Source organism: Pelodiscus sinensis, chromosome 3 (assembly GCF_049634645.1).
Source record: "Pelodiscus sinensis isolate JC-2024 chromosome 3, ASM4963464v1, whole genome shotgun sequence".
In the NCBI taxonomy this organism is placed as follows: Eukaryota; Metazoa; Chordata; order Testudines; family Trionychidae; genus Pelodiscus; species Pelodiscus sinensis.
Window position 1 is genome coordinate 43,471,059 of NC_134713.1, and position 979,625 is coordinate 44,450,683.

The 979,625-nt window shown below is 42.4% G+C and overlaps 7 protein-coding genes and 1 long non-coding RNA gene across 45 annotated transcripts; 4 read left to right on the forward strand and 4 right to left on the reverse strand.

Moving 5' to 3' along the window:
• Positions 1-2,148: 2,148 nt before the first annotated feature.
• COL21A1 (collagen type XXI alpha 1 chain) lies at positions 2,149-186,209 on the reverse strand. The gene is made up of 30 exons (XM_075923637.1): positions 186,000-186,209; positions 136,666-136,791; positions 134,139-134,690; positions 126,550-126,718; positions 126,223-126,439; positions 123,737-123,910; positions 112,692-112,769; positions 107,241-107,249; positions 104,991-105,074; positions 100,582-100,644; positions 81,253-81,306; positions 81,038-81,091; positions 76,726-76,779; positions 75,432-75,485; positions 74,798-74,851; positions 74,664-74,717; positions 69,521-69,574; positions 37,408-37,452; positions 36,517-36,570; positions 22,968-23,021; positions 21,565-21,618; positions 19,616-19,687; positions 16,708-16,743; positions 15,434-15,478; positions 13,179-13,211; positions 10,291-10,437; positions 10,149-10,203; positions 9,583-9,783; positions 4,536-4,613; positions 2,149-3,572 (listed from the first exon to the last, which is right to left on the reverse strand). The coding sequence occupies exons 2-30, from the start codon at positions 136,751-136,753 to the stop codon at positions 3,385-3,387; spliced, it is 2,874 nt and encodes a 957-aa protein (XP_075779752.1). The 5' UTR covers positions 136,754-136,791; positions 186,000-186,209; the 3' UTR covers positions 2,149-3,384.
• A 43,639-nt stretch (positions 186,210-229,848) lies between these two features.
• On the reverse strand, positions 229,849-260,046 carry LOC102449880 (uncharacterized). The gene is made up of 15 exons (XM_075923638.1): positions 259,753-260,046; positions 254,552-259,556; positions 252,882-252,935; positions 249,287-249,340; positions 249,140-249,193; positions 248,985-249,038; positions 242,066-242,137; positions 241,552-241,587; positions 239,392-239,436; positions 238,142-238,174; positions 237,107-237,283; positions 234,570-234,660; positions 234,361-234,438; positions 231,993-232,106; positions 229,849-230,558 (listed from the first exon to the last, which is right to left on the reverse strand). The coding sequence occupies exons 2-15, from the start codon at positions 254,642-254,644 to the stop codon at positions 230,524-230,526; spliced, it is 990 nt and encodes a 329-aa protein (XP_075779753.1). The 5' UTR covers positions 254,645-259,556; positions 259,753-260,046; the 3' UTR covers positions 229,849-230,523.
• A 40,351-nt stretch (positions 260,047-300,397) lies between these two features.
• On the reverse strand, positions 300,398-771,271 carry DST (dystonin). 31 transcript variants are annotated; one of them, XM_075923659.1, is made up of 104 exons: positions 770,956-771,271; positions 770,448-770,482; positions 743,176-743,364; positions 705,262-705,469; positions 598,507-598,568; positions 571,042-571,131; positions 570,490-570,525; positions 567,724-567,801; positions 563,508-563,600; positions 533,874-534,040; positions 521,888-522,000; positions 520,355-520,461; positions 519,531-519,650; positions 518,742-518,837; positions 518,520-518,647; positions 515,350-515,443; positions 514,844-514,998; positions 513,016-513,478; positions 512,798-512,926; positions 512,495-512,572; positions 512,232-512,393; positions 512,031-512,135; positions 510,180-510,275; positions 508,848-508,973; positions 508,327-508,479; positions 507,928-508,082; positions 507,559-507,685; positions 505,229-505,412; positions 503,407-503,564; positions 502,037-502,215; positions 501,629-501,767; positions 500,317-500,510; positions 496,410-496,572; positions 495,162-495,245; positions 494,854-494,961; positions 493,376-493,474; positions 481,276-481,410; positions 476,406-476,494; positions 474,159-474,294; positions 467,346-473,060; positions 466,969-467,118; positions 466,561-466,776; positions 466,230-466,376; positions 465,151-465,384; positions 463,919-464,071; positions 462,532-462,765; positions 461,980-462,264; positions 459,119-459,664; positions 453,069-453,245; positions 446,595-446,718; positions 440,490-440,698; positions 437,931-438,248; positions 437,580-437,746; positions 434,361-434,517; positions 433,659-433,785; positions 428,836-428,898; positions 426,280-426,515; positions 422,541-422,670; positions 421,044-421,243; positions 418,975-419,470; positions 416,390-417,858; positions 400,615-400,776; positions 399,226-399,396; positions 397,011-397,177; positions 388,987-389,146; positions 388,432-388,758; positions 388,205-388,289; positions 386,025-386,266; positions 384,986-385,192; positions 376,089-376,208; positions 375,812-375,919; positions 372,519-372,737; positions 367,410-367,613; positions 366,209-366,440; positions 365,601-365,827; positions 364,312-364,434; positions 363,997-364,098; positions 362,567-362,668; positions 358,205-358,378; positions 357,229-357,384; positions 353,742-353,939; positions 353,097-353,225; positions 350,260-350,430; positions 348,924-349,079; positions 348,480-348,686; positions 346,242-346,361; positions 338,259-338,428; positions 337,641-337,800; positions 335,482-335,676; positions 334,402-334,530; positions 324,492-324,635; positions 322,508-322,696; positions 321,653-321,782; positions 319,245-319,408; positions 318,777-318,939; positions 315,983-316,137; positions 315,743-315,817; positions 314,580-314,597; positions 311,022-311,139; positions 306,883-306,951; positions 305,880-306,079; positions 305,433-305,543; positions 302,974-303,097; positions 300,398-301,617 (listed from the first exon to the last, which is right to left on the reverse strand). In XM_075923659.1, the coding sequence occupies exons 1-104, from the start codon at positions 771,134-771,136 to the stop codon at positions 301,352-301,354; spliced, it is 23,616 nt and encodes a 7,871-aa protein (XP_075779774.1). In that variant the 5' UTR covers positions 771,137-771,271; the 3' UTR covers positions 300,398-301,351. The 31 variants fall into 31 exon arrangements, with proteins under 31 accessions (XP_075779774.1, XP_075779755.1, XP_014426804.2 ...); XM_075923640.1 differs by having other exon boundaries at positions 465,133-465,384; XM_014571318.3 differs by having other exon boundaries at positions 770,421-770,482.
• Positions 650,284-694,970, forward strand: LOC112545087 (uncharacterized). The gene is made up of 5 exons (XR_003088500.2): positions 650,284-650,386; positions 656,397-656,516; positions 667,255-667,350; positions 671,524-671,575; positions 694,746-694,970. It is a non-coding gene; the product is annotated as an uncharacterized LOC112545087 (long non-coding RNA).
• LOC142827797 (E3 SUMO-protein ligase ZBED1-like) lies at positions 705,843-713,912 on the forward strand. 2 transcript variants are annotated; one of them, XM_075923664.1, is made up of 2 exons: positions 705,843-705,968; positions 710,655-713,894. In XM_075923664.1, exon 2 carries the CDS (start codon positions 710,716-710,718, stop codon positions 712,480-712,482), a length of 1,767 nt encoding a protein of 588 aa, XP_075779779.1. In that variant the 5' UTR covers positions 705,843-705,968; positions 710,655-710,715; the 3' UTR covers positions 712,483-713,894. The 2 variants fall into 2 exon arrangements, with proteins under 2 accessions (XP_075779779.1, XP_075779778.1); XM_075923663.1 differs by lacking the exon at positions 705,843-705,968 and adding an exon at positions 705,970-706,597 and having other exon boundaries at positions 710,655-713,912.
• Positions 771,272-771,307: 36 nt separating the features above from the next.
• Positions 771,308-814,239, forward strand: BEND6 (BEN domain containing 6). 5 transcript variants are annotated; one of them, XM_075923666.1, is made up of 9 exons: positions 771,308-772,051; positions 797,671-797,899; positions 798,006-798,151; positions 800,961-801,059; positions 801,410-801,587; positions 804,475-804,692; positions 806,415-806,607; positions 807,825-807,954; positions 810,150-814,238. In XM_075923666.1, exons 2-9 carry the CDS (start codon positions 797,704-797,706, stop codon positions 810,361-810,363), a joined length of 1,374 nt encoding a protein of 457 aa, XP_075779781.1. In that variant the 5' UTR covers positions 771,308-772,051; positions 797,671-797,703; the 3' UTR covers positions 810,364-814,238. The 5 variants fall into 5 exon arrangements, with proteins under 5 accessions (XP_075779781.1, XP_075779780.1, XP_075779783.1 ...); XM_075923665.1 differs by having other exon boundaries at positions 771,309-772,051; positions 810,093-814,238; XM_075923668.1 differs by having other exon boundaries at positions 771,312-772,051; positions 810,202-814,239.
• A 6,626-nt stretch (positions 814,240-820,865) lies between these two features.
• ZNF451 (zinc finger protein 451) lies at positions 820,866-895,775 on the forward strand. Its single transcript, XM_075923670.1, has 16 exons — positions 820,866-820,999; positions 822,207-822,293; positions 824,255-824,338; positions 828,041-828,166; positions 838,209-838,320; positions 840,043-840,193; positions 840,699-840,829; positions 848,063-848,212; positions 849,922-850,069; positions 851,091-852,742; positions 855,088-855,219; positions 856,712-856,852; positions 857,855-857,985; positions 858,245-858,431; positions 894,143-894,252; positions 895,636-895,775. The coding sequence occupies exons 2-15, from the start codon at positions 822,210-822,212 to the stop codon at positions 894,199-894,201; spliced, it is 3,288 nt and encodes a 1,095-aa protein (XP_075779785.1). The 5' UTR covers positions 820,866-820,999; positions 822,207-822,209; the 3' UTR covers positions 894,202-894,252; positions 895,636-895,775.
• An 8,685-nt stretch (positions 895,776-904,460) lies between these two features.
• On the reverse strand, positions 904,461-923,106 carry RAB23 (RAB23, member RAS oncogene family). Of its 3 annotated transcripts, none has more exons than XM_075923672.1 (7): positions 922,878-923,106; positions 920,052-920,261; positions 919,116-919,201; positions 915,587-915,743; positions 913,343-913,425; positions 912,119-912,211; positions 904,461-909,467 (listed from the first exon to the last, which is right to left on the reverse strand). In XM_075923672.1, the coding sequence occupies exons 2-7, from the start codon at positions 920,204-920,206 to the stop codon at positions 909,328-909,330; spliced, it is 714 nt and encodes a 237-aa protein (XP_075779787.1). In that variant the 5' UTR covers positions 920,207-920,261; positions 922,878-923,106; the 3' UTR covers positions 904,461-909,327. The 3 variants fall into 3 exon arrangements, with proteins under 3 accessions (XP_075779787.1, XP_075779786.1, XP_006111056.1); XM_075923671.1 differs by having other exon boundaries at positions 920,052-920,267; XM_006110994.4 differs by lacking the exon at positions 922,878-923,106 and adding an exon at positions 921,728-922,008 and having other exon boundaries at positions 920,052-920,267.
• Positions 923,107-979,625: the final 56,519 nt, after the last annotated feature.

Consider the following 979,625-nt stretch of genomic DNA (forward strand, 5'->3'; position numbering starts at 1 on the left):
CCTTTATTCATCTCTTCTCTAAACAGTCCTAATTTTTTCAATCTCTTATCATAGGAATGTCTTGTCATGCCTCTAATCATTTTCATCACTCACCTCTGAGTGCCTTGAGTTTCTCCTATGTTCTTTTCAAATAGTGTGACCAATGCTAAACACAAATTGAGTGTGTTCCGCTAATTTATATTAGATAATACTTTAAAATACAATTCTGTCTCATTCTTTTAAAATCCTAACATTTTGTTTACTTTAAGTGTCCTTTAACAACGAGTTGAAGTTTTCAATGAGCTCTCTACAAGGTCTTTGTTCCTCAGTGGTTACAGTTTGCTTAGGTCCAGCACTACGTATGAGTAAGGTTAGCAGAGGAGATTGATGGATAATATTTATGTATCTGTGCATACTGTTAAAATATTTATTGATTTAAAATTTCATGGTTGTGCAAAACTATGGGTCAGACAATTATTTAAAGACAATAGACTCTGAGATTCAAAAAGTTAGTTTTATAATTGTTAAAACACAAACTGTCAACATCACACGTCAAAAATACAAAGTAAATATTCTTAAATTAAACTCTAATAAGCAGCATTTTTCTTACTTTAACTAGCTGTAAAATTTGATTGTTGACAAATATTTTTGTTGGTTTGTATGTACAGTGAATTTGACATTTACCAATATATACACTGATAAAAATCTAAGTCTTCCAAGTCTTTGTATAAATAGTTCAAATATTCCTTCCAATGTGTATTACTTCATATATGTCAACAATTATTTCTATTGCCATCTTGCTGTCTATTTATTCATCTGCGTTTGTTGAGTCCTTGTAGTCTTTTCAGTTCTTGAATAATCTTATTTTGTCACCTGAAGATTTGACTATCATACTGTTCACTCCCCTTTCTGGATTATTAATCAATGTATTAAACAGATTTTATCCATTTTTACATGATTTATCTTCTCTATTTCTTAGCCAGTTTCAAATATATTACATACTTTCTCTATCACTCCACATCTATTTAGTTTGCTTAATATACTTTTGTAAGAGATGTGAAGGCTTTCTGGAAGTCCATATAAATTATTTTAACTGGTTCTCATTTTCTGCTATTTTGTTGGCACAAAGTATTCTAATACAATTCAAGAAGATTACTAGAATGGCTTTTGTTTTTTCTGCTGTAATGATGGATCTTGATACATGGCGAATATATAGTATACAATAGGAACATTTAAACATTGGTAGAGAAATGGACAGGATATAACATATTATAGGTTGAACCTCTCTAGTCCAGTACCCTACAGATCTGACTAGTGCCGAACCAGAGAATTTGCCAAACCATGGGAGGTCAATATTGATCTAGCAGTATTGCCAACACTTCAATTGCTTACTGGGCTCGTAGAAAACATTTAGGAATAAATTAGAATTAAATAACAGCACAGAACACTGAGAGCCAGGACTGGTTGCTGTAAACAAACTTTATGTGACACGAGAAACTTGGCCACACCTATGATAAGTGGACATCCGGCTAACTAAGATCATGCCACACTACGCATGCTGCCAGACCAGAAAATGGTAGATTACAGAGTTTCAACCTGTAGGCTTCAATGATTTATATCTTTGGCTTCGATGATTCTATTTCCTTTTTAATTGGGTGACTGAAAATCTCAAATTGAAGTGAGCTAAATTTAAAAAACATAGCATATGTGGATATCAATATAAAAAAAACCACAAACGCCAACATAGTATATTTCCAACAATAGGGTTTAAACAACGTATGGAATTATGCCATTTCTATAGGAAAGATTCCGGTATCCTTATTGAGACTGAATATTTCCTTAACTACACAATTTGGTCTTAATGAAGTCAGTGTAACTGCTCATGGAGCAATCAGTTACACAGTGTGAACTAAAGATATGAGACTCAGATTCTACATGATTAAAACCATTTCATGCTGATCTTTACATAAAATAATTGATGATGAATGGAGATTAGGGGGATAAGATTTGTACTTGTTTTAAGAGGATTTTCTGTACTGGGTTTTGTTTAGAGAAGATGGAAGGATACTAAATTGAAGAGCAGACCCCAGGTATAATATATATTATGTTGGTCTATCACAGAAAACAGCAAATTAAAAAATCATTGAATTTATTCATCACATTACCACCAAGTCTCTACAAAATTTTATTTTACCTTGAAAGTCGAGCTTATTACCACATTTTCATAGCATGACAACAGAAAAACAACACATCAGAAAAGTGATATAAAGCTTGATTAGGTGCAATACAAAGACTCTGTGCATTAATTTAAAAATGGACTCAAATTCTAATGGGAAATTGCTTTTTACTTAAAGTACAAGAAATATTTCTTGCTTGTGTTGCATACGATGAAAATTAACATACAAATGTCTTGCTTAAAATGGAAAACAAAGCAACATAACAAACATGGCTATTAGTAAGAAACCACAAAGACCTTTCATCTTGTGATCTTGCTTTTTTATTTTTGATATCTACAGTCCTTATGGAGCACAGAAAAGGGGATGTAATTTTAATGAATATTCTTAAGATTGTTAAACTTTGTTGTGCAAAATTGTGCTTTTTAGACTGCAGTTGCAAACCAATTAAAATTTATTTTTAAAATAATGCAGTTTTTAATACCAGGCAATGTATAACTCATTTAGGTTTTTTAGTTAGAAATGTGTCATTCTGAGGTGAAAACTCAGCCACATTCAATTTCACCCTTAGATAAATTACAATTCCATTTCATGCCGATCTTTAGATACAATAACTGAAGACAGATTGGCTGAAAGCCCTGGTATAAAAAAGCCAAACATTTTTCAATATTATAAAAATAAGACACATGTTTTTGCTAATGAAAAGCCTTGAGCTATAAAATACTAAATGTACATAAACCAATGAGAGTCACACACATATGAAGTAACAGCTAGACACTTTCTTTCAAAATCAATAACTGTATATGTAGACTAAATGTGAAACATTTCACAGTGATTTACACCTGATCAATAAACATCTGAGCCCAATCCTGGTCCCATTATAATCAACAGAAGTTGTCTAGCAATTGTTAATGGATTTCAATGGCAGCAGGAGTATGAGTGGGCACTTAAATATTAAAAATCAAATATCATGATTCATTTTATTCATTAAACCTTAATGTCTCTTTGAAAACCTTTGATAATTAATCAATGATAGTTATGCATTTAAAAACCCAATATGAATGGAGATTCTTTTTAAACAGAATGCATAACCTTTGCAATCTTTACTGCTTTACCAAACCCGAGGTACTTTTTGCTCCTGTTTAAGGGATTATTTCTGGTCATCTTCCTGAGACTTGAAAGACCATAAAAGACAAGCACCATACCTATTCATGGACTAAGTCATTGCAAATTAATAGTTTGGTCCCTTTCTAAATGGATCTCTTCCTACAATTACACTAAAACATAATGATGGATCACAAATTCCTGGGGGTCCAGGTTGTCCTTGAATACCACGATTTCCACGTTCTCCATCATTACCCGGCTGCCCAGGTTCTCCAGGACGTCCCTCTTTACTCATTCCAGGTGGACCTTCAGGGCCTGGATAACGTACATAACAAAGAGACTATGCTGTATATATACACTATTAGAGATGGATCCAAGCTAAAATACTGAATTCAAATGCCCTGGAACTTTGGGGAAGTTCAGAATTTTACATCTGGCTTTTGTTTCTGTAGTAAGCCAAATAGCATTTCTCTTTCAGATAAAGGGACTTCTTTGGCACTAGATATACCGTGAATTAAATATTGGTTACAAATAATCATACTACCTATGTTGTCTTCCTTACTTGTTTAAAAAGATTTTAAACAATCAAGATGAAAACAGAGTTGACTAAAAATCAAAATAAAAAAACTCTTTAAAAAGAAACTTGTATAAATAGGTTTTGGTGCATTGTTGCTTTATCATATAGTCCAGGTCACTGTGGGCCAGAACCAAAGGACATAGGCACCTTCCATTGACTTAATTGCCTTTGGTCAGGTCCTTCATCTCTTTAACTGTATCAATTTTATATTTTGACAAAGCATACTATTGTCTAAAATACAGTTTTACATGAAAAAAAACAGTTACAGTGAGGTTTCATTGATTTATCAACCTGGACTTTCTGAGCCCCTCTACCTCCTACTGGCAGCAATTACGTATGGGTATTTTTTCCATTTCTTAAAATCAGGCCTATTGAGTTTTATTACTACCTCCATTACCTCAAGGGAATTTTGCCAGTTTCAAAGCTCTGTCTACCAAGAAATAGGGTTTTGAGTTACTTACAGCTGCAAATATCTACCCATGATAAATAATATGTTCTGCAGAAAATGAAAAGCAGTAAAAACACACATGCCCACCATGTTTTCCTTTGTGGCAACCAACATAAAAAAATGATATTATTTAAACAATGCAAATTATAAAATCTATTTAAACTTAAACTCATAATATTAATTGTAATTAATAAATAACATTTTCAAAATAATTCACATGCAATGAAATCTACCTGTCTCACTCACGCCTTACCTGGTGGGCCTGGGGGGCCTTGTATTCCAGGAACCCCAGTTCCTTGGCTACCCTTTTCTCCATTTTTTCCTGGTACCCCTGTAGAATACCAAACACATACACACATGTACACTAAATATTGTTTCCCTTTGAGAAACTGAAAAGTGGGGGAGGACTAGATGAGTGGTTGTGCATTGCTATACAGTGTAATTAATTGCCTTACTTATCAACTTAATTTCATTTAAAGAACCAATGACAAGTAATTTCTGTTGAAGTAAGAGTGTGTGTGTGTGTGTGTGTCTATTATATATAGTGGAAGGGAATAGATAATAGATGGGACTGATGGTGAAGGCAAATTCTGGCTTCCCTTTCACTGGTGGCATTTTCAGTAGTTCACATAAAAAATAAATGTGATGCTTTGAACATGGTTTCTAGTTGAAACAGAATATATATATATGTGGATTAAAAATGAAAATCTCCCTTTCTTTGGTGACAAAGACTGCCACCTTTTTCGGCCTTTGCTGAGAAGCCAAGAAGATTAGTAAGCATTAATGGAGATAAAAGGATCTAACTGCTGAAGCCAAAACTTCAGTATGTTCCAGAATTGTTTTTCTGGGTCATAGACAAAAATGTCACAGAGAACTTTCAAAATGTTCATCGATCTACTACTAGCATCCTGCTGGCTGTTTGTACTTTACATATTCTTCTCAGAGATTCTTTTGATGCTGTAGAAATATAGTAGTTGCTGATACCCATGCTGGTATATTTTGGATATTACCTTCACATTCACAGTGATCCAACTCGAGTATGGGGGTTAGTTCTGGGTCCAGTACTGTTCATTGATTTAGATATTGGCACAGAGAGTACTCTTACAATTTGCAGATTATATTAATCAAGGGGTTGTAAGCGCTTTGTAGGTTAGGATTGCAATTCAAAATATTCTTGACAAACTGGAGAAATGGTCTGCGGTAAACAGGATGAAATTCAATAGAGACAAATGCAAAGTACTCCACTTAGGAAGGAACAATCTGTTGCACACATACAACATGGGAAATGACTGTCTAGAAAGGGATACTATGGAAAATAAGCAAACATCATTCTGGGACATATTGGCAGGAGTGTTGTGCACACTACATGAGAAATAATTATTCCACTCCATGCTGATTAGGCTTCAACTAGAGCATTGTGCCCAGTTCTATATATTACATTTCAGGAAACGTGGACAAATTGGAAAAAGTTGAGAGAAGAATACAAAAATGATTCAAGGTCTAGAAAACATGACTAATGAGGGAAGACTGAAAGAATTAGGTTTAATTAGTCTGGGAAACAAAGACAGAGAACAATACAACAGCTTTCAAGTACTTAAAAGGTTGTTACAAGGAGGAGGGAGAAAAATTATTCTCTGTAACTCCTGATATTAGGACAAGAAACAATGGGCTTAAATTGCAGCAAGGAAGGTTTAAGTTAAACATCAGGAAAAACTACCTAACTAACTGACAAGGTAGTTAAGACCTGGAATAAATTGCCTAGGGAGGTTGTGTAATCTCCATCATTGGAGATTTTCAAGAGCAGATTAGACAACCACCTGTCAGTGATGGTCTGGGACTTGGTCCTGCCATGAGTGCAAGGGATTGAACTTGATGACCTCTTTAGATTCCTTCCAGTTCTATGATTCTTTTCAAGTAAACTCATTGAAGTCAAGGGAACTAGTCACAGGCTTACATTACATCCTTTGCAAGACTGTGGCTCATATTACAGAAAGGAAAGGGTACTGGTACTCGAAAATATACAGTAGAGGACAATGAGTAGTAAAAGCCATGAGGTTGTAACTGCAGTACAAATATAGGAAAACTGGAAAAATTAGATTAATATTCATTAGAAATTAATTATAAGAAAATATATACAATTTAGAAGAGCATGCTATAAAAATTATTTAAATAGGTAAAGCATTTATAACAAATGGAAAGTAAAGGATTCTAAAATACTATAAAGTAAAATTTAGAACATACACACCAAATTCAGACCTGCTGTAAAAAAGAATATACATTTAAGTGAAATGCATGTATATTGAATGTATTATTTCAAATGCAACAAAAGATAATTAGAGGTTGAGGAAAACCATTCAGCAGAGGGAAAAATAGACATAGAAGTTGATTTTACAAGAAGAGCCACATCACCTCTTCACAGACTCAAATATTAGTATGGCACTTTTATAAGAAGTGAAACACCTTAGTAGAGTCAAGTGCTAATCATGTTCTTGTGGAATTTTGAGCAAGAGTGAGCTATAGAGTATTTCAAGACTATCAGGATGAATTCTAAAGGACACAAGGCAACTAAATCACTTCAGTATACAACATAGGAATACAGTACTAACAGCAGCTTGCTTGGAATCTTTTACTGTCCAAAATTTTAGCTCAGAGGTTTATAAAATGTTCTTTAGAAGATTAAAAATATCTTTTCTAGGGGTTCCTCCTTTTCCAAGATTATTAATTTTTTCCATATAATGAAACATTGTATCTTGGCTCTCATGCATTTCCACTGGTAAATGGCAATTTTCCTAGACTTCTCCAGTTAATGCCCAGCCACTCCAAAGAAGTAAAATAGTAGAGGAAAATATCAATCTACTACAGAGATTTTTGAAAGTTCCCCTAATAAATTGTTTGAATGGAAACTAAGTAAGACGGAAAGATGGAGAATGACTCTGCATTTTTCAAGAGGCCAAAGAGGCTAAAGGCTTTTAGTAACAGAGAATAGACTCAATATCCTCAGCAAAGAAGAGCCCAGAGCGTGAACAAAAAGACAACACACCAATAATTGGTTCAGGTTTCCTTTTTTTTTTTCCTATGAAGGATTCATAAAGTGTAACTTAGTAAGGAACCTGAGATTTGACAAGATCACAAGCCTAGGTGATATGATTACTGAATAGTGATTTTTATGCAGAATCTATTAAAATTAATTTGATTACTGAAGTGAGAAACAGCATGAAAACCAGGAATAAAACCCAAGCATCTGAATTAAAAGTTCAGAACATCATTACCAGACAAGATATAAAGTACAATTCAACCTTTCCAAGAATATAGGTGAATTAGGCAGCTATTCTCTTGAGACCCTTCAAAAGTACCCCAAAATAGTAGAAGAAACACTGGCCTGACATACCCCTATTTCTACTTTCTTGACTGAAGAAAGGTTTCACAAGGTATAAGTTCTGAATGTAGCTCATGGAGCACATTTCTTTGACCAACCTATATTAAAGGATGTCTAGTGAGGAATCAATTTGTATTGTTTCTTGGAGTGATAAATTAAAGCCGATTTCAATTAATATAAATCTTTAAGAGCAGTCATTACTCTCATAGAAAACAAAACTAGAATGCCAGATACACCAGAACCAAAACTGCTTCACTTTTTATATTAGGTGATAATTTAGAAGGAATTTTTTGTCAAAATGTTTTTCCAGTGATAAATGTGACTCTTGTGATACTGAATTTGCCACAGGGAATTTAGATATTGCAGATTTTTAAATTATTTTTCTGTTCACTTTGGGTCTTTCCAAATGAACACATTTTGGTTCGTGAATAGAATTAACATGTTTTGGGCCATTTCATTATTAATCTGTTGCTACCTGACTTACACAGTGCTCTATATCCTTTGTTCTCTCTGTCAAAGCTGAGCTGAAATTAAACGTTTTGACATTTCCAAGTAAAAAATTTTGGAACCTATTATTCTGAGAAAAAATTGAATATTTTGCCTTTTTATCCTGAGTGAGGACAAAAAGTAAATGTTAACATAGCAGAATTTCCCACAGGACAGATTTTCTAATTTTTGACCTGCTCTAGCCAGTGGTAGATTATGCTTTTGGTCCCTGGATCAGAGCAAGTGGGGGCTTCTTCCCACTCCTTCCACATGCATTCTCCCCGCACTCCACCACAGCACTCCTACGAAAGAGTGAGGCCCCATGCCCCAACCGTGCTCCCTGGCAGGAGTGCTGGGCATGTGGGGCAGGGCAAGCCTTGTACCCCAACCCTACTCCTTCTCCCCAGCAAGAGTGCTGGATGGAGCAGGTCAGGAGGCCCATTTTTCTGGGGAGTCCCTACTGCCCCCAAGCACTGGCCCTATTGGCCCAGTAGCTAATCTGCAACTGGCTCTAGTATTGGTCCATTGCTTGCAGGTGAGCACTTTCCTTGCTTACAAGTTTATCACTGAGGATAGCCAAAGAAAATCATTTTTAATTGATTGCAAAGTGCTCACTATGAAAAGGGCAGGCATAATTGCAGTTGTCCAATCTCAGAAGGCCTATATGAGTGCAAAGACTATGCAATGCTAGATCACAGATAGAATCATAGGGTTGGAAGAGATCACAGAAGGTCATCGAGTCCAACCCTCTGCCCAAATCAGGACCAACTCCAACTAAATCATTCCAGTCAGGGCTTTATCAAGCCAGGACTTAAAAATCCCTAGGGATGGGGATTTCACCATCTCCCTAGGTAACCCATTCCAGTGCTTCTTCACCCTTTAGTAAAACAGTCTTTCCTAATATTCAACCTAGACCTCCCCCACTGTAACTTGAGACCATTGTTCTTTGTTCTGTTATCTGTCACCTGATTAGTTCCATAAACACTATGCCAGAGAATTCTGTGAGGCACACTAGCTCTCACTGAGGTGCAGTGGAGCCACTCTATATCACTCTATATCATGTATAAGGCATGACAGACCAATCCTAGGTGATTGTAGGCACAAGGTAAAATCCCATATTGTGCTAAGTTGGGAGAAACCAACAATTTTTTACTTCATCAAAAAATCTGGACCCAAACCCTGGTTCTGAAACCACCGCACAAGAGCTTTCTGATCCAGATTTCAGTTCTGTAGCCTCACTCTAAAATGGCTGGAACTAGAAAAATTAAATCAAGCATCCCTCAACTTTTGAAAGTGAGTGAGTGTATCCTGAACCAGATTTCACAGTTTGGGCCCCTCTCAACTCTCTACTGCTATCCATTCAGGTGCTATTCTGAAAAGAAGATGTAAAAAAAGTAAAAGCTATATTATTTGTTTTGTGAGATAGCCATGCAGTTACCTTTGGGCCCACGGATACCAGGAGTCCCAGGAGCTCCTGGAACACCTGGAATACCATCATTTCCTGGCAAGCCAGAAAAACCTCTAGGACCTTCTGGGCCTATTGGACCGGGTGGACCAGGAAGTCCTGGGGAAGTACTTTGGGATTGACAATGGATGCAGTTTTGTAGCCTTCCACTTCGAAGGATAACAGGCAACTGGGCTAGGGGAATTCAAATGAAAATACGTTAGACTGTTCTGAGAATGCCACTGAGAGAATATTACTATTCAAGATAAAAATAACCACATACCAAACTACACAAATAAAGATTTAAGATAAATCATTTGTTATATAATCAGCAAAAGCAAAAAATATGGTTGAGGAGAAAGAGGTGGTAGTAGTGAAGTAGTATGAAGACCTACAGACTCATAAGATTTGACATTATCACTGTCGTATTTAATTATATCATAAGAAGCTGTAGACAGTCCATTGTGTTAATCTTGAGTTTTCTTAGAATAAGAATTATCATGAAAGGTGCCAGAGCAATTTAAATAAAGAAAAAATGCATTGTAATCTTTGGGACTTACTTCTCAATACATCTGTGCAAACCTGCCGAATAAATTCTTCTGAAAATTCCCTTCCCTGAATTGAACATAGAAGATTTCAAAATACATGGAAAGTTGTTTTATTAAAGTGAATGAAAATTGCAGTATCAGGTTCTGTACGTACAGGTTTTCCATCTGCTCCAGGTAGTCCTGGGTACCCTCTGTCTCCCTGTTGTCCTCTTGGACCAGAAGGTCCAACCAAACCATGAACACCAGATTCTCCTTTTTGCCCATTGAGGCCTCTAATGCCTGGATCTCCTTTCTCACCTTTCTGAAATCAGAGGCAACAAAAACAGTAACCTAGATTTTCCACATGGCTCCACAACTGAAAAAAAAAATTAATCTTCATTGTGAGGGGCTGGCAGCAGTTCACTGAGATGCATTCATCAAAATTAGTATGAATTAATTCATCTGTGGAGATTATCTTGAGAGACAATATTAATAGATCTATACCTACAAAATCATTTAATTATGTGGATTTTTATAAATAATATTTAAGTATACTTACTAGAAAAAAGTTAATTTGAAATAATTACTGTTACAGATATTTTGCACAGATGAAACTTTAAATCCTAGGCAGAACTATTTTATATATAACTATTTTATACGGTTAAAGGGAAAAAAATATTAACTGGCTCTCTCCTCTTTTTGATGATACCACAGTTAATACAAAACATTAAAATCTTCTTGGAAGATTATAGGTCTTGTCTACACATTAAAGAGACAGTGTGTTAGAATTTCCTTATGCAACATCAACAAATGAATTGTTGAATAAATTCCAATGAGGTATACCTAGAGACAGTAGGCTTTCACGCTACAGAATTCTACCCACTGTTTTCTATGCAAAATGTGTTTGCTATTTTATAGGGAATTGTGCTCTTAGTTAAAACTTTGTAAATTTGCAGTCCCTTTCATACAATGCAATTATAAATGTTGTTTGTTTCACAGACATTTTAAAATATCTTCATGTGATAATTAAGGTTTAGAGATTTTCAGGGTCTGGAGGACTTACAACTGCTTTGGACTACAACGGAAGCTGTATATGCTGACAGCTGAAAAAAATCAGACTTTTTTTTAGGTATCCAACAATATAAATACTTGACTAGTCCTAAAAACCCATTTATGGAAATATGACACAAGAAAACAAATTACTTGTAAGTTGATTTATTCTGAAATAAATTTTAAAAAGCGAAGTGTTAAAAAACAATGCAACCCAGAAAACATGGCATCTACTGTAGAACAAAATATCAGGAGTCAAGCCAATGAAAGAAACAAAGACAAAATGCTGGAATCATAAGCAAAACTGCTTACAGAATCTGCCAAAAAATAAAATGAAATTGCTGAAGGAATGTTTTCTGCAGCAAATCTTGGTCTTCTAATGGCCAGCCACATTCAATATGTAGCCTTATTTGTTGACCATTGCTTTTCACAGAGAACATCAAGAAAAAGAGAAGAGCTTAAGAAATGCTGTAACATCCTGATGGGAGAGATTTTATATTAAAATTATTCTTTTATACAAAGTACTGAAATAAAAATTATTTTGTAAATAAACCTAAAGGAAGCTTACATTATAAGCGTATAGCTTTTATCAGTACACAAGATGAAATCTTATTTATTTGGAAAAAATGTAATAATATAAAGAGTATTAGAAAAAAAATTTCAATATCCCATGAAAGTATGCCCCAGTATTATAGTGCTGTAGAAAATGCAATAGGTTCAGATGAGGAAAGCTGAATGGTTCCATGACAATTTTTTACTGAGCTGGGCTATGATTCAGCAAGATACTTAAACACAAGTGTAATTTGAAGGATAGTTATAGTTCTGTTGAAGCCTATAGAATTATTTGGTTGCTTACTTGCTTAAGTACTCAGTTCAAGTGGCAGAGGGGTAGCCGTGTTAGTCTGGATCTGCAAAAGCGACAAGGAGTTCTGTGGCACCTTATAGACTAACATCTGTTAGTCTATAAGGTGCCACAGAACTCCTTGTCGCTTGTTCAAGTTGGACCCTGAAAAATAAGGTCAGCTACAGAAATACAACAAAACTTCTTTTAGTAAACCCCAACAGGAAATGCCAAAAACTGATTGTGTAAAGAAATTTCCTAATGAAGGTGAAACAGTTACACTAAATGGATACATGTACACTGATTTCACATATCCTAGAGTGAACCAGGAACAATGTCAATGAAGCTGGTTAGTTAGATATTTTATTTTTTATAAACAGAGCTAGAGGCACCCATCTTGTGCTCTGGGGAAAGTGTCCCATAAGATAAAAAGCACAAAATGAACTTTAAAAAGTACTGCCCATAAATATATCCACTTTAACCCATGTTCTCTTCTGTAGCCCTAGAGAAGAAGGAAAAAAGATTGAATGACTCTTACAGTGAACCCAAAAAGCTAATAAATGTGGGCTTCAGCAGACCAAAGGATGGATCAAGTTCCAAAATACGGTACCCTTCAAAGTCTAACTTGAACAGACTAAGTCATTCTAGTTTAAAACCAAAGGAAGCGAGATAAAAATCATACCCAGCAGATTTGTGGATAGTCTAGGCCAGTCTCATAAGATAGATTGTCACCAAATAAGAGTGTGTCTTGTACATGTTTTACCATAACTTTTGTTTTTTTAAACGAAGAGTTTGACATTTGGGCACTGTCTCTAAAAAAAGTAAACATTTTGTTTTTTCTGAATACCCTTGGTTCCTTATTCATTTTTCCTCTAATTAGTTCCTTTTTTTGTCTTCAGATTCTGCTTTTCAATTGCACTCCAGATAAATCCATATTTATTTCTCTCATTTTAAACAATATTTCTATATCTTTTAAGTCACTGATTTCCCTAAGCATTGCTTTCAACTCTGTTGTTATATCTTTCTTTTTCCTGCCTCCTCTCATCTGACTTTGCATCTCATCACCCCCTTTCACTTTCAGGCCAAAGAGAATAAAAGTAAGCCTCTTCATGTATATGATACACAGTCACTATTCATATAATTGGCAAAGAGAATTAGAAAATGGTGCATACCTCTCCATTTGCTCCATTCAATCCATTTGCTCCCTTTTGAAATCACATGTGGAAAGAAAATATAATCAAACCAAGCTGAGTCACTATTACAATGCATCATTCTTTTACTTAATTTGGGATCAAACAAACCAGAATATGTTTGATATGCACATTAACTAAAGTTTATGTGCCAAAAGTGTCCGTCTGCTATGTACATTGGACAAACGTCTCAGACACTTCGCCAAAGAATCAATGCCCACAAAACAGACATTAGACAGGATCACAAAGAAAAAACAGTTGCTTGTCATTTCAACCAGAAAGGACACTGTCTCAGTGACCTGCTAACCTGCATCCTACTTCAGAAGACATTCAAATCTGCACTTGAAAGGGAATCCTCTGAACTGGCATTCATGCTAAAATTCGACACTCTCCGCAGGGGACTTAACAAAGACTCCAACTATCTTACCCATTACAAAGATAGCTTCCCCAATTATCACCTCTAATACTATTAACTCACAGACATCTACCCTTCCCCACCTCTAATATCATTAACTCACTGGCATTCACCTTCCTTCCCCCCCCCCCCCCTGCATCCCCCTTCTGTTCTGAAATGTGATTTGTCCTTTTCATATGTGTTCATTTTTTTAAATTGTATCCTTTGGTATATATGGCTGTGACTATTTTCTTCCACTATTTGATCTGAGGAAGTGGGTCTGGCCCATGAAAGCTCATCATTTAATAAACCATCTTGTTAGTCTTTAAAGTGCTACATAGTCCTGTGTTTTATATTTACACATGACGCATATAAGACAACAGGGAACAAACAATTATATTCTTAAAAATAATATCCGAACGATGTACTAGAAGATCATTAGGGAAATAACACACATTGCATTTTCATGCACTTGCATTAGTTTTCTTACAAGATACATTTATTGGAAAGTTTTATGTCAATAAAAAGCTAAAGAAAAAACAGTTTTGTTGTGTAACCTAATGGCTCTGTATTTACACACTGCTATCCAGATCCAGGCCACATTTAAATTGGCTTTGGCTGCTAGAAATCCAGGCATAAGGCCCTCAAGTTATGAAGTCGGTCTTGGGGTAGGACATAGCAGTTCTGTGAAAGGCTAAAAACCTACTGTCTGCCAAAAGGCACACAGATGTTGCTGCCCATGAGGTGGCATGGCAGAATGGCACATCACCTCAGCTACCTCTGCTGATGAGATTCCTATGGAGCCTTGCTGCACAGTGAAGCTGTATCTCAGAAACCACGAGAAAGGGGAGCTGAGGTAGCACTAGTTGCCTCTCTGTGACTAAATCTTCCTGAGGTTTTGAGGGTCAGGATGAAGTGCATTCTTCCTTACCCCAGCTTCACTGAATGTAGCTCCTTGTTTTTCTTGCAGTAGAGTCAGCGAACTGATTGTGAGATCAACCTTCACTGCAATTTTCTTCACAATTTAGTTTTAGCTTTGAGTGTTAGTAAGTACTTTGCAATTTAGACATGACATAAAGCATGTAGTTAACAAGTTCTTACACTTACAACTAACAGTTATTTCCTGTGGCATACTAATATAGCCAAGTATGACATAATCAAAATATACTGGTGCTAGGTTCAAGAAAAGAGAAATTAGCTGATTTATAGCTGAAACAGGAAACATCTGTAATGTATGAATACAGAAGATGCTAAAACACTGACTTGAATTCCAGTATGAAAGTAAGTGGATCATTAAAAGCAATCCTTTATAAAAATGTTGCATGATAAATACTGAAGTGTACACAGGCTTTTATAGCCTTTGGTCTGACACTTACAAGCAATGCCCTAGAAGCCCAAATCTAGTTTTCCATTTTTGTATAATTATCTGGCATTTATGTTGTTATTGTTTTATCAATAATATTGCAAAATTGTTGTAAATAAAAACTTTGAAAATGTGCAGTATTATCCTCCTACTGCACTGATATTACTAGATTTCGCTATCTCATAGCTCTCCCCTCAACCTTTTTGGCCTTTTCATGCAAGCAATTCTATTCATTCTCTCAGCTTTCTATTCTATTTTTCAACATACAGTTATTTTTCATTTCATAATGTTAACTATTTTCAAGATTTTTTAAAAGATATTTTGATGGTATTTTAAATAGTCAGTACAACCGTATTTATATGTAAATATTTCCAATGTAATTCTTTAGATTCAAAGAGCTACACTTGTAAATGGGATTTATCCTTTGAACAAGTAAAAGAAATACAGTTTTCTTATATGGGTGTATTCTTTTAATGGTACCTGTTGGCCTGGAGTCCCTGGTCTTCCTCCTTCTCCCTTGTGTCCCTTCAGAAAAGAAACAAATTTTCTTCAACAGTATGTATTTCTTTAGAGGAACAAACTAAAAAGTGAAAATAATATAAAGAAATAAGCCCTAATCAAAATCCCATCTTTATAAGCGGTTCAGTAAAAAAAACTTGATCCAACCATCACTGAGTGTGTAAGGGACAAACACACAGAGGAGTTTCAAGATTCAGTTCCAAATTGTGTAGCTAGGACACACATTTCTACTGTAGACACCGTGGAGCAAGTCTCTGATCTGAACAGAGACAAATGTTGATCTCCCTTGTTTCTACCTGCTTAGGTCACTTTAGCAATCCATAGAGAAAATCTGCATTTTTATGACACTACAGATATAGAGACCTCTGGTGGATTTTCAAAAGCACTCATTGTTATCCTTACTCTGCCCCTCTCCATTTAGGGGGAGCAATTTTTCATTATAGAGTACTTTTTTAAAACCACATGCTTATTCTGCAACTATCTTTTATAATATTGTGTTGAGGAGTTCATACTGTGCAGTGATTTACTGTGTTAAGACTCTATCCTGCACTCCTTAGTCCAGTAAAGCACCTCTTTATTTTAATTCAAACGGAACTATTTTTTAATATTTGACTATACATTGGACCTCCCTGGTCTGGCTCCCTCGGGACCTGACCAGTTCCGGACATGGGAGTTTTCCAGACCAGAGAAGGTTGGAGGGGAGGAGGTGCCAGCCTCTCCACTGGGCTCCTCTCCTCAGCTATTTGGAACCACTGCCCTTGGCCCCCTGGCTGCAGCAATCCTGCGGGCTCCATGACCCCACGAGCTTTGGCAGCCCCAACAGCCCTGCAAGCTCTGCTGGCCCCAGGAGTTCTGGCAGCAGCCCTGCAGGCACTTGAGGCCCTTCCAGCTGTGGGCTCTGCAGCCTCCCCCTTTCTTGGTCCTGCTGACTACAGCCCCCTCACCTTGTGAACTCCGCCGGTCCCGCTGGCTTCTCAACCTGCTGTAAGCTTGCTGCCCCCACCAGCTTCCCAGCCCAACTGACTGCGGGCTCTTGTGCACCATGGGCTTTGCCGACCCATTGGCCAGCTCTGCTCCCAGCCACCAGCAACCTCTTTGCTGGGTCTCTCTAGTCCAGCAACATCCATGGTTCTTCTAGATGTTGCTGCACCAGGGAGTCCTGGACTACAGAGGTTCAACTTGTACTAGTAAAAATATGGCTAAATAATATTTAATGAAAAACAAAGTTAATATACCTGGATACCTCTTTCACCTTGGTTTCCTTTTTCCCCCTGTAAAATGTTGTAATATAAAATTCCCATTACAAACATTAGTTTGTGTTTTAATTTCAGTAAATACAAGAGAAACAGCTAATGGAATATAGAATGTTACAAATCATTAAAGAAGGGATAGAGAATAGACATTGCCTCTATATAAAACCATGATACGCCCATATCTTGAATACTGTGTACAGATGTGGTCACCTCACCTCAAACAGATATATTGGCATTGGAAAAGGTTCAGAAAAGGGCAACAAAAATGATCAGGGGTTTGGAACAGGTCCCATATGACGAGAAGCTAAAGAGATTGGGACTTTTCAGCTTAGAAAAGAGGAGACTGAGGGGGGATATGACATAAAAGCATGAGTGGTGTGGAGAGGGTGCATAAAGAAAAGTCCTTCATTAGGTCCCATAATAGAAGGACTAGAGGACACCAAATGAAATTAATAGGTAGCAGGCTTCAAACTAATAACAGAAAGTTGGATATTAGGAAAAACTATTTCACTAGGAGGGTGGTAAAGCACTGGAATGGGTCACCTAGGGAGGTGGTGGAATCTCCATCCCTAGAGGTGCTTAAATATCAGCTTAAGAAAGTCCTGGCTGGGTTGATTTAGTTGGGATTGGTCCTGCCTTGGGCAGGGGGCTGGACTTGATGACCTCCTGAGGTCTCTTCCAGCTCTATGATTCTATGATTAAGGTGTGTTTTGGGGATTTTCTGAATCCTGTCACAATCAGCATTGTGACACTTATGTCCTTTTGTGGATCCCAGCCAAAATACTTTTCAAAAAGGGAGTATCATCATTAGTTCCATTTCATAGATGGAGAAATGAACAGAGTGACTTACTGCAGTTCCTAGCAAGGGCAGGCATATCTGATTCCCAGATTTGTGCCCAGCCCGGTAGACCCTAGTGATCTTGCTGGGCTTTTGCATCATTACTACAGAATTCTGCCATTGGAAATTCCATCATTTCCCATGGCAGCATTATATTAGTTATTGCCATGGTGTTAATTATTGCTGTTATTTGAATGTCACTGTTTCCACTTACACTTTCTATCATGGGGGAAAGAATAGCTCAGTGGTTTGAGCATTGGTCTGCTAAACCCAGGGTTGTAAGTTCAAGCTTTGAGGGGGCCATTTAGGGATCTGGGGCAAATCTGTCAGGGATGGTACTTGGTCCTACTGTGAGGGCAGGGGACTGGACTCAATGACCTCTCAAGGTCCTGTCCAGTTCTATAAGATGACATATCTCCATATATTATATCATCATGCAGCCCTGTGCCTTTGCAGATGGGCAATCATGTCTTGCTATTTTGACACTTAGACATTGTTCATTTGCTTTGGGATATGGCTTTATAATTTCGCTGAAAAAAACCAAAACAGTCCAAAGCCATTTGTTTTTCTCTCAGCCTCCCCCATCTCATCCTCTTGATTTGCAGGTAAAACACCAGTGACTTAGATGGTGGGGGAAGGGGCTGTGAAACAGGAAGATACTTTCTTTATCTAGGACATGTTTTAATATGGCTGCATATGTGGTGGAAGCTGGACTAGAGAATTACATTTCATTTCAATTCCCCAGGATGAAAAGATGATGCTGGCTAATTTGAACCTAATCATTAAGACCCCATTTCGAAGTTCAGAGCCAAGTAAGCTCTGTTCTCTTCCCCAGCCTGTGGGCCTTGGTTTGTTGTTGTTAATCATGACAGAGTGGAATTGCTTTCACCATAAAGCCTGCATTCTTTGCTGGAAGCAAAACACTGATCTGATTTTGCCTGGTGGAAGAGGTTTTTATGCCTGCTGGATGAGAGTTCGGGAATGCCTCCCAGAAGAGAGCAGTTTAGCACAGCTCCTAAGGGCAAGGGTGGGGCAAGCAGATTACTAACAGAGGAGCTCAGCTGGAGTCCGGCTATAGTGACTGATCCCATTCACTCCCAGGACATGTGTTAGCAGACAGGGATTCTCTTTCTGAGAGCCATACATGGATATGGATTTTAGTCGTGGGTAGGATTAAGTTACAAAGAGGCATTTTTTAAATCTTTATACAATAGATACTACATCACTGTTCTCAAATGCTGTAATGACTCCACTATAAACCCTAACTTTAGAGAACTTAATTTCAGAGAACTACAATACTGCTTTTTATAAGAGCTCTAACTTGTAATCCATGGTTACCGGGGAAGCTTCCCCCCCGACCCCGCAATGTACACATTCAGGAGAAATGAACTCAAGTTTGCAGTCTTATAGTACCTTTTCCATCACCACTAAATTATATCTCCTAACATCCCTCTGAATGTATTACTATGTTTCTTTTGTGTAAGGGAAAACTGAGGCACAAAAATATATGATTAGACAAAGATCACTAAGGAGGCAAGTGGCAGAGTTGCAGGGCTGAAACCAGGTTGGGGCAAGAGAGAGGAAAGCAGCAGCTGCAGAAAAATTGATCAGAAAATTACCAAAAAAAAGGTAAGGTGCTCAAATATATTTGCCCCAGTCACTAAAATGCCTAGTTACAGTTCTGGCTGAATCCACATAGGAAAGCAATTAAGCCTCATATCCCCCTTAACAGCCAATTAAGTGTGGTTGCTCCTACAATGCTTATGGACTCCTTTATGAAAGGGAAAAGGATTATATATAATCCTTTTCCCTTTCATAAAGGAGTCCATAAAGAGTAAAGGAGCATATACATATCTTTATATGAAAGAATTTTACATCAAACATGATGATAATAATTAATTAAAAACATTTCATAAGCACCTGTCACATGGCTTTCTTGGCAACACTGACTCCCATATTCTCCAAACATATTGCCTAAAATGCCCACTTACAATTTATGAGAAAAATGTTACTCAAGTTGTAATGGATATGAAAGTAATAGAAACTACTTACCTTTGCACCCTGTGTCCCAGGCATGCCTGGGTACCCTGGTTCACCCGGAGTACCTGGTCCTCCTTGTTCTCCCTGCGTAATACAATAGCTCCATAAGTATCACTGATGTGCTGTGTGTAAAAACACAGATTGCATGTTTTTTCAGGATCACTTCAGGTTTGGCTAGGCTATTCTGAGACACTATAATATGGCGGCAATTGAGCTGAAACCTCTATTGTTTTTTGTATGTTGAATACAGCCACATTGACTAAAGCCACAGCAATGTTCTCACTCTTAATGTTTTGACTCATTCATCCAACATTCAAAAAACTTACCCTGACTTTTACCAAGGTGGAATTTTTTCTTTGTAACATTACACAAACGATACTGTTCCTAGTAACGGTGATGTCAAACAATTTAGTTTTCAACAACTTCTCTTTAAAAATTATTCAGCATAAATGCATCTTATCTCATATATTTGATTATATTCATTATGTGCCATTTCAGAATACTGGGCCCACTGGTTTAGCACTGGTGTAACTTCATTGACTTCTCTGAAGTTACTACACATTTATACCAGTGTGACTGAAGATCAAGCTCCATGACTTCTGAAATCTAGAGCTGTGTAAAAGTGTTAACCCAAAATGTACCTGCTGAAACTATTGCACTTTTGACTTTTGCCCTTTTCCTGTGAATCTTCAATAATCTGCACAAGGTCATCTGACTTCTTCCTACACGGGGTCTACGAGGTGAATATTCACCTGAAGATAAGAGTCTAAGACACCTATTTTTTTCAAGCCAGTTTCTCTCCCTTCCTATCCTGTATTACATGAAGACCACAAAGTCATCCTTAGATGACGACATAAACAAGGCCACTCTGAAGTGCTGCTTTCCAATCAGATCAGTTATTTTGGATCTTCCCTATGACATCATAATTTAGTACCATTCAGTCATTGAGTAGTATTTGCATTGCTATGTGCTAATTTTTTAGATTCTCTAACTAAAAATTTAATAATGTGCCAATAAATATGGATAATGTGTTATCTACATCTTTGGTATACTCAAGAAGCAAGAAACAATTTACACTAGCGTGCAAGTACGTAGAGTTCCATAGTACAGCTCAGAACAAATTATCTATCCCAGAGCTGGGCAAGAGCCTGACAGTGGGCCGGATCTGGTCCACCTAAATTTTGTATACGATCTGCACAGCAGTTCCCAGCCCTGACCCCTAATGAATTGCCTGGGAGTCAGGGACCTGTGAGACCTTTCAACTGCTTCCATTTAAAGGGGCTCGTGTTTTCCCCGCAGTTGGCGGGAAACGTGTTAGCAGCTGCGGGGAAGATGCGAGTCCTTTAAATAGAAGCAGCTGAAAGAGCTCGTGCCTCCCTGGCTCCCAGGCAATGCCTTAGTGGTGGGGCCAGGAGCTGCAAGCACTTTCAACTGATACTTAAACTGATATGACTTTCATACTGATATTTAAATGGCTTGTACCTTCCCAGCAGCTGCCAAAGTATAAGACCTTTAAAGAAAAGCAATTGAAAAGGCTCGCAGCTCCTGGCTCCCACCACATTGCCTGGGAGCCACGAACCCTTTCACTTGTTTCTATTTAAGGGCCACTCCCCTTCCATCAGAGACACTGCCCTTTCCACCGAGGCATGTGACCACTTTGAAATTTTTTGAAGTGGCCCCCCTTAAAAATTGTTGCCTACCCCGATCTATGACGATCCATTGTAAACAATCATCCAGACACTAAAATGCTGTAAAATGGCATAGAGTCACTGATTTCACCCAAAGATATGGTCCAATGTTTGTAAGAATCAACCATTACATCTAATCTGGAATAAACGTGTTAATTATTGTTTCCATTTTTTAAAACAAAATGACCTTGTAACCAACAGGTATATCATGGAACATTGAAATCGTAATGTGCTTGACTGGAATATTTCCAGATCAGGGTAAACCTTATTTACCTTGACTCCCGATAATCCTGGTTTCCCTTGATTTCCAGGTTCACCCTTATAACCCTGTTAATAAAATAATATAATTGTGTAGTTGAGAATATCAAATATAAACAGATCCTGTTAGAAATGTTTCTGTCACAAAAGGCATGTATGTGTGTGTGACAGTGACAAGCCAGCCCTCCAAAGTTTGGAGGATTCTAAGTGATCAGTATTTCTACTTTAAACATGCACTTGTAACCCCTCCTGCATGGTGGCCCACCTTAAAACTGGCAAAAGATTTATCATTGCCTCCATCCCCAAGTGGTAATGACTGACCTTTTCTTCTCTATCAGCAAACCTTCCCTCATCAAATATACTCTGATATTTGCATATATATGTTTGATGTCTCCACACATCTCACTTAACAAAGGGCCTTCTCTGAGTCAAAAATATTTTGTTTCTATAGAACAACCCACATTATCAGCTTCTCAGATCTTCATTAAAACTAAAGAGGTGCTCCTGATCTTGGTGGTATAAAAATATCAATAAAAGCTTTTCCTGTAGAAACACGGCAGGATTCAGCTCCAGGTATGAAGCATAAGAGACTAATGAAACTCTTTTGTCAAAACTGCAACGTCTATCACATTTTAAAATCAAATGTATTTATTTTTAATTGTGTTCATTCTTGGCCTCAATTTGCTTCTACCTGAAGTGAATAGGAGAAGAGTCAAGCCAATTTTGAGAAATCCACCTGCAACATAGGACCTAAAATATTTATATGCTTTTAAACATGATTTATACAATTTAAAGTGTGTACATTTGCATAGAGACACAAAGTTTAGAATAATTAAGAATCAACTTCTATGTGTTTTGAGGTAGTGTTTACTCAGCCGAAACTCCACTTATGTTAAATCTGAAGATTATCCTAACAGACTGATCTGGATTATACAGCAACCTTTTAGTTACACGGCCAGATTCATTTCTGCTATAACTCCAATGCAATAAATAAAGTTACATCTGAAATAAATTTGGCTCTATGTTAGGTGGAAAGAGCAGCACATAACTTTTAACACAATAAAAATATAAATAAATGGAAAACAGGCAGAAAATCCTCATTTATACAAAGTATTATTTGGCCCCTAGCATTAAGGAATGTTTTCTAAGATTCCAAAACTCCAAGCCCCCCAAACTGTTTTTTGAAGACGTTCCAGTTCCTCAGAGGAAAGGTCGCTATATCTTACAAAGATTCCTTGTGCTTAGAAACTGGACTATCGCATAAAAGTTATATTTGGGAAATTAAAGTTAAAGTTTTTACATTAAAATAAACAAGTGCATGACAGAGTACTGTAACTGTGTTATAATGATTAATGGGACAATGAATACTCTTGATGTCATTCATCACATTCAAAGTTAATTACTGTAAATGACTTTACCTTAGGCCCAGGTGTTCCAGGTCGGCCAGATGTCCCCTCAGGTCCTACCATTCCCTAGTTATTTAAAAAGAAAAAAAGACATTTCTAAAATTAGCTGAGAGAGAGACAGCTGGCCCCATTTTTTTGCTTCTTACATTTATTATAGAATGGTGTATACATTTGGCTGGAACCGACCCCAAGAGGTTATCCAATCAATCAATCCTTGGATGCTAAGGCAGAACCAAGCATACCTAGATCATGCCTGACAAATGTTTGTCTAACCTATTAGTAAAATCACTCATGAGGGGATTTCACAACCTCCCCTGGTAACAATTCTAACTATTTTATCTGGTTTATCCTGTCATGATTATGAGGGTTAGCCAGCAGCCTGGGGATTAAGGGGTTAACTACACCTAGCCAAGTGGAGTGACCAATAGGAATGTAGGTGGGACTTTTCAAACTGGGACAAAGAAATTTGGGTTTTTTCTTTTTTTTCTCCCTTTTGTCTCCCTAAGAGTTCTCTGCAGCTACAGAGAGGGACAAGCATGTCTCTCTCTCTCCAAGACACCATTCTTCATTTTCTGTAAGTAGGGTAAAGTTTAGGTAGTTTCGTTAGGTTTTATTGTTTTAAGGATTGGGTATGGGATCTGAGATCTGGCACTGCTTAAAAGATGTTTTGGCTTTTCTTTATAACTAAGTTCTAGGCCCATGGAGTTTCTCCATGAGTATATTTTGTTACCTCCCTATCTAGTCATTATGTTTGCAACAGGAATACGGTTGTAATAATAAAAGTTCTTTCTTTTCTTTTTATTAACCGGGCAGTGGTTAATTGTGTGCCTTGATTTTTATCTTAGGGGTGAGATTTCCCAAATGATCTTCCCCCTGATTTCTTTATCAACATTTGGGTGGTGGCAGCGGAAGTTTTGTTCCCAAGATCTAGGTTTTTAAGATTTTGGGGGAAGTTTTATACCAAAGCCTGGTAGATAAGGCTTTGGGGTACACTTGCTGGCCCCCACTTCTGCATTTATCATGCCAGAGTGGGGAAGGAGCCATGACATATCCTTATTAGATTTCCCTAATACCTAACTAAAATCTCCCTTGCTGTAGAGCAAGCCCCTTACTTCTTGTCCTACTTTCAGTGGACAAGGAAAACAATAGATCATTGTCTTAACATATCTGAAGTCTTATCAGGCCACTATATTCACTCTTATTTTCCCTCAGGTCTCTCAAATTTGTTCAGATCTTTCTTAAAGTTCAGCAACCAAAATTGGACACAATACTGTACTTGAGATCACATCAGTACTGAGTAGAGGGTTGCAATTGTCTTCCTTACATAATACACTCCTGTTAATATATCCACAATTATATTAATATTTTCAGTAACATATGTTGGCTCATATTCAATTTGAGGTCCATTATAACTCCCAGATCCCTTCTGCAAAAATACTGTCTAGCATATATTCCCTGTTTCATAGTTCTCCAGTTAAGTGCTGTCCTTATTGAATTTCATCTTGTTCGTTTCAGACCAACTGTCTAGTTTGTTAAGGTCCTTTTGAATTCTAATCTTCCAAAGTACTTGCAACTTCTCACAACTTGGTGTCATCTGCACATTTTGTAAGAATGAGCTCCTCTACATCAATACAAATATATAATAGTATCAGACCCCACTAGTTACACCCTCTAACTTTGACAGAAAACCATTTGTATTTACACTTTGAGTATGGATTTTCATGTGTATGTGTCCATCTTAAAGTAATTTCATTTAGCCCACATTTTCCTAACTTCCTTATGAGAATGTCATGTAGGACGGTTATCAAAAGCATTTCTAAAATCACCATATATATCACATCTATTTCTTTCCCAACAGCTCCTAGGCTAGCAAACTTGCCAGATAAGGAAATAAGGTTGGTCCAGACGGATTTTTTCCTGACAAATCCATGTGGGCTATTCTTTATCAGTCTTTTATTCTGTTGGTGCTTACAAGTTGTTTAATAGTTTATTCCAGTATCTTTCCTACTATCCAAATTAGGCTAATACTGTATAATTTCAAGGCTCCTCTTTTAACAGAAAAAAAAAGTATTGTGCTTGACCTTCCATCCTCTGGGTTCTCACCCCATCCTCCATGAGTTTTTGAAGAGAACAGCTAATGGTTCCAAGATTGCTTTAGCTAGGTCTTTAAGTTTCAGAGGGTAAATTCACCATATGATTATGCCACAATACAGGCCATATCTAGACTGCAGAGTTTTTCTGTGATATTGGAGGTATCCTGGAAAAAACTCTGTCATGTCCAAGGAATGCGTCTGCTTTTCCGAAAAAAGTTTCAGAAAAGCAGACGCATTTTTTCGGCATCCCTGTAAACCTCTTTTTACGAGGAAGAAGGGATGTTCTGAAAAAGGATTTTTTTCCAACATTTGGCCCCGTGTATTCAGGCCAAATATCAAAAAAGGCCTTTTCCAAAAAAAGAATTCGAAAAAAGATACGCAAATTGAAGTTGGCAATTTGTGTATCTTTTTCCAAAAAAACCCTGCAGCGTAGATATAGCCACAGAGATCAAGAATGTCATCTTATTATAAAGCCTTGATACAAGCACAATACACCCAGGGCTTTTAGGTCATGAAATAATCTACTCAGAGGAAAGATAAGTCTGCCATTAAAATCTCAATAAAAAAAAGAATTATAACGATAAATTCTAAATTTACTCATGGGAAGTCACCTCATTCAAATCAGCATACTTCTTCATGTAATCTGTTTTTTGGCATAATTTGAATATCTTCCATGGGTGGTCAGTGAAAGTAGGGCTGGAGGAGGCAAGCCCTTTCTGCTGAGGTCCCGCCCCCATGAGAGCCAAACCACATCTCCACCCGTCCACCACGGGGAGGTGGAGCAGCATGTTGCGTGTGGGTACTCTCCACCACCAAGGAGAGGAGAGGAGGGCAGATGCACATACTCCAGTCTCCCCATCCCAGAGCATTAGGAGGGCGGTGGATGCATGTTTCCAGACTCCCCGGCTCCAGAGCATGGGAAGGCATGTGGTATGCAGTTCCAAGCTCCCCAGCCCAGAGCATGGGGAGGGAGGAGGGTGTGCAGCCTCAGCCTCCCCAACCCAAGAGTACAGGGAGGGTGAGCAGATCCAACATCTGGGCCTGGAGCACCAGGGAGGGAGGAGGGCGAGTGGCTCCAGCCTCTCTGGCCGGGAGTACAGGGTAGGCAGGTGCTAGGAGGCAGCAACTCTCTGCCCCCAGAATGCCTATAATCACTGGACCATATAACCACAGGCAGACTTCAGAACTGGAGCCTTCATTAACAACTCAACAACTTCAGTCTTTTAAAAATGCAGCACTTTCAGCATACAGGCTCAAGCAGATCCTATGAACTCACATTGCAACCTGCTTAAAAGAATGCCCCCCTCTTTGCTAGATTCCAGGGATCAAGAGGTGTGAATAGTGAAATCTCCCACTGTATTTGTACCAAATGAAAACTAATAACTAATAGCTACTAAGCCTCTGCCTGGGCTATTCTTTTTTCTATATGAAGTTATTCCCAAGTGTATTTTGGAAAAGATCAATATTATTTTTAAGGCACGTTTTCCAAGAGGGAATTCCCATTTACAATAATTTTCAGAGTGTTAATATATGCTTTTCTCACAACATCTCCCTTTCATTATGACTCCAGATCTGTAGGTAGCAATGAAAATAATGTATATAAACTTGGAAATTAGAGTTAATAAAGGAAAGTCTTCTAATGATATACTTTTTGTCATCTAAGCATATTGATACATAGAAATGGTCAAATAGCTGAAAAAACATTTACATAGTCATGAAATCTCATGCCCATTCATATCCAGTCTTACCAATGCCTCTTTTTTGTTAGTTTGTATTTCCAGAAACATTCGGAAAAACATTTCTGTTTATAAGAACATTGTGGATGGACTGTAAAACAAATGACTATCAACTTCATGTATGTATAAGCAAGCACATCAATACAGTACAGAACATTAGAACCTCTTTTTATTCAGAGGATACTGGGCAATCAAACTACTGCCATTCTTTTTCTAAAGTTCCATGGGATTTAAAACTTTTGTCTAGTGATTTACTAGAGATGAACAGAGGATTTTGGTTTAGTTAGCACAGCCACTCTAACAGTGCACCCCTTCCAGTAGTGATTCACTGCAATGTGAGCATTATGTATTAACTCAAGAACAAATGAAGCATTGTAATCTATATCCCAGCTGAGTAAAACATTATAGTGCACCTTCAGTAAAATATAAACTAAGCTGTTTATTGTTATCAATTAAAGGCAAATTAGACTTCTGGCTAGATTTAAAAATATATTCAGAATGGCCCTACATGTGGTATTTAAACTAATTTCTGCATAAATTACAGCAATAATACCTAGTGCTTACAGAAGTCACCATGAGGAAGTCAACATTTATCAAAAGGCCCTCCAGATTTTTAACCGAAATACCACATTTTTCCCCACAGTTAGACTAGGAGTTATAGAGTGATCACTACACAGTAGTTACTGATCATTACTGACTTTATAGTGGTCTCCAGTGTGTGTAGCTCTTTCAATTTAAGGAGCTTAAAGTGCTTTACAAACACTAGTAAATTAATCCTTGGAATGGTCCCGTGATATATAAAACTTGTCATATCACAGGGCTGTTCAGAGGGTTAATGTGTTAATGCTACAAAAGCACATTTAGCTTCTCTGATTTAAAATGGTTCATTTTCTTTCAGATCCATTTCTCAATCTGGAAAATTTGCATACAATGTAATGTTTTGATAGGATTCTTTACAATAAATATATTACTATCTATATACTGCTTTAGAGATGGCAATATTGAAGTCAAGTTATTCAAGTTCACAGAGAGAATCTGCAGCAGAGAGAAGAATAAATCCCAGGTGTTCTGACTTCCAATCCTGTGATTTAAATAAAGAAACCATATTGTGCATATGTGATGCACAATTATTAGAACTTAATCTTCCATGGAATTGATATTCTGCACATAAAATAATTTTCTAACACGAGGAAAGTTTAACTGAGCAAATCCAAAGATTATGGCATATAAAATTAAAAGAGGAGACTCTGTCCTAAAACTTTAATGTTACTTCCCTATTTTTCCAGGGCTGACTATATTTATGTGGCAGATAAATTAATAAATTGTTGATGTTGGCAGTGTAATTTGGATAATTGTTACTTAAGAAGAACTTGTTACTGAATAGTTTCCCCAGTGTATTTAGTATAAACTATCAACAGGGTTCCATCTGTTTCCCCTCCCCCCTCTCTGGAACAAACACATTTAGTGTGACTAATGCAAGGAAAAGTCCACTCTAATTTTTTGGTTGAATTTCCCTATGTTGCTCAATGTATTCAAATCTTCCATGCATCAATTATTTTTTTTAAATCGGATGATAGGAGATAATACTAAATCAAATTGATGAGGTCCTCAGGAAATTATATTCCAGCTAATAACCTGGACCCTATGTTTTCTAAAGATGACAGGAACAAAGTATGATAGGCGAGTTACTGAAAAAATAAAACTCCTCAGTTCAGCAGACTAGAAGTTGTAATGTGACTACAAAGTAACCCATCCAGAAAATCAACAATGGAACAAAGTGAAACAAACTCAGAAACCAAGGACACAAACCAGTAAACTGAGTCTCTGTGTGTACAAACATAAGGTAAGCCAGAGTAGCATATGCCCCCACTCTCCATCCTCTATTTATGCAACCCACTGACCCTGTACCAGTGGTAATTATTCTGCAGTGAGACAGCATGTGCGGGGGAAAGTTTCACAAGGGGAAGGCACAAGAGTCAGGATCCCTGAACTGTTGTGACCCTGCTGCCTGGTCACCCCACAAATGAGAGCATGGCTACAGCAGGACTTTTTTTTTTTTTTGATGAATAGTTTAGTCTCTGAAAAAATGTTGTTTTAACCCTATTAATAAATTTGACACAATTCATTTCGGACAGGTTCAGAAAAGTACATGTGTCCTTATAACACTTGGCCCAAAAGTTGTTATGGATGTAGGAGACCCAGAGGAAAGATTTGCATCTGCCACATCTGGTTCCCCAGTGAGCACCTTAATCACGAAGCCATAGATTGCTCACTGTGGGTATGTCTACACTACCACCCTAGTTCGAACTAGGGTGGTTAATGTAGTCATTTGAAGTTGCAAATGAAGCCCAGGATTTAAATATCCCGGGCTTCATTTGCATCTTGCCGGGCGCCGCCATTTTTAAATCCCCGTTAGTGCAGACTCCGTGCCCGCGGCTACAAGCGGCATGGAGTAGGTAGTTCGAATAAGGCTTTCTAATTTGAACTACCGGTACACCTCGTTCCACGAGGAGTAATGGTAGTTCGAATTAGAAATCCTAATTCGAACTACCTACTCCATGCCGCTTGTAGCCGCGGGCACGGAGTCTGCACTAACGGGGATTTAAAAATGGCGGCGCCCGGCAAGATGCAAATGAAGCCTGGGATATTTAAATCCCAGGCTTCATTTGCAACTTCAAATGACTACATTAACCACCCTAGTTCGAACTAGGGTGGTAGTGTAGACATACCCTGTCTTTCTTTGGCTCAGTGAATCATTACATAGTGTTTAAGAACAATCAATGTCAGAACCATCTCTAGTCTGGTGCTAGGGTGACATGGCAGGAGACATTTGAGTTTAAGTCCCTGGCCCAGAATGAGGATTCCAACATGGGTCTATGCCAAGGCCCAAATCACTGGGCTAAAAGTTATAGCGGAGACACCCCTAATCACTTTAATAAAGCGTGGATTTTTCTGATTGGGTTCCAATTTCCGAACATTTCTGCAGCGAATCTAATGTTTTCTGATTGTTCAGATTGCTGGGTGAACTGAAAAATAATTCACCTGTCCAGCTGCTAACATCCCTTTCATGACCCTGGACCTTTTCCATTAAAGCCAAACATGCCTGCAGGCAAACTGATTTCCATAGAGGCCATCACCTTCCTGCCAATGTTTAACCAGTTAACCAATTTAAGGGGGTGCAGGTGGGGGGCAGCTCAGCCAGAGCAGCCTCCACCTATGGGGTATCGAGGCTTCCTGTGGAATGAGGCTGCTCTGGAAGACTGGAGCTGCCAGTATCCATGGCAGGCTCCGCTCCTGCCGTGGGACTGGAGCATGCCCCTTCTCCCCCCAGCAACCAGGGAACTGCTCCAGCCCCCACCAGTTAATGGTTAACCAGAAGCAGTAAGCATCACACATTAAGGGTGATACTTACTGGTTAACAGATTAACCTTTCACATTCTTACCCGGGGTATCACTTTTCACCCGGACCTCCCTCTAGGTCCTCACATCCAGGCTATATGAAAATCTTTTTGCTTCGTTCTGCATACCCTCTCTGAGATACGGCCTTTCCTTTCCATCCTCACAGTTACATATCTGGTCCATGCTCTCATCATCTTGTGTCTTAATCACTGTCTCTTCCTTCTCTATGCCTTTCACAAATGCAATCTCGCTCTGTTGGAATCCATTCAGAATGCTGCTACAAAGAGGATTTTCCATACCCATCACTTTGAAAATATATCTCTGGTCTGTTTGAATACCTCTGCTGGCTTTCCCTTCCCCACTGCATCAAACATAAGCTACTTCACTATTAAGGCCCTTCTAGAACTATCCCACACTATCTATCATCTATCCTCCTCTGCTATCAGATGTTGACTTTCTTCTGATTGGCCCATTACACCAGCCTGCAGTGCCACTTGTAAAATTTTCAAACAAGTTTATTCATGCTTTTTCCCATAGTGTCCCCACCCTCTGAATATGCTGTGGGAGATATTCTTCTTCCCACCACAATGCACAAAAGCTGTAACAGTTTCTTAGGTGGCCATAAGTGAATTCCTCTAGTGCAGGTGTATGCGCACACAGGGCCCCTTACAAACTCTAGTGAAGATGTTGAGTCAGTGGTGGGGTTACATTTCCTGAATAGGTAAGACACCTATTCTTCCTACCGCCTGGCCTGTGAATTTCTGTGCTGCACTTCTGAGAGGTACAGAACAGAATTTCAATGAATCATTTTAACTGATAACATATTTTCCATAAAGGATGCATGAAAATGGACAATTTATTTGAGAGCTTACTACATGTGGGGACAAAAATTGAAGTTTGTGATGATTCCTAATTTCTGCAAATACAAATCTGTAACTATGCAAAAGTTTAATATTGGCTAGGATAGGACAATGCAGACTAATTTCACATTAAACTCTTGAATTCAATATTTCTGATCTATCTTAATCACGGTCTGATATAAGTACACTAGAAATTAAACTCCTACATAAAAATTTGATATATTTCAGAATAAAAATAGGCCTAGAAACCCAAGTTATTTTAATTGTAAAATTGAAATGTTTCTATTTTCAGTTAAAAACTTATATCTGGGAATTTATATTTAGCAAGACAATCTGATCTCAATTTCCAGAGTCTCATAAAATAAGGTAAATAAACGAAATCTATAAAACAAATTAAAGCTTTAATTCAAAGAGAATTCTCCAAAGTACCTAGGCTTGTTCCCACTAAAAACTAAAAAAGTAACATTTTTATTTCCAGTGGTAAACTCAGATTTCCATTAGTGAAAGTTACCATCTGTTAAAAATTATTTCCATACACTCTGGAAAGAGAAATCATTTGTAGGAGTCGCTAATAAGATTACTATATAATTTTAAAGATCTCAGCTAAATGGGTTACATGCAATAAAATGTAAGGAAATACCATTAAGAGTTCACATACAAAAGATGTAAATTGTTCTCAAAAAAGCATCTTGTCTATATGCATTTTATATGGGTAAAACAGAGGTCAAAAGGTTTCCCTAAGCGTTAGGCTGCTAACCTGGACATAGGAGATGGAGGTTCAAGTTTTTCTTATGTCAGAGTTTCTGTGTGACCTTGTGCAAGTCTATTATCCCCTCTTCTCTATATATCCATTAGGATAACAGTATTTTCATACCTCTCAGGGGTGTTGTGAGGATAAAAAGAGTAGACATATTTTTCAGACACACCTACATTATTTAAGAGTCTACATCCCATATTTAGGAACTGCTGGGCTGCGTCTAGACTGGCAAATTTTTTCGCAAAAGCAAATGCTTTTGAGGAAAAACTTGCCAGCTGTCTACACTGGCTGCTTGAATTTCCGCAAGAACACTGACGATCTCGTGTAAGATTGTCAGTGTTCTTGTGGAAATACTATGCTGCTCCCGTTTGGTTAAAAGCCCTCTTGCGCAAATGCTTTTGGACAAGGGCATATCTGCCTAAATGGTGATGCCGTCGCAAAAATGACGATCGGGGCTTTCTTGCACAAAACTGCATCTAGATTGGCACGGACGCTTTTCCACAAAAAGTGCTTTTGCGGAATAGCGTCCGTGCCAATCTAGACGCTCTTTTCCGCAAATGCTTTTAACGGAAAAACTTTTCCGTTAAAAGCATTTGCAGAAAATCGTACCAGTCTAGACGTAGCCCTGGTGGTCACAAAACTGCTCAATTGCCACCTAACCCTGAAGTTAACTAAAGTGAGTTGATGTCTTAGCTTCCACCGTTAAAATGTTGAGGTGCCTAAATTTTGGTGCCTTGTCAAGGGCATATCTGCCTAAATGGTGATGCCGCCCAGCAGATTGGTGCCTGATTCACACTGAGTCTTACCAGAATTTTTAAACTAGGTATATTCTCTTGCCTATCTTACCTTTGGGCCCCAGAAGATAGATGTTGCCATTGCTGAACCTGATATACTCTCTCCCAAAAATCTTTGGCCTAGTGGTTAGAGCACTCAACCCAGCATTGTAGAATACTAGAGTTCAACTTCCCCTTCCGCAGTACAGAGATGTGAACTTGCATCTGTATCTATTTCAGAAGTGTTTATTCATTACTGAGCTACAAGGTATTCTGGGGCAAGACTCTCTCCTGGAGCAATTTCATAAATAACTAAGAATTGTGCCAGAGAATAACTCTACAACTCGGTAATTAGGAAAACTATAGAGAAGATGTAGATTCCAGGCTGCCAATGAATATTATTTCTACACAGTGGAACAATTCCAATCAGAGAAATTGAGAGCAACTCCCCATAGTGTCCAGTAGCCTAGTAATCAGGCCATTCAGCAGGGATGAGGAGACCTGGTTTCACATGCTTACTCCAAATAAGCACAGCAAGGGTTTGACCTTTGGTTTCTCCCACATGCTGGGTGGGTGTACTAGCCACGGGGCTAATGGTGGGCACTCCTTACTGATTTTTTCTTAAAAGACTGTTCTGATTAGGCAATTAACTCTGACAGAAGGTTCATGGCTATGAATTCTAAATGGAGGGAAGCATCTTGCTCTGCCCAAGCATATAATTCACTGTGAGAGGAAGACAGGCCTAAGCTTGCAAAGCTTCCCACTTACCATGTTTGCAGTTGTGAATCACATTCTTAAGCACCTAATTCTCTCCATTAATATTATGGGAAGCCCGGGTGTCTAACCTGGGCTGTGAGTTCCATTAAGTGACAGGTAGGGACGTAAAAGGGTTTAAAATATTAATTACGATTTAATTGGTTTCATGGTTAAATACCAGTATTTTTTAACCTGCCAGCAACCCCATGGGCCGCTAGTGCCTGCTGGCCCTGTAAGCTGCCAATGCCATTGTCATGGGCTGCCAGCACTGCAGGCTCCTGGCCCCTCGGGTTCCCACTGGCTTAAATATTGTAATGCTCAGCATCACAGCACCTAAGTTCCCCTTGTGACTCCCATCTCTGGGTTCTTTCCAATTATGAGGTTCTCAGACAACATGGCATAGGAAGTCATAGATAGATGATGTTTTTCTAATGTATTATTAGACTGCACATGGCACTAAGTTGATATAAATACCTATGTCTAATATAGCACTTTTCAGCCATACACATTTAACAAAGGACCATTATCCCCATTTCAGAGACAGAAACTGAGGCACAGAGTGGGGAAATGCCATGCTCAGTGTCCCACAGCAGGCCAATGGCAGAGTTAAAAACAGAATGCAGGTCTTCTGGAACCTAGCCGATTGTGCTCTCAAACAGGCCACACTGCCTGTCATAGAAAATAAAGCCAAGTGCCTGCACCAAGGAGCTCATAATGTACTTCTAGGGGATAAGGTAATGGCTGCTACACTTAGGTTGCCTAAAATATTCTATTATAAAAATTCCTCAAGACTGTTATTTTCAATTAAACCTGGCACTTGCTGTAAGAATCTGATATGTGGGAGAGAGATTCTCCCAGAATCAGAGAGGGTATGTCTACACTACCCCGCTAGTTCGAACTAGCGGGGTAATGTATGCATACCGAATGTGCAAATGAAGCCTGGGATTTGAATTTCCCGGGCTTTATTTGCATAAGCCGGCTGGCGCCATTTTTAAATGCCGGCTTGTTCGAACCCCGTGCCGCGCGGCTACACGCGGCATGGGCTAGATAGTTCGAACTAGCAAGCCATTCCGAACTATCTGTATGCCTCGTGGAACAATGTAGTCATGACGGAGTTGCAAATGAAGCCCGGGATTTCAACCTGTGGAACTCCTTGCTGCAGGAGGCTGTGAAGGCTAGAACTAGAACAGAGTTGAAAGGGAAGTGAGATCAAGTCATGGAGGTTGGGTCCATAGAGTGGTATTAGCCAGGGAGTAGGAGTGGTGTCCCTGCCCAAAGTTTGTGGAAGGCTGGAGAGGGATGGCACGAGACAAATGGCTTGGTCACTGTCTTCGGTCCATCCCCTCCAGGGTCCCTAGGGTTGGCCGCTGTTGGCAGACAGGCTACTGGGCTAGATGGACCTTTGGTCTGACCCAGGACGGCCATTGTAAGCTCAGGGCTCAGGGTCGGGGGTCTCAGTGAACCACCTTGATTTTCATGCACTCCTGCTCCTGGGTGGCCAGACTGGCAGCTTTCCTGCCCTAGACGGCCACCTTCCTGTGCCTAGTGCGGAGATCGTGGACGAGGTCCACGATGTCCGCACTAGCCCAGGCGGGTGCCCGCCTCTTGCGGTCCCGGGCAAGCTCCCGGAAGCCGCCAGCCTGGTCCCGGGAAGAGGGGGAGGGCTTGGGGGCATCGGGTGGCTGGCTCAATCCGTGCCAGGTGCAGGGTCTGCTGGCTGGGTGCTGGCAGGCTTGCACCTGGCACGGGCACCGTAGCTAGCCCATGCACCTTTAAGGAGTCCGGGGCCGGGAGGGGGGCATAGAGTTTCCATGGTGTTGGCCAGAGTGGCCACCAGGGAAACCTGGGAAGCCTTAGCCTCCCACTAGTTCGAATTAAGGGTCTACACAGCCCTTAATTCAAACTAGCTAGTTCGAACTAGGCTTAATCCTCGTAAAATGAGGTTTACCTAGTTCGAACTAAGCGCTCCGCTAGTTCGAATTAAGTTCGAACTAGCAGAGCGCTAGTGTAGCGCCTATTAAAGTTAGTTTGAACTAACGTCCGTTAGTTCGAACTAACTCTGTAGTGTAGACATACCCTCAGATACAATTCTCAGATACATCTCTACAACATTAAACATTAATCATAACTCTCTTAAGAGAAGATTAAGGGGTGACTTTTGCAATCTATAAATACTTACATGGAGACAGAGAACTGTTAAATAAAAATCTCTTCAATCTAGCAGACAAAGACATAACTAGATCCAATGGCTGGAAAGGAAAGCTAGACAAATTCAGACTAGAAATAAGGTGCAAAATTTTAAGTGTGGATAATGAACCACTGGTAAAACTTACTGAGGGTTGTGTTTAGATTTCACACCATTGGGAATCTTTACACTGAAAAATGGATTTGTGGCGTGGGGGGAGGAGGAGAGCTGAAATTCAGTCACAGATATTAATTCCTTAAAGCAGAAATTAATTCATGCAAGTCCTATGGCCTGTGTTACACAGAATGTCAGACTAGACTAACAAAATTGTCAGTGGTCTCTTTTGGCTGTATAATCTGTGCATCTGTATATCAATTTCCAGAACAAGTATTGTACTACTGTGACAGTCAGGAAATCACCAGCTTTGAAAGACAAAGGGGTGTAATATTGTTCTGGAAATCTGGACAGCAGAGATAGTTTAATATAATTTGCCAAATACACAAATGCTGACCATTCCCATAATTTGGTAATCTATTTGGACTTCAAGAGTACTCAAAGAAAAACATAAGCAAAAACGGTAGTCTAAGGATTATTTGTGTGACCTGATATTGGTTATCCAAGTAAACCTAGGCTCTGATTCTGAACACACGCTCTGCACAGCCAGATTCCAGTAAGTACAAGACTTGGCCTCAATGGTAGAATAGACATATTTATGTGGAGAACGTGCATTCAATCTAATCATGCAAACAAGTTTTCTAGCTTTGTAAAAGTACAAATTCAAGCAGCTTTAAATGTAGGGAACATACTAGATCCAATATTCACACAAAAACACAGAGCGAGGCAAATGGATGAGTAAATCACAAAAAATACACAGCACATGTTCATCATATTTGTTTAATTCTATCTCAAGCATAAAAACTGTCATCAGTTTTTGCCCTAAGCCTTTATTCACACCCACAAGTGACCAGATATAGATAAATGAATATAGTAGTACACACGTACAGTCGCCCCTGGAAATCCTTTTGTTCCTGGTTGTCCTGGAGGTCCGATTTCACCCTACAATTGCAAACATTTCATATTAATATAATACTGTTGTAGAAAGCTAATTTGATTACAAACCCCTAATTCTACAGATGTGTTTTACCGGGATTCATTTGAAAGCATTAGGAGATCCAATTAATTATGTTAGCCTTTTACATACCATTCTAATTATTCTAATTGCAGAATACAAAAAATAGACCAAAAGATTTGCAGAGATTTAGAAGCATGAGTCACTGAACAGGATTCCAAGACGGATGGCCAAAACCAAACTAAAGAAAAAAATTATCCCCTTTAGGAAGGCCTTTAAACCAACCTTGGCAAGCAGAATTCCTTTTTTTCATATTGATTTAGGAGACAGATAGGCTCTCTCCTTTACCCTTAGGAGTCAGGTAAGATCAGATCAGGGGCAGCTTATTCCACTTTATAAGGCTCCTACTTCAGAGCAACCATGCTGTTTGGAGTCTAAAAAGATCTCTAAGACCCAGGTCAGGGTAGTATCCTGGAGACATAAAGAGGCCCTGAAACTCGTAACACCCAGCATAACTTCCACTCCTTTTTGTCTCTGAGGGTATGTCTATGTGGCAATAAAATACCCTAGGCTGGCCTCTATCAGCTGACTTGAGTTTATGGGGCTTGCCCCGCAGGCTATAAACTTGCAGTATTGACATGCTAACTCAGGCCACAGCCTGGGCTTGAGGCTTTCCCCTGTTCCCCCACCCTGCTTTTCAGTGGAATTTGAACTCCCAAATCCCTTTACAACACTTTTGAAAATATCCCCTCAAATTATTTTTCAGGCAAAAAAAAAAAAAAAAAAAAAGCTATATTCACACAGATTTTATCATAAACTATTACCTTTTGTCCTTTTGTTCCCTGACTTCCCGGGATTCCAGGAATTCCCTAAGGGAAAAACAAGGACTTTTAAATATATAAAACAGCCATTCCAAGATATGTTATAAACATGTTCCTTTTTTTAAATCTTAACATTTCTCTTTAGATTTGAGTCAGAAACAGGGCCAGGAAATACGATACAACCTGGAAACTTGCAAGCTAATACTCTGGCCAATACAGAGGATTCAGTGCCTCCCTCTGTACTTTCCTGCCAGTACTTCCAAATGTGCAGGTGGGCAGGGTCATGTCCCCACCTTTGCCCCACCGAGGGTGGATGGGGGAGTGAAATCCTGACAAGGCAGAGAAGGAAATACTCATAAGATTTCCTATTACGCTATATATAGACCAATTTTGGCATGATCACAGTTTCAAATAAACCAGCTGGTTTTTAGATCTATCATGACATGTTTACATGGACAGCACTTTGGGTGGTAACAAAAGTTGCAATTTCATGTAAAATACTTTCTTTTACAATTCTACCCTTTGTAGTTATGCTTCCTAAAAAGAGGGTGGATGTAACCTCATGCTTCAGGACTTAAAATATTTGCCAGAGAGAAATATTGTGCAATTATCTAGGTTCATTTCACCTTTCAACTGAGCATCAACTACTGACTATTGTCAGAGCTAGGACACCGCAAGTGATGGATATATGATCCAATCCAGCACAGCAAATCTCACATTTCTGTCTACCTTGTAGTGATCAAATTCTAAGGGACTTCTCAGTTATCAAATACACTTATCAAATACACGCACTCCCTCCCCTTTGTTGCCTCTGTATCAGAGGCAGCAAGGAGGGGTGGAGATTGGGACTCAGTGCCCGTGAGGAGCTGGCTTTAAACAGGCTCCCCATGAGCACCGGATCCACCTGCTCCCTCACCTCTGCGCTGCTGCCTCTGATAGAAAGGCAGCAGCACGGAGGGTGAGGCAAGCAGGCTGGAGCCGATATGTACAGGGAGCAAGCTTTTGGCTGTCTATGCATGCTGACTCCATGGAACTGCCCGTCCTCCCTCCTGCCCCCCACTGCCTCCTACAGATGCAGCAAGGGGGGCAAGCAGGAGCTGGTGCTGGGGGACAGCCAACTTAAAAGCTAGTTTCCCCCCAGCACCAGCTCTGCAGTGCCACCTTCCCCCCCTCCACTACTGACTCTATCAGAGGCAGCAGCATGTGGGCGGGAGACGGGGAGGCTTCCGCGAAGCAGGCCCTCTGCAGACAGAGGCTGCTCCATGGAAGGCAGAGAAGCCTCTGTCCGTAAGGAACTTGGACACCCCCCTCCTCCCCTCCGCAGACAGGGACTGCTGCCACAGATCAGCCTCTGTCTATGGTCAGTCCAGGATGCTGCGGACCGAGGCTGATTTGCAGCAGCCTCCCTCTCACACCCCACCCAAGCAACAGTTTTTGTCTGCGAGCAGCTTGGACCCCCGCAGACAGGGGATGCTTCCATCCTGTGCTGCTGCCTCTGTATTAGAGGCAGCAGCGCAGAATGGCAGGGGGCTCTCTGGGAGCGGGGTTGAAAGCACACTGGCTGTTGGCCCTGCCACTGGGGACTATTGAATAGTTGTGTAATCACTAAGTTACATGATTATTCAATTATATGATATCTAACAACCCTAGTAGTTAGCCCAAAGAGTTATAATGAAAGAACATTCAAATCCATCCACGTGTGTAGTCTGCCTCGTTCTGCTCTGAGTTACACCCTATCAAGACTGTATTGTGACGCTCTGAGGTTCTAAACTATGACAAGTGCAAGAGGCTCCATAGCATAAAAAAGTATTACTTTTGCAGAAAAGACAGTGAATATATAAACATAAAAGTGTTATATATACATATATACAAAAGGTGAAGTTGTAAAAATACAATAATAATCAAACTATAACACAATTAGATTTTTTATAAAGCCACAAAATCATTTCTACATTGAATCGTATCTTGGATAATGACAACTGAACCATATCCTGGATGATGACTTGATAAATGTCCTTGTGGTTTAAATGTTCTTTATCTGCATAATTTCCAATACATTGATTTGTTTTGTTTTTATAGAAGTTCTCATGAATTGCCAAATATTGCTATAATTAGTAGCAGAAAGCTTTTATTGAAACCAGAAAAAATTAATTGCATACTATAAATATTGAAATTTGTATATATGCACTGAAAACCTGAGTTACTGAAACAGGATATTTATGTGAAAGTTAGTGCTATTTTGTCTACGTTCTCATAGGAATACAAAACGGAATATATACTTTTTTACACAATGAATAAGGAAAGTCATCCTTTTCATATGATTAAATGAAAAAAATGATTAATTCTGCGAGGGAAATACAAAATTTATCCAGTCTATATAATAAAATGTATTTACAAATGTTTGTTCTAATATAGTTTTTGCTATAAAACAATGAATTATTGGAATTTTAGTTTGCCATATAATAAAAATACAATAAAGGTTGAAGAAACTGATGGAAGTAAGCCAGCAGAAATGTATCCACCTCAAGATCCACTTGACCCATGCCCATAAGATAATCACTTAAAATTTAGTCATGTAAAACATGGATAGCACATAAAGCAGAAAATGGCATGCACACTAAAATACATAGTTATGCATATGTACAAATCAAGAAAAGAAAGACACACTAACAGTTAAAAAGAACAGGAATGAAAATGCTATAAGACTGAGCTTTCTGGCCTGTAAACAAAAGATTATTACCAGCCAAAGGAGAGGCTATTCACGATATCATCCTAGACGAGTCCCATATAAGCTTGGCAGGACTGCTTCATGACATTGTTGTCTCTGACCTCACATTCTTCCAGGTTTTATCAGTAGTGAGATTATGTATTGATTTATATAAGTTATGAAGGCATAGTGCAAATTTTACCAGTAGCAGTTGTACAACAAAATTCTACTTTAGAAGACTGATAGCAGACTTACTCGTAGAAAATACTAATTGTACAAGCGTAATTATCATTTTCTCCTCAGCCCTTGCCTCCCACTTGTCAATATGAACACTTGGTGAAGAATAAGGGTATTCGTATGGCCAGCTCTGTATATTTGTCATATTTGAACAAAAATGTGTCTATGTAGAGAGAAATCATCTTTTCTCCATATTGCCTTAAATGTTGATAAAATTGATAAAATTTGAAATGGAGTCATTTTTTTCTTTTTTAGAGGCACCTCAAATTGCAAGGCCCTATATTGTAGCTTAGGGAATGTCTACACTACCCCGCTAGTTCGAACTAGCAGGGGTAATGTAGTCATCCGCAGTTGCAAATGAAGCCCGGGATTTGAATTTCCCGGGCTTCATTTGCATGAAGCCGGCTGGCGCCATTTTTAAATGCCGGCTAGTTCAGACCCCGTACCGCGCGGCTACACATGGCACGGACTAGCTAGTTCGGATTAGGCTTCTAAGAACTGGCGCCAATTCTGTCAGCCGACGGTCAGGGCAGTGTGTGTGTGTATGTTTCCGAGAAAAGGTTTAACGTCCGTGTCTTTACTGCTAGGACCGGGGTCCCGTCGCAGAGGGTGGCCAGCAGGCCAACAGACGCCCCGTTATATAGGAAGAGCTTATTACACCTTAGATTTTAGCTGCTAGAACACAGGGGTTCCTTCGCAGCGGGCAGCCTGGGGAAGGCTGAAAAGTGCCCCAACGGATCTGTCACCTGGGAGTGACACAGATCCAAACGCCCAAGCTCTCCCTATGTCTGTCCCTTTATGACCAGCTGAAGTTCTTTTAAATTGTGCTTGGTTCTATTACAGCAACTGAAGGAGTCAGGTTAAAGCTTAAACAGTTACAGGTTTATTAAAGAAGCTTATAAATCATATGGTTACAATGGCTATTGCTCTATTTCTTAAATGCTAGCAAATATATATATATATATATATAGGTCTTAAAAATGATTACAGGAAAAAGGTAAAGATAGAAAATAGAAATAATGGTACCAAGTGACAGCTTAATCTTTAAAGAGCTCTAACACTATGTATATATATATACTTAAACAAAGGACCACATCCAGGTACAATTTTTACCCCTTTCTGTGCCTCTCGACTCCAGCGTGTCAGGCCAGGGCCGGTCTCTCAATTCCTAGGAAAGACGAATATGAGGTGGGCGTCCCCTCTGGAACCTCAGGAGATCAAACACCTAACCCGACCAGCAGATAGATGGTAGATTGACACTCAGAGAAAATGTACTGCTGGACCCATCTATATACCCCTGGGAGCCCGTATCCTCTTTCTTATCTAAGATGCCAAATTGTACTGGTCCATTTTGTGGCGCCAGTTCTTAGAAGCCTAGCTGTACAGCTAGTTCGGATTAGAAGCCTAATCCGAACTAGCTAGTCCGTGCCACGTGTATCCGCGCAGCACGAGGTCCAAACTAGCCGGCATTTAAAAATGGTGCCGGACGGCTTCATGCAAATGAAGCCCGGGAAATTCAAATCCCGGGCTTCATTTGCAACTGCGGATGACTACATTACCCCCGCTACTTCGAACTAGCGGGGTAGTGTAGACATACCCTTAGTTAGCTTATGCCTTAATGTTGCCTGACCAATCTGAATAGATTCTATGATGAGGTAACTGGCTCTGTCAACATGAGGAAGTTAGTGGATGTGTTATATCTTTACTTTAGTAAAGCTTTTGATACAGTCTCCCACAATTTTCTTGCCAGCAAGTTAAGGAAGTATGGATTGGATAAATGGACTGTAAGATAGACAGAAAGCTGGCTAGATCATCGAGCCCAACGGGTAGTGATCAATGGCCTGATGTCAGGTTGGCAGTCGGTTTCAAGTAGAATGCCCCAAGCATCAGTTCTGGGGCCAGTTTTGTTCAACATCTTTATTAATGACCTGGATGAGGGGATGGATTGCATCCTTATCAAGTTTGCAGATGACACTAAGCTAGGGGGAGAGGTAGATACGTTGGAGGGCAGGGATAGCATCCAGAATGACCTAGACAGCTTAGAGAATTGCGCCAAAGGAAATCTGATGAGGTTCAATAAGGACAAGTGCAAGGTCCTGAACTTGGGACGGAAGAATCCCAAGCATTGTTACAGGCTAGGGACCAACTGGCTAAGTAGAAGTTTGGCAGAAAAGGACCAGGGGATTACAATGGATGAGAAGCTGGGTATGAGTCATCAGTATGCACTTGTAGCCAACAAGGTGAATGGAATATTAGGTTGCATTAGGAGGAGCATTGCCAGCAGATCTAGATAAGTGATTTTTCCCCTTTATTCAGCACTGGTGAGGTCACATGTGGAGTATTGTGTCCAGTTCTGGGTCCCCCCCCACTACAAAAAGGATGTGGATGCATTGGACAAGGTCCAGTGCAGGGCAACAAAAATCAGTAGGGGGCTGGAGTACATGACCCATGAGGAGAGAATGAGGGATTTGGGTTCGTTTAGTCTGCAGAAGAGAAGAGTGAAGGGATTCCTTCAAATTCCTAAAGGGAGGTTCCAAAGAGGATGGAGAGAGGCTATTCTCAGTAGTGATGGATGGCAGAACAAGGAGCAATGGTCTCAAGTTACAGTGAGGAAGGTCTAGGTTGAATATTAGGAAAAACTATTTCACTAAGAGGATGGTGAAGTACTGAAATGGGTTACCTAGGGAGGTGGTGCAATCTCCATCCCTAGAAGTTTTTAAGTCTCAGCTTGACAAAGCTCTGACTGGGATGATTTAGTTGGTATTGGTCCTGCTTTGGACAGGGTGTTGGACTCGATGACCTCTCGAGGTCTCTTCCTGACCTAGGATTTTATGATTCTATGATTCTAAGCATGTTGCACAGCGTTTGTAGATCAAATCCTGTTCTCAGTTACACCAGTATAAATTCAGAGTAGCTCCACTGCCAATTTGGCTCACTGACTTCATTATTTTGTCCAATATATTTAACATAATATGCTGTAATGGAACTAAGTAGAGAGACGTCCCAGACATAACTGACATGCAAAGGCAAAACATCTTCCAAACCAACACACTGATGTAAATTACTAAATTATTATTAATGAAGACCTAATGATTCTAAGACTATAAGCTCTTTCCTTAGCATTTCCTTAGCAAATACAACTTTTGCCTCTTCAAACAAACAATTTATTATGTCCCCATAATACAAAAAATAATGATGAGAGGCCTAGAATGAAATGATAAAATAAACAAATCCAGATTTCTTTAAACCAGAATCAGAGTATTTCATTCTGATCCACACTATGAGCATGATTCTGATTTCCTCTTCACTTACGTAACTCAGGAACAATTCCATAATAATGAGTGCAATTACACCAATGTAGCATCAGCACGATCACAGAGACTAGGTCAACAAACTTTAGAAATTTAATTGTTCTACAGTTTACATTACACTTAAACTCTTGTTTAGCTTTAGCTAATATACATTCCATTTAAAAGAATTATTATCATTATGAATTTAATAATGGCACACTATGACCTTTGACTAGCGATCAATTTTCTAACTTTTGGTATCAAGTACAGGAGAACAGAATGACACAATATTATAGAAAGCAACAATATAAAGCTAACTAGATTTTCAAGGCCTGTTTTCACCACCTTTACTCATGTTGAATAATATAAATCTTCTCTCCAAACTATTGCTCTGACAAACTGTATCAGTATTCCAAAAGCATATTAGGTCTGGGCTGTAAGAGTTCCATAACCAGACATGGTTTTAAATGATGTAGATGAGATTAGCCCTGTCCACAAGTTCTAAATAGTTGTACTTTATTAACCCAATATATTCTATATACTCAACTACTGATCACTGGATTTTTCCAGAAACAATATTATATTTATTGGAAGGATGTACAAAAACTCATGTTGGCTAATAGCTTCTTTTTGGCTACATATCCACACAATCTTCAGGGCAGGGATAGGCTCTTCATATGTGTTTATACAACACAATGCTGACCCAATCCTGATTGGGGCCTCTGGGAGCTGTTATAATATACAAATAAATAAATAAAAAATGGTAATATTGGAAGGGTCACAGCAGAAGTTAATTATTCCAGGATCAGATGTACAACAATACATGATCTCTAAAATGGTTCTTGGAATTTTGTTGCTGTTTTGTTTTTCCTCCAAAAAGGAGATAAATACCAATGTTGCCCCTTCAAACAAATAACATATTACAAAATTCAGAAAAATATTATGTGGCTCTGAGAAGAAAATTTGGCTCTTTATCCACTAACGAGGAATGGACAAAAATTTATGGAGACATTAATAATAGATTCTAACCACTGATTGGGTAAAAATGATGATGTACATGTGGATTTAATATAACTCTGAGGACAAAATGAATGGAATATAAAATTAAAATCCATTAAACCCTGAGAAAAGGATTAATTTACAAATACCACCTTATAAAATGTATTTCATTCTAATTTACACAATAAGACTTCCAGAATCACTCATTTGATTTTTTTTACTGCTTACAATTCATTTGATGATATTGAAACTACATAACATCCAAAATATGTTTCAAAGAAAAGAGTGAAAATAGAATATTATAGCACATATTGACATTATTAAATACTAAGATATGTGCAAGAGAAGGGAATAAACTAATCAACCAGGATGACAAAATCATGCCCTCACCTGACATCATGGCACAACAATGCTGAACAACATTCAGACTATAGTATTTGTAAACTTACACCAATGTAGTCAAGTGCCTGCAAGGAGATGATGCCTACCATGAGAAAAGCAATGTGGTGTTGTGGATTGAGGATAAGAAGAATCCAAAAACTCCTAAATCTTAATCCTGGCTAAAACCCTGACTTGCTGTGTGGCCTTGGACAAGTTTCATATCCTTTCTGTGTCTGTTTCCCCTACCTATAAATGAAGACTTAACTATTAGGGGAGTTACAAGGATTAATGAATATTAGCCTACCACTTTGAAAACACAGATGACCCTCCCAAAGCCACACACCAATTTGTAAGAAAAACGTTCACACCTGCAGATCTAGGATAAAAAGGGGGGATAATGGGTCACAGATTGTTGTGACAAGGCATGTCACATTAAGCCATGTCTTCATTAAGACAATGTTTTGTCCTATGACTACAGGAATGTTAATGGATCACTTCATCTTGAATGGACCCTTAAAATATGCGATAAACTTAAAAAACAATAAATAGCCTAATAGCTCTTTATAGACTAACAAAACATGCAGATGGTATCATGAGCTTTAGTAGGCACAGCCCACTTCTTCAGATGACCGGAGCTTTATAACTTACGCTAAACATCTGTTCCATCTTCTATTAGCTGTGGCACTTAATTTTTCCCACACCAAAAGAACAGCTCTGGGTAACAGGAAAGCTTGTATTTCTCAGCAAAGGAAGTTGGTCCAGTAAAACAGCTGGTATGCCTACACTGCACAGCTTTCATCGACATGGCTAGTGTAAATACTGTTTGTCTGTACTTCTGCTAACAGACAAAACTTTCACCCTCTATGAGTGGCATTCACTTTGTCTGCAGGAGTGGAATGTTTACACTAGTATCTGCTGGGGCAAAGCTTTTGGGTTTTAAGCACTGGTGAACAGCAACAGCTTTGTTGCTGAATTGCCAATGTAGATAAAACCAGAGGCCAGTATTGGGGAGGGGAACCAGCTAAGGGTGGGGGGGGGGAAATGTAACCTTCCCCCCTCCTCCATGTGACTTATGTCCACGTTGTCCCCAGCCCAAGGACACTGTGCTCTCCTTGCCTCCTCTCCATCCCACGTTACCTGGCAGATTTGGGGAGCCTGGGTCAGAAGAGTGCAGCAACCAGAAGAGGAGAAGCTCTGGCCCTGCCTCTTCCCTTCCAGCTCTGGCTGTTGGCCCCTTGCCTCCACCCTTGGCATTTGGGGTAAGGCATGTGACTTGCACATGCAAATTGCTTCTGCAATCAAATATATTACCTCATCCACGTTGTCTCTTGTTCGGACAGACATGGCTAAACCAACATGGCAGGTTGAGAAGGGGGTAAGTACAAGAGATTTATGCAAAGACCAGCACAAGTAGTTTATATCTTGAATTTCCTCACCACTTCCTAAAACTCTGATGTCTGTGTGGGAGTAGCAGAAGAATGTCCCAAGGGAAGTACTGTTCACTAAAAGCCTGTTCTGAGCAGGCCTCTCGATTTCTCTGTTCCTTTTCAAAGGACACCTCTTTCTTACTGCCACACAGAATTTTGGAGAGAAAGAGTCCAGAGAGTTCTGAACTGTTTGGTAGGGGCTCTCCACTCAACATCTTGACATGGGATCTGAAACTATCAAAATATTCTGAGAAAGAAAGAAGCACAATGAAATGTTCCTGGAAGTATTCTTTCAGAATAATCTCTCTGGTTACGTCTGCACTGCATCCCCAGTTCGGACTAGGGATGCAAATGGAGACAACTGAAGTAGTTAATGAAGGGGGGATTTAAATATCCACGCTTCATTAACATGATCTCGCTAGCGCGCTAGTTCGAATCACAGCTGATTCGAACCACGAAGTGCGTGCCGGGACGAGTTAGTTCAGACTAAAGCCCTTAGTCTGAACTAACGTTACTCCTTATTTTTGAGGAGTAACATTAGTTCGTTCTAAGGACTTTAGTCCGAACTAACGTGTCCCAGCGTGCACTTCCTGGTTCGAATCAGCTGTGATTCGAACTAGCGCGCCGGCGAGATCATGTTAATGAAGCACGGGATATTTAAATCCCCCCTTCATTAACTACTTCAGTCGTCTCCATTTGCATCCCTAGTCCGAACTAGGGATTCAGTGTAGATGTATCCTCCCTCCCTCCCTCCCTCTCTTTCTCTCATGCATGCACACACACACAAACATTTAAACAGAAAAACCTTAATGCCCCACTTTGCTATTTTTTAAAAACTTTCTTGGTGGAAAGAATCCATTTATACCAGACTTTTGCTTTCACCTACACATCCAACAGGAATGAAGGGATGTAAGAAAATAAACTGCATTCAGCCAGCCATCATTCCACTAGGGCTGATTCTGTACACTTGAAGTCAATGAGATTTTTGCTACTGACCTCAGTGGAAGCAGGACCAGATCCTTAAAGTCCTTATTTGGCTCACTGACATTTATTCAGCTGCCTCAGAGATTCCCTGAACAAACTAAGTGAAGTTCCTCAAAGTCATTCACCACATACTGATTGGCACATAAGAAGCAGTATGAAATGACTAATCTGGCATGCAATGACAGGTGAAGAAAGGGGCTTTCCCTGCAATAATTATTTTCCTGTATAACTTCCATGGACAAGCAGCTGGAAAGGCTAATTTCTGTTGGCTGGAGTCCTAAAGGCCTACAACATTTAATGTAATCTCTATTTCCTTATCTATTCGCACTCTATTTTTTTTCCCTATTCATGCATAACCTGTGTTCATGCCAATTGAAATTACTGGAACTTACCCAGAGGAGAATGTTTTAAAAATCTCTCCAACATCTGATATTTTCTTTTTAACTTTTATGTTAAAGGGCAAATCAAGTTTTGAAAAAATGTTAGAAATTCACTCCTAAGCAGATACTAATATAAGAACACAAAGCTTCAGAACTGATTTTTTTTAATAACATGAGTAATAAACCACTTATAATAGGAAGTTATATTTGAGAGCATGACATAATATTAAGTAAACTGTCACAGTAACCTTACTATAAAGATCAAAAGATACAATACTAGTTTAAAGTGTGAGATGACAAAACTGGTTTAATTCAATTTGTAAAATAAAAATGTAACCTTTTCTGTAAAGGCTGTGTAAACTAGAACTATAATGAATGCCTGTCTTTAATCAGAAGTTAATATAAAACAGACTCATCATGCAATTTTTCACTAAGGGAAACACAATGTTTGGAATCACTACAAACTGGAAAACTGCCACCCACTGGGAGTTGCAGAATGAATACTATGGAATAATTTGTGATTCACTGGCCTAGAAAAAATGGCCTTTGGGGATGTCCTTTGCACAATTAACAGTATCAAGCAACTTTTTGTCAGTAATAAACAAGAAAAGATAATCAACTCTCTATTTTAATTTTCTTTTCTCTTTCTCTGGTCAGAATTTTCTTTTTACCATCTGAATTCAACAGTGCATTTTACTATCACCACCACAATAAAATTTAGCACTATTTCTATCCACTATAGCTAAAATTCAGAAAAGGTAAAAGCTTTATTAAGCTTTAAAAAGTCTTCCATCACTTTCATTTTACCCCCTTTTTGCATCTCTCCACTCACTCCGCTTTCTCCTCTGCATCTAGTACAAACTTCATGTCTTCTTTTGTAAGTCCCCTCCCCCTTTAGTCATCCCTTTTCTATCACATTTATTGCAATGCTGATACCTGCCTTCACTCTTCCAGAGCCATCAGCCTTAACTGACCACTTTTCTTTCCTATGAGTTCCTTCATGCTTTCATCCAGGTCATCGTTTTCACATGGGAGAAACTCCCAAACAAAATGTGTAAAGCTGCTTCTTTATCGTCTCTTAGATCTTGGTCTAACAACAGACTTAAGCATGTATTCAAAGCAATCATGGACTTCAGCAAATTAGTCATGTGATTAAAGTTATGTGTGTGTTTAAGAGCCTTGCTGAATTGGGGATTTATGTCTATCTTTACCACCTGTCTTTGCTATGGTGCCTAGAAATTACCATCAACAGACACTATTTAGGCTGGCAGTCACCTGTGACTAAAAAGATTGAGAGTAGTAGGTTGTGCAAATACAGCAGTCTGTCCCATCTGCTTAATGCAATGGGTCTTTGACTGAGGTCTTTAAAAGTAAATACATTGTAGTGATTCACTATTTCCAGAACTTGTGGAACAGTAGATAGTACACAATCTAATGGCCCAGCACTAACCTGTTAAAAGATCAATCAGAAAACAAAGTGTCAAATCCTGATCTAATTAAAATCAATCAATCGCTACTGCCTACACAGGAAATGGTATTTGGCTCTAAGTGAAAACAAGACTTGGCACAAAATCCCTCATCAGTAGCCTAGAAATATATAACATTTTATAAAACATGACTCTGACTAGCATGGGAAGACCTCCTGCAGCCGTGGGGAGTCCCGCTGGCTTCACTGGGATTCAATATGAACATGGGTGCAACCTGCATAAATCCAATTGCAGGGTCAAGGGACTAAGTCCTTAACTGAGAAAGTTACCATTTGTATTAATGTTGCCATATTTTCCTGAGAATAAATTTTAAAAAGTTATGATGAGTATATTGGTACTTTCTGCCTCTCAACTAGCAGAAAAATATTATAACTGATAAGCTAAATATATCAAACTGTTAAGGCTTAAATTCTTTTAATGGAAGTGTTAAGCATGTAAAGAGATTCTTGGTAGGCTAGAATATTCTCTCCTAAATAAAACATTTGTAACAAATGCATATACAGGGTACAGCAAATAATGTGCATTCCTATGTAAGTTATGTACTGAAACATAATGAGTTTCAATTCTCATATAATTTTTACTTAAAATAAATGTACAATTTTATACCCATTATATGCCAATTTTAATGATCTTCCATTCTTTGATAATATCTGGCAAATGTAATGGGTTTAACTTTAAAAAAAACACCTATCACACAGTTTTCCAGTTTTTGAAAAATCCATTTGCAGCTTTTCATTCATCACAAATTCCATATTTTTGCTTTTGAATCATACCACACAGTTAGGAGTTTTTTCCATGCAACTCTACTGTATGTCACCATTAAGGGAATTGCTTGCTATCTCATGAATTTAAATATCCAAGCTAATTTGCTTAGGACAAGAGCCTCATTTCAAATCAAATATTTACCCCACTTTCCATAACCAGTAGTATAATCACATTTATGTCTCATTATGCTAGGCCTGGGCAAAATACCCTCTGCAGCCGGATCCAGCCCACCAAGCCGCCAGATCCAGCTGACAGTCAAAGTGGGGTGCCTCAGGTAGACTCCCTGCCTGCCCTCTCACACTGCTGAGAAAAGCAGCCATTGAAGGGCTCTGAAGAGTTGTGAGTCCTGGGGAGAGGAAAGAGACTTCATATGCTGCATCAGCCCCCAGCACAATCCCATTGACGGGTTTCCAGCTTTTCCCCTCAGCTTGTAGCTTTTAAAACCACTTGGCCCCTTGCAGCCAGTGCAGTGGCAGGGCAGGCAGAGAGTCTGCTTGGAAAGGCTGCTGGCTGGAAGTCAAGCAGGTAAGTCTCATAGCTAGAGCCTGTCTCTGGCACCCCAAACATTTACCCCCTCTCCTAGATCATCGTCCCCAGCAGACCACAGGCACCCAGACTGAAGCGGCAGCAGCGGCGGTTCCCTGCGCCTCTGAGGCTTTGCTCTGGCAAAGCCTCAGAGGCGTGGGACCCCCCCGCGGCTGCGGCTTCACTCCGGGTGCCTGTGGTCTGCTGGGGACGGTCTGCTGGGGACGGACCCCACTGCCGCTGCGGCTCTGCTCCCCGTGTCCCTGGTCTGCTGGGGGGGGGGGGGCAGCAAGTGTGCTCCCCCCCCCCCCAGCAGACCAGGCTTTTGTTTTGGACTCTGGGGCAGAGCAGCTGGGGCGCTGCCAATTGGTCCTGCAGCGCCCGCTCTGGGCACTACTGGACCAACCCGGCAGCACCCCAGCTGCTGTGCCCCAGGTCCTGATTCAGCCGCTGCTGGTCAGTTTCAGCAGCGGCTGAATCAGGACGCCTGGGGCAGAGCAGATGGGGTGCTGCTGGGTTGGTCCAGTAGCACCGAGGAACGGAGCTACTGGAGCAACCCAGCAGCTCTGCCCCAGGCGTCCCCAAGTCAGCTTCTGCTGAAACTGACCAGCGCTGACTCCAGGAAGCCCCAGGCAGAGTTGCTCTGCCCTGGGCTTCCTGGAATCAGCTGCTGATCAGTTTCAGCAGCAGCTGACTTGGGGATGCCTGGGGTTCTTAAGTTGATTCTGTATGTAAGTCAGAACTGGCGGTCAGTTTCAGCAGTGTCTGAATCTGGACGCCAGTTCCAACTTACATACAGATTCAACTTAAGAACAAACCTACAGTCCCTATCTTGTACGTAACCTGGGGACTGCCTGTATTACAAGGTGCTAGACTGACATTGAGATAAAGTGCATCCAAGGAGCTCACATCTCTATGCTATAATGGCATACACCCTTAAACAGACTTCCTTTTATACTCGTACATCTACATTTTATGAATGTATCACACATTTAATAAATATTGTCTAAGACAATCCACAAAGGAAAATTATTTCCAACTACCCATTGTTCCAATGAAAGCACAAAAATGTTTCAAATAAACCATCTCCAGCTTCAAAGAGCATCATTTTGCTTTCAAACAGGCATTTAACAGGAGACCATTACTGTCTGTTTAACCCATCATGAGTCATCTTGAATGAAGAAAAAAAGCTTAAAACAAGCTAACTATGGTGCTAACTAGTAGCATTACACTACCCCATATATTTCTGAAAAAGTTTGCTTCAAAAATCAAGGAGCAAAATCTTGCAGATGCTACACTGCCATTTCAGAATATTGCCAACAATGCTGTCAAATGCAATTTTTTTTCCTCCCTTTAAGACATCATAAGCTCTAAAAATATCCTTTCATCACTGACTTTTTGATAAGACTGTGTCAAAGTTATTTTGATAATTCTACTCAATGTTGTTTTCAACCACATTATTCAAGGTTTTAACTGTAGTATTCTGTTGAAGGATGGTAACTCCCTAAATTACAAAACTGAAGTGCTCCCTCCTTAGTATACATACAGTGCGTGTAGTAGTAATGTAGGCTTTGCTATAAACACCATCAGTACACTAGTGAGTAGTTCAGTCTCAGTTGGTGTCTTTGTCAGAGACTAGGCTGAGACTAGACTACACCTCCCTGTTGACAGAGAGATGTAGATTAGGCACGTCAAAATTGTTAATGAAGCAGGTATTTAAATATCCCGCACTTCATTAGCATTAATATGACAGCCGCTTTTTTCGAAACGGAGCTTTTTCGGGGAAAAAACGCAGACTAGATGGGGATCTTTCGAAAAAATAAACCCTTTTTTGAAAGGTTCTATAAACATCATTTTTTGAGGAATATAGGATCTTTCAAAAAAGGGTTTATTTTCGAATAAATTGTGACAGTGAGTAGTTTATTTATATTTATCTTAATCATTCATTTTATGTTAATCAGTAAATTGGGATCAGCTAGTAAGATGTTAGGCTGAGTCAAATAAAAAATGACTATTACAGGATGTATTTACTGCATGTGATTTCAAAGACTTGTGTTTCAATTAAATTGCTCAATCAATGTTGAGAATTTTGCAACCCAAGCAGAGTGCAGACAAAGGCAAACACATACGTTAGAGCAAAAAAAGCTATTCCTAACAGTAGCATCTAACTAAGCACCTATGAAACATGATTCTCTATGTGTAACTCCTCTTTACTTTCTTAGAAATCTTGAGGATACATTTGAGAATTACTGGGAATGTAGACAAAAGGTCAAGTGAACTCATATTTTGGATAAGAATACAAGGGCAGACTTGCTGAAACATATGATTACAATGAAATCTAGATTATCCAAATGAAATGTGGGGGCTCTGAAATTTGGAAAAAGGAGATCTGGAAGAACAGTACGAGAGATTTCTGTACATTGATCACAGCCGAACAAATAAGTCAAATACATCTGATGTGGTGCGTTCTCTTGCTACTGAGTATTTGATATGTTTTCAGGTAGAGAATCGATAAAGACAAATATATGGGAAAAATACATTAAGTATTCCCACAAATAAGCCACTTCAAAATAAAAAGCAAGAGAGTTGGCGGTACCTTGACACTCGGAGTTACAAAGACTTCTAATACTCTAATGTTGGCAGATGGACTATTAAGGTGCATCTAGACAGCGCTCTTCTGTCGGAATAAGCTATGCAATTTGTGCTATAGCTTATTCCAAGTCTAAGTTGAAAGAGTTTATTTTAAAATTTGGCACTGTGTAGACAGCGCCAAATTTCAAAAGAAGGCACTATTCTGACAAATCCCTTAACCCTTGTGGGTTTTGCGTTTTTAAAGACGTGGCGTTGCTATTTTGGGACACTTCCAGTATTCTGAAATAGCAACGCAGTCTAGACGTACCCTTATAAATATACAGACTGTACTTCCAAAAACTAGCACTCTCTAGTCTGGCAACATTCATCACCTGGCAGGATCACAGATGCCCTTGGACCAGAGAGCTCAGGAGCCTAAGAGCAGGAGGACCAGCTGGGGCAACAAGTTTGGCAGCTCAGCTAGGGACAGTGCAAGACCTGGGCCGGAGCTCTGTGGCAGCCTCCAGCAGTCCACTGGAGCGCGGGGCCAGAGCCCCACAGCTGCCCCCTGGAGCAGGCAGCTGGGACTGGAGCCCCATGGCTGCAGCCCCGTGGCTGCCCCTGGAGAGTGGAGCCATGCCAGAGCCCTGCAGCAGCCATTTTTGTGCGGGGCTGAGGCTGTAGTCCCATGGCAAGTGCCAGAGCCTGTGCTGCCTGGGGAGCAGTGTTCCCTCTAAGGTGCATGGCAGCACAGCTTCTCAGGTGATTAATCAGCCCTGACCAGTCAGAGGCTCAGGGCTCCATGCATGAAGCTGACTGACTGAGCTGCCTCGTAGCTTAGAGGGAACACTGCTAGGGAGCCAGCAGCAGCTGGGAAAACAGCCCAGCCAGATGGCGGAGGGAGCGGCAAGGAAACAAGCCAAGGGCTTAGGAGCTGGTCACAGAAGACCTCCCGTGATTTGGCAAATTCTCTCATTTGGGACAAGTCGGGTGCTGGATCAGAGAGATCCAACCTGTAATCACTAAGCATTCCTAATGCAACATGGTGGCTAGTATTTCACTGAGAATTACAAAGAGAATGATAACTGAATGCTGAAAATATTAATCAGGCATGAGAACTATATTATTGTACTACCAGATATCCAAGTTGCTGTCATAATTTTTCATGGCTCTCCTTGAAAATAGACCAAATACTAACTGGCCTCTGACAGTGAAATGATAAAAAAGAAGAAAACAACTGGCATTATACTCACTACAGACAAAACAGAAGAACATTACTTCTGTTTTTAACGTTCTTTAGTGGACAAAAGGCTTACAGAATAAACAAACAAGACTTATAACAAGGTAATAGTTCCTAACTCTCGTTCTCCTCATCCACACATAGCTCAAGCACAAGAATGCTCACAGAGGTCTGCTACCTCCTGCTGACAGAGCTTACTGGCTTCACCCAGGACAGGGAAGAATCTGGAGCAGTTCTGAAGAGAAGAAGAAATGAGGGAATGGGAAAAGAGAAAGTCAGGGACTCCCAAGTCTGGAGAAGAAGTCTAAGATGAGTTTTATGCTTTGATATGGTTTTTTAATTTGTTAATAAAACCTAAGTGCAGAAGGTGTTCCTTTTGACAGCTAGTTAGATCCTCAGCTAGTGTAAATTGACAAAAAGTTTCTATGTCTCCTAGTAGTAAATTAGTCTACTATATATGGGGAGAGGCAGGGGCGGATGAAAGTTTTGCGGGGCCCAGAGCAGCACAATTTCTCCGGGCCCCCCTAGAAGCGCTGCTCGCCAGTTTCTCCCACAGGAGCTGCCTGGCCATGTGCTGGGGCATTAAAAGCCTGAGGGGAGCGGTGATTGGTGGGTTCCCGCAGCTGCCATTGTCCAGGTCCAGCCAATGGGCTTGTGCGGGGGGCGGAAGCAGCTCTGAGGGACCCTCCCCTGCCGGCTCGCAGCTCCTGCACCACAAAGGGCCCTGCTGTGATGTTCTGTTCTGCGTGGGGGTGGGGCTGTTGCTGCTTCGCGGCCGAACCCAACCAGCGCAGGGTTTACTCCAGCCGCTGCAGCGCCTGCACGGGCTGCCCGCTGCAGTGGGGGCGGGGCTCGAGCATCCAGCGCGCCACGTAGGGCTCCCTCATGGGCCCCAGGCTGCCGACCCTGCTCCGAGCAGGCCGGGTGAGAGTTTAAACACCGGCGCTTGCACGGGCCCTATTAAAACGTGGGGACCAAGGCAGCCGCCCCGCTCGTCCTGCCCTATATCCGCCGCTGGGGAGAGGGGACAAACACGGTTGCCTTGGCCTATGCAATTTTTTGATGCCTCTGTGAAATTGTCTCTTGACTGCAGGCCAGTCACCTTACAATCATTATGTGGTTCTTCAATCATGAGTAAAATTTGAATCCATAGTCAGGCATTAGCTGATGATATTAAAAACTCAGCTATCTGAAAACAGCTATCCCTAGCATAGTTTGGAGTGAAGCTATCCAGCCCAATGACATAGTGAAAATACAAAATGCAGACTTACTTGCATTAGCAAATTTCACAGCCTTTGTTGTGATCTATTACTGAAGTATTTATAATCTAATCAGAAGTTTTTCATTTAACCAGATTTTAGATAGCACAGACAAAAAAACAAAGCTCAAGTTTTGCCAGGCATATGGTCTTCAGAACTAAAAAATTAACTACAAAAAGCAGAAAACGGGCATTTACTCTGCCAAAAAAAAAAGTCTAATACACCAGCTAAATCCAGTAACACATATGTCTAACACTGAAAAGAACATATGCCCTCCCATCCTGAGGAAGTCTGTTCTAGATAATGGAAACTACTGAGGCAAAAGCTCTAGAATCAACAATATCCACATTCTTTGGCAAGGCCTATGAAAAGCCAATGCTAGAGAAGAGGGATGTTAACATAGGGAAACAAAGCAGCAACAAGTCAATGTTCCAAAGGGAGTCAAAGAAAGAAACAATATCTATTCTAGATTGTAAGCAAGTGCTATCTTTATGTATGTCTTGTACAGTGTTAACTAAATTATCAGCACTGAACAGATAAATGACAGTAATAATAATAGCCCCACTCCTCTTCTCTTCCTCTGACCCAAAGAGCAGGAATATGAAGTCCCTGGAAGTTTTATGTATGCCTCTCCCTTCCAAAGAAATTCTATCAGTCTTATCTCATTACAGAATTTCTAAGAATTGTAAGCATATTTATAAGTGATTAAACCAGTATAACTGAGATAAGAATTTGGCCCATGTAAGTAAGGCTGTTATTTAACTGCACAGAATCTTTCCTGATTCATATAAAATGTTTGTTCACTGCCATTCATCTTATGCAGTTCAAATGATCCTAATGGAAATTCCAGTAGACACTTTGGTTGGCTTCTGCTGATGGACACTTTGAATCAATATAACTAGAAGCTTGTTGCTTTGTTCCAAAAAGTGGTTGCCAGTTGGAACCAGTTGCAATTTTCAACTGGAATTTCCACTTGCTTCAAGAGGTAGCAAAGACATATAATTAATCAGGACATGACATAACAAGGGTAACTGCCAGCAGCGTTGGGCTTTTCTATCCAAACCTGAGATGGATACTGATGGGTAGAATCATAGAATACTAGAACTGGAAGGGACCTTGAGAAATCAATTCCAGTCACCTGCTCTCATGACAAGACCATCCACTGTCTACAGCAGTGTTTCTCAACCTTTTTTTTATATATAAAGTACCCCCTTTTCAATATATATATATATATATATATATATATATATATATATATATATATATATATATAAGTAGTCCCAGTACCTACAGTTTTCAGACACACAAAATTTTTTCTACCATTGCAACACATTTCTTTAAACAACTTAATTGTAGCCGGGCAGGTAATGAAATTTTTGCGTGTAAAAAGTACAAAAATAATAAAACGCTTTTGTAAAACTTAAAACAAAAATTCATTTTTCTCCAAATTTCAGTTGTATTGACGTACAACCCTGACTTCTCTCGAGTACCTCTAAGGGTACCTGTACCACTGGTTGAGGAATACTGGTCTAGAGCATCCCTGATAGATGTCTGTCTAACCTGCTTTTAAATATTTCCAGTGGTCGAGTTTCCACATCCTCCCAAGGCAATTTATTCCAGTGTTTAACCACCCTGATGGTTAGGAAGTTTTTCCTAATGGCCAACCTCCCTTGCTGAAGTTTAAGACCATTGATTTTTGTCCTATCCTCAGAAGCCAAGGAGAAGAATTTCTCTCCCTTCTCCCTGTGACATCCTGTTAGATACCTGAAACCCACTATCATGTCCCCTCTCAGTCTTCTCTTTTCCAAACTAAACAAGCCCAGTTCCTTCAACCTTGCCTCATAGCTCATGTTTTCTAGACCTTTAATCACTTATGATGCTCTTCTCTGGACCTTCTCCAATTTCTCCACATCTTTCTTGAAATGTGATGCCCACAACTGGACACAATACTCCAAATGAGGACTAATCAGCACAGAGTAGAGCAGGAGCAGAAGAATGACTTCTCGTGTCTTGCTCAGAACACTTCTGTTAATGCATCCCAGAATCATATTTGCTTTTTTTTTTTTTTTTTTTTTTGCACATTGTGTCACACTGTTGATTCATATTTAGCTTGTGGTCCACTATGACCCCCAGATCACTTTCTGCAGTATTCCTTCCTAGACAGCCACTTCCCATTCTGTATTTGTGAAACAGATTATTCTTTCCTAAGTGGAGTACTTTGCATTTATCCTTATTTAACTTCATCCTATTTACCTCAGACCTTTTCTCCATTTTGTCCAGATCATTTTTAATTATGGCCCTATCCTACAAAGCACTTGCAACTCCTCCCAGTGTGGTATCATCTGCAAACTTAGTAAGTGTACTCTGTATGCCATCACCTAAATCATGAATATTGAACAGAAATGGTTCCAAAACACATCTTTGCAGAACCCTACTTGTTATGCCCTTCCAGCATGACTGAACATCTATCAGGGAACACATGCAAGAGGATTCCTTGTGTTCATAACAATACAGTCTTTTCTGCAACACTTTAATTTCTTACTCCTCCTGCATTTATCTATAACAAAAACAGGACTATGTAGCACTTTAAAGACTAACAAGATGGCTTATTAGGTGATGAGCTTTCGTGGGCCAGACCCACTTCCTCAGATCAAATAGTGGAAGAGGAAGTGGGTCTGGCCCACGAAAGCTCATCACCTAATAAACCATCTTGTTAGTCTTTAAAGTGCTACATAGTCCTGTTTTTTGTTTCAGTTACACCAGACTAACACAGCTACATTTCTATCACTATTCTGCATTTATCTATGTCACTTGAGAGATAACAGCCAGAGGGATAGCCACACTTGTGATTCTGGGGAGAGAAGAGATGGTTTAAATTATTTTTCTTCCCCACAATCCAAGGCAGCTGTGACTTGAACTGATGCATGGGGGTTCCCATGGAGTCAAATTGTTGGCCATGATTTTGGCAACCTATTGTGACCCTAACATGCCCTATCAGTTGATTGAGGAAAAGGTAGTGGCACAAGGCTGTCTATGGCATCCTTTGCTTTTCTGCCTTAAAGCAGCCAAATCCCCTTTGTAACATGGGACTAAGTATCTGAGCCTAACACTATTGTACAGGTTTAAAAAAAATGCAGAACAGAACTGTAAAATTGTCCATATCATCCCTACATATAATCAGCTGGAATTTTAAATATTTACATATCACCCTCCATGTCAGGATTGCAACTGGCCACACCTCAACTGGGCTTTCAGTGTTGGGATGGCATCGTGGACTTAGCCCCCAATTCTTCTGTAGAGATTTTGGTTATAGCTAGCCTTCAGTGGGGAAGTCTCCATTGAATTAAATGGCTCCATCTTCCTAAACCAAGAGCAAGAACCCTATTCCCTGGCACAAAAAGCATATGGGGGGATGGGGAGTACATGGTTCCTCTGATCCTCCAATGGCAAGCAGAAACTCATATCAGGCAGCTGTAACTAGCATTTTGACAAACCAACCATCACTACAATCCAGCAATCCAGTACAACGAGCAAAGAACGGATGCAGTGGGGAAGCCGCCCCCTCCAATTCATGCTACTTTGTATGTCTATGACATTACAACCACTGCTTTAGAAGACAATTGCATAATCTGATGGCTCTCTCTAATGTACATGCATTTTTTAAATGTACTTTTCCTCCAGTTACGTGACCCTGCACATATATGTTCAGGCACAAGACAGAGAATTATTTAAAGGTTTGATTGTGTCTGAGAGATGCAGCATAGGACTGCACCTTTCTAAGGGAAGCACAGGGAGGTATGCTGCTCCAGAAAGGCAAAGTACCTCTGAACGTGCCAGATATGCAGAGGCTGTGCACCTACCGCTATTCCCTTTTTACAGGGTATAGCTGTGTGGGCCAGGGAGCACTGCCTGGACACTGTTCATCCAAAGTAACATATGGGAAGAACAGGACCAAAAGTTCTATTCAGCATGTGCCAAGAAGAGAAAGGTGGTTCTTGATGTGCATCCACTAGGGATGTTAAAAAGCGGGTAATAGGGTAACCATGTAATCCTAAAAATTTCAGTAGTTATATGGTTACACACACACCCAGCTAGCTCCCAAGAAGCTGGTGCACACCCGGAGCCAGATTTTAAGCTGGTTGCTGTCCTGTGCTGCTGTCTTGGATTCAGGAGAGCCAAAGCACATCAGGAGCCAGGCTTATTGGTTAACTGCGTAAACAGTTATCTTATTATACCCCTAGCTTCCACCAACTCCACAGTACATGCCTATGCTAAATTTAGTCCTAATTTGAAACAAACAGCTCAATAATAGCAATTCATTAATAAGGAATAAAAATGTTAAAGATCCTCATCAGTCCCTGATTTCTTCTCTTCCTGATTTGTAATTCTATTCCTTTCTCTTTTGCTCTCTCTCTCTGATTTCTTACTTATATTTGTATTGTACCTCGCTTATGCATAGATTTCTTATCTTCCTGGAAAACACCATGAATCTCAATCATATCCAATTAATAATAAAAATAGTCTTATAGCTGCATGACCATTTGCAGATTTGAATACAAATAAGAAAATACTTTGCCTGCCTCTTTGAAAATCTGGTGTTGCAGGTTCACAACTTTACACACACAAATCACTTGTATGGCACAGTGTTGGTGCCTATTTACACCCGAAAACAAATGGGACCTTTGATGTACAGAAAACCAACTGCTGTATGCTTTATGTACATTTCACTGTATGTACATAAAAGTAAAAGTATTTGAAAATTATGCTAAACTATATTATACACTAAACTAGAAGTTATGTTTTTAAAAGTCGGTTTTTGAAGTGTTAGCCTGTGATGGAACAAAATTATCAGTGAAATAACTGAAAAAAGATCAGCTTTATTATCAAACATAGTTCACAGAGCTGGAAGAAAACAAAATACAGTTACAGAATTAATATATATGTGTATTTGTAAAATCATTTATGGATAGAAAAAATAATTTAATTTTCTGACAAATATTTCAAGAACTTGTCATCACTTTACAGTACAATGAAAGGAAATACCAAAGCATCCAGACCCATCTTGATCTTCTAGGGTTCATCCTCTAACCCATAACAAAAAGACAAGGTTATAATTAGCACAGTATTTGCCAGTTAGAGCACATTAATTCACAAGATATTAGATGCACCTGTACACATGACTATAGAAATAAAAAATGTGCCTTAGTATAGTGTTTCTCAACCAGTGGTACGAGTACCCTTAGGGGTACTCAAGAGAAATCTGGGAGGTACATCAACACAACTGAAATTTGGAGAAAATTGAATTTTTGTTTTAAGTTTTAAAGCGTTATATTATTTTTGTACTTTTTACACCCAAAAATGTCATTGCCTGCCCGGCTACAAGTAAGTTGTTTAAACAAACGTGTTGAAATGGTAGAAAAAAATGTTTTGTGTCTGAAAACTGTGGATACTGGGGGTACTTGTAATTTTTTTAAAGGGATACTTTATTAAAAAAGGTTGAGAACACTGCCTTAGTATATACCACTCTTCTATCCAGAATTGCTATTAATTTTTTATGTGCATAGTTGCTGTGCAGCCCAGAAATGGCTGCATTATAGTGATAAATGAATTCTTAGGTTATCTACTTTATATCGAGATTATGAATTTATTGAGTGTACTGGAATCTTTGAAAGAGAATATTATTATTTATTATTATTATTATTTATTGTATCCCCCAGAACAGGCTAAAACAGAAGTACACTGTATTTGAAACATTTTTGCCAACAGAAACTTGGTTTACACAAATGAAAGAGAGGGTTTGACTTGCTGCAAAATAATTGAATATACAACATAGATTTCTTGAATCTCATGCTCCCAAAGCTCCTCAGCCTCAATCCAGACACGTGACTATTTAATCCAGCAGCTATACATTTATGTGCTGCTAGTTGTGACACTGGCAGACCATTTGTGTATTTCTGGTGCAAAGCATAAAGTTTGTGTTGTTGAACATACTGAATCCATTTTGTTTGGCAAACCATTTCTAACACAGCAGAGGTTATAGCAAAGTAAAGTTGCTATATTATTCATGCACTATAGTGAGACAACATGGCGGAGGAGAGAGACTGCCTCACCTAACGTTAGCCTCCATGATCCCACCATGAATTAATGCTGTTAAAGGAAGATGACACAGTTGACTGATAAGTTACAAAGAGATAGCGGGACCAAATAAAGCAACCTACTACTCCATACTAATTTTATCTCCAATAAGCTAGAACATGGAGCATTGTAACTGTATCATCTCTGTTCATGGCTCTGTATGAGTCCCAAATGAACAGGAGAGACCCAAGGACTGAGCCTTACTACATGCTACATTTTTAAATCATAATTTCATTAAGAAGGAGTTGTTTGGATTTGCATATGTGTTAGCAGAATATTTTAGTAGCAAATACACCCAATATTTGAGCAACATTCACTTACCTCCATAACTCATGTGGCCTTTTTCAGGCAGAGTCCTCATTGGTCAATCCAAAGCTGGCCTGGAAGCATCAAGAGCTTCCTCTCAGATCTCAAGAATGCTGCTGCTTCATTGCTTTCTGACACGTTATGAATTTAAGTTGAAATAAGGTACATTATGAGGCCAAAACTTTCTGATGGTATTGCCATGTGACTAGGCTTATGGAATGCTTTGGTGGCCAGAAGTTTTGGTCAAATCCCCAGATAGTTCATGCTGACAGCTATACGCTGATGTGCTACTACTTGTGACACTGGTAGACAGTTTTTGCTTTTCTGGTATAGGCATAATATTTGTGTTGAGGAATATATGGAATCCATTTTGTTTAGCAAACCATTTCTAACTCAGGAGTTGTTTTTAACTGATGGACCAGTTCCCTTCAGACAGGCGAGGGGCGGGGGTGGGGGGACATACAGTATGTCTATGGTGTACAGGAAAGGCTGCCATTACCATAAAACAAAATTTTGTAACAATGTCTGCGGACTCCTGAAGGTTTTCAGATTATATGTAAGGTTTCAGAAAAAGGAATTCAAACAATTTTAATGATCCTCAAATTTAAAAAAAGGTTGAAAAACCACATAAGCCACCACATCAGAGGCTCATACAACTGCACATCCACCAATGTGATCTATGCCATCAAGTACCAGCAGTGCCCCTCTGCCTTGTATACTGGCCAAACTGGGCAGTCTTTATGACCAAGGATTAATGAATAAAAATGAGATATTCAAAATGGTAACACATAGAAGAAACCTGTTGGGGAACATTCTAACTTGCCTGGACACTCACTAATGAATCTAAAAGTGATTATATTATAAAGCAATTTAAAAAACCAGCTGAAGAGAGAATCTGAAGAACTTTTTTTCATTTACTAGTATGGTACCTGTAATCAAGGTTTAAACAAAAACCTGACCTAGATGAGCCACTACATTACATACCCTAATGACATATAAAAGCTAAGTACCAGGTACTCAAAGATCACTATATTAGCCTAATTTAGCATGGACACTCTAATTGACAATATTTTTTTCCTATTTTTTCCTTCCCTTTCCCTCCCCATCCCATCTCTTCCTCTGCTATTTATTTGTACCCTGAACAATTACTCCATTCACCTGAAGAAGTGGGTTGTGCCCATGAAAGCTCATGATACTGCCTACATTTTTTGTTAGTCTCTGAGGTGCTGGAGGACTATTTGTAGTTTTTTACGCCATGTTAGTTACAAACTAACATGGCTACCCCTCTGCTACTGTAACATAGATTTAAACATTTCTGGCAGATTGGCAAACTGAGATTATTAATGAATAAATTGCAATGTATGAATAATAGCTGTTTCTACACAATTAGTTTAATTGGCAGATGTCAAACTTTGTTTATTCAAAATATGAACATTGATTTTCCTGGCACAAAAATGGTGGATCTCAGCACAGTACAACACAAGATGAATAGCAGTGTAAGTGCATTCAAGTGTGTCCAACCATAGGAACAGTTTGGACTTCTTGGTTGGGATTTTCTAAACGGCTCAATATTGATCTAATTTTGTTCCTACTGAAATTAATTAGAGCAAATTTAGTCCAAGCCTGAGCATTTTCACAAGTCAAATACCACAGATAGAACATTACTCTGTGGATTTTATTCTTCTCATTTACAGTACGCTGATTTTGTACCAGTGTAACTATATAACTTGATTTAGTGTTGCAAAGGGGAAAATAAAGAATGTTTAAATACACCTTGATCCAGTGGAGGGCAATAATTTTTGAGGGGAGGAGGGCACTTCAAGCATTTGGAAAGTGGTAAAGGGCCACAGCTTTCTATGGAGGAAATGCAGGGTCTGGGAGTGACAACAGACTTCATCACTTTCTACATTCACACCTTTTATATTCTCAATTCGCTGCCTTTATAATCACTACCAAGATCCTCTCACATCTGGGCTTCATCTCTAAGTCTTTCCCACCCTCCATATAACATAATTTGCCTCTCAGGCCCTCATTAACTTTGCAGAGTCATGCTGGGGTGGGTTCAAAGTCTGTATCAGAGCAGTGACTAGAATTTATGAATTTTTTGCATCCCCTCCTACATTCTGATTAGTAGTCTTTTTCTAAGACTGTTTGTAAGTCAGCTTAATATTTACAACACATAAAAAAGCCTCAAATTAGCATATTCATCCTTACAACATAATCTGAATTTGTTCGAACAAATTTACAGTTAATAAGAGATACATTTCAGTTAAATTCTTACAGAAAAAATTGCAGAAAGAGACATAGATATAGATATAGATATAGATATAGATATAGATATAGATATAGATATAGATATAGATACACACACACAGAAAGAGAGAGAGCTAGGTAGTGTTGTGGCTAAAATGCACTAGAAGAGTATCTCTCTGATCAAGAACTTGCCAGATGTTTTTCTTCTACCTCTACTTTAAAAAAATGCATCCCTATATATATCCTATATATATAAAAGCAGCCACATTAGAAAGTGGCCAGCTGTTTAAATTAGTCAATCAAAATATAATTTCGGATAAATGGGGTCTTGATCACCGCTGTGTTTTAGGCAATGATAACATCTTCACTGACTTCAGAGGAGCAGGATCATACCTTTACTTTTCACTCTGTTTAAATTCATGGATGCCAAGCCCAGAAGGGACCATTGTGATCTAGCTTTCTCTGTAACGAAGACCAGAGAACTTTCCCACAATTATTCTGAGAGCACAAAAAAAACAACACGTTAGAACTCTTAAGTAGATTATTCATGGATGATGCTGTCCGGATATTTTTAGCACTGCTTTGGGCCTGGCATATGTAGTGCTGCCTCTAGTATGATGCCTAAGTAGTGGCAGTATTTAGAATTCATCCTACAAGTCACGTATCTCTTTCATGCACAAACACAAACTCAGTTGAAAACATTCAATAACTGGTAGAGGGTGTGCTAATATTTGGGTCTCTATGCAGCATCTCGGATATGTTTTTTTCCCCTTTTATACTATGATAGCAATAACACAAAGAACTCAAATTCTAGTTAATCTGGCTGTTGAATCTGTTGTCTTGTTTTAGTGAATGACATCTGATAACTGTATTAGGTATGATAATTTTGTGACCATTTTCAATCATTCTGCAGAAGTATCCTACAAGAATCCTACTAAGTTAAGCAGCACTATTTTTGCTTGAAAAGTCTCTCTCTATATATATGGAATTCTGTGTACCACAGGAAGTAATATCTTAATCAGAAAGTAGAAGTCAAATTTCTAGGAACTAACAAATAGATCATTCAAGAAGGAAACTCCACTTTCATATCTTGAAATTGATATGCTAATCAACTTCACAGAGAAAAATCAGGCAAAAAGTAGAAAAACTCTGACCTCAGGCAGGGTAATTACATGATGGAGCTTTATACAGTGAATACTTTGGTGTTTCTACCTCCTCACCACCTTCCAAACAAAACAGTTTCCCCTTATCATGTTCCCACATTCAGATATCACTGTCTTTTCCATGCCTCTCAAGTTCCCTTACTATATCGGGATTCTTCTCTGTAGGGAACTTGTGTTTTGGCCATCAAGGCATCTTCCATAGACTGCATTGGAAGGCATGGAGTCTCAGAGCATGGAGCCTTTTTTTCCTACGGTGTAACACCTTCCCCACCCACGCTACCACCTTGAAATATAGTTCTATAATCAGCCTCAGAGCTTGCTTATGTCTAATTTGCCCCAAAGATATTTGCTTTTGAAGGCAGAGCTTAAGTAAAATCTGCTTCCTTTATATGCCCATTAAAGAAAAAGCATTAGCAGTTCACATCATAGGTATACTGTGGCCATTACAAAATTCCTTTCTCTCAGGTCATTTGTGACAGGGAACACTAAACAAAAAAAGAAAGTTTACAATTTTGAACTGTAGAAAATAAAGACTGATATTTTCAGAAGTCGTGTTATTATATGTCACTTCCAGTTCTGGCCAACACACATATCAGCAGACATTTTAAACAAATCTGAGCACATATTCAAAATGAGAATAAATTCTGCAGATATTAGTTCATAGTTATACAAATTACTTAGACTTCAGTTGCAACCCCTTTGTGCTTAATTTATGTTAACCAATTTGCTAATAGAAATTCTTGATGAATGTTCAGAGACTACTGAAGAAGCAAATTTGAAAATTCATAAGATTTTTTTTTCAGTAGGTACCTGATTCTAACAGCTACATGTGTCTATTCTGGAAAACCAAAACAGCTCAAATGTTGCATATTGAATAGTAATTGTTCAACAAAATTATGTGGTGAATAACTTCTAATACTAAATAATCTTGAGAAAGTTGCATACCACTTTTGGATAATTCACAATCAGAAAAAAAATTAAATTTACTGAATATATAAATTGTTACAAATTTATATAATTTATATAATGCTCTAAAGCTGAATGTAACTTGTGGATAAAGGAGTCAGATTGTGGAAACAAACTTTCAAGTGCACATAGTTATGGTGATAGTTTCTCTTAGATAAAACAACACTAGCATAAAAAGGATCTTTTACAGTTCTGATATAATTTCATTGGAAAGCATTTGTCCAACAACACTCTGCTTCTATCTGGTATAGTAATTAGTTACTCAGAAGAGACAGTGACAATGCAATTAGAAGAAAATCTGACAAAGCTAAAGAAGCAAATCTATACAGTGCTCTTTCCGACAAAGACCTTATCTAAATAATACATGTTCTGGGTTATTCTGCTAAACTGGAGGAAGTGTTATTGAGTTATAACATCAATTTTATTCTGATTATGGTGAATGTGGAGTAGAAAGGGATAATTTGACATTGTGGGACACCAAATTATTGTATTTTTAAATTATTTAAAATATTTAGCTTAGAATGACTGCACAAGGGTCAGTTATAACCACAGCTGGCTGGAATCAATGGGTGCAGAATGAGCAGAATAGCAGATGGAACCATTACTTTGGCTTTCTGACCTGAAGAGCCCAGGAGGCATTGTGCCTCTCTGAGGCACCCATTTCTGCAGGCTGCATGCACAATGCTTGATTGTCCCCAAGACATCATTACAAAACATGACAAACCACTGTTACAGCTTGAACCTCCTTAAACTGGGACTCTCTGGACTGGCAACTGTTCCAGGACCAGAGAGTCTCAGTGGAGAGCTGGAAGCAGGGCTGCATGTTAGGGCCAGGAAGTCTGACACATGGCAGCAGGGCTGCCTAGTGAGGCCGGGAAGCCCTATGTACAGTAGCGGCACAACCCAGATGGGCTGCCAAGCAAGACCGGGAAACCTGGTGTGGCTGACAGCGTGTGGGCGCTGGCGGCAGTGGGGGGAGCTGGTCAGGAGGCTGGCAGCTGGGCCAGGGCTGGAGAGGGGAGCTGGCTGCAAGGGGGCCAGAAATGACTTCCCCTGGTCTGGCAAAATCCCTCATCTAGGACTGGTCAGGTTCCGAAGATGTCAGACCGGGAAGGTCCATCCTGTATCAGTACTGAAGTGTCAATAACCTGAACTTCTGGGGACATGCTCTCTCATTCCCATCTCTCCTATTTCCCTGGGCATTCCCTAGCTGCTGGTGGCTGGTAGCACAAAGTCCCTGGGGGGGGGGTTTCTATTTTTTCTCCTTTGCTTTCCATAGCAACAGCCCAAAGAGACAGCTAATCTGGCTCCTCTTTATTTCCAGCTTTTTTCGACCACCAGGCCGTGTTTTGCAATGATGAGACAAGATATCTGTAGAGGAAGCTGAAAGCATGGTAAACAGGAAGTGCCAGCTAGCTGCAAACTACCATTAAGTGATCTGCAGATTATTAGTAGTACGTAGACAATGTTTGAGAACCACTGCTGTACACAGTCAGATTGTATTCTACAAAAAAAAAATTGTTAAAAAACCTACAACTTTAGAAACGTATGTAGTTCTACTTTTAATATCCTGAGAGGTGACTTATATTATATGGTATTGTAAACTGGAAGAAAATTTCACCAGCCAGGGAATGGAAATAAAGCTTCCAACCTCTGTCCTTTTAAGGTCCTTTCATTGGACTTACTTATTTTCCACTAAACAATATAAAGTCATAGTAAGTCAACTAAAAAAAAAAATCTCAACACCACTGTACAGTTATTCCCCGAGGCTTTCTCAAGAGAAGGAAAACATCCTTCCTCATTTGTCCCATTTTTCCTTTCCTTCTATGCTACGCTGAGCAGCCTGTGATCAGATGGGACCAGTTCACAAGCTGCAGCAACTTTACCTCATCAGAGGTTCTGATTATAAGCAACCCATAGTCAGTGTTAGCTACAAATTATGATTTCCTGTGATTATAATAGCATTAATTGACAGTAAAAAGGCTTGTTATACTTGTTATATTATTTATTTGTTTAATAAATGTTGAGGAAAGTATTTTTGAGATAGGACTCACTAGAAATTTAAGATTTTAACTGTTTTATTTCCAAACATGTCTAATGTTTATTTGGAACTACCATATATATTTAATCATAAACCTAATTTTTTTGGTAAAAAATGACGCAGTAAGAGCGGGAGTCAGCTTATGAACGGATCATTGCGTTTTACCAATTTTTTTTAACTTGTGGGCATCAGCAAACTTCAGTTCTCATCCCAACAGGGCAAACAGCTGGCAGGCTTGGACTTTTTATGTATCTGGAGTGTTTGCAGTTATGGAGCCCCTCAGATCTCAGTGGCTGCTGTTCGCTGCTCCAGGTCAACCACAGTGGTAGAAAGTGGTAGCCAGCAAGACTCTTGGCCTGCATTACTTCCCGCAGCCACCATTGGCTGGGAATGGTGAACAACAGCCAATGGGAGCTAAGAGGCTCCATGACTGCAGATGCTCCAGGTAAACAAAACATCCCGACATGCCAGCAGTTTATGATGACTAGCTGGGACCAGAAGTTTGCAAACCACCAATACAGACTTGGCTTGAATCGGTCATTGTGATTTTTACAATTGTTTTTAACTAGGGGGGGCCTGGATTATGAACAAATGGGTTTATGATTGAGTATATATGGTCATTCAAAAACAGCTAGGCTTATCTCTACAACATGAATGTACTTTTATTTTAAAGTAATATATGCAATTATACCCATTTAAACAAAATGTTACCTAGAACATCAATTATGGCTCATTAGGCCTTTGTTCTGATTGTAACAGGAGTGTTGGCTTTGTGTGCAAAATTATTACAGTCTTCTCAATTATATCTACGTATACAGCAAGAGAGACTGCAGAGTCTTCAAATCAAATTTTATATGTATGAAGACTCTGCTGTCTATATAGTAAAGGTAAATCCTCCTACTCCTACTTCAGAACACATCAAACTATTCAACATAGGAATGGGTGACACATGCATTCACTAATAAAACATTCCCAGTATTTCAGCAGTGTAAACACTTACAGGGTCTCCCTGGCGTCCTTCTGGTCCTGTAACACCAAGCTTCCCAACTTCTCCCTTTAAAATGAAGAGATTGTTAAATAGGATACTCAGCCAAGACCAAACAAACAAAAAACACAACACAACATTCTATGCAAAAAGAATAGTGAATTCAAATGGTGACACATTTTCAGAGGTAAAATAATGAGACACCTAGCAAAGTTCTTTTAGCATGTTACTTTTAACATCATTTATACACAGTCTCATCAGCACAAAAGGAAACATTTCAGCAGGAACTCAGCTAGCTTGACTTCTAGGAAAGGCCTGTTCATCCACCTCATCGTTCTAGGATGTTCACCATTTCGAAAAACCTCTAACAAACAAATGACTTTTAAAAATAAACTGGAAAAAAGAATAAATATCAATTCAGAATTTTATTCTTTACTTCATAAAATTCATGTACTTTAATCAACATATTTACTCTTAAAATATACAATCTGTCATTCAAACATGTAAACACATTGCCTAATAACAACAGAATAATATATATGTAGTTGTGTAAAACTATCCCCAATAGAAATACAGTTAATTTTCTGTGGGAAAAACACAACTCTAAAAAAAATCCCTGTTGTATCACATAACATATAAACATATGAAACTTTGTTAAAAATACTATCCCATAATTAGTTATATGCACATAGATACCAGAGTTCAGTCTGAAATGCTGTTTTTTAAATCCCCAAAAACTATTAAAATGGAATTTCTTTAATTGGAGAGACTTGTTTAGCAAGTGTAATCGTTAGCTGCTTGTTATAACATTTAGTGTGATGGCTGTTGAAACTCACATGCTCTGTTAATAAGAATGAGCTCTAAGGTGTTTTTTCCTTCAGCTGAGAAAGTGATCTCTGTTTACACTTAACATTAAAAAGTTGAAAAAGTATTTAACTAATAACTGTTGTACCGAAATTATTTTAAAAAGCTAATTTAAAGACCACTTCCCACAGTCAAAGCATTGAAAGATAAAATAATCGAAGGTCCTGCATATGAAGAGGACTCCAAATGATAATCCATAGACCAGAGCACTAGTACGGTGTTCCACTAAATTTGGTAAGGTTCCACCTAAGAACTGGAACTCAGAAGTGAATGGTTAGAGAGTAAGATCCAAAGCCAATGAAAGTTGTAAATATCAGCTTCCAGATTTTCTAAAGTCTCAAAAGACAGATTTAACCAAGACCTAACCAAGAGCCACACAAATATAATAAAATTAAATTAAATTAAAATAAAAATCATGGAGAAATCAGGAAAGATCCAAGATCAGAAACTAAGGTAGATCCAGAAAAGTGGATTTTCATGACTTTGAAATAATTCATATAAAACAAAAAGCCCAAGAGTTCCATGAATTTGAAGGACACAGGATGATGATGACTGAGAAAATATGTGGCAGATGTGCAAGACAAACTGTAAGATGTTAAATAATATTGTTGCCCCTTGAGTTTAGGCATTTTGCTCAAATATGCATCTACAAGTAAAACGAAAGCATTAAAAACCTCAAATGTCAGACCTGGAGATTTGCTTTTCAGAAAAAGCAAGCTGCTGGCCTTGTCTTCTCTTAAACCAAAGACCTTGGTGCTTAAAAATGATTTAACAGGGCTTCAGCAAAGCCTATTTAAACTGCATGAAGCTCATCTTAAAAATCAAGGTCCAATGACAATTCCAGGAAACTCTTGAACACTTTTTTAAAAACGAATGTGTGGCCTATCCACATCAGCTAGCTGAATCACTTTGAGGAAGTGTCATGTGTTATTGTGCGGAATTGACAAGCCACACACATTACTTCACAGCAAATCTCACAAAGCCTCTGGAAACATTGTGATTTCCTCTGGAAGAACTGATCTATCTTCAGTTTTATACACAATTTCATGATGTTTGGTGCCTAATCTACAAAGTTATGAATCCTCATAGTTTACAAGGCAGAGGGCATGCAGTCTGTCTGTCTTTGAAGTAGGAACTGTCTTTGCTTCTGTGCTTTGAATTGTCTCACCATGTTAGAGTTAAAAAAAACCCTTATAATTGCACACGATTCATTGTTACTCTGAAAAATCACTTGAAGACACTTTGAAACTACAGCCCTACCAAACAATGACCAAATAATAATTTGAATCTTGGTTCTAATTCAAAACATGCATATTTTTCCTCTCTAAAAACTCAGCAATAGAAAAAAAAAACAATTCCAGAAATACAGGTACATGAATAAAACATTTATGCAAGTTAAGGTATATAATTGCTGTCAATTCAAATCACAAAACCTGGGTATGAAGCAACAATTTATTTCACATTGTTTCCCAGAACAAATATGTTTAAGAAATTTTGTGAGAGAACAGAAAAGCTCCAACAGACAGCCAATTTTTAAATCCTCTGATTTTGATTACAACAGACCCAAAATGAAATATGATTTTATAGCAAACAGATGGTAAATGCAAGCTGATAAAATGTTTGAATGAAACAGAAATAAAAGACTTCAGTTAACTATTATAATCTGAAGCAATTAAGGTGCAAACTCTCTCTCACACTCAATAATAAATTAAACTTTGTGAATTATGGGAGTAAAGGAGACTTCCCAAATATAACTATTTCAAGAATATTTTACAAAACAAAATGAAAAAAAATGGTGACGTGGGCTTGTCATACACTTATTTTAGAATAGTTAAAGGAGGAAAGATCATCAATAAAATCTATTACAGTTTGGTTATATACATCCACGGTATTTATTGAATTATACAGGGTACTGTAAGAGTGAAGGCAGATTACATACTCTGAAAATTCGTGTTTTTCAAAAACATACATTTCTTGAACAAGCCATAAGCACATCTAAATCTGTTAGAAATTTTGTGAAAAACTCTGCTTCAAACAAAGAGCTTAACTGGAACCAAACCCATCTTATCAAGGAATGAGAAAACCAGGAATGAGAAAAAAATTGAGACTGAGTTTTATTTGCTTCTGATAAAATAAGAGTTCTGGAACGCTGCATCGTTGATCTTTTTTCACTTAAGTAGTCCTAGAAGCAGGGCAACAGCTACTTTCCATATTGCAATATAGTATATAGACCACATTTTCAAATGGGGTTCCATAATCTGGTATGCATGCAGTTTGGCTATCAAATCACCTTCCCCTGATGCATTCATTCAAGTCAGAGTTCTGTCATTTCTCAGATATGGGTGAATAATCATGACTTTTATGCATCAAGGGATTTTCAGACCAAACTTGGGTGAATACAAAAATGCTAAAAACTAAACTGAATGGTAAATAAACACATTAAGTGCTTCAATACTCAAGAAATCCAAAATACTATCAGTTGCTGAAGCATGAAGTAATTTCTTAATAAACTATCAGCAGAACCTGTTCTAACTTCACCTACTTTGTTCTGCTAGTGTATTTCTGAAAGACAAATCAGAAAAAAGGACTAAACCAAATAAGGATATTAGAGTTATGGCCCTAAAACTTGACAATTTGACCTATGATTAGGTCATCTTGTAAGGTTATCTGAGTGTATTAATTATTCTCTTGTACTCCCTCCCTATAAAAGAAACACTTCAAACAGTGCAACTATTGAGGCTATCTAAATGAAAATATTTAATTATTAAAATGCAAGTTTCAAGTTTTCAAGGCCACCACTGTACATGTAATCTCCTTTCCAAATATGTTCTAAACACAGCCAGACCACCAATATTATTGTAGACGATCATTTAAATTCAATGAAATATTTATATTATATTATAAAACTAAAACTAAACTATTCACTGCCTGTAGTGTATGTGATACAAATGTCATTATTATATCAGAATAGTGATAGAAATGTAGCCGTGTTAGTCTGGGGTAGCTGAAGCAAAATGCACGACAATGTAGCACTTTAAAGACTAACAAGATGGTTTATTAGATGATGAGTTTTCGTGGGCCAGACCCACTTCCTCAGATCAAATAGTGGAAGAAAATAGTCACAACCATATATACCAAAGGATACAATTTAAAAAAATGAACACATATGAAAAGGACAAATCACATTTCAGAACAGGAGGGGGGAAAGGAAGGAAGGTAAGTGTCTGTGAATTGATGATATTAGAGGTGGGGAGAGTGGGACGTCTGTGAGCTAATGGTATTAGAGGTGATAATTGGGGAAGCTATCTTGGTAATGGGTAAGATAGTTTGCGTATTTGTTTATTCCTTCCCGGAGAGTGTCGAATTTTAACATGCACTACTGAATGATGGATTTCTTGGTGTTAAATTAATTAAACATGAGGCATATTGCAGGTTTAGGGCTAAATCCGCAATGTGGTAGGCCATTTCCCCCACCCCACCCCTTTCAATCATAAAAATCAGCTCCTTATCACTTACCTGTATAGAGGAAAAATCCCGTGAAGAATATAAATGTACAGTAGAGTCCCTATCAGCCGACCTAAACGGGACCGACAGGTGGTCGGATTACCAAAAATGTCAGATGATAGGGACTCTACTGTAGCCGGGGGCCGCTTTGTCCCCATCCCTGCCTGGCCCTGGCTCCTTCCCTCCCTGCAGCTCCCGGGAGCCCAGCCCCACTCTCTTCCCCGTCGCTTTCCTGGAGCCGCTTATGCCTGCAGCTCCCGGGGACGAAGCAGTGCCAGCAGGAGCAGCATCAGCGGCGCCAAGGCACAGGCCAGGAGAACGATCCCGCTCGCTGCCCTCTCACTCTCTTGGAGCCGCTGATGCCGCTCCTGCCGGCGCCGCTTTGTCCCCGGGAGCTGCAGGGTCGGATAAAGCGGAATGTCAGATTACCAAAGGTCGGATAATCCAGACTCTACTGTATATGCAATATTTTAAATTATTCTGAGTTAGAGGAACAAATATGGAACTGGGAAAAAATAAGATTAGTCATTAGCAGGCTTTGATAATGGCTAATAATGTACTCCCAAACTAGCTGTTTAGTAATCAGGCCATGATTCAAAGCCCACTGAAATCTCAATTGCTTTGGCTAACATCTTCCAGTAATATACAATTTTTATTTCACGGTATTGCCCCCAAAACATATGCTAGAAATAATTAGACCAATAGTAATGTTATTTAAGGCTTTGGCAAGTTACTGACAATTTGAAAATAAAGCACCTAAAAGCAATTTATAGAAAGAATATGTAAATACCTTGAAACCAGGACTTCCAGGTAATCCATCCTTCCCATCTCTCCCAGGTTCCCCCTGTGGTAAAAGATGAAAAGACACTATTAGTTGTATTAACAAAGTATATTTAAAGACCAAATTGTCCTTCTAGAACTTACAGATCGTCCTGGCAATCCTGGAAAACCTGGATCACCTTTTTCCCCTTTAGCTCCCTAGAAAAATATAAGAAACAGGAAAAAAATAAAGGAAAATGATGTTTAAATAGTATCCCCAAACTCAGTTAAACATTTTCAGCATGATTAATCCAGAACTCTCACACTGATTTTGCCATCACTGCTATGAAATTTTGGAGTGGAATTTCCGACATGTAAAAGACTACTGACCCTATGCTGTAGTTTTTAACTCAGGCAAAAGTCCATTCTTATTACTGGATTGTAAAATGGGAAACAGAAATCAAACAACAATCCTGCTTCAAGTGGCTGAGAATTTAGACAAAGATCTAAAAAAAATTAAGATTGTAATTTAGAATGCTTTTGCTTGGTTTGGGCACATGTGTATGTGTGCAGTGAATGCATTATATTGACGAACTAGAATTTGTTAGATGGAAAGAGTTTTCAGGAGATATCTGAATGAAGAGATCATACTGGGGCAGCGATATCATTCACAGCATTAGATATGAATGGAAGTTTGCCTGAAAAACAACTGTAAACACTATGTAAATAAAAGTTTTTTTAAATGCACAAATCATAAAAATGCTGGCACTTCCCTTTATAATATTTAATTCATACTTGCCTTTTTTCCATAAATTCCAGGTGGTCCTGCATCTCCCTTAGGACCCATTTCACCCTATAACAAAATAAACAGAGATTGTTTTTAAAATTTGATCTAATTATATACTGTTACAAATTATGATGTATTCCAAGTCACTGCTTGCTTAACAAATAGAGCTAGTCCAAAAGAGGGAATCCCCTTTCATTAATTTTGTTGGAATTTTTAAGGAAAAGCTCCTTCTCATAGTGGATCAAACACCAAAAAAAAACACCCCACATTTTCACAGAAAGGGGTTTTAAGAAAAATTCTATTTCAGAACTGAATCATAACTTTTTTTGGCTTCCCAGTTGCCCTCGGGAAAGCTCTTGTCAGTTCCACAGTTCCACTCTTCCTTTCTGCCAACCACAAGTTCTAGAAGTCACAGAGGTAATATGTATCTCAGTTCCTTATAGGTGGTGGGGGTAGCTTAGGAGGCAGAGTGCACCACGCTTTGCTGTGTTTTGGCAAAAGTATAGTAAAATCTGTACCAGATTCAGCAAAACATTCTGTTCTACCATAATGATATTATTTTCAGAACTAAGAAATACATAGCTCTGATATAAATTGGAATATGACTATCTGAACAACTGTCAGATAAAGAGTTCAGGATGATACTTAAGACCAAACTAAGTGTGACTTCAGAGTGGTAAACTCCTGCAAATAAAGAGCACAACTGTTGATGATGGTGAGCATTTTCTGATGGGTACTAATGGCCTATGAAGTATTATGTTCTAGTACCTCTATGGAGATGTTCAAAACCACCTAGGGTTTAATGCCTGTGTTTCCAATGAGAGCTGCAGGGCATGGGGCACTTTTGAAAATCTGGTTTATTGATATCTTAAAAATGGAAGTTGAAAATATTTAAACAGTTAAAAATGTTCAACAGTTGTGTGTGCTGCACTATTTTAAAATCTGGCTTGCAAAATTTAGAACAGACATTTGGAAGAGCTTTAAGGAGTAAGATCAATTGTATAGTTGAATACACTAGTAAGGGATGTGGTAGAGAGATCTTCATTGTAGAACATGTTAAATAAGATTTGCAAGGAAGTCTTTCAGAATACTGGGGGTAAAACTGAATGATTTGAGGATCTTAAGTATTGGCAGAAAAGAGGGTTCTAAATTTTACTAAAAATCAAAATTCAAAGCAATTCATATGCAACCTGATCCAATAGATCTATAGAAATTAAGTAACTAAAGTCACTTTTAAAAGCTCTGAAAAAGGTTACAGAATAATCCAAGTTGGATGGTTATATTACAAAATGCTTCTGATATCAACCTTTGATGCCGGCATCCCATGTAATCCCGGAAAACCAGGAAATCCACGCTCACCCTAAAACAAAAAATATATGAAAATATGTATATATAAAATTAAATGATATTTTTATAACCCAAGTTATAAACAAACCATGGAAAGACTTAAAATGAAACAGCCAGCTCCAAACCCACCTCAGTAAATGGAACAATTCCCACTGACTTTCCAAGGCTTTTCAGAAGACTCAATCTGAACAACATGACTGATGCTAATGTCAAGAGTAACAAGTAGCCCTGTGGCACCTTAAAAACTAACAAAAATATATAATATTATGAGCTTTTGTGGGCAAAACCCACTTATCTGATTAAGTGGGCTTTGCCCACGAAAGCTCATGATACTATATTTCTCTGTTAGTCGCTAAGGTGCCACAGGATTACTCGTTGTTTTTAAAGTTACAGACTAACACAGCTACCCTTCTGAGAATGTCAAGAGTATTTGAATAGTGATAGAAATGTAGCCGTGTTAGTCTGGTGCAGCTGAAACAGAATACAGGACTATGTAGCACTTTAAAGACTAACAAGATGGTTTATTAGATGATGAGCTTTCATGGGCCAGACCCACTTCCTCAGATCAAATAGTGGAAGAAAATAGTCACAACCATATATACCAAAGGATACAATTTAAAAAAATGAACACATATGAAAAGGACAAATCAAATTCCAGAACAGAAGGGGGATTCGGGGGGGGGGGGTAGGTAAATGTCTGTGAGCTAATGGTATTAGAGGTGATAATTGGGGAAGCTATCTTTGTAATGGGTAAGATAGCTAGAGTCTTTGTTGCGACCCCCACATAGAGTGTCGAATTTTAGCATGAATGACAGTTCAGAGGATTCCCTTTCAAGTGCAGATTTAAAAGGCTTCTGAAGCAGGATGCAGGTAATTAAGTCGTTAAGACAGTGTTCTTTCTGGTTGAAATGGCAAGAAACTGTTTTTTCTTTGTGATCCTGTCTGATATCTGTTTTGTGGGCATTGATCCTTTGGCGAAGTGTCTGAGACGTTTGTCCAATGTACAAAGCAGACGGACACTTTTGGCACATGATAGCATAAATTATATTTCTGGATGCGCAGGAATATGTGTTCTTGATCTTATAACTCACTTGGTTAGGTCCAATAATGGTATCAGCAGAGTGAATATGTGGACAAAGCTAGCAACGGGGTTTTTTGCAAGGGAAGGTACCAGGGTTGGTACAACCACAGGACATACCACACTAATACCAAACACTAAAACTGACTGTTTCCAAAATCACTGGGATCATGGTTTCCATTGGATTTATATTTTTGAGCTCGCCATACAGAAAACCTTTCCATTTTGCAGAGAAGGCCCTGCTACTGGAAGCTTTACTACACTGCAGAAGAATTTCTTGCACTTATTTTGATCATCTCTCTTTTAGTGATGCTCATCCAGGTAGCACCCAGGAGATCAGATCTAGCGATAAGGTGCAGAATTAATATCTGACCCTGATTCTGAGCCAGTACATATGATCAAAAAGAAAAACAATTGAGAGATTGACTGGACAACTGGAATCAGTCTGCTTACTAAAACTGTCTCTGTCAATATGGTGCTATTATGATAATAGTACCCTTTCCCCTGGGAATCAGAGGGATTAGTGGGAAGGTGAAGAAGAAACTCAAGCCCACCAGAGAAAAGAATATCCAGCCAAGATCCTAGACTCATGCTGCCCCTGGTGCAATTGGTTCTGAATTTGGCATTCTTAGCTATGATAAACAGCTCTAGTATATTAATTTAGCTGGAATGTATGGGCCAAAAGTATTAATGTAACCCAGTGACATTAAACGCTATTAAACAAGGTCCACAGTTTGTCTCATTTACCAGACTTATTGCTGATGACATCCAAACATATCCAGTGGAACAAGGCGAGGCAGCACTCAGTTGGCTGGTGTTTGGACAACTCTCATCTAAGCCATCAAATTAGCTTCTGTGTTGGCACAGTGAAGTACATTGTTGAAACTGAAGAACTTAATGTCTTCTTGGTCTCTTTTTAGACAGATAACCCAGCTGTCTATGATCTTCAGGCAGTACTGGTACCGCCCACGGAATATATGGAAGACAGGCTCCACTCAATGCTGGCAAGAACATATGCCTTGGTGATGGTGATGAATGAAATAGCTCCTCTATAAGTAATGCAAGGGTTCTAGTACTGATGGCATCTGCTACACAGCAGTCTGTTCCTTTTTTTGCTTTGCTTCAGTGACAGACAAGCTTTGGAGGATTTTTTTCTCTGCTGCCTCCCTGTTTCTACCCATGTGAAAAGACAGAGCTCTTCCCCAAGTTTTTACCCCAGTATTCTAGGCAGCTTCTTTCAGTGGCTTGTTTTCATATCTGTGATATTACCTTCAATATTAATGATTGGGATATCAAGGTTTGATGTCATGGCCAGTATCAGCTCCTTACTTAGATCTGACTTCTTCACTAAGTTATAGGAAATACCATGCCTGCTATATGAAACATTGAATGGTTTGATGAGTATGGGGCTTTTAGCCCAGATCTTCTGGATCCAATGCCACTCTCACGGATTGCTCTGAGAGTTGGAATTTGAGTCTGGCATGCTGTGACTCTCGGGTTTGAGTGGAGAACAAAAGGCCACCTGCTTGGGAAGTGAGATTTGCCCAGGTAACAGAAGCACTTGCTATGCTAGTCTTTAAGAAAAATTAGTCCACCACAGGACAAGCAACACTTGAGGTGCATAGGTTCTGAGTTCAGTATCTTAAAGTTATTATACGTGTACAGAAAGGTCTTCATAGCCAAGGAATAATACAAAAGTTCTATTCAAAATTATCATCCACAAGAGGATTATACAGTCCCAGAGATCGTTAGTGAAGTAGAGAAGGCTGTTTTGAAATGTTTCAGAAATTGCTCATGCTACAGTTTTCAGATAGAAACAACACCAGGTTCCAACTCACTGTCATGGATAGTAAGAGGGAACTGGGGAAGGATCATGGTCACCCCACCCTTTATGCTTTCATGGGGATGCACCAGATGGCTCAGGATGGGTACAGAGCCCTGGTGGACACTGCTAATGAAAAGAATTCAGTCTCATGTGCATGCGCAAATACAATGAGATTCACACTGCCACAATCAGAATGAATACATACTTCATAAAGATATTGACTTAAATGTCAATATCTCTGTCTTACCACCTGATTCAGACAAGTAGTAACTTAGGCCTACAAAGAGTGCAGTGGGTCTTTGGTGCATAGGTCCATCAACACATTCACAATGACAGGTTGTTGGTTGTAGTACTGTAATAATTTATATTATAATATTATCAGGCATGTCTTCCTACACATAATTAAATGTTTGAAATATGTGCAATTGTATATATGCAAGAGTAAAATATCTGCAGATCTCATAAAAACAATCTTCCATTGACCTTGATTAAAATTGAAAGCAGCCATAATTTATTATACGTTAATTATGGATTAACTAAAATAGCCAGGAACGGAAATGCCTAGTTTTAAATTAGCCAATGTGGAAAAGCATAGAAGTAATGGGATGATATTCAGAAATGAAAATATAGGCAGACTATTAGGAAAAAAATCCTAATGGTGAGAACGACTCTACAGTGGAAACATTTTCTAAGGAAAGTGGCGGAAACCCCATTTCTTGGCACATTTCAAGATAGGTTGGGCAAAGCATGAGAAAATATAAGACACAACCCTGCAGTAGCAGGGGAATAGACTAGAAGATGTAAGAAGTCTCATCTTTAATCTCTAACTCGCTGAAACAGGAAACAATGTCAGGAAGTGAAACAAAGGAAGGCAATCATTACTGAATATGGCCTTTTCCTGATTGAACAATGTTGTCTGAAGCAAAGCGCATAAGCACATATTTAGCTTGAAGCATATGCTTAAATGCTTTGCTTAACAGGGGTCTTAATAAAATTTAACAACCTGATTTCCTGAATTAGGGTCCTAACAAGAAGGAAATCCTGGGGGCTATTTTTTGGACTGAAGGGAAAAAAGAGATGGAGAAATTTCACTAATCATAAATAAACCTGTTATTCAGGCACATGTCAATATCACTTTCCTCTGCTACACTTGATGAAATTAGCAGTTACATTAATAATACTATCACTTAATACTTTTATATATACACAACAATGTAATAAATATTAATGGAAATAATATTTGACGAATAAAATTACAGTTCTGACTTTATTGTCTCAGTAGTAAACCACTTTTAAACTTGTTTCACGTGGAAATATGGAGGCTGTTACTTGTAAGCAAGGGCTGTAAATATTAAAGTAACTTTTTACCTTTGCACCATCTCTCCCAGCCTCTCCCTTGAACCCTGGTAAGCCACGAGGGCCCTAAGAGAGAAAAAAAATAAACACACTTTACGAAGTTTACTAATTTCTTTTACAGATAACTACCTGATTCTGAACTCTCCATTAAATAAATGAAAATAGTAAGAGTATTTACAGGATATGTCTTAGATTTCCATATTGTAGAAAAGATAAAAGGGGCTTACTTGAATCCCTGGGGACCCTGAAACACCTGGAGTTCCCGCTGCTCCTTGATATCCCTGAGAAAAGAAAAAAACAAGACATTATAGCTATCTATATGCAGAATTTGAAAATAATTATTTAAAATATCTTAGTTATAGCAATGAATCTTGTTACATGGGCTAAGTTTAAGGCTATAGAACTGCAACAGTTTCCATGAGAATCTCATGTTTGACACCCATACTTTAACTTCATGGAGCTTTCATTTTGAGGGCTGAAATTTGCCATTCCGTCTTCACTGTAGGTACATTATTCTCATGAGTTAGAAAAACCCCTTCAGTTGCTTTAGAATTCTTGACAAGCAAGAGAATGGGAGGGAATGTATCAAACATTTTTATTTTTCCCATTGTAGAAAGACAAAAAACTTCATACACGCGTTTTTTATATAAAAATTGGGTGAACTGTGAAACTCAAATTTGGTTAAAGAAAATAATCCTTACAGAAGAGACCTTGCTTTGCTATGCTTAAAATAACTGATTATAAAATAACAGCTATGAATAGTAATACTGCATTCAGCATGTGCAGTTTGAAAATTCTGTTACTTTGTCAACTATACACTTAGGCTACGTCTACACTGGCCCCATAAAATGGAAGAGGCATGCAAAGCAGGTAAGTCAGAATAGAGAAATCCGCAGGGGATTTAAATATCCCCCGCGGATTTAAATAAACATGTCCGACGCTTTTTTCCCGGCTTGGAAAGTATTTCCTATTTTAAGGTAGGAATAAGAGATCCTCCGGAAAAGGGCTTTATTCCGGAGGATCGCGCCAGTCTAGACGCTTTTTTCCGGCTTTTCCCCAAGCCGGAAAAAAAGCAGCGGACATGTTTATTTAAATCCGCGGGGGATATTTAAATCCCCCGCGGAGTTCCCTATTCTGACTTACCTGCTTTGCATGCCTCTTCCGTTTTATGGGGCCAGTGTAGACGTAGCCTTAGGGTACATCTCCTCTGCACCCATAGCTCGAAATAAGCTACGCAATTTAAGCTACATGAATTGCATAGTTTATTTCAAGTGTGTTTTGAAATAACTTATTTCAAAATTTGGTATGGTCTACATAACTCCAAACTTTGAAAAAAAGCCACTATTCTGAAACGTCCCTTAATCCTCGTGGAACAAGGGGACGTTGGAATACCAAGCTCATTATTTCAAAAAGCTATTTTAAAATAACAGGCTGGTTTAAAAGATACGATATAGCTATTTCAGGATACCGGAAGTATCCCAAAATAGCGCCTCAGTGTAGACGTACCCAAAATAGATCAGTGACAGGGCATCCTGGCCAGAGCAGTACCAGGCACTGTTTCTGGGATTGAGTGACATGAGGGAAGGGAATCAGGAATAGGTAAAAATAGGAAAGAGAATTTAAGTCAGTAACAGTGATGGTAATCTCCAACATCCCGCACAATGAACTGGCAATGTAGGAAGAGATTACTGAAATAATCCAAAGGGCTTAATATGCTTAATATGTCCAGAGGGCATTAACGAAAAAGGAAGCTACGCCATTATTTGTAAAGGTGTTGGCCAGCAGGCTTAAAAAAAAGGCTGTTCATTTAAGTTCATCCTCTCCACTTCTTCTCCTCCCCCCGGGTTACCCATTCCACCTAAGCAACTCTTAAGAGTAACTGTTATAATTACCAGACCAAGCTTTGGTGTATAGAAGTGAGTTAACACGCACAGAGCTTTGCAATGAGAGGTGACCTCTTCTTTAAAAATGCCAGTGCCTTATAGGCAGCCTTTAAACATAGGCAGGAAAGGAGGAAGTGAGCTTTCATTTGAGTCAGGTAAAGTAGCATATGATTCCAACATACAAAATAAGGCTATGTCTATACTAGCACTTTCTTTGGTATAACTTATGTGAAAAAAACACCATTTTGAGCAACATAGTTACATTGCCAGAATCATCGGTGTGGATTGTGCTACTGGTGCTCATTGGAGGAGGTTTAATTATGTTGACGGGAGACCTCTCTTTTGTTGTCATACATTATCTACTCGAACAATCTTACAGTGGCCCAACTGCACTGGGACCTGGTCTAAGACAGAAGTAGGAGTTGTCCTCTGGGTCTGATAGAATAGGAAGCAGAAGCGGGATTTTTACAAACTGCAAAATGACTAGTTCTACTGTAAAAGTCTGGGACTAGCGAATTTAATCCTTTCAGCCATCAGCCAAAACTGAATCCAAGATCACATATTCTTTTATTTAATTTAAACAAGGATGACAAATCCCAAATTCACTAAAATACAGTTCTAGTACCAAATCTCTGTACTGGTAAGGAAGAACTAACAGAAACATTGTGTAAATCATATTTGTTTTCTATACAATTCTGGTAACTAATAAACAAAGCCCAAATTACTGGCTGGGACAATGCCAGAAAGAAATTTGAGCAGATGCCCAAAAGTCCAAACTAGTAATGGTTAATAAAACAAGGAAAACATCTTTAGGCTATGTATCCTATAGCAAGTTTTTTTCTTGTAGTGCCCAGATAGCTCTAGCAGAATAAGCTTTAACTGAAAATGGATTGCATTCCCAGCTTGCCCATAAGCCTCAAAAGTAGCTGAAACAATTCAACTAGCCAAAGGTGCCTTAAAATCTGTCTATTTCTTCCCCAAGAAAAACAAAAATCTTGTCTGACTTCCTGTAAGAAATAGTCATATATAAATAAAACTTTAGTGTACTCTTCAGATCTAAGAAATGCAATTTCCTTTCCTTCTTTTTCTTATTGGGAAGGAGCACAGGGAGGGAAGAATAATTTCCTGGCTGAATTTGATTTCAGAATATCTTGTATGAATGGAAGATAGAAGAGGACTCATTGCACTATCTTGGCCTTCTGAAATGGCAAACCTATCTCAGAGATAGACCTTGTAAAATAATCACTGCAAACGGAACAAATGGCTCAGAAAAAAGATTTACTTAATGGAAAGACAGAACAGAAAAATTACAAGTAAAAAACTCAAAAAGAGGTTCACACAAAGCTAAGACAAGAATCAATCTCCAGAGCAGAACTAACCTGAAGTTCCTTTGACTGACTACAGACAAACTGGAAAAAGGAATTACCAGTTCAGTTTTAATATATTGGCACTCTTTTTGTAACAGCATCTGTTAGTTAAATCATCCTGCAGGAAGGGAGTACTTTATTGAAATATTTTACTACCCTCAAGTTGCATAACATACACAAAGAGAAAGAGCAACACACAGAAAATGGATTAAAAACAAAATAAAACAGAAATGACAAGCAATCATAATCTAGTTTGTGTAATTGAAACATGCTGGAGTAAATCTCATAAATAGAGACTTACCAAATTCACAGTGCATTTTGGTCAATTTCACAATTATAGGAATTTAAAATTAAATTTTATTATTTCAGTTATTTAAATCTAAATTTTCACAGTGTTGTATGGGTTCTGACCTAAAAAGGCATTGGGAAGTCACAAGGTTATTACAGGGGCATATACTTGCATGGCCAACAGCTGCCACCCTCTAAAGGCAGCACAAGAGTAAGGGTGGCATAACCATGACCCTTCCCGTTGCCTTGGGTCAGAATCTCCAGTTTGAGAAAGGCTGTTCTCCCCTCCGAAAACTGTGTAGTATGAGGTAAACACACACACACACACACACACACAAATTCCATGGGGACAGAGGCAAGACTTAAAGTCATTTTTTCATGGCCATGAATTTGGTAGGGCCCTACTCATTACTGTAAGGGATGTGCAAGAAATTCAGCAATTGTTTTACTTTCTACATAGGTGGCCATCAGCATAACTCCTCACACTTCAACTTCTGCACTGGTTCCCAGTTGAATGTTGAGTTTAAATCAATGTCTCTTTCAGCTACTCAAAGCCCTCAGTGAGAAGCATACCAAGCTATTTGAAAGATTGCTTCTTCCTCTGCCCACATCCTATTGTGACAATGACTCTCCACTAAAAGCACAGAAGTGTCAAATACCAGTTGCACCTCATGAATGTAGAACTTCCACAAGACCTAGGTGTATCCTATGAGATTCACTTCCAGAGGGGCTAAAAATGATTACACTTATCACATTTAGAATTAAATATAAAATCACCTCTTGGACCAACATTTTGCTTACTTACACACACACATACACACACTCCTCTTCTCCAAATAATCACTACTATGCAGCAGTCGGATACATCTGGAATAAGTCAGATAAACAGACATTTATACATTTCACTGACTTATTCCAGATGTACAACAATGCAACTCAGACAGACATGTTTCATGAAATCTTATTGTCAATTTGTCCTGGATAGGATTAACATGGCATGAAAAGAAAAAGGGCGGAAGAACTGTAAAGAAAGAATCAGGATATACAACAGTGTTCTGGGATGTGAAGAGTTACTTAATTTTTGCTGGCAGGCCCAGTTTTATTTAATAGCTTTAACAGTAATCTGGAAAAGTAAATAGCATGTTAATAAATTTGCAAATAATTCTAAATTGGGAGGAACTTCAATAACCAGTGAGGACAGAGACATGATATAAAAAGGGATCTAGAGAAGTTAGAAATATGGTCATGGAAAGAAATGAGAAGGGACAACACAAATTAACCCATCTTCTTCAGGCAAAAAAAATCCCAGGAATTCAATCAGAGGAGAAACAGGCTAAGCAATATTTCAAAACAAATTTTAGCTCAAATATGCGATGCAATAGGGTAGCAAAAGGGCAACACAGGTTTATATAGCACATCAGAGCAAAGGGAAATAAAAATATGTAAGGCTCTGGTGAGAGTGTGTTGAGAATACCAAATCAATTCTTGGCACCTTATTACTCAAAAAATGCTGCAGCAGTCAGTAGGATCAGAAGAGAGCAATACAATGATTAGGAGCTGATGAAAACAAGTTCTGACAAAGCATTGGCAGAGAGGATCTCAAACTTTTTCAGAAGATAAACTTTTTCAGTCTCTTAATATAGAGACTGTCCTGTGGGCCACCTTATCTTCTATTTACATCCACACTCACAATCATAACGATAACCTCCTCTTTCAGGCTACATCTAGACTGCTGCTTTTTATCAGAAAAAGGTATGCAAATTGCACTCCCCAATATTATGTTTCTCTCTTCCCTGAATCTCTGACATGCTTCTCTCTTGCTTTGTCCCCCTGCTCTTTTCCTCCCAGTTGTCTGCTCCTTCTCTATCAATGCCTTTATTTGTCTACCACTTGTTTCCCTTTTTCCTTGCTCTTTTTGACATATAGCCTAGCTATTGTGTCTTCTCCCCTTGACTTTTCTCCCTTACTGCATTGCACATTCTTCCTGCAATTTTGACCCCAAATGCCAAAAGAAACTTTCATTTTCTCTTCTTCTCTCACTATTTAGTAGTACGCCTGAGCACTATCTAGGGCAGTGATTCTCCAAGTGCAGTCCGTGGACTGCTGCCTCCCAGGTGGTCCACAGCTCCAGCTCTTCCCCCACTGGGATAGAGGCGGCTGGAGCAATCCTGGCACCAGCAAGCCATGGCTAGGATTGTCTATTTTGCCCTCTTCTTGCTCCTCTGGGAGCATTGATGATAAGGGACAGGGGCTAATCTGATGCCCTGCTGGCACTGGTTCCGGCCAGCCTTAACTTCGGTTCAGGGTCCATTCAATGTGGACATGCTATTTCAAATTAGCAAAACGCTAATTCGAATTAGTTTTTAGGTCTAGATGCACTAATTCGAATTAGCTTATTTCGAATTAACTATTCAAATTAAGTTAGTTCGAATTAGTGCTGTAGTGTAGACATACGCTGTGTGTCTGTGTGTGTGTCTGTGCACGTACGCTGAGCTCCCTCCTGCCCAGAAAGGGGAACACAGCTCAGTGACACAATGGATGCAGTCTTTCCCCTCTGCTGCCATTGGCCAGCCAATGGAAGCAACAGAGCATGAAGACAAGTAAGCGTCCCCCCTCATGCCGAACCCTGCACCCCAAGCCCTCCCACTTACCCTCTCCCCCCATCAAGACCCTGCATACCCAGCTTGCTCTTACACCCTTTCTTGCTCCTGCACCCTCCCTCCAGGCCAGATACCCTTCCCCAAGTCCGTTCCTGCTCCCTCCCCCCTGTCCAGACACACTTCTTCCAAGCCTGCTTCTGCACCTTACATCCCACCCAGACCTCGCACCCTTACCCCCTCCTGTACCTCACCTCCCACCCAGATCCTGCATCCTCATTCCTATCCCACTTGCTGGCAGCCCTGTCTGCCCCCCATTTTTGTCCCCATCCACAAAATCCACTAGCTTCGGAAACTCCAAAAACTAAATGTGGCCTATAGGAAGCCCTGAACCTCAGTCCTCCCTGTCCATTCCCCTTACCCTATGGGGCTGGAGTACCAGAGTGAGGTGTGTCAGTTGAGACCCACATCAGTGAGAGGTTGTGGGGTTTTGGAAGAGGTTTTGGGGTTTTTTGGGGGGGGTTGCCTCTCACTTGTGTGGTCCCCAACTGACTCCCTCCCCAAATAAGGCTCTCCACCTCTGACAAAAACAAAAAAATCCCATTAAAACCTTTTGTGTTAACCATAAATTAATATTTAACTTTATTTAAAATGAAGCTTGATAAACTAACATGGGAAAGTTAAAATGCGTAATCTGTCTAATAATGTAAATTAAACTATTCTCCTTAACAGCAGCGCTAGCAAAATGGCTCGGGGGTAATTATTTAATTAACAGTGAGATTCCATTAGCATATAGTGGTCCGTGAAAAGGTTTGCATTGAATCAGGTAGTTTATGGGCCAAAAAGTTTGAGAATCACTGGCTAAAAGGAATAAATATATATTCCTAAAATCCTACAATTATGTGAGGGTTTCAGCTATGTGACTGCTGTGGATTTTAATAGGAGAAACATACCTAACTAAACTCCTGATTCAGTTGTTCTTGTCTACATACAAGTTAACTCTTAAAAATATGAAATGTGTTGTGACAAATAACATATGCTTCATAAGCAAAAGGGACGTGTTGTGACACTTTAATGAAAGGCTATGCTATACAGATCAAAAATTTTCTAGAAACAAGACATATTAATTAGAAGAATCCAGAAATGAATGTGTACTCTATTTAAAATAAGAATCTGGAATCGTAAAGGTGTCCACATCTGGAGTGGCCTCTTCAAAGTAATGTATGGTACATAAGAACAGCCATACTGGGTCAGACCAAAGGTCCATCTAGCCCAGTAGCCTGTCTGCCAACAGTGGCCAGCACCAGATGCCCCAGAGAGGGTGGACCGAAGACAATGATCAAGCGATTTGTCTTCTGCCATCCTTCTCCAGCCTCTGACAAACAGAGACCAGGAACACCATTTCTATACACTAGCTAATAGCCTTTTATGGACCTAACCTCCATGAAATTATCTAGCTTCTCTTTAAACTCTGTTATAGTCCTAGCCTTCACAGCCTCCTGTGGCAAGGAGTTCCACAGGTTGACTACACGCTGTCTGAAGAAGAACTTTCTTTTATTAGTTTTAAACCTGCTACCCATTAACTTCATTTGATGTCCTCTAGTTCTTCTATTATGGGAACTAATAAATAACTTTTCTTTATTCGCCCTCTCCACATCACTCATGATTTTATATACCTCTATATAAAATGGTGTTTAAGAACCCTAATTTACAGTACAAATTTCCAAATATGAAGGAAAATTCAGAACATTAGGGCATAGTGCTTGACACTTTGAGGTATTGTAGTAACTATATTTTCCTGCAGGAAGCAGTAGGTCACATGAGGCCATATAATACTAGCAAGGAATCAGTATTTCTTAGAATCAAGAGCATCATTTGCAGCTGTATAGCCATTAACAATTATGGCACTTACAGATGACAGTAGCAATAGAGACCGGATGGAATCCAAAATATAAATGCAAGCTCACCACATGATCACAGATGGGTGGCAAGAAGAGTCCTATGTACATAAGAAAATAATGTCTAGATCTTGAAAATTATTTAGGCACCTAACTCTCACTGATTACTATATTTTTTAGATTGCTGTTGCTGTATCTGGCTAGTATACAAAGCTCACTTTGTAATGATGAATCCATTTAATATTCATAAATGTTTTATTGTGAGCATGTACAAAAATTCTGTAGCCCAATGTAAAAGGAAAGACTAGAACCCTTCAAAGGTACTTTATTAGGTGAGACTTTTGATAGCTTGAAGAATGTCAGGAACAGTGATATGAATATTGAGTTTGCAGCTGGGTATATCAGTAAAGTCACCCTTGCCAGGTTTAAAGTTATTCATCACTTACTGAACACTGTAAAAAGACAATAAAAGCTTTTAAAATCCCATGAATTAAGCTAAATAGGACTGGAGAATAGCCCAGATTTGTCAAGCATCTGTTCAGAGTTCAAAATTTTTGAATTAGTTTTTTTTAAGCATTCTTTGCAACAAGCAGGTCAGTAACCTGTCTTCTTTATTACCCTTAAGTATCATTTGCATAACAGCAGAAGATGCTGCTTTATCATGGTACAGGTTGAACCTCCTAATTCTGGGACTCCCTTTTCCAGCAACATCTGTGGTCCAACAGGATCATGGATGTCGTTACACCAGAGACCCAACACCCAGGAGTGTGAGCCAGTGTAGCCAGACACAAAACCCCATCTTGTTTTTCCACGAGCCCCATCTTGTTTCCCCCCCCCCCCCCCCCCCAGAGAGCAAGAGAAAGGCAGTCAGCCTTTGATGCCCTGGGAACACAGGTTTGCTGCCTGTCCCTGACTCTACCATAAACAGAAACCAGACAGTAAATGGGCTAGCTGATGACCCGGGGCCTCCCGTCGCCCTGATGGCTAGTACCAGTAATTGACATGCCTGCACTGTCCCAGGAGAGGAATCTTCGTCCATCACATACCAGAGGTGCCCATTGTCTGCATTTTTCCCAGGTGTAAATTATGCTTTGCACCCTTCGTGGGAAACTTGGTGTTCAAAGCCATTTTTCCTAATTGGCCACTTAAAACCAGGAAGAAGCCTACATGACCCAAGGGGTATAAAAAGAGGTTCAGCCGCCCACCCCATTTGAGCTCCAATCATCTATACCTGCTGGCAGGTATTGATTGTCTCCCGAGGTCTGTGGGACGCCCAACCTCGCCCTACTTCTTCCCGAGGGATTGAGAGAAAGACGCTGGCCACGCCAAGTCTGGAACGCAGGGGTGAGAATATATACCTGCTATGTGTCTATTTTGCATGCATTAATAAGAGCTCAGAGAACCAAAAAGGTTTCATGGTACCTGTAAGTGACTTATTAGTGTAATTTCTGTCCTGTCCTTTGTAGTGGCTGTGTTATCTGTAACACAGCAGTAGCATTTAAGAACTAAGTTTACCCTGTAACAATAAATAGTAACTGTTTAAGCTTTAACCTGACTCCTTCAGTTGCTGTAACAGAACCAAGCACAATTTAAAAAGAACTTCAGCCGGTCATAAGGGACTCACTGCCCTGACTGTCGGCTGACCGCCAGTCAGGAGTCCAGCGGCGGGGACTGGTGAGCCCCATCCTGGGGAGCTCCTGCTGGGCACGGCACAGCTGGGGAGCCCCGACTCGGCATGGCACAGATCCCTGTTCATGGGAAGCCCCCCCGATGGGCACAGGAGCAGTGGTGCAGCCACAGAGCCACAACATGGTGCAGCAGCAGCGAGGCAGTCATGAAACCCCAGCTGGGCACAGCTGAGCCCCGTCCCCAGGAAGCCCCACCCAAGCAGGACAGAAGCAGGGCCGTGGTGGGTGGGAAGCTCCATCCCTTGAGAGCACCATCCTTGGCAGCTGACAGAAGTGGGCCAGAGCCAAACCCAAACCTGTAGCAGCAGGGCTGGAGTGCAGCCAACCAGAGGGAGGGGCAGTGTCGTGGGAGGCCTGATCCAACAAATTCCCTCTTTTGGGATGTTCAGGTCCCGGGGGTGCTGGACCAGGGAGGTTCAACCTATACTAGTTTGAGTTCTTCCCTGACACATGGAAAGAATCCATTTGGGGCAGCATATTACAGAGGATCATGAATGTTGTGTGGGCCAACAGCCACCTCAGGCTCCTCTCTCAGATGGCTATGGGGCCAATAAAATTAAATACGTTTTATATTAAAAATAGTATTCAGATTCATTTACAGAAGCTATTTCTACTGACACTGGTCTGGGATAATATAAATCAAGAAATTTTGAGTGAGGAGAATAATTTTCTCTTTTTATTATGGTATTACAGGCTTCCGTTTCTGAGTTTTTGAAGTTAATAGGACTACTCACATGAATGATGAATGTGTAACTAGGCCCAGTCATGCTCATTCTATGAACATGCTAAGAAAAAAATTAATATAGGAATATTCGGGGAAATAGATAATTTTAGAGTTACATTTGAGAATGTTCATGAAAAACAAATTTTGAATTTGTCTTACACAATAACAGAATTAAATTGTGAATATTGAACACCTGCAAGGAAATGCTCAAGCATGATCTTTAAACCAGAAACAATTCACCGTAGTTATTTGAAACTAAGTTATTTTTGAAATAATCTAGGGGACTGCACCCCCACATGCTATGCCTGCCACTCCCCACCCCTGGGGCTAAGTGTCTGGCCAGAGGGGAGAGGTCAGAAATGGGCGTGGACTGTGGGGTTTCGGTGAAAGGGGTGAGAGAGCTGGGGGGGGGGGGGGTCAGGCTCAAATGGCAGAAGGGACCCACTGTGGCCCAGAGAGGAGTGGAAAGGGTTGGGCTTATATGATGGAGGGGACCCAGTGCAGCCCAAGTGTGGGGGGGGGTCGGATTTGGATGGCAGAGGGGACCCATCCCCAGGAGCGCCTCTCTGGCAGCACACCCCCTCTCCCTCCATCGCCTCCAGTGGGTGAAACGGGAGCTGGGGCTGAAGCAGCCCAGGCCTAGAGGGGACAGTGCTCAGGATGGCCACAGCAAGCGGCTGAGGACAGAGTTGGAGGCGGACAGTAGTGACCTGTGGATTCTGATAACATGATAGTCTGTCATCCCACAGGAAATTTCTTTTTTTAGAGAGAGAAAATACATTCCTTATGGACAATTTGCAAACAAAGAAATAATCAAAAATGTATTGTTCGCCCCCACCCCCGTACAGTTCAGAGAAAATGAATGCCAGAAAAGGCAAACTGGAAGGAGTTTAGATAAAGTGCATCAAAATTGATCCGAGGCCTTGAAGGGCTCACTTTCAAGGAAAGATTATAAAATGCGACATCATAATCTTGGGTTTTTCATACATGCACAATTTGATTAAACAAGTACATAAACATGATAACTATCTGAAGCATGCTAGAGGGTAAAAGTCAAAAAAACCTTCGAGTGCCTCAAGGGGATATAACCAAGAATAAAAAGATTAAAATAAGCAAAGGAAAAGTATCCTGAACAAAGAGGTCCTAAACTAAGGTCCTAAATACCATGGTGAAGTACACTATTAAAAACCCTAAGATGGATAGATATATAGGATTATTACACTGCACAAAAGTCTCTGACATGGCTAGGTAAAAATCCCATCACTTAAGTATAAAAAAACCTAGATTGGAACATACTCAAGAATCTACTCTAAGAAAAAATAACACACTGGCTAGAGATGGAAATGACCTAATGGGTCTGCAATGTGTTCTTACAAAGAACAAGTGCAAATAGCAACAGCTGAATATTCACAAAGTAAGTCAGTTCAGAAAACTGAAGCAATTAATCAAAATTAGATCAATTAATAGGAGCTTCAATTCAACAAATTGCGGCAGTTGGTAATCTCTCACTTTCTGCATTATCAGAGATTCACATTTCTCTAATATTCTGAGACAGTTTTGTAAATCTTCTCCATGTTCACAGAATGTTCGTCTTTGTAAATCATGACTCACTAGTAGGAAAATAACCATGACTGCCTAATCCCAAGGTTACAGAAAGACCATACAATCCAACTTCTTTTCCTCCATGAGTCGTTATATTACAAGATATGATGCTCCTGAGAAGATGAGTAGCATTGAAACAGAAACCAAGAAACATGCAAGTGTATGCAAAAATGATCACTGTTTCCCCAAACTGCTTTACGTACATCTTAACAGAGCCTCCAGCAGTGAGCCTTTTTTCTTCAATAAGAAACAGTTAGGAAATGTATAGCTTTATACAAATATCTGTTTTCTGGAAATCTTAAACCACAATAAAAATAATAAATAAAGGGTAGCAAGTCAAATTCTGTCTAACATTGAACAGAGAAAACCTGTGCTCATCAGCTAGAAGCAAAAGTGTGCCAGAAGGTTATCCTATATCCTTCTGGGCTTCACTAGGTCTCCTAACTACATGTAACACATATATTTGTCTACAGATTTGTCAACAGTTTCTATGAACATCCTTTTGCACAGATTATTCCTTCTCTTAGAAGGCACTAAATACACAGTTGTGCACTCAGGGATGGAAAATGCACTCAAAGTAAAGATTGGAATTATACCTAATTCCTGAGGATATGTCTACACTACCCCGCTAGTTCGCACTAGCGGGGTAATGTATGCATACCGAACGTGCAAATGAAGCCCGGGATTTGAATTTCCCGGGCTTCATTTGCATGAGCCGGCCGGCGCCATTTTTAAATGCCGGCTTGTTCGAACCCCGTGCTGCGCGGCTACACGCGGCACGGGCTAGATAGTTCGAACTAGCAAGCCATTCCGAACTATCTGTACACCTCGTTCCACGGGCTATCTAGCTGTGCGGCACGGGGTTCGAACAAGCCGGCATTTAAAAATGGCACCGGCCGGCTTATGCAAATGAAGCCCAGGAAATTCAAATCCCGGGCTTCATTTGCACGTTCGGTATGCATACATTACCCCGCTAGTGCGAACTAGCGGGGTAGTGTAGACATACCCTGAGAGATTAAGGAATGGGCAGAGCTTTGAATTAGGCCACTGGCCAGCCCTGATAATGTGATCATTTGCAGCTTGTATGGGAGAGCAACAAATTACTACCCATTCAAAGGAGGCAGTAACAATGAGGGAAATTTTCCTCAAGGAGGTGTCTAAGTCACAGTCTCTCAAGAAGCTATTTCTAGGATGCAGAAATTTAGAGTTGTGTCTAAAAACACAACAGAATGCTTATCCATGTTTTAAAACCAGGTTATTCTGATTGCTGATTTGTATGGTTTTACTCCATGTCCATCTGTAACACCAGTTTCAGCCAAAATTTTCATGAATTATTTGAGTTAAAAATTAATGCTTTAGGCCATTAGAAAACTTGGATTCTTACCTTTCAAAGAGTGCAAGCATTAATTCTAGCTCTAACCGATTTTAAAATAATGGCCATTGAAATCTGGTTGTAATTGAGGCCAGGGGGAATATAGATACAACAATGCAACTAGAATTCTGAGAATCAGGAAGAGAAATCTTACAAACCACATAGTTAAAATGAAAGAACATATGAAAGATGAAAGATGAGAATCTCAGATTCTGAAGATACTGAAAAAATTGTGACTGGTGCCTTAGGTGCCTTCTAACATTCCTCCAGGACTTAATATACCAAGTCCTGAACTTCTGCTCAGTGAAATTTTCAGTTCCTGGAAATAAACTACATTTATTATACTGTGGCTTTTCACAGTAATATTGCATCCAAAAGGAATCACCACAATTAAATAAAATGTCTATCATCACTAAGTATGTAGCCAAAATGTAACTAGGCAACAAACAGAAGAAATGTGGACATTTTATAAAATGCAGCATAGAGCTTTCCCTATGTAACTTGAAAAATTAATAAGCTTTACGACACAGTTTTAAACAAATATTAATCTCTCTCTTTCGAAACAAACTAAATATATTACTATTTGTATTTAAATCTTTTACTAAATTAAATCTTTTAATTAAGTCATAAAAATGGCAGGTAAATACCCTTATAAAAAGCAATAAAGATCAAAACCAACTCACTTTATGAGAACCATAGAAAATTTACAGGAGATAAATTCTGGTATGTTTTGAAAAATCTGCAGAATTCCTTTAAAGCAAATTGATCAAAATACGTGAAAAAAAATGAGAAAAACTGCAAAGTTTGGACCCAAATACTACCTTTGCCAAAATCTGAGTTACTCTTACCAGAATGATGGTTTCTGCCTCTCTCTTGTTACCTCATACATAAGTTCATGAGAGTAGTCATAGAGCAGCCCAAAGGTCTATCTAGCCCAGTATCCTGTCTCTGATAGTGGCCAATGCCAGATGCTTCAGGGACAATGAACACAACAGGGAAATTTCAAGTGATCAGTCCTCTGTTGTCCAATTCCAGCTTTCAACAATTGAAAGTGAGGAAGCTGTGGCAAATGGGGAGGCTCTGACACTATGCCCCCATATTTTTAGGAAAATATGTTTCTGAATATGCATAACACAAATATGCTTTATGAAAAACAATTCAAGTAATTTATAATCCATGAGCCTGTAATTCCCTGAATATGTATATATTATATTTCATGTACATGTATCATTCTTGTATGTGAAGTAAAAAATATGAAGTATAAACCTGCTTATTAATCCAGAATTTGTAATGAAAGCCATTAGTGATATTTAAGGAACAAGGATTTGCAAATGATTTTGTTTTTCCTGTAAGCCTAAACTGTGGCTGTCCCTACAGAAACATGTGGCTATACCAACTGGTGCTGGAGCCCACCTTGAATTTGGCATTTTCCCATTGAAATGGGGAGGATTAAACAAAAGATTCCTACCCTGGGGAAATTCTATTTAAGGGATGGGAAGCAAGCAATGTTAGTCTTCAGCTAGCTTTTGAAACTGCCAACCAACTCTAAGAGAATATACAAGGAGCTGTTAAACCCAAGTTAGAGAAAAGATCAGCTCTTACTTGAAGGATTTTACCTGAAATAAAGACTAAGGTAACAAATATGATCTCTTAGGGTCTGTCTACACATCAAAGTTATTTCGAAATAACAGCTGATATTTTGAAATAACTTTCCTAGCGTCTACACAAGCCAACCGCTATTTCGAAATTAAATCGAAATAGCGGAGGGCTTATTTCAAAATTGGTAAACCTCATTCCATGAGGAATAATGCCAATTTCAAAATTGCTATTTCGAAATAAGTGCTGTGTAGACACTTAGGCCGTGTCCAGACTCAGGGGTTTTTTCGGGAAAAGTAGCCTTTTCCCGAAAAAACTTCCCCTGCGTCCAGACTCAAGCCGCGTTCTTTCGAAATTATTTCGAAAGAACGCGGCTTTTCTTTCGATGGCGGTAAACCTCGTTTCACGAGGAAGAACGCCTTCCTTCAAAAGTTCCTCTTTCGAAGGAAGGCGTTCTTCAATGTAAAGAGGCCGTCTTTGAAAGAGAGCATCCAGATTCGCTGGGTGCTCTCTTTCGAAAAAGCGGATTTTTCTTTCGAAAGATCCGCCTGCAGTCTAGACGCGATCTTTCGAAAGATGCTCTTTCGAAAGAAGCCTGCAGTCTAGACATAGCCTTATTTCAAAATAGGGGGCCTCCAGCCCATCCCAGGGAGCCCTGGTGGCCACTCCAACCTCAACTAAGAACACTCCTCTTCCTCCCCCACTCCTCCAGAGCCCTTAAAGGGGTAGACTCTAGCCACAGTGCCTGTGCCAGCTCCAAGCCTGCCAGCCCAGAGCCAGCAGTCACTGCCCCGACCCAGTGGCCCCAAAACATGAGCCAGCAAGCCACTAGCAGCCAGCCCTCCACCGCTCCCCATGAGCAGTTTGCCAGCTCCCAGGAACCTGACAAGGCCCGGAGAAGGCGGGCACCTTCCTGGGCCAGGGCGGAGATCATGGACCTTAATCAGGTTTGGGGGGATGCCCCAATGTCCATGATCTCCGCAGTAGACGGGGGAACGCAGCTGTCTATGGCAGGATAGCTGCCAGCCTGGCCACCAAAGGCCACATGTGAACCCAGGAGTAGGTTCGTATGAAAATAAGTTGATCCAGAAAGACCCCCAACCCTGAGTTTCTCCTCCCCCTTCCTCCTGTTGGCTCCCTCCTTCCAGGTTTCCCCTTCCCCTATCCCACCCTCTTTCCTCCCCTCTCCTGCCTCCTTTCCCCAGTCTCACCAAAGTTTCATTCCCCCCAGCCCAGTTTTGTTAAATAAAGAGTTTGTGTTCATGAAAATACATGCATTTTATTTTATATCAGAAAGGGGAGTTAGGGAGGGGTAAATGGAAGGACGTGAGGGAAGAATGAGGCACAAGCCCCCAGGGGGGCAGACCAGGGAGGCTTTTAGTGCTCCTCAGGGTAGAAGCTCTCCCACAGGGCCGACTGGATACTGACAGCCCCCCAATGGACCTCCTGGATGGCAGCCTGCTCACAGCAACATGTCCATGAGAAGTACCAGAATGCCCAGGGGCAGCTCTGGCTCCATGTTGCAGAATGCTGTGGTGTCCCGAGTGAGAGCAACCAGAGCACGCAGAGACAAAATGCTTTGCTGTCCCTCATCAAGGTAGGTAAGCAAGCAGAGAAACCTGAGAACCGGCTGTCCAGATGGAATCCCTTTAAGCACATGCCTCAGATAGCCTCATGCAGCAGCCACACAAAGTAACTCCTGACCTGATGCCCTGCCAGACCTGGTTCCGGCTGGCCTTAAATGCGATTCAGTGTCCACTCAGTGTGGACGCGCTATTTCAACATAGCCAAATGCTATTTCAAAATGCATTTTGTGTGTAGACATGTTATTTTAAAATATCTTATTTCGAAATTAGATATTTTGAAGTAACACTGTAGTGTAGATGTACCCTTAGTGTATTAGGTGTAGCTGGTGAGTTTTGTTTATTTTAGATTAGTAACTTGCTTTTATTTGTCTGTTTTCTCATGCAAACACTTAAATCCTACTGTGACAGCCTGAGAACAGGGAGCTACCAAAGCCTTATGGAGGGCAGATATGCAGGGAGCTGGATATGTGGCTTTATGTTCCCTGAATAGGCTGTTAAAGACTATGGCCAGCCAGCCACACCTGAAGCCTATCTAGCATCAGCCTGAAGAGAGGACTAATTGAAAATCCTGTAGCCACTTAAGTTGGATGTGTGCACTATAAAAACACTTCCCCAGGCAAGGCTGGGGGGGGGGGGGAGAAAAGGGACGGACTAGAGGAGAACTCAAGGAGAAAGGAGCAACCTAGAACAAGAAAACACACCTGGGTGAGGTGATATGAAGGTTTGGCTCCATGATATCAGGAATGACGTATTGCAGGAGGGGTTGGGAAAGTGGCCCAGGGAGGGGCTGCTGCTCAGGGGGCAAGGACCAAGCTACATGGCCTGCTCGGGGCTGTTCCCTCCTATAGGGCCCTGGGCTGGATCCCGGAGCAGGTGGGTGGGACCGGGTTTCCCCTCAACCCTCCCCTCTGGCTGGAAGGGCCAGCAGGGACTGGAGAAAGGAGGACACTGGACTGGCCAATGATGAAAGAGGCTCTGGAAACAGGGTACCCTGGCCTTTGTGGCAGTAATTAGGGACGCTGCAAGCTTCTGAGGCCCACAAGAACCCACCAGGAAGCACAGGACCCACAGGGCTTAGCCCAGACTTTGCCTCACCTACTTTTTATAATAAACAAAATTGCTTTTTAAAGTCTCATGAGGTAGCAGTGTTAGTCTGTAACTTTTAAAAAATATGAGTAGCCCGGTGGCACCTTAAATGAGGTGTTAAAACCAGTTAATGTCTTTGCTCACACTCAGGGAAACAGTATCAAATTTGCAGGTAAATACCAATTCCACACTCTCTCTCTCTAACAGGATGCTGACATTCCATTGTAGAAGAATGGCTACTTTTATATCCATGACTGAGTGCACAGGCAGATTAAAATGTTCCCCTACAGGTTTATGTGTGTTACCATTTCTAATATCTGTTTTGTGTCCATTTATCTTTTTCTCGCAGAGACTGTCCTGTTTGGCCAATATATATGGGAGTGGAGCATTGTTGCCACTTGATGGCATATCACATTAAAGGGTATGCAGTTGTATGAGCCCCTTATGTTGTGGTTTATGTGGTTAGGTCCTATGATGGTGTTGCTTGTATAGACATGTGAATAGAGTTGGCAACAGAGTTTGTTGCAGGGGCAGGTTCTTGGATGAGGGCATCTGAGGTGTGATGTGTGATGGCTGAAAAGTATTTGCTTCAGGTTAGGGGGTTGTCTGGAGGTGAAGATTGGCCTGTCTGCCATATTGCTTTATCCTTGGCTATAATTGCAATTGTTTGTATAATTATAATTGTTTTCATCCCATTTGATTAGATTTCAAAAGACAATACATTTACACAGGAAATGGAAGGCTTATTCTAGTTAACTTCTGCCTTTCACCATAGTCTTCCATGTCCTGATTATTTGTACTTCACGTTTCATCATTATTTAAGATATGTATGTTGCTACTGATATGCATCAACAAGTCTTTCCTAATGTCTAAGCAACCATTTGCAGTTGATTATTTACTCCTCCTCACTTTAAAAAAACAAAACAAAAAACCACACACAGGGCAAATAAAAAAACAAAAAACCACACACAGGGAAAATATTATTAAAGGTTAACAACTTATTTTAGAAAAGGCTGTGTGTGTGCACACATGTCTGTACGCTTACATGCACTCAGATTTCTTTTTTTTCTCTCAGTCTTTCACCTTCATCCTCCCATTACACCTAAAGTACACACACCAGTGACTCAGGAACACACAATGAAATCTATTAACTATCAGAACTGTTACTGAGCATTAAGGTCTTTTGAGTCAACCTCTCAGAAGCTTCCACATAGATCAGAGTTCTAATTTCTTTTATGGAACCTAGGGCTATGTTATCATTTTAGGGTTTTTAATACCATTTAAAAACAGTTCTAAAACTAAAGAGCAAACTGACTATTACCAAATTTACCATTTTCATTATAGGAATATCTGTGATTCACTTACTGTTTTTAATCCTTATCTAAATTCATAAAACAACAACAGTTAGTTAAACAAACTAAAGTATGTGGGAATAGACAAATTTTTCTATCATATGTATTTCAAAACAGGATAAAAAAATTTTATTGTAATTCTGGGAAACTCTTGTACAAGAAATCCTAAAAATTTTCAATTCCAATCTAAGAGCCATATTAACATAGAATATTATTAACAAATAAACTGTTTATTGGATTAGTGTTGGAAAGATTAGTTCAATATCTGAACTTTGGATTCAAATGTCCCACAAATTTAGGGATGTTCATATTCTGGGTTTTCATGTAGTCCAGGCTCCAGTTTCAAGCTACCATTTCTATGGTTTTTAATCTAACACTGAAAATGTTCATATAATTGGTAAATTCTGATGCATCTTAACCTATAATGCTATAGAACATGATATAGTAAAGTGGTTTTTTCCTTTACCGTTAGCTTTGCATTTACAGTACTTTATATGACTAAGTTTTTAGTACTCACAGGCTTACCATCTGGACCAGGCTGCCCAGGATAGCCATGATTGCCAGGTTGTCCAGGGTCTCCCTGTAGAGAAGTTACATGAGAGCACAAAGAAATATGAAAGAGAAATTTACAATTAATTGAAAGTAATTTTTATACAAGCATATTTCTGAGTTTCAGAAACTCAGGTCATCAAGGAATACCGTTCCATAGAACACTGGCCATAAGCCCGGATAATTTTTATGGAAGAGTAATTGCTATAATACAAAAACTAAGGGCATGATCCTATAATCCCTCTATGTGGAAACTCCCACTGACTTCTTATGTAGGGCTTGAAAGATTGGGCCCTAAGGATACCATATAAATATTCCATATTTAGGATATTCTAGAACATGAAAAAGAAAGCAGAAATAAAAACAAATAAAATGCTCTCTGAAAATACGTCAGTACCCCAAACTTCATCTCCCTGTAGGTCAGGCTATGCTGACACCAGATTTTTATTGAGTTTGGCTCTAATTAAAGTAAAAACAGCCAACATGGACATGGTTAAAGCCCTTTAATCAACAGCTACTGCCTCAAGGTGCTTATCCTTTGTAACCCCTCTTAGAGGTTGATCCAATGCATACAGAAGTCAGTGGGAGTCTTTCCAACTATTTCAAAAGGATTTGGATCAACTCCAAAATAAAGCAAATGAAAACTGCAAGTTTCCCAAAGACAGATAGGCCTTCTTTATTATCAGAAAATAAAAACACCAACAATATTCTTCTTCTTCAATATATTAGCTCACTGTATGTGAAAACTCTCTCTTTACTTTGCCAACAAAGGATCGGCTCCTGGTCCTTTGACTCAAACATCAATGGCAAAATTCCCATTGACTTTAAAGGGACAAAGATTTGGTTCCAAATAACAGTTTATTACTGTAAGAACTGCAGAGTACACACCGTTCATGCAGTTCTGGAATAATAAATCAGATTTTCAGTTTTCATGTAGCTAAAATGTAGCTTTCTGCAAAGTAATGTGCCTCAGTGTACTTTGCCAGCCACCCTTTTTGAAAGCAGAAAGGTCCATTGCTTTGCCATTGGTAAAGGTGCACCAGCCAGCATTCTGTGCCTGAAACTGATCGCAAGGCAGGAATAGATTCTTATAATTTAGTTTTGTTTTTAAATTAGCATTGTGAAATAAGTAAAAGGGTACAATGATGGGGGGGGGGGGTTAAATTGTGACTTGATATCCTTGTTCAAATGTGCATATTGGTTCTCTGTACCAAAGATTGCCTCTCTGTACCAAAGAAATTAACCCTGTATTGTATGAATCAGAAATGCATGTGTTAATAAATAAGTGGGAAGGCCATCAGACCAGATGTTCTCAGCAAGAATCAGAAACAGACAAAGGTGCCAGAGATTGCTGTATATCCCCATTAAGATGCAAGCAGTGGGCAAATTAATGGCTCTAAAAGGAGGCAAGCATTTATCAACTGGGACAAAATATTGATGGTCAAAAGCAGTTTAGCATGGCAAAACAAAGAAGAGAAAGAGCAAAAAACCCAAATGAAGATAACCAACATCCATCAAAAAAGCAGCATGATAATGCAAACCTTACCAATTACAATGAAGAAAAACTGCCATAAAAAGAAGCTGCTTTGCCATAATTTTTGGCAAAGTCTTATCTAGACTGGGAGCATCAGTCTGAACCGCTAGAACCCCTGCTCCTCTGTCCGTAATCAATCTGGTTGGTCACAAACCATAAACTGGTAACTATAACATCAGTTGGTAAAACAGTGCGTGTGTACATGTATAAGCACATGGTAACTGCTTTGCCATTGTATTCTCAATAAATGTGATGTATTGCCTTTTCCCCCATAAAGATCCTGTGTGCTTCTTAAAGGCATAACATTCACATACTGTCAGCAAAATTATTGGCTAAATCCCTGATGATATAGGAGAAGGACAATCACAGATGGAATCTTGAAGCCAAATCTGAATTAGAAATATGAGAAGTCATTTAGCAACATGTAATTTGAGCAGTTTTAATATTTAATTTAGTGACAAAAAATATAGAATCCTAGAATAATGTCATTTATACAAAGTTACAGCACATAAGCACTCCTTTGAAAAATATTTCCAAACTGAGTTTCTGAAGTTAATCAACTAAATTTGCTTTTAGGGGCCTAAATAAAAGTGATCTAATACTAAGAGGCACTGAGTTAAGGATAACAGATTCCACTGGGAATTCCTGATCCTCAGCTCCTTCAAAAATTAGGCCACTTTTATTTAGCTGAATGTGGATTTAAAAGACTAACTGAAGACACAAATGGATTTAGGAACAGACATATTAAAAGTTTAGAGGTTTGTAAAAAGTGTCTTAAAATCATAAATTTCCAATCATTGGATACTACTGCATATTCGGATTACTAGAAAAAACAGTATTAAAATAAATGTTAAGGTTGTAAAGTTCAGCACTCAGAAGTTGGTACATCCTACAATTAAAGGTGTGTGTGCGCGCACGCACTAATCTTGTCCAGCATGACATGGGAAATTTGTGACACAGACAGGAAAAAAATCTCACTCTACTGAGTCCTAATGCAGAGCCTTCAATACAAGAAAATTTCCTCTCTTCTTGCAGTCCTCTGCCTTACTCACAGTCCATGCAGTGCAATGAATGAAGCAGGAGTCCTGCTAGAACAAAGAATATATGGTCATGCAATTCAAGCTTTCATATGAACTAGGGGGGCCCAATTAAGATTGCATGGGCCACCTTAAATCTGTCAATTTCTAACTGTTGTGTGTATTACTGTTCTTGATAGTACTTTCCTAGGTTTTGTTTAAAAATGCAAACTAAAAAAACAGAAATTGTATCATGTGAAACTACAATAACCCTTGATATGGGTCATCAGCTGAAATGCATATACATTTGAAGAAATGGAGTAACTGGTAGCTGTTATCCTCAGTGTGGACCAGCTACTAGTAACTGAGGCAACACACACTTTGCCAGAGTCTTATACGACCATTTGCTAGAAAGCAAAATAATTCTTGGATTCTATTCCTGGCCTTTAAGAAGATGGCTGTTAGCAGGCAGGACTGCCATGCACATTCACTCTAAAACATAAGTTCTCAAACTGTGGCCTGTGAGTTCCATTCAGGTGGTCCACAGATAGTTCCCTCTAAGGTTCCAACACCGGAAGATTTTCTGACTGAAAATGAACTGGTTCTTGCCAAAAAAATAAAGAATGACACTGAAGAACATCTTGTAGCTCTTAAGCAACAGTTTGAACATTACTTTCCAGTAGAAACTGACCCAAACAACTAGATATGTAAACTTTTTGGAATTGAAATCAATGAGATGTTCTCATTTGTTCCATAAGGCACAAGGACACTTCTTGGAGGCTTTTTGCAATGAAACATTATGGTCAGAATTTTAAAAATGTTCCTTACTTGAGTTTTGGATTCAAAGAATGGGAGAGTACCCAGAATTTGAAGACACAGCAGCATGTTTCTGATACCATTTGCTACTATGTACCTGGGCGAGCCAGGATTTTTATCACTTACTGCTCTAAGGTCCAAATACAGAAGCAGTATGAATACTGAACCTGACCTAACACTAAAGCTGACAAACATTACACACACCCGACTTCCCTGAACTATGCTCACAAAAACAAGAACGTCCATTGCATTAGAAAGGTAAGACTATAGTATTAAAATATGAGTTGTGTGTTTTTATTTGTAGAAGAGAAAGCATTAATCATTTTTATATTGTGCTTTACAACAGTTAGCTAATAGTGCAAACAACATTTGGAAAGATCATTAAGTAGGCCACCAAGACCCTCAGCAATTTTCAAGTCGTCTATGAAAAGAAAAGTTTGAGAACCACAGTTCTAAAAGATTGACTATCAACTAAAATTTGAATCTGTCATATTACAATCTGACCTCAGATCTCTAACCCTCACCACAGCCCCTTAATGCCACTCCACCACTCAACAGATGTCATAAAAGTCAACTAAACCCAAAGCAGCCCCCAGTAGATTTTTTTTAAATAATTTTAAATAAAGAAAAATTGAAAAAAATTTCCATGATCAGATTTTTCCATATCAAACGACGTTAGGATTGCATTACTAGACAATGATCGTAAGGGGTGTGAAAATATTTACTGCACAATAGCTATGAAATGTGTATGTAAATGAATATCTAATATTCATAAAAAATTAAAAGGACATTTAGATTATCTGAATTACTATACCAGTAGTTGATTAATTCCATCTGTCACAGTCTGATCTTGCAAGATGGCAACTCCCAGCAACTCCCATTGCCTTCAGCAGGAGCAAAACTGGGCTCAGAATGGCTTCTTTCTTACACAGTGACCTTAAACGTTGAAGGTAAAAACAACACCAAAGGGAACATTTTAAAAATAAGAAAGTTAAAGAAAACTCTACTTACTTTTGGGCCTGGGGGCCCTTGTTTTCCTGGCGGACATATACAAGGAGAAGGTGTGGCACCTACATCACTAGGGCCATTCATACACTACCAAAAATAAAAAGGATAATCAAAATACATGGAAATCAATATATTATAAATAAGTGCATTAACATGGCCAACTAGAGGACTGACTTCATTATTATTTCTTAAACAGCATTGCCCTGGTTATCTAACATATACGAATAGTGAATACAAATGGCCCTGACCAAGACTGAACAAAACATCCATACAAGATGCCATTGATTTTTAACCAACTTTTTACAGAATGTATCCATCACCACTTATGAGAATCAGTAAAGATTAGTAAAAAAAAAAAAATGAATCCATCAACAAAGAATTTTACCTATTCCTACCATGGATTTCATTTCTGATACATCAAAGTACTTTATGTGGAACATCTAATAAGTGTTCAGATACTTGATGCTGAAGATCAGCCAAGTTTAAGTTATGAAATACTGATGGCTTAGCTCCAGACAGCTCTGTTGATATTTTTCCTTTTTCCATTTATAGACAAGATTGTTTTAGGTCTACTCTCTCATAAAATGTAAGAACCATCTCATAGTGATCTTTAGACTATTTTCAGCAATCAACATACAAAATATGTATCACATTGACTAGAATTTCTGATATGAAGTACGGTGATTGCATTAGCGCACACGTGTAATCATACATCCATGAATAAGGATTGCAGAAATTACCCTCTGACCATAAAACATGTTTTTACCTGAGTCTCCCCTGACATCTACTGATAAAAATCAAAAGTCACCCCAATGAAGAAAGCTGATTTACAACACTAAAAATTGGTTTCAGATTAACAAAAAATTATCTTGTTATTCCTTACATGAAAAACGAATTAATTACAAGATATACACAAAATATCTGGCTTTCCATGGAGCAAATGCTCAAACAATGCTACATATAACCTGAAGATTTAGCTTTTCCCATACACAGAGGTAGCAAGACATGATATAACTGATGTGGTTTAGTTAGGCCACAACTTTATCAACGTAACTAATTTGGGAACTATTTGGCAAAAATATACAATGCAGATCATGATTCCTTCCTTTGCTATTTCAACCTGCAGGAGCACTGCCATCAGCCCCTACCCCTCTACAGCTTAATTCTGGACACTGCTGGGACCTCACCACCCTCCCTCTGCATGAAAGCTAAGAAACTGGGGAGAAGCTGTTTCCCACCTCAGTGTTGCAGACATTAGAAGTCCCATTCCCTACATTATTTAAGGGATTCCTTCCCCTGATCCACTTCCAACCCATTTACAAGAGAAGCGAACCCACTATGAGTTAAGTATCTGCACAAGATGCCTGCCTCCTATTGTGTTACAACAATTTGAACCTGTACTATCTCCAGCAGATCCCTTAGCTGCTTGGGCATGAGAAGGGGCTCAATCTGGATGTCAGAGCATGCAGGAGTGATTGGGCCTCCTAAGCATCACTAACCAAGCTCCCTCTCCTGTTGGTCAGCCTCTTCCCAGCCCTTGAGGGAGGAGACAAAGGAAGCCAATATTCTAGCTATCTCCCCATCTTGAGGTTATGGGGTTTGCATTCTGAATCATGAAAGAGTAGGTTTTATATTCAGTTGAGCACTTATTTACATATTCCCAATAATATACGGTACCTCAAACTATATGCTGTTGTTTATTACGGACTTCTAAAAGAAGTTTCCTAGTAGAATATTCTTCAACTGGAATGACTGGCTCTCATAGACTACATCTAGAATATGTCCAAGGAATGCGACCGCTTTCCAAAAAAAATGTTGGAAAAACGGATGCATTTTGTCGGCATCCATGTAAATCTCATTTAACGAGAAAGAAGGGATATTCTGAAAGAGGGTTTTTTCAAACATTTGGTTCTGTGTATTCAGGCCAAATATTGGAAAAGCCTCTTTCGGAAGAAAAGCGGTAAAAGATACACAAATTGATACGAAATCTCCAAAAAATCAAGCCACTTATTCCAGTGCCCACATGTAGATATAGAATTAAATATTTTACTTTAGACACTTACATGTAAAATGTTTTGCCCATTTAATAATACAGTTTTGATTAACTAAATCCCACTGGATTTAATTTTTTTGCAAACTACTTTTCACCTCTCAAAGCCAACTGCACATTACCAGTTGATAGCATAATACTGAATTTATAAAAAAAAGTAAATACTACCTTGAATTGAGTTTGAGTGGTTTGATTGAGCTTACCTCTCCATTCTGAAATTAAAAGAAACAGTTTAAGAATATAGCAATATTTATAAAGCTAAATATAATTTTTATAGTCAGTTCCAAGGAAATCCTTGCCCTCTTCATGTTCTAACTCAAGATCTGGGTAAATCCTGTGTGGCCATGCAAGGTGTGTAGGGCTACGTATAGAGGCAGGCTTCTTTCGGAAGAAGCTTTTCCGGAAGAGATCTTCTGAAAAACTTCTTTCAAAAGAGCGTGTCCACACTGCCCAAGTGCATCAAAAAAGCCATCTGCTTTTTTGAAAGATAGTGTCCACACTGAATGGACGCTATCTCACATTTAAAATGTGATTACTATGGACAGAGTGGCCACCAGAGCACCTGTGCTTTTTCCTCTTTCCTCTTCTTCCAAAAGAACTCCCTCTTCCCAGTCCACACATGCCTTTTTCCAAAAGAGGTCTTTCAGAAAAAGGCTTCTTCCTCACAGAAAGAGGATTACAAATGCCCAAAAAACCCTTCTGTTCTTCCGATTTTCTTTCGAAAGGACACGATTTCAGTGTGTGCGTAATTCAAGTTTTTTCAGAAAAATGGCCATTTTTCAAAAAAACTTTGTAGTGTAGACATACCCTAGGGGACTGGTTTTTTACCTCCCCCCCTCCCCCCCCGTGCTTGTGCTGGATACAGCCAGACACTAGCCCACAGGTTGTATAATTGCAGTGAGGATGATATCTGTAATAGCAAGGAATGACACATCTTGAAATCTTCAAGCACATCAGAAATTAAGGCATAGTCTCCTTTAGTGAATTACCAACATTCTTTAGTAGGATCCTCATGCAAATGCCGAGCAACCACAACCTTGATTAGCTAAAAACCTTTTGACATACCACTGCACCTTCAGATTTTCACAGACACATATACATTTCATTTATGAAAAAGACAAGTGAAACAGAACAGGCAAAAAGTGATCTTTTCTGGATTTGTTCATGCAGACCATGGTTTGCATTTGTTTATTTTCTTAGCAATTTGTAAATATTAATCCTGCAGTCCAGTTGACAAAGTTTATATAGTAAAAGCTCCATTAGCTGGCATGCTACGGGAATGTGGTGGGTCAATATTAATTGAATATTCTGGTTAATTGAGAGCTATACTTTACCAATGGAATTACCAATTTTCAGATAATTGGAATACAATAATATGAATAAAGTATAAAATAGTACACAGGTACTCACTAATCCAGTACTGCACTGCAGAGAGGTTGGTTTCTTGAAGCACTTAGTTTACCAGAAAAACTTAAAAAACAACAATAGTCTAGCAGCACCTTGCAGATTAACAAAATATGTAAATGGTATCATGAACTTTCGTAGGTAAAACCCACATCTTCAGATATTTTTTAAGTTTTTCCAGTAACTTGGCTACCCCTCTGAAGCTTTTAGTTTACCAGTAAAGTTTTCTATACAGTAAGTTATCTTACGGTACTGTTTGAACCTCTGAAAACCAGTGCTCTCCAGTCTAGCAACATTCGTGGTCTGGAAGGACCATGAATGCTCCTGGACCAGACAGCCCAGTAGCTTAAATGGTAAGAGGGCCAGCATATGGCTGAGGGCAGTGGGACCAGAGCCCCACAAAAATGCTGAGGTGAACCCCAACAGCTCACAGCACAATGGGGCCAGAGGAAGAAGAAGCTTAACCACCCATGACAGTGCAGAGCCGGAGAAATCTGGCCACCCGTGGCAGCATGAAACCAGTAAACTATGGCAGCGCAGAGCCAAGGGCTGGAGAATCCCAGCCACCCATGGCAGCAGGGGGCCGGGGCCAATGAAACCCAGCAGCATACAGCAGCATGAAGCTGGGGAAACATGGCTCCCTGCAACAGCACAGAGCCAGGGAACAGTGGCAGCATGAGGCTGGAGAACCCCAGACACCCATGACATCCCGGGGCTAGGGGGCCAGCGGCAGCAGGGCGGACAGCCTGGTAGGGGGAGGGGAGAAGGTTGGGTATAGGAGAGGGCCAGAGGCAGAGGGCTGGCTGGCTCAGGGCCAGTGGCCATGGAAATCTCCTTTGGTCCAGAGAAGTCTCTCATTCGGGACTGATTAGGGCCCAACATTGCCAAACCAGGGAGGTCCAGCCTGTACTAAAAACACCAAGGGTAACACCTGGCATACACCCAGATCACTAAAAATACATTTAACACTAAAAGTATGGTGACCATAATTTAAACTTTCTTTGATGATTCAGAAGACTCTTCAGGATCTTGCAGTGCCTCAGAGGCATCATTATCAACATCAATTATCATTGTACATGTAAAAGGTATAGAAGATTGAGCTCCATCTGTACATGATATAACCTGGAAGCTGCTTCTTTGAATAAATCCCTGATTTCAGCTTGCTTACTTGTCTTCTACCTCTTTTACATAAAAGAAGAGTTCAGAATATGCAATTAACATAGTAGGAAGTATACCAGTTCCAGTTACTAGACTGAATAGCTGTATTGGGAGATATCTGAAATGCCAATTAATTGAGCTTTCTGGTTAACTGAGTGCCTTTTAGCAGAGCTTTATTGTAGAAAGAATTATATCCAGAAAGTGTAAGTGTATTGTAGGCTCTGAAGCTTAGCTCCCATTTAAGAACCTGCACAAGAAATAGATGCAAAAAAGTGCTTAGCACCAAGCAACTCCCATTGCAACACATATGGCCAGCTTTGTCAAACAGGTCAATACCCAAATATGCCGAGCTATTTTGAAAATCTAGCTCCTTATTCCTCTAAGCAGGAGTTAAGTTGTTTCAAAAACCTGATCATGAGTATCACAATGGCAGCTGCTACAAAATGCACAGCTCTAAACCACCAAGTAAAGACAGGGCTACTTTTAGGTCTCTCTTCAGCCTAATGATCAGGACTCCAGCTTTGTCTCATCAAAAACAGATTGGATGAAATCCAGGCCTTATTAAAGTCAACTGAAGTTTTGCCACTAACTTCAATGGGGATACTTTTGACAGGAAATTCTCATGTAAAAAACTAGAAACATAGTCCTGATGAATGGATAACAAATTTAAGAGATTAGGGGATTTACTGATAAATGTGTTAGGATTGAAAGTTTTATCCTTTTTATATTTATATTTTAGGTTTAATAATGTAGCAGTGTAAGGTAACATATTATTATATTTAAATTAAGCCCTTTAGTAAAATATATATATATATATATATATAAAGGTTTAGTAACAATGATCTGGAGAAAGGGGTAAGCAGTGAGGTAGTACAGTTTACAGATGATACAAAACTGTTTAGGATAGTCAAGACAGAAGCAGACTGTGAGGGACTCCAAGAAGATCTCACCAAACTGAGTGATTGGGCAACAAAATGGCAAATGAAATTTAATGTAGATAAGTGTAAAGTAATGCACATCGGGAAAAATAACCCCAACTATACGTACAGTATGATGGGGGCTAATTTGGCTACGACAAATCAGGAAAGATCTTGGAGTTATCGTGGACAGTTCTCTGAAAACTTCCACACAGTGTGCAGCGGTGGTCAAAAAGGCAAATAGGATGCTAGGAATTATTAGGAAAGGGATAGAAAATAAGACCCAGAATATCTTACTGCCCCGGTATAAAACTATGGTACACCCACATCTTGAATACTGTGTACAGATGTGGTCTCCTCACCTCAAAAAAGATATTTTGGCCTTGGAAAGGGTTCAGAAAAGGGCAACTAAAATGATTAGGGGTTTGGAACGGGTCCCATATGAGGAGAGGTTAAAGCGACTGGGACTTTTCAGTTTAGAGAAGAGGAGACTGAGGGGGGATATGATAGAGGTCTATAAAATCATGAGTGGTGTGGAGAGGGCTGATAAAGAAAAGTTATTTATTAGTTCCCTAAATAGAAGAACTAGAGGACACCAAATGAAATTAATGGGGAGCAGGTTTAAAACTAATAAAAGAAAGTTCTTCTTCACACAGCGTGTAGTCAACCTGTGGAACTCCTCGTCAGAGGAGGCTGTGAAGACTAGGACTATAATAGAGTTTAAAGAAAAGCTAGATAATTTCATGGAGGATTGGTCCATGAAAGGCTATTAGCCAGGGGATAAAATGGTGTCCTTGGCCTCTGTTTGTCAGAGGCTGGAGAGGGATGGCAGGGGACAAATCGCTTGATCATTGTCTTCAGTCCACCCTCTCTGGGGCACCTGGTGCTGGCCACTGTCGGTAGACAGGCTACTAGCTAGATGGACCTTTGGTCTGACCAAGTACGGCCGTTCTTATGTAGTAAGTAAAGAGACAGGATCTCATATTGTGTCTATGTTAATGAGACTAGAGGAATGTTGAAGGCTAAGGCTTTAATTGTTTGATATACAATGCCTCTTTGCTTTGCCCAATGCAGATATCGATGTTATGCTCTTCCTTGAGAAGACCTTGTAAAAGATTGTTTGTGTGTGAAAGAGGCATGTATGTGTTGAGATAAAGGTGCAAAAGTTATTGCTCAGAACCAGATGGCCAAAGAAGGAGGAGTGAGCGTGGGTGAAAACTAGACACCCCGAGTCAAAGAAAAACCATCTATAACCATCGATGTGTACCCCTACTCACAAGATGATTGGATATTGGCAGATTGATGGCCTTAAAGCAGAGCTAGCACCCCTGAAAGATGACTGATTACAGGATGAGCTTTGGAAAATGTTTTGGGAACACTGACACCAAAGAGATAACACTCTGGTCACCGGCTGACACGACGAAATCCATAGACTTCAACAAAGAAAAGGATTATAAAAGCAGGGTGCTTTGCTATAGAACTTTGGGTTCATCTTGCCACTAACTCCAGGAGCATCGGATCGATCGACCGACAGAGCCCAGCTCCCTCTCTGTGATCAATCTGGCTGGCCACTAGATTGATCCAGACTCTAGACTGGTTACTATAACATCGTCTGTCGGGACTGTGTGTGTGGATGGTGCTTGTGTGTGAATGATTGAAAAGCATATGCAACTATTGTACTCTCAATAAATGTGGTGTACTGCCTTTTCCCCCTATAGAAGATCTTGTGTGCTTTGTTTAAGCATAACAAATGTACTAATAAAAATACTTTACACTTAAGGTAGATAGCTCTTCTCATCAATGTAAATCAAGGCACGTTCTACCTCAAAGCATTTGTCATAAAAGATTCAGAGTTCTCATTGTACTAATTTCATATTTATATCTTCCAATAAGTAATAATATTTTAAGCCCTTCTTAAGAATGTCTTTCTAGGAAAAACACAAAATTCTTGTAAATTACATATTTGCTCTAAAACTAGATTGAAAGATAACAGGCACATAGAGCTGTCACCTGTATGAACATTATAGTATGAGTGCCTCAGGAAGGAATTTGTTTGCAATAGTTAAATAAATGCCAAAATGCTTATTTTAAGTGTGCCTTATTAAGACAGCCCCTGTGTTCAGTTATTTGGATAAAATGTCAAACAATCCTTGAAAGTTCATCAATCATACTCACAAATCCTGGGATTTCACAAGCTGTTTCTCGGTTGTTTTGTTCTGGGTCACAGTAGATTCTTAGTTTCTGGACATCAAACTGTAATTCAAAGCCAAATACATTGTTCAGGAGAAGTTAAATGTTAATCATTTGAGACTGCATTTTAAATTCATTGATGTAATTTCCCTTAAATGGTCCTGGTTGACAATATAAACAAACAAAAACATCTTTAAACCCATTTGAAATCACATTTGTCACCTAAGGTTGTCAATTACAGACTGCAGTTAGTGATAGGATTTTAACTACACTACTCCTACTGACAGATGTACACAAACATTGACATTTCATGAATAAAAGCAACAAGACTTGAGCAAAATAATCTTGGTGGTTTTTTCCCAAAACAGTAGAAATTATCGTCCCCAGTCTTTGGATGAGGAATGCGCAGCACACTATATTAAACTATATGTGGTAAATCTTGCCTTTATTCTATATCTGTACAGTACCAATTTCCATAATATGTACATTATTGTGAAATCAGCCTTCCTTTCCATACTTTTGATTCAGAGATAGCAGGTTTATTTCAGTAGGGTTTTCAGAATACATTTTTAACAAAACTAACATGCACAATTTCATGGGAATTTCTAGTCTTTCATAATAGATTTTAATATAGCAATATTCCACCAAACTGACTATTACTGTACAACAAAATGTTTTATGATGTTGTGAAACAGAATGTTATTACAAATGGAAAACAAAAACCATTTAGATTATAAAGACCATCTTTCTGGAAGTGGAAAATCATTCCCTACTGTGTATTTTCTAATTCTTCTTCCAGTCTACTTTCAAATATTTCAGGCAGGAGGTCTTACACAATGCCTCATTCCTAAATGTTTTCTTAATTTCAGGGAAAGTTTCATGACAGTGAGATTTATTAACTAAGGAACAACTTAAGAAAGTGGTGGAAGCTCCAATTCTGTAGCTATATAAAATACTAGATTGCACACGGCTACCCAAGTGTAATGCTGGGAATAATGCTGATTTGGCAAGAAAAATGGATTGGATGACCTGTTATACCTCTTCTACCTTTATGTTTTACAAGAAATCTGAAACACAATTTAGTCTTTCTTGCAAAGATCCATTTTACAGCAAGAACAAAATTTCATTGGAAACACTGATTCAGATAGATGATGCAGTTGTCTAAAATATGTTTAAGAGAGATTATAAAGATACGTCTCAATCATGCTTTAAAGTAAATAAAATGCAGGATACCGAGACAGAGAATTGCTGAAGGTCTAACAAACAAGTCAATGTCTCCACACCAACCTGAATAGCATTAATGAGTGCTTGAGAGACCAGTTAACTCAGCTGGTGTTCCTGAAAGGAGAATTTAGGTGAATTGAAAGTGAAGCCCCACTGAACCAAACATGAAGCCACCTATGAAAGACCTAGACCAGCACTAATCCAAGTAACTGAGGCTATGTCTACACTATAAAGATAAATCGGAAAAAGAAATGCAATTTGCATATTGCATACTTTTTCCAATTTACTTCCAAAAGAGGCTTTTCTGAAATTTGGACTGTCTACAGGGGCCAAATTTTGGAACAAAACCCTCTTTTGGAACATCCCTTCTTCCACCTAAAATGAGGTTTACAGGGATGCCAAAAAACCACGTCCGCTTTTCCAACTCTTTTCAGAAAAGCGGACGCATTCCTTGGATGCGGCAAAGCTTTTCTGAGATAGTGGACGTATCCTAGAAAAACTCTGCAGTCTAGATATAGCCTGAGATTAGAAAGGAGCTGCAGGGCAATGAGGCTTCAGTAACTCCCTGGAATGAGGGAGATACTTAGGGACAAGGAGAAAGTACAAGAGGAGAGTACGGCCTCAATACTTGTCCTGGAATAAGGACTCCGGCAAGAGGCTAGGAGGGATGAAGTAGTCATGGGGAACAGAGTAAGCTCCAATAGCAGGACCAGAACCAGGAAAGAGAAGACAGGAAGGTTTCATTGGAAGAAGCCCAGGGAAATAGAAACAGTGTCTCTGGGCTGCAACCTGGTATAGCAAGTGGACCCAGGTTCCCCTGCATGCCAGTGTTATAGTAGGACAGAGCCCAAGGAGGGGTCAAACACATTCCAGTGATGCTATTCGGCTAAACGGCCTGCAGGACGTTCTAAGCCTTAAAGTGGTGGACTAAATGGGAATGAGGCCAGAAGGCCAAGTTAGCACAAGAGAAACTGTTATAGAATGAGCAACGAGCAGCAAGGGAGTACCCAAAGCAGTAAAAGCTACATTCCCAGAGGAGGCACACTAACTGTGAGTGGGAACTCTGAACATTCTGTAAATTGGCTCTACTTTAATCTCTGGCATATTTAAGCACCCTGATGATGAAAAATTTAATATATCTTTAAAGTCTTATTGTTTATATTTAAGAAGCTAAACAACTGAGAGAAAACAAAATAAAATATATACTTCAAAGAAACTAAAAAAATTAATATAACTCAATATTTCCCCGAGTTGCCTCTATTATTCTCACTAATTAAACATGTCTTGTATCATGCTGTTATAAATCAAGGAATAATACGAACTTAACAACTGGATTTAATTTAATGTAGTAAACTCCTGGAACACTTTATGCATTGTAGTTTTATTTCTAGCAATTATTTATGAAGCTGAAATTTTGCTTACTTTTTTGTGGTAGCACATAGCTTTTGAAAAAAGGCATTTTACATTCCTTAAAAACAGATCAAAAATACTTCCATGATTTTCCATATTTTTATTTTGGCAGAATAGAATAAAATATTAATAATTAGTAGCATGATGAAGGCAGCACAGCAGGGATAGAACTTCTTATATGTACTTTACGCTTCCTCTAAGACCAATGATGGAATAGTAGCTGCTTACAACTTTTATTCTCTACTCAATATTCACAAGTATACGTGCATTGTCTTGCAACATCATAAGAATATAAGAACACAGAACATAAGAATGGCCATACTGGCTCAGACTAGAGGTCCATCTAACCCAGTGCCCTGACTTCCGACAGTGGCCAATGCCAGATGCCCTAGAGGGAGTGAACAGGGAATCTTCAGGCAATCCCTCTCCTATCACCTACTCCCAGCCTCTGACAGATGCTAGGGATACCATTTCTACCCATCCTGGCTAATAGCCATTGATGGACCTAACCTCCATTAATTTATCTAGTTCTTTTTTGAACCCTGTTAAAGTCCTAGTCTTCACAACCTCCTCTGCCCAGGAGTTCCACAGATCACCCATGCGCTGTGTGAAGAAAAACGTCATTAAATCAATAAGTTCACCCCAATTCACAGTGTTGTATAGATCCCTGAAAAGAGACAGGAGATAGGGGTGTGCAGGCCCTCCCTCTCCAATGGACCCCAGCCCAGTGCCTTATCAGTGGTTGTAGCTCCAGCTATTGAGTCAGTGGGCAAAAGCTCCAACCAAAACACACTGACTTCCCAGCATCGGCTCACTCAACAGTTAGCCATCCCCTTCCTTTGGACTTCTTTCTGCTGTGGTTGCCTCAACTTCAGTGTGGATCTTTATCTTCCCCCTCTGCTCTGGGGTTCGGCTGCCCCTCTTTCCCTCTGGATCCTGTGAGACTTCTGAGAAATTCTGGCCTTTAGCCTCGATTGCAATGCCTCGGTGTCTGGGTTGCCGCTGTGGCTTGTCTGGAGCAGAAGATGCACGTCCTCTCCCTCCAGCCACTAGCCCCAACTGAGCTGAGCTGCTCTCTTTTATATCTCTGCAACTGTAGCATTCCCAGTATGGCGGAAGGAGTGTAGCTTTCTCAGCCCTCAGAGCTGGGTTAACCCCTCTTGCCCAGTGCAAGCGAGCGTGCCCTGTCAGAGAGTCCTATGGCAAATGTCTCTCTCCTTTTCAGTCTGAGGCTTAAATGATTTGCAAGTTCAGAACTCATTGCTAATGTGCTCGTCACCAAAATACCTCAGGCAACTATTGTGTAGGTCACTGATAGACACAGAATGCCTGCTCTCTTCACAAAGTTTGAAGGTTGGGGATCAAAGCATGTCTCATGCCTAGGTTAAGGCCCATTAGGGACAACTGCAAACTATTACTAAAACTATACTAAGGGGATACTAAGTAGAACACTATACAAGTAAATTAGGGTATGTCTACACTACAATGTTAGTTCGAACTAACGCACGTTAGTTCGAACTAACATTCATAGCTGCTACACTAGCGCTCCGCTAGTTCGAATTTGAATCGAACTAGCGGAGCGCTTAGTTCGAACTAGGAAAACCTCATTTTACGAGGATTAAGCCTAGTTCGAACTTACTAGTTCGAATTAAGGGGTGTGTAGCCTCTTAATTCGAACTAGTGGGAGGCTAGCCCTCCCCAGGTTTCCCTGGTGGCCACTCTGGCCAACACCAGGGAAACTCTATGCCCCCCTCCCGGCCCCGGATCCCTTAAAGGGGCACGGGCTGGCTACGGTGCCCGTGCCAGGTGCAAGCCTGCCAGCACCCAGCCAGCAGACCCTGCACCTGGCACGGCACAGAGCCACCCACCCGATGTCCCCCAGCCCACCCCCTCTTCCCGGGACCAGGCTGGCGGCTCCCGGGAGCTTGCCCTGGACCGCAAGAGGCGGGCACCTTCCTGGGCTAGTGCGGACATCGTGGACCTTGTCCACGATCTCGGCACTAGGCACAGGAAAGTGGCCGTCTAGGGCAGGAGAGCTGCCAGCCTGGCCACCCAGGAGCAGGTGTGCATGAAAATCAAGGGGGTCCACTGAGATCTTTATTTTGTACATCAATAAGAAGGGGGGCTAGGGAAGGGTAAGTGGAAGGAGGTGAGGGAGGAATGGGGTACGAGCCCCCGATGAGGAGGACTGGGCTGGCTCTGCGGGCTTCTGGGGGTGGAAGCTCTCCTGCAGCCCCCCGATTGCCCCCTCTCCCCAGATGGCAGCCTGCGGCAAGTGCAGCCGGGCTGATGGCCGAGTGCTGTGATGTGCCCAGTGTGGGTACTCCGGGCAATCCAAGCCAGGACTGCTTTGCAAGCGGGGCACCCCTTAGAACTGTCTGTCCGGGGTGGGGGTCGGGTCCCTTTAAGCGCAGCCCTCGGCTAGCCTGAGACAGCATCTCCACGCTCTAAGTCCTCCTCTGATGCCCTGCCGGCACTGCTTCCGGCCATCCTTAAGCCCTGTTCAGGGTCCACTCAATGTGGACTTGCTAGTTCGAATTAGCAAAACGCTAATTCGAACTAGTTTTTAGTTCTAGACGCGTTAGTTCGAATTAGCTTAGTTCGAATTAACTAATTCGAACTAAGTTAGTTCAAATTAGCGCTGCAGTGTAGACATACCCTTACTGTGTTGACAAGAATGAGTGGAGCAGTTCCATTGTAACATCACAGGGGCAAGGAGGGACTGAGGGTGGGGCACTAGGGAAGGGCATGACACCCCTTATACTGCACCATGAATGCGCCACTGCAGAGATCACCAGGGCTGATCTCCTATAGATAATGTTGCAGGAAAAACTTCTGGCCCTGGTATATGTGACGAGCACAACCCCTAATCTGGAATGGACTTGAGCCATCACTTGAAGAACTGCTGACTTCTCTCTCCAGGCAATTGTAGCAGATATTGAGGCAAGAGCTTTTTGATTCATAGACTTTGAAAGGTCGGAGAGACTGAGGCAGTTGGAGGTGCTGGAGGATACAGTGGGGATTCAGGTTCTCAACTATTAATCAATTAATTATTATTATTATTAGCATTCCCATGGCACCTAGGAGTCCCAGTCATGGTCCAGAACCAGGATTGCTTTCAGGAAGTCCCTGATTCCTGCTTGCAGCCTAGCTACATATGTGTGAGATCATAGCTGGAAAGCAGGCAGGCATGTCAGGGCTCTCACATCATACGTATGACATTTGGCAGCACTGTGAGATTGGCAAAAATAAGTCTTTAACAATAACACCCAACTCTATTTTATGTATTGGGTCCCAATGTACTGCCACTGCCCACCTCTCATTCAACAGGTTTTAAAGCAGTCCAAATTGTGCACAGTGTCAGTAATATGCAAAACTGAAATTGGAACACGCCCAACTTGAATGGAGACTAAAACATTGACAAACAAATGGGTGCCAAGCAACAGCTGAGCTTTAAGTTTGCATACTAAGGAAATGCGGGGGGGGGGGGGGGGGGAGAGCAAGCCAAGTGGGATGAGTGTTCTGAGTCTGATTAATCATCCTTCAGCCTGACAATAAAACACAAGTAGCTGGCTCATGTTGCTGACTTCGGCTTGTAGGGCTCAGGCAATGGGGCTATAATACTGCAGTGTAGACATTCGGGCTCAGGCTGGAGGCCAGGCACTTGTCACTACTCCTTCATTGAGTCCCAGACCAAGCTGGAACATCTACACCACAATTTTATAGCCCCTGCAGCCCAAACCGCTCAAGTGTGAGTCAGCTGATATGGCCAGATGTGGGATTTCAACTGCAATAAAGATATACTGAGTTTTCTGAGTCATCTCAGATCCTTAGCCACCTCAGTCTGCTCAGCATGGCTACCTTCTGGGGGACACTCCATCAGTTCTGACAGACTGTTCCTGCTCTAGCCTGTTCCTGCTCCTGCCTCTGCCTGCTGCTACCCAAGCCAAGAATGGTCCTCTGGCTGTCCTGACAACTCTTTATATGCTTGGCTCCAACAGCATGTTCACCACGGAGATGACAGTTGGTCCATCTGGGGCAGCCCACTTCTAAATTTTTGAACTTTGTCCTCACTTCAGAAATTATTGCCCACTCTTGTTATAAGGCTTTGAGTTCTCATTTTGATACAAAATAAATCCATCCAAACAGAATTCTCTACCCTGTCTGGAGGCTGATCGGGGCCATCGTAGGATCTTCATGGCGGTAAGATGTCAGCATTTATTTTGTCAAATACAGCAGCAAAATTTTGGTATTTCACAGGGTTTTGTCTCCTTGAAATTGCTGGAAGAAGCGGATCCTTTAAATAGAAACAAATGAAAGGGATCACGCCTCCCATGTGGCTCCCAGGCAACACATTACGGGGGTCGGGAGCTGTGAGCCTTTTCAGTTGCTTCTGTTTAAAAGGCTCGCACCTTAGCAGCTGTCGGGAAGGCATGAGCCCTTTAAATAGAAGCAGCTGAAAGGGCTCGCAGCTCCTGGCCCTGCCAGGTATGAGGGAGGTGCGAGCCCTTACAAATAATTCTATTTAAAGGGCCTGCACCTAACGGGCAGTTCCTAACGTTGCCTGGCAGCCTACCAGCAGATGCAAACCCTTTAAATAGAAGAAAGTGAAAGGGCTTGCACCTCCCTGGTGGCTCCCAGGCAATGCACTAGCCGCAGGGCCAGGAGCTACAAGCCCTTTCAACTGATTCTATTAAAAGGGCTTGTGCTTCCCCGCAACTGCTAGCGCATTGCCTAGCAGCCATGGGAAAGGTGTGAGCCCTTTAAATAGGGGCAGTTGAAAGGGCTTGTGTGTCCCCAGCTCACAGGCAACACATTAGAGGGTGGGGGCAGGAACTGCCGTGCAGGCTGGATAAAAGAGCTAAGTAGGCCAGATCTGACAGGCTCCTGCCCAGCCCTGCCTTATGAGAACACATTGATGAGAATCGTAAAAAAAATGTCATTTGTCCATTGTCCTCTCCCATTAGAGCCCTGATATTTTTCCATTAAGAGAGATGGCTCCTTGTTTCTATATATGTTACTGTACATTTAACAAAAATCACTATCAAGATCAATTACCCCCACCCATAGTCAACAGACTATTGAAAAGGGTTGTCACCGCCAATGTATTCAGCAAGCTTAGGCTTTGTGACACTTATAATCTAGTCTGCATCGGAACAGGTCAACAAATGGAAAACTGTGTTTTGGACACATCAAGGCGATTTTGAGTATCTAGTTATGCCTTTCAGTCTCTGCAGTGACCCAGCCATATTGGTGCATGGTATCAATGAAATTTTTTAGGAATATTTTAGACTAGTTTTTAGTGATCTACTTGGATGACATCCTCACCTTCTCAGAAAATCAAGTCTTTCATGACCAACACATCCACCTGATACACAGGTATCTGAGCAAATGGCCTGTTTGGGAAACCCAAGTAGTGCAAGTTTGATCACCTTTTTGTTGACTTCTTCAGATATGTTATTTCCCACAATAGGACACCTAAAGATTGTCCACTGTCATGGAATCATGGCGGCGAGTTATATGGGCTTGTGGTGCCCATGCTCCACCAATATTTGGAGCTGGGTCTCTCACCTGGCTCTGAATATTGCTCCTCCCTCCAGCCCCAGAGAGTCCTCAGAGGAGAAGAGGACTTGTAATGGGACGCCCGCAGCCCCAATGTGACGGAGCCCTGGGGCTCCACCATTGGTCACACCATGGCAAGCTGTCACGGCAAGCTTGCACCGCCCCCATACCCTTGCGGCACATGCGCAAACTGTGTGCCAGACGGGGTGCCGGGATGCAGAGGCTCGCCCTGGACGGACGCTACAGTGAGTGGGCGCGGTGGGCCAGCCCCGCTCCCGCAGCTTTGCAGCACATGCTCACGCCGCGCCGGGTATTTTAAATGCCGGCGGTGTGGCAGGCAAGGGGGAGGGAGTCCACCCAGGCCCGGGGCAGTGGGGTGAACTCAGGGAGGTACCCACTCTCCTGTGGCATCCAGGACCCAGCAAGCAACCCCGTGGGGCAGACGCTCAGGCTCCGCAGCCCCAGAAGAAACGGGGCAGCCTATGACCCCTCGACGGACAGCGGGGCGGCAGGGCCTGATCGCAGACTCCAGCCCCACTGCCCCGCAAACTGGAAGGCAGAAGGTAGGGGAGGGGGAAAAATAGCGAAAAGGGGTGGGAGAGGAAAGGGCTTGTGCTGAGGGGAGGAGGACTGGTCAGGTGAAGAAAGGGGAAGGCACCAAGGGACAGCGTGGAGAAGAGACAAAATGTCAGGGGGCCAAGTGCAGACAATGAGGAAAAGGGCAGGAGGGGAGGGGGACAGGGTGATGCTGGGAGAGGAGAGAGTAAGGGAATTGGGGACTAGAAGGGGGAGAGGGAGGTGCTGGGAGAAGATTTGAAAGAGAAGGGTGGGCATGAGCAAGGCGGGAATGGAGCAAGTCATGTGTGAGGGCACAGGGGCATGAGGGAAACGGGGGCAGAGGGTGATGAGGGAAAAATAGGACAAAGGGGGCAGGGGCAGGCACCAGGAGGATGCAGGTGCCAGGGGATTCTGGGGGTGAAGCAGAAGGGCAGACACCTGAAGGGGAGGGACTAGCACCATAGGAGAGAGGCAGGACAGGTGTGTAGAGGGAGGTGTTAGGAGAGGGGATGAGGAGGGGTAGCTCACATGATCCGAGTGGGGCTACTGGAAGAGTGGGCACAGGGGGCAGAGAAGGGCTGATGGAGGGGGGCGGGTCTCAGGAGGGCTGAGGGCAGTGAGAAAGGAAGGAGTCAGGACAGCAGAGGAGGGTGAGGGGTTGGGGGAGGGACAGCAGGTACCAGGGGAGCTGATGGAACAAGGGGAGAAGACATGGCAGCAGAGAGAAAAGGTAAAGGTTTAAAAATATGTATTAATAACTTGGGTGCCACAGTGGCACATCCAAACAAGCCACATGAACTCAGTACTGGTGCACAACACAACATTCATTCTGCTCATGGGAGGAAACTCTTAGGCTATGTCTACACTGGTGGTTTCTTGCGCAAGGGTTCTTGTGCAAGCCTTGTGCAAGCACATGTCCATACTGCCATGTGCGAGCTGTGCTTTTGCCCAAGATGCTCTCTTGCCCAAGAAAGCTCCGATGTCCATTTTAGCTATAGAGGTTTCTTGTGCAAGAAATCACTGCTGACCATCCACACTGCCCTCTTGCGCAAGAGCTATGCTCTTTTCTCTCTTACCATGTCGTACGGTAAATTTCCTTGAGCAAGAGCCGGCGGGCAGTGTGAATGCTCTGTGGGTTCTTGCACAAGAACGGCTGTACTTTCACAAGAAGCCACGAGTGTAGACATAGCCTCAGAGGGAACACTTCCCCCAGCTCTCTGCCCCCGAGTTAATGTCACACACATTGGGTTAATGCAACTGCAGGAGAGTTGCATGCGGGGGGTTTGGTGGGAGCCAAATTAATCCCTGTTGGTAGAAGGATGGTAGGAAAAGCCCTTTGAGAGGGGTGACATGACACCTTTTACTTCTGGTCATGTGTCCATCTTGCCCCGAGTGTGTTACCTCCAGGGGGCGTGACTAATGGGGCACCACCAAAAATTATACAAACCTGGTGCCCATGCATGGAATGGGTAGACCCAAGAACATCCATGATGTGCAGTGTTTCCTGGAGTTTTCAAACTTTTACTAGCAGTTTATCAAGTGGTGTTGCATGATGGTGCCTCTAGGTGCCTGGCTGCTCCAGAAGAGTATTATATTTGCTTGGGTACCAGAAGCCCAGTCCACCTTTGCTCAATTAAAAGAAGCATTTACGTCCACATTTTCCAAATACAATAAATATACCAAAAGAACAGATTAGGACGGTTCTGGGTAGCTTGTCATTGGTGGAAGCCAACCACACACAGACACACACACCCCTACTTTTGAGAATTCAAAAAGATTCTTGCCCTTCCTTTAGAGTATGGTAGTTTTAAATAAACTTCATTGCCAAAACATGGCAAGAATGATTTTCTATATACTGTTTCTGTGTGAAAAAGGTACATAAACATGGTCAATTGCTAAGATAGAGGGAACATTGAAACTGACTATATGTAGATATTGTCAAACATGCAAATTAAACAACCTGAAGAAAGAAAATATTTCCCCTAATCTCTTTCACTTACTGAAATCTTAGGCATTATTCGCAATAGCTGTGGAGAAAAAGAAATTTGGACCACAGCATGACTTTTAAAAAAAAAATGTTGATTATGTCTTTTTCATTACTAATTAAAACTTTTTATCTGTTATATATAAACTTTTTATATGTTAGCAAATATAAATACCATGGAAATCAAAGGCTACATTGGAAATGTGAGATAGAAGAGTAATGATTGCAGTACTTTTGAACTGGTATAGTATCAAACTATGATATTCTACATCCTATGATATTCTACACTCACCTGTACAGTTTCCTCTTTCCCAACATACTTCCCTATTTGGGTTAGTCCACTGATATAGATCCCTAAAACAGGATTCAGTGGCTTCATTTCAGTTTCTTGATCATCTATATACAAAGTTACATGTGTTTCTGTTACCAAGAGACGAATTTGATGCCAGCCTTCGTCAAACAATGTCTAAGAAAATGGAAAAAATAAGAGTCTTTAAAATATAATTTTCTAAATCTAAAGATGTATTACATTTGATCCAACTATTTATCCATTAAGAAGGCAGGTTGTTTGTGATGAAAAAATACAGTAGAGGTTATGGTACTCTCAGTAAAAAATTCAAATTGGCACAAGATAAATTTATTGTATAGTCAAGATTCTGCTAAGCCATTGAAAAATAATCATCTGATAGTTTAAAACCATTTTAAAGACATTTCTCCATCGTCCACTATACGGGATTTATATACAAAGAGAGAAAGACACATTTGTAAAAATGAGGTGTTCAGCAGTGAGCTAACCAGGGTGATAAAGACCTTGGATAAAATTTTCAAACGAACTTAAAACTCATTTTCATTCACTTAGGATTCTAAATCTCATTAAAAGACAACAGGACTTAGGAACTTAAGGGCTAGATTCCCAGAAAGATTTCATTGCTTGAATACAAGTTTGGGTACCTAAGTCCAACATTTAGGCACCACAGATATTCACAAAACTACCGCTCTGCCAGAGTTTAAATATGTAAAGCACTATGTAAGTACTACTGCTGTTTCAAAACTCAGAATTGCTTTGCATTTGTAGTTTTCAAAAATGATCTGAAAAAATATTGAATGAACAACAACATTTTCCAGAAAATTTAATTGTAAAAGAAAAATGTTAGGCTGTTACAACCCTGGCATGGAAATCTTCCCCACCTCTAAAGTGAGAAGGTTCTTCAGTATTAAAAAGCTAGTGCATCCTCTGCTAAAACTCGAGCTGGCACCTTTATTTAAATGGTGTTTCTTATATGCTATTTGTCATCTAAGAACTGGATATATCATTTTAAGATAACAAAGGTCAAGTCTTAAACTTAATTTTGCTATGTGAGCTCACAGAAACGGTTGTTCTCTCTGAAGCTATTCTTAAGAGCAATCCAATATTATATGTACCAGTAAAGTACAACTTTTGTTAATCTATTTTAGAAATGTGTGTCTGTCTATCCATCTGTGAGCCTGTTTGTTCAAGAACTCATCCTTAATGGGCAAGAGCTAGGATACCAAATTTGTTAGGCAGCTTCCTCTTATCCTAATTTGAAGAGTTTGGTTGTGCCAAGAAGACAGAAATTGCCAGGAATGGGGTCTGTTTTCCATAACATGGAAAGAGAGGGGCACTGAGAATGGCCACCGGGGGCAGTGAGCCCATGGGGGAGAGCTACGCTGCGGAGTAATCACAGAGGCAGCTGCATCACCAAGAAAATGTCCAGCAATGCTGGGGCTCCAACCTCTTGCTTGTCATCAGACCTGTAAAAAAGTAGTTCCGCTGCCTCAACACCCCTTCCCCCCTGCCAGGCCCTTAGCTGCAGTGGTGGAGGGGGTGGAGAGAAAAGGCCTCTGGCAGCCAGAGGGGGGCTGGGAGGAGAGCAAAGGCCCCTGACAGCAGGGGGAGCTGGGCAGAGAGAGAGAAGGCTCCTGGCAACTAGGGGGAACTGGGAAGAAAAAGCCCTGCTCCATGGGACTCCCTGCCCTCAGCCCCTCCTCACCCCCCAACCTTTACTCTTGCACCCCCACATACTCCACACACACACACTCCAGCCTCCGACTCTCACTCCCCACATCCACAAGTCCCTGCTCTGACTCCTGCACCCTCCACATCACCAGCCTCTTTCCCTAAAGGATCCAGGCAATGCCGAGTAACTCTTTTTGTCTACAGTATTTCTGGAACAGCAAAGTCCTTTGCCCTAAATTTAGGGTAGGTTTTGTTTTATTTGTAAAATAGACAAACAACCAAATGACAAAGATTTTACTATAAATTAATTAATTAATTAAAAACCTCTACAGCAGTGGTTTGGAACCTGTGGTCCACAGGCTCCTATGAGTCTGCAAACAATATTTAAGAAGTCCATAAAAGGTTGCTCTTGCCACAGAATAGTGGTTTTCAACCTCCTGTCCGCAGAACTCTGTGGGTCTGCAGATGGTCTTAAGATTTCCAAAAGGGTCTGCACCTCCATTTGAAATTGGTTAAAGGCCCATCAAAGAAAAAAGTTGAAAACCACTGCTCTACACGTACAGTGCAAAAGCCATCTCTAAAACTAGACTATTTTAATTAAAATACATTTACTACTGGACAGATTTGCTATTTTTTTAATAAATACTAAATATTTTTTCGACTAACACCAGCATATTTTATGAGGCATTCATCCAGCTATTTTCAATTATTTACAAATTCAGGCATCAGCTAGGTAAACTGTATTTTCATAAAACTGTATTTTCATGAATATTCCAGTATGGGATCAATGTACTCATTACCTTTACACGAGGTGCAGTAAAAGTGACAACCTGAGTTCCATTTATTAAGCTTGTTGTGGTAAATGATAATGTTTTATCTTCTCCATTTACAGTAACTGTTATCTGTGGCCTCCCATCCAGGCTTAGTATCCTCCACAAATCCCATGTCTTTCTGACCTTAAACCTCTGAGTGGAGACAAATACATATGATGGAGGAAGACCTTCTGGAAACACATTCCTGGTGAGGAAAACACACATACGTTCTGAATGGGAAATTCTGAATAAATCCCATACACTTCTAATAAACCATATTTTATCCCAAACTGCATCACTTTCTACAAAATATACCTTGTAAATTCTGACAAATCAATGTTTGATGTTATTTCATAAGCTTTTGCATTAGAAGATGAGATCTGAATTCTCTTTTTAGCCTTTTTCTTCACACCTAATCCCAAAAGAATATCAAATCCTTTTTCATCTCGAGCTGCCACTGGAATTCTTGTTGGACAAACAGATTCTGCATAACAACAGACAGAATAATTAACAGCAATCTTAAAATACTAAAACTACTATTTAATTCTGCATCTGTCTGACAAACTGTGAAAGATTTTAGGCTAAAGTATAAAGTTCTCAGCTTCTTTGTTTGAATACCAAAATAGACTATGGAAGAAACTCTTTGGGTCAAATATTTCTCCATTTCTGCAGGATTCAGAGGAGAACAGATAAATGAGTGAAAAATGAAGCAGAACCGCCTTTTCCCCACCCCCATATACAGACCTGTCACATGTTCCCCTCTTTTGCCTGATACCCTCCAAATCCCTTCCACAAAGCACTGAATATTTGGATCTCTGGGAGTTTGTGGGTGGAAACAGCTGCTGTGCATAACTTATTCTCATGGTGACCTGATGGATGCTGCCACAGGAATATGGGGTATATCTACACTGCAATTGTACATGAGAATGCCAGCAGAAGTAGAAAAGACTTGCGCTAGCAGGGTTCAGGCTAGCATGCTAAAAACAGCAGTGTGGACATTGTTGCTTGGGTCACACCTGGCCCGTGAGGGTTGAGTTGAAGTGCCTAGTCCATAGCTCCACTCGACCTACACAATCACATTGCTATTTTACCACACTGGCTCAAGCTCTGCTACCACCAGTCTCTTTCTATCCCGCCTGGGAAGCTTGCTTCTAGCTGCAATGTATAGATGCTTAGTGTTAGAGACATACCCACAGTCACTAATACAGTTTGAGCTTCTCAGATGAAAGGCAGTGCAGACATAAAACATCATATCTCCAGTTCTGCAAAACTAATATATTAGGGACAGCCTATCTCAGCCATTACTCAGCTACACAGAGGGCACCCTAGATGTCCAGCTACAGAAGCTACTTCCTAATTCAAGAGGGTAGCTGCATAGCTCATTGCTGCTTTAAATCAAGGTACAGCTGGCCAAGACTGCTCAGAGTAATTGGATTAATGAAAATGAGATCCCTTAGCATTCCTCCTGATGGTAATATACGTGTGTGTTATAAAAATAGAGAGTGAAGAGAGAAGGATTCTTCCCTCGATGGGAGTTCTGGTGCAGGAGATAAGTAGAAGAAAAATGCCCATTAGGACCAAAGAGTCTTCTAGCTCCTTCTGAGTGTAGGACTGAAGACGACAGCCCCTCTACTGGGGATGATGAAGGAGGTCATCATCCAACTCTGATGACTGGTACTCCTGCATGGAGGAAGCGGAGCATCTTCATTATTTCATTCCTAAAGCACCTCACTGTGATAAATAACATAAGGAACTCTGATGTGATCAATTTTCTGCTTATTCTGGATTGTCCATGCAGCTTTCTAGACACCAACCTGCCATATGAACACTGCTACCACTCTGTGTCACACTCCCATACTTTCCCTGCACTCTATGACGGTGTATCTGCACAGCACCCTTAGCTCGAAACAAGCTATGCAATTTGCACTTCGCAAATTACATAGCTTATTTTGAGTGTATTTCAAAATAACTTATTTCATAATTTCAAAATAAGGCGCTGTTCCGAAATTCCCCTTAACCATAGTGGAACAAAGGTTACTGGGACATCAGAATAAGCCTCCGGTTATTTCAAAATCTATTTAGAAATAACAGGCTGCTTCAGTAGACACAGAATAGCTATTTCAGGATACTTCCAGTATCCCAAAATAGCTCCACAGTGTAGAGTATCCTATGTGTCCACAAGTGCACAGCAACTAGGTGCAAGGAAGATTTACATGGTAGTTTGCCATGCACTAACTCACTGTGTAGACAAGCTTTTCTGTCAACAATCCTTCAGATGTTACAGAGAAGATGGAGACTGAGGGGAAGAGTAATGGATTAACCAGAACTGCTTACCATTATCAGTGTTCAAATCCCTTTAAAAAATACAGCATTTAAAAAAATTGTTACATGTGTCAAAAGCAAACATCCTGCACATGCTGTAACAGACAAGCAAGCAAGCAAGCAACGAGATGTACAGAAAAAACATCCTCCTGTATCAGTACTACTTAGACCTCCCTGGTATGGCACCCTCGGGACCTAACCGGTCCTGAATGAGGGAATTTGCCAGATCAGGGGAGGTACCCTGCCATTGGTCTCCCATGATACTTCCTTTCCCTCCAGCTGGCTCTGATCCAGCACCACTGCCACAAAGCATCAGCTCTGCTGCTATAGAGCTTGGGCTCCAGCATGCTGCTGCCACCCAGCCGGCGCTTCCTGGGGATGGGGCCCCATGGCTGTCCGACTGCTGCTGCACCAAGACGTGGCTCCGCAGGGATGGGGCTTGCTAGGTCTCACTGCTTCCCTGACTGACCAGGGCTCTCCAGGAATGGGGCTCACCCATCCAATTGTGAGGCTCCCCTCTGACGGACTTCCTGACTGGCTTGCATTCCTGGGTGCCAGAGCTTTCTGATCCAGCAACATCCATGATCCTGCCAGACCACAGATGTTGCTGAACCAGAGAGTCATGAATTTAAGAAGTTCAACCTGTATTAATACAGAGATTCAATGAAGTAGTTCCCATAAGTATTTGCTAATGAAGCTTTCTTTTATACTTTATCAATTCACAACTAAATGAGTAAAATGTAGTAACAATATGAAGAATTTTTTAAGATGTAAAAGATTACTGTAAGTAAAGAGCATATTTACTTTTGACTGATAACAAACATGGGAATTAATTTTGAAAAGTCTTACACATGGTACAAAGAGTAACACAAGTTGGGTGCATGATACTAAAATGTAACAGATGTTTGGGTGTTTATTGCCTTAGATTTGGATTAATTTCAAATAATTAAACTTTAATCAGCAGCTTGACATAGGATAGAGATAAGGCTCTAATTATTTTTGAGTTACAACAGTTGTATTTTGACTCCTTTGCATACAACATGAATTATGGTCCATTATGTCTGTTATGGTAAAGTCTGCTTTAAAGCTATTTTCACAGTACAAATATGATGAGATATGTTTTCTGTTGAAATTAAAGTTGGCTGAATGTTCACCCCCTCCACCTCCCCTTTTTTTAACAAAAACAATTCTGGGCAATGGACCTAAAATGCTAAAAATGATAGAATTAGGTGCTAAAGCCAATATTTATTTTCATTAATAGTTTATCTTATTAAAAACAGACCTGTTTTGCTTTTGTTACAATATATGCTTAAACTATATTGTAAATTCGTTTTCACTATTCAAATTTTCCACTGTTCAATAGGAAAATATCAGTTCATAATCAAGAAAGACGTTAGAAATACATTCCAAAGAAGGGCTGGAGGATTCTGAGATCTCCATCTGGACCAGCCATGGGTTAGAGCCAGGTGCTAAAAGGAAGAACACAAGTTTTGTTGCCAAAGAATTATCAGCACAGAGGTCTAGACTGTGGCTAGCCCATGCTGAAATGCTCAAGAAAGGAAGATGTAAAAAAAAAAAAAAAAAAAAAAAAACATTTTCCCTTTTGTGCCACCATGCGCCTGCTGCCTCAGATGCCAGTCATAACTGAAGCTCCCAACAACCAATGAGACATTCTGAAATGTGATCTAATCAATGGCTAGTCTATCCTCCATCTCTTTCCAATAGCCAAGAATTACAGAAATCACGCATAATTTACACTCTGGACAATAAAATATCTGGAGCCTAGAAGACCTCAGAACAATTATTACATAGCACAGACACTGCTGGTGTTCGTATGCATATCAAAGCACAAGTGCAAAGTTTAGTCAAATTAAACTTGATAAATTATTGCTTCAGCTGGTCTTTTTGAATGGATTAAGAAACATGCACATGCAGCAAAGTCAGTTTCTAAACTCAGTTGCACCAAAAATGATCAAGTGTGTCTTCTATGAATATGTATACGAGGCATTCATACTAATCAATATGAGTATTAGAGCCAAATCTGATCTCAGTTATACCAGTGGGGAAATCTGGGGTCACTTTAATTAGTTCAATCCAGAAATAAGGGTTCCTTGAAGAAACTGGATTTACTCTGAGTTCATGCTGAAGTAACCAAGATGAAAATCTGACCCTGAGATTTCCATGTGCATATTTCATGCATTAAAGAGATACAGAAGATTTATATGGGATAAGGAGTTTTATTTGGTCATCTAGACCATCTTCTTCCACTGTGTCAGGACTATTTTCATACTACTTGCACCATCCACCACAGATGATCCTTCTCTCCTGAAGGCAGTAGTAGTTTTTTTATTGGCGTTACTGTCAGTAGCATTGGGCCCAACTCTGAAAATTGCCAGTGATGGCAATTCTATAGCCTCCCTTGACACTTTGTTTCATTATGCCATTTTTCCTTATACGTGATCTAATTTTGCCTTGCTGCAGCCTCAGAAAACTTCTTGTTCAATCTCATTAGTTAATACTTATAATTGATCCCTCTCTATTCCGTAACATCTCTTCATGCCTAGAGAGGTTGTGGAATCTCCATCATTGTCTAACCTGCTCTTAAAAATCTAGATATCTGTCTGGGATGGTTTAGATGGTGCTTGATACTGCCGTGAGAGTCAGGGACTGGAATTGAGGACCTCTTGAGGACCCTTCCAGTTCTTGTATTCTATAATTCTATGTACTGCTAAATTGACTACTATTTTTAATACATTATTACATGCAGTCTCTGCATGTCTGAAGTCAAGAGAAATAATCCTTTTCTTTGTATATTAAGCCTAGCAAAATCTCAGACGTTACAAAGCAAGAACTGCATTGTTTACCATAGGGCTATTAGTATAGTCCAGGTTGCTAGTCACCTCTGAAACTTCTCTCTCTCTCTCAAGAAAAGAGAACAAGTCATGAACTGGACAATGGAACCCCAAAAGTGTTCAGCAAAGTTTTATTACTCATTCCCCTGCCAAGACCAAACACATAACATACAAGGAGTTTAGTATCCTGTTCCAGTATAGGCTGTAGTTTATTGATAATGTGTTGGACAGGTTTAAGTTGGGGGCTGTAGGTGATGACAAGTGGTGTTCGATTGTTGGTTTTCTTGGGTCTGTCTTGAAGTAGTTGATTACTAGGTATTCGTCTGGCTCTTTCAATTTGCTTTTTTATTTCTCTGGGTGGGTAGTTGAGGTTTATAAATGCTTGGTAGAGATCCTGAAGTTTCTGGTCTCTGTCAGTGGGATTAGAGCAGATGCGGTTGTATCGAAGATGCTTGTCATCACCTACAGCCCCCAACTTAAACCTGTCCAACACATTAACAATAAACTACAGCCTATACTAGAACAGGATACTAAACTCCGAGAGGCTCTGGGAGACAGACCCATAGTATCCTATAGACTACCACCTAACCTCAAGATGATTCTTACCAACAACCACAGGACATACCACACTAATACCAACCCTGGTACCTTCCCTTGCAACCAACCCCGTTGCCAGCTTTGTCCACATATTCACTCTGCTGATACCATTATTGGACCTAACCAAGTGAGTTATAAGATCAAGAACACATATTCCTGCGCATCCAGAAATATAATTTATGCAATTATGTGCCGAAAGTGCCCGTCTGCTATGTACATTGGACAAACGTCTCAGACACTTCGCCAAAGGATCAATGCCCACAAAACAGATATCAGACAGGATCACAAAGAAAAAACAGTTTGTTGCCATTTCAACCAGAAAGGACATTGTCTCAACAACTTGATTATCTGCATCCTGCTTCAAAAGCCTTTTAAGACTTCACTTGAAAGAGAATCCTCTGAACTGTCATTCATGCTTAAATTCGACACTTTACACTCAAATTTGAATAAAGATGCTAATTATCTTACCCATTACAAAGATAGCTTCCCCAATTATCACCTCTAATATCATTAGCTCACAGACATTTACCTCCCCCCCCCCCCCCCCCATCCCGCTTCTGTTCTGAAATTTGATTTGTCCTTTTCATATGTGTTCATTTTTTTAATTGTATCCTTTGGTATATATGGTTGTGACAATCTTCTTCCACTATTTGATCTGAGGAAGTGGGTCTGGCCCACGAAAGCTCATCACCTTTTAAACCATCTTGTTAGTCTTTAAAGTGCTACATAGTCTTGGCTTTTGTTTCAGCTACACCAGATTAACAGGGCGACATTTCTATCACTATATTTCAGGACAGTCATTGATGGTTCAGGAAGGAAATCCTGTATATACATATCATGTACAACAGTGCAAAACTTGCCAGATTGTTTAGAACAGAATCAATTTTTCCCATTAAGAATCAGATTAAGGCAGTGGTATCCTCCATCAGAAACCAGACTTGATAGAAATTTCCCTAAGACCTGTAAATTATTTTCTTTACATAAAATATACCAACTTGTGGTCTATCTCTATCAATTTTTATTAATGACTTCCTATGTTTAGTTTGACTTCAGTCATTTTTAGATTGACCATCCCACCCATTATTTAAGCTACAGTACATTGGATCATTCTGATTTCATACATGTATCAAGAGACTAACACTGTACCTCAATATAAACAGTTTCCACATTTTTTTCAATGTAGTCCAGACTTCAAGATAAAGAAGTGTACATTTGTTTTTTATTTTGCTCCTGCTAAATGAGGAAACATTGTACCACTGAAGTATGTGTTGTATCAACTCTAAACAGTATAACAAGCACAATACACGCGCTGCTGACGCATGCTATATTCATTGTATAATAAAGTCCTTCTGTGTGATGGATTTTAGAAGCATTATGCTAGCTTTTTTGAGGAATGCCAGTGTTACATAAAGATGTTATAAAATCAATTACCGGTAGTTGTTATTTTTCTAATATTTGAAGTTTAAAAAGTCACTTTAAAATATTGATTTTGGCCAATTCTTCTACAAAAATGCTGTTTCAAATTATGCAGAATATTCTGGCAAAATTCACTGGAATTATAACACGAGCCTATAAATCTCTGCTGAGCTTCTCAGCACATGCTAGCAGAAGCACTCCTATTACTAATATGAGCCTCTCTTCCCATTTGTTAAGAAGAGGCGATAAGCAGTGTTGCAGACTGAAACCAAACGCAGCTGGAAATAAAGGACTAGTATTAAACACATTTTTTATTCCTGAAGGTTTAACTCGACATGAATTAACATTAACCTCAATATTTTCAGCACTAATTCAAAGAGCTTGAATTATTTAGGTTTGCAAATTCTAAAAAAACCAAAGGGAAGATTTTCATATAAAGATCACATGCACCGAGATGAAAATGTACAACATATCACTTCTCAATTAACATATCACTCCTCAAAAATGCTTCCTTTTTAAATGGAAAAAATAGTACTGCATCAAAATCAAGAGACACTCATTGCAATAGCTAACAAATTTTGTTATTATTCAAGAGTGGCTGAGTTATATACTTACCAAAAGGATATCTTTGAAATACCTGTACTGCAATATGCACACAGCCATACATATCACAAGATTTCAAGACTATGTATATTTGAAAGATACATTAATGTTTACCTTCACAGAGTTTCTGCTTTATTACTTCTCTTATTCTGGATATTGCAATATAATCTTCAACATAGAATACATAAGTTGATGAGGGCTTGTTGGCAATTGCTCTAAGTTCATCCTCCTCGATTTCTGAGCCAACACCAATAGCAAACAAAGTGATTTTATTTTTTCTTGCTTCTGCTGCCGCCTCTTTGACTTCATCTTGGGATTTGCCATCAGTGAGAACAACAGCTATTTTAGTTAAAAATCTTGAGGATTTAGCAAAAAGGTGGTCAATTGCAAACTGAATAGCTCTTCCTGTTCTTGTATTTCCACCTAAATATTGTATGTATTCCATTTCTCTGATTAAATTTTCACTGGAATCATGTGTTCCTAGTGGGATTTCAAGTACAGGGTAATCACTGTACTGGACTACTCCAACTTGAATAAACTTTGGCCCTATATCAAAATTACGTGTAATATTGACAAGCCACCTTTTGATAATTTCAAAGTTCTCTGGGCCAACACTATAGGAGCCATCTAGGATGAACACTAAATCTGCTGGTGCAGTTCTGCAACCTAAAAACAAAAACAAAAGCAATATTTTAATGGGAGTCTTCTCTACTGCAAGCAATCCTTTTTTCATTTATCAGTGATTGGTTATATAATAATCAGCTGGCCCAAATATTTTCTAAATTCTTCATTTATACTGCCGTATAAAAATCTCCTAAATTTTTCAGAAGACAAGTTATTTTCAGTCAGACTCAGCCTTGCATCTGAAAAAAAATCAAGCTGTGCTCTGTTTTGTACATTATTACCAGCTATAACCAACAATAAAAACTCTGGAATCAGAACTTTAGCTGGCAATTGAATATGATGCTTGCTATAGAAAAGAATGCAGCTTTCTCTTTCATATCTATATTTCTCTGCAGTGATGTCAGCAGTTAAACACACACACACACACACACACACACACACACACACACACACACAGTGCAGCTCACAGCAGCAAAGTCTTTTTCTTGAATCATTTTCTGATCACACCCTAATATAAAATTATCTGACGTTGTTAATATGCATCTCCAGTAAAAATTACAGAGCATTTAATTCTGTTGAATGACACTGGTGCCACATTATATTTTTAGGAAATGACATTGAATCATTTGAGCTCAATGACAGATGAGTGGGGCATGTGCTTGTGTGAATCATGTGACTTCTGAAGGAGTGGCAATACAAAGGACAATTTTGGAATAGGTAAGTCATGTGCATCTAGTAAAGAGTGGTCACTGTCTTGGAGCCTTGTTAAAAATGAACTTGCTCCTTAAGAATTTTCCTTAAAATAACAATTAGTGCTCTCTCTCTTTTTTTTTTTTAAAGAGATATTCTTTTCCTGTAGAAGAGGTAAAATATTATGGCTACAGAATCATGTTAGGAACCTTTCATCAGTGACAATTCACCATTGACATTTCATCCTAGTAAGTACTAAGTGTAGAACTACATAGAGATATCATAAATAGGAATGTTACATTGTGGGTAATTGACCAATCAAATAGCTGATGCATTTTCATCGGCTATTCGATAGGGCGTCTCCGCCTTTGATGTGTAGAAATAGACACAGGGCTGTAGCTATACTTTAAAGGCATGGAGCCCGGGGTCAGCTGAGGACTTTCTGCAGACCCTGGGCTCTGGGCAACGCTACTGCTTTGAAATGCTGTGGGAGTCTAGCATCAGGTTCCTCCCAGCGTTTCAAAGCAGCAGCGCTGCATGGAGCCTGGGATCAGTTGGGAAGTCCACAGCTGATCCCAGGCTCTATGGCACTGCCACTTTAAAACGAGGGACATGACGGACTAATCAACTAGTCGACTATCCAATAAGCAAATGCTTACTAGACAGTTGACAAGCTTTTCGGCTAGTCGCTCCCCTTTGCTGCCTCTATCAGAAAGAGGAAGAAGGAGATACTTCAAAGTAGCAGTGCCACATGGAGCCTGGGGCCAGACCCTGGGCTTCGGGCGGCACTGCCACTTTTAAATGCTGTGGGAGCCCGGCGTTAGGTTCCTCCCAGTGTTTCAAAACTGCAGCACCGCATGGAGCCTGGGATCAGCTGAGGAGTCCCCAACTGATACCAGGCTCTTTGTGGTGCTGTCACTTTGAAATGCGCCACTGGCAGCCCATCATTAGTCTCCTCCTGTCATTTCAAAGTAGCAGTGCCGTGTGGAACCCGAGATCAGGTTGGGAGTCCCGGGCTCCACATGGCAGTGCTGCTTTGAAACACCAGGAGGAGCCTGACACCAGGTTCCCGTGGCAGCATTTCAAAGTGGCAATGCCAGGTGGAGCCTCAGGCTCCATGTGGCATTGCCGCTTTGAAGTACCCCATTCTCCCTCCCACTGCTTCTTTCTAATAGAGACAGCAAAGGGGGGGGGGGGTGAGAGCGAGAAGTCGACAAGCTTGTTGACTAGTCCTTCACATCCCTAATCATAATCCAGTCCCTGAATATGCTGTACTTGTTTTCAGCTAGCCATGACTGGTCAAAAAAATTAAATATATTTCTCTTACTTGCTCTTATTTCACCATCTTCAGCCGAGATATAATCCTGAAGTAGCAGAATTAAAATTGTCTGAAAAAACTTCAAGTTCTGTGCCATGTATATTTGATTTCCAAAGTTTTTGGTCCTAAATTAAACTGTAAAAAAAGAAAAGATATTACAGTTCTATCAATCAAAAATTCAACTGAACAGTTATGCTTTGCCAGTTTTGCATAAAAAACAAGTCATGATCAAATCTAGCTCTCACTGCTTTGACATGTAGTCCTATTGACTATGTTCCATAATTTCAGCTATACTATCCATCTAACCAGTGTGAGAAAAATTTAACTGTAACGCTAGAATATCATTTCCTAGGTATTCTCTGGAGTCACTATCATTTTTCTATAGAGTATTATATAAAAGTAACAAGTGAATTGTGTCGAAAAGCCACAATTTTTAAATTGCTCCATGCAATGTAATTCACTTAGGAAGCACAGCTGCTTCCTAAGTGAAGTACTCTTAAGGCGGAAAAGAATACCTAAGCCACACAGCACAATATGGGCCTTAACACGATTGTAGTCTCTGTCATCATACCTAGCCATTGGAATGTGAAAACTGATTCGCTTTTCCTGCCCAAAATAATATTGTTCTATGTGACATACAATATTTCATATGCTACTATGAACTCAGAGACAGAGGTCAGATTCTAATCTGAATGACTGTGGTATCAGGGGTGACAACCCTGATTTCAGTGGTGTTACTGAAATCAGAATCTTATCCCAAATGCGTTACACATAGCAGTGGCATAGCCAGAAGGGCCCACTTGGATGGGGCTCCAACTTCAGGTGGGTAGGCAAGAATGGGGAAGGAAGAAAAGTGGGATAGGTGGGTAAATCCCAACCCCTATGCCCGGCTGGGACTCCAGGGCAAAGCGGAGCAAGCCCAGGCGCCCTGTCCCCACTCCCTGGTGGGGGCACTAGGCAGGGTGGCAAGTGAGCCTCGATATGAAGTGAATGAGCCACGGTCCAATCAAGCACACCTGTGGCTACACTCCTGCAGCAGAGCTGGGCATTAAGGTATAAGATAACATGCATTAACGCATGGCATTATGGTCATCACTGAGGCTATGTCTAGACTACATCCCTCTTTGGAAAGAGGGATGTAAATTAGACTTATCAAAATTGCAAATGAAGCTGGGATTTGAATTTCCCATACTTTATGTGCATAATTGTGACAGCTTTTTTTTTGAAAAACATTATTTCAAAAGTGAAACCGCAGTCTAGATGCGGTTCTTTCGAAAAGACAAGCCTTTTCCAAAAGATTCTGAACTCCTCAAAAAATAAGGTTTAAAGGATCTTTCGAAAAAGACTTTTCTTTTCGAAAGAACTGCGTCTAGACTGTGGTTTCGCTTTCGAAATAGCATTTTTTTAAAAGTCACCATGATGTTATTATGCAAATGAAGCCAAGGACATTCAAATCCCGGCTTCATTTGTAATTACAATATGTCTAATTTACATCCTTCTTTCGAAAGAGGGATGTAGTTTAGACGTACCCTATATCGCATCTACTGATATTTACAAATGCAACATGTCATGAAAAAAATCATATTGCCTTTTCTCCATTTCAGGTTTTACTCTAGATAATTTCTCCTGTCTGCTGTTTTCTCTTCCAATTTGCACCTATTTCCTTACGTGATAAATTTTATTTTAACCACATTATGTAACTATTCTCCTTGCTTAATTCCATGTCTATTGTATATTAGAATAGAATTCTAATGATAAAAATGAAATAGGACTCCTTTAGATATTATACTTTCCCATAAATTAATTCTAAACTAATTTCAGGGCACAAAGGGGACAATATCTTGAAAATACACAAAATGAAGATTTTAACCTTCTAGAAAAGACGAATATCTTTAAATGGTCATATTCTGTTCTTAGTTACAAAATGAAAACCTCTGGTCAGTGGGGAAAATGTACTGCTGAAACAAGCAAATATATTTGGTCAAGTGTGGCTGCACAATTGTAATGCAGACCAGAATCTGCTCCGCACCAAAACTGTGTGAGCATTTTTCATAAATCTGCAAGCTGTTTCTTCTGCTTAATACATTGTCAGCAACTCCTAGGTGTCATGACAATGGCAATATCCACTAAATTCCTTTGTCTGGATACAAAATATGGCCCTCTCTTGTCTAGTAGTTGGTCAAACAAGTTTTTTTAATCTCCTCAACAAGGAAACCAATAACTAAATGGGGGCTCAGTTTTCAAAGATGCTAAATGCCCTTCACTTCCATTGAACTTATAAGACCAGACTAATATAGACATTGTCCTCCATGCCCCATCCTTCTTCTATGTCACCCATGTTGGTCTTGACCACCCGCTTATTCATTTGTCCTATAAACATCTTTTTGCCATACACATGGAATACTCTTCCTGACCCTGCATGGTCACTTCCACATCTTCCTTCAAATTCCTCCTCAAAACCCTTGTCTTCAGTGATTCATATATGAAATGTGCCTACATATAATGCATACGTGCAAGAGACACTGGATGTAAATGCAATATACATAACAAAATAAAACTAGGGGGCTATACCCCCTGCTCGCTACACTCGTCAACCCCCCTCTCGCACACCCCACGCTCTCCTCCCGGTCACTGAGAACAGGGTAGGGGGGAGCAGGGAAGTGCAGCAGAGCAGCCTAGCACTGGGAAAGGAGTTGGGAGAGGGAGGGAGGGAGGAGGCAGGCGGGACGCAGTGTGACATGATGACATCACTTTGTCATCCTGCAGGAAAATATTTGTTTATATAACGAGAGAGATATCAATCTACTTTACTGAAATGTATAACACTTGTACATACAGGTCATTCTCCCTTATCCTTAATATGTTGCTGTCCTCTTTGACTGCAATTTTTTTCAGTGCAGAAAAAAGGTGCTTCTCTATGCACGGACAACATCTCCAACACTGATAATAATTAGAAACTGATTAGATGTTATGAAACATCTGAATACTACAGAACAGCCCACGCTGGATACAGGCATACAATATTTTGTTTTGACGCATGAAAATGTCATCATGGGCAGGTAAATGCAAACAAATAATCATTTCCTTAACTAGAAATAGGCAAAGAAGTACAATGAAAAGAATGTCAATAATGTGCCATAACGTACTAGGCATCCAGAAGAGAACCAGTAGAAAAATCATAGAATACTAGGACTGGAAGGGACCTCGAGAGGTTATCTAGTCCTGTCCCCATGCTCTCTCACAGCAGGACCAAATACTGTCTAGACCATCCCTGATAGACAAATCATTCTGTAACAATTTAATAGAATCCTAGAAATGGAAGGAACCTCTAGAGGTCACCAAGTCCAGTCCCCTGCATTCATGGCAAGACCATCTGCACTCATGTCCAAACCATCCCTCACAGGTGTTGGTTGTAAAAATCTCCAATGACGGGGATTCCACAACCTCCCTAAGCAATTTATTCCAGTGCTTAACAATCCCAAGAATTAGGACGTTTTTCTAAAATTACAGCAAGGGAGGTTTTAGGTTGGACATTAAGACCACTGCTTCCTGTCCTATCCTCAAAGGTTAAGGAGAATACTTTTTCTCCCTCCTTGTAACAAGCTTTCAGGTAGTTGATAGCTGTTATGTCCCCTCTCAGTATTCTCTTTTCCAGACTAAGCAAACCCAGTTCTTTCAATCTTCCCTCATTAGTTATATTTTCTAGACCTTTAATCATTTTTGTTGCTTTTCTCTAGATCTTCTCTAATGAGTTCACATCTTTCCTGAAATGTGACAACCAGAATTGGAGACAATACTCCATAGTAGAAGTTTCATCACCGCACAGTAGAGCAAAAGAATTACTTCTGTTATCTTGCTTACAGTACTACTATTAATACATCCCAGAATGTTTGCTTTCTTTTTTTCTTTTTGGCAACAGTGTCACACTGTTGACTCATATTTAGCTTGTGGTCTACTATGATCTACTCCTTCATAGGTAGTCATAACCCATTTTGTATGTGTGCAAGACCCCTTATTCCCACAAATACCAATATAACAGATACAAAGTTTGTGTTGCATTCATGGTGGGGAGGGGAGTTTTATTGAGATTTAGGGACAAGACAAAACTGGAAAGGTAAAAATTTCAGATTCAAATTTACTCTCAATAGATTCATGAGAGATATGTATTAAATGGAATATGTGCAACTTGATCAAGTTCTCAATTTTTCCATTATTTTTTGGTATTTTTCTTACTCTAGCATATGAGCCACAAGGAGTATATAGCTGTAGTTTGACTTCTAAGTCAGCTTTTTGCATTTTCTATTACTTACCAGGCATTCATCTCAGTCCAACTTTTTTTTTTTAATTTCCTCCATACACAATCTCTGGGAAATATGACTTCTGACCTCAGCTGAGGCTAAATACTAAGGGCTTAAAAACAAAGCACAAAAGAAATATCAGCTTCCAAAGATGGTTTTTAACTTATAAAAAAGCAAAAAAGCAGCAAGGTTAACACTTGTAAGAAACCTATTTTATTATATGTCTTTCAATTTATTATGGTGTACTTAGGACACTAAGACAAGATGACAGTATCATATTCTTTTTCAAATAAGCCTACATTTCTGCAATATGTTATATTTATGTATTATTTGGATTGTGGTAAAATGTAGGTACTCCAATCAGGGAACAGGACATATTCCTCAATGTTCTGTAAAAATAAAGAAAATCCATTCCCTGCAGGGTTTGTGCACTCTTCATTATGAACACAATTTACTTTCCCCTCTGTCTCTACTATTACTGACATAATCCCAAAGAAATCCATAAATCAGAATGTTGAGGAACCAACTCAAGAACTTTTGGATCACTGGTTTTGTTTTTTATTTACTATATTTACTTACAAAATGCAACTAGAACTTAAGAAATGAAAGACAGTATAGCTGTTATATATGAAGAAAAATCTGTATGCACTAATATAAAGTATCTGTTGTGCTTGCATTTGTTAGGTATGCTGGAACAGGAATTTTCTCTCTAAGGCTGTGTCTAGATTGCACCGCTTTTGTGGAAAAGGGATGCAGATTAGACACAGCGCAATTGCAAATGAAGCGGGGATTTAAATCTCCCCCGCTTCATTTGCATGAACATGGCTGCCGCTTTTTTCCGGCAAAAAGCGCCAATCTAGACGGGGATCTTTCGGAAAATAAAGCCTTTTCCGAAAGATCCCTTATTCCTCTTAAAATCAGGAATAAGGGATCTTTCAGAAAAGGCTTTATTTTCCGAAAGATCCCCATCTAGACTGGCGCTTTTTGCCGGCAAAGCCCCAAGCCGGAAAAAAGCGGCAGCTATGTTCATGCAAATGAAGCGGGGGAGATTTAAATCCCCGCTTCATTTGCAATTGCGCTGTGTCTAATCTGCTTCCCTTTTCCGCAAAAGGAGTGCAGTCTAGACACACCCTCTACGCAGCAAAGTTATTTCAGAATAATGGAAGTGATTCCGAAATAACTATGCAAGCGTCTACACAGCAAAACCACTATTTTGAAATAATTTCGAAATAGCCGACAGCTTATTCCGGCTTCTGTAAACCTCAGTCTACGAAGAATAACACCTATTCCAAAACAGATATTTCAGAATAGGGGCTGTGTAAACAGGAAATAGCTGCTATTTCAAAATAAGGGTTTCCTGCTGGCCGCTCTGTCCACATTCAGCAAAACTCTGGAGCCCTTAAAGCTGTAGTCTCTGCAGAAAGGGTTTGTGGCTCGCAGCGGGAATGACAGCCCTGAGCCACACTATAGCTACACCTGACTCGCTGTGCCCCCACAATGAGCCAGTCTGATGCTCCCACCCAATCCTCCACTGCTTCCAGGGATCCGTCAAACAGCTTCCAGGAGCCTAGCAAGGGCCAGAAAAGATGTGCGCCTTCTTGGTCAGGAGTGGAGATCCTGGACCTTATTGAGGTTTGTGGGGGGACGAGACCAACTTCCAGGATCTCCGCACCAGACGCAGGAATGCGGACATCTATAGCCGGATGGCCGACAATCTGGCCCCAAAAAAAATCACATCTGCATCCAAGAACAGGTGCGGATGAAGGTTAAAGGAGGACAACTCCTGCTCCAGGGCAGAGCCCCAAAACTGCCCTTTTTTTAAGGAGCTGGACCACATCCTGGGGGCTGCGGGAGGAGGGAAGAGAGATGAGGAGGAGGAGGACCCAGACAAGGCCAGCCTCACCACCCAGCTGACCCAGGAGCCTGAAAGCCTCCCTGTGAATGTGTCCCAGGCATTGTCCGAGGCCAGGGAAGGTACACTATATGAGTGCCATCACTTTCCCTTCATACAGGGGGTGGATGGAATAGCCGGGGGAAGCCAGTTGCTCCACACTTGGCCCTTGCTGGATGCGGATTGCACAAGAGGCTGCCACAGAAGACCCTTGTGCTATTGGCCACAGGGTGTCTGGAGAGTCCTGCCATGCTCTTGACCCTTGTGTGGGACATTCTCCTTCCACAAGCCACCTCTAGAAGGAGGCAGGGATATCCACACACACACACACACACACACACACACTCAGCAATCCCACACACAGAACACAGGCATACCCACAGTCTCGGGGCAGCACCCACTCCCGGGGACATGTGGGCCCTCTAGCCAGAGCGCACATGGCCTTGCTCCGAGCACATTGCCTGCAACCTAGACGGGAACTGTCGCCCTCGGCTCACAGATAGGGGCTAGGCTTCAGGCACTGTCCCCCCTGGGATGACTGACTATCTCTCTTTATTGTCTACAGTTGGACCAGCTGTGAGAGGGGGGCGGGGTCAACCCCACCCGGAATAGCCTCCCGGACCCGAGGCATCCGCAGGAGGAATTCCAGTGGCAGCACCTGGCAGCACTCCTTGCCCTGGAGCACACCATCCATGACTGGGTCCAGGAGGACCAGCAGCTGTATCGGGAGAGCTGGCGGAAGCTGCTTGCGCAGGGCTGCTCCAGGTGTGCGGATGTCCACTCCCTTGTGCTGAGCATGATGCCTCCTCCTGCTCCAGCTTCTGCTCCCGCTCCTGCTGTAGCTCCTCCTCCCACTCCTTCTCCTCCTCAAAACCCTACCCACCCACCCCTCCATGGATGCCAAGGCCCCCACACCTGTGCTGGTGGGATCCACAGAGCCTGGCACCACTCCCAGCCCCAACCCTGAGTATCTCCTCATTCCCCCTCTCCCTTCCAGCTCCTTCCACCCAGGTTCACACCACCCACCTTCTTCTACCTTTTCTCCTCCCCTCTCCCAGGTTCTTTCCCCAGTTTCTTTAACCCCACATAGAGAATACAGAGTTTTTAGTTTTCAAAAAAAAATGTCCTTTATTTTTTCAGCAGGAAAGGGGGGAAGGGAGGGGTAAGTGGGGGGATGGCAGTGAGGAGTGAAGCAGAAGCCCTCAGTGGGGCAGACCAGGAGAGTGTGTCACTGGTCCCCCGGGGAGAAGCTCTCCCTGAGGGCCTCCCAGATGCACACGGCCCCCTGATTGACGGCAGCTGTGCACAGCTGCTCGTAGTCCCTGCCTACGTGGTCAACCTTTGCCCCCCCCACCCTGGGAGGAATGCCTCCCTCTTCCTTTCACACACGTTGTGCATAACACAACACGCAGCCAATACGTATGGGATGTTGTGCGCCCTGAGGTCCAGACAGGGGAGGCGGCATCTAAACTGCACCTTCAAATGGTCAAAGGCACCTTCCATGACCATGCAGGCCCTGCTTAGCCTGGCGTTAAGTCCTTCTCTGGAGGAGTTGAGGTGGTCGTTGTAGGGCATCCCCCACCAGGCAGATGGGCATGTCCCCAACCCTGATGTTGCGGTCGGGAAAGAAAGTTCCAGCATGAAGCTTATTATTTGGCTAATCATGGAGGATAAATATATTGCAGAGAAGGGATATGGCTTCTCTGCATCAGTCTTTCCTACTAAATTTAAATCACTGTTAGCCAGCTGAAGCATAAGGAGAGGAGATAAGAACATAAGAATGGCCGTACTGGGTCAGACCAAAGGTCTATCTAGCCCAGTATCCTGTCTACCGACAGTGGCCAGCACCGGGTGCCCCAGAGAGGGTTGACCGAAGACAATGATCAAGTGATTTGTCTCCTGCCATCCCTCTCCAGCCTCTGACAAACAAAGGCCAAGGACACCATTTTATCCCCTGGCTAATAGCCTTTTATGGACCTAACCTCCATGAAATTATCTAGCTTCTCTTTAAACTCTGTTATAGTCCTAGACTTCACAGCCTCCTCTGGCAAGGAGTTCCACAGGTTGACTACACGCTGTGTGAAGCAGAACTTTCTTTTATTAGTTTTAAACCTGCTACCCATTAAATGTTGGACTACACTGTTAATTATAACATTGGAAAAAGTCATAATAACCATATAGTATTCAACCAGGGGTTCTGTAGATGGAGAATGAAATAGATATAATATTTTTATTTCTTTAGAATTTCCATGTCTACAACTTGAAATCAGCAATTCATAACATGTCAGTAAAAAATTAACACAGTCCACCTGTAAATTACTCAGAATGTAATAACACATTCAGTAAGCATCTTAAAACAACAAATGGTCTGGTAGCACTTTACAGACTAATAAAACATGTAGATGGTATCATGAGCCCACTTCTGCCCATGAAAGCTCATGATACCATCTGCATGTTTTGTTAGTCTATAAAGTGCTACCAGACCATTTGTTTTTGTTTCTTCTGTAACAGACTAACTCAGCTACCCCCTGAAGCATCTTAAAACAGTCCACTTCCCACAAAAAAGATGATTTTGGAGAAAACTTATTTCAAACCACCAAAGAGGAGGAACAAATGAAAAAGTAGAGAATCAAATATACAGTATTCATATAAAAGCCCTAACCTGTTTAAACTGAAAGAACTTCCACTCAAATGTCTCCACTCAGCACAACTGCAACAGTATGTTGCAGAGAGAAAAAGAACTGGATATAAAATGCTAATAGGAAACTACATAAGTGAACAATTACATTATACACTAGGCTTCAGCTTTCAAATAGCCTTACAGTGTAGTTTCATGAACAGCATTTATAGTAAAAGTTCCTATCCTTTATGACAGTCACCCCTCCAATCAATAAAAAACTGTTCGCTCTCCCCCACATACACACATGCCCCTCAGGAACTACAGTCTGGGACAGAGCCAGAGCCATTGTCAGGAAGGAGGGACAGGAGCGGAGGAGCAGGCCAGACCCAGAGCTGTGGCTGGATTCGTGGCTGGGGCCACAGCTGAGAGCAAAGATGCTGTGGGAGCCAAGAATGGGTCTGCGGTGAGCACAAGCTGGGACTGGGGCTGGGTTAGAACATGGCTGGGTGGTGCTCCCTCCCCACCCCCAGTGCGAGCTTTGGCCCTGCCACTCTTCCTCCCTTTCCCGAACATTTGGGATCACAGTTTTATGAAATGTCACTAGATGGGATTGTGGTAATTACAGGTAAATGAGCCTTACTGTAATACTATGTAAAATACCTTTAAACATTTCTGAATACCTAGATAAACACAAAACAAAACAGGGGAAGAGCTTCTGCAAGTTAATATCATGCTTCTCCAACATAAGAAAGTTCTTTAAGGGAGTGAACAAAATAGTGAGTAAAGGAAGGCTATTTTTAAATCAGATTTTCCAGTAACAAAACGGCTTTAATAGTAGATCCAAATGTATTCTGACTTGGTGAATAAAATTATATTCTCACAACAAAGCTATTTCTCCAAATACAATTTTTAAAGTGTTCCTCTGTATTTCATTTGCAACACTCAAAAAGAACATCTGGTTCCTGTAAGATAGAAGAAATCAGAGGACTTAAAAATTTCATTTATAAGTCTAAAGCCAAATAGCTGTTCAATACTCCAAACTGAATTTGTTAACAGAAACCAAAATTCACAAGGAAATTATCCAACCCTTAAGAGGCTTCCCCAGCAGGCAGATCCCAGGAATTACACAGCCTCTACATTTATATTAAATGTGAAGAAAATGATAATATAGAATTGAGTTTTTAGTGGCCATGATAGGTGCCAAACCAACAGCATTATGTACCAAAGTTCTCTTTATTATCTACATAAAAGACAACAGAGCTGAAAGTTTCCTGAAAAGACCTGCCAACATGCTTCATTAATGTAATTATTCCACTGGGCAGTTCACCACCATCCACTGCAGTTTGGGAAATTTTAGCAAGGCACCTGGTGGGGCAGAAACAAGTTGTGCCACAGTGCTTGGAGAAAGGGGTCAATTTCCCATCATGAAGCTTCTTCCATTCCACAATAATTTCCATAATCCATAGTTTTCCTGCCTTTAAAAAAAAAATCCCACAAAGCTGCATAGCACTTTTCATTCTCCATCATCTCTGACAGAGGCATGAAGCCTGCACAGGTCTGCCTTGCTCTCATGATCACTGCAGTCACAGTACGAACAATACTCTCACAGTTGCAGAGCTGCAACAAGAATTGCACCAATAAGGGGCCATGATGATTTCATGGAGGACTGATTGCTGTGGGACATAGTTAAGACCAGTTCAAGGTTGTTGGTAACATCCACTGAGCAGCTTCAGACAGTAAAGCCTCTCTTCTGAGCCTGAGAAATGAACACTGACTGGTGGGATCACATTTTTCCGGCTTGGGATGACAAGCAGAGCAGAACTTTCAGATGCAAAAGACCACATTCCTGAATCTCTGTGCCAAGCTCGCCCCAGTCATCCTGCGTACAGACACAAGAATGAGACCTGCACGAACAGTGGAGAAGTGAGTGGTGATCACACCGTGAAGTCTGCAATGCTGGATTCCCACCAGTTGGTGGGAAATCATTTTGGAGTTGAGAAATCCACAGTCATGCCACTGTCATGGAAGACTGCAGGGCCATTGATTCTCTCCTGATGCTCAAGATGCAGAATCTCAGTGTGCATGACACAGTGAATGGTTTTGCTGCAATAGGGTTCCCAAACTGTGACACACGTATCCCTATTTTGGAACCAGCCCATCTTACAAAATAAAACATCCAGAGAAAGAAAACCACTGTTCTATGGTTATGCAAGCACAGGTGGATCACTGGGGATGTTTCACTGACATCAAAGTAGACTGGTCAAGGAATATGCATGGCAGCTGCATATATGTTCAGAAAGGTGCATGCAGGGACTGGCAGATTACCACTGGTGATGTTGAAATATTAACAGAGCAGATATAGACAGACAGTTGAATATGCTTTTGGTGGACTGAAAGGACACTGGTGGTATTTGCTTACAAGATTGGATCTTGGTGAGAAAAATATCCCAAAATACCTGCCCTCTGGTTTTACTTATCTGTGAGGCAAAGGGGTGAACAGTGTCCTAACATGGAAGAAGAAACTTTCGGGAGAGGATTGTAGGTACCCCTATGAAATTTTATTGAGGTATCCAGTATTTCAAGAGAGATTCCCGTCACATAAATAAACTGATACACATGACCCCCACCACCTAACCTTACATGGGAGTGAAGAACAGATAGCAGTGCAACAAACAGGTAAGATGTAGAGTTCTCTCTCGAAGATGAAAGACAATGAAAAGTCAGCACTTGTGTCCTGCTATGTTGGGTACACTCTCTACAAGTAAACATTGTAATGGAAAATGCATTGCCAAACTTACCCAGGTTTCCCTTCCCTGGAATGAGCTACACCAAGATCAGCTGCTCAGAGTAGCTAGCCTGTAGTGAAATCTTTAAATGTCCTGACTCAAGGCATAGATCATGGGTTCCCAAACTGGGGGACGTGCCCCCCTGGGGGGGCGTGAAGAAATTCCTGGGGGGATGTGAGGCGACCCAATCTCCCCCCCTCCAAGTTTTGATGCTATTTTTGTTTCTCATCCCCCATCAGTTCCTTTTTTTTCCTGCTCAACAAGTTTTGCTGCTATTTGCGGGGGAGGGACAGCCATAGGGTTTCTCAAAAAGCAAAAAGGGGGCGTGTTGCCGAAAAGTTTTGGAAACAACGGGCATAGATGGACAACCTGGTTACATCCACCTCTTCCTCACAGTTCCGAAGGCTCCTCAGTAGTGTTCTCTGAGGTACTGGTGTGGTCTCCACTAACTATGGCATGCAGTTCATTGTAAATGCAGATCTTCAATGCAGCACCACATCAACTTTTGGCTTCTCTGGCATGCCTGTCATAATTCCTGTGCTTTCATTTGACACTGTTGCTGATCTCATCATTCCCCTTCACTTGCCTCCCCTGTGCAATTTGCTGACAGATGTACATGTTTCTACAATTGCTCCATAGCTATGTCTGCACTACCTCTTCTCCTCACAGGCCCAGAAGAGCCAATATTTCCTGTCTACTCCAGGCATAGTGCATACATGGGATGGTCAGTTGGATACATAGATGGTCAGGTATGCATGTCAAGCTGGGTAATCAGGACTAGCTATTTAAAAAATATACAGAGTTATTAAAGAGGATTGGGGTGGAGGTTCTTACCTATGATTCCTGGGCAGGTACGTTCACAATTATTACTGAAGCAGTCAGCATGGGTCATTGTGGGACAGCTGCTGGAGAACTGTTAGGGTCAACCCAGGTCACACAGTTTCTCCATTTGCATTGCACCAACTATAGTTCATCAACTCAATATCAGAGAGGGAATGTCATATCAAGGGGCCTTTTCATTGGCAGGGAATAAATCTGATTACAGACACACGTTTCAAATGTGTTGAAAAAAAGTGTCTTATGTTGATCTAATTTTGTAGTTTAGACCAGGAGAAGCCACTATAACCACTGCATTCCAGACTTCTCCACTGAGATTATTAAAATTGTTTAAATCAGCAATTACTAGTAGTATTCACTGCATCTTAATGCCTGGAACTTTTTTAAAAGTGTGTGTCTATTGTGCTATCCCTTACTATGTGCACAATCACTTCTATGTCCAGCAAGCTCTGTTGACCAGGAGGAAGAGCCAATCTTGCCCTCACCATCTTTATACTTCTTCCCATACCCTTTGAAATTCATTGTGTTCCCAGGGATAGTAGGAGAGCAGAATCCTTGCTTTTAGGGCTGCAGCTATGCCCAGTCACCACACTGGGATGCAAAGGAGCCTCTCACTCCTTCCTGTTGTCATGGATTCGAGCAGTGGCCAGGCCCACTCTAATCATACTAGTGGAAGAGAACTGTGTAAAAAGTAAAGAGATTCATCTAAACATATTTAGCTTCATTTTCCCCTCACAAGTTCATTATCTGTGAGAAGTAAATGGTCTTCTCAGGTGTATTTTTTGTTAATAAAAATAAATTGCCAGATTTGGGTACCAATTCTCAGTTATACTAATGCCATTTTTCCCCCACTCAGAGTGCCAGGGAGTCACAAAGTCAGTGAAAATTATTCCTTAGGCTTATATGTTCCTTAAGGACCTCCACATCAATGTTTAGTTGGTTGATTTTTTGGAGGGAGGGTATATTTTAGGTTTTTTGCCTGAACATCTGTTCCTGAAGTCAGAATTTTAGAAGATTTTGATGCATGTGTTTCAGTGACCATTTATAGTCTCCCTTAAGACAAAGCCAGAAAACACTCACTAAAGACTCATACTGATTTTGGGGAATGAAATTCTTGCTGCTTTTATTGTGAAGAGAATCTAGAAAACCAACTTCTATTTACTAATAAGAATGATTGCTATAGGGTAAAACACAATTGTCAAGGTTTGAGAAGCACTGATATTTGTCATGGGAGCAATTTTCTGTTGAGAAGGCAAGATGTGGTTTGGTTTATTTTATTTTGCTCCTCCCACACACAAACACATCTAATCCTCTTCAGTACCCATTACCATCTACTGGTCTCCCCAAAAGTATCCTTCATGAAATAAGAATCTATATAAAATAGAATTCCCATCAGTTTGTTCTAGGCTAAAGGTGACTGTGGGTGCAACAGAGGTGGCTGAGAGGCCTGTGTAGGTGTAGGTGACTCTTGGTATTTGGAACAGCTGAAGGATGATGGAGTAATTAGGGATGTAAGCCTTTAACCATTCAGCTGGTTAACTGATAAGCTGATTGTTATTGGTTACTATTCATAGTTAAACCCTGCATGGGGCTAGGAGTTCCAGCAGCCCCCAGAGCAGTTAACCATATAACCAATACAATTTTTATTATGTGGTTAATATTTTTATTCATTTTTTACATCCCTAGGAGTAATCCAAGCCAGCTGGGAGCTTGGCACAGAGGTAGGATGATTGGGTGTCTGGAGGTGCAGGAGTAGGTAGTTAGGGTAACTGAAGGGTTGTAATGGAGGGGATTCTAATGCAGCTGAGAGGGGCCAATTAGATTCAGCAATGAGCCTGCCACTTAATGCTACCTTTTTACACAGCTGTTCCTTACTAGCTCAATCCAGCATGGAAGCACTAAGGCACTAAACAGAGATGCTGCTCCTAGCTACTGGCCATGGAGATACCACAGCGGCTACCAGTGACCTGGAGGAACCACTAACTGCAAACATGTTCTGCATGTTCACAGCCTATCTGGATATGTGAAAATACACTTGCAATGTAGGCCGACAACTGGGTGCTACAGACATGTCACAAGTGAAACACTTGGCACCCCTGTGAAAGTTTCCCTTCTATGCAATAAAACCCAGCTAACAAGAACAATGAGAGGAAATTATTAAGATTAAGAAAAAGCCAAAGCAAACTCCACAATGAGAAAAGTGCCATAGACGATGTGAAATTCCATGAAGTCTATTTTGCTATTGATTTTATGCAGAAGGTGTTTAGGTAAAATGGATTCCATTAGAAGACAAAATAGGCAATTAAGTTTCTCACACACACATTAAGATTAGGGTGTATTTCCCCCCTCCACCATCCCGCCAAAAAACATCTTCCTGAGGCTATTCCTGTGTCTGGTTGTGCAAGAAGGTGGAATGTATTCAATGTTGGGCTGTGTAGTGTGTGCAGTAACTGATTTGCACTCCTCCCTAAGTGATTTGCACTGTTAAGAACAGACCTGCAGCGAACAATCTGATGGCAGCAGAACCTGTGAACCGAGTGAATATGTAGTTACCCCAACTCCATGGGATGGTCACACAAAGTGGTAGCTCTTCACTACACTGGATTGAAATTTTTAGGTTTATAATGAGCATGCACCACTCACAACTTTGGAAGAGATAAAAATAAAATAAAGGTATATATAATAAAATCATATTAAGGATGATTTCAGTCATTTGTGCTTTAGCCATGATCTATTTAGAAGTATTCTTTTCAACCTCACTGAACAGTTAAGGGCTGGCTGAAAGATCAAAAACAACATTCAACTTTTGGTCAAGACTTACTACAGAAATTTTCATCCCGAAATGGCAATTTGCAGATAGTTAAGAATATATAGAGAGTTACTTATATTTTTAGAAAAGTTACTGTAGATTTCACTGCTCCCAAAGTATTATACATATATGTTATATGTATGAAAACTAATGCTGTCTGATGAATTTTGGATCTGGATCAATAGAACAGCCACAAAATATTTTTTAAAAAATAAGTAATAATAAGTCAAAAAAGACGACTTACTGCCAACAGGCTTGTAATCACTAAGAATAAGTTATGTAAAGATGGGTCTGAAAATAGCAAATGTACTCCAAAAGAGATTGGTTTTCAATGAAGAAACCATACAACTGGTTCATCCAATGTCATACATCAAAGAAAAACCTAAGCAGTCAAAATAAATTAACATGATTAAAAAACTCTGAAATTGAAAATAATTATTTGGAAAGGATGGATTGACAGATTATTTTTTATATGATTCAGCAAAGGCCCGCAAACCCACAGACTCCTCTAGTCTACAACAGAGGAAGTTCGTGTTCAGGTTCCAACATTTGAAGAGTCACAGAATGCTTGCATTTTCAAATCCAGTTTATTCTGGCATCTGATGCAGTTTGTTGGATTTGTCCCCACTTCATGATGATATTGTGCCAGGTGACACTGGCAATTGATTATTAAAGGCTGAAGGGGAGGCGGCCTTACCACAGCATTTGAGATCCTGGACTGATATGCATGAATTCTTGGGTAAACAATATACAGTATAGGACAGGCAAGTTATGTAACCTGCCACCATTGCCAGTTTAAGATTCTGGCTGCAACAAGCAAATTTGAGGTTTCCCTGGAAACTAGGATTTCAGCCAGTGTATGAAAAGCCCATGTTGTTATTTCTCCCTTTATCAAGGACTTTGATATTTCACAAGTGTTTTCCCTTCATGGACTGATCCAAGGAAAACAAAACAGCTTAATCAATAGGCCAAAATCTGACACACAGCACAGATCCAAGTTAACTAATGGTCCCTAACATGATTCCAAGAAACAAATGTTAAGAGTGACTCCATCTACTCAAACCTAAAAAGTTCGATGTTAAATATAAAGTGGAACGGACTGAATAGCTCAGCACAAAATGTACTAATTGTTTATTGTGGTGGTGATGATGCTTAAACTGTTTACTTGCCTACAAGCAAAAATACAAAAAAAAGGTATTCATCCCAGCCAAATGAATGAATGGGATTTTGCAGTGTTGGTTTGAACTACAGGGTACTGCAAAACCTAAGTTTTTATTTCTGTCTCTTTATTGAAAAAAAACAGTGATCAACTGAGGGCTTTTGATTGCTAAAGGAGTGGAAATGATGGCAAAGAATTTAGGAACTTCATAGAATATTAGGATTAAGAGAGACCTCGGGAGACCATCTAATCTAACCTCCTGTTTAAAGCAGGGCCAACCCTAACAAATCAGTCCCTAGTGAAATCAATGAAAAGACCCCCACTCTTCTGGATTGCATTAAGCCCTTATTTCTTACACATTTCTTTCTGGGGGGGAGAGTTGAGAGGAGAAGTAGACAGGGGAGTTAAAAACAAGGAAATGAGCACATTCATACTCACAGGAGAAAACATGTTTAGAGCAAGAACAGTGCATTCATTGTTTTAAATACATCCAAAATGTGGTGTTTTGAGATACTTTGGCAGTTTCTGTTTCAGTACAATCCAAGACGGAGATGACTCCCATCCCCTACAGCAGGGGTGGGCAATAATTTTTGATGAGGAGGCCACTTCAAGAATTTGGTAGGTGATCAAGGGCCATACTCTTCCATGATATTAATGTACAAGGTGTGGGCTCTGGGAGGGAGTTCGGGTACAGAACAGAGCTCAGGATAAAGGAGCAGGAGGTGGTGTGGGGTCTGGGAGAAGGAGGGGGTTGTGACATGGGGCAATAGAGGGGGTGCAAGGTCCAGGAGGGGATATGGGTGCAGAAGAGGATTCCAACCTGGAGGTGTAAGATAGGGGTGCAGGGATTTGGCTAGTGACCTGAGATAGGGGATTGGAGTGTAGGGTCTGGGATATGTGCAGGAATGGATTCTGACCTGGAAGAGGGTGGAGGATCTGGGATGGGGCAGGAGACTGGGGTGCAGAGAAAAGTAGAAAGCTTCTGTCTGTCTCCTGATTGTACCACACAAAATGGTAGCAGATTTTTTCTTCTTTTCAGTTGGTTTTACTTATAATAACTAAGCAAATTTTTGTAAAGGGAGAGGGGAAATGCATAAGGTGCAGGTGTTGAAGCTTTACATTTTCAGAGTCCCCCAAAGTGTTCTTGCTAGCATTCTTATATGGCCCCCATTACTGTAGCTTCTGAACAACTCTCAGTCTTTAGTAAGTTTCTCTTCACAACAACCTGAAAATAGGAAAGTGATCCCTATTTTACAAAGAGTACTGAGACACAGAGAATCTAAGGGACATTCCCAAGATCTCATATCAAGTTTGTGACAGAGCAAGGACTTCAATAGCTCTTCCCAATCCCAGACTAGCACTCTCTCTGCTAAATCACCCTTACTCTTGTGTGTTTCATATTACAAAATGATATAAAAATGTACTGTTTCAAGTGTCAAGCACTGCCAACCTCAAATGATTTAAAAAAAAGCATGAGTCAGACACTTCCCCCCACCGAAATCATAATATTTAAAAGCCCATCAAATCGTGTTTCTTTTAGGTCCCTCTACTTCTCTGCAATGTGCGTGAGACAATTTCAGGGCAAAAAGTCAACCTTAAATGCATACCTTTGCCTGACTCTCAACTGAAGTCTCCACTTGCCTTTTTCTTTCCTTTGAGATCTATGGAGTGAATGGCAGCTCTCCTTATTGTCCTGAGTCTCTCCCCTCCTTTGATTAAAAGGACTGAATGGTAAATGGTTCAAGAACCACTGACTTTATTACATGCATCATGATTAAGGCTCAGATTTCATCATGGATGTTTTTACTAAAAGTAAGGGACAGGTGATGGGCAATAAACATTCACAGAAGCCCATAACATGTCCATGGCAAAATGGGAAGCTGTGGAGTAGCCTATGGGCAGCTGCAGAGGCTACTGCTGTGAGCTCCAGGGGGCCCCCTCCAATCCCTCCGAGACAGCTGAGAACTTCCATCAGTAGGGATATCCTTCAGATCCTGGCCACTAGCGGTTGTCCGTGGACTTTGTAGCTCCCAGTTGCCACAGACCGAGGGCATGGAGGTCTCTGAAAGTCATGGATTCTGCAAGTTCTGTGACAAAATTCTATCCTTAATCATGATTCACACTCACACACAGAATTCCTATTACTTCTCAGGGATGAAGTAGGGATGTAATAGTGTAGTCGATTAACCAATTAACAGATAAGCAAAAACGTATGCTTAAGTTATGCTATAGACTACATGCATTTCCCTCCCCCCATTGACAATACATTTGTATCAGAGGCAGTAGCGTGGGGCAACAGGCAGCCAGTCTGCTTGGGGAGCTGGTTTTAAACTGGCTCCCTTCTTGGATCAGCTCATACCTGGCACCCCAGGTTGCCACCCTGCAGAGTGGCACGGGTCTCCTAGGCAGTGGGCTGGTGAACACTAGCTGCCAGCCTCACAGCTGGGGGACTACAGAATAGTCAAGTAACTGATAGGAATACATGAGGTTAACTGACTATTCAACTAACAAATATTCAACATCCCTACGATGAAGAGTTACAAATATGCATGTTAAAGGACTCTAAACTGATACCTATCATTTATAAGAACATAAGACTACATGGCTCCTTTTTGGACAAAAACCCCTTCTTGCATAAGAGCCGTTCTGCCTGAAAAAAAGCAACAGAACGGCTCTTGCGCAAGAGGTGTTTTTTTGCACAAAAAGCGCCTTTGCGCAAAAATGGCATGATATTAAGTATGCAAATAAGGCGTGACGATATTCACCTCTTTGCCTCATTTGCATATTTTCTTGCACAAGAGAGCGCAGTATAGACATAGCCTGGATGTTTTCAGAGAACTATCTATGACTCCAAGGTCTTTCTCTCTTGAGTAGTTATAGCCAAATTAGTCCCCATCATATATTACATACAGTTGGGATTATTTTTTCCAATGTGCATTACTTTACATTTATCAGCATAAAATTTCATTTACCATTTTATTGCCCAATCACCTAGTTTTGTGAGATCCTTTTTTAAGCTCTTCACAGTCTGCTTTGGTGTTAACTATCATGGGCACTTTGGTATCATCTGCAAATGTTGCCACCTCACTGTTTACCCCTTTCTCCAGATCATTTATAAATATGTTAAATAAGATTGGTCCCAGTACAGACCCTGGGGAGGACCCCACTAGTTACCTCTCTCACTCTGAAAAACTTACTATTTATTCCTACCCTTTGTTTCCCACCTTTTAACCAGTTATCAATCCATGAGAGGAACTTCCCTCTTATCCCTTGACAACATACTTTATTTAAGACCTTTGGTGTGGGACCTCGTCAAAGGCTTTCTGGAAATCCAAGTACACTATATCCACTAGATACCTCTTCTCTACATGCTTATTGAGCCCCTCAAAGAATTCTGGTAGATTAGAAACTTCAGGTGGTAGCCAAGTTAGTCTGTACAGAATAAACTTAGAAAACAACAAATGGTCTGATAGCACTTTATAGACTAACAAAACATGTTTAACTGTCAGGGTGGTTAAACACTAGAATAAATTGCCTAGGGAGGTTGTGGAATCTCCATCGCTGGAGATATTTAAGAGTAGGTTAGACATTTATTTATCAGGGATGGTCTTGACAGTACTGGGTCCTGGTGAGAGCAGGGGACTGGACTCGATGACCTCTCGAGGTCCCTTTCAGTCCTAGTATTCTATGATTCTATAAGCTTTCATGGGCATAGCCCACTTCTTCAGATGACTGGAGTTTTGAGTTTAGAATGTGCAAATACCCCGCCCCCTTCTCACCTATTTATTTTGGATCTGCACATTCTAAACTCAAAACTCCGGTCATCTGAAAAAGTGGGCTGTGCCCACAAAAGCTCATGATACCGTCTACATGGTTTTGTTAGTCTATAAAGTGCTACCAGGCCATTTGATGTTTTCTAAGTTTAACTAGTAGATTAGTAAGGCATGATTTTCCTTTACGGAATCCATGTTGACTTTTTCCCAACAAATTATGTTCATCTATGTGTCGGACAAGTCTATTCTTATCTATAGTTTCAACTAATTTGCCCAGTACTGACATTAGACTTACTGGTCTATAATTGCCAGGATTACCTCTATAGCCCTTTTTAAATATTGGGACCACATTAGCTATCATCCAGTAATTAGGTATAGAAGCTGATTTAAAGGATCGATTACAAATCACAGTTAATAGTTTCACAGTTTTACATTTGAGTTACTTGGGTTCCAGCCCCAGTTACTTCTTACTGTTAAGTTTATCAATTTGTTCCAAAACCTCCTCTGACATCTCAATGTGGGACAATTCCTCAGATTTGTCATCTTAAAAAAATGGCTCAGGTTTGGGAATCTCCTTAATATCCTCAGCTGTGAAGACCAAAGCAAAGAATTCGTTTAGTTTCCATGCAATGACCTTATCGTCTCTGAGTACTCCTTTAGCACGCAAAGACTGTGGGGGGTTAGTACATGATTTCAGTACCAGTTCTCACTTGCTTTCCCAATGACAGGTGAAATGCCGTAGTTTAAAAAAAAAGTAATGTGTGTAAATTGTCCAAGTAAACTAAAACTGATCCCTTCCACGTACCCTACAATTATAATAAGACGTGGACAACTGTGTGGTGTGGAGGTAGAATTAATCCAAAATAAAGAACCAGGTTTTGAAACCTGCTGAGTGTTCCCACAGACTACTGAAGTACTGACTTCGTATGAAGTTAAGAACCTGCAACCCGAAGACCATTGCTTTAACCTCTCAGCTATTTAGCCAGCCCACTCAGCACGGGGAAGAGGTTGGTTAAGCTGAGAAATTATGAGTGACCAAAGAATGAGCAACAAGCGACCAATGAATGGGTGCAGATTCAGACCCTGTATAACTACTCCAACTCTAGAGAGACAAGGTAGGTGAGGTAACATCCTTTACTGGACTGACTTCTGTTGGTAAGACTCAAACTTATGAGTTTATACAAAGCTTCTGAAGATTTAGGCTCAAAAATAAGGTTGTCAGACATCTGATTTTTGATCGAATGGCCAGTCAAAAAGGAACCCTGGCAGCTCTGGTTGGATGTTAAAGGCCAGTTCTTTGCACATAGGGGGCCCAGGGTAAGGCAGGCTTCCTACTTGCCTTGGCTCCATGTAGCTCCTAGAAGAGGCTGCTACATCCTTGCAGCCCTTAGGCTTGCAGGCGACCAGGGAGATTCCACACACTGCCCCCACCACCCCAAGTGCCAGCTCTGCAGCTCTTACTGGCAGGGAACTACAACCAGTAGCAGCTGAGTAGGTGGTGTCTGTGGGTATGAAAGTAGCCTGCAGAGCATTCCTGGCCACTTCTGCACCTAGAAGGCAGGGACCTGGTGGCCACGGTAAGTACTGCCAGGACCCCACAAACACCCCAGCCTGGAATTCCTTCCCACACCCAAACTCCCTTGTGGAGCCAGCATCCCACAGCCCCCCACCCCATCCCAACCCCGTCCCAGCCCAGAGTCCCTTCCTGCATCCAAATTCCCTCCTGATGCCCATTCTTTCCCACATCTCAGCCCTGCCACCTGTATTCCAAATCCTTCATCCCCAACCCCATCCCAGAGCCCACACCCCCAGGAGGAACTTTCATCCCCCCCCCCACCCCACACTCGAATCCCCTGCCTCATCCCAGTGAAAATGACAAAGAATGAGTGATGGAGCAAGCAAGGGCAGGGCAGGACTGGTTAGTTGTGTGATTAGCGCACAGTTCTGAAAATATGATCGCCATACCCAGTCTGCCCTTTCCTCCCCCAGGCTTGTGTATCTGTAAATAGAAGTGAATAAGTTAAATCTTGGCACAACACTTCTGAATGGTTGCCGACCCCTGCTCTACGTGAGTTGTTCTCAATGTGTGGCCCAATCAGCACACAGCTGAGGCCCATGTGACATCCTCTGGCAGCACTATGTTCTCTGGATACAACCCACATAACACAGAACTGCATATGTGACCATTACTCTACACTGAATTCAGAGATCCTGCCTCCTGGTTCTGCCCTGAAAAACACTTTGAATTTACATGTCACTCTTAGGATTTAGATGATAGCTCATCAATTGGCCAATGTACTCTAGCTATTCTGCACAAAGAACTAGGTAGATGTATGATTTTCATGAATACAAAACAATTCTGACTTGATAGCGCCAAAGAATTAACTTTTGTGATATGTAACGCCTACATCCAAAGCATAGCATCTGGCCTGCTGTGCACTCTGCTATTCTTTTGGTAGTGCCACAGGCAACTGTGTCTCCTTTTAGCCTTATATTAACGTGTGTTATCATCTCTATTCATACCACATGTACTACTATTTGCATTATTTCTAATTAGCTCATTTGAGCATGATGGAATTTAACATTTAGCAATTGTACCATAGCCCTCAGGGATTTTATATTTTCAATGTCACCAGAGGACAGGATGCAAAAAAAGTTTCTAGACACCATCAATGACTGCTGCTTCAAGCAGCTAGTTCTGGAACTCAAAGGGAGAAACAATTCTTGATTTAATCATAACTAGAGCACAGCATCTGGTCCAAAATAGGGATGTAAGCGACTAGTCAACTATCCGATAAGCCTAGGCTTTTTGGGTAGTCAAGTTATTACTCAACCAGTCCTTCCCTTCCCTTCCTCCCCCATACATACACACTTTGCTGTCTCTGTACTAGAAGCACCAATGGGAGCCAGTGCTGGGGGGAACCAGCTTAAAAGCTGGTTCCCCCCAGCACCATTTCTGTGGGGGGAGGCAGAGGTGCAGTGGGGGAAACAGCGCAAACAGCGACAGAAGCAGTCCCAACTTGTGCGGGTTCTGGACTACAGCACTTCTGCCTTTGAAATGTACAAGAGTCGCAGGCAGCTTTTGTAAATTTCAAAGGCAGAGGTGTAGTGGGATAGCGAGCATCCCCCTTATCAACTAATTGAATAGTCAATAGAAATTCCATCAACTAGTCAATTAGCTGATTAATTGAAATTTAACGTCCCTAGTCCAAAAGATGAACATAGCTGAACTGCTCAGTATCAGTAACCACAACATAAATTTTTAACCTCCTTGGGGAGGGAGGTATAACAAAGAAACCCACAACTACAGCATTTAGCTTCCGAAAATAACTACACAAAAATTAGGAAGACAAATAAAAGGAACAGTCATGTGAAATGCCTGCAAGCTGCATGGAAACCTTTTAAAAACACTTCAATAGATGCTCAAATTAAAATATACCCAAAGTTAAACAGAATAGCAAGAGAACCAAAACATGCCACAATTGCTAAATCAGGGGAGGGGAACCTCAGGCCCAGGGGCTAGATGCAGCCCTCAGCTCACCTGGATGCAGTCCCCAAGGCTCAGGGCTCTCCCCCCAGCAGTGGGGAGCCCTTGCCTATGGCGAGACTGGAGCACACAAAATCTACTAGCTTGGACCCCACTATGTTCTGCTGTGCAAGGAGAATGTGAGGAGTGTGCCTCCTTCTCAGTTAGGGGCCACGTCAGTGAGGATTTGTCTTTTTTGTCACTTGTGTGCAGCCCCCCTAGGTTTCTTTGAGTCGGCACCCTCCAACCCAAAAAATGGTTCCCCACCCCTGGGTCAAAGAGTAAAAGAAGCAAAAAAAATCCTTTAACAATTGGAAGTCAAATCTTACTGAGGAAAATTGAAAGGAGCATAAACTCTAGCAAGTAAAGTATAAAAGTACAGTCAGGTAGGCCAAAAAAGAATTTGAAGATCAACTACCAACAGACACAAACTCAACAGCAAAAAAAAAATTAATACATTAGATGCCTGCCAAACCATGAATGGGGCCACTAGATGATTAAGGTGCTCAAGATTTCTGATGAACAAAACTATAAAGCTGCAGAAGGGCTAACTGTGGTATGTAACTAATCACTTAAAATCAGCCTCTGTACCAGATGGTGGTGTTTTTTTAAAAAAGGTTCCGAGGCAATTACAGGTCAGTAAGTCTAACTTCAGTACCAGGCAGGTTAGTTGAAACTATGGTAAAGAACAGAATTGTCAGATGCATAGATGAAAATGATTTGCTGGGGGAAGAGTCAACACAGCTTTTTTTAAAGAGACTGTGCCTTACCAATCTATTAGAATTCTGGGAGGAGTGTGAACAAATATGTGAACAAGGGTAATCCAATGAGAATATTGTACTTAGATTTTCAGAGTCTTTTTCACAAGGTTCCTTATCACAAGCTTTTAAGAAAACTAAGCAGTCATGGGATAAAATGGAAGGTCCTCTCATGAATCACAGTTAAAAGAGATATCAGAGGGGTAGCCGTGTTAGTCTGAATCTGCAAAAGCGATGAGGAGTCCTGTGGCACCTTATAGACTAACTGAAGTGTAGGAGCATAAGCTTTCGTGCATCTGACGAAGTGGGTCTTTGCCCACGAAAGCTTATGCTCCTACACTTCAGTTAGTCTATAAGGTGCCACAGGACTCCTCATCGCTTTTGCAGTTAAAAGAGAGGAAACAAAGGGTAAGAATAAACTGACATTTTTTCAAAATGGAGAGGTAACTAGTAGAGTTTCTGAGAGAACTGTACTGTGACCAGTGCTGTTTAACTTTTTCCAGATCATTTATGAATATGTTGAACAGTAAAGTGGCAAAAGTTGATGCAGATAATACAAAACTATTCATGATAGGTAAGTCCAAAACAGACTGCAAGGAGTTACAAAGGGATGTCATAATTTGGGTGAGAGGGAAACAAAATGGCAGATAAAACTCAATATTGCTAAATGCAAAGAAATGCACATTTCAAAACTTAATCCCAATAACATACAGAAAATGATGGGATCTAAATTAGCTACAGTATTACCATTCAAGAAAGAGATCTTGGACTCATTGTGGATAGTTCTCTGATAATATCTGTTCAAAAAAGGTTAGAGAATATTAGGAACCATTAGAAAATAGATAGATAAGAGTAAATGTAATAATAACACTATATAAATTCAAGGTACGGGCATACCATGCATACTGCACACAGTTCTTGTCATCTTATCACAAAAAATATTAGAATATGACAAGGTACAGAAAAGGGCAACAAAAATTAAGGGTCTGAAACAGTATGGGACTATTCAGTTCAGACAAGAGATGACTGACGGGGAGATACAACAGAGGTCTATACAATTATTAATGATGTGAAGAAAGTGAACAAAAGTGCTATTTATCCCTTCACATAAAACAAAACAGTTAATAGGCAAAAGGTTTTAAACAGACAAAAGGAAGTACAGGTTGAACATCTAATCTGGATTTCTCTTGTCTAGCATCACGTGTGACCCTCTGGATGCTCTGGTGCTAGCACTCACAGGGTAAAACTGATGGGATGGGACCAGGAATGTTGCTGGACTAGGGAAGAATGGAGTCCTGGATCCCAATAATGGATATCTAGCGGCCTGTGCATCAGAACCCTGAGGGCCAGTGGACAGAGCAGTGGTTCCGTGGGGGCTGGCAAATGAAGTGGCTTCCCGGGACCGGAGCAACAGAGTTTGGCAACTAGAGAAGCAGACCTTTGACACCTTGGAGCCAGAGCAGTGGAGCCCCAGGGCCAGCAGCCAGGAACAGAGCTACCCAGCAGTGGAGAGCAGATGGGCTGGCATTCACCTTCCCTGGACCAGCAAATTTCCTGATTCAGGACTAGTCAGGTCCCGAGGGTGCCAGGCCATGGAGGTTCCACCTGTACTTCTTCACACAACACGTGGAATGTGTTACCTGGGGAGGTTGTGAAGGCCAAAACTAGAACTGGATGTAAAAAAGAATTACATAAATGTATGGCAGACGGCTAATAGCCACTGATGGAGCTAAGATGATCAGGGATGCAATTCCACGCTCTGGGTATCCCTAAGCCATGAACTGAGAGATGGTGGACCTGTTATGTCCATTCCCTTTGAAGCACCTGACATTGGTCACTACTGGTAGGCAGGATTCCAGACTAGATGGACCACTGCTCTGACCCACTATGGTTATTGTTATGTTAAGTTCTCAGTTAAGATCATCAATTTAAAATATCTATACATTTTCTTAAGAGCAATTTTTTTCAGTACTGACATTTGAATGCTATGACACTGATTCTTAGTGTGACGTGACACTATGTCCCTACAAACTCCAGTCCATAATTTCAAGCCCTTTTGATCTGATGGATATGGTTTCAGGATGAGGAAAACATTTGTAGGCTGATGGGCAGAGTTCCAACTTTTCAAAAGAATCTATGTGCAACTTGTATGTGCCTATTCTTGTATGGGAGCAAAAGATAGCTACTACCCACCCACCCAGAAGGCTGCACAATTAGTCCAGAACTGTGCATGATTGAAGTCTTCAGGGTTACCCAGACCCCAGATGTATGCATGGTAGTGTGATTTTGAAACAAAACTATATGCCAGCCAGCTCTATTGGACAGCTCCCAGGGCAGAGTGGCACCTTTCTTCCCCAGATACAGCCAGGTACACTAAAATGGAACATGGACAGCTCATTAATATACTGTCTCATTGCAGCTAAATCCATGCACATCCACAGGTACAGGTTGAATATTATTTAATTAACATAACTGGTAATCTGCAGCTTTTTCTAACAGCATGTCACTGATGCTTGGCTCCAGTTCCAAAAGGCCTCCTCTCGAACAGGAGATTTTACTTTAGTTACAGAGGAAAATAACTCTTTTGAAGAAAGTAGTATATATTTAGAGACCAACACAAAGAGACTACAGGCTGCCAGTTCCTCTGGAGTGCCTATTCAGTCAAGGTCAAAATGTAAAAACATGCAAATAAAAAAAATGTGTCTATATTTGCAGTAATTTCTCAGGAAATGGAGAGTAGGTGTTTTCTTAGAACAAAGCCAGCCTTCCTAGGATGCAGCCTGTGATTCTGAAAATTAGGAGCAGCTGTCCCTTCCTTTGGTTTTCAGCTCCTTAAGGAAATCTGGGTCTTAACTTCCCACTCTCCCACAAGACATTGCTACCCTTCATTTGATGAATCTGGGTTATGAGTACTCCATGACCATAGGGCCCCCTCTTCACAATAGGGTAGATTTACAATAAAAGGCAACAAAGAGAAACATAATTACATTCTTCTGTCTATTCTTTACAAATTAACTAGGGACTAAAACATAAAACTCTATTGTGTGTTTTTTATAAAAGTATATTACCACTGTCAGGAATACGGTCTTCAAATTAGGGATGTGAACAGGTACTGGTTAACAGGGACCCAGGAGTAGCCCAGTGGGAGGAGGGGGCCAAGAGTGCCACGCAGTCCCCTCCATGTAGGGGAGCCGGCAGTGGCAGCTGGGAGCAGAAGCCAACCCCCACATGCATACACATAGCTGCTGGTTCCTGCTGCCGCACTCTCCTCTGCGCAGGGGAGCCAGCAATGGAAGCCTCACACAAGGGGTTTGGAATCACAAGTTGGCCCCCCACAAGAGTGGCTACTGGCTTCTGCTGCATTCCCCTCTCCCTCCCCATGTGAGATAGCCCACAAACAGCTGGGAGCTTTGCGTATTGGGGGGGGGGTCTTCAGTGGCAGCCCCACATAGGGGCAGAAGTGGGAGCCCCTTAATCTGTTAACTGATTAAATCTAAGGTATAACTGATTAACTGGGATTTTACATCCCTACTTTGAATGGGGTTTTCTTTCCTTGCAATAGTCAGAAGAAGCTCTCTAGACACTCATTTTAAATCATTAAATGGGGATCTGATTTTCGTAAGTTATTCGGTCAATTTTGGTCAATTTCACAGCCAGAAGATTTTAAAACCAAACCCCTGGCAGAAGCTATGGGGAAGCAAAAGTCCTGAGCCCAGGCAGTAGCCAGAAAGGAGCAGAAATCCCAAACCCAGGGGTATGTCTAGACTACAGGCTTTTGTTGACTGAGGCTTTGTCGACAGATACTGTCGACAAAACTTCTTTTGACAAAGAGCATCTAAACTACATCCAGTTCTGTCAACAAAGCAAGCCACTTTGTCGACATGACAGTGTAGACGCAAAGGACAGCGTAGATGCAATAATGCCTTCTGTTGACAGAACTCTGTCAACAAAAGGTGTTCTTCCTCGTAGAATGAGATTTACAGCCATCGACAAAACTGCTGAGTTCTGTCGATGTTATGTCGACAGAACTCAGCGGCGGTGTAGACGCAGGTTTAGTTTTGTTGACAAAAGTCCACTTTTGTCAACAAAACCCTGTAGTCTAGACACACCCCAGGTGTCCCAGCTGCATCAGGAGACATAAGATGGAACCCCATGGGTATGTCTACACTGCAAAGTTTTTCCAGAAAAACGGCCGTTTTTCAAAAAAAAAAACTATACTACGTCCACACTGCTATTGCATCCTTTTGACAGAAAGTCGAAAGAACGGTGAGGTTTTTCCAACAGCAGTAAATCCCTTTCTATGAGGAAGAAGCCTTTTTCCAAAAAAGTTTTGGGAAAAAGGCATGTATGGACACGGACGAGAGTGTTTTTTCGAAAGAAGAGGCCTCCAGGAAAAAGCACAGGTGTCCTGGTGACCACTCCGTCCACAGTAATCACAACTGAAATGCGAGATAGCATCCAATCAATGTTGACACTCTCTTTCGGAAAAGCACATCACTTTTTCATTGTGCTTTTGCTGTGTAGATGCTCTTTTGAAAAAAGTTTTTCTGGAAGATCTCTTCCGGAAAAGCTTCCTCCGAAAGAAGCTTACAGTCTAGACGTAGCCCATGTTTACCACCCTCACTTCTGCTCTTCCAGTGGAAGAGGGTCTTATCTCCCCCCATATCAGTCATGAAAGGGAAGACAAGTCCTGTCCCTCACCTACCCAGCTGAACTAGATTTCAGGTAGAGTAGATTTCATGAGGAAAGGCTTATTTGCTCCATTACATGTTTTTCACAGCTGTGAAATTGGAAACATTCTAAGTGATTGCTGTAATATGGAGACATTTTACCATGAATGGAGTTCCATGATTTCTGGTGGCTTGTGCAACTTTATCCTCTGAAGAAGGGAATTGCATTTTTGTTTTGTTTGCCTTGGTGTCTTCAAGTGACCCTGAACCAAAGCCAGAAGGTACTCTTCTCATTGGTTCTGCCTATTCACTGTCCAGCCGCAGCCAGCTCTTCCCCAACAACTATTTGTTTTCTTGTGTCTATTTTTTGCCACTGGCTTCTTAAAATCCTCCCCTTTGGGAGCAAGTAAAGATAGAAGTATGAGTTAAGTGCTCAGCTCCCACTAGAAATCAAGGGAAATTCCCTTTCAGTTAGGCTGAGAATTTCACTTGCAGGCCTCTACATAACACTAGGGACACAAGAAGATCAGGGATGCAGGAAGGATCTGGCATCCGGGGAAGGGGGAGAAAAGTGAAGGAAGGATCCAGTTCCTAGAGGATGAGAACAGGAAGCGAAGGCGGCCAGGAGGAATTTGGTGTCCTGCAGAGGAGGAGCAGGAGCTATGGGGCATGTGCTCCCACAGCCTCCCTTACCACTAACATATATTTGTGTAAACATGTAACCAATGGATTTTTTAGCGATTACACATTTACATGGGGGGGAGGAGGGAGCACGGGAGACAGTGCTCAAGGGGAACCAGTTTTAAGCCAGCTCCTGCCTTCCACACTCACCCAGCTGCCTCTAATATAAAGGTAGCAGTGCAGGGGGCAGGTGGCTCCACAGGAGCAGATATGTACAGGTAGGCCAGCTTGAAAGCTGCTTCCCGTGTGTACCAGCTTCCACCTACCCCCACCACTAACTCCCCATGCTGCTGCCTCGATTAGAGGCAACAGCATGGGGGGAAGGGAGGCAGGCAGCTCCACAGGACTCGATGCTCATAGGAAGCCAGCTTAAAAGCTAGCACTCTGTGAGCACTGGCTCCCTCCTGTCTTCCCTCCCCCACACTGCTGTGTCTGTGGGAGGCAGCTGGGGGATTCCCCACAGTGCTCCTGCCACTCTCCCCACCCCTTGCTGCCTATAAAATAGAGGCAGCAAAGGGGATGCACGTAGTCATCAGGATTAACCTATTAGCCCAGGTTTATCAAATAATCATGTAAACAACTATACACTGACATTCGTAATAAGCACCTTTTATTTTTAGAACATAAGAACAGCCATATTGGGTCAGACCAATGGTCCATCTAGCCCAGTATCCTGTCTGCCGATAGTGGTCAATACTGGATGCCCCAGAGGGAGGGAACACAACACGTAATCATCATGTGATTCCTCCCCTGTCACCCATATCCAAACAGAGGTGAGGGACACCATTCCTACCCATTCTGGCTAACAGCCATTGATGGACCTAATCTCTATCTAGCTTTTTTCTGAACCCTTTACATTTCTCTTCTGGAAATCCATCAACTGTTTCCTCTATCTTATTCAGTCTTTTTAAAAGCACTCTATTTTGCAGCTACTTGCCCTCTTGATTTGCTATATATCAGCATCTTCAATCTTCTTTTTACCTTCCAGTATAATTTTTTGTCCAGTCTTCTTTCATACAAATTCCAAATGAATCTTCTGGCATATCTCGCTTTCTCTCTTCCAGTTCTGTTTTCAAGTACCTTATCCCTCAAGACAATTTTTTTTAAACACAGGTGTTATACAAGTTGCTCCTGTTTCACTTGATGCCAAAGTCTATAGCTTTCTTTTTCAGACTCACAGAATCATAGAAATGTAGGGTTGGCATGGACCTCAAGAAGTCATCAAGTCGAGCCCTCTACGCTGAGGCCACATAAACCTAGACCATCTCTGACAGGTGTTGTCCAACCTGTCTTGAAAGCCTCCAACGATGAGAACTCCAGTCTTCCTTACAAGCTTATTCCAGTCCTTAAATGCCTTTGTAGTTACAAGGATTTTCCTGATATCTAACCTAAATCACCTTTCCATCAATTAAGCCCCATTACATCTTGTCCTATGTTTGGTGGACACAGAAAACAATTGATTACAATCCTCTGTTTAACAGACTTTAACAATGTTACCAGGCTCTAAGCCATCTTTTCTCAAGTCTAAACATATCCTTTCTAAAAAAAACTCCTTTCCTCTCTCAGGGTTTCTAAACATTGTATCATTTTTTTCTTTCCTCTAGACTCCCTCCAATTTGTTCACATCATTTCTGAAGTATGGCACCTGGAACTATACATAGTACTCCAGCTAAATCCTAACCAGTGTTGTGCCAAGTGGGACAATTACCTTCCATGCCTTATATACAACATTCCTATTAACACACCCCAAAATGATACTAGCCTTTTTTGCAGTTGCATCATATTGTTGACTCATAACCCCCAAACTCTTTACAACAGAGCTACCACTTAGTCCTAATTTTATAGTTGGATGTTAATTAAGTCTAATTTTTTTATGCTGACTGTCAGAATCTGTTATTTTCTATTGCAATGTGATTAAGGCCAAGATTTTAAAAATCAGGAGTATAACTTTAGACCAGTGTCATCACTAGGTTAGGAAAAGTGGGTGAGCCTGGTTTTCAGGTGGGCAGACAATGGCAGGGGGAAGTGGCAGAAGGAATGGAGCACTGGGGAAGAAGGGCAGGGAAGATCAGGGATGCAGGAAGGATCTGGCAACCAGGGAAAGGGGAGAAAAGTGCAGGAAGGATCCAGTTCCTAGAGGATGAGAACAGGAAGGGAAGGGGGCAGGAGGAATTTGGTGCCCTGCAGAGGAGGAGGAGGAGCTATGGGGCATGTGCTCCCACAGCCTCCCTTACCACTCAGCAAGCCTGAGGGCATAGGCTGTGGGTGTGCATATGGAGAGGAGGGGACCCCTGCCAGCGCTCAAGATCCACCCAGCTCTTCCAACCTCAGCTTGGTATCTGTTAGCCCAGCTACAGTGCCACACACAGCTGCCCCCCATTTCCCACCCCACCACTAGCCCTGCCCAGATAAGGCACACCCCTTCGAAAGCTAGCATCACTGGGCAGGCAACCTGGGCAGCAGTACCCAGAACCAGCAGGCTGGAGGCACTGCCAGCGTGATGAACACCAAACTAGGGTCAGGAGTCCCAGACTATGGATTTGGGAGGTTCCAGCTGCAGCTGGATTTGGATTGGCCTGGATACTACGTGGATTGGTTGCATCTTTAAACATACATCTATCTCCTGCAGCCATTGCCTGAACAAAGGGGAGTTCTATTTTATGGCAGATGGATTTCACTTTTCCTGTCTTGGATTTAAATTCTGTCTTCTTGCAGAGGTATTTGCCAATAAGTGCTTTTTTTTCTTGAAATATTTGAAATAGCTGAGCAATGAACCCATCCCTCTAAAGTTCAAACCCAGGGTTTTATCCATTCTGCCAGCCTTCATTCTTTAAGTTCTGTTTCATATTTGCTTAATTCTGGTGTTGTGCATGTTATCCGCCCATTGTATGGATTACCATATAGATGTATAACTCTGATTTCAAATATTACATTGTGCTTGTATTTTAAATTATATATTCTTCTTCCTCTCTCTTTTTACTGAAGTTATAACTCTATTTTCTCTGCTTCTGATAGAAAAGGGAAAATTTGTTCTGGTTCTGTTCTTGAGCGCAAATAAGATGGCACTTGTTGAGCTGTGGTTGTAATTAGTAAGAGGGATGTCATTATCCGAACAGCTCCACTTAGAACCTTATGAAACAGAGTCAACCAGAGTGCAGGCCAGAGGCTGCAGAAAAATGATCCAGAAAGTTCCAGGGCATTTGGCATAAAAGGATTCTACAGAAAGAAAAATGCTAAAGTAGCAGCTACATTTGCTGTGTAATTTGCATGCACATTTATATAAATCTTTTTTTAAAAGGGTTGGTTTAAAACAAAGCAAACACTCACTACATCTTATCCAAAGGGCATGCTGTATTGTTATGCTACCTACTTGGAGGTTTGTCTGAGGGTATCATGGTAATGTGTGGTCAAGATCCCTGCCATCTTTCTTGATACGGTAAAAATATGCAATTTTTCTGCGTTGTTCAACTAGGCTGAGGTACGTGCTGGTCCAGACTATTTTACATTTTAACAAATCCCACTGTTTATTCTTCATAAATATTAAATGAAGTCCTGATGTCTCTTCATCAGAAATCATAGACAGTATGCAACTTGGGAATTAATCAGAGGAGGTGGTAGGCCCAGACAGAACGGAGGAGGGAAAGAGTCAGGCCATCACCTATCTTTCTATTTGAGAAAATAACTGAGTTTTTTTAGATAAATGAAAATGAAGTAGCTTTAACCTACTTGGATGTCAATAAGGCATTTGATACAGATCCACATGAGAAATTATTAGTTAAATTGGAGAAAATGAAGAATAATATAACTGAAAGATGGACAGTTCACTGGTTAAAGGGAAGACTACAATAGGCCACACTGAAAGGTAAACTGTCAAGCTAGAGGGAGGTTACTAGTGGAGTTTCTCAGGAATCAGTCTTGAGACCAATCTTATTTAACATTTTTATTACTAACATTGGCACAAAAAATAGTGTGCTAATAAAATTTTCAGACGACGCAAAGTTGGAAGGTATTGCCAATAGAGTGGACAGTAATACCATACAAAAGATCTAAATGACCTTGTAAATTGAAACAATAGAAATGAGATGATATTTAGTAGTGCAAGGTCATGCATTTGGGGGCTAATAAGATTTTTTGCTATAAGTTAGAGACATATCAGTTGGAAATAACAGTGGAGGAGAAAGATCTGTCTGTATTAATTGATGGCTCACAGTTATCTGGTGACCAATGTGATGGGGCTGTGGAAAAGAAGTCCTAGGATATATTGAGTGGGGATTTCCAGTAGTTACAGGGAAATGTTAGTGGTATGACACAAGGCACTGGTGAGACCTTATCAGAATTGCACGCAGTATTCCAGATATCACTTGTTTAAGAAAGATGAAATAAGAGCAGATGTAACACAAGGTTGACTCACGGCCATGACACTTCCTACTGGTCACTCTGGGAATTAGCTCTTTAGCCTTGGAGCACACCCTTCTGTTGGTGTCTCAGTCACTATTACCTGAGGGGGGGAGTTCCATCACTTTGTGTTAGGACCCACATCCCTCTCAGATGGTGTCGTCATCCATATTCAGTCTCTTTTGGCACAGTTCACCTCGTCTGTACCAGTCCCCTTGTATTGGGGTGGACCGCAACTGCCCACATTCTCCACGACATGTAACAAGGTGGAACTCACTGCTGCAGCACCTCTTGCTGGTGACTTTGGGAATTAGCTCTTCAATTCTGGAGCACCCCTTCTTGATGGTGTTTCACCTGCTGTTACCTGTTATTGGCTCTGCCACTCTGTGTTAGGACCCACATCCTTTCCAGATCGTTATGCCCTCCCTCTGGGTACTGCCCTGCCACAATGCCCCTACACTCTGGGATCCTCACCCTCCCAGGGAACCCCCAGCCCATACTCAGTGTTCCCTCTAAGATTTTCCATGTATGAAAGGAGTGAGTTTTGTCTTGTGCACCAATATTGAGGTAATGTGCACTTGTTTAGACATGTGCCATCATGGCATCCACTGGTTACTAACGGTGTGTGTGTGTGTGTGTGTGTGTGTGTGTGTGTGTGTGTGTGTGTGTGTGTGTGTGTGTGTGTGTGTGAAGGAGAAAGAATACTAAAACAACCCTTTCCCAGTCACAAAGAATAAAAAGAGCATGAAATCAGAACCTTCACCCAAGCATCCTTACTATTATGGCTGACCCTAAATACCAATGTATTGTATCATGCCATCAGTTACAGGTAAGGTTAAAAGACATCACCTGCTCCCCAACACACACACACACACACACACACACCTACCTTCAAAGTTTGAACAATAAGTTGTTTTTCTTAAAGACCTGTGCTGCACTGCTACACAACACCAGTAATAAATGGTGACAGCAATGGTTTCCTTGGAAAAGAGCAATTGCTGTTGTTCTCAGATTAGCAGAAATGAAAATGTGCATGATTACCTCCTAGAGCCTAATACTCTAGCTCTCATTCATGACTTACTTATCTGCAACTGACTAAAATTTTCATACCACTGTATTTCTTGCAAATAAAAAAATTCCACTTTCAAGTTTTTCCAATGTGGCAGGACCTCCTACCCCCATGCTTTAGGAAATGGACTCATGAACATGAATATACATAACTCAAAGGTGGTTTGAGCGAATTATTTTGTGTAACCCATCGATCTGAATGTCATGATCCACTGGTTCTGTTTATCTTTCTTTGATGTATGTATCATTGGTGTGTGTCAAATTAGACACATGGGCTACATCTATACTGCAGGCTTCTTGCACAAGAACTGTTTTGTGCAAGAGGTCTTGCGCAAGAGTGCTTCCACACTGCCATGTGCTTTTGCACAAGAGATGTGCTTTTATGCAAGAGTGTCCATGGAAGTGTGGATTTTCTCTTGTTCAAGAAAGCTCTGATGGCCATTTTAGCCATAGGAGTTTCTTGCGCAAGAAACCCCTGTTGTCCCTCCACACTGCCTTCTTGCACAAGAGCTCATGAACAAGAGGGCTTATTCTTCAGGGGGAGAGGAATAACTCTTGTGCAAGAAGCCCTCTCTTCCAACACCTTATTGTAAATTTACTTGCGCAAGAATGCACATGCAGAGTAGATGCTCACCAAGTTTTTGCACAAGAATGGCCGCTCTTGAGCAAAAAGCCTGCAGTGTAGACGTAGCCATGGAGTGGGGAATACTTTGAGGGTTTCAAGTGTGTGAATGACAGACATGAAGGATGTTACCCTCAACTGTTAAAGACTTAGGCCTCTTTAACAAAAAGAATAGGGAAGCAGAGGCCTGGGTCTTTTGGCTGGGCTGCACCTGAAGGAAGGAGCCAAAGACCCCAGGGTGGGGAATACAGCCTTGGTTTGGCGGGGCAGCTGGAAAAGAGGTTTTAAGGTGAATTTGAAGAGTTTGTACTGAGGTTTCAGTGTAGAATTAGCCAAGCGTTTTTGTTTCTTTTGCTTTGCAACTTACTTTGCTCTGCCTGTTCTCACTTATTACTACTTAAATCCTACTGCTTCCACTTAATAAAGTCATTTTTATTTTCTAGCAAACCCAGTGTAAATAATTGTTACCTGGGGGGGGCGGGGGGGGCAACCAGAGTGCACATTCCCCCTTTCATTGTTAAAGGGGCTTACCTAATTCTCTGGGGTTTGATCCCATCTGGGGAGTACTCTCTCAGGAGTTTGGGCCTTAAACTGCACTCTCCTTGGACCTGAAGAGGTTCATTGTCTGTACTGCTTCTTGGTGGGGGCAGGGATCTCACCGCGGGGCCTTGGCTAGGGGAGACCAGCAGAGCTGACCCAGCAGGACCAGGCGGTGAGGAGCCCCAGACGGCGGGAAGGCGAGTGGCAGTGGCCATGTCAGCACCCTGGGAGGCATCCCCGAGGGGTCATCTGTGACCGCACCTAGTCACGTCCAATTACTGCTCCTAATGCCTGCTATTCTCCAGTTCTGACAGTTACAATTCAAGCAGCCACCACTCCCAGCCATGAGGCTCCAGGCCCTGCCATCCGAGCAGTCACTGCCCCCAGCCATGGGCCATCCAAGCAGATGCTGCCTCCAGCCATACAGCCCCACCAGCCAGGCTGTGCACTGTCCATCATAGCTGGAACTGGGGCTGGTGAGGCTGGGACAGCTCCAGCTGGAGCTAAGCGGAAGCCACATGAGGCCCACTCTGATGAAGTTATCCCAGCTGGCCACCCACACCCACTTCGAACACCACCTCTCTGACCTCTCAGCCACCTGAGCTGCCACCTCCCTGATCCCTCAGCCCACCCACCTCATGCACTCCCACTCCAGCAGGAGCAAAAAGGCAGCTGCATGCCACCCCTGCCACTACTCACCTTCTGTTCCAGCAGGACGAGGAGCGCTACTGTGTGGCTCTGAAAATGAAGTGGGCAGAATAAATATTTTTTTGTGCACAGCCACACAGCTTAGAGGGAACCCTACCCATACACCAACCTTGCCTCAGTAACCCACTGCTAGTTGTAATCTAGCCCCTTAACTCAGGAGCAAACTGCAACTTTAAATGGCCACTCATCATTGGCAAGGAGGTGTGGACCTGCTGCTTTCTTCTACCATGGCTGCCTCCCTGCAGCTCTAGTATCCTCAATTCTCTGCCTGGGAGCTTCCCCAATGCTGCCCGCCTTTCCCCAGCCATGCCCTGTGTTAGGATGCCTTTAGCTGGCCTGGCAGCTAGGTCCCTCCTGCTCTACATCTGGAGCAAGGGTGAATCAGATTCCTCCCTTCCAGCAGCCTTTATTTATATTGCCTACAGCTGGGCCCTAATTGGCTAATATCTTTCACAGCTGTTGGCTCCACAGCTCTAGCCCTCTCCCAGGGCTAGGTTTTAACACTTAAAGGGCCAGTGTAGAGCAAACACCACATCACAGTGGAACAGGTGCAAAGAAGGGCTACTAGTATGCTCTGAGGAATGAAAATCCTGTCTTTTGAGAAGAGACTCAAAAAGGCCTGTTTAGTCTAAATACATCAGAGGAATAAATACCAGGGAGAAGCTTTTTAAAGTTAAGCTGCAGTTTGGACCCCAGAACAAATGCATATAAACTGGCCATCAACAAGTTTGGGCTTGAAATTAGGCAAACATTTCTCAACATCAGAGGAATGAAGTTCTGGATTGGCTTTCCAAGGAGAGCAGTGGGGCCAAAAAAATAATTGGCTACAAGACTGAGCTAGGTAAGTTTATGAGGCAGTTAGTATGACAGGCCTACCTACAATGGCATGTGGCCTATCAACAAACTGCCAGCAACAAAAATCCCCAACAGTTGGAGATGGGAAGTTACTACAGAGAATTCTTCTCCAGGTATCTGACTGGGGGTCTTGCCCACAAGCTCAGGGTCTGACTGATCGCTATATTTGGAGTCAGAAAGGCATTTTCCCCCAAGTCAGATTGGCTGAGATCCTGGGAGGTTTTCACCTTCCTATACAGCATGGCTATGTCTACATTGGCAGATTTTACACAAAAACGGCTGCTTTTGTGCAAAAACTTCTGCCTGTCTACACTGGCCACGAGTTCTTGCACAAGAACACTGACGTTCTAATGTAAGAAATCAGTGCTTCTTGCTCATGAACTATGATGCTCCCACTCAGGAATAAGCCCTCTTGCGCAAGTGTTCTTGTGCAAGAGGCCAGTGTAGACAAGCAATATGAATTTCTTGTGCAAGAAAGCCCTATGGTTAAAATGGCCATTGGAGCTTTCTTGAGCAAGAGAGCGTCTACACTGGCACGGATGCTCTTCTGCAAAAGCACATCTCTTGCGCAAAGGCACATGCCAGTGTAGACGCTCTCTTGCGCAAATACTTTAATGCAAGAACTCTTGCATTAAAGAGTATTTGCACAAGATCATGCCAATGTAGACGTAGCCTATGGGTATAAGACTGAAGAAGAAATGAATTATATTATATTTAATTAATTATATTTACCAATATAATGTTAGGTGACCATGAATTGTGAACCTTTTTTTTATTAATGGAATTTTGTAAATGAAACAATGTTAATCACTTTTGGATGAATTCGTTAGAAAACTTGTAAGAATTGCCTTTGAAAAATCTGCTATTGTAACATTTTATATACCCCCCACCTGCCCAGCAGAGCCCCAAGTGCAGTCACAGCCATGCTGTAATGACTCAACTTGCTCTGGGGAAAAGCTTCAGTATCTCTTCATTCAAAGATGCTTTTGATATGCCCCATGCAGGTTCTGGGCCGGCTGAGGCTCAGTCTTTGCTATTCTGTTGCCTCAATCACTCCGGAACCTGCATGGAGCGTATCAAAAATGTCTTTGAATTAAGAGATGCTTTTCACTGGAGCAGGCAGAGCTTCCTTAACAGAAGCCAGGGGTCCCAGGACCTTTTAAATAGACTGGGACCCTGGAAAATTGCCCCTTTACAGACACTCCCATCAGGGGGCCTGGCCAACGGGGACATGGGACCCTTTCCCAGAACTCACTTCTGCTCATGAGCTACAGGAGTTCTCCTGGGGCCCCAGCTCCAGAGTAGTCTACCTACACTACAAATTCTTTGGCCCTGGCCCAACCCCAGAGCCCAAATCCCCAGCCACAGCCCTCACTCCCCTGCACTCCAACCCTCTGTTCTAGACCTGAATCCCTCTCATGCCATAAGCCCCTCAGAGCTCTCAAACCCAGCCAGAGCCCTCCTTCCCTCCAATCCCCTATATTGTGCAATATAGGGACATTGTTAAACATTGTTGTGACATTTGTGTGACACTGCTGCAAAAAAAGCAAACATGATCCTAGGATGCCTAAAAAAGTGTGTTGTGAGTAAGACATGAGAAGTCATTCTTCTGCTTAACTCTGCACTGATTAGGCCTCAATTGGAGTATTGTGTTCAGTTCTTAGGGTTGTCAGGTGTCTGGTATTCATCCGGACAATCCAGTATTTGCAGCCTTCATCCGGTAAAAAATAAACAAAACACCCGACATGTGAAATGTCCGGTATTTCCTGTTTCTCTCGGACGGAAGACCGGCGAGGACAATTTTCCCCTGCCGCGTCTGGTGGGGGTTGGGGAATGAGGAGCATGGCAGAGTCATAGCAAAGGGGGTGCAGGAAGGGGCTTTTGCCAGGCGCCTTGCTGGGGGGGGGTGCTATGCTGGAGTGGGAGTGGAGCGCACACTGCTCTGGTGCATGTGAACAGTAGAGACCCAGAACTTGGCTACATGATGCCTCCCTCTACACATTGTGAGCCGAGGCAGCTGGGCTGGGTGGCAAGAGCAGTGATTTTAAAAGTAAGATTAACGTATCCGGCCGTCCCGTTCCTCCGGTGCCTGGCTCTGCGGGAGGAGGGGGTGGGGGATTTGATTGGGACGGGGTGCTTCCAGCGCTGGGGATGCCTGGCTCAGGGGGAGAGATGAGTGCACTGGGATGGGGGACGCTGCGGGAGGCCTGGGTCTGAGGCAGGGGTGAGTGCATTGGGATGGGGGGACTCTAAGGAGGCCTGGCTCTGGGGGAGGAGTGAGTGCACTGGGGGTTAGTGTGTGGCTCCAAACTGGAAGGAATGGTGCAACTTTTGCTTAACAACTTTGGTTTCCCCACCACCACATTTCTTGGCGTAACAACTTTGATCTTCCCCTTTTTTTTATTCCCCCTTGACGGAATTTTTTCCACATGGTTTTTTTTGGGGGAGCGGGGGGAGGTTGGTATTTTTTGTTACACCATCTGGCAACCCTACCAATTCTAGGCATTGTATTTCAAGAAAGATGTGGAGAAATTGGAGAAGGTGCAGAGAAGAGCAACAAAAATGATTAAAGGTCTAGAAAACATGAGCTATGACTAAAAGAACTGGGCTTGTTTAGTTTCGAAAAGAGAAGACTGAGAGGGGACATAATAGCAATTTTCAAGTATCTAAAAGGGTGTTACAAGGAGGAGGGAGAAAAATTGTTCTCCTTGACCTCTGATGACAGGACAAAAAGCAATGGGCTTAAATTGGAACAAGGGAGGATTAGACTGGACATTAGGAAAAGCTTCCTGTCAGGGTGGTTAAACACTGGAATAAATTTCCTAGGAAGGTTGTGGAATTTCCATCACTGGAGATATTTAAGAGCAGGTTAGATAGTCTGCCATGAAGACAGAGGACAGAACCTGATGACTTCTCAAGGTCCCTTCCATTTCTAGTATTCTATTATTTATTTTTTCAAGGTCATTTTCACATTATTTTAAAAATATATGTATTGGCTTACAAGAGATGTATTGGGGGGCTGGACATGGGATGTAATAGTGTAGTCGATTAACTGATAAGCAAAAGCTTATAGGTTAATGCTATAGACTACACACATTTCCCCCCGACCTGCCAGTCAATTTTTTATCAGGCTGGCCAGCAGCCCCGCTCAGTCTTAGCTCGCGCCTGCTCCAGGACCTACCCCCGCTGTGGCTCTGCATTTAAAGTGTATTAGGAGCCAGGCAGGCAGGCAGCCCGGTTCAATTCCAGCTTGTCCCAGGCCCGGGAGCTCAGCCCCTCCGCTGGATAGGGGCTGTTGCCACCCTATGCAGCTGCTTCTGTGTCAAAGGCAGCATGGGGTGACAGGCAGCCAGTCTGTGAGGGGAGCTGGTTTTTAAACTGACTCCCCCTGTGGAACAGCTCCCACGTGGCACCCCATGCTGGAGTGGCAGGGGATTCCTCAGGAGTGGGGACAGAGCTTCTGGCCCCATCCCTGGGGACTACAGAATAGTCAACTAACTGATAAGAATTCATGACTATTCAATTAACTGATATTTAACATCCCTAGACCGAACTTGAACATGTTCTCGGGCCCACCAAAAATTATGCAGACCTGGTGCCCATGCTCATGGCCACATGCAGTCCAATTAACATGCTGTTATGGCCCCACACAACAGGAGGTTACTGCCTGGCCCTAAAGAGTCCCATATTTGGTATGAAGCTCAGAGTCTAGGATTGCCTCACCGCCCAACCGGTTCCAGGATTCCAGGACAGCCACATGACCGGCTGGGATCCAGGATTCTTAACCAGCCCTGAAGCGTGGAGGGTCTGTGGCTGCAGCATGGTCCTGTGAGCTCTGGAACTGCCACCCAGTCCCACACAGTAGGAGGTTTGTGGTAGCCATGCGACAGAGGGTCTGTGGCAGCCACATGGTCCCACCAGCCCCAGGATGGCTGGACGGCCCCATGCAGTCCAGGGTTGGCAGGGCACAATCCCTGCACAGTCAGTGGTCCCAGGGTGACAGAACCAGCCAACACAATTCAGGGGCCCAGAGCAGCCAGGCACATGGTCAGGAGTCCTGGGTTGGCAGGGCATCCACATGGTGGGGTCCAGGCCTTCCACCCAGAGTTGGAAGTCCAGGGCTGCCCTGGACCTGCGCACTAAGGATCCAGGGCAGCCAGGAATCCATGATTGATACCGGGCTGCCCAGCTCCACATAAAGGAATCTGGGTTTGGGTAGCCACTCTCCTGCCACCCAGCACCTGCAGCCCAGGTTACACCTTGTGCGCCTCATATGCAGCCCATAATGATATATATGCTGAGAACTGCTGGACTAGATGGTCCCTTCTGACTTTAGTAAGAGTACCTGAGTAAGAATACAGAATACAATTTTAAATTTAGCCAATGTCCCATAAGTGACTTGCCACATGATGTCAAAACATGCTATTATTAGAAGTGGGTCTAATATTTATTTATTTTTCTTTCTTGATACAGAAATTAGACACAATGCTCCTGTCAGATATATCTAAGTTGTCTGAAGAAACACCAGAGCTTTCAGTTGCCCAAACAGCCGCTGGAATCAGTGTTAACATTGCTCTCCCCCACTCCAATCTGAAATGGTGCCCTTGTGGGCAGGCACAGAATTTGCCCTCCCTCCTATGCACGGTCCAATTGGCCTCACTGAAGTCACCCTCCTAAATACAGAAGTCAAGCTATGCCTATGGTGCTGAGCTTTTGCAACGTCTACTGAGGTCAAAAGCAAAGTAAGCTGCAGGGCCACACAGCAACCTAGTAAATGCTGGGCAGGCACTTAGGAAACCCACTCCGCTCAGACCTACCAGGATTAGGGGGAGAAAGACTCCTCCTCCAGCCAGAACCTGCCACAGCAGGGTATGAGACACCCCTCCCTCAGCCCAAAGCCAGATCTGACCTGCACCTGCCACCGCCAGGCATATCTGGTCCTGTCCAAAAATCCTCACCATCAGTCAAAGCTGTCACCCCACCTACACTCCTACCTTCTGCCCCAGTCCTGAGCCCCTCATCCCTAGCCCAGCTCCAGAACCCAACCCCCAGCTAAAGCCCTCACACCCCTGCACCCCAACCCTCTGCCCCAGCCCCCCTCGTTCCACATAAGTTGTGTCACACATCACTGTGATGTCCTCCTCCCCTCCCTCCCCCCAAGCTTTATGAAAGGGACTTGTGGACACAAATATGCATAACTCAAAAGATGCTTTGGACAAATTACCTCACGTAACTTATAAAACTTAATGTCATACTCCGCTAGATCTATATATCTTATTTTTTGGTATATGTATCATTCTTATGTGTAAAATTAGATATATGGAGAATGGAATGCTTTATGGTTTTGAATGTGCAAATAAAAGCCATCAAAGGTGTTACCCTGAGGCTACGTCTACACTGCAAGGTTTTTGCGCTAAAATAGCCGTTTTTGCGCAAAAACCTGCAGAGCGTCCACACCTCCAATGCACTTTTGCACAAGTAAATCAGCATAAAACAACAGAACAGAGGGCTTTTGCCAATGTAGGTAAGCCTCCTTCTATGAGGCATAGCTCCCTTTTGCGCTATTGCGCAAAAAGGCAAGTGTGGACGCTATGGGAAAAAGCACAGGTGCTCTGATGGCCATTGTGTGAACGGCCATCAGAGCTTTCTTGAGCAAGAGTGTCCATGCAGTGTGGACACTCTCTTGCATAAAAGCACATCACTTTTACGCTTTGAGGTGTGTATGTGCTCTTGTGCAAGAAGTTTTTGCTCAAAAAATCTTGCACAAAAGGCTTCTTGCGCAAGAAGCCTGCAGTATAGACATAGCCTCAATGACCTATAAACATCCTTCTTTATTCTTTAAGTCTTAGCAGTGGTTGGCCCTAGGAAGTCAGGTGCTCTCCCCACCTCCCACCCCAACTGGTAGGGTCTGACCAACTGATTTTCCATATAAGAGTGGAACGTAGAAACAGAATTCCCACACAAAGTGGGAATCTGTAAAATAATGGGAAGCTATCAGTTTCTTTGTCTTTTTGGCTGGCATGGCACTCCCAGGAAAAAGAACCAGAGACCCTCAAGGGAGGGAATTTCCCCGGTTGGAAGGCTTAGCTGGAATGAAAACAGATTTAGGGTGCATTTGTAATAAGTTTGTACTGAGGCTTTAGTATTAGAATTAGCTAAGTGTTTTCTGGTATTTTAAATTTATAATCTACTTTGCTCTGCCTGTTCTAACTTACAACCTTTTAAATCCTACTGCTTATACTTAATAAAATCTACTTTATTTACTATCAAGTCCAGTGTAAATAATTGTTACTTGGGGGAGCAACCAGTGCGTACATCCTCCTTTCATTATTAAAGGGAGCTTACCTAAATAATACATTTGGGGATTCTGATCCCTCCCATTTGATAAGTGGTATGCTAGGAAGCTGGCCCCCAAACTGCATTTTCTTTGGACCTGAAGAGTTTCAGTGTATATATTGCTCCTTGATCTCAGCTCTATGCCTTGGCTCGGGGAGACCAGCTGAGCTGGCCCAGCAGGACAGGGTGGTGAGAAGCCCAAGAGAGCAAGAAAGCAAGTGTCAGTGGCTTTGTCAGCACTCCAGGAAGCAACACCCCAGGGATCTTCGGTGACCTCACCCCATCACAATCACCTCCATATTGGTAGCAATAACAAAATTCATTCTGCACATCTGTGGGAAAATTAACAGGAACACTGGTCAAGGGGAGATGTAGTTGCTTAGCATCAACTAGGAACAGGCTTTCTGAACTCTGGTCTGGTTGTTAGGAAGATATATCCGATGTCCACTAACACTCAGATCAGCTGAGTGTGTTTTGCAAGTAACAGCCACAAAACAGTGTTTATCAACTTTGTCACCTTTCATATACATATACATTTGAAAAACAGAAGGCAAAATGCTGCAATTGTGGACACTGGAGATTAAAGTTTTGGAAATCATTAATGCTGTTTCATGAAGAAAAAGAACAGATTGTTATAAAAATATCTTGGAAAATACATAAAGGTAAACTTTAAAAACTGTTGGCTTTTCGTAAGCTGGAGTCCAAATTTTAAGCTATTGTTGATATAGGGTTTAACTGTGATCAAGCAAGCTGGAACTTGTTTTACAGTTGTGGTGATGGTAAAGGTTTATTATACAGAGGGAAGAGAAGAACAAAAAATATACAAAGATAGTTTGGAAATTGTAAATCAAATATTGCATGTATTTATTTCAAGTAATAAAATGTACATAGCCTGTAACCTGGATATTGTAAATCATCTTTAAAACATATACAAATACTACAAATGTATTAAATATCAACATTAAGGCAAACTACATCCACAAAAACTGGGAGTCTACCCACTCCAACAATCCAAACTTTCCCTTTCAAAATAGCCTGTGTAAGTATTATGTTCTGAAAGCTGACAAATTTAGGCTTTGGCAGTCCATCGAGCATGTACTATATTCCAGAGTCCTGGACCCTCTAATGAGAATGTCCTGTCCTCAGACAAACACATCTAGGAACATTCCAGCACATCTCAACTGCCAGATTAAAACATGGAAAGGGTGCAAGGACTATCACTTTGTTATGTTTATAGTGTCTAGTGCAACAGAATCCTGACCTCCAGGCACTGACACAGTCTCAGCTATACAATCTCAGAAATACTCAGGACCACAGCTCTTACAGTACTGTCTGACCAAAAAAATACTGATATAATGCAGAAATAAAGACTTTCTAGGTATAGATAGTAATATGAAGCTCACTGAAAAGGGTTTACTTTGAACTGAGAAAGAATTCAAAGTAATCCTATAAGTCACATTAATATGTTACAGTTTTATTTTTCATGAGATCACAAATAATTTCAAAACAAGTTTTCCAGGATTCTATGTCTGTTAAAAATTATAGTGTATTTATAAATGGTTTCATGCCAGTCTAGACCAATGCCAAAATGATTTTCTTGGAGTTACTTTTTATTTTTTTACACCACCATTGTTTTATTACAGCATAACATAACATTGAAAAAGAGATAAGCCTTATCCTTCACAGAAATGATTTACACTACATAAAATACTAGAAAGTCAACACCTATTTGCTTGTTTTATTTCTATTCATTCAGTACTAGGTAGCAACAACTCTCTTCACCTCCCTGGTTTCTATTTGCTATTAGCCTCTAACTTTTAACAAGATGCTTTACAACAACCCTGAAAAAATAAACCAATCGGCATTACTTTAAGCCTGTGCCTAGAAAGATTAATGGAAGAAAAGTTTCCTTTGTACATATCAGTGCTCCAGAATCATAGAAATTAGAGGTCTTTTCCATCTATTAGGTAATTTTGTCCATGCCCCTGCCAATGCTAGTGCTTCATACAGTGATATTGCTCAGAGCTGTGACTAGTCCAATTCTATGCAGTTTTCTTTAGAAGTCAGCCAGGCTTCATGCTATTATCCCAGTTATGGATGAGCACTGCAAATAAGCTCCAAATCCTGAATTTTCCATTTGACTCAGCAACATGCTACTGTCACAGCACAATAATCTAGTTAAATGATCTTTTTCACATCCAGGTTTTAGTCTGGATGAGAAGCAATGTGCAAACACATTTAGCTCAAAAAGAGAAATTCATCTGTGGTGCAGATGACCATGCAAGTACATCTATACCACTTATGCCCCCATTTAGGGGCTACATAGAGGTTTCATAGGGAGAATAGTCACATAGAGAGAATGACTATACACCCTAATGGGAGCAAGCTGCAAGCAGAGTAGAGGAAGGCAAGGAGCAGGGCCACAGATATGCATTTATACTATTCCAATGATCCCAGCATTCTGTGCAACTTATGAAGCTGGGCTGCACAGCAGGCTGCTCTGCAATCATAACCCTAGGTGAGATGATGGATGTCACCTCCCAACTTCTCCGCACACCCCCCTCATAGAGCGTAAATACTTGAACTTTATGTAAGTCTAAAGAATGTCATCCTTAATCCATAAAAATAATTAATCTTTCAGTTTAAAACTGTGAGGTGCTTCAGTAAAACTTAAAGCCAGATGAATGGGTAACTTGATGGTAGATTAAAAACAGTGTGGCCAAGGCAATGAACTTTAGTAGGAGTAATCTGGCCCATTCTTATACCTTAGTTGTCTCTAAATTAACATCTCAGGAAAAACTACTGGGCATCACTGTAGTCAACTCAGTGAAGATTCATAGATTAAAAAGCCAGGTGGAGCCAGCCACTCTGATTATCTAGCCTGACATTTTTTTAACCAAATTTGTGTTCTCATAAAAAATCAAGTTAGATTGACAGGATTTATTTTCCATAAATCCATACTAAGTCTTTACTAAGCAAATCCCATGTCAGCCTTTCCATTATTTTGCCCAGGATCAATGTCAGACCAATAAGTACCCAGGTTCTTACAGAAAATCAATAGTCATGGTCCATCAATTAGCTTTTTTAAAACTCTTAGATGCAAGTTATCCAGACTTTTCAATATTAAAATGCCTAACAACAGTAACTGTTTAACATCTTCCCAAGCTACTTACTATTGGAATGGAAACTCTTGTTTCTTCCCCAAATATAAACCAAATATTTATTGAATTCTTCTGCCTTTCCAGCATTATTAATGACAGTACAACCATATCCATCTAAAAATGGACCAATACCATTGTTAGGGTTCCTTTTGTTCCTAATATATTTAAAACTCTTTAGCTGTCCTTAACTCTTATTATGTTCTCATTTATATTCCATTGCTGTAAACATTACCCTTTCCCATGTTTATATATAAATATATAATTATAATAATTCTTTTTCTGGATGCCCTCATTTTTTTAATCAGTGCACCATTCCCTCTCAACCATGGGGCTGTATCTTCCTTTAATCTAGTGAAATGTTCTTAATCAATTCCCAACTATTACGCACATTTTTCTGTTTCACTTCTTTCATCCAACTGATTAAGCTCATTACTTTTTTTTCCAGTTTTGTGAAACTGACCATTCTAAAGCATCAAATATACATATTGCTGGTTTGGAGAGAGAAGACTTAATTTCAATTTGCAGCTGTAGTGAATTTTTCCTATTTGTATGCTGTTTTGCATATTTGCTACTGTTTAAAATAGATTACTGGACTGGACAAACTACTGATATGATCCAGTATGCTAATTCTTATGTTTACATAGAAATATTTCATTTTAGCTTTTGGTAGTGGCAGTAACTAGCACATTACAACATGTATGGTTCTAGCTTTGGCAGTTGCATATAAAATTTTAGAGAAGAGAAATCATCATAGAAACTGGCATTAAAATGCCCTAAGTGAAGTCTAGAATCAGATAACCTTTCTGCACTGAATATATATATATATATATATATAACCACATAACAATGATTAGAGGCAGCCCATAGAGAAGAATTATCTTACCAAGCAATTTGCAGAACGATAGAACCAAAATAACCTGTGTTAGAAGTACATTGCACAGTGCTTTGAGAATGTGAATTACTAATTATATGGAAATTCCTGCATTCCTGTACTAAGAAGCTTGCTGCCAAAAAAAGGTTTTAATAGTAAATCGGCACAAAAGTGATGGCTTGCAAAAAAAATTGTGAACTGGGAGACTACAAGAATATGATGCTATCAATCATATCTTGTGTAGATAAACTGAGCCAGAATGTCATCCTTGTACAGTACTACTCAAGAACAGCATGCAAACACTGGCTGGTAGGAAATCCATCAGTAACACATTCCAGTCTCATGTCTGTTTTGGTAAATGCATAGATTATATAAAATGCACATTTGCAGTTCGCCAAGCTTTTATTCTACTCCCCGCTCTTCTAGGCAGGCTCTTCACTAGAGGAAAACTGGCTGTATGTTATAAAAGTTTGCAACTAGTCACAGATTTCTGGACGTTCCGGAAACCTGCACCTGCCATTCAAAGACAGCCTCTCCTCACCTACTCTCGCCTCGGAATGAAACTAAAGGACGTGCAAGAAGGTCTCTGCTCCCCTCTTCGCTTCAAGTGTCACCCCAGTTCATGTCATCAGTATATGAGCCAAAGCCCTGGTGCTTGTAACTCAGGCAAAACACCCACTGGCTGCAGAACTGCCTCCCTCCGTAACCGTTTGAGCCCGGACAGCGGGGCTGAGCCGAACACGGTGTGTTTGGGGAGCAAGAGGCGGTGAAAAGAGGCAGCTCACTGACTCTCCCAACACCTCAGCGTGTGGCCAGGCCGAGAGCGGAGTTTCAGCAAAGGCCCCAGCGGAGCGCGTAGGCACCCAGCCAGCCTCCCGGCAGGAAAAGCAAGCAGCTGCAGGGGCTGTAGCACGCGCCTGCAGCGCCTCGCTAGCTACCTGCAACCTACAGCATCGCCGTAGACCACAGGGGCGCGTACCTGGTCTGGAGGCAGAGGAGGACGGCGGGAGCTGGCTGAGCACCGGCAAGCAGATCCCACCACTCGGAGCAATGGGCAAGCAATGGAGCAGCCTGACCCGAAGTGGTCTCAGCGCGAGCCTGTTTCCCACGTCCCCAGCCAGTCTTATGCAGCAGCCCGTCTTACGGGTCCCATCCTCCCAGCCCGCCCACGCACTGTTTTACTCGGCCACAGGGAGAGGGCGGAGCGTGGGTGATAAGAACCCCCCCTCCACCCCCAGCCCAAGGAGATGATTGGTTAGAGGTGGGAAGGGGGGGGGGCTCCTTATCGCCTATGCCCCACCCCCCCACACAGTGCCCGAGCCGCTGTGGGGCCGGAGGGTGGATGCGCCCTGGAGCTCCGAGCCGAACTACTGCAAATCTCCCTCGCCCACCCAGCGGAGCTGCAGCTCACACGCCAGCCGCCGAGCACAGCGCGAGGCACCACAGGGGGGCATCGAGTGGGTTGCAGCACCGCAAGCAGCTGCAGCTGCCTCCAGGCTCCCTCCTCCCCCCGTCATGGACTTGGTCTCAGGAGGGGAGAGGCCGGCTGCTGCTGCTGCCGCGGGGCACACGGCTGGGAGACCTGACCCGCACGTGGCCCACACGGCACCCAGCTTTCAGGAAGCGGAGCTTGAGTCTCCGGCTGGACCATGTCACGGCTCTAGGTTGCACCCTTCGCCCGGGAGAGGCAGCTTCTCGCGGGGAGGGCGGCTGGAGGTGCGGAGGACAAGAGGAGGCGTTGAGTGGAGAAAGAGGGGATGAGAGAGAGGTGTGTGTGTCTGTGTCTGTGTACACACCTATGTAACCCTTCTGCCGGGTAGGCCTGGCAGTAACCAGGGCTGGGTTCAATATCTTGGGGGTCCATCTCATACAGAACCAGCTTGAGCCCCCACCCAGTAATCTGGGAAATTCACACACCCCGGGGTGCCTCTGAGAGGCAATGCTTCCTCACTCCCAAGCACAGAGTCTGAGTGTAGGAAATAAACATATGGGCTGTGTCTTGACTGGCAAGTTCTTCCGCAAAAGCAGCTGCCAGCTGTCTACACTGGCCGCTTGAATTTCCGCAAGAACACTGACTTCCTACTGTCTGAAATCAGTGCTTCTTGCGGAAATACTATGCTGCTCCCATTCGGGCAAAAGTCCCAGTGTAGACAGCTCAGATTTGTTTTGCACAAAAAAGCCCCGATCGCGAAAATGGCAATCGGGGCTTTTTTGCGCAAAAACGCATCTAGATTGGCACGGACAGTTTTCTGCAAAAAGTGCTTTTGCGGAAAAGCGTCCGTGCCAATCTAGACACTCTTTTCCGCAAATGCTTTTAACGGAAAACTTTTCCGTTAAAAGCATTTGCAGAACATCATGCCAGTCTAGACATAGCCCATATGGGCTTCAAGAATACTTGTGCAAGAGGGCTTATCCCTGAGCAGGAGCATCAGAGTATTTGCGCAAGAACCACTGATTTTGTACATTACAAAGTCAGTGTTCTTGCGCAAATACTCGAGGCCAGTGTAGACAGGCTGCTTTTGCGCAAAATCATGCCAGTCTAGACACAGCCTTAATGAAACAGAGAGAGAAGTCATACGGCATTAACTTCAGGAAAACACCATAAACAGAGTTCATAACGCATACATGAGCTAAGCCCCCCACCCCCCACCCCAGCCAAGAATCACCTGAAGTCTGAAGAGGTCGACACCCCAAAAGTCTCTGTCCCTGGTCAGTGCCACCCAGAATCCCAAAGTTCACCTGCAGGGTTTCACCTCCCAACCTGGGTAGAAATGGGGAGTGGGGGATAGATAGAGGGCATCTTACGACACTCCACCGCACTCCACCAGCTGTCCCATCCCACGCCACCAGACGTTCCACTGGTTGCCCGCTCCTCACCTGCTGCCGCCACTGGTCGCCACTCCTTGTCTGCCGCCGCTCCGCACCACGCCGCTGGTCGCCACTCCTCACCTGCCGCCGCTCCACACCACGCCACTCTTCACCTGCCGCTGCTCCTACTGGCCACGCCACAGGCCAGTGATTCCCACCAGCCACTCTGCTGGCCGCCACCACCGCTTCACTAGCTGCAGTGGGCCTGGCTATCAGCCAAACCAGTGATTTCAGCTCTCAGTGACTTCAAGGCTGCATCTAGACTGGCAAGTTTTTCCGCAAAAGCAAGAGCTTTTGCAGAAAAACTTGCCAGCTGTCTACACTGGCCACTTGAATTTGCGCAAGAACACTGATGATCTAATGTAAGATTGTCAGTGTTCTTGCGCAAATACTATGATGCTCCCGCTCAGGGATAAGCCCTCTTGCGCAAATGGAGGGTGGCTGGAGGTGCGGAGGACAAGGGGAGGCAGGGGCGGATATAGGGCAGGGCGAACGGGGTGGCCGCCCCGGGCCCCACGCTTCAGAAAGCCCCACGCATGCGCCGTGGCGGGGGGGGGCCCCGCGGAATTATGCTGCCCGGGGCCCTGCAAAATGGTCACCTTCCCCTGAGGGGAGGCATTGAGTGGAGGAAGAGGGGATGAGAGAGAGGTGTGTCTGTGTCTGTGTCTGTGTCTGTGTCCACACCTATGTAACCCTTCTGCCGGGTAGGCCTGGCAGTAACCAGGGCTGGGTTCAATGTCTTGGGGGTCCATCTCACACAGAACCGGCTCGAGCCCCCACCCAGTGATCTGGGAAATTCACACACCCCTGGGTGCCTCTGTTTTGTGCAAAAAAGCCCCATGGCGAAAATGGTGATCAGGGCTTTCTTGCACAAAAAAGTGCCAATCTAGACACTCTTTTCTGCAAATGCTTTTAACAGAAAAACTTTTCCGTTAAAAGCATTTGCGGAAAATCATGCCAGTCTAGATGCAGCCCAACTCTTTAGCCACCAGCTGGACTGGTAAAGGAAGCCAGCTTCCACCAGACTAGCAAAAGAAAAGACTCCTCAGAGAGTCTGCTTTAGGTCTATCCTTAAAACAAAGGGGGAAAGGAGCAGGTTGGGCCAATCTTACAGCTCACACCTGGCAGGTGTGAAGCAGGTTGACTCAAGCCCTTTAATCCTTCCCCCCAGCTCAGTTCACTCAACTCTAGAAGGGGGGAGGCTTGTTCCTCAGAGACCTCTTACAATGATGGTGGTGTCTCCCCTGCAAGCACTGGTGGCATGTTTTACAGTTCCCACATTTAGGGGTAGCATGATTAGTGACCCCCACAACAGCCCCAAATTATTTACAATTCTCCATATTCCATTCTGACACTGACCCTCTGTTATGCCTGCCCTTTAACTCCAACTACCTAAAAATGTTCTGCTGCTGTGGTTGTCAGCTTGCAGACAGTAATCCAGGTCACACCTTGTGTGTGTGTACATGTACTATGCAGTGCTGGATCAGCAATTCTGACTCCAGCATCCTGCCAGCAACACATCACTCATACACCCAGGTCTCTACCAGCCTTGGTTAACAACTTGGCAACAAATTCCCAGTCCCAAATGTTCCCAGAACAATGTGCCCAGAAGTGTCCAGCACATAATCTAGCACATAATTCATAACTCTGGATATATCATGGGCATACATCATGCAAAAATACTAATGAGCTGTGAATTACTGATTTTCCAGTGATTTCTTATATGCCACACTCTTAGATATAGATATAGCAAGTGTGCTAGGTGTAGTGAGTCTGTCGGGTCAGAGAAGAGCTGACAACAGAGTAGTTAACTAGAAATAGGCATCCGTCATAAATAGTCTTTAATATATTTGAAGATTGTTACCATGTCACCTCCTCTCACCCTCTCTTCTTTTCTCACAATTAAACATGCCCAGTTTATTTTAACCTTTCCATACTGGTCATATTTTCTAAATCGTTTATCATTTTTGTTGCTCTCCTCTAGACTCTTTCCAAACATGGTCTTCCAGAATAGAACACAGTACTCCAGCTAAGACCTCTGCAGTGTCAAGTAAAAAGGAACAATTACTGCCTGCGTTTTACATACAATATTCCTTTAAAACACTGCAGAATATTAACCTTGTTCACAGCTGCATCAATTATTGACTCATGTTCAATTTGTGATCCACTGTAATGGCTAGATTCCTTTCTGCAGTACTACTGCCTAGCTACAGAAGGGTAGCCGAGTTAGTCTATAACAGGAAAATCTTAAAAAACAACAAATAGTCTAGCAGCACCTTAAAGACTAACAAAACCTGTAGATGGTATCATGAGCTTTTGTGGGCAAAACTCACTTCTTAGATGACCAGAGTATAAGAAGTCCATATCCAAGAATAAATAAGGGAAGGGGGGGGGGGTGGAGAAGTAAAAAGGAGAGGGGAGGAAGAAAAAGAGAGACAGTGAGTAGATAGTTCAAATAGGGTATGTCTAGACTGCATCCCTCTGTCATCAGAGGGATGCAGATTAGGCAGGTCAACATTGCAAATGGAGCGGGGATTTAAATATCCCATGCTTAATTTGCATAAAAATGACAGCTGTTTTTGCCGACTCAGCACTATGTTGGCAAAAAGCAGCAGTCTGGAGGGGGATCTGTTCAGAAAGAAAGACTTTTTCAACAGATCCTGTAAACCTCCTTGCAGCTAGGCGGCTGCTTTTTGCCGACAAAGTGCTGAGTGGGCAAAAACGGCGGCCAATTTTTATGCAAATTAAGCACGGAATAGTTAAATCCCCGCTTCATTTGCAATATTGACCTGCCTAATCTGCATCCCTCTGCCGACAGAGGGATGCAGTCTAGACATACCCATAGTTACAAGAGGCTTTTAAGAACCATTAGCACCTCCATTGTTTGGTTGGTTGTTTAAGTCATTATAAGTGGATAATTGTGTGCAAGCCAACTTCTATCCAGGTTCAGACCATTAGCATAAGAATTAAACTCGTGAATGAAATTAAGTTCCAATCCTTCTCTGTGTATTTGGCTTGTGGAATTGGTCTGAAACAAAAAGGTGACTTGGAGATCCATTAATGAGTGTCCAGGAAGATTAAAGTGTTCTCCAACAGGTTTTTGTGTGATGCCTTTTCAGATATCTGATTTGTGTCCATTAATTCTTTCCCGTAGAGATTGTCCAGTTTGGCCAATATAAATTGCTGGCATTTGATGGCATAGATCACATTAAGGGATGTGCAGTTAAATGAGCTTTTGAGTTGGTTGCTGAAGTTATTGGGTCCAGTGATGAAATCGCTTGTGTAGATGTGTGGACAGAGTTGGCACCAGGGCTGATTGCAGGGGTAGCTTCCTGGATGATTATGATGGAGGTGTGTTGCATGGTTACTGGAAAGAATTTGTTAGAGGCTAAGGGGTTGTCTAAGTGAGAATTGGCCTTGGGGGAAAGGGGTCATTTTCTAGGATAGGTTGTAGATTATGGATAATGCATTGGAGGGTTTAAGTTAAGGACTGTAGGGGTACATCTAGACTACATTGCTCCGTTGACGGAGCCATGTAGATTAGTTTACTCGACAAAGGGAAATGAAGCTGCGATTTACGAGGCATAAAGGATCTGACGACAAAGGGTTCTGGGGTCAGCAGATCCCCGTCTAGACTGCTGCGCTGTGCCGACAAACAGCTGATCAGCACAGTGCGGCAGCCATTTTGATTTAAATGAAGTGGCGATTATTTAAATCGCAGCTTCATTTCCCTTTGTCATCCTGCCTCATATAGATGGCTCCATCGATGGAGCCGTGTAGTCTAGATACACCCTAGATGATAACAAGTGGAATTCTGTTGTTTTCTCTTCTGGGCCTGTCTTGAAGTAGTTCATGTCTGGGTACTCTTTTGGCTCTGACAATCTGTTTTTTTACTTCTCTGGGTGAGTATTTCAGTTTTTAGAATGCTCTACATAGATCCTGTAGGTGTTTGTCTCTGTCTGTGGGATTGGAGTATATACAGTTGTATCTTAGGGGTTGGCAGTATACAATAGATCAGGAAATGTGTCTGGGATGGAAGCTAGAGTCATGAAGGTAAGTGTAACTATTGGTAGGTTTCCAGTATAGGGTGGTGGAAATTTGCCCATCATTTAATAGTACTGTAGTGTCAAGGAAGCAGATTTCTCATGTGGACTGATCCAGGCTGAGATTGATGGGCTGGAAGTTGTTGAAATCCCTATGAAATTTTTCAAGGGTTTCTTTCCTGTTGGTCCATATAATGAAGATGTCATCCATGTAGCATAAGTAGAGTAGGGATCTTAGGGGGTGAGAGCTGAGGAAACATTGTTCAAGGTCAGCCATAAAGATGTTAGCATATTGTGGTGCCATGTGGGTGCCCATGGCTCTCCGCTGACTTGAAGATACAAATTGTCTCCATATTGGAAGTAGTTGTGAGTGAGGACAAAGTCGCAGAGCTCTGTAATCAGGTGTGCAGTGCTGTCATCAGGGATGGTGTTCCTGATAGCCTGTAATCCGTCTTCATGTGGAATGTTGGTGTAAAGAGCTTCTACGTCCATGGTGGCCAGGATGCTATTTTCAGGTAGATTACTGATGTTTTGTAGTTTCCTCAGGAAGTCGGTGATGTCTCAAAGGTAGCTAGGAGTGCTGGTAGCATTTACTGCCTAGCTAGTTAGTCCCCTTTTTATAGGTGAACTTTTGTGTTTTTTTCGTTTCTAAGTGTAGTATTTTACACTTATCTTTATTGAATTTTACCATGTTGACTTCAGACTAACTCTCTAATTTGTCAAGATTGTTCTAATTTCTAAGGCCATGTCTTCACTTGCTGTGGCAGTCAATCTTCCGGTGTTCAATTTAGCAAGTCTACTAAAGACCTATTAAATCAAATGCTAAGGGCACCCTTGTCAGCATCAGTACTCCTAATCCTCACAAGGAGTAAGGGAAGTTGATGGGAGCATTTCCTTCTGCTGTGAGGACGGTACCGAAGCTTGGCTTAAAGTCCATTGACTCCAGCTATGTTTTTATATAGCTGTGTCACGGGGCTGACTCACCACCATAGCGCCTCCAGCCGGCAGTCCTGGGAATTAGCTTGTTTGGCTCGCTGGACGCCTGCCTCTAGCTGGTGTCTCCCCGTGTTCCTCTTTGTCCACGGCATCCTCTTCAGGACACTGCCCTCCAGCAGTACCCACTCCAGTGTCTGAGCCCCCTTGTAGGGATGTTAGCTAATGGGTCATTGAATAGTTGCGTAACTGCATGAAATTTTAGAGGTTATATGACTATTCAATAGTCCCTCGGGGTGGGGATGGCAGCCAGTGTGCTCCCAGACCCACCCCCAGGGATCCCCCGGCTGCCTCTGTATCAGTTTAAAAACTAGATTCCCCACACAGACTGGCTTGCCTGCCGCCCTACACTGCTGCCTCTGGAACAGAGGCAGCAGTGCAGGGTGGCAGCAACCCCTGTCTACCGAGTGACTGAGCTCTCCATGGACAGAGGCTACTCCGTGGGATGCGGAGTAGCCTCTGGCCACAGAGACCCCAAATTACCGCAAACAGAGGTTGCTCCATGGGATGCAGAACAGCCTCTGTCTGCAGGGAGCTTGGGCCCGCCGTGGACAGGCTACTTTGTGGCAGCTTCTCCTGTCCTCCCCTGTTCCCCCTGTACTGCTGCATCTGGTAGAGGCAGCGGTACAAGAGCAAGCAGGCAGCATCACAGAGCCATTGCTGGGGAAACTGGCTTTTAAGCCAGCTCCCCACAACATGGGCTTCTGCTCCCCCCACTTCTGTAGGGGTGTGTCTAGACTACAGAGTTTTGTCGACAAAAATGGACTTTTGTCGAAAAACTATACCTGTGTCCACACTACCGCTGAGTTCTGTCGACATAACGTCGACAGAACTCAGCAGTTTTGTCGACGCTGGTAAACCTCATTTTACGAGGCATAACACCTTCTGTCGACAGAGTTTCTGTCGACAGAAGGTGTTATTGAATGTAAACTGTCCTTTGCGTCTACACTACCATGTCGACAAAGCAGCTTGCTTTGTTGACAGAACTCAATGTAGTCTAGACGCTCTTTGTCGACAGAAGCCTGTAGTCTAGACGTACCCTAGGAGACAACAATGGAGGGGTAGGCGAGTCTACTTGAAAGCCTGCTCCCCCCAAATATCAGCTCCAGCTTGCCCCCCTCACCTTCCATGCTACTGCTTCTCTATCAGAGTCAACACCACAGGAGTTGGATCTGGTGCTCATGGACAGCCTGCATAAAGCCAGCTCCTCACAAGTACCGACTCCCGCTCTCTCCCCCCTTCCTGCCTCTGATACAGAGATTAACTGATTAACAAGATTAACTGATAAACCTAAGATTTTCAGTTAATCATATAGTTGACTACACATTGACATCACTATGGAAAGCCCCATAACAGTCCTCTGGGACTTGTGGGCTAGATTGTGCAACTGATGCAGCCTGGGATGGCCCACAATCTAGGATTTTGAAATCCCTGCTGTAGGCAATTTATTCCAGTGCTTAACCACTCTTACAATTAGGAAGTTTTTCCTAATGTCCAATCTAAGCCCCTCCCTGCACCTTGCTGCAATTTAAGTCCATTGCTTCTTCTCCTATTGTCAGAATAATGTTTCTCCCTCTTGTAACAACCTTTTACGTAATTGAAAGCTGTTATATCCCCTCTCAATCTTCTCTTTTCCAGACTAAACAAACCAGTTCTTTCGGTCTTCCCTCATAGGTCATGTTTTCTACACCTTTAATCATTTTTGTTGTTCTTCTCTGGATCTCCTCCAATTTGTTCACAGCATTCCTGAAGTGTGGTGTCCAGATTTAGACACCACACTTCAGATGAGGCCTAATCAGTACAGAGTAGAAGGAAAGAATTACTCCTTGGCTGTGTCTACACTGGCCGCTTGAATTTCTGCAAAAGCGCTGACTTCCTACTGTAAGAAATCAGTGCTTTTTGCGGAAATACTATGCTGCTCCCGTTCGGGCAAAAGTCCCTTTTGCGCAAAACTTTTGCACAAAAGGGCCAGTGTAGACAGCTGAGATTTGTTTTGTGCAAAAATGCATCTAGATTGGCCACGGACGCTTTTCCGCAAAAAGGGCTTTTGCGGAAAAGCGTCTGTGCCAATCTAGATGCTCTTTTCCGAAAATGCTTTTAACGGAAAAATTGTAGAGTCACTACTTTAGTGGCTTCATGCATGTATGGAAAACGAGAAGTATATGATTCTTCATGTGATTCTTCACATGAGAGACCCCTTGCAGAAGATAAGTCTGTGATGGGGTTTCTGTCCCACACAGCTTTAATTTGGAAGAACATAAACTGTCCAGGGAACCTTATTAACCATAGGACACACCTGTAGGACAAGCTGGAGAGCACTTACTGAAAGACCAGGAGAAATGAGCAGTGGAAACAGGGAGACTGCAGTAAGGGAAGCTATAGTCATTCCCTGAGAGGAGGGAGTTGTGAGGTTGATGAACTCAGAGAGGAAGGGAGCAAGTCAGTTGTGTAGGAAGAAGCCCAGGGAAACAACAGCAAGGGCTAAGACAATACAAGCCTTGACTGCCTGTTATAAGCTCCCTATGCTGGAATCCAGGATAGAGAGTGACTTCGACTACTAGTGGCAAAGAGCATGGGAGATGTCAGTTGGACAGCTAGTCTGGAAGGACTGTAATTTCCTCAGAAGGGGAGTGACTTAATGCTCTGTCCAGAGTGCCAAGGACTGGAAGCTGCCACTCCGAGACAGAAATACTGTAGGCTGAGAGAAGAAGATGGGAAGAGAGACTGCTTAGGAGGGCTGAGCATCTGGTAGAGCTAATTCTCAAGGTTGTTGTGAGCAGTGAGGGAACCCTATTATGAAGTTCAAAACTACCCTATGGTTTTCTCAGGCAGAAAAGAATCAGTCAAATGCCATTATCCCTGCTGAGGATGCAAACATGGCTGCAGCAGTAAAAGAAGTTGATGTCAGATCTAATAGAACCAGTAGAAGTACATGGACTTTATTCATCTCTAGGAGGTTATTGCTGACCAACAAGATAATCAGTGCAGCCTCCTCACTTTACATAATCCTAAAAAAAAAACCAGGATAGATAAGAATCACTCAACTCTGGTGACTGCAAAAATTGCCAGAGCTGCTTTGCCACAATCATCTCAGTAAATTTCTCCCCACAATGTAGATTAAAGACAAGGAAGTAACTGATGAGTTGTGATGTATGCCCTGTGTATTATTTTGAAATGTTATGTTACACTAGTGGTTTTGTTATATCACTATGCAGTATTCCTCATATTTTGTTTATATCTCTTTGCCCAAATCTTTTCCCTTCATCCCTTCAGCATAGTTAGATTAAAGATATAGTTGGTCCACTATATTTAGCAATAGGATCTCATTTCTTAAACCCAGATTACTGGAACATATTCTACAATTTAGATAGGACATTTGACGTATATCATTTCCTGTTATTAATACTTAGCACCTCCAGGTTGTTACAAAATACATCTTTTTATCTTTAAATAGGATCACTTTTTTCCACCCTACCCTCAAGCATAATGAAGTGGCATCATGTAAAAGTCTGTACATGAATCATTTACAAGAAGCATAATGATGCTTCTATTCCAACAGGGTTGTATGTTACATAAAAGATAATGCTTAAGGGCACTTAACAATCCACTTTAAAACATTACAGCATTTGAGATAATTGGTAGAATGCTTGGAAAGGGAAATCCTAGTTCCAGCGAAAAACATAAATCAAGACCCTCTGAAAAGGATAACTAGCCAGGAGTCCTAATCCCAAGTAGTCTTTTTATGAATACACCCACAGAAGGTCAACAAGACTTTAGTAGGGCTATTTACTCTCTAAACTAGTTAGATGAATTAGTCCCAATGAAGTTTTATGACCTTCACTGGGACTATTCTTGCTAGGAGGGATTATAGAAACAGAATAATAGGGCTGCAAGGGACTTGAGAAGTTATCTAGTCCAGTCTCTACACTCATGGCTGAACTAAGTATTCCCCACTCACGGGAGTACCATACATGAGAGTAAATATACATTACAAATATACATGATGGCTGCGTCTAGACTGGCATGATTTTGCGGAAATACTTTTAACGGAAAAGATTTTTATTAAAAGTATTTCCACAAAAGAGCATCTAGATTGGCACGGATGCTTTTGCGCAAAAAAGTGCTATGCGCAAAAGCATCCATGGCCAGTCTAGATGCGATTTTGCACAAGAAAGCCCCGATCGCCATTTTAGCCATTGGGGCTTTTTTGCGCAAAACAGTTCTTCCCTGTCTACACTGGCCCTCTTGCACAAGTATTCTTGCGCAAGAGGGCTTTTTCCCAAGCGGGAGCGTGAAAGTATTTGCGCAAGAAGCACTGATTTTGTACATTACAAAGTCAGTGCTCTTGTGCAAATTCAAGCAGCCAGTGTAGACAGCTGGCAAGTTTTTGTGCAAAATCTTGCCAGTCTGGACGCACCCAATGAATATAAAATTCATTATACAGGCTCAGATAAGTTATATTACCCTAATGCTGCTTAGAGCTCCAGGAAAATATCCCACGCAATTAGATCTTCAATGTTTTCAATCCAGATAGAGAATCTTAAAAGGGGAAGGAGAAGCTAGTGTAACAATATATCTGTGAAATATAAAAATCAGTGCGGTATCCAGTGGGGAATATCTATATGAAATAAAAAAGAAAAGGAGATCCAGAGAATCAAATATATGTGTCCAAGAGTTGAAAAATTAGATCACTTAGAATCAGTCTCAACTACATAGCTACACCCATCAAATCATATATGAAGTACAGGATTGTTGTTTTTCTAAATTCTGAATTGTGTGGTTTCATCTGAAGTCTCTGTTTATCCCACAGATGTATATACCAGCCAAGCCTATGCAAATAGACAGCTCCCCTGTGGAAACTTTTAGGAGCTGGTATATCAAATTATATCAGCATTAGATATATTGCTGGATTCTGGTTTACTCACAGAGATTTAAAATGCTACATTTCAAAATCTTCTCTCTTATGTCTGCTTCTTCTGAGACCAACAGTCAACATTTTCAGTAGTCATGCTCCCTTATTTGAGCAAAACTTCGGTTAATTTCAATGGCACTTTTTTTCCTCAGTAAGGATTGAAGAACCTTGCTGTTAGAAAGACAAACAAGGAGATACTGTTGCTGTTATATATAGATAAAACTGTTTTTTGAAGTTGTACAAAAATAATAAAAACAAAGTATATTTTAATTTGTCTTCATAATGTAGACACTATATTGAAGTTTGCCTTTTCAAAATTTTGAATCTGATATGGTTATGAGATAAGTTATCAGATAACTTTTTCTAACTGTGATATTTACAACATCAAATGGAGTTATGAAAAACATACACAAATATTTGAATCTGAAAGAGGGATTAGTTTTCTGTACCAAGATGTATTTTTATACAGGTTTTTTATTTAAATAATTAAGAGGCCAATGCTGATATCATTATCTTTGAGTGGTCACATTTAAACCAATAGCCTTCTTGAGGAGTATAATACTCAATGTAAGAGTGTCAGAATCTGACCCTAAGCATTTTCTTCTCATACAGTGGAGACTTCAGGCAGTCCTGCAGTTGGTGATTCAAGTTGAATTTTTTTTTTTAAGTTTACAAAAAAAATCCTGCTTTATTGCAGTTAGAAGCCTATAAAAGAAATGTCCAGTCTTCCGGTGCATGAGATAATTGGTGGGAATTTATAATACTGTATCATAAAGCTCTCTTTTCAAACAATTTAACCATAGTTAATTATGTAGCCTGACTTATTGCCACCTAGCAATCAGTTACCTTGTCCCATCCTTTGATGGATCTGTACAGTGTGAATTATTGAATATAAATTCTGAGAGCCAAATTCAGACCCGGCATAAGCAGATAACTCCATTCACATCAATACACATACACCATCTTAGATTGTGACTCAGTAACTTCCATTGATAGAACATTAAGACATGCTGTGTCTCAAACATTCAAGGCCCAGTTTTCAATTTAAACTTTCTGATTAGTGTCAGAACTGTATAAAATCTATTATTCATTCAGCTTTTCTTATGTAGGCCCCAGAACTGATTAGCACTGCTTCACTCACACTATTTCAAACATAAGGTCACACAAAGACTCCTCCCCATCTTTCTCACAAATGACTCACTACACATAGGTGGTGACACTGGTGGTAGGAGTGGGATGTACTGCACCCCATGGACAGAGCATCTGGCAGTAAGTAACTGGGGCACAGTAGAAAATAGGACTAGCAAGAGACAGGCAAGCTGAAGGCCAGTGAGGGGCAGTTCCAGGAAGTGGAGGGGCCTATGGCTTAACCCAGGTGTGGTCTTCAAGAAAGGATGTCACCCCAAGGAGAAGTTTCTCCTGCGGACCATGGGAAATGATCCCAGGAGGAGAGGGGCCTACAGTCTAACTCCCGGGGGGGGGGGGAGGGATGTGACCCTCAAAGATGCTGGCCACTGAAGGGGTTCTTCTTCGGAATTGAGGGGCACTGCAAGTGTGGACCTGTAAGTCTGCAACCCCTTGGAAACAGCAGGGAGATGATCAATAACCATCTCCTTAAGAAAGATGTTGTCAAGCTGTGCAAGGAGCGAGGGATGAAAATCAGAAAGTTCAGCAAAGCCCCGCTAATTGCCTAGCTGAAGGAGAATGATCACTCCATGGAGCTGGTTCATGTCCCGACTGAGAGCAATCAGACAGCTCCAGGGTATACACCACAAATGAAAGGGCCAATGCCAAGCTGCTGAGATGAAATCTGCTCCTGCATAATTACAACAGGTGGTCTGGGTTAAGGACAGTGCAAAGACATGGCTGACGCTCTGGCACGGAGAGAGGGGCCTGCACTTCCCCAGGTCTCTGGTTAAGTGGCCCTGCTTAGTTCCGTCTCGAACTGAGGGAGGGTATGTCTACACTTGCCCCCTACGTCGAAGTAGGGAGGCAAATGAAGCATACCAAAGTTGCAAATCAAGCCTGGGATTTAAATATCCCGTGCTTGATTTGCATGTTCCCCGACAGTCGCCATTTTAGAAATTTAATAGCCCAGATTAACTGCCCGTGTCTACACGCAGCAATGAAACAGGAGTCCGATTTAAAGCCCTAACTCAAATTAGCTGGTATTCCTCCTGCAATGAGGTTTACCAGCTAATTCGAATTAGGGGCTTTAAATCGGACTCCCGTTTCACTGCTGTGCGTAGACGCAGGTAGTTACTCTGGGCTAGTGAATTTCTAAAATGGTGACTGACTGGGAACATGCAAATCAAGCACGGGATATTTAAATCCCAGGCTTGATTTGCAACTTTGGTATGCTTCATTTGCCTCCTTACTTTGAAGTAGGGGGGCAAGTGTAGACATACCCAGAGATGTGATGAAGTGGGGATTGTATTCTCTTTGTTTTCTTGTGATGTTGCATGTGATTTGTACTGTCCTGTGCTGTTCTGTAGTAACTCTGTGTTTGCGCACCTCAGTTTCCCTGGGTACTGAACCAGTGCTTGGATGGAGATGGGAATTTGGGTATGACTCTCACTGAGGGAGAATGCCCAGGCCAGCACATTCACAAGGGCCCAGATTCATGGTAATCTGAGCCTGGGAGGGGTGTCATCTTTTGCCTGAGAAGCTAAACATAGGCTGGAAGTGGGGCTGGCTGCAGACAGGGACCAGCTGTAGAAGGTAGAAATGAGTCTCGCTGGCCTGGGAGGCAGAAGTGGGGGAGCAGGGTTCTTGTCTCTGGGCCTCGTTCTCCCCAAGATGAATTGTACTGACTGTTCCGGGTTTCTGTGCTAACAAGACTGTTCTTACTCTGTGTCCCTGTGAACTATTAAACCTTCTGTCTACCTGCTGGCTGAGAGTCACATATAGCTGCACCTGGGGGTGAAGACCCTACTGACTGTGGTGGCAGGGGAGGAGGTAGAGGAAGACTGGATGGAAGAAGGAAAGAGCAGCTCAACGGAGTCACGGGCAGCTACTGAACAATCCTGAAATGACATCCTGACTTTGTGAAACAATGTTTGCATCATACACATTTCAATATACAGATGTGAATCCAAGATTATTTGTGGCTCTCTGTGACTCCTTTGGAGGATTAAGTCTTTGACCCCAGAGGTCCTGAGAACAGTACCTAATTTTCTGTCTAGTTCTGCAACATGGAGTGTTAACTGTTATACGCATAATTAAGTCTTGCCAGTTACAATTCAAGGAAAACTATTCATTAGGTGACTCAACAGAATAACTCATCCAGCCCACAAAGATTTTCCATGCCAACCTTTGGGGCCCACAGCTCTGGGACTTTAAACATGATAAATAATAATAATAATTTTCCCAAAGATCAAAGGTTTTAACATACTTGCTATAGGCACTCAGGATTGCTCTTTGGAAAATATGTGCGCTCAGTGCACACTGGCTATGGGAGTAGGAGGGAAGTGAAGATGTCTAATGGCTCATAGCACATTTGTTGTGGCATATTGACCATGGAGAATAGTTAGATGTATCTTAAAAGAATGGAGATGTCCAAAAATTGTTGCATAAGCTTTTCAAAAATTGCTGATGTGGCTTCAGCTGATCTTCACCAGTATTTTCTCTCTCTCTCTTTATATATTTGTAGACTTGGTGTTTTACGATACATCACAAAGTTCTGTTCCAATTTAAGGAAAGAAGAGTAAAAGTTGTCCATGTAGTAGGAAGAGTACAATGAAATGCTGCAATAACAGCTGAATTGTATTTGTGGTTGCTGCTTCCTGGCAACCATTTTGAGTGCAGCAAACTGAAGGAAAATTTCCCATTGTTAACCTGTGAGAATCAACATGAATTCTAGTTGTGAGTGCAGGATGGGTGCTCCTATGCAATATGTATATTATTGCACGTTCATATACTTGGTTTTGTACTACATACATTAGTACTGCCCCACAGGACTTGCCTACCTATAATTCAAAATGATTAACCTATGATTTGAAAGGACTTGTGCTGTTAGCACATGAGCATTCTTTCACAAACAATTTGTGCAAACCAATGAAGACCCAACATGGTTAATTGTCTTCAGTTGCCGTTTCTGTAACCATTCAAATGGAAATTAAAAGTAGTTACAGAAAAGAAGATAATAAAAACATTTCCTTTCCCTGTCTTCCCATAAATAAAGAGTTATTTTTCCATCCCAAGAATTGATTGTGGTTTGTCTTAAATTATAGATTCCTCGCTACAAAGGACCATGGTGAAAAACATATTTGACCATGGAATAGTACTTAAATCCAGCAGGCTGTTCCATGTGTTCTGAGTCCAAATAAATAAATAAATAAATCACTCCCAGACCTCTCCCTTTTTTTGATATTTTTAATTTCCTCTGGCTTTTTTAAAGAGTTTAATAATTTATAATTTCCTTTCACCTAAGGCAAGTGTTGCAGTGAAACTTTTCTGCACTATTATATAATATTAAATATAGAAATGTATCTTTGTTGTTGGTAGCAAAAATATCATGTCACTATTATATGCTTTGTATGTGCTCAGTGTGATTTTTTGGGGGGAGGGGTGTGTTCATTTCTTTTTTTGATTTTCTTAGTCAGTGGTTCCCAACTTTTTATATACTGGATACTGGAAACCCATTCACAAACTTTTGGTGGAACAATAACATTTTATTTGCATATTTGTGTATTCATTATGCAAATAATAAATATACAAATATGCAAATATTCAAATGAAATATTACTGGTCTGCCAAAAGCCCCAGCTCCCAGAGCCCCCCAGTGCCAGCCCTAACCCCTAGAGCCTATCACCTCTCCACTACCCCCCAGCACCAGCCACTGACCTCAGAATCCACTGCACCCAACCACCCCCGATACCGGCCTCCCACCCTTAGAGCCTCCAGTGCCAGTCCCCCATCCCAAATGCCTCAGTGCCAGTCCCCTCCCCTTAAAGCCCCTCACCTTTCCCTTAAAGCCCCACCCCCGGTGCCAGCCTCCTATTTCCAGTGCCCCACTGCACCCAACCCCCATCCAGTGTCAGCCCCCAGTCCCCAATATTAGCCCTGTCCCCAGAGACCCCCCAATGCCAGCTCTGGTCCCTAAAGTCCTCCACTACTAGCTCCACCCTCAGAGCCCCCCAGTGTCAGTCCCCTGCCTCTTAGAGACCCACACCCCCAGAGCCTTTAGTGCTTGCCCTGCCCCCCTTATCTAATCCTGCACTGCCTCCTAGCCACTAGCTGAGCGCTGCTATTCATGTCACAGCAGCTCTAAGGCTGCCATGCTGGGCTCCATGCAGCCCTTCTCTCTGGGAAGAGACCCTACCCCTGCCCAGCACTGGTTAGCTGAGAGGTGGGGTAGGACATGCCTCTCCAAACAGTTGTGGCAGGAGGGGATGTGGTAGGTGGTGTATCTCAGCCCCAGCCCCTATAGTCACCATAGCCCAACAGTCAGAGCCAGGCCATCACCCAGCAATTGCGAACCACTGATCGAAGTAGTATCCAAGAATTGTGGAGACCACTTACGCTGGCATTATGGAAGTAAAGTGTTCTCTACAATGTTTAATGTCTTGCAGGATGTGCAAACTTTTCATTATCTAGCTATTTTGCTACCAAACAGGAGCAGCCAGCAGGGAGCTTTGTGAGGGAGTTTGCCAGGCTAAGAAGGAGCGATTATGGGACCATTGGGGTAAGTGTCTGTCTGTAGTGTGTGTGTGTTTGTAGGTTACTTGCTGGTTGCCTAAAAGATACTGTGTGCTGAGCTTATATTTATTTGTTTGTTTGGAGATCCATGTGCTGAGCTGTTTGTTTGAAGGACCGTGTGCTGAGGCCAGCAGCTGGAAGCTGTGAGCTTCTTAACGAGGATTTGAAATCTATAACTTTCTGTTCATTTGTCAATCTTTAACCATGGTCGGGGCTATGAGGAAAGCAAGGGCTATAGAAAGCCCGTCAGTAAGTGACCAGGGAGCTAGCATCCAGGAGCATCTAACAGGGAGTTTCGTGAGGAAGTTTCAAGGGGGCTAGACACAGTTGGCATTCTTTAAAACTTTTAAACTAAACTCAAACCAAAATTATCAGATTTAAATAAAAATCCTATCAATAAACTAACTCTCTGTAGGATAGAATGCAGGCAGAAGCCCAGCAGCAGAGTGGGGATTATTCTATTTATTGCAGCCAATGTAGTATGTATGATTACCTGCTCATTGGTGAGGTGGTGTATGAGTGTATTTGATGCAAGGAGCTCCTGGCCCTCAGACACCGTATACGGGCTTTAGAGGCCAGGGTGGCTGAATTGGAGGAGCTAAAGCAGGCAGAGAAGTACATAGGTGAGGCTTTCTGGAACACTGTAGAACTGTCCCACCTCTAGTCAGATGGCTCCTGTGCCACTAAGGAGGGTGAAAGACTCAGGGAAGGAGAACATTCAGCTGGACCAGAGAGAAACCATCTCATAGTTGGGACCCTCCTTTTGGATGATGTTATGATATCCTCTCGAACTCCATGAGGAGTAACGGTAGTTTGAATTAGAAAGCCTAATTCCAACTACCTACTCCATGCCGCGTGTAGCTGCAGGCACGGAGTCCGAACTGCCGGGGATTTAAAAATGGCGGCGCCCGGCAAGATGCAAATGAAGCCCGGGATATTTAAATCCCGGGCTTCATTTGCAACTTCGGTTGACTACATTAACCACCTTAGTTAGAACAAGGGTGGTAGTGTAGACATACCCTCTGGGGCATCTGGCATTGGCCACGGTTGGAAGACAGAATACTGGGCTAGATGGACCTTTGGTCTGACCCAGTATGGCCGTTCTTATGTTCTTAACTAATGTTCTTTGTGAAAACAGTCAAACAGGCAATTAGAAAGTAACTTTGATTACTTCTTATTAAAAAATTATGAAGAAACATTTTGTGAATAAATCAAAGAATAAATCTGTGAGCTAGACTAAGACCATTAGTGGTTTAGAGAATGTTTAGGATAATTTCTGTGGCAAATTTTGATGGACTCCTTAGCATGAATGTTTTAAGGCTATACACACACACAGAAACGTGAGCAGCCTCCTTCCTCATACATCTGCTGTCCCCATCTAAGAGAGGGTTGAGCAGCCTGACATCAGCCTTTTCCTCCCTTAGCAATTGCAAACAGGAGAATTGAGATGGTGAAAGAGAAGCAGTCTACCAGTAGCTTCCTTATTTTCAGTCTTCTAGTGCTGTGCCAAATCAATGATGAACATTTTGGACCCACTAACCAAATTGTACTCCAATCTACTTTGCTGATAAAAATAATGTTATTTGGCTGGATAAATATTCAAATGCTTAAATCCACTATTGAGGATCACTCCGGTCCAGATCCTCAAAGATATCTAGGTATCCATTGATTTCAATGGGTGCTAGGCTCCTAAAAAACCTTTGAAAATCTATGCCTAGGCATATTGCAGATTCCTTGCTCCAGTAAAGAGCTGGGCCAACAAACAGCAAGAAACAGCCAGCAGTGCTGTGCTGATAGGGCTAATGACATCATCAAGAGTAGTGCTAACAATACCAGCAGCCATGTTGGCATGTGCTCTTCAAACAAGTGAGGGAGGAGAAAATAACAAGGAATCCTACAGCAACTTAAAGACTAAGGCTATGTCTACACTACAAATTTTTGTGCAAAAACTGGTGGAGCGTCCACACCTCAAGCGCATTTTTGTGCCAGAAAATCAACAGAACAAAGGGATTTTTCCAGTAAAGTTATTCTCTCTCTCCCCCCCACCCCAAGGAATAACTCCTTTTTGCACTACAGCTCTTGCGAAAAAGGCAGGTGTGGACACTCCGGAGGGGTTTTTGCATAAGAAAGTCCTATGGGAAAAAGCACAGGTGCTCTGATGGCCATTCTGTGAATGGCCATCAAAGCTTTCTTGTGCAAGAGTGTCCATACACTGTGGATGCTCTCTTGCACAAAAGCACAGCACTTTTGCTATGCGCTTTTAAGTGTGGACACGCTTTTGCGCAAAAAAATTTTGCACAAGAACTCTTCTGCAAAAGGTTTCTTGCGCAAAAACCCTGCAGTGTAGACTAAGCCTAACTGATTTATTTGGGCATAAGCTTCCATGGGTAAAAAAAACACTTTGTCAGATGCATTCTGGAGGAGAAAATGTTTGCTGAAAAAGTAGGGTGCGTTATTTTCAAACAACATCTGTTTAAAACAAGAGATGTCATCGTGTAGATGCATCTCACCCCTTGCTGCCTCTGTATCAGAGGCAGCAAGATGGAGGGGGAGAGCGCGCTGGTCCCTGGACCATCTCTCCCCACCCCCAAGCTGCTGCCTCTGATAGATAGGCAGCAGCACAGAGGGTAATGGGAGCAAGCTGGAGCCAATATGCGTGGGGAGCTGGCTTTCAAGCACTGGCTGCGCGGTGCTGGCTCTGTGGTACTGCTTGCCTGACCCCCCATGCTGCTGCCTCTATCAGAGGCAGCAGTGCAGAGGGTGGAGCAGGGAAGGCATTCATGAAGCAGCATTTGTCCTCAGTGAGCCCAAGCTCCCCGTGGACAGAGGTCGCTTTGCATCCCAAAGAGTAGCCTCTGTCTGTGGGGTGCTCAGACCCCCCACAGATAGGGGCTGCTGCCACCCCACGCTGTTGCCTTTGTATCAGGCAGGCAGCCAGTCTGCATGGGGAACTAGTTTTTAAATTGGCTCCCCTCACAGATTGGCTCCCATCTACCACCCCATGCTGCTGCCTCTGGTAGAGAGGCAGCAGCATGGGGCAGCAGGAGGCTCCCCGGGAATGCGGCCAGGAGCACACTGGCTGCCGGCCCAGGCCCCAAGGATTATCGAAGTTGTGTAACCACTAAGTTTTCATGCAGTTACACGACTGTTTAATTACATGATATCTAACATCCCTATTTAAAACAATGAACAGATAAACCACAGAAATTAAAAAATGATTCAGAAATGCTTTGGTGTCATTTTCAATACAGAGAGCAGATGTGAGTAGAATGCTTCCCATTGTTTGGGAGAGTACAAGCTGCTGCAGGAGCAATTCCAGGGTCTGCCAGCCTTTACCCATTTCAGACCACAGCCTCTCCCAAGCAATGATCTGTGCAATTGCCACCCATGTGACCAACACAGGGTGCTTCACAAGCAGCTCTTTAGAAGACCTCCAACCCCAGCACAGACTCATTATCCTCAGTCTCAAGGTATGATAAAGGGCATGTACATGTGGTCTGCCAGACTTGGAACGCTTAATGAGAAAACAGCTCAGTAAAGGAGCTGGTTCTGCTGTAAGAACCCAAGACCCGAGGAACAGCAAACAAAAACGAGAACCCCGGGAGCCAACGGTTCCTTGGCAAGGGAGGAGGGCTGGATCTGTGCTCCTGGAAGGGACAGCGCCTTAGGCAGAAGGGGTGGGCCCGCATCAGCCAGGCCTTAGCACTGTCCATATGATGGTGTGTCTCCTCGGGTTTCATTGCTGTCTGGAGTGCACAGCACAGTGCTCTGGCAGGAATTTAAAGAGCCTGGAGCTCTGGGCATTGCAATTTATGCAGAAGCAGTGGCAGTGGCTGGGAGCCCTGGCTGTTTTGAACCACAAGGCTCCGAGCCCCCCTGTTGGTGGGCCCGATGAGATCTAGCCCATCCACATGAACAATGGCAGCACTGGCCCCCCATGAATACAACATCAGGGGAGGGCAGAGCAAGATAGGACTTAGCCTATTCCCCCAAGCAGGAAGAAATGGGTAAATAGGGGCAGATGTACAGTCTTCCCCACAACTTCAGAAGCAGCAGCAACAATCACCAATCAAGGGCCTCCCTTGATCTCAAACTCAGTATCAGCCTCCTCCTTCATCAGGGCTAGCACCAGGGAGAATGAGGCAGTATGGTTGCTGAGGAGTTGGACACCTGGCCTTTCACAGCATTTCATTGTGCTCGCCCCAGAATCCTGCCCCAACATGCAAATCCATCTACTGTAAAGAGCTGCTGAAATGCTCCCAATTGCTGGCTGCACCAGACCCCTCTTCTTTCTTCCGTTGTTCTAGTCCCCTATGGTACATCCAGGAACCTGCCACAGCCACTCTCCCCTTTAGCCCTGGTACCAGCATCCCATCTTCATTTTGGAGTGTAAAGAGGAGCTTTCCTGCACCTTCTTCTTTGGGTGTCCAGCTGGCTACCTCCCCTTTGTTCAGATTAGCTCACTTCAGTAATTCTGTAAGCCGTGAGAGGTGAGGGGCTGAAGCAGGACACTGGGCCCAGCTACATGGGACAAGAGCAGCCTCCATGGGGTGAGTGTAGGGCAAGTTTGCTCTCCAAAACTCTCCATGCCCCAAGGCTTCCCCTCTGCAATGGGCTAGGATAGAGACCTCAACGTCCCACATAGACATACTGGAGAGTGGGGCTACCAGTTTTGCTCTGCTTCCCCTCCGCATTAAGCCACCTGAGATCCCTTTGCTTTCCTGGTCATTGTGTTTTGCAGCTGTAAAAATTAATCAAACATAAGTTTATTTAATGAAAAAGTCTACTGTGTTTCATTGGCAAATGGAACTATCATGAGCCCTGCAGCACTCTGACTTCAAGCCTTTATTCTTCCTCTCAAAAATCAAACCAGTGTGCAAGCCGATGAACTGTCCTGGTTTCCTGCACAAATACACTAATTTCTCACTCAAAGTAGTAAAGCAATAGTTTAATCGTAATTGTTCATCTCCGATCAGTTGAATTGGCCACAATAGTTTCACAGTCTTTGTAGCATCATTGCACAGCTTTAAGTTATTTTGCAGAATCTCTTTGAAAAGTTTCATTTTCCTATATGATGTCTGTTTTCTGCAGCCAACCACACATAAATTCACCTCTCATCCATTTGTAAAACTTGCTCAGCTCATGTAAATCTTCATCAGCATTGCTGAAGTGAGATCAGGGCACTCCAGGACCATAAGCCCTTCATAGCATTACTGAGTTCAAAATCCTCTGTTTGGAGTCATAACAACTTAGCCAATAGGCTTATCAAATCAAAGCTGTTTGGTACAACAAGGAAGTTATCCATCATGCATAGCCATTTTCCTGAATCATGTAAAGCAGGGAAGATTATTATCAGAGATAGACTGATAGACTTGGAGGCCCTCTAAGTTCTGAGGACCTTCTCAAACCAGACTACCAAATATGTCCTTGTGGGCCAGGCTGACCTGGAAGTCCAGTTAATGTTAGTCCACTTCTTCCACATTCATCTTAAGAAAGAGGCAGCAAGCAGGAGAAATCTCTCTAAGGGTGCATCTATGCAGTAGGCAAACCACCATGTCCAGGAGACCCCTTGGACACATCTCCATAGAGCAGGGATATGCTGGCACCATTTCCTCCCAAAATTATTGACAAATGTTGACATTTGTTCTAAGAATTTTGTTTCAGACTTTTATCACATGAGGTGCTGGCAAAGGCAGCCCCTACATCCCTACATGAGAAGAACATGATAACAATCAAAGAAATAAAATATGCAAGAACAGTCCCATTAACAGCTTAACTCACTGAAACACATCCTAGAGTTTGCTGTAATTTTCCATGTAAACATTTGGCCATGCTGTTCTTTGTCATTGTACAGCTAATTTTATGATGACAGTAAAAAAGATAATTTCCAAGCATATTAACAAACAATCCTTCCCATGGAATAACCAAATGCTAAAATGTTGAAGGCTGCAAGCAAGGCTCAGATGTTTGAAGCCATCTCATACAATTTATTCTCCAAAGGTATGTCTACACAGCAAAGTTATCTCAAAATAATAGCCATTATTTCAAAATAACTTTACTAGCATCTACACAGCCAAACTGCTATTTCTAAATTAATTTGAAATAGTGGAGCACTTATTTCGAATTTGGTAAACCTCATTCCATGAGGAATAATGCCAAATTCAAAATAGCTATTTTGAAATAAGTTCTGTGTAGACACTTATATTGAAATAGGGGGCCTCCAGCCTTCCCAGGGTGCCCTGGTGGCCACTCTAGCCTCAACCAAGAACACTCCTCTCCCTCCCCTCTCCCCGGAGCCCTTAAAGGGGTTGACTCTGGCCACAGTGCCTGTGCCAGCTCCAAGCCTGCCAGCCCAGAGCCAGCAGTCACTACCCCGACCCAGTGGCCCCAAAACATGAGCCAGCAAGCCACTGGCAGCCAGCCCTCCACCACTCCCCAGGAGCAGTCTGCCAGCTCCTCTGTAGCATGGGGTATAGATCACAGCTAGAGGATTCTCTGCATCTTGGGGTCTTCAAAGTATTTGAAGGCTTCAATATCTGAGATATAGGTGAGAGGATTATTCTAGGAGGGGTGGGTGAGATTTTGTGGCCTGCACTGTGCAGGGGGTCAGACTAGATGATCATAATGGTCCTTTCTGACCTTAAAGTCTATGAGTCTATGAGGAGCCTATCAGGACCTGGAGAAGGCAGGCACCTTCTTGGTCCAAGGTGGAGATCATGGACCTTATTCAGGTTTGAGAAGGATGCCCCCAATGTTCATGATTTCTGCACTAGATGGAGGAACACGGCCGTGTATGGCAGGATAGCTGCCAGCCTGGCCACCAAAGGCCACATGTGAACCCAGGAGCAGGTTTGCATGAAAATCAAGTTGATCGGGTGAGACCTGCAACCCTGAGCCCTGAGCTTTCCCTCCCCTTTCTTCCCCTTGCTTCCACCTTCCAGCTCCCTCCTCCCAGTTTTACCCCTCCCCTCTCCCACCTTCTCTTCTCCCCTCTCCCGCCTCCTTTCCTCAGTCTCACCAGAGTTTCATTCCTCCTCCTCCTCCCGGCCCCAGTTTTGTTAAATAAAGAGAGTTTGTGTTCATGAAAATACATGTATTTCATTCAACATCAGGTTAGGAAGGGGTAAGTGGAAGGACATGAGGGAGGAATGAGACACAAACCCGCAGTGGGGCAGACCAGGGAAACTCTTAGTGCTCCTCAGGGTGAAAGCTTTCCCGCAGAGCCTCCTGGATACTGAAAGCCCCCAATGGACCTCCGGGATGGCAGCCTGCAGCAAGTGCAGCCAAGCTCGCAGCAACGCATCCACAAGAAGCACCAAAGTGCCATGGGGTAGCTCTGGCTCCATGTTGAAGAGTGCTGTGGTGTCCCGAGTAAGGGCAACCAGAGCACGCAGAGACAAAATGCTTTGCTGTCCCTCATCGAGGTAAGCAAGCAAGCAGGAAAAGCTGAGAACTGGCTGTCCGGGGAGTGGAGGGCAGTCCCTTAGGCCTCAGATAGCCTCAGGAAGCAGCCACACAAAGTAACTCCTGACCTGATGCCCTGCCGGACCTGGTTCCAGCTGGCCTTAAATGGATTCAGCATCCGCTCAGTGTGGACACGCTATTTCGAAATAGCAAAACGCTATTTCAAAATGCGTTTTGTGTAGATTTGTTATTTCAAAATAACTTATTTCAAATTAACTATTTTGAAATAAAGCTGTAATGTAGACAGACCCTTAAAGATTTAATGGAAATGTCTTTCATGCTGGAATTGATTTAGTGGGTGAGGCGCAGGACAAGCCCTGGGGCACAGGACAAGCTATGAGCTCTATTCCTGAAGTGGCTTCCTGGGAGGTTTTCAGCAAATTATTTCCCCTTCCCGGGCTTCATTTGCCCCTCTATAAAATGAGGAGGATGATCCTGCCCTCCTTTGTACATCCCTTTGAGATCTGCTGATACCCAGGGGTATGTAAGATCCAAGTATTGCTAAATTTGGTCCTATAGGGCTGTGTTGATTATTTTGAGGTTGATCATTTCCCATCACAAGTTCAGGCTGTGTGTCAACTCAGTTAAGCACTGGGTGAGTTCTCCTGCCAGATCCTCCAACTTGCTGACAAGAGGGCAGGATAATAAATGAGCAGAGCACAGAGGGCAAAAGAGTGTGTCTGATGTGACATGGGTTTATGCATGTGCCTTGTGGTGTTAATGAGCAGTTAGTTTGATGCTGGCCAGTAGTGATCAGGTGGCTTTGCACCAGTGTTCTATTGAAGTCAGGATTGTTTTCCTTTGCTCTCCCCATTGTGCACAGCAATTTCTACCTTGGCTTTGTGCTCCTGCACAGGGTCTAGACCTCTGTATGTCCGAAATCTGCTACACAATGTGTGATAGGGAGAGGCCATAGTCATTCTGTGGGGGGCAGTTACAGGATTGGTTTCCTGGTGCTTTTGCTCCACATGGCTAGTGTGATGCTACAGGGTTCTCTCCTCTCATCAGGGAAACCATTCATGGGACTTAAACCATCAGGGTAGGCAGGGATTGTGCTGTGGGCGGGAACAGAGTCTGAATCTTTCCCCCACCTCTTCTGGGCTCATAAAGAGAAAGCCATGTTTCTGAGTGACGTGCGGGGCTGCGGGGCATGCAGGGGAGCCTACCTGGGGTTCCCCACTGCCTCCACAAGTCAGATCAGGTAGCTTGACAGGCCGGATACAGCCCATGTGCCATATTTTTCCCAGGCCTAATCTAGGTGCTAGTGCTGCTGGGGATTGGGCATTGTTGCCACCAGTTTGTCTAGACATGCTGTGAATCTGGTTAGACAACACAGTTGAATACTGGAGGGAGGCTGAATTCCAGCCAGTGCACTTGCTAATGTTGCAGTCATGCCAGAGGATCAGGGTCACAACAAACAGAACAAACAGAACAAAATCTGTCTCTGCCCTCAAAGAGCATGCAACCCTTAATGGAAGGGTTCCATGGAGTTCCTGGGAATGCCTGCCATGCCACTTGACAGACTTCTGGGTGCTTGAGACCAGATCTCCAGAATGTGAGGCTACATCTAGACTGCAGGCTTCTTTCAGAAGAAACTTTTCCAGAAGAGATCTTCCAAAAAAGCATCTTCCAAAAGAGAGCATCCACACTGTCAGAGTGCATAGAAAAAGTCATCTGCTTTTTCTAAAGAGAGCGTCCGGACTGACTGGATGCTATTTCACATAAAAGGCCACCCGGAACAAATTCAGCCAGGACTTTAGATCACCAGTTGCTTCCGAGTGCTGGTGCCAAAGCCTAGCAGAGACACGCACTTAAAGGGGACTCCCCCCCCCCCCCCGGACAGCTGTTTCTCTGCTTCAGCTGTGTGCTTGCATACCTCTTTGAGGGACAGCTAAGCTCTCGAAGTGCCTACTGTGGTTACCTAGCTTTTTTGGATGCCACAGTGTAACAATATGACTTTTCTGTAGCCATGTTGGAAGGCATGTGCTAGGCCTGAACCAAAGCTGCCTTCTGTAGCCAGACTGAAGAGTAGCAGCCATTACTGTAAGGCCTGGAGTCACATACTCACAGTTTCATCTAAATTGTATTACAAAGTGTCACACCGAGATGTGAGGAAGGACTTTGCCCTGATAGCTCCCCCACTGTCACCAGATAAAGAAACAGATCTCAAGATGGGTAAAGAAATTTGTGCGTAACACCATTCTGTCTGGCAAGAAACTGCTTATCAATAGAGGATGTTATGGAATCCTCATCCTATGAGCATTGTCACTACACTTTCCTATTGTTTGACTGTGTGATCTCCGTCTGGCTTGTAACTGTTTCTGTCTGCTGTATAATTAATTTTGCTAGGTGTAAATCAATTAAGGTGGTGGGGTATGATTGGTTAGGTAATTTTGCTATGATTGGTTAGTAAAATTATACTAAAATAATTGGTTAAGGCATAACTAAGCAAGACTCAGGTTTCATTATATAAACTGGGGTTCAAGAAGGAGAAGAAAAAAGGAAGATCATCAGAAGTACTAAAGGAAGAAAAGGCTGGAAGAAGACCAGGAGGAAGGGAGAAGACCCAGAAAAGAAGAACTCACCTCCGAGAGACAGCCTAAGACCAGAGAGACTGATATAGCCTGGCCAACAGGGGAAGTCTGCCTGCCTTTATCAGAATTGGTGAGCATGTGCATTCTGCTTGTTTGGGAATTGTCAATAAATAGAGGATAAGGACATTACTGTATGAGGCTCTTTCAAGTGGCTAAAGATCCTGCCAACCCACGGGTTGTTACACCCTGAGCCCTAGGAATTGGGTAAGGGTGGGTGTGTAAATTCACAGGGTTGCACCTTGAGCCCTAAGAACTGGGTAAAGGTGTGTGTCCCTACAGTGTGGAAGGGATATAAAAATTTGTGCAGGTAACAAATTTGGTGGAGAATGTGGGCAGCCTAAGGTAGTTTGGACTGAATTGATCCAGCCAAACACAGTAATAGCAGAGTACTTGTGGCATTGTGTCAAAGGGTCACCGCCTACTTGGCAGAATATTCACCCTGAAGCAACAGGAGGGAATGGAAACCAAGCAAAGGAACCAGGAGGGGTGGGTGTTAGCTGAGGAGGCCCCTCTCCTTGCTAAATGGATATCAGAAAGGGGTCCATGCTCATGGGGACAAGATTCATTCCAGGGGAGGGATACCCTGGATTCTGCCTGTAAGGGGTTTGAAACATTCTGTAAGTGCATGAAACCGAAACTGAAGAAAAGGGCTTTGAAAGCAACAGCAGCCTGGGCATTGTGGAAAACAGTCACCAATCTCTCCAGCCTGGTAGCACTCCAGGAAACGCAACTGGAGGATTACAGATTTGATTTGGCTATAGTCAAGGACACGCTGGCTCAGTATAAGGCATCTGAGTGTACCAGTGCAGCATCTGTATTACAGAATGCAACTGCCCTGCAAGCAAAAACTGGAGAATGTGAGCAGCTAAAGCTGACAGTGGAAAGTCTGAATAGTGAGCTCTCTGCATTGCAAATGAAGCAAAGCCGCGGGGAGAAAAGCCGCTCCACGTCTCCCTGGTCCGCTGGGAGATGCACAGGCAACTGTCAGAGCAGTGTTACAGGAAAATAAGAATTGGGCCCAGACAGGAAATGATCACACAGCCTGCAGGCAGCAAATAGAGAAGCTGTAAAGCATGTTGGGAGCCTAGAGAGGCATTGTAGCACCAGTACAGGGAAGTGCAAGTGTGGGCACTAAGGACACAGACACCTGGGAGGACACTTGAACTAGGACTAGTTGGAAGGATCCTGGATGCCCATACCCCCAGATGCTCTTTCTGAGGGGCCCTATGCCCCTGCACACAAGGAACTGCAGAATTTGAAATTAAAGACACAAGAACTCAATCCTGTGGCTCCAGTGATCACAAGGGTGGTAACAAGTGAGGAACCTGACCCAGATGATGCACAACAACAAAGGCAAACCAAGCAAACCATTACTGAGATTTCTGATTTTACCCAGATCAGGTCTGGGTATCTGCTCAGTTATTGGGACCCCTAGAGAAGGACACATGTATGGATTGGATGATGAAGGTATCATCCCGGACGGGGTGGAGACCGGCAGATTAGGAGGTTCTGGCCCAGGCCTGTACTGGTGCCTCTGATTGGACAATGATACGCAGTGCTGAGGGGTGACTAGGTGGAAATGGTGTTGCTGGTACTGGATGGGATTGGGTAAAGGTGTGTATCCCTACAGTGTGGAAGGGATAGAGAAATTTGTGTGGGTAACAACAGCTTTTTCCTTTGTGCCATGGAGCCGGAGCTGCCTCTGGGCATGCGATGGCCCCACATGGCCATGCTGCAGTTTTTTGCAACACTTGGTGCTGGCTGTCTTCCTGGTCCTGCATGACCAGGACCCCAAGCTCATTCTGAGGACCCTCTCCCTTGGTGCAGGAGCAACACCCTTGCTACAACAACCCTCAGTGGAGAGGTGTTTCTGAAGGCTTGACACCAGTTCCGACTGGTGGAACCAGCTGGTCATGGAGAGATGGGATGACCAGCAGTGGCACCAAAACTTCCGCATGCCCCTCCCATTCTGCACCTGCCTCCTCTGTCCTATATGTCTGTGACAAACTGAGAGCACTCACCTGAAGATCCCTTCCTGGCATCAGAGGAGGCCTGGGAGACATCCAGGCTGACAGAAACCAGCTCTAACAAAAGCATGACGATGGCCATATCTTCTGCCTCCTCCTACTCCTGCTGCTGTCCCTGGTCCTCCTCCTCCTCTGCCGTGACCTCCAGCTGGGTGACAAAAGGCGTGTAGAGGCTGAAGTCCACGATTACAGGTGGGGAAATGGCTTCCCCACCACCCCAGGATTTGGTGCAGCTCTTGATTGTAGGGGCAGGTGTGGGGTCCTGCCCCGGAGCACAAGCTGCATTTCTGGCCTTCATGTGGAGTTCTTTGACCTTCCCCAGACCTGTTCCAAGGCCTGGGGGGGGAGGTGTCCACACTCCACCAGGGACTTGGCAATGTGCCCAAAAATGTCCATGTTCCACCACTTGGAGCGGAGTTCCTGCAGTGTCTCCTCCTTGCCCCACAGCTCGAGAAGGGACAGGATCTCAGCTCTGGACCAAGAGGGTGCCTGCTGCTTGATTCCCCTGGGTGGGTCCTGGGACCCCTGGGGCTGCTCCCTGTGAGGGCCAGAGGGATCTCGGGGGGATCCTGGCTCGGCCATTACTCAATGTCTGGGTAGCAGAGAGAGCCGCAAAGTCAGGTGCTGCTCCCAGAGCTGGCTTCCTGCCATAAGGGTTATCCAGGGTGCCTGAAGCTTTAAGAGGGGCCAGAAGACAGGTACTATAGAGTTGTGATTACTTTGGACTGAATGGCCATCAGGGCACACTGTGTTATTTCCTGGAGGCCTCTTCTTTCAAAAGAAAACCCTCTTCCCCATCCACACATGCCTTTTCCCAAAAGAGCTCTTTCAAAAAAAGGCTTCTTCTTCATAGAAAGAGGTTTATCAATGTCAGAAAAACCCCTCTGTTCTTTTGATTTGATTTTGAAAGAATGTGGTTGCAGTGTGGACACAACTGAAGTTTTTGGGAAAAACAGCTGTTTTCAAAAAAAAAAAAAACTCTGTTGTGTAGACATCAGACCCAGAGAAGGGAACAAGATCATGTAACCTTTCTGTTTCCATTTTCCTTACTCACTATCCCATTAATCTTAACCTTTGGTAGTAAAACTCATTATTCTTTTCACTATCAACCTGCCTCAGTGCTGTGATGCTCTCTGGGAGCTGGTCCTAGGTTCAATCAGACAAGCTAAGGTGCTCTGTTTCTTGAAGGATGGCACATCTGATGTTGCTGTGGGTGTTCAGTGGAGAAGGGGCTGGATGTGACAAGGGAATGCTTCAAAAGAGTTCAGGGGCTAGGGTGCCCCTCTTTTTACCCTGCCTGGGCAGAGGAAAGAGGTCAGCCTCCAAGCCCAAGATCTGGCCTCAAACCCCCACTCTGCCAAACATTCTGTGTGACCCTAGTCCCACCACTTCTAGATCTGTGCAGCAGGAATGAAACATCCCCATCTCCACGGTGATTTCAGGTGAATCATATAGTATTCTAAAGGAGGGGGAGCCTTTGATGGGTCTGCACAGCCTTTGATGGGTCCCATCCCCACCTCCTGCCCATTCACTGCATTCCTTCTCTGTCCCATGCAGGTGCTCAACATTCTTGACAGCCATCCGTGGAGATTGGAATATTTCTCCTTCCTGTGGTTTCCCCATAGTGAGAATGTCAGCATAATCTCCCCCCTGATTTTTCTTCCATTTGGGCCTGGGGTAGGGAGAGGGGAGGAACGACACTGGCAGCAATGAGGAACCAGATCCAATTCCATTTGAAATGCAACACCAAGTCCCAATACTGAGGAAACCACCATGCTGGAAGGCACCAATCATGCAACAGGAAGGGTCAGGCTCTTGGTATTCTGCTAGTCTCCTTTCCCAGGGCTGGAATCACCTCTCTTTTGGCAGACTAGAGAAAAGAGAGCCCTTCCTGGCCAGCACTTAGGTTGGAATCTCCCAGTGTACTTGAAGAAATGGTATTGATGAGTCAGTGGCATTCCATGTTGCTCCCATAGGGAGCACTATGCTGCTGGGGAGGCCCTTCTATGGATAAGAAGGGTGACTGATCCCTGTATCACCTGCTGTACCCCCAATCCCATGATGCCTTTCACTCCTGGCCAGGTTTGAGCTGGTTCTGCCTGTCCTGTGCTGCCATCCTAGCATCCGTTTCATGTCCTGCCATCAGTATGACTATCCAGGAGAGATAAACAGAGGTGACATGGATTGTCAGTCTCCTCCTGCTCAAGGAAATCTCTGATCAGGGTTTCCATGTCATACCTTTCAGCCGCCTTCATCCTCTGCCAGCTGATTTTGGGACTCCACATCATGACACTATTTGTTGCAGTTTCTGCTCTGGATCAGGTAGGGCCAGAGTCTTGCAGTTTTTTCATATGGCTATTGTGTTAGAAACAAAAACACTCAGCTGTGGGTGTCAAAGACTCTCTACTGCTGACGGAGATTCTCCCTATGCTCACATAAGCAAGAGAGGATGTGATTTAGGAGCAGACGGAATTCAGTTCTATCATTGCTATTACCACAATGTTCCAAGTATGTCATATAGCAAAGACCACAGACTCCCCAGGTAGCTGCAGTTTCAGGCTGTCCTTATTGCAGAGTTTGCAATCTAAACAGATCAGAAATAAATGGTACATACAGGAGATGGAGGGGACTGACTTATGGCAGAGTGTTCAAAGGCTTCACAGAATAGCTGAGGTTTTGCTCTGTTCTTACAGCACCTAACACAGTGGAGCCCTTGGCCACGACTAGAACACCTAAATCCTACTCTAATATGAATAATCAATAACAATCCCCAGAATCCAGTAATGCTTAAGGGGAAAATTGCCACCTCACCCACTGCCAATCCGAACCTAATCATCAAGGGTCCACTGATGGGCTATAAGAATCTTAGAATGACCATACTGGATCAGACCAAAGATCCATCAAGCCCAGCATTCTGTCTTCCAACAGTGGCCAGTGTCAGGTGCTCCAGACAGAATGAACAGAACTGATGATCATTAAATGATCCCTCCCCTGTCTCCCATTCCCAGCTTGTGACAAATAGAAGCTAGGAACACCAGTCTTACCCATTCTGGCTAATAGCCATTGATGGAACATATCTCCCATGAATTTATCTAGTTCTGTTTTGAAACCTGTTAAAGTCCTGGCCTTCATAACATCTTCTAGCAAGGAGTTCCACTGGTTGATTGTGCATTGTGTAAAGAAATACTTCCTTTTGTTTGTTTTAAACCTACTACCTATTAATTTCATTTGGTGACCCCTTATCTTGTCTTGTATTATGGGGAATGAGTAAATAACTGTTTCTTATTCACTTTCTCCATACCAGTCATGATTTTATAGACCTCTCTCATATCTATACTTATTTACCTCTTTTCTAAGCTAAAAAGTCCCAGTCTTATTAATTTTCCTCATATGGCCATCATTCCAAACCCCTAATCATTTTTGTTTCCCTTTTCTGAACCTTTTCCAATGCTAAGATACCTTTTTTGAGATGAAGCAACCACATCTGCATTCAGTATTCAAGATGTGGGTGTACCATGGATTTACACAGCTACAATAAAATATTATCTGTCTTATTCTCTATCCCTTTATTAAAAGGGATGGGATGAGGGGTGCTTCAGCCACAGCCAAGGGACAGTAACTCTTCATCCTTAACTGAGCGAGTTCTCCACAGTCTACTCACAAGAGCTGCTGTTCCTGTGAGAACTGGGCTGCATCATGGGTGCATCAAGCACAGCCAAAGAAAGTGAAGATTATAATGCAGGGAAGAGGTGGAAACCAAAGGTCCCTGGTCTTTTTGGATGCCCCCAAGGAAATCTCTCAGCTTTCTTCCTTTGCAAACTTATGTGAGTAACTATCAGCCAGACAACATCTACCTCACAGGGAAGGCACCCACAGAACATCAGTAGGTGTGCCTGGATTTCAAGCAGGCTGTTAGTAAAGGCACTGTTAGATGTGATTACATGGAGGTCACTATTGACTATCTGCCTGCTTTGTGTCTTGGTATTTTGGGGGATTTAGTACATAGGAAACAGATAATTAAATCCAGGCCCTGAACCATATTTTGTCTCTTTACCTGAACAGAGAAACATTCCACTGGGTTTGATCAGTCCTTGTATACAGGTTGTGAACATTGCTTGGAAATTAAACAGCTCAACTCAGGATACTGTACAGCAAGAAGCCAACTACTGTGTTATACTGCCCTCTAGTGGATGAAATCAAAGCTGGCTGACAGTACCCAGGGATTCTCCTTGCTTGCGGCTTGTCTCCAATTACTGAGAGACAGATGATATGGAGATCAATCTCCCAGGTTTGATTTAGTGGGTCTAGTAAGGACCCGCTAAATCGACTTTTGATGGCTTCCCTGTAGACTCCAGTACTCCACCTGTTTGCAAGGAGTAAGGGAAGTGACAGGAAAGTTTCTCCCATCGACCATGGAAATTTGAACAAAGGTATGTTAACTCCAGCTACGCTATTCTCATAACTGGAATTGCATATCTTAGGTCAACTTTTTCCTCTAGTGTAGAACTGACCTTAGACCCACATGGCCATGGAAGGGCTGGGGCTGAAAGGTGGAGAAAGGGAAGGACAGGAAATGCAGTATGTGTGGATTTCACTCTGAAAATCTGGCTATGGCCTTGTCATGCCTTCTCTGTTCCCTGGACTTGCTTTTTGCTTCACATCTACTTAGTTACTGTGCCAGATTGCTCTTTATCAGTCTACTGCTGTGTTTGCCTGCACAACGGAGCCTGAACTCAGCTGGGGACTGTGGCTGTTCCTGGCATATAACCAACACTTCAGGATGTGGCAAGTTTCTTTTGGCTGCATAGGGCATGTAGGTGTTTCAATTTCCTAGGCCAGCTCCCTCCATGTCCCCGCTCCCATCCAATTGGTAGGGTTGCAATTCCACTCCTCGTGGAATGAGGAGTAACAGTTAATTCGAACTAAGGACTTAGTTCAAATTAACATTTCACTGCTGCGTGTAGCCGTGCAGCAGAGAGTTTGGGCTAGTGAAATTTCAAAATGGCAACTGGACGGGAACATGCAAATAAAGCCCAGGATATTTAAATCCCGGGCTTCATTTGCAACTCCAGTTGCCTCATTTGCCTACCTAGCTCAAATTAACAAGCTAGTGTAGACATACCCTTAGAGAGACAGAGATTAGCAGGTGCAAATCAGTCCTGGGTTGATGAGAACTTGGAAAGCCAAATGGTCAGAATAGAGCAGATTATTTAGAGCTTGTGCAAGGGGGTGGCTATGTTCATGAACAGGAACAATACTAGCTGGCTCAGCATTGCAGAATGAACTGTTAGCCAACTGTTTCTCCAGTCCCAGGGCCCTACATGGCTCTTTGTGGAACTGCCATGTCTCCATTACTGTAGTGTCTGTACAAACCACAACCTTGACTATTTTTCCTCACACTATCCTGGTGAGTCAGGGCAGTGTTATATTGCATAGATGGGAAACTGAGGCATGGAGAGGCTCAGCCACTTGCCTAAGTTTACACAGGACATTGGTAGCAGAGTGAGGAATTGAACATGGGTTTCCAAGTGGTTAGCACCTGCACCACTAAACAATGCTTAGTCTGAACCTCTGTCCTGACCAGCCACCCCTAGGAATGCTTCAATCACAGCTCTGAATTCTCCTTGCCCCGTTCCTGCAGCTCCCAGCTATTTCAGTCTTGGTCTCCTACTCACACTGATCAATCAGTGTCCTTCAGCCCTTGCATGCAACCTTGCCTGCCCTTGCATTTCCCATCCTGAGACGCATGTGCAGTTTTACCACTGCCCCTCATGTCTCTGTGTCCAATTCCAGGCCTCTATGGTCCACAGTCTGGTAACTGTACTGGTGGATGGCAGACCTTTGAACTCTGCTGACCTGATAATTTACCAGCTGCCTGGCTCCTGGGATGACTTTATGTGACTGATGGAACAGCCTGTGGACAGGAGCTAGCCCTGAGTGCAGTTTGTGTTTTTGCCAGATCATTCAAAATAAACTCTTTTTTGCTGATTTTGACTCCTTCATGAGGCAGTGAAGAATCTCCTGCAAAAACCAAACCCCAATGAGTTGGGGTGGGGGTCGGGGGAAGTGAGACTTAAGGGTGTGATGACTGTGACTACATTGCCGCCTGGAGGGCACACAGCAGAAGTGAACATGGTTTCCTGCCTCTCCCATGGCACATTGGGTCCATGGCTTATCCTGCAGAAATAGCAAGAGTGGGTGACCTTGGAGCAGACTGTCAGCTGGTGTCAATCAGCATGATGTCATAGCCTTCCATGCAACGAGGCTCATTTATGACAGCAGAGGAGCTAACCCTTTAACATGGGAACTGACCTAGCCTTGCCAACAAGGAGGAATGTGGTAATGGTGTGGCCTAACCTACAAAGCCGTGGCCCATGTGAAATGTGATAGGATTAATAAACAGCAGCTTTAAGCCATAGTTCGCTGGTGCTGGAGCCAGCTCTGTAAGATGCTCTAGGCCTTCCCCTGGTCTCATGCACCAACCCCCCTTTCCACCAACATCTCTTGGCATCCCAGCAAGCAGAAGTGGCAGTCACAGGTCTTCATTGTCCCTGGAGAACCCAATGCCCTGGCAGCCCATGCAACATATAGCTCTCACACTGTCCCTGGTTGCTGTGTTGCCCTCCTAGCATTTCTTAGAATGATGAACCCGTTCTTTCATGGGCTGCCTTCCCCCATCAGATTACCAGTTAGCCCTCCCTCTCCATTCACATTCATCACAACCAATTCTAGAAGAATTAGTCTCCCAGAAAACCACGGCCTTGGCTATAAAGACCTAATAGATTACAATTTACACCTTGATTTGTGCTTTGAAACCATCTGAGAACCAGGTGAGTGTTGGGGGCCCAGCAACGACATACTCTAATCATAAAACTCTGCATTAGCAGAAGAGTCCAAATGGCCTTCAGATACAGTTTCAAGAGCATATAGTAGTAATCCAATCAGGATACATTTGGTGAAAACCATTTCTGAGAGGAAGAGTTGCTAACTTCTAGTCTAATGAAAGTGAGGAGGGGAACTGGAGAGAGGAGGAAATCACTCTTTGCCCTGCTATCTGATTAGCCAGACATAGTTAAAGAGAGATTTATACTGTAAATCTCATTACAGAAGGGTAGCCACTTCACGTTCAACTGAAGAACATGATATCACTCCCTGTGGCTTCCTGTCCTGATCTTGGACAGAAACTTGGAAAAACTGATTGCCTCCCCGAGACTAGTAAACTAGAAATGTAAAGTTGGTAACACTGTAAATTAGTCCAAATCACTTCTTTCTAGCTAAGCCTAACATAGGGTATGTCTACACTACCACCTTAGTTCGAACTACGGTGGTAATGTAGTCAACCGGAGTTGCAAATGAAGCCCGGGATTTGAATTTCCCGGGCTTCATTTGCATGTTGCCGGGTGCCGCCATTTTTAAATGTCCGCTAGTTCAGACTCCGTGCCCCGTGGCTACACACGGCACGAACTAGGTAGTTCGGACTAGGCTTCCTAGTCCGAACTACTGTTACTCCTTGAGGAAGCCTAGTCCAAACTACCTAGTTCATGCCGCGTGTAGCCGCGGGGCACGGAGTCCGAACTAGCAGACATTTAAAAATGGCGGCGCCCGGCAACATGCAAATGAAGCCCGGGAAATTCAAATCCCGGGCTTCATTTGCAGCTCCGGTTGACTACATTACCACCCTAGTTCGAACTAGGGTGGTAGTGTAGACAAACCCATAGTGAATGCTAGTGGGAAGGAGGAAGGTTTAGAAGATAAAATAATAAATGAACAAGTTAAAAATCACTTAGAAAAGTTAGATGCCTGCAAGTCACCAGGGCCTGATGAAATGCATCCTAGAATACTCAAGGAGCTGATAGAGGAGGTATCTGAGCCTCTAGCTATCATCTTTGGAAAATCATGGAAGACAGGAGAGATTGCAGAAGACTGAAAAGGAAAATATAGTGCCCATCTATAAAAAGGGAAATAAGAACAACCCAGGAAACTACAGACCAGTTAGTTTAACTTCTGTGCCAGGGAAGATAATGGAGCAAGTAATTAAGGAAATCATCTTCAAACATTTGGAAGGTGGTAAGCTGATAGGGAACAGCCAGTATGGATTTGTAAAGAACAAATCATGTCAAATCAATCTGATAGCTTTCTTTGATAGGATAACGAGTCTTGTGGATAAGGGAGAATCGGTGGATGTGGTATATCTAGACTTTAGTACGGCATTTGATACGATCTCGCATGATATTCTTATCAATAAACTAGGCAAATACAACTTAGATGGGGCTACTATAAGGTGGGTGCATAACTGGCTGGATAACCGTACTCAGAGAGTAGTTATTAATGGTTCTCAGTCCTGCTAGAAAGGTATAACAAGTGGGTTTCTGAAGGGGTCTGTTTTGGGCCCGGCTCTGTTCAATATCTTCATCAATGATTTAGATATTAGCATAGAAAATACACTTATTAAGTTTGCAGATGATACCAAGCTGAGAGGAGTTGCAACTGCTTTGGAGGATAGGGTCATAATTCAAAATGATCTGGACAAATTGGAGAAATGATCTGAGCTAAACAGGATGAAGTTTAATAAAGACAAATGCAAAGTGCTCCACTTAGGAAGGAACAATCAGTTTCACACATACAGAATGGAAAGCGACTGTCTAGGAAGGAGTACGGCAGAAAGGGATCTAAGGGTTATAGTGGACCACAAGCTGAATATGAGTCAGCAATGTGATGGTGTTGCAAAAAAAGCAAACATGATTCTGGGATGCATTAACAGGTGTGTTATGAGCAAGACACAAGAAGTCATTCTTCCACTCTACTCTGCTCTGGTTAGGCCTCAGTTGGAGTATTGTGTCCAGTTCTGGGCATCGCATTTCATGAAAGATGTGGAGAAATTGGAGAGGGTCCAGAGAAGAGCAACAAGAATGATTAAAGGTCTAGAGAACATGACCTATGAAGGAAGGCTGAAAGAATTGGGTTTGTTTAGTTTAGAAAAGAGAAGATTGAGGGGGGACGTGATAGCAGTTTTCAGGTATCTGAAAGGGTGTCATAATGAGGAGGGAGAAAACTTGTTAATCTTGGCCTCTGAGGATAGAACAAGAAGCAATGGGCTTAAACTGCAGCAAAGGAGGTTTAAGTTGGACATTAGGAAAAAGTTCCTAACCGTCAGGGTGGTCAAACACTGGACTAAATTGCCCAGGGAGGTTGTGGAATCTCCATCTCTGGAGATATTTAAGAGTAGGTTAGATAAATGTCTATCAGGGATGGTCTAGACAGTATTTGGTCCTGCCATGAGGGCAGGGGACTGGACTCGATGACCTCTCGAGGTCCCTTCCAGTCCTAGTATTCTATGAGTCTATGATTCATACATACAGTAAAACTCCAATTGTCCAGCATCCAGTGGTCTGGCACTCCCTATAGTCCAGCATCAACTGGAACCCGGAAGTGCTCCGGCCAGCCGGACAATTGAAGCTTCTCCACACCACTTCCCCAAGTCTGCTGCTGCCGCTACTGAAACTGACCAGCAGCGGACCTGGGGAAGCTGTGTGGAGCAGAGCAGCTGGGGAGCTACCAGGTTGGTCCCGCAGCGCCGCTCAGGTGAGGGGCGGCGCTGTGGGACCAACCCAGCAGAACCCCAGCTGCTCTTCCCCACAGCGTCCCCAAGTCCGCCGCTTTTAAAACTGACCAGGATCTAATTAAAGATCCTAATTCGAGCTACCGTTATGCCTCTTGGAATTAGGAGTAACGGTAGTTCAAATTAGGATCTTTAATTTGAACTACCTACTCCGTGTCGCATGTAGCCGCGGGCATGGAGTTCGGACTAAGGGGGATTTAAAAATGGTAGCACCCAGGAATATGCAAATGAAGCCTAGGATATTTAAATCCCTGGCTTCATTTGCAACTCCGCTTGCCCTAATTACCCTACCTAGCTCAAACTAACGAGCTAGTGTAGACGTGCCCTCTCTGAGAAGAGGGAGTTATAAGGCTGATGAACCCAAAGAGGGAGGAAGGAATTACTGAAATGCTGCAATAACAGCTAAATTGTATTTGTGGTTGCTGCTTCCTGGCAACCATTTTGAATGTAGCAAACTGAAGAAAAGTCTCTCATTATTAGCCTGTGAGAATCAACATGAATTCTAGTCGTGAGTGCAGGATGGGTGCTCCTATGCAATATGTATATTGTTGCATGTACATATACTTGGTTTTGTACTACATGCATTAGTATTGTCCCATAAGACTTGCCTATCTATAGTTCAAAATGATTAACCTATGATTTGTAAGGACTTGCACTGTTAGCACACGAGCATTCTTTCACAAATAATGTGCACTTTGTGCAAACCAATGAAGACCCAACATGGTTAATTGTCTTCAGTTGCCGTTTCTGTAACCATTGAAATGGAAATTAAAAGTAGTTACAGAACAGAAGATAATAAAAACTTTTCCTTTCCCTGTCTTCTCATAAATAAAGAGTTATTTTTCCATCCCAAGAACTGATTGTGGTTTGTCTTAAATTATAGATTCCTCACTACAAAGGACCATGGTGAAAAACACATTTGACCATGGAATAGTACTTAAATCCAGCAGGCTGTTCCATGTGTTCTGAATCCAAATAAATAAAAAATATCACTCCCAGACCTCTCCCTTTTTTTGATATTTTTAATTTCCTCTGGCTTTTTTAAAGAATTTAATAACTTATCATTTCCTTTCCTCTAAGGTTAGTGGCTGAAGCATGAAGCATATTCAGTTTACTTAGGTGTGATCCTCATCCAAACATTGACACACAAAAGCCACCTAAGCAAGATAACAGTAAAGGTCAAGACACACAACAAACTTCTCAGCAAACTAGCAGATTCTTCATGACGAGCTGACATTCCAGCCCTAAGGACCTCAGCCTTTGCTATCTCATACACAATAGCAAAGCAGTGTGAATCAGTATTGAGTGAGTCAGCACTCACCAAACTTGTTGACGTGCAACTCAGCTCTACAATGCACATCATCATAGGACCACTCTGTTCGACTCACCTTCCATGGCTTCCAGTTCTGAGCCACATTGCTCCTCCTACATCTGGAGGGAGACTGCAGAACAAACAATGATACACATTTTGGACCAGCTAACCAATTGGTCTCCAAGAGCTCCACCTGGCTGCTAAAAATACTATTGTTTGGCTGGGTTAATATGTAAATTCTTAAATCCACTACTGAGGATCACTCATGTGCAGATCCTCAAAGATATTTAGGTATCCATTGATTTCAATGGGAGCTAGGCTCCTAAATACCTTTAAGGAACTGGGCATTAGTATGTTACTGATTCCTTGCTCCAATAAAGAACTGGATCAACAAACAGTAAGAAACCCAATTAGTCATCAGTGCTCTGCTGATAAGACTAATGCACATCACCAGGAGTGGTGCTAACACCAACAACCATGGTGGCAACATGCTCTTCAAACAAGTGAGAGAGGAGAAAACAATTAGGAGTCCTATGGCACCTTAAAGACAACACATTAATTTGGACATAAATTTTCATGGATAAAAAACACTGTCGGATACATTCTGAGGAGAAAATATTCATTGAATGGGAAAATAGCCAGAATAAGTGTGGGGGGAGTTATTTTCAAACATCTAAGAGAGTGTTTACAACAATGAACAGAGAAACCACAGACATTTAAAAACTGATTCAGAAATGCTTCAGTGTCACTTTCAATACAGAGAGCAGATGTGGGTAGAACACTTTCCATTGTTTGGGAGAGTACAAGCTACTGCAAGAGCAATTCCAGGGCCCTTACCCTTTGCAAACCATAGCCTCTCTCAGGCAATGATCTGCAAAATTGCCACCCATGTGTCCAACAGAGGATGCTTCAAAAACAGTCCTATAGAATCTCTCCATCCTCAGCACAGCCTCACTATCCTACGTCTCAAGCTATGATAATGAGCATGTAAATGTGTACAGACTTTGAACTCTTCTCTGATCAAATATACTGGTTTGATCCTCTCCATACTGGTTTGCTTCCCCCTTTAATTCCACTGTTCTTTCAGCACAATTCTATACTTAGTCTCTTTTCTACTTTCATCCTATTTCCTGTCTATCTTCTATTCCCATCCCCCATACAAATCCACGAAGTTTAACAAAACATGCCAACCTGCACCTTGACCAGTTACTTGTGTATCATATCTATTTCCTCTGTTTGTTGGTTTGTCTTTTAGGCTTTCATAGCAAGGACTGTTTCAAAGTTGCCTCAGTCAGGATTCTGCATTCGTGTCTCAAGTCAGTCCTAGGAAAAATCATGAAGGGGATCCTCAAGGAATCCATTTGAATCACTTGGAAGAGAGGAAAATGATCAGGAACAGTCAACATGAATTCACCAAGGGCAAGTCATGCCTGACCAACCTGACTGTCTTCTATAACAAGGTAAGTGGCTATGTGGATATGGGGAAGGCAGTGAATGTGATATACCTGGACTTTAGCAAAACTTTTGATACTGTCTTCCACAGTATTCTTGCCAGCAAGTTAAAGAAGTATTGGATAAACAGACTGTAAGGTGGACAGAAAGCTGGTTAGGCCACTGGGCTCAATGGGTAGTGATCAATGCATGTCTGGTTGGCAGTTGGTATTAAGCAGAGTGCCCCAAAGACTAGTTTTGTTCAACATCTTTATTAAGGACCTGGATAAGGGGACTGATTGCACCCTCAGCAAATTCATGGATGATACTAAGGTAGGGGAACGGGTAAATACATTGGATGGTAGAAATAGGGTCCAGAGTGACCTAGACAAATTGGAAAATTGGACCAAAAGAAATCTGATGAGGTTCAACAAGGACAACTGCAGACTCCTGCACTTGGGATGAACGAATCCCAAGCACTGGGGACTGAATGACTAAGCAACAGTTCTATAGAAAAGGATTTGGGGGTTACAGTAGACGAGAAGTTGGATATGAGTCCACAGTGTGTCCTTGTAGCCAAGAAGGCTAACAACATATTGGGGTGCATTAGTAGGAACATTGCCAGTAGATCTAGAAAAGTGATTTTCCCCTTTATTCAGTACTAAAGAATATGGTGTCCAATTTTTGATTCCCCATTACAGGGATCTCCAATGTGGACACATTGGAGAGAATCCAGCGGAGGGCAACCAAAATGGTTAGGGGGCTGGAGCATATGACTTATGAGAAGAGGCAAAGGGATTTAGTCTTATTTAGCCTAGAGAAGAGAAGAGTTAGGGGGGATTTGATAGCAACCATCAACTACCTGAAGGAGGGTTCCAAAGAGGATGGAGAGACTGATCGCAGTTATGACAGAGGACAGAACAAAGAGCAATGGTCTCAAGTTGCAGTGGGAGAGGTCTAGGTTGAATATTAGGAAAATCACTAGCAAGGCCGTGAAGCATTGGAATGGGTTACCCAGCGAGGTGGTGGAATCTCCATCACTGGAGGTTTTTAAGTTCCAGCTTGACAAAGCCCTGGCTGAGATGATTTAGTTGGGATTGGTCCTGCTTTTATTAGGGTTGTTGGACTGGATCTCCTGAGGTCTCTTCCAGCCCTAGGATTTTAGGATTCTATGAAGAATGGCAAAAGACAATATCTGACCCGTCCAACAATGGCAGCATTGGCCTCCCATAGATACAGCATCAGTGGAGGGCTGAGCAAGGTGGGGCCTAGCCTCCTCCCACAAGCAGGAAGAAATGAGTAAACAGAAGCATTGGTACAGACTCCATCTTAACTTCAGCAACAGCAATCACCTACCAAAATTGGGAGGGCTCCCTTTCTCTCAAACTCAGTATCAGCCTTCTTCTTCTTCAGGGCAGGCAGCAGGGAGAACAAAGCAGTATGGTTGCTGAGGAATTGTGGGTAGATAGGATAGAGGAAGCGAGAAACAGAGGTTTTATAGTTTAATATCTTACCAAAGATATGTATGAGTGAATCAGTAATATTTTTTTAGAGTACCAGCCACCCAGTGGAAGATTTATGCAGAATTGTCATAGAACAGGGCTTAAACTGTAGCAAGATTTATATGGTAAATTATTTTTTTTAATGCAGCTACATTCTTTTATTGGTATGCTTCTGCCTCCAATGGGAAACATACATGAAAACTCACTTAATATGCTTTTCATATTTAACAACTGATTTATAATTGAATTTCTTGGCGTATTTAGCATGTTCTGATACCATGTTGAAAAGTTCTCTCTCTAAAATATGCATTTATTTTTCTTTTAATTAATTACATTGATTGGTTAAGCATCTCTTTGGAGGAAGGGGTGCCTACCATATTATGGATCCACTGGTCCTTCTTAACCATGGCAGATAAAAGAGGAGCCTGTCTCAAGAACTGACTCCAGTTAAAGGAACTAGGGTAAAGAAGATACGCCTTCATCACTTAACACAGCGTGTCCAAAGAAACTATCACCAAAAACCATTGAAGAATTTCTTCCAAGATTAAAAACTTATTCACACTCTAAGAACTTGTAGAACCATATTTAACAGGAACATCAGGTGATCTTTGCCATAAAAGTGTCCATATAAAACCTACACAAGTAGACTTATAGAAACTGAGCTGCTCTGCAGTCACCACTACATCTTGGGTTGGGGAAAATAATTTCTTTCCTCCATCCTATTGCACAGTTCTACTGTGCCCAAGTCAGCTTCTTAGCCTCATACATAGTATTTGGGCCTAAACTAAACCTTGCAATTGATTTTTAAGCAAGTGTCTCATTTTCAATACGAAAAGTCCTCAAAGTGAGAAACACTGAATTCTGTTATTGGATGCAAACAACCTGGATTAGTGAAGTTATTTATCACCTGGAGTAGTCCTGCTACTCTTTGCAAATGTTGTTGTGGAGGTGAAGATATGATTTTTTTTCTTCCTGAGCAGATACTGCAAACAGGACTTCCATCATTGGAGCTCTGAGTGTCCCCTCTTTCCCACTTCCTCAGTCATAGGTCATTTGAACATTATGGGTAACTCCTAAGTTAAAGACAATGAAAAATGTTCAGTAACTACTTTATCCTTCCAAGGTTACTCTAGAAAATAGTTTGTTGGCACAAGAGTATTCCTTCTGAAAGATTTCTGAAATCCTACATGAGCCATTAGATTTTGAGGGTGGAGCATCAGAACAAGTCCTTTGCCCCAAAAGCATAGATATTCCCTGATCTCAAAACAGTGGAGATAATGCTTATTCTGTGCACATAAGTGTAATTTCCCCTCATTGCATTTTCAATCTGATCCCAAACACTGGATCTGGAGTTTAGTCTGTTTAAGTATGATTATAAACAGCTTGAGTCAATCCTTGGATGTATTGGAATCCATGGAAATTTTGCATTCACTTACAAGAGTTATTATAGGAGCAGTGAAGTTTCCAAAAACACTCAGTATTGGTGCCCTCCATACTATTGTCAACATCATACTAGTTCTTTGTGCTGCAGTATTGCATAGAAATTCCCAATTAGGGGCTGGGGGCCCTATGGGTTCAAAGTTTTACACACATAACAAGATTAAAGCAGGGAGCAAAGACTTGCCATTCAAATACAAGCTGGAACTAAGCTTGATGATGCAGTAGAATGACATGCAGACCAAGAATGAGTCCTATCTTGAGACTCAAATAAAATATTGACATGTGATAAAAAGTTTTTTGCAAGAACAGCAAGAAAAGTAAATGGTGTTGAGTCCTGACACAGTGCATTGAATAAGCAACATTATATTATGGCCTGTGAGTTATTCTTAGTAATTTCTTTGCAAAATAGGTTTTAATCACTGCTGAAATTAGCAGCGTTCCTTCCCCTTAAAATTAATGCATATATTGCTTGTTCATGAAGATATGCCATGGGTGGACAATCTTATCTTCAGCAGATGCCATAAATACTTCATGTTGGAAATACAGGTAGGCATCACATGAGATGGACTTCCATATTATTAAAAAAACTTACCAGTGTTTTTCAACTTTTATTATAAAACACTCCTAGGTAAATTCAGAAAAAAATAGTTGTTTGGATGGCATTGCTTTATATTAATATAAGTTGCAGATTCTATTCCACAATTAAAAAGTAAAAGTATTTTAAAATCAAATATACTCTATCACAACAGGTGCCATTTCAGTGGAGTGGTTTGCCACTTTTTAGGTAGGATTATCATGTTGTTATTTTGCATTAAAAATTCACAAAGTGAACTAACTAAATTACACAATGATTCAAATGTATTTTTCAAAAGGTTTCCATTTTTAAAAGAAAGCAAATACATACTTTCATTGTTCATTTACACTCGTTTTCTTCCACAGCACAAGGGTTTTTTGACGTTCCTGTCTCTGAAATCTTCACTCAGTTTCTTTGTCATATAAAAGAAGATGAAGGCTCGCTTTGCTGATCTATATCATTTTGAATATAAGGATCACAACCTTACATATACCTGGAGGCCCTCTATCTCCTGGGTATCCTCTCAAACCAGACTGCTCCATATGTCCCCATGGGCCAGGCAGACCTGGAATTCCATCGAACGCTAGTCCACTTCTTCCACATGCACCTTAAAAAAAGAGCAGCAAGCAAGACAAATGTAAATTATGCTTAAAACTCAATATGAGCAATAGATGGAAAAGACCTATGGTTCTTCTAGCCCAGGGGTGGCCAACCTGTAGCTCTTGAGCCACATGCAGCTCTTTGCTCCAAGAAATGCAGGTTTTGGTAGTTCTGAACTGTGTGCCCGAATTGCTTACGGCCGTCCCCTCTGCACATGTGCCCCAGCACCTGGAGGGAGAAGCGTGTGGCAGCAGCAGCTTCAGTGAGACCCAGGCATTAGGTTAGAGCACGGGGGGAGGAGGCTGGAAGTGCCTGGCTATGGGAGGGGTGAGCATTGGGTTAGAGCAGGGGGCAGGGGGTGCCTGGTTCTGTGGGGGAGGGCGGAGGGCATTGGGTTAGAGCTGGGGGTGCCTGGCTCTGGTGGAGGGGTGGGGCATTGGGTTAGAGCAAGGGAGGGGGGCTGAGGCTGAAGCACCTTAAACTCAAAGTCTTCATAGATACAGAATAAGGCAGATGTCATATTTAAATTCCAGGGCAAAAAAAGAATCAGCATGTACCTGGTTTACACTGATAGAAATGTAGCCATGTTAGTCTGGGGTAGCTGAAGCAAAATGCAGGACAACATAGCACTTTAAAGACTAACAAGATGGTTTATTAGATGATGAGCTTTCGTTGGCCAGACCCACTTCTAAGGAAGTGGGTCTGGCCCACGAAAGCTCATCATCTAATAAACCATCTTGTTAGTCTTTAAAGTGCTACATTGTCCTGGTTTACACTGTGTTTCTTAAAAAAAAATTCAAAGGCCATTGTTTGCCAGGCTGAAGCAATTATTCTGAGATATGAGTCTCTTCCTTATTGTTTTTGAACCTCTCATATTTGCAGTCTGAAACAGACCTGAATTTTTAGAACTATAAAAAACCATAATCTTCATAAGTAAAAAAATGAGGAAACCATACCAGTGATCAACAACGTGGAGTGAAACAGGCACTTCATATTGTGCTAATTTACTTCTCAGTTCAGTTTAATTTTTAAAAACTCACAGGACCTAATAGAGCATTCATGTTAAATTTAAAATACATGGTGGGGATGCTTTTTTTTTGGTGTGAGAATATTACTGTATTTTTTTAAAGGTGGGGAGTTTTTTATTTGATGTTTGTTCCTTGTCTAGTTCTCTGAAGATCTATGGATTGGCCGTGAACTTTTTAAATGACTAGAGACTTTTTTATTGGTTTTTGTCCAAAATGTCCTTTAATGTTATTTTTATCACTACATTTTTTGTACTATTTCTATCTATCTCCAGTCCTCTGGTGGCAATTCAATGGGGTCCAGAGTGACAGCACCCCTTTGAGTCCCCAGTCCCTGGGCAATTGCCCCCTTTTCTCCTTTTGTGCCTATGTAGCACATACTGCTTTATGGTGGTTTTGGTAAACACTTTCATGTGCTATGGATATAGGAGAGGTATCCAGTGAATTGATGCCGGTATGATCCTGTGTATATGCAAACTTCTGAAAAGATTTATAAAAGCACCATGTAAAGCCTCAATAGGTTGTATGTCTGCACAGCATCCTGTCATGGCAGATTTTAAAAAACTTCTTAATTGTAAACACTTTACGGTAAACTATTAACATAGTCTGGTTATTTACAGATTGATTTCCTTTAAGTCAAAAGCAGATAAAGATCATGCAGCTTTTCTCATAAAATTATTTACATGGATACTTCGAAAAATCCATATAAAGAACCTTCTCATAAAGACTGAATCACATCAGGCCAAACTGCACATGACTGTTGCCCTTTATTTTCCCCTGTCCAGCTTGTATATGACCAGTCATACTTTCAGTCCTTGAGCATGAGCCCTTAATGGGGGTTGGTGGAGTTATCTCAATATCACTGCTGGTGCCAGCTCACCAAACAGCAAGGGAACTGGGCTAGAATGGGGTGGCCAACCAGTTAGAGAAGAAGAGCCAAAATAGCTGTGGCTAGAGTGCAAAGAGCCATGTATTATATATTTATTTTTATATATCTTGAATTGCCGACAGAGTACTGGAGTGCTGCTCCACAGCTCCATGCGGCTCTGAAGGCTGGAGGGAAGTATGCCATAGTCTGAGTGGTGCTAAGGGCTGACCACCCAAGACCCTGCTACTTCAAGCTGGTCCTCCCACACCTTTATCGGGGCCCACGGTAGCTGTCACCCCGCTGACTGTACAACATGAATGAAGAAATATACTTCTAGGAAGAAAGATTTCAAGAATGAAAAGGAGTACCTCTTGGGCCCTGATTGCCTTCAAGGCCAGCAAACACAAAACCTTTGGCACCTTTATCTCCTTTGTCTCCATGTTCACCTAAAATTTCAAAAATGTGCCTTTACATAACAACCCTATTTGTCAACAATAGCACTTTCACCCTTGTTCCTGATGTAATTCATTCAACAGAATATTGCATGTTTTTATTTTCCATTTTGAAAACATTCTACCTTTTGGTCCTTGTTTTCCTGGGTCACCAATATCACCATAAAAGCCTTCAGGTCCATGTTCTCCATCAATTCCACTGATCCCAGGTTTGCTCTATAGAAATGTTAAAAATATTACAGTTCATGAAACTAAATTATGTCTTTTGAATTGTTGAATTCCAGTCATCACCATCAAATTATATACTGTAGCTATATTAGCATACTGTATTAACATTAAAGGATTAGCTACACTGAAAGGAGAGTCCAAATATTACCTTAAAGGCAAAAGAATTTGATGACAGTAAACTTTCCCACACCTCAACAACAAAACATTTGATTCAATTCATATATAAAGAACGAACTAAGGGTCACTAGAAGTCTGCTTACTATTATGAAAAAGATAAAATAAAAATATGTAAAAAACAAAAATGCAGCCCATTATCACATGGGCAAATTCCTATTTTAGTTCATATGCCCACAATAATAAAGTGAGAGCCAAGAATATTTAGAATGGATAAAAATCATGGGGTATGTCTACACTACCCCGCTAGTTCGAACTAGCGGGGTAATGTATGCATACCGCACTTGCTAATGAAGCCCGGGATTTGAATTTCCCGGGCTTCATTAGCATAAGCGGGGAGCCGCCATTTTTAAATCCCCGCTGCTTCGAACCCCGTGTAGCACGGCTACACGGGGCTCGAACTAGGTAGTTCGGACTAGGGTCCTATTCCGAACTACCGTTACTCCTCATGAAACGAGGTGTACCGGTAGTTCGGAATAGGCACCCTAGTCCGAACTACCTAGTTCGAGCCCCGTGTAGCCGCGCTACACGGGGTTCGAAGCAGCGGGGATTTAAAAATGGCGGCTCCCCGCTTATGCTAATGAAGCCCGGGAAATTCAAATCCCGGGCTTCATTAGCAAGTGCGGTATGCATACATTACCCTCCTAGTTCGAACTAGGAGGGTAGTGTAGACATACCCATGCAGAGGAACAGATTAAGGCAGCAGTCCCCAATGCGGTGCCCCAGCGGGCGCCATGGGCCCCCTCCTAGTGCGCCCTCCTAGTGACCAGGGCCGGCCTGAGCCATTCATGCGCCCCGGACCCCGGGTGCCCGGCACATGCGCAGCCCCTGTCCCCAGGCTCCCAGCAGCCCTAAAAGGTTGGGGACCACTGGATTAAGGCATCCATAAAGGCATTGATTTCACCAGCAGATCGAATCATATTTAAACTTTAATTTTAACAATTAAATTAGCTGACATGGATCACAACTAACTGAGCCAAGGCACAAGGACAAATTGTGTTTGGAGTGCTGTTTAGTTATGGATAAGCACTGGTCTGAGTAGGTTTTTCTCACAACCAAGTGGATACAAAACACAGCTTGCCTTTTAAAAATCAACCAGTCAACAATGGTAAATACCAGATCAGCTAACTCGACTATTAAAAATCATTACATTCCCTAGACGGGAAAGCCCAAAAGCTCCTGAAAATAGCATGTGTTAGGGAGATATGTTTTACATGGCAGTACAGTTTGAAAAGGTGAGAACAACTGCCGGAAGGGAAAGAAGAGTGTTCCATATGTGGGAGCAAATTAGTAAGTGACTCTATACATCAAAAGTGTGGGGTGAATGGGGTAAACTGAAAGGAGCTCAGAAGCAACTGAATGAAGTGGAAAAGCAAGGAGTGTTTAGACCAAAGAAATAAGATGGAGGAAGTCTACACAAAGATTGAAAAAACAACAAGCAGTCCTGTGGCACCTTAGGGTATGTGTAGACTACATGCCTCTGCCGACCGAGGCATGTAAATTAGACATACCAACATAGTCAATGAAGCAGGGATTTAAAAATCCCCTACTTCATTAGAATAAACATGGCCACCACGTTGTGCTGGCTCAGCTATTTGGCAGCACAAAGTGGTAGTCAAGTCGCAGATCGGTCGGCAAGGGAAGCCTTTGCTGACCAATCCCTTATGCCTCGTGCAGCTTTTCCTTTCTTGTACTGAAGGTACTGGGAAATACTACTGTGCTGTACACAATGAAGTTATGGTCCTCCAGAGGTTAATATTTCATAGATTAATGGAAGATGAATGCCATGGTAATGAGTCAGAATTTGCCTTTGGAGCTGTCAAACATCATGATAGTGTAGCCAACACACAATAGCACTAAATAAAATCCCTGTTTCATATCACTCTTTAACAGCATAATTATATGTGGGGAAAAAAGGTTATTAAATTATTGTTCATCTTGTGATTGTAATAAATGTATTTGTCTGATATTTTATTACAGCTCCACTACATATTTCTTTAAGCTTAAGATAACATAGCATTTTAACCTGGTAATTTCTTCCATAGGATTGTACTTGTAGGAAGAAAATGAGTCCTCCACTGAAGTCACTAGTAAGCTCATATTGATTTTAATTTGAGGCAAACACAATCTTGCCTCATGTAAAGATGTTTACTATTTTTTTCAGTTCATGTTTTAATTCATTGAACAAAACAATATTTTCAGTGTTTCAATAACAGTTAAATGTTTGAAAAGGCTTGTTTTTCTCCCCCTGTATAATTACCTCTTCTCCATAGGGTCCTGGCAAACCAACAGGTCCTGGAAGTCCCATGGGCACATCTCCATAAAGTGGGCATGTGCTGGCACATTTCCTCCCAACATTATTGGCAAACATTGACATTTGTTCTAAGATGATTTGTTTGCACACTTCTATCAGATGAGCTGCAGGGAAAGGCAGCCCCTGCATGAGAAAAACATAAGAACAGTCAGAGAAATAAAATATGCAAGAACCATTCCATTAATAGTATAACTCGCTGAAATACCTCCTGAGTTTCTTGAAATTATCCACGTAACAACATTTGACCCTGCTGTTTCTTGTCTCTATACAGCTAATTTTATGATGGTATTAAAAAAGATAATTCCAAGAATATTAACAAATGATCCTTATTAACCAATTATTTTATAAAAGTAAACAATTTTTACAGGAAAATGCTCTATAATGTTGGATTAATTTAGTTTTTAAATTAAAATTTAGAACTAATATTGACCCAATTTCATCTCTGCTATAATTCTACTAACATAAGGAATTAATTTGGCCTTTTTGTCAAATTCTGATCCTATGTACACATGTACAGTCGCATTTCTTACTGCATTATGTAATTGTGAGCAGAATTTGATACACCATATCACAACTATAGGTGCCTAGTTTCTATTATAACATTTTAGGTAAAAAGAACTAGATCTTACAGGAGGTCCAACTGATCTAACATTTCCTGGTGGACCCTCATCTCCAGGATCACCTTGTTCTCCAGGTTGGCCTAGGGATCCAGTCTCTCCTGGGGAATTATTTTACCAGTAATTCCCTTTGGTCCTGTTGGCTCTTTATCTCCAACCTAAAATAAAAAATTGACTTTTAGTAACACTTCGTAAGTGAAGATTTGTTAGAATGGCATTTGATCTATTATAATTTGTTCTTGCTGGCTTTATTACAAATTTGCTATGAAAAACTGAAATAGCATACAGCTTTGATGAGCACAGTATAAGTATCATCCTGAGATAAAGACATAACAGCAAGAGGGTAAAAGGTGTTTTTACTTACACTTCCTTTTGGTCCTTTAACTCCTTTCTCACCCTTTAAATATAAATACAAATACTATTTTGGGCATTGAAATTCATACAATGATGTTTCCCTTTACTTGGTTTGTTATCCTTATGTGGAGGTAAAAATTTTAATGCCTTACAAGTATGCAGCTCTTTTTCATCCAGATCCAAAATACAGTTTGCAAATTACAAACTGTGATTGCAAAGGGTCATTGAACATATAATCCAAAACTTCTGTCCATAGAATATATAGTCATATAAGGCCAAATCCTCAGTTAAGCATCCCCCCATCTTTGACACAAGTTTGCATAGCAGCTGTTGCTAAACTCTATGGAGATTGCTTCTACTGTATGGCCATGTTTTTTAAGCATTATGGCATTCAGTGTTGCAATGCCTAACTAATATAGGAGCCTGCATCTCAAAAAGAATTTGGGCACTGAGGAGACAAGAGCCTGAGCAACTAAGTGCCTAAAACCCTTTTGCAAATCAGATTGAGTCTCTTAAATCAGTTAGACATTGCAACACTGAGTGCAGCAACAATTATATATCTTTAAAATTTGGACACATATCCGATTGTGTATTGAAATGTAATATTCACAGTCTTCATTGTACCGGTCAGCTATGAATGTCACCCAGAGATCTGAAACAATGCCATCACATTTATACAATAGAGTGCAAATTGAGTGTTAAATAATCTGGTATACAATTCAAAAAAATTGCCAATGGTGAATATTCAAGGACACAAGTTAAACACTTGCATATCATGAACACTAGCACTAGCACTTCTATGCTTGGGAAAAGTGAACATGGAAGTGCAGTAAATAGGGTTGAATCACAATTAATTTTCAAATTTGAAAGATTTGAAGAATTTTGATTGCAGTATCCACTTGGCTCTTTATGGGACATTTAGAACAATATTCTCAAATTCAGTGTGTCCAACATTAGGCACCTAAATAAAGGAACACATTTTCAGTGAGACTGCGCATTATGCTCTCACTGAAATCAAAGGCAAAGCAACACAGCAGTATTTGTAGCCAGAAAGAATCTTCCTTTAAATGTACTTAGCAGTACAAAGTTCCACATACCATAAAAACAGTAAATGTCAAAAGCTATCATGTTGCTAAGATCTGTAGAAAAGGAACATAATTATGTGGCAGTTCATAAAAACTATAATAAAGCCAACTGTGTGAACAATGAATTAGTTACATGTAATATTTAATTACATATATGTCATATATATTATTGTACCTTGTTACCTTCTTGACCCTTAATGCCTGGAACACCAACATTCCCCTACACAGAGAAAGTAACCCCGCACAAATATTATAATTATATTTTTTAAGAATAATCACAGGACTCAATTCTTAGATTCAATTTTTTGCGAACATTATAAAAAGCTTAACAACCTCACCACTTTCTGTTCCAATACTAAATGCACTTCCTCAACATGCTGTTTGCTAATAAATGATGGTTATATAAGCTATCTTGCTGCCATTTTATTTTGGTTCACTCTTTTCATTATATTGTCTTCATAACATGTTAGTAAATAATAAGATCTGGCTTTTTTCAGCAGTAGATCTCAAAGGAGGTCACTACCATTATCCCCATTTTATAGAGAGGAAAATTCACACAGCAGTCCTCATGGAACAGACCCCACATCACCAGGGTCCCAATCCCCTATCTATTAAACTAGAATACTTTGGTGTTTCAGCCTTGATTGCTCCTTTTCAATTGACTGATATTACATGCCAACAGGGCTGCTAGTAGCCTTTAGGACCTATTAAAGGATCTGTTGAATCCTCAGGTGTTGCAAAACCAACATAGGATTATCTGTAGAGTAAGGAAAAGTGTGAGCAAGGGTGGCAGAATCAGTCCGTAAATAATTAAAATACAATTTACTGCCTCTAATTGCTATTTAAGAATATAATAAAAATTCCTTTAAAAAAAGCTAAATTATGTCTAAAAATGAACATTTCAGAAGCTACTTGCTTTCTATCTCAGATTATCATAATTTTAAATTCATTATACCTAGACTTGGAAAGATCAGATTTGTATCATTATATATCAATTTCCCCATAAACACATAAACTGAAGAAAAATATTTCCATTGAGAACAATCAAACATTAATAGACAGGCAAAGTAAGAAAAATATTGCTTGAGAACTTACTAGAGCTTGATTTAAGATATGCACCATTTATTTGGCATATTTTGACATGTGACAATGACAATTTGTTTTGTACTGGTCATAAAATTTTAACTTTTTGAATTTCATTGTCTGCTATAATTAAATAATTGTCTCCTGCCACTAGTGTCCTGCAACTGTAAAAATTTCAATAGATATAATGGGGGGGAAATGCTTTAAAATAAACATAGATATCATCTGTTAATTTATTTTAAAAAACATAAATTGAATTCTGCAAAGCCTAATCTATGTTTCAGCCATAAAATCAGGTTCCATAACAAGCTCTTTACTCCTTTTTGCCCAGTTCATTCAGTGCACACACAGAATTTTTACATGTATGCTATATACATTTGTGCATGCAAAAATTCTTATATTTTGCATGCAGAGTAGGATGTTTTACATTCAATTCCCTGACTTTGTGGCAAATATACAATTTTCCAAAGGCACACCACTGAGGCCATCTGAAAATTGAAACCTTTATCTTTGTCATACACATGGAAATAGAATACGTTTGCCAGTTATTAAGAGCCCCCATTCAGAATCTGGCTCTTACATAGCTATTCTGTAAAGGAAGGAGCTTTCCCTTGTGCCTTAGGGGCACAAAGGCTGCCCCTTCCTTTCTTCACAGAGGGCACGTGATAGCCAGAAGGGAAGAAATGGGAAGGAGATCATGTTCTTGCTCTATATAGCCCATGCAGAGCCTGCTTATGCCTGGGGGAAAATTAAATGACACCCCACAATGAGGAGTGCTAGCAAACACACACCCTGCTCTGTCTGGATGCTTATAGGTGCTCCAGGCAACATTATGCCCCCTCACCCAACCCCCGAACCTCGTGCTCCACAAGAGTAAAATCCATTCCAGCACCCACACTGCTCTTTGCTCTGGCTTGTTCCTAAACATCACAATGTTACTTTCACAAAAATTCTTTTAATGTTCTGGTCATACTTTCTCCAACCCTAATACCAGGATATGTTTGAATTTTAAAAAAAATGCTGTGCATATCATCAGTTATAAATTTTGCAACACCCACATGCTTTTAAAGTTAGAATTTGGACCAGTTTCCAGGAGCCTTTAATCTTTTTCCACATCTGTTTACCACATTGAAAGGAAGTTGTCATTCATTGTAATTATAATCTGCCCTGTGCAACCTTTAGAATCAAACTAGAAGTGTTTATTCCTTCAACAAAAAGCAAGATTTCTAGTACTAGAGTTTCATAAAGGTACCTTCAATCCAGGAGTTCCTGCTAGCCTTATATGACCCTGAAGAGAGCAGGAAAAGAAAATGATGGCTGTCAAGTAGTATACAGAGGCAGGCCTACCAATGGGGGGAAGGGCAAAGGGGCCAATTGCCCTGGGGCTTGGTTATTAAAAAGGGCCTGGGCCTCACAGCTGCCACTACCGCAAGAGCAATGGCATCTGGAGCCCTGGGCTCTTTAAATCTCTACTGGAGCACCATGCAGAGCGCTCCGAACAGCTCTGAGGGTGGGTGGGGGGACTGATGGCCTGTCTCCTGCCCTGCCCCTTCTGCCCAAGGCTCCACCCCTTCCAGGAGCACAGAGTCACCTCCCTCCCCTCAACCTTGCCTAGGGGCCCGGAAAGTCTGTTGGTCCCCTTTATAGAGGTAGCAATCATTCACACACAATAAAGATTTGAATTAACTTCACATTCAAGTCAGTGGAAAGACTCCCATCAGCTTCAGTGGGTATTAATGTCCATAATTACTAATAATGAAACTTACAGTAACTCCAGGGGGAACAGCAAAGCCAGGCCAACCAGGAATTCCTGCAATCCCTTTGAGACCAGTATCCCCCTGTGCAGAAGACATTGAACCATTAAAAATAAAATTCACTCACTTTGATCACATGGTTATTGCTTTATATTATCTCAAATAAAGAAAAGGAAGAGAAACTAAAAAGCCCAGATGAATAAGTTTAGATATGTCTCTCCCAGTGTTTCCTTCTTTTTGGTTAGATATCAGGATTTCTGTGGTACTCATCACAATGCAAACCAGCTTGCAAAAAACCTCTAGCGTTTTCTTCTCTTTGTTGGGTACCCACAGTACAAGCAATTCAAACAGGGATGTCCCCGAGTGTGGTTTTTCAAAACCCAATCACTAGCTCTTTTCTGATCTCCAGCCTAACAATGATGGGTGTCTACTAAGATGTGTATAGTGTTAGCAGCAATCCCTATAGGTTGAGGTTGATCTGTTTCACAGGTTTTATTGTTTTATGGGTCTTTTGATGAGGAGTCTGATCTTTGAGCCACAGGTAGTGTTGGAAGACAAGCTTAAGCCACAATTGCTGCATGACAGTTGTCTTTCCTTCCTTTTCTGGAATTTTTCTGCAATCAGGGCAGGGAAATTTTTCTAAAAAATGAAAGTTCCTTCGCTGACAAGTCTTTGCCAGATGTCACTATCCTTGACTATTGTGTCCCAGTGTGCGGTATTGATGTCACATCTCTTGATGATTGTTTTGAGGATTTGTATTTGTGATACACCCACAAATACAATATATAAAATGTAACTGTACCTATCTTCCTCTTCAAAAGTCCAGTACATTTTAACTCATTATATTCTATGATTCTGGTCAACAATTAGAACTAATAGAAACTGAGCTATGCATAAGTTTCCATTATAACATCTGTTTGTCAGAGGCTGGAGAAGGATGGCAGAAGACAAATCTCTTGATCATTGTCTTCGGTCCACCGTCTTTGGGGCACCTGATGTTGGCCACTATCAGCAGACAGGTTACTGGGCTAGATGGACCTTTGGTCTGACCCAGTACGGCCGTTCTCATGTTCTTATGCTCTTATGATATGCAAGCCTCAGAAGGCAGTATATAGGAACTCGATGGGAGAAACTCTCCTGTTGACTTCCCCTACTCCTTGCAACCCACTGGAGTACTGGGGTCGACAGGGATGCCATCAGCAGTCAATTTAGTGGGTCCTTAATATACTAGATCTGCTAAATCAAACTTCAGTGTGTCAATCTCCAGAGCTATTCCATAGTCAGATTGGTGACTCTGGGCTGAATTCAGTTTGCCCTTTTTCACAGAAATAGTTCCTTATAAGTTAACTAGACTAGTTGCGTGAGTAGGGCAATAAGGATTTGGATTTTGGCCCCTGGCCTCAATATGTAAAGACAGAAGCACATGGGTAGTTGTCTACGAAAGCAAAGCTTTTTAGGAGTGGTCTGTACGTATAAATAAATCCCCTGTTCCATAACAAGTCCAACATAATATGTGAGTCTATCTCTCAGAACTGTTGGGACTCTGAAGAGGAGAAAAGTTGCTATGATTCTAGATTCCAGTTATAGGGAAGAAAGTAAGAGAGAGAGAGAGACTGAGAAATCTCAGGGTATGTCTACACTACAAAGTTAGTTCGAACTAACGGACGTTAGTTCGAACTAACTTTGATAGGCGCTACACTAGCGCTCCGTTAGTTCGAACTTAATTCGAACTAACGGAGCGCTTAGTTCGAATTAGGTAAACCTCATTTTACGAGGATTAAGCCTAGTTCGAACTAGCTAGTTCGAATTAAGGGCTGTGTAGACCCTTAATTCGAACTAGTGGGAGGCTAAGGCTTCCCAGGTTTCCCTGGTGGCCACTCTGGCCAACACCAGGGAAACTCTATTGCCCCCCTCCCGGCCCCGGAGCCCTTAAAGGGCCACGGGCTGGCTACACAGTTTGTGCCAGTTGCAAGGCTGCCAGCACCCGTGCCAGCAGACCCTGCACCTGCCACACTATGAGCCAGCCACCCGAGGACACCCAGCCCTCCACTTCTCCCCAGGACCAACCTGGTGGCTCCCAGGAGCCTGCCCGGGGGCGCAAAAGGCGGGCGCCCGCTTGGTCAAGTGCGGAGATCATGGACCTCATCGAGGTTTGAGGGGAAGCCTCCAATGTCCACGATCTCCGCACTAGCCACAGGAACGCGGCCGTCTACGGCCGCATGGCTGCCAGCCTGGCCGCCAGGGGCCACCAGCGCAGCCGGGAGCATGTGCGCTGCAAGATTAAAGATCTGCGGCAGTCCTACTCCCGGGCCTGCCAGCCAGGGGCCGACCCGGAGGCCTGCCCCCACTTCCACGCCCTGGACCGCCTCCAGGGGGCTCATGCCATCCCTGCCCCCCGGGACGTGATAGACCCCGGGGCAGAGGGCCTGCTCCAGGAGACGGAGGAGGAGGAAGAGGGCTCTGAGAGCCAGGAGCCTGCCGCCAGCCTGCCCGGGACCCCCGAGGCACCCCACAGAGCCGCTCACCTGTGTCGTCCGAGGCCGGGGAGGCGTCCACCTGTGAGTACCATCGTGTTCCCCTTATGTGTACGTGGGGCTGGAGCGAGAGGGAGCCCTGGGACCGTGCGCCTGGGCCTTGCCCACCAAGGAGCAGCAGCTGGGGATCCTGCAGGGGCCCTGGCCTTGCAGAGGGGAGCTGGGTTTCACACACCTGGGCCCCTGGGGTAATTGACCGCTGGTCTTGTTGCACCACAGCTGCAGCACCTGGGCCTGCAGGGCGCACCACACCGCCTGCAGCAGCTGCCCGTGCCCAGGCAAGCAGGAGAGCCAGGAATTAGGAGGAGTACCAAAGGCGGCACCTCCGGTTCATGGATCACCAGCTCCGCACCCAGGACCACTGGGTCCAGGAGGACCTGAGGCTGCGCCGGAGGAGTCTGGAGGCCCTGGAGGAGCAGGGCCGTGCCCTGCGAGGCCACCTCCAGAGCCTGCTCGACCGCTTCCCATTTCCTCCTCCCTCTGCTCCCCCTGCTCCCCCTTCTCCTCCTGCTCCCCCTGCTCCCCCTCCTGCTCCCACTCCTGCTTCTGCTCCTGCTTCCTCCACACCCCCTCCCCTGTCCCTCCTGCCCCCCCCCCCTCCACAACCATTTCCCACCGACGCCCCCGGACCCGCAGTGTGGCGAGATGGGAGAGGCAGCCGGACTCCCACCAATGAGCTTTCCTTTCCCTTCCTCCCTTCCCTCCCCTTCCAGCTCCCTCGTCCCAGGTTTCCCCCTCCCCCCTCCCGCCCCCCCCTTTGTCCCTGGGGCGGCCCATCCCCTCCTCGCAGCCCCCCTCCCCCCCGGCTCGGTGGCCGACGAGTGCCATACCTGCATGAGCACCGCTCCGACGGTGGATCTCCCCACGCCGAACTGGTTCCCGACGGATCGGTAGCTGTCCGGCGTGGAGAGCTTCCATAGGGCGATGGCCACCTGCTTCTGGAGGGGGATGGCGGGCCTCATGCGAGTGTCCCTTCTGCGCAGGGCAGGGGCGAGCCACTCGCAGAGCTCCAGGAAGGTGTCCCTCCTCATCCTGAAGTTCTGGGTCCATTGTCAGTCCTCCCAGAGCTCCAGGATGATGCGGTCCCACCAGTCGGTGCTGGTGTCCAGACGCCAGATGCGGCGGGGCACGCCGGTGCCGGGGCGCCGCCGCGGCTCGTCCACGGCCCCCAGGGCGGCCAGGCGGAGAGGCAGAGGGCTGACGTGCACCAGGTGGTGCCAGGCAGCCTCGAGCCATTGATGGCAGGCTTGCAGCAGCAAGTCCAGAAAGTGCACCAGAAGGTGCAGGGCGAGCTCTGGCTCCATGTTGCCACCTGCGGCGGCCCCCCCGAAGGGAAGCACCGACAGAGATGGGCACAGAGACCAACGCTTTGCTGTCCCTCGGCGAGGTTGGCAAGGAAGCAGGAAAAGCTGAGAACCGGTTGTCCGGGGGGGGCCCTTTAAGCTCGAGCCTCAGATAGCCTCAGACAGCAGCCACACAAAGCAACTACTGACCTGATGCCCTGCCAGAACCTGTTTCAGCTGCCCTTAGATGCCCCCGTGCGTCCAATCAGTGTGGACGCGCTAGTTCGAATTAGCAAAACGCTAATTCGAACTAGTTTTTAGTTCTAGATGCGCTAGTTCGAATTAGCTTAGTTCGAATTAACTAATTCGAACTAAGTTAGTTCGAATTAGCACTGTAGTGTAGACATACCCTCAGATTCTCCCCCACTTCCACCCCTGTAGGGTTCTTTAAAAAAAAAGAAGAAAGAAACACATCTTTTTGTGGTTGGAACTGGGTTCTCTCAGAGGAAGGAGGTTCCTCTATCACAAACAGCATTTGTAGGGATGAGGAGAAAGAATTCTTCAGATTGGTAGTAGCATCCTTGCATCTGTCTGTCAACTCTCTGTAGGGGAACAGTCAGATAGAAGTTAAGCTGCAGCCCAGATAGGCCCTTTAAGGCCAGGTCTACACTACCAGAGAAAGTCTAACTAAGATTTGCAATTGCAGCTACATGACCCCTTCAAGGAGGAATTTAAAAACATCTGAGGAATCTCGCAGAAGAAAGGTAGGTATGGATAGTGATCGGTCTGCTGTTGTTACCTGCACAGCATGTGCCATGTTTGTCTTCCTTCTGGAAGAGAGAAGGGATTTCATCTGCATTAAGTACAAACTGGTTGCCATTTTGGAAGAAAAGATTAGAGGACTTGAGGCCCAAGTATCAACCCTACATTCCATCAGAGAAGATGAAGACTTTCTTGATAGAAGGTAGTATTTAAGCAGGCACAGCAGTCTGAAAAAACAGTGAGGGCAGTACAGAACAGGGAAGAAAACTGGCAGCATGTAAACTCCAGGAAAAGAAAGTCAATGCAGGTATCCCCAATTCCACTAGAGGTGAGTTACTGCTTTCAGCCTTTCTGCATAGGCACTGCTGTGGAGAATGCTTTGGCAGGGAATTCTCAGGGAAGAGATCGGAAGGAGACCCCATCTACTGTCCAGCAAATTATGTTCTTCTACGTGCCTAACAATTTTATTCTTTACTATTGTTTCGACTAATTTGCCCAGTACTGAAGTTAGACTTACTAGTCTGTAAATGCCAGGATCGCCTCTAGAGCTGTTTTTAAATATTGGTGTCACGTTAGCTATCTTCCAATCATTAGATATGTTAGCCGATTTAAAGGATAGGTTACAAACTACAGATAATAGTTCAGCAATTTCCCGTTTGAGTTCTTTTAGAACCCTTGGATGAATGCCATCTGATCCCAGTGATTTGTTAACATTAAGTTTTTCTATTTGTTCCAAAACCTCCTCTAATGACACTTCAGTCCAGGAAAGCTCCTCAGATTCATCACCCACAAAGGACGCTGCAGATTCGGGAATCTCCCTAACATCCTCAGCCGTGAAGACTGAAGCAAAGAAATCACTTAGTTTCTCTGCAATGGCTTTATCGTCCTTGATTGCTCCTTTTGTATCTTGACCATCTAGGGACTCACTGGTTTTTTAGCAGGCTTCCTGCTTCTAATTTACTTAAAAAACATTTTGCTATTTCTTTTTGAGTTTTTGGCTAGCTGTTCCTCAAAATCTTTTTTTGCTTTTCTTATTAAATTTTACACTTGATTTGACAGTGTTTATGTTCCTTTCTATTTATCTCAATAGGATTGGACTTCCACTTCTTGAAAGATGCCTTTTTGTCCCTCACTGCTTCTTTTACATAGTGGTTAAGCCACAGGGACTGTTTTTTAGGTCTCTTACTATGTTTTTAATATGGGGTATACATTGAATTTGGGCCTTTATTATGGTGTCTTTAAAAAGTTTCCATGCAGCTTGCATGGATTTGGCTCTAGTCACTGTGCCTTTTAATTTCTGTTTAACTATCCTCCTCATTTTTGTGTAATTCCCCTTTTTGAAATTAAATGCCAGAGTTCTGGACTGCTGAGGTGTTCTTCCCACCATTGGAATGTTAAATGTTATTATATTATGGTCACTATTCCCAAGCGGTCCTGTAATGGTTATCTCGTGGACCTGATTCTGCGCTCCACGCAGGACTAAATCGAGAATTGCCTCTCTCCTTGTGGGTTCCTGTACCAGCTGCTCCAAGAAGAAGTCATTTAAGCCATTGAGAAATTTTATCTCTGCTTCTCTTCCTGAGGTGACATGTATCCAGTCAATATGGGGATAATTAAAATCCCCCATTATTACAGAATTCTTTATTTTGGTAGCCTCTCTAATCCTTCTCAGCATTTCAATGTCAGTATTGCTATCCTGGTCAGGTGGTCGATAATATAGTCCTACTGCTAAATTCTTATTATTGGCGCATGGAATTACTATCCATAGCGATTCTATTGAACATGTTGATTCATTTAATATTTTTATTTCATTTGATTCTACATTCTCTTTTACATACAGTGCCACTTCGCCACCCACACGGCCTGCTCTATCCTTCCGATATATTTTATAGCCCGGTATGATTATGACCCACAGATTTTCCTCATTCCACCAGATGTCAGTAATGCCTATTATGTCAATCTCCTCCTTTAATACGAGGTACTCTAGTTCACCCATTTTACTAGTCAGACTCCTAGCATTTGTGTAGAAGCACTTTAAAAATTTGCCACTATTTATTTGTCTGCCCTTCCCTCATGCATTGGATTCCTTTATATGAGGTTGTTTTTCTGCTCTGGCCCATGGTTTGTCCTCTCCCCTCCTCTCTTTCTGACTACAGCTTAGAGAATCTCTATCAATGGATTCTCCTGTAAAAAAAGTCTCCATCCGATTTATGTGCTTCTCTGCACCAATCGGCTTTTCCCCATCTCTTTGTTTAAAAACTTCTCTATGGCCTTTTTAATGTTTAAAATATCCCAGAAAGCCATGATACTGATCAACTAGACAGAGCCCCTTGCAAACAGAATGATACTTACTGTTCTTCCCCAAGGGCCGTCAGGACCTGCTTCTCCTAGAAACCCTTTCTTTCCCTACATGAAGGTAAATTAGATTATTTTAATTTACATAGAAAAGTATAAACACATGAATAATAGAAAGTTGAGGGAATAAATTCAAATTTTAAAAACTCTACCTTTAAACCCAAAGTACCTTGATCACCCTCTGGCCCTTGAGATCCTTGACAAGCCTAAAGAAAATACAAAAATTAAGACAAAGAGGTTAGTTTTTAAGATTATAGAAACAAAATACTGGTTACTTCATAACTGCACATCCCCTTTACCTCTATCCCTGGATCCCCCTCTCTCCCAGGTAATCCAGGATCTCCACGTATTCCCTGTAAATTAATAAAATCCCAACAAGTAAACATACAAAAACATTATGCATTTTATCAGGATGGACAAATTAGGCTTATTCATACAATACCTTTGGAACAGGTGTGCCTTTTCTTCCTGGAGGTCCGGTAAAACCCCAGATAATCAATTCATGCATTGGTTTTGATTAGATTTTTTTTAAAACACAAAAGCCAACTGTGGTCATTATAATTGTGACAGTGTACAAGCAGGCATAGGTATCTAGTATCTGAGAAACCGATGCCATTGTGGTGACCTGATGGTTTAATCCTAGTTTTTCTTAATAATAATATAACATCTTAATATTTTCCTTGTACAATAAGCTAGCATATATTCAGTATCAATGGGCCACTTACTACATTTTAAGTTTTCAAAGCTAAAGACCCTATTCGGTAAATACATTAAATTGGCATAGTGCTTATTATCATGTGACCAGATGGTCCTTTTCGGTACAGCCCTAGGTACGAGATATGAATAGCTGCACCACCTTTCTGAATTCTAGCAGCTCTAGAAGGCACTGTAGTTCAGACATGTCTCAAGGGGACACAGTTCTTCTAGTTTTGTTCCCTTATACTGGGGAAATGAGAGGTTAAGAAGAGTAATCTTCTCCAGCCCTTTACAGGTTACAGCATACCTCCTGCTGCATAGGACGGTCCACCCAACACCACTGACTGGTTCATAGGGTGGTAGAGCCAGCCATTGCAACTGTACCATACATGGCCACCAATGGAGGAGAGGGGGGCAAAGGGAGCAGTCAGCCCAGCGATTTAAAAGTGCCTGGGAGTCTAGGCTTCCATGGCTGCTGCTGCCACTGCACTCCCAGGCACTTTTAAATCGCTGGGCTGACTGCTCCCTTTGCCCCCCTCTCCTCCATTGGTGGCCATGTCTGGTACAGTTGCAATGGCTGGCTCTACCACCCTATGAACCAGTCAGTGAATTTGGGGACATTATGATGATCATGCCCATGGATATTTTTGTAACTGGTAACCAATGACTGCCTAAGAGACCTGTTACTGGTTGAAGATGCTAAAATGGTAATTTTTGGTGCCATAGTTGCTAAGAGTGAGGCATTTCTGAGGGCTTTGGCTGAAAAGTCCAGGATACACTTACCGGGCATCTGGACTTTCTCTGTCAGACTTTTGGGTTTATGTTTTATGCAAAATAATGGAGTGACAATTCTGGAGAATGAAGCTTTCCATCCAATAATTGAGTTTGAAATAGGCAGTTACAGCAAAAATATTCCTATACTACCCAATCACTGTGTAGTCACTCTTTTGAAGACAGACTATCATTACTGTCATAAAAGGATCTTTCAAATTCCACATTTATTCATTTCTAGGCCCCTCTTCTGAGGCTGCCAATATTGATGCTAATGAGTGCAAATTGTGATAATGGTTCCTGTGATACCACAGTCTAGTGGGAACTGGACTAAGACCATCTCATTTTAGAGACCAGTCAATTCACAATAGATGGAAACAACTTATGGGGCTAATTATTAGCAGTTTGGGATGCATTTGAACTGGTGATCTAGTAAACAGAGTGACCTTATAACCATGCCTTGGGAGGTTGTGGAATCTCCATCATTGGAGATATTTAAGAGCAGGTTAGATAAATGCCTGTGAGGGATGATCTAGATGGTGTTTCGTCCGGATATGAGTGTGGGGGACTGAAATAGATGACTTCTTGACATCCCTTCTGGTTCTAGAATTCTGTGATTCTATATGTTCCTCTCTCTTTAGTAGGTTAGAGTTGTTAGTTCTTATAAAGCAGAAACATAGCTTACTGGAGCAACTTTTGGTCCAGGTGGACCAAAATCCCCTGGATCACCAACAAGGCCCTGCAGTCAACAAGCACACATACATGCATAAAAAGAAAAAAGAAAAGATATGGGTTCTCATGATCAGCTAACTTCTACTATGAATTATCAGTGCAACTGTAATCTATATAAAATTACTAAATACAAGAAAGATACATTGCTGTCCACTAGTAGCATAAAATTAATTTTGCACCTGAATATATAAGCTGAAAAGGGTGAATTATAGTGTTGTTCATAACAACTTTTGTACATTTTCATCTTTGCCGTGACAAACAACTTATGCCACCCTTTAGTGACTGGTACACTATATCTGTAGATTTTTGGTAATGTATCAATCACTGAAGATAATGGAGTCTTGGGAGCAGAATGAAGGCAGGTTGAGATTTATAAACATTATGGCTGTGTCTACATTGGCATACCTTTTCCTACCACAAAACTGACCTATGAACTCTTTTTATGTCTGTATGCTTTGCTACTTTAGGGAGCATCCTGTTTTCTCTCTATGGGTATGTCTACACTACCCTCCTAGTTCGAACTAGGAGGGTAATATAGGCATACCGCACTTGCAAATGAAGCCCGGGATTTGAATTTCCCGGGCTTCATTTGCATAAGCGGGGAGCCGCCATTTTTAAATCCCCGCTGGTTCGAACCCCGTGTAGCGTGGCTACACGGGGCTCGAACTAGGTAGTTCGGACTAAGATTCCTATCCCGAACTACCGGTACACATCGTTCGGAACTTGTTTTTTGTTGTAACATGGATATCACAGGATGAAAAGCGTTGAACCACAGACCACTGAACAAACTTGGATAAAGGAAGCTGCAAATTCCCATGATCACAAGGTTTCAGTAGGAGCCTAGGTGAGAAATGAAAGGAGCAGCTGCAAAGAACAAAGGAGAGTTCTTTGACTCTCTCTAGTGCTGCTGTTGTTGATGCTCTCTTTTGTCCACCATGCACAGCAACAGTGAACATGTTTCCAAAGCTGTTTTCTTTATTACTGAGCAATGCAGACTGTACAAATGAAGGCAGGTTGTCTTATTTAATACTAGGAGAATTACCTAGCATTGCTCAGGTGCTTAACTCAATTATTTTTGGGGATTTTTTGAAAAATAAAATTAAAATGTACATTTCATTTAAATTATTGCTCTGAGGTGGGGCTGGAGCTGAGGGGTTCTATATGCAGGCTATCCTGGGAAGAGAGGACTACCCAGCCCTCTCTCACAGCAGCAGTTAGGGGCCAGGTGAGAAGTACCTCTCTATGGCCACTGCAGCTCCAGCAGACACAGCTGGGGGTGAGTTGCATATCTCCCCACTTGGGGACAGATAGAGACAGGCACACAAACAAACACACTTTTTCATCTATATACTAGATAGCTGTCCCTTTCTCCAACTCTGCCCCACTGGTGTCCCAATAGGGTTATACCTGTCCCAGTCACCATCTCTGGCCCCTTGCTATCCCCATATAGTCATTATATAGCAGCGCCCCCTTTCCATTTTATGAGACACAATGCTATTTCACGCACATCCCATTTTCCTGGCACAACTAACTCTTACTTTGTTTCAAGTTATGATAAGAGGAAGCTGCATTTGGTAGTCCTAGCTCTTTTTGTTTAGGAGGAGTACTTGAACAAAGACAGACAGACAGACTCACAGATGGACAAACTTTCTCAAATATATAAAAGATTAAGGACAAAGCATAAATGTTAATTACCAGTTTTCCAACACTATTAGACTTTCCTTGTTCTCCATTCTCTCCTTTTTGCCCCTAGTGCAAGAATAGAAAAAGGAACATCATTTCTACACAAAAATAAAAAAAAAATCTTCAGAAATAGAAAGCTGGTTTCCAAATTATACTGTGGGGCTGATTGTTCCTTTGTTTCCTGGTCTCCCATGGGCACATTTACATGAAGTGTTTCCTGCAAGACCCTGTTGAGCACTTGCTTCACACTGAAAATGAAGATACACTTTTTTTTATTTATTTTCTGTATTGTACAGAATGAGTTGTGAGACATGACTGAACTGATGGCATGACATCCCTGATCAGTGCAAATGGCATTAGAAAGTGTTCTAAATCTTACAACAGAGCTGCCACTAGGCACACACTATGGCTGTGTCTAGACTGGCCAGTTTTTCCGGAAAATCAGCCGCTTGTCCGGAAAAACTTGCCGACTGTTTACACTGGCCGCTTGAATTTCCGCAAAAGCACTGATTTCCTACTGTGAGAAATCAGTGCTTTTTGCGGAAATGCTATGCTGCTCCCGTTCGGGCAAAAGTCCCTTTTGCGCAAAGCTTTTGCTCAAAAGGGTCAGTGTAGACAGCTGAGATTTGTTTTCCGCAAAAAACCCCCGATAGCGAAAATGACAATCGGGGCTTTTTTACAGAAAAGCGCGTCTAGATTGGCACGGACGCTTTTCCGTAAAAAGTGCTTTTGCGGAAAAGCGTCCGTGCCAATCTAGACACTCTTTTCCAAAAATGCTTTTAACAGAAAAGTTTTCCGTTAAAAGCATTTCTGGAAAATCATGCCCGTCTAGACATAGCCTAAGTGTATGATCTTGCTGTGTTCATGATCTGTCAACACAACCTGAATTTAGTGGCCTGCTGGGAACCCAATATGTATCTTGAGAGGTGCAGTCTAAGGCCCAATCTGACTCTCAGCTACAAATGACCTCCCTGCCCCATTCCTTGATGATGAAGCGCTTCTAAATCCTCACAATAATGACAATACCCCTATGCCCCATTCTGTCCCATCTTCAGGGTATGTCTATACTACAGAGTTTTGTAGGAAAAACGGCCGTTTTTCTGACAAAACTTGAGGAATTTCCACATTGCAATCACATTGTTCCACAAAAAAATTGAAATAACAGAGGGTTTTTTCTGGTATTGGTAATCCTCATTCTATGAGGAAGAAGTCTTTTTGCGAAAGAGCTCTTTCACAAAAAGGCATGTGTGGATGGGGAAGAAGGAATTATTTTGCAAGAAGAGGAAAGAGGAAAAAAGCACAGGTGCCCTCATAGCCATTCCATCCCTAGCAATCACAGCTTATATGCAAGAGAGTTTCCATTCAGTCTGGATTCTGTCTTTTAAAAAAGCAGATCACTTTTTCAATGAACTTTTGCAATGTGGACACTCTCTTTCAAAAGAAGTTTTCAGAAGAAAGTTTCTTCTGAAAGAAGCCTGCAGTCTAGATGTAGCCTCAGTCCTTTAACAAATATCATCCTGACCCACCCAGCTTCCAAACACTTCCCTTTCTCCTCATGTGACATGTGACTTAGGGAAGTCTCTCACACACAAAGCACTGTAAAATCTGTGGCCATGCTGTGGGTTAGTGCTGAACAGTCATAAGCAAAGGACTTCATGGGAGAAAGCATAAAGCCAACTCACAATATCCAAAAGCTCACAGCATCCTTCTGAATGAGCTTTATCTGCATCACAGTGCATTTCAAATTGTTGTAAATCTACCTGAAATAAAATCATTGAATTAAGCTAATTAAACCCCTAAGTGCACACACTTGCTACTACTCACTTTGTGCTCATCACACAGGAACATTTGCTTCCTTCTCCATCAGACATATATATACAGTATGCACGCACAGCTGCAGACATAGAACAACTGTTCCTGCCTCCTTCCCCCTTCCTGGCACATCTCTCTCACATACACACACACACAATGAATTAAATAATGATTCTGTACCTGGAGTGGCTGCAGAATCTAGCTTACATTGGAGTACTGCCATTAAAAGAGCAAATTCTGCTTCTGCTGCTTTTGTCTTTTTAAATTCTAAATTACTCTGCCTGATTTCTTCTTACAATGCAAAATTTCAAGCCAACACTTGCTGAACGCTTTGTTATCTGCTAGTAAAATGACCTAGTGTAAATAAAAAATTAAACCTTACTGGCTCTTGTCACTTTTCTATGTTTGCTTCCATTTACAGACTACAGAAATACTAAATCAAAATGTAGTAACCTCTAGCATAAAGCCTGTGCTGGGTCAGTAATTCCATTTGTTATTATATTTACATGTAGGAGATATTTCACCACTATTCTGAATGCTGGTAACTATAAATCTTTATTGCTCAAAATATTTGGAACAATTTTTAGAGCCAAGTGCTAACCACCAGAGGGAGCTCTAGCTAAAATAATAAAATACTACTGTGTGCCACTTTTAGGAAAGTATTGAATAGCTCTTGAGAGAGAACTATATGGAAAGTTACTATTACATTTGTATTAATTAAAAGCCTGCTTCTGGACCTCTAAAATTAATGAAAGATTTGGCATTGATTTCAATGGTAATAAGTGGAGAGGGGAAAAAAGAATCTGCTAGAAGCAGCTAGAGATATTAAATTCTATAAGGCTGAGGGAATATAAATGGAACCGATCCATTTAAAAGGTTTACAAAAGGTTTTTCTTTCCATAGCTAAGAAAAACTGCACCTTATGGAAGATTACATAGTGTCTGGAATGGAATCCCACAGTCAGCAAGATGAGTAATTATAGGCAACTGTGTTTTAAAAAAGAATCAGGTGAACACTTAGAAGAAAAACATTGAACACAAATTAATTTCACTGACCTAGCTTACTGGCTTTCTTCTGCTATATTACCAGAAGATGACACTGTGTACTAACATTATTCATGGTAGAAGAGCTACTTACCAAAACAGGAGATTCATAAACTGATCTTTTTACCAGCCAAGTGTATTCATTTCGGGAAACATCTCTCTGTTCATTTCCTGGAACTGCACTGACCTCCTGACAATCAATCAATAATTTTGCATCATTGCCTTTCACACTTAATGCTAACTTATGCCAAGATCCATCAAAGGCCTTGCCCACATCACTGAATGTCCTGAACATGAGTGTTTTAGATGGAGTGGCATGAAAGAAATCCAGAGATTTTTTGTCTCCCAAGAAGTGAATGCCAAGTCTGTTTTTGCCTTCTGAATCACTAACTTGCCATACATTCCACACATTTTGTTGAGAGTCTTCCAGCATCTTAAAAGTAGCAATGATGGAATATTCTGAAAGGAAGCCATGCGGATGAACAACACTAAAACAAGAACACACTCAGTCCAATTAAGGTCTACCTATTGAGACACAATGTAAACCCTCAGAGATTTGACTCAGGCTGACTCACCATTGTTCTGGAGAAGGTGCTGAATTTGTCCTTTTCATGGGCTGTATGCCCTCCCCTAACATTCTCAAGGCTATTTAGTCAGAGGAAGAGCCCAGCATTACCGTTCAGGTCCTAATGGTGAAGTTAGGTGAATTCACCCATGCAGTGCCAGTCCCTTTGTTCCAAAGCCATCACTGATTTTGTATTTTAAGGAGCACTGTGTCAGAAGATACCTCATTAAACAAGTCTGATCACTTTTACACAAAGGTTCTGAATCAGCACCTTAATTACAAAGCAATCCTTTTTTTTTAAATGGAAACACCATATTTATTTAGTTTTACTACTCTAATTGTTCTGCATGAATGTCTTTTCAAAAATACTGGTTGGTAACTACGAGTCTTTGGCTTTCCATGTTTTAATAGTGGCTTCCTGGAAAATAACTATTTAACACAATTACATAACGAGGAAAGAAAGAAGAGGTTTGTCAGGAAATGTGTTTCTTACTCTGCTAGATAAAAATAGAATTCCAACCACTTATTTATTTAGCATCTAGGCTTCAGTACTGACCTCAGCTGATGTAGCTTCTTCTGCATAGTTTTGTTTTCACATCACTGGATGCCAGATTTTAAACTATGCCTTGTGACTGTACTGAAGCTATTGTAGGAATTACAAAGCAAAATGACATGTGCATTATGTATGAATCATAGGGCTGGAAAAGACCTCAGGAGGTCATTGAACCCAAGCTCCTGCCCAAAGCAGGGCCAACCCTAAACCAATGTGTTTGCATGATGATATCCAGAATGCTTTTCCAGTTGATAGTTACTTAAGATTTGAGAACAAGTTGCACTGTTATATTGTGTGTTCTTTTTTATTATAAGCAATAGCATAATTTAGCTGTCTACTGCAACTTCTTTATGCTGTTGCATGTAATAAATAAAAGAAGCATAATATTAAATTACACCTCAGAGGTGAAAGATTTGAGTCAGGCTATTCTTCAGTTTCTCTCTATCTCCGCGCACACGCTTATTTCAGTCTAACCCAAATTCCTGAAAAACACTGTAATCGAGAATTAAAACCAAATCTCCCTGCAGAAATATATTGTCAGTTAGTAAATAACTGCTTAGAAAATGTTCATTTGAACCTTATTTTGACTAAAAAAAAAAATCAGGAAAATATGCTGGCGTTTTTCACAATTTTTTTTTTCTGTTCCAAGCTGATCAGCACATTTTTTAAGAGAAATATACTCTATCAGCTCTGAATTAAATCAACTATGAAAGGATTATGTTCACATACCTACAATATTTGGCAAATTCTGACAGAGGGAAATATTGAAAAGCATCCCCAGGACTATCAGAACGGGAAATTTCATTGTAGAATTTCTTCAGTACATGCACCTATGAAAGGAACACTGAATAATTAGATCTGTTTATTATTAAGGCTAATCTGCTACTATCACTCAATAGCCCCTCAAGATGGGGTTACTGTGATAGGGAATCCCCACAATAGATGGGGATTGCAAATATATATACACACGCATATATGTATAAAAATAAACACAAACATTGCATGCATAAAGACTTAAAATATGCACTGTAATTATTTTCAAATATATGTCTGATGATTATCCACCACATAAAGAGTCACAAATCACCCTAATTCACCTCCTATAACTAGATTTCTCTTCACAAGTTTGGTAAACTATATGTGCAATTCAATCATTCTCTACTGCATGACAAAGATAAATATTGAACCTTGCAGTTTGGTGTGAAAGGCCATCTTAAGAAAGCAGCTTTTCACTTTACTAGACATGCTGCATGTTTGAAATAATTCAGTCTTATTTTTCACATAGATTGTTTTCTCTTTAATATTTTAATAATTTAATTACAGTGTATGGACTATTACTTGGATGATATTATCTACAAGACATCATCCCATTAAAAAGATTTACTCCTTGTAACTTTCAAACCAAAGATCAATTGGTGTCAATGGAGTTTTGTCACTGACCTCATTTAAAGAAGGATAAGGCTCAAAATTATATATAGTGAAATATGCTAAGAAGTTAATCTACAGCCCAATCCGGCTGTCACTGAAATTAAGGGGTTTAGGGCAGCACCATTCTTAGCAACTTTGAATCATTTGACAATACACTTTCACTCTACACACATCAGTCACTCTAGATTTTAGACCAAGAGAAACATCCTCCTAAAGATGAGAAAGAACCAATCCTTTCTTCCCAATATGTAGACTTTGGGGAAAGTTTCAAACCTGTAGTTAAATGCAAAGTGCACAACTCAGCTAACCCCTAATAATTTTTACTGGAAAGTCTTCTATTCATATAATTGTTAGTCTTGTAACATTTAATTTGGATTAACTATGCATTATCCTTTTCCTTTATTTCTTAAAAAAGAAAGCTAAAAACAGAGGTACAAGTCTCTAACACATAGTATTCTGGTATCAATCTAATTCACACATAATGTGAGCATCAAGGATAGAATATCAACATGCCTATGTTATTAGGATACATCATTATCAATAATCATATGCATCCAAAGACTGGTACTCATGTGAATAACATCTCTGAAATCAGTGAAATTATGTAATTGAGTATAAGCTGAAGGATCAGGTCCTACACTGGATTCTTCACAATATTCGTAACATACTGTACATTTGATAAGTAGATATAAAAGCAAGAGACTCTATTCTTAGAATCCAAGTCCAGAGGGAACATTGTGATCATCTAGTCTGTCCTCCTGTATGATACATTGATTTTCCCCAAAATAATTCCAAGAACAGGTCTTTCAGAAAAATATCCAATAGCAATTTTTAAATGGTCAATGATTGAAAATCTACCACTGCCCTTGATAATATTCCAATGATTACTTACTCTCACCATTAAGAATTTGTCCCATATGCTTAGTCTGAATTTATATAGTTTTCACTTCCAACCAGTGGTTTATGTTACATCTTCCTCTACTAGAATGTAATTCCCACAATTTATTTGTTCCCTTGCATATTCTTATAGCTTGTAATCAAGTTATGCTTAACTTTCTCTTTGTTATTTCATGTATGCTAATTACACAATTCAATAATGTTAAAAAGTCATTTTAAAGCATTTTTCTCTAAAAATTGTCATAGATATTTAGATCCCAATTATTATACACATAGACACTAAATTCTCATGTTAGTATGGTGCAACATTTCAAAAGACGCTTTTATACAAACTGCATTTCAACTAGTAGCTTCTTTGTCCTGAAGATTCTTCATTCAAACTCCTGTTACTAAAGAATGGAGAGAAGAAAACTTAGTGCTTTATAGTTAAAGCAAACTGAAACATGTTAGCAGGAAACATACTGTATACTGTGCTTGTACATATCACAACGGCATAATGCTAATACTGTGATTCAGAGAATAAAGAGTTTCAGGCTCATGCAAGAATGTACAATTCCAAATGGCAGCAATAAAGAGAAAACTTACATAATTTTCTAGCAACAAACAGGGATGAGGAGCAATGTAGCTGTGAGCTCAGAAAGTCTTAGACAGGCTTTGCTGGAATACAAAGAATATCAGGAAAAAGTCCGTAGAGAAGGGGGACTAAGCAAAGCTAATGTTTCCTCACACTAAATTCTTCAGTCTCACCCATTTCTTTCAGTAAACTCTTTGCTCCCACTACAATGGCTAGAGGCACTGCTGTCTGATAATACAGTAGCTCTCACAAATGGCTTTGCCCCTTGTAGGTCAGTCACTCCCCAAATAGAGTTTCTTGGAAAATCTCACTAATGATGAAGGAGGGGTGGGGGAAATCTGGATTCCCTCTTTTTTTTCCTTACACCTCCTGCCATCAAAACTTTCAAATCTGTGACAGCTTACTGAGGGGTTTGAATAAATGAATATTTGTTAGAGTACAAGAAGCATAGCATGTCTATGATTTGCTTTCTCCAGCTTTGCCTGAAGCCCTTAGATCTCTCAGCCTCATTTGATTTAATGTATGAAAGACTTGTTCATGTACAGAACTACAATATGTATCCATATTTTATGTTTCTCTTCCTTAGTTTTAATTCTTTTTATTAATGTAGACCCTTGTTGTAGCAAAGTTCCTTATCATGCTGTGACACATTACATGGCAATGGGCTGTGATATTTTACAGGGAGTTGACAGACCTAAGACAAATATATCACCAGTGAACAAAATGGTATGCTGATTGAATCCCATGAGAAAGTGCATGGGAATATGAAATTAAGGAATTTAAAAACTTTCTTTAAGAGCTTTTTTCTGTGCTGTTTTTGTACACACCCTTAGGCATGGATCCTGATCCAAAGCTCATTGAAGAGCTACCCAGCCAGATCCCCAGTAAATACCGGGGACAACAAATGATAAAACTTAGACTGGAACAAAGGCCACAGGGTCAACATTAGGAAACCAGAAGGGGATTCCAAGCAGAAACTCCCAGACAGTGCCTGCTGCTCTTCAAAGGTATCTAGGGAGCCAGTGGCAGTGGCCCAGAGGAACTCTGCTGGGATATATGGCCTAAGGGAGGAGAAATAAGCCTTGCTGTTACAGAGCCTCCCTCTCCCCCATCCACCATCCTCCTCCTGGTATAATGGACGGACACTTTTCCCAGTGCCAAGAGGAAGTGGAAATGGAAATCTCGTGACTTCATGGAGCCACAGATGGGGTGTGCAAATATTAGGAGATTTGAGAAGTGCAGCCAAAACCTGAGGAGAAGGTTCTGGAGATACCAGATGCCAAAAAAGGGGTTTAAACCTGGCATACTCAAAGTAGGTGTGTGCCAATGTCTCCTTCACACCAGAGAAGGGGCAAGTATTGGGCAGAGGGGCGGTGAACTGTGCCAGCACTCACCCATGCACATGATTCAAGGAGCTGCCAACTAATATCTCTGGTGGGCCAGGGGACCAGAATGGAATGCAGGCTGGTCCACCATGACTCCTCATCTTTCATAGGTGATAGAACATCCTGCTACTTGGGCTACGGCTACACTGTAGCCTTCTTGCAGAAAAGCTTATGCAAATGAAGCGCAGCATGCAATATCACCATGCTTCCTTTGCATAATTAATTAGCAGCCACTTTTGCGCAAGAGGCTTTTGTGCAAAAAGGAGTTGTGTAGACGGCTCCTTTTTGTGCAAAAAACCCCTCTTGCACAAGAGCCATTCTTCCTGAAAAAATGAGGAAGACCAGCTCTTGCACAAGAGGGGGTTTTTGCACAAAATGGAGCCATGTAAACAGATCCTTTTTGTGCAAAATCCTCTCGTGCAAAAGTGGCTGCTAATTAATTATGCAAATGATGCACGGCAATATTCTATGTCACACTTCATTTGCATAAGCTATTCCGCAAGAAGGCTACAGTATAGCCATAGCCTTGGTGTCAGGATGGGACAAGAGGATGAGGAAGTGAAGGGCATGAAGGGTGAGCATATACAGTTGTTTCCCATTCATGATTCCGAAACAAATCAGCTGCAGGTAGCACAGCCAGTCTGGGTGGTGTGGAGGTAACATAAGAACATAAGAACGGCCGTACTGGGTCACACCAAAGGTCCATCTAGCTCAGTATCCTGTCTACCGACAGTGACCAGCACCAGGTGCCCCAGAGAGGGTGGACCGAAGACAATGATCAAGCGATTTGTCTCCTGCCATCCCTCTCCAGCCTCTGACAAACAGAGGCCAAGGACACCATTTTATCCCCTGGCTAATAGCCTTTTATGGACCTAACCTCCATGAAATTATCTAGCAGCTTGTCTTTAAACTCTATTATAGTTCTAACCTTCACAGCCTCCTCTGGCAAGGAGTTCCACAGGTTGACTACACGCTGTGTGAAGAAGAACTTACTTTTATTAGTTTTAAACCTGCTACCCATTTATTAGTTTTAAACCTGCTGCCTGCTACCCAGCAGGCCTCATGGGGCAGAGGCCCAATGGCAAGGTCTGGAGAACCAGGAATGAGGGATGGGCAAGGTGCAACTTTCCAAAAGACTAGCTTGAAGAAGGTCCAAGAGGCAGTCTGAAAGGCAGCACTTGCCTCTTGGAGTATACAATGGTAACACAAGGGGTGATGAGTCCCATGTGCTGAATGAGTGGCAGGTCCTCCAGTTGTTAACCAAGAGCTTTCTGTTCCTAGTGGTATCTTCCAGGACTATCCTTGGTTGCACTGAAGGGGACTCCATCACCTGCCCACATCAAGCTGAGGGTCGTGAGGCAGGGCTCTGTGAGGAAATCCCCCTTGACTGTCATGGATTGGTTACCAAGACCAGTTTCCAGTTCCAGGGGAGGTCCAGTAGCTTTGGAAAGTCTTACAAAAGACCCCTCAGATGGAGGTAAAAGAGCTGTTAGTCCTATGGGAGTCTTTGGAGGTTGCGTGTACTAGCACACTGCATGCTAGACTACCTGCACCAGAAAGGATTTCTGCGGGGTCTGAAAGTAGAAGACATGGACCTGATTGTAGAAGCAGAGCAGGCCCTATCCCCCCTCCTTTGGGTTGTGTGAGCAGCCATGATCTGTTTGCCTCCGACCTGCCTATCCTCTTAATCCTACTGATTTAGCATGCTGGCTTGTCACCAATGGCCCTGGAGTCAATTCCAAGGTCCAGATTTCTCTTTGTCCCTTCCCCTTTCTCCTGATATTGCAAACCTAGGGCCAAATTCTGTATAGACGTTAGTGATCCCATTGACTTATCTATACCCTTTTCTCCCTGGCCTAAGCTGACATCCTTATGGTCAGGCTCATCCATGCCAAATCTGTGGGGCTCTGGAGGCAGAGCACTCAACTGCCACCCTGCCGATCAGCTCCTCTCCCCATTCCATGCTTCCTGCCTGCTGCTGATCAGCTGTTCAGCAGTGGATGGGAGGCATTGAGATCTATCCCAGATCCCCATACCTCCTCCATTAATATAATGGAAGAGTTCAGTTACCAAATTCTTGGAGTGCCCCCCCCCCCATCAAAAATTATTGCCTACCCCTGTCTTAGAGGGAACAGCAGAAATTCAGTGCATGTGCTCAAGCTTACATTTGGGTCTGTTATTTCCCCCAAGTCATTTCACTGAGATATGGGTGAAAGAATTCTCCCCAGTTCCCACCTCGGTCTTTAGCTGACTGCTAAAGACCTAACTTTGTACATACAGAGCTATACTAAGGCCTCCAGGAGAATAGAGATTCTCCCTAGCCCCTCCAACAGGAGAAGCATTCCTCGTCTCCAATGAGAGGACAGCTAGCAGGGGGAACTTAGGAACAGGCTATGAGAGTCCATTCTCATACTGTTAATGTTATTTAAATGTATTGTATTAAAAAAATCCTAGTAGCAGACACCTCACAAATACAAGGTAGAAAAGATGGACAAACTTCCTGCCAGCAGTTAAAATATCCTCGCTATCTGCTTTGCTTGGGATATGGTGGCCTTAAAACTACATTGCTGGTCCCCTGATGTAACATGTAGGATTGTCTTCTCTCTGGAACTATATAGGAGGTGAGCAGTGACTTGTCAGCTGCCCATACAAGTCCTCCAGGTAACTGCACATTTGCTTTGTGCCAGTTCTACATGGGGTCCCTTGGAAAGTATGTAGCAGAAGTGGTCAGTCTATGTGCAAAGCCTGCTGGTTGCCAAAATAGGACAAACAATCTGGGCAGCATTAGTGGGGCCAACGATAGGGCAGGGAGCCCCACGGACAGGAACCCCAGGGGCAGCCAGCCGGGAAGCAATGACCTTAATTGACCTGGCAAATTCCCTGGTCCAGAATAGCTCCGGTCCTGAGGGTGCCAGACCAGGGAGGTCCAACCTATATAGTCAAACTCTTCCAAAGATCAAGGGTATGTCTACACTAGCCCCTAATTCGAACTAGGGAGGCTAATGTATGCATTCGAAGTTGCAAATGAAGCCCGGGATTTAAATATCCCAGGCTTTATTTGCATCTTCCCATCCAGTCGCCATTTTTAAATGCCACTAGTCCGGACTAACTGCCCATGGCTACACGTGTCAGGGACCCGGTAGTTCGAATTAAAGCCCTAATTCGAACTACCTGTTATTCCTCCTGCAAGGAGGTTTAACGGTAATTCGAATTAGGAGCTTTAATTCGAACTACCAGGTCCCTGACACATGTAGCCATGGGCAGTTAGTCCGAACTAGTGGCATTTAAAAATGGTGACCGGAAGGGAAGATACAAATAAAGCCTGGGATATTTAAATCCTGGGCTTCATTTGCAACTTCGAATGCATACATTAGCCTCCCTAGGTCAAACTAGGGGGCTAGTGTAGACATATCCTAAGGGGTTTAGATGTCTGATCTGTACCCTAGTTATCTGTCTAGAAGGCTCTTATTAACTTAATATTGGAGAATGCTATAATTATTGGTGGATTTAATCCTCACATCAGGCCTACCAACTGCGGGGAGGGAGGAGCAAAGGAGGTAATTGCCTCAGAGCCCAGCGATTAGTGGCAACAGCAGTGGCTGGTGCCCCAAACCCCTTCGATTCATGCAGCGTTATGTACTTCGTGGGGCTCTGAGGGCTGGCTGGGACAGTGCAACGGTCTAGGCAGCACCAGAGGCTGGCTGCCTGAGTCCCACCCCTTCCAGGATCTCAGAGCCGTCCCCCTACACCTTGCTCTGGGGCCTGCAGTGTCTATCACCCCTGCTGCCTCACTCACTAGAATGAGATGTTCTTCCTTTTTAATAAGTGGATTATTGAGGCCCAAGAGAAGCTCAATTGACTTGTCCAAGGACCCACAGGAATTCTGTGGCTGAATCAGGAATAGAACTTCTGGCTCCCATTCCACAGCCACTTTCTTACCTTATGTACGTCACACATGCACAATATGTGAAAGCGGGACAGTTTCTAGTAACTTGAAAACACTATATATCTGCAAGGATAACCCGAGTTTGCACCTTGTTTTCATCAGTTCAAGAAATCCATCTCCATGCTTGCTGCTATAATGACTTCCAGAAAGATCAAAGAATGATCAAATCAAAACTATAAAAACATTTTGGCATTTCTGGCTTTCATCCATTGTTAAAATATTTTAGGGTACAATGCACATGGCAGCAATTACTGTCAGCTTCCAGCAAGACTTAAATTCTAAAAATTAACTTCCTTTCTGTGCACACACTTTCTTCCTGGGAGAGCAGATTCCTTAGCATATAGCCCCTCATAGGGTTGCTGCTGCTGCAACAGCTGTTCCTTCTTTCCCCATGGATCTACCATTCTCTACAACTGTGTAATCAATTAGAACAGAATAGAATATTTCAGATATCTTCACCACACCTTGTCATGAGTGACATCTTTCACTTTAGACCTGCTTTCTAAAACATACCTGATGCCATATAGCTTTTATTATTGGATATTATCTTTATAGCAAAAAACACAGACTCGTGAAATTGGTAGAGCAGAAAATTATTATGCTACATAGATTAAGCCCACATAACTTCAAGGCTCCTGATTTATGTGTTTTCATTTTGAGTGCCCGCTTTGCAGTGTAGGACCTTGGCAGGTGCAGTAAGACTTTAATTAAACTCTTAAATTTTAACTTGCAAAGGCAAAACAGCCAGCTCTGTTTTGAGAATCATTATATTTGCCAATAGACTAGAGAGTGTTTCCTTGTCCCTCAAGCCATTTTTCTGAAGAAGAGATACAAAAAAATTAAAATATAAAGACAATCTGAAAATGTTGCTAAAGTGAAGGGTCACTAATTTACCTTTCTAGCAGAAATTGATACAAAGGGAACGAAAACAAGTCTCTCAGATGAGACTCCCTGAAGATGGTTAAAAGCAAAGATCAAGAAGTACCAGTTGGAGGGACAGTCAAGCAGAAATTAGAAGTAATCTGCTTCCCTCTTTAAATGTGTTGGTTCCCCACAATCAACCTTTCTTCTCATTCACATAACATTTCCATGTGTTTCATGTCAACTTTCCTTCCAGGTGGCTGCACTGTGACTCACCCAGTCTCAAAAGTTGGTGCCACTTCCATTTTTTCTGCCCTGCACACCACTCCATCACGACTGTTCCTTTGTTAATTTTCCTTCCTTCTTCTTCTATGGCTTTCCCAGTCTTCCACTCTGTCCATAGACAGTAGCTCAGGCCTGGGCAAAATATGACCAATGGGCCAGATCCGGCCCACCAAGCCACTGGATCCAGGCCACAGACAATGCAGGGAGCCCCAGGCAGGCTCCCTGCTTGCCCCACCCCACCAGCATGCTGTTCAGAAACACAGCTGTGAGGAGGTTTTTCTTTAAAAACTGTGAGTTCAGGGGGGAAGGAGGAAAGCTTTAGGAGCTGCTCCCGCCCCTAGCGCAATCCCATTGGCCAGTTTCTGGCCAGAAACTGGCCAACAGGAGCTGTCTGTTACAATAATAGGCAGCCACGAAGCACAAGGAGCTCTAGAGCACATAGCTGCAGCCTGTGTGGGAGCGGGGAAGGCAGCCTGTTCCCTCTAAGCTGCTCAGCAGTACAGCTTCACAGCTGATTAATGAGCCTCACCCAGTCATCTGAGGGAATACTGGCTGGCAGGGAGTCTGATTCAGGATCAGGCTGCTGGCTGGTAAGTCTCCTGGTCAGACCCTGCCTTTGGCATCCCATCCCCTCTTCCCCAACTCTCTACCCATCCCCCACTCCACATAAACAAATCCTCTGCCCCCTCCTGCACCCATATTCTCTCTCAGATCTGGCATCCCAATCCCCTGCCCCAAATCAGTCCCCTCCTGCCCTAGCTCACAACCCAAATCACTGTCCCTCCTCCTGTACCCCAATTCCTGCCCTAAGTCTCAATGCAACCCCGTACACCCCAGTCCAGTACCCCAGGTCACAACCACCTCCTTCACCCAGATTCCCTCCTTTACCCCAAGCTCTCTTCAGCACCCAACCTCCATCCCAGACCCCACACCTCGTCCATTAATATCACAGAAGAGTGTGGCCCTCAAGCACTTTCCAAATTGTTGTAGTGCACCCCCCAATCAAAAAAATATTGCCCACCCCTGCAGTAGCCTCTACTAAAGCCAGCTGCATCTGCACAGATGCCTTGCAGAGAACCTGAGCCAACTTTTTTCTATGCTCCTCTGCTTCAGAGAAATTACTTCTGGAAGGGGAGTGATAGGGACCAGGAAACTTTTATTGTGGAATGTCTTTTCTACATATTTACAAAAGGACTCAAACACACAGATAGATAGAGCCTGGAACGGATTCAAAATTTGTAATCACATCCACATCTGCATCCACAAAAATGATCCATCAACATCCACATCCAGATCCAGAGATGTGGATGCCCTTGGATACAAAGTAGAAATCTGCAGATTTGCAAGATAGGTCTGATATCTGTCTGCTATGCAAAAACTAAATTTGTCAATGGTATGAATGTGCCAACTCTACTGAATCCATTCATCAATAGCAGATAGCATTTCTTCCGTTTTATCTTGTTCATTGGTCCAAAATACAATCTCAGGCCTACTTCAGATAATCTTAAAGTAGTGCCAGGAAAGGAAATAATCTGCTAACATCTTAAAATTACTCAAGATTATTTCCAGTGTGGGCCCACCAGAGGGCACCAAAGCCTTTTACAAAGTGCCTTTTACTTAATTTTCTCAAATTCTAAACATTTGAAAGAGTTAAAGCCTTTTTTGTTTGGTTCATGTGATTATGTGATTTCTTTTAATTGGAAGTACATCGTTAAGCTATTCTTCACATGAAAATATTATACCTTAAAAAGTAGCTTTTCACATCAAAAAAGTAAGTTTGTGATGTTAGCATTTTTCATAATTGATTTCATCAATATATCAGTTGCAGGGAAAAGTAGGCAAGTGTTACCTAGCAGCAGCTAATTAGCACACTCTCTTGAGGAAAACTTGTTTTTAATTGAGCAGTGGTTCATATCCAACAGTGTGTCTCCAGCACAGCAGTGCTGGCTCACAGATCAACTTGCATCATTCATATGCTATGAGGCTATGTTATCTCAGCTTTTAGTTTAATAGAAAGGGGAATTTGAAACAACATTAATGGGACATCTTGAAGTCTGTGTCCTAGAATAGAAACCATGTTTAAAGCACATTATTTTACGGCACTATGCTGTTTGTACAAGACTCTTTTGTATAATTATATTCTAAAATAATACTGAATAACAAGTGGAATACAAGGTCAAGATTTCATATTTCATGTAATCCAGAAATCATAAAAGATTTCAAACCAAGCACTGTGCATGTATTGTATAGTCTATAAAAATGAATTTTTAACATAATGCTTTGGACTGATTTCCTGGAAATGACCTGTCTCACAGATTTCTTTGAGGACAATAAATCAGCAGACAAAACAAAGAGGCAAAACTCGGTTTAAAGTCAGCAAAGGAGTCAACCAAAACTGCATTGTTCCCCAGCATCTGTTCATTCCTTATAGTGAGATGGTAATACCTATTCCTCATAATGTTTACAAAAGTAGAATTCAAACGGGCAGAGGAGGACAACAGATACCATAATCTTTGAGTTAAGTAGGATACTGCTCTTACTGATGAGTTTTACGAGACACTTCAAGACCTTATAATGAAAAATTCTTAAGCAAGTTTGATTTTGAACTATACGCGAGTATGAAAGAGAATGTTACTGGGAAAGATTAAAAAACTAAAATTAGGCAATGTAGGTGGCTTCTTTATATAGCTGATATGCAGGGTTTTTTCAACAAGTAGTTCAAAGGGATAAATGCTAAGGAAATGATAATAGGATTATACTGAGTCATACAGTACAGTGGAGAACACAAGATACCACAACACATCAATCATGCAATTGTTACTATATGGAATTGCTCCTGGAAATACCAGACAGTACCTTACATACATATAACTTTAGCAATCAGCCCAGAAGTGAAAGATTTTTATTATACCTAGCACAAAAGTTTTGACAGCTGCTGGTAACAACAGAAGCTGGATTACAGATAGGAAAGTATATAAATGTATTTGAAAATGGGCCTGCAGTGCAGACTCTGAGGAGAGAGACAATTTATACAACTGAGGTATGCCACAAGCTGATGGGACCCTTTAATGGAACTGCATTTTAATTGCTGCTGACTTGTGGAGACAAGGGAGGAGGGTGACAGAATACCTATTAGTGGACCGTCTTCTCTTGGTGAGTAAGATAAGCTTTTGAGCTATTCAGAGCCTTTTTCAGGTATAGGAAAGGTCTGGGGTGCTCAAAGTTCATTCAGTTGCATTCTCCTGGACACAAAGGAGTAGGACTAACCCCTCTGTCAGGAGGAGTTAGGCTCCACCTGTGAGGGGAGAAAAGGATAACTAGCCTGTCTGCTGTAACCTGGTGTAAAGAGGAATGAATGTAACATGAACCTTTCATCCCATGTGCTGTACAGCAAATGAGATGACTGGCTTCTTCATACATATGGTACCTCTTACACTGCATTTCTCTCAGTGAACAACCTTTACCAATTATCTCTTGTCACTCAATCACTTCTTGGCACCTATTAACTTTTCCTTTTGTAGAGCCTTTATGGAGGAACCTCTGAGGAAGAAAAAGTACAAATAAAAACACCCCTACAACAGATGCATAAATGCACCCTGCAACAAATGCTTAAGCCTCCTCAAGACTCTTTTGCTCACAAAGCTCATGTGCACATTATTAGCACAACGTTTACTGTAGAAGCTTTTCCATGTGGAAGCCTGTGAAATGTACATAGAGGGTGTCAACATTTCATGTCATTTTTTAAAATCACTTTTTTCAGCATGGCTCCACACTACCATTGAGAGCATGGAGCATAAATCCATAAATAGCTACTAGCCAGTATGGGTAAGGAATGGTATCCCCAGCCTCTGTTTGTCAGAAGGTGGAGATGGATGGCAGGAGAGAGATCGCTTGATCATTACCTGTTCGATTCACTCCCTCTGGGACACCTGGCATTGGCCACTGTCGGCAGACAGGGTACTGGGCTGGATGGTCCTTTGGTCTGACCCAGTATGGCCATTCTTATGTTCTTATGAGTTTCTTTGATGACATAGGACATTTTTGAGCCTGGCTAGAATCAGGCCAGAACAGGACAAGAAAAGGTGAAAAGAAGACAGTACCAAAACACAAGCACTAGGAAAGGAAGGAGATCTGCACTCATGAAGCAAAAACCCAAGCAAAAATCCAGTTGTGGGCAAAATCACAAAAAGCTCTCTCTTGTGGCCTTTGCTCAGCTCCAACAAGACAGCAGGCTGAAAACAAAGGGAGAATTCTTTTCATATGAGGCAAACTGAGAAGAGGACTTGAGTTCATGGACAGCAGTTAAATCTGAACCGCTAGCAGATAGCCCCCCCAAAAGAAAAAAAAATCATTAGTTTTTTCCAGATGAATATTTCCATTCCTAAGCAAGTGGAAAATTGTTTCACAGCCTAGTAAAAAAATGTGCTGTTTTTTTACTAGTTATGAAGTTCTATTGATTTGTAGGAACATTTCAGAAAGCTTGAATTATTGTCATTGAGGGATTTGCAGGAAAAGGACTGGCTATTGCAAAAGGATTATTACTAATAATCAGTATGGGTATGTCTACACTACAGCGTTAATTCAAGTTAACTTAATTAGAAACAGTTAATTCGAATTAACGCATCTACAAACAAAACCTATTTCAAAATAGTGCTATTTCGAAATAGTGCATCCATACTGAATGGACCCTGAACCAAAGTTAAGGCTGGCCAGAACCAGTGCCGGCAGGGCATCAGATTAGGACTTAGTGTGTGGGGCTGCTGCCCGAGGCTAACTGAGCTCCATGCTTAAAGGGGCCCTACTCCCACCCCGGACAGACAGTTCTCAGGGTTCCCCACTTGCTTGTCTACCTCGATGGAGAACAGCAAAGCAGTCCTGTCTTTGAGTGCCCTGAGTGCTCACACTCGGGACACCACAGCACTTGGCCACATGGAGCGAGAGCCTCCCTGGGCCCATCGGTGCGTCTCGTGGGGTCATTGACATCAGCCTGGCTGCACTTGCTGCAGGCTGCCATCCGGGAAGCATCGGGGGGCTGTCAGCATCCAGAAGGCCCTGAGAGAGAGTGTCCACCCTGAGGAGCCCTTAGAGTCACCCCGGTCCTCCCCACCAGGGGCTTGTGCCCCATTCCTCCCTCACGTCTTTCCACTTACCCCTCACTAGCCCCCCTTCCTGATGTCAAATAAAAGACATGTTTTTTCATAAACATGAACTATCTTTATTTAACAAAACTGGGGAGGGGGAATGAAACTCTGGGGAGATTGGGGAAAGGAGGAGGGAGAGGGGAACAAAGAGGGTGGGAGAGGGGAGGGGGAAACTGGGAGAAGGGAGCTGGAAGGGAGAAGCAAGGGGAGGAAGGGGGAGGGGAAGCTCAGTGCTCATGGGCAGGGGTCTTGTTGGGCCACATGTCTCCCAGCAAGGCGGGTGTGGGGACCTCGGCATCCCCAGGGGGATGGGGAAGAGGGTGTGGAGGTTGAGGTGGGTGATGTGGAGATTGAGGAGGAGAGAGGAGGCAGGAGTGGGAGGAGGAACAGTAGTTGGGGGGGCAGCAGGCGCTGGGGCGGCACAGGGTAGCACGCTCTGCAGCAGGGCCTGCAGGTGTGAGCACATGGCACGGTCCTGGGCAAGCTGCTCCCAGCGGAGCTGCAGGTCCTCCTGCACCCAGCCCTGGATGGTGCTGTGCAGAGTTCACAGGGCCCCCAGGTGCTGCTCTCAGTACCCCTGCCATGTTGTGGTGGTCCTGTGGAGCCCTCGCATGCAGGAGCATGTCCCAGGCGGGGTGGTGCGCCCTGCATGTGCAGCTGGTGCAGCTGTAGAGAAAGAAGGGGAGTGGTCGGTTCTCCCTGGGGACGCAGTGGATGATGCCCAGCACCCCCTGCGAGGTGAGGACAACCATGCCCTGCACCGTCAGAGCCGATGTGCGTGCACAGAGGCCATGGTCAGGATGACTGGCTCTCCCTGGGAGTGGGAGCTGCCCCAAGACCGCACCTCTGCCACTGTGCCATGTATAGTGTGGCTGAGGCAGGGGGGAGATGTCTCCTGCCTCTGTGAAGAGGCGGCGTGTGAAGGGAGGGCATCCTGCTGGGTCCTGCCCCGGGGTCGGGAGCGTGTCAGGTCTCGGGCCACGGCCCCTGTGTGGCACGCAGCTGGAGCCACCTGCCCAAGGGTGGCACGGCACGTGTCCGCACATGCACAGGTGGCTGCATGATCCGTGGGAGGCATGACCCACGCGTGCAGTCCCTGGTCTCCCTCTCTGCCCCTGCCCCCCGGGTAGGGGACAGTGATGGAACTTACTTGGTGTGGCCTCCCCTGACGACCCTGCTGACTCCGGTGCCAGGACAGCTCGGCAGTCCCGCTGGCATGGCACCCTCTGTGCTGTCCCCTCTGCTGCGACTGGGTCAGGGCCCTCTGGTCCCGTCTCGCTGCCTCCCGGGCTGGGGCAGACCGTCCCACCCTCCAGGATGTGGTCGAGTGCAGGGAAGTAGGGGGAGGTGTCAGCCCCTACTGCGGCACCGCCCCTGGTGGCCCTGGCGAACCCCTGCCACAGTGCTTTAATTTTCAGGTACACCTGATCCTGGGTGCGCCTGTGGCCTTTCTGGGTCATGGTGGCCGCTATGTGGCCATAGACGGCCACGTTCCTCTGCCTGGTGCAGAGATCATGGACATTGGGGGCCTTCCCCCATACCTCTATGAAGTCCATGATCTCCGCACCAGTCGAGGTGGGCGTGCGCCATCTACGGCCCCTGGCTGGCCCCTGGGTGCTGGGGGACTGGGCTGACTGGGATGGCTGGCTGGCACTGGCTGCCTGGCTCATTATGGGGCCACTAGGTCAGGGCAGAGACTGCTGGCAGGCCTGGCTCTGGAACGTGCAATCTGGCCAGAGTCTAACCCTTTAAGGGCTCCACGGCTGGGGGAGAGGAGAGGAGTTTTCCTGGTTTGGCCCAGAGTGGCCACCAGGGGAAACTTGGAAGGGCTGGAGGCCAGCTAATTTGAATTAAGTGTTTACACAGCACTTACTTCGAATTAGCTATTTCAAATTTGGCATTACTCCTCGTAGAATGAGGTTCACCAAATTCGAATTAAGCGCTCCGCTATTTTGAATTAAATTCGAAATAGCGGTTTGCATGTATAGACGCTATTGAAGTTAATTCAAATAATGGCTGTTATTTTGAATTAACTTTGCAGTGTAGACATATCCTATGAGACAAATAAAAAGCCAGTCCCTGCTCCACAGAGATTACGCCCCTTCAATATAGACACACTGATCATAAAACTGAACTTCAGAAGATAAGCTTAATTTTGGTATCAATTCTTAATTTTTGAGTACATGACTTTGTAACTTTGAAGACGTTATTTTAACACAGTTTTACGTGTAATTTTCCTAGTTTTTTTAAAGAAGCGAACTAAAAATAACACAGCTTCCATCGTGTGACATCATGTTGCCTGTCACAGAGATCATTATCAGGATAGCAACCTTAGATCCACTGCACAAGTCACCTGTCTTTTGAGCTAATGGTGCAACAGATGATAATAGGGTGTTGGACCTCTCTTTTTAAAATGCTCCACGCAGCAACATGGAGATGGCTTCTTTATCTAGAGCAAGTGGAGACGTGCAATTTTATTTTCTTTAATCAAGTATTTCTGGTGCAAGCAGGATGTGTTAGGCTCCCCAAACTCAATTCAGACCACAGCAAATACAAAGGTACTCCAGGGGATAGCCAAGTTAGTCTGTACAGGCTAAACTTAAAAAACAACAAATGGTCTGGTAGCACTTTATAGACTAATAAAACATGTGGATAGTATCATGAGCTTTTGTGGGCACAGCCCACTTCTTCAGATGACCAGAGTTTTGAGGTGCTTGTTGAGAGTGGGAAAGAAACACTTTTGACCAACACATTTAAACTCAAATGTACTTGTCTTCTGATGCAACAGTTTCCTAAGTAGGTCATGATACTGATGGGAAGTGCAACAATAGAATCATAGAATATTAGAACTGGAAGGGACCTTGAAAGGTCGTCCAGTCCCCTGCCCTCGTGGCAAAAACAAGCACCATATATCATCCCTGACAGACTCATCAAAGACAGCCACAGCTTATGAAAACTAACAGCTGCTGCAGGACTAAAGCTACTGAAAGAATGTGTTTTCTGTGTCCCAGAACTGTCTTCCCCCATTTGTTGGTGTAGGTAACATCACAGACTGACAATCCCAGAAACTAACATTCTCTTCACAGAAGAACAACAGCACAGAGTGTGGCTAGATAATCTTCTGATACTACACCATCAATGTTAGGGACACACCATCTCTAAGGCTATGTCTACACTACAAAGTTTTTGCACAAAAATACCTCAAGGACATTTTTGTGCAAAAAAAATTACAGTAAATTGACAGGACAGAGGGCTTTTGCCTGTAGAGTTATTCCTCTCCCCATGAGGAATAACTCCTTTTTGTGCTACAGCTCTTGCGCAAAATGGCGTGTGGGTTTCTTGCACAAAAAGAGCCTATCAGAAAAAAGCACAGGTACTCTGCCATTCTGTTAATGGCAACCAGAGCTTTCTTGTGCAAGAGTGTCCATGCAGTGTGGACACTCTCTTGCACAAAACCACATCGCTTTTGCAATGCGCTTTTGCGGTGTGGACGTGCTTTTGCGCAAGAAGTTTTTGCCGAAGATGTCTTCTGCAAAAAGCTTCTTGCACAAAAGCCCTGCTGTGTAGACAAAGCCTAGGAGGGAGGCTTTTCCCCCCCAGTTCCTGGCATAAAGCCAGGGACGTATTTATCCCTGGACTAGCAGAGTAGTCACTTTTAGTGTCTACCTGGTCTGTAGCTGCAGTCAAACCACTCAGCTCATAGGGAAGGTTCTATATCTCCATATCCACTCCTGGCAGTTGGTTACTTTATGTCTTCTGCATCCAAAAATGTGGGGGAGAGCTGTGCTGCATTGTCAGAAAAGTACCATTTTCACTGAGCTTCTAAAATAAACTGGCCTATGATTATAAACTAATACTTTGTTATTCATTCTTGAGGTATGAAGCTGCAAGAAGTGAGATGTGTGTCAAACAATAGAAAAATCACCACTAAAATTTGTCATGGGAACTACATAGCAAAGGTGTTAATAAATGCCAGTTTTGAATTGCTGACTTAGATCTCTTGGATAAGAACATGCACATGATTAACACAAAAGTCTACCCATTGGCTGATGTTATTTCAGCATTTTTCAGATGCCTTGACTAGAACTTTGTCAAAATAAATGGGGGATTTGTGCTCTATGTGCTTATATGGGAAGGTTGATCTACAATGATACTATTACCGTGTTGTAAAGCATAAAATCTAGTTAATGGGTCCTGCCAAACCATGAATCAGTTGAAAAATAATGGCCTGAAGTATGTTCTTTTTTCCATTCTCTAATATTTCTTCACAGCATAGTCCAAACAATTGCTCATAATTAAACTGATTGGAGGAGCAGACTCTGGCAGGAAATACACTGCTGGCAGTTATTCTACAACACTTCATTGTCCTAGATTTAGAACAATTACATCAGTTCCTTCCATTTCACAGAGGAAGAATGGAATTTGCAGAGCAACAGATAAAACAGCAAAGGAAACTCAGGACTTTTAAATGGAGGCTCATATGTTTTTTAAGCGACCCAAGGAAGTTCATCCATGGTAAATAGGCAGTGACTTTCATCCCACCTCACTTTCTTCTTAGATGTGTTCTTGCACTACTGGTTGCAAGTCATCAGCTGCCTCATTAGGATGGCATGCCAAATACTGCCTTTAAAATTAAATAACTAAATAACTAAATAAATGTAAACCACGTACCACACAGCAAGTTTGCAAAGGTGCTGAGTAGCGATGCAAAATTTCAATTAATTGGCTAATTAAATAGTCAATGCAATTTTAATTGACTATTCAATTAGTTGCTAAGAGCACTTCCCCAGGGCTGTTGCCACACTTCAAAGGTGAAAGCACTGCAGGAAGCATGGGACCAGTGGTGGACTCAAGCAATCCCCTGCTGGCCCCGAGTTCCCTGTGGCATTTCAAAACAGCAGCGCCACATGGAGCCTGGGTCTGACCCTTGGCTCCATGTGGCGTAGCCATTTGGAAACACCACGTGCAGCCTGGGACTAGGGTTGCCAGATGGTTGAAACAAAATACCGAACCTCCCTCCCCCCCAAAAAAAAAACGGGAAAAAATTCTGTTGAAGGGGAAAAAAGGTGGGGGGAGACCAAAGCTGTTGAACAAAAAAAGACTCCAAAAATTCTACCCTGCCCCCAAATCCAAAAATTAAAACAAAACAGCATGAAAACAGCATGTCTCCTTTAAGAGTGAGTGCAGGGATAGGAACAGGGGAGTGGTTGAGCACTAAGACCCAGGGGAAAGCATTGCTTCCCCTGGGTCTTTTGGCCGACAGCCATTTCATGCTGACAGCCTTGGGGAACCAGGTAAGCATGGGGGTTGTGGTCGGAGGGCTGGGGGTGTAGGAAGCCAGGGGAGGGCTAGACGGGTGGAGGGGAAGCCAGGCTCTGAGTGTTTGTAGGGTTGCCAGGTGCCCGGCATTTTTGCCTCCTGACTGGGGAAAAATTCAGAAAATACCAGACATCTCAGATGTCCAGTATTCTCTGAATTTTTTTACTGGACAGGAGCCGAAAATACCGGACTGTCCGGATGAATACCGGATACCTGGCAACCCTACCTGGGACCAGCTGGGGACTCCCACCTGGACCCTGGCTGCACGCAGTGTTTCAAAGCAGCAGCGCTGCATGGAGCCTGAGGTCTGGCCCTAGGCTGCACGTGGCGCTGCCACTTTGAAGAAACCCCTCTCTCCTCTCCCACCCTTGCTGCCTCTCTCTGATAGAGGCAGTGGGGGGGGGGGAGGGGGGGGGGAAGCAACTAGTTGTTCACATCCCTAATGCTGAGTTAAACAAAAACTCCCATGTTTCTGTTTCCCTATCTGTGATGGGAGTTAGGTACACGTGCAGGGCTGGCCACAGAATTCGCTGGGCTACAGGCAAGGTGGGGAGGCTCAGCTCTAGGCCCCCCAGAAAAGGTGGGGCCTTGAGCAGAAACTGCAGGGGCCTGGATGCTAGTTTCTCCCACCTAGCCCTCAGCACAGCACTGACCATGTCACACAGGGCTTCTGCAGCAAGTTAAAGGACCTGGGGCCTTTGGCTGCTGCTGCTGCCACAGTAGTGGCAGTGTTAGCCCAGAGTCCCAGGCCCTATTAAATGCTTGGGTCCTGAGGCAACTGCTCCCTTTTCGTTCCCCCACTCAGTGGCCCTGAGCATGTAGGTCACAGCAGAATATGCTCCCTTACTCCTTAAGTCATGAAGCAAAAACTGCTCTACAGTAGCTAGGCCAAGTTTTGTGTTTGAATGGGTCACATGGAAGGCCATGGAGATTGGGGATGTGTACTGGAGAAAGTCTTAGGAATCAGCACCCACGGGCACCTCAGCTTTGCATGCACATACCATTTTGCTTTTGCAAATCCCCCTTTGTATGTGCCATTTTTGCACTCTATCCCCTTGTGCACACAAAGTAGTAACATGCGCTGCCCTATGTGCTGCAAGCCCAGACAATAGTAACCAAATATTGTTCACACACAAATAGAAATCTCATTGTGAAAATGTGGCCTGTGACACAAGTAGATCCTGCCATCACATCAGCAGTTGCCGAGGACCGTGTAGAGAGAGCTGGCTGGATACAATTCTCCTCCTCAAGGTCAATTTGGAATGGCCGCTTGGGGTAGGCATACTCTCTCTGTGATGTGGGGCTTGGCTTGGAATCCCTATGCGCTATCAGTAAGGGAGAATTGGATCTGAGTGGGGATTTAGGAGCAGGCAGAAGAGGGGTCAGAGGATCAGGCTTGAGCCCATCTACTGGTCTTTCTAGGCTGAAGTAAGGGTCAGGGAACCACTCTACTTCTGCTGTGTGACCTAAGGGAGGGTTTTCCCTGCCATCCCCTAACACTGAGCCCAGTCACCCATAGTTGTGCTGGGCAAAGGATACAGGCTGTGAGCAGAGCATCACTAAAACCAGAGGCACACATTGCAGTGACCATGGAAACAAGTGGAACTGACCATCTATAGCATCTCATTATATAGGAATGTATCATACATGGATATCGCCATATCACGAAGAAGGTAGGGTCCCACATAGCCCCCGAATCCTTCAAGGGGTGAGTCCACAGACAGTTGTTACATCACATGTTTCTAATCCGTTTCTTTGTTCTGACTTGATAAATAGCATAAGGAGACAGATACAAATACATAAAAGACTTACCTAATATTATGTTTCTAGGTAGTCATCAGAGGGATGGTGTGAAAGAAAGAGGAGCTGGTCCATGTGTGCATCACTCTACTAAGCTGTGGTTCACACTACTCAAGACTGTGTGAACACACACACAGGAATGGAAGGAACTGGAGGAAAATGGCTAATACAGCCCACTTTGCCCCTCAGAGGGTATGTCTAACCTGCAGTTAAAAACCTGCCGCTGGTCCAGGTGAACTGACTTAGGTGTGCAAGGGCTCAGACTAATGGGTTTTTTAATTGCGGTGTTGATTAAAGGACTTGAACTGGAGCTTGGGCTCTGGGCCCCCTTAAGTCTAGGAGGATCCACCTAAGCCCAGACATATCTACTGCAGTCATGAGACAGAGGCCAACTCTGGTTCTGTAACTGAAGAGTAGTTATACCCAGTGAATCATTAAACTTCCCAGAGATGTCTGGCTTGTAGTACAACAGTGACTTTGGCTACCCCCTCCACAGGGACTCAACATGTGCTTTCTTTCTTCTCTGCCAGCCAGCTTCAGTCACCAGCTCAGAGGGAGAAAAGTCATGACCTCAACCTACTCATCCCTTTTGCCCTGGCTTGCATTCTGAGCAGAGAGACAGCAGTTGGGGCCAGTCCCTGCATGAAGGGCAGCCATAATCTGATTCCCAATCACCTTTACAGCCAGTGAAACCTGTTTTCTCTCACACAAGACCAGAAATGATACAACGTCCATGAGGGGTTGTGAGTATAGCTTTGAAGTGGTTCTCACAAGAATGGAGAAGTCTATTTTGTGTAGGTGTGTATAAACACAGCAGGGCCAATTCATGGATGTACTCAGAGCTGTACAAGCAAGTGCAATACAAACAAGGGACTTGTTCAAGAATCTGCAGCATACTTTGATGAGGTAGCTTGGCCCTGTAAACAGAAAACCATGATTATAGCCCCAGCTTGCCTGTATGATCTTGGGCAAGTCTCTTCTCCTCTGTTTGCTCTTAACCTGTCTGTTTATGCTTTAATCTCTTGGGGGCAGGGACCCTAAATCCTTATATCTATACAGAGTTTAGCACTGGGTTCTTGAACTCTCTTGGGACTTCTGAGGGCTGGTGCAGCACAAATGCATAATAATAATGCTCCAAAATAAAATATGTTCTAGTGATTCTTAAGTTCTAGAGCAAACCTCTAATATATCTGTTGTCCCTACTGGATTGGTTCCTTTCTGGGCAGAAGACTCCATTGCAGGTCCCTCCAGTCCTTGAGTTGTCTCCATATCTGATCTGATGGGAGAGATTGTGAAGCTCTGTCGGACACCTTTCACATTCCTGTGCCATGTCATTACGTTGCTTATGCTGTTTTTCCTCATCCCAAACCCTGTTCAAAACAGTACTGATGACCTACTCCTGCCATGGAGATTAAGTGCAGTCGCTGAGCCACAAGAAGCTCTTCTAAATATAGGAAGCTCTTTATATTTTCTCTCCAAAAGAACTTGACAAATGCAGCAAACATTATAAAACCTCCAATTACAAAAAAACCGCCATCCTCCCCCCCCCCCCCCAAAAAAGATAAAAATAAGCAATCCACACTGGAACAAAGCAACTTTGTGGAAAACACAAAAGTGAAAACAACAGCTGCTTGTTACCAAAAATTGTAATGGTCTTCAGATACAATGAGTAAACTCTTATTGCCGTGATTGGACTTTTTCACTATCTGCACAATATCCACTTGCAGCTGAGCCCTGAGTATAATGCAATACTAATTCCTGATTTCTATTTATAGGAGTGCTGGGAAACATTCAGTGTTTTGATTTTTTTAGAGTATTATTAAAACAGGGGCATTCCAAGGTTCCAAGCTGAAAGATAAATTTGCATTCATGCTTGTGTTCCCTTTGAGCCTGTAATCCATAGCAGAACTGTTTAGCATACAGAGTGGAGTGTATTATTCATGTAGATCTTCGTGCATTTGGACTGAAGTTTAACAAACTCAGGTCAGGCTAATCTGCTTTCTAGCTAAGAATTTTCCCAAGTAAGAAATGTCAACTTTTCTTTTTTTAAGACAAGTGTAGCTTAATCTAACCTAGTTCATAACACTGCACTAAATTTCCACAGTGGGACCAAGAAACAAACTTTCCAAGTAATTTAGGCCAATAATTTCAAACTAGAGTGCCTGAAATTAGGCCCCTAGGTAGATAAGTAGACATCTGGATATTTAGGATGATGGGAAGGATAATCTTGTGGTTTGGACTCAGGAGATCCAGGCTCTTTCCCACTCTGCCACATATTTCCTGTGTGACTTTAGGGAAGTTGCTTAATCCCTTCCTGTGCCACAGATTTTTGTCTTTTTTTTCTCTCACTCTGGCTACGTCTAGACCGCATCCCTCTGTTGACAGAGGGATGCAAATCAAGCATGTCGAAATTGCTAATGAAGCAGGGATTTAAATATCCCACACTTCATTAGCATAAACATGGCCACTGCTTTTTTTCAAAATGGAGCTTTTTGGGGGAAAAAAACCCGGCAGTGCAGACGCGAATCTGTTGAAAATAAACCCTTTTTTGACAGATCTTGTATTCCTCAAAAAATGAGGTTTACAGGATCTGTCGAAAAAGGGTTTACTTTCAACAAATGTGCGTCTACACTGCTGGGGGTTTTTTTCTTTCGAAAAAGCTCCGTTTCGAAAAAAAGCGGCAGCCATGTTTATGCTAATGAAGCACAGAATATTTAAATCGCTGCTTCATTAGCTATTTCACGTGCCTAATCTACATCTCTTTGTTGACAGAAAGGTGTAGTCTAGACACAGCCTCTTTGTCTAGCTGTCTTGCAGGCTCTTTAGGGCATTCTGCATATATGCCATAGCTAGCATTAACAGGCCATTAGACACTACAGTAATACTATGTATGGATGTTATACTACCCACGTTTGAACTTTTTCTCCCATATGCTCTATTTTACTACTGTGCAGTTCAGCATTAGCAAAATATTCTGTTTTATCTGAAGACTGATCCGCAGTAGGGCTTATTCATGAAAGAGCTTCAAGGTATTCAACAATCAAGCACATTTCTCTTCTTTTTATTCTGCTTCCAAATATTTCTTCATTTTGAATTCACATTTGGATCAAATTTTAGATTGATCAGGCTCCCTCACGTACTTTTGTCTTCCCTTCACACATTAAACATTGTACAAATGTCTAATCTAGGATTTGGTATCAACAGATGATTTGCCCACGCAGAAACAGAATACCTCTCTGTCTTTTAAACTCTCTCTCATTTGTGGTCTGCTAAAAGGAGACAAAGGCAGACAGAGAAATCCAGAGACAAGGGATGGGCATATCACCTAGGATTCAAGTAAGACCTGAATTACATATTTCTATTTGGCTTGAAAAAAACCCATTAACTTGTATTTATTTTTGCATTTTGAACTGCCACTTCACTTCTTGGTTTCATTCAGGACAAAGAAGTTGAAGAACTTGAACTTTCTGAAATTATTTCAGTCCTACCCAGAGCCAAGATGTATTGAATGGGGGAGTGCTCTGTGACTAAGAGAGATGTCATGGAGTCTACTACTCACTGCTGTAGCTGCAGACTTCAATGTAAGGGAAAAATGTGTATGGTTGGCAGGCAGCCATAACCACTTCAGAAGACATGGCCAATGAAAAGTTAGCAATTCAAAAGATAGATTCCTTCGCCATTAAAAATGATGAAAACAGAGTGGGATTTGATACATTAAATGTTTACTGGAAAGAGAAAGAGTCATCAAAGCATATCTGAGGCAAACCAAGACTGGCTGGGAGGGTACCGCATACAGTATTTTCCAGATTTCCGATAATTTGCCATGTCCCTTTTTTTGGGATCTATTACCACCACCAACACAACTGCTTTATATTTGCACATTTGGAAGCTGTGTCAGGAAATATTAGCTTAAGAAATGTCCTGGTTTCATACAGCCTGAAACTAATGCTAATTAACTTCTATACAATGTCTTTCTGTTGACTACAAAACCTGATGTTATAGCAATTAGAAGAACCACTGTTCAGATGCTGTTTTACTGCCAGATTAGATCATGCTAAATAATGGCTCTTACAAAATATGGTGTTGAATATAAGCCTCTCTGTTTGCTTATTGGCCTGTTTCCCTTCATGGAAGATAGGAATGGAGGAAAATTGTTCCAGAAAATACATCTAAATAATCACTTTATAATGCAAAAGGAACTTCCATTTGACCATCTTTCTCCATTCTGATACAATCAAACACCTTTCCCCATGCAGAGTCATGAAAAATCAGTTGTGTTTTGTGGTTATGCCTTTACTAGTTTTGTCAGCATTAGTTTAAAAAAATTGCATCCTGCTTTAGTATTAGTCTCAGTGGTGTCATTTTTAGTAAAACTACATACAAATAAATTGAGAAATGTGTTTTAATAAGTCTGAAGTGATCTTCTTTCATGGAATAGTACTTTACGATTGTGATAAGGCACTCCTGGGTGCAAGTAGGGACAAAATAATTTCACTGAGGGCAGCTGGAATTCAGCCACATTTCTGTGAGTGTAGCAGTGGGTGTGAATAAATTATACTATTAATCTCTCCCTGTCATGCATTATTATTAGCCATGGTAGAATTCGATTTTTTATCATTTTCATGGATGATATCAATGCTTGTTTATAAGCATTTGTAAAAATATTTTTATCAATTTAAAATTTCACCATTATGGAAAATTATGGGGAAGGGTCAGGTAATTATTCAATGATAATAGAGGTTGCCATTCAAACAATTAATGCTTTGTAAACTATTAAAACACAAATTGTCAATTTTAAATGTCAAAATATCTAAAGTAAATAGCTTTCTATCAAGTATTTCCTGTTTCTATTATTCATTTGCTAATCCACTTTTAACAAACCTAATTAAAAAGTCTAGATGACTGGATTTTGACTAATTAATTTGCAAACAGCATTTTCCTTATTTTGCCTATCTGTAAATTTGGATTATCATCACTGGAAATACTTTTTGTGTTTGGTGAAATTGGTGTTTACTGACTTATTGATAAAAATTAATCATTCCAATCTTAATTATTATTTCAGTAAATTGCCCTAGCTATAGACAGAACTGGTGTGGCAATTTGAGATTATATATTTTAATCCACATTGTAAAACCAGAGGCCAGAATTGTGTCATTTCTTTGAAAATTAGCATCTCTGCAAATTATGTTCTTTCCTGTTTGGATAGCAATCAACATATCCCCACATCTTATTGCAAACAGCCTTACACTGAGCCATAACGCAAACTGGAAAAACAACAACTTCCAAAGCATCCATTCTAACAGGTTTTCTCTAATTCAAGATAGATGTCCAAACTACTGGAGAGCTCAGGATTGTTTCCCAGGGTATGTCTACACAACAAGAGCTGTGTCTGGATAGCCTACCCACAAGCAAACAGAAGACAAACACAGGGCCTATGGTTGGCTTGTACTATCTATGGTAACACCTGCACTGCACTGACTTTACATCTGTTGTTACCCATGCTAACTAGATTCAAGCTAGAATCAAGCTAACTTGCATAGGCTAGCCTGCACACAGCTTTTGATATGTAGACATACCCAAAATGTTGAGCAGTGTAGTTGTTCAGTCCTCTTGTTAATCATCTATTACTCCAGGTACACATACTGTGTAATCCAGGGGCAAGCAAATTACTGGACCCAGCACGCAGCTCAGAGGGAATCTCAGGCAGACTCCCTGATGCACATAGCTCACAGTGGCCGGCTGCAGGTGCCATGTGCTTCTCTGAGCGCTACTGCGAGTACAGGGTGGGAGAGAAGCTTTGTGTGCTGCCCCACCCTAAGCACGATCTCACAGCTCCCATTGGCTGGTTAGCTGCTTGTTTGCAGGGCAGGTACTACATGAAGTATGTCCTCCTCCCCTCCCCCCTGACTCACTGTGCTCAGAGCAGCACATCGCCACTGCAGCCAGCCACTCTGAGTGGCGTGAGAGGGCTTGGAAGACAGGGAGCCTGCCTAAGGGATCTGCTGGGCTGCTGGCTGGGAGCCTCCTAGGTAAGTGACGCCTGACCAGAGCCTGCACCTGGTACCCCAACCTTTCACTCCTTCAACCCTCTGCCCTGCTGCAGTACCCCTATCCCATGTAACCCAAACCCTGTGCACCCCTACTCATGCAACCATACCTGCTCCCAGACTCTGCAGTCCAATCCCCTGCTCCAGGTCACAGCCCAAATCTCTGCACCCTCTCCTGCACTCCTGCTGCAGGTTGACAACTCCCTCCCAGACCTTGCATGCACTCCTGCATCTCTCCTCCAGGTCAGAATGCTCTCCTGCGTCCATACTCATAGCCTCTCCCAGACCCTGCCCCTTGAACCTCTGCCTCAGGTCATAACCCCCTCGTGCCCTAGGTCACAATCCAAACTCCTTAACTCCTTCCTGTACCTCTGCCCTAGGTAATAATCCCCTCCCCTTCTAGACCCTGCACCCCCTCCTATACTAGTTCTCCAGGTCATAATCCTTTCCTGCACCCATACTCCCTCCCGGATATTGCACCCCCATTCCCTGTCCAGGTCACAATCCCCTCCTTTGCCAACATCTCATGAAAGAGTGAAACCTTGATCACTTACTACATTTTTGGAGTGCTCCCCCCCCATCAAAAATTATTATCCACCCCAGTATAATCTATCTAGATATTTTTAACCTAAATTCAACCGTAGTCAAAACATTATTTGTTTGGAAGTTCAACTCACATGTTAATTGGTGGAGGTTGCTTATATTTATTTAGATTTTATAGCCTTAATATTTAACAATATTGAAAACAATATTCAGTGCCAGAATTCTGAGCACTAAAATGTTGAACTGGTCAAACAAATCAAATAAAATTAGGTGCGACTTTGTTTGTCTTCCCCCTGTCCTGGTATATATGTTCTGTCTTCTCTTTATTATCCCTTTCTCCTTCTGTTCCCTCCTTTCTCTGATGTTGTGTGCCTACAATGGAGCCAACTCCTGCTTACTCCAACCCACACAGGCTCTGCCACATTCAGCAGAAACCTGGTTGTCACCCTCGACGTCCCAGTTTGATTAGTTGACCCATGTTAATGGGATTCTTACGTGGCAATAGGAGGCTCTTGGTGGTGGTAGGGCAAAAGGGGTCATGAATAACCAATGATTTTCAGAGGAAACTATCATTATAGACTTTCAATCCTAATTGTCAGTTGGTTTATATTCTAATTGGTCATCACCCAAATGGAAAGGGCTGAGCATATTTCTTACAAATGTAAGTGAGATTATCAATTACATTTGAGTGGGTCAAACAAGGAGCCCTGCAGGCTTCATGGTCTCATAAACTCATAGGGTATGTCTACACTACCCTCCTAGTTCGAACTAGGAGGGTAATGTATGCATACCGCACTTGCTAATGAAGCCCGGGATTTGAATTTCCCGGGCTTCATTAGCATAAGCGGGGAGCCGCCATTTTTAAATCCCCGCTGCTTCGAACCCCGTGTAGCGCGGCTACACGGGGCTCGAACTAGGTAGTTCGGACTAGGGTGCCTATTCCGAACTACCGTTACTCCTCGTTTCACGAGGAGTAACGGTAGTTCGGAATAGGACCCTAGTCCGAACTACCTAGTTCGAGCCCCGTGTAGCCGCGCTACACGGGGTTCGAAGCAGCGGGGATTTAAAAATGGCGGCTCCCCGCTTATGCTAATGAAGCCCGGGAAATTCAAATCCCGGGCTTCATTAGCAAGTGCGGTATGCATACATTACCCCGCTAGTTCGAACTAGCGGGGTAGTGTAGACATACCCATAGACTTTAAGGTCAGAAGGGACCATTATGATCATCTAGTCTGACCCCCTGCACAGTGCAGGCCACAGAATCTCATCCACCCTCTCTTAGAATAATCCTCTCACCTATATCTCAGATATTGAAGTCCTCAAATGGTTTAAGGACCCCAAGATGCAGAGAATCCTCTAGCAAGTGATCCATGCCCCATGATACAAAGGAAGGCGAAAAACCTCCAGGGCCTCAGCCAATCTTCCCGACCCCAAATATGGCAATGAGCTGTCTCAAAAACTAGGTCTAGAATGTAGTCCCTTGTAGGCACCATAACCAAGCAGCCACCCCTGGACTCTTTGGCATTGACGACCTCTTCACCACTCTGTTCTACAAAACCTCAGCTGACTAGATGCATCTTCAATGCAGAAAACCTAACCAGCACCAAGATGTCATCAGAGATGAACTCATCAGGGTTAGAAGCTCAGTGGAAGTCCATGTACATGACTGCTCTGATGCTGCTGCTAACCCTTGTCCTCACTTCCTCTGATGAAGAGGCTGCCATGGAGGAATAGACTTAAGACACAAACAAAGCTATCAACTTGCACTTAAAAACTGTTGCTATTCACAGTCACCCAGCAGATCATAGTCCTGAAAGAAAGATAACTTTCCAGAGACGACTCATTAGTCTGTGCCCTGATGACTCAGAGTCCCAAGTGATCTGGCTCCAGCCACCCATCCTTTACCATCTTGGTATTTGTGAAATTCCCACACAACAGTCTATTATCTAAGGTGTAGTTTATGCTACCACTTAAGTCTATGTAAGTTACATTGCTCAGGAATGTGAAAAAAAATCACACATACCCATCAACCTAATGCTGAGTACTAACCTTGCAACGTATCACATCTTTGCAGTGGTGCTGATTAGGAGTCCAGTGTAGACAAGTCCTAAAAATGTAGAATTGGATAAGTGTATATCTGAATGGGACCATAAAAAGTCATCTAGTCCATCCATTGATAACATCATATTTATAACAGGCCTTAATATATTTGAAGGCTGATATCAGGTTCCCCTCTCAGTCTTCTTTTCTCAAGACTAAACAAGCCCAGATGTTTTAATCTTTCCTCCTAAATCATGTTTTCTAAGCCTTTTGCCACTTTTGTTGCTCTTCTTGGGTTGTCTCTTTGATTTGTGCACATCTTTCTTAAATTGTGGTGCCCAAAACTAGGCATAGTGTTCCAAATGAGGCCTCACTAGTGCTGAGTACAGTGGAATAGTTACATCCTATCTGTTACAACACACACTAGAATGACATTAGCCTTTTCTGGAACTGCATCATATTGCTGGCTCATAAGTCTGATCCACTATAACCTCCATATGCTTTTCTGCATTATTCCTGCCTAGATAGTTATTGCCCCTTTTGGGCATTTGCTTTTTCCTTCCTAAGGATAATACTTGGCTCTAGTTTTTGTTGAATTGTATCTTGTTGATTTCAGTCCAATTCTCCCATATTTTATGGTTCTTTTGAAGTCGAATCCTGTCCTCCAGATTGCTAGCAACCCCTCCCATCTTGGTGTTAGCCATGCAGTTTTATTCCATTAAGCAAGCCATTAATAAAAATGATGAGTAGTACCAGACACAGGACTGACCCCTGGAAGGCTCCACTGGATATGTCTTCCTTGTTTGAAAGTGAACTATTGTTAACTACTCTACTTTTTAAAAACCAGTTGTGCACTCAATTTGTAGTATGGGGTGGCTAAACGGCAGCTCATGAGCCATATGCAGCTCTTTTATAGTTAAAGTGAGGGTCTCAAAGTCCTCCCTGCCCCACACATTTTCTGTGTTTTAGACTCTTTGGTGGAGCTGAGAGCTTCTGCCCTGTGGTGGGGCAGTAGGACTAGGAGCTTCTGCCCAGCAGAGAGGGGACTTTAGCCATACAGGAGGTGTCTGCTGAGGCTTGGGGCATCAATGAGAGAGCAGGTCTGAAGCTTAATGCCCCAGTAGGCACACCTGCAGGGCAGCTGCCCCGAGAATGCCTGACTCTGCAGGGCAGAAGCCCTGAGCCCCAGCACCTCATTGGAGGGCTGATGCTCAGAGCAGCGGCAGGCGTGCCCCAGTTCTCGAATGTCTGAAGATTGTCATATGCCGCTATGTCAGTAATTTTGGGCATCCCTGTTATAGTAATTTAATCTAAAGAGATTATTCATCATTTGTGGTAACTGTGGTTCTTCAAGTTGTGCCTCCCTGGGGTTGCTCCACTTCACATGCATATGTGCCTTTCAAGCCCTTGATCAGATTTCCCCTTAGCAATGTCTGTTCAGCCCTCACACGTCCTCTACCTCCTTGTGCTGTACACTGCGGCCAAATACAGCTGTGTAGGCAAACCGGCTTCAGTTCTTTCTCCATCTGAACATCCCATAGAGACAAGTCCAAAACAAGGGAGAGGAGGCGGATAGTGGAGTACCCCAGGGGCACACATCTCTAAAAACCACAGTTACTGTGCAAGGTAACTTCTTCCTTTTCTTCAAGTAGTGTTCCTAAATGCTCCAAGTAGTATCCCCACAGGGAGAAGAAAGCTGCAGAATTCAGTCCAGAACTGAAGACGGGACTGCATTACCAAGTGCTGCATCTAAATGGGGGGGCACAGCTCAAAGCATAGTACTTAGCAAATGTATGTACTGAAGCCCATGTAGCAGCCTCACACATCTCAGATATTTGAATGATTTTTAATAATTCTATGGACATTGCTTCTAATTTAGTAGAATGTACTAAAACTCATCTCCCACCCGCAATGTACTAGTGGCAATGTAACACCTAACAATATAAACCAAAAGTGTGGACCTTCGCCTCTTGGATTGTCTGGGATAAAAACAGTCTAGGTGACTTTCGAAAATGCTTGGTCCTAGCTGGATAGGAGGCCAATGCCTATCTAATATCTAAGGCATGGTAAAGAGTTTTCTGTATTTGCTCACTGTTTGTGTTCAAGGTTTATTAAATTTGGGGAACCTCTACCCCAAAGTTAGGGACCCTACTCCAACTTGGAACCTCAACGTGGTATTTAGATATTTCACAATACCTCCATTTAAATCAATGAGAACCTGTTCTTTGTTCCATTGGCACAGCCTTTTAGTAGGTATCATGTCAGCTTTGAAAGCTGGAGAAATTGAGGTCTTGATTGCAGAAACCTTTCACAGTATTCTTTAAGGACAAGATCTCTCTGCACCCATACTCTATAAATTCTTACCTCAGGTACGACTGGACTTTCATCTTATCCAGTCCATTCAACTACCTGTGCATTGCAGCCAAGTGAACTTTAATGAAGATAACTGATACCCCTGATTTCTTTAGGTCCAGCAGCTAATCCAGGATGGCTGAAGACAATGAGGATTCAGATACACATTGGTGGAGTTTTTACTAATTGGCAGAATTTCTCTTCCATTTTGAAGATAAGTAAATTGGGTTGACTCTTGATTTACTTACCACCAAAGTTTAGTAACTCATGTTCTTCCATAAAGCAGAATGGTTCTAACCCCATGAACCATCAAGAAATCATGCCTTCTGGTGGAGGATCCCTAGGTCAGGATGAAGTAAATGAACTACATCTTGTGAGACGACATGAAGAATGATCAGAGGCTTGTATGCCAGGTAGACATAGTGGTGAAACAGGTAAGGATACCAGACTTGTGTCAGCCTGGTCACTACTATCAGGATAACACTGGCTTTATCATATCTGATTTTGTTCATCACACTCCGTATTAGTAATGATGAAGGAAATTGCATAGAATAATTCCTTCATCCAAAAAACGAGACAGTGTCTCTCAGGGTAAGTCTACACTACAAAGTTAATTCGAACTAACAGCTGTTAGTTCAAATTAACTTTCATAGGCGCTACACACGCAAACCGCTAGTTCGAACTTAATTCGAACTAGCAGAGTGCTTAATTTGAACTAGGTAAACCTCGTTCTACGAGGACTAATGCCTAGTTCGAATTAAGTAATTAAAATTAAGGGCTGTGTAGCCACTTAATTCGAACTAGTGGGAGGCTAGCCCTCTCCACTTGCCCTGGTAGCCACTCTGGGCACCACCAGGGAAACTCGTCTGTCCCCCTCCCAGCCCCGGAGCCCTTAAAGGGGCACGGTCTGGCTACGGTGCCCGTGCCAAGTGCAAGCCTGCCAGCACCCAGCCAGCAGACCCTGCACCTGGCACGGCTCGAGCCAGCCACCCGCTGCCACCCAGGCCTCCGCCTCTTCCCGGGACCAGGCTGGCGGCTCCCGGGAGCCTGCCCAGGTTTGCAAGAGGTGGGCACCCGCCTGGTCTAGTGCGGACATCGTGGACCTCATCGAGGTTTGGGGAGAAGCCTCCAACGTCCACGACCTCCACACTAGGCACAGGAAAGTGGCCATCTAGGGCAGAATAGTTACCAGCCTGGCCACCCAGGAGCAGGTTTGCATGAAAATCAAGGTGGTCGAGTGAGACCCCGACCCTGAGCTTAGAACATAAGAACATAAGAATGGCCGTACTGGGTCAGACCAAAGGTCCATCTAGCCCAGTAGCCTGTCTGCCGACAGCGGCCAACACTGGCAACCCTGGAGGGGATGGACTGAAGGCAATGACCAACCCATTTGTCTTGTGCCATCCATCTCCAGCCGTCCACAAACAGAGACCAGGGACACCATTTCTACCCTCTGGCTAATAGCACTCCATGGACCCAACCTCCATGAATTTATCTAACTTCTCTTTAAACTCTGTTCTAGTTCTAGCCTTCACAGCCTCCTGCAGCAAGGAGTTCCACAGGTTGACTATTTGCTTTGTGAAGAAGAACTTTCTGTTATTAGTTTGAAGCCTGCTACCCATTCATTTCATTTGGTGTCCTCTAGTCCTTCTATTATAGAAACTAATGAAGAACTTTTCTTTATGCACCCTCTCCACACCACTCATGCTTTTATAGACCTCTATCATATCCCCCCCTCAGTCTCCTCTTTTCTAAGCTGAAAAGTCCCAGTCTCTTTAGCCTCTCTTCTTATGGGACCTGTTCCAAACCCCTGATCATTTTAGTTGCCCTTTTCTGAACCTTTTCCAAGGCCAAAATATCTTTTCTGGGGTGAGGAGATCACATCTGTACACAGTACTGAAGATATGGCATACCATAGTTTGATACTTCCCCTCCTCCTTCTTCCCCTGGCTTCCCCTTTCCAGCTCCCTCCTCCCAGGTTTCCTCCTCCCCTCTCTCTTCCCCTCTCCCACCTCCTTTTCCCAGTCTCCCTGAGTTTTGTTTAATAAAGGGAGTTTCTATTTTTGATCACACGTGTCCTTTATTTTGTACATCAGGAAGGGGGGCTAGGGAGGGGTAAGTGGAAGGAGGTGAGGGAGGAATGGGGTACGAGCCCCCGATGGGGAGGACTGGGGTGGCTCTGTGGGCTCCTCGGGGTGGAAGCTCTCCTGCAGCCCCCCCGATTGACCCCCCCCCCCAGATGGCAGCCTGTGGCAAGTGCAGCCGGGCTGATGGCCGAGTGCTGTGATGTGCCGAGTGTGGGCACTCAGGGCACTCCAAGCCAGGACTGCTTTGCTGTCCCTCATCGAGTTAGACAAGCGAGCGGGGAACCCCTGAGAACTGTCTGTCCGGGGTGGGGGTCGAGTCCCTTTAAGCACAGCCCTCGGCTAGCCTGAGACAGCAGCTCCACGCTCTAAGTCCTAATCTGATGCCCTGCCAGCACTGCTTCCAGCCAGCCTTAACCTCGGTTCAGGGTCCACTCAATGTGGACATGCTAGTTTGAATTAGCAAAACGCTAATTCAAACTAGTTTTTAGGTCTAGATGCACTAATTCAAATTAGCTTAGTTCGAATTAACTAATTCAAATTAAGTTAGTTCGAATTAATGCTGTAGTGTAGACATACCCTCAGAGAGTGATGCCCATGTAATTGAGCAAAACACATGGTACTTTTTGCTCCTGTAGGTAGCAAAGAGGTCCACCTCCAGAAGTCCCCAATTTTGGAATATACCATGAAGGATATGGAAGGAAATGCTGGCTGAGCATATTAGCTGTAGTGTTCTGAACACCAGGGAGATAGAGGGCTGGGCTATACACTAATTCCATAACGTTATTGCTTTGACACACAGGAAGGGGGAATCCTGCTCCCCTTTGTTGATATAGATCATTCAGGTCACATTGCCCACAATAATGCTGATTGATTTGCCCCTCATTAAGGGCAGAAAATAAAAGCAAATGTTCCTAACTGTCCTGAGTTCCAACAGGTTGATGTGAGGACATTCTCCCAAAAGGGAAACACAGTTCTACTCAGAGTTGGGGGAGTTAAACACTTGAGTTGACTTTCCCGCCAATCTAGAATTCTTTATCTGAAGAGGAACTGCAACTGGCTTGTCCATACTGTCTCTGGCTGGTGAATAGATTGTTCTGAGCTAGTGCCAGAAGTAACAGAGGCATAGTCTTGCATGATAAGACTGTTGCCATATGATCCACTAGCTGTATGTAGAGTGTTCTTTACTGAAGTTTAAGGACCTCCTTTAATGTAATCTGTCCATTGGAAAGTAGGCCCTGTCAATGAAGCCAAGTAAGCCCTTATGAACTATATTCTCTGTATAGTATTTCACTTGGATTTTCTAATATTGAGCTGAAGACCCAATTCTTAAAACAAGAAGGGCCACTGCTAAATCTTTTGAGTATCAAAATTCTTGTACCAAGTGAAGGACTGATTTTGACAAGGTATTGTGTTTTGCAAACAAAACAGAAGGTACCATAGATGTGAAGTGTACTAAAGTAGGTGCCCATGGTGTCTGATGCTTTGTGGTTTGCATAGTACAGAGGGTCCTGACAAGAGAGGTGATGATGACAGAGGTGGGCTCAATGGTACCTGTTGGGAGGAATGCTTATCCATGACATCTTTATCCTTGGTAGATGGTACCAGAGCTCTGTCAGAGCCACATACCTCTTTTGAGTGCCAGACCATTCCAATCGCTGGGGACTGAAGAAAGAGTCTTTCACTTCTATGGTACCAAGCTGAAAAGTCAATGCTTCTGAGACCATGGACCTGGCAGCGGACCAAAGATTTTTGGGAGCAGGCTTTTTACAATGGGAAACAGCTCTTTTGGGGAGTCTTTACTGAGTTCTCGAGTTCCTCCTTTCTTTAGGGAACTCTGTGCTGAGGTCAAAGGAGTGCTGGATCTGTGCAGAGACGGATGCCCATGGACAACTCTGACTTCGACCAGAGGGGGAGGGTTCTTTGGCCTAATTCTGAAATGTAGCAGGCTCGACTTAATCTCCCACTTATTTCTTGCCCTGGATTTAAGGGCTAGGCAGAAATTATGCTTCTGGGAGATGTGAGACTCGTACAGGCAGCTTCTGTGCTCATTCTCAGCTATTTCTATTTCCACTCTTGGTAGGATTCTTTTTTGATTGTCAGGTCCTGAAAACACTTCTTGATGCAGACATCTTGCCTCTTCCTGATTTTCCTTTGTGTCAGGATAGTTTGATATTGTGTGGTTCATATGCTTTGAGAAACTGTCAGCTCTCCTGAATCTGTTTTTCCCTCAGATGTTCTTTCCCTGGGGCCCTACCTTCCAGTTCTCTGAGTTAGTTAAAATCTATTTTGTTGAAGTCTATTGTCCTCATTCTGCTGCTCACCCCCCCCCCCCCATTCTGATGGGCCCAGACTGACGATCGCAGCCCCGCCTCCCAGCTAGGACTCCCAGGCTCCCAGTGTAGATCGCGGCCCCGCCTTCCAGCCTGGGAGTCCCTCCTACCCCCACTAGGCTTCTGATGCACCCAGAGTGGCGATCGCGGCCCTGCCTCCCAGCTGGAACTCCCCGGCTGGGAGGTGGGGTCATGATCGCCATTCTGGGTGCATCAGAAGCGCGGGGGCGGAGGGGGGGGAGGGACTCCCAGGCTGGGAGGCAGGGCCGCCATCAGCACTGGGAGTCCCAGCTGGGAGGACGGGGCTGTGATCATTAGTCTGGGCCCATCAGAACGGAGGGGTGGGGGCCAGGCTTCTGATGTGCCAAGAGTGGCCCTGCCTCCCAGCCTGGGAGTCCCAGATCGGTGCTGGAAGCCTGTGATTGTGCAGAAGACTGGTGAGTGCGGGGGAGTCTCAGCCACCCCCCCCCCCCGACCCCTCCCCAGGCTTCTGCACAATCACAGGCTCCTAGCGCCGATCATGGCCCCGCCTTCCAACTGCTCCCCCCACGCACACCAGGCTTCCGTCTAGCTAATCCGAACTAGCTACTCCGTGCCGCGTGTAGCCGCACGGCATGGGGTTTGAACTAGCCGGCATTTAAAAATGGCGCCGGCCGGCTTATGCAAATGAAGCCCGGGAAATTCAAATCCCGGGCTTCATTTGCAAGTGCGGATGGCTACATTACCACCCTAGTTCGAACTAGCGGGGTAGTGTAGACATACCCTTAGAGGTTAATTCTAACCTAAATTACTCATATGTGATGCTAGCTGAATCACACAACCCATTACCTCCTTCAAATACACATCTCATCATTACAAGCTGCAATTCAGGCAATTTACAAACAATTGTACCCAAAACAAAATAGCACTAAACTACATGGACGGCTAAAGGTCACTATTTCTGAGATGTGAGCATGTTGCAAACTATAGGGTGCCAAACAGCATGGAGACTGCCTCAGAAATGTTAGGCCCAAAGCATTTTGATACAAACTGTGTATAATTTCAGTTATTGCATCTCATGTACCTTCTCAGAGTATTTTACCTCTTCTACTCACTTTTCCCTTCTGTGATAAAATATAAAAACTTTATTATGAGCCAAATTGGTAGCAGCTTCTATATTCAGATTGCCTATCACACCCCTTATAAAAGGTACTGGATACTTTTTCTAGGTACTATCACACTCCATTATTTGCAGAAGGCCTTTGAAATTTTGTCCTTTTGTGTAAGAAAGAGAGAGACTTTTTTTGTCTCATTAAGTTCTGTTCAGGTTTGGCTGAGAAAGTTTTAAAATTGCCATTTCCTTTCTGTGATTTGCATTTTTATCAAAAATTTGGAAGGCTGACAAAATAGTAACTGAACACAAACATTTTGAAGATGGGCCTGAGCTACAGCCTGAGAAGCAATGGCAGATACTCCAGTGCAAACACTTGGGAGCTGCCTAAATAGCTGTAATGAAATGTCAGCAGGAAGGAAGAGGGCTGAGCTAAACCAGGCTCCTTTCCAGGGCATGCATATGACCCTAGAAGCCCATCCTCTAGTTGTAGGGTACCCTACAGAGCAGGAGCTTCCCACCTCCCACCTTAGGGTGTGTGTGTAATGGACAGGAGGAGTGTCTTTAGCACCCGGTGACTAAAGGGTTAAACTCAGAAGAACCAACAGGCATACAGTGCTGAAATTTGAATTGTATAAGATTCCTTGCCTACTTTCTTTGTGTGGGAGAGAAAAACCAGGAGTTGAGAGAGACAGAATTATCTAAACCCAGGCAGGACTACCATGCCTCCAGGGAATTTGGAGCATGGAAGTGGATTGAACCAAGAAAAGATAGGAAGTAAGTAAAGGGAAAAAAGTGAATCTAGTCACAATCAGGATATTTTCTTTATTTTGTGGTTTGGTTTGAACTACTCTGTGTGGATCTATGCCTCCCCTCCCCATTTACCATCTAAGCATTGTTTCCAGAGATTTTCTCTGTGTTTTTGTTTTCCTTAGTTGCTCTGTAACATCTAGCAACCAAGTATGCTTTATCAAGTATGTCTTTTGTTTTGCAATAAAAATCACTTTTTTAAGGTGATGATGTGATTCTTGTGTCCTGGAAGGTACAAAAGGTTTGTCCGTCTGTGTGTCCGCACATCTCGGACTGAGGGGTCAGCTACTAGAGACTGCAGCTTGTTTTTCTCTTTTCTTATTCATGCTCTCTTGTGGCAGAAGATCTGGGCTATCCTGGGGGTGGGTTCAAATGTTCACCCCAGGTTGTAGGGATAAAAATCACTTGCTGGTGGCAGTGATCCCCCAAAATCTGTGTATTGTGATTCTGGGGAAGTTTTTGTAATAAGTGCCTATAGTAGCAAGATACAGTTAAAATCTTTATGGGCCTTGTCCTTCTGCACTCAGAGTGCCAAAGTGAGGAACAGCCCTGACAGGGGGGAAATAGCTCCCATTGCCCACCTCTAGTACCAGGCATACAAGGACTGCTCCAGCCACTCTTCCATAAAAGCAACCTTCTCCAAGTACTAGCTAGTTAGTCCTTCAGCTCTAGCAACAGCTGTAGGTGTTGTAATGATAATGGTTCAAAGTTCCACCCCCGATGCTGCATGGGAGAGGAGAGGCAAGTTACAATAAAACACTAACAATTTTATGGCTACTTCAAAAAAATTACATACACAAATTCCCAACATTAAAAAAACATTTAGAGTGGAAAGTGAAGTACTTAGAAGTTAGCAAATGACAGAATTAAAATTGCCTGTGATATTATCATGTAAATAAAGACTGGCTCATGATGCATACGAAGTAACATTAAGACCCTTCCCCCGTGTATGTACATTACCAGCCTTTATTTACACAGTGCTATAACAATGCCTAGCTCATATAGGGTACGTCTAGACTACATGCCTCTGGAGACAGAGGCATGTAGATTAGGCTACCGGACATAGTAAAATGAAGCGGCGATTTAAATAATCGCCGCTTCATTTAAATTTACAAGGCTGCCGCGCTGAGCCGACAAACAGCTGATCAGCTGTTTGTCGGCTCAGCGCGGCAGCCATGTCAATTTAAATGAAGCGGCGATTATTTAAATCGCCGCTTCATTTTACTATGTCCGGTAGCCTAATCTACATGCCTCTGTCTCCAGAGGCATGTAGTCTAGACGTACCCATAGTAATACCTACTGGTTTTCATCCACAGAGCTCCAAGTGTTCTATAAAGCAGGGGAGTATTATCACTCTCGTTTTACAGATGGAGAGACTAAGGCATGGAGCGGGGAATTGGCTTGATCCAGGTCACCCACCAAATCAGTGGCAGAGCAAGATGGCCACCCAGGTCTCCTGAGTCCTAGCCTAATGCCATAATCACTAGGCAACTATTTCATTCAGTTCACAGGAAGGACACAAGCTATATTATGCAATAATATCAGCAAAAGATATACTGTTAGCCACTTGAGGGCCTGGAGACATGAGATTAGCTGCCATTGCTGCAATGGCAGGGGAAGGGATGGAGAAGATAAATAGGTAAAATGCATCTTTGCCCTGGAAGCTGTCAGCAGAACTCACTTTTGCCTAATTTCTCTCTTCTCCTCTGCTTTCTTCTTCTAGTTGGTCTGAATGGAAGAGGAAGCTGGGGGAGGAATTTGAGCCCTTCCCCCCTCCTCTCAGGACAACACTTCACACCTAGTATGCTAATACTGAACCAGGGATGTTTTCAAATTACTGAAGAGTTCCAGAAGCAAGGAAGAAAAGTGATTATTTCTGGTTAGGAGCTTCAGGGGATAGCCGAGTTAGTCTGTTACAGAAAAAAATAACAAATGGTCTGGTAGCACTTTATAGACTAACAAAACATGTAGATGGTATCATGAGCTTTCGTGGGCACAGCCCACTTCTGTGCTCACAAAAGGTCATGATACCATCTACATGTTTTGTTAGTTTATAAAGGGCTACCAGACCATTTGTTGTTTTTTTCTAGTTAGTGATCTCTACAGATAAGGTCACCCAAACTCAGATAAATACCCTCCATCTAAAAACCATACGTTTCACAAAGCAGTGAGAGTGAAATCTGACAATTCTTCATCATTGTTCAGCAGAGTGGCTAAGCCACTACGCGGGTGCTGGAATCATTCCCATGCTGGGGGTGCTGACATCCATTGAACCAAATCAAAAGCACTTCAAACCAGAGGTGCAGAAGCACCTCCAGTTCCAGCATCTATGGACACTACTGTGGGACTTGGGAGATGGGGATTGAGTGACATAGGGAAAGTCATTCAGTCTCTTAGAGCCTCATCTCCCCATGTGTTCACTGGAGATCCCATCCCACTGGCGGCTCCCACATTAGGAAAGCAGGATAAGGGACCCACCAAAGGGAAGGCAGTGAGGTAAGTTCGGGAGTGGCTCAGAGAATAGGGCATTTGCCTGGGGGAAGGCAGGGCTGTGGGATCAAGCCTACCATCCACCCCACAAGCAGCCAACAGCTTGCTCATGCCCTGGCACTCCTGAAAGCAGCTGGCATGTAAAGCAATGGCTCCATGTGCTGCCCGTCATCTACAGGCACCTCCCGAGGTGGAGGGTTAGAGCTCCACCCTCTTTCCCCCCTTCTCTCCCCTCCTCCTTTCCCCCCTCCCCCCCCCCCCGGGACAGTCACCACCACCAGCTTGGTGATTGATGGACCAGGCATCCTTGGGAGATAGGATGGATAAGGGGGGCCAAGAATGTAGGGAGGTTAGGGGGCTCCCACAGTGGGGCAGTGGATAAGGTACTTGTCTCCTTAGCCAGAGGTCCTTTGTTACTTCAGAGGTGTTGTGAGGATAAACTAAAATGGTGAAGTGCTCAGATACTCTGGTAGTAGGAGCTGTGAGGTAGTTAGACTCGCTCTGGATGTGTCTTCAGTGCTCTGGGGAGGAGAAGTGACTTATGTGGGCAGCAGGTCAGATGGTGAGGGACAGGGGGAACAGTTGGGTTGCCACGACACTCATTGTCTGTAATATGAGCATCCCATCTTTCCTGATTATCTGTGTCTCTGATATCCATGTAGTTTGGAGGGCTCATACTTGTTATGCTTTGTGATAACCAGCAAACAGGCCCGATCATCCTGGCAAGAAGTTTCCTGTCAGACGTACACTTGCCCCTTCCTGTGAAAGCTGTTTCACTACCTGGCTGACATAGCATTGTAACCACTTGCTCAAATTCCTTTGCTTATAGTCCATTAGCTCCTGGAATAGCTGTTACACCTGCTAAAGGAAGGACTGAGAAGTGTAGTGGAACTTCTTCCCAGCTTGCATCTCCTGCCTCCTCCTTAAGGAATCAAGGCTCATGCTTGCTGTGTCTTCTCCACTCCTGTTAGGGTTTTCTTTAGATGTGCTTTACCATCTCTGGGTATGTCTACACTACCCCGCTAGTTCGAACTAGCGGGGTAATGTAGGCATACCGCACTTGCAAATGAAGCCCAGGATTTGAATTTCCCGGGCTTCATTTGCATAAGCGGGGAGCCGCCATTTTTAAAACCCCGCTGGTTCGAACCCCGTGCAGCGCGGCTACACGGGGCTCGAACTAGATAGTGGGAACGAGGTGTACCGGTAGTTCGGAATAGGAAGCCTAGTCCAAACTACCTAGTTCGAGCCCCGTGTAGCCGCGCTGCACGGGGTTCGAACCAGCAGGGTTTTAAAAATGGCGGCTCCCCGCTTATGCAAATGAAGCCCGGGAAATTCAAATCCCGGGCTTCATTTGCAAGTGCGGTATGCCTACATTACCCCGCTAGTTCGAACTAGCGGGGTAGTGTAGACATACCCTCTGTTCCACAACCATTACTTCTACTGGCTATGTGCTTACACTTGGAGCTTCGCCACTGAATTCAGTGGAGCCAGGATGTACACTGCTTGAATATTATTATTCTTCCATCTCTTATGAACTTTGATTCATTTCCTGAAGATACGCAATGCCAGCATATGGGCAAGATTATCTTAGGAGTGGATGTAATTCTGCATCCCAACTGTGCACGTAATCAGAGCCCAGATAGACTCACCAACAGCCACAAGTTAATTCTTAGCTACATCACTGAATGGCAGGCTGTCTCACTTCTGACCACGTTTCCATCAAGGACTGGACATTGTTTACTTTTGCCTTACAGAAGTCACTTTAAGGCACTCTACACAATCCCAGCAAGTTTTAAACCACTTGGCCAGGAATCTAGGTCCCCCGTTTCCAGTGCCAACTTACTGTGTCCTTAAAAAGCAACTGAAATTTCCGGCCATTTAGTTAACAATTGTAACAACATCTGTCTGTTAGTTCTGCAGTTGTATATGAGGAAAATTCCATCCTTTTCCATTAAAACAAAAGACCATTTTGCCTATTGAAGCAATCTTTGAATGGCAAAATAAATTTGAAGTTAATTATTTGATGCTCTCCTACACCCATACCCTTTTATTCCTGGCATAGTTGTGCCATACTCTAGTACAAATAAAATAACTATCAGTACAAAATAAATTAGATGTAATTTCATAGTATTTGACATATACAAGTTAATATTTTATTAAATAAATACAGTAGATGACAAAAATTTTACTGCTGCAAATGGAAAATTACATTCTAAGATAATTATAGGTCATTTCAAATGATGTATTCCCTAAAATATATGCAGAATACTATTTCCCTGTGAAATAAGAAATACAATGGCAAGAAAGTTAAGGGACATGTTTTTATTTCATAGCTTTCTGCAAGCAAAACTGCTTTGATACAAAATGAGTTCAATGATATAGTGCTACCGTCCACTCAAGCAAAAGAAACCTCACATTTACATGAACGCACTTTATATTGAATTCTTACAGTATAGTAGTTTTAATATCCAGAGTGTGTCTGGCCTCATTAAAGCAATGGCACAGAAATGCTGCAAGATATTGGAGTATTGTATGACTGGCAAGTGCTTAAGTAACTTTCTGTGAGTTCTCCAAGAGATGCTGCATAAATAATTGTAGTGTGAATGTGGTTTTTATTCCTTAGTAAGTCTGACATACAGCCTTTAGTGTTCTTTAAGTTATCTCAAGATGTGTAATTGTGTCTTTTGGCTTTTTATATTTATTTTAAAGAAAAGTCATGAGGTATCCTTTCCTGTTAACTCGTGATGGAGTGATAAACCTATTTGACTGAGGTTGCAGAGTTAACTGTACATTCAGTACACTACACTTTTGGGAACTGTTTTAGTGTACTTTCTACACATTACTGTGTACAATTGTTAGTTTAGATTAAAACTCTTTCCCCCTTCACATAGGATATGGCAGAAACAAACAAAATCTGACAAAAATTATACACATAAAATAAAAACAAATACACAAATAAGGCCATCTGCAGAATTAAAAATCCACCTCTTGCAATATTTCACAATAATTTCTACATAATATTTTACATCTTACAAACTTAAATATTTAATGCACAAGGCAAAGACCTTTATGGAGCAGATCACATTATCTCTTGGAGGACTTGTCCAATTTGCTGACTGGTGGCCTCCTTTGGGGAGTTGGAATTTTAGAAGGCTTGGCTGATGTTGGCCGAGAACCTGCTCGGGGCTGTGGTCTGCTTGCACTATGAACAGTCTCTGACATGTCTGAACACACAGACTGGATTTCTGAAATGTCAAAGTCAGATGCATCACTGCCTCGGCGGCTACTTGACCTACTGCCCGCCTTGCTTCCTGCTCGGCTTCCAGGTCTACTTGGAGTTTTTCTGGTGTCTGTAAGGAGAGGGGAAAGGTGTCTATTGGCAATAGAGAGACGAGGCTGAACGAGTGATATTTAGTGGGTGTTTTTATACACTTAGGACCTTAAACATTTCACAAGCCACCTCTGGAACTCCTACTGGCACATAGGAAGTGAGGTCAATATCCAGCTTCAGGGAAAATATGTGGAGTCTGATTCTCCTCTGTGCTTAGCACTCCCATTGGGCTGGTCCTTAAGGTGAAGAAATGACCACCTTAAGGAGAAAACATTCCGCTATTCCTAAAACAGGAATCTTTCTGAGAATGATACTGTAGCTCATGCAGCATGATGCATGAGTTACTGGTGAAATTTTTTGACCTGTGTTATGAAAAAGGTCAAACTAGATGATCCAATCTATGAGTCCTAATAAAGGGAAAGCAATGTTTGATTCAATATTGAGGTGTATTAAACTCAACTGCTAGCTTTTCTCTTAAAAACTATTATCCTGGCAGCTTCTATCAACTCATTGATATACAGTGGTAAAATACAATAAGCTACATGTTCCAGGGAAACAAACAAACAAGCATTAAGCCATGCAGTATGTTCATGCTGTTAAGAATTATTTCTTTCTTTTCAATGGATGAGTGTATACAACAAGGCCTGGTAAAATTACATTTTGTTTATTCAATACATGTATGTCACCTTTACTTTGTGTCAATACAGTTCATATATCAGGTGGAAAAATCACAACAATGATCTTAAATGGAATAAAGTCATGTAGAGTAAGTTTCAATTTATTAAAAATCAACAGATCTGGCTTACTGCAAATGCAAAGAAAGCCTGGTCTAAACATTTTATTAGATTATTTCTTCTTGAAAACAGTAGTAGATTAAAAGATAGGAAACATTTTGGGAGGAGTCTTCATTTCTTCTAGGTCCACTTTGCACACTATAAGTGCTGAAAGTAGGTGAAAGCAACTTCGTTGACTCCTCTACCAACCACCTAACCTCTACCCTTGCAAAGAAGTGTACAGGAGATAGTAACGGTGTTCAGCTACTCCCATTTATTGACTAATGTAACATTCATCAGTGGCATAAATTGCAGCTGCTCTCTTGCAACTTTTATTTTCATTAAGCCAGGGGGCCACAGCTAGATGTCCGAAGCCCAGCCACTCTCCAAAGCATCTGAGCTCTACAAGGATCTAAAATCTGCTCTTTTGCTTTTAAATGTTTTCCTGGGGAGCCATTATAAACTACAGCTGTTGCCATTCATACAGTAGCACAAATGTGCATATCCCATAGAACCATCCCAATTTATTCCCAAGTATTTTTCCTAGTGGTGGCAACCTTTGCAGTGTGCATCGTACCAAGCACTAACATCAAAGCACTCACCTGCAAACTGCGCTCTAACTCTGGTAGCTGCTGTTGATATTAGGCTGTTGTCTTCTCCAGAGTGGAAACCTTTCCCTGACAGATATCCTGGCAGTCTAAGTTTACTCCCTTGTATTGGTGTTCCCTATATAAGACAAATATGGTTGTTTCATCTGTTATTACTGAGATGAGCCAAGTGGCTCTGCATTTGGTATTTCATCATCATCTTCAGAACATGCATGCCAAGTCTTGCCTGGCATCATTATAGATGTGTTTAGTAATGAGAATTACTTCAACCAGTTTGTTTAACATTTAATGCCTAAAGTGGTTCAGCAATAAAATCATTCAGTCTCCTTTGCATCTATAGTATCACATTCGTACGTATGTATCAGTGTATTTTTTTAAAAAGATGCTTCCACCATTTTAATTAGCTTACCATATTAAGTTAGTTGAGGGTACAGTACTTAGCATATTATTAGAGTAAAGAAGCTTCATTTTACATGCCTACCTGGCCTAAACCATCTGCCCATGGTTGTAAGTGAAGAATGCTCTTGTTTTCACTGAAAGGTTTAGGTGCACAAAGCAAAGACTTATGAAAATTTGAAACCCACAGCCCCCAAATCACCAGATTTTGATCCTCTTTGCACCAGAGATGAAGAAAATATGAGACCCTAACTTAGATTTAAAATATTCTTTTTCTTTGTGGCCTTATGTTGTTCAGAATATCTCCGCCCATAGTCTTGTATTGCTTGTTTTAGAAACATGCCATTTATGTTTTAGAAATTTTTCTGCACATCACACCAGCTACTAGGAAACATCATAACAATCACTTTGACTCAGTCAACATAAAAAGACTAACCCAGAAAACAAGCTAAAGATGTAGCCTATGTCACTTGTGACCTGGCAACCTCAAAAGCACTGGGGTTTGAAACATTCATTTAAAAACAATTCATTGAAATTGTAGACAACACATGCAGCAGCTGGGAGATGTAGTAAAGGCCATTATATCTCTGTCTAGACACACCACTGGCTATGGAGACACCATCTTGCATCCCATTACCACCAAGTATACAGAACAGACAAGTCAACAGCCATCTTGGAGAGCTGCAGGAGAACTATCCCTAAGAAATAAAATAACACCTTCCTGCAGCGTTTTTCCAGACTCTGTGAGAGGCCGTTATCACATGTGGAAGTCCTTAAATTAATCTCAGAGGTTCTTATTTGATTGGAAATTCAGCAAAAACATAACTTTTCACTGGTCTTCTTGTACTACAGATTGCTTCCCACAGCTGTGATTTTAAAAGTACCATCAATTAACCTTATATGGATACTCAGTTAACAATTAAAGCACCAAAGAAAATGAAAGCAAATGTATTAAAATTAACATCTGTTCAAACTGTGCGCTATGATTAAATCTTTTAAATTTTTTAAAGCAATAGACCTAAAAGTGAATGTAATACATAATATTATACAAGGAGTGAGTGAAAAGAATCTCTATATACTTGATGCATCAATGAGCAAAGCCATACTGAGTTGTGTGAATTTAGCATTGAAAAGTGCCAGGCTGAGAGCAATAGCCATTGAAGTCCTCTATTTATGATTGGAACAGATCAAGCAGAGGCAGAAGCAGTGCCAGCTTCCCCACACTAAACCCATCAGCGTGCCTTAATACTGAATGGCAACTTTTAGAGGTCAGAAAACAATATGGTGTCTGATCCAATTGGACTCTTTACACTGACCTCAACTGGCATTGGACCAGGTACTTATGCTCTGTGTCCATTCAAACCTTGTTTCCTCCAGTGACTGCCAACATGGATGCTAATTATTACAATATTAGTGGTTTTTTTGGTACTATGCACAGGAAATGAGACCATCAAACTCATTTTCCATGAGTCACTGAACCGTGATCTCATTATAGCAATTGTGTGTCATTACCATCATCATCTGAATCTCAATAGCTGAAAGGATCGAATTATCAGTCTCCTATGCCATCCTGCTTACAATGGAGTGGCATTTCTTTAATCAGTAACTTCACATTGCAGATTATAATGTATTACTCTCATGGCTGCACAGTATGAGCGCACATTATCAGCACAGAGGAAACAATTTCAGGAAAGGAGTTCATAAAATGCCATCTATAAACCAAAGTGAAAGGTAGGGAGATTTTCTAAATTTTATCATCCCAACTGGTATCATATTAATTTTCACATCGCTGCTTGATTATTTATACTCTAAAGATATACTAATCAAAGAATCACAGGGAGAGTTTGCATAAGACTAATATTTTTAATGTACTGAATGAAAGATCAATTAAAGTTTTGAAAAAAAAAGATTTTAAAATATATGAGAGAGGTTTATAAGATAAAGTATTAATAGGCAAAGTACAGTGCAGCTGTGCAAAGAACTGTAATGACAGTTAGTGAGTTGATAAGTTTTAGTGAAAGAAATTCATGAGACTAGAATTTCTGTCCTTACTGTACCTCTGCAGATGACCCTTGATATTCTGAGGACTCTGATGGTTTAGAAGGAGTTGACGTTTTGCTGTTTGTCAACCATGGTTTACCATAATTGCGTGTTAAATGATGGGGTGTCTGTATGAAACAATGGCAAATTAAAATATAAAGGACAGTAGATGGAAGACAAGTCTGAGAGGGGTATCCAGAGTACAGAGACTAATTTTACAATTAATATAAAAAAATCAAAACAAAGCAGAAAGAGTTGGTAAAGTCTGTAAAAAGAGGGGTATGATTTATTTCTGAAATGCAGTGGAGAGGTTCACTTTTGCTCTTTCAAAACACATTCTCTGTTTGCTGATTGACTTATATGGCACCATAAATAAAGAAGTCTTTTCTAGTGTAGGAAAAAAACAGTAAATGTGAGAACAACACTGAAAACACCCATTAGAAAATGATGAAAAGAAGTCCTACCTTGGGTGTACTTGTAGCAACCGCTTGTGGTGAAGCTCCCTGTCCAGCCTGACTTGACACAGAAGTAGATCTGTTGGGAGAAGCACCCCGTGAAGAAGGTCGTGATCTACGACCTCTCGCTCGGAAAGCAGCCACATTCTGATTAGCAGCATCTGCCAAAATGAACTTTTCACGCAGCTCCATGTTTGTCCTCCCTTTAGCTGCAGCACATAAAAGAGATGGGGCAAGAAGTCAGCTTTGCAGATCAATCACATGTCTGCTTGTCACCTCTTTTCTCATGCCATCCCCAGCACAGTGTACCAACAAATAAAATGCATTACTATGTAATGCATTCATTTTGGACACACGACGGTTCATGTGTAGAACATGCTTATTCTAGTATCTTAGGCCAGCAGGAATGAACAACTGTCAAAGAAAGTCAGCATGATAATGGAATGCTCAACATGCTAAGTCACTGTTAACCAACTATTAACACACACAGACACAACCTGATGACTTGCTTGACTAATACTACAACTACTTATAATAAATAACACTTACTTGGACAACCGAGAAAAAATTACCAAGTGTAAATGGCAGGAAAGCAGCAAATATATTTGTTCTAAACTATGAATTACAGTACTTTGGCAACATGCAATGATGAACATAAAACCCAAGCTACAATGAGGTAATCCCTGGCTAAGCACTCACGCAGACATACAGGCACAATGAGAGAACATTCCACAAGAATCAGAGGCATAGCATGTTAGTATTTTATTGTATCAGCAGCATGAATGACAATTGTTTTTGAAACACTTTGGAAGAGTGTCAAAAATTAGCCTGTAAAAGCATCAGCCTACACAAAAAAATATTAAGCCAAATGTGATGAGTTAAGCATATTGTTATATATATATATATGTGTGTGTATGTATAATATATATATATATATATGTTTATTAAAGCAAGAGAAGGAAAGAAAGGAAGAGAAAGGCCAGGAAAGACAAAGAGAGAGAGGTTTGCCAACCTATGGTAGGCTGAGTGGTAATTGAAGAGTTTGATTCCGAACGTAACATTTTACTCCCATGATGATGAACTAGAAAAAATGACACAGGATATGAATAACATTAAAGAAAATCGTTAGCAGGAGAAGAAATTAAGTTCAGCAATTGCATATGCAAGAGACTCAGAGCACCAAGCCAAAAGACAGAACCGAGAATAAATGCTAAGTGTTCCTAAGTAAGCTCTCAAAGTTCCCCTGAGCAAAAAATAGTGTTTGAATAGACTTAGCTGCAGTGGCAAGTACCCTTATGTAAGAAAGGTGTTAATCTGTCAACATAAGAAATATCAGATTAAACTGCTTTACATAGAGTTATTGTACATATTAAGCTGTATATAATGAGAGCACTATGAAATATGCAGTGTGTGTGAGAAGATCCTGGCAGAGACTAAGGCTTAAGGAGGGGCTTGATCCTGTTCCACTGAAATCAATGACAGCTTGATCACTGATTTCAACCAGTAGTGTAATTAGAGCATGTGATTACCTCAGAGAGTTCGGTATTCACATGCTCTAAGCTATGCATTTACTTGAACCCCTTGCTGAATTGGGGCGCATGCACAGTTACACCTACAGTGGGAGTTATTTAGAGGATGTTCTACATACATGTCCTAATTAGGGAACAGGAGAGGCAGGACCTAGCATCATCTCTGAGGGGAAGTAATAAAGAATTTTAATAATCACATTTATTGATTTCAATAGCAATCAATTTCAACCAAAGTTCACTCTAAGTTGTGCGGCTATGCAGCTGTGTAATAAGCCCTGTACAGGGGCTCAGGCTGCTGTGCACAGAGCTGCTATGGCCAGGGGAGAGGACCCTCATCCAAAACCACTGCAGCTCCCTGGCAGGGCCAGAGGAGCATGTCTTTCCCCTGGTTGTTGCAGCTCCCTGCGGCGACTTGAGGAGATGCACACTCCTCTGGCCCTAACAGGGAGCTACTGTGGCTGGGGGAAAGATGCACTCTTCCCAGGTCCAGCAGCAAGGCTAGATTAAGAAGCGAGCTTAGGGGCTCCAGCTCTGGGCTAAGAGTGGCCTTCTTAGTCCAGAGTCTTGGGCTGCAGCTTGTAAAGCCCGTGTTCTGGGCAGCCCCTACTTGGGTGGAGTGGGGGTGAGGTAGCTCTGCATGATCGCCACACGGGCTGGGTAGCTCTGTCCCCACAGCTCCCATTGGCCAGAAATTACAGGCAATGGGAGCTGCAGAGGCGATGCCTACACATAAGCATTAGGCAGCACAGAACCACCTGTCTCCCACCACCAAACAAGAGATGCCCCAGGTCAGCACCCTGCAACCTAGCCTCTGCCCTAGCCCTGAGTACACTCCACCACCCTAGCTCCCTCCTAGACCCTCCACCCCAACCCTGAGACCCGTCCTGCACCCTAACTACCGCTCAGACCCCTCCATCCCAACCTCCTTTCCTGAGCCCATTCTCACATTCCAAATCCCTTGGCCCCAGTCCGGAGCCCACTTCTACACTCCAAATGCTTCATCCCCAACCCCACTTCATAGCTGCACCCCTAGTCAGAGCTTTCATGCCACCCCAACCCTGAACCCCCCTCTCACTCTGAACCCCTCAACCCTACCTCCCACCACAGATCATCCATGCAGAATTAATTTGTTATGTGTACTAATATTAAGGTGATGTGTCACTGGGGGTATGTCTAGACAGCATCCCTGTGTCGGCAGGGGGATGCAGATTAGGCAGGTCGACATTGCAAATGACTGTTTACAGGATCTGTCGAAAAAGGCTTTCTTTCTCGACAGATCCCCCCTCTAGACTACTGCTTTTTGCCGACAAAGTGCTGAGTCAGCAAAAACGGTGGCCATTTTTATGCAAATTAAGCACAGGATATTTAAATCCCCTTCATTTGCAATGTCGACCTGCCTAATCTGCATCCCTCTGCCGACACAGGAATGCAGTCTAGACATACCCACACTGTTTCCATATTGGTAAAAATAATAAAATTCATTCTGCACATGGACATAAAAAAATAGAAGAAACACTGATTACAACCTGAGTAGGATGTGGAACCCCAGTAAAGAGCATGTGAAGAGTACAGCCAGTCAAAATATTTTCAACATGATTTTTTCCCATTGAAAAATACTACTTTGTCAATATCAAAGCATTATGCAAAACCGTTATCGGTTTTGACAAAAGTTCTGTCAGGGAAGTTTCTCAGGTCCAGGCTGGACGTTCTGGTGAAAGCGAGACAGAATGGCTCTACTGCTGGATAGTTATGGCTCTCACCTGGGAGATGAGAGCAGGGACTCTCGCACCTGCAAGGTGAGTGTGCTAACCACTGAGCTATTGGCTGTTACGAGGAAGTGGGGACACGTGGGTTTTTTTGCTTCTGCAAAATATTTCGAATGGTCTGAGTTTATTTGATCTTAGTTTAGTCGGCTTAGTTTATTCAGAACAAAAACAAATTTGGAAACCACAGCATAATTAATGAAACATTTTTTTTTTTCAGGAGAGTCCGGTGTAGAGTTTGAAAAGTGATGATGGTATCTCTGGAATGCTATTGGACATTGTGATACCAAGCAGCAGCTAATTCTCCATTGCCTTGTACTATGTGGAATAGTTTACCTTGTGCAGAGTGAAAGTAAAATGTTACCAAATAAGAATGTAGCAAAGGTAAACAACACTGCTTCTTTCCAGGCAGTCAAGAATCAGGCTTTTGGTCACAGCTGCAACTGTAATATTCTTCACTTTTCTTCCTCTTGGGATATGAAATGCCTGTGTTTTGTGGGCAGTAGGCTTATTTTCAAATACTGCTAAAAACAGACTTTTATAGCAACTCAGCGTTGACATTTTCTACTCCATTTGTGATACTCCCTTTACAGTATTTAAAATAGGAAATGTTATTACTACTATGGTAATGATTTCCATATGTGAATGGTATTCACTGTTACTGCTTATGGGTTAGTTCTTGTTCACTGTAAGTTTCTTCTTTTTGATTATACTACCTACCTTTGTTGCAACAGGAACTACAAAATACAAGTGATCTATCTGCCCAAGGTATTTATTTATTAAACTTTTCAAATCCTGAGTCCAATCCAGCAGTTCTCAGGCAAACAATGGGAGTTTTACCAAAGTAAGTCTAAAGATGAGCATGCTTCTGACCTTCGGTGACTTATCTTTTTCCTCACCTTTCCCTTCAACTTTCCTATTCTATTGTTGTCTGATCCTACTGAATCAGCTACTATACTCTTTCATAAGAAAGTACATAATTGTACTTGCTTTTAACTCATTCTGAACAGGTAGAGTTGCTATTACAATTTTTTCGAACTGCATCATTCCTGCTACTATTTGGCTTTTACCTCAATTGGCTATTTCACCCCCTTTCTCTTTTAGCTCCTGCTGTTCCTCTGAGTCAGGCACCTATTTCCTCTTGACCAGAGAGAACCTATTATCCCACTGGAATAGGACTTCTTGGAAACCTCTATCCCACATTACCCTGTAACCAGTCTGTGAAGGGAAAATGCATAAAGCAACATATTGTACACAACCGTCACAAGACAGGTGCAGAGTCACTCTCTAGTCCCCAGCCCAGAACTTCTCTCTCCGCTCTCTCACACAAGGCTTTGGGCTACAAGGAGAATGCCAGTGAGAACACAGGATTGATTGCACAAGCAGTCTCAGGACAGGATGAGTCCCTAGGTAAGTCAGGCCTTGTGGCTGTGACTCTCAGTGTTCTGATTACCTTGTGCTGATTTATAGTTTTAAAACTTTGCTCCTGATGAGCTGATTTTGATGACTGCTGCTACATTTTGTTTCTGCTGAGTCATACCACCAGTTTACATTCCATGTGCTGCACTTAGCCAAGCTCAACTCTTTATTACACTAGCATAATTACACCTGGAGCAACTCTACTGAAGGGATCACAGTCGCTCAGGATCTATACAGATGTCATGGAGCTGCATTTGGCCCTTCGGATTTTAAAATACATAAAACTAGAACTAGGAAACATGCAGTCACTGTTTAAATAAACAGAAGGCATTTTTTACATTTCAATTCTATCCTGCAAAAAATATCCCTCCCAGTTCTTGCCAGTGACAGCATCCTGTTAATGATTTTAATGTCTGTTCTAAAACAACCTTCTTACATACCCCTGCAAGGATCATTTTTCACTAAGAATTCATCCAGTGCCATCCAGCCACCTCCAACGCGAACCATTACTGTACTTCGCAAGATGCGAACAAGACGCAGCTGTTGAGAGTCACCAAACTGTAACAAGATTAAACAAAATGACAAGGTTTGCAATAGTTCACCACAATATAAAATATACATTTCAGCAATGATGGGTTAAAATCATCCATTCTAAATTTCTGCTTTAATTTCTAATCATTAGTAAACTCTTAAAATATGATTTTTATGAAAATTGTCAATGGTGTTAAGATTTCAATTTGAAAACCACTGCATTAATCTAAAGAAATATGGTAGGATTGTGAAAAAAGGCTGCCAGGCTGAACTTTATGATTCATTCTCAGAATTTTGTCTAAGGACCTTGTGAAAGCAGCAAAACTAGTAATACAATGTTTGGTTCTGTTATGCATTGGTGTGAATTAATCAGCGTTAAAACTTTCACTGAACTCTCTTTGCAATAGCAGGGATACAGTTTTCAAAGATATGAAACTTTCACGTGAAAAGTATGGAAAAACAGTCAAATGATAGATCAGTGGGCTGGAATTTCAGCTCTCTCAGGGGAGCATTGCATTGCTCCACTGTTAAGCTGAGTACAGGAACATCTTACAAAGCCATTTTAATAGCTCTAAGCTACCCTTGGTCCCCATAGCTGTGTAAGGGTGATGTTGCTGGTAGAAAGGGCCTGTGCTCTGGGGTGGCTATGTTACCTCTCTGAAGCAATTGGCAGCTAGCACAAATTAGAACAATCAGAGCACCCTCATAATTCACAGGAGTACACAGATGGTTTACATAAGAACAGCCATACTGAATCAGACCAAAGGCCCAGCTAGACCAGTATTCCGTCTTCTGACAGCATGCCCCAGAGGGAGTGAACAGAACAGATAATAATGAGTGATTTCTCCCATCACTCATTCCCAGCTTCTGACAAACTGAGGTGAAGGACACCATCCCTGCCCATCCTGGCTTATCACAAGGGCTTGACAAACAATGTAATCTACTCACCCGTGGCGAGTAGATAACACCTCGGAAGAGCCAATGCAAAGTGATCTGCGCATGTGCACAGCGCAGAACTGCGCGGCTGGCGAGCAGGGCTCACTGCCGCTCGGCGAGCCCTGCTTATCACCATTGATGGATCTATCCTCCATTAATTTTTCTAGCCCTTTTTTGAACCCTGTTCCTATGATGAGCTGACTGTTTATTTTGTGCTACCCAAGACTGGCCATAGAGTCTTGAAAAATGGTCAGTGTTGTTTGTATGTAATGCCGTAAAACCCTTGCAGAATCTTCTGCACATCACTGGACCAAATTTGAATCGAGTCAGTGGTGGCCAAAAGATATATTCTTCTCATTATTTGGTGGTCTGTGTGAAAACAGCAGGCTGCTTTGATCCATTTCCTACCAATGTCCACATAAAATAACATCACCTTCACAACTGGCACATCTGCTGGCAGTCTCTGCAGCACAGGCCACACATTCTGTTAGCATGGGAACTGAGCTTTAATCTCAATATAGGTTTAAAGCATTTTGGTTTAGTTAAGAGATTATTGTGGAGAGGCCTGCACAGCTGTGACAATATGTTATACTTGTTATGTGGAAAACAGAAGAGACTTTGCTTTCCAGTGTTATCATTCGAAAACCTTCCACAAGATCTGAATTAACTCAATCATAATTTACTAAAGGATCCCACAATCTCATGAAAATTGAAACAGGGATCCAGCACTTTCTAGCTGATGACACGTGTTTAATTTGCTATCCAATCCGCAGGCCAAATTCCAACCTCTGCTTTGCATGCACTGAAATCAATCATAGTCAAATGTACATATCTTGAGAAGAATCTGACTGCTGGAGTAACTGTACCTATTTGTTCCAGTGAAGCGATGGAAACATATTAAAACCAAATCACACAAATGTGTCCTTACTTGTTAAAAGAACTGTGGTATTGCTTAAGCAAAATGGACAAGAGAAAGGGCAGAAGGAATATTACTTCTGGGAACCAAACAATAGGAAAGCTTAAAAGCTTAATTTATTAATTAAAGAAAATTGTATTCTAAATAAGTAAAATGTAAGTTTAAAGGACCTCTATGTGAGGATTTTTAAAGTCATTAAATAGCTTTAAAATGAAGAACCACCTTCTTATAGCATGTAACTCAGGCCTACACTATTTTGTTTCACTTATTAAAGAGGAGGTTTCCTTTTATTCTTTGATTAGCCTAGAAGATTCCTTTGTTTTCAACAATTTAACATAACATTTAGGCTTTGCACTGCAGCCAGACTGAGGCTTGGATGATCCTTTTCAAATCAGTTTATATTGCAACTTGTTCAGCTAGCATGGTTGCTGCCAAATAGCACAACTTCCTACATGGTGATTTCATAAGCGCTCCATTACAGATTTTTTTATTAAAATATTTTGGGTACAGACTTTCTTTGGTCAAATTTTTGGAACTGGAACTTTATTAACTCCATTCAACTGAAGAAGTGGGCTGTGCCCACGAAAGCTCATGATACCATCTACATGTTTTGTTAATCTTGAAGGTGCTGCCAGAGTATTCATTGTTTTTTAAGTTTTTAAGTTTAAAAAGTTAGGCCAGAAGTAGATTGGCAAAGATAGGTGGTGAAGGCTACTTTTTACTGAGCACATGCTATATTAACTCTGCCAACAACATTTTAAAAACCCAGGCAAAGTTACCATTTCTGTAATATCTTTAGCATTGAAAACCTAAAATCATATCTTCATATGTTGCCTTTCCAAGAACATGAATAAGATGCTAATGGTAATTTTCATGATAGACACTTTCATGTATATGCTAGGCATGCAAACTGATTTTATATGTGATAGGTTGTTTTTCAGTATCCCATCCTATAAAGGATTCATTGATCTGTATTTCTTCCAATTACTATTGTATGGCACTTTCACAAACAGAAGTATTTTTAAATACAATTACTATACATTTTGTTTTAAAAATATCATTGATGGAGGAATGGAAGCAATCTAAATTTGAACTTCAACATTATTTTGCTAACTCAGACCACAACGTTTTGTATTAAAGATATGTATAATACATTGTGAATAAATTCTTATCTAGTCATTTGACTTCTAACTTAATGCACTGTGATTTTTCAAGGATTCTAAAATTGTAATAGTAATACGTGACTAAGCAATATGACACAATATAGAAATTTGAGGCACACTGCTGTATTATAGTTCACATAAAACTTGGGATAGAATAATTAATTCTCTTCATAAAGCATAATTGAAGTGCAAAATGGAATTTATCACATCAACTATTGATGTCTTCATTATCTGGTTCCCTTAAAAGTAATCTCCCTAATGAGACAAAAGGCAAAACAATAGAGAGGGAGAGATCCTGAAACCAGGAACACTTTATAGCATTTATAGAAACACCATAGCAGCCCAACAATGAATTAGCTCAGGATGAAAGTATGGGAAAAGAATGCAAGCTTAAATAACTATGTGTTAGGAAAAAATATAGAAACTTCAAAACACATTCCACTGGTTTATACCTGATTTCCCAGGAAGAACTGATGAGAAATGAAAAATGGAAAAAAAAACACAATTAGTTTAACAAGAAATTCTCTGTATGACTTGAGAACACATGCAAACTAACACACACAATGAAACTTCTAAACAGAGGATTTAGTTTAGAGATGTGCAGGTAATTTGCTATCCAGAGTATGAACATGGAAGGACTCATGCGTCCTTCATTGCTTTCTGTTCCTTGTTTTCCTTTTAAAATTAGCTGAAGATATTCCATAGTCTTCCTTAGCCAAGTATTGAGCACCTCATCTGAAAACATTCTGGTTATTGAACCCAAGAGTAAAAAATTACTTTCACTGTTCACATCTTTTCTGGTACCTGAACTATTTTTAGGATACCTGGCACATTTCCTGTCTAGCTACTAGATGAAGGTACAGTATGCTGGAATAAAGTAAAAAAAAGGGGATGAGAATGATAAAATTGTTTGATCAATATATTCTAAGTACAATACAGTTCCATGTGTTTAATCTCAATCTGATTGGAAAATCCATTTTTCTCAGGTATAAAATATCAATCAGTTAACAAATGTATATTTACAGATATGCAGGACCATATATTGTTTAAATCACTTGACTATTTACATATATAAATATCTCTAAATACTGAGAAAAATGGTTTATTGTACATTCAATGGAAACTTAAATATATTATTAGTTTATATTTTCTCACACAAATTAGAATGCATCTACACAGCACCCTAAACTCGAAATAAGATATGCAATCTGTGCTATGCAAATTGCATATCTTATTTCAATTGTATTTCAAAATAGCTAATTTCAAAATTTGGTGCATCTACACAGTGCCAAATTTCGAATTAACGCACTATTTCGAGCCATCTGTTAACCATTGTGGAACGAAGGTTACAGGGAAGGAGGAATAGCATTCCTGCTATTTCAGAAAATATTTTGAAATAACCTCTGGTATCCCGAAATAGCCCCACTGTCTAGAGGTACCCTGTTCTAGACGTAACAGTGAAGCTAAAACTACATATTTCCCACTTAGACTTTGAGCAAACATAAGTATATAATAAAAGTTCCCGTACATGAATGTAGCCCAAATGCTCACAAAAGTCCTGTTGCCTTGAGAATGTTTGGACTGAAAGAAGCATAGACATATTGTGAAGACTTACCCTGTATTTGTTATCCCCAATCTGCTCCACCTGGAATCGCTTTGCACATTTACATTTTGCTACCTGCCTTGTAACCTGTCAAAACGAGAACTGGAATAATTATTCAATGCTAATGATCAGATTTCTGAAGTCTAAAGTAATTGGCAGAATTCCAAGTTACATAGGAAATAAAATAAAATAAATGTGCAATTCCAGTGGAATATATTAGTTATATGAAAACTGTAGCTATATAAAGAGTACCTCATCTTCAATTTTGTCAGCATCTGTAAGAGGCTTGTATGCATCCTTGTTTGGATGAAGTGCTGCTACAAATTCATAGTAGTCAATGTACCCATCACCATCTCTGTCAAAGATATCGGCCACAGCACTCATTTCAAGTCGGCTGGTAGGGAATTCTGTAAGTTAAAAACATCACCGGGAGGCAAATGTTATAGATTTTCAATCCCATTGGAGTGATTGGATTTATCACAAATCTCAAAGATTTCTAGTCATTAATGACAGACACAAAGTATTCTCAAAGAAAACAAATGTTTGAAAAGAAGTGTTGTGTCTTAAATGCTGGTTAGATTATGGATAATCATGAAGACGTTATTTGCAGTTGGTGCAGCTGAGGTTCCCTATAGCCCTGCCCACATAACAGGGAGGAGCAGTGCGCCAAGCGCCCCCCCCACACACCCCGCCCTCCACAAGAGGGGAAGAGCAAATGTGCCCAAACCTCCGCACTCCTGGGAGCAGCAAGAGGGAGGCAGCTGCAGCCCAAGCTGGCCCAAGCCTCCCCATCCCCGGTAACAGAGGGAGTGAGGCAGCTGCAGCCTGAGCTTCCTTGGCACCAGTAGCAGCGGCAGGGAGGTAGCCTGGACCCAAGACTCCCCACTGCCATGTGCACTGCTGAGGAGGTTCCTGCCTTCCCAGACGCCCTGGAACTTGCCTGAGCCACATTAAACATTCAACAGCAACCCCACGTGGCAGCTGGAAGCAGGGAGGGAAGGGGCAGGGCAAGCACAGCTCAGCTTTGGGTAGGCGCAGCCTTGCTTTGCCTTAAAGACCAGACGCCCATGGATTCAGTGTCTAACTGGAACAAAAAAACAAGGAGTCCTATCGCGCCTTAACAATTAACAAATTTATTTGGGCATAAGCTTTCATAGGCTGGAACCCACTTTGTCAAGATGCATCTGATGAAGTGGGTTTGAGACCATGAAATCTTATGCCCCAAGAAATGTTAGTCTTTAAGATGCCATGTGACTCCTCATTGTTTTTGCCAAAACAGATGATCACAGCTACCCCTCTGTAACTGGAGCAGGCATTTGTATGATCTGCTGCTCAGAGACTAACAGAGACATCCCCATCAGGTGTTTGGAAAGGATGCAGCACAGTGCTTCTGCCTATGTGCTGCCACTTGCCTGTTCTGCCTGGTTCCAGTGTGGAGACCCATGCTCACCAGAACTCTGAGGCCAGAGGATAGTCACTTACCTGTGAGTCAAACCACATGTAATGTCTTTTGTCTCATGAAAAAATTCCCCCCATCTACATTAATTATTATGGGAAAATTGGATTTGCTTAACATCGTTTCACTTAAAGTCTCATTTTCCAGGGACAGAACTACAATGGTAAGTGAGGAGTTACTGTAGTGCGTTTTGGGAGAGAAGCCCAGTACTAAATGAGCCTAGCAACAGATGGAACTAAGAAAAAGCTGTCAAATGACACACAGTTCTACTGTCTTGTAGCATGCTTGACCTCGAAACTGCAAAGAAACCCACAAATGATGTTGTTACTGCAGTGAATTTAAAGGCAAATTAAATGTTTAAAATCCAAGGCCTGTCCACTTTAGAAGCTTCTGATATTGTTTTAAAATGAAACTCTATAATCTGAAAGTCTTCTTTGTTTCAGAACTCACTGCTCACTCACAGGGAAGCAAATAAGGTATCAGAATATGTAAACATGTAGCATGACTAATGAACAGCAGTAGTGTCATAGACATTCAGCAAGTACTGATGTATACCATGCAACTTGGCACACTGGTTCCCTTTCGGAGACATCTAGTCTACCTACCACCACAGGCTCAGTTTCTAACTGAAGCAAAAACTATGAGGAGTCCTATGGCATCTTAAAGATTAATAAATTTGATTAGAAACTTTTGTGGGCTGGAGCCCACTTTGTCAAGATGCATCTGATCAGCTAATGGGGTAGATCTTTCAGCTGGTAGTACATAGTGGAACTCTCTGGTCTGGAACCCTTGGGACCTGACCGATCCTGGATGAGGGATTTTGCAGGACCAGGCAAAGTCATACCTTTCTCCCAGCTACTGGCCCCTCCAGCCCTGGACTGACCACTGACTTCCCAGCCAGCTCCCTGCCACCCGCTACCAGCCCAGCTCCCCTGCCAGTCCCTCCCACTTCCCTGCTAAATGAGAAAGCCCAACTCCAGCCCAGCTGCCAACCCTCACTGGGATTCTCCGGACCACAGAGTCCCAATTTGCAAAGGTTCAACGTGTAGTATCAGATCTCATCCTGTGATGTGGGCCAGTCAGGAGAAGCAGACATGATCATACACATATACAGTTTGTGGAAGTTCATTTTGACTATTTTGGGTACAAATGTATTCTTATCTCCATAAGGGCTACTATTTGTGCTGATCAGGTGCTCTCAGCAGGAACAGAACCCTGACCTTCTGATACAAAAAGCACAAGTCTCCAACACCTGAGAAAAAGGAATCGTTAGAGGTGGTAGGCTCTTATTCTTTATATGGGCCAACCACTAGAACGAGACATAATCACACACACACACTTAAGTCAGCGTATTGCATATATTGCACAGAGGAAGAAAAATCTGTGAGATAATCTGACTCGCTCAAAAAAGGAGTAGCTAAATTTTAACAATGTTTCCAAAGAAAACAATTATTGCCACTTTACCTTTATCTCAGAGAGATAATGTCTTTAAAGGTCTATTACAACACACAGTCTTACCTCAGGTACAGTATATTGCCAATGTATTAGATGCATCTCATAATCTCATCGGTAAATTAATTTTGAACTTACTTGATGAAAGAATTCCATCAATAAATTCCTGCCTTGTTATCTTTCCATCCTGATCTTTATCAATCCTCCTAAAGAAGTCCATTACTCGAGATTTCTTATGGTTCATCCATCGCATATACTTTTTCCGCCAGATATCAAAATCAAAGTTTGCAAATTCCCTCAGCTTGAGGAAAGAGAGATGAGAGAGACTTTTCAAATTTTAATAAAACATTTACAATATAAGTGAAGTCACATTGACATGTTTTTAAATAACTGGCTCTTTATAATGCCCACAGTTGTACTGGTTTGATTCTGTTTATCATTATAATAGGGCTAGCTGCTTTTTGCACATACATGTCAAAATGTTTCTATCTAACTGTACATAATATAACAAAATTGTCAGGCTGGCATTACTACACTTTGTCACAGGGCATGCAGGGTTAAACAACAATATACATTGTATATCATATATATGCTGTGTCTGCTGACCTCTTCCAGTCTATCCAAAGCATCGTTCAATTTTCTTCTTCTTTCCAAGGCCAGAAGCCAGACTTGCTGCCATTTGCTGACTAATAAGTTCACCCTTGGATTCTTGGTCTCAATTTGTGCCTGTGCTCCTGATGGATACATGCCTGTTGTTGGGGAACGTTTTCCTATTAAAAAAATACAAGTTAGCATACGCTTATTTTTCTCCAAGTCCCAACTAATTTAAAAGACAGTGTATATTTATGTGAATGATGATCAGCCTCTTTAAAAAGACTCCTTTCTGCAACAAAAAATAAGCCAAATCCTGATCCCATTTTAGTTAATGGGAGTTTTGCTTTGGCCAGTGTAAGACAACATGATGATTAAAACACCCGGCCTTCCAATACTGTCTATACCTATGAATACCAGTGAAGAAAAATGTACATAAATATTTCTACTCCAAGTCAGGTCGAAGAGAGCATTTCAGAACAAATAGCCTCATTTTGGAGATAGTGTTAGAGACAGAAAAATTTAATCCATCTCCTCATGTAAGTGTTCATGTTACATGAAACTAAGCTGCAAGACCTAGTAAAATCCATGTTGTTTAATGTATAATAGGAGAGAGGGAATTCATTAGGTGGTGCTCTTCACAACCAATCAGCACTGTATTGTGCTACTGTGCAGCTATATATTTTATCTTTTGGATGAGTCAGTATATAAAACAACAACAAACCCACCTTTACCAGCTAAAGACCATTACAAATCTCTTGGCCCTTTACACAAGAGGGGAAGTGTTGAAACACAATAGGGTTGAAAAATAAATGAATATTGTAAGTGACGTTTTCAAGGAAGCCTCAATCCAGCCTTTCATAGACTCATACATTTGGAAAAGAACTCAGGAGTAGGGATGTGAATGACTAGTCGCTTCCCCACCTTGCTGCCTCTATCTGAAAGAGGCAGCAAGGTGGGAGGGAGGGCGAGGGGGGGGAAGGAGAATGGGGTGCTTCAAAGCGGCAGTGCCACGTGGAGGCCAGGGCAGATCCTGGGGTCCATGCGGCACTTCCGTTTTGAAACATTACATGTAGCCCAGGGCCAACTGGGGAGTCCATGCTCCCTGCAGCACTGGCCCCATGCTCCCCTGCAGCACTTTCGCCTTTGAAAAGTGAAAGTCGATAAGGGTGCCTCACTTCAAAAGCGGAGGCGCCCTTATCGACTAATCGAATAGTCGATGCAAATTGCATAGACTATTCAACTAGCTGATTAATCTAAATTTAACATCCCTACTCAGGAGGTCATCGAGTCCCTTGCTAAAAGCAGGACCAATCCCAACTAAACCATCCCATCCAGGGCTTAAAAACCTGTAGAGATGGAGATTCCACCACCTCCCTAGGTAACCTATTCCAGTATTTCACCACCCTCATAGTGAAATATTTTTTCCTAATATTCAACCTAGACCTACTCCACTGCAACTTGAGAACATTGCTCCTTGTTCTTCTCATCTGTCACTACTGAGGACAGTCTCTCTCCATCCTCTTTGGAACCTCCCTTCAGGAAGTTGAAGGCTGCTATCAAATCCCCCCTCACTCTTCTCTTCCGTAGACTAAATAAGCCCAAATGCCTCAGTCTCCCCACATGAGTCATTTTTGTTGGCTTCAGTTGGACTCTCTCCAATGCATCCACATCCTTTCTGTAACGGGGAGCCCAAAATTGGATTCAATATTTCAGATGTGGCCTCACCAGAGCTGTATAAAGGGGAATAATAATCATTTCAATTTTGTTTCCACAATTTTGCATGCAAAATGATTAGCACTCCCCAAATGGTCATATGCTGGCAAATAATTGGCATATACATACTCTTTGCAAGTATTAGTTCTATATTTAAGTTAACAAAAATCGACTATTAGCACAGGACAACACAGTACACACAAAACCCTACATATCTAAAATTAGCATCAGATCATGAAAATCAGCAGAAATGTGAAGAAATAAAGCATTAATACTGGAATGTGTTATTATTTTTATCAATAAAAATCAGTTTTCTGCTATTATTCTGGTAAAGAAATATGTTTCCACTATGTGAGAATTGAAAGTTACACTAGTCATTTATGAAGGCTAAGAGGTATTCAAGACTTATTAAAGATAAATTAAAATAATTTACTCTGTATTTTGGGAAGGAATTAGTAGAAATTAAATTACAGTAGATGTTATGTTTGCCTTGTACATATTGGCACAATTAATTAAAATTGTGTTACCAAGCAGATACATTATTCTCCATGAAAAACATACAACAAAGTAGTTAGAGAAATCAGTGGAGGAATAATTTCACCTTGTTTTTACTAGACTGTTCTGATAGTAATGATACCCAATTGTATTAGTTTACAATTCTATTGGAAGAACAATGTACGGCATACCCAAGAGATTCTATTACTTACTTCCTGATCTCCCTTTATCCAGCACGGGAATATGAGACTGTATTAGAGTGGGTTCAGTTGCTTTCCTTTTGTAGATCTTTGTGACTTTATCCACATCAGGTTGTTTTCTAGTCATTTCCTCCATAAATGTCTGCAATTAAATGGTAGCTGCTTTAATTATCAATGCTCAAGAGCAACTGGCAAGAAAGACAAAGAAAACAGAATACAAAGTACCAGAGGGGGCAACTACTTGTCAGGAAAATTACAGCAGGAGACACATTAAATATAAAATAGTTTCCAGCTAAGAGATATCACCTATATGAACATCTACCTACTTTATGGAAGAGCTGCTAAAGGAAATCTACATTTAAAAATGCAAAGCCATGGTGCACTATGGTGTGATGTGCAAGAGATGGTGAATTCAAGAGCAGCCCTGGGTCCTTTGCCATCCAGATTAACAGACACAGCTCAGAGGAGAGTCAATTATGATCTGACATGATGCCAGGATGGCCACTTGCTGCACACGCAGGTCCCTGAGCCATTGCATAAAACGTGGTTTGAAATTCACTTAGCAAAGCAGACAATGATACGTTGGCTCTGGGCAGCAGCACTGCCTGATACTTCAGGTGTTTTTCAATGATCAGTGTCCTTGTTCCTAACAAGCTGGTACGTTTTTAAAAGACTGTTGTATTTTCATTTGTTTGCTTTGCTTGAGCAAGTCTGGAAGCAGTCATAGGGATAGTGAATACGCAATTGGATCTCTGGAAATATACTGTAAATAACTAGAATAGGCTCATGTTTGATTATATAGCAAATCTAAGATACACATGTCCATACAAAATCTTTAAGACGTGTTTCACATTTTGCATGCCTTACCTGATGTTCAGCTATGAGAGCTTTAACTCCCTCGATTTCTTGGGGAATGACCTCTTTATCTTTTTCACTAAGAGTAGTCTCTGCCCACTGCAACCAGGACAACAAGGCTTCCAACAATTCCTGCTTAGCAATAACTCCAGCCAGGGCTCCTGCCAATCTCTGCTGATGTTGCTTTGCCCATGCTAATACCTTGATAAAAAGTCAAAACATGAATATTTCCACACCTGATGTGTTTCTTTTGAAAGTACCCACTTGCTCCTATTCCAGAGCTCCCTCCCTCCCTTCCTGATTTAAACACATGTCAAGGTTATCAGAGGTTCTGAGCACCTGGAGTTCTTAGCTCAACCACATTTAATTATAAGCATTAACCGTTAGGCCTGTTTAAATTTCCACAACAGTGTCCTCTTGCAGCACACTAAGCACTTAATCCTACTCACATGAATAGTTCTACTGAGAACACTGGAAAGAATAGGATAAGTGGGTCAGGTATATAATCAAGTCCCCATTTCTGGAAGCTGTATTTGGCTATTATTTGTTTCCTTTAAACTATAAACACAGACCCAAAACTGCACCTCCAGAACATGAGCATGTATTCTCCATAGCATGCCCATTAGGGCTTGACAACATGGCACTGCAGTCCAGACTACAAAAGTATGAACTGTAGAAGTTTTTTAATGTGTTGCCCTTCAGCTATCCTGTTTAGACCCTACTGGAGTGAACTAAAAGTTACCTAGCTCATGTTATTACAGTCCCTTTTTTGTGGCAGATAGAAGCTGGTGAACAATTTGGAAATCACCACTAGGGCATTTTAAGAATATTTTGGAATCTACTAGCCTCTAACTGGATTATTATCGAGCAACAACTACAGACTACTTTGTATACTCCCTCCTGATTTTTAAAGCAATAATCAGCAAAACTATTATCCAACATTCAGTTAACCAGAAAGCTCAATTAAACAGCATTCCTGATATCTCCCAATACAAATCTTCCATCTAGTAACCTGGATTGGTACACTGCCCAACATGTTATACAAATGCATATTCTGCATTTTACTTTTACACAGAAGACAAGTAAGCAAGCAAGTTGAAATCAGGGATTTATTCAAAAAAGCAGCTTCCAAAGTGAAGGGTCACTACAGACCAAGATCATAGCTATGGATGGGCCTGAGTGGGCCATAATCTACCTACTTATATACAGGCTTACCCAAACTGGAGCCACTTATATACAGGCTCACCTCCGAATACACAGGCTGGGAATCCTTACCTCACCTAGGTATCTGTCAGTCTGGCCACATGCTGCCGGTGCCACATGCTGCTGCCCCCTAGCACTAGCCCCATGGTTAGGGGAGTGATGTGACCAGATAGGCAGACACCTAGCTGGGGTTAGTAGTGGGGGTAGAGCTTAAGCCCCCGTGGGGCCTCTTCTGCCCCAATGGTGCAACCTGCAGCCTGTATGCCTCAGGTGACTGCTGAGTAGTCAAGGTATGTGGGGTAAGGCAGATTCCCTATCCCTCCTGCCTCCTCTTGCCAGGGCACTCGATCTCTCCCCTTTCTTCTCCTCTCTCCAGAACATCGATCCCTCCAACCCCCATCTCCTTCCTGCCTCCTCCTCCACCTTCCCCCAAGCTCCAGATCCCTCCTACACTGCTTCCATCTCCACAGGGCCCCAGGTCCCTCCTACACATCTGAACCTTCCTGCCCCAGATACTATAAATTTGCTGGAGAGAAATAGGAGGTGGTATTTCCTTACCAAAAAAAAAAAAAAAAAAAAAAAAAGTCTGACCATCTCCTGTAGTTTTTCTTTTACTTCTCAAAAACAGAATAAAACTTGGCCTCTTCACATCTGCTAGCGTAGGTATTTAAAATAGTTTTGTCATCAACAGCTGGATCATTTCCTCCAACAAAGCAGTCTTGTTAATTTCCAGCTATGTTCTAAACTATCAAAGAATGCCTGTTACAATGGAGGTTGCATGAGACATACTGACCTCTTCAAATCTGGCTCTGATGATTGTTATCCAGTGCTTAATGGTAGTGATGGAGTCTGGGTGGCAGATAGCCAGGATGGCTTCTCCCATACCTGCTGATTTATTTAGTTCTGCCTTTTTGTCTTCCAGCTTCCTCATGAATTCCTAAAGTAGAAACAATGCTTTCAGTTAGATGCTGGCACCAGTTGAAAGAAAAAGCTGAGTAACTTCAATGAGTGTTGTCCAAATCTGAAAGATTAAAGTCCTCCACTGGATCATTCACAGTCCAAACCGATTCAGTGGGCAGAGTGGGAAAAAGTAGGACAAGAGACAAGTTCAATTCTTATAAGAAAAGTTTAGAGAGACAAGGTGGGTGAGGTAATATGTTTCACTTGGTCAACCTTTGTTACTGAAAGAGACAAGCTTTTGGGCGATGAGGTATTGTTCTTCTGATCTGGGAAATTGATGACATTTTCAAATTATGAGCCAGGAAGCTTAAATTCATAACTTTGCTGGACATTAAAAATCCTGACCTATTAAAGACACTGGATTTATGGTTTATTATCACAATTACCCACTAATTCCCCTCTTTTTCCTATGAGTGCAAGGGCATTAATGGGTTATTTCACCTTGAATGGTCCATTAGAAGACATGCTAATGACTTGTGCTAAACTTTCTATTTGATCTCTTATTTAGCTGTGTGATAGAGATGCAGCCGTTGTTAGTCTGGTCTAGCTGAAACAAAAGACAGGAGTATGCAGCACTTTGAAGACTAACAAGAGGATTTATTACTCATCACCTAATAAACCATCTTGTTAGTCTTTAAAGGGCTGAATACTCCTGTCTTTTATTTAGTTGTGGCACTCTGAGCACCTTTCCCAGACCTGAAGAAGAGCTCTATGGAGCTCTAAAGCTTGTCTCCCACACCATCAGAAGCTGATCCAATAAAAGATATTACCTCACCCATCTTGTCTCTCTAATATGCTGGAACTAATAAGGCTACAAAAATACCACATCCAAAAAAACGTTAAGAACATTTTAAAAACTTATTCCATATAAAGAATTAAATTAAGATTTCAAATATACAACATGAGCTGATGAGGCTTGTCATTGACCGGACAAAGTCATTTTGCATAGATTACACTTATAGGAAAGTTCAAGAAATTAAATCTATGTACTAGAATTTGTATTAATGTGCTTGCAAAAGGGAAGTAAAAGAACAGTTTTAAATTGGTAGAATTTCAACTTCAAACATTATTAATTCTATTGAAAAATACTGCACATAGTAAATTTGAATCAGAAACTCATAAAGCTTCCACTACTGTTCCTGTAACTAATTTGAATTATTTTGTGATTTGTAACAGTAAACATTTTCTTTGCACTGAAATGACAGTTGAGTAGGTGACTTGATTTTAATTTTGCTAGCAAATATTTTTATGAACTCTAATCTTAATAGTCATGACTTTTTTTCTGATGAAAAGCAAAAATAATTATTTAAACATTTCACTCAGCATATTCTAGTGAAAAAATTAGTGCATTCAGCTAATTTAAGTGGCAGGATTATTTTTACAAATTTGGTATCTATAGGCAATTATGAATTTTGACTTTATTTTGCAGAAACAAATCCACAAAATCACTCTTCAAAATATATAATAGATATTAGCTTGTAACTCTTTAATACTGCAAACATGTTACACATGCTTGTAATATACATGAGCCTATTAAAAAATTATACCAGTCTCTAAAATACTGCACATCAAATATGCTGCAGTTGGAGCTGCTAGTAGAAAATTTTCTGAGAACCTAGCTTGTTTATCAATGCTAATCCTACAATATACCAAGCCGTAAGATCTGGAACAGATGCTGACAGCACTATAAACAACTAGTCAGCAAAACTGGATGGGAATTTTCCAGGCAAAAAATTTTCGAATGGAAATGTTTCTGTCTGCAGGGAGAAAAATGAAATTGACATGAGCTTCCTGGTTGGCACTTCTCTGAGCTGCAGTTGGGCTAAGTAGATGCCAGAGGAGCTGGGCACCTTGGATACATGCATACCATACAGTATCTCCAGCAGATAGATGAGTGCTCAGGTTCCAACAGGTTCTCATCAATTTATAATTATCTCCTAAAAACCGGAGATTGTGTAGACAGACTTGATTTGGGGGCAAAGTAGGAAGTGTCTGAATCTGAATTAGGTTAAATTAGAGTATGAGACTGAATCAAGGTTATGATTCCTGTTGGTGGTGTTAAAGTCCCATGAGCCATTCTTGCAATTTTAGCTCAAAATGGTTTCTGTACACATATAGTATATTTTAACATTTGTTATACAGAGCAACTAGAAGCATTGGTTAGAATCAGGCAGAATAATGACAAGCATAATAAAAATTTCACTATACACAAACTTCAATAAATCTCTAAATCTAAACTGTGGTCTGTAAAAGCCTAGATGTTTGAGGTAATGATCTTACCCAAATTGTGCTGAACTCTGGTGGTTTATTTTTTGCGCACATACTCAGACACTTTTACTAGAGAAAGGGTGTAACCAAATTCGTATATTTTACTACCTAAGGTAGTGCATTAACCTACTGTACCGCTTAGTCCACAGAGACTCTGAGGGTATGTCTACACTGCAAAGGTTTTTTTTTTCAGAAAAAACAGTTGTTTTTCTGAAAAAAACTTCACGTACATCCACACTGTTCTTTCGACAGAAAGTTGAAAGAATGGAGCGGTTTTTCCAACATTGGTAAACCTCTTTCTATGAGGAAGAAGTCTTTTTCCGAAAGAGCCTTTTTGAAAAAAGGCATGTGTGGATGGGGAAGAGAATTTTTTTTTCTAAAGAAGAGGCTTCCAGGAAAAAGCACAGGTGTCCTAGTGGCCACTCCCATCCATAGTAATCACAATTTAAGTGTGAAATAGCATCCAATCAATGTGGACGCTTTCTTTCAAAAGGAGTTTTTCTAGACGATCTCTTCCGGAAAAGCTTCTTCTGAAAGAAGCCTGCAGTCTTGACATAGCCTGAATGGTAAAAAAATTAAACTGTCTAAGACATGTAGCATTCATTAAATCATATTTAGTTTTCAAGAAAAGCTAAGTACTGGGATATAAAAATGAACCCTTGCGGTTAAATTATCAAAAATTAAAAGCTTTCAATATATGGCTTGATACAAATGTATTAAAATCATTTTATAGGAATTATAAAATGAACTGTGAATAAAGGGCATATTTAACATTTACCTCAATATTGCAATCATTATAATCTAATAAGTGATTTGGGATAATATTATAGCAACATAGATGGAAGAGAGACAGTGTTTTACATTCATGTAATATACCACACCTTTCATATTTTTTCCTAAGAACTTCACGTGTACATTGGAGACATCACGGTCATTATCAAATTAATAAATGAATAACATGAGTGGTAAAGCCCTGCTAATAATGTTCAAATAAATTCCATTAGATACAAGTTTCAAAAGCAAGTCATTCTTTGCAATATTAATTAGAACAACACACATACTAAAGTTTTTCTGGAGGGGCGATGGACATAAGTATTTATGTACATATTTGCAAGTTACATCATCACAAATAGATAGTAATTAAAAGGTTGAAATCTTTAAACTCTTAGTAAAATACTATCTAACTAGAACAAGTCAGCAGCTCTAATACTGTAACAGGATTTTTTATTAAGGGTACTAGTTAAAGTCCTCAGTGCAATGCTGCAATGAGAGCCCCCCTCCTTTCTAATATCTCATCGGAATATGTTATTTTAAAATGTTTGTGATTATTAAAGTTTGAAGACTAGAAACTTTGGTGAGTCCAAAAATGTAGTGTGTTATTTGGTGAGATTTTTTTTTATTTATTAATGTGCGTATGGGGTATTAACGATGCTGTCAGAATTGTTCTTAGATTGTGATTTCCATAGTTTCAATGTTTACTTTTTTTAAAACAATAATGTGATTAATGATACATTTCTTTCAGTGTGGACTTAACAATCTTAACTATAACTTAGCTAAGTTGTATTTTTGTGGAAATTATTTTATTAGTCTATGACACAGGATGACATGCAGACTCCATTAAAATCAATTGGAAATTTGGCACTGACTCCAGTGCGGCCAGGATTTCTCTTATACAGAGGAGAGCAAAAGAACAAAAGGGAACCATTTGGAGCATTAGAGAGGACAGACAAATCACAGGCATATTTCACTCCCTCAGATCCCAGAAAAGCAGCTGGAAGCCCTTCCATAAGGGTAATATATGTGGGGAAGGTGTGAGCAGACAGAGAAGGATGGAGCTAGGGAACCACAGCACAAATCCCAGTGCTCCTTCTGCCTCCAAATTAAGTGACAAACTTTCACACAAATCAGTGTCATTTGTTGAAACTTTCCCTCCTGTGTTGAAAAGTCCTCAGATGGGAAAGCACAATATGGGTACAGCAAGGGAACAAGCAGCAGCAGTACAATAGTAAGCTGCCAGTGGTGATGACCAGCACTAGAAAGGCAGACGTTACGGGTGAATCCCCTAAGATCTGTGTGGTTGAAGTCAGGATACACTGAGGATTCTTGAATTATACAATTAGATGGTCATGCCTTATCAGTTAATAAGACTACCCACAATGAGGGGTAAAAATACTAAGCTTTTTCTGCACCTTCAATTCTATGGAAGTTTTATTACAAATTTTCCTCTTCACAGTACAGGCAGTCCCCGGGTTACGTACAAGATAGGGACTGTAGGTTTGTTCTTAAGTTGAATTTGTATGTAAGTCGGAACTGGTACATATTGTAGGGGAAACTCTAGCCAAACATTTTTTTTAGTTTTGGATAGCATAGGGAAAGGTTAACTCCCCTCTAATGTTTGTTTTGCTGTCTGTTCCCCTGTTCAGAAGATTTCACATCTATTTCTGTCCCTGTGACAAACTCAGGACTAAAGGAGTAACTCATCAAATACCAAACAGCTCTGCACCATGCTTTGAGCTAATAGCTTTATTTCCACACACCACCATGCTTTGAGCTAATAGCTTTATTTCCAGGGTTCTAGGAGGAGGGTCCTTTTTTTGCTAACACAATGAGGCCAGCACTTTGTTTGTTTTGGTGGAGTCTTTGTTTGCCCAGGGAGCCCAGCATGTATAGGGGGAGGAGGGGCGGAGAGGCTGCTTTTGTCTGCTGTTCGGCAGCCTGTTGCTCAGGGGAGGGGGCAGCCTGTTGCTGGCAGGGGGGGAGGGGGGAGGCGTGCAGGATGCGAGGCCGCGGGGGGGGGGGGGGGGGGGGCAGCGGGCGTGGGGAGGCACTTTTCCTCTGCCGGGCAGCTCTGCGGGATCCCTGTCCCTGTGGCCAGCTGCTGCAGGCAGAGGCCAGTTGGAGCCGGCCGAAGAGGAGGAGGAGGTGGATTCTAGGACCCAGGTGAGCGAGCCCCGGGGACGCTGCTGCGCTCCGGGAGCCCGGCATGTATAGAGGGGAGGAGGGGCAGAGAGGCTGCTTTTGTCTGTTCCGCAGCCTGTTGCTCAGGGGAGGGGGCAGCCTGTTGCTGGCAGGGGGGTGGGGGAGCAGCGGGCGTGGGGAGGCACTTTTCCTCTGCCTGGCAGCTCTGCGGGACCCCAGTCGGAGCCGGCCCGAGGAGGAGGAGGATCCTAGGACCCAGGTGAACAAGCCCCGGGAATGCTGCTGCGCATGTGCGGGAGTTGCCTCACCCCGTTTGTATCTAGGGATCCGACGTAAGTCGGATCCACGTAAGTCGGGGACTGCCTGTAGTCAAGAAATACATTACTATACATTATTATGATCATTTCTATCCTGACCTAACTCCAGTATCAGGCATATTAGTTGAAACTACAGCAAGGAACAGAATGATCAGACACAGAGTAAAGTGATTTTTTGAGGCAGAGTCAACATAGCTTTTGTAAAAAGAAATCACGCTTCACCAATCTATTAGTGTTCTTTGAGGGGATCAACAAACATCTGGATAAGGGTGATCCAGTGGATATTGGCCTTTCAAAAAATCCTTTCACAAGTTCACTCACCAAAGGCTGTTAAGCAAAGTAAGCTGTCATGGGAAAAGAAGGAAGGTCCTTTCATGGATCAGTAGATTGTATTGGGAAACAAAAATTACAAATAAATGGTAGTTTTTCAGAGTGGAGAGAGCTAAATAGAAGAGATCCTAGAGTTCCATACTCGGACCACTGGTGTTCAACATTGTGAAGGGGCCCCGGAACCTACGGCACCCCACACTCCTGAGCCCGCAGGGGGCAAAAGGGATTCCGGCGGGGCTGCCAGCTGCACAAGCGGCAGCGTCTGGTGGCTCGGGAAGCCGGGAACGCGGACGCTCGTGGGTGGTGCCCCGACTCACGTGCCCCACCTGCACGGGGATAGCCAGGGACGTGGACGTCACCCAGAGGGGATTTCCCTCCCCGGGTGACGTCATCAGGCAGCGCCCAAATGAGGAGGGCGGGGCCACATAAGGCGGGCATTTTAAAGGACACCCGGGGAGAGCAGGAGGGAGGAGAGACGCTCTGGCCGGGGGAGAGGAGCCTGGTGCGGGAGTAACGGCGAGCGGCATCTGCAGGAGCGAAGGAGACCGTCGCCGAAGCGAGAAGCCCGGCAAGGAGGAGGAAGTGACCCAGGACGGGGGCGGCAAGCCTCGGCAGCGTCTTGACCAGATACGGAGGGTTGGTGAGTTACGGGGGAACCCCCACCAACCAGGCAGCGACCGTGCACCGCTGCCTTTAGGGTCCTGGGTCGGGACCTGGAGTGAGGGTGGGCCCGGATCCCCCTCCTTCCTCGCCGTCATCTCATAGCGTCCCGGGAGACCGAGACTCAGGGAGCTCCTAAACGGGCCCCGGACCTTGTGTTGTCTTGCGGAACCGTGGGAATTTATTAAAGGGACACGAGTGGAGGGAAGGTGCGCAGGCAGGTAGCCCCGATGATGACAGGGCTGTAAGCCTAAGGGGTGGCCTGTCCCGTGACAAATATATTTGTAAGTGATATGGAAAAACGGTAAGAGTGAGGTGACAAAATTTACAGGTAACAGAAAATTACTCAAGGTGGTTAAATTCAAAACACACTGTAGAGTTACAATGGGATTATCCAAAACTGGACAACAAAATGGCAGATGAAATTCAATACTGAAAAATGCAAAACAATGCAAATTGAAAAAATGTAACCCCAAATATACATACAAATTTAGACATATTAAATTAACTGCTACCATTCAAGAAAGTGATCTGGGGGTCATTGTGGATACTTCTCTAAAAGTATCTGATCAATGTGCAGTGACAGTAAAAAGAAGTTAACTGAATGTTGAAAATGGTCAGGAAAGAGATAGTAACACAGAAAATATAACACTACCATATAAAGCAGGTCTGGGCAAAATATGGCCGGCTGGTGGTCCCGGCTCACCAAGCCACTGGATCTGTCCTGCAGATGCAGCAGGAAGCCCCAGACAGGCTCCCCACTTGCCACCCACTCACCACTCAGAAATGTGGCTGCCGGGCAGTTTCGCTTTAAAATCTGTGAGCCCGGGTGGGGGGGGGGGAGCCTTAGGAGTTGCTTCCGCCCCCAGCACAATCCCACTGGTCAGTTTTGACCAGAAATTGGCCAATGGGAGCTGCCTGTTTAAAAAACAGGCAGTCAAGAAGCACCACATCTCCTCCCTCTAGAGCTGGTAGTGATTCAGAGAGCACATGGCTGCAGCCTGTGTGGGGATGGGACAAGCAGGGATGTTGCTTCAGGCAAGTGCTGGGCTGCTGGCTGGTAAGTCTCCTGGCCAGAACCTGCCTCTGGCACCCTGACCCTTCCTCCTACAACCCTCTGCCCCCCACTCCTGCCCCCTACTTCAAATACCCAAATCCTCTCCCCCCCTCCTGCACCCTTATCCCCTTCCAGATCTGGCACCCCAATCCCCTGCCCCAGATCACAGTCCCCTCCTACCAAAGCTCACAACCCAAACCCCTGTACCTCAAACCCCTACAGCCCCTCCTGTTCCCCAATTCCCTGCCCTAGGTCACAGTCCAACCCCTTGCACCTCAGTCCAGTGCCCGAGGTGACAACCGTCTTCTTCACCTAAACTCCCTCCCTTACCCCAAGCTCCCTTCTGCACTTAACCTCCATTCCAGACCCTGCACCTTCTCCATTAGTATCATGGAAGAGTGCGGCCCTCAACCACTTCCCAAATTCTTGGAGTGGTCCCCCATCAAAAATTATTGTCATCCCTGATATAAAGCCACACATTGAATACACTGCTTCATACTGGTTGCCCCATCTCTCACAGGATATATTAGAACAGAGAAGGCAACAAAAATGTTTGGGGTATGGAACAGCTTCCATATTAGAAGAGAGCTGGCACCATTCAGCTCGGAAAAGAGACAACTAAGGGGGGATATGATAGAGGTTTATAATATATGTTGTGGAAAAACTGAATGAGGAAATGTTATTTGCCCCTTCACATCACACAAGAATTGGGGTCACCCAATGAAATGAACAGGCAGCAGGTTTAAAACAAACAAAAGGAAGTGCTTCTTCTCACAGTGCAGAGTCAACCTGGGAAACTCATTGCCAGGGGATGTTATAAAGGCTGGAAGTATAACTAGTCTGAAAAAAACAAGAATTAGAAAAGTTCACAAAGAATAAGTCAACCAATGGCTTTTAGCTAAGATGATCAGGGTTGCAACCCAATGCTCTGGGGGTCCCTGGGTGTGTCCGACTACTAGATGATGGGCATGGAAGACGGGGTGATAATATAGTCAATAATTGCCTTGTTTTGTTCATTCCCTCTGAAGCACCTAGCATTGACCCCTGTTGGAAGACAGGACAATGGGCTAGATGTAGCACTGCTCTCAATCAGTATGGCCATTCTTATGTTTTCATTTTAATTGCATGGAAGTTTTTGTTTATTGTTATTAATTATTATTATTACAACTAGATGAACTATGATTTTGGGAGGGTTTTTTGTTTTTGTTTTTTTTAAACTTTCTCAATGGGAAGAGATATGCCCTGAGTTTTTCCTTAGCTGTGTCATTAACTTAGCCATTTTCACATTTCATTACTTAAATCCAGCTGGATGGCTCGTAAACCTAACATCTCCAGTATCTTTTTCACTGTAATATTTCACTACGTAATGCATATGAAGCATTTCAGGATGGTGTTTCATCATGATAGAAGGTTAATCATTTTGATGCCCTATATGATGATCTTAAAAAAACTGGTGTGGTGGTTTCACTCAGAGTTGCTAGGAGGACAGTTACATTGTTGGCATTAGAAAATCTTATCAACAAGACTGACCAAACTGCATTGCTTCCAAGAAAGTTTTTGAACTAGTATCTAATTTTATACAACTCCTTTTAAAATGCTATTTTTTAATTATTTTCTCAGTACAGGTTGAACTTCTCTAGTTTGGCACTCTCTGGTCTGGCAACATCCATAGTCCAGCATGATTTTAGTTAGCCAGATGGCCATTTACCCTGGGTGTAACCAAGTTTCCTGCAGTCTCATAAAGTTTGTTTATAGCCACCAGTCCTGGTTTCTCAGTATTCTGTGCTGTTATTTAGCTCTAATTTACCCCAAAATGTCTTGTAGGAGCTCACTAAGCAGTGGAAGTGTTGGTAAATGCTGCCAGATAATATTGACATCCTGTGGTTCAGCAAATTCTCTGGTTCAGGACCTGACCAACCCCGAGGGTGCCGGATTAGAGAGGTTCAACTTGTAAGAAAAAATGGCTTTAAAGCGTAATGAGATGTGACCTGATAGACAGATAACTGAATTAAATATGTGTGAAGAATCCTCAAATTTACAGAACTTTCATTTCTTACGTTAAAAAGAAGTGGGAGAACAAGTTTTGTGGCAGAACAGGATTATGCTAGACACACTTAGCTTTGTTTCATTTTATTTCCAGTTTTCAATAGATCAAGTCTTGCAGTCAACATCCTCTTCATTATCTTACTTACCCTGTGCTGATCTATTAGTGTCCGCAGAGCCTCTTCATCATCTGGGAGGATGCCATGGAAACGAAGGGTCTGCTCTGCCTCGGCTAGCCACTCCAAAAGAACATGCACAACAGAGTGAAATTCCTCTGCCTGCAAGAAAAAAACATGGCTCTTTCAGAAGGAATCTGACAGAGATCTCTCAGCTCTGGATTCTTCCCCCCTCTCCACCCCAAACAATGAAGCCAAGCCCAGCTTTGGACTCATTAATCATGCAGCAGTGCAGGCACATTAACTTTCCATTAAAAAGTCAGTGATATACAGTGATACATTTCCATGGCTGTAAAAATGTCTCATGCATCTCAAAAATTGTAGGAAACCTAAAAGCCTGTTCATGCTTTTAACCATTTGATTTATAGTGTCTGTGCATCTCATCTCAGAATGTCATGCCTTCCTGCTGACAAATGACAAGGAGGTGCTTTCATGTACCAGCTGGAGAGATGAGACTTACACCTTCTGAGCAGCCTTAATCATTATTTAAGAAAAAGTAAAGAGTAAGTCTTAGGTGGGCAGAGAGGACAAGGAGAACCCAGCCATGGGTATCCTGTGCAAAGGTCAGCTATATTAATAGCCCATGACCTAGATACAGCACATGACTTCTTTTGAGCTCTCTGGAGAAACACCTGATCCCAAAAAAGGAAATGGGCGCAGTGGGCTTGGCACACAGTGAGGACAAACTGTCCCAACCTAAAGGATGCACAACTCTTGAGCATCAGGGAGCTCAAGGAGTGAATGTGTGAGTCCCCTCTCAAGCTTACCCTAGGCTGGGGCAACTCCACATCAGTTCTGTCTCAGGGCAGTACCTAAAAGGTTTTATTTAAATGGCAAGGTCTTTGGGGCAGATAAGTCTTCTTGCTGGTTGCTTGCACAACAGGGCCCTGGTTCATAACTGGGGTTCTCAATATAATAAGGCACAACCTACTCTATAGTGATAAAGGGTAAAATTAAAGTTGAACATTTTTTGATCATTTTCTTAATTCTAAAATTAGGTTTTCAAGCAGTAAATTTGCCTGTTTTTTCTCTGCTTCTCCTATCCTTTTTTACCTGGTGGAGGGCCTGTTCCAGTCGTGTTTGCTTGGATACGGAGAGGGCACAGACGGTCTCCCAGCGAGTGCTTAGCTCCTGCATTTGGACCTTTACCCAAGAGGAGTCATCTCGACTGCCTTCTATGAGTTCTCGAGCAGACCGTTTCAGAGCCTGAACACTACTTGTCTTTTTCCCGAGCTCCTTCTGGAAGACCTGAGGACCACACACATTTTGCACATTCAATTTATCACAGCTTCAGTGTCACATAGAACATAGTAAGTGGGGATATGTGGAAGACTAAAATTAGGATTTAGTTTCACAGCTAAGCATTCTAAAATGCATACATTAGGATTTTCACACTCTACATTTGCTTTCTTCTCAACTGGGATTAAATGGTTCCATATTTGTGCACACTTTCTGCAAGAAAGACCTCTAAGCTTCAATGGTGTCTCATTGACACTGGGAAAAAAAGCTCACTCAGGCTTGAAAAAGTTGCCTAGCACCATGAAACATAGGAGTATATTTGTATCTAGACCTTATGGACTACATGACCCACTGTAATACACAAAAATCTGGTCATCTTAATACAGTGGTGCGCAGCTTGTGGGTCGTGACCCCCAAAGGGGTCATGGATGTCTTCCCAGGGGGAAGAGGGAGGTTACGGCACTTAGATCCAGCTGGCCGGTGGCTGGGCCTGGCAGTTGGAGGTCCCCGCAGCGCTGTGCCTAGATCTGGCCCATCAGGAGCGAGGCCTGGCAGTTGGCAGCCCCCACGGCGCAGGGGTCACGGATCAAAAAAAGATTGCGCACCAGTCTCCTGTTTTGAGCCATGTAGCCCCAATCCCAGTGGCAGCTACCACCCACCATGCAGACGCGGCCCCGGAAGCAGCCACTCCTTAACGCAGTCTTGGCCCTGGCGGCAGTCGGAGTGGCTGCCCAGTAATGCAACCCTCCAGCCCTGTCCACCATGTGGCCCTGCCCCCCTGGAGCGGCTTGGGCTGCATGGCAGTGGCTGAGGCTGGGGCTGGACCATGGTACTAAAAATAGCACTGTGACCTTGCCTCCAACACGTCTCATGCATTAGGACTGGAGCCAGGGGCGCAGTGCTATTTTTAGTACTGTGGTCCGGCCCCAGATGCTCCCAGGGGTGGGGCCACGTGGTGGATGGGGCCAGAGCCGGGAGTTGAGCCAGGGCCACGGTGCTATTTTTAGTACCACGGCCCAGGCTCCAGCTCTGGCAGCCGCCATGCTGACTGTGTGATGGCTACCCAGCTACTTCTGGGGTGGGGAGGCCGTGTGGCTCTGCTGGCAGCAAGGTGGTTGGCGGAACCCTGACCTTGGCCCCGAGAGCCCCCACGGCCAGGCTGCAGCCCGGTGGTTAGGAACAACTGCCTTAAGCAATCCATCAGCTGACACAAAGATGAATATGGAAGTTTGTCCCAACACAATATACAGTCAGATAAAGTGCTAATGATCAGGGAGCAGGGTTTAAATAGTAAAATATAAATAAAAGCCCATCTGGTGATTTGACAGAATGGGCTATAGATTATGCCACATATTTCACATGTTCAGGTTCACAGCTGGAAAAATATCCAGTTTCAAGGACGACCCTTTTACATGACAGGACAATTACAATACACTGCATTACTGCTGATATACTAGATAAAGGACATAATGTCACTGCAGCATTAATTGCAGGACACTCATGTCTGATTCAAAGACAAGTCTCTTATGTGAGGGTTAGATCTTTTCTCCTCTACCCGAAGTCCGAGTAAACAGATTTTGGACAGTGGGACATGGTGGTGTGCCCCACAATTACTATAACTGGTTTACAAAAAGACTCCACAGCAGCTTTTTTCACCCTAGTATTGGGCTTGACCTACAGAGTCACAGATTCGCAATATCCGGAATCCATGTCAATCCTCACTTAACAAAACCCCTGTCAGAGCTAAAGCCAATCAAACTTCACTAGCACTGACGAGTGAGGATTTTATAGCATTTTCCATTGTACTCCGCAGCTCTGTAAAGACTAATATTCCAGGTTAAATAGTTTTCTTTAGATACTAAGAAAACAATTATTTTAAAAATTACAGAATGATCAAGTTCAAATTATACTGAAGTTGCAGCTCACAGGTTAATATTAGTTAATAATAATTAGAAAAATAGTTTTGGAATTACTTTGTGATTATCAATCAAGTTCATCACTAAATCGATGTCTCCATGCACTGGCTGATCTTCTGCTAGCTGAGGTTCAATTTTATATAGCCAGTCGATGAGCGCCTGCAGAGCATCAGTAAATTGCCCTGAAAATAGCAGGGCTTCCTCTAGTTTGTTTTGTCTGAAAAAAGAACACACAAAAAGAACAACACTAAGAAAATAAATCAATCACACTCCTTAAGAAAACCTGAACTATAACTGAAAGCATCCCACAGTCAATAATAGATAGTGATTTTTTTCCTGCAGTTAATTAAAAAAAAGTTAAGGTAACAGTGGGAACTTGTCTCTTGGAAGGATGCAGAGGTGTTCAGCTCACTTTAATCCATTACCCCTCAATAGGAATGCCCACTGTAGGGGAAGAACAGGGTCATCTCCCAGCACATCTTTCCCTGTAAGGTGACCAGAGCATAGGGAATACTAGAAAGGAGCAGGGCTTGTGCTCCCCCTTTAAAACACTACAAAAAAGCACCTTCTATTCCTCTTTATACAGCATGGAGAAGTATAAAAGGAACACAACCCTCTCTTCTTTACCACTGCAAGTCTCCTTTAAAACAAGGAAACCTGGGTCTTTCATTTTACCTTTCCACAGATTTTCCACATATCGTATCCCACTTGTCTCTGAGCTCACTCAGCATATCGTCCAGTTTCAAATTGTCATCTGCCAGAGTGGTTTTCTCTTTGAGGGAGCGTCCAGTCCTATTTGTGGTGTCATACACAGAATGCTTGGCTCCAAGAGATTTCTGGAACTCCTATAGAAGCGGAGGGAAAAGTAAACACTTGTATAGTATGAGGTACCCATGAGCTTCTTGCAAATTATTTCTTTTCATATAATTTTTGAACCAATTAATACATTTATAAATAATGCCATGAGAAAATCTTTATATATCTCATAAGTCATATTAAAATGCAAGTGAAATCAAATGATTTCTGGTCTGCTATGGTATGATGAAGCTCAAAGTACTCAAGGTCTGGAGCTAGATCATTTTTCCCTGCTCTAGTTCCTCTGCACTATTCTGCAAGCATGAATAGCCTTAAATCTGATATAATTAACCCCTTGAGGATTTTTTCTGCACTGAGGAATCTGCAGTTAGCACAGACCTAGCCATAGCAATCCCTACACCACCAGCCTCCTAGCCCTCACCACAAGCAATTGGGATGTGGTCTGAAGGAAAGGGAATGGCCACGGTAATTCTTTGGGAGTACGGGCAAATGGATGAAAACAGAGCATTACTCTAGCTACACTACTTTGTTTGGTGTAAACTGACTCCAGGAACCAAAGGCTGGAAAGGGGTTCATTATCCCAGCGAATCTTGGCCAGACTGGAGGATACAGCTCTGGAGATGAAAGCTTTTTACCACCAAAAGGCCTGAACTTGCAATCATTCGATGCACAGACTCATCACAGGGATGATGCAAAGGGAGTGCAAAAGGAGTGCAAACACAGGCCCTTAGAAAAGATGCTATTTAGAGGCTGGGAATTATGCACTTTGGTGGGAGAACTGTGAGACTTATGACTAAAGCTCCTATCATATTGGTCATACTGACTGTGTCTTCTCTACAGAGCTGCAGTTGGCAATGTCTTAATATCAGCAAGGGAACATAAGCAAATGCCCAAAACAGTTAATACAGGTTACACCTCTATAAACCACTCTCTGGTCCTGCGAAATCAGTGTTCTGAAAGGTCCAGGATCAGAGAGTCCCAGCATGCTGTAGGAGGAGGAAGGAGCTGGGAGCCTTGCACTGTTAGGGGGGGAAGGAGGCGGCGACACACGGCTCAGCTAGGTTGCAGGGTCCAGGAGCCTGTGCACGGGCAGAGGGACCAGCAGCAGGGAGGGGCCAAAAATGACCTCCTCTGGTCTGGAAAAATCCCTCATCTGGGACCAGCCAGGTCCCAAGGGTGCCGGACCAAGGAAGTCCAACCTATAGATCATAGCACATGATTAACTAAAAGGAGATTGCCAAAAGATCCTACTTATGCTCTCCATCAATTTTCTGACAGCACCAGGGCTTTAAACTAGTTAGATGACTGTTTTAACCCAGGCCTTTTTGAATTATGAATTGATGAACAATGACAAATAGGGGCCTTGGTTCATTTAACTTACACCTTCGAAATCAAACCAATATTCTGTATCAAGAGTCTCTTAAACCAAAAGGAGTGTTTATGCAGAACTTGTTGAAAGAGGATCTAATCTGGGCCTACAGTAGAAACAATACTACAATTGTCGAGTGTCAGAGAGGTAGCCGTGTTAGTCTGAATCTGCAAAAGCGGCGAGGAGTCCTGTCGCACCTTATAGACTAACCGAAGTGTTGGAGCATAAGCTTTCGTGGGAAAAGACCCACTTCACACATGCATCTGACGAAGTGGGTCTTTGCCCACGAAATCTTATGCTCCAACACTTCAGTTAATAATACAATTGTCAGCTGGCGGGGGGCTGGCTGGGGTCAGCGGGGTTGGCTGGAGGAGGGTGGCTGGTGGGAAGCAGGGTTGGCGGGGTGGGGGGGAGGTCGGGGGCAGCGGGGCTGGTCGGGAGAGATTGGGAGGAGGAGAAACAGCCAGCAGGAAGCAGGGCTGGCTGGGAAGGGGTCAGGGGGGAGCGGGGCTGGTCAGGAGGGATCGGGGGAAGAGGGGCTGGCTGGGGCGGGGGGGGGGGAGAGCGGGGGAAAGAATTGGCCAGCGGGCAGCGGGACTGATCCGGGCATATGCAGATCCCAGGGTGCTGCCTGTCCCGTGCACGGTCCCAACAAAGCACAAGCGAGTCTGGCTACCGCTCCACAACGTGCTTGAACAGCGCTCAGGAGCACAGACAAGGCTTCTCCTCCTCCCCAGGTGTCACTCCTACGTCAGACGCAACCACGGGCTCCCAGCACCAATCGCGCCCCGCTTCCCAGCCACTCTCCCCGCCCCCGCCAGGCTTCCGTCAGGCGCCCAGACGGAAAACCAGGAAATACCGGACACTGCGCATGTCCGATATTTTCTGAATTTTTTTTTACCGGACAGAGGGTTACCGGACACCTGGCAATCCTATGTACAATACTTAACTTGGATGTAACCTAGTCTAACTTCTGAACTCACATATTCAAACCCCCTACTGGCAGGTCCTGTTGTATGCCTTCCTTCAAAAACTCTCCTGGATGTCAGCAAGTGTTTGGGGTTTATAGCAAAATCAAGGTCATGGCCGTACCACTGCTATGATTTTATAATGTAATATTTAATCTTCCTTTCTTTTCCCAACTCCTAAGAAACCTCAATTAGTCCACTAGCCTCAGCCTTTGAGAAATAATCATATACACACACACATACATAGATACACACATACACATCCCCTACAATAAACTAAGATGTTTGCTGTGGAGGGGAAGAAAGAGGGACACCAAAAGTTCTCTGTTAAAAAACCCCCACAAAAACCAAAACCTCCTTTTCACATGAACTTTGAAATAATTGTTTAAACTGTTTGTATACTAATATTTTGTTTGGTGGGGGCTGCTAATCACCCAGGCTGTGTCTACACTGGGCCACTTATTCCGGAAAATCAGCCGCTTTTCCGGAATAAGCTGCGAGCTGTCTACACTGGCCCTTGAATTTCCGGAAAAGCAACGACGCTCTACTGTACAAAATCAGCCGCTATTCCGGAAAAACTATTCTGCTCCCGCTCGGGCATAAGTCCTTATTCTGAAACACTGTTCCGGAAAAGGGCCAGTGTAGACAGCCCAGTAGTCTTTTCCGGAAAAAAGCCCTGATCGCGAAAATGGTGATCGGGGCTCTTTTCCGGAAAAGCGCGTCTACATTGGCCACAGACGCTTTTCCAGAAAAAGGGCTTTTCTGGAAAAGCAGCCTGCCAATGTAGATGCTCCTTTTCCGGAAAAACTGAAAACAGAATAGTATTCCGTTTTAAGCAGTTCCGGAAATTCATGCCAGTGTAGACACAGCCCCAGTGTTACATACATAGTGTTGCTTGATTGTCACAAACTGACAAAATGAAATAGCTGCCAGAGAAAGATCATGAAGTAAAAGTGGAGTCAGAGAGGAACAAAAGGTTTTAGTTTAATTCATTCTTTCAGGATTAGCCTGGATACAGAATGCTAAATTCCACTTTCACTTGATTTCACTGAGGTGTAACTGAGAGCAGATTTTAGCCCATGGGTTAAGTCACCTCAGATATATAGAAAAATGAAACTATTCAATATTTAATTATCTACTTTCCTTCAATGGCAGATTGGTATTTATGTTTACAGCTTAAGTGGGCCAAATCTTGTAAGGAATAAATCAGCACTAGCTCAAGGATGGTCTAGAAGACCTAATAAGGTTTTTTCATCACTGACTTCTAAAAATAATATATGGAAAAATAACTAATAAAGAGACTAGGAATCTGTGAGCCAGCCTTTTCTTGTTCTATTTAGTTAATGCTATTACTATCTGGAATTGATGATGTGCAATCCAGTTGTGTGTAGTAAGCAATAACTGCTTCAGAGTTTGCCACGTTATTGCTGCCAAAAATAAATCCCCCCAAAATAGCACAACTTTTCCCCAAAATCCTTGGCAATGGAAATAAATGAGAAAAAGAGAAAGAGATAAAGAGAGAGAGAAACAAGTTTTATCTTGGGGGATGTTGTGGTTTTTTTAATTATTATTATTTTTTTGGCAGTGATACCTGGCAAACAATGAAGCAGTTATTGCTTGCAACACACACACAACTTCAGTTCACATAATCAGTTCAGATAGTAATATCATTAACTAAACAGAACAAGAAAAGGAAGGCTGGTTCAGAGATTCCGGGTCTGAAAAGACAAAGACAGACTTTGGATGGGAGGAAAGGGACATGGCATATGAGCAGGATAACATGCATGATGATGAGAGAGACATGGGTTATTAACTACAATTTTGGTTGAATTTTTTGTTTAATCAAAACAGACTGAAATTATCTCCTGTCCTCCTTCTATCACTTATGTCCCTTACTAGCTGCCAAAACAACTGCCAGCTTCAATCACAGTGCCCTTACACCTAATTACACTCCATCCCTCATCATAGATCTGATTTATGAGATTTAAATAGAAGTAGTAAGTCAATGACTTAGGCAGATAGTTTCTTGTAGGCATTTTGGAAAAAGGGGAACTTGAAGGAGGTATTTTAATAGGTAGCATTGTGAGTTTTCCTACCAATTTGAGGAAGGGTGGAAACATGAAAGAGGTGCCACAATATCTGCGGAGGAAACAGACAAATAGGACATGGAAGCTAGTTTCTCTGGTGGAGAGGACAGGACTGACAGACAATCCAATAAATATTCCTGGGGAAATTCTGCACCGCTACCTTTGCACAGAATTTATATCCCCACAGATTTCTTTCCTTCTCTGCAGAAAACTGATTTTTGACAGGAAAGCAAAGGAAAGCCACAAGAGTGCTCATGAAATCCTCCACAGTAGTATGTTTTGGGAGCCCAGGACAGCTTGCAAAGTGGTAAATCTCTGCGGTCAAGGGTGGGACTGGGGAAGACCTGGTTGATGGCTCCTATCTTACATAAGGCTCAGCTGCTAGTCTCTCTTCCTTTGCATGGCATCCTGGGCTTTGTCAGACCCACTATCAAATTTCTCCCCGGTTGTAGTAAGCTCTGCAAACTCCTCTGTCCCTCATATGCATCCTGCACCTATCGCTCCTCAGCTGCAGAAGGAGGGATTACTGTACATGGAGCTGCTCCACAATCTGTCCAAACCTCCTCATACTCAGACCTTCCCACTGAGCCACCATAATCCAGACCCTCCTGATGAGCCACCTGCACCCAAATCCCTACCCTGCTGAGCCTGAACCAGCTGCACTTGGATCCCCACTCCACTGAGCCACATTCCCCCAGCATATGGACTCTCTCATAGAGTTTCCTACTCCCAGACCCCTCCCCCACCCTGCTGAGCTCCAACCACCTTCACCTGGCCTCATTACCACTGCACCCAGAACTGACCAACAAGCCTCTGTGCATCCAGTCCCCGGCATACCCACTGAGTTGCCTGCACTCAGTTACCTCACACAGAAAACTCTCAACCTACACATGGATACCCCTACACTAGGGATGTAAGCAACTGGTTAAGTAGTTGACTGCTTGATAAGCCTAGGCTTATCAGATAGTCATGTCACTACTCGACTAGTCACTTCTCTCCTCCCCCGAAGTGCCTCTATCAGAGGCAGCAAGGGGGAGAGCAGGAGCCAGTGCTGGGGGGGAGACAGCTTTTAAGATCATTAGTGCAGGGGAGGCAGAGACACAGTGGGGGACCGGGCACTAGTCAGGACTCAGATGTCCTGGCTTGAACCCGGTCCCAGACACCTTGCCTCTGTTTTTTAAATGTAATAAGAGCCGCCAGGGTTAGGTTTCCGGGGCCGGGGGCTAACATTGCTGCGGCTCTGCAATTTCCCCCCTTACTGACTAATTTCCATCAGCTACTCAATTAGCTGATTAAACACAATGTAACATCCTTATGCTACACTAAGCCCTTCAACACTTACATCCTGCCTTGCTGCACCTGCCTGTCCTCACTTGGTACATCTGACATGGGGCAGGCCCAGTTCTTGTGCTGTGCCAGGTGAAGACTCATTACTGAGTCCATGTCCCGGGTGGTGCTCAACAGTGATCTCCCATCTCTGTGAAGCCAGTGGCCTGTGCTCCCCAGTGCTATGCTGGAGTCTTCACATTTATTTGACAAATATCTTTTGCATAATTTTAAAATACTGTGTACAGAATTTTTCAAATTTTGGTGCAGAATGCACTCAGGAGCAGGGAAGTAGGAGGGCAGTTTCACTGGGCCTTGAAGACAACTAAAACAGGTTGAACTTGATGACGTAGAGAAAGAGAGCAGTGGAGGGAGTCATAGGGAGATGATGTGGTCAAAAAGGCAAAAAGGCCTGCATTTTGCTCTAATTCTATATGACTAATGTTTGGCAACTATAGCAAACCCCAGAGCATGCTAAAATGCAGAACTAACAAGAATGTTAGCACAAGTTTAGCTGAAGGTTTTAACAGCAAATGAAGGTAAAGCCAGTTTTGCTTGACAAGCAGCCAACTTTCTAGCAGAAAAGGAAAATATTTTCCATGTGATATACAAAGTTTAATCCACTATGGAAATCAAGAGAGGATGAAAAAAGAATTGGAGTCCATAGGTGGAACACACATAATAGTTTAATGCAAGGACTTTAAGGGGGTATAAAGCAATCATTAAAAAGAGCTAGACTAAGGGCAGAAATGAGGAAGTGCAATCTCTTCAGAACATCACATGGCTAGGGAACACCATCAGAATAGTTAAAAAAGCAGGGCAAAGTTTGGACTAACTGCTCGCGTCTACACATCGCAGGGACCCAGTAATTCAAATTAAAACCCTAAATCGAGCTACCTGTTATGCCTCCTGCAAGGAGGTTTAACAGGTAGTTCGATTTAGGGGTTTTAATTCGAACTACCTGGTCCCTGCCGTGTGTAGACACGGGCAGTTAGTCTGGACTTGTAAATTTAAAAAATGGCGACCGTCCGGGAAGATACAAATCAAGCGCGGGATATTTAAATCCCGGGCTTGATTTGTATCTTTGAATGCCTACACTAGCCTCCCTAGTTCGAACTAGGGGGCTAGTCTAGACATATCCTTAGTTATGAAAAAGCTATATCAATCAGGGCACATTTACATGTAGATCTGAAAGCCTTTGAGTTTGTTGAAAGGCATTTCAGAGCTGTTGTTCCTAAGCAGAGAGAGCTCTCTCCTGCTCTTACGACACGTCTTCACTTCTCAGAATATCGATGCTGCACGGGCGATCTTCCGGAGTTTGATTTAGTGGATCTAGTAAAGACCCGTTAAATAGAACATTGAGGCTTCCCCTATGGACACCAGAATTCCTACTCCTTGCAAGGAATAAGGGGAGTTGACAGGAGTGTTTCTCCCGTTGACCTCCTGCTGTGGAGATGGTGCCAAAGGTCGAATTAGGGTACACTGACCAGTTACATAATTAACATAGCAGGAGTTGCGTATCTTAACTTGACCTTCTGTGAAAGTATAGACCAGACCTTATATGTTTCGCCCTTGTTACTGACAGTTCCATTCTACCCAACGCTTTTCAAAATTACTGAACTAATCTTACCACTTCATATACAAAGGATATGCCAGTCAAAATACAAGATTATTTCTTCCTTTTGAGGGACTCCAAAACTGTGAAAAGAAGATTTTAAATCTGTAACAAGGCCCTCTGTGATCTGAAAGACTAAAGGAAGCCTATAAAATAATCGCTTTGGATATTTTCTTTTTTCATCCAATATTTTTTTTCTCTCTCTCTATTGAAAGTTTCCATAGTTCCCTATTATTTTGTCTTTCCGCTTCACAGTTAACTTCTTCCTCACAGATGAACAGGGACTGTGAAGAGCCCTTCTCATTCCAACTGATTTTACCAACTGGAAATGAGCCAATATTTTAATTTGATGCTGGCCAACATTCCAGCATAGTGAAGCCAAAAATCTATTGCTCTCTGCTGATTAAACAATACAGGCTTGATAGACTTTCCTGCCATTGGACTTGGACATCCTGCATTTCATCATTCATGACTTACCTTATGCTGTGTAAGCTGCATCTTTATTTTATCTGGATCATTTGCAATTTCGAGCTCTGAATCCAATGACTTTTCTGATTCTTCCAGCCATGCCATAAGTTTGTTCCAGGCTTCATGAAACTGTCGAAAAACATAGCTTGTATTCACATAAATGTATAAACATGTTAGTGCATAAAATATTCATATTAAAACCGGACATGCCTGCTTAGGGCCAGACTAGCTGCTAGAAAGAAGTGCAAGTACAGAGAAAGTCCAAGGAGCCTTGCTTTCCTCATGGCCCCCGAATAAGGGTCACCCACCCTCAGTTGAGCTAGCTTCACTCTCTTAGCACACTCTGCAATCTTTAAGGGTATCACAGTATGCATGCGTCCCATGACTTCCAGGAAGCAATGAGACTCATAATATTGGTGTGGTGTGGCTCTGTATCCACATGGGCCAGGGACCCAAACAGCCTCTGTTTGTATTCAGTTCTTACTCAGATAAGAATTCTGAGGGTATTTCTCCTGAGCCACGACTGAGGCTATGTCTACACTACAGAGTTTTTTTGTGGAAAAACAGCCATTTCCCCCCAAAAAACTTGCAGACTGTCCACACTTCAAACACATTTTTGCACAAAAAAAATCGAAAGAGCAGAGGGGTTTTTGCACAATACATATTAATCTTATTGGAATAACTCCTTTTTGTGCAAGAGCTCTTGTGCTAAAAGGTGTGTATAGATGGGGAATGGGTTTTTTTGCACAAAAAGAGGCAATCGAAAAAACCACAGGTGCCCCGGTGGACACTCTGCAAACAGCAATCAGAGTTTCCTTTCGAGAGAGCGTCCAAGCGGTGTGGATGCTCTCTTGCGCAAGAAGTTTTTGCAAAAGATCTCGTCCGCAAAAGGCTTCTTGCACAACAAACCTACAGTCTAGATGCAGACTGAGAGGATGCAGACTGAGAGGATGTTGCTTATTTACTGGACCCATGGATCATTCCTGAGGAAAATAGCAGGAATCGTTTTTGGGATCCCACACAGATCACCTAGTTAAGGATAGTTTCTGTGTGGATTTCTTTCACCCATCAATAATCCTTGCAGGAGAGCATCAGGCTCTCAATCCTTTTTCTCTTCTGCAGCTCAGTAAAAAACAACCTTCTAGGGAAAGAGGCAACAAAGAAGAAAGACTCTTGGGATCTTGAAGCAAAACTTCAAGAGGCATGTCTTCAGAAAGGGAATTTACTGGCCCTGATTTGTCCTCCACACTTTTAAGCTTCTATTAAAAACCCACTTCTGCCAAGCTGCCTATACTACATCTTCTCAACTGCATGGAAAATCCCTGATGTTTCCTTTCCCTGATATCTATCTGTCTCTCCGTCCAGCTGGCCAAAGTGTGTGAGTGTAAAACAATAACTTAGAATCCTTCTTCATCCATTTGGGCTTGCTTGGTCAGGGCTGGAGAGCTGGCTCTTAATGTCAGCACACAACTATCCTGTTCTACACCTCCATGCACTGTTTCTGTTTTCTGATTATTTTGAGAATCACTGTGACCAGCTCTGGAAAGTGTTCTTCCTCTACATATGTGTCTTGGCTTGTGAACATGAACATGACTTCAATAAAGTAAACAAACACTTCCCTGTTGAAGTTCAAACACACTAAGCTCCACTTCCCCAACTTCCATATATGTCCCTTGCTGAGGGACATATGAAGCAGAGATTAAATGACCAATTCCTGGACAAGTGAACCGTGTATGAACATTCCCATGTCTTAAGTTCATCCTCACAGTAAATCAGCAGAGTATCCTTGCCAGAAAGAGGGTATTGATAGAACAGCCAACATAATGACACAGGAAAATAAACATTATATGGGTAAAACATGACACTAAAAAGGAAATAGCAGTCAGTATCTCACTCAAATACTGAAATGAGCCATCACATGCTTTCCAGTAAAAAACTGATTATGTAATTTCTTCTGGAAGGCAGAAGGCACTACTGTACATCTGGAAGCCATACTGCAACTCTCTTCCTTTACAGACTATATTACATTGCTGACAGAAGTTGCTGCTTGGGTTGAAAGTGAAGCTTTTACCTTCCTAATGAAGTGCTCTATGATTAAATCACAGAAATTGCTTCACTAGCTCCAGCTAATAGATTGTTACATTAACCTCAGGCTTCCTTAACAACATTTTCAAGTAACATATCCGTCATGGGCCTAGATTCTGTTAGAGCTAAGTTCAAAGAACTGTGCAATAGCTGTCAAATTACCTGTTTTGCTCTTTTCCTTGCATCATCCAAAGCCCTTCCTCTTTCCACTAAGCGCTGAACCACTTTTTCCCATCTATTCTGTACACTAATCAGTAGATTCTTAATAAGGACAACATCCTGTTTCTGGCTGAAATATTTCAGATGGGTTCCAGTTTTATCCAGTTCGATTATCTGGTCTCGGTGAGAGTTCACTTCTGTAGCAAAGACCTTGCAAAGGGAAGAATACCACACTTGAATGTTACTCTTGGTCACTCATGTAGCAAACAGGGGGGAAAAAATGATGTGGTTATGAACCTTCTGTGGGGAAAGAATATAAAAGACATAACAAATTTTTAAAAGACATAAAACAATTCGGAGTGACAGCATTACAGGGTTGCTTTGCACATTAATACAGTACCTCCCAAGAACTGGAGAAGAATACTACACATCTGTTTCTTTACATACCTTGTGTTCATCAATTTGAAACAAGATAGTGTCCAAGATAAGACTTGGCCTAGAAGCCACATTCAAAGTCTGCTCTGCCTGAGTAAGCCAGTTGATGAAGTCTTGAAGTGAGTTATGGAATTCCATAGCCAGATTGAGGGCTTCTTCCAGTTTGGTCTGAAAATATATATAATTATTTAATTACAGTTTATGTTTAATTTGTGCTTTGTTGAATAAACTATTTTAATAAAATAGATCTTGGAGAGAATCCCTATTTTTGTAATATTTTTCCAACTGAGTGTTGACATGCTCTGTATGTCAAATTAACACAATACAGATAAAAGATATAAAAGGAGTTACAATGGAAAAATAGGTGTAAAATTGGGGTGGCTGAGCAGATGGGGTGTGTTTCTATACTCCTGGTGTTGAGCAACAACACAGTTTACAAGTTTCAAGACACAACTCAGGAAACAAAGGTAATGTTCAAGATTTCGGTCTGATCGCCTGGATCAGGCTGTGCTGCTAGTTTTAGCATTTTAATGTTTATGAGCTATTAAAAAAGCATTCAGAGATGTTCAGCTAATCAGATTGTGGGTCTGGCCAAGAATTTCATTTAGTCCTATACCTTGCCTCATGCTGCAAACTAATTAATTTAATACCACTGTATTATACAGTCACATCAAGAAATACTTTTGTTTTAAAGTTTTAAAGCTGATTTTGTTAATTATTTTTTTCTTTGTAATTATGTCAGTGCTATTCATTTGCATGCAACTACTTCTGTTTGTGATAATGAATATCATTTACAGTTTGACTGAGATAAAAGAACACAGTGATGATTCATGATGTAATGAAAACTAAATGAAACCAGTAAAAGAAAAATTATGCTTGATATCAATAAAAATCATTTTGTTGAGAAGTAATGATGTTAGAAATAGCCTCCAAAAGAAATCAGTAGAAGCCCAATTGTTGCAAATTTCTACAACTATCCTGGTGATAACTCTAGTAAAATTAATGCAATAATGCTGCACTGTCAGGGAGATTAAGTAGATGTTCTAATCAGACTTTTTCTTCTCTTATATCTATGATCTCTAATACAAATTCTGCAAAATAAAATGTATCAGTAGACGTTTATACATTTTTATAAAACAGCTTTTCACCCCACAAATGATGTTCTATTATTAACCCATGGGTCCATGACTCATGATAAAAGCACTAGTGAAATTAGCATCATTGTCACACAACTAAAAATTCCAAGTCCTAGCAGCCACATATGTATAGATATTCTACACACAAATTAATTCAACATTAAGTTACTTAAATGTAATTTAAATTCATATAATTATTCTAAGCCACACACCTTTCTTTCACTGAGTTTTGTTTGTACTGAATCCCATTTTACTTTTAAATTATTTATATCTTGCTCAACATTTGTCTCAGCAGACCCATGGCATCTTGCAAGCATCTGCTGGCCTTTTTCCATCAGGCAATTGTACGTCTCTTCTTTGGCTTCAAAGGCAGCACAGAGATCCTATATTAAGAATAAAACAAGAAACATAAAAATCAGTCAGGTAGCTCAATACCATTCAAAAAAGTTAGCATCTAAAACCAATTACATGTTGGGAGTATTATTGTTAAAACTAGGCTAGGAAGCATACATAATGCATAAAAGGCCAAATTAGGGAAAAAAAAGAGCCCAGTTCTCCAGGAAATAAGAATTTAGATGATGTGTCAAAAATTGTAGGCTGTTTTCCAGAATAGATAGGTGGGTTGTCAGTCAGCTGGTCTCTGGTGATTTTAAGTACATACAAGCAAACCACCTGGAATCCTCAGAAGACCCAAAGCAATCCAACATATACCAAAATCAGATAAGATAGTTTGGGAGCATTGCTTTATCTTCTATTCTCTACCTCTCTCTTAACTCACTAGGCACGGCACTATGAACATTTACGGAATGCCATATCAGCATAAGTAACTAATATAACCTACTACCACAATACAAATAACAATAGGCCTCTCAAATGTATCACACTTGACTATACCACATACATTAGAGCAAATTCTCCTTCCCAAAGCTCTGCAGGACAAGAAGTGGGAGTGGCTGGTGGGGAAGAAAGAGGAAGAAGTGATCCTCTGACAGTTCTGGGCTTCCTCTCTATCCCTAATGTACAAGCAGGCGGGAGGTGGTTTCAGGGAGGAAGCCCAGGAGTCAACAGTTGTTTTTTGGTAGGAGAGGAAGGAACTCTGGCTGCTACATTATCACTGTGGAGGGAGAAGCAGAAAGTAGAGCAGGCCCTGAGCTTTGACGTTTTCACAAGCTGGGAGGTCCCAATATCCTTGCCCTATGAAAAGTTAACTGGCCCAGCTTGCTCCTTCATTCTCCCCTTCCCCTTTAGAAGAACAATGTTTGTTCCTGGGCTGTTTGATTCAAAATCTCTGTTCCTAAAAAGGCAGAATAGGAGAGAAGCTGGGACAAGGAGGAGCATGAGTAGCAAGGATATCTATGTGGACAGTATGCCATGCATAGGGGTAGTATCCACCTAACTTATCAAAGTGTGGCAGGAGGAGCTAAATTAAGTCTAAAAAGATTGGCCCAAATTAAATTTGTTGGTGAAGGGAAGGGATTGATGGGATACTCGAATTAACTGCATTCGAATTAACTGTACTGGGGAAGCCTGGGCAGGGACCAATCTTTTTTTTCTTAAGCCTCCTTCCAAGGAATTTATTTGTAAGTTTCATAGTTGCTGAGCAACCATGGCAGAGAACCATTCCCAGTTTCACCCTGCAGCTGAAACTAGTTTATTTTATACACATCCTTTAAAATAGGGTTTGTCCTTAAAAATGTGTTTGCTGTGACAAACAATTAAACACAGGTGTTCAACAAGATCACTTGTCCCTAACCTCCATGATTTGTATCACACAATGGCAGGTTTGGAGGGTGCAAGATATGATCAATAATAATAATAATAATAATAATAACAATTGGCCTCAGTTTCTCAATACACACAACTGAGCATCACACTATATATGGCTCACATGGCTGCTGTAAGAGCCCATTGCAATTTGAAATCCTCAGGTGAAATTCTATCTACATGAGAAGAATTCTATTACCATTCTGTTTATGGTGTACATGCATTGTTACTTATATATTTACATAGCAACCCAAACAGATACAATGATCTGGTAAAGACATAGGAAGCTGTTTTAAATGTGCAGTATGTATACCTGGATCAAGATCACAGTTGCTCCTGTCTATTGTGTTAAACCTTGCTTACAGATTTTTTTAACTAGTAGATCTGTAGTGTTATAGACTTTGGATTGGTTATAGACTACTGGGTGCCTTTGGGAATCAAGACTACTAATTATGCACAATAAATCATATATAGTTTAAAATATATAGAGAGCAATAGATATCACTCTTACAGTTGAACTAGAAGATCAAAATAAACATTAGGATTAGATCTCATATCCAGTGTTAACAATGTAGCATAATATTACATAGATGGTGTATTACTAGTGATGCCATCCTTTGGTGTGAGGTATTAAATCAAGACATCTTTCCACCACTTCTTTAAGTTCTCAATGTCTGAAAAAAATATTTTCATAGTATTCTCTAACAGAGGAAGGAGGGGAAAAATTCAACATCCTGGCTAACTTTCCCTTGCTAAAGAAAATAGGAAATATGTGTGTTCCCAAAGTTCTTACTCAATCCCAACTACCATTCAGATCTGTGAGAGTTTTGGGTAAGTAAAGAATGCAAGATTGAGCCTGCTATTTAAGGCTATGTATAGAGAATGTAGATGATGCTTATATTCAGCCTTTATATTCATGTTTAATAATATTGATTCTGGAAATTAAAGATACAATTTTGAGGAAAAAGGGAGGAAAGAAGAAATGTAAGTTTCACTGCAAAATTAGTAAACATATCCACATTTATTGCTGAGATGAATGCCCCCAAAACATTTTTATTACAGTCACAATGTTAATCAAGAGTGAGAACTAATTAAGTTTGAGCATCTGCTACCTATTTTCTTTTGCAACCCAGCAAACTACAATTTAGTTTTTGCTAGCAGAAGTTCTTAATATCCTGTACAGCCATTCTGATATAGAAAACATGCCTACTATTCTCTGTAAATGACCATGTTAGTCCTTGAAACCTAGACCCTTCGCAAAACTTTGTAATAGTAAGATCCTTACCATATGAGTATTAAGCTGCTCTCTTGCAGTTTCTGGTAAACCTCCAACAGGTTTTGATGCTAACAGCTGCCGTTCGGTGTCTGTCAGCCACTGCTGCATATCTTCAACTTCACCATGAAAACCTTGGGCCTAAATTACACCATATCACTTTAGAGCATGTTTAAATATTTTGAATTTAAATAGCTGCTCAGAGGTAGAATAAGCTTAGCTACATACTAAATCAGAGATTTAAAATAAGAAAATTCTAAACAAATATATTTGTTACACTTAAAGTTACTTCATACAATTTAAAAGATGACATACCACCGAACACCTGAAAACTACAAACATATAAAACTGTGTTATAATAGACACATATATAAAACTTACAACAGAAATAATTTTGAGACCAATCCTAACACGAATTCACCTACACAGAGTGCACAATTCTCAAAAATACAGGCCAGAATTGAGAATTTTGGGTCAGCATTTTAAAAGGATAGTGGTCAACTGTGAAATTTACACCTGAATCCAAATTATCCCCAAATATCTGTATTTTTGCATCCATGGTTTTGATTTAGACCCACATGTAATACATAGATCTGTATAGTTCATGCAAGTGGTTCTTTTCTTAGTTATCCCTTCAAGTTTTCATTTCCTGATCACCTGGATCAAGGCACTGTCCAGCTGCTGTTTCCTTTGTTCTGTTTTTTTCAACACATTTTGCCAGCGCTGATTCAAAAGTTCCAACTTGCTCTGTAGATTGCTTGCTTCTTCAACAGCACTTGATTCAATCAGATCATTTCCTGCTTTCTTAACTGTTTCCACAGTGGACTGATGAGCTAACACATCATTTTGTAGCACCTAAAGGAAAAACACAATGTGGAGTGCTGTTCATTTTTGTAATTAATTGAATTAAGTTGTCCATAGTCACTGAATCATTTTAACTATGACTTAGAAACAATATTCATAATCAACACAAGTTTTAGCACCTAATTAAGACAGCATAAATGAATCTCACTTTGATGGAAAGCAGTATCAAATCATTGAGCCAAACAACGTTTCAGTTTTATGCTAAAATAAAACATTTTCTTTCTGAATAACATTACAAAGTTAGGGCTTGTTTTGGTACTGCTGATAGTATGTTGCCACCATGCAGGATACCCAGTACTCGGACTGCCATAGCACTGAAGTTGCTAGACTGCCTTTTCCCATACTCAGTGTCATCTTTTGTGTTATATCAAAGTTTCATGGTAGGTAAAATTGGGGAATGGTCATGCAACTTCCTATCAGCTACTCCAGCAGGCTAGAAAACAAAACACTCTCCTTTTTGGAAAGATATGCTATTTTCAGGAGATGAAAAAAAAACTTTTTTAAAATTGAGGAAAATTGTTTAACATTTTGAAATAAGGAATATTAGGTGGGGGAGAATGGCTAAAAAAGTGGATCATGGGCCCAATCTGTAAAATGAAAGTTTGAGATTTCTCAGATCTAGGGATCCCAGCTAGCTCCAAAAGTGTTAGACAACAGAGACAAGATAAAAGTTGAAAAAATGTTTAAATAAAATACATATAGGGGTTAACTACACAAATCCAATGGAAGGAAGAATCATTAAGCCAATAGTGATCTTTGTGTGTGGGAAAGGTCTTATATTATCACTTTTATTCCTGCTTAAATATTGAAGAAACCAACAGTTATTTTAATAAGTCCCACCAAAAGGAAAAAGAAAGGGTTATTCACAGAAGCAGATGCCTCTTAAACCTTCCTTCCTGATACAGTTCCCTCGGGACAAAAAGCTATTCTTTACCGAGTTCTCCAAGAGGTGGATGTTTTTCCACACTAGAACAGGAAGTAGCACTCTGTGAACTCTCCAGCTTATAAACTCCAGTTTAAGAACAGGAAGAATGCTGCGTAATGTTGTTTTCTGAACTCCCTATAGGCTATAAACACCTTCTTTCAATAAGAAGGCAAGAGACATATGGATGAGACACTTATTTATGTAGTGCTTTTAAGAGGACCCCATTCTGAAGTTGGTCATGTATATGAGAGAAATGTCTTGCTTCTCTTTGTACAATCAGTTTTGGTGCCTTGTATCTGGTCTTTAAGAAGTCTTTGAACTAAAATATTGAGTACTTTTCAAAGTCAATGCAAAGCATAATTTCAAGTGCATGCTTTTGATATTGTGAAGGAAGGAGAAGTGACATCTAAGGATTGGAGTGTGATATGAAATTTGCATGACCTATGAAAGCATGCCTTCAAAAACAGTATTTTGCCACCCAGAATTGCTGAGCATTCTTCCTCCAAGAAGATATTATAGAAAGTGGAGGATCTTTCCTATTTGCCTACTGCAAAGAACTCCTTGCAGTGTGTATGTGTGTGTGTGATGGATAGGAATGCTGGCCAGCATTCAGTAACTAAAGCATTAAAACTCAGGTAGCTAGGGGGTGTTGGCAAGGAGCCAATGGGAAAAGGTGTTGAAATTTGAATTGGGAGCTATACATGCCTGTTGTTTACCTTGGGTATGTCTACACGGCAGTCCTCTTTCAAGAAAGAAATGCAAATGCAGCCGAGCGAAATTGTAAATGAAGCACAGATTTGAATTTCCTGTGCATCATTTACATTATCGCGTCCAGCCACTATTTCGAAATACCCTATTTCGAGATTAAAAAATGCTGTGTAGACGCAGTTATTTTGAGAAAAACTCTTCTTTCAAAATGACTCTTAAGGTTTTTTTCTCAAAATAACCGCATCTGCACAGAGTTTTTTATCTCGAAATAGAGTATTTCGAAATAGCGGCCGGACGCGATTATGGAAATGAAGTGTGGGAAATTCAAATCCGCACTTCATGTGCAATTTTGGTTGGATGAATTTGCATTCCTCTCTTGAAAAAGGAATGTAGTGTAGATATACCCCTTGTGTGAGTTTTTAGCCAGGAGTTGAGGAAACAAGATGAATTAAACCAGGCAGAACTACCATGCCTACAAAGAACATTGGGCATGAAAATAGACTGGACCTTGAAACACAGGTCATAAATAGATAAATAAATGTTGATTTAGTTGTGATCAGGTTATTTTCTTTGTTTTGTTGTTTGGTTAAATTTCTCTGTGCTCAATCCATGTGCCCTCCATACATTGTATTTTAAGCTGTATCCCAGAGATACAATTTCTCTTTGTTTTAATCTTCTCAGTTGCTATATAATACCAAGCAATCTACTATGCTTTACCAAGTATATCTTTTTTTGTTAAAATCACCTATTTTTAAGGCTATGATTTGATTCTTGTGTGCTGGAATGTAACAGGAGGTCTGTATATGCATGCCTAAAACTGAGAATAGTGATAAAACTGAGAGGTCAGCTATCAGAGATGGCAGATTTTTTTTCAATTCCTCTTGTGGTAAAAGAGTTTGGGGGTACCCCTATGGAAAAAGTTCAAGTGCTTTCTTCCTGGGTCCAAGAAGAAGGGGTTTTTCACTTGATGGTGGCAGCCTGTCTCCTAAGGCCAGGAAATCTGTGACCTTAGGGAGTTTTTTTAAGCAGAAGCCTATAAACGTAAGGTATTTTAAGGCCTCTTGTGGGCCCCACGTTCTGCACTTGGAGTGCCAGAGTGGGAAACAGCTTTGGCCGTGTACCATAGCAATAATGAATAATGTTTTGCAGAGAGTTGGTGGCAAAGGCATAGGTTACGCCTATAATTGTTGGGCATATGAGAGCAGCATATGACAGTCTGAGCAAAAGGAGGTACAATTCTGCAAAGCTCCAACAATTTCTTTGTTCTCTGCTGAGGCTGGGGGCACAGCTGTGTGTAGCTCAAAGTATATTTCACAGGCCCTGGCCAAAATCAGGGTCAGCGTGGAATCAAAGAACCACAGGGGAAGGGTCAGGTACAATCCCTCTTGACTTCCCTGGAACAAGTGGGGGTGAAGGGGCTGGAGGGAGTGCCAGCTCAGTGCTCAAACACATGAAGCCAAATGAGAGACAGTAATATTATCCATGCAGCAGTTATTACAGATTTTAGAGCTGCGCTCTCAGTCTTAATCTGTGTCCTGAAAACATCTATGACAATTATTTAACAAGTGCAAAGCTTCACAATAAGAAACACAGCATAAAAAATAAACACCAAAATAATGTCGCAGCGAACACAGTATAGTTACATACATGATGTTTGGCAAGTTCAATTTCAATAGCTTTGGGGTCCCCACCCACAGGTTTCTGTTCATTCAGCAGGTCTTCTGTGTGCGTCAGCCATGTCAGTAATTCATCCAGGGCATGCTGGAACTGTCCCAAAGCTAACAAGGCACCTTCCAGCTTGTGCTATAGAAAAAATAAAATTAAAAACATCAATGAAACTGTTTTATGAAGCTAATGATCCAATTGGCTTAAACTGTACAGAATGCCAGTCAACTCTCGCTTCACTGAATGAGAAGCCTGAGTCTGGTAGTGAGAGCACTAACCAGAGGACAGCAAAATTATTCTTGCTCAAGCAACAGCTCTATAGTCAAAGCTGAGCTGGCAGTCCCATTGTACAGCCTTAAAATTATAGCTCTAAACTCTTGGCCATTTCAGATTCTATTTTAAAACAAGACACAGAAAGATGGCTCTCTCAGCACAGAAAGAACTGTATTTGTCTTTATTTAGATTTTTGATTTGAACTTAAATGCTATTTGTTCCAAGGTCTTTTTAATGAGCTTTGGCTTTTCCAGTAAAATGGTTCAATTTAGAAAGAATACACTTTTCTAAGCACGTCATTTTTAAATTTGCCCATCTCATTTTGATAATTCAGTGTTTTAGAAAGAACACTGAAGTGACTAGTTTGTAAATTTAAAAAAAGAGTTTAGCACATTGTTTTTGTGTCTGTTCTCCTGTGTGTTTATAAAGTGTCTGATTATAAATCAGCAGGATAAAATATCATCAAAACCAAAATGAAACAAAAAAGATTTGATTTAAAACTTGTTAGAGGAATTGTAACATAAAATTCAGTAAAATGTGAAACACTCTTTTAACTAGCTGTATTTTTTAATCTCTAAAACACAAAGAAAAATATGTTACGTGGCCTGATATAATTAAATGCATAAAAAGGTATGTCAGCAGCTCTGCAACATATATGATAAACCCCCTTCCCAACTTCATTCACCTGTCTGTTAATTATTTTCTCGTCTAGCTTGACCCACATCAGTTTGAGCTCTGAGAGGGGTTCTTGAACTGTGTGCTTCTCACTTTCTTCTGTAACCTTCTTCAACAACAGTTCTGCTTGATGACTTAGCCTTTCCATTTCTATCTGCTGTTGATAAGCCTCCATCTTAAATTGCTGTTGTAAATACAAACATATAGAAAATCATTTGTCTCACAAGTAACTATCAGACTGTACACAAGCGATGGGCAACCAAGAAGAGCTGAATGGGCCATGAGTGGTCTTTTTCATCTCACAAATCACTGGGGTTCCACCTGTGCTACCACTGATCTCCTGTCTGCTCCTCTGCCCCATGTGTCTCTCGCACACCGGGGCACTCACTGGAACCCAGCACTTCATACTCCTCCCTGTCCTGCTCAGTACTTTTGGAGCATCACAAATCGCCTGATTCACGCTCATCCCCGCCTCCTCCTCCTTCCTCCCAGAACTTGAACAGCCACAAACAGCTGATTTGTGGCGTTCCAGCTCTGAGAAGGGAGAGGGAGAAGTGGGAACGGAGCACAAATCAGGCGATTCATGGTGCTGCAAAAGTGGTGGGTGGGACGGGGAGGAGTAGGAAGTGCAGGGCTCCAATGCCCCAATGTGCTAGAGGTGCATGGGGAAAGGGAGCAGCCAGGGGGTTCACAGGCTACAGGTGAAACCCCAGCAGACTGAATGTGGCCCATGGGCTGAAGATTGCCCACCACTACTGTACACAATAAAACACTATGACACATTGGTAACATAGGGTATGTCTACACTACAAAGTTAGTTCGAACTAACGCATGTTAGTTCGAACTAACTTTCATAGGTGCTACACTAGCGCTCCGTTAGTTCGAATTTAATTCGAACTAACGGAGCGCTTAGTTCAAACTAGGTAATCCTCATTCCACGAGGATTAAGCCTAGTTCGAACTTACTAGTTCAAATTAAGGGCTGTGTAGACCCTTAATTCGAACTAGTGGGAGGCTAGCCCTTCCCAGGTTCCCCCTGGTGGCCTCTCTGGGCACAACCAGGAAAACTCTTCTCCTCTCCCCCAGCCCCGGGCCCTTAAAGGGGTAGACTCTGGCCAGACGGCACTGGAGACAGCCAGCCCTGCCAGCAGTGTCTGCCCTGACCGAGTGGCCCCACCATGAGCCAGGCAGCCAGTGGCAGCGAGCCGTCCCCTGCCCAGTCCCCGAGCACCCAGGGGCCAGCCAGGGGCCGTAGACGGTGCGCGGCCCCTTGGACTAGTGCGGAGGTCATGGACCTCATTGAGATTTGGGGACAGGCCCCCAATCTCCAAGATCTCCGCACTAGGAGGAGGAATGCGGCCGTCTACGGCCGCATAGCGACTGCCATGGCCCGCAAGGGACACAGACGCTCCCGGGAGCAGGTGCGCATTAAAGTGAAGCAGCTGCGGCAGGGGTACGCCAGGGCCACCAGGGGCAGCGCCGCTGCAGGGGATGACACCTGCCCCTACTTCCCCACCCTCAACCAACTCTTGGGGGGCAGGGCGGTCCGCACCAGCCCAGGAGGCAGCGAGCCGGGACCAGAGGGCCCTGACCCGGGCACACCGGAGGGGCCACCGCAGGATGTCCCAGCGTCCAGGGAGACCGTACCGGGTAAGTAGTTTGAATTAAGTAGTTCGGGGGGGGGGGGGGAGGCGGGAGGGAGACCAGAGACCGCACGCGTGGGCCATGCCTTCCACGGATCACGAAGACACCTGTGCACGTGCAAGCACGTGCCATGCCACTCTTGGGCAGGTGGCTCCAGCTGCGTGACACCCACGGGCCATGGCCCAATAGGCACATGCTTGTGCAAAGAGACCTGACATGCTCCCGACCCCAGGGAGGGACCCAGCAGGATGCTTTACCTTCACATATCCCCTCTACACAGAGGCGGGGAGATGTCCCCCTCCCCCCCCGCCGCCCCGGCTACACTATACATGGCACAGGGACATGGGTGTGGTCTTGGGGCAACTCCCAGTCCCGGGGAGAGCCAGACATCCTGACCATGGCCTGTGTACAACCACAGCGGCTCTGACGGTGCAGGACATGGTCACCCTCGCATTGCGGCGTGGGGGAGAGGGCTGGGCATCATCCTCTGCATCCCCAGGGAGAACTGACCACTTCTCTTCTTTCTCTACAGCTGCACCAGCTGCTCGTGCAGGGCGCACCACCCCGCCCGGGACATGCTCCCGCACCCGTGGCCTGCTCCGGACCACCACCACGGAGCAGGAGTATTGGGACCAGCACCTGGGGGCCCTTCGAGCCGTGCACCGCACACTGCAGGTCTGGATGTGGGAAGACCTGCAGCTCCGCCACGAGCTGCTGGCTGAGGTCCGAGGGCTGAGCACAAACCTGCAGCTCCTGAAGCAGAGCATGGTGCCCAGTGCTGGTCCTGCGCCTGCTGCCCACCCAACTGCTGTCCCTCCTCCCACTCCTGCCCCCCCTCCCACCTCTTCCTCCTCAACCCCCACACCCTCTTCCTCAATGTCCACACCCCCCACCTCAACCTCCGCACCCTCCACCCCATCCCCCCGGGGACGCCGAGGTCCCCTCCCTCGCCGTGCTGGGAGGCGGTTGGCCTGGCGAGACCCCCACCCCTGATCCTTGTGTTTCCCCACCCCCTCCTTTCCCTTGCTTCGCCCTTCCAGCTATCTCCTCCCAGTTTTCCCCCTCCCCTCTCCCACCTCCTTTTCCTAGTTTCCTCCAGTTTTGTTCAGTAAAGAGAGTTTCTATTTTTGACCAGACGTGTCCTCTATTTTGTACATGAGGAAGGGGGGCTAGGGAAGGGTAAGTGGAAGGAGGTGAGGGAGGAATGGGGTACGAGCCCCCGATGGGGAGGACTGGGCTGGCTCTGCAGGCTCCTCGGGGTGGAAGCTCTCCTGCAGCCCCCTGATTGCTCCCTCTCCCCAAATGGCAGCCTGTGGCAAGTGCAGCCGGGCTGATGTCTGAGTGCTGTGATGTGCCGAGTGTGGGCACTCCGGGCACTCCAAGCCAGGACTGCTTTGCAAGCGGGGCACCCCTGAGAACTGTCTGTCCGGGGTGGGGATCGGGTCCCTTTAAGCACAGCCCTCGGCTAGCCTGAGACAGCATCTCCACGCTCTAAGTCCTCCTCTGATGCCCTGCCGGCACTGCTTCCGGCCATCCTTAAGCCCGGTTCAGGGTCCACTTAATGTGGACATGCTAGTTCAAATTAGCAAAATGCTAATTCGAACTAGTTTTCTAGTCTGGATCCGTTAGTTCGAATTAGCTTAGTTCGAATTAACTAATTTGAACTAAGTTAGTTCGAATTAACGTTGTAGTGTAGACGTCCCCATATTTCCTAATTCAATATTTATATACAGTATGCATTTAAATCAAGAAGATTGCAGTTAATAGAAAGGACAAAGAGAAAAGTTTAAAGTCCCCCAAAATATTCTCTTCCCCTTTGGTAATTATGTGCATAGGAAAACATAGAATGTCAGACTGTTTATTATCATGAATTCTCATGTATGGCAACATAACAGTAATCTCTGACTCCGGGAACTGAGATAGTACACTACTCTGAACTTCCATATAACCCCTTTCACTGGAAAATCTGAAAGCAGTTTCAGCAGTCAACACCCCTGTTTTACAGAAAGGCAAACTGAGGCAGAAAGCTTATTTTTTTTCCTACTCATAATTTTAGAAGATACATAGTTGTGATTCATACAAAAAGCCACATCATGAAAAAAGACAATCGATTTGGCTAAGGCTATGCAGTGAGTCAGTAACAGTCAGGAGCAAAACCAAGGACTCTTGACTCTCAACTCCTACACTAATCAGTACATAGCCCTGCTTCCTATTTAAAACATGCATAACAGCGTGCTGGTGTCATGACCATACTGAGTCAGATTTCCTATATACTGGGATTCAGAGTTGGCTTGGAAATATGTTTCATAGCCCAGTGGGGTCTAGTGGAAATTATGTGATCTCAGTTTGTGTATTTAGGCATAGTCCATGATATCAGGAGTCAGAGGCATTGGAAGAAGTTTTCCATTCACATTCCCAGATGGAGGTTAAGTGCCCTACAGCATCTGATACATGGGGAAGTGAGGAAAATAAAATGTGAAAGGAAAAATATCTTCAAATAACTTTTTCAAGGAAATCAATGTCATGACATTTTTTTTCAGAGTTCTCAAATCATATATACATAGGATAAAATCTGGCCCAACTGAAAAGTCAATGACAAAGGTTTTCACCTAGCTAAAATAAGCTACTTACTATAAAAGCATTATGATATTTGGAAGTTTTAATATAACTAGATGGCTGCTGAAATATGCAGAATGATAACATAAGAAAAATAAAGGACTAGTTCATACCTTCAGTTCCTCAGTTTGCTGCTTCACTGTCTCTATATCAGTTCCAACTGGTGACATTGAAGCCAATTTACTGCCAGCAATATCTACCCAGTCAAATATTGCCTGAAAGTTGCAACAATAAATTGTAGTATAAATGAAACAACACGATAAATCTTGTCATGAAGTATATAGTTTGAAAGCTATGTATACTATAATTTTAATGTAGTAGATAATGCTGAGTTTATCTGCCATTGCACAAAATGACTTCATTACCTTCTTCATAAGAAAATAATCTGGAAAAATTAAGTTGTTAGATAGTTTCTTGACAATCCAAATATTGAGTACACTAACATCAGGTAATACGTGAATATACAAAAACCCCACTGATTTCAGTGCCAGCAATATGCATTTAAGAGGTACAGGATTGGCCTCTTATTAACAGCAAGTTTCTATCATGGTTACTCATATTACATAGTATTTTACTTTAAGTATTTTCACTTATTTCAATGGGATTTCTATTACAGCAAATGCACTGTACAAACTGCTATTTCTGTAGTGTTCTCATCCTTTCCTCAGACTGATCTTTATAGCTCATGCCACTGAATGAAATCTGGCTTTTATTAATGACTTAAACAAAAATTCCAACTGAAATCAACGTGAATTTTCATTGTATAAGAGTGTGGACTGACCAACTGCATGCAACTGACCAAGCTCAACAGGGAGGTGCAAAAGTAACTTCAAGTCACATTTATGTCTCCTCCCCAATATTGAGGCTGTTCAGACAACAGCCTCAAGGGGGCTCTGTATTATGCCAATAGCTCCTAGGGGCTGCAACAGCAACAGTGGACTGCAGACGGAAAAAAGATTGCCTCAGTTTTCAAGTAGTATTATGGCCCCTGTGCCATTTGCCAAGAAGGACGATGGCTCTCCACCACAGAACAGTTTTGCAATGCAAAATCGTCTACTTCTTGTACAAACGAAAGATCTGCAGTAAAAGGAGAGTTCCTTGAATTCCTCTTCTCTCCCAAGAAAACTGCAGCACTTAGGATTTGAACTGTTTAATTTGTGTTTACTTCCCTTTTAGCACATGCAAATATTGTGACACAGCCTCAACTTACATATTATCTGAAGTACTGAATGTATCATAATGGAATGTTGCCTATCCGCAGGGCTACCATGCGAAATGTGCGGGAACAAATAAAATCTGCACTCAGTCTAGTAAAAACAATGAAACTTTAACTTAAAATCTAAATACAATATGAAAAAACAATTAGGTAAGGAATGTAAACCAGCATATTTATGACATTATGCAGCAAATCTGTGAAAATACTTCTGTTTATAGAAGAAAATGCTCACCATAATCCTACAGATAAAATCAATTGACAGCTACCCAGTAATAGGTTTTTTTTTCTAAGACATAAAACATAATAACATTTCATATTCAAGATTACCTGCAGACCATCTTGGTACTGAACAGCAGCCTGCATAGCTTCAGAAAGTTTGTCTACCCTCTCTTTCCATGCTTTGTTTAGAGTGTCCCAAGCTGAATTTAACTGCAATTAAACAGTGAAATATTTCAGTCAGAATTTAGATAAATCGGGGTCATACCTTGTTCTAACTGAAGGCAATGTGTTTTGTCAGAGTCAAATTGGCCCCAAAACTTTAACATTACACTTCTTCAAAGTGTTTTCTGATGAACTATCGCTTCTACAGTACACAAATACTATAACATATTAGTAAGTATCAAGCATTTATGTTACTCATACCTCATCTATGCTCTTATTCACAATAGGTTTGTCAGGTTCACCACAAGCAGCTATAAGTTCAGAACCTAAGTTTACCACTGTATCCAATTCTTCTTGCAGTCCATCAACTTCTTCTTTGATAGCCTAAAAGGAGAAAAAAAATAAAAAATTTCAATGTTCCTCTATTTCAAAACACAATATAGATACAGTTGCTTAGAAGATACATTAGAAGCCTTGATTCATATTGACACCAAGGTCATATATGAGGCATCTGTGGCAATGTGATAGGTTCTTGAAGTAAGCATAAATACAGGCTCACTTATAATGCCTCTTTATACTGACAGAGTGGTGCAAATTGGCCTTCATGTAAGGGCGCGCCTACACTGCACCATTATTTCAAGATAACTTAGCATTATTTCGAAATAACAATGTGACCATTCCGTTATTTCAAAATGTTTTTGAAATAATGGACAACTTATTTTGAAATCTGTAAACCTCATTCTACAAGGAGTAATGCCTATTCCAAAATAGTTATTTCGAAATAAGGCATGTGTAGACACTCCACTGCTGCTATTTTGAAATACCCCTCACCAGGGCCATTCTAAGATATTCCTTCCCAGTGCCTCCTGAGGCTTTAAACTGAGATAACACGTCTGCATTAGGGAAGTCCACCTCAGACTAATTTTGAGGCTTCTCTGCAGTGTAGATGTGCTATTTTGAAATAAGCTATTTTTGAATAACTAATCCAGAATAGCTTATTTCCAAATAAGCATACAGTGTATATGCACCCACTTCCTGCCAAAATGAAGCTTATAAGGATACGTGATTTTGTACAAAAGTGAAAAGTACAAACTAGAAGATTTTAATCATTTGGAGTTCTCAACTTACTATTTTTGTTTTTCAGTGATTACCATTGTTACTTCTATCTTGTTTTAATCAGTATAAATGACTGTAGGCTTGGAAGAAAGCATATTCATTTCATATCAAATAGTACATGATACTCAGATAATTTAAAATATGTATGACTTGTTTAATTTCTATTACATATTTAATGCTCATACACACGGACACAGATAAGCATCTAGACATATACATGTTGGAAATCTTTGTGCACTTAAAACAAAAGTGTTGATATACTGATTATTTGCCATGCAGTCTTGAAATATTGTTAATTTCTATGTAACTATCCTTGTTGGTTTCTAAAGGACAATTCTCTTGCTGTGTTCCATGATAATTTTGTAAAAAAAATCACATTTCCTCTGTATATTGAAAAAAAATTCTTTAAACCTTTAAAAAAAAATTCTACTGACCTCTGCAGCTTCTTGCTGTTGTTTGACTACAGAGGGGTCAACTCCAGGTCCCTCCAGTTCTCGGATGAAATCCTGAATATCTTTAATAGTGACTATAAGAGTCATGTGATCACACCAGAACTTTTCAGCTAGATCCATCACATCCAGCAATTTGGCCTCCCTTTCCTCCGCCAAGGCCTGGATATCTTCCCAGATGAAAACCATTTGCTTAAGTTTATCCTGAACAGCTAAAAAGGCAAATGGATTCTATTACACCAATAGAGGACAACCACTGTTTATGTTTACTTTTGTAGTGATACTTCATGAATATGTATGTCACGTGTATACTCCGTATGGAGGAAACCAGCTAGCTTTTTAATTCAGATTGTAAAATACTCAACAATGGTAAACAGAAACAATTTACATTGCACTTTAAAAGAGTCCCAAAGGCTTGGTTTAGGACAACAGTTCATAAAGCAAACAGATTCCTTTAAAAAAATCTTTAGACGCTTCTCCACGAGAACATTCAAAATGAACTAGCTGGTAACCAAAAAGAAAAATGGAGATTTTATCTACCATAGTTTAGTTTATTTCAATTAGAAAAAGAAACCTTTCAGATAAATTATTACCTTTAGCAGATACATCCTTATCAGCTCCCTCTGAGCGAGCTATCATTTCCTCCCCACGCTGTTTGAGTGTCTCATACACGGGTTGAAGTTTTTCCAGATCTACTGACACATTCTTATTTTCGCTGATCTGCTCTTTAATTTTCTCAACCTCAGCTGAGATTGAAGGTGGCTGCCTCAGACGTTCAGCTATGCGTTCCAAACTCTCAAGCGTTGGATCTATCTTGTCATGGAACTGGGGGTATAAAAGAGGGAGGAATGTGGAAGAAAATAAATTGGAGAAAAGACAAAACAATAAAAAACCTGATCTGAGTTTTAAGTTTGTAATGAAATATGAAATCTGGTAAAAACCTGGCACTTCTGTTATGATGACTGCATATAGCTCTAATTATAAAACACAGGCTCACTCAGGGTACGTCTACACAGTAACGATATTTCGAAATAACTTAGCCCGCATTTACACAGGAGGCAGGTATTTTGAAATAACGTCAAAATACTGTCAAGCTGTAGGACTTCTTATTCCAACTCCTCTAACCCTCATTGTACAAGGAGTAAGGGAAGTTGGAGGAAGAGTGGTCTTTTTCTAAATAAGTGCTATGCAGACACTCCTATTTTTTAAATAAGTTATTTCAAAAATAGATACGCAATTGACATAACTGGAAATAAGCTATGCAAATTGAGCTAAGCCCTGCTGTGTAGATACACCCTCTAATCGTGCAATTATCTCATTCTCTAATGGCTGGTCTACAAAGAAGATATAAACCCTTCTACTAATAACACTTAATGAAGATTCTCCTTCAGTGGTAGAGGTCTGTATTTGCAGCTGAATGTTCTAAGTTCCAGCTGTATATATGTGATTTAGCTGAATGACTCGGTGCCCCTAAATAAGGGGTCTCATGGATTACTAATATGCATGGAAGAGAACATGTTTGTCCAGAATGAAGGCAAAGGTAACATCCCACATATAGCACTCAGACATTCCTGAAATAATGACTTCAAAATGATTTACCATTTGGCAATACAAAGTTGTAAGGAAAGCATAAATAGAATAATAGAAACACAATGCTGTGAGCAGTGATACAAGCATTTACAAGACCATATGGGAGCATACGTCAGATAAATCTGCCATTTATCGCTAATCCATAGCCTAATAACAATGTATATATTTCTATTTGAATAAGATACTCTGAGTTTAAAGTGATACCTGAGTAGACTGAGAAATGGCTTCATCCAGTGCCAAAGCGCGTTTTTTGACATCTTCTTTAATTTGACTGTAAAGAGTGTCAGCCGCCACATATTTCTCTTGGATACAGAAACCTTCTTCTGGGCTCAACTCCAACAACTGAGGGCCAGTTTTGTTCATCTTATCTATATGAGGCTTGTGCTCAGCAATCAGCTCACGCAGTTGCTATAAACAAACCAAACAAAAATTATCAGTTTCTTATGCTTACACCTCCACATTACAGTTGTCTGTACTTCTAACACATCCAGCTGGCAACGCATTCTAAACAAATACTTTTTATCTTAAAGTATAGCACAAATCACATCGAATATAGTCAGTCATTGGCCTGTCTGTGATGGTTCTCTCTCCAACACTGAATAGCTATCCAGGCACAAAATGTAACATTTAAAGATATACTAGGAAGCTCTATGAAGTAAATACAGCCGGTCCCCGAGTTGCAAATGGTTAAGTTACGACCGTTCGCATTTACGACCAAAGCTCCCATGAAGCGGTCATAAAGGCGGTCCCTGAGTTACGAACGCGACCCGTGCTCACAAACAGCGTGGTCGCTATGTAACTCAATGGGGTCCAAGTTACGAACAGATCGAGTTACGGCCAAGTGTTTGGTCCGTAACTCGTTTGTAACTCGGGGAGAGGCTGTAATGTAGAACATATTATTATACCAAAGATGCTAACCGTGCACACAATACTGGCCATGGCCAATCCATTTCATGATAAAGTCTGTAATTCTTGTAATAGAAGTAATAGTACAGATAACTGCATAACTACACTGGCTATCTGCCCTTGAAATAATGCATCTTGGGGTTAATACTAATCCGTATCACACAGTGCCTTCTATCCAACAACCTCAAAGTACTGCATTAACATTGTATTAGAATCAAAGCACTCTGTGATGTAGATATGGAAAGTCTTATTATCCTGGCTTTACAAAAGAAAACTGAAGTACAGAGAGGTTAAATAAGTGAGTGGTAGAGCTGGGAATAGAATCTACATATCTCATTTCCAAGCCCCTAGTTTCAGTCACAAGACCCCAGCCTGCCCACCTCCAGGATCTATAAATACATGCTAGGTTTTTTGACAGGGACAAGCAAATTAAATTAGCCCCAAATAAACACCAGTCCTTTAGGGAAAATCAGTTAAAGTTCCAACCTGTCCCCTATGCCTTTCCATTCTCTCGACTGTTTTTAACACCAGACCTTCGGGATAGTGTGGGTAAAAGGGTTTGTGAGAGTAAGCTGACTTCTTATCCAGCCTGAAAGTTACTCACTCCCTGTCCAATCAGGTCCCATTCTCTGGCAGGCAAGACTCTCCCCCTTCCTATTGTAGCGAACCCTAGTAATTCCTGATTAAGTCTCATTGATCTGCTATTTTGAAAGTGGAAAGTCCCAGTGGAATTACATTTCAGAATGCACTGTATAGGACTATGAAAGTGTTAATGTCCAATTCAAGGGCAGCCTTGCCTACTACAGTAAATTTCCGATAATCTGTCACCTTTAGGACCCAGGGGGTGCCAGATTATCAAATATGCCTGACTATGGGGGGGGGGGGGGGAGGTATGAGGAATCTGGGGTGGAGTAGGGGGGATGTGCCCCTCGGCGATGTGGGACCAACCCGGCAGCACCCCAGCTGCTATGGCCCGGGCTTCCCGGAGTCAGACAGTACTCAGTTTCAGCAGCGGCTGACTTGGGGAAGTCTGGGGCAGAGCAGCTCCAATTGCCCAGCACTTCCGGGTTCCAGATGGTGCCGGACCATAAGAAGTGCCGGACCACTGGAGTTTTATTGTAGTTAGAGCAAGAGTCTGGCATACCAGTTAGAACTGAATGCAGATGGGGAAGATCCAAGAATGAACCCAAGGGTCATAGCTGGAGTCAGAGAGCAAAGCCTAAACTGAAGAGTTAATTGGAGTCACAGTCAAAAAGAATAAGAGTTTCCAGAAGTTGAGGCAGCAGCTTTGGGTGGGATGATTTGAGTGTGTGCCTACAGAACTGTAACCTGAATTTGTAGGGTCTGCAGGAATCCTAGTATGTCCAAAAGGAGCACAGCTGCCTCTGTGGAACCCATCTGAAGGGCAGTATAGCTGCTTACCCACCCTTGTTCCATCTTTTGAGCTGGGTATGCTATAGTACTAAAAAAGGAGAAAAGGGTATTACCAAATATCAGATATTGGGGTTTTGCACACTTCTAAGAGAAATTTAGACTTATGCATCAGAACAGGGTCCTCATACAAGGTCCTTGTATCCACTTAAGTTCTATTTAACTGACATACAGATGCTGAGGTGGCTCTCTGTTCAGGGATGAATTTCACTTGGATTGATTTATTATGTTATTAAAATAGGATGAACGAAACAGTATATGAATCTAGATGGAATAAAACTAATAATGGTGAAATTAATTTTACTATTTACAATTTTAATATCGTAAAATAAACAAAATAGTCTACAGTTAACTGTATTAATATTTAAAACTTTAAAACAAAAATAAAAAAGGACTAGATATAATAGAGGAGATCTTTCTCATAGCTAACTATTTAGGTAACAATTCCAGAAAATCAGTATTTCTGTTTAATTATTCAACAACAACTTTTAGGCTACGTCTAGACTGGCATGATTTTCCGGAAATACTTTTAACTGAAAAGTTTTCCGTTAAAAGCATTTTCGGAAAAGAGCGTCTAGATTGGCACGGACGCTTTTCCGCAAAAGCACTTTTTGCGGAAAAGTGTCCCTAGCCAATCTAGACACACTTTTCCGCAAAAAAGCCCCGATCGCCATTTTCGCGATTGGGGCTTTTTTGTGGAAAACAAATCTCAGCTGTCCACACTGGCCCTTTTGCGCAAAAGTTTTGCGCAAAAGGGACTTTTGCCTAAACGGGAGCAGTACAGTATTTCCACAAAAAGCACTGATTTCTTGCAGTAGGAAGTCAGTGCTTTTGCGGAAATTCAAAGGCCAGTGTAGACAGCTGGCAAGTTTTTCCGGAAAAGCGGCTGATTTTCCGGAAGAACTGGCCAGTCTAGACACAGCCTTATACTATTAGTCTTCTGCTAAACAAACAGATCTTCAGCTAATGGCATGATCTAGTAAAAATACCAATGAAGGGCACTCATGAAAGCAGAAAAACTGAAGTCAGTAGGCCTAATTACATAAGAAAAGTGAGCAAGATTAGGTTTGTAACTAAGGAAAATATTTTGCAAAGATGAAGTAATATACCCAATCTTAATCTCTTACTGGAAAATGTTTGTCTCTGCTGGACAATATATATAGTTTGAAGGAAACTGGGTGAAGTCTCTACTTATCAACCATATATTTCAACTGTGCATTTGCATTAAAGTCTCAGATAAAACAAGACAGTGAGTCACTAAAACTTAAGATCTGTGGAACTAAGTACACTTACACGCTGTAATATCAGTGCACTGAGGAAGATAATATGAATACTGAATAATTAATGTACAAAACATGATTCCCAAAAGTAAATAATCTTGGCTGTAGACAAAATCATATTCAGTTCACTAAATTAATAAGTAGGATTTATTTGATGACTTTACTAGAAGATTTACCTGATGTTTTTTGGGTTCTTAACTCAATTAATGTTTGTTTTTTGGAAAATAAAATGAAAATGTACATATTTCATTTAAATCATTGCTCTGGGGTGGGGCTGAGGATAAGGGGTTCAGTAGCCCTCCAGGGACAGGGCTACCTCAGCCCTCTGAAACTGCAGCAGCTTGAGGCCAGGTGAGAAGCACTTATCCATTGCTGCTGAAGCTCCAGTAGACACAGCTAGAGCAGGCATGCATGTTCCCCAGCTGAGGCTGGTCCAGATTCTTCTGTCTCCTGTGCTCCCCAGCCAGAGTGAGGAATACAGCAAACTGGGTATTTTCCCCTCGCCCTCTGACAAAGGGAAACAGCCAGCAATGTTCTCATAGGAATCGGGCTGTCCCAGATGGTGATTCTGTCTCTTTTCTGTATGGTTTTATGAGAAGCAATCCCATTCCAGGCACATCCCATTTTCCTGGCACAACCAAAGCCTTACTTTGTTTTAAGATATGTTAAAAGGAAGCTATATACCAAATTTGGTAGTCCTAGTTCTTATCATTTAGGAGGAGTTATTGAACAAACAGACACACAGACAAATTATCTCAAATATATAGTAGATTATCTAAACTTGAATCCTGCAGTCAATGCTACAGCAAACATCTAAAAAATACGTTGTATATTAGAAATCACATCTATTATCCACAGGAACCAAAGTGCTGCATGCCTGGCCCTGTCTGGCTGAAACACTAGAAAATCTAGTTGTCTCATTATCTTCTTGGCTCATCAAGAAAATAAGATTAACTTCCCAATGGAATAGCAAAAAAACCCCAACCAACCAAACCCTACCACGTTTTGTATATCTATATAATATTATATAAATAAAGAGCACCTAAAATATGGATAGGCATTATTTATCTGAAATAAAGAGGAACAAATAAAAATGACTTCCAAGCATCCTGCAATGTTATGAGAAATTACTCATTACAACCGCAAAGTGAGCCCCTGAACATACAGTTTGCTTACTAAATGCATTTAGACCACATCATTCTCATAGTTCAGACAACGTCTGAGGAATTCTACTTGTATTGAATCACTCTGGTAGGTTGCCTCAGAGCAGATACTCTAGTTCTTTTGATGGTCAAGATTTCTCTTTTCTTGTTCCTTGCCTATTCTTTCTCAATTCTGTTTATCTGTTTTTGTTTTGGGTTCTTATAACACTCACACCTGGTTTGAACTTTTTAAACTTACTTCTTAGCTATTTAACTCTTGTACATTCTAAATCTACTGCTATAATTACAAATCTCTTTCATGTTTCTATTGTTCACGTCCTCTACTAGAAAGTTCTGATTGTATACATAGTTTGGGAAACTGTGACAAGTTTAAATTAACTTTATTTTGGACTATCATTTCATATAATTTTTTAAAAAGTGTACTCCTACATCAAATGCATTCAAATCTGAGAGTTCTACTGTACTAAGGAGGCAGGCTGCAACATACTGGATCTTCTTGTCTGCTTTGTTCTATAAAATTGCAGAGTGCTTACCCGATGCTCTTCTTGCTGTTGCTTTAAAATTTCATATTCAAGAGCTGGAGCAGGAAGCTGTGAGATGACCATTTCTATTTCAGTTAACCACGGCCAAAGCTCTTCGTAAGTCTCCCAGAACTGGTTAACCAGGGACTGAGCACGTTCCAGCTGGAGGTTCCTTTCAGCATTCATTTGACAGACCATATCGTATTTCTGTAAGAGGCTTTCCAGTTTTCTCTAAAACAGCATTAGGAAGAAATACCAGCACTTAGATACCTGGGTAACAGACACTGTTTAAATACTTAAGGTTGAAAGAGAGCTAAGCGTTATGATATTTATTACACCACCATTAAATAAAACTAACCCAAATACTGATTTTAGTAGCACTAATTTAAATCAATTATTCCTCCTGGAATGAGGTTTAACAGGTAGTTTGATTTAGGACTTTATTTCGAACTACCAGGTCCCTGCCATGTGTAGACACTGGCAGTTACTTCGGACTTGTGAATTTCAAAAATTAGTGACCGGCCAGGAAGATGCAAATCAAGCGTGGGATATTTAAATCCCAGGCTCGATTTGCAACTTCGAATGCCTACATTAGCCTCCCTAGTTCGAACTAGGGGGCTAGTGTAGACATACCCTCAGGGAGAAGATTGTCATCGATAGACTTATCATCAAGACTCTTGGTAGAGCCTGACTTTTCCTTGGCATTCTCAAATCAAAGTGCGACCGATTAGGCACAAATCTCTTTGTTTACAAGATCTGATGAGAGACAGCCTCAGCTGGCATGGCTGGTCTTATAAACAGTCAGCAGAAAGTGTGAAACATTTCTTTTATATTTTAGCTTACATTAACTAACAGTGATGCTATCATGCTAATAATGTGATGGTTAAAAGTACACAAGTAAAATGATAAATCTCTTACACATATGTAAGTAGTAATACAAAAATTAAGATAACAAGTAGCTATACATTTCTCCCATGGAAAGCTGTCCACCTTATCACTGTTGTGAAACATATGAGACAGTGAACACAAGAGCTGAAAATAAATAAATAAATATATAAATAAACAACAGATTGCAAAATAGAATGCCCTTTTTTGGGCTAACAAGCCAGCCTGAGTTTATGATGTCATGCACGTAATTAAGTTACAAAAGATACCATCCAGAGAACCATACACAATCTAATGCACAGATAAATGGCAATTTACACTAAATAGATTACAAATATTTAACAAAAGCTCATAAGAAATCATCTTCGGTTACTTTTACAGACATTTACTTAAATAAATTGAATTCCTTATTTATTTTAGGAGCAAATAAACTTTCTTTTCCACAGCTGAAGACTATCTCCCATGTAACTGAACTGGTGCCTTTCTGCTGCACAAAGATCAGATACATTGGAAGCAGGGGACTCTTGCAAGGAGGGTGTGAGCACTTTGCTCACCAATGTCCAGCACAAAGGAAGCTGAGTGCCTTTAAGCAGGGAGAATCTACCTCCCATCCCTAGTCCCATATAAGAGAAGGAACAAAAAGTCCACATCAGCCTTTTTTAGCCACTTGGCTGAAATAGCCCCCCAAAGATAAGAACATATTGGGTTAAATGGTCCATCTAGGCCAGTATCCTGTCTCCAACAATGGCCATTACCAGTGTTTCAGGAGAGTATACAGAACAGGACAGCTGGAGTGTCCACCCATGTAATCCCCTCCATAAACTTATCTAATTCTTTTTTTGAACCTAGTTATACCTTTTTTACAATGTGGTGTAAGAAAAAGTACTTCCTCTTTTTTTGAATTAATTCTTCTGCATATTAATTTTAACAGGACACCGCTGGTTTTCATATTGTGAGAAGGATAAACAACACTACCGTGTTCACTTTTTCCGCACTTTTTTTTTATTTTATGTATCTGCATCGTATCTCCCTTTTATTCCTTTCTTTTATAAACTAAACAGACCTAATCTTTTTAGTCTCTCTGTGTATGGATTCTGCTCTATACCTTTAATTATCTTCATTGCCCTTCTCTGAACCTTTTCTAGTTCCAATATATTATTTCAGACACAGGGTGTACAGTAGTACTGTGATATTTTCTGTCACTTTACTAATAGACCCTAACATTCTGTTAGGTGTTTGTCTGAAGCTGCACAACGAGTTGAAATTTTCAGACAATTATCCATGGTGATGCCAGGTTTTCTTTCTTGAGTATATATGTATAATTGGAACTAGGTATTTAAAAAAGTTTAACTGGTTAACCAGTTAATAGATAAGCTAATGCTTATCGGTTACCATTAATGGTTAAACTCTGCATGAGGCTGGGAGTCCTGTGGGGCTGGGAGCCTTGAAAGTTTCAGCAGCCCCGCAGGGCCAGAAGCTATTAGCCCTGGCAGTGATTACATGCTTAATATCAATATTCATTTTTTACATCCTTTGTTGGGATTGTTCTTTCCATTGAGCATTACTTTGCACTTATCAATGTTGATTTTTACCTGCCATTTTGCCATCCAGTCATGCAGTTTTGTGAAATCCCCCTGTAATACTCTGCAGTTAGCTCCGGTTTTAAGTGTGAGTATGAATACTTCTGTTTCCACTGCAAACTCCACTACTTCTCTGTTCTCTCCCTTTTCCAGATCATTAAGGAAAATATTGAGAAGCACAAGTCCCAGCATTGATCCTTTGGGGACCTTGCTATTCACCTCCCTTCACTACAAAAACTGACCATTTATTCCTATCCTTTGTTGAGGCTTGACCCAAGCGCTCTAAAATCAATGGAAAGATTCTCATTTACTTCAGTGGGCTTTGAATCAGTGGGCTTAAGGCACCACAGCTGTTGGGGCAAGATTCCTCTTCACTTGTCTTTGGCACATCTCCTGACTGTATGACCCTGCTACACAAGCCAAACATGGATCTGGATTTTACTGTGAAAGGATTCCTAGAAGGCTTTTACTGCATTGCTGTGGGTTAGAAGGGGTCCAGTTCTGTCACACTTACTCATGTTGACTGATACTTAGTTACTCAGATAGTCAAATGGTGGATAAAGATGGCAAAATCAGACTCCACAAATCACTGGAACACAATGAAGTGAATACTCAGTGCTTACTTGCTGAACATTTCTAACAAAAGAAGACCAAAGGAAATTTGTGCCTTGAGCATCCCTTCCTTTATCTTTATTTGCTCAGATCAAATGATCTCCTATTCACAACAAATGAACTCTGCCAATCAATAATAGTGAAAAATGAAATGTGACCCTGTGGAAGTGGTTCTGTAAATGCAGAGCTTCAAAGCCATGATGGCAGCTGTGAGTTATAGTTCCTTACCTTCATGGACTGTTTCTCCTCTTCGGTGCATGTGTTCATAATCTCATCCGCAGTTTCAATGAGCTCATCTATAGCATCCTTGTGTCTCAGAATCTCCATGGTAAATGCCTTGTGACACAATAAATACTGGTCAGTAATAAAGGTTGAGGACATGAAGCGAAAACTATTTTCGAAGTGCATTATGATGGACTTAAAATTAAATTATGCTAGTACATTTTCTAGACCAAAAAAGCATTGGCCAATAATTAACATGACAGTTAGAAATGCATTTCTTTACCTTTTGAACTTGTAGTTGAGCAGCGGTCTGGTCTTGCTCAAGCCTAATATCACCCAGAGACATCAATTTGTTTTCTGTTTCTGCAATCCACGCTAATTCTGCATTAGCTGCTTGATCAAACTAAATGAAGGAGACATGAATTAGTTCAGCAATTTTACATTATGCAGCTTGAACTGATTGCTTAAGGTAGTTTAAAAGGCACATTTAAAAAAAACACAAATGCTGAATTGTTAAAAAGATAACAGTTCATTTCCATATAACATTTCATATATACGTGAACTCCAGAACTTAAAGTGGTACTGAGAGGAATATCAGCTTAATTCGGAAGCATGACAAAGCAGCAGGAAAACAAGAGACACAACATACTTTCCTCAAACTTACAAATCTCTATAGGGTATGTCTACACTGGATGGCTATTTCAGGATACCAGAGTTATCCCGAAATAGCTACCCTATGTCTTAACAAAACACACATTATTTTGAAATATTTTCAAATAACGGCCGCACTATTTTGACATCCCAGTAAACCTCGTTCCACAAGGCTTAAGGAATGTCTTGAAATAGCATGTTATTTCAAAATTTGGTGCTGTGTAGATGAGCCACATTTCAAAACTTCCTATTTTGAAATTTAATCAAAATTAATTCCATATCTTATTTCAAGTTTAGGGTGCTGTGTAGATGCACCCAAATAATGTAGGAAGATAAAAGAGAATGTAATTTTTGACTGCATTTTACTTGTCCTTGTTAGTGATGCCTATAACTTTCAACTGACTTTTCCATTTTAAAATGTGTTTATCAAGTCAATGTAATCCTATGACATTAAGACGCTTAATCAGATATACAAGAATTAGTGCAATATTAGACAATAAGGTGGAAATCCTAGCCCCACTGAATTCAATGCAAAACTCCCATCCTGTTTTCTTCAGTAGAGACAAGATTTCACCCTAAGACTTGCTGGTGGATTAAGTGGGAAAATGTTCTTTGTGAATTTGGGCACAGCCTGTTCTGTTCTTGAAGAACTGACTTTCCTTCAAAAAAAAAAAACCCCAACTCTGAGCATTTCAAAGTAGAAGGCTATGTTCTATTACATAGTTCAGAAAGGAGCAAAGGACCAGGAAAGAGAGCATAAGGGGCCATAGAACCTGCAGAAAGAGGACAGTAGATTGAACACTGTATATTTTAGATTCAACCCATATCACGGAACCCTCTGGACAAATATCTGGATACTACAGTTTAAGGAATATTTCTGAGGTGAAGCCAAGGAGAAGCCGTATGTTGGATACTGAGCTATTCTGAAAATCTGTCAACAAGTGTCACAGCAGAAACTGGTGGGCACTGAGCAGTTTTGAAAATCTGGCTCTTATTTAGGTGATGTTGGATATGTCTACACTGGTGCTGGAATGTGTAAATCTCAGCTTAAGGGGACATGCCTGTGCTGGCTCTGACTGAACTAGTGCATTAAAAACAGAAATGTGGTTGCAGTGTACAAGGGCAGGATGTCCTTGTCTGAAGCCATAGATACATACTAGCCCCCTTCCTTCCTTACGCTGCAGCAGCCTTACTTCCATTTTTAGTGCACTAGCTCAGTCAGAAGTGGAAGTATGTCTCCTTGAGCTGGAATTTACACTGCTCCAGGGCAGCCAGATCCTAAGCAACAGACAAATTCCAGCTCCACTTATGGGCACTGGGCACATGCAATTCTTTTATTGCGCTCTTTTGAAAAATAAATCAATATGGACATCATAATCTGTCACATACATTGTCAGCCTTTCTTGTAGGTTTCCTAGCCCAACACTAATCAGTCCTACAAAGCTTGAGAACCTTGACAGTTTGCAAGTTTGTGGCTGCAGACACATCATTGCACGACACCTCCCAACACCTGAGGTGTATTTTAACCACTGAGTCTGTCATGTCTTATTGCTTAATTATGAGCCAGACATAAAATAAATTATATAGGTCTGAGATTTATTTTCCCTTATGACTCAGTCTTTATCATCCTTATTTTAAACTATTGTTATATGAAACAGAGCACATTTTTTCCCAGTCGATGTCATCTCTTATTTATAGTGATAGAAGGTAAGTTTACCCTTAATACTGCAACTATTTTATTAAAACATATACTCTTACTCAGTCTGCATTATGATACTACTGCCAAACTAGTATACTACACTAGTGGTATTCATGCTACAGTTCTAGACCTGCATGTGGATTCTGGGGCACAGTTTTTCTGAAGTCCACCCATCTGAGTAAAGCTCATTCGACCCTGCAGAAGTCTCAATACTATACAGGTGTGTGCCTCATATTATATGATAGGGCTTTGCAAGGCATCTCAAGATATGCTAAGCAAACCTAATAAGGCTACTTGTTTCCTCTCAAAGGATGGGAGGGTAGCAGGGGGACAGAAGACAATGACTAGATTCACAGAGAACTACAAATGAATTGAAACGTATCTTTTTGTTGTTGCATTGCCATGGATATGTCATACTGAATAAATTCCCAATGAAAGAAGGTCATGATCCAAACATGGCAATGGAATGTCTGGATGCCGTGGCAACTGCAGGAGAACCTCAAAGTTACTAACACTAGAGTTATGAACTGACTTGTGAACCACACTCCTCATTTGGACCAGAACACAGGCAGCAGCAAAGACCAAAAAAAAAAAAAAAAAGCCCCATGACAAATAAGTACTGTGATAGACATAAAGTACTAAAAAAGTTGGGAGGGAGGGGGAAGAATTGAAAAGATATGATGAATAAGGGAACTTTTTTTGCTTGTGTTATTTAAAAATAAAAATAGTTAAAAGCAGCATTTTTTTCTGCATAGTAAAGATTCAAAACTATGTTAAGTCAATACTGAATTGTAAACTGTTGAAGGAACAATAATTATGAACATCTCAGAGTTACAACCATCCTGAAATGCTGAGCTGCTCTGAACTGTGAGATTCTATGGAATAATTTTGCAACTCCATTTGACGATCAAATGATTCTTTCACACTGAGATTTTATCACAGTGAGATTTGCATGTATAATATATTAAAGAATGAATACTGTAAAAATGGCATGCTTGTATCAGGATTTAACAATGGTGTTTTATTTCCATTAAGGATGACAATGCTAAATTATGATCTTTGAATTACCTGTGGGCAAGTCTGAATTCATCAGTTTGATACTATCACATCCTGATGGACGTTATTTGCTATTTTGTTTGATCAGCAATGTATAATGTGAATGATGAATCATTAAGAATTCCTTCATTAACACTTCGTAAGGAATCTCTTTGGCAGAACTCATGGGAGACTTCAACTTTCCTGATATAGACTGGAGAACAAGTGCTAGTAATAATAATAGGGCTCAGATTTCCCTAAATACGATAGCTGATGAATTCCTTCATCAAGGAGTTGCTGAAACAACATGGGGGATGCCATTTTAGATTTGGTTTTGGTGAGTAGTGAGGACCTCATAGAAGAGATGGTTGAAGGGGACAACCTTGGCTCGAGCGATCATGAGCTAATTCAGTTCAAACTAAATGGAAGGATAAACAAAAATAAATCTGAGACTAGGGTTTTTTATTTCAAAAGGGCTAACTTTAATAAATTTACTAAATTAGTTAGGGAAGTGGATTGGACTAAAGAATTAATGGATCTAAAGGCGGAAAAGGCCTGGGATTATTTTAAGTTAAAGTTGCAGAAGCTATCAGAAGCCTGTATCCCAAGAAAGGGGAAAAAATGTATAGGCAGGTGTTTTAGACCTAGGTGGATAAGCAAGCATCTCAGAGAGGTGATTAAGAAAAAGCAGAAAGCATATAAGGAGTGGAAGATGGGAGAGACCAGCAAAGAAAGCTACCTTATTGAGGTTAAGAGCTTGTAGGGACAAAGTGAGAGAGGCTAAAAGTCATGTAAGAGTTGGACCTTGCAAAGGGAATAAAAACCAATAGTAAAAGGTTTTATAGCCATATAAATAGGAAAAAAACAAAAACTGAAGACGTGGGAGCGCTAATAACTGAGAATGGAGTGGAGGTTAAGGATAATCTAGGCATGGCCCACTACTTAAACACTTTGCTTCAGTCTTTAATGAGGCTAATGGGGAGCCTAGGGAGGCAACATAACAAATGGGAATAAGGATATGGAGGTAGATATTACCATATCCGAGGTAAAAGCCAAACTCAAACAGCTTAATGGGAGTAAATCGGGGGGGGGGGGGCAGATAATCTTCATCCATGAATATTAAAGGAACTGGCACATGAAATTGCAAATCCATTAGCGAAAATTTTTAATGACTCTCTAAACTCAGGGGTTGTACCATTTGACTGGAGAATTGCTAATACAGTTCCTATTTTTAAGAAAGGGAAAAAAAGAGACCCGGGTAACTACAGGTCTGTTAGTTTGACATCTGTAGTATGCAAGGTCTTGGAAAAAAATTTGAAGGAGAAAGTAGTTAGGGACATTGAGGTTAATGGCAATTGGGACAAATTACAACATGGTTTTACAAAAGGTAGATCGTGCCAAACCAACCTGATCTCCTTCTTTGAGAAAGTAACAGATTTTTTAGATAAAGGAAACGCAGCGGATCTAATCTACCTCGATTTCAGTATGGCATTTGATACAGTACCTCATGGGGAATTATTGGTAATTTGGAAAAGATGGGGATCAATATGAAAATTGAGAAGTGGATAAGCAACTGGTTACAGGGGAGACTACAGTGAGTCATACTGAAAGGTGAACTGTCAGGTTGGAGGGAGGTTACTAGCAGAATTCCTCAGAGATCAGTTTTGGGACCAATCTTATTTAATCTTTTTATTACTGACCTTGGCACCAAAAGTGGGAGTGTGCTAATAAAGTTTGCGGATGACACAAAGTTGGGAGGTATTGCCAATTCAGTAAAGGATAGGGATATCATACAGAAAGATCTGGATGATCTTGTAAATTGGAGTAATAGCAATAGGATGAAATGTAATAGTGAGAAGTGTAAGGTTTTGCATTTAGGGATTAATAACAAGAATTTTAGTTATAAGCTGGGGACACATCAGTTGGAAGTGATGGAAGAGGAGAAGTCCAGGTTGATCACAGGATGACTATGAGCCACCAATGTGATATGGCCGTGAAAAAGGCTAATACGGTCTTGGGATGCATTAGGTGAGGTATTTCCAGTAGAAATAAGGAGGTGTTAGTGCCGTTATACAAGGGCATTGGTGAGACCTCATTTGGAATACTGTGTGCAGTTCTGGTCTCTCATGTTTAAGAAGGATGAATTCAAACTGGAACAGGTACAAAGAAGGGCCACTAGGATGATTCGAGGAATGGAAAACCTGTCTTATGAAAGGAGACTCAAGGAGCTTGGCTTGTTTACCTTAACAAAAAGAAGGTTGAGGGGAGACATGATTGCTCTCTTTAAATATATTAGGGTATGTCTACACTACCACCCTAGTTTGAACTAGGGTGGTTAATGTAGGCAACCGAAGTTGCAAATGAAGCCCGGGATTTAAATATCCCGGGCTTCATTTGCATCTTGCCAGGCTTTCTAATTCGAACTACTGGTACACCTCGTGGAACGGAGTCCGAACTACCGGGGCTTTAAAAATGGCGGCGCCCGGCAAGATGCAAATGAAGCTCGGGATATTTAAATCCCGGGCTTCATTTGCAACTTTGGTTGCCTAAATTAACCACCCTAGTTCGAAGTAGGGTGGTAGTGTAGACATACCTTTAGAGAAATAAATACTAGGGAGGGAGAGGAATTATTTAAGCTCAATATCAATGTGGACACAAGAACAAATGGATATAAACTGGCTATCACGAAGTTTAGACTCAAAATTAGACTAAGGTTTCTACCCATTAGAGGAGTGAACTTCTGGAACAGCCTTCCAAGGGAAGTAGTGGGGTCAAAAGACCTATCTGGCTTCAAGATTAAGCTAGATAGGTTTATGAAGGGAATGGTTTGATGGGATAGCATGATCTTGGCAACTAATTGACCTTTCACTATCGGTGGTAAATAGGCCAATCGTGGGATGAAAGGAGTTACTATAGAGAACATTTTCCTGGGTGTCTGGCTGGTGAGTCATGCCCACATGATCAGGGTTCAGCTGATCGCCATATTTGGGGTCGGAATTTTCCTCCAGGGTAGTTTGGCTGAGGCCCTGGAGGTTTTTCGCCTTCCTCTGTAGCATGGGGCACGGATCACTTGCTGGAGGATTCTCTGCATCTTGGGGTCTTTAAACCATTATCTGAGGACTTCAATACCTGAGATATAGGTGAGAGGATTATTACAGGAGTGGGTGGGTGAGATTCTGTGGCCTGCATTGTGCAGGGGGTCAGACTAGATGATCAAAATGGTCCCTTCTGACCTTTAAGTCTATGAGTCTATAACTAGAGTAGCAGATTTTAGAATAACCTTTTCCTTCCTTATGGACTCAAAGAATGCAAAATGGACAATTTTATAGTCTATTTCTTTACAGAACTCCCAAGGAACAGTGGAAGAACTTATCTCAGCTTCAATAGTGGGAGCTGACATGAGATCTGGAATAATCTGCAGACTTCTGTTGTGTTATACTAGGGATGATTTTGGACTAATTAGTTACACAATTAATCTCCAAATTGACATTCATAACATATGTCTTCCTTCACATCTTCGAACGTTCTCTTACCACACCTTGCTCTTTTGTCCCCAAAAATGTCCATCCTACCCTCTCACCAGTGCTCCTTATCCTCACCATAGACAGTGACTTTTATTTTCCCCAATGGGTGCTCTGCCTGTCCTCCACCCAAAGACCTCGGAGCCCCCACCTTGCTCCACCTTTTCCCACCCCTGCACCATCCTCTCCTCTGAGGCCTCCCAGCAGGCCTGACACTCATTGCTCTCTGTCCTGTCTTGAGTCACTCCTGCTAGCCACCGAACAGCTTCCTGGCAGCACCACTGAACACCCCTATATTTAGTATCTATGCTCCAGCCCATGTGTTTTTATGCCTTTGACCCTCTTCAAAACCTCTAAGTCTTTGCAGTATTTTTAAGTTATGACTACAGCCATCCTTTCTTAAGATATCGGCCCAAATAATACTTCAGGTGGTTGTCAGTTGCTGCTCCCCTGAGCAAGAGGCCGCCTCCTTCCCAACATGTTGCTTCTGGAGTTACCATAGTTAACCTGGCACTCACCCCTTCTGGCTTTCCTAAAATAGGAGTAATCTAAGGTGGTCTGGGTGTGGTAGAAGAAAAGGGAGCACAATTGGAGTGCTGTCTGTCCTCTTAATGCTGTCTGGTACAGCAGCCCCTTTGGAACTACTATCCACTGGTGCAAATTAGAAAATCAAAGAAGCTGACCTAAACTGTACCAAAGGTCCCTGGCTACTCCCTCCAACAAGTCAGGGGGACAAAGTTGATAGAAATCCATATCTATACACCCAGGTCACAAGCCCTTGGGGAGCCAGCCGTCAATTTTATAAAGGTGTGTGCTGAGATATGATAACTACTCTCAGTGAATGAGATAAATTAGTCAGAATATTTAAAAAGTACTTATAACCTTAGGACCTCGGCTACCACCTGGCCTCCTATAATCAGTTTTCACAAAGTTTTCAAACTATGCTGTATATACTTTCTGTTTGGCTGAAGTCAATTCTATTTGTAGGTGGTATGGCACTGGCAAAAATTTCCATTCATATTTTTGTGTTTTTGAAATAGACAGAAATTGGAGAAGGTGCAGCTCTGTTTTTCTCTCACCATCAGGGAACTAGATGGGAAACCACACACAGATTTACATTCAATTAAAAATCACCTAATTATTTTCTAAGCAAACTGTAGAAATACACAGACACACACAAACACATGCAAAGGATATTTAGAGGTGAGTAACTGGGTAATTGTGTAGTTGATATATTTTGTATTGACTACACAATAGGTTGATAAGGGAAGGCGCTAACCCCACTGCAGCTCTGCAGTTTAAATGTAGTAAGAGTCGGGTGCACAGGTAGCATGGCTCCTATTATATTTAAATTGAAGAGCCGCAGTGGGGTAACTCCTGGACCCAGCGCAAGCTGGGAGTGAGACGGGCTTTCTCAGTCCCAGCTCATACTGGGTCTAGCAGCCCCTGTCGACAGGGGGTCACCATTGGGGAGCTGAGAACCCTGCACACAGGGGCTGCTGCTGAAGCAGCATTCCCTCTTCCCCCCATGCAGCTGCCTCTGAGAGCATGGCGGGGGAGAGGGGCGGGGGAGTGGCACTGTGAAGACAGTGCTGGGGGAAACCGGCTTTTAAAAACGGCTGCCCCTAGCACCCACTCCTGCTCCCGCCCTTTGCTGCCTCTAATATAGAGCCTAAGCTTATTGGGTAGTTGACTAATCAACTACTCTTTTACATCCCTAATACACACACACACACACACACACACACACACACACACACACACACACACACACACACACACACACACACACACACACACACACACACACCCCAACTTATTTCTTGCAGCTGAAAGGCAGAAAATACAAAAGCACAAGACCAGAACCTTAGCTCATATAAGTGGAGCTGCATCTATTTAAACAAGCTGAAGATCTGAGCCATATTGCATATATTACAGCATAAAGAGTACATGATATAAGGTGTGAGCCTGTAGTTCTGACTCAGGCAGAACATCCACTGACATCACCACAGGATAATGCTCAAATTATTTTGGCTACAAGATGGATATCTAAGGTTTGTGTCAACCATGAGGCAGATGGTTACAACAATGTACAGATTAGCTTTCCTCTAGCACTTGTGTCTGAACAGTGCCATCATTCTATTCAAACAGACTTTTAGTTGCTCGAGCATAAAAAATGTGTAGCAACATAGTTAACTAAGAAACTTTGTTCAGGTAGAGATTCCTTGAAGCAAACTTTTAATTGCCCACAGAACAAAAACTGTGGTTTAGTACCTGCTGTGATCTTAAAATGGCAGCATCAATCTCATCCACCTTCTGAGTTAGTGTGTCACTCACTAATCTGTATCGCTCATTGTCCTCAGTCACCATTTTGTCTAACCCCTCTCTTGCCCTCCACGGCACCAATTCCAGCAAGGCACTGCTGACTTCATTGAGGGTGTCCAATAAGCCTTTGTTGTTCTTTGCTTCTTTTTTCAATTCCTGAAAAAGGCCATTTAAAGTAAACATGCCAACATAAGAGCCAAACACGCACAGCTTGCTCATATTTTTATTCTTCTGTCTACTTTAAGAAGCAAGAACTGGAACATTTTCCAGGCAAACAAAAGGGATAAACTGGCACACTTATTTTCAGCTCAGTTACATTAGTCTTTGTTATTGTTAAGTTGTTTGACAGAGAAGCAGGTGATTCCTGAAGGGAAGTTTCTACAGAACAGAACAGAAATATATTCCCCCAATCTGCATGGTAGACTGCCATTCTTTGGAATTCAATACAGTTGTCAGTCTTTAATCAAACAAACAAAGAGAAGAAAGTGAACACATATTCTTTGCTTTCTGCAACCCTCTTTCTATGGGACAAATTCACCAATAAGTAAAATCCAGTGTGAAATAAATATTAACTAAATTCAAGTGAATTTTTTAACAAACATTTGAATTAAAAGCTCTTTTACAGGGGGTTTTTTAAGGGTATTTTTTTTTTTTGTCCATGAGACAACTAAAGAACAAAAATAACTTTGTTTGACAATTTAAGAGTTTTCCCAGGGAACAGCAGCTTACTGAACTAGAACAAAATGTAGCTCTTCTCCTGTTGCACTAATAAATAATAAACTTCAGCCAAATCTCATCAGTGGCTGCTAGAAAGAGATTGAGATTCTTTACTGTTTTAATCCTAATCAGAGAGCTGATCTGGTGCCAAATTATGATCATTTGCAAGACATCCTCCAGACAAAGAGAAGCTAACTTATTTAACTAGTTCAAATCTTTACGTGAAAAAAAAACAAAGCAATATATACTGTCTACAGCTTTTAAAACATACTTTTTGTTTTTCTTGTGCTTCACTTAATTCGTCTCCCTTGTGGATCTGAGTATCATATGAAAGCAATTCCACCTCCACTTTGTCAAGCCATTTGCAGAGTTCCTCGTGAGTGGACTGCAGTTGATCTGCAAGCTGCAGAGCTTGCTCTAAAGTCTTGGATACATCAGAACTCAATTTAGTAATATCTTTGTACCTTGCTTTAATGCCTTCCAATTTATCTTGAATTATTACAACTTCATCACCTAAAATTTCAAAAGGATGTTAGCTATTTCACATGAATGCAAACAAAAACCCTCAAAGCAAAACAAAAATCCCTCAATTATAATGTATTTTTAGTTTCTAATATGTTTGCAGATTAACCCCAACAAGATCCAGGGACAGATTATAGGGTGGTGTAAATTGTCCAGTAGAGTTATGACAATATATACCAACTCAGGATTGTCCTCTTTCTCTTACCACTCCAAATTCTGAAAAAGTGGAAAGTAGGACCCAAGGTTTGAGAATTGGGCCCATCTCTAGTGTTATTCAATAGAGATATAAAAATTGGTTCTTACTCTCTTCTTTTCTTTAAAAGGCAAATATTAAAATTTACATACATGTTTACCCAAACACAGACTATATAAAAGCCTCCTTAAATTCTCATTTTTATGTAGGTTGACCCTCGTCATGAATACAGGCAGTCCCCGGGTTACATGGATCCGATTTACATCGGATCCCTACTTACAAACGGGGTGAGGCAACCCCGCACTAGCTGCTTCCCCCCAGCAGACCAGGGAGATGCGAAGCTAGCGCCCCCCCCTCCTCCCCCCCCAGCAGACCAGAGAGACGCAGAGCGGCTTTTCTCAGCAGACACCTCAGCTTGAGAATAAAGGACTGAGGGAAGTGAGGTGTGGGAGAATAAAACTGAGCTCTGGAGAAATGTTTGGCTAGAGTTTCCCCTACAATATGTACCAGTTCCGACTTACATACAAATTCAATTTAAGAACAAACCTACAATCCCTATCTTGTACGTAACCTGGGGACTGCCTGTATATCAATAAAAGTAAAAGAATGGAATCATAAAATGCCAAATGGTATTTAAATTATTAATTTACAATTTATGTATGGATTATAATGAATTGATTACTAGACTGTCTAGCTCAAAGAATAATCTGAATAATTCTTTCAATCAATACAATCTAATTATTAATCACTACACACACAGAGAGAACTGAAAGATTAAAATGCAAGCAGAGACACCTGTAATAGACTTCTTGTAATCTATTTAGATTTCATCCCATAATATAATTTCTAACTGTGTGACTGAGGAGGGCTTTCTCTCCATGTCTTTCAGAATTCACATACTTGGAGCACTGGAAGATTTACATCAATGATAGGCAACCCAGGCTACTAAGTGGCCCATGTGCATAGCCCTCCATCTCAGTGGACCACAAGATTATTGTAACCAAGATGGTCTCCTAGGATAGGGTAATTTTACTACTGGTTCTCACAGTCAGTATTAAATGCAATCAGCACGCACCTTACTTCATGTGCCCTTGCTTTACATCCATGTCACTTAATAGAAAAAACTATAAAGGTGGAAATCCATGTAATCATAGGCAACAGTAAACAAAATGTCTTGTGGACCACACATAGAAACCTGATGGGCCACAGATTGTCCAGCACTGATTTAGATAGATGTTCCTGGGCAGACCAGATATGTTGTGTGCAACTGGGATGCAACTTTCCCTATGATCTGAATTATGCAGCCTCTCTAACAGAAAAAGGCCTAAAACTCTTATTTTGGGAGCTTCCATAGACAAAAGGCTATGTCCTGTGACAAATAGACCTACATTATGAGTAATGTATATAGCTTGATAGTAGGAACAAAAGTAAGGTTCACTCAAATAATTTTCCATTAAACCCTTCCCCACCAAAAACAATAAAAATCAAGGGCAATATTCTCTGTGTAGCAAAATGAGTGCAGCTCCATTGACTTCAATGCTCACTTACAGCAGCAGAGAATTTGTCCTAAAGACATAACATATCGTGACTTCAATAGTTATTATAATAAACAAACAAATCAACTCTAGCCAGTGAATAAAGGCTAATATTTACAAGCTTCAGGTTATGTTTCCCATAATCACTAACAAGTATAAGGAAAACGGCTGCTGAATCATTAATTTCCTAAATGTTCTCACCTGTTGTTTGTTTGAGAAGCTCTAATCCATTTTGTATAGCCTGATCAACATTTTGTTTTCTGAGCAGAATCTCTTCCTGAAGCACCTACAGATCAAATTTTTTTAATTTTAAATAGATGTATCACCTTTCAAATTTATTAATGAGAAATAAATATATGGTACAAATAAAAATAAAGTAAAAATAAAGAAAAAAATAAATGAATTTAACAGAAAAGAAATAAAAATACCAGCAGGTCAGTGTGTTGTTTCATGAGTGAGTCTGTGCTGTAATCTTGGACTGAAAGTTTGCTCAGTTTGTCATGCACTTCAGTCAGCCAGTTCATCAATTCAACTTCATCTTCCCCAAAAATCTGGGCATTGCAATAGGCTTGCTGGAGCAGCTCAGACCTGCTGTTACTCTTCTCTTGAATCTCAATGTAACGGGCTTGGGAAGAATCTAGCTTTTCCTGCACCATATCTTTATCCTCTTTGGAGCTCATATTCTTAAGAGACTGACCAATGTTAATGGCCATATATAAACTTTTATTGTGAGTAAGGATGTCATCTTCTAACACCTAAATGAAGGTTTTTAAAACAATGAAGAAAGACAGAAAAGAAAAATGGACAAACACAAAAGAACCATAGAACAGAAATATAATGGCTTAATTGTGAATTATAAATAAAAATGCATCAAATTTGGACTAAAAGAAAAAAAAAACAGATATCTCAGATCAGTTGTATTTTACAAATTCACATAAAAGTTTCCTCAAATGAATGACACAAATGTTTGGTTTATATCTTACTTTATGCTGAGAAATCTGCTGCTGCAGTTTAGAAGCTTGTGTTCCAATGGGTTCTGAATTTGCAAGTCTTTTCTCAGTGGTGGTCAGCCACTCAACCAGGGGTTCTAAAGTTTCATGGAATTGCTGTGCTACCACTAAGATACCTTCCAACTGACGATTCCTATAAACATGTCAAAATAAAGGTAATTTTTGATGAGGTGTGTACGAGAGATTAAGCCTTTCAGCGCCTCACCATTTAAAAGCATTCTACACCCTGTTGCAGAAGCCAGCCACAAACTGAAACAGATACACGTCAGCAGTACAGAAAAAACAATGTAAATCAACAACCATATAAAAGTACAGTTTATAAGAAAGACTCCAAAAATCATATTGGCTGAACAAGAGATTCAAATACTTGTATCTTTTGTTAATAAAATAAATGTTACTGCATTCATAGGCATTTGGTTAAAAATCATCTCAGGCTCCATTAAGCAAAGCTCTTAAAAAGGTGGTCTCATTTCTATTCAGCGAAGTAATTAACCTTCTGCTTAAGTACATGCTTTAATCCTATTGTTTTCAATGGGACTAAGTTAGGCACATACTCTTTGCTGAATAAGGGCATGTCACCATGTTCACTAAAATCTGTAAAACAAATTGTTTAAATATTTTTATTTGATTTGATTTTCGTTCATTTGGTATGATGTGTACAGTACCTCTCATTTTTGTCAGTGCCGGATTTACCTTAATATAAGGATACATATTTGCCCCCTAATGTTAAGTGCGCAAACTTTCCGAGATTTCCAACATTGTTTATGGGGTTTTGTTATGTTGTTCCTTATGCCAGCCTTACAAAATATTTTTCTCAGTCTGTCTCGTCTACAAATTTCACCCAAGGCAGACTGTTTTAGTGGTTTTTATTTTCAAGACTTTAGGAAAATTCATTATCTATTAAACATTAAGGGCTGATTGTGAATAATGGTGTTTCCCTCAGAAAGAGGAGAAATATGTCTTCTGCCATTTTAGATCTCAAAAGTGCAATCAAAGAATTATGGAAGTGAACCTGTATCTAAACAGATGTACTGGACAGACTTGTAATTTGATTTGAAAATAAATTTCACCAGACTCATATGATAATATTAAATGAAGTTAACATTTACTTCTGTTAATGAGTCATAAATCCTTGAATTTTTTTTAGATACAGAATGATATAATAGCCTATTAACTGAATCTACTAATTTCTCTAAGAGTAATCAGTTTATTTATTTATTATTGTACAGATGAGGGCTTAAATAGCAACAGGAACAGATGGAGACAGCCAAAAATCTTAGCACATATCAGAGGAGTCCAAATAAACTTAATCCCAATCCCCATAATATAGTATTACAGATTAAAGTTCTTCATTGTTCGGCAATGTAATGCGCAACATTGTACAGGTTTTATCTCCCTCGTCCTCCACTCTCAGGACCTGTCTCAAATGAAGGAGTTTGCTGGACTAGGGCAGAGTCAATTACATCCCTTCTGCTGCTGACCTCGAGCTCTCGGGGAGAGGGCAGCCTCCTGGCTGGGTTCCCCTCCTGGTCACTGAGACGACTGCTGACCCCAGTCTTGCTCCCTGACCCTAGGGCTGCCAGCCAAGTTCCACTCTCGGCTCCAACTTGGTTGCCTATCCCCACGCTGTTGGCATCAGCCGGGCTCCCGACCATTGGCCCGGCTCTGCTTCTGGCCACCAGTCCCTGTGCTGCTGGCCCATGCTCCCAGTTGCTGGGGCTCCCTGATCTGCCGGACCACAGTTTCTAGCTCTCATCCATTACATAAGAACATAAGAATGGCTATACTGGTGTAGCGATAACATATTCATGTACTGAAAATGATTCCCCCAAATGGAAGTGACTCCCCATAATTTGTTCCCCACAACTTAAAGTGTTTACATTTTTTATTAATTCTTCTTCTTATTATTATTATTTGTTAAGATTGTTAAATGTTTAGATTTATTATTATTATTGCCCCTTTAGAATATAATGTATTAGGTCATGTAACTTAGAACTGTTAAGACTATAATCCTATGTATCCAGAAACAGCCCCCCCTCTGTGTCCCAGGGCATGCTCAAGCTTGTGCAAGGGGCTGCTTGAAATTGACATTGCAGAGATACATTGTAACATTGCATTGTCAAGCCACTAACTCTGCTATGGGAGCCAAGCCCTGTAATTGACTAAGGGCATTGTTACATAATTGACACCTGTTCTCTTTAAAACATTGTAACTTTACTCAGCACTCAGAGAATGTTTTAAGCAATACCACCCAGAAACTTTTGTAACTACAACTTTTATTATTATACAAAATACTGTATGGGAAACATTAATTAGGGAATGTATGTAAGAGAGAGAGAGTGCTTGGACGATGAATGAATGGTTCTGACAGGTGCCAGCCTGAGAATACAGCAACAAAGGGCTGAAGAAGGCGTCAGGTGCCCAGTGCAACCAAAAGGTGTCAAGTGGAGAAAACCAAGTACTGGAGGTCCACCCGATGAGATCACTGACGAGCACCTGGCAGCCACCCTGAAGACATCAGCATGATGCAGCAATTTCCATAGACTGACATAGGAAAAAATTCCTATAAGCACTGGACTAAAAAACTATGAAATCAGAGTCCAAGTTTCTGCTGCCAGCCTACCAGGAGCTTCAGATGCGCATCTGATCAGGACTTCGCTCCCCACTAACATCACTTGTGTACAGAATACCTGGCCAGTATTCTGTCACAAGCAACTTCCAGGCTGGTAACTATAACAAATACACAGAACCTGAATGAATGGATGAATGAATGTTTATATGTATAAGGGTTAAGTAGTTAAACAACGTTGTTTGCTTCTATCTTTTCTTTATTTTTTTATTATTATCTTTACAATAAATGTGGCTTTTTGCCTTATCCCCCTCATAAGATCCTGCTTGCTTTAATTGGTACAACACTGGGTCAGACCAAAGGTCCATCCAGCCCAGGACCCTGTCTGCCGACAGTGGCCAATGCCAGGTGCCCAAGAGGGAGTGAATCGAACAGGTAATGATCAAGTGGTCTCTCTCCTGACATCCATTTCCACCCTCTGACAAACAGAGGCTGGGGACACCATTCCTTACCCATACTGGCTAATAGATACTTATGGACTTAACCTCCATGAATAGATCTAGTTCTCATTTAAACCCTGTTATAGTCCTAGCCTTCACAGCCCCCTCAGGCAAGGAGTTCCACAGATTGACTATGCGCTGTGTGTAGAACCTCCTTTTATTTGTTTTAGACCTGTTGCCCATTAATTTCATTTGGTGGGCCCTAGTTCTTATATTATGGGAACAAGTAAATAACTTTTCCTTATTCACTTTCTCCACACCACTCATGATTTTATATACCTCTATCATATCCCCCCTTAGTCTCCTCTTTTCCAAGCTGAAAAGTCCCAGTCTCTTTAATCTCTCCTCATATGGGACCCATTCCAAACCCCTAATCATTCTAGTTGCCCTTCTCTGAACCTCTTCCAATGCCAGTATATCTTTTTTGATATGAGGAGACCACATCTGTACGCGGTATTCCAGATGTGGATGTACCACGGTTTTATATAAGGTCATATTTTCTATCCCTTTTTTAATGATTCCTAATATCCTATTTGCTTTTTTGACTGCCGCTGCACACTGCGTGGATGTCTTCAAAGAACTATCCACAATGACTCTAAGATCTCTTTCCTGATTAGTTGTAGCTAAATTAGCCCCCATCATATTATATGTATAGTTGGGGTTATTTTTCCCAATGTGGATTACATTTATCCACATTAAATTTCATTTGCCATTTTGTTGCCCAATCACTTAGTTTGGTGAGATCTTTTTGAAGTTCTTCAGAGTCTGCTTTGGTCTTAACTACCTTGAGCAGTTTAGTATCATCTGCAAACTTTGCCACCTCACTGTTTACCCCCTTTTCCAGATCATTTGTGAATATGTTGAATAGGATTGGTCCTAGGACTGACCCTTGGGTAACACCACTAGTTACCTCTCTCCATTCTGAAAATTTACCATTTATTCCTACCCTTTGTTTCTTGTCTTTTAACCAGTTCTCAATCCATGAAAGGATCTTCCCTCTTATCCCATGACAACTTATTTTACGCAAGAGCCTTTGGTGAGGGACCTTGTCAAAGGCCTTCTGGAAATCTAACTACACTATATCTACTGGATCCCCCTTTTCCACATGTTTGTTAACCCCTTCAAAGAACTCTAAGGGTATGTCTACACTACCCCGCTAATTCGAACTAGCGGGATAATGTAGGCATACCGCACTTGCAAATGAAGCCCGGGATTTGAATTTCCTGGGCTTCATTTGCATAAACTGGGCGTCGCCATTTTTAAATCCCTGCTCGTTCGAACCCCGTGCCGCGCGGCTACACGCAACATGTACTAGGTCGTTCAGACTAGGCTTCCTAGTCAGAACTACCGTTACTCCTCATTCCACGAGCCGTAACATCTTCAGCCGTGAACACTGAAGCAAATAATTAATTTAGTTTCTCCACAATGACTTTATCGTCTTTAAGTGCTCCTTTTGTATCTAGATAGTCCAGGGGCCTCACTGGTTGCTTAGCAGGCTTAGCAGGCTTCCTGCTTCTTCGAACTCCTTTTTAGCTTTTCTTATTATATTTTTACACTTAATTTGGCAGTGTTTATGCTCCTTACTATTTACCTCACTAGGATTTGACTTCCACTTTTTAAAAGATGTCTTTTTATCTCTCACTGCTTCTTTTACATGGTGGTTAAGCCACGGTGGCTCTTTTTTAGTTCTATGTTTTTCAATTTAGGTATACATTTACGTTGGGCCTCTATTATGGTGTCTTTGAAAAGTGTCCATGTAGCTTGCAGGGATTTTACTGTAGTCACTGTACCTTTTAATTTTTTTTTAACTAACCTCCTCATTTTTGCATAGTTCCCCTTTTTGAAATTAAATGCCATAGTGTTTGGCTGCTGAGGTGTTCTTCCCACCACAGGAATGTTAAATGTTATTATATTATGGTCACTATTTCCAAGCAGTCCTGCGTGCCACTCAGGACTAAATTGAGAATTACCTCTCCCCTTGTGGGTTGCTGTACCAGCTGCTCCAAGAAGCAGTCATTTAAGGTATCAAGAAATTTTGTCTCTGCATCTCGTCCTGAGGTGATGTGTACCCAGTCAATATGGGGATAGTTGAAATCCCCCACTATTACTGAGCTCTTTATTTTGATAGCCTCTCTAACCTCCCTTAGCATTTCATAGTCACTATTACTGTCCTGGTCAGGTGGTCGATAATAGATCCCTACTGTTATATTCTTATTAGAGCAGGGAATTACTATCCATAGCGATTCTATGGAACATGATGATTCGTTTAAGTTTTTTACTTTATTTGATTCTAAATTTTCTTTCACATATAGTGCCACTTCCCCACCCGTACGACCAGTTCTGTCCTTCTGATATATTTTGTACCCCCGAATGATTGTGTCCCTTTGATTGTCCTCACTCCACCAGGTTTCTGTGATGCCTATTATGTCAATCTCCTCCTTTAACACAAGGCACTCTAGTTCACCCATCTTATTTTTTAGACTTTGTATATAAGCACTTTAAAAACTTGTCACTTTTTTTTTCTATCTCCTATGCTTAAAGCATCCTCTCTTCCTCCTCTTGTTCACCAATGCTATGTCTGCACTACCAGGTTATTTCAAAATAAATTAAACTTCCAAAATAACTATTTCAAAATAAGCATATTCCTCTTCACAAGCAGGAATTATTTTGAAATAACAAGCCTATTATTTCGAAATAACAGGCTTGGTAGTGTGGATGTTCCCCTTGTTATTTCAAAATAAGGGAAGTTATTTCAAAATAACTCCCCAGTGTAGACAAGCCCCAAGTGAGCTCCTTTTACATTTCCTTCTGAAAGCACAACTTCTTCAGCAAAGCTCTTCAAACACTGCTCTCTCCAAAGACATTTGCATTATTCATGTCAATGATTCTTCCCCATGCTTTATGTGCATTTGAATTTAATAATGATACTTGAATTTGACTGTTAATTTTTTGGGGGACAAACTCTGTTGTTATATTTGTCTGCACAGCTCTGAGCATGTTGGTGGCATTAGTTTTTTTACTTTATTAGACATTGTGGGAGCCCAGCATCTTGCTTAAGGAGCTTAGCAACTCACAGGAACAGGGCCAATAATCCAATCCTTCAGATAACTCTGACTTGAAAACAAGAAGTGCAATATTCTCCCTTGTAGCCAGATTTCAAGATTAGAATCAAATGAAATAAAAATATTAAGTGAATCAACATGTTCCATAGAATCGCTATGGATAGAAATTCCATGCTCCAATAATAAGAAATTAGCAGTAGGGATATATTACCGACCACCTGACCAGGACAGCGATACTGACATAGAAATGCTGAGGGAGATTAGAGAGGCTACCAAAATAGAGAACTCTATAATAATGGGGGATTTTAATTACCCCCATATTGACTGGATACATGTCACCTCAGGAAGAGAAGCGGAGATAAAATTTCTCAATGGCTTAAATGACTGCTTCTTGGAGCAGCTAGTGCAGGAACCCACAAGGGGAGAGGCAATTCTCGATTTAGTCCTGAGTGGAGTGCAGGATCAGGTCCAGGATATAACCGTTACAGGACCGCTTGGGAATAGTGACCATAATATAATAACATTCAACATTGCTGTGGTGGGAAGAACACCTCAGCAGTCTAGCACCCTGGCATTTAATTTCAAAAAGGGGAATTACGCAAAAATGAGGAGGTTAGTTAAACAGAAATTAAAAGGCACAGTGACTAGAGCCAAATCCCTGAAAGCTGCATGGAAACTTTTTAAAGACACCATAATAGAGGCCCAACTTAAATGTATACCCCAAATTAAAAAACTTAGCAAGAGACCTAAAAAAGAGTCACCGTGTCTTAACCACTGTAAAAGAAGCAGTGAGGGACAAAAAGGTATCTTTTAAGAAGTGGAAGTCCAATCCTAGTGAGATAAATAGAAAGGAACATAAACACTGTCAAATCAAGTGTAAACATGTAATAAGAAAAGCAAAAAAAGATTTTGAGGAACAGCTAGCCAAAATCTCAAAAAGAAATAACAAAATGTTTTTTAAGTACATTAGAAACAGGAAGCCTGCTAAAAAGCCTGTGCGTCTCCTAGATGATCGAGCTATAAAAGGAGCAATCAAGGACGATAAAGCCATTGCGGAGAAACTAAATGATTTCTTTGCTTCAGTCTTCACGGCTGAGGACGTGTTGTCAACCTGTGGAACTCCTTGCCAGAGGAGGCTGTGAAGGCTAGGACTATAATAGAGTTTAAAGAGAAGCTGGATAAATTCATGGAGGTTAGGTCCATAAAAGGCTATTAGCCAGGGGATAAAATGGTGTCCTTGGCCTCTGTTTGTCAGAGGCTGGAGAGGGATGGCAGGAGACAAATCGCTTGATCATTGTCTTCGGTCCACCCTCTCTGGGGCACCTGGTGTTGGCCACTGTCAGTAGACAGGATACTGGGCTAGATGGACCTTTGGTCTGACCCAGTACGGCCGTTCTTATGTTCTTATGTTCTTATGATCGTTAAGAGTTCTAAGGAACCACTATTTATTGAAAGTTGATTGTGTGCTTGGTGCTGCAAAGAACAGAGAGAATGTGGTTTCTCCACCAAGGAATTTACGTTTTGCCTATACAAATGCAGTGTCCCAGGTAATCAGAAGATGTATGTGTAGTTGATCTTACCAAATTATTTCATTTTAGCTCTTCAGGATAGTCAAACTTTCTTCAATAGCCAATGAAAATAGTTCAAGCTATTTTCCTTTGCTTTTCTTACTAATTTGCTTTATATATATATATATATATATATATATATATATATATATATATATATATATCAATCAAGCTGCGGTAAGTATCAACAAAAATAGTGGCGATGAAGTCTCAGATTATGAAGTTCCATATGCTGCTTCTAGTCATCTATCCCCTGCTGAACCCATATTTTTCAAAGGAATGAAAGAATTTCGAATACCTTGTTTCAGCTTTGCTGAGCAATGCATCCCATTTACTATCCAAGAGACTCAACTGCTTCAAGATTTTCACTTTATCAGCAGATTCTGCTGACTCTGCAATTTTCTCCCCTTCGCGCTTGCTTACTTCAACGGTAGGTCTGCGGTCATCCAATAACCTTTGGAGAAGCTGGAGATAAAAAATAAAAAATCAAATTGCTAGGAAACAATTGAATCAACACACAGTCTTGGAAATGTAAGGAGACAGATTCCTCAAGATCTTGTTAAAAATGTACATTTTCTGCTTAAAAGGGTAATTGTAGAGAAATATTAGATGCTTGTATTACCATGAAAATGTTAATACTGTATTATAAAAAGAGTTAATTTGGACTTTAGCTAGTTATTTATTTCTCTGTAAGTTGAAACTGGCAGAAGTCCAAGTCCTTGCCCCACAAAATACCTTTCTCTGTAAATGAGTGTATTAATTACTTTTTGGTGACAAAGATGTGTGGTATCCCTCACTGGTGCATATGCACATGGGAAAGTCACATTTAACATCCACTATATTTGTTACTGAGCTTTTATTACTATAACCTGTGTGAGCATTTACGGAAAAACTGTATGTTTGCTGACATTCAGTAAACTGCAGATAACGTATGTAGTCTTGGAAGGACTAGGTGTTTAACTGAAACTGTTGATTTCATCCTACATAGGCAAGTAGATGAAAAAACATTTCCACTGATGATGATTGAAACTAATAGACAGGCAAAGTATGAAAAATTATACATGAAAATTTACTGCAGTTTGACAAATGATGCAATTTGTGTTTCAATGGCTATAAAACTTTAACTTTTTGAATGTCAGCCACATATAATTTCCCACAACTGTGAAATGTACATGAAAAAATAGAAATAAAATATAAAAACTGAAAAATGATTTAAAATAAACAATTATATGTTGAAATTATATAAAAAATCATGGAATTAAATTACTCTGATCTTGTAGTTACTTCTTTTACTGACCACTTGATTGGGAATGAATGAAAAATTCATTTGCTGACATCACCCAGTAAATTAGCATCTCCCCCAAGAGTCTTCCATATTCCTGTCTATAACTTGGTAATCCTACTATTTTTCACCATTCCTTCATTGGCTGCACCTCTCTGACTCTGCTGTACTCCCAGAATGCAATGCTCTATTGCAGGGGTGGCCCACTCATTTAACAAAGAGAGCCAAAACAGTGGCGGAAAAAATGCGAAGAGACGCACCAGAATTGTTAACCTGTGGCTCGCGAGAGGAAAAAAAAGCCCCCCCAGAACAGAATTGTCCAGTAAAAACAAAAAAAATATTTTTTTAAAAAGAAGGCTGCCCCTTTAAGACAGCCGCCATCTTGGGCACCATTTTTAAAACCCCGCAGCTCCGACCTGGTAAGCACAGGGAAGCCGAGAGTTGGGGGGGAAGGGAGAAAGAGGGAGCAGGTGGGGGCCATTTTGGGGGAGCGCAGGAGCGGCTTCACGAACCGCACTTTTGGGGGACAAGCCGCGGGCTGGCCACGGCTGCTCTAGTGCCTGCTGCAACCTTTAGGCTTCATTGACTGTGCCTCTGTATTTAATATGAAATCACATTGGGCCATATTGTAGAATTGCATGCAGTGGTTTGGTCCATGAACTCCACTGTGTCCACTTATTCTCTAGTTACACAAATTCTACCCTGCAACCCTCCTAATTCCACACATACTATTCCCAACATTGCATATGACCAAGATTGAGGCACCAGCATTCTGACTGAGGATGCAAAGAGAAATGGATTTAGGTGTTTACTCCATGCTGCAAGTTATAGTCTAGAGTGGTTAGGTCCACTGCAATATTGCAATGAAAATGTTCAAATGAAAATTCTGTCCCTTCTCATATTCTATTTCTTTTATTAACCAGACATTGATTTTTCCCTCCTGCTTTGTGTATAAAATGCCTTGATTCTTCTTGTTTTTAACTTGCTAGATTTTGCACTTGCACCCAAGTACAGATGAAGGAGAATCAGTCTAGTTTCTGCAAAGAAATGTTGCCCCCTCCCCTAATTCCTGAAGATAGAGTAGGGAAAGCACAGCTGCATTAAATACTTCAATACACTTGATTGTAATACAGCACACTTGAGCAGATTTTCTGCTTCAGTGAAGATTGGGAATTCATTATCATCACTGAAGCAGCAAGTATCTGAATCTACAGTAATAAGTCCCACTTACTTTTTGTTCCTGTATCTGGGCCTTCACAACTTTGAACTCAGCAGATGGGGGCTTCTGATTGGCCACTAAGTCTTCTGTATCAATGAGCCAGCTCAGCAGAGATTCAAGGGCATCCTGAAACCTTCCGCAGCGGAGAAGAGCTTCTTGCAGCTGAGCAGCTCGTTGAGCAACCTGAAAGAAAGACAGAGAGAGGATGTATTACTCATTTTTCCCTTTTCTCCCTTGCTGCTTCTGCCAATTAACTGAGGCTTGCAGCATGGCTGTCTTTCTTACTATAGCATATTTTCATTCTTCATCATTTTGTATACATTAATTCACGTTCCTCATTTTAAAATTCTACCACTATATGTGTGAACTAGGGTACTTATTTCTTCCATTTAAAGGAAAGAGGTTGATTCCCAGTAAACTCTATTATCCAAATGATCCAGTAGAAATAATACTCCTGTGTTGTACAGTTATGTTCTATGGGGAGATACAGTGAGGTGAAACATACCTCTAACAAATGTGTGTTTTACAAGGGCTTTCTTACAACAGGACTCTGTCAAGACCCCAAATGAAACTCCTTATTCAGGACAATAGTCCCTTCACAATATAAAAGAAGAAGAGGACATATACATGAGCCATGGACATCTGATGATCCATTCCATCCATTCTCCTGTGAGATGAATCCTGTGAGAATATGCACCTTTCTTGTGTCCCATCCCTGTCGCATCCTATCCTCAGCTTCTGTCTAGGGAACATTCATGGAGGACTCAAGAGAGAAGTTGCTCCACTGAGCTGTGAAACTTACAATGTTTAAAGCACCATAAGCCCTGATTCATATGAAAGAAAACATGTTACTGCCCACACAGAGCTGAGCCCTATTGCTGCTTCATACAGCACTGGAAAATGCTTAGATATCATGGTGAATATGATAGAACAGACTCTCTGATATAATGGTGAATGTGAATACAGAAAAATCATAGTGGAATAAGGAGAGAGAGAAGTGAGTACAACATGGTTGAGGAAAAAAACCCATATAGCTACCTTTCCCACATGTGTCTCCCCTCAATACCTTCTCCACACAACTTGGGCTATTAAACTCCTCCCTGCTCTGCTTGTGCAGAGGAGAGCAAAGAGTCCCCAGGGAACCTTTTCTGGCTAAGAATGCCAGGAATAAACCTACAGAAAAATGGACAGAACTGTGGAAATAACAACCATATGTTACCAGTGATTGACAGAAATGTTTTAAAGAGAATTACAAAGAAAGTTACTGTGTTAAGGCAACAGAATCCCTGACCATCATGAACATCTTTTAATTTCCTGTATTTTGAAAGATGATGCCAAATAAATAGGGGAAAATACAAAACAAGGAAGGCAAAATTTGAATTGATAAGTATACAAAATAACCTTCTTATTGAGAGTCTTCCATCGTGTGTTAACTTCTTCAAGGTCATGCTCAAGGTTCTCGGTGCTTGCATTTTTCGCTGCACTTTGAATAAGTCCTTGACCTAACCAATTTACCTCTTGTTGTTTCACTTGCAATGTTTCAATCTCTTCTTTCTGGAATACCTGCAGATAGAAAAGCAACAGCATATCTGAACTATTATGTTTGAAAACACGTGGCACATAAGCAACTGTGATGGGGATATTGGGAATAAAATCTTAGTACTGAAAATTAATCTTTGTCTATATATCATTGTTAAAAAGAAATTATATTTAGTGAAGTAAAGAACATCCTAGAAACAGTCAATGCTATTAAAGATTAAAAAATATATAAGTTGACAGTACAATACCAACCAAATACAGTCCTGTACCTCTAAAAACCAAATGCTGTATTTTGTTTAGGGGGAGATTTCATATGAAACGAGGATGTGAACAACCACCTGCAGCTGGGACACTAGGACAAACTCAGTTCTGGTGTAGAGAGTGAAATTTCCAGTGCAAATGTTCCCTCCTTCATGAGGTATAATTAGATTTGCCAAGCATCTGGATTTCCACCAGAATGCCTGGCTGACAAGGATGCTGGCAGCTATAGTCACCAGAACTGACCAGGCCACTAAAAGTTTTGTTGGTTCCACACAGTTCCAGGAAGCAGTGGCATGTTCCTCCAGCTCCCTGGTGGATAGACAACCCAGGGTGAGGGGAGGCTCTGTGCGCAGCCTCCACAGTCAGATGCTGCCCCAGTGGCTGGGAACAGCATGGCTAATGGGTGCTGTGGAGCCAGTGCTAGAGGGAGTGCCTGTGGGTGAGGGCAGTGTGCAGAGCTCCCCTGGCCACCAGGCCACCTACGTGCTGGAGGGACATGCTCATGCTTCTTGGGAGCCACGTAGACATTTCTGTCCCTGGAAAACACTGGCAACAGCTGAGGTCCATACCACCCGGAGCCCAAACGCCAAACACTCTCCTACACCGCAAACCATCACCCCCAACCATCCTACAAGCCCATACTCCCAGTTGGTGCCCTCATTTGCTGCACTACGATCCCTTGGCCCAGCCTGGCAGTGAGTGAAGATGAGGGTCAGCGAACGATGGAGGAAGAGAGGATAAAGTGAGCAGTGGCAGGGCCTCAGAGAGAGGGTGGGGCAAAAACATGTAGTTTTCTGCATTGAGAAAGTTGGTAATACTAGGCATAATGTGTCCCACTGTATTTAGTTCACATTAACACAGCTCAGGAAAAAATAGAACACATATAAAGCAGGGCAACATAATTGATGCAAGAACTCAAGAGACAGTGGGAGATGCATCTAGATAGTACTAAAGTAGGCTCAGGGAGATATAAAGTAGGGATGTTAAAAAGCGTTGTTGGGTTTTCTGTAAAAGTGTAACCTGCTTAAAAGCTGGCTCCCAGCGAGCACTGGGAGTGGGGGCTTGCATGTAGGCTCATTGGTTAACCATTTAAATGTATACACTATTGCATCCCTAATATAAACATAGTCCATAGATGAAGTGACAATATAAAAGTGTGTAAACAAGAAAAAGAAATGAAAAGTAACAACGTACATCAAAGGAACAAATTGGTCAATGTCTCTGAAAATTGGATAAGGGACAATGCCTAAGGTTAGGAAAAAACATTTTAGGTTAAATATTAGTAAATACAGATGAGTACTGGAATATGGAGCTGGGTGCAGCAGCATGACAAGCAGATACCTATTATTATATTATTATTGTATAGTTCTGCAGAATGTATGGTCTCTAAGTAGAGCCAAGTGGTAATTCTCAGTTCTATACTCTATGACTGTATTTAAGCTTTGCAGAACAAGACTATTATCATAGTAATACCAGCGTAAATTCCAGCTAACTCAATTTATTTCAGTTGAATTACCCTGAAATGACTTCAGTGTCAATGAGTTCAGAAACTGGCCTAAACCCCGAATTACACGGACAAGTGAAAATAACGGATGAATAAACAACGGTAAAGCATGCTCAACTTTTGACCTTAAATCCTTCTATGGTGGCATTCAGCAACAGTTTTGTTTTAGGTTTAGTGTTTTCAAAGCAACCTTTTTCAGCTTCCTGAACAGCACAAAGCTCTTTCAGAAGGCAAATTATTCTCCTGGCACTAAGAACACTGTAAAGAATTATGTGTTTTTAGCCCTGGTCTACACTAGGACTTTATTTTGAAATAATTCCCTAAAACCAAATTTATAAGTGAGTGTCCACACCAGCAAGCCTGTTATTTTGAAATAATGGGCTGTGGAATTCAAGATCTATACCCCTGCTTTTCATCAGGAGTAATGCTAATACCAAAATAGTAATTTTGAAATAATGATAGTATGGACACTCCAGTGCCGCTATTTTGAAATAATTACTCTCCAGAGTAATTCAAACTAATTATTCCTCAGTGCTTCCAACGGCTCTAAGTCCGACGTAGCACATCCACATTAACAGAGCCTGCCTCAGACTAATTTTGATGCTTGCCCGTAGTGAGGACATGCTAGTTCAAATTTCTTAAATCTTCTGTGTGCTTCACATGCTAGTGTAGAGGTTCCAGAAAATATATTGAGCACCTAAAAGAAAGTGCTTGGCTTTAGGTCACTGGCATTCCTCCCACAAAGCAAACCTGACCACAACCTCAATGCTCATCCACAAGGTAACCCTGCAAAACCCCACTTTAACAGCCACTTATACAGTATAACAAATATAGATAAGACTGACAACATTGCATGTCTCCTGACTTGCATGTTCTTGTGACTTAAACCCTCTTTCAGACACATGCAGAGTATTCTTGCTTGTTGGTGGGCAGGCAGCTGCTGCATTTTTAAGACTTTTGATCTGTTATCACTTAAAATGTGAATAGGATGGTCATCTTTCTACTCACACAACACCCTCACCGAACACCTCCTTTGAGGCAAAGCCCATGCCCCACCCCTTCTCCAATGCACTGCCCTTGCTAATTCCATCCTCCCTGTCCTCCTTCCATTGCTTGCTCTCCCCATCTTCGCTCACTCACTCATTTTCACCCGGATGTTTCAGAGGGTTCGGGGGATGGGAAAAGATGAGGGCTCTGGCTAGGGGTGCAAGCTTTGGAGCGGTGTTGGGAATGAGCAATTCAACGTGAGGTAAAGGCAGTGGGTTAGGATGCGAGATAGGGATGTTAGCTAGCGTATAATTGAATAGTCATGTATCCGCATCAAATTTTAGCAGTTACATGACTATTTGATAGCCTCCCCGAGGCAGGGCCAGCAGCCAGTACACTCCCGGCCCTAGTCCCAGGGAGTCCCCTGCCATCCTGTGCTGCTGCCTCTCTATCAGAAGGGAGCCAGTTTAAAAACCAGTTCCCCTCGCGAGCCAACTGCCTGTCGCCCCTATCGGTGAGGGGGTCCAAGCTTCCTGTAGAGCTGATAGAGGCAGCAGCGAGCGGGGGTGAGGGTTGGGAGGTGGCACCATAGTGCTGGTGCAGGGGGGAGCTGACTTTTAAGCCAGCTTCCCCCAGCACCAGCTCTTGCCTCCCCCCACCTCCCGCCTCTGCAGAAGGCAGCAAGCGGAGTGGGCAGGCAAGTCCACATAGCCAGCTCCCTGCATGTATCGACTCCCACCTGCCCCCCTCATCCTCTGCACTGCTTCCTCTCTATTAGAGGCAGCAGCACAGGGGCAGGGAGACCCGGTGCTTGTCGGGAGCCAGCATTAAGCTGGCTCTGCACAGGAACAAGTTCCTACTTTCCCGCCCTCCCCTCTCTCCCCCCGCCCCGGCTGCCTCTGATACAGAGGCAGCGGAGGGGGGAGGGGGAGAGTGGGGAAAGATGCGTAGTTGACAGAATTAATCAATAAGCCCAGGCTTATCAGTAAATCGTTTAGTTGTCTGCACACTGACATCCCTAATGCGAGGGGTGCAGTTTCCATTTGGGGATACAGGCTCTCAGGTGGTAAATAGGCCAATGGTGGGAAGATAGGAGTTGCTATAGAAAACTTTTTTCTGGGTGTCTAGCTTGTGATTCTTGCCCACATGCTCAGGGTTCAGCTGATCACCATATTTGGGGTTGGGAAGGAATTTTCCTCTAGGGTAGATTGGCAGAGGCCCTGGAGGTTTTTTGCCTTCCTCTGTAGCATGGGGCACGGGTCACTAGCGGGAGGATTCTCTGCATCTTGGGGGACTTTGAACCATCGTTTCAAGGACTTCAATATCTGAGATATAGGTGAGAGGATTATTCTAGCAGTGGGTGGGTGAGATTCTGTGGCCTGCACTGTGCAGGGGGTCAGACTAGATGATCAAAATGGTCCCTTCTGACCTTAAAGTCTATGAGTCTATGAGGTGGGGCTAGGGATGAGGGATCTGGGGTGCAGGTGGGTGCTCCATGCTGGGATTGAGGGGGTTGAAGGGGGCTCTGGGTTGGGGTTGCACAATCTAGGGTGGGGCTGGGCATAAAGGGTTTGGGGTGCAGGAGGGGGATCAGGACTGGGGTCTGGGAGGTTGAGTGTGAGATGGTGTGAGGGCTCTAGCTGGGGGTGTGGGCTCAGAGGGGGCAGAGAATGAAGGGCTGGGGCAGGAGGTTGGGACCTGGGAGGGTGCCAGTGGTGTAGGCTCTAGGTGGTGCTCACTTAAAGCAGCTCCTGGGCAGGAGTGCAGCCACAATGGTTCTATGCACTGGTTCTCTGTGCTGTTTGGTTTGCAGGCACCAGTCCCATAGGCTACAGTCCCTGGTCAATGGGAACTGCAGGGTGACACTTGAGGGGGCAGAGTGCAGAACCCTCTGAATGCCCCTACACGTAGGACCCAAACCGAGGATGCTGGCTGCTTCCCAGAAGCTACATGGCACAGAAGCTAACAAGAAGCCTGCCAGCCCCGCTACACGGTGCCACAAACCAGTCAACGAGCTGGGATTCCACAAGGATCCCTTTTTACAGGCGTTCCAATTGAAAACCAGACATCTGGTCACCCTAACTGTGAAGTAGGAACACAGCTGCATTTTTAGCTGGACACAGAAACTTTTAACATTAGATATCCCAGTGATTATTGTGATAATAATAATGCAAATCTGTAGACCCAAGTAGAAAAACCCAGCAGATTAAAGTACTTTTCTGACAATTAGCAAATCTATTAAAAGAACAGGCAGGTTGCTCATTCAAATACCAGTCAGGCAGTAACCTGACACTTGCCTTCCAAGACCTTAATCACTATGGACCAAGCTAACTACAAATTGAATAGTTTGGTCAATATTTACAACTATTAGCAAGTTGGCTGTTCCCTTCTGCTGCATGAAGTAGCAAATATTTTTTACTACTTTGGCATAATCAAGACAGATAGACAGACCGATAAAAGGACTTCCTCTATATTACAAAATTCTCTTTCAAAGGCAGTGCACTACAACCTATGGTTTAGCATTTCCCCCAGCCTGTCCTTTAAAAACTTATACAGGCAGTCCCCGGGTTATGTACAAGATAGGGACTGTAGGTTTGTTCTTAAGTTGAATTTGTATGTAAGTCGGAACTGGTACATATTGTAGGGGAAACTCTAGCCAAACATTTCTCCAGAGCTCAGTTTTATTCTCCCACACCTCACTTCCCTCAGTCCTTTATTCTCAAGCTGAGGTGTCTGCTGAGAAAAGCCGCTCCGCGTCTCCCTGGTCTGCTGGGGGGGGAGGGGGGGACGCTAGCTTTGCGTCTTCCTGGTCTACTGGGGGGAAGCAGCTAGTGCGGGGTTGCCTCACCCCGTTTGTAAGTAGGGATCCGATGTAAGTCAGATCCATGTAACCCGGGGACTGCCTGTATGCTATTTACAAAGAGAAGCTTAAAATAAATGATCTTTGAGGGTAGTTTACCAGAACAATTAAACAACAACCCCTGAAATAGTTCAAACATCAAGCAGAGTGAGCAGAAAAAAGATTACAGACTTGACAAACATCCCTTACTTATTGCATTTCTCTTTACTTTCTTTCCTCATCCATCACTCAGAAAATGTGTGTGCTTGTAAAACACCATGGTAACTTCAGATCTACTTTTTTGGCAAGCTGCTTCAGGGAAAAGGACTTCAGTACATGCAACAAATCTTTAATCTATGTACTTTGGAAACCACAATAATCTGATACTGTTATTTGTACCTTTCTGAGTAAGACTGGTCAAGCTAAATAAATCAGGCAGAACTATCACTGAAAGGCTTTGCCTTTAACCACAATTTGTGTAAAAACTGAATGGTAACATCAGTGCACAGTAGAAACATTCCAAATGACGAGTAACAAACACCATCTGGACAATAATAGGCATGCACCAAACAGCTGGAAGAAATCAGCCCTGTCAGAAACTGTCCCTTTTTCATGTACTAAAGTGACCATTTCACTAGTTTCTGACATTTTGTAATCTGCTATGCAAATTATGCTAGTAACCACATTTTCTTAGTAAATGAAAAATAAAATTGTAGATGCAATAGTAATTCCTAATCGGAAATTCTAGCAGTCATTTTTATAATAACAAAACAAATGGTTGTTGGCCTTTACTATGATTCCAAGGTCCTTTGTTTTGAATTACCTTATTAGAAAATAGACCATTGCAGACAGTGTCCAAGGTTTCTATGTGGGTTCCTGTATTCCAGACATTCCCTTTCATTCTCATTGGGTTAGCTTGTGGACAGCTTATGGTATTATCTAACTCCAGTTCTTGAGCAGAGAAGGTTGTTTCCATTGAATCTGTATGTGTTATGCTAGATTCTTCTGTGTCAGAAAAAATCTCATATTTTGCTAAATCTATGGTGTTAGCATTAACAGCAATATTTGCATAATACATGTCTAAATGCTGAGGTGCATCATTCACACAGTCCCCTTTTGTCATTATGACATGCTTTTTCATTTCTTCAACTTCACACTCATTTTCCATTTTTCCTTTGTCTGAGGTAAAATTGTTTTTTCCATGACCTTGGAGAAGTTGTGCATCCTCTTTCAAAGAATTCAGCGAGTAACAACATTTTGTCCCTCTCTTCTCCTTTGCACATTTTTGAGGACTATTTTGCACTATTTTTTTGGATAGTGAAACATCATGCAAAGATAATCTGCAGCTATCTTCTACAGGGGCATTATTGCAATCAAGCAATGGGATGTGCTGTTCACTACTGGAAATAGCAGGGAAAAAATGCCTAAATTGACCTACTTCATGGATATATTCTGCAGAAGATATACTTCTGATTTGACTTTGCTCTCCTACTAATAATGGGTCTTGTTTTTCTTCTCTTTCTGTTGGAGGGCTGCATAGACCAGAGTCATCCTCTTCTGAGGTGAGGGAATTAGTTCCAAATTTGCATTTGCCTGCTTTTGCTATATCTGATTTCTCAGCAGTTTCAACAAATGAGCATTCACTTTTATTTGCACAGTCTGCAAAATTGGGTGGAACAAACATTCTCCATGATCTCCTATGTTCTTTCTTTTCTGTGTGAGATTTTGTTTTGGGTAATCCAGCAGTTCGAATTATATCACTATTCAGTTTAAGTGCATCAAATATCATTTTTTCATCTAATTTGTTAACTTCACGTCCTCTGAGCTCAAATACACTGGAAGAAGTAAGGGCACCATTGGGGCACAGAGTGCTAATATCCAGTGTTCTATGACTATATGGTAAAGTCCGATCTGTGAAATGTCTCGAGGACAGGCTGCCTTTGGAGCCTGAATCAATCTGTTCATTCAGTCTCACTGTGTCATAGATTGACCTTTGAGGAACATAACAGTCTTCAATATTTAGATCCTCATCTTCTTCACCCTTCCCTACACAAGGAGGATTTTGACGTAAACAGTCTGGCCTGCTAAGCGGCTTCCCCATTTTGAAAATGTTTACAGAAAATGTTTACTATGCTTCTGTTTTCTTGAAGTGTGAAAAAAATCTAATGAAAAACATTGCGCTGAACAACTGGAGTCAACTTGGCTTTAGCACAAAGGTGCACATATACAAAATCTACATCATAATTTATGAGGTGCTTACGGTCATAATCAGTGCAAAAGCAACTATATCTTTACCAGGCTGTGATTTATTTAATTTTTATTCCTGAAATATAAAGTGCTTTTGTAAGTAAGGAGCAGAAGTCTTCCAAAATCACAACAAAAAGAAGCAAAAACCCAACTGTGCCTCAATCCGCATAAGATTCCACAGAACTTTCCATTTCTTTTTGCAGGTCACAATTTGTAGTTTAAATCTCCAGATTAAGCTTTCCAAATGAATAAGCATTATAGTAGGCAGAACATTATCTTCTGTAGGTGACTGATTAACTGTAATCCTTTCAAATGGTTTGCAGAATTCCATCTCCTGTTATAAATAAGACATGGTGCAGAAGCTTAAAAAGAAAGAACCCACATAGTAGCTGTGTATTGTTTAGACCAAGGCACAAAGAAAACCTTCAGGGAAAAATAAGCTAAATCCAGAAGAGTAAAATCAGTAAAACAGTCCTTTACTTTTTTTTGGCAATAGCTATAAATAACCTTAATCTGAAAGGCAGCCTATTTTCTTCTGGTACTAAGCTTCTTTCTGGCGTATTCAGAAGTTCCATAGGAAGACACAGTTTTCTTGGTAGCCAGGAGAATGCAACCAAACAGCCCTTTAAACTAAGTAGAAAGTAACTCTTTCTGATTTGTTTTCAAAATATCCTCCTGGAAAGTTGTTATCCTGTTTAAGGCAACTGCAGTGCAGAATAACTACAAGCTTTCTTTTCCTAAGGCACAGCAGATTTATGTTTCGTTTAAATTCAGCAAGATTTAACTATAAATTGTAGCTGGCAGACTGTGGTCACCGTTTTGTCTTCATTTCGAAGTGCAGCTGTAGAGAAGAAGGCATAAAAGGAAATCCAACAATGAACGTTTGCATGTACCATCCAGCGTAGCTGATAAGCTTTCCAGCTCTCCCTGGTTTCTTACGAACTGACAGGCATCCTCCCAACACTGAGCTTAAAGAAACACCCTTTCTATTCTTTAGGCAACATCTGCTACTATCCCATTCGTTCTCAGAGTATTACTCTGGCCAAGCATTAGAAGGTGCCTGACCTTTTAGCTCTACCCCCTTATGTTTTCTGCCCCACATGACTCAACTACTCAGTCATCTTTTCACTTTTACCATTTGCCTTGTCTCTGAAATTGTGGGAGGACCCTCCAGACTCAAGATATTAAACTGCAACAAACTAGCTGCTGCTGACATTATGTAAATCAGAATGCATTATTTAATTGTGGAAGACCTGATTTGCTTAGAAGCGCAATGAAACTGTTAATTAATTCAGAATGTTGAAACTGACAAGGGACAGCTTAACTAGGTAATCTGACACCACACATACCAAACTTCCAGAATATATTTCAAGCATGCAGAAACAGTACTATTCTGTTTAATTATATAAAAACAAGCCAGTGCAGCATGTTGAATTATCAGGAATCTAATCTCTTATGTTCTTCAAGGATTTCTGGTAATGAAATGCAGTTTATAAATACACTCTATCGTGAAAAACAGCCCAATATTGTCATCTTTTAAAGGGATACTGTTATGTTAAAAATCAAATCTTTATCTGTGTCTTTATCTGTTTTAATTATAAAATCTGAAATTATAATAATTATTTTATAAAATCTAAAATTTAACTTTATTTAGTCTGTATAAGTTTTATATTTTATTCAAACTGGAAAATGGAAATTAACCAATGTCAATGTCAGCTTTGTTTTTATTCATCTTCACTTTCCAACTCTCATCCAGTTGCACAACATTGCAATGTCTGAGTTCCAAATACTAGATGGCAAACTTTTAAGTCCAAACAACCACCCCCACCCCCACCACCCTGGTCTCTATTGAAAAAACAAGAAAATGTTTATATTAATATTAGGACCCTGGTTCCCAAAGAGTAAACAGACATAAAACCAGACAAACAAAGCGCGGAATCAAGCTACACATTCATAAAAACTTTTTAAAGGAATCCTACATTTTGTATCTAAACTACCTGACAGTGTCAATTTAAAACAAATAAAAATCTAAAGAGGCTGAAGACTGGCACATAACATGCTGATTAAAGATGTTATATACAAGCTGTTTCTTCATTAGCACTAATTTGCATATTAGTATTGGCCCAGGCCCTGTACTGCTCTTGATGTATGGTATTAATTTTAGTGAGTGTTCTGATCAAAGGTTAAGGGCAGCATATGGTATTTGGTATTAAAATTTAACAATGCACTACTGAATAAAAATCTACCAAAGTGTTTTTTTAAAATTGCAGCGAATAGGAAACAAAAACACTACATACATTTTTTTAAAATTAGGATGTTTTAAAACACAAGAAAAAAATGTCATGTCAAGATAATGTGTACGCTCAACTACATACCAAAAAGTAAAGGGTCATGAAATAAATTCTGTTTTGTTTCTCTCATGCATTTTGCCTTTTCTTAGTAAGTACAGCTATTACAAAAAATAAGGTTTCCAGTGCCCAAAAAATCCCTTGACATATTAAACTATGCCAATCTTGAGACTGATGTCTCAGGTATCTCTAAATGAGAAAAATATAACTAGAATTGTTAAGGTTAGATACTCTTCTGAGCTCCTATCATGTATTCTTCACCCAAACCAATCACAAACAAAATCTCACTGAATTCAAAATCTCACTGAATAAAAAGCCAGGACTAGGTCTAAAATTTCCAAATTTTGAATAAAAAAATAGGAACACTTTTGTGAGCGTTTTTTAAAAGGCGTTCCCATTTTTGATCGATAAAATGAAGACCATTTTTTAATAATCTGATGCTACATTCATAAGTTTTAGTACCTTTTTCCTGTTGTTTCTTAAAAAATGAATTAGTAATCAAACTACAACTATATACCTTTTTTTCTCTGTTTGCCACATGTTATAAATAGAGGTTAACCTCATGAAAGAATCTACGATGTTTTATGCAATATTTGCAAATCAGTACATGAAAAAAAAAAAAAACAGAATTTAAACCTCAGATGGTTGAGTAAACACCATTTTGCTTCAAGTGTAATAGTCAGAAGACCCTGTCGACGCAACAAGCATAAACCAATTAAATTCTTAGTTCAAGCTCATCAACCAGAATATTCAGCAAGGTTAAGATTCCTATGAAGTTCAATTAGAAACTATTATTTTCTAGGCACTGTACAAATATGAAGGAAAATCTTTAAGAGTTGCAACTACAGGCAGTCCCCGACGTACGCGACTTATGTCAGATCCTACGACTTATGTCGGATCCGCACTTACGAACGGGGCTTTTTTCGCCCCGGAGCTCACGGGCGGCGGGTCGCCACCCGTGTCCTCTGGGGCGAGAAAAGTTTCTCCCAGTCTCCCTGGTCTGCTGGGGGGGTCCAGCAAAGCTGCTGGATCCCCCCAGCACACCAGGGACACCCAAGCAAAGCCGCCCAGGCGGCGGGAGTCCCGCTGCCTGGGCAGCTTTGCTCGTTTGCCCCGGAGCAAAGCCGCCGAGGCAGCGGGACTCCCGCCGCCTGGGCGGCTTTGCTCCTGTCCCCCTGGTCTGCTGGGGGGGGGGGGGGGCAGCAAAGCTGCTGCTCAGGCGGCGGCTTTGTTCTGGTGTCCCTGGTCTGCTGGTGTCCCTGGTCTGCTGGGCTGTCCCGCTGCGGGTGTGCTCAGCGGCTTTGCTCCCCGTCTCCCTGGCCTGTATGCAAGTCAGAACTGGCATCCAGATTCAGCCGCGGTTGAAACTGATCAGTTTCAGCAGCGGCTGACACCAGTTCCGACTTACATACAGATTCAACTTAAGAACAAACCTACAGTCCCTATCTTGTACGTAACCCGGGGACTGCCTATACTATTGTTCTGGGGAACAGTGAACAGAAGGGAAAAAACATCCAGTGATGAAAGCTGAAAACAATTTTATATATTTCCAATGGAAAACAGGGAAGGCTTGTTAATGAAGTTAATGAAGCATTTTGCAAAGATTTCAAGAACTGTAATAATTTAACAGTTTTCTGAATGAGCTTTTTTATTTTTTGTGCTTTAAGTGCTAGAAGTTCTGGGTGATTCCAGATCCAGGAGACTGGTTAAGGCTCACATCTAAAGTTTTCTTGTTTTGTTTTTAAAGAAAACAGAAAGTAGAATCAGTGTAACTAAATAGAACAAGTCCAGCTACTGGAATTCCCCTCTTATTTCAGATCCACTCACTCATTGTATACTTCATTTGAAAACAAAAATCTGTTTCAAATCTGAACAAAACTAATGCCAAAAAACCACAAAATGCTAGCTACTGTAATAAAACAGCTTTGAACAGGAACACCAAATTATTTGTTGTTGCTTTTCAAATCACTTTTCTTTGAATACCAACAAAGGTGGGTGCTTTTTTGTTTTGTTTTTTGTTTTCCTGTTTTGCAGCCACAGGCCAAATTCTGATCCTAGTTACACTGATATGATTCCAAAATTCTCTCCTGTCTTATTCTGTGAAACAACTATTCTGATCGAACTGCTGTAGACTTTACACAATTGCTATACAAAAAGCATATCTTTCCCCCAAAATGACAACTTTTCATATTAAAACTAAGCAATAAACCACAGGATTTCAAGTTAATGCAAGCCATGCTTCCATTTGCTAGTGTCAGTTAAAATTGGTGGCATCCACTTTGGATGTCACACTACACAGTGACTGAAACAAGCAGAGGAAATACAAATACAATAAATAACTTCAAATATAAATTCTTCTTTAACAATTGTGAATTTTAACACCAGATACTAGAAAGTATCACAGAGCTCTATTCTTTGCTTGCAAAAGTTGGCCAAACCACAAAAAAACACCTTTTGGCCCATTCTGTAAGATTCTTCCATCAAGAGCTTAAGGAGACTGTGTGAATGAGTCTATCCACCCAGAAGCAAATTTATTTTAGACCACAGAAGCTAAAGTCATAAAGAAGGAGACTGGTTTTGCAGCCACAGTTGCACTTAACAGGAGGTGACAAGATGTGGATGTGCATGAAACTGCACTCCCATTCAAAGCAGCTGCTGCTGGAGCCATTCTGCTATGGACTGTTGAGTCAAGAAGTACAGCCCTATAGAAGCATGCTGAGGATAACCAAGTGTAACATCAACTGACATGGTGCAGCTTACATAGCCCAAGTGGTAGTCCTAAATATTACCAGGTGTGAAAGTGCTGGGAGATGGCCATATCTCTAACCCTACTCTGCCCAGTCAGTTGCTTCCAACCCTGCTTCCCCTCTCATCAGACAGAGTCAGACCAGGGGCACTGGACCCATAGGTCTCCCTTCCACGAAAATAGCAATATTGGCATTCAGGAGGAGCTTACAGGAGCAGAATAGAAATCTCCAGGCTCAAAGGGCTTCTTCCTGATAGCAGCATAGATATTTCTTGTTCCTGCTTCTTCCTGTAGCCCCAGAATGGAACCAGAAGGTCTTGCCTTGAACACCAAGCTCAACAGCTTCCCAGTTCCTATTCAAAATGTATATGTGTAACCCCACCAGCAGTGCAAAGGAGCTTGCAGAAAGGACAAGACATTTAGAAATCCCCCAAGTGGCTTTTCCGGAAACACTTGCCAGCTATCTACACTGGCCGCTTGAATTTCCGCAAAAGCACTGACTTCCTACTGTAAGAAATCAGTGCTTCTTGCGGAAATACTATTCTGCTCCCGTTCAGGCAAAAGTCCCTTTTGCGCAAAAGGGCCAATGTAGACAGCTCAGATTTGTTTTCCGCAAAAAAGCCCCGATCGCGAAAATGGGTCGGGGCGGCCGCCCTGCTCGCCCTGACCTATATCCGCCCCTGTTTGTGCCTATCGGGCAGCTCAGCAAGAGCAACTATACGATGGTCCAAGGCTGCTATGTTATTCTACAAGGATATCTGCTGTTCCACTGTAAGGATATTGAGCTCACTGGTGCAGACAATTAATACTGAGACAAGGCATATAAGAATATAAGAGACGAACCCGGAGTACTATTTTCTAGCTCCCTTATTTCTGCAGTAGTCAGGCTGCCTCCACATGAGGGCTCTGCTTGTTTAAAAATCTACCACAGGGTGTAAACTTTTTGTGGTTAAAGAGAATTACATTTAAATGGCTACCACTCTGGCAAGTAGCAGAGATATGGAAATATCACCAATCACAATTCAATTGTGCCAATATAAACAACTGAAATCACAGCATAATCATTTTGCTTATTGTTTTCCAAGTGCTTTTCTAACATTGTTCAAAAAGAAGCAATTGGTTTCTGTTTCTAAATTGATGTATACTGGTCAGTACCAAGTTGCATTCTATTTTAATCTCAACAATCTAATAGAATGTGTTCATAATATAACTAGTATTTCAACACTTTTGTATGCATTTATGCATTTTAAAAGAGCAGCATAATTTACAGAAGATAAAGTAATTCAGCAGTGAAACTGGAACACTCAGACTGTGCATGTATAATGAATCCAGTTTCATATCCTGACACAATGATTCAGCCCAAACAAGCAAAAAAGCACCCTCTGCTGGGAAAAGTATACAACTGCTTTTCTTCATCTCTAATCCTCTTTTTTTAGAATACAAATTAATTCACGTGAGGAAGGACTGTTTTATGATAAAGTAAACTAGAGTAAGTAAGGCTAGCCTAAGCTATACAAACTTTGGAGTCAATATTGAATTGAATTTGAAATCATATGTTGCAAAGCTTAAGAGAAACTTTGGCATGTTGCCACACTGTTGTTAGAAAATATATGATATTTTAAAAACAGTTGTTTATAAAATGTTCTATAGCCAGGTTTTTCCAAGGGTGCCCACTTTTATCCAATTACTTGAGTGTTGAAATATCATTTGTAAAGTTGAATGAATAAATAAATAAATAAACAAACAAACAAATAAATAAATAATGTATAAACCACCTTTCATCACAAAGCACTTCATAGGTTATATACATACAACATCCCTGAAATAGAGTTTTACCTGCCCTGGACAACAGCACCAAACAGTACATAGTATAACTACACGCAGCAGGGAGAAGGATATTTCAGATATTTTAGATAAGGTTCCAAGATAAACACACTAATTTTATGTGATATATGAAGAACATGAGATTGTAATAACATTTCCTGAATTAATTTACACAAGATTCCAATTTAGGACTGGCTAGAATGGTGGATGTGATTTGCAAATTAAAAAGGAAAGAGAAAGGGATATCAATGGAGAGATGGTGGGGGTCAGTTAGAATGAAAGGATGGAACTGTGGAACAAATGTCAGAGTAAGAGGAGGAAGAAACTAGGGCTCTGATCCTGCAAGCACGTATGCATGTGGTCGATTGCACTACTGTGACAAGTTCCACTGAAGTGATGGGACATCTCTTGACAGTAAAGCTAAGCACACACGTTTGCAGGAGTTGAGCTAACTGCAGCTATAAGGAAGAAAAAAGGTCTCTGTGGTATATGGACAAATCTAGTGAAGCACTTTCCTGGAGACTGTGTGGAGGTCAGTAAGAAAAAGCCTCTTAGAGAGGTGAGGTAGGTGGGTTGTGTGGGAAGGGAAATAAGGACTATGAGGCTCACAGGAGCCTGGAGAAAGAACAGATCAGGAAAAACAGGAGCTGGAATGCGGGAATGGTAAACTGGGCTGCAGGGCAATGAGAGTTTAGCAAGAGGAAGGACAGAAACAGCAGCTCTGGAGCACAGTGATGGGACTGATATACAGTAGAAGTATTTCTCCTTCAAGTGCTCATCTTAAAACAACCCCATTCACAACATGGAATCCAAGGATTATAGAGTGTTCCATTCAGAAATTGTTTTGCAGTACAGTATTCTATAAGAAAGGTCCTTCCTACCTTGAATATATTCAGCTGTTGATTAATAATGTCTGTTTCCATTCCAACAGTACCTTGAGACTCTTCATGTTCTTCAGCTCCCCCAAGCAAACAGGACAATTCTTTTAATTTACTATAAAACTCTTCAATACGACTAATAGTTCCTTCCACTTGTTCCTCTCTGGCTTTTGCTCTGTCCAGTAACTTATTGCATTGTTTACTTAAAGCCTCTAAGTCCCTTTTTATACCAACAAGATCAGGAGAAGCTTCAGTGGCTAACATCATTTTACAGGTTTTATTGGCATTTTCGTTACTTGTTATAAGATCTTCCAGCTTTTTGAGGAAATTTTTGATATCCTCTCTTTGTAACCGCAGAGTGTCTAGATCTCTTCCTGCTGGACCCATGCTATCGAGCTCATCATCAAACTCTGCAAACTGAGAAAACATCTCTCTGATGTTGTTTTGGAAATGACCAATTCCCTGAAGTTTGGTCTCTAAGAACGAACACTTGTCTTCAACCTGCTGTCTGACCGTATTGTAGTCTTGCTTTAAAGAGTCAGCTTGCAACAAGAGGTCAGAAACACCTTTTGAATCAGAAGCTTCTACCACCAGTTCCTGGGCAAGTTTTGTTGCCAAGTCCACATGAGGCTTTAAAGTCTGAAGTGTTTTCTGCTGGCTCTGCAACATTGTCAAGTGTTTGTTACTGCAAGCCTGGGGTCCAAGAGCATCATGAGCTTCCAGCTGCTCTTTAGCACTTTTAAGTTGCCTCTGGGTTTCCCTGGATGATTCCTGAAACTCTTTCAGCCTTCGTGCCATGTTTTCCAAGGACTCTCTCTTACTATGTAATTGTTCTGTGACCATATCCACTTTCTGGTTCAAAGCCACTTTCTCTTCTGTAATGCTTTCTTTATCTGTTTGACTGGCATTGAGCAAACTGTCAGCTGCATTATTTAATGATTCCACCATGCCATGGTGTTTGTCCAAATCCTTTTGCCAGGTCTTCACCTGAGCAATAGAATTCTCTATTTCAACAGGATCTATGACAATCCTTACTTCAGACAGGCTATTTTGGTATTTCTCTAACCAGGGCTGCAGGTGTTCTACATGCTGTTTGTAAATGAGGGCTTTTTCCAGGCAATCATTTAACTTATCTTGCCTTTCTCTTGCTTGCTTATTTATTTCATCCCAGTTACTTTTGACCAGGCCCAGCTGAGACTGCAATTCTGCTCTGTCAACTCCTTGAGTCTTCTGTAGGAGACTTTCACCTTCTGCAACAATTTTTTCATAGGAACTAATCTGGTCAGACAAGGTCTGCTTAAAATCTTTCTGCTCTCCAATTAATGACTGCAAGATATCAAGCTTGGCTGAAATAGGGTGACCCTGGTTCAGTTCTTCCTTCTTTTTGTCCAGCCACGTCTGAAAGTCCTTAGACATTTGCTGGAACTGATGAGAAGTAGCATATGCTGATTGAAGTTGCAGAACATGATTGCCTGCAAGACACGATATACAGTGTCATTTTTACAACTAGCTACTGACCAAAATTATGGTAATTTCTAACCAAAGGAAAATATTTTTGTTCTGAGTAATATATGTTTATTGTAATATATGTTTATATGTTTATTGTAGTTTGCCCAATTAATTTTATTATGCTTCATTTTTCATTAGAAATTCCTACTTAACACAGAGAGTAATATTTCAGACAATATGTATAAGATAAAAAAAATGTCTCTTTAGCAGAAAAAAACAAGACGAGTGAGTCTCAACAGGGGATTGAGGCCACCAAGAAGGAAGGATTTCTGCAGAGCCAACCATGGTAATAAAGCCTGCCACCATAAGAGAGCCAAGCTAAGGAGCCCATAAAAATCCAGCAAGATATTTAAGCCTCATCAATGATCATGATTCACAGAGTTAAAGGCCAGTAAGGACCATTAGATCATATAGCTGGACTTCTGGTATACAGGGCATTACATATTACCCCGTTACTTCTGTATTGACTTACATTTAACTGTAGCATAATTTGTGTTGGGCTAATATTCTGAATATATGCAAAATTTACTGTAATTCTGGCAGGGAAGCTGGGTTTGCAGGTTGAGATTTTAAAAATACCACTATTGGTTCCCCTGCACTTCAGTTCCGTCCCTGAAGACCTGGGGTATGGTTTTAGATTCTTATAGTGACAGGGATAGAGATGCAGTCTGGTGTAGCTAAAACAAAAGACAGGACTATGTAGCACTTTAAAGACTAACAAAATGGTTTATTAGGTGATGAGCTTTTGTGGGCCAGACCCACTTCCTCAGATCAATATGTGGAAGAAGATTTTCTTCCACATATTGATCTGAGGAAGTGGGTCTGGCCCACAAAAGCTCATCACCTAATAAACCATCTTGTTAGTCTCTAAAGTGCTACATAGTCCTGTCTTTTGTTATAGACACAGGGACTAGCTACTAAGATTGGATCCCCAACACTAGGCAGCTGATAGTATTTAGGACTATGGCTCAGGCACATTTTGATAAACACAAGATATTTTTAAAAGGACCAGAGAACTTTAATAATTAGTGCTTTGCTCTATTTGTACATTACCTTTCCCCCTTGTTTTTAATACTAACCTGCTTTCTGTTCAATATCCATAAATGGTTTTAAGATGCCTTCCAATTGCCTAGTAAGTTCCGCTTTCAAGTACTCTTCTCCAACCAGTGCTGACAGCTCCTCACAAAGGGCCTGAGCCACTTTTATATTTTTCATTTCCTCTTCTATTTCCTGCTTCACTTCTCTAGCCATTTCCAATTGTTGTTTCATAGCATCAGGGTGTGTGCTCACAGCCAGGTTGCTGCTTAGTTTATTATCCAAAGCACTTAGCTTATCTGACAGGCTTCTCAGAAGGCTTTGATACTCTTTGCTTTTGACAATGGCATGGTCAATTTGACCACATCTGTCACTCAGTTGTCCTGTTAGACCGTCCCACTTTTGTGCCACAGCTGCCAGTTGCTTTTTCACAATTTCATGAGAAGGGGGATGTTCACCTGGTCTCTTCAGTATCCCCTGAACAGCTATGGTTAACTGTTCATACTGAGGCTTTCTGGTATCAAACTCTTTAAGCAGAATCTAAGGAGGGAATAAATAAAGATTCATTAATTTCATAACATTTTTAAGTAAATACCTCTCCAACCAAGCAGTAGTTATTAAGAATTATTAAGCCACACCAGTCTCCCAATATCAGGAGCAAGTGAATTAATTTCTAATACACACCATTCAAGTGTTGTTTTACACATATTGCATCAAGGGAACTATTTGGACTGCCAATTTTGTCGTTACAGAGAAAAAAAATAAGCCACATTTTCATAGTATACTTCTTTACTAAATGGGAATTCAATCAGCAGATACAAACATTGAATTTTCATAATATAAAAGTAAAATAATCAAGTAAATAGTACCAAGTAAAAAATCAGCATTTTGTTTCAAAAAGTGTTTTCTTGCCCAGGCAGTTTTGAAATTTATTCTCAGAGCTAACATCAAAAGAGGTGTATATTGACATAATTCTGTAATATATTATTTTAGCACCAAAATAACATTTGGGTGGATTCAAAGAAGTACTGAATGTATATTGTAAGAATTATTGATGTTTATATCGCTAGCTCTCAGTGTTAACTTTTTTGACAATAAGTCAAAGTGTTTACAGAAGGGATGTACATGACAGTTTCATTTTTACAGACTATTGCAAAACTTTCCTTTTAAAAGCCTTAACTTTTTTAGTCACTTTTAAGTTATTTTAAAAAAGTCATTTTTAATGACTGTTAAGTGATACCTGATAATCTCATGCTAGCTATTTAGATTTTTAATTTTTTGTTTGCTTACAGACAAACATTAAATCATTTTTATACACGTACTGCAACAAAGTTCATTTTTTATACTTTCTTCTAATCACCTCATAAACGATATGGACAATGTTAGTTTCAATCATTTTTTGTGCCAAATAGGACTATAGCATCTTCTCACAGGTTAGATCAACTCTCAGGAAGAGAAATGTTTATAACCAAAATTCCTAACTTCTGATACCTGGTCTGGTTTAACTTTGATTTCTTTTTACTGGTATATTCAGGATTTGATTTCTTTTTACTGGTGTATTCAGTCAGGATTTTCCCTTTATTTTCTCTTACTTCTTTGTTTCACAGTCTGTAATTTACAACTTCCTTTTCTCAACCCTGCATTTTACTTGTTTTCAAATTTTTATTAGCGACAGGCACAATTAAAGGGGCAAATCCTCAAAAGAACATTTTCTAAATAGTATAAATGTTGTGAGAGAACTAGTCATTAAAAGTTATTAGCTTCTTACATGCTCAAATTAATACAACTTCAAAAGACAGTTTCACAAGAATATGGATAAACCACAGAATGGTTGAAATAGAATCATTTACTTGAGGCTCAGTATTATCTGGTATCTCCTTAGGGATATGTTCTGAACATTTTTTAGATCTTTTGATCTTTCTTTGGGTTATTTTTATTTGTTGTTTGTGTGTCTGTACTTATGAATACTATAGCCATCTGAAATAAATTAGTTATGTTTTCTGATAAACTCATAGCCAATTTCTGCTGATTGTGCTGCACACTAAGTTCAAATGAATAGCACCTTAGCAAAGGGATCAGAACATGTTATAACATATACTATCAACAAACTCACCTGGACCTGCTGCTTCTGTGTATTCAGCATATTTGGGTCAATGGACAGTGGTCCAAGCACACTGACCATGAGCTCCTTCTCTAGAAGCCACTGCTTTAATTGAGCTTCTGTCGTCTGGAACTGGGTCAGGTAATTTGAGGACTCTTCAAGATTTTGTCGTCTGTCAGCTGTAACCTGATTGAGTTCCTTCCATTTGGAATCTATCATAAAGTAGTGATAATGTTTATACCCACAAAAAGCTTATGATACCCACAACGTTGTACCCACAAAAGCCATGCCATCTACATGTTTTGTTTGTCTTTAAGATGCTGATAAAATAAGGTATAAGAAAGTTATAAAAATGCTTCTAAAATTAATGAGTAAAAACTAAAAATGAGTAGCTGGACTAAATCAGTTGGTGTGAAACAGCATAGTTTTACTGCTACCCTAGGTTCAGTTCTGTGTTACATAAATTCCTCTATGCCTGCTCCTCTCTCTGCTCCCGTAAGCAATTTCTATCCCACTCCAGCTCTTTCTGTCTATCCTCTCTTGTGTAGCTCTGATTCTTTCAAGGTTTCCTCATTTGGCTCTAACGTTTTATTTACTCCTTGTTTTCTTTGGATTCTTCTTATGCTCCTTGTGTAGTCACTCAAATCTACCGTGTGTTTCTCCTCTTTAACGTCTTGTTTGCCAATCTGAAATGCCTTTGCTCCACCTTCGTACTGTGTCACTTCTCTGTCGGCCCTGCTAGTGTTGCTTTAATTCTCTTTCTAATCATATAGTCCTTGGACTTCTTCTGAGCTCCTTCATAATTTTTCTAAACTAACTGAAGTTAGAGAAATGTATATTAATATCAATGAATGACCGCAAAACTAAACTTTATTTTAAAATATAAAAAATCCATTTTTAAAAAATATGAAAATTGCATAGTGAATACTATTATTATTATTACTACTACTAGTACTAGCTATGGTCCAAAAGTAGAAATTGCCATTCTGGAGGGGGAGGAAATTTACAATTAACTGAAGAAAATGGCAAGCATACACTAAAAACAATACATTACAAAAGCCCGCGAGAGTATGGAAAAACAGCCTGATAGAAGGCATTAAAAAAGCTCCAAATGCTCTGTGTATTATATCAATGCTCTAGAAACTGATCTTAGTTATTTTTTCATATCCTTACAAAACATATCCGTATATGCACCAACAACTGCCTTCAAGCTTACCCTCACACAATTTGAAATGGATGAATTATAAAACCTCTGAAAACAGGAGGTCAAATTCTGCTCTCTGTTAAACTGGGGTAAATCCAGATAAAATTCACTGATTTCAGACTCTAGATTTGTACTGTTGTACAGAAAGTACATATTAAAATTCAAAAAGTAGAATTTTGTCCCATAGTTTACAAGAAAAGATGCAAGATAATTCAAAATTCTAGTGACTGGTAGTATGAGGAAATAATTAAAAATGTAGGAAGTTCAAAATTAATCTAAGCCCTAATGCTGGTACATTGCAGTACCTATTTTATCTAACATCTGTTTCCATTTGGGTGCCTCAGGAGAATCAGGATTCTTCTCCAACAGTTCTGTCACTTTGTCCTTCAGCTCCTGTATTTTATTTTCATTTTGCTTCAATTCTGATTCAAATAGCTACAAAGTAAAATAATAAACTTAAGTAAGTGGAAAACAAAAACAATTGAACAGATTTTTTAATTCCAAAATATGACAAACACACAAATCCTCACAATAATATCTAGTATTTAACACAGTGCTTTTCAAGTCTCAAAGAACTTTATAAAGATTGGACATATATACAGCAACAAGCCGTTTTACATTTTTTTTTCAAAGGAGTGCACTGCTATATAATTCCTAATAATAACAGTGGCAGAGGACATAGGAATGAGGAGAACCCATATCAAATTGGTTCTTCAAAGCCCATGATACAAACTTCCTAGTTGGAACAAGTCCTGCTTCCCTCCACCAAAAACCCCACAAGATCTCCTATAGATAACAAAATGAGTAATCTTATCACCAAGAGGGGGAAGGGCTCTAGTATGAATTCTCTATAAAAGCCAAAATGTTGTATTATAGGGTATGTCTACACTACCACCCTAGTTCGAACTAGGGTGGTTAATTTAGGCAACCGAAGTTGCAAATGAAGCCCGGGATTTAAATATCCCAGGCTTCATTTGCAACTTCAAATGCCTACATTAACCACCTAGTTCGAACTAGGGTGGTAGTGTAGACATACCCGTAGTGAAAAATGTTGTTTACCTAATTGCACTAAATGAAACATAAAATGAAGAAATCTACATTAATGTGGGTTAGGTTCAGTGTTCCCTATAAGATTTTCCATTCATGAGTGGAGTGAGTTTTGTTTTGTGCACCAATATTGAGGTCATGTGTGCTTGTTCAGACGTGTGCCACCGTGGCACCCAAGGTATGAACCTCTCCCTTTTTCCCTGTGCTGCCATGTCTCCCACCTTCTGCTCGCCCCATGTGCTCCCCACCCCTCAACCCTCCTCCCTCCTCTGCTGTCCTGGCTCCTGCCCTTTTCACTCCCCTCAGACCTCCTAGGATCTGCCCTCCTCCCCATCCTCTCTGACCCCCGCACCTGCCCTTCCCTTCCCTCTTGTGACCACCCCTCCTCTAGCCCACCTCTCCATTCCTTCTCCTTCTATGCACCTGCCCCGCCTCTCTCCTCTGCTCTCTGATGTCTATTCCCCCTTCCTCTCCCCTCCACCTGTCTGCTCTTCTGCTTCACCCCCACAATACCCCTGGCACCTTGCCTTACCCCCTGCACTCACCTGGTGCCTCCTCTTTCCCTCACTGCCCCTGCCTTCCCAACACCTGCCCCCTGGTGCCCACCCCCTCACCACCCTCTACCCCAGTTCTCCTCATGCCCCTCTGTGCCCTCACATATTACTTGCTCCATCCCCCACCTTCCTCTTACCCACCCCTCCTTTCAACCCCTCTTCTCCCGGCACCCCCTTCTCCCCTCTTTTCTTCCTTCTTCTTGCCCCCCATTTTCCCTCCCCTTTTCTCTCCCAGAATCACCCTGTCCCCTCCCCTCTCCCACCTCCACTGACACCTTCCCATCCTTCCCCCTCCCACCATCCACTCCTCCTGCCCTTTCCCCTCACTGTCTCCTCTTGGCCTCCTGGCATTTGTCTCTCCTGCACCCTGCCCCTTGGTGCCTTCACCTTTCTTCTCCTGCCTTTGCCCTCAGCATAAGCCCCTTCCTCTCCTCACCTCACCTTTCCCTTACCTCTCCTCCTGCCCATTCCCTCACCTTCTGCCATCTTGTCACCTGCACCTGCCAGGTAGAGCAGCATGGTGGGTGGCTGTCCTGTGTGCCAGGGCTGTAGCCAGGGCTGCGGTGCTATATTTAGTACCATGTCCCTGGCCCAGGAGCAGCTGCACCGTGGCCTGGCTCTAGTCCCAGCACATGGGGAAGCTGTCTGCTGCCTACCACGTAGCTCATCCCATGGCATAGCTGGAGTAAGGGCCGTGGTGCGATTTTTAGTATCTAAAAGCCTACCTGGTTCTTACTACATTTAAACTACACCACAGCAGAGGTAAAACCCGGACCAGCGTCAGCCAGGAGAGAGCATCTTCCCTTATCAACAAACTGTGTAGTTGGTAAAAATTTGCATGATTAACAAATTACCTGCTTCTTAACATCCCTACTTACTACTGGGCCAAGCCAGCACAGACAACCTGAGGTCTGTGTTTAGTAAACTGTTTAAATAGGGCCCAGTCCAAAGCACAGTGAAGCTAATGGAAAGACTCCATCCAGGCTAAGTACTTATATATCTACATGCATGCATGCGTGCGCGCACACACACATTTTAAATTATATGTGTGTTAAGAAGGTCCAAGGCTTGTCATTTCTGGACATTCGGTTTTAAAAACAAATAAGCACTTCTTTTCAGAGCTTGGTTTGAGTTTTAGGGCTGAATATCATTTAAGTCTGAGGAATTTCTGGTCACCAGATGCAAAGTTATGAATGTTTATGTTGACCAATTAATTCTGAAAAAGTATACAAGTTGGTCAGATTCTGCTTCCATTTATATTAATGCAACCTCAATAAGATACTGGAAGTTCATAGTCACAACTCAGGGCAGGATTATCCCTTTCAGTAGCTGTACAGTGAGGCAGAGAGCTCTTCCCTTTAAGTGTGCCCTTATACAAAATATGTGCGCTCTTACCTTGCCTATCACTGTTAGAGAGGAGATAGGAAGTATCTGTTCCCAATGCTGAGGAGAGCTGGGAGCCAAGTGCTGTTTTAGCAATTCTCCCACAATAATTTTAGTGGGGGAATCTGGAATGGTTTATAAATTAACAAGTCTGACATTGTGGCTGTAAGGAAACTGCTGCCTTGGGGTATGTCTACACTACCCCGCTAGTTCGCACTAGCGGGGTAATGTATGCATACCAAATGTGCAAATGAAGCCCGGGATTTGAATTTCCCGGGCTTCATTTGCATAAGCCGGCCGGCGCCATTTTTAAATGCCGGCTTGTTCGAACCCCATGCCGCGCAGCTACACGCGGCACGGGCTAGATAGTTCGAACTAGCAAGCCATTCCGCACTATCTGTACGCCTCGTGGAACGGCTTGCTAGTTCGAACTATCTAGCCCGTGCCACGTGTAGCCGCGCGGCACGGGGTTCGAACAAGCCGGCATTTAAAAATGGCGCCGGCCGGCTTATGCAAATGAAGCCCGGGAAATTCAAATCCCGGGCTTCATTTGCACGTTCGGTATGCATACATTACCCCGCTAGTGCGAACTAGCGGGGTAGTGTAGACATACCCTTGGTGTGGTGTAACCCTCTGCAGCTTCACAGTATGGGACATCAGTGGAGCTGTAGTGGGGACTAGCAGTTGCAGAAACAGCTTTCTGTTTGACAGAGCCCTTTAAGTCTTATGTGCAAGCAAATAAACTAAAAATCATCCTGGGTATCAGAAGGACTAGTACATCCTCATCTATTTAAATTGGCAATTATTCTGACATGAGCAATTCCACTTCTCCACTTTTAGCCATACCTTTTGCCATATTTGCTCTGTCCTTGTTTGGCATATTTATGGGATTTACATCTCTAAATCTCTAAATAATAGTGCTAATATAGGGCTCAATTGTGGCATCAGCTATTCAGCAGGATGAACTGCCCCCTCGCCCCTGGCATAGTTTGAATAGGGAATTCTGTTTAAAATTTCAGATGGTCTTTAACTGACAGCTTTCTTCATATACACAGAGTACCTTATGTTGTTCTACTTGTGTTCTAACAGCTTCACTATCAGTCGGGCCTGCTTCCCAGCTTGCAGAAGCCTTATCCATTTTTTGTATCCACTGCATCACTGAGTTTGATTCTTGTTGAACATTTTGAATCTTTGAAAGCATGCTTTCCAGTTCTGAAACATTTTCCTTCAGTAAAGCTCCTAAATCTTCGTAACTGTGATTTACATCTGACATAGCCTGTTGAACAGCTGTCAGCTCTGTAGGAAGAAGGGAGGGAATATATGTTAAAAATATGGCCATCTGAAGAACTTTTGAAACATCTAAAATTACTATATCTAAGACATGGCAAAACTCTATGTAATATTATGAGACAATGGAATACGTTATGGCCACTTGCAGTTTAAACTTATGAATAACTTCATTTTAGAACAGTAAACTTCCGATAAGCCGACACCTTTAGGACCCAGGGGGTACCGGATTATCAGATATGCTGGACTATCGGGAGGAGAGGCTATGAGGGGTCTAAGATGGTGTGGGGGGGATGCCACTCCAGACCCCTCATAGCCCCCCCTTCCGATAGTCTGGCTCTTCCCCAGGCGTCCCTGATTCAGCCGTTGCTGGTCAGTTTCTGCAGCAGCTGAATCGGACGCCTGCGGCAGAGCAGCTGGGGTGCTGCCAGGTTGGTCTGGTAGTTCCACCCCCTGGCACTGCAAGATCAACCCGGCAGCACCTCAGTTGCTCTTGGGGACACATGGGGCAGAGCAGCTGGGGTGCTGCCAGGTTGGTCCCACAGCGCCAAGGGGCGGCGCTACTGGACCAACCCAGCAGCACCCCAGCTGCTCTGCCTCAGGCATCTCCAAGTCAGCTGCTGCTGAAACTGACCAGCGGCTGACTCCGGGAAGCCCGGGGCAGAGCAGCTCTGCCTCGGGCTTCCCAGAGTCAGCCACTGGTCAGTTTCAGCAGCGGCTGACTTGGGGACGCCTGGGGTGCTGCTGGGTTGGTCCCGCAGCGCCAAGGGGTAGCGCTACGGGACCTACCGGCAGAGACTCCAGCTGCTCTGCCCCCGGCTTCCCCAATTCAGATGCTGGTCAGTTTCAGCAGCGGCTGAATCAGAGAAGGCGGGGGCAGAGCAGCTCCAATGCTCCGGCGGCCCGGAGTACTTCCAGGTTCCTGATGGTGCCGGGCCATCAGATGCTGGACCAATGCAGTTTTACTGTACATATTCTATAAGAGTGTCTGAAATGCCAAATAGTATCTTAATGTGTCAAACAATTATCAAGTTGTACATATGTTTGGATATTGTTCTATTATTAATGAAATACCCTTAAAATAATTGGGATTACACTTCATTTTTGAAAAAGGTAAAATATTTAGAGAAAAATGTTTTTTCTATAGCTAAATTAAGGAGTCACTATTTTAAGTATTCAAGGAAAAATTCTGATTTGAACGTCATAAGTACATGAACATCATCAATGTAGCTAAGAAAATGCATCAGAGGCAGCAACGGGGAGATCAGGAGTTGGTGCCATGGGGAGCTAGTTTAAAAGCAACCTCTCCAAGAGCACCAGATTCGTCTCTCCCCCCCACCTCCATGCTGTTGCCTGTGATAGAGAGGCAGCAGCACAAAGGGCGAGGAGGGGAGGCTGGAACCAATACACACAGGGAGCCGGCTTTCTGTAAGATGCCAAGTAGCCTCTGTCCGTGGGGAGCCAAGACCCTTTGTAAGCAGGGGCTTCAGCCCATCCATCTTTAAAAGAGACATTAAAATCGTTATGGATAATACTGTTTTGCAAAAAAAAACCAAACCCCTGCTTTCTCACTATAGTTCTGGTTTAAGTTATTTGCTTTTATGGATTATAATGTAATTTTCTTGTTACTGAAGAAACAAGAGTGTTTCACAGAGTGTTCCAAGCCAATGACTAAGCACATTTCGTGCACAATAATATACAGGTTGGATCTCACTGATCTGACACCCTTGAGGCCTGACTAGTCCCAAATGAGAGAATTTGCTGGACAAGGGAAGGTCCCTTCTCTGGTGACTCCTGCTGCCATTGGGCTAGGGCTCCAGCCTGCCCCTGCTGCTGCCCGAGCCCCCCAGGATGCCACTATTCTTGCTACTACCAGGGCCAAAGCACCACGGTCAGAGTGGTGTGACTAGGGCAGAGCTCCGCAGCCGCCTGGCTTCACGGCTGGGGCCGAGGGATGGGCCAGAGCTCCACAGCCCAGGCCTGAGCTCCCTGGCTGCCGGTGGGGTTGGAGCTCTCTGGCTACCGGTGGGGTCAGAGCTCCCTGGTCATGACTGGAACTCCACAGCCAGGCTAAAGCTCCCCAGCCGCTGGGGCCAGGACTCCCCACCATTCTGCCCAACCTTCCCCACTCCCCCTCACACACTGGGTTCTTGGTTGAGTCGCTGATGCCCCCTACAGCACTCCTGCCCCCACCACCAGACCTCCCTATTTCTGGGCTCTGTGGTCCAAGAACATCTGTGGTTCATGCTGGCCCATGGATGTTACCAGACCAGGGAGGAACAATCTGTATCTCTGTCTCATATGAGAATCTTATTTGGTAGTTATTCACCTTTATTGGTCAGGAAACTCTGAAGACCTGAAGCTGCTCCTTCACCATTTAATACTATTCCACCTACAGATGAGAGAAAAAAACTTAGCGATGTAGCACTAATCAAAGCTGCAATTTCAATTCTCCAATCTCTGGGAATATCTGAGGCCTTTTCATGCAAAATTACAATCCTTTACAAAATATCACTTTCAGATATGAAATGCAGCTCTCATCATGTTAAAATAGCATGGAATTTTAAAATAGCACAGATATATCATACTTAGGATACAAATCTTTGATTTTGTTTATTCTATAACTATTGCATGGGTCTGCCCCACCTCTTCCTGTGGACTGTGTACTCCAAGCACAACTGCACTATAAAATCATCCAGCTGAAATCAGAGAGGGTATGTCTACACTAGAGCACTAATTCGAAATTAACTTAATTTGAATTAGTTAATTCGAACTAGTGCATCTAGACCTAAAAACTAGTTCGAATTAGCATCTTGCTACTTCGAACTAGCATGTCCACATTGAGTGGACCCTGAACTGAGGTTAAGGCTGGCCGGAAGCAGTGCCAGCAGGGCATCAGATTAGGATTTAGAGCGTGGAGCTTCTGTCTCAGGCTAGCCAAGGGCTGTGCTTAAAGGGACCCGACCCCCACTCCGGACAGATAGTTCTCAGGGGTTCCCCGCTCGCTTGTCTAACTCGATGGAGGACAGCAAAGCAGTCCTGGCTTGGAGTGCCCTGAGTGCCCACACTTGGCACATCATAGCACTTGGCCATCAGCCCGGCTGCACTTGCCGCAGGCTGCCATCCGGGGGGGGGGGGCCCAATCAGGGGGCTGCAGGAGAGCTTCCACCCCGAGGAGCCCGCAGAGCCACCCCAGTTCTCTCCATTGGGGGCTCATACCCCATTCCTCCCTCACCTCCTTCCACTTACCCCACCATAGCCCCCCTTCCTGATGTACAAAATAAAGGACACGTGTGTTCAAAAATAGAAACTCTCTTTATTTAACAAAACGGGGGGGGGAGGGGTTAACCTCTGGGGAGACAGGGAAAAGATGGTGGGAGAGGGGAAGAGGGAGGATGGGAGAGGGGAGGGCAACTAAAATGATCAGGGGTTTGGAACAGGTCCCATATGAAGAGAGGCTAAAGAGATTGGGACTTTTCATCTTAGAAAAGAGGAGACTGAGGGAGGATATGCTAGAGATCTATAAAAGCATGAGTGGTGTGGAGAGGGTGCATAAAGAAAAGTTCTTCATTAGTTCCCAAAATAGAAGGACTAGAGGCCACCAAATGAAATGAATGGGTAGCGGGCTTCAACTAATAAAAGAAAGTTCTTCTTCACAAAGCAAATAGTCAACCTGGAGAACTCCTTGCTGCAGGAGGCAGTGAAGGCTAGAACTATAACAGAGCTTAAAGAGAATTTAGATACATTCATGGAGGCTGGGTCCATGGAGTGGTATTAGCCAGGGGGTAAAATGGTTTCCCTGGCCTCTGATTGTGGAAGGCTGGAGATGGTTGGCACGAGACAAATGTCTTGGTCATTGTCTTCGGTCCTTCCCCTACGGGGTCCCTAGGGTTGGCCGCTGTCGGCAGACAGGCTACTGGGCTAGATGGACCTTTGGTCTGACCCAGTACGGCCATTCTAAGCTCAGGGCTCAGAGTCGGGGGTCTCACTGGACCACCCTGATTTTCATGCAAACCTGCTCCTGGGTGGCCAGGCTTGCAGCTATCCTGCCGTAGCCGGCCACTTTCCTGTGGCTAGTGTGGAGGTCGTGGATGAGGTCCACGATGTCCGCACTAGACCAGGTGGGCGCCCGCCTCTTGTGGACCCGGGCAGGCTCCCGGGAGCCGCCAGCCTGGTCCCGGGAAGAGAGGGAGGGCTGGGGGGCATCGGGTGGGTGGCTCGATCCGTGCCAGGTGCAGGGTCTGCTGGCTGGGTGCTGGCAGGCTTGCACCTGTCATGGGCACTGTAGCCAGCCCGTGCCCCTTTAAGGGCTCCGGGGCCAGGAGGGGGGCAGACGAGTTTCCCTGGTGGTGCCCAGAGTGGCCACCAGGGCAAGCTGGGGAGGGCTAGCCTCCCACTAGTTCGAATTAAGTGGCTACACAGCTCTTAATTCGAATTACTTAATGCGAACTAGGCATTAGTCCTCGTAGAATGAGGTTTACCTAGTTCGAATTAAGCGCTCCGCTAGTTCGAATTAAGTTCGAACTAGCGGTTTGTATGTGTAGCGCCTATTAAAGTTAAGTCGAACTAACGTCTGTTAGTTCGAATTAACTCTGTAGTGTAAACATACCCAGACTTATTTTTTAGACCAGATTCTGACTCCTTTTTCTTACACTGAGTACAGGTTGTCTACAGGAAACTTCTATTGATTTCAGTGGGACAAATCACTCAGAACAAGGCTCTCAGTAAGTACTATTCATTTTTTATCAAATATTGTACAAATGAACCCCTAATCAGGGCCATATTATGAAGTCTTTACTCCCACTAGTGAGTAGCTACGCACAAAGGTAGTTCTACTATTTTCAATGGAATTATTTCCATAAACTGTTTCAAGGGATTTGGGAACAACCTCAGGCCTGTGGAAAGCAGACAAACCACAAACAGAAATGAGGAGGGGAAGGAGAGGAACCTCCAGTATCTACTACATGTATACAGAGTACTCCCAGATGACAGATTAATAGAGCAGAATTAATGGTTGCCTTGGAGAAGACTGTGCATTCATCCCTGGCCACCAGCTGGAAAATGAGTACCACAACAGTGGCAGTTGGAGAATGGGGAGAGAGACTAAATCAGGGAGAAAAACTGATTGCCCCCATAACATAATGATGGGATTTGCCTATGCTTTGTTGCATAGAATATTTTCACTAGTACAAACAGAAAATTAAATATCGACATTCTTCTTACAATTCTCCTGCCCCCGCCCCCACACTCATTTATCAAGAAAAATAACACTGATTTGATAGAATTGTATGCTAAGCAAATTAGAAGTGAACTCAATTTTCACATTTTTTTGTAAAAATACAGCTTCAACCTTTCTCTGTATTGCAAGAGAACAGCAGATATTTAATTACTGCACCTCTACCCAGTGCCAAAGTTTACATTGGTTCACAAGAAGCAGAAACAGGCCAAATATTTATGAATTGTAATGCAAGAGCCCCCACCAGCACTGTCCCCAAATAAAGCATACACGAAAACAACCAAACCATATTTGACTGCCTTAAGAAAGAGCTTCTCTATTCTCATACTCCTCTCTTCCTCTTTGACCCCAAAAAGTAAGCTGAATTTCTCATCAAGGGGACTCTTGCATTACAATTCATAAATAATCTACCGGACTGCTCTTGCTTGGTGAATATACTGGCTGTTAAATGCTGTCCCATTTATTTGTCTGGATGTAGGGCAAAGAGGAAAAAAAGATCTAGACGTAGCCCCAGTGTGTATTCTGCCCAACTTGTTTAAACTCTGTTTAACAAAATTTACCAGTATCTGTAAAACAAACCCAACTTTAAGCCCTTAAATGCTATTGGGCTGGGTGCCACCTGCAACTCCGAAATACAGAGATTTATTCTCTTTAAAATTAGATTCCAAAGAAAAACTTAAGCTGCAAGCTACAAAGAGAGGCTGACTAAGCAGAGTGATAATGGGATAGTCTTTTCTCCTCCAGATTGTTGGTTCAGCTCCAACTCATATTTATTGAAAACTGCTGTTATCTGTCTGCTAAGTGCCCTACTGAGCGTGCTCATCTGAGTTTACCTTTTAAACAGACATATGTGACGAGGTATAATGAGGTAACTGGCTACATGGACATGGGGAAGGTGGTGGATGTGCAATATATCTTGACTTTAGCAAAGCTTTTGATATGGTCTCCCACAGTATTTGTGGCAGCAAGTTGAGGAAGTATGGATTGGGTAAACGGACTGTAAGATGAACAGAAAGCTGGCTAGAGCTTACAGAAGAGAAGAATGAGGTGGGATTTGATAGCAGCCTTCAATTACCTAAAGGGGAATTCCAAAGAGGAAGGAGAGAGGCTGTTCTCAGCAGTGATAGATGGCAGAACAAGGAGCAAATGATCTTAAATTACTGTGGCGGAGGTCTCGGTTGGAAAAACTATTTCAATAGGAGGGTGGTGAAGCACTGAAATGGGTTACCCAGGGAGGTGGTGGAATCCCCATCCATAGAGGTTTTCAAGTCCCAGCTTCACAAAGCCCTGGCTGAGATGACTGAGCTGGGATTCATCCTGATAAGGTATCTTCCAACCCTACAATTCTATGATTCTAAGTGTCCTCATCACATCACCAGCACAGAAGTCGCAATCCTGCAAACACTCAAGTGCATGCTTAGATTTACATATATGAGCAACCACACTGATGTACTCATTGAGCAAAGGTATGCATATACCACAGTGTTGGCTGACTTATGGTCTAAATTAGCACTTCTTGGAAGACTCAGAAGAGACATCAGGCATTGCAGGGGCATGCAGACTAAACCACCCAGAAAAATCTAATTCAAGACACAGGCTATTAATAACATAAAAAAGATTGCACTTCCAGTGCTCATATATACATGTCCTGTGAATTGACAAAGGATTTTAGGGCCTGATTCTCCTCACTCACACACACACAGAATCCTAAAGTAAATTACCAGAGCCTTAGTGTAAATGTAGCCAAGCCAAATTGTACTCAGGACAATTAATGTGGCCTACTGAGTTTTCACACACACTAAGTTTACTAAGCAAACCCAGTAACTTTATATTTATTCAACAAGCAAAACATTTTATTTTATTTTTAAATTAAATATTTATAATAAATGAGGTTAGCTGATCATACAAATACATACCTGATTTTGCAGCTGCCCTGGATTTGGCAGGAGAGGTCACAGCACAGATTAAGTTACATAATGATGTTCCTCTGTTATTCATTTTCTGAATTTCAGGTGCTTTTAAAGTCCATTCCTCTTCTAATTTCTGAATAACCAAAACGTAATATTTTCAAGTTTGTTCATTACATTTTTAAAAAGAACAAAATAAATCTGAAATACTTAGCATGGAGAAAGGGATGTATAAGGCCTTTAGGCATGATACTGAGCTCTTAGCCTGTGTAATGCATCGACCCTCCCTGCCCCCCCAAATAAGTATTATTAGCACTGTCAGTGAGACTGACTGCATGCTCTACTATTCTGGCTGCTCTCTATATATTTTAGGATATGGAAGACTGCTAACTGTAGCAAAGAAAAAGGAAGAAAGTATATATAAGGCACCTTAATATCTAAACGAGGAGTAAGTGTGACCATGTAGAATCACAGAATACTAGAACTGGAAGGGACCTCGAGCGATCAAGCTAAATCCCCTACCATAATGGCAGAACCAAGGATGGTCTGTAAAATAGTAAAACCTGATGCCTGCCAATTAAAAGAAAATATTCCACCAAATCTTTATATATATTATAGAGCACAAGATATGAAACGAAGTGCAAATGTTTTTCTTTTTTTAACCCCAAATTCCATTAGCAATAGTATCCCTTCTTACACACAGTCTCTCACCCGAATATCTTCCAATGGTTTCTTTAAATGCTCTGTATTTAAAGATGGTTGCACAGCTGGAATCCTATCTGTTGTCTCTATCATCCATTTCTTTAAAGATTCTACAAGGAGCTTGAAAGTCTCCATTTGTTCCTGACAAGATGATACATCCTCTTCTCTAAACAATTAAAGACAGCAAAGAACTTGAGTGCAAAAAACCACTAATCATTCTGATTATATCAACAGAACTAAGTAATTACTGACCCAATCATTCCACTGTTGAAGACAATGAGTTTAATGATTGACTTCCATGAGTTATGGAAGAAGCCCATGAATTTACAGCTACCCTTTTAATTGTAAAATTTAGCAAGGCAGATAGATAACAGTCAAGCTAAATACAGGACGCGCTGCATGGGAGGGTGCAATGAGGTGTTATGTGACCAAAGAATCAAAGGCAGGAAAGCCAGTCAGCAGCCAGCGGGAATACTAGTGTGGGGGAGGGAGGGAAGAGTTGCTACCGGAAAGAGGGGTCCTGCCTCCCCACACTCATTGGCAAGAGCAGGGGAAGCAGAGCAAGGTGGCCCCATCTGCTTTGCTCTCCTGGTTGCACCACTCTGGAGGAATGGGGCGGGACTGCCCCTACACTCCCCAGCAAGAAACAGGGCGACTGCACCTGGGGAAGCAAAGCATTTGGGGCTCTGTTGCTCCACTTACCTTGCCACTGTCAGTGAGTGTGGGTGGATGGGGGAAACCCCTCCTGCTAGCACCAGCCCTACTAGTCCTCCAGCCCACACTGCTTCCCGCAGCTCCCATTGGCCCATCTGCAACCCAGACCTGTGAGGGGGGCTTCAGAGGCCGCTGTGGATGCCAGCGTGTGGGTCTGCAACAAGGACGGCCCCCTCTCCACTGAGGGTCAGGGTGAAGGCTGCCCCGAAAGTAGGGGAGCAGGTCAGAGGGGTCACTGATGAAGGGACTTTGGGCCTGGAAACAACAGACTCCGTTCTAGGGGACCCACACACTGGTTCTGGTGATATGTCCAGAAGGTCCAAAAGGGCCACTGACCAGGAGTCTGCCACTGGGGTAGCCAGAACTGCTGCGGTGGTTGCACCAGGGTCAGTTGTGGGGCCTAGAAATGTTACTAGTGCCCAGAGTGCACCAACGAGCTACAGTGCCAGGAGCGGTGCTGTGAATAGGACATGTGCTTCGATCTCGATCTGGAGCCCAGTGACAATGAGGCTGACTCCGCCTCTGAGTCAGTTGAGTAGTCGGAGGTCAACCAGGGTGGTGATGTAGTTGTTGCAGTCAGTGACCTATGCCCAGGGGCATGTCGAGACATAGACTCCGGCTTCCTCCAGTGCCAGGGAGGAGGCAGAGGCATCAAATGCAATGGTGCCAAACCACTTGCCGCTGAGGGAAGGGTTTAAGACACCAGCGGTGGGGGAGCCGGTGCCTTATGGCTGTCCTGGATTGGTGCTGGAGTCAGTGCCGGTGGTAATGCTGCAGCAAGTGCTGGCAGCAGGGATGGTGCAGGGGCTGGTGGCGCCAGTGTTAAAGTCATTGGCACTGGCATGGTGCGGTGATGGGCCTTCACGTCCGGTGCTGGGGCCGATGGGGCTGTGGATGCAGCCGAGAGCTCCCAAACTTGATGCTCCTTGGAGGGCCCCCGTGAGGTCAGTGACAGGGTCAGTTTGATGAGGTCCCTTGTGGCCTGAAAGGCTACAGGGGTCGAGAGCTTTGGGAGGTCCTCCACTGGTCTCAAGTCCCAACGTGGGCTGGAATGGTGCTGACCCGATCTCAATGGTCCAGGTGCCGATCCTGCCAGTGCAATGTGCACCACCTGAGGAGCTCTGACAGCACATGCCTCAATGGAGACCTGCTCTAGCTAGGTCTCTGTTTCTTCTGTGGCACTGGAGACTGAGACCGGTGCAGAGACCCACACGATGCCGGAGAGGTGCGCGAGGGGCTTGGTACCTCCCACACCAAAGCCAGTGCACTGTGGGTAATTGGTGCAGGGTCCAATGCTGGTGCCGGGTGGAGCGCCACTTTCATGAGTACGATTTTCAGGTGGGACTCTTGTTCTCACTTGGTCCGCGGCTTGAAAGCCTTACCAATCTTTCAGGCTTTGTGGGGGTCTTCTCAGGGCATAGGCTTCTGGCACTTAACACAGGTCTTGAAGACTTGGGATCCAGGCATGCCCCAATTAAGTAGTAAATAGCTACTTATACTATTAACAACTGAGATAAGAACTAGCATTAACAAACAACAGAACTACAAATGGGTGAGAACTCCTAGGAGCACTTGCAAAGCAAGAACAGAGCACTCCAACCACGACATCATGAGAGGAAAGAAGGAAATGAGGGGCGGAGGGCCAGCAGGGGTATATATTAGCCAATATAGCGGCATCACTCCAGGGGGCTCCCCTGCTGGTCCAACAGGTGCTGCTAAGGAAAAAAAACTTTGGATGACAGGTGCATGCAGCGCGCGCTCACCTACATGGAATGGACATGAGCAATCACTTGAAGAAGAACAATGTTTGCAAATCTGTTTCTTGGGAAGGCTTATCTATTTTTCTATACCATCTAATACTATATAATAACTAAGCATGACTTCCATGCCCAATACTGTCATTTCCATCAATTACAAGCGCACACTGAAAGGACACACTATCCCATTGTGTCAGGACTTTATTTTTGTGACATCAATTTGAAAACCAGTTAATCTAAAAGGGAATTTTACATGCCTCAGCAACTCGATTGGTTTCAGTTTTTGGACTGGACCAGAACCAGAAAAGTGTACATCCCGGTCTCATTAATCTGAACTCAAACGTATTTTATGGATATGAGCAACATTTGGGAAATCTAATTTCTCTGTACATATGGTCCAACCATAATGAAAATTCATTCTTTTCATTTTCCTTTCATCCTCTGCATTCTAATTGTAACTCTATTGCAGCTTACATATGCAGCACCTTCCTTGTATTCCATCTGAGAAGCAATGCAGCAGTTACTACTGGAACTGAGAGCACCACTGCAAAGACCATGGCAGGAGGTAAGGGTTGCTTTTTTTTTTCTGCAGACAATAACAAGTTTCAATCATTTACCTTCAAACAGCCTACAAGTGTGGTCTCAAACATGAAGACTGTTTTTCTTAATCAATACCATACACTGCATACGAAAGGATGACATTCATTACAAAATGTTGTTTGTAAAGTGGAAATATGTTAATTATGATTGTACTAACTTTTCCTTTACAGTCTCTTCCACTTCCTTGAACTTCTTTGTCAAAGCATTTAACTTTTCTAAAGCCAATGCCTTGTCCCCAGGAAGACCATGGACAGAAAGCTCCTCTAGAAGTTGATGCAAAACGTCGAGATCTTTTTTATGATCTACCAACGCTGAACTAGTTTCCTGCAGAAATGAATAGAAAGTGCCAGTTTTATATTGGCCTCTATGATCAGTTGTTCAAAATTCAATCCTTGATCTTAGCTGTTCTATTAAAGTTGGAGAACTAGCTTGTTATATTGGTCACTATCACGATGTGAGTAAGTGAAGGCAAAAATCTACACTATGAACAAATGGAGCTGTACAATACCTGCATATATTGAGACACTTCAGTAACATCCTTTCCTGGAACATCAGTCTCATTGAGAGCCTGAGTTTTCTTGTCCAAAAATGACTGAAGTTTTATTGACAAGCCTTCAAACAACTCCACTTTGGTCTTCAATTCCTCCATCTTTGCAAGTCTCCCCTTGTGTCTGGTACTTGCTTCAGCAAACCGTACAGAGAGCTCATTCATTTTAGCTTGTAGACAGGATGCTGTGGATGGATCTGTTGTTTCTATGAATTTGTTCACTTTTTCATTCATGGCATTTATACTGCTTTGGCGACTTGCAATATCTTGTTCCAGCATCTGAAACAATCAACAATTATTGTGGAGGGGTTATAAAGAAGTCTTAAGAAATGGCACTGATAACTCAGAGGTTCACCATAAAATCATAATAATATAAGAAGAACAATAAGAACAATAATCATTAAATTGTGACATAAACATTTAAAATCACAAAGCAGAGTAATACACAGGAATATCAAAGAAGAAATAGATGAAGTACTGAGAGGAGTGAAGATTTGGAAAGCACTCAGACCAGATGGGTGCATACATTCTGGCTTGAATAACTTAATAAATGTTTGAAGAGCAGATGTCCCAGATGGATGGTGACAGGGAGAACCATTCTCATACAAAAAAAGAAAGACAGAATCAGTGATCTTATGAACTGTAGATCCATTATGTGCTTACCAGCTATGTGGAAACTTCTACTGGCAATTCTGGGAAAGAAGATCTGAATAGCACTAACTTAATGGAATGCTGCCTCCTGAGCAAAACAACTGCATAGTAAACTTGAAAGGAACAAAACACTCACCTCAGGCTGAAAAGAGGAAACACAGAGGATTCAAAACAAACAAACAAACAAAAAGAAAACTTAGAAATGGTGTGGACAAGCTACTCAAAAACCACATAACAATAATGAATCACAAAGACACTAAAAATGCTTGATGTTCATCCAAAGATCATTTCCCTTCTGCAGCAATTTATGGTAAACTGGAATACTGGGACTCTACTGGGAGGAGACTCCCTTTGATGAGGTCCAAATGAAAAAAAGAATCTTTCAAGAGGATTCCTTATCACCAGTGCAGCTGAAATGGAAGCTTGAGAAGATAAATTGTGGTTACTATATCAGCAAATTTCAGCAAGCATGTAACCAGGCATATTAAATACATGATCTGAAATATGGACAGTCGTAAAAGGATATTGAGAGATGGCTCACGTGTCAAAAAGTTTGGTGAAGATATCAAGCTGAACACTGATTTGGCTAAATAAGTGTTAGCATTTGTAAAGAGGGGCAAACCAGTGCAATCAGGGGCTTACAAGTTCAAGAAGGCACCATCTAAAACATGGATCCTACGAGTACCTTGTAATCAGGGAGCTGTGAGATTTACAACATACAAAAGTCAACAAAGTGACTGTTAACACAGAAATCAATGCAAGGATAGTAGTGGAGAGAGACTGAACTCATTGCTTCTATAAGGGTACCCCTCAAAAGAGAGAAAGAAAACCTCATTATGAGTTCACAAGAGCAGCTTTTAAGGCTTAATTGCTTTCAAAATAAAACTGACTGACAAAACTGCTTTCCAAACTGTAGAATATGTTCTGAAAAAGAAGAGCTGGTGGAGCATGTGTTGAGCACCTGCATGAGTTGGGCTGGAAGAGAATATATGAAAAGACACAGCGAGGTCACCATGAATATGCAGTAGAGCCTCTGTGGCAAGTATAGAAATGAACTATGTGGCATTATGACCACTGAATGGAAAGTGCTCTAGAGAGTGAAGAGGCTAAGATTTTATTGGATCTGGTAATTGTCACAGACCAAACAGGCTGGCCATAGCTGTTGTAGAAAAGAAGACAAATGAGACCATGTTAATTGAATCTGCCATAGTATCAGACAGAAATATACAAAAGAAACAAGAGAAGAAGATAGAGAAGTATGAAAAACTCTGCCAAAAAGCTCATTAATTATGAAAAAACTAAAATAAAGATGGACCCTGTGATTCCTGAAGTTCTTGGAGCAATCCCTAAAGATATGAATGAGCAGCTTAAGAACATATTAGAAGCACAAGGTAACATGATCAGTGACCTCCACAGAAGACAGCACTGTAAGAATTCTAAGGAAAATCAAAGTACGAGTGCATCTGAACACGGAGACAGAGGGAATTTGACAGTAGCTTTCTCCTGTTTCTGCTTCAAAGACTCGTATGTTATTAAGAATATTTGTTTTTTTAAATCTTCATGATGTAATACTGAGGGATAACAACAATACCCCCTAGTTCTTAAGAGGAAATAATTAAAGACAGATCCTGATGAAAATCAGGCTAACTACACTGATTTCAATGAAACAACCCAGATTTGCTTTAGCTGAGAATCTGGACATATTTATTTTCAAATATGAAGAACTACAGGTAATTCTACACACACTTTTGTTAAATCTTAGTTTGATTCCATTAAAAGGAGTTGATCTGAGACTAAAATTATTTCTTGAAATGGTTAAATATTATCTGAATTAGGAAGCAATTATTTCCTTCAAAGAATGCTACTTACAATATTTTTACTAATGATATCCTGAATAGCAGAAGAATTCAAAGGCACTTGACCCTCTTCTTTAAGGTTCTTTTCAACACCTCCCATCCAGTCAAGCATTTCATCCAAACCATCTTGTACACTTAGGGAACGAGTCAGCGTTATCTGGAGCTTCTCGTTTCTTTCATTCACAGACTTGGATAAACTGTCATATCTGCCAACAATGTCATCTAAAAGAAATAAATAGAATAGAAATCACTGAAAGTTTCCCCTTATTTCTCATAGAATCGCTAAGCAAAATCCTTTGGTTCTAACTCTGGTTTTGCTCAGCCCTGTGACTAGTTCTCTGAAAACATCCATTCCATATGCACAGTCATTAGAAAAAGCTACATTGAATGTTATGAAACATTAGGAAAGGGATAGAAATAAGACAGGAAATATCATAATACCACTATATAAATCCATGATATATCTTTATCTGAAATACGATGTGTAGTTCTGGTCACTCCATCTCAAAAAATATATCTTATATTGGAAAGGGTACAGAGAAGGGCAACAAAAATGATTAAGTGTATGGAACAGCTTCCATATAAGGAGAGATTAAAAAGACTGGGACTTTTTAGATTGGAAAAGAGACAACTAAGGATGCATGTACACAGCACCATAACCTCGAATTAAGATACACAATTTGTGCTATGCAAATTGCGTATCTTATTTTGAATCTATTTCAAAATAATGCACTATTCGAGCCATCCTTTATCTGTGGTGCAATGAGGTTTATTGGGATGGTGAAACAGCACACCCGTTATTTCAAAAAATATTTCAAAATAATGGACAGCTTGAGTAGAGTAATTTCTGTATATGGAGTTGCTATTTCAGGATGCCGCCGGTATTCCAAAATAGCCGTGCAGTGTAGATGTACCCTAAGAGGGGATATGACAGATGTATATAAAATTGTGAATGGTGTGGAGAAAGTGAATAAGGAAGTGTTATTTACTCTTTCATAAATCACAAGAAATGGGGATCATCCAATCAAATTAATATGCAGCAGCTATAAAATAAACAAAAGAAAATGCTTCTTCACACAACACACACCCTGGAGAACTGGTTGCTAGGGAATGTTGTAAAGGCCAAAACTAAAAAGGAGTTAAAAAAAGAAGTTCATGGAGGATAGGTGCATTCGTGGCTTTTTGCCAAGATGGTCAAGAATGCAATCTATACTCCTAGCTCCTACCCTTTAGCTGCCAGAAGCTGGTAGTGGACAAGAGGGGATGGATCACTCAATTGCCCTATTCTATTCATTCATGGGAACTGTCAGAAGATGGGATAGTGGGCTAAACGGACCATTGGTCTGATCCAGTATAGCTGTTCTTACATTCTTATGATGCAAACTTCAACCCAAACTTGCTTAGATAGGGACCTCAGGATTTGCACCTTAACAATCCACAATTAAAAGGATGGAACTACAGCTATGGCCAAGAAGCATATAGGAAAAGTCAGTGGCAGGCAAAAGGTGACCTGTACCTTGCTTTAGCACTTTCCATTCCTGGAGCAACAGTTTGTAGGGCTGGTCCCTGGGCTATTTTAGCTTATGCCAGCTGCTAACAGTCCCAAAGGACTGAAACATCAGGTAGGGATTAGTGAAGCATAGGGCATTCCTTCCACACACTTTTCCCTCCAGCTATGCCCCCTATAATGTCATCAGATTGGAACTGTGGCATAGGAACTTACATAACACAAGTAGATGATCTACTTTGCATTGAGGTGAGCCTCCCAAAGTCAGATACACTGTTGGCCAGAACGCACTGGCTGTGTGACCTAAAGTGGCCACATCATCTGGAGGATTCTAATTTCTAACGCATTAGCTCATCTAATGGCAAGTCATGCCTGACCAACCTGATTAGCTTCTATGATGAGGTAACTGGCTCTGTGGACATGGGGAAGTCAGTGGATGTGATACACCTTGACTTTAGCAAAGCTTTTGATATGGTCTCCTACAATATTTTTTCCAGCAAGTTAAGGAAGTATGGATTGGATAAATGGAATAGTAAGATGACTGGAAAGCTGGCTAGATTATCAGGCCCAACGGGTAGTGATCAATGGCTTGCTGTCTGGCTGGTGGTCGGTTTCAAGGGGAGTGCCCTAAGGACTGGTTCTAGGGCTGGTTTTGTTCAATGTCTTTATTAATGACCTCAATGAGAGGATGGATTGCACTCTCATCAAGTTTGCAGAGGACACTAAGTTACGGGGAGAGATAGATAGGTTGGAGGGTAGGGATAGGGTCCAAAGTGACCTAGACAAATTGGAAGATTGGGCCACAAGAAATCTGATGAGGTTCAACAAGGAAAAGTGCAGAGTCTTACACTTGGGATGGAAGAATCCCAAGTACTATTACAGGCTGGAGACTGGCTAAGTAGCAGTTCAGCAGAAAAGGAGCTGGGGATTACAGTGGATGAGAAGCTGGATATGAGTCAACAGTGTGCCCTTGTAGCCAAGAAGGCGAATGGCATATTAGGGTGCATTAGGAAGAGTATTTCCAGCATATCTAGAGAAGTCATTATTCCCCTTTATTTGGCATTGGTGAGGCCATATCTGGAGCACTGTGTCCAGTTTTGGGCCCCCCACTACAGAAAGGATGTGGATGCACTGAAGAGGGTCTGGTGGAGGGAAACCAAAATGATGAGGGGGCTGGAGCACATGACCCACGAGGAGAGGCTGAGGGATTTGGGGTTGTTTAATCTGCAGAAGAAAAGAGCGAGGGGGGATTTGATAGCAGCCTTCAACTTCCTGAAGAGAGGTTCCACAGAGGATGGACAGAGGCTGCTCTCAGTAGTGACGAATGGCAGAACAAGGAGCAATGGTCTCAAGCTATAATCAGGGAGGTCTAGGTTAGATACTAGGAAAAACTATTTCCCTAGGAGGGTAGTGAAGTACTGGAATGGGTTACCTAGGGAGGTGATGGAATCTCCATCCCTAGAGGTTTTTAAGTCTCATATTGATAGAACCCTGGCTGGGATGATTTAGTTGGGACTGGTCCTGCTTTGGGCAGGGGGCTGGACTCAATGACCTCCTGAAGTATCTTCTAGCTCTAGGATTCTATGATCTAATCCATCCCCCTTCCTTTGCAATGGCTCTTTAAAGAACGTTTACCTGTGCCTTGACTCATCTAGCTTTAATGTCTCAAGTAAGGATGATTCCAACCAACTATTACTTAGATTATTCCATCTCATTAGCTGAAAGTTTTTCCCAATAATGATATTTTCTCTTTTATTTTACTCCACTATTCTTAGTCATAATTCTCACTAACTTATCTCCTTTCTTAGTGTTCGCCTGACAAACATGTTAGTTAGTTGACATGTCATGACATGACCTTTTGTAAGGTCAATTAGTCAATTTTTTAAATTAAAATGTATTTTACAGTGCTCTCGAATTTTTACTCTTCAATGTGGGAAATTATCAGCAAAAACTGCAAGCAGATCACAACACAGTAAATATTAATACAAGGTTTATTTTTACTATGAAATTTTGAATACTCAATATTTACAAACTGTGTACGTAACTATGAGGGTGCGTACAATTTAGATGTACTCAGTTCTACTGGATCGTCCTTACAGGCCTCTCCAGCAGCTGCCCTGGAAGCCAGCATTTGTTGTGAGGGTGTTAAGAGGGCGATCAGGATCTGAATCTGAGCCAGGACTTACTGAATGCTGGGAGCAGAATTCCTGAAACTTGGAGATCACAAGTAGTCCTTCCTCTCTGATTAGCTTGGGACTGAGGTATATCAAAGCAACTGGGCCACAGGTAGAACTCAATTAGGGCAGGTGGCTCATTGCCTTGCAGAGCCAACTTAGGTAAATTATAAAAGAGTTTTAGATGAGTAATAGGTGAAACTGTCAGAAGAGGCTCCTGATTCCTAGAGCACACACAGTGAATTCTGTAAAACAAGGTTTCTGTTTCTACTGTTTGAGTCTCACTCTGGCTTTTGTTCTCCATATGAAAGGAAATAAGTCCAGATCTGTCCTACTATCTAAGTCATAAAGACAAGTAAATACCCTCAGAAAGCCCAGAGATGTTTTTCTTTTTTAGCCTTTACTGCTTCAGAACTGTCCATTTTACATTGATACCAGGCCTTCCAAAAGGTGTGTACATATCAAACATCTATCTTTCATATGGTAAACAAAAGGAAGACAAATAGAGAAAAATACAGACTTGAAATTCACTTTAAAAATATCAGCGGTACACCATGTAAATGCTGGAGAAAACACCAGCTGAATATATGCAAGAGACTAACAAAATTTGTAGATGGTATTTTGAGCTGATATCCTCAGATGAAGTGAGTTGTGCCCATGAAAGCTCAGGATACCACCTACAAATTTTGTTAGTCTGTAAGGTGCTTCAAAACTATTCATTATTTTTTAAGTTTTATAACCAAGAGAGGATTTAAGAAAGGCGTTTGTAATTTGTACAATGTTAAACAGATGTGGTCTGCTGAATTCAAGGTTGAAACCAGGGGAATAAAGGATTAGTCCATCTTTCCCTTGTATCTTTAGCTTTGGATACATATTTTAATAATGTTCTCTACTATGGCAGTAATAATTTCTAAGAACTCTCTCAAGTCAGTTCAGTCATCATTTCCCATATCTCTTTTTCCCTTCTTACTGAAACCATATGTCTGTCCTTGATCAAAAACTGAGTTTAAGCAGCCATTATCCATGTGCTCCAATATAATAGTTTCTCTATGCCGATCTTTACTCTGCTGTATATTCTTCTGTATAATTAAATGTTAATCGAGTTTTAACCAGAGTTGAAACATAACCAAAATATTTTTATTATATACCTCCTTGATCTTGCAAATATTTATGCATGTACTCAGTTTGTGACTGATCATAAAGATAAGGACAAAAGTATTTCAGGATCAGAGCTTACAACTGCAAAAAATGGGATAAATTGGGAAAAGAATATCATTCTAATTTTATTTTTTTTATTGTTTAAGTATCGGTGTTATTGAAGCTAAAAGATAACAGATATTTTAAATTAAACAAAGCTATGTTATACTTAAACAAATGTGCATTACAGTGTTGCCACTGATTTCAGCAGTTGTGGAATCAGGCTTCTCTATGATTTATTTGTCTACTCTGCAATTTATGAAATCACTGAAAGTTATTCGGGAGACACACACAGGTCTTGAAGTTCCAAGCGGGGGTAAACGGCACGTTCCAATGTAACTAGCAATGACAGTACAGAGAAACAAAAATACTTAAGAAGGGGCGGGGGGAGGAGGGGATGTTTTCACTGGCGAGGTAGTTTTTAATAACCAGAATCAAGACACAGATCACTGGAGTTCTTAACTACCCCTCTGGTGCAGACTTCCTGCATGACACTAGAGCAGTCATTCTTTGTCTCAGTTCCCTGTTTACAAATGAGCCAATAATAACTCCTTTCTCCTCTCTGTCTGGCCTGTCAGTTTTGATTGTAAGTTCTTTATCTGAACACTACTATGGCAATATTATTTTATGATTTTTTTCTTGTTTTTTAAGTGGTACAATAAAATCACTGAATAGCGGCAACATCTCATCCCAGTAAGACATAAAAATGAAAAAATGACAAGAGAATGTAGAATTGGGTGGGCAAAGGAGCCTCTGCAGGCCAAATTTGGCCCACCAAGCCAGTGGATCTGACCCGTAGCCACCCTGCCACCCCCCACCCCCAGGTTCTCTTTAGCTGCTGCATACCCATGCCTGGGGGCAGAGAGCACGCACAATATCTCCTCACGCGTTAGCACCTAGAGGGAACTGCCAGTTGTTTTAAAACAGGTGGTGCTTCTCTCTAGGCATTCGGGGCAAGAGGGGGCCCAAATCATTCACATGCTTCCTCTCCCCCCTCACCCCTCCTGGCCAATCAGGGTCTGTGGGCGGGGGGAGCACGAGAAGTTTCCTGGTCCCACCTCTTGCACCTGAGGCCCCACCCCTTCTGGGAGGGCCCGGAGCCAATTCAGAAATTTGTGAAGTGGCCCCCTTTTAAAATTATTGCCCACCTCTGGTGTACAATGTACATTCCTTATCCCCTCTAGCATGTGCCCACAGACTTAAGCAAAAAAGATAGGATTGGAAAAAATAAAACTCTTACCTAGTGTTTTCTGGATTTCATCTTTGTCTGGCAGTAAAGTTCCCCTGGTATCCAAAAGCACTTCAGCAGCTTTTTTCAGTTTCTCTATAGCAACCTGGTGATTAGACACCTGTCCCTGAAGAGCCTGTAAAATTACATTTCTTAAAATTTCAATACTCTTCACTTAAGCTAAAAGTCAGTTACACAGCATGCAAAGAGAAATCTGCACTGAGGTATACTTGGTGGACATAGCTGAATTTTTAATTAGCATACAGATACCTGAATGTACCTGACATGAGCAAGCAAAAACCAGAACAGAATAGTGGTAAGGGGAATTTCAAAAGCCTGGATGACTTACAAGTCAGTTCTTAAAGGACTGTTTCATGAACAGATCTTTATTTTCAGAAACAGGAATAGGTGCAACCTGGAGTTAACATGATGGCTTTTAGGGTTATCTTAAGCACATATTCCTGCCTTTTTTGGAGGGGAGGGGAAGAGTTTTATCCCCCATGTCCAGAAAACTAGGGGCCTGTGCAATTCCTTTATAAATTTACTTCACATATCTGACCATGTAGCTTATTCTATTTCCAGGGCATTTCTAATCACTAGGGCTGTGTCCAGACTCAGGGGGTTTTTCGGGAAAAGTAGCCTTTTTCGGAAAAAACTTCACCTGCGTCTAGACTGCAGCCGCGTTCTTTCGAAATTAAATCGAAAGAACGCGGCTTTTCTTTCAACGGCGGTAAACCTCATTTCACGAGGAAGAACGCCTTCTTTCGAAAGTGCTTCTTTCGAAAGAAGGCGTTCTTGAATGTAAATAGGGCGTCTTCGAAAGAGAGCATCCAGACTCAGGCTATGTCTAGACTGCAGGCTTCTTTCGAAAGAGGCTCTTTCGAAAGTATCTTTCGAAAGAGCCTCTTTCGAAAGAGAGCGTCTAGACTGCACGCGGAACTTTCGAAAGAGCAAGCCGCTTTTTCGAAAGAAAGCACCCAGTGAGTCTGGATGCTCTCTTTCGAAGAAGCCCTATTTACATTCAAGAACGCCTTCTTTCAAAAGAAGCACTTTCGAAAGAAGGCGTTCTTCCTCGTGAAATGAGGTTTACCGCCGTCGAAAGAAAAGCCGCGTTCTTTCGATTTAATTTCGAAAGAACGCGGCTGCAGTCTAGACGCAGGTGAAGTTTTTTCGGAACAAGGCTACTTTTCCCGAAAAAACCCCTGAGTCTGGACACAGCCTCACTGGGTGCTTTCTTTCGAAAAAGCAGCTTGCTCTTTCGAAAGTTCCGCGTGCAGTCTAGACGCGCTCTTTCGAAAGATACTTTCGAAAGAGCCTCTTTCGAAAGAAGCCTGCAGTCTAGACATAGCCTAGGGCTATGTCTAGACTGGACCCTATTACGAAATAGCCATGCTAATTTCCAACTTTGGAATAGGGAAATCCACGGGGGATTTAAATATCCCCCGTGGGATTTAAATAAACATGGCCGCCGCTTTTTTTCCGGCTTGGGGAGGATCTCCTACTTGAAAGTAGGAATAAGAGATCCCCCGGAAAAGGGCTTTATTCCGGAGGATCGCGCCAGTCTAGACGCTTTTTTCCGGCTTTTCCCCAAGCCGGAAAAAAAGCGGCAGACATATTTATTTAAATCCCCCGCGGATTTCCCTATTCCAAAGTTGGAAATTAGCATGGCTATTTCATAATAGGGGCCAGTCTAGACGTAGCCTAGCACTTTTGCAGTGTTCCTATTTCGTTTCCCACTTTCTGAAGTTTTCAACCAGTCGTCAATGCAGCAGTTGTTTTTGAAAAAGGGTAGGAATAATTTTTGTATAATGTGAAACATATTTTTTATTTTTTTATTTCCACAATAGTTAAAATAGTAAAACCATTTTTGCTCAAAGTTTCCAAAAGTACCTTCAAGAAGAAACCAGTAAAGGAAAAAATTCTGCTGCTAATGTGGTGTTCATGGAGTAATAGCAACTAAAAACAGAGACCTGGAATGCAAATCAGAATACACCTTTACTATTGCAGTTGACATAATTCCTGCTATAACTATGAATCGTGAGAAATAGAAAATTACTTCCGGGATAAAATTAACCAAATCTGTGATCCCTTCCTGAGGGGAAAAGAAATGATGACTTACCTTTCATAACAGTTGTTCTTTGAGATGTATTGCTTATGTTCATTCCATTGTGGGTGTGCATAGTCATCAGAGACTTTTGCATTAGTGGTATTGGTAAGGATGGCCATAGCACCATCTGGTGTGTGGCAGTCATGGCACGGTATATCAGATCCCACCATCTCTACTTCCTCTCCATTCATTTTTGCTGACAACTTTGACATAGGAGTAGCAGGGTGGGAAATGAAATGGATACGAGCAACACATCTTAAAGAACAACAGTTACACAAAGGTAGATAACCATTTTTTCTTCTTTTAGTGCTTGCTTGTGTCGATTCCACTGTAGGTAACTCACAAGCAGAATCCTCAGAGATGGGTTTGCAGTTCAGAACTTTGCCTATTAGAGCACTTCTATGCTGTAGCCAGTGTCATCTCAAACTTCCTGGGTTAGTTCATAAAGTGAAGTGGACCTGTGGATGGACAACGAGGGTAGCCTGACAAATGTCTCGTTTCAGGAGTAAGGAAGACTGCCAAAGAAGCCTGTGCCCTAGCTGGGACTGCTGACAGGTGCATCTTTGCCAGTTCATAGTGGTAGTGGACATAGGCCACGATCCAGGAAAAGAGTCTCTGGGCTGACACCATGCAACCTTTCATTCCATCAACGACAGCCATCAACTTCATTGACTTATGGGACAACTTTGGCCTATCAACATAGAAGGCCAGTGCCTGCCTGACATTCAGGGTATGCTGCCTGCACTCCTCATCTGCTGCATGAGGATTCAGACAGAGGACTGGTAAGTAGATGTCTTGGACCATGAGGACCTGGGAAACGACCATAGGAAGACCATATAAGGGGGCTCAGACATGAGCATCCTGATCTCCAACACCTGGCGGGCCAAAGTCACAGTGACCAAGAAGACAACCTTCCAGGAAAGAAGCAGGCAGGAGCAGGACACAAAGGATTCAGGGGGGGACTCATGAGCCTTGGCAGCATATTATACAAGTCCCAAGGGGGAACTGGGTTCCTGACATATGGTAAAGGTGCTCCAGGCCTTTCAGGACCTGCGCTGTCATAGGATGTGTGAATACCGCCCTGCCTTGAAAGAGTGTGCAGAAATGGCCATCACTTGTACCTTGACTTAGGACAATGACAAGTCCTGGAGTTGAAGCTGAAGCAAATATTCCAAGATACCCTGCAGCAAGGCCTCTTCTGCATCAATGAGATGGTCAGAGGCCCAACATGTCAAGTTTTTCCACTTTGCCATATAAGCAACTCTGATGGAAAGCTTCCTGATGCCCAACAGGACTTGCTAAACACCAGCACATTGCCATTCCTCTCTTCTCAGCCACACAGCAGCCAGGTTATCATGTGCAGCACCACCAGCTTTGGGTACAGCAGGTTACCATGCTTCTGGACAGAAGAGTGGTCAAAGAGGCAGCTGCAGTGAGGTGGCTGAGGACAGGCTGAACAAGTGTTGCAGAGGTCATAAAAGGGCAATGAGAATGCCTGTCTTGCTTCACTGTGAATAGGACCTAGTGGATCAATGGCACTAGTGGGAAGGTTTACAGCAGTGCTTCTTACTGAGGAATCAAGAAGGCATCTCATGCCTTACATCAAGAAGAACACTGCATGAACTTTACCCTGCTGCATCTGGTGCCATAAATCTTCTACTGACAGTAGAACACAAACCCTGCATTCACCTATATGGTAATTGTTTGAATTGGTTTATATTGTATTGTGCTTTAGTCTGAATACAAGTTCTGAAGGGCAGAAACTCTGATGCTGGCATGTCCTACCTATTGTGCAATTTTGCATATACTTTCAATGCTATATTCATCATCCTTTACATCCTGTATTGGTGGTACCGCTATGCACTTTCAGGTAGCTGTTAGACAGGTCCATACCTGAATATGGAAATCATGATGGTTCAGGAAATATAATCATTTTAGTCGAGGTATTGCTATCTGGAGGAAGGCATTGATATACTTTAATATGTTACTCCAGCTGCCATGAAAAAACCCTCAAACATAAAGTGGCATTTTCCTTGCACTAGCCATAAATATTGTGTTTAAAAAATAAAACAAATAACATTAAAATAGGCTGAACTCGAAGACCTTTGATAGTGACAGAAAGCAAGCAAGTTTGTGCCAAAGACACTGAAGAATTTTTCTTAAGAATAGTTAAGCCCTATAAAAAGTGTATCTTGATGCTGCAAATGTCAGTGTCTGGATAGATGATCATCTGCACGTGTCAGCCAACAGGGGCAACTTTAATTTACAACACTTGACTTTTTCAAAAATTCTCTTTGTTTTGCATTCACTAATTGGCCTTCTTTATTCTGAACCTCCTGTTTTTATTCTTTCTTGGACTCTTTTGAGCCTATGCACTTCCCCCTCCTTCTCAGCACACACTGGTTGAATGTTCTTTTCTGCTGCAAGTAACCCGTGTAGGAGTTTCATAAAGGAGCCCCAGGACTCACTTCTTTTGTGTTAGTTGCATGAAAATTGGCATTATACAGAATATAATCCATTTGGGAGTATGGAATTAAGAGTTTAAAAACAGCTTCAGATTGTAATCAGTGTTGTTTCTACTTTTCTAAAACTCAGAAGCCCAAATGTAACTAAAACTGTTGGAAGTTCAGAGTTCCAAATTTACATTTTTAATGATAAAAGAATTACAAATGCTACTTTTTAAAAGTACGATGATCATTATAATATGACAGTGTCATCTATCATTCTGCTCTGGTATATAAAGTTGTAGTTTTAGTGCTGACATGTCGGGGAGTCAAGATTTTTCTCATGCTAGTCTGATGCACAACAGGTACAGGATTCACTTCCCAAGAGGAAGGTGACTCTATTGTGCCAGCTTGTCCAGGTTTCTAAAAAAACCCCACTTATCTGGTATGATAACTATTTGTAAAATGAAAGAAAGGTAACAGATTCAGTCAAGGGTTTCATAGATGATTATTAGAATTCTGTCATATTCATAATTATATTATAAAATGCACACTGAATTTTCATTTGACAGAGAGAGACACATTCCAATTCACTTATAATTATGACAATTGTTTTTAAAATCCTAGTTCCACCATAGTTAATGGGAATTATGCCACTGACCTCAATGGAGCCAAGATATCACCCCATGTTAAGAATGTTCATATATGCCTTTGCATGTTCTAATTCTTTTTCCTCTTCTTCTGCCTATCATGTTGTAAATTTACCTAATGCTTTATAAAACAAAGATCAATAGCTTCTACCATAGCTTCTGACCCTGCCCTGAATAGCTTCTACCATATCTCACAGAAACATGAACATATAGCAATAATTTAGATTTGCAAATCTGAAGAGCTATATTTTATCTGGGTTACCACTGGTTTCTGCTGATGTAATTAAAGGCCTGACTAGCTACACTGAGGCACAAACTATATTGACTTGTCTCCGTAATGATTTCACCTCAAGACAGATATCTTGAATTAATTATCTAAATTTGAAAACGTGGTTTCTTTCCCCCCAGTGATGATCTTAGAGATCAGGATAAGACCTAATGTAGAGAACAGATTTTCCATATCTTTCTGTGGCAGGTTTCTTACACTTTTCTCTGCAGCATATGACAAACCATATGGGCAAACAAATGGGCGTCAGACTAACCACTGGCATCCATGGACATCAGTTCTAATCTACTGTACCTATCCTGGCCAACTCTACACTAAACAGATCGCTGCTGCGATCAATCTTCCACATTTCAATTTGGTCTAGTTAAGATTCACTAAATCAAATTCAGAGGGCACCTCCACTAGCTGTCAGTACCCCTGCTTGTGTGAGGAGTAAGGGAAGCCGATGGGAGTGCTGTGGGGATGGGGGGGGGGGGAATGCGAAAAAAGGTATGTCAACTCCAGCTACATAATTAATGTAGCTGGAGTTTTGTATCTTCATTTGACATTCCCTGTGAGTGTAGACCTACCCTAATCATATCCCCTCAGTAACTATTAGAATCACTGAGTCTCCACCAACTCACCAAACCTTCCAGCTTTTACCTCCTCACCTGAAAACTAAGAAGTTACTTGATACCACTTGGTGTCAATGGCATTTTTAGTTCTTCACGGCATAAGTCAGTTTCTGTGAAAGCCTGCCATGTGCTTTATCCTTAATACACAGATTTTCAGATGAGACTTCAGACAGTAAACTTCAAGCTCAATAGGAGATTATATCTACATCTCTATATCTATAGCTCTATATCTGTATTATAGCTCTCTATCTCTATAGATCTATTGCTCTCTCGATAGATATATGAAGAATGTGGCCCTTAATTGCTTAAGTTAGAATATTTTAGCCTTTCAGCAAAAAGCAGCTCTTTTTATCTATGTGTGTTTTAATTTGTTGAGGGTTTTTACCTTGGTTTCTTCTAGTTGCCTTTGGAGGTTTTTAGGATCCACTGCAATTGGCTCAGACAGTTGTTTGCTCACAGCTATTTCAGAGGTCTGTAGACCTGACAAAAGCCCAGATGAGGCTTCTTCATAATGCTGGTATTTATCTACCAAATCTTTAAGGTTATTTCCAAGGATACCACACTAAAAAAGAAGGAAAAAGCATACATTAAAATATACTAGTAGGCTGTACCCCATGCTCGCTACGCTTGCCTAACATCCTGAGCATGAGAGCATGATGACAACATTCTGTCGCCCAACAGGAAAAACTTTTTTGTAACTAGAGAGATATATTGTTTCTTGTGAGTGGGCTTTCTTAGGGTAACACACGGTGATCACAAAAATATTTTTATCAATCTACAGTGCCCAATGTTTCCAATTTAGATGTCTAAAATTAGTCACCTTAAAATGTAGTCACTGGAAGCTACAATATTCAATATCTCTAAAAAACAGACTCCTTTTCTATGTGCATAAAAATATAGATCTAGGTACCTAACATCAAGCATCTAAGTTTGAAAATTTTGACCAATGGTGAACACAGTTTTAATAATAAAATTAATTTAGACAATAGAATAGGTAATTTTTAAAAATAAAAATAATTAAGTTTGCTTTGTTAATAAATGGATACTTTGTACAGGGGTACCGATGGGCAAGATAATTGTCTTTGGGACTGCCTAAACCTCATGCCGCAAATAAGATAAAATGTTAGGGATTATTCACCAGAAGTTTTGCCATGGAGTCCTTCATCTGCATAGAGATCTGAGTAGCTAATATATCAGATAATATTGGACTTGATTCTGATCTCACATTAGTTTTACATTACTACAATTCTACAGATGTCAGTGGCATTATTAACTGAGAGCACAATCTGGTGCACATTTCTCTCTCTGTGCCCTAACACTCTGGAATAGCTACAGAAGAATCAGCCTAAACAAAGAGAAACTACAACAGAGAAAAATACTTCAAGTCTTTTTAATAGATTCTCTAATTTACCTGGTTGGTTTTAAGAAAAAAATTGAGCTCATTTTTAATGCAAACCAAGTTATGAACGTGGTCATGAGTTCGTTTTATCTTGGAAACCCACCTGGGGTATGTCAGCAAGGATACTAAAATCTGTACAAGAGAATACTTGGTTTGCAGAAATGGCTATTTATATTAAGTCCACCTGCTAAGGGACTGGTTCACACTTTATTTTGATCTTGTAAAAATGGGGTGGGTTTTTTTTCTGAGCAGACAGAGAAAAATCCTTCAGTCTTTTAAGTTAACACACCTCACCATTCACACAGTGACTTGTGCCAAGCAATACAATTCTAGGGAATTCTTCTGGTACCTATGGAGACCGTTTTAATGGGCAAAATGTTCTGGTTGCATAAAGTCATAATATTTACCAATAGTTACTTGAAATATTTATCTTCTTAAGCTTAAAAAATGCTATTCTACTTATATCTTTTATTCTTGTTACTTAGTCTCCATCTAGTGGCCAAACATTGCAAAACATTTCATTTCTCAGAGTAGGAACTCTTGGTATGATCATATACAAAACAATGTCTGCTAAAAATTGTTTTAAAACTTGATTTATTTATTGTTTTAGATTTCTACAAAAACAAAGGATCCATGCAAGGCTCTGGTCACTCCTGTTATCAATTACACAAGCAACATTTGAAAAGTCTCAATTAAAAAGACCATCTGGTCTTGATGCACAAAAGGAATTAGCCACCTAACTCCCTTTTTAGCCGTTAAGTCCCAGTTTTGGGACCACTGCAATACACAAAATTCCTGCTGAACTGTGCAAATGCCTCTACTCACTAGGCACCTGGTTTTTTGCAGTAAAAGTTTGTACCTATGTTTCTGCCTCCCAGCACATGCATGGCTTTGGCATTCCAGTCTGGGTATCTATTGTCTACATCAGGGGTCTCCAAACTATGGCCCGCGGGCCGCATCCGGCCCGCGAGGCCCTCTCATCTGGCCCGTGGAGACCTTTTTGTCTACGGAAAAAAAATTACGGAAATTTACGTGTATCCTGCCAAGATCAGCCGCCGCTGATCACCGCTGATGTTAGGGACAACAAATCTAAAGCCAGAAATGTCTGCTATTTTGGCATCCAGGAAACAATTTCACCATTCACACTAATACAGGTGTTCATGTGTAGTGTATCAATGTGTTATTAAATAATAACTGAATAAAATAATATTAAATAAATAATTAAAAATAACATCCATGTTTTGATTGTTTTTTATTTGGACCTCAAGTGTGTAGTCGGCCCCCGAACTGCTGTTTGATAGTTAATGCGGCCCTCGGGCTGAAAAGTTTGGAGACCCCTGGTCTACATAAATCTTAGAGTGAGTCACAAGTCATGGAAGATAGGTATTTCATTGCCTAAGTCACATGTAGGGTCCCACCCAGTAGGGAGCCCTCGATTACACCTGATCATACCCCTAAGGAAAGTTCACATAAAACAGCTAGTGGGAAGGGGAGATCCATCTGAACTCTTAACCCAGAGGGGAGTCCTGGGATGTGGGAGACTTCTGGTTCAAGTCCCCCATCTGCATGACTGGAAGAAGAGATTTGAACAGGGATTTGTCATCTTTCATGTGAGCGCCCTAACCTTTGGGCTGTGGGATAGTCTGATGTGCGATTCCCTTAATCTCACCTATTGAAGCAGTTGCACTTTGCATAAATAATTGAAAATTCATGTGTGCACACGTCTGAAAACAACTGTGTAGCCTGGTGGTTAGAGTACTCTCCCAAGCTACGGGAGACCCAATGTTCAGTCTCACTGCTCCAGTCTAGGAAAGCATAATTTAATGAACAAATGTCTAAGGTATGCTAGGCATTTTGTTGTTGTTCTGAACATTTAAGATCAAATCTTTAAAGAGCCTCTTTAAAGAGCCTCCAGGCTGTGTGTTCTAAATGTGCAAACTACCTGCACAAATAACCATTTGATCTTGGGGAGGTGGGTTGCGTGCATGCACAAAATAGAGCCTCTTTGAAAGTCTTGCATAGATTACAAAAGCCAATTAGGTATTATCCAGTCTATGAATAGCAGCAGCTTTCAGTCTTACTTTTCACTGAAGGTTTAGTGAGAAAATGACTATGAGTTTCTCCAAACAAGGAGAGAGAAGCTTGATCACCAAATGTTCAAAAAAACAGATCAGAATTTGGTTTTGTAATCAAGGTGTCATGTCCTGACCTAAATTAGATAGTGATCATGCATGAGCTCACTCAGAAACCATAGTACAGGCAGTCCCCGAGTTACGCGGATCCGACTTATGTCGGATCCGCAGTTATGAACGGGGTCCTTCCTCTCCCTGGTCTCCAGCAGACCAGGGAGAGGAAGCAAAGCGGCGGAACACCCGGGCAGCGGACAGGGCTGTCCGCTGCCCACGCGCTCCGCGGCTTGGCTCTGCTTTGCCCCCCCCCCCCCCCGTCCCCCTGGTCTGCAGACCAGAGGGACGGGGGGGGGGGGCAAAGCAGAGCAAAGCAGAGCCAAGCCGCGGAGCGTCTGGGCTGTCCGCTGCCCGCGTGTTCCGTCTGCAGACCAGGGGGACGGGGAGCAAAGCAGAGCAAAGCCACGGAGCCCGAGGGCAGCAGGACAGCCACCGCGCGTCTGGGCTGTCCCCCTGCCCCCGTGCTCCGCGGCTTTGCTCCGGACACCTGTGGTACAGCAGCTGGGGCGCTGCCAGTTGGTCCCGTAGCGTCGCTCTGGGCGCTACTGGACCAACCGGGCAGCACCCCAGCTGCTCTGCCCCAGGCGTCCTGATTCAGCCACTGCTGGTCAGTTTCAGCAGCGGCTGAATCAGGACGCCTGGGGCAGAGCAGCTGGGGTGCTGCTGGGTTGGTCCAGTAGCGCCGAGGAGCGGCGGTGCTACTGGACCAACCCAGCAGCACCCCAGCTGCTCTGCCCCAGGCGTCCCCAAGTCAGCCGCTGCTGAAACTGACCAGTGGCTGACTACAGGAAGCCCCTGCCCCGGGCTTCCTGGAATCAGCCGCTGATCAGTTTCAGCAGCAGCTGACTTGGGGATGCCTGGGGTTCTTAAGTTGAATCTGTATGTAAGTCAGAACTGGCCTCCAGATTCAGCCGCTGTTGAAACTGATCAGTTTCAGCAGCAGCTGAATCTGGATGCCAGTTCCGACTTACATACAGATTCAACTTAAGAACAAACCTACAGTCCCTATCTTGTACGTAACCCGGGGACTGCCTGTATGCAAACCCGTAAGCCATGGAACGTTTAGTAAGGGCTAAGCACCTCAACACACAAATATTTCAATGGTAATTCATAGAATCAAGCCTTTATTAAGAGAAGGAATACCAGCTAGAAAAACAAGGATATTCAGTGTCCCACACTGAAAAGTGCTAGAGAATATATAACATATACCCGGAGAACAAAAGTTATGTGCAAGAATGAGTTTTAGGCCCGATCTACCCTGTACAGTTAGGTTGATGTAAGACAGCTTATGCTGACCTAATTGTGTCAGCATACACAATATATCCTTGCTCCTATTGATGTAAATGTCTTACTACAGCAACATAATAACTGCACCTCTGAAAGAGGCATAGTGCTTATGTTGGTATAGTTAGGGCCACGCAGTGTCTGTGTAAATATTGTGTTTCTTGCATTGAGGGTTGGCTGTCATTTTTGTCAATTCCATGACTCCCTGATTGAGACATGAAATTGACACAGACGGCTGATAGGCTCTCTGCTGAGATTCTCAGGCCTGACTCCCAGTTGGGCCCTCATCCCTGGACATCTACAGACCAGCTAGTAGACCATCCAAACAGAGACCAGCTGTCCCCCAGTTCCCCACTCACTAGTGAACTTCCGCCTGGGCTCCTGGCTCCCCACTGAATTGCCGCCCAGGCTCCTTGCTCCCCACTGAGCTGCTACCAAGGTTCCCAGCAACTGCCCTCTGGACTACCTGCTCTCTGTGGTCAGCCACCCAGGCTGCAGGCACAGAGCTCTCTGTCAGGAGGCCATCTGTCCCTCTGGGCTTTCAGCTCCACCAGGGAAATCTGTGCCCTGAGACTGGGCAGCAGCCGGGCTCCCAGCAGGGAACTCTGAACAGAGATGAGAGCCCAGGCTTTCAACCCCCACACAATCTTCTTAACTTGGGTGAAGCGCTCCCAGTGAGGATGAACACCACTGACCGAAGGGGGGTAGTGTGGCCATGAAAAACTGCTGTACTTACTACATTGGTCAACTTAAGTTTCTAGTGTAGGTATGCCATTAATGCCACGAACATCCTACCAAAAAGATGGCACCTTTCACTATGCAAGACTACAGCAGCACGGGTTTTAAGCCTATGAACATCTAGCACAGGGATGAGAGTAATGAGCTGAGCACAGTGACACACATATAAATCTCTCTTAAACAGATCAATGCAACTCTGTGTTACAAACGTGAAGGTTAAAATTATAATGGTTCTATCCATGCTGAACACTGAATGGAGAAACCTTTGTTAGTATCTGAAGGTTCGTCATGGATCAGATGTGAAATGAGTTGGTGATTTAGTCCCGTTCCTGGTGAATAGGTGTCCTCAGAGCAAAGGACACAGAGACAGAATTCTTTCCCCTCCCTGGAAGTTATCCTTTCGTGGAATTAGGAGTAATGGTAATTCAAATTAGGATCTTTAATTCGAACTACCTGCTCCGTGCCGCGTGTAGCCGCAGGCACGGAGTTCGGACTAAGGGGGATTCAAAAATGGCGGCGCCCAGGAACATGCAAATGAAGCCTGGGATATTTAAATCCCGGGCTTCATTTGCAGCTCCACTTGCCCTCATTACCCTACCTAGCTCGAACTAAGGAGCTAGTGTAGACGTACCCCCAGTTACTCCCATCACTTGTGTTTGACTGAAGTATATCTCTTAGAAGGGCATCCAATCTCTATCTGAAGACTTCAAGAGATGAAGAATCTACCATTGCCTTTCTAATTTGTTCTAATGGTAAATTATCTGTTGCATAAACATTTGGTGAGCTAACTCCTTTCCCCTTACTCATTCAGATGGAAATAAAACATACCTTAGTATAAAGAGATTTGAAACGCCCTGAAGCACCGTCCAGTTTACTTTGCACCTCTGTGTAAGTAGACGAAGTATCAATACCATCTTTGTCAACTTTGACACCATCTTTTTTGCCACAAGATTTAGCAGCATCTAACACCCTCTGTCCAGAAATTGAAATGTACCGTAAGTCACCTTTGTGAGAAATAACATCTTCTGAAAAACTCTTCTGTCTTTTCAGCTTGGTCATGATACCAGAGAGGTCAGAAGCACCAGCCTCTAGGTTTTTGAGTTCTTGTTCTGACTGCTGTAGCCAGTTTTCAAACTCATTATAGTCTGTATCAAATTTTTCAAGTTCCTCCTGCAGAGAGTGTGTTAATTTCATTTTCTGTTCTGATTCAGCTAACGCGGTTTCATACTGGACTTTCAGTTCTTTCATGTTCCTTTGCATCTTCTCTTTTTCTTCAGGGGAGAGGTAATGGCCTTGTTTCTCAAGTAATGCTTGGGCAGACTGAGTTGCTATTATAACAGCCTGTTGCTGAGAAATAATTTTCTCATGCTGAGCCTGCACGAAAAAATTAAAATGTTTGTGACTAGCATCTTTATATAGGGTTTCATCACGACACATATTTTGACCAAAAGTCGCCACTGAAATCACTGAGGAGTTCTGTTTAGAAACTGAAAGCACAATATGGTCCAAAATTACAAAGCAGTTCAGAATGTTAAAAGGCTTTTCCAAGTCTCTTTGGATTGATCAGATAACAATTTGTGAGTACTGTAAGTAATTAATAGTGTTTTAATTAGATTACTCAGAAATGGTTATCTAATCAATCAGAAGATATGTGAAAAAGCCTTTCAACATTCTGAGTTGATCATTAAAAAATGCCAAGCATTCATTTTCAAACTTGAAGAAATAACTAACTAGTGGTAATTATAAAATAGACCTTAATGTATATGTAGGTAAAGCCCTTTTGACATCTCCAATGGAACTCGGAGAAACATTGGTGCACATCAGCTGAGGACCCAGCCTTATATTTCCAACACAGCTCAGTGCAGTCACTTGTACAGACCCAGGCAGCCCCCATCAGAAACAGGCACTTTAAATTTTTCCAGGATCTTTTTTCCCCTCATTCCATGAAGATCACTAAAGACAGGATTCATTATATAGCATGCTCCATGATTAGCAGTTATCTATAAATATTTCTGTACTTGTTGCATACACAATAGCTATTGGTTCTATGGGCCAGATATATCCAAGGCAGAATAGATATTTCCTATTTATTTTGAGTTATTGCTAATTTTTCTATTTACATTTTTGAAGTTTAGTAAATAGTTCTTAAGATGATTATATCTTTTCTTATAGAAAAACTGCCATCCTATCTCATAAAAAATCCATATACATTAGATACCAATAGATTTAACCAAGTTAAAACTAATAAATGATAATACATACTAAAAGAACTTGATGTAAAACTTGTTTGACTCTGGGGAACAAAAGATTATATCTTTTAAAACACCTCAGTTCCCCATTTCCTGTAGAAACAATGAGTATGTATTTTGCAAAATGGGTATAGTGCTTCTCCCATGTAAGTGTGGTAGACGGTTATCAAATACCAGATTTGAGCCCTCTGTTGATACTGTTTTCTATAGAGCATCAACAGATACAAACAAAACCAACTATGCTTCCATTTTCTTTAAGAAGCTTTTACATGGAAGCTATTCCAAAATACTAATTGTTTCTCCAATCAGTTTTTGCAGATCCTTCATCAGTTCCATAACTCCAAATCTAAAAGGGTTTGTGTTGTTAAAATTGTATCTAAACATAGAGATGGCTGTCATAAGTAAATATGCTGCCTGGAACAGACATCGTAAAGTTGCTGAGCTGTGGAGTTTGAAGCTCCTACTGAAGCCTTCATAATATTGTGTTTTATCCTCTGGGATTCTGTCATCTTTAAAGTGAGAATAATCTCAACACTCCCAATAATAGTAGCTCTGTGTAATCAGTGTTCAAAGGGAAACATGTGAGACCAAATACAGGCAGTCCCCGTGTTACGTACAAGATAGGGACTGTAGGTTTGTTCTTAAGTTGAATTTGTATGTAAGTCGGAACTGGCGTCCAGATTCAGCTGCTGTTGAAACTGACCAGCGGCTGACTACAGGAAGCCGGAGGCAGAGCTGCTCTGCCCCGGGCTTCCTGGAATCAGCCGCTAATCAGTTTCAACAGCGGCTGACTTGGGGACGCCTGGGGCAGAGCAGCTGGGGTGCTGCCGGGTTGGTCCAGTAGCGCCGAGAAGCGGCGTTGTGGGACCAACCCGGCAGGACCCCAGCTGCTCTACCCCAGGCGTCGGCAAGAAAAGCCTGATCTGCTGGGGGGGAGGGGGAGGGTGCACTAGCTGAGCCCCCCCACCCCCCCCAGCAGAAAAGCCCCGTTCGTATGTAGGGATCCGACATAAGTCGGATCCACGTAACTCGGGGACTGTCTGTAATGTATCTCTGATAAGGATCAGGAAGGACTGTGAAGCTGTGGTTCTGCCTACAATACTTTATTTATCTACAATAAACATTATACTGTATTCAATTCAGCCTGCGAAAATAAAGGGCACTGTGATTATCATTAAGATATCAATATTTGTCAAGGAGAATACTATAATTTCTCCCATTCCTACAACAGGAAATAACTGGGCATGTGTATGGTAACAGGCAAACACTGATGCTTTTTAATGCCTTCTCCATTAACAGAATATCTATCAATGTACTTTACTGATTTCTTTAAAGCCTGATGGAAAGGCTGTCATTGACTTCATCAGGATTCAGGTACTTATTGTTATAGTACCTAAATGCTGAATATTTTCCATAACTGGTAACATGCATATATAGTACCTTCACTTTCTGATACTGCTGGTTCAGGTTACTGTCTGTGGGTTTTACTCTGCCATCTACATGGGTTTCAGTCTGTCGCTGAAGTTCCAATAGGTTACCATTGACTTCATCTTCTTCTCCCTCCAAAAGTTTTATATCCTGTTCTTTAAAATGGGTTCCATTCTGTTCTATTGCCTGGGTCCATTTCTCATCCCCATGATCTGAAGCCTTATCCACATTTGACAGCCAGTCCAAGAGATTTTCTATTGTATTTCTGCTCTCTTCCAGTTGTTCAATGGCAGCAACCTACATATTGAAAGTTGAGAGTTTGAATTCTGAAAATGTGGACATTTGAACCAGGGAAAAATGTAGTTAAAATCTCAAAATGTCTGTTAATTGACATACTGAAAATCTGCTGTGTTTGTAAAAGAAACATGCACTAACTACTTTGATAGTTACCCAGGTAAAATATGACTTTGATCGCTCATTGACAAACCAGTAATAAGTGGAAAGACTATGTCCCTAAAACTTTTAAAAAATTCAAATACAGATGTAGAGTTGTTGCATAAGAACCTTTTCTGTTTCTTGCTTAATAGCTGTTGTCACAGCTTTATCCAGCTCTTTTTTGGACTCTTCTGCCTTCTGGCTAAGCAGCAAACATTCTGTCTTAGCTTCATTAAGTTTCTGCTCAAGAACAGTCCTATCTTCTTGTGACAGCTTTTCTCCATTTTCTTTCAAGAACATCTCGGTGTTTTTCACAATCTCTGCCAACGCCTGTGCACTTGCCTGCATATCTTTCTGTAACTCCTTGTGGAAAGAACAACAAAAGAATAGTAATTTACCTGTACTTCACTTCACATTTCTCACAAATCACTCACTTAGCATGCGCCTACACAGCAGGACTTAACTAGAAATAAACTATATAAATTGAGCTACATCAATTGAGCTACAACTTATTTCAAAATAGCTTATTTTGAAATTGGGCGTGTCTACACAGCACTTATTTTGAAATAGAGCACTCTTGCTCCGACTTCCCTTACTCCTCATAAAATGAGGGTTACAGGTGCCAGAGTAAAAAGTCCTCCAGTTTGACAGTACTTTGACATTATTTCAAAATACTGCCCGCTGTGTAGACACAGACTAAGTTATTTCAAAATAACATTAGTTATTTCAAAATAATGTTGCTGTGTAGATGTACCCTAAAAGATTAAGGTTTTGGCCCACAGGTGGGACCTAATAGCAAACCAAACAAAACACTTTCAGATGTACATATTGTCACAAGGTTACAACAGAAAAGGTGATGCAAAGTTATAAAAAAGGTACTGAGGCAACCTGCTACCATCTCTAGAGGGAAAATTTAAAAAAAATATAGAGTAGAGAAATCCTTTTACAAAAAAGTTTCAATAATAATGTCATCAGAATAAACATTCCATGCTTCCACTTACAAAGGTGAGGTATGGTTTTGGTATAATAAGCTTGGACACAGAATGGGAGTACCGTACACAGTTTCAGCACCTTGGCTTCTGTCAACAAGGCATAGTTTTTTGGGGGGAGGAGCATTCACCTCTCTCTCTGTTTCGTTATTCTGCCTCTAGGGATGTTGCACTGGTTTCCAAACCCCTGGGCAAACTGAAAGGCAAGCTACATTGCTGTTGGCAAAGCTGCAGTGTGAATTAGCTATATCAGGATGTTATATAACAAATCTGGATATCACTTTTCAATACCTCTCCTTGCAGAGAACTAAGCACATTATTATAATCCTTCTCTGGACAGAGTCAGTATGAGCTCCTGAGTCAGCTCCTGTTTCTGTGACCCCTATGCAGTTAGTGCTTGCTATTGTTGACCAAAAACCTGCTTAGTCTTCTTCATTTAGTCTCAGATTGGTTTCTTTATGGACTATAACTAACCAAAAATACATTATAAGATTGGTAAGGATGATGCTCTTTAGTCAAGTCTTCACCTCTTGTTTGGTTTGGTATTGTTTTAACTCAGCCTTGCTGTCTCCAATAACAAGAGCTTCTTGGTGACCAATGAGCCGATTTTCTATTTGTGTAAAGAGATCGCACATTTCCTGTAGCTTCTCCTTGCATGCCTGCTGCTGCTCAGCCACATCCTAATTTGTAGAAAAATAAAATACAAAATTCTGCATATGAATCCTCACAAGCTCCAATGCAAACTACTTTTTAAACAACAACATTGCAAGGCAATCATTTTAAAAGTATGCTGTAAACATGATAGCAGTGGTATACAGATTGAGCAAGGTGAATATATAGAAGTTATGGATCATAAACCTCACATATGCTGTAAGTCTAAAGAGATCATGTGTTGATGGAATTGCCCAGCAGAAGTCTGGCCATGCATATGTGTAAGAAATGAAACCTCCAACCAACAGAAGTGAAAATCCACATCTCTTAATCGCTCGAAATCTGTGATAAACCCTATTAGTTCTGAAAAAGGATACCAAAACAGAGGTTAGTTATGACCGGTATGTTAGCTGAGTTGGTATGCATAGCATGTTACCTGAGTAGAAAATGCTTGCACCTTTTAAGCAATATCGAAGAACAAAACATGCAAGATCATTGTTGTTACCAAATTATCATCTATGCTTCTTATTCTTCCATTTTATATACTTTTCTCCCTTAGCACCTTTGCAACAAACTTTCTTAGAATGCCTCAGGATTCTAACGTTTTGCTAACACTTCTATAGTGGGTGAATTGCTGACTTCTGAAGCTTACTTTTGTGCTTCTCTGAGAGGAAGGGAGGTGCAGTTATACTGAGGCATTCTATAAGTCAATGCTGACTATAATTATTTGGCTAATTAACACAACGGTTACATTATTCATGATGGTAAGCAATCACATATACTTCTCCTTCAATCTGATGGAAATACTAGATCTGGTCTCTTCGCTTTTGTGTTGATAATGTCTGAAAACTTAAGCATATATCCATTTCCTAATATAATAGCACTAAGTAGTATGGGCACTACGCAGAAAGACCAGAATACCTATCAAACTTGACTGATATGGTCTTTGCAGAATAATGAAGGCAAATATAATAAAATTTGTAGGATATAACAACATACTTAATCCTAAAGCCAATGCTTTCTGATATGACATAATTACACACTAGTATTCAATTCCTGCATTTATACTGATAAACTTCTAAGCACACACCGACAGAGAAAGGCAAACCTTCTGATCACCAAGATCTTGTGCTGTCCATAACAGTTTCTCTAAACTTTCCATTTGAGATGTGATTGTTTCCTGTACTTCCTGAAAACACTTTTGGGTACTATTTAGGAGCCTCAACAGCTGTTTGCTCTGATTAGGAGAAAGATCCTGGGCATGTTCAGAAATAAAGAACTGAACATCAAACGCTATGGAGTCCAGTTGTGTCTTCATACAGCCAAGTTCTTTTGAAGTGTTCTGTAAATAAAGCAAGGGTAAATAACTGACCATAAAAATAGTTCAGTGCTGATAAAACATCTTTCAGTGAGTAATAATATTATCCCTAATTCAATGTTCAACTATGTTTTTGAGGAAAAATGTAACAAAAAGAAATAGTTTAAAAACTTGCATTCTAAGACAAGACAACTTGGCTGAGAGTGTCTTATTTATATAACAAGTTCCAAATAATGATGGTGCGCAAAGTCGTCTTATTTTTTTTTATTTATGCACATTAGAGAACTGATTGGGAATCACCACTTAACAGATACTAAGGGGGAGCTGTTCTGCAAGAACTAGAAACAGGAGAATATTACTGAAGATATTTCTTGCCATTGGGCTTTCTTGCCATGCTCTGAAACCTAGAGTGATGCTCTACCTGCCTCTCCACTTTCTGGGACAATTCTGCCCTCAGTTAAACCCATGAAATCTGATTCAAGTCACTGACCAGTCTGCAACCCTATTCAAACCCCAGTTAAGTCACTGAACATTTTATATATCATATATAGGTTTCATGCTCATCTTGTGGATATCACATGAAGTCAGTGTTTAGGGGGCATCTGAATTCATGGTTTGGGATTTTTGTCCCACTTTTGTTTCTTTAAAGCACCCATCCATAGTGTTTTGGGAATGTACATTAAATTCACTGAAGAGATTGGAGTTTAAGAACAAGACGTAATTATACAAATTGGGATTGGTTGCAGCCCTGTATTACTCATTCAAATAGGGCCAGATTTCTTACAACAGATGTAAGTAGAGCTAGCATTATGCTATCTTTTCTGATAAATAGTTACACTATTTTATCATTTAACATAAATGATACCTGCCTTGAGTAGTTGTAAATTTTGCTTCACATTTTCTGTGTCACTCGGATTAATGGTCAGGTTGTTTACAGTTTTACTGTTTTTTGTGATCCAGTCTGAAAACTTCTGAAGTCTACTTAAAAGTTCCTGGTGCATTATTGCAAGCTTAGCCTAGAAAGGAAAATATATTTTACAGTCTCATAGTCTAACTAACCAAATCTGATATTAAATGAAAGAAAATATTATAGATTAATTTATGTTAAGATAAAAGCAAAACAAAATACTTATGCTTAGATGAATTACTTTAAGGTAAAGTGAAGCAAGTACACACAAAAAATCATCAATAGAAACATACCATTTCAGAGTCAACAGCAAAGACAATTTGTTTTGCACGCTTTGAAGAAATATCACAGACCACAAAAAAGGCCTTCTGTAAATATTCATATGTCATTTTTAGCTCTTTAAGTTGTTCTTTGTGAGCATCTTTGTGCAAAGACTTTAAAAACTCTTCTGTTAACTTCATATCTTTTTTTAGAACAACAGCAAAAGTAGCCAGCCCTGATTCAAATGACTGCAAACAAAATATAAGCGAGATACATTAAATTTACTTAGAGAAACAGATTTAAAAGTAAATTTATTTATATAATTGTATTTAAAATCTGAACCACATGATCGTTCTCTTTATATTAGGGCTTTCCACAGCATCCAGCTCTGTATTTACTAAGCGCTTCTTCGTATATCATAGAAAAAGACATAGACTTACCTCTAATTGTTCAAGCTGGACTTTTAGCATTTCCAAGTTGTTACTAATGGGCTGCTGATTATCTAAGTGGAATTTCATATCATGAACCACTATCAAATGTTCTCGTAGTTTCTCTGTATACTTTAAACTCGGCTGTACTCCACTGAACAACTAAAAATAAGTTTTAACAATCAGAGAATATTCTTTGAGCTATTAGAGAAACATAATTTTTGTTTTCATTACAATTTGTTTTAAATTTATAACTGGAGCATTTGATATCAGGGTTTGGGTTGTTGTTTGGGGGGGTGTTTTTTTTTGTTCAGTAATGATCTATATTTTAAAGGATGCATGCAACTCCTTTAACATAAAATGTGTAACTGTGACCACTGGTAACTTACCACGCCTGATGGGTTATTTCCTGGGGAAACTTCTTTCATTTTCAGAGCATCCTCAGAAAAGCTTTTGGACAAACAGTCTGACTTCTCAGGCTGCTGGTCGTTTTTCAAAATAACACTTGTGCTGTGAAATAGTGGATTCCCTCTGAGAGTTTCTGATCCAAATTCTGTCAACTCTGTTGAGAAAAGAGTACATAGCTCCTCTGCTTTGCTTACATACTCATCATCTGCAGAGATATCAGCAGTTCGTGAGCTGGAAAACAAGTCTTTTGCTAAATCACTTATCAATTCCTTTAATGTGTATGAACTTTCATCTCCAGGTTGTATTTGGAAGATCTGTTCAAGTTGAGAAGTAATAAGTTTTGGAGCTGTAGCTTTTATCTCCTGGCCTCTTTCATTTTGGTGTTCACTTGTTTTGCATGGATTTTCAGTATTTTGGTTGCAATGGTTTTGTTTCAATATATCGAGGAGGAGGTCAGGACTTCTGTTATCAGACCAAGATAACTGAAGATTATTATAGTCCTTTTGATCTATGCATGATGGAGTAGCCACTAGGATAGTGCTAATGTCACTACATGTTTGTTTGCGATTTGACTCACTGGAAGTCTTATCCTCCACATTTGTGCAACTAATCATTTTAAGTAAATTTTGCATTAAAAGTTTTGTGTCAGAGTAATTTAAAGGTTCACCTTCCTGCTTGCAGAAAACATGGCCATCTTTCAACTTCTTTCTTAAAATATTCTTTAAATCTTCAATTAGTGTGTCAGGAGAATGTGATATACCTTCCTCTACTTGCAAGTCTTTGGGAAGCATCACTTCTTTAGTTAATGATTCAACAGTCTTTTCTTTCCTGGCACCATTTTCAATTGAAGTGGTTTTGTTGGCTAAAGTATTATGCTCTCTAATGTGTTTTGCATCACTACAACAAATCAGTCGTTCACATTCCTTCTGCACAACATTATCCAAGTTGTCACCTGTGTTACCCAAAGGTCTAGAAGAAAAGTCTGCTGCACCTCTATAGTTTCCAGAATATCTGGTTTCAGACCTGTCCTCAAACTCCTGGACATTCTCAATACATCCTACAGGGTCAGCTTTCTTAAAGGCAAATTCATGACTGAACATTATACCAATTTCTGAAGTGTCGTTAAGAACTTTATCAGTTTCTTGACAGACCAAAGCACTGTTTTCTTTGGTAATACTAATTCCCTTGGCTTTTACTGTAGCTGTCAGGGGAGAGGATTGAGCTTTAGAGTTTAATTCTTTTGGATGCACTGATCCCCCATCAAAAATACAGTCAGCTATCACTAACTCTTTTCCATTCCATATATAATTCTCATCAGTTTCCCCTTCCTTAATATAACAAGAATCAGCCTTATTCAGTTCTGAAATATCTTTTGCTTTTATGTCTTTTGCACATTGTTTTAAATAAGCAGAAAGGTCAAACTCTTGCATAAATTCATCTGATTTCACAGTATCAAAGTCACTGTGTTGTCCTGATGTAGCATTACTTGAAGCTTGTCCAACACTTACTTTTCCTTCACTTGAAACAGCAATTTCACTACTAATTCTCATAGATGAATCAAATATTTCTCCCAGGCTTTCCATGTGGATGGGACTTTTATTTAATTCCTGGATATGACTTTCCTTTTTAATAGTCACTATATTTATATTTTGTTTAGAATTTTCAATACCTATTCCTATTTGATCAAGTTCTTTATTTGTGACTGGGTGTACTAAGTCAGAGAGAGAACCTAGACTATTACTGTCATTCACATAAGGCACGTGTCTGATTATATTATCCATTTGGGATGAATTTACCTTTACATAATTTGATATTTGCTCTGTAAGTATGTTCTGCCTCTGCTCATTATTTGAACATGGCACAGATACATTGCTATCGTTCTCAGTTATGATGTGAGCAGGTAACAGATCTTCTGAAGGGAGTAAGTCTTTTTGAGTCTGAATGTTTGCAGCAGCAGCTTGCTTAGCAATAGCAGATGGGGATGCACATGCAGATCCCTTCTGAATGGTTACAAGGTCTGTTGCTATGGCATCATTTATGTCAAGATCTGAAGTTAGAGACTTATGCTGTGTGAGGTTACTTTTTTCACTGTTCAGTAACATATATTCAGTGCCAATGATGTTTTCAGGGTAAATATTTTCAGTGATGTCTTCTAAGATTCCTTTTCTTTCTATGCAATTCTTAAAAGCACTTTCAATTCCTTGTTGTCTTTCCTCTTTGGCTTTTTCTGTAAGATCAAGACTTCCTTCTTCAGAAACATTGGATACATTATGCTTTTCTAAACTATACTTTTCAGAGCATGGGTTACCATTTTGACGGTTGGAATCTAACTTCAAAATATTATCACCTACTAAATGTTTTAAAGGAAGATAACTATCCAAGGTATCAATATTCTGATTACATTCATCACTACCTTCCATTTCTTTGGAAGGAACAAACAGCTGGATACCATTTTTATTCTGATACCGTGAGTAATAAACATCCATTACTTCATCATCATCGTCATCATCATCAATATCATCATAACTACCACTATCATAATCCATATAATCATAATTTTCCTCTTCCTCCTCCTGCATTCCTTCATGCTCATCCTCATTAGAGTCACTGTTTGTTTGTATTTCATATTCCTCATATCTGTCTCCTTGCAATTCAGCTTCATGCAACTTTAACAAGGGACTAATGTTGCTCTCCTCACTTTCTTCACTCTCTATCATGACTGGTAGTGTCTTCGCCTTCTCTATTACATTCTCTGTTCTTTCTGTCTCTTCAGATATAGCTTCCACCATGCCAGCACTTAAGGAGGCCATAGTTATAATCTCACAGGAATCTATCTGTTCACTAACGCATAGGTTACAATCTCCAAATTTACTCATGTCTTCTTGAAAAGCGTTTAATTCTTCCTTCATATTCACTAGCACCTCTCTTTCTTCTTGGACACCTACAGTTGTGTTGTCAGGCTCTGGGGTATCATCGTCCTCAAGCTGAGAGGTATCATAATCATCACCAATTTGAGGGGAATCATAGGAATCATCCCCATCAACCTGAGGAGTGTCATATGCCTCATCATCATCATCATCATCAACCTGAGGAGTGCTGTAGGATTCATCATCATCATCATCAACTTCAGGAGTCTCATAGGCATCGTTGTCACCTTCATGCTGCCAGTAACTATTTTCAAATTGTGGAGTACCCTCACTTTCTCCCAGCACCAAATCATCACATTCATAACTTTTAACTCCCAGTGGTAGCCTGCTATAAACACCATTGCTTCCCCCTAGAAGTAGACCACCATTCAAGTTGATATTGTTTCCCAAAAGTGGTCCACCATGAATGCTGGTACTATCTCCTAGCAATGGCCCCTCATGTGTGTCAGTACTGTCTCCATCTGACATAATGGTACAGTCCTCAATGGATGGCATGGCATATTCATTCTCTGCAGACTGTGGTTTACCATGCATATTCTCATTACAAACAACATGAGTCTCTAATTCTTTACCAGAAAGTTCTCCTAGAAGTCTGTTTTCAATACCTGTGTGGCCGAATGAATTGAAACTGCCCTGAAAATCACATTTTTTCATATCCTGATCAGTTAACATACTCTTATCATCAAACTGTAAAATGTGTGGAGCACAATTTGGATTATTTTCTTGAAGAGCAGTGACTTCATTTTTAACTGACAAATCATTTACATCCAAGGAATTTTCTAAGGTTTTAAAAGTCTTGCTTTCCCTATCCAGGCTCTCTCTTCCATCAGGTATACTGTTTTTGTCTTCATGTATTCTTGAAGTAAAAATTCCTTGTGAGTACTTTGGAAGATGCCTTTCTATATCTCCAGAGTTTGCTTGCTGATACACTTGCTCACTCTGTGTCATCTGTGTTTGTTCAGGATTCTCTTGAGAACTTTTTAATGTATTCTCTTTTTCAAGGTTTTGAGTACTACCCACTATATTTCCAGAACCTGCTTCAGGTGTAGGCATCAAAGAATTCAATGTACATTCTGACTGTTCATAAACATTAGCATTAAAGAAATTTGCTCTACTGTGAAAATCATTTCTCTCTGAACATTTATAATTCTGAATATCTTCTTCAGGAAGCTTTAAGTTGCTGTCACTGAAAGTATTCTGTACATCTGTGTACTCACCCAGGATATTGCTTTTGACGTTATTAAACATGACATTGTCAGGTAGTTTCAGATCAATTCTTTTTGAGTTTACACATGTGTTATTAAATCCTCCTTCTGCCACCTCAGTCCTGGAGGCAGAAACTTCACCTTCCAACAACATGCTCACAGCTTCATCCAGGTCTCCATCATATAACAAAAGTCTTTGCCCTGTGTTTGCATCTATACAACTATTTATCATTAGATAAGAAATGAATAATTTTTTAGTTTGTTCTAAATTATGAGGCATGGGCTCTTCTGTACTTGAAACTTCTTGTTCCTGCCTATAGTCATGAAATGCAGATGGCTGGAATTCATAAGATGATAACCATCTTCCAGTATTTTTACAAGAGGACTCTAAATCCTCCATGTTAGGCATTTTGTCAGGTAAGATTACATTGTTCAAAACAGATAGAGTATTACCATCTATTACCCCTAACTGTGCAGCTTTATCCAGACTTAGTACTTCGCAAGTTTCTGGGATATAAAGCGCAGCTATTTTCTGCCTGCCATTTAATATTTTGTTTGCCAGTTTATTGGTTATCATTCCTTGATATAAAGAAGTAGATATGGGAAATATTTCACCAGAATGTGGCCAGATGAGGCCAATGAAGCCTTTTTGTGCTTCTAGTACCAAGAGGGCACTACTAGATGAGATTAAGTTACACTGTATGGCTTCATCTACAGTTAAGCGTTTGGATGAATTTGAAGATAATATCCCACCAGTCTGAATCTGGTGAGTCAGAATACCACATGCAGTGTTCTGATCAATAAACTCTTGTTTCATGGCTTCCTCCACAGTCATTCTCTGCCCCGAGTCAGGTTCTATGATCCCCCCAGCTAGTAGTTGAGCCCCCAGCAAGCGAAACATGGTTTCACGGTCTATCAGACCTTCGTGTGCTGCTCTCAAAATACTTATTTTCCTTCCACATTTTAGTGTTATTCTACCTCTTTCTTGTGGTCTTACAGGTAGAAGTCTTAATCCTGTTTCTTCACTTATTATGCTTCTCTGAACCATCTCCTCCAGGGAAATTTTTTCTGCAGTGTTGGGGTCTATGAGATCTTTGCACATGTCTTGCCTTTCCAAAAGTTTTGAAAATAAAGATGCAGAAATCAGGTTTCTCTGGAAAGCTTTGTGCAAAGTGAATTGCTCCCCCGTAGCTGGCATAACTACATACCCTCTGGAAAGCTGAATCTCAAGAATTTTAATGGCAAGAGTCTCTGGAATTACAGCTTGTTCTAAAGCAGCTACAGCTGGAAGACTTGTGAATGATGACTCTGAAATAATTTTCTTAGCATTATTTAATTCCTGTAGTTGCAATTGAGTTTGTTCGTCAATAAGACCGTGGCCTTTTGCTTCTTCAAGATCAAAATATTTTCCTAGTTGAGGTGAAATTAGGCCACATAAAATCAGCTGATTCTCAAGCAATCTAATGCCAGTATCAGAGTCAATTAGACCTTTTAAAACAGACTGAAAGATTGAAAAGACTTCTCCTGTTGTTTGATCAATGACACCAGCAATAACTTTATCCACCTGAAAAGGAATATAAAGAATGATTTTAAGAAATTTTATAATTGTTCATGTTAAAGTTAGTTTTTTCTTTTGAATACATATTAAGCACAAAATCATATACTTACCAGGACTGGGACAATGCTGTGAATGTTAGCAGCTCAAATGCGTAAGTGATCTATGTCAGTGATTCAACAGCATACGATGGAATAAAAGATTTAAACTCAACATGCATCTGTGAATTGAAAACCTACACTCTGCATACATAAATAGGGTTAGTGGAAGGCAACAGAATAGATTATTATAAAGTGAGCAAATAGGACATATATCTGGAAGGCAAACTGTCATGCTCTAAGTCGTCTGTGAAAGGTTAGAAGATTCAAAAACAGTATGTGATACAAAATGACCATGCTATTCATATTTACAGCATACCACACTTTTGCACAAACACCCAAACATATGAAATCAGATATTACAGAACCCACATACTGAAACTAGTTTGTATGGAAAGCCTGTTATCAGGTTGGCAACATATTTTAAAATAATCATACAAGACATACTTCTACTTGTGTATGCACACATATATGCAATACCTTTTAGGCAGAATTCCATATATAATATTTTGATTGATTTTTTTTAAATGTACTTGTGGCACCTCAAAATCAATTAATATATATGGTTCCAATCATATATCCAATTAGAATTTAAGGAAAATCTGAAACTCTATATATCTTGTGGGATAGCTCTGGGGGAGTTTACGGCAAAGATGTTATTTTATGGTGTCATATTTTTGCAGCACACAAACTTATCTAGCAATCAGAGGATGGCTTTTAAAGAGAAGAGTTAAGAAATGAATGATTTGTTTCTTTCTTCATGCAAGGCACATAGTATTAAGACTCTTCACACAAGTTTTGATGAACACAATGTTCATATGCACACATGACTACATAGATTATACACATATATAGAAACGACAATCATTTGATTCATGTTTCAGCTTATTGATATGTACAATCAAATGGTTTCTCCTTTTGCTGTTAATATGTTTTTTCACAACCATGCTGTAAATCTCAAATGCACAATATAGCTAGAAACACAATAATACATTTTCTGTGCTATTACCTTTTCGTCCATCTTTTCATCAACTAAATGCTGTGACTCCTGCAGTTGTTTCAAAGATTCATTAGATAACAGGTTGTAACCTTCTTGTAGGGATTTCACTTGCTTTTCCATTTCACTTCTCTCTCCATCTGTCATTCTACCAAAAAAAAACCCCAAAAACCCAGATATGGTAAGAATTACTAATAGATTTGAAAATCTGACCTGTGTTTTGGGCCAATATTAAGACATATCATAAGAAAGTTGTATAAAAAAATGAATCAAATACAGTTGAATAATTAAGATATGTAAGTTAATTGCATTGTCTTTCAGACAATCTGTGATCAGAAGCTGAGGCAAAATTAACTGAAAGATGCTTTTAGTAAATTATTCCCTGATTTCTATTGTCTATGGTCTATCAGGCAGTTTTCCATACCTCTAATAACTGATCATGATGAGCCAACCAGATGAGCTCACCAGATGAGCCAACATGAATACAGTTTTGCAGCAAGCATTCAAAGAATCATGGGGAATTCTTTACTAAAATCAAAGTATATTACATGTACTAATTTCAGAGCTGGGTGAAACAAGCCTTCTCTATACAATTTATATGCTAGTTTGTTCATGTTGTGAAGTGTTTTGAGAACCTTCAGATGAAAGGTGCTTTATAAATATATTGTCATGTGTTGTGCCACCTAATCCATGGTACTGTTGTGAAAACAGCCTACAAATTTACCTCAATTGTCGGCACAACTGGAAAAATTGTAAGAAAGTTCATGAAATGTCACAAAAACCTTTAACAACAAATGTTAATAGGAAATAGGAAAAGGTACAAAATCAAGACAAAAAGACTAAAAAAACATGCCTACTGATATAACTCAAGGACTGTATTAAAATCATGTGTTGGTAAACAAGAAAAGTGAGGAACTCCAACACCAGTGAGTCAAAAATTATGTCTAATTGGTAGACAAAATAATGAGAGGATGGGTTTTTCAACCCATTGCACCTCTTTTGTGATCCTCAAAAAGAGACTCTGGGAAGAAAAACTGGCTACAGGAGTGGACTTCATTATCATGACTACCTCCCTCACTGTGCCCTGGGACCTTGGACCATCTTCATCCCAATCTAAAAGTAGAATTAAAAAGACTGGGACTTTTCAGTTTAGAAAAGAGGAGACTAAAGGGAGGGATATGACAGAGGTCTATAAAATTATGACAGGTAGGGAGAAAATGAATACGGAAAAGTTATTTACTTGTTCCTATAACATAAGAACTAGGGGTCACCAAATGAAATTAATAGGTAACAGGTTTAAAACAAACAAAAGGAAATTTTCCTTCATGCAGCACACAGTCAAACTGTGGAACTCGTTACCAGAGAAAGTTGTAACAACTAGGACTTTAATAGGTTTCAGAAAAAAAAAACCAAAAAACCCACCTAAATACATTAATGGAGGTTAGGTCCATCAATGTCTATTCACCAGGATGGGTAAGGAATGGTGTGTGTCCCTAAGCTTCTGTTCGTCAGAGGCTGGAAATGGATGACAGGAGAGGGATCACTTGATGATCACCTGTTCTGTTCACTATTTCTGGGGCACCTGGCACTGGTCACTGTGACGGGATACTGGGCTAGATGGACCTTTGGTCTGACCCAGTATGGCCATTCTTATGTTCAGTCCTGAAAAATCCTGACAGTACAGGTTGCAGGCAGGGTTCTGCTAAATCCTGAAACATCATCTATGCCATATCCCGAAGCCCCCATGAGTCCTTTTCCTTCCCTGCTTTATTTCTTCTCTTTCCTTTTGACTTCTGTCTAGTAAGAGTTTGGCAGAGACACCAGGGCTGCATATTTTGAAACATGACTCTAAGCCTGTTGCCAGAAAAAAGGCAGCTAAAAGAAATGCCCTATACAGCCTGATCCTTGTGTAAGTTTGCCAGGATTTGGGAGAGGCTGACAACACCCTGTGCATGTGTTTTTCTGGCAGCTATATTGCAAGTGAGCCTTGAACTTTGTTTAACAGTGTTTAATAACTGGAGAGTGAGTTACGTTAACATCTTTAACACTTTGGGACTGCTACTACTAGCTAATTTGATACAATATCGTATACACTTAATCAAGTTCTCTTTGCAATTTTATTTAAATTAAACAAGAAAAACAAATAAAATATTATCCTCTGTAGCTATAAGATGAGAATATCAGTCTGTTCCTTATAATATGATCCACTAATTTAGTTACAGTTATATTAACAAACTGTTGTGATAAAATTTAACATACTTATCACTGTGTTTAGCCAAAAATGACTGTGTGGTCTGCAAAGCCTCTGATATTTGTTCTTTCTTGGTGGCTATTTCATCAGAGGAAATCTGAAAAAAATACAACCCAAATTCAGTTCTCCACAGTGTTTAACTCTGAAAGGAGAGGAAAAAAAAGTAGCCAGCATACACAAATCTATCATCTTCAGTCTCAGTACTGAAGAGCCTGCCATACTCAGGGTATTTCTGGGCAGGCAAGGCACAGGTAAGGCTAGTTATTTGTTATGATAGATATACTGTCATTTTAAAAAGAGGAAATCTATAGCGCATCTTTTTGTCTAGCATTAAGCTGTTTGTCAGGGATAACTATTGGGGAAGCCTAACACTCTTCATATAACAACATTTGTTTAAAGAAGTGGTCCCCAATGTGGTTCTTGCAGGCGCCATGGTGCCCGTCGGGGCATTTATGTGTGCCCACCGAAACATCTGGGCTGACCCCACCCCCAGCGCGCGACACATGTGGGTAGCTTCTGCCCCGGGCACGTGGGTAGCTTCTGCCCCGGGCACACAGCACATGCACGGGGCTGCCCCTGCCCCGGGTGCACAGCACATACGTGGTGCTGGCCCCAGCTGCAGGGTGCGTGAGTGGCCCCGCCCCTGGCATGCAGTGCATGCGTGGCCCCGCCCCCAGACGCCCGGCAGCCACGAAAGGTTGGGGACCACTGGTTTAAAAACATAGCATAGTATTTAACTAATTGTTTAAAAACTTATTCAGCTACACCTGGCATACCGAGAGCCAACTTCATACAGCTTTCATGATGGAGTTTTGTTCAGCAGATATTGACTGGGATAACAAAGATCATGCCTTAAGAAAAAATACCTAAAAGTCACAGACAGTGTCCTGAAAGTTATGGCTGTGAGAAAGAGGGATCCAGAACTGGCTCCAACTATAGAAAACGCAAAGAAGATAGGCATGGCAGGACAACAGCTCCCAACTCCTTCTATATGATCTAGTGCAGCGGTTTCCAACCTTTTTCAGATGGGGACTCATTTTGACAATTTGGGAAGACTTGGTTACCCAAGGCAATTCAAAAACAGGGGGGAGGAAAGGGGGCAGAGCCACCTGGGGAGACACTTGGTGACCCTTTTGAAATGTAATGGTGACCCATATTTGGGTCCCAAACTATAGGTTGGGAAACCCTGATCTAGTGGATCTGAGCTGGCATGGGCTTGCATGCTTAAAGTGCTACATTGTCCTGCATTTTGCTTCTGTTACAAGGAGCAGTAGTGGCTGATGCTGTGTGTTCTCACTTAATGCTCTAAGGGGCACTGTGCCTGTTACATGCATAATATCCCCAGGACAGTACACCTCTGTAAACATCACTAATGAAAGCTCAGGATTACTGGTCACAATAGGACCCCAAGTTGTAGTTATTAATGTGGATTGGGATTTACTAACATACTCAGCGTTGGTTTTATTCTGTCAATGACTTTTATCGTTGACTTCAATGGGAACAGAGAATATGCCAACAATGAATGCTTTTGAAAATCCCATCCACAAAGCTCACTGCTTTTCTTTGTAAACTAAATACTAAAAACTAAACTGGGACTATGAAATTAGTAACACTTAATATTGGTCCTGTACAAACACATCTGTGGTTCTAAGCTATATGATACTGAGCTGTACCAATATGAACAGCATTGTGAGCTAGACAACAAGGACAGTGCCAAAGCTCTATATTTGATGTTAGTTTGTTATGTGTATTCTGATCTAAAAGGATCATTAAAGAAACTAATCTAAGTCCTAAAACATTCATATGAAAGTGAGGCTGTTCATATTCCCAAGTCAGACCTAGGAGAGCAGGGAAGTAGTACACAGCGAACAAAGGACTTAACTGGAAATTTATATTCACATAAACAACTTTATATTCATTAACTGCAGTAGATACCTGAAAAAAGCCCATTCCAGATGATAGAACATAATCTGGTCACTAAATACATTAACTTTTCAAATTATTGCTTTTCTTTCTCCGGGCAATTGTAAGGTGAAGCTTTACAGGATGGACTGTACCTCTTGCTTCAAGGGACTCTCAAGGAGAGTGGAGGTCCCCGCAAAGGGAAGGAGGCAAGAGAAGAAAGCTGAACTTGATGGAGTAATCTATGAATTCCACGCTGTTCCAACTGTTCTGTGTCTCCATCATGTTGCCATAAATCATGTTTTGTACCTCCAGGGCGATTTCAGACAAAAAAGTCTGCCCACAACTACTGCCACAGCCATGGAGCAAGCAGCAGTGTTGGTAGCATCTAGCCAGGGCAGAAGAGATGCCTTGGCATTTGTTCTGGCCTTCTGAGAGTCTGAAAGCGTTCTCTCTTATTCTGGGGCAAGTCTTCAACAAAGGATGAAAATTTGTAATGTTTTGGAAAATTGTATTTCGTTATTAGGGCTTAGTAATTGGCTCCTCTGAACTGCAATGTGGCAGAGGACTATGTTTTTCCATTCCAGAAGGTCCATCTTTTTTTGATCTTATAAGAAGGCACAGAATGGAATCGACATGGTCTGTTCTGTTTGCTGACTCTATGAGCAGAAAGTTGGATGTGAGATGAGAAAAGAAGTATTTTGATCCTTTGCGTGGGATGCCATACTTTTTGTCTAACTTCTCTCATAGTCAATACAGTAGCTGGCCTGCCATACTGAAAGTGCCCAGCCCAGCAGAACATAATTCATAGGCAGGGAGATTTTGCCCTGACAAAGTGTGTGAAAGATGCACAACAAGGAATGCTGGGTTTTTTGTCTTCCAATGGGACAATGGACTGGACTATAAGGTCCAGAAACCAAAAATCTTATGCTTGAAATCTTCAGCATAAGATAGTGAGAAAGAGGATTTGTGGAGAAGTGATGTTTCTTCTTCCATAGGTGGCTCTTGCTCCTCTATATGATTACACTGTTTGGAAGGACCCAAGTGCAGCATTTTGTTCATCTTTATGAGATGGTGCCATGTAAAACTAATCACCATAAGGGGCCTAGAGTTTCCAGTAAGTCCATCTTTGTGGGGCATAAGGAAATGGGGTAAGACCCCATTGCTATTCTTGCTAGGGTTGTATGTATCCCCTGCTAGGGTACCCTAAGTGAAGTAAGTTAAAAAGAGAAAATTATGTACAGACACTTCAGAATCTGATGAGGAGTTCATTGATGATGGGGCAAATGTTGTCAATTCCAGAGGCCAAGGAGGGCCCAGGGCCCAAAAGGGGTCCTATAAATGCACTGACACCAGAAGCTATTGATATGAAGGTATCACATGGTACTGAGTCGGGATAGACTGGAAATGTGTCTGTGTACTCTCAAAGAGTTTATGAGGGACTGGAGACCACAATGGTACTGGAGGGCAAGCCACTGTTGAAGATGGTAAGATCTGCTTTTACATCCTGAACAGATCTAAAATTTGGAGGGGATGGGAGACTACCTGAGCCAGCCTGAATGTCTGCTGCTTCAGGTGAAAGACCTATAGAAGGTGTACCAGAGTTCAAACCTGCGTTCTTGGACATAACCCACATTCAGGACCATGGATAAAAGGGTCGAGAAAAGCAAAGGCACACTTTAGAAAAAAAAAAGAAAAGGGAAGTGTAACCCCCCTGCCCCCCTTTCTAAGTGCAAATTGTGCTAAATAAAAATAAATAAAGAAAAAATACTAAGGAAATACAGACATTTTATCAAGAAGTGTAGCAAACCATTTGGCTAGCCAGAAGGCACCACAGCCCTCATCTTAAACTGCAGGCAATTGAGAAGGATCTGGAGTGGCAGCAGTTCTGCTTCTCACTATATGTCCTCATACCAGAGGACAAAGGTATCTAGGGTGGAGGAATGGATCTGCAGACATTGCTGATGAAAATTCTCTGACCCAGAGTGCACAAACCTTGAAATGGAGAACCCATAGGGACAATACTTGAAAAAGAACCTGCTATACATAATACAAACATTTATTTATGTGGCCATTTCAATGTGGCCCCTCTTCCCAGTGGCAGAGCACTCAAAGACAATCAGAATAATTTGAAAAAACTACTCAGTCTCTCTCTCTGGTGTCCCAACATTGTAATCGGTCCTTCCTTTGCTATCTGTCAAGCAAGAAAAAACATGCAAATAAATGAGTCAATCTGGCCACAAAGCCTCCTTTGCAGAGCACAATGTGGGGTACAAAAATGTCCCAACACACCCACTTTGTATCATCTTTTCTGAAAATAGCACTCGAGGGAGAGAGTAGAAAGTCACCTTTAACTGAAGAATCATGGGAAAGGAGACATTACTTTTGCCTCTGACACTCAATGGATGAGAGTTGCCCTCACCTATTCCAACTCAAAATACCTGTATTTTTAAGAAAAAAGAAAACAATGAAAACTGGTCCCTTTCTCCTTCCCATTCCTTCTTTACTAGAGGTAGTGTGGGTGTTTCAAGGGATGTAGTAACTTTTGCAAGATGAGGAAACAGACTCAGAATAGGATGTAAAGACATTGTGTAAAGACAGATTTTTTATATAAGCTATATACCCTCTGCTGGTTCTGCAGTTCCCAGGGTGAGAGTTGTGTATATTAGTGGCTTTGTGCTGTGACTTTACCTCTGGATATGTCAGCTGTCTGCAGTCAGAATATGTCATATTTTGGGATCTGCACATCCCAGTGGGTGTCCTATATTTTTTCTCAATACATTTTCAAAATACATTGTGCCTTTGTTTTCATATTTGTAAATGTATTTTTAAACATTGTACAATGTTTCCCTTGGGATCAAATGTGAAATTAAATCTTTCTAGTATTGTAAAAATATTTATGGAAACCTTTTTACATATTAACCAGGACAAAGAGTACAAAAGAAAGTGATGTTCTTTCAAGAAATCTTTGAATACCTGCTGCTTAGGCAAGTCTGCCTTTTCAGCCTTTTCTCCTCCTCCCTTGCTGAGGGTCTTGCTGATGTCTGACACCCATTTCAGTAAATCCCCAGCTTTCTCAACATGTTCTTTCTTTTCCGCTTCCATTGACTTCTGGGGGTAATGTGCATTGTAAAAAATATTATTTAAACTGTTGAGATATTAAATAGTAACACCCAGGCTCTCTATTGTCTCATAATGCCAGTATTACAACAAAAGCTACTATAGTTTGCTATCTTTATTTATTTAACCTAATTCAGTATGGTCACCTATAGGAAAATATATATTTTCTATATATGCCATATAACTAGAGACACTGATATATGTGATTCTTTCAAAACATTTGTACACATTTTAAAATGGCTATAGTACATACATATTCATATATACACACACAAATTATTTTATAGACACTACAGAAACAGATTAACCTTCCGGACACTATTAAGTAATTAAAATCTAAACAACGCTTATAATCAGAAAAGCTAAAGCATCTTTGATTTGCTGCCTTTACATTAGCCTGATATGCATGTAGCCAGCACTGAGTATTACATTTCCACAATGCACTGGGTTAGATTACTAAATTACTTTTAGAAGGAAATACATTAGATTTCAAACCAACATATACTGAAAAATAATCACGGAGGAGTTATCATTTTGTCTATAATAAATATATTATGAATTTGTAATTTGTCTAACAGAATATATTTTTAGCTAGAATTTTGTAGTACTTTAAAACTTTTCAGTACTTAAAAATATGTTTAAATGTTTTCACGTATCACATGGAAAAAGGAAACATTTTAAATGGTTAAAAAAACTAAGCATTTCATAACATTACATTTCAGTTCATACGTATTGCAGCTATGTGAAAAACAAATGGCACTGAACCAAGTTTTCTCTTCAATCAGTGCAAAATCAAACAGTGAAATTTAGACAGTGCCACTCCAGACTACAAATATATGAACTAATTCTACAAATGCTAAATATATGGGAGCTTTATACATGTGAGTAGTCTTATGTGAATAAGTGTTCCAAAGATTTGAGCCTAAATCTCTGTTGGATGCCTCTGTTTGAGCCTAAATCTCATTTTGATACCTTTGTAATAGAAAGTATTGGGGTATTAAGAGCAGTTTGAAAAGCCAAATTCAGTCAACATGGCTTCATAAAATATTGTAATATTATGTTCTAAATCAGAGATGAGGAACGTAAGGCCCAGGGCCTGGATGTGGTCCTTGGCTTGCCTGGATCCAGCCCCTGAGGCTCAGGGCGCTTTGCCATCCCAGCATCAGGGAGCCCACGCTGTCCCTCCAGCTTCCCTAATGCTCCCTTGCTGGGCTGGAGCATACAGCATACTAAGCTCCGGTGTGCAAGGGGAATGTGTCTCTTTCCCAGTCAGGGGTCATGTCAGTGAAAGGTGTTTTTTTTTTTTTTTTTTTTTTTTGCTTCTCACTTACTTGTGTGTGGCCACTCCCCCCCCAAAAAAGATTCTCCAGTCATGTCTAAATTATAGCAATCTCTTACTTTTAAATACAGTAAGGGTTAGATTGTAATCTTGTGTGTATGTGTGTGTAGTTATTAGGGTTGTCAATTAATCACAGTTAACTCACATGATTAACTGAAAAAAAATTAATTGCTATTAAAAAAGTAATCACAATTATATTTAGTTTTAATCGCATTGTTTAATCACATCAGAATCCCAACTGAAATGTATTAAATGTTTTAGGTGGTTTTCTATATTTTCAAATATATTGACTGCAATTATAACACACACTTTATATTAAAATTTTATTACAAATATCTGCATTATAAAAATAAAATAGTATTTTTCAGTTCACTTCATACAAGAACTATAGTGCAATCTCTTTTACCTTGAAAGTGCAATTTACTAATAGTGATTGTGTTTTGATGACATAATTGTACTCAAAACCAAAACAATGTAAAACTTTAGACACAAGTCTACTCAGTCCTACTTCTTGTTAAGCCGACCACTAAGACAAACAAGTTTTGTTTACTTACACAGGAAAAATGCTGCCTACTTCTTATTTACAGTGTGACCTGAAAGTGAAAATCGACATTTGCATGGCACTTTTGTAGGCAGAACTGCAAGGTAATTACATGCCATATATTTTAAACATTCATATGCCCCTTCATGCTTCAGCCACAATTCAAAACAACATGCTTCCATATTGATTATGCTCAATTAAAACAATAATGCATTAATTAGATGTGTAACTGAACTCAATGGAGGAGAATTGTGTGCCTCCTGCTTTTTTACCCACATTCTGCTATATATTTCATGTTACAGCAGTCCCAGATGATGACCTAGTACATGTTGTGCATTTTAAGAATATTTTCACCGCAGATTTGACAAAATGCAAAGAAGGTACCAATGTGAGATTTCTAAAGATAGATACAGCATTTGACCCAGTGTTTAAAAATTTGAAATGCATTCCAAAATCTGAGAAGGACAAAGCATGCTTTTCAGGTGCCTTAAAAGTGCAACACTCTAATGTGAAAACTACAGAACCCAAACCACCAAAACAAAACAAAAATCAATCTTCTGCTGGTGGCATCTGACTCAAAAGATAAAAATCAACATGCACTGCATAATTTTGTAATAGATATGTAGCCATGTTAGTCTGGTCTAGCTGAAACATAATTTTGGATCGTTATCAACCAGAACCCATCAGCAGCTTGGATATATGTTCTCTGGAATGGCTGTTGAAGCATGAAGGGGCATTTGAATTTTTAGCATATATGACATATAAAAAGTCTTGTGACATCAGCAATAACAGTGCGATTGTAATGGCTTTTCTTACTTTCAGATGATATATAAAAAAGAAGCGGACAGCATAATTTCCTACAAATGTAAACAAACTTGTTTGTCTGAGAAACTGGCTGAACAAGAAGTAGCACTAAGTAGACTTGTAGGCTCTAAGTTTTAAATTGTTTTTTTTTAATGCTGTTATTTTTATATAATTCCATATCTGTAAGTTCTACTTTCACAATAAAGAGACTGCACTACAGTACTTAGGTGAATTAAAAATCCCCCCTTTTTTTTACAGTGCAAATATTTTAATAAACATAAAGTGAGATCTGTACATTTTTATTCTGTGTTGTAACTGAAATCAATATATTTGAAAATGTAGGAAACATCCAAAAAGATTTAAATAAATGGTATTCTATTACTATTTAATAGCAAGATTAATCACAGGAAGATTAATCACATGATTAATCACAATTTTTAATCATGTGATCAATCATGATTCATTTTAATAACTTGATAGCCCTAATACATACACACATACATACATACACACACATAATTCCTCTAGCTGCAATGTAATTTCCTTTGATTATGTACAGATAATGATGTAAGAATCAGCCTCTAAGACAAAGCTCCTGTTTTGAAGTCAATGCGAGTTTTGCCTAAAGAAATCATATAAGCACTGCAGCACTTCACACCTATTATGAACTTTATCCCTTTATGGCAGCTAACTTCTATAATAGTTGTCAATGTCACATTAGACAACTATTAATAATTCCCCACAAGTGGCCTAATTATCAATGGAAGTCTTTTCACAGAATGGACTTTGGATTTGGCCCATAAGTGAGTATCAAAATCATTGTTCTATTGTGAAGTATAATAAAGACTAGAAATTCCAGTCTTAATTGGCTCAGCTGCTTCTAATAATCGTAACCCTGTGTGGCAATCAAAAATAGCTTTTTCCAAGGCTTCTTTGTATGTTAACTTCTTCTTTGTTTTGGGGCACTGAATGGCTTTGACATATGACTTGTCATCTTTCATTTTTGTAGCAGTGATAGCATCAATGATGCCATTCTTAATAGCATCTTCCATTGACAATCTGCAATGAGATTTTGGATCTATCAGTCCACCAGTCAGGTACTGATACTGCAGACAGCGAACCCCTGTGTCTTTGTTCAGGACATTTACATTCATTGCTTCAATGGCTGACATAATTTTGTTTGTTACAGGATGACTGATCCCAGTAAAGACTAGCTCACACTGTCGAATTTGCTTAGCACTTACTTCATCAATTAACTCCCTTTGCAGAGCTTCTGCAACACTGTATTTTTTCCCAGTAAATGGATCAATTATGCCTCCAGTGCTGGCTTGAGCTTCCAGACACCTTAAGACAGTTATTCTATCCACCAAGTTTTTGCGTGAAGCTTTTAGAACTGTAATTCTTTCATTGGTGTCAGAAAGCCAGTATCCTGCAATAGGGCTGTTTAAATCTTTACATGGTTGTGAACTGCTCAGCAAAATATCACCAAACTCATTAGCTGTGATGAGTCCTTCCTTATATTTATTGACTAATGTTCTGTCAATTGTACCCTCTGTTAATACTTCTTCAATATTAAACTGTATTCCAGTTTTAAGATCTGTCAGCAAAAGGAAAGAGTTTCCATAGGAATCAAAACATGTAGATTCCTTCCACTGAAATTCCCGTTCTAATAGTTCAAGGTATGTACTTTTATCAATTAAATACCTTTGATAAGCTTCATGTGAAGTCATTTCTGTTCCAGTTTTGATATCTACTACAGAAATTTTATGAACTTTTTCAGCTGATGGACTAGTAATTTTTCTTTCCCCAACGGGAAGCAGGACACATTTACTATCTACATCGAACACACACATTTTCAGCAACTCATAGTAGTACATAGCTTGCCTATTATTTGGATTAGGAAAACATTTTGCATTACTAGATGGTTCATGTAAAAATTTTAAAATAGTGTTATTTAGGAGGCCTAACTGTACTGCAACTTCTGGAGGAACACGAACACTTCTTACCGGGTCAATAACTCCCCCACTTGCAATCTGGGTTTCAAGAATATTTTTACCTTTTTGTCTTTCTAAGATTCTAGCTTCAATAGCTTGATACACTGATTTTATTGTACCAGAAGAGTAATATCCCAAAACTGCTTTCTCTGCCTCAAGTAATCTACCCTTGAATTCATTATCTGCAAGTCCTCTCATGATTGAGTCATCGACAGAATATTTCTGACCTGTTATGGGATCAATGATGAAACCTGTAGCAGCCTGGGCTTCTAAAAATGCTAATGCGAATCCTTTTTCAATTATTCTTTTCTTTGCTGCTAAAGCAAAAGAGATTCTTTCTTTGCTGGATTCAATGTACAGACCAGCTATAGCAGTAGGTTTAGTTAAAAAAATTTCAAGACTTTTCTGAACCTCATCAACTGACTTTTCCCCTGAATGGAGTTGTTCAACTGTTCTCTTGTCTAGAAGCTGAACTTCAACCAACTGCTTGGCAGTTACATCACGTCGGAGCCCTTGAAATTTAAGATCATCTTCCCCAGCAGAATATCCATAGTGAGCCATGTCAACATTCTTCACATTCTTGTCCTCTAAATAAGAGCTAATCTTTGGAAAATCTTCTCCCCTTAAACCTTCAGACATTTGGTATCCCTCAAATGTCCTGTCTTCATTACCAAGATTGTTTTCATTTTCTTGTTTTAATGTTGTAACTTCAACAAGCACATCATATTGCTTGCTCTTCACTATCTGTAAATAGGAATTTATGACAAAATGAGAAGTAAAGCTGGAGAATGTAATCTGTACTTTACACAATACAGTCTAAAGTCCACCACCAGAAGAAAGCAATGGAGAATGTGAAAAGCAGGAATCATGAATTAGATATTTTATTAGCATAAATAGCACAAAAATCTAGTTAACTATATTACAAATTACACACCCTAAATATTTATTTTAAAAGGGTAGCTTAATGGAAATGTGGCTGAAATACAAAGTAGAAATTCTATTCTATGCTTGTTATTACCTGCACTTATTGATATCACTCAATGTGCTTTTAACCATAAATAAGTATAATTTTTGTATGTGAATTTATATAATGCATGCTACCTTTAACAAATAAAGATATGCATTCAAATAAACCTATTAAAATGCTCAAAAGCATTTGCAATCTTTTTTTTTAAAATTCACAGATAAGCAGAAGAGGTACCCATATACCAGAATAAGAAAAGTATATGTAACAGAAAGCACAGAATAGCAATACCAAATTTTAAAGAATGGATTATAAAAACCAGCACCAGCAAGGTAAATGTCAACAAAGCTCGGAGTATACCTCCAAAGGGCGAGTGAGGTTTACTAGTCCCATTCCATGTTTTTCTTCTTCATGCCTACTGGTTTGCCAGGAAGTATGGAGGTTTTTATCTCTTAGTTTGTCAATTTCTGATATTCTTGTCAAGGGTTTTGTTTTATCAAAAGTTATCTGGAACTGGGTGCTTGTTTGAGAAACAAACTCTGTAAAAGACTGGTTGCTTGTATCATCTTCTGGGGATCTATTTGTTCTTGACAATTGGCGCTGCTCCTCTTTTGGTGCTATGTCATCAGTACTCAGGTATGGCTTCTTTTCCATTTTAAACCCCGGAACGTTTATTTCAATCTGTCTCTCCTGTTTCTGACTTAACAATGAAGTATTTTTTGCAGAAGAATGAAGCTGTTCTAAATCTCTAGGTGAGGTTTCTCCAAGGTAATTAAACTCACTTCCCTTCTTCTCAAAGTTTACTTTGAATATAGAATCTTTAATGTTATTATGTTGCTTAGTTCCATCCTGAAACATTAAGAACTGTTGTTCACGTTCCTTCACTGACACATCCATATTCTGTTTTAGGGTCTCCACTATGTGCTTCTGTGCCTCCAATTCCTCCTCAAGTTTCCGATATTTTTGAAAATAATCCATTTCAGCATGCTTTCCTTGTTGTTGTTGTTCACGACATTTCTGAAGTCTTTCTTGAAGATCTTCAATTTGCTTTTTGTACAATTTAATATTCTCGTCAGCCATATTTTTTTCTTGCTGAAGAGTGACGCATTCCAGTCTTATACCGGAAATGTCATTTTCTGTGATGCTATGGGTCTCCAGTAGTTTTTCAACTTTTTTTCTAAATTCCTCTGCAGAATGTTTAAACCTAATGGACTCTTCCTGAAACAGAGCCATCTTTTTGCGTGCCGTTTGCTCATCAAGGGTCTTTTGATGGAATTCATCCTGTAGCTTCCTCAGTTTACTAGTTAGCTCTTGTATATGAGCTTGCTGTAGCTGTATTTTCTGTTCACTCAACTTCTTTTCAACCATTAAAGCATTCAGCTGTGCATTTAAATTTTTAACTTCTATCTCAGTGCTCAGGTTGAAAGTGCTCTGATTATCACATTTCTGTTTATATTCGCTGGCTAATGCTTTTGTTTTTATTAGGTCATCTTCTAGACTTTTGACTTTACTTATGAATTCTTGCTCAATTATTATCTGCTTGTGCAATTGTTCATTTGTGGTACGTAGCTGCTCTTTAAAACCATCTGCTAGGGCTTTTAAGGCATCATTTTTTCTCTGGATACTTTGTTTTTCCAGAATTATCCTCTCTGATTCAGAATGAATTTGTTGCATCATTATTTTGGTTTCAGTATTTGATCTGGTAAGCTCCTCAACCCTTTGTTTTAATGATTCTGCCAAATGATTGCTTTTGGACAATTCATCTTTTAGCATTTGAACATTCTGCTGATTTTTGTTCTCTGCTCTTGTCTTTTGAAGCAGCTGTTCCTGGATATTCTTGTACTGTTCTTGCAGATTGTTTGCTTCTCCTTTGCATGACTGGGACCTTTGTTCAGCTATCAGTTTCTCTTTCTGGAGGGAGTTGATTTGTGAATGTAAATGCTGAACAGTGATTTCAGTTTGTGTGTGTGATCTATTCAATTCCTCTATTTCCCTTTTTAACTGTGCCTTTTCCTGCTGAAGCGATTTCAGCTCTTCTTGATAATTCATTTTAATTTTCTTAAGATCGATGGCTTCTTGCATTACCTCTTCAGCTTTACCTGTGGTCTTGTGGAGCTGCCTATCAAGTTCTTTCAACTGCTGCAAATATCCCTGCTCTGCCTGATCTTTTTGCTCCAGCTCAATTTTCAGACCTTTAAGTGCACTATTGGCATCATCTAATTTCTCTTTTAGTAAACGAGCCTTTTCTTCAGCTGATGCTTTTTGAAGCTCAAGATCATTCATTTCGTATTTTAGATCTTTAATGTTTTTTTCAGCCTTTTTGTTGGCTACAGTCAGCTCATCTACCCACTGTTTAAGCTCCTCTACTTTCTTCATTTCCTGTTTTTTCTGGAAACCTGTAATGTCAGAGTCAACCTGATAGTGCTTGTCTTGCACAGATTTGCAAGTTGACAGCACATTTTCTCTTATTGAGGAGTACCTACCTTCAACTATTTGCCTACTAGCTTCTGTTTTCCCTTTTTCTTGGACCTTTTTTCCTGTTAGAGTCCCTTGATATTCAAGATCCTGTTCCATTTGCTTTATTAGTTTCATAAGCTTTTCCTCACCTTCAGTTTTCTTCCTCAGTTCTGCCATTAAAACTTTTTTCTGCTGTTCCAAATCCTGAAGATTTGTATCCTTCTTTCTCAGGTGCTCTTCAAGTTTTCTTCTAGCAGCAGTGCTTTCCTCTATTTGAGTTCTAAAAGCTCTGAGATTTTCTTCAACTACACTTCTTTGAGCCTCTGTCTGCAAGGTGAGTTGCCTTACATATTCTAACTCCTGCTCTGCAGCTGCTTTCTCTTTTGTAATGCTCTCTAGCTCTTGCTGATATTGCTTTGATTCTTTCTCAGCCTTGGTTTTCTGAAAAGCTATCTCTTCCACATACTTCTGCTGTTTCTTCAGCTCATCTTCTGCAGCTTTCTTCACTTTGGGGAGCTCCTGTTCTACATGGTACTTTTGTTTCTTCAACTCCTCTAACATTTTCTCAAGCTCATTTATCTTTCCCATGAGTTTTTTATTCTCATCAATTGTTGTCTTTTGTTGCTCCATCAGATCTGAATATGCTGCTCGTGCTGATGCCTCCTTATTATTTATTATCTATAAAAATAAAAATGTCAATATATTTAAATCTGTTCTTTTTAAATAGAGCTTGTGAAATCTGTTTTATTATTTTTGAGACATAGTTGAAAATACTTACTAATGTGAATTCAGTATGTCAATAGAGCAGGATGAGCAGTTCCCACCACCATCACCTTCTCCTTATATAATAAGCTTCAGACAAGAAACCATTAGTCCAAGATGAAAAAAAATCTTCCATAAAGGAATCCGCAAAGGGAAGAAGTTCCAAAGAATTTCTTTTGTTACTCAGGAAATACTTAATGGTTAGCAAAGGCTGACAGCTGCTTGCATATGCTCTTGCTCAAAACAAATAGCTACAAGAAGTAATGAACAAAACACAGTATGCAAGGATGGCAGAAGTTAAGGAAATTTAGCATTTAAAGTTTGGTTCATTTGGAATTTCAAGTGCTTTAGGTTTACAACAAACATAATATACAACACAAAGAGTTTCCAAACATTAGCAGCTGGAGGTAGTAGTTTCCACACATTATTATATGAAGGTAGACACCCGGAGGGAAGCGAGCATTCATCTTGATCTGCTAACATGTTCAAAGTTCAACTGCTGTGTCTTCACTAGAATTGTATTATGTTAGCTAATGTGAGATAAGAACACCCCTTTCTTCCAAATGAAGGACTTCTCTGACTTCAGTTGCAATGAGACTAGTTACATGAAACTAATGAAAAGGCAGCTTCATTCCCTTTTTTCTTCCTCTACGTGGATGACTTTAAATAAACACTTTGTATATATCTACACTGGGAAAAAAAAACAAACCAAACCCGCAGCAGCAAGTTTCTGGGCCCAGGTAAACTCACTTGGGATCACAGGGCTCAGGCTATCAGGCTAACAACAACAGTGTGAAAGTTCAGGCTCTAGCTGGTGCCTGGGATGCAGACCTGCTGACAAAGGGACGGGAGGAGGGGAAGTGGCAGATAGCTGCTCCAGGTAAATATATAATTGCAATATAGAAACACATTTTTTAAAGAAAGTGAAGAGTTAATAATTTCTCCTTAATTCTTTAACCCATTGATTTATACTGTGTATATTCTGAACAAATAGTATAAAAACTCCATTCTTGTTAATGAGACTTCATGCTCACTGTGGAAAAAAAAGTTAATTTGCCTCAAAGAATCAATGAAGAAAAAATGGCAAAAGAAAAAAAGAAATGTTAACATTTAGAAGGCAACAATACAAACAAAGTAATTAGTGAAGGGGTTATCATACAGGTTGAACCTTTCTAGTCAGGCACCCTCTGGTCTGGCAATATCCATGCTCTGACATGATTTTAGTTAGCAACATGTCCACTTATCATGGATGTAGCCAAGTTTCCCATGGTTCCATAAAGTTTGTTTACTGCCACCAGTCCTGTCTCTCAGTGCTCTGTGCTGGCATTTAGCTCTAATTTACCCCCTATGTCTTCTAAGAACCCAGTAAGCAGTGGAAGTGTTGGTAATGCTGATAGACAATATTAACCTCCCATGGTTCAGCAAATTCTCTCGTTTGGCACCAATCAAGACCTAAGAGTGCCAGTCTCAGAGGGGTACCCATGTTAGACTGTAACTTTAAAAACAATGAGTAGTCCTGTGGCACCTTAGAGACTAACAAAAATATACATAGTATCACATGAGCTTTCATGAGCAAAACCTACTTCTTTAGATGAGTCTGAGAGACTAGAGAGGTTCAACCTGCACTCCCCTATTTAAAAAAGCAATTCCTTATGCACTATAAGCAAGCTAGTGTGCCCATTGCAGGTGAAATTCAACTCCATGCAGAAGGATAACTGAAGACCTAAGCACCACTTAGAACCCATTTAAGCACATTAACTAGGGCTTAAACAGGACATTGATAGTACATGGCACTTAGAATGGCTCTCTTCATAGGAACTAATGTCTTCTTGTGTTTGTAAATACAGCATGTATCTAATCCTAAAATATACTGCATATAAATACAGTTTACATTCCAAATTCCAATGTGCTTGTGTGGTAAAAATAAAACTGCCAATTAAACTTTCAAAAGTTAAAGAACCAAGTATTGTCTATGTAAGAATATAAATTATGAATTATGAATTTATAAAGGTGGACACCTTTTAATGTAAATTTTGGTTACTAGTGTTGCAGAGCTTTACTTTAACATCTTCCTTATTTTTCAGAAATAAAAGAGGTTTGAAAAATATGTTTTACTCAAAGGGACCAAACACTGCCAGCTAATTTGTTCTGGGTCCTGATTAAAATTGTCCTGATGCATTACAATTTCTCTTGTGCTGTAGATGCGTTTCAGCTCTGCAGAACTAAGGGAAACACAGTGGGTCCCTATAAAGCAGGGGTGAGCAAAAGGGCCTCCGCAGGCTGAATCTGGCCCGCAGGCCAATTAGGACCTGGGGGTGGGGGAATGTGCAAAGCTTCTTCCCGCCCTGTGAGCAACATGCAGCGCTTCAAAGTGTCGGGCACAGCTCACAGGTCTGGAGGAGACATCATGCGCTTCTCCACTGCCAAGTCCTGATTGGCCTGGAGGCCGGGGAGCTGTGTTACATTTCCTTTCCCCTCCCCCCAGCACTGTGAGGAGTGCACGGCACTTTGCACAGCTCCCCCACCCCCAGGTCAATCAGGACATGGGAGTGGGGGAGTGTGTGACATCTTCTTTCGCCCTACGAGCGGCACTCTGAAGTGCCCCGTGCTCGTCACAGGACAGAGGTAGGCTCCCCCTGCCTCCAGGCCAATCATGGTCTGAGGGCGGGGGAGTGTGTGAAGCCTCTTCCCATCCTCCCAGGGGCATGGGTGCCTAGTGGGAAGAGCGGCAAAGGGGTTCTCCCACACCCCCAACCAATTATGGTCAGGAGGTGGGAAAGGCCAGAAGCATTCTGGCCCTGCCCCTTCCGGGGCGGCCCGGGGCCACTTCAAAAAATTTTTGAAGTGGCTCCTGCCAAAAATTATTGCCCACCCCTATTGTAAAGTGACTCTTCAATTTGGGGATAGGTGGAACGTGAAGACTTCACAAATATATGTCACAGTGCTTGTACAAATGATGGGAGCACAATCCAATATCCTTCTAGTCCCATATATGTGTACTGTATAAGGAAGTATTTCGAGGTAAAATTATGGTCCAAATTCAATAGCTGTTTTATTGCCCACAAAAAAATGACTTCTCTTTTCCTGTGACCTACCTCTTCTTCTTCTAGTCTTTTCAAAGAATCACCAGCAAATTTAATATACTGGGTCATCAGAGTCACCAAGGCAGTATAGCGTGTTCGTAAATCCATGAACTGCACAGAAACAAAGAAGAAAAAGGAAGAGGAAAATGGTAGCAATCAATGTAGCAAACAATGTCCAAGGACTATTCCTAAACTTAAAACTGATCTTTAGGGAAGTTATATACAGCACAGAGCTCATACGACAAATCCTGACTTTGGTTGAAGGAACAATATTGTCACAAAGAACCACACAAACAGGCTGTCCAAAAGATCAACTGATTCCAAGCATGGCCAGTCTGGTATGTAAGAGGTTCAATACAAGTGGATGGCATCTGCTAGGTGTGTAACTGGTGTCAACTCTGTGAGACAAAAGAACGTAGGGAGAAAAAACTCAAGGAAATAATCTTACTAACAACGCCAAGCTGGTATTAGAGTTATTGTAGCACAAGAATGGAATTTTCAGAAGTACCAAATGGTATTTGGGATGGGATTTGTGCTCCTATGTTACTCCTGTGCTTTGGAAAATTCTACCCCTAGAGCTGTAGTATTGCTAATAGTGCTCCAGCAGGATGGAGAGGACCTAAGCTCTGTTTCTTATGTTAGAGGGCTTTCAAAATCTTATCCCCTTCATTGCTGGAGTCATTAAGTATCTTCATCCTTATAAGCCTAGATCTTTGTTTTTGGCTGCCAGCTCCTCTTTCAGAATTGTCAGCTAAAGAGAGTCACTTCAGAGCCAAAACTGTTCCATTCACTCTTGTACTCCATCAGTCATCTGGAGACAAAACTGCACCAGTGCACGTACAAATGTAGAGACCCACTCCTTCTGAATCTGCAACAACAGAGCCTTGTCACACCACAGTTATGGTGAAAGCTCCCCCATGTGGCAGCCTCAGCCATGATCGGTCTCATCATGTTAATAAACACTTTTATTTTTCTCTGTTTTCTATGTTTTACATCCATGATTTTCATGGGTATTTTTTTAACTATCAATGCCAACGTCCAGATACATAGCCTAGATCAGTGTTTCTTAAACTTTTTAAGACCAAGAAACACCAAACAGTATTTTTTTTGTTGAGAAAGAAAAAAAAAAGGTTTGGGGGGGGGGGGGCAGGAGTTATTGAGAAAAACAAGTAAAAAAGTCAGGGGAAAGTTATTGAGAAAAAAAGTCACCTGCCCCTTTAAGGGCAGCCATTTTGAATTCTGTTCTCTGCGGCACACCTCCAACTGTCTTGCTGCACACCAGTGTGCCACGGAACACAGTTTAAGAAACACTGGCCTAGATACTGTGAAATGTATATCAGTTTATTTACTTTTGTTTTTATGAATTCACATAAGCTCTTGTGAGGGGTTCCTAAATTTATGTATTGATAAATACTAGTCTTGCATTTTCTCCGCTCTACGACAGGCTACTAACTGAAAGCACATTTCCCTGTCAAGGACCATCTAGTTACCTCTTGTATAATGAAGTCAGATGAGCTTTGCATTCTCCGGCGTTTCACTGGAGATTTTTGTTGTGAGTCAACCATAGCCCTGTACGTCATTGTTTGTAGTTCATAATCCTGTAAAAACAATGCACTCATAAAAGCTATCAGCATTCTCTATCAAAGTGATACTGAATAAAGTATTTAAAATACAATTTAGCAGCAGAGCACCACCACTTACATGTTGTTGTATGTTGCATCAACAGTAAGATACCAGCATACATGTAAAGAACACATTATCAAATTAAACTGCATTATATGTGTATACTTTTTGTTACCTTTACTGAAGCTGAATATTGCTCTGAATATTTCTGGCATTCATCTATCTTATTTTGTTTCATTTCAATTTCAGAAACCAGCATCTGTAAAATATATGTATAGGTCATCAGTATAGCAATGGGGGGCAGGGATAGCTCAGTGGTTTGAGCATTAGCCTGCTAAACCCAGGATTACGAGTTCAATCCTTGTGGAGGACATTTAGGAATTGGGGGCAAAAATTCATCAGGGGTGATACCTGGTCCTGCTGTATAAGCAGTGGACTGGACTCAATGACCTTTCAAGGTCCCTTCCAGTTCTAGGAGACAGGCAATCTCCATTAATTATTATTTATTTAATAACTCTTTTTTCTCCCTTTATTAGGATTGATAAGTATTATTATGATAATAATTTCTAAGTTGCCCAAGCATCATAGTAGTTATACAACTGCTCGTATTTTCAGTATCTCTAATCCTGGGTCCTGATCTGAATCCCAGAAAGTCAATAGAAAGACTCCTATTGAGTTCCATGTGAGTTAAAACTATCTCATGGTCAGTATAGCCTTCCTGTATGATTTTGGATAAGTCATTTGTTCTCACTCTGCTTCAGTCCTCCATCTGTAGATGAGATTAATAACATTGCCCTACCTCAAAGAGGTGTTGTGAGGATAAAAAACTGGTGTGCTCAGTTACTAGTTATAGGGTTCACAGAGGCATCTGAGATCACTAAAAGGAGATTGACATCATGGCTTTAAACTGATCTTTTGTTTTGTTTTGTTGTTAGTAGGGCCCCATTCATTTTTTATTTTCCATACTTCTGGGGAATTTAATTTTAACCATTCTACCCATATGGAGGGGTGGGAAAGAAGGGTCCTGCCCTGGGACAAATAGAGGCCCTAGAGAGGATAGGGGTTTGCATACAGAGAGCCTGCTCCACACTCGCCCTGTAGCCAGCAATTCCTGACCACAGGTGTTGTGATGGTGGCACTTGGGACTGTGCACCACACAGGCTTCCATCATGAGGAAAAAAGGGTGGCCAAATAAAACTTGCACAAGTGGCGCTGTGACCCAGTACAATATGCAACAACTGGAGCCACGAGCTGTGTCCAGACCTCAGGGACATCAACTGCTGCTATAAGATTTTTTCATTTCATTTTGACGTATACTTTGTTTTGTTTTATTCTGTTATATTTTGTCTTGTCAACAATCAGGGGACTCCATTTACTAGTTTCAATCCTTTTCCCCACAATGGGATTGTCTTTTTTTTTTTACCTTTTGTTGGTTTAGTTGTTTAGCCAAAGCTTTGCTGTTTGCTGGTTGGTTTTCTTGAATCTTTCGCTGAGTATCTTCCACTTGCTGAATCCAAGCATCCAATGTATGGTAAGTATCTTTGTAATATTTTAGAGATTTACTGATACTCTCTAAGTCACGCAACCTAGTTTAATTTGAGAAAAAAAGATGTGATTGGGGAGAAGGTAAAAAATATTTAAGTCAACATAGCCTTAACGGTATCGAGTGTCCTAGCTACATCTATCATCATATTAGGAAATTAAATAATTTTTACTAAAATACATTAATGGCAGTTTCTACCACATTGATCCTAGTTTAATGATGTTCCATAAAGATTACGGAAGTTTTTCACACTAAAGTACACTTGGAAAAGGGAAGGAACATTTATACTAGAAACTATTTGACTATGGGTCAAACCTTCAGTGGGCTTTTGTGTTCAGGGAAGGTCCAGTCACAGCAGAAGCATTGCACATTTCCTAAATTAATGAGCCCAGAAGCAGAAAGGCTCTGCACAAGACACAATATCCCTCCCCAGCAATTTTCATAGCCATGCAGAAGAATGAGAAGTATTTAAGGTGTGATCAGCAGATTTGTGTGTGAGTTTGAGCCAAGGGGGCCAAAACCCACACTGAAGGAGAGCAACAGACCACATCCTCTATTTCTCCTAGCCAAATAGAAATTGGCACCAAGGCAAAAGCTTTAGCTCTTCAAAAATGCTAATGTCCATTATTCTTTTTAAGTAAATTCCTCTTTAAGCCATATGCTTTCGGAAACTATTGAAAACCCATTCAATTTTGTGGGCCATTTATATCATTCAGGTACAGAGATTGAAGTGGAAAGTCACTAAAACTCTTCTACTCTGCAGTTAAATGGAGCAGAGGGGCAGACAAGGGTAAGCAGTGTTATATCCTGCAAATGGATTTTGGAGTGCTCTGAATATTTGAGACTGATCTGTGGTAGTCCTAACAATGTACCTAAAACCATATAAATATACCAATCAAAAAGACAGCCAAGATGTGGCTAGATGGGTCAGAGGAATCTGCCTGTCCGTAACTCTTCCTTTAATAGCTCTGATATTCTGCTTTGTAATACGTACTTAGAATCTGTCTTATTTTCAGTAATGCTAAGGACATGATGTGTGCATGCACATGTATGTGTGTGAAGCATAGTGAAAGTGACTAAAATTATATACTGCATTTGAGGAATTATGTTTTGGCTATACATATAAACAAATAAGGTAAACAAAATAACAATAAATGGTTAAAATGGAAGAGAGAGGTTTAATTGGAGCCAATATTTATAAATGTACGTGTACACTGAGCATCACTGTCAAACAGTTAGAAAGTAGGAAAGTGAACATTTCCAGAAAACAGTCTGTTTACTGCCACAAACTGAAACAACCACAAGCTGTCATATTTACACTAGAAGTCACTGTGTACTAACAATAATCTGCCAGCATTTTCCACGCAGATGTCATGTGGTAAGAGTGTTAGATACATGTCTGCCCTCCGAGCGGAGAGAGATAGTTTAGCTTTTCAGAAAGTTGCTGTTTAGTCGTTTAAAACATATCACTTTGTTTACACATGAAACAAAGGTGAAAAAATTTAAGAGTGAAGTTTAAAGATACATACAGCTTAATTTTAGCCATCAAAAACTCCACACTATAATAGTCTTGTTCCTTATACTGAAAAATAGCAGGAAAGGTTTCCCACAGTTTCTGTGAAAACCAGCAACAGGGCTAATAATCATACTGGCATTCAAACTGTCTTCTTTGACAAAACTGGATTTTTCATCAGATCATAGCAATCACTTCTTTAGTTTCTGGCAATTAGAGGTACAAACAATAAAATCAGTTAACTCAAGGCAGAGAGAATTAAAGACTGAAAACAAAACAATATGGCTATGTCTAAACTACATTCCTCTTTGGAAAGAGGGATGTAAATCAGGGTATGTTTAGACTACATGCCTCTGTCGCCAGAGGCATGTAGATTAGGCTACCAGACATAGGAAAACGAAGCGGCGATTTAAATAATCGCCACTTCATTTAAATTTACATGGCTGCCTCCTGGGATGAGGTATACCTGGGTGGTCGACAAATGTCTTTGATGTCGACACCCGCACGTCCAGACTATCGCGCTGAGCCGACAAATAGCTGATCAGCTGTTTGTCGGCTCAGCGCGGCAGCCATGTAAATTTAAATGAAGCGGCGATTATTTAAATCGCCGCTTCGTTTTCCTATGTCTGGTAGCCTAATCTACATGCCTCTGGCGACAGAGGCATGTAGTCTAAACGTACCCTTAGACAGATCAAAATTACAAATGAAGCCAGGATTTGAATTTCCTGCACTTCATTTACATAATGGCGGCCACGCGTTCTTCCAAAAATGGGTATTTCAAAAGTGAAACCACCATCTAGACGCAGCTCTTTTGAAAGAAAAACCCTTTTTCAAAAGATCCTGTAAACCTCCTAACTGTCAGGGTGGTTGAACACTGGAATAAATTGCCTAGGCAGGCTCTGGAATCTCTATCACTGGAGATATTTAAGAGCAAACTGGATAGACATAATAGAATCATAGAATACTAGGACTGGAAGAGACCTCGAGAGGTCATCGAGTCCAGTCCCCTGTCCTCATGGCAGGACCAAATACTGTCTAGACCATCCCTGATAGACATTCATCTAACCTACTCTTAAATATCACCAGAGATGGAGATTCCACAACCTCCCTGGGCAATTTATTCCAGTGTTTGACTACCCTGACAGTTAGGAACTTTTTCCTAATGTCCAACGTAACCTCCCATGTTGCAGTTTAAGCCCATTGCTTCTTGTTCTAGCCTCAGAGGCCAAGATGAGTAAGTTTTCTCCCTTCTCCTTATGACACCCTTTTAGATACCTGAGAACTGCTATCATGTTCCCCCTCAATCATACATCTATCAGGTATGATCTAGATGGTGCTTGGTCCTTCTGTGAGGGCAGGGGACTGGACTCGATCTCTCAAGGTCTCTTCCAGTACTAGTATTCTGTGAGTCTATGGTCCCTATTCAGCAGGCATTTTTGCTGGGGAAAAGGGGCAGTATATCTGTGCTTTATCTGGCTAGCTATTAAGTGTTATAATAAAGTCCATATAGCATGTTAAACTGAAGACATTACATACACTTCAAGCTGTAGCTGTTTTTAGCACTGTGTGGGGAAAAATTGCAGGGGATCATGTGAACAATGGCAGCAGAACATAAAAGATAATAATTCACCACATTAGAAAGTTTCTTGAATAGTTAAGAAATGCATTTCAACAACTCTTAATGTTCATTTCTTATCGCTTAAGCAGAAGATAAATTAGAAACAATACCAATAGCCTAAACCAGTGGTTTTCAAACTATGGTTCACGATCCAGTACTGGGTTGTGGAATGTCAGGTATGGGGTCTTGTTGCTGCAGGGTGCTAAGGCAGTCTACCTCTCTGTTCTGGCACCACAGGCTGTGCTATGCCGCAGAAGCGGCTGGCAACAGGATCATCTCCTAGGGGGACAGGGTTCAGGGCACTGCATCTACCCCATGGTTTGGCTCTGCACTCCCATTGGCTGGGAACTTGCTGCTGGCTGCTTCTGAGTTGCAGCATGGTCTATGGTGCCAGGAGAGGCAGGAAGCTGCCTTAACACCCTTGCTGCACCGCTGACCAGGAGCCGACCAAGGTAAGCCCCTTCTGCCCCCAACCTTGACCCCCCCAAAGCCAGAGCCACCTCCTATACTCCAAAGCTCCCCTCCTCAGCCCCACCCCGGAGCCCACACACTAGTTTGAATCATAGGTATCAAAAATTTTCTTCAACTGGATCATGAGGAAAAACCACAGGCCTAAAAGATGCTTTGAATACACTACAACATGAAGCGGTACAAACCGGTTTTCAATCTGAGAATGAACATTTTGCCATCTTTCAAACAGCTGATCAGCTTTCTCTTTATGCCAGTCAAAGTCAAGATCACGTTCCTTATGAGTTTTAAACATTTGATCACTGATCGCCTTGGATTTCTGCAGTTCGTCTTCTAAGGCATGGAATACCTCTCTTTTCTCATCCACTTCAGATCTCCATTGCTAATATGCAATAAATGATAAGTAAAAGAGTTGTAGCACTATCTGTGGAAATCAACCAATTATACATCCATTTTTTCCTGATTGTTCAGACATCTTCAATATCAAAATGCTTATGAAACTGCTGTGAACTGAAAATCCTGGGTATTGCACTCCCAGTGCTCATCCAAATCAAGCACATGGGTTGCAAAATAACCTCAGGCTACGTCTACACTGGCATCCCTTTCCGGAAAAGGGATGCTAATGACACGAGTCGGAATTGCAAATCCGCGGGGGATTTAAATATCCCCCGCGGCATTTGCATTTACATGGCTGCCGCTTTTTTCCGGCTTGGGGATAAGCCGGAGAAAAGCGCCAGTCTAGATGCGATTCGCCGGAAAATAAGCCCTTTTCCGGAGGATTTCTTACTTCTACTTTCAAGCCCTTTCAAGTAGGAATAAGAAATCCTCCGGAAAAGGGCTTATTTTCCGGAGAATTGCATCTAGACTGGCGCTTTTCTCCGGCTTATCCCCAAGCCGGAAAAAAGCGGCAGCCATGTAAATGCAAATGCCGCGGGGGATATTTAAATCCCCCACGGATTTGCAATTCCGACTCTTCTCATTAGCATCCCTTTTCCGGAAAGGGATGCCAATGTAGATGTAGCCTCAGTATTAAAAGAAAGAGACAAAGTTTTAAGGGTAGCTAGTCTTAATGTTGCCTGGTATCTTCCAATAAAACAAAAATAATTAATTCCCTTGTTGCTGCAGCCACACATCATTGGAGCCTCAGATCAAGATAATTTCACACAGGTACAGAGGAAAATACTGCAGAGTGAGGTGTATTGGCATTCTTATTTTGCACGTGCACAGCTCATACTAGCACTGCCAGAGTTTTTATGTGCATGCAAAATGCAAACTACTGAAGAATTATCTTAACCTAATCAAAATATTTTTATCCTGCTTGTCAAGAGGATACAGATTTGTCTAAACAGCAATCTTGAAACTTATAGTCTACTTAAAAGCAGACAAGTCTTTTACTAGTCCACAAATGTAGTCTAACCAAATGGCTATTGTAAAAAGACCATTATTTTATTATACTTTATTTTATGATTTACTTATAAATATTAATTAGCAAACTCATACCTTTAATGTACCCATAAGGTTCTCAATATTATTCTTGTCAGCAGTTACTGCTTCTTCTTCACACAGTTTGGTCTCATAAAGTTTTACTAGTGCTTCTGCTCCTTGAGTATTTTTCAGCACCAAATTTACAGTTTTTAACCTGGAACAGTAACCTCTTGTTAGCTAATCATGTACTGACGATATTCAAGCTGCTTATATTTTTCAGTCTTGCCATATATGTAATAACTAGTACTCCTTTTTTTTTACATTTTTTTTTTTACATTTATGACTTCAATAACTCTCTCATCCTTGATCAATTTTATTTGTATTTATAACTTTACTAAGTTTTTTTTTCTATTTACTTTCATGTGGGTCAAAATAGGTACATGTTGAAATGCAGCAAGTGAGATGCTATGGTTAATTACGTACTTTTCTATGTAAATGGAAGACATGGAGTAAACCTGATTCATGTTCTGAATGACAACATTGAGCTCAGAACGCAGAGTTGGGACGGAAGGTGAACCGGCAGCTTGACTGAAAAACTCTTCGCATTTCTCTGTAATTATTTCCAAATCATCTTTGAGTCGATCCATCTCTTTCTTTAGCTTCTATAAAATGGAAGGTAATTTTTTTTTCTTATTCCACATCAGCCTGACAGTGTTCATTATTCTAGATGGGGTAAGGGCGAGGGGGAGATATGGCAGAGGGCTAGATCTGGCCCCAGCACAATCTCTCAGCTCCCATTGGCTGGAATCAGAAGTTGCCAATGGGAGCTGAGAGATGATACTCAGGGATGGGGGTTGTGCATAAAGCCTCTCCCCAGCACATGGCACCAGGGGCAGTCCGTGAATGTAGGCAACCCTGGCAGTTGCCTAGGGCGCCATATTAAACGCGGCGCCCAATGATGATGTCACGTCATTGAGGGCTATAGAGGAAGGGGCACCGATCACGCATTCTGCTTAGGGCACCAGTTGCCAGCAGCTCTCCTCAAGCCGCTCCTGCATGGCACAGAAATGTACAAGGAGGGAGCAGCCTGACGTTTTGAGTAGCATGGGGCTTTAGCAGGCAGGGAGCTTGTCTCAGGGTCCCATTGGGCTGCCAGTGGGAAGCCACCTAGGTAAGCACCTCCTGGCCACCTAGGTAAGCACCTCCAACTCCAGATCACCACCCAAATCCTCTAAACTCACCCAATCCCCCCATCACAGGCCACAACTCACTTCCAGATCCTGCATCCCCTCCTACACCTCTCCTCAAGGCCAGAATTCTCTCCTGCACTCATATCCCTCCTAGATTCTGCACGCCAATGCCCTGCCCCCCGGTCACAACCCCCTTCTTTTCATCCAAACCCCTCTCAGATCCCACAACCTCTCCTTCACCACAATCCCCTACCATGAGATCCCTTCTGCACCCAACCTCTGCTCCAGTGCCCCACACACCTTCCATAGAAAAGTGTGGTACTTGACCACTCATGAAAATCTTGGATTGGCTCCTCTGTCAAAAATTATTGCCCACCCCGGAACTTAGACATTAATTAGAGGAAAGGTCTGTTTTATTATAATTTTTTGATTCGTGTGCTCCTTGTAGAAAAAGTGAGGAATGTATCTGCATTATAGAAAGGCTGAAGACTGGTTATTGATTAATTCCTTTACCTCTATTAATATATCAGAGTAATTAGTCACTTTGGCCTTTCTAAAAAAACCATAACATGTAAGGATATGGGTCCATTTGTTTCAAGAGAAAACTATTCCTTCTAGAAAACTGCCAGTTCCTAGGTTAATCATTCTTTTCTAAAGACTCACCTCCTGCTCTGAGATCCTAAATACACTTTCATGTAGGTCATCCCTCTCCAGTGGAGTCCGAATCTGTTGGATCAAACGGTCCTCACAGTTCTCCAAGCGAAGTCTGATGTTTTTTACTTCTGAGATGTACAAATTGTAAATGGATTCCTCCTGCTCCTCTATTGAAGTAAACAAGGGCATTGTTTAGCAAATAAATCTAAATAACTTCCATACCATAGTTCTCCTCCTACTAACAACAAGTTTTGTAATACCTCAAAATATTACTGTTCTTTCACTGTTTCAACTCCCAGGAATTGATTTTAATGGGAACTGGATCAAACCCTTAGTCTTTTACTACCAGATCATCTTTTTTGAACTTCCAAGATTAATGTCTATCCAGTCCATGGATTCCAAGGCCAAAAGGGACCACTGTGATCACCTAGCTTGACCTCCTGTATTACACAATCCACAGAACTTCCCCTAATTCCTAGAACATAACTTTTAGAAAAACACCCTTGATTTAAAAATTGTCAATGATGAAGAATCCTTCACAAACCTTTTCAAATTATTCCAATAGTTAATTACACTCATTGTTAAACATCTGTACCTTATTTCCAGTCTGAGTTTTTCTACCTTCAACTTCTAGCCTTGTAATTTTCTCTACTAAACTGAAGAGCCAACTGTTAAATATGTATTCCCATGTAAATACTAATGGATTTTAAGTAAGTCACCCCTTAGCCTTCTGTTTGTTAAAATAAATGGCAGATTTTTTGCTCTGTGGCAGATTTTTTAATCATTCTTGTTGCTCTTCTCTGAACCTTGTCCCCAGTTTATCAACATGAATTGTGGGCACCAGAACTGAGCACAGTATTTCAGCAGTGGTCACACCAGAGCCAAATACAGAGGTAAAATAACCTCTCTCTGTCTACTCAACATTCCAACTCCTGCACCCTACCTCCCACCCAGACCCCCCACTCCCAACGAACTCCTGCACCCTACCTCCCACCAGACCCCCCATCCCCAACCAACTCCTGCACCCTAACTCACATCCAAACCCTGCACCCCAAACACACTTCCTCTCACACACTGAACTCATTTTGGGGCCCACTCCAGAACCACTGCTTTAGTGTGAGAAGGAAATGTGGGGAATGTCTTTTTTCTTCTTAGTTAGCGGCCACATCAGTGAGGTAGTGGAATTTTTTTTCCTTCTAACTTTTGTGTGGACCTCAGTTAATTTTTTTGTGGGTCAGTGGCCCCTGACCAAAAAGACGTTCCCCACCCCTGGTCTAGAGGTAAATTATTCTTTTAGGAAATTTTTTTTATACCTCTGAGTAGTACTAACAAATCAACCTCATCTCTGGTGGAAATTAAAGTGCAACTTGTTTAAATGGGATAGAATCATAGAATCATAGAATACTAGGACTGGAAGGGACCTCGAGAGGTCATCGAGTCCAGCCCCCCGCCCTCAAGGCAGGACCAAGCTCCACCTACACCATCCCTGACAGATGTCTATCTAACCTGTTCTTAAATATCTCCAGAGAGGGAGATTCCACCACCTCCCTTGGCAATTTATTCCAATATTTGATATTTAGTTGTTATTGGTTCTGCTTTGGGTAGGGGGCTGGACTTGATGATCTCCTGAGGTCTCTTTTAGCCCTATGATTCTATGATTCTAAATGATAGCTCTTTATTCATTTATGATAGTTTGCTCTCTTAGCAAAGTTAACATAATAAAGCATGCAGTGGACTAAAGCTTACCCTTAGGAAGAAAAAGATTCATCATGCATCAAAAAGCACTTTTTTTAAGGAGACTCTTACACATTTTCCAGTGAGTTGCTCTTACCTCTTTCTGCAGATTTAAGAAGCTCCTGATAGTACTGCTTGCAGACATTAACCTCCCTATCCAGTTGTGCTATATCTGAGCTTGTAAAGATTTTGGAGACCTGGCTATCTTCCAGAAAGTCATCAAAACGGGATTGTAAATTGCTTAGAACATGTTGGTGTTCCCCTGGCAACATTGTCTTTATCTAAAATAAAGTATGGAGGTGTATAAATGCCAGGCATTGTGGCAATGCGTACAAAGGTGATACACTTCTCTAATCACACATATTTAATTCAACATAGTTTGGGCCATTAAAGCACTTGCACACCTAAGGTTGTGTAAAGTCATGGTATCCTGAAGGGAGCTTCAGGAGGGAATGTGCGTTACCAAGTAGGAGAGAATTGTACATCCACTGAGATAAACAATTTGTCAGATGCCAATGTGACACAAATAGTAGTGCAGAAAATGCAGGAAAAAGAACTTCTTTTGTGAACAACTCTAAAATATTCTTCTCTTTCAGTGACCTTTTATAGTTACAATTGCTTGTGTCCAGAACACAGGCATGTCTTCTTCATGCATAGAAGAGAAGCATCTGTGCCTTATTTATCCATTGCGTTTACCACTATTTATCATGAGGTGTTGCTGACCCATCTACTAAACTACAAAGGGATGGTATTTCGTTAATCTGACTTTGCTCACTCTCTCAACAGATCCCAGATAGACAGATATTCCTTTTCCCCAAGTATTTCCATATGGAGATGAATTCTGTCATCTCTAGGGGAAATTGTATCAATGGCTATGTAAACACATAAAGCCCCCTGAGATAAGATGGGTTACCAGGGCTTCAATGCACTAATGATTCACAGCTCTGGGTTTCTCTCTCTTTCAGCACAGATAATGCTGTTTTCCAGTTGCCCAATATCTAAAGAACACTGCATCCTGAGTGAAAGACATCAAACTGCAGCTATATCTGGCTATTAATAAGACAGAGCTGTGCAGTTCTGAGATCCCACTTGAGCCACTGATATTCCTGGACTCTCAGAGAAAGAACCTCATCTATTCCATATTCATATTTGATCGTTTGTGCCAGCAATGGACTAAACGTAACCATCTCTCCTCCCATGCCATGTGGCAATCAACTGATAGAATCCTAGGTAAAAAGCAGGGCATTTTCAATGGAGGCTGCTAGTTACTTTGTATCAATCAAAAATAGTGAGAAGTGTGGGCATGACGTCTCAATATGCATACTGTACATATTATTTGCAGCAAATTGAACAAAGATACATTTTAATACAGGTTAGACCACACTGATCTGGCAACCTGGATGAGGGAATTTGCCAGCCTGTTGTCCCTCCCCGGCACTGGCTCCTTTGGACCCACTTCCAGCCAGGCATCATGGATGCCCCAGCCCACTGCCATAACTGCTGGTCTAGCCTCACTGCTGGCACAGCAGCACACAGCCCTGACCCCGCTGCCATGGCACCAGCCCTGATCAGGCTGCCAACCTGCTGCAGCCCTTGCTGGGTTGCCAGGCAGGCTTCCCTTGCTGGGATGCCATGGCCCAGCCCTACTACCAGCCAGGCTTCCACAGCTCTGTCTGCACTGCTGGGCCAGCATGCATGGGCTGCCCTAGCCCTAGCTGGATTGCTGAGCTGCCCCATCCCGCTTCCATGGTCCCACTACTGTTGCCAGGTTGCTGAAGTCATGGCCCTGCTATCACCAGACTCGCCTTTTGTGGGTCTCTCAGCTACTGGTCCTCCTGCCCCAGGGCTCTTTCGTTTAGCTACATCCATGATCCTGCCAGACCATGGATGTTGCCAGAGGAGAGAGTCCCCATTTAGGGAGGTACAACCTGTATTGTAAAATAAAGTCTTGCAATAAAAAAGTAAAACACAATTTACAGATGCAGATGCTGTTGACAGATTGTTTTAGCTGTACTGTTTGATATTTTGATTTAAATCAGTATTTTATTTAGAACTAATCTGAATCAGCTCTTTACTGTTGGAATAATATAGACTGTATACCACAGTAAAATTCTGTAGCATGGGGTAACTCAAATGCATCCCTCTGCAGGCCTCAGAGATTGAGCATGAGGCTTGCAGTTGTCCCAGTCATTAGCAGGTGAAGCTGCAGCATAAGAAGACTACATGCCTGAGTGAAAGCTGTGTATATCAAGATGGAGTACTGCACACGGAAAAACAGCAGGCACTGCAGACTGTGCTGCCCCATTCAAAATGTGTGCGGAGCTACAAACTTCTCCAATTGATAATCGTTTCTGAAATTGCAATCTTCTGGGTATTATTAAGTTACCAAGGTACACTCAGATGGACACAGCCTGGTACAGTACCTACCGAAGCAACATTACCAGCTTGAATAGTTTCAATTTCATTTGTCAAGTAGTGCCAGGAAACCACACTCTTCATATTTATATGTGATTCATGCCAAAGGGCGAGGACATTCTGAAAATGCTGTTCAATTCTGAAATGTCCAAACACAGTTACATTAGAAAAATACTGACTGAAAATGTATTCCCAGGTGAAAAAAGAAAACAAAAAGAGCATACATTATTTTAACATAAGCCACCTACACAAATAAGTTCAAAATAAAATGACTTCCTCTGTTCTAATCACAAGACAATACTCCTTCCCTACAAAAATAAAAAAACTAAAATATTTATTACAAGAACTACACATTTTCAGTTGTTTTCAGTCTGCTTCTACCTGTTTGCAGTGTCTATTGCTTCTTTGTTTGGTGGAGGAACTGTAAAACACACAGATGGAACCATGGCCTCATTACCACTTGGACTAATGACTTTCCATTTGGCACGATGGGAGTTGCTCGCTAACACACATTCATCATCTTTGTAAATGGTTATCTAGTTTTAACAGAAAAGCAGAATAATTTAATGAGCTAAGCATTATAAACTATTCTTACAAAGCACTTTTGTAAATGGTGTCACCAAATAAGTGACACAATAACAATTCAGAACACAAGTATTTGCTCTGTTTACTAGGGTAGAAGATATTGACAGTCTTGCTTTTTTCAGGAACATGTCATTAATGATACTTTACTTGTCTCCTCACGTCTGTAACTGATTTTAGGAAACGCAAGGTTCTAACCTCAATTTGTCTATAGTCACAGATGGCTTTAATTGGGATGGATGTTTTGAGTGGACTATCAGGATTCCTTGGCTTCAGCTGAATTATTGCCTTTGCCTTCCCCACAAGGCCAGCTACTGTGCTTTTGTACTGCAACAGTTGTTCTTTTTCTTCCTATAGAGCAATTAAGAAAATAACAAAATATCAGAGATGGCCAGAACTCAATGCTTCTTCTTTAATGGTTTGACGCTTTTGTCTTTTCAAAATAGTATGTTTCACTTGCACAGAAAAGGCACCATAAAGTAATCAGTTTCCTTTAATATTTGCTTATGTTTTAAAAAGTATTTTAAGAGCACAGAAGTATTCAGTAAACAAAGACAAATGAATAAACTTGTTTAATTAGACACTCTGAAAGTAAATAATTACATTACCTCCCTTTTGTTGGTTTAGTTTAGTAGTTACAAATTTGATTTCAAATCCAGAGAGATGTTATACAACTTGTTTAATCTGAATTTTTGTCAATAAGATTCTTGAATTCTTACCATGGACTCCTGAACAAGGTCTTCCAGTTTATGGAGGCTGCTGGACCTATCACAACTGTACTTTCGTTGTATGGCATCTTTTAAATTTTTTAAGTAGTCCATGGCTTCTTTGGCATCATTGAAAAACTAAGGTAAGACACGTATTTTAATTAAAAACAACACTAAAATATCTACAAACTGCTAAACTAAAGTTCTTGTCTGAAGAAAGTACTAGATAGTTTTAGAGATGTTTTAAAATATTTTGAATTTCAAGTGATTGTCTTCTTGTAGTTTAGAGGCAGACATACACCACTAATGCATCATGAAAAATCAGTTACTCTGCACATACTATCTCAAAAGCGCAATAAGTATCACTATGTCTATACATTAGTTAAATACTATTCCAGTGAAAATGATTTTCAAACAGTGATTCTTGCTATTTCTGGAATTTACAACTATTTAGATTTTTAAAAAACAGATTATGAAATAAAAGTTATATTGTAGCACACACACTATACAAAGTAGCATGTTCCTCTGAGCATTTATACAGGTTAGATGGAGCCTGATTTTCCATTTCCTTTTTGCCTTTTGTACTCATTTACATTAACACAAAGTGGGTGAGCTGTAAAATCCTACCATTCTGATTTGTTCCAATTTACATTCACTCATGTTGCACTGGCATAAATGACTCTACACGGTTTAAGACTGTGGAGGATACTCTCTATATATTAAATATAAAAAAATCGTAATGTTCTTTCTAAGTCAGACAATGTCTATCAATACCTTCCAGCAAATTAATCATCATTTACCAATCATTTAAGAGAAGCTATAGTCAGAAAGATGACTAAACATGGTAAAACCTTACTCAGTACAACACCTCACGGCAGGCCTTCTGCTCCCACATACTGACACTTATGTGTGTTTTTCTATTGTTTGTACAGACTTGGAAGAATGAGCTCAATTCTGTTCTATCTTGTTCATAATCAACAAGCCTGGCCACTTGAATCAAGCTGCAGGAGCTGTATTAACTGTTATGATTTCAGAGGCAGAAAGAATGTTGCCTCTTTTTCATATCCTTAGCTTATTTGTAGCTCTGGCATTCAGAAAAATATCAGGCCCAATGCTCCCTTGGTATAAACTGAGATAGCTCTACTGAAGATTATGGAGCTATACCGCTTTATATTACCTTGGAATCTGGCCCATATACGAGTTATAAATGGGAAATTTGAGCAAATCCAATCTGAAAGCTATTGAGAAGGGATAACCATGATTCTCAAATGACCTTCCCATAACTTTTTTTCTGATTATAGGCATGCTTTAATGTGTTACAAACTGCATTTTTTACTTACTTACCTCAAAATAAGCAGCATTTTCTCTCAAGTGTTGTTCAACACAGTGACAAAGCTGTAAAATCCAGCTCCACTGTGTCTGCATTGCAGCTCTATAGGCCTTAAAGATTTAAAAAGATAGCATTTTGGAACAAGTGCTGAAATTAAAATAAGTACACTCTTGCATACTTTAGAAAAAAATAAGAACAGTGTTACAAATAAAAGAGTTTGTCCTGTCATCCTTATGTAGACACAACTATCCTTCAAACACTAGTTTTGCCCGAGTAAAAAAATCAATCATAAAATTTGGTGCAATAAGGACAATAAATAAAGTTTTCTGAAGCCCTAAAGTGTAATGTGTATACTTTTGCATAACATTTAAGAATAAATTTAACTTTACAAGAATGCTGTTGACTCTTTTACGATGCTTTTACTACAGAAAACTGAGCATGTTTCCCTAATATTGGCCAGCAGAGGGCAATCTAAATATTTTTAAGTCAATCAGAAGTATCTCCTTTAGAGCCAGTCCAATCTGACTGGCACAGAAGTCATACTGTCTTCCAATGACTGGGTAGAACTGATCCATTATTGCACAGTGAACACCCCATACTGCCTAATTAAAATGATTAAATCTTGTTATCTGCACATACTAGGAAATTTAGAGGCAGATATTTTATGTATAAAAAGTTTAATGTAAAGACCACAACTTTCACATATGTATCTGTCACCATACTGGCTTGTCTATGAAGTATATATATTTATTACGCTGATATTAAGTGATAAATATATTAGTAACAGCATAGTTTTAAAAAAAAATAATTTCCATGCTAAAAAAGTATTTTTTACTCTTTAACCATATTCAAGTGAATGTAAGGGGAGGAAAGGGCTTTTCATTTGTTCCCATATTACAAAAAATAAACTCTTTAAACTAATGAATCATACAACCCAGAGTTGGTATTGATCTCTGAATTGATTAGCTCACCCACCTGTATTATAACTTTGGCAGCACCTTACTGTCTGTTTTCCCTGCAGATACTCACGTCAAGAATAATCTGGCACTCTCTTTTGGAGGCTTGTAAAAGCACCTCCAGGAGCTACATTATTGTTTTAATCTAAACAGATTACCTACAACATAAAACCTGATTCAAGTTCAAACTAACTCAAGGCACTTCGTTACGTTCCAATGTCCAAACAATTTCTGTAATTTATTCACAATAAGGTCAGGAAACCAATCCCAGACCTTAAAAGGAAGCAATATGATAAAATATTTATGACTGGAAATACTATAGGGAGACCTTTTCCAGCTCAAAGAGGGACAAAAACAAACTAAGGGCTATTCTGGGCCTTCAATCTGTATGTGAGATTCCCATATACAACAGTGGAAACTACATATGAGGGTTGAAGGCAAAATATGGTTCTAAGGGCCAATCCTGAAGTCCTTACTCCTCCTTCTTACATTTCCATTGGAGTTTTGACTAAGGGCAAATCTACAATACTGCACTACAGCAACAGAAATGCACTGATGCAGCAGCTCCGCGGTAGCACGTGTGGTGAAGACATGCTATGATGACAGGAGAGTTCTTTCCTGTCTGGATACCATGATAAGGATGCCGCTTTAAGTCATTTTCATATACCTGAATCATGTAAGGGCATTTACTTAAACAGCAGTGTCGACTAGCGCAAAGTACAAACCAAGATGTTTTAAAACACATATTTTATTGAAAGTGAAATACAGAGACACAGCAGGACGTCGAAAAGAAAAAATGCTTACTGTCTGAACTTATTAAGAAATAGCTCATCACCAAAACAATCACAAAGACAGTAAGACTTAAGTCTCAAGACTTTTCTGGTTGACGTGCTACAATTCTTGACTTACCTCAATAGTTAGCCTTGCAGGGTGATTTTCAAGGAGAAGCTGCTCTGCTATTTCCTGAACTGATTTAATAACTTCTTCCTTTTGCTCAAGTTCTCTCATTAAATCCTTTTTTTCCAAATAAAAAATATCTATTTTAGAAACTCATTACATTATTAAGGGTCAAATAATTATTTCTTTTTGGATGACATTAGCAATGCTTACTGCATGGTACTCCTTTTTTCTTGATATATTGGAGTTTCTTTCACTCCAGTCGTATGCAACCTCCTCCTCTTCTTTTTCATTCAGCCAGATAAGCTCTCCAGTGGCACGGGACACAAAATTATGCAAGGTATCAAGGTTTCTTTCCTGATTTCTTGATGTATTCTTTTAAAAAAAAAGTTAAAAAAAATTACTTGTAAAACTCTTCCATTATCAAAACAATACACATTTAAAAGTTGACCACCAAAGAGATATGATGATCTTACCAAGAGTTTTGCATATTGACTCTCCAGTTTGTGCAATTTTTCAGCATAACTGAGTTTAAGAGGGGCAGTCATTTGGATCTGTAAACAGTTGATAGGGTTAAAAGACAACAAAAAGATTAGCCACATTAACAGTTATTCTCAAATGTTATATTAATGTGTATAATACCAATTTGTCCAGTAATCACACATAAAACCAAAGAAAGATTCTGAAATTCAAGTGCAGTTCTGTAACCAGTAATTATCTCATGAGTAATTCAATTAAAAAAAAAGTAACCCCAAGAAATAAAAAGTACAGTGCTGTACCTCACTGATTTTAGCTTCTTTAAGGCTTGATTCAAATTCTTCAATGGCTTTATGAACATTTTTATGATTTTCTAAATGGCTTTCAACACTTGGCAGATCTGAACCCCATTCTGTTCGATCAAGTTGCACCTTATAAATAAAAGTAAAAAATTAACAAAAGTCCCTCAGAAAAGAAAAAAATTAATATAGAATAAAAGTTGTTTGCATAAAAACATTACCTGCATTTCATCTACCCAGTTCAAGAGGTCCTGAACAAATTTCATGTTGACTTCTTCTTCTGTTAAATTCTGATCAACAAAAGCTGATTTCATGAGGGGCTTTCGGATTTGCATCAGCTTGAGTGTTTGCAGTGCATTGGTGTCAACTCCTGTTACATAGGTTTGAATTACCCGTGGTGGAAAACCAGGTGTATAAGCTGGTGTGATTGCCGGAGTCAGTCTTGAAGTAAGGCCTGATGAGAGGCCTGATGTCAGACTGGACGAAGTCAAACTAGGTGTTAAACTGTGGGTCATTCCGGAGTTTAAATCAGGGTTTAAATTTGGTGGAAATCCTGAGTTTAAACTTCTTGATATGCCTGAAATCATCAGCTTTGTCTGTTCTGTTGTCAATGTGTGCCCCTTGCTGAATATTGAAGAACATTCAGTTCTTAAGGCCATAAGATCATCACGAAGTTTTGCAACCCTATAAAGAAATCACATTTACTGAAGAATAGCAAACAATCTCACTGAAAGCTTGTGTTAGAATTTTTGTAAAACTGTGTAATTAACTGAACTATAGCAATAGAAATAAAAACGGTCTTGTATATTTAAATATTCTAATTAAACATAAATGTATACAATTAGTACCTCAGTACTGTAACCTACTATAGACTTTACTTACTACCAGTAGGGAAGTTAAAAAACTTTTATTTTTGTAAACATGTAACTGCTGAAATTTCTAGAGGTTACTAGCTTCCGCCCCTTCCTTTTCCCCCACCCCAAATCTTCACCATGCTGTTGCCTCTCTATTAGAGCAGAAGCTGGGGGGAGGGGGAGGACAGTGCTCCCACCTACCGCCCATTCCCTGCTACTTCTGTGGGAGGCAGCAGAGGGGGGCAGGTGGCCCACCATTTGCACTGGCTTCCCACCCCCTCACTGCCTCTGATACAGAGGCTGCGGGTGGGGTCCCTACAACCACGCAGGTTAATTGATGAGCCCAGGCTTATCGCTCAACTGTGTACACGTTAACATCCCTAACACAACACTAGTTCCTATATAAGCTTTCTCTATTAGCACATTTATATGATCTAATAAACAGCTCTAAAAGTGATTTGTATGTTTTGTGTTACCCTGTATGTGCACATCTATGTGTGGATTGGCATGGGCAAAATCCTGGTAGGAACCCAGCAAGCCAACATAACGTGGGCAGTAGCATGTAACAAATGCAAAAAGCCAGATGCAACCTGCAAAGGCGGACTCTTGCATTTGCAAAACAGGATATTACATGCTGCAGTGGATTAATTAGCTGCAGGGAGCTGTATACAGCTCAGTTCCAAAGTAGCTGTTGTATGCTCATTCCCACCAGATTCACTGCCACTGTTTGGGGATACCTTGCTTTCCCATGAAATCACACTCTATTATTACAGTGTAGGTTCCTAGTAAGTTGCACAAATACCAGTTTTAACATTAGCCTGCTTACCATCTTTCAAGGTACAATGCAACTACTTATGCAAATCTTATCTCTATTTATTTAGAACAAAATTGTAAGTTGTAAGGGTAACCATTTTAAGAACAATGAAAATGTCCAGAATGTTCAAACTTTGGTGTCTAATGAACACCTAAATGGCTCCCATAGAAGTGACCTGATTTTCAGAGGTGCTGAACACATTCAGCTCCCATTGATTTCAACAAGATTAGTGAGCACTCAACATCACTGAACATCCAGTGACTTATCTGGATGTCCAATTATGGATTTGGGAGCATAACTGCAGAATGTAGGTTTGACACTTAGGGCTACAATACACATACACGATGTGTATATACAGACATAAATAAAAGTATGAAATACCTCTGCACCAGTTGGTCTGCCTGATAATATTTTCCATCAATAAGAATTTGGGCATCAATTACTTGTTGGCGTAGAAGATTCTCACATTCAAGTAGATACCCAGCTATCTCTGCTTCATTCTGGAACTGCAGCCCCGATTCTAATCGCTTGGCATCCTGTATTACAGAATGATAAACATCAGCAATGAAGTCCTACAGCTAAATGGAGAAGCACTTAATAAGAGATTCCAGATTCCCAGTAAGGTATTTTTTTTGTTTTTTATCTTAACCTGATTTTTCCAGCATTTAAAATAACCACTGACAAAAACCTGGCAGAATGAATTCTAGGTAATGTACAGTATTTTCTTCCAGAAATATTAATGAAAGAAAAAATGCAGAAAAAGTAGAAATATAAGTTATAATAATAGCTAATCAAAAGTTCTGAAAGTAAGATTTAAAAACCTGTGACGAGTTCAGTGCCAAAACATTCAAAAATATGCCCCAAAAGAGAATTCCTATTTGACTTACAGATTGCAGAGCATTCCGAGCAAGTATCAGTTTGTCTTCACAGCCCAGGCTGTCCCGCTGAACTCTGTTTGCAATTTGCTGCAGCATTTCCAACCTAAAAGACACCACAGAAAATTTTTTAAAATGTTATTTACTATCCACGTTGCAGTGCAAAAGAAAACATTTTGCAGCAAACACCAGTATTTAGGCTGATGTACCTAGGTTCTTCTAAGGTGCCACTGCCAAAGCTTATACAAGAATTGATCAGTGTTGGGCCACAATTCACAGAAAGAAAATTCTCATTTGAGTCAATGCTGGTTCGAGTGCCAGTGCTGTTGCTAAACAAAGAATCGCTACTGTGGTAGCCATAACTACTGCTCTTCATTTTTATACCAGGAACACTGGCCCTTTGGCCATTTACATATATTGAAAAATGGAAAAGGTAAAAACTCCTGCAAAAGGTACAGCTTCCAGGGATGAATTCTCTCTACTGCCTTTTGAAACACCCAGCATTCCTTCTTTAAATAGGCTTCAACATGCACATTCAACGCCCAGCTAGTAATACTCTGATAGCTCTTCAAAGGATTTTGCCTACAGCTATGTTTGCTAGTTTGAGTTTGGCTTCCCTAAATGCATTAAAAAACTCTACAAGTATGGACTCAACACAATGACTAGGGCGTCACTGAGAGACAGAGATGCCAAATATTTCTAATATGCCTCAACCAATTTCAACAAGCTAAATGAACAAACTTGTATTATAAGCTCACTACAGGGTTGTGCAAATTTTGAAATAAAAGTAACATTAAAAGAAACAGAGTCATCACTATGTAATTCCAAATTTATGCTGATATGACTTCCCTGATTTTACACTGGTGTAAAAAGGGAGTAACACTTTAGGCCCATAATTGGTAAACCCTTTATCCTTGTACTTTATCCAAACCACTACCATTATTCTGCTGTCCAGACAAGCATGTTTATTTCATTGCTCTGTCCCATCAAGCTGCAAACATAATCTTACTTTCTTCAGCATTCTTACAGTTCCAAGGTTTGATGCTGACCATAAGAAAACACATACACAAAGACTTAACCAATGTTGCTCAGGCCATAACTCAATTTTTGTTTTTTGGGAAATAAAATGAAAATGTGCATGCGTCATTTAAATCATTGCTCTGGGATAGAGCTAGGGATGAGGGGTTCAATATGCTGGATGCTCTGGGAAAAGAGGGTAACTTCAGCCCTCTCTCACCACAGCAGCTACGGGCCAAATGAGAAGCACCTTTCCATGGATGCTGCAGCTCCAGCGGCACAGCTGGGGGAAGGGTAATATCCCATGGCTGGGATAGTTCCGGATTTGTCTGCCCCCCTGTGTTACGCAGCCAGAGTGAGGAATAGAGCAAACTGTACACTTTCCCCACACTCCCTGATGAAGGGGAACATCCAGGAATGTCCCCATACGAATTGCGGGGGGTGACAGACAGACAAATGCTCTCAAATATATAGCAGATAAAAATTCTGCCTTTCATACTTAATTTTTCCACATTTTCTGCCCTTCATAAAATCACACCCATATTACAGCAGTGCTGTAAAAGAAGTGGTATAAAAGAAACAGGCTACAGACATTGAGCAGGCTTATCTCCATGAGGGTAAATCTAGACTACAGAGGAAGATCAAAGCTGCTGCTGTCATCATTCAGGGTTCAAATGAGCGGTGTAGTTAAGACAGCTAATTCAAAGTGAGAGGGGCACTCTGGTCGATGGCAGTAACCCTGGTTTCATGAGGAGTAAGGGAAGTCCAAGGAAGAGTGATCTTCCTTCAACTTCCTGCAGTGTAGACAGTGCCAAAAGCTGAGTTTAGCTACTTCGACTTCAGCTACACAATTAATATAGCTGAAGTTGTGTATCTTAATTCGACTTTGCCCCATAGTGTAGACATACCCTGGTGGCTTTAGCCCCACTAGCTTGAGAACTGGGAACTCTAGTTTGGCTCTTGAATACTACAGACAAGCCACAGAGCTTTCCTCACCCATCACATATTAACTGGGATCCCATGTTCTAATCTGGCCACTAGCTACCCAAATGTATTGCTGTTTCCAAATGTTTACCAGCCTAAGAGTCAGAGTTTTAGCAATTTGCAATTGTTACCAGGTGGCTTGCCCCTTACATCTGGAGGGCTGGGCCCTGCCAAATACAAGTGCTGAAGAGGCACACCAGAGAAAGACCAGGTGATTTCCCTACTTAAAGTAGCAATGGGCAAAATGAAGGAAGGTTGATTAGAAAGATCAGGGACTCCTATGAGTGATCAGGTTCTAGCAAAGTGTCCTGGGATGTGGGATTGAGACCACAGACAGGAAAGATCTAAGTGTGACCTGACAAGAGGGAAAAAGAGATGGAATTTGTTTTGGGCCTTTGAGTTTTATTTTTGAGTTTATTTTGTCTGAATGAATCCAGATTCCAAGAAGTGGCAATAGGGTTTTTTTAATGGGCTTGTGTGGAGTTTAAGGATCTCCTTTGGGGGAAAGTGAGGCAGACTGCCTTCACTGTAAGCCCACGCCACGAGTGACATTTTTTATAGTCTTCAAACTGTATCTGCGAAAACAGAATCTCTTCTTAGGCCGCGCCCATGGTCTCAGTAATGTTGAACATACACATAATCACAGACATTTGTGATGGAAAAGAAATCAGGTCACATATTCCAGTACTCATGCAGAATTGCTCTCAGATGTTTTATATTTTTAAATGCTTTGTAATACTTGAGTGAAATATAAATTTAATAACCCAAAAAATAGGGCTTCAAATATGCTTGTATGCATTGAATTTAATCCCTGGGCAAAAAGCCAGTGATGTACTTAATTCTCCTTAAACCCTCAGAATAGGGTTTAAATGGAATTTAAGTGGTACACAGACTTGTAGTGACCTCTGCATAGGAGAGAATTTCACTAAAGTTCAGTTGTTTGATTGAGGCACAGCTACTATTTATTCTGGATTGGTTGGGACCACCCAACTCATTACCACATGGATCCTGAAACTATAATGAGAAATAGATCTAAAGGCTTGAAAAAAAAAACTGTGAGAATTCTTCAAGATGAAATAATTCTGCAGATTTTAGCCCAGAAAAGACATCAGCAGTTTCCAATGCAAGGCAAAAGAGCAGAAAGGAAATAAACCGCTCCTGTCAAACATTCACTAGCATACCTCTCTACTTCAGGTCTAAGGGTTTTCTCCCTTTCCAGCATGGCAATAATAAGTTTTCCCCACTCTTTTTCTATGTCATTTGGATGGTAGCCTTGAGGGAGTTTGATGCGTCCAAATTCTATCCAGACCTTCAAAAACAAAGAATGGATGCTTAAAATAAACAAAAAAAAAATGAAAAATACAATATAATAAACACAATAAAACATAAAAAGTACAGCTTACCTCCAGAAGTTTATAAAAACGTTTAATTTTTGATTTATCTATCTCCTTTGGTGGAATTTCTGTTTCTTTAAACTGCAAGTATTGGTTATAAAGTGCCTGGAGAAATATAAATATATATTACCAGCTATTTCTTAAATTTTACTACTTCCTCACCACATTCCATTATGTATAATAGGCTTATGCTCTTATATTGTTCAGTTAAAGACTTGCATAAAAGCTCTCTGTCCACCAATGAAAAATGTGCTTGTGCAGCTTAAGACTGTAGTAAAACATTTATTGTAGAAGGGGAACAGAGAGGAGGTGATAATCAAAGGATAGGGTTTTCAATGGGCTTCAACCTCAACACCATTTGCATGCACACAGGCCAAATAATTGCTCCTGTTCTTCCAACCTAATATCTGTGTGGGGAATGTGGGGGGCAGATGTCAGAATTTACATACAATTTAACATGTCTGGGCATCTCATTTGCTTCAGGGGCACAAAGGAACCTCAGCAGCTCAGAGAATGTGGCCCCATATGCTTTGCATATTTCATATTCCACAACACAATATATTTATTTTTAAAAAATGAACATTTGGTGTCCTGTGAATTATTTGCATAGAGCCATATCATACCCTCCCCATGCTTAACTCTGGGAACACAGGGTCTCAGAAACTCCACAAGGTTAATGTTCACCTTAAATTTTAAAAAAAATGAAAATCCATTTTATTCCTCTGCTTTTTGTATTTTTTCTACTGTTCTTCAAACAAAAGAGGAATAATACAGTACATGTAAGATGCTGTGTCTCACCTTCAGTTCTACAGGATTGTTTGGAAATGTTCTGTCAGACATTATTGTGACATGGTGCCTGATCCACTGGATGAGGTAGTTCACCATATTCTGGTATTCAACCCATTTCACTTCAACATCCTAGAAAAGCAACTCATAGTCAGTGTATAAGAAAACAAGAGCTGTCGCTTTTTTTTTTTAACTATTCCTTTTGTAGCTGAGTTCAAAAAGATGCAGATATTCAGGCGCATAAAGCAAAATAAATCCCTAATCTTGGCAATTGCAAAATGAAAATCACAATATTCTGGTCCCTTTAACCTACTCACGTAAAATAAATCAACTGAGAAACTTGCATAAGTAAGGCGAGTAGGCTTTGGAATGGAGTATTTATAGTGATAACATAGAAGCTTCCTACTTCTAATGCCATTCAAAAGACATAAGGAACACAAAAGTGTGACTTAATGATCTGACCACAAGACTGGGCGTCAACAGGTTCTGAGTTATGATCCCAGCACTGATTGTAACTCCTCCTGTGACTTTGGGCAAATCATTATTTATTAGTCAAGCTCTCGGCTTCAATGTCTTCATCTCTAAAGCATGTGGAGTATTGTTACAAATTAAATATTTGTTTAGAGATTAAAATCATTTGGCACTCTCAGTTAGACCACGAAACCAAAGAACCAACCTACTGACAACAGGAAAAACTTTCAATGTTGTTATGTTCTAGTATTATTTTATTACTGTTGATATACCAGTCTATGGAGAATGTAGCTAACTGCATTACTGAGCTGAAACCTTATAAAAATCAAGGCATATCAATGAAGCTGACATACTCACTAACTTACATTTGCACTGATGCCTTCGCCGCCCTCTGGTACTTTAGGAAACGCATCATAAAGTGATGACACGTAAGTTATGACTGACTTCTCATCAGGTGAGGAGACATCAACATCTAGGAACAGAACAGATTCTGTTGTGAAGAATGTTCACAATTACTCTGCAGCCTACAGACTGAGAGATTATGTTTTAATATAAGAACTTCAGAATGGCCATACTGGCTCAGGCCAATGGTCTATCTCGCCTGTTACCCCGTGTTCCAACAGTGGCTTTCAGAAACCTTCCTAATTAATGGTGGCTAGAAAATTTAGCTGTGCAACCCACCACCACATGGTGCAGAGCAGCAGCCCAGGCTGCTACATGGCTCCGGACACCGGAGCAGCCCCTTGCCCCATGGCCCCGGCTGCTGGAGCAGCACTGGCCACCCGCCATGTGGCCCCGGCCACTGGAGCAGCCGGCAGCCGCCATGTGGCCTGGCAATAGCTCCAACCCTAAAGGGCTAGAGCTACAGCCAGGGCTGCGTGGCACCTGCCTGGATGCTCCTGGGGTGCGCTGCGTGGCGGGCAGCTGCCCTATGAGTCGGGGCTGGAGCTGGGGTCACGGTGCAGCTGCAACCTATCTCTGGCAGCCACCACACAGCCCACTCTGGCCACAGCTTCAGCCCTGGGGAAGGTCTGGAGCTATGGGCAGGCTGACCCTTGGGCAGGGCCACATGGGTTAGGGTGCACCGGGGCTGGAGCCAACTCCGGTTCTGGTCCTGGCACATGGTACAACTGCCCACATGTAGCCCATCCCGGGAGCAGCTGGACTCCCACTCAAGCCCACCAGCAGCAGCTTACTTTTCAGAAAGTCGAGTGCTGCTGCATGGCTCTGCTGAGGAGGTGGACAGGCTTAAAATTATTTCTGCACACCCAGATAGGTGTGTGCCCTAGAGGGAACTTAGCCTCCCGTGATTCAGCAAATTCCCTGGTTCAGCACTGAGCAAGTCCCAAGGGTGCTGGACTACAGAAGTTCAACATGTAACAATATCCTTATTATGACCAGGCACTTATGTTCCAGGCATTCATATACAAGCACTGATAAAACCTGTAATTACTTAGTTTTCTGCCTTCATATGATATAACGGAATGGGACTCTTTCATCTGAGTTTTTCTCTTCAGTTCCTACCTGTATCTTATTAAATTTTGTCCTCTCCTTTTTACTGGGATATAGAGAATATCCTTTAATAAATTCTTCCCTAAATGATGTCTAGCTTAACTACATCCTCCTCTGCACATGTTGGCTTTCCCCCATCTCTTAGTTTCAAAACTCCCCTATGAGGTTTTTGTTCTTTTTAAATCTTGTATGTCAACAATCTTGCTCTGTTTTGTGTTAGGTGGAGCCCATTCTTCCTTATCCAAAAGGTTCTATTTGCTGAACACCTTTGTCTGACCCATGCATTGAGACCCTGCAGTTCAGCCTAACTTGCACTATGTGTAGAACAGGAAGCATTTCAGAGATGCCAACATGTTTTGTAGTTAAGTCTTTAAGAATCAACTCACCTTCCGGATCCAGAAGTCTGGTGACACCAAGTTTTTCTGCTACATAAAAAGCATGTTCTAAATTTGCAAGGTTGCTTTGAACAGCAACGGTATTCATGTCTATCAGGTCCGGCCTGTAAAACAAACAATTACGTAAGTCTTAACCTGTGAAAAAATATAATTGTTGTAACAGAATAGTGCAGTACTTTGAAAGACCTCCACAAGTGCTATTATTCTAAAAAAAAATCCATTTTAAGAGCATGTGGTAGTGAATAATGAGTACAACTGTGTATACTTACCCATTTTTACTTTACACTTTAAAAAATAGGTGAAAAACTGAACAAGATTTTTTTCAGTGCAGCAGACAACTATAACTTCATCATTCCCCTCTGCTGACATCCTCTCACCTACCAAAGCTAGCTTAAGACTCTGTTCCTCACTTTAAATGTCTGCATACTCTTGCTTGCATATCTATTCTGGTCTATTATCATGTTCCACCTTGCTCCCTTTGCTGCACTAAACAAGCTATTCCTACCTCTCCCTTAACCTCATTCTCCAATGTCTTCATGTCTGCTTTCATGGGTCACCCAATCGCTCACACCTGGGAAAACATCTCTATTTTAATGTCCTTCAATTTCGTCTCTTGGTCAGTACTTTCCTAAAGGTACACATTTTTCATAGTGCTACAAATGCTAATATTCGGGATGTAATACTGTAGCCAGTTAATTGTGTTCACTTATCAGTTAACGCAATCAGCTACATGCAATCCCCCACTCTCCCTGCTGCTCTGCATTTAAAGTATTTTAGTAGCCAGCACGCAAGCATGCTGGCTCAGATCCGGCTCACGCTGGGTCCGGCACCCACCCTGACGTGATAGCTACTGAGAAAGCAGCATTCATAGACTGGTGACTCAGTGAACACTTAGCCATTGGTTCAAATGGGAGCGGGAAGGGGGGAGAATATCATACGTTTATTGAGTACCGAGTTAATGTTCCATGTGGGAAAAGGTGGATGAGAATATGGATACAACCTGTCCAGCCCTTTCCTAAAATGAGTTACCATTGAATGAATGAAAAGGGAACACTGGGAGCGCCCTGCGTGGAAAGTGGACACAGTTGCTAAGTGGATCTTAACAGCAGATGGTGCTAAGCCCTGTGTTCAGAAGTATAACAGGTAATCCAGTACCAGGTGCCTGCCTGGGGGAAACATCCTGTTCTGCTCACCAAAAGGAAAATCACCTCCATTTGGCCAACTATACTGCTTGGTGAAGGGTTTCCTGCTTCTCAAAAGAACCTCCCGTACTTGAGCTAAGCATTGAAGCTCTAACAGATTGAGCCATCTAGCTTCCACATCATGAGGTAGAGTGGTGTGGGTATGGGTGTTTGAGATGCCCCGGCGTTGCATGAGGAGATACAGGGGAAGGGCTATTGTGACCTCTGACAGAGTGAGGAGGGTGGAGAACCAATACTGATACTGCCACACCGGTGCCAGTAAGATCAGGCACACTCTGTCTCTGTGTGCCTTGAGCAGGACCCAGTGTAGCAGGAGCCGGGGGAAGGTGGGGAGAGAGGAGAGAATGCATACAATAGCTGCCCCTCTCCCCAGTGAATCACAAATGTGTCCGCTATGGAACCCAGATGACTATTCTGGAATGAACAGAAGTCTTAAAAGGCTTTGGGCTTCAAGACAGAGGCGAGGTAATTGTGCTTCCCCTTGCTTGTTTATATAAAACATCGTGGTGGTATTGTCCATATACACCAACATGCAACAACTGTCCATCTGTGGGTGCAATACCCAGCAGCCAGTCTGACCATCCTTAACTCCTTCACATTAGTGTGAAGAGCCAGGTCCACAGGAGACCACACCTCCTGAGTCTTTAGGCTCCCCAAGTGAGCTCTTCACACAAGGTCCAAAGTGTCTCTTACAAGTGTCAGTGTAGGCAACAGCGAGAAGAATGCCACTTCCTCGAGTGGGTGCAACCATCGTATCAGCGTGGGTATCATGCCTTATGAGATGGACACCGCCATGTCCAAGCTGTCCTGAATTGGCTTGTAGATCAAGGAGGTGGGAGAGAGGAAGAGAGAGGGTGGGAGAGGGGAGGGCAACTAAAATGATCAGGGGTTTGGAACAGGTCCCATACGAAGAGAGGCTAAAGAGACTGGGACTTCTCAGCTTAGAAAAGAGGAGACTGAGGGGGGATATGATAGAGGTCTATAAAAGCACAAGTGGTGTGGAGAGGGTGCATAAAGAAAAGTTCTTCATTAGTTCCCATAATAGAAGGACTAGAGGACACCAAATGAAATGGGTAGCAGGCTTCAAACTACTATCAGACAGTTCTTCTTCACAAAGCAAATAGTCAACCTGTGGAACTCCTTGTTGCAGGAGGCTGTGAAGGCTAGAACTATAACAGAGTTTAAAGAGAAGTTAGATAAATTCATGGAGGCTGGGTCCATGGAGTGGTATTAGCCAAGGGATAGAAATGGTGTCCCTGGCCTCTGTTTTGGAAGGCTGGAGATGGATGGCACGAGACAAATGTCTTGGTCATTGTCTTCGGTCCATCCTCTCTGCGGTACCTGGTGTTGGCCGCTGTCGGCAGACAGGCTACTGGGCTAGATGGACCTTTGGTCTGACCCAGTACGGCCGTTCTAAGCTCAGGGCTCAGGGTCGGGGGTCTCACTGGACCACCTTGATTTTCATGCAGACCTGCTCCTGGGTGGCCAGGCTGGCAGCTATCCTGCCCTAGACGGCCACTTTCCTGTGCCTAGTGCGGAGGTCGTAGATGAGGTCCACGATCTCCGCACTAGACCAGGCGGGTGTGGCCAGACAGCCCGCCTCCATCACATCCATCTTATTTGCCTCTCTGAAGCACAGGGCAGAGAAGGAGCAATAATATCAGCATAGTCTATGCTGGCTCATCTGATCCTGAGAAGCTGAAAAAAAACCCCAGATATGTGGAGAGAGAGCAGTTAAGTCAATAAGCTGGCCTCGAGGCTGCGGCTGGCACCTATGTTGATTCGAACACACACACAGTCCCTGGGAGAGGAATTTCCCACTGAGAAAACAATGTCCCGTACTTCCAATTTAATCATCTCAATTCTCTCTTACAAGTGTAAATTAAGTTCACAACTCCCTTGTAAGAACTGGTCTCACAAAAGACAGACCAGCCCCATTTGGCATGACAGAAAAGAAAGAGAAATACGTGACCCCATGGGTATAAAAGATGGGCCCAGCACACACTCACTTTGAGTGTCATTCTATCCTCTACCTGCTGGTCGGGTTAGGTGTTTGACCTCCCGAGGTTCTATGGGGACGCCCACCTCGTATTTTCGTCTTTCCTAGGAATTGAGGGACCGGCCCTGGCCTGACATGCTGGAGTCGAGAGGCACAGAAGGGGGTAAAAATTGTACCTGGATGTGGTCCTCTGTCTTAAGTGTACACATAGAAAGAGTAAGCTGTTACTTGGTACCATTATTTCTATTTTTCTATCTTTATCTTCTTTGTAACCATTTTTTAAGATCCATATTTTGCTAGCAGTATCTATATTTTGCTAGTAGTTAAGAAATAGAGCAATAGCCATTGTAACCATATGATTTATAAGCTTCTTTAATAAACCTGTAACTGTTTAAGCTTTAACCTGACTCCTTCAGTTGCTGTAACAGAACCAAGCACAATTTAAAAGAACTTCAGCCGGTCATAAAGGGACAGATATAGGGAGAGCTTGGGCGTTTGGATTTGTGTCACTCCCAGGTGACAGGATCCACTGGGGCATCTTTCAGTCTTTCCCCAAGGCTGCCCGCTGCGAAGGAATTATGAATTCTAGCAGCTGAAATCTAAGATGTAATAAGCTCTTCCTATATAACGGGGCGTCTGTTGGCCTGCTGGCCACCCTCTGCAATGGGACCCTGGTCCTAGCAGTAAAGGCACGGACGTTAAACCTTTTCTCGGAAACATACACACACACACTGCCCTGACCGTCGACTGACAGCGGGTGCCCACCTCTTGAGGCCCCAGGCAGGCTCCCGGGAGCCGCCAGCCTGGTCCCGGGAAGAGGGGGAGGGCTGGGTGGCAGCGGGTGGATGGCTCGAGCCGTGCCAGGTGCAGAGTCTGCTGGCTGGGTGCAGGCAGACTTGCACCTGGCACGGGCACCGTAGCCAGCCCATGCCACTTTAAGGGCTCCGGGGCCAGGAGGGGGGCAGAAGAGTTTCCCTGGTGGTGCCCAGAGTGGCCACCAGGGAAAGCTGTGGAGGGCTAGCCTCCCACTAGTTCGAATTAAGTGGCTACACAGCCCTTAATTCGAACTAGTTAATTCAAACTAGGCGTTAGTCCTCGTAGAATGAGGTTTACCTAGTTCGAATTAAGCGCTTTGCTAATTCGAATTAAGTTCGAACTAGCGGTTTGTATGTAGACATACCCTTAGGGATTAATATATGATGTGGTATCAGAACCCCCTTAATACTATGAAAGGATATGTAAGATGGTCCAGTCAGAAGGGTTTAAACATAACTGACCCTCTGTGTGCAGAGATCTCAAAGAAGGGAGACCTCAGTCCCTTTCTTGGCCCTATGGGAAATGGCTAAGGTAGAGAAGTGCTGTATATAATACCGCTGCACAGGACTAAATTGGTGTTGGTGATTGGAATGTAAATAAATCACAGAAAGTTGCTCCTCCACAAAGAGAGAACAGGGAGGGAGCATGCCTCAGTAAACTAATAAATCTGCATAATATGTGACTGGGAAATAATTCTTTTCAATTTTACTATAAGGTAAAATCAAGAATGCACTAAGTATTTTAAAACCCTATTTTTTTAACCGAATCAAGAGAGACTAGTCCTAGAAATATTCCAAATACTAGTCCAACTAAAAATAAATATTTTAATATTTTACACTGGCCACATATGATACAATGGTCAAAAGCTCAAGTGAGACAAATTCAGACTGGAAATAAGATGTAAATTTGTGAGAATAATTAACCACTGGAACAATTTAGATTCTTCATCACTGAAAATTTTTCAGTCAAGACTGGATGTTTTTCAATAAGATATGCTGTAGGAATAATGTGAGAGAAGCTCTATTGCCCACGCTGGATAAGCAATCAGACTACATAATCAGAGAGATCCCTTTTGGCTTTGGAATCTATAAACGTGTTGCGGTTAGTACTTAGGTACAAGGATGGGTGCTAAGGAAAATACTATATATTGACTTACAGACAATACTGACTTATAAGCATTCAGTCTTACATATTATAATAATGTTCTTAACTCTGAGCCACAAGACTTGGGAACACAGGAACTGTAATAGAATATCAAACCAAATATCAAATAAAATATCTAGTCCAGTATCGTGTCTCTGAAATGAGATAGCACCTCAGACCTTAGAAGAAGGTGCAACAAATTCCATTGTCTATACAATTTTGGAATAACCAGCCCATATGAGAAACTCCTTCCTAACCTTAGGCAGTGAGTGGTAGGGTTGCACCATAAATCATGAGGGTGCACATCCCTTGGTTTTTGTTTTTAGTTTATAATACAGCTGTGGATTTTATCTTTGTCCATAGAAACAGCTAGCTTACGAATCTTACTAAACCTTTAGCTTCAATGATACCTTGAGCCAGTCTATTCCACAGTTTTATTGTGTGTTTGTGTAAAATTTTTTCCATTTATCAGTTGTTGTCTTCCTTTGCATTTTAAAAAGAAAAAAGCCTCTCTTATTCATTTCCTTAACAGTCCTAATTTTTTCATTCTCCCCTCGTATGGAATTCTTTTAATCTTCTACATATTTCCTTTGTACATCTTTGGCTCTCCTCTGTTTCTTGGTATAATTTCTGAGAAGGGCTGATCAAATCACAGCAATGCACATAACAACGCACCATCCATTCACATCAGAGGTTGGCAACCTATGACATGTGGGACGGAACCAAATATAGCTCTTATGGCAGCCGCTGGGAGTTCCCTTTAGGTTGTGCACCTGCATGGGCTCGTGTAACCCATACACCTAGTGTGGTTCACTGTCCCATATAGTGGCACTTAGACCACATAGAGCAAGAGATAAGAACAAGGGAACTCTACAGCCTAAGCTGTGAACCAGCTGGCTTTTAGCTCAAGCGGTAGCCTGCACTAAGGTTTTGTCTACACTGCAGGGTTTTCGTGCAAGAGATCTTCCACAAAAACTTTTTGCGCAAAAGCACGTCCACACCTCAAAAGCTCATCACAAAAGCGATGTGCTTTGGCGCAAAAGAGCGTCCACACTGCATGGACACTCTTGCGCAAGAAAGTTCTGATTGCCATTCACAGAATGGCTATCAGAGCACCTGTGCTTTTTGTGATAGGCTCTTTTTGCACAAGAACTCTTGCAAAAAGCCCTCTGTTCTGTCAACTGACTGTAGATTTCTTGTGCAAAAACACGCTTGAGGTATGGGCGCTCTGCGGGTTTTTGAGCAAAAGCAGCCAGTTTTGTGCAAAACCCCTGTAGTATAGACACAGCCTAAGTTCCAGAAGTCCCAGGTTGAAATCTGCCCAGTGGTGGTTACACAAGTTATCCAGAACCAAACCAAATGCTGACATTGTGATGTAATTCTATTATACAAAAATGTTTGAAATATTTTGTTTTTGTTCCAGTGCAGAATGAGAACAAATTCGGAAGCCATGAAAGTTGTTACAAATGGGAATTGTTATCCCCCAGAGAATCATATGGAGATATTACTTCAGCACAGATTCTGAGAAGCAGCCCACATTCTAAATTACCAAAAAATTACTTTTACAAGCCTCCTACTAAGCACAATCAAGTCTAAACATGTCTACTTTGTGAGATCAGATTGAATCACAGACCAAACACAAGATTATGCAGACCAGCCTCCGCTACCATGATTATGCTCTTTAATGCTGGCCACAACACAAAAAACATTAGTGCAGGAGACTGAGACATCCTTTTCAAAACTTAGATTTCTTAATATAGTTTACATGTAAACCGAATAGCTTACATGCTGAGCTATAATCATATTTAGTCAAGCATGCATTAGAAGTAAAATACTGAAATAATTAAAAAATCTTTCTTAAGACTCCTTTTTCTTTTCCCATCCTGAGAAATATTAATGGCCAGGCTTTTAATTCCATTTGAGCTATGAAGGGCAATAATTTTTAAAAAAGTCTGAGAATAGAAAGAGAAGTAAAATTTGAGATTTTCTGTTTGTTAAAAAGGTAACAATAAATTTAGAAAACAGTAAGCAGAAACTAGAAGATACAAATAACCTTTCTCTTCATTTTAAACTTCACCACCAGGCATTTTAAGGCTTGAAACTAAGTAATATTTAGTTTCTTTTCGAATCATCCCCACAAACTGCTCAGCTTGTTATTGCACATTTTGGCATCATTCTTTGCACCCTCAAGGAATCTATTCATGTCAGTGCCTGATCACCTGCAACATGTTTTAACATTACTGTAGTGTCGTGTGCACTGTAACAAAAATCGACTAGCAAACCCCCTGCTATAGATCTGAAAATGCCTCCCATAAAATAAGGCTTGAATTTAGCACAGAAGATTCAGCCAGTCAAATACTTGAAAAAAACACGAACTCCTTTCACATGTGCAGCTTGTATTATTCTGTTCCCTGCATGAACTACCTTGTGTAAAGAAATTTCTCCTACATGGATTCTGTGCATGGTCCTTTGTTGATTTCAGTTCCTTTTATTTTGTGATATCCACTTTACTTATACCCACCAAAATTGTATATAAACTTTGTTAATGGTGTGATGCAAATCTATTAAAAACTTTCATTCACTTCAAAAGTCGTTGATCAGTCCCTAACTCTTCCACTAATTTTGCATAAACCTATTTTGATTAACTCCTCTTCATTAGATGCAAGCCTCCGGAGCTCTTTGTCATTCTTTCCCCCTCTTCTGTGGCATTTCCAATCCTTCAAAATCTTTCCTGCAATATCATGCCAAGAATTGTACACAATAAGTCCAGGTGTAGTCTCACAATCCCTTTGGGTAGCTCCACAATGATCTTCTTTGTTGCAGGATCTATTTCCTTTTTTATACATCTCAGGGTTTTGTTTGCTTTTCTAGTTGCCACCGGACAGTGAGTTGATTATTTTATGTTTAGCCAGACTTGTTTCCTGATCAGTGTCTTTTCATTTCATATTATGGGTTAGATTCATTTCTAAACTGGGAGTCAGCACAAGGACCATTTACCACCTGACTCCCACATAAGCCTTCAAAACATGGTTTTAAGAGGCCACCTGTGCAAGGATGAAATTTACCCTAAGGCTGTGTCTAGACTGGCAAGATTTTCCGTAAAAGCCCCTGCTTTTGCGGAAAAACTTGCCAGCTGTCTACACTGGTCACTTTGAATTTGCGCAAGAACACTGACGATCTAATGTAAGATTGTCAGTGTTCTTCTGCAAATATAATGACTCTCCCATTCGGGAAAAAGCCCTCTTGCGCAAATGCTTTTGCACAAGAGGGCTAACGTAGACAACTGAGAACCGTTTTGCACAAAAAAGCCCTGATGGCGAAAATGGCGATTGGGGCTTTCTTGCGCAAAACCGCGTCTAGATTGGCACGGACGCTTTTCCGCAAAAAGTACTTTTGCGCAAAAGCATCCGTTCCAATCTAGACACTCTTTTCCACAAATGCTTTTAACAGAAAAACTTTTCTGTTAAAAGCATTTGCGGAAAATCATGCCAGTCTAGATACAGCCTAAAGGTTTGGCAGGGCTGTAAACTGGCCCACAGCCTCTCAAGGTGAACAATTCTAAATCTTTACTAATTCTAATAAAAAGTTTGCTGTATCTCTCAAGTAACAAGATAATTGTTCATCTTAAACTTCCACTGAGACTACATGGAAATTTACATCAACAATTTTTTCTATTATATTTAGCAGACAAAGATGACACTGCTACACCATTAATGGAGGTAATAAACCAACCGCACTTTTGCTTCATGAAAAAGGCTAGTTTGGAAATTCAGAGAAGAACTTTGGGGGGAAAAACTTCTTTATGCAAGAAAGTAATTTTGTAAAGTTTAGTCTACAGAAAACCTGAGATTATTTTGTTTTATATGTAACAATTTGTTTCTAATATTTTTACTTGACATTATTTGATTTTCTATTTCTTGTTTTCACTGTAAAGATTTCTAAGCATTGTGATATTAAGCAAAGTAATGTCATGAGTTAGGTCATACAAGCTGGCCTTGATTTATTCATTTGAGAATAGCTGGCCTACTTCTTTTTAAGTGTTTCATCGATAAGGGGCTGGACACTGACAGGAATGTTCTGAGAACTCAGAGATTGGCTCTTTCCCATCTCCACCTCTCCAAAGAGAGCAAGGTCTGCAGAGGTTTTGAAAGCTGAGCTTGTGATGTTATTTTCAGGGAGCTGATTCACAACAGGCAGAGAGACAAGGCTGCAGCAGGCTAAGGACAGATGACAGTGAGATGCCTCACATACCTGGGTACCCCTGAGGAGCATCATACTTGGTTCATCTACCACAATATTGCTAATAATACATCTGAGCCAGTGCCTGGAAAAAAATGCAAGTAAGCTGTTCCAGAAAAAAGGCTGGCACAATTCAATTTTCCTGCTTGAGCTCTGTTGACAATACCTAACCTTCTTCTAGCAGTCACTGAGTTTCAACTGGCTTCCCTGAAAATGTGTATCTTTGGGAAGAACTTTCCTTTTTTGTCCCTTCTCATAAAATGACAATATAGGATATTTATTTTAATGCTTTCAGGCATGGAACCGATTCAGTTCCCGTTGAAGTCAATAGAAAAAATCCCACTGGAAGCAGGAATATATCACACGTATAACCACCCTCCTACCAACAAAATTAGTGACGTTAGTGCCAACACTCCTGAGATTGTGAACAAGTAGACCCAGTATGCATGAATTCAGGAGGACAGTCAGTAGGATAAAGGGGAAATAGCTGAAAATGGACATTGCAAAGAAACTCAGCATCTGTCTAAAGGGACTCCAAAAATGGAATAATTTGATTTATGTAACATACATGTGCCAAAGGCCCTTGTTCCCCCACTCTCAATTGAAACCCTGTGAATAAAGGAAAATGCTGACCCAGGAACTAGAGGCAGCCCTCCACAAAAGTAGGAAAAATATCTGTCAAGGAAGGTCTATACCTACCAGGAGATTGATACTGCGGCAACAGATTCTCCCAGGGTCAAAGTAGTGGATCAACTAAAGACCTGCTAAATTGGGGTGGGCTAATTCCAGCCTGCGGACCAAATCCTGTCCACAGGGTTAGTCCTTGGCAGGTCCCCAATTCTATATTTCCCTGGGCATCTGCAGCTCTCAGGTGATGGCAGCTCTTGTTAGCCATGGATTGCTGTTCATAGCCAATGGGAGCTGTAAGGAGCAGTGTCCCAATCTGCACTAGGGATGTTAAATATTGGTTAATTGAAAAGCTGAGTAACCTCAAGAATTTTTATCGGTTAGTTGACTAATCTATAGTCCCTGGGGATGGGGATGAGGATGGGGCTGGCAGACAGTGCACTCTGGCCCCACTCCCGAGGAGTCCCCTGCCACCAAAAGCTGCTGCTTCTGTAACAGAGGCAGCAGCGCAGGGTGCCAGGCAGGTGCTGGTCCGCGAGGGGAACCAGTCTGCCTGTTGCCCTGTGGTGCTACCTCTGATAAAGAGGCTGCAGTGTGGGGTGATAGCAGCTCCTCTCTAGGGGGGACCTGAGCTCCTGGACCTGGCACAAGCTGGAACTGAATCGGGCTACCTGCTTGCCCGGCTCCTAATACACTTTAAATGCAGAGCCACAGTGGGGGTAGGTCCAGGACCCACTGCAAGCCAGGACTGAGCTGGTCTGCTGGCCAGCCTGCTAAACAATTTACTGGCAAGGGGAAAGGGGAAATGCATGTAGTCTACAGCATTAACCTATAAGCTTTTGCTTATTGGTTAATCAACTATTCTATTACATCCCTAGTCTGTACCACTTGCTGCCATTCCAATTGGCTGCAAATGGCAGTCCATGGCCAATGAGAGCTGTGATTGTCCGATACCTGTGGAGACGCAGGTAATTATAGCAGTGGTGGCATGCCAGGGACCAATAATGATCAGCTGTCATTTTTTTTATTGCCTGCCCCTGTGCTAAATCAACTGCCAATCACACTCTCATCTACTTGGGTACTCCACAAGAACAAAAAGTGTAAGGGTAGTCAATGGAAGAGTTTCTCCTATCAGCTCCTTGCAGTAACCCATAATTAGGTACATTGCCGCGCCCCCTCAACTCCCCCATGCTATTCACATAGCTGGAGTTGCATACCTAGGTCAACATTGCCCTCTAGTGTACACCTGCCCTCAGCTACTACAATGTACGTTTCCAGCTTTCAACTATTTATAATCAAGCTATATCACAGCTTTAATTGACAAGCTGTGGAAGCTTAAATGTTCATTAGCACTGGTAATCAGAGCGCTGGAAGATCTTGGAAGTATTTTCTATTGAAAAAACTGCTGATCTGTTTCTTTAAACTCCTCCCTTTCGGCCCTATATAATTTGATTTTTTTTTTATCTTTTCTCACACCAGCTTGGGCTAGGCATGTCTCCTCACTACTCTATCCTGCCTGATTAATTTGCTCTCAGAGACATTTAGGATAACATTTTGTTATTTCTCTCTACCTTTCCAATATTACCAAAAGAAATAGAAGATATGCATGCTTTATGCAGTTCCTCCTGTCTACTAGAATAGAAGTCAGAAAATAACTGTATCCATAGCCAGTTAAAAATGTTCCAAGATTTAGTTAGAGGTATATATAATAATCCTGGAGAGATCACAAGCTGTGAATCTTTGTTGACTGCCCAGTTACCTGTCCTTGACTTTTATTAAAAATACATGTGACTAAATTTTAGTCTTACTCATAGTTAGTCTCCACATCTATGGTATTAAGACAAATGCCAGAGTGTCCTTTTTTTGCTGGATTGCTTCTTCATGTATGTTAAAATTCTTATATAAATATTTTCAAGTGTGTAAATATGAATAAAGTAAACTGTGCAATTACCTGTATTTATGTATGATGGCATTAAATAATTTTCCATCTCGCCAGCAGGTAGTGAAATTTTCACAACGGATTCCAGCATAGCCCTCAGTTGTCTGCTGTGTCCACAGGAGTAGTCTCTCTTTAGCAGACATATCCTCTGATTCTCCAGTAACATGGATGTCAGATATCTAAAACATAATGAATATAAATATAATAAAAGCGTGTATTAAGGACTAAAATATTGAAAATATAGCAGAAAAAACAACTTTTAATTGTCACAGATTTTTCTATCCTGAACACATATACACACACTCTTCAGTGAAAATTACATATCGTTGCTCTCTACATTAAAAATATACAATTATTAGACTCACAATATTCTAAATTACTAAATCATTAGTATCTAAATTTCTTTTGACAGTATAATTTTCTGGTTTTGAACTTTTATCAGAAATTGTTACATAAGATGAAGTATTAAAAAGCAATATTAATTTTCACATTACATAGGTAACATGAACAACATTTAATAGCTCTGTTATAAACAGAAGTTAAATTATAATAGACTCTAATCTCCAGGGCTATACATTACTCCAAAACAATTCAGTCAGACTGAAACCTAACAGAAGGGCTGTAAATGCAAAATTGCTTATTCTAATAAGATCTTTTAATCTGTTATCTTTACTAAGAATCTAAAGGACATAAATTCCACTTTCGTATTTTCCACTGATATATAATTACTAACTGTTCTGTACGTGGAACACATGTGCAATAGTGACCTTAAGATCAGTAATTCAAGGATAGCCTCTCCCAGGAGGGCACCTCTCAAACCTAGATTCCAAACTGAAATTTCCTTCTTTCAGGGAACCAACAGAGACAAATAAATATGTGACTTTCCCACAAGCTTTACTAAATCAACACATAACAATGGATGCATCAAGCACTTGAAGATGGGTTGATGGTTAGAGAAAGGGTACATAATCAGACTGTGAAGTTAATAATGAAGTTAGTGAAGAGTGGCTTATACAATGAATTGGGTTTTTTTGGGGGTGGGATTCTATTTTACACACTCTTTACATTAAGGACAAGGTATGGATTTACAAATTATAATTTAAACACTAAATTATAAATTTATTTAGTCCCAGTTAACAATTAATTTAGATGATTCTCTAATCAAAATATTCACCAAATTGCCAGCCAGGTCAGATAAATAGGAAGATATATCACAACAATCCTATTTTATTTTTATGCAAGAGACAGAGAAAACTATAAGTACTAGAAAGCAAACAGTACTTCTGTGATGAGACAATGCTAGGCATAAGCAAAGTAAGTGATGCTTAGGGTCCCAAACAGCTCAGTGGGGGAGGGGGCATATTCATTATTAGTATGTGTTGTGAGGAGAGGCAGGGCAAAAAATATTCCTGCTCTGAGCCCCCAATGGGCTAGCACCAGCACTGCTTCTGTGAATAAGCCTGCAATAGCTTCAAAATACTAGGACAAAATAAACATTGGAAGGAAGCTGTTAGCTTAATATCTACCTCCTCACCAGACCAAAATGTATTCTAAAGCTGTCTACACCACACACTTTTCGGTGGCATGTAGTATACATATAACTACCCACCAGGGTGAAAAGCACACCGTGTCCACAATGAGGTATGTAGCTTCACTTGTCAGTAAAAGGCTCTGGCATATGGCAGGCAGGGGAAGGCGGCTTCAGCTGCTCTCTGCTACCAGAACCTTTCAGTACAGCAAGAAAAGCTCAGAAGTGGGACACTATACACTGCTAAAAATAGCAGTGTACAAAGGAGACACAGCTTGGGCCAGTAGAAAACCTGCAGGCTGTGTACTCTGGTACATACTCACATCCTTCAGATGTGTCTTTACTGGCCAAATCTGTGCCTCACCATCTACATTGCTATTTATACAAATGCATGTATGTATCCACACTTCAAAACTGCCAAAAGAATCCTGCAGTGCAGATACACCTTTAATGGAAGGCCACAGAAAAGACAGGAAGGGATGTGTGGTCTGTGTTTAAAACACACAATAGAAAATATATTCAGAGCAGAGTTTCTGTTTTATTTCAAGATGTCATATGACAATGTGGAAATAGAGGAGAGGTGAAATGATTGTGCCTTATGTAGAGACCCATCTATTACATATTTTGGGGAGTTTGTGCATCTTTCTTTCTGTGTGTCCATCTGTTAGTCCATTTGTTCAAGAACTCCTCCTAAATAGTAAGAGCTAGGAACACCAAATTTGGCATGCAGCTTCTTATCCTAACTTAAAAAAGCAAGGTCAGAATTTGTTGGGCCAGGGCAATGGAATGCGACTGTTTCAATTAAACAGAAAGGGAGGGGTGTGATAGTGGGAATAGTTATACTGTATAATGACCACAGGGGGTAGCAAGCATGGGGGGCAGTTATACTCATGAATGACCACAGCGGAGCAAGCAAGTGCACAGCCTGTGGGGAGCAGCAGCTGGCCAGTAGCATAGCCACCATGGCCCTGGGCTGTGCCTTGGGAGCAGCTGCCCACCATGCCACACGGCCCCCACCGTGGAGCAGCCAGGAGCAGACACCCAACAGGTCACATGGTCCCCACTCCTCCGGGCTGGCCCATGGAAGCATTCAGTGGGCAGTCCATACCACCTGTGCTGGCTTGGTCCAGTTCTGGGGAGAAGCTGGCAGGTGCCCTGGGCAGCCTCCCCCACCAGTGCCGGCCCTGTGCTACCTCTGCTACCCCTAATGTCAGGTAAGTTTTCTAGTAGCATATAAGAGAAAATGGAAAATCAATATGACAAAAGTTCTCTAGTCATTGTCTTTATTTTTAACGTGTATGGAGAATTATTGACTGAAATTCAAGTTTCCTTTCTTTTATGCAGGCAAGCTAACTAATTTTTTCCCAGTAGTCTCTGCTTCTATTCATTATAAAACAACCAGACCACAGTATAAATCAAATCAACTATCAGCCACTTTGTTGGGAAGAGTAAGGCCTGATGTCTGATATTAAAAATACAGTTTTCATATCACTTTAAACATTTGCTGTCTCTGTCCATAAGAAATTAGTTTTCTTATATTCTTTACATGACTTCTTTAAAAAAGGAATATGCTGACAATATTTCCCATGTCCATTTTAACGTATAAACTCAGACCTTTGGCCTACTCCATGGTTAACTGAATGGCAACCGTTATGTAGTTTTGGAATAGCACAGAGTGTCGTACATTAGATTCCTCTGACCACAAGGGAGTGGTTCTCAGTACAGTCTCAAATTGTCATATTTAAATCTGCTGTGACACATAAAAATGGCATGTGTAGCCATGGACACAAAACCAAAGAAAATAAATTCTTATTTTAAACTGAGATTGTTTGACACTCATACTTCCAGTGCTGTCCAGATTCTAGAAGGATAAGAAATGGGTTTGGTGATCTCAGTCCGCTTCACAGAGACCAACTGTCCGACTCACAAAAACTGTTCTGGCACTACCCCCTTTGGCAGCCTCAGCAGAAGGAACATGACTGAATAGGCCTAAGAGACTGAACTATTCTCTCTCTTTTTTAGAGATGATCTAATCTAAACAGGGAAACACTGGCAGGGCAACATAAGTAGGCCAGCACTTTCTGGGCCTATGCTTTAGACCAGGGGTCTCCAAACTACGGCCCGGGGGCCGGATGCGGCCCGCGAGGCCCTCTCATCCGGCCCGTGGAGACCTTTTTGGATTCAAAGGCAGAAGAAGTGAGATTGTTTCAAAACCCATTTGAAGCAGATGTGGCCAGTTGCCCAGATGAACTGCAGCTGGAAGTCATTGAGTTGCAAGCAAATGACCTCCTTAGGGACAAGTTCAAAATAGGACTGGTGGGTTTTTACCAGTTTTTGCCCAAGGAAGACTTTCCTAATGTCAAAACTTTTGCATCAAGGTACCTTTCAATCTTTGGAACAACATACCTGTGTGAACAAACATTTTCAAGAATGAAATACGTGAAGAACAATTTGAGAACAAACTTGTCCGATGATAATCTCAGGTCACTGTTGATGTTAGGGACAACAAATCTAAAGCCAGAAATGTCTGCTATTTTGGCATCCAGGAAACAATTTCACCATTCACACTAATACAGGTGTTCATGTGTAGTGTATGAATGTGTTATTAAATAATAACTGAATAAAATAATATTAAATAAATAATTAAAAACAACATCCATGTTTTGATTGTTTTTTATTTGGACCTCAAGTGTGTAGTCGGCCCCCGAACTGCTGTTTGATAGTTAATGCGGCCCTCGGGCTGAAAAGTTTGGAGACCCCTGCTTTAGACAAAGGATTTTAGTTTCCAGGCCTGTTATTGCAGTAAGCCCTTTTCACAAACACAAAACTCTGATAAAAAAATGTGATAGCATATTAGAGGGAGATTAGGTAAACTGCTACATTCTATAATTGAGTAGTATCTTATTATGCGAGCACTCCCACTGATTTCAAATGTGACTATCTGCAAAGTAAAGTACCACCCACCTTAAATAAGGTGGGGAAAAATAGTCCTAATTATTCACAACTGATAATATGCTAACTCCAAGTATAAAAATCTATATTTGTAATATATTTGAAATATAACTCAATAATCACAAATGTTCCAACACCTTATATCTTACATGCGATTAATATAATTGTCCAAAAACTGTATGAAGGACAGAAAATAAGGCATCTGGTAGTATGTCAAAGATTATCAAAAGTAAAGGACATTAATAAATGATAATAAATTGTGATATTTAAGTGGCAGTATACCACATAGAAAGCCCATTTCCTGGTTCTACCATTTGAGAGAACTATTTCACACTTACTGGTACAGCTGCACTGATCCTTCTTTTAAATTCCTCCCTCTGCATTTCACAGGAACGCAAGCTGTACATAGGGACCAAGGGGCCTGAGCTTCCTCTCACGGAAGTTAACTGCAAAACTCTTTATTGACTTCAATGGTCAGGGTCAACTCCAAATGGAGGATCATAGAACACATGGACTCAAGAGTAACACTGAAGGACTGAGAATACATTTTGTTTATTCTTTTTATGAAAGACTAAACAAGGAAGAAGTGAAAATGAAAATGAACTTAAATGGCCAAGATCTGGCACCCTTGGGACTTGACTATATGTGGTATAATCCCAAACAAGGGGATTTGCTGGATCGGGGAGATCCCTCCCCTCCTGGCCCATGCTGCTACCAGGTTAGGGCTCCAGCCTGCCCCCTCTGCTGCCCCAGCTCCCCAGGACTTTCAGAAAGAAAATGCAAACACTTATGTGAATGATGATGACTTGTGCTTAAGTAATCATGGATATATGTACAACAGGGCTACTCAACACACAGCGTGGGTCACATGCAACCCACGGCCCACTTGTTTGCAGCCTGCGGATGGGAGCCAAAACAAAAAAATTGTCAATATAATGGTCTTCTGTTGATATGCATTTTAGTAGTTAAATTCCTTGACTGTCATTGCTCATTAAAAGTGCTGCATATGGGTGGAAATCGGGTAACTACTGCATTTTATTATTATCAGCAAAACAGACTTAAATGGGGCCTGTGTGTTGCATAGTCTTGCTTAACGTTTGTATTCATGCCCGTTGGTGTGAAAGAAGCTATTTGCATATAGTTGCATATATATTTGCATGTATATGCAATCACACTTAAGTTGCAGACCTCAGCATGTGCTGTGAGTATCATTGTGGACCCCAGGGCTTCCAAAGTTGAGTAGTGCTGATGTACAGAAATCAAACACTGGTATGACTTCAAGAGTGACTCCAAGGTTACCAACTGGCAATCAAGAATTTCCACAAACAGTCTCTATTGAGCAATGTCAGATTCTGAGGAAGCTGAAGCTCTCATGTCAGCAAGTTTAATCAATGAACCTTGCACTCTGCACTTTACACCTATTCTGGAAGACAAATACTGGCATTTTTCATCATTTAAACTGTAATGCTGTAAAAGTAGGTAACAGGTGTTGGCGTGATAGTGGAAACACCTGGAAGGTATTTTGTTATCTCAGAGCTATTCGTAGTCATGCATGAACTATTCCATAAATGCTTTACTATTATCCCAGAATTAGCTGTTCTATCAGATGCATTGGTTGCTATTGTAAATACGAACTTTTATTTAATAATGCACAGATTGTAAATAGAAATATTAAAGGTATATACTACTTTTGCCCAAATTTAGGAGTATACTTTGCTCTGAAAATAACAATTTTTATTTATCTCCAAATGAGATCAAGGTCCCATTGTACTAGGCACTGTAAAATACTAGAGAGCTGCAAATAACCAATTTTCTAGTCTGGTAACTGAATGGAAAAACTAAAGAAAAAAAATAATTTCAGGGAAATGTAAAATTAATTTTTAAACTTTTTCAGCTAATTGAAAATATAAACAATTGTTTCAGGACAAATTAAATTGGCCAAATGAAATGATCTGTTTTGAATTAGAAAAAAAAAGATTTGAGAATGTTTTAACCTTTTTAAAATTAAACCAAAATAAAATTTGAAACAAAGTCATTTTGAATAAAAAATAATGCATTTTTAAAAGGTCAACATAAAAAACAGGTTGGGTTTTTTTGTTTTTATTCGGGAGAGATTTCAAACTAAGGTAATTAGATGCATTAGACACAAATTCACAATGTTTTTGCCAACCCAACTCTGCAATTTTGGAAACAACAACAACAACAAAGGTTTTGTCTAAAAATGCTGTCCAGCACTAATATAAACACAGAACTAAAAGACAGTTTGAGAAATATGGCAATTTCCTGCTATATCTTAGTAAGACCTGATTGAATTAAGTTTAAATATTTTGGAGTCTGTTGTACTATAAATGCAAAATTTATATAGCATTGTGGGATCATGTTTGACTTCTCTAGATGGAAATGTGGCCAGCATATATCTGGAAAGTATCAGAGCTTCAAAGACTCTTTTAAACAATGGACCAGACCACACTTTTAGGAGGAACAAAGGTAAGTAGGTTTCCTAGGAAATACCTGGGGAAGAGGGAAATGGAAATTCCCATCTCTGGAGTTAACCTTTTTGCCATATGCACTGAGGAGAGAAACACTGGTTGATTACCCTAATCACGGGACTCTTCAGATCAGAGGAGATAAGAAGCCGGTAAGCTTAGGTGCAGCACACCAGGAAGAAAGCGGCTGGTTGGGGCAGTGCTCTGGATGTTGCCAGCCACTATACTCAGGTAAGGTTCCTGTGCTGGGCTGGGCATGGTTGGCCCATCCCTCCCATTCTGGCCCCTGTCCATCACAGCCAGAATCTAAACCACTCCCCACACATGGCCCTCAGCCCCAGCGCCTGACAGCTGGGAGTGGGGAGGTGAGGCCCCAAGCCTGGTGGGCCCAAGCTAGCACCCACAGCCCCTGGGCATAGGGTTCCGGTTTTGAACTGGACAGTCCCGTATTTGAGCTTTCTGTTCGGGAAACAAATTGAGAAAATATAAATGAGAAAATATAAATGTCCGGTATTTTCTAAATAAGGTGTAATGTAGATTGTGATGTAATGTTGAGTGTGTTCGGTATTTTGTTGAAACCATCTGGCAACCCTTCCTGGGCAATGCAGCCACGGTGTACCCAGGCTTCAGCCCTGAAGCTTGGGCAGTTGGGGAGCACGATTGCTGCCTCAGCTCTAGGGATCTGGCAGCCAGAAAGCATGGCCCCCGATGCCCTGGCCAGCTCCTGGAATTTGGTGGTCAGGCAACTTGGTGGCTACACTCCCAACCCCTCGCCCCCACCCCGCCACACACACACTCTTTGCCATGAGTCCCTCCCAATCTCCTGCCTTGAGATCGCTCACACCCCCACATATCAGCCCTGATCCCCCACCTCCTGCCCTGACTCTTGCACACCAACCTCCTGCCCCTAAGCTCCACCACACCTCCCAATTCCCTGCCCTGAGCCCGACCACACCTTCCAACTTCCTGCCCTGACTCCTGCATTCCTCACTCCCTGCCCTGGGCTCTCACACACCTAAGCCCTTGCTCTGACTCCTACGCCACCTACATCCTACCCTTTGCTCCCCCACACCTCCCATCCTCTGTCCTGAGCTTCCTCACTTCCATACGCCCCCCAGCACTCCAACCCACACTTAAATTTCTTACAAGTACTGTCATATAGCAAGCCCCCCTCTGCCCCAACCTCATGCCCTGAAGGACCCCCACAAGGGAAGGTTGGCATATGACAGTATCTGTAAGAAATTTAAATTACTTTGACCCCTGCTGCAGATCAAAGTCACAGGCCATTTAAAAGAAAAGCAAATCCATGCATATGTGTTCTTGTTCTGAGAAAAATGTGTTAAAAACTTGTATGCAGAGAAAAACCCATGTGGAGTCCAAAGGACTGACTCCTACCAGAGCTCTTGTTGTAGCTTATTAACATTCATGCAGGTTCTTTTATGGCTTTTAATATACTTTCTCTGTAATGCTTCCACATTAAGAAAAAAAGTGCTTTGTTAGAAAACCCTATGTGGTAACTTATATCTATAGGCAATCACAGTGTTCATAGTCTCTGAGCAGATCTGTTTAGGAAACCGGGCTTCATGGGGACATCACAGTATAGGCAGGAAACTGTACAGCTTGAAAAAAACCACTTCTAGGAAGCAGAGAGCTGTGGGTCTCCATCGAAGGCATGTCATGGCTGAGGAGCTAGGAGTCTAAAGTGAGTGCCCTTTGCTGGACACACAGATCGGGAATAGAGTTGCTGTTGCCTTGAACTGTTATAGTCCCTGTGGTAAAGAGTTTATACTCCAGGACAACAAATAAATACAGACAGAATGAAGTAATTCAGATATTAAAATATTTTAGATTTTTACATTTGTTTGGAAAACACATTTTATAAATTGGAACTGGGCCTGAAGACTGGATGAATTAGAGAGTTGATAATGGGATATAAAGATGTCCTTGGTTTGAATCCAAGTTTACAGGGACCAAAAGCAGGTACCATTCAACAGCTCTTTGTTGCTGAATCTAAATTAAAGTAGTTAGTGCCCCCATGTTCTAACAATTTCTATTACATGCATGTGTGCTTATTCTAGGAATTGGATTGAAACAAATTACCACAGTAGTGAGCAGCCTTTGCAGAGAAGCCAAGAGTGATTGTACATGCCACCACAGCTGTACTCCTGTGGCAGGGGTGGGGAACCTTTTTTAGGTTCAGGGGCCATTGACCCACAAAAAAGTGGGGGGGGGGCACAAAAACGAGAAGCAAACACAAAACAAAACAAAACAAAACAAAACAAAACAAAACATCCTTTACTGACATGGCTCCTGAGGAGCAGAAAGACACTCCCCACATTCCCTTTGCATACCAGAGCTTATGATCATAGAATCATAGAATAATAGGACTGGAAGGGACCTCGAGAGGTCATCGAGTCCAGCCCCCCGCCCTCAAGGCAGGATCAAGCTCTGTCTACACCATCCCTGACAGATGTCTATCTAACCTGTTCTTAAATATCTCCAGAGAGGGAGATTCCACCACCTCCCTTGGCAATTTATTCCAATATTTGACCACCCTGACAGTTAGGAATTTTTTCCTAATGTCCAATCTAAACCTCCCCTGCTGCACTTTAAGCCCATTACTCCTTGTCCTGTCCTCAGAAACCAAGAGGAACAAATTTTTGCCTTCCTCCTTGTGACACCCTTTTAGGTATTTGAAAACCGCTATCATGTCCCCCCTTAATCTTCTTTTTTCCAAACTAAACAAGCCCAGTTCATGAAGCCTGGCTTCATAGGTCATGTTCTCTAAACCTTTAATCATTCTTGTCGCTCTTCTCTGTACCCTTTCCAATTTCTCCACATCTTTCTTGAAATGTGGCGCCCAGAACTGGACACAGTACTCCAGCTGAGGCCTAACTAGTGCAGAGTAGAGCGGCAGAATGACTTCACGAGTTTTGCTTACAACACACCTGTTGATACAACCTAGAATCATATTTGCTTTTTTTGCAACAGCATCACACTGTTGGCTCATATTCAACTTGTGGTCCACTATGACCCCTAGATCCCTTTCCGCCATGCTCCTTCCTAGACAGTCGCTTCCCATCTTGTATGTATGGAACTGATTGTTCCTTCCTAAGTGGAGCACTTTGCATTTCTCTTTATTAAACCTCATCCTGTTTACCTCTGACCATTTCTCTAACTTGCTAAGGTCATTTTGAATTATGTCCCTATCCTCCAAAGAAGTCGCAACCCCACCCAGTTTGGTATCAACTGCAAACTTAATAAGCGTACTCTCTATCCCAATATCTACATCATTGATGAAGATATTGAACAGTACGGGTCCCAAAACAGACCCTTGAGGAACTCCACTTGTTATCCCTTTCCAGCAGGATTTAGAACCGTTAACAACAACTCTCTGACTACGGTTATCCAGCCAATTATGCACCCACCTTATCGTGGCCCTATCTAAGTTATTTTTGCCTAGTTTATCAATAAGAATATCATGCGAGACCGTATCAAATGCCTTACTAAAGTCTAGGTATATGACATCCACCGCTTCTCCCTTATCCACAAGGCTCGTTATCTTATCAAAGAAAGCTATCAGATTAGTTTGGCATGACTTGTTCTTCACAAACCCATGCTGGCTATTCCCTATCACTTTATTACGTTCCAAGTGTTTGCATATGATTTCCTTAATTACCTGCTCCATTATCTTCCCTGGGACAGACGTTAAACTGACCGGTCTGTAGTTTCCTGGGTTGTTCTTATTCCCCTTTTTATAGATGGGCACAATATTTGCCCTTTTCCAGTCTTCTGGAATCTCCCGTCTGCCATGATTTTTCAAAGATCATAGCTAAAGGCTCAGATACCTCCTCTATCAGCTCCTTGAGTATCCTGGGATGCATTTCGTCAGGACCTGGTGACTTGCTGACATCTAACTTTCCTAAGTGATTTTTAACTTGTTCTTTGTGTATCCTATCTTCTAAACTTACCCTCTCTCTGCTTGTATTCACTACCTTAGGCACACCACCAGACTTCTCGGTGAAGACCGAAACAAAGAAGTCATTGAGCATCTCCGCCATTTCCAAGTTCCCTGTTACTGCTTCTCCCTCCTCACTAAGCAGTGGGCCTACCCTGTCCTTGGTCTTCCTCTTGCTTTTAATGTATTTATAAAAGCTCTTCTTGTTTCCCTTTATGCCTGTAGCTAGTTTGATCTCATTTTGTGCCTTTGCCTTTCTAATCTTGCCCCTGCATTCCCGTGTTGCTTGCCTATATTCATCCATTGCTAGTTTCCATTTTTTATATGACTCCTTTTTTATTTTGAGATCATGCAAGATCTCTTTGTTAAGCCAAGCTGGTCTTTTGCCATATTTTCTATCTTTCCTACACAGCGGAATTGTTTGCTTTTGGGCCTTTAACAACGTCCCTTTGAAATACTTCCAACTCTCCTCAGTTGTTTTTCCCTTCAGTCTTGCTTCCCATGGGACCTTACCTACAAGTTCTCTGAGCTTATCAAAATCTGCCTTCCTGAAATCCATTACCTCAATTGTGCTGGTCTCCCTTCTACCTTTCCTTAAGATCATGAACTCTATTATTTCGTGATCACTGTCCCCTATACTGTCTTCCACTTTCAAGTTCTCAACTAGTTCCTCCCTATTTGTTAAAACCAAATCCAGAACAGCTTCTCCTCTGGTAGCTTTTTCAACCTTCTGAAACAGAAAGTTGTCTCCAATGCAGTCCAGAAACTTATTGGATAGCCTGTGCCTCGCTGTATTAGTTTCCCAACATATGTCTGGATAGTTGAAGTCCCCCATCACCACCAAATCTTGGGCTTTGGATAGTTTTGTTAATTGTTTAAAAAAGGCCTCATCCACCTCTTCCACCTGGCTAGGTGGCCTGTAGTAGACTCCTAGCATGATATCACCCTCGTTTTTTACCCCTTTTAGCTTAACCCAGAGACTCTCTACACAGCTATGTCCTACGTTCATCTCCACTTCAGTCCAAGTGTGTACATTTTTAATATACAAGGCAACCCCTCCTCCCTTTTTTCCCTGTCTGTCCTTCCTGAGCAAGCCGTACCCTTCCATACCAATATTCCAATCATGCGTCCCATCCCACCAGGTTTCTGTAATACCAATGATATCATAGTTGTATTTATTGGTTAGCAATTCCAGTTCTTCCTGCTTATTACCCATACTTCTCGCATTTGTATATAGGCATCTAAGATACTGATTTGATCTTGCCTCCCTCTTGTGCCCTGACCCTCCTTTCTCCTTGCCATTATAGGCCGTAGTCCCCCCCATTTCCAACCCATCTCCCAGTCCCGCACATTCAGCACTTACCTGTGGGCTTTGCTCACCTGCCCCCGACAAACCTAGTTTAAAGCCCTCCTCACAAGGTTTTAAAGCCCTCCTCACAAGGTTGATGGCCCAGGCTAGTAGTTTGTGAGCCCCCCTAGGCTCTGGGGTAGGGACAAAAATGAGGGGTTCAGTGTGTGAGAGGGGGCTGCTGGGAACCAGGCTGGGGGTTTGGGTGGTAGGGGTGCAGGAATGGGTTGCAGAGTCTGGGAATGAGGTGCTCTCAGGGGCCAGATCCAGGCAAACCAAGGGCCAAATCCTACTTCCAGGTCTTAGGTTCCCCACCCCTGTTCTATGGAGTGGAGAGAAGCTGCAGGAAGCAGTGTGTTGCTCTTGATTGAGGGCCACACTCACAGCAGTAGGAGGGGCAGCTATAAACTTACTGAAGTGGTAGACAGGGCACAGTGGAAGCATGCTTTGCTCATGCTTCTAATTGTACTAACGTCCTATGGCAGTTAAGCTTAGGAAAGTAAGCATTAGGAAAACAGGATAAGGGACACTCTGAAGAAAGGAAGAGGGGTGGGCTCTGGAGTAGACTAGGGGATAGGGCAAATGCCTGAAGAATACGGGGCGGAGGGGGATTCAAGCATCCTCTACCCACCCTGCGAACCGCCAGACAGCCAACACAAGTTGCCCCAGGGATGAAGCTGACTTCTGTTTTAGGAAGGTAGAAGGTTTGGGAGTGGACTAGGGGATAGAGCATTTGCCTGGGGAGCATTTTGATCCTCTATAACCAGAGAACTTCAGTCTTTGGATTTCAAATGAAAGAAAAATGAAAATACAGGCAGTCCCCGACTTACGCGGATCCGACTTACGTCGGATCCGCACTTACGAACGGGGCTTTCTCGCCCCGGAGGTCGAGGTAGCGGATTGCTACCTGCGAGCTCCGGGGCGAGAAAGCCCCGTTCGTAAGCTGCTCCGGTGCCCCTGGTCTGCTGGAGACCGTCTCCAGCAGACCAGGGGCACCGGGCGGGTTCCCGTGCTTCTGAGGCTTTGCCAGAGCAAAGCCTCGGAAGCGCGGGAACCGCTGCTGCTGCCGCATGAGACCCGGTGCCTGTGGTCTGCTGGGGACCGTCCCCAGCAGACCACAGGCACCGGGACCCAAGCGGCAGCAGCGGGCGGGTTCCCGCGCTTCTGAGGCTTTGCCAGAGGAAAGAGGCTTCTGAGGCTTTTGCCAGAGCAAAGCCTCAGAAGCGCGGGAACCCCCGCTGCTGCCGCATGAGACCCGGTGCCTGTGTTCTGCTGGGGACGGTCCCCAGCAGACCACAGGCACCGGGTCTCATGCGGCAGCAGCGGGGGCGAGGGGTCCCGCGCTTCTGAGGCTTTGCCAGAGCAAAGCCTCAGAGGCGCGGCACCCCGCTGCCGCTGCTGCTCTGCTCCCCGTGTCCCTGGTCTGCTGGGGAGGGGGGGCGCGGATACTGGAGCAACCCAGCAGCACCCCAGTTGCTCTGCCCCAGGTGTCCCCAAGTCAGCCACTGCTGAAACTGACCAGCGCTGACTACAGGAAGCCCGAGGCAGAGTTGCTCTGCCCCAGGCTTCCTGGAATCAGCGCTCATCAGTTTCAGCAGCAGCTGACTTGGGGAAGCTTGGGGTTCTTAAGTTGAATCTGTATGTAAGTCAGAACTGGCGGTCAGTTTCAGCAGCGGCTGAATCTGGACGCCAGTTCCGACTTACATACAGATTCAACTTAAGAAGAAACCTACAGTCCCTATCTCGTACGTAACCTGGGGACTGCCTGTATACTAGCTGACACGATACTAGATGCACACACGTCTATAGTGCCATAAAGTCGTACATGACGAAAAAGAAATGAATGAATTAAAAAAATGTGACTTTTGGGGCCAAGAAGAATCTCTCTCTTATCATGCAAAATAAATTCTACAATGATATCAGATTGTAAACTGTCATGGATCCGTGCTGAACTTTCCAAAAGCCAAAAAAATGTGTCGAAGTTAATTTTTTAAAGCAACTTGGATCTGATGAAAACTATCATAATTATCCCCATAAACTTTTGCTACTGTGGCCTATTGTTTGGCTAGCATGTTACATAATATAAGAACAATATAAAGTATCAAGCACAGATAACAATGCATTAATATCAGATGCAGTTTGTGATATCTGCATCCAGGTTCATGTCTGAAATAATAAACGGAGGCACAAAGAGGATATGTAACTAGACCAAAGTAACTAAGAAGTCTGTAGCAGAGCTGAAACAGAACACAAATCTATCATTATTAATTTTGTGTTTTAACTACAAACTAATATTGTTCCATATACACATGTAGGAAAAGGCAGATTAGTGTCTGGAGGCCAGGATCCAAATCAAAGGTTCTAATCCAGTAGAAGGTAAAATACTGGCTGTAGGCTGCAGGGCAAGGGAGCTTAATAAAATTAGCAACTGGCTTAAGTTCCTCTGCATCAGAGCCAAGAGACACATTGTCCTGGACACCAGGAATGTGTCTTAGCTGAGCTGCAACTTTATGAAGTAACACATCTGGGAACTATCTGGCAATAGCTCATCCAATTCAATTGATCCTTTCTTTGTAAATCATACCACCAATACTGCCATTAGTCCTCCCACACAATTAACCTCATCCCAGTATCCTTGCTAAGACACCCTTTCAGCCTTATCGGAAGATTAATGGGCTGGGGAGTTTATATGGAAGCTAGTAGTTGGGTAGTCAAGTTGACTACTGACTGCTGGCTTCCTCCCCCTTGCTGCCTCTGCATCAGAGGCAGCAAGATGGGGGGAGGGAGGAGCAGGAGCCAGTGCTGGGGAGAGCTGGCTTAAAAGCTGGTTTCCTCCAGCACCATCTCTGTGATGTGGGGGAGGAAGGGAAGCAGGGGAGGCAGAGGTGCAGAGGTCTGGGACTCGGCGTGAGCTGGGACTGCTCAGTCCTGGCTTGTGCCACTTCTAGGACCTATCTCTGCTGCAGCGCTGCATTTTATATGTAGTATGAGCTGGGCAGCTCTGACTACATGTAACTGCAAAGGCGCAGTGGTCCAGAACCCAGCATGAGCTAGGACTCTACCTCTGCTGTGGGATCAACCTCTGCTGTGTCTCTGCAGTTTAAATATAGCAGGAGCCAGCTGCCTGTGGGCCCAGCTTCTACTACTTTTAAACTGCAGCACCGCAGTGGGGTGGCTCCTGGACCCGGAGTAAGCCGAGACAGAGGGCCTCCCCTTATCAACTAATCGTGTAGTCAAAATGTTATCAACTACATGGTTAGTCAATTACCCACTTCTTAACATCCTTACTGGGGAGGAAGACCCTGTCCCTTTGCCCCACTAGTCATTAAGAGTCTCAACTCTCTTCCCTGCCTCTTGTAGGAAATACTTTCTCCTAATAAACTTCTAAGAGCTAGCGTACACTAGGGATGTTAAATATCAGTTAACTGAGTAGTCAACCTCATTAATTCTTCTTGGTTTCTTGACTATTCTATAGTCCCTTGGGGTGGAGAGGGCAGCCAATGAGCTCTGGCCCCACTCCCCAGGAGCCCTCTGCCATTCTGCACTGCTGCCTCTGTATAAGGCAGGAGCTGGTCCGCAAGGAGAGCCAGTTTAAAAACCAGCTCCCCTTGCAGACTGTCACCCACTACTGCTGCAACAGCCCCTCTCCAGGCAGTTCTGAGCTCCCAGACCTGGTGCAAGCCGGAATTGAACCACGCTGCCTGGCCACCTGGCTCCTAATACACTTAAAATACAAAACCACAGCAGAGATGGGTCCCAGACTGAGCCGGACTGTTGGCCAGCCTGCTAAAAAATTACTGGAGGAGGGGAGGGAAGAAAGAAATGTGTATAGTCTATAGTATTAACCTATAAGCTTTTGCTTATCAGTTAATTGACTAAACTATTACATCCCTAGTCTACACTAACCCTTGCCGTCGACCTAATCTATGTAACTTCAGTTACGCAAACAGCACAAATATATGTGGTAAAGTTGGAGGGGGCTGCTCTCCTGTCAATACCGGTTACTCTTCTGATCCTGGTGGTGTCGACGGGAGAGCACTCGAGACTGATTGATCATGTCTAAGTAGATGAGATAAATCAACAGCTGGTGGATTGATCGCTGCAGCGTCAATGCCTTGTGTAGAGGGGACTAGCCCTCTATCTGGTTTATCAGGAAACTGGCCTCCCTATCAAATAAGTAAATGTACGGGGCACTTGGCAAATTCCAACAACAATGACTTTTACAACCTAACCTACCTACCAGATCCCTGGGCTTCTGAAAGGAAGATGGAAAACTGCACATTGCCCAGGCCAATATGGATGGGAGTTGAAACTCCTTCCTAGCCTATCATAATGCTCACAGCCCCAAATAACCCAATTCTGTTCTAACGGGGGGGGGGGGGGGGAGGGAGTTATTCTCCCAGGCTGTGTCTACACTGGCACCCTTTTCCGTAAAAGGGATGCTAATGAGACACTTCGGAATTGCAAATGCCGCGGGGGATTTAAATATCCCCCGCGGCATTTGCATGAACATGGCTGCCACTTTTTTCCGGCTCGGGGTTTTGCCGGAGAAAAGCGCCAGTCTAGACGGGATCTTGCGGAAAATAAGCCCTTTTCTGCAAGATCCCTTATACCTACTTGCAAGTAGGAATAAGGGATCTTCCGGAAAAGGGCTTATTTTCCGCAAGATCCCGTCTTATAGGTTAATACTTATTCCTTGCAAGTAGGAATAAGGGATCTTCCGGAAAGGGGCTTATTTTCCGCAAGATCCCATCTAGACTGCCACTTTTCTCCAGCAAAACCCCGAGCCGGAAAAAAGCGGCAGCCATGTTCATGCAAATGCCACGGGGTATATTTAAATCGCTCGCGGCATTTGCAATTCCAAAGTGTCTCATTAGCATCCCTTTTACGGAAAAGAGTGCCAGTGCAGACACAGCCCCAGTGAAGAACAGCCCGTAAGGCTTGGGGAATGGTTTATAAGTCTCCTCTGAAATGTACAGAAATTAATAAGCTTTGCTACACTCTTGTATATCATCAATCAACCTAGAGTCATTTTCTTCTCCTCAGGACCTCAGGAGGACTAAATGCCCAAAGGGGCAAAGAGATTTCTTTCTCCTGTGCTGGTGTAAACCTGCCAACCAACACACACACAGAGATACACACACACACACTGTGGACACTGCCGTTAGGAGCCTCTCACTTAGATACTATGAAGAATTAGTTCATGTGGAAGTGGCACACTAAGTTCTTCTATGCATGTAAAATCTGCTACAGAGGATAGTAAAGGGCTGGAGGATTTGCACAATGCACAATTACTATGTTGTATACTGAAATATGTTTAATTTCTAATACTAATCTGGCTTGTCCTATTTCCACTAACAGACTATTTTATATTACGATCTGTATGCTAAAGAGAGCCCCCTGCCTCCACCTCCTTATTTATAAATGCAATGTGTTAATGCAATCTGCACTCACCTTTTCTATTTAAAGCAATATAATAAGAGGCTTTCAAAAGACAGTAAATGAAATCAGTTATACATGCTTCTATCTGATACAATCCTTAATGTAACACATAAACTTACCATTTCTCAAGAACTGAAAGGAAAATTTACTATGGATACTAAAAGCTACTGGATTTTTCACTCAAAAATCAAACTTAGGAAACATCTGAAATTAGACTATAGACAGAAAACTGGAATAATATTATTTAAGTGAATGGATAAAAGATCAAGTACTGTGTACTGTGCTATGATTATAAGTAGGGTGACTGAATATAACAGGGCTACATAGAGAGGATAGGAAGATTTCATAGTAGCTAAATAAAGACATTAACTATTTTTTACTAAGCTAAGCTTTTAATGTTGTAATGCTAGAAGGTATTTACCTTACTCCTTTCTGATGGAATGCTATAAAATGCCACTTCCTTTGGCATTTGAGGAAAGCCAGAATCAAAAGAAAGAGATCTCTTTTGTTCAATCTTCGGATTAATTTTAGTTTCAGATAGAAACTGGCGCAACTTTTCATGTTTTTTCCCTGCAGGGATATCTCCAGAAACTCTGAAAGAAACTTCACTTAACCCAATTTCTTCACACTGTCTGCCTAAAAGGCGGTTAATAGAGTTCAAGCTAGCTGCTTTTCCAAAATGAAAAACACCAACTTTCTTCTGGAATATTAATTCTCTTGTGTTGTCATCATGCAAATATTTCTTCTTGTATATGCAGCCTTTTAGTAATCTCTTCTCATCTTGTTCATTTAGCCATGTATCTGCTTCATCAGACTTTGTAAATCTCTGGTTTTCAGCAGAGCTGTTCCCACTGAAAGAATAAATCCTTGCCTCATTTGGCAAAGCTTCTGCTTTAGCAAGATCGATTGAAACTTCTGTACTCACAGGCAGAACATTACTGTCCATTGGCATCCTCTTCTTAAAGGAATTGCCCAGTGCCATCCCCCAAGAAAGAATCTCTGTGTCTTTTGAAATCCATGTTTCATTCTGGATTTTTTCTTCATTGTTTTTAATCTGTTCTGACTCTGTTCCCTCCTGAGTTGACTTCTTTCTCGTTTTCCTTCTGAAATATTTTCTTCCAGGGGAATGTTTAGCGGGACTCAAAGGAGCTCTGGCAGGATCTAAACACTGTTCTTCTTTTTCAGCCCTTACACATCCACAGACATTCCCCATTTGGCTCACAGGAAATCACAGCCACACAGGGTCCGGTATTTCAGTATATTTACATATACTTTAATCTTTCTCCGGATGTCAGGAATTCCAGTTTGCACCCTAATTTCTTCCAGACTTCACTTCCATCCTTCTCAGTAAGTGGCCATTTTGCTTACGAGAAATGCACACGCAATAAATGTCATGGCATTTTGCCCAGGCAAGCCCTGTGTCTGATTAGACACTGTGTCTTATTTCTGGACACCAATCCTCTTAAACAAACATCATTTCCTCAGCATTAAACTGCAATGCCGATGGCCTTCCACAGGGATGACATAGCACTTACGGGCAATGGAAAAGTCTTACACACATTTTAACTTCCAGTTTCATTTTGTAAATTCAAAGATAAACTTGAAAAATGCACAGCAACCTTTGAAACTATTAGCCCACACCGCAAATGCAAAACAAACAAAGTAAATACTGGGAGGGATTTAGTTAGTAATGTGTCATGCATACTTAAAACCCTGAATATTTCTTCTACCTCAGACACAATGGTAAATCTGTATTGAGATTAATTAACAGAGGGTGCATTGTGATGCAGATTTGTATTTGTGGGTTTTTTTTCAAGCAGGTGATAGGAAAGAATCACTGAAAAATCAGAAATAAATAGTCCCAAATTTCATTATTACAGTACAGGTATGACAGATTGCTCAAATCAGCATCATTATGCATTAGGTATTGGAATTTAACCAAGGTTTTGTAATAGCAAACAGCTAAACAAGAAACAAAAGTTTAAAAGGCTAATCTCCTTAGAAAAATATCAATTAAATTGTTGGAAAACAGAGGTTAACTTGAACAAAGTATAGTCTTATAATCTCCTCTGGTTTTTCAGTTCTCTTACCCTCCCCCTACTCTGTGAGGATATGTCTACACTACCCTCCTAGTTCGAACTAGGAGGGTAATGTAGGCATACCGCACTTGCAAATGAAGCCCGGGATTTGAATTTCCCGGGCTTCATTTGCATAAGCGGGGAGCTGCCATTTTTAAAACCCCGCTGGTTCGAACCCCGTGCAGCACGGCTACACGGGGCTCGAACTAGGTAGTTCGGAATAGGAAGCCAGCACAATGGGAGCTGCAGGGCCTGTGCTTGCCAGCATGTGCAGCATGCAGAGACCAGATGCCCTCTGTTCTCCCAGAAGCACACCATGCAGACACATACACTGGCTCCAGAAGCCAGCCGCTTTGAGTGGCATGTGGGGCTACAGCTGGCAGGGAGCCTGCCCAAGGGTCCTGCTGGGCTGCTTACCGGGACCTGCCTACAGTAAGTGCCTCCCAGCTGGAGCCTACACCTGGCATCCCATCTCCTCGCAGGGTGGGGGACTGCTTGAGTCCCCGCTGGCCCCTTGCTCCCAGTGTGCACTTTGCACCAGCTCACCCCTCTCCTCCCCTTTGCTGCCTCTCTCTGATAGAGGCAGCGGGGGGAGGGGAGGGGAAGGGGGGAAGAAAGCGACTAGTTGAGTCGCTAGTTGACTATCCAATAAGCATATGCTCCCTTTTGCACCCAACCTCCATCCCAGACCCACACCCCTTCCATTAATATCACAGAAGAGAGCAGCCCGTGACCACTTACTAATTCTTGGAGTGACCCCCATAAAAAATTATTTCCCATCCCAACATAAATCCACACAGTCAGCTTCCCATAACCTAGCATGTGTCCTACTTTACTGTGATTGCTTCCCTGACACTACACTTTAAAACCTCCTTTATATTGCTTCCATCTCTCCCACTACTGCTATCCCATTGTTCCCCTGTAAAAATCAGGTCTCCTATTTTGTATGTCATGTTGTAATAAAATATTCGTGGGGCACACAATTTACACTTTTCACAGATTTCTTGGCTGCTCCACATAAAAATGGAGGAGCACAGAAATCTGTGAGGAACAGTCTGCTGCCTAGGAGCAGCTGGTAGTAGAGTAGATCACCTGGGGAGGGGACAGGCAGGCTGGGCTGCATGAGTGCACCCATAGAGACTTTAAGGGAGTGGGACTGCCTACACGCAAATCAGTGAGAAAGACTCACTCTGTCCCTTTTGTTGCTGTTGTTATTGAAGGTGTTTGTGGGCCCTTTGACGCTTTCTCATGCAATGGGCTTAGATTACAGCTCAGGATCTATTTTACTTACCCATTTAAAAAAAATGCAGGACAATGATTAGAAAAACTGCATGACTTCCTTGTGTGAAAGTCCGAGCAATTGAAAGTGATACTCTATTTTACAGAACACAAAACCCCAAAATAAAAATAAAACAATTTAAATGAATAGGGGGTCTTCTTGTTTCCAAGTATTTGTAACTTACCTTTGATTTCCCTACAAAATGTTGACATTATTTTTTCCTTCATGGTAATTTAAATAAATTACCAACATAATGTGAAACTGGTGTGATTATATTGCGTTATGTTCATAAATAAAATATTCTGCAGGATTTTGGATGAAAAGGCACAGAATTTTGTAATTTTTCTGTGCAGAATTCCTCCCAGGAGTAGATGGTGGGAGTGATGAAGTAAATACATCATATGATGTGGCCACGCAACAGGCAGAGTTTGAGAGGTTCCTGATAAATCTAAAGATGGGGTGGAGCACATCCAGTTATACATCTGTTTAAGCAGGGCAACCACACGCACTGCACTAACATATAAAGATGTTACATTTTACATTCTTCTTGAAAAAAATGTTGTTTTAATGGAAATGCTGTTCATTGGAAAATAATGTTAAAACAATGCCCATGAGCATTTAACTATTGCCAAGTCCCAAGATATTAAACTAACTGTAGCATACTACAGAGATGACAACAGTCTTCCTTTCTCTCCAAGGATATAACAAGAGCTAAGAATATTCCCAGAAATATTTCAAGTTAAAATTTTGCATTGCAGGTAATAGTTTAAATCAAACTGTAAATATGCTTTCTTAACAATGATTATATTAAACTATGTAACTGGTTCTCAAATTTCAACACAGTGTAATTTAGTAAAATGTATATTGTATATTTTAAAAATCTGTTGAATAATCACTGGGAGTGTCATCTTCTTATAAACAGAAAGCTCTCATGCATTGCTTGGGCATCCAAAACACCAACTGCAATGGGCATTCTGGATGTCTAGAAAAGGTAGAATCAGATCTATGCTGAAATAGTAGGACAGAAAAAAGTATATAATGGATTTTGCTGGCATCACAATCCCCCACCCAGTGGACATACTGGTCAATACTTCCAAAACTGACCAATGATTTTGTGTGACTTGATTTTCAGAAGTTAGGTATTCAGCAATTTCTGAAATGTGAACCTGTTTAAGGTGGAAATCCAAAAATTAAGGCAACCACAATCAATGGTCACTTTTAAAAATGCTGGCCACTAGGGGGTTTTGTTTGTTCCAATTATAAAACTGGGCCTCATTTTGTTTTTACTCTGCCATAATCAGGGGGAGTCCCTTTGACCTCAAGAATTAATATTTGGCCTGATCAGACACACACACTTTCTTAATATCAGTATAAAAACAGAAGAGGTGATCCTCTTGTACTCCCTAGGAGTAGATCAAAGTTTGAAAACAAATAGGGCTAAGAAATTCATTGCTTCTGGCTACTGTCAAGTCCTGCTAATGTTAACAAATGTTAGCAAAGACAAGTGAAGTGATTATTAATATCTGCTGAATGTATTAAAGTATAGGCAAGAAATTTGTGTTCCACACTCATTTTATAACTGAGCTAACAATGCTTACAAGCTATTTTTGACTGTGAGACAAGGCCATAACCTTTCCATTTACAACACTCTCTATTATTCTTTGTTCTACATGAACTAAAAAGAGTAATACTGAGAGCACTCTCTTACTAAGTTCTCTATTTTCAAAGACCCAGTAAACAGTCAAGGCCAAAGAGAATTTACAATTGGCCATTACAGGTAATAAGAGCTTTCAAAAATGTGCATTCATGACATCCTATCTTAACACAGAATAAATAAAAGTGTAAGGGTCAAAGATAAAGTGATAAACACTGAAACAACGTAACACAAGGTTAACCAGTGATGCAAGTCTCAGCAAGCAACCCTTAAAGTTATCAGAGAATGTGCAGTTATATTGGAGAATCAGAAATGGGAAACTGAGGTTTCCCTTTAAACCAGACAGATAATTATCCTAAAGTATGATAGGAAGCTACCACTGAAGTTCAAATCAAAACCGGGGAAGTGACCACACCCAAAGTGAAGCCTAACACCATCACCAAGTATAAATACCTAGATACCCAAATGGCCACCCATGGCTGTATGCTGTTAGATAGAAACCAAAGGACCAAATTCAAATCCCCTGGGCTGTGTCTACACTGGCCACATAACCCGTAATAGCTATGGAAATGAGAGAAGTCAGAATAGGGAAATGCGCGGGGGATTTAAATATCCCCCACGGGATTTAAATAAACATGGCCGCCATTTTTTTCTGGCTTGGGGAAAAGCCGGAAAAGAGTGCCCAGACTGGCGCGATCCTCCGGAATAAAGCCCTATTAACAACTTGCAAGTAGGAATAAGAGATCCTCCGGAATAGGGCTTTATTCCGGAGGATCGCGCCAGTCTGGACGCTCTTTTCCGGCTTTTCCCCAAGCCGGAAAAAAGCGGCGGCCATGTTTATTTAAATCCCGCAGGGGATATTTAATTCCCCCGCGCATTTCCCTATTCTGACTTCTCTCATTTCCATAGCTATTACGGGTTATGTGGCCAGTGTAGACCAGCCCTGGAGTTAGGAATGAATTTGCACAGAGTATTAAAGAGAGACTACAGACAGTTTATCTGAAACAGAAGCATACATCAACAGGTGAAAACTATACCTAGGTGAAGAAATGATAAGATAAAATCTTTAAACTATTAATACTGAACTTGACTATAATTTGATTTGAAACTGAAACAAAAGACAGAACTATGTAGCACTTTAAAGACTAACAAGATGGTTTATTAGGTGATGAGCTTTCTGTGAGGAAGGCTTATGTGCAAACAAGAGGTTAAGATTAAGGTATCAAATGGCCATAGAAGGTGATTACTTAACTCATGGCATTCATCTATTTACCAGTATATAAACAGACTCTTGTTACTATAACCAAGAAAATCTTTATGTGACTGATTGCCTAACTTTTATTCTTTTATTGACTTTGAATTGCTGTGTTACTTCTTGTGGTGACATCACCTTCAGAAAGTCATGTGGGTTATTAGTATGCAGCACTGTGCTCACCCTGTTTTTATACATCGAGTTACAATGTTAGAATCATAGAATCATAGGACTGGAAGGGACCTCGAGAGGTCATCGAGTCCAGCCCCCCGCCCTCAAGGCAGGACCAAGCTCCATCTACACCATCCTTGACAGATGTCTATCTAACCTGTTCTTAAATATCTCCAGAGAGGGAGATTCCACCACCTCCCTTGGCAATTTATTCCAATATTTGACCACCCTGACAGTTAGGAATTTTTTCCTAATGTCCAATCTAAACCTCCCTTGCTGCACTTTAAGCCCATTACTCCTTGTCCTGTCCTCAGAAACCAAGAGGAACAAATTTTCTCCTTCCTCCTTGTGACACCCTTTTAGATATTTGAAAACCGCTATCATGTCCCCCCTTAATCTTCTTTTATCCAAACTAAACAAGCTCAGTTCATGAAGCCTGGCTTCATAGGTCATGTTCTCTAGACCTTTAATCATTCTTGTCGCTCTTCTCTGTACCCTTTCCAATTTCTCCACATTTCAAGTCCATAAAGGGGACTACTTTCCAACATAAAAAGATGCTCATTTCCACAACTGCATCAGCTTATTCGTGCAATTTACTGCCTCAAAATCAGAAAATGTTGTTAAGCTTGCAGGTACAACAGCTCACAGACTTCAGCAACAGACCACCCAGGAGAGGGAAAAGTATCCAGTGAGATAACGTCTTGGAAAGTAAAAAAGCGACCACAACCGCAGAAAATTCTGCCCAGTTTTTGTAGCTAAGATTTAGCAAATCTGGCAAATTGCTGGAGGGAGGCAATTAGGAGTTCTTCTGGGGGGAGTGGTTAAAAGAGGGGGAGTGTCTCCTTTAAAGGTGTCTTTTATGAAGGACAGTTTTGCCACATTACTTAATGCATCCCCTATTACAGGATTAGGACACTGACTGCATTAACTCCATCTTTAAATCTTTGAAAAGATCAGTCTTTGACCTTTCACTGGTTTTAAATCAGGAGCAGATTAAACATGAATCCTTCAGATGGGGATCCCAATGCCTTCAGTGAGTTCAAAGCCAGCAAGCAGTAAGGGCAGAAAAGCAGGTAGCACCTCTTCTTAGATGACTGCCACCAGCCAAACAATCTAAGCAGAAGAACCCACATGGATGCTGGGCATCAAAATGTCGCACTGTGAACCTTTAGTAACTTGAAAAAGAAAATGGGATAGGGCCACAGTTGTTGGGCAGCCTTCATATGTGTCCATCTATTTAGGTGCTCATATGTCTTTCACTGCAAGGACTACAGAGCCTCTCACACAGTAAATTGTATGTGAGGTGGGAAGCTAAAGCCAGAGTAGCTGGGGATTGAACACAGGTCTCTCATTACTTATTTGTAATGTTAGCTGTTTTACCCTAGCTCTTAGGTGCTGTAGAAACACAGAACAAAAAGAGGGTTCTTCTGCATCTCAGTCTGATACTATCTCAAATAGAGGCTGTCAGTTTTTTTATGCTGCATACCCCTTTCCAAATAATATAGTCAATTGTGTAGCTTGATCTGAGTGGGGTCATAATCAGTGGTCCTGTAAGCGAAGCACTTGTGTGGCTACTCAGGAGCAGGGATGAAAGGGTGTTGTCGTTTAAACAGGCAACCAATAAGCTCATGCTTATCGGTTACCCAAAAAGCTATATGGCTTTTGGCACCTGATCCAGCTCCCGAGAGCCACCTGCTGCCCCGTGCTGCTGTCTCTGATACAGAGGCAGCAGTGTGGGGTAGCAGGCCTGAGCTGATATGCATGGGGAACCAGCTTAAAAGCCAACTCCCTGCGTGCATCGGCTTCCAGGGAGCCACCTGACATCACATGCTGCTACTGCTGTATCAGAAGCAGCAGTGCTGGGTAGCAGCTGGCTCCCTGGGAGCAGTGTGGCAGGTGGGAGTGGTCAGAGCTAGGATTTTGATTCTACTGGTAATGGCACATTTGCACATAAAAAACCTGATTCTGCATGTGGTGGAAAAAAATCTTCATATGGATAGAAAAGATTAGATCTACGATTAGATTGCCAAGTCTTACAAATAAAGTATGTTGTCCACCATTACAAAATTTTTCTCACTTATCTCCTGATGACAGCTTGTGTATCCCAACGGGTAAACATGCCCCACTGTGAAAATCATTGCACCATCCTTCCTATCATTCCTGGGCTGCTCCCTAATACTTTGCTATTTTTAGCATGCTAGCTCAAGCAGAGTTAGCATCTGTATGTTATGTCTACCCATGCTGGGAAGCACACTCTGAGCTGCGGTGTAGACATACCCTATCAGGCAAGAACACCAATAGCAAAAACACATGCTTGCTGAATAAAGGAAAGAGATGATGCCATCTCATACTGCATCTGAGAGAACGATGCTTTTTTCTGCATTCTATCATCCAGGGTGAGCAGGACTGGATGGAACATGAGCTGCTGGAACAAGGGTTAAGGATATGTCTCACATATTGTAAAGGAGTCTGACAATGGGAAGCTAGAGATAAAATCTGGTAAGTGATAGTTTGGGAGTGCCTGGAACTCTTGGGCTGTGTCTAGACTGGCCAGTTTTTCTGGAAAATCGGCCGCTTTTCCGGAAAAACTTGCCAGCTGTCTACACTTGCCCCTTGAATTTCCGCAAAAGCACTGACGATCTCATGTAAGAAATCAGTGTTTCTTGTGGAAATACTGTTCTGCTCCTTGTGACGTAGTGGGGGTACCTGGCTGGTTTCTATGCTGCTGGCTCTGGGGTAACCCCCACTGGCTGCCGTGGGTACCACGACCCAGCAAAACAGGATGAGTCACTATGCAAACCAGTATGGCCAGACACCCCCCATGGAGAGGAACAAAGGAAGGTGGAATGCTGCCCTGGCTGGGGGCAGGGCTGGAAGAGAGTTAGTTGGTTGCTGGCTGGGAGCATGGAGGAGAAAGCCTAGGGAAAGGGGCTGGAGTTTAGGGGCCCAGTCTCCCCCATCTCAAGGGGGCCTGAGGCATCCTAGCCCAGCTCTGTGACCAGACTACATCTGTGCTGTGCTGTAACCTGGAGAGGCAATAAACTTCCTCTATTCCACCGGCTGGTGCAGTCTGTTTGTGCCATTTTGGGGTGCAGGAGACGGGGGACCCCCAACGCACCGTCACACTCCTGTTCAGGCAAAAGTCCCTTTTGCGCAAAGCTTTTGCGCAAAAGGGCCAGTGTAGACAGCTCAGATTTGTTTTGTGCAAAAAAGCCCCGATCGCGAAAATGGCGATTGGGGCTTTTTTGCGGAAAAGCGCGTCTAGATTGGCACGGACACTTTTCCGCAAAAAGTTAAAAGCATTTCCGGAAAATCATGCGAATCTAGATGCAGCCTTGAAGTTTAACAGCTTTGGTGCCTTTTTAATCTGAAAGTTATTTTCCTTCTGTCTGAAATCAGCTGTAATTAAGTTGAGTGCAGGTCAGCTGTGAGTATTTTTAAATGCAGGCCTTTGGAAATAAAAGTTCATTTTTTATTAGGGTTGCCAGGTATCCGGTTTTCGCCTGCATTGTCCATTATTTGGGTCCCCCATCCAGTAAAAAAACCCAGAAAATACCAGACATGTGAAATGTCCGGTATTTCCTTTTTCCAACACATTATCAATAAATTACAGCCTATACTGGAACAGGACACTAAACTCAAAGAAGCTCTGGGAGACAGACCCATAGTCTCTTATAGACAACCACCTAACCTCAAGATGATTCTTACCAACAACCACAGGACATACCACACTAATACCAACCCTGGTACTTTCCCTTGCAACAAACCCCGTTGCCAGCTTTGTCCACATATTCACTCTGCTGACTCCATTATTGGGCCTAACCAAGTGAGTTATCAGATCAAGAATACATATTCCTGCGCCTCCAGAAATATAATCTATGCTATCATGTGCTGAAAGTGTTCGTCTGCTATGTACATTGGACAAACGTCTCAGACACTTCGCCAAAGAATCAATGCTCACAAAACAGACATTAGACAGGATCACAAAGAAAAAACAGTTTCTTGCCATTTCAACCAGAAAGGACACTGTCTCAATGACCTAATCGCATGCATCCTACTTCAGAAGACTTTCAAATCTGCACTTGAAAGGGAATCCTCTGAACTGGCATTCATGCTAAAATTCGACACTCTCCGTGGGGGGCTGAACAAAGACCCCAACTACCTTACCCATTACAAAGATAGCTTCCCCAATTATCACCTCTAATACCATTAACTCACAGACATCTACCCTTCCCCACCTCTAATATCATTAACTCACAGGCATTCACCTTCCTCCTTCCTTTCCCCCCTCCCCCGCATCCCCCTTCTGTTCTGAAATGTGATTTGTCCTTTTCATATGTGTTCATTTTTTTTAATTGTGTCCTTTGGTATATATGGTTGTGACTATTTTCTTCCACTATTTGATCTGAGGAAGTGGGTCTGGCCCACGAAAGCTCATCATCTAATAAACCATTTTGTTAGTCTTTAAAGTGCTACATAGTCCTGTATTTTGTTTCAGCTACACCAGACTAACACGGCTTCATTTCTATCACTAGCACATGACATAAGTAGTGCCAGTAAACGTAAGTATACTTTACCCTTACTCGTTTCAATTTTCAGAAATACATATACTTAAAACATAGCATTTTTCCTGTACATTTATGCCCCTTCCTATTCCTGTATAGCATTTACATGTAGACAGCTAAATTACACTACAAGAGTTTTTTTATAATAGTTTTTGAACAAAAAATCCTAAACAATAACAAGTATGATACTAAGTAAACACATATCTATTTGAATATGTAGGTTTCTGATCATGTAAAATGCCTGCACCAAACTGAATCACTGACAATATAATAGTAGTCTCACTAAATAAAGATTAACAGTCATCCGCATTACATCATATAACTCCAGTACTACTGGCAAGCACTAATTTTGAAATGCAATTTTATACTGCATACTATAAAAATCAATTCTGCTGTACACAATCCAATCGTGTAAAAATTATAGTGCCGTTTAGTGTGATCCAGTACTACCAAAACAGGTATTACCTTCAAAATAAAATGATTTAATTGATTTGCATTCTTCAAAAATGTTGCAAGAAAAATTTAAATTCAAAATCAGCAGAAAACTGCAACTCCAAACAATGCTAAAATAATTGCATTTTTCCTATCTTATAGCTCAACAGAAGAAGTCTGTATGAGAGGAAAAAAAAAACCTTTTTATTATTATTGAAGGAAATGCACAAAAAGGCTTGTTTTATAAAATTAAGCATAAAATAGCCTCCTTTTGGGATCTCTCTACAAAGAGGAAATGAGATGTCAAACTAACTAGCTTATGATTCAGTATGCATATTTGACCATATCAGTCATCAGAGTTTTCAAACAGTGGAGAAGAGAGATGCCATGTTACAGTTTCTAGAGAGGCCTACTGCAACTGATTCATGCACTCATTATAATCATCTACCAGAAAACATGGTATCTGATTGATTATATATTGTGAAGAGAAACAAGGCTTACCTGAAAGTGCAAAATTATGGTCCATATTAACCCCAAAGTCAACTTGGGATTTCCATCTGTTATGTCATCATTTCTAATATTTACCAGTTTCACCTGCCATTGTGGAAAGAAAAATATAGGTAAAAGCCAAAACAAATTGGTTCTGAAAACATCTATCCTACAACTTGGGACTGACTCTAAGCTAAACACTACTAACATTCTGAATATATTCAGTTACAAATATATTAGGCCACATTTCAAATCTCTCTCCCCTGCGCAGTGCAAAGGACCTGGCTTCGGCTGTAACTGGCCAGTTAAAAACCACCCTAATTGGGGACAAACTTTCAGCTAGCATAAAGTTTCCTGGGCCAGCTGTCCTCCATCCCAGTGTAAGGAGCACGTAAGAAAGAGACTGTATTAAGCATGTAGTAGATCAGAAGGGGGCAGGAAATCATCCCAGGGCCCAGAGCAGTACAGGAGAACCATCAGCATGAGGGAGCTACAACTGGTTCTTAGGCACTTTCCCCTTCACCCACTCTCCTGCACAAAAGAGAGTGCCGCTCTGGCACCATGAAGCTACTGATGTCAACATGTACTCATATACACGGTTAACCGATGAGCTCATTGGTCAACCCTCACAGCTCCTCTTTCACGCAGGGAGAGCTGGGGGAAAGCAAGAGCCGCTGTGCGTGGGGAGTCGGCTTTAAGTACCAGCTCCAGCTTCCCCCTCGCGTAAGTGTAACTGCTAAAAACTTTAGCAGTTATACATTTACAAAAATAAATGTATTTTAACGTCCCTAACTAAAGCAATGACATTATTTTTCAATGTTTACATTTCTAATATAATTAATCAGAAATAAGCACACCTTCCAACTATTCCACACATCTTAAGTAATGAACAGAATTAAAATTATCACTGAAGTTTCAAAATCAATGGACAGCCATATTTGCAACTCTGATAATCTCTCAGGCTACGTCTACATTGGCATCCCTTTCCGGAAAAGGGATGCTAATGAGACGAGTCGGAATTGCAAATCCGCGGGGGATTTAAATATCCCCGCGGCATTTGCATTTACATGGCTGCCGCTTTTTTCCAGTTTGGGGATAAGCCGGAGAAAAGCGCCAGTCTAGACGCGATTCTCCGAAAAATAAGCCCTTTTCCGGAGGATTTCTTATTCCTACTTTCTTATTCCGACTCGTCTCATCAGCACTCCTTTTCCGGAAAGGGATGCCAATGTAGACGTAGCCTCACTGTGTTATGTATGCTTTCTGGTAACCTATTACAATCATTTTCATATATATTATTCCATTTACACACACACACACACACACACACACAAATGTGTCTATGAAATCTGGCAATTGAAAGATGACATATTAAATGCATGTGATGCTCTTATTAATCAATGATTATTTCTGTTTGTTCTTTAGGATACACACTTGTATCAACATCTTATGTACAGGGCATATTTTCTTCTTGATTCATCCACATAGGTATAATTAAGGTGAGTAGGCATTCCCCATGGAAAAAAAGGACAATATATCCCAGAGTTATACAAAAATTAAGAGATGTCTTCATTGTTTTCCTCCTACTAAAGGTTGAACCTCTAGTCAGGCACCCTTGGGAACTGACCAGTGTTGTACCAGAGAATCTGCCAGACCATGAGAGGTCAATAGTGTTTAGCAGCATTACCAACACTTCCACTGCTTACTAGACTCTTAGAAGACATTTAGGGGTAAATTAGAGCTAAACAACAGGACAGAACAATGAGAGCCAGAACTAGTGGCTGTAAATTTTATGGGACCATGGGAAACTTGGCTACACACACATGATCAGTGGACATCTGGCTAACAAAAATCAGATGGTTGCCAGTGAGAGAGTGCTGTGGCAGGGTCAGGCCAGGGTGCTGCTGCAGAGTGGGAAAAAGGCAGCCCAAAAAGGGTAAAAGACCTGCTAAATAGAAGCAAAGGACCATAGGACAATTAGAAGCAGCTGGTAGGGAGCTGGCTCAGGCAGACTGGGGCCAGTTGACTCCACTGCTGGCTTGCTGAAAGCCTTGAAAAGTCTCCACAATTAGAAGGCGGAGGGGAGAGTGAGAGGATAGAAGAAGAGGTAGAGGAGAGCCAGAGTTTGTCAGTAAACCGTTAACAACTTTATAACAGAAACAGCAGAAGAGGGAGTCCTATGAAGTGTAGCTAGGCTCCCTACGCCAGAAACCAGCTACAAGCCCCAGGCCTGGGGGTGGGGCAAGAGGCCAGCCCAAGCAGCGGCCTGGGTAAGAGAGGCCCTTGTCACAGTGTTGAAATAAAGAGTTTCAACCTGTACATTATTAAAGCTTTAAAGTTTGAGAAAAATGTACGCTATGGTCATATATAGCTTTTATTTTACTCATTTTGCTTTCCAAATTTAGCCCTCAAAATTACTGATGTTTGGGGTCTGACTAAACGAAATCACAATATAGTCCTTCAACTGGGAGTCACCCAAGGTATGTCTACACTACAAAGTTAATTCGAACTAACAGCCGCTAGTTCGAATTAACTTTAATAGTGGCTAAACATACAAACCGCTAGTTCGAATTTAATTCGAACTAGCAGAGCGCTTAATTCGAACTAGGTAAACTTCATTCTACAAGAACTAACCCCTAGTTCGAATTAAGTAGTTCGAATTAAGGGCTGTGTAGCCACTTAATTCGAACTAGTTGGAGGTTAGCCCTTCCCAGCTTGCCCTGGTGGCCACTCTGGGCCAAACCAGGGAAACTTTTCAGCCTCCCTCCCGGCCTCGGAGCCCTTAAAGAAGCACGGTCTGGCTACAGTGCTCGTGCCAGTAGCAAGCCTGCTAACACCCAGCCAGCAGACCCTGCACCTGGCATGGCATGAGCCAGCCACCTGCTGCCACTCAGCCCTCCGCCTCTTCCGCGGACCAGGCTGGCAGCTCACAGGAGCCTGCTCGGGGCTGCAAGAGGCGGGCGCCCGCCTGGTCTAGTGCGGAGATCGTGGACCTCATCGAGGTTTGGGAGAGGCCTCCAACATCCACGACCTCTGCACTAGGCACAGGAATGTGGCCGTCTAGGGCAGGATAGCTGCCAGCCTGGCCACCAAAGCCCACATGCGAACTCAGGAGCAGGTCTGCATGAAAATCAAGTTGGTCCAGTGAGACCCCTGACCCTGAGCTTAGACCATAAGAACATAAGAATAGCCGTAGTGGGTCAGACCAAAAGTCCATCTAGCCCAGTAGCCTGTCTGCCGACAGCGGCCACCACCAGGAACCCAGGAGGGGATGGACCGAAGACAATGACCAAGTGATTTGTCTCGTGCCATCCATCTCCAGCTTTCCACAAACAGAGGCCAGGGACACCATTCTTATCCCCTGGCTAATAGCACTCCATGGACCCAACCTCCAAGAATTTAACTAACTTCTCTTTAAACTCAGTTATAGTTCTAGCCTTCACAGCCTCCTCTGGCAAGGAGTTCCACAGGTTGACTATGTGCTGTGTGAAGAAGAACTTCCGCTTATTAGTTTTAAACCTGCTGTCCATTCATTTCATTTGGTGTCCTCTAGTCCTTCTATTATGGGAACTAATGAAGAACTTTTCTTTACTCACCCTCTCCACACCACTCATGCTTTTATAGACCTCTATCATATCCCCTCTCAGTCTCCTCTTTTCTAAGCTGAAAAGTCTCAGTCTCTTTAGCCTCTCGTCACATGGGACCTGTTCCAAACCCCTAATCATTGTAATTGCCCTTTTCTGAACCCTTTCCAAGGCCAAAATATCTTTTTTGAGGTGAGGAGACCACATCTGTACAAAGTACTGAAGATATGGCATACCATAGTTTTCAAAGGGCTGTAAAGCTGCCATAAGTGATTACTGGGGAATTCTCACAAAAGTACCATGACATGGAGGCACCACAGGATGCATGTTGGGGAAATTCCTTCAAAAAGGGAGCATTGGCAAGAGTGCCATTGTGCTCCAGGTATTCTCAGGTACCAGAATGTTAGATAAGGCAATACCTGTGGCTCCTTGAACTTCGCTGGGATGGGGATGACTATGGGAAACCCCAAAACAAGGCAGAGACAAGAGTGGCTTTACACCTTTGCTATACATCTCTCACCTAATCATCATCACCACCACCACCACCACTAGTTAACACACCATAATAAATCCTTCCCTCATCAAATTCTATTAGTTGCATATGTACAATTTTCCCTTAAGTTTTATTTATTAAAGTATGACCATACCTGGCGTTTTTTCAAATAGTCAAGTGCAATTTGTACATTCTGTAGTCTGTGAAAACGCATCCGACCTTTCTCTCGGGGCTAAAATTGGAAAATGAAAGTTGTGAGATTTTCAAAAGACCAAAATTCCTCCAACGTAGACCATATGATTTAAAAGTTTACACTTTAAATCTTTAAAAATACTAATGTTTTGACATCTAATACAAAAGTTTAATTGAAACTTAGTAACTTTGGGGAAAAGCGACTGAGATATGAATTTATATAAAACCTATTTTCATTGCAGTTGAAATTTACTAGCACAACTATTGGAGACGGGAAATAAAGGCCTTGATCCTGCAATTTGATCCATAGATGCCTGTGTCCATTACAAGTTCTACTAATATCAAGAGGGCTCCCCATTGGCATGGGGTCTACCCATATGAACCAGATTGCAAAATCGAAGCCATAGTGGGGGATACCTAGATGCTGCATCATAACAAAAGTTTTACCACACTTCAGTTAAACCAAATCACAAATAATAATCAAGTGTATCTCTGAGCTGTCCAATTAATGACTCTGATAACAGTGTATTAAGAAACTTACCTTAATATGTAGGTGGGTTGTGGTTTTAGATTTTGTTTGTGTTTTAATCACATCAATTTCAATATTAATAAATATATATTGAGAAACATGTAATGAAAATAAACTCTTTCCTACTAACAGAAACCCTGTAATTGTAGACACAGGGTGCATCTACACAGCAGGGCTTAACTCGAAATAAGCTACACAAATTGATCTACGTTAATTGTGTAGCTTATTTTGAAATAGTGTATTTCAAAATTGGAAGCATCCACACAGCACTTATTTCGAAATAGAGCACTCTTCCTCTGACTTTCCTTACTCCTTGTACAATGAGGGTTACAGGAGTCAGAGTAAGAAGTCCTACAGCTTGACAATATTTCGACATTATTTCGAAATAATTGCCTGCCATGGCGCAGACTAATCTTGCTGTGTAGACATACCCGCAATGCCTAACTATATACTCCTTCCTCAGGCAAAATTTCATTGTAGCAGAACTGTTTGAACACTTACGAAAGTGAAGCATAAAAAAAGTTGAAGGATCCCGTTCATCCCAGTGCAAAACCAAATTAACAAAAAAGAAACTCTAAAACAATTATGCATGGTGTGTTAATGGAAACATGGCAAAACAGCATGCAGTTAGTGTAAAATCACCAAGAGGAAGAATTACACACAAAAGGAATATTTTACTTAGCTGTCAGAGATCAACAATAGGAAAGTAGTTAAATTTACGTCATCTTAACATCCAAATATTAGGATCCTTCTTCCTTATTTCAGATTTTTCACAAACTTTCACAGTAATATGCTGAAGCATACTACAAACTACGCATCCAGCTCAGCAATGAATATGAGTATTTCCTCAGACAATCTCTGTGAAATAGTCAGACAGTCATAGATTTTCCTTAATTGAACTCCCCTTGCCCCACCTAAGGAATATCAAGTGTTTGCCAAGAGGAAACATGATGAAATGCAATTGGAAAAGAAGCATAAGCTAAAACACAAAAATGGAATTTTAAATTACCATATAAGATTTCAATCTGTTTTAAAACAACTGACAGATTTAGATCAACCCCTTCAATCTTTACTATAGAATAACTTCCAGGAGTGGAACTAAGGATTATAAAATTGACACCTTACTTTACAAACAAGGAGTGTTTGCTGAAGTTCAGATTGTCAAAAAATAACATAAGATCACAGAGGGGAAATATTATACAGCTAAAGTGCAAGTGTCTTGAGACAGTATGCCTTTGGATCAAAGCACACGCATTCCAATGAAATCACAACAGCAGCATGACATGTTGTGAATCCAAGGACAGAATCTGGACCTAACATACAAAGTTGCTTTAGCAAACACTAGTAATGTGGCTTCTACAGAGGCATGAAACTTCCTTAGATCCAGCCAATACCCAGCCTTTTAGATTTTAAGTAGATATTTCCCTTCTGGATGACATAATTTAAAAAATGGTAATTCAACATATCTGTTGCCATAAAATAAGCCCTACACAGAATCAATATATTTATTAGCTCAAGCTCTACACGTACCTGTGACAACTACACTATTCACTATCTACTTTGAAAGTAATTATAGTTAAATCAGATCAACCATCTATGTGATGATAAACTGCTATAGTATATTTTCATAATTAGTCTAAATTCCATAATTCCATATATATATAATTCCATATAATATTATGTTGTACATATGTTATATATGGGAGTTTTACCATTTAGTTCAATGGAGCCAAGATTTCACCCTTTGCTTATATATCTGCATAATTGCTACAGAAATTACAGTGACTGAAAATAAAAAGAAGTGTAATTTAATATAAAATAACATTATTCCATAATATTTTGATTGTCACTTACACACTGTTATATTTCTGCAGTGTAGTGATTGAAAATAAGTGGAGATCTTAACAAGCTTTGCATTTCACTGTTTGCAAACAAACTGAATGAAAAATAACACGTCTTTGTCATATCTCCATTTTATCAGTCTCTCAGATTACGTATATCGTGGTTGATCAGTGTAAGTTCTTCCATCCTTTCCACTGAACTACTGCAGAACACCAAACTAACAGGTTACTTTTAAGTTAGCAGATACCATACTTCAAATACTAAGTTAGTATAGTTATGGGGGTCGACACCTACCCCCTTATCCTCATCCTCCACATCCTCATGCTGTTCAAACGCGCATGCTTCTGTTGAACTCACCAACCGTAAGGTCTTCAAAAAATCTCGCTCCCTTGGCTAATGAATATAACAGATAGAAGATAGGACAGCAAAGACACAAGACAGACCACAAATGAAGAAAAAAGCATGAACAGAAGAACATAATGAAGAGAACAAATAACAAGCAAGGGAAGTAATGCTTACAAAGAAAGGAAATGACACCTGAGGAGTGTGTTAGATAAATCAGGGACATTTTTTCCTTGCTATTAATGTGAAGTAATATTATTTATTTAATATTTGCTAAAGAACACTCAGGGAAAAAAGGAAAGAGAGAAAGAACTAGGGCATTAATCTATGAAAAGAAAGAGAAGTCTCATGATCATAGAAGACGACTAACAAAAACAGTTCATATTCCCACACTGTTCATGGTGTGGTATGTACCCAAAAAAATACAACATATGCCTTTGGGATCAACAGTTGCAATAGTGGGATCATCAAAGAGACTCCTTACAGCCCACATCTGAAGAGTTAGAGAACAGCATAATTGGGTATATAATGGCCCAAAATGATTGCACAGTGATTAAAAAAGCTCACCAAGGTATCCCCAGAAAGGACTTCTAAAAGGGAGATCAAGTTATGTCCATCCCTCAGGTCTTCATACAGGTCATTCACATGCTTGCGCACCTGCCAAATCAGAGGAGGGAGAAAGAATTCACAATGATATTGAATATTGATTTTCTCTAATGTATACACTCTTACATATTTCAGCATGCCACTCTTGAATTGGGCAGTCACTATGCCAAGAAAAATATAAAAACAAAATTAGCTTCAATATAAACTTACATTAAACCCCCTTATGTATTTTCTATATTTTATTAATGTATTATGTATTAAATATCAAAAGAACAGTAGAAAGGCCAAAAGGCCAAAAGACAGGCAACAAATTGACAGCACTTTCAACATTCCTGCCTAACCTGATTTTGGATTCTTTTGGCACAAGAGAGATCCTACACCCTATTAAATGTGACCTCTGCCAGTCACAGCAGAGGTTGTGGGTCTTTCATCTACATTCTCATTTTGGGTCCCCATTAAAACAACATAGAGCAGTGATTTCCAAACTTTTGAGGATCAATCCTCTTACCCTCTCTGCAACCCTCCCACGCCTTCAGAGCTGGAAGCAGGGCCATAGCTGGAGTGAGAAGAAATGTGGATTAGGGTAAGGGAGCTGGAACTAGTGCTGTAGCTGGCAGGCAATCTGGGGCCAGGAGCATGGCAAGGCCTGAGCTGCAACCACGGGTGTGAGCAGGACCACAGCTGAGCTGAAGTAAAGGCTGGCTCTAGCCCTGCCTTGCTCCCACACTTGGCTGACTGGAATGGAGCAGCAGGCAGCACTCAAGGTTGGGGCATGGCCGGGGCAGAGCCACACTGACACTGGGGATGGGCCAGTGGGGGCTGGGATCAGGGATGTGGCTGCAGGTGGAACCGAAGTAGAAGGGGCAAGAAGTGGCTAAGTGGTGCTCTCTCCCCACCACTGTAAGGGCTGGCCAGGCCCCACCGGCCACCAAAGGTTCCTAAGCACCCCCTTAGAGAGTGTGCTCCACAGTCTGGTGATCTGTGTCTTACAGAAAGCATTCTGAGCTTCCAGAGGACTGTCTGATTGTGGCATAAAAAAGGGCAGGCAGTCTCTTCTTAAGCAGTTATCCCTGCCACAGGCACTAAATTCTGCCAATGTAGGATCTATGAGATGATCTCTAACTGTCAGCACATATGTGCGTGTGAGAACAGCATCAGGAATCAATCCAATTCCTCTTCTGCTAGATCTGAGCTATGGGAGAAATTTGTATATCCTTGCTTTGAACAAATAATTAACTAACATATTTGTAGCTAATTTTAAATAAATGCATTTTAGTACAAGATATCTTGCTTATGTCGTCTGCAATTTACAAGACGACCATCTGAAGTGGAACTAACATCAGAAGCATATTTATGTTTATATGGAAAACTAATGGAAACAAGCTATATGGAAAAATTTTCAATAATGAATTATTCCTGACATTTTCCAAACTACTTACGTGTCACACCCACACAGCAAAGACAATATAATTCTACTTGAATCTCAACATAAGATCAAGTTACATGTATTGCAAATGCAAAAGGAAATTACATTCCAAAAGAAAACATTTTGCAATACCAAATTACTGTGGAAAAAACCCAAACAGCTATACATAGGATATAATCTGATCCAAACAGAAACAGGAAGTACCAGAAATGTCATTAATGTCATCAGAGGGAGAGAGAGAGAGAGTTTCCTCCATTTTTTTAAGTTGAGGTCCCTCTAACAAGGTCCCTCCCTCCCGAATGAAACCAGTCAGATGTCTATTGCAACCCCATTTCAAATTATAATCCTCTGCACCCAGGTAAGCCTTTGCTCATCCTCCTCATGTATTATATACTTTGGGAAACTCTGAGGTACACCTTCATGATATTATAATTCCTTTGCATTCTTACACGCATTGATGAGCAGTGAAAGAATTACAATGTTGACATTTAAAATATGAAAACTGGCCTCTGATTTAGCACCACTGAACTGAATAGGGCAGTTCATACATCAGAATTATAGTTACAGACTCTCTGAAAACTCAGATGTCTCTGCATTAGTCACAGTTCCTTCATATTTTGAAGGGTTTCTTTATTTTCACAACTGTGCACCTAAAGACTTTCATTTTATTTAAGTTGAGACTCTAGAGCAGCGACACTCAATAGGTGGCCATAGGCCAAATGTGGCCCACCAGCTCACCTTAAAAATGTTTATAATTAAATTCACAAACAGTGATCTTCTGCATATCATTTCCCTATGATTTCCTTAGTAGTATCTTAATGGACTGTAAGTTCTCACGACAGCATTGGCAATGACTGAGTGAGGATGCCACCCAATTTTTCATTGGCGATGGAAATGGAGCAAAAAATGGATGTGAGTGGGAGTAAACACTGCAAATTTGACAGTAAAAACTGAGGATTTAACCTAAACTGGACAGAGGATTTTTTTTATTATGATACATTATATATGCAAGACCTTGTGTTTAATATGCCAAAACACTATCCATAGGTAAGTCTATCAACACAAGGCACCACTTTGAATTAGGGATGTGAATGACTAGTCAACTATCCGATAAACAAATGCTTATCAGATATAGTCAACACACTAGTCGACTAGTTGCTTCCCATCCCCCTTGCTGCCTCTATCAGAAAGAGGCAGCAAGGGAGGGGGAGGAGTCCCCAGCTGTCCCCCGCATGTAGCATTTCAAAGCAACAGCTCCGTGTGGAGTCTGAGGTCAGCTGGAGACTTCCCTGCTGACCCTAAGCTCCATGTGGCACTGCTGCTTTGAAACACCAAGTGGAGCCTGATGCGAGGCTCCCCACGGTGTTTCAAAGTGGTAGCGCTGCATGGAACCCGGGGTCAGCTGGGGAATCTGACTCCAGGCTCCATGCAGCACTGTCGCTTTGAAATGCCACAGGGAGCATGGTGCTAGCAGGGGACTACTTGTGCTATTTCCCGCCCTTCCCCCCCCCCCCCCCGCGCAATGTTTTAGCTCTGGGGCTGTTACTACATTTCAAAGGCGGAGGCGCCCTTATTGATTAATGGAATACTCTATGCAAATTGCATCAACTATTCTATTAGGGTATGTCTACACTACAGCACTAATTCAAACTAACTTAATTCGAATTAGTTAATTCGAACTAAGCTAATTCGAATTAGCGCATCTAGACTTAAAAACTAGTTCGAATTAGTGTTTTGCTAATTCGAACTAGCATGTCCACACTGAGTGGACCCTGAACTGAGGTTAAGGATGGCCAGAAGTAGTGCCGGCAGGGCATCAGATTAGGACTTAAAGTGTGGGGCTGCTGCCTCAGGCTAGCTGAGGGCTGTGCTTAAAGGGACCCAACCCCCGCCCCGGACAGACTGTTCTCAGGGGTTCCCCGCTTGCAAAGCAGTCCTGGCTTGGAGTGCCCTGAGTGCCCACACTCGGCACATCACAGCACTCGGCCATCAGCCCGGATGCACTTGCTGCAGGCTGCCATCCGGAGGGGGGGTCAATCAAGGGGCTTCAGGAGAGTTTCCACCCCGAGGAGCCCGCAGAGCCAGCCCAGCCCTCCCCATCGGGGGCTCATACCCCATTCCTCCCTCACCTCCTTCCACTTACCCCTCCCTAGCCCCCCTACCTGATGTACAAAATAAAGGACACGTGTGGTCAAAAATAGAAACTCTGTTTATTGAACAAAACTCGAGGAGACTGGGAAAAGAAGGTGGGAGAGGGGAAGAGAGAGGGTGGGAGAGGGGAGGGCAACTAAAATGATCAGAGGTTTGGAACAGGTCCCATATGAAGAGAGGCTAAAGAGACTGGGACTTCTCAGCTTAGAAAAGAGGAGACCGAGCAGGGATATGATAGAGGTCTATAAAAGCATGAGTGGTGTGGAGAGGGTGCATAAAGAAAAGTTCTTCATTAGTTTTATAATAGAAGGACTAGAGGACACCAAATGAAATGAATGGACAGCAGGCTTCAAACTAATAACAGAAAGTTCTTCTTCACAAAGCAAAGAGTCAACCTGTGGAACTCCTTGCTGCAGGAGGCTGTGAAGGCTAGAACTAGAACAGAGTTTAAAGAGAAGTGAGAGAAAGTCATGGAGGTTGGATCCATGGAGTGGTATTAGCCGGGGGTAGGAATGGTGTCCCTGGCCTCTGTTTGTGGAAGGCTGGAGATGGATGGCATGAGACAAATGGCTTGGTCATTGTCTTCGGTCCATCCCCTCCAGGGTACCTAGTGTTGGCCGCTGTCGGCAGACAGGCTACTGGGCTAGATGGACCTTTGGTCTGACCCAGTACGGCCATTGTAAGCTGAGGGCTCAGGGTCGGGGGTCTCAGTGGACCACCTTGATTTTCATGCCAACCTGCTCCTGGGTGGCCAGGCTGGCAGCTATCCTGCCCTAGACGGCCACTTTCCTGTGCCTAGTGAGGAGGTCGTGGATGAGGTCCGCAATGTCTGCACTAGACCAGGTGGGCGCCCGCCTCTTGCGGACCCGGGCAGGCTCCCGGGAGCCGCCAGCCTGGTCCTGGGAAGAGGCGGAGGCCTGGGTGGCAGCGGCTGGCTGGCTCGAGCCGTGCCAGGTGCAGGGTCTGCTGGCTGGGTGCTGGCAGGCTTGCACCTGGCACGGGCACCGTAGCCAGCCCGTGCCACTTTAAGGGCTCCGGGGCCGGGAGGGGGGCAAAAGAGTTAATTCGAACTAGTTAATTCGAACTAGGCATTAGTCCTCGTAGAATGAGGTTTTCCTAGTTCGAATTAAGCGCTCCGCTACTTCGAATTAAGTTCGAACTAGCGGAGCGCTAGTGTAGCGCCTATCAAAGTTAATTCGAACTAACGTCTGTTAGTTCGAATTAACTTTGTAGTGTAGACATACCCTTAGACAATTAATCTAAATTTAACGTCCCTACTTTGAATCAAAGCAGTTACTTGCTTCTGGCAGTGTTGCAAGATGTGACAAAACTGAATCTGAAGTCTTCATATCACACTTCAACTGTCATTCTCACAACATCAACAACTGTACAGGAAAAAGCAATAGTTGCTTCTCTTCAGAGAATGTGGGAATGTACTAGCTAAAAAGAAAAAGCCTTTCCCAGATTCCAAACTTGCGAAGCAGTGCATGTTGGAAATGCTGGAGGAGCTTTGTTGCCAGAGATAAAAACAAAGATGACATTGTGAACCATGTGACTCGAGCCTGAGATTGTTAATGCCATCTTTCCAATAGAGACTGCCACAAAAATGGATAATAGTTCTGATTTTAAAACTTTATTAAGACAGAAACACTAATATTTATATTGCAACAAACAACTTTATTTATTCGCGGCTGAAAATTTTTTTGTTGGTGGTGGAGGAGGGGTGTTTGGGTTTTTGTTTTGGTCAGCCTCCTGCACAAATTGTCCGCGTGCTATCATGAAGTTCTCAAATTGGGCTTTGGTCTGATCTAATTGAGTGTCACTGCTCTAGAGACTCTAAAGAGTCTTGTCCATTATGAGCTGCCCACTTCCTCCCATGAATGCAGTGTGTTTAACGTGTAAGTAACCACTAGTCACTAGTGTAACATTATGCAGGTAGATGATTGTAACAAGATGCATGCATTTTTTTATGTTTCTGTTGAGCTAAAATCTTAATGTTTGAGACCTATATTTATTATGGACATCTGAACTCTCCTATTTAGATCAGTGAAAGGTCAGTCTACATTTAGGGTACGTCTAGACTACATGCCTCTGGCGACAGAGGCATGTAGATTAGACTACCCAGCATAGGAAAATGAAGCGGTGATTTAAATAATAGCCGCTTCATTTAAATTAAAATGGCTGCCGCGCTGAGCCAATCAGCTGTTTGTCAGCTCAGCGCGGTAGTCTGGACGTTCCACGGTCGACATCAAAGACATTTGTCGACCTCCCAGGGATGAGGCATACCTGGGAGGTCGACAAATGCCTTTGATGTCAACCACGGAGCATCCAGACTACCGCGCTGAGCTGACAAACAGTTGATCGGCTCAGCGCAGCAGCCATGTAAATTTAAATGAAGCGGCGATTATTTAAATCGCCGCTTCATTTTCCTATGCCGGGTAGTCTAATCTACATGCCTCTGTCGCCAGAGGCATGTAGTCTAGACGTACCCTTAGATTGTAAGAATGCCCTCAATTCCCTTCTTACAGCCACTTTGCATAGCTGGAGTAAAGGTAGCACAACACAGCATTTATTCCCCCTTGGCTTCCTGGTGACCAGTCCTACATCCTATCCACCAGACTCTTTTATAAACCCAAAAAGATAGGAAGGCAAAAACTGCCAAACGTTTGGAAAAAGAACCTACACACTATTCAGAATTCTTTCATTACCAGTTACAAGTCACAGCAAATAGCTCATGTTATTTTGGTGCCTTCATCTAGCTAAATGTCTGTGTTTAGAGTTTTCGTTAGGGCTATCAATTAGCTGTCATTAATGCATGCAATTAACACACAGCACAATTAATGCATTAATTTTTTAAAATTTGCATTAATATCAGACCCTCTGGGCAAAAGGGCAGCATGAACGGCTCCAGAGAACATACTCCCTGTCAGGTGCAGTAACACAAATTGCCACGGAAAGGTGGGAGAAAAGAAAAGAGAGCAGAAAGAGGCTGTTCTCCCCCCAGCTCCAGTGGAAAAACTGAAATATTGATACCTTTTATCTCCTCCTTCCAGAAGACCACACTTCTAAAAGTCAAACAGCCAGGCAGTTGCCTGAGCAGACCCTTCTCCCCCCACCTTCTTCCCCTGTGCACGACTGACTCAAGCTGCCCTCCATATGCCTCCAAGGGATGCAGCTTGACAGACCTAGTTTTCTTTTTTTTTTCTTTTTTTGGTTATAGCAGTGTTAATTAAAGAAGAGAGAGAGAGCGAGAGAGAGAGAAAGCGCTATTTTTCCTTTTTTGGGTCCACACTAAGAAATCTGCTTACAAAAGAATTTCCAGAGACAATACTCCCATCACATAGCAGGAAATATCATTACACAATTTATTCTTTTTATAGTAAAACCTACCATTCCCAAAATGGCAGGGCTAATTCTGGTCTCACATCAGGATAGATCTTCCCTAAGATCAGTGAGTTAGCCCTTGCAAGAATATGCACAAAATAGAATTACTTTCAGAGATTTTCTTTTAATATTCCAAACAATTGAACTGCAAATTTAATCATTCAATTATTTCATTTTCTCACCAAGATCAAACCAAGTTGTGTCTACCTGTCAGTGGGCTCATTTATTAAAAGAATATGCTGCAGCCTCTCTTAGCTGTTCTATCACTAGCACTCTCAAAATAAATGATGTAGTTGTGTCTAACACCAACAGTTTAGAGCAGGAACAAATACATGGCAGTGTCTACTGAGCCTACTGAATTTTCATGCGGGAAAGGGGAGGTTGGGAGTGCTACGCTATGCTGCACATGTGCAATGCTTTTTATTTTAAAATAAATCAATACATACTTCGGCTTTGATTTTTCCTTTCAAGCTACCCCAGTGATTGGAAGAGGCCAAATCTTATTTCCTAAACTGTTTGTGGCAAAGGTGTGTGTGTGTGCGGGGGGGGGGAGGGGGAGGAGGAGGGCTGTAGATAGCTGCACTCCTGAAGAGAATGGTCCTGAAAGCAACTTCACCCTACTCCACTGTGCAAATAGAGATCCATTACGAAGCATTGCCAGACAAGCTGGAAAGAGAGGAAAGGAACACAGCATTTGAAAGTCAGGGGCATAAACACACTAGGGATGTACACGACTAATCAACTACCTGATGCACCTAGGCGTAGCAGGTATTCAAGTCCCTACTCCACTAGTTGCTTCCCCCCTTGCTGCCTCTGCTTCAGAGGCACCAAGGTGGGGGGGAATAGGAGCTGGTGCAAGCTGGCTTAAAAGCTGGTCCTCCCCCTCAGCACCATCTCCCGAGGGAGGGGAGAGACAGAGGCACAGCGAAGGAAATGTCGCAAGCAGGGACCAAAGCAGTCCCTGCTCGAATAGGGTTCTGATTGCTGCGCCTCTCCCTTTGAACCCGCTCGCATGGGTTCCCCACTGTACCTCTTCCTTTGAAATTTACAAGAGCAACAGGTGGATAGTGAGTGCTCCCCTTATCGACTAATTGAATAGTCGATGGTAATTCCATTGGCTAGTCGATTAGCTGATTAATCAAAATGTAATATCCCTAACACACACTCCTTTCAGTGCCCCTCTGGAGAGTCAAGAATATCCCAGTTTATCAGTTGGACCAGAACATACTGATGTTATTTTCTTCACCTCAATCATTTGCTCTTTTTCACTTAACAGAGAATATCTGGGTGTTTATTACTGCAGTCTGTCTACATCAACTCAAGCATGTTTATCTTTTACTGTTTCCTATTTCTTCGCTTCTTATTTCCTGTGGGGGTTTGTTTCACCTTTGCCTATCTTACACAAAGCCTAAGCTGCCTTCTCACTCATAGTCCAAATGCAGAAGAAATTGTAGACAGCACAAAGATAGGCAATGTGGGTTACTGATTAGAAAAAGGGACTGTACATCAGAAGGCTCTTGTTGGAACTCTGACACAAACAAACTATGTGGTCTGTAGGGAAACTAAAATCTATATACTTCATGTTCCCTTTCTTTTTTAGTTTCACCTTCTGTGCTTCTACAGCCTTTAGAATCACTAGTCTGCTTGTGCTATGCTGAAAGTTCTCTTAAGACACAGAAGCTACGTCTAGACTGGCATGATTTTCCAGAAATGCTTTTAACTGAAAAGTTTTCCGTTAAAAGCATTTTTGGAAAAGAGCGTCTAGATTGGCACGGATGCTTTTCCGCAAAAGCACTTTTTGTGGAAAAGCATCCGTGGCCAATCTAGATGCGCTTTTGCGCAAAAAAGCCCCGATCACCATTTTCACAATCGGGGCTTTTTTGCGCAAAACAAATCTCAGCTGTCTACACTGGCCCTTTTGTGCAAAACTTTTGCCCGAACGGGAGCAGCATAGTATTTCTGCAGAAAGCACTGATTTCTTACAGTAGGAAGTCAGTGCTTTTGTGGAAATTCAAGCGGCCAGTGAAGACAGCTGGCAAGTTTTTCCAGAAAAGCAGCTGATTTTCCGGAAAAACTGGCCAGTCTAGACACAGCCAGAGAGTTTCCTCCTCCAGTGCCACAGTCATGAACAGATAATCAGAAGTAAGAACTGAAATCATACTATTATTTTACCAGAAGGTGGCAATCCTAGCTATATATTTAAACAGCAACTAGGGAAAGAAGAGCACTTTGCAAGATGCAAATAACATTCATTTTGGTCTCAACTAAAGCATGCAAAACACACTTCATAAACTGAATCAGCAGGAGAGGACAAACAAATATAATTCCCAAAACTGCTGAAAAGAAATGGATGCATATATCCAGTTTGTACATGACACAGAAACTGCATCAAAACCCAGTTATTACAAAGTAGTAGGCTGAAATTTGATATGATTTTTTTTATGTGAAGAATGGATTGATTTAAATGATCTATGCAAAACCGCAGGCAATTTTAATCTATCTGGAAGAATAATTTATGATTAGTGCTTGCCATGCAAACCAAATGATCATTCAAGTGGCTCTTACTAAAGGGAAAAAACACAGAATCTTGCAAAGCAAATCATCTTTTTCAGAGTGATGCCCTATGTCTCACAATATTTCTAACACAGCTTGGCACTGTTTATGGTGTGAGAGTGTAGTAGACTTATCAGAGCAAAGTAACCAGCAATCAAGGCCCTGGGCTCTATTTTTTAGCTCTGTGGCATTGAGCAAGTCACTTAGCCTCTGAGCTCATATGTCCCCATCTGTAAAAGGAGTTCTATTGCATTTTGCTGCCTCAAAGGGATACCAGGAGGAAACATTAATTTGGGCTACACTTGGACTCTGCTGTACACATGTACAGCTATGGACAGTTTCTTCCGAATTAGCTGGACAGGGTTCTTTCCTATAGCACTCAAGTGAACACTAGGGAAGCTTCTGTACTGGCTGGTACACTCAAAGTGGTGCTGTTGGCCAACTAGGCTATGTCTAGACTGCAGGCTTCTTTCGAAAGAGGCTCTTTCGAAAGCATCTTTCGAAAGAGCCTCTTTCGAAAGATCGCGTCTAGACTGCAGGTGAATCTTTCGAAAGAGCAATCCGCTTTTTCGAAAGAGAGCACCCAGCGAGTCTGGATGCTCTCTTTCGAGGAAGCCCTATTTACATTGAAGAACGCCTTCTTTCGAAAGAGGAATTTTCGAAAGAAGGCGTTCTTCCTCGTGAAACGAGGTTTACCGCCATCGAAAGAAAAGCCACGTTCTTTCGAAATTATTTCGAAAGAACGCGGCTTGAGTCTGGACGCAGGGGAAGTTTTTTCGGGAAAAGGCTACTTTTCCCGAAAAAAACCCTGAGTCTGGACACAGCCCTAGCATGCACAAGGCATGCTTCATCAGCGCTACTGCCACTTCTTTTAAAAGGAGTAGCACTGCATGTCCGTCCCTTCCCAAAGTGTCCTACTCTGATATCAGAAGACAAAAATCCACTGTCCTGTTTCTCCTTAGTTCTGCCAAGACAGAATTTCCCTCTATATGCTTGTACAGAGCTGAGAACTTTCAATGTACAAGAAAAGTGTCAGAAATATTTCATTGGTGCTTCTGTGGTACATTAAAAATCTGAGCACCAGACTAGAATCAGAATCAGCCCTAGGTTCTCCAGGGCTCATGTACAAATTAAAATATGTGCCTCCTCAGGCAGCCTTCTGTACCACACATAAAACACATCCGGGGACAGGAGGCTTAGCAGCTTTGGAAGATGTGGGAGGCACTTAGCAACTGGAAGGCATTTGTCAAAACTTATGAAGGAGAGCAAATGGCTTTAATCCACCAAACATTAGCAGGGAGAATTTCAGTTCCTAATAATGGGCGGTTGTGGCAGACCACTGAATGGGAAAGGAAACAGCAAAAAAAAAAAAAAAAAACAATCTCCCACCCAACCTCCATGAGTGTAGGGGTATTGATATTGACATCTATAGTTAACCTAATACATCAGTGCTTTGTGGAGTCTGCATTGCTATTGTTAATACTATTATGGTTGGAGAGTCTTAGGCCAGAAGGGAACATAAGATCATCTGACCTCCAGTGTATCTCCAACCACCAACTCTACTCAGCACCCACACACTAAACCCAATAATGGAAACAAGTCTTTCATATGTATTGAAGCACCTCCTAGAAACCCCAGTCACCCACCCCGCTGTGCTAGAACAAAAAGGTGGTCTCTGCTTCTAAGAGTTTACACTCTACGTAACCCACACAAGCTGCACTGGTTCATCCACATCAGCTGCCAGGGCTGCATGTCTTTAATCCCCCTTCCAGTAAACTCCAGCAATCCATTCATCAGTATCAGGAAGTTCTATTGTACCATTTCATTACTTTAATTAAAGACTTAACAATACTGTGGGCATTACACAGATGTAACTCCATTGTCTTCAATGGGGTTAGTTTTTGATTTCTGCTGAAGATCAGTGACCTTTGTTTCTGCTATAGCACACAGCAAAAAACTATCCCCTTGAAAAGGTAAATTCTCAAAAACATTCCTCTTCATACCAAGCTAGAGAGCTACTTTGTATGCAGAATCTATCTAAGGATAATTGTATGCCCTCGTCATAGGATATCAAGCAGTGATTTCACAATAATCATCTTTCACTGGAGTACTTCTCAAAGACATTCACTGGCAGGCGGTTTGACCGAAGTACAGATAAAGCGCTAACATAGAGAAAAGTACAAAGTGGAGCCTATACAAATGCCTTGCATTCTTCCTGGTACTTTTCAGTTACTTTGTTCAGATATTTGAACAATGTATGGCATTTTTCAACAGAAAAGCACAGCTGGCCTATGTTTGCATATAAAGGGTTCCTATAAGGACTGATTATCACTTCAGCTTCTGTGAGCTAAGTAACTTGTATCTTACAAGGCATAAAGTGCTTCATGAAGTTCCATAATTGGGATGCAGAGCAGTGGTACCCATTACAGTCCTTCAGAAAATACAAAAGAAAATGAATGTAGCTTTTGACAGCATTGTCTCTATTCTCTCAACCCCTCTGTGCAGTGAAACCAACCCCTAAAGGGAAGCAGGCAAGAAGGTCAGCCCACTAAGGGTATGTCTACATTGCATTCCTTTTCAGAGAGAGGAATGCAAATACAGAAAAGCGAAATTGCAAATGAAGTGCAAATTTGAATTTCCAACGCTTCATTTGCATAATCGCGGACTGCCACTTTTCCAGAATATCATCTTTCAAGAAAACAAACGCGATCCCTACTGGGTTATTTCGAGAAAAAGCCCTTCCTTCGAAATAACCCTTACTCCTCAAAAAATGAGCCCTGTGATAGGTGGTATAGAACCCGCAAGAACCAAATGGGCATTGACACTTCTACCTCTCCAATCTCAACTTCCCTACAAAGAAAGACAATGTTTCTTATAAGGTGCTTATGTGGCTCCATCACCATGACGTCAGAGCACTTGACAATCCTTAACGTATTATCTTCACAATAGTAACTGTGAGGTAAAGAAGTACATTTTACAGATGGAGACCTGAGGCAGAAACAGGCTAAGTGACTTGCCCAAGGTCATACAGCAAATCTGTGGCAGAGCAGGGAACTGAACTGAGAGCTCCCAAATTCCAGGGAAGGATTCTAATTAACTGGCTCATCCTTCCTTTCTCCCTCTGAGGTGAGAAACTAGAACTCAAAGTATTTCTCAAAGAGATCAAAGGAAGGAAGTGAGAAAGATGCACCTAATTTTCAAAGAGCTAAAACAAAGAGCATTATCATAGGAAGACTGATGCTTCTAATAATCTCAGCTCCTGATTGACTCCCCAAATGTATATTTTTGGGCGCAAAGTTTTACTTCATGTCTTTTGTTTTCTCTACCTCGTTTGAATGAGCAGCCTGAGGCACGGAAGGCCTTTCGGGGAATAACTATGCTAGGCTTTAGTTCTATAAATAACAAAAACAAAAACTCATAGAATATGGGGGAAGGACCTTAGATCTGGGCCACAAACTCCCTTGCAGTTCCAGAATGTGAGCGGGAACTCTAATCCTGAGGGAAAAGAATTAATAAATTAATTACTATAAATTAATTACTATGTCCGCCTGTCCTGTTCAATGCAGTCTGTTTATATCTTCCTTCTAATTCCTAAATATCTTTTAATCAAATGCGGCCAATGGTGAGCCACAAGCCCTAACCCTCTATCAGAGCTACAAGGGGCATGTAAGGCAGGGACCCTGGCTGAGGAACCTGCTGGGCTGCTGGCTGGGAGCTACCCAAGTAAACATCTCTCAGTCACAGTATGCCTCTGTACCCCATTCCTTCCCTTCCCCTAATCCTCTGCTCCCCTCCTGCTCTCCTACCCCCTCCCAGACCCTGTACCCCAATCCCCTGCACAGTTTCCTACACTCCTAGACCTTCCACCCCAATCTCCTAGCCCCGAACACAACCCAGATCACTGTACCCCCTCCTGCATTCCTACCCTAGGTTACAATCCTCCCAGACCCTGCACTCCCTACTGCACGCTTCCTCCAGGTGAGAATCCATTCCAGCACTCCTACCTCCTCTCAGATCCTGCGCCCCCTTCTACACTGAAGTCTCCTGCCCAGATCACAACCCCCTTCTTCACCTAAACTCCCTCCAAGACTCCATACTCCCTCCTGCACCCTAGTCCCTTACCCCAAGCTCTCTTCTCCACCCAACATCACAGACCCCGCACCTCCTCCATTAATATCATGGAAGAGTGTGACCCGTGTCCACTTACCAAATACTTGGAGTGCCCCCTTCATCAAAAATTATTACCCATCCCTGATCTAAGGCCAAGTAAATTTAAGTCAATGGAAAGACTCCCAGGGTATGTCTACACTACCCTCCTAGTTCGAACTAGGAGGGTAATGTAGGCATACCACACTTGCAAATGAAGCCCGGGATTTGAATTTCCCGGGCTTTATTTGCATAAGCGGGGAGCCACCATTTTTAAATCCCCGCTGGTTCGAACCCCGTGTAGCGCGGCTACACGGGGCTCGAACTAGGTAGTTCGGACTAGGATTCCTATTCCACGAGGTGTACTGGTAGTTCAGAATAGGAACCTAGTCCGAACTACCTAGTTCGAGCCCCGTGTAGCCGCGCTGCACGGGGTTCGAACCAGCAGGGATTTAAAAATGGCGGCTCCCCGCTTATGCAAATGAAGCCCAGGAAATTCAAATCCCGGGCTTCATTTGCAAGTGCGGTATGCCTACATTACCCCGCTAGTTCGAACTAGCGGGGTAGTGTAGACATACCCCCATTCATTTCAATGGGATTTGGATTAGGCCCTCTGTGCAGTACTCAGAACAGTAGTTATAGGCAACATACTGAAGCCATCCACTTTCAGCAACAGTTTCTTTGAGATAAGGGGTCATACTTACAAAGGCTACTATAATTACATCGTTCAACTTAAAATGTCACCAACAGCCAACTATTTCTGACTTCTGTGGCCTTGGCAGAAAACTCCTAGCATCATGTTGGGATCCCCTCACTCCACCAACTTCTTGGAAAGTTAAAAAGTTTATATTCCAAACCTATTTCCAATCAAAGAATAACTAAACCCAAAATGTACTATTAGTAGTAATATCACTAACAAGGAAGATCCAGAAGGAAACATAAAAAATGTACCTGCTTCTTCTTATGTTGGCTCAAGCAGTCAAAAAGCCACAGAAGCCAGCAGCGTATCCAACAATTAAAGAGTTTTTCTTTGATATATTTATGTGGGAGAAGGTAAATTTTTCAATTCAACATTGTCAATATATTTAGTATCCAAAATCATTTCAGTATGAGTAAGGAAACCCAGGGCACGTCTAGATTACATGGATCCGTTGATGGAGTCAAGTAGATTAGGGTTGTAGGCAAAGGGAAATGAAACGCTGATTTAAATAATCGCCGCTTCATTTAAATTAAAATGGCTGCCGCGCTGTACCGATCAGCTGTTTGTCGGCATAGTGCTGTAGTCCGGATGCTCCGCGGTCGACATCAAAGGCATTTGTCGACCTCCCCGTTATGCCTCGTAGGATGAGGTTTACTAGGGAGGTCGACAAATGCCTTTGATGTCAACCACAGAGCGTCCAGACTACAGCGCTGTGCTGACAAACAGCTGATCGGTACAGCGTGGCAGCCATTTTAATTTAAATGAAGCGGCGTTTATTTAAATCACCATTTCATTTCCCTTTCCCGAGTAAACAAATCTACATGGCTTCGTCGAGGGAGCCCTGTAGTCTAGACTTGCACCCAGTGATAACTCAACTCATTCCTCCAGACTAGAAATAATTTATTTTACATATTGAAGGAAATCAAGTAATAATTAGTAATGCTATGAAATTGCCTGTGGCACTCATTTGTGAAAAACTGAATTCACTAAGTTCAAAGGAATTTTTTTTTTTAAGTGGAACAAAGTCATTTAAATACTGCACCAGAAGCCAAAGAACTGATTTCAGCTATTTCAGAGTCATATGTTTTAAACACTGATGATCAAGGACAATTAGAAACATTAGTTACAGGTCTACAGATAAATCTGTTTTACACCAATTTAGAAAAGGAAGATTTGGACCCAAGTAATCTAATAAGAATATAAGAACGGCCATACTGGTTCAGACCAAAGGTCCATGCAGCCCAGTATCCTGTCTGCCATCAGTGGCCAATGCCAAGTTCCCCCAGAGGGAGTGAACCGAACAGGTAATGATCAAGCGATCTCTCTCCTGCCATTCATCTCCACCCTTTGACAAACAGAGGCTAGGGACACCATTCCTTAGCCATCCTGGCTAATAGCCATTAATGGACTTAACCTCCATTAATTGATCTAGTTCTCTTTTAAACCATGTTATAATCCTAGTCTCCATGATCTTTTATATAAACAAGGCTTATCCAAGATATAAAGCATGATTTATCTGATTTTTTTTTCAGATAAAAAAATGATAAAAAATGTTAACAGGCCGTAACAGGATCCTAGCTTTAAATTCATCATGTAACTGTGGGAATATCACATTTTCCAACATTATCCCTCATGACAAGGCTGCTCCCTTGAACTGTTTTATTGCTGCTTACTATATGGCTTGCCCAGACCTTTCCAACGGACTTATATAAATGCAGTTTGATATGCAGAAGTGCTGTTCCATCCAGCTAGTTTACATTCCAGTAGAATTTTAGAACATACAGTAAACTTCCGATAATCCGGCACCTTTAGGACCCAGGGGGTGCCAGATTATCAGATATGCCGGACTATTGGAAGGGGGGGCTATGAGGGCTATGACCAACCCGGCAGCACCCCAGCTGCTCTGTACCAGGTGTACCCAAGTCAGCTGCTGCTGAAACTGACCAGCGGCTGATTCCAGGAAGCCAGGGCAGAGCAACTCTACCTCGGGCTTCCTGGAGTCAGCCACTGATCAGTTTCAGCAGCGGCTGAATCGGGGACAGCTGGGGTGCTGCCAGGTTGGTCCTGTAGCCGCGAGGGGCAGCGCTAGGGGACCTACCCTGCAGCACTCCAGCTGCTCTGCCCCCGGCTTCCCTGATTCAGCCACTGGTCAGTTTTAGCAGCGGCTGAATCGGGGAAGCTGGGGGCAGAGCAGCTCCAATGGTCCGGCTGCTCGGAGCACTTCCAGGTTCCTGATGGTGCCAGACCATCAGGAGTGCCGGACCATTAGATGCCAGACCATCGGAGTTTTACTGTATACGCTTCTTGCCATTTTCCATTACCACACTGAAGATGTGCCAGATGTTTCCCAACCATTAACATTTCTCTTACAAGGAAATCTGTTAGGACTGTCAGGTTCCAAATTTACTCACTGTTTTGTATAGGACGTTCCAAGAGAAACTATGGCACTGAGGATGACACAACTAATTTAACAAAATTCCTAACGTAAGTCCTATAAAGTATCTATGCACAGATTAACTATGAAAATGAAATGTTTGAAAACAATTTTGCCAGCAAACTGAGAGATGGAGTATTGTAATTAAACAGGAATTAATTGTTTAAATTACTAAACTGGAATGTTAATGGACTCGTATCAAAAGCGAAAAGTTATGAGGACTTTAAAGGATGTAAGACAAATATAATTAGACACCTATAGTGGACACTGTTAAGAAAAAAGAAAATACCAAACTGACTTCAACCCAATATATCCTATATATAGGGCCTAATAATGCGTTCTTGGCATATCCAAAATTTATTTTCACTTCAACAAGAGGAGTGTGTACGTGTGTATGTAACAAATACAGGAACATATTCCTTGGAATATACACCACAATATCTAGGGATTTAGCTTTTAGTGGTGCTCACACACCATGAGAAAGCAGCTGTGAAATTAGGGAACAGCTGAATACTGTAACCAGGCCTCACTTTTGAAAAGTGTCACTTTCTTGAGGTTTACACAGGTACAATATGAGATCAACAGATAAGACTTTATTCTGGTTAAAACACTTGACTTCAATCTTAGTTTTTTTGATAAATGACCTAGAAATTAGAAACTAGACTTCCAATATTATTTATCTTTCTTTAAACTAAGATCCTTATTCTATAACCCAACCCATAATGAAGCTATGCATATACATAAGTGATTAGATATCCAAGTCACAGCGGACACCCTAAAAAATCAGTATTTACTTCTCCAGGGGTAATAAATGTGTTTAATTCTGAACCCCATTCTTCTCTTATGCTCACTTCTATAATCACACCCAATGCAACTGAGATCAGAAATGGTCCCAGGCTACGTCTACACAGTGGAGCTATTTCGGGATACATCTTTAAACGTTCCATTATTTCGAAGTAACAGGCGCGCTATTCCAGAATCCCTGTAACCCTCAGTCTATAAGGGTTAAGGAATTTGTCAAAATAGCATTTTATTTGGAAATAACCTTGGTTATTCTGAGGTAAGGGTGCTGTGTAGATGCAGCCTAAGAATAGGAAATAGAGCTGTGGAGTAAAGTGCTGTGGTATGATAAATGCTAGCTGTTCAATGTAACTTGGTATAGAGTAATAATACTGCAACCTACACAACTCCTATCAGCACCCATGGCACAGTTACCATTAGCTCCAGGGAGAGTAGGCTCAAGACAGTATATTTCTAAACTAATAAATAAATGAGTAGATAAATTTACATAGATGAGAAGTGTACAGATAACAAAGTTTAACTTGATGAATAATTTAACAATTAATTAAAAACCCAACGCTTAATTGCAGTTGGTACAATTATATCTTATCTGTTAAAACCTCAAGAAGATAAATAATTAAATTTTAATTAAGTTTCAAACTACCCAAGTCTTAATTGCAAATAATACACTCACAAAAAGAGAATGAATTAATAAATTAATATATTAGCCTGCAATAAATAAGTATATTAGTGCTGAAAAAAGAAAAAAGCATTACCTTGAAAAAAACATTTCAAAATGCTTAAATTTAACTCCCAGTAGTACAATTACTAAACCTACTGAAACAAACCTTCTTGTTTAGAGTGCAATGTAACTTTCCAAATTCCTCACTTTTCACTTAAATATGGATAGTATGACCTTCTTACAGGTCCACAATCACTTGCAGGGAGCACTGATATTTGTCAAAATCAAATGGAGGCTGTTTAGCTGAGACCACTGAATGGAAAAAGGAGATATGTACAAACAAGTAACCCAGGGTATGTCTACACTACCACCCTAGTTTGAACTAGGGTGGTAATGTAGGCAACCAGAGTTGCAAATGAAACCTGGGATTTGAATTTCCCGGGCTTCACTTGCATCTCGCCGGGCGCCGCCATTTTTAAATGTCCGCTAGTGTGGACTCCGTGCCGCACGGCTACACGCGGCACAAACTAGGTAGTTCGGACTAGGCTTCCTATTCCAAACTACTGTTACTCCTCGTTTCACCGAGGCAGAGGGTGGGAGGAGGCAAGGCAGCGGCAGGATGCAGAGTGACTGTCACCCCATTGGAAAAAATGTTTATATAGAGTGAGAAATATTGTTCAACAGGAACTTGACAGTCACTGGGCATGTCTACACTACAGTTATTTCAATATAACTGCTATTATTTTGAACTAAGAAGGTGAGCATCCGCACAGCACCCATGTTATTTCAAAATTATTTTGAAATAACAGGCATGTTATTTCGAAATAATAACCCCTGAATTTACAAGGAATAACGCCTATTTCAAACTTACTAGTTCAAAATAGGGTTAGTGTGGACGCTCAGCTGCTATTATTTTGAAATAACTATTTCCCAGAATCATTCAAACTAATTAATCCCAGTGTTTCCTGAGGCTCTAAATTGAGGTAGGGCGTCCACATTAAGAGAGTCTGCCTAGGACAAATTTTGAGGTTTCCCCATGGTGTGGGCACACTATTTCGAAATAGTTATTTCAGGAGTTATTTCAAAATAACCTTGTCATGTAGACATAGCCACTAAAACCTAAAACAGTGATTTATGGGACTATTGATATCAGATCAGTGCAGGAATGGTAGCCAGGATGCCAAGGATCCTGCTGGTTGGGGCACAATCTATGGAGAATCCAGAGGGACATACAGTGTAGTTCACTCTACTGTGTGCCCCTAGCAAATGACTGCTGTCAATAATGGCCTGTATTCTGCCAACATGGTTGCAGTTCCTGGGGGGTGGTGTTCTAGCTATGTGATAAACAGCCTCCATTCCAAGTGTTCTGCTGAGACTGAAGAAGCAGGGTTGGACATCTGTGATTGTAAAGAAATGCTCAACAAACTTTTCACCAGATAAAAATGGTAAGACTGAAATGTGGTGGGTTTTTTGATTGATTGTTTTTGAGAGCGAGTGAGAGAGAGAGTGCACGCAAGAGAGAGGAAGGATATTTTGGAGTTTAAGTGCTATGTGTCTGTGTTTGCTTTGTTGAAATAAGGAACTCTAAAATATTTGTCAAATTGTTTAGTTGGTTGTTATTGTTTTTCCATCGTTCATTAAAGCCTTATTTTTCAATACTACTTTCATTATTTTTGCTGTTGAAATCCTGGAGCTCCTTATATAAAAGTAATACATTTCCACCTTGGGGGCAAGGGTGTATCACTACAGATTTTTTTAAAATGTGTATTTCAGAAGAATATACAGATGGAGAGAGAGGAGAAAGAGTCAAGATGGTCTTATTCTTTCCTATGTTTACTCCTTCCTTTATTCCATCCTTCATATCCCCTACCTACTCATTGTTTTCTTTCTTCATCCTTCTTATTTCAAACCTGTATTATCACATTTTGGAGGAGAGTGGGGGGTGTAATTCTTTCCTGTTTCATTAAACATCAGGGCCCCAGAACCAATTCTCATTGAAATCAGGAAACATTCTTTGGCTCCTAAGCACAGATTCTCACCCATTGCTTGGGGCTATTTTTACAGATATCTAAGAAGGAAGCCTCTTTGTTCCACAAATTTAGCCACTCTCATGTGTTAGTTGCTGTCTATTGTAGAAAAGTAACGTGATTTTAATGTACTTAGTCATTTCTGTAGAAAAATTAAAACACTTGCTACACTATAAAAATGTTTCAAGAGGTAAAAATTTAAGACCTTTGCTCAAATATTATGGCTGGTACTGCATAAAGTGAATTATCCTCTGAACAAATAATGTCAGTTTAAGGAAATATATACTACAGTATTAGTGGAGTACAAAGTCCAAGATTTCATGTCTTTGGAAACTATGTCAGTAGTTTAAAAGATAACATTTAAACAAAGCCGTCAATTTTTAAACAGTATTTTAAACAGCTCTATTAGGCTTCAGCTACACAACACAGCTTTTAGAGACGCAGCCTTGTCACAAAAAAAGGAGGCAGTGTACACACCGTTTGTTGACACTTTTGCTGACGTAATACTTCCACACCCAACAAGCAGGGTTGACATTGCTGACAGGAGAGCACTCCTGCGGACAACGTACTGTGTACACTGCCACTTGCCACAGCATAACTTTTGTCTTTTGGAGTAGGCAGTGGGACATAATTAGGCACCTGTGAACAATGAAAGTATGTCGCTCAACTGTCCATACAGACAGAGCCTTAGATCCATAATCAACTGAAAGGAAAGGACTGTCTGCATTGCAAAATACTGAATGGCAATCCCTTTGGCTCCAGTAACTGTGGAATATGTAAATGTTTTGATAAGCTTACTTTAAATTTTCAATTAATATCATTATTTTTAGAAACCTAGACCTAAACTATGTATCTCAGGAATTTCTAAGGTGTCTATCATGGTAATATCTATGTCCCTAGGTCAGCAAAGCATCTAATTACGTGCTTAATTTTAAGTACATGCCTTGGTTTTTTGCTGAATAGGGATGCAGTTACTCTCAAGAAAAAAATGGTTACTCACTTTTTTTGTAACTGTTATTCTTCGAGATGTGTTGCTCATGTCCCAAATAGGTGTGAAAGCATGGCACATGCACAGCTGCCGGAAAGTTTTTACCCTAGCTGCTACCAGTTGGGTTGGCTGTGGAGCCCCCTGGAATGATGTTGCTGTGATGCTGTATATATGACCCTGTCTCTCCAGCCACCCCTCAGTTCCTTCTTTCTGGCTACTCAAACAGTGGGGAAGGAGGGAAGTTACGGAACAGATATGAGCAACACATCTCAAAGAACAGCCAGAAAAGCCACCTCCCATGACAGGTAGAGCAGGAAGCATGTGGCCAGGGGCTCGAAGGGGAGACCCATGAGCACCAAAAGGATCAGTTTGAGATCCCAAGTAGGTACAAGGCACTGAACCAGGGGATGAAGTCTGTCCAAGACCTTGAGGAAACATCCTAGTCAAAGGGCTTACAAAAACAGAGTGGCCAGCTTCCCCCAGGGGGAAAGCAGCAATGGTCACCAGGTGTACATTCAGAGAGGAAGCTGCTAAGCCCTGTGGCTTCAGGGACACTAGGTACTCACAACACTTGGGAAACAGAAGCAGACAAGGGGCCCAGGTTACTCTGGCGACATCAAAATGAAAAACACTTCCGCTGAGCCAAATAGGTGAATCTGGTACAGAGTTTCCTGCTACTAAGGAGAAAATGGTGGGCCAGTTCTGAGCAAGCTTGCTCGGCTATATTTAGCCAGGAAGCTGCCATACCATGAAAGGAAGGGAGTGAAAGTCCAGGTGGCAAGGACACCTGCAGTCCTGTGTGATGAGGTATGGGAGCAAAGCAAGTGGAATGGGTGATTGTACCAACAGCTCCAAAAAACTGGAGTACTAGTGCTGACGGGCCAGGCTGGGGCTATCAGAATAACATTTGTCCTACTCTGCAGAGCTTGAGGAGCACCTTGTGAACCAAAAGGTATGGGAGGAAGGCATATAGACTGGTGTGCCATGGGATTAAAAAGGCGTCCGCAAGGGATCCTGGAGTCAGACTCCAAAATGAGGAGAAGTGGGGGGCACTTCCAGTTATTCTGGGTGGTAAAGAGGTCTAGCCAAGGAAACCCCCACCTCTGGAAAATGGTGTGGACGACATCGAGCCGGAGTGACCATTTGTGAGCAAAGAAGCAGCAGCTGAGACAATCAGCCAACTGATTCTGGACCCCTGGAAGATATGATACCTCCAGGTAAATAGAGTGGGTTATGCAAAATTTCCACAGAGGAAGGCCCCTCCCTGTTTGTTGATATAGTACATAGCAATTGTATTGTGGATAATGACCGCCACACACTGCCCCTTGATGTGGGGTTGAAAAGCAAGACACATGAGGCAGATTGCCCAGAGTTCATGGACACTGATGTGGAGAGACAGTTCCTCCATTATCTATAGAGCTTGGTGGTGAGGTCCCTGAGGTGAGACCTCAGCCCAAAGCGGATACGTGTGCAACTAGAGAGATTGCGGGTTGCGGAGTATGAAATAAAATGCCAACCATCACTGACTGGGGGGTCCAGCCACCGCAGAAAGGCGTGGATCACACACATCGATGCTGTCGCACCCCAGATGATACATCAATGACAGCCAGGACTGGAGAGGATATAGGCAAAGGATGAAGGCATATGCCCCATTAGCTATGGTGCCCCAATAGCTGAAGGCATGTCCTGGCCATGGTGATTGGCAAGTCAGCCAGTAACCACAGCAACTGGGTCAGTACTGTAAACCCATGCCCTGAAGCAAAGCCCTTACCCTCCTGGCATCAAATACTGTCCAAATGAATTTGATCCTTTGCACAGGCACGAGAGCTGACTTCCAGGGGTGAGTAGCAGTTCTAACATTTTGCAGAATGGCCTACGTGAATGTAACGTGCATCTCTACCGGCTGGCAGGAGCAGCCTCACTGGAGCCAGTCATCCAAATAAGGGTAAACCTGCACTCCATGGTGCCTAAGGAAGGCTACCACCACTGCTATGCATTTGGTGAACATTCAGGGCACCACTGAAAGTCCAAAGGGGAGGGCAGTAAACTGAAATAGCTTGATAGTTAGTTTGACAATAGTTATAACTTAGCAGTTAGTGTTGTAGCAGCAGGAGTGAAAGGATTTCCCTTCTTGCCAATGTCCCCTTTGGTACTTGAGCATGGCAAGATCGCAGGGCTTCAAACCCTCCATTTCTTGCCAAAAATCTATGCTGACAAACAACCCCCATGACTCATGTCCTCAGTACTGGGGGAAGCCCACCAAGCAGATAGTGCAAGGTCTGCATCAAGTCTCGGACCAGAAAGGAAACACTCCCACTCCCTTCTGATCTGCTTATTCATGTCCCTTTGCAGAAGCAGGACCTAAAGTTGCTTCAAATTGACCTTTCCAAAGGATAGATTATAAATTTCCAAGTCACTATTCCTCCCACAAAAGTTATACAACAGTAACAGAAAAGAAAGTAATGGCTACAATGGTTGTATGTGTTCATGAATGCACTGAAAGAAGAAAATACTTTAACTTACTGCATAAGTATGAACTTCAAAGGAACCTGCTAACAAAACTTACAGGAACATAATATGTGCTACATAACAAAAGAAGCACAACCTACAGTCTGTGGGGAAGCAAAATTTGACTTATAACCTGATTCTGGGACCGCGGACTCTGGATTATGAAGATTCCCTTCTCTGTCTCTGAGGGTATGTCTACACTACCCCGCTAGTTCAAACTAGTGGGGGTAATGTAGTCATCCGCAATTGCAAATGACGTGTAGCCGCGCAGCACGGAGTCCGAACTAGCCAGCATTTAAAAATGGCGCCGGCCGGCTTCATGCAAATGAAGCCCGGGAAATTCAAATCCCGGGCTTCATTTGCAAGTGAGGATGACTACATTACCCCCACTAGTTCGAACTAGCGGGGTAGTGTAGACATACCCTTCATTACCCTTTCTAGTGCTATGAGAGGGGCAGCATAGAGATGCAAATGGCAGCCTTAAGATGCTGCTGTATTAGGAGAATGTTTCCCATTGGTTGCTGAACTCTTATGGCTAGAGATGTGTACAAGGCAGAATAGGATCCAGTATCAGCTTCATATATTTTTAAAACACAACCCTTAACTCTGTTACCACTGATATCTCAAATGACTAAAACAGAAATAATTTTTTAACCCTACAGTTACCTTTTCATCACACAAGCCATTTGATTACTTTGTGCATTTGTTTCAGCTTGGACAATGAAAATGGACTGAAATCAGTGGCAAACCCATATCAATTATATCAGGAGCAAGACTTGGCTGAGGTTCCTAAGCACTCATAACTGGGTGATTTAAGGCTTCAAATCTCTGCAAGTGACTATTTAGCTAAAAAAATAAAAACTGTTGCCACTATTTCTAGCCATATTAGCTTAGACTAAAATCTTATTTAGTTATATTTTATGTTTATAAAATCCAAATTTGAAACCTTAAAAAGTGTAAGGCCCATTTAAAGAGAATGATACAGTAGAATTTATTTAATTACAATTTCAGAGATACATTTGTTTAGCTTTTGTAAACACATAAAGAAATTACTTTACATTTTGTATCAATGAACACTCTCGAAGAGATCCCAGATATGTACTCTCTCCTCCCCTCCTCCACATATACAATTAAAACAATATCTTTAAAATTCCTTTCTAGTGGGGAAAAAGATTAACAGCCCCTGAAACAAGATAACAATTACCTAAAACAGAAGTGGAGAAACTAAGGCCTAGGGGTCAGATATGGCCTCTGGCTTGCTTGCATCTGGCTCCCAACACTCAGGGTTCCTCACCACCACCATTGCGGAGCCCACAGTGGCACTACAGCCCATGCACCACCCCACCACGGGGCTGGTGCACAAAAAAAAATCTACTAGATTGGGCCCCCCTATACTCTGGTGCATGGGGGAATGTGAGGAGTGTTTTCTTCCTTCTCAGTTGGGAGCCAGGTTTATATGGGAGGGTGGGGTTGGTTGGTTGGTTTTTGACTTCTCACTTATGTGCAACCCCTGGACTCCCAACTGATTTTTCTGTAAATCAGCGGCCACTAACCGAAAAAAAAGTTCCCTACCGCGATCTAAAACTATAGGGAGAAATGCATGGCAATCAGCCTGAGAATTGCCTTTTTGCTTCCAACTGTTGGCAGTCTGTTACTAGTGTATATTGGAGTTGCCTATGCTTTGGGACAATGGCACATTTCTTACAGATTCACAAACATAATAAAATCACAGAATGGCAAGTAGCCACTCTGCAGCATGCTGCCCCTTTTAATTAGCTGGCAGAAATCTCACTTCAGGGATATATGCTCATTTGGGGATCTGTGGAGTTAAGGCGTCAGAATGAATGGGAAACCATAGGGGCACCTGCTATCAGAGCATGCTTCCTTCCAGCTGAAGGATATGGATGGCATGATCGGCGTTATATCCCTTCATGACTTCTGATCCACAATACTCAGGAAGAAGTAGTGCACAGCTGCAATAAGGAAGCTAATGGCACAACAACTCTTGAGGGAGTAACGGTGTCAGGAAGGACTCATGGAACAGCTTGAAGTCTGCTCCCACAGACAGATTAGGTTTCACAGGATTTTGATCAGCTTGTATTGTGGATATTTAAGCTCTCCCTCTAGGGTTTGCCAGGTTCCTCATTTGGCAAGAGGCTGTGTGGCTTAAATGTTTTAGGACATACCATAATCATAACTCTGTCTGAATTCAGAGTTTCATATGTTCAGATTCACTAGCAGATTTGGTTTCGGTTGCATCTTCCAAAATCTCAAAGAGGCCACGTGAAAAAAAGTAAAGGGAATTGATTGCAAAGTTTGGTTTAAAAAAAAAAAACCCCCTTACAGTTCTTTGGCAGAAAGTGTCTAATACATCCTCTTTCCCCCCCAGCACCATCAGGGCAGCCACAGCAAAGAGAGATGGCAAAATGATTAAATAAACCAGAAAAATTCAGGTGCTGTGTTCCACAAAATGTGCACATCAGCAAACCTTGCAACAGAGTTTTCATCTTAAGTTCTGACAGTTTACACATACATTTTAATTTAGTTCAATTTACACATGAATTCAACATTTACCATACACTAAAAGTAAATCAAGTTACATTAAACAATCACACAATCTGTTCCTCCAAATAAATGTCTGAGCGAGACAGTTGGCAATGAAACAGTGGACTGAACTTAGAGCTGAAGGGCAACACTGTGAAGGTGAACTCAGAGCCTTCTATTCTCTGTTGACTAAAAGCTACACATGTTGCTAAAATGATATGCTCTGTCTCTAGGGCTAAGTTCACTGCCATCCACAAGGAAGCTGCTGAAAAATATTTTAATCTTTAGAAAGCATTTACTTCTAAACCATGAACCTCAAGTGGTCCTGTATTTATAATCTTCAAGGTCACTTTCTTCTTCACAAATTAAATTACTTAGTTCCTTCTCCAAAGAAAACTGATTCATTTTAATTTCATACATGAACACTCAAATAAATCACCCTGCCATCTGAGATTTTCTAGCACAGGGCTGGGCAAGATGCAGCCCGGGAGCCAGATCCGGCCCACCTAACACTTTGATCCAGATCGCAGATCAAATGATTTCTATTTGTATTCTGCTGCCCCTGCCACCAAATTTCTAGGCAGGGGGGCTCAGGCATCAGGATCCAATTTAAGCAGTACCCTGACAGGGGCTGGAGCCATGAGCCCTTTAAATAGCCGCAGCAACCCCGGGTGGCTGCCAGGCAACGTGGTAGCAGCGGAGCTGTGATCCCTTTGCTATGTTTGTAATTCAAAGCCTTTGGCCCCAGACAACTTTGCGGGGAGGCTGGTCCCCAACCCTGTCCCTTCAGTCCCTGCCTCTCCTGGGGTAGAGGGTGGAGCCAGCCCATGACCACCTACCAAAATTCATGAAGTGGTCCCCCTGCAAAAAGTATTACCCACCCCTACTCTAGCACTTAGGGCAAATCCATTTGCAAGCACCAAAAAGGTTAACAGCAATGATGCTTCATTTTTTCCATTATTCCCAAAACTTCAGAATCTGCCTCTCTCCATGTCTTTATTCTACAGCAACACTACCATAGTCTCAAACCAAATGTTTAGTAAAACCCACATTCACTCAAGGTAATGTTCCATGTCACTGGCATAACAGAAATATAAACTGACCTTCATGAGGTGTTGATTTATCCATTTTGTGAAGGTTTTCTTTTGTACTTTGTCCCGTTCATCTAGGGAATAAGGAAAAGAAAGGTTTCAATATCTTTAAAAATAACATAGCACTGCAAAAGGTTCGACATGGCTGATTTTATTAATATTTACAAATAAACACTCTGGCAATGTTAGAAGAGAGAAATAAGCTGTGAGACAGATGCACGAACTAATTTATGTGGCAGGCACTCTATATAATATCCTGTAATATATCATGTCTCCTCTACAGTAAAATCAACATCTCCTTTTGTTCTATTACTCATTCTATCAGGAAAATCACTCCTTACAACAAAGACTTTGGTCTTCTACTCTCAAAGTTCCACTAAAGCGAATGAGGTACATTTAATAAGAGCCATGAGCACTTGAGCTGGACACTTTACAATCTACATAATCATTAAGCCATTCACCATCAGAAAGACTACTGAGTACAGTAGTTACTTGACAATAAAATTATTTTTGGAGGAGGGATCTTCTGTTCCAATGTAGGGTGTGTGAGGTGTTTTCATTTACATTTGTGTAGTGTTGTATTCTTCTATCCCTCAATGCAGGCATAGATGTTCACTATACTGGCATGAGGCTCAGCTTCAGCTGCCAGTACTTTTCAGGTAGGAGACAATAGTATTAGCAGATTTGCCCAAAAGACTGAGCCAACAGGATGGAAGCTGTACAATAAACTGTGAGAATTTGCATCATGTGGGTTTGGGATTACCTTGGGTGGCTCCCAGTCAGCGTCACTAAGCCAAACTGTCTGCCCAGCCTAGGGCACCACATTGCATCCAGAAGCGGCCAACAGGTCCAGCTCCTAAGAAGGGGGAAGCTGGGGACAGGAGTTCAGCACACACTGTTCTGTCAGTTTCTCACCAATTTGAGTGTAGAACTGGTGCGCAGGGCTGTGGGGATAGTGCACAGAGACTCATACTCTCCTCTTCCTTGCCCACATCCCCTCTGGAGCTAGACCTGTTATCCACTTCCAGAGCACAGTGTGGTGTCCCAGGATAGGTAGGTAATAGCCTGCTTTGGCTTCTCAGCACCACTGATCTGACTTTTAATGGCCCAGTCAGTGGTGCTAACTACAGCCATCAAAGTCCCTTTTCCAACTGGACACCTAGTTACCCTACATGGGAGAGTAGGCTGCATGGTAGATGTGCACCAAGCAGGACTTTCTCTTAGTGTAAATTGTGCCATATCCTACTCGGATGTCATCTGGTTTTACTTTTGCTAGTGTGAATCTACACTCACTTCAACTGGCCATAAAGCAATATGCAAATCAGAGTGAATTTTAATTAAATAATCTCAGTTTTTAGATCATTGGCTTGATTTTCAAAGGAGCTGGGCACCATTAGTTACCACTAACATCACTGAGATTTGTGAGAGCGCAGAAAACTCTGAAAAGAAAGTCACATATTAATAAAAAAAGACAACCAATGAATACAGGGAAGATGATCTGTATATTGTGTTTATCTCTGGTTGCTGATAGAGGAAAATAAAATGTGTATACACAGCAGGATCTCTCTCTTTCTATCCTGAAAATAATAAACTATACAACTGAAAAACAAGGAATCAGATACGTTTAGTTTCACCACAGCTCAGACTTTGACCTGTAAATTATCACGTCGGTTATCTTTATAGCAGGGAAATTGGATTCAATCTGGAAATTACGAAACCTGACTTCTACTTCTTACCCATACATTTCAGCAAGTCATTTTTCTATGTGTACACTGGGGTCAGGTTTTACTGGGAATCATGCATACATATCCACCTTTGTAAAGCATTTTGGTAACTTCCCATGAAAATGTGCTATTACAGGCAAATGCTGCTTATCATATTGGACAAAATGAGAGGGCCCTCCCAGGAGGTGGGGTGTCTTGGCACTTTGGCAGTAAGCAGGGTGAAGAAATCCTTCCCCACATATTGAAAATTGTAGATAACCAGCAGTCTAGCCCAGAGCTAATGTATCCTTCATAGCCCTAATGTGGGGTTGATGGCCAACAGATCTGTTCAGGGGTGACTCCGTCAGCCCCATCCAGAATCAAACACAGCAGAGGGCTCCCAGGAAGCAGGACCTTCATGGCACACAGGAAATCACACCACCTGTGAAAGTTTCAGAAATTCTCTCTCTGGAGCTACCTGTGCAATAGAATTGTCACTTATTCACTGATTTGGCACTGTTCATAGTATGTTTGAGGGCGTGAAGCAGACAGGCCAGATATCAGGGCAAGATTTCTCCAGCCAGGTCCATACTAGAGGTGAAGGTCAGTTTAAAGTATGCAATTCCAGCTATGCAAAAAATGTAGCTGAATCAATGTACATTAGGCCGAGCTTTGGCACCATCCTCATAGCAGGAGGTCAACCAGATAAATGTACCCATTGACTTCCCCTACTCTTCATGAGGAGCAGGAGTTCCAGCTACAGGGGTGCCCTTAGCATTTGATTTAGCAAGTCTCTACTAGACCCACTAAACTGAACTCCAGAACATCGACTTCCACAGTGTCAATTTTCAGGAAAAGTGAAAACTTGGCTTTCCTCAGCTACTGTCATGGCCAAGAGGGTTAATGAGAGTTTTAAGGATTCTGACAGTCTTAGGCAGCAAAACTGACATCTAAGCACTTAATTAACATGTGAAAAACAAAACATTTTATTTGGAAAACAGCAACCCAGAGAATGAAACATTCTAGGTGCATCTAAACTGGCAAGATTTTGTGCAAAAACTTGCCAGCTGTCTACACTGGCCATTTGAATTTGTGCAAGAGCACTGACTTTGTAATGTACAAAATCAGTGCTTCTTGCGCAAATACTTTCATGCTCCCACTTGGGAAAAAGCCCTCTTGCGCAAGAATACTTGCGCAAGAGGGCCAGTGTTGATAGAGAAGAACTGTTTTGTGCAAAAAAGCCCCGATGGCTAAAATGGCAATCAGGGCTTTCTTGCGCAAAATCGTGTCTAGACTGACCACGGATGCTTTTGCGCAAAAGCATCCGTGCCAATCTAGACGTGCTTTTGCGGAAATACGTTTAATGGAAAAACTTATTTTCAGTTAAAAGTATTTCCTCAAAATCATGCCAGTCTAGACGCAGCCTAGAGTACTGAATCAGATATTATTAAAAGTAAGTGATTATGGTGGAGATTGAAATTTAATGTGGATATATGGTATATAGGCAGAATTAATTTAAAGCTCTCAAGCTGTCCTGTACCAGCTGCTCCAAGAAGCAGTCATTTTTATCTGTGGTTTGTAACGTATCCTTTAAATCGGCTTCCGTACCTAATGACTGGAAGGTAGCCAACGTGACACCAATATTTAAAAAGGGCTCTAGAGGCGATCCTGGCAATTACAGACCGGTAAGTCTAACTTCAGTACCAGGCAAGTTAGTAGAAACAACAGTAAAGAATACAATTGTGAAGCATGTAGAAGAACATAATTTGTTGGACAAAAGTCAACATGGCTTCTGTAAAGAGAAATCATGTCTTACTAATCTATTAGAGTTCTTTGAAGGGGTTAACAAACATGCGGACAAGGGGGATCCAGTAGATATAGTAAACTTGGATTTTCAGAAAGCCTTTGACAAGGTCCCTCACCAAAGGCTCTTGTGTAAATTACATGGCCATGGGATAAGAGGGAAGGTCCTTTCTTGGATTGAGAACTGGTTAAAAGACAGGAAACAAAGGGTAGGAATAAATGGTAAATTTTCAGATTGGAGAGGGGTAGCTAGTGGTGTCTCCCAAGGGTCAGTCCTGGGACCAATCCTTTTCAACTTATTCATAAATGATCTGGAGAAAGGGGTAAGCAGTGAGGTAGTAAAGTTTGCAGATGATACCAAACTGTTTAGGATAGTCAAGACAGAAGCAGACTGTGAGGGACTCCAAGAAGATCTCACCAAACTGAGTGATTGGGCAACAAAATGGCAAATGAAATGTAATGTGGATAAGTGTAAAGTAATGCACATCGGGAGAAATAACCCCAACGATACGTACTGTATGATGGGGGCTAATTTGTCTACGACAAATCAGGAAAGAGATCCATAGCCAGACAGCCCTCCCACATCTCAAACAATCTTGCTTGCCCTCTGAGATGTCTGTATACAGGGCAGAGAAGGAACAATAAGAAAATCAGCATAGCCATTAAGCTTTGATCTGCTTTGATGCGAGATCAGGATATGCGAGTGTTCCCTGACTCTGAGTAATGATTAAGGCAATAAACTGAGCTCGAGGCTGCAAGAAGTGCCCGGCTGGCACCCATGTTGATTCGAACACACACAGTCCCTGGGAGAGGAATTTCCCACTGAGAAAAAAAGAATGCCCAGTACTTCCAATTTAATCCTCTCAACTCTCTCTTACAAGTGTAAATTAAGTTCACAACTCCCTTGTAAGAACTGGTCTCACAAAAGACAGACCAGCACCATTTGGCATCACAGATAAGAAAGAGAAATAAGTGACCCAATGGGTATAAAAGTGGGTACAGCAGCGCACTCACTTTTGAGTGTCAAACTACTCTCTACCTGCTGGTCGGGTTAGGTGTTTTGACCTCCCAAGGTTCCACGGGGACGCCCACCTCGTATTTTCGTCTTTCCGAGGAATTGAGGGACCGATCCTGACCTGACACGCTGGGACCGAGCGATGCAGAAGGGGGTAAAAATTGTACCGTATGTGTCCTTTTGTTTTAGTGCATGCATAGAATAGAGCTCTTTAAAGATTAAGCTGTCATTTGGTACCATTATTTTCTATTTCCTATCTTTATTTTCCTTTGTAACCATTTTTTTAAAGATCTCTCTCTCTCTCTCTCTATATATATATATATATATACTTATATACTTGCCAGCAGTTAAGAAATAGAACAATAGCCATTGCAACCATATGATTTATAAGCTTCCTCAATAAACCTGTAACTGTTTAAGCTTTAACCTGACTCCTTCAGTTGCTGTAACAGAACCAGGCACAATTTAAAAGAACTTCAGCCGGTCTTAAGGGACAGATATAGGGAGAGCTTGGGCATTTGGATTTGTGTCACACCCAGGTGGCAGAATCCACTGGGGCACTTCTCAGCCTCCCCCAGGCTGCCCGCTGCAAAGGAATCACAGATTCTAGCAGCTAAAATCTGAAGTGTAATAAGCTCTCCCTGTACACTTATTGGGCACCCGTCAACCTCCTCCAGGTTGCCTGCTGTAAGGGACCCTGGTCTCAGCAGTTAAAGTCTCGGGTATATAGTACACACACAGTATAGGAAGAGCTTGGGCGTTTGGATTTGTGTCACACCCAGGTGGCAGAATCCACTGGGGCATCTTTCAGTCTTTCCCCAAGGCTGCCCGCTGCGAAGGAATTACGAATTCTAGCAGCTGAAATCTAAGGTGTTATAAGCTCTCCCTATACACTTATTGGGCACCGGTCAACCTCCTCCAGGTTGTCTGCTGCAAGGGACACCGGTCTCAGCAGTTAAAGTCTCGGGTGTATAGCACATACACACTGCCCTGACCGTCGGCTGACAAGATTTTGGAATTATCGTGGACAGTTCTCTGAAAACTTCCACGCAGTGTGCAGCGGCGCTCAAAAAGGCAAATAGGATGCTAGGAATTATTAGGAAAGGGATAGAAAATAGGACCCAGAATATCTTACTGCCCCTGTATAAAACTATGGTACGCCCACATCTTGAATACTGTGTACAGATGTGATCTCCTCACCTCAAAAAAGATATTTTGGCCTTGGAAAGGGTTCACAAAAGGGCAACTAAAATGATTACGGGTTTGGAACGGGTGCCATATGAGGAGAGGTTAAAGAGACTGGGACTTTTCAGTTTAGAAAAGAGGAGACTGAGGGAGGATATGATAGAGGTCTATAAAATCATGAGTGGTGTGGAGAGGGCTGATAAAGAAAAGTTATTTATTAGTTCCCTAAATAGAAGAACTAGAGGACACCAAATGAAATTAATGGGTAGCAGGTTTAAAACTAATAAAAGAAAGTTCTTCTTCACACAGCATGTAGTCAACCTGTGGAACTCCTTGCCAGAGGAGGCTGTGAAGGCTAGGACTATAGTAGAATTTAAAGAGAAGCTAGATAATTTCATGGAGATTAGGTCCATAAAAAGCTATTAGCCAGGGGATAAAATGGTGTCCTTGGCCTCTGTCTGTCAGAGGCTGGAGAGGGATGGCAGGAGACAAATCACTTGATCATTGTCTTCGGTCCACCCTCTCTGGGGCACCTGGTGCTGGCCACTGTCGGTAGACAGCACACTGGGCTAGATGGACCTTTGGTCTGACCCAGTACGGCCATTCTTATGTTCTTATGTTAAAAACATGTCTATGTTTTGGTTGCATCAACCAGTTATGACTACCCAAAAGTTTGTATTTTAGGGCAATGCTACCATGACAACAGTAAGACAAAAAAACTACTCTGTTCCTTGTTAGAATCTGTATTGCCTGTAAATTTTAAGTTTATTTTCAAAATTAAAACATGTAAAAGACTGCTGCCTATAATATGCACTCCTTAAGGAAACTATTTAATCAAGGGACAATATTGTATATCAAGGTATTGTCAGTTCACCCAGGATGAACACAAAAATGTAGTGTGGCAGAAAACTTGCATGCTGTTAAAGATATGAGAAAGACAGACAACAGTATTAACATAATTTTGGTAAAGACCAATCTCTTCAGAAATGTGTTTAACCTGTCTGATCTCAAAATAAAACATATGCAACTAAGAACACTGTATGCAATGATTAAAGACTATAACAACTTTAAACAATGTGATATAAATATAAAATTCAAAAATGAAACTCAACCTACTGTAGGAAAATCTCAAAAGAGTGACACCACTTGCTCATTCATGGTTTCTGAGAGATTTCTCAAAATGCTATGCTACTTAATGCAAGTCTTACCACTTTACTTTCTAAAACAAACATGCTACTGTACGTGTGGAAAATGAAAACTTTCGTATATACTGTACTACTAACCCATACAGCACATTAGTTCCACCAGTTTTGTATTCCACTCCTCTTCATGTTTAATGAGCTGCCCCATCATTCTTTAGGAAAACTTGCAGATAAGTTACTGAATATTCACTTTCAAACGTAAAAGGAGTTCTGTATATTCTTTGAAGGAAAGAGAAGTCAGAGTGATGACTAAGGCTCCTGCAGGCAGACAGAAAAGTGGCAACTCCCCTTTTTTAAATGAACATTAGCATATATCCATCCTGGCTGCTGTTAGAACAAGCAAAAACCTAGTCCTTTGCATTTCATTCATAGTAAAAGCGCTGCATTGAATATATTTTTCTTATTTTATGTTATTTATATTCTTATTTTATTTTCTTATTTTAACTTTCAATTTGTTATTTTGCAAACTCTTCAAAGCAGGGACTGTATCTTCCTGTGAATATGAAAAGCACCTAGCAACTTGTGGAAACGACCATAACGTAGATAAATAGTAATTCATTATTTAAACTGAGTTTCTACAAATTCACCAGTTCTGGTGGACAGACTTTTCCATGTCCCCTCAATAATCAGACATATAACTCCACAGCACCAGGTGTGAACAGCTCCTCAGTTTCTCTCTCCACAAATTCCAGGGAAAACTACTGTAGAATAAATCAACCAACATCCACCTTAACTATCCCAACAACAATATACAGTAAAACTCCAAATGTCCGGCATCCAGTGATCCGGCACCCCTGATAGTCCGGCACCAACTGGAACCCGGAAGTGCTCCAGCCAGCTGGACAATTGGAGCTGCTCTGCCCCCAGCTTCCCCAAGTCTGCTGCTGCTGAAACTGATGAGCAGCAGACTTGGAGAAGCCAGGGGCAGAGCAGTTGGGGTGCTGCTGAGTTGGTGCCGTAGCGCCGCCCCCTGACCTGTGCGGCACTGCAGGACCAACCTGGCAGCACCCCAGCTGCTCTGCCCCCGGCTTCCCCAAGTCAGCTACTGCTGAAACTGACCAGCAGCTGATTTGGGGAAGCCGGGGGCAGAGTAGTTGGGGTGCTGCCAGGTTGGTCTCGCAGCACAGCCCTCTCCCAGGCTGCGCAGTTCCTCATCGACTTCCCCCCCTCCCCGCATAGCCCCCCTTCTGGTACTCTGGCATATCTGATAATCCGGCACCCCCTGGGTCCTAAAGGTGCTGAATTATCGGCAGTTTACTGTACCAGTATTCTGAGTAGGTTTCACATCAAAAGGTCTGTAAAGCCACCAGTTTTTGTGGTTAAGATATATCTGATTGTCAAAGCCACTAATCCACATAGATAGATTCTAAGGACCAAATCCCTTAGTTTGTCCCTTAGTGTGAGTACCTGTGAAAAGTTTGGTTCAAGTGATTTGATCAACATTACTCAGGAACTGCAGGGCAGAACTAGGGGTAGAATCTAATTCTTCAAGACACCAACTCCCTTCCTCGTGCCCCACCATGACGGCCAGACCTTCCAACAGTCCCAAGTTTCACAGGACTGTCCTGCACTGTCCCACAAAAGCCCCTTCCCGGTTGAAGTGGCAAGGAAAGCTGAGCTTGGCACCCCACCCTGGGCATAGAGTTGCCAGATGGTTTAAGAAAACATACTAACACACACACCCAAAAAACACCAGGAAAAAATGCTGTTGAGAAAAACAAAAACTTTAAATGGCCCCATGCTCCTCACTCTCCTGCCAGATGCGGCAGGGGAAAATTGTCTCTGCCGGGCTTCTGTTCAAGGGAAACAGGAAATATCGGACATGTCATATGTCCAGTATTTTCTGGGTTTTTTTTACCAGACAGGGGACCCGAATAATGGATAGTCCGAGTGAAAACTGGACACCTGGCAACCCTACCTGGGGCATTGTAACTTGGGCCATTGTACTCACTGTCACAATGCCATCCAGATAGCTTCAGCTTCCCCGCCCCCTGCCCGGGAGGTCAGGGATAGGCCAAATTTGAGGGAGTGGCATTGCAACCCTGTGTGTCAGTTACAATTTCAGACACAGTCTGAAGGTGAATACTGGAGATAATAAATGAAAAAACAGGAACAGGAACAAGGTCAAAGGTTGAAAGGAAAACTTATAAGCAACTGAACAAAAGGTTTTATGTTTGTAAGTATGGGTGGCGCTGGGATGCCCCCTCTGCATACTTCATGAAAATTGGCTTAAAAAGATGCATAACTCAAAGATGCTTTAGACAAAATAACTCACATAACCTATCAATGTTAATGTTATAATCTCCTAGATCTCTATATCCTATTCAGTGCATGTATCATTCTTGTTTGTATGTGAAGTTAGAAATATGAAGTATGAAACTGTTTATAGTTTTAAATATGCTAATGAGAGCCATAACTGGTTCCACTCCCCCTTCCCAAAAGCCTTAATGACTTGGGATACATCTAAACTACATTCTATTTTCGAAAAAAGGATATGCAAATTCCATGGGATTTGCATATCTTCTTCCAATCTCACTTCCAAAAGCAGAGCTGGATGCAATTTTGGGGGGGAAAAATCCTTTTTCCAAAAAAATCGCATAAACCTCATTTTTAAGGAAGAAAAAAGTTTTTTTTTTTTCCTGAAAAAACTGCATCCAGATTACTTTCACTTTTGAAAGATCTGTTTTCAAAAGTGAGATCAGAAGAAGATATGCAAATTCCATGGGAATTTTCATATCCTCTTTCGAAAATAGAACGTAGTCTACACGTAGCCTTGGTGATCAACCTAACAACCGGTAAACATCTTTTTTTGTTCTTTAAGTCCAGAAGGTGGTTGGTCCTAGGAAAAGAAGTAACAATACAACCTGGTACTGGGATTCCATTTTGACCCTGGTATTATCTATGGAAAGGGGGTTATAAAACTAAAGATGCCCATTACGGAAGAGTGTCTATTTAAGCCAAGGGAAGCTATCAACCCTTTGTCTTCGACCAGTCTGGGGAACAGCCTAGCACACTGAGGGTATGTCTACACTACCACCCAAGTTCGAACTAGGGTGGTTAATGTAGTCAATTGAAGTTGCAAATGAAGCCTGGGATTTAAATATCCCGGGCTTCATTTGCATCTTGCCGGGCGCTGCCATTTTTAAATCCCCGGTAGTTCGGACGCCGTGCCCACGGCTACACACAGCATGGAGTAGGTAGTTCGAATTAGGCTAATTCAAACTACCGTTACATTTAAATCCCGGGCTTCATTTGCAACTTCGATTGACTACATTAACCACCCTAGTTCGAACTAGGGTGGTAGTGTAGACATACCCTAAGATACAAAGAGGGCTGGAGACCCAACTCAGAGTAAAAGAGTTTGTGTCTGACTTGAAGATTATGCCTGAAATAGGAACAGCTCTTTAGAATAAGAATTTAAATGCAGTAAGCATTTTAGAGAATTAGGATTTTTCTATTCATTTTGATTTAGTAACTTACTTTGATCTGTCTGTTTTCACTTGCAGCCACTTAAATCCTACTGTATGTACTTAATAAAAACACTTTTGTTTAGTATCAGGCCCAGTGTAAATAACTGGTACTTGGGGAACAACCATTGTGCATATCCCTCTTTCACTGATAAAGGGGGCTTACTTACCTGATGAGCTTTCATATGTAAGACTTTTACACAGAGGAAGACAAATTTATTGTGTGGGGGGGGAGGGAGTTGATCCCTTTTTGGATTTGGTTTCCTGGGTGCTGTGCCCTAGAACTGCATCTTCCTAGAGCTGAAGAGGTTCAGTGTCTGTAATACATTTATTCCCATCTGCTATTCTAAACTGGAAAAACTGGAAACAAATTAAAACTTAAGACAGTGAATAGTAAAGTAAATAAACACATTTCTACACAGTACTGCTCTGAGACATTGCTATACCAAAATGCTATCTAGTCTACACATGGACCAGATCCTGTCCATGTTTGCAATAATAAAAAACCATATTGTATACCTGCTCACTGGTAAATCAGGGCTCAGCTGGGATTAAAAAACCTAAGAAATTAACAGTGCCCTGAGTTTTTGTGGCAAAAGTTCAAAACTACTTCCTGAAAATAAATTACGGGCCTGCTGTGGCAGGCCTGCACATCCAATGCCCTCATCAGCATCAAAAAAATCATTCAATAGGTAAGGGCTGCAGGAGTACGCCCTATATAGGTAGGGTTAACATTTGCTATACAGACTGAGGAATATTTACAGAGAAATATTATAGGAAAGCACTGAATCACATGACATTTTTAAATTAGTTCACACACCTAACAAAAGAAAGAAAAGAAGCCCCTATAAAATGTTTAATGGCTTAGTCATTCAAAAGCAAGAAACAAGTTCATACACATGGAATGATTGTCAGGGAAGACTGGATTCTCTTCTGAAGAACATCAGCAAACAGTTCTTTTTGTTATGTTCCAAAAAACAAGATGAGGCAAATATTCCAAGTTTTCACTATGTAATTATCTAAGTTGACAGTCTGGTTCTCTATTCTGTCTCTGATTCTTCTAACACAGGAGTGTTCTCCTTCAGGCGCTGTCTTATCTTCTAAAAGTTTGCTTCTTGCTATATTTTTAACGTTAGTTATCTTTACTCTTCTGTTTTTGCAGCTTAAGAGGAGCACTTGGAACTTCAAAATAACATTTTATTTCCTACCACATTTTCCTCTTTCATCTGAGCAGCTTTCCTCCCCCACCTCCACACATTTCACCTTTTTGGAATTGAATTTCATTAAGTTGTTTGATTTTTTCCTTCTTCATGTTCCAACATTGTCATCCCAGCCTTGGAGATTGCACCTAATTACTTCTTTTTACAAGGACTGAATGGAGGAGAAAGACTTGGATTAAACAGAGGCCATTGGGAAGAGGGTCTCATTTGTCAAACAAAATTCGCAGAGTATGGTGTCATGCTTTTGCATTAGGGATGGTCTGGAAGAGACAAATTTTGGAAAATATAGAGGAAAAGGGAGGGGGCAAGGTATGGACATGGACAGTGGTTAAGTGAGGTCTCAGAGATGACATCAAGATATGAGTTTACGTGATGGGAAGAACTGTGGGGCTGAATGTAAATATATTGGTTGTGAAGAGAAATAAGACCTCCAACAGTAACTATCAGAAAGCCATACAGAGATGTAGGTCTAAACAGAGATTGTTACTGTGCAGGCAAAGGGACTATCTTATTAAGCACAGATGTGCATGCAGAAATGAATGCTAACAGCTAGCACACAAAACATGAAAATATTCTGCTTGATTTAGTTAAGTTTCTTAATAAGAAAGTGATCTAACTCACATTTAAATTTTATGTATCAATCAGATAAACCTCTTCCATTATACTTCCATCACCCTTTCTCCATTGCCATCTCTTCCTCTTTTAAGTCTAGTTTAAATTGTAAATTCTTTGGGGAAGGGATCTGCCTTTTTTATTTTTCTGTAAACTTGCAATACAGATCTGTGGTATTGTGGCAATAACTGTACCAGAACACAAATACAAATGGACCCTTTCAGAGAAAGAAAGTGTCTCCAACTACTTCTCTCAATGGGCCAGAAGGAAACTACCTCATATCACTTAAAATGTTAGGAGAATTTCTTACACTGCAATTGTGAATCTCTGCATTCTCTTCAAGTACCTCAGCCAACTGCTACCACCACAAATAGGGTACATTTTGGCAACAGCCAAGATCTGGCATGTACCCTCCCAGAATAGGCATCTCAGTCATTTATTGAATCTAAATACTGAATTGTGTAGTGACTCTTCATTGCTATGTTAAAGGTTGGCTTCCAGTGCATTCTCGTGTAGTTAGATAATCCAAGTCGCACTCAACTTCATTTTTTGTGTCATCCTGATCAATCATATATGCCCAAAACTGTGTGAAAAAAAGTATCTGAAAATTACTTTTAGGAGAAAATTATTCTCGTGAATCCATGTGATACTTGATAGACTCCTGTCCTTTATTTGTGAATCTAAGTAAATGTTACAGCTTTATACTATTGAGTAATGTAGCAAAGGTACTGAAGAGGATTCAAACTTACTGCCTTCCTCGGGTTTGCTTACATTGTTAGCTACAAAATCAATAGAACACAAGCCTCTTCTCCAATTTTTCTAAGTTTACTTTTTCCCCAGATTGTTCCTTGAAGGATCTTATTGTCTCTCCTGTCTAGAGCCCTCTGAGAAACAATCAAAACTGTATATACTATAAGGCAAAAGCTAACAGAGGGTATGTCTACACTACCACCCTAGTTCGAACTGAATTTGAATTTCCCGGGCTTGATTTGAATTTCCCGGGCTTCACTTGCATCTCGCCGGGTGTCGCCATTTTTAAATGTCGGACTCTGTGCGCGCGGCTACACGCGGCACGGACTAGGTAGTTCGGACTAGGCTTCCTATTCTGAACTACCGTTACTCCTCGTGAAACTAAGGAGTAACGGTAGTTCGGAATAGGAAGCCTAGCCCGAACTACCTAGTCCGTGCCGCGTGTAGCCACGCGCACGGAGTTCGCACTAGCGGACATTTAAAAATGGCGGCGCCCGGCGAGATGCAAATGAAGCCCGGGAAATTCAAATCCCGGGCTTCATTTGCAACTCCGGTTGCCTACATTACCACCCTAGTTCGAACTAGGGTGGTAATGTAGACATACCCAGACATATATGGGCTACACCTACACTGACATGTAAGACTTACTGAATGACTACACATGGGTGGGGTCAGATGACTTGGGCTTGTAGGGCTCAGACTGTGAGGCTAAAAAAATTGCAATGTAGACACTCAGACTGGAACTCCAACTCTGGGTTTCCAGCCTGAGCCCAAATCTCTACATTGCAAATTTTATAGCCCAACAGTCTGAGCCCCAGTCAGCTAAGACCAGTCAGCTGTGTGTGTTTAATTGTTTTGAAGGTTTGGGAGTAAGGATAAGTCAGCAGAAAAACTCTCCAGCTGTATCTTACAAATTTAACACTTTGTTGCACTATACTTATATGAAACTGTATAGTCAATCATCTGTGATTGAAGAACTTTATTAATGTGAAATGACAATTCCTTATTTGTTCCCGGAATTAAAAGGTATTATCATCCAGGATCAGTTCTTCAGCTCACTGAAGTCAATGGCAAAAATCCCATTGTCCTTTGTGTGACTTGGATTTGGCCTCTACCATATACATTCAATGGATATTTATGATCTACCAAAAATTCTTCACATAGCATATTTTATAGCCTCCCTGCCATTCATAGATTACTATGCTATGTTTGCACTGACTAAAGCATATGTGTATGAAAGTATATCTAATTATGACCTTTTAAATATTTCTTAAAAATCCATATCCCTTTTCCTTAACATAATGACTGGTTTCATTTGTGTTACAAGGTGTGCTGAACTGAAATATATTAGGGAAATTGATTTCCTGTAACTTTCAGTCCTGCCATTAGAGCACCTATACATGATCTTAAAAGCAGAGTGGTGGTGGGAGGGTGGGGGGACCTGGTCTAGAGAGGCTCCAGAAAGAAAACATCCGGTCAGTGGTTAGGGCACAAGTATCTGAGCTGGTAAATGTAAGTTCAAGTATGTTCTCCAGCACAGATTTCCTGTGTGAGCTTGGACAAATCACTCTTGTTTTTGTGCCTTGTCTCCCCATGTATAAAAGAGGCTAAATAGCTCATCGCTACCTCACATGGGTTACGTCTAGACTGGCATGATTTTTTGCAAATGCTTTTAACGGAAAGCATTTTCGCCATCGGGGCTTTTTTGCGCAAAACAAATCTGAGCTGACTACACTGGCCCTTTTGCACAAAAGCTTTTGTGCAAAAGGACTTTTGCCCAAACAGGAGCAGCATAGTATTTCTGCAAGAAGCACTGATTTCTTACATGAGATCGTCAGTGTTCTTGCAGAAATTCAAGTGGCCAGTGTAGACAGCTGGCAAGTTTTTCCGCAAAAGCACCTGCTTTTGCGGAAAAACTTGACAGTCTAGACACAGCCAGCAAGTATTGTGAAGCACTCATATATCATAAAAATATAAGTGTATATCTGATCAGAGTTCATCTAGCTCAGTGTCCTGTCTCCGACAGTGGCTCATACCAGAACTGCTGATGGAGTGTACAGAACAGGGTAGGGTCAGAGATTACGGTTTGCTCAACCACAAGGATGTGTCCCAGATCATCTTGGCTAATAGCTATGGATAAACTTACCCTTCCTGAACTTACCTAGTTCTTTTTTGAACCTAGTTATACTTCTGGCCAGCACAACTTCCCACAGGTCAGTTGTGTATTATGTGAAAAAGTAATTATCTTTTTTGTGTTAAACCTGATGCCTATTAATTTCATTGGATGACTCCTAGTTTTTGGCAATGGGGTGTGGTGTAAGGTAGTTACAATGCTGGAAAACATCATTTTGAGTGAATGTGTGGGCTGAAAACAAGTTATGTTTTTTATTTTGTTATTACTTTCATAGATACTTATTTTGCAGCCCTTCCTTGTATTGGATCCCTGGTCAAGTTAATGGGACTAAATCAGCTGCAAACACAGCCCAAGGTATTATCCTTTCAGCAGAGTTTATTTGGTGTTTATTTGCACTCTTACTTTCTGAAGTGCAATGACTGAATTCAGCAGCTTCCCAGCAGAGCCACTACAATAATAGAATCTATTGCATTTTAACATGCAGAGAGAGAAGACTAATTTATTACAAAAAAAATTGAAATGTTTTGATTTTGCTACCATGGTATTTAACTTTTCAAAAATATAATTCTGTGTGGTCAAAATACTTCAACCCTATTATTAAAAAGGCTTCATCACCTGGTGGAATATGCACATTTTAACAATATCCTCACAAGAGGAAAAAAAAAGTACTGTATATAAATCAGTCTCCTGAGTTATGTAAACCATCCGGTTCATTGCAGCACCTATTCTTATAAAATACTTTGTAAAATACAAGCCACAGCCAGAATGCAATTTTGTTATTGAGCTATAAAATAAAATATAATGTAACACTTTCATCTATCTAACCACAAAACATTTGTTAAATAACTGGATGTGCTTATTAGGTTTCAAGATTTAGTCAATATACCAAGTACATTTCAGAAAGAAATGCAAGATTAGTCATACATTCCCACCAGCTGTACATACCCTCATTACTCACAGATCAATTCTTAAACAGAGGGCCAGATTCTAGATGTAGATCAGCATAGTTTCACTACATGTCCACTAATTAATGACCTAGCATATTGATGTTAATGTATACCTCCTTATTACCCAGATATGTCCTAGATTACATATAATGGAGACTTATACTTCTGTCTAGTGGCATCCTTTCAGGAAGGTGGGGAGGGGTGCAGCTGCACATACTGGGATGCTGCTTATTCTTCTTTCCATTGCCCTATGGGAGAATGAGCAGAAAGTCCACAACTTGTGTGAATTACCCCTTTGCCCTCACCAGTCAGGAGCAAAAGGAATGTGTGCAAGCTGTGTACTTTTCCCTTGCTCCCAGACAGTCGGGCCTTTCCAAAATGGTGCCCTTGCTTCTGTCTGACATTTACCAGGGATATATGTGTGTACAAGCAGCCGAGTGTTTGCAAACAATGAAATATTCTTATTTATATTTGTTCTCTATTGCTCCCCAATGTGCTAGGCACTGTACAAACAGACGAATATAGTCCTTCCTTCCCAGAAGGTGAACTCCCATTGAGTTCAATAGAGACAGGGTTTTACCCAGCTGACCAGGTTCAGAGGCTGGTGGTGCAGAGCACAGCCCCAGAGGCAATGGGGCCATTACAGGGAGGAGCACAGCCCCCACTAGGGTTTGTGGTGGAAAGCACAGCCCAGCTGGGCTGGAGGCAGCAGGGTCGGCGCCTGGGAGAGCCCAGACTGGCATCCAGGAGTGCAGCCTGGGCCAGTAGCCAGGAGCACAGCCCCATCTCCAGATGGGGAGCATACCCCAGGCAGGGCCAGAGGCAACGAGGCCAGCGGTAGGGAGTTCTGCCCCAGTAGGGGTCGAGAGCAGAGCCCAGTGCTTGGGGTTGGCACCCAGCAGAGCCTTGACCGGCAAACTCTGTGGTTCAGGACCACTCAGGTTCCAAGGGTGCTGGACCAGAGAGATCCCACCAGCATTTGATGAGATATAGTGTATCACAAGTTTGAAAGGGAGAAATAAAGCCACAGTTCAAGAAGTATAAGATAAACAGATGCTATGTGCCCTGGAATCATTCAAGTTCTCCAAAATATTTGCTAATTGCACACCCAGCTGGCCCAAAATGAAACTGCACTTACCTCTATTTATCCTTTTTGGACGAAATTCCCACTTAGGGTGAAAAATGTTTGTGGGATCAGATCCTCTGTGCATAATAAAGGCTTCAATATGACTACTTGTGGGAATAAAGGGAATAGGATCTGCACTGAACATGCATCAGTTTATAGTAACTAATTCTTATTATGCATATAGTGTAAAATGGGCAAGATCTACAAATTTTTGCCTGGATTTTATACCTGGCTCTTCAGCCTAAAGAGGCACAACCAATGAGTCAAATACTGATCTGAAACACATGGGTGAAACATTGGCATTTCCTTGCCCATAAATGAGAACTTTTACTGTTGAGCTGTGCAGAGGTATATGTAGTTCCAGGGAAACCCCCTAGAAAGTATTTATATGCTTTGGAAGCTGGTCGAAGTCTACCAGTGAGATAGATGCACTTGTGCAAACTGCATTACCATGCTAAGCAGCAAACTTCCATCTAATCATTAAGTACAGAAATATCTAGTAAAGTTAGTATCAGAGTGTAATAAAAAAAACTAGTCACAAAAAGATGAGGAGGGCTGGACCAGATCCTCTGGTCTCTCACATCCTGGTCACATGTCTTTCTAGGATCAACCACCATTTGGGCTTACAGGTCAAACGGCTATTCATAGACTGATCACTGATTCTTAGGTTTCCAGGGCATCAGTGATGGCTCTCATTAACATATTTAGAACCATAAACAGATCCACACTTCATATTTCTAACGTTACACACAAAAATTATACATGCACCAAAACACGATATACCGGAAACCCTCACCATTTATGGTCAAGGTGTAGGGATAACATATTAATGTATTGAAAATGATTCCTCCAAATGGAAGTGACCCCCCATAATTTGTTCCCCACAACTTAAAGTGTTTTAGATTTATTATTAATTCTTATTCTTATTCTTATTCTTCTTATTATTATTTGTTAAGATTGTTAAATGTTTAGATTTATTATTATTATTGCCCCTTTAGAATATAATGTATTAGGTCATGTAACTTAGAACTGTTAAGAATATAATCCTATGTAGCCAGAAACAGCTCCCCCTCTGTGCTCCAGGGCATGCTCAAGCTTGTGCAAGGGGCTGCTTGAAATTGACATTGCAGAGATACATTGTAACATTGCATTGTCAAGCCACTAACTCTGCTATGGGAGCCAAGCCCTGTAATTGACTAAGGGCATTGTTACATAATTGACCCCTGTTCTCTTTAAAACATTGTAACTTTACTCAGCACTCAGAGAATGTTTTAAGCAATACCACCCAGAAACTTTTGTAACTACAACTTTTATTATTATACAAAATACTGTATGAATGTATGAGAGAGTGCTTGGAGATGAATGCATGGTTCTGAGAGGTGCCAGCCTGAGAATACAGCAACAAAGGGCTGAAGAAGGCATCAGGTGCCAGTGCAACCAAAAGGTGTCAAGTGAAGAAAACCAAGTACTGGAGGTCCACCCGATGAGATCACTGACGAGCACCTGGCAGCCACCCTGGAGACATCAGCATGATGCAGCAATTTCCATAGACTGGCATAGGAAGAAATTCCTATAAGAACTGGACTAAAAAACTATGGAATCAGAGTCCAAGGTTCTGCTGCCAACCCACCAGGAGCTTCAGATGCGCATCTGATCAGGACTTCGCTCCCCATTACCATCACTTGTGTACAGAATACCTGGCCAGTATTCTGTCACAAGCAACTTCCAGGCTGGTAACTATAACAAATACACAGAACCTGAATGAATGGATGAATGAATGTTTATATGTATAAGGGTTAAGTAGTTAAACAACGTTGTTTGCTTCTATCTTTTCTTTATTTTTTTATTATTATCTTTACAATAAATGTGGCTTTTTGCCTTATCCCCCTCATAAGATCCTGCTTGCTTTTATTTGGTACAACAAAGGCATTCCCACATCCATTGCGAATGCAAAATTCCCAAATACTGGAAACTATGGCTCCCAGCCACAATGGTGAGCTCCCCATGACTCCCTCACTCACTGCAGGGGCCGAGAGCTACGGGGAACTCACCATAACTGTGTGGGGGCTGAAAGCCATGGTGAGGTCTCCAAATCAGAGCCATTGGACATAAAAGTCATACTTAACTGACATTCAGCTACATATTTTATTATTTACTAATCTCCATCACCATTTAGCCTGAAAGGCTGTGTCTAGACTACATGCCTCTGTCGTCAGAGGCATGTAGATTAGACACATAGGCAAAGTCAAATGAAGCCGCAATTTAAATGATTGCGGCTTCATTTAAATTTACATGGCTGCCGTGCTGAGCCGACAAACAGCTGATCAGCTGTTTGTCCGCTCAGCGCGCTAGTCTGGACGCTCCCCTGCCGACATCAAAGCCCTTTGTCGGCAGCCCCGTTATTTCTCGTGGGATGAGGTTTACCGGGGCTGCCGACAAAGGGCTTTGATGTCGGCAGGGGAGCGTCCAGACTAGCGCGCTGAGCGGACAAACAGCTGATCAGCTGTTTGTCGGCTCAGTGCGGCAGCCATGTAAATTTAAATGAAGCCGCAATCATTTAAATCGCAGCTTCATTTGACTTTGCCAAAACAACAAATCTACATGGCTCCGTCGATGGAGCCATGCAGTTTAGACGTACCGAAACTGTTATCAGAACCATATGGATTATAAAGATTAACAGCCAGTTCACATAAAAAGTATTCTTGTCCAATTTACTTGAAGAGTCTGCCTGCAGAATAAATTTTATTATAAAATAGTATATGCAATGCACTGGACGTTTAATTGGCCACTCAGCCTTCTCTTAATTACTACACAAAACTAAAGTGAACATTGAATTGATCTGAAATGTTTTAAAACCACATTTTTTATTTCACTAAAAGCATTCACATGCTTTTAATCCACTTTATGAAGAACAAAGAACAGATCCATTATTTATCTAGCTCCTGCCACTAAACAGGAACCTGCTGATTGAGTCACCCAGAGGCAATGTGCAAAATGCCTCTGCTGAATGGACAACTATGTGAATTATTAGCTAGAAGACTGAGGAATGATTATGTACTAGTTATGGGATACGCATGGAATGTTACAGCACTGACTCACAGACCCTTCAATGAGACCACTAGTGCCACCAATCAGCAAGTCTGCTCAGACTGTATATCATCATAAAGATGCCATGAACCAAACCAGTAGAAAACTGCATGCATTTACAGAATTAAACAAATATAAATCAACATAATTAGAATCACAACACTACAAAAATTCCCTAGGAAAAATACCTAAACTATCAGGTAGGTGCATCTTATAGTGTTTTCCATTTGCACTTGCCACTCTGTGATTTAAGGATACTAACATATGAAGTTGCTGAGCAATTTTCCAGCTTCCACAGCACCCCCTTTTACCAGAACAAAAGGAATGGTAACCCCTTTGTTGAAATACCATGCAATTAGCATTCACAGCTAGTTGACACATGAACCCCTCTCAGGGTATGTCTACACAACAAAGTTAGTTTGAACTAACGGACGCTAGTTCGAACTAACTTTCATAGGCGCTACACTAGTTTCATTCGAACTAACGGAGTGCTTAGTTCGAACTAGGTAATCCTCATTCCACGAGGATTAAGCCTAGTTCGAATTTACTAGTTCGAATTAAGGGCTGTGTAGCCCCTTAATTCGAACTAGTGGGAGGCTAGCCCTCCCCAGGTTTCCCTGGTGGCCACTCTGGCCAACACCAAGGAAACTCGTCTGCCCCCCTCCCGGCCCCGGACTCCTTAAAGGGGCACGGGCTGGCTATGGTGCCCATGCCAGGTGCAAGCCTGCCAGCACCCAGCCAGCAGACCCTGCACCTGGCACAGATCGAGCCACCCACCCGATGCCCCCCAGCCCTCCCCCTCTTCCCGGGACCAGGCTGGCGGCTCCCGGGAGCTTGACCGGGACTGCAAGAGGCGGGCACCCGCCTGGGCTAGTGCGGACATCATGGACCTCGTCCACGATCTCCGCACTAGGCACAGGAAAGTGGCCGGCTTGGGCAGGAGAGCTGCCAGCCTGGCCACCCAGGAGCAGGTGTGCATGAAAATCAAGGTGGTCCAGTGAGACCCCCGACCCTGAGCCCTGAGCTTACAATGGCCATACTGGGTCAGACCAAAGGTCCAACTAGCCCAGTAGCCTGTCTACCGACAGTGGCCAACCCTAGGGACCCTGGAGGGGATGGACCGAAGACAGTGACCAAGCCATTTGTCTCGTGCCATCCCTCTCCAGCCTTCCACAAACCTTGGGCAGGGACACCACTCCTACCCCCTGGCTAATAGCACTCCATGGACCCAACCTCCATGACTTGATCTCACTTCCCTTTAAACTCTGTTCTAGTTCTAGCCTTCACAGACTTCTGCAGCAAGGAGTTCCACAGGTTGACTCTTTGCTTTGTGAAGAACAACTTTCTGTTACTAGTTTGAAGCCTGCTACCCATTCCTTTCCTTTGGTGTCCTCTAGTCCTTCTTTATGGGAACTAATGAAGAACTTTTCTGTATGCACCCTCTCCACCCAACTCATGCTTTTAGAGACCTCTATCCTGTCCCCCCTCCGTCTCCTCTTTTCTAAGCTGAAAAGTCCCAGTCTCTTTAGCCTCTCTTCATATGGGACCTGTTCCCAACCCCTGATCATTTTAGTTGCCCTCCCCTCTCCCAGCCTCTCTCTTCCCTTCTCCCACCTCCTTTTCCCAGTCTCCTCCAGTTTTGTTCAATAAAGACAGATTCTATTTTTGAACACAATTGTCCGTTATTTTGTACATCAAGAAAAGGGGCTAGGGAAGGGTAAGTGGAAGGAGGTGAGGGAGGAATGGGGCACGAGCCCCCGATGGGGAGGACTGGGCTGGCTCTGCGGGCTTTTGGGGTGGAAGCTCTCCTGCAGCCCCCCGATTGCCCCCTCTCCCCAGATGGCAGCCTGCGACAAGTGCAGCCGGGCTGATGGCCGAGTGCTGTGATGTGCCCAGTGTGGGTACTCCGGGCACTCCAAGCCAGGACTGCTTTGCAAGCGGGGCACCCCTGAGAACTGTCTGTCCGGGGTGGGGGTCGGGACCCTTTAAGCGCAGCCCTCGGCTAGCCTGAGACAGCATCTCCACACTCTAAGTCCTCCTCTGATGCCCTGCTGGCACTGCTTCCGGCCATCCTTAAGCCTGGTTCAGGGTCCACTTAATGTGGACATGCTAGTTCGAATTAGCAAAATGCTAATTCGAACTAGTTTTTTAATCTAGATCCGTTAGTTCGAATTAACTAATTCGAACTAAGTTAGTTCGAATTAACGTTGTAGTGTAGACGTACCCTCACTGCAGCAGCTAGGGCAGGGTGTGGGGAGTGAAGGAGTCAGGGCAGAAAACTGGGTGTTTGTGGGTATTCAGGGCAGGGACTGGGGGAGGGGGACTTCTGTGTTGGTGGGGTGGCCACCAAACTGTCTGGGCAGCAGCTCCCGAAGGCTGGCAGAGATGGCGGGAGCCATGCTATCTGGGCAGCAGCACCCCAGGGCTAGCCACAGGGGGACCACCCTGCAGCTGGCCAATGTAGGAGTGGTCTGCACTGCTCAGGTGGTGGGGGCCGTGCTCCCTGGCTGCCAAAGCTTCGGAGCTGCAGCCTGAATGCACTTTGGCCACCCACGGGCTGTAGGTGTTGCATCTTGCCTCACCTAGCTGGGGCTGAAGGGTAGGACAGAGGAGTGGTTTGGGCTCCAGCTGTGGGGCTTGGTGCCAGAATGGGAAGGTGAGTCAACCATTGCCAGCAACAGCACAGGAACGTTACCTGCACCCTTGCACTCTGCTGTCCTAATGGGGTTATAGCTGTTCCAATCCTCATCCCTGGCCCTTTGCTACTCCCCTGAGTATAACTGTCCCTGCTAGCAGCTTGGCTCCTTTCAGTGTTATGAAAAACAATCACATTCGAGGCACATCCTATTGTCCTGGCACGACCAAACTCTGCCCTTGCTTTAAATTATGATAAGAGGAAGCTGCATACCTAATTTGGTGGTCCTAGCTCTTACCGTTTAGGAGGAGTTATTGAACAAACAGACGAATGGACAGATAGGCAGCCTCACTTGCTCACAGACAAACTCTGAAATATATGCAGAACTTTTCTGTAAACTGGGACTCTCTTGTCCGGCAACATCCGTTGTCTGGATTAGAGAGTCCCAGTGGCTGAGCTGGTGCCTAGGAGCCTTGCTGGCTGGTGCCTAGGAGCCTTGCTGGCAGTGAGCTCCCCACAGCTGTGCTCTCCAGCATGTCCCAGTTGGGCTGCCTGGTGGGACCGGGAGCCCAGCACACCAACAGGGCTGTTCAGCAGGGCTGCCTGATGTACCACAGCTGGGCTGCCCAGTGGAGCTGGGAGCCCAGGGAGCCCCAGCAGGGTTCCTCAGTGAGGCATGGAGCCCAGAATGCCCCAGCAGGGCTACTCAGCGTAACTCAGCTAGGCTTCCTGGCATGGCCAGGAGCCGAGCACACTGCAGTGGGGCTGCTCAGAAGGGCTGCCCAGCAGAGCCATGAGCCTCAGCGGGGTGCAGAGCACAAAGCACCCCAGTGGGGCTGCCTGGTGTGGCGCAGCAGGACCATGCAGTGCGTCCCAGCTGGGTTGCTTGGCAAGACAGGTAAGCGGGGATGGGGACTGGCAATTCAGCGAGGCCTGCAGCAGGTCCAGGACTGGGGGGCCAGTAGCGATGGGGGGCAGATATAACCTCCCCATGTCCAGCAAAATCCCTCATCTGGGACTGGTCAAGTCCCAAGGGTGCTGAACCAAGGAGGGCCAACCTATAATAGATAAAATTATAAAATTCCACTCAATAAAAACATGATCCAAATCTAGGGAAATAGCTTCAAACCAGTTCCCAAGAGACAAAGGCTAGCCAGGTGTTAGCATAGTTAAAGGGATTATCACCTAGGTTAGTGGCATTTCTTGTCAGAAAGAAGGGTGTGAGCGAGAAATTTACATCTTAACAATGGAACAATTGATAACAGACTGAACCCCAGCTGGAGATGCTGGTCAAAGAGGAGGAAAGAATATAAAAATGTGGAACAGAGATCCTATATCACCTCTCTCTTCCCATCTCCACTCAAGACTTCCACAATGCCTGAAGGACAGTGAAAGAAGCATTATACTTCCTGGCTGAAAGGCATTGAAATGAGTAAGATTGCAAAATCAAATGGTGAGAGAGACACTTTGCTTTGAATATATTTAGCTTAAGTTAGGTATTAGTTCACCTTTTACCTCTTGGTAACCAATTCTTTATGCCTCATTACTTTTAATTACTTAAAATCTGTCTTTTTAAAGTTAATAAACTTACTTCATTGTTTTATCTAACCAAGCATGTGTTTGGATTGAAATGTTTGGGAAACTCTTTTTAATAAAATGATGGATTTTCTATGAACTTGTATAGCCCAGGAAGAAAACCCAAGACACACATTTCAGAGGATAAATATGGGACTGAGAATTTGCTGGTGTCATTCTGCAATATAAGTCAGGAGCAGATGGCTAAAAGTACTCATATAACTGAGCTGGGAGTAATGTATATGCTAGAAGCCTGTTTGTGAGCAGGCCAGGAGTTGCTGCTCTCATAGCAAAGCAGTGTAAAGGGCACTTCAGGTTGGAGAACTGAGGGGACACAGCTGTTCAGCAGTCCAGACTGTACCCTGAGGAATGTCACACTGGAATAAAACACAACATATAAATAAACCATCTGAAACAGTTCACTCTACCTAATCATTTGTAATTTCTTGCAGGTGTCTAGAAAAAGTGGATTTTGGGGAATGTGGCAATCAGGGTTCAGAAACTCCATAGGGAGAACAGAAGATTTCAACCACAGAAATGAGCAGCTGAAGCAAGTGATTACATACAGTATTATTGTATTATACAAGTACACTAAAGTCTTTTATGAAAACTTGTAAAGTTTTGGACTTGATGGCCATTATGAGATATGTACAGGGAAAACTGCGCTCATAACCTGTACTCATAAAATTTCAACTATACCTACCAGGGAAGGAAACCTCATCAGCCAGATATTTACACAAAATGGACTCCTATTAACCATTCCTTGTCCAGCCCAGGAAAAGACAATGATGGACCATTAGAGTTAATGGGAAGATATTGAAGACATCCAGGATACCAGGCTAAGAGGGAATCTCCCCATTCTGAATAATTAGGATTTACCATGGAAAGAGCATTTAAAACTGGCTTGGAATGGAAGAAAGATCTTCCATCACTGTTAGTTTTCAATGGTATGATTACATTGATCATGGTGAAAACTTATGTCAGAGCTGTTGACAAATGAGGGTTCAAGAATGGCATTTCAGAAAGAGAGAGTAATTAGACAAGACCTGGTAAATAGTGAGGGAAAGGACTGTGATCACTTTTGAAGGTAAGGACAAGAAGAGTGGACCTTCTGTGGTAGAAGAGGAGAGGGTGAAATAGTCACAATAGTAGAAAAAGAAGATTATTTTAGTAACTACATGCTGAATTAGCTAGAGGGCAGTTACAGTGGTGTTTGGAAGACTATAAAGAAGAAGGCCATAACAGTCAGTACAAGAGCAAAGAAAAGTCCTGAGTAATTATTTTAGCTGTGTAAACAGAAAGAAAAAGTGAGGGCACAGAAGCATAGAATCATAGAATACTAGGACTGGAAGGGACCTCGATATATATATATATATATATAAATGAACTATAACATATGGACTCAGGATGTTAAGGACTAGTAGATAAGCATTTGCTTATCGAATAGTCTGTCAACTAGTCAATTCCCCCCTTCCCGCCTCTATGATATAGAGACAGCTAAGGAGGGAAAGGGGAAGGTATACTTCAAAGCAGCAGTGCCACACAGCTGAGCCAAGGATCAGCTGTGTGGCGCTGCCACTTTGAAAACCCAAGGCGGCTTTTCAAAGGGGCAGCCACTGCCTCACTGATCCGCGGCTCAGCTGTGCCGCGCTGCCCCTTTAAAATGCTGAAGCACTGTGGAGCCCAGGGTCAGCTGGGGACTCCCCAGCTGACCCCGGGTTCTGGGGGAAATGCCACAGGGAGACTGGGATCAGCTTGGCAACCCCCAGCTGATGCTGAGCTCCCTGTGGCATTTCAGCGGGGCCCAGGGTCAGCTGAGGACTCCCCAGCTGACCCCAGGTTCTCTGCAGCATTTCCCCAGAACCCGAGGTCAGCTGGATCTGCGGATCAGCTGTGCGGCACTGCCCATTTAAAATGCCGCCTTGGTGTTTCAAAGGGACAGCACCATACAGCTGAGCCCGGGCTCAGCTGTGCGGCGTCTGTTCCTTTGAAACACTGCCTTCCTGTTTCAAAGAAGCAGCCGTGGAACCAGGGTCAGCTGGGGACTCCCTAGCTGATCCTGGGCTCCACACAGCATTTCATCAGAACCTGGGGTCAGCTGGAGAGTCCCCAGCTGATCCTGGATTCTGCTGAAATTCCACGCAGAACCCGGAGTCAGCTGGGGAGAGTCCCCTGCTGACCTCGGGCTCCATGGCTTTGAAATGCACAAGAGCTCCCACGGGGGACTCTTGTACATTTCAAAGCAGGCACCCGCTGCAGCCCGGATACCCATGAGGGGCTCTTGTCCATTTCAAAGGAGGAATGTGGAAGTGCCTGTTGACTAGTCAAGCAGTCGATGGATATTCCATTGACTACTTGACTAGTCAAGTTACTGCAATTTAACATCCTTAATATGGACGCAGTCTGGAACTGCAGGACAAGGGAAAGGGAGGAATCAGAGATGGCTCCTAGTGGTTGGAAGGTATTGGCAAAAGTGACAAGAGAATAGGAAAAATGAGGAGAAATCCAGAGTTAGGAGGAAAGACCTGATGTGGAGTTCAGTTCTGAAGGTGACATACATCATCAGGGGACCTGTCAGCCTTGTGCTCTTGGGGAGTCAGGGAGTGACATTCATGGAAAACTACCCCCCTCCCTCAGGCCTCTGCTAGAATCAAAGACAAAGCAATGAAAAGGCTGGGGAAGACACACCTAAACTGCCTCAGACAAGGGTGATACAATTAAGGAAACACCCCAGCCTCATTTGCATTAAAGATGGAACAGAGGGACATCTCATTAGCATACAGAATGGAGAGCAGCTCTTCCAAGCCAGGAACTGCACTGAATTATGGGACACTGAAAGCAGAGAAGCACTGCCTGATGGGAAATCCCTGCTCCAGATGCTAATGAACGTAGGCCTGCTCACACCCAGATTAGTCATTATCAGACCAATTCTAGTAACGATCCTATTGACATCTAAAATACTGAAACTGCCTAGTTGCATTGTGAGCTCGTTCAAGGAACATCCCCCATAACCAGGGGTGATCAGCCTCTATTGTCTCTCCTCTTTCTCTTTGAACTATCTCTATACAACTCCTATCCTTGCCCCAAGAAAACTGTTCTGATACCTGGACTTAAACTGCATCAGTTCCATTGAGACTTCTTCATCTCCTGTCTGATCATGCTGGGGGCTCTGTCCTGCTTTTCTCCTGCCCTCTGGACCCCCAGCTACCATCATCATCAGGGAACCCCGATCAGTGCAAGCTCCGTGGAGTGGTGAGGTCCCTCTCTCTCTCTCTCTCTCAACTATCTCTCTAAGCATAGCCTCCTGACCCTGCCCTGTGTAAACTGTTATATGGTTACCTAACGTTTGTAATCAGTTTCAATTTAGATTTAATATTGTAATTGTTAGATTTAATATTGTAACTGATATCTATTCATTACTCAGAAATAAATCACTTTCATTGTTAAACTGGTTGCTTCTCTCTCTTTCTTTCTCTTTTGCTCACTCTTCCTTAAGGGGTGTTGTTTTGGCTTCCCCATTCGCTCTGCAACAACGCTTCTTGTACCCAAGCAAAAGATCCCTGTAGTGCCTAAAATCCTGTGGGATTTGCTCATCGTGTGGTTTACCAGTGAATGACTGTGGTGTGAAAGTGGGGATAGGGGGTGCTGAACCTGGGGGCTTATGAGGATGGCAGCTTAAAGTGCTGTTTAATCCAGCCCACGGAGTCCAAAGGCACATGAGGGTGCAGTGTGGCATTGCTGTGAAACCCAGCCAGCTGAGTCCAGGGACATATGAGGGGGTCAGCTTGTGAGAGCTGAGTACCCAGTCCTCTCAGACGTGCTCTGTTAGTGGCTGTGAGTGTCTGTGTGTGTTGCCAAGGTGGTAAGAACCCCATCCTGAGGAACGTAGTTCCTGCAGGAGAGCTCCAGTGGGAGGGGGAATTGGCAGCAGGGAGAATTCAGCTCCATATGAGAGCCCAAGTAGGCACCAACAGCACACTGATAGAACTGTTAACCTTCCCCCAGTCCCATAAGGGTAACCCTGATAAATGAGCATACCCCAGAGTATTGGGCAAATCTGGTAACAACTCCCTGCCCAATGAGCCCAAAAAATTATCCCTCACTGATGTATTTGTAATACTAGTAATTTCTGAAACAGAGAAACATAGTCGAAACACCAACATGGTTTAAAAACAAGACCATATATAACAGAACTTCTTGGATATGTACATTTTTCAGTGCCACCAATACAACAAAGCAATCTGATCCAATTCATTGGAATAAATTATAGAGATTAGAGTTGACGAGTCATTAGATCTGGCTATGGTAAATGTCACTACTGTCATTCTGACGTTTTTGTATTACTACTTCTCAATCAACTCAATTACCCTCCACAGGTCCCAGTCTTTCTTGTAATACTGTGACTGACTAGACACTGATGTAGAGATCAAAGCACAGCTTGGAAAATTAACCTAAATTTGTTTTCAAAATACAGAAACTTTGCCTTTGTGTGTACTTTATATATACCACAGCTAGACATAATACTGTAATGCCTTCCTTAAATGTTTAATAATTCTCTTCAGAAATCATTATTCATTATTGTATAGAGCTAATAAAAACAAAATAAATGTTATCCATTTCTTACACCAGTTTAGTCATCAGCCATAGTAAGTTTCCCAAATTATTGAATATAAATACAAGACCATAGTAATTTCCTAAGTTACAGTACAAGAAATGGAGAACAAAATAAATTTACATAAATATTCCACCTGTTCAAGGTATTGGTTTCTTTCCTGTGGTCTGTCTATAACTTATTGTGATATTCCTTAGGTTTATTTCAAATAAAGTAAATGAAAGTCTGATCAGAAGAGTGTAAAACAGCTCATTTCAAAATATACTAGAGTCATATATAGGGATGTAGGTAATTAGTCAACTACCCGATAAGCATATGCTGTCCATCAGAGAGAGACAGCAAGGGGGGGAGCAGGTACCAGTGCTGGGGGGACCTGGCTTAAAAGCCAATTCCCCTCAGCACCGTCTTCACGGGAGACGGGGGCCAGGGGAAGTAGAGGCATGGATGGGAAATGGCATTAGCAGGGACTAAAGTAGTCCCCTCTCACACCAGTCTGACTGCTGTGCCTCTCCCTCTGAAATGTAGCAAGAGCCCCATGGGGACCGCCTACATTTCAAAGGGAGAGGTGAAATTCCAGACAAGTGGGGATTGCTTGAGTCCCTGCTGCTCTTCTGCCTTTTTAATGTAGTTAGAGCCATCTGCGGCTCTTACTACATTTAAAAGGCAGAGGCACACTGGGGATAGCGAGCACCCCACCCCTTATTGAATAATTGAGTAGTCAATGGAAATTCTATTGACTACTTGATTAGCTGATTAATTGTAATTTAACATGCCTAGTCAAAGATACAGCAAACATTCACAAAATGTGCTAATTGAATTATACTACAAAATACACACTATATATACCAAGTGGAAAAACAAGGAAGAGTCTTGTGGCACCTTAGATATTAACATAAGGGCATAATCCACTTCAACAGATGAATTGGACTGGAAGTTACAGAAGCAAGAGTATATACAAGGGAGAACTTGCTTGTGTTAATGGAGATGTAAATAACCAGAGGGAGGAAATTGCTTTTGTAATGTGTTAACCAGTTGAGATCGTTATCCAATTCCATTTATCCTCTAAATATTTACATTTCCACAGCATATGCTATGAATGACCCACTTCAACCCTGACTTGATTAGCTTTGTTAACACAGTCAACTTCTTCCTTTACCCACAAAAGCTTTTGCCCTAATAAATCTTTAGTCTAGTAAGAGCCATAGGACTCCTCCTTGTTTCTGCAGATACAGACTAAAACAGCTACTCCTTTGAAACTTAAAGTGTGGAGAACAGACATCAAAAGCTAAGTGCTAGAATCAAAATACCCTCAACCTATTACACTGCAAAAAAATAAACACAAGGCAGGGAATCCAAGGCTCTCTCTATAATACAAAGTTTTGTTATCAAAAACTGCTTTTTGACAACAAAACAATGAGAGAGCACGTGCACCACAATCAGTGTTCCCTGTAAACTGAGCACCTGTGCAGCCACTCAGGAAAGACTGAAATGCTGCTCAGCTGATTAGCTACAGCTAGGTTTTCTGCTTCTATTGCTGATGCACATTCACACATGCCTGGTGCACATAAAAATGTGCTCCACACCTGGATGGAAAAAATTCACACAAGGACAGAAAAGATTAGAGGGAACACTGATTGCAATGTGACTTTTGTTGGGATAATCATCCAGTTTAGGTGACAAAAAATTTCCACCCTTAAGAGATTTTTTTTCTTTTCCCCTCCCCTAATTGTGGACAAAGAGCCACTGCAGTTTATTTTGTCACCAGTATTCCACAATGTCTGCCCTGATGGCTCTGTTCATTCCCTGCAAGCACGTACCCCTCCCCTTTCAAAGCTTTGGGAAGTATCTGACATCTGACTGTCCTACTCCATTTGGGGAACAAACAAAGAGCAAATCATTGGACTGCTTCTGTTCCCCCCTGCACTAGGAACAGAGTGTCAGGCCGACTGCTACAGCAGGGGAAGGGGGACAGACTGCTTTGCTGCTTTGACATTCATCAGTACAGAGAGCTCACGGGGCTCCACTTATTTCAAAATAACAAGCTGAGTGCCCACACTACCAAGCCCATTACAGGCAGTCCCCGGGTTACGTACAAGATAGGGACTGTAGGTTTGTTCTTAAGTTGAATTTGTATGTAAGTCGGAACTGGTACATATTGTAGGGGAAACTCTAGCCAAACATTTCTCCAGAGCTCAGTTTTATTCTCCCACACCTCACTTCCCTCAGTCCTTTATTCTCAAGCTGAGGTGTCTGCTGAGAAAAGCCGCTCCGCATCTCCCTGGTCTGCTGTGGGGGGAGGGGGACGGGCGCTAGCTTCGCGTCTCCCTGGTCTGCTGGAGGGAAGCAGCTAGTGCGGGGTTGCCTCACCCCGTTTGTAAGTAGGGATCCGATGTAAGTCGGATCCATGTAACCCAGGGACTGCCTGTATTTCAAAATAACAGGCTGATTATTTCAAAATAATAACTCCTGCTTCTCATGAAGAATGGTCTTTATTTTGAAACTGTTATTTTCATAGTGCTTGACATAGTGCTAGTGTGGATGTTCAGCTGCTGTTATTTCGAAATAATTGGCCTCCAGAGGCCTCTCACAGCTGCTCTTGCAGCCACTCTGGCCATACCCCTGACAACTCTACTTCTACCCCTATGTAGACTTTAAAGCTGCAGGCAGAAGGAAAGGGCTTGTGATACCAGATGGCCCTGCTAGTCCCATGCCACACAGCACCCTTCATTGCAGGAGCTATCTCTGACCGTAGTGCTTCCTCTGTGCCCCCCTTGGCTGTCAGCATGCCCGCAGCACGCTCTGAAGCCTCTAGATTCTGAGAGAAATCCTGGCCCAATTGATATCAATGGCAAAACTCCAATTCTTGTCAGTAGGCCCAGGATTTCACCCTCTATTTCAGCAATTATGGGAGAAAGAATGTGAATACAGAAGAAGATATGGTTACTATGTCCAATAATCCTTTAATTAATTTTTGAATACCTTTGGTTTTGACATAATGTGGAAGTATATAAGGTGCATACATCATACTATACATAAGTTCTGCTATTAAAAGGTATAATAAACTGAGATAAACTACATTTAAACCATTTTAATGTCACAGGAATAACTTCAGGTTCTTACAATTTATTTACAAGTTCAATAAGGTTTGGAACCTAAAACAATTTTAAATGACCAGTAAAAGATGTGCATTACTCTATGTGATATCCCTTTACATATGGTCACTGTTTTCATACCAAGCTAATCCTAGTTCTGGTATGTGACCAAATGAGTCTGCAAAAAGCAGGTGTCAGGATGGCACTCTATACTCTGCAGTGTAATGGGAATTCTGGGTCACTTAAGAGCTACTGTACTTTCAGTGCTATTATTAAGGTATGTAGTCATATATCTAAAATCTTCTTGAAGGTGGCTTTATTTTAACATTTTAATAACTGAGACTTCAATTGTTTTCTCCTGCAGAAACAATCTTCAGAAAGTTCTTCCCTTGAAGAGTTCCGGGAAACAGTTATGAAAAAGGCAGGATTTAAGCCTTGTGCCAGAAAGCACAGAGTTCATTTATAAACCCTCAAAGATAAAGTTGAGCAGGACACTAAGGGTGTGTCTAGACTACAGGGTTTTTTTTCGAAAAAAGTAACCTTTTTCGAAAAAACTTGCTGCTGCATTCTTTCAAAAGTAAATCGAAAGAACACGGCAGTTTTTTTTACCACAGTAAACCACATTTTACAAGGAAGAATGCCTTTTTTCAAAAAGTGCTCTTTCGAAAAAAGGCTTTCTTGAATTCAAACAGGGCTTTTTCGAAAGAGAGCATCCAGACTGCCTGGGTCCTTCACTTTTTCGAAAGAAGTGGTTGCAGTCTAGATGCTCTCTTTCGAAGGAGGCTTTTTTGAAAGATTCTTTTGAGAAAGCCTCTTTCTAAAGAGGCTTACAGTCTAGACGTAGCCTAAGACTGTCTTCGTGGAGGCTTTGTGCCTCCATGTTGATTCTGTATCACCAGTCCCTTCATTTTAGCAATGCCCAACATACATATTTCATGGCATACATTAATAACATGCCAATAAATTACTGCTTACATTTAACAAAGATAAAGACATGAAACAATTCATCTCCATAAGAAAGCCATGTTAATATGCAGGAAAAACAGTAACTGGGGATTTTCTGATTTCTGAATGTCTGATTTTACAATTTTAATATTGCATTAATATTGGTATTTTTTAAAATTTCCCTGGCTTTGATTTTTTTTTTTTTTTATTTTAAAATCAAAGAAAAAAATGTAGCTTTACAAAATTTAACCAGTGGACCTTGTAAGTTCCTTAACCTGCAGAAACAAGCAAGCCTCAAGTATATGAACCCTGGCTAGCCAACACTCTGGTACTCAGAAACTGAACATGTCCCCAAGGTTTGACTGCAGCTCAGATCAGGCAGCACTACTCAATTCCATTGAAACTTCAGAAGTCTGGTAGGTCTTACGATATCCTTGGTGTTGCATTTATTAACTGGCAATGTTCACAAACTGTATCCACTGAATGGGTTTGAAAAAATCATTGCACCAAATTGTGTTTCTCTAGTAATAAGTAATATCTTCTGTAGCACCTTGACGGTCTCTACTTTAGAGCTAGCTGGCCAGAAGATTATGTATAACACAATTTCTGTGCACCACTACCCCCATCTCTCAGTGCAGATATTTTGCTCCACAAATAGTGAGTTCCAATTGTTTCACTGGTAGACATTACAAGATGTTTCTGCATAGCTAGTGCACTATTAGAGCACATAGGTAAGCCTCTTCCTTAGGAAGGTAAGTGACTACAATTTAAAATTCCATGTCCCCTTGCTTTACATCTATTAATCCACTTGAACCTGTAGTCTCCCACTTTAGCAGATGGGCATGTATATTCTTATACCCAATTTTTTTCAGCTCCACACCCTCAGTCATGTGTTTTAAAATACTATAAAACTTCTGAGAATGATATGTTACACTAGTTACATGCTACGGACCAAGTTCTGCTCCCACAAAACTAAAAGGAAAATATGCAACTGATTTCCATGGGAGCAAAATTGTGTCCCAACTTTGAAATGTCAAACTTCAGATCTGATCTGAATTATTCTCATGGGAGAAAGCATGGACTTAGAAAAAAAATTGTAACGTGAACAAATGTTTATTAACTCTCTTACAACTCCACCACAGCTATAGGACCTCAACATATTTTTTGGACAGAAAACAAACAGCTGAAACAGTGACTATTTCAGAATGTTATGAGCATGTAGCAATAGTGACTCAATTTTTTAACACTGAATGTAGACATGAGTATCAATTACCACCATAACACAGTTATTTTGCACTCGTCTTTGCACTCTGTAAATCATTCGAGAGCTATAACGCAAAGGACATTTCCCATATTAGAAAGCATGAAATACAACTTACAAATCAAATGTACTGTAAGACACTGAAAGATGGTGAAAGAGATAGGGTGAAAGTCACAAGTTCAGATTCAGTCACAAACATGCAACTAATCTATTTCAGACAGGGGGATTAATTACAAGTAGGGCTGCCAGACTGAACTTGATTCTCTGTCTAAATTAGGATATATTTTTAGTCTTCGCAAACAGTACTGGATTAAATGTACATTTTGTTCTTATAGCTTTTTATTATTACTGTAACACTGAACACACACATTCATGTGTACTTCAAAAATCTTAAACAAAAATCATGTTTCCATTGAAGTTCACAGGAAAGTGCTAATCGACTTCACTGGGAGTTGAATTTGACTTTAAGTTTGTAAGAAATTGTATTAATACATCAATAAAATCCAAGGTACTATCCATTTATCAGTGAGCTCCACGGGAAAAAAGGTATTTGCAACAATAAAAAATAGCCTCATTTTGGTGTGGATGTCTCTGTGACCTTCCCACTTAGAGAAAAGCATCTGTATCCACAAAAATGAGCCATGGATATCTGCATCCACATCTGTGAATGTGAATACCAGCAGATATAAAGTGGATATCCTCCTCCTCTCCCCCCACAGAGCGCGTAGGCGGCTTCATTGAAGCTTTGCCAATGGGCAGCCAGACCAGCTTCCGATGGCACAGATTTTCTGGCTATTCCTTCACCACCACTGCCCCACCATCACGTGCTGCACGGCTCCCTCTCTCCCCTCTTCCTCCCTCCCCGCCCCCCTCTGCCCCCGGGGACTGCCTCTGAGGCATGGCCTCCTCCAGGCCATTTGTTGGTACAGCTGCTGCTGCTGCCAGAGGAGCTGAGCGGGTCCAAGGTAACACCCGGTGGAGCTGCTCCCAGACCTCCACACCTTGGAGCTGCCATTTAGCCACAGCCAGGGCTGTATGGGGTCTGGCTAGAGAGCTGTGGGGTGGGATGCGCTCTGTGCACTGCCGCTCTCTCTCCCCTGCCCCTCCCCACCTCGCTGGGGAAGCCGAAGTGAGCCAGGTATGGCGGAGTAGGTCAGGGTTTCTTCATTTCTGCCCCCTCCTACTGTGCTAGGATCCCTGCTGCATGGAGATGGAGGGGGGCTGGGCTCCCTCCCCCTTCCCACCCCACTGGGCGAACAGCAGCACCCTGTCCAGAGGCTTTCCCCACTGCAAGGGGGCATGAAGCCAGGTAAGCATCCCCCCTCATGTCCACACTCCCACACCCCAATCCCTCTCACTCACTCCTCCCTCCCCCAGCTTGTTCCAACACCCTCTCCTGCTCCTGCACCCCCCTCCTCGACAGACACCCAAGCCCTTTCCTGTACCCTCCTTCTTGGCCAGATACCCTACCTCCAGCCTGCAACTGCACCCTCCTTTGCTCCTGTACCTCCCTCCTGGCCAGACGCATATCCCCACCCTGCCCCTGCACCCACCATTGCTCCTGCTCCCTCCCTCTAGCCAGACACCCTACTCCCAGCCTGCTTCTACAGCCTACCTCCCACCCAGACCTCACAACCTCTCCCCCTTTAGCAACCCATCCCTATCTCACACACCCGCTGCTCTGTCCCACACACTGAACCCCTCATTTTTGTCCCCACCTCAGAGGCTAAGTGGGGCCATAAAATCCACCAACTTTGGAATCCCAGAAAAGTAAAACTGGCCTAAGGGAAGCCCTGAACATCAGTTCTCCCTGTCCCTTCTCCTCACCCCGTGGGGCTGGAGAGCCAGCGGAGTGAGCTATCTCAGTTGAGGGCCACATCAGTGAGGATTAGGAATTTTTTAGGAGTCTTTTTGCTTCTCACTTGTGTAGTCCCCGACTAATTTTTCTGTAGGTCAGTGGCCCCCAACCCAAAAAAGTTTCCTCACCCCTGCCATAAATAACGAAAACACTGAAACCCTTTGTGTTGGACATAAATTAATATTTTACTTTATTTAAAATGAAGTTTGATAAACTAACACGAGAAAGTTAAAACACTTAATATGTGTTTAATAATTTAAATTAAACCAGGCCTGGCCAAAATACGGCCCGCAGACCGGATCCAGCCTGCCAAGAGACCGGATCCAGCCTGCGGAGGCAACAGTGAGCCTCAGGCAGGCTCCCCAACTTGCCCTGTAGCAACATGCGCCATGCAGAAACGCAGTTGCAGGGCTCCATTTCTGTTTTAAAACTGGAGGGGAGAGGAGCCACCCTGCCTCCAGCACAGGCAGCTATGAAGAATCATGCCCCCTCTCCTGGGCTCAGATATTCAGGAAGCACATGGCCAGAAAAATAGGCTGGCTGGCTGGGAAACATTTTAAGCTCTGCAGGCAGGCTAGTTTGGCAGCTGACAACTAAGTCTATTGGCCACAGCCTGCTTCTGGCACCCCAGCCCTTTCCTGCCCCCACTCTCTGTCTCCCCACCCCCACAAACACACACACTCAACATACCCAAACCCTCTGTCCCCCTCTTATACCAATACCCCCTCCCAGATCTGGCACCCCAGTCTCCTGCCCCAGATCACAATCCCCTCCTACCCTAGGTCACATCCTAAACCTCTGCACTCTAGTCCCCTGCTCTAGGTCACAACTGCCTGTTTCATCCCAACTCCCTTCCAGACTCCAATCTCCCTCCTGCACCCCAGTCCCTTAACCCAAGCTCCCTTCTGCACCCAACCCCCATTCCATACCCAGCATATCTATTAATATCATGGACGAGTGCGGCCCTCAACCACTTTCCAAAATCCTGGAGTGCCTTTACCACCCTATCAAAAATTATTGCCCATCCCTGATTATTGGCACACCTCTTCTAAAAGGTTTCCATCCCCTGGCTTTTCTGCACACCAGGAGCACCCCTAAGCAGTGAATCCAAATGTACCCACTGAGGTGGTACAGTCTTATGCTGTCCCCTATGTACTGCTATGGGTGCATACACACTCTAGACCAGGCATGTCCAAAGTCCGGCCCGCGGGCCAATTGCGGCCCGTGTTCCGGTTTAATACGGCCCCCGCTTCCTCCCCCTCTCCTGGCTCCCCGGCGCTTTTTTGAACTGGCGCGCCCAGCGCGCCACTTCCGGCCGCGCCGCTGCTGCCGCCCATGGCCTCCGCGGTCCTAGAGCCTGCCCTGTAGGGTACGTCCGCAGCCCCACTCCCCCGCTCGGCTGCGGGTTCGCCCTGCCCCCCCGGGCCGCCGTGAGGCCGGCGTGCCCTGCGCTCTCCGCCCGCCTCCGACCCTGCGGGCCCTCCGCCTTGGGGCTGAGAGTGCGGGGACGGCCCTCACGCATGTTCACTTCTTCAAATCTGGCCCTCTTTGAAAAAAGTTTGGACACCCCTGCTCTAGACCAAGGGTGGGCAATAATTTTTTGCCGGGGGCCATTTCAGTTTACACTAGAGGGAGCGGGGACTCAAGCAGAAGGGGTGGGGGCAAGATACTTCCCTGCTTCCCTACCCATAGACTATGTATGGTCTGTGGGGTGGGAAAGCACCTTTGCCCCCACCTGAGGTTCCCTCTAGTTGTCCATGCCCCTGGCAGTGGGAGGAGACTTCACACACTCCCCCTTCTGCCCCCAGGCCAATCAGGACTTGGGGGTGGGGGAGTGCGTGAAGTCTCCTCCCACTCTGCCAGGAGCACGTGGCACTTCTAAGCACTGCATGCTCCTCACAGGGCAGGGGCAGGGCAGAGTTTGGGGGCAGGGAGCACACAAAGTCTCCTCCCGCCCTGCCAGGAGCCGCACACTTCTGGCAGGGCAGAGGAAACTTCATGCGCTTCCCCCCGCCCCCAGGCCGTAATTGGCCTGGGGGCGGGGGAGCATCAGGACCTCTGTGGGCCAAATCAACCCACTTAGCCCTTTTGCCCACCCCTGCTCTAGACCTTGACCAATCTGATTTAATTTTGGTGAGATTATGCATCAAAAAAGAGAATCAGGATTGTGCCCAATGAATCTATGATCCATCCTTTCAAGGTTAAGAGACAAAATTACCTAATGAGTTGGCAAAAGGCCCAAACCTGGACTTGTACACTTCAAATAGTTACTGTATGAAACCAAAGGATCAAATTAATTAGTCTGAAATTATTGTAACCAAAGAAGCTACAGTTTGCACAGTTACAATTTGTTGAGAAGTTATGAATTAGCTGATTTTTACAATATTATTTCCTTTGTGCAGCAAGTCCATTGGACATATCCAAAACTTTACAACTACGATTGAAAAATATAATTGTAACAAGGTGAGATTTTATAATCAGGTAGTAGGAAAACTGATCTGGGTCACATTCACTTTGATGAATTTTTTTCCACAATAAAGAAAACAATAGTTTCAATACCACAGTTCTAGCATGTGTTACTGAGGTCTTCTGCTTATACAAATACAAAATATATCATAAAAGTAAAATCTGCCCATTGGCAGAGATAACCCATGATCAGGGAGAGAATCACTTTGTACAGAGGGAGATTTTATACCTTGGTGCAGAAGAGGTTTACTCCACAGTAGCTCCACAATTTAACCCTAATTTTACAAGGAGTAAGGGAAGTTGGGGGAAGAGTGCTCTACCTCGGACTTCCTGCTGTGTAGACAGCGCCAAAAGCTGAATTAAGCTATTTTGATTTAAGCTACGCAATTGACGTAGCTCAAGTTGGATAACTTATTTCGGCTTTAGCCCTGCTATGCAGATGTGTCCTGAGAAAAGAGCATCCAAGAACAACAGCTACAAGAACGCCCCATGCCTTCACACTGTGTTGAAATATAATTATGGTGACCAAATTTTCCAAGTGAAAAACTAGGACACCCGTAGAGGAGACAGGTTTCTGGAACAGGGGTTTTGTGTGATTGTGAAGATGCATACAGGCAGGTTTTAGCAGCTGGCTATGAGAAGGGTAAAAAGGGTGCCCGCTCCTCTCCACACAATGCAGGGTAAGCAGGCCTGGTTTGACTGGAAGGCTTCAGTAAGGGCAGAATAGCAACATTTTAAAACAGTGTCTCCTTTCATAGGCTCTAAGCCAAAAGAGACCACTGTGATCATCTAGTTTGCTCTCCTAGATAACACAGGCCACACAACACCCTGCAATAATTCCTGTGTGAACTACAGCATGCTTTATAGAAAAACATCCAGTTGTGACTTAAACAGTACCAGAGATGGAAGAGTCACCAAAACCTTTGATAAGTTGTTCCAGAGGTTAATTACACTCACTGGGTTATGTCCACACAGTAACATATATATATATATATATATATATATATATATATATATATATATATAAAAAGACAACCTCGGGAAGCTCTGAAACTCAACATGAGGGATGAGTCTCAGAGCATATATATATATATATATATATATATATATATATATATATATATATATATATAAAAAGACAACCTCGGGAAGCTCTGAAACTCAACATGAGGGATGAGTCTCAGAGCCCAGGCTCCAACCCAGCCTTGAACATCTATCCTTCTATTTTTAGCCTCACACCCTGAGCAGATGCAAAGTAATCGCAAGAGACATGACTTCGTTCTAAGTAAAATTAAGCCTGACTCATGCTCCTGTAATAGAACTCTCAAATGTCGGGAATTTTTTTTCCGGCTATGGGCTAAGTTCCCTCTAAACTATGCAGCTGCACAGACGCCTATTAAGCCCCATACAGGGGCTCCAGACTGTGATGGGAGATATGTCCCTCCGCCAGCACAGACCTGCTCCGGTCTTGGCCACAACTGGGGAGGCACCCCTTGTGTAATCCCAGACCAGCCCTACCACGGCCAGGGGAGGGGCAACCCTCCCTGGTACCCAATTCAGCTCCAGAACGGTGTAACCAGCTCTGTGTTCTTGGGGAACCAGGGCATAATATCGAGCTTGTCTGACTCATAAAAGACCTCCCCCCACCCAGTTTCTGCTTGAACCAAAGCTGATCAGAAGAAAGACAAAAAGCAATGAAAAGGCAAGGAGAGACACACCTAAACCCCTCCAGAAACTCCTCTAGCATCATTTGCGTCAAAGACTGGACAGAACACCATCTCCGTTAGCATACAGAGTGGAGAACAGAATTCCAAGGCAGGAACCACACTGAAATCTTTAGACACAGAAATCAAGGAAGCATTGCCTGATGGGAAATCTCAGTTCCTGATGCTAATGACCCAGATCAGTAATTATCAGACCAATTCTAGTAAGTAATTCCTCTGTTAGTATCCAAACTGCTGAAGCTGCCTAATTACATTATAAGCTCCCTTGAAGGAACACCACCCGTAGCCAGGAACGATCAGATCTGATTGTCTAGCGTAGACTTGCCTTGATTGGGCCTGAGAAGTTTGAGGCTCCCCCGCCCCACCCACTGCAGGGGTGCGAGCTGGTGCTGGTGCTCCAGCCACACAGGGAAACATGTTGGCATATTCTCTTGAATAATCCGTTTACCCATAAACAAATCTAATGTTCTTCCTTGAACCATTGTTGTTTCTCTACAAAACCCCCTACCTACGCTTAAGTATAGGGTTCTGAGACCTGGATCGAAACTCACCATCAGTTCCATTGGGACTTCATCTTCCACTGACTGTGCTGGAGGATAGGCTCTGCCTGTCTCCAACACTCTGGACCCTCCGCTACCATCACCATCTGGGAACCCTGATCAATTCAAGCTTCACACAGTGGTGATCCCTCTCTCTCCGTCTCTCCAAGTATAGCCTCCTGATCCTGCCGTATGTGATCTCTTATGGTTTGCTAGACCTAACTTTTATAATCAGATATAAGTTATATTTAATATTGTAACTGTTTTGTTTATTTGGCTCCCCTTGTATAGTTACCACATGGAAATAAATAACATTCATGGTCAAGCTGGTTGCTTCTCTCTTTCTTCTCCACCCCCATGGGGTGTTGTTTGGGCTTCTCCATTCACTCTGCAACAACGCTCCTGGTACAGGTACCTCCCTAAAGCAAGACTCTCTGGTCCAGCAATATCTGAGGTCCGGAAAGACCACAAATGTTCCTGGACCAGAGAGCCCGGGGTAGGGAGGCCAGTGGGGGTGGAGGGACTCAGGCAACATGGGGAGCACAATTCCAGAGGGCTCAGGCAGCACGGGGAATCCCACAATGCAGCTGGGAGCCATGCAGCAGGGGCTCTGGCAGCGTCAGGAGCCCCATAGCCGGGGTCCATCAGCATGGGGTGGTCTGGTGGCGCAGCCAAGAGTCTCGCAGCAGGGGCTCAGGCGGTGCAGGGAGTCCTGTGGCACAGGGGGCTCAGGCAGCATAGGGCGCTCCAGTGGTTTGTACAGAGCTGCTCCCTGTAGCGATGTGCTACTAAGGGAGAACTCAGGGTTCTATTGATAGCACATCGCTATAGGGAGCAGCTTTGTACGAGCCATCAGCAGTACAGCCAGGAGTGTGGCAGGGGCTCAGGCCGCGCAGGGATCCCCACAGTGAAGGGAGAGCCCCACACCGATGGGAGAGCCCCACAGCAAGGAGCTCAAGCAGCATGGGGAGCTCTGGTGGCGCAGCCAGTAGCACGGCAGGGCCTTAGGCAGCACAGAAAGATCTGCGGCATGGCTAGCAGCCCTGCAGCAGGGAGCTCAGTCAGCACAGCTGGGAGTCCCAGGGCTGAGGGTCCAGCAAGGGCCGGCAGCACAGCTGGCTGAAAGCAGTAGGGGCCAATTGGGGCCAGAAACAAAGTCGGTGGGTACCTGGGAGGCCAGTGATAGGGGGCATCCTCTGGTCCAGCAAACTCCCTTGTTCTGGACCTGCCAGGTCCCAAGGGTGCCAGACAACAGAGGTCCAACCTGTACCTAAGCTAAAGATCCCTGTAGCACCCAAAAATCCTGTGGGGTTTGCTCATCAAGTAGGTTATTAGGAGAATGATTGTGGTGTGAAAGTGGGGATAGGGTGGTGCTGAGCCTGACAGCATACAAGGGTAGCAGCTTAAAGTACTGTTTAACCCAGCCCACTGAGTCCAAGGGCACATGAAGGTCACAACTCAACACTGCTGTGCAACCCAACCAACTTACTGAATCCAAGGACATATAAGGAGGCAGCTTGTGAGTGCTAATTAATTCTGATTCTAGGGTGGGAAGAACCCACTCCTGGGGAACCTAGGTCCTGCAGGATAGCTCCATTGGGAGGGAACAAGAAGAAGGGAGAAGCAGAGCTCTGTACGAAAACACAAATGACAGAAGCAACACTGATAGATTTATCAACCCTCTCTTTCCCTCAGAAGAATATCCCTAATAAATGAGCATACCCCAAAATAACAGGCACATCTAATAACAGTGCACCTGCCATGGCCAAGGGAGAGGTGTCTTCCTCCCCGTTTCCCCTCCTCTCTTGCACAAGTGTCGCTGTAGAGAGCTGGAGGGAATCCTTTCTCCCCTCCTTAGCCTCCAGCCTACACCCCAAAGCACTCACTCCTGGCACCACCTAGGGTTGCCAGATGGTTTCAACAAAAATACCAGACACACTTGACATTACATCACAATCTACATTACATCATATTTAGAAAATACCGGACATTTATATTTTCCCAATTTGTTTCCCAAACAGAAAGTTCAAATATTGGACTGTCCAGTTCAAAACCAGACACCTGGCAATACCAGAGCCCACACCTATAGCTGGAGCCCTCACCACCACAAACCTCTGCCCCAGATGTAAACAAGAGATTGAGAGTGGTACCTGCAGACTCTGATTCATAATTGCATAAAGGTAAGAGCTCTTTGCAAGACTGTGAGATCTCCTGTAGCAGGAGCCAAAATCCTCTTCTATTCAATAAATTAGTAAGAGGAGGCGGGCCTGTGCTACTCACACATATACCGTGAGTACGAAGAGGCAGATAAAAAATCAGAATGTGAACTAAAAATTTATGATTTAATCTTTTGAGAATCTTATGATTTTTAGAACAATCTCATGATTTGGGGGAGGTCTGACTTGATTTTTGAACAGCTGAGGTAAGCAACATTCTGAAGCCCAAGAACCCAGGATAGCTGATCTAGAGTCTGAGAACTGCTGCCAGAGGCAGGAGGTGTTTTAGTTTTGCTACATACCCAGCCATTAAAAACTTACAGCTTATTGCCAGTTAGGTGGCCAGTCTTCAGGGCCAGGCAAAAACAGCTTTTGTAAAAATAACAGCATTTAAACAGCAGGCCACAACAGCAACTATGGCAGAGTGTACAGGTCCCTGGAAACTTTTCAGGAAAACCATTTCCCAGGGCAATTATACACTGTTCGAGGCTTGCCTAAAAATTCCCATGTCCCATAGGACACTAATACTGAAGAAGGGGAAGAGATTTCATGAAGTGTCAGAGGGGTAGCCATGATAGTCTGTAACTTTAAAAACTAGTAGTCCTGTGGCAGCTTAGGGCATATCTGCACAACAGGGCTAAATCCGAAATAAACTACACAAATTGAGCTATGTCAATTGAGTAGCTTAAATCAAAATAGCTTAATTCAGCTTTGGCGCTGTCTACACAGCAGCAAGTCTGAGAAAGAGCACTCTTCCTTCAACTTCCCTTACTCCTCGTAAAATGAAGGTTACAAGAGTCAGAGTAAGAAGTCCTCCAGCCCGCCAGTATTTCGAAATAATGGCTTGCTGTGTAGACGTGCTCTTAGACACTAACAAAAATATGTATATAGAGTATCATGAGCTTTCATGGGCAAAACCCACGTCTTCAGATTTCATTAAAATAGTCCTTCTGAAATCCTGGAAAGCATGGCAGACTGAGAAATAGTTTACAATGGCAGCCATGTTAGTTTTTCTAACTTCTGGAAATGCATGATTTATAATATGGGAAACCTATAAAACATTATCTTTTGCACAATATTTGGAGACACCCTTAGGTAGCCAAGCTGTCCTGACAGTCTTTCATGGAAGATAAGGCCAGCAGACCCACTTATTTATGTAATTAATCCTTTAGTTTGTACTGATTTGGGGACAGACACTTCCAAAGAGACTGAAGCAATCTGTGAGACTATGGATACATTTGCAAACAGTGGAACTTTCCTTTCACCAATTTCAGGGATGTGGCTTGTTGTTGTTTAGCCAGTAACACTGACATTCCTAGTTTTCAGGGGCACAAGGTCACCGGATCTGTGATCAAATCCCCCACACAGGACAGCTGCATAAAATCTCCTTACTTATATAGCATGAAAACGTCACAGTGTGTTGACAGCTCGTTACAACACAACAAAACTAAGTGTTAAAACATTCAAGAGGAATAGCCTGTATTACAGAAATATAAGTTTCCAGATTTAGGTTAAACAACATGAAATGCTATTGAAACAAAACAAATGGAGTTTTATAAACTAGAAATTTATTTTTTCAATATTAAAAATTCTGGAGAAGAATCAGAAGTTGTTAATGATCTCTTACACTTACTGAGAATTCAAGTCTTGGGTGGTGACAATTCAGAAAGATTATATTCTAGAGGGAGGTATATATAGATGTAATGATGATAGATAATGATATTTTCTTCTAAAAAGGAACCGTAATTTAACCTCTGCATGTAGTGAATATATTTATAGAGCAGGGGTTTCTAGCACGAAATGCACATAGGTTAGATGAGCATTCCAGGCTGTTGCTCATCCTAACATCAAGAGTTTCCCTCACATCCATCTGCACTAGCAGAATCTGACTCACTTGTGGAATTTCCAACAGTTCCCCAGTTGACAAAATTACTCATTAACCTTCTCACAAAGTTCAGAGAGAGTGCACTGGGGAAAATACTGCTCCTCTTAGTTGTTGGTGGTGGCTTTTGCATCATTTCCCCTGTAAATAGGCAGCTTTGGGTGATGAACATATCACATACATTCATCCCTCACCTGATAGGCAACACCCATAATGCTACAGTAATATCAGGGTTCAAAATATTTAGGAATGAGGGTATGTCTACACTACCACCCTAATTCGAACTAGGGTGGTTAATGTGGTCATACGAACTTGCAAATGAAGAGCGGGATTTGAATTTCCCGGGCTTCATTTGCATGTTGCTGGGCGCTGCCATTTTTAAATGTCCGCTAGTGCGGACTCCATGCCCGCGGCTACACGCGGCACGAACTAGATAGTTTGGACTAGGCTTCCTATTCCTATTTGCATCGTTCCACAAATCCACGAGGTGTACAAATAGTTCGGAATAGGAAGCCTAGTCCGAACTATCTAGTTCGTGCCGCGTGTAGCTGCGGGCACGGAGTCCGCACTAGCGGACATTTAAAAATGGCGGCACCCAGCAACATGCAAACAAAGCCCGGGAAATTCAAATCCCGGGCTTCATTTGCAAGTTTGTATGACTACATTAACCACCCTAGTTCGAACTAGGGTGGTAGTGTAGACATACCCTGACAGAGTAGGCTACACCAGTGGAGTAGCAGAATACATGAAAGAAAGCACAGAATACAACACAGTAAAAATCTTAAATGAATCAAATTGTACAACAGAATCTGTATGGACAGAAATTTAATGTTTGAACAATAAGAGGCATATACTACTGACAACCTGACCAGGATGGCGATGTTGACTGTAAAATGCTCACATATATCAGATAGGTTACAAAAAAAGAAACCCCAATAATAGTGGTGGATTTCAGCTATTCCCATAGTGACTGGGTACATGTCACCTCAGGAGAGCATGCAGAGATAAAATTTCTAGACACCATTAATGACTGCTTCTTGGAGCAGCTAGTCTTGGAATCCGCAGGGGAGAGGCAATTCTTGATTTAGTCCTCAGAGGAGCACAGGATCTGGTCCACGAGAATATAGCTACACTGCTTGGTAACAGCAACGATAATGTAATTAAATTTAACATCCTTGTAGAGGAGATAAAGCTAAAGAAACCCAATACATCTGCATATAATTTGTAAAAGGGGAACTACACAAAAATGACAAAGTTAGTAAAAAGGAAATTAAAATGAAGTCACAAGAGTGATATACCTGCAAGCTGCATGGAAAATATTTAAAACACCATAATAGAGGCTCAAGCTAAAATGTATATTTCAAATAAAACAACAAAACGGTGAAGAAAAATACTACCCTGCCTAAAAAACAGAATAAAACAAGGGGGGAGGTAGAAGCAAAAAGGTATCCTTTAAAATTAGATGTTCAGTCCTACCAAAGAAAACTGAAAGCAGCATAAACACAGGCAACTCAAGTGTGAAAGTATCATTAGGCAGCCAAAAAAGAATGAAGAGCAACAAGCACAAGAACTAACAGCAACAAATGTTTTTAAGCACATGTAAAGCAAGAAGCCTGCCAAACAATCGGTGGGGCCCACGCTGTTAACAGAGAACTCTAGGAAGACAAGTCAATTTGCACTGGTCTTTTTACTGCAGAAGATGAGTTAGTACACCCAACACCTTGAATATTGTTTCTCGTTCTGGTTTCCCATTCTCAAAAAGATACCGTAGAGTTGGAAAGTTAAAGTGAGGTAACAAAAATGATTAGGGATGGAACAGATTCCAGATGAGGAGAAATCAAAAAGACCTGAGACAGTTCATCTTAGAAAAGAGACAACAAAGTGGAACTATAATAGAAGTCTATAAAATCATGAATGGTGTAAAGAAATTGACTAAGGAAGTGTTATTTACCCCTTCAAATACCACTAGAATCATGGACCACCCAATGAAATTAGTAGGCTTCAGGTTTAAAAGCACAACACACAACCTGTAGAACTTGTTGCCAGGGGATGCTGTGAACACCAAATATAAACTGCATTCAAAAAATAATTACATAAATTCATGGGCAATAGGTTGATCAATGGCTAGTAGCCAAAATGGTCAGGGATGCAATCCCATTCTCTAGGTGTCCCTAAACTTCTGACTGCTAGAAGCTGGGACTGGACAACAGAGAATGTCAGTAGATAACTGCCCTGTTCATTCAAACTACCTACTCAGTGCCACGTATAGCCGCGGGCACCCGCCCAGGAACATGCAAATGAAGCCCGGGATATTTAAATCCCGGGCTTCATTTGCAAGTTCAAATGCCTACATTAGCCACCCTAGTTCAAACTAGGGTGGCAGTGTAGACATACCCTTTGGTGCTACAGGACCACTCATTTTTTAAGTTTTTTTAAGTTACAGATTAACCCAGCTACCCCTCTGAGACTTTTTATCTCCATCTGTACTTCCTTGGTTCTTTCTTTATATTTTGGCTGCACCCATTTGAAAGGAGCTATATTGACTCATGTATTGTTGGGACACTCCTAGACTAGCTTGAAGTATGATGTGTATATGGTATGATAAGTACACAGATGATAATATCATAGGTTTTAAAGCACTGCCCAATTTTTTTGTGCATGACAGCTATTAATGAAGCCCATAGATGAAAATAAATGGGTGTATGCTGCTGAGGAGGGCTTTAAACTACGTTCGTTGGGGGAGGTTCGTTAAGTGGGGAAGTGAGATACTAGGAAGAAACACAAGGAGGAAGGAGAAACAAAGGAGGACCCCTAATTCAAATAGAGAAGGTAGGGCAATCAACTAGTTATCTAAGGTGTTTGTAACAAATGCAAGAAGTTTGGGAAACAAACAGGAAGAATTAGAAGCCCTGGCACAGTCAAAGAACTGTGATTTGATTGGAATAATGGAGACTTGGTGGGATGACTCACATGACTGGAGCACTGTCATGGAAGGGTATAAACTGTTCAGGAAGATCAGACGGGAGAAAAGGAGGAGGAGTTGCACTCTATGAAAGAGAGCAGAATGATTGCTCAGAGCTCCAGTATATGGAGGGAGAAAAGCCTGTTCAGAGTCTATGGATTAAGTTTAGAAACAGGAACAAAAGAGATGATGCTGTGGTTGGTGTCTGCTACAGACCACCAGATCAGGTAGATGAGGTAGACAAGGCTTTCTTCAGACAACTAATAGAAGCTTCCAGATCACAGACCCTGGTTCTCATGGGGGACTTTAATCACTCTGACATCTGTTGGGAGACGAATACAGCAGTACACAGACAATCCAGGAAGTTTTTGGAGAATGTTGGGGATAACTTCCTGATACAAGTGCTGAAGGAACCAACCAGGGACCATGTGCAGCTTGACCTGCTGCTTACAAACAGGGAGGAACTAGTAGGGGAATTAGACGTGGATGGCAACCTTGGAAGCACTGATCATGAAATGGTAGATTTTGGATCCTGACCAAAGGAAGAAAGGAGAGCAGCAAAATACACACCCTGGACTTCAGAAGAGTAGACTTTGACTTCCTCAGAGAACTGATGGGCAGGATTCCCTGGGATGCTAACATGAAGGGGAAAGGAGTCCAGGAGAGCCAGCTGTATTTTAAAGAAGCCTTATTGAAGGCACAGGAACAAACCATCCTGATGTGCAGTATGAAAAGTAAATATGGTAGGCGACCGGATTGGCTTACCAGGGACATCCTTGGTGAGCTTAAACACAAAAAGGAAGCTTATGAGAAGTGGAAACTTGGACAGATGACTAGGGAGGAGTATAAATATATTGCTTGAAAATGCAGGGGATAATCAGGAAGGCAAAAGCACAATTGGAATTCCAGCTACCAAGGGATGTGAAGGATAACAAGAAAGGTTTCTACAGGCATGTTAGCAATCAGAGGGTGATCAGAGAGGGTGTGGGGCCCTTACTGGATGAGGGAGGTAACCTAGGATATCTCTAGACTACATGGTTCCATCGACGGAGCCATGTAAACTAGTTTACTCGGCATAGTCAATGAAGCGGGGATTTAAATAATCCCCGCTTCATTAAAATAAACATGGCCACCACGCTGTGCCGACGATCAGCTGATCTGGCACAGCGCGGCAATCTAGACGGGGATCTGTTGGCTGGGGAAGCTTTTGCCGACAGATCCCTTATGCATCGTGAAATGAGGTTTACAGGATCAGTCCGCAAAGGCTTCCCCAGCCGACAGATCCACGTCTAGACTGCCGTGCTGTGTCGGATCAGCTGATCGTCGGCACAGCATGGCGGCCATGTTTATTTTAATGAAGCGGGGATTATTTAAATCTCCACTTCATTGACTATGCCGGGTAAACTAGTTTAAATGGCTCCGTTGGCGGCGCCATGTAGTCTAGACATATCCCTAGTGACAGATGATGCGGGAAAAGCTGAAGTACTCAATACTTTTTTTGCCTCTGTCTTCACAGACAAGGTCAGCTCCCAGACTACTGCACTAGGCAGTGCAATAAGAAAAGGAGGTGGGCAGCCCTCAGTGGAAAAAGAACAGGTTAAGAGCTATTTAGAAAAGCTATATATACACAAATCCATGGATCCGGATTTAATGCATCTGAAGGTAATGAGGGAGTTGGCAAATGTCATTGCAGAGCTTTTGACCATTATCTTAGAAAATTCATGGAGATCAGGAGAGATCCCAAATGTTGGGAAAAAGGCAACTGTAGTGCCCATCTTTAAAAAAGGGAAGAAGGACAATCCAAGGAACTACAGACCAGTCAGCCTTACCTCAGTCCCCAGAAAAATCATGGAGGAGAGCCTTAAGTAATCCATTTTGAAGTACTTGGAAGAGGGAAATGTGATCAGGAATAGTCAACATGGATTAAATCATGCCTGACCGATCTGATTAGCTTCTATGATGAGGTAACTGGCTCTGTAGAAATGGGGAAGTCAGTGGATGTGATACACCTTGACTTTAGCAAAGCTTTTGATACGGTCTCCCACAATATTCTTGCCAGCAAGTTAAGAAAATATGGATTGGATAAATGGACTCTAAGATGGATAGAAAGCTGGCTAGATTGTCAGGCCCAACGGGTAGTGAACAATGGCTCAATGTCTGGTTGGCAGTCGGTTTCAAGTCGAGTGCCCCAAGGATCCGTTCTAGGGCTGGTTTTATTAACATTTTTATTACTGGATGAGGGGATGGATTGCACCCTCAGCAAATTTGTAGATGACGCTAAGAGGTATATATGTTGGAGGGCAGGAATAGGATCCAGAGTGACCTAGACAGATTAGAAGATTAGGCCAAAAGAAAGCTGATGAGATTCAACAGGGACAAGTGGGGAGTCCTGCACTTTGGATGGAAGAATCCAAAGCATTATTACAGGCTGGGGACCGACTGGCTAGGTAGCAGTTCAGCAGAAAAGGACCTGGGGATTACAGTGGATGAGAAGCTGGATATGAGTCAACAGTGTGCCCTTGTAGCCAAGAAGACGAATGGCATATTAGGGTGCATTAGGAGGAGCAGTGCCAGCAGATCTAGAGAAGTGATTATTCCCCTTTATTCGATACTAATGAGGCCACATCTGGAACATTGCGTACAATTCTGGTGACCCCACTACAGAAATGATGTGGACGTATTAGAGAGGGTCCAGCGGAGAGCAATCAAAATGATTAGGGGGCTGGAGCACTTGACCCACGAGGAGAGGCTGAGGGATTTGGGTTTATTTAGTCTGCAGAAGTGAAAAGCGAGGGGGGATTTGATAGCAGCTGCCAACTTCCTGATGGGAGGTTCCAAAGAGGTTGGAGAGAGGCTATTCTCAGTAGTGACGGATGGCAGAACAAAGAGCAATGGTCTCAAGTTATAGTGGGGGAGGTCTAGGTTGGATATTAGGTAAAACTATTTCACTAGGAGAGTGGTGAAGTTGGTTACCTAGGGAGTTGGTGGAATCTCCGTCCCTAGAGGTTTTTAAGTCTCAGCTTGACAAAGCCCTGGCTGATATGATTGAATCAGGATTGGTCCTGCTTTGGGCAGGGGGCTGGACTCCATGACTTCCTGAGGTCTCTTCCAGCCCTATGATTCTACGATGCACAGTTCCGGCAAGAGCTGGCAGAGCTGAGACAAAAGCCAGCAGGGAACTATTTAAAGAGGTGGCAGGGACCTGGGGTGCAATAGGACAGTATTTGTAAGGAATTTTAAGTTACTTTCACCACTGATCCAGTCTACTGAAGTTGAGTGGTGGGCATTAGAAGCAAGGACAGGTTTGATACATCTTTTAGTATCAATGAATACAGCTGAAGAGCAAACTTTTTGCTGAATACAGCTGAAGAGCAAACTTTTTGCTGAAGGTTTAGAGTGTGCATTTATTATATTCCAGAACTTAAATTAATATGTACCTGTTTTAATAGCTGGGTGAAAGACTGCCATTAATTTTCCTTAAGAACCTGACCATTTTCTAGTACACCCCAAAAAATCCAGAGTCTTGATAACAGGCCTATCCTACTCCAACTGAAATAAGCAAGTTTTCCCCATTGTCACTGGCATGTTTCTAAAAGTGTAATGTTTTCATGTAATTAGTTTCTAAATTAAGCTCTTGCACAATTGTATTATAATAATCAGGAGTTCTGATCAGCATGCAGTGACTAAGGGGTTAACTAATGTCTCCTAGCCTAGGTGTCGGGTAGTCAGCCAATAACAATGCAGGTAGGAATTTCAAACTGGAAAAGAGGGGTTATTCTCTCTCTCTTCTTTGTTTGAGATTCAGAGCAGTTTCTCCCAGCTATTGAGGGAGATGGGAGACATTCTCTCTCCAAGAACAGACTTCTTAAAATATGTAAGTAGAGAAAAGTTTAGATAGTCCATCAGGATTTATTGTTTTCCTTGTTTGGGGGTTTGGAAATAATGTCTGAGCTTGCTGAAACAAAAGACAGGACTTGCACAGATCCAGATTCTTTTGTTTCAGCTAGACCAGACTAACATGGCTGCATCTCTATCACTATTCTATCTGAGCTTGCTAATTGTTTTTTTTTCCTCTTTTGTAACTATGTCTTACAGCGCAGGGGTTTTCCCTGAGTATCTATATCAAATGGTGGCTCTTTCCATCTAGCCAATTTACTATGCTTGCAACTGTAGTTTTGTTTTAATAATAAAAGATTGTAATTTTTTTTTCTAATTAACTAGTAGTGGTTGATTGTTGTGTCCTGAGGACTCAGTGCCTAGTTACAAGAGCAGAGTCCATTGATGTCTGTGGATTCCCTTTTTTTTTCCCCAACTCCAAGCAAAAAAGAGGTTGGGCCTTAGGACCTTAGGGAGCAGATTTCCTAAGTGATCTCTTTCCTGATTTTTTTTTCTTGGAATTACATGGGTGATAGCAAGAGGTCCCCCAAAATCTGGGTATTAGGATTTTATGAGGAAAAGTTTTTGTACCAGTCCCTGTAGAGGCAAGGTTTTGGAGTGCTCTTGCGGGCCCTCAACTTCTGCATTTGTCGTGCCAGAGTGGGGAACAACCTTGCCATGTATATACATTGAAACTATATTGTTTATTTTTTTTAACCTAAGTCTGACCAGAGTTTGATGTTTTGTAAATGTATTCCAGTTTTAAATAGACCTCAGGTTAGGAATAGGTAAAAACAGCCAGGGTGAAATCATTATGCTGTTTATCTTCACTCGCAATGCTGACTTTTTTAGTTCTTCATTATGTGGCTTCCCATATACCCTCAAACACTAAATACACAGACACTCTCAAGCCAGGTCTCCCTTACAAACTTTTTCCAGAAAACCTATGACAATCGGGTGTGATGAGATATGATCCCCAACTAACATAAATGCTGGCAAAACATCCAAGTGTAGAATCAGTTTTGTGGCTATATCTTATTGTGGGGTCTCAAAGTCCTGGTTCATGGGCCATCCCAGCACTGTGAGCAGTGTGGAAGGGCCCAACTGCTGCTGCTGCCCTACGCCTCTCTCCTCCCCAGTAATCCCTGAGGCCAGATCGAGGCCAGGAAAGGGTGAGGTTCGGAGGATGGCTTCAAACATGCCCCCAGGGCCATTGGGTCTCCTGGGCTGAACTGAAAATATACTTCAGACTTCAGATGGTTTACAGGCGGGAGTTTGAAACCCTTGTGCTGGAATAAGGTATAAGTGCCCCTGTCCTTCTCCTCTGACACTCTTTAACTTCACCTGCCCCCCTGAGCAGGCTTTTGGTGGGACTGGCACCCACGTATGCAACTCTGAACACTCCAGCTCTCTAAAGCACTAAGAGTATTTGGCTTTAACTTTTCAAAATCATGTTAGAGTTTGCAGTACTACTAGCCCAAGCATTCAAATATCATCACGCAGGCCTGAAAATCATGGAATTGAGTTTCAAATTATAAGGTTATTTAAGTAATGTATTTGAGATTATTTTTATTTGCCTTCTGGTATTTGAGCTTGTAAGATTCACGCTTTCAGGGTTTTTTCTGCAACCATGGGGACCAGACACTTTCTTTAAAAAACAAACAAAAAACATAAGCTGAGAGTCTCATGTAATTACATTGCTCTAGTTCAAACTACAATAAAATCATAAAAGTTGGCAACATTTTACAAGTATTGAGAATGTCAAAAGTGTGGGGCAACAAATAAGGAGCTTCAATCCACAGTGGTATTCACTATTCGTGCATGATAAATACCAAGATGAAATATTTCAGGGCTTAATTCTCTACTACGTTATAGCCAGTTTTATGCTGGAGTGACTTTGAACTTCAGTGGAATCACACTGATATAAAACAATTTTAATAGTATGGAGAATCATTCCTCAGTATCTGGTTGAAGGCTGAACAGTAGTATTCATACCATCTCTTTTAACAAAAGTTGCCACTAAACCCTGATACGGTATGGAGAATAAAACTCTTTTATGACTGTCTCATTCACAGTCAGAGCCTGAGGAACAGACCATTAAAATCAATGGAAAGGGTTCTATTGACTTCATTAGGAATTGGATCAGGCCCTAACTTGGGGCTCGTCTAGACTACGCTGCACTTTCTAAAGAGGATATGCAAATTCTGTAGGAAGTTGCATATCTTCTTCTGATGTCACTTTTGAAAGCGGACACTTTTTTTTGGCAACCTCCCCTTTTTCAAAAAGCCACGTGAACCTCATTTTTTGAGGAAGAGCTTTCAAAAGTGAGATCAGAAGAAGATATACAAATGCCCGCTGAATTTGCATATCCTCTTTCAAAACTTCAGTATAGTCTAGACATAGCCTAGGGACGTGAATGGTCAACCAGTTAAGTGCAGGAAGGGGTGCTCCAGCCTGGCTGAAGCAGCCTTTCCGCCTCCCCACCACCACCACCACTCCACACAAACCCCCACAACCTGTCCTGTTTAATGGGTTAATCAGTTAAACATAAAAGTTAACCTGTAAACTAAACTGGATTTTACATTCATAGCCCTAACTGTTCTATTTAGGAACATATCACTTCATAGAAGCTGCCCATTATTCAGAAGAAGTTACCATTTAACAAGACAACAGCTGCATAACCACAGAGACTGAACCCAACCCAGGGGCAAATTCCAGACCTATATGACCATTGGTATGATAGGAATGACACTGAGGCAAATTCTGCCTTGGTTGACTGAATGTCACTAAGAATGAGTCATTTTCAAATGAGCCAAAGATACTGGTGTTCTACTGGCTTGTGAAAGGACCTGCCTGTTGAATGAAAGTGCTGATAGTCAGAGGAATAGAAGCAACTCTTCTAACATGAGCAGAAGCTCAATATCACTCTGTAACAATTGTGCTTCTGTTGTTATAAAATATTCCACAGAAGACAGAAAAGTATCCTATTAGTAACAGTGACCAGGAAAAGCATACTGTGTTAATTAATTATTATCTGCTTTAGATAATAAAGCAGAGCTTAAATTCATGGTTTTGTTAAGACACTGAAAATCATAGAAAATAAATAAAATAAAATAAATCACAGAAACTAGACACTGGATTTAGGGCTTATTACCAAAATCTGTAACCCAATACCTCCCTTTTTTGTCCTGTAATTTCATAGGTGTTAATGGGCTACTTCACCTTGAATGGTCCCTTAAAATATGTGTTAACTATGCATGCTAAACAATCTGTTCTACTTTGTATTTAGCTGAGACACATCACCTCTCTCAGACCTGACAACAGAAGTTGGTTCAGTAGAAGATCCTACCTCACCCACTTGGTCTCTCTTAGATAAGTAATCACATATGAAGCGAAAGATGGTAGTATCAATTGTATTTCTAGTGATAGGCACACAATAAGCCTTGTTGAAGCCGTGGGAAAATGAAGTTATGATTCAGAGAAGAAACAGTAGAGACAAGTGTACAACCCAGGAATTACATTCAAATCCGTATTTAAATAGCATGTTTATTACCAATTAGCCCGTCATAACACAGGATTTTCAGGTCTCTCCTCCACGTCGGTCTTCTCTCCTGAGCCTCCGGTCTCTCGCTCCATCTCTCTCTCTCTCTCTCTTCCTCCTACTGCCCCCCCCAGCTCTCCTTCACCTCCTGCCTCTCTCTCCGTCTCTCTCTTTCTCTTCTCCTCCCCCGCCTGCCTCTCACTCGGGGGACGGCTCCACGCTCCCCATGCAGCATGAGAAACGCGGAGCCCAAACAGTCGCTTGCATTGCTTGCTCCCACGTGGCAGCCCGGCTGTGCCCCACCCCCTGGCCATGTACGTCACCGCCCCGCCCCCCTTCGCCTCCCGCCATGGCACTCACCTGACTTCTGCGCCACTCAGCCGGGCCGCCACAGGGGAGCAAGTGGCGCAAGCAGCCATTTGGGTCCCATGCTCCCTATGCAGCACCCAAAGAGCCGCTTGCGCCACTTGCTCCCCCGCGGCGGCCCGGCTGAACGGCGGAGAAGTCAGCCGAGCACCACAGCAGGAGGCTAAGGACGTGACTCAGGCAACAGCGCCACCCAGAGGGAACAGCCAGGGAGGCAACAGCGCCGCCCAGAGGGAACAGCCAGTGTTTCAGCGTTACAGAGTCACAGACATTGGGCTACTATATATATGATGTTTCAAATAAATAAAGATGAAAAATGACAACAGCTTTTATATTATTACTAATATTTATGGGTCACATTCTCCTCCTTACTCAGAGGGGGAGAGGCATGTTGGGAGCCATAAACAACGAGAAGTCCTGTGGCACCTTATAGACAGATTTATTGGAGCATAAGCTTTTTGTGGGCAAAGACCCATTTCGTCAGATGCATCCAACAAAGTGGGTCTTTGCCCATGAAAGCTTATGCTCTATAAGATGCCACAGGACTTCTCATTGTTTAAGCAGATTCAGACTAACACGGCTACATCTCTGATACATGTAGGGAGCCAGTTATCACTCTCTGATCTTGAGCCACCCAGACCTTGTGGAAGTTAGAGTTGCAGGGAAGTAAGAAGAAGTTACTCACCTTGTGCAGCAACGATGGTTCTTCGAGGTGTGTGTCTCTGTGGGTGCTCCACTATGGGGTGTCGGGCTCATCCCAGCACCACAGATTGGAGATCTTTTAGCCGTTGTCTGCCGAACCGCACATGCGCAGTGGCCACCTTGCAGCTTTTTGCTCTGTTTCTGGTTGCGCGGTCCGGCTCCCACCAGTTCCTCCTGATTGTCGAGGTCTGAAAGGCATAAACAACAGACTCCAAAGAGGGGAGAAGGAAGGATCGTGGAGCACCCACAGGGGGAGATACACCTCAAAGAACCACTGTTACTGCACAAGGTGAGTAACTTCTTCTTCTTCGGATAGTATCCCCATGGGTGCTCCACTGTGGGTGACTTCACAGCAATAGCCGGAGTAAAGGCAGCGGGTTCGGAGTTAATGGGATGCCACTGTGGAAAGTACTGCGGTAGCTACTGCTGCATTAGTCATAAGGATGTTTTGTAGCGCATAGTGTTTTGCAAATGTGAAGTCGGAGGACTTCACCGGTGGCTGCTCAACAAATGTCTTTTGGGGGACCCCCTTGAGGAAAGCTGCTGAGGAGGCTATTGCCCTGGTAGAGTGGGCCCTTATGGTTTGCGGAATTGGAACGTTCCTTAACTCGTAGCAGCGTATAATGCAGGAAATGATTATTTTGGAAATTCGCTGTGCAGAGAATGGGTGATCTCTGAAGCGGTCGTCCAGCGAGATTAGCAGATATGATGTTTGGAAATCACAAGTTCTTTCACTGTAATAGGCCAAGGCCCTATGAACGTTGAGGGAGTGCAGCCATGACTGACATTCCAAAGAATGTGGTTTGGGATAGAATACGGGGAGAATAATCAATTCATTTATGCGAAAGGAAGAATTAACATTGGATAAAAATGACTGTTGGGGAAATAGGATGACTGCTTGTGCCGTAAAGATGGTAGAGGGGGGGTTAGCTGAGAGAGCCACTAATTCCCCCACTCTGCGAGCAGATGTGATGGCTAGGAGGAATACAACTTTCATTGTTAAGGTACTGAGATAACTTATCTAAGACCAATTCTAAATTCCATGCATCTGGAGGCTGTCTGTGTTTGGGGAAAAGGTTGGTGAGGCCTTTAATAAACCTTTTCGTAGTTGGATGGGAGAAGGTGGTGTACCCAACGATAGGCTGGTGGAAGGCTGTAATGGCTGCTAGATGCACCTTGAGCAATGAAAGGGCGAGTCCAAGGTGTTTAAGGTGTAGAATATATTCTAAGATCGTGTTTAATGGAACTTTGGTAGGATCTAGATTCTTGGCCGAACACCATTCTTAGAATCTTCGCCATTTCTGAAGGTAGGTACCACGAGTTGAGGATTTTCTACGGTGCAACAGAACATTTTTGACCTCGTAGGAACAGTTCATCTCTGTCTGTTTGAACCAATTAGGAGCCATGCGGAGAGAGCGAGGTGATCCGGTTGTGGATGCAGAATGCAGCCATGATCTCGTGTCAATAGATTAGGTCGAATGGGAAGATGGTACGGAGGATGAGGTGACATTCAAAACAGGTAAGGAAACCAAATCTGGCGGGGCCAGAATGGTGCTATCAAGATCACCTTTGCTTTGTCCATGATTATCTTCTCCAGGACCCTTGGAATTAAGGGAATGCGAGGGAATGTATACAGGCAGGGCTTGACGACTGGCGGTGAAAGCCACTCGCGCCAGCCCCACACTGCGCATGCGCAAGACCCGTATTGCGCATGCTCGCACTGGAAACAAACGGCGTACCTGGCTGAAATCTACTCACCACAGGCGAGTAGATTCAATGCTTTGTCAAGCCCTGCATATAGGAGACGATGACCCCAGTTGTAGAGGAAAGCATCACCTTTGGAAGCTTGGCCAATGCCCGCCCTCGAACAATATTGTACACACTTCGCGTTGTACTGCATGGCGAAGAGGCCCATGGAAGGTGGCCCCATCAGTTCAATAGCGTACGAAGGATGTGTGGGTGTATTTCCCATTCGTGTTGCTGGGCAAAGCGCCTGCTGAGCACATCCGCTGTGATATTGTCCTCCCCTGGAAGGTAGGTTACTGCAAGGGTCATGTTGTGATGATTGCAGAAGTTCCACAGACGGACCACCACTTCCATGCAAAGGGAGTGGGACCAATCTCCTCCCTGCATGTTTATATAATAAATAGCTGTGATGTTGTGAGTATTCTTACCCATTGGTTGTGGATAAGCGGCAGGAAGTGTCTGTAGGCATTGGCAACAGCTCGTAGCTCGAGCAGGTTTATATGGAGGAGAGATTCCTCAGGAGACCAGCGACCTTGGACTTGACTGTTTTGCATGTGAGCTCCCCATCCGAGAATGGATACATCCATCATGATTTGGACCGTGGGTTGAGGTCAGTGGAATGGAATACATGCCAACATATTATGAGGAATAGTCCACCATTTCAACGATTGTTTGACTATGGTGGGTATGACCACCATTCTGTGGATGTCGTGTTTGCAAGGGGCACATATCATGGATACCCTGGCTCCATCGGAAATGGGAGTCTTGCGTGGATGCTGCCATGTGACCTAGGAGCCACAGACATGTAATAATGGAGACCGTGGGGCTCGTAGTGAGGACCTGTATGAGATCTTGTATGGCAAGAAGTCTGGCAGCAGGTAGGTAAGCGTGCGCCATGGTGGAGTTGAGGCAGGCTCCTATGAACTCCATGGATTGTTGTGGTATAAGGGAAGACTTTTGAATATTGACTATGAGACCCAAGCCATTGAACAGAGACCTCGTTATACTGACTGCTCGTAATGCTTCTTTGAAAGAAGGGGCAGTCATCCAGATATGGGAAAATGATGACCCCTAGTTGACGAAGGAACGCTATCAGTACTGCCAGTGTTTTGGAGAAAACCCTGGGGGGCGGGGCTGATGATAGTCCAAATGGGAGGACGTTGTATTGGTAGTGGTCGGTGCCTACTAGGAAACAGAGGAATTGTCTGTGAGCCGGGTGAATGGTAATATGGAAGTAGGCGTCCTATAAATCGAGGGATGCAAACCAGTCGCCTTGCTCCAGTGCTGGTATGATTGTTGCTAGCATCACCATCTTGAAGTGCTGCTTGCGGAGATATTGATTCAGCTGCCACAGGTCTAGTATGGGCCTCCAACCCCCAGATTTTTTTTCTGTTAGGAAATAGGGGGAGTAACAACCCCTGCATTCGAACGCTTCCAAAACCCTCTCTATTGCTCCTATGTAGAGTAGATAAGCCACCTCCTGTTTGAGAGGAGATTCATGAGATGGGTCCCTGAAGAAGGAGGGAGAGGGAGAAGTGGAGGGGGGTGGGGACGCAAATGGAATCACGTAGCCTGATGTTATAAGCTGCATGCCCCATCGGTCTGATGTTATTGTGGCCCAACAATGTTGAAAGGGCCTCAAGCAATGGTGGAAGAGCGCATTGGTGACATTGTGACTGGACAACAAGTGGATGGCTTGCAATCCCTTGATGTTCCCGTCAAACCTGCTGCTTGTTTGACTGTTGGTAGGTTGGTCTGGTGGCGACTAGGACTTTTCAGTTTAGAAAAGAGGAGACTGAGGGGGGATATGATAGAGGTATATAAAATCATGAGTGGTGTGGAGAGGGCCGATAAAGAAAAGTTATTTATTAGTTCCCATAATAGAAGTACTAGAGGACACCAAATGAAGTTAATGGGGAGCAGGTTTAAAACTAATAAAATAAAGTAGTTCTTGTGGTCAACCTGTGGAACTCCTTGCCAGAAGAGGCTGTGAAGGCTAGGACTATAACAGTGTTTAAAGAGAAGCTAGATAATTTCATGGAGGTTAGGTCCATGGCTATTAGCCAGTGGATAGAAATGGTGTCCCTGGCCTCTGTTTGTCAGAGGCTGGAGAGGGATGGCAGGAGACAAATCGCTTGATCATTGTCTTCGGTCCACCCTCTCTGGAGCACCTGGTGCTGGCCACTGTTAGCAGACAGGCTACTGGGCTAGATGGATCTTTAGTCTGACCCCGTACGGCCGTTCTTATAGAATCATAGAATCATAGAATAATAGGACTGGAAGGGACCTCGAGAGGTCATCGAGTCCAGCCCCCCGCCCTCAAGGCAGGACCAAGCTCCGTCTACACCATCCCTGACAGATGTCTATCTAACCTGTTCTTAAATATCTCCAGAGAGGGAGATTCCACCACCTCCCTTGGCAATTTATTCCAATATTTGACCACCCTGACAGTTAGGAATTTTTTCCTAATGTCCAATCTAAACCTCCCCTGCTGCACTTTAAGCCCATTACTCCTTGTCCTGTCCTCAGAAACCAAGAGGAACAAATTTTCGCCTTCCTCCTTGTGACACCCTTTTAGATATTTGAAAACCGCTATCATGTCCCCCCTTAATCTTCTTTTTTCCAAACTAAACAAGCCCAGTTCATGAAGCCTGGCTTCATAGGTCATGTTCTCTAAACCTTTAATCATTCTTGTCGCTCTTCTCTGTACCCTTTCCAATTTCTCCACATCTTTCTTGAAATGTGGCGCCCAGAACTGGACACAGTACTCCAGCTGAGGCCTAACTAGTGCAGAATAGAGCGGCAGAATGACTTCACGAGTTTTGCTTACAACACACCTGTTGATACAACCTAGAATCATATTTGCTTTTTTTGCAACAGCATCACACTGTTGACTCATATTCAACTTGTGGTCCACTATGACCCCTCTTTGGGGCTCCAAAGAGACATATCTGGCTTCCCTAGTGAGCCATATTTGGCTTGTGAGCCATAGGTTGCTGACTCCTGTTTTAGGATATCAGCTGCTTCCTGTGCTTAAAATTTACTGCCCCCTCCTATCCTTGGAATCCTACTCTCTAAATTCATGATCACGGGGTGATGAACTATGAAAACATCTGGTCTTGATTTTCCTGTCTTCTGTAACCATGTTTCCACATGATATCACTTGTTGAAAATATATGCAGTTATTTCATATGGTTACCAGCACAATGAAATAAAGCATTCTTTGACAACCATTAAAACACTAAGGCCTTTGGTGATGCAAGGGATTTTTGTAAAGAATCAAATTCCAAAATCTGTTTTTGAAGCACTACCATTTTGTGCGTAGGGCCCTAGAGCAGGGTTTCCTAACCTATGGGTTGGGACCCAAATATGGAACGCCATTACATTTCAAAAGGGTCGCCAGGTGTCTCCCCAGGTGGCTCTTAAGGGGCCATTCATGCATTTTTTGAATTGCCCTGGGTCACCAAGTCTTCCTGAATTGTCAAAATGGGTCCCCATCTGGAAAAGGTTGGGAACAGCTGCCCTAGAGGAAGATAAAATGATGAAACCTTGCTATTTGTGACATGATATGCCTTTAAACCCATACTATTTCCCTCTGTAATATTATGTTGCCTCTGTCTTTATTATCCTCCATGCTTTCAAACACAATCCTCCTGAAGAATGAGCTCGGATTTAAACCGTGCATTGAAAGTATGCAAGTTCATGGCTCTCATAAGAGCCTAAATAGTACGCGAGGCTGGGGGAATAAGTTGAAGGAACAGGGCCCCTATGCAAATACCTTAGCTCTCTGCATAAGCCCAGATATCTTTCTGATTTCCCCATGGGCTTTTAAGCTGGTTCCTGGCCCACAGAAACAGCTGCCCCACACTGCTGCAGGTGGGAGCTAGCTTAAAAGCTGTTTCAGAGGCAGCAATGCGGGGCGGGAGATGACTCCCCAGGAGCAGGGCGGGAGCCTGCATATAACTGTCAGTGGTAACCGATAAATCCAGGTTTATTGTTTAACTGTTTAAATGGTTATACTTTTACATCCTTCTCAAAACAGCCCTAAATTAAAAGGGCCATATAACTCACCTGCTGAGTGGGATAGGGGACAAACCCTTATATTACTTTCATGTGGGATTTTTTAACCGGACTACACCTTGTATGTTTCTTACATGAAGTACCTTAATATCATGCCAACAAAACCGCCAACAAATGTATAATAATAAAAAAGGCAATCCTCAAGTATCCAGGTTTATTTTTAGGGGCAGTACAAAAATAAACCCAGCTGTTGGGCTTATGGGGGGGGGGGAGAGGAATGTGCAGTGGAATTTTAATTTATTTTTCACTAACAAGTAGATTTTTAAAATGTCTTTTTCCTATGTCTGAAATAGTGCTCACTAATGTTTTATTTATTATTAGTAAAGACCTTCACAGGACTTGCACACCTCAGCTGTACTCTTTAACATACATGTCTTTGAAATTAATTTGTACAAAACACAGTCACTTTTTTCGAAAAAACCCCTGTAGTCTAGACACGCCCTTAGGCACATACTATAGTAACTTAAAGCAAAGAAATATCAAAGACCAGCATACTTTCTCAAACTCAAATATTAACTATTAATATTGCCCACAAAATTCACTCTTCCCATACTGCTATAAAAAAATCCAGCCAATATTTCAATAGCCAGGCTTGGAGCAGTTGAAAGAGTTAGCTATGGGGCACTTGGGAAAAGTTTTTATTTATCTATTTATATAACCATTAGTGTTTTAATATACATTACAAGCATATCTATAGCAATCTATGTAGCTATGACAGTCTCCCTCTCTCCAATTATTTGATTGGTGCTCATGTATGTTATTTTGCAAGTTCTATAGGGTAGGAACTATATTTAACTCTGTTGGCACAGCACCTTGCATGACAGAACTATGATTCTGATCAGACCTTGGGAAGCAGTATGACTACAATAATAATAATCTATCCATCTATTGGTAGATAGATGATTATTATTGGAGTCATAATGTTTGTTTGTTCAAGAACTCTTCCTAAACGGTAAGAGCTAGGACCACCAAATTAGGTATGCAGCTTCCTCTTCTCCTAACTTAAAGGAGTCAGGGTTTGCTTGTGCCAGGAGAACCAGAAGCCCCAGGAAAAGGACAGTTTTCCATACCATGCAAAGGGGGGGGCTGCTGTTTAGAGGAACTCATTATGAGACTGCCACTGGGGGCAGTGAGCCTACAGGGGAGAGCTATCTTGCACAGTGTCCACAGGTGCCAGTCGTACCGCTGAGGAAGTGGCCAACAGGGCTGAGGCTCCACCATCTTGCCTGTGAGCACATCAGTAAGTAGCTTCCCTGCCTGAAATCCTTCCCCGCCAGTCCTTAGCTGCAGTATCAGTGGAGGAGGAGAGGAGAGAACAGGCCCCTGGCAGCTGAGGAGATCGAGGGGAGAGGGAGGAAGAAAACAGGCCATGGGCGAGCTGAGTAGGTGGCCTGGCAGGACGGGCTGGGAGAAAAAAGGCCCCAGTAGGGCTGGAGAGTGGTTTGTGGGAGGGAGGGGGAGAGAACAGGCCCCAAGTGAGCTTGGGGGGGTGGCCTGGCAGGAAGAAAAAGAACAGGCTTCATGAGGGAGGCATGGAGGGGGAGAGAACACGCCCCTCTCCCTTCCCTCGCCTTCTGAACCGAAATTCTACATCCCAAAGACCCTGCCCTGAAGGACTTGGACAATGCCAGGTAAGTCTGCTAGCTCATTATAAGCAGGGCTCGCCGAACCACGGTGAGCCCCACTCGCTAGCCACGCTGTCCAGCGATCTGCTCATGCGCAGATCGCCCAAACCCGGCTCTTCCGGGTTGCAATCTACTCGCCACGGGTGAATAGATTGCATTATTTGTCGAGCCCTGATTATAAGTATCAGACTCTTCTCTTTCTCTGATCCCTTAAATGCATTTTCCCATTTTGAATTTCTGCTTTGTGTGCATTCTTCTCAAGAGTATTAACATGTATCGAAATTGGATCATTTGACCATTTTGGCAATTTTGTCCAATTTAGAACTTTAGTCTCTTCTTTGGAAGATAAGCATACAAATCTGTCCAAAGTTTGGGAAATCAGGGCTGGAGAAGAGCAGCAACTGGGCTGGACAAGTGAATCCAGGTGTCTCCTAGCTTTACAGGTGATCAGAATTCAAACCACAGTTAGCCTACAATGTGGAAATAATTTTAAACATATATTTCTGGTAGGTACAAGCATTGTGTTTTGATTGGCACACCTACATAGTGACTAGGGAAGTCAACATGTAGATGACTAATCGATTAACCGATAAGAGCTTATCGATTAATCTTGTTGACTACATGCATCCACCCTGTTTACTGCCTCTGTATCAGATAGCAAGAGGGAGAGGGTGGAGCTGGCTCCCCACGAGTTCTGGATTTGCCTGCTCCCCGACCTCTGCACTGCTGCCTCTGAGAGAAGCCAGCTCCCCACCACTCCAGCTCCGCCATGCCACCTACCCCTCCCGTACACACACATTGCTGCCTCTATTAGAGGCAGCAGCATGGTCGGGGGCACAAGAGGCTGCTACAAAGTGGCATCTGACCACAGCGGGCCCGGACTTGCCATGGACAGAAGCTGCTCCACAGCAGCAGCCCTTGTCCGTAGGAGATCCGAGGCTCCTTCCAAACAGAGGCTGCTACTACCCTGTGCTGTATCAGAGTCAGCAGCATAGGGCAGCAGGATCTCCTCATGAACTAGCTTCTGCCTGCCAACCTGTGCTGCTATCTCTGGGCCAAGAGCACACTGGCTGCTGGCCCAGCCTCCGGGAGCTATCAAATAGTTGTGTAACCACTAAGATTTGATGTAGTTAAACGACTATTCAGTTACATGCGATCCAACATCCCAAATAGTAACTCAAACACAGTGGTTCATTTAACGTGAGTAGACTGGTCTGTTAAGGAATGATGGCTACAGGAGTCTTCACAACTCCTCAGCTACTAACACAATCACTATCAATTCTGTGTAGCTCAAGTATTATTATTTCTGTGTAGCACAAGTGGCCACTCTCATTTGAACTGGGTTAACTTTGCAGGAGGTTAACTGGAGTGTAGATAAGTTAATGCCACGTGAAAACATAGCCTCCAACTTGCACAAATTACCCGTCATTAAACAGAAGAGTCAGTAATTACAGTTAGAAATATGCAGTGTGATAAAGAATATCTACACATCTTTCATCCAAAGTTAAGCAAATATTATACAAATTCACAGTAGCATATACCAGATACAGTCACGGGCATCAAACATTTTGATTTAGTAGCTGAATATCTTCCACGCGATAATTATTGTGTATAATGAAAACAAAAAAGAGGAAATTTCAGCAATAAGGTCAAACATATTGTGCATCTCATAAGCCAAGTAACACTGTTCATATAAAGAAAAATCTGTCATAACACAAGAAGCAATCCTTGCCCTAAAACACATGCCAAAGAAAAGATTCCCTTCAAACTTATTCTTCAATTATATATCGGTACACACACACACAAACACACACACACACACACACGTGCACCCCATACACTGCTACTTCATTACTTTAAAGAAATGCCAAAGATATCAGTCATTATAGACATATCACATAAAGTATGAGTCACACCATTTCTGCAGTCTGATAAAGCTATTTAAAATTCTTCTTCTGGAATTCAGTCTATCCAAAACTCTGAGCAGATATTTTTTGGCCCTCTGCTGAAAACAATATATATTGGGTCATTCTCACTGCTTTAAGAGACACTCTTTGTATATGTCTCAGAATATTTCCCCACTGAATATCAGATATTTTCAGATGGTTACAGTGCTTCCAAACACAAACTTACTGTAACTTATAAAACAAACTATGTGTCACATGCCAAGAAATGTGATATGCATTAGATGGCATATGACAGAGTGGAAATGTGTGATTTCAGTTTGTAATATGTTGACAAAGATTTTACATTCCATGAGTTGGCTGTGAGTTGATGAATGTAATAGTTTACAGGGCAAGGAAAGCCATGGCAGGTGTTTCTTCATGTTCGGATTAACTTCTGACTGCTGCGTGTAGCCGCGGGCAGTCAGTTCAAACTAAGGGGATTTTAAAATGGTGCCCGCCCAGGAACATGCAAATGAAGCCCGGGATATTTAAATCCCGGGCTTCATTTGCAAGTTCAAATGCCTACATTAGCCTCCCTAGTTCAAACTAGGGGACTAGTGTAGATGTACCCATTCACAGGACAGAAGGCAAAGTTATGTCTGAAGAGTCATTCTTACATAGCGTGGTGCCCTAACACCTGAACACCAACTCCATGGGGAGGATGCTGCACTCAATGGCAGTGATGCTGCAGGGGCTGGAGCTATGCGGGGAGGGGAGGCAGATCCAGAGCTGTGGGAATAGGAGCAGGGCAGGGAGGCTGATGAAGGGAGCAGACGGGAGTTGTGGGCTCCAGGTGGTGTGCAGCACAAGCAGAGAAGGAGCCGGGGGCAGCCACACAGCCATCTGGAGACAAGCAATGGTTTCGCTGGTGAGCAGCGGCTGGGAACAGCCCATGGGAGGGGAGAAGACTGCCTGGGAGATGAGGTTGCCTGCAAATACAATGCTTAAATGTATTTCAAAAAGGATTTAAAAATATTAAAGACAGTATTGGTGTATTACTTTATAAAAGAACTATAATGTGTGGAGTATTATGTTAAATTTGCTTCCTTCAGCTCTATATATAGATATCACTGAGCTTAAAAAGGTGCACAGAAGTGTAAGTAAAATTATTATCAGTTTCATGGTGCAAAGGGATTTATGTATGTGAAGAGATTGAACAAGACGGGATTATTAAACTTTTACTAGAGAAGAATGAAAAGACTCCTCATGATCTGTCAAATACACAAAATAAGAAAACATAAATAGGGCTATTTTTTGGACTTTGTGCCATGATACGAACAGTAGTATATTTACAAAACAGAAAACTGCATACAATTTATTCTTCTTCACATAGCATGTAATCAACCTGTTCTACTTATTGACAAGATGGTGAGATCACCGAGATAAATACTGACACAAAAATTTTGTTAATGAAGAAGTAATTTTACCAGTATTAACATGTTCAGTTACTAAAATAATACAAGGAAAATCATGTCTTTGAGCCTTAAACTGATAACCTGCTGAGATATAAGAAGGCATTTTTCTACTGAACATTGTGCAACTGGCCAAGTACTTTGCAACATAGTGGGAAAGCGAAGTTACTCACCTCCGGTGCAGTAACTGTCATTCTTCGAGGTGGTGTCCCCGTGGGTGCTCCACTATGGGTGCTGGGTTTGCCCCAGCGCCACAGACGGAGACTTGTCATTAGCAGTGTCCGGCCGGACTACGCATGTGCCGCAGGCTCGTGGCTTTCGCGCTCTTTCTGTCGCGCGGTCCGGCCCCTCCGCCAGTTCCTCGGAGTCTGTAAAAGACAAGAGCAGAGAGAGAGAGAGGACTCCGAAGTGGGGAGGAGGGCGAGTAGTTGAGCACCCGCAGGGACACCACCTCGAAGAATGACAGTTACTGCACTGGAGGTGAGTAACTTCGCTTTCTTCTTCAGGGATGTCCCCGCGGGTGCTCCACTATGGGTACTATGGGTGACTGCGTAGCAGCAGTCGCCAAAAACGGAAGGAGGGCACAGAGACCCTATTTATCCGCCGTGGAGAGCACCGCAGTCGCCACTGCCCCATCTGAGTGAGAGAGAGAGATAGAATAATGCTTAGCGAAGGTCCCATGAGAGGACCAAGTCGCCGTTCTGCAAATGTCCTTCAGAGATACACCTCTGTGGAACGCTGTAGATGTGGCCATGGCTCTAGTGGAATGAGTGTGTGGTTGGGACAGAAGGGGTAACCCTCTCGTTGCGTATGATTGCACTATGCATGCAGTCACGAGATTGGAAATTCTTTGGGAAGATAGACGTTGACCCTTAGACTTGTGTGCCAGGGAGATGAATAAATGGTCTGTAAGCCTCAACGATTTAGTGCGATCTATGTAGAATGCTAAGGCCCTGCGGATGTCCAAGGAATGTAGGGCCGCGTCTCGTGGCGAGGCATGGAGCTTCGGGAAAAAAGTTGGCAAGATGACTGGTTTATTAATGTGGAAAATTGGAGACAATCTTGGGTAGGAACCTCGGGTGTAATCTCAAGACTACTCCATCGCTACGGAAGATCGTATATGGTGGGATGGCCATCATGGCGGAAAGCTCGCTAACCCTGCGTGCAGAGGTTATTGCGAGCAGGAAAACCGTTTTCAGAGTAAGGAATTGTAAGGATACGGTTGCCAAAGGCTCGAACGGTGGCCTCATTAGGGCGTCGAGTACCACGTCCAGGCTCCACACAGGAGGGACTGGGTTGCGTGGTGGGTCCATGTTGGTAAGGCCCTTGAGAAATCTTTTAGTCATAGGATGGGCGAAGATAGAAACGCCATCTATAGGTGGTGTGAATGCTGATATTGCTGCGAGGTGCACCCTGATGGAGGCTAACGCAAGACCCTTGTTTTTTAGGTGCAGTGCATAGTCCAGTACGGAGGAAATGGACGGACGTGTCGGATCGTGGTGATTCGAGCTACACCAGGAGGAGTATCTGCGCCACTTGTGAAGGTAAGTTTTCCTCATGGTTTGTCGTCTACTTTGTACTAGGACGTGCTGGACTGCGGCAGAGCAGAGAGATTCACATGGGTTCAGCCAGTTAGGAACCATGCTGTTAGGTTCAGCATTTGTATCTGGGTATGTTTCAGGCGTCCTCGGTCTTGTGTGAGGAGGTCGTAGAGAGGCGAAAGGCGGATCGGTGTCCGCACAGAGAGGCGGTGCCGGAATAGAAACCAGTGCTGGCGAGGATTAGCGTAGGCTACGCTATGAGGATTAGCGTAGCCCTGTCCGCCTTCAGCTTCTGAAGGACCTTGGGAATGAGAGGTATGGGGGGAAATGCATAAAGGAGGGGTCCGCGCCAAGTCACGAGGAAGGCGTCCCCTAGAGATGCGCAGCCTAGGCCCGCTCTGGTGCAGAACTTGCGGCATTTTGTGTTGGCGGGAGTTGCAAAGAGGTCCACTCGGGGAGTCCCCCAACGTTGGAAGATGTCGCGTAATATGCCGTCGTGCATTTCCCATTCGTGTTTCGAGTGGAAGTGTCTGCTCAGGAAGTCTGCCATCACGTCTGTGATGCCAGGTAAGTAGGATGCCAAAGGAGTCACCCCGTAGCGAATGCACCAGTTCCAAAAGCGGATAGCTTCCGTGCATAGCGAACGGGAGCGAGCACCGCCCTTGCGATTTACGTAGTACATGGCTACGATGTTGTCTGTAAGTATCGCCACAATGGTATTGTGCATGTAGACGAGGAAGGATTTGCATGCGTTGAAAATAGCACAAAGCTCTAGGAGGTTTATGTGTAACCTTGCATCTTGTGGAGACCATTGGCCTTGTACCGAGAGGGAGCCCATGTGGGCCCCCCCAGCCTAGTAGGGAGGCGTCTGCTGTGATTTGGTGGAGAGGCTGCTGCGGGTGAAATGGTACGCCCGAAAGCAGGTTTGTGTGGCTGGTCCACCATCGGAGTGATTGAAGAACGCCAGATGGCGATATAACGGGCCTGTGGAGATCGTATCAGGTGTGGTGGTATACGAGGGTCAGCCAGTGCTAAAGGGCACGCAGGCGTAGTCTGGCGTATTTCACCACATACGTTGTGGCAGCCATGTGGCCCATGAGTCTGAGACATGTGATGAGTGGGACAGTGGGGCTCATGGTGATGGTGCAAATGAGGTCTTGGATGGCTTGAAACCTCTGCAAAGGTAGGAACGCTCTGCCGGCGAGTGAGTCCAGACGGGCCCCAATGAACTCGATGTCCTGAGTGGGATGCAAGATGGACTTCTGCTCGTTGAGGAGGAGTCCGAGCGATCAAAAGACTTGCCTCGTGAGGTGAACCATATGGGAGACCTCGTGTGCTGAAGCGCCTTTGGCAGTCATCCAGATAAGTGAAGATGAGCACCCCTTGCCGTCGGAGAAAGGCCGTGACCACGGATAGGACCTTTGAGAACACCTTGGGGGCTGAGGATAGCCCGAAGGGGAGGACCTTGTATTGAAAATGGTCCTCCGCCACGACGAAGCGCAAGAACCTTCTGTGAGCAGGGTGAATAGGGACGTGGAAATAGGCGTCCTGGAAGTCGAGGGCCGCAAACCAGTCCTGTGGATTTAAAATAGGGATTATGGCAGCTAGTGTTGTCATTTTGAATCGTTGTTTCCTGAGATATTTGTTCAGACGACGGAGGTCTAGGATAGGGCGCCAGCCTCCGGACCTTTTCTGGGTGAGAAAATAGTGAGAGTAAAAGCCCCTGTTCCTGAAGTCCTTCGGAACTGGCTGTATGGCACCCAGAGAGAGAAGGCAATCGACCTCTAATCTGAGGAGGGTTTCGTGAGAGGGGTCCCTGAAGGGGGGGGGGGGGGGTTGGTGAGACGGCTATGAGAGGGATAGGATAGCCGAACTGAACAATCTCGAGGACCCATTTGTCCGTGGTGATTTTTGCCCACTGATGTAGAAAGGGTCTTAGACTGTGGTGGAATAGCTGGGTTGAATGATTCACGGTGCTGCCTGTGGCTGTCTGCTCGCCCTCGACCAACACATCAAATCTGTTGCTTGCTGTTGGACGGCATGTTCAGTCTGCCAGTCAGGTTTCGGCGTCGTTGAGGCCTCTGGCAAGAACGCTGATTGTCAAAAGGCCTCTGTTGTTGGTGCTGTTGTCGCCACTGGTGTCCAATGTAGGGGTAATCATATCTGCGCTGATAGGGTGAGTATCGCCGTCTCTTAAAGGTGGGCGTATACATCCCAAAGTTCGCAGTGTTGTCCGAGAGTCTTTAGAGGAGTGCAGGATTGCATCCGTGGCCTCTGCAAAGACCTTGACCTTGTCGAAGGGTAAGTCCTCGACTTTTGTCTGTAGTTCCTTTGGAACTCCTGCCGCTTGGAGGAAAGAGGCTCTATGCATAACAATAGCCGTAGCGGCAGAACGAGCAGCAGTATCGGCCACGTCCATAGCCATCTGGAGGGATGTTCTCGCTGATGTGTAGCCCTCTTCGATGACTAATCTCAGGATCGATCTTTTTGAGTCAGAGAGATGATCCATGAGAGGAGTGAGGCGTGAAAATGTATCGAAGGTATGATTAGAGAGATGCGCCGAGTAATTGGCGATTCTGAGGAGTAGAGTCTCTGAGGTGTATACCTTCCTGCCCAGAACTTCGAGCCTCCTTACGTCTTTATCAGAGCCCTGGTATTTGAGGTGAGGGGCTCCAGATCTCTGTTGAGCTGCGTCGACTACTAAAGAGTTAGCCTGTGGATGAGCAAAGAGGAATTCCATGCCCTTTGGTGGCACGAAATATTTCTTGTCAGCTCTTTTGTTGGTGGGAAGGGCCGACGCTGGAGCATGCCACACCTCGTCAGCCAGTTCCAGGATGCCTTCATCGAGAGGGATGGCGAGGCGTGAACTATGTCGCGGTCGGAGATTCCTAAAAAGCTTATACTGCTTATCTTTGAGCTCTTGTAGCGGGATCTCCTGTGTAATAGCTACCCGCTTAAATAATTCTTGGAATTGACGGAGGTCGTCTGGAGGAGAGCTGTCGTCGGGGTTCACTGCGTCCTCCGGAGGAGATGAAACCGGAATGGAAGACCTCGAGGAATGTCGAAAGTCGCGGTCGTCGCGATGGTAAGCGCTATGGCGCGGCGAATGGTCATCATGGAAGCTGGAGCGACTGCCGTACCGATAATGGTACGGGGAGCAGGACGAGCAGGAGCAGAGGTGTGATGCCTTGGACGAGGCAGAAGAGGCAGAGAGATATCTGTGCTGGTGCCTGCGATGGGGAGATGCAGCAGCCAGAAACGGGGAGGGCAGTCTAGACGAGCCGCGAGGAGAGCGGCACCGATGAGAGGAGCGGCGTGGAGATCACAGTGCCGGCAGAGGAGAGGACGGTGCCAGGGAGACGAAGCGGGAGCGGGAGCAGCTGCGGCATGGGGAATAGAAGGCAGCAAGACTCCGGAGTGATCGGGTTGCGGCATGCGCTGAAGCGCTGGCCGCTGAATCGCTCGGCTCCTGGTGCAGCGGGGCAGGAGCGATCGGCACCGCGCCGGCTGCGGAACGGGTCGGCGCCGTGTAGTCCGGCACTGTGTGGTGACTCGGGGGCGGTGCCGGGGCCGGTGTCGGGGCTGGTGCCGTGGTCGGGTCCGGGGCTGCTCTCGGCGCCAGCTCAACGCTCGGCGCCGGAGGAGGAAGAAGCGGCTGTGCTGATGCCGGCTGGGGAGCCGGTGTCTTTGCAGACTCCCGTGGTCGCTTAGGCTTAGAAGCCGCTGAGGCAGGGGGACATGGCTTTGGAATGCCAGTGGTCCCAGGTGTCTCTGCCTGGCTGTCCCTGCCATTAAAGGCAGCTGGCAGGGATCTTGCTGAGGAGAGGGTCATTTTCCTCTGAAGTCCCGCAGTAGGGGAGGAAGCCCAGAGCTTAGGAGGCTGCTGATTCAAGTCAGCTCGCAGCGGCTGTAGGGCTGTATCAAAGAGGAGCATAGGAAGGCTCCTCTCCCTGTCTTTCCTGGCTCTGGAGGTGAGCCTAGAGCAATGGTGACACTTTTGGGGGATGTGAGACTCCCCCAGGCAACGAATACACTCAGCCCCCTGATTTTTATCTTTTGTTTTCTTGAACAGTAGGTGGTTGTTAAGGGCTGATAGCCTGGTAATGGCTCTGCCCAGGTATCTTTTGTTCTTTTTATCTTAACAGTCTGTCTCTCTTTTTTTTTTTTTTTTTTTAGGTGAATGGAGCTATAAGGAGAAGCTGACAGGAGAACAGCTGAGAGGCGGGAGGTAAGAGCGGTCTGTGCTTTCCTCCGGATAGTTCTCTTTGCCCTTCCTCTCTTGAAAGAAACTCTTTTTTTTTTAAATTTATTGGAAAAGAGAGGGGAGAGGGAAGAAAAGGGGGAAAAAAAGTTTTCCACAAAGGGAGAACTAGAAGCAGTCTAGTTCTTGGGGAGTGAGGAGCGCGGCTACAAGCGTCTGCAGCCTGAGGCGGTGAAGAGGAACTGGCGGAGGGGCTGGACCACGCGACAGAAAGAGCGCGAAAGCCGCGAGAATGCGGCACATGCGTGGTCCGTCCGGACACTGCTAATGACAAGTCTCCGTCTGCGGCGCCAGGGCAAGCCCAGCACCCATACTGGAGCACCCGTGGGGACATCCCCGAAGAAGAATGTTTGCTTTTATCTGCTGTATCATGCACAGCAATTCAAGAAATCAGACTACACAGACTTGTCTGATTCTTTATGGCAATCACTGTGCTCCTGTATACTAGTTATAGTAAGTACTGAAGATCTGGATGAGAGAACTGTGATCCTCTAAAAAAGAAGGAAGAGTGAGAACAAGTTCCCCACTTTACGTTTCTGCACCATGAACACTTTGTTCTGCTGCAGCAATTTTCTCTGAATTGAATTAAACCAAACCCTGCAGGGACTGACTTTTCAGACTGTGACTTTATGAATTATTGCAGAAGCACATGGGCAACTTGATTGGAGCCTCAAGGCCAGGCCAAATTTCCACATGCATACACATTAAAAAAAATCACAATATTAGCTTTTATTTGTTCTGTATTTCTTTGTAATAATGGAAACTTCTTGTTGAGTTTGCTACTAATTTGAATTTGCTTTCTATAATCAGATTACATGTATGTCAATATATGGGTCAAACAGTGAGGACCCTCTGCTGCCTTTCATTATATTATCAATCTATAATAATTAGACCTTGTGACTTTCATTTGGACTTCTTGCACTTACATGATCAGATTTTTTTCTGCAGGAAAAAAATGTCATGGCTCCTTCCCCACTCTGGCACAATAAATGAAGGAGTGCGGGCCAGCAAAAGTACCCCAAAACCTTATCTATCAGGCTTTGGTATAAAACTTCCCCCTAAGATCTTAACAACATAGATTTTGGGAATAAAATATCCGCTGCCACCACCCAAATATTAATAAAGAAAATCAGGGGTGAGACTACTTGGGAAATCTCACCCCTAAAGTACAAAACAGGACACAACCATTAACCAATACCAGGTTAATAAAAAGAGAAGAGAAAACTTTTATTATCACCACTCTATTCCTGTTGCAAGTATGAAGATTAGATGGAAAAATAACAAAATAATATACTCATGGATAAACTCTATGGGCCTAGAACTCAGTTACAAAGGAAAGCCAAAACGTGTTTTAAAAAGTGCACAGACAGCAGATCCCATACCCAAACCATAAAACAATAAAACCTGTTGGCTGTGTCTAGACTGCATCTTTTTTCCGTAAAAGGGATGCAAATTAGACATATCGCAATTGCAAATGAAGTAGGGATTTAAATCTCCCCCGCTTCATTAGCATAAAAATGGCTGCCGCTTTTTTCCGGCTCGGACCTTTGCCGGAAAAAAGCGCCAGTCTAGACATGGATCTTTTGGAAAATAAAGCCTTTTCCGAAAGATCCCTTATCCCTCTTAAAATCAAGGGATAAGGGATCTTTCAGAAAATAGTACATTCCTATTGGCTAACTCTACCTGAGTTAGGTATGGTTAACCCCTTAGTCCTCAGGCTGCTGGCCAACCCTCATGATCATGACACCCCTTATCATTCAGTATACAAATGGACAGTGCTCTCAGAATGAATCCAGGCTGCATTGTCATATCTCCTTAGTTGGGGAAGCTGGAATATGGTGAGTGAATGAGGAACGGGATGCTTTTAGGAAGAGAGTTTTAATGCAGTTGTGATTAAATATATTTACAGTGTATTTACTATTAATCATTTAGTGTGTGGAGTGACTTATGATAATATCAGTAAGAAAAAAATAACTACATCTTTCTCTTATTGCTATCCACTGCCTCATTAACAAAGGTTAAGATATTTGAGCACCATACTGGAGAAATAAATTCTCTCTCTGCCTCTATGTGATGTTTAGCAACTCACTGAAAGTGTTTAGTTAGTCATATAAAGCGTGTTCCTTGTTTTCTCAGTGTCCAATGAGTCAGCAGACAATTTTGCATAAGTGCACTCACAATTGTAATTAAAGACAACAGAAGCTGGGATTTAAACATGTACAGTGCTATAAATATGCATACTACTTAATCAGACCCTAAATGCCTCAAGTGGCATGATAAGTCAGGTCTTACTTTCTCCGTGTCTCTATTCCCAGCTGTAAAATGGGAAAAATAAGCACTGGAATGTTGTGCTAATCTCACAGGAATGTTGTGAAGACAAACTAATTAATATTTATGAAGCAATGAGATACTATTCTGAAAACAACCATAGATGTGCCCAGGATTTTAATAATTTTTTATTTGGTGTACAGTTAGAATGGTATGCAGTAAAAAAGGTTTGAAGCCACACGCTGAACTAAGAGGATAAAAAGAAATATTTAATAATTACTCATTCACTGAGACAAGCCAAGACTATGTAGAAAAAAAATTAATCAAGATTTTAAAAACTGTATCATAACCCAAACATACAAGAGGTTCAAATTAGAGTTGCACAGGATTCCTTAAATCTGTCATTTTTCTAACTTTTGAGTGCTTAACTTTACAACATTCTTCTAATGCCATTTTGTATGTATGTGTGTGTATGTAATGTAATTCATTATATGGTTCCAGAAATGTTTACAGTGCTTAACAAACAAGACACATTTTGACTGAAGTAGGTAAGAGCAGAGATGGCACAATTTCATTAAATCTATGGAGCTACTCCAACTTTACACCCATGTTCCTTAGATCAGATTCTAATCTGAATTACTTGAGGAGTTTATTGCATTGTAGAAGCATAAGGAACAGGGAAGAAGTTAAATTCTTCTGCTGCTGCTTGCTCCACTGTTCAGAATTCCTACAGAAGTGCTGTTTCTCATCCTTAGCACCCTCACTTAATTTTGTTTTATGAGCAGCAAGAAAAGGCTGCTAAGATCATAGTATCACATTGTGATCCATATGCTTTATGGAAATATGCTTATGAATATAAATATTCACAACTGGAAAGTGCTTTATGCAAAATACTTCATATAAGGTATCATTTGAAAAGTTGTAATATACTGATTCTGATTTCCCCATTTACATGCTTGTATCCTTCCCTGTATTTGAAGTTAGAAATATGAAGTATAAAACTATTTTACTACTATGATGTCTACTACTATAAACATGCTAAGGAAAGGCCATTCATGGTATTTCAGAAACTTGATATCTCATAGATAAGGTCAATGATCTGTAAATGGGTTTGTTTTTCCTATGGACCAGTAGGAAGAGCTGAAAGTCTCCACAAAAACTTATGTTGAAGTCATCTGATATGGAAGATCTATCATCAATTTAGTATGTTTCCACATGGAGAAAGCGGGGAGGCTTGCCAACACACAACACCTTCCCACCTTCTGCACAACTTATTGAAGAGGGAAGCCCCTAGAGCAGTGGTCCCCAACCTTTCGAGGTTCTCGGGCGCCAGGGGGCGTGGCCGTTCGCCCACCGGGCGCCAGGGGGCGGGGACACTTGCGCCCCGGGGGCGGCCCCCCCGCCATAGCCACATGCCCGGGGCCAGCGCTCCCCCCGCCAAGCGCCGCGCGCCCGGGGCCGGCGCTCCCCCCCCCCTCCATGCGCCGCGCGCCCGGGGCCGGCGCTCCCCCCCGCCATGCGCCCGGAGCCAGGCCAGCCCCGAGCACCTGGCGGGCACATGGAAATGCCCCCGCGGGCGCCATGGCACCCGCGGGCACCGTGTTGGGGACCACGGCCCTAGAGCTTTGTCAGCTGACAGACATTAGGACACCTTTGCTTACCACCCAAGATAATTGCTGGAAACATCTAAGACTGAACAGAGGGAAGGATCAAGGGAGACCGTCCAGCCTGGGAAAGAACCTTATCAGAACTGAAGGTGAAATAATCCCTGTAACTAGTTTCTTAGGGTGTGTCTACACGGCCCCTGTAGCTTGAAATAAGCTATGCAATTTGAGCTACGCTGTGACAGACCAGGCCGGGTCTGGGCACTGCTGAGGGCGTCCGCTCAGGGTGAATTGCTCAAAACTAGGGCTCTGTACAGCCCTTGACCTTTTCCAAATAGGCCACAAACCAGTCACACAGAGCACTTCAGCTGCCAGTCCGGCCAGCAGGAAGCCTCACGAGCTTCAGACACCCCAGCTCTCCCTGTGCCACAATCAGCCCCCAGGCCTACACACAGGTGAGGGGTTGTAGAACCCAATCTCACCTACCACAAACAGATTCCTCGGTCTGTTTATACTTTAGATCTTACCCATGAGGTCATGCTGGGCCAATCCTTTAGACTCTAAAATCTAAAGGTTTATTAACAAAAGAAAAGGTTGAAAGTAAGGTTGTTAAGGAGAATGCACTACATGCACCAATCACCAAGTTCTTAGCAGAGATGTTACAAACTGCTAGCTTAGAAGTCTCTAGTATGCATCCTATGTCAGGATGGGTCAGCAATCCTTCCTGGCTCTCTGTCTCTAGCAAGTCTGCATCTGGGATCAGTAGCAAGATTGAAGACAAGATGGATTCTGCCTCATGGCATTTTATATACATTCCTGGTATGTCCCAAGCTGGAGTGGATCATATGGTCAAGCAACCTGTCTCTGTTACACATGCCAGCCACCATTATGCCCTGGCTGATTTGTAGGTTTCCAGACACATTCCTCTGGTGTGTATTGGCCTCTGAGAGCCATTGTCCTTGGGGCCATGCTAATTAGCATAGTCATTTATTGGACATTCCTTCCTCATGACAGGCAGTCCATTCACAATATCAGCACAGAGTCTATATTCATAACTCCACATACAAACATCTCACAAGTACATGAATATCATACCTAGAATCAGTAGAACATAAACTTTCATTTGACATCTCACATGGCCCACTTTATACTGAATTTGGGGGCAAACACCCTAAATCACAGTGGGCACAGCGGTGATCTGTCTGCACACTTTAAAATCCAATAACGTGACATACATGAATTGCGTAACTTACTTCAACTCAATTTCGAAATACCTTATTTTGAAATTTGATTCTGTCTGCAGAGCACTTATTTTGAAATAAATTGCTATTCCGAAACATCCCTTACTCCTTGTGGAATGAGATTTACAGGGATGTCAGAATAATGAGCTCACTATATTTCGAAATAACGGGTGTGTTCAAAAGACGTGGAAATAGCTATTTTGGGATACCTGTGGTATCCCAAAATAGCACTGCTGTGTAGACATAGCCTGAGGCTTTGTCTACACTGTAGGGTTTTTGCGCAAGAAGCTTTTTGCGAAAGAGTTCTTGCACAAAAGCACGTCCACGCCTCAAAAGCACATTGCAAAGGGATGTGCTTTTGCGCAAGAGAACGTCCACACTGCATGGACACTCTTGCGCAAGAAAGTCCTGCTTGCCATTCACAGAATGGCCATCAGAGCACCTGTGCTTTTTCTGATAAGTTCTTTTTGCACAAGAAACCCCTGTTGAGCATCCACACACACCTTTTTGCGCAAGAACTCTTATGCAAAAAGGAGTTGTGCCTCGTAGAAGAAGGTATACCTACACTGCAAAAAGCCCTCTGTTCTGTCGATTGACTGTAGGTTTTCTTACGCAAAAACGTGCTTGAGGTGTGGGCGTGCTGTAGTATAGACATAGCCTAAGTGTATTAAGGCTCAGTTGGCATGCTTTGTTTTATTTTGCTTAGTAACTTACCTTATTCTGTGTGGTATTACTTATAACCATTTAAATCCTCCCTTCTATACTTAATAAAAAATCATTTTTGCTTATTAATAAACCCAGTGTAGATAACAGTTCCTTGGATAAGGGGGGAAATAGCTGTGCATCTCTCTCTTTCTATAAGAAAGAGGGAGTATAATATGAGCTTGCTACGTATAAAACTTTATACAGAGTAAGACGGATTTATCTGGGGTTCTTATTGGGGCTATACTGGGTACTACCTTAGTATTGATTCAAATCCTTTTAAATGAGCCTTCCCATCTCTGAGTCTGTATTGATCTGCATAGGGCTGTGATCCCATCTCTGTGTCAATGCTGGAAGGTCTGGCTCAACAAGACAGAGTAAAGGGGATGCCCAGGAAGGCAGGAATGTTGGCTCAGTGGTATTTCAGCACACCAAGTGACAGTCACAAGAGGATATCTGTGATTGAACCCATCACACATGGGTCTGCCCCTTTCCCTACCAACCACAAGTACAGAAGGAAAATATGCAAGACTCTCTCCAATAGATGAGAGGTTGGTCCTTATTTCCAATTCCATACTCATGATACCAGCTCTAAACAGTGGTTCAATAAGTGTGTCAGTATGCACTGACTGAAAACTCCCAAGAGCAATCCTGGCTGGGTTTGCCTCTTCTGATTTACCTGAGGAAGCCAGTGCAAAATCTACTCCAATTATAACTTAAAAGTAATGCTCTCAAACCTGGGTAGAAGGAGGAGAGGAAGGGACCAGTAAGAAGGTGTCATACTCTATCTTAAATATACATTATCAAGGTTCAGGGTCTTGCTTTTCAGAGTTCTTTGTGTTTTGTGGGATTTTTTACATTATTGTTATTATTTCACATTTATATGAATTCTAAGAAGAGAAAACTTCAGTCTGCAGGCTTCACAAAGAAGTTTTCAGGAGGGAAGTGAAGAAAATGATGATGAAGGCATGGCAGAGTTAGTCAGGAAGAAGCATATATTGTTTGATGAAGATACAAAAACATATATACATAACATACTGTATATATTTGTAAAGATATAAAAACTTCAAATGTGCAACAATCCATTGACATTTTAAAAGTTAGACACCTAAATCTTAAAAACAGACTCTTTGTAATATTGTACACAGAAGTAATTGCATAAAGCCAGGGGAGCCGCCGCCATTCATTTCGAATTCTTTTAATCTCCCAAATACAGAAAGCTTTCATGCTTAAAATAAAGAATCTCTATTATTTTCTCCTGATATTTGATTTAATCCATACATCAGATATCAGGTTCCAAGTCAGTGTGGACACAAATTTACTCCTCGGAAAATTGCATTCCTTAAGTTCCCTTGGTTATTACTTCACTAACAAAGTCTAACAAATGTTTCAATTTGACATGCCAAATGTCAGGACATATAAACAATGCATTATTTTAGGGATGCTAATGTAATCTTTACAAATGAAAAGAACTCATGATATATACAGCAAAAATTTATCATTCAACATGTGATTGTAAACCTACTCTGAAACAACACATCAGACAGCTTCACTGCTTTATAACTTCAATAGTTTATCTTTCCGTTTAATATAAGCCTCAAAGCACTGACAAGCACATAACAAGAGAAGTAAAAAATACTCTACAATTTAAATGTATAAGGATTACATGAAGAAACTTGGTAAGCAGGAAAAAAGTGAACTGGATCTCAGTAATGGAATTCGTAACAAAAAACAGTGTTGAAAAAGCATATGAATGGAGATTTTCAGATGACTTTGCAATTTGGCCACATGTTGATATTAATTAGTTATATAGCTAGTCAACTCTGAAAATCTCAAACATGGACTTTTGTATTCTAAAGATTAACAATTAATAGAACTGGAAAATACTGTGCAAAACTGTCATTATGATAAAAATGGTTAACAATATTATCAGATACTTTTATCAAAGAACTTAATCCATTTTAGCCTTCTTCCAATAATTAACTTTACCCACTTCTCCCTCCCTTCTACATACACTAAGCCAAATTCTCCTCTCACCCTAGCATAAATATGATGTCAAAGGAACTATATTCTAAGCAAAAACATGTTTCTTCAAAGTTGATTATTTTGTTGAAAACTGAAACAAGCGGATAGAATTCATAAAGCCATGTAATAATGTTTGTTCTAAAACACCAAAGAGAACTCTGATAGATATCCTTTTCCCTTATGAAATCTAACCATATTTCTGGAAATGGTTATGAATTTTCTTCCAAAGGAAACTTCAGATTAAATACCCTCCAACATATTTAGCCTTAAATGCAGTATTAACCAGCAAAGCAGATAATAATTTTCAAGAACCAAATTCTAATCTGAACTACATATAATTTCTGGAGAAGGCAAAAAAAGGCACTTCCAAGGCAAAAATGACAATTAAGAGCCTGACTCCTACTGAAATTAAATGAAAGCTAGGTCTCTAAGTACTATTTGTACATTTGAAAATATCCACTTCTTTTATTAGAGTTATCTTGATAAAAATACTCCACCTCCATAAGTAATGCCTTCTAAAAGAATGCTTTAGGCATTCCCTAATTTCCAATATATATGTGAATTGCCAGTCTCTAGATACAATTTTTTTCTGAAAACTAGGAAGTTAAAAATAGCAAACACTGATTTAAAAGTCAAGGGCCCAGTTCTGCAATCCTCACATTCACTGAAATCAATAAGTTTTGCCTGACCACAGGTTCCAGGATCAGGACTTCCTTTTGCTTCACTAAAGTTTTAGTGGTAGAACTTTGTATATTGTATTATTATTTTAAAATGTCCGTCCAAAATATCACAGACTCTTGTCAACATTTAGCTGCTTCTACTCCGCTGAAGACATCCGATCACATGAGGAACATTTAGATTGTAATCAGATCAGCCAGCCAGAGCAAAAGATCACAAATGGGATGAAAGAATCACTTCCAAAGCTCTTATGTCCTTTTCTGTTTGATTAAATATTCAAATGTCATTTGTTTAGAGAGAGAGTTCAAACACAAGTACAAAGGAATGAATCATAACATACACACTTCTGCTAATCTTAATATAGATGACATCTACTAATTTTAGACGCAAGTGATGTATAGTGTCAGCTGGCAGATAACTGCCTACCTGAATCTCAGTCAAGAGCAATGAAGTCTTCTGACAGACACAGAGTACTAAACCCAAAGCATAGCTGACTACTGTGCTATTTCAATGCATACAGAACATTACACGAGCACAAAATAATTATTTTTGCATATAACCTATGAAATGAAAGCTATTATACTGACAACAACACGATCATGTGGGTGCAACCAAAAGCAGATTTTGGCCCATTGCTTTGAAATGCCATATTTATATCTATGATCCATCAGATCCTGCTCATTTTATTCCCACAGTTTCAATGATATTGATGGAATTACTTGTGTAACTGCAGCGAGCAGAATATAATCAACAACATATTTTTCTTTTAAATAATTTATTTTTAATTATCAGTAAAACTCTATTTGTACTGAAGATGCACAGTATTTAAAAAATTTGCTATATTACTTATCAAAAGATAAAATGACATGCACAGATACTATTATTATTAAATATTATGAGCAATGTCAGAGCAGTGTTTCTCGAAGTGGGCCGCAGGAGGTGGTGGCCTGGTCCACTTTCCACTGCTCCCCTTGACTGGAAACACCGAAATGAAGCCAATGGAAGCCCACGAGGCTCTATGGCTATGGATCCTTTAGGTTGGGGTGAGGAAGCTTTTTTGGTTGGGGGCTGCTGGCCCACAGAAAAATCAGTCAGGGGCCACATACCACACAAGTGAGAAGCAAAACCAAAAAAACCCTCACTGACATGGCCCCCTGACTGAGAAGGAGAAAGTCACTCCCATTTCCCTCCCACACCAGAACCTAGAAGGGGTCCAGGCTAGTAAATTTTGTGTGTTCTAGCCCCATGGTGGGGTGTGGCAGGTTAGCTGGGACCCGCACTGCGGCCGGCAAGTAGAGCGGAAGGCGGCGAAACCTCCGCCACTTCGCGGGTGGGCAGGGGGAGCCACGTGCGGCCACCAGCAATGTGCCAGCTACAGAAAGCTAGCCACCGGCCCGAGGCGGGGGGGAGGAAGAGGAGGCAGGGCAGGGCATCCGGGGAGTAACGCAGGCCTGCGTCAGGACGCTGGTGAGGCACCGTGTCAAGATGGCACCGGGGCCAGCGGGTTCATTCAAAAGGGCACCGGTCCAGCATGGAAGGGGGGGTCCGAGGCTAAGGAGGACCTCCATGAAAGGCAGCTGGAGAAGACAAGTCAGAGAGGGCCCGAGACAGAGAAGGCTCAAGGGAGATACCAGTAGTCCGGAGGAGTCGGTGAGGATCCCGGTAGGAACAGGGGTCAGAGAGTCAGAGACGCCAGACCTCGGGAGGGGGAGGAAGCAGCCCGGGACAGAGCCATTCTGGTGACCATGGACTGACGAGTTTCGGGGAGATGCCCTGTCAGTCGGGTAGGAGGTTGCCAACCCCTATACCTCAGAGCCCCGGGCTGGGACCCGGTGGAGAGGGAGGGCCCAGGTCCCCCTTTCCCCTCCCCACGGAGTAGCCGATCAGGTTGGTTGGTGCATCACCACAAAGGCTGGCGTGTTGCGTTCAAAAGTTACTGAACTCTAGAGGGACTGGGGAGCACAGAACAGGTGGATTTGGGGACATAAGGCGCTTAGGTCACTGGGTCAGCACCGGAACTCTGGGTTGGGGGACTCGGCACTAGACAGGACATCTACATGGGGCAGCAGGGGGCTGAAGCACCAGCACAGACTTCCCAATGCTGAGAGGCCCCTGAGCCTCGGAGGCCAGATCCAGGCAAGCTGGGGGCTACATCCAGCCCCCGGGCCTAAAGTTCCCCACCCCTGCTTTGGGTAAACAAAGTAGCGTGGGCCCGCTAGCAGCTTTCCCAAAATGGGCCAACGGCCCACACTGGGGAACACTGTGTTAGAGCTATCAATATACTTTCAAATCAGTTAAGGCCATATCCAATGTCCTGAAGACAAGTAATTTCAAAAAGAGTTTTCATGAATAAGGACGTGAGTAATAACTTAAACCCCCATCCTACAAATTGATCTGTATGGGTGGATTTCTGAAGTTCCTGGGTCATCACACAGCTACAGGAGTCTGCCTACACAGATCCATTTGCAGGATCTGGCTCTTCATATGCGCTTTAAGACTTTATATGAAGACAATAATGACTTTGTAAGCATTATCTCACCTATCTGAAAGCTTGGTTGACTACATGCATTCAGGAGATGAATATTTTCACCCACTACTGAAAAAATCAAGGCTTTGTTAAACTGCAAGCCTCTCATGATTCTTTTCAAGAAACATTTCAGGCATGCAGCAATAAGGCTGCATTCATATCTGACATTTACAAAAAAGTATTATTCTTTCAAGCCTCAATTCAACTCAGTAATGAAACTTAATTTTAAACATTCTTATTCTGCATAGTACTTAAGCATGTAAATTACGTTAAGCACAATGAAAATCAATGGGACTGAAGAAAGAAAGAAAGAAAGAAAGAAAGAAAGAAAGAAAGAAAGAAAGAAAGAAAGAAAGAAAGAAAGAAAGAAAGAAAGAAAGAAAGAAAGAAAGAAAGAAAGAAAGAAAGAAAATGTTATCATTAGAAATTATGAAGTCATATGAAAGCCAGCCAAAATTGTCACCCAAAATGTGCACTCGAGCCCAAATAAAACCTTTTAAGAGAAATTGTAATTTTTTTTTCATTTTTCGCATGCCATTCAATCTCCTGATTTTGGCCACAAGCACACGACATGATGAAATACTTTTCGTATTTTTTGCTCATTTGGAAATGGGAAATACCAAAAACGGCATAAGAGACGGTTCTTCAAACAAAAAGCCTTCTGATATATTTTTCATGCATATAAATCCACAGAAGTGTGTGTTGGAGCCTTTCAGCACAGTCAATGTATGAGTTAATTTGGTTCAGCACATCTTGCACAAATGTAAAAGAATGAGGGATCGGCAGATATTTGCTCATATCAGGAAAACATGGCCACAGATTCTTGCCAATGCCTGCTTTCTATACTCACTCTTCTTTTCAGCTTTTCCTTTTTTGCTAGACTACATAGCTTTAACTGCTGACGTACAGGTCTACCACAAACCTGACGTGACAGCAACTGCAGTTTCCACTATGTTTCGGTTGATGTTGCAGCTTTAAGATGAGCTTTGAGAGTGTTCATGCATTGTTTTCATTGGCCTTCCAACCAAGGGTGAAAGTAACTTACATTTCTTATGGGTAATATCCTGACAACATGAACCTACAGTAGGGAGCAGGGATGGCCCGAGCCATTCCTGTGCTCCGGGCAGCGGGCGCACGATGCATGCGCGGTTCCGCCCTCAGGCGCACAGTGCATGTGCGGCCCCAACCCCCGGCGCACCTTACAGCTGCAATCAGGCACGCAGCGCCGGATTGCAGCTCTAAGGTGCGCCACGTGGCCCCCAGCCCCGGGCGTGCAGCACCTGATGGCAGCTCTAAGGGGCATCACGTGGCCTCAGGGCATGCGGCGCCTGATGGCAGCTCTAAGGGGCACGCGGCACCCCTTACAGCTGCCATCAGGTGCCCCCCCATAGGTTGGCACCCCCCATAGGCACCCCTTACAGCTGCCCAGCTATCCCCCCCCACACACACACACACTTAATCCAGCCCTAGTAGGGAGCACTACAATACAACAGTAACTATAAGAAATTTAAGTGTGCAGGTGGAGTGCAGGGGGCTCAGGGCAGGTTGGAGTGTGAGGGATGGTGGTGAAGGGGTTAGGGCAAGAGGCTAGGGACATGGGGGGTGCAGGAATCAGGACTGGGGGTATGAGGAGGAGCTCAGATCAGAGGGTTAGGGTGTGGGGAGTCAGAACAGGGGGATAGAGGTATGTGGGGGCTTAGAGCAGGGAGTACGGGAGTGCAGGAGTCAGGGCAGGGGGCTAGGTGTATGTAGGGATAAGCATGGAGGGGGCAAGAGCTCCATTTTGGGGGTTGGGGAGCTGCAGCCGTGCATACCAGGTGGCTGTTGCTTTTCCCACTTTCTGTAACTAGGGTCCATGGGAAAGTGTCGAGCCTGCTGCGTTCCTCTCACTCCCAGCTGCACAGGGAAGTGGCAGAGGAGGAATGCAGCAGGCTCTTCACTTTCTCCTCACTCCCTAGTCACAGGAAGCAGAAAAAACAACAGAGACCCAATATGTGTGGCTGCAGCACCCTGTGAAATGGAGTCATTTGAGGGATCTCAGCACTGGTGCAATCCCAGAGGGGGGGCACCCCCAGGCAGCCCTTCTAACCTGCCTGGCTGCCTGCTGCTGAGCACAGCAGCCTGCAGGGAAACCAGGAGCCGGGCTGGGAGCACCCTGCCCCTCCCAATGCAGCCAAGTGCCCTAGCCTGCCGAGCAGCTTCTTACCAAAGCACTGCACCTGGCACAGGCTTACTTTCACCTCTTCCATTTTCAATGAGGAAGTTGTATACCATCCATATATGCAAGGTGACCAGACAGCACAGTTGCTGTGTTGCACACCTGTATGTTTAGGGATTTAACATTAATCATACAGTAGGGATGTAATAGTGTAGTCGAGTAACTACACTATAAGCAAACGCTTATCAGTTAATGCTATAGACTACACACATTTGCTCCCACCAATAATTTTTTTAGCAAGCTGGCCAGCAGCCTGACTGAGTTTTGACTTGCAATGAGTCCAGGACGTACGCCTGCTGCGGCTCTGCATTTAAAATGTATTAGGAACCGGGCAAGCAGGCAGCCCAGCTCAGTCCTGACTCTCACTGGGCCCAGGAGCTCAGACCTCCCTTGGACAGGGGCTGTTGCCACCCTGCACTGCTGCCTGCTCTTTCAGAGGCAGCAGTGCAGGGTGACAGGCAGCCAGTCCGTGAGGGGAGCTGGTTTTTAAACTGGCTCCCCTTGTGGACCAGCTCCCACCTGGCACCCAACGCTGCTGACTCTGAGGCTGTGTCTAGACTACATGCCTCTGTCGGCAGAGGCATGTAGATTAGACACATAGGCAAGGCAAATGAAGCCGCGATTTAAATGATCGCGGCTTCATTTACATTTACATGGCTGCTGCACTAAGCCGACAAACAGCTGATCAGCTGTTTGTCGGCTCGCGCGCTAGTCTGGACGCTCCCCTGCCGACATCAAAGCCCTTTGTCGGCAGCCCCGTTATTCCTCGTGGAATGAGGTTTACCAGGGCTGCCGACAAAGGGCTTTGATGTCGACAGGGGGAACGTCCAGACTACCGTGCGAGCCGACAAACAGCTGATCAGCTGTTTGTCAGCTCAGCGCGGCAGCCATGTAAATGTAAATGAAGCCGCGATCATTTAAATCGCGGCTTCATTTGCCTTTGCCAAAAAAGCAAATCTACATGCCTCTGCCGACAGAGGCATGTAGTTTAGACGTACCCTGAAAGACTAGCAGCAGCACAGAGTGACAGGGAGCTCCTTGAGAGTGGAGCCAGAGCATGTACTATAAGAATTCAAGAGATTAATCAATTATTCAATTAACCGATATTTAACATCCCTATCATATAGCACTGGTCCAGCGCTTCAATGTTTGGTATCCTATCCAACCACTTGATGTTACAGAGACAAGGACAATGCATGTGAAAATGTTCCAGTTGCTTCAACTGCCATTTTTACAGCTAAAGGGAAGCATGGTTAATAGGACTGCATGATAAGCACTAACCCTGGTGTGAAGTCGATGCTTCTCACCTACCAGAGGTGGTGAGAAAATCAACCATGGACAGAACTATCTTTAGAAATGTGTTGTGCGATTTCATCATTGATTATGGCATTATTAATATTCTGTCAGGATAGCACAATGTTTCTATCACATTCAGCAGTGCAGCATCAACGGCAATTTGGCGGCGGGGGAAGAACACACCTTTCCTGAGGTAAGGCAATAAAATACTTCTATTTTCTTGAGGCTGATAGAGTCCATATCACTTTGTTGATGTAGAAAAGCAGCTGATTAGATGATAGATATCTTTGATAGTAAGGGCTACAAGTGCATAGTCATCAGTGAAGAGAACTCCCTGATGAGCAAGTTGATCACTTTAGTACAAAGCACAATGATGGCTGGATATTGAAGATGCTGCCAACTGTGTGGTATTACATGTAATTACCGTGTCAAGCTGTTCTGCAATGGCTCAAGAGCATGACTACCAACCTAGAGCATATGGCTAAGAAGCATGATACAACTCCCAAATTGGTTCTGAGCATTATAATTAGATTTCACCAAACATTAATCAAGTGTGAACTCCTCAAGCACTGTAACAGCCTTAATATGGAGTCACAGACAAGTCATGTTGGGTAGTCCTCTATCTTGCCACCTAAGTAAACCTTTGAGATAGGTGGTCCCTCCTGCCAAAGAACACAGCAATATTCAGGTTTCTCTCACTTCCAAAGGATTAGTCCCATACCCCAGGTCAGTTGCATCTTAGATCTCACCCCAAAGACAGCACTTGTATACACAAATGAGTTCCAATCTAAGTTTCAAAAAAGCATCAAAAGCTTCTATAATAAGCAAGCTCCTCACATCCTTTTGGGCTAGCCAAGGTCAAGGATTCTTTTGCTTATGCTTAGTAATTCTTCTCTCTCTGAATCCAATAGTGACTCAGAGCCTTCCTTTTAATTAAAGCTTTTTATTCTTTTCACCCTTCTGCTGCAAGGTGCAAATGATGGGAGGAATTCAATTGCAAAACTCCTCTTCATGGAGAGATGGTGTGGGTTGGAAATCACCAAAGGCTTTGTCCTCTGATGTTCAAGGTTTATTTCGTATTGATGGGCCTCCTTTTGTTGGACAGGAGATAACATCCTGTGGCAAACCAGTGTTTCCCACTTGATAATGCTTCTTTCCTGTCTGCTGATTTACATGTTTAAAAGTCATGTTAGTCTGTAACTTTAAAAACAACCAGTAGTCCTATAGCACCTTAAATATATATTAGGGATGTTAGTGAGTAGCTGACTACCTGACAAGCATAAGCTTATTGGGCAATTGAGTGGAGTACTTGACTACTTGTTTCCCTCCCCCGCTTGCTACAGGAGCTGGGGCTGGGGGGAGCCAACTTAAAAGCCAGTTTTCCCCTCCCCTTCTCCCTCTCCTCTGCCCCTATCAGAGGCAGCAGTGGGGGGATAGATGAGGCTGCTCTGGCAGAAGTCCCTGTCTGCAGCTCCCCACTGGGACCCCTGTGCACAGGGGCTGCCACCGCCAAGCAGCCCTTGTTCATGGTAGCCAAGGCTGGCTGCGCACTGGCTGTGGCCAGCCTTGGCCACCGCAAACAGGGACTGGACTGCTGGACTTGGCGCAATCTAGGATTGAGCAGACCCAGTTTGCGCTGGTCTGGGATGCTGCACCTTTGCATTTTAAATGTAGTAAAAGTCCGGCAGCTCTTACTATATTTAAAATGCAGAGCCGCAGCATGGGTGGCTCCAGCTCAGCACTGGCTCCAGCCAGCTTTGGGAGCTACCCCAGCTGCGGCTCTGCAAAGTGGCCCCTTATTGACTAATCATGTAGGCAACGCAAAATGTATCAACTACACAATTAGGTGGATAACTGCAGTTTAACATCCTTAATTACACATATATATATATATATATATATATATATATATATATATATATATATAAAATATCATGAGCTTTCACTATATATATTTCACTACGTATATTTTTGTTAGTCTCTAAGGCTTTGTCTAGACTGGCAAGTTTTTCCGCAAAATCATCTGCTTTTGCGGAAAAACTTGCCGGCTGTCTACACTGGCCGCTTGAATTTCCACAAGAACACTGATGATCTCATGTAAGATCATCAGTGTTCTTGCGGAAATACTGTGCTGCTCCTGTTCGGACAACAGCCCTCTTGCACAAATCATTTGCACAAGAGGGCCAGTGTAGACAGCACAGTACTGTTTTGCGCAAAAAAGCCCCGATGGCTAAAATGGCAATCGGGGCTTTTATGCGCAAAACCGCATCTAGATTGGCACGGACGCTTTTCCGCAAAAAGTGCTTTTGCGGAAAAGCGTCCGTGCCAATCTAGATGCTCTATTCCGAAAATGCTTTTAACGGAAAACTTTTCCGTTAAAAATATTTCCGGAAAATCATGCCAGTGTAGACGTAGCCTAAAGGTATGTCTAGATTAAATGCCTCTGCCGACAGAGGCATGTAAAATAGGATACCCAACATTGTCAATGAAGCCGGGAGTTAAATATCCTCGGCTTCATTAAAATAAAAATGGCCACCGCGCTGTGTCGGATCAGCTGATTGTCGGCACAGCACGCAAGTCAAGATGCAGATCAGTCGACAAGGGAAGCTTTAGTCGACCGGTCCTGTAAACTTCGTTTCACAAGGCATAATGCAGTGGTCGACAAAGGCTTCATATACAGTTACAGATCAAACACTTAAATATTACCTTGTACAACCTTGTCTGCACTGGCAGGTTTTGTTGCTAAAAAAAATTTTGGTGACAAAACCCAGAAAGCATTCAGATTGCAACTCAACAAAAGTAATGACAAGCTCCTACTTTTGGTAACCAAAAATTTCCAGCTCTGTGAGGGCCTTTTGTCTCTCCCCCTCCCTTTCCTGTCAACAATCATGCAGTGTGTACTACAGTAGGTTTTTTGTCAAGCACGTTTCCCACAATGCCGGATTAGCCACTCTGGCCAGCACTTTGAACTCAGTTGCTCTGCAGCCACATAAAAAGATGATCAAATGCCCCACTCCCACCTGCAAACCCCAAGAACTTTAAAATCCATTTCCTGTTGTCTGGCTTATTGTTAGTGGTCCTCATGGCTTCTCAGGAAAACAGGAGCTGCTACCACTCAAGACATCCTCCTGCTTGGTGCACCCAGAGCTTTTTATCTTATCAGTGTATGGGGTGAAGAATCAGTGCAGTCACAGCTATGAGTGACCTATAGGAACTGGGACACATATGGTAATTATTTCTCTAGTTCTCCAGAAAGCATACCAGAAGACAGAGACAAATAGCCAGTCTGGTGCTGCACCCAAACATGCCAGTTTTATAAAGAAATGGACACAGTCCTGGGTGGGTAAATCACCTCTACACTCAAGGGGCTCGTCTACACTGGCCCCTTTTCCGGAAGGGGCATGTAAATTTCACCAGTCGTCGTAGGGAAATCCGCGGGGGATTTAAATATCCCCCGCGGCATTTAAATAAAAATGTCCGCCGCTTTTTTCCGGCTTTTAAAAAAGCCGGAAAAGAGCGTCTACACTGGCCCCGATCCTCCGGAAAAAGTGCCCTCCGGAGGGACATTTTTATTTAAATGCCGCGGGGGATATTTAAATCCCCCGCGGATTTCCCTACGACGACTGGTGAAATTTACATGCCCCTTCCGGAAAAGGGGCCAGTGTAGACGTAGCCAAGGAGAGTGTGGATACTTTCCATAGCACAGAGTCAGAAACAGGAGTTAACCCAGAGGCAAAAGTTATCAATGAAGAGATGGAAAAAGATAATGAGGTGGGGCTCAGTCTGGTGACAACCTATGAGCCAGGCAGTGAGGAATTGCTCTCAGCTCCTGAGTTTCATGAGGACTCTGAGTAACTGGACATAGACTACGAAACATAGCGTAGGTTGCGGTGTAAGCGGGGGGAGGGGCAGTGCAGGCAGCAGCCATGCGGGGCTGTAAGTTGCTTTAGTGTAGCCAAGGGGGAGGAGGGTGGCTGTAATGGACAGGAGGAGCACTGACCAGCACCCGGTGACTAAGGGGTTAAACTCAGGTAGCTTGCAAGGGTGTTGGCAAGGGAGCCAGAAGAACCAATCAAGATCATTCAAATTTTAGAACTTTATATATAGATACCTTGCCCACTTTCTTTGGGTATGTCTAGACTACATGGCTCCATCGATGGAGCCATGTAGATTAGGTTTCTAGACATAGGGAAATGAAGCGGTCATTTAAATAATCGCCGCTTCATTTACATCAAAATGGCTGCCGTGCTGTGCCGATCAGCTGTTTGGCGGCACAGCACAGTAGTCTGGACACTCCATGGTCAACAAGGGATGAGGTTTACCAGGCTTTCCTTGTCAACCGCTGAGCGTCCAGACTACCGCGCTGTGCCACCAAACAGCTGATCGGCACAGCACGGCAGCCATTTTGTTGTAAATGAAACAGAGATTATTTAAATAGCCGCTTCATTTCCCTTTTTCTAGTACACTAATCGACATGGCTCTGTCAATGAAGCCATGGACTACGTCTAGATTGCATCCCTTTTTCGTAAAAGGGATGCAAATTAGAGTAATCGCAATTGCTAATGAAGCGGGGATTTAAATCTCCCCCGCTTCATTAGCATAAAAATGGCTGCTGCTTTTTTTTCGGCATGGAGCTTTGCCGGAAAAAAGCGCCAGTCTAGACGCAGATCTTGCCGAAAATAAAGCCTTTTCCGAAAGATCCCTTATCCCTCTTAAAATAAGGGATAAGAGATCTTTCGGAAAAGGCTTTATTTTCCGCAAGATCCGCGTCTAGACTGGCACTTTTCTCCAGCAAAGCTCCGTGCCGAAAAAAAGCGGCAGCCATTTTTATGCTAATGAAGCGGGGGAGATTTAAATCCCCGCTTCATTAGCAATTGCGATATGTCTAATTTGCATCCCTTTTACGAAAAAGAGATGCAATCTAGACGTAGCCATGTAGTTTAGATGTGCCCTTTGTGTGGGAGAGTTAAACCAGGAGTTGAGACACACGGAATGATTTAAACCCAGGCAGGACTACCATGCCTCCAAGGAATTTGGGACATGGAAGGGGACTGAACCAAGAGATTATGAGTAAGTAAAGGAAAAAAGTGAATCTAGTTGTGATCTGCATATTTTACTTATTTTGTTGCTTGGTTTGAACTGCTCTGTGTGAATCTATGCCTCCCCTCCCCCCCCCCATTTACCAGATAGAATTGTGTCCAGAGACTTTTCTGTGTGTTTTAATGTTTTCCTTAGTTGCTCTGTAACATCTAGCAGCCAAGCATGCTTTATCAAGTTTATCTTGTTTTGTAATAAAAAATCACTTTTTTAAGGTGATGATTTGATTCTTGTGTCCTGGAAAGTGTCCTGGAAGGTCTGACTGTATGTATTTGCATGCCTCAGAGTGAGAGGTCAGCTACCAGAGGCTGCAGCTTGTTTTTCTCTTCCCTTTTTTCAATCTCTTTTATGGCAAAAGAGCTTGGGGCACCCCTGGGGGTGGGTTCAAGTGTTCACCCCTTGGTTTTTTAGGGATAAAAATCACTCTATGGTAGCAGTGATACCCCAAAATCTGTGTCTGTAATTCCAGGGGGACATTTTTGTAATCAGTGCCTGTAGAGGCAAGGTTTTTAAGCTCTCTTGCTGGCCCTCACTTTCTGCACTCAGAATGCCAGAGTGGGGAAAAGCCCTGAGAGTGGCATAGGGTAGTAGATTGTTGTGTATTGCAGGGGGGGTGAGGGTGGGGCAGGCAGCAGTGCAGTAAGTTGCTACTGCAGCCAGAGGAGCAGGGCAGGGTGAGTAAAGGCTGTATTTCTGTGAGCTGGCTAAGCCCTTCCTGGATCTGTGTTATGTCAAAATGCAGCATCAATGTACACAGAGGGTATGTCTACACTGCATTCCTCTTTTGAGAGAGGAATGCAAATGCAGCCAAGCGAAAATGCAAATAAAGCGCGGATTTGAATTTCCTGCACTTCATTTGCATAATTGTGTCCGGCTGCTATTTCGAAATACCCTATTTCGAGATAAAAAACGCAGTGTAGATGCATTAAATTTGAAAGAAACCCCTTCTTTCGAAATAACCGTTAACTTCATTTTTTTTAGGAGTAAGGGTTATTTCGAAAGAAGAGGTTTCTTTCGAAATAACCGCATCTACACGGCATTTTTTATCCGAAATAGGGTATTTCAAAATAGCAGCTGGACACGATTATGCAAATGACGTGTGAGAAATTCAAATCCACGTTTCATTTGCAATTTTTCTCGGCTGCATTTACATTCCTCTCTCGAAAGTGGAATGCAGTGTGGAACCCAGAGAGTTCAATAGTATCGTGCTTGGAATAGATGTCAAAGCTTTTCCTCATCTACTTATTAATTTTCTCACAGAGATTCCATGGCAGGGCTTTCATTTCCCCAGCATCGTAGTACGACATTCTCTCAAACTAGGGATGTAATAGTGTAGTTGATTAACCAATTAACCAATAAGAAAAAGCTTATAGGTTAATGCTATAGACCAGTGGTCCCCAAGGCGGTGCCCGCGGGCCCCATGCTGCCCGCTGGGGCATTTGTGCGCGCCTGCCGACAACCTGGGCTGGCCCCGCCCTCGGCTCGCGGCGCACGGGAGGCGCCGGCCCCAGGCGCACAACACACACCGGCGCCGGGTATGCAGCGCTCGGGCGACCCCAGTCCCGGGGCATATGCGGGCGCTCGAGCGGTGCCGGTGCCGGCCCCAGGTGTGCAGCTCGGGCGACGGTGCCGGCCCCGGGCCCACGGCGCTCGGGCGGCCCCAGCCCCGGGGCACATGCCGGCAGTAGCGCCGGGCGCAAGGGCATCCCCATCCCCTGACGTGCCCCCGGACGCGCGGCCCCACCCCCCGAGCGCCCGGCGCGTGAGTGGCCCCACCCCCGGGTGCCCAGGAGCCTCTAAAGGTTGGGGACCACTGCTATAGACTATCTGCATGTCCCTCCCGTCCCCCAACCAGGCTAGCTCAGTCCTGGCTCACGCTGGATCCGGTATTTACCCATGCTGTCGCTCTGCATTTAAAGTGTATTAGAAGTCGGGTGGGCAGGCAACCTGCTTCAGTTCTGGTCCGCGATGGATCCGGGAGCTCAGACCCCCACAGGGGCTACTGCCACCCCACACTGCTGTCCTTTTATCAGAGCAGGAGCACAGAGTGACAAGCAGCTGGCCCACAAGAGGAGCTGGTTTTTAAACTGGCTCCCTTTGCAGACTAGTTCCCATTTGGCACCCTGCGGTGCACCCAGTCCTTCCCCCAGGGACTACAGAATAGTCAACTAACCAATAAGAATTCATGAGGTTACTCGACTATTCAATTAACCCAGTGGTCACCAACCTGTAGATCGGGATCTACTGGTAGATCTTGGAGCCTCTAACAGGTGATCCTGTCTAATTTGGCCAACAGGCTATCAAGAGCCTGCACTTCAGCTGCCCCTCCCCCAATTGCTGCACACCTCCTGTTCTTTGCCTATGAGCTGCCCTGCCCCCTGCGAGGCTCCTGCTTTCTGTGCAGGGCAGGGGAGGGATAGGAGGGCTCTGATGTCAGGGTGCCCCTTCTTCCACCCTGTATCCTTTCTCCACAGAGCAGAGAGGGGGCACAACAGGACCTGGGATGGAGTTTGTTGGCTGCTTTAGGGAGTGGTTCAGGGCCAGAGCAGGAGCAAGCCTTAGCCTGCCTTAGCCCTACTGCCCCACCAACCAGGAGGCACCAGCAGTGTCCAGCCGGGGACCACATTCCAAACTCCAGCCCCAGGCATAAACCCCCTCCTTCACTCCAAGCCCTTGTCCTAGCTCCGAGCATCCCTGCATCCAAATGCTGTCCCAGAGCCTTCACCTAGAATCCCTCCTACATCCCAACAGCCTGCCCCAAGAGCAGCTCAGAGCCCCTCTCACACTCCAGACCCCTTAACCCAAGACCAGAGCCTGCACCCCAACCCTCTGTCCCAGCCTGATGAACGTGAGTGAGGATGGGCAAGAGAGGGAGGATGGAGTGAGCGGGGGCGGGGGGAGCTTGGATATGGGGTAGGAAGGAGGCGGGGAAGGGGTATTTATATTTGAGGTAGATCTTTGATTGCACTTAAAATCAAAAAGTGATCTTGTGCTTAAAAAGGCTGGAGATCCCTGAATTAACCAATATTTATCATCCCTATCCCAAACCATTCCTCATACTGTGCTGCTAGAACCAAAGTGACACAGAATTTTTATACGTAAGGAGTGGGGTGCCCCTTTCTCCCTCCCCCGCTCACATCCAGAAGCAGAGCCAAGTTTGCCTGTTAACCTTCAGCAGTGATGTCAGCCATAGTAATGGCTGCCCATGGACAAATGTAGGATTATTACAAATTGTTTTCATGTGCACCTGCCACAGAAATGTGGACTGTACTTACTTGGGGCCCCATGCCCAACCCTCCTTCTCCCCTTTCCCCCCAACTTTAACACTCTCCATGATCAGAATGTCTGGAGAGATCTGTGTTTGCTTCTAGGATAAGAAGAGAAGTGGCCAGTTTTGTTCAGAGACTTGCGTGTTAGTAAAATGCTACAAACTTTATCAGGAAAAGTACAATCATTCTATTGTTAATGGTTATTTTTCCAGACCAGGCACATTTTGCGGCAGACAGACTCCATCAACTAAGGGAAAAAACCTGGGAGGACAAGGAAGGATCTGGTCAAGGATGTGCTGCAGCATTCAAGGCTTCAAACACAGAAAAGGGAGCAAAGAAGAGCTAGGGAGATGCAAGTCAGAATAGAAGTCACTGAGTGCATTTAGAAGACTAAAATGAGATGATGAAGTGTCTTATCAAATGCAGAGTAAACAGAACCAAAGGCCTCCCAGTCTGCACATGCCAAACTTTTTTCACAGCAGCTGTCCCTCTACGCCCATACATTCGCCTCCGTGGCCACACATAAAATTCTTTATCCAGCAAGCAACCCTCCCTCTAAGCTCACACTCATTTTCACAATCAAGTATTTTTCCCCGGCACACTCCACTCCCCATCAAAGCAGCTGTGACTTTGACAGCTAGACATCATTCTGAGACTTTCCAAAAACTGTTTTGCCATCCTTTACTACTGAGCATCCTGATTGAAAGACATCAATAAAGACAGATGTGATACATGTTTCCATGAGTTTATTTTGTGTGACACAAACCACACCAATCGCTCTAGCCCCTGGAAACCCGTAATATCCCTTGGTTTCATGGGAATACCTTGCTCAGGATGAGCAGTGGGATGAGGCAGAGAAGGAATCCCAGCACACAGAAATGTCAGTGCCCATCAGTGTCAAAGTGGTTCCTCAGATCCTCCCTGATATTCATGGCCACCCTATCGTCCCTCTGATAGCACGAGTGTCTGGCTGTTCAAACTGTGTATCCAGACACTATGTTCCATTGTTCCACCCACAGGCAAATGCTTTACCATTTACTCTTCACATAAATTATGTAAGCAACAGCATGCTCCACCACCTTGGGCCGTGGTGTCCAAAATGCTAGCTGCTAGCCACATGCGTTTATTTGGCCAGTTGAGTGTTGCAAGTTGTCTTAAACACTACAGTGCCTACTGCTTCAGAACAGGTTAGACAACACCGACTTTGTGGATATGATCCTCCAAAAGTTCCAGTCTAGGGATGAAAGTGATGAGTCAACTATCTGATAAGCATTAGCGGGGCAGGGGAGGTAGCGGCACAGCAGGAAACAGCACAAGTGGGGACTGAAACAGTCTCCGCTCGCGCTCTGTCTGCTGCAATTCTGCTTTTGAAATGTACAAGAGTCCCAGCCCGGCTCTTGTACATTTCAAAAGCAGAAGCCCCACAGGGAGTGCTGGGGCTGGCCTCAAGCTACCTGCAGGGCTTCCTTTTGAAATGTACAAGAGCCCTAATGGGGGATCCCTAATGGAGGAATGCCTACTGGCCGCAAGCTCCCTGCGTGGCTTCCACTTTTGAATTGTAGCAAGAGCGCAGAAGTACCCTTATAGACTAATCAAATAGTCAATGGAAATCCTATCAACGATTCGATTAGTTAATCTAAACTGAACTGTAGCAAGAACTGTAGCAAAAGCCTGGAGGCACCCTTATAGACTAACTGAATAGTTGATGGAAAGTCCATCGACTATTCAATTAGTTAATTAATCTAAATTTAACATCCCTAGATCAGCCTGCCACAGAGACATCTCCAATGCCCTTTCAATCTGTCAAAGGCACATTCAACAACCATGCGGCATTGGCTTAGCCTGTTGTTGGACAGCAGTAAGGAGTAGTACAAGTGCCCCATGAAAAGCACCTCATTGCAGGAGGAATACCAGCTAATTTGAGTTAGCGCTTTAAATCGGAATCCCGTTTCACCGCCATGTATAGACGCAGGCAGTTACTTCGGGCTAGTCAATTTCTAAAAAGGCGACCAGCTGGGAACATGCAACTCAAGCGCGGGATATTTAAATCCCGGGCTTGATTTGAAATTTCGGTCACCCTCGTAAGCCTCCCTAGATCGATATAGGGGGCTAGTGTAGACGTACCCCTAGACTTTACCGTACTTACACATTATGAAGAGTCTTTTCTTGGAGAGACACATGTCTTTTGTCTCCCTCAGTATCTAGAGAGCAAAACTGCCTCAGGTACAAGGAAGGAAAAGCCAAAAATTCCAGTCCCTATCTGCATTTCTATTGGCTGACTGATACCTGGCTAGGTACAGTTAACCCTTTCGTTCCCAGGTTGCTGGACATGCCTCATGACCATGATAGCTCCAGACTTCAGACACTCTGACATGTAGCCCAAACTTTGAGGTCAGTCCCACTGAATTTGCATGTGTTCAGGATCTCATAATTTGCTCCTAACCCAATCAAAAGTACTTCATGTAATGAAACAGAAGTACTCATGAATGAGTTGAGCAGAATTTGGTCTATGTTCTGATACACATCTCAAAGGGAAAAGTCACCCCATGTATCTCACAGGAACATAAGCAGTACTAATTAGGAAAAATGTCTAAAGAAATGTTAGTGTTGTGATACAGAACAAAAGATAAGGATGATGATGCATGTTTTCTATACATAAATGGAAATCAACCCCTAGGGAGCAATATCCCCAGACTTTGCCGAACATGCTTAGGGAATCCTCCTCATCATCCTATAATCGTGCAGGTTCTTCCTGATGAAATGTCTGAAAGCATCTCTTAGCTGAGAGATGTCTTCCAAAAATAAGCCAGCAATAGCCATTGTCATCTACTTTTCCTAGAACTTACTGGGAAATAGTTGCCAATGGATGCCAGAAACAGCTTCCTTAGGCTCAGCAGTGTTCTCTGAGACACTTAAAACTGCATGGAACAATGTATTAAAAATATAAATTACATTAGGATGCAATCCTACACTAGTAAACACATGAACTAGATGGCCTATCAAATATTTTCTAACACTATGATTCTGACCAGAGAAATGGACATAGTTGCCACAGAACAGCTGAAAAGGGGACAGGAAGTAGTGTGTAATGCCTGAATATTTATTTAAACAGAGACAAAGGAAATGCCAATACTCAAAATATTGAATTGAATTGTTTAAATCCAATCATTCTGCATCTTCCATGTATAATCTCAAACAAGACCAGATGGTCTACCACATTCTGCCATCCTCTCCTCTTCTATGAGTCCACTCCTCAGTACAGACAGACATACTGAAGTATAAAATGGGAATAATCCATTTGCTCCACAGCCATTCATGAGGACTTTAAAGGAAGCAGTAGGGATGTAACAGTGTAGTTGATTAACCAATTAATCAATAAGTGAAAGCTTATAGGTTATTGCTATATAGGTTATTGCCTCTGATACAAAGGAAGCAGTATGGAGTGGCTGGGGGCTCCTTTGGGAGTGAGGCAAGGGCGCACTGGCTGCTGGTCCCACCCTCAGGCACTACAGAATAGTCTAGTAACTGATAAGAATTCATGAGGTTAATCAATTATTCAATTAACCTATATTTAACATCCCTAGGAAGCAGTAATAAAATGCTGAGGGCCTTGAGAACTTATTAACATGATACTCCCCCCTTCCCAGCCAATTCCAGCACCAGTGCAGCAAGACTATTTTTCTATAGGTAGGCTTTTCAATTTGAATTTTCTGTCAAATAGAACAGCTTCCCGTCCAGTCAAAATCTATAGTATTCTGGAGTCTACATGGAGCAGGAAGCTGTGTATATTTATTTAAATAACACCTATCTTTATGAGATATCTTCATAATGATGATGTATTTATATTTAACTCTAAGAATTTTCTTTGTTAAAGAACAGGCACACAAACAGTTACGTTAGAGAGGAAACTTTCCTACACAGTTGTAAAAACTAAACTAATTTAATTTTTATGAAAAGATTATTTATAACGAACATATAGAAAAAGAGAAAAAGATAATAAAATACGAGGGATCCCCTGTTAGATTACTCCCATTTTACATCAAAGTGACTTATCAAAAGCTATGCATTTAAAGACATAGACCCTATTATAAATGACTTTTGTTAGCTAGAACAATCCATTCCAGTAACTCAGAGTGACAGAGTTTTTGCTAAATTAAAATGATACACACATAGGAAGTATTGATTGAGATGATTTTCAATACCGTAACAAACAAAACAATAGTGGAAAAATAGGTTAATCGCCATCATGGCAAATTTTAACTACATATGATTAGGGCTGATGTACTAGATGAATGATTTGATTAGGCTATGTTTTCAGACATGCTGATAAGATAATTTAAAGGATAAAAACAGGCCTCTTTTGCAACTTCTCAGCCAGGAACACCCACAGCTATTAGTAATTATGTTAACCATTACATATACTGTATCATTAAACCACAAACAAGAAAAATGTGTTGTATGTTTCCATATAAAATGTACTGGATATTTTATATCCGCTATCACAACAAAGGCATTGCCTTTGACCATTTCTAGAAGAACTATTAACAAAGCAACAATTTTTCTCATGAATAAGTGCTTTTATTCAATATGATTTCTGTATCAGCTGAGATAATGTGATTTTTTTCCATCAGAAGGCTTTAGAAATTCTACTGTGAATCAGCTTTATAAGGAGCAAGAAAAAAATTTAAAAAAGGATGGCCAGAGACAACTGACTACTCAGAGACTGAACTGACCAAGAATCAGAACACAACGCCTTTTTCTACCACAACAAACAGCTCTTCTGTGCCACCTCTGATTTAGTGAACAGTTGCCCAATTATTTAATGTTACAGCCTAAGGCAGCATTTGAAAGACACACAAAATACCTTAGTTTCAATTGTTAAAGCAATCAAGTTCTTGTTTGTGTAAGGTCTTCCAGAACTGTGGTCTATCCTGGCTATAAAAAAGGTGAAGATTAAAATTTCACAGTTACACTTTAACAGTACTTGTGTTTTTTATTCCTCTTTTTCTAAATCAAATAGCCAAAACTTCTTAATGACACAGCATCATATGATTCCATGCCTTCCAAAACAGGCAATGCATTTTCTACAGCTGACTCTTCTAGTTACAGTATTCAACAGCTGGGGCATAGATAATTTGGCACCCTGATAATGTCCCAAATGAATGCACTCTTATTTCCTAAAAGCAAGAAAAATATTTCAATTAAAATAAGTAATTAAGACTCTTCACCATGAAAAAGCAAAAGGAAGTTACTAGAATGCATACTCACTTAAAAAAATAAATCAGTTTCTTTCAAAATTTGGTGAAATGACACTCCCTGTTTAATGCATAATATTGCAGCAATTCTTTTCTGATTAGATCAGCTCCCATAGCAAGTCATCAGGATAACAATCACTGTAGTGAAGTCATACTACTGGGACTCTGATGATAAATCATAACCGGCTTGAAAACACATTATTTTTCAATGTATTTTCCAGTTTCCCAATGTTTCATTATTAAAACAAACTAAAATCTTTACCCTTTTCCCCAGTGATTGTATGTAATAAACTACCAAGTACTGTATATTGATGAGTTAAATAAATGAAGAGCCACCCACAAAATGAAAACAAAGAAATGGAAAACTTTTAAATTTAAACATTTTAAAGAGTTTGACATCTTTTAACATCCAATATAAATGCACCCTTTCTCCCTCTTCACAGATAAGATAACAAACGTCAACAATTCTAGAATATACTAAAAACAAATATGTTAACTAGCCCTAGGAGTCTACTGTATCAGCATCCACTAATCCAGTGATAGAGATGCAACAGTGTCAGCCTGGTGTAGCTGAAACAAAAGACAGAACTATGTAGCACTTTAAAGACTAACAAGATAGTTTATTAGGTGATGAGCTTTCGTGGGCCAGACCCACTTCCTCAGATCAATATGTGGAAGAAAATCGACACAACCATATATACCAAAGTGATACAATCAAAAAAATGAACGCATGTGAAATTGACAATTCAAATTTTAGAACAGGGTGGGGGAGAAGGTTAGTTTCTGTGAGGTAATGACATAGGGGTGATAATAGGGGAAGTTTCTGTGAGGTAATGACATTAGGCGTGATAACTGGTTCTCATCCAGGAGTCTAGAGCCCCTGTGAGGGAGGGACCCAAGCAGGATTCGGGGCCTCCAATATAAGCCAGAGAGCAAAGCTGTCATTGCAGCTTGCAGGAGCCCAGGACAGAAAGCTGAACCCAAGCAAATTTGCTTTTTGGAGCCCCAGGTAGTTGCCCTGCTTGTAACTTCCTCTCACCAGTAATGTCTTACTGGATGTGTAGAAAAACTGTTGTTGTGGCACAGGTGGGTCGTGGAGTTTTTACAGCGTGTTGTGGGGGAGAGGGGCTCAGAAAGAAAAAGGTTGAGTTACCCCTGCACAAATCCTCCCACAGGTAAGGACCAAATCTTGTAGGCCTTACTTAGGCAAAACTCACAGTAAAATCAGGGGACTTATGACTGTACAATCAAGCCCTAAAATCACTGAATACTAGAACCGGAAGGGACTTCAAGATGTCATCATCTTGTCCCGTGACTTCAGGATAAGATATTCATTATGAATTTTCCTGAGTTTATCAAGTGACCATGTATCTAAATTGAAAGCTATACATCTGTCTCTAGGAGCAAATTTGCTTTTTTATCAAATTCAAATTTAAATCTGTTCATCTAAATTTTAAATCACATCAGCGAAAAATAAATATTAATTTTAGGGTTTTCAATACTTTTGATTTAGTAATTTGAACATAGCCTACTTACTTTAAAACGAACATTTGGAAAAAAATAGCCTGAAATATGTATGAATCACTTTAGATGATGAAAAAATATAATAGACCAAGAATTTCCTTTCTTAAAAAGATCTAATATACACAATAATTATTTCTCCTTTGAAATGTTCTGATGCATTTTAGTACAGAGACAGTACATCTAGGGAACATGTGCATTGACACAATAGACTATAATAATACATGATTTAGAATTGAACAGGTATAAAGTACTCTCAGCCCTGATGAATCACGTTTGAAAATAATTTCATTTTTAGGATAGAATAAAATTAACTATGACATCTTCATATAAAACTGATTTAACTATGCCACTCCCATTAAAGTCAGTGGTAATTTGGTAGCTTAAACCACTCTTATAACTTTTTCTAAATTTATTGTTGGGTATCTTAAAACCACAAAATCAAAACTGAATATAAAATATATAAATAAAATAAAAAATTATATAAAACTGAAACCATCTAGCAAGCCTTGTCCCCATATGTTGCAAAAGGATTCCAAACAGCAAACACCAAATACATTGCAATGTGCACCTCGGAACTATTTTCAGAATGAAGATTCATTCTAATTCCATCTCTTATTAATTAAGATTAGATCTTAAACATTACATTGATCTCGTTTTTAAGGTTTAATATTAAAAATGCACTGAAATAGAAAATAATGATGTGTCCTATGTACTTTTTCTGTACAATCAAAAATAAGGAAATAATACAATTAACATTTCTAATAGAATAAACTGAATATGTTATGAACATTAGAAAGGTTCTTCAAGTACTAAATGAAAATGCTTCACAATGTTGCATAAAGCTGTCATTCTGGACATTACAGAAAAGAACAACATATATTAGAACGTTAAGATCAAATGGATATTTAAAATGGTGGTTTTTTGTTTAAAGCAGTATTGGCAATAAAGATAACGCATATTTCACTGGATTCATTAGGACCACAGAATACTGTTTTATTTACTGAAAAACAGAGAAAACGGTTCTCATCCCAGACAAACATCAGACAGTAGAGTAATAATCTCATTGAAATGTCAGTGATGGCATCACACGCAGCAAAAGGACAGTGTCACTTAAAGCTCTTTAGTGAAAGAAAGCAACAGACAGCTCCGTAAGAAATGACGCTCTCCTGGAGACAGTGGATCTGGTCTTAAGGGCGTTTTAGTACAGTATCTTCGACTGCACTCTTGTTGGTAGTGGACTAGAACAGCAGATATCCAGAAGACCTGATCCTGATTATGGCTGCTCCTGTCCCTTGTTTACTTGTAACCACCAGTGCTATTTAAAGTAAGCCCTACACTTAGCATGTACCTAATAAACCCACGTATGCCTCATGCTGCAGCGCTAATTTAGCGTACCTTTGTATCTCTCCAAGACATCTTCATAAGCCTGTAGGTATTCCTGTTCTTCGGCATAGTAATAAGCACCAGGGGAGAGGTAACCAGCCATGGCTGGAGGGTAACACTGACCAGTTCACTCCAAGGCTGCAGACAGCACGAAGCCTTGGGAACTGCAAAAAAGGCTGGAGGGAGGAGGGAGGGGTGCTATGAAAGCTGTCCGAGGAAACGCCCATTCCCCCCTCCCGAGCGGTGTGTGAGCATGTGTGTGGCTCCAATAGCAAGGGCTTCCTCTCGGATTTCATTAACAGCAAATCTCTGCGCTCGGCTAACGGCCTGAGAGCAGGAAGGCAGCCAGGGCTGCAGCAGCTCCAGGACACCATGGGCGCCACGGCCTGGCCATGGAGGTGACCTCCAGCTGCTCCCTCTCCCAGTCTTCATGGAAACATTTCTTCCCTCCTGACAGATACATCACTCCTAGGCGATCATTTAGGGCTCGCTTGTGCTGCAGGCCCCACTTGTGCAAATGCATTCAGGGCTTTTGCTGAATAAGAACTGCAGCAGCAGCCTTTTCTGTACGTCATCCCCTCCCCTAGCGTCTGGCTCCCTTTCTGGCTCTGGTTTAATAGTTCTGCGGGGCGGGCCTGGCCCGGCTTCTCTCTCCAAAGCTCAGTAGGATTCTGCTGAGGACTCGCCAGCTGCCTGGGCTTCCCCCCGCTCTTCAGCCTTCTCTGGCGAGGCCGCTTTCATTGTCTTGATTTCCACAAAAAAACTATCGGGAAGCCGCCCTACTCCCCCCCACCCCCACCCCCGGCAGCCTGGGTGCAGGAGGCTGCTACCTCCACCCGCACCTCTCCTCCGCCAGTCCCCCCCCCTCCCCGCCCAGGCACACACGTGGCACGCTGGGGCAGAGGTTTCTGTTGAACCACCAAGGGATGCAAGTGACTGGACAGGCTGGCAGCCCGCAGCGCCCGGGGGCGGGTTCCCGCGGAGCGGAGCAGTTGTCTTAGGGATGCTCGGTAGCAGGAGCAGCTCTTGGCCCCCCTCGGCTCCGACCTCTTGCTGGAGTTGCCCGGCCGCGGGATGGCGCGCCAGGGCCGGGGGCTCGCGCTGCTGCAGGTGTCCCCGTCGCTCATGCACAGACACAGCGCGCCGCATGTCAGTGCCCCGGTGCTAACTGCGCCTGTGCCTCCTCCCGCCTCGGGCCCGCGATCCGCGCGCCTGTTGGCTGTGCTGGGCCCTGCTGCCCTGCACACTGCAAAGCCCTCCAGGGGCCCTGTGCCGCTCCGCACCCCGGGCGCCCTGACCCCGCCGTGCAACACACGTGTCTTCCCCAGCTCCCCACTCCCCTCCCCCGAGCGCAAGACCCACGCTCCAGGCTGCTCCCTCCCCACAAGCTTTCCACAAATGTGCAGCTGCGTGGTGTCCAAACCAGCCCTGCCTCGCCATCAACGCTTTAATCCCTCTCCTTGCATTTCCCCTCCTCCGGCCGAGCAAAGCTACCAGTGCGTCCGGAGGGGGCGGGGGGAGACGACAAGCCGCCGTGGTAGGACGCAGGCGATTGTGTTTCCGAGCACTCTGATGAGACCCACGCGGGCGGATGTTTGTATCTGCCCGATTCCCAGGCACCAGCGGTAGCCAGAAGAGATCTTACAAAGAGGCTCGTCCCTAAGAAACGGGGGCTGGAGTAACCCTGGTTCTGCATTGTGCCGGTGGCTAAGGGCGGTGATTACTAAGCGGGATGAGGAGGGAGGAAAGAGCTTTGCTACGCCATCCCCACAGAGGGGCCGAGCCATTGCATCCCCATAATCGTCCCATTAGGTGAAAATGTCTTTGAAATAAGCCCCGAAGAGGGAAGGGATGATACACCAAACAACGAACCAGAATTAATTTACACGCTGCGTTGTCAACTTCCAGCAAAGGCATCTCTTCTATTTCAGTGCCATCCGTTGCCAGTGTAAAGTGGCCATCCACATACCAGAAAACATTAGTGCCTCTCCTACATTATTCCATCGAGTGCCTCTCCTATATTATTCCTAAGCAGCACGGCCCCAATATGAGTACACGGACAAAGAGCTGTTCTACACATTTACACTGTTGTCACAACATACACCGTCTAAAAGAAGGATAGACACCAACTGGATGATCGCAGCCTGCCCTTGCATTTAAGGCAGCCTCTCTGCCATTAAGGCACAAAAGACAATAAAGAGTGCTCTGTCTGCCTTTGTGTACACCGACCAAGCAGACATAATATGAAATCACCAGGGTTATTGCGAATGAGCCACTCACGGCTAATGCGTTTTCGCATGAAAGTTTAATGGGCGCACCTGCACATATTTCATCTTTTCCCACTTTCCCACAAGCATTAATTCACCCAACCGGAAAACACGGCCAAATAGCTTAGTCATCACTCCACGAACCTACAGGATTTTGAAAGGCTTTGTTCACAAAGCCAATGAACGAGCCCCCACCCCCGACATAAATCTTTGCCACGATCTCTCATGCAAGCCCCTGATATGTGGGCACATGCAAGAATGGTGAGTCTCTCGTCTGGCTGCCTGGAGCCTGGTCTTACCGGCTATCCTAAGCACCGCTCTCTCGGCTGGGTCCAGCACGGAGCCGCCTTGAATTTTCCGCTTGGATCGCTCATGTTTCGGCAAGTTCCAGGGCAGTGTGTCCCCCGGTGCCGGTGACAAGGAGCCAGATTTTTGGCTGAAATCATCTTCATCCGAGAAATCCGCAGAGGAAGACATGGAGCATCGGTAGGAGGCGTTTCCAGAGCTCTGCAGAATGAGAGATACACATTGACTGCATGGATATACAGTATATAGTGTGATCTCCATACAGGCAACCCAGTCCGCCTAGACTGTTTTACAAACACCCCACAGAAAAATAAAAACACCGAAAGGATAGGTCGCTCACCATCGTTGTGTGTGTGTGTGCGCGCGCGCACGTAACTCCACAGATGGTACCCCCAAAATACCCTGATTTAGTGACAGTGCATTTAGGAGGATTTTTATGCAGAAGCGTGGCCTGCGGTCAGGCAACCACCTCACAAATGATCCTCGGACTTGCCCAACAATAAACCCAGCAACAACAAAAGCCTTCCCGGTTAGAAACTGATAGCATTTGGCTCCCCCGCCAGGCTAAGGAAAAGATTTACCATCATCAGGCTGCTGGTTAAATCATTAATGTAACTCTATCTTTAAAAAAAAACCCACTCAACAAACGCAGGATGCTGAGCCTTTGTTACTGCAAGTAGATTTTCGAAGCCACACCCTGGTAAGTCTCCTGCACTTGCATTCTTGCGGGACTCCCTTTTCTAGCCCTTGTTGTTTCTTCAGAGCAGCCAATTGCCAGAGAAAGTGCATTGATGAGAAGGGAGGGAGGGAGTGTGTTTCTCAGAACAGCCTCTTCTCAAAGTCATTGGGTGTACAAAGGGCGGTTTTTAGCAGTTTTCTGTCGAGACAGCTTCAGTAAACAAACGTTTGATCTCGGTTTATATCCTCTATGCCTGTTTATATTTTCTAATAAACAGAGCAGACAGCCGTTGCCCGGAACCAGATCACTGCCAAGAATAAAAATGATGGAGTGAAGGGACATGAACCGGCGGTGCCATTTCTGACTTCCCTATCGTACTAGAGGAAGTGGGAAAATGAGATGCTTAAATGGTAGCACTTTAGTTTACATTTGGTGGTTTGGTAAACAAACCTTCAGGATCGACCCTCAAACACAGCTGCTGGAGAGCTGATGCAGGATCGTTTGCTTTCCTATTTGTATCTCTGCATTTCCTACTTGAGGATATTTAGGAATACGCCAGTGCACCTGATGGAAAACAATGCCTATACTTGCTGATTCAAGATGGTGATATACAATAGTTCTCTCGCTGTGTAATCTGGCTCCAACCCAGGGTATGATTTGCATTATTTTTTTCATGGCACCTTATTCTCAACTTGGTTTATTCTACATTAGTATTATTTGCTTTCTAGAATCCATCTTCCACCCTTCTAGACTCCACAGTTTGTTGGACCAGGAAACTGAATATAGAAATGCCTGCTGGTATTTTAGATTTGTTTTATGGCTGCCTGTCTTCTCTAGAAGGGCTTGAGCTGTGTCCTTATTGAATGAAACATAATGCATTGTGGCTCACTGATTACTGATATTTTCTCTTTCACTTTCTGAAATGTTTTTCTATGCATTTTCACTGTAATCATGCATTGGTTGACTAGATAGATTATTATTTAGATTGGCATTATAGGCATTTTAAAAAAATGAAAACTGCACAACCCAGAATCATAACTGATTAAATAATGCAATGAAAATGTTATGCTGCAGCCTAAATTGCAATCATTCACAGTTAAATAAAACTAAATAAAAGGGGGAATAAACATTAGTGGGTGATCATAATCAAGTATACTCTGGCCCTCTTTTCTATCATTGTACTGAGGTCTGTGTTAAAGTACAGAACAAATATTGCATACAGAACAATAGTTTTGAACTGTTCTCCCAATACAGTGTTGAGAGTTAGAAAGCTTCAGAGATCTAATCAGAGGTATGATTCTGCAATTTGTGTTGGTGCAGGTAAAATCCTGTAGTACGCATAATAAATACAATTCTTCCCACAAAACTACAAAATAGAGGTACAGTATCCACCCCTACAGGAGTAAGGAGGTTTAATCAGTAGTTACTAGAAGGCATGAGTTCAGTGTCTCCTGGCCTGATCTTAGCTTTAAAGGCTTTTCTGCAACTAACATGGAAAGAACCCCTCAAGGAGCCATTCCATGGTTCCTAGCAATGTCCAACCTGCTTGGTATCCACTTATCCCATTTGCTCCTACACACAGTGGACCTGCCTCCATTTCAGCTTCCTCACATAGCTATGCAGATGGCTAGAGGGTTTACACTGAAATCACCAGTTTTAATCATGATTTAAATGAGGGGTAGGGAACCTTTTTTGGGTCAAGGGCCACTGACTCACAGAAAAGTCAGTCAGGGGCCACACACATGTGAGAAACAAAAATCAAACAAGCAAGCAAAAAACCCTCACTGCCGTGGCCCCAACTGAAAAAAGAGACATTCCCTACATTCTACTCCCACATCTAAGTGGACCCAGCCTAGCAGATATTGTGTACTCCAGCTTTGAGGGAAGGACCTGGAGCGCCAGTGCAGGCTCCCCAATGCTGGGGGGAGGGGGGAGGGCATGAGCCTTGGAGGCTGGATCCAGGCAAGCCACCTCTGAGTTAAAACAAAGTAAGAAATCTTTGATTTGAATCATACTCTACATCTGCATCTGATGAAGTAGGTCTTTGCCCACAAAAGCTATTATGCTCCAATAAATCTGTTAGTCTATAAGGTGCCCACAGGACTTCTAGTTGTTTATGCATATTCTACATTGTTTTTTTTTTTTTAAAGAAGGTTGGCTCTCATTCGTTGCTAACCACTGAAACACATTGATTTGTAACTAAATATAACATTTACACTAAATTTTTGATACTTCTTGTTTTTTACATAACCAGGAGGATAAACACATATTTAAGGAATCATACCTTCATTTACATTTATTGAGATTCTTAATATTTATCTTTTATGTTACAAAATTATGAATAATTGCGGCTACAGTGAGTGGGGAGATCAGCCTCTGCTGCAGCCATGTGCCAGGCCCCCCAGTAACTCCCTGGCTTGCGTTGCTCACGGGAAGGGGCAAGTGCAGGAAGGATCATAGTGGGATCAGAGAAGGGGCAGAGCTGGGGAAGAGATGGAGAAGGGATGGAATAGGGGAGGGATGGGGCCTGTGGCAAAGAAGGTTGCTCTGGGTCCCATGTCTGCGATACTAGGGAAAGGGGGTTGCCTCAGGCCTTGTGACCCCCTAGGGACAGCCCTGGCTGCTGGCTCAGGAATGAGTGCTGCCAAAAACAGCTGCTATTGACTGAAAAAGTATTCAGGTTTGTGAGTACTCTGGTTAAGGAGGCAACGTTCCCCTAACACACACTTCCACCCCCGCTCCCCCAACACACACACACGCACAGAGATTCTCATGCCAAATCAGAATCTGAACTGGTGTCCCTGGTGAGCCTAGAGTGGCTAGAAGGCTGTGGGATAGCCAGGGGCTCCGGAAAGATGCAGCCCCTGTATTACAGCATAGAGCCCACTCTGAGCTACAGCAGGGGTGTGTAAGAGAGCCCCTGGGGGCCAGATCCGGCCTGCCAAGCGGATTGATCCAGCCTGTGGCCATCCTGCCACTCCCCCGCTCTCAGGCCAATCGAGACCACGGGATGGGGGAGCGTGCAAAGTCTCCTCCCCCCACCAGGGGCACATGGTGCCTAGAGTGAAATGCCAGCTACAGGCTGCCCCCAACTTGTGACACAATCGGTTCCAGGGATAGCGTCGCAAGTCGGGGGCGTCATAACTCAAGCTCACATTTACAACAGGTGTCATAAATATGGGGCTGAAGATATAAGTCAGACTATTTCGACCTCTTCCGCACTTACGGAAAAGGTCATAAGTGTGAAGGGGGGTCATAAATCGGGCTGTCATAAAGCAGGGGCCTCCTATATTTTGAACACCTGGCGATTCAATCTTGGTGCCGCATGTGCTTACAGGACAAGCGCAGAGGCAGGGGGGTGAGGGACTTTACGTGCTCCCCTGCTCCAAGGTTCTTATTGGCTTGGGGGGGGGGGGAAAGGAGCACATGAAGTCTCCTCCCGCCGCCTGGGGCACATGGTGCCTAGCGGGAACCACCAGCAATTCAGAACAGCTGGCGATTCTTTCTAGGCACCAACAGGCAAGGGGCAAAAACTTCACGCACTCCCTCCACCCACAGGCCAATAAGGGTCTGTGGGGGGGGGGAGCATGGAACTGTCCTTGCACTGCTCCTACCATCCAGGGCCTCACCTCTTCTGGGGTGGCCTGGGGCCACTTCAAAAATTTGTGAAGTGTCCCCCCCTTCTAAAATTATTGTCCACCCCTGAGCTACAGGCATCTAAGTACCATGTACCACAATCCACAGCAGCAAGGCAAAGCCAGTGCTTAATTTGTGCTGGGGCTCAGCCCTGGGACCTCTTTCAATACAAATTAAGCGCAGGAAAGGAGGCAGCAGGGCCTGGAGATTAAGGGGAGGTAATGACGGAGTGAGAAGACCACAGCACCAGAGCAATGGAGGGACGGGGGAGTCCATGGGGACCAGGGCAACAGGGATGTCCAGAAGAGCCCGGGGTGCAAAATACAGGGTCACCCAGGATGACATTTTTCCTGAGGCCAATGCAGCACTGCTCTACAGAGGTAACTGCTCTACTGAGGTAAATTCCCTCTTGCCTAATTCCCAAACACCAGGCCTTCTGAGAGAGAAGTGAGAGATATCACATAGGGTATGTCTACATTGTATTCCTCTTTCGAACAAAAGATCGAAACGAAATTGTAAATGAAGCGCATATTTGAATTTCCCACGCTTCATTTGCATAATCGCTACCAGGCGCTATTTCGAAAAAAGAAACACTGCGTAGACGCGGTTATTTCAAAAGAAAACCCTTCTTTTGAAATAACCCTTACTCCCACACTCTTCCTATCCTTCCTGAACACTGAATGCAGATTTCTAAGGTGAAATTCTTCCTCTTTGGACAGGAGTGAGCCTGGTGAACTCAGAAGAAACCCAACCCAACCCAACAGCGGCAGTATTAAGAATCCACCCTTCTGCACAACTCACACCCCTTCCAGCTCCAGAATACTGATATTATCAGATAAAAATCTTCCCCCTTCAAGGAGCCAAGACTCCTCTAATGGAGATCCATACAAAATTATATATATACACACATAATAATGGCTAATCCAGCAGCAGCAGGAAAAACAAAAGACTCTTGCACAATTCTCTGCCCTATTGAATGCTAAAATACTGAGGTAAAATATTTCCATACTGACAGCAAAGACTCTTTAGAACAGGACATAAATATATATTGATTATCTTTAATTATTGCAGACATTGGCACAGTTCTACTATGCTCTCATGATCCAGAATGATTAAATATCAGAAAAACTGAATGGAGCAAAGGACCAAAAGATCAGGACTTTTGAATGGGAAGTTTATTTTTAAAAAACTTCCAGATGGTTCTCTGGATAAAAAGACGGTTATCTGTAACTATTGCAAGGCTGAGTTCCAATACCATCGAAGTACTTCGAGTCTGCAGTACCACTTACGTGCTAAACATGCTTTTGCCTCCAGTTCTTGTGCTACAGATAATCCACCAAGAGCAAATGAATCCAACCAGCCACAACAGAGTAGACCCACAGAGTTTTGGAACCACTGCAAGCCCATGGATCTAACAAAATACAACAGTTTAACCAATGCTATCGTAAAGTGGATAGCTATGGACTGCAGACCACTCAATATTGTAAACGACAGAGGGCTAAGAGATATTATTCAAATTGTATCTTCCAATCAATCATATTCCTTGCCATCTGAAGGAACCATTGCATCTCAAATGCATGATCAATATAACGACGAGAAGACTTCAAAGTTGGAGCTTCTGAAAAGTGCACCAGCTGTTGCTTTGACTGCGGATCACTGGACTTCCTTGAGCAATCAGAGTTATCTTGAAGTCACAGCACACCTGATTGATGCTGCATGGAAACTACAGTCATTTGTTTTAACAGCAATGGATATTGAAGAGAGACATTATGCTGAATCGTGTGCAGAGTGTTTCTTGGATGTTGTAAAAGAATGGAATATTAAAGAAAAGGTATCAACAATTAGTACTGATAGTGCACATAATATGTTCACAGACACTTGTATGCCTTTTGAACATATGACATGCATTGCTCACAGCCTGCAGCGATCCATTACAGTAGCACTCAGTGATAGTGGTTTTGAAAACATACTGGAAAAATGTAGAAAAATTGTGGGCCATTTCAAACACAGTCCAACTAACAGTGCAGAGCTAGGAGTACAACAAGCTGCAAATGGACAGACACAAGAACCTCTTGTACAAGATATTTCAACCAGATGGAACTCCACATTGAGTATGGTTCAGCATCTGATTTGCAATAAAGCTGCTATCACAGCCACATTAGCTCTTCAAAAGCATAAACTATCATTGCCAACAGGTAAAGATTTTGAAAAACTGCAAAAGCTAGAAACACTACTTAAGCCCTGCAGGTTTGTGACTGAAATCCTTGGGGGAGAATTGTATGTCTCCTGCTCTGTTGTTTTACCTGTATTCTGCCATATATTTAGTGTTATGGAAGTTTCAGATGATGACCCAGCATATGTTGTTCAATTTAAGAACACTTTCATTGCAGATCTGATGAAACACAAAGAAGGTACCAATATGAGATTTCTAAAGATAGCTACAGCACTTGACCCAAGATTTAAGCATCTGAAGTGCCTTCCAAAATCTGAAAGGGATGAAGTGTGGGACATGCTGTCAGAAATCTTAAAAGAGCAACACTCCAATGCAGAAATTACAGAAACAGAACCACCAAAAAAGAAAATCAACCTTTCATTCATAGCATCTGTCTCAGATGATGAAAATAAACATGTGTCAGTTTGCACAGCTCTGGATCGTTATCGAGCAGAATCCATCATCAGCATGGAAGCATGCCCTCTGCAATGGTGGTTGAAGCGTGAAGGGACATATGAATGTTTAGCATATGTGGCCCGTAAATATCTTGCAACGCCAGCTACAGTTGTACCATGTGAGCACCTCTTTTCACTTTCAGGTGACATTGTACATAAAAAGCGAGCAGCATTATCTCCCGTAAATGTAAACAAACTTATTTGTCTTAGCAATTGGCTGAACAAGAAGTAGGACTGAGTGGACTTGTATGCTAAAAGTTTTCCATTCTTTTATTTTTGAGTGCAGTATATAAAAAAATAATTCTACATTTGTAAGCTACACTTTCGTGATAAAGAGCTTCACTACAGTAGTTATATGAGGTGAACTGAAAAATACTATCTCTTTTCTTTATCTTTTTTACAGTACAATTATTTGTAATAAAAAATAATAACAAAGTGAGCACTGTATACTTTGTATTCTATATTGTAATTGAAATCCCTATATTTGAAAATGTACAAACATCCACTTATATGATTAATAGCTATTTTTAATCTTGCAACTAATTACAGTTCATTTTTTAATAATTTCACAGCCCTAAAACTAACACAAGAAAGTACTTCTTCATAAAATGTAGAGTCAACCTATGTAATTCATTACCATGGGATGATCTGAGGGCCTATAATGAGAGGGTGTGGACTCCCTCCAAGACTAATGGGGAAGTACCCCTGCACACCTCACTGGAAGCAGAGGGGCAGGGACAGGAAATATATAAAACGTGGGCCCCAAAGCTCAGTTGGGCTAGGTTGACTGGAGGAGGCAGACACCTCTTACCAATTGCTAGATCTTGAGCGATACAGAGGCGGCTACAGCACCAAGGACTAGAGAAACTGCCAGAGATGTCTGCCATAATGGAAGCAAATGAATTGCTGGAACTGCCATTAGCAGTATACCCCAGGGAGATAGAAGATGATTCCAAGCCAATGGTATACCTTAAGGAGAATGTAGTGTCTGGTTGTGTCATTGCCTGAATCCAGGTCAGGGTGCTTCTGCTGAACCCCTGCTGACCCAGTGGTGGAACACTCTGCCACTGCTAGGCCCTTGGGTGAGTCCCGGGGAGTAGGGTGGGCTCAAGTTACCATACTCTGCTACTGCAAACCCAGCCGTGGAGTGGCAGCCTCCCCACTCTAGGTCAAGAGGCCTGCATTTGTCAGCTAGCCGCAAGAGCCAGGATGTAAGGAGATCTGTTCTGTGCTCCACCCTGCCTGAGAGCCTGAGCTCCTATACTGCATGATACTCCCTCTTCAGAGCCCCGCACGGATACAAATGTCCACCCACTGATGTGGATATCTATACAGCTCTGCCAGGCTCTACACTCTGGAGAGGAACATGGTCACATTGTGCCAAGGAGCCAGTGTGCCATGCCAGCAGCTCCTCCCAGAAGTGCGGCTATAACACCCACAGCTCCACCCCAGACAGACAGGTGACATCTCAAGTAGGGGTGGGATCAAGGACAATACAGGTGCACTTTCGGAAGGAGCTGCTGGTGCAAAGCATTGGTTTATAGGTATGATGGGGCCTCATTCCTCTCTTCTGGTCACAGTGTCTCTTAGGAGTAGAGCCCTGCAGATCTGTGGATACCAATGTCTAGCCACAGAGGGTATGTCTACACTACCACCCTAGTTCGAACTAGGATGGTTAATGTAGGCATTCGAAGTTGCAAATGAAGCCCGGGATTTAAATATGGAACGAGGTGTAACGGTAGTTCGAATTAGAAAGCCTAATTTGAACTACCTACTCCGTGCCGCGTGTAGCCACGGGCACGGAGTCCTCACTAACAGAGATTTAAAAATGGCGGTGCCCGGCAAGATGCAAATGAAGCCCGGGATATTTAAATCCCGGGCTTCATTTGCAACTTCGAATGCCTACATTAACCACCCTAGTTCGAACTAGGGTGGTAGTGTAGACATACCCAGATATCACAGATATCCATATTCAAGAGCAGACATTTGTATCTGCACAGGGCTCTATCCATCTTGCCTGAAGGCCTGAGCTTATTAGATATTCTGCCTTGCTCCACTTGAAGCCATGTCTCTGGACTGCTTGTCACCTGACCCTGCCTAGAGGACCTTAGAAATTGCTAATTACCTTGATAACCCTTGCCTTGCTAGGGTCATGAGACTGAGGGGATGTAGCTTCCCTCCAAGACTGAGGGGAAGGATGGCCAGAAATAAACATTTCTGCAGGGCCAAAAATATAACTCAGCTCAAAAAAGAATTAAATAAGTTCATGGAGGATAAGTCCATCTGTGGCTACTAGCCAAGATGGTCAGGGATGCAATTCCATGCTCTGGGAGTCCCTAAACTTCTGACTGCCAGAAGCTGGAATGGGATGACAGGATATGGATCATCTGATAATTACCTTACTCTATTCATTCCCTCTGAAACATCTAGCACTAACCCCTGTTGGCAGACTGGGCTAGATGCACCAGATGAATAAACTGAGAAGATTAAAGTATTTCCTCTGCTCCTGCAGAAGAGACTACTGCTGTCATAAGCTGGGTCAGTACTGTGGTACCGGGCTCTTAGTCAGTGTTTTCCACCTTTTCAGTCAGCTGTATTTCTTCAAAACTTGACAGCAAACATGTACAGTTTAATATATTTTTGCATTTGACTGCAAGCCTGACTCAAGTAACTTGACATAAGTATCTTCCTTCATTGTTTAGTGGGCATGACTGAGAAGATTACTTGCAATAATAAGTATTATGCTGGAATCTAGATCAGCGTTCCTTGTAAGTCAAGCACTTGGGTGGCCTCCCAGACAAGATTCAGGTGCTGCCCAGCTGATTGGCAGAGCACCCATAAGAGGGCAGAATGTGTTTCTATTGGGCTATGTCTAGACTGCAAGCCTCTTTCGAAAGAGGCTTTTTCGAAAAAGCCTCTTTCGAAAAAGAGCATCTAGACTGCTAGCAGTACTTTCGAAAAAGCAAGCCGCTTTTTCGAAAGAAAGCAGCGAGTGAGTCTGGATGCTCCTCTTTCTAAAAAGACCTGTTGGCATTCAAGAACGCCTTTTTTCGAAAGAGCACTTTCGAAAAAAGGCGTTCTTCCTCGTGAAATGAGGTTTACCGCCGTCGAAAGAAAAGCCACGTTCTTTCGATTTAATTTCGAAAGAACGCGGCTGCAGTCTAGACGCAGGTGAAGTTTTTTTGAAAAAAGGCTACTTTTTTCGAAAAAACCCCTGAGTCTGGACACAGCCTTGGTGGTTTACATCTACACATGCCTTGGTGCACATAACAAAATTTAGTCAATACACGGATGAAAAAATTAGAGGGAGCACTAGTCAGGGATAGCTATCTAAGTTTAGTAGGAACATCCTGGTAGTAATAAACAAGCCCGAATATAAGATAAGGTAGAGGTCAGATGATGCATGAACATAGCACGCTATAGAGGTATTGATTCCTACAAAGTAACCAAAACCATGTGATGTAAAGTATAGTAAAAATGCAGTGTGTACACACACACACATACATATCAAGGAAGAGATTTTCTATATAACTGTGGATGTGTGGTGTACCATCTCTCCACCTGTTACACTTGAGACTCATCAATACAGCATAGCTTTGCTATATGCCAAATAAAAATACCTGAGTGATGAAATCTGGAGTTGAACTGAGTTTTTGGGAAGCAAAGTGGAAAGAGATTTTGGGGGGAATCCAAACATTATTTTAAATGACTTTCATAGATTTTTAGAAGTTTATAGCTTAACATAGGTTGCAATGTTTTATTTAATTTATAAAAACCACATTTAAATGACAAAATCCCCAATTTAAATAAAACATTCATTTTAAAAAATAATCCGTTTTTATCATCCTGATTTTATTCTTAATTTCTCTGGTACATACTCATTATTTCTAATACCAAGTGTTTTGTAAGAATTATACAGGTTGAACTTCCCTGATCGGTCTTGAATGAGGGGATTTTCTGGACCAAGGGAGGTCTCTGCCACTGGTGTCCCAGCCCACTGCCCCCCCGCCCCTGCTGTAGGCTCCTTGTGGCCCATGCTTGGCCCCACTGCCCCTGGAGCCCTGGTTCTGGCCCATCTCCACCACTGATGGGCTCCTGCTCCAGCCTGCTTGCTGCTGGCCCAGCCAGGGCTCCCCAGGACTGGAACTTCTCCACTGTTGCTGTCGACGGAGCTTCCTGGCCTCTGCCGGGGCTGGAGCTCCTTGGCCACTGCTAGGGCTGGAGCTTCATGGCTGAGGCCAAAGCTCCTTATCATACTACGGCTAACTAAAGGCTCATTGTAGAGCATCTGCACCTTCACAATCTCCCAGACTTTCCATCACTGGGGACCCTTCATGCACAGTTTGGTTGTTGGTTATCAGCTGAAAGCACAGCTATACACAACCCCTCGCTCCAGGCTAAGGCTAAAACTTTAAACTAATCCTGTATCATTTATATTTATATTTCAGTAATATTAAACTTGACACATATTTTCTTTTCTTTTGCCTTTTGCCAAGTTCTTTAAGGGCAATAGATAAATATGAAGAGAAATAAAGGAATAAAACAGAAAAAAATAAAAGGAATAGTGAAATACGTGAAATAAAACAGTCAATATTTGAATAATAATTTTAGGAAATTGGTATATTTTCATAAGACTCCTGCTGTTTAGAGAACAGTAAGTTTGTTAGTGTTAGATAAATGACTTTTATTCATATATTTTTAATTGAGATCTCGAACTGGGAAACACTGAAGTGAAATGTCTGCTAAAGTAGAGTATGTCAACACTACAGCGTTATTTTGAAATATTTTATTTCGAAATAGCTTATTTCAAAATAATGCATCTACAAAAACAAAAAGAATTTTGAAATAGCTTTTTGCTCTTTCGAAATGGCGCGTCCACACTGAGTGGATGCTGAATCCCATTTAACGCTGGCCGGAACCAGGTCCGGCAGGGCATCAGGTCAGGAGTTACTTGGTGTGGCTGCTGCCTGAGGCTATCAAAGGCCTGTGCTTAAAGGGACACCCCCCCCCCCCAGACATCCAGTTATCTGCTTTCCCTGCTTGCTTGCCTACTTCGATGAGGGACAGCAAAGCATTTTGTCTCTGCTTTCTCTGGTTGCCCTCACTTGGGACACCACAGCACTATGCAACATGGAGCCAGAGCTGCCCTGGGCACTCCAGTGCTTCTTGTGGATGCGTTGCTGCGAGCCTGGCTGCACTTTCTGCAGGCTGCCATCCAGGATGTCCATTGAGATGGCTGTCAATATCCAGGAGGCCCTGCAGGAGAGCTTTCACCCTGAGGAGCACTAAGAGCCTCCCTGGTCTGCCCCACTGGAGGCATGTGCCTCATTCCTCCCTCACGTCCTTCCACTTACCCCTCCCTAACCCCGCTTCCTGATGTCAAATAAAATACATGTATTTTCATGAACACAAACTCTCTTTAATTAACAAAACTGGGTGGTGGGGGGGAATGAAACTCTGGTGAGACTGGGGGAAGGAGGCGGGAGAGGAGAGAAGAGAGGGTGGGAGAGAGGAGGGGGAAACCTGGGAGAAGGGAGCTGAAAGAGGGAAGCAAGGGGAAGAAGGGGGAGGGGAAGCTCAGTGCTCAGGGTTGGGGGTCTTGCCAGATTAACTTGATTGTCATGCCAACCTGCTCCTGGGTTCACATGTGGCCTTTGGTGGCCAGGCTGGCAGCTATCCTACCATAGACGGCCGCATTCCTCTGTCTAGTGTGGAGATCATGTACGTTGGGGCATCCCCCCCCAAACCTGAATAAGGCAATATAAAACCAGTGGTCTTATTCTCAAAAAACACAGTAAAAACACTGAATAGCAAAACTTAACATAGATATTAGAGACCCAATCAAGTTAGATAAATATCTATCCATATGTGTGTTCTTTTCATTGTTCTCAAGCATCCAGAGTGGCTATAAGATCAGGCCATAGGGAGCTGTCTACAGCAGTGTTTCTTAAACTGTGTCCCGTGGTACACAGGCATGCCATGAGTCAATCAGAGAAGTACCGCAGAGAAGAGTCTTCAAATGGCCACCTTAAAAGGGCAATCTCTGCTCTTCTCTTCTGCCCTGCCAGTTTTGTGCGCGAGACATCCAGCGCAGCCCGCGGCAACCACACGAGACCCCCTCCCACATATATCCACCTAGCGCTCACCTCCTTTCTCCCTTCTCTTCCACCAGCAACTCTCTTTCTGTCCTGCAGGTGGCCCGCGTTGGTCTGAAGGCTCATGGGGCGGGGCAAAAGGACCCGGAATTTTTTTTTTTTTTAAAGTGGGAGCTGTCCTTTGGCACTGGACTGCTCAGGTTTACAGTTGAAAGCTGGGGCTAAGTTTGTGATTGGGGGAGGGTTGGGAAAGCAAGAGGCGTGACATCATTAACCCTACCCCAAGTTGCTGTGATGCCAGCCCAGCCCCTGCCAGGGGAGAGGGTGGGAAAACTTGGGGCTCACGTCAGAAGCTTCCATGACAGAGGGCACGTCAGGGGAGAGCTGATGCATCAAGGTGCGTGCTCAGCTGCAGGCACTGATGAAGGTCACGGAGAGCCCTGTGGCAGCCAGCTGAGAGCGGCTGCCCGCAGTGGGAACAGAGACTGTCCATCCCTTCACAAGGGCTCCTCACTAGCGGTGCGAGGCTGTGGTTGATCAGGAGGCTTTGTCTTTTCTGCGTTGTCTGCGAGCCTACCATGTGAAGGCGGGGAACCTCTGCACTGCGAGCTGCATCCGGCCACCAAACAATTTCATCCGTCCCTCAGGAGCCGCTTTAGAAACTTCACCCAGCCTCCCCTGCAGCATGGCCGGATGCTTCCAGTTCTTCTCCCGCATCTGGGAAAGCCCCGCACAGATCTGGGGGGAGGGAGAAGCTTCATGTGCTGGAGCGCTGCGACGTTTCCCCGAGGTGTCAGTGAAAAAGGCTGGAGCTGCTTTCCGGCCTCCGGCAGCTGCAGAGGCTGCCAGCAAAATTCCTTTTGCTGGTAAGGAGAAGTGCGGGACCAGGGGAGTGGGAGGGAGGAACTGAAGGGGAGGGGGGATCTGTTCCTAGAGTGGGAGGGAAGGGAAGCCCCAAAACCCTTTCCCTGCATGGGGTGCCTTTAGGGAGGAAGGGGTGGCCCTCTGCTGGGCAAGCCCCAGAACTCCTTCCCTGTAAAGTTTGGTCCCAGCCACACACTGCCAGCAATGCCTTAACAGTTAAGGAGGCATGCAGGACCTGAGGGAAGGGGGGTGGGTAGGAATCACCTCCCCCCCCTCAGTCCCTTCCCTGCAAAAAGCAAACTCAGCCATCACACTAAAATTCTAAATAAAAAAAGAACAGTATACTACATCAAGGTGCTTTGTGGAATTTGTGTGTGTGTGTGTGTGTTTTCCCACTTTTGTGTGGCCTCCAACTAATATCTCTGCGGATTAGCAGCCACTGACGCAAAAAAGGCTCCCTATCCCGATGTAAAGCATCCTCTGAGCTGCTGCCAGTAGCAGTTAAATGACATGTGATGCTTCTCCTCTTATAGACACTTCTAGAGCTGACTAGGGTATGTCTACACTACCCCCCTAGTTCAAACTAGTCATACGGAGTTGCAAATGAAGCCCGAGCTTCGTTTGCATAAAGCCGGCCGGCGCCATTTTTAAATGCCGGCTAGTTTGGACCCTGTGCCGCGTGTAGCTTCCTAATCCGAACTAGCTGTACGCCTCGTGGAACAGAGAGTTTCTTATCAGTTATACTTTTTATGGGATACGGATGATCATCTTATGCTGAACTCGGAGGATCAAAAGATTGTTCCTTATCCTACAGCTTGTTCAGTTTGGGAGACCCTATTGGTAGCAAAGCTACTGATGACACAGCTATCGGCATCATGCAAGCATCTAAGTCCCTCCATCACCTTAAAGTAATGGAGGAAAGGGCCTCAGTCTCAAGTGAATCTGATAAAGCAGAAAGACAAAAGTCTTTTAGTCTCAAAAGGTAATTATAGAAAGATGGAAAGAATGTTTTAATGACCCTTCAATGAGCAGCTTGATAAAGGTGAACAACCAACAGCCATTTGCCAGGCAGGTGAGACCTCTGTGAGATAACCTAGCTTTAAGGAGATTCAATGGGGCATTCACATCTCTAAGGAATAACAAAGCATCAAATCTTGACAGTGTTCCTGCACAATTATTAATAGAGTAGGGTATGAGTCATGTCAGAAACAAAATAATTTAGTTGGTTTAGAAGTGTGGAAAAAGTCAAAAGGAATGGAAGGAGGTGGTCAGATACCCAATTTTAAATAAAAAGTGACACTATCACAGCATCTCCCAACCCATTACATCTTATAATGTAATTTGGTAATTCTTACACAGAAGAAATAGTAAAGATTATTAGTGTGAACAGGACTACTATGGATCAAATATTTTCAGTCTGTCAACTTCTCAAGATGGGAATATGATCACAATACATTACAATATTCCCTCAAAATATAACGATTTTGTGAGGGAAGAAATTAAGGTGTGGTTACTGAGCAGAAATGCTTGTTAATTTTCTCTGTAGAGAATTCTCAGCCCCAAAAACAATGGAGAAAGGCCAAGCTTCAGATATACAAGGCCATTAAAAGGCCTAACACTTTAAATGGATGTGAGAACTGAGCACTTACTACGAAGGAAAAAAAGACAGCTAGATATCCTTGAACTAAAAGTGTTGAGCTAAATGTGGGGCTGGTAAGAGAGAAAAGTGTGTGGAGAAAAAGACCTAATAAGGAGCTGCGGGATATCTATGGAAAAGCAAATATAGTACAGTTGTACATCCCTTGTCCGGCACCTTTAGGACCAGACCAGCCCTAAATTTGCCACACCAAGGGAGGTCCCCTCTCCACTCTGACTCCACATCCAGCCCCAGCCAGCCCCCTGCTTCCTGTCCAGCTGGGATGCGGACCCTGATTGGGCTTGCTGGATACCTGTCCCCATACCACTAGCCCAGGCTATCACTGGCTCAGTTGGGCTGCCAGGATCGGCCCTGCCAGTGCCGGCCCCACTGCCACCAGTCCCGGCCAGGCTGCCAAACACCAGTCCCGGCCCCACTGCTCCAGTTCCAGCTGGGCTCCTGGATGCCAGCCTGGCCCTGCTACCACTAGCTCCAGCCCACACTTGGCTGCTGGCTTTGGCAAGTGTGCCGGATGCTGGCCCTACTGCCACCAACCCTGGCAGGGCTCCTGGCCACTGGCCCCCTTGCCACTGGACTGCAGACTCCATGGCCCTCTGGTCTAGGAACACCCATGGACTAGCAGGACCAAAGATGTTGCCTCACCAGAGAGTCCTGATTTAGTGAGATACAACCTGTAAATATAGTGAAATCCCAATGACTTCATTGGGCAGGTCATATTAGGAGACAGACCAGCTATGCATCTCTTGAAAGTACTTGCTTATTTTGTCTAATTTCATGGCTGGCCAAGGAGAAAATGGATGGATAATAAGGAACAAAATCTAAGAGCTCTTAATGTGAATTAACATTAGTGGGGAAAGTACAGCCTTGACATAAAGAGGTGGGGGCATATTCTGCCACATCCATGCTCTATAGATAGAGCCACAGAGTAATAATATTGTGCAAATGAAGAAACTGATGCCCAAATTTTCAAAAGTAGTCTCTAATTTCATGTGCCTCAATTCAGGGGTGTCCAAATATAGACACCAATGGCACTAAAGTCCATCTGCTGGCAGACATTGTCAGTGGCTCTAGTTGGTGAGCAGACAGACACTATGCAGTTCTATCCTTAGCAACTCATCAGGCATAAGAAAATTCTCCAACAGCTGCACCATGTTTGACTAGAATTTAGAGCAATGCCAAAGCACCCTGTCATGATGTATGCACATCCCATCCCTTGAAATGAGGGTACTCAGAGGTGTGCATGCCACTTTGACATAGGCCTTGCCTGGCCAATGGAACACTCAGAAATCATAAGGTTGTAGTGAGAGATACCACCAAATGATCCAGGGGTTTCATTTTGTTGAGCCACCAGAGAAGTACATGGTCTGTCATCAACTTATTTAAAGGTTGTTCCTAGCAGCTAATACCGCAAGGCATAAATAGCTCATCTTACCGCTAAAGCCTCTTTTTCAATTTCTGTCCATTTCACCTGACAGGGTTGGGAGTTCTTCGTTAAATCTGTAAGCAGCGCTGCAATCATTGCAAATTTTGGGATGAATTGTCTGTAATAGCTGGCCAGACCTAAAAACTGGCACACCTGCTTTTTTGTTCTTGGCATTGGCATTTTTTGTACTTTGCCAATCATCAGTCATAACTTCCCACCTCCCATTATGTATCTGAGGTAAGTCACCTCTTCGTTTCCAAAGTGGTACTTTGCAGAGTTTGCTGTGAGGCCCACTTCTTGTAGGGCCTGAAGAACTTCCTTGAGATGATGTGGGTGCTCTTCCTAGGTATTACTGTAGATGACAATGTCATCTATATATGCGGCTGCATACAGGTCATGTGATCGCAACAATTTGTTCATCAGCCTCTGCAAGGTGGCAGCTGCCACATGCACTCCAAATGCACGGTAATAAATTGGTAGAGACCAAAGAGTGTGGGAAAGTCCACCTTCAACTTTGAGTTAGGCGTGAGAGATATTTGCCAGTACCCTTTTGTTAAGTTGATGATAGATAAGTACTTAGCCCCTCCTAGCCACTCCAACATTTCTTCGACCCAGGGCATTGGACAGGAATCAAAATGAGATACAGGCAGTCCCCAGGTTATGTACAAGATAGGGACTGTAGGTCTGTTCTTAAGTTGAATCTGTATGTAAGTCGGAACTGGCGTCCAGATTCAGCCGCTGCTGAAAATGACCAGTGGCTGACTACAGGAAGCCCGAGGCAGAGTTGCGCCTACGTCAACAGCGGCTGAATCTGGACGCCTGGGACAGAGCAGCTGGGGCGCTGACAGGACCAACCCGGCAGCACCCCAGCTGCTCTACCCCAGGCGTCCCCAAGTCAGCTGCTGCTGAAACTGATCAGCGGCTGATTCCAGGAAGATTCCTGTAGTCAGCCGTTGGTCAGTTTCAGCAGCGGCTGACTTGGGGACGCCTGGGGCAGAGCAGCTGGGGTGCTGCTGGGTTGCTCCAGTAGCACCGCTCCTCGGCGCTACTGGATCAACCCAGCAGCACCCAAGTTGCTCTGCCCCAGGCGTCCTGATTCAGCCGCTGCTGAAACTGACCAGCAGTTGCTGAATCAGGATGCCTGGGGCAGAGCAGCTGGGGTGCTGCCGGGTTGGTCCAGTAGCGCCGAGAACGGCGCTGCGGGACCAACTGGCAGCGCCCCAGCTGCTCTACCACAGGCGTCCCCAAGAAAAGCCTGGTCTGCTGGGGGGGAGCGCACTAGCTGTGGCCCCCCTCCCCCAGCAGACCAGGGAGACGCAGGAGGCGGGACCGAGATGCGCCGCGGTCCTGCCGCCCGGGTCCTCCGCGTCTCCCTGGTCTGCTGCCCGCGTCTCCCTGGTCCCACCGCCTGGGTCCTCTGCGGCTTTGCTCCATGTCTCCCTGGTCTGCTGGGGGCCAGCAGACCTGGGCCCCCCCCCCCCAGCAGACCAGGGAGACGCGGAGCAAAGCCGTGGAGGACCCGGGCTGGGGGACCGCCCAGATGCGCTGCGGCCCCCCCTCCCAGGTCCGACGCAGAGCAGCTTTTCTTGCCCCGGAGGACGCGGGCAGCGGGACCGCGGCATGTCTGGGCGGTCCCGCCGCCTGCGTCCTCCGGGGCGAGAAAAGCTCTGTTCGTAAGTACGGATCCGACATAAGTCGGATCCACGTAACTCGGGGACTGCCTGTATAGCATTGATTTTCAGGAAATCAATGCAGAACCTGATAGTCCCGTTGGGTTCTGGCACTAGGATGACAGGACTCCTCGACTTGCTCTATAATTCTTCAATCATGCCCATCTCAAACACTCTCTTAAGCTCTTATTGGATGGCATCCCACATCCTTCTTGGCAGAGGCCGGGGAGTGTCTCTCTGTCCTCATTCTGTTGCGATGTGGTGGTGAATCAGGTTTGTCCATCCTGTCTTGGATAAGACATCTTGGAAAGTCCCTAAGAGTTGTGCCTGGTTCTGTTGTATGGGGTTGAGGCCCTCTACCAAATCTGCTGATTTTGGGTCTAGAGGTTCACCCACTAGAGGGCCTAGTTCAGATTTGGGGAGGATGGCTGGCACAATAAACATGGTCTTTCATATCTTTTAGGCTTTCTATAGGTTCAAATGGTATGTACGCACCTCCTTCCTGCATCCTAGTACCTTAACTTCATAATCTACTGGTACCACATAATATATCACTTCAAAGGGGCCCTGCCACTTAGCTAGGAGCTTCGACTTTGTTGAGCGTAACAGTAACAACACCTGGTCTCCTGGCTCAAAGCTACAGATCCTAGCCCCTGATTATATTGTTTGTCTTGTGCTTGTTGAGCATGTCTTAGGTACTCTCCGTGCGAAGGCACTTGATGTGTGAAGTCACTCTCGGAGACGTAACACATAATGTGTGGTGCCAAGCACCCGCATTTCCTAAATCTCCTAGTCCTCCCTTAATAAGTCAAGTATACCTCAAGACTGTCTCCCATTGAGAATTTTGAAGGGAGAAAAACCCGTCAAGGCTTGAGGAACTTCCCTTATAACAAAGAGTAGGGCCGGAAGAAGTGCATTACAATGTTGTGAGTCATCTATGAACTTATGTAGCATCGATTTGAAAATGTCATTAAATCATTCCATGAGTCCATCTGTCTAGGGCTGATATACTGGCATCTAGAGGGTTTGAATATGCATGAGCCCACAAGGCTCTGTGATCCACTTGGAAGAGACATTGGTACCCTGATCTGTCAAGATTTCGATGGGTATCATCACCCTGCAAATATCTTCACTGATTCATTTGCAATATTCATCATGGTTGCTACTAGAAGTGGCACAGCTCCCAGATACTGGATCACATAATCTACTATTACCAGGATGAATCAGTTCCCCTTCTTGCTCTTTTCTAATGGTCTGACCAGGTCCATCCCGACCTGCTCAAATGGTACATCTACGACTGGTAGAGGTATGAGGGGAGCCTTGAGTACACCCTTAGGACCAGCTCATTGGCATTCCGGGCATGAAGCACAGTAGTCTCAGACTTCATGGTGTATGCTAGGACAAAAGAAGTGGCATGCCACTCACTGGAGGGTCTTTTCCCTACCTAGGTGTCCTGCCCAATGAATGGTGTGTGCCAAATGCAGGCGGCTTCGCCGAACCCTCTGGGGGATCAATAACTGGTGGATCTCCTCTCATGTCTGGGGTCCGCCACCATCCGATGTAGTCAGTCTTTCCATATCTCAAAGCGTGACACCTGTGGGCATAATGCCTCCTTTCTTTCCTCTGGATTGTGGACCGTGGCCTGCACCCACACTTAGCTCAGGGTTTGGTCTTCCCTTTGTTCTCGCAGGAAGACTACGTCCCTCTCCAGCTCTACCTGTAATCTGACCTGCTTTCTCCTGGATCTGGATCTACTGCAGACCTTGGACGGTTAGAGGGACCTTCTTGGAGATCTGTCTCCATGGGAAACCCAGCATCCTCCCTCCTAGAGCCCTAGGTAGCTGCTTTCTTGTAGGACAATACTCACACTCTCTCACGACTTCTTTAAACATGGGCCAATCTCATCCTAACACCACGGGGTATATCAGCTGGGGGGGAGGGCACATCTACCAGGAGGAGCTCCCTTTGGCCCTAGACTTCAAAGTTTACACTGGCAGTCAGATAGGGATGAACATCTCTGTGGATACACTGGATGTAGCATCTCCTCAGCTAGCTGGAAGTCTGGTACCAGATCTTCCCATATAATAGTCTGGCTGCAGCCAGAGTCCACCAGGGCCATGGCCTTCACACCTTCCACTACTACATAGATCACCAATTTTCTGGGTTGAGGTTCCTATGCCTGATAGCCTGCCCCCCATACACCGTAGTTGCAATTCATATATCAGCAGTCTTTCCCGAAGTGTCCTCCTTGGCCGTACTCCCAACAATGATCACGGGGGCCTGCAGATTGGGGATCATTCCTGGGCGGACTTCTTTCCCGTTGTGGAAGTCTTTCTTTACTTGTGATGTTCTAGGGTACCGCTCTTTGGTTTTCTGTCCTGGGGGTTTCAGCCTGCTGGGTACTGCATATGTGTGGGGAACCCAACAGTTCTGCCCTCCATAGTTTCCCTCTCCCTGGACCCTCTCATCTCCTGGGGCTCTCTAACCACCAAGGTCAGGCTCCAGTTTCTTCCACTGCTAGGTAATCTTCCACTAAGCTTACTGCCACTGTCAGCATGGCTGGCTGATGTCGCTGTACACACTCCTTGGCTCCTGTAGGGAGTACCTGTATGAACTGTTCCAGGGCTACTGTCTCTGCGACCTGGGGTCTAGTCCAGAACACATCTCAGAGCAATGACACCAGCAGCAATGCCCGTTTAATCATTGCACTAACATTGCAAACTCCTTCCATTCTTCTTAGGTTCTGTGGTGCTGCAGACTCAGTTCCTGAGTCAATGATCACCATTCACTGGATTTGGTGGCTAGGTAATGATTTAAAGTATGTCATCTTTCCCAATATTATTAAAGTACAGAACAGCTTTTTAAAATTAGACTAATTTTCCTTCTATTCTGACAGGTGTTGCAAAGAAAATTTTCAAAAGCAACAAGAAGTCTTGTGGCACTTTATAGACTAACAGATTTATTGGAGCATAAACTTTCTTGGGCAAAGACCCACTTCGTCAGATTCATGATATGGCTTGCAGATTCAGACTAACACGGCTACCCCTCTGAAAGAAAATGTTGTTACTCCAAGGCTTCTGAGTTTTCCATATAAATTGCTCCCTTCACTGGTACATTTATTACAATTACATAAGAGATTATCATATCCTGGACCTTACACATTTTGCTTAATCCATACTTAATTTTTTTACTAGACATTTATTACTATTTAATCCATGATGATCTATTAAAATTCTGAATAAAGCCACTTCACTCTTCCTTTCAAAGCTTTGGATTATATCGGTATTTTCAACTATTGGGATACTTCATGGAATTTTTCCCCTTCATTCTATGTGTCCACAGTTCTTGCTACTCCTTCCTTAGCTCATTTTTTATTAAGTTTAAATTCTGTTTTGCTTAATATCAGCTTGTTTATGCTTAATGGAATTGGAAGCTATCCCTCAATGTGCTGGGATCCATGCTGTTGCTATGATCATATTCACATGTACCAATGCAGTTGTTAGCAATAGTATTTCATTATGTATATTATTTCTGCTGTCAGACTTGCCATTTTAAAGTGCCTGCAAACCTGATAAAGAGTCAGACAGGACGGCCATATATCTCAGGCCCAATTAAGTGTCAGAAATATTCTTGTTGACTCAGCCATGAAGTCAGAGATAAAGTTAGTTAACCTTGCTACTTTCTTGAATCCAAATGTGGGCACAAAGAAAGCTGTTCCTATTCAACCTGTTACAGTAAAACTCCATTAGTCCGGCATCCAATGCTCCGGGACTCCTGATGGTCCGGCACCATCAGGAACCCGGAAGTGCTGGGGCAGCCGGACAGGCTTCTCCCATTCAGCTGCTGCTGAAACTGACCAGCAGCTATATCGGGGAAGCCGGGAGCAGAGTAGCTGGGGTGCTGCCGGGTTGGTCTCATAGCGCTGCCCCTCAGGGCTGCGGGACCAACCCGGCTGCACCCCAGCTGCTCTTGGGGACGCCTGGGGCAGGGCAGCTGGAGTGCTGCGGGGTTGGTCCCGCAGCGCCAAAGGACGGCACTGCGGGACCAATCCGGCAGGACCCCAGCTGCTCTACCCCAGGGGTCCCCGATTCAGCCACTGTTGAAACAGAACAGCGGCTGATTCCAGGAAGCCCAGGGCAGAGCTGCTCTGCCCCGGGCTTCCTGGAATCAGCCGCTGATCTGTTTCAGCAGCAGCTGACTTGGGGACCCCTGGGGCAGAGCAGCTGGGGTGCTGCCGGGTTGGTCCCGCAGCGCCGAGGGGCGGCGCTATGGGACCAACCTGGCAGCACCCCAGCTGCTTTGCCCCAGGCTTCAGGATTCAGCCGCAGCTGAAACTGACCAGCAGCGTCAGTTTCACCAGCAGGCTGAATCAGGACGCCTGGGGCAGAGCAGCTGGGGTGCTGCGGGGTTGGTCTCGTAGCACCGCCCCTCGGTGCTGTGGGACCAACTCGGCAGGACCGCAGCTGCTCTGCCCCAGGGGTCCCCAAGTCAGCCGCTGATCTGTTTCAGCAGCAGCTGAATCGGGGACCCCTGGAGCAGAGCAGCTGGGGTCCTGCCGGGTTGGTCCCGCAGCGCCGTCCTTTGGCGCTGCGGGACCAACCCGGCAGCACTCCAGCTGCTCTGCCCCAGGCATCCCCAAGAGCAGCTGGGGTGCTGCCGGGTTGGTCCTGCAGCCCCGAGGGCAGCGCTACAGGACCAACCAGGCAGTATCCCAGCTGCTCTGTTGGTGCCGTAGCGCCGCCCCTCAGCGCTGCGGGACCAACCCCGCAGCACCCCGGCTGCTCTATTGCAGGCATCCCCGATTCAGCTGCTACTGAAACTGACCAGCAGCGGCTGAATCAGGGATGCCTGGGGCAGAGCCGGACTATCGTAAGGGGGGGCTATGAGGAGCCTGGGGTGGCATCCCCTCCCACCCCACTCCAGACCCCTCATAGCCCCCCCTTCTGATAGTCCGGCATATCTGATAATCCAGCACCCCCTGGGTTCTAAAGGTGCTGGATTATCGGAAGTTTACTGTACTTCCTCTTTGGAGCACTTTTGACAATAGTGTTCCTATTAATCACTGATATATTGCATTGCTATGTTTTGTATATTTATCATTATTTTTCATTTGGTTAATTTTATTATATAATTCTATGTCTATATCAAGGAGGATGGCTTCCAGTGTAAATATTTTCCTATAGCTATTCATTATGGTCTCTATAAAGTCTTTCTTTTCATTAAGATCCATTATAAATTTCTTTTCATGAGGAACTTTGAGATTTTGTCCTACCCAGTCTCTACTGAATTTCCAACCATCAGTATATATTAGCGTTATCACCCTGCCCTTTCACAGGTGTATATGTCACAGTCAGCACATCAGGTGAAGCCTATTCCTGCACTCATCTCATTTGTAAGGTGTTAACTCATGATGTTAACAGGGGTCAGTTTAAATACACTTCTCTTTGAGTTCCATTTTTAATGGCCTATACAGTGGAAAAGACTTCCCGACCCAGACTTGTATAGTTCTTATGCTTATGAAATCCTATATCCATCTGTACATTCTTTGAACAGTACCCATGGTTACAGCTTTATATCACGGTCCCTCTCTCCATACACATCATAAGCTTTTTCTCTGTCCAAGTTGGTTACTATCATGTATTTTTTGGTTCTCGAGCTTTTTTGTGTTTTGTTTCTGTTTGTACAATGTGGTCAGTCACATTCTGACCTCTGATCATTTCATCCCCAGTTTTTTCCAGTTTTGCCTACATGTGCTTTGAGGGCAATTGGTTTGTATGCCTCAGACCTTGAGCACATCTTGCCTTGTTTCCTCTCTGCAACATGACTGCATGTTTCCAGTCTCTAGGTAATTTTCCTTTTCCTCCACATGCTATTGCATAATTTTTAGTCATACCCTCAAGGTTTTGTCACCTAAGTGTTGCATATATCAAATATTATGTCATCTTGGGCTGGCTTTTTTGCTTCTTATCATCATTTTTGGAGTTTCTTCATATTGAAGTGTTCATTTAAAATAAGTTCCACATCCTTCTTTCACCTTTTTCACCATCTTATAACTAACTTTTTGAAATGTGGCATCCAGAATTACTGGGAGAGGGGAGGGTTGTTTTTATTTTTTGGAGCGTATTCCTCCATGGCTTTTCACTGCAACACTTAGCATTGTGTTGTTCTTACTTCTTACTCCATTCATTTTCTGAAGTTGCTTGTACACTTCTGATGTACAGGTTGAACCTCTCTAGACCAGCACCCTCTAGACTTGTCCGATTCCGAACTGAATCACAGGAGGTCAATACTGTCTAGCAGCATTACCAACAATTCCACTGCTTACTAGGCTCTTAGAAGGGATTTAGGGGTAAATTAGAGCTAAATAACAACACAGAACACTGAGAGCCAGGACTAGTGCTTGTAAACAAACTTCATGGGACTATAAGAAACTTGGTTACAACCATCATGAGTGGACATCCAGATAACTAAAATTATGCTGGAGATTGCCAGACCAGAGAGTTCTAGAATAGAGAGGTTCAAACTGCATTGACATCTTTATTTCCTTCCTATAGAATTTCCTCCAGCCTTCTCTTTTTTTGCCCTTCATATATTGTGCAACTCCTTTATTTCTGAAAATTAATCATTCATGTAGTCTCATCTACGTTAATTCAATATGAAATTCAGTTTATTTTAAGTGGCCCCTAAATACTCTGTTTTTCAATGTACTTGCATAATATTGTGTTGAAATTGCCTAACTACATTATAGGAACTGCCAGCGAGAAACTGTAGGGTTTGCAGGTGGATAAACAATATTCATATCTTTTAGCACCTGGCAAAGAGTAGGGGGTGATTGTGCATGGTGGAATAAAAGCATCTGGGGGATGTTTGTGCTAAAATTTTGGCTAAGATCAAGTGTCTTTAAACATTATTTATATTATGTCAATCTGTTCTTATTACCCGAAGCTCCAAGAAGCAATCAAGAAACACTAGCCCTCCCACACCGTGCGGTCCCCAAAATACATACTACCCTCAGGCTCACTCAACCATTTCCCCAGTACCCACAATATCCCTGACGCGAGTCAGACCCCAAAGGTCCTGAAGCTCCCCCTGCTCAGGAGACCCCACATTCACTCTCCCCCATAACACCCCAAGAGAGATATTATAACTAGATACGTGGTGGGACGCTCACCCTCTCGAGCCTAGATATCAGCTTACCCAAATCACTGGTCCTCCTAATACAGAATGAGCGTCCCCACCCAACCACCTATACACTAGAGAACCCACCACCACCCTACTCTCCAACTACATCCAGGGCACCACACACTCCCCATTATTCTCTACTGGCTCCTCATAAGCCACGCTCCAAACCCCCCCCTACCCCCCCACGCCCCACCATCCTATGGAATCCACTTATCCTCTGCACTCCCCACTGAAGGGACATGAATGATATTCTGGAGGATGGGGGCACTCCCCCACCAGCGGGCCCCACTCGCGGGCTACGCCAAACGCTTCGCCATGAGCCATTCAACCAGGCTTCCAGGTGCAAGTTTCCCTCTTACCCTATACCAAACTGGCTCCCGGATGTACCCATTCGCTCCTCTATAATTGTATCAAAATGTATTTCTTACTGTTTGTACTGTTTGTTCGCAAACATTCGCTCAATAAACTGTCAATCTGTTCTTATTAGTTAGAAATGACACCAATTTCATCTATGGTTATTAAGTTTCAACATTAATATCCTTTAGATATCAATGGAGGAAGGACCTAAAAATTCTGAACTGGTGATTGCATAAAACCCCAAAGATGTGAACCATTTTTCAAAAAGGCACACATACACTATAAACAGATGGTGCACGCACCATCTCTGCCTACAATTGCAAATGCTTCCCACTGCCAACAAATATCATTTCTGTCTTATTCTTGAATTGTAGTCAATTTATTCCTATGCAGATCCTTATCTGAGCCTCGGTCTACACTACAAACATGTGAGTATAACTATGTCACTCAGTGGTATGGATTCAAAGCTGTGCAACTCAGATGAAACCCTACTCTGCAACTTTCATAAATGTAACAGGGGTCAAAATGCAACCAGTTCTCTCTTTTGGAGACTGAAGTACCTATGGAGGAACAAATTAATGACAGAAGTGCAAGGTCATGCCCTGCAGCACACACTGCAGCCTTAATCCCATAGTTATTATTAGATTGAAGGTAAGGAACTTTGGGCGAGACAGTCTGGCACTATTTCAGCATCTTAGGTCATACACAGTTAATTCCAGCTGAAAATTTCATCACATTTTTAGTAAATACATTATTGTAATTGGAAGGAAAAGTAATAAAGACAGCCATGGAAACTAAGGAATAAGTTTACTTCCTGAGGAAAAAAACATTTTCATTTGTACTTCCCTCCATTATTCACAGGTGTGGGATTAACTAAGGCTATTATGCATAAAAGACAGTATGGGTTGGATTCTGATTTCAGTTCCACCACTGTAAATGTGGAGTAACTCTACTGATATCTAAAGGTATGTGTTGGAATTGAAAGTTTTATTCTTTTTATATTTGTATTTTAGGATTAATAATAAAACAATGTAAGGTAACATATTATCACATTTAATTTGTTATTAAACTAAGCCCGTTAGTAAGATATAGATATATATATTTTTTTTCAAAGTTTAGTATGTAAAGAGACAGGATCTCATATTGTATCTATGTCAATGAGATTAGAGGAGTGTTGAAGGCCCAAGTCTTCAGTGTGAATTGTTTTAATTACAAAATTTAGTAAGGCAATTTACAATGCTGTTTGCTTTTGTTCAATATAAAACTTTGCTGTTTGTATCTATGAAAGACTGTCTGTATGAATGAGATACGGTGTGAAGGTCATTGTTAGAGCCAGATGGTCAAGAGAGAAGGGGGAGAATGCAGGGTGAAGACAAACTGTAAAAGACAGACTGCGAAGACATATATCCGTGTCAATGAAACCATCGGTGCGTACCCACGGTCAAGAATTGTCAGATTGGCAGATTGACGGCTCTAAAGGTGAAGGCATCCCTAAAAACAACTGATTAACAATCTAGGACAGGATGAGCCTCTTGGAGATGTTTTGGGAATGATTAACATCAACAAGGTAACACACTGGTCACAGACTGACAAAGCAAAATCCATAGACTTCAACAGAGAAAAAGGATTATAAAAGCAGGGTGCCTTGCTATGGAACTTTGGGTTCGTCTTGCCACGAACTCCAGAGGAGCATCGGATCGTGCGACTGATTAAGCCCCTGATCTCCCTCTGTGATCAATCTGGCTAGCCACTAGATTGATCCAGACTCTGGACTGGTAACTGTAACACAGTCTGGCAGGACTGTGTGTGTATGGTGTTTGTGTGTGCGAGTGACTGAAAAGCATATGCAACTGTTGTATTCTCAATAAATGCGGCGTACTGCCTTTTCCCCTATGAAAGATCTCGTGTGCTTCATTTAAGGAAAACATATGTATATACTGCAGAGTTTTTCTGGAAAAACAGCCGTTTTTTCTGGAAAAACTACATTTACATCCACACTACTATTGCGTTCTTTTGACAGAAAGTTGAAAGAACAGAGGGATTTTTCTGACAGTGGTAAACCTCTTTCTACGAGGAAGAAGCCTTTTTCCAAAAATGATTTTTCGGAAAAAGGCATGTGTGGATGCAGAAGAGAGTGTTTTTTCTAAAGAAGAGGCCTCCAGGAGAAAGCACAGGTGCCCTGGGGGCCACTCCATCCACAGTAATCACATCTGAAATGCGAGATAGTGTCCAATAAATGGGGACACTAACTTTCGAAAAAGCAAATCACTTTTTTGTTGCGTTTTTGCTGGGTAGATGCTCTCTTTCAAAAAAAGATTTTCCGGGAGATCTCTTCCAGAAAACCTTCCGAAGAAGCTTGCAGTCTACACAGCCTAATTGTCCTACCACAACATACAGATAATACTACTGACCTCAAAAGGGGTTAATAGAATACTGCATTAGTAGAGTAGGGCCCAGTGATAAGGAGCCATTAGTTACTCCAAATGTATTATTCATGAAATTGAGATCAGAACCCTCCCCCTTAGCTGTATAACATATTATTATTTCATTACATTTTGTGGCTTTGATATCCTATCCACGGAACGCATTTACTGGAAGGGCCTTACATGACCATAAATTATCGTTTTAAATCTGAAATCAAAATGTGATTTTTGTTGTTGTTGTTAAGGTTTTAGTTCTTTTTTATTAAAAAAAGTAATACAAAATATCTAGAAAGTGCCACAGTCCTGGACAAGTAAAGTCCATAGTCATGTGAATTTAAAACAAAAGGTTCCTTCAAAAAATTAAAATGGCCAATGAGTAAGAGATGAGCTAAGGTAGGAAAATGTATAAAACAGTAAGAATGTCAGAGAAATAGTTACAGTAGCAATAAATGAACTCCAGAGTGGAAAGGAAACAGCAGCTGGAGAGGAAGTCAGGAACAAACAACAAGGAAAGAGGTTACCAGCTTTGGCAGAGCAGCAGGAAAACAAAAGTCTTGGAGCAAACAGAGTGTCAGGAAAAGAGATTTTGAGAAAGAAAACCTAATAATTGACATTACCAGCCTCTCAGTAATTACACAGGGGTCTTAGTGGCTGATCCAATACTCTTTGAAGTCAAGGGGGATCTTTGGATGAAGCACATGGGGCCAGATTTTCAAAATTCAAATAGGTGCCAACTTTTACAACGTAATAAGATTGCAATATGTGAATAAATTAAATACAAGTCAGTTGTATACTCTTCCATAAATTTCCTGATATCAAACAATATGCTTAAAAACTCCACATTTTTTGTCCTCTTGTATTATCTTCAAAGGTTTTTGTTGTACATCTTTGAATTTACATATACAAATAAAACCATAGGACAACTGTATAAAGACGTGCATTTACAGCTCATGGTTCTACAGACCCCATAGGTGGGTGAATTTTGCTGTCAGGATCCTTGCTGGATCATTAATATTCTTTGGGCATGAACTAAGGATGTTAAAGACTAGTCAACTAGTCAACAATCCAATAAGTATTTGTTTATCGGATAGTCTTTTAACTAGTCGACAAGTCGATAGGCACTTGCACATTCCTCCTTTGAAATGTACAAGAGCCCCCACTGGAGGAATTCGGAACTCCGTGTACAGGCTGGGGCCAGCGGGAAGTCCCGCTGACTCCAGGCTGCATGCGGGTGCCTTCTCTGAAATGCACAAGAGTCCCCAGTGCAGGCTCTTGTGCATTTCAAAGTCATGGAGCCTGGGGTCAGCGGTGGACTCAGAGTCCTCCGCTGACCCTGGACTCCATGCTACGCTGCATGATGCTAGGAGCTCGGGGTCAGTGGGCTACTCCCCAGCTGATCCCGGGCTACCCGTGGCATTTCCCAGGGAGCCCTGGGATCCACGCAGTTGCCCCTTTGAATCACATAAATGCATGGCTCAAAGGGACAGCTGCCACACAGCTGATCCACAGATCAGCTGTTCGGCGGCTGTCCCTTTAAACCACAGATCTGCACAATTCAAAGTGGCAGCTGCCTGGAGTCCCGGGGCAGCCCCATCTGACCCCGGGTTCCTGGGAAATACCGCGGGGAGCTCAGGATCAACTGGGGACTCCCCAGCTGACCCCGGGCTCCAGGCAGCTGCCCCTTTGAATGACGCGGATGTATGGTTTAAAGGGACATATGCCAACAGCTGATCCGTGGCGGCTGTCCCTTTGAGCCATGCATCTGCGCAATTCAAAGGGGCAGCTGCAGGGAGCCGGAGGTCAGCTGGGGACTCCCCATCTGACCGTGGGCTCCCCAGGAAATGCCGCGGAGAGCCCAGGAGTCCCTGCTGAGGGCTCTTGTGCAATTCAAAGAAAGCACCTGCAGGCATCCTGGAGTCAGCAGGACTTCCCGCTGCCCCAGGCTGTACACGCACTTCTGCATTCCTCCCTTGAAATGTACAGGAGCCCCAGTAGGGGCTCCTGTACATTTCAAAGGAGAAATGCGGAAGTGCCTATTGACTAGTCAACGGAAATTCCATCAACTAGTCAATTAACTGCATTTTAACATCATTAGTGTGAGCTTCCGTTTAGGCTCCAATCCTTGAACATGTACATAACTTTGCTGTTCTGAGCAGTCCCACTGATGTTCAACAAGCACTTCACATCAATACATTTCTACACACACTTAAGAGTTTGGAGGATCATTGCCTAAACTATGTGTGTAGCATCCTTAGCACAGTATTTGGTCTTGTAATTATCCTATGACAAATATAAAACGTGTTTTTAATTATGTTTCAATGCATTTAGATGTTAAATGTAACTGCTTGATTAGTTTTATGTGACTCACACATCTTTGTATGCACTTCCTTTGTATTACCTGTAGAAGCCGAGATGCATCTTTGGGGAAGTGTCCGATGATGTAGATCAGGGATCAGAAGCCTTTCAAAAGTGGCGTGCTGAGATTTAACTTTTTCACTTCTATTTATGGATTTGTGTGCCATTGATACTTTTTAAAGTCAATAATAGTCCTACTTACAGCAGCTTCATTAATAAATAAATTAAGATGCAGATCTTACCATTTTAATTACACAGGATGTTAAAATAATTAAGATCAGAGTTTTAGATATCTTCAACACTCCAAAAAAAATCTGTTAATAGAATCATTTTCTTTCTTACTTTGGGATACACAGGCTTAATTCTTGGCTCCATCACAGACTTCTTGAGTGAGCTCAGGTAAGCTCCTATGGGCACATCTACACTACAGCTGGAGGTGTAAGTTACAGCTCAAGGGCTATAACTAGACTGCCGAGTTTTTCCAGGGTACCAGAGGTATCCCAGAAAAGCTCTGATGTGTCCAGGGAATGCGTCCGCTTTTTCAGAACAGTTTTCAAAAAAGCGAGCACGTTCTTTCGACAGTCCCTGTATTCCTCTCGATGAGAGGAGTAAGGGATATTCCAAAAGAGCAGTTTTTTCTGAAATTTGGCCCCATGTAGACGTGCCAAATTTTGGAAAAGCCTCTTCCAAAAAAAAAAAAAAGCAGAAAAAGATACTCCAATTGAGGTTCAAAGTTTGTGTATATTTTTCCAGTAAAACTCTACAGTCTAGACGTAGCCAAGAAGACATACACACACTAACTTTAGCTGAGTTAGTGCGCTGAGGGTAGGTCTGCACTGCAGTTAAAAATTTGCTGCTGTAAGGGTCGGAGCGCACACATTTCCTGGTAGCACTAAGGGGAGCTGACGATGCACCCAAGTGTTTGAGAGCATCATTGAACTGGCTGAAATTTTTAAAGCTTTTTTTTTCCTTTTAAAGAGCAGGAAAGGTCTCTTTTCTAAAACAAAACTGTCTCCTCCCAAACTCTTCGGAGGAGTAGCTGAGTTAGTTTGTTATTCGAAAAACTTAAAAAACAACAAATAATATTGTGGCACTTTAGAGACTAACACCACATGTAGATGGTATCATGAGCTTTCGTGGGCACAGCCCACAAAGAAAAAAATAGAAAAACAGGGAAGAATTAATCAATTGGAGCAGGGGTCAGCAACCTAGAGCTTGCGAGCCAGATATGGCTTTCTAGGGAGCCAGATATGGCTCTTTGGGAACCCCAATTCAGCCCTCTGTTGCTCCCTCTGCAGCAGGGAGCCAGCGCTGGCACTACAGTCTCATGGCCCTCCACAAGACTGGAACACCAGCGGGGGAGAGAAAGCCCCAAGGCTCCCTCAGATCCAGCACATGGGGAACAAGCAGAGCTAAACATGGCTCAGCATTACCCCAATAGGTTTCTGTGTGTAGCCTTTTCAGATATCAGATTTGTGTCCATTTTAACTTGCTTGGCACTCATTAATGGATCTCAAAGTTACCATATTTGTTCAGGCCAATTCCACAAGCCAGCTCAACATGGAAGCCTTAGAACTTATTTTAGAAGTTTGATTCCTATCACAGAGGTATGAATAAAGATATTGGCTGGATGGCCCGCTACATTCCACATCCTAATGATGTTAAAAAAACCCTAATGGGTACTTAAGAACAATTAGCACCTTCTCTATCAGCTTCATGTATCATGGACACTAATTGACTATTTCTTTCCCCGTTTTTTCTTTTTTTTCCTTCTCCCCCTGCCATCCCCTATTTATTTAGAAACTGGACCTTTAACAACTCCAGTCATCTGAAGAAGTGAACTGTGCTCACGAAAGCACATGATACCATCTACATGTTTTGTTAGTCTCTAAGGTGCTGCAAGACTATTTGTAGTTCATTCCAAATTGTTGACATTGGCAAAATGGTTCCTCTTGTGTAAAAAATGTCATGCCTTTTCACTAATTCAAACTTCAAAGTTTTTATAACTAGTTAGCATCAGTTTTTGGAGGGGCTTTTGTAAAGAAAAAAATTTCACTTATTTCTTTGGGGGACGGAGGGAAATAAAAAAAAGACGTAGGACATTTTGAAAAAGGGGAAAACTTAAAAATGGGTCCATTTGGCACACCTTGAAATGAAAACAAATTCATAAGTTAATATTTTGTTTTTCCCCCTCTGTGAAAATAGGTCATCATATTTCAGTCAGTTCTGGTAACACAGGGGAAAATTATGAGTTATGCTTTTGTTGACAATTCCCATAAGAGCCTTTAGCTTTGTTTTCTAGATCTAGAGCCAGATATACAGAGGTATTTGGGTGCCTGAAGAGGCAGATACATGCCTAGCCTGCTTTGCACGCCAGAAAACCCCAGATGTCTAACTCCCACTAAAAGTCAAATGAAAATAAATGCAATACCCATTAGGCATCTGTCTCTTTAGGTGTTTGTAAATCGAAGTCATTAACATCTCTTTATTTTGCTGCTCCATTTCAAGCACTGAGCAGCTCCTTTTAGCAGCTGCTTGACAACACCCTGCCCCCCACCAATCAGCTGAACTCCCTGTCTGCTATGGCCATCTGAGACTCAAATGACTGTGCAGGCTTCCTGCTGCAGGGGGCAGAGAGGAGGGGCGAGACCTCATCCCACTGAAAAATGGCATGCGTGCCATACATTTCCAACCCCGATGTAGATGAAACCATGATTTGAGAAACCTGCACATCCTGCTGGCTCCATAGTACAGTAGCCATGAAATCTCTTTATGGGAACTCAAGCCACTGTCTTGGATACATGCCAACAAAGAAGCAAATATCAACTTCCAATTTAAAGCTTTTAAAATGTTTTTAATCACAGGTTGGGTTATACCAACATTAAAAGTGTAGTTAATGTTCATAAAACCCTGTGGCTACGTCTACACTACGAATTTCCTCAGCAAAAAATATGTTAATGAGGGACTCATTTGCATGAATCGTGATCTAATTTGCATATTTTCTGCCAATCTGTTTTTGCGCTGAGGTTTTTATGCAAAAACAAGCTGTGTGGACATTTTCTTTTTGCACAAAAAAACCCTTTTCCCACAAGATCCTTATGCCTCAAAAAAGGAGGTTTACCGATCTTGCGGAAAAAGGGGTTTTTGCGCAAAAAACATATGTCCACACTGCTTGTTTTTGCACAAAACGGCATGGCAGAAAATATGCAAATGAGACTGCGACTCATAAAAATGAGTCCATTAGCATATTTTTTGCCAAGAAAACTCGTAGTGTAGATGTAGCCCTTGTAACTGAAAACAAAGATTCTGAAACCCAAATGAAATAACCAAGAAAAAGACTTTTCCAAGAGAAGTGAATCTACAGTAGCAGTCAGGCTTTTGCATCTTCTTGCATGATCTTCATCATCTTAACAATCAGGCCACTTAGTTAGGTACCTACATTTTTAAAAACTTGTCTATCACAGGCCATATTCTAAGGAGCTGTACATTTATCATAGTTCTATTGACTTACTTGGAGCTATGCCAGTTTATACTACCTGAGAATGATGTCCCATTTCTCCAAGACTTCTACAGTCTGTCCAAAGCCTCACTAAATGCCTGCGTCAGTAAAATATATGTTTGTTTTCCAAGGTGCAAAGCCTGTCTAAGATAATACACCTTTAGGGGATGTCTCCACAGCATAATACTGCTACCATTATAGATGACACTCAACTTTTTTGGGACATGTAAAAATTAACAGGGGTCTGGAATAGTGGTAAGGGGTCCAACCACAGCAGGCATTGCCCTTTAAGCATATTTTCCCCTTTCTCCTTGCAAAGACAGTTGCACTGAACAGTATCTTGTTGTGACTTTTCACTTGCTCTGTAAAAATACTTTCAGGGTCAGAGCTCTTTCCTGCTCCCTGTAAAATGCTGATTAAGACAGTATGTAATGCTGATTCAACTAAAAACCAGTAAATAACAAACCGGGATGTGTATCATTGTATTCATCACCTGCTTATTAATAATCAGTGTATGGGAGTTAACATTGCTAAATAAGGGTTTCTGGAAAGTAGTGATAGATGTGAGTATTAACATACTAAAATGGATAAAGGAGTGTAACTGGTACCAAATCATTGCCACTCTGAAAGTTGTTGGGGATTTCGAGATAAAGGTCCATCAGCAATAAAGTACTCTGTTTACCCCATCTGCTCCTGGGTTGCCTCTTTCTTCTCTAACAGACACAAAAGTTGTTGTTTATCTTACATCAAAAGAGAAGCTTATTACATTACAACATTGTGTTGGAGGTTGGGCTGAGGTTAGATTCACACAGGGACTTAGGAATTGTGACACTTAACATCACAGCACTTAACTTTTAGGAGTCTAGAAAATCACTGAGCTTCACAAAGCCCAAATTAAGTGTTCAGGATCCCTATACAACAAATAGAGGGAAATTCACAAAAGACAGCATGCTGCACATGGAGCCACATCAGCTACCCTCTCTTCCCCCAGGGTTAGATGGAAGATAGGTGTCAGGACTAGGAATGTAAAATTATAATAATTTAAACCAATGTTTCTTAAACTTTTTAAGATGGAGGAATACCAAACGATAATATTTTTTTATGCGGAACACCAAGTGGTTTTTTTTGTGGAGAAAAAAAAAGGATTCACAGTTTAAGAAACAATGCTTTAGCTCACGTATGCAGTTAGTCCTCTGCTTGCAGCTGTGTGTTAATTCTGGCCCATCTCTTGATAGGTTTGTTATCCTAAAACTCTGCTTTTATGCAATCTGGTCACTGATGCAGCAGGCACAGCTAGTCAGCTCTAGAAGTGTCTTTAAGGGGAGAAGCATCACATGTCATTTAACTGCTACTGGCAGCAGCTCAGAGGATGCTTTACATTGTGGTAGGGAGCCTTTTTTTGCATCAGTGGCTGCTAATCCACAGAGATATTAGTTGGAGGCCACACAAAAGTGGGAAAACACACACACACACACACAAATTCCACAAAGCACCTTGATGTAGTATACTGTTCTTTTTTTATTTAGAATTTTAGTGTGATGGCTGAGTTTGCTTTTTGCAGGGAAGGGACTGAGGGGGGGGAGGTGATTCCTACCCACCCCCCTTCCCTCAGGTCCTGCATGCCTCCTTAACTGTTAAGGCATAGCTGGCACTGTGTGGTTGGGGCCAAACTGTACAGGGAAGGAGTTCTGGGGCTTGCCCAGCAGAGGGCCGCCCCTTCCTCCCTAAAGGCACCCCATGCAGGGAAAGGGTTTTGGGGCTTCCCTTCCCTCCTACTCTGGGAACAGATCCCCCCTCCCCTTCAGTTTCTCCCTCCCACTCCCCTGGTCCCGCACTTCTCCTTACCAGCAAAAGGAATTTTGCTGGCAGCCTCTGCAGCTGCCGGAGGCCGGAAAGCAGCTCCAGCCTTTTTCACTGACACCTCAGGGAAACGTCGCAGTGCTCCAGCACATGAAGCTTCTCCCTCCCCCCAGATCTGCACAGGGCTCTCCCAGGTGCAGGAGAGGAACTGGAAGCATCCGGCCATGCTGCAGGGGAGGCTGGGTGAAGTTTCTAAAGCAGCTCCTGAGGAACGGATGAAATTGTTTGGTGGCCGGATGCAGCTCGCAGTGCAGAGGTTCCCCGCCTTCACATGGTAGGCTCGCAGACAACGCAGAAAACACAAAGCCTCCTGATCAACCACAGCCTCGCACCGCTAGTGAGGAGCCCTTGTGAAGGGATGGACAGTCTCTGTTCCTACTGCGGGCAACCGCTCTCAGCTGGCTGCCACAGGGCTCTCCGCCAGCATCATCAGTACAGCTGGGTGGATGTATGTGGGAGGGGACTCACGCAGTTGCCACAGGCTGTGCTGGGTGTCTTGTGCACAAATACGGCAGGGCAGAAGAGAAGAGCAGGGATTGCCCTTTTAAGGTGGCCATTTTGAAGACTCTTTTCCGCAGTACATCTCCGACTTCCTTGCCGTACACCGGTATGCCACGGAACACAGTTTAAGAAACACTGATTTAAACAATTAACCAATAAGCCTCGGGCTCCTGGAGAACCAACTGACAACTCGGGCTGCCAGCTCCACGTCAGAGCCAGCAGCGCAGAGGTGGCAGCCAGCTCCCCGGAAGCTGGGTGGCAGGTGGGAGCTGGCTGCCATTCCGCACTGCTGCCTCTGTGCTCCGGGTGCTCACCAACTCCCAGGGAGCTGGCTAACACCCCACGCTGCTGCATCTCTATCATACAGAGGTTTTGATGTGAAAATGTAGATGTTAAAGGTAGGAGAAATTTCCACATCTACATTTCAACATCAAAACTATGTATGGGATACATCCAGCCCACTCAGCCTCATTAACATGGGTTCTACAACTGACAGGTACTACTTCTGCTGTTTTTATATATCTATATCTATATCTATGTCTATATCTATGTCTTGGTTTCTTTTATTTCCACTCCAATTCATTTGATGAAGTGGGTTTTACTCATGATTTTATATATATATATATATATATATATATATATATATATATATATATATATATACACACACACACACACACACACACACCTGGTGTTGAGACTAAGAAAAATTTCATCAAAGTATTTAGAATCTTTGACAGGTCTAATCCTGTGAAGCATTTCATCAGAATATGTGTTGTGTGTCAAAAAATGCAGGTAAATTAAATAAATGCATACATACATCTATACAGACCTTCATAGTGGGGTTAAAAAATTAAGCTAAGCATCAGCATAAAAAACGTTAATACATGTATAGGTGCAACTGTTGGCCATGAGATTTGGGGATTTTCTGAATTGATGAACAGAGCAATGCCCACATGTATCACACAAAATAAAATTATACTCCATGCTTCAATCTAATATTTTCAGTATCATTATTTTACAGGAGTAGGATACTCACAGGTTTTCGAGTTGGTGTGACTTGAATAGAATGGTAAAATTCTGGCTGAACTCTGCTGTTTTTCTTGATTTTTCTTTTCCTTACAGAAGTTTCTTGTTCACTCAAGTGATGTACTTCTGCTAGAGGCTGTGTTTCTTCAAGGCGAGATGCTACACGTCTTCTAGCATGACGAGGACTTGGTCTAAAACCCTATGATATAAAAGACAAATGCAATGTTTGTTTCATAGAATCATAGAATACTAAGACAGGAAGGGACCTCGAGAGATCATCGAGTCCAGTCCCCTGCCCTCATGGCAGGACCAAGTACTGTCTAAACCATCTCTGATAGACATTTATCTAACCTACTCTTAAATATCTCCAGAGATGGAGATTCCACAATCTCCCTAGGCAATTTATTCCAGTGTTTGACCACCCTGACAGTCAGGAACTTTTTCCTAATGTCCAGCCTAAACCTCCCTTGCTGCAGCTTAAGCCCATTGCTTCTTGTTCTATCCTCAGAGGCCAAGATGAACAAATTTTCTTCCTCCTCATGACACCCTTTTAGATATCTGAAAACTGCTATCATGTCCCCCCTCAGTCTTCTCTTTTCTAAACTAAACAAACCCAATTCTTTCAGCCTTCCTTCATAGGTCATGTTCTCTAGACCTTTAATCATTCTTGTTGCTCTTCTCTGGACCTTCTCCAATTTCTCCACATCTTTCTTGAAATGCGGTGCCCAGAACTGGACACAATACTCCAACTGAGGCCTAACCAGCACAGAGTAGAGCGGAAGAATGACTTCTTGTGTCTTGCTCACACCTGTTAATGCATCCCAGAATCATGTTTGCTTTTTTTGCAACAGTGTCACACTGTTTGGTCATATTTAGCTTGTGTTCCACTATAGCCCCTAGATCCCTTTCCGCTGTACTCCTTCCTAGACAGTCGCTTCCCATTCTGTATGTGTGAAACTGATTGTTCCTTCCTAAATGGAGCACTTTGCATTTGCCTTTATTAAACTTCATCCTGTTTACCTCAGACCATTTCTCCTATTTGTCCAGATCATTTTGAATTATGACCCTATCCTCCAGCTTGGTATCATCTGCAAACTTAATAAGCGTACTTTCTATGCCAATATCTGAATCGTTGATGAAGATATTGAACAGAGCCGGTCCCATAACAGACCCCTGTGGAACCCCACTTGTTATACCTTTCTAGCAGGACTGAGAACCATTAATAACTACTCTCTGAGTATGGTTATCCAGTCAGTTATGCACCCACCTTATAGTAACCCCATCTAAGTTATATTTGCCTAGTTCATTTATAAGAATATCATGTTTGACAATTCTCAGAATGCAGCAACGTAACAAAAGAAATATCACAAAAGATCTTATTAATGATTAGGACTAGAGAGATAAACACTAGGGGGTACAGTATTATTTCGAAATAGATTATTTCGAAATAACACATCTACTCACAAAATGCCCACACCGGGCAGCGGGTTCTCAGCTTTCCCTGCTTGCTTGCCTACCTTGATGAGGGACAGCAAAGCATTTGTGTCTCTGCGTGCTCTGGTTGCCTTCACTCGGGACACCACAGCACTCTGTAACATGGAGCCAGAGTTGCCCCTGGGCACTCTGGTGCTTCTCGTGAACACGTTGATGCAAGCCTGGCTGCACTTTCTGCAGGCTGCCGTCCAGGAGGACCATTGGGGGACTGTCAGTATCCAGGAGGCCCTATGAGAGTGCTTCCACCCTGAAGAACACTGAGAGCCTCCATGGTCTACCCCACTGGGGGCTTGTGCTTCATTCCTCCCTAACATCATTCCACTTACCCTCCCAGCCCCCCTTCCTGATGTAAAATAAAATACACGTATTTTCATGAACACAAACTCTCTTTACTTAACAAGACTGGGGCGGGGGGGTGGGGTGTGAAACTGGTGAGACTGGAAAAAGGAGGTGGGAGATGGGAGGAAAGGAGGTTGGGAGAGGGGAGGGGGAAACCTGGGAGGAGGGAGGTGGAAGGAGGAAGCAAGGGGGAGAAGGGGGAGGGGAAGCTCAGGGTTGGGGGTCTTGCCGGACCAACTTGATTTTCATGCGAACCTGCTCCTGGGTTCGCATGTGGCCTTTGGTGACCTGGCTGGCAGCTATTCTGCCATAGATGGCCGCATTCCTCCCTCTAGTGCGGAAATCATGGACGCTGGGGCATCTCCCCCAAACCTAAGTAAGGTCCACCCTGAACTCCATCCTGGACCAGGAAGGTGCCTGCCTTCTCCAGGCCCTGGTAGGCTCCTGGGAACTGGCAGACTGCTCCTGGGGAGTGGCGGAGGGCTGTCTGCCAGTGGCTTGCTGGCTCATGTTTTGGGGCCCCTGGGTCGGGGCAGTGACTGCTGGCTCTGGGCCAGCAGGCTTGGAACTGGCACAGGCACTGTGGCCAGAGTCAACCTCTTTAAGGGCTCCGGGGGGGGGGGGGGGGGAGGGAGGGAGAGGAGTGTTCTTGTTTGAGGCTGGAGTGGCCACCAGGGCACCCTGGGAAAGCTGGAGGCCCCCTATTTCGAAATAAGTATCTACAGAGCACTTATTTCAAATTAGCTATTTTGAATTTGGCGTTATGCCTCGTAGAAAGAGATTTACCAAATTCGAAGTAAGTGCTCCACTTTTTTGAATTAATTTCGAAATAGCGGTTTGGCTGTGTAGACGCTAGTAAAGTTAATTCGAAATAACGGCTGTTATTTTGAATAACTTTGATGTGTAGACATACCCAGGGGGAAAAGGTTTATAGATACTGCAATCATAAAATTAGTATGCAGCAGCAAAGGGACATTGATGAGTAATTTAGACATCACATTTGTTTTTCTCTCTATAGCTATGTCGATTAAAAATATTATAGGCAGAGCTGGTAGTTACATCTTTAATTAAGGTTGCTTAACATTTTTCATTACAAGTCTTATGTTTTCAATTGCTTGTCTCTTTGACAAATTCTATTCAGATTAAAATTTTCCACACTTGCTTTCTGTTTCTGGTTGAATGGTTCTGGAAAATTACAGCAAAAATGGTTCAGTCAAAAATCAGTAGTGTGCCAATGTTAATTTTTGCCAACCATTTATTTTAAGAGCTAAACCACTTTCAGGGTATGGAAGATAAACTTGAAATTTAGCAAAAAGGTATTCCTCAGGCCAAGGGGCTGTCTTCTGCTGTCACCACACAAATCCACCCAGATCTGGGCAAGTTACAAACTTCTGAAAGTTGTTTTTTGACATGGTCAGTAAAGCTTATTAGAGGCTTGCTGCTAAAATCTCTGAATGTTTCCAGCCCTATGAAGCATCATTCCCATAGGCCAACTATCATGATGTCAGTACAATAGAGCTCCCTACATGCCTACTGCATTAAACATGCTCTCAGTATCATGAAGCTCCTACAAGCCAATTACACTGATCATGCTCCAATTCAACACACACTAAAAACACTGACCATGGTCCAAACTCTTACTGAACCTGGAAATTTAGCATCTGTCCACCTGGTCACACTACTTTTCAAAATGCATGTATTAAAGCTACATTGTTGGATGTGCTACCTGTAACCAAATGACCATGTTCCTTTTCACGGCCCAGAATACCACCAAGAATTGCTAATCTCCAACATTCTTCTCGTGTGTAGAAAGTTGCTGTGTGACCTACTGTCAGTGTGTGTGCTTCATCCTGTAATAGATGGCCCATGTAGAAAATAATGCCATCACTACCAGCAATTTTGTACTGTGGATATAAAGGTCCTGGATTCCAACCCTAGTTTTATCCAGTGCACTTATACTCTAATAAATTTGTTAGTCTTTAAAGTGCCACCTTGTTGTTTTTATGTAAATATTATTTTACTTGATTCATTTGATTTTCACTTTGATCAATTTCATAAAATACCATCCATTGTTTATACAGTATTTGTTATTTATTTCATAGTGCAGGTGAATAGAAACTGAGGCAGAAAGGTTTTCCCTTGCAATAGTATGACACAGCATCAAAGGTAGGCATTTCTTGGCTACATTAGCTTCCATTAGATCAGTGGTTCCCAATCTTTTCACTAGTGTGGACCCACTAATGCACTCCCCCACAACCATTCGCAGACCCCCATCAAAGCCAATTCTAGGCGCTATGTACACTTCATTAAATAAAAAAGAAATGTAAATAATTAACATTTAAAATGATGCATACTCATTTCCGACATCACACCAATTCGACTGCAAATCTCATCACAACAAATTACCACAATGATTGGGCCTGCATAGCAACAAATATTACACTTTTGGCTTACCTAGTGAGCCACACTTTTGGCTTACCTGGTATTGTTTCATTGATTTCAAAGACTGGTAGGACCGAGGTTCAAGGCCTCAGTCCAGATTAATTCTTCTGGGGTTCCAGGGTTAGTGGAATTTGTGGACCCCTCTACACTCTGAGATAGGGCAAAAAATAAGGGGCTCTGTGCTTGTGAGTGGGGAAGTATTGCCTCCCAGAAGCGCCCAGGGGCTTGAGTGAATTTCACAGATTATTAGGTGGGGGATTGTGTCAGTTCTGTGATGGATGGATAGATGGGAAGGAACCTGGCCCTGGCTGCTGCTGGTGCTACCTGGCAGAAGGGTTACATACATAATACAAGTACAGTATTTGGTAAAAGCTAAGCAGCTCAAAAAGTGCTTAGAGATGCGTGCCAAAGAGGGATTTCAGTGTGTGGATCTCTCTCACTGAATGACTTCATATTAAAAGAGCTTCTAGGTTTAATAATTAAATATTTTGTATAAATATTAAAGACCCACTGATGCCTTTCAGAAAATGCTATAAATATTTTGTTTATGGAGAATGCTGCTCATATGTATCTTCCCTTATTTATTGTTAAGGATATCAGCAAGAACATTTCTTACTTGAAAACCTCATCTGCTTCTGAGTTCATTCTCCACTAAAAGTTATAATCTCCTGTTTGTGGTATCACAACTGGTTGCTTTGGAGAGGATTATAATGTGATAAAAGCAAAGGATCATTATTTCAGGTGGGAAGTACTAAGCGGGAGGGGAGGAGGAGAAAGGGGGGGAATTAATTCCTTATCAACAAAAATGAAAGATAGGAGATGTCCTTGGTCCAAAACCTAAAGTGCCAACTCAATCCTGCCATGGAATCTTTGGTAGAGTAAGCTCTAAGAACTGCAAGATCTGGGCGGGTGGGTGGGAAGGGAGGAGGGAAGGGAGGAAGGAAACGAAACGAAAAGAAACTAAAAGAAAAGAAAAAGAAAGAGCAATATACTGACATTAGTGTCATCAGCACATTTTTCATGTGATCTCATATTGTTGTGCTTAAAGAAAAAAAAATCTTGTTTGTTAAGAAACAAAAGAGGAAGATGTTTGAAACATTACAACTGCTATCTCTTTCCTTTTACCTCAATAACGCAATAAACATAATGGGGTTAATAAAAACAAGTAGAGATTTAATCTAGGAGGGTACATCTAGACTACATGGCTCCGTCGACGGAGCCATGTAAAATAGTTTACTCGGCATAGTCCAAGAAGCGGGGATTTAAATAATCCCTGCTTCATTAAAATAAAAATGGCCGCCACGCTGTGCCGACGATCAGCTGATCCAGCACAGAGCAGCAGTCTAGACGCGGCGCAGTCGACAAGGGAAGCCTTTGTCGGCCGCGCTGGGTTTACGATCAGCTGATCGTCGGCACAGTGCTGTGGCCATTTTTATTTTAATGAAGCGGGGATTCTTTAAAGCCATGTAGTCTAGACGTACCCGGAATGTGCAACTATAGCTCATCCCAAAGAACAAGAAAAGAAGAATCACTCCACAGTGGAACAGAAAAAGACATGCTAGAGGGAGTTGCAAAGAGCTAATCACTGTGGGCAAATCTACACTAGGAAATTATTTTGAAATAACTTATTTCAATAATAATAACTCCCAAAATAACTATTTTGAAATAGCGTGTCTAAACTACAGAAAAGCCTCAAAATTAGTCCGAGGAAGGCTTAATGAGGATGTGCTACCTCGACTTAGAGCCCCAGGAAGCACTAGGGAGTAATTACTTTGAATGACTCTGGGGAGTAGCTATTTCGAAAAAGCAGCAACGGATCATCCACACTACCACTATTTTGTAACAACTTTTTCAAAATAAGCGTTATTCCTTATGGAAAGCAGGAGTTATTATTTCAAAATAACCAGCTCCTTATTTCGAAATAACGGGCTTGGTAGTGTAGACACTCTGCTTGTTATTTCGAAATAGGGGAATTATTTCAAAATAATTCCTTAGTGTAGACCAGGGCTGTGAATCCAACTGACTGACACTGCATGAATGTACCTTAGCATATCCATTTTCCCTGGTGATTTGGTCTCAGGCATATACACATAAGAACATCTTATGCCATGGTCTCACTGAAGGCTGTGAGGCATTTTGCTACCTTCCCAGGAGCTCTGATTTTAACATCTAGAATCATGTTGTCTTTAACCTACTAATTGTGGTGTGATTCTCATTTTTTCACAGTCCTTCTCTTCCAGAAGGGGAAGCCTTGTGTTCTAGGTTAAATAATGTATATGCTAACACACAGGAAGCCTGTTTATTGTATTACTGAGATAGAAGAAAATAGCTAGCAGCTGTAGTGTTTCAAACAGCTTCTTCCATAGAGTCTTGACAAAGAAGCCTTTTTTGCATTAAGCATAGCAGTATATGATAATTTTAAAACAAGAACAAAATATCAGTTTTCTTCTAACCACTAATGTAGTGGCTGCAAAGGTACAAGGACCTGCACAATCTTTCTTTCTTAAAGATGTGGCAGCTTGAAAGTATTTAAGGGTGGCCATATATTTCAAAGGAATGGGCAAAAAAGCCAACAGTAGGCAGATATGAGATAATTTGTCCCAGTGAAGGTCTCATCTAGACTCCTAGTTGAAGATTGCTTAAACCAGAAATGAGCAATAATTTTCAGTGGGGAGCATCTTCAAGAATTTGGTAACTGTTTAGGAGCTGCACTTTTCTACGATATTAATGGAAGTATTTGAGATCTCAAGGTATGTCTACACTACAAAGTTAATTCGAACTAACAGACGTTAGTTCAAATTAACTTTGATAGGCGCTACACTAGCAAACCGCTAGTTCGAACTTAATTCGAACTAGTGGAGCGCTTAATTCGAACTAGGTAAACCTCATTCCACGAGGACTAACGCCTAGTTCGAATTAAGGGCTGTGTAGCCACTTAATTCAAACTAGTGGGAGGCTAGCCCCCCCCCCAGCTTTCCCTGGTGGCCACTCTGGGCACCACCAAGGAAACTCTTCTGCCCCCCTCCCAGCCCCGGAGCCCTTAAAGGGGCACGGGCTGGCTAAGGTGCCCGTGCCAGGTGAAAGCCTGCCATCACCCAGCCAGCAGACCCTGCACCTGGCATGGCTCGAGCCAGCCAGCCGCTGCCACCCAGGCCTCCGCCTCTTCCCAGGACCAGGCTGGCGGCTCCCGGGAGCCTGCCCGGGTCCGCAAGAGGCGGGCGCCCACCTGGTCTAGTGCAGACATTGCGGACCTCATCTACGACCTCCTCACTAGGCACAGGAAAGTGGCCGTCTAGGGCAGGATAGCTGCCAGCCTGGCCACCCAGGAGCAGGTTGGCATGAAAATCAAGGTGGTCCACTGAGACCCCCGACCCTGAGCCCTCAGCTTACAATGGCCGTACTGGGTCAGACCAAAGGTCCATCTAGCCCAGTAGCCTGTCTGCCGACAGCGGCCAACACTAGGTGCCCTGGAGGGGATGGACCGAAGACAATGACCAAGCCATTTGTCTCGTGCCATCCATCTCCAGCCTTCCACAAACAGAGGCCAGGGATATCATTTCTACCCCCAGGCTAATAGCACTCCATGGACCCAACCTCCATGACTTTCTCTCACTTCTCTTTAAACTCTGTTCTAGTTCTAGCCTTCACAGCCTCCTGCAGCAAGGAGTTCCACAGGTTGACTATTTGCTTTGTGAAGAAGAACTTTCTGTTATTAGTTTGAAGCCTGCTACCCATTCATTTCATTTGGTGTCCTCTAGTCCTTCTATTATGGGAACTAATGAAGAACTTTTCTTTATGCACCCTCTCCACACCGCTCATGCTTTTATAGACCTCTATCATATCCCCACTCAGTCTCCTCTTTTCTAAGCTGAGAAGTCCCAGTCTCTTTAGCCTCTCTTCATATGGGACCTGTTCCAAACCTCTGATCATTTTAGTTGCCCTCCCCTCTCGCACCCTCTCTTCATATGGGACCTGTTCCAAACCTCTGATCATTTTAGTTGCCCTCCCCTCTCGCACCCTCTCTTTTCCCCTCTTCCACCTCCTTTTCCCAGTCTCAAGTTTTGTTCAATAAAGAGAGTTTCTATTTTTGAACACGTGTCCTTTATTTTGTACATCAGGAAGCGGGGCTAGGGAGGGGTAAGTGGAAGGAGGTGAGGGAGGAATGGGGTACAAGCCCCAGATGGGGAGGACTCGGGTGGCTCTGCGGGTGTCCTCGGGGTGGAAGCTCTCCTGCAGCCCCCCGATTGACCCCGCTCCCCGGATGACAGCCTGCAGCAAGTGCAGCCGGGCTGATGGCTGAGTGCTGTGATGTGCTGAGTGTGGGCACTCAGGGCACTCCAAGCCAGGACTGCTTTGCTGTCCCTCATCGAGTTAGACAAGCAAGCAGGGAATCCTGAGAAGTTTCTGTCCGGGGCGGGGGTCGGGTCCCTTTAACCACAGCCCTTGGCTAGCCTGAGACAGCAGCTCCACACTCTAAGTCCTAATCTGATGCCCTGCCGGCACTGCTTCCGGCCATCCTTAACCTCGGTTCAGGGTCCACTCAATGTGGACATGCTAGTTCAAATTAGCAAAACTAGTTTTTAGGTCTAGATGCACTAGTTCGAATTAACTTAGTTCGAATTAACTAATTCGAATTAAATTTGTTCAAATTAGTGCTATAGTGTAGACATAGAGTTTGGGTGCAGAAGGAGCCACTGGAGTGCCAAAGAGGATGCATGGCCGGGGCAGGAGTTTGAGTTCAGGAGCAGTTCTGACCTGGGGCAGTGGTTCAGGAGAGGTTGCAGAGTATGGCTGTGTCCAGACTCAGGGGTTTTTTCGGGAAAAGTAGCCTTTTTCCGAAAAAACTTCACCTGCGTCTAGACTGCAGCCGCGTTCTTTCGAAATTAAATCAAAAGAACGCGGCTTTTCTTTCGACAGCGGTAAACCTCATTTCACGAGGAAGAACGCCTTCTTTCGAAAGTGCTTCTTTCCAAAGAAGGCGTTCTTGAATGTAAATAGGGCTTCTTCGAAAGAGAGCATCCAGACTCACTGGGTGCTTTCTTTCGAAAAAGCGGCTTGCTCTTTCGAAAGTTCCACGTGCAGTCTAGACGCTCTCTTTCGAAAGAGGCTTGCAGTCTAGACATAGCCTATGGGAGGGACTAGGGATGAAGGAGGGGGTTGTGAGCTGGGGCAGGAATGCCTGAGGGGGTACAGTGGGCTTGGGTGCAAACAGGCTGGGGGTTGTGACCTGGGGCAAGGAGATGGGGGGCACAAGGAGATAGGATGCCAGGTGGAGGCTCTGGCTTGCAGATGCTTATTGTAAGCACCTCCTAGCCGGCAGCCCAGCAGGGCCCCTCCAGTAGGCTCCTTGTCTGCCATGCCCTCACACACTGCTCAAAGCAGCAAGCTACTGGTGTGGATAGATCTCTGTAACATGTCCATATAACCATGTATCATTCTCATATAACTTTGTATTAAGAGATTTTATTTATACATGTCTTGTTCTTTTAGATATATCTTTATGTTAAGCTTTCTTATAGAATCCTTGTATTAAGAGAAACCTTGTATCCAGTCTTTCCCATAGAAACTTTGTATCAAGCTCTTTATGCTATAGGTCTTAGGCAGGGGTGGATATAGGGCAGGACAAACGGGGCGGCCACCCCGAGGCGCTTTAGAAAGCCCCGCGCATGCACCGTGGCGCAGCTGCGTATGCGCATGCACATGGCGTCACTGCGCATGCGCCGTGGCAAAGGGGGGGCCCCGCGGAATTATGCTGCCCGGGGCCCTGGTCTTAGGAATAGTTAAGGTAAAGAAAAATGTTTTTTTGCTAGGAGTAGAATAGATCTCTCCCCTTTCCTTGAAAAGAAGACTGGACATGCAGACTGCCTTGGGAGTGAAGCAGCAGGTGCCTGCCCTTTGGAAGAACTCTCTTTGAAGTAACATTAAGAAAGGCAAGGTGATGACTAACTGGCTGTAAGAGAGGGATAAATATGAGGCATCTTGCAGAGGCACCCCGGGTTTTTCATCTTGTCAACGTGGGAGCATCGATCTGGATTGGCAGAAGCCCGGCTCCACCTCTCCCCCATCTTACTCACCTGGCCAGTGCAATTAGGGGGAGCAACTATTGGTAACAACAAGATGGAATGTGCTTGTGTGTGTGTGTGTGTGTGTGTGTGAATTAGGAATGCATGAGTGTAATGTGTCATATGCATATGATAAAGTATTGATTGATCTATGTATGTTCAATACATGTGGCGTGTTGCTTTATCACCGTGAAAAAGATCCTGGGTGCTTCTTTTAAGCACAACACTGGGGCCTGCATGTGTACATCTGCATGGTGTGCTCTCGTGGGGGGAAGAGAGTAGTGGTTCTCCACATGTTGGACATGCCTGAACCTTCTGCTCCCATTGGCCCGAAACCAGGGAGGCCATGAGAATGGTACTTGAGGGGGTCAGGGTGCGGAGACCATCCTCTCTTCAAAGGACAAGGGCAGAGACATATATGCTGACTCCAGCAACTGGCCACTTTGCAAAGTGTGTGAAGCTGTGGCAACCAGGGAACCTGCCTAAGAATCCTCTGGGCCACAGTGGGCCAGATCCAAGTGTTTGGCAAGCCAGATTCAGCCTAAGGGCCATATTTTGCAAACCTCTGGCTTAAACCCTGAAGCATAAAGTTTTACTCCTTCTCCAAAAGTTTTCTTAGCTGAAACTATTATAATTGGATATTCTTGCTATTCAAAGAAATGCCCTTACTGACATTTCCAAATTTTTTGCACCCCCAAGAACATCCTGGAGCAATGAATTTAAATGTTTAATTATGTGCTGTATGAAAAAGTATGTTCTTGAGTTATGCTTTTGAATTTGCCACCTATTAATTTAATTGAATATTCACTAATTTTTATAGTGGGATACAGGGAGAACAGAAGCTTTCAATCTAACTTCTCAAGACCATTCAATATCTTACGTAATTTATCAGATCTCTTCTAATTTATCCCCTTTCTAAACTAAATCTCAATCTTTTCCATTTTTTTTCCTAAGAAAAATTGTTTTATGCTTCCATTCATTCCCATCACCATTCTTTGAACTCCCTTCTAATTCAATTATCTTCTTTTTGAGATGGGGTGATCAGTGCTGTACAAAACGTTCCAGAGAAGGCCACCCCACTGACTTATAGAACGCCATTATAATATTTCCTGTATTTTTTTCCATCCTGTCCTTATGAATCTTCACTTCCTCTTTTCTTTTTTGACTTCAGCTTCACATTGAGCTAAAATCTTCAGTGAGCTTTCTACAATGATTCTAGGAGTTCTTGTCTCATTTGATATTAATATAGAAACCTGCAAAGGGCATGTATGAGTAGTTCATTTTTTTTCCTCTCATGTGAATTACTTTATATTCATCAACATTGAACTTCCTCTGTCCTCATGTTGCCCATTCACATTTAGCTTCGTTAGAGTCCTTTGAAGTTCCTCATAGTGTTGTCTGGATTTGAGTAATCAAAATAACTTTGTGTCATCTAAGATTGTGTTCCCTCTCTTATCATCCCCCTTTCTAGGTTTTGAAGAAATATAACAACACCAGACCTCTGTGGAAAGACTAATAACGGTCTTATTTTTTGCTGTTATGTTAATATTTTCCAGATGAGTGCATTTGGATATTGCTTTGTATTCTTCCCTACCATCCTCTTTTCTACATAGGGTTGCCAGGTGTCGGTTTTGAACCAGACAGACCAGCATTTGAGCTTTATGTTCGGGAAACAAATTGAAAAAATATAAATGAGAAAATATAAATGTCCGATATTTTCTAAATAAGATGTAATGTAATGTCAAGTGTGCCCGGTATTATTGTTGAAACCATCTGGCAACATATTTCTACTATATGTTTTTTTCTTAATTCTTCTTCTGACATTCTAAATAATACTTTTATAAGAAACAAGGATGACTATGATAACACTAACACCAGTTCATTTGTAGCTTTAGTGAACTGCATCTTTGACTGCTCCATATTTTCAGTGTGCCATCTTATTTATTTACTTTGGCTTTCTCTACATCAGCCATCTCCATTTTCTTCATTATCGCCTACTGGTTATTTCTGGGCTTGAAAACAAATTGTATTCCTTTCCTTGATTTTTCCAGGGAATAAGAGGAGTATTCTGGATGGAAGACAAACATAAGCTAACTAGAAACCTTGATTTCACACATGCTTGACTTTAAGCTTGTGTGTGACTGCAGTGACACTAAAGAGTAATTTTTAACTCTAGGAAAGTCACTGAGTGCATGGTTCAATACCCACTGAAATATCTGGAAGTCTTTGCACTGACATCAGTGGGCAATGAACCAGGGCCCAAGTTTATGGAAAAGCTTCAGTAGTCTACAGGAAAACTGCTGATTAGCGTTAGGCCCATTCAGGGCACTAAGAAGAATGACAACAGACCTCAAGTGTGCTTGCAGAAACTTTTCCGGACATCAGAGTGAGTCACTCCATCAAACAAAAGCCACTTTTACAATACAACTAATGAGTATCAAAATCAAAGGAAGTCAAATGGAATACCCAACACAGTGCTACTACACTTTTTGAAAGTGGTTGTGCACACTTTTTGACAGTGGTTGTGCACACTTGAGAATTGTTATCTATTATTACTGTCAATTAATGGCCTCAAAAATTCTCTTTGAACTGTCAGTTATTGCCTATTTAATGCCTAGAAACTTTCATGTGTAAGCAATCTACAAATTTTTCAGACCTAGAAACAATCGGAGAATAAGGGGATACAAATTCCTAAGAACTAGAAACATTTGCAGGAAAATTGCAGGAATGGTACATAATGAAGAAGGCAGGTCACTGATACAGAATGATTCGAATCCCTTGGTTTGTTGGGTGGAAATAAACAACTGTTTTAGTATGGTTAAGTGTAAATGTACATATCTAGGAAAAAAGAATATGGGCCATGTTCGCAGGATGGGAACTGTACATTGGGAACTAGTAACACTGAAAAAAATATATGGAGTTGACATGGATAATCAGCTGAATATGAGCTCCCAGTATTGCACTATCGCCAAAAAAAGGCAAATGCAATCCTTGGATGCATAAATAATGGAATGTCAAGTGGGAGTAAAGAGGTTATTCTACCTCGGTATTTGGCACTGTTGTGACCATTACTAAAATAATGTGCCCAGTTCTTGGGTCAACAATTCAAGAAGAATGTTAAAAATGTTAGAGAAGGCCCCCAAGAACAATTAAAGGAGTAGAAAACATGCCTTATTATAGTGACAGACTTCAGGTACTCAATCCATTTAGCATTTTTCCCCTTTAAAAGGAGCCCTCAGTTGCGTTTTGTTAAACAAAAACAACAAAAAGCTCTGCCCCTTTAAGAAAATGCATTTAAACATGTTTAGAGGCTTTTTGGCTACATCAGGCTGCCACCAGCTGACATCTTTAATTCTACATCTTTAATGGCCACGCTGGACGGCTCCCCTGCCCAGGTCACCTCGAGGCGTACAGATAGTTCGGAATGGCTTGCTAGTCCGAACTATCTAGCCCGTGCTGCGTGTAGCCGCGCGGCACGGGGTTCGAACAAGCCGGCATTTAAAAATGGCGCCGGCCGGCTTATGCAAATAAAGCCCGGGAAATTCAAATCCCGGGCTTCATTTGCACGTTCGGTATGCATACATTACCCCGCTAGTTTGCACTAGCGGGGTAGTGTAGACATACCCTCAGAGAATACCTGTAAAACTTCATGTATAGAAAATCAAGTAACCAGGAGCACTGCTAGTTATGAGTCAGATTATTTTCTCCTTACTTAGGCATTGTATCCCTTATCTGCAGAGAGCCCTGGGGCTCTCTGAACTCATGATGGAGGTCCTGATATAACTAGTGAAATCCTCTTTTGAGAGGTGGGAGGCGTGTCCCTCTGGAGCTGCTGCTGCAGTGATTCAATACTAATATTTTAAAAGACTAACCAAGAGACCCCCCCTCCTAGCATTTCAGTGTACAATGGAGTCCGGATTAACCAACACCCGGTAATCTGACACTCCGCTTTATCCGACCCTGCAGCTCCCCGCTTGCTGCCCCATCGCTCTCTAGGAACAGCTGATGTGCTTCGTCCCCGCCAGGAGCAGCATCAATTGTTCCCTTACTCTCTAGAGGAAGCTGCTGCTGCTCCTACCTGGAAGCGTCCCAGCAGCAGCAGCAGCAGCAGCAGCAGCAGCAGCAGCAGCTTCTCCTAGAGAGCAACGGAACAGCTGATGCTGCTCTGCCAGGGATGCTTTGTCCTGGCAGGAGCAGCATCAGCTGTTCCATTGCTCTCTACAGTAGAGTCCGTATCATCCAACATATTTGGTAATCCGACCATGTCTCGGTCCTGTTTAGGTCGGATGATAGGGACTCTACTGTACTGTGCTCAGGCTGCCATACTCACAGCAAGCCAGCAGAGTGTGACAGGAGGCCACAAGTCAGCTTAGGGACATAGAACTGCCTACTTCTTCCAAAGGAAGGCAAACATCACCCTTCCACGAGGAAGCCATCGAAGGAATCTCCATAAATGCAGCCTTGCACATTTTCCTAGCCTCTCTGTGGGATTCTCACATTAGGAATTTATCTGACCAATGCTGTTTATTGTTACTATAAGTATTATGATAATGCCCCAAGGGTCCAGTCAAAGTCAAGAACCCATTGTGGTAGACACTATACAAACACAGTGTTGCAATCTCTCTGTGCAAGACGGACTGTGAGGGACTCCAAGAAGATCTCATCAAACTGAGTGATTGGGCAACAAAATGGCAAATGAAATTTAATGTGGATAAGTGTAAAGTAATGCACATCGGGAAAAATAACCCCAACTATACGTACAGTATGATGGGGGCTAATTTGGCTACGACAAATCAGGAAAGAGATCTTGGAGTTATCGTGGACAGTTCTCTGAAAACTTCCACACAGTGTGCAGCGGCGGTCAAAAAGGCAAATAGGATTCTAGGAATTATAAGGAAAGGGATAGAAAATAAGACCCAGAATATCTTACTGCCCCTGTATAAAACTATGGTACGCCCACATCTCGAATACTGTGTACAGATGTGGTCTCCTCACCTCAAAAAAGATATTTTGGCCTTGGAAAGGGTTCAGAAAAGGGCAACTAAAATGATTAGGGGTTTGGAACGGGTCCCATATGAGGAGAGGTTAAAGCGACTGGGACTTTTCAGTTTAGAAAAGAGGAGACTGAGGGGGGATATGATAGAGGTCTATAAAATCATGAGTGGTGTGGAGAGGGCTGATAAAGAAAAGTTATTTATTAGTTCCCATAATAGAAGAACTAGAGGACACCAAATGAAATTAATGGGTAGCAGGTTTAAAACTAATAAAAGAAAGTTCTTCTTCACACAGCGTGTAGTCAACCTGTGGAACTCCTTGCCAGAGGAGGCGGTGAAGGCTAGGACTATAATAGAGTTTAAAGAGAAGCTAGATAATTTCATGGAGGTTAGGTCCATAAAAGGCTATTAGCCAGGGGATAAAATGGTGTCCTTGGCCTCTGTTTGTCAGAGGCTGGAGAGGGATGGCAGGACACAAATCGCTTGATCATTGTCTTCGGTTCACCCTCTCTGGGGCACCTGGTGCTGGCCACTGTCGGTAGACAGGATACTGGGCTAGATGGACCTTTGGTCTGACCCAGTATGGCCGTTCTTATGTAAATGGACATAAGATACAAGCGTACAGTAATTCCTCATTTAACACGTGCCCGCTTAACATGTTTTTGTGATAGCACGATTTTTTTTTTAGGGAACGTTTTTTGAATTACACAACCGTCCCCGGAATAACATGATTTCCCCAGCTGGCCTGTTGCCAGCGGCTGCATGGGGTTTCCCCCGCCTCCTTGCAAAGAGGCGGAGGGTTTGCCGCTCGCCTCACCGTTCCCCTCTGAACCCCCCTCACCAAACACAGTGCAGGTCTCGGCAGACCCGACACAAGGGCATACTCCCTACCCAATCCTCCTCCCCTCTTCTTCCCTTCCCTCCCCCAGAGCCAAGCACATCCCCTCCCTGCTGTAACCCATTCCCCTTTCTCCCCCAACCTTATGTCCCGGTTCCAACAGACACCACCTCTTGAAACGCAACCCCCACCTTTTCCATTATTTTCAATGGGAAAATTGACCTCGCATAACACGTTTTCACTTAAGATCATTTTCTGAAACATATCTATAGTGTTAAATGAGGAATTACTGTATTGTCAATGGTACATAATTTGCTAGTTATTTGCTCAGTGTCATATCTTCCGTATGGACTATAATATTCTCAAAGCAAAGGGAAATGCAGGATTTGTATTAGGGATGTTAAAATGTATTTATTAAAATAAACATGTAACCTCTGAAAAAAAAATGGAGTGGTTACATGCAAGGGAGGGGCAAGTGGCTCCCTGTAAGCCAGTGTGCGAGGGGAACTGGCTTTAAGCCAACTCCCTGTGAGCACCAGCTCCCATTTGCTGATACAGAAGAAATAGCACCGGGGGCGGGGAGGGCTGGGAGAGACGACCTGCATGTAACCATGCATGTCAACCAATGAGCCCAAGCACATTTGTTAACCATGTAAACAGTTATACTTTCACATCCCTAATATGTGTATATATTCCCACCTACAACTGTTTTTATACACATTAATTTTTTTTTTATTTTTGTCTTTGAGTTTGTTTTCCCATCATCCTATTCCTTGACTCTTCAACAGTTAATATAAAGTAGTGGTGGAGGGAATGTGTCAAATAGAATAGAAAAATATTTTCAGATTGATTCAGCCCTCCGAGGATAGGAGACATCCTTTGAATAGGTGAATGCATCCATTTTTCCATTACTGTATGCTTCTGTCTATCCTTTACTTTACTCTCTCCAATCAAATACAGGACTGTAATTCAGCCTGGAGGCTCTGTGGATTTTTCTCTTCACTGGACCAGCATGTATCTTTAGCAATTTATAAATAACTCTAGAACTCTTATGATGAATTATAGCACAAGTGTTCAAAGACTATTCATTATAGGTTTTTAAGAATATCCAGAACTGTATTTTTAGCTAGTTGTCTTACAAACAGACTCAGCAGTGGGATGACTGTGATAAAAAAAATGTTTAAACACTGTACTGGTTTCTTTATGTAAGCGAAGAAGGCAATAGTTCTTGGCAAATGTAATGTACAGATTTGCTAAAGACTCTCTGTTTTGGTATAATATGTATTTAAAATACTATAAAGCATGACTTCACACTCCTGTTTGGCTTTTTCTTATGAAAATTTCCATTAGACTTGGCTGACCTATTTTTAGCACCAGACATGTGTCTTAGCTAAATGGCAGACTGAATGTATGTTATCCTGTAGTGGCAGTAACTATCCAGTATTCTAAGCTGAAAATATAAGGTCTATGCAATCTAAACTTCAAATTGTTATTTAGTGCTAAAGCTATGGGATGCTGCCTTCTTCCACAAGCAGGCTCTTTATAAAGGATCAAATCTTATTTGTCTTACTCTTGTGACTAGTTCCTTTAGACTACCTGATCCCACTGAACTCAAAACTCCCCATGAATTACAAAACAACCAAATATTTGTATAGTACCAGGATCAGGTTCTTCACTTCAGTGGTGCTATTCGCTGGCCAATGCCCCCATTATTTTAAGATACATGGTTCATTTTTTGCTTCTTAGTATATATTTTAGAAATATGTGTCTGTCCATCCATCTGTGAGGCTGTTTGGTCAAGAACTCCTCCTAAACAGCTGGGACCACCAAATTTAATATGCAGCTTCCCTCTCATAACTTTGTGATGAATGAATGGAAGGAGTAATATCCTTCTCTGAACTGTCCAGTTAACTAAACCACCTGTAAGAGTTAGGACCCACAGATAGTGGGTCCTAGAAAGTCTCCAGGAATGCTATAGAAGCAGGAAGTGTTGACAAGAAGCCAGGAGAGCCAATGAAAAAGAGAGTATGGGTTTTTGTACTGGAAGCAGTGACCTTCCTGACACCAGTATTCGTGTAACCAGAGAAGAGCTGAAAGATATGGATTGAGCCAGGAAACAAGACATGGACTATCCAGCGATATTCATCCCTAGGGAAGGACTAGCCCTTAGAACAACAAATATGTGAGCAGAACAAGGAATGCTTAGTCAGATATAATCAGGTTATTTTCTTTATTTTTGGAGTTACTGGACTTCAATTCATTGAGCCAAATGACCCCTCCCCTTACACTGTAACTTTTAAACTGAATCTTAGGGAAGTAATTATCTGTATTTTTAATCTTGCCTTTTTTCAGCAAGTAATGTTTTACCACATATGTCTTCTTCGTTTTGTTAATAAAATCACCTTTAAGACTGATGCCTGTATCATACAAGGCAGGAGGTTCTATGTGCATGTGCCTAAAACTGCAAGATCAACTAGTAAGAGGATTACAGGTGTTTTTGTTGATACTGGAAGCTCTCTCCAGAGGGAGGGTTAAGGAGGCTGGGGTACTCCACAAGAAGTCCAAATGCATCTTCCTGGGTTCTCAAAGGGATTTTTACACTTGGATGGTGGCAGTGCGCAATCCAAGGTCAGGGAATCTGTGACCTTAGGGAGTTTTTAAGCAGAAGTCTTTAGTGGCAGGGGTCTCTTATGGGCCCCCACCTTCTGCACTTGAAGTGCCACTGTGGGGAACAGCCTTCACAAACTTAAAGCAAAGTAAGGGGTTGATTGTGCCAGGATAATGGGATATGCTTGGAATTCAATTGTTTCTCATAACATGGAAAGGAAGGGGCCTTGTAGGAGGGACAGTTATATTGCAGAATGACCACAGGGAACAGCAAGGACCCAGAGATGAGGACTTGGACAGTTATAACCCCATTGGGCCAGCCGGGGAAACAGGTAGAGAAAGGGACAGCTATTTACTACATAGTTAAGAGAATTTGTCTGTTTCTCTGTCCCCGAGCCAGGGGTCATTCACCTCTCCCCCAGCTGTACCCGCTGGAGTTGCAGCGGCCATGAAGAGGCAGTTTCACCTTCTCTAAGCTGCTGTGGCAGGACTGGGATAGTCCTCTCTCCGCAGGGCAGCCTGCATATTGAACCCCTCACCCCCCAATCCCACCGCAAACAATGATTTAAATGGAGAAAAACAAAATGTTAATTAAGGACCTAAGTAACAGCAAACAAATCTTCTAATCATAAATAAACAAATGGTACTACCCAGTGCAATGCTACCTACATACCAGAAATTTCTAGCGAAAGTATATGTCTATCCCTACTATGGCTTTTTGAGGACACATGTTTTCTAATTCACAAGTGGAGAAAACTTGCAAACTTAAAAAAAAAAAAAAAAGATTTAAACCTGTGGTTTCTTTTTGCTCTATGTTTGAAAAACACCAAGCAGTACTGTAGCATTTATCACAGATTGTTTTCCCTTTGCAGTACTGCCAACCATACATTCTCAAAAATGATGCGCCTACTACCCCAAACATCATGAGTGGACTAAAAATCTGATTTTTTTAAAAATAATAAACTTGTTTTCATTTTATTTCCATTCTTGTTTTTAAGCCCTTGGGGTTCATGTTTTCAAGTTTTCTCCAAAACCATGAAAGGTGGGTGCTTACTTTTTCAATAATGAAAGGTGAGATTCTCATCTGATCTCCTTACTCCAGGAGCTGAAGCTGTCAGAAAAGCCCAAATATCCCAAAGCTGGGATAAAAGCTCAAAAAAAACTACTACCACGTCAAATGTAAACCTTTATATGACAGATTTTAAATGCTTAAATATATGGTTTCTCTATTAAATCTAACTTCAAAAATTTAGAAAGCAAAGAATGGAAATGGCCTGTTGGGCCCAATCCTGAAGTACAGGCAGTCCCCGGGTTACGTACAAGATAGGGACTGTAGGTTTGTTCTTAAGTTGAATTTGTATGTAAGTCGGAACTGGTACATATTGTAGGGGAAACTCTAGCCAAACATTTTTTTTAGTTTTGGATAGCATAGGGAAAGGTTAACTCCCCTCTAATGTTTGTTTTGCTGTCTGTTCCCCTGTTCAGAAGATTTCACATCTATTTCTGTCCCTGTGACAAACTCAGGACTAAAGGAGTAACTCATCAAATACCAAACAGCTCTGCACCATGCTTTGAGCTAATAGCTTTATTTCCACACACCACCCAGGGTTCTAGGAGGAGGGTCCTTTTTTTGCTAACACAATGAGGCCAGCACTTTGTTTTGGTGGAGTCTTTGTTTGCCCAGGGAGCCCAGCATGTATAGGGGGAGGAGGGGCGGAGAGGGGGAGGGGGCAGCCTGTTGCTGGCAGGGAGGTGGGGGGGGCAGCGGGCGTGGGGAGGCACTTTTCCTCTGCCCCGCAGCTCTGCGGGACCCCAGTCGGAGCCGGCCCGAGGAGGAGGAGGATCCTAGGACCCAGGTGAGCGAGCCCCGGGAATGCTGCTGCGCATGTGCGGGAGTTGCCTCACCCCGTTCGTATCTAGGGATCCGACGGAAGTCGGATCCACGTAAGTCAGGGACTGCCTGTATTTACTTAGAAAGTGATTCCAACACTTAAAATGAATACAAAACCTGATTAAATAAGTTAATCATTTGTCATTCAGCATTTTGAATAAATAAATAAACAATGCCTCTCCCATTGAGCTTTGACGACAGTTTGGGTCTGTAAGAAACAGCAATGAAACCCAAATTACTTCCTTCTACAACAGTTTCTCTGAGATTTTCTTAAAATATATAGATAGTATAATTGGATCAACCTGATTTTTACACTCAGGGTTTATCTAGACTACACTAAAATGTCGAAAGAGGATATGCAAATTCCGATCTCACTTTCGAAAGCAGAGTTTTTAAAAGTGAAAATAGTTAGACGTGGCTTTTTCGGCGAACCCTCTCCCCCTTGTCGAAAAGCTGCTTTTCCTCAAAAAATGAGGTTTACGCAGCTTTTCGACGGGGGGGGGGTTGCCCAAAAAGCCGCATTTAAACTACTTCATTTTTAAAAGCAGAGTTTGCATGGAATTTGCATATCCTCTTTCGATACTTTAGAGTAGTCTGGATAAGCCCTCATGCAGTGTATACAAACCCTCGGTAATTAGCTGGTCTCTAGTGATCCTTTGAAAAGAGGAGGCAATTTACAAGTTTATTCCATTACCAGTTCTGGTGGTGTTTCCCATATTAAGCACAGGAAGTCTCTTTCAAACTGGTAGAAGTTTCAAAATTGAGTGAAATTATTAAGGGTAATGACTTAACAATAGTATTAAAGAACTGGTATTCCAATAACTATGAAAACCAAAACAGCCAGTCAGACCCAGTGAAAGTTGCACAACTGAAAATCAGCTTACATTGCTTGTAAATAGGAAGCATGACTTCACTACGGGCCAGATCAACAGGGTTGTGATTGATCCTGGCGGGAGGGGGGCGGGGGGTCAGTTTATCACCTCTAGCGCAGATGAGATAAATCAATCACCAGATGCTCTGCCATTGAGTCCAGTACTCCACCTCAATGAGAGGCACAAGGGGAGACTGACTGGAGAGCATCTCTGGTTGATACACCACAGTGAAGACATTGTGGAAAGTAGATCTAAGTACACTGATTTCAGCTGCATTAGTCACACAATGGAAGTTGTCTTACTTGGATCTACCTCCTGTGGTAGTGTAGATTAGCCCTGAGCAGCAGCAGGGCAGGTGAAGAGAAATCCTGTTTCTTACACCTACTTATACCTTCTTGATGGCTGCTTTTCTTTCCTTTTAACACCCTAAGTAGTATGTCACCTCAATTTATTTTCACAAAGACTCATGCCAATTTACCTCTTACTTTCATCTAACATAGTGATAGAAATGTAGCCATGTTAGTCTGGTGTAGCTGAAACAAAAACAGGACTGTGTAGCACTTTAAAGACTAACAAGATGGTTTATTAGGGGATGAGCTTTCGTGGGCCAGACCCACTTCCTCAGATCAAATAGTGGAAGAAAACTGTCACAACCATATATACCAATTGTATCCTTTGTATCAGCAGAAGGTAGAATTCATCCTAGGGTGAATTACGGAGTATAAATAATTGTCCACAGTTAGTATCTACCCATTCATTACCTCATCAGCACTGAGATTGTATTGCTTTATAGTTTTCTGTCCTCATTATTTTTTAATTTGGAGATAATGTTTTAGTACTAAAGAGAGCAACTAATTAATAGTGCTGCTAGAGACAGTCATAATAGACATGTACCATGCAAGATATAGTCCAGACAATGAATTTCAGTACTGATTTTCAACATTGCTCTTTTTCAAACCTGAGTCTCTCCTAGCAGACAGCAAATTTTGCAAAAATTACCAATAGTTCTGTAAATACAATGAGGAGTCCTGTGACACTTTAAAGACTCAGGCTGTGTCTACACTGGCCACTTATTCCGGAAAATCAGCCGCTTTTCTGGAATAACTTGCCAGCTGTCTACACTGGCCCCTTGAATTTCCGGAAAAGCACTGACGATCTACTGTAAAATCATCAGTGCTTTTCCGGAAAAACTATGCTGCTCCCGTTCAGGAAAAAGTCCTTTTCCAGAAAACTGTTCCGTAAAAGGGCCAGTGTAGATAGCACAGATTTCTTTTCTGCAAAAAAGCCCCGATCGCGAAAATGACGATTGGGGCTTTTTTGCGGAAAAGCGTGTCTACATTGGCACGGAAGCTTTTCCAGAAAAAGTGCTTTTCCGGAAAAGCATCCTGCTAATGTAGACACGCTTTTTCCGGAAATACTTATAATGGAAAACTGTTCCGTTTTAAGCATTTCCGGAAAAGGGTGCCAGTGTAGACGTAGCCTAACAGTTTTATTTGGGCATACGCTGTTGTTTTTACAGATAGACTAACACGGCTACTCCTCTAAAACTTGTTACAATAGTTCTGTGTTTATGGTAATCATTATTCTGTAAGGCCTACAATTAGACAACCAAATGCACATTTATGTATGACCTAAGTAACTTTTCAACATAAATCTCATAAGATGAATAACTAATGCATAAACCCATTCTGCTATTTTCCACATATCCTGTCTTTCATCCACTTTTATTATGAAGAATATATAGTTGTTTAATATAAAAGTAATCATAACTAGAACCAGCTGACCGCAGCAGTAGAAAAATATATTCATAGCAGTGTGACTTAATATTCACTTTCTGAACAAGAAACTACAAACTCTAACTTTCCAAATACAATTCTTACTCTTATTTGAATTGATCTACACAGTCCATAATATTTCGTACTATTATTCAAAACACTTCACTTTGCTAAACTAATAAGAATGCTAACCTTGGTTTTATATGGCTTTGCTAATGTTTGTACAAAGATTATAATTATATCTTGTAATTCAGTAGTTTTTAATAGTCTTTAAAATAAATATTCATTTTCAAACATGTTTTATAGTGTCATTTCATGATGTTCAATTAATCAACTTATTTCCCTAATCCTGAATTTAATTCTGTTTACAAAATATCAGACCAATTTCATCTGATAAACAGGAAAAAAACCAACAGCATTTCTACAGACAAACATAATGTTGAACATTAGTGATTAGTGAACATTAGTAAATTATTACATATCTGGAAAGGAGCACAAAAAAAATCAACTTTTCATATTGTAGGTATTGAGATTCCAGTAAGGTGAAAGAGGAAATTTTAAAATATGCAGTTTGAGCAGGAGGTAAAAATGCAAATAGACACAGCAAAATTAACAAAATAACATTAAACACTGTATGCTGAATATAATTATGATTATTTGTATCACTGTAGTGCAGTGGTCAGCAACCAGTAGATCGAGATCTACTGGCAGATCTTGGAGCCTCTGACAGGTGATCCTCACTGTTTTCGCCAAGAGTCTACCAATTGCTAGCACTTCAGCTATCCCTCTCCCAACTGCTGTTCATTTCATGTCCTTTGCCTTCGAGCTGCCCCTCCCCCTGTGGAACCACCTACTTTCTGGGCAGGGGAGGGGAGGGATAGGAGGGCCGCTGATATCAAGGTACCCCCTCTCCCACCCTATATCCAGTTTCCACAGAGCAGAGAGGGGACACAACAGGACTTGGGATGGAGTTTGCTGGCTGCTTTAGGGCGTGGTCCAGGGCTAGGGCGAGCCTGAATTAGCCCCACTACACCACCATCCAGAAGCCACCTGAGATAAGCAGTGCCAAACTGGAGTCCACATCCCGAAACCCTACCCCAGTAGCAAACCTCCTTTTGCACCCCAAACCTCTGCCGTAGCCCGGAGCACCGCTACAACCAAACACACTCCCAGCGCTTGCACCTAGAACCCCCTCCTACATCCCAACTGCCTGCCCTAAGAGCAGCTCAGAGCTGCTCTTGCACTCCAGATCTCTTAATCCAAGACCAGAACCTGCACCCCAACTCTCTACCCCAGACTGATGAAAGTGAGTGAGGACGGCCAAGAGAAGGCGAATGGAGTGAGCACGGGCAGGGCTTTGGGAAAGGGGCAGGAAGGAGGCAGGGCAAGGGTATTTATATTTGAGGTAGATTTTGGATTGAACTTAAATTCAAAAATTGATCTCATGCTTAAAAATGTTGGAGACCACTGCTATAGTGCTTGCAACCCCTGGTCTTGAAAATATACACATAATCATTTTAACAGGAAAGATAGTAAGTTAATTCAACTAAAACTGTAAAGATGTCTCAGTTCAGTGTAGGACATTAAAAGAGTTCCTATCCAGACTTAGCTGTGAGACATACCTTTACTTGAAGACCAATCATTTCACTTTGGGGGAAAGAAGCCAAGTGAAAATGTTTATCTTCCCATGGCACTTGGTTCCTGTTTTAATACAGAGCTAATTGTCTTGTCACAGTAGCAGCAAAGAGGAAGACTTCTATAGTGTATACAGAGGAGCACATTCCCCAAATGACCTTCTTTTAGGAAAATTACCCAATGCTTCCAAAAGGATCAGTCTTCTTGTGCCTACAGTCATACTGAAGCTGTACCAATGTAGCACACACAATGTGTCGACATTTCCTTCATCAAGAGAAGTGGTTTTCCCATCAACATAATCTACCCCTCCAAGAGCCAATAGTTAATTTGACAGAAACATCTTTCTGTCACTCTAGCTCAGTGATGGGCAACCAACAAGAGTGAGTGGCCTTCCTTCATCTCAGTGGGTCACAACAGCTTGCTGCCCATTAGGGTTCCACCTGCAGCTTCGTGGACTTCTTGTCTGCCTAATGCACTGGAGTCCCGCACCTTCTACTCCCCCACCTCCCTCCCAGCACTTAGCACTTTGGGAGCTCCACAAATCACCTGATTCATGCTCTGGCCCAATGCCTCCTCCTCCCTCCAAGAGCTTGAACAGCTGCAAACTGCTGATTCATGGTGTTCCAGCTCTGGGAAGAGAGGGAGGAGCAGGGACTGAGTGCAAATCAAGTGTTTTGTAAGAGAGGGAGGAGTAGGCAGTGCAGGTCTCTAGTGCTCCGGTATACAAGAGGCTGCAGGTGGAGCCTCAGTGGGCTGCATGTGGCCCATGGACCGCAGGTAGCCCATCACTGCTCTAGCTGCATCTACATTGGTTTAGGTCATCCTAACTACAGCTCTGAGGGTGCTGAACTTTTCAGAGCCCTCAGTGACACAGGTGGGTGGATCTAATTTTTAAGTGTAGAGACTGTAGTGGTTCTGAAAATTTTGTCCATGTTTTTAATGTTGGGGGATAGGGATCGGGGGTGTGAATGTAAACACCAAAAAAGGTCAGTCCATGCAAAATTTATTCGGGGACTCCTAACCAACAAGTACCTTCAGAAGTAGGTGTGAAGCTACGTCCACAGTTTCTTTAAATGTGTTTCAAGAAACTCAGCAGGACAGAGCACAGAGAAGATTCTAGGCAAAAGCCTTACAGAAAAGCACGGAGAGAGACGTTTTAGGGACAATTCTATTATCTTTATTCTAAAAATGTCCTTTGCTTTTGGTTAGAGCATTGGCACCAGCTAGAGTGTGGAGATGTCCTTGTTCAACATCCCATAAGCCACAAAGCCAGAAAGTAGTATGGGACTACTGCGTGAAAGTAGTGGTCTAACTACTTTCAAACAGTAGTCCCATACTAAATCAGTATGGCTTTTGGAGTAATCTGGAGCATTGCTGCAGCTGCATGGACAGTGTTGGTGAAATGTGACCTGACTGTTCTTTCGTTCAAATGGAAGGGCAGTCACGCCAAATTTTCATGAGTGGCAGTGACCTGATGAACAAGACTGCAGGACCAACACAAATTTGGCCTAACTGTCCCTCTGTCCAGATGGAAAGATTACAACCTAGCATGGGGAGAGTCTGTTTCTGTAAAGCAGAGAACAGAAGACTGCTGAGAACTCAGCTGTTGGCAGCATTGGCTGATGCACTGCTTAGATAAGAGAGAGGAGAAACTCCCTGGCTGAGGGAGACCCATCCTCTCCATGGGGAGGAGGAACAGAAACAGAATTTCTCTCCCTCTCCTAAGGTATACCTTAATTGGTGGTGCCAGCGGAGTAGAGGAAACCAACCAATTTCTTTACCACTGATTCAGGAGAGCTGAAAGACCCTTAACCTAGGAATGCACAATCACAATAACTGAAAATAAAATGTTGTCAAGTCTTATTCCTCTCTTAATGTACTGATCTTCAGCTCCAACTGAGTTTTCCAATGAAGCTGGAAATCTGAAATAGCAACTCAGCAAAACACGTGACCACTGACAATATAGCAAAGAAATGGAAGCTATGGTAGGTCAATTCATACTGTCATGCATATCTCCATATTGCCCTATGTATTTGTGTCAACTATTTGTATGTATTTACCTATCATTCTTATAACAGACACCTAAAACAAACAGTGCTTTTATTTAAGTAAGCAACTGTTTAAATGTTCATTAACCAGGCCAGTTAATATTAATTAATATCAGTTATCATGAAATGGACCATTACCATGTTCTGTGAAATGCTGCAGTGAAAAACGTTTTTTTGTGTGTGCAAAATAAAAAGTTCTTAAGTGATTTTATAAAAAAACCTAATAATTTGTACACATGTAAGAGAATTTCTTCTGACCTTGAAATTGCGTGCTAAATAAATTACCTCGGAGCGAAAATGATGAGTTCTCATTACAGCATCTGGAAGGAAAAGAGAAAGACATAGGACTGCATCTGGCTTAATTTCAGACTTACTTCAGTTAATGGGTTTGATTTCACTGATTGTTTTCTGAAGGTTCTTGAATGAGAGCTGAGTCTCCAAGCACAACTTGCATCAGGCGTTTATATTTAATTCATATGCTGGAAGTGGCTGGTGAAGTTCAGTGTACTTGAGAAATCAGGGGGTCCGAGAGAGTCTCTTACTTTCCTCCCACCAGCTAAGATTTCGTTAAGGGAGGGGTGGAGACTAGGCTGCCGCAGTCCTGGAAGACTCAGCTTGAATTCTCTAAAGCCCCAATAAACTGTGGCTAAGGAGCGCTATGCGTTGTTTTACAAACAATACGCAAGGCAGAAAATGAGCCCGCCTGGGAGGGGAGTTGGGGATTTATTTGTATTTAAAAAGGCTGAAATTCCTCCTTGGCTCCTTCCTTGGAAAGGACGACTCGGCATCTTACCTCGGCTCCTTGAGCGCCCTGAAAGGACGGATTTGATAGGATGCCTCCCTTTCTGGAGCTTGCGGTGCCAGCAGCAGAAAAATAAAATCGTAGCGATGGTCCCCAGGAGGAGCAGGAGCAAGAAGAGGGCACATTGGATGCTGTAAGGTCGCAGCAAAACCAAGAACGCGGCGGCGATCATGGTTCAAGCGCGTGGGTGCGGGGCTGAGCTTGGCGCGCAGACACCAGCGCGGAGCGGAGAGGGGCAGATTTCTTAGCGAGGCAGCAGGCGCAGCATTCTCCGTGCTCCGCGCGCGCCGGAATGGCTGCAGCCAGACACGGCTCCGAGCTGTGCTAGTGAGTTAGCAGCGAGAGGATCTCAGTCCATGACTCAGCAGACGAGAAGGAGGCGGCGGCGGCAGCAGCAACGCGGGTTCCCCCCGGCGGTGGCTTGTACACAGCCGGGAGCGTGAGCCAGTGCGGATGGATCAGCAGCAGCCCGCAGCTGCAGTCCTGGCTTGGAGCGCGGAGAGGGCCCCCGACTTGAGCGGCTCTTGCAGCATTGCGCCGTGCTGCGCACCTCCCGCTCCTGCATCCCAGAAATGCCCTGCTTTAAGACGGCTGCTGACACCGAGGCGATGGCTGCCCATCGCGTGGCAATTTGCAGCAGGGGTGGGAGGAGGCAGAGGAGGAGGAAAGGGGCCGAATCCCAAAGTTTGCTGCTGCTGGCTGCTCATCAGGGGGGTTTGGGGTTTGGAGTTGGCTGGCTGCTGGCTTATGATGACATCACACAAGCTGCAGCTGCTGCAGAGGGGCGAGCGAAAATGGCTGCGGTGAGGTACAGTAAGGAGTGAGGAGGAGGAGGAGGAGGTAGAAGGAGGAGGGTTGCCTTGCAGGAGCCGGGCAGAGAGCGCTGCTCCGCGTGGGGGGCGGCGGCCGCGGGAGGAGAGCACCGCTGAGGGACCAACCAGGCGTGCAGAGAGAAACAACCCGGTGAAGCATCTGCCCGCCGGCTGCTGCCTTCCCCGGGGAGCTGAAGATCTTTCGTTCCTCTTGCCGCTTCTGAAGAGGAGACAAGACGCTGGGACGCCAAACAACACGCAAAAAAAGTGACACGGTGAAGTAGCGTCTTACCCTTCGGTCCTTTCCCGAAAGCGTTGCTTGCTTTAGGCAGAGCCCCGCCTGCGGCTTGGCTCTGCCTTGGGCACGCGTTAAAAGAAGTTTCTTTTGTTAGGGGCAGATTGGTCTTGTGTCGTTTGACACAAAACCTAACCCGTCGGCACTTTCCATCCCCGTGCATGCAGGTTGCAAGATTGCCGGGGGGCGAGCTGCATTCCCAAGAACTTTTATTTGCTCAAGTCTGTTTTAAGCAAATGTTGCGGGGAGGGGGGGAACTCTCACTGGTGTCTGGTATTTTACTGCTACCAGACGTGCTGTGCAATATAGCCTGTAAAGAGCGAATGCAGGGGCACAAGTCAAAAACCGTGTCCTGAGAGATCTATAACGCTATGAATCACTGATACGTGCATTACTGCATTTTGATACCTCATCTTTTGCATGGAGGTTTATTTCTGTTGCCTGCTTTGGTACCATAACCGAGTACCGAAGCGATCGTGCAGTTTGTCCTTCATACAAAATGCCGTTTTTATATTATAAAATACAAGCAACATATACTGTAACAGAACATATAAACATAGTTTGCTAAAACATTTTATATATTAAAACCCCATTGGGAAGTTCCTTGGTGCTGTGGGTTGCTGCAGGAAAATCAGTTATATCAGAATGCCAAATATACTGGCTTCTTGCAGTAATCTGCAATTTGCTGCAGCAAATGTCACCTCCAGTGGTCTTCACTGCACAGTTATGTAGTGGTTAGAAACTAAATGGATCCTATGTACTATTGATGCATATAACAACTATTTTTCAGTATTTGTAATTGAAGGCATAATGCATTAAAATTGTCTTTCAGAAATTATACACAAATACAATACAAATCTCGTGTTTTATATACAGAATGAAAAATGCATCTACATTTTTGTAATATGCAGTAATATTTACCAGTATAATCCTAAAAAGTTATTTTATCTGACTTACATAAACACAATTCAGTGAAACAGTATACAAACTTTTATTAATAATCAAATGCACTTTATATAAATCAAATTGCAGTGCGAGTTATGTATTTTTATAATAAAAGCTGTGTAAAAGTGTGTTTTAGCTGGTCTCGTAGAGTATTATAAATCTAAGTTTATAGAAAGAAACATAATTGTGATTCTTTGAGTAAGTATGGGTAGAATTATCTAGGGAATTCAGCCTATTTATTACTAACTTGTATAACTGCTCAGTCAACTTTTAAGATTGTGGAAATCCATTTTTAGTGGAGCTGTTTTTTCTGGACTCAAACTAATGGTGGGTGGTATGTCTAACCCAGGAAAAGAATACTGCTGGTGTTATTTCAGTTATTACATATTTCATTCCACATTTTTTATAATGTGATTGTTTATCCTGAATTTTTTTGTAGTAACTGCATGGGTTACAGGGACTATAATACATTCTTCATTATCTAGGAAATGACAGATGCTATCAGGTTACATTGCATCATGATGCAACAGTGAAATATTTCCTGATACCGCAGTGCACTGCAGTAAAGGCAGTATTAATGCAGATTACCTGGATATTATTTAAAAGGTTCATGTTGCCTCACTTGAACATGAGACAACTCAATGAAATATCCATTACAGCACAATACCTATTGCTGTGCCTTGCAATATGTTACAGTCATAAAAAACTTTTCATCATTTTTTACTCATCATTGATTTTATGGTAACATGTTGGGAGATCCTAGGAAGAATACAGGAACAGTGATCATACAATATATTGCTATAAATAAGAGCCATGGAATGTAGATATTTTCTCACTATCTCTGGATAGAAATGGGTAGAAGGCATTTGGCAGTAAGTAAGGCTACATTTACAGCTACGAGCTTACCCCGGGCTTCTAGTAGCATGCAGCGTGGCATGGAGCCGAGCGTCAGTGGGGGACTGTGAGTCCCCTGCTGACCCAGGCTCCATTGCATTGAAATTCACAAGAGCCTCTGAATCAGCTGCATGCAGCCCCAGAGTCAGCAGTACTTCCCAGTGGCTCTGGGCTGTAGGCGGAGTTCCACATTCCTCCTTTGAAATGTACAAGAGCCCCAGGAATGTGGAAGTGCCTATCAACTAGACAGTTAACCACTATTTAAGATCCTTAGTGTAGACGCACCCTAAATGTGTAATATTGGTTCATTTTGAAGGCAAAAGCTGTAACTTTATTACTAAGAGTTATTGCACCAGCCTCATATTGGTAACGTGAAGATATTATTTTGCCAAAGAGTCATGATAAATTTCAGTACATCCATTTCTCTTTTGAATTTGAAAAATGTAAAAGGGAATACAATTTGTCAGATAGTGATGGCTGTTGGCTTCAGATCCCCCAGAAAACGGGGTCATTCCCCTCATTTATATTGGCCTTTGCTGTGTCTCTGTCAACATCTATATTATTTAATGATTCTGTCTTTACTAATCATTTTCCTCTTTTGTACAGGAGTTAAAATATTATTCGTCACTTACACTAGTCAAGAAAATTAAGTAATCAAAGGGAGTTAATTTTTAAAAAATGAAAAGAGTATTAGTTATTTAAAAAATATAGATAGAAAAAATAAAATATCTGAAAGATAAAAAACGTTTTTATTTGTACAGCAGCTTTTATACAATCTTCTTCCCAAAAATGCTTTTCAGAGGAGCAATCTTAATACAGGAATGAGCACTAATTCTAGAAGGGGGGGGACACTTCACAAATTTTTGAAGTGCCCCTGTCCCATCCCGGCACTTCCATGCTCCCCCAGACACTGACTGGTCTGGGGTGGGGGAGTGCATGAAGTCTTTGCTCCTACCCCCCAGAGAGGACCCCCAGCTGTTCAGAACAATTAGTGGTTTCCCCTAGGCACCCATGCCCTTGGCCGCAGAAGGAGACTTCGCATGCTGTCTCCACCCCCAGGTCAGTCAGGGCTTGGAGGCAGGAGGAGCATGCAAAGTCTCTCGCTCCCTGCCCCCACCCTGCAGGAGTGAACCGCCAGCGGAACAGGTGGAGGTTTATTCTAAGTGCTGCATGCCTCTTGCAAGGCGGGAGAAGATTTTGAACACTCCCCTGTCCCTGGGCCCTGATTGGCCTGGGGGTAGGAGAGTGATAGGGCGTCCACAGTCCGGATCAACCTGCTTGGTGGGCTGGATCTGACCCGTGGAGGCTCTCTTGCCCACTCCTGTCTTAATACAGTTGCAGTTTTATAATTGGATAGGAGAAGAGAGGCAAAAATAAAGAGAGCAAGTTAAAAGAAAAAAGATTTTCTTTTTTATGTGAGATTTGATATCAGAGGAAGAGTGTTTGAGATGGAGGGATACTGAAAGCTGTTTCAGAGCAAGAGATGCAGGGTAGAATCTCTAAGACCAACGATGGCAACAGTGTGTGAAATGATAGCCATTGCTGAGGCTGAGAAACAAGGTCCTGGAGACAGACTAAAGCAAGTCTGAAGGGTTTTATGAACAAGGAAGCAATTTTGAATTGGAGAGCAGAGCTGGTGTTTAGGATGTGCATGATGTGGCTGTACTTCTTCATATGTATAAGGTTAAAAGTAGCATGGTGTACGTGCTGGAGCCTGGACAACTGACATTTAGTGGAGTCATAGAGAAAGAGAGTTGAACAATCAAGGTGAAAGTAAACAAAGCCGTGATGGGGTAAGATTCAAACTGATGTTTAGAAGAATTGTGTTATGCGTAGCACTAAGAGTTTTACTCACACTGGCAGTGTGGTAGGACAAAGCAAGTTCCAACCAGGAACTCCATGGTTATGGATAATGAAGGCAAATTGAAGTTCAGACTGAAGGAGGGAGATGGGTGGTGTTCGAGGATGGACCCAAGTTGAAATCATTCTCATCAGATAATTTCACACAGTTGGTTTAACCCTTTGCAAAAGAGAGGGGAAAAGTTGTATAGAAAGATTTTGGGTGAGAAGCAAGGCACAGAGGTGTGTCACGTTACTGGATTTTAAGGGGATCAGACAGGTCACTGCTGTACCCGTTGGGGGTTGCACCAAGAGTTGGTATAAAGGGGGCCATGTGAGGTGTCAAATGAGAGCTTATGTTCTACTGATTCTGTATATGCTATTCATGTACTTGTATGATATCTGTGTGTGGAGTTATAAATATGTACTCTATGTTGATGCTGGAAGGTTCTCTGTTTGAGGCAGAGCAATGGGCAAAGAATGTTCAGCCAGTGGCTATGCTAATTAGCAAGGCTCCAGAGACCATAGATCTCTAAGTGCCAGAGACACACCTGAGAAATGTCTGGATACCTGCAAGCCAGCCAGAAAAATGGTTGCTGACTTTGGACACAAGGATAGGTCAATGGACCATATGACTTGCCATGACCTGCTACAGCTTGGAAGACACCAGGAGGGTATATAAGTGTCATATGGCACCCTCCATCTTGTCTTGAGTTCAGCTCCTGATCCCAGATGCAGCATTGCAGGGAACGACGAGCCGGGAAGAACAGTGGACCCATCCTGACATAGGATGTACACCAGAGACTTTTAAGAAAGCAGTTTATAACATCTCTGATAAGAGCATGTATCGAGAACCGAGTGATTCGATGCATGTAATGTATTCTCCTTAACAACCTTACTCTCATGCTTTTCTTTCTTTTAGTAATAAACCTTTAGAATTTAAAATCTAAAGGGATTAGCTCAGCATGATCTTGTGGGTAAAATCTAGAGTGTAAATTGACAGGGACCTGTGGCTGGTTTCATGGGACTGGGAGAATCCAGTCAGGGTAGGTGAGGTTGGGTTCTAAAACCCCTCATCTGTGTGTTAGGCCCAGGGCTGACTGGGGCACAGGAAGAGCTGGAGTGCCAGAGGGGTTTTGCTCGTGGGGCTCCTGGCTGGCCAGATTGGCAGCTGAAGTGCTCGGCATGACTGATTTGTGGCCTGTTTGGGAAGATCTCCAGTCTGGGGCTGTAAGGAGCCCTGAGTTTGAGCAATTTGCCTTGAGTGGACGCCCTCAGCTGTGCCCAGACCTGGCCTGGTCCATCACAGTGGCTCATGGTCAATTGAGCTTTGGATTAGGACCCCACGCTGTCTAAATTTGATTTTTGGGTGTTGAGAGTTTGGTTGGTTAAAGAGCAGCAGAAATGAGTCAGCAACAGTATGAGAGTCTGGACAGAGAGACTGAAGGATTTGTGCTCAGAGAAAGGCATTAACTTTAGGAATAAAGCTACTAAGTCACAGCTGACATCTTAGTTAATGCGGAATGACCAGCAGGCAAGAGAGTGGCTCCCACCAGATGCCACGGATGCTGTTGCAGAAGAAATTAGAAAGCAGCAGGCATTGAAGAGAGTAGAGCTGGAACATTAGAGAGCCCTTGCTGATCTGCGTGGACAGGAGATGGAGGTGGCGGCGGAAAAAGAGAGGGCCCTGGCCGAGATACGTGGAGAGGCGATGGAGGCATCAGCAGAAAAGGAGAAAGCGGCCCACGCACAGTGAACAGAAGAGCTGGCGGCAGAGGAGAATTCCAAGCGACTCCAACTCCAAATACTGAAAGAGCAACATAAGATACAGCAACCAGAGAGCCCACCCCCACTTGCCAACAAGAGTTGGAAAAGGATCTGTCCCATCTACAAAGATAATGAGGATATTGAGGAGTTTTTGGCCACCTTTGAACCTGTTTGCAACATGAACCAGATCCCAGATGACCAGAGCATGCCTGTCCTGATGACCAGACTGACTAGCAAGTTCAGGAGATATTTAATGAACTGGGGGAGTAAGAAGCTTTAGACTACAGGTTTAAAAATTATGCACTGAGCCAATTCCAGGTTACCCTTGAATCCCACTGGGTTAAATTTAGGAGCTTTAAAATGTCCAGTGATTGTACATATGCGGAGTGTGCTCATAAGCTGATGAGCTTTGTTAAAAAGTGGGTTATGGGGACAAAAGCAAATGGGAGTTATGAGAAACTGCTGGATTTGATCATCTTGGAGCAGTTTCTGAATATTGTGCCTGACCAGGTCAGGGCAGCTGTGTGTGATCAGGAGCCTGAGTCAGTCCTACAGGCTGCAGAGTTTGCAGATGCCCATACCCAAAATAGGGCACGGGAAGGGCACAGACCCCTGGGGAAGAATCAGCATCTTTCACCACAGTTTAGATGAAGGAAGGGGTTCAAGAGAAGACCCTGCCCTGAATCTAACAAGGGAGCTCAGAGAAGCCCCAAGAACAGGATTGCTCACCCCAAGGATAAGCAGGCCAAATACTACCACTGTGACAGATCTGGCCATATAAGGCCTGACTGTCCAGACATGAAGAGCAGCTCCAGGCCACTCCATAAGCACCAACCCTGTCATGGTGTGCACACAAGCAGATCATGCAGACCCCAGCGAGGCCTCTGATGCCACCCTGAGTCCAGGTATGAGCACTGCAGTGGCTAATGTTAACCCAATAACCTATGGTGGTGTGGGGGAAGGCAGTGAGCTCACCTGGTATGTCAGGACTGAGGCGTGGAAGGGCAGCAAAGAGTTTACGGGGGAGGCGAAGGTCAATGGAGTCGAATGTAGGGGTTGGCGAGACACTGGCTCTCATATCATGATGGTTAAAGGGCACCTGGTGAAACCGGAGGATATGTAGCCCGGGGAATGTGTGACAATAATGGCATTGTCTGAGTACTCGGTGAGCCTATCAGTGGCTAAAGTCCATCTCGAGTGGGAAGGCTTTAGGGGGCAGGTATTGCTGGCTGGCTGGGATTTGATTCCGTATGAGGTCTTGGTGGGGAATAAAATAGTGGATGTGCCTTGCCAGGTTAATGTGGTAACCAGATCACGGAAGGAATATAAGCCTGAGGTAGATGGCCGTATGTCTGTGCAGGGGAGCAGTGTGTCTGAGACTGAGGATTCTGAGGGCTTATCTGATGCCTCAGAGGTGAGGCTGGAGTCAGAAGCAGGGCAGGGAGAACCCAGGAGTCAGGACATTGCTTCTCTGGAGCAGGTTGCAGGGAATGGCCAGAGTAGATTCCACACTGTGGAACAAGATAAAGTTCTGGGGAGGGGATCATTACCTGGTGATGCTTGGGAGTCTGAACTTGCACACGCTGGAAGTGATTTGTCTGAGGGAGCACAGTGTGAGCAGCCACAGTATGTGCAAGCTGGCAGTTTGGCTGCTGAGAAGAGAAGAAGCTGTCTCAGTCACTAGCTGTGTACCTGAGAATAGCCAGGGGTGCTGTGACAAAGGAGAAACTGTCTCTGATTGTCTGTCTGTCTGTGTAGGAGGAAGGTGCCCCTCAGTCTGTGATGGTTGAGAGCAGTGCTGTTGTCCCAGAGTTGGGACTGGATACAGCTAAGGCCCAGAAAGGGGGTGGCCCTAAGGTTGTGTCTGCTGGGGTGAATGATGCTGTGACTTGGGTAGATCCAGTCAGCATCTTGCCAGAAGATCAGATGGTTCAAGGGCTTATGAGAGAGAGAGAATGATTCCTACCCTTGGTGCTAGGACAGAGAGCCTTGAGGGTGCCAGTCCAGAGAGTTACAAAGAGAAGGAAGATGTCTCTGAGGGTATGTCTACACTACCACCCTAGTTCGAACTAGGGTGGTAATGTAGGCAACCGGAGTTGCAAATGAAGCCCGGGATTTGAATTTCCCGGGCTTCATTTGCATCTTGCCGGGCGCCACCATTTTTAAATGTCCGCTAGTGCGGACTCCGTGCCGCACGGCTACACGCGGCATGGACTAGGTAGTTTGGACTAGGCTTCCTATTCCGAAATGAGGAGTAACGGTAGTTCGGAATAGGAAGCCTCGTCCAAACTACCTAGTCCGTGCCGCGTGTAGCCGCGCGGCACGGAGTCCACACTAGCGGACATTTAAAAATGGCGGCGCCCAGCAAGATGCAAATGAAGCCCGGGAAATTCAAATCCCGGGCTTCATTTGCAACTCCGGTTGCCTACATTACCACCCTAGTTCGAACTAGGGTGGTAGTGTAGACATACCCTGACCTTGGATCTTGTGAGACTGTCTGTGTGCCTGAAGGGGGATTGTCTAGGAATCCACCTGATGGGCCAGAGGTGATCCAGGGAGTAAAACAATCTCAGAAGTTGAGTGTGGCTCAGCAGAGCGATGCTGCTGCAGGACCAGGGGGAGGTGAACTGTTGCTTAAGGAAGCTTGTGGGGAAGAGAGTCCTTGCAGTGTTTTTAGCAAGCAGTTGGCAGGGACTGAAAGAGGTGACAGTGCCTTGCTTGGAGAAGGCATTCAGGAGAAAGCTCTGCCTGTGAAAGGCAACAGCTTGATGTGTGAGACACTTGTTTCAGTAGCTGATGGACAGAAGTTGTCTGTTAACAGTGACTCCACTAGCTTGGATTTAGAAAGATCTAATGTGGATGGTTTTGGAGAGGTCTCAGAGGGATGAAGGATTGTTTCAGATGAGGCAGAAAAAGCCAGAGACTTGGAGCAGTTTGATAACCAAGTGACTGTATGTGACCAGCTTTCTGGGAAGTCAGGGTGTTTGGGACAGGATTGGCAAGCGCTCGGCATGACTGGTTTGTGGCCTGTTTGGGAAGGTCTCCAGTCTGGAGCTGTAAGGAGCCCCGAGTTTGAGCAATTTGCCCTGAGCAGATGCCCTCAGCTATGCCCAGACCCGGCCCAGTTCGTCACAAGGTGCAATTTATAACTCCCTGTCACACATATACACATTATGTGCTGACTCAACAGTACTGGCTATAGGGATGTGAAGTACTAGTTGACTATCCGATAAGCAAGTGCTTATCAGAAAGTCAACTAGTCGCTTCCCCCCCTTGCTGCCTCTGTCGGGGGGAGCAGAAGAGGGTACTTCAAAGCAGCAGCACCGCATGGAGCCTATGGCCAGACCCCAGGCTCCACGAGGCAAGCCAGGGCTCCATGTGGTGCTGCTGCTGTGAAACTCAACAGAGAGCCTGGCATCGGGCTCCCCATGGCGTTTCAAAGCAGTAGTGCCACATGGAGCCTAGGTCCAGCGGGAGAGTCCTCAGCTGATCCCAGGTTCTATGCGGCGCTTTCATTTTGGAAACGTAGCAACAACCCTAAGGCTGTTGCTACACTTCAAAGACAGAGGCACCCTATTAACTAATCAAATAGTTGATGCAAAATGCATTGACTATTCAATTAGTCAGTTAATCGATATTTAACATTCCTAAATGGCTAAGAAATTGGGGTATAACTGAGTTTTTCACCATTTTCCCTGCCCTCTCCCTGCCCCCGCCCTCACCCCCACATGTGGCCTGTAAACCCAAGTCACAGTCTAGCTCAATGGTTCTCAAACTGCAGGTCGGGACCCCAAAGTGTGTTGCGAGTCCACTGTCCTCTTTGCAGGGGGGTCACTAGGGCTGGCTTAGTGTTTCTGGGACCCGGGGCTAAAACCTGAGCCTCACTGCCTAGGGACAAAGCCAAAGTTCTGAGAGCTTCAGCACTGAGGGTGGGGTTCAGGTTGCAGGCCCCCTGACTGGGACTGAAGCCCTTGAGCTTCAGCTTTGAACTCCTTGCCTAGAGAGGTGTGACTTGGACTTTGCGCCTCCCTTCACCTGGAGCACTCGGGCTCAGGCTTTGGTCTCCCCTCCTGGGGTCAGCAGTGAAAGCAACTTAAAATTTCTTACAGGTACTGTCCTACTGCAATTCGGGTCCCTGCCAGATCCTTAAATAGTTCCCTGCTAGTTTTTGCTGCAGCTCAGCCAGCTCTTGCTGGAGCTGCGCACCAGGGCACATCTGTTGACTTTAATCTCTGCCTGGGGTCATGAAGTAATTTTTAGTGTCAGAATAGGGGGGGTCACAGTGCAATGAAGTTTGAGAATCCCTGGTCTAGCTTTTGTTCCTTGATAACTGATACATTGATGAAAGGAGGTGCCCCTTCAAAGATCATCACAGAGCCAGATCAATGAGGGATAAGGGCACTCAGCCTCTCATAGGAGGCTTAGTTAGCATCAGGCTCTGGGTATTTCAGTATATGGTAATAACACTCTCAGCTACAATATGCCAAAAAAGTCACGATTGGCTGATCTGGATGTATGAAATTGATTAGGAAAATATGTTAAAGATTACTGTAAACTTAAGGAAGTGGGAAAAATACAACCCCTTTTCATGTATATTACAATATGGCTTGGGTTCTATGACGTTATTTATTGTATAGTAGGTCTCCGGGGGAGTGTTCGGAGTTTTATTTGGAAAGACCTAATGATAAAGTTTTCTCCGGTGCTACACTGCCAAAATTTGAAATTCTCTGAGGTCTGATTATTCAGCTTTTGCTGAACAGATAAGAAATAAAAACACAAAGCCTGATTTATCATTAGAAGCAGTAAACATTAATAATAATATATCCTTAACTGTACTATAGCCTCTTTAAAAGGCTATTTACCTGGTAGAATGATTCTAATTATTGAATAATTATCTATTTAAATAAAATCTCCTTTGTTCTAGAAAACCTAAAGACAAAAACAAAAATGCTATCCAGTGTGAATTTTTCCAACATTCGCATTGCTGAATAATTGGCATCATTGCACTTTTGTCTTCAATGTTTTATAAATCTTTTCTATGTCACTGTAGCATTTCATTCTTCCAAGAGAGTAAATGGAGGGTTCAATACAGTGCTTTATATGTTTAAAGGGCACGTTACCTCTGCAATCATTAAGTAATTATTTTAACATACCTGTGAGCCCAAGAAACTAAAGCTGAGAGGTTAGGTGATTTGTTCTGACCAAATAATCTGAATACCATACATATACTCATTCTTTCATTCCAGTGTACCTCTGAAAAATCATCAGTACAATGCCGAGGCTTTCCAGATCACACTTTAAAAACCAGGGTCCTATCTACTCTCTGTAGATGTGTCAGGGTAGTTTTTCCGACAGTGGCTTTATGTTGCAAGTTCAATTTTTTCACACACAATTTGTACTAGAATTTTTATACCCCCAATTCAGTTGTTAGCAGACATCTAAATTGTAACACCTTTAACAACCTGATCATTGGTACAGAGGAGAGAGGTGCATTGATACAGATCATGTACCCATAATTCATTTTGTGCCTGCAAAAATATTGGCCTAAGTTGAGCTTTCGCACAGAGAGGTTGGGCTTAGCCCTGCAGAAATTACCACTAAAGATACTATAGATAGAGGTTTGTTTACTAGTTACGTGTGTGTCTGTGTCCTCGGTTAAAATTTGTCCATGCTATACACTATTGTGCTGTGTTCATTTGTCTCAGTTGTCTACTCTGGAGGCAATTGCTCTTCAGTAGTATTATCTGTTTAGAACGGTATATTACTTTGGGATCCATTGGCAAATCATAGCAAATTTAAAATAGAATGTATACCATTTTACTGATTTAAATTAGATTTAATCGGGTATATTGAAACAAAATTTTAATTGTTAGGCAGTACAGGCAGTAACAGTAGCAAGGTATAAAGCTGTAGTCATTACAGTGGGTGGAGTGTGGTCTTCTTGCAAAATTCTTGAAATGCAGATGACACAGATAATGCTCCCTAAACTAAGCCCACAGCCTAGAAAAATGCCTCCCCCATGTCTGTAAATAGGGAAGTTTGTCAGTTAATGTGACATGCTAAGTAGGCAGCTGATAAGAGAAAAGTGACTTCAACACTACAGAGGCTCCAAGAGATTGAATGACAACATGCTTGAAGCTGATCCCCTTTAGCAGTATTGCACCTTCTCATGGTCAGGGGTGTGCCTGCAATGGCCTGCTAACAATTTCTCCCCTTTGAGGCTTTCCCATGACATTCCCACCAAGCAGTCTCACAGGCCCTTTTGACCAGGCTTTACCCATCAGGCCCTTCTGGTCAGGCTTTTATGTGATTTTCCCAATACCCCAAACCAAATCCGAAAACAACAACATAGCATCAGAGGGGTAGCCGTGTTAATCTGGATCTGCAAAAGCAACAAGGAATCCTGAATCCTGCAGCACCTTGTCACCTATCCCACTCTCCCCGTGGTATATGTGGGACGGGGGTTCCCCTCCTAGCAAACAGCAGGGTCCCATCCCAGGCTTACTGTGGGCTCCTTTTCCACCAGGTGGAGCTCTCTGGCCCCTGGGGCTGGGCCTGCCTGGACCCACCTCATTACCAGGGGAGCTGTTTTCCTTATATATACCAGATTAACTAAAAGTCCTGGTCCTACGCTTGCTCACTGCGGTGTGCTTCTTAGTACCATCCACCTGTGTCCCCTCCTCACGGGAGGTTAGTCGGGCCATAGCCCTGTCAGTTTCGAGGACCAGCTCTGACCTTCGCCCCTCTTAGTCCCTCCGTCCACGTACCATGGGGTAGGGGAACTCGGGCCCTCCCGAGCTCTGAGCCCCAGGACCCTCAAAGGTATGGCTACAGGACTGTACCTGAATGGCGAGTCAAACCGACACAGTCACCACCCCTTTCGGGGGTTCGTTATCCATGGCGATTCCCCCATCCTGGGCTTCTGCCTACGGTGGTTAAGTGCTGTGGCGGCGGCAGTTGTCCCTCTGACCTAGTGGGGTCTTCACCATGGCTCCCGGGCGTCAGGGTCCCTGGTGCCCCAGGGCTGGGGCTGCTGATGCCAAGAGGTCACCCACTGGGGGTGTCGCCCCCAGTTCGTCGTCCAGCGACCCTTCCCTGGAATAGCCCTCCTGCGCTTCCTTCCCCCATTCCTCCGGACCCGGCGGGATGGAGGTCCTTCTTCCTGCTGCCTATTCGCTCCACTCTCCTCTTTCTCCACGCCTCTCCCCCTCCAGACACCCTGGCGCCGCATTTAAATTACCCGCTGGGCCGCTGGAGCATGCGCAGCAGCGGCGGGGTGCACTGCCTGGCGCAGCCGATGACGTCAGCACCCTGGACGCGGCAGCACTGCCGCGAGGGGACGACCTCGCCCCGTCACACACCTTATAGACTAACAGATGTATTGGAGCATAAGCTTATGCTCCAATACATCTGTTAGTCTTACAGGACTCCTTGTCGCAACAACATAGCAATTACTCTGCTGGTCTTGGACTCTGTCCTCCAGCATATCCCTTCAATAGAGGCCTCTTGCCTCTAGCAGTCTCACAAAAGCCCCCTTCACCATATCCTGCCTGCCCCCCAGCTTCTTCCTTGTTCCAACTTCCTGCTGATCCTATAGAGGAACTACCTGATTGACCCCATGTGTGACTCCCTTGTAATCAGGATTGGCTAGTCCTAGGCTCTACAGGCCTTATGGGTTAGCCATTGTGTTACGCTCCCTATTCCAACTCCATTAGAGCCTTGCCAGGGCAAATTCTACCTGAAGAGAATTTCCCTTTCTTTCTGCAGTTTGTGTGTTTCCATCCATGTGAATGCATGGTTCAAGCTCTCTCCCCTTTCAGTTGGCTCACCATAATCAAAAGGTTCTCTTTTTTTCTAGGATCTCCTGATGCCCCTCAACTAACTGTTTCCATGTCCCCTGGGAGGGAGCTTGAGCTACCCACACCTTCCTTGTTTCCACATATCCTATCATTTCAGTGCTCACCAGCTCTCCACAAGCTGTTGTCTGAGTCTGTGTACATCAGCCCTCTGGATAACTGTTTGGGCTCTCACTATCCCTGACCCATCACCAGTTTCCCAGACTCTTCTGTCTAGAAAAGTGTTTCTTAAACTGTGTCCCGTGACAAGAGAAAAACAGTTAAAAATGGCCACCCTTAAAGGGACAGGCAACCTTTTTTCCCTCAATAACTTCTCCCCAATCCTCCCCCCCCCCCTTTTTTTTTTTGCTCAATAACTCCCCTCCCCCACAACCACCTTTTTTTTGAGTGTTCCTCATAAAAAAAATATTGTTTGGTGTTCCTCGGTCTTAAAAAGTTTAAGAAACACTGGTCTAGAGCATACCTAACTGTTGCATCTGTCTCACACCCTTTGTTCTTCAGATGGAAGCTAGGCTGTATTTACGGAGTAGGCCAGAACCACTTGTTTTTCTCCTTCTTTTTGGATATGTGGAGTTTATAAACTCTAGCAAATTAATTTTACCTGATACTGACACTTGCCAGACTGTCCTGGGTACTATTTTCCATTCTGGCAAGATTCATTCTGTCTCGCACTCCTCAGACTGATATTCCATATCCCTGTGATCCCAATCTTCAAAAAAGTAAATATTCTGTGTATGACTTTCTATTCCACACCTCAGAAGGGCTCTTCTGCCTCCTCAAAGAGGGGTACCCTAGCCTCCCTACATGGCTAAAACACTCTCCCCTCAAAGTCACATTACATAAGAGGGCAGTTCCTCTGGAAGTGGCTCACTTTCCTTTGCTGAAAACTCATTGCTAGTGTCCATTCCTTGTGGAATTGTTACCAATCAGCAAGAGCAGATGAACGGATGATCACTCTTCTAAGGCACAATGGCCTAGGCTAGTCTTAACTTCCTCCTCCTGTAGACCTCCTCATAGACAAAGTATCTCCGCTACTGGCCTTTCCTCAAAATTTGTGTGGTTCTGTCTGTCCCATTGATCCAATCTATTTGGATCCTTCAGCCTCCAAGTAGGCCTCTGCCTTTTTCACTGCTTCTGGCACTGATGCCAGCTTAAATTGCTTCATTCACATTTAAGCTCCCAGGGGAAGAACTTGCAAGAAATGCTCAAAAACAATTAGGTCCATCATTTTCCCCAGAGAGTTCTTTTCTGGCAGCCACCAGTCAGCCAGGGCCTACAACCTGTTGGGGGTTGGGCTTTCTGCACAAATGGTTTGTTATAGAGTAGTACACTTCTGGTGTCAGTCTTATTCTAAGATGGCTGCTTTCAATTCAGGGTATGAGTTTGTGTGCCACTCAAAAACTCCAAAAAAGTGACTTGTGTAAATATACATTTACTCTCTGGTCAAAAATGGTACCACCCTAGTCAACCAGCCAGCAAGGCAGGGAATTCACTCAAAAGTACAGAGAAAATCCTCAACATTGTCCTCCGACCTCAACTATGCCAATGTTAGGGCAGCCTGCCCTGTCCTTATCCCTTTAAAGGTCTCCAATTACTGCAGAAACTGTTCATCTTGTTGGCATTGAGACTCTTGCTGTAGCTACTGGGTGTGCCTCCTGCAGCTCTTGTTCACTTGGCAACAGTCAGCAACAAGGTCTGAGTCTTTTGCTGTGAATAAGTGGAAAATGTGTTTTGTTTTGTTTACCCCTTTAGTTTCCACTTCCCTTCTTGGTGGGAGGGGAGTTGCAAATCTTGCCAGCCAAACCAATTGTAACAGGATTGCTGTTTACTGAGCACCACCCATGACCAGAGATTCCATTGTAGTGCCCTACTAACCATTTCTCCCTTTTTAGGGCTCTCCCATCACAGTTGCATCAAAAAGTCTCACGGGTACTTCTGTCCAGGCTTCATTCTGCATGTCCTTTTGGCTTGACTTTTATTCCTTTTTCATGTTCCCAATACATCAACACAAATTGGAAACAACAACAAAGCAGTTACACTGCAGGTTTTGAGCCCTGTCCTAAGAGGTGTGTCTTCCACAACTTCCTACCATGCCTCCCATCTCCAGCAATCTCAAAAACTTTCACCAAACTTGCCTTCATTGCATCTTCTCTTTCTCTCTCATTCTGTGGCTTCTTTATTGCTGTTTTCTGCTACTCTTACAGTGGAATCACCTGATCCAACCCTGGTATGGCTCTATTGCAATCAGGGTTGGCTAGAACTAGGCCCTTAAGCCATTAAGGGCAACCCTGTTACACTGACACTTTCCAGGATATGTCTCCTTTATGTTCCATCAAATTATAATGATTTACTTCTGTGCATTTACCGAGTGTAGATTAGTACGAGCTGATTGATCTTTGCTGCTCCAACTCCATTTATCCACCACAGAAGCTTGATTCTGGTAACCAAAAACAAAAGCATGAAAGTTATGTTTTAGTTTTTGGCTTGGCGCCAGGTATATTTTTTCTTTGCTTAACTCATGGTGATCAATTATATCTCCCTACCAATGGTGTTCTGCTATTAAGAGGACTTTTGGACAGGAGTTAGAGAACGGAGCACCTATATTACATAGTATGAAAGATGGAAGAGGGCACATATTTAATCTCCACCAGGTTTAACCTCTTCAGAAAGACTGATCATAGATTCTTCTTAGTAGCCAAATTTTACAGTAAGATAGTGGGATATAGAAAAATGTTTTGATGTTTTCTTCAGAGTTTTATTAATATTTTCAGAACAAATTCTAAAGCAGGCATTTTAGAGAAATGGCTGTTGACTAGTCATTTTTCAAAGTAAGTGCTACATTTATTATATTTTGAGCCTGACTTGTCTGTGGTTAAATTTCTCCTGGTGACACTTCCCTTCCACAGGAAGAACTTTGGAAGGAGCATCTGCTTACTTCTAGTCATGGTGTTAGTCTGGCTGCTGTCTCCATTGGCATGTGGTATTTATGATGACCTTATAGATTTGTGCCTGAGCAAATGCAAGCTGAACTTGTAGACATGACTGTAGACATACCATTATATAGCTGTCAGATACCTATTTATTTACAATATTTATCTTAGTTCTCCATACTAGATAATGTGCTACATCCCTTTTTTTGTAGTTTTGCTAATTTTGCTTGATAATTTCTCTGAAAGTTGATGGATGAAAGCAAACCACTGCATTTCGTAAAGACACCTATCCTTGTCCTTGGGAGTCTGAACAACGTACTGAGCTATTAGCTAAATTGATTATTAATTTTAAAATATTGTTATAAACCTAGACCTACTAAATAGTCCTGCTTAGTAAATCAATTATTTTTCCTTTGTCATCTCTCAGGATGATTACAAAATAAAGTAGATGGTTTGGTGCAGGAACAGGAGCATCGTCAAAGAAAATATGTCAACCTTATATTTAAAAACAGAATTGTTTTTGTGGTAGTCATTATTAGTATTTCAAGGCATTTCCAAGCTGCTGAAGCTCACAGCATGCAGGAAACTGCTATGAAAAATAATAATCACCTCACAGTCTCCTCAAGGAGATTTTTGACATGCAGTACAAAATATAGACCAAACCTTGCATACTAATAGTCTCTCAGACTTCAAATGCCAGTGGCACTAGGGATGTTAAATTTAGATTAATTAACTAATCAAATAGTCAATGGGATTTCCATCAACTATTCAGTTAGTCAATTAGGGCACCTTCATCTTTGAACTGAGTCCTGCTGGGCTCTTGCTACAGTGCAAAAGTGGAAGCCTGGCACGGAGCACAGGGAGTCCTCTGATGGTCCCAGGTTCCTTGCAGCACCTGAGCCTTTGAAATGTACAAAGAACCTCACCAGGACTCTTGTGTATTTCAAAAGCAGAATCTCAGCACAACCATATAGTCGACTAGTCACTTAAATCCCTAAATGGGACTTTGAAATCAGTGAGACTACCTGTGTAAATAAGACAGTAGGGCTCATTGTAAATAACATCAGTTCACATTGAAGTATCTCAGAATGTTTCACAGTCAGTTATACCAGATTAATCACCCATTATAATTTAGTTATGGAGAAATGCAGTTGATCGATACTGATACCCAATTTTTGTTATCTAAATTCCCTTACACGTTGCCCTGAACATTTTCTTCACTTGTCTTCCCCTTGCTAGTGGAAATGGATTAATTTAAATGTATTTACAGAGTCTTTAAAAATCTGCAGGGATATTCTGATACATCTCCTCCTAATTTTTCAGCTAAATGCATAACACAGTCTCTGTTGTTTCTGGGAAGTCTGGGCTCTATAAACCTTGCCTGAGAGCTGTGAATTTTTGCTTCTACATAAATCATACTTTCCCATAAAATGACTATGATATCACTCTGTAAAGCTCTTGAGCAATAACAGCACTTCTGCATTCCTCATTGCAGGCTTAATTCTGCTCCTTCTGAAGTCAATGTTAAATCTGTTATTGACTTTAATGGGAACAGAATTAGACCATAGAATTGAAAAAATAAAATTGTTAAATAAGGCCTTATCTTTAATTATAAACATGTTTTGAGACCATTTAAATTCTCTTAATTTTTTTTATAGTCCAACATTTTTTGCACCCATGTCTTTCAGCGTTTTGAGAAAGTCAGTTTAAAAAACAATGCAAACCAAACTCTCAGTAGAACCAAGTGCCCTTGTGTGGAGTGAAGTGGTTTTGACTGTGAGGCTACAGCACTGCAGCGCTATTTTGGGACACTAGAGATATCCCGAAATAGCTATTCCTCATCTTTTGAGCACTCCTGTAATATCGAAATATAACGGGCTTGCTATTCCGACATCCTTGTAAACATTATTACACGAGGAATAAGGAACATTTCGGAATAGTAATTTATTGCAAAATAAGGCTGTGTAGATAGCACCAAATTTCAAAATAGCATTGAAATAAGATACATATTTCGACCTATGGTGCAGTGTAGACATACCCCAAAAGACCCAGTTTACCCTCCTCCTGAGAGTTTCTTAGCAGAGGGCTTTCCACTGAAAATTGGGATTGTTAAAAGCTGCACCCAGAAGGTGGTCAATATAAGATGTTAACAATTGTAGTATATATGAATTTCAGAATGATCATGTTTCACTACAATAGTATCAGTTTAATCTTTTCTATATAGACATTTATTCTGTGGGGCTAGGAAACAGGTACACAGTGTAGGATTGAATATTGTGGGACTGAACTTGTTTTTCTTACTGACAGCTTTGCTATTGATTTTGACTTCGGTGAGAGCAAAATCAGACTCAGTGAGTGGCTAAAATCTCATGTTGTAAATTTGTAATACTTTACATTACATTTATTGAAAGGAAAGCAAAATAGTGATCTCACTGTAGCATCTGCCAACTCTCCTGCTGAATAGAACTGAAACAGACCCTGTTAGCCACAGGGAGTGAGATGTGATTACAAAGACTTTTGTGTTTATTTTTCTTATCTGGCTTTTCTAGTTGCTTAGTAACAATACCCTGTGTGAAAAATTGTACATTTAATGTCTGTTAAGTATGTCTGCAAAAATTAGGGATCCAATTAATATATGTTTCCACTACGCAGCATATAAATGGCTGTTTTCACTTTCTTTTTCTTCTACAGGCTGCCTTCAGAAAAATTAGGGATACATTTGTGTCTCTTAAGAGAAATAAGCAATAAATATAAAGTATAGTAGTTCTGAAATGAGTAGCTTGTATTTTGAGATGGAGAATCTGGCAATAGTAAAGTAACTTGCTTGCAAAAGCATGCAAGGGTGGTTTTTAATAAACTGTACGCAGCCCCCTTCCGTAATAATGACACACTGGACAATTATCTGTGGACAATTACATCTCTCCTAGTTAAAATGATTTAAACCACCAAAACTCTCAATGTCAAGACTGACATAAAGCTTCTCAAAGCGGAGAAAAAAATGTTTGAGAACATAAGCCCAGTTTCTAAACTTGAGGCTCCAGAAGCCCCAAATCCAACTGGAATGGAGGCACTGAAGTTAGCTGACAGCCTCAAAAATGGTCAGTACCAGGTCAGGATGGGACAGTCTAAGGCAGCTGGGAGATGCATAGATAGCCTATCCCTGGAGCCCTGATCAGATTATAAAACTGTCCTTTTCTACAATTCAGGCTTACGAGCTGAGCTTATTGGAGTTTATTGACTAAATATTTTTTCATTGGGTAATGCTAATTAACTGAAATTAAAATTGTTGATAGGAAACAATCTGCTTCAATAAATTTACCTTTTTGAAAAGGTTTTGAGGAAAAAAGTTTATATATTGTCAAAATGTCATATTTCAGCATTTGTAAATGAAAAATTCTGGTAGTTTTTACTATGATTCTTATTCTGCCCAAGCAGCAATCAGAGGCCCTAATAAGGGTGTGTACACATTTGTTTCACATTTGTGATGATCTGTTTTGTCAGAGACCATCTCATGGAGATGATGCATCCTATCACACAGTCCTTATTCAAACAAGACACCCACTGACTGCAATAAGAGTTATGCTTGCAAAAGGGCTGCAAGACTTGCCTTGACCTTTCCTTCCATAGGTGGAGGATCTTGGGCTTTTCCTTTTCTTTATTACAGGCATTTTGTTCTATCTTTCCAACCACTTTAATTGCTTGCTAAAGAAGATGCCAATGGACAGGTGGTATTTGTCCCTTAGGGCCTCTAGCTTGTCACAGTAAATTGTGTAAAGAGATCAGTGAGGGAGGAGAAAAAAGCCACAGAAATACAAGGCTGTGTTATTTTTCTCAGTGTCTTTTATGTTGCAATAAAACTTATTTAAACCATTTCATATCGCAGGGTATGTCTACACTACCACCCTAGTTCGAACTAGGGTGGTAATGTAGGCATACCGCACTTGCAAATGAAGCCCGGGATTTGAATTTCCCGGGCTTCATTTGCATAAGCCGGCCGGCGCCATTTTTAAATGCCGGCTTGTTCGAACCCCGTGCCGCGTGTAGCCGCGCGGCACAGGGTTCGAACAAGCCGGCATTTAAAAATGGCACCGGCCGGCTTATGCAAATGAAGCCCGGGAAATTCAAATCCCGGGCTTCATTTGCAAGTGCGGTATGCCTACATTACCCCGCTAGTTCGAACTAGCGGGGTGTAGTGTAGACATACCCTCATATATTTAAAGCAGCTGGATTGCTTGCTGATTCAGTGCTGTAGTGGCAGCAAAGAGAAGTGGTTACTAGAGTGCCTCTGCCATTTCTTCAGCACGGCTTTCTTGCCTCAGCTTCAGCAGGAGCAGCAGCATATCAGAGGTGCCCTTGGATACTCTGTGACTTCTCCTCCCAAACCAGAGGCTACTTCAGCTACGTCTAGTCTGCAGCCCTTTACTGGAGGTATCCTGGAAAAGTAATGCCATGTCTAAGGAACGCGTCCGCTTTTTTGGAAAAATTTCAGAAAAAATGGACGTATTCTTTCACCATCCCTGTAACCTCGTTTTACGAGGAAGAAGGGATGGCTCAAAAGAGCTGTTTTTTCTGAAATTTGGCACCATGTAGATGCACCAAATTTCGGAAAAGCCTCTTTCAAAAGAAAAGCAAGAAAAGATATGCAAATTGTGGTATGTAATTTGCGTATCTTTTCCTACTTTTCTTTGTAGTCTAGACGTAGCCTCTATTAATCTTGAATATTGTTTTCTAATTTCTGTCAGAGTCCCATGTTCTAAGTTGGCAACTCTAAAGGTTCTCAGTAGGGATGTCAATGAGTAGTTGACTAGACAATGAACATATAAGCCTAGGCTTATCATGTTGACTACTTGCATTCCTCCCTTGCTGCCTCTGTATCGGAGGCAGCAAGTGGGGTGGGGAACAGGAGCTGATGCTGGGGGCAGCCAGCTTAAAAGCCAAGTTCCCTCCAGCACCAGATCTGCGGTGCCGCCTGCCTCCAGCTCCCGCGTTGCTGCCTCTATCAGAGGCAGCAATGGGGGGAGGGAGCAGGGAAGGCTGCCTCGAAGCAGACTCTGCACAGCGAACAGCCTGTTGTGAACAGAGTCTGCTCTGGGAGATGTGAAGCAGCCTCTGTCCACGGGGAGCTTGGATTCCCCCACAGACAGGGGCTGCTGCCACCCCACACTGCAGGCTGCCGGTCCATGAGGGGAGCTGGTTTTTAAACTAGCAGAGGCAGCAGCACAGGGTGACAGGGGACTCCCCAAGAGTGGGGCCAGGAGCATAATGGCTGATGGCCTCACCTTTGGGAACTATCAAATTGTTGTGTTACTGCAAAGATTTCATGCAGTTACACAACTATTCAATTACCTGATATCTAACATCCCTAGTTCTCGGTGAAATAAGTTTAGTTGCTTCATATCACATCTGCCCATCACATGCAATAATCCTCAAAAGTCACAGATTTTTATATAATAATAATAAATTACAGAATCTATTATTACAGCTATGATTAAAAACTCTAACTATCCCTGTCAGGCAGAGTTGGTTGGAGCATTCACATGTACTGATCCGCTTTTAAACTTTGCATATCTCACTTTGACCAATGTCTACTTCATTGGCCTGATTTTGGGGTGAATTTTGGACATCATCTGTTCCTATTGACGTGAGTGGCAGAAACCTTAGGGCTCAGTTTTGCCACCTCTATCAATTTTGAATGATTCTTTCTTGTGGACTAAAAATTACTCAGCATGTGTAAGGGTAGCAGAATCAGACCTCCAGTGTTTCATACCAAGATTCCTCTTCCCCAGACTTTACATGTAACGTTTTGGATGTTTTCAGATAATTTTCTGGGGCTTTCTTGTTGTTCTTAGAATCATAAAAAGTGTAGGATTGGAAGTGACCTCAATAAGTCATCTATTCCAGTCCCCTACTCTCAAGGCAGGGCTACCTAATAATTAGACCACTCTTGACAAGTGTTTGTCTAACCTGTTTTTAAAATCCTTCATTGACCGAAATTCTATAACCTCCCTTGGCAAGTTGTTCCAGTGCTTAACAACCCTGACAGTGAGGAAGTTTCTTCTAGTGTCCAATCTAAACCTTCCTTACTGCAATTTAATCCTATTACTTCTTGACTTGTCCTCAGCGGTTATGGACATTATTTTTCACCCTCTTCCTTGTGACATCCTTCTTTGTATAGGTTGAACCTCTGTCCTCCGGGACTCCCTGGTCCAGCAACATCCCTGGTCTGGCAGGACCGCAGATGTTGCTAGACCAGAAAGCCCAGCCGCAGAGGTTGAGAGCGGCTGGGAGCAGAGCCAGTTTAGTCAGCAGCAGCCTGCAGGGGCAGTGACCCAAGGGGTAGAGAGCCCTGGGAACAGCTGCTGTCCGGCTGCTTTCAAGGTTCTGGGGAACCCAGGGAGCAGCTGTCACTGCTGTGCCCAAGGGCCGGAGAACCCCGGGAGCAGCTGCTGCCCAACGTGGGGTTGGAGACAAGGAGCAGAGCCCTCGAGTGGGCTGGGGGCAGCAGACCCAGGCAGGTGAGCCAAGGACATCAGGTCTCAAGAGTTCTCTCTAGGCAGCTTGCCAGGAGAGCCCGGAGGCCTGACCTCCCCTGGTCCAGCAAATTCCCTTGTTTGGGACTACTCTGGACCCAAGGGTGCCAGAAAAGGGAGATTAAACTTGTACTTGAAAACTGTTATCATGTTACCCCCTCTGTCTTTTCCACAATAAACAAACTCAAATCTTTTAATCTTCCTTCACAAGTCTTGTTTTCTAGATCTTTAATCATTTTTGTTGGTCTCCTTTTGACTTTCTCCACATCTTCCCTGAAATGTGGCACCCAGAACTAGACACAATACTCTGTCTTAAGCTTTATCATTGCAGAGTAAACCAGAAGAATTACTCCTTGAGTCTTATTTACAACATTCCTGCTGATACATCCCAGAATATTTGACTTTTTTTTTTTTTGCAACAGTGTTATACTTTTGACTCATATTTAGCATGTGATCCTGTATGACTCCAAGATCTCTTTCTGCAGTACTCCTTCTTAGGCAGTCATTTCCTATTTTATGCATGTGCAGCTGACTGTTCCTTCCTAAGTAGAGTACTGTGCGTTCATATTAAAGAAAATGTAATCTCATGAAATTGCACTTCCCTGAAAAATTGTAAAATAAAGTACAACCCAATACTACTCATATCATACCACACACACTCTTTAGAAGAGTACTAATGGTAATTCTTACTCTGTTTTTTCAAATGGTAATTTCTTTCCTAGCCTAGTGACTATCACTAGAGCATAATATTGCAAAGCCTTTTGATGGGAATATATTAGGATAAAAATGTATCCCTGTGCAGTGGGGATTTACATGGTTCACAGGCCTAGTGCTAGCCCTCTGCCTAGTGGTGAATTTGCCCTTTATAGCAGTGATTCTCAAAGTGTTCCATGGGCCCGCTTTGGGAAAGCTGCTAGCAAGCCTATGCTGCTTTGCTTACTTAGTGTCCATAGCCATGGATGCTTGCAGCTCCCATTGGCTTTGGTTTGCCATTTCCAGTTAAAGGGAGCCACAGGAAGTGGGTGCCCTTGACTGGAAATGGTGAACTGGAGCCAACGGGAGCCGTGAAGCTCTGTGGCTATGGACTCTAAAGGGCACGGAACCACTAGTGGCTTTCCCAAAGCAGGCCTAAAGAACACTGCCCCTGCTCCTGCCCCAAGCATTAGCTCTGCACTCCCATTGCTAATTTAGAGCATTGAGAGACACCTTCTCACTCTGGCATAATTGTTTCAAACAATTCTGCTCTTTTTCAGCTCCCGGTTACCTACATGACAGCCCATGCATGCGCTGCCAGATCACCTTATCACAGATTGAGACCAAATCACATATATTCACTCACTTGCAACTCTGTAATATTGATGTCCCTCCCTGAACTGATAGACAGGTCCATATATGTGTCCACGAGAAGAATAAAGTTTGGCAAAATTATAATTTCCAAAAATTCTAATGACCATTTAAAAGTAGAAAATATTTTCAGAAAGTAATAAGTCTAGATGAATTGTCTTAGATTTTTAGTATAGGTTGTCCATTTAAAAATGATCTGCTCCCATTTAAATGTCACATTGTTTTTAATAGAACAAGTTAAATACAAACTATTCCAGTTTGCATTTTGTTCCTTCCCTTCTTCTACCCCTGAATTTTCAGTATACCAAGACAAATAAAATAGTGTTTTCTTCCTTTTTAAAAATGGGGGGGGGGGAGGGAGTGTAATCTTTATAGTTTTTATTCTATAGTTCATAAAAGGCAGTCCAACTGTCTAATAATCCTAAGATTGTCATTTCTAATATATGTCAACTTTTCCATTGCCAGGGTGTGTCAGAATTCATCCAGTCACTTCATCATTTGTGTTTTGGGTTGCTTGTAATTGTATTGTTCTTGTTACTCATACAATGACTAAGAAGTCTTTTTAGTCATACGTCCCTTTACATATAATACACAACACATACATCTCAAGGTGCCAGGGTAAACTACTGTATGAAGTTTATATCATCTTTGTACCTTTAAACTCTCAGAGTCTGTATTATCCCTCAGAGGTTTTACCTCTGTCTTCAGAACCCTATAAGGTAAGGCAAACTCCAGGCATAGTGGTCCAGTGATGGCAGACAGATAAGACAAGGGAATGGTGTGGAGGTAGAGACACCCTGGCTACATCTACACTGCGTCAGTTTGTCGGAAGATGAAATGCAAATGGAGCGCTCATTTGCAAATCTCGCACTCTCATTTGCATATTCTCTTCAGATCCTTTTTGTGGAAGAGGTTTTTGCAATAAAAAGCCCTGTGTAGATGGGGCCATTTGTTGGAAAAACCCTGTTTTGTGCAAGATCCCTTATTCCTCAAAAAATGAGGTTTACATGATCTTGCGCAAAACGGGGTTTTTCCGACAAATGGCCCCATCTACACAGGGCTTTTTATCGCAAAAATCTCTTCTGCAAAAAGGATCAGAAGAGAATATGTAAATGTGAGTGAAAGATTTGCAAATGAGCGCGAGATTTACATTTCCTTTTCCGACAAACTACTGCAGTGTAGACGTAGCGTAGCCTCTGTGTAAATGCCCAGTGGATCCTCTGTAGTGTATGGTTTGGAGACCAAATCTCTCTCCATTTTTGTATGTAGGCAAACTCTTCTCCTCTCCTGTTTCCTTTAAAGAAAAAAAAGAGTTCACAGGAGACTTGGCTAGTTTTCTCTTCCCCTATACAGGGGTTATTTTTGCACAGGGAGGCTCTCACATTGCAAGATCCAAGGAGGAGAGAGTTGGGGTTTTATAAATCTGTTTGTAAAGTTTCATGTACACTGGTGATATGGTGAAATAATTATTATTTTTCCTCTGAAATTCTTCAGGCTGCCTCTGAGTGACAAGGAAATCTCTTAACAATGAAAAAGTTCACACTGTTTGATTTTGTAAATGATAATTCGCTACAAATTGGAGAGACTTCATGGATACAGGATCTTCCCAATGATGACAGTGAACTAGAAGGACTCCTAAAACCAAATGAGCAGGTGCTAGTTAACTGGCCTGTGGGTGAAAGAAAGACAGAGAAGCATTTAGTAAAAGTAGTATACATGAGTGGTGAGTCCCTCTGCAAAGCAACTCATTTATAAGAATTTGAGATGTCACTAGCTGACTAGCAGAATAGTATCATCTGCTTGGACTTCTTCTTTTTCCTCCACTTCAGATGACCCTCAAGAGCTAGTTGAGATGATGCAAAAGATATTGCAGGCAGATGAAATTACAAAAATACAAGTTGTTGGAAAGGGCAAGAGGAAGAGGATTGAGATGATATTCTCAGAGAGTGAAGATAGCGACTTGGACAAAGAGCAGGTGGGTTTTCAGTCTCTTTTGTTTTCCCAAGTATGAACCTATTACTTTTGTGCTCTGTAATGTTCCAGTCCATTACTACTAACTTTCCTGAGTACACAGTATGTGCATCTTGGCACTGGGGACAAAGGCAGTCTTCACATCTTGGCAATGGTTTTCAAACTATGGGACATGACCAGTTTTACTCTAAGCCCGTGGTCCCCAACACGGTGCCCGCGGGCATTTCCATGCACCCGCCAGGTGCTCGGGGTTGGCCTGGCACCAGGTGCATGGCGGGGGGAGCGCCGGCCCCGGGAGCGTGGCGCTGGGCGGAGGGAGCGCCGGCCCCGGGCGCGCGGCGCTGGCGGGGGGAGCGCCGGCCCCGGGCATGCAGCTATGGGGGGGGGGCCGCCCCCGGGCATGCAGCTATGGGGGGGGCCGCCCCCGGGCATGCAGCTATGGGGGGGCCGCCCCCGGGGCGCAAGTGTCCGCGCCCGGTGGGCGAACGGCCACGCCCCCTGGTGCCCGACAACCTCGAAAGGTTGGGGACCACTGCTCTAAGCAGAGCAGCAGCACAGCTTCACAGGTGATTAATCAGCCCCACCCTCTTAGAGGCTCAGGGCTCTGTGCTGACTGACTTGGGGAGGGGAGGGCTGATTAATCACCTGTGAAGCTGTGCTGCCCCACAGCTTAGAGCAGTAGTTTCCAACCTTTTTAACCACAAGATCATTTTTTAAATGTAAGTGCAATGTAAGATCTACTTCAAACCAAGATACCCTTGCCCCACTTCCTTCCTGCCCCTTCTTTGAGGCCCCGCCCCTGCTCCACCCCTTCTGTCAGACCTACCCTACTCACTCCATCCCCTTTTCTCCCCCATCCTCACTCACTTTCACTAGACTGGGGTAGGGTATAGGGGGTGCAGGCTCTGGTCTTGGGCCAAGGAGTTGGGAGTGTGGGAGGGGCTCCAGGGTTAGCCCATGGTGGAGGACTGGGGTCCAGGATGGGTTTCATGATGCAAGCTCTGGGAAGGAGTTTGAGTGCAGGGGGACTCACATCTGGAGCAGGAGGTTGGGTGCAGGAAGAGGTTCAGGAAGCAGGCTCTGGCTGGGCACCGTTTAACTGAGATGGCTTCCAGGTGGTGGAGCAGTGGAAGCCCTGGCCCTTCACCACTCCTGAAAGCAGCTGGCATGTACAACAATGGCTCCATCACACCACATGCTGCCCTCATCTACAGGCACTGAGCCCACAGCTTCTACTGGCCACGGTTCCCCATTACTGATCAATGGGAGTTGCAGGAGTAGTGTCAGCAGGCAAGGACTGCTTGTGGAGACCCCCTACTCTGCCTTTCTCAAGGGCTGCAGGGACATGCCAGCCACTTCCAGGAGTAGCAGTTCCCACAGGGATAATTACTCTAGCCATGACGGGGTAGGCGTTTTAGAACTCACTACTCAAAGAATTAAATTTAAGTGCAAAAGAGAAATGAAAATTCTGAAATGTACAGACCTATCAAACCCCCAAAGTAACACACTTTGCTAGCAGTAAAAGAAGTAACAACCACCCCCCACATGTGTTGAGTTGAGAGAGGAGAGTGAAGGACAGTGTGTGTTTGTGAGAATGGCAGACACACACAATATGTGAATGACAGAGATTTGCATTGCTAAGCTCCCTCCATCCCCTTCTCTCTGGATATAGAGTACAGGAGTGGGGGGGAGGAGGGACACCCTGACATCAGTGCTGCCCTTCCCCCTCCCACACCCTGCACAGCAAGCAGGAGGCTCCCAAGGGGTTAGCTGCAAGGCAGAGAGCAGGAGCAGCAGGACAGTGGGTAGAGAGGTAATGGAAGTGCTGGTGCTTCATAGCTTCCTAGCCAAACCAGTCAGGATCACCTGTCAGAGGCTCCAAGATCTACTGGTAGATCCCGATCTACTGGTTGGTGACCACTGGCTTAGAGAGAACACTGGTCACAACCAGTACTGGGTCATGGAATGGCAAACACTGGGTCTTGTTGCTGCAGGATGATCAGGTGGGGGTGCTAAGGCAGACTACCTACCTGTTCTGGCACCGCAGACTGCACTGTGCCGCAGAAGTTGCTGGCAACAAGATCGGCTCCTAGGGGAAGAGGGCTCTGTGCACTGCCCCTGCTGCTGCCCCAAACACTAGCTCTGCACTGCCATTGGCTGGGAACCTGCTTCTGGGGTGCAGCATGGTCTGCAGTGCCAGGAGAGGCAGGAAGCTGCCTTAGCACCTCTGCTGTGCTGCTGACCATGAGCCGCTCAATGTAAGCCCTTCCTGCCCCCACCTTTGATCCTCCACCAAAGTTGGAGCATCCTCCTACACTCCAAATCTCTCATCCTCAGCCCCACCCCAGAGCCCACACCGTGGTCAAATTATATTGGGTCATGGGCATCAACAATTTTCTTCACCTGGATCAGGAGAAAAAAAGTTTTGAAAACCACTGGATTGGGGTAATTGTTAACAAAGGTCCAGATCTTCCTTCCATCCTTATCAGAAGCTGCAGAGGAGAAAATGATGTAAAATCTTCACAGCTTGGGATGTCATGTAGCTGCACTGCATTGTTCCCAGTGAAAAAGGGATGTCTCCGCTCCATAAAGTGGGCAAGGGTCATGGTTTCTTAAGTCTGCCATAGACTGAGATCTGGAAATTACTCAGAAGGACCCATGGATCTCAGGACTGACACAGAGATAGACACACAATTTTCCTATTCAAATTACATAACAAGGCCAAAATGAATACATGTTTGTAGTGTACTATGAGATCTTCTGATAGAAAGCACTATGTAAGAGCAAATGTATTCTCATGTGGCTGTTTTCAGGGGGAAATGATGAAGCATATAAAAAGAAAGAAATCATTACAGGCCTCTGCCTCTGCCAGCATCCTGAGTCAGCTTGAAACATCTTTCATTAACAAACAGGTAAAACATCTTGTCATCAGTAATTTTCAGCTGTGCAGCACAACAAAGCTGAAGTTCACATTTAAAAAAATAATAATTTATTTAAAATTTTAAGTGAATTTAGTGCTGCTGAAAGATGCTATTTTAGTAAATGTTCATATATCACATCAGAGGTGGAAAGCAGTATATTAGAGCTAAGTATTGATAATATTATGTTCAGTCAGTTTGGTTGTAAATTGTAGTTAAGTTATTAAAGTGAACTCATTTATATTTTGTCCATCTTTGTAAAGAGAATATCCTCCATTAGCCAAACATTTTATTATTTTCTGTTGCTGTTGTTGCTTTAGATACCCCAATTTATTTTTTTTCAGAGAGAACCATATTCTGGAAATGCCTTTCTGTACAGTGAGAGCAGCAGTGATGATGAAGAACCCTTGTTTCAGCTATCCAAAGTGGAACTATGTGCCAAAATAAAAAGTCTGAAAAGGAGACTGACAGACACCATGAGAGAAAACTGTCGCCTACGGCAATCACTGGTCATGCTTCAAGGTAATCTTTGGGAAAATAGACACTTTATAAAAAAAAGTAGAGAGTTAAAAGTACATTAAGTCCTGATTGTTGAGAGGAAACTTAGGGTATGTCTACTTATGGGACAAGGTCGAATTAAGATACTCAACTTCAGCTACGTTAATTGTGTAGCTGAAGCTGAAGTAGCTTTAGTCAGGTTTTGGCACCTGAGGAAGTCTACCCTGTAGGAAGTCGAAGAACACTCCTCCTCTGACTTCCCTTGCTCCTTGTGAAAGAGGGTTACTCGCGTCGACCGGAGTGCCCCTCTCACTGCAAATTGGCTGTCTTAACTAGACCGCTAATTCGAAACCCGGAAGATCAGTAGCGGCAGCTTCGATCTTCCTCTGTAGCATAGATGTACCCTTATATGGGAATGGTGAGTGCTCAAGCACCTGTGAAGATCTAGCCACAAATTAGTTAAAAAAAAAAGTCATTTCTGCATAACTGTAATATGTAACTCCTGTTGGCCCATAGCTGAAATAAACTTAAAAGGAGATTGTGAGATCACTGAGTTTAAAGATGTGGGAGACATATTAAATCAGCTGGATTGTTCCTCATAGAACATTTCCATATGCTTTATATCAGTGTTTCTCAACCAGCGGTGCAAGTACCGTTAGGGGTACTCGAGAGAAGCCTGGGGCATACGTCAATACAAGTGAAATTTGGAGAAAACAGAATTTTTGTTTTTTATTTTTGTACCTTTTATACCCAAAAAATTTCATCACCCACCCAGCTGTGATTAAATTGTTTAAACAAATGTGTTGCATTGGTAGAAAAAAATTTACTGTACGTACTGGGGATCTTTTTTTTTTTAAAGGGGTATTTTATAAAAAAAGGTTGAGAAACACTGCTTTATATAACTGAAGACCAAGTTTGAATAACTCAAATTGGGACTCCACTGACCAGGGATGGTAAATTTAGATTAGTTATAATTAACTCATCAAATAGTCGATGGGATTTACATTGACTATTTGATTAGTCAATAAGGGTGCCTCTGCCTTTGAACTGCCTGCTGGGCTCTTGCTACAGTTCAAAAGTAGAAGCTCCACAGGGAGCGGGGGACCAGTAGGGGACCCCTCTGGCCCCACACTCCCTGTGGGGCTTCTGCTTTTGAAATGTACAAGAGCCCTATTGGTGCTCTTGTACATTTCAAAAGCAGAATGGCAGCAGAAGCGGCATATATGGAGACTGCTTCTGATCCTGCTTGTGCCATTTCTGCTGTGTCTCTACCTCCCTTGCCCCCTGAGAAGACGATGATGGGGGGAACCAGCTTTTAAGCCGGCTCCCCCCAGCACTGGCTCCTCCTCCTCCCCTCTTGCTGCCTCTCTCTGATAGAAGCAGCAAGGTGGGGGGGAAGCAACTAGTTGCTTCCGCTTATCAGATAGTTGACTGGTCTCTTACATCCCTACCACTGACCTAAGTCTAACTGATGTCACTGTTAGGCAATTACTGATATTCTAAAATTCTCCATGCTCAGTTCTATCCCTTCAGTTCTAATTATTCATCCCCATAACCACATAATTTCTTCCTGTTGAAACTTATCAGTTATTTCTAAATAACACCTTGTAATCTTTTACTCAATTTATACTCATTTCACTCTTTTAATCAAGCCCTTAATCACCTTATTTGGCCTTCACCGTACCCTCATTTAATTCTTTGTTGTATGAGCAGCCAAAACTGTATGCAGCATTCAAAACATAAATGAAAAAATGCTGTCATCTGCCTCATCAGTAACATGATGCCACCATAAATATAACCCAGTATAACATTGCTTTTTTCTCTTGGTCACTATATGAATTTGCTAGCAAATATTCAGTTCAGTTAATTGTCTATCTAATTTTGTTTCATCATTACCATGCTTCAGTCTTCTCTCATCCATTTTACTATTGTGTTTTGGATTGTTTTTATCTAAATGTGTTGTCAGCTTTTTTTTAGATTGAAGCTGATATTGTTATTATCTGTATATCGTGGTGTTGTCACCATTTTGGTCCCACAATATTGGAGAGACAAAGTGGGTGAGATAATATCTTTTATCAGTCCAACTTCTGTCAACGAGAGAGACAAGTTTTGAGTTTATCCAGAGTGAGCTTACACTCTCTCCAACAAAAGTTGGTCCAGTAAAAGATTGTTAATAAGTGTCCATTACACTTATATCTCTAAGTATGTTTCTGCTTCTCTAGTGCTTATATTTCCCACTTTATGTATAATTTCTGTTAGTTTAATTACTGTGATTTTGCTTCCTCTTTATCTCTTATAGTGTATCATCAGATCATGCTTTGACACTCCACTGAATGTAATCTTTATAATGGACTCACTCCATAAAAGCTCATTTGTGTAAATAAATGTACTGACCAAATAAGGGGGCATCTTAAAGGATTTTTTAAAGCAAGAAATAAAAGGTCAAAAGCACACAGACATTACCCTCCATTCAAGTTAACAGAATTGGACCTGCATCTAACTGAATTCGGCCTATACTTTTTAATTTAGTAGTGCTGTACATATTTTAAGAAAGCAAAGTTTTTAAAAAAGACATGAAAAACATCCAGATCAGCATTATGATGGGCATGCATTAACCAATGACTCCTTTTATCAATCTGCAGAGAGCTGGCATGTTGCTTACGCTGGAAGCCTGCTCTCCACTGTAGCATTTACTTGAGGACAGGGTAGGGAAGGAGTTAAAATAAAAGGAAAGACACCTTTTAATGATATCTCTGCTGATTACTGGGGTTGGTCTAAAAGGAGACTGCAACTCCTATTCTCCTGAGTACTGTGACAGGCATTTAGTTACAAAAATACCTGTATATGTGAAACTAAACCAGAGTTTAGTAGCATCAGCGGCTATACTTGTGATCACTCTTTCCAATTTCAGTGTTGCCACAGGCAGTCACCCATTTTGAGGAACTGGTAGGCATGGCTGAGGCCCTGCTCAAAGGGGGAGTAACCACATCTGCATCCAGTATTCATTCACACACTGTCTGGAAAGCATCAAACAGTTCCTTATCAGATTCATATGCAACTATCCACAGTAACTCCAATTCACCGATAGCATTAAACGTGGAGGAAGAGGAGCAACAGACTGAGAAACAGGTTAGCCGAAAGTTTAATTCAGCAGTAAGAGTTGCTATATTGCAACATTCATTGAAGCCATGTAAAGAACAAAAGTAAACCTCAGTAATGATAATTTTATCATCAGATGATAATTAGAAAAGGTTAGGAATTTATTAATAAATAACCCTTATCTTTTTGCGTGTGAGGGGTGCCATTAGACTCAGTGAACCACAGAGAGCCCTCAGGTATAATCCTGACTTCAGTAGATTTTTAGATCTGTGGACGAGGACAGAGCATGGTCTAATATGAAATGCTTTTTAATTCACAGAATAAATGCTATGATTAGGTGTGTATGAGGGACTTTGTTGACTTCAAACAGCTGAAGGGAAAATATGGCCTTAAAGTTATGAAAAAGGTCTCTCTTAAAAAAAAAATAGATAAAAGTGTCTTCCTGCTTATGTAAAAGCAGGGGTGGGGAACCTATTTAGGATCAGGGGTCACTGACCCCTCATAAAAATCAGTCAGAGGCTCTACAACAAGTGAATAGCAAAAAGAAAAAAACTCTCACTAATATGGCCCCCGACTGAAGAGAAAGATATTCCCCACATTCCTCTTTCACTACAGAACCTTGGGGGGCCTTGGCTAGTAGATTTTGTGTGCTCCAGCCCCGGGGGATGGCAGGGGAACTGGAGCACCACCACAGGCTCCCCTATGCTGTGGGGGAGCCCAAACCTCAGGGGTCAGATGCAGGAAACCCAGAGGCTCACTCTGGCTCTCAGGCCTTAGGTTCCCCACCTCTGTATTAAAGAGAGAGGCCAGAAGTTAATTGGAGTTATTTTGATCTTGGATGGAGCAACCTGGGTCCCAGGTGTTCCTTTATAGTAATAGACCATCATCAGGAGATCACAGACATAGAATCTGTACAGGAAAATTATTAATTTAAAGATGTAATTAAAGAATAACTCCAGTAGTTTCTGAATTAATAAATTACATAAGTTTTTCAATATATTCAGTCATGCCAGTTGTATGGACTGTATTTCACATGGCCTCAAATCAGTGAAAATCCATTAAAAACTGTTAAGCAATGATGATTTTATTACGTATGACAACTGTTATGTATAAAACCTACCCTGACTTCTCCAAAGAAGCATACAGGTGTCAGGCTCAAAACGGCAGCACCCCAGCCGATCCCGGGCTCCACGTGGCACTGCTACTTTGAAATGTTGCATGTAGCCTGTGGACACCCCAGCTGGCCCTGGGCTACATGTGGTGTTTCAAAGTGGCAGCGCCGCATGGAGCCCAGGGTCTAGCTCCACGCAGCACTGCCGCTTTGAAGTATCCCCTCATCTTCCCTCTCCCCCCCTTGTTGCCTCTTTCTGATAGAGGCAGAAAGGGTATGGGAGTGGGAGGGGGAGCAACTAGTCAACTAGTCTGTTGACTATCCAATAAGCATTTGCTTATTGCATAGTTGACTACTCCTTCACATCCCTATTGGAAACCCAAGTTTGGGGAAGCCCAAGTACTCTGATTCTAAACGCAAAAAGCAGTTGCATTAGATATCTAATAATCTGGGTCCAAATTTTGGAGCTCTTATTGCCATCATGTAAGAATTTAAGGCAAATAGTTCCATTGAATCTAATGAGTCTGCGTCTGAAAATGTTAAAATATGGGAAAAAAAATCTTTTTAGAAAAGCATGATTACATTTGATTGTATTTTGTGAAGATTGGTACAGTCATGTCTATGACCTTTTTGTTTTTCAGTTCAAGATTGAAAAATGGCAGATTGCCCTTTGTAACAAGAGCAAGCCTCAAAAGTTTATAAATGATTTGATGCAAGCCCTTTATACACACGAATACATGGCCACCCATAGTCTGACAGGTGCAAAATCCTCCTCTTCTAAGGATAAAGCAGCAAAACCAGCAATGAATCAGAATGAAGTTCAGGAAATCATAGGTGATGACTGGTTTATATTACTTGTTATAGCACTGTGTCTTATTTTCCATCACACTTTCAACTACCATATTGCTTTGTATTTATTTTGGTTTTTCACATTTGTTATGTCATTACTGTTAAAAATGTAGAATCAGTAAAAAGCAAAATTATTTTTGTTCCTTTTATGTGGATTTTGGATTATTAATATTTATTATTAAATGTTTATATAGCACTATAATATTGCATGGTGCTTTTACAGAGACTAAAACACACCTAAATATAGAATGAAGATAATGGACAAAGGAAAGGGTAGGCATGACAACCTGGCATAAGATCATGAATTCTGGAACAAGCGTATAAAGTCTGACCTTGAATAGAGAAATAGCAAGAAAGAAGATGATTACAAGCAGCTCAGAAATAAAGGACAAATTATAGTTAAAGAGGCCAGGTGTTAAAGGAAGATTTTTGTTAGATGAGGGGAAACATATGCCTGAATGCAGCTGAGAAGGAGTCAAAATAGTGAGAGGAACTTATGATAAGAGACAGAGAGGGAATAAGGAGTGGGCCCAGTGCTTTTGATGTGTGACACATACATAAGGACAAGCTGGATAGGGACAAGCTGGTAAAACAGAGTTTCAGGAACATAGAAGCTAAAAAACTTCATAGTAGGACAATCAGTTAAAAGACAGCAAAATCAAAGTAAGAGGTCAGGATCAGGAGAGAGACAGGGGAAGAGCAAGTGGAAAGCTCCTGCTGGGTCTTGCTGTAAATTTGATAGCTCACGAGCGGATAGAGCAGAAGAAACACAAATATAAGAGGAAGAAGTAACTAAAGACAAAGATGGTGCAGAGTTGTCATGAGAGTGGATAAGAAGGTAGGATTAGGATTAATTGGCCAAGAAAAAAAACAGAGATAAAAGAGGAAAAGCAGAGTGTATATATAAGGAGTATATAATGCAAGTTATCAAGATCATGGGATTTCCTTCCGAGTTGCCCAACAAAGAAAGAGCAGAACTGGTGTTATGGAAGGAGAAAACCAGACTGGAGATGGAGGCAGGCACAGCAGTAGGTGCGGGCGAGCAAAGAGGTCAACTACAAAAAAGAGTAGAATAAGTCTCTTTTTGGTATTTTAAATTTTATAAGCCCAGTTGATGCAATTTGGATCAGACCAATGAGGGACAATCTGTAACACTTTAATCTGGAACAAGAGCTCATAAATGTTATCTCGTTATTTTGCAGGAATCACAAAACAGTTATTTCCAAATACAGATGATGCTTTAATTAGGAGAATGATGGGTCAAAAGCTAAACAATTGTACCAAGAAGCCAATTTTAAGCAAAGATCTTAATTTTCAGAAGCATAGCTTTTGGTAAGTCTTTAACAAAAAAACAAAAACAAAAAAAGCTTGCGTCCCAAATGTATTTCAATATGTGTGTCTGTCACTGCAGTAACAGGAACTAAAGTAATTTCAAAATTATCTTTCATATATATATTCCGATCTCTGCAGTTGCCCAATTTAGAGATCCTTTCACATCCTTGTATAAATGTTACAAAAAAGAAGAGTGTTACTTATTTACATAGTAGCACTACAAGCAGCTCATTCTAGACAGATTACACAGGGCAAATAAGTTAAGAGTAGAGAAGGAAAAGAGTTAACATCCTCAAAGTCAATAACACACTAATTTGATCAATACACTTGTTACAAGTTCTATCGTATTTAGTCTTCCTATTACAAGACCAACTGGATCCGTGGCTTAGGAGTAAGGGGAGAGCTGTGAGGACAGCTGCTCACCATGGCATAATCACATTCTATACACATGGAGTTAATTAGGAATAGTTAATCTGTTTTAAATTCACTCTCTCCTTTGTTTGGGATTGTCACATGTAGATTAGCCCTTTGTTACTTGTATTACACACCATCCATCAGTTTACCATAATATCCTGTCTTGTTTCATGAAAGCAGCAATAGCCTCAAACAATGTTGTATGACGATCTGAAAATTGGAAAATGCATTTTTCAAAAATCCACACAGGTTATAATATAAATGCTATATTTGTTAAAGCAAAGAAAAGGAGACACACTTGGTCTTCATTGTGAGTACTGAATGCTCATCGATTTTAATGCTAGAAGAGACCTAGTATGATCTCCTGGATGTCACAGGTCACCAACACCACCCAGCACCCACACACTAAACCCAAGAACTGAAAATATACTAAAGTATTACAGCCCACAAGAGACTAATCTATCCCGCTCCACGGGCAGAGAATAGTAGGAACCAAAGATCACCAATGCCCGAGGCCCCTGTAATGACAAGGAAATGATTCTTTTATATCCATCTTTTTTTTTCTGGCCTGATGATCCACAAAGTTTGCTGCTTTTTTGCTTCCTTCAGTGTGGTAAAGATACAAGTATTACTGAAACAATGGCAGATGGAGCTAGATATATTACTCATAATTTTCTCATTTGATTTTTAATAATTAAAAGAGAAGGTATTTGGCAGTAAGTATTTTTAAACACGTGTTGATGTCCAAACCAGTGCTCATTGAAACCAATGGAAAATGTTTTCCTTAATTCAATGGATGCTTATTCAAACATATATGAGCCAGGTACTCTTATTTATTTTATTAACAAAAAGAGTATTATATAGTTAAATATCATAGTGTCTTTATACTGTAGACAATTTTTCCTTTAAAAATACTTAGTAATAATACCCCAGATGAATTGGGCCATACACAAAATGAAAGATAACAATGTCATTTTTTAAAATTCTTTAATCACTCATTCCTAATGTTTTGTGGCTCTAGAAAGTCTGTATCAACAACTGCTCTAAAAGTACTTTCAACATCTGTATGGTCAAACACAAGTCCATACTGAGTCAGTTACAACAATGGAGGAAGAAGCTATAAATAAAAAGGCAGTGCTAGCTTAGGTATCCTCTAAGAACTAAAGCTTGGATTCCAGTTTCCGGTATATTATATTTGGGAAGGAGGGACAAGATGAACCTCTGAATTCTTATATTATATATAGGCCATTATTGCCTCCAATATAAAATTTGCTTACCACCCAAAGGGCAAAAATATCTCCAAGTAAATTATTTTCAGAATGATCAACTGTACTTCAGAATTAGAAAAGAAATATTTAAAAGTCCTCCATATTGCTGTAGCTCAAAAACAAAGTGCTGGGAAGAGAGGCCAAGAAAAATAATGAAGATAAGGTAATGTTGCAGTAACAGTTCATGCACAGATCAAAAACTAATTAATTCTGGTGGCACTACATGGAGCAAATTAAAACACACGCACATCAAATCAAGGCCACAACTCAGATCTGCAAGTGCTTCACTGCTGGGTCTAATGCATCAGGCTGAGGAGAGACCAAAGGGAAAAAACAACACTGCCAAGGAAGGAAATTAGCTAATGTTAAACATACTCTATACTCAGAAATTAAGAGCAGTAGGAGTCTCTAAACTATTGTCAATAACCCTAGTTTAGATATGAATTGTCTCAACAGTGGTTCACCAGCTCCTCCCAGTACTCAGGGCACCATCCCATTGGCTTCTGTTTCCAGTGCACAAGATCAACAGAATGAAGACTCACCGGCTTCTCTCACACCTGTTCAGCAGGGTGACAGCTCTCTGGGTCTTCCTTCTCCCAGCACAGAAGCTCAGCAAGGCAGTGTCACGCCAACTTCTAGCATGAAGTCTCATTCAGGCAGAAATTCACCAGCTCCCACTCCCAACCACGACTGCAGACAGGATTTCAGAAGCTCCAACAAGAAATAAAAATGGACCCTTCATGGTGTGTCAAGCAGACACTAGAGGCTAAGAATAGTGGGAAATGGATAAACAGAAATGACAGTGTGTTCAAACCCTCACAACAGTTGGCAAAAATACTGTAAGAGGAATAGCAATTTGGGGCCAGTTTTCTGATTTGTGATGAAAATCCCATGGCACAGAAAAAAAATTTAAATGTTTCAATGTCATCAGATTTAAGATATTATATATTACATGCATGTCCTCCTGTAGTTCACAATGGATTATAACTTGTTCCAAAATAATACATACTTTCCTTATAATCAGCTAATGAACACATTTAAGATAATGCCAAAAATAAAGCCAGGAAGAACTTCACAGCCCAGACCAAAAACACATCTGTAGATATGAGATCTTTAGTCTTCCAAATAGAAGAAGGTTCTTTACTATAATCCAAGGGATTCAGAGAGGTTTGAAACATGGACAGATAATGCAGCGTTAGGGTGCAGATTGCATTAGCTTTCAAAGGAAGGAAAAAATAGGAGCTCAAGAGCTACAAAAACTTAGGCACATAAACGCTAAAGGAATGTCCATGTACCTTTGTCAGTCAAGGCTCAGGATTCTGTTGGAATGGCAGGGAGTGGTTCTTTTAGGAGATGCTGATCTTTTGCCCTAAGAAGGAGATTGGCAGAGAACTAAACAGGGCGCTAAACTCACTTTTATCTCTAAGGGTACGTCTACACTACAGCGCTAATTCGAACTAATGGATCCAGACTAAAAAACTAGTTCGAATTAGCATTTTGCTAATTCGAACTAGCATGTCCACATTAAGTGGACCCTGAACCGGGGTTAAGGATGGCCGGAAGCAGTGCCGGCAGGGCATCAGATGAGGACTTAAGAGGTTGGAGCTGCTGTCTCAGGCTAGCCGAGGGCTGTGGTTAAAGGGACCCGACCCCCACCCCGGACAGACAGTTCTCAGGGGTGCCCCGCTTGCAAAGCAGTCCTGGTTTTGATTGCCCGGAGTACCCACACTGGGCACATCACAGCACTCAGCCATCAGCCCGGCTGCACTTGCCACAGGCTGCCATCTGGGGAGAGGGGGCAATCAGGGGGCTGCAGGAGAGGTTCCACCCCCAGAAGCCCGCAGAGCCAGCCCAGTCCTCCCCATTGGGGGCTCGTAACCCATTCCTCCCTCACCTCCTTCCACTTACCCTTCCCTAGCCCCCCTTCCTGATGTACAAAATAAAGAAAACGTGTGGTCAAAAATAGAATCTCTCTTTATTGAACAACACTCGGGGAGACTGGGAAAAGGAGGTGGGAGAGGGGAAGAGAGAGGGTGGGAGAGGGGAGGGTAACTAAAATGATCAGAGGTTTGGAACAGGTCTCATATGAAGAGAGGCTAAAGAGACTGGGACTTTTCAGTTTAGAAAAGAGGAGACTGAGGGGGGATAGGATAGAGGTCTCTAAAAGCATGAGTGGGGTGGAGAGGGTGCATACAGAAAAGTTCTTCATTAGTTCCCATAATAGAAGAACTAGAGGACACCAAAGGAAAGGAATAGGTAGCAGGCTTCAAACTAGTAACAGAAAGTTGTTCTTCACAAAGCAGAGAGTCAACCTGTGGAACTCCTTGATGCAGGAAGCTGTGAAGGCTAGAACTAGAACAGAGTTTAAAGAGAAGTGAGATAAAGTGATGGAGGTTTGGTCCATGGAGTGGTATTAGCCAGGGGGTAGGAGTGGTGTCCCTGCCCAAAGTTTGTGGAAGGCTGGAGAGGGATGGCATGAGACAAATGGCTTGGTCACTGTCTTCGGTCCATCCCCTCCAGGGTTCCTAGGGTTGGCCGCTATCGGCAGACAGGCTACTGGGCTAGATGGACCTTTGGTCTGACCCAGGACGGCCATTGTAAGCTCAGGGCTCAGGGTCGGGGGTCTCAGTGGACCACCTTGATTTTCATGCACACCTGCTCCTGGGTGGCCAGGCTGGCAGCTCTCCTGCCCTAGACAGCCACTTTCCTGTGCCTAGTGCGGAGGTCGTGGACGAGGTCCACGATGTCCGCACTAGACCAGGCGGGTGCCCGCCTCTTGTGGTCCTGGGCAAGCTCCCGGGAGCCGCCAGCCTGGTCCCGGGAAGAGGGGGAGGGCTGGGGGGCATCGGGTGGCTGCCTTGAGCTGTGCCAGGTGCAGGGTCTGCTGGCTGGGTGCTGGCAGGCTTGCACCTGGCACGGGCACCGTAGCCAGCCCGTGCCCTTTTAAGGGGGCCAGGGCAATAGAGTTTCCCTGGTGTTGGCCAGAGTGGCCACCAGGGAAAGCTGGGGAGGGCTAGCCTCCCACAAGTTCGAATTAAGGGGCTACACAGCCCTTAATTCGAACTAGTAAGTTTGAACTAGGCTTAGTCCTCGTAGAATGAGGTTTACCTAGTTTGAACTAAGCACTCCGCTAGTTCAAATTAAGTTCGAACTAGCGGAGCGCTAGTGTAACGCCTGTCAAAGTTAATTCGAACTAACATTCGTTAGTTCGAATTAACTTTGTAGTGTAGACATACCCTAAGAGATTGGAAGGATGCTCATAAATCTTTTGGACTGATGCATGGAGGACCTGGAGCATCTTGTCTTCTCTTCAGGTAGTAGAGGTGCGTCTGCTGGCGTGTGAGCATTTTGACAGCACAGTTCTCCATATAAGACCCCACAGGGTCCTATACATGGTCTGATGACTTTTAAGATTATTTTTAAAAGGATGTGAGAGAAAAGGCAAACCACAGTAACCAGGTCACCAGAAGGCAGATAAAATTACTTGGCAGGAAAAACTGAAATTTGAAAAAATGTCCCTCAAGAACAGTTGCCTTTTTTCTCCACTCCATTTCCCACAGCTCCCACTCTGTCCACTTGACTTTCTTTGGCACTTCTTTCTGCACCTTCCCCACTCCATTTTACTTTGTGGGAGGAGGTGCAAGGGACAGACACTTGATTCTTCTGGTTGAAGTCACGGCCCCCTCTTCAGGCCTCCTTTCTGCCAGTGCTGTAGCTCCGCAAAGTTCTGTTGGTTCACATATTCCAAATAGCCCTTTTTTCACTGAGCATGAGGAGCCCTTCTGTTTTTTCTACAGGGACAAGAAACAGGATTATGGGAGGTGCACTCCTGCTTCTCTCGACATGGAGGGCAGTTCTTTCCATGAAAGGACAGTGGAGGACAAAGGTGCCAACTGCTGCTTCTCCAGTTTCTGACATGGCTCCTCTTGCTGGCTTGGCGATACAGTAGAACCAAGACTGACAGGAAGTACATTTCTGCTGTGGGTGTTGTAGCCCATCAGCAAACATTGTACTTGCCTTTGAGAACTGACCATGCCTTTTAGCATGAGGTGTTCGACTGTGGCCAAAGAGAAGCAACTGGCAGACCATCTTGATTTTGTGAAGTTTAGATTGGTTTAAGGGGACATAAATATAAGTAATAGGATAAAGTTGACAGAATATTTAGGGTGAATATCTCAAAAAATATTTCCTGATGGTAAGATGTATTAGGCTGTGATATCAGGTATCTCAAAGGAAATGCTGAAAATCCAATTTATATGACAGTGCACTAATAAATGCACTGTACAGCAGGTTCTTGTATATGCAGGAAAAGTCCTATTAGAATGTATAATTGTTCTAATAGGTCTTTTTCATCTTTAACATCTATGATTTTCCTTGGAGATAGGTTTAAGATGAAAGCATATACAATAATATGCCAGAAGACACTCACTCATGGTGTTAGCCATCATAAATCAACTGTAAGTGAAAGGATATTTTGATACTGTGTATATATTGTACATGAACCTGTATCTAGTGCATAATTAATGTATATTGTTAATCATATTTTTGAAGCAACTTTCTATAAAATAAAAACAATTGTGTCTTATTGTTGTATTTTGTTCTTCCTCTTTTTCCTTTTATGTCTGGCCATTTCCATTCACCATCCTCTTTCCCTATCCTAAACACTCCTCTTGCATATTTGCTGTAGTTACTTGGAAATAAGTTATTTTGAAATAACGTGTCTACACACAATATGCATTTCAAAATAGCATTTGGCTATGTCGAAATACTGCATCCACACTAAGTGGACACTGATTCGGAGTTAAGGCCAGGCAGAACCAGGTCAGGGTTAGGGCATCAGGTTAGGAGAGTCTTTGTGTGCTGTTGCCTGAGGCTATCAAAGGGATACCCCTCGCCCTTCAGGCAGCCGGTTCTCAGGTGTCCCTGCTTGCTTACCTGCCATCCACTTAGCCCTCCCTAACCCCCCTTCCTAATGTCAATTAAAATACATGTATTTTCAAAAATATAAACTCCCTTTATTTAACAAAACGGGGGGAGGGGATGAAACTCTGGGGAGACTGGGGAAAGGAGGCGGGAGAGGGGAGAAAAGAGGGTGGGAGAGCAGAAAGGGAAAACTGGGAGGAGGGAGCTGGAAGGGGGAAGCAAGGAGAAGGGGGAGGGAAAGCTCAGGGCTCAGGGGTGGGGGTCTCACCGGGCCAAGTGTCTCCCTGCATGGGAGGTGCAGGGGCCTCAGCCTCCCTGGGGGGATGGGGAGGAGGGTGTGGAGATTGAGGAGGAGGGGGAGAAGGGAGAGGAGGAGGAGCAGGAACTGGGGAGGCAGCAGGTGCTGAAGCAGCAGGAGGCAGCACGCTCTGCATCAGGGTCTGCAGATGGGCACAGATGGCACGACTCTGGGCAAACAGCTTCTGCCGGAACTCCCATTTGTCCTGCACCCGTTGCTACATGGTGCAGTGCAGGGCTCGCAGGGCCCCCAGCTGCTGGTCTCCGTACCCCTGCAGCGTTGCAGTGGACCTGCTGAGCCCTCGGGTGCGGGAGGATGTCCCGGGCGGGGTGGTGCGCCCTGCACACGCAGCTGATGCAGCTGTGGAGAAAGAAGAGAAGTGGTCAGTTCTCCCTGGGGACACAGTGGGTGAAGCCCGGCCCCCCTCTGCGAGGTGAGGATGACCGTGCCCTGCACTGTCAGAGCCGCTGTGCTTGCACAGAGGCCATGGTCGGAATGTCTGGCTATCCCCAGGAGTGGGAGCTGCCCCGAGACCGCATCCAGGCCCCTGTGCTGTGTATAGTGCGGCCGAGGTGGGGGGGAGATGTTAGAGGGGGCTTGTGAAGGGAGGGCATCCTGCTGTGTCCCACCCTGGTTCAGGAGCATGTCAGGTCTCTTCTCACACAGGAGTGGCTATCTGGTCACGGCCCCTGTGTGGCAGGCAGCTGGAGCCACCTGTCCAGGGGTGGCACGGTACGTGATGCATGATAAGCAAGGGCCACGCGCACAGTCCCTGGTCTCCCTCCCTGTCCCCCTCCCCCCACCCCGAGAAGAGGACAGTGATAGCACTTACATAGTGTGGCCTCCCCGGATGACCCTGAAGACTCCTCTCCTGGGACTGCTCGAGGGTCCTGCTGGTGTGGCGGCTCCTCCTCCATGGCCTGGTCAGGATCCTTGCTCTTTTATCTTGAGGCGCACCTGCTCCTGGGTGCACCTGTGGTCTTTCTTGCCATGGTGGCAGCTATGCATCCATAGCCGGCCGCGTTCCTCCGTCTAGTGTGGAGATCATGGACATTGGGGGCCTGCCCCCAAACCTCAATGAGGTCCATGATCTCCGCACTAGTCCAGCAGGATGGCCGCCAACTACAGCGCCTGGCTGGCTCCTGGGTGCTGGGGGACAGCTGGCTGGCTCTGGCTGCCTGGCTCATCCTGGGGCCACTGGGTCAGGGGCAGCGACTGCTGGCAGGCCTGGATCTGGCACATGCAGTGTGGCCAGAGTCTATCCCTTTAAGGGCTCTGGGGCTGGGGGAGAGGAGAAGAATTTTCCTGGTTTGGCTCAGAGTGGCCAGCAAGGCTTCCTGAAAAGGACTGGAGGCCCCCTATTTCGAAATAAGCGTCTACACAGCGCTTATTTCGAATTTGGCGTTATTCCTCGTAGAATAAAGATTAATTCGAATTAAGCGCCCTGCTATTTCGATTTTATTTCGAAATAGCTGTTTGCCTGTATAGATGCTATTAAAGTTAATTCAAAATAAGGGCTGTTATTTCGAATAAACTTTGCTGTGTAGACATACCCTGTGGTAAGATCCAGGAAATATTTAGATAGCACATTGTGAAATGGCTATTCTAAGTTAAATGACCCATCTAGGCACAGCTCACAATGGACCATGGAAGACCACCTTCTGCACCTAATGGACTTTCCTGGGAATGGGCAATGACTTCTGCTGTGACTAAGCAAAATTACGCAGGAACTTGTGACTCGCCCATGTGACTCCATCTTGTAATTTTCCACAGTAAAAACAGTGGGATTGTCTCCACTTGCAGAAGCTATTAAGCATCTGGAAACACCTCCATTTTGCCTCCTTCCTGTTTAAATCTCTGGACTATGGACTTATCCCAATGAGAGCATTCTAACAAAAAGACTGAGGTGCTTCCAATTATTTAGGAGCAACCAGAGACTTGACTTAAGCTTGCAGTTTATTCCATCACTGCTATAGCTTGAACTAAGAACGCTGCAATTATTATACGTATTTGATTACTTTAACCAATTTTAACTCTCACCTTTCTTTCAATAAATAAACCTTTGGATTTTAGATATTAAAGGACTGGCACAGCATGATGTTGGGGTAAGATCTGAGTTCTGTACAGGCAGTCCCCGGGTTACATGGATCCGACTTACATCGGATCCCTACTTACAAACGGGGTGAGGCAACCCCGCACTAGCTGCTTTTCCCCCTAGCAGACCAGGGAGACGCGAAGCTAGCGCCCCACCCAGCAGACCAGGGAGACGCGGAGCGGCTTCTCTCAGCAGACATCTCAGCTTGAGAATAAAGGACGGAGGGAAGTGAGGTGTGGGAGAATAAAACTGAGCTCTGGAGAAATGTTTGGCTAGAGTTTCCCCTACAATATGTACCAGTTCCGACTTACATACAAATTCAACTTAAGAACAAACCTACAGTCCCTATCTTGTACGTAACCCGGGGACTGCCTGTATTGCCCTGGGTATGTGGCTGGTCCTTTGGGATCAGAAGAACTTATTTGATTAGACTGGTTGTATAGATCCACTTGCCTTTAAATTCAGTGGTTTTTAGGGTGATAGACTGGAATGCCTCCGTTAACTGTTTTTTGACTTCTTGTTAGCCATTGAGGTGAGAGAGACATTTACTTTTGTGGCTGGTTTGGTATATGTTAAGGGAGAGTAATCACCAGCATTTGGGGATATATTTGCCCTATTTCTCAGCAGCATGACCTGAATATAATATTCTCAGTTGTAATGCAAAAATGCATGGTTACAATGGCTCTCTGGGTATTGTATGTGGGGGAAAAACAAAAACAAAATATTTTCCCAACTATGATTAAGTATGACAACAATGTACATAAGGAACAACTTTTTGGTATAATTTACTCAGAACTTCCAACAAGCTCCTGAGGGTATGTCTACACTACCCCGCTAGTTCGAACTAGCGGGGTAATGTAGGCATACCGCAGTTGCAAATGAAGCCCGGGATTTGAATTTCCCGGGCTTCATTTGCATAAACCGGGCGCCGCCATTTTTAAATCCCGGCTAGTTCGAACCCCGTGCCACGTGGCTACACGCAGCACGGGGTTCGAACTAGTCGGGATTTAAAAATGGCGGCGCCCGGTTTATGCAAATGAATCCCGGGAAATTCAAATCCCAGGCTTCATTTGCAAGTGCGGTATGCCCACATTATCCTTCTAGTTTGAATTAGGAGCGTAGTGTAGACATACCCTGAGAGAGTTCTTTTCACTGGATGATTAAATAACTTAATAGTCACAGATCAGAAACTGTCTAAGGCAGAGGTTCTCAGTATTTTTCTTTCTGAGTCCCTCTTCATCCTCCCCCAGCATGCTATGAAACCTCCATGGCTACCTGTGTCACAGAAACTGGTTTTTTTTTTCTACATATAAAAGCTAGGACCAGCATTGAAGAGTATAAGCAGAGCACCTGCCAGGACCTGACACCACAGGGCTCGGGCAAGGCTCAGAATCCTGGTGTCCAACCCCAAATACTGGGGCTTCAGCTTTCTTCCCTGGGCCCCGCACCTCTAATGCCAACTGTGCTTGGCAGACCCTCTTAAACTTGCTTGTTGGCTCCTTGGGGGAACCCAGACCCATGGTTGAGAACCACTGGTCAGAGTGACAGAAAACAAAAGTAGGCATAGTTGGCCAATATTCATCATGGCAAAAGTTGTTAGGACCTCAAAGCATTTGCATTAGAGTAATAAGTGGTATTTAATATATTCTCTTATCTGATTAATGGGGTGGCACAAGCCTCTCACTAGTGCCCTCTTCTGGTTAGGTTTGTCTGCAGTCTTTCAACCCATTGATGGTTTCTCAGAGTTTTCCAGAGACAGCCCTTTGGCCGAGTCACATGTACTGTGTATTAATCAGACCAGATCACTTTCAGGATGTACAGTCCCTTGGGGAACCATCTCAGTACTCCTTGGTTGGTGTCTTTCTAGTCCTTCCCAGACTCCCTCTTTAAGTAGTCCCACCTTGGTAGGACTCCCAGGACTTTCTCCCTGGAGCCACTACCTTCCTGTGGCCCTCCTTGGGCTCAAACCTTACTTGGTCCTAGCAGCCAGCCAGGAGCTCCTTTCTTGCTCCTCCAGCAACTATCTTGGTCCCAGCAACCACCTGGCCCTTGCTGGCACCTGTCTTAGGCTTCATCCTAGCAGCCAGCCACATGCTCACTTTTTCCCCTGGTTCTTGCCAGCACTGAGCTGTCTGTAAGGAATTCTGAAGGGACCTACAAAAGTCGGTCAGCATAATGACAGAATGGAATGGAATTTTAAGTAAATGTAATGTACATCGGAAGAAATTGTTTATTCATACATGTAATTGGATTCTAGATTAAATGTGGAAATCTTTCAGGTAAAGAACCTGTGCATCATTCTTTAAAGACAGATCAGTAAGAACATTTGTTCACTGGAAAGTAAGCAAATGAAACATTATCATATGTAAGCAATAGGATGGAAAAAATATACAGAACATATAATATCACTAGACGACTTAACTGGTGTTGCCTGGGTGCTTCAGGGCAAGGGGTTGGCAGCGTGCAGGATTCAGGACAGGAGGCTATAGGCATGGGTGATGCAAAAGTCAGGCTGGGGGTGAGGAGGGGCTCAGGGCAGAGGTGCAGGAATCAGGGCAGAGGATTGGTAAGAGGGGGAGCTCAGAGGAAAGGGATGGGAACTCAGGAGGGGGGGCAGGGTCTCAGGATGGGATGGGAAGGGCTGGCAGCTTCTCCCCAAGAGTGGCAGGGGGCACAACACCCACCCTCTTTTTCCTTGAAGTGGGGGTTGGGGACGACTGTGCAACCTGCCCTCTAGTTTCTCCTTGGTGGCCAGGGGCAGGAAGGCCATGCACCCTGTCCGCCATCTCCTGGGCAGACAGACAGATGCACATTTCTAAAATATATAGATTATGTCAAACACTGGTATGTGTTCACCTTGAATATTTGAATTCACTTTAGGTCACTTTTTAGGGCTTTCTCTAAAAACGAAAAGACCAAAGGTAGATGATAGAGCATGTAAAATCTTTTATCAGGAGCAATTGCAACTGTTTCGTTTTGAGAAAGGATAATAAAGAGGGGACATTATAGAAATAAATAAAATAATAAATGGGACACAGAAGGTAAAATAAAAACAATCATATTTCTGTTATTACAAGAATAAGGGAACAAAAAGGAAATGGAATTGTAACAAACTGAAATACTTTATCTCATCAATCCACAATTAGCTTGTGAAACTCATTGCCACAAGATATCACTGATTCTAAGTGTGAGTAGGGAATTTACCCATTCTGTTCTAAAACAAATTCCTCACACTGTAGAATAAAAACTATCCCCTTGGGTTTTGGGCTTTATTAACAGAGAAATTAACTACAGTGTAATTCAATTCGTCCGCTCCTTGGGTCCCTACTTCAGGACACTCTGGCTATGTCTACACAGCAGTGTTATTTCAGAATAAACTGATGTTATTCTGAAATAACAAAGAGCACCTCTACACAGCAAACCATTATTTCGAAATAAGGGCAAGGAGAAGGACTTCTTACTCCAATTCCTGTAACCCTCATTTCACAAGAAGCAAGGGAAGTGGAAGAAAGAGCATTCCAAAACCTGAATTAAGCTATTTTGACTTTAGCTATGCAATTGACATAGCTGAAGTTGTGCAGCTTCATTTGACTTTTGTCCTGCTGTGTGGACTTGCCCTCTGTCCTCTCTAGTTACAGAGCTACTCCCTTGCCTTGCTCATCCCAAATGCCATGACCTGAGTCACCTACTCCCATTGTTGTGTGTAAGCCGTGCACACACTGAACACGTTATGAAACGAAAAGGCCCAGCAGCAGCAGTGAAGGGGAGCGCAGGGAGGCGCTAGCAGGCTGCTGGGGGCTCTAGCCGCTCCCTGTGCTGGCTCTCCCATACACCACCTCTATGAAGACCGCTCCAGCTTGCGGAGGGGCGGGCATGCTCTAGGAACTACAACTCCCAGCAGGCAGCGCGGGTCTTCACCGCCCCGCGTTCGGAGGAAGCCGAGCGCGCGCTGGTCCAGGCGTTCACGCGGGAGAGTTGTATGGGCCGCTGGGGAGCCGATGCGTCCGGCGGCGGCGGGGCGGGCCCTGGCAGCGCTACCGTTCCGTGGTGAGCGACGGTTTAAGGGGCCGTTGGTCTCTCTGTGAGCAGCGAAGTCCTCTGTGGGTGTAGCACGCGACCGCCCTGCGTCTGTGTTGTGGGCCGGGCCCGGGGGCAGCTGCCAAATGCGCCCGTAGCATTATGGGGAGAGGGTACCGCATAATGAGCGCGGGGGCAGTTTCTTAGCAACCTGCCCCTGTCACTGGTTTGGGGTCGCTCACTGGGGGTGAGGGCAGTGACGCGCTCGTGCTTCCCTTCTCTTCCTGCGTATCCTCCCGTTGGGCCGGGTAACGGCGCTGGTGGAACTAGTGGCGCCTGGTGATTGTGTGTCACCCCGTATTGTTTCCTCTGCTCTCTGGGGAGGTGGCTCCTCCGCAACAGCTGATGGGGAGATGTGACTATCAAGATGGGGAAATTGCCCTTGTAGTGCCTTGTAGTGCCAGTTCACACCTTTATTCAGGCCTAATTTGCTTGTCTTGAATTTGCAAATGAATCGGAGTTGAGCTGTTTCTAACTGTTTTTTTTTAAAAAAGGAGGATGGCTACTTTTAAATCCATTACTGAATGTCCAGGGAGGTTCAAATATTCCTCTGCTGTACAGTATTACTATGTTACTTTTCTTGATGTCTGATTTGTGTCTGTTTATCTTCTGGCACAGAGACTTCCAGTTTGGCCAAAATTGATGGCAGAGGGGCATTGCTGGCACTTGATGGCATAGATCCTATTAGTGGATGTGCAGGTGGATGAGCCCCTTGATGGTGTTTATGTTCATTGATGTTATTAATAGAGGGAGAGAGCTTGGTCTTCTATACCACCATATTATGAAAACATGTCTGAGTTTTCATAACATAGTGGTAGAAATGCGTGAGCTTTATCCGTAGTGGAGCTTACCTACTACTGGTGCAGCTGCTGCACTACAAGTACCAGTTAGTATTTTACCTGTGTAGAAAAGGCCATATTTTATAGTGCTTGGAAGATGCCAATACTAATAGTTAATGTATTCAAATTTTAGATCAGAAAATACCTTTTTTTTTCTGTTTACTTGGAAATTTCTTTTGTTGTTGTTTAATTACCACTTAACAATGGTGATATGTTTGTTTTGGGATATAGCTTGGGGTGGGGAGGGGAAGCTAACCAAATTATTATAGAAGTGTATGATTATGCAATGGGGAAAATGAAGTCAATGATGAAGCATTTTTTGGCTTATTTTTGTTCAGATAATGGAGTCTCTCAGTTCCACTAAGGCTCAAAAGTGTGAATCAAGAACACGGGATGAAAGTGAAGATGACATTGAGTTTATCTCTGTAAGTAGATATTGACTCAATAACTATAGATACTTTTACCAGTTAACTATGTAAAATGTTCTAAGAATTGAATATGTAATGTTAATTATCTCAGCTATATCTTAAATTATTGATATAATTTTAAAAACTCAAATTTTCAGAGCATATGAAAATACTACTTTAATCTTTGCTTTCAAAAAGCAGCTTAATTCTTAAACTAAACTGATCTGCCTCTGTTAAGAAAATCTGCATTAAATAGAGTTTTGCTTTGAGGCCAGAGTCCTATAATGACATCTCTCTAGGTGGGCAGGAGTCTCCTCAGTGGACTCTTCTGAAACACAAGGAGCCTTAGCACACCTCATTAATAGTTGGTGGTTCTGTCCATCTCAGCTAAAGTTGAATAAGAGAATCAATGGAGCAAAGCTAGCTTTTGTCAACACACGCATGTGGATAGACTGGGGGTCATATTCTGATATTCTTGATACAGTAAAATGGAGCATTACTCTGAGTAATCCCACTGTACTCAGTCAGACTACTTGTGAAGTCAGGTGTGCAGCTCATTGTGTAATGGCACCACAATTTCACTTTGTATTCTCTGATAGAGATAGGGGAGATGAATAGGAGTAGAAGTCAAATAGCAGTTTAGTTAGGATGTAGAGTACTGTTCGACACACACAGTTGCAGAATGGATTATAGAATGCTCTTGTGTGGCTTCTGACTCAGAATCCCTCCTGTAATGTCAAATTTTTCACAAGACTCTGTCTTCACTGTCATGTAATTTATGTATGTACATAATACTGATGCCTGTTGAAACCTGAACACAACTTTTAAAAACGTGTGTTGCTAAATTTTTATGAGGAGAGTGCGGCATGTGTAATACTACATGGACATGAACCTAAATTCTTTGTCGGTGAAGCAGTCCTATGACAGAAGGAAATATGGAAGAATAGAGGGAAATCTTCCTTTTTAGGACAGCTTTCAGCTCTTACTACATTTAAAAAGCAGAGCCACAGTGGTCTCAGACCCAGCACGAGCTTGGACTGCTCAGTCCCTGCTTGTGCCACTGCCAGGAGATAACCCCCTTATCAGCTAATCGAGTAGTTGATGGAAATTCCATCGATTTCTCAATTAGCTTATTAATTGCTACTTAACATTCTTAATATATAGAGAGAGTAATAGACATCTACTAGCCAGAGGCTGATAGAAAATGGAAGGGGCAGAAGTGTGCCAGTAGTTATTGGGGCAATGATCATGTGAAGCCCAGCCCTACTATTCCAATAGCTTCTTGAAAAGAAAGTGCCCCTGGGAGTTCTTAGAGGCTGCTCCAGGGCTCCACCTTTTTACCACTGTCTGGCTGAGCAAAGTGCAGCTGAGTTTTTTCCCTCACTGATAGGATTCTGGATAATAGCAGTGGAATTAATTAGTTTAATTTAAGTCTGATGTTCTGGGGAAAAGCTGCAAGTAGCTACAGACACTCTCACAGCAGCCTGGAGATTGAAAAGATCATCTTGCAACATTTTAGATTAAAAAGCCTAAGACACTTATAAAAAATGATCTGAGATTCGCCAGAAATTAATGTTTGATGTGCTACATATGTAAATTTACTTCTCCTATTCTGGCATGATTTGAACAGTATGGGGCATGTATACTTGTTATTCAGGGGGAAGACTTGAGCCCGCCACCCTGCCCTCCCCAGGCTATGTGCTGTGCCAAAGCTGTGCAGACTCACAATGGCATGTGAATTCTCTTTGAGATGGAAAATTACCACAGTGGGCAATTGGAAAGTGCCATTCTTTCCAGAAACCTCACTTTTGGCTGGAATAATACTGATGTAATAGTAATGATTCAGTAGTACATTGAACAATGCCAGGGAATGATTGATGGATACTGTATCCATGTTGGCGATACACTGGTTCCAATTACTAGTGCATAGACATTTAACCTCAAGAAAAGCAATCATACTTATGAAAAACCTCTTTTAGGAAGGGCCTTTGAGACCAGTGCTTGACTGCATCAACCTTATCAGCAGTGATGATGAAGAACCTAGCAGCAGCTCTAATGTTCATGTAAGTATATTTATAATACTTAATTCTTGGGCATTATCAGTAGAAATGATTCCTCCAATAGAAACCCAGAACTACATAAAATTATTTATGTAGAATTTTAATAGTGTATAAACCAAAGTATATGTCTCAGAGGGGTAGCCCTGTTAGTCTCTAAATTTAAAAACATACTACTGTTCATCCTGTAATGTGATATTTGCCATCAAGTGCTAGCAATGCCTCTCTTGCCAGGTATATTTGACAAACTGGACAGTCTCTGTGACAAAGGATAAATGGACACAAGTCAAATATCAGAAATGGTAACTCACATAAACATTTCAACCCACCTGGGCACTCAAAAATAGTCATTCTTCTACAAAAGGAATTTCACACACCAATTACAGAGAGTGTGAAATTGACCTTCATATTAAGAATGTAAAAGACTAGTTTTAAATGTAAAAGCATTTGCTTATTGGATAGTATTTTTACTAGTTGATTAGTCGATATCTCTCCCCCCGCCTTTTGCTGCCTCTCTCAGAGAGAGACAGCAAAGCAGGGGAAGGGGTACTTCAAGGCAGCTTTTCAAAGGGTCAGCCACTGCACAGCTGATCCGCGGATCACCTGTGCAGCAACTGCCCCTTTACAATGCCAACTCTACGCCTTTCAAAGGGAAGTCATGGAGCCCGGGGTCAGCTGGGAAGTCCCCAGCTGATTCCGGCCTCCACGGCTGCCCCTTGAAAATGCTGCCTCCGTGCATTTCAAAGGGCCGGCTGCCATAGAGCATTTCCCCAGAACCCTGGATCAGCTGGGGACTCCCCTGGTTACCCCGGGCTCCATGACTGCCACTCTGAGAGGTGCACAGGTGGCATTTTAAAGGGGCAGCCGCTGCACAGCTGATCCACAGATCAGCTATGCAGCGGCTGCCCCTTTGAAAAACTGCCTTGGGGTTTCAAAGTGGCAGTGCTGCTATACAGTGCTGCCACCTTGAAGTACCCCTTCAATCCCGTTTGCTGCCGCTATTTGATAGGCAGGAAAGGAGTAGGGGATATTGAGTAGTTGACTAGTCAGAATACTATCTGATAAGCAAGTGCTTATCAGATAGTCAAATAGTCTTTTACATCCTTAGTAAGTGTGGTGGTCAGTATGGAAGAGAGCCCTTCTGGCCCTTACTGAAACTTCGTTAGGCTTTGTGGTTGGCCCTTTCTCAACACTGGGAGCAAGAAGAAGGGCCAAAGAGGAATCTGGTTCCTGGAACTGACAGGTCCCCAGACCAGGGGAGAGTGGCCAGCACTTGAAGTCAACTGGATGAACACTGTGAGCAGGCCAATGAGGGAGTTAAGAGCCCACGGCCTATCCTCTGTATGAACTGGAGCTGCCAGAGCACAGTAATGGAGCTAGCACTCCAGCACAGAGCAGAATCAGGGCGGGTGCAACATCCAGAAAAGCAGTTTGGAGCTGGGGAATCTTTTTTTTTTTTGGTTGCTGCTCTGAAGAAGCATTGTAATGATATTGATGGGTCGAGTCTCTTGCTCTTCCAGGAAATTTGTGTGTACTTGTAGAGGGGGGCAGGGAGATGCCAAAATCTGTTGAGGGGGTAGGTATCAAGTGCCAGACCCACAGGGGAAGGTGGCATGACAGGAGGCCAGAACTAAAGGTGGAGAACAGTCTTTGTTGTGGAGACCATATCCATCTTGGGTGAGTGCCATACCAACAACATCATAGCAGCACATCTAGGTGGAGGACTAGACTTGTAACTTCCGTTGTTACTGTAAAATTCGTTCTGCTTTAGAGACTACTGCATTGAACATTACTCAAGCCATTTCCTCTCATTGCTTCTGCTGAAAGTGTTTTTTAATCCCTCCTCCCCCCCCCCCCCCCGGAAATGTTTTTGGTATAAATAAATTGCATATATGTTTAAATGACTTGCAGTGTCTCACCAGCATCCTGGGGCAGGAGAGAGAGGACACACTGAAGATGCTTAATCCTACAAAGAATGGGGCAGCCAATCCCCTCCTTTCCCCCACCAAACTGGTGGTTATTTTAATACTTCAATTCACCAACCCAACAACAAAACAGCTTCTGTAATACCTTCAGGGAGGTTTATCCTCATCCATGTTCAGAGTTGTCTATGGAGAGACTGAGGTGAACACCCAGGAACCTCTGAGCTTAGCTCTTCCTTTGTGGTGCAAGTCCTGCTGAGAGAGAAAGTCAGGGTGAGTGGATACCAGAACATCTTTTGGTCACTCTGTTTAGCTGTGGTACTGTCATAGAGACATTTCCCTACTGTGGTTGGAGAAATCCCCCACTTACATATGGGTTTCTTGTATGTCATCTGGTAGGGTTTCACTGTTGAAGTTGAACATGATGTCCAGAAAGCTGATGCTGGTGAGCGAGCATTCTAGAGAGTTTGATAGATGAGTGATGGTTTTTGAAGATGTGGAAAAATGAGAGAGTTTAGGTTATATATAATTGGCTTAGTGATGCATATTTCTAGAAGTTCTTCCTCAAGATGGGCTATGAAGAGGCTGCATATTTGGGAACAAGTATAGTACCAATGGCTATTTCCATGACTTAGACAAAATGTTTGTTGTTGAATGTAAAATTATTGTGGGTGAGGATAAAATGACCATGTTTGGAGAGGATATAAGTGTGTTGTCCATTGTCTTGTAGATATTTGAAGCAGGAATCATTGCGGTATTGGTATATAGGGAGGTGCAAGGATAATTTTCTAAAGAAGGCTGTTAATGTGGTGTCTTTTCTGGAGGAAGTTGGTTGCGTCCTGAAGGAAACTAGCCTTTTTGTTTGGTGAGTGGCTTGCGGATGGTTCATGAAAGTCCTGATATTCCTATAGTGCAACTGATGTGGCCAGATATGATGGGTTTTCCTGGGTTTCCTTGTTTAAATATCTTGGGAAGCTTGTAGAAAGGTTCTGGGGTGGGTGGGTGAGATGTCCTTAAATTCCTCTGAGTCTTCTCTAAGGTTTTTATTTGAAGGCGGTATCCAGAGCGTTCTGGACCAGCCACAAAAACGTTACCTCATCCATTTTGTTCCTTTCAAATCTTGGGGCCGATACAATGATAAGAGGCCATAAAGCATTATTATTGTCCTAAACGAAGATAATGTTTAGACAAGCTCTCTAAAATCCCTTGCTGTTCTTCTTACTGTGAAGTTGAAGGCAAAAGCACCCTACTCCCTTATTGTGTCATAACTTTCACCCTTCTTGAAACTGAAAGCATTTTCTTTAAGCTCTGATGATTTTACTTCAGTTTTTGTTATTTTACAAGTATAATGGAGTAAAAAGATGAAGGAATTTGCCTCTTAGGGAGAAGCAAGAGAACCTGTTGTCTTTTCACTGAATCACATCTATACATATGGTCATGGCTTATGTCACTCTACTGTGGTGTTGGCAACAGTTTTTCTCAAGCTAAAATTGCTGCCTGTGGAAACTACTGGGAAATCAAAGGCAACTAGCTTTCTTTTCTAGTGATCTGGCCAGTTTAGGAGAGGGCAGGCATCACCAATACTAATTTGAGCTAGAATATTTTACAAACATTACAGATGCTCCTAAATTGATAAAACCAGTGACTAGGTAGCTCATAGAAACTTAAAATTGGTGTGTCCGCACTCACTTATGTTCTTGCACCTGCACACCACCTTTGCTTGACACTACTTATACCTTTTTATTGCCTAGAGATTACAAAATAAAAGATTTATTTTTATTTGTAGAGGAATGTAAAGCGAAAAGACCACATTGACTATCAGAAGGAAAGGGTTACTTCAACTCTAGATCGCTTAGCACGCCATGTGGAGGTGGAGAAACAACAAAAAGAAGAGAAAAACAAAGCTTTCAAGGTATAGTGCATATTATGTTTTAATAATAATATTTGCTGCCGAGTCTGAGCCCAAAGTGTGTGTTCTATATTTATTAAATATTTTAAAGAGGGTTAAAAGTGTATTTTAAACTGACACGTCTTTGGTCTACTTCAGAAATAAATTGATCTGAGCTAGGGATGTTAAACATCGGTTAATTGAATAGTTGACTAACCTTATGAATTCTTATTGGTTACTTGACTATTCTGTAGTCCCCGGGGGTGGGGCTGGCAGCCAGTATTCTCCGGCTCCACTCCCAAGGAGCCCCCTTCCACTTCACGCTGCTGCTTCTGTATCAAAGGCAGCAGTGCAATGTGCTAGGTGGGTGCTGGCTTGCGAGGAGAGCAGTTTAAAAACCAGTTCGCCTCATGGACCAGAGGGATACAGAGGGAGCAGCGTGAGGTGGCAGAAGTCCATGTGCAGGGTGGGTCTGAGCTGGACCCGGCGCGAGCTTAAACTGAGCCAGGCTGCCTGCCCACCTGGCTCCTGATATACTTTAAATACAGAGCCACAGCGGGGGTTGGTCCCAGACCTGGCACAAGCCAAAACTGAGCTGGGCTGCTAGCCAGTCTGCTAAAAAAATTACTGGCCGGGGGTAGAGGAAATGTGTGTAGTCTGTAGCATTAACCTATAAGCTTTTGCTTATTTGTTAAGCAACTACACTATTATATCCCTAATCTACGATTAGCATAATTAGGAGATTAGCAAATGGAATCATTTGTTCTTAACTCATTGATTCTAGTATAGCACAACTTGGTAGAATCCAAAAGTCCTTGGCTATTCAGTGTTCTCTGAGTAGTCTTAGTCCAGTTCAAAAAAGCTTGGATAAATTCATGAAGGATAGGTCCAGCAGTGGCTATTAACAAGTATGGGCAGAGACTGTGTCCCTAGCTTCTGTTTTCCTGGGAGTAAGTGACAGGAAATGGATCACTTGATGATTACCTGTTCTCTTTATTCCCTCTGGTGCACTTTGAATTGGTCACCATCAGAAGACAAACTGCTGGGCTAGAGTGACCTTTGGTCTGAACCAGTATGGCTGTTCTTATGTCATAAGAACATAAGAACGGCCGTACTGGGTCAGACCAAAGGTCCATCTAGCCCAGTATCCTGTCTACCGACAGTGGCCAGCACCAGGTACCCCAGAGAGGGTTGACCGAAGACAATGATCAAGCGATTTGTCTCCTGCCATCCCTCTCCAGCCTCTGACAAACAGAGGCCAAGGACACCATTTTATCCCCTGGCTAATAGCCTTTTATGGACCTATAAGCTAGTGCTTTATTATTTAATGAATAATTTTTGTTATTGGGCAGTACTTTCTGCTTAAACTGGAACAGACTATTCTGAATTGGCAGTTTAAAGCAGACATCAAAGCAAACATCAAAGGCCATGGATTTGTCTGATTCAACAGACTTTATGCATTATTAGCTATTTAAAGAAAATTTTTCTATAAAGAATGATTCTAGTGTTACCTTCCATAGTGCATGCTTTCTTTTTAATCTAATTTGAACATATATTAGATTTCTCCTGTAGGTCTTGGAATTATAATAATTAGAGATTGGGAAAAAATAAGATTATGGCCAGGAGGTGTGGATTCTAATTCTGTGTCTCTTGTTGCAAGTCACTCAATGTCAGTGTTTTCATTTTGCCTTATGTAAAATATGGATAGTAACTTTTTTTCTCCCTTTGTAAAATATTGAGAAAACTATGGATGAACAGCATTGTTAATCTAAATAATTGGAGCTGGTTGGAAAATGCTGATTTGTCAAAAGTGACAGTTTTCACAGAAATGGGTGGACTCAGAAACTTTGCTTAGGGAAAAAATGCAGTGGAGCTTTCAAATAAGGTTCAAACATCCTTTTTTGGAACAATTTTTGTAATGTAAAATATAAAAATTAAATGCTGTTTCAAAGTAATAATTGATACATCAAAGTAATTGATCTATCAAAGTAAAAATCAGAACAAAATGCTTCTGTTTTAATGAAACAATGTTTCAATTAACAATTTTTTTTTCAGAATTTTATTTCATGGGAAATTTTTGAATTTGTTTATTTTGTTATGGAATGGGAGAAAATGGAAATTGTGGAATATCCTGTAAAAACTGAAAATCTAGTTCCTGCCTGGCTGCTTCTGTAATCCCTATGAAGCTCTGCACTGGGCTGCAGTATAACCAGAATTGTACCTCCTTGTGGCCCCTCACTGTGTCAGGGAAAGGAGCTCAGAATCTAAAAGGCAGAATGGGGAGTCTCTGTCCTTCCCCCTTCTCCATAAGCAGTCTGCACATGAAATCTGAGGAATAATTGATACCTGGAAACGCCATTCCTCATGAAGCTGTACTACCATGGGATTACAGGTAGGTGAGAGATCCCTTAATGTTAAACATGGCTCCTGTTGGATTGAGTGAAATCCCAAGTGGTACTAAGTCCTTCCTAATGTACTTGCATGCCAACATGGTAGAGGAAAAAAGGTATCTTTTCAGGTTCCTGGGGCTATCTAACAGGCTATTCTCACAATTGAGGTATTAGTCCCAGGACCTCTCCTTGGTTGAGTAATCTGCAGGGCAGCATGTTACCTCCCCATGTGAACATCCAGAAGAAGAATCTGAGTTACAGCATTAGTTACAAATTGACCAGTCAATCATGTGTCTCACTTTTAACTAGAAGTACACAATCAGGCAGCAGAGACAAAAATTAAAAGCAAATACTGTGCTGCACAATATTGTGCTAAATGTAAATTGCTAAAAAAGTAAAGGGAAATTTTTTTAAAGAAAAATGACAGTAAACTGTCTCTCTGCTTGTTTAATTGAAATTAAGATGGTGAAAGAAGCATTTTACTTTTGCACAGTTTCAAAAGTGTCTGAAATCAATGTTTGATTGTAAAGTTTTTGAAAAAGAACAAGCATAGCATCTGTTCAAAGTTATGAACATGGCAGTTGGTTACTCTGAAGTTCTTCTGCGCTTTGTGCATCCCTCTCCACTTAAAAATTAAACAGCAAAACATCCAACCTTAACACACAACCCCACCAAAACAAAAATTGTAGGACTTTCCCAGAACAGAACACCCATGGCTTATAAGAACTGAATATATTTTCCCATTTTCTGAGATACATGATTTCCCAGCATCTCCTTTGGAGATATCATTAAATCTAAAGGAGATCTTCTGGTTAAAATTAACATTCAACTAAAATGTGTTTAAAAATATGAAATTTCATAAATTTTGGGAGCTGAAGAGTGGTGTCGTAGCAGCTCCACCATTGAAATACAGTTACACCTTCGGAAGAAGACTTGTTTCCAAAAGATCCCAGGCACCAATAAAATTCAGATACTGCACAGCAATTTGAGTCTCAGCTATAGCCATTCAGTCTTAAAGTTTTTCCTGTACTTTTATTAGAGAGCCTCTTGCAAGGCAAATAAAGGGCTCATCGTGCGGGTGCATAATCCTTACCTAAAGTGAGATGTTTCCAGTTCTGTCGTAGTCTAACTGATTTGCGGCAAGAGCAGTGGCTCAGAACTCTGTGTCTACAAGGAATCAATGTCTCACATATTAATACAATCCATCATTGTAAGTAGAAACCTTATTGCAGCTAAATTTTCAAGCAAAGAACTGTTCTTGGGAACACTAGAGAAAGTAGCAGCTGAGATTGCTGACGTGCCTACATGCTCATTTTCAAAGTCCACATAGCAATCCATTGGTTGCTGCTAGCACCATTGGTATCGAAGGAACTGTCTAAGGCTAAATTATTTTCCAGGACCAACAATCCTCAGACTAACAAAGAGAAATGGAAAAAAAAATCACCCTTTTTGTGTATGAGATCTTAATTCGTGTATAAGAGTCGTCCTTTGAATTACCCTTTACATACATTCTGCTGGTAGTCACAAGTTATATGTTCATTCAGGGACAACATCCCAAAAAGTGCCTTCTCCAAACAAAGATTCATTTATAATTCACCAGATGCTGGAAGAGGTTCATATCTACTAGCTATTAAAAATCAGCTAGAACTTTCTGAACCCAGTGCATGAGATGAGCATGATTCTTCCCATAACTTTACCATAGCAAAGGCATACAGATGCAAAACTTCATCATATTAGTCACTTGTTGGGAGCAGTTATCCTTATCTAAATACAGTAAAACTCCAATTGTCTGGCATCCAGTGGTCCGGCACTCCCGATAGTCCGGCACCAACTGAACCCGGAAGTGCTCTGGCCAGCCAGACAATTGAAGCTGCTGTGAGCCCCATGGGCGCTGATGGCTGGGAAAGAGAAGGGGAGAAGAGGGGAAGAGGATTATACTCCTGTGATGGGGTCTGCCAGGACCTGCACTGCAACCGGCCAGGGGGTGGGTGGGGAACGGCGCGGCAAGGGGCGAGAACCCTCTGCCGTTTTGCAGGAAGGCGAGGGAAGCCCCGCGCCAGCACCAAGAGTTTCCGTGAGGGGAGCAGGCTCTCCACCCTCCAGACTGCAGTAGTTATCGCCGTGAGGGGCGGCGCTGTGGGACCAACCCGGCAGCACCCCAGCTGCTCTGCTCCGCACCGCTTCCCCAAGTCTGCAGCTGATAAAACTGGCAAGCAGCAGTGGGGTGCTGCCGAGCAGCTGGGGTGCTGCCGGGTTCATCCCGCAGTGCCGCCTCTCACCCCCTGCTCAGCGATAACTACTGCAGTCTGGTGGGTAGTGAGCTCGCTCCCCTCAAGGAAACTCTGGGCGGTGGCGCAGGGCTTCCCCCGCCTTCCTGCAAAACGGCGGAGGGTTCACCCCTCATCGCGCCGTTCCCTGCCCATTCCCCTGATGGCAGACCAGTCACAGCCCCCTGCCGGAGTACCTCCTGATACTCCGGCATATCCGATAATCCAGTGCCACCTAGGTCCCAAAGGTGCTGGATTATTGGAAGTCTACTCTACCTCCAGTTCTAAGATTGCTGGTTCCATGAAACAGTACCATCTCTCAAATGGTGTCTCTCAAAATTTGCCTTCTAAAATTCCTTATGAGGACAGGGAAACAATGCCAAATTAGAGGTCATTCTCATAGTTTCATAATAGGGTTGTCAGGTATCTGGTTTTGAACTGGACAGTCTGTTATTTGAGGAATCTGTCCGGGAAACAATTGAGAAAATACCGGACATATAAAATGTCCAGTATTTCTAATTAGGTGTATAATTATTATTATTAGGAGTATCGGTACATAGTTGCAAACTGTCTGGTTGGTAGACATGCTCACGCTGCGTGAGTGTGTCTACCAGCCAGGCAGTACGTGACTACGCCCTGCTTCTTGCTGGCTGGTTCTCCCCCCCTCCTCCTCCTGATCTCCCCCGGCCAGCTCCGCTCCTCCCAACCCCCTCCCGGCCAGCCCTTCTTCTCACTGGCTGGTTCTCCCCATTCCCTCCTTCCAGGCCAGCCCCACTCCCCTCCCGGCCGGTCCCCCGTCCCATCTGAGATCAAGTGTGTCTGGGTGGGTGACTTTTTTTTTTTTTTTTTTTTAAAGCCACCTGGTAACCCTATTTCATAAATTGAGGAGACAGAGGGAACAATTGTAACAATTTATTCTCATATCACATATAACATCAGCTGTAGAACTTCTCTAAAATAATTTGTTTGAACTAGAACACTTTAGCAAAATATGTAATCTTGATTGTAAAATTGCCAGTGACGGCGTATGTACTACATCCATTGGTAAAATGTTCCAGTGATTAATTATCCTCACTATTAAAAATGTATGCCCTATTTCCAGACTGAATTTGTGTAACTTCACCTTCCAGCCACTGGTGCTTGATACCTCTGTCTCTCTTAGACTAAAGAGTCACTTATCAAATTTGTTCCCCATGTAGACGCTATTAGACTCTCATGAAGTCGCTCCCTAATCTTTTCTTTATTAAGCGAAATAGATTGAACTCCTTATGTCTATTACTGTTAGGCATATTATCTAAGCCTTTAGTCATTATAGTTCATGTCTGAATGTCTCTTTTTGGACAGCTAAGCACAGACATGCTGAAAGCCAACCCATGTTCATGCTAAATTTTGCATATTCTCTATGGAAGTAAGGGTCACAGTGTGGGGAGTATAACAAGGGCTAGTCTACACTGGAAACTTCTGTCATCTTAGTTACATCTTTCAGGGGGTGAAAAATCTATACCTCTTAAAGATGTAGTTATGTTGATCTATCTCCTGGTGTAGACAGCGCTACATCAATGGAAGAATTTTTCCATCAACCTAGCTATCATCTCTTGGCCAGGTAGGTTAATTAAAATGTTGGGCGTACTCATGGTACTGTAGCATTTTACGTGTAGACTTTCTCTAAGAGACAAATTTCCATAATCAGTGTACATTCTTTCAGTTCAGATGCTCTGTGTTGTTTATGAAAGAAAATATGGGCATAGCCATATGAATTGGGCCAGCAGTCCATGATGTTAAGTATCCTGTCTGATGCTGTCCAGGACCAGCTGCTTCAGAAGAAGATGCAAGAAGCCATGTAGAACACAGTTACAGTGGTCCCCAGGGAAATCTTTTCCTACCTCCCAAAAGAGGTTGATTTATAATTGAGGCATAAATGTTTAAGTCCCTTCCAAAACTAGAGAGTAATCAGAGGTTTACATTGTCAAAGAAGTGGGCTGTGCCCATGGAAGCTCATGAGATCATCTACATGTTTTGTTAGTCTTTAAAGTACTACCATTCTATTTGTTCTCTACCCAGGACATGATTTCCTTTTGAGGGGTAGCTGAGTTAGTCTATACAGGATGAACTTAAAAAACAACAATCTGCTGCATTTCAAGATAATTTCACATAAAGGACAGATTTTTTAACAAGTAAATGGAAACATGAAATCATCATCCTCTTAGTCACCCTTACTGGGCCAGAAGGCTCTATGCACTTGTTAAAAAAAGCAAGAAACCTCCACTGGAACTGTGGAAAATATCATACCTCTCAAAGCAGAGCCTTCATCTGGACTAGAAGTGCTTTCCTTTAACAGCCTGGACACTGGAAAAGAAGTGTAATTTAGCAGGGATTCTCCATTAGTGTCACTGATGCAGTTTTGTTATGCTGACTGAATTAAATTAGAACATTTTATTTCTTGATCTGGTCAAGTTGACTTTTTTGGTCCCAGAGGAAAGAATGTTCTTTGGGGCAGGGACTGTATCTTTGTACACTGCCCAAGAAAATAAGGCCCTGACTTCTAAATATTGTTGTAATATAAACATGATTACAAAGTTCTGGTGGTCTCAGCTACACTAGAGTTTTTCTAGTATTGATGAGTGGAGTACTACAACCATGCACCATAGCAACAGGGAGGGCTACTAGGTCTAGCAGTGTTTGTTGGCAAGGACGTTGGACTCCCCATCTAAGTATGAGATGGCAAGCGGTATGACAAGCTAGATCTTGTTACTGCTTAAGGACCAATTTTGGAATTTCTCTGAGAATCATGCTGCTATTGGGACAAAATGGTATCATCCTGCTGTATTTGACGTGATAGGCTCTTGGGAAACTATACATGCAGTAGGAACCGTAGGTCCCACTACAAGGTATCTAGTGGCTTTGTGGTTTAAAAAAAATGCTGAGCCTCATCCCAGGAAAACTTGCAAAATTTGTTTCTGTTCCTCTGCAGCAGTGTCATTTAGTAGAAAGGTAGTAGTGGGCTGGTTCTTACAATATTTCTTAAATTAAAAAGATCTTGTTTTATGTAGGGCAACATGCATTCTGCCTATTAAATGTAATAATTACAAAAGAACAATATCCTCCCCCCACTAATTCTGTGATTCTGCTTCCCGTTAGAGATGAATAGGAGAAGCTGTGGAGCAGAATGGGACATATTTTTCTTGTGATCATTTCCTGTTAGCGTGCTCTGACCTCATTCCAACTGTCCATGTAACCTAGTAATTTGCTCAAGTTATTTCAAACTTTTATTTCAAAATTTTTTAAATTCTGAAATACCCCTTAATCGGGACATTCGTAAATCTGTTTCAGAATAATGGGCTGCTTCAATAGATGCAGAATAGCTATTTTGGAATACTTATCGTATTCCGAAATAGCTCTGCAGTGTAGACATACCCATAGTGTTTTTGAAGAGTGGGGAGCCTAAGTGATGTAGGGGTGGAGTGGATAATGGTGAAGGCAAGTATTGTTTTTTAGAGACCAATCTATTGGGGTGGTGGAAGGTTGGAGACAGGGAAAGAGTGATTGAGTGGAACTCTAGGGAAGGAGTGTAAAAATGGATATTTATTTCTGCACTTGCTTGTAGCAAAACTGCCCTAATTATAAAAGTATGGCATCATGCAGTCAGAATCTAGAAGGGAGTGCACAGGACCCCTAAAAACCCATATCAAGGAAACATAGTGATTAAAATGAGATTTAGAAGATGAGTTCCCTTCATTATTTTCTGTTGCTTCTGGGCTGTCTGCTGTTTCAAAGGGGACATCTAGGGGACTTGACATCTTTTCTAGTCCTGAGGGTTTTGAGACCATTACCATTTTGGCTTGCTTGCAGCCCACGATGAGACTGTCTGATATAACCAGGGATTAGTGGAGCCTTTCTAGGCAAAATTGTATCCTCCTTTTCAGAATAGGCTCATGTAATATGAGTTGCCAAAGATAATGTTCCTTTGTATGTGACTTTCTTTTTTTATTGCAGCTCCTTGGCTTTGCTTCAGCACAGGAAATTGTTGTGAAGTAACTTAAGTTTTTCATTTGTTGTGATAACTGCAGCTATATCTTGGAGCTATTGGAGAGAGGAGTCTGGATGTGCTCCTCTCCCTAGAGGACAAGGGTGTCCTGGATTTTTTTTGTTGTTGTTTTTATTGGATGTCACAAACCCAAGCCTTAGTAGTGGCAACAGTTTCAGAAGCTCTTCACTTGCACCCAAAAAAAGTCAAAAATAGAGACTTTGGGGTTCCAAACGTATCGTTTAAACAGAATGGGGACATCTGGTCCAAATTACCCAGAAGAAATGGAGTACAGACAGATGACCAGACAGATCGATTTAGATGTGACTCAATGCTGTATGCACTGGAAAGACTAAATTAATCATTGTAATTATACCAAGTTTGCAATGGGGGAACATTGATTTTGCATCAGCATAATTCCCACAGAAACAGAGATAGGTAAATTCAAAAGAAATTGTAAGATTAACTAAAACAAGACAGATAGGCCTGGTTTATACTAGACCAGGCAGGTCAGCTTAAGGTATGCCATCCAGCTATGCAAACAGCTGAATTCCATTTATCTTAAGCTGAACTGCCCTAGTGTCCTGCCAGCTACCCATACTCCTCGCAGAACGAGGAGTACCGAATGCCTGTGAGGGCTGCCCTCAGCGTTGGATTTAGGGGTCTACATTAGACCTGCTATATGGAATGCTAGAAGATCAGCTTCCAGAGGGTTGATCGTCTCTGTACTGTCTCTGACATGCCCTTAAAAGCTGCCTTGTATCTACACACTTTCTGGAGAAAAAAACATTTTTCTGGGGTAAGCAACCACAAGCATTTGATGCCACAAAAGTTGTCCTAATATTTACTAACAGCTAAAATTTTATCTCTCCTCCTTTCTTACATTCCATTACTGCTAACTCTACCCTTGTATAAAAGCTTCAGAGGGTACCCGAGTTAGTCTGTAACAGGAAAAACTTAAAAAAAGAATAGTCTTGCAGCACCTTAAAGACTAATAAAACACGTAGATGTACTTGGTTCTGCCATGAGGGTGGGGTACTGGACTCGATGATCTCTCAGGGTCCCTTCCAGTTTTATGACCTAAATATATGCAGATATACTTACGTATTTATTGTCTACCCTTGTAATTAGTAAATGTGTGTCAAATTTCAAGAGTCTACTTCACTGAAGACTTGGAAATTAACCATCATTTATTCATTTACTTTGGTCTGAGCATAGATATTCTGTTTCATAATTCAGTGGAATGTATCTATTCTAGAATTTTTCTTGTGAATCAGAAATTTTCATCCAGTTTGAATATAGAGTGTTAACTTGAGCTAATTCAATGCATCTAATCATAATAAAGACAATTCATTATCTTTTTATCTAATCTGTTCACCCTCTAGGAAAAAGTAGATTCACAGCATGCTCATGGATTGCAAGAGCTGGAATTTATCCGAGGACATAGCAACACAGAAGCAGCAAGATATTGTGTGGACCAGTGGCTTAAAATGCCAGGTATTTCATTAGAAAGGGTGGAAATTTAAAATATGGAACTTAAAACAGTTGAGCAGTGAATATGCATCAGAGCAGGAACATTGTTCCAGAAATATGATACCACTTCTAATTCACTCCATACAGGTTATTTTAAATGTTACATTGCACAAGACATAATTGAATTAACAATGCAAAACAACTAATAGTTTAGCAGCACCTTAGAGACTTAACAAAACACGTAGATGGTATCATGAGCGTTCGTGGGCACAACTCACTTCTTCAGATGAAGGGAGTTATTAAAGGCCCAGTTTCTAAATAAATAGTGAATGGGCGAGGAGAAGGAAAAAGAAGGGGGAGGTAAAAAAGGGAAAAGAATAGTCAGAGTGTCCATGCTACATGAAGTTGATAGAGAAGGTACTAAGTGTTCTTAAGTACCACCTAATTGGTATGGCGTTTTAAAGCAGCAGTGCCACGTGGAGCCTGAGGTCAGTGGGGGAGTCCCCAGCTGTCCTCGGGCTCCATGTGGTGCTGTCACTTCGAAACACTGGGAGGAGCCTGACACTGGGATCTTGAGGAGGCATTTCAAAGCAGGCTCAGGCTCTGGCCCAGGCTCCACACGTTGCTGCTGCTTTGAAGTATGCAACAAAGGGGCGGGGAGCGACTATTCGACAAGCTTGTTGACTAGTCCTTCGCATCTCTAGTCTCCAGCTGATCCCAGGCTCCACGTGGCATTGCCTCTTTGAACTGCCGTGAGGAGCCTGAGGCTGGGCTCCCCACAGTATTTCAAAGTGGCAGCACTGCCAGGTGCCCAAGATCAGCTGGGGAGATCCTAGCTGACCCTGGGCTCCGTGCAGTGCTGCCGCTTTGAAGTACCCCTTCTTCTTCCCCCTGCTCCTTACTGCCTCTATCAGATAGAGGCAGCAAGGGAGGGGAAGCAACTAGTCCTTCACATCCCTAAAGTAGCCTTTAATAACTCCATTCATCTGAAGAAGTGGGTTGTGCCCACAAAAGCTCATGATACCATCTACGTGTTTTGTTAGTCTCTAAGGTGCTGCTAGACTACTTGTTGTGTAAGTTTTTCCAGTTACAGACTAACACAGCTACTCCTCTGAAGCTTTCGAATTAACAATGTCAGCAGTTCATGGATACATGACTCCCAAGAGATCCCCAAATCTTCTAATACCAGTTTTGTGCAATGTGGCATTGAAAATTTCCCACATAACAATTGGTGTAAGAATTCTCTTCAAATACATTTGCAGTCAAATAACTGTAATGTAATATTCCCAGTGGTAACAATACTGCAATACATAGCTACTTGCAATGGCAGAATTGTTGGATGGAAAACTTTGTATTGTATGACTTTCTCTAGTAGGAGACCCAGAAGAGAAATATTTTTCTCTATATAAACTTAAGTGTCAGTAAGTACACTTCAGACACAAGGAAGTTCAAAGGAGATTTCAAAGAGCAACCCTACTAAATCATATGGTGTGTATATATAGAAAAGAAGTTAGTTGTATGCAGTGTACAAATCACACTTTTCTCATAACAGTTGAAAACTGTAAAATTAATCTTCTAAGTAGAAGGATTGAAAACCCTCTAAAGATATCAAACTTCCTCATGTGCAGCTTGACTATTTTGTATTGTCTTGTCAGTATAATCTGGTCCTTGGATGCTTGATTAAAAAAAGTCTTCTGAAATATAATCACAATTGTGTATACTTGGGTATTTTGTTCTTAAATGCAGGTCTCAAACCAGGCACCATTAACACAGGAAGAAAAGCTGTAACCCACAAAACTGGCCAAACACCAATCAACAGCAGTCCCATTTTATGTCCTGTAATGCACTGCAACAGGAAGTTTGATAATGGTCATCTTCTGTTAGGTCATCTGAAAAGGTAAAGAACATTGATTGTAGATGAGAATAGAGAACATCACTGAGCCATCTTAATCCTAGGGTGTTACGTTACATCAAACATCTATTGTCCTTCCCTATAATCCCAATGTTCCTTGTGGAGAGAAGCTGTCCATGTATTATGACAGATATTTTGCAGGCTTGATGCAAGGAATTTTTCCCAATATTTCTTTCAGCAGTTGCATTCAAATTCAGATTGGGGGTTCCACTGCTTAAGCATGTCTGTTTTTTCCCCTCTCCAAAGCGCCACTGAAGTGAGTCTACTTCCATTGTGACCACACCTTGTAACACATATTTGAATTAACATGGCTAATACTAAATGAAGCTATATATTTAACAGTCTTGTATTGTTCTCTGCTTTAATGGAAAGTCAGCAGTATTGGATTGTAGTTTTGCCTGTTTCTTCAAATTACACCATTTTCTCTCAACCCTCCCCCATTCTGTTACTTAGAGTGAGCTAATTATGTTGGTAATTATTTTCTTTACAGGTTTGATCATTCTCCATGTGACCCAGCAATTACACTGCATGGACCTCCAACGAATATTGTTACCTGTGTGGTATGCTGTGAAAAATTTGCCACCTCACAGCAGTATACTGCCCACCTTTTATCTAAGGCAAGTACTCATTTATAGTTTTTCACCTAACTGAATACAATGTTGGTTTTCCAAAAACTAAAGCGACAGATAATCTTGCATTTAGCCCCTGGTTGTCTGGACCGTTCTAACTTACAGACTTTCTATTGCAGTTGTATCCCTTAGAATTCAGATTATCCTGAAAACATTTTTGTAAAACATTGTCATAAAACTAAACAATGAAGTTATGATTTGCATTCCAAGTGTGTGTGGTGGCAGTACCAGGTTCACGTGTCTTGAAACTTTCCTTCTCTCTCCATCGCTTCTGATGCTGGCAGTACAGGCTAGTGGGGAAAGGGAAAGAAACAGACTGCTAAAAAGGAGAGAACCATGGAAAAGAGAAATAGCTATGGTGATTCTGACATGATCTATCCGTACCTCACTGTCATCTCCATGGACCACCACTAATCGACTTTTAGTAATCCACTAGGTTGGGCCTTGAACTTCAGTTTGGTCTGGGAATGGACACAGGGAGCCCCAAAGAATTTCATGAGTATTAGTTTGACAGAAAGTAAGTAAATTAGCTTAGTACACGAGGAAAAAAATGTAACAAGTCATTTGTCCCAATGGTTCTCCCATACTCCTTTTTTTTCCCATTTATTCATAATAACTTACCACTCAAGCCCTAGTCATGGATCAGAACTCCTTTGTGCTAGGTATTAAACAAATGAAAAAAATGTAGCTCAGGGGAAGGGATGTGACACACCAGTAGAGTTAATAGTGTGATGGTGTCAAAGGTCATGTTAGTTACATAATATTATATTTGGGTGGGGGAGAAGCTTAATTAGGAGGGGATCAGATAAATGGAAAAAGGGCAGGGAAGGAGAGGAGATGGAAACATGTGCAGAGCAAAGCTGAGATGATGCGACTGGGAGGGCGGGAAGGGTTGGAGCCAAGAGCCAGTCAGCACAGGGCAAAGGAGGGTTCAGAGGTTGTAGGAAGTCATGGATTATGTGATCTCCACGACAAACATAGAGCCCTAATAGTAACTATTAAAACCCAACTCTTGTCATCAGTTTCCTCAGATACAAAATTTATTATACAAGATTGTGTGGGCCTCTGCCAAGATTGGGGGACCTTCTGTTAAGCAGTTCCGAAAGAGGAGGTAACAGAGGATGACTGTCCTAAAAATAAGATATGGGGGGAAGGAAGAGGAAGTAGTAGTCCAGTGATTTTTTTCCTAGGATATACAGCAAGTTATTGTCTGAACTAGGAAAATAACTCAATTCTTCTTAGTCCCAGTCCAGTGCATGATCCACTGAGAAGCTGGAATGCAAACGTTGGCTGTGGGGAAAAATATAAAAATGAGTTTGTCTCTAACACTATCCATGATCTCTCTGCTGTGTGTGGTTAATGGTCTCTTGCCTTTGGTAGTGGTCTTCTGGATTGATGATCTTCTGCTTTTTCCTCTATCTTCCCCCCACTCAAAAACCTCTATCTAATGCTAGGGATGTAAAGAACTAGTCCCTCAACTAGTCGCTTCTGCTCACCTGCCTCTTTGCTGCCTCTGTCATGCAAGGTCTTATCTCTTCTGCTTAGTGGCTCAGATCTGTGCTTTCATCACATTGGTTTCCCGAGCTGTCCATCTTAGCGATGTTAGCGTGTAATTGAATAGCTGTGTAACTACCTCAAATTTTAGCAGTTACACAACTATTCAGTTGTTCCCAGAGGCAGGGCCAACAGCCAGTGTGCTCCTTGCCCCACTCCCAGGGAGCCCCCTGTCACTCTGCACTGCTGCCTCTCTATACAGAGCCAGCAGTGCAGGGTGGCAGCAATGCCTGTCTGCAGGATGCATGTAGTTGACAGAATTAGCCGATACTGACATCCTTAGTCCATCTACCCCATCTCCACATCAGTCTGTTTGAGTTCAGGTTGTCAGGCACGTTTCTAATGCCTCATCATGGCAGATCAGTCAGGGTCATAACAGATAATCTATCCCTGCATGTTCTGTATCATCAAACAGAAAGGCTATTCCCCTCTCTGTGTACCAAAGCTATGGAACTGGTGCATAGTTCATCAGATTCAAATTTCAGCAGTATGTCTCCCAGGCATTCAGAACACCACAGCCAGTGTTCCTAGGACTACAAATAGGAGCTAGGAACAAGTTACAGGACTACGAACAGGAGCTGGGATCAAGTTGTTCAACGAGGGGAATCTTCTGAAGATGAGTCTCTCTGCAGCCTCTAGGAACAAGAAATATGTTCTTTTCTGCTCAAGAGAAGGTCTGAGCAGGGGGTGACTTATTTCTATCCTGAATCAGGGTATCCTTATAGACTGAGCAAGGTGAGACAAGCATGAGACCCTTACCTGGTTCAGCTGTGTGTACATCTCTCAATGGCACTCTTTATTACCTCTCTCAGAATGTACATTGCGTGCTTCATCCCGATCTAGGAGTTCTCCACCTTCTGGGTGTGGTCCCTTGATAGTTTGGAAGGTTGAAATCCTTTTGCTATGAGTAAGTGCAGTAGGAGTAGTTGAATAGCAAAAGGAAGTCAGCCTGTGCTATTTATTGGATGAAAGAAGAGATTTGCCTGTTGGTGCTGTCATCACCATTTTCTGGCTGGATCGGTACATCTTTTAGTCATCCTGGATTATCTGATGAATCTGAAGGAAATCAGAGTTATTAGCTTAAATAAGGTGCATTTAACTATAATGCAGGTTGAACCTCTCTGTTCCAGCACCCTCAGGAGCTGACAGGTCTTGGATGAGGGGTTTTGTCAGACCAGAGGAGGTCATCTTTCAACTCTTGCCGTCAGTCACCCTAGCCTGGCCCGCCGGTCTTCTGGATGGCTCCCCACCTCCTGCTGGCCCTGCTAAACCCTGGGCAGCCATCAGTACAGCAGCTCCAAGACCCACTGTGCAGCCATGCACCGTGGCTCCGGGACCCAACGAGCTGGCCCTCCACTGGGACTTTCTGGTCCTGCAGCATCTGTGCTAGACTATGGATGTTGCCAGACCAGAGAATCCCAGTTAAGAGTTTCAACCTGTATCAGCTTTTCATCTGACTTTAAAGGGTTTTTCTGTATTTGCTAATCTTGTATCATTTATGTTTGCTAAGGATTTCAGGAATCTCTATACCCTCCCACAGACTAGAGACCCCTCCCTGACTTGGGACTAGAGTTCCCTCTAATTTTTTGCGTGTGATAAATCACGTCTGTATTGGTGCATATAACAAAATTCATTCCACATATAGACAGTGTGTGACGGGTGGAGCTGAGGAGTTCAGAGTGTGGGAGGGGACTCTGGGTTGGGGTGTACGGGGGCAAGGGCTCTGGCTGCAGATGCAGACTCTGGAATGGAGCTAGGCATGAGGGGTTTGGAGTACAGACTGCCCTCAAGAAGAGGACTCGTCCCATCCCCCTTACTGCAGCAGCTCAGGGCCAAGTGAGAGTGGCTTCTCCATGACTAGGGCAGCTCCAGTGAGGCTAGGGGAAGGGTTTGTAGCATGTCTGAGTTAGACTCTGTGGAGATGTGGAATGGGTGCCTGTCACCTGGCTACAGTGGGTCCCTGTTGCACTGGAGCCAGAGTGTCTCTTTTCCATCTGCATCAAGTCCATGACATGACTAGGTTTTGATCGGGGCCACACCTTGCTCCCATCTGTAGCAAGTCTGGGACAGCTCCAGTTTAGGGTACTTTTCCTTTATGCTGCATCTTTCCCCACCATAGCTGTGAGCCTCTGTGCAGGGCTTAATAGGCATCTATGCAGCTTAGAGGGAACTTAGCCTGAAACCTCAGCCCAGCACTCAACTATCTTAAAAACTTCCATTCAAACCAGGGTGCGCTGATTTAAATCACCAAAAAATCATTGGTTTAAATCAAGTTACCGTGAAAACTAAGACTGACTGTGATTGGAGTGCACTTCATTTGGCATAAGCTCCATTGAACTCACTGGCGCTTGTGTTTTTTGAGAAAATAAGTGTAGAATGGGTTTTCCTTGGAAAAGCTGAGTTATGCTGAAGTAAAATAGGGAATAGACTTATGGGTTCACCATTATGGTCTGTGGCCAGGATGTTCCAAAATAAGGGGCATGTATTATGTAATATAAAATAAGAAAATGATATTGGCAACTCTAGATTTCTCTTACTGCAGCTTTCTGTATTGTATACTCGAGTGATAGATTCTAAACCTAGTTAACTAACAAGTCATAAGGATTAACTAAGCCAAACTTTTTTTTTTTCCCTAGCAACATCCAATATAGTAAATAGATTGGGAATTCACTTCTCAGATCACTTACACTAAAAGACAGTCTTGAAGAATGATGTATTGGGTTTTTATCCATGAAAGTTCAAGCTAAAATAAATCTGTTAATCTTTAAGATGCCACAGGACTCCTTATTTTTTAATTATTTTACTATCCTTTGATCCACTCGGCCATATGTACATGATTTTCTCTCAATAAACTGTTTTCCTTATGATGTCTTATTCTTTCAAGTAGGCCTTGCATCATCATCTTGCACTGCTTATACTAGGGATGTTAAATATTGGTTAATTTAGTAGTCGAGTAACCTCATGAATTATCGAGGGGGCCAGCAGCAGCACGGGGTGCAAGGCGGGAGCTAGTCCAGGAGGGGAGCCAGTTTAAAAACCAGCTCCTCTTGTGGACCAGCTGCTTGTTGCCTTGTGCTGTTGCTGCTGATAAAGAGGAAGCAGCATGGGGTGGCAGCAGCCCCTGTCTGCGGCGAAATGTGGTCTGAGCTCACGGGCCCAGTGAAACTGGAACTGAGTCAGGCTGCTTGCCTGCCCGGCTCCTAATACACTTTAAATGCAGAGTCACAACAAGGGTAGGTCCTGCACCCGGGGTGAGCCAAAACAGAGCCGAGCTGCTGGCCAGCCTGGTGGTAAATGTACTGGGAGGGGGAGTTGGAAATGCATGTAGTCTATAACATTAACCTATAAGCTTTTGCTTATTGGTTAATCAGTTAGTCAACTACAGTATTACATCCCTAGCTTACACTTGATGCATTCCCTCTCCCCCCCCGGAAACTAATTTTTTCAAAATATTCCCAGATAGGGTCTTTATGCCCAGAAACCATGACAATTTTTCTGTGGCAAAAGTGTGGGGGAATAGAGAAAGGTCTGTGTGTGCTGAATCATGTCTCCCCTTTTTTTTTCTAGTCCACTTGACTGTTCCTTTTTATGCTACTTCTATCCTTTCCTATACAGTGTCTCTATCTTAAGATAATGTATTAACTAACTCCTATGCCATGCTTGGCCAAGGCCAAGGTCATATAAGCCCAGAACAAAAACAGTCCTATCCAGCATGTGTCTTTGCACGTTACTTTTTAGTCTGTTGAGAAACAGAAATTGAAAGCCTGGAACTTTGCAAGAAGCAAGAGCTGGCACTTAGGCTGGACAGACTAGAGCCATTAATTAATTTTTATGAAACTGTAAGTGTCGGTGTAGCATGTTTGGGATGAGATTTAATTGTAGCTATTTTAAATGAGAAATGTAGTGTTTTGTTTTATTTATTTATTTATTTATAAGCCTGATTGAAAGAAAATATCAGGGTTTTTTTTTTTTTAATCTATTTTTATGCACCCTGATTCACACCTTTGGCAACCAGTTCTCTACTCCATTTATCTGTGATGATAACCTCTTCAGTAGCCATCATATCAGCCTGTTGAGTTTGGGAGACTGGTGTCTTCATGCCAGGAGGCGCCTCCCCCCATGTAGTGTACGCTTCAAGGATAAGGTTTCTGTAAACCCACATCCTATATTATTACCTAAGGCTGTCTGAAAGTTCCACCCTAACCAATTCTATTCAACTACCAGTGTTTTTCTTGAAGCTATGTAATTCTCAGCAGTCCTGTTTTTAATACTGTGGATGTTTGTTGAGTCCTATGTAAGTAAAAGGACAGCACTCTCCAATTTCAAAGGTCACCTCTTTCATTTGTTGCAAAAGCTGGGAGGCATGTAGTGAATAAGGTGAGGATTACATCTATACTGCAGCCTTCTTCCGCAAAAGCTTATGCAAATGAAGTGCAGAGTAGAATATCGCTGCACTTCATTTGCATAATTAATTAACAGTCATTTTTGCGCAGGAGCCTTTTGTGCAAAAAGGAGCTGTGTAGACGGCTCCTTTTTGCGTAAAAGCCCCCTCTTGCGCAAGACCCGTTCTTTCTCATGGCTCTTGTGCAGAAGAGGGCTTTTGCGCAAAAAGGAGCCGTCTACACAGCTCCTTCTTGCGCAAAAGCCTCTTGTGCAAAAATGGCTGCTAGTTAATTATGCATATGAAGTGTGGCGATATTCTACTCCGCGCTTCACTTGCATAAGCTTTTGCGGAAGAAGGCTGCAGTATAGATGTAGCCAAGGTGTTCTGAGACAAAGGGTAGTCTTGAAATTTTCATAGGGTGGCTGTTAATTGTGTTCTGTGTGTTTTCTGAGTCACCAACAGGAGATTCTTGGGCTTATTTTTACGGAAGTGTTCACAGTGTCAGCTAAACTAAATGTGAGCTTTATATGTTTAAGAAGTGTGAAAAATCAAGCCCTTTGCATCTCAAAGGGAAATCCTAAAATTAGTAGTTGTTTCTGACAATTTTGACTTCAATTTCTTTAGCTTAGTACCTCTCCCTGTCTCTAGAATGGAAATTATATTTTTCTACTTCACAAGGATGTTGTGAAGGCAAATTCATTGATGTTAGCAAAACACTTATGCTATGATTAATATGAAAGAGACAGAGGAAATTAACAATTCTCTATTGAGATTGCATAATGTGCTGGAAAATTTGCAGAATGAGGATAAAACAAAATTTTGTATTGATTTAGTGAACAATTCCTCTATCCTGGGCAATAACTGTTGAGATATGGAGGGGAAAAAAGTAGTATGTAATCTTGTAATTAGCACTATGTTCTAATGCACAGGAGACAGATTAGGGTTGCTTCAGCTATCTTAATTCTGGTACTTCCTAACTTTTGAGTGTTTGAGTTTGCAATCTTTCAACATCTTTTTTTGTATTTAACTAATAATAGTATTTATACAATAATATGGATTTACAAGTCAAAGTAAACATTTATGGCATTTTCCTCTGAAATTTTCATTTTATTAGCCATCTCCTCTGGACTGTAGTATGCTTAACTATAATTCTGTCCAATCTTTTTTAGAAAGTCTAAGTATAAAGAACATAAATGGGCATTAAAGTTGAAGTGTTTATTAGATAGAAATAAATATTTTTATAATCAGACTGACTTTTTTACTAATAAATTTTTATTTTTCAGATAGATGAAAATGATGGGCATACAAGAAACCTTCCTCCACAGCTTATTCAGTGCTTTGCATGTCCGTACTGCTTCCTTCTTTTCAGCATAAGAGATGAATGCCTGCAGCATATGTCCCAAAAGAATCACTTCCTTCAGGTTTTTAGATTGAGTGGTATGTTGTAATTTGAATGTAGCATCTTTTGGGTCCTTCTGATGATTCATCTAAGCTATGTGATTTAGGATATGTCTTCAGCTGTGAATTAGAGAAAAATTTATATTTTTTTAAGATGTCTTTTAATTGGGGAAAAAATATACCAACTGCATAGATTTACAAGGATATTTTCATTTGAGTTTGTACCCTATTCTGAAAGGAATTATTCCAAAATGTGTTTTGGAATCCCATATTTTTATTTTATACTGATTCCCATATCAAGTGTGCTCTGTTTTTTAAATATTTACAGCCAGTCCCCGACTTACGAACGCGTCGACTTACGACCATTCATAGTTACAACCAACCTCCCATTAAGTGCATTACAGCTGGTCCCCCGACTTACAAACACGCGGTCCGTGCTTATGAACAGCACGGCTGCATTTAAATGAATGGGATCCGACTTAGGAACACATCAAGTTACGACCAAGTGTTGGGTAAATAACTCGTAAGTGGGGACTGGCTGTTTATTTTTTTTAACTGCCTGATATTTTGAAGTAAGATTGGGATCTGAAAGTATATCGGATTGTATCCAAATTACACATCACCAGTAACAAATGTTAGTAGGCCATATTAAATCCTTAGTGATATCTGTGCGACTCCATTTTCTTAGGTAGGCTTGCAAAAGTCTAAAGATTGGAACTTCCAACATCAATTGTGTTGTCGCACAAGAAATCATTCTGTAGCCCGTTCAGTGTTGGTTGTGTTGCCTTCAGCGTTCTAACCCAAGGAAGAAGCAGTAAATACTTATTTCGTAACAAAAGTAAATGAATAAGATTCTGAATACAACCAGGGAGAGTTGACTTCTTGAATAACAAGTTGCAGTGTTAATATAGTTAGTTTTTCATGGCAGAACTGCACTTTCAGCTTTGCATGGTCACAAAGAATCCATTGTGATTTGATATATTCACCTCTGTTATATCATCTTGTAAAGAGGAAACTGTATCTGTCATCAGAACAAATCCAGCTCCAAACATTTCAGTACATAAAATGGTTGAATATGCTGCTTATTTCTTAAAAGTTATATATCTTTGTAATTAAGAATAGCAGCATTGGCTTCCATGCCAGGCAGTTAATGCATCAGAGCCCTGCCTCAGCTGTCAGAAAATGCTCTTCCTATTGGTTGTTACTACTTCAGAATGTGAAAGGTGAACTGCAAAGGGAACAGCAATTGCCTTTGTTGTCTCTTCACATAATGATGGCCACAAAGATTTCCATAAACTATTTCTACTTGTTTTACATTAGTAACTATTTTATCCTGTATACCCACAATGTGTTAGACTTTGTGCTTGCATCCACCAGGCCACCCGACCTGTAGTGTTTAAAATTGAAGAAGGGAAACATATGAGATGGAGACAATTAAAACATTTTAAACCTGTTAAATATATTATGGTGTATTTTTTTTTTCTCCTACATCTTTATATACCTTTTTTTGGTTAAAATGCATCAGTAGGAGCAGGAGAGGCCCTTGAGAAACAGCAACAAGAAGCTTAATTTGATGAATTGGAAAATGGTTGGGGAGGGATGAAGTGGTGGATTTCAAATGGGAACAGATGATGTGGTCAGAAAGATTGGCAGAGGAACATATTGTTAATATCTGTGTTCTAAGAGCTGAAATAGTGTATGTGGACTTTGAAATATGTGGCTTAATTTTACATCATCTCGTATTGCAGATGAAACTGGGACCCCACTTCCTTTATCCTTCCCATCTTATGCAAAGAAACTTCTGATAGCTTTATGTAAAGAGGTCCCATTCCAAGTGAAGTGCACATCTTGCCATCAAAAGCTACATTCACATATGGAGCTAACAGCTCACTTCAGGTTTGTGAGAGTCTATTGTCTATATACAATTAACTTAATTGCGTGTGTGTGTGTGTGTGTGTGTGTGTTTTAAATACCTAATAACCTAATAGTTAGGCATCAAACACCTCACAAGTTCCATTCTGCCTCCCCCCCATTTCCCCCAGATAATTGAATTTGGGGAAGGGGATAAACTCTGAAATATATAGTAGATAGCTATCCCTTTTTCTACTTCTGCACCCTGCTGGCCCAATGGGGTTATAGCTGTCCTGGTCCCCATTTTTGGCCCCTTGCTGCCCGCTATGGTATTCTACAGTCTAAATGTCCCTCCTACCTCTTTCTTTGTTGCTCATGAAATGAAATCAAATTCCAGGCACATCCCATTATTCTGGCACAACCAAACCCTTACTTTGCTTAGCAGCATACTAAATGTGGTAGTCCTAACTCTTGCCATTTAGGAGGAGTTCTTGAATAAATGGACTCACACAGACAGTGGGCGCATAAACTCTCTAAAATATATAGTAGATATGCTGAAATGCAAGTACAATATTTAAATTTAAGGTGATGTATTTTATGATTGTTAGTAAAATGGAAAGTAAGCTAATTGTCAGTAACAGGGTGACACTTTTGTAGGGTTTTTTTTTTTTTTTTCTAAGCAAGTATTTTGAAGTGAGGTGAAACTTGGGGATATACAAGATAAAGTAGACTCCTGAAAGGGGTACAGTTATCTGGGTTGAGAGCCACTGCTTTTGAATATATGGTTACTACTTAGGCTAAACAATCTGTTCCATGTTGCATTTTGTTGTGACACCCAGAGTACCTTTCCCAATCTGAAGAATAAGCTTAAAAGCTTTTCCCTTTCACCCACAGTTGGTTCAATAAAAGATATCACCTCATCCACCTTGTTCTCCAGTATTTTCCTGGTAGATAATGTAGTTGATGGCAGGAGATGTGTGAAGTATTTTGAAGGATCATTTTGTTAGGTGCATCTGTAAAGTTTGGAATATTTAAAGCTCAATGTCATTTTTTATGTCCAATTTAGAACTCGTTGTCGTAATGCTGGTCCTGTATCCCTGTCAGAAAAGACCATTTCCCAGGTTGCAGAAATATTTAAAGCAAGAGCTCACTGTCAAAACTGTGATAAGCTCTTTGTAGATGAAAACCAGATCAATCAGCATAGCGATGCGACTCAGCACAAAGTTAAAAATATTACCACAATGGAAAAGTCCATCTTGATGTTTTGCCATATTAATGAAATAAATAAAAACCCATCTCATTGGAGGCAGATTATAAATCAGTCAAGATCTTCACTCCTTAAGAGACCATTGGCTGTGAGTGAGCCTGTCTCTGAAAATGAGTCTACCATTTCAAAACGGAAAAAGGATTTAGAAGAAAAAAATCAAGAGGCTGGAGTAAGCCTATGTCAAGGCAATATAGGTAAAATAAAGGTCTGGTTTTGTGAATGCCTTCTGAAGTTTTCTACTGAAGAGTCAGTTGAAAAGCACATTTTGGCAGCAAATAGAATCTGTCACAAATGTGCAGTGTGTGGGAAGCTTGCTGAAAACTCAAGCATCATCCGTTTGCATATGAGTCGGTTCCATGGAGGGGCACATTTAACTAACTTTATTTTCTGGTGTCGGGCATGCAATACAGACTTACTGAGAGAAGAGAACGTTATGGCACATGTTACTGAACTTCATGGTGGACATTCTTACTATTATGAGCAGGAAGTTCTAGAAGACGAACCTATGGCATCTTCTTCTGATGCACTGAGCAATATTGCCATTAAATCGAAAGAGCATCTTCCTAGCCCTGTGGATCAGTCCCTTGCGAGAAGTCCTGTTTCAGGAAAATGGCAATGCTGCATTTGTGAGGAAATGTTTGAGTCTGAAGACAGTGTTAAACAACATTGTATGTCTTTAGGAAGCCATCAGTTTCATAGGTATTGCTGTGGCTTGTGCAAAAAGCATTTTCACAAAGCAGAAACACTATACCGACACTGCCAAGAGCAGCATAACGATGAGATACAGGTAAAATATTTTTGTGGTCTTTGCGGTGATCTCTTTTTTGATGTTGAGGAGGAATTTCTAATGCACTATCGTGGTTTCCATAGTGGTGATTACATGTTTGTGTCTGAAGAGTCAATAAAAAATAAAGACAACCTTGTACTATTAGAAAAAGGTGACTTTCTAAACTGTGGTTGCCGGGAAGAGTACATTTCCAGAGTGAACCGAAAGGAAGATCACAGAAATTGTCAGAAAACCCTTCTGGAAAAAGGAAATCTATGGTTTCGCTGCTGTTTCTGTTCAGCAACAGCACAGAATTTCACTGACTTGTATGATCATCTCTGCAAAAGTCACTCCTCAAGGAAAAGCCATGAAGAGATGTATGTTGTGAGGTGTGGTGCATGCAACAAAAATTTCCATGATATTCTGAGTGCCCATCAGCACTATCATGATAAACACTGCTTCTTGCAAAAACCTAATATAACACGTTTCGGATCTGAATCAGAAAGCAAAGTCTTCAACTTCTCAGCTAGTGGTGCTTGCACAGACAAGAAGTCTGATAAACTAAAGTTTCCAGCCAATGTAATGAATGTTGAAAAAAAGTCAGAATCTCCTCTAAAGAGAGAAGATGGTAGAAAGAAAGAAGAAGGTGAGAATAAAGCGTATTCTGAAGGGCATGGTTGTGAAGGTATGTAGAAATTATGGCTTGTTTATTTTTAGTGTATAATAGGAACACGGGTGTAATATATGCACTCATAAAGGTTGTTCAATAGTACATGCAAATATACCATGCATCTATATCTAGTATGCACATGTGAAATAATATAAACTCGGTTATGTTAAAGTTGTAAATTTCTGATGCCAAATCCGAAAAACTAGTTCTTGAACTCTTTTGTTACTAAATGCATTATAAAATCAGTCTCTTGTATGTACAATGCAAATAACTTATCAAGACTCCATGGACCATGATGGACATGGAATTCTATAGTGACAGCAGGAATTAGTTGGAAATGGATAGCAATTTTCAGATGCTGCTCATCCTTCTCTTTTTCTCCTTTCATTTGCCCGTTCTGTAAAGCAAGGGTGGGGAACCTAAGGCCCGGCCCCTGGCTTGCTTGGCTCCAACCCCGAGGCTTACCCCTCCCCCAGCACTGGGGAGCCTATGCTAGTGCTACAACTTCCCCCACCCCCCAGGGCTGGGGTACATAAAAACTACTAGCTTGGGCCTCCCTAGCCTCTGGTGTGTGAGGAAAATGTGGGAAGTATCTTTCTTTTTCTTAATCGGGGACCACATCGGTAAGGTGTTTTTTGCCTCTCACCTTTGTGCGGCTCCCACCTGATTTTTTTCTGTGGGTCAGTGAGTAGCCCCTGACCCAAAATAGGTTCCCCACCCCTGCTGTAAAGGAATAAGTAGATAAAATCAAAGCTAGGGAAAACCATGCGGAAACTGTGAGAAGCACATTAAAGGTGTTAAATTGTGTATAATCAGCTAATCGAGTAGTTGATGGAATTTCCATTGAGTACTCAATTAGTCGATAAGGGGGGAAGCAAGGGGGACTGCGTACAAGCTGGGAATCAGTCGATTCTTTGCTCCTGCCTGGACCCCCCTCTCCTGTGTCTAGTGGCTCTTAATACATTTAAAAAGCAGCACTGCTGCATCTGGGACTGGGCACATGCTAGGACAGCTGATTCCCCACTCGCACCTGGTTTCCCCCCCCGTCCTTCCCTTCCCCCCCCCCCCCCCCCAGCTACATCTCTGTCTCCCTTGCCCCCCAGACTGTGCTGGGGGATATCAGTTTTTAAGCCAGCTTCCCCCATCATTGGCTCCTGCTCTCTGCCCACTTCCCTCCCCCCCCCGCCCCCCATCCTCCCTTGCTGCCTCTCTCTGATAGAGGCAAAAAGGGCTGGCGGGGGAAGCAGCTAGTCGAATCATTACTCAACTACCTAATAAGCATATGCTTATCAGGTAGTAGTCAATTAGTCACTTACATCCTTAAATCACATAGAAAGAGTAGGTAGCTTTAGACTCCAAAATGGATGCCATTCAGGAAAATCATGCCTTCCACCCAACTTGCTATACATAAACAGTCACTCATTGTCTGCACCACTGCACTACCATTCCTACTATTAAGTAGCATTTAAAAATGAGCAAATAGCTTATGTCCCAGGGGGGCATGAGCCTAGAATTGCTCATTATCAAATAAAAAGGGACTTGGGGGTACTTGGTATCACTTAAACTTACTGTTACCAAGAAAGGACCAATAGTAAAGGGATCCAAACAGATTCCTGTCCAACCCCCTGCCTTTGGCTAAGAAAAATGATTGCAACATGGGGTCCTCACTGGTATTAGAAGCCCTGGGAAGACCATGTTGGGGAAAGGAAGGTCTCTTATAAAAATACAACTTAAGTGTGTGTGTTGTGTGTACACACGAGAGGCTTTATATATTCATTTTCACTCACTCTCACACACACCCATTCTCTCTCTCTCTCTCTCTCTCTCTCTCTCTCTGTTATAAAGGTTCTCTGGCGCTTTCTATTATAAGACCTAGATTCATTTGCTTATGACTTTGCAAGACTATAATAATTTTCATTTAAATTTTCTATAGAGGTTGTCTGCCTCAGGCTGTATTTTTCTGGTAAATTTATTCTGTAATTATTTCCAATTATGAATCTAGGGAAAAGTAGTTCATGGCCATATTAAAAAAGTCTAACAATATTTTCTTTAAAATGTCCACATGCTTTTGAGCGGAGACTTGAATTGTAGCAAGGGGTGGCCTTTGTGCTGAGAATTTGCCTTGTGCTGTCCCCATGAAAATCTGTTCAAATTTTGCCCATTTATAAGGCATTGCATATGATCAGTTGATACTGGGTTACAGCTAAAATCCCCAGAGATTGTTTGCACTGAGCATGCTCCAGCCTAGAGCTAATGAGGGCTGAGAAGGACTTTCCCTTCAATAGCAGCATTTCCTGGCTGCCTCAGTCCATGATGAGTTCATGTCCTGGCACTTGAACTGAGAGGAGACTCTCTTGCAGGGCCTGTGCAGCGTGGAGGAGGAAGTCACATGAATCAAATGCAAAGGAGACAAGAGCTGGATCTGAGGATGAGAAGTTGTAAGAGAGATGAGAAGACTGATATTGGAGTCAGGGAGGAAAATAGAGGGATAGGTGATTGTGACAGGATGACAAACAAGGGGAATTTGGAACTGTATGGATAAGAAGGCTGGAATTAAGAACAGTGGGGTGAGAGATAAGCAAGACAGGTCTCATGAGGAGCCACACTATGGAGGGATAGCTGGGACTGTCTGGGCTAAGAGGTACCAACTGGGGAATGCTGAATGAAGGGAGACTGGGACTGGAAGGCAGTGGAGACAGGGAATACAGATGTGGAGGTGACTAGAGACTGCGAGTGGGTCAGGGAAGAGAGAGCAGATGAGAAGCCAGGGTAGGTGGCTTGGAAGGGGAACACAAAGATTGGGATGGTGGTGGAGACTGGATGTGACTTGGGAAGGAGATGGGGGTGCAGAGTTCAGATGATGAAACTAGGATGGGATGGGTAGGAGACTGGGCCTGGGATCAGAAGCCTGAGGAATAGAGACTAGAATTGGCTAGGTGAAGGGAACGGGACTGAGACGAGACAGCAGTGAGACAAGAAGTAATTGTCAGGAGCTGCACAGGAAAGGGTCAAGCTTCAGGGAAACAAGCCTGAAATGGAACCCAAGATTCCAGAGTTTCTCCTTTACTCCGTTTGTCAGAAAATATCACTGAACCTGTTTGTAAAGTGTGTCATCTCCCTATGATCCACATAGAGAATAAAATCTACAGGAACTGCCTAGTTACTCTAACTTACGTGGCAGAAGTCTTTATGGTGGATTTTATGGTTCCAACCTGGTTGTTGGCCCTTCTGAGTGTCCAGGTGAAGCCACACGATGGAATTTGGTTTTGTAGGATTTTTCATTAGTTTTTTTGTGTGTGATCTCTCGTGTTAAAAAGACATTATTAAGGTTGCACTGAAATGTTAGCAAATGTTGAAATTAAGGCCATTCTTACCTTAGTATCCTTGTAGATAAGGTCCTTCATTACATGATCACTCACTGCACTTGACTTCCAACCTTAATACAAATATTTTAATGTAGCTTTTCTTTGTGTAGTAACTCGACACAGTTTACATTAACTGCATGTTATTTTCTTTGCCCATTAAAATGTGCATTTTTGTTTTAATATGGCCAACATTCCCTGTTTATATGCTATGTCTTTGCTGATTATGGAGTTGGCCAGTTGGTAAAAAAAAATTGTTTTAATGTGTTAAGTTTGCATTAAAATGTGTTGTAAATTCTAATAAGTAAATGGATGATCTAAGCTTAAATGTGTTGTAGGAAGTTACAGTATAAAAAGGGTATCTTTCATGCTTACTGTACACAGTTCCAGCTTGAACTAAAAGCTACCTCTTGAACTAAAAGCTACCTCAAGTGGTTAAAAAAATTGCTATGAAAATAATTACATTAGCTGATCATACCATATTTTAGAATTTCAAGAGTTTATTGCTTAGAATTTCATACAGACCAGCAAATTGTCGATTTCTTTTGAAAAAACAATTGACTTTGGAGATGTACAAATGAATAAAAATTCAGATGAATTTAAAATATATATTTTTATGCAGTTGAAGACAGTGAACTGCCAGATTTTGACTATCTGCGCACCATGACTCACATAGTGCTGGTGGACTTAGACAACTGGGGAAGGTTTTTCATTCATCTGCCAGCCAACTTGAACCAAGGGACATTTGTGTGGGGCTTTCAAGGTAAAAGTTACTTAAGTTAATCACACAGAGGGCATAACAGAAATCCATATAAATACACTAACTTGGAACTAAACTTAGCAAAGAGCAGGATCTTCACAGTAGTCTTAAGTGGATCTCCTAATGCAAGTGTGGGTAAAATACAGCCCTTGTGCTGCATCTGGCCCACCAAACACTTGTATCCAGCCTGCCATGGCCCAGCAGGACCCTCGGGAAGGCTCCCTGGCTGCCGTGGCCCTGCACACTGCTCAAAATGTATGGCTTCTGCGGCCAGAGTGTGCATCTCTGTGCAATGTGCCCCTTGGTGGGCATGCAGTCTCCACACCCTGCCCTCACCCTCAGCATCTTCCTGCAGCACCCACAGTCCCTTCCTAAGGGCATGCTACACAGGCGTACATGTTGGTCCCAGCAGCCAGCTGCTTCGAGTGGCATGTGGGGCTGTAGCAGCCAGGGAGCCTGCCCAATGGTCCCGCTAGCCCATGGCAGGGAGCTATAGTAAGTAACTCCTAACCAGAGACTGCACTTGGCACCCTCTCCCACATCCCAATCCCCTGCCCCGAGTCACGGCCCCCTGCTATACTTATGCTGCCTCCCTGACCCTAACCTATTCCCTGTAAACCTGCTCCAGGTCAGAACCTTCTTATGAACCCAAACTCCTGCCCAGAACCCAAACCTCCTCCTGCATTCCATACCCTACCCAGAGCTCCCTCCTGTACCCAAAATCTATACCAGATCCCACGCCCCCTCCATTAATAGAGTAGAAAAGTGCAGTCCTGTGACCACTTTTCCAAATTCTTGAATTGGCCCCCTTATCAAAAATTATTGCCCATCCCTGCACTATATAGACTTAGTTTGTCCCATACATTAACTTCTTAGAAATATAGAATCATATTTAGTTTTAAATGCTGTTTAGTCAGAAAATGAGATTGTCCATTCCTCTCCTTGGACTGTTTGACTGCAGTTGCTTATGATGTAATCTAATGTATCTCTTATCTTTTTGTTTAGGAGGACACAGCAATTGGAAACCTCCACAAGAGTGCAAAATCTTTAATTATCTTAATAAGATCGGATGTTTTTTCCTTCATCCACGTTGTGGTACCAGAAGAGAAGCAGCAGACTTTGCACTCTGTATGCATGTAAGTCACTGATCTATTTTTGTGGTTTGCTTTTTTGTTGATAAGATGCATGTATGTGTGTATAGTACAGTACGTTATAGAACAGTCATGATGAAAATCATCATACTAAAACTTCAGACGAGAAGGGTAGATAGTGGGTTTGACAAGGAAAAAGGAAAAGTTTTATAAATAGAAAAGCCTTCTGTAAGGGAGTTGTCTGTTTCAAAAAGTTGCCTGGAACCTGAATGTTTAGTTTAATGTCTTCCCCTCCCTTGCATAGGCTGGCCGTCTGGATGAGCATCTACCCAAACAAATTCCTTTCACCATTCTCTCTGGAGACAAAAGCTTTCTGGAACTGGAGGATCAGTTTAAGAAGACTCAGCGGACAGCTCACATCCTAAACCCTCATGATATTGATGGAGATATGATGTGTGCCTTACTAAACAGCATTTCAGATACTACAAAAGGTAGTGCATAAACAATAAGTAGAATCCAACCAATAAAAGCACATCACTGCTCATAGCAACAGCTATACTGTTACTTATGGTGTTTCTTTAATTAGTGTTCTCATTTAATGAATTGGTCTACAGATAAAATTGCATTTCTTGCTAATATGATTCTTGGCTAAGTTAAAAGCCTTTTGGGGGAAAAAAAATCACTTGGCACTTTTATCACATACTGCTTCTCAAGATTTACTTGGTCCTCTTGCAGTGCTAATGCTGAATAGAACTTACATGCAGCATTCCTACAGAGTTCTTAGAAATGCTTCCTTTAGTTCAGGGCTATAAAGCCTTAAAAGGACTTAAATTTTAATTGCTGTTTGTAGCTCTTCTGGGCCAGGGTTGGAATGGTCACTGGAAATGAGAACTTGTCTATTCTATGCTCTCTGATACCTTTGCTCCCTCCCACCTCCACCTCCCCAGCCTGGTGGCATCCAGGGAGCACGGAACAGAAATCTCTGATTTGAATGAAGAGGAGACAAAAGTTGGACCAGTGTGAAAGATGAGAAGATTGGACAAGCAGCCTTGTGAGACACAGATTAGAGGAAGGAGAGAAATTGGCAAGTGGGAGGTTGGTGGAGGAAACAGGTACTGGTGGCAAGGTGAAGGGAGGCTTGGACTTGTTGAGTATGGAAACTGGGACTAGGAGCAAGTTAGTGGAGGGAAACCTATAGCCAGTTGTCTCTGGAGAGGAAGTAATAGCCGTTAGACAAAGAGCAGGCAAGAGATGGGTAACTGGGACTCAGTGATCGGAGACTGGGACAAGGAGACAGGGAAGGCTGAGGTGGAACACCTGAGATTGGATGAGGCTCCTGAAGGCTATTGTCTGTTTCCTCCCCCCCAAAAAAGGACATAGAGCTAGGAGCGGGGAACTGGAAGTGGCTGGGCAAAGACATAGAGCAGGGGTGGAGAACCTTTTTTGAGTCTGGGGGGCCACAGTGCAGGCACTCCCCAATGCTGAAGAGGTGAGGAGCCCTGAGCCTGAACGGCTGGAACCATGGCCTGAGGTTCCCCACCCCTGATATGGTGGGTATAATGCCATGTAATGTAATTTATGTTTTGGGGTTTTTTAACAGAAACCTAGGTAATCACGCACAAAGCTACGTTAAAATAATATTATTCAGGTTGCAAAGTCAAGCACGTAGAAACAAAGAAACCAAAGTTAAGGTTGCTTGTGCAGTCTTTAGTTTGAGAATATATCCTGGAGTGTTTTGTTTAAATGGGCCTATGTTAACAAGTAATCCAGAATGCTATGTACTACTGCCCTGCCAACCCTGCCCTCCTCAATATTTATTTATGACTCCACTAATCTCCATCATGCTGAAATGTTATCAGCAATTATTTTATGTTTTCATCTGGAAGTAAATATGTCATCACTTTTGGTCTAACACATCCTTATACAACTCCCTTAAACACTCCAGTTCAGTGGTGATTCTTCATTAACTTATTTTTGTGCTCTATCAGTTATCCAATTGCTAATCCATTTCATATTTTGTTGCTATTGTATATTGTTAACGTAATCAGAATGTGTTCTGTGGCATTAAATCAATCTTACAAGAGTCTAAATTTATTATATCTGCACTATCGTCTTGATTGTCCACTTTTGTAATCTCCTTGAAGAATGAAACTGTATTTGTTTAGCAAGACTTTTGTCTCCCTATAAAATAATGTTGACTGGTATTAATTACATTTCTATCCATTAATTCTTCATTAATCAACTACAGTAGGAGCTTTTTCATTATTTTTCCAGGATTGATATGAGGTTAACCTAGCTACTTACAAGGGCATTCCACTTGCCATTTTTGGACTCTGGCACTCTTCCAGCATTCTGTAATTGTGCAGGTATTCCAAGATTTATTAAAAATTAACATTAGTGAGCCAGAGATCTCCTTAGACAACTCTTCTAGGACTATTGTGTACCTGCTTACTTTAAAATGTTTACCTCTAATAGTACTTGTCTCATGGACTGGAAAGTTCTTTATCCTCATGTAATACAGGTACATAATTCTGCTTCTTTCAATTACAGAATAGAAATATTTATTTAATACTTGTGCCTCTTCATCATTCTTAATCATTTTACTATGTTCCTCTAGTAATGGTTTTATACCAATTCTAGGATTTCTTTTGTTCATAATAATGTGCTTTTAAAAACTGCTTATTTTTCTTGGCCCTGCCATCCAGATATATTTGCCCTGACCCTCTTGAGGCATCCCTTATGAATTTTTGGCACTTCATAACTTCTCATTTATATCAATTGTTATCTTCTCTTTTTCCCTTTGTTATTAAATATTCCTTTATTTCTAATTGTTGTTTTCACTTTGCTGCTGAACCAGGAGGGGCTTTTATCTAAAGTTGTCATCCTCGTTGTGGAATTTTGGCTCTTTGACCATCTACTAAACCATCCTTAGGTAGCTTGATTTTCATTTGCAACTGTTTCTCTAATTTTTTCCTCCCAGTTAAATCAAGGTAGCAATAAGAAAATCCTCATGCTGTAACACAGTGTCTAGTGTTGATGCAGAATGATTCCTAATAATCAGCTTTGTCTTTCATTCTAAAGAGACATCTTCCGGTTCAGCTGAGTATTGCTGAAACAGTGGGGGGGGGGGGTTTGAGAAGAAAAAATAGTGGACTCACAAATGCTTTTGTCCCACATCTCCTTTCTCTGAGGCCCCATGTTTCAATGCCCAGTGATATTACTTTCCCCTGAAACAGCTGTGGCTAGTAGGGTTGTATCACAAGAAACAGAAGTTTTGAGGAGACATGCATCAATGTGGAGGGTAGCTAAAAGAGGAGAGCACAGATATGGTGGTGCCAGCTTTAATTTTTCTTCATAATTAATATTTTGGCACTAACAGTAGGGATTTCCAGCAATGCTTAGCAAAAGAAAGTCTGACTGACTGATTTCATAATATCCAGTTTAATCAAGTCAAGCACCTACAGTTTTCTAGAAAGCCACTTTCATGTGACTTATTGCTCTTTCACACATGTTAAAATCTTTTAATAAGTAGGGTGGGATTTTAAGACACTCCTACAAAATATTCTCATTCTGTTGCTTTGTCTATGTAACTTGGTTTCATTTATACAATTTGCATAATTATAGGAGAGTAGCACACAAATGCACTGTGACTGAGCTGCTCCTTGCCAATGGCGGAAATTTCTGGTGCCCCCTCTGCCACACGAGGGGTTAGGTACCCTGTCTTTTATACCACCTAATGTGTTTCATGACATCTGCTTTCTACCTCCCCTTACAGCTTGCTCAGGTGTCTCGGGCAAAACATCTCTTTACATCACTTCTGTCAAACCTTCTTATCCTGTGTTAAATCAGGATGTACCTGGGCTAATCTTCTGGAGTCTGTTTACATGCGTACCCAATATCTGTTAGGAGTGTCTCCTTTTTTTATCAGTGCTATCGCTACCTTTGCCAAGTTCATTTCTCAGACAGTGAATTTATAAGCATCTGCTTAAAACATGGCCTAACTTTGACGATGGTTCAGGTCTAAGGTCTTTAACAAGGCCCTATGCTCCATGTTTTCTCCCCCTCTCTCCCCCTTCATCTCCTCCCCCCTGACCTAGGTAAAAAAGACATGTCTTGTATTGCTGTATGAAGGAAACTAGATTGTAATTACTACAGATTAGGATGAGTATCATAGTCCAGCCTTTTTTATTAGTCCTCAGGATTCCCATTTTCACATCCCTGTAGAGCTAAACAGCTTGTATTGAGATTCAGAGAGAATAGAGATTCAGAGAGAATAAGACCATTTCTAAAATGTCTTGACTTTCACTGTGAAAACCAGGATGCTCAGTGGACCTGGAGGTGGATAAGGGAGCAAGTGTAGCGCATGAATACTGGTGTGATATTTATCAACCATCTTTGCCTAAAAGGCAAACTTCTGTGACTTGTAACTCAGGCTGTGTCTAGACTGTGGGCTTCTTTCAGAAGAAGCTTTTCTGGAAGAGATCTTCTGAAAAAACTTCTTCCGAAAGAGAGCATCCACACTGCCACAGCTCATCGAAAAAGCGATTTGCTATTTCGAAAGATAGCGTCCAGACTGAATGGATGCCATCTCGCATGTAAACTGTGATTACTATGGACTGAGTGGCTACCAGGGCACTTGTACTTTTTCCTCTTCCCTCTTCTTGCGAAATAACTCCCTCTTCCCCATCCACACGTGCCTTTTTCCGAAAGAGCTCTTTTGGAAAAAGGTGTCTTCCTCATAGAAAGAGGTTTACCAATGTCGGAAAAAACCCTCTGTTCTTTCAATTTTTCTTTTGAAAGAACACGATTGCAGTTCGCAACAGCCGTTTTTTCCAGAAAAAACTCTGTAGTGTAGACATACCCTCTGTGTAGTTTGACAGATCATTCAGCAACTCATGTTCATGGCAGCAGTAGGAGCTCCGGTATGGGATTGTAAAAAAGTAAGAGTTGTGTAGCAGTCAACTATGCTGAAAAAATCCACTAGTCAGACTGAGACAGATGTCTCTAGTTGTGGTGTCACAGCTGTAGCATGCCTTCTATGCAACATTTATTTCAGTTAAGGGTTAATTTTCTCCCATTGGTAATCCTCAGTTTGTCACCTTACTTCATTTGTGTTGGTAAAGACTGAAAGAGGGGTATTGCTGCTGCAGCAGCTATTATGTTTATTATTTGTATTACCATAGCATGAAAAAGCCCTAATCATTGACCAGTACCCTGTTTTACTTGGCACTGCACAAATACAGAATTAAGACTGTTCTTGCACAAAAGAGCTTTCAATCTATGAATAAGTCAAGAGACAACAAATGGATAGAAACAGAGGTGGAGGATACAAGGACATGTCTCTACAGCAGACTTAGGTCAGCATACAGCCACTACAGCAGTTAAATTTCTTTTGCGCCTCCACGCTGTGCTCCTTGTATCCATGGTCTATGTCCTCTCTAGGGATGTTAGCGAGTAGTCAACTGGAGTATTGACTACTTACTCCCCTCCCCCTCACTGCCTCTATGAGAGGAAGCAAGAATGAGGGGAAATAGGAGCCGGAGCTGGGGCGGGGGAAACTGTCTTAAAAGCAGGTTCCCTCCAGTACCAGCTCCACGGTGCCACCTGTAAGGAAACACAGCTAGAGCTGTATCCATATCTGCAAAAATGAGCCACGGATATCTGCAATCCACATCTGCGAATTTGTAGGGCTCTCCATACAACTGAAGCATTAGTTGGGTAATCAGCATAAAAGCTTAATTCATTGAGGTTGATTGTGAGAAGAGAGAGTCAGGAGTCGAAATCTGATCAGAAGACTGATGGAGAGAAGTTGGGTGAATGGTGGACAGCAGCAGCGTGGAAGAAAGGAAAGTTCAATGCAGTGCTGTTTGAAAGAGAAGAAAGAATGGGGAGGGAGGCAGAGGTAGATGGGGAAAGCCAACACCCTCCCTGGTCTGACCTGGATAGGGAAAGGTCCCAGTAAGTGTGGTAGTATCAAGTGTGGCAGGTCTCTTTGAAAGCCAGGAACTGGAAGAAGTGAGATAAGAAGTTGTGGATGGTGTGATCTTTTTAGAGATGGAGTGGGTGTTTGAGATGGCAAAAGAAGGGGAGGATAGGAAGAAGGAATGGGGATGAGTAAGAAGGGTGGTAGGTGTAGGAGGTGGAGAAGGAACTGGGACAGGCTTGGGTCCAGTATTGGGGTAAATGCTTCCAGAAGTGAGGAGGAAGATGCATATGTGGTGGAGGTTGTAGTGGAGAGGGGAAGAAGAGCATGTATTACTGGTGTTAGACTCTGTACAGAGAGAAGTAGTCAAAGGTTTGAGGGGTGAGTCAAGATGGTGAAAAGGCAGGGGGCAGCAGTAACCAGGAAAGGGAAGTGAAGCCAGTGGGGAAGTGGACCAGATGTTATAATGCCAAAGGATGTACTGAGAGCTGACAAAAATAGAGGGGCACAATTAAAAAACACCACTGTAGCAGGGTCATGAACAACACCTGGTGCTGGTGTACTACTAACATAGTGTTATAGCTGGACTGTCTTCTCTACTGGGGAGCTCTGAAATCTGAGTGTTCAAGGATGAGTTAACATATTTGATTCCTCCTTCAGACAGAACAGTGGGAACATCTTGATATCTGGGATTCCTACTTGTCTATAAGCTACCTTCCTGTTTTCTTCATCTTTCTGTTGTCTTCCACATCTACCTGCCTTCAGCAAGAACTTGGCAGCATGTGAGAGTATAGGAAGCAGCGGAGATGAGCAGCAGCATCTTTCTTTGATAAGATAACGAGCCTTGTGGATAAGGGAGAAGCGGTGGATGTCATATACCTAGACTTTAGTAAGGCATTTGATATGGTCTCGCATGATATTCTTATTGATAAACTAGGCAAATATAACTTAGATAGGGCCACGATAAGGTGGGTGCATAATTGGCTGGATAACCATAGTCAGAGAGTTGTTGTTAACGGTTCTAAATCCTGCTGGAAAGGGATAACAAGTGGAGTTCCTCAAGGGTCTGTTTTGGGACCCGTACTATTCAATATCTTCATCAATGATGTAGATATTGGGATAGAGAGTACTCTTATTAAGTTTGCAGATGATACCAAACTGGGTGGGGTTGCAACTTCTTTGGAGGATAGGGACATAATTCAAAATGACCTTAGCAAGTTAGAGAAATGGTCAGAGGTAAACAGGATGAGGTTTAATAAAGAGAAATGCAAAGTGCTCCACTTAGGAAGGAACAATCAGTTCCATACATACAAGATGGGAAGCGACTGTCTAGGAAGGAGCATGGCGGAAAGGGATCTAGGGGTCATAGTGGACCACAAGTTGAATATGAGTCAACAGTGTGATGCTGTTGCAAAAAAAGCAAATATGATTCTAGGTTGTATCAACAGGTGTGTTGTAAGCAAAACTCGTGAAGTCATTCTGCCGCTCTATTCTGCACTAGTTAGGCCTCAGCTGGAGTACTGTGTCCAGTTCTGGGCGCCACATTTCAAGAAAGATGTGGAGAAATTGGAAAGGGTACAGAGAAGAGCGACAAGAATGATTAAAGGTCTAGAGAACATGACCTATGAAGCCAGGCTTCATGAACTGGGCTTGTTTAGTTTGGAAAAAAGAAGATTAAGGGGGGACATGATAGCGGTTTTCAAATATCTAAAAGGGTGTCACAAGGAGGAAGGCGAAAATTTGTTCCTCTTGGTTTCTGAGGACAGGACAAGGAGTAATGGGCTTAAAGTGCAGCAGGGGAGGTTTAGATTGGACATTAGGAAAAAATTCCTAACTGTCAGAGTGGTCAAATATTGGAATAAATTGCCAAGGGAGGTGGTGGAATCTCCCTGTCTGGAGATATTTAAGAACAGGTTAGATAGACATCTGTCAGGGATGGTGTAGACGGAGCTTGATCCTGCCTTGAGGGCGGGGGGCTGGACTCGATGACCTCTCGAGGTCCCTTCCAGTCCTGTTATTCTATGATTCTATGATTACTCAGAGGGAATAGATACAGTGAGGAGTGAGGCCCTTAATTTAAGGCCTACCTGGGAAAAGAAGCATGTGCTGCCTCTTCTGCTTTGCCTTTCCAGTGGTCTGGGGAGCAGCAGAGTCCTAAGAGACCCCCTCTTTGATGAGAATACAGGTTTGATTGATTAAAAAGTAATTACTGTTGATATCTGTAGACTTCTAGAAGGCATTGGACTTGGTATCTCACAACATTTTTCTTAAAACAAAATTGGAGCAATATAAAATTTACATGACAAATATTAAATGGATTAGGTGGCTAATGGATAGGCCACAAAATATAACGGTAAACGGTCTCATCATACAGTTCTGTTTTTGTGGGTTCCCACAGGAATGGATTCTTAGCCATAGGATTTTTTTAACATTATCAGAGACCTGAAAGAAAACATAAAATCAATCACTGATAAAGTTTGCAGATAACACAAAAAATGGGGAAACAATGAAGACAGGTTACTGTTTCAAAGTAATCTGGATTGCTTGATAAATGGGGGTATGTCTACACTACCACCCTAGTTCGAACTAGGGTGGTAATGTAGACATACCCTGGGATACAAGCAAACAATACGTGATTCAGTACAGTTAAATATAAATGTATAAATCAAGACATATAGGCCATATATACAGGAATGGGGACTCTAGCATGGAAACCAGAAACTCTGAAAAAAGATTTGGGAGTCATGTTGGCTAATCAGCTGAACATGAGCCCCCAGTGTGATGCAATAGCCAAAACACCTAACACCGTCCTTTATGCGTAAACAGGAGAATCTTGAGTAGGAGGAGAGAGCTTATTTTATCTCTATATTTGGTACTGGTGTAACCACTTCTGGAGTACTTGACCAGTTCTGATGCTCACAATTTAGGAAGGATGTTAGTCAACTGGATGTGGCTCAGAAAAACTGCAGGAATGACTGACTGACTAGAAAACATGCCTTACAGGGCTATACATAACTCAGGTTAGCTTAATGAAGAGAAAATTAAGAGGTGACTGGATTTGTCTACAAGTGCCTACATGGGGAAACGAGTATTTAATAGCTTTTCAGTCCAGCAGGGAAGTGTATAACACTATCCAATGCCTGTAAGCTGTAGCTAGACACATTCAGACTGGAGATAAGGAATAAATTTTTACAGTGAGAGTAATTGATCATAGAGCAATTTACCAAGGGTCGTAGAGGATTCTTCATCACTGACAAATTTGAAACGAAGTTTGAATTTTTTGAGGGAAGCTCTCTAACCTCTCTTAGACCGGATGTCAGACTAGATCTTCAAGGAACCTGAATATTTAAAATGAGGCACGAATAGCATAGTCCTGAATTTCTCATCTTCAGCATCCTCATCAGCAAGTTATCGTTTACTCATCAGCTTGGGAAGAGAAGTTAGTGAGAGCATCATAGTGTATTTATTAAGGCTTGAAAAGGATTCTTTATTGTACAAGCCTCTATATCAAGACTGTCCCCTTCTAAAAGCTTTTGTACTAGTTCATTTGCAAATTACTGTGCTCAGTACAGGCAGTAATGGTTGAAATATGGCCTATGTTATGCAAGAAGTAAAAATAGTCCCTTCAGGCATTATAATTTTTTAATCTGAAACTGTCAGTTCCTTTTTTCCGACAAGTAATGAGTTCCATTCCCAAAGCATCTTGGATGTCTCCTGGCCTTCTCAGAAGCTCAATTTTTAGGCCACATAGATTTCAAAGAATCAAATGACCTGCAGGAAGGTGGAATCCTGCTCTAGAGCAGTTTACTGCCAGACAGTTCAGCATCACATTATGTGTTAGATATCTTGCAAGTGATAATTGAACTTCAGATCACCAGTATCAGAAATGCTTCATGGAATCTCTGGGAAAGGCTTAGTTTAACATGTTCTATGTCACACGTGACTCTGAATTGGAGGTTAGCTTAGGTTCCCTCTTCCAACTGAACTGGAAATAACCTTGCACATCTTGACTATACCTCAACTTGTGCCAGTTTTTCAGAGTTTTGCTGACACTATAAACTTGTCCTAGTCGATGGGTCAAACTAAGTTCAGAATACCATTTGACTGGTATGTCTGTTTCTCATGGCTGGTGGGACTGTACAGGTCCTGTTTACACTGAGAAGTTGAGGTATACTTTCATCACTGAACTTGCTGGAAGCCCACATGCCATGGGTTTGCCATTTGTTTTGGGGGCAGCCTTTTGTTTCCTTTCAGTAGTCTGGATTGCTAATCTTTCCAATATACTCGATATATTTTGGCTAAAATTAGGCAAACTTTCTCATGTCAACAAGCTCTGAATGTATCACGTCCAAACAAATCCCAAGATAAAACCCGTCTCTCCTTAGCATGACCTGTTTCTATTCCATAACCTAATGCTGTGCTTGTAAATCCCAATACATAATTGGTGCATTCACCATAGTCTTGGTAACTTTTATAAAATGGACTAACAGGATAATTTTAGACACTTAACATGAGAGACAGTTACCAGGCTAGTAGGCAGTATATATGAATGAGAGTAGTCCAAGCACCACTTCTGTTGCAACTGATCATCAGTAAAGTCCACATAGTTACTGATGCTGCAGCATTCCTCTGAAGTTCCCATTTTTCCCAAGGAAGGGCCATGGAAAGCCAGGATTTTGCAAAGATTAGCCATGACCTGATAATGTCAATAAGTGCCATTCCAACACAAGAACTAGAGGTGTTTCCTTCTGTGGTGGAACAGTAGCTATGACTCCTCTGCCAGCCAAGGTAGCATCTTATGGGAACCCCTGAATCCCCTAGTATCTAATGGGGACCCTCCTGAACATGGTAGATTTTATTTAAATCCAATTGATTTAAATCACTAGTCAGGAAGGCTTGATTTGATAATGGTTTTCTGAATAAAAGTGGATTCCAGTAAGAATGGTATGGTAGGTCTCAAATCTATGGAGGCTACACTCAGACTTTTGGAATATACTGCTCAGACAGTTTCACTTTGTCTTTCTACTGCCTGTTCTTCCCTTCTCACATTTATCTCCAGACTTCTTCTCTTTATCCAGATCTCTTCCTTCCTCAACAATCTTCTGTTCATTGAACTTTTTGAAATTTTACACTTTTAGAGAGAGGTAAGGAATTGACTGCGCACACAAAGTTGAAGAGACTCAACAGGGTTGAGGTCTGTTATTTCTCTCCTTTATACATATATATAATTTTATTTTATTTTTATGTATTTATTAATTTAAAAACATTTTTTGCTGTTAACAAGCATGTTATCCCTGGAGACACAAATCCACTGTTTGAGAACTGCAAAGCTAATTATCTCTGATGGTATCTTCTAGACTGAACTCTGAGTCCTGTTGGGTAGATAGAAAGATTAGCCTAAATAATCTATACAAAAGCCTCTGGATCCCTTTAAGATTGGGTCCATAATCATGAACTATTGGAACTCATTTTTTGCTTAAATATTACATGAATACATTGTCTCTCATTATAGAATTAGAATTTATAATCCCTATTCCATGATGAAGATACATAATAGCTCAATGATATCTTAATTAAAACTATCTTTAGAGAGGTTTCTTTTTTCTAGAGATGTAGTCAGTTAAACCATTAATCTGTAAGTGAAAGTGGCTCTGCCAGTAAATTTTTTAAAGGGCTGGCCAGCAGCCTGGCTCAGTCATGGATTGCTGGGTCCTGGAAGCTACCCTCACTGTGGCTCTGCAGGGCAAGTCATTTAGGAGCTGGGCTGCCTGCCAGCTCCTAAACAACTGTTTCATGCAGAGCTGCAGCAGGGTTAGCTCCTGGGGCTCAGCAGGAACCAGCACTGAGCTGGGCTGCCTTGCCCACCAGCCCCTAAAATACTTTTAGTGCAGAGCCACAGTGGGGGTAGTTGCCAGACCAGCGCAAGCCAGGACGAAATGCTTGTAGCGCTAACACTTATCAATCAATCATGTAGTTAAAATTTTTTTGTTGACTACACAATTAATGAATTACACTCCTTCTTAACATCCCTAATTTTTTCCTCAAAAAGCATTTTATAAAAAAAAAATCCAATTTAAATAATTTAAACTATATTTTTAAAATAATTGATTTTTATCCACCCTGCACCTCAAACATTTTGTAATATCACTGGCACTGCTTCATGCTGCTTTGTCCTACACTTAGGTCACCAATCTGAAATCTTTAGCTTCACCCATACATCAGGATCTTGTCAAGTTTCCCAAGCAAAAGCCATCCCTACATACACATAACGTACATAAAGATCTATCTTAAAGGAATCTTGACTTGAAATAGAAAATGTCAATCTAGTTACACATTTGCACTTCACTCATGAACCAAGACCTTCAGCATCTCAGTGCTAATGTGTAGCCCTCATCCTAAGAACTGAAGAGGGAAATTGATTCCACTCTTCCATAATTTTGCAGATGCCAAAAACATCGCCTGGGTAAGGATGCAGAGCAATTCCAGAGAGAAGAGTTGTTTGGTAAATGAGAAACCACTATAGAGTGTGCGAGGTTCCCTGTGTGTCTGGGTCTGATTGATAACTTAGTGAGTTTCTTAGGATTGGACTATACATTGGATAGCTCTTCTGGACTCCACTAGAGATACAGGTTGAACCTCTCTAGTCTGGCACCGTTGGGTCCTGACTGGTGCCGAACCAGAGAATTGGCTGAACCCGCAGGAGGTCAATATTGTCTAGCAGCATTACCAACATTTCTCTGCTTGCTGGAATCTTAGAAGACATTTAGGGGTAAATTAGAACTAAATAACATCACAGAACATTGACAGCCAGGACTAGTAGCTATAAACAAACTTTATGGGTACTATGGGAAACTTGGCCACATCCGTGAAAGGTGACCATCCAGCTAACTAAAAGCACGCCAGAGCACAGATATTGCCTGACCAGCATGCGCCAGATTGGAGAGGTTCAACCTGAATTCTGGATCTTTTCCAGGGCTGCCCAGTAAGTCTGCCAGGTTGCCCAAGCAAAAGACCATTCCATCCTCAGGTACTTAATGCATAAATGGAGCAAAGTATTTTTGTCTAGACTTTGGACTCCTGATCCAGGTCTGGTAACAGCTGTTGAAGCTGCTGTTCCTGGAAGTAGGAAAGTTTCAGCCATGTTGGTGTTGTTCACACTGTATATATAATAGTGTGTTTGACACTCAAGGTCAGAATTTGAAAGGTGTATATGCATTCTTGCATGACTTAAATTAAGAATAAAAATACTTAACAATGGATGTCCAAATCAGAGGTTGTGTGCAGAGAACCTGTCCTAATTGGATTTAGCTAAACTCAACCACTTTTTGCAGTGTGTATGTGGGATAACACTTTTTGCTCCCTTTTTAGCAGTTATATAATAGGCTACAGTTCAAAATCCTTGGGACACAGAGGTAGCAAGCACACTTGACATCATGCTTAACTAGGGTACATGTATATGTATATCTAGTATATGTATATCTAGTCATTTTTGTATAGCACAGTTTGCAGTGAATCTAATCTCAAGTATTTTAAATAAATGAATATAGAAAAGCATAGTAATTATAACCCATATCACAATTCAGAATTTTTGTTTGTTTCTTTAGCTTGCACACAATAAAAGACAATGAAAAATTAAGCAGTCTAACTTGGGATTTTTGGGAGGAAGGAGAGAAAATGTACTTACAATTTATTTGAGTCTCACAACTTAAAACCATATTAATAGTGGTTTCCAGAGAAAATGGAGGACTCTCAGAAGCATTATATGATGTCTGTTTGAGTTATGTATTTAAATTTCAGACAGCGAAGAAAATGTTAAAATAACAATGCAAATGAATTTACAAGAAACAGGGAGGAAGTCTTAATTTTCATTTGTCTTCTGTGTTTGAGAAAACCTTAGATAAAGACTGCATAAGAAACTAAATTGTAACTTTCATTTGTCTTCTGTGTTTGAGAAAACCTTAGATAAAGACTGCATAAGAAACTAAATTGTAACTAAATTTTATCAGGCAAGTATGCTATAGAGAACACTGTGTTAAATATGCAGAGTATCTATTCTTGCTCTATTGAACATTCTTGAGGAATGAGGTCAAAGGCTTGAGGTATAAAGGAAAACAAATCCATGCAAGCCAGTAAAGCGTGTGTCAGAATCTATTTCCACTCATTTACATAGGCATAAGTCAGTTCAGGATTAGTTGCTATCTCTCAGCTGGGCACTTGAGTCTCCTGAAAGGAAGCTATACACACATATATAGTTACACGTGAATAGGTGAAGATTTACCCCAGCATTGCTCAGGTCCTTAACTCAAGTAATGTTTGGTTTTCTTCATTTAAATCTTGGTTTCTGGGATGGGCTGGGAATGAGGGGCTCAGTATGAGGCTTCCATGGGGAGAGAAGACAATCCCATCCCCCTCTCACTGCAGCAGATTGGGACCAAGTGAGAAGTGCCTGTCCATAGTTGCTGCAGCTCCAGCAGGCACAGCCAGTGGAGGGGTACATGTCCCTGGCGGGAGGACAGACACACAGAAACAGTCACACAAACAGAAGCTCTCTGAAAAATATAGTAGATTGCTGTCCCTTTTTCCACCCCTGCCCGTGCTGGCCCAATGGGGTATAGCTGTCCCAGTCCACATCTCTGGCCCCTTGCTGGCTTCTGTGGTCATTCTATGGTATAACTCCCTTCTGCCAGATTCCTCCCTTTCCATTTTATGAGAAACAATCAAATTCCAGGCACGTCCCATTGTCCTGGCACAACCAAAACCTTTAAATTATAAGAGAAAGCTGCATACCGAATTTGGTGGTCCTGGCTCTTATTGTTTAGAGGTGTTCTTGAACAAATGTACTCACGGATGGGCAGCTAGATAGATGCACATTTCTAGCATATATAGAAAGAAGATTAATAGGGTTTACCTTAACCTATTAAAATTATTCTGATTCTTTCCCCATTATGTTTATTGTTGCTGTTCACCCCATGATGTGCTTTACTCATTCATTTTGTTGATTACTGTGGTATTGTCAAAATATTGTGTTTAAAAAGCTTTAGTACATATCCGTTGGGGGGTAAGAGGACTGAAAGTTAAAACATTGTAACATTAGATAGCTTTGTAATTGAGATTTGAACAAAGCAAAGACGTAAGTGAATCTAATGAATATAAATTTAATTAGATTTACCAGATATTACTAAGCATTGTAATAAGCATTGTAACTGTAAGCGTGATTCTGGGATGCATTAACAGGAGTGTTGTGAGCAACACATGGAAAGTCATTCTGCCGCTCTACTCTGTGCTGATTAGGCCTCAGTTAATTGTGTCCATTTCAAGAAATATGTGGAGAAATTGGAGATATTCGGAGAAGAACAAAAAAAATGATTAAAGGTTTAGAAAATATGATCTGTGAGGGAAGACTGAAAGAACTTGGGTGTGTTTTGTTTAGAGAATAGAAGACTGAGAGGGGACGTGATAGCAAGTTTCAAGTATCTAAAAGGGTGTCACGAGGAGGGAGAAAAATTGTTCTCCTTGTCCTCTGATGATAGGACAGGAAGCAGTGGGCTTAAACTGCAGCAACGGAGGTTTAGGTTGGACATTAGGAAAAACTTCCTGCTTGTCAGGGTGGTCAAATGCTGGAATAAAATGCCTAGGGAGGTTGTAGAACCTCCCTAGACAGTGATTGGTCCTTCCATGAGGGCAGGGGACTGGACTTGATGATCTCTCAAGGTCCCTTCCTGTTCTGGTTTGCTATGATTGTTACTAAAATCTAACTTCATCACCATTCTAGACATATTAGCATCATTTATTTAAATGCATATGGAGTTCTGGGAAGCAGTTGGTTGTAAAGCTGGTTTTCCTCTTAATTTTGTCCCAACGTTTTTGTGTTAATTCTGTGTTTTGTTGATCACTGATAAGGCCCTACCAAATTTACAGTCCATTTTGGTCAATTTCACAATTCATAGGATTTATAAAACTGTAAACTAAAGTGTGTCAGCAATTTAAATCGGAAATTCAGGAGTTGTAATTGTAGGAGTCCGACCCAAAAAGGAGTTTTGGGGAGGTGGAAAGGTTTTTGTGAGGAGGGGATGGTGGTATTGCAACCCTGCCTTCTGCGGGACTGCTTGCAGTAGCACTATCATCCGTGTTGGATGCCTGAAGAGAGGCACCTGCTTGTTGTGGGAGCCTAGGTGTGAAGGCAGAGTCACCAGCAGCAGCTCAGAAGAAGGGATAGTATTGTAAAGTATTGCTGCCCTTACTTCTGTACTGCTGCCTGCAGAGCTGGGCTCTGTCACCAGCTGCCATTCTCTGATCACTCAGTTCTGAAGGCAGCAGCACAGAAGTAAGAGTGGCATGGTATGGTGGTGTCATCTTCTGCACTGCTGCTGGGAGGGCACTGCTTTCAGAACCGGGAGTCTAGATAGCAGCTCTCTAGCCACTCAGCTCTAAAGGCAGCACAGAAGTAAGGATGGCAATACTGCAACACTCCTCAAATCACCTTATGAGTCCTCTGCAGCCACCTTTTGGGTCAGGACCCCTAATTTGAAAACTGCCAATCTTTCCTGCCCCTAAGAAATCTGTATCGTATATGGGAAAAGTACACAAGACCAAATTGCCAAAGGGGATGCCAGATTTCACTGTCCGTGACATGTTTTTCATGGCTGTGAATTTGTTAGGACACTACTAATTGGTTATGTATTGTTTCCCTTTAAGAAACTAGGGACTTGTCTATACATGTGGCTTGTGCACAGGCAAGCCAAGCAGTGACTTGACAGCACACCAGCCTGCTTCACAGTAACTCACCATATAGACACTGCTACCGTGCACTGGAATTCCCAGCACAGTTCAGAGTACTTTACAGCGCACCAGCTTGCCATGGAGTCATACCCTAGATTGCCATGTAGACAAGCCTTAATGTAAAATTGATAGGAAAATCGATAGGAAAATTGTTGTTCTTGGGGTTGTGATAAAACAAGAAATAGGCTTTTTGTTTAAACAGACGGTAAAATTCCCTGAGGAGTGATTTGTGTCTTCCTGTGGTCAACAACTGTTTTTGTAGGACATACTGTAAAGAATGATTAATAAACCCTGATCATTCTCAGTCATTTTCCTACTGAGTCTGACCAGTTCATGTAATGGCTGACTGTAAATGTTGAATTGGACCAGGGAGAGAAGTGATCCTTCTGGATCTCCAGAAATGAGGGCCCTAATTATGGAAGTGCAGTTTCCCATTGGCACCCATTTTAGTGCAGTGACCCTATTACCTTTCTCAGGTGAGACAGCAGTGTCATATGGGCGACAGTGTTGAGTGCCGCAGAGAAGTCCAGGAGAATGAGTGGATATCTGTCCTATATCCATTGACAACAGGGGATCATCCATCAGTGACACTAAAGCAGTTTGAGCTGCTTGAGCTGATCTTTGATCTATATGGTGCTGGGATATTGGATTTAATTAGAACCTGACTTTAAAAATAAAACATTTTAAACCTAAATTATACTAATGCAGTTATTTTTCTTTCTTATTCAACAATCTTCCCATTTTTTATGTTCATGTAAATCTGACTGTGATCTCTGTAAACAAAGAGCAATTATTTCATTAACTTATGATCTTAAGTACTAATATTGCCTTGGATTAGCACAAGCATAGTTTTTCTGTTAGTGAATATTGTGCAACAGTGGCAGCATTAGAGACTAATGTCTTCTCTTCGTTCATATCACAGGCCACAGGAATATGTTTTAATTGTTGACTGGGAATTGTGCTGAACCATATTGAAGATAGTCTATTTTATGAATCTTTTTTTAAATATTTTTGTTTTAATTTCTCTGTACACTTAGATATGATTCATAACAAATACCTATCTAGTTCTTGCCACCTTAATTAAAGATGTCTGACATGAGCATTAATGTGTAATCCAGTAAAAGGCTGTTCCAACATTTTGGAATTATGAATAGGTAGCATGAGTCATAATAAGAACTTGATGTATTTTCTAACTTGCTCACCTTTTTGTACTCTAGCCTTGATGGACAATAATTGCACACAATTTTAAAGCTGTAACTACTCAATTGAATGATATTAACCTAAGTGTGTACTTTATTATTTGGTTGCCTGCCAACCACAATTTGATGTGGTCTGGCTTGATGAAGTGACAGCAACACAAGCTTTTATAAATACAATTTGAACTTCGAATCTTTTTTTCTTAGAGGAAGATGTGGAATTACAAGAAGCTATCAAACGAAGCCTAGAGGAAATGTAAATGAAGCTACTCCTGTATGCTAATAACATTCTATCAAAGCTGCTTACAGAAGAGGAAATTTTTTCATCCATTAACAAAGGGTCAGAAAATGCTGCTTGCAAAATTTGTTTATTCCTTTAATTATTAAACTTGTAATCTAGTATGTTGTTGATAGCGCAACTAAATTGACTAATGAATCTTATGAATCTGTCACAACATACTGTATATAAGAGAGGAAAATAATTAAAAGCCTTACATTCCTTTTCTTATGATTCATGATTGACTTCAAAGTCAGCTCTTGCTCTAATCTAGTCCTATAAATTAAGATAGGTTGATCTTATAAATGTTGTGGTATGTCTTTAAAGGGTCTTTCATTTAATTTTTCCATTGTAAAAATGTCATTGTCTCATTTTACTTTTTCAGTGTATTCTTTGCAACAGATAAAAATAGTAAACCTCAGTTAATTTCAGATCACCTTGCCTTACTCATCATTTTATAAAGGAAGCTTAGTTCCCAGGCCTGCAAATTATGATTCATGGGTTCACCCCTATGCCTGCACAAAGCTTCACTCCACATGAGGGCAGAGGAATGCCCACATGTTGTAAATTACAGGTTCAGTGACTTGGAATGTACAGTTGTTTACTGCTATCTTTACTTTTATTTTTTATAAATGTGCATATTTTAATTTGAATGTGAGAACTTGTTATGATAGTTGGTTTAAAAATCTAATCAGCTGTATTCCCGGTCTTGTTTAAGACTGAAGCGAAGTTTGTAAATAAAAACACTGAAGCAAAAATTGCTTGCAAAATCCCTTTTTCTTTGAGGTATAAGTGAAATAATTTAAGCAGGCAAGTCCTTCTTGTATTCCATCCTCCTTATACTATGCATTTTTTTTGTTTCAATGCTTAATTATAATTAAAAATATTTTTTTTTTGTGTGCTGTCCTTAATTTTTTTTTAAGAGACATACCTTTAGCTTTTCTTTCTTTCAATCCCCTCCTTTCCTGCACAAACACACACAAAGCCTATGCATGAAAGCTAGCTTTACTCAGTTTATTTAGCTTCTGTTGATTTATAGATGAAGGAAAGATTAGTGGAATAAAATATCATATCAGCATTTGATTTTTGTGTAAGTGGTTGGCAGCTTGTCTGTAACTGGTATAAGTCTAAAGTATATCGTGTACAGACATATATTTTCTCTAAAAGTGAGCCAGATGTACTAAAAATAAATACAAAATTTTACTGAATGTAAATCCTTACAAAAAGTAAAAATAAGACACAGCTATAATTACTTAAACTTTAGAGTTACACTATGAAACTGGAATATAGATTTTTGTGTTTGATATTTGCTATCCCTATTGTAAATAAAACTAACCTGAAGCTATTCATCTAGCGAATCTAGTGAGGAATCTCCTATATCTTTAGCAATCACACAAGTAGCTGAATGATGCAACTTCTTTGCATCCTGGTAAACATTTTAGAAAGGGCTTTCAGATTTTTTTTTTATTTACTTACAACAGCAATTAATATGACAATCGTGTTAGTAGAACATTTCTACTCCATTACCCCTTTATGAGGACAGGAGAAGTAAGATAAATATTTTACTATAGTTGTGTTTAAACTTTGTACTTACAGCCCCCATGTCAGGGAAGTGCCATGTGAGTATTGAAGCTGGTTTGGGACACTGTTGTTCAAACTCCTGAATACTAGCTTAGACACCAGAAGAACAAATTATCGTACTAAACAAGCTTTCCTAATGAAATATATTCAAATGAGGTCTTTCCCAAAGAGCTTTTTCAAATTAAAAAGATAATGGTTTGTAAAAGTATTCTAGGCTTAAAATCCCATTCTAATCACAGGTCTTGTTTACAGTTGAAGACTGTAAAAAAAAAAATTAGTGACTCCTGATGTTTTGTAAATGCACATTTGCCCTGGTGAGTTTTAACTTAGTTCTGTGACTTTAAAATCTTGCCACTGGTTCTTTACCTTTTGGTGCTCAATTTTGGTTTCAGGCGCACTTTTCTTTAGTCTTGCACATTTCTCTGTCTTCCAGATGCAAAGAGAAAATAAGAAGCCAAATAAGTCCATATAAGTGTTATAGAACTTATGGCCCCTAAAGCTTGGTCCCTCTCTGGCTGCATTTGTAAAGATTAAATTAAGCTACTGCTTTTTCCTCTGGGGTCTTTTTTTAAACTGTGAGTTATTTGCATCATGTAATAGCTGTGTAGACTAGGTACAAATAAGGTTAATTGTTAACTTTTTAAAATGCTCAGAAATAAGTCCTATAGCTACCTATAAGAATCTCATCCAATTGCAGTCTGAGGGGAAACCCCTATAGATATGTCTCTGTGGTAAATACTGTGCAACATGTAGGCCCATCTGATCTTTACCGTATATGGTTAAGTTTATAGAACTAATGAGGTCACAACATATTTTCTTTCATACAAGGAAAGTCTTCCATCACCCTTGCATGCTATCTGAGAAATATTTACAATAGCTGCTATCATTTCATGATGGGCTGAATCTCTGTTTTATAATTAATTGAATATAGAAGCAAAACAAATGCAGTTGAACCTGAAAGTAAGGTCCATTTTCACTAAGAGATTCTCTACACAAATAGTTATTGTGCATTTATGACAGCTGTGCCCTACAGAAACAGGTTATGCAGTAACTATACCTACAGTTCCAAAACACGCTTTGATCTGGTTCTGTTTCAAATTGGGCTCAAGTAAACTATCTAAAGGAACTTCTGGGATGCGTCTCAAGCCTCTACATAGCCTCGTACTGCATGGCATGCTGGTGTGGGATCGATCGAATCTCTAGGATACCACAAACAAACTTCATATTGACAAGTTCTAAGTTAATCAAGAAAGCCTGATATTAATCTACTTTTCCTTCACATTTTTTAGCTGATCTTATTTGTTTAAAAAAATTACTCTTGCTGGAATTAAAATTCCATTATAACATACTGGTTAAATTCAGTGATGGTGAAAGTATTAGAAAACGGATGAAAAAGGGTGTGTTTTACACTAGTTTGGAAAACTGTGGACATAAAGGAGCCCTTAAAGCAGTGAAGGCACCGCTGGAGAAACTAAATGAATTTTTTGCATCAGTCTTAGCTGAAAAGGTTGTGAGAGTGATCCTTCTCACACCTGAGCCATTCTTTGTAGGTGACAGCTCTAAGGAACTGTCCCACTCTGTGGTGTTAATAGATGTGGTTTTGGAACAAATTTATAAACTAAACAGTAATAAGTCACCAATGCCAGATGGCATAACAAGCAAGAGTTCTGAAGAATCTCAAATTTTAAATTACACAACTACTACTGGGGAATGTAATCTGTCATTTAAATCTGCTTCATACTGGATGACTAGAGGATAATTAATGTGACACTAGTTTTTAAAAAGGGCTCCAGAGGCAGTCTTGGCAATTAGATTATTAAGCCTAACTTCAGTATTTGGAAAACTGATTGAAACTGTAGTAAAGAACAGAATGTTCAGAAACCTAGGTAAGCATAATTTACTGTGGAGGAATCAGCACGGGTTTCGTAAACAAAAATCAAGCCTCACCAGTCCATTAGAATTCTTTGAAGGGGGTCACAAATATGTGGCCAAGGGTGATCCAATAAATGTATCGGGGTAGCCATCTTAGTCTGGATCTGCAAAAGTGACAAGGAGTCCTGTAGCACCTTATAGACTAACAGATGTATTGGATCTAGTGGGCAAAGGTCCACTTTATCAGATGCATGTAGTGGAAATATCCAGAGGCAGGTATAAATATACAGGCCAGAATCAGGCTAGAGATAATTCAATCAGAGGTTAATTCAGTCAGGGTATGTCTACACTACCCCGCTAGTTCGAACCAGCGGGGGTAATGTAGTCATCCACAATTGCAAATGAAGCCCGGGATTTGAATTTCCCGGGCTTCATTTGCATGAAACCGGCCGGCGCCATTTTTAAATGCCGGCTAGTTCGAACCCCGTGCCGCGAGGCTACACGCGGCACGGAGTAGCTAGTTCGGATTAGGCTTCCTAATCCGAACTAGCTTTACTCCTCATTCCACGAGCAGTACAGATAGTTCGGATTAGAAGCCTAATCCGAACTAGCTACTCCGTGCCGCGTGTAGCCGCGCGGCACGGGGTTCGAACTAGCCGGCATTTAAAAATGGCGCCGCTGGCTTCATGCAAATGAAGCCCGGGAAATTCAAATCCCGGGCTTCATTTGCAATTGCGGATGACTACATTACCCCCGCTAGTTCGAACTAGCGGGGTAGTGTAGACATATCCTCAGGGAGGATGAGGCCCACTTCTAGCAGGTGATCTGGAGGTGTAAATAGCAAGAGAGGAGAAGCTGCTTTTGTAGTTAGCTAGCCATTCACAGTCTTTGTTTAATCCTGAGCTGATGGTGTCAAAACTTGAAGATGAACTGTAGCTCAGCAGTTTCTCTTTGAAGTCTGGTCTTGAAGTTTTTTTGCTGCAGGATGGCTACCTTTAGATATGCTATTGTATGTCCAGGGAGACTGAAGTATTCTCCAACAGGTTTTTGTATATTGCCATTCCTAATATCGGATTTGTGTCCATTTATTTTTTTATGTAGGGACTGTCCAGTTTGGCCGATGTATGTAGCAGGGGGCATTGCCGGCACACGATGGAGTATATTACATTGGTAGATGTGAAGGTGAATGAACCAGTGATGGTGTTGCTGATCTGGTTAGGTCCTGTGATGGTGTTGCTGGTGCAGATATGTGGGCTGAGTTGTCATCAAGGTTTGTTGCATGGATTGGTTCTCTAATTCAGGAAAGTGAGTTACAAAGTGATCTCACTAAACAAGGTGACTGAACAATAAAATGGCAGATGATATTCAGTGTTGATAAATGCAAAGTAATTCAAATAAAAATGTAATTCCAATCATACAAAGCAAATGAAGGGGACTAAATTAGCTGTGACCACTCCAGAAAGAGACTTTGGACTCATGGATAGCTCTGTAAAAACATCATCTTAATATGCGCTGGCATTCATAAAAGCTAACAATGATAGATGAGATCAAAAAAGTCATAATACCACTGTATAAATCCGGTATGCCCACAGCTGGAATACTGTTTGTCAGTCTGGTCACTCCATCTCAAAAAAGATATATTAGAAGTAGAAAAGGCACAGAAACGGGGAACAAAAATGATTTGGGGAATGGAAGAGCTTCAATATGAAAAGTGATTAAAAAGACTGGGATTTTTCAGCTTGGAAAAAAGACACTCCAGAGAGGGTATGATAGAGGTCTATAAAATTGTGACTTGTGTTGTAGAAAGTGAATGAGTAAGAATACTTTCTTATTCACATAACACAACAGCCTGGGGTCATTCAGTGAATAGGCTGCAGGTTTAAAACAAACTAAAGGGAAGTACTTTTTCACAAAACACACGGTCAATCTGTGGAACTCATTGCTGGTGAATGTTGTGCAGGCCAGAACTATAAAAGGTTAAAAAAAGAACTAGATATTTTACAGAAAATAGGTGCATCGATGGTGATTAATCAAGGTGGACAGAGATTCATCCCATGTTCTGAATGTCCTTAGCCTCTGCTTGCCAGAAGCCGGAGTGAATGACAGAATGGACCACTTGACGATTGGCTGTATTTTGTTATTTCTTTCTGAAGCGCCTGGCATTGGTCTCTTTCAGAAGATAGGATACTGGGCTAGAGGAACCATTGGTCTTACTCAGTATGGCTGTTCTTATTTCACCTTTCACCCCTCCTCTACCTACGGTACATCGATGACATCTTTATGATCTGGACACATGGCCAAGAAACACTGGAGATATTCCACAGAGATTTCAACAACCTACACCCCACCATCAACCTCAGCCTGGACCATTCTACACGAGAGACCCACTTCCTGGACACCACCGTACAAATCAACAATGGAAAATTAGACACCACTCTCTACAGAAAACCCACCGACTCATACAGTTACCTACATGCATCCAGCTCCCATCCAGAACACACCACACGATCCATCGTCTATAGCCAAGCCCTTCGATACAACCGCATCTGCTCTAACCCCACTGACAGAGACCAGAAGCTTCAGGATCTCTACCAAGCATTTATAAATCTCAACTACCCACCCAGAGAAATAAAAAAGCAAATTGAAAGAGCCAGACGAATACCTAGAAACCATCTACTTCAAGACAGACCCAAGAAAACCAACAATAGAACACCACTTGTCATCACCTACAACCCCCAACTTAAACCTGTCCAACACATTATCAATAAACTACAGCCTATATTGGAACAGGATACCATACTCAAAGAGGCTCTGGGAGACAGACCCATAGTCTCCTATAGACAACCACCTAACCTCAAGATGATTCTTACCAACCACCACAGGACATACCACACTAATACCAACCCTGGTACCTTCCCTTGCAACAAACCCCATTGCCAGCTTTGTCCACATATTCATTCTGCTGATACCATTATTGGACCTAACCAAGTGAGTTATAAGATCAAGAACACATATTCCTGCGCATCCAGAAATATAATCTATGCTATCATGTGCCGAAAGTGTCCGTCTGCTATGTACATTGGACAAACATCTCAGACACTTCGCCAAAGGATTAATGCCCACAAAACAGATATCAGACAAGATCACAAAGAGAAAACAGTTTCTTGCCACTTTAACCAGAAAGGACACTCTCTAAATGACTTAGCCACCTGCATTCTGCTACAAAGACCTTTTACATCTGCACTTGAAAGGGAATCCTCTGAACTGTCATTCATGTTAAAATTCGACACTTGCCAACAAGGACTTAACAAGTCTTTGAACTTTCTCACCCATTACCAAGACAGTTTCCCCAATTATCACCTGTAATACCATTAACTCACAAACATCCCACTCTCCCTACCTTTAATATCAGCAATTCACAGACACTTACCTTCCTTCCTCCCCCTTCCCACCCCCCCGCATCCCCCTTCTGTTCTGCAATGTGATTTGTCCTTTTCATATTTGTTCATTTTTTTTAATTGTATCCTTTGGTATATATGGTTGTGACTACTTTCTTCCACTATTTGATCTGAGGAAGTGGGTCTGGCCCACGAAAGCTCATCATCTAATAAACCATCTTGTTAGTCTTTAAAGTGCTACATTGTCCTGCATTTTGCTGTTCTTATGTTTTTAATGTGTGCGAAATGAGTAACTTATATGCTCAGTGGACAGGAAAATGTCAATATAATAACAGAGGTGGGAGGAATATGAGAGAGGATTTAAAAATACCCTCTGCACGTTGCTTTCCTTGTTAAAACATTTCCTTGGAATTCTGCAATGCACTGTACTTGGTAATACATCTTCAGTCTACCTGGCAAATGCAGCTGGTGCAGAAATCAGAAGCTCAACTGTTACTCGGTATGTAATTTTGTTGAACATATAGAACCTGTACTCTGTGATCTGAACTGGCTGCTTGTGGGTTTTTTTGTTTCGTTTTGTTTTTTAAGGTTGGTTTGTCATATTTGTCCTTGTATAACTTGGGACAACTGTGAGAGACTGCTTTTTTTCCTCATGAGACATGGCCACATTTGTGATCAGAGCAGGCATCAGATCTGAAATTCCACTGTTATATAAAAGAAAAGAAAAAAAGAACTTCTAGTATTTACTCCTAGGGCCCTGCATCTGAAACTTGCCCCCCTCTCCTCCTCTCTTCTCCCCCCATTAACCCTAGTCTGCAACAGTTGGAGTTTAACCTTTAGGGCATGGGACTAGTTGAGACCAGTGAGAACTCCAGCAAGAGTTTGGGGTTGTTTTTACTATGCCGCAATAGTGCTGAGAGAATGAATTGCTAAATTTGTTCTGCCTGAGTTGTACTTTGTGTGTGTCCAAAGGCACCTAGCGTCTGGGATGCACACACTTTTATTTAGTTAGTACAAATCTCAATAAGTAAATAGCAGAAAAGGAAGGAGACAAGGAGTCTTAGTAATCGTGTTGTGTATAGACATCTATGACAATTAATTTAACACAGGGCAAAGTAGTGAAAAGGATGTCTCAATAGTTTAATTGTAAACCCAGACAGCTTGGTACACAATGTCTTTCTAAATGGATGAATCTGAGAGAACAGTTATTTTGGCTTACTTTACTGGGATTACTGAAAACATCATCTGTGTGCAACACAAGCCCCATTGATTGAATGCCAAAAGTTGGTCTGACTGGATAGTCCAAGTAGAACCTATCCTAATCTGCTGTTAGTAATGGTTAGGTGGATTCCCCTACTTAGGCTTTGTTTTCAAATCCCTGTTGCCCTAGATATTCCACAGACATAAAGTGATGGCAAATGAGCCCTGTACTGGTACTGAAGGAACCCAAGTATACAAACTGGTCTTAGCAAGTTGATTTCCTCAATCAATATTAATTTATTACAAGTGGTTTTCCCTGATTCTTGCCTACTTCAGGGGCCCCTGTCATGTAAGTGCTGAAGTGGAGCCAAATTATGGCTGTGCAGTATATGGCATCATAATAGGTAGTAGGGATGTAAATGGTTAACTGGTTATCCAGTTACCTGCTAAGCATCACTCTTAGCAGGTGATGCTTACCGGTTAACCTGTAGCCCGACTGGCCTGAAGCAGCCCTTTTACCCATGGGAGCCCGACTGGCTGGAGCAGCCCCACTGCCCTTAGAGGGCCAGGCTAGAGAGGCCCTCTGCCCACAGCAGGCTATCCAGACCCTAGTTAACTGATTACATTATTAAAAGTATATTGTTTAACTGGTTAATATTTTAAGGGGTATTTATTTACATCCCTATTAGGCAGCCTGTTTAAAACAAACCCAAGGAAGTATTTCTTCCCACAACACGCAGTGTCAACCAGGGATGTGACAGTTTAACCAGTAAAACCTAGATGGAAAGGTCTAATCTAGTATGACCTTTCTTATGTCTTACAAATACTAATCCATACAGTCTGTGAAGTAGATAAGCATTTTGGAGGACCAGCACTTTACAGATGAGGAAACTCAGAAATTAAAAGTGAAGCCCTGGACTTTACCAGTGGTGTAGCTGGGATTACAACTCAGGATTCCTGACTCCTATTTCACCAAACTATGCATGCTACTGCACAATAACTGTTCTGTAAGGATGGTGGCTTTCCCAGGCCCATGGACTGAAACATTTAGTAATAATGCTTCTCTTTTGTGGGTAACCAAGAGGGTCAATTGGCACCTCTCTGATGCTTTGCTCCCTTTCTTCTTCTCCCTCCAACCTTCATCTCTTGCATGAGAATTTGATGTTTTAAAAATCTCCCCACTCTTGATTTCTAGTGGTGAGTTGTGGAATAGGTCTTCAGGAGCTGATCTTTTTTGCATGGGCAAATGCACCCTGCCTAGGTTCTCAGCATGATGGAATTGCTTATCCAAATGATATCTTTTGGCAGGTGTTGGATCACCCATCTCCTTGTTATCAGAACAGGGGTAATAAAGGGTTGATATTTTCCTTGTTGTGTGAGTCAAAGGTAGCAGCACTGTACTTGACATACCCTGATTGAGGGACTCACCCTCAACTAAATGGCACTCATTAGGCAGGGGGCATGGGTTCCAAAGCCCAGGGAATAGAGTGTGTGTGTTTTTAGTTGTTTGTACATAGAAGTATAGGCCCTGGTTAATGGATCTATCCATCCTTCTCTTCCTGTGTAATACAAAATAATAATTTAGATTCAGTAGAAGGTGTCTTGTTACCTACTCCAGAGCTGTAATCACTGATACTTAGGTATAAGCATTAGATCTGCTCTGGGACAATGTCAGTGATATAAGAGACTGCTTACTGGGCAGTGAGCAATGGGGTTCCCATACCTTATAGCTGGAATCACAGAGAACTGTTAAGTGGTGGAACCTGAATACATCCTGGTGGATGAGCTGGCAGCAGACGTAATTGGCCAGCAGTACCGATCAGCTGGAGCAGTGAGGGAGTGCCTAGGTAATGGAGCAAATGAGGTAACTTTTTTACTCCCCCCTTCTTCACCCAGGATGGAAGGTGAACTCTGGGTCTGCATCGATCAAAGACAACCATTGACAGTGACTTCCTTCTAGCAAAGGGGTGCTTGACCCCGACCCCTCAGCTCTGCCCCCATTTCACCCCTTCCTCCAAGCCCTTGTCTCTATCCTGCCTCTGTGCCACTATTCTGCCCCTCCATGTCCCTATTTCACCCCTACACCCCAAGCCCTTGCCCCCAACTTGCCTCTTCCCTGTCTCCTACCCTGAGTCCTCCCTCTTCCTTCTGGCATATTTTAGTTAGCTGTGAAATAGCTGGATGTGGTGGGAAGAAGGAGAAGTTGGTCAGGGGGCCCCCCAGCAGGCAAGAGGTTTTGAGATGGCAGAGCTTGTCTGCTAGTAGTTGCTCAGCACCCACTAATTTTTCCCCATAGGTGCTCCAGCCCTGAAACATCCATGGAGTTGGCACCTATGACAACTATGAATGGGGTGTAGAAAGGGATGGGCACATTAAAGTGACTTTTGGTGCTGGACATAAGAACCTGAGGGGAGAAACACCTAACTTATTTGGGGGTGAGTCTTTTGCTCACGTATATGCTTATGCACCGTGTTGGTGGTGTTTTTCTAAATTATGCCAAGTTACTTCCCCTTTATTAAAATTGGGATTTTTGTTACACTCAGACATTGTGCTTGAAAGAGAGGAACTTTTGACTCTTAGAGACATGCATGGGGTTGTGTGTAATTATCCTAGGTTACTGAATGGGGGCTAAAGCCAGTTTTGTGATGTATTGTTGAAGGAATAAAGGGAAACAAGAAGACTATAAAGGAATAAAGGGAAACTAGCTACAGGCATAAAGTAAAACAAGAAGACCTTTTATAAATACATTAAAAGCAAGAGGAAGACCAAGGACAGGGTAGGCCCACTGCTTAGTGAGGAGGGAGAAGCAGTAACAGGAAACTTGGAAATGGCAGAGATGCTCAATTACTTCTTTGTTTCGGTCTTCACCGAGAAGTCTGGAGGTGTGCCTAACGTAGTGAATACAAGCAGAGAGAGGGTAAGTTTAGAAGATAGGATACACAAAGAACAAGTTAAAAATCACTTAGGAAAGTTAGATGTCAGCAAGTCACCAGGTCCTGATGAAATGCATCCCAGGATACTCAAGGAGCTGATAGAGGAGGTATCTGAGCCTTTAGCTATGATCTTTGAAAAATCATGGCAGACAGGGGAGATTCCAGAAGACTGGAAAAGGGCAAATATTGTGCCCATCTATAAAAAGGGGAATAAGAACAACCCAGGAAACTACAGACCAGTCAGTTTAGTCTGTCCCAGGGAAGATAATGGAGCAGGTAATTAAGGAAATCCTATGCAAACACTTGGAAGGTAATAAAGTGATAGGGAATAGCCAGCATGGGTTTGTGAAGAACAAGTCATGCCAAACTAATCTGATAGCTTTCTTTGATAGGATAAGAGCCTTGTGGATAAGGGAGAAGCGGTGGATGTCATATACCTAGACTTTAGTAAGGCATTTGATATGGTCTCACATGATATTCTTATTGATAAACTAGGCAAATATAACTTAGATAGGGCCACGATAAGGTGGGTGCATAATTGGCTGGATAACCGTAGTCAGAGAGTTGTTGTTAACGGTGCTAAATCCTGCTGGAAAGGGATAACAAGTGGAGTTCCGCAAGGGTCTGTTTTAGGACCCGTACTGTTCAATATCTTCATCAATGATGTAGATATTGGGATAGAGAGTACGCTTATTAAGTTTGCAGATGATACCAAACTGGGTGGGGTTGCAACTTCTTTGGAGGATAGGGACATAATTCAAAATGACCTTAGCAAGTTAGAGAAATGGTCCGAGGTAAACAGGATGAAGTTTAATAAAGAGAAATGCAAAGTGCTCCACTTAAGAAGGAACAATCAGTTCCATACATACAAGATGGGAAGCGACTGTCTAGGAAGGAGCATGGCGGAAAGGGATATAGGGGTCATAGTGGACCACAAGTTGAATACGAGTCAACAGTGTGATGCTGTTGCAAAAAACCAAATATGATTCTAGGTTGTATCAACAGGTGTGTTGTAAGCAAAACTCGTGAAGTCATTCTGCCGCTCTACTCTGCACTAGTTAGGCCTCAGCTGGAGTACTGTGTCCAGTTCTGGGCGCCACATTTCAAGAAAGATGTGGAGAAATTGGAAAGGGTACAGAGAAGAGCGACAAGAATGATTAAAGGTCTAGAGAACATGACTATGAAGCCAGGCTTCATGAACTGGGCTTGTTTAGTTTAGAAAAAAGATTAAGGGGGGACATGATAGCGGTTTTCAAATATCTAAAAGGGTGTCACAAGGAGGAAGGAGAAAATTTGTTCCTCTTGGTTTCTGAGGACAGGACAAGGAGTAATGGGCTTAAAGTGCAGCAAGGGAGGTTTAGATTGGACATTAGGAAAAAATTCCTAACTGTCAGGGTGGTCAAATATTGGAATAAATTGCCAAGGGAGGTGGTGGAATCTCCCTCTCTGGAGATATTTAAGAACAGGTTAGATAGACATCTGTCAGGGATGGTGTAGACGGAGCTTGGTCCTGCCTTGAGGGTGGGGGGCTGGGCTCGATGACCTCTCGAGGTCCCTTCCAGTCCTATTATTCTATGATTCTATGAATTCCTAGATAGTGAACCTGGCCGCTGTTGCTGCCGAGTCCAACAGGTAGAATGTAAAAAACCAACCAACCAACCAAAAAAAAAAAAACCCTTAAGCCCCAACACACTTTTTCTGTATAGTGGTGTTTCCCAATTGGTGCACTGCAGGACCCTGGGGTTCCGCAAAGCAAAAGTAGGGGTTCCGCGAAGAACTGGCACTCCCACGCCCCCTCCGAAAGAGAGCTGGCTAGCTTGTTTCCCGTTCCTCCCTAGCAACGCAGAGGGAGGTAGGGGCAGAGGGAACAGTTGCTCCCGGCCAGCACACTAGGGGGGTGCCAGCCAGGGATGACTCCATGTGACCCACAGCGGGGAGGGCAGCACTTCCCCTCCCTAAAGGAGCTGGCACACGCTGCCTGAACAGCTGGGGCTGTGGCACCCGGCAACTTAGTTCCGTAGCCCTTTTGCGTGGTGGGGGAGGTCAAGAGACTGCCCTGGGTCTCATGGCTCTGCCCTGGGACTCACAGCGCCCTCCTCCTCTTCCCCCCCCCCCCCAACCCCAGGACGGCATCACAGAAGTAAGTTGCTGGAGTGCAAGATCCCCTGCTGCTGAGGCAGCACACACCCCAGCTGTTTGGGGAGGGGAAGTGCAGTCGTACACTTCCCAGAACTCAGAGGTGCTGCAGGATTGCATGAAACTGCTCCCCTGCCTAGATCCCCCATGAGTCCCCAGCAGTACCTTGTCCCAGCCCCAGCACCAACCTGTCCCCAGTCCTAGCACCCTGCCATCCACCCTAGCACCCAGCACCACTCTGTCCCTGGCCCCAGCACCCTGCCATCCACCCTAGCACCCAGCAGCACCCTGTCCCTTGTCACAGCACCCTGCCACCTACCCCAGTGCTCAGCAGGACCATGTCCCTGACCCCAGCATCCTGCCCCAGCACCCCACCACCTCTGCCAGCATCCTGCCACCCATCAGCACCCTCTCCCCGGCCTCAGCACCCACTAGCACCTTGTCCCCTGCCCGCACCAGCACAGTTGGGACCACATTAGTGAGGCTTGGGGTTTTTTCTTGCATCTCACTTGTGTGGCCCCAACTGACTTTTCTGTGAGTCAGTGAAGCCTGGGGCCAAATCCTCATCTTACTGCACCATCTGACTGCAAATCTAAGCTTATCATACATTGGAACCCCCTTTTCTGCGCCTCTTGCATCCCCAGACGCCTGCATCCCCACATCCTCGGTCTTCTGCCACAACACTCCTGCACCATCCACTCATGGCAAATCTGTGGCCTGAGCCCCTCACATCCAACCCGACCTCCTGCACCCTCACATCCACAAGCCTGTGGCTTGCTCGGCACCCCAACCTTCCACCTAAGCCCAACATGCCCCAGCGTGGAGCCCCCTCCCTGATCCAGCATCCCCTTCTCCTGCATTCAAATTCCCTCCCAGTGCTTGCACTTCTTACCCCTTCCCACACACAAATCCCTCATTCTCACCCCAGAGCTTCCACCTCCTGTCTCAAGCCAGTGTGAGTGCATAAGGGCTGGGGATAGCAAGTGAGGGAGAGGAAGGGAACAGAGAGGATGGGGCCTTTTTTATTTGCTTGACAAACCTAGGGCTTCCTTGAAATTTTGAAAAGCATTCCATGGCCAAATAAAACTGGGAAACACTGCTGTATAGGTTAGGCACTGGTCTGCCCCTGAGCAAACGCATATCTGCCCTGCCATCTTGCAGTGCATGGTGGGGAGGGGGCGGGAGGGAAGGAATAGAGCTTATCCCCTGGAGATGGGTCTCTGTCTGCTCTCAAGGGCTTGCAGTGAGAATGACCTTGGCCCCCGCAGGGAGGCAATGGATGAACCCCTAGCCGAATGCCTGTGCTGTCCTACCGAAAGCCATGAGGAGAGCGTGTCGCTTTCCCCATTAGAACGAGCCGCTGCCCGGCCAGGAGTCCTGGGCAGTGCCATGCGCCCTCCCGGCCCCATGTGCCTCAGCCTGGCTGCTCTCACATCACGGAAGAGGCGCGTCTCCGACCCATCCCTGTGAGGGGTTGCCTCAGTGAGCCTGGAGGGGGGCAGGCGGCGGCCGGTCTCCGCCTTGGCGCCTCACCGAGTCCGCCCTAGGGACTCGGGGGGAGCGGGAGGCGGAGCTGCTGCCGCAGACTCAGCCCGTGCCCGCCGGCTCCTGAGCCCGCGGAGCGCCATGGCCCAGGCCAAGATCAGCGCTAAGGCCAGCGAGGGGAAGCAGGGGGGGCCGCTCCACGGGCGCTTCTTCCGCTCCACCTCCATGGCCGACTGCTCCAGCCGCCTGCTGCAGAACCTGGACCAGCTGGAGCTCAGGTCCGGAGCCCCTCGGGTCGGGGCACGGCGCGCAAACCGGCGGGGAGGCGTCTGGCAGTGCAGAGGGATGCGGGGGAGGTCCGGTCTTACTACTGCGGCAGGGGCGTTGGGGTAAATTGGTGGGTGTGTCGCGCTGGTGCGGCCGGGGGGAGGGGGAGGGATCGGTGAGTGTCGTGCTAAATGCGGCAGCGTGCTTCTGGGCGGTGGTCCTAATGCAGCAGTAGGGGCTGCCGAAGCTTGTTTCTGCAATCGGAGGGGGGAGTTTTGCCAGACATGTGCTCACTGTGCTGCTGTGCGTATATTGGAAGCCGTAGTGGGTTGATGCTGATTTCTTCTCTCCCATGTGTGCCTCTGTTCCTGCCATTGGACTTGAATGGTGAAGTTTGCTGCAGCTAGGATTTAAATATGCTGAGAGTGAAGGGCACAGCTGCTTTCAATGCAGTGCTGGGAGGAAGAGACCTATATATAGTTTCCAGGCTCATAGGGTTAGGGAGACACAGTCATTATAGATTTCTGCGGTCTCACTTCTTCCTGAACAGAGCCTATCTGAATTTCGCAGAGGTAGGCAGCAGGAGAGCTCCATTTTTTGGGGGGAGAAGATACAGCAATCCAGGGGAGCCAGCATGTCATTTCAGATTTAGCAAGGGGGGGTAATTGTCACTGTGGTTGCTGGAGCTAATTAGGCACCTGAAAGCTCTAGTAGGCTGTGTCTACATTGGCATGATCTTGCGCAAATACTTTAATGCAAGAACTCTACACTGGCATGTGCCTTTGTGCAAGAGATGTGCTTTTTGCGCAAGAGCATCCGTGCCAGTGTAGACGCTCTCTTGCGCAAGAAAGCGCCAAGGGTCATTTTAGCCATCGGACTTTCTTGCGCAAGTAATTCATGTTGCCTGTCTACACTGGCCTCGTGCAAGAGGGCTTATTCCTGAGTGAGAGCATCATAGTTCTTGCACAAGAAGCACTGATTTCACACATTAGAGCGTCAGTGTTCTTGTGCAAGAACTCCCTGCCAGTGTAGACAGGCAGCATGTTTTTGCGCAAAAGTGGCTGCTTTGGCGCAAGATGGTGCCAATGTAGACACAGCCTAGAGTTTTAGGGGGTGGAGGGAGGAAGAATTAGCTCTCAGGAGTGTTGTCAAAATCCTAACATTTGGCTCCATCATTATTATTAAGATCAGATTTGGAACTTCATTTATTAACATACGAAATTTGTTATTTTAGAATAATTTAAAAATTAGAATTAGAAAATGAGTGACCGTCTGCACAGTGTCTAAAGTTACAAGTTTAGCTAATGTTTAAAAAACTGTCAAAGCTTGTGAGCACAAGCTAAATTTACATTCTTGAAGAATACTGTTACTTGATTAAATAAAGAATTACAAAGCACAAGATGGTAATAAAGATAATTACTTCATTACATGTTATGGGACATGTTACAAATTTTAGAACACAGTATTAAAATAATCCATATATACTTGTTGATAAGCCAAATTTTTCTGGTAAAAAATCCAGCTGTGAAGAGTGAGGATTGGCTTATAAACTGGTCATTGTTCTTCAGATTTTTTCCACTGGGGGGAAAGGTCGGCAAACTTCAATTTCCAGCTCAGCAGGGCAAACCACTGGCACGCCAGGATGTTTTATGCACGTGGAGCGTCTGCAGGCACAGAGCCAGTCAGCTCCCAGTCATTGCTGTTCACCATTCCGGATCAACGGAAACGGCTGGAAGTGATGGCTAGCACATCTGTTGGCCCACACTGCTTCCTCAGCTCCCATTGGCTGGGAACGGCAAACAGCAGCCAAGCCAATGGGAGCTGAGGAAGGCGCAGTGGCCGCTGCTTCTCGCCACTCTGGTTGACCCCAAATGGCGAACTGCAGCGACTGGGAGCTGATAGGCTCCTTGCCTGAAGATGATCCAAGTACACAAATGTCCCAGCATACCAGAGGTTTGCCCTGCATGGCTGGGAACTTATCATGCTGCATACTCTGCTGTATTCGAAAAGGTGGAGTAAGAAGAAACACACAAAAGTTTTAGTAGATTTATTTTAATACAGTGTCACAAAAAAACTGCTGTAATAACTTAATAAATATGTATTCAAATACCTTCAAAATTACAATCCACGTTTTAATGTCTCATATTATTCTAATGCACTTTTTAAAAGTCTTAAAAACTATCAAAATCTTAATGGCTATGTCTACACTGGCATGATTTTCCGGAAATGCTTTTAACGGAAAAGGTTTTCCGTTAAAAGTATTTCCGGAAAAGCGCGTCTAGATTGGCAGGACGCTTTTCCGGAAAAGCCTGGCTTAGTTCCGGTTCGCACTGGGTCTGTGAGCTCAGATCCTCTTCTCCCCTGCCCAGCAGGGGCTACTGCCACCCCATATTGCTGCCTCTTTATTAGAGGCAGCAGCACAGGGAGACAAGCAGCTAATCTGCAAGAGGAGCTGGTTTTAAAATTGGCTCCCTTTGCAGACTCTCCCACCTGGCACTCTGCACTGCTGCTGGCTCTGCCCCTGGGGACTATAGAATAGTCGACTAACAGATAAGAATTCATGAGGTTAATTGAGTATTCAATTAACTGATATTTAACATCCGTAGTGGTAGGAGGGCAGAAGGTTGCAAGGGAAGAGAGGCTGGGGTGCCAGAGACAAGCTTTGGTTAGGAGCCTCTTACTTGGATGGCTCTCAGCCAGTAGCTAATCTGGTTCCTATTTCAGGGTTCCTGCCTTCTGTGCCCCTTCATCAGCTGCAGAGGCCATGTGTGGTTGACTCTGAAGTCTGTGAGCCTGGAGGGGAAGGGGTACTTCACATGCTGCCTGTCCTGCAAAAAGGCAGCTTCCATTGTCCAGAAATTGGCCAATAGGAGCTGCAAGATTTTGTTTCTTCCCTCCCCCATTTCTCCCACGCTTGCAGCATTCAGAGAGCTGCTCTGAACACAGAGCGGGGTGGGGAAGAGTCGTTCCTGGTATAGGTGCGCATATCATCCTGGATTGACACTCATGTCACTTGCCCTGTAAATCTGCAGTGTTGCTAAAACTGACCAACAAGGCAATGAAAAAACCACGGAAGCACTGACAGCATGTTATGTGGCTGAAGTGTAACTTTATTTGTAGATTTATTTTCTTCTGCTTTGTTCAACTTTACTCAGGGTTGAAGCCTTGCGTGATGCAGCATCTGCTATGGAACAAGAAAAAGAAACCCTGCTAGAAATGATCCACAATATACAGAACAGCCAAGATATGAGGCACATTAGTGAAGGTGAGACTCTGCCTTTTCCTAGATTGTCATTTGAACTTGTTTTGGAGAAATCAGTGGATATAATCATAGAAGGTAGGGGTTTGAAGAGACCTGCGAAAGTCATTTACACCGAACCCCAGGCTCAAACCAAGACCAACCCTAACTAAATCATTCCAGCCGGGGCTTTGTCAAGCTGGGCTTTAAAAAACAAAATTAGTTACTGTATATTTTTGATGTGCAGCTCAAGTTGAACCATTTGAAAATGATGATGGAGCAAAATAAATGTAAGTCTTCTGTTAGAGCTAATGCAGTGTTATTTAGATGGATCCTATTTCCTTAATAGCCTTTTAGTTCAGTATAGGGGACTGTGATAAGTATTACTATGTAAGTGAAAATTACCTCTAATTATTTTTGTTGCCTGAAACAATTCCAATATAACCTTTTTGAGATGAGGAGACCATATCTGCACAAAGTATTCAAGATGTGGGTAGTATGGATTTAGTTAGCAGAATGTGATATTTTGTGTCTTATTATGTATTCATTTCTTGATGAGTCCAAACAGTTTTTGTTTTAACTGTCGCTGCCCACTGAGTGAGTATTTTCAGATACCTATCCACATTGACTCCTATCTTTCTTGAGTGGTAACAGCTAATTTAGACCCCAACACCTTATATGTAGAGTTGGGATTGTGTTTTTCAATATGCATTACTTTGTATTTATCAACATTGAATTTCATCTGACATTTTGTTGTCCACTCACCCAGTTTTATAAGATCCTTTTGAAGCTCTTTGCAGTCTGCTGTGCACTTTACTATCTTGAGCATTTTTGTGTCATCTGTAAATTTTGCCACTTCACTGATTACCTCTGAACAAATGCAGTATATTGCCTCATTGCAGTGATACATAAAACCCTTTACTGCTGTTTGCACTGTAGAACCAACACAGCTAATATTAAAGAGCAGGATTATTTTCCATTTTGTGCATCATCAATAGACTTGTTTATTAAGTTCCAGTCAGTTACATGCATGCAAGACAGCTGAAAGAATGAAGTTGGCTAGGTGTCAATGAGGGTCCCATTTAGAATGCAGAACTATTATCACCATGGAGATAAGGCATGAGATGGAAGAACCAAGCTCAGGGACCAGGTTTCTGTAGAAAAGCTGGCCAATTGTACCTGTAAACTGAACACATTTGGTCTAAGATCTTTGAAATACAGATTTACAGTCACTGTTAAAAATAGAATCACCATGTAAACTTTCTGATCTGATTACATTTTTTCTATTGAAAACCAACAGCAGAGATGTTTATCTACAACTTTCAGTAGGGCAATTTGGTTGTATGTGTCATGTGTTTCACACCTGGAAGGACTGGTTTATAAATCAGAATATTTTATTTTTATATTTAGGTGAAAGAGAAGAACTTAGCCTGACTGCCAGTCGTCTAATGGGTCGAACTCTCACTGTTGAGGTTTCTGTAGAAACAATACGAAACCCACAACAGCAGGAATCCCTGTTGCATGCCACAAGGATGATTGATGAAGTAGTCAATAAACTTCTTGATGATCTGGAAGATTCTAAAAATCGTTTAATATCACTTTATGGTGCATGCATATCTGAAGTACCATCTGGGCCCATTGATCAGAAATTTCAGTCTGTTGTAATTGGATGTGCTATTGAAGATCAAAAGAAAATCAAAAGGAGACTAGAGACTCTGCTTAGAAATATAGAAAATTCTGAAAAGTCAGTCATGTTGTTAGAACATCCAAAATCAACTGTACAACAGTTTTGCAACAACAAATAGGATTAAATCAATACCAGCTATTTTGGCAGATCAAAATTCAGTCTCCATAAAGAGTGCATGGAACACAAAGAAAAATGTTACTTTTTAGTATTGAACTAATAGTACTTTAGAGTGCTGGGTGCAAACACTAAGGCTATGTCTACACTCGCGTCTTCTTGTGGGAGTAATATGCAAATGAGGCTAAGCGGTGAATATTGCCGAGCCTCATATGCATAACTAATGAGCCGCCATTTTTGTGGAAGAGGTTCTTGCGCAAGATGGAGCTGTCTACACTGCCCTTTCTTGCACAAGAAAAACCCTCTTGCGCAACGCTGTTACACCTATTACTTGAGAGGAAGAACGGCATTGTGCAAGAGGATTTTTCTTGCACAAGAAAGGGCAGTGTAGACGCTCCTTCTTGCGCAAGAGCCTTTTCTGAAAAAAATGGCGGCTCATTAGTTATGCAAATGAGGCTCGGCAATATTCAATGCGTAGCCTCATTTGCATATTACTCGCGCAAGAAGACGCGAGTATAGACATAGCCTAAATGAATACTGATAACTCTGCCTTAGGGATTAGAAAGAACATAGGTATTTTTCACAATGAAGATGTGATCTAAGAATGCTATCCGATTTGCTCCTTTAGAATTAAACTTTATTGGTAGTTTGCTGCAAATTGTAATTAATGTGCTTCTGCTGCACTCTTAAAGCTAGTCAGAATCTAATTTTTATCTTCTGAAATTTTTGAAAACTTAAGCTTTTTTGTCATGTTAAAATTTCACCGAGCACATTTTTTTCCTTTGTGTGAAACCAATTTATGGAAAAAAGATAAATCACACAATAAACAAGAAAAAAAGTTGGCATGCTGCAATCTGTATTTTCAGTAATGAGTAACTTTGTTAGTGATAATTAGTACTTGGCAGTGTAGATCAAGATGCTTTACAAAGAAGGATAAGTGTTGGCCTTATTTTAGGGACATCGTGGTAAAATAACTCACATAAGGCGACACCGCAGCCGCAGGCTAGGAATAGAACCCAGATCTTCTGCTTTTCAGTTCCATGCTTCATCCACTGAATACTGCTGCCCTCTAGCCTGTGTATTAACTAATGCCTATTTTGGGGCTGTTGTGGGCTAATGACTTCAGAATAACCTACAAGAGGAATTATGCTGAGTTTCTTTCATGTCCTGCAAATCCCTGATTTTTTTTTCCTGTAACCCTCTATGAACCTAACAAAATGAAACAGAAAGAGGGAAAATTCTTTCCATCCTCCAACCTCAGCAGTAACTAGGTGGAACAGCTGGCTCTATATTACATCGAACGCACTGTGGCTTACATTTCATTTTTTCTGAGGATTAAAGCAGTAGTTCAGGAGATTGTATATTTTTGCCAATCTGCAGTAGTTAGTGAAGATATCCAGGCTCTAAAACACTTTGCACGCTAAACCATTTAAGCTTATGAAAAACCCACAGTTTGTGCTCAAGTCACAAATGATGTGTGATCCTGTGTTATGGATGGAGAGCTGCTCTGGAACTTTGCAGTGCCCAATAGCAAAAACAGCACTCTTGGAAAGCTAAAAAACAGTCATACCTGGACACTGACTAAGCCTCCTGCTGTCACCAACCTGCTGCCAGTTTCTTCAGTACATGCCTTGTATTTTGGCCAAATCACGCAAAACACTTTGACATTGTGAGGTCACCGCAGAACAAATATTGAGCTTGTTGTGGAAAAGTCCAAGAATTGAAGAACAAGGATGTTTTCCAGTTCTGGAGATTCATGATGGCCAGTTTCCAGCTCTGTCAGTAGCTGTTCCGTGATGCTTACCAGTACCATTCTATATTGTAGACGCTGAACACTCCTTGTCATCATCTAAAAATGTGCTTGGGGCCAAAATGCAGCACATAAGAAATAACAGTCTACATATAACTTGCTATACTGAAATTGCAACATTTTGAAAAGGGGGTCTTTCCCTTTTATGTTCTATTGTTTAGTTATTTTTGTTAGCAAAATTATTGCACAATATGCATATATAATTTCAAAATCATTTACTTTGACAACTATTGCATTAATGTTTCATATAAATGTTACACTAATACTTAACAAATGATTGCACATTTTTATTGCCATGAAAATCTCATGTTGTTCATTTTTACCATGACTATTCCATGAATTTTACCATGACAAAATCTTACTTATATTTGTGACATCACAGTGAACAGATGCAATCTTATTGCATGAAATTAAAATGGTTTAATTCATCTTTCATTATCTAGTTGGCATCTTTCCAGCTTGTCCTTCTCCAGAGTTAGTTCCATTCTTAGCCAACTCAGTGTCAGGGCTATCTATATAGCCCTGTGCTCCACCCTGTGGAAAGTGTTCGTTATTGATTCATAAGTTCCAAGGCCAGAAGGAATGATAGAGAACATCCCCAAAATAATTCCTAGAACAGATTTTTTAGAAAAATATCCAATCTGGATTTAACAATGGTCAGTGATTAAAAATCCAGCACAATCAGTAAATTGTTCCAATAGTTAATAACCCTCACTAAGTGACATCTTATTTCCAGTCTGAATTTGTCTAGTTTCAATTTCTAGTAATTTGATAACGTTATACTTTTCCCTACTAGATTGAAGAGCCCATTATTAAATATTTGTTACCCCTTAACCTGCTTTTAGTTACGCTTTAAATATATTGAGCTCCTTGTGTCTGTCACTATAACACATGGTATTCAATCCTTTAATCATTCTTGGGGCTCTTTTCTGAAGGAACAGTGGTTTGTCTTTTATCCTCTTAATCCAAACTAAATATAGCCCTACCACAGAGAGCAGCCAGAAGCAAGTATGCTTTTAAAAGAAAGAACCAGAAGACAAGGAAAATGAAAAAGGCTAAATTAGGTTATGTTCCTTTTTTAAAGCCTTCTTGCATCTTAAAAAATATAGAAAATATAATAAGACAGTAAGAAAGTGCTCAGAGAGAGGACATTTTCAGATGAAGTATTTCTATAATTCTGATTTCTTTGGGATGAGTTGAGATGTCATCTGAATTTTTTGTAAATGAAGTCACAAAAAATAACAACCCTAGAGAGTGTGTGTTTTGCTTCAAAATATTTTTTTTTCCTTCTGCTAATATGATTTGCTCTGAGCCTCTGGAACTTCTTTCCCCCATAACTGCGTCAAAAGTAACAAAATATTGTGACTTTCAGAACATACTGAATTATATACCTATTTGATAGGTTATCTGGAGAAGTCTGAGGTGGGTGATGGGTTTTAGATGTTGAAGGGGGTAAACAAGTCGACTAGCCAGCCAAGTTCCTGTGGAACTGATTTCAGTGTCTAATTTAACTGTATTACAGTAATATGCTTGGATGGTGTCTTTAAAAATGTAACTAAACAAAACAAATGTGAGTTCTCCTAATCCAACAACAGGCCAGTGTAGACAATCTTACCAGCTGTCAGAGGAAAAATATAACCTTATTATCATTTTAAAGAGGACTGTTTTGCTTGATTACATCCTATTAAGCAGCAAACAGCAAATCAGAGAGAACACTACTATGTTAATTTTGATAGACTACATGGGCCCAGAAAATCAAAGATACTAACATAAGCATTGTACAGTGGTAAGGGTCAATAATCAAACATGACACTTGAGTTTTGGGAGTATAGAGACCTCCTATGGCAAACACACCACTAAAAATTAACCTTTACTAAGGATACAGAAAAGGGGAAAACGGTTAAAGCATTTGGAATGTAAAGTAATAAGTGAGGCTTTCATTTTAACAATATATTTTATTGCCTTTCCCTTCAGTTAAAAGCATTTTAGAGGAAAAGCCTCCTTTCTAACAGTCTATGGAATGGTATTAAAATGCGACTAATTGACCTTTGGGGGAAAAGAGAAGCTAGTTGAAATGGTTGGAACAAGCTGTTGAAGTCTAATCCTGTTTCCTAGAAGACAAAACAAGAGAGAAAAGAACAGCAAAGAGAGGAAATGACCTTCTGTCTCAGATGCTGATGCAGTTGCCGCCTCACTGCTGGAGAGACAGTGGTACAACAGTCACAGTGAGGTTGGTCAACATGTACAGGTAGGCTATGTCTACACTGGCACGATCTTGCACCAGAGATATGCAAATGAGGCCAAGCCTCATTTGCATATCTAATGAGCTGCCATTTTTGCAGAAGAGGCTTTTGCCTCAGAAGGAGCTGTCTACACAGCCCTTTCTTGCACAAGAAAAACCCTCTTGAGAATGCCGCTACGCTGATTATTTTCGGGAATAACGGCATGGCACAAGAGGGGTTTTTCTTGCATAAGAAGGAGCAGTGTAGACAGCTCCTTCTGGCGCAAGAGCCTCTGCCGCAAAATGGCAGCTCATTAGATATGCAAAAGAGGCTCAGCAATATTCCGTGCTTAGTCTCATTTGCATATCTCTGGCGCAAGATCGTGCCAGTGTAGACATAGCCGTAGGGTTGCCAGATGGTTTAACCAAAAATACCAGACAGCCCCCCCCCCCCCGTGCAAAAAAAAAACACCAGGGAAAAATTCTGTAGAGGAAAAAAAAGGGGAGACCAAAATTGTTGAGAAAAAAAAAAAAAAAAGGACCTTGACGGTTGTTAAGCAAAAAATTTTTTAAAAAGAGCATGGCCCCTTTAAGAAATGCTTTTGAGGCTTAGACTTCAACAGCTTGTCCCACCTAACAGGATGCTGGCGGCCATCCACCATCTTCTCTCCCTGCCCCGGGCCAGACAGCTCCCCTGTGGAACCAGATAAGCACCAGGTATTTTTGCCTCCTGGCCATGAAAATATCAAAAAATACCAGACATTTTAGGTGTCTGGTACTTTCTGAATTTTTTTTACTGGACAGGAGGCGAAAACACTGGACTGTCTGGGTCAACACCGGACACCTGGCAACCCTATGTACAGGTTGAAATTCTCTTAACCGGGATTCTCTGGTCCAGCAACATCCATGGTCCAGCATGGATGTTACAGAACCAGAGAGTCTTAGTGGAGGGCCAGCAGTAAGGATCCCTGTGGAGCCAGCTGGGCAGTGGGCTGCCTGCAGGGAGCTGATGGTAGGGCTGCCCAGTGAGGTTGAGAGACTCAGTGTGTGGCTGCCCAGTGGGGCTGGGAGCCCTGGCACGTGGCTACCCAGGGAGTCCCAATGCTCAACCCACAGGGCTGCTTTTGGAGCCCAGCGCACAGTGTTCATGGCTTCCTGGAGCCCCAGCACTGGTCTGCCCGGTGGAACCACTGCAGTGATGGCTGCCCAGTGGTTTGGCAGGGCAGCGGGGCCAGCAGCTAGGCCAGGGGAGCTGGTGGCAGAGGGCCAAAAATGACCTTCCCTGTTCCGGCAAAATCCCTTATCTGGGACCAGTCAGGTCCCGAGGGTGTCAGACCAGGGAGGTTCAACCTGTACTAACATTGGAGTAAGGTGCAGTAAACTTCTGATAATCCGGCACTTTTAGGACCCAGGGGGGCTGGATTATCAAAGATGCCAGACTATTGGAAGGGGGGGGGGCTATGAGGGGTCTGGAGTGGAGTGGGGGGGGATGCGCCCTTCGGCACTGTGGGACCAACCTGGTAGCACCCCAGCTGCTCTACCCCAGACTTTCCCAAGTCAGCCGCTGCTGAAACTGACCAGCAGCTGACTCCGGGAAGCCCGAGGCAAAGCAGCTGGGGTACTCTGCTCCAGGCTTCCCAGAGTCAGCCGCTGGTCAGTTTCACAGCGGCTGACTTGGGGACGCCTGGGGCAGAGCAGCTGGGGTGCTGCTGTGTTGGTCCCCTAGTGCCACCCCTCAGCGCTGCAGGACCAACCCGGTAGCACCACAGCTGCTCTGCCGCAGACATCCCCAAGTCAGCCGCTGCTCAGTTCTGGACCACTGGAGTTTTACTGTATTACTTTTACCTGCTTCTCCAGCGGGCTTGTAGCAGGGCTGGGCAAGATGCGGCCCAGCCAATCAGCCTAACAATTTGATTTGGCCCACAGACTGCATTTGTGGGCCACTTACTGTCTAGCTGCTGATGCCACAGAGTTTCCAGGGAGTGGCTCAGGCAGCAGGACCCTATTTAAAGGCCTTGCGGTTCCCGGTCATGATACTACTCTGGCAGTGGCCAGAGCCGCAAGACTTTTAAATTGCCGCAGAAACCCTGGTTAGCTGCCAGGCAATGTGGTAGTGATGTGACTGGGAGATTTTTTAATTCAAAGTGTCCTGGGCAGGCAACTCTGAGGGGAGGCTAGTTCCCAGCCCCACTCCTTCCGCTTAAAGCCCTGCCCATTCTGGGGGCCCCTGGAGCTGGCCCATGACCACAAACCAAAATTCACAGTTTCCCCCTCCCCCCATGAAAATTATTGCCCACCCGTGGGCAAAAGATGCAGTCTTGGTTGGCTAAGCCAGATTTTGTTAAAGAGAAAGCAAAAAGTGAAAGACTGGAATGGGCAGCAATGTGAGTAAAAAGAATTAAACATGAGGATGGGGGTTGGCTGGGTGGGTGTATATGCATGACAGCAGAAGTCTTATATCCCACATGGTGTCAGGGATTCAGCCAGAGCTGATGGAAATAGCAATGCCATCTCCTTTCCTCGCTCTGGCCCAGTCTACTCAGGGAATTTCTCAGGATTAAGACAAAGGTCTAATGATGTCATGGTAGATCCTGGTATTCCAGGGGTTAGTGAATGTAGCAGCCATGAGAGTGAAGCTCACACCTTTCACTGCACCTGTCTCCCAGCTAACTAATTTGATCCTCATTTTTTTTCCTTTGAAGATCTCAGAAGGGAGTGAGAGGCAGAACTGTTCTGTAGTTAGGCCTAATTCCTAGCATACCAATTTTAGTCTGTTGATTTCTTGCTTATCAAAAATGATTAACACAGTATTTGAGTTACCGGTATATCAACAGGGTTTCTTATTTGGTTTAATTGAGTCTTTTTTGTCTCTGTTTTGTACTCTCTCACCAGTATTTGAGATAGATGATTGAAACATTTGGTTACAATTGGAGTAGGCCTACACTTAATTTCAAATAGCTTGGAGTAACTATATTAAGCCTTGTTCTCTAAATCAGTCACACATTAGAGTGGGGCTATAAAATAATATTGCCCAGTACTTTCATAATTTATAGAATTCACTCTGGGGAAAAAAGTATGTCAGACACTTTCATTTTCAAAACAGCAAATAATGTCAACAGCAGCAGGTAATGTCACTGGTTTTATTTTTTTAAATATTGTACATACTGTAAACATTACTTTGTCTGCTTTCATCTGAGTCCTAGGAAGGGCTGAACTGAGGAAAGCATTTTCTTCCCTTGATTGAAAGCCAGTAGCCTTTAAAAAAATAGCTTGTCTTTTTTAGTCAGAAAGCACCTGAGACTTTTGCAACCCAACTTGCCTCTTTCCTTTCAGTGGCTTCCTTCCTCACCTGCAGGTAGCGTTTTCCCCTTCGGGGTTAGGTGTTTGAGTGGATTGGTCTCCTGTTGTACCTACTTCCTCCTGTACTATAACATGAAGAACTCAAATGGGGACAAGAAGGAAACAAAGAAAACCAGATGTGGCAGGAAGCTTTTAATCTCAACTAAACCCAATTTAAAAGGATCTTATTAAAATGTGAGTAAAGCCTCCTACCTTTGATGGGTGGCAAATTTTCCTGTTGGGAAACAGGAATTTAACTGATGCCCTAAGCTAAGACACTTCCCAGTATATGGAAACAATCATAGTATTACTGTTCACAGCACCTGCACCTGTTTCCCTTCTGTTGCCCAGCAATGGCACCCACTGAAGGCTTCCAGCTCTTTATACAGCTAGGTTTTCTGAATGTATAGAAAATGTATGTGAGGTGTTTAAAGAGACTGCATCAAAATGTAGCAACATAGTCATTTCAGCTGTAGCTTCCTGAGATTGGACTATATGGTTGGTTAGTGTCATAGAAGGCCCCCATGGACACTAGTTCAAAGTTTCAGTCAACTCAAGTACATAGAGATGCAGCTCAGTGGAGGGGCTGGGAATGGCTGATGGAGTATTTTCAGTACGCAGTACTGCAGTAACTTGCAGGTATAGTGCATCATACTGACCCACTTGTCTTATCTCCGACTAATCACAAAACTTCTATCTAAAGCCAAGGCCAGGAGGCGGTTCTATTAGATTTTATTCCTAAACTTGTTCATTTTAAGATGGTTGTGATAACTATTTTTTTCTCCATTGTGGACAACTTATTAATGAGACTCCTCCACACTAGACTTTGGAGTGCATTGCTTCACAAGGGGGTGTTAGGGAGATGCAGACTTGGAAACAGCCACAGGCAATTTCTAGTAAATTGATGCCTCAACAATGTAACTTACCTACCAAAGCAGCAACATGCTATGCAAATCAAATAGTAGTCAAGGAAATAATGTTTACAAGCTGCTGAGACACACCTAGTGTCATTTAATATGCTAAAATTAATGTTCAGTGGGTTTATAGAAACAGCACACAAAGTATTCATTTTGAAACATTTATTTTTCCACTTGAGTATTAACTATAGGTCATGTTGACAAGAATTTCTAAAAAAATAACTATGTAACATTTACTTGGGTACATGATTGTGATAAAAAGTTTAAAATGTTTTAATCATTCATATTTGTAGAAATAGGCAACTTAGATAAGTCACTTATTAGTAACAAGGGATTTCTATTACAGTGATGAGAGCAATATCCCTTTTGGCCCAAACTAATTTTTTTAAATATATTTTGACCAAGTCTAGCCAGCAGCCAATTATTTCAAATGAGAGAGAAGGAATGCTCACTAGACATGTCAGTATTACTGTAATTCTACTAGTAACCTGAGACAGACTACTTTTAGTATTACCTAAATAAAGTTCAGCTGGCTTTTAGATCAGTCTCCCCCATCACACAAAGAGGAATTAATCTTTTAAGTGTAATTGTTTGAAAGACCTCATATCCTTCTGTTAGTGTGTGAAGTTTTAAATTTATTATTCTTGCAAGACTCACTTAATTCTTCTTACAAATTCTGATTAGATATTGGGAGCACAATAAATAACATTTGTCAATACTTTAAAGCTTGAATTTTTAAGCCTCGGATTTTATTAGACACATTTAATGATCAGTACAAGTGATTTTTCCCTGTAGCAATTTAGTAAAGTCAATTTGATGAAGCTTGAAAAGCTATTTGGACCATAATTGCTCTTCAATTTATTGAGCAAAAATTTACAGAGCGGTTTAGAAATCTAAGGGCAGTTTTTGGTATTATCATTGAAATCCAATACACACATAACATTGTGTAGTTGTAAGCTTGAGTACCCACAAGCAGGTTCACCAGTGCAAATTATGAATTCTCATATTATTAACTAAACTGTCAGACATATGAATTAACATGTTCAAAGTGCATGTTCACTGAGCATTATGCACTGTATTCAGGCACAAGCTCTGAGCAATACAATGTGTTTAACTGCTCAATTCCCTTTACTATCAAGATACAATCTTTTGAAGTGACAAAAAACACTATAGTATATTATAAACTATAATCTAATCACTAATTACAAAGAGGAGAAAAAAAAAGTTTAATTGTAATAAAACAAAACCAGAAAATAAGCTTGAAAATATAGTGATGCACATTTTGACTGAAAGGATAAGCTTTGCCTTTAGGAAACAATGATCAGAAAGCTCTGAAGCTGTAAATTCTATAATTTTTAAACGTTAACTTAGATTAACCAAAACAAAATTTTAAATGACTGAACTTGCAACTCAGAGCTTTGTTATTTCCAGAGGAAAGTGAATCATATCCATCCTACTTCGTATCAAATAGTATCCCTTGCTGAAAAGTATCGTTAAAAAGGCAAACCTCACTGTACAAAGCACGCCCATTCATTGAATGGATACAATGAAATAGTAACAGATGCTTCTAAAATTGTTCCTATAGTATACAGATTAGTTTACTAACCACTCACTCAGCTAACGCATAACTAATTACTGAAGATTTACTTTAATGGCAGCATCATCAATTGATAGCAGCACAACTAGTTGTGGTAGAGTCCACAACTGTAATATACAATTGGAATGTAGTTAGCCTGGTTTTTAATGTACTTGAAGAACAGCACTTCATTTAAGATGGGAATAGTTGTTCATGATACAGGATATAAAAATACCCACAGCTGCAGGTTTTTAACAGAGGACCACATCTTTTTCTATATCATCATCTGACATACATACAAGGCTGGTAACAAAATGCCATCAGTGTATGTCTTAGTTTCCAAGAGTAAACAATGTGCCTCTCCAATATATTTTAAATTGAGAATGCACATGAATGTGTTTTTTCTTTTTTAGTAAAATTATACTAAAAACTAATCATATGGGGCTGTATGAATGCTGACAATTTAAGTATCTGTTATTCATCCAAAAATTAGAAACTACATCTGGGGAGTTAAGCAAGTACCCAAGGAACTCTGCAATTTGCTCATCTGCTGATGCAAATCTGCATACTAAAATACTTTTAATTGTCCATTAGCCCAGTAAACAATCATTCCATTGTCAGTTTGTTGCATTCTGCATCTCTACCTTCCATATTGAAAACTGACTGTCCACAAAGTTAAAAAAAAACATAAAAAGAGCCACTTTAGAGACTGGAAGGAAAATAACCACACTATTTACTACCTGACTGCAACCAGTTACACATATGCTTAACTTTAAGCATGCAAGTAATCTCGTTGCAATTAAATTTAAACTTCCCTCATATTTGGTGACAAGTTTCAACCTAGTATAGAAGCATTTGTCGAAGTTTTCAATCCTGAAAAAGTAGTTTCTACTGACAGAACTTAATTGTAGAAGTACAGCAATTACATGTAATCAAGGCTCTTATTCTCCAGTACTTTGTACAAAGTTAAATAAGGCAAAATACAAGTTATAGACAGTCATGCTTTAAAAAAAATGTAAAGCTGGCAGGCTACCAGCCTAATATACAAATTTCAACATTAAAAAAAGCTTGACAAAATTCTGCACAAATATACACTCTACTTAAATCCTGAAATGTTTAGATGTTACATTATATATGAGATTGATTCTCTCTCTTACCAAATCCTGCTGTTTTACTCAAGAAATTGTCAAGATAAATTTTGGCCCCATTTATACAATCCATACAATGATTAAATGCACTTTTAAAAAATAAAGGCCTTTATCCAACAAAGAATGTAAGAAACACTGCAGTAAGTACCTCTCTTTTTTGTTAAAACAGAAGAGGGTATTGAGTGCCTTGATGCCCATCTCATTGCCAGCAATGGGAGAAGCAACAAGAGCTTGTCACAGAAACAAGATACTTCATGGGAAATATATTATATTACCATACAATGAAGCACTGTAAGTATTACCACGCACACAATTTATCCACATGTGAGACTAGTGGACCAAGAGTGCATTTCAGTTTTCATACTCAAGGTCTCAGAAATTAACAAGTTATGTTTATTGTATGAATTAATGAAAAGTAAAACCCTCCTCTAACACATACAAAGTACAAACAAGAGTACAGACTTACTGCATTATATGTTTACTTGACAAGACATTCTCCCATGGGATTGGGAAATAAAATAAGTAGAAAAATGATGAAAAACTAAACTGAAACTATAACTATTAAACTAACATATTAATGTATAATGAAAATCAGTTAATAGGAACTGTGTAGCAATATATACTGAATACTTACAGCTCCAAGTCATGTAATTTGCACTCTAATACATCCATTTTAAAAACTATTACATTTCTGAATATCTTAAAATAATGTTTTTGCATTTGTTGCTGGCAGAGCTTTGTTATAGAAAATTAAAATTATATAACATCATACAAAACCAAAATGGATATTTTTAAAATGCGTGCTGGGTAAATTTTTCAAAAGCACCTTAATGATTTAGAAGCCTAAGTTCTACTGACTTTCAGTTAGACCTAGATGTCTAAATGTCTACATAGCATGGCAATGCATACTGGAGTGGTGTCATTTCCAAAATGCACCAGTGTATTGTACACTAACCAGTGCATGAAAACCTTGCTGGCATGAACTAAAAGTTGTCTACTACATGTCTATGTTAATGTGCACTAGGAAACTTTTAGTTCATGCCAACAGGAATATGAGTGACTGAGATGCAACATGGAGTGCTTTAGAAATCATACCCCTCTAATGTGCATTATTGTGCCCTACAGACAAGCTCTAAGTCACATCTGAAAACTGATCTGATATGCTGCTGATTAAAAAAATCTAATTATACAATAACTCTGAATATGAGACAGCATTAAAGAGGGTCTCATTAGTTGAATGTGTGATTTAGTCTTCAGCTTAATTTATTGGATCTGCCAGAATACAACTAACACCTATTTCTCTATAGAACTTATGACATTTTGTTGCTGACACCTCACTCTGCAAATCCAGCATACTTTTTTCTAGTTCATGCTATATTAGATGTGAACAATATATTTTTGGACAGAAATACAATTAAAATGTTATGTGTTTCTTTTAAGTGACTGATAGTATTAGAAAAAAATATACCTATTTACCCTTTATGACCAACACAAAGTTTGCAAAAATATCTGTAGTGCAAGATAAAAAGGAAAAAATGTTTTTGGCACACCTCTTCTCAAATTTAAGATTAAGGCCCAAAGTATAGTGAGTTAATTAATATGAACAGAATTCTTTCGGAAAGCCTAATTTGAAATGCAAAATTTTAAAAAGTGAAAATAATTTTAAGGGTACTATTTTAATCAGATACTGTATTCTCTTGTATGGCCTAAATGTACCAAATATATATATGCACAGCTTACTTAACATTCATATAATATACAAACATATTGCACCAATAAAATTGCCAGAATATGTATTAGTGTAATCTGACAATTGTGATGTCTGTCTTTTCCTGCTCATTACACTTTTCAGATTCCTGGTTAAGTAGCATTCTTCTATCAAATTTGCTGGTAAATTTAATCGGAAGGTAGCTACTTCACTATGAGTCATATTATAACGTATTGATAATACTTGTAAGCACTGTGCTTACATTTTTAATATGCTTAGCTCAATAATTCAGCCCAACCTATTAACAGCTTTGTACATCATTCCTTCAAACAGGAAAAGCTCATCCAATTAAAAAAAAAACGCACAAGGGCAACAATGTTTTTTTTTTTTTGCCACCAGGGGTCTCACTCTACATACAAAATAAACATTGCAACGGCAATATTATTTAAATCCACCATCTATTAAGGATCCTGTAGGTGCAAGGTTTGCTAGAGCATGGTAAAATACAGCTGGCTGTATTCCTTATTTAATTGCACAACTTGATCCAGATAACTGTCATTCTTTTTCCTTCCAAGAGTGGTTCTATGGTATGTTGCAACTGCTAAAAGGACTTCTGTTTTTCTTGGTCCTCTGTTTGTTTGGTCTAAGATTGATGACTTCTCCACCATTAAGTGTGCTAGAATTGTGGCCTGAATGACTTCCACCAGCTGTATTAAAAACACCTACATAATTTAAAGGAAAAAAAAGTTATTTCTGTGTATCTTTTCATACCTTTTATATACTGACTCTTAAGATAAAGAATTTACTAATGCATAATAATACATCTCAACCACAAACTCTTTAATTCCTAAGCAATTTATTCATTCTTGTGGTCACTTGCAGCTAGAGTTCAATAAGCTATGTTTCTGAACTAGAGCCAGCTGGAGTTAAATACATGCCACTGTGAGGTTTAAAACAAGCACTATATGTATGCTTAATGAACTAGACAGTAGCATACTTACTCAGATGCTAATCCCATGGCAACAAAGTTATGCTAAGTTGAGTAATAGAATAAACAAACATGACAGGGCTTTTAAATTAGTAACTTTGTTGGGATAAAGGAGAGGAAAAGGGTAATATAAAAGAAGACTGCTTTAAGGAGAAAAAAAATCAGTCGACTAAAAAATGCTTTAAAGAACTAAAGTTCAAGGTTTCCTTACAAAAGGCAAAGTTTACAAAACTCCTTTCATTAAATGCCAGATCTCTTGACAGTGAGTCTCTTGTATATCTGTTTCAGCATGACTAGCACTAATACTAATTATATAAAAAGGTAAGTGACAGGAAAACATCCATTCTCAAGTTCTTTACAATTTTTTTTCCCAAGAATTGAATAAAAAGAGTTGTTGCCAAACACTAGCCAACAATGTTGATATATTAGTTTGACTAGTTCACAAAATGATAATAGACAACACAGGAAGGCAGAAAAAAAGGAGTCAATTAGGAGTCTGCATCAACTCCCATGGACTCCAATGGTTGAGGTACTTAGGTAATTAATCACAGAATACTAGAACTGGAAGGAACCTTGAGAGGTCAAGTCCAGTCCCCTGCCCTCTAGGCAGGACCAAGCACTGTCTAAACCATCCCTGATTGATGTCTATTAACCTGCTCTTAAATATCCCCAGAGATGGAGATTCCACAACCTCCCTAGGTAATTTAGTCCAGTGTTTAACCACCCGGACACTTAGGAAGTTTTCCTAATGTCCAACCTAAAACTCTCATGCTGCAATTTAAGCCCAAATGCTTCTTGTCCTATCGTCAGAGGCCAAGGAGAATAATTTTTCTCCCTCCTCCTTGAAAGACCCTTTTAGATACCTGAAAACCACTATCATGTTCCTTCTCAGTCTTCTCCTTTCCAAGCTAAACAAGCCCAGTTCTTTCAGTCTTCCTTCATAGGTCATGTTCTCTAGACCTTTAATCCTTCTTATTGCTCTTTTCTGGACCTTCTCCAATTTCTCCACATCTTTCTTGAAATGCGGTGTCCAGAACTGGACACAATACTCCAATTAAGGGCTAATCAGCGCAGAATGACCTCTCATGTCTTGCTCACAACACTCCTGTTAATGCATCCCAGAATCATGTTTGCTTTTTTTTGCAAGTGTCACACTGTTGACTCATATTTAGCTTGTGGTCAACTATGACCCCTAGATCCCTTTCTGCAGTACTCCTTCCTAGACAGTCACTTCCCATTCTGTATGTGTAAAACAGATTGGTTCCTTCCTAAGTGTAGTACAGTAAACTTCCGATAATATGGCACCTTTAGGACCCAGGGGGTGCCAGATTATCAAATATGCCCGACTATCGCAAGGGGGGGCTATGAGGAGTCTGGGGTGGGATGGGAGGGATGCTACCCCAGACCCCTCATAGCCCCCCCTTCCGATAGTCCGGCTCTGCCCCAGGTGTCCCCGATTCAGCTGCTGGTCAGTTTCAGCAGTGGCTGAATTGGGGATGCCTGGGACAGAGCAGCTGGGGTGTTGCCGGGTTGGTCCTGCAGCGCCGAGGGACGGGCGCTACGGGACCAACCCTGAAGCACCCCAGCTGCTCTGCCCCAGGGGTCCCCGATTCAGCTGCTGCTGAAACTAACCAGCGGCTGACCAGAATCAGCATCCCCAAGAGCAGCTCGGGTGCTGCCGGGTTGGTCCCACAGCCCCAAGGGGCAGCACTACTGGACCAACCCGGCAGCGCCCCAGATGCTCTGCCCCTAGCTTCCCTGATTCAGCTGCTGGTCAGTTTCAGCAGCGGCTGAATCGGGAAAGCCGGGCGCAAAGCAGCTCCAATTGTTCGGCTGCCCGGAGCACTTCCGGGTTCCTGATGGTGCCAGACCATCAGGAGTGCTGGAGCATTGGATGCCGGACCAATGGAGTTTTACTGTACTTTGCATTTGTCCTTATTACACTTCATCCTGTTTACCTCAGATCATTTATCCAGGTTGTCCATGTCATTTTGAATTATGACCCTATCCTCCAAAGCAGTTGCAACCCCTCCCAGCTTGGTATCATCTGCAAACTTAATAAGCGTACTTTCTAAGCCAATATCTAAATCGTTGATGAAGATATTGAACAGACCCGGTCTCAAAACAGACCCCTTGCAGAACCCCACTTGTTATTAATGGTTCTCAATCCTGCTGGAAAGGTATAACTACTCTCTGAGTACGGTTATCCAGCCAGTTATGCACCCACCTTATAGTAACCTCATCTAAGTTGTATTTGCCTAGTTTATTGATAAGAATATCATGCGAGAGCGTATCAAATGCCTTATTAAAGTCTAGGCATTTGTAAGAACAGTAGGCTTTGCCAGCAGAAAACTGTCTTGCTGCAGTTTATTATGGCATACTTACCAATTTTATTACTGCTTGTATGTACTGCTTCTGGATCTTCAGCTGTTTGTTGTTTGAGCCTTTGAAGATATTTTTCAGCCAAATATTTAAAAACTGAAATATAAAAAAAGTATTTAGAGTGTGAAAATTTAAGATAGGGATTTCCTCATGGACCTCTCTCTAAGGCTTCATCTTGAGAATATATCAGCTCAACTTACTATTATAGATTCATTTAGGAAAGAAAGCTGAATTATAAGCACCTGGTTTGATACTACAGACCCCAGTCCTGCAATGTGTTCTTCCCTTGCAAATTTGTTTTCCAGGATGAACATCTAAGTGAAAATCTAAGTAAAGAAGAGAAATAGGTAATGCCCTTCTAAGTATTGTCTGGGGCTACAAGATATGAGATCAAATAAGTATAAACAGAATGCCCAATAAATGCAAGAACCACTCCAGAAAGGCATTGATTACCAGGCCCAGAAGGAGTAACTTAGGGGTTCAGCAACTCAAAAGGCTCCCGGCCGCCACTGATATCACTGCAGCAGTGGCAGTGCCTGGGGCTCCAGGCCCTTTAAATTCCTGACAGAGCCCCCATGCAACATGTTCCAGGCAGTGTTGAGGGCAAGGTGGCGGGTCATGGTCTGAGTGGCACTGAGGGCTGGCTGCCCTCAGCCCCGCCCCTTACGTCCGAGGCATTTCCCCTTCCAGGAGCATGGAGGTGCCCTGCCTATGGGCCAGCGTGGCTGTCAGCTCCCCTGTATATTACTATTATGAAACTGAAGTTATGCATAAAAATAGCAGTATGATATAAGTTGGTATGACATTACTGACAGACAGCTGCATCCAATGCTTAAAGTTTTATAGTAATTATGTTCAACTGTACACTGTTAAATAATTTGGAATTCATAAGTGCTTAATCCTTATCAGTAAAATTTTCGAAGAGCCTAATTCACATTGAAAGCCAATAGGATTTAGATACCTATATTACTTACGCACTTTTGAAGATTTTACTTTTACCCTTTGTGTGGAAGAAAAACAGAAGAGAAATACTAGTAAAGAAAATGTTACATAACTACAGAAAGTGACAAATATAACATTTATCCACTATTATGACTACAATGTAGTGCCAGGACATAAGTGGCCAAAAACATTAGAAAGCCAGTAGGTTACTTTCCAGGATACATAGATGTGAAATGCTACATGACAGAGGACAGGACAGAATTTTATATTTGCCCTATCTCTTACCTTCAGTTACATTTAGGTCCTCTTTCACTGATGCTCGGTAAAATCTTAACTTTAACTTTTTTGCCAGGGCTTCTGCCTCTTCACTGTGCAACAGAAACAAACTTGTAAATACTGATTTGTATATTATGCCATTCTTTGTCAATATTGTAGACAAAATTCTTTTGAATTAATTTAGTCAGAAGATCATCTGAGCAGGTAGGTGCTCTCTAATGACTTTATAACCTGTCCAATTTCACAATGAAATGTTTGCCAGAGCATTCCTTTTCAATTAAGAGTAGATATTTCCATGTCTGATTATGTTTTAAAAAAAACCTCCCTGGAGATAGCCAGATGGGTGTTATGATAGCCAAAGAGAAGGAGATTGTAACTAATCAAGACAGCAGATTAGGAGGGCTTGAATTAAAATGTTAATAGTATGGACAAAGAGACAAAGAAGATCCTAAAGATAGTCTTACTGAAGTGGGGGGGAGGGAGAGAACCAGACTAGAAGGAACCTAAGAGCTGACGTAAATAAACCTGGGGCTAGGGATAGAAGCTTTGCATCTTGCTGCCTCTACATCAGAGGCAGCGAGTAGGGGGAACGCAGGAGTTGGTGCTTAAAAGCAGGTCCCACTGCACCCTTTCTACAGTGCGGGGTGGGAGGCAAGGGTGCAGCGATCCAGGACCTGGCATGAGCTGGAAGTGCTTAGTCCTGGCCCATGCTGGGTTCCGGGCTGCTTGTCTCTGCATTTTAAATGTAGTAAGAGCCACCTGGCTATTACTACACTTAAAATTCAGAGACAAGAACGGACCAGGATCTGGTGCAAGCCGGGATTGCTCAGTCCCGGCTCTCACCGGGTTCTAGACCTACCCCCACTGAAGCTCTGCAGTTTAAATGTAGTAGGAGCTGGGCTGCCTGCATACCTAGGCTCCTCCTATATTTAAACTGCAGCGCCACAGCAGGGCCCCTTATTGACTGACTACATGATTAGTCAATTACCCACGTCTTTACATCCTTAACTTGGGCAAGGTTTCACATGCTGCAATTCAATAAGTTTAGAGAAGAAAGGCAGAAGATAGGGCAATAGCTGGAAAGGGATGAGGGGCTTTTGGTTTGTGTAAGCAAGTGGGAGACCATAGTATGCTTTTATTATGAAGGGAAAACGGAGTGAAATTTTAAGAAGCATAAAAATGGGACAAGGGATGTCATGGAGTTGGAAGAGATAAGGAAGAAGGTTTACAGAAGTAAAAGAGATGAAAAACCTCAGTGCTGGTGACATGGATTAAAGAGGAAGCCACATTTCATCTTATTTTCTTTTTTAAAATCAGTAATGTACTGTGTGGGTGAAAGAAAAGTTGAGGTTTAGGAGGATATCAAAGAGTAAGAACAGGCAGTGAGGACAATCAGTGTAGGAAACAATGAGAGGGAGAAGTAATTTAGCTAGACCAGGAATATAACAGAGCCAAAGGAGGGGAGACAATAGAAGAAGTATTCAGAATTGTCATCCAACTTTCTCCACAGACACCAACAGGAGCAGAGGAAGTGGATGCTGGGGGGAAGGAGTTGTAATTTCTGAGTTTGATTCCATGGTGAGGGACAGAATGGAACATAATGAACTGATAACTCAGTCTATGGAGGAGAGCACAGCAAAGAGGAACCTGACAGTGGCTGAGTTTGTGGATGTTAATGGGCTGTAAATTTCTGAAATATGGTATTTTGAGAAAACATAAGTATATGAAAAAACAATTTAAACAAGATCAAACAAAAGCAAACATACAAAGGTATGTTTTAAAAATCAGTTTAACATAGTTTGGCCACTATGTGCATTTACTAATCAAATTTATAACCTGGTTAGGCTACAACTGAGTTTAACAACTGTTGTAAAATCTCAGCTACAGAAAATGCATATTTTACAGTTCCCAGAGTACAAAATGGAGTAATTTATCATTGTGGCCCAACCTATTTATATGGTTCCTTGCTCATTTTTAAGGTGCTCATAAAACAAAAGAAAAAAACCAAGAAAATAAAGTGAGCATTAAGTTCCCAGTCTGGCAGACATATTTGTGCATGAATAACTTTACTCATCGGAGCAGCACCAATGAGGTTTGTGGAATTATCCGAGTGTGGTTGCAGAATTAAGCCCTAGGTTTGGGAACTTAGAAAACATGCAATTATTAAGTCTTCACCATCAACTCCCACAGATTTTGAAAAATAAGATTGCAACAAATTATCTGATTTCAAAGACAATATGATGAAATACTTACTTCTTTATACAAGAATCATCCAGGAGGTCAATCTTATTCTGTACAAGCACTGTGGGGATGTCTCCCACTTCAGCCACTACTTTCTCTTTCCAGGTGGGGATGGTTTCAAAAGAGTCCCTGTCAGTGGTAGAAAATACAAGGACACAAGCCTGGGCTCCTAAGAACAAAGACAATTATCAATTAAAAGAGAAAAATAAAGACAAACTTATATAAAGTTATTTGGGATATAGTGGTTTTTCATTTTATTTCAGAAGGGCGGCGTTATATTACTGTTTTGTGTCAAAATTATGGTTAGGGAGCCATGAAGTAAGATTAATAGACTGCCAGCTTATTTTGGTTATTAATGTTGTTTTTCAAGATAGCTATGATTGTTCTATTTTTTAAGCTACTCCAGCAGAGAAAGATGGGGAGGGGAACTGAGGTCTACTATCGCTCACTTTTACTAATATGAGAGACTACAAAAATACTACATTAAAGGCCAAATAAATACCTGGATAATATTTAATATCTTTAAAGATACTTCATATTGTAAGTACTGTATGCCATCTATTTTTTAGATTGTATGTGTTACATTTAGGTGAAATAATGCTGAACGAATGTAGTGTTTTGGAGGTTTTTTTGCCTGAAAAGTTTAAAATTTTCAGGGTTCTGTTCTGTTTTATAAACATAAAATCCTATAACAGGAAGGGATCTCAAGAGGTCATTGAGTCCAGTCCCCTGCCCACACGGCAGGACTAAGCTCCGTCTAGATCATCCCTGATAGATGTCTATCCAACCTGTTCTTATATCTCCAGTGACAGAGATTCTACAACCTCCCTAGGCAATTTATTCCAGTGTTTAGCCACCCTGACAGTTAGGAAGTTTTTACTAATGTCCAACTTAAACCTCCCTTGCTGCAATTTAAGCCCATTGCTTCTTGTCTTATCCCCAGAGGCCAACGAGAACAATTTTTCTCCCTCCTCCTTGTAACACTCTTTTAGATACTTGAAAACTGTTATTGTGGCCCCTCTCAGTCTTCTCCGAATGAATGAATAATTTTCCCAAAAATCTTTTAAAAAGTTAATTTCTAATTCATGCACATTTGCCTCATGATTTTACAACATTTATACACAGTGACAACTCTTTTGCTATTGTGATGGCAGTGCCAATGGATTATCGATGGGCTAGTAAATACATTACTTATAAGGTGGCTGACAATCATTGCTGAAAATTTGAGTCAATGGTCTTTTGATTATCCAGTTGCCCAAAGTCATGAGCAAGCAAACCACTTCCAGTAGCACTTGAACACATAGGGAAAATTTATTATTTATATTGCTTTCAAAACTTCTGTTAAGTAATTACTATAATAATACTGGATACTTAATGCCCCCATAAATTATCACACTTGAACCTCTTTAATCTGGCAACCCTGGGAAACAGGATATGCTGGATTAAACAATGTGCCAGGATGCTGTGGGATCTGCGGCGTTTTACCTAGCACCCCACTCCCAGTGGCTCCTCTCTCCCCACCACTCTCAGGCACAATAGGAGTGGCGGGGAAAAGCCTGAGGGGAAGCACATCCTTGCATTGCTGTTCCCCCTGGAGAGGGGGGTAGGGGTGGTGGAGAGAAAGCAGCAGCGTGCAGAACTGCTTCCTCCTGTGTCCATACCACTAGTTTTCCTAGATTAGGGACTCCCCGAGTATGGAGGTTCATGTGTATTTTTGTGAGTCTTACTTGGCCTCAAAGGTGTCTTTGCCATGAGATACTCAATGGACATTGTGGAAAAATATTTCCTTTAATCAATGTGAATTTTCCAAGTTTCAGTTTAATTGAAAATCCCTTTGTTGTTGTATGAGAGGAAGTAGAAGTTCTCCATCTAGTTTTTCTAAACCATTCGTTATCGTGCATACTTTTCTCAGGTCCCCCTCTTATTCATTTTCTCACTATGGTGAACGCATCCAAATTTTTCAATCTAATTACCTGATGATTTTTCCATGGTCAATAACCCTCTATGTCTGCTATATCTTTTTTCCTATGGAGTGACAAAAACTGTACACGGTATACGAGGTAAGGCCATACCATTAAGATACATAATGGCACTGTATTATTTCACATGTTATTCCCTATCCTATTCCTTATGCTTACAACATCGTTTGCTTTTTTGATAGCTACCTATTGTGTAGCACTCTTCATTGAGGTGTCCACAGTAATGTCCAGGTCTTTTTCCTATGCTGATACAAATCATTTAGACTCAGAAAAGTGTATGTACAGATCAAATTATTCCTTCGATGCGCATTACTTTGTATTTGTCAACAATGAATTGAATTTGCCCTTCTTACCCATTCACTTATTTCTAAGCTTCAGAGACCCTTAAAGCTACTACAGGGCAGGCACCTCCTTATGCACAGTTTTACACAGTTACTGTGGTTAAACATGTATTTTAAGGTATCCCACATTCAGATCAGACTCTCAAGAGACCCCCTATTCCATTTCCTTCTGAATGCTACAGCACAGAGGTAACTTGCAGCAACAGGTTTTTTAGAGGAGAATATGTGCAGGGACAGATCCTAAAATAATGTGATTTTTTTCTTTAAGTTAGCTTAAGAATTATTGCTCAAAGTTTAATTTGGCATCAGGGTTTACTGAAAACTGCTAAAGGCTAGACCTAGTCCTTACTCTGACAATCTCCTATCAATGTCAAAAAGAGTTGGCAAGAATAAAAACTAAGTACAGATCCTTAGGATTTTTCCGTAAGGTATGCAATATGTGTTACATGATCCTAAGAAAGAAGAGAGTACAGAGCTGATCACCAAATGAAAATTACAATAAAGGTAAATTTAGATTAATTTACTCTTCACTCACACCTTACAAGGCAGATCATCATCCATTTTGATGCACCTTAATTAGATGGAAAGCTATCATATGACATTGATATCAGCAGCCACGTAGCAGCACAGCGCAGAAAGATAGCTACTGAATCAAACAAGTGTCTATACCAATGACTTTCAATTTTTTCCTTAGTGAGATGGTTCACCAGCATTTTTGGAAGTCCACTTTAGAAGCCATACATTTAGAATGACTTATTTTTAAAGAGTGGAATGTAGGAGCAAGCTATATTATTTCTACTTTCCCATTTAGTTTTTTTTTTAAATCTCTGCTAAATGTTGTCAGGTTGGAAGGTCTCTTAATTACATGAATGAAAAAAAGTTCTGACCAAATTTTCTCTCTCCACCCCTCACATTTAACCTACTGGCTAATTATGTACTAGCCTATTTAATTGGCAGCTCTGGGAATTTCACATTAAATGGCACTTAAAGTCAGATATACTGCATCTTGGGGAATACATGTTCAAGAATCTGAAAAAGGATCCCTCCCATTTGAAAAAGAGGAATAGTGTTGATAATTGAACTGGTTTTTGTATTGCTATTCAATATAAAACATCCCTACTACTCAAAAAATAAAATTGGTTAGGTCAACTGCATTGCATTTACTCTCGTTACCTATAAAAATTAAATAAAGACAAAGATGCAAAATATAGGTGGGTTTACCTCTATAATAGGCCTTAGTTATTGCATCAAACTCCTCTTGACCCGCTGTGTCCCACAACATCAGTCTGATATCTTCATCATTAACTCTGAAATAAATGTTTCATCAACCCACTGAATACAGAGACTCAATGCACACATGTATTAAACATTTTTTTTATAGTTAATTTTTTCTCTCTCATTCAAAATGCCATATTTTTTTCAACATTGATACTGTTGCGTTTTTGCACTTCATTCTTCAACAGAGAAAAAAAGACAAGTTATATTCTCTCTGTGGCTCACATAGTCTAATGCAATGCTGTTGAGATCAAATTTCCAACAGTACAGAAAGGGTTCAAAGACAAAAATTATGATTTAAAAAAAAATTCATACTGAGTTTTGTAAATCCTGTGTCTTAAAAAGGAAAAAAAAATGCAAAGAAAACCTATGCTACTGGACAGTGCTCCTTGAACATTTGTATTTATTTTTACCTACTAAAGTGATCTGTGAATTTATAGTTTTCTATTACCTTAACATCTTCCCCATCTGTTTATACTATCAACTGTGCAAGAGTCTAAAACAGCCATTTCAAATTATATAACTTTAACAAATATTTCCTTTTATTAAAACAAGAAATGCAAATAAAAACCAGCCTTTCAACATTCACCAACCTTCAAAGAAAAGTCATCAAATGTGTCTGAAAGTTTCAGTTTCCTTGTATATTTTATTTCAAATTAAGTATCTTGTACTTGAGTGGACAATTGAGTGATTCAATTGCTGTACAGATGCTTTCCTTTATCTCTCCGAACAAGATGTAAAAAACAAACAAACCCACCAGCCTTTAGTCTGTGAGACAGTTTGACTTCCAAATCTACATATGCCTGTTAGTCACAACACACTTTAAATAAATAAATAAAATAAATGAAGGCAGAAGTAACATGACATCTGCTGGATACCTACTGAATTTGTCTCTCCAGGAAATCTACTCCAATAGTTTTTTTGTAGTCTTTTGTAAAAATTCCTTTGCAGTATCGCTGAATCATACTGGACTTCCCCACTGCTCCATTTCCTACCACCACCACCTTGATGGCTACTTCCATGTCCTCCTCCAACATCTTTACAGCTGCGAAGCTCTAGTTATTTCAGGAGCATGAATTTTATATCCCAAATCTGTAACTGAAGTAAACATTATGTTAATAAAATACTGTGAGTAGAAAAAGGTCTTGTAGATAGGCAATGGGCTGGACTCTCAATATCTGGTTTCAATTTCCAGCTCTGCCACAGAGCTCTTGTGTGATTTTTGAAAGTCATTGTCTCTGTGCCTCAATTCTCCACCTGTACAACATGGATAAAAATACTACCTTTGTCCATCTTGATCATTTAGATTGAACTGTTAAGGGCAGAGATGGTTGTTTAACTGTGTTTATGCAGGGCCCAGTATAACAGGCTTCTATCTCTGTTTGGGTTTCTAGGCAATACCGTGATATAAATAGCACATAGCAGTACTGACAACTACACAGCGCAATGCTGAAAGCACACAGTTTTTACAAAAGATTATACAAGTTTAGCAATTTCTATTCTAACGTGTACTTTATGTAAACTCTGAAAACAAGTTACGTCACTATGTATCCAAGCTGCTTGTGAAACTGGAGTTACTATGTCTTCAGCAACTTTAGAAATCTTTGCTATTTGGCAAACACAACCCAGTCTACGTAAAAAGGCAGAAATATGCATCGAAAATATACCAAAGCAAGTATATGAGTTTTTGTTGTCTTTTGTTTTTACAGTTAGTAACTTAACTGAATTTTGGTATCCTATTGACAGAATTTCTCCTTGGTAGGCTCCAAGCCAACAACCCCCTAAAAGAGTTTACAGAAAAAAAGATCTTTTGGTCTCAGCAGATTGTGTAAATGGAACCATACCTTTCCATTATGCAAATACCTCAATTTTGGTTACTACCTTATTGTAGCAAGTATGGTTATGACCCATATATACATTTTCAGGGAATATCACAAAGAATAGCTAAAATTCCAAGTGAATTGAAAACATATGAAGCTGTCTTGCCATTTTCGCCCATTGCTTATACGCTAAAGACAAATCTCAGGGGGGTAGTCATGTTAGTCTGTAACTTTACAGAGTAAAGTGGCACCTTACAGAGTAAATATATAGTATCATGAGCTTTCATAGGCAAAACCCACTTCTTCAGATGAGATGGTCATGAGTGGAGAAAAGAGGGGAACCCTTAGAATAAGAAGGAAGAGAAGATGCCCCCCTTGTTTCTCTCCACTCAAGATCATTTCACCTGACAAAGTGGATTTTGCCCATAAAGCTCACGATACTATATATCTGTTAGTCTCTAAGGTGCCACAGGATTACTTGTCGTCTATACAGAAAGGCATTTATCTGGGAAAACTGTCAACTGCAGAAACAAAAACATGACAGACCAAATAATTCTACTATTAACTTTATAAAGGATGCTTAGGCCGGTCCCAAGCACAACTGTGATCAATCCTACCCCTTTACTATTGCAGCAATACTGGTTTTATGGGAACAGGATGATGCCAGTCCATCACATACATGTTGCCTCCTTAACCCCTCCTTCCTATGCTGTTGTCTCACAGCATTTCCACACTCACTTGCTTTGTTTCCCTTCCCTCGGTAAATCAAGGCATTTAGCCACAAGCCGCTTTCCTTCCCTACTGACTCCAGGGCAAGGCAGCCTCCGCTACCTAAATATCACTGCAGGCAGCACCCTCGCCCAGTGTGTCCCCGTGGCGTCCACCATCTGTAGTCACCTCCCAGATTGGGGTGACACGAGACCGCAGGGAGGCAGCAACAGCCTCCGCTCAAAAGTAACCCAGCCGTGCGCGCCCCTCTGCATCTTCCTATCCCATCCCCGACACCGCATATTAGAGCGTCACCCCGGTACCCCACCCCGCTCACTAAACCCAGCACACTGCTCCCTAAACCCAGCACCCCGGACGCTCCCCGAAACCCAGCACACTGCTCCCTAAACCCAGCACCCCAGCTGCTCCCCTAAACCCAGCACACTGCTCCCTAAACCCAGCACCCCGGACACTCCCCGAAACCCAGCACACTGCTCCCTAAACCCAGCACTCCACCCGCTCCCCGAAACCCAGCACCCCGCCCGCTCCCCTAAACCCAGCACACTGCTCCCTAAACCCAGCACCCCAGCTGCTCCCCTAAACCCAGCACACTGCTCCCTAAACCCAGCACCCCAGCTGCTCCCCTAAACCCAGCACACTGCTCCCTAAACCCAGCACCCCAGCTGCTCCCCTAAACCCAGCACACTGCTCCCTAAACCCAGCACCCCAGCTGCTCCCCTAAACCCAGCACACTGCTCCCTAAACCCAGCACCCCGGACACTCCCTGAAACCCAGCACACTGCTCCCTAAACCCAGCACCCCAGCTGCTCCCCTAAACCCAGCACCCCGGCCGCTCCCCTAAACCCAGCACACTGCTCCCTAAACCAGCAACCCGCCCCTCTAAGCCCAGCACCCCGCTCCCTGGCACCTTACCCGCTCCCCTAAAGGCAGCGCTCCGTAAACCCCGCATCCCGGTACCCCGCCCTGCTCCCTAAACCCTGCACCCGGTCCCCCACCCACCCTCTCCCCCAAACCCGGTGGGCTCTGCTCGCCCCAGCATCGCCCCGCCCTCACCCCGTTCCCTAAGCCCAGCACCCCGCCCCTCCCCTCTGCCAAACCCGGCACCCCACCCCGCTCCCCCAAAGCCGGTCTCCCGGCCCCGGCCCGGTGGCTCACGGACCCGCTCGGGGCGCTGGTCGCGGGACGCGGGGGCCGCTGTAGGCTGAGAGGCTGCGGCTCCGAGCGGGAGGCGGGAGGAAGCGGCGCAGCGAAGCCAGCCCAACCCGGACGCACATCCCGGCTCCCGCACCCGGAAACGCCGTCAGGGCCGCGGGCTAGGCACGGAGCGGTCCCCGCCTGTGGCCCGCCTCCTCCCGCGGCTGCACCCGGTGGCGGCCGGGTAGCAACTATGCAGGGAGGATGGTGGGGCAGGGACCCGGGGCCTCCCTCGCTGTGGAAAGGGGCGTGAGGGGGTGTCAGCCCCTGAGCTGAACCTGGGTGTTTGGCCCCAGGAGCTAGGGTTGCCAGTGTTTGAGCTTTCTGTTTGGGAAACAAATTGAGAAAATATAAATATCTGGTGTTTTCTAAATAAGATGTAATGTAGATTGTGATGGAATGCCAAGCATGACCAGTGTTTTTGTTGAAACCATCTGGCAACCCTGCCAGGGTATGGCTCCAGCCTGTTACATAAACAAGAACTGGTGAGAACTTCAGTTTGGGATTAAAGTACAACCAACCCTGAACTTCAGGGCTTTGTCCACACTGGCAGCTTCTTGTGCAAGAACATGCCTGCAGTCTGCATGCACGTGCGTTCTTGCACAAGTAAATTTACAGTATAGCGTTGTAAAACAGGGCTTCTTCCAGAAGAGTTATTCCTCTCCGCATGAGGAATAAGCCCTCTTGCACAAGAGCTCTTCCACAAGAGGGCAATGTAGACAGGCAACATGAAATTCTTGCACAAGAAGCCCCTATAGTTAAAATGGCCATAAGAGCTTTCTTGCATAAGAGAGCAGCCACACTGCCATGGATGCTCTTGCACAAAAGCATATCTCTTGCGCAAAAGCACATGTCGGTGTAGACGCGCTCTTGGGGAAGACTTTTTGCGCAAGAACTCTTCCGCAAAACAGTTCTTGCGCAAGAAGCCTGCAGTGTAGGCTTAGCCCACGTGAAAGGCAGCTGGGTATTTGGTTCCTGGAGTGAGGTCATCTGAATGAGGCAGGTGAAACCTCACTAAATGCCAGAGGAAGAGTGAAACCTGCCAAATCCCTAGCCTAGGGGCTTCCCTTTCTACCTGGTCTGCATTAGAGATGTTAAATATCGGTTAATTGAATAGACGATTTACCTAATGAATTCTTATCGGTTAGTCGACTATTCTATAGTCTCCGGGGGTGGAGCTGGCAGCCAGTGTGCTCCAGCCCCACTCCCAGGGAGCCCCCTGCCACCTCACGCTGCTGCCTCTCTATCAGAGGCAGCTGCCTAGGCATCTGGTCTACAAGGGAAGCCAGTTTAAAACCAGCTGATAGAGACGCAGCAATATGGGGTAACAGGGGGCTCCCGGGGAGTGGGGCCATCTTGAGCAAGGTTGCCTGCCTGCTAAAAAAATGTACTAGCAAGGGTAAGGGAGAAATGTGTGTAATCTAGAGGATTAACCTATAAGATTTTGCTTATTGGTTAATCAACTACACTATTACATCCCTAGTCTGCATGGGGTTGCTCTCACTAGACTTTGTGCCTTGAGTTAATAGATGATCAGTTAACTTAAGACACCTAATGCCTGTAAAGAGGCTAATCTGGATCCTGCCCACACCTTCTTCATAGTAGGCTTCAGATGTGTGCAATGTAAGGCTCAGTCTAGGACCACCCAGATGTCTGGTAGATACAAACCCTGTGATGTTTTCTGGGTCCAGAGTAAACACATTGTTCATTGAGCGACCCTCAATCTTATTTGGACACTAGGAAAAACCTTCCTTTAATACAGAATTATTAAATTATTTTTGTTTTTTATAGTGTTTATCACCAGAGTAATGCAGTACTATACATACATTAATAGATTTATTTTCACAACACCAGTGAAGTAAGGTGATATTATCATATCACTTTTACAGATGGGCACCCAAAATACAGAGAAATTAAAGTCTGAAGATCTGTTAATGTTGGGTGCCCATCTGTAAAAGTGATATAATATCACCTTACTTCACAGATGTTGTGAAAATAAATCTATTAATGTCTGTATAGTACTGCACTACTCTGGCTTGATTTTCAGAGTACTTAATGCTTAAATTGTACTTACAATGTGAAGAACAAAGTTCACATTTTGATTTCAGTTGTCAATGTTAGTTCTCAGGATATTTTGGTTAAAACACTAGAATAGTTTAAAACTACCTGGTGTAAAACCAGCAGACCACAGTCGTCTGTGGGTAAAATCGAACCTTAGACTTCTGCAGCTGAGTGCATGCGCCTCTGCCGCATGAGCTAAAAGCCAGCTGTTTAAGATTGTAGAGCAGACTTGGTATGACTAGATGGGACTGTGTATGACATCTGGAAAGTGTGGGTTAAAATGGCACACAATGAGTTGATTTAAAAAAACTATTAATTGTTAGGTTTCCAGACATAATTCTTACTGGAGAATCTTCATTGGGTAGGTATGGTTCTTGGCCTTTCACTAATTAACATTTTTATCAAGACTGAAATATGCTGTATGTGAGATACTTCATGGGAGACATCATTGGAAAATATAATCTACTGAACATGGTTATTCCATTTGTATGCATACCTGTATTTGATGTTACAAATATGAAAAAATATGAAGTATAAACATATGTAACTAATGTAGTCATGCTAAGTGAGGGCTATTAGTAATACTCAAGGAACTTAATGACCCAGTACTCAGGATAATGATCTGTGAATGGACTTGTTGTTCTTGTAAACTGGGGAAGAGGGGCTATAGTGGCTCCCACCAAAACAAGTGGCCATGTCATCTCATGCCATGGTTCATCTTGGAATACAGTATTTTTCCACAAAAGCAGAGGGAAAGTTTAGTCTCAACACAAAGGATTCCCACCTTATGCAAAAGCTCTTTAAATGTGGGGAGTAAGTTAATCTAGATCATGGGTAGAAATGGTGTCACTAGCCTCTGTTTGTCTGGAAATGGATGACAGGAGTGGGATCACATGATGATTCCTTGTTTCTGTTCTCTCCCACTGGAACATCTGGTATTGGCCACTGTTGGAAGGATACTGGGCTAGATGGACCTTTGGTTTGACCCAGTATGGCTTTTCTTATGTTCTTATGTCAGTTCTCCCTGGCTGTCCCACCCAAGATGACAGCTGGAAACATCCAAAACTGAACTGAAAGAAGTGTTGGGCCCAGCCTGGAAGGCTTTCTAGTCTGTGAAAGAAGCTTATTAGAACAACTTTAAGGGTGAGAGATATTACATGTAACTAGTTTCTTAGTATATTAAGCTTAGCTTATGTGTTCTGTTTTGTTTAGTAACCGACTTTGTTCTGTGTGCTATCTCTTATTGACCACTTTAATCCTACCTTTTATACTTCATCTAATACAGTCACTTTTGTTTATTAATAAACCCAGTGTAAATAATTGTTACCTGGGAGGATCTTTACATTGAGAAAGAGGGAGAGTTTCATCATCTTATACTTCAGAGAGCTCCGTACAACATAGGATAGATTTATCTAGAATTCAGCTCCCAGAGGGGTTGTGTACTTGAGTGCTGGAGACAGGTATGTCACTGTGCTGTTTTTGGTTAAGGTCTGCAGCTTTGGAGATGTGGCCCAGACCTTGTGTCTATGTTGCAGATTGTTAGCATCTCTGATTCAACAAGACAGGGTACTGGAGGGAAATCAGGCTCAGTAGGGTTTCAGCACATCAGGAAACAGACCCCAGAGAGTCCTGACTCATCACATGCGTGTTGTGAGGTTTAGCTTATTAATATTTATTATGTGCTTTGTGATGCCCTGAAAGAAGGTGCTTTCAATGTGCAAAGTATTGTTATTGTTTTAGTAACATGTTTTATATTACAGTTCTCTCAGCTTTGTTAGACTGCTGCTGAGATGTATCTCTCTACCTGAACATGGCAGGGAGGGGAAGAAAGACTCATGTGCCTTCCCTGACCTTTCTGGGAAGACAGAAAGAAAATCAACTATCTTTTTATAAGATGGGCAATTTAAAGGGCTTAAAGATAGTTATTTCAAAAGAGAAGGTATTGTTGAAGTACACATATTTTTTACCTCTAGAGGCATGAGTCACTGGTCTGTAGATAAAAATGAATTTTGGAACTTCACAATAATCTCTCTGTCCTCATAAAGTGAACAAAGCTCCCTAACCCACCAGATCAGTGGTACAATTTGATATTATTGTCAGTCAGGGCCAGGATAAGAATATCGGGGCTATGAAGATGAGGATTGAGGTGCATTGGCAGCCACACGCTTACTGAAAGCTGGAGCATGAAATAAATGTATTGTCTGTGAATACTGTGGTAACGTTCTAAACATGCTTGTTATATATGTGAGAGAGAGGCTTTCTGAAAAAGTGAATATTCAGATTGCATTTTTAGGGTATCAATATGCAGCCCTTTTAAAATAATTAGGATTAAAAAAGAATGATATGATTTATCAGTGGAAGGTAATAACTTTAGGGTTATCAGCAACTCTGAAAACATTTCCCATTCTACTGAAGGCAGTAGTTTATGTGCTCTCATTCTTAGATACAGAGGATGTAAATACAACTAGATGAAATGCTGATAGCTCATTCAGAGAGGCTGTTGCATTCTCAGGTACAGGCAATGAGTCATTTACTGACAAAGTAGCATATATTATAAATATGGAGAGATCTCTGTTAACTCTAACAGAATCTTTACGATTCAAAATATATGTTCTCCGCATTGTATATCTTTTAAGGCAGCGGTCTCCAATCTTTTAAACCACAAGTTCACTTTTTCAATTTAAGTGCAATGTAAGATCTACTCAAACCCAAATACACTTGCCCCACTTCCTTCCCGCCCCTGAGGCCCTGCCCCTAATCCAACCTTTTTCCGAGCCCTCACCCGGCTTACTTCACGGGGTAGGGGATTGGGGTGCAGGCTCTGGTCTTGAGCCAAGGGGTTTGGAGTATGGGAGGGACTCCAGGCTTAGGCCAGGGAGGGGGATTAGGATCAGTGTTCAAGCTCTGGGAAGGAGTTTAGGTGCAGGGGATTCATGTCTAGGGCAGGAGGTTAGGTACAGGAAGAGGTTCAGGACTGGGACAGGGGTTCAGGAAACTGACTTTGACTGGCACCGTTTAATCCAGTCGGCTTCTGGGTGATGGATCAGTCGGGTTAAGGCAGACTTACTCCTGCACTGGCCCTGCACCATTCCTGAAAGCAGCTGGCATGTACAGCAGTGGCTCCATGGCACCATGTGCTGCCCCTCATATACAGGCCCACAGTTTCTACTGGCCACAGTTTCCCATTATTGATCAATGGGAGCTGCAGGAGTAGTGTCAGCAGGCAAGGACAGCATGTGGAGACCCCCTGCTCTGCCTTTCTCAGGGGCTGCAGGGACATACCAGCCACTTCCAGGAGCTGCAGTTACCAGAGGGATAATTACTCCAGCCACGCCAGGTAGGCATTTTAGAACTTATTACTCAAAGAATTAAATTTAAGTGTCAGAGAGAAATGAAAATTCTGAAATGTACAGACCAGTCAAAAACCAAAAATAACATACTTTGCAAGTAGTAAAAGAAGTAACAACAACTCCCCACGTATGTGTTAGGCCGGGAGATGAGAGTGAAGGACAGTGTGTGTTTGTGAGAATGACAGTCACACACACATTGTGTGAGTAACAGATTTGTATTGCCAAGCTCCCTCCATCCCTTTCTTTCTGTTTGGAGATAGGGTACAGAAGGGGAGGGGGAGGGAGAGGAGGAACACCCTGACATCAGTGCCCCCTTTCTTCCCCCTCCCACACCTTGCACAGCAAGCAGGAGGCTCCCAGGGGTGCAGCTCCAAGGCAGAGAGCAGGAGCAGCATGATAGTGGATGATGGAGCAACTGAAGTGCCAGAATATGATAGCTTCCTGGCCAAACCAGTCAGGATCACCTGTTAGAGGCTCCAAGATCTACTGGTAAATCCCAGTCTACTGGTTTGTGACCACTGCTCTTAAGGGTTGAAAATGAAAACAGAGATGTGGCAGCATGTGAAGGCAGTATTAGAACGGACAGAATAAAAAATAACAAATTTGGTTGGGTTTATTGAAATCTTTGCTTCCAGATTTAGCATAGTTAGAAGGTACTTCAGATACAAACACGTATGTTGAAAGAAAATGAGGAAGGTGGTTAAAAAATGGTCCACAAAGACAGATTTATGTTCAGAAGTACTGACACATCTGGTGTGGCACATATTTATGAAATATTCTTAGACCCTCTTGCAGTTGCTTTGCCTCCAATGATTTTGAATACTGATGCATCCAATGAATGTCTGAGAAGAAAAATTGCCTATTGAGAAGAAACTGAGTATAAAAAATAATTTATTAACAATTTGGAAATGCCTCCTAAAATTCCAGATGACTCCTGGATAACTCTTGTTTAATAGTTTAATAACAAGGTTGGAATGACGTGATTAACAAAGAAGGGAGTCATCAGCCAAAGGCCTTGAAATGAAGTATGTGGAAGGGCATTGTAATGTTACTGGTACATCCTCCATGAAAGCAGACTTTGAATAGCGCTGTCAAGGAAGATCAATTTATGGGACAATGCATCTCTGGATCAGAGTTTCTAGATGATATAGGAAGATTTGGAAACTGAATTCTTTGTAGATAAGGAATCAAAGTGAATACATTTGTGTCCAGTTATTTTATGCCAAAATATAATTAGGGAAATACATAGACAATGAACAGAAGGCTGGGACAGTTGTTTTTAAAATGTCTTGGTAGATCTTCGCTTAAAATGTTGCAGCTGCTTTGCTGTAGTGCTTAAGTGAAGATGTTCCTACACCAATAGGACAGGTTCTCTTGTTGGCATAGTTAATCCACCTCTGTCAAGGCTGTTCCCATTCTGGCGCTCCAATTGCAGAAGATGGGGGCTCGCAACAGACCTTAAATACTTTGCTTCTATAGACTTTTGTTTATAAAAACTCCCCAAGGTCACAGATTTCCTGGCCTTCGGAGGTAGCTGCCACCATCAAGTATAAAAACAAAACCCCTTCTCCTGAAACCCAGGAAGAAGCACTTGAACTTCTTTCAGAGGGAAACTCCGCCAAGCTCTTTTATCACAAGAGATCTTGAGGAAAACAGAATACAAACTGCAATCTCTGATAGCTGACCTCTTAGATTATGTCTACACAGCAAGCTCGTTATTTTGAAATTCAAAATAATGGGCGTCTTGCTCCAACTCCTGTAACCCTCATTGTATGAGGAATAAGGGAAGTTGGGGGAAGAGTGCTTTGTTTCGAAATAACTGCTGTGTAGACAGTGCCAAAAGTCAAAATAAGCTATTGCAACTAAAGCGCCGCAATTAGCGTAGCTCAAATTGCATAGCTTATTTTTGAGTTTATCCCTGCTGTGTAGACGTGCCCTGTGTCTTAGGCACACATACACAGACCTCCTGCTACTCTCCAGGACACAAGAATCACATCATCGCCTTAAAAAAGGTGGTTTTCATTAACAAACAAAAAAATATACTTAATAAAGCTTAATTGGTTGCTAGGTCTAACAGAGCAACTGAGTAAAAACAAAGTAAAACATAGAGAAGACACGTAATATCTCTGGGTGCAGTTTAGATATCGTAAAGGGGGTTTGCACATGGATTTAGCACAGAAAAATTTAAACAAACAACAAAACAAAACAAAAAATAGCCTGGTCACAACTAATATTCATTTTCTATTTACTCATGATGCATACTGATCTGTACTTCAAGGCCCAGTCCATTCCCATGCCCAATATTCCTTGCAGGCATGGTAGTTCTGTCTGGTTACTTCATCTTGCTTCTCCCAGCTCCTTGCTTAGAACTCACAAAAAGACAGGTATATCTTTCAATTTTAATTTCAACAACTTCTCCCATTGACTTTCCTGGCTTTCTGCCAACATTCTGTAACTACCTGAGTTTAACTCTTTAGTCACCAAGTGCTGCCTAGCACTTCTCCTATCCATGACAACCTCTAGAAGAAGTGGTAGCTATGTTGACAGGAAAAACTCTCTTGCCTAAAATGTACTGTCTATATCAGGGGCTAGGTAAGTATAACTATGTCACTTAAGGGTGTGGATTTTTCACACCCTTGAGAAATGTAGTTATATCATTTTAAGTCTGTAGGATAGACCTGGCCTCTCTCCATTTCTATAAGTTCTTAATGGAATTTATAACAGTAGAAAAAAGGCTTTACTTATTGCATTCTGCAGGGAGTATGGCTAATTGGAGCTGTAAAGTTGCATTTCCAAGATTTGTGATGTCAGAAATTAGAGTAAAAATGGCTGTAAATATAAACAATTTAATCCATATATAGGCACTCAGGTGGAGGTTGCCAGTTTTCAGAGGCACTGAGCACTTGCAGCTCAACTTAACGTCAAGAGAGCTGCAGGTTGCTAGTACCCAGAAAACTCAGGCCATTTCTGTTTAGTCATCTAGTATTAGGCACTTCCATTTAAAAATGTTGACCATAATGCATTGTATAGGGGAGCTTTTCATTTCCATGTATTTTAGGAGTAAAAATTCCTACCATACTGCTTTTTGGTTCTGCTTTGACTCAGGAAAACAAAGATGAAAGAATACAAATGAGATTCAGTGAAGGTGGCAAACATCCTGGGAAATAAAAAGGATTCAAGAGAAGTTTTTTAGAAGTGTGAGATTTCTATTAAAAAAATGTTAAACGTTGGCAGTGGGTGCTATTACTAGAGGAAAATCAGTCTGATCTTTTACAGGGGTAAGTAAGCCTACAGCTCTGATAAAGGCTCACAGAAAAGTAATTGCCAGAATATTGAGAACTGTTATGAAAGAAAAAACAACTAATCAAAACAAAATTACCTAACCTTCTGTGATGTATAGAATTATTCCTCTCACTAAGGCTATGTCTACACAGCAACATTATTTAAAAATAACTAGCATTATTTCGAAATAACATTGTCCTTGTCTACACAGCCGACAGTTATTTCAACATAATGTTGAAATGGAGGACTTCTTACTTTAACCCCTGTAACCCTCATTTTATGAGGAGTAAGGGAAGTTGGAGGAAGAATGCTCTATTTTGAAATAGAGCCAAAAGCTCAAAAAGAAATAACAAAATGTTTTTTAAGTACATTAGAAGCAGGAAGCCTGCTAAAAAACCTGTGGGTCCCCTAGATGATCGAGCTATAAAAGGAGCAATCAAGGACGATAAAGCCATTGCGGAGAAACGAAATGATTTCTTTGCTTCAGTCTTCACGGCTTAGAACGTTGGGGGGATTCCCAAATCTTCACTGTCCTTTGTGGGTGATAAATCTGAGGAACTGTCCCGGATTGAAGTGTCATTAGAGGAGGTTTTGGAACAAATAGAAAAACTTAATGTTAACAAATCTCCGGGACCGGATGGCATTCATCCAAGGGTTCTAAAAGAACTCAAATGGGAAATTGCCGAGCTATTATCTGTGGTTTGTAACGTATCCTTTAAATCGGCTTCCATACCTAATGACTGGAAGGTAGCCAGCGTGACACCAATATTTAAAAAGGGCTCTAGAGGCGATCCTGGCAATTACAGACCAGTAAGTCTAACTTCAGTACCGGGCAAATTAGTCGAAACAATAGTAAAGAATAAAATTGTGAAGCATGTAGAAGAACATAATTTGTTGGACAAAAGTCAACATGGTTTCTGTAAAGGGAAATCCTGTCTTACTAATCTATTAGAGTTCTTTGAAGGGGTTAACAAACATGCGGACAAGGGGGATCCAGTAGATATAGTATTCTTGGATTTTCAGAAAGCCTTTGACAAGGTCCCTCACCAAAGGCTCTTGTGTAAATTACATGGCCATGGGATAAGAGGGAAGGTCCTTTCTTGGATTGAGAACTGGTTAAAAGACAGGAAACAAAGGGTAGGAATAAATGGTAAATTTTCATATTAGAGGGGTAACTAGTGGTGTCCCCCAAGGGTCAGTCCTGGGACCAATCCTTTTCAACTTATTCATAAATGATCTGGAGAAAGGGGTAAGCAGTGAGGTAGTAAAGTTTGCAGATGATACCAAACTGTTTAGGATAGTCAAGACAGAAGCAGACTGTGAGGGACTCCAAGAAGATCTCACCAAACTGAGTGATTGGGCAACAAAATGGCAAATGAAATTTAATGTGGATAAGTGTAAAGTAATGCACATCGGGAAAAATAACCCCAACTATACGTACAGTATGATGGGGGCTAATTTGGCTACGACAAATCAGAAAAGAGATCTTGGAGTTATCGTGGACAGTTCTCTGAAAACTTCCACGCAGTGTGCAGCGGCGGTCAAAAAGGCAAATAGGATGCTAGGAATTATTAGGAAAGGGATAGAAAATAAGACCTAGAATATCTTACTGCCCCTGTATAAAACTATGGTACGCCCACATCTTGAATACCGTGTACAGATGTGGTCTCCTCACCTCAAAAAAGATATTTTGGCCTTGGAAAGGGTTCACAAAAGGGCAACTAAAATGATTATGGGTTTGGAACGGGTCCCATATGAGGAGAGGTTAAAGCTACTGGGACTGTTCAGTTTAGAAAAGAGGAGACTGAGGGGGGAGATGATAGAGGTCTATAAAATCATGAGTGGTGTGGAGAGGGCTGATAAAGAAAAGTTATTTATTAGTTCCCTAAATAGAAGAACTAGAGGACACCAAATGAAATTAATGGGTAGCAGGTTTAAAACTAATAAAAGGAAGTTCTTCTTCACACAGCGTGTAGTCAACCTGTGGAACTCCTTGCCAGAGGAGGCTGTGAAGGCTAGGACTATAATAGAGTTTAAAGAGAAGCTAGATAATTTCATGGAGGTTAGGTCCATAAAAGGCTATTAGCCAGGGGATAAAATGGTGTCCTTGGCCTCTGTCTGTCAGAGGCTGGAGAGGGATGGCAGGAGACAAATCGCTTGATCATTGTCTTCGGTCCACCCTCTCTGGGGCACCTGGTGCTGGCCACTGTTGGCAGACTGGATACTGGGCTAGAAAGACCTTTGGTCTGACCCAGTATGGCCGTTCTTATGTTCTTATGAAATAAGTGCTGCGTAGACAGCACCAAAACTCCAAATAACTTATTTGGAAATAAACTACGCAATTAATGTAGCTCAATTTGCATAGCTTATTTCAAGTTTATCCCTGCTGTGTAGAGGTACTCTAAATGCGTCATTGATAAGCAATACACAGCCCCTACACTAAAGTTATGTGTCTAGAGATGTTTAGAATGACTCATGACCAAAGTAGGACAGGCACTCTAAACTGGTGGTGTGGTCTATAATTAGATTTCACCAAGCCAGTAAAAAATGTGAAGTCCTGAATTACTATAACAGTCTCACCATGGAGTCACAGGCAGTCCCCTTAGACTTTTCAGTCTATCTTGCCTCTGGTCTTACTGATAAATGGTCACTTACAACAAAAATCACAAGAAAGTCTGGTTGCTTCCAGTCCCAAGAGACCAGAACTTGCTTCAGATCAATTAGTACCCTAGATTTTATATCAAAGTTTATTACAGGACTGGCTACAGGAATTATCTAAAGAAATGAGAATTCATTAGAAAATGAATGAGTCATTTACAGATTAAAGCAAGCACATACATACTGTTCCTAGGCGAACTCTGTGCCACTGCGCACATCAATAATTAATGAGCTGTGCATATTTTTAACTTTGTGCAGAAGAAAGCTTCTGTCAGAAAGTTTCAGTTCCAATTTTTGCCCACCAAAAGACACTTCGGTGATAGACTAGAGCAGCAGGAAGAGAAAGAGATGCCTTCTTCACAGCGCCTATTGGGCTAGGTCAGGAGACACGGAATACGGGGTGATAGCGAGAATGGGCTTGCTGAGGTGTCAGACGGGCTCGTACAAGTTAGTGGGGAAGAATAGACAAGGTAGGGGCTGAATGGGAGTGGAGACTCAGGGCCACAAGGGTAGAGTGAGTTCAGAACCTCATAGGAAGGGATGGCTGAATATGAGCACAGAGATACATGGGGAAGAAGAGGTGGTGTAGCGCCACATGGGGTTGGGGAGTCGACAGGGGGTCAGCCACGTCTGCATGCAGAAAGCTCCCTAACATGCAGGGACACAGAGGAACAGGGGCAGACTTGCCTGACTGAATGGGAGTGGCTAGGGGTCAGCCAAGGTCTGCATGCAGAAAGCTCCCTAACAATCGCTCTCTCTCTCCCCAAACAACTTGTTCCATACTTTTCCCATTCATACCCAATGACCCTCCAAGTTGACACAGAATCATAGAATCATAGAGCTGGAAGAGACCTCATGAGGTCATCAAGTGCAGCCCCCTGCCCAAGGCAGGACCAATCCCAACTAAATCAATCCAGCCAGGGCTTTGTCAAGCTGAGAATTTAAAACCTCTAGGGATAGAGATTCCACCTCCTCCCTAGGTAACCGATTCCAGTGTTTCACCATACTCCTAGTAAAATAGATTTTCCTAATATCCCACCTAGACCTCTCCCACTGTAACTTGAGACCATTGCTCCTTGTTCTGCCATCCATTACTACTGTGAACAGCCTCTCTCTATCCTCTTTGGAACCTCCCTTCAGGAAGTTGGCATCTGCTATCAAATCCCCCCTCACTCTTCTCTTCTGCAGACTAAACAAACCCAAATCCCTCAGGCTATGTCTAGACTGCAAGCCTCTTTCGAAAGAGCCTCTTTCGAAAGATACTTTCGAAAGAGCCTCTTTCCAAAGAGAGCGTCTAGACTGCACGCAGAACTTTCGAAAAAGCAAGCCGCTTTTTCGAAAGAAAGCACCCAGTGAGTCTGGATGCTCTCTTTCTAAAAAGCCTGTTTGCTTTCAAGAACGCCTTCTTTCGAAAGAGCACTTTTGAAAGAAGGCGTTCTTCCTCGTGGAATTAGGTTTACCACCGTCGAAAGAAAAGCCGCATTCTTTCAATTTAATTTCGAAAGAAAGCGGCTGCAGTCTAGACGCAGGTGAAGTTTTTTCGAAAAAAGACTACTTTTTTCGAAAAAACTCCTGAGTCTGGACACAGCCTCAGTCTCTTCTCATAGGTCATGAGCTCCAGCCCCCTAATCATTTTGGTCACCCTCTGCTGGACCCTCTCCAATGCGTCCACATCCTTTTTATAGTGGGGGGCCCAGAATTGGACACAATACTCCAGATGTGGCCTCCCCAGAGTCGAATAAAAAGGAATAATCCCTTCTCTGGATCTGCTGGCAATGCTCCTCCTAATGTACCCTAATATGCCATTAGCTTTCTTGGCTACAAGGGCACACTGTTGACTTATATCCAGCTTCTTATCCACTGTAATTCCCAAGTCCTTTTCTGCAGAACTACTGCTTAGCCATTCAGTTCCCAGCCTGTAACAATGCTTGGGATTCTTCCATCCCAAGTGCAGGACTCTACACTTGTCCTTGTTGAACCTCATCAGATTTCTTTTGGCCCAATCCTCTAATCTGTCCAGGTCACTTTGGACCCTATCCCTGGCCTCCAACGTATCTACCTCTCCCCCTAGCTTTATGTCATCTGCGAACTTGATGGGGGTGCAATCCATCCCCTCATCCAGGTCTTTAATAAAGATGTTGAACAAAACCGGTCCTAGACCAGATTCATGGGGTACTCTGCTAGAAACTGACCGCCAACCTGACATTGAGCCGTTGATCACTACCCGTTGGGCCCGACAGTCTAGCCAGCTTTCCATTTATCTTACAGTCCATTTATCCAATCCATATTCCCTTAACTTGCTGGCAAGAATATTGTGGGAAACTGTAATAAAAGCTTTGCTAACCTCAAAGTATATCACATTCACCGCCTTTCCACAGAGCCAGTTACCTCATCACAGAAGCTAATCAGATTGGTCAGGCATGACTTGCCCTTCATGAATCCATGTTGACTATTCCTGATTGCTTTCCCCTCCTCCAAGTGCTTCAAAGTGGATTCCTTGAGGATCCCCTCCATGATTTTTATGGGGACTGAATAAGGCTGACTGGTCTGTAGTTCCCTGGATTGTCCTTCTTTCCTTTTTTAAAGATGGGCACTACATTTGCCTTTTTCCAATCATACGGGATCTCTCCTGATCTCCACGAATTTTCAAAGATAATGGCCAAAGACTCCACAATGACATTTGCCAACTCCCTCAGTATCCTCGGATGCATTAAATCCGGGCCCATGGATTTGTGTATATTTAGCTTTTCTAAATAGTTCCTAACTTGTTCTTTCCTCACGGAGGGTATGTCTACACTATAGCACTAATTCGAACTAACTGCTGCAGCCGCAGGTCCTCCCGGACCCAGTGATCCTGAGTGCGGAGCTGGTGCTCCAGGAACCGCAGGTGCTGCCGCTGGTACTCCTCTTGGCTCCTGGCATGCCTGCTGGCCTGGGTGTGGGTGGCTATTGCAGGCGGGGTGGTGTGCCCTGCAGTCCCAGGTGCTGCGGCTGTGGTGAAACAAGAGCAGTGGTCAATTCTCCCAGGGGACAAGGTGGGTGAAACCCAGCCCCCCTCTGCAAGGCCAGGGCCCCTGCATGACACCCAGCTGCTGCTCCATGGTGGGCAAGGCCCAGGCGCATGGTCCCTGGGCTCCCTCTTCCCCCACCCCCCGTACACATAAGGGGAGCATGATGGTACTCACATGTGGAGCCCTCCCCGGCCTCAGACGACACAGGCGATGTGCTCTGTGCTGTGCCTCGGGGGTCCTGAGTCCTAGGCAGGCTCCTGGCTCTCGGCATCCTCCTCCTCCTCCTCGGTGTCAGGGACAGGGCCCTCTGCCTCGGGGTTGATCACCACCCAGGGGGCATGGACGGCGTGAGCCCCCAGGATGTGGTCCAGGGCCTCAAAGTGGGGACAGGCCTCTGGGTCGGCCCCTGACTGGCAGGCCCAGGAGTAGGCCTGCCGCAGGTCCTTAATTTTGCAGCGGACCTGCTCCTGGGTCCGCATGTGGCCTCTGGCGGCCAGGCTGTTAGCCATGCGTCTGTAGACGGCCGTGTTCCTGTGGCTAGTGCGGAGATCGTGGACATTGGAGGCTTCCCCCCAAACCTCGATGAGGTCCACAATCTCTGCACTTGACCAGGCGGGCACCCGCCTCTTGTGGCCCTGGGCAGGCTGCTGGGAGCTGCCAGCCTGGTCCTGGGAAGAGCGGGAGGGCTGGGTGGCAGCGGGTGGCTGGCTCATGGCATGCCAGGTGCAGGGTCTGCTGGCTGGGTGCTAGCAGGCTTGCATCTGGCACAAACACTGTAGCCAGACCGTGGCCCTTTAAGGGCTCCGGGGCCAGGAGGGGGGCAAAAGAGTTTCCCTGGTTTGGCCAGAGTGGCCACCAGGGCAAGCTGGGAAGGGCTAGCTTCCCACTAGTTCAAATTAAGTGGCTACACAGCCCTTAATTCAAACTACTTAATTCGAACTAGGCATTAGTCCTTGTAAACTGAGGTTTACCTAGTTCAGATTAAGCGCTCCGCTAGTTCGAATTAAGTTCGAACTAGCGGTTTGTATGTGTAGCGCCTATTAAAGTTAATTCGAACTAACGGCTGTTAGTTCGAATTAACTTTGTAGTGTAGACATACCCCAAGGGCTGTCTACCTCCTTCCCATACTGGGTTGTCTAGTGCTTTTGTCTGGGAGCTGACCTTGTCAGTGAAGACAGAGGCAAAGAAAGCACTGAGTACTTCAGCTTTTCCTACATCATCTGTCACTAGATTACCTCCCTCATCCAGTAAGGGCTCCGCACCCTCTCTGATCACCCTCTTATTGCCTGTAGAAACCTTTCTTGTTATCCTTCTCATCCCTTGCTAGCTGCAATTCGAATTGCACTTTTGCCTTCCTGATAACCCCTGCATTCTTGTCCATTCTTGTCCGGGTGTCCTGGTAAACCAATCTGGTCTCCTACCTTATTTTCTTTTCTTGCTGCTCATCGGATGGTTTTTTTCCTGTGCCTTTAATAAGGCTTCTTTATAATACTGCCAACTCTCCTTGACTCCTTTCCCGTTCATGTAAGCATCCCAGGGAATTCTTTTCTCCCTGTAAATACTGGAGCTCCGAGCAATATAGTGCAACTCCTCCTCCTTTTCTCCCCTGCCTGTTCTTCCTGAACAGTTTATACGCATCCATGACAGTGCTCCAGTCATACGAGTCATCCCACCAAGTCTCCGTTATTCCAATCAAATCATAGTTCTTCGGCTGGGCCAGGGCTTCTAATTCTTCCTGTTTGTTTCCCAGGCTTCTCTCATTTGTGTACAAATACCTTAGATAACCAGTTGATTGCCCTACCTTCTCCAACCGAATCAGGGGTCCTCCTTTTTTGCTCATTCCTCCTTGTGATTCTTCCTCGTGTCCGACTTCCTCACTTACTTCAGGGCTTTGGTCACCATCCCCCAATGAGCCTAGTTTAAAGCCCTCCTCACTAGGTTTGCATACACACTCTTTTTGCCTCCACCTGAGCTTACTTGATTTTACACGTACATTTTCTGAAAATACACTAACTGTAAGGTCTAAGGTTTTAAACAGCAACTCGTTGTAATCTTCATCTAATTTTGCAACTTGCTGTAATCCTTGTAAAACCTTGCAACTTTGTAACTCACAGAAACTCTGCTTTATAAGTTCAGAAATTTACTGTAAGCTGCAAATTTGTAATCTTTAACTCTCAGCCACCTTGCCTGTAACTTGCTCTAAACTGCATTCTCCTCTTAGTGAATGAAGAGTGTGTGTGTGTGTGTGTATTTGTTTTTGAAGTTGCATGCTGAGGCTGGAGCACATGGTGATGACTCATCAGAGACTGCTGCTTTGCTGGATAAAGGGAAGTCTGGGCATGCTCCCTGGTGATGAGGTGGATGAGTCCCAGAGGCCATTCAGACACAATATAAGGAGAGGGAGCACATGTGAGACTCTCTTTCTTCCCCTGCTCCTGAGAAACTCCTTTCTGAAGTCAGTGTCTTTCATGACCAGCTCCTCAGCCATGATGAGCAGACAGACCCTCCAGACTATACATGCCTTGACTCCTTCTGCAACCCATATGCCTGTGTAAGGCTACATACTGCTTCCTTCTTGCACAAAAGCCTATGCAAATGAAGCGTGGATTAGCATATTGCCGTGCTTCATTTGTATAATTAATTAGGGGGCATTTTTGCACAAGCTGGGTAGCCGGCTCCTTTTTGCACTAAAACCCCCTCTTGTGCAAGAGCCATTCTTCCTAAAACGGCTCTTGCGGAAGAGGGAGGGGGTGCACGAAAAGAAGCCGTCTACACAGCTTGTGCAAAAATGCCCCCTAATTAATTATGCAAATGAAACACGGTAATATGCTAATCCACGCTTCATTTGCATAGGCTATTGCACAAGATGGAAGCAGTATAGACATAGTTTAAGTGTTTGATTGCCTGAGGGCAGGAATGAATGTGTATGAATGAGTGAATGAATGGAGGTGTGTGTGTGTGCTTTTTTGTTTGTGTGTGTGTGAGAGAGAAAGCTGGTTCCCTCTTTAGTTTAAACCATTGGTGGTAGCTCTATCCCCCTTAGTTTAAACCTTTGGTGGCAGCTCTGTCTTCTTTAGTTTATACCCTCAGTGGCAATAAACCCATGCTAGTGTAACCCTGGGTGGTCTCCAGTGAGAATATTTTTTTGGGGGTAACAACTCCTTCCCAGCAATTCCCTTTCCTTCCACTTCTCCATTACCCTTAGCTCCCTGCTCCAGCTTTTGCACTGCTTTTGAGGGATGTAGGAAATAAGTTCTGCATTGTAATTTAAATTAATTATTACTCAGAGTTTGTATTAATATGCCTATTAAGAAATCTTTTTGTCAAAAAACATTTCTTGAATCTTTTATTCATTGTATTGTTACACACATATTTGCTAATGAGTATTTTGAAATAAATAAGCAAAAACAATTGAAATCAGTGTAATTATATTGTATTATTTTGACAAAATATGCAGAATTTCATAGAATTTGAAAAAATTGTGCAGAATTTTTAATATTTTATTGCAGACATTTTTATGGTACAGAGTTCCCCCAGGAGTAATATCTACACCAGGAGCAGCCAACCCGCAGCTCATGAGCTGCATGCAGCTCTTCACTGCAGAAAGTATGGCTTGCGAAGCGTACCCTGTGGCTCACAAAGCCACCCCTGCACCGCTACAAAGGGACTCCAGTTCCCTGTGCTCACTGGGTGCAGGGGACCCATCCAGTGCAGCAAAATGGCACCAGCAAGATGGCGCCAGCCGACAGGAGCCTGATGTGGCCAAAAAGGAGCAGGGCCTTTTTTTCCCCTGCTCTACCAAACGCAGCGGCTGGGGTTTTTTTTTTTTCTTCAACAAATTTTCCCTCGGCTCTTTGCATTATGTCCGCCACTATTTTGGCTCTTTACCTGTAATGGATTGGCCACCCCTGACCTACACAAATGAGTTACTTTCTAAATGCTAAGAACGACAAGAGTTGTAGTGATCTGCTTTTTCGAAAGAGAGTGTCCAACTGAATGGATGCTCTCTCACATGTAAGCTGTGATTGCTATGGACGGAACGGCCACCAGAGCACCTGTCCTTTTTCCTCTTTCTCTTCTTTTGAAAGCACTCCCTCTTCCCCGCACACACCTTTTTGCAAAAGAGCTCTTTTGCAAAAAGAGCTTCTTCCTCGTAGAATGAGGATTATCAATGCTGGAAAAACCTCTCTGTTCTTTCGATTTTCTTGTGGAAGAATGCAATTGCAGTGTGGACATTCTTCAACTGTTTTTCCGACAAAACTCTGTACTGTAGTCATACCCTCAGTGCCAACTCCATTGTTCCCATTGGCAGGGAACAGCAGCCAATGAGAGCTGCAGGAGCAGTGCCTGTGGGCAGCAATGTGCAGAGACCTCCAGGTTCCCCTGCCTGGTCTGATGGCAGGCAAGATGACAGAATCCACTCTCTTGGTGATGCAGCTCCCCCACTGGTCTTTCTTCAGTATAGTTCTCCCTGTGGGCTCGCTGCCCTCAGTGGTCACTCTCAGTATTGTGCCCCACCTCTCTCTGCCCCTCCCTTTCCATGTTATGGAAAACAGTCCCATTTCTGGCACTTCCCATTTTCTTGGGCACGACCAAACCCTGACCTTGCTTTAAGTTAAGATGAAGCTGCGTGCCAAATTTGGTCTTAGCTCTTACTGTTAGAATCATAGAATACTAGGACTGGAAGGGACCTCGAGAGGTCATTGAGTCCAGTCCCCTGCCTCATGGCATGACCAAGTACTGTCTAGACCATCCCTGATAGACATTTATCTAACCTACTCTTAAATATCTCCAGAGATGGAGATTCCACAACCTCCCTGGGCAATTTATTCCAGTGTTTAACCACCCTGACAGCTAGGAACTTTTTCCTAATGTCCAACCTAAATCTCCGTTGCTGCAGTTTAAGCCCATTGCTTCTTGTTCTATCCTCAGAGGCCAAGATGAACAAGTTTTCTCCCTCCTCCTTATGACACCCTTATAGATACCTGAAAACTGCTATCATGTCCCCCCCCAATCTTCTCTTTTCTAAACTAAACAAACCCAATTCTCTCAGCCTTCCTTCATAGGTCATGTTCTCTAGAACTTTAATCATTCTTGTTGCTCTTTTCTGGACCCTCTCCAATTTCTGCACATCTTTCTTGAAATGCGGTGCCCAGAACTGGACACAATACTCCAACCGAGGCCTAACCAGTGCAGAGTAGAGTGGAAGAATGACTTCTCATGTCTTGCTCACAACACATCTGTTAATGCATCCCAGAATCATGTTTGCTTTTTTTGCAACAGCATGACACTGTTGACTCATATTTAGCTTGTGGTCCACTATAACCCCTAGATGTTCAGGGAGAGTTCTTCAACAAACAGGCTCACGGAAATCTGAAGAAGTGGGTTTGCCCATGAAAGCTCATTATGCTATATATATATTTTTAATTAGCCTCTAAGGTGCCACTTGTTTTTAAAGTTACAGACTAACACGGCTACTCCTCTGGGACAGACAGACATACCTTTCAATATAGTTAGATAACATGGGATATAGACATTATAAGTGAGATTAACGCATACAGTAATTTACAATATCATAGAGTGTAAACACTAAATACATTCTTATAAGACTAATACCTGTTTTGAACAAAACTAACATAGAAGTGACCTGGTCTGGTCTCCATCTACAGGGTTATTAATTCTTAGCTAATGCCTGCAGGCTGGGTAAGAACAGGCATTTGACCTGCCAGCGTTGGAGTCATATTTTAATTCTCATGTGAAATTACAGGAAAATGTTCATATCAAGTTTGGAAATTCCCCAGTGATAACTAATGTCATTTGGGAACTTTAATCATGAGAATGAAACAATTACAGTGATCTAGCTCTCCTAGGTAATTATGGCTTTTACTAAGATGGCAATTTACTTTCTTTCTTTATAGAAACTTTATATCATCAGTCATGAAACATTTGACTCCCTTATAGTTTTGAGACTCCGTAGAATTTCTAAAAGCATGCTAGAAAATGCATTATTTGAGAAGGATTTGGGGGAGTTTTTTTCTCTCTTATTGCCTTATTATGCCAAGTGCTAGGAGCCCACAGCTCTCTTTGAATCCTGGGGTTGGAATGGCAGAAATTAGAGACAAAAATTGTGTAAGCAATTTCCTATAGTTAGGCAACTAAAAGCAGGCAGGTCGACACTAAAAACACCGCTGTAGAACTTAAGTGATGATGCTCCTATGCTGATGGGAGAGAGCTCTCCTGTCAGTATTGGTAATCCAATTTCATGAAAGCGGACAGCTGTGCTGGTAGGAGAAGCTTTCTCAGAGGTATAGCTTTATCGACATGGTGTGGGGGGCAAGATTGGAAGTATGTGAGGCTGGTTAGCTTCATTGCACATCTGCTCTCTAAGTTGGTTGAATTAATTTACTGCACTCATTGTTAAAGCTCAAGATGTAACTTCATGCCCTTTTCATCCTTGGAAGTGTCTGTTCCCCACTTCACAAATTTTGCTTTGTGATGGTTTTCTTACACACACCTGTATCTAGAAAACTGTTTAAAATAACATGGAATTCCCCCCTCGTATGACAGGAGGTAGAGGTGGAAGTCCATTGTTTTACACAGGGATGAGGAACAGGTACCTGCAGCAGCATGAAGTGCTCAGCTGTGCTGCATAAGTTCTTCTCATGTTGCTGTTCCCTGGCAGGGACTGGAGAAGGATCTGAGGGTGAGTGTCAGTGGGGGTGTGACGGGGTGAACCCTTCCCCTCTCACGGGCCAGAATGACCCCGAGGCCTTAGGCCTGGGGAGAGAGGCAGGTGGCCTTCCGGTGGTGCTGCACATGTGCCGTAGGCCGCACGCCACATTTAAAAGCAGCGCCGGCTAAGCCTCACTTCAAGGCCCCGGGGCCGGGAGCTCAGTAATGGGGGCGGGCCCGAGAGGCCCCCCCCCACCTGAACTGAACCTTTACAAGGACAAGGAAGCGTAGCCCCGAGAAGGGGATTGCAGCCCCCTGCGAGACTCTTGCAGAGAGACGGATCAGGAACGAAAGGCTTCCCCCAGCGAGTTTGGACCATTCCCCAAGCCCTAAGGGGCGTACGGCTTGCGGGGGAAGTAGACTACCCTACTTCAGGCACGCCTTGTATAGGTACATGCCTATCCCCTGAAACTTGCAAGTCCAGATTAAAGTAGGTATCTGGGCCCCTGTGCTGTTAACGTGGGTGGCCCGCTCTCACATATTCTGAGAGGAGGCGGGGGGGCATGACAGATGGTGGAGAATAGAGGTACCCGACCCAAACCCCTGAACGGAGGGGATTTCAGGGTAATAGAGGAAAATAGGGCTTAGGTAAGGAAAGATGGATGCAGCCCAGCTGTTAGAATGGCGGGCCGAATACCAGCACCAGAACCATCAGCAGCAAACACAAAAGATGCAGCAGTTAGCTGCTCAACAACAGGAGCAGCAGAGGCAATTGGTCAGGGAACTGATTGACCAGCACCAGGCCCAAGAGGACCGGTGGTTCCAAAAAAGGGCCTCAAAGGACCCCTCAGGGACTATCGCAGCCACAAGTATGTCAGGAGAGGAAAGGGATTTAGCCCAGTTACCCGTGCGCCTAGCAAAGATGGGGCCCGGGGATGACCTGGAAGCTTTCCTAATTACTTTTAACCATATTTAACCGGGCCGGCCCAAGCTGCCTATTGAAGCCTACGAATAGGGAGGCCCTTAATTACTATAAAGTCAAGGAGGCTATTCTTGACCAGACTGGTATCAATCCAAAAACATACCAACAACGGTTCCGGACGGAGTGATTCCCCCTGGGGGCCCGTCCCAGAGTGTTAGCCCAAAAGCTACAGGACCTAGGATGGCGATGGCTTGAGCCCGATAAGAGGACAGGGGCCCAAGTGGCCGAGACAATAGTCTTAGAACAATCTATTCAGATCCTTCCAGCTGGGGCATAGTGGTGGGTAAGACGGCACCGGCCCCAGGCACTTACTGAAGAGGTTTCCTTGATGGAGGATTACTTGGCCGTCGAGATCCCGGGAGAAAAGGAAACCTGGGGAAGGCAAACTCGGGGCAGACCGAAGAGGGAGGCAAGGACCCCTCAACCCCAAAGTAGGGGCGAGCAGAGAGTAGGCTCTCCTTCTAGGGGCATACCGACCCAAAGGGTCAGGCTCGGGAGAGGGGTAACCCCCCGCCCAGAGGGAGGAGAAAAGAAAAAGTTAGAAGGGGCGGAACGGAGTCCTAAGGTAGCTATGCCATCACGGAATGTGTGTTTCGAGTGCGGACAGGAGGGTCGCTTTAGGAGGGACTGTCCGTTCATGGACTGTTCATACGGCGAGGTGTTAGTGGAAGGGTCTGAGGAAGGACCCCCCACTGCCACGATGGATCACGACGGAGATCGTGGTCAATGGGGAAGAGGTGACCGCATTAGTGGACTCTGGGTGTAGCCAGACACTACTACGCGCGGAATTAGTGCCCAATCCCCGGGGGTTTGGCCCACCCATGCAGATGCAGTGCATTCATGGGGACATCCGGACATACCTCACTATTTGGGTGAGGATAATCAGCAGGGGAGTGGCACTGATCCCTAAATTAGTGTACCCCACAATCCTGGGGAGGTACTGGCCCGGATTCCGGCAGCTGCTGCAGGAATGGAGTCAACTAGAACCCCAGGACACCGGAGAGGAACAAGAGGGAGTTACAGCTAAGATTGGGGACCGCGGGGAGGGGGCCGAGGAGTCACCCCTAGAGATCGGAAACATGGAAGGGGGAGACTTCTTACAGGAGCAATGCGATGACCCCATGCTAAGCCGGGCCTGGGAGCAAGCCCGAGGGGTGACGGAGGAGGAAGACCCCGAACAAGAGGTCCTGCATGGGCCCTGTTTTGAGGTACGGAATGATTGCCTGTACCGAGCCGGGGGTGGGGGGAAGGGTGGTGTCGGCAATTACTTGTTCCAAGCCGGTATCGGCGTCAGGTACTAGAGTTAGCTCACGCGAATCCCTGGGCAGGGCACCTGGGCCAAGAGAAAAAGAGCAGAGGGTCACGCAATGGTTTTTTTGGCCCAGAATTTATTGGGAAATTCAGGACTTCTGAGTCCTGTCCGGAATGCCAGCGGGCCAATTTGAAATTGGCTCCTAAGGCCCCGTTAGTACCGTTACCGGTCATGAGAGTGCTGTTTGAGCACATTGGGCTAGACCTAGTGGGACCCTTGGAAAAATCCAAGGCTGACTCCTAATATATTATGGTAGTCGTAGATTATGCGACTCGATACCCCGAGGTGATGCCGATGCGGAACACTTTAGCCCCCACCTTTAGCCCCTACCACAGAGTTAATAACAATATTCTCGAGGGTGGGGATCCCCCAAGAAATCCTTACCGACCAGGGTATGAATGTGACCTCCAAATTAATGAAGGAATTGTGTAAGTTATTGGAGGTGAGGACATTGCGAACGGCCATCTACCATCCCCAGACTGATGGCTTAGTGCAGTGGTCCCCAACGTGGTGCCCACGGGTGCCATGGCGCCCACCAGGCCATTTCTGTGCGCCTGCCGAGTGATCAGGGCCTGCCCCGCCCCTGGGCACGTGGTGCATGGGTGGCCCCGCCCCACGTGCACAGCACAAGGGCTCTGCCGGCCCCGGGCACACGGCGTGTGGGTGGTGCTGGCCCCTGGGCGCATGGCACAGACTTGGCGCTGGCCCTGGATGCATAGCACAGGGGCGGCGCCAGCCCTGGGTGTGCAGCACATAGGCGGCCCCACCCCTGGGCGCGTGGTGTATGGGCTGTGCTGGCCCCAGGTGCATGGCGTATGGGTGTCCCTGCCCCTGGGCACGTGGTGCAGGAGCATGGGCGCATGGGCGATGCCCGCTCCTGGGTGTGCAGCACAGGAGTGGCGTCGGCCACAGGAGTGTGGCGCATGGGTGGCACTGGAACTGGGCACGCGGCATGTGAGTGGTGCCGCCCCAGGGAGCCCTGCAGCCCCAAAAGGTTGGGGACCACTGGCTTAGTGGAACGTTTTAACCAGACCTTAAAGGCCATGCTTAGACATTTTGTAACTGAAGAACCCCGAGAATGGGACAGGCTGATCCCGGTTTTATTATTCGCGATCCGCGAGGTGCCACAAGCCTCCACTGGATTTTCGCCTTTCGAGCTGTTGTACGGCCGACAGCTGAGGGGGATCCTAGACCTGCTTAGAGAAACCTGGGAGGACCAGGAATCCCGAGTCATGGGGTCAGTCCCCTACGTCATGCACTTGAGGGAAAAACTACAGCGACTGGGGGAGTTCGCCAAGACTAATTTACTGGAAGCCCAGGCCAGGCAAACCCAGTATTATAATTGAACGGTGAAGGCCTGAGAGTTTAACTCAGGTGACCGAGTACTCCTTCTCCTACCAGTACGGGAGTCAAAGTTGTTGGCATGGTGGCAGGGCCCCTACGAGGTGTTATGGCGGGTAGGCCCTGTGGATTATGAGCTTAAGATGTCTGACAGAAGGCGAGATACCAAAGTATATCATGTAAATTTGTTAAAGAAATGGCACCCCAGGGAGGCATTATTCATCATGCCACCATCCCAACAGGTGGAGTTGGGGCCATGTTTAGGAGGAACCAGGGTTGCAAATGAGGTAAGGATGGGGGAGGGCCTGAACCCTAGACAGAAAATGGAGGTTCAGCAGTTAGTACATAAATTTGCCCACGTACTCTCAGCCCAACCCGGATGCACTATATTAACTAACCACCATATAGCCACCAACCCAGGGCAGAAGGTCCGCGACACCATCAGACCCCTACCCCAGAAAATGTGGACGCCCGTCCAACAGGAGCTCCAGACAATGATAAAGTTGGGAGTAGTGGAAGAGTCTAAGAGTGAATGGCGCAGTCCCATAGTGTTAGTGCCTAAACCAGGCGGAGCCATCCACTTTTGTATAGATTTTCGTAAGGTTAATGCAATCTCGAGATTTGATGCCTACCCAATGCCTAGGGTTGATGAGTTACTAGAGCGGCTGGGGCACGCCCAGTACTTGTCAACCCTAGACCTTACCAAAGGGTACTGGCAAATTCCCCTGATCCCTGCTTCCCGCAAGAAAACTGCCTTCCTCACCCCATTCAGACTTTTCAGTTCACTACTATGCCCTTTGGCCTGCATGGGGCCACAGCCACATTTCAAAGATTGATGGACAAGGTGCTGCGAGAACACCACTCTTATGTGGCAGCATATATCAATGACATTATTATTTAGTCAGTCGTGGGTGGAACACCTGCAACATGTAGAAGCCATACTGACCGAACTAGGGAAGGCTAGCCTGACGGCCAACCCGGACAAATGCTGCATCAGCCAGAACGAAGTAACATACCTAGGATACTCGGTGGGTGGGGGGAGCTGAAGCCCCTGGTAGGAAAAGTACAAGCCCTACAAGAATACTGGGCCCCAACAACAAAGAAGCAGGTGAGGCAATATCTAGGCCTGGCTAGCTATTATAGGCGAATTGTGCCAGATTTAGCGACAATAGCTTGCAAGCCCAGATTAAAGTAGGGATTGGGCCCCCGTGCTGTTAACGTGGGTGCCCCACTCCCACATATTTTGGGTGGGAGCGGGGTTGCGTGATGGGGTGGGAGGGCAACATGCAAAGTTTTCATTAGCCCTTCTCTGCATCTCCTGGGATGCTGGGAGTCAAACACCCCAGCTAGCGTACCTGGAGAGGATAGTTCTTTTTTATGATGCTTTCTTGCCTTTCCACTGGCATGAGGAGATCTTCAGATGGCATTCCCAGGAGGCTGTAAGATATCAGTCCTCTGCTCTGGCATCTCAAATACCTCATGGTGGATGAGGCAATTAAATAACCTATGAAATGGTCCTGATCCATGGAGGATCTTAACTTTGGGGCTTCTGTGGGGCTTCCACCTAGGAAAGGATTCCCTCGATTACCGGATATTATGGCTGTTCAGCCTGTGATATCTAAGCAATTTTTTTTATTACAGAGCAATTGAAATGTGCTAGACCATTGATGTCCAATCTCAGTACACAAAAAGGCATAAGACACCACACAACCATGTGTTGGAAAAACAGATTCTACATACTTTAATAAGATTTAAAATCACCTTGTGGCGGGGCTGGCCTGCCCTGCACTGAACAGGGGGGCGGGGAGCCCGCCTATTGGGTGGAATATGCCCCTCCCCCGCAGCGCTGCTGGGCATGCTCGCAGTGCAGCCCCAGTGTAAATGGCTACTGGGATGCTCAGTTGGGGCTGGCCTCCGGGGAGGAAGGAGCTCCTGCCCAACCTCCAGAGCCACAGCCGGACCTGCCGCCAGAGCAAGAGCCGCTGGGACCGCTGCCGTTGCTGCTACCGTCCCCGGGTCAAGCACGCTCACAACGCCGACTCCGGGGGGCTGCCTGCCCCGCCGCGGTGGATAACCCCTTCGCTGCTGCCCAGACACCGGACCTGCCAACATGGCGGCCGCTGCCAGCCCAGCTTCTGCAGGTGGGGTCTCCGTCGGCCACAGGGCTGGGGTAGGAAGAAACTCAGGGCAATGGGCAGGGACCCCCCCGGTGGGCTCGGCGCGTTTTGGGGAGAACTCCCCGCTGAGCCGATGGTGGGAACCACCCACCACTAATAGGGCCCTGGGTTGGGATCCGGTGGAGAGGGAGGGCCCGGACCCCCCTACCCCATCCACTCAGAGTGTGGACTGGGCCTCAGGGCCTGCATTTGTGATGGACTAGTCCTCAGGGCCTGCTTTAACCTTGGACTAGGCCTCAGGGCCTGCATTTGGGCTGGACTAGGCCTCAGGGCCTGCTTTAACCTTAGGGAGAAGAGGGCGGGGCTGGGGACCCCGCCACACACCTATATCTAATATATAAAGGAGAATGTGTGTATGTTTGTGCGCTAATAACGTGGGCACTATAAGAGCTACCGCAACCAAACTTTGCATGGGGTAACTTTTCCTCCAGGAGAAGGTTTTAAGGTACTTTTGGCAATGTGTGGCGGGGGAGAAGTGGCTTACCGGGGGAAGCGGCGGGGACAGTCACTCACTAAGGCCAGTGGCAGAGGTGTGAGGGGAGGTGTGGCACTCCAAGTGGCAGCAGCCCCACTTGCCTCTACCAGGCCGTTCCACTGCGCAGGCATGTCCGGGGCGGGGGAGCCCCTCCTCTCTCCCACCCGTGATGTTACTCGACCTGGGCCCCTCCTCTCCGGTGGCAGCCAAGGGTTGCCGAGCGGTGCCCCACCCACCCTAGGTCCTGTGCTCACCCCCTTCTGTCCGCCTCTCACACAGGGCACTCCCGACAGGACCCCACCGCCCTCCCCAAACAATGCCGGGTAACTCCAGCTAGTTGGTTTTTATTTTAAGTTCAGCTTGTTTTGTATATATTTAGATAGGTAGTTTTTATGTACAGAATTGTCTGTTTACACACTTGTGTAAACTAAAGTGACATAAACATGATGACGCAAATGAATTGGCCATTAATATATTGTGTTGAAGCAGGCTGAAGGCCTTATGAAATGCTCTAATGACTTGCATACGGCCCATTGGCTGGAGATGGGAGATCCCTGTACTGTATCATTTGAAAACAGTTTGCTAGGTGATGTGCGTACAGTGTTGGTCTCTTGGTAAATCAAAGACATAATTTTTTTCATTATGAATAACCCTCAGTGATAATGTACTTCTGCTTTTCGGAATGACAGAAGGTATTTAAGGAAAACAATGTGTTCAATTGCATTTAACGGAAGTCTTGAATTATACAGTTTAGGGTATATTCCAGGAGCTTTTTACACAATATCTTACCTTTAGATTTATTCAATATAAAATGCCATTTGGTATAGTATAATCATGTATTCAAACTCTAAAAGCTAATAGCATGGTTGCTGAGCTTCATAGCCGCTAAAAGATTTGTGGGCACGTAGTCTAAGTTTGAGGAGACTTATTCACTGTTCAGACTTGTACCTAATTTATGTTATTCAACTTATTTTTAGATATCTTGATTCTTGGGCTGCAAATGTAACAAAATATAGCAATGTCAAAAATTGAATATTAATAATCTGATATTGTTGGTTAAAAGAGAATTGTAAGCCATTCTTGTTACAATGATTAGTGTTTATTAGATGCTATTGAAACACTACTGCCTCTCTGAGACTTAGTAATACTTTGAATGTACAGCATCTTTTATCTTTCAGAGCACTCACCATCATAGGCATGTGCAGCACATTTCATTAGGGTGTGCACCCAATACATTTTTTTTTAAAGGAGAACATTTAGTGAATACTCAATCATAAAGAACATTATTTTTATTCATCAAACAAACTAAAGAAACTAAAATTTAACTAAAATTATTTTTTTTAAATTAACAACTAAACTTTACTTAAAAAATACAAACTTAAGTATGGGACATTGTACTTTGTTTTTTACATGTGCAACACGGTGCTTATTGCATAATACAGAAATCCATACTTTAAAACTAAAAGAGCATATCATTCAATTAAATTAAAAAGCAAAGTCACTTTTTCTGAGAGATTATAGAGTTACCAAGTAGTCTTAAAAAATAACAGACACATTTCATGGGGGGGGGGGGCTGGCCGGGAGGAAGGGGGGGGCTGGGAAGCAGAGCTGGCAGGGGGGAGAGTCGGGTGCTGGCCGGGGGAGATCGGGGGGGGGGGTAGCCGACAGGAAGCAGAGCTGGTTGGTGGGGGAAGGGGGTCGGGCGGAGCAGGGTTGGCCGGGGGAGATAGAAGGGAAGAGGGGCGGCCAGTGGGAGCAGGGCTGGCTGTGGGAGCTCAGGAGGAAGAGGGGAGAACTGGCCGCTGGAAGCAGCACTGTCGGGGTGGTGTAGCGGGGCTGGCCGGGGAAAATTGAGAGGAGGAACCGGCTGGCGGGAGGTAGGGGTGGGGGTTGGCCGGGGGAGATCGGGAGAGGAGGGGAGAACTGGCCACCAGAAGCAGGGCTGGCATCGGGTGCAGCGGGGTTGGCCTGAGACGATTGGGAGGAGAAGTGGGAGAGAACCAATCAGCCGGCCAGGAGGGGGCAAGGAGGAGGAGCATATCAGCTGGTGGGGAGTGGGACTGACCTGGGCATTGCAGATTCCAGGGCACTCCCGCCCCCCGCACGGTCCAGGCAAAGCGTGAGTCAGTCCGGCTGCGGCTCCACCACACGCTTGACCAGCGTGCAGGAGCACAGACCGGGCTGCCCCTCCTCCTCACATGCAACCAGGGCTCCCAGCACCCGATTGTGCACCGCCTCCCAGCCACTCTCTCCGCCAGGCTTCTGGGCGCCCAGTCGGAAAACCAGAAAATACACATGTCCGGTATTGCACATGTCCGGTATTTTCTGGATTTTTTTTATCGGACAGAGCCCCAAAAAACCGGACTGTCTGGTAGAAAGCCAGACACCTGGTAACCCTAAGACATTAGGGTGTGCCTGGGCACACTTGGCACACCCCGTACGCTCGCCAGTGCTCACCATACCGTAATGACACAATGGCCCAGGAAATAGTACTTCACATTCTTAATCTGACTTTTTTGTATCTCAGGATGATTTTGGTAGAGCTAAGAATAGAAACCACATATCCTACTGCCCTATCCTTGTCTTCTTGTAGCCATCCACTCTTGACTTATGTACAAAACTGATATTTTGCATTATTTAATTTATTTATGAGATTCTGCATATCTTATTCTATCAGATTTTTAAATTGAATAACATAGAGATCTGAATCTGGACCACATGACAACCATTAAGCACATACGCCAGTGACAGAGTTGTAAAAGTGTTTCACAAATTTTTACAGAATCATTACTGGGCATCTTCCTTCCACCTTGGCTGAGCTGGTGGGAAAAAATCCAGTGAGCGATTGGCCGTGTTAGAATTTTGGTTTTTCTGTTCCTTGAGGGTGAGTAAGAGAAACTGTCTGCAGCCATATACCATCTTTTCAGAAGTATAGAACTTCCAGAAGATATGCACAAAACTGTGTCTGAGTCCTCAGTATTGTTTGAGATGGATTTGCAAACATTTTGAAATAAATAAATACAAATATAAAAACGTGTCTATTCCTAGGAACTGATTTCTACTTTTTCCCCCTTTGCACTGTTCAAACAGATCCAGTACTGTCTGGTATAAATAATTATACTAAAACAAGAACTTGGTGGTACAGGATGACTTGCATAAGTCTTTGTAATAATAAAAAAGCTTTTATTTAGGGTAGTGTGCCATTCATGGTAGGGTAAAGCAGCAACTGAAGCACTTTGAAGACTTTTGCAATCATATGAAATTACTTTATTCTTATGTATTGACTAAAATTTAAAAACTTTTGACAAATGAGACAGACACTCATGTTACAGTGTGCAAAATAATTAAAAATCTTCCTAAAGTTTCCTAACCCTGACACTATGGCCAGTCGAACACAGAGATATAGAGGTAACAGTATCATTGAGGTCTCCTCCACACTAATGATTTGCTATGTATGTGAAGTCACCCATACACCTCCTTCTTGTAGACCGCACTTCTGTGTCTCCCTGATGCAACTATTGCTTGCTGAATCAGCAAAAGGAGGTTCCCTGAGTAACTTTAACTCTTAGGTCTCAGGCTGCTAGCAATCCAGCCTTTTTTCTATAGCCAGCTCTCAAGCTGCTGCCTGAGGCCTGCTGCTCCTTCTTATCTGCCTCTGGATCTCTCCTGATCAGGCTTTCTCTAACCTTAATATGTTACATCCTTCTTTCTATATGCAGGGGATTATGGAGTCCCCTCCTGTCTAGGGCTACGTCTAGACTACATGCCTCTGTCGCCAGAGGCATGTAGATTAGGCTACCAGGCATAGGAAAATGAAGCGGCGATTTAAATAATCGCCGCTTCATTTAAATTTACATGGCTGCCGCGCTGAGCCAATCAGCTGTTTGTCGGCTCAACGCGGTAGTCTGGACACGCGGGTGTCAACATCAAAGGCATTTGTCGTCCACCCAGGTATGCCTCCTGGAATGAGGTTTACCTGGGTGGTCGACAAATGCCTTTGATGTTGACACCCGTGCGTACAGACTACTGCGCTGAGCCGACAAACAGCTGATTGGCTCAGCACGGCAGCCATGTAAATTTAAATGAAGCGGCAATTATTTAAATCGCCAATTCATTTTCCTATGCCTGGTAGCCTAATCTACATGCCTCTGGCGACAGAGGCATGTACTCTAGACGTAGCCTAGATGTCAAACTATGTAACACAGTGCCTTCTATTGTGATTCACTCTGGATTACAATATAGTTTCTGCTGTCTCTTGTTGCAGAGGGAAATATTCTGCCCAAGCACTTTTGTTTCTTCCTCTGTGCTGGCTCCAGCGTGTGTCTGGAATGCAGAGGGTTAGAGCAAAGGCTCTACCTACCCACTCATCTACACAAGAAGACAGTAGCACTCTGGATGATAGTGCTGATGTGAGTAGCTCATGGGGGGACATAATAATGTTTCTTACTCTCTTGGGTGGGTGTAATAGAGGGGTCATGCTTGAGCCATACTCAGTTTAGTGCTTGTAAAGAGTTCCAGACTGAGACCAGGTCTACACTACCGGAGAAAGCTGACCTAAGATGTGCAGCTCCAGCTATGAGAATAGTGTTACTGGAGTCAACATACGTTAAGTCAAATTTCTGTGGTGTTTCCAGTGTGGGTGGTGTCAATGGGAGAAACTCTCTCTCAGCTTCCCTTACTTCTCCCAACCCTGTGGAGTACTAGGATCAACAGGGGGCATCATCAGCAGTCAATTTAGTGGGCCTTACTAGATCCACTAAATTGAACCTTGGAGATTGATCAATTGCCTGAATTGAAGGCAAGCCATGACAGTGTTGAAGAATGAAGCCCTCTATTTATCTGCAGAACGAATGTATTACAACCATTAGCAGTGCATGTTTGCACACCAGTGATTCAACCATGCCCCAAAGAAACCTTACCTAGAAATGAGCAGGTAACTTATTCTTTGTGCTTTTTCAGTCATCTACTTCTCTGTGGAGGCTACCACTAAAGGCACTAATTAGTATCATTTATGATATGCTCTTTTATCCATAAGAGCAACTGAATTAAATTCCACCATTTCCTTTCTCACATGACATTGAACAGTTAATGGTATCAGATCTTGATCATACTTTAAGACACTACCGTGTGTTAGGGCATTCTCATTTCCCTATAATGGGGATGCGGATGAAATTGCTTTCAGAATGTACATGTGATGTACATATTGTATGGCGCTAAATAGACTGACAGGCATGTATCTTTGCAGAAGTGGAAATGTAGATCTGGACAGTGTTAATAAAATAATGCAATTAATAAATCTTGATTATGTCTGATTTTATCAAAATGTTACATAGCCATAATTTTGACAGACTTTTTGGGAACACATTTATTATTTATTTGTTATCAGTTGACAGCCATCTACTATTCAAATTCTACCCTTTGATGGATCTGTAATGTGGAAGAAAGGTCAAAAGTAGAGGCATAACATGCAACCACCCAAACCCTATATCTGGAACTACTAGAACAGGACAAGAATGGCAGGTTTTTATTGAAGGTGAACTCAATGAACAAATAATTTCTCTTTGTCTACCTAGAAAAGTACAAGCAGATATTATGGAGTGTGCACTTTAAGTAGCAGAACAATTTATGTGAATAAGACATGCAATTTAAGTACATCTTTTGAACTCCTCACTAGTTACCAGAATGTTCTTTGATGGTGCAAAGACTGAGCACCATTTAACTGAGTAGTGAGAAAGTTCACAGATGAAAAATACTTCTCATTTCGTGTGTAACCTATGACATATAAAGTAGACAAGGTGATATCTTTTTAGTTTTCCCAGAAAAGTCAACATGGTTTCTTTAAAGGAAAATCATGCCTTATTAATCTACCAGAGTTTTTGGAGGGGGTCATCAAACATGAGGACAAGGGGGGATCCAGTGGATGTAGTATACTTAGATTCCCAGAAAGCCTTTGACAAGGTCCCTCATGAAAGGCTCTTAAGTAAAGTAAGTAGGCATGGGATAAGAGGGAAGGTCTTCTTATGGATATATAACTGGTTAAAAAACAGGAAACAAAGGCTAGGAATAAATGGTAAGTTTTTAGAATGGAGAGAAGTAACAAGTGGTGTCCCCCAAGGGTTTGTACTGGGATCGGTCCTATTCAACTTATTTATAAATGAACGGGAGAAAAAGATAAACAGTGAAGTGACAAAATTTGCACATGATACTAAACTGCTCAAGATAGTTCAGACCAAAGCAGGCAGTGAAAAGCTTCAAAAAGATGTCACAAAACTAAGTGATTGGGCAACAAAACGGCAAATGAAATTTAATGTTGATAAATGTAAAGTAATGTACATTGGAAAAAATAATGGGGACTAATTTAGTTATAACTATTCAAGAGAGAGATCTTGGAGTCATTGTGGATAGTTCTCTGACATCTACTCAATGTGCAGTGGCAGTCAAAAAAGCAAACAGAATGTTAGAAATCATTAAAAAAGGAATAGAAAATAAAACAGAAAATATCTTAGGCTATGTCTAGATTACAAGCCTCTTTCAAAAAAGAGTATCTAGATTACAACCAGTACTTTCGAAAAAGCAAGCTGCAGTCTGGATGCTCTCTTTTGCAAAAGTACAGTTTGCATTACATAGTGCCTTTTTTTGAAAGAGCATTTTTGAAAAAAGGTGTTCTTCCTCATAAAATGAGGTTTTCCGCGGTAGAAAAAACTGCCACGTTCTTTCGATTTACTTTCGAAAAATGTGGCAGCAGCCTAGACGCAGGGGAAGTTTTTTCGAAAAAAAGCCACACCCCTGTTGCCTCTATATAAAACCATGGTACGCTCGCATCTTGAATACTGCATACAGATGTGGTCACGTCATCTCAAAAAAGATATATATGTTCTGTTTTTAAAAAATGTATATTAAATATATTATATATATATTAGAGCAGGTTGAACGTTTTCAGATTAGAAAATGCAAATGCAAATTTCAGCAAAATCTAGACTTTCTAAGGAATGTGTTGATTTATGTGAAATTTTGTTTGGAAAAGAACTGAAGTGTTTTTATAATATTGAAACCTCTTGTTTTGACATTTGCAGAATGGAACATTCTAATTTTTGTTTTGAAACAACTTTTTACAAATATATTATTTTTCAGATTATAATAAAAAGGAGAAATGCAACATTTCAGTGGAACTGAAATGAAATGTTTTAAAAAACTTTGTTGTATTGGAACTTCTGTTTTTGTTTTGATTTGGAACAAAACCAAATGTCATACAGTGTGCAACATACATCTCTGGCCATATTCTTCCTAGGAAACCAGATCCACATAATAGCTTTTCCTTCTGACTGTTTTTCATTTTGGAGAAAATCCTACTGTCATGGCATCCAGTGCCTGCAATCTGCCCCAGAATGTTATATTGGATGGTTATTATATCTAATTTTGCATGCATAGCATTATGACTTGTACTAGGTCTGCACCTAGCCATTACCTTCAGTAAACGAGTTACACTATAAACAAGGCCCAGTTTAAGATGCAGAGCTGTCCATTGTCCAAAATGTAGAAAAAGGAACTGAATATGGAACAAATGAATACATCATTAGGAGGATACACAATTGAGATAGTGGAGAAGTTTCACAGAGGTCAGTATTCTGGGATTAATATGGCTACAACAACAGTGGGTGCAGTGATAACCAGTGCCAGATTTCTCTACAACTTCAGACTTTTTACCCCTTCCTGATGTAGTACTGTATATTTATGTAAACAATTTTGGCAGTAGTAGAAAGTTGAGCGATGTGGCTAGAAGCTGGCGGAGTGGAGCAGAGTGGGCTGGGGACCCTCCCCTCCCCCCAAGCAACTTAGACCAGGAGACTAGCAAGGTGGAGAGACTAGCATCAGCAGCAAGAGTCAGGCCCTCCCTGCACTCACTGGTGGCGGCATGAAGTGGAATGACTCAGTCCCAGGCACTTTGCTTCCCGTTTCTGCTGAGTGGGGGGGCAGTTTCACCCCTTTCCCCAAGTCCCCTCCCCTTGAGCAATGCACATGGGAGCCAGCAGAGTGGAACAGGCTGAAGCTAGGTTATTCTACTTTCTGTGGCCACCAGCAATAAGTGTGGGGGTGGGTTAGGCCGCTTCCAGTGCTGGACCCCCCACTAGTCCCCTGGTCTGCATCACTTAGTTAAAGGGGGTTAGGGAAAGAGAGTTTGTGGGAAAGGGTGGATTCGGGGTGGGAAGAGGCAGGGAGAGAGCAGAGCAGGTGTGAGGCCTTGGAGGAAGTGGTGGAGTGGGGGCGGAGCACAGGCAGGAAGAAGCAGGGAGGGGCCTGTGGCAATGTGTGTGGGTATGGGTGTGGGCGGGCGGGGGTTGTCCTCGGCCTTACACCCCTTTGAGACAGCCCTGATAACAAGGATCATATTTACCCAGGTTAGCTTAGTAAATAATAATAGAAATAACTAGAAAATAAGTGGCATACAAATGGAGTGAAACTTGTAAAAATATCTGTTCAAGGAACTGGCAATAGGGAAATGAAAGCAAACTAACAAAAAATTCAGAGAAACTGCAAGTCACTGCTGAAAAGAAATGCTCAGTAACTTATCTTTGTTGCTTCCTATCCATCATCTGTACACTGTCTATATTGTAAGTTTTTCTGCTCAGAGATCATGATTCCTTATTTGCTTATAACACACATAATTTGAGACCTTCCTGTAAATCTAGAGAAAATTCACAGTAGTTTTTTACAATGTCTGTTAGGCACATTATGTAACTTATCCTTCAAAAGGGAAGGATACATGGCTAAAATTCATGTGCTGTCAATGAAAAATGTTAGTGAACCGAGGAGGAAACTATTGCAGAGCCCTTTATCTAGAGATGTGGTAATGCAATATAGTTCTCCAGCTTGTCTAGAAAAGGACTGTCTATCAACATAGGGATTGGCTTTCCTTGAAACTGGCTTAGCTGAAATGAATACAGTTGAGTGCTTGAATTCATAGTAGCACAATGAGTCACTGACTTTCTGCTAACTGACTATATTGTATCTTCAAACACTTGTAAAGAAACTGTGAAAATCTACCTTTTATTCATGCATTGAAATACATGTGGCCAACCCTCTCTCCCCCACTAACAGTCAGCTGAGTTTGAAGAACTTTGAATTTGGATAATCTACTATATATTTGAGAAAGTTTGTGCATCTGTCTGTTTGTCCTTCCATCCTTCTGAAAGTTTATTTGTTCAAGAGCTCCTCCTATATGGTAAGAGCTAGGACCACCAGATTTGGTATCCAGCTTCCTCTTATAATTTAAAGCAGGGCAAGCTCTGGGGACCACAATGATACTCTCAGCACATGCTGAGGGCTGCAACTTAAGTGTGGTTGCATACAGATGCAAATATATATGCAAATATATGCAAATAGCTTCTTTCACACTGACGGGCATGACAAGACTACACAACACGCAGGCCCCATTTAAGTCAGTTCTGCTATTAATAAAATGCTATATCTACCTGGTTTCCACCCATATGACAGCACTTTTAAGGAGCAATGACAGTCCAGGAAATTAACTACTAAAACACATATCAACAGAAGACCATTATACTAACTACTTTTTTGTTTTGGCTCCACAGGCTGGCATTGAACCCCACGAAAAACCCAAACTGCAACGTGGGCCACAAACAAACAGCCCATGGGCCATGTGTTGAGTAGCCCTGATTTAAAGCAAGGTCAGAATATGGTTGTGGCAGGACAATGGGATGTGTATGGAATGTGATTGTTTCTCATCGAATAGATAGGTAGGGGTGTGATAGCAGGGACAGTTACACTCATGTATAACCACAGGGAGGCAGCAAACATGGGAGACAGCTATACCCCAGAATGAGCACTGGAGGGCAGCAAACACCCTAGCCCTGAGAAGCAGTCGCTGGCCGGCAGCATGGCTCCTGCCAACCCAGCTTGCCCTGGGGAGCAGCTGCCAGCCAGTCCATGTGGACCTGCTGCCCTGGGCCAGCACCAGGAGAAGCAGTTGGGCACCACCTTGGGACAGACCCAAGGAGAAATCAATGGATGGGCTGCAGGGTCCCTGCCACCCTGAGCTACCCACCACCTGTAGCCCCTGCCTCACCTTCCAACCCCTGGCACTGACTTCTGCACCCCATCCCTGCCCTGAATACCCCATACCTACCCTGAGGGGGCTCTGATTCCTACACCCTCAGCTCCTGCCCTTAGCTCCTCCTCATCCCCAATGCTGACTCTTGCATCCCCCACACCTGCAGCCTCTTGAACTTCGCCCCCCACATTCCCAAGACTCTGCTCTGTCTTCTGCACCCCCCATCCCCATTTGCAGCCTCTTCCTCTGGAGGACCTGAACAATGTGAGGTAAGTCTTCTAGTTATAACTGCATGATTCTTTTCTACAATATGAAAAATTACAGTATCCCAATTAATTTAGTAGCCGGTTCCAGACCTAGTCTTCACATATTTAGACATTTGGTTACCATTTATACACAATAGACTTGAACAGCAGCAAGAGAGGTTTAAGTTGGACATTAGGAAAAACTTCCTTTCAGGTTGGTTAAACACTGGAACAAATTGCTTGGGGAGGTTGTGGAATCTCCATCACTGGAGATATTTAAGAGCAGGTTAAACAGACACCTGTCAAGAATGATCTAGATGGTGCTTAGTCTTGCTGTAAGGGCAGGGGTCTGGACCTGATGACCTTTCAAGGTCCCTTCCAGTTCTAGTGTTCTATGATTCTATGCACGTATACAAAGGAATTTAATTGCTTGGAAATTTTGTTAAAATTTCTACTAGAGATAGGCATGAATTAAAGCCCCTGAAATTTGAGGTGTTCAAAATCCAAATCCTGATTTTCTTCTGGAACCCATCTTTCTTTTTTATTGTTGATTTAAATTAGTGATGTAAGCAACTGGTGGACTAGTTGACTACCCGATAAGCATATGTTTATTGGGTAGTTGAGTAGTGATTCGATTAGTCGCTTCCCCCACCTTTGCTGCCTCTATCAGGGTATGTCTACACTACCCCGCTAGTTCGAACTAGCGGGGGTAATGTAGTCATCCGCAGTTGCAAATGAAGCCTGGGATTTGAATTTCCCGGGCTTCATTTGCATGAAGCCGGCCGGCGCCATTTTTAAATGCCGGCTAGTTCGTACCCCATGCCGCGCGGCTAGACGCGGCACGGACTAGCTAGTTTGGATTAGGCTTCTAATCCGAACTAGCTGTACGCCTGCTGGGTTGGTGGCTGGAAGTCACCAAGGTGAGTGTGTGCAGGTCAGAGTCTTCCTCTGGCACTCCAGCCCTTTCCTCATTGCAACTCTCTGCCCTTCGCCTGCTCCCTTACTCCATATAACCCCAAACCTGTGCACTTCTGCCCCTATACCCCCTTCAAGATCCTTCACTCCAATCTCCTGTCCCAAGTCACAACCCCCTCCTACCCTAGGTCATAACCTGAACCCCTGCACCCTCTCCTGCACCCCAGTCCCTTGCCCCAGGTCACAAACCTCTTGTTTATCTAAACTCCCGCCCAGATCCTATACCCCTCCTACATCCCAATCCAGGGCTGACTAATCCATTAGGCACAGTAGGCACAGTGCCTAGGGCCCACGATACTTTTAGGGGCCTATGAAAATGTTTTAATTTCTTTTAAAATGAACTTTTAGGGTCAAAGAAAATGTTTTAATTTTTTTCTCACATCAGAAAAAAATGAAACTTTTAGGGCCCACAAAAATCTATTAAATTTTGCCTAAAACAGAAAAAAAATGTTGAAGTATTTAAAGGTATATCAAAAATAATTTTTAATATTGATATTATTATGGTGGGAGGGACCCACAAAAGCAAAAGTGCCTAGGGCCCACGAAAGTCATAACGTGGCCCTGTCCCAATCCCTTACCCCAAGCTCCCTTCTGTACCCAACCTCCATCCTAGACCCCAAACCTCTTCCAGTAATATCATGGAAATGTGTGGCCCTTGATCACTTACCAAATGGATCCCATCAAAATTATTGCCCACCGTGGTATAGACAATAAATAAAATATTTCACCAAGTTAATAACATCTTTTCAAATAGGTAACAGTGAGAATATATAAATTATTTTTTCTACTGTATATCTCTAACCACCTCAGGAGAAAAAATAATAGAAAATATACTGGCTAATTGTGAGAAAAAGAGTTTGATAAATCTCTCTCTCATTATTTTGATTTCAAGGAAGACTTGGAAAATAGTCTTTATTTCTTGAAGAGTGGCAAGAGAAAAAATGTCTCTATTAAATATTCCCACCTTCCTGAATTAATAAGGGGAAAATGAAGCACTTTATCGAACAGGTTTTTATAGCTAACAGTCATAGCAACACTTAGAAGAGATTCAAAGAGAATAAAGTCAGAGAAGTTAGGAAATAAGAAGATGGACTGTCTAGGACAATTCATGTAATGGAAACTGAAAAGAGAATTTTTGTTTCCCGATACCATAATTTTGGAGTTCTGTTGTTGTTTTTTTCACAGAGATTTAACATTTTTGGTCAAGTCTGTATATAAAGCCTGTTTCATACCATAATGACAATTTATGAAAATGCCAGGTTTTCATCAATGAAAAGGCCAGTTTTTGGATAAAAAAAGAGTCCTGAGATGGTTGTGTAAAAAAATTAACCTGAAAATGGAACCTTTGGCAGATTGATCCTAGTTCACTGGTTGCAAAATACCACATTTATATGATATTTTTATCTTCTTTCCACACTGTGCTGCCTCTTTTCAAGTGTATGATTGGCAAGAAGGTGTACACTATGGAATAGATTCAGCCATATGGAATGGGCAGCAGATTAGTTGGGGGGGAGGGTGGAATTCAGTTGAATAACAGGACAGTAAGGAATGTCAATCAACTTGTACTTTGATGTCATAAGACAAAAACAAAGTTTTAATCACATCTATCTTAATCTGCCACTTCTGCATCATGAAGTTACATCACTAAAGGCAAATGCCATATTTTGAAAAGAGGGGAGGAGAAAAATTAAATGCACTTCAAGTCTTTCTTACAGTGAAATGAATGATTCACACACAGTTACATATTATCTGCATATTTTTACTTTTGGATTATGAAATGCATCAGTACAGATAATTTCTTTATAAGTTACAATAGTTTTTTGCACACTAGAACAATTTATAGTATAAGAAACTGTTATTATTTGTAAAATTTAAAGCGTATTTTTTGTTGAATATTGGACCTGTCCTACTAAAAAATCATAACATGCTATCAAATATGAAAGAAAACTGAATAGTTATAAAGATCTCAGTAACTAATCACATTGTTTGCAGAACAGTAATCCCTAATAAGTGAAGTGATATCAAAATGCTTATCATATTGCTGATACCCATATCATTTCCCTTGTTAGTCACTTTCAACAGAGGAGATGACAGAACACGGTGCATAGGTCTGAAGTACGAGCAGAACCTTGAAGCTATCCTTCTAAAACAGGGATGATTGAGGGCCATGTGAAAAATCTCTGCATTTGCCTGTCTGCACTACATTTAGCTTACTTGCACTTGCAAATGAGTATGTGAACATTTAAATACCCCTCTGCACATAATTTGTGATAGTTGTATGCAAAAACATGTGCATGCATTTTTGTATGTGCAACTCTAGCCAAACATACACAAGTTTGGCTAGTGCTGCCTGAGAGGGTGGGCATGAGCCTGTGCCATGTGTGGCACCGTTATTTGTTTCCATGACCCTAGCCTCCTTAGTGGTGGTTTGTCATGGGAAGGTGTCGCACCATAGAGTTGGGAGTAAGGCAGACCTCTCCTGAAACCTTGTGAGAAGGAGTGATGGGTTCCTGTGCGATAGCCTCCTGGGGTTGGGGTGCTCTGGACTGGACTGCTGTTCTATGTGCATTCACATGCACAGGTTGTTGTGTGATCCCCAGGTCGAGAAGGCCAAGTGAGAAGCACACAGCCCCTTGAAGCCTGCCACCTCCCCACGCATGTAGATAGGGAAAGTTATGGAACTCATCTGAAGTGCCTTCTCTGGCCTCATCCAAGCCCTGAGAGACATCCTGGGAAGGGGTACCAGCTCCAGGTTGATGATCACCTCCTGGATGGTGGACATGGTGTCCAGGCTGGCCTGTTCCTTCTCCTCATGCTCATTATCATCCTCATCATCCTGGTCCATAGCCCCACCCTCCTGGAGGTTGGTAACATTCGTGTCCAGGCTGGAGTCCACAATGGGGGAGAGGGAGTTGATCGGCCCCTCCCAGGCTGCCACCCAGCTGCTCAGAATAGTGGCAGGTCTGGGTACTGCTCCAGAGGAGAAACTTTGTTCCCTGGCCTTGGTGTAGGCCTGATGCAGTTCCTTCATTTTCATCCACACCTGGTCCAGCATGCGGGTGAATGCTCACCTTGTTATTTCAAAATAACATGAGTTATTTTGAAATAACTCTGTAGTATAGACATGCTTTTAGTGTATTAGGCTTAGCTAGCATGTTTTGTTTTATTTTTCTTAGTAAGTTACTTTGACTTGTCTGTTATCACTTGCAACCACTTAAATCCTATTTCATAAAATCATTTTTGTTTCTTAATAAAACCAGGGTAAATAATTGTTTCTGGGAGTGGGGACAACAGCTATGCATATCTCTTTCATAGATAAAAGGGGGTGACAAATTATGAGCTCACTTTGTATAAAATTTTATGCATAGTGAAAGGGATTTATCTGGGATTTTTATCCCTTTTAGGCTGTGCACTTGGGTGCTATGTCAAGTCCCTTTGATCGAGCCTTTCTAGAGTTGAGTGGATCTCAGCATTTGTGTTGACTCCCAACTCTGTGCCTTACTGGTGGAGACCATAACTTTTGGCTCAGCAGGACAGGATGGTGGGGTGACTTAGAGGGCAAGTAGGCAGACTCAGTGGTTTTTTGGCCAATGAAGTGACCGTCTCAAGTGGATGTCTGTGACCAAACCCTGTCATAATAACATAGACACATTTTTACATAAATTTGAAGACTGGAAGCCCCAACCCTGAGCTCTGGTGATAGTAGGAGGCTGAAGCTCCAGCAACTCTGTCTGGGTGGGGCTTCAAGCCTGAACAGTTTAACTTGGCAGGACTTCCTGTGGCATGAGGCCCCCCACAATTACCATCTTCCCACCTGGTCAAATAAATCAGTTAGTCTTTAAGGTGCCTCAGAACTCCTTGTTGTTTTAGCTGTTCTGAACACACAGGGCACTGGGGTTGTGTAGTAATTTTTCTGGTCAGAAGGGGATACAATGAAATTTGAGAATTGCTGATCTAGAGGAAGGTGAGGCTACACATTGTTTAGAGTATTTCTATGATATGTGATATATAAAAGAAAAAATATGCTCTTGACTATGCTTTTTAGGCTGTTTATACTAATGATTTAATTCAGTATAACTATTGCTCTGGGATGTGAAAAATGCAGTTAGTTCAGAGCTAACCTCCAACATAGAAAGTGCTGTTTGTGGGAGAGTGTCTTCAGTCAACACTGCTACCACCTCCCACAGAAGTGGATTAACTTTGCCAATGAGAGAAGCTTTCCCATTGGTTTCAGGACATCTTCACATAAGTACAATGCAGCTGTGCTAACTCTCAGAAATTTTGAAAGAAAAAAGAAAAAAGCATTAGCAGATTTTTTTAAAATAATACCCTCTAATTTCCAACTATTACCCGAAAAGGGTCAATGTTATGTAACCCTTCTGCCGGGTAGTACTGGCAGCGGTCAGGGCCGGGTTCAATATCTAAGGGTCCATCTCACATAGAACCGGCTCGAGCCCCCACCCAGTAGCCTGGGAAATTCACATACCCCTTGGGCACCTCTGAGATGCGATGCTTCCCCACTCACAAGCATAGAGTTTAAGTGTGGAAAATAAACTTTTAATGAAAAAGAGAGAGAAGTCACAAGGTATTAACTTTGGAAAATACCACAGACAGAGTTCATTACCCCCCCACGAGTAACCATCCCAGCTCCAATGTCCTTTGCCCCTCAGGCTCACCAGTCCAACAATATAATGGTTCCATTCACTTACTGAAACTTTCTCTGTACCCCCTTCAAATGCCTCTTCAAACGCCCCACTTATAGCTCTTGTCCAGTCAGTGTGGACCCTGACACATCATCCTGATGACTCCACTCATTGAACCTGAGGCCTTGCCACCTTTGAGCTGCTCCTGTGGTCTGTTTGCTCCGCCTGCCACCATGCCTACCGGCTGCCCGCTGGTCGCTCCCACAAGCCACTCTGTTGGCCACCTGCCGCCACTCCTACTGGCCACTGGCCGTTCCCACCAGCTGCTCCACTGGCCACCTGCCCCTACCAGCCACCCGCCGGTCATTACCACCAGCCATTCCACTGGCTGCAATGGGTCTGGCTCCAGGCCAAACCAGTGACTTCAGCTCTTAATGATTTCAACTCTTTAGCCACCATCTAGGCAGGCAAGAGATTCCAGCTTCCACTGGACTAACAAAAAGACTCCTGACAGAGTCTGCTAGGTCTATCCTTAGACCAAGGGGGAAAAAGGCAGGTTGAACTAGTCTTATAGTTCACTCCTGGTAGGCATGAAGCCAGCTGGCTCAAGCCCGCCTGTTCTCGGTCTCCTTTTCCTCCCCCTTCCCCAACTCCATTAACTCAACTCTGGAATGGGGAGGCCTGTTTATCTGAGACCTTTTACAATGATGGTGTCTCTTCTGCAAGCACTGGTCTCATATTTTACAGTTCCCACATTTAGGGGTAGCATGATTTGTGACCCCCACAACAGCCCAAATTAGTTATAATACATCACATTCCATTCTAACAACTGATCCTCCATCAGCCCTGGCTGAATTTGATTTACATAACCACACCTCAGATTCCTTCCCCGTTCTGGCATGAGCTGTATTTACATATCAACAGTTAACAGTTAATTATCTTGCAGAGCTAAACAATTGGAGTGAGCACACCCACACCCAGGGCAGCTTTCTCCTTTTAGCTGGCTGATAGCTAGCAGTAGTTCAGCCCTTGCTTACAATTACAAAATCAAAAGCTGTAAAATGCCACTGTTACCTTTCAATGAAGTATCTATGCATTGGGCCAAAAACTCCTGTTAGCTAGGCTGGAGCGCCCCTGTTGACATCAGTGATATGATAGCAGTATAACACAAATGAAATCAATGGGGTTTAACCTATGTAATTGAGAGGAAATTCTGATTGTAATTTTTTCGGATTTTATGTATAAAAATCTGACACAATTTTCGAAAATAACATCTATTTTCCCATTTGGCTGTAGGACATGGAATTATAATGTGATACTCGGTTTACCAATTATAGCATGTCCCATTCTCTCACATGTATTGCATTTTTACTAGAGAATCTTTTGTTGACTACAAAATTAAAAATCATAAAAACCTTCAGGCATTTACTTTAAGATTTTGTTTTTTTGCAGTCTCTTGAAAAATGAAGAATTTTATCTAGATAAAACTGATTTTCCCAACAAGTTGAGTCCTTAACACCTACTAATATATATCTGTCATGACTCCTTCCCCACTCTGGCATGATAAAAGCAGAAGTGGGAGCCAGCAAAAATACCCCAAAACCTTATGTACCAGGCTTTGGTATAAAACTGCCCCCCAAAATCTTAACAACCTAGATTTTGGGAATAAAATGCTGCTGCCACCACCCAAATATTAATAAAGCAACCTGGGAGAGACTACTTGGGAAATCTCACTCCTAAAGTGCAAACCAGGACACAAAAATTAACCTCTACCAGGTTAATAAAAAGAAAAGAGAAAGAACTTTTATTATCACCACAATATTCCTGTTGCAAGCATAATAACTAGATGGAACAATAACAAAATAATATACTCATGGAGGAGAAATTTACCATGGGCCAGGAACTTAGTTACAAAGAGAGCAAAACCCATTTTTAAATGCACAGACACTAGATCCCATTTCCCAAACCATAAAATAATAAAACCTAATGGATTTATCTAAACTTTATCCTACTTATAGACTGTGAAGAGTATTTTCTTAGAGGGAGACAGCCTGTTCCCTTCAATAGCTGGAGAGAAACTACTCAGGGACAAAGGAGGGAAAAACCAAACATTCCTTTGTCCCCATTCGAAATTCCTACCTACATTCCTATTGGCCAACTCTACCTGAGTTAGGTACAGTTAACCACTTAGTTCCCAGGCTTCTGGCCATCTTTCATGATCATGACAATGTCCTTAAACAGTCAGAATAAAAGCCTTTATTCCATAACTATAATCAGTTACCAATTAGTGGTACAGTCCTGTAAAATAGGAGCACCTCCTATGCAGGGCCAACTCGAACCATTCCTGTGCCCCGGGCAGTGGGCATGCAACACACGTACAGCTCTGCCCCCCGGCGCACGGCACATGCACGGCCCCACCACCTGGCACGCTGCGCACCTTATGGCTGCAATCGGGCACCCGGCGCCCGATTGCAGCTCTAAGGGGTGCCGTTCGGCACCCGGCCCTGGGCGCGGGGCGCCTGATGGCAGCTCTAAGGGGTGCTGTGCGGCCCCTGGCCCCAGGTGCACGGCGCCCCTTACAGCTGCTATCAGGCACCCCCCAAAGGTTGGCGCCCCGGGCAGCTGCCCAGCTAGCCTCCCCCTTAATCCAGCCCTGCTCCTGTGAACACCTGCACCAGTACAAATACGCTCAACATCACTATTAAAAATCTTTCAGGTTTAGGATTGAAAGCTTTGATTGTTCACTCTGAGCTCTGGGTATAGTGGGGAGTGGAAGTTGGATTGCAAGGAGCTAGTTGTGGCTCTCTCAGGGTATGTCTACACTACAGATTTTGGGGGAAAATGGCCGTTTTTCTGAAAAAACTTAATTTATGTCCACACTGCGATATTGTTCTTTCAAAAAAAAAAATCAAAAGAACAGAGGGGTTTTTCTGACATTGGTAAACCTCTTTCTACGAGGAAGAAGCCTTTTTCCAAAAGAGCTCTTTCGGAAAAAGGCTTATGTGGACGTGGATGGGGAAGTGGGAGTTCTTTCAAAAGAAGAGGAAAGAGGAAAAAGCACAGATGACTGGTGGCCACTCCGTCTAGATTAAATGCGAGATAGCATCCATTCAATGTGGATGCTATCTTTTGAAAAAGCAGATTGCTATTTCGATGCGCTTTGGCAGCGTGGATGCTCTCTTTCAGAAGAAGCTTTTTCAGAAGATCTCTTCTGAAAAAGCTTCTTCCAAAAGAAGCCTGCAGTCTAGATGTAGCCTCATTCAGAACTGTCCAGATCCTGGGACAGCCCTAAATTATGCCAGTGATGCGAACTACAAGGGACTGTACATCAGTGGAGAATTAGGTATATGTACCTCATTCTGCTCCGCCAAGTACCCTCTCTCCCTGTCCCACCCAAACTTCATATCTGACACACTCCTTCTACTACTTAAGTCAGTGATTCCCAACTGCCAGTCTGCGGACTGGGGCTAGGCTGCAAACCACTGGCTACCTAGTCACGGCACACTGCCAGGCCATGCCCATGCCTTGACGGGCCCGTACACGGGGGGGGGGGGGCGGGGAAAAGGTGCAAATGCACCCGCCACAGTACCTGTGCTGGTCTCTCCTGCAGCCTGATAGGGGTGCCAGACCCTTGGCTATCTTCTCCCCTTTGCCCAACTCAGCAGGGGGCACGGGCTACTGTGGGGAGCAAGCAGAGGTCGCTCGCAGTGGCGTACCTGCCCCATGGAGCACTAGCTGCCACAGCTCTGCTCCTGAGGCTGTGTTTACTTCATCTCCTCTCTCCCGGCACAGAGCAGCGGCATCATCAGGGTGGGACAGCCCCAACTGTTGCTGGGAGAGCTGCAGAGGGACTGCCAGGAGGCTCTGGTTGCTGACAGAGGCCTCCAGTGAAGAAATGAGACTTTCCCACCTGCCCCATGTGCGATCCCAGTGTGATCCACAGTCCAAGTGGGAGCATCCTAGTTTCTCATGCTAGAACCGCTCTGCCCAGTTCACATGTGGGGCATGTAGGCTGTGGGTCCTAGCTGTGCACATCTCCCTCTTTCCAAGGGTAGGGACTAGTGCAGTGAGGTGAGAAAAGAGGGGAGATTGGGGTGTCTAACTTGCTTCCCTCAGGGCTGCAGGCAGAACAAAAGGCCTAGCTCATGACATTTGCATGATTACATTTCAAACAAAGTTTACATAGGTGTTAATGGCTCAAGATAAGAAGGATTCGTTTAACAGAATTTTTTTTAGCATTGTAGATATCTGCAAATTGTGATCCGTTACAATGACATGTATTGTGTGTGTATAGGTGCCATGTAAAATAACATGTGACCTCTTAAAATTAATTACCATAATGAATATGCAAATATGTAAATAAAATGTTACTGGTCTGCAAAATGTTTGTGAATGGGTTTGTCAATCTGTGGTATAAAAAAGGTTAAGAACCACTTCCTTAAACTGTAGGTGAAAGGTGGTTGGCACCCGAGGTTGTAGAACTGGCTGAGCCGGTCTTTAATGGGAAGAGATGGCCTTTGTGCAGGGGGAATTCTCTGCTGGCCATATTCATCTATTTTGAGACTACTTCGAGCCAATTATATGATGTGAGTGGGTTTGCATAGAAGGTTCCATCAGCTTAAACTGGATTTTGAATTGATTGTACTTGCACTTTATATTAAGAGCACATTTGTAAATCATTTATAAAGGACTGGTAAATTATTAATGGATATTATATAAATAGTGTGTGAATTATGGCTAGAAATAGATCAGCAAAATATTATAGAAGGTTATAAGCCAATCAATCAGTTGTTAGTAACCATTTATTAAAGCATATATTAATAGTTCATGAACCTATTACCCTGATTTTAATTAAACTGGTGGGATTTCTGTGTGTAGACAGAGCTTTGCGGGTAATCCTTCCTAAGAAAGAGTAAACCCTTACATGGTTAACTGTCAAATGAAGATGGGGGAAAATAGCCCTAACTATGGTTTATTTATTCTGACTATCCTAATCCTTCAATCTTAGTGAAGATAAAACTATGCTAATAGAATCAAGTCATTCAACATCTCTTAACATGGCAATTGGAATACCTTTGTGGGCTGTTTTTGTCCTGGTTTAGTTCTTTGCATATTAAATGTTTTGGTTTGGATATGCTTTATTCATATGCCAATCTGTCAAGATTTTGAAGCTTAACTAATTTCTCTCCCATGCCATCTGTTATTTAGTCTTTAAATTTGAGTACCAATGGCAATATTTTTAAAATTCAATAATGTTTCTTATAATACAGGCACATATTAAAACAGATTTGGAAGACACTGAATTGTCTTTGTCACAGACTGAAGAACTAACTTGTTGGCATACTGGGAGCCACACTGTACAGGCAGTCCCTGGGTTACGTACAAGATAGGGACTGTAGGTTTGTTCTTAAGTTGAATTTGTATGTAAGTTGGAACTGGTACATATTGTAGGGGAAACTCTAGCCAAACATTTCTCCAGAGCTCAGTTTTATTCTCGCACATCACTTTCCTCAGTCCTTTATTCTCAAGCTGAGGTGTCTGCTGAGAAAAGCCGCTCCGTGTCTCCCTGGTCTGCTGGGGGGGGGGGGGCACTAGCTTCGCGTCTCCCTGATCTGCTGGGGGGAAGCAGCTAGTGTGGGGTTGCCTCACCCTGTTTGTAAGTAGGGATCCGATGTAAGTCGGATCCATATAACCCGGGGACTGCCTGTATATAACCACTTCATAGGTTCTTAATGGTAACAGGGTTGGAGAATTTTATGTTGTCTGTTCAATAGTGGAGTTTCTGCACTGTTCCAGCTGCTTTCTGTGAGGGCAATTTTTCTTCTCAATAAGGAAGGGTAAGATGAATATCAGGCAAGTTATGGCCCTAACTCTCTCACTACTCCTGCACTACCCCAAGGACAAATTCCAAACAAAAGGTTGTCTCTAAATCTAAGATGTCCCCCATGAACATTAATTTCATTTTCTGGCCTGGCCTGGCTTATTTGGTGAGAAACCTGTTGCTAAAAAGAACTATCTCTTCTCTTTTTCCAGTGTTAATAGCTGAAGAATTACTTTATTTTGTTTGGATGAATTCAGGAAAAAAATCCCAAAACCATTCATCAGAATGAATAAATGATACCTTCTTTCATGTTTCCTGGTGGGTGACTGTTATTATTTAAGAACCAATAGTAAGCTCGACACTGTACAAAATACAAAATTAAGACATTGCCTGCCCTGGAAAGCATACAATTGCATAGACACTAATGGAGAAGATAGGATAAAATAACAGGCAAAGAAAACACACAGCTCTTCATTTTTTTCCTTTTCCTCCCCCTTATTTCCTATTTCGGATGTAACTTTTCATACATTCTTGTGACATGCCAAGAAACCAAAATTTAACACACTGAAACCACAAAATGCAGGAAATGTACCAGCTGCCTGTTATTAAAAACAATATCATGGAGCTTCTTAATTTAATCTAGTGTTTGCTTGACTTATGTCTAAAGTGAAAAGAAAGCATTTTATGCCTGTTTACTATAATAGCACTTTCCTGCAATTACCTTATTTCCAAGTCTGCAGAAAAGCCTATGTTTATAAGCCATTCTGACCACATAACAGAAATTAAAGGTCCGTAGTGAGTACCCTTGAGTGGTGATGGATGGGGACAGAGGTAATACCAGTGCAGAATGTGCAATTTAATGTTTCACATATTGGATAAATTGTGAGCTGCTTGTCTTCAGTGACAAAGGGGCTAATCTCAACTGATAATGTTACAGATATCTGTGGTGCTGGAGCTGACTCAGCAGACTTTGCTGCCACTGGAGGAATCAGACTATGCAACACACTGACTGCATATAGCACAGGGTGGAAGCATAGAGCTGACTATAGAAGTTTCTATAGGGCTAATTCAGTCTTGTCTCACAGAGGCTGAGTACAAAGCTCTCTGCATGTGCTTCCTGTAGGCTTCATCTCCTGAAGTTATTGCTTTCACATAGAGGAAGCACAGAACATAGAATACAGATTTCTTTGCAGATAATCAAGTCAGCCCCTCCCGTGTGTTGGAGATGGGGCGGGTGGGACGACAGTGTTCTGTCCCTCTGGGATATTGAGTAGAAGAATGCTTAGAGCTCAGGAAGTGACTCTGTGATGTAGAGAATTTAGAGAGGAAAAGTTCTCAGTCTATGAATTAATCATTGTGTGAGCAGTTTCTGAGCTGGTGAAGGTTGAATTGGGGAAAATGAAATGGCTGGGGAGGTTCTGAGCTAGTGGGGAAAGCTAAATGTAGGGAATAATGGAGTCATGGTAGGTATGTGTTTGGGGAGGTGTAAGTGGTGGAATAATTGTGAGGTAAAAACTCGGTTGGTGAGGGAGCAGTTGGAACTATGAGAAAACATAAAGGGTTCTCATAGGGAAAAATTTTGTCTTCTTCCATTGTGTCATTTACAGTAAAGTGCTACCATGTTTTATTCCAAAATGGGGAAGAGGTGAGAGAGTATGCCTCTTTTTCCCCTCACACTTTTTCACCCATGTCCTTGATATCCCATCATAATAGTTCCCTCTGATATTCCACTCCTAACAATACTATTTTAGTTCTACACTTTGAAAATATGATCAAGAGTGCTGATTGGAAAAATGGTAAGTGAAAGTACTTTTTGTTTTGTTAAAAATGTTCCATATGTAGTGGGGAGATGTGGCCCTCTCAGCCACAGATGTCAGGGACATGTCCCAAGCTACCTGGTGGATAGAAGAACCAGGAGGGCCCCATCCCGCTCACCAGAAGCAGAGGAGTGAGACAGGAAGAGGAAGCATGAAAGGCCAGCCCCCCTGCTTAGATGGAAAGGAGAGGTCAGAGGTAAGAAACACTTCTGCACCCCAGCTGGAGGCAAGCACCAGTGAAGGCCCCTGCTGGCCCAGGGACCAGCCCGACTTTCTGTAGAGCACTGTGGAGGTGCTGTTGATACCCTTGGTGGTGTACCCGAAGGAGCTGGAAGATTACCTGTGGGTCCAGGTATGCTGGAAGGGAAGTGGTAGAAGTTACTGCCTGGTTCCCCTGGGTCACCAAGTAGCTGATACATCTTAGTTGGGGTCACTGTGTTGCAGACAGTTCCCTATTGACTCAGTGGTGATCTGCCCTGCTTCTAATATGGCTCTGGGTTGAGAAATGGTGCAGTTGGATAGGTCTGTTTCTCCTCCCCACCCCCGCCTCCAGCAACCCCAGCCTTGGAATGGCAATACTTTCTCTCCATAGGCCAGAAGGCCTGCACCACACCACACAACCCCCTTACCTGGTGGTATTCATCCATGTCCTGCTTAGGAAATCCTCACTGTAACTGAATTGGCTCTTACTGACCTTAAGAGCAGAGCCTCTGTCTTGCTTGGGGGCGAGGAGTCCCTGACAGTTGTGAGAGCAGAGCCTTTGAGGGTTAATTGTCCCGCCACGCCTGAGGGCCAGGAAATCTTAACTATTAAACCCCAACCCCAGTAGAGACTACTAATTCCCCTTTTTGTAAGCCAGATCCTGGAATACTGCACTGAGGAGGCAGATGTCAAGGGGTAGCCATTAATGTTACATTATGGAATTTTCATCTAAATTAATAATTTCCTGAACAGATACAGAAAGTGTAGCACTCAGTGGGTTAGTATGTAATAGGCACATAGAATTCTTTGACATAATTCTCCTGACATAACTGTAGTTAACACAATATTAAAACATATTTTAACACGCTGTCGCATACTACAAAATTCAGAAAAAAATTAGTTTGTACTACAAATACAAAGGGAAAAAGTGTAATGAAATACACTAAATATGTATAATACATATCAGTATTTTACTTTCAGTGCAATGTAATGGACGATCAGTATAATCACAGAGGACTAGTCCATAAACCAGCCCATTCAGTGTCTGTGTGTGAGCTGACTGGGTTGCAGAATCAGTAATGAATGTTCTATGGATACAGCCACAAAAAACTTAATGTGGAATGGTCATGCCTATGAGCTTCCCTTTTCCTGTTGAGGAAGACAGAACCTCCCCAGAGGAAGCAGATTCTGTTTAGGTGTTTGAGGGGGAGATAGGGTTGCCAAATTTTCAGGAATTTTTATCCCTTTCCCCCTTCACTGAGTGATCAGTTCAGCTGATGGGAGGAATTCACTTGCACTTGTCCTCTTCATGGGTGGGGAAAGCAATCGACAAAGACTTTTGTTCTCTGGTGTTCACGATAGTTCATCTGGTATTGATGGGCCTTCTTTGATGGGCCAAAAATAATACCTTCTGCTGGAAGCCATTATTTTAAATTATCTAATCTTTTTCTTGTTTGGTGATTTACACAGATACAGGGGATTATAATTTACACACTTAAAATTACTTTACATAATAAAATATTGATATTATGTGAGATTACTGCATGCAGCAACATACAAACATTTCATAATCTCTATAATTAGAATTAATTAAAATTAGAATTATACAGATGTGTTTAGTGCTTAGAGATTTTAACAATACTAACACACAGTTGAGCAATTGGTTCCAATTGTGTATTTCTCAGTGTTCACTTGAAACCGAGGGACCTTTGCATGAGTTGGCACTTGTTCTTCAATATCACAGTCATGAAATGGTAAATATCAGATTTGGGAGGAGGTTGTGGGAGGATGTCAGTGGTTTGTGATGGCCTTTACTAATTGACTCACTGCTTTATATATCAGTGTTGTGATGGGAAAACAATTCTGCTTCACTCCCTTTTAGAGCTGCATGTGTTTCTTTGCATTTTTTCCATAATTATGATATCCCTGGTGACAGTTGCTATGGAGGAATGTTCGTATTTCATACAGTATCTTACTTGTGAGGTTATTGCTTGGAGACCTTCTTTTCTCAGATTTGCACTTAGCACTGTAGCCCTGGTAGAATATGTCGTTAGGTTTCTTATCTATGTTGTTTCCTCGCCTAGTAACTGATTGTAATTTTAGGATTGGTGTAAATTTATTTTGTTTTCCATTTTGAAGCTTGCCTTTCCTAATCCTTGAGCAATATACATCACTGATGTCTCTCCTGAAACAGTTTTGATCTAGTTTTTAGAGAGAAATGTGAGGATACATTTTTGTCTCCAAATAAAAGGATTCACTCATTTCACATCTCCCTTGCTGAGGTCATGGGCTGGGTTACCTGACCTGGCTGGAGGACGGATCCCTGCCCTAATGCTCCTGTTCTCTGCCACTGCCACAAAGGAGCTGAAGGCTGGCTGTGTGAGGCACTGCTGCTGGAAAACTGGCAGTCATGTGAGAGACCCCGCTGGTCTGGTACTCCCTTCTTGTGGCTTTTTCCCAGGGGCTGCTGGCAACAGTGCATGCCATGGCTAGCATATGCACTATCCACTGAGAGGGGCAGCAGGACAGGTGCAGATGCACCAGTAGCCCAGTTGGGAGCACACATGCCTTCCCTAAATTGGCCTCTGAAGCTTGCTTGCCTCACCTGGCTGCATGCAGGGTCACCAATGCCAGCCTGCAGCAGGAGCCCTAGGAACCCAGCTGGGAGAGTGCACCACAAGCCGTGCTGCACATGTATTCCTATAGCACAGTGCTGCAGTGGGTTTATTCAGGATTGCTGCAGCATCCTTAGCCTATTCTCATTCAGCTCAAAATTGCAATTGGACTTTTTTGTTTGTTTAACAAACAAAAATCCTATATTATAAACACATTTCTTATTACTAATAATAAGATGAGTGGTTCTCACTCGTTTGAGGCTCAGCTCATTTGTAACTCCTTAGCAACTGTAAAAAAGCTTAAAGATTTGGCAAAGCTATGTGCAACAAGGTAAGATATTGGCCAAACTAGACAGTCTCTATGCCAAATGATAAATGGACACAATCAGACATCAGGAATGGTAAAACACATAAACCTGTAAGGGAACATTTTAACCTCCATTCAATAATGGATTTAAAAGTAGCAATTTTTCCACAAAAGAATTTTATCACACTATTACAGAGGGAAACTTCTGAGCTGGAGTTCATTTCCAAGTTCAACACTATCAATTTAGGCTTGAATAAAGATCTTAACTGGTTAATGCACTAGAAAGACTACTTTCACGCCTTTGATATTCACATTTCCAAATCACATGCTATAAATGAGACACATCTATCCTGTGTCATTAACACTGGTTCTACAATTGACAGGTAACTTCTTTAGATGCTATATATACCTTTGATTCTGTGATTTCCACTTAACTCATCTGATGAAATGGGTTTTACTCCCGGAAGCTCATGACCTAATACATTTATTAGTTTGTAAGGGCATATCTAGACTACGCTAGAGTTTTGAAAGGATATGCAAATTCCGTGGGAATGTGCATATCTTCTTTCGAGCTCACTTTCGAAAGTGAAAGTAATTAAGACACGGTTGTGTTGGCAAACCCTCCCGTTTGTCGACAAGCGGCTTTTCCTTAAAAAATGAGGTTTACACGGCTTGTCGACAAATGGGAGGGTTCGCCGACAATTCGCGTCTTAATTACGTAATTAATTAAGTAATTCGCGTCTTAATTACTTTCACTTTTGAAAGTGCTGCTTTCGAAAGTGAGCTCAAAAGAAGATAGACACATTCTCGCAGAATTTGCATATCCTCTTTCGAAAGTCTAGAGTAGTCTAGATACGCCCTAAGGTGCCACAGGACTGATCATTGTTTTTAAAATTACAGACTAACTTAGCTACCCTTCTGAGACTTCTTAACAAGGTAAGAGGGATACAAGCTTAGTTTTTATTTTTAGTTGAAAAAATTCAATTGGCTTGGCTTTATAGCTTGCGTGCTTTGTCTTCAGTGTCTGCATAATTTTGATGGTTTTAAGCTTTCACTAGCTAATGGTTCACTGCAGATTATTTACTGCAGCCTACATTCACCTTTTCAGTCCTCAATTAACAAACCCCAAAGCTTGTTGCAGGGTCTTACTTATGATTACTTTCCTTCTGACACTGTGGAAAATTCTCACTATCACTACAACTTACAACAGTACAGTTTAAAAATTTCTCCATTTCATTGTTTAGATGACTCACTTCTCTAACTACAATATATTCCAAACTCTCCACTGCAAGTAAAATGATGAAATGCTTTATTTGATTGGTTAATCACTGACACCTGCTGTTGTTCAAATTGAGGATATTAAGTAGCAAGTAAATGACTAATCGTGGACTGGATACAATTTGTATTGAGTACATGATTAGTCGATAAGGGGTCGCTGTGTCTCTGCAGTTTACGTGTAGTAGAAGCTGGACATGCAACGAGTCTGGCTACTACTACGGTACATTTAAACTGCAGAGCCGCAGCAGGGGTAGGTCTAGGTCCTGACTTGTGTTGGGTCCAGATCACTGCAGGTCTAACTCCCCTGCCCTCCTCCCCCCTCACACCATGGAGACCGTGCTAGGGGGAACTGGCTTTTAAGTGCTGGGGAGAACTGTTTTTTAAGCCGGCTCCCCCCAGCACCAGCTCTTGCCTCCTGCCCCTCCTTGATGCCTCTGATATAAGCCTAGGCTTATTGGGCAGTCAACTAATTGACTACTCTTTTACATCCCTAGTTCAAATAACTGTTTTATAGAGCTTCTGTTGGAATAACTGCAGGTTCCGAATTGTTGACGTTCCACAGCAACTGTTGTGCTAACCATATTAAGTCAGTGAATGGTCCTTCTAATTATTGCCTGGCCAAGACAAACTGTGAACTGGCCTTCACAATCACTTGTTGTTGTGAAATGGTGGCACCCAAAGCTGTACACATGGGACATACCGTGGATACCATAGTGGCAGCTGATGGTCCAAGGGACTGGTGGGGATCAGTCCCCCACTCTAAGTATTGCTACCTCTGGGTTGTAGTGACATGTAGGTTTGTTCCAGCCCCACAATGCTAGGGCAGCCAGGCCAAATTTGTGTGAGTGGGATTGCAGCCTTGCACATTGGATTACAGAACCACTCAATGGAGGAGCAGATGGGCCAAACTGGAATGGTACTGGGTCCCCATCCATCAGGTTGCAATGCTCAAAGTGGAGAGCCGAGCCCAGCCAGCCCTAAGGGATTAGAGCTTCAGAAAATGCCACTGCAAGGTGTATGCTGGGGAGTCTCGGCAGCTGTTCCACCAGGGCCTTCCATCTGCCTCCCCAAGGCAGGATATATCTCTTCCCCTTATCTTCAACCACTGGGGCCTCCCACATGACCTTTTGACATATCCCGGTGACCCAATTTTGGTTGCAAACCCTGGTTTGAGAAAGTGTGCTTTAGATCATTAAACTGGAAATCAATTTAGAAGTTCAACCTACTTTTCACTATACTGTTTGGACAATGATATTGAGACAATTTCACTTTTGTTTGAAGGCACAGTTTCACTTTCAGGTTCTCAGTGCTACAGTGCTTGGATTGCAAAACCCACAAGTGCTTGTATAAAAAATAACTGTTTCCACTGGAATGTTAAAAAAAAATGATGGAAACCCTTTGTCTCTAGCTTTATAAGAGCT

Bases quoted from the DNA above. Each gene is read 5' to 3' on its own strand.
- BEND6 (XM_075923665.1), top strand. From the start codon at position 797,704: ATGAAAAAGTTCACACTGTTTGATTTTGTAAATGATAATTCGCTACAA. The intron at 806,608-807,824 runs GTGATGACTGGT...GTTATTTTGCAG, and splicing joins TGAAGTTCAGGAAATCATAG to GAATCACAAAACAGTTATTT. The intron at 807,955-810,092 runs GTAAGTCTTTAA...TTGTCTCAACAG, and splicing joins TTTCAGAAGCATAGCTTTTG to TGGTTCACCAGCTCCTCCCA.
- LOC142827797 (XM_075923664.1), top strand. From the start codon at position 710,716: ATGGAGCAAAGGACCAAAAGATCAGGACTTTTGAATGGGAAGTTTATT.
- ZNF451 (XM_075923670.1), top strand. From the start codon at position 822,210: ATGGAGTCTCTCAGTTCCACTAAGGCTCAAAAGTGTGAATCAAGAACA. The intron at 855,220-856,711 runs GTGATTGTGACA...ATTTTTATGCAG, and splicing joins GGAGGAAAATAGAGGGATAG to TTGAAGACAGTGAACTGCCA. The intron at 857,986-858,244 runs GTAAGTCACTGA...TCCCTTGCATAG, and splicing joins ACTTTGCACTCTGTATGCAT to GCTGGCCGTCTGGATGAGCA.
- LOC102449880 (XM_075923638.1), bottom strand. From the start codon at position 254,644: ATGATTTTATTTCAGGTAGATTTACAACAATTTGAAATGCACTGTGAT. The intron at 252,936-254,551 runs GTGAGTTGGCTT...TTCTTGCACTAG, and splicing joins GCTGTGAGCTTTTGGATATT to GGGCAAAAAGGAGAGAATGG. The intron at 249,039-249,139 runs GTAGAGTTTTTA...ACCTTCATGTAG, and splicing joins AAGGTACTTTGGGTTTAAAG to GGAAAGAAAGGGTTTCTAGG.
- RAB23 (XM_075923672.1), bottom strand. From the start codon at position 920,206: ATGTTGGAGGAGGACATGGAAGTAGCCATCAAGGTGGTGGTGGTAGGA. The intron at 915,744-919,115 runs GTAAACCCACCT...CTTTGTTCTTAG, and splicing joins AACTAAGGCCTATTATAGAG to GAGCCCAGGCTTGTGTCCTT. The intron at 912,212-913,342 runs GTAAGAGATAGG...TTTATATTTCAG, and splicing joins GGACCTAAATGTAACTGAAG to TTTTTAAATATTTGGCTGAA.
- DST (XM_075923639.1), bottom strand. From the start codon at position 771,136: ATGATCGCCGCCGCGTTCTTGGTTTTGCTGCGACCTTACAGCATCCAA. The intron at 421,244-422,540 runs GTACTGCAATGT...ACTTTATGATAG, and splicing joins ACAGATGTTAGATAAAATAG to ATTCCAAATGGAAGGAACTC. The intron at 346,362-348,479 runs GTAATTTGACAG...GTTTTTCGACAG, and splicing joins CAAGGAAAAGAGCAAAACAG to TTTCATGAAGCCTGGAACAA.
- COL21A1 (XM_075923637.1), bottom strand. From the start codon at position 136,753: ATGGCACAGAACTTGAAGTTTTTTCAGACAATTTTAATTCTGCTACTT. The intron at 76,780-81,037 runs GTAAAAAGTTAC...TTTTTGTTTTAG, and splicing joins CTGGGAGAGATGGTGCAAAG to GGTGAGCGTGGATTTCCTGG. The intron at 74,852-75,431 runs GCAAGTATGAAT...ATATTTTTCTAG, and splicing joins CTGGAATTTATGGAAAAAAG to GGAGCTAAAGGGGAAAAAGG.